Source organism: Calonectris borealis, chromosome 17 (genome assembly GCF_964195595.1).
Source record: "Calonectris borealis chromosome 17, bCalBor7.hap1.2, whole genome shotgun sequence".
In the NCBI taxonomy this organism is placed as follows: Eukaryota; Metazoa; Chordata; class Aves; order Procellariiformes; family Procellariidae; genus Calonectris; species Calonectris borealis.
Genome location: NC_134328.1, coordinates 17,435,732 through 18,310,092, shown reverse-complemented (window position 1 = coordinate 18,310,092; position 874,361 = coordinate 17,435,732). Strand labels below are relative to the sequence as shown.

General features: G+C 53.9%; 47 protein-coding genes and 4 long non-coding RNA genes across 143 annotated transcripts; 24 read left to right on the top strand and 27 right to left on the bottom strand.

The window, feature by feature from the left end:
- Positions 1–9,713: 9,713 nt before the first annotated feature.
- Positions 9,714–12,247, bottom strand: LOC142089541 (uncharacterized). Its single transcript, XR_012676227.1, has 4 exons — positions 12,177–12,247; positions 11,088–11,228; positions 10,790–10,865; positions 9,714–9,818 (listed from the first exon to the last, which is right to left on the bottom strand). It is a non-coding gene; the product is annotated as an uncharacterized LOC142089541 (long non-coding RNA).
- Positions 12,248–13,071: 824 nt separating this feature from the next.
- On the bottom strand, positions 13,072–14,963 carry LOC142089540 (uncharacterized). Its single transcript, XR_012676226.1, has 3 exons — positions 14,854–14,963; positions 13,288–13,455; positions 13,072–13,199 (listed from the first exon to the last, which is right to left on the bottom strand). It is a non-coding gene; the product is annotated as an uncharacterized LOC142089540 (long non-coding RNA).
- A 65,187-nt stretch (positions 14,964–80,150) lies between these two features.
- LOC142089904 (protein-glutamine gamma-glutamyltransferase E-like) lies at positions 80,151–94,632 on the top strand. The gene is made up of 13 exons (XM_075167046.1): positions 80,151–80,730; positions 82,615–82,782; positions 83,089–83,331; positions 83,901–84,019; positions 84,522–84,650; positions 86,102–86,279; positions 86,444–86,579; positions 87,486–87,589; positions 88,061–88,306; positions 89,778–90,083; positions 91,832–91,989; positions 92,202–92,335; positions 94,253–94,632. The coding sequence occupies exons 1-13, from the start codon at positions 80,721–80,723 to the stop codon at positions 94,398–94,400; spliced, it is 2,079 nt and encodes a 692-aa protein (XP_075023147.1). The 5' UTR covers positions 80,151–80,720; the 3' UTR covers positions 94,401–94,632.
- Positions 94,633–97,933: 3,301 nt separating this feature from the next.
- On the top strand, positions 97,934–115,774 carry LOC142089929 (protein-glutamine gamma-glutamyltransferase 6-like). Its single transcript, XM_075167074.1, has 13 exons — positions 97,934–97,940; positions 99,925–100,098; positions 100,301–100,540; positions 104,883–105,001; positions 105,783–105,911; positions 106,068–106,248; positions 106,487–106,622; positions 108,222–108,325; positions 108,416–108,658; positions 110,085–110,402; positions 111,376–111,539; positions 112,283–112,407; positions 113,495–115,774. The coding sequence occupies exons 1-13, from the start codon at positions 97,934–97,936 to the stop codon at positions 113,643–113,645; spliced, it is 2,091 nt and encodes a 696-aa protein (XP_075023175.1). The 3' UTR covers positions 113,646–115,774.
- Positions 115,775–119,076: 3,302 nt separating this feature from the next.
- Positions 119,077–133,592, top strand: LOC142089928 (protein-glutamine gamma-glutamyltransferase 6-like). Its single transcript, XM_075167073.1, has 12 exons — positions 119,077–119,305; positions 120,148–120,387; positions 120,907–121,025; positions 122,207–122,335; positions 123,658–123,835; positions 124,683–124,818; positions 125,865–125,968; positions 127,950–128,192; positions 128,857–129,201; positions 130,187–130,344; positions 132,052–132,185; positions 133,411–133,592. Exons 1-12 carry the CDS (start codon positions 119,077–119,079, stop codon positions 133,562–133,564), a joined length of 2,169 nt encoding a protein of 722 aa, XP_075023174.1. The 3' UTR covers positions 133,565–133,592.
- Positions 133,593–142,932: 9,340 nt separating this feature from the next.
- Positions 142,933–153,218, top strand: LOC142089903 (protein 4.2-like). Of its 2 annotated transcripts, XM_075167044.1 has the most exons (13): positions 142,933–143,152; positions 145,074–145,259; positions 145,947–146,177; positions 146,784–146,902; positions 147,629–147,751; positions 148,154–148,331; positions 148,706–148,844; positions 149,217–149,320; positions 149,644–149,886; positions 150,666–150,986; positions 151,303–151,463; positions 151,896–152,029; positions 152,954–153,218. In XM_075167044.1, the coding sequence occupies exons 1-13, from the start codon at positions 143,143–143,145 to the stop codon at positions 153,102–153,104; spliced, it is 2,100 nt and encodes a 699-aa protein (XP_075023145.1). In that variant the 5' UTR covers positions 142,933–143,142; the 3' UTR covers positions 153,105–153,218. The 2 variants fall into 2 exon arrangements, with proteins under 2 accessions (XP_075023145.1, XP_075023146.1); XM_075167045.1 differs by lacking the exon at positions 151,303–151,463.
- A 475-nt stretch (positions 153,219–153,693) lies between these two features.
- On the bottom strand, positions 153,694–160,623 carry CCNDBP1 (cyclin D1 binding protein 1). Of its 4 annotated transcripts, none has more exons than XR_012676356.1 (12): positions 160,489–160,623; positions 160,350–160,409; positions 159,648–159,727; positions 158,920–159,001; positions 158,363–158,459; positions 157,101–157,174; positions 156,722–156,798; positions 155,972–156,225; positions 155,503–155,563; positions 155,199–155,320; positions 154,472–154,518; positions 154,059–154,090 (listed from the first exon to the last, which is right to left on the bottom strand). XR_012676356.1 is itself a non-coding variant. In XM_075167047.1 (11 exons), the coding sequence occupies exons 1-11, from the start codon at positions 160,553–160,555 to the stop codon at positions 153,982–153,984; spliced, it is 1,008 nt and encodes a 335-aa protein (XP_075023148.1). In that variant the 5' UTR covers positions 160,556–160,622; the 3' UTR covers positions 153,694–153,981. The 4 variants fall into 4 exon arrangements, 2 of the variants coding, with proteins under 2 accessions (XP_075023148.1, XP_075023149.1); XR_012676357.1 differs by lacking the exon at positions 155,199–155,320 and adding an exon at positions 155,022–155,135 and having other exon boundaries at positions 154,075–154,090; XM_075167047.1 differs by lacking the exon at positions 155,199–155,320 and having other exon boundaries at positions 153,694–154,090; positions 160,489–160,622.
- Positions 160,624–160,707: 84 nt separating this feature from the next.
- ZNFX1 (zinc finger NFX1-type containing 1) lies at positions 160,708–174,889 on the bottom strand. 4 transcript variants are annotated; one of them, XM_075167039.1, is made up of 14 exons: positions 174,760–174,889; positions 173,725–173,861; positions 171,066–173,003; positions 170,165–170,296; positions 169,757–169,905; positions 169,395–169,538; positions 168,840–168,957; positions 168,312–168,559; positions 168,052–168,191; positions 167,582–167,736; positions 166,762–166,907; positions 166,281–166,391; positions 165,482–165,577; positions 160,708–163,256 (listed from the first exon to the last, which is right to left on the bottom strand). In XM_075167039.1, exons 2-14 carry the CDS (start codon positions 173,777–173,779, stop codon positions 160,824–160,826), a joined length of 5,865 nt encoding a protein of 1,954 aa, XP_075023140.1. In that variant the 5' UTR covers positions 173,780–173,861; positions 174,760–174,889; the 3' UTR covers positions 160,708–160,823. The 4 variants fall into 4 exon arrangements, with proteins under 4 accessions (XP_075023140.1, XP_075023141.1, XP_075023143.1 ...); XM_075167040.1 differs by having other exon boundaries at positions 174,770–174,886; XM_075167042.1 differs by having other exon boundaries at positions 173,725–173,862; positions 174,797–174,884.
- Positions 174,890–174,943: 54 nt separating this feature from the next.
- Positions 174,944–182,250, top strand: DDX27 (DEAD-box helicase 27). 3 transcript variants are annotated; one of them, XM_075167025.1, is made up of 21 exons: positions 174,944–175,092; positions 175,283–175,417; positions 175,521–175,580; positions 175,894–176,050; positions 176,425–176,471; positions 176,636–176,722; positions 177,503–177,608; positions 177,702–177,875; positions 178,197–178,347; positions 178,503–178,602; positions 178,714–178,855; positions 178,930–179,083; positions 179,198–179,279; positions 179,352–179,529; positions 179,670–179,776; positions 179,951–180,056; positions 180,163–180,257; positions 180,346–180,472; positions 180,736–180,820; positions 181,028–181,102; positions 181,457–182,250. In XM_075167025.1, the coding sequence occupies exons 1-21, from the start codon at positions 175,003–175,005 to the stop codon at positions 181,803–181,805; spliced, it is 2,607 nt and encodes an 868-aa protein (XP_075023126.1). In that variant the 5' UTR covers positions 174,944–175,002; the 3' UTR covers positions 181,806–182,250. The 3 variants fall into 3 exon arrangements, with proteins under 3 accessions (XP_075023126.1, XP_075023124.1, XP_075023125.1); XM_075167023.1 differs by having other exon boundaries at positions 181,375–181,625; XM_075167024.1 differs by lacking the exon at positions 175,521–175,580 and having other exon boundaries at positions 174,959–175,092; positions 181,375–181,625.
- Positions 182,251–182,532: 282 nt separating this feature from the next.
- On the bottom strand, positions 182,533–185,210 carry SNRPB (small nuclear ribonucleoprotein polypeptides B and B1). Its single transcript, XM_075167038.1, has 7 exons — positions 185,070–185,210; positions 184,811–184,962; positions 184,203–184,314; positions 183,794–183,946; positions 183,248–183,386; positions 182,944–183,069; positions 182,533–182,714 (listed from the first exon to the last, which is right to left on the bottom strand). Exons 1-7 carry the CDS (start codon positions 185,070–185,072, stop codon positions 182,677–182,679), a joined length of 723 nt encoding a protein of 240 aa, XP_075023139.1. The 5' UTR covers positions 185,073–185,210; the 3' UTR covers positions 182,533–182,676.
- A 56-nt stretch (positions 185,211–185,266) lies between these two features.
- On the top strand, positions 185,267–210,630 carry ELMO2 (engulfment and cell motility 2). 8 transcript variants are annotated; one of them, XM_075167026.1, is made up of 24 exons: positions 185,313–185,578; positions 187,426–187,566; positions 189,018–191,003; positions 191,801–191,902; positions 192,489–192,614; positions 192,750–192,790; positions 193,304–193,376; positions 193,713–193,763; positions 194,729–194,910; positions 198,536–198,635; positions 198,846–198,997; positions 201,202–201,280; positions 204,888–204,938; positions 205,270–205,392; positions 206,025–206,159; positions 206,601–206,705; positions 206,785–206,893; positions 207,543–207,679; positions 208,006–208,169; positions 208,252–208,364; positions 208,673–208,780; positions 209,114–209,196; positions 209,525–209,602; positions 210,177–210,630. In XM_075167026.1, the coding sequence occupies exons 5-24, from the start codon at positions 192,537–192,539 to the stop codon at positions 210,375–210,377; spliced, it is 2,163 nt and encodes a 720-aa protein (XP_075023127.1). In that variant the 5' UTR covers positions 185,313–185,578; positions 187,426–187,566; positions 189,018–191,003; positions 191,801–191,902; positions 192,489–192,536; the 3' UTR covers positions 210,378–210,630. The 8 variants fall into 8 exon arrangements, with proteins under 8 accessions (XP_075023129.1, XP_075023127.1, XP_075023131.1 ...); XM_075167029.1 differs by lacking the exon at positions 185,313–185,578 and adding an exon at positions 185,839–185,887; XM_075167030.1 differs by lacking the exon at positions 189,018–191,003.
- Positions 210,631–210,819: 189 nt separating this feature from the next.
- SLC35H1 (solute carrier family 35 member H1) lies at positions 210,820–249,754 on the top strand. Of its 11 annotated transcripts, XR_012676348.1 has the most exons (13): positions 210,820–211,076; positions 211,150–211,300; positions 212,679–212,742; positions 212,966–213,038; positions 213,218–213,386; positions 213,677–213,760; positions 214,104–214,279; positions 214,972–215,101; positions 215,248–215,612; positions 220,159–220,280; positions 224,153–224,284; positions 224,625–224,917; positions 225,473–228,440. XR_012676348.1 is itself a non-coding variant. In XM_075167035.1 (9 exons), exons 1-9 carry the CDS (start codon positions 210,960–210,962, stop codon positions 215,367–215,369), a joined length of 1,086 nt encoding a protein of 361 aa, XP_075023136.1. In that variant the 5' UTR covers positions 210,820–210,959; the 3' UTR covers positions 215,370–219,245. The 11 variants fall into 11 exon arrangements, 2 of the variants coding, with proteins under 2 accessions (XP_075023136.1, XP_075023138.1); XR_012676353.1 differs by lacking the exons at positions 224,153–224,284; positions 224,625–224,917; positions 225,473–228,440 and adding exons at positions 245,799–246,294; positions 248,918–249,754; XR_012676352.1 differs by lacking the exons at positions 224,153–224,284; positions 224,625–224,917; positions 225,473–228,440 and adding exons at positions 239,094–239,235; positions 245,802–247,097.
- Positions 249,755–249,857: 103 nt separating this feature from the next.
- Positions 249,858–341,677, top strand: CDH22 (cadherin 22). The gene is made up of 13 exons (XM_075167022.1): positions 249,858–251,276; positions 274,466–274,533; positions 283,831–284,799; positions 289,813–290,107; positions 299,286–299,405; positions 309,115–309,282; positions 310,352–310,539; positions 311,391–311,644; positions 318,971–319,107; positions 327,166–327,287; positions 327,603–327,720; positions 336,778–337,029; positions 338,497–341,677. The coding sequence occupies exons 3-13, from the start codon at positions 284,575–284,577 to the stop codon at positions 339,033–339,035; spliced, it is 2,418 nt and encodes an 805-aa protein (XP_075023123.1). The 5' UTR covers positions 249,858–251,276; positions 274,466–274,533; positions 283,831–284,574; the 3' UTR covers positions 339,036–341,677.
- A 38,770-nt stretch (positions 341,678–380,447) lies between these two features.
- On the bottom strand, positions 380,448–386,916 carry CD40 (CD40 molecule). Its single transcript, XM_075167021.1, has 9 exons — positions 386,848–386,916; positions 385,249–385,330; positions 384,527–384,652; positions 384,272–384,415; positions 383,935–384,034; positions 382,885–382,946; positions 382,529–382,627; positions 382,062–382,087; positions 380,448–381,750 (listed from the first exon to the last, which is right to left on the bottom strand). The coding sequence occupies exons 1-9, from the start codon at positions 386,893–386,895 to the stop codon at positions 381,601–381,603; spliced, it is 837 nt and encodes a 278-aa protein (XP_075023122.1). The 5' UTR covers positions 386,896–386,916; the 3' UTR covers positions 380,448–381,600.
- Positions 386,917–388,733: 1,817 nt separating this feature from the next.
- NCOA5 (nuclear receptor coactivator 5) lies at positions 388,734–412,179 on the top strand. Of its 18 annotated transcripts, XM_075167001.1 has the most exons (11): positions 388,734–388,900; positions 392,294–392,480; positions 393,016–393,123; positions 397,098–397,164; positions 400,735–401,103; positions 401,372–401,487; positions 401,639–401,765; positions 404,042–404,241; positions 406,180–406,503; positions 406,716–406,820; positions 406,930–412,179. In XM_075167001.1, the coding sequence occupies exons 1-11, from the start codon at positions 388,736–388,738 to the stop codon at positions 407,583–407,585; spliced, it is 2,424 nt and encodes an 807-aa protein (XP_075023102.1). In that variant the 5' UTR covers positions 388,734–388,735; the 3' UTR covers positions 407,586–412,179. The 18 variants fall into 18 exon arrangements, with proteins under 18 accessions (XP_075023102.1, XP_075023103.1, XP_075023116.1 ...); XM_075167002.1 differs by lacking the exon at positions 406,716–406,820 and having other exon boundaries at positions 388,738–388,900; XM_075167011.1 differs by lacking the exons at positions 388,734–388,900; positions 392,294–392,480 and adding an exon at positions 399,419–399,648 and having other exon boundaries at positions 397,098–397,984.
- SLC12A5 (solute carrier family 12 member 5) lies at positions 409,979–443,642 on the bottom strand. 2 transcript variants are annotated; one of them, XM_075167000.1, is made up of 27 exons: positions 443,534–443,642; positions 428,994–429,088; positions 428,735–428,866; positions 428,374–428,520; positions 427,701–427,755; positions 426,602–426,732; positions 426,159–426,400; positions 425,870–426,081; positions 423,400–423,567; positions 422,324–422,422; positions 422,088–422,145; positions 421,160–421,334; positions 420,143–420,261; positions 419,734–419,832; positions 419,478–419,597; positions 419,206–419,310; positions 418,946–419,114; positions 417,825–418,020; positions 417,571–417,740; positions 417,360–417,491; positions 417,011–417,118; positions 416,713–416,835; positions 416,445–416,632; positions 416,088–416,102; positions 415,374–415,507; positions 414,722–414,832; positions 409,979–414,582 (listed from the first exon to the last, which is right to left on the bottom strand). In XM_075167000.1, the coding sequence occupies exons 1-26, from the start codon at positions 443,640–443,642 to the stop codon at positions 414,741–414,743; spliced, it is 3,393 nt and encodes a 1,130-aa protein (XP_075023101.1). In that variant the 3' UTR covers positions 409,979–414,582; positions 414,722–414,740. The 2 variants fall into 2 exon arrangements, with proteins under 2 accessions (XP_075023101.1, XP_075023100.1); XM_075166999.1 differs by having other exon boundaries at positions 409,979–414,832.
- A 1,044-nt stretch (positions 443,643–444,686) lies between these two features.
- MMP9 (matrix metallopeptidase 9) lies at positions 444,687–449,363 on the bottom strand. Its single transcript, XM_075166998.1, has 13 exons — positions 449,158–449,363; positions 448,698–448,936; positions 448,172–448,320; positions 447,772–447,900; positions 447,516–447,689; positions 447,266–447,439; positions 446,967–447,140; positions 446,698–446,853; positions 446,377–446,608; positions 446,089–446,228; positions 445,821–445,971; positions 445,612–445,715; positions 444,687–445,298 (listed from the first exon to the last, which is right to left on the bottom strand). Exons 1-13 carry the CDS (start codon positions 449,299–449,301, stop codon positions 445,189–445,191), a joined length of 2,076 nt encoding a protein of 691 aa, XP_075023099.1. The 5' UTR covers positions 449,302–449,363; the 3' UTR covers positions 444,687–445,188.
- Positions 449,364–460,712: 11,349 nt separating this feature from the next.
- On the top strand, positions 460,713–471,146 carry ZNF335 (zinc finger protein 335). Of its 17 annotated transcripts, none has more exons than XR_012676345.1 (28): positions 460,713–460,785; positions 461,178–461,409; positions 461,780–462,053; positions 462,481–462,558; positions 462,799–463,128; positions 463,275–463,409; positions 463,491–463,649; positions 463,767–464,025; positions 464,132–464,309; positions 464,392–464,504; positions 464,711–464,729; positions 464,936–465,052; positions 465,140–465,216; positions 465,333–465,493; positions 465,632–465,861; positions 465,942–466,050; positions 466,136–466,230; positions 466,383–466,666; positions 466,776–466,917; positions 466,989–467,378; positions 467,468–467,610; positions 467,973–468,112; positions 468,632–468,735; positions 468,829–468,948; positions 469,132–469,215; positions 469,389–469,454; positions 469,626–469,707; positions 470,316–471,146. XR_012676345.1 is itself a non-coding variant. In XM_075166982.1 (28 exons), the coding sequence occupies exons 2-28, from the start codon at positions 461,209–461,211 to the stop codon at positions 470,432–470,434; spliced, it is 4,173 nt and encodes a 1,390-aa protein (XP_075023083.1). In that variant the 5' UTR covers positions 460,713–460,785; positions 461,178–461,208; the 3' UTR covers positions 470,435–471,146. The 17 variants fall into 17 exon arrangements, 16 of the variants coding, with proteins under 16 accessions (XP_075023083.1, XP_075023094.1, XP_075023082.1 ...); XM_075166982.1 differs by having other exon boundaries at positions 463,767–464,010; positions 466,779–466,917; positions 468,871–468,948; positions 469,365–469,454; XM_075166993.1 differs by having other exon boundaries at positions 463,767–464,010; positions 468,871–468,948.
- Positions 471,147–475,512: 4,366 nt separating this feature from the next.
- On the bottom strand, positions 475,513–477,370 carry LOC142089892 (E3 ubiquitin-protein ligase RNF182-like). The gene has a single exon (XM_075166996.1). The coding sequence runs from the start codon at positions 477,035–477,037 to the stop codon at positions 476,312–476,314; it is 726 nt and encodes a 241-aa protein (XP_075023097.1). The 5' UTR covers positions 477,038–477,370; the 3' UTR covers positions 475,513–476,311.
- Positions 477,371–480,875: 3,505 nt separating this feature from the next.
- PCIF1 (phosphorylated CTD interacting factor 1) lies at positions 480,876–493,739 on the bottom strand. Of its 2 annotated transcripts, XM_075166994.1 has the most exons (17): positions 493,627–493,739; positions 493,276–493,384; positions 490,263–490,401; positions 489,938–490,062; positions 489,334–489,471; positions 488,784–488,914; positions 488,406–488,560; positions 488,030–488,177; positions 487,757–487,840; positions 486,881–486,980; positions 486,503–486,665; positions 485,093–485,265; positions 484,506–484,592; positions 483,811–483,995; positions 483,212–483,305; positions 482,813–482,988; positions 480,876–481,974 (listed from the first exon to the last, which is right to left on the bottom strand). In XM_075166994.1, the coding sequence occupies exons 3-17, from the start codon at positions 490,384–490,386 to the stop codon at positions 481,731–481,733; spliced, it is 2,127 nt and encodes a 708-aa protein (XP_075023095.1). In that variant the 5' UTR covers positions 490,387–490,401; positions 493,276–493,384; positions 493,627–493,739; the 3' UTR covers positions 480,876–481,730. The 2 variants fall into 2 exon arrangements, with proteins under 2 accessions (XP_075023095.1, XP_075023096.1); XM_075166995.1 differs by lacking the exons at positions 493,276–493,384; positions 493,627–493,739 and adding an exon at positions 491,857–491,986.
- Positions 493,740–496,313: 2,574 nt separating this feature from the next.
- Positions 496,314–501,004, top strand: PLTP (phospholipid transfer protein). Of its 2 annotated transcripts, XM_075166974.1 has the most exons (16): positions 496,314–496,523; positions 497,296–497,414; positions 497,600–497,699; positions 497,780–497,908; positions 498,068–498,223; positions 498,409–498,472; positions 498,606–498,669; positions 498,788–498,879; positions 499,018–499,194; positions 499,377–499,436; positions 499,541–499,702; positions 499,920–499,987; positions 500,070–500,112; positions 500,313–500,376; positions 500,464–500,540; positions 500,654–501,004. In XM_075166974.1, exons 2-16 carry the CDS (start codon positions 497,303–497,305, stop codon positions 500,792–500,794), a joined length of 1,509 nt encoding a protein of 502 aa, XP_075023075.1. In that variant the 5' UTR covers positions 496,314–496,523; positions 497,296–497,302; the 3' UTR covers positions 500,795–501,004. The 2 variants fall into 2 exon arrangements, with proteins under 2 accessions (XP_075023075.1, XP_075023076.1); XM_075166975.1 differs by lacking the exon at positions 500,654–501,004 and having other exon boundaries at positions 496,448–496,523; positions 500,466–500,536.
- A 322-nt stretch (positions 501,005–501,326) lies between these two features.
- On the bottom strand, positions 501,327–514,788 carry CTSA (cathepsin A). 4 transcript variants are annotated; one of them, XM_075166968.1, is made up of 15 exons: positions 514,769–514,788; positions 505,527–505,684; positions 505,299–505,410; positions 505,126–505,176; positions 504,762–504,848; positions 504,502–504,657; positions 504,060–504,151; positions 503,656–503,740; positions 503,427–503,518; positions 503,127–503,205; positions 502,829–502,977; positions 502,680–502,755; positions 502,493–502,582; positions 502,237–502,338; positions 501,327–502,059 (listed from the first exon to the last, which is right to left on the bottom strand). In XM_075166968.1, the coding sequence occupies exons 2-15, from the start codon at positions 505,682–505,684 to the stop codon at positions 501,976–501,978; spliced, it is 1,413 nt and encodes a 470-aa protein (XP_075023069.1). In that variant the 5' UTR covers positions 514,769–514,788; the 3' UTR covers positions 501,327–501,975. The 4 variants fall into 4 exon arrangements, with proteins under 4 accessions (XP_075023069.1, XP_075023068.1, XP_075023067.1 ...); XM_075166967.1 differs by lacking the exon at positions 514,769–514,788 and adding an exon at positions 508,437–508,632; XM_075166966.1 differs by lacking the exon at positions 514,769–514,788 and adding an exon at positions 505,851–505,926.
- Positions 506,528–509,977, top strand: NEURL2 (neuralized E3 ubiquitin protein ligase 2). The gene is made up of 2 exons (XM_075166973.1): positions 506,528–507,269; positions 509,724–509,977. The coding sequence occupies exons 1-2, from the start codon at positions 506,588–506,590 to the stop codon at positions 509,837–509,839; spliced, it is 798 nt and encodes a 265-aa protein (XP_075023074.1). The 5' UTR covers positions 506,528–506,587; the 3' UTR covers positions 509,840–509,977.
- On the bottom strand, positions 512,026–514,367 carry ZSWIM1 (zinc finger SWIM-type containing 1). The gene is given in 3 exon segments (XM_075166964.1): positions 512,026–512,651; positions 512,653–513,962; positions 513,965–514,367. Coding segments are annotated over 3 exon segments (1,707 nt in total). The 5' UTR covers positions 514,164–514,367; the 3' UTR covers positions 512,026–512,453.
- ZSWIM3 (zinc finger SWIM-type containing 3) lies at positions 514,402–517,865 on the bottom strand. The gene is given in 3 exon segments (XM_075166963.1): positions 514,402–515,951; positions 515,954–516,381; positions 517,625–517,865. Coding segments are annotated over 3 exon segments (1,998 nt in total). The 5' UTR covers positions 517,780–517,865; the 3' UTR covers positions 514,402–514,536.
- On the top strand, positions 517,838–520,661 carry ACOT8 (acyl-CoA thioesterase 8). Its single transcript, XM_075166971.1, has 6 exons — positions 517,838–518,236; positions 518,317–518,462; positions 518,928–519,153; positions 519,413–519,570; positions 519,968–520,159; positions 520,259–520,661. Exons 1-6 carry the CDS (start codon positions 518,100–518,102, stop codon positions 520,375–520,377), a joined length of 978 nt encoding a protein of 325 aa, XP_075023072.1. The 5' UTR covers positions 517,838–518,099; the 3' UTR covers positions 520,378–520,661.
- Positions 520,662–521,052: 391 nt separating this feature from the next.
- Positions 521,053–523,413, bottom strand: SNX21 (sorting nexin family member 21). The gene is made up of 4 exons (XM_075166970.1): positions 523,321–523,413; positions 522,777–523,064; positions 522,463–522,617; positions 521,053–522,129 (listed from the first exon to the last, which is right to left on the bottom strand). Exons 2-4 carry the CDS (start codon positions 523,045–523,047, stop codon positions 521,458–521,460), a joined length of 1,098 nt encoding a protein of 365 aa, XP_075023071.1. The 5' UTR covers positions 523,048–523,064; positions 523,321–523,413; the 3' UTR covers positions 521,053–521,457.
- A 1,789-nt stretch (positions 523,414–525,202) lies between these two features.
- TNNC2 (troponin C2, fast skeletal type) lies at positions 525,203–527,154 on the top strand. Its single transcript, XM_075166972.1, has 6 exons — positions 525,203–525,266; positions 526,056–526,107; positions 526,219–526,362; positions 526,443–526,557; positions 526,663–526,799; positions 526,902–527,154. Exons 1-6 carry the CDS (start codon positions 525,255–525,257, stop codon positions 526,931–526,933), a joined length of 492 nt encoding a protein of 163 aa, XP_075023073.1. The 5' UTR covers positions 525,203–525,254; the 3' UTR covers positions 526,934–527,154.
- An 852-nt stretch (positions 527,155–528,006) lies between these two features.
- Positions 528,007–528,985, top strand: LOC142089878 (regulator of G-protein signaling 9-binding protein-like). Its single transcript, XM_075166961.1, has 2 exons — positions 528,007–528,199; positions 528,339–528,985. Exons 1-2 carry the CDS (start codon positions 528,007–528,009, stop codon positions 528,782–528,784), a joined length of 639 nt encoding a protein of 212 aa, XP_075023062.1. The 3' UTR covers positions 528,785–528,985.
- Positions 528,986–529,114: 129 nt separating this feature from the next.
- On the bottom strand, positions 529,115–530,770 carry UBE2C (ubiquitin conjugating enzyme E2 C). Its single transcript, XM_075166962.1, has 6 exons — positions 530,301–530,770; positions 530,188–530,215; positions 530,015–530,101; positions 529,634–529,838; positions 529,474–529,533; positions 529,115–529,315 (listed from the first exon to the last, which is right to left on the bottom strand). The coding sequence occupies exons 1-6, from the start codon at positions 530,399–530,401 to the stop codon at positions 529,257–529,259; spliced, it is 540 nt and encodes a 179-aa protein (XP_075023063.1). The 5' UTR covers positions 530,402–530,770; the 3' UTR covers positions 529,115–529,256.
- A 95-nt stretch (positions 530,771–530,865) lies between these two features.
- Positions 530,866–535,879, bottom strand: DNTTIP1 (deoxynucleotidyltransferase terminal interacting protein 1). 2 transcript variants are annotated; one of them, XM_075166959.1, is made up of 13 exons: positions 535,728–535,879; positions 535,587–535,657; positions 535,225–535,321; positions 535,023–535,121; positions 534,453–534,521; positions 534,035–534,091; positions 533,726–533,787; positions 533,213–533,258; positions 532,682–532,740; positions 532,440–532,500; positions 531,967–532,038; positions 531,527–531,582; positions 530,866–531,056 (listed from the first exon to the last, which is right to left on the bottom strand). In XM_075166959.1, the coding sequence occupies exons 1-13, from the start codon at positions 535,812–535,814 to the stop codon at positions 530,918–530,920; spliced, it is 975 nt and encodes a 324-aa protein (XP_075023060.1). In that variant the 5' UTR covers positions 535,815–535,879; the 3' UTR covers positions 530,866–530,917. The 2 variants fall into 2 exon arrangements, with proteins under 2 accessions (XP_075023060.1, XP_075023061.1); XM_075166960.1 differs by lacking the exon at positions 531,967–532,038.
- A 15,677-nt stretch (positions 535,880–551,556) lies between these two features.
- On the bottom strand, positions 551,557–557,639 carry LOC142089927 (uncharacterized). Its single transcript, XM_075167072.1, has 16 exons — positions 557,477–557,639; positions 556,844–556,993; positions 556,419–556,562; positions 555,960–556,109; positions 555,609–555,752; positions 555,376–555,468; positions 555,143–555,295; positions 554,766–554,867; positions 554,450–554,572; positions 554,004–554,147; positions 553,707–553,853; positions 553,353–553,502; positions 552,899–553,249; positions 552,657–552,794; positions 552,205–552,339; positions 551,557–552,101 (listed from the first exon to the last, which is right to left on the bottom strand). Exons 1-16 carry the CDS (start codon positions 557,637–557,639, stop codon positions 551,785–551,787), a joined length of 2,604 nt encoding a protein of 867 aa, XP_075023173.1. The 3' UTR covers positions 551,557–551,784.
- Positions 557,640–559,710: 2,071 nt separating this feature from the next.
- Positions 559,711–562,524, bottom strand: LOC142089926 (uncharacterized). The gene is made up of 6 exons (XM_075167071.1): positions 562,212–562,524; positions 561,926–562,066; positions 561,631–561,774; positions 560,690–560,848; positions 560,243–560,386; positions 559,711–560,086 (listed from the first exon to the last, which is right to left on the bottom strand). Exons 1-6 carry the CDS (start codon positions 562,522–562,524, stop codon positions 560,076–560,078), a joined length of 912 nt encoding a protein of 303 aa, XP_075023172.1. The 3' UTR covers positions 559,711–560,075.
- Positions 562,525–564,127: 1,603 nt separating this feature from the next.
- LOC142089539 (WAP four-disulfide core domain protein 2-like) lies at positions 564,128–565,916 on the bottom strand. Its single transcript, XM_075166134.1, has 3 exons — positions 565,829–565,916; positions 565,416–565,550; positions 564,128–564,279 (listed from the first exon to the last, which is right to left on the bottom strand). The coding sequence occupies exons 1-3, from the start codon at positions 565,914–565,916 to the stop codon at positions 564,128–564,130; spliced, it is 375 nt and encodes a 124-aa protein (XP_075022235.1).
- A 6,181-nt stretch (positions 565,917–572,097) lies between these two features.
- LOC142089538 (uncharacterized) lies at positions 572,098–574,812 on the top strand. 2 transcript variants are annotated; one of them, XM_075166133.1, is made up of 6 exons: positions 572,098–572,233; positions 572,655–572,792; positions 573,162–573,302; positions 573,389–573,532; positions 573,611–573,781; positions 574,662–574,812. In XM_075166133.1, exons 1-6 carry the CDS (start codon positions 572,143–572,145, stop codon positions 574,676–574,678), a joined length of 702 nt encoding a protein of 233 aa, XP_075022234.1. In that variant the 5' UTR covers positions 572,098–572,142; the 3' UTR covers positions 574,679–574,812. The 2 variants fall into 2 exon arrangements, with proteins under 2 accessions (XP_075022234.1, XP_075022233.1); XM_075166132.1 differs by having other exon boundaries at positions 573,389–573,781.
- A 13,010-nt stretch (positions 574,813–587,822) lies between these two features.
- On the top strand, positions 587,823–646,529 carry CTNNBL1 (catenin beta like 1). Of its 5 annotated transcripts, XM_075166958.1 has the most exons (16): positions 587,823–587,970; positions 596,086–596,274; positions 598,723–598,829; positions 600,211–600,352; positions 604,426–604,521; positions 606,839–606,932; positions 607,824–607,915; positions 611,190–611,262; positions 611,545–611,603; positions 612,331–612,479; positions 621,284–621,465; positions 631,750–631,847; positions 632,958–633,038; positions 639,461–639,598; positions 640,225–640,297; positions 646,276–646,529. In XM_075166958.1, the coding sequence occupies exons 1-16, from the start codon at positions 587,941–587,943 to the stop codon at positions 646,362–646,364; spliced, it is 1,692 nt and encodes a 563-aa protein (XP_075023059.1). In that variant the 5' UTR covers positions 587,823–587,940; the 3' UTR covers positions 646,365–646,529. The 5 variants fall into 5 exon arrangements, with proteins under 5 accessions (XP_075023059.1, XP_075023054.1, XP_075023055.1 ...); XM_075166953.1 differs by lacking the exon at positions 632,958–633,038 and having other exon boundaries at positions 587,847–587,970; XM_075166954.1 differs by lacking the exon at positions 596,086–596,274 and having other exon boundaries at positions 587,858–587,970.
- A 10,792-nt stretch (positions 646,530–657,321) lies between these two features.
- On the top strand, positions 657,322–674,575 carry VSTM2L (V-set and transmembrane domain containing 2 like). Its single transcript, XM_075166131.1, has 4 exons — positions 657,322–657,494; positions 668,396–668,565; positions 669,820–669,870; positions 673,188–674,575. The coding sequence occupies exons 1-4, from the start codon at positions 657,386–657,388 to the stop codon at positions 673,497–673,499; spliced, it is 642 nt and encodes a 213-aa protein (XP_075022232.1). The 5' UTR covers positions 657,322–657,385; the 3' UTR covers positions 673,500–674,575.
- A 4,009-nt stretch (positions 674,576–678,584) lies between these two features.
- On the bottom strand, positions 678,585–694,176 carry TTI1 (TELO2 interacting protein 1). 7 transcript variants are annotated; one of them, XR_012676340.1, is made up of 8 exons: positions 691,613–694,176; positions 690,937–691,125; positions 689,979–690,127; positions 688,986–689,126; positions 687,360–687,564; positions 686,529–686,616; positions 681,862–681,988; positions 680,334–680,417 (listed from the first exon to the last, which is right to left on the bottom strand). XR_012676340.1 is itself a non-coding variant. In XM_075166938.1 (7 exons), the coding sequence occupies exons 1-7, from the start codon at positions 693,909–693,911 to the stop codon at positions 681,216–681,218; spliced, it is 3,192 nt and encodes a 1,063-aa protein (XP_075023039.1). In that variant the 5' UTR covers positions 693,912–694,176; the 3' UTR covers positions 678,585–681,215. The 7 variants fall into 7 exon arrangements, 4 of the variants coding, with proteins under 4 accessions (XP_075023039.1, XP_075023038.1, XP_075023040.1 ...); XR_012676341.1 differs by lacking the exon at positions 680,334–680,417 and adding an exon at positions 681,273–681,336; XM_075166938.1 differs by lacking the exon at positions 681,862–681,988 and having other exon boundaries at positions 678,585–681,336.
- LOC142089875 (uncharacterized) lies at positions 687,759–688,792 on the top strand. Its single transcript, XR_012676344.1, has 3 exons — positions 687,759–687,825; positions 688,437–688,500; positions 688,779–688,792. It is a non-coding gene; the product is annotated as an uncharacterized LOC142089875 (long non-coding RNA).
- Positions 694,177–694,284: 108 nt separating the features above from the next.
- On the top strand, positions 694,285–768,788 carry RPRD1B (regulation of nuclear pre-mRNA domain containing 1B). 10 transcript variants are annotated; one of them, XM_075166946.1, is made up of 8 exons: positions 694,285–694,650; positions 696,253–696,382; positions 697,507–697,640; positions 704,702–704,814; positions 706,588–706,714; positions 707,747–707,922; positions 718,693–718,748; positions 720,147–720,235. In XM_075166946.1, the coding sequence occupies exons 1-7, from the start codon at positions 694,500–694,502 to the stop codon at positions 718,723–718,725; spliced, it is 864 nt and encodes a 287-aa protein (XP_075023047.1). In that variant the 5' UTR covers positions 694,285–694,499; the 3' UTR covers positions 718,726–718,748; positions 720,147–720,235. The 10 variants fall into 10 exon arrangements, with proteins under 10 accessions (XP_075023047.1, XP_075023048.1, XP_075023043.1 ...); XM_075166947.1 differs by lacking the exon at positions 720,147–720,235 and adding an exon at positions 719,236–719,252; XM_075166942.1 differs by lacking the exons at positions 718,693–718,748; positions 720,147–720,235 and adding an exon at positions 768,474–768,788.
- On the bottom strand, positions 729,173–744,333 carry TGM2 (transglutaminase 2). Its single transcript, XM_075166941.1, has 13 exons — positions 744,106–744,333; positions 741,533–741,712; positions 738,847–739,089; positions 737,558–737,676; positions 736,582–736,710; positions 735,785–735,965; positions 734,645–734,780; positions 734,414–734,517; positions 734,040–734,279; positions 733,601–733,873; positions 730,821–730,981; positions 730,409–730,545; positions 729,173–730,095 (listed from the first exon to the last, which is right to left on the bottom strand). Exons 1-13 carry the CDS (start codon positions 744,113–744,115, stop codon positions 729,939–729,941), a joined length of 2,070 nt encoding a protein of 689 aa, XP_075023042.1. The 5' UTR covers positions 744,116–744,333; the 3' UTR covers positions 729,173–729,938.
- Positions 751,203–761,907, top strand: LOC142089873 (uncharacterized). The gene is made up of 4 exons (XR_012676343.1): positions 751,203–752,186; positions 760,455–761,057; positions 761,671–761,784; positions 761,893–761,907. It is a non-coding gene; the product is annotated as an uncharacterized LOC142089873 (long non-coding RNA).
- On the bottom strand, positions 754,972–764,857 carry KIAA1755 (KIAA1755 ortholog). Its single transcript, XM_075166936.1, has 12 exons — positions 763,311–764,857; positions 763,037–763,201; positions 762,232–762,355; positions 761,718–761,811; positions 760,504–760,590; positions 759,745–759,861; positions 759,293–759,391; positions 758,900–759,048; positions 757,876–758,014; positions 757,471–757,593; positions 756,549–756,740; positions 754,972–756,466 (listed from the first exon to the last, which is right to left on the bottom strand). Exons 1-12 carry the CDS (start codon positions 764,797–764,799, stop codon positions 755,480–755,482), a joined length of 3,765 nt encoding a protein of 1,254 aa, XP_075023037.1. The 5' UTR covers positions 764,800–764,857; the 3' UTR covers positions 754,972–755,479.
- A 6,314-nt stretch (positions 768,789–775,102) lies between the features above and the next one.
- LOC142089868 (bactericidal permeability-increasing protein-like) lies at positions 775,103–784,491 on the top strand. The gene is made up of 15 exons (XM_075166934.1): positions 775,103–775,243; positions 776,180–776,294; positions 776,890–777,018; positions 777,776–777,931; positions 778,401–778,464; positions 780,427–780,490; positions 780,966–781,057; positions 781,221–781,397; positions 781,677–781,736; positions 781,867–782,034; positions 782,140–782,207; positions 782,435–782,477; positions 782,841–782,904; positions 783,445–783,521; positions 784,175–784,491. Exons 1-15 carry the CDS (start codon positions 775,129–775,131, stop codon positions 784,226–784,228), a joined length of 1,446 nt encoding a protein of 481 aa, XP_075023035.1. The 5' UTR covers positions 775,103–775,128; the 3' UTR covers positions 784,229–784,491.
- A 411-nt stretch (positions 784,492–784,902) lies between these two features.
- Positions 784,903–798,490, top strand: CDK5RAP1 (CDK5RAP1 mitochondrial tRNA methylthiotransferase). 7 transcript variants are annotated; one of them, XR_012676334.1, is made up of 15 exons: positions 784,903–785,164; positions 785,905–786,008; positions 786,483–786,517; positions 787,239–787,339; positions 787,523–787,733; positions 788,526–788,646; positions 788,952–789,182; positions 789,436–789,533; positions 789,644–789,699; positions 789,816–789,946; positions 790,862–791,011; positions 791,437–791,577; positions 791,724–792,823; positions 793,149–796,517; positions 797,066–798,490. XR_012676334.1 is itself a non-coding variant. In XM_075166933.1 (13 exons), exons 1-13 carry the CDS (start codon positions 784,939–784,941, stop codon positions 791,802–791,804), a joined length of 1,686 nt encoding a protein of 561 aa, XP_075023034.1. In that variant the 5' UTR covers positions 784,903–784,938; the 3' UTR covers positions 791,805–793,122. The 7 variants fall into 7 exon arrangements, 1 of the variants encoding a protein (XP_075023034.1); XR_012676337.1 differs by having other exon boundaries at positions 794,061–796,517; positions 797,066–798,487; XR_012676339.1 differs by having other exon boundaries at positions 791,724–791,859; positions 794,061–796,517; positions 797,066–798,486.
- A 4,950-nt stretch (positions 798,491–803,440) lies between these two features.
- Positions 803,441–809,475, bottom strand: LOC142089925 (BPI fold-containing family B member 4-like). The gene is made up of 9 exons (XM_075167070.1): positions 809,316–809,475; positions 808,745–808,877; positions 808,087–808,233; positions 807,273–807,336; positions 806,680–806,740; positions 805,914–806,002; positions 805,769–805,811; positions 804,969–805,023; positions 803,441–804,744 (listed from the first exon to the last, which is right to left on the bottom strand). The coding sequence occupies exons 1-8, from the start codon at positions 809,473–809,475 to the stop codon at positions 804,992–804,994; spliced, it is 729 nt and encodes a 242-aa protein (XP_075023171.1). The 3' UTR covers positions 803,441–804,744; positions 804,969–804,991.
- Positions 809,476–812,443: 2,968 nt separating this feature from the next.
- Positions 812,444–822,589, bottom strand: LOC142089924 (BPI fold-containing family B member 4-like). The gene is made up of 18 exons (XM_075167069.1): positions 822,580–822,589; positions 821,568–821,717; positions 820,743–820,862; positions 820,301–820,499; positions 819,619–819,723; positions 819,326–819,469; positions 818,601–818,661; positions 817,993–818,053; positions 817,337–817,428; positions 816,769–816,981; positions 816,473–816,526; positions 815,773–815,943; positions 815,524–815,591; positions 815,336–815,378; positions 814,640–814,703; positions 814,147–814,223; positions 814,000–814,019; positions 812,444–812,540 (listed from the first exon to the last, which is right to left on the bottom strand). Exons 1-18 carry the CDS (start codon positions 822,587–822,589, stop codon positions 812,444–812,446), a joined length of 1,749 nt encoding a protein of 582 aa, XP_075023170.1.
- A 1,178-nt stretch (positions 822,590–823,767) lies between these two features.
- On the bottom strand, positions 823,768–830,486 carry LOC142089923 (BPI fold-containing family B member 3-like). Its single transcript, XM_075167068.1, has 16 exons — positions 830,390–830,486; positions 829,976–830,068; positions 829,390–829,810; positions 828,922–829,026; positions 828,689–828,811; positions 828,224–828,287; positions 827,657–827,717; positions 827,161–827,282; positions 826,408–826,590; positions 826,183–826,236; positions 825,905–826,075; positions 825,446–825,513; positions 825,050–825,092; positions 824,536–824,599; positions 824,336–824,412; positions 823,768–824,120 (listed from the first exon to the last, which is right to left on the bottom strand). The coding sequence occupies exons 1-16, from the start codon at positions 830,484–830,486 to the stop codon at positions 824,055–824,057; spliced, it is 1,812 nt and encodes a 603-aa protein (XP_075023169.1). The 3' UTR covers positions 823,768–824,054.
- A 7,043-nt stretch (positions 830,487–837,529) lies between these two features.
- On the bottom strand, positions 837,530–841,834 carry BPIFB6 (BPI fold containing family B member 6). The gene is made up of 9 exons (XM_075166135.1): positions 841,741–841,834; positions 841,008–841,112; positions 840,760–840,906; positions 840,223–840,286; positions 839,598–839,658; positions 839,173–839,264; positions 838,696–838,872; positions 838,475–838,528; positions 837,530–838,174 (listed from the first exon to the last, which is right to left on the bottom strand). Exons 1-9 carry the CDS (start codon positions 841,797–841,799, stop codon positions 837,995–837,997), a joined length of 939 nt encoding a protein of 312 aa, XP_075022236.1. The 5' UTR covers positions 841,800–841,834; the 3' UTR covers positions 837,530–837,994.
- Positions 841,835–846,575: 4,741 nt separating this feature from the next.
- On the top strand, positions 846,576–852,174 carry LOC142089865 (protein TENP-like). The gene is made up of 15 exons (XM_075166932.1): positions 846,576–846,684; positions 846,950–847,049; positions 847,377–847,481; positions 847,636–847,773; positions 848,220–848,265; positions 848,522–848,582; positions 848,826–848,917; positions 849,039–849,215; positions 849,594–849,635; positions 849,765–849,929; positions 850,245–850,312; positions 850,940–850,985; positions 851,322–851,385; positions 851,484–851,560; positions 851,844–852,174. Exons 1-15 carry the CDS (start codon positions 846,576–846,578, stop codon positions 851,910–851,912), a joined length of 1,359 nt encoding a protein of 452 aa, XP_075023033.1. The 3' UTR covers positions 851,913–852,174.
- A 3,646-nt stretch (positions 852,175–855,820) lies between these two features.
- Positions 855,821–866,899, bottom strand: LOC142089864 (BPI fold-containing family B member 4-like). Its single transcript, XM_075166931.1, has 15 exons — positions 866,776–866,899; positions 865,947–866,061; positions 865,317–865,421; positions 864,897–865,052; positions 863,391–863,454; positions 862,923–862,986; positions 862,399–862,490; positions 861,173–861,346; positions 860,329–860,382; positions 859,527–859,694; positions 859,348–859,415; positions 857,932–857,974; positions 857,342–857,405; positions 856,892–856,968; positions 855,821–856,303 (listed from the first exon to the last, which is right to left on the bottom strand). Exons 1-15 carry the CDS (start codon positions 866,885–866,887, stop codon positions 856,280–856,282), a joined length of 1,380 nt encoding a protein of 459 aa, XP_075023032.1. The 5' UTR covers positions 866,888–866,899; the 3' UTR covers positions 855,821–856,279.
- Between the last annotated feature and the right edge of the window lie 7,462 nt (positions 866,900–874,361).

The window sequence follows — 874,361 nt, the reverse complement described above, 5'->3', positions numbered from 1 at the left end:
AAAGTTAAGAGACAAACCAGAGGAACTGAGGGGGGGGGGGGAAGAGACAAACATATCAGGACAAAGAGAGGGAGAATGAAAAACTGGCGCTGGGCTGCAGGATGACAAAAAAGGCCAGGGAGCAGAACAAAGGGGAATAATGGGACAGCGAGCTGGGCAAGGGGATATAGCAAGAAACGACGGGACGAGCAGTGGTATAGAGATATACAGACAAAAAGTTAGGGGGAGGATGGAGAACAGAGAGAATAAGAGAAAAAGGACAGGGAGCGGGACAGAGATGGAGAAAGAACCACTAGAGGCAGAGAGAGAAGGAGTGCAACAGGACCGAGACAGAGAGATGGAGAAAGAAAGAGAAAGCAGTGATGGGTAGTAGGCCAGAGGGACAAGGAAAGAAAGGAGGAAGGACAGAGGGATATAGAAAACAGATGAAGACAGGGAGCCACAAAGTGGGATACCGCGAAAGAGAAAGGGACGGGGAACACGAGTAAAAACAGGGATAGACAGGTGGGGCAATAAATAAGAGGGAAAGAGAGCAGCACAAGAGGTCACAAAGAGTAAGAGATGAACAGGAAGGAGGACAGGGACAATGAGAAACAGAATTAAAAAAAACAGCAACAGTGAGCAAAACAAAGGGATGGAAAGAAAAGGAAGGAAGGAGAGAGATAGGAGGCAGGGACACAGAGCAGCACGTACAGGCGCAGAAAGGAAAAGAAAGCCAGGAAACAGGCCAGAGAAATTGCATGGGAAAAAAGACACAGGTGCAGATCAAGACAAAGAGATGGAAAGGGAAAAAACGGCAGTATCGCTATTCGGACGCAGAGCGGTGCGCCACCGCGCATGCGCTCGCGACGGGCGGCTGCACCACTTGTTGGGGAGCGGCCGCAGCTGGAAGCCCGCAGAAAACCACAAGAAACCGGCAACAAAACTACACATCGTGCTGCGCCACGGGGGCCGCGGCGGTAGCAACGACAATGCCACGCCGCACGCGCTCGAGAGCAAGGCGGCTACCAGGCAGCCAAGTCCGCAAAAACTACACCTCCCGGCATGCACTGGCAAACACAGCATGGCCGCCCGGAAGCCAAGTGCCGGAAGACTACACCTTCCGGCATGCTCCGGGGAGCAAACATGTCCGACCAGAAGCCCCGCACCCCAGGACTACAACTCCCGGCATGCCGCGAGGCAGCCTTCCCTGCCTTCTGACCCTGCGGGGACACCGTTCCCTCCCCCGCCAACGCACCCGGAGACCCCAGCGCAACCCCGCGCTCCGAAGCGCGGCTCCGAGCAGCTCCCGCCGCCGACTCCGACACGGCGCGCCCCTCCGCCCGGCTCCCGACAGTCCTCGCCGCTGGCTCCGACACGGCGCGGCACCCTCGCACCCGTGCCGCCGCCGCCGCTCCGTGCCTCCGACACGGACCCCACCGGCCCGGCCGGCCCCCCACAAGCACCGCCGCCCTCCTCGGGTTTTTCCCGGGACCCGCCGAGTGATCGCCCGGCCCCCGCTCACCTTCGCCCCCGGTGTAGCCGCAGCTCGGCGACCGCGCTCCTCCTCCCGTGATTCACACTGGCCCCTCCCCGGCCAGCCGGGGCAGGGCAGCACCAGCACGAGCACCAGCCCCTCCCCCGGCAGCCACCCCTTTACAGGGAGGGGCCGTCGCCAGCAGCCTCACTGCCCGCACCTGGGGCTCCTCCAGCCCCGGCCCGCAGCTGGAGCCCAGCAGGAACAGAGGGCCATCGGCCGACCCCCACTCCGTGTCACTTCCTCCCCTGGGCTCTGTCACAGCCCCTCGCCCAGTGCAAAGGGAGTGCAAATGCCGCCGTGAGGGCAAAGGAAACGGCCGAGTGTTTATTTAGTCACGCACGTAACAAGTCCCGGGAGCAAGTCTGCTCTAGCGCTCGGGGCCCCCGACGCTCCCCCAGCCCATGGGACGCCTCGGCAGTCGTTCCTGGAGCCACGCTTGTCGGTTCGGCGGGGAACAGACAGTCGGTCGGCTGGCTCCTGGACCGATGGGCTGCTGGGCAGAGGTGGAGGCTACCAAAAACGTGGAGCAGGGCGCAGGACACGAGAAGAAAAAAGCGGCAGCAGGCTAGACGGGGGGGTGTAGCGAAAAAGCGTGAGGAAGGGAACGGGACAGCGAGAGAAGATGGGGACAGGGAGCCCGACAGAGGTGGAGGAAGAAGCAGCAGGAAGAGAGGAAGGGAAGCAGCAAAAAGAGGGAGACAGAGCAGGACAGAGACTGACAAAGAAGGACAGGGAGCAGGATGGAGATGCAGGAAAAACCTGGGATGGGCAGCACGACAGAAAGGGAGGAAGGAAGGGAAAGAATATGGGCAGGAAGCCAGACCGAGACACATGGAGAAAGATTAAAAAGCGATAAGAACAGGACAAAGAGGAAGGAATGAAACAGGGACAGGGAGCCGGCACAGCGAATGATGGAGGGAAGGGCCATATGGGGGGAACAACACAAAACAAACCACACAGCTACATGCTACATAGCAGGGAGGGAAGAATTAAGAATTAGTAACAGCGAGCTGGAAAAAAAAAACCAGCTGGAGAGCAAGAAGAATAGCAACACGTACAGAAAGAAGAGGGGGGAAATTCTAAAATAGGGTCATCGGGAAGCCAGAGATAGAGAGAAGGAGAGAGGACAAAAGCAACAGGCTACAAGGCAGAGAGGGCAGAATTAATGAATAACGACAGAGAACTGGCCAGAGAGAGATGGAGAAAGGCAAAAGATTGGACGGCTGACAGTGCACAGAGGGAAGAATTCAAAAACCATGAACAGGGAGCTGGACAGAGAGAGAGGCAGAAATAAAATGGGGACAAGTGACAGGCCACAGGGCAGAGAGAGACGAACTGATAAATAGGGACAGGGGACCAGACAGAACACAATGTAGAATAGAAAAAACCAGCAGCAGGCTACAGGGAAAAGGTAGGAATTAAAGAACAGGGACTGGGAGCTGGACAGAGAGACACGGAGAGAGAAAAAAAAAAACAGCCATGGCTACAATACAGATAGGGAAAAAATAAAAACTAGCAGTAGGGAGTTGGACAGAGAGAGATGGAGAAAGACAAATAGCATGGGGCTACGGGACAGAGAATGTGGCACTAAAACACGGAGAGAGGGAGCCGGACACAGAGAGGGACCGAGGAAAAAATCCAGACAGGCTACACGGGGCAGACAGAGGAATTAAAATCTGGGGACAGGGAGACAGACAGAGAGAGAGGGAGATCGCAGGGAATAGCGGTGGGTGCAGGAAGACGAGTGGGGTATTAAGAAATAGGGACAGGGAGCCAGACAGAGAGAGACAGAGTAATGCAAAAATAGCGACGGGGTACAGGGCAGAGAAGAAGAATTGAAAATGGGGCGCAGCGAGATAGACATAGAGAGATGGAGAAAAGAAAGAAGCGACAGGGTACGCAGCAGAGAGGGAGGAATTAAAAAACAGGGACGGGAAGCAAGAAAGAGTGAGATGGAGGAAGCGGGGGGGCATTAAAAGTGAGGGACGGGGAGCTGGGAAAGAAGAGGTGGAGAAAGAAATAGAAACACAATGTGCTACGGGGCCATGAAGGAAGAAACCGAACAACTGGGACAGGGAGCCAGAGAAAAAGAGCCAGGGAAAGAAAAAATACCAATGGACTATGTAACAGAGAGGGAGGAATGAAAAAATAGGGAGCCGGAGCCGGGCAGAGCAAGAAGGAGAAAAAAAAAAATAACCAGGGGCCAACAGGGCAGAGAGAGGTAGGAAGGAAAAAACAGGGATCCGGAGCCAAACAGAAAGAAAATGATAGCAACGGGCTACAGGGAGAAGAGGGAAAAATTAAAAGAGAGGGACGAGGACCCGGACGCGGCATGATGCACACAGGAAGTATAGCAACAGCTAGGGGGCAGAGAGGGAGGAATTATAACATAGGGACGGAGAGCCAGAGGTGGAGGGGGAGATAAAGAGAGGGGAAAAAAAACCAGACAGGCTACAGGGAAGAGAAGGAGGAATTAAAAAATTGGGATCCAGAGCCAGAGAGAGAGATGGAGAAAGAAGAAATTGAAAAATAGGGAGCAAGAGCCAACCAGAGAGAGACAGAGAAAGGAAATACCGTGATGGGCTCCAAGATGGAGAGGGATGGATTTCAAAAAAGAAGGGACCGGGAGTCGTACAGAGAGAGACGGAGAAAGAGAAGATAGCGACGGGCCACAGGGCAGCGAGGGAAGAACTAAAAAGTAGGGACAGGGAGCCAGACAGAGAGCGATGGAGAAAGAAAAAAAAAATGCGACAGGCTATAGGGCAGACAGGGAGCGGGACAGAGAACGGAAAAATAGTGACGGGCTGCAGGGCAAAGAGTGAGGAATTACAAAACGGGGACAGGGAGCCGGACAGAGAGAGACGAGGAAAGGCAAATAATAGCATTGTGCTACAGGGCCAAGAGGGAGAAACTGAAAATACAGAGAATTTAAAAAATACTTCTAGGGAGCAGGACAGAGGAATAGAGCAAGAGGAAAAAATCAACAGGGAGAAGGTCCGGTAACACACAGGAGGACTGCGTATTACCAGGACACTGGGGGAGTGAGAGGGAGGGAACACAGAGCAGGACAGAGGAATAGAGAGAGAAAAAAAATAGGGACAGGAAGAAAAGCAGAGTAACCAAGAGAGGGAAAAAAACAGAAAGGGAACTGGACAGAGATGGGCAGCAGAACAGAGCAGGACTAAAAGATAGAGAAAGAAGCATTAGAGGCAGACGAATAGAGAGAGGAAAAAATAGGTTGAAGGAAAGAGAGAGAGAGAGTGACAAAACCCAGGCAGAGAGTGGGAGAAAGAAAAACCAGTGACAAACAGCAGGACAGAGACGGGGGGGCAGGGGGAAGGAAGGACAGGACGAAGGAGAGAGAAAGAGACAGAAGGACAGAAAGAGATAGGGAGGCAGAAAAGCAGAGAGAGGAAGGAAGGCAGGGACATGGCGCTGCACGTACAGGCGCAGAGAGCAAAAGAAAGCCAGAGAATAGCCCAGAGAAATTGTGGGGAAAAAAGAAACAAATACAGATCAGGACAAAGAGATAGAAAAGGAAAAAACAGCGATGGGCTACAGAACAGAGACAGAGAATGAAAAAAAAGAGGGAGACGGAGCAGGACACAAGAATAGAGGAAGAGGTACAGGGGAACAAAACAAAGAAAAACACTGCAGCGTGGGAAACAGAGGGGACCAGGGGAGGGGCCGGGAGGGCCCAGGACGTATAAGAGGGAAGACAGTGCCCTGAGCGCCTGGGACTCACCGCAGCTCTCGCTCTCAGCGCTGCCGGGAGAATTTGACAGTTCAGACGCTTCTTTCTCCTTCTCTCCTCCCTTCCTCTTCTGTAACTCTGGTCGCTTTGCTGTCCTCCACCTAAAAGAATACATGGGTATCTTGCAGCTTTGACAAAACGAGTAGCCTCGCTCACTCGTGCACTACGCGGCCGTACCGCACCCGTTGATGACGCATACAGACCCTGCGGTCCGTGTTGGCGGCCTGGCCTGCTGCGGACTACGAAGAGGGATCCTTCCTCACCTGGAGAGGCAAGCTCTCTCTCGCCTGCAGCAGGAGGCAGCGGCCGGCCGGGTGGCCTTTGATGTCATCTTCTTTACCTTTCTCTGGCCTCTCCAGCTTCAGCCGCGGCAGCCCCTGTCCGCAGCCAGTAAGTGCTCCGCCTGTCCCTTTTCGCTGCGAGGAAAGCGAGGCCAGGCAGAGACAACCCATGCAAGCCTGAAGCGGGTGCCATCAACGGCATCCCCAAGGCAGGAACAGACAACCGCATCTTCAGTGCTGCCTCTGAAAGAGGGAAAGAAAAAGCAGAGACCGATATTACCGTAGCTTGCCCCTGGCCGCATCCTTTTCTTCTGCAGGGGCTTCTGGAGACGCATCAAAGGCCAGCTTGCCGACTAGGCTTGGGGGTGACCTGGGGCTACTGGACTCTAGCAGACCGGGAGCCTGCCACAGCGGGCAGTTTGAAGCTTCCCGTCCCGCCACCCCCCGAGCGGCCAGCGGGCAGGAGACACCCCTCCATCCGCCGAGGGGACTCGCTCGCCTCACCGATGACCTCAGCCCTGACCCGCCGCCGCCGGGAAGCGCGCCCGGCGCGCCGCCATGCTGCTCCCCCGCAAAGCGCATGCGCCGGCTGCCGACGGCGCGCCGGAGGGCCCAAAGCTGGTGAGCGAACGCCGGGCTGCAGTACCGCGATTCGGCCACGGGGCGGCAGCAGCAGGGAGCACCCGCCGGGCGGCGCGTGCTCGGGGACGGCACCGGCGCTGCAGCTCCGCGCTTTGCGCGCCCAGCGCCCGCCGGCAGCGCGCACGTGGGGCGGCAGCGGCGTTTCCTTACCGGGAGGCAGCGACGAGCGCGGCGGCAGCACCCCGCAGGCCCGCATTGCCGTTACCGGAGGACAGCAGCGTGGAGCAGGGGGGCGTCTCTCACAGTGTGAGAAATAAAATTGGTACCGAGTGATTCAATTTGAAGAATAAAGTCTATGTTTGCTTTGTCATGACATCTGTAATATTCAGTGGAAAAGGAATCCTATCTTTAGTTAAAAGACAGAAAACATTCACTTTACCGTTTGAAAGTGAAACCATTCTGAAGGCTGTTTTTTTTTTTTTTTGAGGTTTTTAGGAACACTTTTAATTGCCTTTTTCTACCTGATTTAAATATCCAATTTAAGCACTTGAAGTTCCCTCCCCCAGCTTTTGCTAAATGTGTACTGTATTGCAAATTGCCTTTGACAGACTTGCAGTGTTATTGATAACTATTTAATGATAAAAGCCCAACGATAAGTATTTTTCTAGATTATAATGAAAATGTGATGTAGTTCCTTGTCCAATAGAAACCAAGATGATTTGAAATTAAGGAAAAAGTTTAAACGTGAATTGGGATACAGATGTGTGTTCTGGCTATAGGAATTATCCAAATATATTTTAATTACGCTTTTAATTACTCTGTACTCGATAATGACCGTCAATACGCAGTTGCAATCCTTATTCACGTTATCGAAGGAACATTCACAAGTACCCAAATCATAGGAATAAAATAGGTCTTGAACTGGACTATTCTTTATTTTTCATTAAAACTTCTGAGAAGGGATAGAAATTTAATGACAAGTTAAGAGAGTGAACTCTGGAGATGTGAGTGGCACTTTCAGATGGAGATGTCTTAGGTCACGTGCAGCTGTTTCAGAAAGCAGAAGCTTCCGGCCCATCAACGCGGGTGCTGCTGCGGGCACCCTTCTTGCGGGCGCAGTTTGTGGCAATTCAGGTATCACGTATCCTCACGTTCCCTCTTCTTTAAAACGTAATCGTGCGTACGCTTCTAAATTAAAATTCCTGAAGTTTGCCGAGTTCGGCTGAGACCGTGAAATCCAGGCTGGCTTTTTGGTGATGGCCGCAGAGGAAGGGGATGACCTCGGGGTGCTCCTCCTTCAGGCGGGTACAGAGCTCCAGGAACTGCAAAGGGAGAGGGGTCAGGGGGGACGGAGACCCTGAGGTGGCACGGGGACATTTGGGGGGGACAGGGAGGTGATGGAGGGGGAATGGAGTCACTCAGGGGGGATTTGGAAATGATGGAGGGGGGACAGAGACAACCAAGGGGGGGACAGAGGTGATGGAGGGGGAAACAGGGACACTGAAAAGAACACCAAAGTGCTGGAGCGGGGAGAGAGACATCCAGGAGAGAGGGAGATGCCAAGGTGGCACAGGGAAATCCACGGGGGACAGAGAGAAGATGGAGGAGGAATAGAGGGACTGCCCCTCCCAGGGGGGGCAGAGAGGTGATGGAGGGGAGACAGGGACAACCAGGGGGGATATGGAGATGATGGAGGGGGGACGCAGACACCCAAGGGGGGACAGAGATATGATAGAGGGGGAACAGAGACACCAAGGCAGCGCAGGGACACCCAGAGCGACAGGGAGGTGAAGGAGGGGGAATGGAAACACTGAGGTGGCATGGGGACACCAAGGAGGACACACAGGTGATGGAGGGGGGACAGACACACCCAGGGGAGATGGAGACACCAAGGTGGCACAGGGACACCCAGGGGGAGCATGGAAGTGACAAAGGAGGGAACAGTGACACCCAGGGGTAACATGGAGATGATGCGGGGGGGACAGAGACACCCAGAAGACACCCAGAGGTCATGGAGAAGGGACGGAGACAACCAGTGGGGACACGGAGGTGATGGAGGGGGGACAGGGACACCCAGGGGATACAGGGAGGTGATGGAGCGGGAACAGAGTCAACCAGGTAGGATGGAGACGCTGAGCTGGCACGGGGACACCTCAGGGAAACACAGATGTGATGCAAGGGGGACACGGAGATGATGGCGAGGGACAGAGACACCAGGGGCAACAGGGAGGTGAGGGAGGGGGGAACAGAGAAAGGCTGAGGGGGGATGGAGACACCAAGGTGGCATGTGGACACCCAGCAGGGACATGTAGATGATGGAGCGAAAACAGAGACACAGAGAGAGATGGAGACGCTGAGGTGGCACGGGGACACCAAGGGGGGACATGGATATGCTGAGACGAGACATCAAGGAAGATGCCGAGGTGAGACATCAAGGGGGATGCCAGTGGGGATGTCAAGGGGGGACACAGAGATGCTGGAGGGGGGACAGAGATGCCAAGGTGGCATGGTGACACCGGGGGGGACGGAGACACCCAAGGGGGGTCATGGAGACGATTGAGGGGGACAGAGACATCGAGGGGAGACAGAGACACCAAGGTGGTGTGGGGACACCAAGGGAGACATGGAGATACTGCAGGAGAACAAGGAGATGCTGAGATCAGACAGCAATGTCAAGGTGACATGGAAAGACCAAGGGGGCACAGGAGACCCCGAGGTGGCACCCTCCGGAGGTGCCAGGTGGAGGCTCGCAGACCCCCTCGTCCTCATCGTCCAGCACGATAATGCCGCCAGGCAGGGAGGCCGCAGGGCCTCGAGGTGAAAGCGGGGAGTGTGTTTTGACTTCACCGGTGCCAGTTTCCAGGGGCATGAGGGCAAGTTATTAATCACAATTAATATTATATTGATCAAAACAAGGCAGCACAGGGTCTGGGGAGGTACTGGGCTCGCTGCGGCCCTTAACCCTCCCATAAAATCATTAAATAGGACTAAACGAAAACCCGTTTTCTTTAAGTCTTTCACAAGAAACAATAAATTAAAAAGGAATCAAGCCCGTTGGAGGAGATCGTTCTTCCAGGGCAGCAGGAAGAGCGTGGGTACAGCTTAATGCCAGCGGTTCCCCGATACCTGAGTTACACCAATTCCCTAAACTCCCCCCCAAATTCACAAGGGAAATATGGGGGGGAAAAAAGGATCAAAAGCTGCTCAAGTTGGGGCAAAAATAAAATAAAAAACAGGTAACGGGGTCAAAAAGGCACCAGATATAATAAATTTGGATACAATATGATGTTGCAAAACAACAAGAGTAACAGCATAATTGAATGTGCATATATGTATTTATTAGGGTATATTTATGTATATATTTATTCACATATTCCTCCTTTTTCCCTATAACCCAGATTTCGAGGCCGAAAGCAGAGAAATCCTGGCAGGCTTGGGGTCATTTGTGACGATTTAGTGAGGAAACAGTACTCATCGTACCTTAATTAAAAGTCGACGAGTCCTCGGTGTGATATATCATCAATATCGACAATAAAACACCCCAGGTGGGTATAAAACACACATGAATTGTGATCGTAAAAAAAAAATTCGCTTTTTTTTTTTTAGCAAAATTCAACATATCTTTATCGGGGCATTCAATTGCAGCTCCTGTGCCCCTACTCCGCTGTCCTCCTGCCTGAACCTAGAAATACAAGAATTAAATATTACCATTTTCCACCCAAAATGGGAAGGACCACGGCAAGGCGTGACCCAAAACAGCCAGAATTTAAATTAACTATTTATCTTATCCCTTTTAACTGTTTATTTTGCCTCTAATAAGTTTTTTTTTATTAATTATTACCCATACCAAAAACCAATTCTGAGGTTTATTATGAATCTTTAGGGTTTGAGCCCTAATATTTACTGAGAAAAACATCAAATCCTAAAAAAAAAAAAAATGGAATTTTAGCTCACTGATACGTGGGAGCATTTACGCTCCGCTATAGGTGCCGGCGGGGCTTATAGACAGTAGATGTACAAAGAGAAGAGGCTCGCCCTATGGATTTTGCTGCCAGGGGAGCAAGGGGCTACCTCCAGTTGGCATGACCCATGCCCACCACGCATTCGCTCAACTGTGGAGAGGGGAGTGGGAGGGAACTTTGGACCCCCAGAACTGCCCACAGACCCCCCAAAATCCACCCAACCACCACCCCAAACCCTACCCCATCCCCCCAAAACAGCCCCCCACCCCCAAAACAGACCCCCAGCACCCCAAACCATCACCCCCACCTGCCCTGACCCACCAATCTCCCCCTCCTCTGTGCGCCCCCAAATCATCCCCATCCCCCAAAACTGCCCCAGTCCTCCCAAATTTCTCATATCCCCCTTGCCAAATCACCCCCATCTGCCCCCAAATCTGGCCCCCATCCCTCTACACCCTCTATGCTCCCCCAAATGCTCCCTTGCCCCCCAAAACCATCTCACCCCCCAAACTTCCCATCTCCCCCTTCGCAAATCACCCCCACCCCCCAAAACCATCTTTATGTCCCCCAAACCCCCCCTCCAAAATTTTCTATCTCCCCCTTCCCAAATCATTCCCAAAGCCACCCAAAACCTGCCCCGCCCCAAAACCGGCCCACCCCCCACCCCCAAACCAGCCCCCGTCCCCCCCACCTTGCTTGCAAAGCGCAGGGAGGTGAAGGACTTGGTGAATTTCTCCTCCAGGGGAGCGAGATTCACTAACACCAATCTTGAGGATACATCGGGGTGTCAGTGGGGTCCCCCAAAACTCCCAGCCCCCCAAAATACCCACCCAAGCCCTTCAATCACATCTTGGCAAAGCCCCCCAGGCAGTTCTGCAGGAGGTAGGTCAGCCTGCTGTTGCAATAGGGGACATGGGGCTCCTGCGGCGACCCTGGCAGTTAAGGCGAGGGCCCTGAGGACCCCCACAAGCCCAGGGGCCTCCCCGTACCTTTTTGGCAAGGGCCATGATGACTTGCCCCAGGGTGGAGAAGCTGGCATTGATGGCCTGCGTTCTCATGCGGCTGCTCCCCACCCAACAGAAACTCATCCAGCTGTTCGCTGCCTGCCAGGTCCACCAGGCTCAGCACCGCTGTGCGGGGAGAGGAGGGTCACCCCAAAAACAGGGAGGCCCAAAAAGGGCTCACCCCAAACCTGTGGGTCCAAAAAAGGGGGCCCCAAAAAGGCTGACCCTAAACTGGTGACGCCAAACCTGTGACCCAGAAAGTGGGACCCCAAAAGGGCTCACCCCAAACTGGTGGCCCCAAAAGAGAAACCCCAAAAAGAGTCACCCCAAACCCATGGCCCTGAAAGGTGGGCCCCCCCCAAAGGCTCACCCCAACTAGTGGCCCCAAACCCATGGGCCCCAAAAAGTGCTCACCCCAAACCAGTGGCCCCAAACCTGTGGCCCGAGAAGGGGGACCCCAAAAGGGCTAACTCCAAATTTGGGGCCCCAAACACAGGGCCCCAAAACGGTTCACTCCAGAAGGGGGGTCTCAAAAAGGGCTCACCCCAAACGACTGGCTACAAACTCATGACCCTGAAAAGGCTTGCCCCAAACTGGTGGCCCAAAAGGGGGACCCTGAACCCATGGCCCCAAAAGGTTCACCCCAAACCCGTGGCCTTGAAAGCGGAGCCCCTAAAAGGCTCACCTCAAGAAGAACAACCCAAAAAGGGCTTGCCCCAAATCAGTGACCCCAAACCCATGGCCCTAAACGAGGGGCCCAAAAGGGCTCACCCCGAACTGGTGGCTCTGAACCCATGGCCCCAAACCAGTGGCCCCTAAAGGCTCGCCCCAAACCAGGTGGTCCCTACCCTAAAAGCTCACCCCAAACCAGTGGCCCCTAAAGGGTGGCCCCCGCAAAGGCTCACACCAAACCAGGTGGCCCCAAAGCAACGGCCCCTAAAGACTCACCCCAAACCAGGAGCTCCTAATGGGTGGCCCCTAAAAGCTCTTCCATAAAGGGCGCCCCTGAACCAGTGGCCCCTAAAGGCCCACCCCAAACTAGCGTCCCCAAAGCAGTGACCTCTAAAGGCTCACCCCAAACCACAGCCTCTAAAGGGTGGCCCCCCATAAAGGGTCCCATGCCCCCACTCGCAGGCGCAGCACAGGTCCCGGGCAGTGTTGGAGTCCTGGATGCAGAGCTAGAAGACGCCATGGCTGCAGGATGAGCCGTCGTTCAGGGCTGTCTGGGCCACCGAGTGGTTGGCGGCTGCCGTCTGCAGCAGCCCCAGCACCTTGCGGGGGGACACAGACACCCGGTTACCCCCCAAAACCACCCACACAGCCAATCTGAGCTTTAAAGGGGGGGAATCAGGGTCCCCCTACCCCTTCCTCGGAGGCGACGGGGATGCAGCACAGGTTCGGGACATGCACCTCCTCGCTGACCGAGCTGACCCGCCGGATCTCCAGCTTGGCCCTGTGCTTCGGCTGGCCGGCTAGCAGATCCCACAGAGATTTGTTGTAGATCTCCACAAAGCTGGCAGTGAAACCATAGTGCCCGCCAGCATCACATCAAGCCCCAAAAAACCCAGAAATGCCCCCAAAATGGAGTTAACATTTTAATTTTGGTTTGGTTTTTTTTTTTTTTAACTCACTTTCCAGCCTTTTTCTGCCAGCTCCCAGGCACCCTTGAAGACCTGCTGCTCTACGCACAGGGTCACACCCCTGGTTTCGGAATCCAAGACATTGACTCGCTGCTTGTGTCCCACATGAGACTTGGAGGGTGTAAAAGGAGGTTTTGGGGGGTCCCCAACTCTGTCCTCACGTCCCGGAGCGAGTGGGAGCAGCTAAAACCCCCCATTTGTCTTAAAAAATCTCATTGAGCCCATCAGAGGGGGACTAAGGACAGCTGAGGGGTTCGTTTGCAGCAGAGACACCCTCAGCCCCTCAAAACAGGGGTAAGCAACAGGGAGACACCCCCAAAGCAACTCACCTCCCCTGCCTTGGAGAGCACCAGCACCTTGTTGTCCTTGGGGGAAAGTAGAGATGCTCCAGGCCCTTCTGCTCCTCCTCCTCCTCAGGCAGCACCAGCCACACATGACAGAAGACACAGATGTTGCCCTGAGGAAGGAGAGACACTGTTATTTTAGTGGTACAAGGAGGGAATTCAGATGGTTCGTCCCCCACCCAAACCCCCCCTGGGCTTCACCTTGAGCTCCTGGACAAGGTTATGGAGATGTCACCGCTCCATCTCCAGGCCATGGAGCTGTTCCTCCTGCTGCCCCAGCCGCTGCTCCTGGGCAGCTGCCTGCGCCCACAGCTTGGCTGCCTGTGCTGCCTGCCACTGCACCGTCTCCTCCGCCAGCTTCAGCTGCGCCTGCCAGGAGGGAAACAGCAGCAGTTGCAGTGGGGGAGGTAAAAAACATCCCCAGTAGGGGCGGAAACCAGCCCCGGATGTAGCATGAGGCAAAAACTGAACCGGGGGGGGGGGGGGGGAAATGAGCCCCTGTCATGGCAGGGGGAGAAAAGCAACCCCAACAGGGTAGAAAAATCAGCCTTGATAGGGGAGAAAACCAGCCCTGGTTGAAGGGGCAGAGGCAAAAAACAGCCCTGGCAGGGTGGAAAACCCCAAACCCCTGGGAGGGCTCATGAGGGACCCCAAAAGTCAAGAGGGAATAGCAGCAGTGGGGGGTGAAATTAATGGGCAGAAGAACATAGAGTGTGCCCCAAAACTGGGAGGTCCCCAAAATCCCAGGGACCCCAAAAACCAAGGGGAAGCAGTTGGGGAAAAGGAGCAAAAATGGGAAGGGAGGAATAAAATCAACGTGCAGAAGAGATGGGGGGAATCCTTGAAACTAGGAGCAACATCAAAACCCCAGGGGGGTCCCCAAAACCCCAGCAGGGGTCGCTGCCCCCTGAGGGAAACCAGAAAGCCAAAGAGAAGCAGTGGGATGGAGGAGTGGAAATGGGGCAGCGTGGAGCATGAAATCAAGGGGGGAGGAAGTGGTCAGGGTCTCCCAAAACTGGGGGGGTAGGAGGGGGCGGCAAAACCCCAGGGGTGTCCCCCAAAAACCTGGAGGGCATCACTGACCCACGGCAGGACCCCCAAAATTCAAGGGAAAGCAGCAGGAGGCAGGAGCAGGAATGGGGTAGTAGGGGGTAAAATCAAGGAGGAGGGGAGATGGAGGAGGACCCAAAACCTTGGGGATCAGGAGGGGATGCCAAAATCCAAGCAGAAGCAGTGAGAAGGACAAGTGGAAGGGAGGCGGGGAGAATGAAATCCATGGGGAATACCCCAAAATCTGGGGGGGGGCTCAACATACCCCAGGAGCCCCCAAAATGCCCCCATCAGGACCCAAACAGTCTATGAGAGGGGGGGACGTTGAAACAGGTAATAGAGATTTAGGGGCCACTGGTGGGAAGGGGGGTATCCCTGGAAGTGAGGGGACCCCAAAATGGCCCCGGGGTGGCTCAAAATGGCGAGGGGAGAAGCTCCTGGGAAGGCCCTGAAATCGCTCCTGGGGGGCTGTGAAACCACCCGGGGGGTCCAAGCTTAGAGGGGAACCCCAAATCTGGCAGGGGGCAGGGCTTAGACACAGGAGGCGGGCTCTAGACCTGAAAGGGGTGTGGCTAGAGCTAGCCCCACTCCCAAAGCCAACTTGTGGGGAGGATCTCTGGGTCCTGTTTAGGGTTGAGGGGGTAAAAGTCTTAGGCGGGGGAGGGACTGGGGGAACGCAGGCATTCAGGGGGGATGAGTGGGTCGGGGGAGCAGTACCTCTTGTAGTAGATATCAGTGCGCCCACATGATGTCCCAGATTTCCATACAACCTTCTGCCACTTCCAGCCCGGTCCCAGAACAAGGCAGTCCTGCCAGCCCTCTGTCATGCTGCCCAGGGGAGCTACTGTGGAGGTGATGAGCAGCTCCCCAAACCCCCCCAAAATACCTACTCCCGCCCACCCAAAACTACTGTAAGGGATGCAGGCAGCACCCGAAGCCACACCACCTGCCCGCAGGCCCGCCCCGAGCACCCCAAGCCACGCCCCCACCTCATAACCCCACCCCAAACACCCAAAGTCACGCCCCCCCCACCCCAAGGACCCGTAGTCCCACTCCACGCAGGTGGCGCTGAAGCCCTGCCCCTTTCCCCACACCACGCCCCCAAACTCTGCCAGGCGTGCAGCCAGCGCAGCTCCTCCTCCCCACCAGTCACCCACAAAATACTGCCCCTCTGCCACACCAACACCCGCCAACTGCCCGCACCCACATGGATTCCCCCAGCCGCCCCTCCCCCTCCTAAACTGCCCCTCCCCCGCCCCGGTCACCCGTAAACTTCACCTCCCCCTCACTAACTACCCTCTCCCCCCACCACATCCACCCCCAAACTGCACCTTTCCCCTCACAAACACTCCCCCCCCCTCACTAACTGCCCCTTCCCTCACACACATGGACCCTTAAACAGCCCCCTCGCCCCTCGGACACCCCCAAACTCTCCCTCCCTCACACGAACACCCTCCACAAACTGTCCCTGACCCACAAAAACACCCCACCCAGGGGCCTGCATCCTGCCCCAGCCCCACTCCCCGGCCCCCTAATGCACACAACTGCCCCCAACCCCACTCCCAGCCCCTCTAGAGCACACAGCCCTCACGCCCCCCCCAGCCCCACTCCCCAGATGCTCACAGCCCCTCCCCTGCCTGGAGCCCCCCAGTACCGCTCCCCGGCGCCTGCAGGACCGCCCCCCGCCCCACTGAAATACCCTCCGCAGCCAATCACTTCATGGGTCAGGGAGTGAGTAAACGACTGTGCGGTGTTAAGCTACCTGCTGAGTTAAACCACAACAATCAGTTCCCCCTACACTGATTTTAGTGAATGCAGTTTCTGAGGCCTTAAACTGAAGTTGAAGTGAGGCCCAGCAGCGGCCCCCCAGCCAACCTCCCCCCTAGTTTTACTACATGACATCATACGGTCTGGAATATCCCTTGGGTCAGTTGGGGTCAGCTCTCCCAGCGGTGTACCCTCCCAAACCTCCGCGCACCCCCGGGCTGCTCGCTCGCAGGGCGGGGCGAGGAGCAGAACAGTCCCCGGCGCTGTGCAGGCGCTGCTCAGCAGGAACTAACACAGCCCTGCGTCATCAATGCCGTTTTCAGCACAAACCCAAAACGCAGGAGGAGAGTGGGGTGGGAGCGGGGTGCAGGGGAAAGCCTCGCGTGGGAAAGGGGGGCAGGCATGGGGAGCGGCATGCTCGGGGATGACCTACACCGCGGGCTCCACCCGGGACAATGCACACAGATAACTCACCTGGGACAAACCGCAACCGATGATCCGCTCCAGGTAACTGACCCTCACGGGATAATCCACACCAGATAACCCCAAGTGATGCCCCTCAAACTGCTGGTGTTTCACCCTAAATTGGGAGGTTTTTGCTTTTCTGTAGTATGAAAATTGGGGTTTTTTCTTTTCCAAAATATTCCATTTGGAGGTTTTTCAGCGCTTTTCCACAACATAAAAATTGGTGATTTTTGCTTTTGGTTTTGTGCATGAAAATGGGGGTTTTTCTGCTTTCCGGCTGCACAAATCCAGGTGGATTTGGCTTTCCCGGGAGCTCCAAGTTGGGTATTTTTCACCCAAAATTGTGATTTTTTTTTTTTTGTTCCTTCCCCCCCCCCCCCCCCCTTGCAGACCCTGATTCAGGGGTTTGGGGGTATTTTTATGCCACAGCGGCAGGTCCTGCTCTGTGTGTGCACGGCCCCGCAGGAGAAAGTCCCTGTTGGGGGAACTGGCCCCAAATCAGGACGGGAAAAGGCAGTAAAGGCGAAGGGGAAAGGGGCAGCTTTTGAAAGCGCTTTTATATCTTCAATAGAGAGGTATTTCTGGGGAGGGGGGAGGGGGCAGCAGGTGGTGTCAATTTTTTACATCCTTTCTATAAACAGGGTTTCTTTGCATGTTAAAAACCTTCTATCATGGACATTTACACTTATGTATCTCTTTACACATACATATACCTGTATTTAGGGAACATATTTATGTTTCACTTTTTCACCCCCCATTTCCCACTTTCCCCCCTATTTCCCACTTACTACATGTAATACCTGTTCAGACTATATATCTGTTTAGACTTATGTATTTTGACACTTAATGCCTTTATAGACGTCTCTATTTACACTTACCTATATTTACACCTGTGTCTTTATAGACTTGGATTTTAGACTTAGATATCTATTTACACTTATATATAACCTCTTAGATTACATATAATATCTATTTAGACTCTCTATGTAACATGTAGTAAGTGTAGACAGCGATATCTATTCAGACTTTTTTCTATTTTAAATTCCTTCATATACAAAATATATCATCCTTTTTGCATTTTGAAGTCCTTTATTTTTTAATTTATATATACGCGAACTATTTTTGTATTTCAAAACCCTATATACGTCTACTTAGAATTTTTTTATACGCTAAAATCCTTTATATAACATAGTAGATATAGGTCCTTATTTTGAAATCCTTTTATACATATAAATGAATATTATTTTTCAATATACATAAAAATCAGAGATTTTTCTCCATTTCAAGGCCTCACACAGATATATACCATTTTTACAAATTTTTTTAAACGCCCCCACCCCACCCCCACCCCCCCCGTGAATTTTCAGGCATTTTTGGGCTGTGACCCCCTTTTGGGGGGGGGGGGGGGACACCCCCTCGTGGCCCCCCCATTCCCCACTCACCTGCTCCTCCACGGCATCATCACCGCCCCCGGGTGCCCCAAATGACATCATCACCTCCCCAGGCCCCCCAACCCCCCCTTTTTATTCAGCCCCAAAAAAGGTACAAAATGAGGGAAACGGCCCCAACCGGCAGCTCGTTACTTTAATAATGCCATTTACGTATGTACACACGCACCCCCACCAAAAAGGGGGGCTCTGCTAGAAAAATAAAGGAGGGGCGGCCCCCCCAAACGGTTGCAGCCCCCCTCCAGCCCCTGTCCCACAGGCTGGCAGCTGGCCCCTTACCGTCAGCACGCCTAACGACCGGCAGGCAAACCTGGGCCGGGGGTATCTCTTGAGCACCACGGGACGCTTACAGCGAGACATCTGAAAAACAAAAATCCCAAATGACATTTCAGCATATTAAAAAAATAGCACCGAAGGAAGCAGAGGAATAGGGATAGGGTAGTAGTTGAGCTAAAGAAGGATGCTAGGCAAACAGGTCAGCTCAAAATACAACACGTCCTTTAAAAGCTAGAGCGATTCGAACGCTTAAAATCAGCATTAAGACTAATTGACACGATTTTGAACACGTTCTTCGCAGAGAAGTAAACACTCTTGCTGGTGTTGGAAAACGCCTCGTCCCTTCCTTACAGCACCGCTGCAGGGAGATAACCCCGTGAGGCTGCAGGACAAGGGTGTACCGTAATCAGAATCTACGCTCACGGATCCACCGCCGCAGCTCCAGCCCTTGCGCTGCTGCTGCGCATCTTGCTTGCTTGGTCAATAAAGCTGAAAGTGAAGTGTAAAACTTTGAAGAGTAAAATGAAAAAGAAAGAACAAATCTCAGCAATTCATTTTATGCTAAAAAGGTGTGCGTACGTTTATACACGTACAAGAAGAATACTTATATTATAAAAATATTTGATTTTCCTTTTGCATTAATTTAAATTGCATAGCTGTGAATTCATACCGTTAAATTATCTACCTCCAAAATACACAGCTATCGTTTGACCAGGGGTTTTGCGTGTGTTACATGACTAGGAGGGACGCCTGGCCAGCTGTGCCGAGACTGATGCCACCGAACTGGCGGGGAAACGCGCCGTTGAAAGCGAGACAGAAATAAAGTACTTCAGAGCACTCTGTCAAAAGATTGGGAAAAAAACCTATAACATTCAGTTGCCTCTCTTCTTAAACATTTAGAACAACTACCTAACTGCTTAAGTACACCTAATAAATTATACGCTACAGCTATTTGGCAGTGGCAGTTTAAACAATGCAAGTCAGTTTGGAAATTATACAATTTTAACTTTCTTTTTTAAATTTCATTTATGATAGAAAAATCAGTGAGATAAGAGATTTCCCATATGGTTTTACTTTTTTTGGGGGGGGGGGGGGGGGGGGGGCGGGGGCAGGCGGTGGGGAATATCAAATCCCCAGTGCTGCAATACATAAGGCTACCAAAAAGGATTGGCAGATTTGCTAATGCTTTTGGCTGTACCCAAGCGTGCGGAGGAACACGTTTTTATGGTATCTCAACTGTTACACCTGAGAACCAAAGATCAGCGATACATCGACTATTGGAAGACGTGCTGCGCTTAGGTCTTTGGAAGGAAATCGACTCCCTACTTTGTTTTTTTCCAGAGAGAGTGAAAAGTCTCATTGCGGATGACTTCTACTGCCAAGTACATCATTGTCATGGTTTAACCCCAGCCAGCAAAATAAACCCCCCGCAGCCGCTCGCTCGCTCACCACCACCACCCCCCCCCCCCCGTGGGATGGGGGAGAGAATCGGGAGGGCACAAGTAGGAAAGCTCCCGGGTTGAGATAAAAACAGTTTAATAATTGAAATAAAATGAAGCAGAACAGTAATAATAACAATGAGAACAACAACAATAACAGAATACACAAAGCAGGTGATGCACAACGCAACTGCTCACCGACCGTGTCATGAGCAGGGGGCGAGCCCCCCCCCCACCTGTTTTTTATACTGAGCATGATGTCACATGGTATAGAATACCCCATGGGACAGCTGGGTCCACCACCCCGGCTGTGCTTCCCACCCCGTCCCCCTCCGCCCGCCCGCCCCGCCCGCCGCCCCTCCCCCCCCCCCCCCCCCCCCCCCCCCCCCCCGGTCCCGGTGCAAGCATCACCCAGCAACAGTCAAAGCATCAATGGGCCATCAACACTCCTTTCACACCAAACCCAAAACACAGCACACCCCCCAAGCTACTGGGAAGAAAGTTAACTCTGTCCCAGCCGGAACCGGGACAATCATCTCTGAAGATGCATTCTGATGGGAAGTTCATAAAAGGCAACTCCTTTGAATGAGAAAGATTTCCATTCTGGAAAATCTCTTTCCAACTGAAGTCAATTACACACTGTAGGTTAAGGAAAAAGGACATTATAGAAGCAGTAACTCACCAAAAACACATCAGGACTCTCTGTCGCTAGTTACGAGGCTGCTAACGCTTCTCGGGAAAGCCTGGAAAACACGCCGAAGCGACGCCGATTTGTCCCGTTTTGTCCACGTCTCTTCTTTGACCTTGATTGCTTTTAGCACAGATGCTAGTATCTCAGTAAGGTTTTCGAGGACTACTGTAAGGTATTTTAAACACTTACTGACCGAAAAAGCATAAAGCTTTTATCGTGAAAACAAAGTCTGTTTCTCCTGAACATCCGAACTCTTACAAACAGTTCCTTTCCTCTTCTAGTCCAACATTACTTTCACAGTACCCTTTCATAGTAAGCACACAGAAACAGAAGACCCTGCTTTCAGGAAGAGAAAATAGACGGAGGGAAGCACGCTTTGCATAGGCGTACCATGCTCCAGAACAGACCTTATTTATTTTTAGTATTTGTGTTAAAATATTTCACATAAAAAAAAAATACAGAAGGAGAGTTGCCACATTCTTAATGTTAACTGTGAAGTCCATACTACAAGCACCTTAGGAAAAATGCAGACACATATCACAGACGTACCTAGTACTTGCAGACCACTATGGATCCTTTCCATCTGTCTCGTACTTTCACAGCAGTTGACACTCTGCTGAGAGGAAAGGAGAAAAAAAAAAAAAACACAAACAACGTTTAGCACAAAGCTTCCTTTTCTGTGAAGACTACAACTGAGTGGAGGAAAAAGTATTTTGCATCATCTTTGGTACAGTTGTTGAGACAGGCCACTAGAGCTTCTGCACGTTTTAGACAACCGTGCCTTTTTTTTGGCTCAGTGGCAGCTTTAGTTTCGCTAGAACTCACTTCCCTAGAGACACGCAGGTGACAGACACAGATACCTACATACGTTTTCTCAAGCCTAAGCATAGCCGCGATTTCCTCACCCTATACGTCCCAAGCTGAGTATTTTTGTCAAAGAGTACAGCAACCCATCTGTCCTTGTGAACTCGCTGCAAAAGAGGAATCCTTTTTTCCAGGCCGTTTCTCCAAACGGTCAAGATCTTTTAAAACTGCAGTTGTGCCACCAAACCTGCTCAGGGTCCCTCCCAACCTTCGACCGTCATTAGATTTAACAGGCACACGCTCTACTCCGTCTTCCAATAGCAAAAATACATAACGCTCTCAGACCCCGAGCGCAACCCTACGGTCGTCCACACACACCTCGCTGTTTTGATGAGGAGCCACTGAGCACCCCTGCGAGCACAGCGGGATCATGCGCAAGACCAGTGTCCTGGTTTCGGCTGGGATAGAGTTAATTTTCTTCCTGGTATCTGGTATAGCGCTGTGGTTTAGATTTAGTACGAGAAAAACGTGGATGACACTTTGATGTTTTAGTTGCGGCTAAGCAGCGCTTACGCTAGTCGAGGACTTTTCAGCTTCTCATGCCCTGCCAGCGAGAAGCTGGGAGGGACCTTAGCCAGGACAGCTGACCCAAACCAGCCAAAGGGATATTCCATACCATATGACATCGTGCTCAGTATATAAGCTGGGGGAGTTGGCCGGGGGGCGGCGACCGCCGCTCGGGGACCGGCTGGGCATCAGTCGGCGGGCGGTGAGCAATTGCATTGTGCATCGCTTATTTTGTATATTCTTTTATCATTATGATTGCTTCCCCTTCCTTTTCTGTCCCATTAAACTGTCTTTACCTCACCCCACGAACTTCACTTTTTTTTCCGATTCTCTCCCCCATCCCCCTTTGGGGGCAGGGGGAGCGAGCGAGCAGCTGTGTGGTGTCTAGCTGCCTGCCAGGTTAAACCACAACAATCAGTTTCACCTATGCTGATTTCAGCGAATGCAGCTTCTGAAGCTTTAAACTGAAAACCGTATCTTGACACTTTGCCACGGTAGAAACAATTCGTAACTAGAACTCTACAAAAGTGCAGTAACGCAAACTGCAAACCCACAGCAGTGACAGCTTCAGAAATATTTCGACCGGGAACAAGGGAGAAAAACAATACAGTTTCATCTCACGCACAGGAAAGCTGCAGGCAGAGAAAAGGGTCAGCATTCGTAGCCCTCACAGAACACAGGCATTCTCCTTCCATTCCTAAACCCGCCTCTTAGGTCGAAATATCACAACATTACTACGGCAATATCGAGAGCAGGGAACAACAGCCCTGCCACTGGATGTGCTACTGACTGATGCTATTTACGTAGCAGGACACCTAGACAGAGGGGCACGTTTTTCCACACACAACCCTGAACTTCCTGAAAATTTATGTTTACCAAAACTAGCCATTTGGAACACATTGCCAAACAATGTTTGGCAATAAGACTTTGATGTGTTTGACACACACAAATTTGGGGTAACTCGCTACTTGCTTCCTGCTGTCGTTGTTCTTCCTTCAGAAATTCTACTTGTAGCCAAGTTATTCGCTACCGGTTCAAGCATTTACCTTCCAGGTATTACCAGCACATTTACACAGGCCAGTAACTAAACTGCTCTTCTAAAACTACCCGAGTGAAAATTACAGCCATGAAAGAGGAGTGACAGAGAAGAAAAGGAGAGGTCAGGCAGCAAGAGAGCTCTGCAGGCTGCCACCAGCCAACATCGCACTCTTAAAAAAAAAACACCACCACCACAAAAAAACCCACAAAAACCAACAACAAAACCTTGACGTTGTACCTTTTTTTCCTTTTGGAGCTCGTCCCTGTCTCAGCCTATTGTCTTGTCAGAGCATGAAGTGCAGATGATCTGTATCCCGATGACATCTGCATGTGATGAACACGTGTTCAGAAATAGTCCAGATCTGTAAGACTGGTGTCATTTTTGTGGTTTTAGGAATCATAACTCAATTTTATTGACCGATGCATTTGTGAGGAAACTAATTAACTTTTAAACATAGCCTTTCCTTGGGGAGAAAAATGTGTTAGGGAGTGAAAAAAACTATGATTCAGAGCTCCCAACCATGACGGAGCAGCGGGGAAATTAATGAAAGTGAAGACCAACAGCAGCAACATTAAGCGACATTTGGCTTTAATTCTGATCACGTACTTAAGCGACTCTCCAAGTCTATACCTCGATCCTATGAATGCCTAGCCCTTTTTTGGAAGGACAAACTTTTTTCCTTAAAAGTCCTAGATTGAAGACTCCACTGAACAGAACGTGGATTGAGCCACAGGACAACATGCCATCAACACTCTAATGAAAAAAAAATCAAGTAAAAATCAAGTTTAAGTATCAATTTCCATCGTGTTTCATTCATTACCTTTCTAGTGGTACCTAGGTGCTCAAAAATTAACTATACTGACACCACATATTACTAAAAATTGAGTTACGCATATAAAAATAAAAGGCTATTTCCAACCTGCCCGTAAAATCAGTATGAACAAACAGAAGAGAAACACTTGACCCTAAAGAAGGTAACAGGCAGCTCTTAATTTATCGTAGATGAAAGTTCATTCTTTTACCTGAAAGGAAAACACTCGTAACTACCCGGGGACCGATTCAGGAACGAGGCACGCTCTGTTAACGGCAATTGTCCATCAGCTTTTCTGCACCGGCAGCAAATTTGCCTTTTCCCTGGGTTTGACGTGGAGTAGCTGCAGCGTCCTTGAACGCGCCAATGTTTCTCCCCGCTTCCCCGGCCCCACACGTGCCATTACCTGAGCAGCAAGCGGCGTCAACCACGCAGGATTTTCTTCACGTGACGCAGAAGGTGACGCTGGGAAAAGAGGAGGCACAAAATGAACCTGTTTGTCACGCCCAGCCAACGGTGAAAACCCAGGGAAGGATTCTCCCGTGCGGGGCCGGGCTGTGCACCCCGGGAGCTCCAGCCGGCCGGTTTCTCTCCCCTTTGCCAGGTACTGGGGAGACACCGCCACCTCGTGCCGCCGCCTGCCCCCCGGGGAGAGCCGGGGGACCCCCACCTCACTTTAGCCCTTGGGAACGGGACCGGGAGAGACCCTCCACGCAAAGAGAGCGGATCCACGCGTGGCGTGGATTTAATCCCCGAGGGAAGAGGCCGGGCTCCCCGCTGGCAGAAGGACAACTCGCCTCCCTGCCGCTCGGAGCTCCTTGCTGGGGACAGCCCTGCCGACGCCTGGCTGCTCTTCAGCCGTGCTAGGAGTGCAGTCCAGCCGACGGATGCTCCAGCAAATAGACACTGCAGCGAATCGCAGCTCCCGCTCATTACAGCTGCAGGTAATTTTGCCTCTGGCTAAGGCATGCCCCAGACAGCGGACACCCCGTCTCGTTCCAGCTCCTGCTTGCTATGGTTCTGGCTCATTGAAGCTCCAGCTATGTACTGAAGCTCCCGTTGATTTCAGCTCCTTCTCCTTACAAGCTCCAGCTCATTGCAACAATCTGGGCTTTTGACAAGGTCATAAATCAATCGCTGTCAAAACTTGACTATTAGGATTAAATATCATAGTTGTACGTTGTATAAATATTAATTAGTTTGTACGATTAATTAGTTAGTAACTATTCTAAGCAGTCGACAAGGAAGAGCTGGACTCGAAGAGGGCGTGCGGGGTCTGAAAAGCAGAGACCACCTCTTCCCCCCAGAGACCACCGTTGAGTTTGGCCTGGTGCGTGCCGGCCTCCCACACTTCGGGGTCCAGCAGGACCAGACCCCCACTCCCGGGGAGGGTCCACGCACCCTGCCCACCCCCTGCTTTCCCCTGCAGCCCCCAATGCCCTCCCACCCCCCCGCACAAACGGCCAAACCGGCTTCTGCTTTGGGCCCCCAAACCAGCTCACTTAGCGCCCATTTCTGAGCCCAAAAACCCAGCTGCTGCGCCTGTTCTCAAGTCCCAAAGATGCCCCCGGGGAGGGCAAGCGCTTGTGTGATGCTTCTGGCAGAAACGGGGCTGAAAGGTCTGATCCTGGTGCCAGGGGAGCAGAGGAGAGCTGGGTGGGACCAGCTTTTGCTCCTGGAACAACCCCAATTCCCTGCTCCAAGGTCTTCCCCTTGGGGCCCTGGGGTGTACCTGTCCCTCCCCTTAAAATGCTCCAGGAGTTTCGGGGGCAGAAGGCCGTTTCTAATCCCTCTCTCCAGCAGCTCCTCCCTCGACTCGGCCCGTAAAGCCCCCAGACTCAAGCACCTCGCTGGGGCGGGCGGCCTCCATTGCCTACAGGCTGCCCGTCTGCCTGCAGGGAGGGCTGGGGGGTGCCCGGCCCCACGGGGCGACAGTGGGGACTCGCAGGGAGGGTCTATTTGCACACAGCGCCCCCCCTCCCCTCCCCCGGCCCCACTGCGCGGCCCCCCTAGGGCACACAGCCCCCGCCCCCCCCCCCCAGCCCCACTCCCCAGATGCTCACAGCCCCTCCTCCGCCTGGAGCCCCCCCAGCACCCTTCCCCGGAGCCTGCAGGACCGCGCCCCCCCCCCTCGCCACAGCCCCGCTCCTCGGCTCCCCGGGCCCGCGGCCCCTCACACTCACGCTGCGCCGCTGCCTCGGTGCAAAGCCCGCCGCGCGCCCCGTTGAAATACCCTCCGCAGCCAATCAGCTCGCGGCTCCACGGGCCCGCCCGCGCGGGGCACGCTGGGAGTTGTAGTCCCCGCCGCGGGACTGCGCATGCGCGCGGCTGCGTGTCCATCAACACCCGTACAATGGAGGCGATCGTGCACGGACCCTGGTGCAACCCTTGTGCCCCCTATGCTCGCAGCCCCTCCCCAGCGTTTGCAAGCGCCTCCCAGCCCCAGGACCCCCGGTGCTCACAGCACCCGACCACGCCATTTTCCAGCCCCCTGGGAGGCCCAAGCCCCACTCTCAAGTCCCGCCAGGGCCCACAGCCCCACTCCCCAGCTTCTTGGGGCACCGCAGCCCCCCCCAGCCTCACTCCCCAGCCCCCCTAGGGCACACAGCCCCACTTCCCAGCGCATCTAGGGCACACAGCCCCCCAAGCCCCACTCCCCGACCCCCCCCGGATGCACAGCCCCCCACCAGCCTCTCTCCCCGGCTCCTCCGGGATGCACAGCCCCTCCGAGCCCCACTCCCAGGCCCCCCTCGGGATGCACAGCCCCTTTCAGCCCCACTCCCAGGCCCCCCCTCGGAATGCACAGCCCCCCCCAGCCCCACTCCCCGGCTCCCCCCGGGATGCACAGCCCCCCCCAGTCCCACTCCCCGCCCCCCCTCGGGATGGACAGCCCCACTCCCCGGCCCCCTCCGGGATGCACAGCCTCCCCCAGCCTCACTCCTCGGTCCCCCTAGGGCACTCAGCCCCCCCCAGCCCCACTCCCCGCCCCCCCCCGGGATGGACAGCCCCACTCCTCAGCCCTCCCGGGGGTCCGCAGCCTCCCCCCAGCCCCACTCCCCAGATGCTCACAGCCTCTCCGTGGTCTGGCGCTCCGCCAGTCCCAGTCCCCCTCCCCGGAGCCTACAGGTCTCCCCTCACGCCGCCTGCCGCTGCCGCCGCCTGCCGCCGCCGCGCGCCCCGTTGAAATACCCTCTGCAGCCAATCAGCGCGCGGCTCCCCCGGGCCGCCCGCGGGGGGGCACGCCGGGAGTTGTAGTCCCCGCCCCGGAAGTACGCATGCGCACGGCGCCTTGTGCCGCGGGGCTGGCTGTACAGGGACCCCCGTGCAACGGTGGTGGTTGTGCAGGGACCCTTGCGCAACGGGGGGGTCGGTGTGTGGAGACCCCCGTGCAATGGGGGGGGCAGTGCAGGAGGACCCTTATGCAATTGGTTGGTGTGCAGGGGACCCTCGTGCAATGGCAGGCAGGTGCACGGGGACCCTTGTGCGATGGTGGTGATTGTGCAGGACCCTCATGTGACAGTGGTAGTTGTGCAGGACCCTCGCGTGACAGTGATGGTTATTTTTCTCGGCAGTACGGGAGCAAAACAGCCGGTGTCTGAAACCACTGGGGTGTTTTGACTGCTGCTGAGCAGCCTCGAGGCCGCCTCCGGTTCCCACATGGCTCCCATGGTGTGCGTGGACCCTCCTGCAATGGGTGCAGGTGTGCAAGGAGGGTGATCCGGGGTAGGGGTCCCTCTCTGGAGGCACCCAGCTCGAGCTGGCACCTAAGAACTAATCAAGAAGTAATGAGGAACCTTCCCTCGCACCTGACGTTAACCAGCGAGATCCCAGGGTCAGACCCTGTTACAGTGATTGGACCCTGGGGAGGTGGCAGAGGGTGCCCTGGACAGGTTGGGGGGGGTTCCCTGGGGAGGAGGGGAGCCCCCACCCCCCTGACTGTGGGCACTTGCCCAAGGAGCAGAGCATGGTGCAAGACTTTAGGGGGGATGAGGGCCAGCGGGACCCCGAGGTGGCGGTGCCGGCTCTTCCCAGTGTCTCCCCAGGCACCTGCCATGCTGAGGGGGATGGGTGGGTGGGGTGGGTCTCAGGGCTGGGGGTGACCGTGGGGATCCGGAGGGGGGCTCAGGATGGGGCAAGGGGGGAATCCTGGGGTCCGGGAGGGACCCTGGGAGTCGGGTAGGGGGACATTTGGGTGCTCTGGACGCCGAGTCCCCACCACAGCCAGCCCTTCCCGGGGGTCCCCAGGCTGCCGGGCTCCTCTGGCCCCAGCCGGTGGGAGCTGTGTCCTCCCAGCCGCTGGCCACACAATGGCAGCACCGACCCACGGCCACGCGGAGACGGGGCTGGGGACAGGGCCGGGGGATGCCTGCGCTCCACCTGGGTCTGCAGGGCTCAGGCAGGGGGGACCCGGCATGCTGCAGCTCCGCTCCCACCCTGGGGACCCCAAACACCCCTGGGGCAGACGGTGTCCCCAGTGTGTCCACCTGACGGGGGGTGGCCGGTGCCCCTGGACACCCGCGTGCGTGGCGGTGGGGGGGGGGGGCATTGCTGTCCCTGTCGCTGGTGGCAACCGGCATGGGGGGAAGGTGACAGTGAGGATCCCCGCCAGTGGCCTGGAGCTCGTCACCGCTGGGGAGACAGGGGACAAGCAGGGCCATACCAAGGAGCGATGGCAGCCCAGCCCACTCTCTGGGTGTCCCCGCCCCCTGTCCCCAGGGCTCCCCTCCGTCCCCGTGTTTTATTGGGGGAACACAGAGCCCAACGACCAGCCGCAGGGACAGGGGTCGGGGAGCTGCCCCAGGGCTGGGGACAGCACCGGGACACGCCGACACTCTTGGGGGTGCTGGCATGCGGGGGGGGGCACTCTAACTGTTGCCGCCCGGGATGACGAATGCACCGGGATGGGGACGGCGCATGGAGGGGCCAGAGCCGGAGCGCGAACGCCGGGCTCCTGTACCACGCTTCGGCTTCGGGGCGGCAGCAGCGAAGGCGGCGGCGGCGGCGCTGCTGCGCACCTGTGCGGTGCCGGCGCTGCAGTACCGCGATTCGGCCACGGGGCGGCAGCAGCAGCGAGCAGCCGCGGGGCGGCGCGTGCCCGGGGGCGGCACCGGCGCTGCAGTTCCGCGCTTTGCGTGCCCAGCGCCCGCCGGCACCGCGCACGTGGGGCGGCAGCGGCGTTTCCTTACCGGGACGAAGGAACGAACGCGGCGGCATCAGCCCGCAGGCACCACGGCACGGCATTGCCGATACCGGCGGACTGCAGCACGGAGAAGGGGGGCACCACCGCGCATGCGCGGCTCAAGGGCTGCAGTACCGAATTTTAGTCGCGTGGTGGCAGCAGCGAGCCAAGAAAAGCGCGCCACCGCGCATGCGCGGCTCCCGAGCTGCAGTACCGAATTTTGGTCGCTCAGTGGCAGCAGCGAGCAAAGAAAAAGCGCGCCTCCGCACATGCGCGACTCAAGAGCTGCAGTACCCAATTTTAGTCGCTCGGTGACAGCCGCGAGCAAAGAAAAGCGTGCCACTGCGCATGCGCGGCTCCCAACACCTGCAGTACTCAATTTTAGTCGCTCGGTGGCAGCCGCGAGCAAAGAAAAGCGCGCCAGCGCGCATGCGCGGTTCAAGAGCTGCAGTACCGAATTCTGGTCGCTCGGTGGCAGCCGCGAGCAAAGAAAAGCGCGCCACGGCGCATGCGCGGTCCAAGAGCTGCAGTACCGAAATTTGGTCGCTCGGTGGCAGCCGCGAGCAAAGAAAAGCGCGCCAGCGCGCATGCGCGGTCCAATAGCTGCAGTACCCAACTCTGGTCGCTCGGTGGCAGCCGCGAGCAAAGAAGAAGAGCGCCTCCGCGCATGCGCAGTCCAAGAGCTGCAGTACCGAGTTCTGGTCGCCGGGTGGCAGCAGCGAGCGCGGCAACGAGCGTCACTGCGCATGCGCGGTCCAAGAGCTGCAGTACCGAATTCTCGTCGCTCGGTGGCAGCAGAGAGCTAATAAACGCGTGCCACTGCGCATGCGCGGTCAAAGAGCTGCAGTACCGAATTTTGGTCGCTCGGTGACAGCCGCGAGCAAAGAAAAGCGCGCCACTGCGCATGCGCGGCTCCCAACAGCTGCAGTACCGAATTCTGGTCGCTCGGTGGCAGCCGCGAGCAAATAAGAAGCGCGCCACGGCGCATGCGCGGTCAAAGAGCTGCAGTACCGAACTTTGGTCGCTCGGTGGCAGCCGCGAGCAAAGAAGAGGCGCTCCTCTGCGCATGCGCGGTCCAAGAGCTGCAGTACCGAATTTTGGTCGCTCGGTGGCAGCCGCGAGCAAAGAAAAGCGCGCCAACGCGCATGCGCGGTCCAAGAGCTGCAGTACCGAGTTCTGGTCGCTCGGTGGCAGCCGCGAGCAAAGAAAAATCGCGCCACCGCGCATGCGCGGCTCCCGACCTGCAGTACCGAATTTTGGTCGCTCGGTGGCAGCAGAGAGCTAAGAAACGCGCGCCAAGGCGCATGCGCGGTCCAAGAGCTGCAGTACCGAACTTTGGTCGCTCGGTGGCAGCCGCGAGCAAAGAAAAGCGCGCCACTGCGCATGCGCGGTCCAAGAGCTGCAGTACCGAGTTCTGGTCGCCGGGTGGCAGCCGCGAGCAAAGAAGAGGCGCTCCTCTGCGCATGCGCGGTCCAAGAGCTGCAGTACCGAACTTTGGTCGCTCGGTGGCAGCCGCGAGCACAGAAAAATCGCGCCACCGCGCATGCGCGGCTCTCGACCTGCAGTACCCAATTCTGGTCGCTCGGTGGCAGCAGCGAGCTAAGAAACGCGTGCCACTGCGCATGCGCGGTCAAAGAGCTGCAGTACCGAATTCTGGTCGCTCGGTGGCAGCAGCGAGCTAAGAAACGCGCGCCACGGCGCATGCGCGGTCCAAGAGCTGCAGTAGCCAATTCTGGTCGCTCGGTGGCAGCAGCGAGCTAAGAAACGCGGGCCACTGCGCATGCGCGGCTCCCAACAGCTGCAGTACCGAGTTCTGGTCGCCGGGTGGCAGCCGCGAGCAAAGAAGAGGCGCTCCTCTGCGCATGCGCGGTCCAAGAGCTGCAGTACCGAACTTTGGTCGCTCGGTGGCAGCCGCGAGCACAGAAAAATCGCGCCACCGCGCATGCGCGGCTCCCGACCTGCAGTACCCAATTCTGGTCGCTCGGTGGCAGCAGCGAGCTAAGAAACGCGTGCCACTGCGCATGCGCGGTCAAAGAGCTGCAGTACCGAATTCTGGTCGCTCGGTGGCAGCAGCGAGCTAAGAAACGCGCGCCACGGCGCATGCGCGGTCCAAGAGCTGCAGTAGCCAATTCTGGTCGCTCGGTGGCAGCAGCGAGCTAAGAAACGCGGGCCACTGCGCATGCGCGGCTCCCAACAGCTGCAGTACCGAGTTCTGGTCGCCGGGTGGCAGCCGCGAGCAAAGAAGAGGCGCTCCTCTGCGCATGCGCGGTCCAAGAGCTGCAGTACCGAACTTTGGTCGCTCGGTGGCAGCCGCGAGCACAGAAAAATCGCGCCACCGCGCATGCGCGGCTCTCGACCTGCAGTACCCAATTCTGGTCGCTCGGTGGCAGCAGCGAGCTAAGAAACGCGGGCCACTGCGCATGCGCGGCTCCCAACAGCTGCAGTACCGAATTCTGGTCGCTCGGTGGCAGCCGCGAGCAAATAAGAAGCGCGCCACGGCGCATGCGCGGTCAAAGAGTTGCAGTACCGAACTTTGGTCGCTCGGTGGCAGCCGCGAGCACAGAAAAATCGCGCCAGCGCGCATGTGCGGATCCAGACCTGCAGTACCCAATTCTGGTCGCTCGGTGGCAGCAGAGCGCTAAGAAACGCGTGCCACTGCACATGCGCGGTCAAAGAGCTGCAGTACCGAATTCTGGTCGCTCGGTGGCAGCAGCGAGCTAAGAAACGCGTGCCACTGCGCATGCGCGGCTCCCAACAGCTGCAGTACCGAATTCTGGTCGCTCGGTGGCAGCCGCGAGCAAATAAGAAGCGCGCCACGGCGCATGCGCGGTCCAAGAGCTGCAGTACCGAACTTTGGTCGCTCGGTGGCAGCCGCGAGCACAGAAAAATCGCGCCACCGCGCATGCGCGGCTCTCGACCTGCAGTACCCAATTCTGGTCGCTCGGTGGCAGCAGCGAGCTAAGAAACGCGGGCCACTGCGCATGCGCGGCTCCCAACAGCTGCAGTACCGAATTCTGGTCGCTCGGTGGCAGCCGCGAGCAAATAAGAAGCGCGCCACGGCGCATGCGCGGTCAAAGAGTTGCAGTACCGAACTTTGGTCGCTCGGTGGCAGCCGCGAGCACAGAAAAATCGCGCCAGCGCGCATGTGCGGATCCAGACCTGCAGTACCCAATTCTGGTCGCTCGGTGGCAGCAGAGCGCTAAGAAACGCGTGCCACTGCACATGCGCGGTCAAAGAGCTGCAGTACCGAATTCTGGTCGCTCGGTGGCAGCAGCGAGCTAAGAAACGCGTGCCACTGCGCATGCGCGGTCAAAGAGCTGCAGTACCCAATTCTGGTCGCCCGGTGGCAGCAGCGAGCTAAGAAAAGCGCGCCACGGCGCATGCGCGGCTCAAGAGCTGCAGTACCCCATCCCGGCCGCCGGGTGCCACCGTCGCCTCACCGGCCCTTTCCCCTTCTCTCCGCCCAGTTTGTACCATCGAAGGACGGTAACTGCTTACTGGGGGTACTGGGCTTAGATTTCTCTGCCCTTTTCCCACCCGCGGCCCAGGCACTAATCTTCATCGCCTCTGTACCAAAAAAAGCACCCGGTGGCTCCAGCATTTCAGTCCTTCCCCTTTGGCTGCTTTAAAAGTCCGGTGGTTTCTGTCCGTGCCCCCCAGCCCATCACCCGGGGAGGAGAAGCAGCACAGGGAACCTGTGGAACAGATTTCTTTCGAATCCGGAGGAAGCCCCAGGGATCGCTGTCTCGGTCTGCACGTGGCCATCTGGGTTGTGGGAGTGACAGCAGCGACTCAACAGATGCTGGGGAGAGATTTAAAAAAAATAAGGCCACACGGGTGACACCCTGAAAGCAGGGGAGGGGCAGCTATGTCGATCAGGAAACCGTGCTTCTGAGCAGACCCGGTGCCAGTGGCTGACCTGCAAACAACGAGCGATACGCTGGTGGTCCTGGGGCTGTGTTGTGGTGTTTGCACCTTTCCTCACCTCTGTGCTATCAGCACTCCGCTCTCCTCATCCTGCACACACACGAGGCTTGCCACGCAGGGCTTGTCACTTGGAGGAGAGACACTGCACGACGTCACTTACCACCCTGCCCTCCAGCGTGCAAAGGAATTAGAAATGAAGCAGGGAAAGCCAAGAGGCCTGCCCGTGTATTAGGCGTCCTCAGCAGATGACCGTAGAGCCCGGCAGGTTCCATCCTTGCTCTGTACAGGGCACGTAGCTCTGCACTCCTTGCCGCTCCTGCCAGCAAGCGTCACAGTTGCACTTTGCTGCCTGCAACACGCAGCACTTAGTGGGCTGGAGGGGCTGTTCTGCCAACGTGACAGGGGAGCAGCTCGGTTCCTTTAACTGCCTAATTTGTCTCCTTGAAACAATCACTTCAACACTTGGTTTCTTTACTTTAGACCCCTCTGCATATCTCCTGGCCCACGAGCCATTTTCAGCTAGCAACACAGCTAAGTACGGTGCTGGTAGAAACCCAGCTGCCATCTCGCTCTGATGTCAAAAGGCTTTTGTAACTTGAACCCCCGATTGTTTTGCCATCGAGACTGCAAGGCAAGGAATACGCCTCTACTTGAACAAGCAAGACACCTACCAAATAGCTGAGCTGTGCACAGTGATAGGTGGCTGCCTGTGACTGACACCTTTTTCTGCTAAAACCAGAGCACGCTTCCCTTGGGAAGAGCCATCGGCAGTACAGAACGTACCTGAGCTCTCCTTGCACCGGGTCCCCAGAGAACGGCATCTTAGTTCGACTGAAGCGTGCAGCAGCCTGTCGTCATCCCAGCCCCTCGCCCTCAAGCGAGTGGCTGCCTGTAGCAGCGGCAGAACCGCTGCTGCGCCGAGGGGAAAGGAATGGCTTGGCGTCAAGCTCTGCAGGCTGCCTGCGTCCCGTGCAGAGCCGACGACCTCGGCAGCCCACACAAAGGGCAAAGCTAACAACCCGAGAAGGAGTCACAGGGTGTAGCAGCTCCTGCCACAACCATACTTCCCAGCCTGCTTATGGAGCAAAAGGCACTTTAAAGCAGCAGTAAAGAACAAGGATGGCTTATTGAGACGGTAGGAATAACATGGAGAGCCTAAAGCATTTAGCTAGGCAGGGCTTGCAACTCACCTTGTGTCATGGTTTAATCCCAGCTGGCAACTAAGCACCACACAACTGCTCACTCGCTCCCCCCTCAGTGGGATGGGGTAGAGAATTGGAAGGGCAAAAGTGAAAAAACTCCACTTGTAAGGAAAAGGGGGGGGAGAGGGAACCAACAGAGAGAAAAACCCAAGACAGACAAGCAGTACAAATGAAAACAATTGCTCGCCACCAACCGACCAATGCCCAGCCAGCCGCAGCCCAGCAGCGGTCCCCCTGCCAACCTCCCCCCTAGTTTTATTACATGACGTCATACGGTCTGGAATATCCCTTGGGTCAGTTGGGGTCAGCTGTCCTACTGTGTCCCCTCCCAAACCCTCGCACACCCCCAGCCTGCTCGCTGGCAGGGCAGGGCGAGGAGCAGAACAGCCCCTGGCGCCGTGCAAGCGCTGCACAGCAGCAACTAACACAGCCCTGCGTCATCAACGCCGTTTTCAGCACAAACCCAAAACGCAGGAGGAGGGAGAGTGGGGTGGGAGTGGGGTGCGGGGGAGCGGGAGGGGGGTGCCAGAGTTTGGGCGGGGGGCAATGGGCATGTTGGCGGGGTAGGCAGCACCCCAGGGGTCCGGGGCAGAGGGGTTACGGGGAGGCAGTGCGGAACACGGGGGGGTGGGAGGAGGGAGAGGAGAGAGGAGGGCAGTGCGGGCACGAGGTAGGAGGGCAGGGGATACGGGGGGTGCGTCACAGGGAAAACCTCGCACGGGGGGAAAAACCTCGCACGGGAAAGGCGGGGCGGACACCGGGAGGGGCGTGTGTGGGTAGAGACATGCGTGGGGGGACATGCGTGGGGATGACCTATACCAGGGGGTCCGCCTGGGACCATCCACAGCAGATAACTCACCTGGGATAATCCGCAACAGATAATCCGTTCCCAATAACTGACCCTCACTGGATAACCCGCACTGGATAACCACGAGCGATGCCCCTCAAACGGCTGGTGTTTCACCCCAAATTTTCCCCAAATTGGGGGGTTTTTTGCTTTTCTATAATATAAGAATTGGGGTTTTTTCCTTTTCCAAAATATTCCATTTGGAGGTTTTTCAACGCTTTTTCACAACAAAAATTGGCGATTTTTGCTTTTGGTTTTGTGCATGAAAATGGGGCATTTTTGCTTTCCGGCTGCACAAATCCAGGTGATTTGGCTTTCCCGGGAGCTCCAAGTTGGGTATTTTTCCCCCAAAATTGTGGGTTTTTTTTTTTTCACCCCTTGCAGACCCTGAATCAGGGGTTTTGTGGTATTTTTATGCCATGGCGGCAGGTCCCGCTCTGTGTGCACGGCCCCGCAGGGGAAAGTCCCCGTTGGGGGAACCGGCCCCAAATCAGGATGGGAAAAGGCAGAAAAGGAGAACAGGGAAGAGGCAGCTTTTGAAAGCGCTTTTATATCTTCAATAGAGAGGTGTTTGGGGGGGGGGGGGGGGTCAAGTTTTTAAATCCTTTCTGTAAACAGGGTTTCTTTGCATATTAAAAACCTTGTATCATAGACATTTACACTTAATGTATTTACACATACCTCTACATATGTATTTAGTGAATATATTTATGTTTCACTTATACCCCCCTATTTCCCACTTATTATATATACCTGTTCAGACTATGTATCTCATATTTTGACACTAAATGCCTTTATAGACGTCTCTATTTACACTTACCTATATTTACACCTGTGTCTTTATAGACTTGGATTTTAGACTTAGATATCTATTTACACTTATATATAACCTCTTAGATTACATATATCTATTTAGACTCTCTATGTAACATGTAGTAAGTGTAGACAGTGATATCTATTCAGACTTTTTTCTATTTTAAATTCCTTCATATACAAAATATATCATCCTTTTTGCATTTTGAAGTCCTTTATTTTTTAATTTATATATACGCGAACTATTTTTGTATTTCAAAACCCTATATACGTCTACTTAGAATTTTTTTATACGCTAAAATCCTTTATATAACATAGTAGATATAGGTCCTTATTTTGAAATCCTTTTATACATATAAATGAATATTATTTTTCAATATACATAAAAATCAGAGATTTTTCTCCATTTCAAGGCCTCACACAGATATATACCATTTTTACAAATTTTTTTAAACGCCCCCACCCCACCCCCCCACCCCCCCCGTGAATTTTCAGGCATTTTTGGGCTGTGACCCCCTTTTTGGGGGGGGGGACCCCCTCGTGGCCCCCCCATTCCCCACTCACCTGCTCCTCCACGGCATCATCACCGCCCCCGGGTGCCCCAAATGACATCATCACCTCCCCAGGCCCCCCAACCCCCCCTTTTTATTCAGCCCTAAAAAAGGTACAAAATGAGGGAAACGGCCCCAACCGGCAGCTCGTTACTTTAATAATGCCATTTACGTATGTACACACGCACCCCCGCCAAAAAGGGGGGCTCTGCTAGAAAAATAAAGGAGGGGCGGCCCCCCCAAACGGTTGCAGCCCTCCTCCAGCCCCTGTCCCACAGGCTGGCAGCTGGCCCCTTACCGTCAGCACGCCTAACGACCGGCAGGCAAACCTGGGCCGGGGGTATCTCTTGAGCACCACGGGACGCTTACAGCGAGACATCTGAAAAACAAAAATCCCAAATGACATTTCAGCATATTAAAAAAATAGCACCGAAGGAAGCAGAGGAATAGGGATAGGGTAGTAGTTGAGCTAAAGAAGGATGCTAGGCAAACAGGTCAGCTCAAAATACAACACGTCCTTTAAAAGCTAGAGCGATTCGAACGCTTAAAATCAGCATTAAGACTAATTGACACGATTTTGAACACGTTCTTCGCAGAGAAGTAAACACTCTTGCTGGTGTTGGAAAACGCCTCGTCCCTTCCTTACAGCACCGCTGCAGGGAGATAACCCCGTGAGGCTGCAGGACAAGGGTGTACCGTAATCAGAATCTACGCTCACGGATCCACCGCCGCAGCTCCAGCCCTTGCGCTGCTGCTGCGCATCTTGCTTGCTTGGTCAATAAAGCTGAAAGTGAAGTGTAAAACTTTGAAGAGTAAAATGAAAAAGAAAGAACAAATCTCAGCAATTCATTTTATGCTAAAAAGGTGTGCGTACGTTTATACACGTACAAGAAGAATACTTATATTATAAAAATATTTGATTTTCCTTTTGCATTAATTTAAATTGCATAGCTGTGAATTCATACCGTTAAATTATCTACCTCCAAAATACACAGCTATCGTTTGACCAGGGGTTTTGCGTGTGTTACATGACTAGGAGGGACGCCTGGCCAGCTGTGCCGAGACTGATGCCACCGAACTGGCGGGGAAACGCGCCGTTGAAAGCAAGACAGAAATAAAGTACTTCAGAGCACTCTGTCAAAAGATTGGGAAAAAAACCTATAACATTCAGTTGCCTCTCTTCTTAAACATTTAGAACAACTACCTAACTGCTTAAGTACACCTAATAAATTATACGCTACAGCTATTTGGCAGTGGCAGTTTAAACAATGCAAGTCAGTTTGGAAATTATACAATTTTAACTTTCTTTTTTAAATTTCATTTATGATAGAAAAATCAGTGAGATAAGAGATTTCCCATATGGTTTTACTTTTTTTTTGGGGGGGGGGGGGGGCGGGGGCAGGCGGTGGGGAATATCAAATCCCCAGTGCTGCAATACATAAGGCTACCAAAAAGGATTGGCAGATTTGCTAATGCTTTTGGCTGTACCCAAGCGTGCGGAGGAACACGTTTTTATGGTATCTCAACTGTTACACCTGAGAACCAAAGATCAGCGATACATCGACTATTGGAAGACGTGCTGCGCTTAGGTCTTTGGAAGGAAATCGACTCCCTACTTTGTTTTTTTCCAGAGAGAGTGAAAAGTCTCATTGCGGATGACTTCTACTGCCAAGTACATCATTGTATGGTTTAACCCCAGCCAGCAAAATAAACCCCCCGCAGCCGCTCGCTCGCTCACCACCACCACCCCCCCCCCCCCCGTGGGATGGGGGAGAGAATCGGGAGGGCACAAGTAGGAAAGCTCCCGGGTTGAGATAAAAACAGTTTAATAATTGAAATAAAATGAAGCAGAACAGTAATAATAACAATGAGAACAACAACAATAACAGAATACACAAAGCAGGGGATGCACAACGCAACTGCTCACCGACCGTGTCATGAGCAGGGGGCGAGCCCCCCCCCCACCTGTTTTTTATACTGAGCATGATGTCACATGGTATAGAATACCCCATGGGACAGCTGGGTCCACCACCCCGGCTGTGCTTCCCACCCCGTCCCCCTCCGCCCGCCCGCCCGCCCCCCCCCCCCCCCCCCCCCCCCCCCCCCCCCCCGGTCCCGGTGCAAGCATCACCCAGCAACAGTCAAAGCATCAATGGGCCATCAACACTCCTTTCACACCAAACCCAAAACACAGCACACCCCCCAAGCTACTGGGAAGAAAGTTAACTCTGTCCCAGCCGGAACCGGGACAATCATCTCTGAAGATGCATTCTGATGGGAAGTTCATAAAAGGCAACTCCTTTGAATGAGAAAGATTTCCATTCTGGAAAATCTCTTTCCAACTGAAGTCAATTACACACTGTAGGTTAAGGAAAAAGGACATTATAGAAGCAGTAACTCACCAAAAACACATCAGGACTCTCTGTCGCTAGTTACGAGGCTGCTAACGCTTCTCGGGAAAGCCTGGAAAACACGCCGAAGCGACGCCGATTTGTCCCGTTTTGTCCACGTCTCTTCTTTGACCTTGATTGCTTTTAGCACAGATGCTAGTATCTCAGTAAGGTTTTCGAGGACTACTGTAAGGTATTTTAAACACTTACTGACCGAAAAAGCATAAAGCTTTTATCGTGAAAACAAAGTCTGTTTCTCCTGAACATCCGAACTCTTACAAACAGTTCCTTTCCTCTTCTAGTCCAACATTACTTTCACAGTACCCTTTCATAGTAAGCACACAGAAACAGAAGACCCTGCTTTCAGGAAGAGAAAATAGACGGAGGGAAGCACGCTTTGCATAGGCGTACCATGCTCCAGAACAGACCTTATTTATTTTTAGTATTTGTGTTAAAATATTTCACATAAAAAAAAAATACAGAAGGAGAGTTGCCACATTCTTAATGTTAACTGTGAAGTCCATACTACAAGCACCTTAGGAAAAATGCAGACACATATCACAGACGTACCTAGTACTTGCAGACCACTATGGATCCTTTCCATCTGTCTCGTACTTTCACAGCAGTTGACACTCTGCTGAGAGGAAAGGAGAAAAAAAAAAAAAAACACAAACAACGTTTAGCACAAAGCTTCCTTTTCTGTGAAGACTACAACTGAGTGGAGGAAAAAGTATTTTGCATCATCTTTGGTACAGTTGTTGAGACAGGCCACTAGAGCTTCTGCACGTTTTAGACAACCGTGCCTTTTTTTTGGCTCAGTGGCAGCTTTAGTTTCGCTAGAACTCACTTCCCTAGAGACACGCAGGTGACAGACACAGATACCTACATACGTTTTCTCAAGCCTAAGCATAGCCGCGATTTCCTCACCCTATACGTCCCAAGCTGAGTATTTTTGTCAAAGAGTACAGCAACCCATCTGTCCTTGTGAACTCGCTGCAAAAGAGGAATCCTTTTTTCCAGGCCGTTTCTCCAAACGGTCAAGATCTTTTAAAACTGCAGTTGTGCCACCAAACCTGCTCAGGGTCCCTCCCAACCTTCGACCGTCATTAGATTTAACAGGCACACGCTCTACTCCGTCTTCCAATAGCAAAAATACATAACGCTCTCAGACCCCGAGCGCAACCCTACGGTCGTCCACACACACCTCGCTGTTTTGATGAGGAGCCACTGAGCACCCCTGCGAGCACAGCGGGATCATGCGCAAGACCAGTGTCCTGGTTTCGGCTGGGATAGAGTTAATTTTCTTCCTGGTATCTGGTATAGCGCTGTGGTTTAGATTTAGTACGAGAAAAACGTGGATGACACTTTGATGTTTTAGTTGCGGCTAAGCAGCGCTTACGCTAGTCGAGGACTTTTCAGCTTCTCATGCCCTGCCAGCGAGAAGCTGGGAGGGACCTTAGCCAGGACAGCTGACCCAAACCAGCCAAAGGGATATTCCATACCATATGACATCGTGCTCAGTATATAAGCTGGGGGAGTTGGCCGGGGGGCGGCGACCGCCGCTCGGGGACCGGCTGGGCATCAGTCGGCGGGCGGTGAGCAATTGCATTGTGCATCGCTTATTTTGTATATTCTTTTATCATTATGATTGCTTCCCCTTCCTTTTCTGTCCCATTAAACTGTCTTTACCTCACCCCACGAACTTCACTTTTTTTTCCGATTCTCTCCCCCATCCCCCTTTGGGGGCAGGGGGAGCGAGCGAGCAGCTGTGTGGTGTCTAGCTGCCTGCCAGGTTAAACCACAACAATCAGTTTCACCTATGCTGATTTCAGCGAATGCAGCTTCTGAAGCTTTAAACTGAAAACCGTATCTTGACACTTTGCCACGGTAGAAACAATTCGTAACTAGAACTCTACAAAAGTGCAGTAACGCAAACTGCAAACCCACAGCAGTGACAGCTTCAGAAATATTTCGACCGGGAACAAGGGAGAAAAACAATACAGTTTCATCTCACGCACAGGAAAGCTGCAGGCAGAGAAAAGGGTCAGCATTCGTAGCCCTCACAGAACACAGGCATTCTCCTTCCATTCCTAAACCCGCCTCTTAGGTCGAAATATCACAACATTACTACGGCAATATCGAGAGCAGGGAACAACAGCCCTGCCACTGGATGTGCTACTGACTGATGCTATTTACGTAGCAGGACACCTAGACAGAGGGGCACGTTTTTCCACACACAACCCTGAACTTCCTGAAAATTTATGTTTACCAAAACTAGCCATTTGGAACACATTGCCAAACAATGTTTGGCAATAAGACTTTGATGTGTTTGACACACACAAATTTGGGGTAACTCGCTACTTGCTTCCTGCTGTCGTTGTTCTTCCTTCAGAAATTCTACTTGTAGCCAAGTTATTCGCTACCGGTTCAAGCATTTACCTTCCAGGTATTACCAGCACATTTACACAGGCCAGTAACTAAACTGCTCTTCTAAAACTACCCGAGTGAAAATTACAGCCATGAAAGAGGAGTGACAGAGAAGAAAAGGAGAGGTCAGGCAGCAAGAGAGCTCTGCAGGCTGCCACCAGCCAACATCGCACTCTTAAAAAAAAAACACCACCACCACAAAAAAACCCACAAAAACCAACAACAAAACCTTGACGTTGTACCTTTTTTTCCTTTTGGAGCTCGTCCCTGTCTCAGCCTATTGTCTTGTCAGAGCATGAAGTGCAGATGATCTGTATCCCGATGACATCTGCATGTGATGAACACGTGTTCAGAAATAGTCCAGATCTGTAAGACTGGTGTCATTTTTGTGGTTTTAGGAATCATAACTCAATTTTATTGACCGATGCATTTGTGAGGAAACTAATTAACTTTTAAACATAGCCTTTCCTTGGGGAGAAAAATGTGTTAGGGAGTGAAAAAAACTATGATTCAGAGCTCCCAACCATGACGGAGCAGCGGGGAAATTAATGAAAGTGAAGACCAACAGCAGCAACATTAAGCGACATTTGGCTTTAATTCTGATCACGTACTTAAGCGACTCTCCAAGTCTATACCTCGATCCTATGAATGCCTAGCCCTTTTTTGGAAGGACAAACTTTTTTCCTTAAAAGTCCTAGATTGAAGACTCCACTGAACAGAACGTGGATTGAGCCACAGGACAACATGCCATCAACACTCTAATGAAAAAAAAATCAAGTAAAAATCAAGTTTAAGTATCAATTTCCATCGTGTTTCATTCATTACCTTTCTAGTGGTACCTAGGTGCTCAAAAATTAACTATACTGACACCACATATTACTAAAAATTGAGTTACGCATATAAAAATAAAAGGCTATTTCCAACCTGCCCGTAAAATCAGTATGAACAAACAGAAGAGAAACACTTGACCCTAAAGAAGGTAACAGGCAGCTCTTAATTTATCGTAGATGAAAGTTCATTCTTTTACCTGAAAGGAAAACACTCGTAACTACCCGGGGACCGATTCAGGAACGAGGCACGCTCTGTTAACGGCAATTGTCCATCAGCTTTTCTGCACCGGCAGCAAATTTGCCTTTTCCCTGGGTTTGACGTGGAGTAGCTGCAGCGTCCTTGAACGCGCCAATGTTTCTCCCCGCTTCCCCGGCCCCACACGTGCCATTACCTGAGCAGCAAGCGGCGTCAACCACGCAGGATTTTCTTCACGTGACGCAGAAGGTGATGCTGGGAAAAGAGGAGGCACAAAATGAACCTGTTTGTCACGCCCAGCCAACGGTGAAAACCCAGGGAAGGATTCTCCCGTGCGGGGCCGGGCTGTGCACCCCGGGAGCTCCAGCCGGCCGGTTTCTCTCCCCTTTGCCAGGTACTGGGGAGACACCGCCACCTCGTGCCGCCGCCTGCCCCCCGGGGAGAGCCGGGGGACCCCCACCTCACTTTAGCCCTTGGGAACGGGACCGGGAGAGACCCTCCACGCAAAGAGAGCGGATCCACGCGTGGCGTGGATTTAATCCCCGAGGGAAGAGGCCGGGCTCCCCGCTGGCAGAAGGACAACTCGCCTCCCTGCCGCTCGGAGCTCCTTGCTGGGGACAGCCCTGCCGACGCCTGGCTGCTCTTCAGCCGTGCTAGGAGTGCAGTCCAGCCGACGGATGCTCCAGCAAATAGACACTGCAGCGAATCGCAGCTCCCGCTCATTACAGCTGCAGGTAATTTTGCCTCTGGCTAAGGCATGCCCCAGACAGCGGACACCCCGTCTCGTTCCAGCTCCTGCTTGCTATGGTTCTGGCTCATTGAAGCTCCAGCTATGTACTGAAGCTCCCGTTGATTTCAGCTCCTTCTCCTTACAAGCTCCAGCTCATTGCAACAATCTGGGCTTTTGACAAGGTCATAAATCAATCGCTGTCAAAACTTGACTATTAGGATTAAATATCATAGTTGTACGTTGTATAAATATTAATTAGTTTGTACGATTAATTAGTTAGTAACTATTCTAAGCAGTCGACAAGGAAGAGCTGGACTCGAAGAGGGCGTGCGGGGTCTGAAAAGCAGAGACCACCTCTTCCCCCCAGAGACCACCGTTGAGTTTGGCCTGGTGCGTGCCGGCCTCCCACACTTCGGGGTCCAGCAGGACCAGACCCCCACTCCCGGGGAGGGTCCACGCACCCTGCCCACCCCCTGCTTTCCCCTGCAGCCCCCAATGCCCTCCCACCCCCCCGCACAAACGGCCAAACCGGCTTCTGCTTTGGGCCCCCAAACCAGCTCACTTAGCGCCCATTTCTGAGCCCAAAAACCCAGCTGCTGCGCCTGTTCTCAAGTCCCAAAGATGCCCCCGGGGAGGGCAAGCGCTTGTGTGATGCTTCTGGCAGAAACGGGGCTGAAAGGTCTGATCCTGGTGCCAGGGGAGCAGAGGAGAGCTGGGTGGGACCAGCTTTTGCTCCTGGAACAACCCCAATTCCCTGCTCCAAGGTCTTCCCCTTGGGGCCCTGGGGTGTACCTGTCCCTCCCCTTAAAATGCTCCAGGAGTTTCGGGGGCAGAAGGCCGTTTCTAATCCCTCTCTCCAGCAGCTCCTCCCTCGACTCGGCCCGTAAAGCCCCCAGACTCAAGCACCTCGCTGGGGCGGGCGGCCTCCATTGCCTACAGGCTGCCCGTCTGCCTGCAGGGAGGGCTGGGGGGTGCCCGGCCCCACGGGGCGACAGTGGGGACTCGCAGGGAGGGTCTATTTGCACACAGCGCCCCCCCTCCCCTCCCCCGGCCCCACTGCGCGGCCCCCCTAGGGCACACAGCCCCCGCCCCCCCCCCCCAGCCCCACTCCCCAGATGCTCACAGCCCCTCCTCCGCCTGGAGCCCCCCCAGCACCCTTCCCCGGAGCCTGCAGGACCGCGCCCCCCCCCCCTCGCCACAGCCCCGCTCCTCGGCTCCCCGGGCCCGCGGCCCCTCACACTCACGCTGCGCCGCTGCCTCGGTGCAAAGCCCGCCGCGCGCCCCGTTGAAATACCCTCCGCAGCCAATCAGCTCGCGGCTCCACGGGCCCGCCCGCGCGGGGCACGCTGGGAGTTGTAGTCCCCGCCGCGGGACTGCGCATGCGCGCGGCTGCGTGTCCATCAACACCCGTACAATGGAGGCGATCGTGCACGGACCCTGGTGCAACCCTTGTGCCCCCTATGCTCGCAGCCCCTCCCCAGCGTTTGCAAGCGCCTCCCAGCCCCAGGACCCCCGGTGCTCACAGCACCCGACCACGCCATTTTCCAGCCCCCTGGGAGGCCCAAGCCCCACTCTCAAGTCCCGCCAGGGCCCACAGCCCCACTCCCCAGCTTCTTGGGGCACCGCAGCCCCCCCCAGCCTCACTCCCCAGCCCCCCTAGGGCACACAGCCCCACTTCCCAGCGCATCTAGGGCACACAGCCCCCCAAGCCCCACTCCCCGACCCCCCCCGGATGCACAGCCCCCCACCAGCCTCTCTCCCCGGCTCCTCCGGGATGCACAGCCCCTCCGAGCCCCACTCCCAGGCCCCCCTCGGGATGCACAGCCCCTTTCAGCCCCACTCCCAGGCCCCCCCTCGGAATGCACAGCCCCCCCCAGCCCCACTCCCCGGCTCCCCCCGGGATGCACAGCCCCCCCCAGTCCCACTCCCCGCCCCCCCTCGGGATGGACAGCCCCACTCCCCGGCCCCCTCCGGGATGCACAGCCTCCCCCAGCCTCACTCCTCGGTCCCCCTAGGGCACTCAGCCCCCCCCAGCCCCACTCCCCGCCCCCCCCCGGGATGGACAGCCCCACTCCTCAGCCCTCCCGGGGGTCCGCAGCCTCCCCCCAGCCCCACTCCCCAGATGCTCACAGCCTCTCCGTGGTCTGGCGCTCCGCCAGTCCCAGTCCCCCTCCCCGGAGCCTACAGGTCTCCCCTCACGCCGCCTGCCGCTGCCGCCGCCTGCCGCCGCCGCGCGCCCCGTTGAAATACCCTCTGCAGCCAATCAGCGCGCGGCTCCCCCGGGCCGCCCGCGGGGGGGCACGCCGGGAGTTGTAGTCCCCGCCCCGGAAGTACGCATGCGCACGGCGCCTTGTGCCGCGGGGCTGGCTGTACAGGGACCCCCGTGCAACGGTGGTGGTTGTGCAGGGACCCTTGCGCAACGGGGGGGTCGGTGTGTGGAGACCCCCGTGCAATGGGGGGGGCAGTGCAGGAGGACCCTTATGCAATTGGTTGGTGTGCAGGGGACCCTCGTGCAATGGCAGGCAGGTGCACGGGGACCCTTGTGCGATGGTGGTGATTGTGCAGGACCCTCATGTGACAGTGGTAGTTGTGCAGGACCCTCGCGTGACAGTGATGGTTATTTTTCTCGGCAGTACGGGAGCAAAACAGCCGGTGTCTGAAACCACTGGGGTGTTTTGACTGCTGCTGAGCAGCCTCGAGGCCGCCTCCGGTTCCCACATGGCTCCCATGGTGTGCGTGGACCCTCCTGCAATGGGTGCAGGTGTGCAAGGAGGGTGATCCGGGGTAGGGGTCCCTCTCTGGAGGCACCCAGCTCGAGCTGGCACCTAAGAACTAATCAAGAAGTAATGAGGAACCTTCCCTCGCACCTGACGTTAACCAGCGAGATCCCAGGGTCAGACCCTGTTACAGTGATTGGACCCTGGGGAGGTGGCAGAGGGTGCCCTGGACAGGTTGGGGGGGGTTCCCTGGGGAGGAGGGGAGCCCCCACCCCCCTGACTGTGGGCACTTGCCCAAGGAGCAGAGCATGGTGCAAGACTTTAGGGGGGATGAGGGCCAGCGGGACCCCGAGGTGGCGGTGCCGGCTCTTCCCAGTGTCTCCCCAGGCACCTGCCATGCTGAGGGGGATGGGTGGGTGGGGTGGGTCTCAGGGCTGGGGGTGACCGTGGGGATCCGGAGGGGGGCTCAGGATGGGGCAAGGGGGGAATCCTGGGGTCCGGGAGGGACCCTGGGAGTCGGGTAGGGGGACATTTGGGTGCTCTGGACGCCGAGTCCCCACCACAGCCAGCCCTTCCCGGGGGTCCCCAGGCTGCCGGGCTCCTCTGGCCCCAGCCGGTGGGAGCTGTGTCCTCCCAGCCGCTGGCCACACAATGGCAGCACCGACCCACGGCCACGCGGAGACGGGGCTGGGGACAGGGCCGGGGGATGCCTGCGCTCCACCTGGGTCTGCAGGGCTCAGGCAGGGGGGACCCGGCATGCTGCAGCTCCGCTCCCACCCTGGGGACCCCAAACACCCCTGGGGCAGACGGTGTCCCCAGTGTGTCCACCTGACGGGGGGTGGCCGGTGCCCCTGGACACCCGCGTGCGTGGCGGTGGGGGGGGGGGGCATTGCTGTCCCTGTCGCTGGTGGCAACCGGCATGGGGGGAAGGTGACAGTGAGGATCCCCGCCAGTGGCCTGGAGCTCGTCACCGCTGGGGAGACAGGGGACAAGCAGGGCCATACCAAGGAGCGATGGCAGCCCAGCCCACTCTCTGGGTGTCCCCGCCCCCTGTCCCCAGGGCTCCCCTCCGTCCCCGTGTTTTATTGGGGGAACACAGAGCCCAACGACCAGCCGCAGGGACAGGGGTCGGGGAGCTGCCCCAGGGCTGGGGACAGCACCGGGACACGCCGACACTCTTGGGGGTGCTGGCATGCGGGGGGGGGCACTCTAACTGTTGCCGCCCGGGATGACGAATGCACCGGGATGGGGACGGCGCATGGAGGGGCCAGAGCCGGAGCGCGAACGCCGGGCTCCTGTACCACGCTTCGGCTTCGGGGCGGCAGCAGCGAAGGCGGCGGCGGCGGCGCTGCTGCGCACCTGTGCGGTGCCGGCGCTGCAGTACCGCGATTCGGCCACGGGGCGGCAGCAGCAGCGAGCAGCCGCGGGGCGGCGCGTGCCCGGGGGCGGCACCGGCGCTGCAGTTCCGCGCTTTGCGTGCCCAGCGCCCGCCGGCACCGCGCACGTGGGGCGGCAGCGGCGTTTCCTTACCGGGACGAAGGAACGAACGCGGCGGCATCAGCCCGCAGGCACCACGGCACGGCATTGCCGATACCGGCGGACTGCAGCACGGAGAAGGGGGGCACCACCGCGCATGCGCGGCTCAAGGGCTGCAGTACCGAATTTTAGTCGCGTGGTGGCAGCAGCGAGCCAAGAAAAGCGCGCCACCGCGCATGCGCGGCTCCCGAGCTGCAGTACCGAATTTTGGTCGCTCAGTGGCAGCAGCGAGCAAAGAAAAAGCGCGCCTCCGCACATGCGCGACTCAAGAGCTGCAGTACCCAATTTTAGTCGCTCGGTGACAGCCGCGAGCAAAGAAAAGCGTGCCACTGCGCATGCGCGGCTCCCAACACCTGCAGTACTCAATTTTAGTCGCTCGGTGGCAGCCGCGAGCAAAGAAAAGCGCGCCAGCGCGCATGCGCGGTTCAAGAGCTGCAGTACCGAATTCTGGTCGCTCGGTGGCAGCCGCGAGCAAAGAAAAGCGCGCCACGGCGCATGCGCGGTCCAAGAGCTGCAGTACCGAAATTTGGTCGCTCGGTGGCAGCCGCGAGCAAAGAAAAGCGCGCCAGCGCGCATGCGCGGTCCAATAGCTGCAGTACCCAACTCTGGTCGCTCGGTGGCAGCCGCGAGCAAAGAAGAAGAGCGCCTCCGCGCATGCGCAGTCCAAGAGCTGCAGTACCGAGTTCTGGTCGCCGGGTGGCAGCAGCGAGCGCGGCAACGAGCGTCACTGCGCATGCGCGGTCCAAGAGCTGCAGTACCGAATTCTCGTCGCTCGGTGGCAGCAGAGAGCTAATAAACGCGTGCCACTGCGCATGCGCGGTCAAAGAGCTGCAGTACCGAATTTTGGTCGCTCGGTGACAGCCGCGAGCAAAGAAAAGCGCGCCACTGCGCATGCGCGGCTCCCAACAGCTGCAGTACCGAATTCTGGTCGCTCGGTGGCAGCCGCGAGCAAATAAGAAGCGCGCCACGGCGCATGCGCGGTCAAAGAGCTGCAGTACCGAACTTTGGTCGCTCGGTGGCAGCCGCGAGCAAAGAAGAGGCGCTCCTCTGCGCATGCGCGGTCCAAGAGCTGCAGTACCGAATTTTGGTCGCTCGGTGGCAGCCGCGAGCAAAGAAAAGCGCGCCAACGCGCATGCGCGGTCCAAGAGCTGCAGTACCGAGTTCTGGTCGCTCGGTGGCAGCCGCGAGCAAAGAAAAATCGCGCCACCGCGCATGCGCGGCTCCCGACCTGCAGTACCGAATTTTGGTCGCTCGGTGGCAGCAGAGAGCTAAGAAACGCGCGCCAAGGCGCATGCGCGGTCCAAGAGCTGCAGTACCGAACTTTGGTCGCTCGGTGGCAGCCGCGAGCAAAGAAAAGCGCGCCACTGCGCATGCGCGGTCCAAGAGCTGCAGTACCGAGTTCTGGTCGCCGGGTGGCAGCCGCGAGCAAAGAAGAGGCGCTCCTCTGCGCATGCGCGGTCCAAGAGCTGCAGTACCGAACTTTGGTCGCTCGGTGGCAGCCGCGAGCACAGAAAAATCGCGCCACCGCGCATGCGCGGCTCTCGACCTGCAGTACCCAATTCTGGTCGCTCGGTGGCAGCAGCGAGCTAAGAAACGCGTGCCACTGCGCATGCGCGGTCAAAGAGCTGCAGTACCGAATTCTGGTCGCTCGGTGGCAGCAGCGAGCTAAGAAACGCGCGCCACGGCGCATGCGCGGTCCAAGAGCTGCAGTAGCCAATTCTGGTCGCTCGGTGGCAGCAGCGAGCTAAGAAACGCGGGCCACTGCGCATGCGCGGCTCCCAACAGCTGCAGTACCGAGTTCTGGTCGCCGGGTGGCAGCCGCGAGCAAAGAAGAGGCGCTCCTCTGCGCATGCGCGGTCCAAGAGCTGCAGTACCGAACTTTGGTCGCTCGGTGGCAGCCGCGAGCACAGAAAAATCGCGCCACCGCGCATGCGCGGCTCCCGACCTGCAGTACCCAATTCTGGTCGCTCGGTGGCAGCAGCGAGCTAAGAAACGCGTGCCACTGCGCATGCGCGGTCAAAGAGCTGCAGTACCGAATTCTGGTCGCTCGGTGGCAGCAGCGAGCTAAGAAACGCGCGCCACGGCGCATGCGCGGTCCAAGAGCTGCAGTAGCCAATTCTGGTCGCTCGGTGGCAGCAGCGAGCTAAGAAACGCGGGCCACTGCGCATGCGCGGCTCCCAACAGCTGCAGTACCGAGTTCTGGTCGCCGGGTGGCAGCCGCGAGCAAAGAAGAGGCGCTCCTCTGCGCATGCGCGGTCCAAGAGCTGCAGTACCGAACTTTGGTCGCTCGGTGGCAGCCGCGAGCACAGAAAAATCGCGCCACCGCGCATGCGCGGCTCTCGACCTGCAGTACCCAATTCTGGTCGCTCGGTGGCAGCAGCGAGCTAAGAAACGCGGGCCACTGCGCATGCGCGGCTCCCAACAGCTGCAGTACCGAATTCTGGTCGCTCGGTGGCAGCCGCGAGCAAATAAGAAGCGCGCCACGGCGCATGCGCGGTCAAAGAGTTGCAGTACCGAACTTTGGTCGCTCGGTGGCAGCCGCGAGCACAGAAAAATCGCGCCAGCGCGCATGTGCGGATCCAGACCTGCAGTACCCAATTCTGGTCGCTCGGTGGCAGCAGAGCGCTAAGAAACGCGTGCCACTGCACATGCGCGGTCAAAGAGCTGCAGTACCGAATTCTGGTCGCTCGGTGGCAGCAGCGAGCTAAGAAACGCGTGCCACTGCGCATGCGCGGTCAAAGAGCTGCAGTACCCAATTCTGGTCGCCCGGTGGCAGCAGCGAGCTAAGAAAAGCGCGCCACGGCGCATGCGCGGCTCAAGAGCTGCAGTACCCCATCCCGGCCGCCGGGTGCCACCGTCGCCTCACCGGCCCTTTCCCCTTCTCTCCGCCCAGTTTGTACCATCGAAGGACGGTAACTGCTTACTGGGGGTACTGGGCTTAGATTTCTCTGCCCTTTTCCCACCCGCGGCCCAGGCACTAATCTTCATCGCCTCTGTACCAAAAAAAGCACCCGGTGGCTCCAGCATTTCAGTCCTTCCCCTTTGGCTGCTTTAAAAGTCCGGTGGTTTCTGTCCGTGCCCCCCAGCCCATCACCCGGGGAGGAGAAGCAGCACAGGGAACCTGTGGAACAGATTTCTTTCGAATCCGGAGGAAGCCCCAGGGATCGCTGTCTCGGTCTGCACGTGGCCATCTGGGTTGTGGGAGTGACAGCAGCGACTCAACAGATGCTGGGGAGAGATTTAAAAAAAATAAGGCCACACGGGTGACACCCTGAAAGCAGGGGAGGGGCAGCTATGTCGATCAGGAAACCGTGCTTCTGAGCAGACCCGGTGCCAGTGGCTGACCTGCAAACAACGAGCGATACGCTGGTGGTCCTGGGGCTGTGTTGTGGTGTTTGCACCTTTCCTCACCTCTGTGCTATCAGCACTCCGCTCTCCTCATCCTGCACACACACGAGGCTTGCCACGCAGGGCTTGTCACTTGGAGGAGAGACACTGCACGACGTCACTTACCACCCTGCCCTCCAGCGTGCAAAGGAATTAGAAATGAAGCAGGGAAAGCCAAGAGGCCTGCCCGTGTATTAGGCGTCCTCAGCAGATGACCGTAGAGCCCGGCAGGTTCCATCCTTGCTCTGTACAGGGCACGTAGCTCTGCACTCCTTGCCGCTCCTGCCAGCAAGCGTCACAGTTGCACTTTGCTGCCTGCAACACGCAGCACTTAGTGGGCTGGAGGGGCTGTTCTGCCAACGTGACAGGGGAGCAGCTCGGTTCCTTTAACTGCCTAATTTGTCTCCTTGAAACAATCACTTCAACACTTGGTTTCTTTACTTTAGACCCCTCTGCATATCTCCTGGCCCACGAGCCATTTTCAGCTAGCAACACAGCTAAGTACGGTGCTGGTAGAAACCCAGCTGCCATCTCGCTCTGATGTCAAAAGGCTTTTGTAACTTGAACCCCCGATTGTTTTGCCATCGAGACTGCAAGGCAAGGAATACGCCTCTACTTGAACAAGCAAGACACCTACCAAATAGCTGAGCTGTGCACAGTGATAGGTGGCTGCCTGTGACTGACACCTTTTTCTGCTAAAACCAGAGCACGCTTCCCTTGGGAAGAGCCATCGGCAGTACAGAACGTACCTGAGCTCTCCTTGCACCGGGTCCCCAGAGAACGGCATCTTAGTTCGACTGAAGCGTGCAGCAGCCTGTCGTCATCCCAGCCCCTCGCCCTCAAGCGAGTGGCTGCCTGTAGCAGCGGCAGAACCGCTGCTGCGCCGAGGGGAAAGGAATGGCTTGGCGTCAAGCTCTGCAGGCTGCCTGCGTCCCGTGCAGAGCCGACGACCTCGGCAGCCCACACAAAGGGCAAAGCTAACAACCCGAGAAGGAGTCACAGGGTGTAGCAGCTCCTGCCACAACCATACTTCCCAGCCTGCTTATGGAGCAAAAGGCACTTTAAAGCAGCAGTAAAGAACAAGGATGGCTTATTGAGACGGTAGGAATAACATGGAGAGCCTAAAGCATTTAGCTAGGCAGGGCTTGCAACTCACCTTGTGTCATGGTTTAATCCCAGCTGGCAACTAAGCACCACACAACTGCTCACTCGCTCCCCCCTCAGTGGGATGGGGTAGAGAATTGGAAGGGCAAAAGTGAAAAAACTCCACTTGTAAGGAAAAGGGGGGGGAGAGGGAACCAACAGAGAGAAAAACCCAAGACAGACAAGCAGTACAAATGAAAACAATTGCTCGCCACCAACCGACCAATGCCCAGCCAGCCGCAGCCCAGCAGCGGTCCCCCTGCCAACCTCCCCCCTAGTTTTATTACATGACGTCATACGGTCTGGAATATCCCTTGGGTCAGTTGGGGTCAGCTGTCCTACTGTGTCCCCTCCCAAACCCTCGCACACCCCCAGCCTGCTCGCTGGCAGGGCAGGGCGAGGAGCAGAACAGCCCCTGGCGCTGTGCAAGCGCTGCACAGCAGCAACTAACACAGCCCTGCGTCATCAACGCCGTTTTCAGCACAAACCCAAAACGCAGGAGGAGGGAGAGTGGGGTGGGAGTGGGGTGCGGGGGAGCGGGAGGGGGGTGCCAGAGTTTGGGCGGGGGGCAATGGGCATGTTGGCGGGGTAGGCAGCACCCCAGGGGTCCGGGGCAGAGGGGTTACGGGGAGGCAGTGCGGAACACGGGGGGGTGGGAGGAGGGAGAGGAGAGAGGAGGGCAGTGCGGGCACGAGGTAGGAGGGCAGGGGATACGGGGGGCGCGTCACAGGGAAAACCTCGCACGGGGGGAAAAACCTCGCACGGGAAAGGCGGGGCGGACACCGGGAGGGGCGTGTGTGGGTAGAGACATGCGTGGGGGGACATGCGTGGGGATGACCTATACCAGGGGGTCCGCCTGGGACCATCCACAGCAGATAACTCACCTGGGATAATCCGCAACAGATAATCCGTTCCCAATAACTGACCCTCACTGGATAACCCGCACTGGATAACCACGAGCGATGCCCCTCAAACGGCTGGTGTTTCACCCCAAATTTTCCCCAAATTGGGGGGTTTTTTGCTTTTCTATAATATAAGAATTGGGGTTTTTTCCTTTTCCAAAATATTCCATTTGGAGGTTTTTCAACGCTTTTTCACAACAAAAATTGGCGATTTTTGCTTTTGGTTTTGTGCATGAAAATGGGGCATTTTTGCTTTCCGGCTGCACAAATCCAGGTGATTTGGCTTTCCCGGGAGCTCCAAGTTGGGTATTTTTCCCCCAAAATTGTGGGTTTTTTTTTTTTCACCCCTTGCAGACCCTGAATCAGGGGTTTTGTGGTATTTTTATGCCATGGCGGCAGGTCCCGCTCTGTGTGCACGGCCCCGCAGGGGAAAGTCCCCGTTGGGGGAACCGGCCCCAAATCAGGATGGGAAAAGGCAGAAAAGGAGAACAGGGAAGAGGCAGCTTTTGAAAGCGCTTTTATATCTTCAATAGAGAGGTGTTTGGGGGGGGGGGGGGGGTCAAGTTTTTAAATCCTTTCTGTAAACAGGGTTTCTTTGCATATTAAAAACCTTGTATCATAGACATTTACACTTAATGTATTTACACATACCTCTACATATGTATTTAGTGAATATATTTATGTTTCACTTATACCCCCCTATTTCCCACTTATTATATATACCTGTTCAGACTATGTATCTCATATTTTGACACTAAATGCCTTTATAGACGTCTCTATTTACACTTACCTATATTTACACCTGTGTCTTTATAGACTTGGATTTTAGACTTAGATATCTATTTACACTTATATATAACCTCTTAGATTACATATATCTATTTAGACTCTCTATGTAACATGTAGTAAGTGTAGACAGCGATATCTATTCAGACTTTTTTCTATTTTAAATTCCTTCATATACAAAATATATCATCCTTTTTGCATTTTGAAGTCCTTTATTTTTTAATTTATATATACGCGAACTATTTTTGTATTTCAAAACCCTATATACGTCTACTTAGAATTTTTTTATACGCTAAAATCCTTTATATAACATAGTAGATATAGGTCCTTATTTTGAAATCCTTTTATACATATAAATGAATATTATTTTTCAATATACATAAAAATCAGAGATTTTTCTCCATTTCAAGGCCTCACACAGATATATACCATTTTTACAAATTTTTTTAAACGCCCCCACCCCACCCCCCCACCCCCCCCGTGAATTTTCAGGCATTTTTGGGCTGTGACCCCCTTTTTGGGGGGGGACACCCCCTCGTGGCCCCCCCATTCCCCACTCACCTGCTCCTCCACGGCATCATCACCGCCCCCGGGTGCCCCAAATGACATCATCACCTCCCCAGGCCCCCCAACCCCCCCTTTTTATTCAGCCCCAAAAAAGGTACAAAATGAGGGAAACGGCCCCAACCGGCAGCTCGTTACTTTAATAATGCCATTTACGTATGTACACACGCACCCCCGCCAAAAAGGGGGGCTCTGCTAGAAAAATAAAGGAGGGGCGGCCCCCCCAAACGGTTGCAGCCCTCCTCCAGCCCCTGTCCCACAGGCTGGCAGCTGGCCCCTTACCGTCAGCACGCCTAACGACCGGCAGGCAAACCTGGGCCGGGGGTATCTCTTGAGCACCACGGGACGCTTACAGCGAGACATCTGAAAAACAAAAATCCCAAATGACATTTCAGCATATTAAAAAAATAGCACCGAAGGAAGCAGAGGAATAGGGATAGGGTAGTAGTTGAGCTAAAGAAGGATGCTAGGCAAACAGGTCAGCTCAAAATACAACACGTCCTTTAAAAGCTAGAGCGATTCGAACGCTTAAAATCAGCATTAAGACTAATTGACACGATTTTGAACACGTTCTTCGCAGAGAAGTAAACACTCTTGCTGGTGTTGGAAAACGCCTCGTCCCTTCCTTACAGCACCGCTGCAGGGAGATAACCCCGTGAGGCTGCAGGACAAGGGTGTACCGTAATCAGAATCTACGCTCACGGATCCACCGCCGCAGCTCCAGCCCTTGCGCTGCTGCTGCGCATCTTGCTTGCTTGGTCAATAAAGCTGAAAGTGAAGTGTAAAACTTTGAAGAGTAAAATGAAAAAGAAAGAACAAATCTCAGCAATTCATTTTATGCTAAAAAGGTGTGCGTACGTTTATACACGTACAAGAAGAATACTTATATTATAAAAATATTTGATTTTCCTTTTGCATTAATTTAAATTGCATAGCTGTGAATTCATACCGTTAAATTATCTACCTCCAAAATACACAGCTATCGTTTGACCAGGGGTTTTGCGTGTGTTACATGACTAGGAGGGACGCCTGGCCAGCTGTGCCGAGACTGATGCCACCGAACTGGCGGGGAAACGCGCCGTTGAAAGCGAGACAGAAATAAAGTACTTCAGAGCACTCTGTCAAAAGATTGGGAAAAAAACCTATAACATTCAGTTGCCTCTCTTCTTAAACATTTAGAACAACTACCTAACTGCTTAAGTACACCTAATAAATTATACGCTACAGCTATTTGGCAGTGGCAGTTTAAACAATGCAAGTCAGTTTGGAAATTATACAATTTTAACTTTCTTTTTTAAATTTCATTTATGATAGAAAAATCAGTGAGATAAGAGATTTCCCATATGGTTTTACTTTTTTTTGGGGGGGGGGGGGGCGGGGGCAGGCGGTGGGGAATATCAAATCCCCAGTGCTGCAATACATAAGGCTACCAAAAAGGATTGGCAGATTTGCTAATGCTTTTGGCTGTACCCAAGCGTGCGGAGGAACACGTTTTTATGGTATCTCAACTGTTACACCTGAGAACCAAAGATCAGCGATACATCGACTATTGGAAGACGTGCTGCGCTTAGGTCTTTGGAAGGAAATCGACTCCCTACTTTGTTTTTTTCCAGAGAGAGTGAAAAGTCTCATTGCGGATGACTTCTACTGCCAAGTACATCATTGTCATGGTTTAACCCCAGCCAGCAAAATAAACCCCCCGCAGCCGCTCGCTCGCTCACCACCACCACCCCCCCCCCCCCGTGGGATGGGGGAGAGAATCGGGAGGGCACAAGTAGGAAAGCTCCCGGGTTGAGATAAAAACAGTTTAATAATTGAAATAAAATGAAGCAGAACAGTAATAATAACAATGAGAACAACAACAATAACAGAATACACAAAGCAGGTGATGCACAACGCAACTGCTCACCGACCGTGTCATGAGCAGGGGGCGAGCCCCCCCCCCACCTGTTTTTTATACTGAGCATGATGTCACATGGTATAGAATACCCCATGGGACAGCTGGGTCCACCACCCCGGCTGTGCTTCCCACCCCGTCCCCCTCCGCCCGCCCGCCCCGCCCGCCGCCCCTCCCCCCCCCCCCCCCCCCCCCCCCCCCCCCCCCCGGTCCCGGTGCAAGCATCACCCAGCAACAGTCAAAGCATCAATGGGCCATCAACACTCCTTTCACACCAAACCCAAAACACAGCACACCCCCCAAGCTACTGGGAAGAAAGTTAACTCTGTCCCAGCCGGAACCGGGACAATCATCTCTGAAGATGCATTCTGATGGGAAGTTCATAAAAGGCAACTCCTTTGAATGAGAAAGATTTCCATTCTGGAAAATCTCTTTCCAACTGAAGTCAATTACACACTGTAGGTTAAGGAAAAAGGACATTATAGAAGCAGTAACTCACCAAAAACACATCAGGACTCTCTGTCGCTAGTTACGAGGCTGCTAACGCTTCTCGGGAAAGCCTGGAAAACACGCCGAAGCGACGCCGATTTGTCCCGTTTTGTCCACGTCTCTTCTTTGACCTTGATTGCTTTTAGCACAGATGCTAGTATCTCAGTAAGGTTTTCGAGGACTACTGTAAGGTATTTTAAACACTTACTGACCGAAAAAGCATAAAGCTTTTATCGTGAAAACAAAGTCTGTTTCTCCTGAACATCCGAACTCTTACAAACAGTTCCTTTCCTCTTCTAGTCCAACATTACTTTCACAGTACCCTTTCATAGTAAGCACACAGAAACAGAAGACCCTGCTTTCAGGAAGAGAAAATAGACGGAGGGAAGCACGCTTTGCATAGGCGTACCATGCTCCAGAACAGACCTTATTTATTTTTAGTATTTGTGTTAAAATATTTCACATAAAAAAAAAATACAGAAGGAGAGTTGCCACATTCTTAATGTTAACTGTGAAGTCCATACTACAAGCACCTTAGGAAAAATGCAGACACATATCACAGACGTACCTAGTACTTGCAGACCACTATGGATCCTTTCCATCTGTCTCGTACTTTCACAGCAGTTGACACTCTGCTGAGAGGAAAGGAGAAAAAAAAAAAAAAACACAAACAACGTTTAGCACAAAGCTTCCTTTTCTGTGAAGACTACAACTGAGTGGAGGAAAAAGTATTTTGCATCATCTTTGGTACAGTTGTTGAGACAGGCCACTAGAGCTTCTGCACGTTTTAGACAACCGTGCCTTTTTTTTGGCTCAGTGGCAGCTTTAGTTTCGCTAGAACTCACTTCCCTAGAGACACGCAGGTGACAGACACAGATACCTACATACGTTTTCTCAAGCCTAAGCATAGCCGCGATTTCCTCACCCTATACGTCCCAAGCTGAGTATTTTTGTCAAAGAGTACAGCAACCCATCTGTCCTTGTGAACTCGCTGCAAAAGAGGAATCCTTTTTTCCAGGCCGTTTCTCCAAACGGTCAAGATCTTTTAAAACTGCAGTTGTGCCACCAAACCTGCTCAGGGTCCCTCCCAACCTTCGACCGTCATTAGATTTAACAGGCACACGCTCTACTCCGTCTTCCAATAGCAAAAATACATAACGCTCTCAGACCCCGAGCGCAACCCTACGGTCGTCCACACACACCTCGCTGTTTTGATGAGGAGCCACTGAGCACCCCTGCGAGCACAGCGGGATCATGCGCAAGACCAGTGTCCTGGTTTCGGCTGGGATAGAGTTAATTTTCTTCCTGGTATCTGGTATAGCGCTGTGGTTTAGATTTAGTACGAGAAAAACGTGGATGACACTTTGATGTTTTAGTTGCGGCTAAGCAGCGCTTACGCTAGTCGAGGACTTTTCAGCTTCTCATGCCCTGCCAGCGAGAAGCTGGGAGGGACCTTAGCCAGGACAGCTGACCCAAACCAGCCAAAGGGATATTCCATACCATATGACATCGTGCTCAGTATATAAGCTGGGGGAGTTGGCCGGGGGGCGGCGACCGCCGCTCGGGGACCGGCTGGGCATCAGTCGGCGGGCGGTGAGCAATTGCATTGTGCATCGCTTATTTTGTATATTCTTTTATCATTATGATTGCTTCCCCTTCCTTTTCTGTCCCATTAAACTGTCTTTACCTCACCCCACGAACTTCACTTTTTTTTCCGATTCTCTCCCCCATCCCCCTTTGGGGGCAGGGGGAGCGAGCGAGCAGCTGTGTGGTGTCTAGCTGCCTGCCAGGTTAAACCACAACAATCAGTTTCACCTATGCTGATTTCAGCGAATGCAGCTTCTGAAGCTTTAAACTGAAAACCGTATCTTGACACTTTGCCACGGTAGAAACAATTCGTAACTAGAACTCTACAAAAGTGCAGTAACGCAAACTGCAAACCCACAGCAGTGACAGCTTCAGAAATATTTCGACCGGGAACAAGGGAGAAAAACAATACAGTTTCATCTCACGCACAGGAAAGCTGCAGGCAGAGAAAAGGGTCAGCATTCGTAGCCCTCACAGAACACAGGCATTCTCCTTCCATTCCTAAACCCGCCTCTTAGGTCGAAATATCACAACATTACTACGGCAATATCGAGAGCAGGGAACAACAGCCCTGCCACTGGATGTGCTACTGACTGATGCTATTTACGTAGCAGGACACCTAGACAGAGGGGCACGTTTTTCCACACACAACCCTGAACTTCCTGAAAATTTATGTTTACCAAAACTAGCCATTTGGAACACATTGCCAAACAATGTTTGGCAATAAGACTTTGATGTGTTTGACACACACAAATTTGGGGTAACTCGCTACTTGCTTCCTGCTGTCGTTGTTCTTCCTTCAGAAATTCTACTTGTAGCCAAGTTATTCGCTACCGGTTCAAGCATTTACCTTCCAGGTATTACCAGCACATTTACACAGGCCAGTAACTAAACTGCTCTTCTAAAACTACCCGAGTGAAAATTACAGCCATGAAAGAGGAGTGACAGAGAAGAAAAGGAGAGGTCAGGCAGCAAGAGAGCTCTGCAGGCTGCCACCAGCCAACATCGCACTCTTAAAAAAAAAACACCACCACCACAAAAAAACCCACAAAAACCAACAACAAAACCTTGACGTTGTACCTTTTTTTCCTTTTGGAGCTCGTCCCTGTCTCAGCCTATTGTCTTGTCAGAGCATGAAGTGCAGATGATCTGTATCCCGATGACATCTGCATGTGATGAACACGTGTTCAGAAATAGTCCAGATCTGTAAGACTGGTGTCATTTTTGTGGTTTTAGGAATCATAACTCAATTTTATTGACCGATGCATTTGTGAGGAAACTAATTAACTTTTAAACATAGCCTTTCCTTGGGGAGAAAAATGTGTTAGGGAGTGAAAAAAACTATGATTCAGAGCTCCCAACCATGACGGAGCAGCGGGGAAATTAATGAAAGTGAAGACCAACAGCAGCAACATTAAGCGACATTTGGCTTTAATTCTGATCACGTACTTAAGCGACTCTCCAAGTCTATACCTCGATCCTATGAATGCCTAGCCCTTTTTTGGAAGGACAAACTTTTTTCCTTAAAAGTCCTAGATTGAAGACTCCACTGAACAGAACGTGGATTGAGCCACAGGACAACATGCCATCAACACTCTAATGAAAAAAAAATCAAGTAAAAATCAAGTTTAAGTATCAATTTCCATCGTGTTTCATTCATTACCTTTCTAGTGGTACCTAGGTGCTCAAAAATTAACTATACTGACACCACATATTACTAAAAATTGAGTTACGCATATAAAAATAAAAGGCTATTTCCAACCTGCCCGTAAAATCAGTATGAACAAACAGAAGAGAAACACTTGACCCTAAAGAAGGTAACAGGCAGCTCTTAATTTATCGTAGATGAAAGTTCATTCTTTTACCTGAAAGGAAAACACTCGTAACTACCCGGGGACCGATTCAGGAACGAGGCACGCTCTGTTAACGGCAATTGTCCATCAGCTTTTCTGCACCGGCAGCAAATTTGCCTTTTCCCTGGGTTTGACGTGGAGTAGCTGCAGCGTCCTTGAACGCGCCAATGTTTCTCCCCGCTCCCCTGGCCCCACACGTGCCATTACCTGAGCAGCAAGCGGCGTCAACCACGCAGGATTTTCTTCACGTGACGCAGAAGGTGACGCTGGGAAAAGAGGAGGCACAAAATGAACCTGTTTGTCACGCCCAGCCAACGGTGAAAACCCAGGGAAGGATTCTGCCGTGCGGGGCCGGGCTGTGCACCCCGGGAGCTCCAGCCGGCCGGTTTCTCTCCCCTTTGCCAGGTACTGGGGAGACACCGCCACCTCGTGCCGCCGCCTGCCCCCCCGGGGAGAGCCGGGGGACCCCCACCTCACTTTAGCCCTTGGGAACGGGACCGGGAGAGACCCTCCACGCAAAGAGAGTGGATCCACGCGTGGCGTGGATTTAATCCCCGAGGGAAGAGGCCGGGCTCCCCGCTGGTAGAAGGACAACTCGCCTCCCTGCCGCTCGGAGCTCCTTGCTGGGGACAGCCCTGCCGACGCCTGGCTGCTCTTCAGCCGTGCTAGGAGTGCAGTCCAGCCGACGGATGCTCCAGCAAATAGACACTGCAGCGAATCGCAGCTCCCGCTCATTACAGCTGCAGGTAATTTTGCCTCTGGCTAAGGCATGCCCCAGACAGCGGACACCCCGTCTCGTTCCAGCTCCTGCTTGCTATGGTTCTGGCTCATTGAAGCTCCAGCTATGTACTGAAGCTCCCGTTGATTTCAGCTCCTTCTCCTTACAAGCTCCAGCTCATTGCAACAATCTGGGCTTTTGACAAGGTCATAAATCAATCGCTGTCAAAACTTGAGTATTCCTATTAAACATCACAGCTGTACACTTTATAAATATTGATTAATTAGTTTGTATGATTAGTTAATAACTATTCTAAGCAGTGTTCAAAGAAGAGCTGGACTCCAAAGAAGAGCTGGACTCAAAGAGGGCATGCGGTGTCTGAAAAGCACCCTTCCCCCCAGAGACCACCTCAGGCGCTGAGTTTGGCCTGGTGCATGACGGCCTCCCGAACGTCTGGGTCCAACAGGACAAGACCCCCACCTCCAGGGAGGGTCCACGCACCCTGCTGATCCCCTGCTTTCCCCCACAGCCCCCAGTGCCCTCCCACCCCCCTGCACAAACTACCAAACCAGCTGCTGCTTTTGGCCCCCAAACCAGCTCACTCAGCACCCATTTCTGAACCCAAAAACCTAGCTCCTGAGCCTGTTCTCAAGTCCCAAAAATGCAGCACTTGACCTCTGTTCCTGACCCCAAAACTACATGACTTAGTCCCCTCTGGCAGGTCCTGAAAATGCGCTCACCCAGCTCACCCTATCTACTTTCTGACCCCCTTCACAGTCCCCATGTGTGATGCTGAGGCGTGGGGGATAGTGAAGCCTCGCCACAGCCCTGCACCCCCAGGACCCACATCCAGTTCTGGAGAGTGCTTGGGAACTGTGGAGGGCCTGGCCCCACGCCTCTGCAGCACAGCACCAGCACAGGCCAGGCACCGCTTTATTATTGCTGTTTCAGGCTTTACTTCTCCAGCATCACCAGGCCCACATCCTAAACCCCCCCAAGCTGAAGTACCCCCACAGGGAGCTGGGCCCAGCCGCCCCAGGAGCACAGCCAGCCCACTTCCAGCTCCCACTGGCCAACCCGCACCAGGAGCGGCAGAGTGCCCAGCCCCAGCGAGGATCAGCCAAGAGTCAGATAAGGCTGCCCCTGCTCCCCCTGGCCGGACACGGGCTCAGCCCCAAAACCCCCCGGCAAACCCCAGGACAGTGCTTGGCCTGTGGCTACTTCCACCTCCCCCAGCCTCAGGAGAACAGGGGCCAGACCCACTCACGGAGGCTCCAGCCAAGAGATCCCACATCCAAGACCCGTCAAGCCCACAGCCCCATAACACGCCTGGCTTCGCAGCTGCCGCTCTTCTGTGCCCGCACAGGCACCACACCCCACCCACTCAGGGACCCGGCCTCATCCACTCCCCAGTCCTGGCCTGGTGCTCTGTGGGCAATCAGGAAAGGCAATGAGTGGTTCCATAGTGCAAAACACTATGTCGTATGTTCCTGCAGCTTTCTTGAAAAGTGTTAAAACTCCATATACAGATGCATACAAGATACTCATCTTAACTCCTACTAGATAATCTCACCATCAGTGCTATTAAGAGACGATGTCAACAACTTGCACAGTATAACTAGCAAAAAAACCAAGGTTCCACCTTCAATAAAGTCAGGAATTCCAGGAAAATACAATGCACTTAGAGTTAAAAAAAAAACCCACACACAAAACGCAAACATACTGTTAAATTATCTGTGCCACCTCCGAACACCCAATACAAAATTACTGACCTGAAAAAAAAAAACCTGCACACAGATGTACTTTCTACTGTATATGCTGCTGAACCTTGACTGGTCCTGAAGCCCTTACCTCAGACACCTCTGCTTCTCTAAATATCAACACACACCAACCCTAGCTCAAAAGCTGCCATCAACTGAAGGAACAGCAGACCACCAACTCCAAAAAAGCCCAGCAGCAGAATGAGCTGCCTGAGGAGAGGCTGTGGCTCATATACCCCGGGCCCTGCCCACCACCCATCCCACAATCCCCTGGGAAGGGGCGGGGCGAACCACCAGAAGGCATAAAGGCGGCCAGAGGAGCAACAGGGAGTTGTTACCCATCATAAGTTTACAGCGTGCAAAGCACTGAACAGAGAAAGCGACCCTTACTGGAAATGACAAAACCCGCTCTTTTGCTACAACTGCATCTATTGCATCAGGAACGTGACCGGGTAAGGAATGAAACTTAATTTTTCTGGGACAAACACAAGCCTTTCTGAAAATAGATAGAAATAACTTAAGATTATATTAAGTTATATGGAATACTAGCTCATTAAATGTAATAACAACATTATTAGCAGAAGTGACCTGTGGGGTTTGATCTTGGACCAATTACCTTTGATCTCTGACCTTTGACTTTTGACCTTTAGCCTTTTTTCCTCTGAATTTTTGTGTTTTAACCCTGATCTTTGACATACAACGGCTTTTTTTATTTGACCGCTGACCTTTGACCCCTGACCCTTCACCATCAACCTCCCATCTAACCTCTTACCTTCAGCCTTTGCTCTTTGCCCTGACCCTGGATCTCTGATCCTTGATCTTTCACTTCTGTCCCCTGACCCTTGACCTTTCACTTTTGACCTCCGATCTCTGACCCTTGAGGAGGGTTCCAGATCTGAGGGGACCAGAGGGAAAAGGGAGGAGTCCCGAGGGGACCAGATAAGAAAAAGAGGGATCTTGTGCTCATTGAATGCAAAAGGGGTCCTACCTTGGCACCATACTGCTCCCAGGCACTGCGCATGTGCCAGCTGTGAATGCAGCAACGGTGTAGGAGAGCGAAGGGACAATGCAGTCCCCAAAAGTCATCTCCAGAACATACACCCCCACATGCTCACGCGCAGTACTGCCACGGCTGCCCACACAACTGCCCCCAGTAAGCAGCGGCAACCTCACGCATGCGCACTGGAGCATGCTGCTCACACCTGGGGTGAAGTACAGCAATGTCTGCACCATGGCAGCTTGGCCTGTCCCAGCGACATGAGCGGGTAGCAGCAGGAATGGGCAGATGCAGTGCTGTTGTGTGAGCACTGTGGAGCAGCAGCAACCAGGGATGGGCTGCGCTGATGGCCTGGGAGCCCCAGGAAAGGGCAGCAAGCACAGCCATCAGCCAGAACTCCGGTGAACAGCACCAAATCATGCCTGTGTGAGCCTGTGGGATGCCGTGTGCATGTGTGAGCCCGCTGGCTGCAGTACTGAAGAGTAATGGAAGGAGGGCACCAGGAAGCAGTGCACATGTGTCAGTCAGCTGGCTGTAGTACTGGAGTCTAATGACAGGAGGGCAGTGCTGTGCACGGCAGGATGTATTGCGCATGCATAAACCTGCTGGCTGCAATACTGCCTTGGACTCAGGGAAGGCCAGCACAAAGCATCCCCTTTCACACTGCGCTTGCGCGAGGTTGTTGTCTGTATTACTGGGTTGAGCTCAACAGGGGGCAGCAGGGAGCACCGCGGGCTGCAGCGCGCATGGGTCGCGCAACTGGCGGCAGTACTATAGGACGTTCAAGAGAGGGCAGCGGTAAGCATGGTAGGGTGCACGTGCCCATATGCGTGCACCGGGCACATGCAGTACTGGACTGTAGTCGAGAGGTGGCAGCAGTGTAGCACGGTCGGCCGCACTTCACCTGCACGAGACGCTCTGCATGTAACATGGCGTGAGCTTTCCATTGGCCTGCGCGGAACCGCTCACCGATTGGCCACTGAGGGACGGCGTGGAGGGGGGGGCGTTCAGGCCAGCTGAGGGGAACTGCGAGCTGTCCCCACTCCCCGGTCTGGCCTTCGGTGTAGCGAAGGCCTTTGGGAGTCCCCCATGTCCTGGGACTGGGGGGACTGGCTATCCTGTCTATTGCCCGCAGTTGCCGGCCCCAGGACAGGGTTCTGGGGTGATGGAGGGTCGGTGGGAGTTTTGGGGCAAGGCTTGGGGATTGTTGGGTGGCTGCTGGGAGCTTTGGGGACCCTGAGTCAGGCTTTGGTGTGTTTTAGGGTTGATAGGAGCTTTGGGGCAGGGTTTGGATAGCGTGTGGGGACAGGTGGAAGCTTTGGGGTAGGGCTGGATGAGCTTGGGGATTGGTGGAAGTTTTGAGTTACAGCTCAAACCTTCAAGGGCCTTTGGGCAGGTGTTTGCATTCTCCTGACTGCACTTGCCTTCTGATAGCTTGTAAAGGTCTGCAGATACTAGCCTGTAGTTCTTTATGGCAGTGTGCAGTCATTCCCTAACGCTCTAGGGTTAATGCAACTTATAAACACATATATACTATTACTGTAGGGTGTTACAGCCAGACTAAAAATTTCTGCAACTGCAATCATAGAATCATAAAGGTTGGAAAAGACCTCTAAGATCATCAAGTCCAACCGTCAACTCAACACCACCATACCCACTAAACCATCTACATGTCTTTTAAATACTTCCAAGGACGGTGACTCAACCACTTCCCTGGGCAGCCTGTTCCAAGGCCTGACCACTCTTTCAGTAAAGAAATTTCTCCTAATGTCCAGTCTAAACCTCCCTTGGCGCAACTTGAGGCCGTTTCCTCTCGTCCTAGTTTCTTGGGAGAAGAGACCAACACCCACCTCATTACAACCTCCCTTCAGGTAGTTGTAGAGCGCGATGAGGTCTCCCCTCAGCCTCCTCTTCTCCAGACTAAACAACCCCAGTTCCCTCAGCCGCTCCTCGTAAGACTTGTGCTCCAGGCCCTTCACCAGCTTCGTTGCCCTTCTCTGGACACGCTCCAACACCTCCATGTCCTTCTTGTAGTTAGGGGCCCAAAACTGAACACAGTATTCGAGGTGCGGCCTCACCAGTGCCGAGTACAGGGGCACGATCACCTCCCTGCTCCTGCTGGCCACACTATTTCTAATACAGGCCAGGATGCCATTGGCCTTCTTGGCCACATGGGCACACTGCCGGCTCATGTTCAGCCGGCTGTCAATCAGCACCCCCAGGTCCTTTTCCTCTGGGCATCTTTCCAGCCACTCTTCCCCAAGCCTGTAGCGTTGCCTGGGGTTGTTGTGGCCGAAGTGCAGGACCCGGCACTTGGCCTTGTTGAACCTCATACAGTTGGCCTCAGCCCATCGATCCAGCCTGTCCAGGTCCCTGCTCAAGTCATACAAAATCAGCTGTACTCACCAGTGCCTATTGGTGAAGCAAGGCTAGCAACTGCTCCTAAGCAATAGTCTTCCATGTATCTCAACTCCTGTCTCAACTCAGACACTCTGTTATGGCATTGTAAGTTTGTCAGCCAGCGCTTCTTGATGGAGGTGTAGCAAATCCACCACCCTACAGAAACATAAAGGAAGCAAAAATCAATGTTCTGCAGAAAAACATGAAAAAATAAAGTTAGTATATAAGCATATAGGCCAATCTCATACGCACAAGCAAAGTAAATGAAATATACAAGCCACTCCCACTCGCCTCCTTTTAGGGGCAGAATAGGAATTTGGGCTTCCTGTAGGAGAGAAAGAGGGCCAGTTAGGTTAGACTAAGAAGCCTTTAGAAGTTGATTTTTCTGGAACTTTGTGTCCATATTTTGGACATAACTGTGTTCTGCCCATCATTCAATTAATGCACAAGTGAGATGATCCACTTCTTATTACGCCTATACAGTAATCCCTATGTATTACTATTAGTGCCTGCTGTGCCACTTGGGCGGATGATACTCTGCTGCCTACTCATTTCCCTGAAATTAGGTACTTCAGGAAGGTCTAAGCAGACTGGATTGCAACCAGGCTATCGAGGGCAAAAGACTTCTATAGTCCAGACTGCTGCTAAACAGTCTCTCTCAGAGTGGGTGAAGTTTTGATCCAACCCCAAAGTAACGCAATTCCAATGCTATTGGTACTGGCTTTCACTCACTTCTGCTTTCTAACAGTGCCGCTCCCATAGTGTCAATGAATGTGAAAATCCTTATTGGAAAAGGCTTTCCTTGTCTCAGCAATTTTAAGGCGGGAGTTTATTTATTTAAATTAACTGCTTATTTAAATTCAGTGAAAGGGCAGCATATTCCTTGTTGCAGCTCCATTCCAATCCTTTCCATTAATTTTCATTGCAATCTGCTGATATCAGCAAAATTACCTTGCGCTGCTGTGAAAAATTAAATTCTCCTAAAGCTGGTTTAAATTACAGTTGAGAAGAAGCTTTTATTCCCCATAAAGCTTTAATCTTTCTTCTATCTATCTGTCTTCCTATTTCCCCAGTTACAATTCCTGGGGTAGCACTAATTGAGCCTTACTGAAATTGATCTCTCAACTTTATAATTTAGATAGTTCTCCCACTTCCTCTTCCGTAGCCTCGGTCACTTGACAACCATCTACCTAGCATAATAACTTGGTGCCTTGTAGCTTTTAAAAGATAATGCTTCATCACACACAAATGTATGTGTATGTATCATACTTCATGTTACATATACAGACTTTGCTGTTACATATACAGACTTTGCAGTACATGTTGGTGAGCTATTCTCCTAATGACCAGGAGAAACTTGGTTTCTCTTGTTTGGAGGTGGAGGTAGCTTTCAATTGGATCTATTTGATTTTATTACTATAGTTTGTTTATATTTGTCTAGTGTCTTCAACTTCAGCCATGACAATCTAAAAACTGAGCATGGTATTTTTCTTTTTTAATATATGATTGTAAGATTACAAACAGAACCATCTGAAGCAAAGCTAAGCAAGAAACAGTTAACAATAGTGACTGTTTGGGTGCAAGTGGGAGACAGAAATAACAAACAATTGTTATCAATAGCTATCTTTGTTAACCAGGCTGGAACACTTCCTTCTGTAGGAGCTTCTGCTGATATCAGGTGTCTGCTAAACCCATTCATGGATCTTCTGTTTGTTATCTTTTAACATTTGCTGTCATTGGCTCCATCTCTATAACAAACAAATAAACTTGACATTTCATTTTAACTGAGATGATGTTAAATTTATGCATATTCTTTTTTCTTTAGCATGGTGGTGGTTATTTTTCTGTTTTGTTTCCCTGAAAGGAAAGGTCCTAATACATCACTCGCCATCATGCACTACAGGGTTAAAATTTTGGAAACATTAAATACAGCAGTTAACCTTTGGTTATTAGACAGGTAGGAGCATCATCTTATACTCACCTGCAACATCCTCCATAAAACATTGTTTTTATTCTGATTCAATATTATTCCACTATTTGGTGTTCTTTCTCAAAGCCTCATATAAACATGCTTAACCTCTAGTTCTCTCAATCTTTAGTTACCTACAAGATGGATAACATCTAATGAGCTTCCAGCAACTGTAGGTCATTATTCAAGCAAAACCAGATCCATAGGTAAAAGAACAGTGTAGACTCTCTCAAACAAATCTACTGGTACCTAAATTCAAGAACTCCTCTTACAAAAGCCTGTATAGCACTGTTGTTATTATTGGGTAACACTCAATGGAGCAATAGTATATGAAAGAGCACTGATATATTTACAGTCATTCCAGAGGGTTCATATCACTGTCCTCCTTCCAAAAGTGTTCATAGCATTGCGTTTGGTGACTAAAAAGTCACCAAAAAAACCAGATACCCTTCATGCCTTAACAAGTGAGCGAGGTGGTTTACACTGATGGACTTTCATTGGTAATGAATGCTATTCTGTCAGAATGACCAGCGCAGAAGTCCCTCCAAATGTAATTTCAGTGTGACAGGTACAGTACTTAGCCCGGGATCCTCTTTATAGCTTGTCACCTGTTTGAGACACTGTACTTCCCTTGTCTAGCTCATTTGTATGGCCTGATGTACTTCCGTAATGCAGAGATTTGTAATAGAAACATTAAGGTTGAAATGAATAAATTACATGCAGAAACATATGTATGAATGCACCAGAAGAAATTACAAGAAAAGAAGGGACAAAAGAATGGCGTGACTTGACAGCACCAGCAGGTCATTGAGATCACAGAGTCTTGAAACACACAGACTGGGAAAACAAAGGACAGCCTAAAACTAAAGATAGACTACTTGCAGAACAGGAGACAAAAGGACAGTCAGTCAGTCAACAACATTGCTTAATGACTCACGGGCATGGGTCTCTGAAGGGTACAAAAGGCACTTCCAAAATGAGCACATGGTCACCCAGCAAAAAGAACCCAGGAAACATGATGATGACGACTCCAAATCTGGCATCCTTTGTCCTCTGTTTCACCACAAATAATCCTGGTTGGACTAGCCAAACATACACATCTTGGTCCTTGTTAAAGTGTGGGTATGGAAAACAAGTATGAAAGACTGTCTGAATGAAATCTATAGGAGAATGAGTGACTGAAATCAGTTTTGTTTAAAATAAAATCACCTTCCCCTTCTATACAGTCTCCCATTTAGCTTTTCTATATTCATTATACATCAGTAGCTGCTCCCAGTTGATTATTCAAAAATTTCAGTAAAACCTAATAGCGTGTGCTTACAGAAGAAGGTCAAAGAAGAGGGAGCTATTTAGGGAAGCGAGGACACAGCAAGCTTGAAATAGCTTGCCTTTTTGAGGCAATACTTTTTTCCCCCTTTTGCCCAAAGGAAGAGACTTGGCACACTTAAAATTTCTGCTATTACACCAATAACTTCTTATTTCACGGTTCACAAAGAAGAAATAACTGTTAAAACAAGTTGCTTTCTCAAAACTAGCCCTGAGTATGAAATCACAGGAAATGTCCTAAACATTTTTGTACAGTGAAACTGTGCTAATATGAGCAACCTTAACAGAGGGAGGGCCAAAAAAAAGAGTATTTCTGTTAACCTGAATATGTGAGGCTTAGAAACCAGATTTCAGATGCAAAACATAAATTGCAGGTTAAAAAGCCCTGCAGATTTCATGGCTTCTCAGAGTGCTACTGAGTATTTTAAATTGAATGGAAAGAAAAAAGCCAGAATCATTTGCAGAATCATTTGCAATAGTCAATGTTGTTATTGTTAATACCGACAGCAGTAGTTTAAAAATTATGGGATTTTTGGAACTAGTGACCTGTTCTTTCCCTTGTGTAGCCATGGAGTCATGCCAATGGTCATTCTGCTAAATGCAAAGCATAAGTTACTGCAGTATCATTTATTACGAGGTTATTTGCTCAAAGAATTTCCAAAGGGAAACATTATTCCAATATTTTTATCATAAAAGACATGATTAAATAGGACAAAAGGGCTGACAGTAATGTACTGGGATGGGACTTAGGATATCAGATTACTTATAGTGCCAAGTCATGGCACCTATCTTGCCGGTTTCCCCAGCTATAAAATAGGGATACTATTCACTACAGATACTAGCTTAAAAAAAAAACCAAAAAAAAACCCAAAAAACCCCAGAGTTCAAGGTAAGCTGATAGTGTTATGGATGTTCTTGCTATGAAATTATTATGCTTCCAGGGACACAAAATGGATAGTATCAAAGCCATAATATCTGCAAATAAGAACACTTTACTTACCCATGTCCCTTCACCTCTTTTGCAGTTAAAAGTGGCTTCAGACTTTCAAAAACAAATCCTGTCCAAAATAGTTTCTGCTGTTGAACTTATCTCATGGTTACAAATGACAGCAGCCACCATTGTCTTACAATGGAAAGTACTTGCTTTTTTGTACAGCTAGAGGGGTTTCATTTGCCTCATCCATAAAAAGAAACAAACAAGGCAGCTTCTTTAATGTTTTAATACTTCTTTAGATCTGCAGTGAGACTCACTTAACTCTTTAAAATGCAAATATAGGCTGATCTACTGCCTTGGAAATAATCCTCAGAAAGTCCCTTGGTTTGATTGTTATGTTTCTTGCTTGCTGATCTCTCCCCAAATCTTGTTTGCTCTCTTTACTCCAGTCAGACTCATAGATTCAGTCTAGTTTGGGAACTAAATAGATTATACTCTATTTTAGCCATAGTCATACATTCCAAACTGACTGGATGCTTTATTGCTGGAGGAACTCAAAACAAGCACAGGATGGCCTCAAAGCTAAGTAAGATGCCACACTGGTCGCCAGAAATGTCTTCAGTCTGATTTGAAACTGAGAAAGGTCGTGTGGCTGTGAGTAAAGATGAGCTACAAAGGCAGCACTTGTGTACAGTGCTAGATTCTGCAGAACAGGTTTGGTTAGTGTAGGTTAATGCTATGCCAGTGACTGGGGAGAAAACCTTCTCAAAACCATGGTACCGTGTTTGTAGCCCAGTATACTGTGGGCATGACCTGTTCCTTGGCACTCATAGATTCCAAAGAATTCTCTTTCAGAGACAGCGTCAGACACAATTATACACTATGGAATATACAATGAACTCCTAACTATCTAGTTACAGCCCTTCTAAACCCCTAAGCGCCTGCCTGCCTGCCTCTGCTGCAAGAAAATAGAATAAGGAAAGGGACAGAGGTGCACGGTAGAGCTGTGGGGAGCACTCAGGAGAAAAGGGACTGCGGCGTGACAGGAGGTGTGGATGGTAACCACTGATTCTGGGAGAAGCATCCCCTACTCCCACAGTAGTTGCCACCCCTGACAGCAGGGTGTATGTATCCTGCTCGGCAGCAGTAACAACTGTTGGGACTTTCCAGCACTGACGCAAAAAAAGAAGGCATCTTGCTGACTCCCCAGCAGCCTCTGTCCTTGGCAGTTTCCTACTTTGCTGACTTTAGAGCTGGACCTGAAGTCCAGCTCTCACCGGTCCACTGCCAAAGGAGCTGGCAAATTGTGGAACGTTACCTAAAACATCCTAGTTATGCACAGCCACAGTGTGTAGCGCTACATGATTTCCTGCTAAAAGGAGAAAATGTCTAGCTATAAGTCAAAGGATTTGTGGACAGAGATGCAAGCACTTAGTTCCAGGTGAAGTACTGCTTTAAATTCTTAGGACAAATTCAGCATTGCCAATATACCAATGCTATTCTAGTGGTACTGTTGCTGTAGCCATAATGGTACAAGGTTACACAACAAACAAGATTTGCAGGGTGAAACAGTTGCTTATTGGGCCAGCAGATGCAACTGGAAAACATGGAAAAGCTATGGGCACGGGAGATTTCTTACAGTATGTCTTGTTAATTCTATTTTAGAGAGCATGTTGGATTTCAGTACAGGAACTGAAAGACGGTATTTATATATATGCTGATGATGTACTTTTTTACTCACCATCTCGTCACTTTCCTTGCTTCATTTGGTCTTTGATTCTCTTAAAGCTTCTATTTCCTTTGTCCCAGATCTTTCCTCTCTCTTTCATATTCATATCCCTGCCAACCATCCCCAGGCTAGGGATTACCCCAGTACCTCCTCCTGATGATATTTCCTCAAACTTCATTCTCCTCTTCCTCAGTTCTACTCTTCTTGCGCTTTAATGAGTACCAAACCATCATTCTGGTTCAATTTTCTCCATTTTTGACTCACCCCTAGTTTCCTTCATTTCTGTGATCTTTTTTGCTCTTGTAGGGGAATATTTCTTCCATGAAAAAAATATCAGAATGTGTGGTTTTCCTCTTCCCCTTAGCTGTACTCTTTAATTTCTCTATTTCTCTTTTGTCTCAAATGTTTGAATTTTTCATCTTCCTCTCCACTTCCTGCTGTGCTCCATCCTAATTCCTGATCTTAATTCTGCTCATTAGTCTTTCACACTTGTTTGGCTTCGCTCTAATAACAATATTCTCTTCTGTCTCAAACAACTGATTCCTCTTGCCTTTCCATCTATTGCAGCATTTTCCTTGCAGTTATCAGCTCACTGAGAGTGCTATTTACCAGTCTCTTGCAAGTTCATTTCATACATTCCAATCCTATCCTTTCTTATTATGGATTCTACCCATCAGATTGTTATGCAGCCTCTCTTAGCAAGATTTCCAATATGCCCGTTTTTGTCCATCTACACAGCTAAACGTCTTGTCCAGGGTCTTGTTGTTTTATATCTCATTATGACACCATTGCTTTGTATAGGATGAACAAATACAGTCTTGTGGGCTGAGCTGAGCAAATGCTTAACTAAAAAACAAATAAACAACCAAAAATTGCATTAATAAAGACTAGATCAGGAAATACTAAAAATCATTGTCACCATTTTATTGATGGTGTATTCTCCCTGCTGCATCATGTTCAGTTCTTTTTCCTTTATATCAAAAAGTATACAGAAGTTGAATGAGTTTCAGAAATGCATGACATATTCAAGCTAAGATATCAGCACGAAAGGAGACTGAAAAGTCTGAAATTATGTAATTTGGAGGATTACAATATATCATAAGACATGATATTATAGAGGAATACAAAGCACTGAACGATAAAGTGAAGCAAAGCCATGGGTACCTTTTAACCCCAACAATGTAAGAACTAGTGAATCTTAAATTAAGAAAGAAAATGTTTAGAACATTATTTACACAACTCGTAATTAGCATGGGAAACTCATTGCTCTAAGGTACAAAAAAAGCAGTGAACTTTAATGGATTCTAAAAAGGAGGCAGCTTTTCTCTGCACAAGAAAAAGATGTGATTATTTTCAGGTCACTTATGTAAATTCCTTCTTTCAGGAAACAGGTACCCAAGTGATTGAAGGTAGGACAGATTTTCCCTTCACAAGATAATCAAGAAAGACTGCTGTGGGGCTTCCTGGTGATTCTTGTGAACTGGCTTATACTGGCAGAAACAGGAATCTCAGCTGATGCAATACTGGACAGATACAGTGCTAACATTCCTCTGTTTCTATGCAAAACATTCTATTTCTTCTTTGAAATGAGCAATTCTTAAGATGAACATGACATGCAAAAAGTCTGCAAGCTTGTGTGTCATATTAGTCAGGAACTTGGTAACCCTCTACCATAGGATAAAATGCGAAGTTTACTCACTGTGGGTAAATCAGTCACAGCAATAAAGCAATAGCAAGGCAAATGAGACTGAATCAACACTGGATGCAGAATACTTAGTTTCCCTAAGGGCCTCTCCCCATCATACAGTTCAGCATCAAGTACCAAGGGTACGCAGCAGGGGGAAGAAGTGTCACTGCCACAGCTTTGACATCAAAATAAATTCCCCAGGGACAGCTCAACTACACACATATATATTATCCTTGACAAATGTGCATTCATTCCATTCTTAATCTCCGTGGAAAAAATCGTTAGCATTTTTACAACCTACCTAAAGGGTCTAGCTGAGTACTTTTCTTCACTGCCACCATTTTTATTTTATGCTTCACTTCAGTGTCTTTAGTCAAAGACTAAAGTTTTTAAGACCATGATTCCTCAACTGGCCTCCTCTTTCTGTAACCACTTTTCACCTTTTTCAAAAATCATCATCATATTTTTGCAGTTACCTCTGTTTTAGACTGATCCAACTTGATCCTTCTAATTTTTTTAATCTCTCCATTCTCTGTATTCTTGACATTATCCAGCTGAGGTTAGCCCAGGGCTAATATAGTACTTCAGCTGAAGCCTTACTAACAACAGAAAGAGCGTATTTAACAAAAGTCAAAGCTCCAAGGCAGCTTTTAACGGCGCTTCAGTCACTATGACAGTTTGACAGTGGTCCATTGAAACAATGCAGCATTTGTTTTTTTACAACAGGTTATGCAGTTAACTAATAGAAATCTTGTGTAATCAGTGTTTCCAAAGTGTGCTTATGAAAATACTGTGTGGGATCTTGTAGCAAATCAAAGTCAGTATGATAGCTGCTGCTTCTTACTTCTCTGGTGTATTGATCTGTCAAGGAAAAAAAATTAGATGGGCTTGACTGACTTCTTGGCAACTCCATGCTAGCTGTTCATCATCTTCTAGATGCTAACAAGTTTATCTATTTCAGTATTTTCCAGGAATTGGCATCAAACTAGTTGATGTCAACTATAATTTCTCAGCTCTTTCTCATGGCTCTTGCCCCATTTTATACATAGATACCGTGCTTGCCCATTTCTGATCTTATGAAATTTCTGCCCTTCAAGTTCTTCAAGGTAAGCACTAACATTCCTGAGATTGCTTCAGTCTCTTCTCTTCATTGTAAATAAGTGAGATGAAGTAATAATAAAATGAGACAAAATACCTTATTCAAATCTGTGTAAGGAAATGGAAGGGGGGGGGGGGGGGGGAGGAAAGAGAGAGAGATCCATGATCAAATTGCTAGAGGGCTGATACGAAAAATGAAGAATTAGCCTGAAAAAAAGAAATATTATGAGGCCCTGCTAACAAATTCATTTTCTTTGTATCTATAAAATGTCCTGTATGTGCAGATCAAAGTATTTTAACATTTATTGTTGTGTCTTTATAGTCAGAAACTAGATGAGTAACCACCATAGAAGCACAAATTACAGTTGTAATTTGTACCTGCTACAAAATGAGCGTTTTATTTTATGAGGATGAAGTTTCTCTTTGTGCAGCGAGAGTTACCACTTGATATCCACTCCTCAGAGCTACTCAGCATTCAGTGGTTTGTCAAGTTAATAGTAGCTTACATTACATTTACAGCATTAATACCATTAGTATAATTCACAGAGACTCTAAGGAGGGGCTGACACAAGGGCATTACTGTGGTGATTCCCAAAAAAGGACTGATGAGGTAAATTAAAAGTTTGGGGTTTTTTTCCAGACTTAGGAGTACACTCACAGGGAGGGAACCCTATGAATTTTGTTATGAATATATACTTTTATTGCGTGAATACTCATCTGTGGATCATACTGGGAAAAGATATTAATTCATACTGACTCAAAAAATATCCCTTCCCGAGTGACGCATCATTGTATGTGAAATTCTGGATTCCAGGTATGCAATTAAATGCTCTACTTTTCTAAGCATCTCAGTCAACCCTCTGGATAAATAGCCTGAATTGCATAAGTGCAATGTGTTAAAACCCATGAGCTAATATATGGTCACTAGGAAGTTTACATGCCCACTGGTATGACTTACCTGCCTCACCCACCTAATGTGAATTATAATTGGTTTGAACATAAGGAGAGGCCTAAAGTTTTCTGTATAAATGCTGCCACACAACCAGAGCTTGAAGTCTTATCATATGGGCCTACAGTTGCTCACAGAAATACAAAGTCCAAGGCACAGAGGAGCAAGGAAGCATGGCTGGTAAGTAAAAAAAAAAAAAAAAAAAAAAAAAAAGAAAGGAAAAAAAACGTCTCTTTATGCATAAGGAATGGGCAACTGAATAATGTACCATATGTTAGCTTTCTCTGTGGGGTTATGTTTTGTAAAGGGCTCTGAATTGTTGGAGTACACTACATTTTCAGATTATGAATAGGTTGTTTCAGCATTTTTGTTTCCTGAATTTTCCAAAAGACACAAACAAGGAAAAGAAGATAATCCATCCATTACCATACTGGAGTTAAATATTATAAAACCACAAAAAGAGCAGAAGAAGTTACGGCAAACTGCAGACTATCTTTTAGCATGAAACTTAATGAATCAGAGAGTAGTTCAGGCATGAATGAATCTTGTGTTAATGGGAATATTTGTGCCAAGAATAGACTACAGGCTAGATTCCTTCCTGTAGATTCAGAGTCGGCAAACTGCAATGCCATTTCAACTATTTGTTAAGGTTAGTGTGAAAGGCAAGGGCACTTTAAAATACAGACAAAGCAAGCAGATGTCCAGCAGTGAGGTCTTAGGAGGAGAGATATTAAATCAATACACTTTAGCAAGGTTGACCATGTTCTCGCTTAGGCCTGACTTGCTGGGACCTCTGTAAAAATGTATAATGAGGCCTGAGTGCAGATGATGCCACTTTACCTGTTCTAAGCATACAGCTCATGCTGTGCTGGCTTTATGTGACATAGGCTTGAAAAGCTCAGGAAGTTAATAAAAAACAACCATCCACAGAGCAGAGGCTTGAGCGCAGAAATGACATGCGTTGTTTTCCCCTCAGGGATGTTAAAAGAGGCACGGTTACCCCATTCTCACAGTTTTAGGAGAACTGATTGCATGAACTCTTAGGACACAAGTGTTCGTCCATATACTATTATTTGAAATAGTTCATGTTATTGACCTGATCTACTTGTGCTAGCATCCCTCAACAGCGTCTGCTGTTTGCCTGGCCTGATGGTGCTTAGTTAATGACTGTCTCGATGCATCTGCTAAGTGTAATACCATCTAAATGTTTACCTGTTTAAGAGCAGAACATAGGCTAGGAGGGAATCAGGTTACGATGGGCATAAGGCTATTGATTACCTCATAAATCTCTCCACTGAGCAGAGCTTAAATAAATGGCAAAACACAATTTGATAGGTCAAGCTGAAAGATTGTACTGAATAGAAAAATCCTTCTTTTTAACAAAAGAACTGTACGGTAAAGTGTACAGTAAAAACCTTAATCTACAGCAATGGGGAAAAAAACACAAACCAATTGTTTCTGCATTGTAACACTTCCTCTTAAGCAACGATTTCCCAATAACTTAGCCAAGACATTTTAGCAAGGTGATCCCTAAAAGCTTCCTCTTTAAGTGTTGTACGCCGGTCTATCCTTTTTAACCACAATTTTCTCATCGCACAAAATGCAAGAAGCAATAGCAGCATTTAACGAACAAACTGGTATTTGCTGATTGTGGTCAGCACTTGCTTGTGAAATACCCAGGGCCCAAGAAATATCCAAGCCCAAGTTCAGTTGGAGATGTCGAAAGTGCCCAGGGATGCTCCTCACAGTGCCACACACAATTTTAATGTAAAAAACTGTGAGGGTCTGCATGCAGGTGTGTATGCACATAACTGTTTTCACTCCCTCTCTCTCTCCCCCTTCTCCTGCCCCCCCAACACACATATCCTGCAAATACACACACTTTTTTCCCTGAAAGTTTTTATGCATCCGTGGGCCAATCTCTAATGGATCTACTTTAACAGAATCCAGAAGGTGGTGCGTAAAGAAAAGGAAAAAACACCTAAAAAGATCCTATAACTTTGATAGCGTGATTTTTTTTTTAAGGATTTTGATAGTCTGCAGCACACTATTGCTACTAAGGATTCAGCAATTTGTTTCAGTCTCGCACTCAAAATAATTATTTCAGCAGCTGTCTGTCACTTTTAAGCTTCAGTGTCATTACAACTAAGGCGTGAGTCACACCTGCAAGCATCTTGTTTGTGTATTAGAATTAAGAGTGCTTGCCCGCAGAATGGGACAACATGTTGGATTCTTAGAAGAAATGAGCAGAGCGACACAGTAATGGGAGCCTGCAAAGAGGTATTCTTTGCTGATGAGTGTGCAGCAGTAGCTGGAAGTTAAAACTTCCAAATAATGTCTTTACTCCATTCCAATAGAAGAGATGTGTGCATAAGTGGGAGAGGTAGGGAAATACATTTAAATATAATAGGCTGTAAATAACAGGTTGTGTGTGACTATGTGGGAGCTGTCTGGGGAGTCCAGCATAGGTTCATCCCAGTCTGTGCGCTGTCAGTTTGGTTTATTCCTGTGTATTGGTCCCATGGTAGTTTTTGAAGTTCACAAATTGGTACATGTCACTACTATGTCACTATCAGTCTCCCTTCTGAAATGAGCCATCTCATCTGCAATGAGCCAAGATCCCAAGAGAAGATCTGAGCCCAGCTAACAGGGTAGCCTATTTTACACAGACAGTATGGGAGCTGACTGTGCCAAGTTTGGCTACCTTCGAAGTCTGGCTATTGGAGAACTTGAGGAACAATCAGGAACCTCAGGAAGGCTTCAGGCTGCAGCAGGCTGCAGGCTTCCATTCAGAATGCCCCTGCTATTTGGGGCATTGTGAATGGAAGAGGAAGACAGAAAATAACAAGTATGTCTTGGGCAACATATAGAGCCCAGAAGAGATCTCAGCCAAATGCTTTTCCATATGGACTTGACCAATCTACATCAGGGGGTTCTAGTCCTGAAGAGTGCTGATGCAAGTCTAGGGGCCCAGGTCTCTCCCTAGTGTGGTTCACAAATACAGTACAGCTGTAGAAAACCACTTGCCTTCCTGCATCTAGGATAGCAGGAGTGGGTTTTGCTGATGAAATTCCTTGCTTAATTATCCGACAAGGGAATACGAGGGGAGACAGAATAGCCCAAACTTCTCAGGGTACTGAGGCGGTGCCCAGTGAGTCATGGCCATATGGTTGTAGCATGGTGCTTTAGGGCTATGTAAGGAAGAGCTGTGCTCAGAAAGAATAAAGGAGCAGATAGGCTATTCTAGGGACTGATTTCCCGTCCTGAAACAAAGGCGCAATTAATAATAGGTGACATTTAATAGAATCCAAGTGTCACTGCAGATTCATACAGAGTTGGTGGGGAAGAGAACGACGATGCAAAGGAGAGAAAGTAATACTGAGGGGAATTAGTCTATTACAAAAGATGTCCTTCACTGTTCGGTGCTGAACTCCTCCTCCTACATATTCATTTCTTTAACACAGTTACTGGAGCAATGGAAGAAATCTGGGTATCACTGGAAAAGGATGTCATGAGTTATATGACTGAACCCGTTTGCAAAAGATGATTCTGATATAGCTTATTCTGGGTACATGAAACAAAATACTAAGATGGCTTAGAGCTTTCATTTTCTGAGGTCTAAAAGAATCTTCTCTTGCTATCTACCAGAGTTTCAAGTACCTACCTGTGCAATCGTTACATTTACAGCCACCATACAAGCTCTGCAAATACTGCTTGGCTTACAGGAAGCTACCTGGGTCAGATGCATTCTGCTTGACTAGTATTCTGACTAGCGTTAATATTTCTCATTAATTCAACCCTCATTCTCAACCTTGGCCCATAATCTTTAATCCAAAGGCCCGGTATGTATCATTCATCTGTTTTACAAACAAAGCACATGAGAGGCCTGCAAGGCAACTTAGCCAGAGGTGGGAATGAACACCAGAAGCTGATGCAACAGATGCAACTTGTTCTCCTTGCCGTACCATCTTCCAGAATAAATGGACTGTATCTGGTTTTTGGAACATGCTGTTTATAACGATACTATCATACCATCAAATATCAAAAACAATTATGCCATTGACCTATAGGACAATAATATCCAGCACACTGTTGCTGTCACACAAAAAAAGGTGAAACACGCAACCAAAGAAGCATCGGCAGCTATATGGTGAATAATCAGACTTTTTTTTTTTCTTTCAACAGTAACTAATCTTTCTATCAAAGAGAAACGGTTTGCGATGTTTCCAAGGATAGGCTGAAATCTTAAAGCAAATTTATTTTGAAAATTGTTAGTGTGACATTTAAGAGAATTTAAAAGTACGGGTAGGATAGCGTAGCTTAACACCTGAAACCTGTAAAGTTCGGACTTAACATTTTAAAATCAAATTATAAGAAATTTTAAATTTAAGAATTAAAGTCCTATCATTTTAAAATCACAATTGGGCTTTGCATGTGATAAAACTGAGATTAGAGTTTTATCTAAGATTAAATATTATTAATCTCTTAAAATTAAATATTATTAATGAACAGATATTCAAAGCAGCAGTCTGAATTATACCCAGTTAAAAACTCCTTCTTATAATAACACCTTTTTATAGGAAATATGAATAAAATATGTCTGTATATGAAATGGGTTGAGCAAGTTCCAATTCTAGAATTTCCAAACACGATCCAAACCTGAAAAGAGAACAATTTGGGCTGCTGAATACTGAGCCCGTTCAATTAAAACTCTGTGTTTGGGAAGGCGTTCAGCTGTGACCAGCATTCAGCTGTGACCAGTCCAGCATAATGGGTATCACTCAGAGGCGTCCTTAAGACTATGCATTGAATACATCAAATTTTACAGGTCCTTTCATACAAGTATCAGAATTAGTCTCTCTCTCTCTTAACAGAAAGTGGAGCCGCCTGCAAAGCATAAGCAAAAATCACTCTCCTTGAAATTAAGCGGAAGATATTTGTGCACAAATTGGCATTGCCAGTTGCATGATCAGAGATACTCTATCAAAAAAAGTAGTGTACCAGCTGAAAACCATGATAGCTGTTTTATCACAAGTCACAAATGTGCTTACCTATCATCTCTGTAGTGTGTCATGCAAATATGACATGGAGTGCTTGTCTACTTAATGTTGTTAAACAGTAATTATGTGATAAATGAAAAATTGGTGCTTTAATTTGGCCTGATAAAACTTGGGGCAGAGGCAATAGCTTGCTCATTGATTTGCAATTACTACCATGCAGCAGAAAAAAAAAAAAGCAGCTCCAGGAAAACAATGGATTCAGTGAATTAATTTAAAGAAAAAGTCACTACAAATATTGCTTATGAAGTATTCCAAATTAAAAACAATGTGGTGCAAGAAAAAGTTACGCTATTCCTGTAAATTTTGTCATTATAACAGAAAGCAAAGCAACTAAATGCTGAAATTCTTATAAATGTAAATACATTAAGAAACTCCTCACAAGTGGCCAGACTGTTAGGGATAAGTATTGTCCAAGCTTCAGATGTTAAGTTGCAAGGAAATGAAATGAAGATATGGGGACTGAGAGCACAAAATGAATGAAAAATGAATCCTCAAGCCCCCTTGGTCAGATAAAGGCTGGGGAGCAAAGGCAGCTATTCAAGCTCCACCCCCACAGGAAATATTGCAAACAGGCAACTTTACACCTAGACTTTTAAAGAAGTGAAAGGCACCAGCCATTCCTTGAGTCAACAGAAGTAGAGGAGGCCATTCAGAGGAAAGCTCCAGAAGCTGCTTATACAGGACGTATTGATCAGATATGGGCCAAGGTGAGCAAGGGGGAAGCTCCTTCTGTGGTGCTCTGTTTGTTATTTTCTTACATCCATACCTCATATTCAGTTCTGTAATGGACACTGAAAGATCACTACTTCTCTAAGGAGTTTTGATCCAAGAAAAAAAAAGAAGAGAAAATTCTTCCATCAAGAGTTAGGAGAAGGATTTTCACAGGAATTGCATTTTTTCACTTACTGTGTGCATGGGAAAAACAAGCTTATCAGAATGAGATTTGGGAGAACGTGTATATTATCTGATGTAAAAATGTTGTGTTTTGCAAATAGGAAGGAAGGGAAAGTCTACAGCTATTTGAAGTTGTCAGAGGAGTGCAAATGAGAAACTGACAAATCTGACGTAAGAGAAAGAAACAAAGCAGAACTTGCAGAAGGTATCATTGCAAAGGCTGAGGGAGGCTACAATGAGCAGAGAAGGTTCAAACCTGAAGTTAAGGCAGAGAGGATACAAAAATTTAGGGGATTTTTTCTTGGTGGTTTGTTTGTTGCATTTTTTTTTTTGCTTACATGCTAATATTTATACATATGCAAATTGACCAGTTTAATAATTATTATAAATGGTCCCATGTTGCTTTTCCAACCTTGCCAGATAACTCCTGCCTTTCTAAAGACAAATCTCCCCTACCCCTCAGCTTGTTCTACAATAGATGTGCTTCATTGCTAAGTTTCTGAAGATGTTTTTTTTAAAAGTAGGTACGTTCCTGAAAAATCAAAGTACATGCTGCTTGCCTCGATACTGTAAAAAAACGTGTCACCCCCATGTGAACTGTGACTACATTGTTAAGACTACTAATGTAGTTATTTCAAGGCTTGCCTAAACTTGATAAACTTAATATCATGCTGTAAAAAAATCTTTACACTAATAAATCTGGTTGAACATGGGATAATGATTTTTTTACTCAGTAATTGCACAGGGTAGCTGTGTTCCACTACTAAGGACCACACTCTTACTCCTTCCTATTCTCCCTCTTTGAGGGGGAGGGGGGATAGAGAATAATAAAAATATTTTTAAAAAGCACAAAGTGCCCCTAGGGGGAAAAAAAAAACCCAAACCTCTTTTTCTTCTGTACTTCTGCACTTCATTTAAACCATCAAGCTATCTTCTACTGGAGAACCCTCCATAGTCTCTGATGATGTCAAAGCCAAACCAATCTCAGATGCTTATTCTTTGGCCTCTGATCAAAGCCACAGTTCACATGCAAGAGCTTTCTGCAACATATTATTTCACATACATTATTTTAGTAGTGTTCTCTCTCCAATTCTGTGCTCTTTCCCACTGCCAAATGACAACCCAGTGTCCATCAACATATTCTTGTTAGGTGCTTCCAACAGATAGCAGCTGTCAGTTATTTCAGAGGTACATGACACGTAAATGGGGCTAGAGATCACATGTCATGGTTTAAAATGCAGAAGTGTTTCTCAGCTCAGTCAGGTTTCTTTATTTCTTATTCAGAGACAGCAAGGCTGTGCCTCTGTTAGTATAACACCATGTCTTGGAATGGATGACACCTTGAAAGAATTATCTGAGTTCAGCCAGATTCTTTATCCAAGTAACTCACAAGTATTCAATTCTGTCAGGGTTCGCTCCTTTTAGATGCCTTTCTGATTTTTCTTTAGTACCAGATATACTACTCCTTCTATATTTAATTATGCAGATAAACTAAAACAGTCTATGCAAGGTAGAGTCTCTCTCTCTCAAAAAAAAAGAAGAAAATGCTCCAAATAAATTATTTCTATTTTTGGTTGAAACCTCACATGGGTACTAGTTACCTGTAGAAAGTAACACACAATTCTTGAGAGTGTGTCTGTGCTCCTTCCTCCTTGGATGTATCCTCAAGTTTTCTTGCTCTTCTCACTTTTTCATAGCTGCAACGCAGCCAAGTACCAACTGGCACCTGAAAGAAAATGCAAGAGATCACCACACAAGTAAATTTTCTAGCAGAGAGTTGATTGTGAGGAGAGGACAGGCCTTCATCGTCACCTTCAATGGAACAGAACAGCCTGAGCAAAACTTAACATTCATCGCAGAAACAGGTATGGCTTCCAACTTCTTTCAAGAAAGAGTGATGCTGCCTTGTGACATTCTTTTGGCCCGATATGCACTGTAGGGCAGCAAGATAATACCTCGGAGCCAACATGCTGGTTCACATAGCCATGGAACTGTTTGAGGTATTTGTTGTATCACTCCCATCTCAGCTAGCAGTGATAGCTTCCTTCAATTTCCAATATATGGCACAGATTTATCTGAGGGGAGAGTTACATCCCTGCTGAGTTTATTGACGACTAAATCTCTATTTCAGCAAGCTGGGGAAAAAAAATGTTGTTTATTTTCCTTAAAAGGTCCAAAACCCTCAAAGCTGGCTAAGACCCAGGCCACATTTGGTATCTCCAGCACAGTGAGCAAGGAGAGCTGGAGTGCAGTTCTACAGTCTACCAGTTCCAACTCTGTGAGCATCTCCATTTCGAGCCCACCTAATGCTGTCATTGGACGTTACAAGCTGAGTGTTCAAAGTACTTCAAGTGGCAGCTCTTCTCCAGCAAGCCTTGGCACTTTTGTTTTGCTGTTTAACCCTTGGTCTTCAGGTATGGACATGTTGAATTTCCCGTGAAAGAATTAAGTTGCTTGTAGCTTCATTAGTATTTGCAGCTTCTCCATTTGATCTATACTTCTTTAATATGGGGGCTGAACATTCACCACATAATGTATCAGTGAGAAAAGAAAAGGGTTTAACAGTTTCTTAGGACCTTCTGGTACGTAAAATCAGCTCTGTATCATGCACTTACTGGAGAGCTCCTTGCCCTGAAAGATTAAGTTCTGCTTAAGCAGATTAAGTTCTGCTTTTGCCAGAGCTTCCCTACTTCTGCACAAGTATAGAAAAGTGTGTCTGGTCTCTGTAGAACCAAGAAAAGAGTCATATCTACCAGCTGCCATCTTTTCCCGGATTTGACAGTGTCATACCTCTGTCTTCACTCAGACACCCCCCACCCCTTTCTCTAATTATAGGAAATCCTGAGTTTCACGATCTGTTTATAACAGCAAGAACAGCAAAGGGTGGATATCTGCAAGCATTCTTATCGATGGAGACCAAGGCTCCTGAGGTTTTGTTTTATTTTGCCTGCTGTGGTTGTACATACCTGTTTTGGCTTTTCAGGTGATGATGTGTTCATGCCTAACAAGGCTGAGTGTGAGGAATATGTGCTAGAAGAGTTTGGCATCATTTTTGCGGGCAATAAAAATCATATCAACAGCTTTGGATGGAACTTTGGCCAGGTAAATGCAGCACTGAAACACCAGACAGTGTTTCGTGCTCTGGTTTTCACATGAACTGGGTGACGAGGGCTTGTTTGCTTTTTCCAGTTCACCGCGGTCCTACACCTCTGAAGAGCAGGAGTCTGGTACTGAAATCAGAATTCATGCCAAGCCCTGTTATGCTGATTAATATGAGGATTTGTAATTGACTAGTCAGTGATATGACCTAGGACTCAGAGGTGCAGCCAGCAGAAACCTTAGTGTCTGCTGGGTAGTAAAGTACTGTAGCAATACTGAGAGGCAAAGTCCTGGCCTTAAGACCACAGATTCCAAGTTTCGAAAAGCTCTTTGAGTTCTAATCTTCACAGTTTGTTGAGGCTGCATTTTTATATGGTAATTCCTGGCTGAGCTGCTGCACTTCATTCGGTGATTAAAAAAAAACATTAAACATTTATATGGCTCTACTTATCCTGATTTTTAGTAATCTGTGTTTCCAAAACACTAACTTATTTCTATAACATAGTTTCAAGGAGATATTCTCAGTATTTGCCTTTCCATGCTGGATCGAAGCTTAAACTATCGTCAGGATCCTGCCACAGATGTATCTCACCGAAATGACCCCAAATACGTGGGCCGCGTTCTCAGTGCAATGGTAAGCAACATGTTCAAAGAGTCCAAACTACTCTCGGTTCTTAAGTATGAAGACACTTCTCAGAAAATTTTAGGCCACTGTTTCTATGCACCAGAAATGTGGACCAGAGAAACACTTAGGTGGTCATCTGATCTGAGCCTGCTAGATTTATCTCATCTGTGGTATTTCTGATACTTATCACTTTGATATCCAGTAGTCAAACTGAAAGTATAAGACACAGGGTGGTATGTTGAGAGATTAGTGCCTTGGAGGTCTTTAGTCCAGCCTCCCATTTGAAGTGGAACTACAGTGGTACTAGATCAGCTCAGCCATGGATTTGTCAGGCTGCCTTGAAAATCTCCAAGGATGGAGGTTTCATGGCCTCTCTGGGTGACCGGTCCAGAGCTGCACTACCCTCTTAGTGAGGAATTTTCCTCTCATGTCAAATATGATTTTCCCAAGCTACAACTTTCTGCTGTTGCTCTTGTTATATAACCTGCCAGAACAGAGAAAAGTTGGACTCTGACAACTTAGTGTGTTCCATTCAAGTAGTTGTAGGCTACTATTACATTCCCCTTATCCCCTTCTTAACCAGACCGAACTAGCCCAGTGCTATCAACTTTTCCTTGAAGACTGTGTGCTCCAGGGCCCCTGACCATCTTCGTAGCCCTCCCTCCTGGGCCCTCTTCCGTGTCTCAAAATCCCCTTGAACTGAGGGACCTGAAACTGGAGGATTCCTGGCACGGTCTCGCTAGGGATAATTAAAGGGGGTTAACAGCTTCCTCAGTCTCCTGGTCACACTTTTCCCAATGTAGCCTAGCGTGGCTTTCCCTTTATGATGAGAGAGCACTGTTGGCTCAAATTCAATCTGGCATTTGCTGTAACTCCCAGGCCCCTTTCAGACAGGCTGCCACTCAGCCAGCTGCTTCCCAGCCTGTACCAACGCACGGGATTATTCTACCCCAAGTTCTGAAATCTACACCTTTTCTTCCTGAACTTCATGAGGTTTCTATTGACACAGTACCCAAGATTTTCAAGGTGACTGTGCCCCGTTTGTTGTGTCAGCCACTTCCCCTAATTTAATGTAAATTTGCTGAGGGCTCACTACATCATGATCCAGGCACATTCTGAAAGCTTAGCTGCATGATATCCTTTGATGATGCCATTCAATCATACAGTGGTAAAGTTGCCACCTCATGTGAGGAAGGTTCACTGAAGACTGGTGTTTGCCTTCTTGCCTGGTGCTACTGTACTTAGGTGAGAGAAAAAGTGATTAAATGCTCTCCATTTCTTGAGAGGACACATATTTCATTTCCCTGAAAAGATAAGGCTTCTTCCTGAAGGCCAGCTGCATGAAGCAGTGACTTTTGTCCACTAAAATGTCATTCAGGGCTTTTCTCCTGCCCGCTCCCCTACCGCTACTATATCTGTTGTAAACTCTTAATTTATCTCATCATAAATTATTTTTACAGGTCAACGCCAATGATGACCGAGGGGTGCTGCTAGGAAACTGGAGTGGAAATTATGAGGGTGGGAAAAGTCCAAGCAGCTGGACTGGAAGTGGTGAAATCCTGCAAAACTGGAAGAAATCAGGATTCAAACCTGTTAGATACGGACAATGTTGGGTTTTTGCAGCAGTATTGACTACAGGTATGTTTTATGTCATGCACATAACTGACACAGCACAGATTCTGTTAAAAGAAGCACTAATAATACTTCCTACATGAAAGTCTTTCAAGACATTACAATGTTATATGAAACTTCATGTTCCAGAAATACTGCTTTCTGACTATGGTTTTCTATTTGCTCTTTAGTGCTTAGATGTCTGGGGATTCCCACTCGTACAATTACAAACTTCAGCTCTGCCCACGATGCAGATGGAAATCTGCGTGTGGATGAGTTTTACGATGCTTCTGGAAATCATTTGGACAGGGCAGCTGACAGCATATGGTAAGGCTCTACAATATTTAGTAGTAGGACCTATCAATGCCTATAGAGTCTACAGGTGCAGAGTATAGATTCTAATGACAAATGATTTGTTAACTTCTTAAAAATTGCCTTAAAAACAGCTATACACACACATACGATCAATAAAAAATACTACAAAATAGTACTACAAAACTTGGTGTTTTCACTCTTTCTCAGTTAAACAGAGAACTGTGACATGAGTTACAAGAGCTAATTGAAGCCAGGGCAGGCAAAATTACAGTTATGATGCCACAGATGACTGAAAATTTGTGATATTACACTGGAAATATCAAACAGTGGGACTTGACTTAGTTTGGAACTATTCTTCAAAACCAGTTCATGTTAAACTGTAAAAGTTCAATAGAACCAGCTTCCCTGCCTTTTTTTTTTTTTGCAGTGACATCATTTGCAGTGAAAATCATTTAATTATTGCCACTATTAAGCATCAAATGCAACTCAAACAAGGTTGCATTCAGCAAAGAACAGGTGCAGTCCCTCACTTTTTGCCTTATTTACTCCCCTGCTTGTTCTGGACCCATTCTAAATATAAGTGATAAGTATAAATGTAGCATTGTGCTATAAGGAAAACAGCTAAAACTAAGGAAGTGCACATGCTCAGAACTTTTGGAGGAAAACAGGCTCAAGACTTTTTGTATAATTTTACAAATTTGCTTTCTGCCCTTGAACATTTATGTCTGTTCCACAATGCAATTTTCAGCTCCTATCTAGTTAATATAGTCAGGATCAGAGTGGAAGTAGTCAGACTCAGATAAGAACCTATGCAAATTAAGGCATTTAATACATTTAACTAAGATGGCTGATTAACGGATGTGAACAGGAATTTAGAAACACGTAGTAGTAGCTTACTTTGTTCATTCTTGCACGTAGGAATTTCCATGTCTGGAATGAAAGCTGGTTTTCCCGCAGTGACTTGGGCCCCTCATACAATGGATGGCAAGTTCTGGATGCAACTCCCCAAGAAGAAAGTGGAGGTACACAGATTTTATTTCAGGAATAATGCTGAAAAATTATAAAGTCAGTCACTTTCAGAGAGAAGGAAAAAAAATGTAAAACCATTGTAAAAATAATTTCTCATCCTGCTCAGAAATAGAGTGGCAGAAGAGAATACTTTATCGCATTAGAAAAGCCTCGCATCATCTGAGGATGCCAAAAAACAAACTAGACTTCTAGGAGCAGACTTTTGCAGCAATTCCTATATTTCCAATGTAGGTATCCAGAGCTACTGAAAATCAAGAGATAATATAAAATAAATCAAGTGTACCTTCAGAATAAACACAAGATACATTGATGACTGGCCTGGTAAAAGGGTCTATGTGGATGAAAGGGCTAGAATGGGACAACAGCACTGGGCAATTCAGGAGTAATTGATAAATATCTGTCTAGTAATCTGCTTACTGTCAAAGAGTCGATTAGGTCTAAATTATTTTTTCTTGATGCTGTAGGAATTTATCAGTGTGGTCCTGCCTCACGCAACGCCATCAAAGAAGGAGATGTAGACCTGGACTACGACTGCCCATTTGTATTTGCAGAAGTGAATGCAGACTGTATGTACTGGAATTATGACCCCGCAACTGGAAAGAAAACATTAATATTCTCTAAGTCTACCGTAATTGGCCAGTTCATCAGCACAAAGGCAGTTGGTAGAGATGATCGTGTAGATGTGACCAATGATTATAAATATGAAGAAGGTAAATAAAAACACTGGTGCTTCTGGTTACCTAGCTGCTTCATTCCCAAACATATATAAACTTTAGGCTAGGAGTCTCTTAGGGGGCAGTTTTTGGCATCTATAAGGTAGGAACAAATTTATACTTACTCTATTCGGTTCTAACAGGAGAGGGAAGAGAAGGTAAAGAGTAAAAAAAACCACTGCCTTGCCCTTTCTGATGTGGAACTGCTTTGTGGGACCTAAATAAGGCAAGTCCAGATATTTCTGAGTAAAGCATTCACTGTTCCACCTGCCTATTGCTAATGCGTACTGACTGCCTCTGCTTTGTGAGAATTAGTCTACAGCCCAGTAATTTGACAGTAGGATGAAAGGCCTATTCCAGAAACCTAAGCTAAATCAGCACTTAGGCCCAGGAAAAGCAACTCTTTCAAAGGGTCAAACAGCATGTAAACTTGGGTTTGATAGTGCAGAAAAAAAATTACAATCATGAACTGAATTTGCAAGTGCAAAGAATGAACACTGCTATTGGAAATATATGTCAGAAGGGTGAAAAGGATGATAAAGCAGAGCCCAAATAACTAGTTTCCATTGTGTACTGGCTCTGGCTGGGATGGAGTTAACTTTCTTCATAGCTGCCCCGCTAAAAGCGTTGGTAACACACCAATGTTTTGGCTATTGCTGAACAGTACTTGCAGAGTGTCATGGCTTTCCTTCTCCTTTCCCCTTCCCTCGGTGCCACAGTGAGTAGGCTGTGGGTGGGTGAGAGGCTGGGAGGGGACCCAGCCAGGACAGCTGACCCAAACTGCCCAAAGGTGTATTCCATGCCATATGACTTAGCGCTCAGCAATAAAAGCTCAGCGAAAGGCGGAGGAATTGGGGGTTCATGGTTACGGCATTTGTATTCCCAAGCAACTGTTACATGTGTTGAGGCTCTGCTTTCCAGGAAGTGGCTGCACATCTGCCTGCCAACGTGGAGTAGTGAATGTATTCCACTTTTTGCTATGCTCATGCGCAGTTTTTGTTTTCCCTGTTAAACTGTCATTATCTCCATCCACAAGTCTTCTTGCGTTCCTTCTGTTTTCTCCCCATCCTGCGGGAATGGGGAGCGAGTGAGAGACTGGGTGGAAATTTGGCTGCTAGCTAGAGTCAGCCCACCACGCGGTGCCGTCATCCTTCCCTTATATTACGGGCCTTTTCTGTATTAGCAAATAAGAATTTACATTTCTAAATATTACAACCATAAAAAGGGATAGAAATGGGAAGAGTGGGAAACTTTGGACTTAAGATTTTGTGTTACAAAAAAATGCTATTAGAGGGGCAGTGACATTACTGACTGCAGATCCAGAAAATTAGGTGTGGCTGTAGAACACAGAGGCTCTGTTCCTCTGTAAGTCCAGACACTACGTTCTGCTGGCTTGTCTCTAGCAGTCATGTAAAATAAAAGATGCATGTTAACTGTTGAGGATAATTTTCATGGTTCTCTCTGACAGGCTCTACAAAAGAAAGAGATATTTTTAAAAAAGCCCGAAAGAAGCTGGGACTTGAGGATAAATTTGATCCTACAGCACCGACACCACAGGAAATCGATCAAAAGCCTGACATATCAGGGAGGTTCAAGGTGGCTGGCCCTTTAGAAGTTGGCAAAGATCTCAGTCTAATTCTGGTTCTTGCAAACTTACAGTCTGATGCTAAGACTGTTCGTGTAAATATGACAGCTTGGAGCACTGTGTACACTAGAAGACCAGTTCATGAGATCTGGAAGGACTCCATATCTGTCACTCTGTCTCCTAAGGAAGGTAATTTTTCAAAGAACTTCTAATCATAATTGTGTAATTGTTTTATCAGTAAATGGGCATTAGAAGCTGGACAACTTGGGGGAAAAAAGCTCTAACAAACTGCAATCTTAAATTTCTATGCAGAAAAGGCTGAAAAAAAATTACATTGCACTTATTAAAAAGGCAAGTGTCACACGATCATTTCCTTAAGTACTATTCACATTTTGGAAAATGTATCTCAGGATTGAAAAGAAGATGGTGAGTAAACATGAAGTTTCATTTAACAAAATTTGCATAAAAAAAGGTAAGGACAACATAAAAGCATAGAAATCAACTCCAACTAAATTTGTACTCGTCAGTTATGAGGGGCCTTACTGAAAGCCAGGACATAGCTAACAGCAGAAACCAGAAACCTGATCCATTAGCACATTAGAATGGAATTAAAGTGTGAGGAATAGAAATAGCTGAAATAGCCCACTAAGCTCCACGGAAAAGTAAGTTTGAATCAAAGAACTGTTGAGGAGTAAAGGACCTCAGATTTTTTACATTTTTTTTTTTCAGATGGAGTTTGATAACGTTATGGAAGAAATTCTCTACCTAAATATGAGTATTGTTGGAAAGATGACATCAAGTTACCGTTAGGAGCTTGGGATAATAGATATATCAGCATCTCTAAAGTGAACTGAAAGATCATTGATTCACAACTGATACTATATTGTAATCTTAGGCTTCGAGTCACTTGTGAGAAGCAGAAATAATATTTCATTTCTTTAATATCTAATTTGACTTCTGGAGTTGGGACCTATCAGCTTCCTCTAAAGCATTAGGAATTGGACTCGTGGTGAAGACAGAGTTCATATGCCTAATGGCATTACAGTCACGCAGGCACCTTGTGGTGTCTTGTGCTCACACAGATTGTGTTAAACCAGTGGCTGAATTTACAGTCAGCAGGGAGGTTTTTCCCCAGATCTGATGGCAAGGACCATCTAAAGAGATTTTTGCCCTCTTCTGGAGGTATGCTGTGTTTGCTAGGATTTGTAGTTAACAAATCTGTTGCTACTGGAGGAATCTAGGAAATTCACATTGCCCCCATTTTCTTGCTTACTTTTGTGGGACTTTGCATTGGTGACTTGTCATCTTTTCTTGTGTTTTTCATCTGTGGTATACTGCTGGAAACGACTTTGTGGCTCACAATGTTTGCATGCAGCACAGCTACTCTACAGTTCTTCTGAACTTGATGTTTATTGTACGAATGGCCAAAAATGTGGAATTGTCTGGATTCAGAGACAGAGGAGATCCCTTCCCATCCCATATTCCTTCATTTGAATTACAGCATGGAAACTACTGTAAAAACACATCACAATAAAAAGCAGATAGGGGTAGGAAAGATAAAAGAAATGTAAAGACGTCATTCAGCTCGTCTCAGTATATCATGAGCAAATAGGATGATGAGGCTTATCAGAGCATGTCCCATAACAAATGGAGTGGCACTGGTAAACTCCTTGAACTCCAGCTGTCTTATCTTTCAGAGCTATTGGAAGGAAAACAAGCCAGGCAATATGATATTAGGGAATGGAGGAGAGATAACATTGAAGAAATCACTCTCTCTCTATAGCAAACTGATAGATTTGTATGAATTGAGTTTGGCAATGATGGCTGAAGGCCTTCCTAGATCCAGACACAGCATAAAAGGAAAATACTAATATTAGGTATGAAACTTTGTGGGCTTATAAAAGTGTGTATCAATTCTTTTTTTTTTTTTCTTCCAGAGAAACAATTTCCCATTAAGATACCATATACTGAATATCAACAGCAGTTAACTACAGACAACACGATCCAGGTAACAGCTTTATGTCATGTAGAAGGTGGGATTCAAGTGCTAGTGCAAAGAGACATCACTCTGGACAATCCTGCCATCGATATACAGGTAAATTGCTGTCCCTTTACTCTAACTGCAATGGCAAAGAAAGGGGAAAATGAGCTCTTATAAGCATTTTCTTCCCCGATAGACATGTTCTGCTCACATTCTGCCATGGTCCATCATAGCATCTCATAATATCTCCTCTTCTGATGTCCGAGAAGGCTCAGAGAGAAAAGAATACTGAGAACCTGGCCTTTCAAGTGTTTTTCTTTGCACAGGTACTTGGTGAAGCAAAAGTGAATAAAGAAGTGGATGTGGAAGTGGTATTTACCAATCCTATTGATATGGAAGTGATGGACTGTGTGCTGCAGGTAGAAGGCAATGACCTGCTCAGAGGAATCCTTGAGATAGAGTAAGTACGAGAAATGCCTCCTTCCTCCTATTAGATACATGAGCAAGAACGTAGGCATGGATGATTTGGAACCGAACAGTGGGATAAGACAGCATTTTCTTCTTGCTGTAACTTGGGAGGCCAGTCGAAGTAACACGTTGTAATGAAGCACACAACTTTGAACCAGCTCTTCATCTAAGCGAGGCTCTGGCTTCATAGTTTGGGAGGTCAAATAATTGCTGTCATAAGTGGACAGAACTTGTTTTCCTGCCTATCTAGCAGGACCCCACAGTTGCAGCAAAAAATACATGCTTACCCATGCAGTAAATTTTGCTGAGGCTGTCTATGCTGCTATAGGTCAGACAGGTTGAACCTTCTTGTTCTGATCATAGGGCCAACATTAGGATACATAACTTTTTCTGTCCATACTATACCCAAATTATAGCATATATTAACCAGGGGTTTTTTTTCACTTTATTAAATGGACTGCATGTGCCAATCTGGGTGTTCAGCCTTCTGACAATTTGCGTTTACATCAAACAGATAGACATTCATGTAAAAAGCAGATGCACCAGTGTCCCAGCTTTGGGAACAAAAATGAACACAGATTGTTTAGACACAGGTTGTGATCTCAAAGGGTGGTACCTCTGAAAAGTACAACTCCCAAGTATGCTCCATGCATAGCTATTCCAGACACAATAAATCACGACTAAGGAGGATAGCTTTTAAAGAACAGACTAAACCATGACCATCAGCTACTCCTTAGATGATTGAATTTACTTTACTAAGGCCTGGAACTTGAACACAGCTGAAATCCATGAGGCAGGCAGGAAGAGAATAGGAAAAATGGTGAATATTACAATAAAAGTTTGGGTTGGGTTGGGTTTATTAATTAAAAAAAAAAAAAAGTTTTTCCAAAACAAGAACTACAGGCACACTGATTTTCAAGCTTTGCTTTCAGCACACTGTTAGGAGATTAATAAACAGAGTCAAGAAACTATTAGATGGTATTGAGATGGTGAATGAGACGACCGGAATAAGATAGGTTCCTTTTACTATAGATCCCAGGTTTCTATTTTTATGCTTTGATGATTTTGTGTCTTGTCTTGCTCTTTTTCCTTCAGTATTTCACAACTGAAACAGAAAGGTTAAATTTTCAGACTGTCCCCCACTTTGTACATATACAAAATTGCACACAAATTTTGACATATGCTAGCAAATGCAGTTATTTCTAAAAAATACCTGGGATATGGGAGTGTGCTCTTTAACGGAATACACACACACACAGACAAACATACACAGCAACTTAACATTGCCATTTGCGCTTGAGCAACTAGGAGTGGTCTATCCCATAATTTATAAGCTCTCCTGAGGGAATTTAACAATCTCATGTTGTCTATCACATTCAACTTTATCCTTAGGCAAGACAAGACAATATGACAGGGTAAGGCTGTTTGGGAAAACAATAAACATGAGCTTCCAAGAATTACAAAATATACTGGTTTAAAACATTTTAACTTCTGTTCAGAATTTCCTGCTGTGTAAACACTGAGGTTTTCTTGGTGCTATAATCTATTCTAATTCAGGAGTTTGTATTAACATTCTTCATGGTCTCAGATTATTCTTTTTAAATAATTCAGTGATGTGTTTTACACCCTCTGTTCTGCATGAAGTTTATCTCATATGATACTAGTATGTCCCCGTTTGTGTGCTTATCTGGGTCCCTGCATAATGTGTTTGTGAGAGACCTTAATGCATGAGATTGAGTATTTAAATACATATCAGATAGCCTAGTCCTGTATGGTCTTTTCATGGGCATGACTACACTGAATTGATAGGAATTCTTACTTAAGATGGGAGAGGGTTAGTGAAGAAACTCAAGCATGACGTATAAGCCTGTTTTCAGCTTATATTTTCCCCTTTGTTTTCTATTTTTAGCGTACCACCACTGAAAGCCAGTGAGAAATCCAGTACAAAGTTTAAACTCATCCCTTTTGAGACGGGTCCCAAACATCTACTTGTTAATTTCTCCTGTGATAAATTTGCAGATATCAAGACCTTTAAGATGGTAAATGTGATTGACTAACATGAAGATATACAATGAATGGTCTGTGTGTGTATAAATTGAACAAAATGTCATAAGAAACCTTGTATAAGAAAACAATGAGAAAATTGGCAAAACAAAATCCTCACTTCCTGTGATATGGGGTTACCAACATCATATCATTACAATTTTACATTGTAATAAATAAACTGAGGAATAGTTGTTTCTTCATTTATTGTTGTGAGTGTCCATGTTATTAAAAAGAGCATCTTAACTTCTATTCAGAGACTGTTTGTTTGACTTTTGTCTGGTTTTCTTTGGAAATCATTCTTTCTGGCTCCAGATATCTCTGCACAAACATTCATAAACGCATTTTTACACATTCAAAGCCTTATGCAGTGGACTTTCAAAGCGGTGTTTCTCCTTACTGCAACCGTGATACTAGAAAGTAGCCAGGATGAGTTGCACGATTTATGTCATTTAGCTTTGCCTTTTTTGCTGCAAAGTCTGTCCTGACATTTTTCCCTTTTTGGTAAATCACAGTGACTAAATGAGGCATAGGAAATGTTCAAAAAGAATTTGGGTGGTGTCCAATTTAAGAGCCATTTGACAAACACATTGAGATAATTGCCCCGCTCAACATACATGATATTTTTGCACGCTGATATTTTGCATTTGCTGAAAGTCGTCTTTGGGAATCAAAGGGAAGGGTAATCTTAAGTCTAAGAGTATTTTAACTTGAGAAGAGTTAGGATTGTGTGTCAGGAAGTCATCTTTCAGAGTTCAAGTTTAGTAAAGCTTACTTAAACCCTTTATGGGAGGATAGGTACGGGCCAAAAGCTGGGTTCCAGGAACAAGTGAACTAGGTGTAGCCCAGTGAGTGACTTGGTTTATGGCCAATAATTGTAGAACAGTAAGTCAGTCTCTGACTGAAAATGATCTGTGTAGATGAAGTGAATGGAAAGTCAAGCTACTGCTCTATTGCACTTTGGACTGCTGGGCCAGGAAGCCAGTAAAATCTTCACGAGTGCCTGGAGCTACCTCTGTGCCCCCACTTCCACCACACAGCACAGGGCACCTGCGACTTGCCACAGGCACTCCTCACTGTTACACAAGCAGCCCAAGCTCAGATTGGCTATAAACTCCTTTTGTCCGTGTAGCCTGCAAAATGGCTTTAGGAGGGCACTTGCAGCCACCTAGTTTTCCACTGCCTGTCCTGTGATGTCAGCACGAGACCATACGGGACATATAATGAGATGAGCTACAGCGAGGTTGTACAAGTAGCCTGCAGTGGTACTCTCTCTTTTTCTCCTGATGTTCCTCAAGGCTTGCCAGAGCCAAGAGCTCTCATCACGTAGGCCAGTAGAAGTTCAAGCTCAAGCATAGCCTTGAATGTGGATATACACTCTTTTTACATCTCTTGTACACATGAAAACAACCAGATTATGCTGAAGTGAAGTGAATTGCACTAGCAGAATGAGAGAAGCTTGTAAATTGGACTTCTAGGGGAATTAAAAGGAAGGCAACACCCTTCCCCTGCAACACTTCACATGCATGTGAAGTTAATGTGTCTAATTAAATGTGTGCCTACTTGGATACAGACTCACAGAAGGGATTCTGCAACGTTTTTTGTGGAAGTTATACTGATCTCCTCTTTCTAATAAAGAGTAGCAACAATACAAGTGTAAGGTGCCATACGGTTACCCTGAGGATATGATAGTGCAATACTTGAACAACAGACAAAATTGTTAAGGAGATGAATGAAATAAAAAAGTATGCTTTTCTCTGAAAGTTAGCAAACTGCACTGCAATTTCAAGGCTCTGAAACAAGGGAAAAGGAGGACCAAAATATTCTGAACCATTTTGGATGATGGGTGGGTGGAATTGAGCTAGGAAAAACACCTGTGACAATGTTAAGTCATTAGTCACTTAGGAACCATGACCGCTGCATTCCAAAGGGATTACAAAAGCAGCTGCTGATGCTTTGCTGTGGTGAAGGTGCAGACTGGCAGGTGCCAGTTTGGGATGTAGGCCAGTCTGAGAGAGAGAAGTTCTGGTGGCTTGGTGAACACTGCTGTGGGCGTGCCATACAGAGGTAAAGAAGGTGGTTGCAGCCAAGACAGAAAAAGTGTTCTGAGATTTAATTACTTACGTGAGTAGCAAGGAAGAAGAAAGGAAATAGTCATACTCCAGTGGGAGCAATGTGTAACGTCTGAAGCAATCGCTGTAAGTACTGAACGCCTGAACTTAAGAACTGGTCGATGCGGTTTGTCACTAGGGCTGTGTGTGAAGATCAGGTAACATCAGAGGCTTGTGGCTCTTATGGTTTCTAAGGAATATGAATTAAGGAAAAGAGAAAAAGACCATCTAAAGTAGCTCTGAACAGCAATCAAATCCTTTGAGGTGATTCCCGGAACAAGTTTTGACAGCCTGAACATCCCAGAAACTTCCAAGAGGAGGAAGGACCTCTGAATTATAATGTAAGTGGAGATACACCATACCAGATATACTGCTGCCAAGTGTGAAAAGTTTTAGTGTTTTTCTTTCAGGATAGGGCTAGCATGAATGTCATATAAGTAAGTACTCTTTTAGTCTTCGTAGTATCAAAACAAAGTTTCTCGAAAAGGTGCAAGAAGCCAATTTTTTGATAAAATCAACCTTAGAAGCAGCTGCTGGAGCTTAATTCTGCTGCTTTTTCAGCTTTTTTTTCTTTGTAACTTAAAATTCAGACTAATTTATTTTTTAAGCCTTTACTGAGTGCTAAAACATGATCAGTGGAGCTGCAGAATCTTAAACAGCTAAATATTCCTTACCACAACAATGTCACTTTATTACCTGTAGACTTTTAAGTGAGGATACAAAAATAAAAAGAAACATATTCACAGTTGTGAAGATAGACAGGCTTACAGTTTGCACTGATAAAAACTACTCATGGTTAATAGTTTGGGGGTTCTTTTTGAAATAAAACTTTTGCTGAAATAGTAGTATGGAGCTGGCTAACACAACAGGTAAACAGACATTTGTTTCTGGTGGGAGTTTATCATGTCACATAAGTCAGGGGGCGTTGGAGATAATTTGAGACCCAAACCTTCTAAGACCAACTCACAGCTGTTGAACAAAACAGAATTAACATTAACCAATCTGGAAGTTATGTAATCAGGAAATGCTCCTTTTTCCTTCATATGGCTTTTATGTCCCACCACACTCCCCGTTTCCTCATCCTTAAAGGTAACTTTTTCATGGCACACCTATTATCCTTTGTAGGAAGTTGTTCTTGTCTTGGGATTCAAGAGAACGCATTTCCTCTGAGTAAATAATTCTGGTATCTCCTCCCATAATTACACCCACGTTGAGTAGGAACATTGGCATTAGACATACATATATTATAGGAACTAGTTAATTCGTTTGACAAGTCTACAGGTATTAATAACAACTGCTAAGTACCTCTTCCTTCTCTCAAATTTCAGCTGACAGCACGAAAAGATTGCTGGGTTTTTTCTTTTTATGATTAATGTGACTTGGACATCCTTGAAGAACAAAGTAGAAGTTGTATGCAATTCTCATAAGCTGAGGGAATGGCAGGTGAGTTCTGCGTGTCATTTGCTTCCCTTCAGCAGGTACTTTATTCAGGACTGTCTCCTTAAGATAGATGCCCTGTAGGTATCTGCTCAGATTTCTTATTTGAAGGAAATTTTATATTGTAATTTGTTCTTGCATTTTCATTCAAAGTTTTCATTTTCAAATATTTTCAAAGTTTTATTGTTGTTATCATTAAGACCTGTTTGAGAATAATTTTTGAGCTAAGCAAAGGATATTTTGGGGGAAAAAAAAGAAAAGAAATTCCCATTGCTTCAAAAGGCACCATGCAGAACTCCATCAAAATCCTTTATTTTTTAAAAGCTATTTCAGAGATGTGTTATGCCTTGTATTAACAAAATTAGTGTAATCCATCCTAATGGAGCTGTGAGCATGGAGACTATAGATGGGAATTTAAAGATGCATTAAAACCCTACCAAAGGAAAACAGTAATGACAATATCTCTGCTTTTTAAAGTTTAAAATGAAGATGATTATTGAACTGGACAATTGCAAAGCAGGGTTCTCTCTTGTTTAATGATGAAACAAACATTTTCAAATCACTTTTTTAAGTGTTGCTTTGCAGGGAAAACAACAGCCTACTGCAGTTCACTGTTGCCCCAGATAGTCATGCTAAAGATTCTCTTTTTCAGCCCATCAATGCTTATTCACATTACTTCTTTGTGGTCTTAGACTACAAACAAAAAAATTATTCTTCCTTCAATTTAATTATGGCACTTTTTTTGCCTAAGTTAGATTTTTACTTCTACCTCAAAGATTGTATGTAAATGTTTAAGTTTAAGTATGTAAATGTAAAAGTTTAATATGCAGCTATATTGTTTCATATCTTAGTATTTCATTGCTATGCTTTATGGTATGAGATAGACTTGGAAGCTTGTTTGAAGATCCCTACCATAATAGTGCATGGTGCCATAGGCCTTAATCCATCTTTTTCATCCCACTCTTTTTTTTGTTATTGTTTTCTTTTGAGTTACCTTTAAAATGGTGGTCATGTACCCCCATCCTGTCCTCCCTCCCACCTCAACCTCATTGCATTTATGATACTAGCATTAATAGAAGTGATTTGGAAGAATCTTCACCAAGGTACTTGCCCCGAGCATTTGCCAAAATTTGCAACACAATGCTCCAGGTGTACTCTGTGGAGTCTCATAGGGCAGATATAAACACAGAGGACAGTGCCTCTTGGAGCTTCCGAAGACAGTATAACTGCTCAAGTTTGAGCGTGGCAATAAAGCATGAACTATAGAAGGGAAAACAATCTTGCAAGGAAGATCATATACACACTCGCTTGCCAAAAGGGTAGTTTAGCATTTAAGGTGGCAAGAGCCACTTTATGGGTTTTAAACCACAGAGCATAATAACAGTATGTGTGCAGGAGGACACCTGGTATCAGAGAACTCCAAGCCATCAGACGTAAGTCATCAGAACTCCTCCAGGACATGAAGGTAGTGCCTACCAGAACAGGAATCCTGTGGTCCAGTTGTCACTTTGGACAGAACTAAATTCAGTCATATTGATTTCTTTGTCAAAAACTCCAACTTATGTCCTCAAATACCTCTTGTTCATTCATGTAAGACAGATGATCTCTCACTATGCATCTTTGCCTACTCTAGGCCAAATAGCATCAGGATGTAAGCAGGAAAAGTAAGATGTCCTAATAGCCTAAAGTCCAGTAATAAAACAGCATCCAGCACTGTATAGAAAGTATGTAAGTCTTCCGAGTATGACAGCCCTGTAACAAAACCCAAGCAAAAATTTCTATTCTATTTCTATAGAAATTTCTATTTCTAATTAGAATTTCTTTTTCTAATTTCTAAATTAATAGACTTCATCAATTTAATAGAGCGTCTGCTTTTTAGTTGTCCTTCCTCCACTAAAAGATAACTGCTCTTAGCAACCTCATCATGCCACTTACAGCAAATGACTTCTCATGCTGGCTGCTTCTTCATGTCTTTTCTTCTGTTTTACAGATCTGACACCAACACATATCAGCTGGCAGCCATCGGTAAATGCGGGCACACACCATACTGACAGATATGCCAACAGTGAGTTGACTGTGAGGCGAGGACAAGCTTTCACTATTACCCTGTACTTCAACAGACCAAGGCAGACTGGGGAGAGCCTAGCATTTGTCACTGAAATAGGTAACACTCCCTTAGCTTAATCCATGTTCTCATAGAACTGTAATCTTTATCCCTTGTAGTTCTCCCCTTATTCTATTTAGAGATGCAATTTTTCTTCATGTATTTTTAATGCTTTCCTCCAGCAATGTGCTCATTTCAAGTGTGAGGTTAATATTGAAATCACACTCTGGAATGGAAACCAATTACCCCTTCTTTCTGGCAGGACCATCCCCTTCAGAATCTCATCGTACAAAGGCTGTATTTAACCTCACTGAGGTCGGGGCAAGTGGCTGGAGTGCTGTCCAAGAACCCAGCGAGTCCGGCTATATCAACTTTACAATATCCAGCCCAGCCAATGCTGCCATTGGACGATACAATCTCATCCTCCAGGTAACCTCAGGGAACAAGATCTTTTCCAGATTCCTGGGGCAGTTTGTGTTACTCTTCAACCCTTGGTGCCCAGGTAGGTACCAATGCCTTTGCTCTTGAATGTAACTGACCTATTTGCTTTCATATCTGCAGAGTGAGCTTGCTCCCTCAAGCTGTCTCTCTTTGGATCGCCAGTGGCAGCAATCTCAGCTACCTGTTCAGAGATTTGGTTTCACTACATTAAAAAGCTGCTGCCGCCCCCCCCCCCCTTTTATCCTAATGAAATGTACTATATGGGGTGATAGCATAGACTCTTTCTTCAGGACTAAGCAGATCACTTTTTCAGTAGACGAGGGCTGACAGACTTTTGTAAGTGCATGTACTTCTCAGAACTTGAAGCAAGCATACAGTCACATCCTTGACTTGCACTTAAATCAAAGCAAGACTGCTCTTGTAGATGTTAACTGCAAAGACAATAGCTCAACTAACCTTATAAAAACTGAGAGAGGGCTAGTGTGAAGAAGATTGGCATTTTCCATGCCTTTCATCATGGGTTGAAGAGGGACATCTCTTGCTGCTCCATTTTTAATTTCTGCAGCCTCAGCATGTTGCAGAAGAAATGCAAATTCCTAAACTCAGATTTTGCAAATATGTGACAGTTTAGAAACCTAGATTAGCCTTAAAATGTACCACACTAGAGTTGAGGGAGCTCTTAGCCAGCCAAGTGACTAAACAGCTTATAAAAGAAGAGAAAAGTAACCACAATCATCCACTATCTTCTTCTGTGACCATATGTTAGTCAAGGGCCACTAACAAATATGTCAAGAGCCAAGATGAAAAAAGCTGCTAATCAGTTCAGCGTGTCTTGGAAGACAGAAATAATTATAGAAGTAGGTTCAGGAAACTCAGACTGTCTCTGCATAGACAGTCCTGAGGAAAAAACCTTCCCAGAACCCCCTGAAAGATCACTTGTGGTGTAACTTCTAGTTGATGGAAACCACACTGCAGGGACTGAAATATTTGACAGCTCCTGAACAGGAACACCAGAGTAGCAGTACCCCAGACAAATTGTTCTCAGATGAAAACTGAGAAAAATTAAGCTGCGCCATTCCAGTTTAAAACTAATAATTTTGCAGAAGAGCCCTCCAGATTTATCAGATGATGCAGTGACCACTGCCAAACAAAAGGGAGTATCCTTAAAGTAGGATGCTGCTGAATAAGATTCTGTAGAGTGGAATAGCTCCCTGATCCTGACAAACAGGAACAGATTCAGTTTGAGAGTATGTTACTGCTATTGGAAGTGTCATAGCAGAAGGGAAATAGAAAATTTATTTTCTCAGCAAAGGATAAATGCCAGTTCTGGTCTGTAGGTATGGTTCCACATGGGAAGTTATTCATTAACCTGGAAAAGACAGGAATTAATTCATAAACTGTAATATCAGTAAAGAAGTACTTAAAGGAAACAGTCAGGACTAGAAATGAAAGGAAAACCACTGAGTTGGAGAAAAGCTACTAGTGAATCCTTAAGTGTCATCTGAAAAAACACTCCGATCAAATGGTTCATTACCGACTTTGATGTGCTGACATTAAGCAGCATTGTCCATACACAGATGGGCTGGGATAGCATATAGAAATAACTGGCTGACCTTAGAGACTGCAGTAGTTGAGAAAGGATAAGCTATAATAATACAAAATAAAAGACCATACATTTAGGGAGAAATAACAATCATTTCACTGGCAGACTGGAAATCATGAAGAATGTGAAAGTACTTGTTAATCAGAGAATGAGAACCACAGTGAAATGGCCCTGAAAAAGGCAAATGCAATCTTAAATTGTATAAGAGGAACAGTTACTCAGATTTAAATATTAATGCCATTGTATGAGGTGATGAGATTCCATTTGGAATTTTATTTCAGTTAATCTTTCCTGAACAGGAATTATGAATTAGAACATGTTCAGTGAAGGGTTACTAGGATAACCAAACACATGAAAAGACTTTTGGACAAGATAAAACTTCTAGTTTAGCAAGCCGAAAGCAATTAGTTTCACAGGGCGTATACAGAATACAGAATTTGGACACAGAAAATACTGATCTTACCATAATGGTAACAAACCAGTAAGCTTATTAATTCACTAACATATTTGTTTCAAGCCTGTGGATAAAACAAAAGTGATGTTTTAACATTAATAAAATCTCTGAAGGACATTTAAAGAGAAATCCAAGATACTTGCAAGTCAGCCTCTGATAATGATGCATTATGTCCTAATGCTATTGAAGGAATGTACAATTAACTACTAGAATAAAGAGTGCTAATAATGAATTAAATGAATGGTCATACACCGCTTATCTATAGCTCACAAGTGAACACGCCAATTGTAAAGCTTTAGGGGATAAAAGGATATGTATGTTTGAGAATTTTGTAGAATGTATCTTTTTCCCTAGATGTCTGATACTTGCCACTTGATTCTGTGGCAAAGATTATATGAAGAAATTGCTAGAAGTATATGTTAGAAAGTGTACTTACATATTGATGAAAAACTATCAATAGAAATTTACATCCTGCTTGTTTCTCACTATGCCAGGATAAACTTTACCTTCAGAATGAGAGAACAGAATATATAATAATGTTGTATTTTTGTATTAAAAGGAATTAATTTAATAAGTGATTAGGTCTATAGTGGTCTGTCTTTCTATAACTGTCAAAAAAGAGGACTATCGTGGCTGATTGAGGTTTTTTTCCTCCTTGTGTGCTGAGAGTAACAGAAGAAGGGGTTGTTACTATTTAGTCATACCTGAAAAGTAGAGATTTGGTGTGGTGTGGCTTTTTTTTCCTCCTTTTAAACTAATGTTAATTTTGCTCTGAGTTATTCGTAGGAATAGTGTTATTATTAAAAAAAAAGTCTAAGTATACTTATTCAAAGAACTAGCTCTAGAATTACAATTGAGAGCATATAAACCTTAGAAAAAAGATGTTCTTCAAGTGATTATAGAAGGACATTTAGATTGCTCAGAATCAAAATCTCACAGGGCTAGAAGGATCTTAGGAAGTTATCTAGTCCCACACCATGCTCTAAGGCAGGTTCAGTTTAGCACTTAGGTCATTCCTGACAGATCTTGAATTCCTTCTTAACGATCAGCCATTAGGGAAGCTTCAGTACCTCCCCCGGCAATTCACTCCAATAAAACACTAGCCTTTCCCTTAGAATTTTTTCCTATTAACTAACCAAATCTTTTTTGCTTTGATTTCAGCATATAACTTCTCATCCTACATACGATAGACACCAAGAACAGATTTTCTCCCACCCTGCCCCATCCTCTTCACAAGAATTTCTGGAATTGATTACCATGCTTGCTCCATTCCTCACCCCCATTTTTCTTCTACATTAAATAATTCTGAGTTAATTAACAAGTTATATTTTCTTCATAAGTTTATATTTTCAGGACTGCTGAGCATTCTCAGTGGTCCTCTCACTCTTTCCAACTGGTCCACACCTTGAAGTGCTGCAGCACCTGGAGCTGCACACAGTTGTCTAGGCCCATACTGGCCCAAAAGCTTTAGAATCAACAATGATGATACTATTAAAAAAAAAAGTATGGACAGCTACCCCAAAAATAGACTTATATCACGCGATATAATTTTTAAAATAAATTACACAATCTTTTTATTTGCAGGAAGGGAAGGATGGGAAGTTCCTATAGGAAGGTAAAGAAGTTGATTCAATAAAATAGAAAAGCTGATGTTTACATGTATTTCCTGAAGCCTTCAGAAAATAATTTTAAACGTTATGAAATTAAACACAGAGCTGAGTAGATATTGCTACCTAAAGAGTGATCAAAACAACCTAAACGTGGGAAGCCAATGCTTTCATAGCAGCTACATACTGTGCCATAGGCTAGGGAAACCAATGAGTAACAATGAAATCAAAGTGAATGGTTGAGCAGGCTATCCTAATAACATTCCTGATAGCACTTTGGATCAAGCAAGTAGAGATCTTAATTTAGGAATCTTAAAACAAGACGAACACGACTGGAAAACAGAGAAAAATGTCATCTGTGTGATTCTTTTCGAGTGTCTATTCTAATTCTAATTACCCTGAGAAGGCAGAAAAGTCCAGTGAGCTAGTCTGGACTCTTCTCCATCTTCCTCACAAAAACACAATGTACAGATAGGAGACATTTAGATAATACATAAAGGCTATACTAAAATTAGGGAAAAAAGTTAAAGTAATAGAACATGGATTTCTGCTCCCCCTCTTCCCCCCAGGCCATATACAATATCAGGCATTTTCACTGAACTGTACATGTTCAGGGAGCTATAACAATGCGTTTTCCAAATAGTAGTTTTCCCCTTCCTAAATCAAGATACAAATGTTTTTGAAAGGTTGCGAGTATTCTCAGCTTTAAGTATAAAAGCATGTCCAACTTGATTTTCAGGTGATGCTGTCTACATGGCTAATGAAAATGAGAGACAAGAATATGTTCTAAATGAAAATGGAATAATCTTTGTAGGCAATGCAAAGTACATTGAAGCAAGAGGATGGTACTATGGACAGGTAAGCCATAAGGAATTAACTTGGGCCCTTATTCTGTCTCCAATAGCGTTTTCTCTTATAATTATTTGCCTGTCTGATAGGTATGCCTATTTATATGAAAACTGCACAAACCTGGCTAGTCTTACTTGTGGTTTGCTCACTGTGTGCCTAATAGGACTTTGGTGTGAGAGATGGCTTAGCACAACACTGCAGCTAGGACTGACTTCTACATGTGCTTGAAGCTCATGGTACAAGTGTGGACTTCATCTGTGACCAAAGCATCCACAGTACAAGTGACAATATACTGGTGTGGCTCCAACACACCCGCTATTTCTGTAATGCAGTTACAATGGGCCAGAACTGACATTGACATAGAATCATAGAATGGTTTGGGTTGGAAGGGACCTTCAAAGATCATTTAGTCCAACCTCCCTGCAATAAGCAGGGACATCTTGAACTAGAGCAGGTTGCTCAAAGCCCCATCCGACCTGACCTTGAATGTTTCCAGGGATATAACTCAAGAGAATCTAATAACTGCAGTCAGAATGAGCTTGGCAGTTTTAGTTTTACTGCAGTCATCTCTTCTGATGGCAGAAGGCATCCTGCCAGATTTTTGCTTTATTTGGTTAGCCCTGTCTTTAGCCAATATTGCAGCGTGAACTGCACACTACTGTCTTTGTGCCTCACTGTCCCTATCACCTTTGGGCTGGAATATCTTAGAAGGGAGGAACTGCAGTAGAATCTCCTCTAATTCTGTTTGTGAAACTATATTTTCTTAAAAATTTATCTTATCTGATCGCAGTTTCAAGATGACCTTCTGAACATCTGTCTCACCATGCTTGATCTAAGCCTGTACTATCGTCAGGACCCAGCCATTGACGTAGCCCGAAGAGGAGATCCTAAATATGTGGGCCGAGTAATCAGTTCTATGGTAAGAAACGGACAACTTAATCTGAATTCCGCATGCTTAAGCAGAAAGCTTAACCACTGACACTCAGCCACCTGCACCGTAAGCAATATAATTAACTGGATATGGTGCATTACACACAATTGATTTTGTGCATTCTGTCCATTGGCCTATTTTTAGATCAATGGAAATGATAATGATAATGGAGTTCTCCTGGGAAAGTGGCAAGGAAGTTTCCATTCACATGAGAATCCATCCAGATGGGATGGCAGTGTGGTAATCCTCCAGAAATGGCGTCAGGACAACTACAAGCCTGTTCAGTATGGCCAGTGCTGGGTTTTTGCAGGCGTGATGTGTACAGGTAAGCTTTAAGAATAGAAGACTGTGGTGAAACAGAGGCATTTGTGACCTCTGGTTTATCAAAACTACAAAGCAATTAATTCTACAAGAGGAACAGTGCTCTGAACAGCACTGCAAATTCTGAAGAATCACAAAATATTTAGACGCTTAACTTTGTTTCTCAGATATTTGGAATCATTGAACTAAAGCTGTGTGTTGTTTTTTGTTTGTGTTTGTTTTGTTTTTAAAATATATTTCAGTTCTGAGGTGCTTGGGGATTCCAACTCGTTTGGTCTCAAATTTTAACTCTGCCCATGATGTGGATAGAAACCTGAGTATTGATAAGTACTATGACAGCTCTGGAAAGAGTCTTAATATCGGCAAGGATTCCACGTGGTAAATATAATTTTTTGCATCTCACCAATAATTAGAGAGAGGATTTATGAGACTTAAACATGAACACTAGTAGTACAAAAGCAACTGAGTGGACAAAATTTAATACAAATATCTAAATTAATACACTAGACATCCATTTGGAAAGAAAACATACTTCATGGTTTTGAGATAACAGTTACCTCAACCAACCAACCAGCCCAATTTTTTTGCAGTCCCTGGCCTCAAACAAGTTGCAACTTTCTTTAAAAAGTATGTTTCCATTGACAATGTACCAGTTCCCAAGGCTCTTTTAATTATTGACACCTAACCAGTCTGTTCCTGATAATGCAGCTGTGTACCTTCCATGCTCTTAACTGGTTTACTGCTGCCATAATTTTCTCTCATCACATATCCAAAGCCTGTGTTTCTCAGCTTGGCCTGTCATCCTCCCCATGTAGATGGGAGCCTCCCCAAGAAGTTTTCCAGCACTTCCCTTTGTAGGAGCTGAAAAAGGGAGAACAATCCCAACACTCTCCAGATCTGGTTATTGGACATTGTAGTCCAGTGCTGTAAACTGCAAGTGATCCATGATCACCAATCAAACCCCAAAATTTCAGTAGCCAAAGAAACATGATATTCTTTAAATAACACCATTTTATACTTCAGTTGCCCTCCAGTTTTAAAATCTTTACTCTGCAGCCACTTCACTTTTCAGAAAGTGAACTAACTAGGCCCAAGGGTATATCATATAGCTCAATGTCTCTGTGCACACTAGGCTTCGCCAAAAGTATCATCTTTACTTAGTCTGCTTCCTTTCACTGAGTGTATGTGATTAAAGGATATGGGAAGTCTTTCACCTCTTAACTTCCTTCAAGTATTAGCCTCTGAACAAAATTCAGCCAACAAATCTTCTTTTCTGGGTCCTCCTGTGACCTACATTTTACTAACCTTTCATGCTATCCTTTCCTTTTGGAGTTTGTGGAACTCGTTACCACTGGATGCTGTTGAAAACAAAGTTATAAAGAGTTTTTAAACAGGACAAAAGAGATTCATAGAGAATCAGATGACTAACGACCATTAAATCCAGTGGTCTCAATGTAAAGACTAATTCAGAAAGTCCCTAATTCTCTGACTGCGAGAAATCGTAGACGTATCAGGGGAAGGGTCATTCTATTCACGTGCTGTTCTTATCTCTTTTCTAAACATCTGCTGCTGCACACGACTATAGATGGACTATTAGACTTTATGAGCATTTTACCTGACCCAGTATAGCTATTTTAAGTTTCTATTTAAACAAAGCATTTCCCACATTTGAAGGTTACTGAACCCAATCACCAAGTGTTGCCTATATCCAAGGCTTAAATCTTTCACTTACAGTTCAAATTGCTCCCAAAGCAAGCTGGTGACATCTATATTCTCTCCCTCCCCGCCCTGAGGTTTACACCTCAAAAGCAGGCAGTAAATCTATCCTTTGAAAGAGGTAGTGAGTTGCTGTAACTAGACAGCGTGTGTCACATCTTAAGAGAATCTTTAAAAAACAAAATTCCCTACTCCTTTCAAATTGGAAGTTTATATGACTCTTTATTACTATGCTTTCTAGACATTTTCCTTTGTCCCCAGGGATTATCATGTCTGGAACGAAAGCTGGTTCATTCGCCCAGACCTGGGAACATCATACAATGGATGGCAGGTTTTAGATGCGACTCCACAAGAACAAAGCAAAGGTAACAGTATAAGTTCTTAGCATGACTTAACATTCCTTCTCCACACTGAGCACGACTAATAAAGTTTGACATGTTTTCTTCATGTTTTAGGATTATTTCAGTGTGGTCCTGCATCTGTCATAGCCATCAAAGAAGGTGATGTAGACTTGGATTACGACACCTTATTTGTGTATACAGAGGTGAATGCTGATTGCAACAGATGGATTGTATACAATGATGGAACTAAGAAAAGAGTCTATTGTGATACTGAAATAATTGGCAGGTTTATCAGCACCAAAGCTGTGGGCAGCAATTCCCGTGTGGATGTCACCTATAATTACAAATATCCAGAAGGTAAAGGAATTATCAAATTATCTCCTTGTTATCACAATTAAATCCTACTGAATTCCTGGTGCTAGGAAGCTAGGATAGGTAACCTGTTTTGTTTGAGCATCTCTCCCATTCCTTCAGAAAATATTTCTGCCTGTGTTCTCAGACTACTTTCTTAAGACAATGGGTATTATCTTTCTGGTTTTGTGTTGTTAGTAGTTTCCTTATTAAGACACAATACAAAATATACTTTAGTCCCTTACACAGAAGTACAAAATGTAATATATACACAAAACAGGGCTATAAAATACGTTTTACTATCCAAGGCAGACAAACCCTCAAGCTGTCATACCAAAAAGTCTTAAAACCCATCATGTATCATGAACTGTGCACAGGTCTGTAGTATGGGAAGTTACAGATTAATAAGTACTAGTTTTCCGGTGTGTCTGGCAGAGGGAATGGCGCAACAATCAAACGACTAATCCATAACCTTAAACTCCAGTCCTCTAACACTAGACATCCATCTCCCATATGACCTCATGCTCAGTCTCTCTCAGCAAGTAAATTCTTTCTTGCTGTGTCCATTCCAACTCCTCATCTTTCTTTTTGAAGATCCCATTACATCCCGCAAGAGGAGTGACTCGCTCAGTCTCCCTCTCTGACTGTATAAATTCACCGAGTTAGGCTCTCTTGTGCTTCTGCTCTTACATCCAGCCATCAGCTACCCAGCCATTCAGCTGTTATGTGTTTGCACTCCCGGTGGACTCAGTCTCCACATTATTGGATTCTGGAAACAAAACTACTAGGAAACAGTAAAGGGATTAAGCGCCGTTCATCTGTACTTAATAAAAAAAAGCAGCAAAGGTTAAGAACTGTACAGCCATATGTTCGCAGGAATATTTTAATTTTCCCTCAAAAACTTGATACCTATGTCTTTCCATCTTTTTTAAATTTAGGGTTACAGATTTCATATAATAGTTTGCCTAATGTTTATGGCTCAAAGTCTTAAAAAAAAAAAAAAAAAAAGGAAGATGTATTTCACTTTTTTTAAAGTTTGCCATTCAGAATCAGTGGCCATATTTCAATATTTCACTTCTCAAGGTTCTAGTGCAACCATATTTAACACAGAGGCTCGTTATCATCAAATTAGCAAAGTAACACTTATCACACTACTGCATATTGTGACCAAAGAAAAAGAAATCTTGCATCCTAACAAATACAAATGCATCATATTTCCTTTTAGTGACTTATTCATCTTATTACAGTACGTTTATTACTTTCCTGTGAAAAACCTGAACAGAGGCCTAATAAAAATATGGGGAACTTTTAGGTATTGCATGTTTATGGGTGATGCAGAGCTGACACCCTATATCATTCTGAAAGCCTTTACACAGAGAAGATGCAATGGCAACAAAAATGTGAATTATACTTGGTTCTCTCCTTCGACCAGGTTCTTCTGAGGAAAGACGAGTTTATAAAAAGGCCTTGGCCAAGATATTTGGATCAAACATCACAGAAGGACACACAGAATCTCCAGATGAAAGACCTTCAGAGCCACTTAGAAACCCTGGGATCTCTGGGAAATTCAAGCTGGCTGAACCTCCAGTGTTTGGCAAAGACATTACCCTAATCTTAATTCTCAATAACCTATCTTTCGACCACAAGACTGTGAAGGTGGACATGAGTGCGTCAACCATCCTGTACACAAGAAGAGCAGTGGCAGAGATCCTGAAGGCAACCACTTCTGTGGATCTTCGTTCTAAACAAGGTAACTTTTAATGTCCCTAAGGAGCCAGCATAGCCCTCTTCTTAGCACATGAAGGCAACTGGAAGGAAGAAACATCAGTATCATATCTATATCAGCCTTGTAGTGCATCTACTTGTTCCATCTCTTAATAGCATTGTTTATAACTACATTTTACAAGATTTTTTTTCCTCTGAAAACTTTCACAAGTTCAATCAGGAATTGAAAGTCTCATGAAATGTTATATAGAAGGCTACATTTACATTATAGCTCCAGAAACAACACTATATATATGTGTGTGTGTATATATAGATATATATGTGTGTGTGTCTGTCTGTGGTGATTATTACATGTATAGGAACACATCTTACTCTTTTAACAAATAAAAAAGCCTGATGTATGCTTTCTGGCACTCAGCAGGCAACACTAACAGAAATTAACTAGGACAAAGGTTAAAAGTTACAGTGAAACTCTCTGTCTCTCTTTTGAAGAGTCAAAGCTATTAAAACTATTATAGAGATCTCTTTCATCCCCAGGGGCTACAAAGATAAACATTTTTTCCATACACAGCAGAAAAGTTGTAGGACTACAATAAGCAGCTGACCAGGTCACTTGAAAAGGATCTCTGTGAAACTTGACCCAAACCTTCTTCTTGACTGAGGTAAAACAAATAGGATATAAGGAGGGAACAGATTAAAATGTTAATTATAAGAAATACAAAGGGTCAGGAATCCAGTGAAATGCTGATGAGCAGATTCCCTCAGTTTCAGACCAAAATCCTCCATTCAAAACTGTAAGGGTCAAATGAGTTAAAGTAGAAAAGGATCACCAGAAGAGGGAAATACACAACCAGTCTCACAAGGAAGAAATATAAATAGACTCCAGCTGTCTTATCTTCTGTTCTCTTCAATAAATTCAAAAATTATTCACAATAACTCTCTTTTCTTTAGCATTCTTTGAGAATGTAATGGTTTCTAAATATATGTCTGAATTTCAGGGAAACATATCCGGATAAAGATCCCTTATTCTTATTATGGAAAATACCTGACTACTGACAAAAGGATCCAAGTTACTGCTTTGTGTGAAGTCATGCACATGCATGGGGTAAAGTTGCTGGTGGAGAAGACGATCATTTTAGAGGACACAAACATTATCATTAAGGTAAACAATTCTCTCCCTGATGTCCTGAACAGACAAAAAGAACTAGAGAGTCTTTCTGGAGCTCAGATCTTAAGATGAGAATTTGGGGATAAATACATTAATTTAGGCTGGAATTTCAGATGTTGCTTCAAAATTCTCCCTGCTTAAATTGAGAAAGTAAGCATGCGAGAGACCAATTTTGAATCTTTGCCTGAATCTACCCCCTGTTCTTCAGAACAGCTCTGTAACCTTCTTTCTTTCCCAGTCACATGCCACTGCTTTATGTTCACAGAGCTTGTTTTCATTTCATATGTATTCTAGTTATTGGCAAGTGCTTCTGTTGCCTTTAAACAACTTTGCCTACTCCCAAAATACAGACTTAAACCCTCAATTCTAATCTATGTTGGGGCCAGTTTATATTGTTTTAACACTTTAATCCTAATCAATGATGTGCCAAAAAAAAAAGCCACTCAGCAACCCAAAGATCAGACAGGTTTAATGAGATGTGTCTGTATAGTCAGGGCTCTATTTCATTGAAATTGTGCACAAAATACTGCATATGGCTTGACAGCACTATTTAGCTAATCCAAATCCAGCTTCAAGCATTAGGAAAGGCATACCAACTGCCAGTTAAATTTCACTGATCCTACCAATATCTCACTCATCCTCAAATATAAGAGATGTTCTGCTTACAGTTTGATTGAAGTCTGACTCCAGAGAAGTGTAAAACAGTGAATGATCAGAAATGTGTTGTTGTCATTTAGATTCCTCGGCGGGTTGTAGTGAACAAAGCTGTTACTCTAGAGATCTCATATGCCAATCCCCTCCCTGAACCTGTGAACCGCTGTGTACTACTAGTGACTTTGATGAATCAACAGGTCAAGATACAGTAAGTGAAAGCTGTAGCATTTACTCAGTGCTTCTAACATAACCAATAGCATGTCTAGTTTCTCAATAAGAAAAAATCATGGTTGAATTGTCTTTTTCATATTTTCTACTTATGAAAATAAAAATGCCACCAAATATATATTGAGATATTATTTCTCAGTCATGTTTTTTTTTTTCCATGTAGGAACTTCTTTAACAACTAAAAACTGCTAACATCCTTCCTTCCTGGGAAAGCAAATGGGCATGTCAAATTCTTTTGTCTCTCTGATATTTCTTCTACATCTTGGCTTTGTTTCTATTTTTATATACAGTACCCTAATATTACAAAAATAAGTCTGAGCTAAAGCAAACAACTAAGACACTTCCATAGCTCCCCTCGTTTCAGCCCAAACAAGAAGTTGATATGTTCTCCTTTAAAGTAGGAGAAAATCATGCCTTTTCAAAACATAAGAGCAAAATGTTCTATTACTTCTTTCTTTTCCTCTGGACTCTTCTGCTTTATGGATTGACTCAGTGTTGAGTAGTTCATATTTCCTAAAGCTTGTTTTATTATAAAACAGCCTGACTTGCTGTGGCTCTGGAAATATTTGGATATAATAATCCATAAAATCATGGAAAACATTATTCCAGTGAAAGACTAACGCAATTTAGGCCAAAAGGAGACACAAAACAAAGCACCCTGGCCATTAGAAAAATTGTATTATTGCCAAAATGGATATGAACCAGGCATCAGACAGAGCGCTGACCTTTGACATCAGACTTTTCAGACTTTTCCTATTCTGAGTTTGTGCTGACTATTGAAACTTGTACCCAGCCCTAACATGGAGGCATGATGTAGCACGTCTCATTTCTATCAGTCTATTCAAGAGTAAATGAAGATGGTACTATCTTTTCTCATTTCTTAGTCTACACAAAGCCTCAAACCCTAAGTAATTCTCAAAAACCAAGGCTAGGTCTCAAGTAACTGTTGGTGCCCTAGCTATCATGCAGGTCTGCTGCTTGGGAATCTCAAGGAAAGACAATGCAAGCCTGAATTAATTGATGTTTGTGTTTGTTTTGTTTTTGTTTTTTTTTTTTTTTTTCTCCAGTCTGGCACGACTGGCACCGAGGGAGAGATCAAAAATTCATTTTGAATTCACACCTCGCAGGACTGGGCCCTTACAGCTGCAAGTAGACTTCTCTTGTGACAAGTTTTCACACGTCAAGGGATTTGTAACCATTGCAGTAGCACCTGCATAATGTGATGGAATCAATCTCCTATTTCAGCATTAACATGGCAAGACACATTCTCCTCTTTATAGGGACAGAGATGACAGCAACAAACTTTCCACAAAAGTTGGTGACCTCTTACATTGCAATAGAATCAAGTCTCCTGCTTTCACAATGCTTAATTATTTAGTCTCTAATTGTGTTCCTTTTTTTTTGTCCTCTTGTCTAGAAAAATGAAGCCCCTTCCTTGTAGAAATAGTTTCACTGTTTTATCATTGTGTTAAGCTCCTGGTTTTGACTTTTCCATCAGATAATTAATGCAGTCTCTTTGTGACCACATTGTAATTGTCAGCAATAAATAAAAACTATTCATTTAACTGTATTATTTTGTAATGAATTGTACATTCCATGGAAATATTATGAGAAATCACAAGATTGAGGAAAGCCCTTTTTCCTTCATTTCACAAGCTTCTTACCTAAAAAAGTAGAACATTTCCTCCATTGTTCATTTAATTTCTGTATTTTGCGACACCTATAACTCTGAGAATGGGGAGGAAAAAAGCCTATGAAGGCTGGAAAAAGCAACATTTGGGGTCCATGACAACAATATTTCTGTATGTAGCCAGTGGGCATAGGCGTGTGACAGAGTGGACAACACATGTACATATTCAAACCAGTGACTTAATTCCTATATAATGTGACAGAGTCCCAAGCACCATGAAGCACAGGGAGACTCTTGCATTAATATGGAAGTCCAGCAACCCAAGGTAAGTCACACTTTTTGCCCACCAGCATAAGGTCACTGGAGAGAAGGAACAGATTTGTCTCCAAACCTTCCCAATGTGACTCGTTTACAGGCAGCTCCTACTTCACGCCTCTGTCGCAGTGTTTGCATACAGATGCCTCTTTTGCAGGTTCCCAATCCTAACATTGCCAGGTACCAGGTCTCACCTGAAACGCACTTCCAAGTAGCGTTAAGGATTCTCCATTACTGCAGGCGACGTGGCCTCTCCAGGGACTGCTATGAAAGCTAATGACTGACAGGGCGCAGTAACTACCTGGCCACACTTCAGAAGTAGGGCGTGGGGCAATAATGGTGTACAGACGACTCTGCCAAGCCTGAAGATTTAGATTTGTGGTCCAACTTATAAAATGTTTAAAGCAGAATTAATAAAGCCAAAATTCTGAACCACAGAGCTGTCAGGATATGGACATCTTTTGTCTGATAGGTGATGATATTTCAGAGAGTCTGACGCATCCAGACATCATCACAAATTCTTACTGCAAAAAATACACAAGAAACCATAATAAAACTTCAGATTCCTTTTTTAAAAATAAATTTAAGCTGCAGGTAATTAATTTGCCTTTTGGGTTGCTGGCAATCTTGATATGAATGCAGAAACAAAACAGCAACAGCCAAAAAAAGACACAATGTAGAAGTGTAGAGGTAAGGAAAGTAAGGGATGACCCCTTCTCCCCTTACACCCCTTGCTCCTCAGTCACAGTCCATTGGAAGTTCAGAACAGCGTGCAGCCTCCTCCCGGGACAAATTGGCAGGGCATGTTTCTAGATAAGTTGTGACACAGGATGAGGGAGGAGAGAGCAGGAGGGAGCTTCAAGAGTGGAGAAGAGTGTCTGTAATTAGAGTGGCCAGGGCTCACACCAGAAGAACAGCTCTGTAGCTTCCTCCAGGGCCCAAGTCAAGACGCCACGCCAAACAGCTACAGAGAAACTACGTACATGTATTATAAATGCCAAACTATAAAGAAAAATTATTAAAAGCAGAGGCAGCCATTAAACACTCCTCTGTACTTAACAGAAATCCCTGATGCACAGGTGACTGCGTAAAAATGCCAACTCAGTGGGATGTATTGCTTCTTATATAAGAAATGCATATTATAGGTAATCATGTCAAGAATAGATAATGAGAACGTCACAACTCTGTATGCTTTCAAGAAAGTATGAATTATATGCAGTTATGTGAAAGCTCTTCACGCAGACCTGCCTTAAAAAAAAAAAAGTCGTTTATGCTATGCAAAGTCATGACGCTAGTGAGTGACAGTAACACTAACATATTACAAATCTACTTAGATCACTCCATGTCCCATACATCCTATTGTACAACGTGTATATTTGTCTATACCTGCCCTCTGTACATAGTCTCCAAAAAACTAAACCGACACAAACCAAATCATCCAAAATTAAGTTTCTTCTGTCTACTTAAGACTGTATTTCCTTCATTAGATGCAATTTGGGGTGTTCTCCTCTCTTAGAAGTTAAGACGCCAGGATACTGTTTATCATCTTTCCTCAGACATTCACCAGTTTTAAATAAGCATAATTAGATTCAAGATTGTGCAATTAAAGCAGTCATAAGTAGATGCTCACGTAAGACATTACTACAAAAACAGTAACTAGCAACCACAGGTCACACCCAGTTTGTATAAACTCTACCTTATGTAGTGAAGTCAAGAGACCTAAGCCTTTCCTTACTCATGTGGGTGGAAGAGGATTCAGAATGTTCTTGCACACTTTCGTATCCGTAACCTGAAGTACGCACGAGTGTGGAAAAGAAGAAAGAAACCTTATGGCGGGTAAGTTAAAAACAGCCTGACTGCTCCAGACATCACTCTTCCAATACAGATGAGTGACATTTGCTGAGGAAACAGGATAAATTACATCTAGTTGTTCTTTTGGCAATTCAGCCCTTTTTAGGATAAATGGATTTATGGGTTATTCTACTGGAACTGATTTTCTTTTTTTTTTTTTTTTTTAATACCATGGGTCTTGAACATATTCTTTTTTCCTATAACACAGAAAAATAGAGTAAGAAAATATTTTTCTATCATATCCATTAACTACTCTATACAGTGCTTTTGCAGCCACCTAATCAAGACTGTTGGCTAGTGATTTGGGCATCAAACTGCCACATAGAAGTCCCAGGCTCTAATCCCTCTCTGATATTGAGTAGATGTCTGGCCTCAGACAGGTCACTTGATGGCCTCTGGACTCCCATGTTCACCTCCCTACAGAGTGGTTATGTTAGCCTGTGTGCTGCTTTGTTGAAGTGCAATCCCAGTATCTATGTATTATATTGCACTTGCTCTCACTCTCATGCTGACCGAAAAGATCTCTAGTTAGAAAGATGTGTCATGTAACACACACACACACACACAGAGTCTATCTGCAATTTAGCCTAAGGATTTTTTTCTGTTTTAGCTTCAGCTTTCTGTCAGAGGCAACAAGAACCCTGTGTGCATAATGATCAGCTTTTTCAGCAGGGATCCCCGATTCTGCAGACTTTTGCTTATGAGCATGCTCCCAACGTCTATCCGTTAGAGGATAAACACTTACCCAAACAAATTTTTAGAAATTTGTCCGATTGTACATTGACAGGATTATTGAAAATATGTTTTTCCAACGGAGAGATACTGAAAGCAGAAAAAGAAATGATAAGATTTAAATTGAAACTGTGAAGATCAAAACAAAGACAAATTTGAAGTACACATGGACAAAAGACTGGTATTAGGCTTTCTTGTGGTCTTGCCCCATATACAAACCATTTTTTGCTGATCTCCTGCACATATTCACTAGAAATGCTTGTGTAACCATGGACTTTGCCAGGCAAACCAAACTATTAATGCTGTAAACTCATAGAGCTAACCAATGCTAGCCACTGCCTTCTTTATCTTTCCTACTTCTCCAGGTGTCCCCTCTTACTCTGTTGTACGTCTTGTCTTTGCCTGTGACATTCCACTCTGAAAGTCTTAGCAGCACTGTTTAGGTCCTTAAACGTCAGAGTCCCACTAGTATCAAACCCATGGCTCAGTTGCTATTAAATCCTTTATGTGCTATATTTTTGTTTGCAAAGATAACATGCAAAATGTTTTTAGTTATCTGCATCACTGCACAACTAATGATGTGCACACTCCCCGCCCTGAAAAGCCTGGACATTTAACTTGCACAGTTCAGGATACACAGTGGTAGGATATACATGGGTAAAGTGTTGCAAAGCTAACTTCTTTTCAAACTATGAGCCCAAGTGCCCTTCAGAAACACATTCTAATTCACTCTTAAATTAGAGGACTTGATGTTGGGAATGCTGTTTTCTGTAGGTCCTTTTCAATTAAACATATTTAAGTCAGGAAAATAAAGTGATGATGCAAGCCAGAAACTTTCTAGACATTTTGCATTATATGACTCAAACATCACATGACTCAAACATCACAATCCTATCAATGGAATTTTTGTTCTCCATGTGACATATCTGAAACGAGACCCTTACTTAACTGAAAATACTCAAACATGTTCATGCTCACAGACTATAGGAAAGCAACTTGTTCCAGGCCCTTACTGCAGCCTCAGAACTGCACATGCACATTCATGTTTCTTCCAAAAAGCTGAAAAATGAGTATGACTACATCAAGACTTCACAGAATGTAATTCTGTGCTGCAAACACAGCAGAAAACTCAAATCCCACCCTTTCTATTTCTATAGTAGAACCCTATGGATACCCTCAGATATGAACCTCATTCCAAGTGATTCAAGGTCGTGCTAAACCAAGTCCTGTATCTTAGTTCAGTGAAATGATGGAAGTGTTGCTTTCAGCATCATTAGCCTGCAAAGGGTTAACATGCTCTAGTGGCAGGAAATATTCTTCAAGTGAAATTCCTCTGGTATATCATACTGGGGAAGGGCACTTCTCAAACACGTGTTCATAGAGGGATCTGTATTTTTTCTGCTTTGTTTTTGTTTGTTTGTTGTTTTGTTGTTGTTTTTTTTAATTGATCAAGGAACAAGAAAGGTTGAAAGCTTTTATAATCTGTGCTTCAGTGTCCCATTTTCAATAGTGGGCAACCTATCATGATACAATAGAGCAACCCATAGCACTGCCTCAATATATGACACTCCTAATCCTACCATCTGTCCTCTGCTGGTTATCTTTTTCCAAGAGTGTGTGAAGTAACACCCAGCTTCAAGCAACAAGACTGTAAATTAAATGAGATACAAGATACATGAGAAGATAATGTGCAAGTTCGACAATGAAGATACTAGCCTTCTATTCATCATCTGTCATACAGTGTTTCAGGATCAGGCATGCACTTGCTCATGAGAGTTTTAATACTTCTTTCTGTACATCTGTAAAGCATTCTGGGAACTAGAGATCCCCACAGAAAAAGAGCAGGAACAGGGTGGAATAGCACAGTCTCTTCAAAGTTTAACAAGATCTTATCTAAATACAATAGGTTTTTGATTATTGTTTTTAAATCAAAGATGAATTCTCTGAATGGGTGTTTTTTCTGTCTCTGAAAGATGCCTGCAGAAAAGATATTTCAGCTGTTCCTTTAAGTTTTTGTTTATTTTGCAATTTTTAATTACGACAGTGGATTTTTCTGTTTTCCTAGAGCATGTAACTCCAGCTATATATAAATGTAATTACTACATTAGACAAGCTGAAAAGATGTACAAGTTTGAAGGAACAATGTTTTTAATTAACTTGCCTTGTGTCTTTCTAGCCCTGAAAATAGCAAATGTCAATTGGCAATCCAAACTAAATAAAGCTGCACATCACACCTCTGATTACAGCAGCACAGAAGCAATCTTGAGGAGAGGACAGGCCTTCAACATCACTCTGAACCTCCAAACAACAGTGCAATCTGGGGACAACTTCACCTTTATTGCAAGCACAGGTAATTTCCCCATAGCACTCACCTCACATCCAAGTCACTCCAGCTCCAAAACACTAGTGCCTTACAGCTCTACATCGGTCCATTCCTCAATCATCAAGCTTTGTCCTGTACCATTCAGTATTCATTGTCCTTTTAGGCTTAGGAGCTCCCATTTTAAAGTTCAATCTGTACCTTAGGGCAATAGACAGTTAAGGTAATAATTAATAGAAAGGTAGGGGCCATCCTCATTCTAAAACCAAGCCTATATCTCTGCTCCTAAGGACCTACCTGCAATACTGCAAGTTGTCTTCATTCTGCGGTCCCTGAACATTTTGCAACTCTACCTCTCACAGACCATCATCCCCCACTTGTCTCCTTTCCTGACTCTCTACTTCACCTGTTTAAACTCCCCTTGATTAACTTAAGGTGTTCCCTATTACTAGAAGAGTCTACATAACCCCATTCATAAGACTCCTATCTGTATTTTCCAAGAAGGCTTCTCCAAAAAATTCTCCAGGCAGCTGCTAACTCTTAATGAAATGTGTATCAAAATGTGTGGCCCATCTTGCCCACATATTTTTGAACTGTCAGGTTTTCAGGACAACGGGCTTGCCTCCTCACTTGTCTAGAATGATTACGGGCATCCTCACCTTTACTGGGTCGTGCACATAACACAGAAGGCTGCATAGTACAATTCTATGGATTGGAGCGCAGCTAGTTTACATTGAATAAGCATTTGATCTGATAAGCCACAACCTTTCAATGTAATAATTAAAAAAAAAATGGAATTGAGATCATCACTGACCCCAAGTTTGTCACCCACAGCTGACATTCAGAACTGCTGTCCCTGTTCCCTCTGGCAGGACCATCTCCAGCAGAATCCCAGCAGACCAAGGCCATATTTAACCTTTCTGAGGAGGGTGCCAGTGGCTGGAGTGCAACCCAAGAGCCCAGTGAGCCTGACTGCATGAACTTCACGATATTCAGCCCAGCCAATGCTGTCATTGGACGATACAAACTCAAACTCCAGATTGTTTCTGGGAACAAGGTCTCTTCAACACTCCTGGGCCAGTTTGTGCTACTCTTCAATCCCTGGTGTCCAAGTATGTTTTGATATATCATGTCCTTCAAATAACTCATTGTCTCAGTCAGGAAATCTGGGTGTCACAGTAAAGCATGTACCTGACAGGCACAGCTACAGAAAGATTTTTTTTTTTGCTCAACATCAAGGATCAAGTTTTTGCCCCTTCTTCAGTGCTGCCGTGCATCAAAGATCCAGCCTCTTGCTTGTGGAATGAGAAATCAGAGGCAGGAAATATTCCAAATATTTATTCTATAATTTTTTTCCCTCTGATACTTGTGTTCAGTTGTAAACCAAGCAATATCTACCAGTAAGACACATACTGAGATTAGCGAAGGGACGGGAGCATAGCCAGTTCACCTCAAAGGAACTTCATGCTTATTTTGTTCACTCTCTAAATGATTACAGAGGTATAGCAGGGAGTCCTACGCCTGAATGCACAGGCAGCCTGACCTGTTCCCAACAACTCCCCTTGAAGTGAGATTTTCAGTTACAGCAAAACAACTTTCCTTTCACTCAGCATGTCTCATTCTGCTTCTAGATGATGATGTCTATATGGCTAACGAAAAGGAGCGACAGGAGTATGTCCTGAATGATAGCGGAATCATATTTCAGGGACTGGAAAAATATATTCAACAAGAAGCTTGGAACTATGGACAGGTAAACAGCATCACCTATTCCAGAACTTTGAAAATAAGAACAGTGGGTAAATAGGCTCTTGAGGAGAGAGAATCATTATCTCATAGTATAGGAGTTCAGTATTCCTCTCTCACTTACGATTTTCTTGCAGATATATGTCTCACTTATTAGATCGTTACAGCAGCATCAGAATCATTTTCCCTGTCTGGCATGTGCTAATACAGAAATAAAAGAAACAAAGCACAATTTTAGTTTTCTTTTGCCTATTACACAAACTGGCGAAATTCTGCTTGTTTCTTGACCCTTGAAAAAGGCAAAGGAAGCCATTCCGGTATTAAACTCTAGCTATTATGAGTCTAAATACATCTAAATATTTACACAGTTGGTTCAGTAATGGGGCAGAAGACACGAAAAGGATATCCCAAATCTACTCAACTGCAACAACTCAAGTTGGAATTTTTGAAAATCAGTTTGGCCTTCTAAGCATAACTGCTTAGAAGTACAGCACAACTGCAGCCCATCTGTAGTCACACAGCTATCCTGCAACATGTTGGGCCAGTCAAAACCATTCCTGACCACTTCATGCCTTACAACTGCACTAGCAGTTGCACAGACAGCATTTCCATTAATCCTCCGGATCACTGTGGCTACTTTTACATCTACAAATGAAACAAGGCCAGATCTGCTTTCTGCCTCAGAGGTCCTTGCCTGACCACAGCCATACAGCATAGCACCTTGGCACTCTGTAGGCCCAACAGTGTCTCTGTGACCCTAATCCACAATAATTATTTTTGTGGGTTTTTTTCAGTTCAGATTGTCTGATGTAAGGTGAGGGCAGCCCATCAGAGCGAAGCTTTCGTAACAGCAAGGTACCTGACGGGGCATGGCAGGATGTGGGAGAGTGCAAAGCCTGCTGAGCCAGACCTGGAGTGGTCTTGTCCATTCTACCAGGCCACGTAATGTCTTCGTGAACGCTAGCAGCTATGGCCCCAAACCATGCTCATAAACATGCTGTCTTAATATACTGTGGAGAGTCAGCAGCCTAGTGCTCATGCTTTCTTCTTACCCTATTTTCTTTAACAGAAAATTCCTGTATTACCAACATCATCCTATTGTGCTAGGAGAAGGAAAATAGGTGGGGAGTTTATCCTTGGGTTTATTTATGAAATTAGCCTTTAATATCTTGCTTGTTTTGATTTCAGTTTGAAGAGGATATCCTTGATATTTCTCTGGCTATACTGGATCGAAGCTTGAATCACCGCCAAGATCCAGCTGTTGATGTATCCAACCGAAACAATCCTATCTATGTGACCAGAGTTATCAGTGCTATGGTAAAATGATCAATTAGTTACAGCTGTACAATGCACCTACTAACAAAAAACCCAATACTTTATTGTGAATGTCTCAATTTTTTATAGAAGTACCTAAATTTTCTGAAAAAAATAGCTACAGAAGAGGTAAAATGGAGATTTATTCTCAAGGAAAAACACCCCAAAAGTTTAATTCACCTTCTTCCCTAATTTACCTTCTTCCTTGCTCGTAACTGAAGGAATGTTTCCAAGAACTTTTGGGGAACATTGAATCTCAGATGTATTTTCCTAACAGATTTTCAGTCCGTTAGATCTTTTCACTGATTTGGAAAGCCTGTGTCGATTTTGAAATAATTTGCTAAGTTTTTCAAACACCAAGAGAAGCACGAAATATTTTGGAAAACCAGTGTTGGTATGGCTGCATTTAATGTGTGTATTTAGTATTTTTCACTTAAGGGGGATTCGTTCAGTGAGGCCTGTATGTATTTCCTTCAACAAATACTTACAGCTTCTCAACACACCCCCATCCTCACAAACAAATAAACGCACAACTAGGCAACTGAAAAGTTTTCTATTTTATAAATAATACATGCCTTACCACATTCCTTATCTGAGATTCCTCCTTTATAGCTGTGATCCTTTTCACCCTTCTAGACAGCACTCACTTTAGGCAATTTCAACTTCAATATGAAGAAAATAACTCCACTTAGATGTATAAAATACTAAAAGTACAAATAATTAAGAAAAAAAATCATTAAAAAAGAATTTACTGTTTTCTGTACAACCATACATGACACTTAAACAGGCCTCTAAAATGGATGTGCACAAATATATGCAAGCACATCTAACAAGTTTGATCAAGCTATATGTACTATATGCACATTTGCAACAAATGCACATTCAGAGAAAATGTGTACTTCTTGAGGCTTCCATATAAGTCACTTGAGAATGTGAACCAATACTGAATACACAGTGTAACAGTATAATGACACACAAGGAGGTGAAATTAATCAGTGAAACAGAGAAAATTTAAATAGGCTGGCAGTCAGTACATTTGGGAACACTTGTACTGAAAAGCAAGGCAGTTTTGAATCATCAGACTCTACAATCTGATCTGGGTTTGATCCAATTGTTGCATTTGAGCAGACAAAATTCTAAGATTCAAATACTATGTCCCACCACTCAGCCAATGAGAATAGTTAAATAATATCTGTTGTGAGCACTCTCCAATTTTATTTTATTTTTAATACCAGTTTGGTTTAGAGCTGGTACAGAGTCATTTCTGCCCATTTCCCTCCCTCCCTTGTTCTGTAAATATTCTCTCATGAGAAGGACTCTTTCAGGTTAACAGCAATGATGAAAAAGGAGTAGTGGAAGGGAAGTGGAATGGAAAGTACTGCTCAGGAACCAACCCCTTGCAGTGGAGTGGAAGTGTGACCATCCTTCGAAAGTGGTACAGGGGGAGATACAAACCTGTCCGGTATGGCCAGTGCTGGGTCTTTGCAGGAGTAATGTGCACAGGTATACATGAAGGGATGAAGAATGCTATCAGAAAGGAAGCTTACTAGAATTTCTGTAGTTTTAACTTTGTGACGTTATTGTTGAAGCTGTTTCCACTGTGACAAAGAGAGTGAAGAATCTACGCTCTCCATACATGAAGGGTTATTTTCTTCTATTTTAAAAAGCCATAGGTTGTAATACTGCATCCCCATTTTGTGAGTCATCAAACAAAATGCAAAGCGGTTTTCCAGGCTGGGGTGGTGAAAAGAGCAAGATTTCCTGTTTCAAAGCTAGTATTCAAAGAAAACCAGTGCTCTTTTAATCTATCTCCTCACAATGCCAGTTTTCTACTGTTGTGTCTTACCTACTGGTGACACAAAACCAAATCACAATTCTGAGGACCTCTAAAGGGAGCTGCAAGTCGGGAAAAGCATTTCATTTTAGCAGTTTCCATTCAGAGCTGCTCTGAGAGACAAGAGTCACTTTGGGGAAAATACAAAAGAAAAATAATGCAATCGAGAGGTATGTCTCAGGGGGGGAAGAGGAAAAAGAAGCAGGTAACAGAGAAACACAGAGAGAAAAAGGGAGAGAGAATAGGATGAAGAATGAAAGATTAAAATAAATGGGTGAATCTAACTCTTCTTAAAAAGAACATGGCAGCTAAGAATGTCACGTGAGTAGAACTGTCGTTTAAGCAATTGTGCGCAATGACCATGACTTGCATTGTATCTGAGGGGGAAGTTTCTGAGAGTTTGTTTCCCCGTTGAAAACATATACACTAGACTGCTTTGCCAACAAAAACAGAAAAATACTTTCTAAATGTCTGTAAAATAGGTTTACAACACTTTTACGGTATTCTATATTGCAGTTCTGAGATCCTTGGGAATACCTACTCGTGTTATTACAAACTTCAACTCTGCCCATGACAGGAATATAAATCTGAGTATTGATAAGTACATTGACATTTCCGGAAAGACCCTGAACTTGACTGAAGACAGTGTGTGGTAAATATAATTTTTTTCTTAATATTTCTTCCATTATATTCTCCTCTAATTAAAAGATCTAGAATCATGCTCCTGAAAAACATCCCCAACCTCATGGTCCCAGTGATATAAAACCCCATATCAAACAATCAACAGAGCAGAGTGCTCAGAAAGGCAGTATGTAGTTTCATCATTCTGAAGAATTAACAGAGGAGATACTTTGTACCATTGGTATTCAACGTATAACTTGGGAGTATAACTGCTAATTTTGCCTCTATTGTATGAAAGTTTAGATATTTCCAAAAAAAGCTGAAGAATGATTAACCTCTTGCCCAAAAATGTATCAGCTTGTCCCTCAATTCCTAGAGCAGAGCACTCTCAGAAGCCCATAAGTTTTAGACCCAGCTCCTGTGCTACATGCTGTTGATTGTCTCAGTCTTTCATGGTTGCCATTATACATCCCTTGCACAATACTGAGAGGTTACTAAAATAAAGGTAGTATGTTTCACACAGCTGAGAAAAATTTCATCCCATTCCTTAGGAAGAACATGCTGTTTCTTTCACCTCAGAGAAGCTGTTAAAAGTTATGCTTTTGACAAACAAGCACACAGAAACTATCACACTGCACATGTGTGTTGTACTGCATGCATCAGTGTTTCAGTCACCAAGCTCCCTAGACCATGGGGACTGAATGGGACAAGGGTGACATGAAGTAGAAAGCAACTGTGAATTAAATACCATCAGACAGCAATGTGCACAGGAGACCTTTGGCTGTACAGTATGTTGTTCTGGAATGTCCAGAATTGAATGCTTAACTCTGCAACGAATTATTTTCCTTTTAAATTTTTTTTTCATAACATCCCAACATTGCTCAGTGATCTGAACACAAAAAGCTAAAGAAGGGGAAAGAGGTACTCAAGAAAGGAGTCAGCAGCTGGTCTCTCCACAGAGGAGTTTTCATTCACTCGACTAGGGTTATTTCTTGCATTGCACCAGAAACGTATCAAATCTTTCAATATAAAATTGATTGTATGAATCAGGGATTCCCTATTCTACCTCCCTTACAGGAACTTTCATGTCTGGAATGAAAGCTGGTTCATTAGAAGAGATCTTGGCTCTTTTTATGATGGATGGCAGGTTCTGGATGCAACACCCCAGGAAAGAAGCAAAGGTAACACTGTGGTAAATATAAAAAGCTGTAAATATTGTTACTCCTAGAGATTGCTACTGAAATTTCAGGACAACTCTCTTCTATCTACTCCCTGTACATGTAGCATTAATTTGGGTGCACAAGAAAAGCAATACCCACATCAATCTCCAGCAGGTTGCTTTTCTGTCAGCCTCTGGATTGCCTGCCAGCATGCAAATTCTTACTTTTTTTGATCCTCTGCCTCCACAAAAGCCAGTGCATCTTACGTTCACTTATCTTACCCTTGCTTGTCTTAGCTCCTAACATTACACATAAAATGACATAAATGACATTCATAAAATGACATAGAATAGCTAAGGTTGGAAGGGACCTTTAGAGTTTATTTACTCCAACCCCCTGCTCAGCACACGGTCAATTAGAACAGGTTTCTCAGGACCATGTTCAGTTGAGTTTTGAATATTTCACAGGATGGAGACTTGACAAGCTCTCTGGGCAAACTGTTGCAGAGTTTGACCACCCTCACAGAAAAAGTTTTTTTCTTATGTTTAAATGGAATTTTCTGTGTTTCAACTTGTGCCCACTGCCACTTGTCCGTTCACTGGATATCACTGAACAGAGTCTGATTCTGTCGTCTTTACACCCTCCCATCAGGTATTTATACACATTGATAAGATTCCCTCGAGCCTTCCCTTCTCCAGGTTGAACAGTCCCAGTTCTCATCCCTTAATCATTTTTGTGGCCCTTTGCAGGACTTGCTCCCATATGTCCATATCTTTCTTGTACAAGGAGCCCAGAACTGGACACAGCACTCTAGATGTGGTCTCACCAGTGCTGAGTAGAAGGAAAGGATCATGTCCCTTGACCTGCTGGCAATTGTCTTCCTGATGCAGCCCTGGATGTTGTTGGCCTTCCTTGCTGCAAGGGCACATTGCTGGCATTAGACACATTTGCTGGCTTGCATTGGACGGATTTAGCAGCAAAACAAATTAAAACCCCTTTTAGTTAGATGCTAAGTAAAGACTTTAGAGCTTATAGTGACAGGGTTGAACCAAAGAGTTTACAACAGAAAATAAAATATGCCCCATGGCTCTACCCTATATTTTACAGGACACACTGAAATGGGTAGGAAGATATTTCATATGATGTCCCCGTGGCACACAACAACATGGCATATATGTACAAAGCTACATGAAAGAAGCCCCAAACTGTTCTCTGGTTCCGAAACCAAGAGACATCGAATGGCTTTTGTTCACAGCACTGAAGTCCCCCTCCCAGACCAAAATAATAGCACAGTGAGCTGGGAACAAACCCTGGCCTGTCCCATTCCCTGAATTCTTCACAGCCGCTGCCTGAAAGATTGCTCATTGACAAAGAGGGGAAAAAAACACACTAAGCAGCTTGCTAGCAAGTAAACAGTGTGGATGACCAATGGCCAGCACCTGGGTTCACACTTTGGCTCTGGTTTTATTTACTAATACAGATACAACTTCATTGATCTAGTTTCATGACGTCCATCAAAAGATTCATTTATTTGGCCATTTAAAACCCATCCAACTTCAGATAAACTGCTTCTCATTCCCCACGACTAAGTTTACCAAATTTAGCTTCCTGGTTCTTCTCAATGCACATACAGCATTGATGACTCACATCTCGTAAGTCTGATTGTACTTCTGACTCCTCTCCTCTCTTTTCACTGGACAGCTTAGCATACAGCCTTGCAAGGTTTGGAGGGTTAGAACATTTCACATAGCACACATCATAAGAACTGTTAGCTCTCCCTATACCTTATTAGCCTTACAACCTCCTCTGTGCTCCTACCTTTTGACAGAAATTGCATGTGGAATCTGTGGACATGCTGTTACCATAATGCACAGGTGTGGAAACAATGCACTTTATCCAAATGTGTCTTTGGAGTGACTACCTCTCCCTCTTGCTGTCAGCATGAGGATTTGTGTTCTTTTGCAATAGGCAGTCATTTAACCTCTCCCTCTCTCTCATATAGGCATATATCAGTGTGGTCCTGCCTCCACCAGAGCTGTTAAGGAAGGGGATGTGAACCTGGATTATGATAGCTCATTTGTGTTTGCAGCAGTGAATGCTGACTACGTTACTTGGATTCACTATAGCAACAAAAGAAAAAAGAGAATTTATTCTGATACTAGGAAGATTGGAAAATTTATCAGCACCAAAGCAGTGGGCACCAACTCCCGTGTGGATGTCACTGCTAATTACAAATATCCAGAAGGTAAATTCTTTATTGCAGTTCTCTTGTCACTTATGGTCAGAAGTGAAAAGAATTCAGGCCTTTGTTGGATCGAGCACTGACTTAATTTCTTTACTTCTTCTGGAGCAAAGTAACTGTGAATTTTCAAAGTCTTAGGGCTCATTGTCAGCAGACAGTGATTCAATATGGCCTTTGTGGCCCTTGATGAAATACTAATGTATTCAATACAAAGTCAAAGCTACTTCTGTAAAACATTCTGTCCCAGCTGGTGAGAATATTTCTGTTATGACATGCAGCAATAGACATTCTGAAGAGTTGTTTGGGGAGAGTTTCTGCAAAAGGATTTTTTCACCCTTCTTAATTTCAGAGGAGATGGCAATTGCTCCAGCTTATGCAGAACTGAGCTTTCCCAGGAGTTATCTTTCTACTGCTCACAGCTTCTAAGAGGTGCCCATGAACAGCCAGCTAAAGCTGACAGGCAGGTTTTACTTTCCAGTCTTCATGGCCATGTATATTCATTCACTTCCGTGTCAAAATTAGCATTTAGGTTAGACTTCACTTTCTCCTCTTGTGTATCTTTGCCCTCCTCAGCTTTCCTAAACTGTATTTACTAAGAGCAATTATGGCTCCATTGCACTATATCCAGCATGCATGAGATCTCTGACCACGTTATCTTTCAAAGCAGGATCCTTGAAAGAAAGGCAGGTGTATAAAAAAGCACTGAAGCTGCTTGGTGTGAGAAGCACTGGAAAAAGAACCAAAATTACAAGACCTAGAAGACGATCTGCAGTAGCACGGAGACAAAATATGACACAGCCTGCACAAAAACCCAGTATCTCAGGAAAGCTGATCCTTGATGCATCTCCTGTAATTGGCCAGGACATCCTCCTTACCTTGGCACTCAGGAACTTGATCTCAGATTTCAAGACCATAAAGGTGAAACTGAGCGCTTCAGCCATTCTCTACACAAGAAAACCAAAGGCAGAGATTTTGCAGTTGTCTAGGTCTATTAAACTTGGATCTGAAGAAGGTAATTTTGATTTTATTACAGCTTAGGACAAGACATAGCTTTGGTTGGTAGCCAAATCACACAGAAATAATGAATGGCTCAAGAAGCGCATGACCTGCAAATGGTTGGAGGTTAAGGCTATTCAGGGGAACAGAAACATATATATTTGCCCTGTCTTAAGCATTTGCTTTTGGGCACTGTCAGAAAGGATACTGAGCTGGGTGACCTTTTGTCTGACCCAGCACAGCCACTATTAGTGCTGCATTTACTAAGAGAGAACAACTAAGAGACATACACCAGAGACTACTCAGCTACCAGCTCCCCATAAGCAAAGTATAAAGACAGAGTAAAGGGGGAAACATAAGCCTATTTCTTTTGCAGCAGTAGGTCAGTAACTACAGACTGCAGTAACAGCTACAGTACCTGCAGATAGTGGCCTTTGCCTTGCTTTTATAGGGACAGTGATGAAAAATGAGTCGTGCAGCACAGACCAACATAACCACCCTCTCAAGCTAACACACAACACATTATAACTCTTTCCACCGTTCCAGCAGTAGATGAACATTTTTTCTCAATCCATTGCCTTTCTCACTGGCACAGAGACTCTGACTGTGCACCCTCTTTAAGGCAGAGGCTGAACAGTTGCATCAGCAAGGGCATTTAAACCAATCCATCTTTTCACTTCTGCCTGCTTTGCAAGGAAGAAGCATTAAATGCCCAGCTTCAGATAAATGAAAAAAAAAAACACCAGCAGGGGTTTCCACATATATCCATCCTCAGAACTGCCCAGCTACTGAACTGTACCTGATCATTTAGTGTTTGATGTGAATGTAAGTAGAAGTCACCTATAAGCATCATTCCTATCTATTGGCTATCAACACCCACAAATGGACAGCCCCAGGGTGATAGCATCCTTGCTCCTTAAAATACAGATATATTACAGACAGCTGGTACTTAGACACAGAAAAAAGAAGAGGGGGAAATTGTGTTTCTATTTCCATTCCAGTGAAAGAGATTTCATTCAAGATCTCCTATTCCCAGTACAAAAACTCTCTGATGGGTGACAGGAAGATCCTAGTGACTGCTCTGTGTGAAACCAAACAGGGAGCCTCGCTTCTAGTGGAGAAGGATATTGTACTTCAGGATCCTTTTCTCAGTATCAAGGTAAAAGCTAGTCCCCTTTATGTCCCTAGAGAGACGTGTTAAGAAGAAGCAACTAGAATCCTTACTCCATTTACTCCTCATGGGACGGAGTGTGGGAAGTGAAATCATGCCCGATTTGACCTTGTTGCTCTAGTAATAGGCCATATGACACAAGTGAAAAGAAATACACTAAGGAAAAGCAAACCTTTCCAAGGCATAGCTGTGCTATGGTATTCTTGCCAGTACTTGTTGACATGGCACCGATAAAGTTCTCAGTGTTATGAGGGTTACAAGGTAAGATTATCTCCAAAGAGACAGACAGACAGAGAGAGACAGCAAGACACAGAGAGAGGCAGGAGAGGCAGAGAGATCTAGTCCAGTTTTGTCAGGGAAGTCAGATCATTCTCTTCCAGTTTATTTAGGAAACCTGATTTTTACCAAAGACATCTTCACTGACTAGCTGATAATGCTTGGGGCTGTGAGGCTCGTTATTACTAATACTCAAGGAAGTTCTTTCACCTTACCAGGAAAAGTGGCACTTTTCACCTTCTGTAACATCTTCCCAAATGATTAATAATTAGAACTGGAGGCTTTTTTTCCCACTTAAGACTGACTTCTGACAAATGTGGTACAATGGGTAAGAAGCAATTCTTAGTGTACAGGAAAGACCACGCAATATGTGTCCCTGGGGACAGTCCTGGGTTTGCATGGCCCATCACATTCGCATAAACTAGCTTAACTTGTTTTGGATAGTTCAGCACATTCACATGCTGTATCAGACATGGGATCAAATGCTATCTGCCCACTGTACTGCAAACAACATAGAGGGAATATGATAATTCGCAGAGTCCTTCAGAGCCTCCAGACTAGATTAGCTATCCCAAACTACTCTGTCAGTAGCACACAGGAAAAGCAAGGTTACACACAGGAATAAAAAGTCTGGATTTTTGTAGGTCTGGTGATTTCTGAATACCAAGTTCTAGTGAGACTTTGTAAAAAGCCTTCTGTGCTGTATCATGCAAAAACACAGTCAGCTTATATAGGGCAGGCACCTGAATTAAATTATTTCAATTCAGTGACTAAGTTTCAAGAAGGGTTTATGTCTCTGTTGATCGAAACTTCTGTGAAGCCAATAATAGAGAAATACAATTGGGGTGCTGGACTTCTCCATTATATTAATTAATATTACATTATCTACAAAGATAACCAGATACGCCAATTCTACTTTATCTCAAAATAAGGTAATGAATATGTTTATTTGCTACTTGGCATTCTATTTTTTTGGTTGCCTGAGATGCCACTATTTACCTCTGTCTCACACCTCCAATGTTTTCTAATCCTAAACCTTTGCATTTAGCCTAACTAAAGCTAATTTGACTTAAGGTGCCTACAGTTAGCCATATATGCCAAGTTAATACAGGTATTCTTATTCTGTTCTCACTCTGATAAGTATCCTATACTGTGTTATACATAACACCATACACTGACCTAGTTAAAAAGTTAGGACTAAATGGTAGATTCTACAGTAGTTCTTTCTCAGACACACTGGGTGGCTGATTCAAGCCTGAACTCTGATGCCCAAAAATATATACATGTATTAATTCCTGGCTCCCTCCTGTCCAGGAGATCCTAAGCGGGTAAGTGTTTTGCAATGGGAATGGAAAGAGAAAACAGTGAGAAAGAAGTGAGACTAATGCCGTGGCCGAGCTGAATGTTTTCTCTCTGTAGGTCCTTGGTCCAACAGTGGTACACAAGGCTGTTAATGTGCAGGTCACATTTACCAACCCACTGTCTGAAACGGTGACAGACTGTGTGCTGAGAGCAGAAGGTAGCGGCCTGCTCAAAGAGCAACTCAGAATCAAGTACGTAAATGCTATCTGGCTAATAACTCATTCACTTTGGTGGAAAATCTGGAATAAAAGTGGGTTTTTTAAAAAGATTCTGTCAACCTCATGACTTTTGTTTGCATCAGCCTTGGACAAAATACCATCATGTCAGTACTCTCCATATACTAGCTGGAGTTTTTTACACCTCCTTTGCCAAGCTTTGAATTACAGAATGCTCAGGGAGCAGAGAGATGGCCTGCTTTTAATGACAGCGTGTAACTCAAGAGTGCTGTAGTTAGTGACTGAATTATATAAAGGGCAAAAATTTAAAAACTTTCTTCTTTTTGTGGTTTGCAAAAGCAAAACCAAAAAATCCTTGAAGGATAAAAGAGAAAGTGATGATATCTTTTTTCCTTCAGATACTAAATTACTAAAGAGCCAGGACATAGACTGTAATGAAATGTCTTAAAAATGTGTCCACTGATATCATACCAATAAGGCATTGTTCTCCCATCGCCTCCGTGGTTATTATTTTAAAAACATTTTTACAAGTCTCCAAAATATTTCTGCTAGGGGAGTTAGCACCAAGAAACTGTGAGAGGAAAACAAAAAAAGGTAGCAAAAGATGGATAATGATGTGAATCACTCAGTCTTCATTTACATTGAATACAAAATTCAGGTCTAGATCCTGACCTTGAACCTTAACTTGCCTTACCAGCACCAGTATTGCTCAGCTTCAGTACCTCCTTAGAGCATAGAGACCCTTTTCCCCCACTCTCTCTGTTTCCTGGTGCTACTATCAGTCTCCTTGTGTTGGACAGCCAAGAGTCATTTCTAACTATGGACATAAAATCAACAGGTAATTATATTTACCACACCAAAATACAGCATGAGCATACCTAGAGTACTATAAATGTTGTGAGTGTTGAGGGTACTTGGATTTGAGCTCTTCTAAAGATAACCTTTCTGACCATTCCTCAGGCACTCAATACGTTTTGCCCTCATGATACAACCCTTAATTCTCTATCACAGGTTGAGAACTGCAATTATTCCACCACATCCATTACAGTTTGATTAGTTCTTCAAAGACAGTGTTGTGGGGTCTGTGAACATGGAAGGTCATGTCCACCTGTGCTAGGAGCATACAAACACAGCAGCCACTTACTCTGACTCTTCCTTTCTATACTGTCTTAGATTTGGGGACTCTGAAGAATATATAGCACGAATTTTTCAGCTGCTTGACCTGTATTCTCTCTTTTAGCGTGGCAAGAATGGCCCCCATGGAGAGCTCAACAGTCCAATTTGAAATCATTCCCTACAAGAGTGGCACCAGGCAGCTTCAGGTGGACTTGGTTTGCATCCATTTTTCAGACATTAAGGGATTTGTGATGCTTGATGTGGCTTCTGCTCTGTGATATAACCCGTACATCAGTTCAGTTTTGTTTCTGTTTATGAGACTGGTGCAGTGTTCATACATTATTATGACTGGGAGCACAGAAATGCAGACTACTCAGGCAAAGTAAAGTGATGTAATATGAACAGAAATTAATAAAAAGGTACTATACACTATACTGTAAAGACAGTGTAATCTTTTTCATTCCCTAACCTGTTTTTTGGACCTTCATGAACAGAATTACTAGTAGAAATCACCATATAATTTAACTTGAAGGAGGGGATCCAGTGTGACAGTTCTCAGCATTAGTCTGTAGCAATGATAGCAGCTAGATTTCCAAGGAACACCATTTAAAATCACTGGTTTTGTAAGCTTCATTGAATATAATTTAATTATATTCACTAAATATAAGTTTTATTCAGTAACAGCCAAAGTACTAGCCAAGTAGCTGACATAATTCAATTCTAGAATTAAATTTACCATTTCATCTAATTATTAGAAGGAAAATACAGCAGTAAGATATAGCAGTGTTACAATAGAACTCTCTTCTTATGACTGGAAAAATGAGAAGCTATTCAATAAACAATACTTTTTAATTCACAGTTCCCCTATTCAGATCATGATTTAATCATGTGATAAATTATAAATAATGAAATACTCGGCAAAGAAATGACTGGGAGTAACAGTACAAAAGCAGATAAACATGTCCTTGACTAAGGAGTGGCAAACACTTGAGCATCTGAAATACTTACAGGCTGGAATAGCTGTTCCTGAAAACAGGAATGAAACAGAACATCATTAAACAGTGAATAGGTGATCTGTCATCTGGACTAAGACACATATATTTCCACACATAGCTCCTCACACATGCACTGTCTCAAAATGCCCAGAGTTCTCGCTGAATGAATGAATGAATGAAACTTCTCCAAAGATAAAAGGATAAATCACTACCACAGCCAACCTGACTTGAGACCAAAACACATTACATTTCTATTACTGATACACTGTAGTTAAGCACTATGTAAATTTTCATGTATACACATCTCACAAATTCACCTCCTCATACAGCCTCAATTATCACTTACTTTAGTTGGCTCTACCAGGAAAAAAAGAAAAGCATTTGGCTGCTGAGAGGGGGGAAAATGGTATTTAACAAGGAAAATACACTGTAAGAGATGTCTTATAGCCCCTATACTATGGGTTCAACCCCAAATCTTGTTCAACTAGCTACATCTCTACAATCACCCTCTCCCAAAGAAGCTTCTGGATAATAAATTTGGCATTTTAATGTAAAATTGTACTTGAATCAATTGACATTTTAACAGCAGCTACCATGAAATTTCTTGTTGGATAACACTGCATTCAGGTATGACAAACCCAAAGAGGCAGGAATATACAGAAATCCTCATGCAAGTCACAACATATTTTGAGGAAATAGAGATGTCACAGCAAGTGTCCTCAGAAGGAGTGCAGGTGCACAAATAAAATCTCCTCTCTTGCAGGTGCATAAAGTTTTATCCAACTCTTAAACCTCCATTTGCTAAAGTCGTCGTCTTCTATCAATCACATATGCAAAAGTATAATTCCTAGTGTTATCTAAGACAATATAATCTTTAGAGATGTATTATTTATGTAGTTGCACAGGTATACACAAAGATGTGGTAAGAAAAAGTCTTTGCCCCAGTTTACTCTTTTTAATGAGCACTAGAAGGAAAATATAAAGAATTTTTACATGTGGTATTTCATTATTTATAATTTATCACATGATTAAATCATTATCTGAATAGGGAAACTGTGAATTAAAAAGTATTAAAAAGGACATGAGAAATGTTAAGAATTCATAGGAAAAGAGAACACTGAACTCGGGAAATCATTCTGGTTTCATCTAAACAAAAAGCATTTGGTTTCCGTGAGTCTAAGAGAACATGACTGCAACTGGTGGAGCCACAAATGCCAGAATATCTACCAACAACTCAGAAAAAAGAAAAACAGGAAAAAAAAGAAGAAAAAAAAAGTTAATTTTAAAAAGAGTTTACAGGAGAGGAAAAACTGGTTCCTGTTCCCATTAGGCAGAAAGAGAGAAAAAAAATGCAGCTGATGTAAAAAATAAGTAAATTTCTCAATACTCTGCCAACTTAGGTTCTCATTTTCTCAAAGTAGCTCCAGAAACAGTTTCAGACAAAGCCAAAACTGATACGTACACTGTTTTGTTTATAGAAATTACCTAAATACTTTCTATTATAATTTTTCTAACTTAAGCACAGCTAAAAGCTTTCAGGACTTATATGTAGAGGCTGCATGCTATGTTTCATTGCATTTTAAATGACGGACAAGACAAAGGTGCCAGTTTGGAAGATTTACTGCAGGAAAAACTGACTGAGCTATCATACTGGCCCACAGCAAAGGACCCCAAACTGTATCCTCTTCATAAGGAACTGCAGCAATTGCCTTGGAGTATTTACAAAGGCTTTGCTAAGCATAAACACGAGCAATTTCCCAAAGAGAAAATTAATGTGTGTGGGGACTCACTTCAGAATGCTCTCTGGCTTTGTAATCTCATCCCCTACTACTCCGAATCTATTCTAGGACTAATAGGCAGTAGCCATATCAGAAGCCATAACACAGGCAATCAGTCAATGCATTGGTCCTAATTATTTTGGCATTATGCAATTTGATAAAATTGGAGTGGGGGCTGGGGGAAAGGTTGGGTGTTTTTATTTTGCTCCAGGTCAGAAACTTCTCACTGTGCTACCAGGAGAATTGGCCAAACTTGTCTATGAGACCACTTGAGAAAAAGCAGCCTATGACATTTATTTTTGTTTTGTACTGGCACTACCTTCAGGGTTGTTACTTGCCCATGCCTGCTGCCACACACTTTACCCAGCCCTTTATCTGTATCTTACAAAACCATGGTATCTACCCTCTTAACTTATGTCAGAGGAAGTTCCACCTGTTTCCTTTCATGCAGGTATCATAAAGCAGACCGGAAAAAAAGACTGATTTTTCTGTTTGCAAAGGCAGATACTTTGCAATACTTCCAGAAGGGCTCAGAAAGCACAGAATGGGAAGAAAAGACTCAGGACAATATAATCAGAAGGATGTATGAAAATTCACAATTAACTGTCACACATCTGCATTCCACAAAGCTGCTTAAATTAGATCATCCTCCATGAGGAAGGCATTATGCCACCCATACCTAAATCCCAGCACTATGTCCATTTATTCCTTGCAGAGTTAACAAGCCAAAATAGCAAAGATGTGAACGTTCCTAAGAGACAATTTGACCTTTTCCTCCTGACGACACCTAATACTGTCCAGCAACACAGTCCCAACTTCCCCCAGAAAGAATGTTTCACGGACACAAACTGACTCTGTGACACAGATTAAACTGAGGTCTCATTTAAATTTCTTCGATTTAAAGCCAACAAAATCTTCAAAACATGTAAACTCCTATTTTATTACATCAATTATAATATTTTGCCATCCACACATATACTTAGAAGGGACACGGAAGCTTGTCAAAACTAGTCAGCCCAGAGAGACTGGAATGAAGACTGAAAAAGACACACACATGCACACACAGGAATTCAGATTTCTCCAGGCAAAGGAGAGGGGAATAGGTAGTTTTGCATCTATCAATTAAGTCTTGCGGGACCGTGGAAAGTCAGGGTATACAATCCTCCACTAGCCTCAGAAAAGGCCTTGAGGTAGTGACGTATTTCACAAAATCTCTTTAAATCTTGCAAGAATGTGGACTGTCATTACATTTAACACACAGTACAGCCAAGCCATTCAAATTGCTTCAGTGTATCTTACATACAATCCAGGAAATGATTTCAGATATTTGTCACACGAGCTTGGAATGACCTCATCCTAATTAACTACCTCTAAAGGAAGCCTGCTGTTCAAAGGAAAATGAGCCCTAAAGCTTGTGCCAAGTTCCAAGCTTTGCAACACTTGGGGTTGCTGGGTTTTCAGGGTGTCAGCATTATTAACTGCCCTCAGCAACCACACCCAGTTCAGTTTCAGTGTTAAAACGCAGATCTGGCAGTGCCATGTACAAGAAATACACATTCTTCCTGCGTTAGACATAAGACAACTGTTCAATTAAACTAATGATTATTGCAGAGAAAAATGTGCAAGTGCCCAAGGAAGGATTTAAATAGCTTTTGACGAACCTACAATCTTTACACAGCCCTTAGTCAGAAGTCAGTGGAAGTTGGTGGAATAAAATATGGCTAATTATCAGTATTTTTCTTCATAAATATGCAGTTCAAATCTGAGCATGCCCAAGAGGCTGACCCAGCCCTCATGCCATTCTGATCACTCAAAAAAAAAATCCAGTGAGCACTAGTTGATACAACATATTCATACTATGAATTGGTCTTGAAAGACATTAAAATCAGTCTCCAGGATGGCGAATGTTTCTCCCCACCATTCTGTTCTCCTGATCTAAGTTTCTAGAGCCTTGATTCAGGCAGTCAATTAAATTACTACCCTTTTACAAATAAAAGAAAAAAAAAACAACAACAAACCAAACAAATAGAAATAGCCAAAGTTGTTAGTTTCAAATCACTTGGTTCTGTCACCAAAGCTGCGCTGCTTTACCACTTAGTATCTATCACTCTTGTGTACCGAATGTGGAGGGTACTGCTCACTATAAAAGACAAAACAAAAGGCACAGTGTAAGCATTTCTTTTTGCTTTGCAGAACAAGAAATTCCACCAAAAAGGAAAATTCACATCTAATTCATGGATGTGCCATGTCAGAGCTGAAGTGTAGACACAATAAAAGGAAAATTTACATGTATGTATTTTTTGATCACTACATTCAGAAAGAGACCCAGTTATTAAAGATGCTCACGTAACATTTTAAACTTCTATTTTTATAGGTAATAAAGACGATAAAGATTTTTATGGATTTATGCCTGGACGTGTAAAACAATAAGAATCCCCAAGCACTAAAAAGATAGTAACACAGTAATATCCAGGCAGGATGGATACTTTCAAGGATCTGATCGATCACATTTCCTTTAGATTTCTATGAGCATGTCAGGGATGCAGTGGATACAGAACAGTGACAACACTTGCCTAGACCTGGATGAAGTTTTTCAGAAGCAGCAATGCAAGAAGTGAATGCAAAAAGGGTACAAAATCTGCTCATGACATAAAGCCATTTCAATTCCTGAGGACTAAAAAACTATGAGGAATTTCACAGGGTCCCAAACCAGGCAAAAAAGATGACAATATAACAATCAGTGAAATTCAGCTTGGTAAATGCATAGTAGGAAAGCAATTTTTAGTCAGCCATCATGCAGAGTGTTACGTCAGCCATATCAAGTGCAGAAAGAGACGTCAGCATAAACAGACAGCTCAACTGAGATTACAGCATCTTGTGTTTCTATGATTCCCACTAATGACATGTTAGACTGCAAAGTAGACAGGACGGGACTACTACAAAGAATATTTATCATTAACAAGAACTCTCAGAGTGATATTAAAATCTTGCATATCATGACATACACAGTCTTGAAAATCATCAGCTATGAGATGATGCCTCACTTGCTGGGGTGAAGCTCATGCACATTCTTCTGAGACATCTGGCATTGTGTACTGTCAGAGACCAGATTAGACTGGACGAACCTCCATTGTCATCTGGTCTAGCAAGTTGTACATGCCTATGCTTTTGTAGCACTTTAGAGACAAGTATAGGTTTGGACATGGTTAATTGTGAGTGAGTGAAAATTCTTACCAAGTCCTTACAATGAAGAAGGGAATTCACTTGGTTGATTTCATGGATCTTGTGCACATGAGGTTACGCATGCTAATACTGATGTTAACAATATTGCAGCCTCAAGTTCAGAGGTTGAAATCAGCATAAACAGAATGCTGGTCTATTAGAACTGTAGTTTTACAAACAATGGTACATATCAGAAGCATGATTAATGTGTGTTAAATGCATGAGCAAATTATGTTCACAGCTAGCAACTGTACAGGACAATGGACTGGAATACATATTATAATAAAGGACAGCTTGAGCTCACACGCTTTGACTTCTTGAATAAAAGGATTCCTGAAAATAAACCTGGTATCAAGCTGACTTTCTGACTAGAGAGATCAGTGAGAAGGACTTACAGGAGAGGTGGATTTTGCAGGGGAAAACCAAACCTGGTCTTTTCAAAAGAATCCCATAGTGAATGCTGTTCCTGGAGCTCCAGCAAAGATAAGTTGTTCCTGTTGAAAAGACTCTCTTTTTGGAGCCACAAACATGTAAGTAAGAGTTATGTGGAACGCATATGAAAGAACCACCCTTAAAACAAATGTGCAAGACAAAGTAAGTCAAAAGATTACTGAATTGGCCCTTTACAGTTCAGACTAAAAAAAATACTATTTTTCTGAAGTGTCTGATCTGCTTTGCTGGAGAATTTAGGGCAACACCTTACCTTTGCAGAACTCATATGGTAGAGCTACCTGTCATTGTATCTGAAGGACTGTCCATTTGACCACTTCCTGACACAGAACATACCACTATTAACAGACAGTGTTGAACTGAAGCTAGGCAACCAGTAAAAGAGGAGAACCTTTGTGCACAACTCCAAATCAGTTATGCCGAGTGCACCGAAGAAATACTACTCCAAAGTGTTAGTTAGTGTTACCCTGTAACCACCAAAATATAAGGAACACAAATTCTTGTATGTACACTTTAGAAATACCTGTCAACATGTCTAAAAGTTGAGTGCCTGCATAGAGACATCCAAATTGCTGGTTACATACAGCAAAATAGCTGAACCAATCCAAACTCAACTTTTTGACAGTGCAGTTACAATTGCAATATACAGAAACGGCTGCACCATTTTAGTACCGTCAGTAATGCAGAGAGTGTTTTGGGTTTGCCTTTACCAAACACAAGTGCTGGATCAGATGTGAATGGCATTTAAACTAACAGATGAAACAACTGATGACTGAAAGAAAACCAACATATGAGAAACCATATTCCAGACAGAAAGAAAGGTGATTCACAAGTAGGAAATCTCAGCACTTCTGCTGAATGTTTTGACCTCTGTAGTGGCCAATTCCTGTTTCTTTCTCTCAGATCTTGGATAGAAAGCCTCAGGTATCTAATTTAGGATCGCAAATTCTCACCAGATGGAATGCCAGTACAAGCACTTGAGAACTGCATGTGGAAGTCTCTTTTGTGTGTTAATGTTTTCAATGGGCCTTTTTAGCCCATTTCAGTATAATGAAAGGTTCAAAGGGACAATAATAGTTCTCTGTTCACAGTTTACAAAATGTATCCTATGTAGCAAATATTACTTGCAGTTGCCAATTTGACCAAGAGATGGTACTATGCGTATACACAGCCATTACAAGGCAGTGGTGATGGGATAAATACCTTCTTGTATCTAAACTGCTCTCTGATTCAGATGTTCATAAACACATGTATGCGAAGGTGCATTTAAAAACACTGATCATGCAAAGAAAGTCAGAGGTTTGAGCACAATCAATTGGCTTAAAATTTGCATACACTTAAAGAGCACAAAACAGTCATATACTGCATTTAGTTCTTTATATGAAAAACAAGTTCAAGACAGATCCTAAAATCACACATAATTGACATTGAAAAATGTATGTTGACAATAAACTCACAGAATTTTCTGGAAGATCTCCCCAATGTGCTTATACTTAGTGTTTCCCAATTTCTGCAGATCTGGTGACCTCCATGCTTCCTAATAAAAGTCAAAGCAGTCAAAGCTCACATAAAGCAGCAATGTGCCCTTCTGCAAAGGCGGCTAATGATATCCCGGGGTGCATTAGGTAAGCACCTAATGTGCCAGCAAATCGAGGGAGGTGATCCTTCCCCTTTATTCAGCACCCGTGAGGCCACACCTGGAGTACTGTGCCCAGCGCTGGGCTCATCACTACAAGAGACATGGACATACTGGAGAGAGTCCAGCAAAGGGCCACAAAGATTATGAAGGGACTGAAGCACCTCACACATGAGGAAGGGCTGACAGAGCGGGGACTGTTCAGCCTGGAGAAGAGAAGGCTCGGGGGCAACTTGTCAATGTATATAAATACCTGAAGGGAGGGTGAAAAGAGGATGAAGCCAGGCTCTTTTCAGTGGTGCCCAGTGACAGGACCAGAGGCAATGGGCACAAACTGAAACACAGGAGGTTCCCTGTGAACACCAGAGAACACTTGTTCGCTGTGAGGGCCACCACCGAGCACTGGCACAGGTTGCCCAGAGAGGCTGCGGAGTCTCCATCCTTGGAGATACTCAAAAGCTGTCTGGACGTGCTCTTGGGCAGCCAGCTCTAGGTGGCCCCGCTTGAGCAGGGGGGTTGGACAAGATGACCTGCAGAGTCCCTTCCAACCTCAACCATTCTGCGATTCTGTGAAAGTGAATCTTTACAATTAAGGCTATGCTGTAAATGACTAAAACTAAGAGAGTTTGTATTTAGCCTAAATGACACATATAAGCAAGCAATTGTAAAGTTTAATATGCAAATACTAAGAAAAACACCAAGCTCACTGGACTATACTGTGCAGCAGCTATCAAGTATAAATCCAAATCTCATTCTGGAATGGCTACAACTACCTCTGAATGCATCACTGCTTATGTAAGATATGGGTCCCTTTTTCCTATTGTATATGTGCCTACACTGATCTCTACTTGCTATTTTATGGCCTAGTCATTCAATATCTTCAGATTCCTCTACAACTTTTCCAAAGCTGCCTCCCTCATCTTTACTACTCAGAATAACTGAGCAAGCTTTGCCACCTCATGTCTTTTTATCGGCTTCTCAAATTATTCATGAATTTGTGGAAGATCAAAGATTTCTGCAAAACTACTGACAACTCACTCCACAGTGAAAACTGTTTATTTGTGCTCTTTTACTTCCTGTCTTTTGACCAATTATTTTTCAATGCAGTGACCTTCCTTTTATATTACGGCAACTTTAAGACTGTATTTAGTCCAAGTCTCCAGTCTGTTATTTTTAAATAGTCTGCATTATGCTACAGAAATTCTACTTTTTTTAGTTGTTGCTTTTAACAAGTTTCCTCATTTTGAAGTTGTTTCACTTTTTTGAATTAGGCACAAGGGCAATGGATGTATTGACCTTTTTTTTTTTACCCCTTGAACGGTTTAAGATCTAAGTAGCTTAGGGTCAATGTTGGAGAGCAGCTCTTCAACACTTACATTTGAAGTGCATTCTGTGCATTGTTTAGAGCCAAGTTAAGATTTGCATTTCCTACTCTGGGGTCCCCAATACACAGCTCTTTGAAGAAATTGTCACTGGCTGTCTTTAAAGGCTTCACATCCCGCTGTGGAATTTAACCTCATCTGTAGGTAGGAAAAGTCACCCCTTTCTGTGGGTCTCTTTAGTGTGGTCTCAGAGATAAAGGAGTCCTCAACTTCTGCACAGCAGGCCAGCAAGATAAGCTAAAGGAGAGGTGGTAACATCACGTCCCACCCTGTATAAAGAAATCAAGCAAACAACTTTGCAAGTGGATAATTTTTAAAGAAAGCTGAAGGAAGGAGACATTGCCCACCAGAGCAAGCAGGAGCTGAAGACTTTCACGGTACAGGGAACTAGACATGGGCCAAGGTAAGCAAAAATCACTTTGCTTAGTCCCAAGCATTTGCCAGTTGTCTGTCAGGAAAAACAGCTGTCCCTGCTCCAAGACAGTGTTCATGAGGCTCGTAGAAGAGGTGAGCTTCTTACAGGGCAGGAGCCAAGAAAGTGCTTTAAAGGCTAAGGGAGTTCAATTCGCATGGAAGACTGCTCAGAAAGGGACAGCAGACAAAAGCTGGTATCAGTGCCTAAGAGGAGTTTGAGAGAAGCAGTAAGAGGCAGCTAAGGCAGACATGTGAGTGTTTGGAAGTAAAGGCAAGAGAGTTATCCTTAAGATAGGGGTTGAGGGCAGGGTTGAGCCAGACTGCAAAACTGAAGCAGAGAGATGACTAAGTGTTTTAGCCACTTGAGCAAGGAGAGGGTCCAGGTTTCAAGCAACCTTGAAGAAAGTGACAATAAGATCCATGAAAAGTCATATGAAGGAGATGGAGCCAGACTGCATATGACTCACCAGTCTACAAGATAGCCAGAACAGACATCTTCATCACAGAGAAGAAAATATACGAGGTCAGAGTTGGCTCTGTAAAGCTTAAACTGGTGCAGGACTATGAACTAGGACAGCCGGAAAGGGATTTGAAAGCCAGACCAGAATCATTCACTGAAAAAAATGACAAAATTCATATGGGAAAAAAGAAACAAATCCACACAATCCAGTGGGACTGCCACAAAAAACACAGAAGGGACAACAACAATGGGAGAAGGTATCAATGTAGAGGACAAGGCAAGTTAGACATAAGGAGAGAGCACACCAATGAAAACTGCAAAGAGTAGTAGTTAGGGCTTTAGCACAGGAGCAATGACTTTAGATAGCACAGGAATGCTCTGTGGATTTTTTTTTTTTCAGCTGGAACAAAGGCAGGAGCCTGGGTCAGCAAGGGGAGGTAGATGACAGGATGTGTCATATAAGGGGCAGCAGTTACAACCCACAGGTTCAAGGATCTTAGTGATGAGTCAGGAGCTGAAGAGATAAGTGAGGTCAGGATGATCCCAAGGCTGAGAAAAAACAGGGTGTTATCTGCTTCGCAGCAAGAAGTCTGGAAAGATTAAGAACACCACCAAAACCAAAAGAAAAGTGCAAGTATATGATCACACTACAGCCATTGAACACCAAACTGGGTGCTTGAAATTGTGACAATTTTTTTCTCTCTTCTGGTGCTGGACAGAAGCATGTATGATGCGTATGATGCACGTGTAGGAGACAGGAGGAGGAGGAGCTCTTCTGTCTCCTGCAGCTCTGGGTGCAAGATGGCCAACTAATGTGGTGCAAAGAAGGAAAAACTGGTGTTTAATTTGCTGTGATCCAGCATAGTTCCAGGACTATACAGCCACATTGCATCCGAACCAGCAGTGAACTTAGCACCAGTTGCTGGTCTTCGGTGCATATCAGACATATATAGTGCAGTAACTGCTGGAAGAGCTTGCACCCATATTGCAAGTGGGGTGTAATAGCTTGTCTCCTGTGCACAATTTCAACCATGTATCCACATGGAGAGATACTGCTTTGAGTGCCATCGGTGCCCTTGAGTACACAGAGTAAGACTCCAAATGTAGTCACAGTACATGCTCAGAGCTAACCACATCTGTATTGTTTGAATGCTCAGGTCTATTCCATGTCCCTTCCTGGGCAGGAAGGAGTTTTTGCATAATCACTTGGTTCACTTAATGATGCTAAGGTATAAGCAAAGGCAGCTCATTAGCCACTTGATACAAGAACAACCAAGCTCAGAGTGAAGGGGCCCTTACAGTTACCGGGCAGAAAGTCTCAAAGGCAGGGGGGCACTGTCAGAGTGGAGAAACATATGATCAGCTGTTTGTGTGTCTCAGGATGCGGCCCAGGGCCAGACTGCAGGCAGCTCACAGCTCCAAACTCATTCTATATCTTCTCACACTACAGGTCTGAGCATCAAAAAATGTGATTTCAACATCACAATGAACAACAATAATCACCACACAGAAGAAATCAGCACTGAAAGGCTTATGGTGAGGCGGGGGCAGCCATTCACTATCACTGTGAGCTTCTCAGCTCCAATACACAGCTACCTGCAGCAGCTGAAGAGGACCTTCCTCATAGTACAGACAGGTAACGTCATTACCATACCTATCAGAGCTCTAGTCCTCCACTCACCTGAAGAACAGAGCTGGTGGCAAAAGCCATCTTCAGAGCTGGACAGAGGTGCCCACAGTAAGGCCAGTGAACTGTTTATCTAAGGCAGAATAGAGTCTCCTGCTGCTGGGGCTGCAGGGTCAAAACCAGATCTCTTTCCAGAAGAGGCACTGCAGCACAATAACCAATGCAGTGAATTCTATGGTTTGAAGGTACTCACAGGATCTCTCCTCTCTCCTGGCTTTTGGTTTAGGAATGTTCGAACTTAGCTAGCCTGTTACGATGTTTTCTGTTACAGAGTGTTTTCTAGCGAGACTCCTGAGAAGGGCACCAGCATTCAGCCCCAGCTTGTTTTACCATAATCTGAGCATTTGGCTGTGACCTTTGTTACAAGACACTGAATCCTAGGAGCAGCAGGTCTGCACCATTCTGGCTGTTCCTGGTTTCTAAAAATCTATGAAATACACATCCCACTTTCAAACATGGAGGCCTGAATGCAGTACTAACCTTAGGAAGATTCACTAGGTATTAAGCTGCTAAAGGGTTAAGACTCTCTCACAAGAAAGGAGAGCTATGGCTCCAGATATAGACAAAGTCCCTGCATTCTGCATGGGATGAGGATGCATGTCTGGAATAGACACAACCAGATCTCTTTGGTTGCAGGAACACACCCTTCCAAAGCAGATGGAACCCAGACTGAATTTCCCATCTGCAGCCTGGGAGACCAGAAGCAGTGGAGTGCAACACTGGAAGAACAGGATCCATGCTTCTGGACCATCTCTGTGAACACGCCTGCCAATGCTCCCATTGGCCAGTACGCTCTGCTTTTACATGCCTCCAAGTCTAACCATCTCCTGGGCAACTTCACCCTTCTCTTTAATCCCTGGTGCCAAGGTATGTGGTCAGAAACAGAAAGGCAGGCTGCAATCAGTCACTTCACAAAAACAGCTTCTGAGCTCTAGCATTCTGCCTCCATGGAGGTTGAGGGTGACTCACCTAGTGCTCTCCGCCAGTCCTGCCCTGCTCCTCACAGCACCTTAGGAAGGAGGTAGGGGCTAATAAAAACTCAAAGCTGCCTGCCTCAGCACTTCTGCCCTCTTCCCGAGTACTCCGCTGCTAGAGCCCTGTCCTCCTGCTAAGGGAAAAATGTTCGATAAAGTGTTTCCTATAATAAAGATTTTAAGATGAGTCAAGATTATAATTGGTCTGATTAACGCCACTGTATCTTCCTTAGGAATAGAGAAGTCAACAGCCAGGAGAGTAAAAGAGCTAGCTAGTGCAATAGCCTAGGTCTGGAGAAACTTTTTGAACAAGGAAACAGAGATGACAATGAAATTCTTCTTTCCTGTCTGATTCAGAATCTGTGGTATTTTTCCAGGGCAGAATGCCAGGGACTGCCGAAGTCCCTGGAGTGCAGTGGAGTCTGCTGATGTAAGAAAGATGCAAGTGCATCTGAGACCAGGAATTCTTTCTTCCTGATGTTTTTTTCCCCTAATCTAGATGATGTGGTGTTCTTGGCTAATGAGGCACAGCGGCAGGAGTATATTTTAAACCAAGAGGGTGTCATCTACTGGGGGACTGAAAATGCAGTCCTAGCACAACCCTGGGACTTCTGTCAGGTAAGCAAGAGGTCCAATATGTCTGTGCTCTCTTACAGCCACCAGCAGAGGAAGGGTGCATATCTCCTGTGTGTACAGCATGCTATCCCTTTCCATACTATGGCTTTGATGAAAGAACTTGCTCTCTGCACTCACTGTCTTTGTCTAAGACTGTGCAGGAGAACAGGGACCTGTGTATGAAGTCCCATAACCCAGTATATGTAATTTATCTACCTTCTCAGGCTGTCCTCTATGAAGAAATGCATTGATCCATATCCGGGCTTTGTGTGCCTTCCCTTCATCAACAGATGTAAAAGCATTTAACAGAGCTTAACAGTGTCTCTATTTTACAGGTAAAGTGAGGACAAGTAGATCTTCCAATTTGCCCAAGGCCATCTGACACCAGTGATTAGAATGGAATTTTATTCCACTTTAGTGCCACCAGATCACAGAAGTGCCTCTGTGCCAAACTAGAGTGTGCTCCAGAAAAGCATCAATTTTCCTCAACCAGGGGATGTAGTATCACGCCTATGCATTTCCCACCTTGCTTCAGTAAAGCTGTAGGTCTGCCTTTAGTATGTTGTGCTCCCCCTCCAAATCTCTGCCTGCAGCTCTCCTCCACAGCCCACTTATGTAAGACCATCAGCAGAAAGGGAGAAATAATCTGCACAGTTACAAACTCTTGCAGGGACTCCAGAGAACAAATGTTCAGGCCAAATTTCCTGAAATTATGCGTTCTTGTTTCAGTTTGAGGAAGATATTGTTGACATCTGCTTCACACTGCTGGATGTAGGTGAACGCCATCAACGAGACAAGGATCACACCCAGCGCAAGAACCCTATTTACATCTGCCGCACAGTTGCTGCCATGGTAAGGAGAGCAGACAGCAGCCCTGACCCTAGCAGAGAAGACCCAAATGCAGAGCGAAGACTAGCATCTTCTCAATCCCCGTTTATGGCAACCCACCAACCAAAGAGGAAGCCTGCCTAGGGCTGTTCCAGACAACACCTCCTGCCCATCTCCAGCCCTTCCTGGTATTCCTGCAGCAGACAAGTAGTGCTGCAGGAGTCTCTTAGCAGTGACAGTACACTTACCGAATAAATCTCAGGGGAGACTGTTGCACCCGTTCTGCTCAGCCATGACCTTCATGCTTTGCACAAAAAATCCTTTTGGTTTTATCTGCCTTGGGAGTAGCTTAATCAAACAGGATGAGGTGTACCTACCAAAGAGAGGCAATTCCTTAATCCATCTTTCTCTCCTCCTTTCCTGCAGCTGAACTGTGATGAATTTAGAGGAATCCTGACAGAATGTGGGACCGGGCAATACTATAATGGGACAGCCCCTTCCAAGTGGCTGGGAAGCAGCTCCATCCTCCGGCAGTGGGTGGCATCGCAATGCAAGCCTGTCCGCTACGGGCAGTGCTGGGTGTTAGCTGCAGTCATGTGTTCAGGTACAGTGGTGGTTCAAAGACTTTTGTGTTGAGCAAAGCCTTATTTGGTCTGCAGAACCTCTAGCATATGCCTAAATTCCTGGATTAACACAGATCCCAGTAACATAACCTTTAATCTTTAGGTGAGAGGCAGATCCTCAGAGTTTCCTCATCAACATTCAGCATTGCTAGCTTTGAGATAAGAGTACCAGTACACACCATTCACTGAACGCACCTATGATAGCTTATTTACTGAGGGGGTAATGCCTCTTGCAGCATCCAAACAGCAGGCCTGGTGCCATTCCCAATAGGCCTAGCACCAAAAAAGGCTCTATATCTATCTGCACCCTTAGGGCAGGACGCACAACTGATTCACAGCTCTTTCTTCTGCACAGTTCTGAGGTGCCTGGGAATTCCTACCAGGGTGGTCACAGGCTTTACGTGGGCTCACAATACTAACAGCAGCCTGAGTGTGGATGAGTATTATGATGAAGACGGGACACTGCTTACACAAGAGAAGAGTGCCCGTGTCTGGTAAGAAAACATGGCAGGACCCAAGCAAGAATTTAAGACAATACCTGGATCTAGGAAGTAATAGAGGGGGGAAAAAGAAAGAGGTAAACTGCTACAGGGAGGTGGAGAGGAGACAGCTCAGCTGAGATCCTGTCTACATGACCTGTTCTTGAGAAATAGCCGCAACCCAAACTGAAGAGGGCCCACAAAAGAAGAATGACAGCCCAGTCCAGCTGGAGAAACTCCACTTGTGTCAAAAACCATGGTCTCTGCTCTCCTCAACATGCATTGAGCTCTTTCAAAGGAGCATTAATTTGTTGTGGTTTGGCTAAAACTTTACTGTACCTCCAGGCTCAGTCCCTTGGTATAAGCACGTGATGTTGTCTCTTGCAGGACCTTCCACGTTTGGAACGAATGCTGGATGGCTCGAGCGGACTTGCTACCAGAGTACAGCGGGTGGCAGGCACTGGATGCCACCTGCCAGGAAAAAAGCAAAGGTAAGATATCAAAGACGGGCTTGGGGGCATGGACAGGGGAGTGGAGCGGGGAGCAAATAAAGCAGTTCAATACTCCTCCCTCCCCCAACTTCCAATGGGAGGATGCAAAAGGCCAGGGACTCACCCTGTTGACTTTAAGCACTAAATCATCATTCATCTGTTTGGTTTGTGCAGCTTGTGTAGCTCTAAGACTCTGTCACAGCACTGCTTCCGAATGTCCTCCTAAACTAGATACTTCACCACTCCCAGTATAGGTCTAAACTAGGCATGGGTCTAGTTGGTAAAGCATCGGAAATCTTAACTGGGCTACATTTTCTCTTCAGGTCCATCCTTCTGTGGGCCAGCCCCTGTTCAAGCCATCAAGGAAGGGGACACAGAAGTTGATTATGATGTCTGCTACTTCTTTGCTGCCATCAATGCCAAGTGCCAGGTCTGGATACAAAAAGCAGATGACACCCTCAAGCCAGCTCTCGGTGGCACAAAGTACACTGGCAACAACATGAGCACCAAGAGTGTGGGCAGTGAACGCTGTGAGGATATCACACACAACTACAAGTATCCTGAAGGTACAGGGTAGGCAAGTGCCTAAGCACACTCCCTGCCAGTGTTACAAGTGAAGAGTGAAGGACTAGAGAGCAGAGCCATACCAGAGCACTAGGGTCATCCACTTCTCACTAATTTTCCTTCCTGAATGGCACACCACCTTACTCTTGCTGTCTACAGAAAGTCATACCCCAAATTTCATCCTGCTTAATTACATTAACCAGCTCTCTAGAAGGCCAAGCTTTTCTTCACCAGGCACTTTCCTGTTTGGAGAACCTTCTTTCCTGATTTCTGTTACCTTTATACTCTGTACATTCACCTCCCACTACCCCGTAATATATACAGATATCTTTCAGACTCCAGCTTTCTGAAAAGGACTGTTGTGCTCTCAGATATTGTCTAAATCCCTCCCTCAAAAAGTAGCTCCCCCTTCAGAATCTATTACTGAGTGCTGTTTCCCTGACCCAGCCCTACCATCTCATCTTAGCTTATGGCATGTTGTCTCCTTGGCTGCAGTCCATCACAAGAGAACATAGTCCTGTGCCCTAGCTACAGCTATAGTTAAAGAGGCAACTGCCTCTTTTACTCTGACAGATGTTAGCACCAAGGTGCTTTAAAAACTGTGACATCCAATGAATGTCCTGCCAGCTGAAATTCTCGAACTGCTCCAACCAGAAGCACAACAGGATATCTCTCTATACTCTTAGAAACAGTTATCTACACTACTACCAGGATAATTCAACAACATCCTTCCGATGGTGTCCTTAGAATACTAAAACATGTGCTCCCTTTTTTGTGACAGGTTCTCTTCAGGAAAAAGAAGTACTTGACAAAGCCTACAAAAAGATAAAGAAACTTGAGACAACCAGCAGCAGCAGCGAAACACAGTTTAGCTCCATTCCTACTGCCCTTGAAGAGCCAGTTAACCTTTTCATCCACCTCCAGTCAAAGAGTTCTCTGCTACTGGGACAAGATGTTCCACTTTCCATTGACGTGTTTAACCACAGTGGTGGAGAAAAGGCTGCTCACCTGGTAGTTGGGGCTCAGTCTCTGCATTATAATGGTGTGCCCGTTACCCAACTTTGGAAGGAAGATTTTCATTTTATCCTCAAAAGCAATGAAGGTAAGGACTCTACTGGATGCATGGCTTGAAAAGTATATCTAGTCCTCTCACTTCAGGAAAAATGCACTTAGCCATAAGTTTACATAAGTTGGCTGAATAGGTTGGTTGATTGTAGGTGATTGAAACAAAACACTTTGGCAACATCACCTTAGAGGTTTTGAATCTGCAAATCCAGTTGGGATCACTTTAAGTTTTTAAATGATGCAGCTTTTAGTACAATGTTGGGCACTAAACACTCCTAGGTGCCAGGCAGGCTATGACCAGACTATACTTATAATCTGCATTGTCATCTATATTTCACCACTCTCTATTCCAGCTTACAACCTGCAGGTCTTTGTGCCTTACTCACGGTACAGAAAAGAGTTGGGAGAGAACCATCTGCTTAGGCTGACTGCTGTGCTAAGAGACGAGGACTCCTTCTACATACACTTTGCACAGGAAGAGATCAGCATTTGTGATCCCCCTCTCACTATTGAGGTTAGATCAGTCTATTACTCTGTTATTGCAGTAGTGAGGAAACAGCTTTCATAGTCATAAGCAGCAAAAAAATTCTGCTGGGTTGAATGGCTGTCCTCATGCTGTCTTATTTCAAAGCACTGAGACATCAGTTTGGGAAAGGTGAGTTGTGCCACACTTGTATACAGTACTCCCACTTCTATCTTGTCTATGTGTGAGCATAAAGAAATCCCGATGAATCCCAACTCACTCACCAGTCTGGAAATCAGAGGCTGCAGAAGGAAACTACAGCAGAAGACTATAATTGAGAAAAAAGTAAGCTGGACTTTGCCTCTTCTGGCAACTGGCAGCTCAGGCTGAGACCTCTGGCACCAAAAAATCATTTATCTCCCTTTAATCGTAGAAGAATCTCTTTCCTTCTCTCAGTTTCAGCTCATTTCCTTCTTTCAACAGTTGCCAGAAAATATGGTACAATATCAGCCAAGCACAGCAAAGATCAGCCTCCTGAACCCTCTCACCGAACCCTTGGAGAAGTGTGTGATAGTGGTCACAGGGCGAGGGCTCATTTACAGACAAAGGAAGTACAGGTAAGTGCAAACTGATTGATCTAAGAACGGTAAATAGAAAGAGATACAATACAAGCTAGAGAAACCCTTGCACAGGAAAGGCTGTCCCCAAAAATATGCAGGCAACAATATGGCAGGAAGAGACTGCAACAGCACGAAAGCCCCAGGCATCTCGCCCTTTATTTACAGATAATATAGAAGATTTTCACACTGAAAAGGAAAAAAGCCAGGTAACAGAACTTTCAACAGATGCATAATACAAAAGTTGAAGCTAGTATGACACTTGTGAAAGCTTCAACCCCAAAGGCCTAGACAGCAGAAGGAAAGCCCCCTGCCAACAAAGAGAAGTACCACAAGACTTAGGCAGACATACACATTAATTAAGACAACAGTTATAGGTCACTGAAATGAGCTATGAAATTTAGACATTATTTGCTGTTAAGAAACCAATTGCTTTTTAGCTAGCCACTTGAACATCCGTAAGTGGGGTAAAACTATACTGTTTGTGACATACCTTTCCACCCATTACCCACTGTCAGCCATAAAGAGAGTCCCTGGGTACAACTGGGTACAATTTTAACAGTGTCTTCCCCTTCTCTTCTGAAGAATCAGGCAAACTTGACTTAGCCAAGAGTCATCCAAAAAGGCATGCTCTTCTTCACGTGAAAAAAACCCCCACATTTCTCTCAAGAAGCTGCATTAGGACAAAGTAACCTTAGATGCCTCCATGGGGAGTTCCAACACTTCTGTCATATCTCCCTCCCAAACTACCGTCAGATCACAATTACATTGTTGTATTTTAGATAACTGCTAGCCGCCTTCTATTTTTTTTTTCTTTCCCTTTTTTGGCAACACCACTTCTGTCTAGCAAATGCATCTCCTGGGCCCTGAGAACTAGAAATACACAGAGGTGCGCTTCCTGTATAATCCCTTCTTGCCTTTCAGGTTGGGCTCTGTGCAACCTAAAAGCATTCAACAGCTGCAAATCCCATTCACCCCCATCCAAGCAGGGCCCAGAAGACTCACTGCACATCTTACCTGCCTTCAACTCCAGAACCTGAAGAGCTACAAAACTGTCGACATTGCAGCTGCCTGATGCCCAACTTAGGACACATCCTGCTGTCCTGTTTACAAGAGTGGTAATGATCTGTGCCCTGATCTTAGGCAAGCATAGATGTTAACAGTTTAATTAAAGTTATATTTAAAATCATGTCTGACTTTGATTATTTGTACAAACTCAACTCTCTCCCATCTGCCACTATGCCCACTCTCCAGTTTTGCAATTTGAACCTTACTGTGACAAAGACGGGGTAAATGCCCAACAAGATGCTGCATTTCTCACCATGCATATGTGCTGAACCCACCAGTGCTTAGTCATTCTCCCTATCCATGGCAAAAAAAGGATATCCTAGAACTTTAAAGTGATGACAGATGTAGCATTTCTCTGGAGATACACTCTTATCCCCCTACAGATCCTTGATGTTGGTAAAGTAGTAAATAATATTTTCTACTGCATTCTGAGGAAATAGAAAAGAGAAAGATAGTTCACTCTTCTCTAAGGTTAGACAGGAAATAGCAGCAGTGCTGCATATTTTTTAATGGTTCATTGGGCTGCTTGCAAAAGAAGCAAGACCCTTTCCTTCTGTATATATCCTCTGCCACCTGAAAACAGATAAAGCCACTCATGCAAATCTAGCAATATTTTATTGTTCTTTGAACCCCATAGTAGTTGTAATGTCTGAAGAATGGGGCACATTCACAGCATTAAGATGCACCATCCCAGGAATCCAAGCAAAATGACACCTTCTGCAATGGCAAAGAGCAACTTCCTGGGAAAGTTTTACCAAGTGGCAGTAAAGTTCTCTCCTAAAAACATTGTTCTCATCATTCTCCCAGTAGTTGGAGAATAGCGAGATTCACTGGAAAAGCATATGCCAGAGCCAGTGGCAGCAACACATGTAGACACGGAAGAGCTAAAGTTGACCCTGTGTGAAGTTCTTGATTTTGTTCATGTTGTGATCTACTGCACCAGTTAGAAACTGCACCCAGCCTTCCTCTGATGGTGGACATACATGGCTTGTCCTGCAAAAGTGGAGGAAATTCATTAGGAAAGCCTCCTGGGTGTCTTATGCATCCAGACAACACATGGGTATTGTGAAGTGCTGAATTACCATAGCGTTAAAACAGGACTTCTATAGCCCCAGAGTGCTTTGAGCAAGTAAGAACCCACATCCATGTCTCTAGTCCCAAACCTTAACACGTATGTGTGCATCTTCAGTGGGAACCACTTTCATCCCTACCATCCTTTTCTTACTCCGATCCCTTTATGACTGGATTACATCATAATTATTCCAAAATGCCAGCATTTACTGTATAGAAATGAGTCATCTTCGACAGGAGGCAGAAAGATAACAACCTTCATAGCAGGAAACACACAGTTATAAAACTGTAACTCATACTCACTTTGTAATCTCTAAGACTTTCTTTAATACCGAGGCCAACTTAGCAGCCTAGAAAGAAACAAAAGAGAAATAAAGTGAGCCAAATATGGAAAAAAAGGGGACTCAGCAGTACTAGAAAAGAAAGGGGGGTGGCAGGAATGCCCACACAGCCAAGAATGAGTAAAACTGCCACAGATCGTGATGCAGAAGGAAGCTATCTATCGCTGACATGCTGGGGGTGTATCCCAACCTACTGCTGGGCTGGGAGAGGTGAAAATAAAGACAATATACATTAAATATACGTTAAAATGCTTTTTTCTTTAAAAAGATAAGCCTATTAGAAATTGGTAACTGGTATTAAGGCATGAAGTTACAAGTGACTGACTATAATGCAATTTAATATTAAGCAATACTTTCTTTTTTACCCCCAAAAAATCAAGCCACTGGCCAAAGGCATGAAACCAGAATTAAGAATAAAAAATCTCAGATATGAGAAGATAAGTACTTAATTTATGATGCAAGGGACCCCTGGAAGTCATCTAGTACAACCTCCTGCTCAAAGCTAGGCCTACCTCAAAGTTCAGTCAGGTTGCTCAGAGCCTTGCCCAGTCAAGTTTTGAGTATTGCCAAAGATCAAGATTCCACTGCTTCTCCGAGCAGCTTGTTTCAGTGCTTAACCATGCTCACTGTGAGAATTTTTAATTTGTATTTTTAATTTAGATAACTTTATTTAAGCAAGTCTACATTACCAAAGAAGAAAGTAGACATGCAGTACATCAGCAGCCTTAGACCTCACTTTCCTGAGGTACTGTCATTGGACGTCTCTATGGATTATAGTTCAGAGCCAAAGCTCAAGTGGCCATGCTCTTCCCTGAAGAAGTGAAGATGAGGAATGCATTTCCACCTGAAGGAAGCTAAGTGTGCAAGAACCAAAGGGGACTCTTCATCCCTAAGAACTTGTTACTGAGACAGTCACATAATCCCTCCAATTCAATTTCTTCCCCTTCTCTATAGCCAAGTGAGTAGACCCGCATGCAGGCTGCAGATACTTACATTGAGTCGCACAGCCAACTGGTTCATAGGTGGATACATGCTCAGTGCCAGCTCATCAACACTAGAAGAGAGGGGAGCAATGGAAGAAAGGTCCTAATAGCACAACTCATGGATCCTGTTCAAAGCCTACACCCACCCTGAATGTAAGTCAGGAACGGCAGTGCATGACAAGGAGACAGTGTCAGTCATACCAATGGGATGCTTCTCACTGCCTTCTCAGACATCTGTGTGCCACTCTCACCTTAGAGTGAGACATGGCCACAGCTCCACCCCAAGCTGCAAAATACGTTCCTCTCCTAACTGCACAACTCCCACCAGCCTATGCCATAATAGTCTTCCTACCACACGTGCTTCCACCACCTGCTCACAGCTTCAGTATCATAAAGGTTTTCCTAATCCATTCTCTAGACCTCGAGAAAGACAGGGACTGCTCTGGAGCAAAAAGGGGCACAGGGAGAGACCTGCTTACCTTGGACTGATCTCATTAGCAATGTCTGCAAGATCATCGAGCTGAGCGATCTGCTCTGGAGAATCAGCCTTGCCATAAGCCTTCACTACAGCCAAGACCTTCTTCAGGCAAGCTTTAGAAGCCTTCATTAATCCCATGCAGGAGCTAAGCAGCTTCCGGTCAGCTTCTGACCAATACGTATCTCTGTTGCCCCGAAAGCCCAGCTCCTCATCTTCCACGATGTCACTGTAGGGGTCTTGCCCTTCCACCAGAGCCTGAGAACACAGATGCACTGAAAACCCAGAGCCTAACATCAATTCCAGCAACACGCAGGAGGAAAGGGAAAACATAATTTAGAAATCATACAAATAGTTTATGGAGGAATCTCTCTCCAACCAGCATCTCAGTTGCCAGATTCTGTTAATCCTAGCAGGACTGGATTAAGAAAAACTAATCCCTCACTCCAATTCAACAGAGCAAACAGCAAGAACCTGACAAATAGTGCCATTCTTACACCAACCTAAACCACCCTGACGCCCCACCCCATCCCCCCCCAGCAATTCAGGACATGGCTTTATGGAAACCTTATATAAAGTAAACCAGGCTTGAGTTTAAAAACTCATTAAGATCCAGGCACAATACTGTAATCTAGTTCGTATCAGAACAAATTTAAATCAAAGCCTGTATATAAAACAGTCTCTGTGTTCCATCACTGAACCATTACTGCAATCCATCTCTGCAGGTTCCTCAAAGGCTTAGGGGCTTTCTTACATGTTCCATCTCCTCCAGAGCATCCTTGACCACACCTAGACATGCAGCCAGAGCTGACGCAACTGCTGCCTGGTTATCTGCAAAAGCAAAAGGATGAAAACTGTGGCACTGCACTGATTCAAATCAGCTTGCAACAACGTTCATCTAGGTTTGCGATCATTAGATCTTGAGATTATAGGATCAAACTCTTTGCAGAGCTCAGAGCTGCATTGTTGCCATGCAAAGAATCTGGCCTGGCTTCCAAGCTTATACATTTCAAAACCAGTCGCATTTTGAAGAGTGAGCCTTCATTGTACTAGCTAGAACGTCCCTTGCAAGGGCTATTGATATTCCAAGACAACATCTCCTAGTTCTGTTGTTCTGCATATACAATACTCACCTCGTGGCAGGTTGGACACTTGCTCACATGCCTCCCACACACCACCAGTTGATATAAGCTGTTCCTGAGACAAGCTGAAACAAAGCATAGCCCCCCAAAGTTAGACTCAGTAACACCACTCTGCTAGACTGTGTTTTTGTTTTCTGCACCAAAGATGCTACACACTAGTGGAAGTTCTGCTGGAAAGATATCACCAACCAGATTGTCACTAGTATCTTGTATCTGTGTAAAGCAAAAAGTGCTGGCTCCTACTGAGTTTAATTATCTGTTGGAACAAGAAGCAGGAGCCTCTTACAAAGGCCTCACAAGGTGCTTAGGCATATTATTTATCTTTCAGAACCTATGCAAATCAGAAGTCTGTATTAGAGATTGCTGACCTCTGCCTAAGGGCAGTGGTGTGTAATCCGTAAAGAGAGGAAGCATTCCATAGTGGTCCAATAACTAGATTTATAAAGTTGTGCAATCATTGCGGATGACACTTCACTCCAAGGGCAAAAACTGCCAAACAGTGTAAAAGCTACCCAGCACCTTCATGGGAACCCTGCTCCCAGCATCTTTCCTTGCCACAGACAGGATGAAAATCTATTCTCCATGTAGCGAAATGCACCTGACTCAGTCACTGGAACAAAAGGGTACTGTCAGGGCCTTGAGTGTATTCCACCCTCCTAGGAGTTTAGCTGGCTCAGTTGAAGAGTTTAGTTGGCTAAGTACAAGGTCAGCTCCTTTGCTGATAGGTATTGTGAAGAAAGATAGAAGTGAGGGCCAGCCCTTCCTTAGGAGGGGTTTTAACCCGAGGTTCTTTCACTGGGCCGTTACGCCTGCACCCAGTCTCATACCCCCTTGATTCTGACCTGGATCCTGACCCACTGATTTGACCTTCCTGCCTTGACCTCAGACCCAACTCATTGTAATGGACATGCTGGGCAATCACTGGATGGTGTCTGATGCTGGTTACTCTCTCTGGACCTGACCCTGATCCTGACTTGCTGGCCTGACTTTCCAGCTTGACCTCATCGCTATGGGCTTGTCTGATGATCTGGACTCTCAACTGAACCTCAGTACCCTCACCAGCACTGCTCTGCTCACTCAGATACTGAAGGATAGGGCCTTTGCTGATGAGGCCACTGCCTCTTCCTGCCTCCGAACAATGCTCTGCTTCTGCATTCCCCCTTCCCTTAGGAAGCAGTCTGCACTTGCTGCTTCCTAACAGCTGCTTTCCTAAAAAAACCCTTTTTTTTCCTTTTTTTCTGGAAAACTACTACCTCTCCAATGGAGCACTGAGAATTGTTTCTGTGAGTTGGATCATTCCTTCCACTACTTCAGTGGTAGCATCTCGTACCATTTTCCGAAGAGTAGTACCTGGTTGAGATTGAGAAAGAGCAAGAAGTTGCCAAAAAGTCAGCACCGACAGAAAGCAACACCTGAAGATGAACACACAGACTGCTCCGTTTGTGTGGATACACCGTATAAGTGAAGTTACAGGTATTTGGAAGGAAGCAACGTGCTTACCAGTTCCAAAAGGACTTTGGACAAGGATCTCAATGCTTTATAAATATGAATGCTCAATCAACTATACAACTTCCTACATTACCACTCTTTCACAGATGGAAATCTGCAGGAGTAGACACACAAGCAGTTCACTCATAAACATGTTGCAAGTCTACAGAATAGCTTATAATGGGACTATCTGCTCATGATAACTTGCTTTCCTGCAGATGCCAGATCTCATATTAGGCTCTGAAATACTGGGTTTCTTTATATAGTGGTGAAAGAACCACCACCCTATATAGTGGTGACTGCCCTGCTGTCACTATCTCACCTTGGCCCTTGGGGAGCCAGTAGTACACTGTGGCAACTGCAAGAATTGCATTTTGGACATCTTCACTCAGCTTCCGGCAATCCTGAAAATGGATAGGCAAAAGGATTAACCGTGAGTAGTGCATGGCTGCACTGCATTTAGAAAGTCTCACAAGCAATCACTTACGTTCAGATTGCTTTGAAAAAAGGGAAGCATAGTAATAGCCATCTTGCTTGGGAAACAAATACAGCACAACAAGATACAGTAAGCAAGCTGCATACATCATAAGCCATCTCATGATTTGGTGACAAAACACGCGCTGGTGTGGTGGTCATGCATCAGAGAGGAAGAAGTAGCTTAGATCATTATTCTGAACTGATGGGTTTTTTTTTCCTTCTCCAAACATAGGCGTGATAAACTTCTCTGAATTAACAGCAAAAATATTGTGTATTCTTTGTTAGATCTAAGGTCTGTATTGTCCAATATCCTGTCTCTATCAGCAACCAGCTGTAGATGTTAAAGAAAAAAAATGTAAGAATAGTTCTATTTGGTATGTCTTCCCACCTTACAGAAGTTAGTTCTCTGGGCAATTCTTGAATTGGGTTAATACACTCTACAATGCATAGCCCATACCGACATCCCTTGTTTGTGCTGAACCAAATGACTTTGTTTTAGTCAAGTGAACCAAGAGATACCTGAAACTTGTCACACACACTGCAATTCCACACTCTGTGGGGGCTTTCACTCACCTCTGCAGAAGTCAGTGGAGGCCTTGAGAATGCCAGACTCAGCTTTGTAGCCTCCTGTGACGTTACTTTGAATGTTTGATCTAGAAATGATTTGATGGGAGCAAAACAATAGAAAGTATCTTGGGTAAAAGATGAAAGAACAGAGCAGCTAAATGAGCAACATCTCTGATGCTACTTTGCCCTACTGCTTGATTACCAGTTCTTCCTTCGAGCAATACAAAGACATAAACTAAATCCCACTACAGAAAAAGAAAAATTCCATGGTGTATTTGTGCCATGCATGTTGCATGTGTCCCATAACTGCTTTTTTAAGATTTTTTTTACTTAGCTGGCAGTGATATCCACAACCACGTTTTGTATCCTGGTCCATGACACCTTCACCAGGATGTGCTGCTAGACTTTAACAGAGACCAAAAGCTTTAAATATCTAGTTGTGACAACTGTTCTATACTGGCCGCTGCTCTGCCAACGCCAGCGGCCTGGAGCGGAAGGCAAGTGCAAAAGCCCTGGCTGGAGACATGCCGGGGATCTTGCTTGCAAGTCAGAGCCCTGCCACGCACTGGCACCGCGGACACCCACCCGCCTGCGCCACAGCCCAAAGCGTCCGCCCTGGCCCGCCCCGGTCTAGCGCCGGTCCTGACCCAGCCCGGCGCCGGTCGACCCCGCATGCGGCCCGCTGCCAGCCCGCTCCTCCACCCGTACCTAGCGCGTCCCAGAAGCGCGGCAGCTCGAACGGCTCGCGGCCCTCGCCCGGTTCGCCCTCTGTAAAGGCAGAGAGAGACCTCAGGCAGCGAAGAATCGGCTCGGCTCGACCCAGCCCCCGCCCGGCCCCGGCGCCCACCTCGGACCCGTGCCAGCACCGCACGCAGCGCGCCGCGCAGGTCCCGCAGCGGCTCCCGAGCCTCCATGGCTGCGGGAGCGGCCACCGGCGCGTACGGCTCCGTCACGGCCGCCCATCGACCGATTGTGCGTCACATCCGGTTCCGGCTAACGGCAAACAGGACGCTGCCCCGCCCCGCCCGGCCCGGCCCCCGCGCCCCGCCCGGCCCCCACAGACAAGGTCCCCCGAGGAAGCAGCGACAGTTTATTAGCTACAGGGGCGGCAGCGAGCACCCGAGGAGCCGATGCGGCGTCCCCGGGGCAGGGGGCGGGATAAGAATGGGGGCAGGCACCCCACTACAGCGGCCGGCGGAGTTCCTCGAAGTTGAGCAGGTTGTTGGCCGTCTCGGACCAGGCTGCGTGGGTCGCACCGTCCATCTCGGAGGCGAGGCTGTTGGTGCTGTCCAGAGTGTGGTTTGTGCCCCCGATCACTGCATGGCACTCAGGGCACCTACTCCTCTCCATTGCCCCCCCACACTCCCCAATCACATAGATATGCCCGTTTCTGCACTTGAACCAGTGGCCACGGGGACAGCCAATAGCACTGACAATCTGCACCCGCTCAGCTTCAGAGATCCCCAGCCCCGACACAGGCAAGGCAGTACAGAGCCTCTCCAGGTCAGCCTTCACTGCAGCCTCATCCTCCTCCGTGAATTTCTTTGTCCCTTCCAGGGTCTCACGTGCACTGGCGATCTCTGCTGCAAGCGCTGGGGTGATCATCCCACTCGCACCTTTGCATCTTGTCAAGAGGCTCAGAAAATATGTCAGTCTCTGGATCTCAGACTGTAGGTCAGAGAGCTCCTGTCCTGTAAAACTGAGGCGTGGCTTATCCAGCCACTCCTGGACTTCATCCAGCCGCTTTCTCAGCCCTTTCCTCTCACTCGCATCAATTTTGCTCATAGAACTGGTTAGGTCTGCTACACGTTTGTAGAAGTTAAGCTGGTTCTCAATTAGTCCAATACTCTCTGTGGAGAGATCAGAAGCTTTTAGTTTACCTTCTAGCATGAGGTACTTAAGGGGTAGATTCCTCTGCAGAACAGTACTCCTTGCCAGTGCAGCCTGCAGTCTTTGTCTGCTAGACTCAATTTCCTGTGCTGGGCCTTGGATTTTCTCTTTCACCTTTTCTATCTCGTCTAGCCGCCTTTTCACAATGGTGCCATATCTCAAATTCTTTCTGATAGGTATCTGACAGATAGGGCATACCTTCAGCTTGATGACATCATCGTCTTCATCCATATAATGGTCAAGGCCTTGGGACTCAAAGACATGGCCACAGTCTTCAAGCTGTACAAATCGAGCGTCTGGGTCTTCCTCAAAGCCAAAAAAGATCTGGGTGAGGTCCTCACGGTTACAAACAAGGCACTTCTTTGGGCAGGGCTCTCCACACAATCCAATACAAGGATGACCACAGCACAGTAGCTTAGGACATGGTACATTGCAGCGAGGTCTATTGCATGGTTCAGAGCAAAGATTGGTACACCGGTAGTGCTGGCACTGCCACTCGCATAGCTCAGCACATGGAAAACAGTTCTCTCCACATTTCTTTTTACACCTACTGTGGATACAGCGGTTCTGACATTCCAGCTGACAGGGAGGGCATTCTGTAGTACAAGGCTGCTGACACTTGTGGGAGCAGACCAAGGAGCGCTTGCACGGGCTGTTACACGGCTTATGAAATCTTCCTTCAAAGCAGGTATGACAGGAACCTGAGCATGCATGACCACACTCCAGTGTGACAGAACACTTAGTCGTACATTCCACAGGCTTCTCATGTTTCATCTCCTCAGTGATCCAGCATTTAACTTGCTGGTTGTGACCACATTTCAGCGTAACTGTGACCACTTCAGGACACCGCTTAGTGCATTCCTGTCCACAGAATTTGTTGCATGTGTGCCCACAGTTCAATTTTTTCTGGCAAGGTTCTTGGCAAAGAAATTCACTGTCTGGAGTGGAACATGGCATCATCTGCAGGTGACCACACTTAAAAATAGTTTTCTCTACTATCACCATGCATGGTCCACAGGGCTCACAACATGACTGTGGACAGCGGTGCCCATCTGCACAAAGCACCTTTTGACAAGGTTTTAGACACTGATACTCTTTGTGCTGTGTGTCATATGGGTGACATGCCCTTGTGCAAACATGTCCGCAACTCAACCTAAATTCACAGGGACGAGTACAGCCTCCTTCTGGGACTTTGTTGAAGTCTGCTGCTGTAGATACCAGTGTCTTGGTTTCAGGGTGGTTTTGACAGCAAAGCACCAATGAGCGGCCAATGTAACCTTTCTCCCGAAGGGTGTGAATGATCTTGCTCCAGAGATGAACCTTACCAAGCATTCTCATATTTCCAATACAATACAGCCCTTTCTTAGCTCTGGATAATGCTACGCATATCCGATTAGGGATCTGTAAGAAGCCAGTTCTCTCCTCTTTGTTGCTCCGCACGAGTGACAGCAGAATAATATCATTCTCCTCCCCCTGGTACTTATCTACTACGTGAACCTTCACACCTGCAAAGGTCTTGGCTGGCATGAGCTTACGCAGACAGAAAAGCTGTCCAGTGTAAGTAGTGAGAATGGTGATCTGAGAAGGTAGATAATCCTGACACAAGAAGTATTTGCACAGTTCCACTACAAACTGGGCCTCATGTGGGTTCTGGTGGCTTTTCCCTTCCTGGATCTCTTGCTCAGGAAAGTCATGTTCCACAAAGAAGAGGTTAGATAAGACCCCCTGAAACAAGAGAAAGGGATGTCAGAAACAGAATTCTAGCTTCTGTCACTGCAGCCTGTTTCCATGTCTCCAATTATCCACTGACGGGAGGACACTTAAGGAGAGGACTACAGTATGCAGTTACTGCACACTTAGGCAATTGCCTTTTAGATATCCATACTGTATTCATCAGATAGGAATTTAAGCTTATTAATCACATTTCAGCTTATTAATGACATTTCAGTATCCTAATATGAAATCAGTTTCTGTGGATGATTTTATTCCCCATATTTTCAGAGTTGTTACTACTGTACCTTTTCAGGTTATAGAAAAGAGAAGATTAAGTGCCAGTAACATTTCTCAAAGCATCATAATTCTGTTCACATTCGTGGTGTGAACAATGTCTTGTTTTGGCCATGTGGGAAAAGGATAGTAAGTTACCACTGCACAGGGCTTAGCACTTGCCTAAAACTGCCTAACAAAAAACATGCCTTCTCTGTTACAGCAGTAAAAACATAAAGAAGCAAGGAGGATTGCTTTTCCACCAGGAAAACTAGGAACACTAGGGACTCCAGTAGTCACTTACCAGTTCCAGGGGTGTAGAGTTGTCTGCTCACCTGTTCAAAAATTCCATTTGCCTTGAGTTAGCAGGGAGCTTTATTTTTTGCCCAGTAACTGGAATTCCTCTACCCTTAAGAAATTCTTGGGCCACATGCCAAAACCCAGAGACTGTTTTTATCAGGAAAGAACAGTTTTTGTAGATCAAACACAGATCTCTGGTTTTCCAAGGTGTCCATAGTGTCCACTGCTGTACAATTTAATTCAGTGATCACCTATGTTGGTTATTGTACTAGATAGGAAGATTCAATTTTGATGCCTTTTGGTACCTCAAGTTTGTTTTAAGGCCAGATGGAACCATAAGATTCTCCAGAATAGCTTCTCATAGGAGAAATGGGGTAAAATTCTGTGGTCTCCTAAGTTGTTGTGTATTTTGGGTGAGGTTTTTGTTGTTGGTTGGTTTTTTTTGTTTGGTTGGGTTTTGGGGGTTTTTTTGTTTGTGGTTTTTTTTTTTTTTTCCTTTGTTTAACTAAAGCATTTTCTACAAAGTACTTGATCTGGATTTCAAGATACCAAAAGAGGACCTGCCACTTTCCCAGATAGCTTAATTCTAGTAATTAAATCATCTTCAGTATTAGTCTTCTCTTGTCTGGCTTCAGCATTCTGCTATAGTTTTCAGTAGGCTTTCCTCTTCCAGTTAAAGAGCTTTTAGCTAATTAGTACTGTCTTTTCATGAAGAGAGATTTACATAGGCTAAGCTACTGTAATCCTCTTTCTGTAGCTACCTCCAATTATTTCTCCATGGGTATTCAGTACCTTGTGTTTCAGGGATCCAAGGCCTAGCTCTGATACAGCATAGCAGCGTAACCTTGGCTCAGACTTCTGGGGAAATAGTTAAGCTGTGACAGAGAGCTGCAAACAAGTCTGCAGAACAGGGCTATGCAAGATAAGGTAAAATTACAGACAGAGATATGATTGTTAATAGTTCAAAGATCCAAGAAAAGCACCAACATGGAGAGATACGAAATCCTAATTAGGATGGGGAAATACAAATCAGAAAACAGGGAGTTAGTGTTACTTAGTAACATTAAGGAAGAAGCAGAGGCTGACGCTTCTTCTGACTGATACCTGCCTGACTATATTAAAGACTCTTCAAGTGTCTTATGGTGTGGCAAGCGTACTAATGCTTACAACTTATTAAATTCTAGCTGTTTATTGTGCATGTTAGCCAATAAGTGATTGCTTTACACTTTTAAACTGAATAGACCTCGTTGGCAATGTTGTGTATTGGTAAAATGCCCAAATAGAGAACCCAAGGAAGGAGGGTTCCAGTAATCAAGTCACCTGTCTTACGTTGGGAGTTTCACATATTATGCTTTAATTCTCTCATTTAAGATTTATTCCTAGCTTTCAGTGTCCTACAATTCTTTTGGTCCATCTTCTATTTTTCACTGTTCTTTTAAAGTCATCAGTACTGGATCCATTTCCCGTGTCCACCATCACTAATGCCAGAAGAACTACAAATTACTTGCCTAATTCTGTATCACACATTTCCTTGATTCAGGTATAAATTTCAATAACTGAACTTGATCTAAGAACTTGAAATCCTTGAACACTATATTTTACAGAAACCCATTTTAGCCAGTAACAGGGGACAAAAGCAATTACTCGGATTGCTGAAAACTCACTTTTATGTTCTCATACTTCAGGACAGAGGGATGGTTCTCCAGCTCCTGGTATATATGAGGACTGAGAAGCTGGGCAATTTCAGGACGCATGCGGTGCTGAAAAACAAAGCAGCTTTATCAGTCTTGAGGAAGGAGCACCATATTTCCCTGCTAATATTCTGTTATCCACTGTACAGACTGTGGCTGAATACAAGACAAGGATGACTTTCCAGTAAGAGTCAGGAAGGGAGCACCTCCCAATCCCCACCCTCTCCATGGCTGCCACCACCAGCAATTACAGGGGGAGTAGTAGCAGAGTATCTTCAAGAAAATCATTTGGCAAGGTTGTTGTAATAAGAACGTTGGTTTCAGTGCAAGTCTAAGAACACTATTCTAGATAACAAAAGCAGCACCTCACCCTAACCACTACATGAGCTCTTCTAGGTAGTTTTAATACAGGACTGCAGGGGGTAGAATTAACTTCTCCAGGCACGAAGATAGATGATTATAGCAATTTAGCAGGAAGCAGCCTGAGAAGACTTGTGCTGCCAGTCTCCAGAGTTCTGGAAGTTTCAGATGCCACAATAAGCCATGTTCATTGCACTAAAACATGTGGGAACCACAGTGCTGCGGACGACATCACTGAATAATTGGAAATATATTGGAACACCATTTGTGGCAGTTTAACAACTCTTACCATTCTTCTTGGGAATTAAATAACATTCTTTTCTTTTAGGCTGCTCAGAGAGTAGAAATATAAACTTAAGTGTACTACAAACTTAAAACAAATGCCATGGAGTTTTTTATAGCTCTTTCTCACTTGATATTTCAGACAGACAAAGGGGAAATCGACTTTCACCAGCCGTTCAAAGAGAGAGACTTCCAGATTGAAGTTCTTGGCCAGGTCATATACATTTGCACTAGGCCGCAGCTGAAAGAGAAGGGATAGGAGGTCCACGTTTTAGCATTTTTCCCATGTATTAGTAAGATTTTTCACTCATCTCTTTTTCTGTCACTAGTTCCCCATAGAAAGCCCAGAGACTGGAATCTTGCAGAAGTGCTAAATATTAAAGTTAGGTATAGTCACAACTGAAGAGGATACAAGCACGTGTAAAATCATATCAGTTAAACTAAAAGACAAGTCCCACAGGAGCTCTACTGCAAAACTACAGGAGACAGGACCTGTGGTATCTGTGGAAGCTGGGGAGCAGTAAGTCTTGGCAACCTTTCACATACAGTGTTTGGTTAAAAGGTTCTAGTTCATTTGCACAACAGTTAGAGGCATTAGTCATGGATGTTACCTGCTGGTGATCTCCAATGAGGATGAGATGCTGGCAAGCTTTACTCAGAGTAGTAATGGTGTGAGCCTCAAGCACCTCTGCTGCCTCTTCTACAATGACAATTCGCGGCTCTACTTTTTGCAAGATCTGACGGTATTTGGCAGCACCTGAGCAAGGAGAGAAGATAAACCTTAGCAGAATATAATTACATGCAGGCAGTATGACAAGAGTTTTCAGGAAGGGGAGTAGGCTGTGTCCCAGAAAAGACTGGTGTTCTTCCCAAGATTCCCCATTTCAAGACTCAGTTTTTTGAACTCTAAAACAGCACCATACCAAGGATGCTTTCTGTATGAAGAGTTATTAAGGAAGGCAGGTGGAGATTAGAATCCTATGCCTGCCTTGGCCCTTTCCCGACACTCTCTTCAGATGCAAGACACCTCAATACGTTGATCAACCCACATAAACAAACCTCAAACTGTCTCTCCAAACGGTCATATTACAATGACCTTTACACTATCATCACCAGGAAGGTGATGTGGGGATAGCAGTGCAGATATTAACTGTGCTTTTCTCAGGCACAAGAAGTGGAACATTTCTATTAGAAGAATTCTGCTCGAGATGGAAGGAATCAAGAGTGCACAGAAACTGCTCATGCAGTTAACTGACAACTCGCACAACAGCCACATTTGCAAAGGGAGGCAGAGATTAAGAAGGCTGCAGACTAATGCAGAGTCTGACCCAGGCTGTCAAGCAGCACATGATACTAATCTTTTGGCAACAAGGTCCTTTAACCATTACTGGATGCAGTGCAATACTGGTTTGCTTCCCAACTGCCATGTACCTGTAGTTGTCATCCCCACCACCTGGGCCTCCTTGAGAATGCAGAGATCTTCCTGCAGCCTCAGTTCTGTCAGCCTTTCTGCTGCTGCCCGATACTGCTGTTCATGCTGCAGAATCCTCCGTCGAATAAACCCCTGATAGGTCTGCAGCCAAAGCCTGAGGAGAAAATGCCATTATCACACACAGCAAGGAGAGCAGGATAGTGATACAGAACTTCTGAGTGGATTCAGTTCAAAACTTCCTCTGTGTCTCTTGGGCAAGAGATTATTAGCATCTGTACTTAGTCCTGAACACACACAGTGGAGGAGACAGCACTGCCCGTGCAATACAGGGAAGGTAAGAACAAGCATGTTCACATAAGGAGCTGAACAGATATAGACAGAAACATGGTGGCTTGACAGAAAAAGTTTGCAAACTGGAACAGTCCTAGGAAACATTTGCCTGATAGACCCTGCAAAATAGCTTTGTCACCTGTAAAGCCTCCAGCGGGAGCTCAGGTCAAGTTGCCACAGATCCTGAATAGCCTTGGCCTCTAACTCTGTCATTGCACTCAGTTTACGGAGCTCAACCTTCATCTTCTGTTTCATTTTCTTCCTCTGGGCAGCAGTTATCTGCAGAAAAAAAAGCTCCCCAGTAAGCAGTTACAGCACAAAGATTCTTCTGTATTAGCACCCCCATGTTATTCTTTACACAGTCAAGCAGAGCCAGAACATGCTTGTGCATGCAGTTACCTCCCACTGCATAGTCCTCTGTTGTAGTTGGGCTGTTCCTTCTTCCTGGTCCTCCAGCTTCATAGCCAACAGCACGCTGGCTAGTTCATGAACAGCTCTGTGCTCTTCCTCCTTCCTTCTCTGAGGCTTTGCTGCCTCTTCATCCTCAATCACTCTGTCAGCTTGAATCAGGTCAGCCTCCTCTGGGATCTCCAAAAGCTCTTCTTCTGCTTCACCTTCCCACTCCTCCACTCTCTCCTGCTGACCACCTGTGAGAGTCAGCAGTCACATGCAGTAAGCCACAGCACTCTAGCAGAATCACAGTGCAGCAGTCAGATCACTATGTGGAAATTAAGATTAATCTTCTTTCCACTACCTTACAGTATCATGCATCTCTCAGTGTCTGTTAAGTAGCAGTGTCTTTTCTGACACACATGCACTGCTTAGGCAAACACACCTGTAGAGAATGAGAAGGGGTTTTTTGTCTGCTTGGTGGTTTTGGTTTTTTTTGGGTTGTTTTTCGGTTTTTTGTTTGTTTGTTTGTTTTACCTGGATTCTCAGCCCCTATGTTCTCTGCAGCATTCTGGGTGAAGACAGTTACACCAAGGCCCAGCCACTCCAGAATCATTGAGTGTTGTGAAGCACTGTAGTAAAACTCCTCATCATCCTAATATACGGAAAGTCAAATCAGCCAGGCCTATTGCACTTCAGAGTCTTAGGATGATGCCAAAACAGCACCTTGCAACAGCAGCAGGCAACTAGGACAAGTCCCCTGAGAGACCTCCAGAGCTAGAAAGTCTGAGCAGCCTCAGATCTTCAGAAAGAGCATCCCCCCTCCCCTCTAATTTAAGAGGCTTTCATTTGGGCACTTGTATTTTTATGCTGATAAAGATAACTTAGAATCTCCGTGGTTTAAAGGAGCAAAATTTAAAGCCCCTGCCTGCCCCGCCCAGTCTAGACTACTGTCACTTGGCATAGCTTGCTATTCACTTCCTCACTTTCCTAGTAGCCAAGTGATGCTAAAAAGAAGTGTGCTTGGGAAACCTCAGACTCATTAGCAGAAAGGGTAGTAAGCATACATTGGTACTGCTTGACCTCTCTTACCAGACCATTCATCAGACTATCCCAGTGCTGGGGCGCAATGCATGCTTTCAAGTGGCGCTCATGCAGAACTCCGTATGTTGTGCATTCTAAGTGCTTCACTCCTTCATGGAGCTCCTGCTCAGCCTGTTTCATCTCACTGGTTATCTACTCATAACAAAGAGAAGGGAGGCATCATCATACTCAGAGAAACAAAGTTCAGAAACAGCAGGACAAGAAACTGGTAAAGTGAACAAGGACAGAAGAATTAAGAGGCTGACTTCAGTGTAAGACAAAGTGAAAGAACTGGTGTGGAGAAAGTTTAGTTAGCTCCTCCAATGCACAGGCAACCCAGTCCCATCATCTCCAGTGAAGTCTGCACGTACATTCACATAGGCTCTGCGGAGATGCATTGGCAAGTTGTATCGGAATTCATACTTCTTCCTCAGCTCCCTCAAAGTGAATTGCTTCAGGACCTCACTGCTACTTCTGCCCCCAACACGCACCATCCCATGTTTTTGGAATGTGTATATTCCTGGGAATGAAAGATAAATATTAGTACTAAAGAGGCAAGCTCTGTTTTCTGCAGGAGGACAAGGGGTAGGGAGAACACCCTTTGTCTGCAAATGCTACACTGGATTGGTCCGAGTGAAGTTTTCTTACTGTGTATCAACGGGGCTAGAGTCACTAGAAAAAGCCAAAAGGGCAGGTCATCATGCCAGAAGATGGGCAGAGTAAAAGTTATACTATAATTTCTACCTGGACCCTTCATCATACTTGTCAGGTACTCTTACCTTCTAAGAACTGATCCAGTGCGTGGTTAGTGTAGCAGACTATAAGGATGGGAGACTTCTGGACAGTGCTTTGCCACACATGCTTATTGGTCAAGAGAGCCTGAACAATTTTCAAACCCACGTAAGTCTTCCCTGCAAAACAAGCTCAGAATCAGAAAAGGGTAATCCACCGTCTACGGAGTGCCTTGAAACACAGGAATCCTCAAAACCAGATACAAGACTTCCTTCTAGGCTGCAAATCTGGTCTGTGCCAAGAGAAATGACCCCAGAGGTAACTAGTTTACAAAATGTAAACAAAGTAGCATGACACTGTTTTTCTGGCCTGCAGTTGAGCAAGGCCATGCTCTGCAAGAATGTTGTCTTTTGGTTAATACACTGGACCTGGACCCAGGGTTTCCTCTGCCACTGCGTCCCCCAGCCCACTCTGATACTGGCTTCACACACGACATTTGGCTGCACATGAAACATCCACATACTAGTGATATACAAGCAGTGGTGCTTGTTGAGTTCAGGTACCATTTCAAACAATTGCAGCTAATCTTGTAATGCTTTATTCACACAGAGGATCATGGCTGAACACTCCCAATGTTCTAACATACTATGAAGACAACAACTATCGCACAGCAAGAGGTACCATGTTATCAAAGATGGTTGAAAATTTTCTCCCCCCAATACACAAGCAGAGCCAACAGTGCAGTTGCTGTCTACTTGCAACTAGGTCAGCAATGCGTAAGATCAGATATGGGTATTTGAGGATGTTTTAGCCTTCTCCACACCTCACGCTAAATTAGGCATGGGACTAAAGCTTTGGAGACAATACAGCTGGCTTTCTCTGAAGTTAATCTCCCTAAATGGGGAAGTCAAGAGCTCCTTAAATGACAGAGACTTAAATGTTTCTCACCAGTCCCAGGAGGTCCTTGGATAATAGCCAGCTCCTTGGTGAGTGCAAGACTCAATGCCTGCATCTGAGACTCATCTAATCTTAAGGCTTCCGTTGAAGGCCACTGCTTGGGATCTAGAACATGGACACTTTGCCAACTCAAACCATCAGGGTACATCCCTTCATCTGACAGGGGATCTTCCATCAAGGGTGCAAAGTTGTAGGCAGTATCCATTGTCAGGTATGTTGGCTTCTTCACCTGTGCATCACATTCCACAATGTACTTCTGGAATGGGATATCTTCTTCATGGATTTCCTGTAACCCTTCTAACACATGCCGATAAGCCTCAAAGTAGGCAGTTGTCTCTACCATGAGGAAGGAGTCTGAGGGCTGAACCTCTGCCAGCAGTGCCTGGCTCTGTGCATTAAAACATAGCTGCACAATCCCGTGGGCAAGATCTGCATGATCACGACTAGAAACAGTGGCAAAAAGGCATGTTTCAAAGTGATCTTTAGACATGCAGATCAGGGATCCGTATAGCAACCGTTTGGAATTCTGCCATCGTACAAACTTCAATGGTTTTATGTCAAATTGGACCTTGTAAACAATACCGGTTGAGGAACAGAGCGGGGTAATAATCCGTGTGTTAAAGTAGATCCTGATATCATCGAATTTTTTCTTTCTCAAACCTGTGTCCTCAAAGCTCTGCAAAAGCTCCAAGATACCTTCCCTTAAAGGCCTTACAAAGTCTTCTCTCAAAAGACGGAAATGGGTGTCAAGATAAATGCTGGTGCTCTCATATCTTCCAGAAACAATATTGGGACGTAGAAAGGGTCTCTCATCACGGTGTACCTCATTATATGTCAGATAAATGGTCATTGTACGGTAAGTTTCTTCTTGACCATCAGTCCGAGGCTGGATAAGAGTATAGTTATCAGCCCTCAGTGTGCCCTCACGTCTCTTCTCCTGCAGATGCTGCACAAGCATCTGGACTTTATTTAGATTCTTCTCTGTTTCTTCTGTGATAACCACACCAGAAGCTCTCAGGGCATTTATTGATGCTGGCAAGACTGTCAAGAGAACAGAGATTTTCTGCACAGAGCTGGCTGGGAAAACACTGATCATGTCCTGAAGAAGTGAAATGATGTTGCTAATATGCACAGGGTACTGATGACATACAGCAGGGACTGCTTCTGTTACCATGTCAGACACATACTGTGGCAGACAGATCTTGAGAAAGTTGGACTCCTTCACCATTCCAAGAAGCTGTTGGACACTCTGTCTATCCATTCGGGAACTGCATGCTTTTCGAAGCACCTGGCAAACAAGCTGAAGGAAATTGGGTTTCATAGCCGTTTGGGAAAGAAGTTCCTTCAAACCTGAACTGGAAGCAAGTGTGATGACAACTTCTGAAGGGTCTTTCTGGAGGAGATTTTCTAGGAATTTATAGCCAATCCTTTTGACTTGCTGAGGCTGCTCACTGAGCTGGGCACCATCTGGGGTAGGGTTCCGGTAGAAATGAGGATTCTCCCGAGGTTGCATCCTCCTTCCCCTACCTTCATTTTCCTGCCCATTCCTCAGCCCTCTAGCTCCTTCCTGAGCTTGTCCACCTTGATACCTCCTTCCCCTACCCTCATTTTCTTTCTCATTCCAGGGTCCTCTGGCCCTCTCATGTGCTTGTCCACCTTGATGCCTCATTCTCCTTCCCTCATTCTCCTGTTCATTCCAGTGTCCTGTGGCTCCACTGTTGGCCTGTCCACCTTGATTTCTTGGTTTGTTCTTGCTTGATTGAGGAAACCTCCAAATCCAACCACCAAATCTCTCCTCTCTTTGCTCAGGTAGAAGAGTATAATTACTGGCTTGGGGTCCTTCCCTTAACTGAGCTGCCTGGCCTGACACATTATTTGTTCTGGTTTTGCCTCTTCGTATAAAGCCAGTATCCCAATGATCTGCATGCCCTTAAAAAAAAAAGGCACTCCTTAATTATAAATCAACCACATTAACCTGCCTCCCAACACAAATGCATGAGCATTTTGGCTTGATAATCAGCATATTTTGGACATTTGGCATCAAGTTAGAAAACTATCATTATATTTGCACCCACACTTTCAAACTAGTCTGTCCTTTGTACCCCTTTTTCTAACTGCTAAAAAGAGCTCCATGTCTAGAGCTCACTTAAGCTGTTAAACCATGAAGACACTAAAAAAATTAACCCTTTTCCACAGAACAGAAAGCAGAATTAAGAAAGGCCAAAGATGAAGTTTCTTGCACAGGACAGGATTTCCTTGGGAGTTAGCCGTCATTAAAATAACGACAAAGGCAGCAGCAGCTGACTTTGACTGACTGTATATAGCATAGTTAAAACATAGACCTTCCGGACAAAGTCTGGCCTCTCAGAGTGGCAGGGGGCATACCTCATACAGCTTTTGTCACACTCTCAACAGAATACTTAGGGAAGCAGTGAATACTAGCAGAAACAGTTCACAAAGAGATTGCTGCAGTGCATCATCACCTCACGGACCCAACCAGACTCTGGGGGCAAATAAGGAAATGCTGGAATTTAGGTTTGAGAGAAAATTTCACTATACACAGAAAGGGAAGGAGCAGATCCCCCCTGTACCAGCACCATCCCCAAGCCTTCCACAGCGTTCTGCCCTGCATTCACCGGGCGACCCTCACCTCTCCCTCCTGCTCGGGGCTGCCGGGAGCAATGCTCCTGCCCAGCATCCTCCATCGCTCGGCCCACTGATTCCTCTGCGGGGCGTCGCAGCTCTCCGGGACGAGGACACCGTTCAGCGCTGGCGGCTGCACCGCTCCTGCACCCGAACACAGGCGCCGTCGTGCTCGGCACTGCTGCGCTCCCGGCCCGGCCCGGGAGCCGCCGAACAAAGTTTCGCTTTCCAGTTCCCCGCAAGGCCCGCCCCGCCGCCCCCACCCTGCCCGCTCCCAGCGGGCAGCGACCCCCGCCCTCCCCCGCGCCCGGGCCCGGGCCCGGGCCGCTCCCAGCGGGCAGCGACCCCCGCCCTCCCCCGCGCCGGGGCCCGGGCCGCTCCCAGCGGGCAGCGACCCCCGCCCTCCCCCGCGCCGGGGCCCGGGCCGCTCCCAGCGGGCAGCGACCCCCGCCCTCCCCCGCGCCGGGGCCCGGGCCGCTCCCAGCGGGCAGCGACCCCCGCCCTCCCCCGCGCCGGGGCCCGGGCCGCTCCCAGCGGGCAGCGACCCCCGCCCTCCCCCGCGCCGGGGCCCGGGCCGCTCCCAGCGGGCAGCGACCCCCGCCCTCCCCCGCGCCGGGGCCCGGGCCGCTCCCAGCGGGCAGCGACCCCCGCCCTCCCCCGCGCCCGGGCCCGGGCCGCTCCCAGCGGGCAGCGACCCCCGCCCTCCCCCGCGCCGGGGCCCGGGCCGCTCCCAGCGGGCAGCGACCCCCGCCCTCCCCCGCGCCCGGGCCCGGGCCGCTCCCAGCGGGCAGCGACCCCCGCCCTCCCCCGCGCCCGGGCCCGGGCCGCTCCCAGCGGGCAGCGACCCCCGCCCTCCCCCGCGCCCGGGCCCGGGCCGCTCCCAGCGGGCAGCGACCCCCGCCCTCCCCCGCGCCCGGGCCCGGGCCGCTCCCAGCGGGCAGCGACCCCCGCCCTCCCCCGCGCCCGGGCCCGGGCCGCTCCCAGCGGGCAGCGACCCCCGCCCTGCCCCAGCGGGCAGACGCCCCCCGCCCTGCCCCGGTACCGGTCGTCACCGGCGGGTAGCGTCACCGGCACAGAGCCCGTCCTCCTTTCTCCGGTACCAGCAGCCCCCGTGGGAGGAGCGCCCCCACCCAGTGCCGCTGCTTTCGGTTTCCTTTCCGCCCGGCGGGGCGGGGGCAGCCGTCGCCCCACCCACAAGCGCGGGCCCGGGCCGGCTTCGCGCACGCACGGCCGCCGGCTCACGTGGTGGCGCGCGGTTCCGGGGCGGAGCTGTGGGCGTGCGGCCATGCTGCAGAGCCTGGGCCTGGTGGGCACTATTGCAGAGGGAGACGTGGGGCCCGAGGACCCTGAGTCTGCGGGCTCCGAGGATGAGGAGGTGGGGCTGGACAGGATCTATTGCCTGGGTCGTGGGTGGACCGGGCTGGTGCGGGGGCCGCGCCGAGTTGGACCGGGCCGGGGCCGGCCCAGGTTGCATTGGGCCGGGTCGGATCGCGCTGGGCCGGGGCCGAGGTCGGCGCGGTCCGGTTCGACCGTCCCGCGGTCGGTACTCATTGGTGTTACCACAGGAGCTGCGCCGGGCGGCGGGCCCCAGACGGCGGGGCCCCACAGGCGGGGACTTCAGTGCCGCCTTCGTCTTCGGGGAGGCAGAGGCCGGCGGGGAAGGTACCTGGGCGGCGGCACTGCGCCAGCTCCGCGGCAAGGTGAGGTTTGGGGCCGGGACTGGGGCTGCAGTGCCTGAGGCCACAGTGCTCCACACTCTCCCAGGCTCCTCTTACAGCTCCTCTTTTGTGATTTCCTGCCTAGAGAGCAGCTACGACGCTGGATGAGAAGATTGAGAAAGTGAGACAGAAAAGGAAGTTCCAGGTCAGGGCCTTTCTCTCGTTGCTGAAAAGACTGGAATGGGTTTGGCCCTCTACTGCATCCCCTCCAGAGGCACAAATTCTGAAAGCATCCTGAGCTGCAACGCTCAAGCCGCAGCTCGTCACCTCGACTGGGTTTGCAGCCACAGCTGATGTGTTGCTGAACTGATGAGAATGCAGAATTGTTAATGCTTAAGGTTATGCGAAACCATGTATCTGTGACTGGGCTCATAATAACAACAAACAAAAGCTACAAAGGATTGAAGTTTCTTTTTTATCCTTTCTTTTTAAACTTCTTTTAAAAATCTTTTTTTTAGGAAAGAGAAGCTAAACAGGCAGAAGTGAGAGATGAAGATGTGGAGACTGAGGATAATCAAACTAAAAAGAGGGAGTATGAGGATTTCAGTAGGAACGAAGAAGAAGATGTGGAGTCTCAGTATTCATTGGATGATGAAACTATCTTCACAAAAGCAGGTATTAGCAGTACATAGAGAGATGGTCAGGAACAAGAATCTGACAGAGTGTTGGTTCAGTGGAGAAAAGTCTGTAGTGAAGCCTTGCTGGGAGTGGGCAAGAACCTCTTATTTTTTCTTGTCTTCCTTCTGCGACATTCCTTCTGATTTTGGTCATGCTTATTTTGAGTGGTAGCCATAGTGCTTTAATTGAACTCGTCCCTGAGGAACAGTATTTGCTTGGCATTTTACTCTATTGCATGCCTGTACTTGTTTTTGAGGCTTGTCCCTCAATAACTCATTCAGAGCAAAAATATGAGATAAAGGTAGTCACCCTATCCTGTTATGTGTTTAGATGTGCTTGTTAATTCCTGTCACATTTCTCTTTCTCTGCAGATACGGTCAAAGTGAAGGAACAGAGGAGATCGAAAAAGGGAGAAATGGTAAGTATTGGACAGAATGACACTAGGTCATTCTCCAGCATTTCTCCTGGAGGAATTTGACTTTAGTTAACAAACTGTAGCTCGAAAAACAGCCCAGAGCCCTTTGATAACATGTTGTGTTGCTGCCTGTGTTGTTCCAGTTTTGTTGTTGTTGCTGTTTCTAGGAAGCAGACAGATTTTTTGAAGATGCCTCTCAATATGATGATAACTTGTCATTCCAGGACATGAATCTTTCACGACCTTTGCTAAAGGTATTTACCTAGCTTAGTTATTACATCTGTTACTCTGAAGAATGTTGTACAGCCTCCCCTCCACCAACCAGAACTATCAAATTCCTCTTCACTTTGCAGCCTGTCTGAAAAGGAAACGATGTGGGAGCTAGTGTGATAGTCCTTTAGGAGCTGTTATTCCCAAATAATGGAAACCATTCTTTGATTTGCAATATGTCAACACTATCTTGAGTGAGACTTGTCACAGAATCGCAGAATGGTTGAGGTTGGAAGGGACTCTGCAGGTCATCTTGTCCAACCCCCCTGCTCAAGCAGGGCCACCTAGAGCTGGTTGCCCAGGAGCACGTCCAGACAGCTTTTGAGTATCTCCAAGGATGGAGACTCCGCAGCCTCTCTGGGCAACCTGTGCCAGTGCTCGGTGGTGGCCCTCACAGCGAACAAGTATTCCCTGGTGTTCACAGGGAACCTCCTGTGTTTCAGTTTGTGCCCATTGCCTCTGGTCCTGTCACTGGGCACCACTGAAAAGAGCCTGGCTTCATCCTCTTTTCACCCTCCCTTCAGGTATTTATATACATTGACAAGTTGCCCCCGAGCCTTCTCTTCTCCAGGCTGAACAGTCCCCGCTCTGTCAGCCCTTCCTCATGTGTGAGGTGCTTCAGTCCCTTCATAATCTTTGTGGCCCTTTGCTGGACTCTCTCCAGTATGTCCATGTCTCTTGTAGTGATGAGCCCAGCGCTGGGCACAGTACTCCAGGTGTGGCCATACCAGAGACCGAGTTTAATTGCTCTATCTCCTTTGTAGGCAATCACAGCTCTTGGCTTCAAGCAACCAACCCCAATTCAGAAGGCTTGTATCCCGGTGGGTCTTCTGGGGAAGGATATTTGTGCCTGTGCTGCCACTGGGACAGGTAGGGGGTTGAGCAGGGCACAGGAAACATGGAGAATTAGCTATTCACAATAATTGGTAATTCTTGGTAATTCTTCTTAATTTTCTTCTTTAGGTAAAACAGCTGCCTTCATCTTGCCTGTCCTTGAGCGCCTGATTTACAAACCTCGTCAGGCTCCAATAACACGGATATTGGTTCTAGTGCCAACACGAGAACTGGGTATTCAGGTGCACTCTGTCACAAAACAGCTGGCGCAGTTCAGCAGTGTCACAACTTGCCTTGCTGTAGGTGAGTATTAAGTTGCTTATGTGAACTGTACAGCTTGCTGTAAACTGCTATACAGAACTGGGAATTCTGTGTTATAAAACTGGAGGCTGTACAGCTATTGCAGGCATGCTTCTAGTAGGTGTGCTGTGGTTTAAAATCTCACTTCCCAATACCGTGCCGTACTCTTTGTTTGTTGGTTTCTGAGAAAGAAAAGGTGGGGTCGCTTCTAATTGTGAATGTGGTATTAATCTGAGTTGTTTCCCATTCCTCAGGCAATTTGGATCTGTGTACTCTGCTGCAACCTGCTCAGGGAGTCAGCAGTCCATGTTCGCTCTCTTTCAGGTGGCCTAGATGTGAAGACTCAGGAAGCAGCTCTGCGCTCTGGGCCAGACATTCTTATCGCCACTCCTGGGCGACTGATTGATCATCTCCACAACTGCCCTTCTTTCCACCTGAGCAGTGTTGAGGTGCTGATTTTGGACGAAGCGGACAGGTAGGCTGCGCAGGACAGCAGTGAAAAATGAGATGGTAGTTTTCTGCTTTCCTTTTCCCAGGCTATAGGGCAGTCTTTGTTGCCCTGCCTTAAGTAATGTTTCTTAGCTAGAACCAGATGAAGCTGCCTTACCTTGCTGTTTTTCTCCTGTGTAGGATGCTGGATGAATACTTTGAGGAACAGATGAAGGAAATAATCAGGTTGTGCTCCAACCACCATCAGACAATGCTTTTCTCTGCCACAATGACAGAGGAGGTAAGACAGGCTGCTGGGAAGCATACTGAGGCAGAAAGTTGAATAGAAGTTTATCTAGTCTTTTACCAGAGATTATGTGGACTTTTTTTTTTTCTTAACCTGTTTTGGTAGGTGAAAGATTTGGCTTCTGTTTCCCTGAAAAATCCCATCCGAATTTTTGTGAACAGCAACACAGATGTTGCCCCTTTCCTGCGGCAGGAATTTATCCGGATCAGACCCAACCGAGAGGGAGACCGTGAGGCCATTGTATCAGGTTAGTGGTGAGCAAAGAAAAGCTGGAATCGATAGGTGGCTATGAAGCAGGCTACTGAGAGGACTTTCTTTCAGCTCTACTGACACGAACCTTCCCGGATCATGTGATGCTTTTCACCCAGACCAAGAAGCAAGCTCACCGTATGCACATCCTCCTTGGGCTGATGGGTCTACGGGTTGGCGAGCTTCATGGGAACCTCTCTCAGGCACAGCGGCTGGAAGCACTCAGGTATTGGCAGGCTTAGTTGGTAATCATAGGCAAAAAAGAAGTTAGGAGTTGGAAATTTTAGGGCAGAAGTGGATTGCTGTATTCATTGCTAATGCATTTGCCATCTCTGCTCAGGCGCTTTAAGGATGAGCAGATTGATATTCTGGTAGCTACAGATGTGGCTGCACGCGGACTTGATATTGAAGGTGTTAAAACAGTGAGTATTTGCAGTGCTGAGGTTTTTGAGTCCTTTAATATTGTTTCCCTACTAACATTGTTTCTGTTATAGGTAATCAATTTTACCATGCCCAACACCACCAAACACTATGTTCATCGAGTGGGTCGGACAGCAAGAGCAGGCAGGGCTGGTCGTTCAGTTTCACTTGTGGGTGAGGAAGAGCGCAAGATGCTGAAGGATATTGTGAAGACTGCCAAAACACCAGTGAAAGCCAGAATTCTCCCCCAGGGTACGTACTTCACTGAGGTAAAAAGCAGGAGAGCGGTAGGCAGGGAGTATCATGGTACAGAGGGACACTAAAAGAGGTGCTGAAAAACAAGATGGACTTTATGTGAGCTGCTTCTGATGTTCACACTGTATCGTTTTCAGATGTCATACTAAAATTTCGAGAGAAGATTGAGAATCTAGAGAAAGATGTGTATGCAGTTCTGTGCTTGGAGCGTGAGGAGCGTGAGATGCAGCAGTCAGAGGCCCAGGTAAGGGGTTTTTTTAGGAATTTTTTTTTACCTTAGTTTTTTTAGCATCTGGAGTAGATACAGTGCATAAGGAGGTTACCCTAATGTACTTAACCTGCCTACGTTAGAAAGGAGAGAGGGGGAGAGATATTTTTTCATCCACCATGAGCTCACTTCTTGCCTGAATTATCTCAGATCAATAGGGCAAAGAAGCAGCTGGAAACAGGAAAACAAGAAACTGTGGGTGAGGGTTTGGAGCGGAGCTGGTTCCAGACCCGTGAGGAGAGGAAGAAAGAGAAATGTGAGTCATGACACTGCTGCTGCCATGTTAAATTCCATAGCTGCAACTGGACTCTGCTCTGTACTTTAAGAGGTTCTTTATTCTATGCTCTTCTTTGTCTCTCCAGTGGCTAAAGTCCTGCAGGAGTTTGACCTAGCATTACGAGGCAAAAAGAAAAGGAAGAAATTTATGCAGGACAGACAGAAAAAAGTCCAAATGACAGTGAGTACATTTATGGACAAGTGGGACTCTGAGTGGACTATCCTAGTTTTCCCTTTGCAAAACCTCACATCACTGTAAACTTTTTCAGCCAGAGGAGAGGTCACAGTTTGAAATCTTGAAATCTCAAATGTATGCTGAGCGGCTGGCAAAAAGGAATCGCCGAGCAAAGCGAGCCAGAGTCTTGCCAGAAGAGGAACCAGCAGCAGTACCAGCAGGTGGAGACTTTTTACAGCTGACTTACCTTATGTCAGTTACTTTGTTACAAATAGATAAAGGGAAGTAATTTGTAGAGGGAGGCACTGACCTTTCAAGGAATGGTCACCAGTGCTGGCCAGGGTGCATGTTTGCAGAGTGGAGTCATTGCTTTTCCTGATGGTTAGGCTAATTGTTGTGGTCAAGGCTACTGGGCTCTAGCAAACAAGACAATGCTGCCGCCTCCTCTTTACAGCCAATGTTCTGACTATTTTCTCTGTGTTAGGCCCCAAGCGGAAGAAAAAACTGTCTGTGTTTGATGAAGAGCTTACCAACACAAGCAGGAAGGCTCTGAAGCAGTACCGTGCTGGGTAATGTCTTAGCAGTAGTTCATTAATCCAGCCTTTAGTAGGTGGGATTTTTTTTGCATATCTGAACTTTCTCAGGGATACTTTGACTGATAGTGGGGGAAAAGGTGGGCAGAGCAGAGAAGGGATTCTTGCAAGAAGTACCTGTGCTATTGACGTACTTCGGTGGTTTTTGTCTTACCTCCTGCCCCTCCCTTCTCTCTTAAAAAGCCCATCATTTGAAGATCGAAAACGCTTGGGTATGGCGCAACATAGGAAAGGAGGAAACTTCAAATCCAAGTCCAGGTATAGCTCCCTTTACTTTCTTATTCAAGTTTTTTTTTCCTGCTTTCTCTTTCCTCCTCTTGTGATTGTTTAAAGGGCCTTGCTAAAAGGTTTGTTGGTTCTGCAGTAGCTTACCCTCCTACTGCAGGTCTGATGCTGGGGGCAATCAAGGATACTACCTTTAATAGCACATTCCTACTTGGGAGAGCATTGCCTAGAAAATGCTCAGGGCTGTTCCTCTCTTGTTGAGAGTTGGGCTGGTGGAATGTAATTTCAAATATCTTCTCTTTCAGGTACAAGAGAAAGTAAGAACTGTTGGTAATTACGAAATGGGTAATTTGGACAATGAAGACATTTCAGATACGCTCTCTCCAGGGCCTGGATTTCTTTGTACTGCGAGGAGACAAGTTCAGTAAAATTGAATAGTTTTTCTTCAAGTTCTAGAATAGCTTTGGGATGTTCATTAATACCTGGTATTAATTCATTGAAGACCCTGTGTGAAAACATCTTTAGCAGCCCATGCCATAAAGGATTGATTCTGGTTTGTGGTTTGTTTTTTTTTTTTCCTAAAAAGTTTGCTCTATTCTATAGGATAGCTATAGCAACTGAGAGCTGGGATATGTTACATCTTTCTATCAAACTTTTAGTTTATGTAAGTCGTCTTCAGGGCAAAAACTGGAGAATGCTTATTGCTTTGTTCATATACTTCTGTGACTGCGATTAATTAATATGGCTGAAAATGATTTCTATGGTTGAGAGCCTATTTCTAAAATAGGGAAAAAAAGGTTTTTCAGACTACCTGTCACAAAGATGGCTTCAGAGATAACAGTCAGGAATTAAAACAATCTCCAAGAGGCTACTATTTGAAGAAAGGATTATCTCCAAAAGGGGAAGGGGGGCAGATAGCTTCCTCCTTGACTGAAAAGAAAGCGGCTGTAAGCTGAGGCAAGAAAGGAAGACTGCAACCAGAATGCAGGCTGTTTTACATTGTTGTATGCAATTAATGATAGGTTTGCTCATCCTGGCTTTTTTTTTTTTTACTAGGAGCAATGCAGCTCCCACCTATAAAGATTAAGCAGGTTTACTGCAGTCGTATTAGAGCATCGGAGATCACACAGGCACCATTGTACTTGTTGAATAAAGCAAGGAGGATTGTGATCAGTAACCCATTAATTTTATCAAAATGTTAAACTCTTTCTTTGAATTTTTACCATCTCCACCATCCCAACAATTTTTTTTTCATCAGCCTTGCTAAATTGCATTGGTATGCTTTAATTCCTATAAGGAACACAAACCTAAGTGGCCCAGACCAACTGTTAAACTTCTGAACTGTCAATACAAATTGCGCTTTTTTGCTTCAAATCCGATTTTCTTCTGGGGTGACCAAGTGCACTAGTGAAAGGTAACGGCTGCATTCCTGAAATAGACCAGTACAACAGTGACTCAAAGTATTGGGTTTTCCAACTTTATTAAAAAGGGCAAACTTTACAAGCAGTAAATATAAAATATACATAGCAAAGTTTTGACAGCTGGCACTGCTCAGTGTATTCCCGTGATCAGTCTTCTCACAGTTCAAAAGTACATTATAGAGTATCTTACGGCCTTGGTGGACGCATGCCAGGTGGAGGGGGTCCTGGAATAAAGAAAAGACGTGAATACTGAAGAGGAAAGAGGAGGCAAGGCTAAACCAGAAAGATTTTTTTGCCATGCTCCAAGTGGCCTTAGGACCCCTTTTCTGGCACTGAGGCATTTACTGACAACTAGGATAGCTAGGGAGGCATTGAAACACACCACCCTTCAAACTATGTATTTATTTTATGGCTTCTTACAGCTTCTAGGCATTTAAGATAACCTCCACTCACCTCTCATTCCGGGGGGGGGTGGTCTCATGCCTGGTGGGGGCATTCCCATAGGAGCACCTCGGCCAGGTGGCATTCCCATTGGTGGGCCCATAGGTGGTCTCATGCCTGGAGGAGGTCCCATCATTCCTTAAGCCAGAGAAGGAACAAGCATACAAATCCAGCTGAATATTCAAGGCACTAGTTGGCTATCAGAATAATCCTCCATAATACCAGATCTTCATCAGATCGGAAAAATACCTCTTTATCACCAATTTTGCCACATAACATGAGCTCCGTGCTGTCCACTCTATAAAGTAATTCCTACCTGGAGGAGGTGCTCCTCTACTCATGGGTGGGGGAGGACCCCCACGCCCTGGTGTGTATTGAGTTGGGGCTCCTGCTATGCTAGCAGTGGCTGCTGCAGCAGCAGCTGCCACTGTTCCACGACCCTGAGGTGTCATCACCTGTAAACAAAATAAACAGGTTCACAGAGAAACAGCACATCATCTGCTTCACGTTAATAACTGAAAAAATAAGCAAGATTTAAATTATTATCCCTTAAGAAAATTATGTCAGTCTCCTCTTAACGTGTTAAATAACGCTACAAACCTGTAATACAATTCAATGGACACCACTCGAATTCTGTGTAAGAAGCTGCACTTTTCAAGCCTCTTCTTCCATCATGTAAGACAGAGTGCCTAGGGGGATCTAGTACCAAAACCGCCTCGCTAGGCTCAAACTCCCCGGTAACAGAAACTAAGATTACAGTTCTTCCACTCCACCAATTTCTTGCATCACATTGGTACCTAGAATTAAAAGCCACCCCAGAATATAACAGACAACTCTTTTTTAATGGGTCACAGCATCTCACCTGTTGGGATGGTCCCCCCACTCCTCTGACAGGGCCAGCTAATCCTGCTGGAGCCTGTGGCATGGGTGCACCAGCTGGTACTCCCCTCCCTGCTGCTCTCCCAACTCCAGGTCCTCCAGCAGCTCCAGCAAGAGGTACCCGGGCAATTCCAGTCTGAAAACACACCCCCCCCCCAAAAGAAAGATTTATCAAAAGTCCTCAGATCCTAGGGATGCCCACAGCCCTCCTTTGTCCAGTTAATGCCCAAGGCCACAAAGGGATTAGAACTTCCTGCAGTGAAATCTGTTGAACCTAGTCACAACAGCATCTGGAAGTCTAGGACAATACTGTAGTAGCATTCTCCTGCAAGGAAGCAAATTTATCAGACGTCCCTTCCCTTTTGCCTTAGTTCTGCGCTCATTCTCCTTACATCTTTTGGAGGTGGTCCTTCGACTGTCATGGACACCAGGTTTTCTCCTCGCAGCAACACAAGACCGAGGACTCGTTTCTCCTCCCGCTCTGGCTGTTTTGAATTTTTAGGTCTAGCGAGAAGAGAAAGAAAACATTGCAACACAGAGAAAAAAAATCAATGCTGCTCTTTGAATATGCAATAGCATATATGACTAGGCTGCTCCAGAGAGCAGAACCTATCGTAAAAACCACATTTTTATATGCCTCGAACTAAGTACATGGAAAAGTCTAAACACAAGATGTGTATTGCCTCCATTATTTTTTTTCCCCATGATGCTTAACTGTTACAGTGGCTATGTTGGCATAACCTAAAGGTGTATTTCGGTTATTTGGAAAGAACTGAAACAAAACGCCCCTTGAACCGTGGCGGTTTGGGGATTTGACAAACGAGACTAAACCCCTGACTATTCCTGCAGCAGCCGGCAGCAGACGTTGCCCAGCTGCTGCGCCGGCTCTCCGCTCTGAGCGGGCTGCCGGCCCCGGGGCCTCCCGCCGCAGCAGAGCGGGAGCAGGGGTGGCGGGGCACGGCCCGGCGCTCCCGCCGCCCAGTGGGGCCGCGCCGCTCACTTGATCTTGCGGAACTCGTCGCAGTCGCAGAGGATGAGGTTCATATGCTTGTCGAAGGCCTTAAAGGTGCCGATGAAGACGCGACCATCCTGCAGGATGCACCGCATGCGGTAGTCGATGTGCTGCAGCATCTTGCTGCTCTTCCCCACCGTCTGCAAGAGACCGCCGTTACACCGCGCGCCGGGGTGGCGCGGGGCTCGCTGCACCGCGGCCGCGCGGGCCCCTTCGCCGCGCGGGCCCGCCGGAGCGCCCGGCTCACCATGGCTGCTGCTCTCCGCGTTCCCTCCCGCCGCCGCTGCCGCCGACCCTCGCCCCGCGGAACGCCGCCCCCTCCGCCGGAAGCTCCTACGCGCGACAGCCGCCACTTCCGCCCGCCCGCACGCGGCTGACCCGCCGGCGCCGCGCACCGCCCCTTCCGGCGCGCAATGGACGCCTTTCCGGGGGCGGGGACAGGCCCGGCTGGGCGGGGGCGGTGCCTGCCGGCTGAGGCGGCGCTGCGCAGCGGGCTGCGGCCCTGCTCTCACTCTCGGCGGGGAGGGTGTCGTGCGCGGCCGCGGCGCCGCTCCAGTGTTCCCCGCCAGCCCCGTGGGCAGCTGTCGACAGAGCTGCAGGGAAGGCTGCTCTGCATGAGCCGGTGGAGACCCGGTCCCGGGCGGTCACAGCCGGTCCCGGAGGCGGGGCCCCGGTGGCACAGGGAACTGACGTGAGCCCTCCGGTGGCGGCCTCGAAGGAGCGGAGGGGCGCAGGGACAAGGGAGACCCGGTTAACGTAATTCACTCAGGCTGCCGAGGGGGGCCCGGTAGCGGGCTGCCGGCGCGGGCTGTCACGCACGAGGGGTGACGGGACCGGCGGACGGGGCGCGCGCCGCGGCCCCGGAGGGTTCGCGCCGCGCCGGGGCGGGGTCGGCCGCCCGCGGTCTCCATGGCAGCGCGCTGCGGGCGCGTGACGCGCGTGTCGTGGCCAATCGGCGGCGAGGCGGCTGAGTGACAGCTGGCGGCGCCAGTGGCCAGCAGCGCCTTGGCGGGGCCGGCGGTGCTGCCGGGCGGCCGGAGCGCGGAGCGGCCGCGGCGGCGCTGGGTGAGCGCAGGGCGGCGGGCGGGGGTGGGGAGCCGCGCGAGGTCCGCGGGGAGCCGGGCGGCACGCCGCTGGCCTCGGGTCTGGGAGTGCCCAGGCGGCGGTGCTGCCTTCCCGGGCCCACTGCGGCGCCGCGCCCGCGGCCCTTCCTTCCCCCCGGCGGCCCGCCCGGCCGCGAGGCTCTGGCCTTCCGTCCCGTGCCGCGGGGTCGCCGGGCCCGATCTATGCCCGTTCCCGCCTCCGGAGCTCCCGTTGTGCTGCGGCCGCTGGAGCTGCGGCTGTCGGTGCGCGCGGGGCCCGCCGCGCCGCCCCGGCTGCCGGGCCTGAGAGCGGGGAGGGGCCGCGATCGGGCCGAGAAGTGTCCGAGAAGGGCGCAGTTTGCCGCTCCCCCGGGAGCTGAGTGGACCTGAGGCACAAAATGGACAGCGCTTTGTCAGAAAAAATTGTTTAGCGCCTTAAGTTGAGTTTTGGCCCAGACTTCGGGGGTTGCTGACTGACTGCCTGCTTTCAGCTCACTTGACTGATTAAAAATAATAAAAAAGCGGTTCTCTCTTTTTGCCTGTTGCTATCACTTTCTGTCTTTGCTAAGAGATGGTCTCTGCCCAGCTGGTTGGAATGCACAAGATAAGAGTCCAGCGTCATAGGCTTAGTGTTTTACAGCCAAAATGCAGCCATGGAAGGCCTTTGGAGGAATGTAGGATTCCAGAGATGGAGAATCTGAGGAACCTGGTTCTTTGATTTCTCTAGTGAATTGTGTTTCTCTTTGCTTGTTATATGAGGTAATGTAGAAAACTGTACGTAGCCTTCAGGTTGGACTCTGCTGTCTGCTACCCGCTTATGCTGCTTGGTCAAGGAAGCTTTCTTCTCTGCACACCTGTCCAGTTAGTCACTCTGCTAACGTCCCTTCCACTTTTTGTTTGGCCTGTTGGTATCACCATCTGGGGACTTGCTGAGAACTAACTAGAACGTTTTGTTGCATCTGCAGGTTTCAGAAGCTGCAGCTATTCGCTTGTTGACTGCGGGATTCTACCAGGCAGCTTTTCTTTTTCATGTGATATTCTTTCATCCTCCTCATTTTCATTCTGTGTGCAGCACACTTTGTTCTCTATTTGTAATGAAAAGAAGATTGAGTTTGTGAATAGGGAAATTCTGTTTAAAACACTCTAGTTGTTTTAGCTTGCAGCTTCTCAAAAGTCTCTTGAATAGTGTGTTATTAGTGGCTCTGCTGATTTCTCCTTGCCTTGCAGCTACCCCTTCACCACTGCTTTGTATGAAGGAACTCGCTCTGCCGAAGGAGAGTGAATTCATCTTTGATGGATTTCAGCTTGGCTGCTGTCTCCCTGTGAGAATTGCTTACATGCTGTTGTTGAGAAGAATGTGCTGTGAGAGATCCGAAAGTGACTGATAATCACAATTATGCAAAATTGCAGTCTGTGCTTCTTCCCAAGAGCTTCTGAACAGTCATTTTATCAGATATATCACTGGTGCACTGCAAAATATCCATTGTAAAATTTAACATCTGTCACGTCTCTTGTCTGCAGATATACAGTGAAATCTTCTCAAAGAATGCTTTAGATAGACAACCTCGTGTTAAGAGGCTGACCTGAAGTACCCTTTGTATTTGTACTCCAGTCTTCATTGTCCTCTTCTGGAAAGCTGCTTCTGCTGAGCCACTGATCTGTGTAGGTCCTTCAAAGGCTTGTTTGACCCAGACTGTCTGAAGAGTTTCCTACCTTTTTTAATTTTTAATTCCTGCTTCTCTGGGTTCTGTTTAGCCAATTCATTTTGATGTTTGAATCTCTTACTTGGTAGGCTCATGTGGTATCTGTTCCAAGGTGCTGCTGTGCAGTGGAACAGTCCTTAAGCTCTATTTCTTTCACTGCGTATTTGCTGTGCCTTGAATACTGATTGGAATAGGGAACATGGTTTCCAGTCATGAACGGGTGCTCATTTATGGAAGAAGTTTGGGCCAGAAATAGTCTAATATATCATGGTGAGTTACTTCCTGAGTTTGTATGCAGCTGAAAGCTGCTTTTGAGATATGAAGGTGGTGTAATACAACTTGGTTGGTTACTGTTTTCAGTGGTGAGGGTATGAAGGGAGCTGCAGGTAGAGTGCATTGCCTCTAGGAGTTGTGGGCCAGCCTCTGCAGTATTTTTTTTGATGAAACAGGAAACTTTATTTGTATTTATATGGCGCTTAGGGACATAGTTTAGTGGTGGACTTGGCAGTGTTAGGTTTATGGTTGGACTCGATGAGCTTAAGGGTCTTTTCCAACCTAAACGATTCTATGATTCTGTGATTTCTGCAGAATTTCCTATAATATCAATGTTTTCGTTTTAATGTGCACTTCCTCTCCCTGAATGATGTATGTTCTTTGCAAGGGAGAAGACAAGTTAGAGATTTGTAAAGGCTTCTACCTATAGTAATCTGGGCATCTTTGTTATGGCACATAAAGTACTGTATTTCCCTATACGCTTCACTAGCAACTTGCAATGTTAAGTTGCAGTACAAATAAAAGACTATGACTGTACTGCAAGAGGCTGAAGGGAGAAGTGGTAATTAAATGCTAATTACTCATGGGTATATTAGTTAAGAGTTGCAAATTCAGTTCTTAATACTCAAGTAAGTGATCTTTGAGCCTTGCCTCTTCACTGTGTATTTGCTGTGCCTTGAACACTGAATGGATTTAGATGGTTTCTAATTGTGAGTTGGTTCACCCGTGGGAGAAGTAATTATCTGTTCAGTTATTGCAAGCCAGTCTGAGTATTGGAGACGACGTATGCTTATGCCATATGACTAAGATTTCTCAGGCTTTCAGGTCTAGGCCATCATAGGCTTTAGTTGCTGAATGGAGAACAGTGAGTGGAAATCACATTTGGGAACTGCCTGTCTGTTTCTAGACTTAATGGGGTGGAAACCTGTATATCCTGCAGATCTGGGGCTGTCGTGCAAATTGGGCACTTTGTCTGGAGAATATGTACGGAGCTGTGCTATTGCTTATATGCTAGTAATTGCCATAGTGTACTTAAAGATTTAGTTGATGAGTTATCCCTGTTTAAAGTTATTGTTGCAAAAGCCATTTGAAAGTCTAAATTATTATTGTGTTTGTGTGTGTGTGTGTGTAATTCAGGAAAAGGAAGCGAGGAAGACTGATTCATAGTTTTGTTAGGTTCATCTATTTGCAAGACAGGAGGATCAGGTAAGCTCCGAATTCTTACGGTTGATGCTACAGACTACGTTGGTTCAGCAGACTTTCTTGGTTCTGCCTTGTCTCTTTATTACACTCTACTTGGATGTTAGAGAAAGTCAGATTTTTGGGATCAGGAGGGACTCTTCTGACTTGCAGTGTGGCATGCTTGGCAAACTTTTCCTAACATCAGAAATATCAGGCATTGGGCATTGACTTGTGAACAGGCTGAGGATAACTGGTATAGGTAGGCTTGCTATGGATACTAACCCCAATAATAAGTGCTGTACAGGGGGCTACAGTCTTCTAAATATATCTGGGTTCAAAGCATTCCTTTCTTTATGCAGATTCCTAAGTGCTTTGCTCTGCTTATGCAATGAGGCAAGGTGCTATTCTGGTTCTGGGTGCCTTATGCTTTATTGCCTGAATTCCTAGTTTACTTTGGACAAAAAACGACCAGCTGCTTCAGGATGGGGGTAGAAGAAAGGAGTAGAGTCCAATTTACTGATTGTAATGGGTATGAAAATAGCACCAGCAGCTGTGTATGCATTTAGGGTTAGAGGCCTCTTGAGAATGTATTTGCTGCAAGTTAACATGTCTCTCTTAGCAAAGAGTAAATTGTATGTTTCTGTCTTGGAGTGAGAGAATAGAACACTGATAATCAAAATTTGTGAAGAAAGGGGAGTATGTTAACACATGCTCATGGGATTTGGAGACAGTGTTTCCATAGGACAGCATACGCTCAGTGCTTTCTGTTTGTGAATTAGTCTACCTCTATGGGCTGCAAAATCTTCTTTGAAATACTAATTTAATTGAGCTCTCAGATGAGCAGTCTTCCTTTGTGTGACCTCACCTTGTCCAAGCTGGAGTTTTTTACCTGATGCACCTTCTCTGAAGGACAGGCTTTCCTGTTTGTTGTCAAGATGAGAGTGGTAAAATTTTTATCCAGAGCAAATCTTGGAGCAGGAGATGGCTTGCTTGTCTTCCCTCCAGGATTAGGAAGTAAAATATCAGGTGTTGTTTGTGTAACTGCTTGACTCTAACTTGCAATTTTGTATGATAGGAATCATACAAATGCTTTTCTGTCATCATCTCCGAGAGCTGCTCAACCTGATTGGTGCACTGAGTCTATTGCTTTTCTGAGCCCAGCTCTTTCTTGATATGTTAGTCTGAGCTAATGCTGTGCTGCTTATCTGAAAGGTTGGAGATGTTATTTTAAGAAACTGGCAAAACTGAACCTAACTTGACTGTCACTTTTCCACATATGTTTAGTCTTACAGTCATTTTATGGGTTTTAAGAAAACATAAGCTGCTTTTGGGATTGATGCTAAAAAGGAAAGAGAAGGCAAGAAGGAGTACTGACTGTAATCATCTCTGTGAGTTGGAGTATGCTGCCCGTTTTCAGAATACCGTGAAATTCCGAATTTGGCTTGGCAGATACTTTCCAAGGGGTGGGATGGTGGAGTGGACAAAGTCTGGCTGTCGTAGGAGTGGAGGAGGATGGTGTTCCTGTGCACATGCAATACCAATCTCCCTTTTGGATTGGCTGAAGCCCTAGATAGCTTTGGAGTTCAGGCTTCCTGGATTCCTGCAGGAACTGCAAAGACCATCTACATGCTGAGAATAGAGCAAATTGAACAAGGCAGCTTCAGAAGGGCTTCTCATGATAACCAGTGCTTGTTTTAATAGGGGAATGGCTGATTTCTCTCTCCAGCAAGTGCCTCCATTGTAAAGCAAGTATCTCTGATCTGGTGGAGTCTTGAGAGCAAGGCTAGCTGCGATGATAACACTGAGCATTTCTAGGAGGTGCTATGAAAGAAATGCTAAACTTGCACCCCTCATCCTCAATTCCAGCAGACAGGAGTGATGATAGTGTTGTGACTATCTCAGAAGGCTGCACCAGGAGATCATAGCATTCTGTTTTCCTAGGTAAGGAAGCTGCCTTAACTGGACTGAGAACATAGTCGCAGGGGGCTGATAAAGGGGTTTGTGTGTGTACAAATGCAGAGAAACATTAGCGCACCAGAGTTTTCATATCTCTCCATGCAGTGATACCAGTCTCTGCGAGGGAAGGAAGAGGCATATGAGCTTCATTAATTGAGATCATCAGTGGATCTCTAGGTCACCATCTTATACAGGCCAGGCCTACACGCCTTTTGTGGTAGACTCAGCTAATTTCATAGTAGTTCCCTTTTCCAGGACAGTCATGTCCAATTTCCTGGGCCAGGTATCTCTGCAGCTACATGGCCTTTGCTGATCCGTGGAAAGTTCTCTCTTCTTTACTTGCTTTGCATCAGGAAAATTCCAAAGGCTGTTGGCTTCCCTTCAAGTCTTAGCATCTCTTTCCCAGTTGATCAAGGAAGTCGGGAAAGTATGTTAATCATGAAACAATGTCCCTGCTCAGCACTGTCTCATCTCTATTCTGGGAAAGGGGGATTGGGTTGCCCCAATAGGGGGAAATAGGAGCTTCCGTAGGAGCTGGGAAATTGTTCTTTGGATGCTTAACATCTCATTCAGGGTATGCTGGAAATTGAGTCTCAGGAGGAGTCCTTAAGGACAGGACTACTTCTGTGTCCGGTCAGATCTAATTTTTGGCAGCTTGAAGCGTTTGTTCCTGAGATCTGCTGATGGGGTTGTCTCTCTCCCATGTGACTTTCTCCCTGTGGCTCTGTGGGAGAGAGCAGGAGAGGATTAAAAAGGAACTGAACAAATACATTTCTTTACAGCCTCTTACTACCAGATGAAGCACAAACCAGCATGTCTGACAACTGTCTGGGACCAAACCCTGAACACAAGCTTATGCTCTAAGGCAGATAAAGGAGTGAAAGGTAGACCTCCAGAGCAAATGCTGAGTTAACTTCTCTTCTGTGATGGATATTCATGTTTTGGATTTATGATGTTATAGGAAGGGAATGGGATAAAGCTAGCTACTCTGCCTAGGAGCCTGTTCAGGTATCCTGTGTGGATCAAGGTATCCGAGAAATATGAATGGGGCATCAGTAAACACCAGCCCACCATAGGAGGGAGGCTACCTGGACAGTATGTTCCCTCTCTCACATACAGACAGTAGCTGACCCTAGGGAGCTATTGCGTTAGTAGCCCTGTAAACTGATCTGGCAGTACGGACAGTGGGTGGCAGATGGGGCTTTGCTGATCGGAATGACTCTCCTTCTTATGTGAATACTCCAACGAGCTCTCAGAAATATTCCTTAGGTGATAAGGTTGGGCATACAATTTCAGAATGTGCTGTTCTAGTATGAGGCCTTGATCTCTGGTACGCTGGCTGTTTTGTCCCTAGCAGGCCCAGCAAACCATAAGGCTGGTCTTATGTAGTGTTTTGAAGCTTGGTGTTAGATGCGATGTAACAATTGAAATAGTTTTCAGAGAGCTGCTCACTGTTCTTTCTCTTAACAGGTGTGGGGGTGTATGCTGTTGTAAAGGCACCTGAAGGAGTCTGGAGCAATGCCACCACCTTCGGACATTGTGAAAGTAGCTGTTGAGTGGCCAGGTGCCAATGCCCAGCTGCTGGAAATAGATCAGGTGAGACCTGGTAACCAGATGGGGGAGGAAATGCACCACAACCTTGATACTGGAATGTGGGAAGCATAGAAATGGGCAGTATTCCTTTCTGGTTGAGAGGAACATGGCACTGAGGACTCTCTCTTTCTGTTCTAGAAAAGGCCTCTTGCATCCATCATCAAGGAGGTCTGTGATGGGTGAGTAGTTCTCTGGGAACCCTTGTGGAGAAAGTCTGTCCCCTTGACAAATCTTGCTGGGGTACTGTGGAAAGTCTCTGCTGCTTGTCAGTGTGCTGCTAGCACGATCCGTGCTGCTTGCTGCCAGTTTTGGCCATGGAATGGGCCAGGGTTTAAACCAGGAAGAAAAGGATCTTCTGGAAAACAGGGGCTTTGCATCTTTATTCCAGTTCTGAGTGTGTGCATATGTATGCCCCTAGGGTCAGTGTCTGTGGGGGCTGGCCCATCTTGCTGTTCCTGAAGTGCAGGCTTCTTCAGACGTTCCACAAAGCTTGACTCAGAGTAGGCTGAAGTCCCGTCCCCCCCCTTCAAGAGGAAGGTATTTTCTCTCTTCTTTGGGAGACCTAATTTCCCATGCTAAAGCTTTGCTTGAAAGTACTTTTCCACCCTCCTGGGATCAAGCTCCTCTTCCTAACTGAGAGCCAGAAGAAAGAAGAGGAAGAAGCTTATGTATCCTTCTTCTTCCTCTGCCAGGTGGTCGTTGCCAAACCCTGAATACTACACCTTGCGGTATGCTGATGGTCCTCAGCTGTACATCACAGAGCAGGTCAGTGGGAGAGGTGGCAATTTGCCGATGTCCTGGGCAAGAGTGCAGAATGCCTTGGACTAGTGTCATGGAACAATACTGTCGCTAATCCTTAAGGGGCAGCATCTGTGCTATCAAAAATACTCAGACTTGAATGGTGTTATTCAACTGAGGAGCCTTGCACTTCTTCCTTTGCAGGCCCATAGGAGCCAGGACCCAGTTACTCAATTAAGTACCCTCGATAGGGTTGTGTGGTATAGGAACCCCTTTACTTATGCATACAAATGTGCACTGTAGATCCAGTTGCATTCTTTTCCCCCCACTTTTCTGCAGTTTTAAGTTTATGTTTTCTTTCAGACTCGCTGTGACATCAAGAATGGAACTATCCTACAGCTGGCAGTCTCCCCGGTAAATGCTTCCTCACATCCTTTTTTCTCAATAGCTATCCTCATATGACAGGCTGTTTCTTGCCTCTCAGCTTTTCTTCCTCCTTCTCCCTAAATTGTAGGGGGCTTACCTTTGTTGTGGGCCATTCTGCACAATGAGGCGCACACTCTTATTTTCCTTTCTGGTTGTGGTGTGTATCTTTCCTTTGGATGCTCTGCCCTTTTATAGGACTTTCTGTAAATAAATCCAGTCTACATTTTTATTGCATGTCCTAGATTAGCATGTTGTAAAGCACTTGACAGACACATTCTCAATATGAGTGCAGTTAGTATTATCAGTCGGTAAGCAACAGTACTGGTGACTTAATGCAGAAATTAAAATAAGAGACAAATTTGATGCAGAGGGGGTTGTTCGTAGTGAATTCTTGCTATTTCAACCTCAACAGTTGTCTTTTGCAGACTTGCTGCAGCTTCCTTTTTATTGAAATTCTTAAACCTTTTTTGTGCAAGTCTCATGGCATGTAGCTGAGAGTCAGTAGAACAGGAAAAAGTGGTTGGGAGGATATCGTTGATCCATGTCTGAGAACTCTTACGGAATGTCCTGTGGATACACAAAATGAGCTTGTGCTTGTCTTTGAACCCTATGAGAAATTTTTTTTAACATCATATTTCTTTAATAGTCTCACTCCATATTTTTATATCCACCTCCGCTCACCTCACCAAGAAGAAAAAGAAGCATTTACTCTAACATGTAAAATAGCATTTTACTCACCTCCTGCTTCACTGTATCTGTTGCTGAGTGCAGCCTTTTTTTAGTCTGTCTTAGACTTGCTGACTGCTGCTACTTATCCTGTCATTGCTGATATCTCTTTACCCTTGCTGTGCTCTCTCTGCCCATCCATGGACTTCTGACAGAATGCTGATGTTGGTTGAACTCAGTCTGCAGGTGACTAGTTTGTCACTGGCATCATCCCTCTTTCCTCCCAGTCTAGGGCAGCTCGCCAGCTGATGGAGAGGATCCAGTCGCACAGCATGGAAGCCCGACTGGATGCCATGAAGGAACTAGCTAAACTTTCAGCAGATGTGACCTTTGCCACAGAGTTCATCAACATGGAAGGGATTACAGTGTTGACACGGCTTGTGGAGAGCGGGACCAAGCTTCTGTCCCAGTAAGTTTCCTGTATTCCAGGACTCTGGAACAGGGCCTCAAATAAGGGGCTGATTGTGCTTGCTGAAGTGGCATTAAGCAACTAACCTCATAGCAAATGCCAGTCTATTAATTGAGACAAAGTCTTTCTAGTCATGTGTTAGACCTCATGAGGCAAAGGAAGAGACATTTATGATGTGTGAAACTTGCATTGAAAGGTCACTTTGATAATTTAAATGACTTTTAGTACCTTTCTTAATACTCCTCGAGCAGTTATTCATCTGCTGTCTGAGGGAGAAGGTATCCTATGAAAAACCCATATGCAGCTGCACACCAGAATGTTCCTGTGGAACTGGCAGCATGTACGTGCCAGTCAGCAGCAAGCATGTTGCTGGCTCTTGTATACATGGTCAGTACTTTTTGACCTGCATCATAAGAAGAGTTGCTATGAAGGCCAAAAGTCTTCTTATCTTAGGGAATGGAAAGGGCTGAAGAAGGTATAGCAGAGAAAGTATCAGTCTTCAGTCTCCAATAGTTTTCAACTTTTGGGTTTCCTGAGCAGAAATTGTATCTCTCTTTTTTAAGAACCTGTGGGTGTTTCTTCCATAGATTTTTCTTCTTCATTTTTTAATCAGTTTATCCTTTTGATATCTACAGCGCTGTGTGGAAATGAAGTTCCAGAGTTACTTGTCCTATAAAGAAAAAAATACTTCCTTTGTTTTAAACATGTCACCTAATATTCGTTTGGTTCCCTCTACATATTTTGTTATGAGAAATCTTAAATTCCTCTGTCTTCTCCATACCATTCATAACCATATAGATCTCTCTCTCATATCAATCCTTAGTCAGGCCTTTTCTAAGCTGCAGTTTTAGTCCATTAACACTGTAACTATGGCAGCCATTCCAGAGCGCTAATTGCTCTTTCCATGCTTCCCCTAGCTCTTAGCTCTTTCCAGTACTACTGTGCTGTTGTGGGGAAATTTGTTTGTAACTTTTCATCAGTTTGAAACCTGACCATTTAATTTCTACCCTTTTGTTTCTTGTCTTTCAGTCAGTTATTAATGCAAGACAAGGCTTTTGTTTTTACTCTTTAGCAGCTGAGTGTTTTGGGTTTTTTAAGACGCTTTAGTGGAGCACCTCATAAAAATCTTCTTCAAAGTCCAGGAGTTGTACTTAACTGTTCTCACCCTGACTTACTGATTTGTTCAGAGACCTTCAGTACTGTGGTGGGTTAACCTCAGCTGGCTGCCAGCTGCCCACTCTCTCACTCCCCCTCCTCAACAGGACAGAGAAAAACAAGATGAAAAAGTTCATGGGTTGGGCAAAATAGACTCGACTTGGGGAAAATTATTTTTTTTTTGCCAATTAAAAATAGAATAGGATGGTGAAGAACAAAGACAAAAGTAAAACCACGTTCCCTCCACCCCCTTCTTTCCAGGCTCAACTTTACTCCTTCACTCCTCACTCTTCAGCCTCCTCCCCGCATCGAGGGGAGCTGCGCGGGGGGATGGGGAATGAGAGTTGTGGTCAGTCCATAACACTTCGTCTCTGCTGCTCCTTCCTCATCACACTTTTCCTCTGCTCCAGTGTGGGGTCCCTCCCACGGGATACAGTCCTTCAAAAACTGCGTCAGTGTGGGTCCCTCAAAAGACACAATCCCTCAGGAACAGACGGCTCCAGCATGGGTCCCCTGTGGGCCACAGTTCCTGCCAGAAAACCTGCTCCTGCGTGGACTCCTCTCAACGGACTGCAGCTCCTGCCAGGAGCCTGCTCTAGCATGGGCCCCCCATGGGCTGCAGCTTCCTTCAGGGCATCTCCACCTGCTGCAGCATGGGGTCCTCTACGGGCTGCAGTGTGAATATCTGCTCCACCATGGTGGTCCACGGGCAGCAGGGGACAACCTGCTTCACTGCGGTCTCTCCACAAGCTGCAGGGGAATCTCTGCTCCAGTACCTGGAGCACCTCCTCCCCCTCCTCCTTCACTGGATGTCTGCAGGGTTGTTTCTTTCACATGTTTTTTCACTCCTCTTTCACAGCTGCTGTGCAGCATTTTTTACCCTTTCTTAAATATGCTTGCACAGAAGTGCCACCAGCTTGGCTGACAGGCTGAGCTTTGGCCATTGGTGGGTTCATCACAGAGCCATCTGAGACTGGCTGTGTCTGACATGGGGCAGCCGCAGCCTCTCCTTACAGAGGCCACCCTGCAGCCCCCTGCTACCAAAACCTTGCCACATAAACCCGATACACATGTAGATGTGAAACATAACTTTCCTCTACAAAAGCCATAGCAATTCTTCCCTGTTAAATATTTCTTTTTCTTTTAGTGGTATTATTCTTTTATTATAGATTCCGCCGATCTTTCTGGTTACAAATACCTATATGCCTGATATGTCCTTCAGATTCCTGCCTGAGTCCTCTCTAAAAATTTGCGTTCTATTTGCCACTTTCTGCAGAGCACAATAAGTAGTTTGGTAATGTTTTGTTTTACCATGGTTCCTTTGGAATTCTTCAGTGAATATCATCTGGTCCTGGAGATCTGTTTTTCATATTAATGGCTTGTTCCAGAATGTCTTCTAGTGATGTTCAAATGACAGATTCGAAGACTCTTCTTCTCTCTTAAAAACAAACAAAAAAAAAAAAGAAAAAAAAACAAACTCTGGTTTGGTTTCCTCGAAGCACATTCACGGTGAACTCTGATGCAAATAATTCACTTGGCTTTTCCACTGAAGTTGTTCTGTTTCATTGAAAGCATTTTTAAAGTCTTGATAACCTATTGTCGTAACATTTATAGGTCTTCTGTTTTCTTATATATTAGCAACTAATATGTTTTCAACATGTTTTGCAATCTTTCCCTCAGTCTTTTTTACTTTTCTGTCTTGTGGTTATGTATTACATTTTCCACAATTCATGCTGTGCTTTCGTTTTGTTTCAAGCCAGGTCCCAATATTGACAGAATGACAGCTAATTTTTCTTTGTTTTTCTCTGATGTTAAAACGTGTTTGTTCGGTTTTTGTGTGTGTGTGTGTGTGTGTGTGTGTAGGGGTTGTAATTTCCAAAGATTTTTGCATGTTTTGTGATACGAATTTACTCTGGAGCTCAAATCTGACAACAGTTGAAAAATCTAGCGTTTGCAGATGGTTTAAATTTTCAGTTGATCGGCTTAAAAAGCTTTCCCCTTTTCAAGTTGGTCTTTTTTTAACTGAGTCATTGTACTGAGTATTTTGGGTTTTGCTGGTTTTTGGTTGGGTTTGTTTTTTTTCCCCTCACATGAAAGTGTTGAATTTCCTTTGCACTGCTCAGGAATAAATACTGCATTGCTGCTTCTCGTGTTATTCCTTTGACTAGCCAGGTACTGATCCAGGTGGTTGTGAGTCTTTGGTGGCAGGATTAGGGACTTATTGTTGCTAGTTTTAATTTGTGCTTGTAATCGGGAAAAATAAAATATGATTCCACAAAAGAATAAAATTATCTTCATAAATGCAAATACTTTATTGCTCCCACAGCTGCCAAACTGTAGCCTGTTTTATTAGGAGAAAGTGGTGACATTTTTCTCTTATCCAGCTTATTCAGCTTGGAATAAGCTTGGAAAAAGCAAGGCTTTTTCCTTGCTACCAGATCTCTTGTAACTGCATTCTTCATTTTCTCAGTTACAGTGAGATGTTGGCTTTCACCCTGACTGCCTTCTTGGAGCTCATGGACCATGGTATTGTCTCTTGGGACATGGTCTCAATAACCTTCATCAAACAGGTGAGTTTGGGTAAAGGGGGTGAGTGGATGCTGTTTCTTCTTGTGCTTTAATGCAGCTTCCAGGAAGAGCAAGATGACTCTGAGAAGCTGAGTACTCATTGAGAGCACAGTGCACCCAGCTTTCTGAGCCCAGTCTCCCTTAGCTTGTCTCCCTCACCACAAGGTTTCCTAGATGGGCATCTGTTGATCTGCTGGTTCATCTGTTTTTAGATTGCAGGGTATGTGAGTCAGCCTATGGTAGATGTCTCCATCCTACAACGATCCCTAGCCATTCTAGAAAGCATGGTGCTAAACAGTCAGACTCTGTATCAGAAGATAGCAGAAGAGATCACCGTGGGGCAGCTCATTTCTCATCTGCAAGTGTGAGTGTCCACCCAACAGTGGTGTGATTTAAATCAATTTTATGAATATCTGTTAATTTGAAAATACATCCTTTTACATTTAAAACACTTAAAGATGCTATTTTTAAAGTATTACTGATACGACATCTTACTTGAACTTTAGGATTTCTAACAGATTTTTTAAAAAGTAAGATCCTGGAAAAAATGTTCTGTGTTCTGGAAGCACTTAAGCACATGAGTCTTGAGCATATATTGCTTTAACAACTGCACAAGCATGTTCAGTGTTGGGAACAAACCTGCGTCGTACTAAAACAACTTCCCAAAGCTTCTGCATCCAGTCATTTGTTACTTTCACCCTTCTTTAAACTGTCTCCACTAGAATCTAAGAGCTCATCATCTTCTGGTTTTTGTCCTGCATATTAAGGAAGAAAACAATGGCTTTTCTTGCTTTTTTCCCATCTCCCCTTCCTCTCTTTCTAAACGAACTGGCAAATTAATATTTGGCTTTTAAGGCTGTTTGGCTAGGTCAGTTCTACTCTTCCATGAAAAAAGAAGCATGCATTTGTTAGAGCTTTAAGTAGTGTTGTTTTTTTTTTTCTCAAACCTTTTAATTCTGAAAATGTGGAAAAGCACCATTTGTGAGTATCGTTAATATTCCTTAATCAATGAACAGTAGTTTAACAAAATTATAGTGCAAACAATGTATTGCATCAATGTCACTGTGTGCTTAGAGTGTTTATACATTTGAACTTGGTTAACAGAAAAGCTAAACTAATTCTCATGAACACTGCAGCAACTTTGTTCTGCAAAGAGTATATGTTCTTTCAGCTTTATAATTTCTATTTTAGTAAAACACAGGTTAGGTCCTAACACTGAACACACTTCTGCAGTTGTTTAAGCAAAATATCTTTGTTCAAGACATATACTCATATGCTTAAGTGCTTCCAGAACAGAGAAGGTTGCTGAAGAAAGTATTTATGCAGGGAATATTGTAGAAAGGGAGGCTGGAGAGTGAGTCAGAATTTGCTGGTGTTTGGTTGGCAAGACTATCAGGAGGGAGAAATCTTTAACAGAGGATAGGTTCTGGAAGAACAGATCCATGGAAACAAGTTTGAAAGAGACGAGTTAGAAGAGGAGAAATTAATTTAAAAATTGTTTTGCTGTGTCAAAAAGCAAGCAGCAAACCCTGAAAAGGAGGATAGAAGAGGTAAAGTGACAGACTTCAGAGACCTGCAAAGCTTGGAGGCCCAAGGAAAACCTAGGATGATGCATGAACGTTTGCCTGTTTGAAGTATGACAGATTGACCAAAATGAAGAAGATCTGGAAGGGAGCAATAGAAGAGGAAGGTTGTTATCCACAGATATGCCAAAGTGGGGAAAATAGCTATTTAATCTAAAAGACGTTTTAGCTTTAGATGTTTTATAAAAGGTTAATTGGTTTTTTTATATATATATAAAAAAATATTTTTTTAAAAAGTATACACACACACAAACACACAAATTCATTTAGGTGATGCACTGGAATTCTGTTAATCAGAAGAGCTTGAAGTTCTGCAGAAGTCTCCCAAGAGTAATAGTATAGCAAGAAACAAAACTGGATTTGATAGAGCATCAAGATGAGGGTGGAAAATAGTGTGATTGGCATTTGGAAGCTTATTCAAAACATCACAAGTGAAACGACACACTTTGCATGATCTAGGAGGGGACTAGGCACCCTTTACCCGAAGAAGCTCTTCAGTGAAAATAAGAAAAAGACATGTGGGTTGGGTCAAAATATTGAGGTTGGAAGGCAGTGCCATACAGGGAGGCATGCTTGCCCCTTAGTTCCTTTTGCATTTGGTGGCTTCCATTGACATAGGGGAGAAAAATTACTTGCTCTGTATAAGTTTCTAGCTGTACCTATATAACAGACTGCAGTATAACTAGGCTTTACAGAGATAGTTTCAGCCTTGGAAACAAACTGTGGTGGTGCTGAACTCTGAGCTCTGCTGGGCTGCAATTTGCACTATCTTCTGAATAATGGAGCTATCAGACAGCAGTTTCTGTCAGCTTTTTGCAGGCCTTATGAAGAGTTAGATGGCGTAAAAGTAGATTACCTGAATCCTGCTTGTCTGTTGAAATGCAAGATACCTGTAGTAAATGTTCTTACAGTGCAGGCAAAGCAGCAAGCTGTAATGTTCTATACTGTCTGTTCTCTTATGATCGTCCCATTTTTGTTTCTGCAGCTCAAACCAAGAGATTCAGACATATGCTATTGCACTGATCAATGCCCTCTTCCTGAAGGCACCTGAGGACAAGAGACAGGTTTGTTCTTGCTTTTTGACTTTAAACTTGAATAATGGTTACTGACTGGCTGTTTACTTTATGCCTCAGAAATCATATTGTCTGGGCAAGGCAGACCTCAGACCTTGCCAAGAACTTATGTAGCTGTTTGCTGTGTGGCAACATAGGCAAAAAAGTACCATTCCATTAATGTGTTCTGGAGCAGCACGTCTATGTTTAGGAGATGCTCAGAAAGGAATCCGAAAGGCCTTGAGAGATGGAAAGTAATCCTCTATACAGCATGGAAATTTTTTTTTAAGAGAGTTAATTCCATATGGGAGAGGTAGGCCGGGTAGAGTCCTTGGGATTGTATGTACTTCCTAAACAAACACCCCACCTCACCCTCCCCCAAAAAAGGGACCTTTCTTAAGTCATAGGGGGATATTCCTGCTGGCAGATGTGAGAAATGAAACACCTGTCCTGCCCTGAGGAAACCCCCAAGATCTCAGCTACATGCAAGATGTGCATATGTCTGTATTGTGTAGCTTCGCTGTGTTAAGCCTTTCTTCTCTAGTGCCCCATTTGTGCCTTATTTCTGGACTCCGAGCTAAATCCTGTCTGCTTCTCTTTGTGCCTTTTTTTGCTTTCTGCCAGCAGGACAAGCTGCTTAACCCACTAGACCTGCCCATCACTGTAAGTAACTCGAGCCTGGGGGCTGGTCATGCGGAACTGTAGGCATGTTAGCATTTCTCCAGTTATGCCTCCTTGTATCTCAGAAATGATGCATACAGGCTTCAGATAGTGGATGAGCCTAGGGAAAAGGGCGGGAGGGCTCCTGGGGATGAAGGGGAGAAGAATCAGTAGCAGGAGAAATCTTGAATGACGTATTGTGCACACAAGATAATAAAGATGATCGTAAAAGGAAACTGATACTACAAGACTGACCAGGTGAACCAATTTTAAAACTGGAACCAGTTCTTTAGCAGTCTGAGTCTCCTTAAACTTACTACAGTCTGAGTTTATACCCCAAATCTCAGTTGCGTTAATGACAGTTTCATATCCAGCTAGGTCCTTCTAAAAATAGAGCTGTTTGTGAAGGGCAGTCACAAAACTTAGTGCTGACTGGGGGCTAGAGCATACATTCTGCCTAATCTGTGACTTCTCCCTTTGGGAATTGTACTGTAAGAATGTTTTTTGCCCTGTGCTATCTCCAGGGGAATTGCCACTCTTGTTAATAGGTTGATTTGAAACCTTCCGTATCTGGAGATTCTGGTATATTTTTTAGATTTTTTTTCTGGGTGGCACAGAGAATGCTCCACTTTTGCCAAGGATGCTGTGCCTTCAGAGGGGAAACTATGGTCTCAATGAATGTTACATAATTTCTAAAATTAATGGATATGCTTAACACATGAAAATAAGGAAGAACATACTCCTCTGTTGGTAATTTAGCCAAGATACTAAACTTCATAGCAAACAAAATTCTAAGGGATCTTTCACTTATTTTCTTTTTTTTTTCTTTTTTTTTTTCACTTGAACACAATCTACATGACCACAGAGGGCCATGAAGATGATTAAGGGACTGGAATATTTTTCATATGAATAGAGACTGAGGGATTTGGAATTGCTCAACCTTGAGAAGAGAAGGCTCAGAGGGGTCTTATCAATGTGTATAACTATCTGATGGAAGGGAATAAAGAAGAGGGAGCCCGACTCTTCTCAATAGTACCTGCTGACAGGACAAGAGGCAATGGGCACAGCTTAAAACCCAGGAAATTCCACCTGAACACACACACACACACACAAACACAAAAGAAAAATTAATGTGAGAGTGGTCCAACACTGGAACAGGTTACCCAGAGAGGCTGTGAAGTCTCCATCAGTGGAGATATGAAAAACCTGACTGGACATGGTTCTGCGCAACCTGCTCTGTCTGAACCAGGGGAGTTGGACTAGACAATCTCAAGATGTCTCTTCCAACATAAATGATTCTGTGATTCTATGACCCCATCAAGCAGCAAAGTGGGCATTATTGGACTCTCAGCAGAACATAGGTTCCTTAGTAGTGGTTAGGCTGTGTACGTGCTCATGCTTCTTACTACGCTATTTAGAATTGTTTAATTGTCTTTGTCCTTCCCACTGTTTATCTGCTTCAGTCACCTGTTACTTCATCTCATGTACAAACTAATTCCTTCAGAGTAAGGATTCTTTGTGTTGCATGCACAAACAAATCCTAACAGCAGGCCTTGTTCTATTCTCAGTACTCCATCTCACAAATCATAGTAAAAAATAATGACTCAGAGGGCAGTGTGTGATCTCTGAAACCACTTCCTACTTCATCTAGATGCTTCTTCCACTCAAGCACTGACTCATTTTGATTGTAACATGAGCGCTGCTGAACTTGCAGCCATTATGGCTTGGCTGTCAGCCAGCATATCGCTTTCTTGTTTTAGGAGGTTTCTGTCTGGAGCAAAAGTGATAACAGGGACTTAGAATGAGGCTAATATACACATTTTACCAGACTCCTTATAAAGCCTGTCAGGAGCAGGGTTGATAAGAGCAGTTGGAACAGTCTTGTATTGCTCAGAATGTACAGCTGATTGACCGTACAGCTGATTGAGTGCAGAAGACTGCACATCTGCTTCCAGTTCTCAATCCACACTGCATAGGAATGTGAAGAGATCTCAGACTGGCAGTTCTTCTGGACTTTTTTCAGATGATATATTGTCCAACAGATTTTTCTTACCCAAAGATTTTGCTTATAGCAGCAAAATTCTGATAATATTCCATCTTGACTTTAGCACTTGTGCCACTCTCCTAGCAGGTGTGATGAGATCACTGGTATTTTAAAAAGTGCATCTTCACAATTTACAAGGAAAGCATAGGTTAGATTTTTGCAGGTGTCTGTGTAATTGGTCCCAGAACTGAAGGCTTGCAGCAGATACTTGCATCTGCTGTGACTGTCATCATAACTTGATGGTTGGAAACCCTTCTCATCTGGGGAAGGAAGCCATGCAGTAAAGAGGGAAACTGGAAGCTTTCCTTTAAGCATGAAAATTATTTACCCTTTATTTTTGTAAACTGAAGTGCTTCTGCAAATTGTCCTTAAACTGATTTCTGAACATCTCTTTAGGAACTGAGACAAAGGAAATGTAAATTTCAGAGGGAGAGTTTTTGAGAGGGAGGAGACCTGAAAACTACATCCTCTAGCCCTTGTTATCTCGGGTGTATACCTACGTATAGAAAGTTGTGAAATGCTAATTGAAGGACCCTCTTGTAGATGACAGATTTTTCTGGGCAATCCACAGTATGCTCCCTGCTGCCATATCTCCTGATACTGAAATATCATTAGATGTCCAATGTTAAGCTAAATTTTCTTCTGTTCTTTGAATACCCTAGTGCCTTTCTCCACATTAATGATGTTTTGTAGGGGAGTCATCCATGAGTTGTGCCATGGTAAAGATGACCCTTGCATCCCAACTTGATGCTTGCTTTGTGGTGAGATGCTAAATTGACAGTCTGTAGTAAAAGCACTGTTGTGTGCCAGTGCTATCTCCAATTCATAGGCTTCCTTCTTTCTCTCCTTTCTGCACAATGTTGGCTTTTTGTTTATATTTCATTCATGTTATTTTATCTCTAAATTCCACAACAGGAAATGGCTAATGCATTTGCCCAGAAGCACCTGAGGTCTATAATCCTGAATGTAAGTATGTCTGGAATGACAGAGTGCTTCCTAATGTTCTCTCAATAGAGGTTTCACTTGTGCAGAGTGTAAATTCTGCTGCCCTCAGGGCACTTCCAGAAAAGTGACTCTTTCAAAGGTGAAATTGGAGCCACTTGTTCAAAAGGGCATTATCAGGATGCTTCTTTCTGCTGTTACAGAGCATTATCATTATGCTTCTGATGCAGTATGGAGGTTAAACATCTGAATGTTCATATACAGAGATGTACATGCAGCCTGGCGTACGCCTACAGCTAATACCTCAGTTTTTATTTGTATTCTTTTCATTTCTACCCTATCCTTTATTTTGCAGCATGTGATCAGAGGAAACCGCCCAATTAAAACAGAAATGGCACATCAGCTGTACGTGCTACAGGTCCTGACCTTTAATCTCCTGGAAGAGAGAATGATGACCAAAATGGATCCCAATGATCAGGTCACTATTAGAGCTGAGTAAGATCTGATAGAATAGGACGTACAAGGGGCCTTATTCCTGAGCTCCTTAGCTCCATAGAATTTGCAGTAGGTGGTGCATAAAGTTTCAAAACCACCCCTCACACTGTAGTCCTTGAGGTTAGGGTATGCTCATGGCCATCCTGCTGTATGCTGTGGGACTTTTAGAGATGTAAGTGGTCACTGGAACCCATATATTCCTTTCTTGACCAGTGTGATGCCAGCTGTCGAACTGATTACTCCACCTCTGTGGAGCGCACATCCTTTTATCCATTTCTTTGCAGTATACAAGGAAGCTGGGCATTTTTAAGGTGTCTCTTACTCAGTTCTTAGATGCATTGTAGTCTTGAGTGAGAAATGCCTTAGCATTATCTGAATGCCTAGAAATTGCCTTTAATTAAACTTGAGGCAGTTAAGGAAAAATGCAAACGAATATTTTGTTTGACCAAATATACTGAAACTTGCCATTTTGAAATGGATTGCGTCTTTACATTGTAATGTTAATGACCTCTGGCATCTCTTTGTATTCACTGTGTGAGCTCTGGAGAGAGAGGTAGGACTGTGCATTATGTGAAAATACTGCCCTAATGATTGATCACGTTACCATTTCTTCAGGCACAGAGAGACATCATATTTGAGTTGAGAAGAATTGCATTTGATGCAGAGTCTGACAGCAACACCGTCCCTGGCAGTGGAACAGAAAAACGCAAAGCCATGTACACCAAGGACTACAAGATGCTGGGATTCACTGTATGCATCTAGAGAGAGTGCTGACTGTAAAGCATGTAAAGGCAATCTAAGCAATCTCCATCAGAGTTGTGGGGAAATAAGGAACAGAAATAGCTGTTTGCTTTACCATACTTCTGTATCTGAGTTTTAGAAATTTAGCTACACTCAGACTCCCAAGGAAGATCATTATGAACTTGCTGATTGGTTAAATGCCAGGGCTCATTAGGCACATTCTCTGGAGATATTTACTTACCGTACGCACCTATTCTATGAAGAACTTGGAATTGGCCTGTCTTCTAGAAAGTACAGATAGCGTTGTCAGCAGGTGTCCAAGGTTACCCCTTGGATAGATGTGAGGGAGTGCTTGATGGACAGGCGGTTGTAAAATTCCTTCAGAAAAGGTTCTCACACAATTTCTTTGAGCTAATTTGTTTGGGTTCTTTCTACACACTCCTTTCACAGAATCACATCAATCCAGCCATGGATTTTACTCAGACTCCTCCAGGGATGCTGGCATTGGACAACATGCTTTACTTGGCCAAATTTCATCAGGATACCTATATCAGGGTAAGTGAAGCTGCTGTTTTTTGCAGATACCAACACCTCAGCAGCTCTTCTTAGTGTGTGTTGCATCCTCTTTTCGTAGATTGTTCTGGAGAACAGCAGTCGAGAAGATAAGCATGAGTGTCCCTTTGGGCGCAGTGCAATTGAGCTTACCAGGATGCTTTGTGAGATCCTGCAAGTTGGGGAACTCCGTAAGTACCATTTATTACCCCAGCTTTCCAAGTTGCTGGGCTGATGCTTCTGGAAGTAGCTTACAGGCTGACCAATATTCACAAGCATTTGTACCTTGATCTCACTTCTGCCATGTAAGGACAGGGGGAGCTTGGAGTTGCACTATCAGTGTTCCAGTGATAATACCAGTATCGAAGAAAAGTAAGAAATTCTGTTGTGTGTGCTCTGGTTCTCCTGAAAAACTGACACAAGCAGAAGGCTTCAACTTCTGAAGCTTCAGCAGGGTGCTGTATAAAAAAAACACTCTAGAAACCATCATGAACTTGAGAAAAGTTTAGTAGCTCTGACAGTCTCAAAACAGCATTCTGAGACAATTAACCATTGTAAGAAATTCTATCGGAGAGTCGGAAACAACTGCAAGTAGTCATTTGGGGGGACTAGAATGAAAAGAGTACATGAGTCACAGAGGCTTGCATGCTGAAGCGTGGGGATAGTTGCCATTCCCAATATAGAACGTCTGTGGGGGTCAAAGCATTGAACTGTCTTAATCTCTTTGAGTTAGTACTATTACACACCATCAGGTTTCTGTCACTGTAGTGAATTTTAGTTACTCTTAGTAGCTCTTGTGCAATATGCTCACATGGTTGTGGTTTCTGTTTCTTCCTGAAGCCAATGAAGGCCGGAATGACTATCACCCCATGTTTTTCACCCATGACCGTGCATTTGAGGAGCTATTTGCCATCTGCATCCAGCTGTTGAACAAGACCTGGAAAGAAATGAGGGCGACAGCAGAAGACTTTAATAAGGTCAGAGTGAAGAAGAGGTATTTTTGTAGAATTTTTTGCAGAACAGCACGTGTTCACTCAGCCTGTACGCTTGGTTGAAGAGTAGGGCGCAGGAAGTATGACAGGGCATTGACGTGGGCTGTAAGGGAGGATGGTCCAACTTTTATTTGGTATGACCTGAGGTCATTCTTTGTTCTTCTGGATCTTCAAAGTCACTAGTACGTTCACACTCCTGGCCCTGGTTATTCTATGTCAGTTCTTCGCTTCCACTGAGCTGTGCCCTGGTTCTCTGCTGCCATTAAGCAGCAAGAATGTGACATGCTTTTCCCCCCGCCCAACCTCTTTAGGTTATGCAGGTTGTGAGGGAACAGATCACACGGGCTCTCCCCTCTAAACCAAACTCCTTGGACCAGTTCAAGAGCAAACTGCGCAGCCTGAGCTATTCTGAGATTCTGCGACTACGCCAATCTGAGAGAATGAGCCAAGATGACTTTCAGTCACCACCTATTGTGTAAGTGCCTAACAAAACCAATTGCCTTCTGTGCTTGCCATTATCTCCATTTTCTGCTTACTCTTCCATATTTGATTGCCAGGGAGCTGAGAGAGAAAATCCAACCAGAGATCTTGGAGCTGATAAAGCAACAGCGCCTGAACAGGCTTTGTGAGGGAAGTAGCTTTCGAAAAATTGGAAATCGCAGAAGACAAGGTAAGATGACAGCGTCTACTGCGTTTTTTCATGTGAAGAACTGTAGGCAAATAAGATCTAATGGATTAATCTGTCAGCAGGTGTCTTGCCAGAAACGAAAGCTGGTTACCTGGGCTGTCTATACCAGCCAGTAGTTTGGCATGAAACAGATCTGCATTTCTTAGAATTCTGCCATCCCTTCATGAACAGGAAGCAGTGCTGAGGAATTGGGGGATTAGAGGGATTGGGTGGGGTGACCATAATGTAGTGGCTGTAAGACCTTACGTGAATGATCTTGCTCAGCTTACTCTACTTGATGCGTGTTCCAGAAAGATTTTGGTATTGTCGCCTGGCTCTGAATCACAAGGTGCTACACTATGGAGATCTGGAAGATAATGCCCAGGGGGAAGTGACCTTTGAATCTCTACAGGAAAAAAGTAAGTCCCGATTACTGCTCTGAGCACACTGTGCAATGTTCTGTGCTCTGCCGTCTAGAGGCTGTTATGAGTACCATCCTAGAGATGAGAGAAAAAGAGCTGTGGCTGAAGCCCTGAGATGAGATCAACTTTTGGTCCTTGCCCAAATCCTTTGAGTCTTGGAATTGCTTAGTATTTCTTATAACAGCCAACTGTAGGGATTTGTTACTGGTAATGTGTTTTGGAAAACTGCAGTAATGAGCTACAGGAACAATGCTCAGTTGCAAAGACAAAACAAAGTTCTGTCTTTTCATGATTAGGATTTCTTGTTTGAGTTTTACTTTTCACTGTTAGTTCCAGTTGCAGACATCAAAGCCATTGTCACAGGGAAGGACTGTCCACACATGAAGGAGAAAAGTGCACTGAAACAGAACAAGGTAAGTGCTCCCTTTTTGCCTATAATATCCAATGCTGTAGAGTTGAAGACTGTGAAAGCAAGCAACAGGGGCAAATGGTCTTCCACACTGCAGGCGTATTGTTTACAAAACCCATCTCATATCTGGGCCTTTTCCTAGTACTCATTTGTGATTGCTAGGCGCTGTGAGCATAGTCTGGTTGCGCTATAGGCTATTTGGAGTTGCTCAGAATAATGATATGGGAAAGTGCACTGAGCTGCAGCAAGGCAGCTTCTCTTTTTGGGTTAGTAGGCAGAAGGTGCTGTGATGTTTTGTTCAGTCAATGAGTGAAAGATTCTTTTCCATTCAGGAAGTGTTAGAATTGGCCTTCTCGATATTATATGATCCTGATGAGACCTTGAACTTCATTGCACCTAATAAATACGAGGTAAGAAACATAGTGGTTATAGTAGAATGTAAAGCAATTAACTTCAGAGATTAAGAAGGATCAGTTGCTTCTCATGAGAGGCTTGAGCAGGATGTCTCCCACCAGGTTCATTCTTAGAAAGTGTTGCCGATGCTTAGTATTAATCTTCTGGGTTTTTTTTTCCCCAGTTATCTTTCTCTTCTAAAAAAAAAAAAAATTCCTACTCTGATTTCCCTTAGTCTGGACTGCTACTTTCTTTCCTCCTATGCAGTCACTTGTTCCCTTTTCCCCATTCTATAAGACACTGATGCCTAAAATAGCTTTGCTTTTTCTGTTATTATGCCACAATAGAAACTCTTGGCCCTCTCCTAGAGCGATGGGGTCATGCTTACCTCTAGGCTTCCAACTTCCGTTGGAAATCTCTATGGGTGCTGTTTTGGGGTTGTTTTTTTTTCCCCCCCCATAGGTTAACTCCCTCCCGTTTCCTATTTTGGAGCTGTATAGGAGTATCTCTAATTGTTGCATGGATGGAAAGATTCAACATAACCTATCGTTTATGTCCAGAGTTGTGAATGACCCTTTTTTTTCCCCACAGTACTGTATCTGGATTGATGGGCTTAATGCGCTCTTGGGGAAGGACATGTCCAGTGAGCTGACTAAAAGTGACCTGGACACATTGCTGAGCATGGAAATGAAGCTGAGACTCCTGGACTTGGAGAATATCCAGATCCCCGAAGCGCCGCCGCCCATCCCCAAGGAGCCGAGCAGCTACGACTTCGTGTACCACTACGGCTGAGGGGGGCTGAGCTGCACTGGCCGCTCCAGGCAGCCTCGGGCCTACGGCGGGCGGCCGGCGCTGTTGTTACTCGCACGAAGCCCGCGGTGGGCGCAACCGTCTGAGCGCGCTCTGCCGCCCGGCCGTTCGCGGCGGGGCCGCCGGTCCGCGCTGCGGCCGGGGCGGGGCGGGGCGGGGCGAGCGGGCCCGCGCAGCCGCCTGGGCCACCGCACGGCTTCCGTACGAGTTACAATAATAACCAGTAGCGCTCCTCTGGCTGCCGCCGCCTCTGCCTCTTTCCGCTTGGGCCCCGCCCTGCGCGGCTACGCCACCGGCGTAGGCCCCGCCCACCTCAGGCATCCTCTGTCTTCTTCCCTCCCCCCTCGCCCCCCGACGTCACCGGCGCCTCCGCTTCCCCTGCTGGCGCCCCTCCCCTCCCCGCCGCCGTTCCCGCCGCCGCGGCCCCTCACCAGCGCTCCACCCCGCTCCCGCCGCCGCAGCCCCTCAGCAGCACTCCCTCCTTCTCCCGCCCCCGGCGTTGGCCCCATCAGCGGCACGCCACCTCCCCGCGGCGCGGCGCCGGCGGCGGGCAGCCGGGGGCGCATGGCGGCGGCGGTGAGCGGTGCGGCGCTGGGGCGGACGGCGCTGGTGGCGCCACTGGTGCTGCTCTACTACGGCTTCTCCATCGGCATCACCTTCTACAACAAGTGGCTCATGAAGGTGCGGGGCGGCGGGGCGGCGCGGGGCGGCGGCGGGCGGGCGGCGGCAGTGACGGCGGCTGTCGGTCCCGCAGAGCTTCCCCTTCCCGCTGCTCGTGACCCTGCTGCACCTCCTCCTCATCTTCGGCCTCTCGGCGCTCGCCCGCGCCCTGGCGCGCTGCCGCTCCGGGCGGCCGCGGGCGGCGCTCTCCTGGGCCGACTGCCTCCGCCGGGCGGCTCCCGCAGGTACGGCCGGCGCGGAGGGCTGGGCGGCGGCGGGGCGGAGGCCATGCCTGCCGCGGGGGGGGGCCCGCTGGCGGGCCAGAGGAGCGAGAGCGGCCGCTGAGCGGGGGCGTGAGGCTGCCCACGGCGCTTGGGCCGTCGTGGCGCCCTCTCGGGCCTCTTCGGGGCCGCGTTTGAGGGCGGCTCTCGGGCCGGGGCCCTGGGGTGGTCTTCAGGGGCGGCGTGCCGCAGCGCCCGGAGGAAGCGGGGCGTCTGCCGCCTCCCTTCGGTAGGCGTGACGCGGGGGCAGCGGCGAGCGTCGCTCCCGCGGGTGCCCAGCACTGCGGGCGTCCCGTGCGTTTTCTTACCAGGTGCAGGGAAGGTGTAGGTGTTATTTAAAGCTTTAGCTTTAGACGTGCTGTCTTTATTGCTCATAACAAAAACTAGTTAGAATATGGAGAGGACACACTGAACGTATTTTTCTGAAGGAGCCACTGGCCCATGAGAACATACAATGAGAATCGTGTTCAGTACCTCCGTAAGTTGTCTCTGCAAGTTATTTTTTCCCTTTAAAGTTGGTATCAAGCCATGCGTTTATGTTATTTCAGGAGCTTTTTCTGATTGGGACTTGGTCTTCATGATACACAAGGTCATCATACATGACACACAAAACTGCTATAGCTGAGACCAAGGAGTGAAGCTCCTACTCAGAGCACAGGACTCTAGCTACTTCAGCAATTCTTTGGCTGTATATTATGTTGATTCAGTTGTTGTCATACTGTCTCCCAGAGAACAGCATCTGGACTAAGATCTCTGGCAAGGTTTGTAATACCTTACATAACACGCCCCGTGGTTTCTTGAAAAATGCTTTCACCGCATCTGTAGCAATACTACCTTTCAGCATAGCATGCCACTGGATCAATAAAAGTGTTTCCTGTGGTCGGAAGCTTGTATACAAGGGAGAATAGACTGTAACAAGAGCTGCAGCAGGATTAAGGGTGTGTGCTGAGGATTGTTGCCAGACTTGCTTCTTCAGGCTTCTTGCAGTGGCCGTCATACTTACCAGTTATCGTGCTCTGAAAAAGACTTTGTGCAAATCTGTGATGGCTTTCAGTCAGAGGGAGGGCAAGGGTTATTTCTGCACTTTTGCATAGTGTGTATTCAGTGAGTGCGTTGCTGAGCCCAACTTAAATAGGGAATAGGACAGAAACATGAAGAGCTGAGGATATCTGAGCTACGTTGGTACTGAAGAGTTAACCTGAGGAAAACGTTTGGTTTTTTTTTTTTTCTAGGTCTGCTCTGCTCTCTATGTTTATGGTCAAGTAGCAGGGTTGTGTTTGTTTTTTTTTTTTAATGTAGAGGAAGACAGTTAACTTCAGGATTTTTTTCTTTGATTCTTTAGCTCTGTCAACTTCCTTGGATATTGGGCTGAGTAACTGGAGCTTCCTATACGTCACTGTCTCCCTGTGAGTACAACCACCATCTTCCCTGGGAGCCCTCTGGTGAGGTTTAGAAAGGGCTTTGTCAGGGTCAGTTTCTTGAATGGGTGCATGGCTTGGTGGGGTTGGCATGCAGGGTCTATGATAGCTTGCTGGTAGCAACGTAGAAGTGGGTGATCTGGTTCCTAATAGTACTTTGCTGGGAAGGACTACATTGAAGGAGACTGACAGTGTATTTTGGTCCTTACAGCTACACGATGACCAAATCCTCTGCCATTCTCTTCATCCTGCTTTTTTCACTGCTCTTCAAGCTGGAGGAAGTGGTAAGGGTCCCACACAATGCTTTAGGGAGGGAGAAGGTCAGGCCTAGGGAAATAGGCAGTATGTGTACAAGAAACATAGAGGAAGAATGCAATTATGTGAATGAATCTGAAGGAGAGGAGGTGTCTGTCTCTGTTCAGCTCCAGGAGTCTGTAGTGACTTTGTGTTTGCTCTCATCCAGAGGATGGCATTGCTGCTGGTGGTTCTGCTCATCGCTGGGGGGCTCTTCATGTTCACCTACAAGTCCACACAGTTCAACGCACAGGGGTTTGTGCTGGTGCTGTGTGCGTCTTTCCTTGGGGGTATTCGCTGGACTCTCACGCAGATACTTATGCAGAAGGCTGAACTGGGTATGTAGGGTCTTAGGAAGTGGGTGGTGGTGCTGGTAATGGGGAGGGGAATCAGGAGGTGGTAGCCCTTGCTGCAGAAGCAAAACATCTTGTGTAAGGGACAGTGTTTGAAACCTGGGGCAGAGGTTATCTGTTGATGGCTAATGAAGGTGGCTTGGCCCTTGCAGCTGCACAGGCGTGGGCATTACAAATAAGGTGTATGTCTAGGAATGGTGCTAATAAAGGCTCTAGGAGCTGTGTTATTCCCTGGTTTGTTGCTACCTGGTCTGTTATTGGTTCTCCTCTTTCAGGGCTCCAGAACCCCATTGATACCATGTTTCACCTGCAGCCGCTCATGTTCCTGGGGCTCTTCCCACTCTTTGCAGTGTTTGAGGGTGCGTGAGTTAATTAGAGAAAGCAGGGATAGCTTTATAGAGTGGTTGGGGACATTGCTTAGCAGTTTGTTGTTTGAGATGATTCATTCAGACAAGTGAACAGCTATGAACTTTACAAAGTAGTTAAAAACCTGGAGTTATAAGGATCCAGATATACCTTACGCTGGCAGAACATTAAAAGAGGTCATAGGAATAGTAGCCTGCCAAACTTGTGGAATTAAGGGCTATAAAGAACTGGCTCCACATCCTCCTGATATTGGAATGTGAGCAGCCCACCCCATCTTGTTGTGAGGAGTCCTGGGAGTTGGGGAAGGTACTCTGCTACTCACTGTCTTGTTCCTAGGCCTGCCTTTGTCCGTATCAGAGAAGCTCTTCTGTTTCCATGAACCAGGAATGCTGTTCTCTCTGGTAGGGAAGCTGTTCTTGGGTGGAATTCTTGCCTTTGGTCTAGGCTTTTCTGAGTTCCTCTTGGTTTCCAGAACATCTAGCCTCACCCTTTCCATTGCTGGCATTTTTAAGGTAAGGCATGGTTCCTGTGCTAATACTAGAAGGCAAGTACTGAGTCATGGGCCTCATGGGGTGGGAACTTCCTTAGAGCCTTAGAAATCATCTCCTGTTATTTTCGTTCTCTTTGCACAGGAGCTTGGCGCTCCTGTGCAAAGTCTCTGCAGTGAAATCCCTTTGTCCCTGACAGCAAGGGGCAGAGACTGGCGGCTGTTCTATAAAAAATAGTATTAAGGTCCAGAGTTTGGTGGGATCTGGGATGGACTAAAACACATGGGCCTCATGAGCAATGGATGGTGCAGGAGGGAGGAGGGGTAAGAAGGGCATGCTCTTGCATCAGACCTGGATATGAACAAACCACTGGTTTGAACTATCTCTTTAACCTAGTGTGGCACATTCTCCCCGCCTTTGAGGAATCCAGCACACAAACTTTTGAGCTGAATGGTGACATGTGAAATTTGTCTGATCCGGAAGTCACAGGATTCCCATGTAGCCAAGCTATGCAGTCAGAGGACTTAAAATCCCACATCCCAGTTTAACAGGTCGTTCTGTTTCTAGAAACTGTTTTTAGAACTCTCTGCCCATGGAATAATGTGCTGATGGAAGTTAGCAGCCTGGCATCTTGATCTAGGCTTGAGCTGTAAAACGTCTCATGCATATCTCCTCAGGCCCTGCCCTGCCGCTTGTCATGTTTTTTGTTTCCACAGGAAATCTGCATTTTATTCCTCGCCACACGTTTGCTGGGAGACCGCCTCAGTCTCTTGAACTGGCTGGGCTTTGCTGTCTGTCTGTCAGGAATCTCCCTTCATGTCATTCTCAAAGCCATGAATTCCAAAGGTGATTCTGTTTTAAATCCCTTTCTGTTTCGCTGTAGGCATTCTCGTAGCATCACTAGGAGCTGTGTCTAGTTCCAGCTCCTTGCCAACGCCGGGTTTGATGGGTACTCTAGCGAGTTTGTCACTAAATGGGCTGTCTGCATGCAGGTGAAAAAGCACTGAAGTTACACAAAGAGGCCAGCTCCGACCCTGACCTGGAGCTGCTGCTGCGCCACACTGAACATGTTGAGGAGGAGGAAGAGGATATTGAAACCCCACAACAACACTGACTGAACATGAAGCATAAAGACCCCTGCTCTGTTCTTACCAAACCTGCCTGACAGCTATCTAGGAGGAAGGTCCAAGAGTCTCTGTCTGTGACCACCCGAAGGAGAGCCAGGGCCTGGTGAGAGAGTCCTGCTGTTCTACTACAGTGTGGATCTGTAGATGCTGCACAAGAAAAAGGCAATAGCCCTTTCACCGAGAGCGAACTTGGAAGACGAGCCCTGATTCAGTGGAAGTAGAACGGCATGGTGAGACTGGGAAATGCTATAGAAAGCTTGTTAGGGAATCCTGAAGACTGTGTATTGAGAGTGTAGACCATGAGCTCTAGAATGAGCATGGACATGCCTGGTCTGCAGACTGAGTGGTTCAGGGATGATTTTAGTGTTGTTTAGGCTTTGGCTTCAAAAGAGAAGGTAGATATACCTTCCTATACTTTCTTTATGGTTCTGCTAAGTAGGAACTCCCATCTTGGTGGGAGCAGATGACTATATATAAATCCGTAGAGTTGTCCCAGGAGCCTTTGTGCCTGGTGACTTCCATGTTCTGTGTGTATAGTAAGGAGAGAATTAAATGCTGGTATTTGGGACCAATTGAACATAGCCAAATGATTGGTTGGAGGAAGGACAGGGATGCATGAGTACTTCTGGCCCTACAGGCCAAGGGGAGAGAGAGTATCTCAGGAGTATCACAGGAGATCTAGCTTGAGCAATAAGCTTATCAGGAAGAATGTGGGTATTTGAGAGGGGGATTTTTTGTTTTTTAAATAAACTGTTTTTCTGATTCCCTTTTGTCTGCACATTATGCATCTATGCTTCATCAAGCAGAGGTCACTTGTCTTCTGAACTCCTTTCCATTTAGACCCACGCTGACCTTGCTACTGCATGCCAAATTATTTTTGAGGCTTGGCACATAAAATACTTGCCCATGAACAGGATCCTTGATCTCTAGGACTAGGGGGATCTTCCTGCAACCTGTCATGTTTGTGCCAGCCAAGAGAGCATGCTGACTTGTCTGCCTTCATGTGTGAATAAGACACTGTATCCTAAGATGACTTTTAGTATTGTGGCTTTTTGTAGGAATCCTATCTTTTTGCCCCATTGGATTGGCTTAGTTAGTACTGCAGCCTTATCCAGGAAAGGGGAGTGGTGCAGGATTTAAGATGTGTCTTTTTCCTTTCTGCTAAGCCACACGTGGTGTTGGGCAGGTGGCTGGTTTTTTGCATGACAGAATTTTCACCTCTTTGAAAGTTTTGTTCGATGCTAGCTTTTGGAGTGGAAGTAACTTGAGAGAGTTTCCCAAAGGGATAACAGTGTGATCCTTCTCCTGAGAGGATCTGGGTATTAAAGTGAACTTCTCATATTCTGTTTGAGAACCTGAACTATTTTGATTAGACTGTCCCTCTGTGGATGTTGCTTCATAGTTTTCAGATATGAAGTCTTTCTTGATGACTTTAATCAAGAGCATGTCCTGCAAAAAACTGAGTCATAGAATCATAGAATACCAGGTTGGAAGAGACCTTAACGATCATCTGGTCCAACCTTTCTTGGCAAAAGCACGATCTAGAGAAGATGGCCCAGCACCCTGTTCAGCTGAATCTTAAAAGTGTCCAATGTTGAGGAATCCATCACTTCCCTGGGGAGATTATTCCAACTGGTTCTGAAGAAGAAAATTTTTGTTAATGATCATCTTTAATGATGTTCTAATAGACACTGGTAACTTGCTTTGGAGCAGACAGCAGGTGGTGCAACTACCTCATGTAAAGCTACTGAACCAGCAGTTCCAGGCCAGGCTGGCAAACCAAGGGATCTTGTGCATCAAGTAGGATGCCTGGAGCTGAGAATGGCTTGGTCTGTCCCTAGCTGGATTTTCCAATAGGTGGGACTTGTGATGCTTCCAGCAGGATTCACCCTGTTTACCCTACCGATAGGTGTAAGCCCCAAGCACTAAATACTCTGTACTTGATGTGGGGCAGTGATGCTTTCTGCATATGATCTGTATTTAGCAATACCGCAGCTGCACTTTGCATTTCACTTTCCACTCTCCTAGAACTGAACCTCAGGCATCCTTCTACTGTGTAGCTCTCAGGTCAGGATATCAGGTCCCTGTAAATCCAAAGTAAAGGCGACTTTGTTCACAGGCCAGGATTTGCACCACGTACGGTGCTTGAAGATGAAATTTGATTGTGCCAATACAAGTGCTGGTGAACTGTAGAACCCTGTAGATTGTTGCTTCCAGTCTTGTTTCCCCTTTAAAATAGAGGGGATGCCCTAGAACCTAGTGCCCACACTTAGCATTTCTGATCTAGACACAGCTTTTTGGCAACAAATATTACACTGTCTTTCACTCCAGTGAAGTGTGCTCAAAACAGCTTTTGGGACAAGCAGTTAGTTCTGCACCCTTCCCTGGAGAGTTGCTAGCTGCTTGCTTCCAGTGAGGCTAGGTAGATGTCTGTTTCCTTGTTCAGTAAAATTTTGTCCTTTTCAGAGATAAAGGTAAGAGAAACCTGGAAATAAGAACATAAAAGTGTCTACTGCTTCGTGATTTTACCACAGCATGTGGTACAGGTAGTCAGTCCAGTTTGCTTGTGAGACTGACTGGGCACCATTCATCTGTCTTGGACAGAATCCTATTCTAGTTCCTTCTAGTATCCAGATAGGAATGGCAGAGGATCTTTGTCCTATTACCGCCCATTAATTTAAAAAGCCCTTATGCAGAGCTTGGTGATAATTAGTACTTAATTACTCCTTGAGATTCAGCGGAGGAAAAATTTTTCCCCCAGCCTCCTAAATTCAGATAGGGATCTTGCGGTAGGTTCATGGTAGGGCATGTTCCGCAGGTGCTTCTGTGACCAGCACACAGCAAGGAGGCCCTAATCCAGCTCATGCTGAAGTACTTCTGCTGCTTTTCTGGGTCTGCAGTGCTAGGATGGTTTTTTACTCAGTGGCAGGTTGGGACTTGCTGAAGGTGGTCCTGCAAGGATTCCTGCCTGGAACTCTAATCCACAAGGTCCTCTGTTTCTGGGAAAGCATTGCTGGTTTGCAGTATTTATATGACTTTTCCCTGTGCAGTTCTCTCTGCAGGAACCTCACTGGGGTAGAGTTGACTATGCTATGATTGCTTGTGTGCAGAACAGGCAGGATCCATATTTTTGCCACTCCTCTCTCCCTTCATCCCTCCAACACTTGACTTTCTATGTCCCAGCTTCTTTTAGGAGTAGTGCAGGAATGAAGTTGCTTCTTAGCTCCCAGTAAGCACCCAGTAGCTCTTGAGGGAACCTCTTCTTTAAAATGTCGTGGCTGGCAGGACTGCTGGCAGCATCAGTGCTGTCACCAATCTGAAGGCTTTACCTGGGACTCTGCCTTTATCCCCAAAATTCAATCAGAAGGTCAGGACTAGAGCAGACTCAGTGTCAAACACATCAAATGCTAATTAGTCTGTGTGTAAATGTGGTTCTTTCTGACCAAGCACCTACTGTGTCCTGGACCCAAAAAATGACATGGCTGAACAGCTAGCTGTGTCCCCAGTATCCCTCTTACTCCTGCTGCAATATGTGTAAAATGAAGGTGCTACACCATCCCAGCAGGTACTGATAGTCATGTTTAATACTTCTGCTCAGCATGGTAGATGTTTCTGCATAGGCTTAGGGAGTAGAGGTGACAGGACCTGTGAATCCGGGGAGAGAGAATGCTCTAAGGGTTTCCGAAAACTGCAGTGATGCTTCCCGTCCTCTCAATTCCACCTTTTACTTTATTTTTTCATTCTACCCTGTGGGTGGAGCTTAAGAGCTTGCAGGGGCAGGGACTTTGGGTCATTGCCTTTGTGCTTAGAGTTGGGATTTTAAATTGTGATGTGCTTTCAAATAATTAAAATGTAAAAACATTTTGTTTGGTTTTTTTTATTCCTGAGGATTGGTTTCTGCATTCTTTTCATAAAAAGAGAGAGAACATACACTGACAATCTGATCTCCCTATTCTAGATGGTTTAAGAAAAAAAATAGCAACTAGATCTCTGTATTTAAGGATGTTTTAGCTTTTGTGAGGTATGTTTGTAAACTAATGGTGTTGGGTACCAAGTTAGTTGCTAGATGCAGGTGATGAGTTCAATAGCAGATGTTCAGGAAGAAGAATGTAAAAAGGATGGATAGTAATCTGCATCAAACATTTCACGATAAACTTCTCAGGCAGTAAGGGATGGCATATGAGGAACTAGCAGTGAAGAGCTGTTCCTGTGAAACTGGCTGAGATACAGAACTTAGAATCAGCATATCCAACGGATGTTTAGATTCTAAATAACTGTTCTGTTTGGAAAATCTGGGGACATATAGCCTGATGGGGAACCTGAAGAAATTGCACTTTCCTGCATACCTGTGGGAGATTAACTTAATGTGTACATGGCTTCTTTACTGCTTTGAAAGTCCTTTTTTGTCTGTTTTATGCTAGAACTGCTCCTACCATTCAGTTGAAATAGCACATTGATTTAATAACATTATTTGGGATAGCATGTTCCCTGCTGGCCAAAGCTCCAGAATGTTAGAATCACAAAGTCTAGAATCAGTCAGGCTTGCTAGAATAAGGCGGGAAGGGGCAGGTGTTTCACAGCATCTTCAGGACTCGTTTGAGGCATGGAAAAATTTGCATGATAACTCATCAGAGAGAGAAGGCACAAGCCCCTGGGTGGGCATAATTGGAAAATGCAATTTCTTCTTGAGCCCTGATACCTTTGGGAGTCTTCTAGTGCTAGGAGTCTTCAAGTCACCTTGTATATGATTTAGCCACTGACTCTCTGTTCCTTTAGCTTCTACTTGAACAGCTAGATCAAGAATTATATGACAAGCAGAGGTCCATCTGTGTACCAGCCTTGAGTCAGGTCTCTGTGAGGTGAAGGCTGATGGGCCAGCCCCAGCATGCTACAAAGAGGTAAGAATAGACACTGCTCACCCTTCAGCACCTCATTCCACAAGTGACCAAAGCAGGAATGCTAACAAAACCATGTGCCCAGCCCAGAATATGTGCCCAACTATGCATTAAAGACATGGTCCTGCCCTTTCATTGAAGAGAGGATCTTCTTGGAGTCCTATTGGGAACCATGCAGCTTGACCAATTTTGAGGGTCTACTGAGGCCTCTCTGCTGCAGCTGGGGGTTCTTCTAGCATCTGTGCATCAGTGTGTTTGTCTGAGCAACAGTCCTGGATCTAAATTGCTTTCTCTAGTCTGGAGCATTTCTGCCGAGATCTATGTGCACCTGCCTTCATGGTGCTGTCATGCACTCCCAGCCACGTGTGCAGGGGTAGCTGTAGATCTGTAATTTAAGAATAGAAAGGCACCTCCTTCACTGGAGTTTCAGAGCTCCAGCATAGAAGTTTGCATTTAAAAACAGTGTTAGTGTTGGGTATAAATGTCATTGCTGCAGGTGCCTCACTGGGGTTACCAAACCATAAGCAGCCCTGCTTAAGTCTCTTCATCTTCCTGCCATTAACTGACCAAACAAAGGGGGCTTTTGCACTCTAAACTGTTGTTGAGTGCTTGGTGTTGCCTGGGAAATGTAAAAGGAAAATGAAAGGATCCTATTGTTTGTGGGTTTATCTTGCTTTTGTAACAGCTTCTGGTGAGAGCCTAAACTTTGCAAGGGAGGGAGCACAGTGTGTATGTTCCCCACTCCCCACACCCCCTGTGCCAGCGTTGCTGTTCTTGGTCCAAGATCTGCTTGCTCCGCTTTTGTTCACCCGCATCCACTGTGTCGGTCTGCTCTGCATCCCTCCTTCAGTAGTGGCAGGAGCACCACTGGGTGGGTGTGGCAAATCCTACGATTTGTGGTGGGTGGACCTCACCACTCTCAGTGACCTGAGACCAGGTCTCCATCACAAATTTCAAGGCTCTGATTAAAGGAGGTGCAGAGGTGAGGCACAGAGATGATAAAATGTGGAAGCGGTGTTGGTGCTTTGGGGAAACGGACAAAGATTGACTTCAAAGCAGTGAGGCGCAGCCATCCTGTTGGCCAGAGCCATCTTTCTCAGCTCTCTTCCCCTATCCATTGCATCTCTGAGCCTTCCAGAAGCACTTCTGTTCCCTACATTTGGAAAAACAAGAAGTTAGTGATAAAGTGTCTGTGATGAATGCTTTCCTATCGCTTTTTGACCTTCGCTGCTGCTTGTTCCACTCTGCTTTTACTTTCACTGACTGCTGTGTCTGCAAGGCTCCTCTGTACTCCAGAGCTTCACCAGGCCTCAGCTATGTTGGCTCTGAGGCTCACCTGGTGAGGACTCCTAGTGGAGAGTGTCATATCGTTCAGGGCAGAGCACTCAGTTCTTGGCTGCTTTAGTACTCACTCTCAGCAAGAAATGTTTTAGAAACAAAATGGAAGCTCTGGCTGTTTGGAGAGCTGCAGGAGAGCCCATTTGAATCCACCATGAAGCTGGTAGGGATGCTCTTCCGTTTGAAGGGCCTGATGCTCTCCTGAGTGCCCCCTTCCTGGGACTTTGACTCCCTGAGAAGTCTTAGTACTCCAGCTCTGCCTTGGAGCTCTCAGAGCAAATCTTGATTGCTTGCAGTTAGGCGTACCTGATTTTGCAGGCTCAGCTAGTGCAAGCAGCGAGTTTAGTGTAGGAGATCAGTGAGCAAAGTAAAAAGGCTTTGGCAGGGGTCCATGCAGGAACTGGCAAGAAGGAAGGGGTAAAAGCTTTGTGATTTTTTTGGAAAATGGCAGTGTTCCTCTCTAGGCAACTCCACTGGGAGTCCCTCACCTGGGACTCCTCTCTGTCCACGTATTCCCTGGCTCCCCTCCCCAGAAGCCTCAGGGGTTGAGGGGATGGGTCCTTGGTGAGAGGTCACTACCTACCTCCTAGGGTCAATTCCTGGAATAGGCCTATAAAGGAAGTTAGTGGGCCTCATCCTCACTTTTGCTGAAGTTGTTGTCCTGCATCTGGATGTGGTCTCGCTCAGGAGCAGGACTAGGGTGCTAGGTGGCTCCTAGGCAATATGGCAGATTTGTGGGCAAGCTCAGGAGGGGTGGTGTGGTACTGTATGCTGGCACAGAGTAGTGCAGCGGAGTGTTAAAGAAGCAGTACAGCTTGTCTGTTGAACACTGTCCGTCTCACTTGAATGGGTACTAACATTTAATGAAAGGAAGAAAGAACCCCTGCCCACCCTCTTTCATATAAGGAAAAAACTCTACTGTGCACTGAAAATGCCAGAAACAGAAAAAGAGGCAAGGATGAAGGACTTAAAGGAGGAGACAGGAGTGCTGTAGCAATGGCACAAAGAAAATGAGAAGGCACAATCTTGTAAGGCACATTCTAGGCATGAAGAGGTAGAGTTGGAGTCTGCTGAGGAGACAGAATGGAAGTACGCAGGGGATGGTAATGGGGAGCGGGAGCTGGGAGTACCAGTAGGATCCTATTTGTGTCTGCAAATAACCCTGGGTGGCTGCGCAGCTCTTTGGCCTTGTACAGAGGCTTCTCGTCGTTGCTGAAGCTGTTTCAGACTTGGATCGATGCAGTGGGCTTGGGATTGGAAACACTGGGTAAACCTAGCCCTGTGTACAGGCACAGGGCTGTGAAGTCTCCTGCCTTTGTCTGTGCCACACTGTGGTCTCTGCAGTCTTCTGAGAGGAGCGATGAAGCTCGTTGGTCATGCAGACTGTTTTCTGATGAGCCCCAAGTCGGGCCGCTTTAAGGGATGGGAGAAGTAGTTTTCTGTACAGTCAATCATTGTGTGGAACAGTTTGGTTCTACCTGCTTCCTCAAAGGAAGTGTGTGAAGGCTGAACATGCTGGAACCACTCTTGAGCACTGCAGTGTTGGGGAGACCCGCGCCTGCATGCAGCAGCACAGACACACGAGCCCTCTGCTGGGGAGAGCACACACACGTATGTTTGTACTGTGCAGGCCCTCCCCCATCTGTGCGGGCCCACGCGCACACACTGACGCACAGCCATACCCAGGAAATAGAGGGCTGTGATTGAATATTGATGGTGTTTGAACTAATTAACCAGCGGAAGCAAAGCTGAATGAATCTCAGAGGTGCTGCACTCCTCCCGCAAGCTCTGTTCTTGCCTGTAAGACCAGGTGTTTACAGTGCGCTGATTTTGCCCCCCTACCCATTCCCCTGGGAGACCTCTTTATTTAAGAACAGATTCTTGGCTTCCTGCTGAAATTTCAATACAGTAAACATCCTGAGGGCAAGGAGAAAGTGTCCCTGCAAACCCCTCTGCACTCCTCCGGTCCTCTGCCCAGCAAACAAGGTATCATCAGCAAGCTTGCTGTGGGAAAGCCAGCCTGGCTCCAAAACACACAGGAGTAGCAAGGCAGAGTGGCCACACAGGCGCCTGGTGCCCAGCAGTAGGGCTGCTTCAAGCTGTGCTTCATTTCTTGTTCCAGCTGAATATCTCTGTAGCTTTTATTACGCGGTTTGTGCCTGGTGCCTAGTGAGATGGGGAAAGAGGAGCTCGGGGTGCAGACAGCTGGAAGGCTGGTTACCACCCAGCCTGGGACTGTAAAGGGCTCACATTCATCTGTGATCTTTGCAGTGGCAAATAATTGCCCCTAACTCTATACCCCTGCTTCTGCACTGAGGCTCTTTTTTTTCATCGTTGGGGTATGCAGGTTTTGATGTTCGCAGCCCTGGGTCTCTGCAGTCCAAGGAAGTTGAAAGAACCTTTGCTTCTGGTCTGCACCCTATACTCGGAAATGGCTCAATTTTCTGGAGTCTTGCTAACCTGAGAGGTTCTGTGTCCTGCAGTTGCTTGGGGAGTCATATTTTGGGGGGTGAACTGTTTGTCTTGCTTTTCATTAGGAAAGGTAATGCAGCCAAAACTGAGCTGTGTCTGGGACTTAGGAGAGTGGTGATGGTATTTCCTGCTGAGGGACCAGCTTTGCTGAGTGCAGTTAAGCCTCCCATGAGGAGTGTGCTCTTCCAACAGCACAGGTAGGTGTGCCACTCCCCTCCCTTCTCCCAAACGGTGGTCTTGTTGCCAGGAGCCAGGATGTCTGAATGCCTGGCTGGGCCTCTCCCAGCCTGGCCTCCCAGGGGAGCGGTCTGTACCTGCCCTTCCTCTGGACCTTGCCAGGAGCAGAGGCTGCTGCCAGCTTCTGGCTGCTTGCCCAGTGAAAAGTAGCAGAATTGACCATGCAATTGTTAATGAAAATCAGAAGCAGGAGGATGCAGCCAGGCCCTGTAATTGCACTAATTTGAGCCATCGTTATGAACGTGCTAAGAGCCACTCTCCTGATCTCAGCCTAGTAATTCTTCTAACTTCATGTTTCAGTACCTCCTCCACCACTCTGCACAAGGCAGACCCACCTGCCATGTGGACATAATTCACTGTATAAGGGGACCTGGAAGGCCTTATGTCCTGTCCCTTGTCCTGTGGAGCTGCTGCTTTGTTTCTAGATGTTGAAGGTCTTCAGTGGAACTCCCCAGGGAGAATGAGGTGGAGCTGGTGCCAGATGTTGGAGACTGTGTGCTACACAGCACTTTGTTTGCAGCCTTGAATTCTCCCTCTGTCAGAAGACAAGATGGATCAGCCTTGGCCAAGCAGGAGCTTCCTGGACTCTGAAAGTATGGGAGTGGGAAAGCAAGTGTTCAGCTGTCTTGAATGGCAGGGTCTAGGGGGGCAGCAAAGTGTGTGTTGGGAGGGGACCATGTAGGTGATGCAGACAGCTTACATTTTGTCTCATCCTGCCCTGTGAATTTGGAGCTAAGAGACTCTTTCCCCTCCTATGTTGAGTTAGAGATCACAGGATAATTCAGGTGGGAAGGGACCTCAGCGGTTTTCTATGCAGGCAGGGTCAACTATGAGATCAGACCAGGTTGCTCAGGGCTTCATCCAGGCAGATTTTGAAAACCTCCAAGGTGGGAGACTGCATAGCCTGGACCCGTGCTTCAATGCTTGACAATCCTCATGAGGAACAGGTTTTACCTTATCTAGTTTGAGCATGTCTTGATAGTTATGCCCATTGTCTCTCATCCTCCCACTGAGCAGCACTGATAAGAGCCTGGCTCTGTCTTCTCAGATAACTTCCTTGTAGGTACTGACAGATTGCTATGAGGCCCCCCCAAAACCATCTCTTCTCCAAGCTGAACAAGCCTCCCTCCCTCTGCTTTTCCTTACAGGGCAAGTGCTTCAAGCCCTGAGTACCTTGGTGGTCCTTTACTGAACTCCCACTAATTTGTCCGTGTCTTTCCTGTATCGGGGGCGGAAACTGCATGCAGTATTACTTCATGGGGACTAACAAGTACTGGTATAAAGGGATAGTCACTTCACTTGATCCACTGGCTGTGTTCCTCTACTACAGTGTAGGATGCTGTTAGCTGCCTTTACTGCCAGTGCACACAATGTTCAATGTGCTGTCTACCCAGATACCCAGGTTCTTTTCAGATGAGGCGTGGGAGAGTCGAGGGTGATCCTGGAGGCACTTGGGCAGACCCCTAGGGTGCCCCAGTGCACGTTTCAGCCTAGTGCCTTGGCAGAGACACTGCAGGGGTGTTTGCCCCAGAGGGATGAACTGCAGCCTGCTCGTGAATCTTCAGTGGTACCATCCAAGCCCCAGGTGCTGGAGTTTGGTATCCACAGAGAATCTCAGCTTTGAGGTAGGTCGGGAGTGAAGATCCTGGGCTCTAGAAACCAGGTTGTGGGGAAAAACAGGGACTGGACATCCCAATGATCTTTCCCTAGAGAGGAAAGAAAATGGGCATGGTTTTAGAAACTTCATGCGGTTTTGGAGAATTTGACTTGCAATTCTTGGTAAGTTAGGGTTGGTGACATTGGAGCCAGGACTGAAACAGAAGAGCTTGGCTGCAAGACCATACAGCGCACTGCTCTGTCACTGTGCTAGCAGGGCTGATGGTTGCTTGTCCAGACTGCGAGACAGGCACAGGCTGGTCTTGCTAGTAAGCTCTGCAGGCAGGGACTACTGCCAAGTTTTGGGTTATGCACAGCAGGTCCTGAACCTCTTCTTGGCCTCTGTATCTACCTCCTCTGTGGAGATAGATACTGCTCCTGGCCAGCACTGTCTCTGCCAGAGTAATTTCCTGTGGGAGAATGAATCCTGCAAACCCAACATAGCTTCTGCCGTGGGAAGAAGGTCTTTGGCTTCCTTCTGACGCTGCTAAAGTTCTCTCCGCATGCCCTGTCTCTCCCTGGGCGCTTGTCCTTAACCTGCCAGTGCCTCCCTCCAGTGGTCACAGCATCTGACCTCACATCTGCAGGGTGCGGTTGGATTCCCCTTGTAGCTCTGATACTCCTGTACATCTGTTCTCTTTGATTCATTCAGCAGCCTCACTCTTCCAGTCATACTTGGATCAGATGCTGCAGCTGCACTCCCCAGCCAGTGGGGCGGCCACGGGGAGGCAATTATGCACTGGCAGTCCGATGGACTTTGTTGTGGGCAGTAGGGACAGTGCAATGAGAAAAGAGCACGTGTGGGGGGAGGGTTTGGGGGAATATTCTTGATATCTCTCCTTGCACCGCCCTCACAGGGAAGGGAGGCATTGCTACAGCCAGGGGTGTCCCTGGCCAAGCCAGCAGCCATCCCATGTAGTAGTGCTGCCTGTTGCGGGTTTGGGCAGAGGCAGGCCCAAACTGGGAAGCACTGGCGTTCCTGGGTCTGTCCCGAGGTGTCAAGTGAGACCAGTGGCTGCTTGTGGACCTGGGATGCCTGGGGTTGTTCCTGCTGCAGTCCAGTCACATGGGGACATCATGTAGAGAAGCTCCCTGTTTCTTGCAGGCATCAAGGATGCTTCCTTATACAGTACTGTCTGTAGCTTGTGTCCACAGTTTCATAGATTTTAAGGCCTGAAGTGACCATTCATTTATCTAGGGCCCCTGTGTAACTCCAAGTAAGAAATACCATTATTCTGTTTTGCCTGTAATGAACCCAGTGTCTCTCAGCTGATATATCTTCCATGACAGGGTGGAGGATGCGAGGAGGCAGAGCACGGCCCAGTGCCGTGTTTCCTATTTACACTTTGCTTGACTACAGGCTCCAGCCTCCTTTATTAACAAAGTTAAAGAGCTCTTTCACACCAAGTATTTTTTCTCTGTGAAGTGCTTATAATCAAATCACCTCTCAGGCTCCCTTTTTGGTGAGATAACAGACTGAACTCGTTCATTCTGTCCCTGGTAAGTGTTTTCTCCAGCCTCCAAATCACATTTGTAATTATTCTGCGCATCCTCCATTTTTTCAAAATCCTTTTAGAGATGTGGGCACCATATCTGACTCGCAGCATCATGCAGGGAGGAACCTTGCCAGCCTGCTCCCACTCATTGCTCCCCATCCATGTCTCTGAACTTGCTACAAGCACATCCCCTACTGAGGGTGTACAGGAGGCAAAATGTGCTCTGTGTAGAGCAAAAAGGACTCTGATGTGGTCCCGTGAAAGACTAATTTCCCCTCTACTTGATGCTGGCCCAGGTAGGTCAACCCTCTTGTCATCACCCACTGAGGTTCTCCCAAGGCACTGTCCCTCCAGGTCAGCAGTTACTAGAGGATAAAAGACCAAAGAGCAGCAGGTTTTTCCTGGGAATTACACCTACCGTTGTCCTTTCCCCATCATCATAACACTACCCCTGGGTCAGCTACCTTCCTCACTGCCACATCACCTCCAGAAAGGCAAACAAAGGGGGGGCTTGGAGCAGAGAAGATGGGGGGAAGGGCAGCTGGCCAAGAAGGGCAGAGAAACTGGGTACAGAAAACAAGAAATGTGGATGGTTAGAGATCACAGTCATGGAATGGTTGAGGTTGGAAGGGACTCTGCAGGTCATCTTGTCCAACCCCCCTGCTCAAGCAGGGCCACCTAGAGCTGGTTGCCCAGGAGCACATCCAGACAGCTTTTGAGTATCTCCAAGGATGGAGACTCCACAGCCTCTCTGGGCAACCTGTGCCAGTGCTCGGTGGTGGCCGTCACAGCGAACAAGTGTTCTCTGGTGTTCACAGGGAACCTCCTGTGTTTCAGTTTGTGCCCATTGCCTCTGGTCCTGTCACTGGGCACCACTGAAAAGAGCCTGGCTTCATCCTCTTTTCACCCTCCCTTCAGGTATTTATATACACTGACAAGTTGCCCCCGAGCCTTCTCTTCTCCAGGCTGAACAGTCCCCACTCTGTCAGCCCTTCCTCCACACATGGATGTTTCTTTCAGAAGTCACTGCTACAAATCCTACACTGAATGGTGGGGTAGCAAAGTGTGGGAGGGAACTGGTCTTTGTAGATGGTGGTGTTCCCCCAGCCCCATGCAACAACAATCCTGGGAGCTTTCCCAGACTCTCCCCTCAGCTATACGTATTTCTTTGGCTTCCACTGCATCAGCACTCCCCTGTGCGCTGGGCCCCGTCCCCTTCGGCTGCCATTCATAATTTCTGATCCAATAAATTACAGCACCGTTAAAATGCACAGGGAATTGTTTTCTGTGTTCTAGAGCCATTTGTTTAGTGGATGATGAATGGACAGTTGTGGTTGGTGTGGAGCCTTGCAGAGGGGTGGGAGAGCTCTGACTAGAGAGTGACTAGTGCTCCCTCCCCCAGGCTTTCCACCAGGGGCCTTAACAGTTTGTGAGGCAACAGCTGTCTGGGGCTCCCCTTTCCAACAAAACTCCCTGGTTCAGTTCATAACGGGTCAAAAGAGGGGTTTGGAGGGGCTAAGTCAGAATGTTTAGGCTTTATTCCTGCTCTGTGGGGAGAGTTTTATGTCTGATGTCTGGGAGGGGGAAGGGAGCTGCTGTGTGGGATACCGGGGCCAGGGCAATCGGTTGTGCTACCGAAGCAGGGCTGGGAGTCCCGGGCCCTTTAGCTGCCTGAAGGACTGATTCAGGTGCTGGGTAGGAGCCCTAACATCAGGAAAAGGGGATAAATGGAGATCCTCAGCACAGAGTGAGGGCAGTGGAACGAGGAAGAAGGCTGGGATGGGTGGCAGAAGTGCAGAGGGCTGGCTACAGGCATGTGGGGAAAGGCTGTGCTGGCATCCAAGGAATGCTGTAGCGTAGTGGCTTCCCAGTGGCAGGAGAAGTCCTGCTTGATGCTGGAAGTTAGGTGGCTCTTGTAAGATAGCCGTTGCTAATAGCAAGGTCCAGGACTGCTGGGAACAGGCACCAACCGTCCTTGGGGAGGCTGGCTCTGAGCAACCCCAGCATACAGCAATAGGGGAAAACACAACATGTTTAAAATGGCAGCTGTTGCCCAGTGCTGGGAATGGTCCTCCTGAAGATACTGAGGTTATTTACCACTAAGCTGTATATGTTTCTGTACCAGTCAGTCCCTCTTCATCCAGTGCACTCATTGCTGCATCTGTGCTGTTTTTGTCTTTCTTCTCCCCAGTAACCTGGAGGCAAAGGCTGCTTAAACTGTAGAGATACGGGGTACATGGTGGGCATGTGGGGGGCATGGCCTCACTGCATGGTTTGCTTCCTTCTTTCACTATGTGCCTGCGTTCTTGCAAATTTAGTTTTAAGTCAGTCTTGCAGCACTTTGGACCTGTCTAATGGTTTTAACACTGGATGTAAGCTTCGCTACGTGACTTTTGTCCCATAGTTGAGTCTGAGTCCTGCCTTGAGCAACAATAAATTCCTGATCTAAGCTGCTCTGCGTGTACTGCCTATGCATTTCAGTTTTCCCCCTCTTCCCTATCCCTGCAGGCCACTGGGAAAAGAGGCCCACAGGTCTGTTCTCCTGCTCCGGGGCACAGTACAGCAGCCATTCTGCTGCCCTGTACCTCCAGCGCTTGCATAAGTGGCAGGAGTAGGCACAGAAGGAGTTAATCAGTGCTGGAAAAATTGGTATTTAATCCATTGCTGTCCCTTCTAGCAAACCTAGATGGGAAGGTGCCTCCCTGTTGGAAATAGCGCCTCTCGGAAATGGAAATGCAGGATGGCTGGGGATTAGTGTGCCTATCGCTGGAAATGGGTTTCTTATCGTCTCTCTGAGCTGAATTGGTGGGACAGCCTCTGAAAATTGAATTGTCTTCCCTGTTTCTGTCTCTGCCATTGTATTCCTCCTGTGCTCTAGCTTTGCACCTGCCTTCCCAGCCTCTGGCCTCCCTTGTCCCCATCCTCAGCAGAGCAGGGGCTGCCTCCCAGGGGGTGCGTGTCTGTGGAGAGGGACTGTCCCAGCTGGAAGGAGGGCAGGACTGGCTACATCTGGGAAGATTCATCCTGTGGATTCTCAAGGCCAGGAGGATGTAGTCCCTCTTTCCAAGCTTCCCTCTGACCTTGCGAGGACAGAGGTGGCCTGGCAAAGCCCAGTTTAGGGCAGCATGAGTGAAGGTGTGAAATGATCAGAAGACATCAGGCACAACTGGAAATGCGAGCTGGTGATGAGCTGGGGGCAGGGCAGGGGGGAGGCAGAGGGGAAGATGAGAGTAGCTGGAACAGATCAAGGAGAGACCAGGTTGAACACATCAGAGCAGGAATGAGAATGACTCTCTGAGACTAGGAGCAGCCTGAACTCTGGGTCTTTGCTGTGCCGGGTGGAGGCATCTCTCTCCCATCAGTGCTCAGGCTCTGTCCTGGGATGGCCAAGGTGGCTCTTTCAGTTCCTCCTCACAGTCTCTGTGTGGTTTGAAACATCCCACACCTCAAGCACCAGCCAGCCTGTACCCAGCTCTGCGTTGGCCCCAGGTGTCCCCACAGAGCCTGGGCAGTTCACCGCTCCCCAGGCCCAGAGCAGGTTAGCCTGAACGCAGATTGAACACTTTCTCACTGTGCGGACTGCAGACCACAGTCAGGGGTGTGGGTGTGCTGGCTGTGGGTGTCCAGGCATAGTGCCAGGGATTTCTTTTAAGGTTTTTGTTTCCAGGTTTTGGTTTGGGGATAATTCTGTTTTACTGAGCTGTATTTTACCATAAGTTGCCAGTGCCTGATTTCATTCTTGTCTCTGTCACAGTATGGTTTTTTGGAGGAATTTCCCATCTCTGTTAGAGTTGTGTGTGAGCCATAAGCACAAGAGGTGACACCTGTCAATGGCTTTTCAATGCACCAACCTGCAGTCATGGTGCTGCTCCAGTGCATGGTAGCTACCCTTGATTCTTCATCTGCCAGAACATATTGAATTTGAAAATGAAAAATATTTAGGACTAATTAGGGAGTTTTTTGTTGCTCTTACAGAGCTACCATCCATGATTAATGGAATCTGAAGGAGAACTCTCTTTCAGAATAGCCCCTCTGCACTGAGCTGGAATGCATAAAGTAGTTGCTGGCCATCAAGCAAAGCCCTAGCCGAGGGCCTGGTTCCTCTTGCAAGAGCAGACTGTGCTTAGGTTGCAGAGGCTTGCTGTCTGCCCTGTGAAAGAGAAAAAGTCCTCCCTTCTTACTAGGGTGCTGTTCTTGCCCTCTGCTGAAGAACTGACTCAAATTGCTGACAAATAATGGGAAAAAGGTTACCTTTAATCATACAAGTGCTTCCTTACATGCTGAGGGGCAACTGCATCCAGGTCTAGCTGCATCAGAGGGGTGGGGAGCCTTTATCTCTGCAGCAAAGGAAATTATGCACAAAGGCATTATGTTATTTAAGGACTCTGTTAAAAGAGCTGATTCCTGGAGTGGGATGCAGATTTGCTCATTGATCCTTAGCAGCATCCACACTTGCATGGGAGGAGACACCAGTTTGTTATGCGTGACGCAGGCTCAACCTGAAGAGGTGGCCTGGAAAGCAGGGACAGGGATGGGGGCAGACCGGTGGCAGCCACAGAGCAATCCTTAATGCAATTTCAGAAGGTTTCCTTGTTTCCAGCCCTTGCATGCTTCTGCACAGCCTCAGACCTGCCCCATGGCCCTGTTCCTGGGGAATGGAGCCATGGAGTTATCCCAGGAGTATTTTGCAAGGGGGTTGTTTCCCCAGCTCTTGGTCCAGGGCCCAGTTCCTCAGTGTCCAGGTCCACCTGCACTCTGGCACAGGAGCAGTCTTGGTGGGGGCCAGCACAGAGCTGTCTCTGTGTCACCTGTGGATATGAAGGGTCACCCAGCTGGGCACAGCTGTGCCTAGCCTGGATGTGTATTTTGCCCTATGGGGCCATCACAGCCCCCTGGGTGTGGTTGTGGTTTTAACAGTTTATCCAAAGCAACTTCTGTTTCATTTTGGGCTAAAACTGATAAATCAAGGTGACTTTGGGCAGAGAAATAATTCCTTTCGCAGGATTTGCATAATCCTGGCTGGTGATACAATAATGGTGTTTGTTAAAGACAGAACACAATGAATTAATACTGTTAAGTTGCTGCTGCAAAATGCAAAGCATGTAATTTACTGTGGGTGCAATGAAGAGCATGAGTACAGCAGGCATGGCTGTGGTAGCATCAGGCACAGGAGACTTGTTGCTACAGGTGCAGCCAGGGTGTAGCAGAGAGTCAGCAACAGTTACCCCTTGTATTCTGCTTGGCCATGGCTAGAGGCTGTGCTAAGCTTGTCCAGGGGAGGATTACCTGTTTCAGTCCCTTTCCCTACTGTCTCTGTGGGGCTGGGACCTGCTTTGTCCCCCAGATCATTCCAGAGAGCCAGCCGCACAGGGCCAGTCCCTGCTGGAGGGGGGACAAGGGAGCTGAGGGTGACATGCATCATGCTGGTGCTGAAGGGACCTCTGGGAAGAGGTGCTCTGGGGGGTTGCAGTGGTGAGGAGATGGGTCCTGGCACTGCACTTCATGCCACCTTGGCTACCCCCAGCAGCCAAGAAACTTTGATGCCATTCAGCCCCTAAGAGGTTTTTCTCCCCCTGCAAAAAGTGAAGGCCCTGTGGTAGGTAAGCCATCCTGGAGACCTGCTGGCTCTATCTCCAGTCCTCAGCTTTCACCTTGTGCAGCCAGGCTCAGCTGAGGGAATGGTGCTGCAGGACGAGCAAGGAGGAAGAATTGTCAAGAGGCAGAAGTGGAGAGAGAGGCCTGGGAAAGGTGCACTGATGCTTCACTCATTCCCTGGGCTGGTGCTGCAATTCCAAAGCCATCCTTGCCTGCCGGACCCCACTGGAATCCTAATGCACCATTTATCTCTGCAGCTCCACAGCTCTATCAGAGGGAGATGCTGTGTGGGAGCCAGAGCAAGCTAATTGGATTCTGTGTCTCTGTGGTTTCCCGTGTAGGCAGGCGACAGGGATTAGTGCAGTGTTTCTGAGGAATGGAGGAGAGCAAGGATAACCTGCATAGGAGTTTCCTCCTGCATAGCCCCTGCCGCTAGCTTCCGCAAAGGACTTTTTTGGACAGGCTGTCGAGGTAGAAGGGCCCACTCAGTGTGTCCCCACTCTGTGGCAGCATCGCTGTCCAAATCGCTTGTGCTCTTCCGAAATCTTGGAGCCAGGTGCAGTCCCCTTCCTAGGGAAGGAAACAGCTCAAACACCTCCTGAGCTTGAGCAAGCCTGACAGTGGTCTGGTCTCTCCTGCTAACTCCATGTGGGGGAAACCAGACAGGGAAATCAAAGAACTGGTGGCTTCTGCATGCAACCAGCCAGCTGCCTGAGTTTGCTCCCCTTTCCCTCCCCACTTCCCTTCCCAGGCCTAGCTGCTGGCTGGGAGCTGCACACATTTGAACCTTCTCCCTTCCCCCAAGTTCCTAGCCTTGTTTTAGAGCCTGTCAGGGCAGAAGCAGGGTTCACCTCATTAACACAGATTTATTCCTGTATAAACATTTCATTCCTTTAATTGCAAAGCAGTCATACTGCAGGCAGCAGTGATAATGGCTCCATTTGCACTGGGTGTTGAGACAGTGCACCAGGTGTGTGAGCCTGCAGCACTACGCACGGCACGCGGCTGAGTGCACACACAGTTACGACACGCCAGGGTGTCTATGTGTAGAAATGCGTGCTGTGCAATGCAGGATCAGCCAGTCTGGGTAAGTGTGGTACCCTGAGCACCATGCTATGCCAGCAGGTCTGTGGTGTCCCTAGTTCTCTGATAGGACCAGAGTATTGCCCTCACTGTGCAGAGGAAGGGCAGAGGCCCGGAGGTGCCAAGACCCTGACTCTACAAGCAGTGGTAACAGAGCACTGAACGGGCCCACATGTCAGCAGTCCCTTTGCCCTGTGCCCACACTGTGATGAGCACACAGACATAATCACCTGCTGTGTACCCTGAAAGCTGCCAGGGTGCTGGGTGTCCAGTGTCTCTGCTGTGCTGAGGGACAGCCCTCGCGCACCTGGGTGGTGGGATGGATTCCTGGGGCAGCAAGAGAGAGGCAAGGTCTTCTCAGGGCCTCTTGGCCTCTCCGGGGCAATGGGGTGTGCCTGCGGTCACCTTTTCATGGCTCCTGGCACGACAGTACATATCTTGGGCTCCCTGATTTGTCATCTGTGGAAAAGCATGTTCCCTGGGTCCCATTGCCTTAGCAGATTCGTTGCTTGCTCAGACAGCACAGACAGTGCAGAAAGCAGAGGGTGGAGAGAGGGTCTGAGCCTTCCTGTCTGGTCTCAGCCAAACCGCGGGGAGATGCTTCCACCACTAGGGTCAGGGAGTGATCCCCCGAGGACATCTGGGATGTGGCCTGTTCCTGCCCTTGTCACTTACTCCCCACGGCACTACCAAAATGCCACCATCTCCCAAAAGCTCCTTGGCAGCCCCTTCCTGGCAATAGAGCAGCTCTGGGGCCCTGCTCAGCCAGGCATCAGTGCAGGAGGATGTACCCAGTCAACGGTGTCTGCTGGGCTCTAAATGCAGGGGCAGCAGGTACTTGCCAACCTGCTGCTGCAGTTCATGGTCTCTGTTCTCCCACATGCTCATCCAAATGTTAATTTTATGGACGCCTTTATAAATCTTGCGGCTTTCCCCTGTCCACAGGCTACATAGATTTCATTTTGTTGAGAGGTGACACTTCTGGCCTTTGGTACCAGGCTATCAATTTAATGCTCTGAGAGTAGTAAAAAACATGGGACCATATTAACTCACGGTTAATCTGCTGCTCCTTCCTGTAACTCTTTCTGTGCCATCTGAAATCCTAGGATGCTAAATAAGTGCCTCAGCTGAGGCCACAGGCTTGGGACAGCAACAGCCAGAGCCAGCCTCCCAGCTGGAACAACTACATGGTTTCCAAATTGTGAGCTGCTCTTCTGCTTGCCAAGCAGATGGAGGTTCGTGCCCACCTCTCTGTTAGAGTTGGCAATCTGGAGAAATGCTTATATCCCACCTCTGAGACCCTTCCATGTGTTCTGAGCAGGGGACACCTGCAAGTCTGCCAGCCACACAGCGTATTGATTTGCCAGGCTGAAAGGAAAGGCATTTCTCTGCTCGCTGTGAGACAGCCTTGCTGCCGACGAGCCTGGAAGAACATGTTTAGGTCATTTCATCAATGTAAAGGTTAAATGTTTAGCTGCAGCTATTGAAAACAAAGCAACAGCAGCAGCAGCAGCAACAGCAGCAGCAGAATTGAATGCCTTATCAATGTCTGGATCTAAGCACCTACCAGGTATAGTGCACTGAGGTCCTCACTGGACAGTGCCCTGTGTCGAGAGCGCTGCCTCAGCGCTTTTTCACCTGTGGGCAGCTAAGCAACAGCCCAGCCCCACTTCACCCCAGTTGACAGCTTTGCAGAATGGATTTTTGGACTCAAATTTTTGCCTGGCGATTTTGAAGAAGTGCCTTATGTTTTAGAGTGTGACCATACAATTTCTGCGCTCTGTGCTGATTAAGAGGGCATCTTTATATTGTAGCCTTACTTTCAGCCACTCAACCTCTGTGAGAGTGCCAGTGACCTACTCTAAGAGGTATTTGAATACAGGTCTTTTGTTGAGTAAATATGGACCTGGAAGAGTCATTTTTTTCTACCCTGCACATCCCCTGTTTCAGTAAATCAGTAGATTTCTCATACATTTAACTTGTATTGTTTTGCAAAAAACTAAGTTTATATTTTAGCATCATAAAGCAGGTTGTCTTTTGGACAGCATGGCTCACAGCTTTCATGACTTCATAACAACTTGCAATATGGGTATTATTAAAAGAAAAGACTAAAAACCTCATCATGGTGCAATATGTTTAACAGTCCCATGATGCCTGAATTCCCTCTTTCTGTCACATTTGTGGGCATGTCACAGCAACTATCCTGCTGCCAGGCCATTGTCTCTGGAGTCTGGGCTCACCCTTTGCAGTCCCGTGCCTAGAAGACCTAGAGTCCAAGGCAAACACCAGGAGACACTTCTTTCAAGACGTGGGCCGAGGTCCTGCTCCATGTGTATTCCTGCCTGCGCTCCGTCTCCCTGTGTGCCTTTTCTCATCACCCTGTCTCCCCAGGGTTGGAGCTCTTCCAGGCTGTTGCTGGCATGGTTTAACCCCAGTCGGCAACTAAGCACCACACAGCTGCTCACTCACCCTCCCCACCCCCAGTGGGATGGGGGAGAGAATCGGAAGAGCAAAAGTAAGAAAATTGGTGGGTTGAGATAAGAACAGTTTAATACTTGAAATAAAATATTATAATAATAACAACAACAACAACTTGTAATGAAAAGTAAAACAACGAGAGAGAGAGAGAGAGAGAGAGAGAGAACAAAATCCAGGGGAAAAAAACAAGTGATGCAACCGCTCACCACCCACCGACCGATACCCAGCCTGTCCCCAAGGAGCGATCGCTGCCCCTCCGGCCAACTCCCCCCAGGTTATATACTGAGCATGACATCATATGGTATGGAATACCCCTTTGGTCAGTTTGGGTCAGCTGTCCTCGCTGTGCCCCCTCCCAGCTTCTTGTGCACCTGGCAGAGCATGGGAAGCTGAAAAGTCCTGGACCTAGTGTAAACGCTACTTAGCAACAACTAAACCACCAGTGCGTTATCAACATTATTCTTATGCTAAATCCAAAATATAAACTATACCAGCTACTAGGAAGAAAATTAACTCTACCCCAGCTGAAACCAGGACACCTGATCTGCGTATAATGGGACCCTTTGTGCTTCAGTGTGCTCCAATCACACCCTGCCAGATGAGGGGGCTGCAGGGGCCTTTGCCTGCGCAGGAAGGGTTGTTCAGTTTATAGTCCCGTCTGCAGCATCCAGAGAAGCACCAGGTGCTCAGAGGCCCCTCCTCCATGCCCAAAACCAACTCTTTGCTCCATGCAGGAGGCAATGGCTCCTGGCAGCACCTGTGCGAGAGCTGGCAAGGGGCTATGCTGAACAGGTCTAGGTGCTATGGCTGTCCTGCAGTGGCAGCCCTGCAGTGGCAGCTGGCACCTCCTTGGGGATGGTGCCAGGTGCTGTCACTCTGGTGCGGGGTGTTGGCATTAGTTGCTGGTTTGTGCAAACTACTGTCTATACCCTGCCGCCCTTTTTCTGTTGGTCTCTGGCAGCTGCTGCCCCTGTTAGACAAGTGTATGATACACTACAGTCCACAGCCAGCTGGCCCCAGTGATGAGAGAAGCACAGCAGACTGATCTATTGGGGGGACTTCATCAAAAGGCTTGGTGGGGAGCAGCCATGTGACTCTACTGGCTCATAAACTGAGCTCCAGTGTGATGCGTTGGTCCCCCATGCTGTTGTGCATCAGCCCAGCCACAGGGTGCAGCTAAATGAGGTGGCTCTGGGGTGCAGGCACGCAGTGAGCACCCAGGTCCCAGCTGAGCTGTCACCTGAGTAGCAGCAGCAGATGGACGTGGAAAGCCTTTAAATTCAGCACATGATCAATACTAAACTGATCTTCTGGAGTTTCTTATAAGATTACCCCAGCCTCATGCATCCAATGGTAAAAAAATCACTCAGCACACTAAGGAGATGTGAGAAACGCTGTAGACCCCATTTAGGATGCACAGAGCGAGAGTAAATGACTTCACAATTGTTTCTTGCAGGAAATAATTCATCCACTTTACATTTGGTTTTATTGCTACCCCTGTGCCCGTGCCTCAGTTCCTTTCTACCAGTTTCTCTCTCTTGTCCTGAAATTCCCATACTGGGTAGTTTCTGTCATCGTGATTCCCTACCACACACACGTGTGTGCCTGTACATACACACAGACACAAATGTGTCCTGTCCAACTTTTACTGATTGCCGTACCAGGGAAAGCAGTGCTGGGGTAGAGACGATGCTGTTTCACTGCTCAGCGTCAGCAGAACTGGGCTCTGTCTGGGCCCTGGCCTGGCTTTGCCAACTTGGTCTCTGCCCCAGTGCTGCTTTCATGTGGTACCAACGTGCAGAACTGTTTGGAATGCATTAACGACGCTAATAGAATTTCTATACTAATTAGTAATGCCATTTGAACAAACTGTCTCTTTATGACACAAATTATCAGCCAGCCAGGTGCGGGGTGGGGGCTGCAGCTGACACAGAGAGTGGCAGTGAAGGGGTAGAAAGCTACGCTGGCATGGGACCAGGCTGTGGCAGGCACTCGCACGTGGCCCACCCGGAAGCCCTGGGCTTCCCCACACAGTTAGAGCCAGGAGGGACAAGGCAGCAGCTGGATGGGACCCGGTATGTGGGGCATGCCACATCTGGCCTAGGGTGTCTGGTGGGCTCTGCCCTGCTCACACAGAGCAGTGTGGACTCTGGTGTGTTTGCTGAACCAGATGGCTTGTGTGTCAATCCAGGCTGCTACAGCTGCTAAAAACAGGTTGATGGGAGTCCTTGCCATGGGATGAAGCTTGTCTGGCCCTGTCAGCTGAGGCAAGGGCTGTTACGTGCATCTCTGAAGCCCTTGGCAGCATGCTAGCTCCTGGGGCATCCTGCTTCTGGATGGTTTTGTGGAAAAGACTGAGTACAAATTGGCATGTATCTCTCTGAGCTGAAGATTGTTGGAGTCTGGGAAAGTGTCAGGAAAAGCATCACCACCTGCTTGCCTTGTCCCTGTTCTGCTCCAGACAGTTGCTCCTGGCCACTCTGGAGACACAACATGGGCTAGAAGGACTCTTGGGCCAGACCTTTGCTGCTCCCTGTGGAAACCATTTTGACTGTGTCTGGAGCCCTGCAGATACCTTCCTGGGAGTGCTCTTCTTTGCACAGGTGGGTGCTGTGAGGCTCTGATCCCACCTCTGGGTCTGTCCACCTCTGATCACTGTGAAAGGCAGGAGAGTTGAGATCATGGTGGCTGTGGTCTGACCTGAACTGCATCTTCAGGAATAGATCCTCCTTTTCAGGTGTTGCCCAGCCATCGCCACTGGCTCTTTGAACACTCCTTCCAGCAAGGCAGCAGGTGACCTTTTGGAGGGAGAAATGATCCCAGCATCAATATGGTATTTTGCATGCTGTCCCCTTGGGATCTATAAGTATAGGCCAAATCAGAGTTATTGTAATCCTCTGCTTTGAGAGTTGTGGGCAAGGTCCCACCATCTGGGAGGCAGTGGCTGCTCTGGGTGTTTTGGCTCCATGCCAGAATCCCTGAAATTCCTCAGGGGCATTTCTTGAAGTGCCCCCCAGGGCACCTACTGGGCCCTGGGCTGTTGAGAGCTAGAGTGCCTCAGGCACAAGCTGCTTTGACCACTGCTGCTCCTTCCACAGGAATCTGTCTGCGAATGGGTTGCCCCTCCGTGAGTTGTGAGTCCTAGGCCCCCAGTGCCTTGGGCATGCAGAGCATTACACCCCCCAGCAGCTCCAGGTAGGCACCTGCACATCATGGGCGGTGTCCCCAGGAGTGGCCTCTAAGCTGTGCAAAGGGAGTCTCCACTGACCTTGGCCTGAGGTTGCCTGTTATGTCACATCAGCAAAACTTGGTCCCTAACCTGGGATCCTAACCAGAGTAAGGAGGTGCATGCACAGCCCTGCTGGCCCCCCACTGCTCTGCTGGCTGCCAGCGAGTGAAGGGGGATGGAGGAACACCGGGCAGGCACCCAGCATCTCTGCTGTCTCTGGGGCCAGTCCCTGGAGCAGAGCACTCTGGATCCCCCTGCAGATGACAGCTGGTGGCGCTCAGCGCCTCTGGAGCCATCCTCAAGGCTCTGAGTTTGCTTTCCATACAAGGCATGTGCCTCGGCCCGACTGCACATGCTTCCCATGGGTTTAGACATGCAGTGCCCATGGGGCTGGCTGCTGACAGTCCCCCTGTGCCACCAGACAGCAGCCTGTGGGTCTGGGGCTGCACACAGCCGCGTCAGGCTGAGCTGACAGGCCTGGTGTGAAATAAGATGAATGGGCTGAAGTTGGTGAAAATGATTCTAATTTATAATCTGCTGCTTTGTGAAGCTCCCCAATTAATTCTCTCTAGATACATAAGTAGGCCACATGTTTGCTTTGCTTCAAATGTAATAAACATTACACTCTGTCCCCTGCTTTTAGTGCTGGTTCCTGTCAGAGCATTAGTCCCTATAGCTAATTCCTCACACCTGTCTCCCAGGCTCCTGGGACCTAGGCTGAGCATGGGGTGGAAACGCCGAACTCCAGGAAACTTGTGGCATGGAGAGATAAATTGCTGATCAAAGGGCTAGTGCACAGTGCCTCTGAATATTTAGTCGCAGGCAAGGCAGCCCAGCCCACTCGGGAAAGGGCTTTGTCCCTGACGAGCTGTTTGCCTGGCTCTGCTGTGCAGCAGCGAGCAGCTGGGGTGGGATGGGGTGTTGGGATCTGCGCACTCTCAGGCCACAAAGAACTGGTCAGTGGGGTGTGACACCAGTGGGGAGGCTGTTCTTTGCAGCTCTGCTGGGGTCTAGATGTCATCATAGGGCTGCTGCAGAACCGAGTCACTGGCCTTGCGCAGGAGGAAAAGTCTCCGACTGGTGCAGAAGTGGCACCTGCAGCCATCTTCAGGGTAAGGGTGCTGCCTGCCTCAGCATCATGCTCTCCTTGCTGCTGCTCCTGCCCTTCCCTGCCGCTGCGGGGCAGGAGTTGAGCACAGTCTCTGCCATGGAGCCAGGCTAGGAGCTGCAACCCTGTTGCCCAGATCTCCTGGAAAAGCCAGGAAGAGGTGGGGAGGGTCCCAGCAGGTAGGGGGGAGTCTGCCTGGGACATTCATGGCTCTAAAGTGTCAAGATGCCCAAAGAAAGGCCTGTACTGCCTCTACAGCCAAGGACAGTACCTCCCAAGAGTTTGGGCACTGCTGGCCCAGGAAGTGCTAGTTCCTTTATCAGGTGGAAATAGAGGTGATGGGCAGTCCCTTGTTCCTTCAAAGATCTCCTATGCATGTAAAAATAGAAGCAATTTTGCAATGCCTTGCTGATCCCTTTCATCTCCTTCCTTACCTGCAGGGGATGGAGGTTGATTCCAGATTTGCTGATAACAAGGATGCAGAGAGGTTTGCATGAGAAAAAGAGCTAGACGTTGGGCTTTAGTTTTTGTTTTGATTGTTTTGTGACTGATCACAATCCTCACTCTCTCTGCCTTGTTTTCCACCTCCTTCCCCAGTACAATCATTGTGGTCTCTTCACCTACCTAACAAGTCAAGCCCATCTCACAGGCACTGAGTGCGAAAATGGGTTGAAAAGCCCAGTTTTTTCTTTGCCATCACATATATCCTCCATCTAAATTGCAAGATCACCAGGACTGAGGCAGCAAGTTCTGCTGGAGAGGCATGCATAAACTTTTGCTGAACTAGTGACCGTCCTGTTTGTCCTGTTGCCTGTGGCTTCCATGGTCCTTGGGCATCAGGAGACATTTCCTAGGCCTTCCTCTCCTTTCCACACCCAGGAAACATCCTCCATCCTTGCTTACTTGCCCCAGCCTGCTCAGAACCCTGGCCTTGCTCTGGTGCTGTGTTAGTTGAGCAGGTGAAGAAGTGTAGAGCTGCTTTGCTTGTTGAGATGCCTTTGGCGGAGTGTGAATGAATTGGAATTGGTGTGTGCTGGGTGAAGGTGCCCACTTCCATCTGGTTTGATGCAATGATGGATTATTGATTGCTGTGCAGAAAAGTGGGGGCAGCTTACTTGGCGTTGTCTTTTCACCATCTCCAGAGGAAAGAGAACTTTAAAAATCAGTTTAGAGTGTAGTTTAATAGTGAATTTCAGCACTCCTACCACTAACAGACAGGCCTTGCTCTTCTCTCTCACCTGGCTTTACCCTGTGCATCCACGGCTTCTCTGCTGGCATCTCAGTGCAAATGAAGCACTTGCCTGGCCTTGGGCTCCCGTCCTGCCCTGGGTGGTCCAGAGCCAGCCACACTTGCTGGTAGTCCAGAGCCAGCCACACCATGCACTTCAGTCCGCCTTAGGGCAGGGGCAAATTCCTTGAGCCCTGGTAGGGAAGAGGTGCTGGCTTTTCACTCTGCACCACAGCACCCAGTTTTGTGCTTGCTGTAGGCATGAGGAGCCTGGCTCAGCATCTGCAAAGTGTCTCACCGCACTGAGGGTACGCGCTTCCCACCTGCCCCATGTACGCTGTGGGGGAGAGCATTCACTCTGCACTCCCTAGGGAGGTTCTAGCAGGAGGAGCTGTGCTGGGGGCTCTCAAGGACAGAGGTGCCAGCCTGACCTCGGATCACGTGGCCCCCCTTTTCCTGGAGCCCCAGACACTGGCACTTGTGCGCCCCAGGCAGGCCTGCCAGGGAGAGGAGCCAAGCAGCAGCTGCTATCAGGCTCACACAGACCTTCCCATCTGGCTGCTCTTCTGAGGAGTGGTCCATGCTCCCTGCAGGTGCTGGGCAGCCCTCACTGGGAGGTGCAGCCAAGGCAGGAGGTGCAGCTGCTCTGTCTGCAGAGTCTTGGTGAGTGACAGTCTCAGCCTGCCCCCTCCAAGCCAGGTTGGTGCAACCCCGGCAGTGCCTGCAGCCCCTTTTCTCATCTCAGATACACAGGTGGGCGCTGATATGGAGCCCTGGGATTTGAATTGGCTCAGGCAGCTTGAGCTATGTTGCAAGAGGCTGGAAACACAAAGCTCAGCCTAGGTCTGGGTCCAGAGCATTGGGGATGGAGAGCTGGTGGGCTCCAAAAAGAGGATGCACGAAGCCCTTGAGACTCTAAAGCCACCACTTCTCCCAACTGCTGTGAGGCAGTCCTCTCTGAGTCCTCCCTTCTGCCCTGCGGAGGTCTGCCAGGGCACTGAACACCTGGGATCAGGGATCTCCTGGCAGACATGGTTAGTGTCTGCATTGCTGCTCTCTGTCCTCCCCACAGCCGTTTGCAATGTGCCACTGGCAGCAGGTGAAGGTGAAGGGAGAGCTGCTTACCTGCCTGGATGGAGCTCAGACTGAAGACCTTCCCTGTGATTTGTCAAGCTCTGTGACTGCAGAGCCACTGAGACTGAGCCAGGATGTTGTCATCTCTCCTGTGTCTCCTGAAGCTATCCCCAGAGCTTCTGGGAAGGGCTAAGCTAGTGGGTGCCCAACACCCTGTTGTCAAACCCTCTTGCTTTTGCGTAGCTTGGCCTGAGGCAGAGGTGTTGGGCTTGGGCTCACTGTGCTGTGGAGATTGAGCCAGGCTGCAGCTGTGCCACTGGCTGCAGACGCTTCGGCATGGTACAGGGCAAAGCAGCAGTACCCTCAGGTGCCTGCTGCTTGCTCTGTCCCTGGCGGATGGGGAGGGGTGCTGGCTCCTGGGGAGCTGTGCCAGCACATGTTTCCAGGCCTGAGATGGGAGTGTTTCTCCCTGATCAATGCAGTTTGTTTCAGACGTGATGGAGCACTCACTGCAGGAGCAGACCGAAGATGGTGGCCACAGGGGCAGCCAGGCTGGTGAAGCAAGACGTTTTAAGTGCTTTTCATTCCAGCTCTCTGCAGCCCATGTCTTGCCAGGAGCTGCTCTCTGTTTTCAGTTAGCTTTGTAACTGCATTAGATCCTAGTAAACAAGAGCTTTCCAAGTATGTTGTAGGAGCCAAGGCAGCTCTGGGCATCTTGGTCGTGTCCCTGGGGATAGGGCTGCTGGGTGCTGCTGGCACCGTGACACAACTGCTCCACACCTTGGCTTTGGGGATCCCCAACACCTTCTCTGGGGAGACTGAGCCAGGGGCCTGGCTGTGGAGAGGAAGAGGGTAGTCCCCTGGCTGCCACCTTGGAGAGCAGGACTCTGCTCTCAGTCTGGGTTGGACACTTAGCACAGCTCTACTCCCTCTGCGTGTGTTTTCTGCTCTTTTCTCACTCCATCTACACCACAGAGAGAGGACAAAGGACCATGAAGAGTTAGAAGAGGTAATAGAGCTGAGCACCCAGGACGACCAAGCCCCAGCAGCCTTCTCAGCCTCATCTTTCGTGGTACCCCCTCATGCTCAGAGAGCTGCCAGTGTCAGACCTTGCTTGCACCCAGCTTCCCCATCCTGGCCTGGCTCCTGTCCCAAATACATTTTTACATTTTATAACTCTCAGAGGTTTTTAAATTTAATGGGTTCTTTTTTTTTCTTTCTTCCTTCTTATCACCTGAGCTGGATCCTCTCTGAGCTGCTGCCAGCTCCAGGGATTACAAGTGAATAATTTAGGTCTGATGGTGCGTTTGAAGTTTTAAGAGAAGGAAGTGGCATGTGTAGCCTGCTCTTCATCCCTGCCCCAGGGCCATGGTGCAGGCTGCTGCCGTTTCTCCAAAGGCAATTTCAAGGATTCCCTAAGGAGCCACACTCTGAACATTGCGTGGCCCTACTTGGGCATGGCCTTCCAGATCCAGGCAGCCTGGAGGCCAAGGCTCCCAGGGCACCATAGGGGCAATGGGCTCATTCTCGCCCAGCTGCCCTTACAGGCTGCTGCTCTGCAAGGAGGCAGCTCCCCAGCACCAGCACTGGAGGAGCACGGTGTGCACCAAGGACTGAATCACAGCACTGTGCCTGTGTGAGGGACTCAGGGCCTTGCTTGCCAGTCCAGGGCCAGGAGGGGTTAAATGCCAAACCAGTGTGTGTTTTGGCAGCTCTGAAGCGTAGTGAAGAAGGCAATGGGCAAACATGACCTGCTGGAGAGCTGACTTATGGGCTAGCTGCTGCTGGGCAAAAGGAGGTGTCTCTAGGGTCACCACCCTGTTGCCTCCAGATACTGGTGGAGGAAGGAAGGACTTGCAGTGTCCTGAGCAATGGCAATGCAGAGCTTTTGGCTGGCTTGCTTATCTTTGCTGAGTGCAGAGCACACTGCTGCTTGACTCTCCCAGGATGCATTGAACTCCACAGGGTCCGGAAGCAGATGAGACGTCCCTCCCCATGTCCCCATGTGTGCTGCCATCAGTGGTCTCTGTGGTCTGTGCTTGCACAATTGGTAGTTCTCAGGACAGGGGGCACAGAAAGATACTCTGGGAAATTATTTTTAACCCACTGTGATTCACTCTTCAGAAAGCTAAGTCACTTCTGTCAGGGCTGGTTCAGTAGCAGCCCCAATGGAGGCAATCTTTTCCTCATACATATACTTGAGCAAGTTGGCTCTGACAAAATTTAAGTATGAACTTTAGTGGTTTCCAGGAGCTCTTGGAAGAAGTAACAAGGATATCACAGGGTCCAGCGTTAAATCCTTCCCTGCTGGAATGCAGTAGAGAACAGAAACTGTCAGGCAGTTTGAGATCCACTTAACAGCAATTAGTGCTGATGAAAGAAGCACTAACGGGAAAGCCCCAGTCTCTGTGCCTCGGGTGGGAGGAGGAAAGGAATGTGTAAGAGAAAATGTAAACATGACAAAATGTGGCTGTGTATCCCACAAAACAATGAATCATTTTAACATTTCCAATCCTTTTTATGCAAGCAGAAACAGTCGATCAATATGTGACAGAATTAAAGACCTGCAGTAAAACCTTGGAGCTCGGGATCTGTGAGAATTGTGAACACAGACTAATATGCGGAATTCTGCATACAGCATAAAAGGAAAGGCAGATGTATGTACAAGAGCCGGAAGCTTCAACAGCAGAAGTCTGCTGGGCAAGAGGACTCCTCTGCCCACCCAGAGGAGCACCCGTTGGAGACGAGAAACCACCACCGGCAGTGGATATGGAGCACTTACAGAAAGTAGGAGTATTTCCCAGAAAACTCCACGTTACAACAAATGTGGCCCTAAACCATATCCTTGTAAAAGCCTGCAAAATGTCATTCAGAATGTGTGTTTGTAAAAGCTGCAGCCATAGCCATGGCTCTAGAGGACTTTCAGCCAGTAAGAGCGTCTCATAGACTTTACCCTGCGAATCAAGAGATGCCATTCTCTGATTCTATGCCAAAGCTAACTTCAAAACAAAGACAATTTCAAGGTAGGTTAGTAGGACGGTATCCCTGGAAAAAGGAAAGGCAGGCGTACAATAGCTAAACAAGTGAATACTCAGTTATGTGCACAAAGGGCGTGATGGGCTATGTTTGAATCCATTCTAAAAATACCTATACTGGTCCATTTGAAGAGTAGTAGGGAAGACACAATTGCACAGTTTGGAAATACTAACATTTTTAGAAAGATAGGGTCATTCTCTGGATCCTGGTAATTGAGTGAGCAGAGAAGCTCAACATGATGCACTTACAACATGTCTTTTGGGAGGTTCAGATTCCTGCAGTTGCACTTTGGAAAAGCTGTAGAAGCTTATCATATACGCAGAGAAGCCTCCTACTGGCAACAGCAGAACAATAAATGGCACAAGGAAAGCATAACTTTAAAGAGAACTCACTACAACAGGGGTTGCCGGGGAGATGAAGGAAGCTGGGGGATTGACTGGATATGCACATATATTGACTGTTAAAAGCAGTGGATCTAATAGTGGTGGTGGCTGAGCAGGATTTGAGTCAGAGGGGACTAGGCATGATGAAAGATAAGCAAAGCTCAGTCTGACGCTGCACCTTCCAGATGTAGGCACTGGATAGGGCTTCCTCTCCCTTCGGTGTAGGAGGGCTTTGCTGGTCCCTCCCAACCACATTATGGTGGTCTTCCCAATCCAGAGTACATATCTTTCAGAGTGCTGGGCTCAGCGCTAGTGTACTCCAGAAGTGGTCAGATCACTCTGCCTTTCTGGGATGTGAGTCCAAAGACAATCCTAGTACCAGAAATCAACAACTATTTTCCAGCTTACATCCTCTCTACAGCTTTTTGCAGCCAGGTTGTGGCTTTCACTGCACCACAGTTCTCCTACCATTGTTATAGGAAGATTATGATTGCTTTGAGCCCTGTTTCTCTGTGCTCTTGGCTGGTGTCAGGGCCACGGAAGAGTGTGTGTGAGTGTGTGTGTGTGAGAGCGCGAGTGTGTGTGCATGTGGGTTTACTAGGAAGAGAATGACAAAAGGAGGCTGTATCATGCTCCTCCTGCCAGTTAGCCTTGTCCTAAGCTTTCCATCTAGCTGGGACCCTTGGGTGCAGCCCAGACCCGATAGCCCAAACCTCTGCCTTTCCTCCATTTTCTTTGCGCTGGTTTGTTATATTGCATATCTAGGGCATAGCTTCAGTTATCCACTCTCTTGCAATGCCTAGGTGGTGAGCTGTGCATCTAGCTGTAGGTCTTGGGAACAAAAAACTTGGAAAGAGCGCCTGTGCCACTGACGGAATGGCATTGTGCGAACACGTGCCACAGCAGGGGGTCATTCTCCCCAGCTCACCTCTCAGTCACACTGTCTGCCTGCCCACTAGCAAAGCCAAACACTTGCCATTGGGCTTTCTTCAGGCCATAGTCTGGGACTGGACCAGCAAGGCAAATGCTGGATGACTGCTACAAATAACTGCCCCAACCATTAATTTGTATAGGCCAAGTGGCAGCATTTCGTGCTGGGCACAACCAGCAGTGGAGATGAAAGCTTGAAGCCAAATAGACATCACAGAGCCAGTACAAATGCTATTTATTAAAGAAATGCCTGGATTGCAGAGGAAGCAGAAGGGTGTGTCTTAAAAGGAACCTTTAACACCTGTGAGTGAAAAGCAACAAGGGCTGGGAAGCAAGGGCAGCTGCTAGAGGCAACAGCTAATGGACCTGGTCCTGGGGTGAGCTGGCAGCAGGGAGCACGTGGCTGGCAGCCAAAGTGTAAGTTGTGCTGCTTCATAAAAGCCATAAAAGCAAGAGCTGAGTGAAGGGGCTGCCCAAGCTGAGCTGAGAGGCAAGAAAGTACTGCTGAGGAAGGGGATATCCACAGGCTCCATGGGGAACTGGTGTTCTTTACTATGGTCTGTGTGGAGAAACTCATAGCCATGCACTCCTGTCAGCAGGGTATGTTGCATTTCTGCACCCTTCAGCACTGGAGCAGGGATTCCAGCTCCCACCTTGTGGTCCAGATCCAGTGCCTCAGCTGCTGAGCTCATCTGAGCAGACTCCCCATCCATCCCTTCCCAGTGTGTCAGCACAGCCACTCCAGGCTAGGCTCCAAGCCCTCCTTCCCACATCACTGCAAATAGGCCTGCCCCATGCAAGGACAAGTTTCCAGTTTCCAACAGCTAACCAGTCCCTTCCTTCCAGCTGTACATGCTCTGGCTAGGGTTAGGATACTTACAGGAGCGAGCACCACACAGGATGCTGTTACCTTCTTCCGCAATACCTCCCTGGCCTCAGGCCTTGCATTTTCCCTTGCTAGCCCCCCTGACTGCACAGCAGCCTGGTCTGTCATACCAGCCTCTCAGCTGGGGGTGCTGCATGCACATGCCTGTCCCCAGCCCCGACGTCACTCTGAGCAGCAGAATCTGCTGCATTAGGTCAGTTTCAAGAGCCCCTCGAGGTCAGTTAGCAATTACCTGCACCAGATACGTGCTTGGAAAGGTGCTTCTGATCTGTTCAATGCACTCGTCTTCCTCTTTCAATTTCAAATTCGCCTCACTGCAAATAGGCACTTCAGCCTCTTTTACAGACCATGGTAAATTAGGATTTTGTCCATTTCTGTTGGTTTTGCTGATATAGATGTTTTTCCCTACAGAGGCAATGCCATGGCCAATCTGAGGTGTGTCCAGACCCCCTCCATTCAAACTCTTCCAGCTGAGCCTGCAGGTGATGTCATGGTACACAGAGTATTTCTGCACAGACTGCTGGCCCTGGTGTGTGTTGAGGAGCCTCTCCCAGGATGGGCACCCTGGTGCCAAAGCTCCTGTTACCTATTCAGACTGGTGCCCCGTGTTGTTGAGACATGGCCAGTGAGCAAAGGCATTCCCTCCCTTAAAGAGTCAGCTGCAGTGCAAGTTTCCCATCTGCATACTCCAGTCTTGTCCTGGAAGGAAAAGAACTGGAAAGAAGGAAAGCCAGTGTCTTTGCATCTGTCTTTATCCTTGTGCTGAAACCTGACTGCCAACAACTTGTCACAAAGATGTTTTCTACAGTGACATATTTCATGCTGGGCTCTTCCAACGTAGCACTGGTCACACTGTGGGAATGCTCTAGCTGGTTCATTCTGTTGCTCAGCTGAGGAAGACATGTTGTCCTGCAAGTGCCTGAGGACACGCTCCCAAGGGAAGGGAACTGTACTGCAATCTTGCAGCTGGTGCATCTGCAGCAGTCTCTGGGGCCATCCCCAAGCAGAGCCATCCGCTGGCACTCCCCTCGGTAGGCTCAGCTGGAAGCGGCCAGGGCCAGCTGTCTGCATGCAGGCCACAGGCTGCTGGGGAAGGGGTCTGACAGTTTGCTGCTAGCCTCTTCATGGGGGTCCTGGGACCTGATGTGGTCACACGACGCCCTATATCGAACTAGTGGATCAGTGCTCAGAGGCAGAAGGAATTTTACATAAAGTTCAATTAAATATTTGCTTTATAATTGCGCAACAAATTATTCATAAAGACATTGGAATCTAATCACAAGGCTGATACCATGGAGTCTGCAAATGACACAGTACTTGGGGAGAATAAAGATGGGGGGACTGCCAGGCTCTGGTGACAGGCAGTGCTTAAATGTGTGGGACAGTGGGAACGCTCCCAGGGAAAGACTCAAAGCAGCACCAAAGAGCCTCAGCAAGGCAGGGCCGTTTGGCTGGCAGGAGTAAGTGGGGTGGCACGTGAGAAATGGCTCTGGGCAATAGATTGGGGGGTTTGGCTCATGTGTGCCCAGCAAATTTAGGGCAGCGCTGGGCTGTGCCCCTCCCAACTATGTTATGTCAGATCCAGCTTCGTGTGGGCAGCTCTGTGGTGTGTCAAGGAGTGGCCCCAACTCTGCAGGACCTGTGTGAGCACAGAATTGCTGCATTCAGCTCTTGTCCCTATCTCCAGCAGGAATCACAGTGCCTTTTAGGGGGTGCAGAGGCCTCTTCCCTAGCCGTGGGGTATGAAGAAAGTCATGTGGTGCAACCAGCCTGTGGGGTCCATCTTTCTGTGAACCAGAGCAGCATCCAGGAAAAGCAGGAGGCAATCTGGTCATGTAATGTGGCATCCCACATTGCAGCCCCCAGGAGACAGGCAGTGTGAGGCAAACACATGCTGCTTGCAAGAGGTGGCTGCTAAGCACAGCAGGAGCAAATGTGACCACCCAGGGACGCTCTGCAGGGAGTTTGGCAGAGATACTTCCTTCCATGTAGCCTTCATGGCATCCTGAGCTGCAGTTCTGGGAGCAAAGCCCTCTCTGCCACTCCTAACACCCAGTGTTCAGCTCCTTTCAGAGTGAACTTGGAGGGCAGCAGACTGAATCCCGCTCCCCATAAAGAGCGAGACTGGTGGGACTGAGCTATGTGAATCTCTGCTTGTTCTGCTGAGATGAGGCAGGGTGAGGTCAGAGAATGAAAACAGGTCTGCTGGGCAGACGCCCTGCAGGGCACCCAGCGTTAGGTAGGCTCTGACTGACAGGGAAGCTGGACAGAGCGCTGGACTGGAGATGGATTGCCTGCCAGCCAAATGTGAACATTAGACAGGGAGTTAGATTAATGGGAGCTGGCTCTGCCAACAGAGAGGTGAGTCACAGAGCTTGTCCTGTGCTGAATCTATTTCTCCAATAGGGAAGAAGTAGGAGGATTTAGCAAGATTAAGCTCTCGCAGAGTTGTGAGAATAGCCAGGATTCATGGGCTTCTCAACAACAAATTTCCAAGTAAGCAGACAGCACTTTGACTTGCTCCGTGTGACATAGTGCAGATCTGTACTGGTAACTCTGGAATTTCCTGCCACTGGTCACCTGTAAGATCGACCATACTTCCGTGCTCACACATGAACCCTGCCAAGCACAGGCTGCACAGAAGCACCAAGAAAGCAGTGGCTCGACTGCACACTGAAGAAGTGACTTCCCTGAATTTTTCTGAAGTTGTTGTCTGCAGCTGCTCCACCCCAAACAATGCTGGACCCTGCACAGAACACGTGAGAAAGTGGTAAGAAAGAACTCCTTTTGGCAGCTGAGAGGGGTTGGTGACACATCACCTGGGAGAGCTTGCCAGGTCTCTGCCATCTTTGCATGAGGGAGGAACAGGGAGCAGGACTGGACAAGAGCCAGAGCATCTTTCCTGGTGTGATCAATTCTTCCCTCTGGCTAGCGGTTTGTGATACAGCAGGAATGACAAACTGGCAGGAACTGCTAGTGAGAGGGGAGGGAGAGCAGGTCGGTTGTGGTGACTTTTTGGCAGGAGGTGATGGGGAGCTCTCGGGCACCCCTGTGTCTGCCCCTTCCAGCACCAAATGCACCAGAGAGGAGGATGAGGCCAGGAAGAGGAAATCTTGATAAACAGTCTTTATGTTGTGTTTACAGGAACTGTGGAGAGAGAACCGCAGTGCTAGTGAACCAGGGAGATTTTCCTGGAGAAGGCAAATTTCCATCCCATGTTGGGAGTCCTGTTTCTTTCTGATATTTCTTTAGTTGTTCATGTCATGGCTCTTCAGTCTGAGCAGTTTTACAAATGTGTTGTGGAGATGAAAGCACTAGGGAAAGCTGCTCAGGATCAAGTTGGAAAAGCTTTTAACTTTCAACTCCTTACAGACAAAGGCACACAGAGGAAGCGGGGGGGAGTGCAAAGACTGGGAAAAGGAAGAGGAACGAGCAGAAAGAGATAAGGAGAATAGATGAGTGAAAGGAACAGAGCAGAGAAGACAAATCACAACAAAAAAAGGAACAAGTGACTAGCAGACAGAAAGGGAGAGATAGGGAGAGAACAAAGCAAAGGGGCCTGGAGCTCAATGAGATGGGGAGAGTATATCAGAATAAGGGAAGAGTGCTGCAGGTAGAGGAGAGCTAAGAAATACAAAAGAGGTATTTGAATGCTGGGATAAACCAATGATGGGAATAAGAGGAAAGGAGAAGCCAGATGAGGACTAAATTCCCATGGAGATAAAGGGGATGGCAGCAAAGTCAAAGGATAACCCATCCATCCTTCTGTCACTGAGAATACAAGACACGACATGAAAGCGACCTGTCGAGAGGCTGCGGGACGGAGCTGTGGAGGCTGTGTTCAGTGTTCGTGTGTGTGGGGAGCCACGCTCCCAAAGGGAGTGATCGTGTCACGGGTGGTCCTTGTTCTCCTGCTTTGCATCCTCCATCATTCCTTCCCCACAGTGCATGGGGTGGCTCCTGGCCTGTGCTACTGTGTGACGTGGGCATACTCTGATGCATTACTGATTTCAGGTCTCACGGAAGAACTGTCATAACGTGCCCTGTTACAGGGCTCTCTGGGGCTCGTTTGAGAGCTGGGCTGGGCCTTATCAGCACCCTGCAGGGCAGCAAGAGGGCATAGAATCATAGAATCATACAATAGTTTGGGTTGGAAGGGACCTTTAAAGGTTATCTAATCCAACCCCCCCTGCAATGAGCAGGGACATCTTCAACTAGATCAAGCATGGAGCAGCTGTGACACAGGGGAGGGGGTGACGGCAGGAGAGACAAACCTTCCCTGGCTCCGGGGTAAGGGGGTCTTAGCAAAAACAGATTGGAAAAGGGCACCACAACTACAGACGAGTGCTGGAACCATCTCCACCCAGTATCACACCAGCTTATTGGATGCTTTCTGCCATGTGGGCTCAGCTCCATCTGCGCTGCCACTGCACTGTGAGAGGCAGCCTCTTGGCTGTCCCAGGGAAAGGATCTGGGTGTTCCCAGTGCCTGTGTCAATGTTGGCACAAGAGCCTAGCAGCTGTCCTAGGGCTAGACTGGCATTGAGCAAGGTCTCTGTTTGCAGACAGTGTTAGCAGTGGAGCAGCTGTGCTCCAGGCTTTGCTCCTTTCCCCTTGTGCATCAGGCACAAGTGGGATCTACTGTGGCAGCAGTGTCTGCAGCTGGGAAGTTTCTCACTCTCACACTGGGACTGAGGACATTTCTAGATGCTTCCATGTCTGAAGGGGCTGGTATGGAGCATTTCCTAGGTCTTCTTCAGGGCCCTATTGGCCTTTGAGGGTGGGAGTCATGCAGTAGTATGAGGATGGGAAGTCTTGTGCCAGCCAGTGCAAAGGTGGGGAGAACAGCTGCCTGAGCCTGCTGCTGGATCTGTGTCCTGCTCGTCTCTTGGTACTGGAAAGGAGGAGTCACTCCTCCTGGATCCATGCTGTGGGTATAAGCCACTCTCTTTTGCTTTCTGTCCACCTCTCCCTGACCTGCAGACCACCTGCCTGTGCAGGAAGCACCATACCCAGGTGGTCTGTGGATAACCTGCTGCTGGGTTACCACTGTTTCTTGGCCCGTATTGGCCAAGCAGAGGATTTGTTTGCCTTGTGCAGGGTGCTGCACACATGGAGCAACAGGGCATTCTTCAATAACACCTTCTCTGGTGTTCCCTCGTGTTCCTTCCCGGGCCAAACCCCAATGCCCAATACCAGAGATTGCTGTGGAAACAGGAGAGCATTTTCTCCAGGTAAGATGTGAGACCCTGGCCAGTGGAGACTGGAAAATGTCCCACTGGGGGCTGTTTGCCTGAGTTATGGCTAAACCCTGACTTGCATGATCAGATTTATCTGTCCCAAAATGATATTGCAGCCTCACCAGCCTTGAGCTTCTTCCCTGCTTCCACCTTCCACCTGTCCTGATCATGCCCAGGGAGGTCTGTAAACTTGGCACTCTGCTGTGGATCCTGCTGGCGTGCGACTCTCTAGTGCAGGCAGCAAGCTGTGCAGCTGTTCCTGCCCCTGTGACCCCAGAGGGCTGCTGAGCCTGGATGGTGCCCGCCACGGTTCAAGCAGAGCTCTGGAGGAGGCACCTGAGACCTGAGGTGGGTGCTGAGGATGCCAGCTGCCCTGGCCACCTAGGTGCACATCAGGAGGGGGTCTGCCAGCCCCAGCCCCTGCGGTGCCCGGAGGCTACCTGTCATGCCCAGAGCCCCTACCACAGCCCCTGCCAAGCTCCCACTGGGCCTTTGGGATCTGGCCCTGTTCAAGGGCTGGCGAAGGGTGGACTGGGGTCTCCCTGACCTGCTGGATGCCCCGGCACCCTAGCCCAGTGCTGCGCTCCCATGCACAGAGTTTGTGCGTTCTCAGCCCCGGGCACGACCTGGCATTGGTGCTCGGAGGGGCTGGCCTGGGCCAGGGGAGGCAAGGTCTGCCCCCTGCCCCCACCACGGCGGCTCGCTCCCCGCTTCCAGGGTGGCCCTGGCCGCTCCCGACGGTCCCGGGGCAGGCACGGTTCTGGGGTCAGCGGGTGCCCGGGGCGGCGGCACCGTAGGGCTGCTGGCACCGCAGGGCGGGGGAGAGGGTCCGCGTCGCGGGCAGCGCGTCCCCGCCCTCCCGGGGGCCGCGGCAGCCGGCGAGGGCAGCTGGCCCCAGGGCCGGGGCCGGGCGCGTCCCGAGGGCAGAGGTGGGGCAGGCCCTGGAGCCGGGCGCCGAGGCACGGAGCGGGCCGGTCTCCAGGCGAGGTCCCCGGGGCCGGCTGCCCGGGGCCGGTCCCGGGCGGGGACCCCGCGCTGCATTCTCAGAGTCTCCAGCAGAGGCTGGGCTGGGCTGGGCAGGGCTGGCGGGGAAGGAGGGAAGGAACGGAGCGAAGGAAGCGAGGGGGAGGAAGGCGGCTCTCGCCGCACATGCATCCCAGCCACGCACCCCGCGGCCCGCGCCCCGCCTCGCTCCGTGCCCGCCCGGTGCCAGCAGCCGGCTCCGCTCGCCGCCGCCGCCGGTCGGGGCGCCGCACCGCCCGCCGCGCTGAGGCTGCGACCCGCTGCGGGCCGGGGCGCCGAGGCTGCGATCCGCTGCGGGCCCGGCTGCCGGGGCGCGCCGCTCCGTGCCGGTGCGCCGCCTGCCCGGGTGCCGCGCAGGATGCCGCGGGAGGCCGAGCGCCCCGCGCCGGGGGGCCGCCGCGGCCGCCGCCCCAGGTAAGAGCCGACGCGGGCGGCGGGCGGGCACCGCGGGGAGCCCAACTTCTCCGTCTCTCGCCGCGCCGCAAACTTTGCTGCCGCTCGGCGGGGCTGCGGCTGGCGCTCCCCGCAGGTGAGTGCGGGCTCGGCCCTGCCCCCGGCCGCCCCGGGACCGCGGGCTGCGACCGTTGGGTCGCTTCAGTGTGGGAGGGCAGGTGAAGCCGGAGGTTTTCTGCCCCTTTGGGCATTGCTGCCGAGGCGCTTAGCGTGTGGTACCCAGGGCTCCAGCACCGGCTTCGTCAGCAGCAAGGTTTCAGCATACCCTTCAATTAAAGCGCTCGGGTGCTTAAAGAGCTGCAGCTCTGTTTTAAACCGGTGGTATCTTAAAACATCCTCTTTGGGCTCCTTCCTACCCGAGAGCTATCTCCCCATTTTTCTTACTGAGACCAGAGCCCTTCATGCTAGTTACCACAGGGGCTTTGCTCGGGGATGTGTGTGAACGAGCAGCCGAGATGCCTGAGGAATCCTGCCCAAGTCCTTTTAGCAGGCAGGGTAACATCTCTCTTTAGAGAGCCACATTTCTCTAAGAACGAACTAAAAACAACTATGCCAAAACTAGCACTTTCCTCATTTAAAATGTGGTTCCCAAATGGCTGTGCACAGGCCTTCTGGGTGCAAGTGCTGCAGCCACGTCTGCTCCTCCTGCATGCCCAGCTACAGCAGCTCATCCAGGCCCAGAGCTGCCAGCGCCTCTTGCTGAGCGTCCTGGGAGCACATCCTGTGGCAGCCAGGCTCCTGCTGTCGCTCGCAGTGCCGGCAGGGGAAGGAGGGATGCATTAGATGCCTCTGTTCTCTTTTTTGTTTGATTTCTGACAGTTGTAACATCCCTTACAATCTGGGGAGATCCGTGTTGTCTTGTCTTCTAACCTCATTTGATGCATGAACAAGACCAGTCACAGGGATGATGGTGTAGATAGCAGCAAGGAGAGGCAGGCTCAGAGTTCAGACATAACTTCATAAGACAGTGCAGTGCATCTCAGAGAAGCCTTTGGACCAGAGAGAGCTAAGAAGGGTGGCTCCACGAGAGCTCTGGTTCTCCAGAGCTTGCTTGCATGGCCTGAGAAAATAAACGGGGAGATGTGCCTCTCTGTTCCTGCTACTAGGCTGGTACTATGCTGTTAAAATACCATGCGTGGCAACGACAGCCGATACCATAGTCTTGCATGCCACCAAGGAAATCTCAGATGATGACCGTTTCTTTGGGACCTGTTTCTATCTCTTCAGAGTACCTAATGTTCAGAGAATGGCTGAAGCCTGCAGTCTCTGTACTTGTACATTTTGTGCCCAGCTCAGACAGAGCCCAGGCTTTGACAGGTTTTCCCTTATGAAACTGGTGGATGCTCTTCACCTCTTTCATGCGCACTGGGTAAGGAGTATTTGCAGCAAACAATTATCAGGGTTGGAGATCATGATCCTGGTACATCAGTTTTCAAATGCTGAAAATAAGTTGCTTCTCTGACTTTGGGTATCACATAGCAGGGGGAAATGGAAACAAGAGTCTGAAACGGTTTTCCTGTACTGATACTGTGTTTGTTTGTGTTTGAGACCAAAGGGTGGTTCTGCTGCTCATTGATGAAATCCCTAAAAATGTTGACAGTACCCTGAGTGCAGCACAGGGTAGAGCCCACTAAAATCTGAATAAGCTGGCCCAGATTCTGTGCTGACTTTTATATTGCATACACCTCTTTGCTCCGGTGAGGTGGGGGTCTGAGCAAGTGAGGCTTGTCTCTGTATGAAATACTGGTTGCTGAATAATACAATGTTGAAATTGGTGGGCTTGTGAAAGAAAAAGTATGTGGTGTTTCATAGGTAAAAAGAACCAGCTTTGTTCCTGCCTAAAAAAAAAAAAATGCCCTTTGCTTTTTGGTGCATTGACACTTTATAATATGATATGGGGATTTCATACCTAGGACAGAGAAGAAGTGGCTACTGAAACAAGGTCAATTTTAAAACTCTTTTTCAAAAGAAGGTAGCAGGTCTCCAGAAAAAAATGAAAAGGCTGTCGGTGGGTTAAAAATAACAGTTAAAATCTTATTTTTCCTAGCTCTGTATCAAATAATATTATATTTTCATGATTTAAAATGCAATATCATATTTGAAAAATCCATAGTTTTCCTTGCTTGTGTGTAAGGATTCTCAGAATAGGGTCATAATTTACTGTTTGTTGTGTGTATTGTCTGATCAGCTTTTTGGTTTTTTGCACTTTGAAAATGATGTTGAGCTAGCAGGCTTTTTTCCTAGCAAATTTTACTTTCGTGCTCCTAATCACTAGCCCATAGTAGTAAAATGTGGTTGCAAATATTGTGGGGGAATGTTTGTTTGGTTGAAACACGTTTTGCTACCCATGGACTTTATTTTGTTAGAAGGATTAGATTGTTCATGGAAGCTTTGAAACAAAACTGGACTTTAGGTGGGATTTGATCTGATTTTATTCCTTTAAAGTATAATTACATATTTTCAAATAATTATTTTTATATTTTGAAAGCCCATATTTGAAAAGTAAAGAAAAACAGATTGAAGAAGAAATAGTGTGGTGATACTTGTGTTCTTTCGACATCAGGTCACTAAACAGTATTTGTACATAAGTTTGTACGTAAGAATACAACCATGTATGAATTTGTGTTGTTATCTTTTAACCATGTGGTTATGCAACTGTGTTTCGGTTTACAAGCAATGACACTGCTCTGTAGATAAGTCCATACATATCCTGAGGCATGGGCCATTTTGAGTGATCTGCTTTTTTGAAAAATTACATGTAAAGATTAGGCAGGTGTGAGTCCCAACAAGATTCCTTGCCTGAGGTGGTAGGTGGACATGGTGTACAGCACCTTGCTGTTCGCTGGATCTCTTTTGTCTCTACCACCAGTTTATTCCATGGCATTTTGTTGCAGGGAAGGGTGGCCGCTGGGGAGGGATGTAACCAGCTTTGTCTTGGACCCTGTTTGTAGCCCTGAGAGCATCCTGCCCTGCACCCTTGGCACTTACTAGCTGTTGCTCTCCAGCTGGCAGGGCTCCCCCCATTTTACCTCGTCCTTGGGTGATGTTTGTGTGTGGCTGTGCCCTGGGCTGCAGGTGAGGGTACAGAGCTCTGCCCCTTGGATTTGGCTACTCTAGCATTGGCAGGGCTTACGCCTGCATGTCCCTGTGAGCCGTGTTGCTTGTGAAGCACAGTCCCTGCTCCACCCCAGCAGAAAAGCTGGGGCTTTGTGGCTGGGTTTGGGCAGCAAATTGCTGTCTATCAGCCTTCCTTGCTCCCGTGCAGACCTGGTATGTGGGGAGCTCATTTCAGGGGTTTGGACTGGGACTCACCCATTCACCTAGCAGGGGTTGGGTGCCCACTACCTCCTCAGCCCTGTGGGGCATCTGGATTTGCAGTTGCATCCAGTTTGTGGGTTGGTTTCTGCTTTCTCCACAGAGCTGTGGAGGGGGCAGTGGAGGGGCTCTCTGTTCCTGCCAATAGCCACTGCAGAGACCCATCCTCCCGGTTCACAATGTCTTTTTCATTTAATCATCACTTTTTATTATTTGCAAAGTCCGTAAAAGGAATTACAGTAATTTGCAGTCTTATCCTTTGCAACAACCCTGGTTACAGAGACTAGTCCAGACTTTACTTTAGTCTGGCTCTGTGTTTCCTTCATTTTTCTTTCTTTTCATTGTTTTTTGTGGTGTGGCTGAGAGAAGAGAGTTCTGTATTATCCTGTTGGGGAAGGGTTATTGGATGGCACTTTAGTGCTGGTTCTACAGTGCAATGTCTGGGTAGCAAAAGTGGACGTCTTCTTCAGTAATCTGGGCCTTCCCTAATCCCACAAGGCCAGTCGGGATGCCTGCAGAGGGTGTAGATTCTTTCTTTTCCTATGGAAGCTGTGGGTTTTCTTCTTGGTGATGCTGTTCCTTTGATCCTCTTGCAGGGTGGTTTGAGTTCTCCTTGCAAATCAATGTCTGGCTCTTTGACAGCATTATGGCACCTTCTCTTTTCTCCTTTGAGGGCCTGTGTGACGTTGTGGGCATTGGCACGTGGTAGGTGGCAGCCGGGTGTGGAGCCTGCTGCAGCTGCAGAGCTCTCTTTGCTGTGAATATTACCTAGCGCACATAAGGCAAACAGGGATACACAACACTACTAGGAGACGGGAGCATGAGGAGAGACTGTTGACAGTGCATGGGTTGGTCTGGGACTGCCTGTGCCTCAGTGGGCTGGGCATGGCTTTTATCTTCAAACTTTGGGTTTCAGAGTGCCTGCTCTGCTGCCTCTTCGCTGAGCTGACCCAGCCTCTCTGCTGGTGCCCTGCTGCACCCGCTCCAGCGTGGGGAAGCGCTGCGCTGGTGCGTGAGTGCGCGCACTGGTGCGCTGTGCTGGTGAGTGTGTGCACCAGTAGCAGCTGGGGATAGAGGCAGCTTCGGTGCTGTCAGGCATTTCTCCCCAGAGGTCCTATAAGGCCTCATTGAACAAGAGGTGGAGAACAGACCCTGCTAAGCTGAGGCCCCTGCATTGTTCTGCTTGAGAGTGGGGGTAGTTGTGCCCTTGGGCATAGGAAAGGCAGCCAGTCCAAGGGCTGGGTTTGGACTAGATCATTCACTGCTGCTAAACTTACAAGCAGTGCTGAAAATCAAAGTGCTTTGCAGAAAGTGTCTCCTTTCTGCTGGGTGCCCCATCTCAGCATAGCTCACTAAACACAAGTGAAGGTTATAATACTTGTTGCAACCTAATGGCATTTTTTCAGCAAATGGCAGCACTTCTCTGGATTCCTGGTCCTGTCCTGTCTGTGGGAAATCTGCACTTACCTCCTCTCTGTGTGCTGTACCCCATTCTGCTGCCCTGCTTTTACTTACTTCCTTGCCCCTCACTCTGGTTCTGGCAGTGCCATCAATGAGCCTGGAAAAATAAGCCCAAGAGAGCTCATTCAGTTTTGACTCTATTCAGCACTACACTTCCTAATTTCGAATCTCTTGTGAGAGAGCTATGCCCTTAGCTAACATACTGCAGGACTGAGTGTCGTGGTTTAACCCCAGCCAGCAAAAATAAACGCCACGCAGCCGCTCGATCACCCCCCCCCGGTGGGATGGGGGAGAGAATCGGGAGGGCACAAGTAGGAAAGCTCCCGGGTTGAGATAAAAACAGTCCAATAATTGAAATAAAACTAAGTAGAACAGTAATAATAACAATGAGAACAACAACAATAACAGAATACACAAAACAGGCAATGCACAACACAACCGCTCGCCGACCGCGTGTCACGAACGGGGGGCGAGCCCTCCCCCGGTTTTTATACTGAGCATGATGTCACATGGTATAGAATACCCCATTGGCCAGCTGGGTCCACCACCCCGGCTGTGCTCCCCCCTCCCGGTGCAAGCATCACCCAGCAACAGCCAAAGCATCAATGGGCCATCAACGCTCCTTTCACACCGAACCCAAAACACAGCACACCCCCCAGGCTACTGGGAAGAAAGTTAACCCTGTCCCAGCTGGAACCAGGACACTGAGACTCTGGGCAAAGTGCCTATTAACACTACTATCAAACTGTTGTGTGCAGGGTCTGCTCCACAAATGGAGAGCAACCTTGCCTGTCTCACACACTCTGTCACTGCTGTCGCCTGTGCTGAATTTGGCCCTGACTGGCTGATGATGGAAGCTGTGAGTGCGATGGAGGTGACGCTGGGCCTGGTGCTTGTCAGCAACAGCCATGGATCCGCAGCTGTGCTGTAGAATCATTCAGCCAGGTGCTTACCAAGCAGACCTGAGAGCATTCTGCCCCTGGTTTGGGAAGCGGTGTGTCAGGACCAGCCACTGCATAGGGTGAAGTGGTCCTGTGCTCTGGCTACAGCAGCTGTGTGAGCCTTGGTGATTGGGAGGTCCTTCCAGGGAATCACGAAAGCAGAACTGTTTGTCCAGCACCCTTTAGCAGATACTCCCTACCCCTCTTTGTGGCTCCTCCCTGCTACAGTACTCCAGAGAACACCGAGGGAAAGGAAACATAGGATCACGCCTCTTCACTTGCTGACATTGTCTCACTTACCCTTACTGCTTCAGGTGGGTTTTTGTTAATCTCCTCCTAATTAATTGTAGCTGGTGGCATTAACAACTGCAGGTGACTTGAAACTTGAGGCCCTCAACTCACCTGAAGCTGTTGATGGCCAGAAGCTTTCTGCAGCCAATGATGGGATGTGAAGGGAGTCGCCATAGAAACATCTTGGGCAATAAATGGAGCCTCAAAAGCTTTGAACTCCTTTTAGCAGAAGCCTATGCATGGATGTGGGCACAGACAAGTAGTGGTGTGCACGTGGATGGGGAAAGGTGTATACACCCAGCAGAGCAATGATGTGAGACATTTGGAAACAGCAGCTGGGAGCAAGCACAGGATTTAAACACTGCTTTGGTAAGCTAGCATTTCCCTGAGGTTTTGATTGCAAAACCGAGTCAGAGCAGGAGTGTGTGATATGGTCCTGCCTGGTCTGGCAGGAGAGAGCTCATTCTTGCAGATGAGCTGTATCCAATGCCTTACAGCAAGCAGCCCTTCCTGTGCGCTGCAGCCACAGGCTTGTGGGGGTAGCCAGGGAAGCCTTGTCCCCCAGTGCTGTGCACAGCAGCACCTGGGAGCTCAGCACAGCCTCGGTGGGTGGCACCTGTCTGTCTCTGATCCTCTTTCTTGACCCGTGCTGCCCTTCCCTACGGTTTGGCACTCAGGAGCTGTGTGCAGGCAGACCCCAGCTTATGGAGGGTCTGATGTCCCATTCCCACCTGAGAGGCACTGGAGTTGGGTACCGTGGGGCACGCATCCTCCACCCCCAGGATTCCCCTTGCTGGCTCTTCACTCGCAGGTCACTTGGAGGCTGCAAGCTGGCCGGGGAGCCTGGGCTTCCTGATTGCAGACTGTGGGGCAGATTGCTCCTCTGGGTCTGAGTCCCCACATGGGCCAGAGTCAGGAAGGACAGATAAAGGTTTGGCTGCTCCAGAGGCTTAGAAACCCTCATAGTCTGGACAGACACCCAGGACAGAAGGGTGCTGGGAGCCCTGGGCCAGGCCCTTGTTCTGGCAACCTCTTTCTGCTGTGGGACGGCTGTTTCCCTTACGCAGGATGCCCTGTGCAAGACAGTAGCTTCTGTGTGTGCCTAGGGATGCTGCCCTCCCTTTTCCAGTCCTGCTTCCTTGCATCTTTGTCTGTCACACTGGGATTATCTCCCTCTGCTTCTACTGCAGCTGCTTCCTGGAATCCCAAATCCCCAAAATGCTATTTCTCCAGTAATCCTTGTTATTAAAAGTAGCTCCTAAGCTCAGAGCATTTCCTCCTCTCCACGACTAGCACCCTGTCACCCTCTCTAGAGAGGAGCATTTTGAGAATGGGCACTCACTAAAAGTGAGGAGATGAGTTTGTTAACCTGGGATAGGACACTGTCCCCCCCAACCTGGTACCAAACTCCAGAGTTACCCTTGGCCTTGGATTCTTTTGGATTTTCACTTTTCCATTTTTTAACAGCGTGAAAACACGTTTTCTCCCCTGTTGTTTCAGCCCTGATAAGGCACGCGGCTGGTGACAGTGTTGTGCATGCGTGGGAGAGGGAATTGTTTCCCCTGTCACTGGAGTCTAGAAGGTTGAGGACGTACAGTGAATGGTTCCTTCAGGAGCTGGACTTTACCAGCTTTCTAAGCTTGGCTGCCTTCCCACTTATGAAATACAGCTGAATCTTTTGATAGCAGGCAGGTAGGAATAGCTGAGCATCAGTAGAGTCCTTAAGAAATTACATCTCTGCTTAAACTTTTAAAAGTCAGCTGAACACCCGTTCGCTACAGCCCTCCTGGGCTGTTCCCCAGTGGCATGATATTTTTTGCAATAAAACTCCTGCTCCAGTAATAGTGTCCAAAGGCAGGGCGCACCTTCGCTGGGCATCCTCACCTGCACTGCAACGCAGGAGACACGGAATCCTCCCATGCCAGATCTCAGACTTGCTGTGCTGATGCCCACCTCTGAGGTGCGAGGTCAGCTCTGCCTGCTGGCTGGTGCGTGGCTGGGCTGGCACCCAGGGCCTGGCCCCGAGCCCTCGCTGCCTGAAGCAGCTGCAGGCTGGCAACGAGCAGGCAGGGGTCTGGCTTTTGGAGAGGAGAGAGGGCGTGGGGCTCCTCATCGGACCACGTGCCGGCAGAGGGAGCCATGCATCCTTGTTTCATACACGCAGCCTGTCATGCCAATTAACGAATTAATTTGAAAGGTGCTGTGAGAGATGAGATTAGAACCAGGATCCTCCACTGGACAATGGCTCAGCTAGGCTCACTGAGGCTGAGAAGTGACCATGTCCTTCCCAAATCCCTCCTCTCTGCGTTGCCACCCGAGTTCATCTCTTAGGCGAACCCTTGGGTGGGTTTGATCTGGCCCAGTTTCTGGTGGCTGTGCAAGACATGAACAGCCTCCACGGCAGGTATGGCGGAGGTTGATGCCAGCACCTTGGCCAACTGGGCGTGTGGGCAGTGGGCAAGCCACAGGCACACAACAGACCAGGGCTGCAACTGTGAGCCTCCACGCACTGTGGCTGACCCTGCAGATGCAGACATGGCCTTGCTTTGCCTTGTCCAGGACTTGGCAATGGATTAGCTAAGGCAGACAAGAGCTTGTGAACTGGAGCTGGGGTTGTGGAGTGTGACATCATTAGTCCTGCCTCGAGGACTGACTGTTGTGCTGGCAGACGATGCTGCTCCCTTCCTTGGTACCACGAAGCGATCGAGGCATAAAGTGATACGTAAGCACTGAACCTTCCCTAGCTGGAATAGCAACCACTATGGACTTTGTCTGAAAAAGCTGTTTACATTTTTGTGCAATGGGAGACTCATGTCTGGCTGGGAAGGATGCTGGAACCATCAGTTCAAGCTTGAATTAGTTTTGCGTCTAGAGTGCTGACATGCTTTGGTGAATCAGAGATGGGTGGGGTTGCTTCACTGGGAGGTGATGGCAGCCGGATATGCTGATGGTGCTGGACTGCTCCAGGAGAGATGTGAGCTCACATCACAGGACTGAGAGGCTCAAAGCGTTGTGCAAGGAGGGTGGCAGCTTCTCACTGTGCTATGGCTGCTGCTTTCTGGTTAATGCATTTGGAACTGGGTCAGTCTGACTTCCCCTGCTCTGGCAGTGAACGTGGCCAGCAGTGGTGCTGCCAAGTGTTTTGGGACTGTTGTGGGTTAACCCAGGTAAGCAGCTAAGCACCACACAGCCGCTTGCTCACTCCCTTCCCCACTTCCAAGCGGGACAAGAGAAGAGGAAAGGAAGAGTAAAAGGAAGAAAACTTGTGGGTCAAGATAAAAAGGGTTTAATAAGTGAAGGAGAAGTGGAAGAAGAGAGAAAGAAAACAAAAAAAGGGATGCAAAGGCAAACAGTCACCACCTTCCATGGGTAGGTTGATGCCCAGCCAGTTCCTGAGCAAAAGGTGGCTAGCCCCCCTGAGCTCCCTCCTCTCCCTTTTTATTGCTGAGCATGACATTAGATGGCATGGGATATCTCTTTGGTTAGTTTGGGTCATCCACCTGGTTGTGTCCCCTCCCAACCTCTTGTGCACCCCCAGTCTATTTACTGGAGGGGGTGGGGGTAGAGTGAGAAACAGAGAAGGCCTTGGTACTGTGCAGACATTGTTCAGCAATAGCTAAAATGTTAACGCGTTATCAGCGTTGTTTTGGTCACAAAGCAAAACACAGCACCATATGAGCTGCTGTGAAGCAAATTAACTCCATCCCAGCCAGACCCAGTACAGGGACTGTTAAACACCTTTTATTACATGCCCCTTTGGGGTGCCTGCACTGTAGGAAGGTGCCTGGTGCCCTTTGCAAAAGAGCCCTGGTTAGACCTGGACAGCATGGGACATGTGGCCTCTACCCTGTGGATCTGATGGCAAAGGCACGCTCAAACTCTCCTGGTCAGAGGCATGCCACTGCCTGTGATGCTGCCAGGCATGCTTTCTATTGTGAGAAGCTAGAGAGACCACTGAGTGCTGGAAAGCAAGCCTCACAGAGCAGGGCTGCACGTGTGCAGTGAGCTGCTTAGCTCAGCTGGTGTAAATTAGCCTCAGTCCATCACAGTGGTGGAGCTGGCAGGACAGGATCTAACCTGTGACCACTCTCGGGGGGCTGTGGCTGCAGCTGAATGTCTCCCTTCAGTTCCTGGGCACAGGCTCCAGTCAGGTTTGGTGCTTCTAGGGAGGTCTTTTCCAAACCTTAGGCTATCCCAGAACCAGAAAATCCTGCAGCTGAGTCTGTGTTGCTTATACAATGCACTGTCCTGGTTGTGAAAAGCTATGTGCTGTGAAATAGAAATGAGAGGGAGGGACCATGAAGCACCAGGCTGAAAGGCCTTTCTTTAAACCACAGCCGAGCTGGGCTTAGGCAGAGGTAAGGACACAATGTCTGGTCCTGGTTTCCACAAGGCGGCACGTGTGTTTCCCTTGTGAGCGATCAAAGGCTGGTACTGAGACTCATTTCTATCTTTTTTATATATAGTCCATCATTGTAGTATCTGGTGCCTCCCAAGTATCTTTAGAAATAGCAATGACAGTTTTTCTTTCTCCTTTTCTAGCTGGTGCATGAAGTGTTTGATAAGTCTATATGTTTTATATGTTTCTGCGTGAGGTCTATCTGTGTCTTTGTGCACCAAGATGAGGAAAGCTGTCTCATGAGCTAATGCTTTTGGTGCACCCCACCGTGGGGGGCTGAGGGCTGGACGGACGTAGTGCTTGTGTCTGGCTCAGCCCTGAACCTCTCAAAAGTTTGGTATCAGCCCTGCTCAGGGCAGCTGTGTCTTGTTATTCTGTTTTTGAATCACAGTGACTGCATGTTCAGGTGTGAGTTTTGGTGTCAGTTCACTGTGAGGTCTGATGGGAGAGGTGGGTGGCAAGAGATATGTACAGCTCTGAGTCCAGCATGGGGGAGAATGGCTTTTTGGCTGGACACCACTTGGCTTTGGATGCCCAAACTCTGTCTGAGGCTGCTGCCAGCCCAGCAGCCTGAGAAGGGTGGTTATTTGGAGGGGAGGACACGAAGGAGCACATCTGTCTGCATTGCAGTGCTCCCAGTTGACTTCAGCCTAGTTGGCTTCAGCCAGTCCAATGTTTACCTCCTGTGGTATTAGGAGTGATGGGGGCCTGGAGGCTGGTGTGGCGGCATGCAGGGGAATAGCACAGCATGGCTGGAGTAAAGGTGTCTGTGCAATTCAGGATTTCGGCACTTTTGCATCTGGCTGCTTGGGTTGGGGGTGGTGGGCTCTGGATGGACCTGTTCCTGCTCGGGCACACACTAGGGACTTTGGGGCTATGTGCATAAGTTCTAACGCGACTGTCGTCAAACAAGCTAAAGAGGAGTGTGGAGAGGGGGGAGGAAGTGAAACCGCTCAGGGAATAAGGGGAGGGACAGCAAGGGTCTGCAATGTAGTGACAGAGAGAGCAGGATGCAAATGGATAAAGTGTGTGAGGATGGCAAAGCCAGAGAAAGCCATGTTTGCATGCGTGAAAGTGGGAGTGTGTCTGTGTACATGTGTGCTGCCAGTTCACTCCCTCTCAAGCATAGAACTGCTTTGGGGAAGGGGTGGGCACTCCTGGTGAGGGTGCTCAGAGCCAGCTTCTTTCCATATTTCTTTTTGGCTGGGAAGATCTTTCTCTGTCACCAGTACCGAGTGGCTGTTGGGCTGTGTGCTGGATGGAGTGAATTAGGTCACAGGAGTCCTGCATGTGCACTGGGGCATTTTAGGGGACGCCCCTTGCTGAAGCAGTGCAAGGCTGCAAATGTGCAGTGGGTCTGAAGGACTCAGAGCTGCAAATGACTGCACCTGCCCATGTGGGTTTCCGTGCCCCCTCTTGCATGCACACATACTCACATGTTCCAGCACGATCCTACCTTTGCTCACGTGTATGCATATCTCTCCTTAGCTCTATTCTTTCACATGCACTTTGTCCATTTACTTTTCTGTCCTCCCTGTTGCTACTGTAATCTCTCTCTCTCTCTTTCTCCCTTTGTTCCCTGGGCTGCTTTGCTGCCTCTTACTTTACCATGTCCCTCTTTATTCCTTTTGATAATAATACATTAGAACCTACATACAAGGCCCCAAGGTCCCTGCTTTGTGCAGATACATCAGCAAAAACCCTTCAAAGCTCGTGTGCTGGAGAGAGAAGATTCTCATAGTCTCACTATTGCCAGGACTGGCAGAGGCAAAGGGCCTGATTGTGAAATATGACCTGTACAAAACCCCACACTGTGTCCAGTGTCCATCCTGGAATGTCAGAATTGAAGGTGCCAGTCTTGTTTGATGGGGTTTTACACCACAGCCCTGAACTCTTATGCCTGATTGAGGAATTGGCCAATTAATCTCCCTTTATCACTTGTGCTGAGCAGAGTGGTTGTTCCCAGAGCTCCCACTCTGTCCCTTCCTCATTGTGCCATTGGTAGTGACATTAAAGTGAAGCTACTTGCGGATTCCGTTCTAGTCTGCTATGTTCACGTGCTTTGAGCTTTCAGAAATGTTCTCCTTTTCAACTGCAATTTGCACATCTGGCCTCTGCTGAGAGCTGATGCTTCAATAGGATGCTGAAGTCTGGAAAGCAGTGTTTCTGGTGACACACTGAGGCTGTCTTGTTTTGCATATGTGGTGCCCACTACTTTTCCTTCGCTTAAAGGAGCGTGACTGCTGGATGCTGGTCCACAGTCTGCAAATACAATGCTGGAGGGGGTGGAGGAGGAATCAATTTTTATTTTTTTTTTTCACCTGACAAAGTGGTCGGAGTTTCTTGCAGAGGAAAGGCTAGTACTGTATCTGGCTTGCAGAATCGTATCCAGAAACCTAGGGTGTTCTTGTTGATTTGTCAAAAGGACATAGCTCTGCTGTGCTAGTCCATCATGATATCAATGATTCAGACTCTAGCTAGGGAAGGACTCTGAAATCAGGAGACAGATTTAACACTTTAATTTTTTTCCTCTTAAAGTCCTCCAAGAAATGTGCATCCTGTCTGTAGTGGTCTCTTTCAGCTTTGTTCAGCCACATTCCACAGTTTTCTGATGCTTGCTTCCACTTTGGCTTTCTCATACGTGAACCTTTTGTTATGCCTGTGTCGGTGCTTGTGTCCTGAATCTCCTTGCTGAGAACTGGATTTGGGAAAGAGCAAGCAGCAGGCAGTACAACCAAAAGCCATCACCTGTTTCTGGAGTTTGCTGCTGTCTGCAGCCCTTTTGATTTATACACAGCAAAGGTCACTGAAGCAACAGGCCATTTTGGCATATTTGCTTACCCTGTGTATTCTCTGAGCAGCGTGACCTGTATGTGGTGTCATTACTCAAGAACAGTAAAATGAAACTGGGGGTGGGGTGTAGCAGCAGGACCCTCAGTTCTTGTCTCTCTGCAGTAAAGGGCAGAAAGAGCAAGGAGGCTGTAAAGCCCATGCCAGCCTCTTCTGGGGCACTGTTGGCCACTGTGGAGCCTTTTTGCTTGCACTTACGTTGGTGGCTGTATTGGGACTGGCCGCCAGCAGGACTGTCTCCTTCTCTTTTGGGCTTTGAAAGGTCTTTCCTGATGTATCTGCGCAAAGGAAAAACTTGGTCTCTCTTCTGAGCCACAGACCTGGGGGATGATGTCCTTTGCTGATACAGCAGCACCATTGGCAACTCTGCTTGGGTCCTAGTCATGAAGATTTTGGGAATCCAGACTGGGAGTGCCTGTATGTCAGTGCTGGCAGCAGACAGCAAAGCAGGGGGCTCTCAGAGCAAGTGGCCAAGGTGTCTAGTTCCATCCCAGGCTCATCACCTTTGGAGAGGGGAATGGGTGATTTGCCTTTCTCCGGTGTTAGCTGTTGCTGCCTTTAGATCTGCCCTTGGCATTCAGAGCTCTCATCTGCTCTGGGCTGCTGTGCACCTGCCTGCAGCTCTCAGGAGAGCCTCTAATAGCTGAAGGTGGAGGAGGAGAGTGATTCCTCACTGAACAAGGCATGCTAGTTAAAAAATAAACTGGATCTGGCCAGGTGTCCTGGTTTTGGCTGGGATAGAGTTAATTTTCTTCCTAGTAGCTGGTATAGTTTATATTTTGGATTTAGCATAAGAATAATGTTGATAACGCACTGGTGGTTTAGTTGTTGCTAAGTAGCGTTTACACTAGGTCCAGGACTTTTCAGCTTCCCATGCTCTGCCAGGTGCACAAGAAGCTGGGAGGGGGCACAGCGAGGACAGCTGACCCAAACTGACCAAAGGGGTATTCCATACCATATGATGTCATGCTCAGTATATAACCTGGGGGGAGTTGGCCGAGGGGGAGCAATTGCTGCCTGGGGACGGGCTGGGCATCAGTCGGAGGGTGGTGAGCGGTTGCGTCACTTGTTTTTTTCCCCTGGATTTTGTTTCTCTCTCTCTCTCTCTCTCTCTCTCTCTCTCTCGTTGTTTTACTTTTCATTACAAGTTGTTGTTGTTGTTGTTATATTTTCTTTCAAGTATTAAACTGTTCTTATCTCAACCCACCAGTTTTCTTACTTTTGCTCTTCCGATTCTCTCCCCCATCCCAGTGAGCAGCTATGTGGTGCTTAGTTGCCGACTGGGGTTAAACCACGACACCAGGTAAAGTCTTTGAACAGCACTTACAAGTACGGACGGGGCTGCTCTGTGGTGGTTGCCTCTCCAAGGGTCTGTGTCCCTTTGGACTCAGCCAGGAGTAGGTTGCAATGCGGAGAGTGGCAGGCATCATTCTGCTTGCGGGGGATATGTGAGAAGTGTGATGGAGCTGGCAGAGTAGGGAAGGCCTGGGTCTGTCTGGCCAGTACGGGGCATGTTCCCTGGGCAGACAGGACAGAAATGGAGCAGGGCCTTGTCACATCTTGCAGCCTTTACCAGTGTGTGTTGGAAGAGCCAGGATCTGCCCTTCCTTAAGGGGAGGCGAGAGGACCTCTGTGCACGGGGAAGGCAGTGGGGCTGGCGCGCCTCTCTTCAAACTGTCCCATCGCTCCTGGTCTGCGAACTCTCCTCCTCTTGCTGGTTAATATTAGTATTCAGTTTGTGGAATGGGCTATGCAATTAACACAAAGGTACAGTCATTCATTCTGACTGGAGGACTCGTGGGATCAGATGTACTGGGGATAGGGAGCGGAGGCTTTCTGCTGGGAAAGAATGTCACAGCACAGCGGACACAGAAATGAAAAGCTATTAATAATGATCCCGGAACTTCACTTCCATCAGCTGTTTATTTAACGGTGCTCCGTATTCAAAGCCTCCTGATTTATGTGGGCAATAACACTCGCAGTCCTGGGATCACTTTTTTAAGCAAGGCTAATGGGGTGAAACCATCATACTGCGACAGTAGAGATCAAGCTGGGAAAATGATACTGGAGAGAAAAATAAACTATCGCCTAGATTATCCAGGAGCTACGCTGGGCTGGGAGTTGGTGTGAGCTCCCTGCTCTTCCAGCATTTATTAAGGCTTTTACTTCCTTTTTTTCTTGTTCTTTGTGAACAGAATTTACCGGGCATGGAAGGATATAAAAATTTGATTCTACCAGACAGGATGCTAAAAGCTTCTGGGTTTGCATTCAAGTGAAGTTTTAGTAGCGCGGCCATGTGTGCTGTTCTCTGCGCGAGGCCCCAGGGGAGACAGCCCTTGTCTCCAGGGGTTCCCATCCTGACAGCCCTGTTCCTGAGGGGCTGGTCCCTCCAGGGAAAGGGGTTTCTGCCCTCTTCTGTCCGTTGCTTGGTTTTTGCTTGCACAGCTGTGGTGTTGGGGCACCTCTGCCCGCAGCTGTGTGCCTGGAGGGGTGGAGATGAACTGTTCCAGGCTGTGGCAAGGAGGGGGGGAATGGGGCCACTCCGCTCTGGGCAGGCCGGTGTCCATGCCAATTCTCTTCACTGGACTGTTTGCCCTGGCAGTGTCAGCGAGGTCTGCATGGTAGGGCCATGAGCGCTGGGCCAGCACTGACCTGGCTGATGGATTTGGCACAAGCTCATGATGTTTACCTCTTCTTGCAGCAGGGAGGTTGGGTTGCGGGTGCAAGAAGGGCTTGGGGCAGGAGGAATGTGAGCGAGCTGTGCCAGTTTCTTCTGAATCTGCCAAGCGAGCCCTTGGGGAACAATAGTTGGTTTCACCAGCTCCCTCTGGACATCTGGCGGTGTGCAGAAGGAGTGCCAAATGTTGGCCAGCCAGAGTATACGTGAATTGGTGGTATTTGCAAGGTAGTGAGCAGCTTTTGGCAAAACCTGCCTGTTTTTCCCGGGGAAGTGAAACAGCACTTACGCCGCCAAGCTGTGGTGCTGGCAGTTGTGGTTCGTGTTGCTCTGGACAGGCTCTGACTCCTGGGACACGACTCCAAGTACTGTGCATCATCAGAAGCTAGTAGTGGTGATGTAATTAATAGAATGAAACAAATTATTCCAAATAAATAATGCATCTATCATTAATGATAAAATGCAAAATTTAGCCTATTGCTGTTGTCTGCAAGTTGCCTACAAGGAGGTTGTAATCTTGTAGTCTGTTATAGGCTGGAGAAAGCCATTATCTACAGCTCATGGGTGAACAGTGTGCTGTGAGGATTGCTTGCTTAGAGACCTGGCCCATCTGCTCCAGCGTGTAGGTCCCTGGCTCAGCAAGTGGGTCAAATTCCTCCTGGTTGTGCTTTGTGAGGGGGAGGTGGGCTTTGCTTTGAATGAGTCTCTACCTGGGTGACCATCCAGAGGCCCTTTTGGATCTGTGAAGCTCTGGTGCCCTTTCTCAAGAACACCTGCTCGTTACTGGCCTGTTTCTGCTCAAAGTGCAGCTTTAGGGACCCAAGGAAGGACCTAGCAGGGCTCTGATCGCCTGGGGCAGCCCTGAGGGGTGTGCGGTGGCTCAGTTCTTGCTGTGCTCCTTTTGGAAACGTAGACTTTCAAATAGACTTGGCCAAAATGTGCTGCCTGGGTAGGAGACTCTGCTACCAGGGATTTCTGCCAACTCTGGTGGATTTTTCTGAGCAATGCTGTATCTTAGCAAAACATATTTGCTTCCTGTTTGGGGGATGAGGCTGTGCAGCATTCAGCTTCAGATTCCTGAATTTCTGTGGTACCAAGATTCCTTCCTTTCTCCCCAGTGTGTTTGCTCAGGAATTTCTGGAGAATGGGAAGGTTTGGGGCTGGAGCCTGCAAAAGCCTGTGTATAGGCAGGACAGTATAGTATTGCTCAGGTGGTGGTGGTTGATGGTGATGACAGTGCATTTGGGAGTGACGTGTGCTGGCGTGGTACTCTGTCTGCCGCATGGATGCTACAGGGGCAAGTCTGGTAGCCTGGGTGGCTAAGGAGTGCAGATGCAGAGCAGTGGATATTGTTGCAGAAATAGTTTTCTTACCCATTATACTATCTTGTTTCTAATTCTTATTTAACGAGCTCCTCTGAAATAAGAAAATCATTGTAACAGTTTCCTTAAGTGTGAAAGATCAGGCTGAAATTGGCATTAAAGAGACTAATTACTCTCATTCTTCCACCTTTCTGACAGCTGTTTATTGCTGCAGACGTTGTCCTGAGGTGCTGAGGAAGCCACTTGCCTTTTCAGGCTGCTTTTGGCCTAAGGTACCTGCAAGAGGAAGTTAGTGCCTGCTTCTAATCTGGGCTGTGCACAGCTTGATCATCCTCTTACGGCGGGTAAAAAGCTGCGGGTGTGAGACCTGTGGTGCAACTCCCCCGCATCCTGTTCTGCTTTTCACTGCTGTCTTGTCTCCCTAGTGACCTCCCCACTTCAGTGTGGGTGATCCTATGCTGACTTGGTCTTAGTCTCAAAATGACAGTGTGCTGCCACAGGAGGAGACTTCCTTGGTCTCATGCGTTCTGCAAAGAGGGGTCACATGTCTCCTATCATGAGGACTGAGAGACTTCCAGGTACAAAATTGCCAAGAGGGTTAAAATGTATAGGGAAGAAGAGTGAGCAGCAGCGAGGCCGTCCTGAAAGCGATGTGTGCCTGCCATTGGATTTATTTACCAGAGGATTGAGTCTGAGCCTGACCTTGAACCCTGGGCAGCAAGTTGAAGAAAGTTTCTTTGAACCCTTCTGGCTCAGTATAATATCCACTTGTTATTCTCTGTAGGAATTTGGGGAGACTTCCAGGAGGGGTGGAAAGCTGCAGACAAGAAAGCTGTGAACATCTTCAATTTTCCATTTAATCACACAATATTGAATGATAAATAATTCATGCATCTGCCAAACATTTGCTTAAAAGAACCCAATTCCCTCCACATTTGTCAAAGTGTAAAAATTCCATTTTGTGGTTTTTTTTTTTATTTTAATCTGTCCTTTAAATCCTATCCAGATGCCCATTTATCTGGGCTATCAGCCTTGATTCCACTCGCCCTGTTTTGGGCAGTCCGGTGCTCATGCCTTTCCTTTCTTGTCACTTCTGCTGGCCTCCAGGGCACAAAGAAGTGGCAGCAGGAGGCAAGGAGGGGAGTGATGGTGGTTCCTGTGTGTCCTTGGGCTGTGCCACAGGGATCAGCTCTGGTGGTGGTGGTGGAGGCTTGTGGGGGTTCTCTGCGCTGCTGTATGGCAGCATTTCTGGCTCCTCATGAGCTAGTGGGGCATAAAAGATGCAAGGCTGTTGGGAATGCAACTTCTGACTCTGTACAGGGCGTTTGTAAGGGGATGGCTTTCAGATTGCGGCTATCTATCCAGATCCTAAAATTAAAGACCTCCTCTGAGCTCTGGAGCTTTCTCTCCACAGCAGGAGGAACTCTGTCCCCCCCAGCAGATGTGACAGAGAGTTGTGTGGCTGCAGACATCTTCCCCATACCAGCACTGCTCACCCTTGGCCTGTGAGGGCAAAGGATCCCTAGTGTTCTCTGCCAGTGGTGCCAAGCCTAGGGCAAGGATGTGCAGGCAGCATGGTGGCTGGGTCAATGTCCATTGCTGCAGGCAGTGGGCAGGCAGGCATTGGAGGAGCAGCAATGTCACCTTGTCCTGCCCAGCTAGAGACAGGGTCTCCTTCATGTGCTCTCTTTCAGCTTCACCTGGGTGTTAATGCGAATTTGGCACTGACTTTCAGTTCCTGTTTGGCCAGTCCCCTGGCTCAGTCCAGTTCTTCTTATAGCCTTGACTAAGATAATCTCCTGTAAGTTATGGATTTTGCTTCCTACGTGGGGTCCCTTGTCATTTTCTGCCAGGTCGTGACTGAGCTCATTGCTTGTTTTTTCCCTTTCAGTTTTTATATCAGATTTGGGCTCACGGCAAATGGGGCTTCTCTTTTTTGTTTGGTTGTTTTCTTGTGTCTCCCCTCTTGTTTTTTTGTCTCCCCTCAGCTGTGGAGAACTCTGATCCTTCTGCTTCTGTAACGATTCTGTTCACAAGCCTTTGGGAAGCCGGACAGGTATGTTGGGTTTCCTTTCTCTGCTGAAGCAATTGGTGGGTCCTAGCATGCACAATGTTTAGCAGCGTACAGCTTTCCTATGCAAAGGAAAGACTAGCCATGCCCGGTCAGATCTGAGTGCTCAAGTGCTTTGTTTTGCTTTTTTGCTAGCACATCAGGCAGTTTGTCAGGTTCCCCGAAAGAGTGACTCGCCTGCGATCCCTTGAATCATCCCTTGGGATCAGCCTTCTCTCGCCCATTGAGTCAGAGATGCCAGCACTCCTGATGCGTGGGGCTTGGTGGGGTGGCAGCAGGAGTTTGCGCTGCAAGTGTTTTGCTCTGTGCCTGTGTCTGTGTGTCCAGCTGTGCCAGTGCTGATGGGTGTACCCTGAGCTCCTGGATACCCAGGCTTTAGCACTGCATCAAATCAGCAGAGAGGGATGAAGAGGCCAGTGCCTGCTGGCGCTGTGTTGTCGCTCAGGTGTCAGAGGCTTCTGCCTCTGGAGCTGACTGGGGATTTGTGAGGCTAGGGAGAGCTCCCCTCTGGGAAGCAGGAAGGAGACACCTTCTGCTACTGCTCCTTTGAAGCTGTGCGGAGTGTTGCATGCATAACTGCAGCAAGCAGGATCCTGAGGGGAGCAACAAGAATGTCCAGGGAGCAGGAGGGTCTGGCGTGGGGCTAGCAGAGCTGGTGTGTAATGGATGGGCAGTGCGAGCACTTGCAGTCCTGTGCTGAATGGCAGGAAGGGACCTGGTGTGCTCAAGGGCTGGGAGGATGAAATTCGGAAAGGGGAAACCACAAATGGCATAGCAGAGCAGTCTCTGGCGTCAAGCAGTTCCTAGGCTCTGGACATGGACAGCAATCCCGTCTGGGGCTGTGGTTTCCCTCATCTCTCTGACTTACCTCCTGGGCACTCGGAGGCAGAGCTTTTGTGTGCTCAGCTGGGACAGCAGTTTGTCCTGGAGGCTGATTGCTCTGCCTGGTTGGTCAGAGCCTCCTGAGAGCCGTGGTCAGCTGGCTCCTTGTCTGGGCGTTGGTGCAGATGTGCTGGCCTTGCTGGTGCAGCTTGCTCTGCCCGATGCAGCTAGCTGTGCTCCAGCCTGCAGATGTGTTAGCTGCAGAGTGGCTCCGTGCTTTCTGTTCCTTCTTGGCTTGGAGGTGATTTCTCCCAGGCCTGGGCAGAAGGAATCATGTATGTATCAGGGCCACAGGAAGATTCCTTTGCTTCCACCTCCTCTCAGAGATTGTTTTTAAAGGCGAATTAGAAGTGTTGTATTCACAAAGACAAGGCATGAAAATTCCATACTTGGGAAAGAATTACTGCAGAGCGAGACCGTTATGGCTGTAAAACCCTTTTCCCTAAGGCAGACTTTGAGATTTTCTTTGCAATTAAAATTTCTTTGAAACTTGGACCAAAGAAGATTTGGAGAAAAAATCTCCTGAACTTTGAAAATACTTTTTTCAAACAATGCATGTGTGAGAGCTTTAACAAATACTGTTCCTCCCAGTGTGTCTGATAGCAGAAAGTGACTGAACATGAGAAGTCAAAAGGTTGTGAATAGCTCCTGCTCTGACAGTTGCTGCACTCTTCTATTAGAATTTCTCAAGGCAGCATCAAAGGGGACAATAATTAAACTTAAAGCAACTTAAAAAGAAGGGAGAAAATGGGTGTTTAGTCATACGGTCCTGAGCATTGTATAGGTAGAAATTCCTCTAGAAAAACAACTTTACTTGGACTATGTGCAAGTTTATCTGAGAAGAAAAGCAGAGGAAGAAGTCCCCTGCTGGGAGAATAATTCCAAGGAAACAGAAGGAGGAAACCCAGAGATTTATTTCAAGAACAAGCATGACTAAACTTTTACTAAGTATAATGGGCTTTCTGCCCTGTTGTCAAAGCTGAGGCTAGGGTGACATTAGTGAGAAAACTTGATTTTATCATTATCTGCCTGTCTTCTGTGCTCTGTATCAGGGCTGAAGACTTGCTGAAAGGCAGATTGCTATCAAACATTGCTTTGCACAGTCTGGACCTGCATTTGGGATATGTTCATCCAGTATAAAAATAAAAGTAATTTAAATATCCTCTTTCAAAAGCCTCTACAGTTTTGAATCCCTTGGCCACTTATCTCCAGCATTTGTACACACTGTGATGCTATGTGCCATCCAGGTCAATATCTCTAGCCATCTCTCACTTGATTTGGCAAAATGCGTTGAGATTCTGGAAAGGACACTGAATTAGAGTATTTCAGCAGAGGGATGCTATGGGGGTTCCAGAGCTTGCAGTGGCAAAAACCTGTCTAGCTTGCAGTTGCTCTCCGTGGCACCACAGTATTATGATACATTGTGCAGCTTTGTTTTACCTGAACATTGGGCCTTAAATGCCACATCACTGATGGGATCTGCTATGGAATGGAACTTGCAGTGCAGTGGCTATGACCATAATCCATCTTGATGTGAGTGGGCATCCCACACCTTTGCTCTCACCAGTGCTGATGTCCCTTACAGAATTAGCAATGCATGTTTATGTATTCCAGCCAAAGACACTCGTTGATGGTGGCTGTGAGTACTGCAGTGGTGCAGAGGGAATTGGAGCAGCAGCCAGGTTGTGGTGTTGGTCCCTAGTGTTTTAAATCTGCAGAGCACTCCCTGTAGGGCTGAGGGCTGGATGCCCTGACTATTCCATTGTCCAGCCCAAAGGGGTAATCGTAAAATGCCTCTTGGATGCTAGGAAGGAGCTGTGAGAAGATACGGGGATATAGGTGGGCGCTTGGCCATGGTGCAGTGGTCCAGGGTCATTGTGGTACTGAGGTGCGTTGTCAGAGGCAGTGTGTGGGATGTTGGATGCTGGCATGTGATACCCTTGCCATGTGGCCTAGTTGGAGTTGATAGTATCTTATGTCTGGCAAGATTGGCTCCTCCCTCGCCTCTAGATTTCGAGGAGAATTTCATAAAAGAAAAAAAGTATCTTTGCCTCATCTTGTCTTACAATATCCAGTAGAGAGAGTGAGCTCCAGAGAGCCTGAGTTCATGTCTTAGCCCTAGGCCTGGAGATTATGAACCATCCTAAAGCTTTGCAGCAGCCTTGCCATGCTTGCATTACCTCCATACAACAGATACTGGAAGCATGCTCTAGCCAGCCTGTTCTTTTTCCCAGAAAGGGGAGCATTAAGTGGATTTGAATTCTGTTTAACAGGAGGAGATGTGGTTACACACCGTGTGCTGCACTGTAGGCAGTACTAGAGAAGAATTGCTTTGAAGTAATTGCAGGCTTTTTGCTGCCCTGTCTCCCAGCAAGGTCTGTCTGAGGCTGGGCTGTCATGCTGCCCACGCTCTTGGGTGTGAGGCGGGTGCGCTCCCTGCAGATGCAGGCTCTGAACTGGCACTAGTGTGGTCCCCAGAGCTGCTGTTGTGCTTGCACATGGCCTCAGCTGTTCCCTTATGGCTGGCACAGCTGGCACGTATGGATGGTTCTGGACCCTGTGCTGAGCTCCTTGGTCTGCTGTTATTGCTGCATGCTGGAGATCGCAGAGCTGCCCTTTGGGCTCACCCTCTGAGCTCTCAGGTAAAGGCACATTGGGGTCAGGACGTGTTGGGCAGAGAATGGAGGGGCCTGGTTGGTGCTGAAGGTCTGCCCCGCTATTTGGAGAGGGTCTCCAGATAGACTTGCATGTCTGGGGAAGGAGCTGGTGTGAAGCTGTGCTCTTCTTGCTGCTCCAACAGCGAGACATGTCTGCCTGCTCACTGGGGAGCCTAGCAGGAGCTTTTGTCCATCTGACTCCTGTCCTGGGTCATCTCTAAAGATGCTGTAGTCCTGCCTGTTGGAAGCTGCACTGCAAACCACTGACAAGGCTGTGTCTGTGCTCTACATCCACCTCCAACCTGCCTCTTGCATCTCCCTGTGCTCTTCTCTCCACCCTCCCTGTGTAGTAGCTATGCTCAGTGCCAAAGCTGACAGAACAGTGCTGGACCAACATGGCTTCCTTGTGACTGCAGTCAGAGATACCAGCTCCAGACCAACAAGGCAGACCGTGGGATGTATGCATGCCACAGCTCTTCCCCGGCCCCCCTTTGTCATTGCGTGGTCTGCCCTTGGGAAGCCAGTGGAGAGCGCAGTGTAAGGAGCAACTGTCCAGCAGCACGAGAGTCCACAAGCTCCCAGTTTTCAGCTGTGAGGTTGGGTTTCTGCATACATGTGCTGGAAGCAACTGATAGCCCCTCCCCGGAGACCGTCCCTGCTGTGTTGCTGTCTGCTCCTTCCCTCTCTTTGTTGGGTAACGGGGCTGGAGCCGGGTAACTGATACTCCCAGTTTGAACTCATTCTGCATATAGCTAACTAACTGAGCAATGAGGGCCATGCCCAGGACCATGGGGGTCAGGACTGACCTATTGTCTCTGATCAGTGACCTACCTGCTGCAGCCTCCATTTCCTTGTGTCCTTTGGGGTGTCAGTATGCCATGGAAAAGCAGGAGAAGGCCCAAGCTTTAGGGAGCTCCTTGGTATTCATTCTGTGGCTCCTCCTTCCCAAGGGTGGCACAAGCAGTGCCTTACTCTTGCTTTACTCTCCAGCAGCTTTTGTAGCATCCCTGTGGCCGTTCTGGACAGACAGAGCAGTCCTGATGCTCGTGCAGGCAGTTCATGCAACTCTGCTGGGAGGTGCCAAGGAGCCAAGGCAGTGCATGCAGGCCTGCATTAGCTCAGGCAGCAAGCGGGGGTCGAGGAGGGAGGGCTCTCCTGCTCTGTTGCAGCTTTTATAGCTGATGGGGAGCTCTGCACTTTCTGCTGATTATAAGGGCTTGTCTTAGAGGAACAGTGCTGGTGTGGCAGTCCTTCCAATAGAGCTGCAGGCACAGGGAGCACTGCATGAGCTCCCAGGGCACTCACCTGGCCTCTGGTTGGGATCACCCCTCCCTGGGCTCCTGGGGCACTACTGCCCTGGCTCTGGGACTGCAGCCGTGTTGGGCAATAGTACAGTTCGGAGGTGTAGGGCTGTGATGTATTGGGCAGTGCTATCTTTGTGTGCTGTTGCCTGCCTGTGTCTTCCCCCTCCCCCTGCCTGCTTTCCCCTGCATCAGCCTGCATTTGTAAAATGAAATAAATATTGACACGGACAGGATGCTATTCAATTTGTCCTGATCACTGGGCTGCGGTGAGTTCTGACAGAGCACAGTGTAAAACATAAGCTCAGGATGTAATTTCTACTGTCAATATGATGTACAGTACGGCTGTGCCAAATACACAGACAAACTGCACAAGCTCTTGTGGGGAGGGGAGAGGGGGAGTAGTGCTGATAATTGGGAAGCAGGAATGACAGAGCAGCAGGAGAGAGGGCATCACCCTGGGCCCAGGGTGGTGCGAGAGTCTGGTGCTTCATTGCATCCGTGAAAGTCTACCTGGCAGAGCAAGTGCCTGGGCACACTGCCGTGTTGGGTGCACGTGTGCTGTGCACCTGCAGCCGCATGCTGCTGCCTGCTTGGGATGCTGTGCTGCGGGCTGGTTCTGGCTGCAACAGCAGCAGCTCCCACTAGTTATTTATGGCTCCACTGCTCACGTGTGGCAGAGAGAAGTGGCACTTCCAGCTGCTGGTGAAAGGTCTTCAATAACACGGGGAAGTAAATGTTGTGCTAGTCTTGCTCCTGTGCACGGGACCTTCTCTGGTGCTTTGCAGCCCTGTGGTACTTTCAATCCTGCTGCCACATGTGCAGGCTGCTGCAAGGGCACAAGCAGGACTTGGGGCTCTTGGGTCTGCTGCCTCTGGAAGAGGTCTGTGATGTGACAGCCAGAAAGAAAGGTGTGCACACTGAGAAGAGACATGTCACTGAGCCTAGGTGTGGCCTGAAGCTGTGACAGCAGAGAAGCAGGCTGAGAGTTTGTGGGTGGAGAAGAAGAATCCAGTTTGTGGCCACGAGCCTTGCCACAGATGTGTCTCTGCGTCAGTGTTTCTAGGTGGCTCTGGGTACCAAGGGCTGGAGCTCACGCTAGATTGTATAAATGGGCTTTGCAGTCTGGGACCTGAGTGTCTTAGAGGTGCATCAAGGCAAACTGGGTTACGCCTCCTCCATTGCTACCCATAGGAAGAGCATGCGGACAGCTCAGCTCAGTGTAGCTGAACTTTGGACATGTGAGACAGCCACCAGCAAACCACATTAGTTCAGATGTAGCAGTAAGATGAGAAATCTGTTAAATGTAAAAAGCAGCATAATGGCTGAAACTCTAAACACAAGGTTGCGGTTCCCACAGCAACGGCAGCCCAGCCCATGCGTGCTCAGCGGGACTCTTCTCTCCCTGGCAGTAGCTGCTCTGTGGAGTGCTCAGATGCAACAGGGCTGAGCAAGTTGCCTTGGGAACTGCAGGCCAGCTTGTCCACCAGCCGGGGAGCAGCTCTGCTGGAGCAGTGCTCGCCCACTGGGCATCTTTTGCCCTCGCTTCCTCTTCTCTGCCTTACTTTAGTGTGTGCATTTAAATTGTTGCTTTTACTGGTTTATTGATATGGTTTAGGATTTAGCTACTTCCATTTATATGCTGTAACTCTGGCAAGGCTGAAGGAAAAGGCACAGTGCCTGTTTCTGAATGAGTAGCAGTGCCATCCCTGCGTGCATACAGGTCTGCTCCAGTACGTGGCTTGGGTCATCGGGTCATGGAGGAAATCAGCAGCTTGCAGCTGCCACTCAGGTGTGAAATAGTGTTATGAGGGGAACGAGGATGGCTCCTACTGCCCTCACGGAGCCAGTGTTGATGCTGTCTGCCAGCTGTGTGCCCTGAGCACTGTGTGCTGGAGGCAGCCGGGGCAGCGTGCTGCCTTCCTGCCAGCTCGGGGCCCTTGGATGCTGATGTTACTCATAGTGCCTGGATTTGCACCATTGGGCTGGCTTTCTTTCAGCCTCCTGCTGTGTTCAGGAGGTCTTCAGTGGTTGCAGAACTGTTCTCTGGCAGTGGCATTGCTGCCATGTCAGGCTTCTGGCAGGGCTTTATAAACCAGTGTGGAGTAGCCTGGATGGCAAGGAGAGGGTGTCAGGGTGGCAGAGTGGGAGACTTCAGCAGCTGGTGACTGCCTCTCTCCCAGGCTCTGCTTATGTAGTAGTCCTTGAGAACATGTGCAAATGGACTATTTGTTAGGCTCTCTTTCTGGCAGTTGCACTTACCAGGTGCAACCCATTTGTACTCAGACTTTGGACACATTTGGAGGCATTGCCTGCAAAAGTGCTGCAGAATGGCAAGGGCAGAGGTGCTGGATAGTGTGTGCTTCCCGCACTTACTGTTTGCCCTGGGTGCTGGCCTGAAGCTCTTGCTCTGGCACAGCTCGTGCTGTTCAGTTTATTGATATCTCTCGCTATCTGGGAAACTTACTCCAAAATAGCCACAAACTTCCCAGATGTGAGAAATTGGAGAGACACTGTTTGTGGCAGTGGTGCACTATATTTTTTTATACGTATCTTCTGTATATCCACATAAGAGTGATAAAACAGGTTTGTACGTGTCCTGTTATTGTCATTGTGAGTGTCTTGCTCTGAGGTCTGCTGCAGGTGGAGCAGCCTCAGCTCCATTGCTCCAGAGTGGGGATCTTTATATCTGTGTTTGATCGATGAAGGCTGCAGTTACTTTACCCTGTGAGACTTCCAACAGTGGGAAGGAACAACTCAGTCTGTTATCCATCTACAGGTGATCTCGCTCCCCTAGGTATAGTCTCTGATGTTAAATATTTTGATGTTTGATTATAGGGGCTCTCACCAGATTGGCAAGAGTCGCTGGCCCTTCAGGAGCAGTGGCAGGAATGGCTTCTGCATGGGGAGGCCTGACTGCAAGAGGGAGTCATGCCATTGCCAACAGCCTTACCTGGCTGGTACAGAGATGTCTTAATAACAAATGGTCTGGCAGGGAAGAGATGTGAGGAGGAATGTTAGTGCTTCTGTACCATGATTGCTAACATAAAAATACACTGGAGACCCTGTGCTCCTTGGAGCATGAAGTGCACAGGGCTTGCACATGTGACAGCTGACATGTGCATGTGTGCGTGGAATATAGCATGTGTACATGGAGGGGAAAACGCATGTGTACACCTAAATGATGCACAAGTATGGACAAAAGAGCGCCAGTGTGTATGAGTGCTCTTAGCTGTGCATGGGATGGAACATGAGTGTGAGCCCTAGTGTGTGAATAGATTTGTGCACATTGCATGACACACTACTTGTGAACCATGAATAGGCAGTGCAGAATGATGCCTCACACTAATGCTCCACGTTTCTCAGTAAGTGTTTGTCCAGACAGGCAAATGCAGAAATGACGGTGCAGCTCACTGCTGGATGCTTTGGGAAACTGCCCTGTTGGTGTGGTCACAGTAGGGGAATGGCAAGTGCAACGAACAGCTAGGGAAATATTTGCCAGCTGCAAAATGCTCTGAACTGCTAGGGTTGTTTAGAATCATGCAGGGGGCTGTGCGGACCACGGTACAGTTCCCCTTCTATGGGGAGTAGATGGCTAGTCCAGGATCATCCCCCTTTCCATTCATCCTCTTTCCCCCTGCTATTTAGAGCCATGGAAGACAGGAGATTAATTCTGCAAACCAGTGAAGATGTGCATGCTTCATGAGCAGTTCTGGCTGTGACTGGTGGTCGCAGAGCTCTGGTGGAAGCTCAGGGTGTTGGCGCAGGGAGAGATGGGTGCTGCACCTCTTCTCCCCAGGTGCTCACTGAATGCAATCTACCCTTGACCACAGGTCTCATGTCTTTATCCTTAGTGCCTTGTGGGTGGCTTGAATCTTAAACTCTTAGCTTTAAAGTCAGCCAGGTGGCGAATCCTTGAACAGATGCTTTTCTCCTAGCCCATGGCTGCAGAAGCGAGATGCCAGGAAAACTTCTGCTGGGAAGACTAGCAGCGGTGGCTGGACAGCCAGCACCTCCCACTGTCAGGCACTGGCATCCCCCAGCGTGAGCATTGTCTGTGCATGCAGGACTGGTGTGGTCTGGCCCTGTGCAGAGGCAGCAGCAGCTGTGCAGTGCGGGAGTGCTGCCTACACGTCTCCCACCAGCGCGAGCAGCGATGACCCCCCGCCAGCAGCAGACCTCACTCCCCTCGGCAACCAGGGCAGCGTGATGCGGAGGTGCCCTCGACAGTGGGCTCGGAGCTGTCCATAGTGGGGAGAGCTCTGCAGCTTGCTGCCCTCCCTTCCAGGGTCCCTGCTCTAGCAGGACCTGTGGGTCTGGGCGCTGCTGTGGGGCACCTGCAGCAGGGCAGGGTGGGAGATACTGACCAAGGCTGCAGGGGCAGTATGGGGGGACATGAAGCCCCGCTCTCACACCAGCACTGACACCTTGGCCTTTTCCAGGCTCCTGGGGATGCTGCCGGCTGCCCTGCACCTCCCTGCGTGAGCCAGCAGAGGATGGAAGTGACTGGCATCAGCTGGGCAAAGGACCCTTCGCCACGTGCTGGGATGTCACCCTCCTGAAGATGGGAATTACAAATGGGCTTTTGAACTACATGTAGCAGCACAGGCGCCTGCGCTGCCAGACCCCTCGTGCAGGAGTCCAGGGCCACCGCAGGACAGGCAGACGTTGGCCACAGCAGCTCATCCTGTTAAATCCTCTGTGAAACCGTACGTGGACGAGCTTCCCTTCGCTTCCTGTGAATGACGGTTGTGGGTGCCTGTGCCCTGCACACCACTGTGGAGCTCCCTGCCCGCTAGTGGAGTGGGCAGCAGGCTGTGTGTGACCCTGCTCCCCAGTGAGACCGGCGGCAGCCAAGCACGGAGCCGTGCAGCTCTGTCCCCGGGGACAAATGCCAGTTGCCAGACTCTTCGCTGGGGACCCAGGAGCAGCCTGTGAGGCACCAGCACTGACTGCTCCCGCGCTAGCAGTGGGCAGTCCAGGATGTCTGTTGTCACAGATGTGACTCCAGTCTGCTGGGACAGGAGTGCTCCAGCTCTGCGGGACACGGCATGCAGCAGGGATGGGGATGCTCTGCATTGACCAGTGAGCCCCACGCTGCTACTGTGGACTTTCCTCCTCCTCTTCCCTAAAGGATGCTAGTTGCCTGTCCAAAAGCTACTGCTTATGCAGCCCCCTAGAGTGCAATGGTGAAGGGTCTGCAGGGCTTCTCGTGGACCATGCTGCTGCTGCTCTGCGCCATCCAGGAGCTGGGGGCCTGGGCCATGCACACTGCAGTGGAGGGCCCTGGCCTAGGGCAACAGGGGGACCCTGCACTGCTGGCTGGCGGGCGAGTGAAGCGTGGCTGGGTCTGGAATCAATTCTTTGTGGTGGAGGAGTACACGGGCACGGAGCCGCTGTATGTGGGGAAGGTAAGGTAACCCTGTGTCTCCATGGGGCTGACCAAGCCAGTGGCAGAGCGGGGCATCCTGGCAGCACAGTCGAGCCTGGCGGGGGAGAGAGGGCCTGCATGAAGGTTGCTCGTGGGGGCCTGGTTAGAGAAGTGCTGTCTGGGGTGGCAGGAGCCCGGCCGGTCCCTGCTGGGGGGTGGTGAGGTTAATGTGCTCCCAGAGACTCTAGGGCAGGAGCACACCAAAATTCACATCTATGTTCTTCCAGTTGTGTGCTGGGTTCCCATGGTGTTTGGGGTGGGTGCAAGAAGGGGTGCAGCTCTGGGTCTTGTGGGGGCAGTGGGGAAGGCTCAGCCCGATCTCTGTGGGAGGACCTGCTGGGCTGGAGCAGATGTGCAGATTGGGCTGGGCTGGCAGAGCAGGCGTCTGCTCGTGCTGGTCCCTGTCATGCCCTGGGAGCCAAAGTGCTGCTGTAGCACCAAGGGCCTTCCTGCCCCAGCAGTTGCTGCCATAGGTGCAACCTATGACTTCCTGAAGGTGGTCCATCCCTGGTCCTGTAGCCCTTTCAGCATGGGGATAACGTGCTGGGTTTTGTTTTGTGGCCCCTTCCTGTGTCTCCCTCCTGGTTCTCTAAGGACTGTGCTCTGGTGGACCTGCAGGCTACAGCAGCTGTTTCCTAGCTAATTATCTCTGCAGACTGGGGCTGGCAGAGGAGATGTCCCACTCTAGTTGTGGCACAGAAATCCTGCTCTTGTTTGTGGCCAGAGCAAGGTTGTTGCAGGATTTATGTATCTCAGGCTGGCCTGCACAGCATGCTGTGGAAGGTGCTTGGTGTGGGTGTGCAGGGCTTGGAGGACCCTGAGGGCCAGCACTGGTGGTAGAGCTTTCCTGGGGCTTGCCAGGAACTATGCCCATCAGGCCTGTGTTGTGGGTGCTCCTCGGTGCAGGCTTGGGAGCTGCACTGTGTTACTGCGCTGCTCCCAGAGCCAGACCCTCGCTGGGCTTTGCACAGGCAATTCCAGGGGGAGGCACTGGGAGGTTTTGGGCTTGTTGTAACTAGCACATCCTGCTCTGCTGTGAGAAGGTATGGTAGTGGTCACTGGAGCACACTGGTCTCCCCATGCTGGAAAAAACCTGATCTCCCTCCAGCAGTCTGCCTTCTCCGCAAGCAGGTGGCTATTTGTGCTGTCCTGGCTCTTGCCGTTGCTTGCGTGCCCTGCAGAGAGGAGTGCCAGCAAACCTGGAGCTGCTGGCAGATAACAGTGCCTTGCGGGGCAGGACTGGGTCTGTCCTTGGGAACTTGCTGCTTCCCGGTGTGTGACCTCCTGGGGCATGGGGAGGCTGGACATGGACCTCTGCTCCCTCCACTCCTGGTGTCCTGAGGCTGAAGGAGCATTTTGCCTTGGGGTTTCTGGGCTTTGTCCTTTTCTGGGAGCTGTGGAGAAGCTGCCCTGTGGCTCCCATGTGTCAGGAGAATGTGTTATTTGTATACTGATGAAGGCAGTGCTAGCTGTTGGGACCAGTCAGAGGAGCATGCTGCAAGCCAGCTAGACCTGCCGCGGTGGGCTCTCCTCAAAGGAAAATGCCCAAGAGCTCATGGCAGCAGGGCTGTCTGATGGCCTCAGCTGTCTGGTCATGAGTCTGGAGGAGGCTTGAAAATGGGCTTCCTGGCTAGGGGCCAGCTGGGATTTCAGTCGTGATTTGTGTCCATTTCAGCAGACACTCGAAAGCTGCCCTCCTCCGCCACGATGCTCAATGCAGTTACAGCTAATTCACAGCTCCCCTGGGAAGCGACTAGAAGCATCAGGCCCTGTCAAACTCCAAAGGTAGCCTAGCAACTGCCTCATCTCCAAAATGAACCCAGGAACCTACAACTAACCCATTTTACAGCCCCTTTCCACATCATTCACTGCATCACCCACCCCATTCAGAATAAACAGCCAGCCTGCACTGAAAACCATTCCCGTTGAATATTGCTCCTGAGGGCTGAAAGCAACCCGGGGCCGGGCTCTTCCCTGAGACTGGGAGAAGCTGGGGTGCCCGCCGGGGGCGGCCAGGGCTGGGGCAGCCCCCGGCTCCCCAGGGCAGAGTGCCAGCCCTCCTGGCTCAGCCTGTGCGTCCAGGAGCCTTCGTGCACAGGGACCCGCGGCTCCCTGCGGTGTAGCTGGGGCTTGCCCTCCGTGGATGCCTCTTGCACACCTACGTGTGCTTTTTGAAGGGCTGATTTCCATAAAATCTGGGTCCTCTAGCTAATCCTTCTTCTGAACTATAATTTCCCCTGAGGCTGCTGTCAGTTTGATGTGGATTTCTTTGGGTTTTTTAAATAGAATTATGGGGTCAGCACTAGTTACAAACTTCTGCATGTGGACAGATCTATTTTAGATAGAGGAGAGGATTAAAGGGGAAAAAAGCAGATTTAATTAAGTTGCTAATATTTAAAGAAAATTGATGAACTCGGGCTTTATGAGTTGGAGCAAACAGAGTGCGCCTTTATTACAGGCTAGTTTTTATATGATTTTCTTCCTTTTCCAGCCCCAGAGTAATTTTTTATTTGTGTATCTGTGCTTTCTGTTTAATCGCTTTTAATAAGGAATGTGCCACTCTGTTCACATTTAATTTTGATTTAATTATTAGTAAGTAATTAATGGCTTCGTAAAATTCCTGGTTGTAGCCTTTTAGGACAAGGAAACTCTTTTCCTGTTTAACAGACTGAACAGATCAGCCTTTGTCCACCTTCTGGATGGCCCAGGCTGCTGTGGACACTCTTGTCCTTGGCCGGAGGAGCTGAGCTGCCGGCAGGGGATTCCCTCTGCTCCTGGGGCGCGGGGGGAGGCGAGGTGGAACCCCGGGGCCGGCACGAGTCTGCGCTGTGCCAGGGCGGCCCAACTTCTTTTGCCTGCCGTGCCCACTGGCGGCGGGGGTCCCCAAGCTTGCATGGGAGCGTGGTGCTCCCTGAGCCTGCCTGCTGTAACGGCGAGGCCGGGCGGGAGAGAGCATCCCTGGGATGTGGTCTGGGCCTGTGGCATCTCCCCTCAGATGTCTGTAGTCTGTTATCCGGCCCTCCCCCATTAGTTGTTGTTTAGTCAAGCAGCACAGATTTAGCTCTTTTAATCTTCCCTTGTAAATCAATCTCTACAGCCCCTTGAGCCCAGGCTCCATTTTTCTTCCTAGCGTTCCAGCTTGCAGAGGGATGCTGGTATCTGCTCTGAGCAGTCAGCGATGAGCAAATATGTAAAAAGGATGTGCTGAGAGCTCCATGTGGTTATGCGAAGAGGTGCTGGGTGGTTTATCTCTGGCCTAATTATTAATCATGAGCCTGGTGTTCAGCAGAAAAATGCAGGTTTCTGTTACCTGTGCTGTACAGACCAGGCGCGCCTTTTTCTTTCTGAAAAGCTTCATCTCTAGCAGAGTGGTAGAGAACATTAGGGAGAGGATTATAAAGTGGAGGGAGCAGCAAGCTCTCCAGCAGCCAGCGGGGAGGGCTGGAGCAGGATCGCCAGGGCAGGGTGCTCCTGCAGACCAGGGCAGACCATCCCTGCAGGCACTTTCGGAAAGGTGCTGCCACAGTGGTCCCAGAGCACTGCTGGGTTCACAGCCCCTTTTGCTAGCTGAGCGACGGTCTCCTTCCCAGGCAAGCCTTGGGAGATGTTTCAACATGGGCAGTTATATGTGAATGTTGTGTAGAATGCATTGAATTGTCTAGCGCGTGGGCCCCTCACTCATGAAATAAATATATAAACTGTATCTAACAAGACAAATATAATGAAGGCATCATAAAAAAGAGGCAGCTCTGGTATAAATTCTTGCTGGTAGAGCTGTATGTCTGAAAGGTGGATTATAGAACTGCAGTTTGGAAGATTGAATGGCCCATAAACATTTTCATATTTCATTAGCCGATTAATGGACGTCTTTTTTCTTTTTTTGGCGGGGACACACGCGCACACACACACACACGACTTTGCTGATTCTAAGCAGAAATTGTAAGACGCAAATGAAAGCAGCTGATGAAACCTTTCTGGGGGCCTGTCCCGTTATGGATTGTCCCAATTAATGCCCATGCTGCTTTCTGTCAAGATGCATTCTGCCTGTCCAGTTACTGTTAATAGATTTCTCATAAGTGGCTGGATTGTAAAAACCTCATAACTCAGTTTAATGCCACCAATAAAATTATCTCTGGACGTCTGGCCTGGATTCCAGCCAGCTCCTGGTCCGTGGGGAGCTACTGTTTACCCTTTCTTTTCCTAATTTCAAACATTGTCGCAATTAGAAGATGAAGCAGGGATTGGCTACAAAAGCATCTTCCCCAGGGTCTGTTTTTCATCCTGAACACAGCCCTAATTTACCACAATCTCCTGCAGGCTTTGCTCAGGTGGGGGCTCTGGGTGTGATGTTGTGAGGGTTGACCCCCGCTACCTTGCCACATAAACCCAATACAGATGTGCAGCGAGTGCGTGAGCTCTCAGGCAGGGAGACTTGTCAGCACCGACTGCCCGGAAAACGGAGGGTGGCTGTGGCTGGAGCAGGGCTGGCAGATGAGGACGGGCTTTGGGGAGCTGGCTGGGTAGATGGGGAGAGATGCTGGTGGTGAGCTGCCTTTACACTCCGGTCTACTGTGCAGCTTGGGAGAGGTGATCCTACACTGACAGGGTCTTGGGTCCATGCCCCCAGGAAAGCCTTTTTTTCTGGAGTGCTGTTAAGTTGTCCTTCCCTTTTCCAGCATCTCCTAACCTCGTGGTGGGGTTTGTCTCTTGATTTGTGGTGTGGGTGGGTACTGGCAGGATTTGTGATCTGCCGAGTGTGTGGTGGCATAGGCAGGACTGAAGTTCCAGTTTATTGGGCCTTCCTCCATGCACAGGCATTGTTTGGTGGTGCTCTGTGCTGCTCTCCAGTCCAGCAGTAGCAGAGGGAGCAGACAGACATCACGCAGGGACCATGGGCACCTTGCACCAGGGGCTCTGCACCCATGCGGTCCTGGCTGTGGGGGCACAAGCATGGCCCCAGCCTGCTCCCACCCTCTCCCTCTTTCCCTGGCAGATCCACTCGGACTCGGATGAGGGGGACGGCTCCATCAAGTACACTATCTCCGGGGAGGGCGCAGGGACTATCTTCCTCATCGATGAGATCACAGGTGACATCCATGCCACCGAGCGCCTGGACCGGGAGCAGAAAACCTTCTACACACTGCGGGCTCAGGCCCGCGACCGACAGACAGACCAGCTGCTGGAGCCTGAGTCAGAGTTCATCATCAAGGTGCAGGACATCAACGACAGTGAACCACGCTTCCTGGAGGGGCCCTACATTGGCAGTGTGGCTGAGCTGTCCCCCATCGGTAGGTCTCCTGGGTGGGAGGAGGTGGGCTGGGAAACCTGCGCGCCTCTCTTGTTGAACCTTGAACCCACTGTACCCTGCAAAACTGCCTGCAAATCCCAAGGATTCCAGCTGAGACCAGAGCTAGGGAGCCAAAAGGGAAAAATAAATAAGGTGGCTTAAGGAAAACAAGTGAATAAATCCTCTGAGCTGATTGCCAGCCTGTGGCTGAGCGCTCAGTCTCAGCCCTAAGCTGTGCCCTGGAGACAGGTCGTGGCGGTACCAGCTGCCTGCTGTGCATTTACCCTGCTTTTGCACAGCCCCCTCGTTCCTAAATGCTGCGGGGGTGGGGGGGACAGACTGAGCCCTTGCATGCCGAGGGGCTCATGGCTGCCTGTGGCTCAGATTAGCCTGAGTGGGGTTTCTCTCTCTGCCTGCCTGTGCCCCAGTCCCTCCTCAGGCCATCCTCTGTGTGCTGCTTTGCTGCCCTCCAGAGCCCCGCAGCTGCCCAGCCATCCCCTCGTGCATCCCCATGCAGCACTGCCGAGCCCCTCTCACCCGGCTTCTGGCCTTCCTCCGAGGGGCCAGGCGTTGTTGGCTGAGATGGGGAATTCATGTCCCCTGTGACAGAAGTGTGGCTTCCCCGTGTTACCGTTAGCCTGCCCATCCCCTTGCCACCAGGCATCTTTTAAGTCCATCGGTGATCAGCCTTGCTTGAAGTGCTGAGGGCCAGGCTGGGACGTGTGCCGTGAGGCTGCATGAGTCCATCCCCCCAGGGATGGCGGAGCGGGGCAGTGAGCGTTGTGCTCACCTGAGCATCAGGAGGGGTACAGGAAGGTGATGCATGAGCTGCAGCATTGCTGCCCTTGCTCCCTGTGCTGGCCCGGTGGTGGGTTCCCATGCTGCTGAGCACAGCCGGAGTCCAGGGAGAGTGGCTGGCTTGCGGCACTGCCCAGAATGTCACACCGTTCCCCATCCACATCAGGCTATCTGTTATCCCCCATTGACTAGCCACAGTGCGTAGCAGACTGCGCGTGCCAGCATGCGCTGTGGGCAGGGAACTATAAAGCACTGTTCTCCGAAGACTGCATCAAGGTAGAGGCAGTCTGCAAAAGCCTGACTGACATCAAAGATAAGGCAGGTCCCCAACGCTGTCAGCAAGAGGGAGAGTGACGGTGCCAGTGCCAGAGCTCTGGGAGGGAGAGCACCTGGGGGGGCCAGGGCTGGGGGAGCAGGGCTGAGCTGCATGAAGGGCTCAGCAGGTCAGGCGAACCGCAAGGTCCTGCTGCGCTTGTGCAGGAAGGTCTGGCTGAAGATGCATCCTGGAAGCGGAGTGCAGGGGATGGCGCTCAGGTCTGTGCTGCCTTGGGACAGAGCTCTGGCTCTCCATGGTTAATGTGCAGCGTACTGTGAGACTGGCGCATGGCCTCCAGCAGGTACAGATGTGCAGGAATTGCCCACACCAGAGGACCTGCTGCTGCCTGGATTTCTGTTGACGGATGGAGAACAAGCTCGCCTGAGGCATTCCAAGCTCTCCTTCCTCTTCCATTTACCTGCCCAAATCCTTTCCCAGGATTCAGAGAGTGACCGCTTGATCTACAGCCACGTGCTCCTGGAGAAATGAAAGACAGCATTTGGGCAGCAAAGCAGGAGGCATCCTGTTCCCAAAGGGAAGAAGGAGATTAAATTAATCTATTTTACTTGAACAACATTTAAAAAGGAAGGAATTCTCAACTCTGAGTATTAGACAAGGATCCCAGTTCTTTGAAAATCACTAACAATTATGGAGCTGCCTGATCAGTGTGATGTGAACAAGACATATCAAAGGAGACAGTTTCTATGCGAAATTGAAGATCAGAGGGAGAAAGAAACACGGTTTCACAACATGAAAGGAGGCGATTCCTGCAAATTAAAATACGCAGAAGTTAAAAGTAAAGAGAAGTGCTGTGAATGGCGTGGGCTGTGCTTCCAAGCTGCGTGCTCAGAGAGGGGAACTGGAGCCAAGAGCCTGTTCTGCTTACCAGGCTGATGTCTGTCTGCCTGTGACAATCTTGGAGCTTTCTGTAGCCTGGCCATCCCAGGGAGCGTAAGGGCTCCTCTGTAGCAGCCTAGCCCTGGAGATGGCCCAGCTAACAGGGCAGGGAGAGCTTCACACAGCGTCTTCAAGTGGCGCTGCTGCATGGTCCCCTGCAGTATGAACGCAGAGCTGGAGGGTACCCACGTGCTGCTGCTGCAAGTCCCCAGCTCCCTCGCGATTCTCCCTCGGCTTACCAGTGCTTTGCCCAGGAACAGGTAGCACAAAGGACAGGATGGATACATCCTGGGAAAGCACAAACAAGCAAACCTGAGAAGTAGCTTTCTCCTCAACCCTCTGAGCTGCCTTGCTCCTCCACTGTGGCCCTGGTGTGGACACAGAGGGAGCTGGGGCTTGTGATGGGCCTGGTGTGTGAAGCTCAGCTCTAGCTGCTTGGGAAGGGCTGAGGATGCAGGACGTGGGATGCTGCCTGGGCCAGGGAGGTAAAGTTCAGGACTTTCTTCTGGTAAATACCCTGCCAGGCCCTGTTTGTGTGGGAGTGCTCCTTTTGTGGCATCAAGGCCTGGTGCAGCTGTGATCATGGCTTTTTTTGTGGTTGTTATTGGTAGTGATGTTTGCAGTCTCTGAGCTGGACAGATAATCTCCCCTAGACCTCAGGGGTATTTTCATGAGACCGAATGGGGACCATGCCTTGCTCCCTTCCTGAATGTGGATGGAGGTGATTGTCTGTACTGGCCAAGCAGGAGTAGGAAGGCTGGGCAGCTTGGGGAGAGCTTGGATTGGCTATTAATACATCAAGATCAAGGTCAAAGCCTGGGGACCTGCTGGCGGACATGCCTGGTCCGGCTCCATTTGGGTGCAGATGTTTTCCCGGATCACATGCCTGGTCTCGGCTCCATTTGGGTGCAGATATTTTCCCAGATTACATGCCTGGTCTCCATTTGGGTGCAGATGTTCTCCTGGATCACCAGTGTTACTGGTTCAGCTGTGCTCTCCGCTGGGGAAGGGGCTGGGATGGGGCTACCCCAGAGGGCAGGGCTACTCTCCAGCTTGGAGCTTGTTTGTAGGGAGCGGTTCATTCCCTGTCTCTGCTGCTCCAATAGCCTTTGCTCTGTGGCCCAGCTTGAAAAGTGAAGGATGACTTCACTTCTCCTCCTCTCATGCTCCTGCCTTCCCAGACCTTGCTGGGGTTTATGCCTGGGGCTGCCCAAGTGGGCGGTTTTTCTTCTCATTTATGGCAGCTATCAGCCGCAGCTCCCCATTCCCTGCCAAAAGGATAGTCCAAGATCCCAGAGGTGGGTGCCTTCTTGGGGCATAAAGAGGAATAAAACAAATATGGTCAGGTCTGCTCTGTGAGAGCAGGAACAGATCAAAGGACATTATTTGGATAATGAAGGAGTACTAATTGGGAGGGAAAGTAATTTGATTTCCTAGTGTCTAAGAGGGAATAACAAATGAGAGAACTGCACAAACTCTCACAGAGTAGCTGGGAGTGCTTTGCAACACACCTGCCCCTCGCTCTGCGCTGGGGCCAGGGCAGTGCGTTTTGGTAGTGACAGCATACATGCTGCTTGAGACTGTAAGACTAAGTCAGGTTGGACTAAAGGCCTCTTTGTTCAAGGATCTTGTCTTGACAGTGGCGAAAGTGGATGTTTACAGAGGAGGAACAGCACACACCGTATGTGTGATGCTCCTCTTAATACTTTCCCAGCCAGCAAGCAGTTTCAGCTTCAGGATTTCTTCAGCTGTGGATAGTTCCGTGGGTTTAGTCAACTTCAGTGTCTGTCTTCCATGAACTCATCCAGACTCACTGTAAACCTCTGCAAAGAGAAAGGAAAAGGGGTTGCTGTTGCTATCTGATGGATCAAAAATGGCAGATGTGGGATGGTCAGGAAGGTAAGGCCGGAGTCTGAGATTTCTAAGGGGCAGAGGTGGTGCTTGGAGCTAACCCCAGCCCATGGAGCCAGGCTGAGCATGTGCTATGCCCCTGGAGAAGTCAGTGTTTTCTACGCACAGAGCACACACCTGAGGTGGCACTGAGCTCCTGCACTTGGAGGAAGCACATCCAAAATGGAAGCTGATCCAACAGTTTTATGTGGGCTCCCTTGGCATGGCAGGACCAGCTGCAAGAGCAGGCTTCAAATGATTTATTTCTAGAAACCTCATCTGGTCTGGGGCTGCTGGGGTATCAGAAGAAATAGCGCAGCTGCCGAGGACTGTTTTGCAGACAGCAGGGCACAGAGCCATCGAATGCTGCTGCCGGGGTGCAGAGGAAGCAGGTTTGACCTGGTGCTCTGTGAGGCTGGCAGGGAAGATAGCTGGAGCTGCAGTGGGGCAGAGGGCTCTCTCTGCTCAGCCCCCCAGAGGGAGCAGGGCCTTGTCCTGCCCCAGGGCTGGCAGCAGCTGCTGGAGGCAATGCACTGGGTCCACCTGGGCAGAGGAAGGCAGGGGCTGGTGGTGCTGCCTGGGAGCGTTTTTGCTAACTCCCCCTGTGCCCACTGCCAGCTCAGGACAGCCAGCTGTCACGTATGCATGTGGGCTAGCCAAGGAGCAGTCTTTCTGCAGGATGGGGCCTGAGCTGCAAACCCTGTTGCAGCCCCACTGCTGTCCTATCACGTCAAAAGAAACTGTGGACTAAGAGTTTGCAGGCTGCTCTGTGCTGGCACCTGAGGCTCAGCCTCTGCGTGCGTACCCCAGTGCAGATCACTCCAAAATGCCTGAGTTGAGCAGAGTCTAGTACCTGGAAGAGACCTGGAACTGCAAAAGAAGGTAGGATGGGACCCAGCCAACTGCCTGGGAACTGCAGGAGCTTCACCTTGTAACAGGAGATGCTAAAATTAGCTGTGTTTTGGGCTCCCTTCCTGAACTCCCTGGGGTCTGCTTAATACTCTCTGCTGCACACAGGCATGAGCTCAAATCCGGCACATGCTGCCTCGTGCAACACAACTCCCTTGGTTGCACAGAGTGGATGTTGCAGCCCAGAGCTCACTTCTGGGCTGTTTGGGGAGCACGCAGAGCCTGGAGTGAGGGACATGCTAGGAAATGTGCATCCTTTCATCAGAACATCACTCCTTCCTTGGTGCATTTTGCTCTCCTTATTTCTCTGTGTAGCACCAAGTCCAGATTAGAGATGATTTGGCTGTACAGACAGAAACTTGGGGTCAAGCCCTGACTCTAGCACAAAGCTGGCTGAATGTAGAAGTGATTATTGTGAAGAGAAATTGTTTAATCTCCATGCTGGAAGCAGAGAAAAATACTTTAACATGCAGCCAGAACACTTGATTCTGTCTGATCTTTTTTTTTTTTTTCCCCTTGATAGAAAGTGCTCAAAACACTTGTGTGCCTCTGGAAGCTGATGGGGCAGCAAGTAGGTGCAAGCTGGGGCTTGGCCTGCCTGTTGGTCCTTACTGAGAACACCCCTTCCCCTTCAGCACTGCGCTCTTGGTCACTGCAACCTCTGAGCCCTCTGCTCTGCACATCTAAGCACCTGCTACACCCTCTCTACATCCAGTCTGCATGTGCTAAGCCCCTCAGGGAACCTGTGCCCCCTTAAATTTAATGCTTTGGTTTACTCCCCAAGACACTACGTTTACCTGCTTGGTGCCAGGGGCTAGGGTGCCTTGTGCAATGGGTTTCTCTGGCCAGACACCTCAAAGGATGTTTCCATAGTTGTATGTTTGAGCGATTCCACCACAGCCAGGTTGGCTCCCTTGGGCTTGTCCTGCGGCGTGTGAGGGCTCTGCAGTGAATCTCTTCTGGGTTGGATTTGGCTTTCTACCAAGTCAGAATGTTCCTGAGATTGCAAAAAAACTCAATTCTGCTCCAGTAATTTTTAAGCTCCTCTGGTTTAGTTTCTTCCCTGATGTCCTGCCTGCTTGTTTCTGGGGTGCATTAGCCACTGCATGTGCTGGGCAAGACGAAAGCTGTAAATTGCATTGTTTATAAAATCTCAGCTGCCCCCACAGCAGCCAGTTCCCTGAGATGAGTGCTGCACTCTGGCATCAGTCCAGGGCATGTGGCTTTGCATGACAAAGCACTCCTCTCAGGGTCCTTATATCCTGCAGGGCTGAAATGACCATATGTTGTCCTGCAGCTAGCACAGCTGTGTTGCTCCAGCACTTGGGAGCGCCCAGGAGCTGGAGGCAGCCCTAGGACCAGGAAACTTCTGTGCTGGCATTGGAAAACTGAGAGCAGCAACCTGCCTGGCTTGTCCAGGACATGGCTTAAAATGGAGAAACAAAACCCACCTCTGGATGGTCGTGGATCCTGCCTTCCCATTGGACTCTGGCACTGATGCAGTTTTGCAATGTTCAGGTAAATACTGAACACAAGGAGTATAGCTGTTTATCTGATAGGGATGGATTAGTAGGTGAATTATGCAATGGCGTGAGCGCATCTGAGGAGAAGCAGAATGAGATACAGAGCCTGATGCAAACTTGTAGTGGCTAGCCCCCCTCTTTAATGATCGCTGGGCTGGCACCTGTGGGGTGACAGCACTGGGATGGCTGGGATAGAGGGTTGTGGCATAGTCCTTGGGGCACTTGCTCTGTCTGCATGCATGCAGTCCTGACACAGGTTATACTGTATACAGGGCAAGTGCAGGTAAATAACTCTGATGGGCTCGTGTACATGTGGGTGAGTTTTGGATCTCCTAACCCTTTGCCTCTGGGGTGCCTAGGCAAGAGCAAGTGGTTCTTGGAGTGTGGGATGTTTGTGCAAGGTCAGCCGTTTCTGCCTGTGGTGATGATGGGTGCTACAGGGTGCAGATGCAGGAGTGGCTGCTGCTGTGGACACTGGGCATGGACTCTCAGCTGGTTGCTGCCAGGCTGGGCATCGAAGGAGCCCAGTTGCCAGGGATAGGTGCTGCTTTTTGTATTCTCAGGCTTTGGCACCTCCAGCATCCCTAGCAGGGCTTCTCTACTGCAACTGGGAGAGGGGTGCTTGGAGACCCCAGTGCCATGTACTTTCCCTTCTCTGATCCCTTCCTTCTCAGCTTTCTGATCAGAAGCTTCCCAAGGGAACATGCATGAGGGTATGGGCAGTGCAGGTGCTGGTGTGGGGGCGATCTGCCTTGGCTCATACCTGGTGAAAGAGATGTGTGATGGCAGGCTGGGGAAGGAGGAGGAGGCAGGACAGACCCTTTCAAGGAAATGCAGCCATAGTATTTCTTAAGCAGTTGTTTGCAAGGCAGGGAGCTAGTGTTGCTGTGGTGTAATCTGGATGTGCCTGACAGGGATGCACCATAACTTCACGGGAGACAGTAAAACATAAATAAGTTGACTGGAACTAGCTTATTGCTGAAGACCGATGAGGGGGATTCTCATGTTATCAGCAGAGCTGCAGCTCTGAAAAGATGGCCAGGGAGAATGAAAAGCAACCATGGTAACTGCTCATTTTCTTCAGTGAACACCCTTTCCAGGAGATCAGAAGCGAACTGGACTGGGGGGAGTGTGTGCATCCCAGCTGCTCGCAGCAGCATTGCTATCTCTGCTGTCTCGTCTCCTGCCCGAGTCCAGGCTGGGCTGGTGCAGAAGTGCCCTGGCTGTCTGGCTTGCCTGCAAGCTGTGGGCTTGTGGTCTAAGAGGGGAAGAGGAAGGCACCAGGGACTGGAGTTCCTCATTCTCCATCTGGATGGTTCCAGCTCTGTTTCTGCCCACTGTGGTGTGGAACAGAGGCTGCTTCTGATTTTGTGTGTACCTCTCGTGTTTGGGAACGTAATGGGTCTAGACTCAGATGTTGACAACTAGTAGTAAGCCTGGCTCTGGGTTATTCATGACATGTGCCTAGCAAAGACCAGCCTGTGAGATTGTCTTTGCAGCATATGGATGGATGCACTGCAGAATAGAAGAGTTTCTGGACCAGAGTGTGGTACCTCTGGTTCTCAGCTGGTGGCACAGCAGCCCTAAGAGGTGCGTGAGACAGAGCAGAGCTGCTGGATGCAGCAGTGTGAGCTGTGAAATGCTTTCTCCTGGCCCCTTCAGTTTGGGCTGGTCATGTGCCCTGGAGTCATTTCTGAAGCAAAACCTACCTTTAACTGCAATCATTGCTGGGAGATCTTGTCTGTTATAAATTAACAGCTTCTCTGCCAGCCTTGTCAGCTCTTGGCCCTTGCAGTATCCTGCAGCAGGGGGTTTCCTGGTTGGTTTGATCTTTCCTATGAGCAGCTCAGGGCTCTTCTCTCAGTCTTGCACCTCATCCCACCAGAAAGGTGACTGGTGCCAGTGCTGACCTCCGGAGCAGGGATGCTCTGAGTCTGATGCTAGAGGTGGAACTGGGTAGCCTGTCCTCACAGGTCTTCTGTCACACCATCTCCTTTCTCAGAGGTGTCTGTAGGTAGGATTAGGCTTCCCCTCCTTCCTTCCTTCTGTTGTCTCTGTAGATCTCAGCCCCTTTGCTCCTGGCCCCATTCTCATGTCCTGGGTCCTGCTTTTGTCAAATTGAACATGATGTCAAATTAAAGCTATCACAGGGACAGTTGCAGTGAAGCACCCCGTTTAATGAAGCAACGTTGAAAATCAATAACTTAATTGCAGACATTTGATGGACTTCTATCCAATTTATAGTCCTCCTGCCCTACTACGTGTAGAGCATGAGGACGTGGTAGTGTGTCTGGCTCTGGGCAAGCAAAAGCCTTTCCTCTCCCAAGGCTGTCGTCCCTTTGCAGGTCTGCCTGCTGCAGAGATGTGGTGCCACAGTGTGGATCAGGCCTTGGCTGGGAGGTCCCTCTATGGGCTGGAGGTGACCATGTTGCTCGGGGCTGACATGAAAGGAGCAGCTGTGGTGACAACATCTTGTCCCCAGCTCCTTCCAAGATGGTCCAGAAAGAAGTCTGCTGGGAGAAAAGCTCCCAGCTGTTCAGACCGGTTATCTCCTGGAGAGCAGGTCCTGACTAGACAGCAGCCCCGAGGTGGACCAAGGTCCGGTCCCTCCTGCCACTCTGCAGGACAAAAGAGGCATTTGTAGCAGTGTCTGGAGTCCTGGCTCTCAGCCTTTTGAGGGGAGGCAATGCCACATTTGCACCCAACTGTTCTTGTTTCCATCAGCATGTGCAAGTGATCAGTGTTGGCCCCTGCTCTCCTTTTCTGCCAGCCCCTGGCCCTGAGGTTTGCATTGCTCTTCTCACCTCCTCCCTGACATTTTGTTTTCCTCCTTGTCCCTGCTGCAGGCACCTCTGTGATGCAGGTGATGGCATCTGATGCTGATGACCCCACATACGGGAGCAGTGCCCGGGTAGTCTACAGTGTGCTGGAGGGCGAGCAGCGCTTTACTGTGGACAGTAAAACAGGTGAGCAGCACTCAGCTGGGCTGGGACAGTCTGTGTGGGGCGTCAGAAGACCAGACCATGGCCATGCGTCCTGCATCTGTTCAGTGCATGGCTGTGTGCCAGCAGGCGTGCACCTCCATGCTGGGTGTTGGTGTGGGGATACCCGTGCCATGGCATTACTGGGTGTTGGAGAGGAAGCTCGGCAGCCCTGCAGGCTGCAGCCTGGCTCCGTGCAGTGCCTGCAGCAGGCAGCACCATGGAGCAAGACCTGCAGCTGTCAGCCCAGAGTGCCCTGCCTGCACTGGCCAGAGCTCCTCAGTGCGCTATGCCCAGAGCAGGAGTGCACCCACAGGCACATAAAATCTCAGTGTGAAAGGTTTAAGTACTACCACAGGGGCCTTACCAAAGGCTGCATTGTTATCACCGGGGCTTTGATTAAAGGTAACACTTTAAATTAAAGATCGGTTTATAAATGTTCTATTAATATTTAATGAAAGAACAGTAGAAGCTGCTCCATTCCTTAATAACTTATAATAGAGTCTGTTGTAAAGTGCCTCTGTAATAAATCCCTAGCAGATGATGCTCTGACATACTGGTTAGGGTAGACTGTAACCAGGAGATGTTGGGGTATATATTCTCCTTGCCTCCCAGGAGTGTGACTCTCATTACCCTTAATGGAGCCTTGCAAGCTTTCTAAGGAGGAAAGACACTCAAATGCTAATAAGAGGTATTTACGGCACAAAGCATGCAGCAAAGTACCCACAGTTTAATGAAAAATTGTCAAAGGACAAGCACGCTGGGTAGCTGCAGCTCTGGTTGGAAAGCTGGACAGCAAAGTCCCTCCCCACCCCATTGCTGAACCGCAGTGACACAGGCTGAGATCAACCCCTGAACTGAAGTGCCAAGTCTCTGTCAGGCTGACCTGGTCTGTGCTAATAGATATTTTCTAAGGCTGTTTTCATGTAAGTCAGAATGGAATCTGTTCAGAGGTTCTGATGTAGGGAGAGTGTAGGGAAGGCATGTGTGCCTGAGCCTCTGCATCTGTGTGAAACCATGCACCTGCTGAAAACTGGTCTGGTGCGCATGGGCAAGCCAGTCACAGCCCTGGCTGTGCCACCAGCCCTGGCTGCCATTGGAGGAAAGCTCAAATTTGGTAGCTCCTAAGCACACCTGACAGCAGCAGAGCTGGGGTATGCGGTGGAAAATGCCATTGTCTGGACAGAGGCTGGTGCGGTGGGGGGAGTGCACAAGAGCAAGCCTGGGGCTGCACCCACTCCTGGCCCAGAAGCTGCTGCACCTGGGCTTTCTCCTCTCCGAGATTTGCTTTGTTTTAGTGGGTGGGTGGGGGGGGGGGAGGGCGAGTGGGGAGAGGTGGATGAACAATGGGCTAAACACTGAAAATTCAGGTGTATGTGAGATCCTGTTAGTCTGAAACAGCTTTGTGTGAGTGGAAGCCTGGCTGCTAGAATGAAGAGGGAGCACTGGGAGCAAAATGCACAAGCCAGAACATGCAGAGGCTCAGCTTCCTGCAACAACATTAATGCTCTGTATTAAGCCATAAACTAAAATGTGCCCTGTGGGTCTGTGGTGAGAATTAATGTCACTCTGGGAATCCAAGCTTCTGGATTCCTTGACTTTCTGTGTCTTAATTCTCAAGCTGGTTGTTTCATACACTGAGGGGGTTGATTTACTGTTCTACTTGCTTGTGATTCATAAAAGCAAAACTGCTGACAACCTGCAGAAGAGTCATCGGCACCTCTTGAGCATGTCTGTTTCCAGAATATCTGACCGCTAAAGCAGGTACTGGGCTGACTCTTTGGTGATATCTGAGCTGCGAATAGCCTTTTGTAGCTGCCTCGCCGGGGCTCCAGGAATGCGGTGTGCAGCTCTGCCTGTCGGCCACTTAAGATGCGGCTGCAGTCTGTCCTGCACTGCCCTGTGGCCTCGTGCCTGGCATTAGCAGTGTGCCCTGCTGTCAGGTTAGCTGCATGGATGCACTGCTGGGGACAGCAGGTACAGGACTGGCGGTGCCAAAGGGGGAGATGTTGTTTTATCGAGTCTCTTTGGTGCCGGTCAGGAGCCAGCACATCCAGCCAAGTAAATCATATCCTGCTCCCACTCTACACTTGACTAGGTTTTTAGTGTTCCGTGGGAGAATCCTGACTGCCCTGGGTGGCCTGGCTTCTGCCCTGAGCATAAGATTTAATTATCCATAGCAGCAGCATAACTCTCAGAGCCACCATTGTTATTAATGGCCATAAAAAGAACCATAAAAACCTGGCATGTTACATTTCTTATAATATATGGTAATGAAGAACAATTTGTTTTCCCCTTTTGGTTTTGACCTCCTTCTGTGCCTTTTCTTGCAGGTCCATACATGCCCGTGCTCCCTTGCACACCGCCTAAGCCCTGGACTCCTTCCAGCGCGGGTCCTCTCTTCCTTCCTTGCCTTTACAACCAGCTCTTTTCACACTGTTCTTCATAGCGTAGGTGTTGCATGTATAAGTGTAGTTTGCACACTTGAGTACAGGATACGGACCGTGTGTAGGTTGCTTGGTTTGTCTCCTGTTCTTGGATGTTACTAGCCGTAGTATTCAGCTGGGATTTTGGATTCGATGGACCTTTCAAAGGCAGACCCAAACCATCTGGATGCCATGCTATGCCAAGTCCTGCCCCTCAATAAGCCCTGAATTCCCATAGTGTCTCAGATGTCTTGGAGGGGGACGAGCAACTAAGTGGCCCCACTGGAATAGTGGGCGCTGCAGCATGGCATTTGCTGGTGTCCACAAAGCTGTGGAGAATGATTCTAGTTTCTGCAGAGCTGAATGATGGTAAAGAAAAAGCACAGCTGATGCATATGAGCTTTTCTTTCCTTTCATATACACCGGCCACTACCTCTTGTGCTTTGAGAACAAAGTTTCAGACACTGAAACTGTCTGTGGGTTTGTGTTGTGTACCCCAAATCAGGTCCCAGAACGTACCCTGCACATGTTGAAGGTCTAGGCTGACTTTTTTGGTGTATGAGTGGGGAGCTTTGTATGCACAAACTTTGGAGGCATGATTTTCTGTGCCAGCTATGAGAATAGCTGGGAAGTGGTTGAGTCACCATCCCTGGAAGTATTGAAAAGACGTGTAGATGAGGCACTTAGGGACATGGTTTAGTGGACATGGTGGTGTTGGGTTGACGGTTGGACTCGATGATCTTAGAGGTCTTTTCCAACCTTAATGATTCTATGATTCTATAATATCCCCTAGACTCCTTGTAAGAGCCTGCAGGCATTAGTCATATTTAGGCTTTGTGCTGCCTTCCTCATTCATTCTCAGTTTGCAGATAAGGTGCAGCTGATCTTTGTCTGCTCTTTATAACAGGTGAGCTGCATTCCACTGTTTCGTGGCTGCCCTGTTGCTGCTGGAGGAGGCTGTGCTTTTACAGTAGTCAGTACGTATGTGTGCTTTGCTGATTCTGTTGGGAAACAGCCATTTCTGCCATCCGTGGTGGGTGTTGGCTCTCTGAGTGAGCGCACTTCAGTCTGACTGCAGAGGGCCCCTCTCTCACCCTGCAGCAGGCTGCTGACTGGCTGCGGGGCAGGCTTGCGACTGCAGGGGCCATGAGCCCCAGCTTTGCCCAGCAGGACACGGGTCGGGAGGTTTAGTGCTAGTTCCACTTCTAGCTCCAGGAAGGCTGTCCTCACCAAGATCCTTCTGACTTACACTTTTCAGATGCTGAAATGGGCACAGAGAGTATGTGACTCCCAGTGCATTTACGTGAGAGGAGAAATCAGAGTGCATTTGAATTTGCAGGCCAAATTTTCATGTTGCTTTATATCACCCTGCACTCACTGTACCTCTGCAGATTATTCACCTTTATAGGGGCAAAGCTCTTCTTCGTCAGGCAGCTGTGCCTGCCTGCTCATGTCTGTTCCCGTGTTCTTTGCAATGCCCTTTCTCATCTCTGGCCAGCATGGCTGGAGACTCGCTGCTGCCTGCAATCCCTGCCCACAGCCTCAGGAGGAAACCTGAAAATACTTGACACCCAGACGGGGGACACAACCTGGTGCTCTTGGCTCCAGCAGTCTTGTTCATCCCTTTGCAGGGATAATGACTGCTGCAGAACCATCACAGCAGGTAACATCGTAGGCCTCATGATATTTGGTGCTTTCCTAAAAGCCCAGCTTGTCAGTTCGGAAGAGTGCCTGGGAATCTTGCTTTTTACTGAAAGGAAGAGATTGTTCTTAAAATCTGTCATTCTGCTGTATGCAGGGAAAAGGCAGAAGGACTCAGAAGGCTAATTGAAATGCAGTCTGGTGTTTATGATTACTTAAAACAGCTCCTGAGTTCTAGAGCCTGTCTCCTGATTTGGAGACTTAGCCGGTGAGGGCTTAGAGGTATTTGTGCCAGGGAGAGCAGGACAAGAAATACTGGCCTGCTGGGATGAAGTTTATGGTTATTTGTGTGCAGTCATTAGTTGTTTCATCTTCACCTGTCAGCTTTGCCCTGTTTGGACCGACCACAGCCCTAATCCCAGGGTGGTAAAGGTAGACTGGGAGAGAAGTTGTTGCTGGGAACATGCTGCATGCTGATATGGGCTGATGAACTGTTGGATTTGTGTGATACGGTGGTGGGAGGCAGAACATGTTTCTCTGCTGCTCTTGCCAGTTTGTTAAAAATGCTCCTCGGTGCCTGGAAACACAGATATCAGTATGTGCATGTTTGTGTGTGCTCAGGGGTTTATGCAGGTCTGTGTCCCATCCCAGAAGCTTATTCACCAGAGCTGTTCACAGGGACAAGGGACTCTGAGCATGGGTGATGAGAGTCTGCACAGAAGCCACGCTTATTTAAGGTGCTCTTATTAGCAAGACTGAATGTTAACAGTCCTTTTCAGAGACTGGTGCAGGAACTTCAGTTGGTTTGGGACCAAATTGTATGTTTGGCCATCTTGAGGAAATTAGGGTATATCTACTAATGTGCAGTGGGAATTAATATTAAATGATGAGGGATTTAGCTGCTAAAAGAAGAGACAAAGGGAGGGCAAGTGTGCTGGCCCATCTGTCAGAGCTCACTGCGGGTGCCTCCCTCCAGGCCACTGCTGCCTGTGTGCTGGCATGGGCAAGGCTGATTCCAGCCAGGAACAAGCCCCTGCTAGGTGCTCCTCTCTGAGCAGTGGCAGTAGCTCTGTCTCTGTGGGTGCTGCCCTAGGAGCTATGGGGCACACTGGTTTGAAAAGGACTTGGCCACCCACTATGAAGGGTACCGCATTAGAAATCCTCAGCCACAATACTTGTGCGACTCTGCACCCTTCCAGTTAACTTTGCTGCTTAGCTTGGTTATGTGGATGCAACCATAATCTTTCCATTTCTGGATCTCAGCTCAGTACCTTATTTGCTGAAGAGCCATGAACCTCCTGAACCTTGTGCCTAGTACCTTGTTCAGACCGCCGGGTAGCTTCTGCCTCAGAGATTGTGCTGAGCTGAAGGACAGGAAGGGGGGCTGTGCATGTAGGGCAGATGAAGTGCTGGTTCTTGGGGCTAAGACCCCATTTGCAGAGGGCTGACCTCCTCCGGGATCTATGCCTCAAGCAGCACTTGTGTCTTGGCAGGTATATTGGTATTTCTATGTCCCTGCAGGCAAGTGTGGGCACAGGTGAGGAATCTGCAGTCTGTTTGGCAGGTGCCTTGCCACCCCTGGGCTGAGGCAGAGATCTGTTTGCTGTAACTGACCAAGCTGCTGGGAGGAGTGAATCTGTTTTATCCAGCTACGTAATAGGAGGGGATAGAGCAGACAGAGCCAGACTCTTCTCAGGGATGTGCAGTAAAAAGGCACAAATGGCAGGAAGACAAAACTTGTCACCATGAAGGTGGCATTTCCACCCTCGGAGATACTCAAAACCTGGCTGGATGTGGCCCTGAGTAATCTCATCTGCCTTTGAAGACTGCCTGCTTTGAGCTGTAGTTGGGCCAGGGACCTCCTCAGGATACTTCCACGTACATTACTCCACGACTTTCTGTCTTTGCACTTTGTGGCAGGGAGCGTGTTGCTCCTGACTGCCCTCAGCTGGAAGATGCCTTATCCAGAAGGTCTCCGAGGATGTGGACATCTGAGCTAGAAGTATCTGAGGGCAGAGCAAAGCCCATAACGATGGGATTCCCAGAAGGCAGTTACCTGCTGAGTGCGTTGTCCTGCTTTGTTTTTATCACCCAAAGAGTGTCTGATGTTTGAACAGAATGACAGTATTTATGTGATGATGTAAGTGTCCCCTTGCCCAGTAATTATACTGATTAATCTGGATCATGCTGGAAAGCCACATGTGCCTTGTACCAGAGGGTATGCCACCATGCGTCTGTATTATTCAACTATAACAGATGACAAGAACTAGGGAGATGACTCTGAGCTGGAGGTTGTTCTTGCTTTGTTAGCGGTGTCTGGGAAGGACAAAGTTTGGCAGTTTTTCTGGTTGGAAAGGAGGTGAATCTTGAAGATGATAGCAAGGACTTTTCCATGTTCTACACACAGCAGCGGCTTCTGTCTCTGTCCCCTGAGAACAGGTCTGCCACCATCACTTGCTGCTGCTTTTGCAGAGTCCCGGAGGGTCAGGTTGTGGGAGCAGAGGCTCTTCTGGCTCTAGGAGATGGAACCATGCAAGTTTGCTGCTGGTGGGTGTTTATGGCAGCACTCATAGTGCCATATTCAAGGAACTGGTGTGGAGTATGTTTGGACACCCTGATTTGTCAGGGCTGCTAGCAAATGGTAAGTGGTACCTTAGCCTAAAATACAAAACCAGCCTGACACTTGGGGTGGTAGCCTGGTGTGGCCCATGCAACTTTAGGGAGAACAGCTTTCTCAGTGACAAACCTGCTGGGGCTCTTGGAGGCATGGGGCAGTTCATCTGCATCAGACCCCCACTTTTCCAGGGTGGACTAGACAGACAGCATCTTGGCAGGAGGTGCTTTCTGCTCACAGTCTGCACCCCCATCAAGACAAGGATTTTGTCTGTCTTGTGCCATTAGAAGAACCGGAGCTGGCTGGGGCCGTTTGTCTGCCCTGCTCTGCATGTGCCAAATGGCCAGGACTTGTTCCCCGCTGGGATGGGTGACCTTGGAGGTGTTCCGGGAAGCACCTGAGCACTTTCCTCCCATCTTGCATGGTGTATTATGAGCTATATCATTACAAGCAGCTCAGTTAAGTCATTACAGCCTTGGTGAATGCATGAGCTTTTTCCCTCTCATCCCAATTCATCACTATTGTGCTGACATGAATCATTTTCATTATAAAATGCTTCAGACCCTGTTAATTAACAGAATTGCTTAAATTTCAATGAGATGGTGCTTGCCCAGAAATAACAGTTTTGTATTCATAGTGGAGTGGCAGGAGAGGCCGATAAGCATGACTAGCTGAGGCCAGTCCCGTGCAGCCCTGGGGAAATGGTGCATGTGAAAGGCCAGTCCTGCCTGCTCTCAGATGGGAGGTTACAGTTCTCGCTGGGATGCATGCCTGGAGGTGCATTCATCGCTCCCTTGTCGGTGCTCCCTCAGCCCCTTTGGATGAGATGGGGTGGGACTCCTGGTCAAATGGCTTCCTCTGAACAGACCCAGGATGAACGAGGGAGCCAGACCCTGGGCCCCATCACAGGGTAGACACCTGCTGTCTTCCTTTGGAGGGGTTGGGATGCTCCCTAGCAGAAATTCGGCAGTGCTCTGTGCTGCCTCTGACCTGCGTGCTGGCCAGGAGCGTGGACCTCAGTGATCGAGCAATGGAAGGGCCGAGAGTTACCTGAGTGTGTAACTGGAAGTGCTCGAGAGATGGCGGGTGAGACAGAGTCTCCTTTCAATTCATGGGGCTGAAGGCAGTGGGAGTCCAGGTAATTACAGAACCGAAATGACAGAGGGACAAGGGAAGCTGGGTGAAATTGTGCCTATCCATGAGAGCTGGGGAGCTGCAAGGATCTGAAATGGTGGTCATGTCTTTATAATAAATCCTAACAATGATAATCATTGGAATAATTGCTAGTTTCAGAAAGCAAGGAGAGATAAATGTCTCCAGAATAGTGTTGCCAGCTCCTGCTGCACCTGTAATATCATGCAAAGCGGGGGAGAGGGGGAATTTCATCCTCCCAGCTCAGTGGCATTTCTGACTGCCTTTGGGCCACAGCACCAGTGGCTCCTTGGTGTGACCTGTCCATGCACAGCCTTTGTCAGAAGGTGCACAAGGTCACACCAGACATGAATGGGGAAATTGTGGCAACCCACTGGCTGTGGAGGGCTGATGCCTGGAAGCCTCAGGGTATGTCCCTGAAGCCACATCTTGTCTCCTTGCAGCCTGCTGGCACCCAGCTCTCCCCTCCACTGAGCACAGGTTGTGCTGAAGGCTTCCCAGAGGAGTCTGCCTTGAGCTAGGTGGCTTGGATGGCTGTGATGCTCTGCCATTGCTTGCTTTTTTGCATGTCAGCAAATGTCTTGCAAGTTGCTGAGAGCAACTGGATGATTCCCTGCTCTTTGCTTGGCAAGGGAGGAGCTCCTTGTTCCCTCCAGGTCAGACCCCCTCGCTGGAGACCCACACTGCACAGCCCGGCAACACCCTTCCAGCATCTTCCCTAACACCAGGCAGGATTAGTGGTGAAACAAAGCAAAGATGGATTTTGCAGTCCACAGTAGTAGGAGTTTCTTTTAAACAGAAAAGCGTGGAAGAGAGAGCAATTACAAAAACAGAAAACTATGTCTAAATCTGTGGGAACGTTCAGAAACTGAGCTGGAGGGGATTTTAAGCTGATTCCTACCTATTCTGGGAATGTGCTGCTAATGACCTTGCATCCATGTATGCACTCATGCTCATGCGTGCCCCTGGTGCCACCTCAGGGCAGAGTCATTCCTTTCTTTCATTCTCAAAATATTTCTTCTCTGCTTTGTTTCCATGTAAATGAAACACTCCTGGGTGACATAGGAAGTCGTAACTTCTGCCATTCACAGTGTTTTCTGGGGTTTACTACTCTTTGTTTCTTGTTTTACATTCCTTTATATTTTAGTCCTGGTCATTTCCCCCAAGCCCAGATAACTACTGAAGACCTCTAAACACTTTAAGAGACTTCATTTCGTAAAAAGTACTAACATGCCATACATTTTGTTAAGCTTTATGGTCTCTAGCGCATTCTCAGCCCGTGACATAGAGCATGTATATCATCACTAGTCTCCTTACTTTAGAGGGACACTTGAAAATCAGGGGGTTTGTGCAGACAGACTTTTGGAAATACACCACCCCCCTCATTCTCCAGATCGAATGGGGGGCCCTCCGGGCATGTTTGGGCTACGAGGCACCTGTGAAATGGAGCTTGGGCTCTGAGCACCCATGTTCTGTTAGGAATGCTGCGGCAAGCCTGGCTCCTGCTTGAGCAGATAGGGATAAGCGGGCTGTTGCAGATTTGTTCTAAAGGGGTCTCGTGACTCAGCCTGGGCTTTTACACAGCCTTTCTGTGCAAACCTTGAGGCTGGCCCCTGTGCAGCCCCCGCATCTAGGCGAGTCCTCTTGCTCCTGTGCCTCTGGCCCCCACCGATCCTTCACTGGACTTCTGGCCTCCCTGCAGAGAAGTACAAACCATGTGCGGAGAGGCTGGGAGATCTACGTGATCCTGTTTAGAGCTGGACGAGGTGATCTCCAGCGGCCCCTTCCAGCCTCACCCCGTCTGTGATTCTGCAGATGCTCTGTTACCTGCCTGTGCTCACGCTGTCCTGCCGGTTTCCAGGTGTGATCCGGACAGCCGTGGCTGACCTGGACCGTGAGACGCAGGACCGGTATGAGGTGGTGATCCGTGCAACAGACATGGCAGGACAGCTGGGTGGCCTGTCTGGATCCACCACAGTCACCATCGTAGTCACCGATGTCAATGACAACCCACCACGCTTCCCTCAGAGTAAGTCCTGACAGCAGTGGGGGGTGATCACTGGCCCTTGTCCTGGTCCTGCCCCTTGTCAGTGGTGGGACAGAAGCTCAGCTCCCAGCACAGCCTGGCACATGTCTGCAGGGTGAGCCAGCCCAGCTGCTCATGCTGCTTGCAGGGTGGCAGCACCAAGGTACTGTAGCACGCACAGCTCCTTGCCTGGGTCTGAATGCGTCCCTGCCTGGCAGTGTGATGGAGGGGCAGCTGCCTTGGCTGAGCCTGTCCAGGGTCCCGGACAAGACCCTGGTTCCCGGTGCTAGTCCTGGGAGTGAGCCAGACTGTGTGGTGGGGAGAGCAGAGCTGGCCCTTTCCTGACCCCTCTCTGAGCAGTGCTGGGGGAGGAGGCAGCCTGGTCTGTCGTGCTGCTGTCTCCGGGGAGCTTGGGCAGGGACCCGGCTGTCAGCTGCTGGGCTGACCCCTCCTGGCTGCTGCGTCAGAGCTTGGCATGCTCTGCCCCAATGTGAGGCACGGTGACACTGCCCAGCTCACAGACAGCAGCCTTGTCACAGGACAGCTCTGTTTTCCAAGTCACTGCTAGTGGCCTGTGGCTCATGCTTGTGTCTTCTCTGGGACCCTCCCCAGACGAGGAGGGTGGGTGATCCTGCTGCAAAGAGTGGGCTGTGCAATCTCTGCAGTGCACACCAGCTGCAGAGACCGGCAGCGTATGGCTGGCAGACCAGAAAGGATGCTGCAGCTGGAGGAGGCTCAGCTCTTTAGCTGCATCTCCTAGAAATTAGAAATGGTAAAGTTTGCAAAGAATCAGAGATCACTGATTGCAGGGCAGTGTCCATACAGAGATATCAGCCCGTACTTCACCTGGCACCTTGAGATGTCAGTGCTCCCCAGTTATCTTCCCTCAGCCCTTGTTTTTGGCTGGGGTATGTGTTTCTCCTGGTAGGGCATTCTGGACTATAGACACTGGTAGAGTTTGGGCAGCCCTCGTAGTCCAAGGGTGCCCCCAGGGAGGTATGCAAAGGGCTATATCAGGCTGAAGGGGGTTCTAAGGCAGAAGCAGTGACCCTAGTACCTTTTTCTCCTCCAGAGATGTATCAGTTCAGCATTGTTGAAACTGCTCCTGTGGGCACTGCCATCGGGAGGGTGAAGGCAGAGGACTCTGACGTCGGGGAGAACACGGACATGATGTATCAGGTGAAGGATGAGGAAGGGGTGGAGATGTTCAAAGTCACCACAGACAGCAATACCCAAGAGGCTGTCATCACGGTACAGAAGGTGAGAGATGAGGAAAGCTGGTTGGGTAGGGAGGGCACAGATCTCTAGGACGGCCCTTTCCTTTCGGGATTCCTGCTGCTGCATTTGAGTTGAAATAAATGCTCCTCTGAGCGCCGCTCTAGCAGTAGCAGTTGCATTTTTGTGCCTGCAGGTGCAGGGAGACAACTGCCTCTGTTCTGGCTGGCTGGATGCAAAACACAGACCTGTGTTTGGGAGGAAAGGCTGAAAAGGAGCAGCAGCACAGTGCTTCTGGAGCCTGCACAGGGCGGCTCCCTGAGTGGCAGCGAAGTGAGCCGTGCATAGGCGAAGCCGTGCACAGGGCTACAGAGACAAGTGCTTACAGCTGTTATTGATAGCACCTGTTAGGGGAGAAATATGCCCATCTCATTCCTATACCTGACCAACAGCACTTGGACTGTATCTGCTTTTGGTGGCAAAAACAATCAAGCAAACACTTGATGCAGGCAAGAAAGAATGATTGTTCACCAAGGCCACTGCATTCAGATCGCCTCCCCTGTAGAAATAATAGCAGAGTGATTAATGATCAAAACCCGCTCACTTGCAGCACAGAGTGTGCTGTCTTCCCAGTGAATCCTGACTGCCCGACCCTGCGCAGCCTGGATGCCCTGTTGGGGATCCTGGGGGGAGTGGGCTGGAGGCTTCCTCTTCGTCCTGCCCCCCTTGTGTGGGCACTGCCAGCGGAAGGGCAGAGCACGAGCTCCCAGCCTCCCGCGGAGACACTGCCTGGGGAGCAGGTGGCTTTAGTGCTGCCCCCGATGTCTCCAGTGAAAGAAGGGGCAGCAGGGGGGCTCCTCGGGCTGGGTATGGCTAACCCTCTTCTGTTGTCCCAGCCTCTTGACTACGAGTCGAAAAAAGTGCACACGGTCGTGGTGGAGGCCCTCAACAAGTTTGTGGACCCGCGGTTCGTGGACCTGGGCACCTTCCGGGACCAGACCATTGTGCGGGTCTCAGTGCTGGATGTCGACGAGCCCCCCGAATTCCGGCCCCCCTCCAACCTGATGGAGGTCCAGGAGGATGCGCACGTTGGCTCTGTCGTAGGGGTGGTCACCGCCCTTGACCCAGACACAGCGAACCATCCTGTCCGGTAAAGCAGCCGCCTAAACCTTGCATCATCTTCCTTCCAACGGTAGGAAGGCGTGGGGTCACCTGCAAGGGACACACGTGGCCTGGGGGGGCTCGTGGCCATGGCTGGGGCAGAGGGGAAGTGATGGCAGAGGAGGCGGGGCGGTGCAGGTGAAGATGAGAACTGCTGCACGCGTGGCGAAGCGTGTGAGTGTGTCCTATGGGACAGGCAGCGGGTGAGTGGCAGCCTCTGCACAAGCAACAGGCAAGCAAGAGCAAGTGATGGGTTTGTGAGTGGCAAGGGAGTCTCGGGGAAGGTGGCTGGGTTATGCTTGCATGTCCTTGCTGCTGACAGTGAGGCATCTGCAGTGGTGCCTGACACAGGCGAGATGAGTGGCCAGAAATGACAGGAGGGCAGTGATGAAGGGGGACAAATGACTTGGGAGGTGCGGAGCCACAGCTTGGCTGTGTGTGCATGCATGTGTGCACAGGGATCAAAGGTCAGAGGAGTTGATATTTGGGCAGGGGACATAATCCAGGCAGCAGTTTATCTGCACAGGCCATTTCCTATTTCCATCTAATTTGTGGCTAAAGAGATTGTTACCGTGTTAAATTGTTATTACCTAAGGCACAAAGCAACCTTCTGGCTCTGCCAACTGGCCTGAGTCACAAGCAGTTGGGTTGGAAAGCTGGTGTTCAGAAAACATCCTCAATGTGTGGAAAATTTCCTTGAAATGTGTGTTCTCGTGCCAGGTGACGGCAGGGCTGCAGGCACCTTGTGCACAGCTGCTCACTTCAAATGAGTTGCAGTGACTTTGCATTTGAGAGCTCTGTAGGGAGCCTGTCCCAGGCAGCAATGAACTGGATGCAGCAGGGGCAGGGAGGTGGGATGGAGGAGGACGTGGCCAGGGAGGGCTCAGTTATAGTACTGACTCCATTTGATGATGTTGCCGCGCAGCTTCTTGGGGTGCTGAGGTCCAGTGCTGTGTAGCCATGGGGAATGCACTCGTTCAAGGTGGGGTAAGGGATATCTTCAGATCTTCATGGAAATGAAATTGAGATGTTTAGAAAGCTCAGAAAAGAATTTACACGTGGAAAGCTGTCATCTACAGATGCCTGGCAGCTAGCAGAGAGTATTGTCTCACAGAGCTGGATGCTGAAAGTTGTCTTTGGGGTGAATGTGAATTAAATCAACCTTGGCATGCCAGGAACTAGAACTATGTGAGTGTTGCATCACTTGCACTAGTCGGTGCTGTTGTTGGACATGTTCTCAAAGTACCTCTGCTCACCTTGCCATGTGGCTACCCTCTCCATTCAGGCTACACATCTGATTTCTTTCTTTGTGGCCCGCCCTGCGCACATGGCTGTTAGCTTGCACTCTTCGGATGTGTGCAGTCTTTCTACACATTTGTGTGTGTACGTGTGTGCATGTGCTTTTTCACTTGACTGTTTCTAGCAGTACTACATAAATTTTATTTTCTGATCTGCAATTGTAGGAAAGGGACCTTGGGGACAGAACTACTCTTATTCTTGTTTTTTCTTGTTCGTTGTGCTGCTTCCCCGTGGAGCTTGTTGCATTGTTTGCAGACAGAACAAAAGAAAGCAGAGGAGGAAGGCTTTCTACTGCTGTGCACAAGGTGATGGGGAGTTGGAGCTTAGAGAAGCAGATTCAAGTACTCAGCAGGAGGAAGAGGGTTAGAGCCCAAACTTTGCTGTGCAAGTGTCACTCTTATAGCAAGCATAGTGCCAGACAAGGCAATGCACGAGGGCCCAGCCAGCAGGACTCCCAGGCATCTGCTGCAGCTGGGAATTGCAATGTGTTTTCCCTTGTCAGGCTTGATGCATTCAAATATGTGTCCTCCCTCCAGCTATCCCCAGGCAGGTAGCTAATCGTGCGTCTCCCATGTTCCCCTGTGGCATTTGGTCTCTATCTGTCCACCTCTCCACTCCCCTCTGGTCTTGCAGTGCCTGGTGTCATGAACAGTGGCAGCTCCATCCCCTTGTGATGCTCCCTTGGTGCTTGCCTGGGGAGTGCAGGTGGGTGAGCCTTCCCTGCCATTTTAACATGTACCAAGTGGAGATGCAGGTTTATATAGGTCACGCCGATGTGGCACCAATGCAGGAGGAAGGTGCTGTTGGATCTTTCCTGCTTTCCTGTCCTCTGGCTAGCCAGGTAATTTAATAAAATACTTTGCCACGTAGGCAGCTGTTCACAGCTTCGAAGTAGTGCACAAACATTAATGCAAGCATCCTGCAGCACCCTGCCAGGATGTGACACTAACCCATCAGCAGGAGACGGCAGTAAGTCACCTCGCATTTCGAGCGTGCTACTCCAAAGTACAGTCACAAGAAGCCAGCATTTGTACTTCACCTCTGATACATTAGAGAGCAACTGGTCCTGACAGCATGACCAGTATTTGATCCTTGGCTCCTTGAAGTTGGTTTGAGCCCTTTCAAGTTGTTGCAGTTCAGTGGATCCCTTTTAACTTCCTGATCCTCGTCTGCTAGAGGTGGGAGCAAAGACATGGCTGTGTTTCTGTGGTGGCTGCTGTCTCCTGGACTCTGGTCTGTGTGTTGGCTCTGCCCTGTAAATAGGGGAGAGCCACAATCTTCTGTCATGACGAGATGCACTCTCCCCTTGAGGCAGGAAAGAGCAAGGATTGCCAGAGACAGCAGAGCAAAAATCAGCTCTGTCAGCATTTCCAGGTCCTGCTGACACCAGGCTGCCAATAACGAGGTTTGGGAAGTATTTTTAGCCAAATGGGAAAGGAGGTGCCCTTGGCTCTTTGTTTTCATCCCCAGGCCAGCAAAAACACGGCTGTGCAGCTCCTGCCTGGAGCAGCTGCTGGAGCCACATTTCAGCCTGGCGCTCCCCTGCCCTCCTGTCCCACAAGGATGTGCCCACTTGGTGTGAGAACAAACCCCTTCCAGATGAGCTGGGCTGGGTCGCAAAGTGACATGTTATGAAGACATGAGGGTTGAAGGGGCGTATGACTCCCCTCTTCTTGGGAGGTGTCCCTGAGGCACTGCTCGCTGCCCCTCTCCCAGCCACAAATGGATGTAGAGCCCCTGGCAGCTGCTTGCCCCGGTGGGAGGAGAGCTGAGGCCTAGGGTGCCCAAAGAGCACCCATCTCTCTGGGTGAGCAGCCCCAGCTTGTGGCTGCTCAGAAAGGGACACCCTCCCTCCAGTGCCGACGCTGCGAAGCAGGGAGTCATGCTGAAGTTCAGCACGGCAGAGGGGCTGCGCGCATCCTCGGGGGAAACACGAAAACCCACCGTGGTACAGGCAGGAAATGCCTTTCTAAAGGACCAGTGCTTTTTATTTTATTCCATCCTTGTTTGTTGCCTAACAAAAGCTGGAACCACTCTTTTTCAGAAAGAATTTAGTTTCCAGTTGGCTTTTTGACTTTAGCTGTACATTTCCTAGTCTTAGGGCAATTTTTCTCAGCTGAGCCATTGTATGAGGTAATACAGTGATAGACTGTCTGTGTACGTGAGGCTGTTTGTATGGGAACCTTTTGTTTTTCTCTCTGCAGTGGGAGCCTGTGCTCTGATTGTGTGCATTCCAGGCTTTATCAGCACTGGAAAGATGTTGCTTGGGATTTAAGGTTCTCAGAGATATTCTTGTTTGGCATTCACCAAATCCGGAGACACGTGTTGGACATGGGCATTTTATAGACTCCAACAGCACAGCAAGAACTACAACCTGCTTCAACACAAAAGGGAGAGGAGGAAAAAACAAAGACAACAAAAAGCTTTTCACAGTGTTTGAAAAGCTCCCTATTAACAAAACACATGGCATAAAATGTGCTCCTTGCTGCATTCAGGGGGAGAAGTGAAACAAACTGCTTGAGAAATGCATTCACGAGAAAGATGAGCACCAAGAAAGCTGTCTGAATTAAAGTCACTTGTAACATCCAAAGCAGCAGGCAGTGCCAGCAGGAAGAGAGGAAAATGGATTACAAGGTCCGCATCCCAATCAGAGCTGGGGACTGCAGTTCCAGATATGGAGCACCAGCCAGCTTTAGGAGGAATGAGCATATGTCCTATCTCCGAGAAACCCAGGGATTAATTGCTGCCCCTTCCCACTTGAGAAGCACTGTTTGACTTCAGTAGGATGGATGAATATGAAGCTGGACTACTAGAGGTGGAGAGGCTTGTGATGGTCAGCACAGACTTTCGTTGGTAAAGATCGTATTGCACAAAATGATATAAATGGAGCACAGTGATAGCTTCTCGTTCTAGCTGCTCTAGCACAGGGTTAGCCATAAGCTCTTGGAAGGGGAGGTCTGTCGTGGTGTAGAGCAGTGTGGAGAGGGTTGATCTGCAGCTCTGAGCGGGTTATGGCTATGGCTTTGGGAAGGCGGATGGACATCCCTGTGCCCCCTCAGTCCCCAACTCCAGTGCCAGCCTAGTGCTCCAGAGCCTCCACAGCACGTTGCGCAGGTGGAGAGCTAGAGACCCACCTGGACTGCCACCTCCAAAATCGGTGTGTAAAAGTAGGCTCAGCCCTGCTTTTGTGGCAAATGCAGGCAATGGTCAGAGCTCTCTCTCCTTCCACTGGTGCAGTGTTGAGAAGGTGGCAGCTCTCTGTGTAGTGGTGGTTACAAAGGGATCAGATTTCTGGTTTGGTTTGTGCCCTGCTATAGTGTATGGGCAGTCAGTCCTCAGCAGGCAATTTTGAAGTGACAGAAGACAACCTTAGCAGCAAAACAATTGGAAGCATAAGAAAAGGTTACCAGTGGCACGAGGCAGAGCGCTCCCCTACCAGCCTCCTGCCCTCTGGCCTTGCAGGCAGCTGGTGTCAGATGGTTCCAGGCTCAGTGATGTCTCCCATTACTAACTGGATTTTCCTGTGTAGCTATTTTTTGCAGATATCTTTGTTTATGCAGCAATGACATGAGTGCGAACAAAACAGGTATGTGCTTACCTGAGAAGCACGGAAGGCATACGGAGAGTGAAGTACCATCTTGAACTCTAACAGTATTCAAAAGTGGAATGGAAGAACAGGATGTATCTGAGGTCAGGTGATGTGGGAGAACAATGGGAGCAGTTATGCAAATGCATCGATTATGCTATTGGAAAGATACTAGGTGGTGTCATCCCAGTTTCTGTTCCTCCTTCCAGCAGTACCTTGGACTGATGTGTACACGTCAGAGTGGCCTGACCTCTCTTTTCCCTTTGTAGTGAGTGAGCGCAGAGTAGATGAGAGGCTGCAGTATGTGCCAAGACAGTGTCACTGTCCCTTCTGGAGCTGGCTACACTCCTGTAGAGGCTCTGTTTCCAGCTGGGAGTTGGGGCAGAAAATGCAAGATGGCTAGGAAGTCCCTGGCAGTTGGTTCAGAGATGCCTAGGCTCGTACCTGGCTTTGTGTGGCAGATCCCCATCACCTCTAGATGCAAGGAGGGGGGAGGAAGCCAGCCACATAGATGCAGAACATGCTGGGTTATGCATGTGGACAGTTGCAATTTAGATAGTGATTTTTGAACGTTTTTACTTAACTACAAGCAAGTGCTGTTGTATTTTCTCTCTCATCCCCCTGTCTGTCTGAAAGGGAGAAAGCTAGGGAACATAACCTGGTATGTATTATACTTTAAACAGCGTATAAATGCCTTTATATGTGCCTCCATCAGAGAGAGAGCTGCCCGGCTGCGTGGATAGGTGCCCCTCAGGGTGCACTCTCATCTGCAGCTGGTTCCTCCCCAGGGCATGGGACAGAAAGGCATGGAGGCCATTGATGCCTCTGTGCAAATTGGGCATCCTTGCATGCGGAAGGTGAGCTGCAAGCTGCAGCCATGTGGATCATGGACCCACAGACCACAGCTGCACCATGCCAGGCGAGATGCAAGCACTTGGAAAAGCCACCCGGCAGTGTGCAGAGCATCTCCACCATCTGGAATGTGCTTCTAGCCTAGAGTCTGTCCTGCTCTGCTCCTGTTGTCTGACGTGGCCTCTCAGTACTGTCCTGTCTCATTAGCTTTCCAGCTTGCTTTGTCCCTGCATTTATCTTCCTTCTGTTATTGGACATGTGACTGAAGGCTTTAATTTATTCACAGCCCTCCTTTTGGTAATTTATCCTTTGTACTCTTTGCTGTCTTGTATTATTTAATTCTGTAAAGCACTCTGGGATGCAGTGTGTATGAAAGGTGCTGTGCACAATAACATTATGCTTTATTGCTTGTGATTTGTAGGCCTTCTGGATTTCTAATTCTGGTTGCAGTGGTGATGTTTGTTATTTGTGTTACGGCTGTGCTCGAGGGCCTCAGCTGGATCAGGCTTCCCTTCCAGTCCCTGCCTCCAAGGAGCACACATCTAATTGTGCCCTGATTTAATGTTAGCTTGCTTTATTCTGTGTGTAATAGTTGGAAATGCAGGGCATGCCCCTGGGACAGATTGCGTGGGCTCGTGGTGTCATGGATAAAGCGCAGGGCTAAACCTGGGTGTCTGACTCTTCTTGTGAGCTGTAGTGTTGCCCTTTGGGAAGAGGTGGGAACTGTGCTCTCCAGAGGTGGCATGGGGAGCGGGCGGGCTGTTGATGGGATGCCCAGGCAGGGGGCTGTTTGGAGCAGCACTGGAGCAGCTGAAGAAGAGCGAGAGCTGCATATGAAGGGTCTCTGCTGAGCAGCTGGAGCCAGTTGGAGCTGAAGGAGCTCTTCAGTCTGTTCCTGTGAAAGTGGGAAGCCCAAACTAGGGCAAATCTCAGGGCTGCTGCGGATGATGTGCTGTGTTGATTGAGGGGATGCTAGCCATTGCCCACCTCTTTGCTGCCAGGGTTCTTGTCCAGTTGCACAGGTTCAGTCTGGATTCAGAGGCGACCTTGCCATTTGTAACTGCTGTAGCTGCAGTTCAGGTTATCTGCAGGTCCAGCTCTCAGCCTGCCCATGTGCTGCTCTGCTGTCCTCCAGGTCTCTCACTTGGGTGGGTGCTGTGGCAGGATTAGGAGAGAGGGTGGTAGGTGAGGTGGGCTCCTTGAGCAGGGGTGCCCTTCTTTGGTTTGGGTTGGTGTCTTTCCTGAACCTATAGGTCAGAAGCTTCCCAGAGTCATGAATGGAGTTACAGCCCATGTCTATCCTGAGCATAAGGTTCCTATCAGAGCAGGTTTTCCTCCTTGTCCGCAATCTGTGCTTAGTTCCACTTTGTGCACCGAAGGCCACCCTTTAATTTTACTTGAGGGCTCTGGGCTTGCAGCCTGGTAGAAACATGGTTTTTGTGTACCATGCTGCAGCAGAGGAAAAGTGAGAGCGGAGATATAGGGCCCATTGCATTAGATCCCTGTACTCCTGGGGCTGATGACGAGGTTGGGCTTGGCACATGCAGCTGTTGAGTTTCCCCTTTTGCCTGGTCTCAGGTACGCCATCGACCGCAGCACAGACGCAGAGAGGATCTTTGACATCGATGCCAACACAGGTGCCATTGTGACAGGAAAGGTCCTGGACCGGGAGGCGGCAGGGTGGCACAACATCACTGTCCTGGCGATGGAAGCAGGTGAGATGGAGGAGTGCTGTGTGGAGCAGACGGTCTCTGCTGGACCGGAGTGGGGCAGAAGGGGAAATATGGGTGCGTTCGCTGCGGAGGTGACCAAGATGCAAGTGTTAATTAACACTGAAGTAAAAAAAAAAAAAAAAAATGCAGCAGCACCAAGTCTGACGTATCCCTAGACAACCTAAAAATACTCTTCCTGACTCGAGCATTAATAAGGGAGCATGATCGAATAGTATATTTGATGAACACTAATCAAATTTGTGTTATCTATGCACCAGCTCTGCCAGTCATCCCTGTGCAGCTCACTCCCTGCATTCACACCTGCTGAGCAGTTCTGGGGGCTCCCAGGGAGTCTGTGTTCACATCACCTGTGTCCCCCTGGTTCAGCCATGTGCTGTGGGTGGATGCCCCATCAACTGGAGCCCTGTGGCGCAGATAGCTGCCAGCGCTCGCTTCTGCTGGGGGCTCATGGTGGTTGGGATTTGCAGGCTATACCTGCACACTGGGTATGTGGCTCTGGATGCCTCCCATGCCCTTCCTCCTTGGTCTCCCTGCCCTTGGTGCGGCTGCAGGCTTGGCAAGGCACAGCAAGGAGTGGATGGGAGGTCCCGGCACTGTAGCAGTGGGAAGGAGCTGCGGGGGCAGAGCATCCCTGAGCCCCCATGCTGGGGACGGGGAGCAGCAGTGCTGCCAGGGCTGGTAGCACCAGACTGTTTCGGCTCTGGCCGCAGCACTTGGCCTCACCCTGCAGCCCACCAGGAAGAGTCTCAGGCAGACCATGAGGTGAAGCTCTTTTGTCCTCTTCTGAAATTAGCTCCTTTCTGACCCTCCCATGAGAGCCCTGATGATGGTCTCTTTGTTCCCTTATGACTGTGCTATCCTTTAGCCTGTATTTACAGTAACTGCCAAATCTGCTCACACCCAGCTGGGAGAGCCGGGAGGGAACAGCTTAGTGGCTCTGCAGGTTTTGTTAGTTTATCTTCCCTCCGCGTGATGGGGGCAGTGGAGCCTGGCGTAGACACTTTCAGCAGAAGTTCTGTTTGTCTTTTCTTCTGCAGTTAGAAAGAAAAGAACAAACCTGGGTCCTGCTGCTCAAAGGAGCTCTGAATAAACTCCTCTTGAGGAATGAAAAGAAAATAATAGCAGCAAAGGGCAGGCTTTGCTTCCCTGCAGGTGTTCTGCGGTGGGTAGGATGCTGCCCTAGTTATCCTGCTGCCCTCCGTCGTGTTTGCACAGTGCCTTTGCTCATGGGCTCTGCAGGTCCCGTGCACAATGGTGGATCTGGCCCCGTGGGCCCCAGGGAGTGCTCTATAGAGGTTCCTCCTTTTTCCGAGCCTGAAGATGGAGAAGGGGCTTCAATCCCAGGCACCATGCTGGGAAGCAGAAAGGCATTGCCGTATTCTTCAAAGTTTTCCACATTTTGGATGCGCAAGTCGCCAGGGCCGCCTGGGACCTGCTGTGCTCTGCCACCCCACGGCAGCTGGTACCAGGGAGCTGCTTTGGCTGCAATGCACCTTCTGTCATCCGCCGACATGTGCCGAGACCTGCCTGTCTGTGGGCAGGAGCCTTCCCCGGGCTTCACTCCTAGAGACCCCTCAGGAGTTCTGGTTCTCGTTTCTTTGCTGCTCATTCGAGGAGCCATGTTGGGGTCTGACTTGGGGCCCAGAGATCAGTTCCTGCTGTGGGGCCACCTCGCCGCAGCAGCAGCCATCCACTCTGGCAAGGCCAGGGCGCAGGCCCTGCTGCCCCAGGAGAGGAGAGAGCAGCGGCACTGGCCAGACCCACACTGGCCCGGGGCGGGGACGTCTCTGGCTCCGCTGCATGTCCCAAGCCCCTCTCTGTGCTGATGCTTTGTGCCTGCCGGCCGGGGTGACATCTGTGCTGTCTGCGGTGCTGTCGTGAACCCTGCCCAGCATCAGGCAGTGATGGGCAGGCGTGCTGGTGCTGCCCAGCCACGTCAGAGGGAGAGTAGCCTGCTGCAGAGCCATGGCATGTCCGGCGGGCTCCGCGGGGAGGCTCTGCCACCAGTGGCTGGGGAGGGGATCATGGCGTTGCAGCACAACTCAGCATCCAGAGGAAATGTGAGGTGACAAGAATCAGAAGGACAATATTTACATGCAGCAGCTAGGATTTCAGAACAAGTCAGTAAATGCTGCAGCTCCCCTCCGGCACAGAAGCCTGTCAGGCTGGATCGCTTCAAAAGCTGGGGAGACTCTTCAGCGCTCTGACTTCTCCCGTGGTGAGCTCTGACTCATCCGTTTTAACTGCCCAGACATTCCTCCCAGTGACATTATCCTTAACGTTTTGTAATCATGAAATATTAATGACTGATACTGAATTCAAAGTACAATTTATGTCTGAATCCTCTGGTGGAAAGGGCAGTTGTAAAGGTACAGCCTTCCAAGTAATAGAGGGGTTTCAGAGTGGGGCCGTGCAGCAGCTGTCAGACCGTGCCCGGCGCAATGGGATCGGCCGTGGCAGCGTGAGCATGGAGCACAGAGCAGCTGGGAGCCTCCGTGCTGGTGTCGGCGCATCCGGTGCAGCAGTTCCTGGCACACAGCAGCTCCTGGCACGCAGTTGTCTGGGGCTGGGGAGAGTTGGCAGGGCCCTGCGGTGTCCACCATGGGCAGGCAGGTTGCAGCTGGCTGCCGCAGGGTCTGCTGCAAAGCCAGGCAGCACTTAATCAATTCTGGTGGAGGCAAGTGGTAAAATATTCTTCCTCTTTCCTCAGTGAGATGTAAACTTTGCAGAAGGAATGAGAGAGGGCCTACTGCCTGGGCTTATGCCTGGCGCCCCAGCTCATCGGGGCTGGTGGGAAGCCATGCCCGCTCGATTTCTGTGGTGCTGTGCCCACTCAATTCCTGCGGCTCATGGGCACGTGGCCTGGAGTGCGTTACACCAAGGTCTTGCCTCCCTGTGGCCTCCTGGAGCTGCCCTCCCTGCTGTCCTGAGAAGGGTTTAACGAATGGCAGCTGATGGAAAGCTTGCCTGCTGACAGCACTTGTTCCTGCAGGCAGCCTGTCTGTTAGGTTTGAGCAGCTCGAGACAAGAGTTGTCCCCCCACCTTTCAGAGTCCCATCTGGGACCTGGTGCTGCTGCAGCAGAGACGGTGTCCAGGGGTGCATCCCTCACCTACGGATAACCAAAGAGAGTGTATTTGCATCTGAGGAGCAGTAAGAAAAGCCGCAGAAGGCACCTGGCTGCAGCTGTGAGGCTGGCTGGGCTGTGTGCTGCTGGTGGGAGGAGAGGAGGGGCAAGTCTCCCCGTGCAGAACAGGCACTCCCCAGCGTGAGCTGCCTCTGCCAGCTGGTGACCAGCAGAATATTTGGCCTTGCAATGCGGCACCCAGCACATGGCTGTTCAGGCCAAGCGTTTCCAGAGATAAATCTTCATCTTACTCGCACGCTGTTTGCCTTCCTTGGGCTAATATTAGTGATTCTCTTCCTGTTTTCCGCTTTGCTCATGTAAAATGATGAGGCCTTGACTGCTGTGTCCACTGCTGGTAATTGAGATGATAAATCCCCTGCTGGAGACTGGCTTTAATCAGAGCATTGTGTTTGGATGCGATTTAATGATTCTCATGCTGCTGAGTTCGGGTGGGACTCGGGAGAGGTGAGAGCTGTTTGTATGTTACTTGGCTTAACTGCTGCTTCTGCTTTGCTTCCCCTCAGCTGGGAGCCACGTTTTCAGCTCCATCCTCTGATGTAGCTGCCTGTGTCCGTCGAGCCATACCCCTGGCATGCCCCTGCTTTGTCCTTGCCATGCCATCAGCACTCTGCTTTGCAGTCAGGCAGCTGCGCTGACATCTACAAAACCACCCTGTGCTTCACAGCCATGGCATGAGTGCTGGAAAGCAGAGTGGCTCATCCCAGTCTTCTAATCTGCATTTTGTTCTCCCAATTTGCTGAGATAGTGAGGAATAAATTCCACTCCTGCCTCTTCTGGCTTCCCTACTAATGTAAAAATTTTGAACTCGGTATTGTACCAATTTGGTGTTGAGGCAGAAGAGAGTGGGTTGTACACCGCGCCTGACAGCGTCTGCGAGCTGTGTTTCCCCAGGTGCTGCAGCCACAAACAGCAGCCTGCGGTCCTCTGGGCTTTCCTCAAACTGTGCTTCAGACCCCAGGAAAGCTGCAGAGCGCCTTTCTGCGTATGGTATCACTACATGGCTATGTGTGCAGGCAAGAGTGCAAATGGTATGTGTGCTTCAGCAACGGTTGGATTTGGAGCTTCACAGTAGAGGTTTGGGTGTAAAAATGCAAAGTGCTTTATTGTGAATTCGTGTGAGGGTCCGGAGGGGTAAGGACTGGATCTCAGCGCAGCAGTAACCATGGATCCCCTCCTTCCCTGCCGCGGCAGGGGTGGCTGAGCATCTCAGCAATCCCTTCCCATTATCGTGAGCTTCTGCTGCAAAGCTTCTAGCGTTTGAGAGCAGTTGCCCAGAGCTGCTCGGTGTCAGTCCAGGAGGCAGTTGGCTGTCCAGAACCTGGGGAGAGGGCAAGTTGTTGGCATTTTGCATCTGAATGTTTAAGACAAGAATATTGTACTGTTCAGATTACTTTCATGGTTAATTAAATTAAGAAAAAAATACTTTGGGATGTGGCTGAAGATTCAGCCGGAGCATCTGAGGCTTGGTCTCAGTGTTGCTGTGCAGCAGGACTGTGGCTTTCTCCTGCTCCAAAGCCAGGCGCTGCCCATCCCTGCGCTGCGCTGTTTGTAGCATTGAGGATAGTGCAGACGCTGCAGAGTGGAAGCGATGGGCAGAACTCTGTCCCCTACCCCTGGCAAGCTCCAGCGGCTCTGAAATAATTCAGCCCATGTTGGTAAAGGCAACTGCTAGTCATCAGCCTGGAGCTCCCGTACTGCACTGCTGTGTTTCCAGCATCTCCCCCTTGTTATGTGTATTTTCCATGTCTCTTTTCTCAGTCTTTTCAGATTAATAGCATTCCAACTCCTGGAGGAAATGCAGAAAAACGGCATGTTTAATTTTAATTTAGGAAAGCGTTTAGGTAGCAGCATAGTTTCCTCGCTGCTGTCAATCAGGTTTTCTCAAGGCTGACATCAATTAGTTTAAAAATATTGAATGTAATTTTGCCTGACACAACATATTGCAGCCACTGCAAAATATAATTTATTTTAGAAGAAGAAATAATTAAACTAATTTGCATGTCAGTCAGCTGAGCTGGAATATCAAGGAGAGATGCTGCAGTGGAAGATGACTTTTTTCCTCTCCAGTCGCACTCAGCTTGGCACGTGCAACCCTCCACCCTGTCCACTGGCCAGGTGCTGCTTGGCAGAGCCCTACAGGGGCACGTTTCTGTGCCTTCCTGCAGCTGTCATTCACCCATTCTGCTCTTCTTCCTGGCAGAGGTACATGTCTGCCAAGCATTTACTTCCATGTGCTGGAGGATGTGTAGGGGTACATTTCTGTGTATGTGGAGGAAGCACAGGTCAGAGCTTTTGGCCTTGCAGATGTGAAGTCTGCATTAGTTAGGCGCATCATGCCTTTCATCACAGATGTACTCCAACAGTCTTATTTGCACTGTTGACCATGATAAATTCAGTTTATGCCACACAAGTTACAGAAAACATATTTCAGAGATGTTTTGGAGTTTTTTTTTTTTCAAATACATCCAACTATTTTTCATATTTTCCAACTATAAATCCAAGTACTGGCTCAAAGGAAGAGGGTGGTTGATAAAGAAAGCATTTGAGGAACCTTCAAATAGATCATGGTACAGCCAAAATAAAAAGAAGCCGATGTGTGCCTCACTGAAGAGTAGAGAACGATGCAATGGCTGCATTTCTATCCTTGATGTTCCTGGAGACGTCAAACTTTAACCCTGTCACTGAACCAGGAGTAAGCATGAGCCTTGGGCTTCAGCAATTTCAGAAGGGGCAAAAGGAGAGCTTTTTTTATGACAGGGTGCATTTAGAAAGGACAACTGTGCTTTGAGCTGCGCTCAGGGGAGCGGGATGTTAGTTATGGCTCTGGCAGAGGGGTCGGTGCGGGTCCTCGGCACTGTGCCGTGGTGCATGGATGACCCCACTCCTGTGCACAGCATAAAACACTCCTGGCAGCTGCTTGCTGGTGAGGACAGACCTATGGTTATGCCCAGCTCTAAATACACTGATCACATCCCTCCTGATGAGGCTGTGAGACATGCTCTGGAAGGGAAGCTGCTGTGCTCGGGCTCACCCGGGTGTCCCAACCTGGCCCTGCAGAGCCTCTGTCACATGCTCCGTGCTGACAGGTCCTAGGGAGAGTTTGGCAGCACTGTGATCAGTTACCTGCTTGCAGCTGGCTTGGGCATTGGGGGAGGAACCGCTCCTCCAGGTCACAGTTAGGAAGAGGAAGAGCTGGGGTCCCAGGCTCTTCCTCCTCCTGGGCTTTTCTTCCTCTCTTCTCTTTCTACCTTTCCTCATCTTTCTCTCGGCAGTGCCTCCAGAGCAATGCTAGCTTGCTTCAGAGCTGAGCAGCAGGGACAGTTATCCATCTTCCTGCGGGCTGAGGAGGAGGTGATGAGATACTGTTGTCCTCCTTCTTGCAGGAATTGAACCCTTTTTCCTCCTGCTCGTTTGTGGCCCCAGTGGGCATCAGGCACACCCCTCTCTCTCCCCCGGGCTCCCCTCTCCCTTCCTGCCCGCTGCCTCCCCCTTCCTCTCTCCCTGAAAGCAATTGCAGTTTATTTCACTGCACCAACACGCCTTTTAAAATAACACATTGTTCCAGGCTTTTAGTCACGACTTCTGCCTCCCTCCCCCAAAACCAACCATCTAATCACCAGAGCAGCTGGTCTGGGTGAGAGGGAGTGATAACGCGAGAACAGGGTGAAGGCAGCTCTGGGGAGGGGGCTTAGGTTCCCAGCTAATTATGGAACAGTGCTAAATCTCCTCTCCCCTGGGTCCTCCCCCACCTGATCTGTGGGGGCCCGCATTAATTTTATAGACAAACAGGCAGCAGAGCTCCTGCCCGAGCAAGGAGAGAGAGGCATCGGGTCTGGGTTGCAACCTCTGGATGAAACAAAGGAGATGGAGCATGAGGGAGTTCTCATTTCTGGAAGCACATGAGGTGCTTCAGAAAACATTAAGCCCTCCAGAGTGATTTATAATCTTATAGTGAGGGCTCAGTGTGCCTTTGCGTTGCGTGCTGTGGGGTAGAGTGGCTCTGCAGTGAGTGGAGCTGTAGATGCAATCCGTGTCCCATGTGCGGAGTGAGCCCATAGCAGCACCAGTGGCTCTGTGCACCCCCGAGGGAGGGGAGCGGGCTGCGAGGCCCCCAGCACTGCTGTCTGCACGAGGCACGGGCTGGTGAGTGCGGAGGTCAAGGGGCTGCCCTAGATCTTACCACCAGATCTTGCCCCAGATCTGACCCCCCCTGTGCCAGTTGGCAGATGGTGCTTGGTTCAAGTTCAAGCTGCTGATGGCAATGCAAAAACTGGTGTCAGTGTGCAAGGCCTGGGTCCCAGGGCAGGAGCATCGTGCCTTGACAGGGAGCGTTCAGCCCCGGATCACCTGGGTGTGGTGGAGGTGCACATGGCAGATTTCATCACTGTCCTGTGCTCTTACTTGATACCAACTGTTTCACATCCTGGCTCTGCTTGCTTGCGCCTCAGCTGTTGCTGCTAGCCCCTGGGTTGTAAGGGTCAGGATCCAAGTCAGGGTGTGATGTTCTTGCATCTGAATTTGCTTGTCCCCTCTTGGTGCTGACTGCAGCACAGATGCTCATTGGTGGTGACTGGCCCTTATCGTGGGGGCTTGCTCGGGGCTGCTCAGCTTTTCAAGGAGTAGAACAGACTAACAGCAGCGTTTTGGGAGTCCTTGGGTTCCTTTACTGGAAAACGGGTGTGGTGAGGCTGAGCGATGCTCTGCGGACACCGCCGGCCTGCAGAGACAGTGTGTGCCACAGGCAGGCAGAGGTGCGGTGCTGTGCGACCCTCTGCACTGGCAGCAGCTGAGCGGCCGTGACAGCCTCTGGGTGGACAGACATGAGGAGGGTTTGCTCCCTGCTAGTAGCAGATGGCACTTCCTGCTGAAGCTCTGCTTCTTTTTTTGTTTCAGATAATCACTCGCAGGTATCAAGAGCCTCTCTCCGTATCCGTATCCTGGACGTGAATGACAATCCGCCCGAGCTCGCCACCCCCTATGAAGCTGCTGTGTGTGAGGATGCCAAGCCAGGCCAGGTAGCGGGTGTCCCCCAGCCCTTCTCCCGGGTTTCCATCAGTGCCTGCAGCAGTCTTGTGCTGCGAGCAGCACTCTGGACCAGTGCCAGCCTGCCCGTGCTTCCCCTTCTGCCTGAACGTCTTCCTGTGCAGCTGCTGTCACACTGGGAGCTACTTTGCTGGTGTCCTACAGCTAAGCCCGTCTACAGGGACAAAGGCTCATTCGTTGCTGTGGCAGAAGCCGGTGATGCTCTGCTGGGCCGGACCCTGCGAGCGGGGCCCATGGGAGGGTCTGCGGATGCAGCACTGATTCTCACCTCTGCTTTCTCCCCACAGCTGATCCAGACAATAAGCGTTGTGGACCGTGATGAGCCTCAGAGCGGCCATCATTTCTACTTCACACTGGTACCTGAAGCCACCAACAACCACCATTTTTCTCTGCTAGATATTAAGGGTAAGCTCTGCTACACCCTTCCCAGTACTGCAGTCTCCAGGCCGAGCGGCACAGCTGGCCGTGGGGAGGGAGACGGGGCTGTGGGCTTACGGTCCATCTGTGCTGGGTCGAGCTCAGGATGCTTTGGGCACCCTGCAAGGCTCCTTGCCAACCTGAAATGGTGGGACTGGTCAGCGAGCAGTTTCGATTTCCTTAAGGAGGCTCTGCCAGCTTTCTTCTCTGCTGCAGACAGCTCCAAAGCTCCTCTTGTGCTGTCTGGTTAGCCTTCGATGTTGTCAGGGCTCTTGGTCCCTTTCTTGATGTGAAATCTCCAATCTGCCTGCAGGCAAGGAGATGATGTGGATTTACAGATGAACACGCTCCTGTTTCAAGCGTTACTATTTATCCCTATCCAAGGTAAATCCTGGAGTGTGGGTCATCCCGGGGCTGCCATGCGGGTGAGCAGCCCCTGTGCCCCAGCAAACGGGAGCAGCTCAGGAGTCCTGGGAGGCAGTGGGGCCGCGCAGCAGCCAGCCCTCGGGTGGCCCCTGGGACGCGGCCAGCAGAGCCAGATTCCTTGTTAGGTGGTGGCTCAGGAGCGCAGTTCCTCTGCGTTTCCTGAGGCTCATCCTGTTCTTTGGGAAATGCAGCCGGGCAGGGCCCATTTGTTCCTCTGGGAAGCTTTGGGGTTCTTTGTGCCTCTGGGCTGAGCGGCTCCCAATGACTCAATCCCTGCCTGCTGCTGTAACCAACGGGGTGCGATGCAGGTTTTGCTGGCTGAGCCCTGGCTGCTATTTGGTTTTGCAGACTGCAAGGTCAGGCTGCATTTGTGTGGATGATAACAATCCAAAAAGGTAGTTATCAGGCTGCTTCCTATATGTGACTGGTGTTTTGGGTGAATTTAGGTGCTGATTGCAGCAGTAAGTACAGTAGGGATCTTTGCAGATACTGGGATCTTCTCTAGCCTGATGTGCACTTACTTGTTGAAGGGGCCAGCCCAGATGGAAGCCAGTAGACCACAGTGAAATGCTTCTTTGTTTTGGTTTGTTTGTTTTTTAAATCATTTTTTTCTCTGTTTTTGCAATTTCATCTGTCAAAAGTCTGATTTCGTTTGTTCTAAGCTTATCAGAGGAATCCTCTGCTGACGTAAGATCCTGCTTGCTCAGTTTCGTTCAGCTTTATTAGGGATAGTCGAAATGGAACTTGCAGCAAAAAGCTTCAGACTTAATCGTAGAAGGACTGATACTGCTTTGTGTCCTAAAAAAGCAACTGTCCCTGCCTCGAGTCCCTCCCCCCGCATTGTTGGGCAGCTGTTGACAAGACCTTTGCTTCTTACCATGTAAGCAAGCTTTAATCCTCTGCAAGGGTTTGCCCCAGGCCAAGCAATGAAGTTCCTTCGCTTTCTCTGAAGGACCTTATGAAAACGTGCTTGAGCATGCTGAGTTACACCCTGCTGTCCATCCCTACCCGGCCCCATTCAGAAGCTCTGAGGGGCCCGGGGCCGTGCTCCCTGCTCTGAGCCGGGATGTCTGCCGCAGCTGGGTTGCGATCGCAGAGCCATCACTGCTGCTCCCCCTGTCTGGCAGGAGGGGCCTGGCCAGGGGTGGCTGGAGCTCAGCGGCGGCTGCTTCGCTGCCCGGTGCTGTGTGGAGATCACCCCCGGTTCGTTCAGCTGGGGTTCACCAGCAGCGACCTGGGAGCTGGCGCTGCAAGAGGGTGCAGGATGCAGGCTCATGCGCTGCCATCTCCTCCAGAGCTGCTGCTCTGGAGTGGGACAAGGCTCTCATTGCACAGGGTAATCCTTTGTGCTAAACGATCCCACAAACTTTGCATGTGGTGCAACACCGCATAAAATGAGTAAAAGCTGGCATCACCTCCCACCTTCTGTTCTCAGGAAAACAAATGCTGTTGCTGCAGGGTTATTCCCAGGGTATTTGGAGACCCTCCCAATTGCCAAGCGATGCTGTCTTCCACAGCAAGAGGAGGCGGCTGCCTGTGCAGATGGAGGCACCCTTCATTTCTAATGTGTGTGCGTTTTAGCGTCATCTCCCTTCCTTTGATTTCTCCCCCCCCCGGCCTGTTCTCCAGTCCATTGAGTGCCCTGTGTGCACTCACCTTCGCCCCCTGCTCTCGTGGATTCCCTTGCTGCATCCTCCTTTGTCCCTCCCCTGCCTCCCTCTCGAGCGTTCACCCCTCTTGCACTTGTCTCTACTCCTCCATATAAATATCGGTAGTGACAAACTGCTACCACCAGCCCATCTGTTTCTTTGTACAAATTTGTAGCCAGTTTTGAAACGTGATTTATAAATATTGCTTTTGCAGCCAAGGAGTGACACTGATGAATGTCAGCACAGATGGATTCGCTAAGCTCTTGCTTAAATCCTTCTTCTTTCTTTTGCTTTGCACCTACTTCCCTTGGCTCCTGCAAGGCAGCAGAAGGCCACCTCAGGAGGGTGACTTGTCCTTGGCATGGTGGGGACCAGCATCCACTCAGGAATGCTCCCGTTACAGTTCGTCAGGCAGGACAAGAGCACCTGGCCGTGCGGGGCTGGTAGGTGGGGAGCCTGCGTGGCTACGGCCAGCAGCGAGTTAGCTGCGAGCTGCCGGAGAGGTGTCGGAGGCTCCAAGCTGGCCACGGTGCAGAGGGGCTCCCTCAGGGGGCTGCTGGGTGCGCCCAGCGGCAGGGGGAGCGAGGGAGGCGGCTGCTCGGGCAGGCACCTTGCTGGCAAAACTGACCCTGCAGGAGGCTGGAGAAGCAGAAGGAGTGAGCGTTGGTTAAATGTTAAAGTGCAGAGCCCTGTCGCGCAGGTGGGAGCAGAGCCAGGCTGGGGAGCGCAGGGGGGCAGGAGAGGATGCTGAACGCTGCCTAGGCTCTTCTAGGGCTCCTCGTGGGCAGCGTGGAGGAAGCCTGTGAGGGTTTTAGGGAAAGCCCAGGGTGATCGATGGGGCAGCTTGTCCATCAGATGAAGAGCTTCTGGAGTACCTGCTAGTAAGTGGGCATATGGCAACAGTCACAGGGTAGCCTGATACTGCCATGATACAGTTATGACACTGCCACTTGCCCAAACCCTGCTGGGTCAGGACGCACTGCAGCCAAAACTGCACGGAGTGGGGATGGCCCTTGCAAAGTGCCTGCAGTTAACACCCGCAGCCCCGCTCGTCAGCTCCCAGCGGTATGCATAGCTGCCTTGGCTGTCATGCTCCGGGTCAGAGCTACAAGAGCAAAAGGTGACCCTGCAGGAGACCTTGCATTAGCTGAATTACAGCAGGTTTGCAGGAGTCAGGCTTTTAGAAACAGTGCCGTTTCATACTGGCATCTCTCCTTGCTTTTGCTCTGTCCAAGGGAGTGCTCAAGCACTTCCTAATTCATCAGACAAGGAATAAATGTCATGTGTGGTAACAACGGCCCTGATCCAGAAGGAAGATGCCCAGCAAATGAAGTGCCTGAAGGAAGAGAGAGAATTGGAAAAGCTGACCTCACCCAGGTCCAATTGGTGCCATTCCAAAGGTATTCGCCATCCTCTCCCTCCTAACTCAGCTTTTGCTGGGTCTTTCTGGCCTGAGAAAGTTGATTACAGAAGGATCAATGGCAATTAAAGCCTGAAATCATATTCTCCAAGAAATGCTAATTGTGTTGGAAGAGATGGTAAAAAGCCTCCAAGTCCAGCAACTTGGAAGGGGTGCTAGATAATATGGAGCGACACATGGAGCTACTGACTCCAGAGCTCAAGAGCTAGGCAAGCAGATGCCTGAACTCTCTGCAGGTCTCATTAAGAGCATGTAATGGGTGATAGAAGATCTGAAAATCATAACAATCAAAAGCAAAATGTTAGGATTTGAGGACTGCCTCAGGATAGAGGAAGCCTCCTCCAGCCCCGCAGGGATGCCGTTCTCAGCACGAGCAGCGCAGATGCTGAGCTGATGGAGGGTGAAAAAGAGCATCAAATCTCCGTGGGGGTGAGCGAAAGGTAAATAAATGAGCAGCAGTGGTGCTGTGGCCTGGCACCCAGAGAACTTGGGAGAAGGAAGAGGCAAAAGGGAAAAATCGGATTCTTCTCCTACCAGCTGCACCCGCCTGGGGCTGGAGCGGTGGTCTGCTCCTTTTGGCAGCTCCAGTGGCAGCATAGCCGCGGGCCTGGCCGGATGCCATGTGCACCTCCCCGGAGCTGGCGTGCCCGGGCACCGGAGCTGCAGAACAACTGCCAGAGAAGGGGAAGGCAGACACTTTTGTGGCCCCGGGAGTGTGGGAGAGGGCAGGGATATCGAAATCCAAACTGGAGGTAGCTTGCTCCTTTCTGCTCTCCTAGTGCTGTTCAAGATTGAGTTATGAGAAAGATTTATTAGTTCTGTCTTTGAAGCTGCCAAGAGCCTCTTTGGAGAGGGAGTCTGAGAGACTTAATTATTTTATTATTCCTAGTGATGTTACGCTACCACCACAGTATATTGCGTTCCTAAAGTTTCCTGTTACAGCAGTATTGACTGGTCCCTGCGCACTCAACTCACCTTGGTTTCTGCCTTGTCTGGTGACTTGCAGGCAGAGGTGCTGTCTCCTGTCCGTCGCACAAGGTGATACCTCGCTGTGTGGTCAGGGAGAAGGTGGCATAGGAAACCTGCGGAGGAAATGTGAGTTTGTGTAGCAAGACGGCAATGATAGTAAATGGTTTGGCTTGCGGCTTCAGAGAACACATGGCACAACCTTTAGAGTGGTGTGACTATAGCACAAAGTGCAACCTCGCGAGGACTGGGCAGGAAAACGTAAGTGTGGAGATCCAAACTCGTCTGCGCAGGAAAGCTGTGGATTAATATCTGCTCAAATTTCAGTACCACCTTCTGGGAAACACTGCTCCTCAATCTCGTGACCCCAAAAATGGACTTGGCAGAAAGCTGCTACAGAGGAAGAGACACGAGAGGCTGCAGGGCCAGGCCTGCCTGGCTTTTCTTTGCAACGACTCAGGCTGTGCTGGTACAAACAAATCTACGCCAAGACACACATCCTGAAGCAACTGCCTTGGGTCAGCTGCATGTAAAGAAACAACTGTACCAAGAGAAATTACATTGTTTTGTAGGATGTTGCTTTGGATAATTTTACATCCAGGATACATTTTCCCAGATCTGGGTAAAATTTTCTTCACTTCTATGGTCAAATAGACTACATTGCATGGCAGCAGCACTGCTTTTTCTGGAGTATCTTTGAAGGGCACACAGAAGTTTGCAAGTAACAGGCATGTAAACCCCCGACATGGAAAACAATTGTCCAAGGTGCCTGGGGAGCCGTGGGCACAGTGGGTGGGCAGCAGGGCTGGAGCCGTCTTAGTGCCTGGAGGGGGCTGGTCTCTGCCAGACTGGGGTCTGGCTGTCCAGCCTTGGTGAGCAATGTCGTAGGTGTAGATGTGAAATTTCTGTGGATCTCCCTCCTGTAAGAAGTGCTCACGTCACCCTGTTCAAGAGAGAAAATGTAATTTCTTGATGTTTGAAGTAGTGCTTTGTAGTTGCGATTTTTGTCTGTCTCCCTAGCGCCGAGTTTTGGGTTACAGAGCAAGACCTCAGCCCCTTCCTGAGCTCAAGTTTCTCAAAGCAGAGCTGTCTGTTATGCTGCTGATATATTTAAGTACTGGCTGCTTTATTTTGACTTTGTGGGTTCAGCAGTGAAAATATTTCTCCTTCCCATACTTGGAGGTGAGGGGGCTCAGCAGTGCAATGCGCTGTCTGAGCAGTCTCAGCTGAGCAGAGGTTAGTGGCTGCTTCTCTGCAACTTGCACATGTATTTCCCCTTGATTTCTAGAGACTGTTTCTAAAAATACAGTGTGCTTTGTGGCAGGTTCCCCTCCCTAACAGGAGCTGGAGCTGGCTGTAAACAGAAGGGGAATCGCCAGCCTTCTGCTGCGTTTCCAGAGAGGTGAGGGGCTGGTGCTATGCCTGCATTTACGCAGCGCTAAAGGGGTGCTCACCCGGGCAGCTGGGAGAGCTCCTAAGCACAGCGTTTCATCAGACCTGGGCCAGAGACAGGCTGAGCAGCATGTGAAGGTACAGGTGCACGGGGATCCTCCGAGGCAGGATCTGACCGTGAGCTCAGGCTGGTTCTTTGACTGGTGTGATGGTGCCAGAGAAGGCAGCCTTCCTGGGCTGAGGGCCCTTGCTCGCTCACAGCAAGTGGGTCTGTCCCATTTGTCCCGTGGCTTCAATTCCACTGGATCCAGATGCCCGAGGCTTATGTTCAGCTGGGCTAGCTAGGAGTTAGTCCTGGCCTCTTGCTGAGATGGTGCCATTAACGTTATTTGTATCTCCCTGCTATGCTGCAGCAAGCTGAGGGAGCAGCACCAAATGAGATCTTGTTACCTTTGTGCAAATGATTAGCATAACAATAATTTTTTTTCCTAGCTCATCCTTGGTAGGCAATAGGCAGCTTGTCAGCAGACTCTGCTGCTGGCAAGCTGCCGCATTTGCTTCAGCCTCCCTGCCGCCTGCAGGGCTGGTGCTCCCCTGCTCCTCCTGACAGCTCTGCCGAGTTGCCTCTGCGCTGTGGCCACGTGCTGCTCCAGGAGTCTCAGCCACGGTGGCAGATGTCCTGCAGGACCAGGTGGCTACCCAGGCGGAGGGCCGGTGGTTCCTGCCTCGTGTACAGAGAAGCTAGGCAACGCGTGTGGTGCAGAAAGATCGTGCTCTCTGCTGTGGGCAATCCCCTCCATGGGCTGGTGATGCTGCAGCACTCAGATCACGTCTGACTCAGGAAGCATGGGTTGGTGCTCGGTGCTGCAGCCTTGCAGGCAGAGTGCTGACATTGCTGGCAGTATCTCCCTTCTGAGGCAAACTGTTCCCATATCGACTCGTACAAGCATTTGCTTTATTGCTGTCTTCTGCTCTGTGCTCTTGAGGACGTTGCCTGCCTGAAGTCTGCTGCTGCGAGCAGGTATGAGTGAGGTTACCTGGAAAATTCCCTTAATGGATAAAAGACGCTGCATCCAAAGGAAGAGTTTTTCTAGTTACCTGCAGCACAGTTCTGTGTGCATGAATAAGATCTGGTTTTGAATATCGCCCTTGTGGCAGTCAGTGCAGCCTCCAAACGTTGGCTGGTGTGGTCTTCTCCCCACTGTCCTTGCCTTTCCCACGTTGAGCTCTTCAAGGCAGACCTGTGCTCTCAGGTGAACTGGAAGAGATGACTTTTTCCCTGTCTCCTTTATGCTGGAATCCCAGCTCTCCCCAGCTAGGGTGCCAAAAACTCTGTTCCCCCCAGCAACACAGTTGTATTCTGGCAACACAAAAAACTGTGGTGGACTGAGTCCAGAAACCTGACGATAGGAAGCAGCAATCTGGTATTTAGCACCATGACAGCTGAGCGCTCTTCTGGGCACAAGCCCTGCACTGCTGCCTCCCCGCTGGGCACAGACAGCCCATCTTCCTCACTCTTGCTGCACCTAGCCATGCTCAGCTCCAGCACTCCACTCTGAGTGGGCTTCAAATCTGCACCTGCGTGTCAGCATAAGGGGTGTGGATTGTCCCAGCTCCTCCTATTCCACACTGCTGTGAAACAGAGACCACCCTTGCCCTCGCCTTTGCTGGGATTGGCTGCAGCAGTCCTGTGGGCAGGTCATCTGTGCCTCTGCCGTTTGTACTGGCAGAACTGGGCAAGGACTGAGCACTGGGATCCCGGCAGACTCTGCCCAAACTGCGTTGCGCCCAGCCCTGAGCACCCAGTGGGGAGATGGGCTCTGTGCTCTGCTCTGCCCCAGTGGCTGCGCAGTGCCTCTGGGATCTGCCCCGCTTGCCGTCTGGCCAGTGCATCTTCCCTGTCCCACAGCTCGGCGTGTGCCTGCCCCTCTGCTCTGCTCTTGACTTGCCTCCTGTCCCTGCTGTGCCCCGTGTGCTCCCATGCAGCACCTGATCCATACGGCAATTTCCGTGGTGGCAGGCAGCCCAAAAGCCAGAATTAGAATAGATGTCTTTTCCGATCGAAGAGCTGATTGATACAGAAAGGGGCCTGGCCAGCATAAATCAGGTGCAATGAGGAGAGAGTCTGTAGACAGCAGCACCTTGCTGTGAGCGGGCCAGTCTATGTTTTATTAGATAAAGACTGTAGACAGTTGGCAGTGACTTCTGACATCTGGCCACAATTGTTCAGACACTATTCAGTCCCTTCCTGCCCACTCGGCTGCTGGCTGGCAGCGAGTAGCACACATGAGCAGGGAGCTGAGCTGATTTTCAGTCCCTGTTCCTACCCTCCCTGCTCCAGGTCGCCTGTACACAGCTGCTGCTTGGGTTTGTCTCTGGTGCTGGGGCCCTGGAGGGGCCCATGAAGTGGCTGTGTTAATGGGATCATAATGGGTTATGCTGTGCCGGCTGAGCCTCTGAAACAGCAGGGTTTGAGCAGACAGAGAGGAGGACAGCTGGCTTGGCTGGGAGGCTTGGAAGGAGCTCTGCCGGCTCCTTCAGAAGTTACAAAGGATCCTAGGGGTATTTGGCCCTCTGGCTGAGGAAGGACCCTTCACCCACAGCTCTCAGGTTTGGGAGCAGTAACTGCTCATGCAGGTTCAGTGCCATCTGCAGACCCCCGTCCACTCTGGACTGAGGGGGCCAGGTCGGGTCAGGAAGGGGTCTCCATGTCAGCAACAGATTTTTATCCTGATTCCTGCTCTGTGCCACTCTCAGAGGGTCTTCTGGAAGGTTTTTTCCCCTCTCTCTGCTCCAACTGCATTGTTTGTCAGCATGGCTCAGACACTCGCATGCTGTTGCTCCTCTTTCGGGTTCGCTGTGCCCTGGGCATGCTGGCAGGTGAGACACCGGGCTGGCCCCGAGGTGCCCAGTGAAGGGGCGCGTGCTGGAGCGGAGCTGGCCACCTGCAGACGCTCCCCTTCAGTGCGGGGGAGCCATGAGCTCGCTCCCTGCTCCACTGTGATGGAGAGGAGGGAGGCCCCATCTCCTCTTTGGGTGGTTGCTGGAGTTGGCGCATGAACAATTTCTGTGTGAGCGGTAGCAGCCTGCCAGCACCCCGAATGTTCATCTCGAGTGTGGAGGAGCTCACAGGGAGTCCTGCTGGCTGTGCTATGGGAGTGACTTTGCTGTGGGTTTACTTGTTCCCTGCAGACAACACGGCTGCGGTGCACACGCAAAGAATGGGCTTCAATCGCCAGGAGCAGGATGTGTACTTGCTCCCCATTTTGGTGGTGGACAGTGGCCCCCCGGCCCTCAGCAGCACGGGGACTCTGACCATCCGCGTCTGCGGCTGTGACAGCAACGGGGCCATCCAGTCCTGCAACAGCACAGCCTACGTTGTGTCAGCTACGCTGAGTCCTGGTGCCCTCATCGCGTTGCTGGTGTGCGTCCTCATTCTGGTCGGTGAGTGTCCGCCTGTCCCCCAGCCTCCTCCTGTCCTGTCCCGTCTCCTTTCCATCCAGCATCACACAAACAAGCACAGGCAGTTGCTATGGGCACAGTGCAGGCTCCTCTGCCACCTGTCTCCTTGCTGGTAGCTGCAGTGTGGGGGACAGGAAACCTGGTCCCTGCCAGTGGGGGACCATCGGGGAAGCTCCCATGTTTGCCCCAGCTCCCGTGCGCTGGGCGCAGCAGGGCAGCCAGAGCAGGGCTCCCTGTGTGCAGGCAGGCGGGCTGCTGCCCGGCGGAGGCTGGAGAGCTGCTGGCTTGCTCCCCGCTTGCTCCCCTTGCTCTCGGTGGGAGCCGAGAGCTGCTCGAAGGCTGCTGTGCCGTGCTCACAGCAGGGTCTCACAGCAGACAGGGTGCATGTGCATCCCAGCATGGTGGCCAAGGGCAGCAGGTGTGGGGTGTGCAGTTCTGCTCTTACCTTGGAGCGCTGGGAGGGTCAGCGTTAGAGTGCGCGTGAGAGTGTGAGCAGGACGCAGAGCTGTGGTGCACGCAAACCAGAGCGTTGCCCAGGTCGGGACTGTGCCCTGAGAATGCTGCTGGCTGCCACTGACACGCTGGCAGAAGTTTGTGCTGGGCTGCTATGACACAGTGTGAAGGTGCAGGGGAGGCGTGGGATTGTGTGTGTGTGGGAAGGAGCTCTGAGAGAGGGGTGTTTCAGTGCCCTCAGGTTTAGCATAGGACAGTTGATGGGCTCTGCTGCTGAAAGCCCTCCGGCATCGGTGCTGGCTCACAGCTGGCTCCTGAGGGCTGTCCGGACATCTGCGGAAGCCAGCGCGTTGTTCAGTGAAGTCTCCTCTCCTTGGCACATCTCTGCTCCCTGTCTCCTGCTGTGTCTCCGTTTAGAAAACCCTTTCCCACAGGGTGCACTTTACACTGGTTTCATTTTCCAACGCAGCGCAAACAAATTTCTGCCTAATTGCCCAAATGAATAAAGTGCACATCGGTGCTTTAAAGGTGATGGGATGAATGGATGATGATCCAGGACACATCTGCGGCTCGTTGCTCAGGCTCTGTGCCATCTGCTCTACATTCACCCTCCCAACACTTGGCTGCTGCTGTGATTCATGCACCCCCTTTCCCTACTCATCTTCTGCAGAATCCATCCGTTTGTCTGTCCAGCTGTGCGTTCATCCATTTGTCCCTCCTGTCTCAGCGGTCGCGCTGCATGGGAAAGGAAGCTCCTGGTCTGAAGTGGAGCTGGGGCAAACCTCTCTCCCAGCCAGTGACACAGCACAGCTGCTACTTGATGAGCCTGGCTGATAGGAATCGGCTGGCATGCCAGCGGTCTTGGCTGCAGGGCTCCTTGTGCCGGGGGGTGCCGTGCCTCTGCACCCTGCCGCTAAGCATGGGTCGTCCTCGCCCCCACGGGAGCGCAGCTTGCACAAGCCCCTGCACCCATCTGACGGCCTCTTCCTTTCCCAGTGCTGGTCCTTCTAATCCTCACACTGAAGCGACACCAGAAAAGTCACCTGACATCCGAGGATGACGAGGACATGAGGGACAATGTCATCAAATACAATGATGAAGGGGGTGGCGAGCAGGACACAGAGGCCTATGACATGTCAGCCCTGCGCAGCCTCTACGACTTCAGTGAGATCAAAGGCGGTGATGGAGGCGGGGGGCCGGGAGAGGGGGGCCCGAGCAGAAACCTGGCCTCTGCGCTCCATGCCCTCCCGCAGTGGGTGCAGAGCCCGGACCTGGACTTTTCTGTGTTCAGAGACTATATCTGCAAGAAGGTGGAGCAGGCAGATGAGGACTTCTCCGTGCCGCCCTATGACTCGTTCCAGACCTACGCCTTCGAGGGATCGGACTCCCCCGTGCCCTCCCTGAGCTCCATCAACACCTGGTCCAGTGGCTCGGAACAGGACTTCTCCTACCTGGGGGGCTGGGGACCACGTTTTCGGCAGCTGGCAGCGCTCTATGCTGGGCGCAGGGGCGAGGAGGACAGCGAGGAGTCCTAGCTGTCCTGCCAACCCCCCCCGAGGCTCCCGGCACCTCCTGGACTGGGGCTCCGTGCCGCACGGGGACAGCGTGCACCTCCGGCTGGGCTCCATGGCTGCTGGAGAAGGGCTGCGCCATGGGGCCGGGGAGCGCTGGGCGACGTGCTCCTCGGCAGCTGCCTCCTGTTCGGGGCGTCTCTGCACCCACACAGCAAGGCTGGAGTGCCCAAAGGAGCCGCTGTGGCCGTTGTCATCTCCTTGATACCAGTCTTAATTAAAGCACTACACATTGATTTAAGAAAGAGAAAATCCAATTCAAGAGAGTTTGGAGGGGGTTTCTCCCCCACAAATTATAATTTAAATAGATTTGTTCAGACAGCCCAGTTCAGGAGAAGAAGAGCAAACCAGGAGCCTTTTGTTGTCTAAATTGTTTTTGTCACTTGAATCAGAGTATTTGAAGTGCTTTGATTTCTTTAAGAGCTTTCCTTGCAGAGGGAAACAAGCTTTTAACTTCTGTTCAGCTTTTTCCCCCCTTTAGGTTCGCTTGCTTTTCGGAGTCCTCCTTCTCTCTGCGCATGGGCTCCTCAGCACTGCCCGGCTGCTGGCGTTGGAGGGAGCGTGCCGCGCTAGAGATGCACATACTGGATGCGGGCTCCAAGGTCACGTCCTGCACGGAGCGACCGCTGCACTAGAGTTCACTTCAAAACACACTTCACCTCTAAGCTGCAATTGCTTCGCTTCTCAGTTTTTAGACCTTTCTTGTGGTTATCAAAGATGCTTGTTGTTTGAAGGGGCTCTCCCTCCCTGCACAGCAGACATTGTCTGCGAGGTCCTGATGTGCCCCATTGCCCTGGTGATGGATGGGGACGTCCTGCCTGCTGCCGAGGCACAGTGCTGTGACCTGAGCCACAGAGCAGCCGCGGTGCTGGGGAGTGCCGTCGGAGGGGCGCAGAGCGGCACTCCCCAGGTCGGCTCTGCTAGCCCCTTGGGGCAGGCTGGGCCTGGGTCTGCAGGGCTCTCAGCCAAGTGCTAGCTTTCTACCAAATGGCATGAGCTGTGCAGGGCAGAAGGCAGGACGTCGGCACACCCTGGCCTTCAGTGGCGGGCGAGAGCTGCATCCCGGCTAGAGGACCATACTGTAGGCATGAGAGAACCCCAGCCCCCTGGTTTGGAGGGATAATTCCTGCTTACACCCAGCTGACAGCAAAGCATCACCATCGGCGATAGAAAAGCCATCCCCAGGACACGTGCGTGAGGCCAGATCCTGCTGGCACTGCTGTGCAGCCCAGCTGGTTGCTGCAGGCTGGGCAGTGAGTCTGTGACACCTCAGGGTACCCGGGGTGTCCCCACCCCAGCACAGTGCTCTGCAAGAAACCTGCACGAGCTCCTGCAGCGGGGCTGCCTTTGCACGAAATCTCTGGTTTCGAGAGGCAGGTCAGGAGGAGGCCGGCGGGATGTGCCATTGCTCCTCGGGCTGCAGATGATGCTGGAGGAAAGCACGCAGTGCCCTGTGCCTTTCCAGCCTGCTGACTTCCCCCAGGGTAAATTGAGCAGCGTGTTGAGCAACGCCCATGGTGTTGGCACCAACCGTAGGCGCTGCTGGCTAGTGCAGCTCCTTATCTGTTCATGTTGGAAAAAAAAAATCAATTATATCATTGATAGGTAACTGATAAGGTCTCCCAAGGCCTGACACATCCTGGGCTTGTCATTGGGTTTGTCCTTTTAGTTTAGCCACAGTGTTTCCTATCCTTGGAGAAGGTTTAAATGTAAATGTACATGTGTGTTCATTTTTTATTGTGTTTTGCTTCCCGGCTGCTGGTGTTGGTCCTTTGGCAGCAGCACGAGACCTGACAGCGGAGAAGGGCAGGATGCATCTTTGCCACGGCTCCTGCCCTCAGCTGCTCCTGCCCCCTGCCGCCAAGTCTGCCCACGCGGGAGCCGCAACTTGGCTTTCTTGCTGGGACTGGGAGCTGCTCGCTTCTCAGGGTCTCTCCAATCCCTCCCCCGGGAGGCAGTAGGCGGCTGCTGCTGGCTCCTGCGTCCTGGCGTGCTGCTGGTTCACTGTGACGATGCTGGAGAGGCAGCAGGGCCAACGGGCTGCTTCGCACCGGCCCTCAAGTGCTGGCTCTGGCCATGCCACCTCAGGCAGGTGATGCCCCGAACCTCGAAGCAGGAGAATGGAGCAAGCCCTCTCTTTCCTCAGGAATGTGTTCGTGTTTTCCCTCCGGGCTGAAGAGCTGTGCCTGAGGCCCTCCGGAGCTGGCCCTTCCTTTAGCAAAAGTGGTGTGCAATAGCAGGGCTCTGTGTGGGGGAGATGGGGTCTGACAGGGTACGTGTTTAGCAACCCTCACCCTCCTGCTGGGTTATTCCCCATCCCAGTCCTCCCAACGCGCATGCACGCACGCTTGCGTTTTAATTTCTACCCCATATGTAAATACAGGAGGAGCACGGTGCTGAGTGAGCTGGCCGCTCCGCGTGGCACTGCCCCACGCTGCCTGTCCACCCGCACCCCCAGGAGGAGCTGGCAGCTGCCACAGTGTCTGATGGAGTCACTTTGGTTTTCGTTCTCTACCCAAATGGAATTAGGAGATTGATTTCCTCACCCTTGTTATTTTTTCAAGGTCTTTCTAGGACCTGGAAATAAATTATTTCCTTGTCATCTAGCATGAGTCTTACTTGCTTATTTTGTCTTGTTTTGTTTCCTCATATTGCACTCTCAATGTGGTCCCATCAGTGCCTCCCCAGAGGGACCGGGCTGGCTGCCCTGCTGGCAGGACAGACCGCGGCACAGCCCAGCATGGCGTGTTCCCTGCCGGGAGCCAGCAGCCAAACCGCCTGCCTCCACAGCAAGTCCCCACTGGCAGGACGCCGCTTCTCTGGCTTCTTCCTGTTTTTCATTGAAATGCTTATCAGAAAGAGGCTTCTTCAAGAGAAGGGTCAGTTTTTCTGTCTGAATTTGAAGGAAATGATGAAAAAAATGCCTTTGGCTTTCTCCATCTCTTAAAGAGGAGAAAGCCAGGTTGTGCTTTGAGTGGCACAAAGTGCTGGGTGCGTGCTCCAGGCTGGCTGTGGTGCTTGCCCTATCTGTTCCCAGCATGAGCCACCCCAGCACCGGGGTCCGGGGTCTGAGCCGCCGCAGCCAGGCGCAGGCTCCTCGGCACGGCCCCAGAAGCACTGCCCCCATGGGAGAGTGGCAGCAGCGCGTCCTGCGAAGGGGCTGTTGTTCCTCCTTGTCCTGCAGAACAACGTCAGAAAGAACAAGAGGCAAACTTCACACCAAGCAACAAAAGAAAGTCTGATGATGCGTCCTCATGATTTTCCTGTCTCAGCCAACAGAGTTCCTTAACGTTCTTTAGAAAGTGCATCTTTAGTGTTGTTCTCTTGAAGTCATGGACAGCCTTGTAGCTGACTAGCTGATCACTCAAAGCACAGATCCTGCTCATGTACTTCTTCCCAGCTTCAACACAACTGGGCACTGTCAACAGGTTTTGTTACCATGACCCATTCTCATGTTGCTAATGGCGTGTATTATGGCAGTGTTCAGTTATTGGCTGCAGCAAAAAATTCTCCTTCATACTCAGTTTTAATACTGAAATGATGCAAATAAATGACACTCTAGCCTGACCACAGATCAATCAATTGCTGGTGGTTTTCTTGATGGCAAGGGACTGGGGAACAAGCAACGTGTTAATGGCAAACAAGTGTTGTGTATGGAGTTAAATCCAGTTGGTGGCCGGTCATGAGCAGTGCTCCCCAGGGCTCAGTTTTGGGGCCAGTCTTATTCAATATCATCAATGATCTGGATGAGGGGATCGAATGCTCCCTCAGTCAGTTTGCAGACAACACCAAGTTGGGTGGGATGTTGATCTGCTTGAGGGCAGGGAGGCTCTGCAGAGGGATCTGGACAGGCTGGATCGATGGGCCAAGGCCAATTGCATGAGGTTTAACAAGGCCAAGTGCCGGGTCCTGCAGTTGGGCCACAACAACCCCATGCAACGCTACAGGCTTGGGGAAGAGTGGCTGGAAAGCTGCCCAGAGGAAAAGGACCTGGGGGTGCTGGTTGACAGCCGGCTGAACATGAGCCGGCAGTGTGCTCAGGTGGCCAAGAAGGCCAATGGTATCCTGGCTTGTATCAGAAATAGTGTGGCCAGCAGGACTAGGGGAGTGATTGTCCCTTTGTACTCGGCACTGGTGAGGCCGCACCTCGAATCCTGTGTTCAGTTTTGGGCCCCTCAGTACAAGAAGGACATGGAGGTGCTGGAGTGTGTCCAGAGGAGGGCAACGAAGCTGGTGAAGGGCCTGGAGCACAAGTCTGATGGGGAGCGGCTGAGGGAACTGGGGGTGTTCAGCCTGGAGAAGAGGAGGCTGAGGGGAGACCTCATCGCTCTGCAACTACCTGAAAGGAGGTTGTAGTGAGGTGGGTGTTGGTCTCTTTTCCCAAGTAACAAGCGATAGGACAAGAGGAAATGGCCTCAAGTTGCGCCAAGGGAGGTTTAGATTGGACATTAGGACAAATTTCTTTACTGAAAGAGTGGTTAAACATTGGAACAGGCTGCCCAGGGAAGTGGTTGAGTCACCATCCCTGGAAGTATTTAAAAGACATGTAGATGAGGCACTTAGGGACATGGTTTAGTGGGCATGGTGGTGTTGCATTGACGGTTGGACTCAGTGATCTTAGAGGTCTTTTCCAACCTTAATGATTCTATGATTCTATGATTCTAAGTGTGAAAGACCCTGGGCCGAGGAAGCCTCGTCAAGATGCGCAGCTGCAAATGCTCTGGCACCCGTCGGTGGTGGTGGCACGCTGCAGAGGGCTGGATGTGGCACACAGCAGCTGGCTGGCACAGAGAGAGGGGGACGTGCTAAACTCTGTGGTGGCATCAATGTAGGTCAGCAGATAGCACAGGTAGAATTTAAACCTCTCCATAAAGTGACAGTCATTTAAATAGCATCTTGCAGTCCTCGCTCCAAAACAGGCTTATTGATCCCTGAGGTCTTTAAGCGTTTCCGTATCCTTCACCATCCCTGTGCTTCCACTCCCATCCTGCTCCCTTGATCATTCGCTAAGTGTTATGGAAGAAGCATCTGGTGACCTTTGATGACAGCAGTTAGTGGGATGCTGTAACAGAAGGGAGGGGTCTTGAGGCCAGAGGGTTTTTCAGACGCATAAGGTGTGCTGCCAGACTTCAATGTATGCACTGTTTTTCTTTTCATGGTTGCAACGAGTGCCTCTATAGCTGCCTTTTTGCAGGCATCATTGTTAATTGCCCATACACAGTGCATGTGTCAGCAGTGCACTCACAGCTGTGCGCTCCAGCAGTTCTGAACACGTCAGCCAGTTGATGTTTGCAGAGAGGTACTAATGGTTGCTGTGTGTTTGCACCCCAGGTTTTCAGCCCAGGACCTTAGCAACAAGAGCGCTCATGTTCCAGCTGCAGCCAGCATAGAGATGTGCTCTCTTTGAATCCTGTCCAACTTCAGGCACCCAAACAAGCAGCCTAGCTACCTTAGAGCTCTGGGGATCAGGTGGGTTGGATTGTCCTGGGAACTCCCCATTGACAGAGGAAGCACCTGCAGTTAGTGTGCTCCTGACAAAGGAGGTGACAAGTGCCTAGCATTGAGTGTGATGGACCATGCGGAAGGATTTGCTTCTTGATATTGTGGAGGAATGTAGAGAGCTCAAAGCAACAAATTGCCAGCCAGAACCAGACCCTTAACTACAAAAGAGGAGGATTATGAGAGCTCTGATTGCAGAAGCATCTGTGAAGATGTTTTAAGAGCTCCATGCCCCCTCAACACAGCCCCTTTTGAGGAAATTTTTCTGTATCAACTTCTCTCACTTCAGCAGTTGCACAGCAGCCTCTGGTTCCTTGCAGGGCAGGGCAAGGGCAGGTTAATCTCCTCCTTGCTTCTGCAGGAGAGGAAGCCAGTCCTGCTGTGCAGACTGGTGTCCAGTCACAGGACTGTCTCAGATCCAGGGGCTGAGCTGGCCAGCTGGGCAAATTCAGAGGCTGCTCTGCTGGCAAGTGTGAAGATGCTTCTTCCAGGTCAGTTTTCTTGCATCAGAGGCAGCCCCGGGGGTGTGGAGCACGCAGCACCATGGGCCAAGGGCTCTCAGCTCATTAATGACGCCCACATTTGTCCGCATGGAGCAGGGCAGTGGGCACACAGAATAGGCAATCGCTGGGCAGAACAGGCTCCTGTAGGAGCAAAGCAGGTGCATGTGGAGGTGACTGCTGCATGCTCGGAAGGTGATGGCAGCAGTTGGAACATGGCCATGTTATGCCCTGTGTGCCAATGCCTGCAGCTTCAGGTGTTTCTTTGCCTGAAGGAAGTCTGCTGTGGCCAGCTGCTTTGCAGGAGCAGAGTGTGGCAGCTCCAGTGGTGCTGCTTTGTCCGGCGTTTTTGCCAAAGAGCGGCTGCTCTCCAGGTGCCCTGGCTCCTGCAGTGCTCCACATCCTTCCACAGGGCTCCTGGTACCTGCCCACGAGTCACCCCCTCACCATCCTGCTCTGAGGCTGAGACATGACCCTCACCACATGGGGTGCAGCCTGCGGCTGTCTGCTGGAGGAGGACAGTGGCATTTGCCACTATCACATTCTGAACAAGTCCTGCAAGGTTGGTGCCCCTCTGCTACGACAGCAGATGGATACTGCAGCTCCGCTCCCGGCCCCAGCACAGAGATGCTGCAGCGGTCACCTCTAACGCCTTTGCTCTGAGCCACAGTGAGCTCCAGAAGGCAAGGTGTCCAAGCCTCCTCCAGAGAGTTATTTATAAAAGATGGATGCGATCCGCTGGGATCGTTAAGGGGAAATGAAAAAAGGGCAGTGACATCTGCACCCCCCAGGAGAAAAATACATCTCTGGTAACTGAGTGCAAGCAAGGCCGTGTAAGCTTCCACCTCCCGCTTGTGTTGGTAATACACTGCTCAGGAAGGTGATCACTTTTTCCCCCATATCCTCCGAGGAAGGTGCTCTGTCACCAGGAAGCTGGCTCCTTTAACCACCTCTGCCAGAGCTAATATCACAGCTGCCTGCATCCTTTCATTTACCAAGCCCTTGAGCTTCCTTTAGGGTTGGTATCAGACTCTTGCTGCTCAGCATAATCTCAATTTTGCATCTCTGCAAAGACAGCAGCTGTGTTTTGGCAGGGGTTTCTTGCTGTCGCACGGTGCTCCGGTTTGTGCTCTCTCCTTGCTGTGGCTCTGCTGCCTCCCAGCCCATCCCGGGAGTGTTTCTAGCACCCCAGAGGTGACCTGGGCTTGTGGTCTGCAGCAGCAGGTATTCCTCCCTGCTCACTGGCAGGGATGGGAGCTGAGTTTCCAGGCAGCTGTCACAGCTATGTGTTGCCACAGCCAGAGAAGTTAGAGAGAAACAAAATAATTGAATTTTACTTGGCCTTGGAATCTTGCTCCTGGGCAGTCAGTCAGTGGGGCTGAAATCTCTCCCTCATCTTGCTGAGCACGCCAGGGCAGTGTGGTGGAGAATGGGCAGTACTGCTGCCTGCCAGGACTGCTTCCTGCCCAGGATGCCGGTGCCGTGTGGAGCAGACAGGCTGGCTATCAGCTACTCACACATCCCAGCCTGGGCTTTCTCCTGGCCTCATGATCCTTTTCCGGATGAGTGTGGATTTAATGACTGTTCTGCAGATTCTTGGGGAAAGACCTTGGGCTTTGCAAAGCTGGATCCAACACAGGTGGGCAGAGTCTGAAGCAATCAGGATCTGCAGCCATCGTACCAGCACAGCAAAGCAAAACCGGGGGCCCCTCTGCAGTAATTGCACAGCCCCAGCTTTACAAAGGGCCTCAGTCCAGCCCACCCTCGCCGTTGCCCTCGCCGTTGCCGGAACCCAGGTACGGAAGGTCAGCATTTCGCATTTAATGTCACGACATTGGGCAGCAAGAACAGGTAAAAATGGAAGTGGGAGCCAAGTGACTCAGCATTTGCCTCTCCTGGGTTGTGCAGTGTGCTATGCTGCCCATCGGCCTCTTCTGCTAGTGTATTTGCCAGTCGTTTGCGGTTAGGATGCCAAGCGGTTGTTCTTAGACATCCCTCATCTGTTGCCAGCGACAGCGAGTGTTTGTGGCTTGGGGATTGTTAACTGCCCTGTCCAGCTACACTGTGGTTTTATGGATGTATACTTTTCATCTGTCTCCATCGCTGCTGTAGAGGAGCTGCTCAGGTGAGCATGAATTAGTCCAGCTGTTTGCTAGGGGGAGCAGGCACCAGCAATTTCTAAGCAGAATGTGTCCCGCTAGCTAGTGTTTTAACCACGGTAATTGGAGAAGTTTTAATCCCTCTTCTGCTGGGGGAAGCATGCATCGCTAACAGAAACAATCCACCCCGACTTATCCCCAGCTGAGTCAGCCTGCAGTAGCTTCCTCCGCGGTCAGAAGTCACTCGCCTTTAGCCAGGAACCAGGCAGCTGTTGAAATCCCTTCACATTGCATGCAAATTAGGCATTGAAAATACTCATTACAGCCAACATGACACGCCTTCATTATTCCAGAGTAATTGTCTGAAAGGCTCAGCTCGCAGCACAAGCTTCGCTTGGTGCAGAAATGTGATAAAAAGAAAACAGGAAGTGCAATCAATGCTTGTAATCCTTTTAAATAAAAAGGTACCTGCTAGTAGCTGCCAACATCTTTAAAAAGCTGTGATTTCCCTGGAGAGAGCCCTTATCAGTACGACTGCATGTCATTCTGGCTGTCTGTCAATCCATCAGACTTCAGTGCCACTGACATTAAGAAGCCAGGCGTTAAGATTATCACATTTAGCCGTAATGTAGCACAGATTGTGTTGACATTTGGAAAGTATTCCACAACAGGAGCCATTTGACTTCTATACTATCTTCCTAAAGAAAAAAATGCTTTGAAATGTTTCAGGGAGGGAGCCTGCTCTGCCTGCAGGGTGCTGGATGGCCTTGCCACCCTGCTGTTGCCATGAGCTGGAGGAGGGCGAGGGTGCGTGGATGTGATAACTGCGAGCAGGAGGGACCCCGGCACGCGCCGGGGTCAGTGCAGAGGGCAGGCCCTGGCTCCCAGGCAGCTGTCAGGTGGCGGAAAGCTTCAGTCTGCTGCTTGCAGCTTTCTCCGGAGCCCTTCTGTGCAGCTCTCCTGCAGGGCCTGTCTGGGCATGGCTTGCTTTGGAGGTTCAGCTCCCAGAGCCGCTGCCCAGCCCTGGCCTGCGGCGGGGGCTGCTTCCCGAAACGCTGCTCTCCAATTCCTTTGCTGCACCTGGCGCGAAGCTCACTTGTACTTCCCTTAGCTGAGGAGGCGTCCCCTGCGCACGCCCTGGGCAGCCGTGGTGCAGCACCTGCTTTGCTGCAGGGACCAGGAGAGCAGCACCCTGTGCACACACCACGGGGACAAGGGCTCCTTCCCTCCTTCTGGCACACCTCCTCTCGGGAAGGCCTCAGCTCTTCCCGCAACAGAGAGGGGGATATTCCACGCCATGTGCTGGGGGGAGGCTAGGCCATAGAAACAATGGTAGATGACCTGAACTGAACTGATTAATCTCTTTAAATAACTGTGAAACCATTTTCCAGAAAAAGTTAATCTACTCTAAATGGCTCCGGTGCTTTTCCTGGGCTCCAATCAATATGTGGTCACTTGCTTTTCATGTGTAATTCACAGTAATTACAAAAGAGCATTTTCTGAAGAAAATGACATTCTGCAAGCAGAAATGCAAAGAGACGCTAGGACCAATTAGCTTTAAATCTCAGAACAAGGCATGCTGTCGGATGCATGGACGAGCTGGACATACTGCAGCATCACAGCTCAGTGTCCTGGGTTCCTCTCCAGGAAGCCGCTGGAGGTGCTGGAGCATGTTATGTCCAGCCGGCTTGCTCGGGAGCCTGTGCTGCTTCCAGGTCTGGCTGCCAGGACCCTGGCCTGTGGACCCCCAGCCCACCAGCTGCAGAGAGAAGGTGGCTGCAGGATTACAAGGTTAGGCAGACACATCCCTTTCCTGCCACCAGAGCAATAGACATTACTGGGACCCGGAGGGAGCTGTGCTCTCCTGCCAGGCTGTCCTGTCCAGGGCTGCACAGACCCAACACTCTCCCATCACCCCAGGGCCGCTGTGCTCTGGGATGGGCCCCTGTGTGCAGAGCCGATATAGCCCAGCCGCAGGTCAGATCCCCAGGTCTGTCCTATCCCCTTCATTTCCTGCTTAGGTTTGCATTTGCTGGGTTTGCCCAGCCTGCTAGCATATGCCCACACAACCGGCTCCTGGTCTACATCACCCCAGGGCTGAGGAGGGCTGGCATGGGGCAGACAGGGAGGCAGATGGGCAGGTGGGTGGACGGGCAGATGTCCCCAGCAGGGCAGAGCTTCCCCAAGGCTGCCCAACATGGGGTCCTGAGGTCCTGCCCAGCCACGAGCTGTGGCTGCAGGACGGGAGGACTGGCACCCCGTTCCAAGGAATCCATTGCTTTTCTGTCATCTGCTGTAAAACCAGAGCATAATTTTCCAGGATGTCATTCTAATTCTAGTGGGAAAGCTTATTACTTGTGATTTACCCATAAAAAAACCTGTGACTTACAACTGTATGTCTGTGGGTTTGCCCATCAATCCATCACGAGGGCTGCGGGCGGGCTCTCTGCAGGGCGGGGGGAGCACAATATAGGGACTGAGGTGAGCATGCCACTGTGATTGACATGCTGCTTTTACCATCCGTAAAGCCTCTGACTTATTCCTTTTGGCTCGGTGCAGATCCGCACTGCTGAGCTCCAGCTCAAATGTCATTAAAACATGTTCTACCCATGGTACCTATAAATAATTGAGGCAGCAGGTCTGCACTAGCTCCGTGCTGCAGCTTTCTGCTCCTCCAGTGAGGGGGCCGAGGAAGATGACCTTTCCTTCTCCCATTTACCATCTTTGAAATGAAGGGGTGCCTGGCGCTTTGTCCCCACACTCATTTCTCTGCTGTATCCCCAAGGCCGTGCAGGCTGCTCCCAGGGCTTGGGGGTCTGGTGTGCTTCCTGCAGTGAGGTGGGAGCAGACCTGTCAGGCTCCAGACCTTGCCCTTAAGGGCAGACAATGGAGGGTGATGTAGAAAGCCATAAAGTGATGCCTGGCTGCCCTGGGCACTGCCACGCATGGATGGGTGAAGAGTGCCTGGCACCCAGGCGGAAAGGTCTGGTGGTCTCAGCGACCCAGGCCTCCTGGGGTTGGCAGCCCCAGCCCCTGCACCGTCACAGCCTGCAGTTCCCGGCTGCTGACGCCCACCGCTCCCCCATCTGTGCAAGGTGCCCAGAGCTGCCTGGGGCAGCACCCGTGGGTCTCACTGCACCGACGTGTGACCTGCACAGGTGTTGGTGTGTAGTAAATACCAGATGAAATAGCTCAATGCACTCGGATGCATTTCCAATACTGTCACTAAATATGTGGGAAATTCACAAGCCTGGCAGGGAAATCCATAGCTGATAACATTTGTCGCTTCTGTGGCCTTGGCAGTGCCTGATATGAAGCAATCAGTCTGTGAGCACAGTTTTCCTTGCCTGGCCAAGGCTGGTGGGAGCATCCCATCTCTGTGCAAACCCACCAGGCTGCTGGCACTGTGGCACGGTGCAGTGCCTACCACCCATCCCGTTCACAGGACGGACTGCCGCAGCCCTTCTGCATGTCCTGGCACAAAGGGCAGGTGCTGTCCTTGATCTGGGCTCCTGCAGGCCAGCAGGCATGGACCGTGGACTGGCAGATGAGCTTGCAGGCAAGGCAGCAGCGTGGGACACCAGCAGGCTGCTCAGCCCCTGTGAGCAGGGCCCTGTTTCTAGAGAGAGAGGTGAGCTCACACCTTCAGCATCAGCCCCCCCACGCCTCCTGCCACACAGGTGCTGGGTCCCTCCATGCCCACGAGCAAGTTGCTTCTTTTCTCCTTTGTCATGACAGCCACCAGCTCCCCCATGTCAGTGGGAGTCATTAGCAAGCCTCAAGCTGGGAACATGCAGTATAAATACTGAGTGCTAGTATCACCGCTTCATCTTCCCCCAGCAGCCTGCACCCTGCCACCCCTCGGCTCCACCAGCCTGCAGCCAGGCTTCTTCCAGCTGGCTCACAACTCCCTGGGGTTCAGGTGAGTGCACGTGTGAGAGAGCTGCGTCACCACAGGCATGGCCATGCGCGGAGGCATGCACAGGCACACCCCCATTGCCCAGCACAAAGGCACGCCTTGCTATGGTGTTCTGGTGATGGAGGAACACCCTTCTTCCCCAGTAGCAGGCCTGTACCACCATGTCCTGGGCCAGGCTGGCAGCTCCGGGAAGCAGGGCTGAGCATGGTTGTCCTGCCCCCCTGCCCCCCTGCACACATGCCTGAACAGCGGTGGGCACGTGCAGAGGCAGGTGCTGTTTTCTGCATGTGGAGACGGGCAACCATGCAGAAACATGTGTGTGCTGAGACACAGACACTACGCTGTGCAGCGTGCATATGCCCTGACAGATCATGAAGGTATATTAAATAGCAGCTGTCGGGCTCTTCCTGAGCACAGCGGTAACACAGTTGGGACCATTGTGATGTCTTCTTAATTTAAACTCATGTTGTCTTTCAGCCACGTGCTAATGAGGGCTAATGGGGAGATCAGCTTGCTGTTTGCTAGCGTTGCTGTGTGCTTTGCCATGGCCCTGTCACTCCTGCAACCTGGCTGTCCTTGCTAGCTGGTGCCTTTCCCTGCCTTGCTGCTCCGGTGGGGAGGGGGATTCGGGGTCTGCTCCCCAGGGAGTGAGCTCCAGCTCGATGTGTCAAAAACTGCTCCACTGAGCCGTCTTCTCTGACCATGGAGCGGCAGGACTCATTCAGGGAGTTAAGCCGCCCTGTGCTATTCATGGGCAGCCCCTGAGGTCTCTAGCGCTCCCTTGTATCGCAGCATCAACAGCCCCAAGAGCCCTGATCAGCTGGGACACCTGCAGTGCTGGCATGTCCCCTCCCGCCCCTGGAGCCCCAGGACAGCCGCACCCTTGGGACCCGCCTCACAGAGAAGGGGCAGCCGAGTGCTCTTGCAGCCTCTGTCAGCCCCTCGTACTGCCCCACCGTGCCTCGGGGTCTGCATGGGGGGCAGTGGTCTCTGGTAACCAGAGGAGTGATAACCCCAGCTGCTTTGGCCACGGCTCAGTAACTTTTTGTCACTTGTGTGCCTGTCCCGGCTTGCGTGGCTGTGGTGCTGGTGCTCAGGGATGGAGCAGTTCTGCATGGGAAATCTCTGCTTCACAGGACTGCTGTGGGCTTCACAGGAAGGATGGAGCTCTGAGAGCAGCCGCAGGGGCCCATCATCCCTCTCCCTGCCTGTCCTGCACTCCAGGTCTGCCTGCTCTCCCCTCTCCGCAGCTGCAGGTGCCAGGTACGCAGCAAGACCTTGTCCCAGGAGCTGCAGCAGGGACCCAGCAGCGCTGTCGGGCATGGCTAGTGGACAGGCATCCTGAGGGGTGCCAGCGCTGGCCAGTGGGAGTGGGAGCAGGGCGCTGGAGGCTCAGTGGTGGCAGCATCCCTGACGCTTCTTTTCCCAGCCCAGTCTCCCCAGCCCTGTGTAGCACTAATCCACATATTTATCAGGATTAATGAAGCATGCAACAAATGTATAAGCCAGGCAAAGCAAGCAGCAGAAAGACAGAGACAGTGGATGACAGCAGGCGAAGAGGAAGATAAGGTAGTGTATTATGCAGACCTGGGGAGCAGTATGAAGCCACATGTGCACTCGCTGACCAGGGCTGCATGCGAGCAATGCGCACTCCCTCTGTACACACTCCCAAATACCTGCACGGACACGCGGAAATGCTCATGTTTGCTCACCATCATGACTCTGTGCACACAGGCACAAAGAAAAAGAGAGAAAGTCTTACCAGAGATCAGCCATCAATGTTTAAAAAAAGCTGTCGAATACTACTAACGCAGCCACTTACGCCATATTTGCATATTTGCTTAATAAAAAATTATGGCTGTTCAAAGCTCAATCATTAATTACCCAGCATATTTTCTTTTAACTCCCTTCCTTTTTTATTACAGACTAAGCTGTTTTCCTGCTTATTCAGCAAAAACTCCTCACTATTCCACCAGGACAAGACGTGCAATAAATATGTACTTATTAAGTGTGCATTACAACTACACAAGCTGGGAGAAGTAATAACAGGCCCAACATAAAGCTGAAGTATTTATGCATGTACCTAGGGCCACTTTAGCTATTTATTTTCACAAAGAAATTAAATTAGATAGTTTGATAGCTCTCAGTGTGATTATGGTGGGAATTTACATAGTGCCCAGCCTGTCAGGTGGAGATGTGTGTGAAGGAACAAGCCTACGCTGAGGACAGGCTGCGGACATCCTGCTGAGCCATGCGTGCAGGCAGGACCCTCTGCCAGGACAGCACACTCCTCGCAGCGGCGCTCGATGCCCCTCTGTGCGGGCAGCTGCCCCGCAGCGCCCGACCGCCCTGCCCTGCCTCCCGTGCCAGGCACCCAGTGGGGACACCGGGCAGCGAGGATGCGGCCCACGCACGCTCACCGCTGGAACCACGCAGCGACACTTTGTGGGAAATGCAGCACTTGGAGAAAAACTCTCGGGACGTGGAAGAGGAGGAAGTTTTCTCAGAAAAATTGCCTTTTAAAACCATTTTCGCTTGAAAGAATCACAGCGTCTTTGTGAGTTTTTAACTCTCATTCTCTATAAATGCTTCTAGACAAAAGACGTGACATTCTCCCTGGACGAGAAGCGGCGAGGATGCGCAGGAAGGGCTGCCGGCGCGGGGCAGCCGGGGCCGGGGCCGGGGCCGGGGCGGAGGCCGGGGCCGGGGCCACCCCACCCCACCGCCCGCCCGCCCGCCCGCCGCGGCAGCGCCGCCGGGCGCCCTCCAGCCATCACCGCCCTGCAGGAGGCCCAGCAATTAGTGAGCCACCTGATTAGTGCTGATTGCGCACCCCGCCGCCCCGCAGCGGCCTGCGGCACTGCCTGCGGTGCTGCCGGCTGTGCCCCGCCACGACCCCGCACCGGCCCCGGGACGCAGCGGGGGACACCGAGCCCGGGGGGCACCGAGCCTGGTGGCCTGCGCGCTTGGGGCCGGGGCCACCTGCAGCCCCCCCTGCTCTCCAGGGAACGGCTTCCCCTTGCACTTGTCCCCGTGGTGCCTGATGTCCCCCGTGCCTGTCCTGCAGGTTATTAAAGATGGGATTTTTGAATAGCACAGAGGATGTACAAGTTTTGTGGTGTCAGCACGGGGGAGTGACAGGGAGCTTCTGGGAACCAGCCCAGCCCCTGCAGTGACAGTGTCCTTTAATTACAATTGATAACCTGGCATCTCCTTCCCTTAGTGCTCAGTAGCTCATCACCTTGCAGTGGGACAGTGGGCACCCCAGGCCCTGTCCTGCCAGTCCCCTGGAGTCAGGCGCGGTCTGCTCTGCTCCTCCCTTTGCACAAATTTTATCTAAACAAAATGAAACATTGGCAAGATGCCTTCCAAGGAGGCAGAGGCATCTCTTGGAGAAGTGTCCTGCGCCTGCCCATCCATGCATCCCGTGGCATGGCGGTGCCTGGTCACCCTGTGCCCTCCAGCAACCGTTTCCAGTGGAGGCTCGTAGAGGTACCAGCAACTTCCAGGCACGGGAGATGGTGTTTGCTGGCAGAGGGAGTGAAAGGAAAATTGCCTCTGCCCCAGGGCACAGCTGGGGTGGGAGCAAGTGGGCTGAGCAATGGGGCCGACCACGGGATGCGCCAGCTTGCCAAGAGCAGTGTAAGAACCAGTGCTCTCTGGTGAAACAGGAGGGAGCACAGCTCAGCAATTACAGTACAATTAGCTCAAACAGCAGGTTGATTGTAAATTGTAGCTCTGTGCCAGCTACAAGTACGGAGCAAACGGCAGACGGGAGATCTCCCGCAGGCCTGCTGTCTCTGCTCAGGGCCCGAGCCAAGCTGGAGGTGTAGGGCCAGAGCCCACAGCATCCCCTGTGGGGTCTCCTGGCACCCAGCCACACTCCCTCACCCTGTCGGGCCGCTGTGGACACAGGAGAGGTGGTGAAAAGCCCCGTGGGCTTGCTGCGGCACGGTTCCTCTGCAGAAGGGCTGCCAGGAGCAGCCCTGGGGGATGGGAGCTTGGCCATGGCAGGACTGCTGCTGGCTCGGGGCCCAGCACGAGCAGTGCCACCGACTGCCTCTGTCACAGAGCCCCAAACCAGGTTTCCAGGGTGCAGCAGCCTTGCTGGGAAGCTGGTAGTTGTAACACTCTCCCGCACCCAGTGTGGGGAGCAGCTGGCGGGGAGAGCACCTCACAGCGAGGGGACCCCCTCTGCCTGGTGCCTGTGGTGGCAGGAAGGGACGGGGATGAGCATGGGCTTGCCTTACAGGAGCTGCTGCAGCTGAGCAGAAGAGTGTGAGTGTTTCGCTGCCAAGGGGATGAGTGGCAATTAACGCTTGCTCTTTTCCTGGGAATGACCCTGCCACAAAGCAGCCTGCTCCCTGGAGCTGTGGGTCTGCAGGGTGCCAATGCTGATCTGCCTGGAGTAAACAGGACAGCCAGGTGACAGGGAGGGGGCCCTGAGGTGGACAGTCCTTCATGCACAAGCAGGCGTCCACGCAAGCCTGTGCCGGGGAGGGACAGGAGGGGCCCCTGTACCCCGGCTGTTCCTTCTGCATGGGATGTGGAGGAGCCTGGGGCTGGTGGGGGGCAGCGCCTGTCAGCCTGCTGAGGCTGATGCCTTTCATCTCCGAGTTATGGCTCATGTCAGGGCAGAGCTGGAAATGTCAGGGACTGCTGCAGGGTGACCGTGCAGAGTGGCAGATGGTCAATGATGGATTTGTCACTTCAGATTCAGGTGGTTTTTAAATATTCAGCAGAATCGGAGGTGACAGCTCATGGCAGTAGGCAGAATTTTTATACGTCTTGGTAAGACCTCCTGGCCCCCTGGGAGGGGGAGCACAGCAGGACAAACCCTGGCAGCTCGAGGCAGTGGCTGGGGACAGTACAGCCTGGGACCACACCGTGCTTGGCCAGGTCTCTCTGTGCTCCCCATTGCTGGTGACCTGGTGGCTGGCCTCATGCCTGCACTGTGCCTGGTCTGCCCCTGGCTGCTCCCTGCTGGGAGGCTGGAGCATCCATGCAGCATCCCACACTGCCCGTGGCCACCACGCTTTGTGAGCACCAGCTGGGTCTGGGTGTGTCTTGAGGGCACTGGGGGCTCTTGCTGGCTCTTGCTGGCAGGGGCTTGGCACACCCCAGCCCTTTGGTGATGGCCGTGGCAGCCGCATCCCGATGAGAGGTCCAGTGAGCGGAGGCTCCGGGGCCCAGAGGAACAGGGGGCCTGGGGAGGCCAGCGGTGCTGGGGGCATGGGCAGAGCCAGCCACAGGCTCGGCTGGGCGTGCTGAGTAGCCTGGTCAGCAGGAAAGAGCGATGTGTCACGGTGCAGCCTGCAGAGCCGCCCTCCGGAGAGATGTGCCTCCCTGTGGACAGGGAAGCTGTCAGCCTGTTAGGGCACATGCAGGTGCCCTGCAAATTCACAGTGGCAGCAGCATTAAGGCAGAAGCCAGCACTACCGTGGTGCTGTGCAGCAGTTGGCAGGGCTGCTCGGGGCCAGCGAGGAGCAGGCTGTCAAGAGAGAGTCTCCTTCCAGAGCTGCTGGCAGCAGCCCTGACCCAGCTGATGGATATGGGGGAGCAGTCACCGGCTGCTCCTCCTGCAAGCTTAGGAGAGCCCAGCGGCATGCACTGTCGTGCAAATACTGCTTTGTGCCCGGCCGGGGTCCTTGTGGGGTCTGGGGAAGGACATAGCCCTGCAGAGGGACACACAAGCAAGCATGGGAAATGTCTCCTATTACAGGAGGAGAAGAGCCAGGACAGAGCGTGGGCTCTGGTTGATGCAAGGGACATGGGGCTTCCCCTCCTTGGGGAGATGCGTAGCTACAGCGGTGCTATAGATGCCGGCAGGGGAGGTCAGTGCAGCGAAGTCAATGCACTAACGAACACACTGGCGTTTGAGGGCAGGCCATGTATTATTCACTCTGCATCTTATGTGCCTGCTGCCTAGCAGAGAGCTCTTGCTCGTGCCAGCTTGATTGGCTCAGTTGTCCTTGTGCTGCAACTCATCAGGTGGAGTCCCTGCAGGAGACTGCAGGGCACTGCCGACCGTGCACATTTTCATCAAACTTTGCTAACGATGCGAGTCCTCCTCCGGTGCTCACGTCTGCCACGTGCGCAGAGGGGCCTGCGCGGCACAGCCTGGCTGGGGGAGATGAGCAGCTCGCTCTCCCTGGCCCTTCTGTGCTGCAGGCGGGTCCATGGTGCATGGGGCTCGTGCCGCCCTGGTGGGGACACACCGCCAGTGCGGTGGCTGAATTCTGATGCCACGAGTGACCCCAAGCAGGCAGAACCACACTCGCTGGCAGGGCAGGTGCAGGGCATGGGATAATCTGCACCCCCGTGGGCAGTGCTGGCCATGACACAGCCTAGCCAGCCCCGGCAGACCTTCCACTGGGTGCCAGCTCATTCCAGGCAGGACACAGCAGGCTGGGTTCAAGCTTCTGCTGCTGCTTCGTACTGAGCAGCCTTGCCATGAGGCTGGCTTCGTTCTCTGTGTAACTGTGGCAGCTGACCTCCACCAGCCCCTGCTCATGACGTGCTGCAAGGAGACCTCACCGAGCAGGCAGCCCCCGTGCTGGGGGCTGATGAAGGAGGGCAGTAACCTCCCTGCCTCCTCCCCAGTGCAGGTCAGCGCACGCTCTTGCCGTGCAGAGCTGCCGGCTGGGCTGCCCATGCAACCCCCTGGGTGGGCTGCGCTGTGCGGGGACTGCCCCATCCTGCAGGGCTGTCGCCCCGTGCGCAGTGCAGCACCCTGCCCCAGCAAGGCAATAGTGACAACCCAGCCAGCCTTCCCCCAGCCTGGCCCAGTGAGAGCCGGGCCCCGTGGGAGCACCTCAGGTTGGGAGGTGGGACGTGCAGCAGGCTGCCAAGCCTGCCAGACCCGGCTCTGCTGCCAGGGGCAGAACTGCAGCCCCTTCCCTGCCAGGACCATGATAGACAGCCAATGATTAACACTAAAGTAAAGCGAAAGCTAGTGGTACTAGCCCTTCCCACCAGCTCCAACCTTGAGAGTGCTCTGCAGCAGCGCTGCAGCCTAAACCAATGACTCCCCAGGAGCCAGCGTGCTCACAGACCACCCCAAATGCACCCTGGCTGTCTGCAGCATTGTGTAGCTTTGTGGAGCTGACTCCTCTTCATTACTGTTGTCTGTTGTCAACAGCTTGCGCCTGTCTTCTGCACGGTCTGCGCGATGGCAGCAGCCTCCAGCAGGGCCAGTTCTCTGCAGCCCAGCCCAGTGCCAAACTCTTCTTCCTCCGTTAGGTGCTTCTCTGATCAGCAAGCAGAAAGCAACTTGCTGGCCAAACTCTCCTGGAAGAGCTGAGCTTGGCTCTGGCTCTAGCCTGCGCTTAGAGCAATTTAATATCAGCAGCAGAAGGGGATGGGGAATTAATATTGGTTACTGCCACCCCTTTGGGCCACACCTGCGGGTGCGTGCATGGTGCCACGCACAGCGTTGCGCTGGCTCCCTCCTTTCTCTGCTCTCACAGCTGCTTGAATTTCCTTGCCCTGCCTTCATCACTCCTTGAATTAACTGTTTCTTGGCCATCAAACACTGAAAAGACTGCAGTCTGCTCTGCCCAACAAGCTTTTCCTTTCTGGTGATGGAAAAAGTATGAAGCTCTCAAGGAAACACAGGCTATAAATCAAGGGCAGCAGCAGCATCAGGCAGCACTTGGCTCTGAAGAGGCAGTGCAGGACTCGCTAGCACAGCTTAGGTGCTTAGTGATAACCATCCACTCTGGGGCACTCTCAGTCCTGAGGGACACAGGAGGAAATTGCTATGGGACTCTCCCTTGGGTGCAAGGTCAAGGCTTTACCGCAGAGCCAGAATGGCTGGCCAGCAGCGTGCCCTCCCACACAGCCCTGCCCACACACGTGCCAGCATCCCTCAGGAGAGGATGGAGCAGGCAGGGCTGCCTCAAGACCGTGCTTTGGGCAGGCTGAGCTTGCCAGCAGGGGCGGCTCCATGCAGCAGCAGAGTATCAGGCTGGCGTCCCACCACATGTTGTGTCCCCCTCCCCAAGTGGCAGCACAGGACATGCCCCAGCCCAGGGCTGGGGGCAGTGGAGCCAGGGGGGGAGTGCTGCTCGAGGCAGTGGGGCTGAGCACTCGCCCCATAGAGGGGCATGCAGCTCTGGCTGGCTCTGAAGAGGTTAAATCTTTCTAATCGCTCAGTAAGACCTTCTCTAAGAATTTATCTGCTTTCTGCCTTCCAAGAACATATGGATAAAATCCCCCTGAGCGGGACTTACATTTATAGCATCTATTACTGAGATCAAGGTTAATCCAGAGTAATCTAATGGGTTGAAAAGGACTTGATATAAATCTGTTTTAATCTACAGGACATGATAGCCTGACAAGGCCATCAGAAAACTCGTGCACCACGGGCTGGGGCAGGGAGAGGTGCCTGGGTTGCCTGGGGGATGTGTGAGGGCAAGTTGGCTCATCAAGTGCCCCTATCTCTGTAGCGCAGTGGGGCAGTGTTGGGTGGCCAGCAGGGCTGGGGCGTGGCTCGCTGAGCCGGAGCCATGCTGGCTGTCCTGGTGTGCAGCTGCTGATGGTGGCTTCAGAGAGATTTAGTGGCTCTGTCCCTGTCGGGATGTTGGGCCATGGGACAGGGAGGCTGTAAATGCTCTTCCCACTAAGTTATGAGCCGTCCCTGGTAGGTGTAATTTATCCGCACTTAGAGAGAGGGGATGTTCAGCAGGGAGAGGCACAAGGTGAACTTCACACAGCTCCCAGTGCTGTGGCTGCATCCTGCATGCGTGCCCCGTGCTGAGGACCAGTGCTCCGCTGGGGCCCGGTGCCTGCAGCACCATGCACGGGGCGCTGTGAGGCAGGCAGAGTGGAAGGACTTCCCCTGCCGGGATGTCACACTGTGGTCCTTGCTGCACCCCGCATCCCCCACGGCCGGGCCAGCGCGCCCTCTCTAAGCCATCTGGTGCTGAGCACTGCTCCTGCGGCTCCCGCTGCTTCTGTTGCCCTCTGTCCTGCCATCTCTGAGCTTGCTCCAGCTGCTCCCTGTGCGAGTCCCGCCGCACCGCACCCGGTGCATGGGGATGTGCTGAGCCCCGGCCAGGCCCAGTGCCGGCAGGCAGTCCTGCACAGCGCTGCCTGCCTGGGTCAGCGAGGCGCAGGAGCGAGTCCTGCAGACACGGGAGGCCAAATAAAACAGTTCTCCAGAGCATGGCATGTCGTTTTACATCTGCTCCGATGGAGACTGAGTTATCCAGGTCCCTGAGTCCCAGACCCGCCAGAAGACAGTATCTCAGCTAAACGATGCAAAAATGATTTAATGGAGGGAACTAATCAAGGAATCCAAGAGAGACTGCTCACCAAGGGCTGATGCAAGATTCAATTAAACTGCAGCCTTTGTGGGCTCACCATTTTAGTTTTCCACAAATTAGCTTAAAAAAGGTATGGAAATGAAGATATTAGATTTTTTTTTTAAGTCAAAAGGAAAAATCCTTTGAGGATTATATTAGCTATTTTGTTTTAACAAACATCATTTCTATACTCATTTTCTTGTTTTAATCTCAGCTGTTGAAATGCTGTTTCCATTTCAGCTCCAGTGTCAGTGTTTTGAGAACAAGATGGAGAAGGCTGTTAACTGTTCCAGGAGCAGGCCCTGCAGCCCGGCTGCCGCAGCTCCCCAGGCTCCCACGCCAGTGCTGCAGCAAGGGGGAGCGCTACAGCACAGGCAGCCCTGCCCATCCCCTCCTGGGGTGGCTGGGTGCTGATGCAGGAGCACTTGCTGCACCTCCAAAGGAAGCTTTCCCACCTGGCTCTGCCAACCGCCGCAGCACTAGTGGGTACAGCTCAGCTCTGCAGTGATGCAGCCGGCAGCGGCATGGCTGCGTGGGACCGGCACGGCTGCGTGGGACCGGCACAGCGGCCAGATGCCCAACGCTCTGCTTGGGACCTGCAAAGCAAGCCCATCCTCTCGCTGTCCCCCTGTGCAGCTGCATCCCTAGGGACTCCTGGGGGGCAGCTCCCTGCTTCGTTAGCGGCAGCTGGCCCTGCCCCACGGTAGCAACAGAGATGCCTGCCCGCCCAGTGCAAGGGCGCAGCTCTGCTCCATCCCTGCCTGCGCCCGGCTTGTTGGGCAGAGGCTGGTGACGAGTGGGCCCTGTGCTGGGGCAGGACAGAGCCATGGATCTGCTCGGGGCTGTGGCAGCTCTCGGCTCCAGCTGTCCTACGTCTCCTGTAACTTCACCTGCTCTTGCCTTCAGGCAGCTGGAGATAAACACGGAGCAACAGTGTTGTGTGTCAGCTGCGATTTGTCTTCTGCGCGAGTGTGTCTTGCGCTAAGGATCTCCCATGAATAATAACAGCTGCCATTACAGCCGTGCCTCCACTGGGATCCACTGGGCTGGCGTGGCCGTCCTCTCCCTGCCCCGTGCAGCACAGCCCTTTGCACCGGCTCCTGCTCTGCCAGGTGGCTGCAGCACCAGGCTCGGCCGGAGGCTGCTCTCCGAAAGCGGCAGGACTGGTGGCCAGTTCACCGGGCTTTGCCTGGGCGGACAGCATGGGCAGACAACTGTGTTCCTGTCCCTGGGTTCCCTGCTCATCAGTCAGAAACGAGTCCCCAGCAGCCTTGCTTACCAGCGCAGGGGCTCGGGCAGGACTGTAGCAGGTCTGGCAGGGTGACCCTGGGCAGGGCTGGCACTGCCAGGCCATGGCCCCAGGCACTTACCACAGTGCTCAGGAGCATCATCTACAGGCCCCCTGCTCCCTGCCTGTCCTCTCCCGGGGCGGGGATGGCTCCTGCTCCCCCTCTCCTCCCACTGCTGCCTGCACCTCTGGCACTGCCCATCTGGGTCCCGCACCCACTGTCCCACCCTGCTCACACTCTCTCATCCTGTACCATTCCCTCCCTGGCCCCCCTCACCTCGTGGCAGCATCATCCTGCTCCTGGGTGACCTTCAGCTCACAGCTCCTGGAAGCACCTCCCTGCCCCCTCCCTCTGTGCCTCGAGCTGGAAGGGAGCTTCATTTGTCACTGTCTCTTTTAAAAGGTCCAATCTCTTCCTCGGGGTCACCTGGCTGCTCTGCCAGCAGCAACTCGTGCTGGCATGGCTCTGCTGCAGCCACTGCAGCTGCCAGCCCGGGATGCGTCATCCCTGTCCCCTTGTCCTTGGGGTCCTGCCGCGGTCCCCCTCTCCCTGTGGGTAGAAGAGTGCTCGGAGCTGGGGCCCAGGGGGTGCCCAGGGGTGGCTGCAGCCCCCACCGGGCCCTGCAGCCCGTGGTCAGGGCCCAGGGCACCCCCTTCCCACTGCCAGCACAGGGGGCTCATGGAGCCGGCACAGCCCAGCCCATGGGACCAGGGCCAGGCTCCAGCTGCCACAGCGGGTGGCTCTGGTGCTCCGGGGCTGTCCCCGTTCGGGCGCTCGCCGCTCTGCAAGCCCCACTGCTGGTCGGGGGTTTCAGAGAGGGGCTGCAGAGCCAGGCTGCGGCTCCCGGCCGAGGGCGGCTGCTGGGGACACGGGGCCTCTCCAGCGCCGCTCTCCAGGAGATGCTCCCGGAGCAACAGGTTGTGAAGTCCCGGCTTCACCCCGCGGCACGGATCTGGCGGCGGAGGCTGTGGCCAGGACTCTGCCGCCCCACCGGCCCCTCCCTGCCCTGCACACGCTGAATGGAGCTCAATGCAGAATTAATTTGTCATATTGACACTGATCGTTTATTACGGAGCAGAGTGGAGCCCATTCATTTGAACAGAAAACATTTCATCTTATCTCCTGCCTTTTCATGCCTCAGCTCTCACTCTTTAACCTTGGACAACAAGACATTCATAATTTCCTCACTGGCTCTATGGCTCCTTTAGATAAGAAACTTATTTTTTAATCTTTCTTTCTATTGAATTTTAAACATGTTCCTTTACAAAACCTGATGCACATAACAACATATTTCGCCCAGCCACGTTGTGCTGCAGCCTCCGCTCTGAGGCTCCCAGCCCCGCTGTGCCCCACGAGGTCTGAGGGCCGGGGACCAGCACTGCTTTCCCAAACAGCTGCAGGGGCTGCCTGCAGCGGTGCACGGGTGCAGGCATGGCACAGGCAGCAGCTTGGCCCAGCCCACGCTCAGCCGTGCTGGGGCCTGGCAAGCACCCGGTCTGGGGGACAGTGTGCACACGGGGGTGCTGCCAGCAGCCGCGGGGAGGGTGTGCAGGGCTCTGCCCGCACCAGGGATTGCAGCCCAGCGGGGCTGCGTGAAAGCAGGCGGCCCTAATCGCCACGAGAAGAAGATGCTGTCACTGGCTAATCGTTTCCAGCAGTTCCCGTTTGCTCTAACATGGTCTGAGTTTGGGGGCGTATTTGTTGTTTGGGGATGGTCACTGGAGAGCCGCTGCATGACCAGGAGCCTTTGCAGCCCCACGCATGAGCCCCGCTGCTGCCTCGGGCACAGCAGTGCAGGGTCTGGCTTCGCTTGGGGCTGTGTGCGGCTGCGGAGGGACCAATCGCATCTCCTGTCCACATAGCCACTGCTTCAACAGCAAATAGCCCCATCAGGGCCCTTACAAGGAGAGGCTACGATTGCTTTCCATGTGCAGGAGAACCACATAGATAAGGCTTTCACCTCCAAGGCTCTGCTGAAAAATTAGGGATGGGAGGTAGGAGGGAGCAAATTGAGATAAATGAGTGTGCTGCATGGCATCCGGCCCACAGGATGCTGAAATAAAAAATCAGTAAATAAAAAATCACCAGTCTTTATCTGGTCAGAGCCTGAATGGGCTGTGTGATAACTATAACGGATGAGCCTGCCATAAGGGCCTCAGAGAGGGACCTGCCGTCCCTCACCACCATGCGGGAAGGCACCTGCCAGTACTGGTTTGCTGGGGAAATGGCTGCTGTGTGCATGAAGGGCCGGGGCAGGCGGCTCTGCCGTGGTGCGCCGGGTCCCGTCCCTCTGTGTGCGCCGCACGGGCTGCCATGCCGGTCCCAGGCAGCACTGGGAAGGGCTTGGCTCCTTCCTTACTGTGAAATGCACTTTTCCAAGTTGTCCTTCACAGCGAGGGAAAAGGCAGATCAGATGCCGAATTAGCCTGCGAGAGCCGTGTTCCCGTCTCTCTTATCTAACTCACTGTAACAAGCTCTTTGCATTTATTCTACCAAATGTGCTGCAGAATTGCGTTACAGCTCATGGCTGCGAGCCATCTGTGGAGAGAAATCCAGTTATACCTTGTATAATAAGTTCCTGACAATCTTACAGAGGACTCCAGGTCATAAAAGTCTCCCAGTTTTATCGCCAGTAACAGACACGGAGAGAAATTAAGTTGTCTTATCAAATTTAGATAATATATATCCCTCTGGAGTGGAAGGTTTCTGATGGATCTTTTACAGTATTAGAACATTTACAGGGGTGAATAGAAATGCACAGCGAGGGTGGGAGAGCACTGGGGAGCAGAACACCCCAGGGGCACTGGAGGAGCAGGAGTCTGGTAGCTGCCGGGCAGAGATGGGCCTTGGGGAGTCCTTGAAATGCAAGACGAGGCGAAGGCTGTTTGCAAGCAGGAGCCGTGCTGAGACATGGGCTCTCCTTCTGTCTTACTTACCTCGAGTGCTTGCATGCCATCTATTTATGAAAGCAATAACCTCCAGCAGTCCTGATATGCAAACTCCTTCCCCACTGCCTCCTGTGCTAGTCTTTGCAGGAAGAAGGAGCCGCAGGACGTATGCTGAGTTTCTAGGTCCTGGGGTCTGCTGAAATCAGCAGCCAAGCCCCGCAGGGAGGCTGCACACGACATGTCTCTACCACGTATCCTCCATCCCTGGGGCGCATCTGCTTTGGGCCAGTGCACCGAGTGCCCTGCAGCTTCCTGGCCGCAGGCAGGCATGGCAAAACAGCTGGCACAGGGGAAGAGGATCCCCAGCGCCGGGAAGGGTCTCGCTCCTGCAGCCTTTGCAGTGAGGTGGGGTCCTGGCTGGGCTCTCCCTGCCGCTGCTGGTGGGGAAAGGAGCTCTGCTCCGCTCAGGCAGTAATTTTAAGCTCCCTGGAGAAGGGTTTCCTGCTGAGCCCATTGCCCAGGGCTTGGCCTCGTCCCTGCTCCCCTGGCTCAGGTGTGAAGGCTCCCGTGGCCGGGCATGCGGGATGGGGACGGTCACCGTCTTGCCTGCCCCGCAGCCCCACGGCCGAGTGCTCCCTCCCGGGGATCGCGGCTGCCTGCAGAGATGGCACTGATGGCTTGGGAGGGCCGGGATCCTCCGCACACCTGCTCTCTGTTCAATATTTAGTTTTCTGTAAAAGCGGAGTGCAGTAGTCATGGTAATGAAGCGGGCAGGCCCAGCATTGCTGGCGTGCCATTTATTAAGAGCTGTGCAGTCTCAGGCACTAGGGATGCAGACGCATGCCTCCCTTGAGATCCCTGTGCTAATAAAAAAATGAATCCTCACTTACTGATCTCTGTATTTTTAAAGACTGGTTACTCTGTCTTTCCCTTTTTTATTCACTTTTTAAAAATCTATCTTGCCCTTCAGTGCAGAATTATCTGTTTAGCGCCATCGTTACTTTAATCACAATTAGCTTTCCCACTCCATTAATAAGACTCTAAATGGTGCTAGATCATGGGAATGGGCCTTCACAGCCATACCAGCATTTTGCCAGGTCCGATGCCCAGGGTGTGTCCTCCTGCCAGAGCCGGTGGTCGGTGCTTTGTGCCGTGCCGTGCCGTGTGCTCCTCCCCGGCCCCTCCGGTCTCAGAGAGGTGCCGAGCCCCGTGGCTGGCTGGACTCCGGGGACGGGCAGGCGCTGGCAATGCTTCCCTGGCAGGCTGCTCAGCTGGGCTGGAGCCATTCCTGCTCATCGCGGCGGGAGCAGAGAGGCTGGGAATTAGGATTCAACCAGAAGAGTGGGTCAAGAGCCTGCCTCGCCTCCCCACATCTTTTCTTTAGAGCATTTGGTGAACAATGCATGCAAAAGGCTTTTTATTTTTGTGTAGAAACGTGTGTCTAATGAATTAGCCACGGATTGGAACCTAACATGGGTAATTTACAGTGAACATTCGCTCGCTCAGAATCATCCATCAATTTCTCACCACATTAAAATCGACGTCCCGCCCTGGGAGCGCGCGGCTGGTGCTGCACCCCATGACTCCCTGCCAGCACACCCCTTGGCACAGCATGACCACACGGGTCCCCTCCACGGAGCAGGGGGCCAGCGTGCCACAGGCTGTGGTCGCTCCAGTCCGGCCCGGGTGCAGCTCCATGGGCCACAGGCTGTGCTGTGCCTGGGACCCATCGGCATAAGATGGGCAGGCGCAAGGAGAGGCACAGGCTCCCTGTCCTGCAGCCCCTGGTGCCAGCGGAGGTGCGGGGGGAAGGGGGATTTGCTGCTCCAGCGGGCTGGGAGTGGGGCTGGGGACTGCAGCAGAGTCCTGGACGGCTGGCATGGCCCTTGTCACCCACTGCCCACGCGTGGGAGAGGGCCACGGAGGGCTGGCCACAGGAAGCAAAGCCCCTGCTCTGAGGCTGGGCACCGACCGCTGGGGCTGGTGGGGAGCCCTGACGTGTGCTGAGCCTCCCCCGAAAGCACAGGCAGCTTTTTGGCTGGGAGCCACGTCCTCTCGGCGCACAGTGTGGCATGAGCTTAATTTGCTTGCCTGGGGACCAGCGCCAGACCCAGGGGAGGACGCCGCCACCAGAAGCCACAGCGTCCGGAGCGGGACATCTGCAGAGGGGCAGGTGATGCGTGGGGGGAGTGCACCGATGCAGTGCCTGGTGGGGGCATGGGTGGGGCTGGCGCGTGGCCGTGCCCAGGGCGCGGTGGGGCAGCTCACCCCTCTGCTCTGCAGCACCGGGCTCCCTCCTCCCGCTGTCCTGCCCACCGCTGCAGGGACACCCCCAGGGGAGGAATTACACGGGGGAATCATCGACGCAGACGTAATTGCTGAGATAACTGCTGATTGTGGAGTTTGCAGACAAAAAATAGAGTGGCCGGGGTCAGTCATAATTGGTAAATATTTGTCTATCTAATCAAAAGGCCTTTTAATTAACGATTTTGTTCTTGCAACTGGTTTAATTTTTTTTTAAGAACTTCTGTAGGAAGTCAATTAGACCCAACAGATGGTGAAGAACATCCCGGCATCAGCACATCCTGCCATCTGCCACTGCTGGAGAGTAGGGTGGCCCTGCCAGACCCACGTGCCCCATGGCAGGCCCCTCCCTGGGACAGGGCAGCCGTGGATCCTCACCTCCACCATGGGGCTGCGGACAGGCAGGCTCCCCTCAACAGGAGCCACATGCAGCCGGTGCTGTTGCAGGCGCAGAGGACGAGCAGAGGGGCCAGAGCTGCCTGAGCCATGCATGCTGGGGCTTTCGGGGTGGTTTCGCCTCTCCCTGGGCAGCTCTCGCGAGCCCCAGCCCCGAGAGAGCGGCAGGCGGAAAGGGCAGCTCTGCGCTCTGCCGTGCCTCAGGGCTGGCTCCCTGGCAGCACCAGCAGCTGGCACACCGTGGGGCAGGCATGGCTCACCGTGCCAAGAGGCACTGTTCCTTCAGCTGGAAACTGTGGCCTGGTGCCCCTGCCCTCTCCTCCCCGCAGGGCTGCCTCGCATGTGGTCCCCAGGCGGTCTGTCCCTGCAAGGCTGGAGCAGAGTTGCCTGGCCCTCAGGAGAGAAATGCCTGCAGGGACGCAGGGCACTGCTGTGCGGGGACACAGGGCACACGCTATGCAGGGACACAGGGCACTGCTGGGCTTGCTGCAGCCTTGGCGCGATGAGTTCTCCCATCTCCTGCAAGCAGGAGGTCCATCAGGCCTTTGCCCCGCACCCGCATCCCCCCTGGCCTCACGCTGCCTTTCCCTCTCCCCCTCTGCAGGCAGGGCTGCATCTCCGCAGGTGAGCTGGCAGCACCCACACCTGCTGCTCTCCACAATCAAGAGATTGCTTTGCACAAGAGGCATCTGACGCATCTCTTCCTCAATCAGCTGCTCTTCACGCCCAGCTCCGTGCCACTCGCCGCTGATTGCCCTTTGTCTCCTGCAAGGCCACGCTCTGCGGCGGCGCAGGCGGAAGGGCCATTGTGCTCCCACGGCAGGCGCAGCACTGCTCCCAGCATGGCTCTGCCCTCCTCTCCCTATGTTCCCCGTGTCCCCTGCAGCTCCCCGGCAGGGGAAGATGCTGGGGCTCTCCCAGCTCCAGGGGCTTATCCCAGAGTGGGCTGGATGAGAGCCCCTGGGACGTGTGAGTGCGCGGCCGGCCGGGTCTCCAGGTCTGTATGGAGACCAGGTGTGGGGTAAGTGGCTGGTCCTGAAGCTGGCAGGGCAGGAGGAGACGCAGGCGAGTGGAGGGCTAGGCTGGGCACAGAGCAGAGCGCCTGTGCCCCAGGGCTGAGCTGGCAGCAGGGCAGGACGGGGCATGGCCGCCCCAAGCATCACTCCTGAGCCACGCCGCTGGAATGTGTCCAACGCACCAGAGAGCAAAGCACCTAAATCTCTCCTGCTAGGCCCTCCAGAGATGTCCCCCTTTATTCACAACTGCTTTTTAATTGCCTTTTGTCAATTACAGCGAGATGGATCGGGTTCCTCGGGGAGGCAGTAATTAGCGAGGGGATGAATGCCAAGGCAGCCAAGCTCCCTCTTCACACAGCAATGGTGATTTGTAAACCTGTCACCGAGACACTGAGCTCGGCTGCCTCTCGCTGCTGCACAGCCTTGCAGGGGCAGCCGGAGCACCATGCACAGCACGGGGAGGCACCCATGTCCTCCCAGCCCCCCCTGGAGCAAGCAGGACCTGGCACCCACCCCAGCCTCTCACTGCAAAGAGCCTCACCATGCCGCCCTAGCACGCAGGGCCCAGAGCACGGCTCCGTGGAGGGGGGGCTCTCCGGCCAGTGTCCGGGCGGCACGCACCCTGCCGATGGGGAACGGCCGCACGTGCGGGGCAGGAGGGGTGAGGCCTGGGCCACAGGGCCAGGGCAGGCAGGGCCCCTGCAGGCAGCTGGGGAGAGGAGGGGCTCTGGACAGGGCACTGCTCCCACCAAAAAGAATTAACACCTACACTTTCCAGCTGGCTGTGGCCAGCCTCCTAATTAAATTTGGTGACAATGGCAATTAGTCATCCAGGTTCCCGGTGCGGTGCCTGGGACCTGCAGGGAGCTCTGACCAAGTTGCTGCTCTCCACGCAGCAACTCCAGGCATCCTGCGTGTGGCTCAGCCTGCACGGATGTTCTGCCTGCCGCGGCCTGGCCTCCACGGCCGACTGTCCTTGAGCTCGGGACAGTCTCACTCATGTTGCCAAAATTCATCCCTCCAGATAACCTGGTCAGTCATGGGACAACTTGGGCAGTGGTCGGCTTGGATGCACCCAGAGCCACAGCCTGCCAGGGGCTTGCTCTGGCTCAGCCCTGTTTCCTCCTGGCACTCGATGTCTCCCACGCGCATGGGCAGCACAATCCTGGTCCCAGCTCTGCAGGGCTTTGGGCACCGAGGGGATGTGGCTACCAGCCATGGGCCACAGCCAGGCTGCAAGGACAAGCCAGCATGCCAGCCTGGCCTAGCTCGGATGAGCCCAAAGGATACTGCAGATGGTGGCATCGCCTGGCCAGCACTGGGATGGGTCCAGCCTGTGGACATGCTCCCTGCAAGAGGGAGCTGCGCAACCCCCGCCAGGCTCGGCGGCACCGCAACACATGGCGCTTCAGCCCCAGCGAGTGCAAATCACATCCCCAACCCTGTCTTCTCGGAGTGAGGTTGGGGCAGTGCGGACAAGCGTCCTGCAGCTCTCGCAGGTGACAAGACAGGGGGAACAGCCATGAATGCTGTCTGCCCCGCTGACTGCGGAGCTGGGGAGAGCCCTGGCAGCTCATGGCACAGCAGAGGCTTCCCACAGAGGCAGCACAGGGCCAGGGCAGGAGGGAGGGGAGCAGCCAAGGAGCCCCCAGCACAGGTTGCACGGCGCTGGCTCTGGGAGGGCAGAGTCTGCTGGAAGGTCAGGCTGTGGGGCGGTGCAGCAGAGTCCTTCCCACCATGGGGATCTGCCCTGCCCCAGCTGCAGCAACAGATGTGCCTGCACTGGGGCTGCCGTTGGCAACCTCCTGCTCTCCCTGACTGCCCCCCACCCTCCTTCTCTGCTTCGTGGCTTTTGTCTAATTCCCTATGCCCCTTTCCTATTTTTCTTCTTGACAGAAGAAGCAGGCTCATGCATCTAGAATCTCCACAGCCCTTTCTTGTAGCTGTAGATTAAATTTCCAGGCACAGTGTCTGCTGGCCTCTGGCTGAGTCGGTGTGCACGGGGGTCCTCCCAGTCCCCGGGAGCAGAGCGCAGTCCTGGCAGTGCCAGGTCCTTGGGAGAGGGTCTGTGCAGAGGCACGGGGTGATCCCTGCCAGCCGAGCGGAACCGAGCCAAGTCAAGCCGAGCCAGGCCGAGCCCTGCCAGCCCTCTGGGCCACGGCTATGGGCAAAGAGAAGGGGTAAATCTTGCATGAGCCCAGCAGCCAAACTCTGCCATGCATCCCCCAGTGCCTGCTTCCCTTCCTCTGCTCTGTCCTTGACCCTGGGGAAAGTGCAACGTATGGAGGGAGCCCAACTGCTCTAATTAAACCATGTTTGCAAACTCCCATGGTAAGCATCACTAATTATAATTAGGGAGAGCAGATTTGCCTTCCCTGCCTCTTGGAGACGTGAACAAGCTCCCTGCATGCTGACCAGGTTTGGAGGGCACTGAGGGCTGGCATGCGGTGCTGCTCGGTGTCCCCTGGGCCAGGCACATGCCCCAGAACTGCCCCTGTGAGGTGATGACCCCACCGGAGGCCCTTGGACCAGGGGTGCCAGGCCGGGGGCAGGATGCCACGGTGCAGCTGGCATCGACCCCCTCCGTCTGTGCATGGCGTGACTGCTGCCCTGCTCCCTCAGCACACTGTCTTCATGCTTGAACCATTGGCCTAATGATTTCAGGTTTTTCCCCATTTTCCTGTATTATTATTTGTCGTTGTTCCTGTTGCAGTTCAGTGACCATGAATTATTGAACGTCTGCTCGCTCAGTAACTCTTTACTTCCACCTCGGCACACTGCTGTCTTGCAGCCTGCGCGGGATGGCCACCAGCTCCTGCCCCCAGCCTCGCCGCCTGCTGCTGTGGGACCCCTTGCTGTGCTGTGGCATGCACAGTCCAGCCCCACGCACTGTGGGTTGTGGGCAAGGCGCTGCACAGGCTTCTGGGTCCAGCAAAGTGCCTTTCCCCGGCTCCGCTTCGCTGGCCACAGGAAGGGCCTGGGGAAGGCCAGGAGCCGCTCAGCCATGGGAGCCCTGGGCGAGACATGGGATGCACTGGGACGCGCTGCAGGGCTATGCGAGCAGCAGGGGCAGCCAGCTGGAGCTCACTTGTGCCCTGAGTGGGTGGGCCCAGACCATTAGGTGCACATGGGACTGATTTAGGGCAGTGCTTAATACGTACCTGCCAGGTGATAAGAGGAGGAGAGGGGGGCACTGCCTCCCTGCCCAGTCTGGGGTGGTGTAGGTGGGAAGAAGCTCAGCCTGCTCCTCCAGGGAGGCTAACGGTGCTCTGCAGGCTGGGCAGAGTAAGCAGGCAGGCAAACAGGCAGGGAGGGTGCAGGCATGGTCTGGCCCTGGGATGTGATGGATCTGCACTGCTGCTGAGGACTGCCATGGGTGCCCAGACCACCAGCTCCCTGCAGCTGCCTGTGCGTTTGCCATGCCAATGCCGTGTGCTACAGCTGCTGTACCTGTGCAGGTGAGTCTGCTCTCACTGGGCTTCAGTTCTGCTTGCTCAGGGCCAGCAGGGCTGGATCCCCCAGGGCCTCTGCAGTGCTCGCCTTTGCCCCTCCACCCCATCTCTCCCAGGGCTGTACTGGGGAAGGGGCTGCTTGTTGTGGCTGCTGCAAACACAGCACCTCTTGCTGAGCCAGAGACCCCAGGTGCTAGGAGACGCCTTCCCAACAGCCTCGCCAGCTTGCCTCAGCAGGGGCTGGGGCTTTGCAGCGAGCGCTCACTGGGCAGCGTGGGCGAGCATGAGGGGGGCTTGCCCAGCATCCCATCCCTGCTCTCAGGAGCTCTGTGCCCATCAGTGGGCAGGGACCTGTTGGTGGTCACTGAGCTGCACCGGTGCTGGTGGCAGGACAGGGGCTGGAGCTGGGGCTGCGCCGTGGCATTTTGCAGGAGCGAGGAGGCTCTTGGTGAGTGACAGTGTCTGGCCAGACCATCAAAGCATGGGAAAGGCTCAGGCAGAGCCTGCTGGTGCCCTGGGGCAGCCCAGGGCTATGGCACAAGCAGCTGGGGATGAGTGAGGGAGGCTCTTGCCAGCGCCCAGCCCTGCCTGGGAGGACAGGGCTTTCTGGGAAATGTTTCCCTCCCCTGTGCCATGCTTGGGGTGCATTTGCTGGGGGCAGAGGGGAGCCCCTGGGTTTAACAGGCCCCGCAAGCGACCCTGGGCAGGAGCAAGGATGCGGGTATGCCCGGTGCCAGGTTGATCTGTGGGAGCTGGTCCCGCCAGTGCTGGGGCGGCTGGGATGCACTGTGGCTGGAAGCTGGCTGGCACCTTGGTCCTGCAAAGCCACTGCTTTCTCTATGCTGCGTTTGTGCTTAGGGTAGAGCTGAGAAATATCTACTGGTATTGTGGGATTTCACAGAAGTGAAGAATAAAGTCTCTGAACTCCCTACAGCTTCATTTTCTGAGCACTGCAACACTCCGATACCTCTGAAACACTATTAAGCACCTGGTGCTGGGTTGTCTTTGCAACTGTGTCCTAAATAAATCCCTTCCCCATGCTGAGCTGTGCTAATGGCCCATTGTTAAATGGCCAGCGAACACAATATAAGATGAACTCATTATTTTTTCCAATCATCCCAGAAAAAAAAAATCTCTCTCAAGCATCTTTCTTGTAGGATGAGACTGAAACTGGGAAGCTGCAAATCCCTGTGCAGTGCATGTGCTAAGCTGTGCCCCCTTATCCACTAAGCATCGGATGGGGGGTGCTGGTCGCTCGGGACCCTCCTCGCAGGGCTCATCACGGGAAGCATTTGCTGGCATCGAGCTGGGCCAGGCACCCTCCACTGTGGGGCAGGGTGGCCCCCGGCAGCGCCAGGGCACCAGGACTGGGGAGCAGCATCCGCCCCGCTGGCTGCTGCACGGTGTCAGCTCCTGTGTCAGGGTGGGCCAGTGGCACCCAGAGGGACTCCCAGCCTCCTCCGGCTGACCCGGATCCACAGGCCCCGCTGACCTCCCCCGTCGTGAGCCAGGGCAATCGTTGCCCGCTCTGCCAGGGCCATGCCCGGCTGGGCATCCCGCGGGGCCAGCAAGCCCCCATCCCTGCCCGCATCCGCAGCCCGCTCCTGCCTTGTGCCTGAGCTGGCGGTGAGGCTGGGCGGGGAGCCTCAGCGCCGGCAGGCCGGGGTCATGCTGGCTGGCAAGGGCTCAGCCCTGGCCCTTTGCACGCGTGTGTGCAAGGCACTGCCTCCAGCCTGCATCCCAGCCTGGCTGCTCTCCGCCACCCGTGCGCTTGCCTCTGTCTGCCGCCGTCTTGCACGTAAGTGGGCTCCCTGGGAGACTCACTCCATTTTTTTCCTTTAACCTTGAAATGCAATTTCCTCCCCAAAATACCCTTTTTCCTGTAAACAACATCTCTTTAGTGAGATTACAGCAAAAATCCCTGAGCTACCAGGTCTGGGTGCTTTATCACCGGGTGAGCCCCATCCGTCACGGCTGCGCGTGTGTTCCTGGTGCCCCGCCCTTGCCACCGGGTGATGGTCTTTTCATCATTTTTACAGATTTATTTTACAATAATTTAATTTCATCTTCAGCCCTGGGAAGACGAATTGGGCCCTGATGTGACTGGGGATTTGGAGCCAGCCTCATAAATTTGCTGCCTCTACACAAAGCTCTTTCTGGAGTCCCAACTGCAGCCGTGAGCGAGAGTCTTTAAACAACAGGGGACGGGCTGTAAATCTCGCGCAGCGGCGGAGGGGTGCTGCCGGCGCCACCGCTTCTCCCCGAGCCTTGGCCAGGCTCCATGGCTCTGGGTGGCCAGCAGGGCCTGGGCAGCAGCACGGGGCAGGCAGGGCTCTGCGGGCTGCCCCGGCAGCTCCCCCGCAGGACTGGGTGCTGCCAGCGGCTCCACAGAGAGCCGCCAGCGGCCACGGGCTGGGGCTCTCACCGCGCCGCTGGGACACAGCCTGCCTGCATGGGCACCTTCTGCTGGGAGCCCAGGAGCGGCCAGTGCCCGGGACCCACCTCCACAGGCATGCGCCTCACTTTCCTGGCTTGGCGGAGCCGGTGCTGTGCTGGTGCTGTGCCGAGCATGGGCTTCGGGGCGGTGCCGCCAGCCCTGCTGCGGAGCTGTGCCCGCTCCTGTGCATCTGTGCTCGCTGCATGTGGGACTCGCTGCGCTTTCGTTGCGAGAGGCTTGCCAATGTAATTAAACTCGAGTGACTCCCCTGCCCCCAGGCACAGCCCCTCGTTTCCCTTTGATTTATTATGTCTTCTTAATTTATTTAAATGAGTCTCGGTGTTTGCACAGGCTGGGAGGGAGCTGGCTGGAGCTCTAATTGCTGGAGCGAAGGGAAGGCAGCAGGAGGGGCTCCGCGGGGGCTCAGACTGGGCTAGGCAACCATGTCCACCCCCAGGGAACGGCTGGGGCTGCAGGGCCAGAGCTGCGGGAAGGAGCTTTCCTGCCTGCAGCCACCGTCCCCCGCAGATGTGCTGCTGAGTGGGGCATGGCTGCCTGCAAGGGTGCATGCTGTGGGGTGGGGGGCTGCAGCCGGACCCCCGGCTGAGCCCTGGGCATGGGAAGTGCCTTCAGAACAAACCTCCCCGTGCTGGCAGGTGCTGTTTGGCTCCCAGTGTTGGGCTGCACCAGTGCCTGGGGCTCTGCCTCAGTGGGGCTGCAACGGGAAAGGCTGAGCAGCTTTTGGGGCCGGTTTAGGGGCATCTCCCTGGGGCACTGTAGGGCAGCGGCTGCCCTGGCTCTGAGCTGGCAAAGGCACGGGGACGGCAGAGCCCAGGGGCGACCCCTGCTCAGTCCCACTCCCAGTGTGCGCAGCGGCTGGGGTCCAGCCGGACCTCACCATGGTTCCTGGCCAGCATGGGAAAGGTGTGCAGGACCCCGGGAGAGCCCGTGGCTCGGCTCCAAGGAGTCAGTCTGTGCTCGAGGCCAGAGGGGGTTCCTCTCTGCAGAGCCTCTCACTCCTGCCATCTGTTCCTCCTGCCTCCCCACTGGCCCTGCCCCTCTGGTTCCCAAAGGACCACCAGGCTGAGCAGGCAGCATGCCTCCTGCCTGCCCCGTTCCTGCCTGAGCGCCCGCACGGTCTCATGCCCGGCTGGGCTCCGTGCCGCCAGTCTTGCCATCCCCAGCCTGTGTTTGCACAGCTGATTGTTCCCGGCTCAGCGTACTGCCTTGCACTTGTCCCTGTTGAATTTCATCCTATTTTTTCTAGTCCATTTCTCCAATTTGTCAAGATCATTTTGAATTCTAATCCTGTCCTCCAAGATACTTGTAGTCCCTCTCAGCTTTGTGTCATCTGCAAATTTAATAAGCGCTTTCTTTATTCCATCATCCAGGTCCTTAATGAAAACATTGAGCAAACCAGAACCAGGGCGAACCCTTGGCCATCCAAGCTGCCTGACACTTGCGCCATGCTCGCCATGCTTGCTGCCCAAATGTGATGGGAGATGGTGCCAGAGCTTTGTCATGTCAGCTGTGCCTCGTTGCGTCCCCCAGTTCACATGGGATCTCTCTGCTTTGCTGCCCTGGAGCAGTGCTGGGACCATGGTGTGCTGCCGGCTCTGTGGTCCCTGGTCCCTGCTGGGGGATGAGGGTGCCGGAGCTGGGGCAAGGCTGGGAGGGGACAGAGGTTCATCTCAAGGAGGGCTCCAGCTCGAGCTGCCACCGGCCAGCACAGTGCCAATGCCTGGGGCCAGCCCACGGGTCTGCGTGATGTCCCGTGTAGCAGGGAGCCCAGTCGGGCCTCACTCAGTGGCTGTGTGGTAAATGCCATGGGGCCATGCCCTGCAAACGCCTGCTGTGGCAATGCCAGTGGTGCGAGGAGGGTGTCCTGAGTGGCAGTGAGACACGGCTCTGGCAGTGGCTGCTCCATCCCAGGCTGGGGCGTGCAGCAATGGCCAAGGCGACAAGTGTGGTGCAGAGAGGAGCAGGCGTCCAGCAGTGCGAGGGCAAGAGCCCCTCACCCAGGTAACTGGTGAGGGCATGGGGGCAGCAGAGCAGCCCGATGGGGCCATCCTCCCCCTTCGCGGCACAGTGGCAGAGGGCAGCAGCCCACTGCCGGGTGCAGGTTGTCCCCAGCCCTGCAGTCTCCCCGTGCCAAGGCTGCTCCCTTGGGGCCAGGACTGGGTTCCTTGGGGGCCAGGACTGGAGCCAGCCCAAAGAGGAGCCACCTCATGTGCCCCTCCAGGCCACCAGCCATCTCTTTTCTTTAATTGATTGTAGAAACCAATTTACAAAATACAAACTGCTGCCTATGCCAAGCTCTGCGTGTCCAGGCATAGCTTAATTTCACAGTAAAATTTCAAATGCAATGAATGGCTTTTCCCAGCACCAGTCCATGTCCAAGCCAAGAGCTTTGCTAGCTGCATGGGCTGCGCTGAGCAGCCCAGAAATGGCTTTTGCACTGCCCTGCAGAGCACGCAGCTCCCCAGGCCGGCTGTCACAACGGCTGTGGCAGCCCTGCCAGCGCTCATGTGGGCTGATGCTGCCCAGGTCAGCTCGGCTGCGTGGGACCCACCATGGCTGCAGCCTGATCTATGGGGAACTGCGGGCCCTGACCCTCTGTGCAGGAAGCTGGATGCAAACCTTGCTGCAGGCATCCCGTGTGATGCTGCCTCTCCGCGCCATTCTCAGGAAGGTGTTCCGGCAGGGCTGGCCGGTGCTGCGGTGGCGGGGGCTCAGCTGAGAGCTGGTGCTTCTGCTCTGGCTCCTTTCATGTCAGAGTTACAATTTTATGGTCAGGGTCTAGGAGGTTTGTACACACAGATGCATTAGTTCTGCATTTAGTGATACTTGAATAATTGGTGTCATATCAATTAGATTGGTTCTTGGATACTGCAGTGATAAGTGCTGTGCAAAAGCCTCTGGGCTGCAGGATATGAGGAATTCCAATGGCGAGCAAGGCTGCTGGGGCTGGTGACAGCGGGCAGAGCAGGGCTGGCGGGGATGTCGAATACTGAGAGAGCGGCAGGGGTACACGGCGTGTCTGTCCTTTGCAGGTAGTTGGTGCCTGGGGCTACTGTGCTGGGGGGATGCTGCCCTGGCTGCAGGTGTGCGCTCAGGGAGGTGCTGCCAAATTTGCCCTGAGCTCCTCAATGCCCCAGTTGTCCCATCATGGTGCTCCTCTATTTCAAGCCACTTGCTAGGTACCTAATTCAGCATCATCTGCCGCTTCCCTCATCTCTTTGGGCTGCTGTTGCAGCCTGTGGCGTGGATTTGCATGCATGGTGGATTTCCCGGCACAGTACTGCCCACTCTGCCAGCTAACGGGGAGGAGGCTCAGGTGGGTCTGGGGCAGTGTGGAGAACCCCAGGGCTCACGTGCCTGCAATACAGATCAGCGCTGTCAGTCCTATCCCCACTGCAGATTGTAGGCAGAGATAATTTGCAGATGACAAATATCCCCGACAGTAAATATTTTTCCCACCCTCATCTTTCTACAAGCAGATAAGGTGGCAGCACTGTGGCAATACGATTGCTGGAGGCAGACAAACTCTTTGGCAGTCTTAAAAGTCTATTGTGTCCCCGCAATTATTTATAGATAAACAGAAAAAAGCCAATAAGCACTGAATGAAGCTGCACAGCTGCATTTGTTATGATGATGATGTTATTTCTCCCTCACACCCACACATGCACATCTCCAGAGCATGGAAACTCACTCTGGCAACAATTAAATCCCCATCCTGTAGGAGGCAGGACAGGCTGGAGGTTTTGCCCTCTCCTCACTGACTTGCTGCCAGTCTGTTTTCCCCCACTGTGACCCAACCACACAACTCCACCAGCGGCTTCTCACCCCTAGCCAAGCCAGCGAGCCGCAGCACTCGGAGTGCCGCAGGGTCCTGGGGTGCCCACACAGCAGCGTGGTCCCTCCTTGAGGCACGCTGGAGCTGCTGCATCTCTGTTCCTGGGGGCAGCGAGATGTGGACACTGGGTGGCCTTCGTCCTGGTACGCCAGCCCCCAGGCTGCTGGGTGCCTTGCGGTGAGGGGGGTCCCGGTGTTGCTTGCAGGGAGTGTGGGACTGGCTGGGTCCTCGCCAGCTTGTGCAGCAGGACCACAGGGTGTGGGTGCTCCCCACCACCAGGAAGGGTGTGGGGGCGAGCCTGTTGGCTTTCTCTGCTCTGCGCAGCCAGGACCTCCTCTCCCATCCCACACTGCTGCCAAGGACAGAAACGGGTGTGTTTGGAGGAAACCATGTGAGGGATCTGGGATTAAACGATGTGGCAGGGAAGAGCGATGGAGATTGCTGCTAATGAGTGCATTTCTCCAGCTTGTGGAGCGGAGACGCTGGGGAGTGAGAAACGCTGACTCTGGCATGGGAAGGGGTCAGGAAGTGCTGCGCTCTCCCCATTTGGTGAGTGCTTGGAGAGGTCTCTGAGCTCTGTGGAAGCCCACAGAGAGGGTCTGGGGGCCTGGCAGGGCTGGACCCACCAAAGGGAAGGGCAGGAAGGTTGCAGGCACAAGGCCCAGGGTGACCGGGTGAGCTGTCATTCGTGCGGCATTGGGCCTTTGACCAGCCCAAGTCTCCCCATGTCCTGGGGTGCTGCATGGCATCGCCTGGCTCCTGCTGGGGCAGGAGCCCGCAGCTCCCCGGGGCACGTGCAGTCACTGCTTCTCCCCAGGGCCAGGGGTGACGGAGTGGTGAGCACCCCTGCCAAGCACTCAGCCTTGTGTCTGTAGGACCTCCGCCTGGGGAAAGCACCAGGACAAGCTCTCCAGCTGCGGACAGCATCTGAGGCAGCGACTGGGAGCCCTTAACCGGACCGGAGAGTGGGATGATTTTTCATTGCTTCCTCATAATAAGAAGACAGGAGTAAGTGACTAGTACAGTTTGTTCACTCGGTAAAGATTTATACAATCACTTCATCCGGTAATTGGTATTCTGGGGAGAGAGGGAGCTGCAGCTCCAACATCCGCCTCTATTTGTTTTCTCTCTGTCTTTTTATCTTTCTCTCCCCTTTTCAGAATAAGTAATTCTGCCCCTCACAATCCTATTTAAACAGAGCATTTGTGGAGTGAATAATTAGTTACATTCAATTAGGTCTCACGCGCTCTCCCTTCTCACTTTGGGGGGCAGACGTGCTAATGAGATGGCACGTCTGACATGCGGGAGCAGGCATTAAACACGCTGCATGCTGGCAGGGAGAGGTCAGCACTGGGGGAGGCAGGGAGCCAGAGGGGCCAGCCCACTGCTGTGGGGCAGCCTTGGGGAGACAGTCCTTTGAGGGCTGTTTGGGGCCAAAGGCTTTGTGTCTGTGGCCCACGTGATGCAGCACTGGCAGGGCCAGCAGGTATTGGGGTCACGTCTGTCCCCAGGGCAGGGTGTTCACTGGGCTGGTGCTGAGGGGATGTTGCTCAGCCCTGGGACCATCCCGCTGGGAGTGCCAAGCCCTGAGAGGGAGCTGCTGACATGCTTTTATCTCCCTTATTAAACCTAACATTAGGGTTGAAGAGGAGACTTAAATAATGTGCCACTGCCTTTACAGTAAAAGTTGCTCCGTGTTCCAGCTGCTCCTGGATCTGGGATTTATGGCCTTTCTTGTACCACGCTGCACGTGCTCAGGTGGTGGCGGGTCACGGGCTGCAGCTGCTCTCCGTACCTGAAGCCTGCACTGGGCTCGGTGCCGCTGCAGTCCAGCCCCATGCCAGCGAGTCAGGGCCCACGGCAGCTCCGCTGCCCTCCCACCCCCCAGCACCCCACAGCGCTGCCCTGCAGTGAGACGGGCCCCACATGGTGTATGTGCTGACAGACTGGCAAGGCAAGGTGCACTGAGCCTGCCTGCTGCAGGCCACCCTGCCTGTACATTGACCCTGGCGATGCAGGGTTGAGGTCAGGGCATGGGTGGTGGGGCTGTGTTGGACTGGAGCCCATGTGCTCTCTCCTCGCAGGCAGGGGTCAGCGGGTGGGAGCTGTCACATTGCCTGGCAGCCTAGGGGGACGCTGACTGCAGATGCAGGGGGAGCACGCCCAGGTTCAGGGTGTGCTGGAGGCTGGGGACAGCGTGGGAAGGGTTTGGGGCCACGGCAGGGATCAAGCGCAGCTGATGGTGTCCCTTCCCTTCCCTCCTCTGGTGGGAGCATCTGTCCTGGGAGCACCGGTCCCCAGAGCTCCCTGCCAGGCGCACTGGTCCCAGCAGTGCTGGTAGGCATCAGTGAAGCGGGGAGGCCTGACGAGGGGCTGGCAGGGGCTGCGGGCCGTGCTGCTCACGCACATTGGGACAATTATAGAGTTTAATTACAGATTTTTGTCAGCAGTGCTGTGGAGAATACTCGAGTCCGGTCGTCCCTCCCGCAGCACCGTGGCGGGGCCGGGCGTGGAGCGGCGCGGGCCGTGGCAGTGGCTGCGAGTGCGGCAGCTCCCCCCGCGGGCGGCTGCAGGCAGCGGGGAGGGGGCTGCGCGGGGAGGGGGCTGAGCACGTGCCGCTGGGCGGCCGCAGCAGCGGGGGGCCGCGCTGGCAGCCCCGGCGGAGCCGCCCCACGGGCCCGCGGACGGAGCGCGGCCGCGGAGAGCCCGGACCCCCACGCGGGGCGGAGCCGCGCTGCAGGCGGTCGCGGACGGTCCCGCCCCGCGCAGCCCCGCAGCACCATCTCCTGGCCGCCGCGCGTCGGTGTCTGGGGGCCTCACCCCGCCGGCTGCCCCACGGCGCCGGTCCCTGCCCCACCACCCCGGCCGAGAGAAGAGGGCTGCAGGCACTGCCGGGACCGCGGGTCCTGCTTTTATTTGCCCCCACAGGCCAACACGGGGTGCCCGGCCGCCGGGCTGCCACGGGGGCTGCTGCCCTGCCCCAGGCTGCCACAGCACCAGCAGCTGCCTGGCCTCCATCGCCAGCACCTGCTGAGCCCAGCTCCAGCACGGGGCCCAGCTGGGTGCTACCACAGCCTCCCTGGGAGGGTGGCTGAACTGTGCTCTGCCATGGTGGTCCCACACCAGCAGCCTGCACTCTCCGTCCTGGCATCCCCAATGGTCAGGCAGACCAGGCCCTGCCATGGGCTCTCCACATGAGCAGCCATGCTCTGCTCTGCCGTGGCAGCCCTGGCCCAGTGGCTGCACCAGGCTCTGCCAGGTGGTCAGCACATGAGCAGCCACGCTGTGCTCTGCCGCAACGGCTCAGGCAGGCAGTGGGACTAGGCTCTGCTCTTGCATCCCTGTGCAGGCAGCTGAGCTTTGCTCCACCATGGCAGCCCTGGACAGGCCGCCAGACGAGGTGCTGCTGTGGTATCCCCATGGGGGTGGTCGTGCCATGGTCCACTGCAGCATCACATCATTTGCAGCCAGGCCAGATGCTAGATTTCCTCCCTGGCTGGAGAAGGGACAGAGGAGATGGTGCTGGCCCTGGTCTGTGCTCCTGTCAGAGGCAGTGCCCTGCGCCCTCACAGCCTCTCCTGCTCCGAGATGCGGCTCTCCTTGCCATCCTCCTGGGCCACGGGCTGGCCCCCGAGCAGGGTCTGCTGCACAGGGACATACTCCCACTCCTCCGGCTGTTGACCCTCCGTGTTCTCTGTGGGCTTCCTGGCCTCTATCTGCACAGGGGCAGGGGTAAGGGGCAGGCAGCTACGTCCCCCACCTCTGTGGCCACACCTTTCCACAGGCTCCTGTAGGCTCCCAAGCAGGGTAGGGCCTCACCCTGTGCAGGTCCCTCCCATCTCAGCATTTGCCAGCAGCATCCCAGGGTTGCCCCAGCCCTTGTCCTGTCCCAGCCGGGCAGCCCCCACCCCTCCTGCCCTGAGGAGCCACAACCCCCGCTCTGTTGCTCTCTGCTGCTGGCACGTCCCCGGCTGTGCCCAGGAGGGGCCGCAACCCACTGCTGGAGGAGGGCTCTGGGCAGACTCACCTGCTTCTGCACCCGTCGCCTGGGATCTGGATGGAAAGAGGGACAGAGAAGGCAACAGTCGGCAGAGTGCTCCTGCCCTGCCCTGCCCTGCAGTGAGTTCTCAGGGGTCAGAGCCAGGGCCGGTGCTGCTGCACCACAGGTCCTGCAGCTCATGTTGTGCCTGCTGCTGCTGCCAGGCTGGAGAGGCTGAGGGCCACGGCGGGGGAGCCGGGCTGGACCCACAGGACACCGGCGCTTCCCTCCAAGAGCTGGCCCGCCTTGGGCTGCAGCAGTGCAAACATGCCTACTCCTGAGGACAGAGCCCACTGACCCAGCAGGGCAATGGGCTCGGGGAGCCATGCCCTCATGGTGTCCCCAGAAGGGCTGCCCCACACTTGGCAGAGCTGCCACCGTCCTCCCTGCTCAGTTCCTCGGCCCCGTATGGCCTTTCTGGCCAAGGCATCGCTTCCCGTGTCCCAGCCTCTTACCTCTGTGAACCAGGCAGTAGATGCAGATGCCCACAAGGCATGTGATGACCGCGGCTGTGATGGGGATCAGCACCGACAGCGAGGAGCGCCTGCCCGACTCTACCGAGGGAGATGGGGTCAGTGAGGCACCTGCATGACACTCCCACGGAGATGCCAAGTGCCCTGAGCTGCCTCTGCTCCAGGCCCAGTCCCGCAGGAATCCCTCACAGGGACAGAGAGGAGCAGGAAGGCATCATGCCAGCGGTGGGCTCAAAAAACACCCACAGGCCAGGCCAGCTCCTCCGAGTGCTGTGGGAGCTGGAGCACCAGGAGATCTCCGCTCTGCACAGGCCCAGCCCAGGGCACCGGCCACTTACCGCAGATCACATCCGAGGTGTTCGTCCCCTTTGCCTTCACCACTAGCCCCTTTTCCTCACAGCTGCAGGAAAGAACAAGACCATGTAACCACAGCAGCAGCCTGAGCACACAGAAGGCCCCTGAGGAGGCACAGCCGGGGCTGGGCAGCCACCAGAGCTGCGTGAGAAAGCGTCCTGCACTGAGCCTGCCGGGTTCTGGAGGGGCAAGTGGCCAGGGGCCCGCAGCCAACACCAGGGCCTGTGCTGCGTGATGGGGACACCAGGTACATAGCAGAGCCCCACCGCGGGGTCCTGGTCTGGAGTAGCTGAAACTGCTGAGATGGGGACAAGTTTGGGGACAAGGCACAGGAGGGAGTGGATATTTGAGACCTGCCTGGTCAGGGAGACACTGGGGCTCAGGCACTGCAGCTATTGCAGAACAGCTCAGAGATGACTCAATGACAGGCTACAAGTGGCTCTGTGGGGAGGTAATTTCTGGGCACAGATAAAAGCAAAGTGAAATCCAATGGCTGACAGCTGAAGCGAGACTAATTCAGCCTGGAAATAAGGCTCACGTTTCTACGAGGGAGTGCAATTAACCCTCAAGCAGCTTTCTAAAGACAGGGACGACTTGCCAGCCCATGGCATCCTCAAAGCCAGACTCCCCACGGCCCACGAAGAGGGCTGGTGCCTTGGCTGATGACTACTGCCAAGGAGCGTGCTGGGAGGGAGAGCCTGGAGAGGGCATGGGGGATCCCTGTAGCCCCTCATCCCTTGCTCCCCAGTGCAGACGACAGCATGGACGTCCCTGGAGGGGCCAGCGCTCTGTGCACAAGCTGAGGGACAGTCACAAAGGCCTGGATGTCTGCCTTGAGCTCAGCCATGCCACTGCCCTCATAGCTCTGCTCCTCTTGCTCCTGCCCTATGCTAGTCTGATGCTGTGTCCCTCAGAAACCATCTTAGCTGCCCGGTCCCCAAGGCCCCTAAGGAGGCTGGCAGCAGAGGACGTGCTCATGGGGACTGGGCACAGCTGGGCGTCGGTGAAGGATGTGGTCAGCACTCAGACAATACCTTGTCCAGGGGTGGCACGGCTCGGTTTTAGAAGAGACATTGGAGAAGGTGCCTTCTGCACAGGGCTCGCAGGGGGATGACATCCGGGCCACAGCCTTGGCTGGAGAGGAACAGAGGTTGCAGGAAGGTCAGTATGGGCTGTGGGAGGTGAGGGGCTGTGGAGGTCAGGCGAGCAGCCCTCCCCGTAGAAATGCTGCCAGGCACAGCGGCAGGCACAGCTCTCCCAAAGCGCTGCTAGGGGCACCTTGCTGGGGGAGTCCCCCTTTCCCTGGAGGACCTGAGGTCAATGCTGCCAGGGCATTGGTCCCACTGAGAGGGAAGAGCTGGTCAGACTCACCTGCCACAAAGCCGAAACCGCGCTGGCAGGGCTGGTTTTCCACACAGGTCTGGCAGCTGGTGTCAGAGCAGTGCATGCCAGCCCGGCACTGGCACACAGTGTTGTGCGTTGCATTTCCTTGTGTCTTCACGATGAGGCCAGCATCTGGGCAAAGGGAGCATGGGCGAGGTCAGGCACCCAGGCAGGTGAGCCTGGGGGGACACCAGCCACTGCAGCCTCCGCAGGCTGGGGCCAGTGGGCACAGGGAGTGCTTACTGTCTTCACAGATATCGTGGGGGGCACAGTGCCTCTCCTTGGTCCAGCTCTGCTGATAGTGTCCGCTCTCACAGCGGGCACAGACAGAGTCTTCTGTGCCATTGCATTCGGAGACCAGCTTTTCCCCTGCAATAGAGGCTGGTGAGGAGGGGGTGAGGGGGCTTTCCCTCTCTCCAGGCAGCAGCTCTGCCAGCAGGACAGGGGAGCGCTGGCAGCTGTGGATGCCAGGGCCACAGCAGCATGCTGCTTGGTAGCCTGATGCCGCTCTGGCAGCCAGGGCTGCAGGGCCCAGCTTGCCCAGCAGCTGCACGTGTGGCGTGGGGCCAGGTGGGGAGGGCTGCTGGTGCTGGGGCAGGAGAGCAGGGGGGGTGTTCGCTGCCTCCAGCACTCCAAGGACTGGGAAATGATCTGGCAGTGACAGTGGGAGCTGGCAAATACCATCACAATCTGGTAGTGCCAGTGGCAGCACTCTTCCCACAAGCTGCCTGTGCCATGTGCAGGAGCACAGGCAGTCCCAAGAGAGCTGTGACAGATTCAGTGAGGTCCAGGGGTCTCCCAGGGTACTGGTGAGGTCCCCAGTTGCTCTAGCACTGAGGTGACATAGAGAGGTGAAGCTGTCGGCACTGCTGGCAATGGGGTGGGGGGGCTCCGTCATACCAAGCTGGGCTTGCCCTGTTGTGACCGGGCCCTGGGGCCCCAGGAAGTGGAGGGGGTCTCCGTACCTGGCTGACACCGGTTGCAGCACCTGCCCTTGTGTTCATACTGCTTATCAAAGCATCCTACAGCATCACCAGGCTCCCAGCACTGGAAGAAACAAGACCTGCACATTCATGCCGCTCCCCAGCGTTCTGGCACCGCCTCGCTTCTGCAAGCATGCATGGGCTAACCTGTGCGCTAACCCATGTCCCAAGGCGAGGACTTCCTCGCACCGCTCTTCCCGTGCCTGCGCTAACCACAGACCGCAGCAGAGCCGCCTGTGCTGCCTGATGCCACCAGTGCTGTCTTTGAAGTGGGGTGGCAGTGATTCCGGTAGCGTAGCCCCACGTTTCCCCAGATTTCCTAACAGATGCTGATCTCACATCACCCCATGCCCCTATCCATGCCAACAGTGCTGCGGTCCTGGGCAGGGGGCGCAGTGTTAACTGAGCCTCCCGTGCCCAGAGCACTGTCAGCCCCTTCCGAAGGCTGATGCACCGGCCCTGAGGGGCAGGAATGCCCTAGGCAAGTATATCATCCATGCAAAGTCAGCCAGGCCCCTTCCTTGCTCCTCCTAGCAGGTGGCTCTGTGCACGGGGAAGGGTAGAGAGGAAGCAGGAAAGCAGATCTCGGGCCAGTCTGGGTGCAGGAGGGCATCCACAGCACCGTACCCTCGCACAGAGCAAGCCCCACGCTGCCCATCCCCAGCAGCCTGGCAGGTCCCAGCAGACTCGCCTGAGCCTCGCTGTCCCAGGGAGCAGGATGGAGGCTCCGGCAGAGCCCTGGAGCGAGATAACTGCGGGGCTGTGGGCCAGCAGGTGAAGGAGGGCCAGGCGTAAGGGGTGCCACGGCCAGGCACTGCAGACCCCGCGGGGCCCCCCGGGCAGCACTGGCTCAACGTGGCAGTGATGGGGCTGCGGGGCACCGCGAGGTCCGACCTGGGGACGCCTGACCCAGCAGAGGGGAATTGGCCCCCCTGTCACACACGTCTGACACTGGGCAGAAAGGGAAGTGAAAGGGGCGCAGGCAGGCCTGTCCTTGCGCCCCCGCAGCCTCCCGGCGCCCGACCTGTGCCCCGGGCTGGGGGACCTCGGCCGAGGGCCCAAGCCGTGCCCAGCGCTGCGGAGCCCCAGGGCTCGACGCTGCCCGTCCCTGCCCGTGGGGACCCGCGCCCCGTCCCCGGCGTGGCGCAGGGCAGGGCTGCAGACCCCGCCGGACCCCCCTGCCTCAGGCGGAAAGTGAAAGCGAAGTCGGGCCTGCCTTGCCCTGCCCGGCCTGCCCTGCCCGGCCCTCTCCTCCTCCCCACAGCCACACCCGCGCTCCCGGGCGCCGGCGGGGGGTGCCGGGGGAGGCCGAACCCGGCTGGCTCGGCACGGCTCAGGCTGTGCGGGGCGCCAGCGCTGCCGGGGCTTTCTCCGCTGCCGCCCCGGGCACGGCGCCGGCTGTGGGCCTCCCGCGGGAGCGGGCCGCGCCGAGGGGACGGGCCAGAGCGGCCGGACTGTGCCCCTTCCCGGAAAGCCCGGCGGCTGCGGCCGTGGCTCTGCCCCAAGGGAGGGACCGGGACCTGCCCCTGCCCCTGCCCCTGCCCCTGCCCCTGCCCCTGCCCCTGCCCCTGCCCCACTCACGCCCAGCAGTGCCGTGCCGAGGAGCCCCAGCAGCCCAAGCCGCTTCATGGCGCTGCGCCCCGCGCCGTGGTCGCCCGCCCTATAACGCCTCGGCCCGTTCCCGCCCAGGAAGGGGGCGTCGGGCCGTCCGCCACCGCCCCCGGGGATTCCCCGCGCGGCGCCGGGCCCGGGCAGCCCCGCCAGCGCCCGGCCGGGGGGCGAGAGCGGGGCGGGGGGGGCGAGGGTCCCTGCGCGGTGGCTCTATGTGAATGTCTTGCCGCCGCTGGAGGCAGGAAGCTGGCTTCTGCCAGCCCCATAGAGCCGCTGCCCTGCCTGCACCTTCCCAGGCTGAACGTGGTGCAGGCAGGGGCAGGAGTCAGCTGTGGACCGTGGTGAGGAAAGCGTTTGTTCTGGCCCCGCCAGCTCATTCCTGAGGTAGAAGTTCAAGGTTTCACTTCATTTCCCCAACAGTAACTCAGAGCTGTGGCCCTGGAGAGCCCCCTCATCACTGCCCGCAGGCCCTGGCCTCTGTATGGAGTCCCTACAAATACGTCAGCCCAGAAACGGGAAGGGGCAAAAGCGCTGGAGGCCTGGCTGTGCCCCTGGCCGGCCACCTGCTTCTGGCTCAGTTCCCTCCGAGGCATCCCCGAGCGGTCCCCAGGGAAGTTCCAGGCTCCCCTGCCCGCACTGGAGACTTTCCCTGGGCCCCCCTTTCCAGCGCGGTGTGTGGCTGGGCAGGGAGCTGTGGCTTCTCAGCATCCCTCTGCACGCCGGTCACACACCGCGCTGCCGCCCCATGCCCCCACAGCCATGCTGTGCCCATGCTGCCGCCCCTTCCCCCCACGGCCATGCTGCGCCCGCACCACAGTGATGCCTGCGTGGCCACACCGCAGCGACAGCCTTCCTGGCCCCGATCGCTGCCTCAGCCCCGGCTCGGAGGCTGCCAGCCGTGTGCTGCTGGCCGCCCGTGGCCTTTGCCAGTACACTCCTGCTCCCGCATGGTGGCCGGCGGGAGGGGTGGGCAGCGTGCTTCCCCGAGGGCGACGGCGGGGCGGGCAGCAGCGGGAACCGCGTGCTCTGGATTCCCCAGCCTGTCGTCACTTCCCAAAACTGACTCACTCGAGAGCGCGAAGGGTCCCAGGGGAGCCTCGAGGGCAGAGACCAGGAGGCAAAGGTGGGGAGGGGATTTCTGGGCCCGGCTCCCGCGGGTCCGGCCTGGGAACTCCCCGCAGTCCTGAGCACCGGCTGCGCGGAAGGACGCACTTGCGGCTCCAGGCTTTGAGCGCTCCCCGCTCCCGGCCCCGAAACAGCCCCAAGCAGCGCGGGGGCGGCGGGGCCCGGTGCTCCCCGCCCGGCTGGAGCCCCCGGCCCACGCAGCCTGCCCCGCTCTGAATGCCGGCACAGCGGGTCAGGCCGGTGCCGGCGCTGCTGCTCGGCGCGGCTCCCGCGGCTGGGGGCGGCAGCCCAGAGCCCCGCTCACCGCGGGCAGGCCCTAGCCCGCGGGCGCTAGGCCGGTGGCACCGCCGCCGCCGCGGAGCCCGGCCCTTGCACTGAGCGGGGGTGCGACGGCAACGGCGGGGGTCCGGCCCGGCCCGCCCGGTCCCGGCCCGCCCGGTCCCGGCCCGCCCGGTCCCGGTCCGCCCGGTCCCGGTCCGCCCGGTCCCGGTCCGCCCGGTCCCGGCCTCCTTCCCCGCGCCCCGCCCCGCCCCGCCCCGCCCCGCCTCCCCTCGCCCCACCTCCCCTCGCCTCGCCTCGCCTCGCGCGGGGTCTGGTGGCGCCACCTAGCGGCCTCGCCTGGCAGCCTCCCGTGGGACCACAAGTCCCAGCCTGCCTTGCGGCGGCGGCTCGCGGGGCATGCCGGGAGCCAGGTACGGCCAGCCCGGCGCGCTGCGCCCTTGCCTCGACAGGAATGGCGGCGGGCGGTACGTCAGCGCGCCACGCCGTAAAGCGTGAGGCGTCGCCGTCTCGGCGGTGCGCTCCCTCCGCTTTGCGACGGCGCTGTGCAGCAGCAGCGGCGGTTGGCGCCTTTGTCTTGGCAGGCGGCGGCCTGAGGCGGACCGGGCCCGGCGCGGCGGTGAGTCTGCGGGCGGGCGGGCGGCGGCGCGGCGGCTTTACGCGGAGCGCTCGAATAAAAGACGTGCCACAGCGAACCTCGCGGAGGGCTCAGTCCTTCCCGGCCGCCGCGCCGGGCTGGGGCTGGGCCGGGCGTGCCCCGCGGCCTGCGGGCGGGCCGCGCCTTCACCTCGCCGCCTGGCGCGTCCGGGAAGGGACAGTGGCGAGCGCGGGCTCATTGGGGCTCCTTCGCTCCCCCGGCAGCACCGTCCGCGGCTCTTCCCCAGTCGGGATGTGCTACGGGGGGTTCCGCTGCGGCTGCCGCGGCGTGTGCGGGGAGCGCAGCTCCCAGGAGCACCTGCGGCCTGCTGTGAGAGCTGCGGGCACCGGTGAAGGGTCAGGCGTGTGGTTTTCCTCACCGCTGCTCGAGAAAGCCACACAGGCGAGGGTGCTGGCCAGGGCGGGGAGGAGGGCCCTGGGCCGCCGTGGTTCGGGGAGCCTGGCTCGCGTTCTCGCAGCAGCGTGCTCGGGAAGGAAGGTGAAAGTGTTCTCCGTGTTAACGTTTTCCTTGTGGGAGCTCTGCGTCTGCTCGCTGACCTGGGCGCAGACGGCCGAGGCGGGTGGCCGCTAGCGCTGCCCGAGAGCGGCCCGCCTGGCCCCGGGCCTGGCGTCTGGGGGGGCGGCAGGGGGTGGCCGCCTGGCGGGGCTGGGCTCCGAGGCGCCGAGAGCCGCTAGCTGGTGCTGGGTGGGAAGCTCGCTGCTCCTCAGCACGGTTCCTTTCCGTGGTGGCTGGCTTTATTTTTTTTTTGCCTTGCCCGGGAACTTCTTGCAGACTTCTGGGCAATGTTTCGCTTGTGTCAAATTAGTTTCAACATCCCACTTCAGCTGTGTCTTGCTTTCTGAAGCTGTAGCACTATTAATAAATAATCTTGGTTTTAAATACAGGATTTTTTAGGGAAACGTGACTTTAATTAACTTCCAGAGGATTTATTGGCACATGAGCTGACATGGGCTGTCCTGTTGTAGAAACCTGCTCGACCTGGCGCTCGGTTTCTGTGCGGGGGATTGGCACCTTTAGGTTGCCCAGGCACGTAGTTGGCCCCTCTGGTTGCAGTCATAGAAAAAGACTTAATGTGGAAATTAGTCCTTCACCTGGTGTAGCATGGCTAAAGCTGGGGCAACATTCACTTATTCTGGTCTTATGATTACTAAATGGCCCTTAACTATGTAATCTACCAAGTGGAAAGTGGTAAAAGGCAGTAAATGCTCTTATTACTAGTTCTCTAGTAATTCAACCTGTCTGAGTTGTCCCAAATAAGTCCCAAAATTTTTGGGATTTATTGCTTTGTTTTGAAAGTGACCTACAAGTGGAAAAATAGCTCCCTGTTTTTCTTCATATGGAAGGCTCTTGCACCCTCTTCCTCAACCACCCCCTACTATCCCCACCCTTAAGAAAAAGAAAAGGGAATTTCTTACTGCTTTTTATACTGAAAGTGAAACGTCCCGCTAGCAGCAGTTACAGGTCTTGTTGACGCCTGTTTGCTGAGCATATACGTGACGTCCCGAGACCGTCCGTACAGGCCGTGCTGCCTGAGCAGATGCTCTCAGGGGCTCCGAGTCTCCATCCCTGGTAATGCTTGGAGCTTGGCTGGAGAAGGCCATGACAACTGGATCTGACTTGGACGTCACCCTACTCTGAATAGGAACTTGGACTAAATGGGTCTTTCTATGTTTTATAGACACTTAATCATTTTGGGAGAATTCTGAAAACTTCTTTCCCCTCAACTGATGAGAACTTGAGCTGCAACAGTAGAATAGAAAAGTCTAGTGCTTCCATATAGAAAAATGGGACAAGATTTGGTACTTCTGACAGGGAAGGTAAAAGTGTGCATGTGTGTGTGGACAAACTTACAGGAAGATTGAGGCAAATATGGTAGAAGAAATGACTTTTTTTGTTTGATTTTGGTTTCAGTTTGGGTTTTTTTTTCCTCCTCCCTGTTCTGGCAGCTCAGTTAATTTTAAAAAGTTTATCAGACTGGGAGGCGTTCTCTGCCTCCCGTCCCTGCAGGGTTTCCTAAAAGGAGGAGATAAGTGATACGAATGTAAAGTTGATTGTTCTTAAAAAAACCCAAAATTTTCTGTCTCAAACCTGGAGTAGATGTATTTCTCATGCCAGTTAAGTGTTGTGGAAGTGTTTATGTAAAACTGTGTTATATTTTTTGGATGTTTGGCTTGTTTTAGAGGCTACTTTTAAATTGTAACAAATATAGGTTACAGTTAGGGAGTGTGTTGGTCGTAGGCATCTCATGATTAACAGTAGAAGTTTCTGTTGATATACTCAATTTCATCAGCTTTCTTTTTCCAGGTTTCTTGCATGTTATAAACAGAAAATCCTGTCCTGCAATCCTGTAGATGAATGTTTAGGAAGTATGACAACTTTATTAAATAGTTTTCAAACTTTCAAGTTCATCTTGAAGGTTTCAAGTGTTTTTCATGTTTTCTTAAGCTTTATCTAATGGTGACTTTTAAACCAGAAAGTGTGAATCCTGGGTGAGGTTTGGTGGGGGGTTTTGTTGGCTTGGTAGAGTTTATGGTAGAGTTTTTTAGTTTTTTTTTTTTTTACTGTAATTCTTTAGGTAAGTTTGTGCAGTGAATGTTGCTGACTGCTCCAGCTTTGTCTGCAATAGTGTCGGTTAACAAAGTGTACTTTTGCGGTACTGGGGGAGATGAGGTAGCGGTACAGCATTTACCTGGGGGTGGTTAAATTCCCAGCTGTGGACCCGCCTTCTGTGGGAGCTGACATCTATATGGGGACAAGGATATGCTGTTTAGTAGAGGTATGAATGAGAAACTGTGTTTCTGGTATTGGAAAGCTAAGATTTCACATTTAGTAAAGTGGTCCAAGCATAGTCATTTAAGAGCATTTAAACAGTACTTCCTGATGTCTCATTCAAAGCCTGTATTGAAATATTTGGGTCCTGTTATGCAATGTTGCGATGAGTGTTTCCTTTCCACTTATTAAAATATTGCATAAATTTCAACACTACTTACCAATGTACTGAAGAAATAGATATGACAACAATGGGTGTATTGGAAGGCTTAAAGTTAAGATGTTTTAGTGGAAAATGAGTTCTATTTGTATCTTAGTTTGGAGTTAAACCATTCAAACTTATCTGCAAAATAATTAGGTTTACTACCTTTCAGTATTACAGAAAAGCTCAACCAAAATACTGCGGTATACGTTTTTGCCAGGCCTCTGTATCCCTTGTATTAAGATTTCTCTGGAGTGAAGTTTGCGTCAAGCAGACCCAGTTGGCTTCTAGTCTGCAAAGCTGTTAAGTTTAATCTTGTTCCAGTTTAATTTTAATGTCATGGATTGAAATTATATGCATGGCCGTTTTTCTTTTTTGCGAAGAGTTGGATTTGGAACGAAAGCAAAATGGCTCGAGGACGCAAGAGCAATAGCATCAAACAGAGCGACTTCACTAACAGCACCAACCCTCAGGATTTAGAGAGAAGACTTTTTGTCGGCAATTTGCCCACAGACCACATGACTCGTGAAGAAATGGAAGAGATATTTTCAAAATATGGCAAAATCAGGGGTTAGTATTTTATCTTATGCCTTTTTGTGGCTGGGAATTCAGTGAGAAATATAACTTTCATGCTTGTCAAATGCTATTTGATGATGATGAGAGGAGTGACTAATGTTGTTCCTACAAAGTGACCTTTTAATGATCATTTTCTCTGCCTGCATTTTCTCTGAAAAAGTGATTCCTTCAGTACAGCTGAAACGTAATGCCTATATATCAGCTATGTTTTAGCTTTTGGGGTTGCAGTGTGATGTTACAATACTTTTTCAAGTGACTTCATAGTCTCTTAATCAAATCTTGGTCACTTCATGGGCTGTATTTTGGTCACTGCCTTGTCAGAAGGAAGTTGATTTATGAAATATATTTCAGAGTCTTTCAGCTCTGCATTTTGATCCTGGTAGATTTTGTTTTCCCAGGAAACTTGCATAGTTGTTTCTGGGTAGAGCCCCTTTGCTTGTCCATCTGGTGGGGTTACGTGATGGCCTGGGTGCGGGTTAGTACTGTCCCTTAGTTGTAACCGGTCTTGCCCTGCTGTTAACTTTTGCAGCCCTCAGCATGTACCATGGCTATGGGTTCGTGCAGTATGACCGTCTAGAAGATGTCCAGGCCGCTCTGGACGGTGAGAAGGGTCGCCTTTATAAAGGGTATAGATTAGGTAAGGAAAACTGATCCGTGCTCTCCTACTGACCCTAGCATGCATTCTGGTAGAAAGAGTGCTTTTGTTTTAAAGCTCTCTGGAAAGATGACTATGTGAAACTTGCCTGGCGCTAGTCTAAAATCACTTTTACTAGGTATGTATTTGCCTTCTGAGTTACTTGCTGTAAGTGCTGTGTGGTTCATCTGCAGTGTTTTCTCTTGCTCCCTAGGTCTTACTCTGAACTTATTTTTATGTGTTAGTATTTGAAAAGTTCTATTACCCTGTGTAAGAAACTGTTCAACATGTAAGCCCTGGAAAGAAGTCATTGAAACCTCATACATATAGTTTTAAAAACATTTGTAAACCAATATTGGGCTTCATCTTGACAGGTTCGGAGGAATTGGTCACAGCACTTAGCGGCTTCTTAGATAAATAACCTTAACTTGGATTTTTTTGCACATGTGAAATCAAACTGTAAGTAGTGCTATAAATACTAGGTGCTTTAAAAAGGCCATTTTCATAAAGATGAAAATAATTCTGCTAAATATACTGGGAGCAAACAAACAGAAATGAATGGTTAGAAATCTAAGTAATCTATTAAATACAAGCAAAAATTTACTTTCAAAGTAAACCTATGCTAATTTAAAGAAAAACAGTTTGACTTAGGAAGGAATGAAAGGAGCAATAAATAATGACTTGTGGCAAGGTGTGTGTACAGTAGCAAATACGAGCCTGAAGATGGAAGTAGAGGCAAATAGACAAGGAGGGTAGAAGGACACAAGAAGAAATTATGGCCAGCGTTGTTGAAGTCTAGGAGCTTAAATAGGTACAACTGCGGCTGTCTTAGAAGCTGAGGTGTAACTGTCTGGAAATGATAAAATTTCTCACTGGAAAGGACCACCAAGTCGTCAGTTAATGTTTCTGCTGTCTATTTTTGAAGAGGCAGAAGGTGTTGGTTTTGGAATAGTTTTGGTTTCAGTAGCAAACTAAAAAAGGTAAAACAGCAGCTACCAAAACGAGACCTCTCCAAAAAATTAAATCTAACTAACATCTATGAGGGTCAGTGAAATGAAGACCTGCCTAGGCTGTTAGTGTTGTTTTTTCCACAAGCCTTGGAAAACTAGGGAGTTTCCAGGGACCTAGCAGAGTGCTGCGGATGTGCCAATAGGCAGCGTAAATGGGACGAGCCTGGCATCAGCCCCTGGTAACAAAGGGATTCTTTCACCTGACTCTCAGTGAGAAGTGAATTAATTAATGCCAATCAAAATAAATCCTGTCAAACTAACTTATTCTTATGATACTGCAGGTTTTATGGCTGAAAGTAGCAGTGTTGATGTAAAAGACTTCTGTAAGATGTTTGATTTGATTAAGAAACTAGAACAATTAAAAAAAACATAGGGTTAGATAGATTTCAGATGAATCCTAGCGTAACAGAGATGGAATTGCTTGGTGCTTTGAGTGGTGTTCTGGAAAAATTGATTCCTGGCCATACAGTGCTTTTATAAGTGACTTGGAAAGAAAACACACAATCATGTTTTAAAAAGAGAGAATGAAATCATGAAGATTGAATCACTGATGGTGAAATGACCTGGACTTCTTCCTAAGCTGGATGCAGGCAGAACTGAGCTTTCAGTAAAGCTGAAAGGGAAGATCTGCACCTAGCAGGAGTGCTTCTGTCATCCTTAGCTGTACAAAACACAGATTTGTAAGTAGGGAGGTTTTGGTACCTGTGGGTTTTTGCTGCTGGAATACTGTGTTCAGTTCTGGTAAGCCTGGTTCAAAAAGGATAATGCTAAATTGGAGAAGCCTCAGAAAAATCTGAAGAAGGCTTAAAGAGTTGAAGAGCAAGCCCTAGCAAAAGCCTCGAGATAAAGGAGTGATGTGATCTGTGTATTACAGACAGAGCTGGAGATAAGTGAGTAGGCAGAGGTATGACAAGTTCTTAAATGGAAATAGTTTTCTTTAACAGCAAAGTAATTTACTTCTGGAATAACTTCTTGAGGTTTGGTGGTTCCTGTACTCTTGGATATTTCGGAATTGAATATTTTGCTAAAAGTTAAGCTCTAGTTCAATGCCACTGCTGCACTTGAGATAGGAATGTGATTCAAGAAACTCTTGTCACCTGTGTTTATTCAGAAGGTTACACTGTATGATTACAGTGGCCCTGTCATCTCAAAATCCTACAAGACGGAAGACTTTTTTTTTCCTCGAAGTTTTGTCAATGTTCAAATATTTAACCTGTAAATGCTGCTGGCATTAAATAAAATGTTGTTAAATCTGTTCGTTTTGCATAAGAGAAGGATCCCTGTTAAAGGTGGTTTTTCTTCTAGTAAAATATTTTTGTTCAGATTTAAATACTTCTTTTTATTTGAAAGAAATGTATGGTATTGAGTGTAAAAAATAATAGGTTTCTGCAATGGCATCTTAAAACAGAAAATAAAAATAATCTTAAACCAAAGAAAGCAGATAGTGTCTTGCTTAAAGATTACACCTGACTTTAAGGGGAGAAAATTCTCAACTAAAAGATAAATGCAAGGAGAACAGTTGCTTCAGTTATGCAGTCCGAGTATTAAATATAGTTGCTAATAATACAACAAGATAAAAGGCTTTGGGAGAGTTTAACTCCAGTGTTGCATTATACTAATACTTCCACAAATGCATGGAAGTGTTTTCATATCTTTAATGAGTAGAATGTAGGGAATAAATATCCATCAAGTTTAGTTTGTGACAATAGACAATGCAGCTGTATTTGATCCTGGAGAGACTGCCATGTGGTCCTGTGAATGTTGTTATGCTGCATTTGTAGTTAATGTTCCGATTGCACTTGCCTCTCTCCCCCCACAAAAAGAGAACATGCTGCTGCTTGATTGACAACAAGACTAATCCCTTAATTCTGATTTTAATCTTGAAAGTAATGAAGGATAGTTTGGGAAGTTAGAGCAGATGTTAAGACCGAGTCTGCCTAAAGACATTGTGGCATGTTTGTTCTCTTGCAAGAGCTTTGAAAGTATTTAATGTAAATAATAAGGAATTTTAATTGTCGATAGATTCTCAGGGAGCAGATAGGACCTAGGTTTGTTTTGTTCTTTTCCTTAAAAGGCTCTCAGAGTAAAACGTCTGAAGTCATTTCTGTTTGTTCTTGCCCCCCCCCCCAGTACATTATTTCATCTTCAATCAACTGTTACGGAAGACGTTGTTTCTTCACAGTAGAACAATATGGGCCCCTGCCAGTTCTGGGCAACTTCACTTTTTCTGGTTGAGGACAAGACTCTATTTCTTCAGCTCTCTCCCTTCTTTCTATTTCACTTCATGGTGTTTTTCATGGAGATGCTCAGAAGCCAACCAATTTTCAAATTTCTGATCTGTTGCATCAGTTTGCATCATGTTAACAGTGGTGTTTTGAATGCACCATGTTGACTCCATAAGGAGCTTGTGCTTCAGGCTCCTTGGATCCCGTTTCCTCAGTGGTGGAGGCTGTACAACTTAACGCTGCAGCAGTCCCTTGGAAGGCAGTTGCATGTGCCACTTGAGAACCCTTGGATTATTTTCAACAAGGGTAGCGGCATGCTCCATTGAACAGGACTGGCTGTGAACTTAAGACTGTGCTGGCCATCAGCTTCCTTTCTCGGAGGTTTTCAGACTCTGCTTTTTCTCCTAGAGTCCATGAGTCGCTTTCTGCTCGCTCATAGACTGCAGAAGAAAGAGGTTCTCTTATGGAATGAAGAGTCTGGATGTAGGCCTGAACGTGAAGGGTTAAAACTTCACCCAAGCTGTCCACCCTATTTTGAAGTCAGAGAAATCCATGAAAATTTCATTATGTTGTACTATCTAAACTTAATAAAAATTGTCAAAGTGACAATGTCTCTCTGCTGAATGGATTTTCTTGCACCATCTGGATGTTGTTAAGCTTAAGTTACTTTCATTTGAATTGTGCTGATGATCTTTTTTTTTGTTCCATAGCATTGAACAGATGGGTTGATTATTCTTTACAGATATTAATAAAGCAGTGGAAAGAAGAAATATGAATAAGGCTTCATCAAGGTCCAGTCCAGCACGAAGGTAAAGTACCTGGAAGCAGTGAGTTATACTAGGAAGGTCAGGCTTTTAGGGCATGAGCCCAGTGGCCTGTGCTAAATGTCTGTGTCTCTTCCCTACCACCACCTCCCCGGTCAAACGGAGATGCTCAAGCGAGACAGTTGGGACATGGCCGCTCCACCTCTAAGAGCCCTTCTGGCGCTGACACCTCAGGAGGCACGAGGGAAACCTCATGTCTGCTGCTGTTACTACAGCTAAGCCGTTATGTTTTGCAGCACAGGTTGTAAGAGACTTGTGAGGAAGAATACACTTGACGTTTGCTCCTGCCTCAAGTATCAGAGAAGCCAAGGCGTATCTAGAGAATGCCAAGGGGCTGTAGCATTTGCAGTGCCATGCTGCAGAGGACTTCGGGATCTTGCCTTTTCTGATGTCGAAAGCTTCCAGTGATGAAATGAGACTGGAAAAGAGCATGTGAGCGAAGCACAAGACAGAGCAAACGTCTCTATTCCACTGTCCTGTCTGCATGTGTGCTTGCGTCAGTACCTGGAACCAGTACCCTTCTGTGCAGTTAGTGATGTGTACCTGCCAGCTTCTCCTGGTTTCCCACCCCTTGCTAGGCAGAGTGTGTGCAGCTCCTGCACATCCTCTGTGTGTGAAGTTACAGGCAAGTGGAGAAGACACGGACTGTCCTGTCGCAGGAGGACGACTTCAGTTTCCTTTCCATGGCATTACTAGGGAGCGCACAAAGATGTGCCATGGTTACAGTTTGGTATAAGGCATGAATCTTCTATGCCTATACTGTAAAGCCTTCCACACAAAGGAGTCTTACATGTTGGACTTGAAGGTAATCAAGCTCTCACGTGAATGGTGTGCTTTACTAACTTGACCTGTTAAATTACCAAAAATGGGGAAAAAGTGCAACTAGCAAGACATCTACCACCAAAAACCAGAGAATGAGTAGCTGCAGTTCTTGGCATCATCTAGGTCTTTTGTATGTTGTGCACTTACCCTGCACAGGGCCAAATGCGTTTGCAGACACCGGTGTGTGGGCATCGCCCTGGAAGTGCTTCGGGCGTGCAGCCGGGGGTCCTGTTACAGATGTGGCAAACCTTGGGCCAGTGTTAGGTGTGCCCAGTGCTGGCATGAGGCCCCCAAGAATACTGCAAGTACATGAGCAGCAGGCACTGATGGTACATCTTTGGCCTCAGTGGCTCTGCAGGTGCGTCATGCTGAAGGCGCTGGGCAGCACTGTGGGTGTGAGAGGCAGGCACCTATGCCATGAGCGTTCGTCCTCGGACCACATTGCAGAGGGACAAGCAGCAGGCACTGATGCCATGGGCATTGGGACCTGTGTCATCCTGCATGTATGCAAGAGCAGATATCCATGTCATCGGCCCGAAGGAGCACTGGAGGTGTGTGAGCCATGGGCACTGGGCTGTGGACTGGACTACCACCACGGCTGATGAAGGCTTTGGTGCCACCATGACAGGCACTGGATTCCAGCTGGCACTGCAGACACCGTGGCCATCCCATGTCGCTAGCACCAGGTCCCAAGCAGCACCATGGGCACGGGTGGCAATCAGATCACAGGCATCGAGCCCTGGGCATGGCTGCACGCGCACAGACAGCGGACAATGGGCTCTGGACCACGCTGCAGGCGTGTGGACGACAGCTGCTGACACCAGGGTGTGGAGTCCCATGCTGTGCTGCAGGCGGTGGTGCTGGGCCAGCGGTACTGAGTCCCGAGCAGATGTGGGCAGCGGTGCTGACACTGCAGGAGTCAGACCATGGTGACAGAGGTGCAGAAGCAGAAGGCTGCTGTGCCTTCGTGCTGCTGCCTCTCTGCAAGCAGGAGGGCAGCGATGCAGGTGCAAGAGCAGCGGAGACCCGCGCCATGTCTGTACTTCTATTGCAGTTGTGCGTTGTTTGTTCTGGATCTTTTTGTCTCTGCAGATAATGAATGTGGCCTGTTCTGGTCACCCTCACTCTAGCTGGAATAAATGTCATATGCCAAACAATTACGCTGCATCTGGCTGTTTTGCTATATAGTCTTACAGCTACAGAAAGATCAGTTACTCAGCATCCATTAGAGCAAATCAGAAGTTTCCCCTGAGCTTCTGACATCGTTCATTGTAGTTTGGGGGGAAGGGGGCGATGATGTGTATCTCTCATGGGATGTGGTTTCAATACAGATCACAAACAAAAAGCGGATTTCTGTGTCCAAGAGGCTGAAGGAGTTTACACTTGTTTGTGTGCAAATACAGTGTTTCTTTTACAGGAGAAGGCTATATATGCTCTCGGTGGCAACACTGTAGTTTATCCCAAGATCTGTTTTGTATCTGACATAAAAATAGAGAATGCCAGTGCTCCTGTGTATCCCCCAGCACAGCTGGGTGTCTAACTACCAAAGTTCGTGCACAGACTCTGCACATCCATCTCGTTACTGTCCGCTCTACCTGACACTGAACTTGGGCACATCTGACTCGCTGCTCCTGCTGTTCTCTCCAGGTGACTACTACGTGAATGCACTGTAGTGGAAGCAGACTTATGTTCTGCTTATCTTTCATAAACTAGATTAGGCTGGTAGAGGACTCTAAAAGTCTGTCAAGTTTTGGAAATAAAAAGATTCAAAAAGCTGGGTTTTTTTCCAATGGTTGTCAGTATCTTGGGGAAAGAACATTTCAAACATGTGAAGCTCAGTAGTTTCTCTGCAAGATTTTATGTTTGGCTTAGACGACAGTGAAAGTTATGGTTTTTTGTGGAAAACAAAATATGACCTGGAAAAAGAACCTACTGTTTTGGGAAAAGATGAAGACTGGAACGTTGTTCTTCCTTGCCTCTGAAGACAGTGCAGTACAAAGTCTGAATGAAATGGGGCATTCAGATGTGACAGAGAAGCCTGTTGCTGCTGAGGATGCCGTTCTGGTTGGGTTTAGTACCCCCTTAACATGGGGCATCGTAAACAAACATAAGACTGGCTTTCTGTGGAAACTATCCCTTCAAATCCAGGACACGGTGGTAGCTATCATTGCTTTCTGCTAGCAGCACAAACCCAACCACAACATGGAACCTGCAGTGTCTTTGGTCACAACAAGCTCCTTTTTTAATCATATGCCAATGACAAATTATTTCAGGTATTTTGCTGTCATTGACTAGTGAATTTAATGGATCCCTTGAATGCTTCTGACTATTGCATATTTGTGGGTATTAGGCTCCAGCACCTTGAATTCTCTCAAAGAGTTTGCAAAAACTTGTTTGGTAGATGATCTGTGGCTGATGTTGGAGGCCGGAGGCCTTGAAACAGTGGTTTCTGAGGTGCCTGTTCACTTCTTCCACAGGTGCTCTACACTTTTAGTGACACTCCATTAAGGAGCTTTCTGGCTCTTGTTTGGCTATGATAAATATTCGAATTAAGAAGCTTCTCCAGACTGCTTCAACAAATATGGTTTTTGGGCAATTCTTGCTGTTGTGGGATAGGAGGGAGGATTCAGCTGCTGAGAGAAGGGTCACTTTGGCACCTCAGGTAAGAGATCTAGGGGTAACAGTACTTGTGTCATTAGCAGTCTAATGGAATTTACCTGGTGTTTTCCTCAGAGAGCCATATGCCTACGGGGATGGCCGAGATGCCAGACGCGACCGCTCCCCTCTTCGGGGGAGCCCACGGAGAGACCCCAGAGATGGCAGGGATGGTAGAAACGGGCGAGATTCCAGAGACACTCGAGACATTCGAGCTAGAGACATGCGTGACCACAGGGACCCACGGGACCTGCGAGACCCACGGGATATCAGGGATCCAAGAGACTTGCGGGACCCTCGTGATGTTAGAGATCTTCGTGACCCACGGGAGCCGCTATATGATCGATACAGGGATCCACGGGATATGAGGAATCCACGAGATGCGAGGGATCCACGGGATATGAGGGATCCACGGGATATGAGAGACCCTCGGGACCCTTTGTACAGGTAATTTCTGCAGGATTGTATTTGCCAACACGTTTTTATGGCAATTCTACCTCAATGGCTGCACTGGTTTGAGTGGTGTCAGACGTTTAAGATAAGGAAATTACTCTGGCTGGGGACAGTTGGGTGCCTGCTTTGTGTCTTGTGGGGAGCAGGTGGATACTTCAGAAATTAAACTTGAGGAAGGTCTGTGTGTGATGCATTGGCAAAAGTTATTGCCTGAGATTGTGCTGGAGCCTGGAAACCCTTGCTTCTTCTGTACATGTTGCAGACGAGATGAAGCTTATGACCGTTACCTTCGCCTTGAAGACTACTATCGGCGGAAGGATGACTCTTACTATGACCGTTACAAAGAGCATTTTGATAGAGCACCAGCAAATTCAGAAGGTGAGTACCTGTAACATTATAATGGGCAGATTCACGTGCTTCCTTTGGGAGGATGCGGGACGTGCCTGCGGTACCGAGCGCATTGCGTTCTGTGATGCTCTAAGCAGGTCCAAAGGGCATTATTTGTTCTGTCCCTGTGGCTTGCTTTCAGACCGTCTGAAGCGTGAGGAGCGGCGCCGGGAGGAGTTGTACCGTCAGTACTATGAGGAAATCAAGAGACGTTTTGATGCAGAGAGACCTGTGGATTGTTCTGTGATAGTGGTGAACAAACAGACGAAGTAAGAAAATAGTTATGACCAATTTTTTTATTGCATGGTAGAAGAAAATGGAATTAAACTTGGTCCTGCCTTGAGGCTGTTGTCTCACAGGTTGCTCTTGAGGAGTGTGGCTTTAGAGCCTTCAGAAAGTTACAGCTCCTGAGATGGAGAAATGTTGTATCTTGTGCTTTACTTTTATTTCCTTCTTGTCACCTGTCACTATACCTCTCCTGATGCTTTTCTACCTACTCTTCATATCAGCCTACTGTCATGACAGGTTATAGTGGCCTGTACTTGTTATTCATGGGTTGAATGATACGGAACTTATTAATATGTGCCAACCAGCAGATAGTACAGAGCAGTTGTCAGGGCGGAGCCATGGGGCTGTTCATTTCAAAGCTCCTGTCAGATTGGTTACTAGGTCAGCCACTAGTCAATACCGTTAATCCAATGTGCAAGAAGTATAAAACCACTGCTGAAAGTAGTCATGAACGATATCAAAAGCATATGTAAGTAGTAACCAGGGCGATCTCATGTGGCAGTCTGAACACTTACTGAGGTGTCCCCACTCAAACACAGTGTCTCTTTTTATTGTGCTAAATGCAAGATTGTTTATCTAGAAACAAAAATGTCGACCATCCCTGTAGAACGGGGTACTTTCTCTTGGAATGTAAGGACTTAAAACAATTTTAGGAGTCAAAGGGGCTTGTGTCAAAAACGTTAGTATGTTCTTAGTTTGGAGAGCGGGCGCTATGTTGGGAACAGAGGGGTACACCTACGCCTGGTACAGTGGGAGAGGGGCTGTGATGGTGGCACCAATCTGATGTCTATATCTTTACAAATAAATATATTGAAGAATAGCAAAGATGTAAATAAATCCTAGATCTGTGTTGGGGTCTGAAGAAAAGGTTTGTCAAGGGGAAATTTTAAAGCTCTGTCTCCTTAGCCCTTCGGAAAAAAGATCAAGAGTTGCTTTTATTTAACTTTGCTATATCTGTGAGGCAGAAAGAGAGACCTGGCACTTGCCTGATCTGGTGGTAGAAGACAGAACAGGAAATTGGAACAAGGGAAGCAGTGAAGCTAGAAATACACTTCTGTGGTTTGCTTTTAATGGAGTTGATTACCTGTTGGAACAAGTCTTGAAAGGAAATTTTAGATTCTTTACCCCTTAGTGACTAAAAGTCTTCGGAAGATATTCTAATAGACCACAAGTTATTGTACTTGATACAGGGAGAATTTTTTTGTGCAAGAGGATCAGCTTAATATCTTAAGGATCGTTTTTGTCTGTAACAGCTACAAACCTTAAGAGCTGGAGCATGTTAATGGATCTTGGGTATTGAAGCAATGATGTCACCTGCTATAGACCTGTTGAAAGGTGACTCCCAAATAACTTAGATACACAATCAGTGTAACTTAGAAATCCTTAAAATGACAGTTGGCAGGGGGGAACAGTTTTAGTCATCATTACAATGTTCACATCCAAAGACGATAAATTGAACCTCTTTCAAAAGGTATGGTGCACACAGACTAAATTTCTCAGAATGCATAAGCAGTCAGTATCGCACTTTTGGCACTGAGTATAGTAAGCTTAAAAAAAGACTTGAAAACTTTAAGTTCAGCTGTGTGAGCTATGGTTTGTGTTTGGAATGGGAAGTCTGCAGGACAGTGGATTCAGGAACAGTGCATCCGTAGATGCTGTGTTGGTACTGGGTTAGATCAGAAAGCAGCTAATAGAACGAAAGAGCAAGAGAAAATGTATCCGGAACTCAAGTGAGTATTTATGGATGGGTAGTTATCCTCTGAAAATTAATCTTCAAGTCCAGAAGTTGGTCTGTGCTACAGTGAATTAGGATAAGGCGCATTTGAACAGTTAAGATACTGAACGTAGCACAAGTAACTGTCTTCTGTAGGTTAGCTGCTCTGCTGTGTACCCCTTAGATCTCTGTGGGCATAAATTACCTCACTTAATGAGTTCAGTTTAAACACATTTATATGTAAGCAAATTTATAATAGTGTAAATCCCTTTGTAAACACTCTGTTTCTCAGCTAAGCTGAGGCTTGATTTGTAATCTATTTCAGTTAAAGTGAAATGACTGATTCAGATCAAAATGAGGGTAGGATATGGGCTTTTATATTATTGTAATGAGATTGCTTTAATACTGTCCTGTTAAACATTATGAAGTTTGGCAAGCCATCAGAAAAGCGAATCTGAAATGACGGAGAGGATGAATGTGCCAGGGTTTCTGTTTCTGTTTGTGACTGACTTGTTAAACTCTGCTGGCTTTGCTTTGTGGTAGGGAATATGCGGAGTCAGTGGGGCGGAAGGTGCGGGATCTGGGCATGGTAGTGGACCTGATCTTCCTCAACACAGAGATGTCACTGACGCAAGCCCTGGACGATGTGAACAGAGGAGGGTCTCCTTTTGCCATTGTCATCACCCAGCAGCATCAAGTTCACCGCTCTTGCACTGTTAACATCATGTTTGGCACCCCACAAGGTACTGAGGTCTCAGTAGGCTGTGTAGCTCTGTGGTCACTCTGAACTGCTCAAAGTGCTGCTTCAGAACACTTTCTTTCAAGCAGATCAAACAGGGCAAAGTTCATCCTTGCTGTGACATAAGTAGTTATTAATGACTTGACACCACGTCATAAATGTGAATATCATTATTTACAAGTTTCCATAATACTTTATTTGTCCCTTGTCAAAAGGATTGTCTAATTTCTGCCAAGAGAGAATCTCAGCTGCGTTCTTAGCACCTGACATCACCAGCCTTTGCATCTTAGGGCAAGTCATGAACCCCAGCGCTAGAAATGACTGCATTGCCTTGGTGGATTTCTGAGTAATACCAGTCCAGCCTCAGTTAATCACTTGTTGCTCTCAGAGAGAGCATGTTTGGAATGTAACATCATATTAAAACCAGATATGATTTAAGGAAAACACAATAAGGACAGTGTATTCGGTCAAAAGTAAAGATCTGATTGTGAAACTGGGAAAAGTTATAAAAAGATACAACTATAAAGTGATTTGGTGTACGTGCTCCACCTTTTTAGCATCTTAGCGCCATTTACACTTGTCGCATCACTTTCCATCTCAGGGTGTGACTTGGTTGTGAACGTGAGGGTGGGTGTAGGTATTAAAAAAACATCTTGTCAGAATGTGATCTCGTAAAGCAGCCTTTTGCTCTGATCAGGTTATTTCTTTCTTACTGTGTTCTCAAGTAATGTTTTGCGAGGTTCATCTGGGAGACTAAACATCTGAAAGCACAGTCACTGGTTTTTGTGTGCTTACTGACTGAAGAAGCCTGGGTGCAGGTGTGATAGGAGGGTTCTCTCATTTCTGCACAAAAACAGCTCACGCACACTTTCACTGGGCTTTCCGCTGCTCTTGGTTTTAACTCTCACTCCTTTGGTTTAACACCCGTCCTCCCGCCAAAGCTTCTCTTCTTCTTTACTGGATCTAACGGTGTATAAAATCTGATAAGAACCCCAGTCATTAGCTCATCCACAGCTCTTTCTAGAGATTAAATAACGCTCACTTGAGCTGCATGTGGCCACTTTCCATTCACATTAGTTTCAGGGAACTCTTTCACAGCTTGTGCAAAGCGTAATGTTAAAATGAACCCCAGTTTCCTGTTATGAGGAAAAGGGTGGCAGGATTTGATGATCTGCAGGTGTGAAAAGTGCCCAGCACTTTTTGGAAGGTAAAGGCCTTCTCTTTTGATCTCCCTGCTTAAATCTATGTTCAGGTGAATATTTGTGTATGTGCTTTGTGAGGTGGAAATAATGACCTCAAAAACTTTAAAAGGCAAGTGGAAAAAAAAAAAAAAGTTGGAATTGACCATTATTCATTATATTACAGAAGAACTTGATTGCTGCTTATTGCCCCAGAGTAGTAAACATAAGCAGCAATGTGACATTGAGCCAGTGCTTCTTTCCTCCCCATCTCCTGCATGCACACACACTATATTAAGGCATTGGCAGTACAGAACCAAAAAGTATTCCCATCACTGTCCTGCTCTGGGAAGCTTTAGCAGCCTTCAGAGGGCAAGTTTTGGATCTGTCCAAGGCTTTAGCAGTTAGAATGCCTGGAACTGCCTCCTCTTGGAGCGTGGAGAATTTGTGTGAGAGGTAGAGGGAGCTGCTTTCCCTTTTAATTGGGTGAGAGGCAAGAAAGACATTTCTTGGGCTGATACAACATCTTCTCAGAGCCCTCAGCTATGGAAGAAAAGGATGGCTTTGCTGAGTGATGGCCTTGAGCTTTCTGTTGGCTTAGGAAATTGAACTGTTACTGTGTGCCTAGGAAGCTTCCCAAGTCTACGCTTGCAATCCCAAAGCGGTGCCTGCCTGCTGAATGAGATGTGCTGGTGTGCATGAGGCAAGGCACCTCCTGTTAACATCACTTTGGTTTCCTTAAAACGTTTCTTTTCCTTGTGCAGAACACCGCAACATGCCCCAAGCTGATGCCATGGTGCTGGTGGCAAGGAATTACGAGCGCTACAAAACAGAGTCACGGGAGAAGGAGCGCGAGGAAATCGCCCGGCAGGCTGCCAAGATGGCAGATGAAGCTGTTCTGCAGGAGCGGGAGCGCCCACCCCCCGTCGAGGAGGGTGTCAGAGGAGGTCACCCTCCAGGGATTCAGACTCTCTTGAACCTGCTGGCAGACAATCGCTATCTAACTGCTGAGGAGACTGATAAAGTAATTAATTACTTGAGAGACCGGAAGGATCGGTTACTGAGGGGAAGCACTGATTCTCTGCAGGGTAAGTTTCTCAGCCCCAGACAAGGCTATTAATCATATGGTTTGTGGGCCCTCTGGGCTGAGACCTGAAAACATTCCTGGGACCGTAGAGGAGTCCTAGTGTCATAACTTCCTCACACGGCGCCTCATTTTATCGAGATGGATGTGTCCCTAGGAATCCCGAGACGATTTAGGTCTTTCATGTGAAAGAACTTTTATATTGGATTCTCTCAGGGAAACCATGGGACTGCCATAACTGGTTTGGCTGCTATACAAAGGGCAACAGTTTTGCTGAATGGTTTGCGTTCCCCAGAGCTGTGCAGCTCTCCTGTTCAGAGGGTGGGTATTCATTGATGCTTGTGTCTTTGGTAGCTGTTTCACTAGTTTTCTTTAAGTGCCCCTTCAAGGGCAATTGCAGAGCTTTAACCCTCTTTCGTTTGTTTCCCAGCATCCATGTCAAGACAGTCTTTGGGGGCACCTTCAGGATCATCTCTGGGTAGTCAGTCCAGCCTTCCAAGCTCTCAGGCTCATCAGGGTTCACAGCCTCTGGTCTCTGCTCCTTCTGTTCCAGTCTCCTCTTCTAATCCTCAGCAGGAGCTTCAAGCAAAAATCCTCAGTCTCTTCAACAGCGGGGCGGCAGCGGCAGCAGCTGCTGTAGCAAACAGCAGTTCTGCAGCCTCTGCGGGCACTTCGGGCGGCACTCCGAACCAGAACTTTGCTAACATGGCCAGCAGTCAGGCCCGGTCAGCACAGATGAGTGCTGGAAATTTAAACCAGGCTCAGCAGAGATTGCAGACTCCAAGCACGCAGCTTCCTGCTCTCCAAGGCCCTTCAAGAAATGCAGGTCCAAGACCTGGAGCTCCTCCACAAGCTCAGTCGCTCTATGGTCAGCACCAAAATCGCCTCCCTGCACCTAGTAATGTACCTGCTCAAAGGCCAGTATCTTCTGGTATCAACTTTGACAACCCTAGCGTACAGAAGGCCTTGGACACCCTTATCCAGAGTGGTCCTGCACTCTCCCACCTAGTGAGCCAAACTGTGGCCCAGGGGCGAGCAGGGTCCTCAGCCCAGCAACCTATGGGTTCCTACCAGCGACACTATTAAAGCTGAGCTGTCAGGCCCTTTCCCCTTCCCTTTGCCATTCCATACTTATAGCTGTTTAAAGAGTCTCCTGTCCTTGACATGGGATAAATGCCCCTGGATATGCATGTCCTCTCCACTTTGGCGAGAGTATACCCCCAGTGGCATTGCTGCTGACTGTTGCTAGCGCTGCCCTTCCTCACCTTGGTCTGTTTAGCAGTGTTTGGAGAAGTATACTCTATTTTCTCAGCGGCACGATGTGCTAAGAGCCGCTTTGGATAATCGGTTGTTTTGTCCAGTCTCAGAAGCTGCTGCAATGACAGTCCTTCTGCATTTTCCTCACTCCCAGTAGCTGGTGCATCTTCACATTGTGGTGCAGTCTGGTCTTGCTGAATGATCTTAGAATAATTTTGGGTCAGTGGTTTCGAGGAAATAGGGGACTGAACAGGGCAGTACACTGACTGGGCCTTCTTGGAGACCCACTTTTTTGGAATGGGCACTATTTTTCTTTGGATTTCTTTTTTTATTTCTTTTTTTAATGGCATATAAGCCTGTTGGAAAGTACAGTGGTAGCGCTAGCAGCTGAACACACGAAGCACATGCCTGACCACTACTCAGTAACCCAGGACCATGCTGTTGGTCCTTCCGTAGCTGGACTGTCATGTCCTGGCACAGTGAGGCAGAGAAACGCTCCTCACCTCGCCCAGCTCACAGAAACTGGCAGCTTTGCTCTGAGTACTGTGGCAGATCTGAAACACAAGGGCTTCCAGCCAAGGCAGAGATTTCAAACGGTCTGGCAATTTTCCTACACCAAGTAGTCAGTGTTAAGATCAATCTATTGATTTGGTGTATTAATTTCCTTTTCTTTCTTGCTTTGGGACGGTTGGTTACTGTAGTCCAACAGCTCAGCCACAGCCATGCTGATGTGCTACTGGCCCTCCCTTGGGAATACCTGCAGCCAGTTACCAGGTGGTGAATGTCTGCTCTCTGAAACTTTATCTCCCTGTTGATGAAGGGAGATGTGTTTTGTCCATCTAAGATGCAGAGGCAGTGCCAAGATGCAATACCATAATTTTATACATTTTTTTTCAACACTTTGGTAGCTGCAGTGGACAGTTGAGCGGAAAATCAGGCAGTGATTCTTCACCGTGTTTTTAACCAGTAACATACTTTGATACCAGAACACAAAACCTCTCTTAACTATGTGGTCCTCCCCATCACGGCCTTCTTAGAATCTGTAGGCTTCCTGCAGAGAACCAAAAGAAACTAAGAAAGCAGTGTTCTTGGAGCAGAGGATTTTCTTTGTCCCAGGTGGTTTGTGTTGTAGCATTTTTTTTCTCTCTGTGCTGTTAACAAGAGGACATTACTTTTTAATAAAAAGGCAGGAAAAACGTTTTGTTGTATTTTTGACAGCTTGAGTACTACTGGAATACATTATTCCACTGCGTTTGCCATTACTCTCTTCTTCCAGATAAGCTGTGTCAGGCGCTGCCCAGCGCTGGATGCTAAGCGGAAAGCATACGAACCTTACTGTGACCTGCTGTGAGAATATTGTAGTCTGTCTCAGTTTATAACACTTTGGTTTTGATGTACCTCACAGATAGTTACTCTTGCACAGTGGACTCGGACGATCTCGGGCAGAGCAGCCGACGTGCCCGTTGAGGGCCCGCGCACTGGGGCAGTGTGTGGCAGGGGCCGTCATGAGAGGTGTGAAGCCTCTCCGGCTGCTGGTGGTGGAAGGGGAGGGTGTGCGCTCAGGCCGGCAGCGAGCTGGTCCAGTGTGCGTGCCGCAGTTGCTGTTAATTGTACGGCTGCTGTGTGAAGTTAGGGCTACAAGTCCCTGTGCATTTAGCACTGGCCTTCCTTGACTTTGTGCTGCGCTGCTGTTACTACACAACCTGAAATTGCATGGAAGTATGTCTGCCTTCATCTTTCCTCCTCCAGTCTCTTTTTGTTAGATACCTTTCTGAGTCTCTACAACCCCGCGGACAGGTAAAGCATCTTTGCTGGGGTGATCAGAAGTTTGCGTGAGCTTAAACACGGGAACTGTGGTACTTGGGAGAGACTGTTCCTCTCCTGATGTTTTGCTTCCTCTGCAATCTGCTGCTCCTGTCGGGGCTTGCTCCTTATTATGGAAATGGTAGCAGCCAAGTGCAAAATAGCTGTGGAGACCCTGGAAGCGAGTGAAAACTCCCCGTGCAAGTAGCGAAGGGTGTAGTAAAATCATTTATTGCATTTTGTGCAGACAGGGGTCTAGAAAAATGAATAGTTAAAGCAGTAAAGCATTAACAGGGAGCATTCAACAGCCGAGGAGCCACTCCTTCATTAATACCTGCAGAGAACACAGGGTCTGTACTGAGGCGGCCTAATGCACAATACTGAAACACTCACAGAAATTAAATGCAAGCCTAATACTCTTTTTTTTTTTTGGTTTGCAACCTGTTTTATTTACAAGGTTTTAAACTTAATTGCATTGCTCTGCACACAGATTCTCTAAAACACAAAGCATACTAGGTCACTACATGTCTATTGAAATATTGCACTCGAATAAAAGTCACTTGAATGGACGTAGAACACCTAGCTACAGTGATTAAAAGATTATTGAATGAACTGACTTTGTGATAACATTCATGACAAATATATTGCACATGTAGCACAGAAGGTGGTGTAACCAGCAAATCTCAGACCTGTTGGTCTTTCTGCTAGTTTTTAGTCCCGCTACACAGAGGAGGGTCTTGACTCTTCTAGTGCAACTCCTACCCTTGTGCAGTATCTAGTCCTTCCTCTTGTCCAGCCACGGACCAACACCGACCCAGGCTGGACACTGCCTGCGCCTCCTGTAAGTGTTGTCTTGTGGCTTGTTGCCTGTACCGCGTGGTGGCTGCAGCAACGTGAGCTGCCGCCTGCTGCTGCTGCATGCCGGGGTGTGTGCCTGCCCAGCTGACAGGGATAGGGCAGCTCCCCGCTCAATGCTCCCGCAGCAGGAACTGCAGCATACACCATCGCCGGCCCGGTGCTGTGTGCTGGCCGAACGTGGCTGTGGGTATGCGTGCTCCCTACCTGCTGCGGGCCACACTGCCATCCCACCATCCTGGTGGGCTGCTCCCAGCAGCAGCCTGCCTGTGCAACAAACTTGGGGGTCAAGACCTTCCTGTCTGGAACAAAAACTGAAACGTGTCTGCGCATGTGCCAAGGAGGAACTTGCATGTCTACCAGAGGAGGACACTGGCTTCACCAAGGTGGAACAGCAGAAGGGTGCTCCATGGGGAAACTGAACACTCATAGAGGCCAAACGTGCAGGGCTGGGTTTGTAAACTAACATGCAGTGCTGTCTGCTAAAACTGGCCCTCTCCAGCCAACGGTGAGTGAGAATTCACTGCGGAAACCAGCACCTTTCTTGCCACAGCCAAATTTTGCCTGGCAGGGGTGTTGAGGCAGCCCTGGCTCTGTCTAGAGCTGTGCCCCTGCTCTTGCTGGAGGATGAGGAAGGGAAATGCATTTTTTCAGCAGTAGCGATGGAAAGGGCTCGCCTTCCTGCTCTATGGGGGAGCTGGGACTACGGCTTTACTGTCGGGGGTTGAAGTGGTGCTGAGGGGGAATGGGATCCGCTGGTGATGCTGGGGAGGTGATGAAGCAAACCTCTCAGTGGGGAAGAGGCCTGCTGTCTCACCACTGCTCTGCAGACCGTGTCATTCCGTGCTACCCTGTACCTGTGGCCAAAGGAAGAGCTCTTTGCCCTGATGCTGCTGAGGGTGGATGCTGTCTGTGGCCTCAGGAGAGGCAGGCGCTGGCAGCTGTGGCTGCAGCTGCTGCTGCGCGTAACCTGCCTCTGCACTTGGGCCCTCGCTGCTGACCTGCTCCGTGCACTGGGATGGGAGGGGATCAGGCTCACTGCTGCAGGACAGCACCCACAGCTGCAGGCCCAGTGGTGTGGCAGGGCAATAGCCAAGCTGTAATTAGAGGGTGACTTCAGGGAGCGGGTGGCATCTTTTGAAGAGGTAGAGCAGCTGGCAAGCGTTCTAGGCCCAACAAGTGTGGTGCTACCACACAAGATGAGTGGGCAGGTTGCTGTGCATGCTTCCCCCATTGCTGCAGAAGTGCCTCAAATAATTTTGTGAGGCTGGAAACAGCACGTGAGCTTGTGTGTGGTGGTGTAGGGCCAGCTCCAAGGGGCAGAGCAGCTAGACACCGGCAAATCCTGGTTCCCGTGGGGCTGCCCTTCCCAAAGCTAAAGGAACTTTTCACTTGCAGATGCCTGCCTGCTCTTTCAACAGCTCCCGAGCGGCTGAGGCAGCAGCAGGACCAGAGTGTGCTGCCCTGTGTGCCTGCACCATTCATCAGCCTGGAGCTCCTGCGCTGAAACCAGGTCTCAGCTCACCCTGACAGTCACCTCCTGTAAACGCTGAGCTCCCCAAGCCCTTGGGACTAGCTTCCACACCAGTCTGCAACACAGACCGATGCAGCCATGCAGATAGCTGAGCTACCATGGCAGAAAGTCTGGCTGTGCCTGGGGCTGCTGCTGGAGAGAAGGGAGGCACTTTGGGAGTGATGGAAATGTAGGAGCAAGGTATGAGCAGGCACAGATGTGCAGCTGGGCCTTGGTTTTGGTCTGGGAGTGTGTCCAAGAAGTATCTTAAAGCAAAAAAAACCCCAGCATCAAAAAACCCACTGCTTTTTAGCCAAGCAGCCCCAAATAGCTTTGGCCTGGACCTGGAGGAGTAGAGGAGCTCTGCAGAGGGAGCTGGCACTGGAGTCATCCAGTGCAGAGGGAGTTTCCTGCCATCAGTGAGGCAGGAGCTGAGGCTGCAGCCACTCGCAGTGGGCAGGAGGAACAGGCAGGCAGGGGACTGGGTGCTGGGACCAGCGGTGCCGGGCAGGAGGCAGCCGCTGCCAGGCCACCCGTGGGGAGCCACCAGGCCACTGTGGCAGCAGCCGCTCCCTCTGCACTGGCTGGGAGGCTGCTGGGGCGCGGGGCGGCATTGGGGAGCGGTTTGGGGGGAACAAGGAGGTGAGCGTTCCAGCACAGGGGCTTAGCTCTGTCCGGGGGAGAAAGCGCTGCCGCTTCGGGCCAGGCTGGTGTAAAGCAGCCAGCGCTGCTGGGAGAGGGCAACTCTTAGCAGGCTGCACTTTGAGTGGAAGCTCAAATCTGCTGTGAAACAAGTTCAGAAAAGTCTGTGACTTCTTTTCCCTGAAAACTCTTTAAGAAGCTAAATTGAGAAGAGAATGAACCTGCGACCTGGCCCTTTCCCAGGGGCTGCCGGTGGCTGGGGAAGGCTGTAGCCCTCACCACCGCTCCAGAGCACTCAGTGCAACACATGGGCGCCTGTCTCGTGCAGGAGCAGCCCGTCTGGGCTCTCCGTCCCCACAGCCTGGTGCTAGCAGAGCCCTACAGCTCTCAGAATAGATATAGATCTCTATATATAGACTTCATCTGGTTCTATTAACATAAATATGATCACTTTAAAAATACACGTACTGTATTATGTACATTATGTACATGGGGCCGGGGTGGGCACCAGCGGGTGCCCTGGCTGGCCTCGGCACCGCTTCCTGCGTGGTTCCTGGAACGGTTCACATTTGTTAAAAGCTCCTCAGTTTCTCTGGCGTGAGAGATGCTGGGGGGGACGACAACGACGGGGGGCGATCCTGCAGCTGCTGCCAAAGGTAAGACATGTTTAAATTGCCCTGGTATGCACTGCTGCCTGCACGTGGGGGCTGCCTGCTGTGGCACGGGCCGATGGGAGGGGACAGGCTTCTGGCTGCAGTGGCCGCATGGCCGGTGCCTGGGCTGCCCTGGCCAGCCGGGTGAGGGAGTGCCATGATGCCGGGGGTGGTGGGACCCCTACAGCCACCCCTCGCTGCGGGGTCCGGCCCTGTCAGACCAGGCAAACAGACTTTGCATATGTTAAAACTACACACAGATCTGGACTTTCCTACAGCCCCACCGTAGCGTCTGCGACTGCCTGGGGCTGGGGCCAGGTTAGCAGCAAAGCCCTGGGGAGCGGCAGGGAGCACACCAGGGCACGGGATGACCCAGACGCATGTGCAGGTGCTGGGACCAGCTGGGCTGGCCAGTGCTGGGGGCCGGAGAGCCTCTGGTGCCCCCCAATGCAATGTGGCAGGGGAGCGGTGCGGGAGGAATGGGATGGAACAGAACTCCTCTGCACCCGGGCCAAGAGCAGGCGCCGGTGCCTCGGGGAGGTCAGCAGCACCCATGCAGCTCCAGCGGCCGGAGAGCAGCTCCGGCTCATGCTGCACATGGCAGGGCCTCTGCTCAGCTCCGGACACCACAGCTCCATGTCGTGACCGCTGCACAAGCACCAGGAGAGCACCAGGGCAGAGAGAGCCTCGAGTCAGTGGGGAGGGGGACAGGGAGCACCCCCCACCCACCCCAGGCCGTGGCTCATGCTGTCGCAGGATTGCTGCGCTCCAGCACCCGACCTCCCGCAGCTGCCCCACACCCTCTGCCCCCTCCAAACCATCATGCTGCATCTCCGCAAGCTCGGCCCATGGCCTCCAGAGACGGGCGGCGCCGAGGCAGCAGCGAGGTGGGGCTGTCCGGGCCCATCCTGGCGAGGGGCGGCCGGGGGGCAGCACCGTGGGGGGCAGCCCTGGGCACTGCCAGAGGTGGGGAGAGGAGCGTCCGGCGAGGAAAGCGTGCTGGTGGCCTCTCTCTTCTCCCAGTGCCTCCACGGAGAGACAGGGCACAAGCGGCGAGTGGCGGGCAGTCACACGGCACAGGTGCATCCAGCCAAGCTCCGCACAGGGGTAGTGGCACGGCAGGGCCGGGCGCCTGTCTCAGCACAGCCACCCTCCTGCCCGGCCAGGGGCTGCAAGCAGCAGTGCTGGGGCTGGCGGTGGGGCTGGCCCTGCCAGGGACGGGCGGTGGCAGCAGCGTGGGACTCTGGTGCTCAGTCCGCGGTACAGTGTATGTATTTATATATAAACAAGGACAGCAGTGCTGTGATGTTGCAATGAGGAACAGCTGCTCTGGTGCTGGATGCTCCCGGAAGATCTGGTGCTGCAGTTCGAATGGCGAGATCAGGGACACGGCCAAAGCCAGGTGAAGTTTCTGCACACCGGCTGCCATCAGGCCTTCCCTCCTCCCCTCCAGGAGCACAGTGCAAAGGGGTGGCAGGGCTTTCAGTGTGCAGACAAACCTCTCTTGCGCGCCGTGTTTCAGGAGTAGATGGTGATGACCTCCCGGCCCCCACCGCGCACCAGGAGCACTCGGTCCAAGTGCTCTGTCAGCACCTCCAGGAACTCCATGTCTGCACGGCCATCAAGGAATTACAATGCCATGATGGAGCATGGGGGCAGCCCCGTGCTGTCCCTGCCTGGCCCCGCGCCCGGGGAGCCGAGCCTGCAGCACAACACCTCCGCACCAGAGCCGGGAGGTGTGGGGTGAGGCCCAAGTCAAGGGGCTGGGGAAGCCTGCCCATGCTGGCACCACACGATGGGGACTGCGGCTGAGCCCACCCCAGCAGGCAGCCAAGCCCCACGGACCCCTGCCTGCACCCCCGCGATGTGCAGTCACGCTCATGCGTATGGGTGCAATGTCGTGTGGCCCCACCACCCGTCCCGCATGTCGCATCTCTGCCGTGCGTCTCTCAGGCAGGCTGGTGCCAACAATGGCTGTCAGACCCAGCTGGGGGCAGGAGGCATGGGGGGGTCTGGGCTCAGGCACTGGTCCTGTGCCCCGACACTCGCCTGCAATATCCACCAGCCTTGGGGCAGTCGTGGCCCCCGGCCCCCACTGCAGAGAGGGGTCTTGGCACCAGCCCCGAGGCAGAAGCCCTGTGGGAAGGATACAGTTCTCGTCCCCTTTCCGGTTGCGGGGAGGCCCTGGCATGTTCAGCAGAACCAGCTTGGCGTCCTGGGACTTCTTCACGATCACCTCATTGAGCTTCACGGCTGTGTGCATCCTCCGCACGTTGGACTGGTTCCTGGGGGTGACAGCACATGTGGGCTCAGGGATAGGCAGAGCTGGCCTCCAGCAGACCCAAGGGGCCACGGGGCGGGCTGGCCTCCTGCACCAGAGGGGTCCAGGGCTGGGCAGCAGCACGAGCTTGGGGAGCAGCAAGCTTTGCCCGGCACGGCCGCTGGTGACTCTGAGCCCACGCTGGCGGCCATGAGCTGCAGGGCCATGTATGGTGCCCGCAGGCCATGGCACACTGTGGCTGCTCGAGGCCGAGCTGTGTGGGAGCGAGCAGGAGCAGATGGTGTGAGCATCACCACGGGTGCCCGAGCCCAGGCTTCCAGGAAGCTGCCCGCAGCGTCACGGGGCAGATGGGGAGCATGCTGCGCGGGCACTGCGCAGCGTGCAGAGTCTGCGCAGGGGCTGGCAGCCACAGCTCCCACACGCTGCCCGGGTGAGCTGTCTAGCAGGCAGCAGCAGTTGTCACGGCACACCGAGCCGTCCTCGTGCACGGGGGCAACCCTGATGGCTCCGAGCGTGTTGACCCACGAGCGGCAGCCCAGCTCCCCCCACCCTGGGACCCAGCACCCAGCCAAACCCAGACTTACAAGTTCTCCCACTCCCTGCCAGGAGCACCACGGGGCCGGGGCGGGGAGAGAGAGAGAGAGAGAGAAGAGGTGAGCACCGGGTGTGCACCCCGAGTCCCTGCAGTGCACGCTGCCCATGAGCCCTCGTCGGCGCAGGTCTGCGCGGGGACCCCACCCCACCTCCCACCCAGCCCCTCTGTAGGGGCGAGCTCAGGGCACCTGGGCTGCCGGACCCCGCCTCAGAGCAAGGACTGAGCCAGTGCTGCCGGGGCCCTGCCTGCACCCCCCTGCCTCCACCCCCCCCCTGGCTGGGGCGGGCAGGGATGGCCGGGGCCACGGGGTGCAGGTGGGATGGGGTGGCAGTATGCGGGGCCATACGGCTTCATGTTGAAGAAGTCCTTGATGCCCTCAGGGCTGACGGGGCTCTTGCTCTTGTTCTTCTCGGCAACAGACTTCTCCTTGGTCCAGGTGAGATGCACCTTCTCAGGGGCCGTCTCCACCTCATCGCCAGGGGACTGGGAGCTGCTGGAGAAGGCGGTGGTGGTTTTGTCATGGATGAGCTGGACCTGCAGAGAGGAGAAGGGGACGGTGGGCAGGGGCTGGGGCCAGCCGCCTGCCCGGGCCTTGTCCTGGCACAGCACCTCACCTCCTCCTCCGGCTTCTCCTCGCCATCGCCCACCTGCTCCTCGGGGACGTTCAAGCGCAGGCGCGTGTTGGCGGGGTTCTTGCGCCGGATGGAGCCACGGGACTCGTCTGTGATGCTCTGGATCTGTGCAGGACAGGGTCAGTCAGGGGAGCGGGGCCGAAGAGGGCTTGGCTGGGCAGACCCCAGCCTGCTGCCCTGACTCCCTGGAAGGATGAATGCGCAGAGCTGCGGGGCTGCTCGGCTGGTGGCACAGCCACCACGGTGGCTGCATCCCATCCAGGCTGTCGTGCATCCTCACCTCCCGCTCCCGCTCATTCTTGGTGAGGTGCATTTGCTTGAGGATCTGGGAGCGCTGCTCCATCACTAGAGTCTTCTCGTAAGTGTAGGCAGAGATGTCACTCTCATGCTGCGGGGGGGAACAGGAGAAACCGTGGGGCAGGGTGAGCCGCACCCACTGCTCCCAGCCTGGCCCTGCCTGTCCTTGTGGACCTACATGTCCTCACGGCACTGCATGTCCCCATGGTGCTGCATGTCCCCGTGGTGGTGTGTGTCACCCCAAGGTGCTGTGTCTCCCTGTGGCAGGGTCTGTCTGGCTCTCCCATGTGCAGCATCCCTGACTGTAGCACGTGCCCCCATCCAGCACTCACCATCTCCACCACCTCCACCTCCGCAGTGATGCGCAGGTGGTACAGGAACGTGGTCAGGTCCTTCTTCATCTGGATGCTGTTGTCATCCATCTGCGCCACCGTGAAGATACGCATCTTGCACTTGCGCCAGACCTGCGAGGGAGGGAGGCATGGGCACGGCTTGGTGGGGATGGCCCCAGACCCCTGCCCGATGCCGTGGGGCCCAAGCTACCTTGTGGTGCCGGAGGAGGAAGGGCAGCAGCATGAGCATCCCCCCGTCATGGACGATCCACCAGACGTCGATGTGACCCTCCGAGAACCGCTCCTGGTTGCCCGGGAACATGGCGACATTCTTGGCCACCAGCAAGGCCAGATGCCCGGCCGTGGTCTCTCGCACCAGCTCTAGGAGGGGAAGGGCTACGTCAGCTGGGGTGGCTCTCAGATCCCCCACCCAGCTCGGCAGCACCCACCCTCCACGGTGCCTACCGATGAAGTTCCTCCAGGTCTGGTGGTCCTCCTTCTGGCGCCAGCTGCGGGGCCAGCCCACCAGCACCGTGTTGTGCTGCAGCCCCCCAAGCCCACTGGACTGGATGAGGTGGGACATGCCATCCCGCAGGTTGGAGGAGATCACCACCTGGCAAAATCCTTTCACCTTCTCCGCTTCCATCAGGCGGCGGATGGACTGGGGGTGGGAGCAGGGGGTCAGAGACCTCAGGGCCTGGGGACGGGTGCCTGCCGTAGGCACAGCAGCTGCCAGCCCTGGCAGTGGCACCCTGGCCAAGCAGGGTGCAGGGTGTGCGGTATTGGGCGTGGGGTACAGGGTGTGGGGTGAGGGGTGCAGGGTGTGGGATGCAGGTCCTCGTGGGGTGCCCAAGTCTCCATGCCCCACAGCAGGCTGGCAGCTCTGGGCCAGGAGGGGTGAGACCCGGCGGTGAGCGGAGCTGGCACACAGCTCTGCACCACGCGGAGCGGAGGGTGTCCCCGTGCCAGGGCTCTGATGGGCGGTGGAGCAGCAATTAGAGTTATTTACTCAGAGAAATTATAACATGTCTGCATGGGAGAGAAACTGTTTGCTTCCGAGGGCTTAATCTCATTAATGTGCCGCCCAGCTGGTGCAGAGGTGTGGGGGACGGGGAGGGCTCTCATTCCGGCAGGGAAAGTCTCCTGTCTCCCACCCTGCCTGGCATGGGGCCATGGGGGCTGTGGGGAGGGTCAGGGCTGCAGCAGCCACGGGGCAGCTGAGGTGCTGCTCAGCCCAGCAGCACAGCAGCCCCTGGCTGGGTGCCGTGCTGTGCCGTGCCGTGCTGTGCCGTGCCGTGCCAAGCCCTGCAGCAGCTGGCCAAGACTGGCCCAGCTGGTGCCGGTGTCTCTGGCATCTGGGGAAGGGGGCAGGGGTCTGGAGGTCCCTGCAGTGCCCTGAGCACCAGTGAAGCGTGGAGTCTCCGAGCTCTTCCTGGTGCCGCTCCGGTGCTCTCCCGGCCAGTCGGGGCCGCCAGCCCTGGCCACGGGGCAGAAATGCCGCCAGGGTCCCAGGGATGGCCATGGGCACCTGCTGCTGGCAGAACCCGGCCCGGTGCTGCAGTGGCCCCAGCGCCAGAAGCTCTCACCTCCTCTGCCCTCTGCGCCTGCGGGTGGTTGTCCAGGAAGGTCCCTTCCAGCACAGAGGCCACGATGGTGAGGCCTTTGCCAGCCTTGAGCTGTGACGTGAAGGACAGGAGCTGCGGGTGCACCACATTCTGCTCCTGATCCCCACGGACCAGGACCAGCAGCTGCGGCCTGGAAGGACGGTCCTGCAGTCAGCACCCACGCCCTGGCTGGCCCCCGCCCCAGCCCCCCCACAGCCCCCCACCCCCCGGCCCAGCCTCACCTCCAGTTCTTGGTGTGTGGGGGACCCTCCTCCAGCCGCAGCAGGGCGTAGCGGGCTGCGCTCAGGGACAGCCCCCGGATCCCATCGCCCCACTCCTTCTCCGCCCTGCGGGAACCGGCAGCACATAAGGGCTGCCCACAGCTCCAGCCATGGATCACTGCGCAGGCACCCCAGAGCATCCCGGGAGGAGCAACCTGGGGAAGCTGAGCAGCCCACACCGAGGGGCGACTGTCAGTGCTGGGCAGGGTCTGCGGCCCCGCGGCTACCCTTACCCGCGGTACTCGATGTATTTGTAGATGAGGCCGGCAATCAGCATGGCGACCAGTGCGTAGTACCAGGAGCAGATGAACATCAGCGCCAGGCAGAGGCTCATGCCCAGGAAGGACAGGGTCCTGTGGAGAGCACCGCGCTGTCAGTGCGCCCCGATCCCCACAGCGGTTCTGGAGTCCCCAGCCTGGCATGGCCCAGGGGGTGGCAGGACACCCCATCCCATCCGTTCCCGTTGCAGCCCATCCCGTCCCAGCTCACCAGTGGTAGTAGCGGAAGCGGGGCCGCCAGTTGGGCGTCCGCAGCAGCGTCTGCACCGCACATGCCAGGTTGACGAACATGTAGCACATGAGGAAAAACCTGCAGGAGAGAGTGCGAGGCTGAGCCGGGGACCGCCGCACCTCCCAGCCCCGGGGTGGCCAGTGTGGAAGTGGGTCCCACCAACGGACAGGGCAGCCGGGGCCGCGGAGCAACCAGGCCACAACACCGGCCAAGGAGGGTCCCTGGGTTCCCTGTGGGGCTCCCCTCTTCCCAGGTGGGGTCCAGGGTGGTGAGGGCATCCCCTCCCGAGGAGCAGAGACCTGCACGCACCACCCGCCCAGTTGGGGTGAGGGGGCGCAGGCCCGTCCGCCACTCGTGAAGGTGCAGGTGGACAGACCATGCTGCCTACATGGAGAGGATGGGAGCCACCTCGTCCAGGGAGGCGATCAGGATCCCAATCTCACAGATGCAGGCTGTGAGCAGCAGGGCCCACGTCGGCTCCCCGTTGGCTTTGCCGTGGCCGAAGACCTAGGAGCAGGGAAGGGAGAGGGCCGTGTCAGGGCTCTGTGATGCTGGCACTGTGCAGCATGAGGCGAGGGTCCTCAGCACAGCCCGACTGGGCTGGACACTCCCATGTGCCCAGCACTGGTCAGGAGCAGGGACCGGGTGCACTGGGGGCTGCACGAGCACCGCTGCGAACCGGCGCACATCCCGAGCCGGGTCCTGCTGGGGGAGCGGTCCCAGGGCCGGTAGGACTGGCTCCTGCTGCTGGTACAACCCCATTCCCGGCAGACCCCACGGCCATCCCTGCACCCAGAGCAGCCTCTGTCTCCCTGGAATCCCCACCCAGGGACGAGCTCCAGCTCAGTCTGGCCACAGCCAGTGTGCAGTCAGGCACCCCGTGCCCGGGACAGACACGCTGCCAGTGGAAAGCAGCTCCTCCTGTGGCTGCGGGGACACTGGGGGGGTCCGGGCACGAGGGCGGGGGCCGGGGGCGTGTGTCCAGACGCATTAGAGGGTGCGGGCGGTGTGAGCAAGCAAGAGCTTGGGCTGGGGCTGGCAGGGTGAAGGAGGGAGGATAAAATTAGCCTGCTCTTCCCTGGGGGGAAGCTGTCGGGTTGGATTTGGAGAGATGAGGTTGTGAGAACACGTCTTCAGAGAGCAGATAAAATATGAAGCGGCACGGCAGCAGGGGGAGGGGATCCTGACCTTTCCTGGCACTCTCCTCCCACCGACACCACGGCCAAATACAGCACCGGCGGTGCCGGCGAGACAAGGGCAGGGCAGCTGGACTGCCCTGCCAGGCAGTGGTGCCAGGAGGAGGCAGCACAGGCAGCGCGGGTGCCTGCTGGTCTCTCATGATGAGGGGAGCCACGGCCACAGTGGGTGCTCAGGGCCGGCAGTGCTGGGCTCGGGGGATGCCTACCCTGAGGAAGGGCACGATCCCGTCCCTGGAGATGGCTTGCAGGAGGCGGGGGGCTCCAGTGAGGCTCTGCAGCCCGGCCCCACATGTGGAAAAGAAGGAGCCGATGACAATGACCCACGGGGACGGCCATGCCAGGGTGCCAACCACCAGGTTTCCATTCACAGCTTCACCAAACCTGCAGGGCACCAGCATCACCCGCGGCTCCATCCCGTGGCCAAGCCCCGAGCGCGTCAGTGCCACGGCAACACAACCCAGCCCCCGGACAGGTCGGCCACCGAGGGGCACCGCTGGGGAGGGACGGGACTGGAAACGGACCCTGCCCCAGCTGCTCATGGCCCCCACCCCCCGCGGGGGGCGAGCAAGGGAGCGCGGTCCCAAGTAGCCGGGGTCTGTCCCCATCCCTCACCCGTGGCCCTGGGGGGGCAAGGGGAAGCTGTGGGATGGGGGTTCCCCATCCCCTCTGCCAGAAGGAGGTCGATTAAGGCTGCGTGCAGTTGAATCCCATTTGTGTTAGTGCTGGCGACCCAGAAGTGTCACCTGCCATGTGCAGCAAGCTGGGCTGCCCCAGATACGCAGGCAGCGCAGGCAGCCCTGCCTGTTGACAAACAAGCATGCTGCCTGCAGCCCTGGAGCGGGAGAAAGGGCTGCGGATGTGCAGCAAAACATGGGGGGGAGGGGTGAGGGCACACACGAGCCCCCAGCTCCTGTTACAAGCTCGGGCCGCCCCAAGAGTCCCCCCCTACCCAGCGCTATCACCCCGGGACCCCCACGGACCCTCCAGTGCTACTCCATCGGCCCACGGTGTCCCAGCTGCAGCCCCCCGCCAAGCCCCCACCTCCCCCGGGGGCTGACCCTGCTCCAGCCTGTTCCTGGGGGCTGCTCCCCAGGGGCTGCCAGGCTCCCCCCACACTGGCCCCAGGACACTCACTTGTCACGCAGGACGACCCCCTCGATGCACGCTCCGAAGAGGACAACGGAGCTGATATCTTCCGGGCAATCAAGGAGAGCCAGAAGGAAGCAGAGTCTCGCCTGCCTGCCCCCTGCCAGTGGGGCACCGGGACCCCCATCCCAGCCCAGCGGGGCACCCGAGAGGGTCCGCCCCACGCAGCAAGCCCACCCACCCTCAGCCCCACATCTCAGGCTCAGGTGAGCCCTGAAGGATACAGACCGCAGAGGTGGTGGCAATGGCTAGGATGGTGCCCGTGGGGATGGACTTCTGGGCGTCCCGCAGGTCTCCGGAGCGGTTGGAGCCAGCCATGATACCTGAGGAAAGAGGGGACAGTGCCATGGCAGGCAGAGCTGCAACCTTCGCCCATACCAGCCAGCAAGACAGCTCATGCCAAGTACCGCGTTAGCCTCAGGCGCGGCAGGGCACTGGCTCGGCGGCGTGCCAGGGCAGGGAGCGGGCACCCAGCACCCAGCCCGCTCCCCGGTCCCCTCAACACTTCCCCCCACAAGCCGCAGTCTGACGCCACTCAAGAATTAGGCTCAAAACGCTCTTAAGTGACTTGCCTCATTAGCCCTTAATTAGCTCAAGCAGGGACAGTGACTGCAGCAGTGACAGGGACAGAGTCCGTCCCCAGCGCTGCTCTGGGAAGGCAGGAGGCCAGGCTGGGACATGGCTGGCACCGGCAGGTCCGGCACAGCCCAAGGGATGACCTGCACTCCTGCTGCGGCAGCGGCCAGGGTGGCCGACCCATCGCGCCTGGCAGGGCAGGACCCTTCAGCCGGGACACAGCCACCTGTAGCTCAACCTGTGTTACTGAGGGGACACCACACAAAAACTGGGACCTGCCGGTAAGCGGGCGCCGGGTGGGAGGGTGCAGGGGACCGTGTGCCAAGCAGCGTCGCAGGGCCTGTCCGGTGCTGGACCCTGCCAGTGATCGCAGTGCCAGGAACAGCCCTGGGGGTCCTACTGACACCGGCAGAGCTGCAGACCGGACCCGGTGGCTGTGCCCCACGGCGGCTCTGCAGTGGGACTGGGGCGGGGGGGGGGCTCCTCCGCCCCCAGGCAGCTATAAATACTGGAGCCGCAGGACGTCAGCACGGCACCGAGCGGCACCGTCAGATCTGGAGCGCGGGCGGCTGCATGGGAGGCGCAGGCTGCAATCTACCCCCGCGCCGCCGCCGCACCCAGCACGGGGGGCAGGCGCACGTGGGGCTCTGCAGGAGCACGCCTGGCTGCACGTGCACTGGCAGATGCCCTGCAGCATGTGAGCTTGGCCGGCAGCGGCTCCCACCTGTGACCGAGGGGAAGTAGATGCCAACGAGCAGGGTGAAGTAGGAGGTCATGTCGCTGAAGACGTAGGGCTGGTCCATGTCCACCGGGGTGTCAGGGGGGCTCATGGAGGGCAGCCCCCGCTTCTCCACGATCACGCCCTTGGTCAGGTACGAGCTCCAGAGGTTCTCTGCGAGGAGGCAGGAGACCAGGCAGCACGGCCAGCGTGAGGAGGTGCTAAAGAGCCGCCCGCACCCGGCACAGCACCCTCCCGCCCTGCAGCCTAAAGGGACAGAGCATGGGGGTGTCCAGTGCTGCCTCCCCCCGCCCCAGCCTCACTAAGCAACCGGCATGGCCCGCAGCCAGGGCCACTGGCATCCGGTGGGCGAGGGATGGGGCATCGCTAGCCCGTCACAGATGTGCAGAAACACCCGGCGTGGGGACAGGCCCGGCAGCGCGGGTGAGTGATCAGAGCAGGTCTGTCCGGCCGCTGGCATCATCCCTGCAAGATACTGGAGCAGCTGACATGGGATTGCAGTAGCAAATAATTAAGAGGGTAATATAATTAATACTGATCAACACAGGTTTAAGGAAAGTGGATCGCGTCAAAGTAACTTGATAATGTTTTTGATGGGATTACAAGTGCGGGGCTGATGTAACAGGCTTAGCATCCCTCCACGTGCTGCCTTGGTCACTGATTGCGGTGAGAAACTGGAGCAGCAGAGAGCAGCCAGCGCCCGGGCATGGCGGGGAGATGCTGACAGCCCTTGGCACGGCATTGCAAAGGGGCTGCTGAGCGGCTCCAAAGAGGCCCCACAGGGACCAGTCCTCAGCACCCAGCGCTGAGCACCCCTCCCCAGCCGCATGACCTCCCCTTACCACTCTTGGGTGACAGACGGGGCTGGCAGCCCCCACCGACACAGCCCTGCCCAGCTTATCCTCCCAGAAAGGCACGTTTCTCCCCACAGGGAGACCCAGCGCCTGGGGCACTGCCAGCCTCAGCCACCTCTGCCGTGGCCACACGGTGACACCCCATCTCGAGATGCTGCCAGCCCCGTCACCCTCACCACCAGCTGCCCCAGGTCCTGGCTCTGCCCCGTACGCCCCAGATGCACTTGCCGTCTGCTGCCCTGACAAAGACTGGCTGGGCCGGGTGGGGGGTCCGCATCCCCCAGCAGGAGCAGGTGCCAGAGACTCCTTATCTGCCCCACGAGACCTCAGCGTGGGACACCATCAGGAGCCTCCCAAACACCCAGCAAACGTGCTCCACCACATTGCCGTGATGTGGCTTGGCAGCCGTAGCCCCAAGTGTCATGCACTTAGCGAAGTCCGAGTTCCCGTGCCTGAGTCCACACGGCCACCATGGCAGGGACGGGCTGGAGCAGCCCTGCAGCCGCCCAGCGCAGTCTCAGCCTCGGCACCTGGCAGAGCTGCCCTGCTGCAAGCACCAACCATGCCCGGGTGCCCCAGCCCCTGCCCTGCTCCGCAAGACCCGCCAGAGACGGGATCACTGCAAGCTCGCCGCATGCACCTGGCATGCTGCACGGCCAGCACAGCCACCACCCCGACACCCAGCCTGGCACCGCAGAAGCGCCTGGCCCAGCTGCTGAACCAGGGAAGGGTTGATCCTGCTCGCGGCTCCGTGGGCAGGGAAGCCTGACGGGGTGCTGCACTCCTGAGCCCCGACAACTGCCCCGGTGCGGAAGCGCCCAGAGCAGGTCCTGCCGGCACGGCCCTGCGGAGCAGGGGTCTGCAAACACCCTCTGAGTGTAGCACTGAGCATTGGCCTCCGCCGCCCCCTGTGGAGTGTGAGCACCTGGCAAATGTACCAGCAGCTCCGGAAAAACAGGTCAAAAGTGGCTCCTCCCAGCAAATTCACGAGTTTTTCTGCAGCCCTGGCCACTCTCCCAGCGTGGCTGCAGCCGCAGCAGCAAAGTGCCCCCGAGGGGCGATCGCTCCTCGTGAAACCTCAGATCGATACCAGCCTTTCTAAAGGCCAAGAGGAAGCAGAGGGAGGATTTACACCTCCCCAGTCTTTGGGCACCCTTCAGAGCCATCCTGCTGTGGTCTGGCTGGCACAGACCATGCACAGGCAGCTGCAGCACCCAGCTCGGTTGCGTGGTGCAGGAGTCCGTCCCCTGCCTGGCGTGGCATAAGCGTAGCTTGCTGCACCCGAGGGGCAGAGCAGTCCATGGCAGGGATTGCCCGTGCACCCCCTTACCTGGACCCGTCACTAGCTGCCCGCTCCCACAACACCTGCCTGGCATGCCTGAGGGGCCGGCCGCCCACGTGCACGACGGCCCCCCACGGCACTGGCCCCTCCACCAGCCCTGCCAGCAGAGCTGCCCAGCAGGCATGGCCGCTGCCCAACCATGGCTCCCTTAGGGCTTGTCCTGCGCCTCCATTCTCGTGCCCACATCCACATGCCTCCGTCCCTGCTCCTCCATCCCTGTGTCTCCATCCCCATGCCTCCATTCCCATCCCATGCACACCTTGGATGAGGCCGCTGGCGGCGCCGGGGATGCCCTCAATCTCAGTCACGTTGTTCATGGTGAAGTACTCGTCACAGGTGGCGTTGAGGAAGCGGGAGGTGCAGAAGAGCTCCCAGAGCTTGGAGCCCACTGTCTCATTCCCCTCCACCACCATCTTCGTGCAAAGGTCAAAGCCATGGCGGGAGAGGGTCCTGTTGCCCAGGAGGCAGATCCTGGTGGGGGGGCAGGCACTCAGCTGTGTGCCTGCGCACCCCAGCCCCACTGCAGCCCCACGGGACGCTGTACTCACGGGAAGCTTGGCGGGTCGAAGGCTGACTTGATGACACCGGCATAGATGGCGAGGATGGAGAGAATGACACAGCCCAGGAAGACCAAGGCAAACTTGTTGACGTACTTGACCCCCACGAACACCACAGTGGCCATGCAGGTCAGCACACAGGTGCCGTACACGCGCATGTTGTTGAGCATCGCAGCTGCCTCCCCACTGGCGTCCTCTGCCTTGAAGATGGCCATGGCTGGGAAGATGTAGGCCTGGGAGAGAGTCATGGCATCACCGCCTGGCTAACGGCTCCATGGAGGGGACACGGGGGAAGGGTCCCTCAGCCCCATTGCAAAGCCTCAGCTCCCTGATGGGCTACGAGGAGCGGGCAGCACGGGCAGGCGAAGGCAGAGCTGCCCTGCTAGGACCTGAGCCCTCAGCACCATGCTGGGGGGGAAGGACCAGGCACGTACCAGCAGGATTTCGATGGTGCCCAGGATGTACATGGCGCCGGCAAAGGTGGTGCCCAGGTAGAAGCAGAGCCCCACAGCCCCACCAAACTCGGGTCCCAGGGAGCGCGAGATCATGTAGTAGGAGCCACCCGCTGCCAGAGAGAGCAAAGGTGGGTCCCAGCCAGACCCCAGTAGCACCCCCTGCCCTGCCAGGCATCCCAGAGGGCAGGATGGAGACAGGGCAGCCCCGGACTCTGCTCCAGCACAGAGCAGGACACAGTCCCCAGGCCCTGGAGCAGCAGGAGTGACTGCGCCAGAAGAGCCATTCCCTGGGAGCCCAGCAGCCAGGTGTGATGACCGCAGGAACACGTGTACCCTGGGACGCCAGACAGGCGCTGGAGCCCCAGGGACATGGGCCATGCACTGCACTGTTCTCCCAGAGGAGCCCTTAGAGCGAGGCTGCCAGCATTGATGGTCCCACCGTGGCAGCAGGATGATAAATAGCTTTAGGCACAGCTCGCCCACTCCCAGCTCCCCAGGGAGCTCTAGGGGGCGGCAGCCCAGGGGCACCTGCATGGCCAGACCCTGCTGGTGCCTCTCCGGGGTAGAGACCACACACAGCAGTGTCCTTGCGTCTGGCACAGCTCGGGGCGGAGGGCAGGAGAGGCCGCCCCACTGCCCAGCCTGCGGTGCCCCGCACGCCCGGCTCCCCATCCTCCCGCCGGCATGTCTCCCTGGCTCCCCCACGGCCTCGCCAGTCTGGCAGAGGGAGGAGCCGCGGCTGGCGGCTCTCACTGCCATCTGCACCTCGCAGCTCTGGGGACGGGTGGCAGCTCCAGCTCCGCGCTCCCCCGGGCCATGGGGAACCCGCGCAGGCTGGTGGCAGAAGGCTAAGGAGCGGCTGTCGGCTACGTCCACCCTCCCAAGCGCAGCGCGGGGCAGGCCCAGAGCTCAGCTGGCATGGCCCAGGGAACGGGAAGGTTTCAGGGGATGTTCTCTGGGAAAAGCCCTTTGTCACACTCAGCCCAGCCCTTCTGGGGCACAGGAGCCCCTGCACGCGCCCAAAGCAGCAGGGAGCCAGCTCCCCCCGCCCCTGGCATGGACACGGGCTCGGCTCTACCTGGCACCACGCCGTTGGTGGCGATCGCACTCATGGATATGGCCGTCAGCATTGTCTGCGGGAAGAAACACAGTGTTGGCACCCGGCAGAGCTCCCTCCTCGCTGGGGCAGAGGGACAGGGGAGCGGGAAGGGGTAGCTGGGGCCATGCTAGGACATGGGGTTCCCCGGGGCCACACTGAGAAGTGACACAGGGCTGGGATGCCCGTGGAAGAGCCGGATGGATAGATGGATGGGCAGGCGGGGTTGCTGGCTGGCAGTGCAGCTGGCGGGCTGAGCCCCTTGGAGGGACTTGCAGCGCTGCGAGGGGTGGGGGGTACCCAGGCTGCCCAGGATGCTGCCCGTCTTCAGCCCCCCCAGCCTCTGCCCTGGGGCCACTGTCCTGGTGGGATGGCTCACTGCAGTGCAGCATGCAGGGCCAGCGCAGGGGACCCCCCGCCACATCCCCCTGGCATGGCAGCTATGATCTGGGTTGCCATTTGAGCACTGTTCTGCTGCTGATTCCTTTGGGAAGCTGGAAACTTCTCCTTGCTGTAAGTGGGGCAGGAGCAGGAGCAGGGGCATGGACAGGGTGGGTTGGCAGCTAGTGCACCTCTCTGCAGCCCAGTCAGCCCAGCTGGCGACCCCCAGACCCCAGGCGAGGCCAGCAGGGGCCCGGCCGGCTCCGTCACTCACGCAGGAGCAGCAGAGGAAGACCATGCAGAAGGACTCCATGATGCCGGCGATCCCCACCACCCAGGTGAGGCGCAGGAAGAGAATGACCCCAAAGATGTTCTGGAGGCAGGGCAGGTAGACGCCCATGAAGGTGCCCATCCGCGGGGCCTGCCAAGGGAGCAGGCAGCCATTAGGGCTCATGGGCCTGGCTGGCAGAGGAGCGAGGGGTCCCACTCCTCCTGCAACGCAGCCAGGGACCCCCGGTGAAACCGCCCCCCCCAGCAGGGGCCGAGGGACCCGGCCGTCCCCGGGGCAGCCCGTGGCCCAGCACTGCACAGGCAGGGGCCAGGAGAAGGGGCTGTGTCCCTCCTGCGTCCCTCACCTGCACTGGCTTCTTCTTGCCCCCGTCATTGTTCTCGGCCTCCTCATGCTCCCGGCTGCCCTGTGGCAGGTTGGTGTAGTTGGCCAGCCCGCTCAGCAGGGATGAGACCATGGGGCTGGTGTCCATCTCCTCCTGCGGAGAGCAGAGCCCCGAGCCATGAGGACAGTCCCTCGGCACGGCTGCGGCAGCTGGGAGACCCTGGCCTGGGGCTTTGGCATGTCCCAGTGCCCCTCTCTGCCCTGCCGCCCGCGTGCCATACCTCAAAGAGGGCCATGTTCTTGCCATCATACTCTTTGCCTTTCTCCAGGTCCGTGCTGTTGATGAAGGGGCTGCTCTCCTTGGGATTGCCATCACCTGCAGAGATGCCTCTGGGTCAGCCAGGCAGCCCCTGCTCCAGCCCGTGCTGGGAGAGCATCTGCCCCGCGGGGCTGCCGCTGCGAGGGCTCACGGCTGCAGCTCAGCTCCCACGGGTGGGCTGCCAGGGCCATGGGCACCATGCTCACGCCCAGGACAGGCAGCCCCTGCATCCCAGCTGCCAGCATCGCGTCTTGCGCCATGCACAGGCGGGGGCCGTCTGTCCCCAGGAGCCACGCTCTGCCCTGCCCGGCCAGGCCGACCCGCGGACCAGCCGGAGCGCATCCACGCAGTGAGGCGGATCCAGGGGGAACCCTCCCGGCAGGACGGCTGGCAGCAATAACTCACGGCACGGGGCACCTGCTGGTGAGCACGCCGGGGCTGCCTGTAGTGCTGTGTCTGCAGGGGCAGGATCCAGCCGGCTGCTCAGCGCACCACTGCAGAGGACGGTCCCGGCGCGGTGCCTGGGAGCGGGGCGAGCTGCCGGATGTCTGGTCCTGTTCCCTGACATGCACCACAGGAGCAGGGGCCATGGCCTGGACCGCTGTGCCGCAAGGCGGGGAGGTGTCCAGCAGTGCTGCCACCGAGGGCAGGTGCTGCTGCTCTGCCCGGGGCAGCGGAGCCGCCTGCAGCGGCGCAGAGCCCGCAGAGCTGCTGGGACAGGGCCCGTGGCTGCTCACTGCATTAACGACCTCGTGCAGAAGAAACCTGGAGTCGGCTTAATAGCAAGGAAAACAGCCGCGCTGCAGAGCAGCAGAAATAAATCAGGCTGGAAATGGAGCGGCAGCGAGGATGATGCCGCCGGAGCAGCACAGCCCTGAGTGGAGGCCCAGAGGGGAGGGGGGCAGGGGCCGTGTGGGGCCGGGGAAGCAAAGGACACAGTGCTGGGCAGAGCGGCTCAGTGGGCGAGGGCCCCTGCGGCACAGGGAAACCCAGGCAGTGGGCCTGGTCCCCAGCCCTGGGTGGGAGGAGAGGGGCTCCCCCCCATGCACCCATGGCCCCGCAGCCAGGGCAATTGCACTGCCAGCGGCAGCAGCACTGCCAGGCAGGCTGCCTCCACAGGCAGGGTTACAGACTTGCTCCGCACTCCGGGCCCAGGGCAAGAGCCATCCCCTCTGCCGGCCTTGGGACTGTGGAGGGAGCGCCTCGGGACACATGGATGGCACAGGGGCTGCCTGTGGACCAGGGTGGTGCAGCCACCCATGCACCGCAGCAGCCCCAGGACAGACCCCGTGAACGTTTAGAGCAGCCCGGTCCTTTGAAGACCACCTGCCTCCTGCCAGTTGACTCGTATTCGGGATCCTGGGAGCCAGTTTGCCTGTGTGCAGTGGTGATTCACCATCTGCAATTTTCCCGGCAGACACGGCGCTCCTGGCTGACCGGGAGGTGAAGCCCAGAGTGCCGCAGGTGATGCCAACCCCATTGGTTCCCAGGCTCCTCCAGCATGGGGCAGCGGGGCGACAGTGCCCCTGATGGCGCAGCCAAACTGCAGGGTAGAGCCTGCAGGCTCCTCCTGTGCAGGAATGGCCGTGGCGGCGGCACCGGGACACTCTGGCCCACAGGTCGGCTGGCCTCACTCTGGAGCCCCCTCGGACGCACACCCAGTGCCATGCGCTGCAGCGCCGGCACGTTCCCTGCCCTGTGTCCCCCACCAAAGGATGCGCGGGGGGTTCTCAGTGCGGACCCAACGTGCTCCTTGCTCCGGGTTTGGTCTAAAGTGCCACACCCAGCGCTTGTTAGGTAACAGCGGCAGTGCGAGCTGGCACCCACCCGCTCGCCACGGCTCCCACCCACCCGCACCAGCTCCAGGGATCACACGGATGTGAAACGTCCACCACGCCAACGGGGACAACCTCCAGGCCAATGGTGGGGCCCCTCCCCAGCGCAGGGGCGCGAGGGCGCAGGACCAGGGGTGTCCGGAGCCCACCTTTCCCCCTAGGACTGAGCGGGGCCAGGCAGCGCCTCGGGGGCACGGGGGCACAGGGGCAGGGGCAGCCTGGCAGGGGTGAACGCGCTCGCAGTCTGGCAAAGCCCTGGGACCCCACCAGGAGAGCGGAGCCCACGGGGGCCTCGCCTCGCCGCCTGGTACCCAGCCGACGACATCACCGTGCTGGTTTCCATGGCAACAGCGAGCCACGGCTGCCTTGGCTCCCACTCTTATGTAACAGCACAGGCGGCCGGACGCTGGCCCCGCACGGCACCTGTGCCCCGGCCCACCAGCACCCGCCAGACCGCGTGGCCGGGAACCCCGGCCCCAGCCCGTGCCGACCCCACAGGACTGGCACTGCCCGACTCCGCACGACAGACACAGGCAGCACCCGAGGGTGCCCACGCTCCAACCCACCAGCACCACAACAGCACCGAAGCCTCGCAGTCCCTCCACCCCCCAGCCCGGGGCACCACTACTCTCCAGCACCGCAGGAACCGTGGCCCCATGCTGGCATCGCCCGGGCTGCCAGGGCTGGCCCAGGGCACAGGAGCCCCTCACCTGGTGGTGCCGCCGGGAGGACCAGCACCGGGAGAGGCCCCAGGCTGGCAGGAAGTGGGGACACAGGGACATGCACGCGGCACAGTTCTGGCATCCCTGGGACACAGCTCGGGAGGATCCCCAGCCACCCGCCTCGCCCCTGGCCCCACAGGCTGGAAGGAGTTAAGTGCCAGGGCTGCAGGGTCCCAGGTGACGATCTGCTCCCCACTCCTGCCAGAGACCATTTTGCCGCAGAGGGGCTGGTGCAGCCTCTCCCTGGCAGCTGCCACAGGATTTGTGGTCTGTGCAGGCAGAGGCAGGCAGGGGCACCGCAGCCCGTCCTGGGCAGGGCCCACCCCGTCCCCCACCCACCACTGCCACGGCCAGTCCCTGCCCAGCGGCACCGAGGGGGTGACACCTCCCAGCCATGGGGACATGCAGGACCCCCAGAGCCTGCTGGGCCTGCCCGTGCCCCCCAGCACAGCCCGGGGATGAGTGGCACTGGGGCAGGAGCACAGGATGGGGCTGGGCAATGCCGAGGCCAGGCAGCCCAACACGGGAGAGGCGGCGTGAGCAGAGCAGAGCCGAGCCGTGCCAGGCTTCGATCCCGGCGCTCAGCCACCCCCCTCCCTAGGGATCACTCAACATGAATCGGCCTTTTAATTTGCTGCGGCGGCTGGAAGGGCTCACGGCGGGATTGCTGGCAGGAACCCGCAGCCCCGCTGTGGGCACTGCGCAGTCCCACTCGTGGCAGGGGTTACCGCCGACCCTGCCTCCCCAGGGCATCCCAAAACCGATCCCACCACCTGCCCCGGCAGCCTGGGGCCCCCAGAGCCGAGGGACCGTCCCTGCACCCCCGGGAGCTCACCCGCCCCACAAGACAGCGCTCGAGCTGCAGCGATAGCCACAATGTGATCTAATGGCTTTTTAGTCAGCCCTAAATTGGGTTGGGAAGCATCATGTCCCTTACCCCAAATCCTCCCTAATCGCTTTACATGGCGCAGGGCACCAAGCACTGGCTGGGGGAGCCCAGGAAGCCAAACCCTATGGACTAATTTAACCAGAGCTACTGCCGGGGCTGCTGCCTGTTCCTGCCCGGCCGCGGCCAGCCCGTCCCCTCCACGGCACACCGCGAGGGCTGGCTCCCTCGTGGCCACCACGCATGGTGAGCCCTGGCCAGGGACATTGGGCACTGGGGCTGTGGCGCCATCCAAGAGGAGCAGCGGGTGAGCGGGGACATGGCAGGGGCAGCCGCAGCCCCACACTCCCCCTGCGCCTCCGTCTGTGCTCCTGCAGTGCCCCAGGGCCTGCCGGGTGCTGGCACAGGGATGCTGACAGCTCAGGGACCCCCTGCATGGGCCTGGCCGCTGGCCCCTCCTGTACCGCTCCTCTGTACCAGTCCCGCCAGCCCTAGGGGCAGCAGCACTGCGGCGGCTGCTCACGGCACCCGGGGACGCCCCAGGGCTCCCCAGAGGTGCACAGGGCACCTTGACTTTTGCCAGAGCGTTTCACAGCACCAGCTGGCAAGCAGCCTCCTCCTGCTCCCCAGGGCTCTGCCCGCAGCCAGCGGTAAGGGGCACCCCAGGGTGACCCCAGCAGCCCAGCAAGCACATGGGTGAGCACGTGGCCCTGGCTGATATCCCCAGCTGCTGCCGTTTTGCAGGAGCTGCTGGCTGGAGAGGCCATGGTGCTGTTCTGTCACCCCTGGCCATCAAGGGGACTTGGCCGCACGTCCACTGGCCTGGCCCTGGGCTGCTGGCCTGGGGGTGCCTAAGGCAGATGGGGATGGCCAAGGGGCCCTTATGGCAGCTGGCATCTCTGCTCCTACCCAGGCTTCCTTCTCCCCTGAGCAAGGGTATCTGCCAGCTGCTCCGGGTAGGGTAACCCTTGGAGAGGCCATGGAGCCCGCACCGAGGCAGAGACCAGTGGCTGGAGCAGCACTGGCTTGTGCTGGCAGCATGCACAGCAGTGCCGGCTCCCGGCTGTAGTGCAGCAGTGGGATGGGGGGGTTGGAGGGTGGGATGATCCCCCTGCCCTTGGGCTGCGCTTTGCCCCTCCAGCCAGCAGGCACACCGAATGGCCGTTTGGGCTGGATTCTTTCACTGCCTGACCCAAATTGGACCAACTGCTACTTCAGTCCTATCCTCTTCCTTCCTAAACCCGGGATTATCCTCCCTTTGATCAGCCGGCCCTGCAGGCGCAGGATTTCCAGCACAGGCGCTTTGGCTGGCTGCGTTTAAACAGCTTCCCAGATTCTCCAACAGCCCAAGCCCTGCCTTGGAAATGGCCGTGGACAGAAGCTCCAGCAAAGCTCCTGGCCCCAGGTCTCCCCTCCTTGGGCAGCTCAGTGCCTCCAGGCTGGAGCGCTGGCACAGCAGCCTGCAGCGGGGCTGTGTCTGACATTTCCACACCCCAAACAGAGCGGTGCAAGCTGCCAGCCTGGACACTGCAGGCAGCAGCCCTGCCTGCTCCCCCACTCCCCACCTCCTCCCCAGAAGGTCTGCCACCGGCCCAGCCCTCGTGGGGCTGCCAGGTTTGGAGCCCTTCCAGCCCTTGTCATGAGGCTCTCACAGGCTGTCCAGAGCAGGGACCTGAGTAGGAATGCAGCTCGGCCTTTCCGACAGAAACGGCCTAAGTGGCACCCAGGGCTTCAGCAGCTCCACTGGGCTCGGCCAGCACTGGAGCAGCCGCGATGCGTGGGGGGCCCCACTGGCATGCAACAGCTCTGGCACACCCCCCCTGGGTCGTCCACAGTCCCTGCAGACAGACCCCACGCAGGGACCTCAGTGCGACCCCTCGGCTGGGGGGGCAACCCCACTCCCCTGCAGCAGCCGCCCTCGGCATGGGTGTGGAGGGCCCTGCTATGCCGTTCCCCGCAGACACTCCCCTGCTTTCCCAAGCCCCCCAGGGCCCCTGCTGCCTTCAGCCCCATGCCCGCCGGTCCACAGGGCACCATCTTGCCAGGCCCAGCTCCAGGGACAGTCTGCCTGGTCCCTCTGTAGCGGCACCGTGTCCAATCCTCCCACCAGACCCCAGCAAGGCAGAAACGCCTGCCGCCACACCGCCGGCACTGCTGCGATGGAAACGCAGAGAGTGGGATAGATCCTGCTGCTGTAGAGGGCAAGGGGAGGGCGAGAGCCCAGGGAAGGGCACGGCCGGGGGCCAGCGCGGCTCCCCCCAGCCCGGCAAGGTGCCCCCAAAAGACTCCTGCCAGCCCTGACCTTGAGTGGAGCCATGAATAAACAAGCAAATAAACAGGCTCAGGTCGGCAGAGCAGAGCGAACACCAAAAGCCACGTTGTGGCTGTGCCCAGAGCCTCACTGCAGGCAGCCAGGGACTTCTGCAGCAACTGCCAGAGCCGGCTGTTCCCTCCTGGCTGGGGCTTTCAGCAGACCCTGCAAGGGGACCTGGTGAGGGAAGCTGGTGGGGGGCTGCGGGGAGTCAGAGAGGCACTGCAGGTCCCCTTGGGCTCATCGCTGCATTTCCCTGGCTCCGACCCATCCCTGTAGCTGACAGAAACACCTGCAGGAGAGGGTGCTGCACTGGCCCAGCCACCTGGGGCTGGACATGGCCCCACAGGGGCCCGAGGACCCTCCACAGCAGCTTGACTGTTGGCGGGTGCCCCGGGGAGAGCTCAGGCCAAAGTGCCAGCAGTCGCGTGGCCGCTGCCAGGGCCTGGCGGCCCCACTGCCCGTAGGGCTGCAGCCCCATCCCCTCGCCCGCAGCGGCCCTGCCCGCCTGCACTGCGCTGGGGGTGCAGCATGCCCGGCATGGCACAGGTTGGCAGGGAATGGCACAGCTTGGGCCGGACTGGCAGGGCACGACACGGACTAGACCGAGCGGACCAGCTCGGCTTGGCTTGGGTCGGCACGGCACAGCTTGGCTTGGCTTGGCACGGTACAGCTCGGCACAGCTCGGCACTGCAGACCGCAGCGGCCCCGGGCCGAGCGGCTCCTGCCAGACCCGGCGCAGGGCCCGGCGACCGCTTCAGCACCACGGACAGCGGTGGCGGCGGCGCGGGGCGGGCAGAGCCCCCACGGCCCGGGGGGCGGCGGATGCGGGGGGGCGGCAGCGGGGAGGGAGGGGGGCGGCAGCGGGAATGAGGGAGGCGGAGGGGAGGGCTGGGGGGGCGGCAGCCGGAGATGGGGGGCGGAATTAGGGCGGGCTGGGGGGGCGGCAGCGGCGATGGGGGAGGCGGTAGGGAGGGAAGGGGAGGTAGCCAGGGATGGGTGGGCGGCAGTCGGAGGGGGGAGGCGGTAGGGAGGGATGGGCAAGAGGTAGCCGGGGTAGGGGGGACGGCAGCCGGGCGCGGGGACCCCTGCGGGGGTTCCGGGCGGGCGGGAGCGTGCCGGTGCAGCGGCCGCCGGGGGCTGCCCCGGAGAGGGCAGGGGCCGGCACCCGGCGGGATCGCCCGGAGCGCAGCCTGTAGCCCGCAGCCCCCGCCCGGGAGGAGGCTCCCCGGCAAGCCCCGGGCACTGCTCGGCTCCGCCGCGGCCGCTGCTCCAGCCGCGCCGCCGTTTCCCAGGGCTGCCGCAGCGGCAGGAGCGGGGCCGGGGCTGCGCGGAGGGGCCGGCAGTGGGAGCGGGAGCAGCCCCGCACCGCCCGCACCGCCGCCGCAGCCCCGCGGACCAAGAGCCGCCGTCGCGGCCGGTGCCGGTGTTGCCCGCCTGCCCCGCGGCGAGGTCCGGCGTCCGCGGCACCCGCAGCCTTCGCGGCCCCCTGCTCCGCGCCGCCTCCGCCACCCGCTTGGCGCCGAGCCCCGGCTCCCAGCCCGGCAGGGGCGGCCACTGCGGGCTCCCCCGACCCCCGGCCCCCCGGTGCCGGTCCCTCACCTTGGCTGGCGCCGCCGTCGCCGTCCTCGCAGTCGGCCAGGTTGTTCAGCATGGCGCCGGCTGCCCGCGGCCGCACGCTGCTGCCCGGGAGCTGCGAGCGCCGCGCTCCGCAGCCAGCCGCGTCCCCGCGCCGCCCCCCGCCGCCGCCGGTGGGAGGGGGCTGCAGTGCGGAGGCGCCCGGGCTCACGGCTCGCTGCTGCTGGCGGAGCCCAGCCCGGCCGCTCACTTCATCACGTATGCAGGAGGCATTGCCCCCGCCGCTGTGGGGAGGGGAGCAGCGGCAGGCAGGGGCGAGGCGGGGGAGGGCGCGGAGCGGAGGCGCACGCCGCCTCCCGGCTGAGCCGGGCGGGGGGAGGAACTAGGGCACGGCAGCGCTGCGGGCCCCGGCTGGCGCGGGCGGGACGGCCCCGCACCCCGCACCGGCCCCCGGCGCAGTCCCGGGACCGGGCACCCGGCTCGGGATGGGCAGTGGGGCAGACCCTGCGCCTGCGGGGCCGACGCATCCCCAAGGGACGCTGAAGCCTGGGGTCAGGGCAACCCCCTGTCCGCGCAGCCCCGTCCCCTGCCTGCAGCGAGGCCAGCGGCGGGCAGCCCCCGGGTGGGGCAGTGCCAGCCACGCTGAGGACCTCGCTGCAGGCCCCGGCCGGGGTCGAAGACCACCCCCCCCAGCAACAGGACCGGCCTGCAGCCACCATCATCCAAGGGCAGCCTGGGGAGGAGGGGGATGGCCAGACCAGCCAGAAACGGGGCCAAGGGTCCGGCAGAGGCTGCCGACCCCGCCCTGCCCAGCCGGGCTGCAGCAGCCCTGCAGAGCGGGGAACGCTGCCTGAAGGCGGGAGCGGGCTTGGCCTGACCCCCCCGGGTCTCCAGGGGGGCCGGGGTCACACTGTGCCCAGGAACACCCCGGCACAGCCCCGCCTCAGACCCGCAGCGGGGGTCCGGGGCGGACCCTGGAGAAGGGCTGCGAAGGGGCCGATCCCCCCGGGCCCTGCTGCCTCCTGCGGAGCCCCCGGCCCTCGCAGCCCGTCCCCCGGTGGGGCCGCGGGGCTCAGGACCGCCTTCGGGCTGGGGGCTGCTGGCAGGACCCCGCACTGTCCCCGCAGGACCGCTCGCAGCCCCCCTTTCTCTCACCCACTTAATCCGGGAGCATCCCAGAGCCGGAGCTGGCTGCAGCTCCCGGCATCTCCTCCGGAGCGGGCTGAGATCATGACAGCCCGCTGGCGTTAGTTACTTCTTGACGGCTGTAATTAATTGTTTACTTTCTCCTGGTACGGGGCCAGCTGCTCTGCAGCGCGGAGGCTCCCCGGCCCTCACCTTGCGGGGCGGGAGGGCTCGGACCCCTCGCACCGGCCCCGCCAGCAGTCCCAGCCCCTGCCCTGCGTGCTGCAGCCAGGACCCCGGGCCCGGCGTCCTCGGGAGCCACACCGGCACAGCCCCAGCTCCGCGGCAAACGGTGCAGGACAAGCCGCAGGGAGGGTGGGCAGCCCAGGGGCTGCCCCAGCGCGGGCAGAGCGCTGCCACGCCTCCTCGCGCGGCCTCCACCCCCGCTCCCTGCCCAGGACCCTGCGCGCCGGCCGCAGCGTGGGGCTACCCCTGCCCAGCGGCACCAGCGCCGCCCCCTCGCCCCCGCGTCCCTCGGCCTTGAGCGGGAGCCAGCGCTGGAGCGAGGGGCTGGCCCGCTCCCAAGGGACGGGACTGGCCCCCGCGCGCTGCCTGCACAGCCAGGGCTGCAGGCAGGACGCAGCGGGCAGAGCCGCTCTCCTGGGGGTTCTGGGGGGTTTGCAGAGCCCACCCATGCGCGGAGGCCGTGGCTGGGCAGAGGGGCAGCGGGCCGGGGGCTGCGTGGGGGCCAGCCAGCCACGGCGAGTGCCAAGAGGGTGGTTTTGCGCGGGAGGCCGCAGCGCGTGGGCTCGGCACAAGAGGGATTTTCCTGCTAAAACAGATGGGGGGAGGGAGCACGTGAAAGACCACTAATCCCCTAATCCCTGGATTATGGCTCCATTTCAGGGGCTGGGATTTGCCGGCCGCACAGGGGGGGCTACGCTATTGACTGCATTTGCTCAGCCCATGCACAAGGTCCCACCAGCATGGGGGGGCACATTGAGGGTGTCCCCGGGGCAGAGGCAAACCAGGGGGCTCAGCACTGACCTAACCCTGGCCCATGAGTATGATGCCCTGGGGCTGGGCTACATGGCCCCAGTGCACTGGGAGCAGAGAGGCTTGGTGTGGCCTGAGCAGCACCCATTTCCTTGCGCTGCCTGCAGTCCCAGTGCTGGACCCCTTTTCCAGCACCCTGCAGCACCCAGGGTGCCAGGAAAGGGGTCTAGCACCAGGGCTGCAGGCAGCGCGAGGGCATGGGCAGAGGAGCTGGGGATGGAGGGAGGCAGATGGCTTTCCCTGGGCATGGGGAGGGATCAGCTGCAAGTGGCCCCCAAGCCCCGGTGCAGGCAGGATCCTGGCATGGGGCCACGCATGGCATCAGTGCCCCACTTAACTGCAAGAGGCTGCTTAGGAACGAGGGAGAGCTGCATACCTCTTCTGCCAGGCCAAGGGGTTGGCACAGCACAGCTGGACTACCCCCCAGGACACCTCTGCACCCCCTCGCAGGATGGAGATTGCTGAGCTGTGCAAGATCCTCAAGAGCCAAAGCTGGTCCGGAACACAGAGCACCCCTGCAAACCGCCCTGTGCCACTGCAAGCCCCGCAGAGCTCCCCAAGCATGTCCCTGACCCCCCTGTGCCCAGTGTGTCACGCAGAGCCCAGGTGAGGGGAACTGTCCCCACAGCCCTTCCCAGGACAGGTGTCCCAGCAGTTGGCCGCACAGCCCTTGCCTGTCCTGTCACCGGCACTGGTCAAACCTCCCAGGAGCAAGACACGTGCTGGAGGCGCTGGGAAACCTCCTGAGGGCACCAAGTGGCCAGTCTGGCAGCAGCCCACCTGGGAAGCGAGGGCGGCCATGCTGCAGATATGCCAGTGGGCACACTGCACCGCCTGCAGCAATCCCTGGGCACCATCAGCAGCCTGCCCAACCCACACCCTGACTGAATGGGAGACCCCATGATTCTGGCTCGGCAGGGTGCTCCTTGCAGTGCCGGGGGCTAAAGGGCATGAGGCCAAGCAGCCCCCCAGAGAAAGAAGAGCTGGGGCAGGAGAGACCACAAGAGGATAGAGGGGTGTGGGGGGAGCCTGCAGGTGCAGTGGGGTGTGGAGGGCAGCGATGCACCCATGCACTCAGCCGTGCCTCCCCCGTGGAGGACTTGCATCACGGTATGCCCTGCACCGCTCTGTCCTGCCGGCCCCATGAGCCTGGGGACACGTCCTGCAGCACCTCAGCGGGATGAAGGGTTCTTGCTCGTCCCCGTCCAGAGAGGTCAGGGCCCTACCACCAGCACCAGGGCTAAAACAGAACCTGGAGGTGACACAGGTGCCAGCTGGGACCTGCCACCAGCTCCAGCGGCAGGACAGGACGTGGAGGGAGAGACGGTGTCCCGTGGGGCTGGGAGCGGAGCCACAGGGAACCAGGAGCCCATGCAGCTGCCCAAGGCCAAGAGCAGAAGTGTGGCAGTGGGGCAGGGCAGGAGGATGTGGGGCAGTGCAGGAGGACGTGAGCTCCTGCATCACAAGAACCATGCGCAGTTGGCGCGGCGTCCCTGGCTGCCCTGCCCAGATGTCTTGCTGGCAGCGGGGCCGTGGCAGCGGGCGGCCGGGCAGCCCGGCACAGGGATCAGCTGTGGAAGTGACCTCCTCCCGTCGGGTCCCACTCCCAGGCAGTGCAGCTGAGGAGCCCCCCCCAAGAGCCCTGCACTGGCTGCAGCGCCCCAGGGACGCCGGGCTGGTGCAGCTGAGCAAGGGCCAGAAGGCGCGGTGCTGGCCGAGGAGCAGCTGCAGAGCCATCACTGGCTACTCCCAAAAGGGTCGGGTGCAGGAGCATAGCTGACGGAGGCACTGTGGTGTCCTGTGTCCCACACGGTACCCCCTGCCCAGCCTCACAGCCTGTGCAAGCACCCCCAGCCCCTGGCACCCTGCTGGAGCACCCCATGGTGGGTTCGGTGGCACAGAGAGGCCTTGGGAAGGTGCTGCAGGCAGCAGCTGGGGCTTGGTCTACGCCAGCCCCCCAAGGAGCAGTCCCACATCCCCCATGCTATGTGGCCCCTCCATGGCATAGCCCCTTGGCGCTTTTGAGGACACCTCCCAAGAGCACCCAGTCTCCCACGAACATGCATTGCGTGGCTCTGGGCTGGGGGAGCCAAGGGGCTGGGGCAGCCGGAGGGCTTAGGCAGTGCGGGGTGGTGGGCAGAGGAGGTTGGGCCCCCCACCCACACAGCCCCTGCAGAGCCTGCCCCTTGCATGCACCCCTCTGCGCCCGGCACCTGGTGCCTCGAGCGGGGGCTGGGGGGGCCCTGCCCTGGCACCCCGCAGGGGGCCCTGCCCCACCCTTGCACCCCGGCCCCCCCAGGGCAGCAGCCCCGCAGTGGGATGTCCCTGCGGGCAGCAGCCGCGCAGCCAGGACGCAGCCAAGGCTAGTGGGGCCCCCACCGCCGCCCAAGCCCACCTCCCCCGGGTGCCCACCCCCGCCCGGGTCGGCCCCAGCACGGCTGCTGCCCCACACAGCACGGCCCACGGCCCCACGACCTGCGGCCCCACGGCCCCGCCCTCCCCCGGTGGGTCTGCGAGAGCGGCTGAACCCCCCCCTCCAGCATCAGAAGCCGCCGGCAGGGATGACACCGGGCCCGGTTTCCATGGCAACGAGAGAGGCTCCTTAACCAGTTGGTTGCCATGGCGACTGCCACCGAGCCCGGCTGCCTCGGGATACGGGGGAGCTCCGCTCCAGGGATGCTCCGGTGCCCCCCCGAGCCAGGGCAGCCGCCCCACGGCCAGCTCCCCGGGGGGCCCACCCGATACCCAGCCCCGCGGAAAGGCCAGCCCTCCGCGCCGCGGGTGACGGGTCCCGCGGACGGCGGCGGGGCGGGGCGGGGCGGGGCGGGGCCGGGCGGGGCCGGGCACACCCCCTCGTCGGCGGCCGCCCCGTCCCGTCCCGCAGCGCCCCCTGGCGGCGGCGAGGCCTCGCGCAGCCCCGGCCACCCCCGCCGGCACCCGCGGGCCCCGCACAGACCCCGCGCCGGCGGCAGCCGATCCGTCCCGATCCCTCGGGCCTAGCCCCGGCTCCGGCCGTGCTGCAGCAGTAACCTGCGCCAGGCCCCGGAGCCCGCGCCGCCCCTGCGCGGGGTCCGCACGGGGCTGAAACCCCTCCCCAGCGCCACCCGCAGCGCCGGCCGCGTGGGGCCGCGTGGGGCCGCCCACGGGCATAGCCGGCCGGGAGGGACGGCAGCAAGGTGGACCCGGCACGGCGCAGGGAGCGCGGCCCCGCGAGGCCCGGATGGTTCCGTAGCACCGGGGTCTGTGCCGGGCCAGAGGGTCCTCCTGCCACTCCGGCACAGGGCAGCACGGCCGGCTCCGTCCCCGAGACCCCGGGGAGTCTCAGGTCCCCGGGCCTCTGTCATCCCAGCGCTGCTGCCAGCCCCGCGCTTGACGCTGGGAAGGGCCAGGCAGCACCGAGCACCTGCCTGGGACCCGGTCCCTCCTGGGGCCGCGCAGGCAGCTCTGCTGTCCGCAGTCCCACGCCAGCCCCACAGGCGCCCAGCCCCGCAGCACCTCCTCCCATCCACAGCCACGGAGCCACGGAGCAATGCGGGGCGTGAATCGGGGCAGCCCAGGGGCTCTCTGGTACACTGCCCCAACCCCTCAGCACGCACCCTGCCATGGTCGCGGCCAACCCACGGTGCAGGGTCGGTCCTGGAGCGCCTGCCGGCAGGGCCGGGCCACTGGCTGTCCTCTGCAAGGGCGCAAGGTCACAGCTCAGCCGGGGAGCGACGCCATCCCTGCGCCTCCCCTGCCGCGGCCCCTGCAACATGCCCACCCCAGCTCTCCCATGGCCAGGCCTGCTCCTCGCCGGGCGTGCCCGGCCCCCTGCGAGTAGATCAGCTGCCAAGCCGCTAAGCCATTCCTGGAGGGCTGCGGGCTCCAGCCACAGCTCCGGCTCAGCACCGGCTGCTCTGCCCCCGGCACAACCTGTGGGCCAGGCCCAGCTGCCCCGGGATGCCGTGGGGTGACAAGTGGCCCTGCACCCACCCACCACTGGGTCCGGCCCTGCACTGCCCCGCCACGGCCGGGGTTCTGGGCAGGGGGCCCCAGAGGCCGGAGCCCACTCACAGGGGCACAGCCTTGCCTGGCATCGCAGCACCCTTCCGCCTGCTTGCCGCCTCCCACCAGCGCCCTTTGCCGAGGGCGCAAGGTCACAGCTCTGCGCAGCGCGGTGCTGCCGTCGGCCAGGTTTCTGGGATCGATATGGCTCCGGTGACGGTGCAGCCCCGCCGCTACGTCCCCCGGGCACTGCGAGGCGACAGCCTGCTGGCCCCAGTGCCCGCGCCCACTGCAGCCTGGTGGGCCACTGCCATCAAGGGCTAGTCGCAGACTGCCCTCCCCATGCCCTCGCACTGGCCCAGCCACAGCCCCGCAGCCCACCCTTCTCCACGGCTCCCTGAGAAGCAGCGTGCGGCCTCACCCCCCACAGCCGTCCCCCTACGTGCCAGCTGTGGTCCTGTCCCGCTGCCGGTCCTGCAGCAGCGGGGCTTTGCTCCGACAGATCCCCTGGACAGGGACGGGGCAGGGGAGCTCCCAGGGGAGCAGGTGCAGCCCCGGGGGAGAGCCCGGGCACCAGGGGTCCTGCTCGGGCGGCAGAGCCTCGCTCCCCACTCCGCACCCCCCATCCCCTGAGCCATGCAGCCCTGCACCAGCCCCGCTCCGTGAGTCCCCGCCGCCTCCGAGGGGCCCGGCTGACTGACTGCCGGCCTGGGGCGACTCTGCAACCCTCCACGGTGGCCCGACGGCCCTGCCTTGCCCTTCCCTGCCCTGCCCCACGGACCCTCCCCACGGACCCTGCCCTGGGAATCCTGCCCCACGGACCCTGCCCTGCCCACGGATCCTGCTCCACCGGTTCTGCCCTGCCGGCTCTGCCCCACAGACCCCTCCCCACGGGCCCTGCCCCGCGGGACCTTGTCCCGCGGAGCCTCCCACGACCCTGCCCCACGGACCCTGCCCCACGGAGCCCCCCGGCGCCCGCCCCGCCGGCCGTGCCCGGGCGCTCACCTCTGCCGTCGCGGCCGGGCAGGCAGCCGCCCCCCGCGCTGCGGTCGGGTCCGCGGTCGGCCGCGGGGCCGTGGCGGGGCAGCGCGGTGACGGTGAACCGCCGGCTCATGGCCCCGCCGCCTCCACAAGTGGCTCCGGGCCCCGGCGGCCGCCGAGCGCGGCCCCGCCGGGCGCTGACCGGGGTCCTAGTGCCCGCGGCACCGCCCGCCGCGCCACCCCCGCGGCTGCAGGGCTGGCACGGCTCGGATCGGCTCGGTTCGGCTGGCACGGCTCGGCCCGGCTCGGTTCGGCTTGGCAAAGCTCGGCTCGGCTCGACTCGGCTCGGCTCGGTTCGGCACGGCTTGGCTCGGTTCGGCACGGCTCGGTTCGGCTCGGCTCGGCACGGCTCGGCTCGGCTCCCCTAAACTCGGTTCGGCTCGGCTCGACGGGGCGGACCGCGGGGTCTTTCCGCTCCGCCCCGCCCCGTCCGGCCCCGCACCGCCCCGCAGCCGCCGCCGCACGGGGGGTGCTGGTACCGGACCCCGGCGGGACAGGTCGGGTCGGGGCCGCGCTCTGCCCTCCCCCCCCGCGCGGAGCCGCGGCCACTAATTACAGCTAACTATAGCGCCGGGGCTGCGGCCGCCCCACCCTGCCACGGCCCCGGGCAGCGCCCGGTCACGGCCCCGGCCCCGCCGCTGGGCTCCGCGGGCCGCGCTGGGACGGGCCGGGGCAGGGCGGCTCTGCGGGAGCCAGGCCGCAGCGGGGCTCCGGGCTGCACGGGGGGCCCGGCCTCACGCCGTGTTCCAGCCTGTGACAAATGCCTGTCCCTCACTGCCAGTGGAGAGCTGGAACATAGGGGAGGGCTGGGGGCTGGCGGGGTGCGGGGGAGCCAGGGCCTGCGGGGACCGGGGGGCAGGAGGGGGTCGGAGGGTGGAGGGGCCCGGAGTCTGCACGTGGCGTGGGGCTTGGTGGCAGGGGATGTTGGGACCAAGGGATGTCGTCACCAGTGGGACCCAGTGTCCCTTAGGGATCCCAGAGCCCTCAGCAGAAGGGGGGCTTGGCTGCAGCCCCCCCCTCCCAGTGCCCCTTTCCCCATCCACGCCGGCACCCCACACCTTGGGGGTTCACCGCGCCATGGCCCTGGCCAGCTGACGGAGCACTCGGAGGCTGTGTCTGAAGGATTGTCTTTATTAAAAATGGGCAGATGGAGGTTGACAGAGCGGGCAGCAGGCAGGAGCCAGGCAGAGTCCCGCGTCCCTGCCCCGGCTGAATTCCTGGGCGCCACCTCCCAGCGGAGCCTGGCCTGACCCGGCACGGCTGGCTCAGGAAAAAGACAAAGTCGTTACAAATCCGTGTGCGGTTTGCACCAGGCAAACGCCTCTGCACGGCAGAGCCGGCACTGGCAGGGGCGGCACGGTGCCAGCTGCGGCGAGAGTCCTGCTTCCCAGATGGGGCTTCCTGGGCTGGGCAGTTCCCGAGGGGTGACCCCAGGACTCCCTGCCCCTTCCTGCCAGAGAGACAGCAAAGCACCCACCTTGGTGGGGGCTGCCCCATGGCCTCGAGGCTGCGCAGCCCCCGGTGCCCTGGGGGGTCAGGCTGCGACATGGGAGCCGGGGGGTTGGGAGCGGCAGGCAGGGAGCAGTGTGCCAGCCGGAACCGGGCGGCCAGTCTGGTCCTCAGTGCTGGGGGCACTGCAGGATGTCGTACTTGATGTAGCCCACCCGGTCCACCTGGTAGCGCGGCGTCATTCTCCAGTAGAAGCTGCCCTGGCAGAAGTGGTACTTGTCTGGGAGAGGAGGGAGGCGGAGGGAATGGAGGGTCAGCGGGAGGGCGGCCATGCCAGGACCCATCCCAGTAGCCACCCAAGCGGTGCGGGCACGCGGGGACCTGGTCCCAGCAGATGGCCCTCGCCAGGGCCCAGCCAGCCCCACTGCAGGGACCCGCCAGGCCTGATGGCGTGCCCTGCCCCAGGGCCGTTCCCCACGCCTGTGAGCATCCCGAGCCCAGCACCGGGATGATGCAGCCCCTGCCCACAGGAAGCTCGGGGCAGCCTGGGGGTGATGGCACGGCACCTCACGACCCGCCAGGTCCCCGCTCACCTTGGTAGAGGAAGACATTGCGTGCGTCGAGGGGAACACCAGTGAAGACATTGTCGGTGGCACGGGGGTAGCCCTTGTCCACCCTCTGGACCTTCACATCCAGCCTGCAGGGAGAGCAGAGACATGCTGAGGCCTGCCGGGCGCCCTCCGTCCCAGCCCCTCGTGGGGGGGGACGGCAGGTGCCGCCGCAGCCGTCCGGACCCGCTCACCTCCAGTAGCTCTCCCCACTGAAGAGCAGCACTTTGCCGCGGCCCCGCTGCAGGGCCCCCGAGATGCGGCCGGCTTCCTTCCCGATGCCCAGCTTCTCGATCCCCCGGGGGCCCAGCACGTTCTTGCCAGAAAACACCCAGAACTGCCGACCTGCAGCCAGGAAAGAGCACAGGCGTCAGCCAGCCCTGAGGGTGCCAGGGCAGGAACGGCCTCCTCGTGACGGACGCCAGCGGCACCAGGGTCAAAGGCAGCAGGTGCAGAGCTCACCGGCGAAGAAGAAGACCCTCTTGGTGAGCACATCCTGGAAAGCAGCATCGATGATAGCCGGGAGGCCAGGCCAAGTGTCTGTGATGAAGAAGGCACCCTGGATGCCTGACTTCCAGAAGGACGAGCGGGTCCAGTATTTCCTGGTGGGGAAGGTCAGCCATCCTGGTAACCTTGGCCTGGCACAGCTCCATGTCCCCCCATGCTCCCGGCAGAGCCCCATGTCCCCCTCATGTCCCCTCGTCGTCCTGGTTCTTGCCAGGGCAGGAGGTGCTGGGCACTGCCGCTCACCCTTCCTTGAAGAAATGCAGCTCCCCATTAATCTCCGTGATGGCGTCGAAGTTGTTCTCCTTGCAGGCGTCCCAGCTGGGATCCACAGGAACGGGCTCAGCTGTGGGCTCCGGCGTCTCCTCCTCCTCCTCCTCCTCGGTGGTGGAGGTGCTGCCGGCCTCCGTGGGCATGGGCTGGGGCTCCTCAGTGGGCACAGGCGCAGGGGCGGTGGGCTTGGGGCCAGAACCACGACCTGAGTGAATACAGGGGAGGGTGTGAGGCTGGGGGCCAGCCCAGCGTCACGGAACCCCCGGCATGCCTGGCCGTGGTGCAGCTGCTCACCATAGAGGTACTGGATGCCCCGGACATCATCCAGGTGCAGCTGGAAGTCCTGGACGTAGCTGTACATGGGGTACATCAGGGCCTCACGCACGCTGGAGTGGTCCAGCCCCAGCGAGTGCCCAAACTCATGGGCAGCCACCAGGAAGATGCTGTAACCTGGGGGAAAGCACTGGCCTCAGCACCCGGCAGGACGGGACACGCCAGCCAGGGACTGCACCAGCGCAGCAGCACAGCGTGGGGCCAGAGGGTGCGGGCGGGGGGGCTGGTACCTCTGTCTGGGCAGAAGCCCCACTTCTTGTCGGTGTCATAGTTGTTGGTGGTGGCACACCAGAGCTTGCCGTCCTGCCGGCCCTGGCTGGTGCAGGCACTGTAGGACTGCCCCAGGAACGTGAAGGGGAAGACGCACGGGTCTCCCTGGGAGTTGCCACCGATCACCGCTGTGTCTGCAGCACAGCATCAGTGGGGCTGGCCCTGGCCCCCAGGACAGACCCGAGACCCTTCAGACGCCCACCCTGTGCACCAGCCACCCCATGTGTGCCCTCCCTGCACGCCCCCTCCCCGCTCGCACCTCGGTTGGGGCAGAAGCCGTATTTCTTGTCCTGGTCGAAGTTGTTGGTGGTGGCACACCAGCGGTAGCCATCACTGCGCCCGTCCGTGGTGCAGGTGTCATAGGAGGTGCCATCAAAGACAAAGGGGAAGACGCAGGGGGACCCGTCACTGTTGCCACCGTTGGTGTAGAGGACTGCAGGGTAAGGAGGGGTGAGGATGGCCGCGGGCACCCGCGGGGCTGGGCAGGGGCTGCAGCCGCAGCTACTCACGTTCGCTGGGGCAGAAGCCGTATTTCTTGTCCCGGTCGTAGCTGGCGGTGGTGGCACACCAGGGGAGCCCATCCGTGCGCCCCTCCGTGATGCACCAGGAGTAGGAGCGGCCCTCGAAGATGAAGGGGAAGTGGCAGTCGGCCCCGTTGGCATTCCCATGGCGCGTCTTCACCACTGCTCCAAAGGGGGGCGGCTCAGCAACGGGGCTGGGGCGGGCACTGTCAGCCCCTCCCGATCCGCCGGGCCCTGCTCTTACCTAAGCCAGTTCCCAGTGTCCAGAGCTCGTCGTCATCGAAGTGGGCATCGCCCTGGACCCCCCGGCCCGGGGGAAAGGCATGGGCCAAGAGCCCGTCCTTGCCGTCAAAAGGGTACCCGTCCCCGTGCTCTGCGGGGACAAGCACCCTCAGAGCTGGCCCCAGCAGAGGAGCCCCACGCCCCCGGCATACGCATGGACCCCCAGTATGAGTCCTGCACACCCCCTGTGTGCCTGCACATGCAGGTGCCTGTTGGCACGCGCGGGGGCAGAGGGATCCCGGGCACACAGGGACGCAGCCCGGGGAGACGCGGCGTGATGGTCCCATGGGCAGGGCACATTGCCAGCCCTCTCCCCGTGGCTGAGCTGGCTCCCGGCTCCCTGCCTGCCTGCGGGACATCACCTCGGCTGCCGAACATGATCATGATATCTGCCTCGCCGCTGTATATCTGGGTGAAGGTGAGGGGGGTCACATCGCTCCACACTTTGAACGCCCGCTTGAAGGCGTCATCGATCACGGCACGGTCCAGGTCCGGGGAGTAGTTCATCACCCTGCCGAGGGGGAATCAGGGGGGTCAGCACTGCCAGGTCCCAGCTCGTGCCACAGGAGTGACCCTGCTCCGTGCACATGGCAGGGACGTGCCCCTGCCCTGGGAGGGGACAGCAGCACTGGCACAGCCAGGCAGAGCAGCTGGCCACCAACCTCAGGCCAGGGCTCAGATGCTTTCCCGGGTGCCGGGAAGCAGATGCTGCCACTGTGCCGGATTGGCCCTGGCTGCACTGAGACCTAGCTGTGTCGGCAGTGCCGAGGCACGGCCAGTGGGCTGAGCTGAGGCTGCTGTCCTGCCTGGCTCTCGCACCCGTCTCCATCCCCCAGGCCACCGTCATCCCGTGGGCACGAGGCTCCATCTCCTGGGGCAGAGACTCACCGGTATGTCAGGTCCATGTGGTCCCACTTGAGATCCCCCTCGAAGGTGAGGAAGGTGCCCACGTCGGGGACACCGCAGCGAGGGGCTCGCATGGCCTCCAGCGTGCCAGCATCCAGCTCCCCCGTCTCCTCCAGGCCCAGCTGCTTCTGCATCTTGCGCAGCGCCTTGGCCAGGGACACGTGCTTGCTGCCCGTCCTCGGCTCCTCCTCCGTGGCATAGCCAAACCGCAGCAGGTAGCTCTGGGGGGGAACAGCAGCCGGAGGGGCTGAGTGAGGCGGGAGGGGGCTCAGGTAGTCCTGGGCACCGCACACCCATGGTGCCCAACCCCAGCCCAGGCACCTCCTGGGGCGCATGGAGGCAGGCAGCCCTTGAGCTTGGCCCACAGCCTCACACTGCCACCCCAGGAGCGCCTTGGGGTCCTGGGTGCCGGATGGGGGCCATAGGGCCGCACTCCCCTCACCTCTGCCAGCTCCAGGTCCGACAGGGTGCTGACCATCTCCCCCGGGAAGGTGACGACTGCCTGTGGCTTGCTCTGGAGAGGGGCCGCACAGCAGGAGAGGGCCAGCAGCCCCATGGCTAGCGGGACCAGGAGTATGAGTGCCATGGTGCGGCAGTGGCAGGAGGGCTGTGGCTGCGCCGGGTCCCCGCCGCTTGCTCTGGGTGCTGCCGGGCTACCCCTCCTATTTATGCAGCTATGCAGCGGGGAGGGCAGTGAGTCACCCTCAGACCCCCCAGCCGCCGACTCACGCTCCCTTCCCACGGTGACGAAATGCACACTCAGGCTGCGTTCCCTGCCTTAACTGTTTCATCACCTTGTTTACTAAACACACTCGGTCCCGCGGCCATGCAAGGCGCGAGGATGGGTGCGAGGGAGAGCGGCCAGGCAGCTGCACCGGGGCACGGCACAGCCCGGCTGCCCTGGGGCTGCCCTGCGGCGGGGTGGCCGGCAGTGAGGGGCATTGACCTGCCAGCCCCAAGGCCATGGTGGCAGTGGGGATAGCAGGGGGTCGCGGAGACCAGGGGGCCAGCTGGGCGCTCGGGACCTTGTGGTCCTGAGCTCAGCCAGCCGAGGGCCGATTCCACCAGAGCCAGACCAGCAGGGGCCTGGGTGGGCGCGGACAGAGCCAGCAGGAGAGCCCCTGCCCAGAGCCCCGGCGCCTGCAGCCCGCCTGCCTGGGAGCCAGACACCAGAGCTCAGACCCTGGCCAGGACGCAGTGTCCATCCCCACGTCCCCCACTGCGGCTGTGTCACCCCAGTGGGGCAGAGCGTTCCTGGCATAGGAGGTCCTTGTGTCTCATCACCCCATGGGTGCCACTAAGCCCATTTGCCGGCAGCCGCCCGGCAGAGCCCTGGCAGTGCCTGCCCAGGAGCGGCTCTGTGCCTGGGGACACTCCGGTGGGGCCCATGGGACATGGGGGTGCATCCTCACTGCCGGCTGCTCTGCAGGGCGCTGCTGACTCAGGTTCCCACCCGGCGCAGCAGAAACCTCGCCATGGATGGTATTTTCCTGCTTCTCCCAAAGTGCCGACGCTTGTGGGAACTGGAGTGGTGAAGGGGAAAGCAAACAGGGACAAGGAGCGAGAGGAAAAGAGGTGGCAGAGTGGAGAGAAAGGCGCAGCGTCAGCCAGGGGAGGCAGGAGGGCCAGTGCAGCCCAGTGACGCTGCCCGAGACACAGGTCCCAGAATGGGTCCCCCTTTCCCAGCTTTTCTAAGCCCGGGCTGCGCCCCGGCAGCCACCCCAGGCTCTGCATCACCCCGGGCTCTGGCTGAGTTACGCTGGAATCCAGCAAGGTTGGGGGATGGTGAGAGGAGAGGGGCTGCGCTCCCCTGTGCCCTTGCAGAGGAGCCCCGACGCCCGAGGGAGGGGCAGTTGGACTCACTGAGGGGCTCACCCCGGGCGTGGGCTCTGCCCCGGACCCCCTCCCCACCCAGCCGGGGTCCCGCAGCCCCCCTCTGAGCCCAGCCGCCTACAGGGGAGCTGCTGAGTGCCAGGCACCCGGTGCTGGTGCAACACAGTGCCGGGGCCATGGTTGGCTGGGCACGGGGAGCTCACAGGCAGCGTGAGCTCCTCCGGGAGGAAGCGGCACTGAGAAATTGTGGGGTTACCTCACTCCCTGCCACAGCCCTGCAAGAGCAGCCCTGGTTCCCAGGCAGAGGAAGTTGCTCCACAAGCAGCCACTGTCTTGCACCCTGGTGTGACAAGCACGTCCAGCCCACGGTGCCTGCACACAGCCCTCTCCCGGCGGGATGCAGGCCAAGGACCCCCACAACCAGGCTACCCCCACCATCTCTCCTCCCTGCGAGGTCCAGCCTGCCGCCCCTCAACCCTGTGCATGGCACAGCTCTTTGCAAGGCAGGAGGCAGTGGCTTCCCGCGCTCGCCACCTGGCCAGCTGCGGGGGTGAGGACCGGGCTCTGCCAAGGCGCCCCAAGGGCCCTGCTGCAGCTGACGGCTCCTGGGGGGCGCAGGGAGCAGGCACTGCTCCATGTCCTCCTTTCTCTAGGCTGCCAGGACCTTAGCCCACAGCACATGGAGCCAGTGCTAGAGCTGGATGCAAAAGCACCGCTGGGAGGATGCACCCCTGGGATGCCCGGGTAAGAGGATGTCTGACACTGCCTCCGGGTCGCAGCCAGGGAGGCCAGATCTGGCTCTGGCCTCCTCAGCGCTGTGGCAAATCCCTGGGCCTTTCCCATGCTATTCCCATCCCTTGTTTCCACCACATGCAGGAGTCACAGCTCCCACAGCCTGGGCACACTGCCACGGCACCGCCCGCACCGCACTGCCTGCAGCACCCCTGAGGGCAGAGCCATGGCCGAGCAGAGCAGAGCAATGCTGAATGGGGCAGGGCTCAGAGGAGAGCGATGGCAGGAGGAGCCGAGAGCCAGGGCCCTGCACGCTCTGCAGCCCGTCCTGGCAAGCCCACGCTTGCCTGGCCCTGGCCGGCTCCGGGGTGCACCGGCGGGTCTGTGGCCAACGGCCCTGAGCATCCTTGAGCTGGGTGGCCAGGGTCCTGGCGGGGGGCTGCCGGCTGCAGCTCTGCCCCCTGGCCCAGCCTCTCCCACTGACTCACGGCCCCACTCGCCAGCTTCCTCCTGGCACCGGCCCCGGGGGATTTTCTGGTGACTCTCTGGAGGCTCTGCAGGGAGCAGGGGCAGGGGTGGGGCAGCAGGGAAACCCCCACGTCTGGCAGCACCAGCAGCCTCAGAGCTTTGCTGGGGAACGCCATGGGGACAGGCTCAGTGTTGCCAGCACGAACCCCCCAGGCAGCCCCGGCTCCGTGCGGGACCAGGCCAGGGAGCTGGGGCAAGGCACAGGTCCCTCGGCACAGGCACATGCAGAGCGGTGCTTGGGGCAGCCACTGCCACTGGTGGGAGAGCAGGGCGGTGGTGAGCATGGGCAGCACAGCAGGCAGGAGAGGGCTTTTGGCTGCCAGGGACCCCAAGAGCAGCTGGGTGCTGTGCCCAGCCCACATTTGCCCAGGGGCACCGTTTACACCCAGAGCCCCCGTAAGGACGAATGCTATGGAAAAACCCACGCGGACATCCTCCATCCCAGCCGGCTGCCCGAGCCACGAGGCTGCCTGTCACCACCGCCGCCGCCAAAAGGGGAAGGAACAGCCACCGCAGCCCCTTCCCACACCCTTACTCATAGCCACCCTCACACAGGCAAGCACCTCAGGGAGACCCCTGTGGGAAACAGGTCCGGGACCCGGCTGGGGCTGGATGCCTGCCTGGATCCCTGCCGGCAGGGAGTCAGCAGCCCTGCCTGGGGCAGAGGCTGATGGGACACAGCAGCACCTCGGCTAGGCTGCACGTCTCTAGCCGGGAGGTGCTGGCTGGGCCTGCAGCAAGGTTTGGGGGGGCTGGATGGAGCCAGGGACCCAAGAGCTGGGTCTGGACCCTCCCCAGCTCTGTTCCCCCAGCACAGGCGAGTGGGGTGGGGGCCAGCTGGAGATGGAGCGAGGCGCGAACTGGCCAGGGGAGAGGTCCGACAGCAGTGGTCATGGGGTGCACCAGGGTGGCAAAGGTTGTGGGAGAGCTGAGGAGCGAGGGGGCAAGGGGACACCCAGCTGCCACAGTTGCTGCCTCCCACCTGGGGACCCCAAAGAGCTGGGCAGGGGACAGAGGGGATGCGGGAGTGAAGGGCAGGCCCAGGCGTGTGGACGGCATTGGATGCCCTCCCAGCACGAGGGGCCAGGCAGGAGCATGGCAGAGGGGAAGCAGGGCAGGAGGGAGTCAGCATCTTGTGCGGGTGAGACAGCGCCGGGTTGAGGAGAGCACAGTGCCAGCCACCATGGGGAAGCACAGCCCGTGCAGAGGGCAGGGAGCTGCTTGGACCTGTCAGCCTCCACACACAGTGGCAGCGCCACGGCCATTGCAGCAGAGCCAGATTCCCTGGCTGGCAGGCACGGCACCAGCGCATGTCCCCAGCCAAGCCGTGCAGCTGCAGCTGCCAGCCCCATCGCCCCAAGCCACAGCACCCCGAGCCCAGCCCTGCTCCCATGCCACGGGCTCTGCAGCATCCTGTGCCCAGGGAGCAGAGCTGCCGCCCACACGCTGGCTGCCCCAGCCAGCACCAGCCAGACATACGGCACAGTGTCCCGGGCACAGGGACGCTTGGCACGGGAGTGAGACCAAAGACACAGGGAGCAGCTCTGCGTCAGAGGCTTGGAAGCCCCATTACTCCCGTTCAAGGGCTCCAGACAGAAACAACATTCCTGCACATGCTTCCCGTATCTGCTGCCCCGACACCGTGCCATGAGTGGGCTGGGATCGCGTCCTCCAGCTGGGCCCAGGACCCTTCTTGGCAAACTACGCCGCATACCACGGCCCTGCAGCGCTCCCGGCACCGCCGTTGCCCAGCCCCACACGCCTTCCCCACCTGCCCGATGCTCCGCAGGTGCACCTGCTCGTCTCCCTGCCCATCCCTGCCAGACCCTGCCTGTCCCTTGCCTCACCTGGGGAACTCCCTACCCCCTCAACACCAGCTTCTTGCCTCTGTTTGCCTGGGCAGGAGGCAGCGTCTTGGCCCCCAGCCCCGCTGCCCCCCCAGCCCCAGTGCTGCTGCTCTTTGCAACTTCTTGTCTGGGTGAGGATGACGCAGCCAGTGTCAGCCAGGCGGATCACCTCCGCCCTGCAGGCACTGAAACCAGCCCTGCAGTTTCATCACTTGGCAGCACCGATCCCAGCTGCAAACCACACATGACAGATCCCCCTGACCGTCACAGCAGCTCCAGGCACACAGGTGGATGGCAGTCACCTCCCCGCATTGGGCTGGGTCATCCCCCCTCCACGCCTTTCCCAGACCCTTCGCACCCGGGGAATCCCCTGTCTGTTTGGGTCCCACAGGGATGCTGGAGCAGGAACCTCCCACCCAGTGCTCTGCTCCTCTGGGCGCTGGGGCCGCCGGCAGGCCTAGCGGCACGGCCTGTGCGGAGGCAGCTGGGCAGCCTCCCTGGCGGACACAGCCCTGCCGATGCCGGGAGGGGACCCAGTGCCTCACAGATCCCTGCGCAGACCCCTTACCGCGCGGCACAACCTCTGCGCTCACCTGCACCCTGCTCATCTCTATGGGATGGAGAGGAAACCACGCTCCTGCCTGCTGGGAAGCCCTTAAGATGGGAGATCCAGGAGGGGTTTGAAGAAACGAGTCAGCCTCTGGCAGAGACCTCCAAAATCTCCTTGGTATTCAGTCCAGAAGGAAAACAGCCCAGACCATCCCGTCTGCTGGAGAGCGGCGTGAAGAGCCCAGCAGCCCCAGGCAGCCCCAGGGCCATAGGAAAGAGGTGCGAGAGCTCCAAACACTGTGGGGCTCTTGTGTTTCATGACTTGCTTGGCTGTAAACTCATTCCCATCCCTTGAACCTCGTCCCGTCTCAGCTTTTGCCTCCGTCTTTGACCAACTTTTGTTTTACCAAACTTTCCCCACCTGCCAGGAGTGGGACCGCGGTGCGTTCAGGCATATGAGAGGGATGCAGGGCTCAGGGCTGCCCAGGCTCCCGCGGGCTGCACGGGGCAGCACCAAGACTTTGTTACCCGCAGTGGCTTTGGGAAGGGGTGTCCAGGGGCAGCCCCGCTGCCATCATCCCCTGAGCCACCCGGAGCCATCCCCTCTGGGGTGATCTGCCAAATCAGGCCTGCGGAGTCCATCTCCTGCGCCCCACAGGGGTAAGGCAGGGGCCATGAGGGGAGCGGGGCAGGACAGGGGTGGGCGGCCGCAGGCTCAAGGCACAGCTGCTGTGCTGGACAGTCAGCCAGCACGGCACAGCACAGCACGGGTGGGCAGCGCTTTGTCCCCGGCGGTGAGACAGGCACGGCAGCTGCCTGCTAAAACGGGAAGAGCAGCAATTGTGACAGTGACGGCGAACCTGCCTGCCTGTCCGGCATGCGAAGGGGACAACGCGGCGCCAGGAACCCGCCAGCTGTCAGTGATGAAATGGCTCAAGAATAAGAAGCAGGGTTTGTAGGAGGTGAAATATGGGCAAAACTGGTTTTATTTAATTGTAAACTACAAGAAGCAGAAGGAAGAGTGGTAGATGCAACATGCTTGGATTTCAGTAAAACATTTGACAACTGTTCTAACGCTTGCTGCCAAATTAATTCAGAGCGGCTCAGTTGTCAACACAGGCATAGGGACAAAACCCAGGCAGCCCAGGAAATGGCAAATGGCCTGGCCGTCAGCCGGGGAGTTGCTGGGGCTGCACGACCCTTGGGGCCTTTAAAAACCTCTTCTGCAGGTGCGGGTGCCACAGGAGGGGAGGAAGGCAGCCGCTGGGCTGTGGGAGCACTGGGGACAGAGAGGGCTGCCATGCTGCTGGGGAAGAAGGGCTGGAGAGCACCTGGGTGAGAGCTACCAGCCCTTCGGGAGCTGCCATGCCCCAAGCCCTGCGGGCGCCTCCAAACACCATGTGGCAGAGAGTAGCCCTGGAGCCCACCTGCTTGGCTCTGGGGTGCAGTAACCCCCTTCCATGGGGCAGAGGGCACCGACCAGACCAACACCGCACCTGGTCGCTGCCCTGTGGGGCTCAGGACCGTCGCCATGCGAGAGCCGCGGGGCCCCTCTGGCCTCCAAGGGGGTCCGGCCGTGGGCAGGGCTGCGGAGCCAGCGCAGGCTGGGAGCCCCCGCGGCAGTGCCAGGGTACCAAGCTCCCCGGCTCCACGGGTGCTTGTCAGGGTGAAGCCCCCCGGCTCCACGGGTGCTCAGCAGGGCGAAGCCCTGCGCAGGCGATGAGCGCAGGCGATGGGAACGGCCTGGCACAGCATGTGTTTAAGGCCTCTGGGGCCCTGCTACACACGCAGTTCTCCTGCCCACCTTGTTTATTTTACTTATATTTCAGTAATTTGCTGATTACCCTTTTTTAACTAACCAGCAGTGATGAATCAGCAGCGCAGGAGAGGGTGGAAGCTGGTGGCCTTGGACCGTGGTTCCGAGGTCTCAGGTTCTGGGAAGGAAGCCACAGGATCCCTCCAGAAGGAAAAAAAAAACAACCAGCAGCAGCAGCAGCACTTCTGGCAGGCGAGGAGGGGCCAGGCAGGGCCGCAGCTGTTTCTGTTTCAGCAACTCCAAACACATCCTGGAAAGGCCGTCGATGGTCCTGAAGCCCTGCGGGAACAGCAGCCATGGCTCCGATCTGGGCACAAGACACACGGGACAGGCAGCATATGGCACGGCTCAGCGCTGCTGTCGCTTCAGCCTGCATGCAGGATGGCGGGCACCAACAGCCCGAGAGGCAGCGGGGCACAAGGAGGGCACCATGGCCTGCTCCGGAAAGCAGGAGCACCCGGCAGAGGCGGTAGCAGGGGTGCCGGCAGGGAGCTGGGCTGCACGCTCCATCCGGAGCTGGCCCAGCCATACAGCACTGCCCTGCCCCGAGGAGAGCCCCGCTGTGCCCACGACGCAGCTGCCGGCAGCACCTCCTGGCTTGGCTGGGCAGAGCCAGGGCCAGCAAGCCACCTCCTGCCGAGGGCACTCTGCAAGGATATAAGTGGCCGCACCACTGGCTTTCATTGGCTCCTCCAAGCCCCTGGGGAGCAGCTGGGAGCGGCTCCTGCCTGTCTCGGGAGCGCCCTGCCCGAGCCCAAGGGTGGCATTACGGCTGAGGCCACGGGTTCAGCCACAGCCTCGGCGGTCACAGAAAACAGGGCATTATCCTATGACACTCCTACCCGCGCCAGCGCCCTGGGAAGCAGAGATCCCAGCAGGAACAGCTGGCACCGGAGGGAGGCTACTCCCCACAGAAGCACCGATGGTCCAGCAAGACCAGGGCACACGGCAGAGGAGACGGAGTGGTGCCCGGCGGGAAGCTGTCCCGGCTTGCTGCCACCCCAGCAAGGAGCAATCCCCTGGGAGAGCCCCAGGCGCCTTCTTCAGAAGCCACTGTTGCTGGGAAGGAGCTAAGTGGTGAAGCAATCTGGTGTGAAGAAAAACCCATTTCCTGCAGCAAGGGCTGTTTTGCTCAACGTTTTACAAAATGTGCTGATGCAACTGCCCTTCCCAGGTGGGATATAAATACGAGCCTGGTTGATGTGGATTAATGCCCTGCAGCTACACAAACATTGCCAGCAATGTTTTCTTTAAAAAGAAAAAAGGAAACAAGGAGGAACAAACAGCACGTACGACAATATCACTGACTCTGGGAGTCTGGGGGCTCGGGTTGCAGGGAGGCTGGAGGGGCGCAACCCTGGGCACCGTGCTCAGCACAAGCCACCACCTATTCTGGGACACTGACCGAAGCCATTAGCTCATGGAGAAGCTATTGTGGGAGCAGGGCAAGGCCACGAGGTGGGTCAGCACAGCAAACAAACTGCCGCTGGGGACAGGGCAGACCAGCACGGCCGAGGGGCACCAGTGAGAACAGGACCCCAACCAGAGTCGCTTGGTCGGTGCGCTCTCGCCCTGCTCCGAGCAGCAAGCTTGTCTGGCTGTAGCTGTTTCCAAGCACCGTATCCAGGCTGGAGAGCGTGGAGCTGGGAAACCTTCCACCTCCTGGGACAGCCTGTCAGTGCAGCTGAACAACCAGCCTGCTAAAAATCAGCTTCATATCCCACTCGAGTCTTACCGCTTTATTCTCCAGGCACAAGCGTTTGTGTTGTCTTCTCAGCCCGTTCCCAAAAGGCCTTTAACCTGGCACTCCCCCTGCTAAGGTATTTGGACACACATCCCATGCGTGCCACATCCATTTTTGGATTCTCTTAAGCCTCTTGCCGAGATTTCTTTGGCCCCGAAATGATTTCAGGCACGGGAGCCACAATGGCAGAACATTATCAGAGAGGAGCTGTGCCTCCAGAGCAGAGCACAGGAGCCGAGCTTCACCTGGCTTGGAAATTCTCCGCTCACCCCTGCTAAGGGGCATGCAGCATTTTTAAAAATAGCAGGTTACCCATCTCAGCAAAGCTCCTGCTGGTACAATCCTTTGAGACAGAGGATATGGGGTATCTCTGCAGGGTAACAGGGGAGCTTTAAGAAACTTTCCATCAGTCAAGCCAGCATCAGGAGGGTCTGCACTAGCCCCTGAGGCTACCAGAGGTCAGGCTGCTTTGCCCTGGAACAATCATCCATTGGGAAAATCTTTCACTTGTCGCAGACAGCAGCTGACTGAAGACAAAAAGAGAGGAAACCTGCTAGTTCAACACAAATTCATCCCATTTCCTTTACCTGGGAGGCAGCTTTTGCTAGGGGTTCCTCCGATCCACTCCCCTGACAGAAACATGGAGCTTCCCCCAACATGGAGCACAGGCACGCCCTGAGCCCACAGACGGAGCCAGCCTCATGGCCGGTCACAGACAGTGCTGGGTTCCTCCGGTGTGAGCTACGGAGAGGACATCGGAGAGGGGACATTGTCCACAGGAGCCCCCCATGTCCTCCCCAGCTCTCCACTTCCCCCCCAGAAACTGCAGAGCTATGCAGGGTTGCTTTAAAGAGGAACAATGGGAAAAAAAACCCAACACCTTGGTCCCTCTCAGCTTCTGGCACTCAGCTGGCTGCGTGCAGGGACTCAGCACCCGAGTCACTGGCAGGCAGCGCTGCTGCAGCAGGAGCGCTCGTGCAGCCAGCCCGGGGATGGGCTTCACTGATGCTGTCACCCTGTGATAGACGAGGGCATAAACCTTTCAAAGATGTATTTAATTAGCTTGAAAAAGAGCAGGAAGATGCACGTGCACCAGGCTGGAGGTTCAGCAGCAGCTCCTCTGCTGCCTCTACTGGGCACACGGACTCTCCGGGAAGTCTCGCCCAGGGCAGGAGGTGCCGGACCTGCAGAGCTGCACAGAGGAGCCCTGGGCTGAGGGGGAATGAATCCAGCCACCGCCCTCCTCGCCCTGGACCAGAACCACTCCCGCCAAACGACGCAGAGTGCTGATCCATCCCACCTGGCTCGTCCAACACCCATCCACTAGGATTTCTGGCAGGCTAACTCCGCACTCGCAGACTGTGCCAGATGAGACACTGTCTGTCCTTCTGCAGCTGGCACGTCAGCACCACCTCTGTACTGGCCGTTCTGGCCAGCAGACAATGCAACTGCTCTGGATGGTGCCGCACTGCGGGCTACTCAGTCCTAGCGGCCCCGGGAGCCGGGACGCGGCCAGGCTGCAGAGCCTTGGCCCCCTCACTCAGCGAGCGCGTCCCTTCCACAGGGACTGAGCAGCCAGGTTCTGCCCAAACATGTCCCAGCCTTGGAAGAGTGCAGGCACAACACGTCTGCCTTCCAGGAAAAACCCCGGACAGAGACATTCTCAGTAGAGCACTGCAACATGAGAAAACATTGGCGAGAGCAAGGAGCCACCGAAGTCAGGAGTTCATTAAACACATCAGCGCAGAGCAGGGGCCGGCTGGGCCAGGGCCCCAGCCAGCAGAGGCCGAGCCCAGGCTCTCCCGCCACAGCTGAACTCAGCTGGAGGAAACGGCACGCCACCACGCTCGGCGGCGCTGCCAGAGAGCTGGGGCAGCGGTAGGCTCCCGAGCACATCCCTGCGGGAACACTGCAGCAACAGGAGGTGCCGGCAAAGCCCCACCGCCCACGGCGTGCTGGAGCCCCCGGCCAGCCCAGAGCAGCCCCCCAGCTTATGCGTCTTGAGCACGGGCACTGGAGCTGCTGCCAGCAGCCAGCGCAGCCGACCCAGGCTTGCCAAACCGGGCGCCCATTGCCATCTGCAGTAGGGGGTAAACCAGCCTGGACAGCAGTTTGCACAGCGAGAGAACAGAGGCAGATGGCTATCATTCAGCGGCAGAACTGCCATCGAAGAGGCAAGTTTGGCTTCTGTAAGACAGAGCAAACCTACAGCACCCATCAGGAGCCATTTGCACACCGGAGAACGAGGGGAAAAGTGCTTAACAGTCTGAGGCCGTGCGGCCCGCGGGCCCCTGCAGGGAAGGGCACGGTAGAGGCTCCCGCAGCTCGGCCAGGGTCGCTCCGGGGAAGGGCGGCCCCAGCTGAGTCCGCAGAAGCGACCACGAGCCGCGCCGAGCCCCGTGCCCACCGCGGGCTACAAAAGAGGAGCCGGAGCGCCGGCGCTGCACGGCACCGCCTGAGACGCGGCCACCAGCTGGGGGTACTGGTCGGTACCGCAGAGCCCCCGCCGCGGGATGGGGCTCCGACTGGGGGCTGCGAGGAGGCCGCGGGGCACAGCCAGCGCGGCCGGACCGGGCCGAGAGCGGAGCGGCCGGGCCGACAGCCCAGACCCCAGCCCCCGCTGCCACTTCCGCTTCCGCCTTCTCGTCACGTGACGGGCGCAAACCGGCGCGACGCCGACGCTCAGGGCCCGGGCGCCGCTTCGTGACGCCATGACGCAGATTCGTGGCACCTTCTCCATGATCCCTCCGCGGAGAAAGTAGTCCCCGGCGGGGCGCCGAGGGCTCCCCCAGCCCGCGGGCGGCGGCCGGCGCCGCTCGGTGCCGGGAGGTGGCGGCGGCGGCCGGAGCAAGGAGCGCGTCCCCGCGGCGGCGAGCGCCCCGGGGTGGGCGGCGGCCGGGGTAAGTAGTCCCGGCGCGGGGCCCGCGCGGCCGTACCGCTGCGCGGCGCGAGGGCGGGGGGGCATGGCGGCCGCCGTGATGCCGGCTCCGGCGGAGGCGCGGCGGGGCCGCGGCGGGCTGGGTGAGGGCGCGGGCCGGCGGGCGGGCGGTGGCGGCGGGTCCCCTCGCCCCGCCGCGGCGGCGGCTCCCCTGCCCCGGCGCACCGGGGCCGCCCCGCCGTGTGCGCGCGCGCGGAGGCGGCGGGGGGGACCCCGCGGCAAGATGGCGGCCGGGGGCTGGGCAGGGCCGCGGGGCATGACGGGACCGGGGGCGCCGGGCGGCGCCGGAGCCCCCCGTGAGGGCGGCGGGGACCCCGGGGCATGGCGCCGCGGCGGCTCCGGCCCCTCCGCGGGGGCCCGGGCCGGGCGAGCCGGGTTGCGCGGAGCCGCGACCCCCGCAGCGGCCGGGGCCGCCCGGAGCGGCGGGGAGCGGGCGGCGGGCTGCGGCCCTGACGGCGGCGGCCTTCCCCCTCAGGTCGAACCTAGGCGGCCCCGGCAGGGCGGGCATGGAGGAGAATGCGGTGGAGAGCAGCAGCGACGCGGCCCCGCAGGCGGCGCGGGAGGAGCCCTCCGAGAGCGGCCTGGGCGTCGGGACCTCGGAGGCCGTGTCGGCGGACAGCAGTGACGCCGCCTCGGCCGCCGGCCCCCTCTCCCGAGCGGATGATTCCGGCGTGGGCCAGAGCTCCGACAGCAGCGGCGTCTCCTTGGTAGGAGCTAACGGGGAAGATGGGGCGGCAGTCAGCTTGGGGAAGGCAATTGTGGTTCTGGTTCCTGAGAATTTCTCTAGACGTTTCTGGCAAACGGAGCTTCAGGAGGCAGCTCTTTAGCTCAGCAGCCTCGGCAGGTGCTGTTACGCTACCAGTCGGGTGTCTGCTTGCCGTTCTGAGGAGGGCAACTCTGCAGGAGCAGCCCTGGAGATCCAGGGTCCTTGGCAATACCAGAGGAATTGTTCTGATGCCTTTCCTGGTAGTTCTGCAGTGATACACCGGTGTCGTTTGCATATGCTGGCTCCCCCAAGGGCCTGGCCTGGCAAAGGTCTCTCAGCTGAGCTCTTCTGGCCTCTTTTTTTTCCACCAGGAAGAGGTGTCGGAGAGCAGCTCCAGCACAGATGCCATTCCCCGGATTTACCTGCCAGATTCATCTTCCATCGCCCAGTCCACCTTGGTCTCCAGTGTCTCCACCGTAAGCCAGTCGGTCATGGTGTCAGAGTCCCCACAAGTCCTGGTCCACTCCAGCGTCATCACTGACGGAGCCACGATCGTGTCAGACTCCACTGCGTCCACTTCCTCGGACCTAGGTTCTGCCATTGACAAAATCATCGAGTCCACGATTGGGCCTGACATCATCCAGAGTGAGTGCGTGGTCCCAGCTGCTTGCGCGCGCAGCAGACCTGCCCACTCTCCCTCTGGAGAGCCCCTCATGCAAATGGCTTGGGGGTCTGGGACTGGGGAAGGGAGCTGCTGCTGTGCCAGACCTTGGGAGGTGAGGGGGAGATATGTATATGCATACATATGTACCTTGATCAGCGGGGGTTTCTCTTCTTGCCTTGCAGTAGCTGGAGGGTTTGATGAGGAGCTAGTGGTTGCTGGGGCTGCCGGACAGCCCTCCCTCTGTCCGGCTGCTCCTTCAGCCGCGGTGCCAGCAGCCCAGGGCAGGCTCTGTCCCTGGAGCCAGACCTTCCTCACCCCTTCCTGCCTGTGTCTGAACCTGGGAGAGCCCCAGTGATTCTACAGCCCCCGTGTCTGGCAGTTACCACTCAGCTCTCCTCTTCCTCCCAGGCTGCATCGCCGTGACCAGTGCAGAGGATGGTGGGGCAGAGACTACACAGTACCTCATTCTGCAGGGCCCCGATGATGGTAAGGGTGCACCCTGGGGCGTCCGGTGGTGGCTGTCTCTGCCTCTGAGCCTATTTTGCAAGAGTGGGGCCTGGAGCTGGTGTCCCAGCTACATTGGCCACAGTGTCTGTACCAGAGTCGCCATGGATGTGTTGACTGTTGGGAGCTTGTTACTGAGCTCAGCCCTGTGCCCCAGGTGTGGGTGCAGCCTGGATGCAGGTGAGGGTCTGCTCCTTGGCTGAGCTGGTTTTGGTGTTTCAGGTGCCCCCATGGTGTCCCAGGTGGCCACTTCTGCTCTGGCCAATAGGTTGGCAATAGAAGCTGTTGCTGATGGACCTACCTCCACATGCCTTGACCAGCCCGGCCCTTCAGACCCTTCTGAGCAGTTGGAAGTGCTGGAGCTGCCTGCACGGCCAGATCAGGCCCGAGAGGCGGATGGTGGGGAGGAGCTGGACCAGCCAGACATGGAGACCCTGGAAGAGATGATGGAGGTGGTGGTGGTGCAGCAGTTCAAGTGCAAGATGTGTCAATACAAGAGTGTCTCCAAGAAAACGCTAATTAACCACATGAAAGAGCGGCACTTCCAGCCAGGTGTGTGCTAAGGGCTGAGGAAAATTTATCTTACTGCAGACGGGCTCTGCTCTCTCCGGGGAAGAAACAAGGGGAGGAGTATGAGTGTAAGGACCTGTTCCACCATACAGTCTGGTGAAGAGTTTTCATTCTGTTCTCTGTGGCAGTGGGTTCAGCTCTGGCTTTGAAGAAAGGACGTCCACGAAAGGGAGCATCTGCTCCAAAGACTGCGGAGGAGGAGGTCCCAGAAGAAGAAGAAGATGATGACATCATGGATGCTGGTGCTATTGATGACCCTGAAGGTAGGACTCGTCCTCCCCACATCTTACATAGCTTAGTCTTTTCCCAGTCTCTGTCTGACGTTTTGGGCCACTTATCCCCAGAGGACAGTGACTATAACCCAGCTGAGGATGAGCCCCGTGGGCGACAGCCCAAGTACAGCCGCACTGTTCCCACATCCAGCGAGGAGAGGCCGCGTCGACGCCCAGGGAGACCCCGCAAGTTTCCTCGTCTGGAGGACATGTCCCAGGATGTGCCTGAAGGTGAGGGAAGCAGGAGGCAGCAGCCCTGTGACAGGCTGGGGCAGGGAGCAGTGTGCGAGCTCCTGGGAGCCCACGGGGAGGGTGTGTGACAGAGCTGTGCTGTGTCCTGCTGAGCAGGAGGGGAGGTGGAGCCCTTGGTGACGTCCCAAAGCACACCGAGCCATGAGCTGCAGAACTCGGAAGCAGCCAGTTCCTCTGGCCTGGAGAACGGGACCTGCGAGAGCCTGGCGGAGCCCAGCGTCAGCCAGTCTGACTCTGAGAACAAGGACCCTTCCTCCAACACCGGCCCTGAGGAGGCAGACATCATCCCCAGGAGGCGAGGGCGGCCCTCCCGCCGCTTCCTGGGCAAGAAATACCGCAAGTACATGGGGCGCAGGTGAGGGGTGCGTGCCAAGCTGGCGCTGGGCCCTCTGGCCTATGCCCAGGGCCGGTCCAGCCCCTGTTTGCCACCACAGCTCTGAGCTCTGGTCCTGTTTCCGCAGGTACTACTACAAGTCACCCAAGCCCCTGATGAGGCCCTACCTGTGTCGGATCTGCGGCTCACGTTTCCTCACGCACGATGATCTGCGTTTCCACGTCAACTCGCACGAGGCCAATGACCCGCAGCTCTTCAAGTGTCTTCAGTGCAGCTACCGCTCCCGGCGCTGGTCCTCCCTTAAGGTGAGCACTGTCTTCCTGCTGCCGTACCCATGAGGGTGGCTGGTAGCCCCAGGTCTCACGGCCCCCACTCTGCTTCTTGCAGGAACACATGTTCAACCATGTGGGCAGCAAGCCCTACAAGTGCGAGGAGTGCAGTTACACCAGCGTTTACAAGAAGGACGTCATCCGGCACTCCACAGTGCACAGCCGGGACAGGTAAGGGAAACGCAGTCCTAGAGACTGTCTTGCAGCTTGGCTGAAGAGCACTAACACTGTTCCTCCTGCCCTGGGAGGGCAGCCATGGCTGCCCCTTCCCCTGACCTCTGGCCCTTTCCAAAATGGGTAGTTTTGGTGTCTGGGTACAAGGGAGCTCGGACTTGGGATGTGGCTGACACAAGGGGGTTTTCTTCTTTCTTTTTCAGGAAAAAGAGAGCTGATCCGGTGAGTTTGAGTACCCTGTTGGCTTGTCTCTCAGCACTGTTATAAGGGAAGAGGCATGTCTGGGTCTTCCACAAATTCTTGGTGCCTCGTTGAAGGCAGTGTTTCTGGATCACCTGAGGAAAGGCAGCCCAGGTCCTACAGTGGGGAAAGGGTAAGGAGACTGGTGAGCCCTTCCAGGTGAGCTCATCTTCACGCTTTCCCTCCAGCCCCCAAAGCTGAACTCTTTCCCGTGCCCCGTATGCAACCGTATCTACCCCATGCAGAAGAGGCTTACGCAGCATATGAAGACACACAGCACAGAGAAACCACACATGTGTGACAAGGTGAGGGGGGGACACAGCCTGGGGAAGGGCTGGCAGTGAGTGAGGCTGGACGGGAGGTGAATGCTGCTTTGCTTTGTTCCACTGTAGTGCGGGAAGTCCTTTAAGAAGCGCTACACCTTCAAGATGCACCTGCTGACGCATATCCAGGCCATTGCCAACCGCAGGTAGGAGCCCGGCAACAGCCTGCAGTACGCCCTGGTAGAGCCAGTGTCCCGGCTCCTCCTCAGGGGAGGACAGAAGGTCCCTGCTGCCTCTGTGACAGGCGGCGTTGTCCTGGCAGGTTCAAGTGTGAGTTCTGTGACTACGTCTGCGAGGACAAAAAGGTCCTGCTGAACCACCAGCTGTCGCACATGAACGACAAGCCCTACAAGTGCAGCTTCTGCAAGTACTCCACCTTCCGGGAGGACTTCCTGGTCTCCCACATGGCTGTCAAGCACACGGGTGAGAGGAGCTGCCTGCCTGCCCCGTGCCCCAACATCCTACACCCCTGTTTCCCCAGGAGGCGGTCAGAGCCTGTCTGCTTTCCCTGCTGTCCCTCGGGGACCCCCCTGCTTGACTCCCACCTCCTGTGTCCTGCAGGAGGGAAGCCGTTTGCTTGCGAGTTCTGTCACTTCACCACCAAGCACAAGAAGAACCTGCGCCTCCATGTGCACTGCCGCCACGCCGACTCGTTTGAGGAGTGGGCACAGAGGCACCCCGAGGAGCCACCCTGCCGCCGCCGCCCCTTCTTCACCCTGCAGCAGATTGAGGAGCTGAAGCAGCAGCACAGCCAGGTGCAGGCCCCGGCTGAGCCAGAGGCCAGTCCACCGGTGAGTACTGTTGCCTGCGTCCCAGTTCCTCCTGGTGCTCACCATCCCCAGCCACGCTGTCAGCTCTCTCTCTTATGCAGGCACCTCTTGGCCCTGTCACCTACCACACGGTCCAGGCTGTCCCAGGAGCAGAGCCCCCTATCCTCTCACAGGATTCCCTGGGAAGGGCCACCATCATTTACGAACAAGGTGAGTGAGCTCCCCGGGAAGGGGGTGGGGGTGGGGAAGGAGGCAGGTGAGCGTGTGCCTGACCCTCTCATTCTGACCCTGACAGATGTGGCTGGATCAGCAGAACTGGCCACGCAGACCGCCCTGGATCTCCTGCTGAACATGAGCACTCAGCGAGAGCTGGCCATGGGCTCGCTGCAGGTGAGGAGGGCCAAGGGGAGGGGGTGTGCCTGCTGGGGGGTGGCAGGGGGAGGCTTCCACAGTCTTCCACAGTGCCCAGAGCCCTGTTCTGCTTCAGGCAGTGTCTTGCAGAGCCTTGCCTTCCTCTGGCTGAGCTGTTGTCACCCCTGCAGGTGGCAGTGGTGAAGCCGGGTGATTCAGGAGAGGCGCAGGCCCCCTGTGAGTCGCAGGCACAGGAGGAGGGGGCAGAGATGGACTCTGAGGAACAGCAGCAGCAGAAGTTGGTGACACTGCACATGGCAGAGCCTGGGGAGACGTTGGTGCAGGAGGCTTACGAGGAGGCAACCCTGGGTGGCTCAGAGCTGCAGCAGATCACTATCCCCTTTGGTGGGACGACAGAGTACAGCATCATCACGCCCATCAGTGAGGAGATTCAGGCTCCAGGCACGCTGTACAGGTCAGCTGTGTGGGAGGAGCAGGGAGACAGAGGCACTTCTGACTTCAAATGAGGAGGCTTTAGTGGTGAGGAGGATGAGGCAGATTCTCCCTGACCCTGTCCTCTCCAGCAGTGAGGAGGAGAGCCCTGCAGAGACCTCCCACGCGGTTGTAGTGAGCGAAGCTGTGATGACAGAGGAGGCCCTGAAGGACCATAACAATCGCTATATCATGTCATCCGGCGTTCCGGGGAGCCAGTTCCATCACATTGAGGTAAGGAGCTGAGCTTTCTCCCCGTCTCGGGCAGCAGTGTGAGCAGGCGTGACTGGGTGTTTCTCTCTCAGCCCCTCAGCGGGGATGCTGCGTTTCCCTCGCCTGTGGAGGGCCAGGAGGCACAGCCCACCGGCGTCAAGTGGCCCCTGGTGCAGTGTGTCACCAGGCAGCTCCAGAAGGACTCATCTTTATCCCCAGCCTCTGAGGGGCAGGAAATCTTATCCCCAAAGGTCAAGTGGCCTGCGCTCCAAGGCATGGCCAAGAAGCTCGCGTGCAAGGTTTCCACAGCCAAGAAGCTCTCGTGCAAGATTTCCACAGCCAAAAAGTTTTCATGCAAGATTTGCACAGCCATGTTCACAGGGAGAGCAGAAATGGAGAGTCACAAGAGAGCCCACATTGGGCCCAGCACCTTCAAGTGTCCCGACTGTCCGTTCACTGCAGCCCTCTGGCCGGAGGTTCGGGTAGGTTCCCTGGCACAGAGCAGCCCTGGGAACAAGAGGTTTGGAGAAATGGGGGCTTTCTGACCCTGTGCTTGTCCTTCTGCCCCCAGAACCACATGGTCCAGCATGCCAGCCTTCGGCCGCACAAGTGCACCCACTGCAGCTTCGCCTCCAAGAACAAGAAGGACCTACGCAGGCACATGCTGACGCACACCAACGAGAAGCCCTTTGCCTGCCAGATCTGTGGGCAGAGGTGAGTAAAGCCTGCTAGGTTTTTGCTGCTTTGAGAAATCCTGTAGAGCTCGCCAAGGCTCAAGAGGAGATAGGATATTGGCAGAGAGCTGGCTGCCCTCACCCTACCCTTGGGAGCAGTCCTCTGTTAGAGGGGACTCTGCCCTTGAGAACGGTTCCTGCTGCAGGTGGACACAACTTCGTCTCCAAGGAGCTTCTGCATGGGGAGGTTCAGTACTTGGGCCTGATGGAAGCGTTTTGGGAGCTGGGACAGGCCATGTCGTAGGACATGCTCGTGGTGCCCGTGGCCTGGGTCTCTGCAGAGAGCACAGAGGCCCTGTGCTACCCATGGCAAACTCCACCTTGCCCTTGTTCCTCCTGTAGGTTCAACCGTAATGGGCATCTCAAGTTCCACATGCAGCGTTTGCACAGCTCGGAGGGGAAGAGGCCAGGGGCACCTGCAGCTGCTGCCCAGCAGACCATCATACTGAACAGCGATGAGGACACGCTGGCCACCCTGCAGAGTAAGATGTGTCCCTGTGACGGGGGTGACCTGCAGGTTTCCTGTGGCCAGAGCACCGTGCAGGGATTCACCCAGTTTGTGGGCTGAGCAGGGCTGAGGTGGGTCAGGGCCAGGAGATTCCTGCTGAAGGTTACGATTGCCAGTGGCGGCAGGACTCGGTGGGTGCAGAGACGAGGGGGCTGGGTGCAGAGAGCTCCCCTGGGGAGGTGCTGACTGTTGCGGTTCTGTGCAGAACTAGGGGTCCAGTGTTTCCTCCAAGCAGGTCCCAATAGATCAGTGTGTTGCGGGAGCAGCTCACAGCTGAAATGGGAAGCAGAGTTCTGATGTGGAGGTTGTGTTTTGCTCACAGTGACCTCTAGTTTCCTTCATGTTGGGAGAGTTTGGTTTAGCTTCTGACCTTCTGTGAGCAGAGCTAAGGGACTATCCTGTGCTTCTTGTTGGGGCGGGCACCTGGCAGGGGCCGCTCAGGAGCGGGGCCGGCCGGCAGCCCTGCCAGTGTCCGGCTTTCTCTGCATTCCAGCAGCTCTGCAGTCCGGCCAGGCGGTGCTGGCTCCCGAGCGGCTGCAGCAGGCCCTGGGGCAGGAACACATCATCGTCGCACAGGAGCAGAGTGTCACGAGCCAGGTGAGTTGGGCCAGTCGGTCTCATGCTCCCACCCTGTACGGCTACTCCCTGCGAGCAGTGCGGGTTCCCTCCTCACAGAGGTCTTGCGGTCAGGCCCACCCCCACTGACAGCGCTGGGCTCTTGCTGACCCACAGGAGGAGGCTACGTACATCCAGGAGATCACAACTGCCGATGGACAGACAGTACAGCACTTAGTGACCTCTGACAACCAGGTGAGGGGGGGCCACATCCCAGGAACGAAAAGATTCTGTGCAGCTGCAGCAGGGAGAGCTGGGGGCAGTGGGGAGAGGTGGGGTGGAAACAGGCACAGAAGACAGACAAGAACCAGCCCTGTTGCGGTGTGGGGGGCGGGCAGTGGTGACCTCTTTTTTGGGTCTGAATCCCTGTGTTTGCAGGTTCAGTACATCATTGCCCAGGATGGTGTACAGCACTTGCTTCCCCATGAGTATGTTGTTGTCCCGGAGGGACATCACATCCAGGTAAGTTTCAGGCTGTCTGTTCCCTTTGCGTGGTGGATGGGGCTCATGAGGGTGCTGTGTGCGGGGCTCAGCCTCCTGCTCCCTGTAGCTTGCTCCGTTTGAGTCACAGCTTTGTTCAGGGGCAGGGATGCCCACTAGCCCTAATGCAGCCTCACTGTGGCTCTTGTCCCCAGGTGCAGGATGGTCAGATCACCCACATCCAGTATGAGCAGGGCAGCCAGTTTCTCCAGGAGCCGCAGGTAAGGGGTCAGGCATGGTGGCTGGAGCTGACAGGGCTGCTGTGAGATGGGCTCTGAGCATACAGCTGGGGAGGGAGGGATGTGACATAGAAAGTGCACATGGATTGGTGACTTGCTGCAGCAACTGTGGCCAGAGCAGCAGTGGACTCTCCTGTTCTCTTCTCCCTGCAGATCCAGTACATGCCTGTCTCGCCTGACCAGCAGCTTGTCACCCAGGCGCAGCTGGAAGCAGCTGCACACTCAGCAGTCTCAGGTAGGACCAGGGCCCCAGGGCCGAGCTCTGGTGTGGCTCTGGCAGTCCTGCCTCCCTCCGGGTCTCGGGGTGCCAGTCCTGCCGGGTAGTTTGCGATGCCTGTTGGCAGCCACTGAGACGCCCTGGTTTCAGCCCAGTTCTGCCTGCAGAGGCTGCTCGTTTGCTGTAGCTGGTAGGGGTGGCAGGGCAGCAGTGCAACAGCCCTTGGCAGAAGGGCTGGGGTAGGCGAGGCTAGATTGCCACCTTGCTGCCTGCATTCCTGTAAATCTGGGAAGCGGCCGGACTTGGTGTCTGAGGGAAGATCTTTGCTGGTCCCAGCCTGTCAGTTCTGGAAGAGTACCAGCTCCCTTCTTCTGGGGCTGAGTTGCCATGCTGGGAGATGCAGCAGCTTCCACAGGGTGGAGACACCCTGATGTGTTTTTGCAGAGTTAATGGGAGCCAGGCTCCCCACTGGAGCCTTGCATGTGTGTAGTGGCCCTTATACTCACGTCGCGTGCCTGCCCGTTGCCCCGGAGGCAGGTGGCGAACGTGGACAGGGCCCCTGGGCAGCTGCCTGCTCTCCCCTGCCCTTGCATGCGAGGAGGCACTGACCCCCCTCTCCTCTGCAGCAGTGGCTGATGCTGCGATGGCCCAGGCCCAGGGCGTGTTCACCGCTGAGGCAACAGCTGAGCAGATCCAGCAGCTGCAGCAGGGGATCCACTACGACGTCATCACGCTGGCGGACTAGCACCGGGGCCAGGCCGGGCTGGCACTGGGACACCTGTGCTGAGCAGGACAGCTGCACCAGGCAGGAGCCTTCTCAGCCAGCAGTTGCCTTATTGCTTCGGGGCCACGAGGGACGTGCCTGAGTGTGCCACGGCAGGGGCATGCTGCCACTTGGCCACACGCTGCGAGGGTCCTGCACATCCTCCCCGGCAGAGGCAGCTGTCTCCAGCAGAGACTGCTCCGCAGCCGAGGTGCCAAGGCAGGTTGAGCGGTGGCAGCGCTCTCGTGTGGCCGGTCTCTTTGCCTGTTGCACTTGGTGGTCTGAAATCCCTTTTCCTGAATCATGTCTGTGTGGGCCAAACTCGGATCGGCGTCTGCCTGGCACACGAGGATTCTGGGAGAGAGCTGTGGGGCCAAGCACAGCCACGCGGTATGGTGCGAGAGGTGTGTGTGCAGCCGCAGCCACGCGTTCCCTGCTCCCCAGCTTTGGGGCATGTGGTCCTGGCGTGAGGGCAGCCGTCGCTCCCTTGGCTTCTCCGGCCTGCAGGCAGGCAGCAGTAGGGCTTTGGACTGGAGGAACCCAGAGTAGGAAGAAGCATAGGTGGAAGATGTTCTATTTTTCTTCTGAAGAGGGATGGACTCTGGAGTTGGTTCGTAGGTGGTTGCGGGAGGGGTTCGATTCTGACATTCTCAAGCTTTGACTATGCTTATGAATAAAAAGGGATTGAAACCTGCGTGTGCCCCTGCCCTCCGGTCTGTGGTCCTGCACTAGTCCCTGCCCAGCACCCAGCCAGGAGGGACGGGCAGGGCCAGCCTTCCTGCTGCCTCCTCCGGCGTGTCCCTCTGGGGCTGGGGTGCAGAGGTCCTGGAGCCTGGCAGGTCGCTGCTGGCAGATGCAGCAGCTCTGTGCTATTGGCTTCCTCCTGCCCGAGTGACCTTGACTTCTGGGCAGTGAGCCGGGCATCTGGTACAACGGTGGGTTTGGGGCTGGAGTCATGAAATTAATCGAGTGGTAAACAGCCTAAATCCCGTGTAACTCTGTCCCAAACTACACACGCTGCCCCTCCCTGAGCGGATTGTCTGGAAGTATTTACATGTGATTATAACAGCTAATCTCAGAGTTTTAGTTCTATGCTTTTGCATTAAACTGATTATCTGCGGAGGGGAAAAAATCGTGGAACCACCCATCTTCAGCAAGAGCTGCAGTGAGGCCGGAGCCCTGTGGCTGTAGGACTGGTGTGATCACCAGGCTTGCAGCCGGACTCCCAGTCCAGCTCGTGCAGGGGATGGGGATGGCACCGGAGCTTGTGCTGTGAACACAGAGCCAAAATGACAGCAGCACCCTCCCTCCCTCCCTGCCTGCTGGGGATGCACCTGCTGTCCCCAGGGAGCCCACTGCTGGTCTCCTGCCTCAGGGCTGCAGGCAGCAGCCTGCCTGCGCACTGGGCAGCCGGGCCAGCACAGGCTGGACCCTCTAGCCTTCCTGCCAGCCGGGGCAGCAGTGTGTGGGTGGCCCCGCACCTCCCCTGGGCAAGCAGCCTCAGCCTCGGTCTGTTGTGGCTCTGTCCCGGCTGTGGCTCTGTCCCATTCCAGCTGCAGCTCTGTCCGTGCCCAGCCGTGCTGGCGTGTGGCTGTGCCTGTCCGGCCGTGGCTCAGCCGCTGTCCAGCTGTGTCCGTCTGCCATGTCGGTGGCTGGCTGTGGCCCTCCCTCTCCAGCTGTGCCGCGCAGGGTTAAGGCATGCCACAGCAATCCACAGGCGCTTTCCTAGATTACAGCCCCATTATCTAATAAAGCGGATCCGCAGCGCTGCTGGTGGCGCTGATTAGGGCTGGAGGAGTCCTGTGGGGACAAGGTTACAGGGCCACTGTGGGGCCATAGCCAGGGCTGGGCCCCGCCATCCCCTCCTGGTCAGCAGCACAGGCTTCTGGCTGCCCCGTGGCTTCCATGCCCAGGACTGCTGAGAGCACAGGACCAGCCTGAGGTGTGGATGGTGCTGGGACAGACGGGACCAGGGCTCCCAGCTGCTGCACATGGGGAGTTCCGGGTGCTGCTGGGGGTCTGGCCATGGGCCACAGCAGGGCCGCGAGGGCTCAGGTCCCCTCAGCGCTGGCACCTCGGCCCTGGGACCTTCGGCTGTCACCAGGGGCCTGCAGGGAGCCTGGGGATGCAGCAGGGCTCATTAGCACCAGTGACCTTCCCCTTCCTGTCCCTGCCCAACGCTAAGCGGGTTGTTACATATTTAATATCCTGAGAGCGTTATTAGTTGGTATTTAATGACGGATACAACCTGTGGGATAATCCCAGTCTGAGCAGGGAGGCGCAGCGACAAGAGCCAGGCGGCTCAGGGGGTCGTGGGCTCTCGCGGCCTCTCACACAGCTGCCCACTGCTGCCCTGCCTGCTGCCCCCGCTCTGCCAGCATGCAGGAACGTCCCAGTGCCTGCGGGGATGGGTCCCCACCCAGGCAAAGGGTCCGCACCCAGGCAAAGGGTCTCCAGCTGTCCCTGGGGCTGCGGGGCCCCTTCCCCTTCGCCCTTCTGCAGCTGGGAATCCAGCTATAGGCACAGCAGCACTGGGGCTTGGGCAAGGACCTGGCCCAAGCCGGATGAGGAGCGGGCTCCAGGGCACCACCTCGTGCTGCCTGCGTCCTGCCAGGTCATGCACAAGTTCTCCTGCCAGCCCCTGGCCCTGCGACCCAGCCCGCTGTGGCATGGGGGGCTCTGCCGACCCCTGCCCTGGGGCCAGGTCAGGGCTGGGGTCAAGGACGGGGACCAATGGCTCTTGCAGCAGAGCCCCCGTGTGTGCTATGTCCCATGTGTGTCCCCATGCATGCTGCATCCCCATGCCTGTGGGTGGCCGTGGAGCTCACATGAGCCCCATGCACCAGCCCCCGGTGCTGCTGCACCCCATCCCTGGGGGCTGCGCGGGCTGTGCTGTGGCCACACAGGGTTGGGGGGGCACGGGGAGCCAGGGTCCTGACGTGGGTCCTGGACATGTCCTGGCTGGTGGCAGGCAGACGGGGAGGATGCTCCCTGCCAGTCCCTGCCCGACAATAGCCAGGGAGGGGGCGGTATCGGCTGCCCCAGATCCCTGCTGCCACTCTCGTGGGTGCTAATACCCCCTAATCAGCTGTCAATCACTGCAGACCCTGGCAGCTATAAAACACCGGGGAGCCACTCCCTGGTTCCTCTTCCTGCAGCATGGCAGCTCCTCAGGGTGAGGGGAACCCAGGCCGAGAGCCTGGAGGGTATGGGGGCCCTTGGGGAGCCCTACGGGGCCCCCCCCAAGCCCTGCTGCCCTGTCCCTGCCCCTGTCCCATGCTGGCCAGCTACAGCCTGTTGCCGCCCCCCCTGAACCTCCTGGCGCCCTCGGTAAGTGCCACATGGCAGCTCCCGGGGGGCCGGGATGTGGGACCCCTCCTGGGACCGGGCTGAGGCTGTGTGGGGTGGTTGGGGTCGGGGCTGAGGAGCTTCTGTCCTGGGTTCCCTGCACCCGCCATATCCCCATGGCATCCCTCTGTCCCCCTGCACCCTCCTGCACTCTGGCACCTTGGGGCGCATAGTGGTGGACATGGGAGAAGACGAGGATGGGCAGGACCCAGCTCTGCCCCTTCCCATGCGTGAAGGGCCGAGTCCTCATGTTCCCCAACCCCTCTCCTCTGGCCGCGGGTGCCCCCTGCCCCATCCTGCCCTGACACCCCTGTACCCCTCCAGGTCTCACCAGCCTTCGAGGTGCCACCGGGGCTGCTGCCCAGTGCCGGGCTCTGCCCGCCCTGCTGCCGGCAGTCCCTGCCTGTGGAGCCAGGGCGGGTGAAGGCAGCGGCAGCACGGGAGAGCACCGGGGCACTGAAGGCCTGGCTGGCGCGACACCCCAGGAACCCCTACCCCAGCAAGGGGGAGAAGGTGATGCTGGCCGTGGTCAGCCGCATGAGCCTCACCCAGGTTTCCACGTGGTTCGCCAATGCCCGCCGGCGCCTCAAGAAGGAGAACAAGGCGGGCTGGGCACTGCGTGGTGCCTCGGACGGCGAGGACAGCGAGGGAGAAGGGGCCCTGCTGCGTGCCCCCCCTGGCCCTGACCCCAGCCCCAGCCCCGTGCAGGACGGGTGCGGGGGCAGCCCCGAGGCGGCACCAGACCCGGGGCAGGGCAAGCAGCAGCCCCAGAAGCCCAAGATCTGGAGCGTGGCGGTGATGCTGGCACCTCCCCCCGCCGAAAGCAGGTGCCCCCGGGGGGTGCCAGTGGTGCCAGAGCAGGGGTAGGGCTGGGCAGTCGTGCCCTGTCCCCGAGGGCCAGGTGGGGGCCGGGGTTGTGGCTGTGGGGAGGGGACAGCTCCATGGCTGGGCAGGACAGATGGCCACGGGACCTGGCAGCTGCCCGGAGAAGGAGAGCAGGAGGTATGGGCAGGGAGGGATGCAGGGCACTAATAAACGTGACTCTGTCTTGGACCTCCAGGTGTTGCCTGTCCGCAGCAGGGATGGGGGGGTGCAGGTGGGGGTGTGGGCATCTCCACTGCCAGCGCTGCCCCTTGCCCAGTCCCCTCTGTCCCCCGGCGACCTCCCTGTGCTGCCCAAAGCCGGACCCTCCCGTGCGCCCCCCCAGGCTGCTGGGGGTTCGCCAGCCCTGCCGCTGGCTGGGCTCCCCGAGGGGGCTCCCCCTGTTTGGCAGAGGAAGAGCCACAGCATTTCCAGGTGATTCGGTGCCTTCCTGACACCTCTTCCCCTTTCCCCTCCCTGGATGTTCAGGGTCACCCGTGGGGTGGGCTCACACATGGGGCATGGGGCTGGGGTGGCCGTCACAGCACTGTGCCATAGGGCAGCGCAGGGAGGGACACACAGGGACAGGGACATGCCTTGGTGGGGACACACGGGAGGCACTGCACACGAGGGGCGTGGGGGGGAGCGGCAGTGCCCATCTGCTCACTGAATGGGACGCTGGCTGAATGGGACCAGGTTCAGACCTGCTGGGTTCCCCCTGTTCCCCAGGGCCGGGCTCGCGTCAGGTGGCTCCGTGCAGCCCCAGGGTGACAAGTGGGGTGAGGGGAGCTGGCCGGGGAGGGGAGAGGGGACCAGGAGCCCCGGGAAGGCATGGACACGAGGCAGAGCTGTATGCTGGTTTTTAATGTTCCTAAGAACTAGGAAACAGAAATCAAAAATAGACTTTGCTCTTCTTGATAAAAGTAATAAAATGGTTAGCAGTGTTAAATTAATCCTTACAAAACAAAACCCAAGGAGGTTAAAGAAAGCCCGGAGGCTCCGCATAAAACCCACAATGACTACAAAACAGCTGCAAAGACGTCTTTACACACCAAAGAAAGTCCTCTTCTCCGCTCCTCCCCTATACGGTACACAGCGTTGGCGAACACGGGACTCACATGTGGGAAAGAAACACAGATGTGATGGGAGCAGCCCTGCGAGGAGCATGGGCACCACGGACAGAACTATTTACACTATGGACTCGGAGCTGTGCTGGTGCCAGTCCAGCCGCAGGAGCCCCCGGGCTCTGCCCGCCCTTCCCCTGCCAGCACCGGGCTGCGGCCAGCTGCCAGGGCCCCTCCAGCCGCGGCGCTAGGCGCCGAGCACTTGCGCTTCCTTAGTTGGGATTAGTCTCCCGGCTGCTGCATTGCTGTCGGCCCAGCTCCCACTCTTTGCTGTGGAGGAGGAGGAACTGAGGGTCCAGCCTGAATGCTTGCAGGCTGCAACGAGGTCCTGCAGTTGCTTCGGCATGAGCTCCCATTTGGCAAAGTCTGCACTGCTCTGCAAGTGATGGCAACAGGCTCTGAGCATCTCCCCATGGTCCAGACACACTGCCACGCTGTGGGTCAGGGAACATCCGTACCCCAAGGGACCACACTCCAACGTGCCCAAAATCTCCCTGGCATGGGCACAGGGCTCAGCTGTGCAGGATCAGGAGTGGGGGAACCCGAAGACCTCCCGGCACAGACACTGGCAGAGGCTGTAGACGATGCAGAGGAGGAGGGTGGAGGGCACAAGGCTGACTAGGACGATGCCCAGGCTGTGGTGCTCAATGAGCAGGAGGTAGATGCCAAAGGGCAGGGAGCTGAAGTAGAGGAGGCAGAGGACGCCCAGGATGAAGCGGGGGATGGCTCGCCACCCCCAGGAGTGGCACTTCTGCCCGGGCCCATGGCAGGGCAGTGCACCCAGGCTGGCGGGGCGGTACAGCCGCACCACCTCCAGCCTGCCCAGGCCCTCTGGTGGGGCCACATCCTCTGGCACCTCCAGGATGGTGACAACCAGGCAGTCGGGGCCGGGCACAGGCTCCAGCACGCTGGGGCAGAGGAGGACCTCAGGGGACCGGGGGAGACCCCGCTTCTTGGCCTGCTCACGGCCTGTCAGCAGTGCCAGCGCCTCGCCGTCGTCCTGCAGCCGCTGCACATCCCCACTGGGGACCGGGCTGTGCTGGCGGCAGAAGGGGCAGCGGAGCTCGTGGGGCGACGCATCCCCCAGCGCCACCATCTTGCACAGGCACTTGGCACAGAGGCGGTGGCCACAGCAGAGCAGCTTAGGTCTGCGGGCACGTGCGTCATAGTGGCTGTAGCAGATCTTGCACTCCAGCTTGGGGGCCGTGAGTGCCATCGTCTGAGGCCCCTGGTCGCCGTTCTGCTGGGCCATGCTCCCAGAGGGCTGGCTGGGAGCTGTCCAGGCTGGGGGGAGAGGGAAGCTGCTGAGAGCGAGGGTTTGGGGGACAGGTTCCCAGGCCCCGCTACACCCCACAGGCAGGGTCCTGGTCAGCCCCTGGGGCTCTGTGGCAGAGAGGGGCCAGGGGAGCAGGGCACCAGCAGCAGCCCCCTCCCAGGGCTGGCACAGCCCGGCTCTAAGCACTGGCTGGTGCCGCCCGCGCTGGGACTCACCCCCATCCTGGCCTTCGTGTCTGGGTGGGAGGGAGATATCTTTCCCAGGAGACAGGACTGGCTGCAGGGTGGGGGCCCAGGTCCCGGCGGCAGCTCATCCCTCCCTGTGCCTGCAGGTTCCCCAGGGCCCCGGGGCAGGGCCAGCTCTGGACACCAGGCTCTGCTGGCTGCAGGGACCCCCTGCCCTGCACCCTCCCCCACGCCCCCAGGCAGCAGGGCGAGCAGGATCCCAGCCCACAACCCCCATACCTGCGGTCCACGCCGGGGCTCCTGGGTGGGATGCAGCCGTGGGTTGGTTCCCGGGCCCTGCGGCCCCGGTGGGCCGGGCGGCGGCCCTATCCGTGGAGGCAGGCAGGGTGCCGGTGGCAGCATGTGCCCCATGGAGAGGCGTGGGGCGCGCTGCCCGCCACGCTGCGGAGGCAGCCCCGGCGCAGGGGCTGCTAGCATCCTCCGCGGCGTTGGCCTGGCAACGCAGAGCGGGAGGCGGATGCTCGGCCGGCTGGTGCTGGAGCCGGTGGCGTGCGGAGCCTGACTAGGGCAGGGTCAGGCCCACCCATGCACAGGGTACAGATGGGGCAGTGGGTCCCCTGAGCCCCCACTGGGCTGCAGCGGATCGGTGCAGGGGCTTGGTGCGGCTCCCTACAGCCCCATTGCCCCTTCGCTCCTGGGCAGCCCTGAGGATGCTCCTTCCCTGCCGGGGGGCTGCAAGCAGTGGCCCCTGGGGCCCTGCAGCCCCCAGCCCAGGGGAGAGAGTGGCTACAGAGAGGGATCCTGAGGGCTCCCACAGCATGGGCAGACCCTCTCCCCTTCTGTGGCCTGGGAACGGGCAGCTCCTGCTCTGCCCCAGGGAAAGGGGTGGCTTCAGGCATGAAGTGCCCAGCAGGGAGGGCTCTGCACCTGGGACCCAACACATCGCCTGCAGGATGGGGATTCCGGGGTGCAGAGAAACACTCTGTGCTGCCAGCACATGCCCGGCCACCTTGCCCCACTCCTGTGCCCCAGGGAGCCAGGGCCGGGGGCACTTTGGGGCCGCAGCGCTTGCCAGAGCCAGGCTGGGCACAGCCAAGCTCTTGGCACATCCCTCTCCGCAGCTGGGTCTCCCCAGCTTGTGCCAAATCCCACTCGCAGCTGCAGACCTTGTAGGGGTGTTTCCAGCAGCCCCAAGGGGCGGCAGCCATCAGAGACCCCCCCCTGCTGCCCAGGGATGAAGGCAGGTTGGCAGCGCCGATTCCTCCCCAGCACAGACAAGGCAAACCTCCCTCCCACTGCGCTGCTGGCCAGGAGAGCGGCAGCAACCACCCACCATGGGCAGCAGTGCTTGTGGGGGGTGACGGTGGGCACCCCACACAGCAATGGCTGGCCCGGGGACACACCTGAGCCCAGGTGCTGCCGGGGGTTTCCAGCCCCTCATCAGTGACAGGGTCACACCTTGCTGCTCTCAGCCCCCTCGGGGTGCAGGACAGGGTGTCTATGTCAGTTAACAAGAAAATTACATTGTTTTTTTTTTCTCCATGCAGGGCTCTACCCTGTTTGTTTGCTGAGCTCTGTGAACTGCCCAGGTAATCATTGTCCACACCCCGACGAGTGCAGTGCTGGGCTGCAGCTCCGGCCCACGCCAGAGCAGCCACTTGGGCTGGAGCTGCCTAGAGCAGCGTTAGTGAGGGGCCCTTTAGTTCAAATTGTCAAAGTTTGGCAGAGTCTGAAAGAATTTACTCCAGGGGACCAGGCAACGTCCAGCTCCCAGTGTGACCCCTGACCTCATCCCCCCAGTCCTGCTCATACCCACCACCGTTCCCAGCTGCCCCCAGCACTGCAGCTCCTCGCACAGCCCTTGCTGACCAGCCTCAGTCACCTGCCCTTGGCTCACCCTTGGTACAGGCTCGGCTGGGCAGCGAGCAGTCCTGTGCGCTGGGGGACAGCCCCCGCTGAGTGTCTCGGTGGGAAGTGTCACGTCTCGTCTTGGCATCGGGCTGATGGGTATGCCCCGTGCCGGCCTCGCTGCCTCGAGGATCGGGCAGTTCAGTCCTGCGAGCAGAACCTGCTTCTTGTCCCGGCCACACACTCCCAGGCCCCCCACCCTCACCGGACCCTCCACTAGCTGTCATTTCGTCCCTGCGGTCCTCTGGAGCCACAGCCCAGAGAGCTCTGCTGCCAGAGCTCAGCTCCCGGGGTGCTCTAGCAATTAAATGCGTAATAAGGTAATTGGCCATCACCCGAGGGAGTAAGACGAAGGACTTGGTGAGGACAGACAGACCATGGAGTAGGTTTGCTGAACTTCCCAGCACCAGTGTGTGTCTCTGGTCATCTGCACTTCAGGAGCAGCCTGCCCTCGCTCAAAATAATGAATAAAAGGAAGAAAAGACTTTATAAACTGCTGCTTTCAGCTGGAGTTCCCAGCTGTCCTGAGTGTAATTAAAGGAGGTCAATGATCTTGTCTCTGTCATTGAAAGCACCCCTTGAGAGCTGCGGAGATACTGGGAGCAGGCTGAGCAGGCAGCACGTGGGGCTGGGCTGTTCCTGCCCACCACAGAGCAGCACCAGCACTGCCACGGCACTGGTGCTGCTGGTCGCAGAGCGCCATGTGCACAACACAGACCCTGAATTCATGGCGCTTCCTCATCTCCCAGCTTTTAACTAATAAACCTCACGACCTGTTTGATCCGTGCCGAGAAACACAGCCCCACAAGGCTGCAGGATTACAGGCTTCCAGGCAACGCTAACACACCCCAGAGCCATTTTCCTTTGGGACAGCAAAACCCAGCCATGGCTTCCACAGTGCCTGCAGCCCATCCAGAGGCAGTGGGGGCTCTAGTGGCAAAGCCAGGAAATTCACAAACCCCCAAAAAGCCAGGTCAGCGAACTACCACGGCTTTTAACCCTCAGAGCTGCCCTCGCCTCGTTAGGCCAGAAGAGACTGGTGGTAGTAAATGATTCCTTAATCCAACAGCCAGGGACAGGGTGAGATCGATGGCTGGAAGCTGAAGCAAGACCCGTCCAGCCGGGGAAGGTCTCTGTTTCGAGAGCGTGGTGCATCGACCCCGAAGCTGCTCTACTCAGGAACTCCCCACTCACCACAGATGTCTCCCCCAGGCCAGCGTTAGGGACTGCCCACAGGAAAGCCCAGCCAAGCTCTCTCACCACTGCATCGGTCGCTGCTCCGCGCCGACGAGGCTGTGCCTGCCACATGGCTCAGCCTGGGCCTCCCTGATCGGGTGCAAAGGGCTACCAAAGTGCCGAGAGCCCCGGAACAGAGACCACGCATGGAGAAGCTGGGTGGTTCTGCCCTGAAGGGGCTGAGGGTGATTACAGCAACCTGCACTTCTTGGAGTCATTACAGGGAAGAGAAAGCCAAGCTCTTCACAGTAGCGATAGACTATGAACCAAGAGGTAGTGGTCAGGTTGCTTTAGGGGGTTCACACTGGTCGTTAGGAAAAAAAATTCACCAGGAGGGCACCGCAGCATAGAACGGATCAGATGCCAGATAGTTCTGCAGAAAATCCCAACATTTTTCTACCTTTCAGCCAGAGTGAGACAGAGATGAGGGCAGGGGTTGACCACAGGTGCCTGGCTGACAGAGAAGGAAAGGCACGGACATGGGGCAGAGCTGTATGCTGGTTTTTAATGTTCCTAAGAACTAGGAAACAGAAATCAAAAATAGACTTTGCTCTTCTTGATAAAAGTAATAAAATGGTTAGCGGTGTTAAATTAATCCTTACAAAACAAAACCCAAGGAGGTTAAATAAAGCCCGGAGGCTCCGCATAAAACCCACGACGACTACAAAACAGCTGCAAAGACGTCTTTACACACCAAAGAAACTCCTCTTCTCCGCTCCTCCCCTATACGGTACACAGCGTCGGCGAACACGGGACTCACACATGTGGGAAAGAAACACGGATGCGATGGGAGCAGCCCTGCGAGGAGCATGGGCACCACGGACAGAACTATTTACACTATGGACACGGAGCTGTGCTGGTGCCAGTCCAGCCGCAGGAGCCCCCGGGCTCTGCCCGCCCTTCCCCTGCCAGCACCGGGCTGCGGCCAGCTGCCAGGGCCCCTCCAGCCGCGGTGCTAGGCGCCGAGCACTCGCGCTTGCCATCCGTCCCTCCATCTGTCCCACCGTCCTTCTGCCCGTGCGTGCATCCCAGCTCTGGCTGCCCCTTCTCTCAGCGCTCTGGCGTCGAAGGGGCTGCCTGCTCCTCCTGCCGCGCCACGCTGGGTTCCCTTGCCCTCCGGCAAGGGCCGCAGCTGAGCCTCCTCTCCCCGCCGGTGGCCGGGTGCTCCCCAGCGCTCCTGCGCAGGGGCGGCGTGCAGTTCGCAGAGGAAAGCAGGTGCCGTGGAGCTGCTGCAGAAGAGTCCCCTGGGCTGGTGCTACGCAGCCAGCAGTCTCTCCACTGCCCCGTCAAGCCTCCTCGGGGCCGCCGGCACCTCCCCTGCTGCCTCGCACCTCTGCACCTTAGTTGGGATTAGTCTCCCGGCTGCTGCTTTGCTCTCGGCCCAGCTCCCGCTCTTTGTCTGCTGTGGAGGAGGAGGACGACGATGAGGAGGAGGATGAGGAGCTCAGGGTCCGGCCTGAATGCTTGTAGGCTGCAACAAGCTCCTGCAGCCGCTCCGGTGTGGGCTCCCACTTGGCGAAGCCCGCACTGTTCTGCAAGAAGAGGACGGCTGTGTTGTGCACAGCCTTGTAGTACATCTCCTCTCTGCAAGGGAAGACAACGGACACTCAGCATCTCCCCTTGCCCACCTGCCCAGAAGCCACACGACTGCCACCCAGATCCACTTCCTAGCACTTGCCCCTCTTTCTGCGTGTCATGTTTAGGGCAAGTATTCATCTCTGTCCCTTTCTCTCATTATTCTGAGGAAAACAGCAGGCAGAGTGCAGTGTCAGGCATTTCTGAGTAAAGGAAGAGGCTCGCGAAGTTTCAGAGGAGAAGCACTGATGCTGCATAGCCACGTAGCTCTCTACCAGCACGTACACCGGGACATCGCTGTCCCTGCAGAAGGAGACTCATCACGGTAAGGCATCAGTCGTAATCAGGTACAGAGAACTTAGTGTTTAAGCACTTGTTGCTTAAAAAAGTTGTTGCTTGAACTTGTTGCTTAAACAGCAGACCAATGGCCAGCTTGCTCTGCTGAGGACCAAGATCCTACCTGCCCCTTGCTCCTGCTTCCCCGCGAGTGACACCGAATTGCTGCAGCATTTGGCAGCCCAGGAAACACTGCTCAGCTGGCTCACCAGATCTGGCAGAGGAGCACAGATGCTCACCACTGCACCACATGTACGACCTGTTCAGACCGCACTTGTACTCAAGGAATACACCACTCACAAGCTTTTTGTTAGTGAAATACCTCAGTAGTCATTAAATGAACATGAAATTCACAACACTCTGTATGCCTGTCTTAAAAATCCAGGGTGCTTATGCACTGCGTTTTTCCTTGCCTGCTCCCTACTTTCCATTGATTTCAACCTGGGATAGGATATTTCCATCATACAGCTTCAGAAATGCATTCCCAGAAGGACCTGAGAAAAAGGCCTACTTTTTGCAGACATGCTGAGACCCGCTGCGGTATTCATGATCAAAGGCTGGCAGGATGAGCTGGTGCCGCTTGAACTTGCTCTGCTCCATGCGGGTCAGGGCTGGTGTAGGAGGGTCCCGCCACTCGGGGATGAAGACAATAAAGGAGAGAGGCTCACTGGAGTTCTCCAGCAGTTTCTAGTTCAAGAAGAAAATGAACAATCTCAGCGCTGGCTGAGCAATGACATGTCTAATGAGTTCTACTGAAAGGAAACATTCCTGCTTCTAGAGCAGTGCCGCAGCAGCCGCTGTCCTTTGCCTTCTGCATTACAGCCCTGCTGTGAGGGTGCGGGAGCAATGCGGAGAAGAGGACTGACTGCACAGCTCCATTCAGAACAACTCCACAGGTGAGCGAACGTACCTCAAAGTGAGAGACCATGGCATCCATCAGCTCCTCACAGAACGGAGGATTTGCCTCAAAAGAGCCACTTATAGGGAAGAAATCCAGGCACGGGCTGGAGGAAAAAGGCAAAGATCCCTATCAAAGAGGCTAGAATTCTAATTTTCACACCTTAAAAAGCATCCACTTCCTCCGAAAAGGCAGTCATACTCTCAGAAAGCCTGAATCCCCAGCAGTACAGGGCCTGCCACTTCTAACAGCAGGACCGGTCACTGGGGATACGCTCCGCCTGTAGTCACTGAAGGTGACTGCTGATTCAAGCTGACTGATTGAGGGCCCAGGTCTCCCATTCTTCAGAACAAGGGCAAGCGCTGGCAGACCTACAAACTGCATTACTCCAGGGACCACAGCCTTCTAACTAAACTAACAGCACACTCCTGACGGTTTCACAGCCAGGCTGTGTCCACTCATTGGCAGGCCTGAAATACACATCCTTCTGAGCAGACATCACACAACCAGCTAGCACCCTGAACACACAGACATGTCAGCCTGTCTTGAGTCATCACACGTGCACACACCCACACAGAAACATGGCAAGGACACTGGAACGTAAGACTCACCCCCTGGATCCAAAATACCCGTCTGTATCCAAGAAGGCCGAACAGTACTGTTTAAAATAGCAATTCAGGGGCGAGGCAAAGCATTCAAAACTCACTCCAAAGAGCTTGTGGAGGGCTTCGAAGACGTGCACGGGAAGTGCCCCCTGCAGACCAGTTCCTTCGTACAGACCCACACCAAACATCATCTGAGGAGAGCAAACCCCGGTGAGCCGTGCCTGCACTCGCTGTTCCTGCTGCTCCCTTCACTGACCACGGACCCAGGGCCACACGTCCATGCACCCACTCCTCTAGGTATGCAGGGCCCCCTCGTCCTTTCTCAAATTCGTGTAGGTCCCCTGCATGTACCCAAGAATGCTCTTTAGATATTTCATCCAACTCAGGCCCCACAAACCAACTGTCAATTTTCACACATACAGCCCATGAACCTTTAGTTGACCCTCAGAGTCAAGAACTACTGAAGGTTCCTTTCATAAAAATTTATCTTTACCCCCCCTGAGGTCTCCTGTCAAGATCACAATTGCTCCCCAGACCGCAGTCCTATCTCAAAACACCAGGAGCAGACAACGGACCCAGTTTAAGCCCTATTTTGCATCAGGCTCCCAGAGCTGTAGACCTCCCCCAGAACAAAGACAACAAGTTCAGTTCCCGCTATTACTAAGGCTTTCTGATGTACAACAACTCTGATGAGACAATACCTGATATCGACGGAGAAGGCACCAAACCCTGGGCAGAAACTTTTCAAAGCCAGAGTCATCAATGCAACTGTACCGATAGAGAAGCCACTGGAAGAGAAAGCCCAGCCATTAAACACAAACAGAATCAACAAAGATAAGACAGTACACAAACATACCATGACATGGAGAGGGACACTGATGAACAACAGGAGCAAGTGGGGCTCTGCATGGAGGCCTGTCAGCACATCTGCTTTTACCATGTGAGTGAACCACAAGCTGTTTACTAGCATGAAAGAATGTACCACATCAGCAAGTGTCTCTCAGCAAGGGCTGCTTTGCTGTGAGTACGACCATTCTTGCAGCACAGTACGTATCAAAAGCGTACATGCAACACCTTGTAAGTATTCCCAGCAGAAGCCTGACCCTGACTAAGGTCAAAGTAGCTGTCCCTCATTTCTGCTACTATTAGGGCAGTGTCTGACAGCCTCCGTCAGCTCAGCACTCCATCCCTCTGCACAGTCCCTCCTCCCGGAGGACAAGGAGAAATGAAACCTCTCACCAAAGAGCAATTTGTGACAAGTCACACAGGACTGGCAGTCAGCCCTTACCAGCTTGCTGAAGTAGTTGCGGCTCACTTTCACCATCTCCCCCTTGTACCGCACACATGCCACATTGTTTTCCATGTGCATTTCCACACTGGGGAGTGGTGGGGAGGGGATGGCCAGTCTCACTGGGTAACAATATACGAGCCTGTCCTGGACTTCAGGAGCTTCTATCTCAGCTACAGAGAATAAAGAGAAAGGCAGCCCATTAGAATCCAAGGACATCTGGGACAGATCTTCCTTCCACCTCAAAACATGCAGTGACAGGAATAGGGCTAAAGATCAGACTGGTCACCCCAAAAACACCGTGGCGGTCCTTCATAGACCTTGTAGGCAGCTACCTAGGTTCAGAGCTGATTCCCCAAATTAATTCTATCACCCACTGCCAGAGCATAAAGAGGACCCATTTTGCACTACTTCTCCATCTCTAACACAGCAGACCTGTAAACTGTACACAACCATTCCAGCACCATGAGGCACGTTCCACGCGTAAAACACTTTCCTTGTCATTACTCTTGTTATTTCAGTTTGCCCCAAACTCATCCAAAGCACAATAAATATTCCCAGGCTGTCCAGTGCAGGAGGCAAAGCAATCTGCCTGCCACCTTGTGGTTACCCACTGTGGACAGCAGCTTAGCCTTGGCTTCAGCAGGAAAAAAGAGCGCTCACAGGAAAGATCAGTCGGAAGGAATCACGAACTCAATCAGGTGGGAAGACAAGGAGCAAAAACAAACAGCAAAAGGCAGACACTGGGATCTGAAGGGAGTCTGCGGAGAGCTAAGACCCAAAAAGGAAAAGGTCTACAGAACGCTGGTGATGAAAGGAGCAGGGACCATAGACGAAGGAAAAGGTGACTAGAGGCAGAAGTACAGACATAAACTAGGAAGAAAGAACATAGAAAAGATCAAGGAACATGAATCCTCTGCTGGGAAAGGAAGAAGGGTGCACAGTGACACGCTGGGAGGCAGAGGAGTGCAGAAGGTGCTCAGAACCCAAGAAACACGGCAAAGGAGAATATAGGGAGGAGAGAGTGCTCGGCACTAGGAAGGGGAGTGTCAGGAGTCCCCAGGAATTCATGAAAAAGCAGAGCAAAAAAACATGGTCCAGGGAAATGAACTAACGCACTGTTCAGTGTGGTCAGCTCCTAACAAGCTACTTAATCCTGACAAATCATACATCTATGATATTTGATATTATAGCCAGTAACAGTACCCGATGGAAAACACCTTGCCACTGCATATGCACTGTGTGACTCTGTCAGCTGGACTGGCTATTTCTGACTCTATTAAATTTAACCCCATGGACACAGAGCAGCCCTGCCAACAGATAATGCTATTTGAATAGGGACAGGCCAGAGTGCACTGCCTTTATGTTACAGTGCTGTAGTCCTATAGCTTTTCAGAGCTGACTGCGTACCAGATATATTGTTCTCTTTGAGGATGGCAAGATGCTTCTCTCGGATCCGCTTGACGTATTCAAGGGATATGTAGTAAATCTTACTGCAGATGCCTTCAACAGAGTCCTTTGCTGCAGCAGACACATGGGGCCCACATTGTTTGCGTAAGTGCTCCAGGCGGTCCTGCAGAACCAGAGAACCAGAGAGTCCCTTACACAACCCACCACCGGACTCCCCAGAGGTATGCAGAGTCTCCACGCCACTGTCACTCCCATTTCTCAAAGTAAAGGAAAGCAATCGCAGCCTTCTCCAGGAGGACCTCTATCTGGCCCCAAACACCGCCCCCCATCCTTTCCCAGGTTCCCTGCGCTCAGCTGCACGAGCAGAGGGTTACTGACCATGTAGTCCTCCTTAGAGGCAGAATGGTCCCGTCGCAGCCAGCTGAAGGTGTCCTCCACGTTCCACTTCACCACCTTCCTGCTGTCTGGTGAAGCACTCCTGTGCAAAACAGAGAAGCAAAATTTAACCCACGGCTGCACGGCAATATATTCCATCCCACCAGAGTGGTCTGTCAGCAGGGGAGCACAGCTGCTGACACTTCCTCAAGGCCCTACCCTGTCACTCCCCTCCAGGCCTCCTCTGGAAAGTGCTTCCAGACATTTGTATGACTAGGGACTGCCATGCTCTCTCCAAAACAGAGTGTAGCTGTCTGCTCTCCTCTCTGCAACAGGAGAGGCAGATAAAGTATTTAGCTATCATGGAAATAGTCCATTTTGATCTTGCCTCTCGTTTTCAAATGCAGCCACTGCTAGGAGCTTGTGAGTCTGAGAAAACTACGCCATTAACAAGCTTTTTGTTTTTCCCACAAGGCTGTCTTCCTCAATTCTGTCCTGGGGCAGAACTTGTCACAAAACCCATACAAGGTATAATAAAACACCACTCTAAGCTTGCTGCTCTTTAATAGCAGTGAGTGCCCAAGCACTCTTGTTTTTTTTCTCAGGGACAAATGACAGAAGGCATTCCATGTCCACTATTTCACAGATTCTCACTTGTCTCTGCATACATTCAGCTTCCCAACATTAGATTTTACTGTAACATTACTATCAAAAGATGCCTCCAGCACTATTGTTTTTCTTCTGTATGTTCCTAACCTTGCTTTTCCTCAGCAAGATGATGACCAACGCCAAATAAGGTGGGATGCAGCACCCTTCTAAAAGTCCCTATAACCTTTTTCTCTTTTCTGAGCATGACAGCACTGTAAGAGGAACTCCCACCTGGATTCAATCAGCCGTTTCGCAGCCTCGGCATACTTGAAGAGCAGTCTCTTGGCTTCCTCCCGGAACTTGATTCTGGATAACCTGAGGTAAGTTTAAATTCACATGCATCAGTTCCACAGCTGCCACGAAGGCATGGAGGCCAGGTCCAGTTCCCAAGCTTTACATGACCAGCAAAAGTAAAACACAAAAGCACAGAACTGCGGCAGCTAAATCACTGGACCAGACCAATACAAAAACATCCCAGCAAGGTGCCCTGTCTTTGAACAGTACCTGATGGGAATGTCATTCATGATCTCTCTGAACATGGAAGGAGACACTACTGGCTCACAGTCACTCGGTAAAAGAGGATCTGTCCCTTTATCAACCACCTTCCTCTCCAACATCCAGCGATTAAAGGACTCCCTTGGGGGGTCAATCCCTGGAGAAGCACAGAAAAAGGGTCTAATCAATACGACAAAGACATGCCCAGAAGCTCTGATAAGGACCATCACATTGGAGTTCTGCCTAGTTCACAAATAACAATGTCGCAGAGCATATAATCACCACAAAAAGAGATCACAAGGGCAAGGCAGACAAACCAGAAGGAAGAACACCACAGTAATGCAGGATTGGTAAGACAAATAAGGGGAGACCAACAGAAACTTACCTTCTCGCTGCTGGCAGAGCTCACGATAATGTTGCCGCAGCTTGAGAATGAGCTGGGATCGAAGCAACTCCACCTCAGGGTGTGGAGAAAGCACTTCAGATGGTGCTCTCTGTTTAATCACTGCATTTGTCTGAATATCCAGGTCCCAATATACTCTACGGCAGAAGCAAATGTCATCAGGATGGCCAGATCATTGGCTAATTATCAAATATTACTTCTAAAGATGCTTCCTTAGGCTGTTTCACCAGCCAGGAAATTGAACTATCAAGATAGAGGGGGGTGTTACATCCCTCAGGTTCTTCTTCAAAGAGTCTGGAAAACCAGGTGTCTCTAATCTACCATCGAGAAAAGAACAGAAGACAAATGGAGACAACTCACTCAGTTGGTCGTAAAAGAGCTGCCTGCTGTTTATCTTCAGGTGAAACACACCATGCCTTCAAAACAGAGGTTCCTGGAATACTGGGAGAGCTGGGGACCGGCTGAGCAGCTGGGTTCCCTGGGACGTCCCCCTGGGCGTGTAAAGATGAATTACTGCCCCACAAAGACAGGTAAAGGGGAAGCAGCCCAGTATATCTAACAATCCCGCACCAGTACACCACTCAGGATACCCCTGTGAATTGCTAGAGCACCTTTTGCCTCTGTTGGCATAACTTAACATGGACATGCAAGATACCATGTTTCTCAGTCATAATCTGTTATCTCCCAACTCCCATACTCCACCTCAGGTTGTAAGAGAGAAACGGCAACTCAGAACCTGAGTCTGCTTCCACTTTTGTACTTTCTGAGTGTCAGCTGTCACAGCTTGAGTTCTACTAGGGTGGCCTGACCTTGCACAGTTCGAAAAAAAAACAGGTCCAAGCTCCAGACCCCTTACGTTTCAGTTTGAACAACATCCTTAAGCCTATTTGTTTCACAGCATCAGACCCACCTTGGGCTTTTTCACACTGTTGCCGCTTGGTGGAACCTCCTCAGAGAATCTCCTCTTCCTCTGCTTGCTCTCCACAGAGGTATCTATCATCCCACCTTCCAGTGGCATCGGAGCCGCATTCAATCCCAGAGGGTCTGACTATGAGTGTCCAAACAACAACAGCACACATTAGTTCATCAGCTGCCACTGCAGAGCCCCAAATGAAGGCAGTGAGACTTCTTAATTTCCCATTTCACTGCCCCAGGCTCCCACATAGATGGAAATAGGGACACCAATACTCACACCTCCAGAAAGCTAAAAAAATCTCTTCTAGACCTGTCCCCATATGCTTTTTTTTAAGACTTAGATAAGAAAAATGCAACGCAACCCCCCCAGGTTGAGTGTTCTTCCAGCAGTGCACTACACCAGGAACAGCACTACCTGAGCGTGCACCTGAAGGAGGAACATTTCATCAGAACCAAGCCAGACACTGGACTCAGCAAGGAGTTTTGAAGGTAGAGAAGACCCTCCCACATGTGCAATCTGAAGTCCACAAGACCACGGCATCTCCCCCTGCAGAATATCCCAGTACTGGCACAGCCCCTCGAGATGAGTGCTTACTTACAATGACATCGTGCTGCCCCAGAACAGGCATTTCCCACAAAGACTGGTTAGTGAAGCGATTGAAGTAGTAAGGGCGATTCTCCCGCTTGCTCCAGCACTTCTCCCAGCCAGCCTGCACCAGCTCATCTGAGAAGACAGTGAGAGAGTCAGGAGAGGAGCAGTCCTGAATAACAGCCCTGCCCTTCAGGTCCCCATTACTGTCACAGCACACTCTGAAATAAACATCACTCCTAGCCTCCCATAGCGGCCTCGCTTCACCTCCTCTCCCCTGCTAGCACGGCCCTGCAGAACTCTGTGCTGGGCCTTCTCAAAAGCAGAGTCAGTACCTGGCAGGTCCTGTACCAGTCGCATAGGTTTGGGGGAGCTGGGCTGGTTCTGGTTGGAGGTGCCAGGTGAGTGACTCATGAGAGACGCTTCCTCCGCAGGGCTTCCGTGATTCTCATTGGCCATTTCTCAGCAACCGCACTAGGAAAAAATACAGAGAAAATCCATGTTACAGCAGGAAAGATCCCAGATCCACTTGGGCCACGCAGCTGTAGCACTAAAAGTTCACTCTGACAATAAAACAGGGTTTGAAACAGTACACACAAAACAGCACATAAGTCCTGAAAAATACCTGTTATCCTAGATACAACTAGCTATGAGGAACTGAGCTGAGCTTTAAATGGTGTCAGTCAGGGAGTTCTTAAGGCCAGCATTCAAAATACTCACTTTTCAGCTAGATCTCTCCTTAGAGTGCAGCGCCTGGTCCCATACATCAGGACTGAGAGCATAAAAAATAAAATACACTCCTCTGTGAACACGTACCACCTTCTGCCACGCTAATACTACTAGCCAGATCTGACCTGTTTATCCTCAGAGACAGTTTAAATCAACATTTACACACACACACACCTGCACATAATTTAAACAAAAGGCTTTTATCAAAAAACTTCTGCTATATGAAATAGCCGTAGTACTTCACTAATAACAACTTCTGTGGTTCAGAGAACGACAGGCTAGGAGTCAGGAACTCCTGAATTATTTTCCTCAGTATGTCCCCAGCCCAGACTAGCTGTCAGGCCTCAGCCAGGCTGTTTTAGCCTTTGGTACTTTTTCATCTTCATGACAACAGTTATGCAAAAAAAGGTCTGTTGAAACAATAAAGCTCATCTTAATCATAATTTAGTGTTGCCAGCGGGAGAGACACAGCCAGGCTTTTCCTCTCTTAGACACCATTCTTCCCCCCGGGGAAGTTTCTGAAACAGCACTGCAGATTGCTCCTCTCTAGCAGCCCTAAATACAGTGGCAATTAACTGGGGGAAAATGAGGCTTTTTAAATAATTGCCATCTACCTCAGTTACTTAACTCCATTCAGGCCTTTGGAGACACCCTACACAACACCAAAGTTAGGGCCACAGTAGTACCATCTTGTATACAGAAGTGTGTTTTTTAACTGAACACCATAGTAGCCCCAGCAGTAGGCTCCCTCGCATATCATCTCTTAAATAAGAACTCTGGTTTAGTTTGCATGTTAAGTTACTTTTGATTTATTCACCCTTGCTCCCCTTCCTGTCCATAAAAACAGTGCTGGCTATTTCAGAACAGCCGAACGGTAGGAGCCAACAACGATCAAGAATTAGCAGGCAGTAACTAAGTTGTCTATAGTACCGGCTGTGGAATCAGTGTGAGGCAGGCCAGGGCTGAGGAACACTTGACCCTTCCAGCATCTCAGAAGATGTTTTTGTTCTTCCAGCAAGGGTAAGCAAGGAAAGGTGTGGGACACTGCAGAAACCTGGAGTTTCGGTCTCTGCTCAGAACTAGGCAGATAACAATAACCAAGCCCACAGGCAAAAAGCGTCTGCTACAGAGCATACCAATGCAATCATGGACATTTAATCACCTCAGCAGGTGAGTGTTGCGCAATATTTGTTTCCTCACACTTCCTCCTGAACTCCAACCCCGCTGTGCCCTCTAGAGTCACTTCACTTTAGCTAGCTGCCAGAACAGCCCAGCCACCTCGAAGAGACACGGCAGGAGCTCAGACTCGCGTCAGGGCCGTCAGTGCAAGGAAGCACACCGGAGCCCAAGGGGCGCTAGGGCTGCAAGGTACGAGCCTCAGTACTGCAGGTACATAACTTTTGAAGAATGTGTTTAGCCCCTCCTCCTTAAACCGAAACATATTTGCACATGCAGTTGCTGATGTGTCCTGTATATTACACAGACAACACGTTATAATGAACTGGTATGTACTAACAGGACCTGACCTCCCAAAGTGAGCCAAGGATGTATTTCAAGAAGTTAAGAGAGAGTGCTGGGTATCAAGATCTTCCTAGACTGGATAGCACACACACACCAGCTGCAGCAGCTTGCCAGTGATTTTCACCACTGATCGCTCAAAACAGCTATCAAATAGGGTTCACTGTTTTTGCCTTCTCCCGTTTATGGATAAACTAGAACGGTGGAAGTAGATAAGCAGCTTTATCACTTGATCAGTGTTGATGAGTATTAAATCCAAGTACCCTCAAGGTCTGGGAAAACGAAAAAAGCAAACTAACAGGAATCCTGACAGAAGCAACTCTACTTTTATATAACTAGTATTGGGACTTAGACAGTGAAAGGGATCCAGAGTAAGCATTTTATGGTGATTACGGTATCGTTTTTATACACCATGGCAATGCATACAATACTTCACAGACACAGTAGAACGCTGTCCCTGCCCAGAGAGCTTACAACCTAGGAGCAGCAGCACAACCGGACAGACCACAGCAAGGTGAAAGAAGACACACAGTAAAGAAGTACAGCAAACAGGATCATTTGTTTCCATTTCACCGAGGTAGGATTTTACACAAGATAACAGCAAATGCAAACAAAGAAGAGCAGCAACAGCCCCCTGGGACACAGCAAGGTTCTCCCTCATCCCAGAACCACGGCTGCTTCAGGAAGCTGGAAGCCAGGCCACCCTCTCTTTTCATCAGTAGTTCTCCCATTCCTGAGAGCCAGCGCTTGTGCCTGGCTAGGCGAGACAGGGACTGAGCAGAGCACAGAGCTCCTGAGGCGGCACGCACACGTGTGGCGAGCGTGCTGGGGACCAAGGGACCGCGTCTGCCGAGGGAAAGTATGCTGCAGGGCAGCGCGGAGGCAGCTCCCGGGGCTGCCCTCCCGGAGGCGGTGACGGGACGGAGCTCCTCGGCGTGGCGGGCCGGGACCAGCGGGCAGCCACGGGCACTGGTGCCCAGCGAGTGCGAAGCGGAGGCGGCGGCGGCGACAACTCTGCAGGCTGGACAGGAGGAGTCCGGGGGCACGCTCTAAGCGGGGCGGAGGCCGGGCGGCCCCGCGCCCGGGCAGGCGAGTACTTACAGTGGCGGGCTGCCTGGCGGGACGCGTGGCCGTCGCTCCGTGCTCGCCGCTGGCGCGCCGGGGCCGCATCCTCATAGCGGGTCGTCCCGCGCCTGGCCCGCGGGGGCCGCTGCGGAGACAGGAGGCCGTTACGGCGCGCCGCGGGGGAGGAGCCGCCGGAACGCGCGCAGGCGCGGCGGCAGCGGCGGGAGCGCGGCGCCCAGCGCAGCCGGGGCGAGCGCAGCGGCGGCGGCCGCGCTCTAAGATGGCGGCCGCGGGCCTGCGCCGCCTCCCCTCCGCCGCCCGCCCGTCGCCGCCCGCCCCCTCTTCCTCCTCCAGGGCAGGCCGCGGCCGCGCGGGAGCGCTGCTTACCTGAGCGTGAGGTCGGGGGCTGTAGGCACCGGACACCGCTGCGTCTCCCACCGACGCCCCACCTCCGCCTCGCCCGCCCCACCGCCGCCATCTTGCGCCGGGACCGCGGGCCGGCGGTGCGCAGGCGCGGGGCCGCCCCGCCCTCGGCACTGCGCAGGCGCTACCTCCCAGCTGCCGCCCGGCGCATGCGCATTCGACCCGCGCCCCGGCCCGGCGGCAGAGCGCCTGCGCGGAGCCTCGCCCGCGCCTGGGCGGGCGGGCGGGCGCGTGCGCGGAGGACGGGCGGCGGCCCCACCTGCCCCAGCGCCATCTTTGGTGTGGCGCGGCGGCGGCACGCCCGGTTGTGGGCACGGCCGCACCGCCGTTGCTATTTCGGGCCGCGCAGCCTGTTATTGCGGCCCGCGGTGGCCGGTGCGGGGCGGCCCTGCCCGCCCGCCGCGGGCGGTTCCTGTCACAGACAGGGCGAGGCCGCAAGCGGTCGCCACCAAAGGGCCTTTGAAGTCCGGCGGCGCCGGGGCGGAGTGGGCGGCCGGGCCCGAGGGCGGGGGCAGCGCATTGATGTGCCGGCGCGGGCGGCTGCTGGCGGCAGCGGCCCAGCTGGGTGCCCGCAGCGGGGCTTCCGCCGCCCGGCGGGGCCCAGCGGCCGCTCCCTGCCGACGCCTCAGCCCGCGGGCCGGCCCCTGGCAGCCGGCCGCCCCGAGCGCTGTTCGTGCCCGTCTGCCTGCTGACAGGAATCCCTCCCTTTAGGAGCATCCACTTACACATTCTGCCTGCACACCCACTCGTTCAGTTGTTGATTTGGCCCACAACGTCAGGTTTCAGAAAGGCTGCGGTGGCGTGCTCACCTCGGCTGCTGTGGCCAGTGGCGGGCACTGGCAGTGTGTGATGGGACGGGTGTGCAGGAGTGTGCCCAGCCATCTGCCTGCCCCACGCCCGGTGCGGTGCTTTGCAGGTGGAGTTGGGCGCTGGCGCTGAGACAGGCAGCCGCGCTCCTCCACCAGCCCTTGGGATCGCTTCCTTGCCCTGAGACCGGTTGCTGCTGCTGCAGGAGCCGCAGCGTGGCTGCCTTCCCGTGTGGCCTGTTGGGGTGCCTGCCTGGCCATGCTCCCCGGTGTGGCTGGAGCTCCCATGGTGCCCACCTTGCTGGTTCCTCTCTGCCCCCTGGATGCATCCTCCCGGAGCCCCGGTCTGCACATTTGTGGGGACAGATGTGCCTCTGCCACTTGTGGCACGGGAGCCAGACCCCACGAGAGTGTGGTGCTCGCAGCATGACAGGAGCAGTCTGCATTCAGCGCAACGCGTGCTGGAGGACGACGCAGGGTGGGGAAGGGGGTCACGGCAGTTACTAGGTCCTGCCGGGCTGGGCCAGTTTCTGTAGGGGGCTGCAGGAGCCGGTGGGGACAGGCTGCGGGTGGAGGCCCCAGGCGAACGGCTGTTCTGCACGCAGGGGCACAGCCGCCCGTCTCCTGCCACAGGCCCGTGGGCTTGGCTTGCTGGGCAGGCGACGGCCCCCGTGGAGATGAGCAGGGGCAGCCATGGGGCTGTCACCCCCAGCCGCAGGGCCCTTTCCTGCCCTTTGCCTCTGGAGCGTCCCTACTCCCCAGCTTTCCAAGGCTTTCCGTGTTCCTGGGCAGCGGCCCAACCTGCTGGCTCTCCCAGAAGTCCTGCCCTCTGCTCTGAGAGCACCAGGGTCAGTTTAATGAGTTAATGCTGGCAAAGCAGTTCTGGAGGGATAAGTGCTGTGTAAGCACTAAGTCTCCCAAGTCTCCCTGCGTTTGGCGCACGAGCCCCGCACAGCCTGGCTCTGCTGCCCTACAGCACAGATAATCCCCCGCAGCACAAAGTGCTGGCTCAGACCAACCCCTTGTTGCTCAGCCCTGGGGGGAGAGGGGACCCTGCGGAGGGACAGCGTGAAGCCTCGATCCTTGGAGCGAGGAGGCTCAAGCGGCCAAAGGGAGTGGTGAGGGCAGGGGCGGCCCCTCAGCTGTGCCGCTGCAGCTCGCTCAGGCAGGGCCTTCGGGGGCCTGGGGAGGAATCCCTGGCCTGAGGAGCTGCCCATCCTCTCCGTGACGGGTGCTTGCAGGGGCAGGATGGAGCAGGATGGCAGCATGGGCGCTGCTGGGGCCACGTCGGCAGCGCCCCTCACGGTGCTATGAGCCCCAGTGCCTGCCATGCTGCTGGCAACAAGCTGAGCAAGCCCAGGCAGAGGCATGACTTGCAGACCCCGAGCTGCCCGGTTCATGCCAGGGGCCTGGGCAGCAGCTGTCAGAGCAGCACTGAGGATCTGGCAGCCTCGGCATCTTCTCCGCCTGGGGCTCACGTCACCGATGGGCACAAACCAGCCTCCGTCGGCACCCCCGGCACGGGGCATGTGTTGGGCTCCAGCCCTGGTGCAGACCCCACCAGGCAGGGCTGGAGCTGGCAGAACTTGGCACCAGTGGAGGCTTCGTAAGGCAGACTGGGGGGGCTGCCCCCACATGACGAACCCCTCGACCCCATTTGCAAGCATACCCCTTGCAGGGCTGAGCACTGCCGGGGTACTGGGGAGGCCCAAGGACGTGGTGCGTGCCTGTGCATGCGGGACAAGGGGAGCTGTGTTTGTGGTGGGGGAGAAAGGCTGCGTGCTCGGCCCGGAGCCTGGGTGTCTGAGCAACCCGCTGTCTTTCTGCCTGTGCTGGCAGGCAGCCGGGGCTCAGCATGCCGGAGACCTGCATCCTCCCCGTCCCACTGTCTCCTCCCAGCTGTGGGCTTGCAAGGAGTGGCAGCTGGGGGGATATATAAAGGCAGGGGAACCTCAGCCAGCTCAAAAGAAACTCCTGGACCTACTGGTGTTCTCCCTCCCTCCCTTCACGTGATTCAGCTTCCCCACACCAGGGGAGCCAAGGACAAGCCTCGCTGTAAGTACCCGAACTGAGCCAGCATTGTGTAGGCGAACCCCTGGATCCGTGCACAGCTTCAGGGAAGGATGGCGGCTCTGGGCCCTGGGCAGGAGGGTCCCCCCTCCTCTCCCTTGCAGAGAACTGGGGGAAAATGCTGTGGGGGAGCCCTGGGCCATCCCCATAGTCTTGCAGGGAGCTCTGCCTGTTGCTGCAGGATGGACAGGCTCCAGCCCCCTTCTCAGCCCAGCGCGTGAGCAGGCAGCACATCTCCGGGGGGGGCAGCCGGGGCTGCTCTGTGGGACTGGGAGGGCTGTGGGGCAGCCCCACAGGAGACGGCTCTCTTCTCTGTGGGGTGCTGGGGTTCCCTGCTGCAGCAGCACATGCTGGGCTCATGCCTCGCCGTGCAGTTTTGGGAACAGGGTGTGTTCAGGGCAGGGTGGGACGCTGCTGGGGCCGGCAGGAGCTGACTGGAGCGAGCATTCCCAGGGGACGTGAGACCCTGCAGGTCTCGCAGGGTCTGTGCTGGGGGCTGTGCCACTTGTGGGCTGCTGGTCTATGGGGGTTCAGGTGATGGGGACCTGGGCAGAACTGGGGGGTTTCGAGGGGAGCAGCAGAGCCGTGGGGGGTTTCGAGGGGAGCAGCAGAGCCGTGGGGTGTTCCTCGGGGCCATCCCCTGCCCCGGGGCTGCAAGCAGGTTGGGCAGCAGCTGTCTCCCTCCAGGGTGGCCAGGTATCCTCCGTGTGCCCCACTGACTGAGCCAGCCTGTGCTGACCCTGCTATCTGCCTCCAGGTGCGAGATGGCTGCCAGCAGCTGCCGCCTCCTCCTCCTCCTCCTGCCCTGGCTCGTCACGGCCTTGCACAGCCCACCTGGCTGCAAGATCCGGATTACCTCCAAGGGGCTGGACCTGGGTAAGGGGCCGGATGGGACACTGCTCCCGGGGCCTGGGTAAGAGGCAGGTTGGGACACTGCTCCTGGGGTCTGCACCTGGGTAAGACTCTGCCTGCATTGCCTGCACGTGGGGCGGCTGGAGAGGAGCTGGGGGACTGGCTGGGGGGCGATGCTGTGGCCAGCCCAGGCTCGCTTTGCTTTGCAGTGAAGCAGGAGGGGCTGCACTTCGTGGAGCAGGAGCTGCAGAACATCACAGTGTCGGACCTGCACGGGAAGGAGGGGCAGTTCCACTACAACATCAGCCAGTGAGTGCTACCCGCTCCCTGTGCACGTGGCTCCCTGCGTCCATCTGTCCGTCTGACCATCTCTGTCCCCTCCCCTGCAGGGTCAAGGTGATGGATCTGCAGCTGGCATTTTCCGACCTGTACTTCCAGCCTCAGCAGCACCTCGTCTTCAACATCAACAATGCCTCCATCAGCCTGCGCTTCCGGAGACAGCTGCTCTACTGGTTCTTGTGAGCTACCTCCCCTTCCCGCTCCCGCAGGCACCAGCTTACCCCACGGCTGGGCCACAGCCGCTGCTTGGCCGTGCCTGCTGGGTGCCATGGGTGCCCTGCTGCCCTGCCCTGCAGCTGGTAGGAGGTTCTCCTCTCATCTGCTCTCCTCACTTCCAGCTATGACATCGGGTCCATCAATGCCTCTGCGGACGGTGTCCACATCCACACAGTGCTGCAGCTGGCCAAGGACGAGTCTGGGCGCCTGAAGATCTCTAACATCACCTGCAACGCCTCCATTGCCAGAATGCATGCAGGCTTCTCTGGCACACTCAGGTACACCCAACCCCACCGCAGCAGACCTGTCCCTCCGCTGGGCCAGCTCTGCCTGTGCATGGCTCCCCTTTCTGTACCCTCGGGACTTCCCCAGCCCAGGCTGTGTGCTTGCACGGGGATGGAGGGGCAGGGCTGGAGCCGCAGGGGAAGGTAAGCAGCCGTAGAGCTGCTGTTGTGTCCTGCAGGAAGGTCTACGAGTTCCTGAGCACCTTCATCGTCACAGGGATGCGCTTCCTCCTCAGCCAGCAGGTACAGCTGAGTGGAGATGGGCGATGGAACCTGGGGGAGCCTGGCCTTGCCCTGCCCCACAGCAGGAGGATGGTCCAGGTCCTCATCCACACCTGGAGTGACTCCCGTCTTAGCCCAGCCCCTTGCCTTTCAGATCTGTCCGTCTCTGGAGCACGCCAGCCTGGTGCTGCTGAATTCTGTGCTGGACACAGTGCCGGGTGAGCGTTGCCCTGGGGGAAGGGACCGGATCCCACTCACCGTGGGGAGGGCAGAACTGGGCATCAGGCTGCTGGGCAGCTCACAGGCTTGGTCACCACAGCACATCTTCCCTGGCAGTGAGGAACTATGTGGATGAGCACATTGGGATTGACTACTCCCTCCTGCGGGATCCGGCCGTCTCCACGGACACCCTCGACCTAGACTTCAAGGTGAACACTGGATCCTGCCCTGCTGACCTTCCCACAGTCCCCATGGGAGCGGCTGTGCCAGCCTGCACGCTGGGCACCATGGAGAGAGCAGGGTGGGCTGCACTACAGCTGCAGAAACGTCTCCTATTCTCATCCCAGGGCATGTTCTTCCCTCGTGCAAGAGAGAACCAGGACCTGGAGAACCACGCGGTGGAGCCGGTGATCAAGGAGAATGAGCGTATGGTCTACGTCGCCTTCTCCGAGTACTTCTTTGACTCAGCCATGCACGCGTACTTCCAGGCAGGTGTGCTGGCCATAGAGCTCCGGGGGGAGAAGGTAAGCAGTGCCGGGTCACCCGGCTATGCTCAGGCAGCTCTCTGTGGGCAGGGGCCTGCTGCCAGGCAGGAGGGAGGGCTGGGCCCTGCATGCAGAGCAGAGAAGGTGCCATCCAGGGAGCAGCTCTGCTGGGATCAAGAGCAACTGCTCGCTTACCCTCCGGTGGTTTGTCCTCCCTGCAGGTGCCCAAGGACCTGGAGGTTTTGCTGAGAGCCACCTTCTTCGGGACCATCTTCATGCTGGTGAGAGGAGCACCCAGCTGGGTGCCCCTGGGGCAGAGGGAAGCCCCTGGGGCAGAGCACAGCCCTGCCCAGCTCTGTGCCTCCAGCTCACCTACCCTCCCCAGAGCCCTGCTGTGGATGCTCCCCTGCGGCTGGTGCTGCAGGTGTCGGCTCCTCCCCGCTGCATCATCAAACCCTCAGGCACCTCCATCTCCGTCTCTGCCTTCCTCAACATCTCGCTGGTGCCTCCAGGCCGCCCCGCTGTCCAGCTCTCCAGCATGGCCATGGTGAGTGGGGGCTGGCCAGGAGGGGTGCGCATGGCCGGGGCTCCTGTGCAGCCACTCCAGCGCACAGGGGAAGAGCATTTCCCACCCCACATGGGAAGGCTCTGGTGCCCCAGAGCAGGACAGCTGGGCCTGTGGAGCAAGAGGAGCAGCCAGCCTGGCCAGCTGCCTCCCTGCAGTGGGCACAGCAGGGCTGCGATTCAGCCTTCTCTCTCCCTAGGAAACAAAGCTGAGCGCCAAGGTGTTTCTGCAAGGGAAGGCGCTGCGCGTGCAGCTGGACCTGCGACGGTACGGCCCATGCTGGGGTCCTGCGGAGGCTGCGGGGAAGGTCCCCTCTGTGCCCCACTCACAGCTGCTTTCTCCTCTGCAGGTTTCGCATCTACTCCAAGCAGTCTGCACTGGAGTCGCTAGCGGTGAGCAGATCCGTGCCAGCCCGGGGGGTCCGGCCTCCCTTGCCAGCCCCCAGCCACAGCATGGGGCAGGCTCAGGGAGGGGCTGCACATCGCAGGACACCCCTTCTAGCCCACCCAGTGCTAAGTGCAGGCATGCCCTGCCCAGGCTGGCAGGTCTGCTGCTGCTGCCGGTGCGCTCACCCACGCTTCTCTCTCCCCAGCTGTTCTCACTGCAGGCCCCACTGAAGACCCTGCTGCAGCTGACAATCATGCCCATCATTAACGGTAGGCACCGCCGCTGCCCACACACAGCCGGGCTTGGGGCAGGGGCACAGTGGGACTCAGCTTCACTGCATCTCTCCTTCCCCGCAGAGAGGACTAAAAAGGGGGTGCAGATCCCACTGCCAGAAGGCATGGACTTCACCAAGGAGGTGGTCACCAACCATGCGGTACGCGGCAGGATAGGGACAGCCCTGGCCCCCCAGTGGGCACAGGGACCATGTCCTACTGGGGCAGGGTGCAGTCACACCCAGCCTTGTGCTAATCCTCTCCCCCTTTGCAGGGATTTATCACAGTGGGAGCTGATCTCCACTTCTCCAAGGGGCTGCGGGAGGTGATTGAGAAATACCGCCCAGCACCTACCGCCCCCGCCTACCCCAGCTCAAGGCCTGCAGAGCCCAGCGTGGACCCTCGCCAGCTCTAGCCCTTCTCCCCACTCGCTCCTTCACCCCGGACCGAGGGCAGATCCCGGGCTGGACCCGTAGACTGTAGGTAGGAAGCAGCTTCCCCGGTACCACTGGCATGTCCTGCAGGGCGCCCAAGCCCTGATGGGTAGCAGCAAGGTGGAGATGGCTGCTCTGGGAACCCCTGCTGCACCCCTTTCTCATTACACTAATAAACCACTCGACTCCAATCTGCGCGGCCTCATTGCTTGGAGAATGTGCCCACACCGAACCACACGGGGGGAGAGATGGGGAAGGAGGCAGACAGTGCAGACAGTGGCAGAGGGGCTCAGAGCAACTGTGCTTCTCCTGCTCTTGCGGGTGGCTTGTTTCCAGGCTTCAGTGACCCCCTGCAGAGAGGGGGGCTCAGACCACAGACCCTGGCTCTCCAGCACGGCACGTCAGCACTCACCTCTGCTGGATCCTTGGTGTGTAGTGGTACTCCTCAGAGAGCAAAGCAAAGCAGGGGATAGCAAAGCGGTGCAAGGAGCTGGGCAATGAGGAGCAGACCCGCCTTGTTCAGAGAGTTTATTGCAGGTTCCCAGAAGCACTGCGTGCCCCAGGCAGTGAGTGGGCAGTGGGATTGTCTTCACGGTAAGCCTCCTTCACTGGGATCAGATGTGGGAGCGGTTTGGAGGGGACCAGGAAGTCCCTGCAGGAGCAGCGCCCAGCTGCCCGCAGCCACCACGTTAACTGTGCTTTCCTAGCAGGGGGCAGCTGCCTCAGAGCCTGCCCAGGGCTGTGTGTGTGCAGGGGCCACAGGCCAGAGGGGAAGTGGTGGGGACTGCTCCTTCCCAGGAGGGAAGCAGCTGCCTCCCCAGACAGGGAGGAGGCGAGACAGGAAGCCACAAGCCAGGAGGCAGCTGCAGCAGGGGCACAACTCCTCACCCAGCAAGGACAGAGCCCCTGGGACTCCTTGCCCCCCAGCTCGTGCCCCCCACCCACTGCAAGCAGCCCCATCCTCCACCCTGTCCAGCCGGGCGCCATCCTGCAGGGCTGGGCAGAGCCCCTGGGCTGGAGCAGGGAGCCCCACCGGCTGCAAGAGTGACTCATTTCATGGCACAGGGAGCCCGGGCGCAGCTGAGCAGCAGCGAGGACGGGCTGTGCGGGAGATGCCGGGTGGTGAGGGCAGCCGGGGCACCAGGCACTGCCTCCACAGCTCCTAGTAAGGCTCATTCTTAATGAAGCGGCTGAACATGGTGAAGGCAGCGAGCGGCCGGTCCATGGGCACCATGTGGCCAGCTCCCTGTGGGAAACAGGCGGCAGCAGGTCAGTGCCGGCCTTGGGGTTCCCACTGCCCTGCAAGCGTCTCGCAGCCCAGCCAGCACCGCCCCACTCTGACCGCAGCACTGGTGCCTGGCACGCCCACCTGCGCCACAACTAGCAGCCCTGCCCCTGTCTCCCAGAGCCCCCTCAGCCCTACCTTGATGGTGAGGAAGGCGATGTTGGTGAATTCCTTCACAAAACCCCCAATCTGGTTCTCGCCTCCTTCAGTGTAGAGCCAGGGCCGGCGAGCCACCTGCACCTGGGACCGGTGGCAGCACCCTCAGTGCCCCGGCTGCCCAAGGCAGGTGGCCAGCCCTGCCCACGCTCTCGCCGCAGCCAGCCCCGGCACGCAGCCAACTGCACAACCCAGAGCTGGTGACCGGCCTGGCCCAGGCCCTGCCCTGCCCATTTACCTTCTGGCACAGGGAGTCCACAAACCATTCGTCCCCAAGGAAGTTGCAGGCCATGTCGACGTCCCCGTTGTACACCAGGATCCGGTATTTCTGCAGAGCAGAAGGAGGGTGAGCATTTCTGGCAGCAGCCCCGGCCAGGCAGGAGGCCGGTTTGTCAGAGCTGGTCCCAGGGCCTGGTGGGACGCACCGTGGCTCCGAGCAGCTTCAGGTACTGGTCGTTCATCTGCATGTACAGACGCTTGTAGCTGCGGTTCACCTCGAAGCTGCGGAGGAAGCGTCGGCATGACACGGCTGCTCAGCCTTGCGGTGGTCCCTCCCCGCCCAGAGCTTGCTCACCTGCACACCTGCCACTCCGGCACGTCGGGGGAGATGTGGAGAGCCTTCCTCACCTCCGGGGAGTTCAGATACATACTGGGAGCCGTGGAGTTTGTGCAGGGAGGGTCCATCCGGACCTTCTTCCGGGCTACTGGCATCCGGAACAGGTTCTAGGAGAGAGTTGGGAGAGTCCCTGCCACAGCAGCACGTGGAGCTGCCCCACGGGAGCAGCCACTCTCTGCCCTCTCCTGCTCACAGGCAGCACCACTGGCCAGGCAGAGGATGCTTGCAGCCTGGTGGTACAGGCGCCCAGGCTCACCTGCCGCCAGGAGAACCTCATCGGCATCCGGATGAAGGAGTTGCCCAGGTCGTGTGTGATGAGATAGTCACCCTCGTACCTGCAACCGGAACAAGCATGGGGACAGTCTGAAAGCTCTGGAGGAACAAGGGCTCAGGGTCCTCCTTGGGGGAGTCCTTGACAACAGCCAGACACAGCCCACCTGTCCCAGAGAGACCCCCTGACCAGCCCACCATGTCCCTCTGCCAGCCAGGACCCCACACACTGCAGACCACAGCAAGCCAGTGCCCAGAGACCCGTCTCCTCTGGGGCCACTCTCACCTCATGCTCCCAGGGACACCACCATCGCATGGGGCATAGAGGTTGTAGATGTTGAGGCCGGACTCCTCTACGATCTGAATCATCTCCTCCATCTGCAATGAGCCGCAAGAAGGGTTTGGGACTCAGCAGGATGCTTGAGGGACTGTGGGCCCCTCCAGAGCCGGGCGGGTGGGTGCTGCTCACAGACACCGGTGCTGGGCTCGCGCTCGAGGGCTCCAGCTCCCCTCACCTTGAGTGTGCAGTTCAGGTTGGAGTTGTCGTGGAAGTTGCACTTCCCTTGGGAGCAGCAGAAGGCCTGCAAGTCCCTCCACAGCCTGCGGGCAGAGACCAGGGGACTGGACCACGCTGCCCAGATGGCAACACCGACACAAAGCCAGTGGCCATGGCCACAGCTGTGCTGCAGGCTCCCTGCCCAGTGGCCGCACAGTGTGTGGCTCGGCCCCGTGCCCTGCACACCCCACGAACAAATGTGCCCATGTGAGCTGCCCAGGACGAGGGGCCACCTCCACAGCCCGGCTGCTGGCCCAAGTTAGGCCAGCATCTTCCCTTGTCCTGAACACCACCAACCCAGCCAACCCCATCCTGCTCGCACAGGGACAGCGCATCTAGCTGCAGCACTCCCCCTCCTCTTACTCAGTCCCCAGCAGGCCGTGGTAATAGGCAAAGTAAACCAGGGAGTTGTCGTTGATCTCATAGGAGGAGAGGCCATTTCCCACAGCGATTCCCTGCGAGGCAAGAAGAAAACAACTCTGTTGTGTTCCAGCTCCCCACAGGGCAGCCGCAGCAGCAGCAGGCAGGAAGCAGATGCGGCACTGTTTACTCCATGGAGGGAACAGGAAGGGTCGGGGGTGCCTGAGAACACCCTGGTCCTACTCAGCAGGGACGGACACATCCGCCAGCAGCCGCTGCCAGCACCCCAGGAGAAGATGAAAAGCCGCGGGGCCAGACCCGCCCTACGCCCTGAAGGGGGCCCCACATGCCGGCTGCGCAGCCAGTCCCCACCCCGGTACCGCTCGAGTGCTCCAGCGAGGCCATGCCAAGCCCTCTGCTCCCCGGCTCAGCCCAGGCCGCTTACCTTCAGGTTGAGGCTGGGGTCCTGCATCACCCACTCCGCCAGCGTAGGGATGTAGACCCCCCCGTAGCTCTCCCCCGTGAGGAAGAGATCGTTCTTGGAGTACTCAGGGAAGAGCCGGAGGAACTCCTTCAGCGCCAGGTAGTTGTTGTGAGCGACCTGCAGGCAGGAGGAGACACGGGTCAGGCGGCAAGGCAGGACCCCCAGCGCCCAGGCTGGGGCAGGCAGGAGGCAGGTTCCTCCCAGCAGCCCAGGTCACTCGCCTCAGTGTCGTTCGTGGCGTACTTCTTGTCCTCGGAGTAGGAGAAGCCGACACCAGCGGGGGACTCCAGGTAGAGCACATTGGCAATCTGCAGGGACAGCAGAGGAGCTGGAGACGAGGGAAGATCCCCCTCCCAGCTCAGCGAAGCAGAGAGCTGCTGGCCTCGCTGGTGGCAGCACCCGCAGGTGCCCGGCCTGCCCCCAGGGCTGCACAGGCCACATTCCTGCCCTGCTCGACAGCAGACTTGAGAGGAGGGTGTGTTGGGCAGGAGGGCCCGCGGGAGGTTTGGCTGCATGGAGAGGGCAGGAGGAACTGGCTCGGGGCCACCCTCTCCCCACAGCCGTGGAGGGCTGCAGCACCCGTACCTTGTTCCAGGCGTAGTCGTTGTACTTCAGCGTGACGCCATCAGGCTGGATCTGGGGAAGCAGAAGGCAGTGACTGATGGGCACAACCCGGCTGGCCCCGGCAGGACGGCTCGTGCCACACAGCCTGCCAGCCCCCAGCAGCCCCGAGCCACGGGACGGCTGCAACTACTGACCAGGAAGGGGCCGTGCTCCTTCAGGAAGCCCTCCATGGAGCTGCAGCCGGGGCCCCCATTCAGCCACAGCACCAGGGGGCTGCTCTGGGGGTTGCTCTGGGCCTCCACAAACCTGCGGACACACGGCCGTTAGTGCCCGGGGCCCGGCCAGGCCCCCACCCTGGTGACTCGTGGCGCAGCCTGGCACCAGCCCGGTGCCAGCCCCGGTACCGGCGCGGCCCCACGTACCAGTAGTGCAGGTGCTTGCCCGGCCCGGCGCAGAGGTAGCCCGAGAAGTGCCGGAAGGAGGGCTGCTTGGCCAGCCCCGGCAGGAAGGTCACCTCGTGGTCCCGGGGGGCGGCCCGGCTCAGCCCCAGCAGCAGCGCGCACAGCAGCACCGGCCCCATCTGCGGGGGGCGGGAGGGGAGGTCGGGGCGCGGCTCGCCGGGAGCGGCCGCGGCTGCCCCACACCCGGCCCGGCCCGGCCCGGCCCGGCCGCCCGCAGCCCGTCCCGCTCCCCCACACCGGCCCCGCTCCCCGGTGCCCGCCCAGCCCCCGGCCCGTCCCGCTGACCCCGGCCGCTCCCGGCGCGGCTCCCGCAGGCAGCGATCCCGGCGGGCACATGACACCCGCCCATATGACCTCCGGTGCTCACGTGAGCGGGGCGGGGCCTCGCGGCGGCCAATCAGCGCCCCGGGGGCGGCCGGCCCCTGCCCCGGTCCCGCGCGCGCACGTGGGAGCGGCTCCGGCCCCGAGCTGCGGGACGGGACCGCGGGGCCGCAGCCGGAGCGTCCCCGCGCCTCGCTCCCCGCGGTGCCCGCCCCGCGCAGCCACGCAGGAGCCCTCACCGTGCCCGCGGCGCGGGGAGCCCTGGCACGGGGGGGAGCGGGGAGCCGGCCCCGGCGGGAGCCCTCGGCCTCGGCGGGAGCCCTCGGACCCCGCGGGCACGACGGCGGCGGCCGGCGGCGGGGGTGCGGCGCCCGGTGGGCACCCGTGGGCACTGCCGGGCACTGCCAGGTGCCGCCGGGTGCAGCGGGGACGGCCGGGCACCACCGGTTACCGCTGGGTGCCACCAGGCACTGCTGGGCACCGCTGGGCACAGCCAAGCACCCAGGCAGAGGTGGGCAGCGCCAGGCAGGCCCAGAGAGCCCGGTGGGGCCCGGCGGCACCCCAGCAGACGCGGGGTCCCCTCCCGACCTCCCCCGCGGCACTAGGACCCCTCCGAGCCAAGCCGGCTGTCCCTGCCCGGAGGGGCCGTCACCGCCCCGCAGCAGCTGTGACGGGGACAGTTAAAAATAGCAGTGGCGGCGATGGCTGCCCCGTGCCGCCCCAACGCGCGCTTCCACCACGTCCACGGCGCCAATGTCTGCTTGGACGCCTCGCGCACGCGGGCCACCCGGGTGGAGAGCTTCGCCAACGGGCTCTGCTTCAGCCAGGAGCCGCTGGCGCCTGGGCAGATTTTTCTGGTGGAGATCGAGGAGAAGGAGGTGGGCTGGTGCGGGCACCTGCGCGTGGGGCTGACGGCCCACGACCCCCAGAGCCTGGAGGTGGTACCCGAATACTCGCTCCCAGACTTGGTCAACATGGGGGACACCTGGGTGTTCGCCATTACGCGGAGCCACAACCGCGTCACGGCAGACGGGGAGGAGGCGCCGGCGCGGGTGCGGGGCCCCCCCTGGGAGCCCTTCCTGCTGATCGGGCGGGTGAGGATCCCCCGCGACACGCTGGTGGGGCGCAGCAGGCCCGGGCGCTACAGCCACATCCTGGACGACCTGTACAAGATGAACGTGCTGCCTGCGACTGCCCGGCGCAGCCGGATCGGTGTGCTGTACGCCCCGCAGCCCGACGGCACTGCCGACATGCACATCGTCATCAATGGAGAGGACATGGGGCCAAGCGCCAGGCGCCTGCCCACCGCCCGCCCACTCTATGCTGTGGTCGACGTCTTCGCCTCCACCAAGAGCGTCCGGGTCATTCCGGTGGAATACGGCTGTAGGTACCTGCCCCCTCCCTGGGGCACGTCCTGCACAGGCCAGAAACCGGGGGGGCTCCAGTGGGAGCGTCAGAGTGTGCCACGGGGCAGAGGGACACAGGGTAGAGGGCACAGGAGAGCACGGGCGAGACCCCACACTGCCACTGACGGGCAGTGTCTCCCGAAAGGTCTGCTGCGCGGGGCCGCACTGGGGCTGGGGAGAGCTCGCACCAGCTCCCAGCAGCAGCGGCCGGGGCAAAGCCCAGCCTGGTCGTCCTTCCCGAGCGGAGCGATGGGGGCGGGTATTCTGGGCTGCCCCAGACTGGGGGCTGCGGAATCGCGGAGCTGTGCCCCCGCAGTGCCATGCTCATCCCCAGCCAGGCAGATGCCCCTGACTGGAGACCAACGCCAGCACTCACAGAGCTGCTTCTCGGGGGCTGGCGAGCCCTCGCTGTGCCCAGCCTCACCCCACAGGCACACAGCAGCCCGGAGCCAAGCAACATCCTGCCTTGGCATCAAAACATCCGGCTGCACCCCGCTGCCCACCCTGGCATGCACACCGTGCCCCCGTGCCTGCCGTGTGCTCCAGCTGCAGGGTGTCCTGGGCAGACACCCTGTGATGCCATCGGAGGTTGGGCAATATCCGGCATCCCTTGGCTGGCGGGGAGGGGCCGGGAAGACTGGTGCTGGCCACTGGCTTTTGTGAGAAGTCAGGCTAATATGTGCTAATTAGCACCATACTGGAAAAATCACCAGATGCTGAGGGTTAGGTGAGAGGAGAGCCAGAACGAGAGCTAGCGCCTGGGTGATGGTGGCTGGCCATGAGCTGTCACACTGCCGTGCCATCTTTGCTTTACATCAGCGGGGCAATTCGCTGTCTGCACCCTGGGTGCAAGGCCGCAGACAGAAACAAGCCCAGACCTGACGGCCGAGGCGCCGGCTCCCCCGACCGCTGGGAGCCACTGCTTCTCTCTTTGGCACAAAGTTCAGCCGATTCTGTCTCAAGGCTGAAATCCAGGATTCTCCCTGCCAGCTGCTGTGAGCCAGATTATCCAAACAGGGAGGTTAAATGTGCCCAGCCGCCCTGGCCCCCCTGCCCTGGGACCGTGCTGAGAGCGACTGGCCGGAGCCACCTTGGAGGGCCCGTCCCCGGCTGCTCGTGAGGGACTTGCGCTGGCAGCACGTACCTTTGGGAGAGCTGCCCTCTCCCGCCGTGCCATGGACCGAGGGTCCCCGTGAGTGCCGCGGCTGGTGCAGGCACCGCTGCAGAGGCGCAATCTGTCTTCCTGTCCTCGACAAAGATTTCGGTAGCTCCTGTTTCTGCAACACTTCCGCAGGGTTTAAAAATCAGTCTTGGTGCGGTTCTGTTCCTGGCCCGGGGTCTGGCTGGTGAAGTGAAAACCAGAAGTGAGCAGCTGAGCCGCTGGCGACACACGATGCAGCACAGGGGGGGCAGGGACCAGGAGAGGCAGAGGGCATCTGCCACTCGTCACCCAGCACTCGGCATGACGCAGCCCCCTGCTGAGGGGGAGATAAGCACTCCAGCCATCCCAAAACAGCCCCAAGGTCGGGAGCTGGCTGGGCACAGCACGGTCGTGCTCGGCAGAGCTCTGCTCTGCCTGATGCCGGCGCGAGCCCCCAGAGGCACCAGCCCCGCAGCCAGAGAGGTGCTCAGCCACGTACGGGCAAAATGGCCAGGTCCCACCTGCGGCTCCGCTCCAGCCGAGCGTGATGCCCTGAAGCGCTCTCCTCTGCTTTGGCTCTTGGAGGCAGCGGATGAAGCAAGGCCCACCGGCTGCACCTGAGTCAGCTCTTGTTTAAAGTCTGAGGGGAGCGCTGGCCACAGCTAATTGCACCCACACCGCGGGCCACCAAGGGCTCTTGAAAGAGGAATCCCACAGGGGTGCGTGTCACAGGAGCAGGAACCGGGCAGAGCCCGCGCAGGTGGCCATGGGAACGGCTCAGAAGATGGTTGTCTCAAAGGCATTGCTGGAGCTGTCTCTGCAGGCAGTGCAGCCCCGGCCTGCAGGTGCCCACCTGGCAGCCTGGCACTGGCGCCGGTGGAAGCAGACCAAGGCAGTGGGATGAAAGGAAAGCACAGTGTGGGCATGTGAGACCCTGGGGAACCACTCGGCAGCCCCCAGAGAAAACAAATGCAAACCAGCCGCGGTAATGCACAGCTTGGGCACCTAACTGTCCTCCCAACCTTCCTGCCAGTAACAGGAAGATCTTCACAGCCCAGGGCCCTCAGGCTCCTGTCCCGGCCCGAGCACCTTGGCACTGGCTCTCCCGCACAGCCGGCTCAAGCCCAGGGCAGGACGATGCCTGCTCCTGCTGCAGAGCAAGCTCACCCACTGCCACCCTAAGACACGGTGCCTCCGTGGAGCCTCAGGGCCCATCTCCTCCGCACCCCTCTGCTCTCGGCCTCGCCGGTGACTTGGCCAGCTCAGCTGCTTCTTTCTGTTCTCTTCCAGTTCCCTCCCTGCAGACCCTCTGCCGGCTGGTCATCCAGAAGCACATCGTCCACCGACTGGCCATCGACGGCCTGGACCTGCCCCTGCCGCTGAAAAGCTTCTGCCAACATGAGTGAAGTGTCGAGGGTGCTGCCCTGGGCCATCCCCCGCACTGACAGCCCCACCAGCGACAGCCGGCGGGCTGCCCAGGCAGGATCTGTGCCCCCAGCTGCCCCCTCTACCTCCCAGGGCCCACCGGCATGTGGTCCCCCTCGCCCTCGGGGTGCCTGCGCGCATGGCACATGCTGCCAAAGAGCTGACGTGAGAGCACGGGCAGCGTGGCGGAGCGGTGGAGGGACTTCCCTCCACGCAGATGGGTGCGGCAGAGCCGGTGTGCGGGCAGGAGGGTAACACAGGGCAGAGCAAGCAATAAAGCGCTTCCAGCCAGAAAGCGAGCGTGCTGTGGGGAGTGCTGGTGCACGGAGCAACGCAGGGGGAGCGGGGATTGCTGCCTGACCCGCGCCGGGCCCGCTGCCATCAGGGCTGTGCTAACCACCGGCGCTGCCTGCAGCAGGAGGCCCCGCGCACCAGGATGCTGGTGGAGCTGGGCTGGCTGGGGCGGGCACCGCGGGACCCGCAGAGCCCCTGCAGCCAGGAGACCCAGCCCCGCCGGCGGGATCGGTACCCCCCGGGATGAGGCCTTGGCATGTGCCCGGCACCAGGCCAGTCCTCGATCGGGCAAGGCCAGTGCTGGGCAGCTCTGGGGGTGGGCATGCTGCCCGGCTCCCGTCTGGGGGAGGAAGCCGTGGCTTTGGGTTTTTTAGTCCCCATCCAAGGGGACTTTCTTCCCCTTCCATGTCAGGACATTTTGTGTGGCCTGAGAATGAAGCTGGGATCGCCCGGGTGGATCAGCATGAGGGCCGGGCCGGGTGGAGCGCGGGAGGGCACGGCCCAGTGCTCATGCAGAGGGTAAATTACAGCCAGGCACTTGTCCCAGCCGGGCAGTTTCGCTCTTGGGAAAGATGTTTACCCCGAGAGAGGGGATGAGTTATTTCCTGTGCTCCCAGCAGGGAGGTGGATGGGGCGGATGCTGGAGGGAAACCCGCAGCGCCCAGGGAGCCGCGCTGGCAGCAGCCGTTGCTCAGGCACGTGCCTGCAGCCACGAAGCTGGTCACAGTGACCCGGCACAGGGTCTAGCTGCCCCACCTCGCCGTCTGGGGAGGGGAACCCAGCGCTCCCCAGCTCCAGGAGCTGGCACTGGGCCCTCCTCCAGACCCCTCATCCTCTCGCTGGTGGGGATGGCAGCTGGCGTTCCCGCAGTGCCTGTGCCGCGCTGGGAGGGAAGGCAGGGTCGGAGCTGCGCAGAGCAAGAGGCAGGGGAAAGAGCCCTCTGAAAATCAGAGGGGTGCCCACACGCACCAGGAAGACAGATGGCGAGGGGGCCAGCAGGCAGGGCCTTCCAGGCCTCTTCCACAGCATGGCTCAGAGGTGAAACAAGCAGCTCCAAGTTTACAGAAAGGTGTTTAAGGTATTTTACGAAACACTACACTATATTTAGTCAGAGAGATTCGATAGTATCAGATAATGTTACAAAACCCTTGACCAAGAGGAAATCCCCAACCACGCAGCAGTCCTACTCCTGCGACGGGCCGTCTCTACCGAAACCAAAACGTTAATGAAGTTAGCGCTGATTGGGGAGAATGCCGATGGTGACCGAACCACAGCGATGAGCGAGGTCTCCCGATGCCCCCCCGCCACGTCCTGCAGGACGCAGCCTGCCACGTCCCAACGTGATGGGCTGCAGAGCTGCTGGTGTTGGAGTTGCTCTTGCTGGCGAGGGGGGAAAGGGAGCTCACCCAGCCTGAGAGCAACGCCCAAGGGACAGGGCTTGTTTGCTCTTCTCGGTATTTTTTCCTCCCCCACCCCATGCGTGTAAAGCCTTTGCTCTCTACCTCACCGCAGCTTTGTTTGCACTGCTGTGACCCCCAGCATCCCTCCCGCCTCCCCCAGCACACAAGCTGTTGACGAGGGAGGGCGGGTTCCCCTTTCTGAGGAATTGAGAGCAGCTGCCGTAACCAGGCAAACAACTCCTCTGCTCCAGACCACAGGCTGCGCTGCCAGCAGTGGAGATTGCCACCCTCCGGATCTGCTGCCTCCTAACAAGCGGGCTCGCTCCACTAACTGGAGGGCACCGCAACAAGGCAAGACCACCAAGAAGCGCTGTTCAAAGCCCTGACTGATCTCATGGGCCAAGCGAGCCCCACTGTCCCGTTCTGCCGGCAGGGAGGGGTGGCCGCAGCTGGCGCAGAGACAGACGCAGGTCCCCAGCGATACAAGGCTGATTTATTGGCTTTGTTGCACAACACCTCGCAGCAGGATGCTGGAAGGACCTGCAGGCGCTGGCCACGGATCAAATAATTTTGTCACATGTTATTATACCATCACCTCTCACGCCGCACCACCTGTGGTTGGCTCCCAGCCACATCTGTTAGTCAGGTCAGCGGCTCGTTTCCCATTCCAGCGCAATCTGGAGTTCCCAATCTGGTTCATCAGCTGCCCCATGCAAAAGGCAATGCTCGCTCGACAGATAAAGGACCCAAACTGCCCCTTCCATGCCAAGCCCCGAGGGAGTGACAGGCTGAGGGAAGTCAAGGGGGAAGCGGGGACAGTGGTGGAGCGATGAACACATCTGCTGCCCCACTACTCCCAAGGACCTGCACACGGAGCAGCCAGCTTAGCTCCCACTCAGTGCTAGAGCTTCACCTCGATGTAGGGCCCGATCCAGCCGTCAGCCAGCTCCCGGAGGGTTCTGTACCTGTGCTCAAACTCCTCCCCACTGCAGTGGGTGAGAAGCCGGCTGATCTCTGCCGTGAGAAAGGACACCACCAGGGATTTATCCAAAGACGCGTTCCAGGAGCTCTTCAGAATCTCCAAGAGGCCATCAGCACGGTGATGATCGCCCAGCCTGACAAGCATCGCATCCCTTCTGCCACTGTCTGCCAAGCATCTCCGGCTGCAAGGTCTTCCTGTCCGAATTCAGCACGGCCAGGATGTGCCGGCAGGGCAGCTGGAACATCTGGTTGAAGTGGCAAGTGCAGCTGCTCAGGCCTTTCAGGTCCACTCTGTGGGCATCCTCCAGGACCTGTATGCTGAGAGCGTCCTCTCTGGTGCCTATCAGCTGCACGGACTTCTGAACCACTGCAAACTCACTCAGGCACAGCCTGGCAGCGGGCTCCGTGCAAATATTGCTCAAAGACTGCTTGATGCGTTCTTCAGTCCTTCGGTTAATCTCCTTCTCGCTGTCACCCTCCAGGTTTTCTGTGGCCTCCAGTTTAGCCGCAGGAAATGAAGGATCTGATAAGGACTGAGGGCTCGCAGGCTCACTCTGGAGGAGGAGAGCCTGGGGGATTTCAGGCTGATGCTGAAGAGCCGTGAGGAGCCGAGGAGCTGCCAGTGGCCTCTGGAGAACAATCATGGGACTCTTAGCAGCTGTGAGAGAGGCGGCCACCGGCCCCTGCTGCTGAGCTGCTGCCGTTGTGGGGGAGGCCTGTTTGGAGCTCTGAGATGGCTTACCCTGGCACACCAGAGGGGCGAGAGGCGAACCCAAGGCAGGCAGGCTTTGGGGAGCTGCCCGAGCAGCATGGTGATCAGGATAGGGAGCAGAGCACGTTGTGGCATCAGGAGGGCTCTTAGAAACACACTTTTGGTAGTGCTGGGCTAAGGAGGTGATGCAGCTCTTCAGAGAAAGCCCAGCGCTGAAAACCTGGCTTAACCCCTGGGTGACCATCTCCAGGTCCCTAAAGTAGTTACTGCTCTCCCCCCAGCTCCTCTCCCTGTGCACGGCCCAGATCTCATCATCGAGCAGCCAGTGAATATGGAGCTGAGGCAGCAAGTCTGGTACCACCAGGTCCCTCAGGAGGGCGTGCATCTTCCTGCGGCTGCTCTCGGTGGCTGCGCACATGGCATCGCTCAGGGCGGCCAGGATCAGGCGCTCGGCGCGGCCCCCCAGGCCCAGCCGCTGGATCTGCTGCTGCAGGCGCTTGCAGAGGTGGAAGACGGAGAGCTGCAGCTCCGCTGCGGGAAAGGCCTGGGCGAGCGTTGGCGGCTGGGGCAGGCCGGGGCCCACCAGGAGGAGCCGGGTCTCGGCCCAGGCGGGGTTGAAAGCCCTGAACGCCCCGTACATGCGGGACAGGCTTCCCGCCGACTCGTCCCGCGGGACGGCGAGATGCACCACCCTGGCCATGCCGCCCCGCAGCGCCGGGCCGGGCCGGCCACCAGGAAGACGTAGAGCGCCCGGCCCGCCGGCCCGCCCGCCCGGTGCACCAGCAGCTCCCGGGGGAAGCGGGCGAAGACACCGCCCATGGTGGCGCTCTGGAAGCTGAGAGAGGCCATGCCGCCGCCCGCGCCCAGCTCGCAGGCCACCAGGGAGCCGTGGCCCGGTCCCGGCGGGGCCTGAGCCATCGCCAGCCCTGCCAGCGCCGGGATGGGCGCGTTCGGCCGCGGCACCTTCCCCTCCCGCGGCCGCCGCTACCGGGAGGACATATCCCGGCATGCCCCGCTCCCTTCCGGGGGAGTGCATCCCAGCAGGCCCGCTCCCTTCCGGGGACGCCACCAATCACCGCGGGGTGCGCCATGACGCCCGGCAGCGCTCGGGGCCCCCTGCCGGCTGGGCGCGTCCTCGGCCCCACCCGCCGGTAGCGGGCGGGCGCGACCCATCGCTGCCGGGCAGCGGGACGGGGGCTCGGGCGCTGCCCGGAGCAGCCGCGGTGCAGCGCACAGGGCCGGGGACGGCCGGAGCCCCCCTCTGCCATCACACGTCTCCTCGGTGCCCCCGTTACCCAGAGCCCTGCGGCTCCTCCCCAGCCGCCTGCCCCGGCCCCGAGGACCCAGCCCAGGCAGCCAGGATCGCTGCCAGCGCGGAGCTGCGCTGCTCCAGCTCCCGCCCCTCACACTGCATCAGCAAGTTGGCCAGCTCCAGGGTGAGGGACCGGACTCTCTCCCCCCTGCCCGCCAATCCCCCACCGCAGCCCGGGAGGCTAGCCCCGGGGGCCGGGAGCTGCTGGTACCTCCTCTGCCAGCGCCTGCACACCATGCCTTCCTCCACGTGCCCCCGCTGCACCTGCAGCACGGCCAGGACATGCCTGCAGGGGAGCCGGTAGCGGCAGTGGAAGCAGCAGCTGCAACTCCGGCAGTCCCGGCTCACCCAGTGCGTGTCTTCCAGCAGCCGGACAGCGAGGCTGCCCGGCGCGGGGCTGAGCAGCTGGGTGGATGTCTGCACCACCTCCCACTCCTTCAGGCACAGCCAGGAGCCCAGGTCCGTACAGCTCTCCCGGAGCGTGGCCAGCATGCAGCCCATCCCCGCCTCGGCAGCCTGCCCGGTGGGCTCGGCAAGAGCCAGAGGGCCAGAAACAGGGCCTGGTTCTGCCACAGCACTGGCACGCATGTCAGGCTTCTCCCGGAGGCTCTGACCATCCTCCTTGGTGCCTGAGAAACCCCGGCTCAGGTTTTCCAAGACTCTGGAATCAAGGCAGTCTGCACACTCCAGAAAACGAAGAACACTCGCCTCCAAGGATGGCTGCTGGCCAAAGAGGCTGGATATTCGGTACGTGATGAGGTCCAGGCTGTCCATGTGCGTGCTGCAGGAGTGCAGACCTTTCCCCACATGCAGGCACCACAGCAGCTCGCAGGAGAACCAGCTGGCTCGCAGGTAGTCGTACAGCCCCGGGCTGACTACGCACTTCACCAGCTGGGACAGGACATCCAGACTTGCAGCCGAAGGGGAAAACACGGCCTTCTGCAAGGCCAGCGTCAAGTTCTGCTTGAAGGAAGAGGAGATTTCTGCTTCCTTCACGTTCTTCTCGAGCAGCCGGACAGTATGATAGACAGAAAGGAGCACCTGGGCAGAGGGAAAGAGCTCGTGGAGGATGGCTTTGTGAAAAAAGGACACATCCACGAAAACAGCCTGGACTTTTTGCCACTCGGGGTTGAACTCCTTGAAGACAGTCAGCATTTTCCTGATGCCGTGTCCTGTCTCGTCCTTCAGCAGTGACAAGTGCACCACTTTCCCCACTCGCTCCTTACTCTCTACAAGGAAAGCGTAGAGAACGTGTCCCCCCTCGCCTGGCGCCCTGTGCAGCAGGAGGCTCTCAGGGAACTGCATGAATGAGCTCTTCATCTTGCTGGTCTGGAAGCTGAGTCTGTCCAGGCCATGGTCGCTGTCTGCACTAATTGAGGCCAGTGAGCCCCTGTGACCCTCAGAAAGGTTTTCATGACCTCAGCAACCCTGATGAGCGCTGAGGTCGAGGCATTTTCCTTCGCTGCCTCAGGGAGTGTGGGAGCCCTGTACGGAGCAGGCGCCCCGTCCACCGGTTGTCCCGTGACTGCGTGCAAGTCCTCATCTGCCACAGCACCGCTGTCAGTCCCACCCACCTGCTGCTGCTTACGCAGTTTTGTTGCAGGGCTGCCGTGTGCTGCGGTGTTTGCTGTTGCAGCAGTAGCTCTGGTCAGGGAAAACACTGGGTCCGCATGGACATGGTTGCTGTTCAGTTCACTGATCACAAGCTGGTCTATGTCCTCCTTATATTGCAACACAAAATAAGCCGGACACAAGCTGGGCTGCTGCTTTCTCTTCTTGCTGTATTTTTGGGTCCGGGCACAACCAAACTTCACCTGCATGAACCTGCAAACGTTGAAAAAGCGTTAATGGGGGAAGCAGTGGTGGTGTAGGCTGCAAGCATTTAGTTTTGACTTTTCTTGCATGCCAACTCTATATTTAATTAGCAAGCACAAAAAACCCCACATATGCCAGTCATACATGTGGGTTGGCTTTCTGCTCAGCGAAGCCTGGGGCAAGGAAGCTCAGACACAGGAGAAACAAAGGAACTGAGAGTTACAAAAGCCATGATCAGATATTACAAAGCAGTCCCAACAGTGTGGGGACTTGTTCCCAACAGTGCCTCTGTTTCTGCCCTCCAGAAACAGCAAAGCCATGAACGATAATTTAATACCTGCGTGTTTGTGTCTTACTCTCTTAAAGTACATATCATTTCTGCAACTCCTCTGCATCTGGAGGAGCAGGCTGGAACATAGCGAGAAAGGCTGCAAGGCATGATGTTAAATTATATTTTAAGAAGGCAAGGGGAGCAGTTGTGTAACTGGAGAATGACCTTGCAGCCTTTGCGCACACGAGCAGATCCACCAACTTGGACAGAAACGAGATGGCGTCATGGCATCACTAGACCCATTCGGATAAGCAAAGGCTGCAGAATCGAGTACTGCAAGAGGGAAACCTGACAACTCCTTTCCATTGCAGCAAGGTAAAGGCAGCTAGGGAATGCTAACAGACGCCAATATTTAGCGTCCTGCTACTTGAGCGGAAAAAGTCAGGAGTTATAGTTCGCCAGCAACTTCAAAGATCAAAGCTACAGGTTTTGCTAGAAGAGACAGAGAGAATTGTCGACCCGAAAGGCAGAGTAACACAGAGCTAAGCAGCAGACACAGGACAGCGGAGTGCTAGCTGGGGAACGAGGGACACAGCCAGGCAGCGAGGGGGGGACAAGAGCGACATGAGAACAATCGAGACTATGGAAAGGGCAAGTGTGCGACAGAACCCACAGCGTTCTTCCCTACAGGCGTATGCACTATCAGGATCCACCCTTCCGAAGTCACAAACAGCCTGGTTACAAAACCATTCGACCAGGTACAGACAAGAGCCCGCGCCCTGCGGCGGAGCGCTGGCTCGGCGTTGGGAGCTGGCTGACGGCCCTCCCCGCGGCGCTCCGCTGCGGGCCGGGCGCTCCTGCGCGGGGCCTCCTGCGGGGAGCACCGAACCCCGGGAACGGCGCCGGGCGCACGGTCCTGCCTCAGGGACGGCAGAGCGAGGGGTGAGGCCAGCCCGGCCCGGCGGGGCAGGGCCGCCTTACGTGACGTCCTGGCGGACGGCGGTGTCATGCTGCCGGTTGCGGCAGCGGACGGAGACGCAGCTCCGCAGGCCGTAGCGGCACCCCTGCGCCAGCTTGTAGGCGCGGAAGCGCTCCCTGAACTCCTCGTAGCTCCTGAAGCGGGCCCCCAGCTCCATGGCGGGCGCCGTGCCCGGGACCCCCGACACCACGGCCCGGCCCCGCGGCCTCCGCTCCCCAGGACCGACCCCGGAAAAAGGTCTATTGTGCCCGCCGCCTGTATTAAACCAACTGGGGCACCGCCCACTCCCTGAATATGGCCAATCGGAGGCGTTCCCTTCGGATTGGCAGGAGGCGAGTCAACCAGCCCAGAGATTTCTGCCATCACCCCGGTGACTGACTGCTCGACGGCCCAATCAGTGGGCGGCACTTCTCTCTCCGCCGCGCGGCGGCCGGATGTTGCCGCCGTCCGTGGCGCCGGTTCCGGGTCGCTGAGGAGATGGCGGCTCCGGGCGACGCCGGCGGGGCTGGACCGGGACCGGGGCCGGTGGTGGGGCGGCCGCCGCCCGGCGACCTGCGGAGCGTGCTGATCACGAGCGTGCTGAACCTGGAGCGGCTGGAGCTCGACCTCTTCAGGTGCGCAGGGGCGCCGGGCGGCGGGGACCGGGCCGCCCTCCCCACCGCCGCTCTCACCGCTGCCGCCTTCCCCCCCGCAGGGGCCGGCACCACTGGGTGCCCGCTACGCAGCGCCTCTTCGGCGGGCAGATCGTGGGCCAGGCCCTGGTGGCGGCCGCCCGCGCCGTTAGACGCGACGAACAGGTCCACTCGCTGCACTGCTACTTCGTGCGGGCAGGTGGGCCGGGTCGGGCCGGGGGAAGCCGGGCTGCGCGAGGTGGGGCCGAGCCGGTGAGCCTCGGCGGCTGGGGGGGGCCGGGGCGGGAGGAGCAGGTCAGGGACCGGGGGTCCGGGCTGCCGATCTCTGGGTCGGGGTGTGCCTGGGGCTGAGAGACGGCAGTGGGGCGGACGGGTGATCGTGGAGGGCGGGGACAGGGCGCAGGGGGTCGGGGAGGCTGGTGCTTATGGCGGGACTGGGGCCGGCCAGTGAATCCAGCGGCGGAGGGGCTGGGGAAGCCGGGACTGAGGCCCGCAGGAGTGAGCAGGTGCCACCATCACGGCTCCAGCACAACAGAGAGAGGGCGTGGGTGGCACTGCCAGTTCAGGGCACAGCAGGTTCAGCCTCCCTGGCCCCAGTGCTCGGCCTCTGTCAGTCAGGTCCCCTCTGTGGTGCATGGTGGCCCAACGGCAGAACGTCCCTTTTCTGTCCCAGGGGACCCCAAGGTGCCGGTGCTGTACGAGGTAGAGCGGACTTCTACAGGGAAGAGCTTCTCTGTTCGTTCCGTAAAGGCCATCCAGCACGGAAAGCCGATCTTCACCTGCCAGGCCTCCTTCCAGCTCTCTCAGGAGAGCCCAGTGCAGCACCAGTTCACCATGCCTGCCGTGCCGCCCCCTGAGGAGCTGCTGACGCAAGAGGAGCTCATCCAGAAGTTCCTGCAGTGAGTGAGGCGGAAGGGACACGCCAGGGATGCCCTTCTCTGCGGCTGGGGCTTAGGGAGGCGGAGGGATGGGAGTGACTGCCTGAGGAGTTCCCAAATACGCCTGGGAGGGGAGTATAGAAACAGGACAGGACAGGACAGGAGCCATGCCCCTCCTGCCTCTCTGTGTGGCCCTGGGTCCCTGGGCTAAAGCCGCTGCCAGCAGGACGTGCCCCTGGCCTGCCTGGCATTAACCTCACTTCTCTGTGTTGGTCTACAGAAATCCTAACTTGGCGGAGAGATACAGAAAGCATCTCAACAAGATTCAAGCCGAAGATGTGCCGATTGATATCAAACCCGTGAACCCGCCAGATGTATTCTGCTCGGAGCCACAGGAGCCAAAGCAGCTCTTCTGGGTGCGAGCACGAGGCTACATAGGTGGGTCCTGCCAGGAGGGTTGTCCAGCTGCCTCACAAGCCAAGGGCTCGGGCTCAAGCTGATGCTGTAGAGCGCGCTCGTGGTGGAGTGGGCTGAGAGGGTTGTGATTCAGAGGCTGTCTGCACCCCAAGCCTGCGGGGAAGCCTGGGGATTTCAAGGCTGAAATACAGGTATGAGTGCCGGAGCACGAAGTGATGCCCGTGTGCCGTGCTCAGCCTCAGCGGACTTTCCCCGGGGGGCATGGCAAGGGGAGTGGGTCTGAAAGAGCATCTCAGCTCTGCTTGACCAGCAGCTGATCCTTGGGGAAGCAGAGCTCTGGGGCTTTGCCTCGCGCTATGCGCCCAGGCTTGTCCCACGGCCACCCCACGGGGGACAGGCAGTGCCGGTTGCTTTGCAGGAGAGACTGACATGAAGGTGCACTGCTGCGTGGCCGCCTACATCTCCGACTATGCCTTCCTGGGCACGGCCCTGCTCCCGCACCGGCAGTACCGCATCAAGTTCATGGTGTCCCTCGACCACTCCATGTGGTTCCATGCGCCCTTCCGAGCGGACCACTGGATGCTGTATGAGTGCGAGAGCCCCTGGGCTGGTGAGTCCTCACCGCGTTCCCCGGGGACACGTGCGGCAAAGGCCAGCCCTGCCCCTCCCGGGGGGCGGCGGGCCGCGGTCTGACAAGTGCTGTCTGCAGGCGGGTGCCGGGGACTGGTGCAGGGACGGCTGTGGCGCAGGGACGGGGTCCTGGCTGTCACCTGTGCGCAGGAAGGAGTCATCAGGGTGGAGCAAACGCAAAACCAGAGCAAGCTCTAACTGAGGAACCCCCATGGGCTGGGGCTCAGGCATGCCGAGGGAGGGACCCCGGGACCAGAACAGACGCGGGCGAGGCGGGACCTGGGAGGCAGCAGGACGGAGCCTTGAAGGAGACCGGGCTGGATCCAGCACTGCGGAGAGTGCTGGTGCCAGAGGCCCTCTGCGATGGATGGGGACCCACAGAGGCATCTGCTGTGACCGACTGCCAGCTGCACAGCACGTAACCGCACACTATGATCGCCCACCCTTCACTTGCCTTAAATAAAGCCATCAGGTGAACAGCTGGGCTCTGTCCCCTGGAGTTTGTCCCCTTGGCCCCCGTGATTGTGCTCACCAGAGGGAGCTTCTCCTGGCAGGGGGAGGGTGGGCAGCGCCGGGGGTGCTGGGGGCCGGCTCTGCCTCCGCAGCAGGCTGGGTTGCAGGAGGGGAAAGTGCTACTGCGGCACATGTGGCTTCCCCTTCTCACTTCTGCCCTCCTCTGCCCCAGTACGTCAGTCGCTGCTTCTGCTCGCCCTTGGTCTCCTCCCCAGGGCCGGGCTCGGGAGAGGGCCCAGCCGCTGGGAGCTGGGGAAAGGGGATGAGTCAGCTCCCACCTCAGTGTGGGGGGCTTGAGGCTTCCCGCTGATGGTGCCCTGGGGGAAGTGAAGCTGAACGGACAAAGCAGGCGCCTTGCTCTTCTTCCTACCAAGACTTTATTAAATAAAGTCCTTTTTATTACGTAAGTTTTATGGGAAGTTCCTGGCAAGAGCCCCAGACCCTGCCAGAAGACTTCCCGTTCCCTTATGCAGTGCCAGTATGTCCCAGCTAAAGTCTCGTCCACTCTAGAAGCCCCCTGCAGAGGGGGAGCCGGCTCCTGGCAGCACCCGTGAGCACCTGGCCCCGCGGGACGGAGTAACCACAGAGAAAGTGCATTTTTGAGGCAGCTCCTGGGCGTGGGCCGTGCTGCCCGCGGGAGCGCAGCGCTGCCTCCCTGCCCCATCCCCACCTGTGGCATCACCCTCGCTGCTCCCAGCCGCCCCGGGCATGAGCCCCACGCAGCCCCCTGCCCTCCTGCCAGTGTGGGCGCTCATGGCGGGACACTCACTCCAGAGGCTCCTTGATCAGGCACTCTTTCAGGGTGGGCTGCTGCTGCAGGGGCGGCCCAGCCTCCCGCAGGTCCTGCAGCCGGGCCTCCGAGCGCCGCTTGTCCTTCCCCACCTTCCAGGCCAGGTGGATGTGGGCCTGCAGGAAGGGCCCCAGCAGCGGGTGGCTGCCTTGGGCCTCCAGCAGCTGCAGCGCCTGCTCGCAGCAGCCGTGGGCCTCGCCAAGCTCGTCCAGCTCCTGGTGGCAGACGGCCAGCCCGGCCAGTGTCAGGAGGAAGCGGCCGGAGCTGCAGACCCCCAGCCGGTCCTGCAGCCGGTAGGCGTTGGCCCAGGTGGCCAGGGCCTCGCGGTACATGCCGGTGCAGGTCAGGCGCTGCGCGGCCCGCAGGTCCTGCAGGAAGAAGAACTCAAGGAACTCGGGGGAGCGGCGGATCTCGGCGATGGAGTGCAGGTGGGACAGGAACTGCTCGAAGGCTCGGCTCCGCTTGGCGATGGTCTCGGCGGTGAAGTTCCGGCGCAGCCTCTTCCTGGGGAAGGCGACGCCGGCCATGTCGCAGCCGAAGCGGCAGCGCAGGCGGCGGTTCAGCCGCTCAAAGTCCGAGTAGCGCCGGGCAATGGCAGCGGGGGCCTTGTCAAACCGGCCGGAGCGGATCAGGTAGATGGTGTAGAGCTGCGGGGGGAGCCAGGCGTCAGGTGGTGCCGCAGGCACGCTGCTCCCGCAGGGCCGGGCAGAGCCGAGTGTGTGGCCGCAGAGGGGCCACATGGGGGTTTGCCCAGGCAAGAGGAAGCAGGCTGGGCTGCCACAACCGCAGCACCCGTCAGCGATAGTTACCTGAGGCTCATCTGAGCCGCCAGCACCGTCCGAGCAGCACGGGGAAAGACAGAGAGAAATAAGCGCCAGCCCCGTGGGACCCCTGCCCCGGGAGGGAGCAGGACCCGCGCCCACCCCTGTGCCCACCCCATGCCCACCCCGCGCCCGCCCAGCCCCGCCGGGCTCACTCACCACGTACTTGGAGGAGCGCTCGCTGACCACGCTGGCGCTGGTGACCTCGAAGAGCAGCCGCTGAGGTGCCAGGCTGCCCCGCGACTTCCTCCACAGCTCCTGCAGCTGCCGGGTCAGCAGGCTGCTGCCGGGACGCTCTGCTGTGGGGCCCCACTCTGTGCCGGGAGAGGGGTGTCAGCCCGCCTGCCGCGGGGATGGGGCTCTCACAGCGCCCCGACCCCGCCCAGTCCCTGGGCTGCCAGCCCCCACCATCGCTTGGGTCCCCCCCAGGGTGCTGCTACCCCGGGGAGCAGCACACCGGCCCCAGCACCTGCCTCCGTCCTCTGCACCTGCTGTTGCCCCCGTCGGCTGTGGCAGCTCCCCCAGCGCCTCTCCAGCACCGTCCTCCTCCTCCTCGTCCTCCTCCTCCTCGTGGCTGGTGAAGCTCAGGGTGCCGCTGAGGCGCGTCGACAGCCCCTCGGTGTCGTCCTCCAGCTCCGAGCTCTCTGGGAAGTCCTCGGCCTCGGAGCCACCATGCGCCTGCTCCTCCCGGCCGCCTTCGCTGGCCAGCGCATGCCGCAGGCGGTGCAGGATGCGGGCGGCCATCCCGACCGGCACAGCTACTGAAGGGGGGTCAGGCCTGGTTGCCCCAAAACGGTGGGACGGGCAGGGGGCCAGGGGCTGCCCACCACGGCCCGGTGCAGCACCGGCAGCCGAGGGCACTGCACGGGCCCTGGTTGGGACAGCCCGGCCCTGGGACAGCCCGGCCCTGGGACCCCCCCGGGAGCAGCCTCGGGCCGCCCCCGGCCCCTCTCCCGCCCCCGCCCCGGCCCGGTGCAGCCGCGTCCCCGCTGCAGGCGGTGCCGGCCCGGTCCGTACCGTGCTGGCCCGGGCCGGGCCGGGCCGTGCGGAGCCGGGCGGTGCCGAGCGATGGCTGCTCCGCCGCGGCTCGTCCCGGGATCCTCCCTGCGCGACTCCGCCTCCGCCGGGAACCCGGATCGCGGCGGCGGGGCCGGACGGCTGGGATTGGCACGGCCCGGCCCGGCGTGGGTCAGGGCACGTCTGCGCGGCGCTGCCCGCAGTCCTGCCCTCTGCTGCTAGCCCCTGCCCGACCCCACCCGGCCACCGCTCCCGTTGTCCTCTGCCTGGGCTGCTCTAGCAGGGCCCCGGGTCCCCCCGCCTGGGTCCACAGGAGCCCCGCACCCCAGCGCCTGGCACTGCGGGGTCCCGGGGTCCTGGTAGCCCAGTATCCCTATATCCCGGTACCCCAATACCGCGGTACCTCAACACCCTGCATCCCGGTACCCTGCACCCCAGCTCCTGATCCTGTTGTGCCACAGTCCCTGCGGGATGTCCCCTGGGCTGCCCTGGCACCCCGCCGCCCTCACCCTAGCTGCCCTCGCCACGTGCCTGGTGCGGCTGGGCTGCACCCACGGCGCTCGCCCTGCCTTACTTAGTGCCGCACCCGCCCCCTCCTCCTTGCTTTCTTGGGAATGTCTATTAATATCGAGGAACCAGCCCAGCTGCTGCCATCGCTCTGCCCCTGCTCACCCACTGCGCCCTGCTGCAGCACCCCGCCCAGGTTCGGTCGGGGATCCCTGCACTCCCCTGGGTGCGGGCGGGTCTGTGGGGGCTTCAGCACCCAGTGCCCAGGGAGCCCCAAATCCTCCCCAGCCCCCCCTGCCCGGCTGCTGGGCAGGATGGGACACATGGGGGGCTGGGTGGTGCTGTCCTCAGCTCCCATCTGGGGAATGGGGGTTCCGGCAAAACCAGGAGCCAGGGAACCTCCTGGATGTCCTTGGCGCTGGGACCTTGCAGGTCAGCCTGACCCTGCTGCAGCCCCAAGGCCCTCTGCAACCCCCCTGGAACACTGCAACGCATGGGCCACTTGGCCAGTGTGTCCGAAAGCCAGTAGCCCCGGCCAGGCCCTGGCAAAGGTGGCTGGCATGGGCTGTGGCGTGCGAGGGCAGAGCCTTTGAGGAGGCTCCCGGGCAGATTTCCCACTCTCCTGACAGCACGAAAAGACGGGACCTTTTCCGGACCCAGGTGCCAACGGCGCCAGGGACCCCATACCGCGGGGGGGGCACGCTCCACACCCCCTCAGGGGCTTTGTGCCCCAGGCCCCGCTGGGGTCTCCTTCCTTGTCTGGGAGGGATTGCTGCAGCACGTGTATGCCCTGGCCCACCAGAGCAGAAAATGAGGGTGAAGTAAGGGGGCTAGAGGTGGCGGGGCGAGGCTGGAGCCCCTGGGGTCTTGGGGGGGGTGAGGGAGGGGACACTGTGCTGGGGGAGCCCAGCCGTGGTGGGAGCCTGCCCCAGGCCGGGCGGTGGGTTCGGCAGGGGAGCTGGTGATGGTCCGCGTCTGTGGCGCTGGGGCAGACAGGTCAGCGCAGGGGGAAGCCCTGGCCCCCTTGTTTGGGTGATGCTGGCTGCTCCGGGGCTATTTTTAACCCCCTCCTTGCTGAGCCGCCCCGGGCAGGGGGGTGCTGCAGAGGGGGAGGCAGAGCCACCCTCCTGCCAAGGCTCTGGTGTCCCTCCCTGGAGGGCTTGAATTTCTATCCCGGCTTCAGACCCACATTTAATCCCCTTGGCCAATAACGTTTTGGCTAAATTAGGTAAAATGCACCCGTTGCCAATGAGCGGGGCCGGATTGCCACCAGGGAGCTGATAGGCTGCTGGGGCTGGGGGGGCCAGTGGTTGGGGGCACGCCGCATGACGGGGACGCTACAAATTGGGGTGCCAGAGGCACCAGGGAGCTTCTGGGGACTTCTGCTGCAGGAGGTGGTAGCTCCCTGGGGGAGGGAAGCTGCAGAAATGCCTTCAATGGTAAGAGCTCCCATGCTGCCACGAGCCGTGTGCCGTGTGCCGCGTGCTACATGCCATGTGCAGCATGCTGGGGTGAGACCTGGCAGGGCAGGAGGCACTGGGCTCCCCACGCGCCCCGGGGCATCCGGGCTGCTGAGATGCCTCAGCAGATGGTGGCGGGGAGACGGTCCCCGGGGCTGGGCTGACCGCAGCAGGCGAGGGCCGGGAGGCGTTGGGGCGGCACAGGGTCCCCGCGGTACGTGCCCCGGGGAGGGTCCGCGCGACTGCTTGAGGGGCGCGGGTGCCTGGGGACACTGTCTCAGCCCCGGCCAGGGCTTGGGGCTGCATGGAGGCGGCGGTGGAAGGGGGTGGCTGAAAGCCGAGCGCTGGGTCATGCGACACAGTGTCACCGCCGGCTCTGCAGCCGGCCCGTGCCTCCAGGAGAAACTCGATCAGGGCCAACAGGTGCCCATGGCCACAGCCCTGCTGCTCCCTACAAGGGGAGCTGCGGAGATCCCAAAATAGTGCTGCGTGCCTGGGATGCCAAGGCTGCACCCGGGGACCGCAGCCCCTGTGCCGTGGAGCCCCCCCCAGCTGGCGGGGGGCCCCAGGCAGGCAGGCAGCTCCCTGTAGCCCACCCCCCTCGCAGGTGCCTGGGCAGCACTGCAGCTACAGCGACTGCCGGGGGGCCGCGGCTTGCCCCAGCACAGCCCTGTACTCCAGCTGGACAGGGGCTCTCCCCACACCCATGCAAGGGGCTCCCAGGCGCGCTGCGGGCGGCCACGGTGACTGCTCTCCCTTGCCTTGCAGACGGACCAGCAGGCCGAAGCCCGCGCCTTCCTCAGCGAGGAGATGATTGCGGGTGAGCACGGAGGCGGCAGGGATAGGGGCAACCTAGACAGCCCAGGCTCTGTCCTGCTGCCATGGTCCCATCCCGTGCGCTGCCCAGCCCTGACGCCCCTCTTCCCCACAGAGTTCAAGGCCGCCTTCGACATGTTTGATGCGGACGGCGGCGGGGACATCAGCACCAAGGAGCTGGGGACGGTGATGAGGATGCTGGGCCAAAACCCCACCAAGGAGGAGCTGGACGCCATCATAGAGGAGGTGGACGAGGATGGTGAGCGGCCCTCGGTGGCAGGCAGCGGGCGGTGGGTGCCGGATGGGCAACCTGACCTGTGCTCAGCTTCCTCCCCACAGGCAGCGGCACCATCGACTTCGAGGAGTTCCTGGTGATGATGGTGCGCCAGATGAAGGAGGACGCCAAGGGCAAGTCTGAGGAGGAGTTGGCCAACTGCTTCCGCATCTTCGACCGGTGAGTGGGGGGCAATGCCTGCGCGCCCATGCCTGCGCGCCCCTGCCCGCGCGCCCCTGCCCATCGGGGCGAGTGGGGCTGCATCCAGCCCTCACCCTCCTGTAGGAATGCGGATGGGTTCATTGACATTGAGGAGCTGGGTGAGATCCTGAGGGCCACTGGGGAGCACGTCACTGAGGAGGACATAGAGGACCTGATGAAGGACTCAGACAAGAACAATGATGGCCGCATCGACTTTGACGGTGAGCGATGGCCCCGGCCCTCGCCCCCCGGCTGCCCCGGCCAAGCTCCCGTGCTGCCTGCCCTGGGCACGGCCGCGGGCTGAGGGTGCTGCTCTCTTCCAGAGTTCCTGAAGATGATGGAGGGTGTGCAGTAAGGGACCAGACATTCCTCGGGCCGGCCGCTGTGCCCAGCCCTGCTCCACCGCTGCCCGGGGAGCAGCAGCTCTGCAGTGCCTGGCCCCCAGCTGCCTGCGCTGGCTGGGACCCTGCCCCATGCCGGGGCACCAGTCTTGCCCCGTTGCCGGCAGCCGAGCTTTTCCTCCAGTCTGTCGCATGCAGTTTCAGTCTGAGCCTCATTAAAAGGGGAAAGGCTTGAGCTGCTGGTGTGGGATTTCACTGGGTTCGCGTGGGGAGGGAGCCACGGCACCGTGTCCCCTGTGCCGCTCCCCAGGGAGGGGGATGTATCCAGGTGGGTGCCCCGCACCCCGTGCTGGTCGGGCTCACCCTGCGGGGCCGTGCCAACAGGGTGTGGGGGCAGCACGGGGCCGCAGTTCCCACGAGCTGCTGGGCGGGCAGCCAGCGCTGAGCTCAGACTTTCCATGCGGAGCGGCCAGTTCACACGCCAGCGGGTGAGGGAGTGCGGCTCCGGCCCTGAGGGGTCCCAGCAGACAGCGAAGCTCCAGGAGCCGGAGGCCCTGGGGGGCTGCTCCTGCCTGCTCTGGGGCAGGGCTGTGAGACCAGGGGGATCTGGGGAGCCACCACTGCCTGCCCCGCACCAGGATCCCTGTGTCCACCCGGAAGAGCACAGGGGACCTGGCTATAAGGTGGGGGGGCAGCAGCTGGCCCCTCCCTGCGGGGTCAAGGCGATGCTGGAGCTGCCGTGCCTGGACAGCCTGTACCAGCCCGCCATGCATCACTGCTCCCCGGGGACCCGCTCCTCCTCGGGCACTCGCAGCGGCTCCGCGCAAGCCTCTCCAGCCAGGAAAGAGCGCAGCAGGGGGGATGAGGGGGGCATGCTCCCCACGCCAGGGTGGGTGGGGACCAGGGACTGCCTGGCACACGTGGGGACAGTGGGACTGGCACTGTGCAGCTGGCAGGATTCAGGGACATGGCTCCGGGCCTGTCACATCCCTGTGGCACAGCACTGCGGCACAGGGGAGCTGAGGCCCCTGGGGAGGTGGAGGCCGCTGCGGAGGGACCTGGCCCTGCCCCGTCCTCACGGGGCGCAATGGCACTGGGGAGAGGGGACGCGTGCCGTGCACGGGGGGCAGTGGGGACATGTGGAGCTGCCCAGGCTGCCCTCTGCAAGGCCACGGCTGGGCACCGGCAGCTGGTACTGCAGCTCGGGGGCAGCGCTGACGGCCCCCGGCTGCGGGAGGAGCGGCGCAGGAGGAGTACGGAGGCCCGCGAGCTCAGCGCTGGTAAGGAGGGGGCTGCTGCCCCAGGCAGTGCGTGAGGGGGAGGGCCCGGGAGCAGCGGCTGCGGTACCCCCCCTGCACCCACACTGGGGCTGGTGAGGGGTTCTGGGGCTGCCCTGGCTCAGCGTCCCCCATCCTGCAGGCCTGCAGCATGCGCTGCTGGCAGGGCTGCGGCAGGCACCAGCAAGGCCCGAGGAGCAGCGGGAGCTGGAGCGGTTGTGGGTGCTCTTCCTTTCCGCCCTGGAGCTCTTCCTGCAGGACCTGTGCCGAGCCCACCACCTCTGCCAGCTCTTCTCCACGGAGGGAGGCGGTGCAGCTCTGCTGCGCACCGGGCTCGGGGGCCGGGGGCCACCCAGCCGCAAGGGGAGCCGGCGTGGGGGGGGTCCCACACAGCCCCCGGCTGCCCTGCATCTAGAGGAGGAGATTGAGCAGGTGAGGGCCACGCTGGCGGAGATGGAGAGCAGAGCCAACATCCCACCGTGGACAGTGGAGGCCACACAGCCAGCGGGGACGGGCGGCACTGCAGCGCCCGCAGCCGAGGTGACTCGGGGGGCGCCTCACGTTGGGCACTGCTGCAGCGTGCTCTGACTGGGGGGCAGGAGAGGAGGCAGCAGGGTTGGCATCTGCCATGCACACGCGGGCGCCACGGAGCAGGAGATAGGGCTCTGCATACCCCCATAGCCCCTGTCCGCCTGCCCGGGCAGGCGATGCTGGGGGCTGCCCCCACCCCGCGGTGGGAACGGGACCAGCTCTGGGCAGCCTAAGTGTTAATAAAGCCCCTGTTGCCCCACGAGGGTTCGTGTCCCTCCCTTCCTGCCCAAGCTTGCAAAGGGGCCAGTGGGACCATGGGGCTGGGCTGACCGAGAAGGTGCCTCCGGGCACTCATGGGGTGCCAGACTGCAACAAAACCCCCAGAAGAAAAGTTATAAACGTGCATTTATTTATACATTAACTGTGGCTCGGACTGCAAAATTAATTTAAAAACAGCCTATGATACAGAAAGCTGGGGGGAGCAGCCGGACAGGGAGTGGGCAGAGACCCAGGGGAGAGGCGGCGCGGGTCAGGTTTCCTGGCTCTTGGCCTGCTTGGCGTATGTCTCCCGCACGTACTTCTTGTAGGCTGAGAAGAGAGGGGGCCACGAGTCTAAGGGTCCTGGGGCAGCTGCAGGGCTGGGCAGGCAGCGGGACGCAGCAGGGTTGGGGGGCTGCGCTGCTGCCCACCCTGGAGGGAGGGAGGGAGGGAGGTGGGAGGGGGGGGCGCCCCCCCCGGTCACTCACCAGCTTGGTTCTTCCAGAGCTCAGCGGCGTGCGTGTTCAGGGGGCTCTCGATGTTTGGCTCTGGGGACAGGGGCTGGGTCAGTGGGCGGGGTGGCCTGGACCCCCAACCCCGCCGCTGACCCCTGCCAGCACCTCACTACAGCGTGGCCACGGGACCCACCTGCCAGCAGGCTCTGGATGGAGAGCAGGATGGTGCGGACGTCGTAGAGGGCCGACCACTTGTCCTTGAGGATGTCAAGGCAGATGTTGCCCTGGGTGTCGACGTTGGGGTGGTAGCAGGGCGTCAGGAACCGCACGGTGGGTGCGGTGTAGGGGTACCCGCTGGGGAACTCCAGTGACAGCCGGTACCGCAGCTCCTCGTACGCCTGGGGGCAGGAGTCAGGGGCGGGGGCCACAGCCCCGGGTGGGGGGAGCCCCAGTTGGGGCGGGAGGGCACGGGGAGGCCTGAGACCACCCTCGGCCGAGGGGAACAGAATGGACCCGGGGCCAGGGGCCCCCCCAGCCCGGGGTCCCGCCGCCGTGCCGGGTCCCCGCCGCTCACCGTGCCGGCTGCGCCGTCGATGGTCCCGATCCACTTGAAGAGGTTGTCGGACTCGGGGAAGGCGGAGATGCCCTTGTCACCGGACATCTGCGGGGGCAGCACGTCAGGGCGGCCCGGGACTCCTCGGCCCGGCCCCGGGACCCCCCCCGGCCCGGCCCCGGGACCCCACTCACCATGAGCGCCATCAGCTCCTGCTGCAGCCTGCGGGGGAAGCACACGTTACCGGTCCGGTCCGGCGGGGCAGTCCCCGGCTCCGACCCCGGCCCCGGCCCCGGCCCCAACTCACCTCTTCCCCACCGAGCCGCGGGCCGCCGTGGCCCCCGCCTCACCCGCTTTGCGGGCGGCCGCGCTGGGCACGGCGGCGGGGTCGGCGTTCTGCGAGGCCATGGCGGCTCCCGGGGGCGCTGGGCGACGCACCCGCCTCCGGCCGCCGCTGCCCGGCGGTTCACGGGCGCTGGACGCGGCTCGCGCTCCCGGGCGGCGGCGCACCGGGCTCCGCGCCCGCCCGCGGCTGCGCTCCGCGCAGGACCCGGCCCCCGCTGCGGCTCTGCCCTGCGGCGGCTCTCCCCGGTCCGGTCCCGCTCCTCCCGCGCCGCTCCCGCGGCCCGTTTGAATGTTTCCAACGTGCGGCGGCTCAGCCAATCAGCGCGCAGCCCCGTTCGAGCCGGCCAATCGTCGCTCGCCGGGGATGCGGCTCCCACGGTAACTGCCGGCGGCCGCAGAATGGCCGCTGGGCGCCGCCGCGGAAACGTCGCGATTGGCCGCTGCCCCGGGAGGCGGAGCCGCGCGTCCCGGCGGGCCCTTAAAGGGCCAGACACCCCCCCCGGTCCCTTTCCCAGGAGACGGCGGAGGCGAGTGCGAAGCGGCTTTATTAGGGGCCGGGGGGCCCTCGGGGGCGGGGCCTCAGGGCTCGGAGGGGCCCTCGGGGGGCGGCGCGTCCCCCCCGCGGCGAAGCGTCTCCATGTGCTTCTGCATCTTCTCCGTCATCCACGCCGGCGGGACGAAGGGCTTCAGCTCCTCCAGCCGCAGGTCAACAGAGTCCCTGGGGAGAGGTGGGGTGAGACGGAGGGACCCCGGCACCCACTGTGGACCCCCGACCAGCTCCGAGCCCAGACACCCGGCACCCACCATGGATCCCGGCACCCATCACGGACCCCTGACCAGCACCGAGCCCAAATGGACCCTGGCACCCACCGTGGACCCCCAACCAGAACCAAGCCCAAACCCCCGGCACCCACCATGGACCCTGGCACCCACCGTGGACCCCCAACCAGCACCGAGCCCAAACCCCCGCCATGCAACACGGGCCCAGCACCCACAACAGACCCTGGCACCCACTCCAGCCAGCCCCAAGCCCTTAACCAGCACCGAGCCCCCAAACTCTCAGCTCTGAGCCCCCCAACCAGCATGGTGCCCTCTGCAGTGGAGCAGCAAGGGGGGGTGCGGCAGAGGTGCCCAAGGCAACAGCCCCAGGCACGGCAGCACGCACGGCACCCCTGCCTCGGTCCTCACCTGTAATCGTCACTGGCAGCCAAATCCCGAATGTCCTCTTCGATGAGGAGGTAGGCCTGCAGCACAAGGCGGGGGGACACCTCAGGGCTGCCGTGCATCCGCTTCGGCACCCAGGAGGGGCAGCGAGGGCAGCACCGCATCCCCCATCCCCGGACAGCGCAGAGCCGCTGCTCCCCGCGGGAGCCGGCTGCGCCTCCTGGCCTGCGCTGCTCACCCTCGCGTGCGCCCGAATCCCGAGGGGCAGCGGACGGACCTCCGCGGCGCCCTGGGAGCCTCTGCCTGCGTGCGCCTGCCTAGCCTCCTGCCAAAGCTGCCTCTCCCGCAGCACGCCGCTCGCTGCACGCGCCCTGGCTCGCTGCTCCTCCGCCCGTCCTAGCCCTGCGGTGGGTCTCTGCGCGGTTCCCGCCGGCTGCAGGAGCCATGAGCCCGGGCGTACTCACCATCTTGCCCCCAGTGGCCCTCATGTGCTGCTGCTCTGCCAGCCAGTGCTTATCTTGCGGGTCAGCTGCGTACTGCAATAAAGCAGCAAGGACCTAGCTGAACACAGGCAACAGACCTTCCACTCTGACCGCCCTCCTGCTGGGACGCTGCGCCCGCTCCAGCGCTCCCTCAAGCGCGTTGCCCCCCATGGTGCTGCCTGGCAGGGGCTGCCAGGGGAGGGCTCTGCTCTGCCTGCTGTTTCTCCGACCTCAAGCCCTGGCTCCAGGCAAACCCGCCGCCTCGGAGGCTGTGCTAAGCCGTTAACTTATATTCCAGTGTGCTAGCCAGACTGTGTGTGTAGTGCTCCAAGATAATAAAGAAGGGCGTGGGGGAGGAAGAAAACAAGCGAGCCAAAGCACACGCTCCCGATTCCCATGAGAAACCATTTCTGAGCAAACCCCGAAGGAGGAAGCGTCCTGCCGCGGCATCTGACCTTAAAGAGGTGGGGATGCTTGATGTAGAGTCGCCCTCTTGTTCCTCCCATCCCGAGAGCTCTGAAAGAGGAACACGAGGGGGTGTTACACCTGTGCGGAGGGCAGCTGTGGTGGTACGGGGACACCTCTCCTCCCCAAGCCCTTCCTACTGCTTTCAAGGCAGAGAAGCGAAGTGACGGGAGGAGTCTTACGGGCTCCTGCCTTGGAGACACCACCCTCCATCGACAGGGCCATTCCTTACTTGTTTGCTCGAGATCCCAGCACAAAGGTTGTGGTTTCGTTCAGTCGGGATGGATCCCACTACAGAGCAATTGGAAAAGGGGCAACATTAGAAATGAAGCTGGTGCCAGCCCATGCTCCACGAGCCTCAGCTCTCTGATGGGGAACCTCGGAACCGCCCCCGGCCTAGGAGGGAGGGAGCTGGCCACAGACCTCCGGACTTCCGCAGAGGAGGGAAGTTACATTCCCTCTGGGCTGATCTAAGCAGTTTCCCTCATGGGAAACACTTGTGGGATCCTCCTGGCTCCTGCTGCTCTCCCCAGGTCTCCTAAGAGCGGCACCACACCGCAAAGCTACAGGCTACAGTGCCTGGGGGAGACAAGCAAAGGCCTCCAGGCACTTCGCTCCTCTTCTTGCTTCTGTCCTGCACTGCAGGGGCCCGTCGGGGCAGAGCACAGCTCGGTGCTGTCCTCTGCTCCCACAGCAGTAGGGCTCTGCTGGCGGAAGCAAAGGGGAGGAGAAGGTGAGCCCAGCAGTGTCGGCCAGCCAATACCTTTGGTCCATCCCTTCTCACGGGCTCAGAGACTTTAAGCTTCCACCTGAGGGAAAGGAAAATGCAGTAAGAACGAGTACCTGCGGGACCACTGCAGTCACCACCACGGCACCAGGAGCAGGGATTGAGCCCCAGCCCTTCCAGATCCGCCCCTGTTCACACCCTCTGTTCCCCTGCGGTGCCCAGCTCCTCATCTTTGCTTCACATTCACTTCTCCCCGGTTGCCAGGATCCCACCACCACCCGTGTCTCACACTGCTCACTCTGCATGGTCCATCTGGACCTTTTCACCCCTTTGGGCCTGTTTTAAAACCACTTCCTTGAAGGTCCTTGCCTCTTGGGGGGAACAGCTCAACCTAAAACCCTCCTGCCCTCCCTCTGGCACTCCCCCTGCACCTCTCCTTTGTGCAGGAGAGGAAGGAGACCGCAGCGTTTCTGTACTCCCCCATTCAGGCAGCCTCATTTCCCTCCCGCTCTCCCGAAACAGGGGTTCTAGCTCAGGACCCATACTCACGCAGCCATGCCTGAGACCCCACGATCGTTCGACAGGCTCTGTCCCGGAGGCCGCCCCTTTCTCTGCAGGGAAGAAATCCTTCAGTGACTCAGCTGTGCAGGCTGAGAGAACCCTCTTGTCACCCACCTCCTCCCAGGGAAGCTGCTCTTTTTGTCACGAGCAGAAATGCTGGCTGGCACAAGAGCGAGCACCTCTGAGGCATCGCAGAAGCTGCCTGTGCACTTGGACGTGCTCATGCTGTGGGAATGGCCAGGAACAAGGAGCAGGCTTCCCGAAACGTAAAATCCCTTGTGTGGAAAACCCTCCTACCTTTTTGGGAATGGGGCTCCCTCGACGATTCAGCTCCTCATCCATTTGTCGGGCACGCTGGAAGAGGAACAGGCGTGGAATGAGCAGGCCCCTCTCCCCGCCTAGTCATGCAGGGCCCCACGCATCCAGCCGACCGCTCTCTCCTTTGCCACGCTCGAGGCAGAGAGCACAAGCGTGCAGGGAAATGCCACCCCCACCCCGCCTCGGTGAGAAGCACCGAACTGCAACAAGCAGCAACTGTGCCTGGGATTTTAGTTGCCCTGTGGGTACCGCTCCCTCCTAACCTAACATCCCCCACCTCTGCTGCCTCGCTAGCGTGCTGACAGACAAGAGGCAGAGAACAAAGCAATTCCAACCCTTCTCCTTCTCCCAGCTCTTACAAGTCATTTAAGCCTCTGGGAACAATAACAACTTTTACCTTTGGTACTGCCTGCTCATGGGGCAACCTGGGAACAACCTTTTTGCCGTCGGAGAACAGCAGTTTGGCCTGCAGGAAGAGAAAGAAAGGTTACTTGATTCTGGGTCCAGAGAAGGACCTGCCAGCAACCCCCACTTCCATGTATCTGCTCGAAAGCCCTGTAACAGCTCTGCTTTCAGAGTGCCGCCAGGCAGTGCTTTCACAGATGGCAAGATGCAAAAGCACAATCTGAGCGTGATGAAGTCTGGGCAACTGCAGCAAGACGTGAAAGAAAAAAATCCCGCCCCACCGCCCCGGACTCTCCGGCGGGTGGCAAGGGGCCGGTCTCTGTGGAAGCTCCAGCCGTGCACACGTGCCAACAGAGCAGCAGTGGAAAGAGCAGCACAAGCTGCCCAGTCCCGACTGCTCTCCTCTTCCCAGTGAGAATGAAGCAAAGCACAGCAACCACACAAGGGCTGCGGATGTCCCCCCGGGGCTAACGGCAGAGGCATTAAGAGGGATGTGTCCTAGCTGGGCTGCTCTGCTCGGCCAGGCTCTGCTGAAGGAGTGGAGCCCCTCGCTAGTGCCCACCTGCTCCAGGCAGCTCCGACAGGTCTCCTGGATGAGCTGCTCCGGGTCCACCTCCTCCCCGACATTATCACGCACGTTGATTGCTGCCTTCTGGAAAAACTGGAGAGAAGGCGGCAGGAGAGGGTTAGAGCCTGGAAGCGGAGTGCTCTCTACACAGCCCGTGATGGGACGGGGCAGCGGGGCCCGTCCCTGCAGCTCTCACCTTCATGTACTTGTTGAAGACACCCCGGATTTCCTCGTTGATGCTGGGCTGCAGAACAGCTCGCAGCAGGTCCATGGACACGGCCGGGTCCGTGAAGCTGAAGGTGGAGGAGTCAGGTGGGGGGCGCGGGACTCCCCTTGCTCCAGTCTGGTCTCACCCAGATCCTCCCTCCGGTCCGGTGCTCGCTCCAGCCAGTCTAGTCCAGCCCAGTGCCTCTGTTCAGCCCTCCCCCTCGGGCCCGCCCGCACTCAGCCCTCTCCCCGGACTCGCCCAGCGCCACCCCGCCAGCCCCCTCCCCTTCCCGCCCCGGCCCAGCTCCCCACCGGCCGGTCCCTCCGGCGGAGGCCGCGGCCCGCCCGTACCTGGTGGTCATCTGGGAGCGCCGGCCGCGCCGCTGCACCTGCCGGTGCTTGATCATGATGTTCCAGGGGCTCTGCGGGACACACGCGTCAGCCGCGGCCCGCCCGCTGCCCGCCCGGCCCCGGCCCCGGCCCTCGCCTCACCGTGCTGACCAGCTGCTCCTCGGCGCCGCCCGGGCCCTCCTCGCCCGGCGGCCCCGGCTGCTGCTCCGCATCGCGGGCGGCACCCATGGCGGCGGCGGCCCCGCACCCGCACCCGCACCCGCTCCCGCTCCCGCTCCCGCTCCCGGCCCGCGCGACCGGAAGCGCCGGGCCCAGCGCGCGTCATCGGGCCGCGACGCCCGGCCGCGCGCCAGAAGTGACGGCCTGCCATGGCGGGCGGGGGTCCCGGCCGGGGCGTCTCCGGCCGGGGCGGCGGCGGGCGCAGGAGCCCCGCGGAGGCACACACGGTGCGTCCTTGTGGACGGGGCCGCGGGCGGGGCGGCTTCCGGCTGTCCGAGGAGGCGGCCTCCGTCCTGCCGGCTCGGCTGCGGCCTGGCCTGGAGCACAGCCGGAGTGCGGCGGGCTGCTGGGCGCTGCAGCCTCCCCCGGGCCGCCCGCGGCGGCGGTCGGGGCGGTGGGGCAGAGCAGCGAGCTGAATGCAAAGAGCCCGAGGGGGCGAGGCAGGCTGGCCTCGCCGTTGTGAATTTAACACACCCACGTTTGCTTCTCTCCGTGCCTCCACCATTGTTTCCCCCTCATGGCTTGTTTTAAACCTCACCCTTGGTATGCGTAGTTCCTCTCATACATACACGGGTGCGAGGTCATGTAAGAACACACAGCAATAAAGAAATCCTTAGATCTTTACTAAAGAAGTGCGGCTTCATGGATGACTGCAGTGATGGATGGTCATCTCTAAAATAATCCTCAGACCGAAAGCCTTAAAAAGTCATGCTCTTCTGCCCTATCCACCTAGGAGCAGGACCTGTCTCAGACAAAGATGGTGGTGTGTTGACCCTGCCGATGAGATGGAAGTAATTGTGGCTGCAGAAAGGTGAATGTTTGTTCTTCCATGATCTGTGTGTTCTTTGTTGTATTATATTCTACACTTGAAACAGAAAAATAAACTCGTTGCAGTTCCAATTGACTTTTTTCTGCAAGTGTCTCATCTTTCTGGAATCTCATTGTTTATCTGAGGAAACACTCGAAACCAGCATTTCCTCATCTTGTCCAACGTGTGCAGAATAGTCCAAATGACTGGTCTGTCGTTTTCTAGACCTTCTTACTATGTGTCGTGGTCAACAAGAAACTTTCCTGTTGGGTCAGGTGGATAACAGCGTTTTCTTTGGTTAAAAAACATTTGCTGTTTTGCTGGTAATGTTTTTCCTTGTTACTTCCAAGATGATTGTGAGATAAACCAAACGGACGGGGTTTCCCAAAGCACGCGATGCTGAGGCCCTTCAGCGTCTCGTGTTCAGAGCGGCCGCTGTGAGGATGGTGCAGACAGACGCGTGCTCGAGCAGTTGTTTCCAGTTCGCTCTCCCCACGCGCTCTGTGTGTGAGTGGGGAAGCGCTTGGCTGTGCCGCGGAGAGGGAAAGCGGATTCTCCTCCTCTGCTGGGTTTGCCGGACGCTCCAGAGCAGCGCCTGCGGTGTGGGCACACGTGGTGGTGCCTCCAGCGGATGGTCTCTGGGTGTCTCTCAGCATTTGTTACTGCGGCCTGTGGCTGCGTCCCCCCAGCGTGACCAGTGTGATTCTTCTGCTCTAGCTGTCAGCCCCACAGTGACCACGCTCGGCACCTGCGGGAGACCAGACCGGCCGCAGGAGGAGAGGCTGAGTGACTCACGGGCTCACGCACTGGAAGAGGCTCCTGCCCTTCTTGTCTCCTTCCTGCCGCTTTGCCCGGGGCTGCATCCGCCCAGGGTGAGATCAGGCTGTTGGACAAACCTGACCTGCGGATGTGGGGCCAATCGAGTCATCATCAGTGTTGCCATAACTTCATTATCATCCGCACCGGGCTTTTTATGTGCTTATTTTGGTTGCTCGAAATTGTTAGCAGCAAAAGTTGGACATTGTCCAGAGGAGAGGAAAAATAACTATTGAAGTAGAAACTCATGGGGAAACGTGAAAAGGATGGTTTTGTTTAACCTGCGAAAGCTCGATGGAGAGAGGGCTCAGCTCTGTACGTTTGCTGCAGAGAGGACACCACAAGAGGACAAGAAGTCCTTGTCTTGGTTTGAATCAAGTGAGACGTGGATCAGATCTTTGGAAAAACTTTCCAATTACAAGATGACTTAAGTCCTGGAACAAATTCTCAGTAAAGGAGTCCCCGTCTTTGCAGGGATAGGGATGTTTTTTTAAGAGCACATCAGAACAATGTCTGTCTTACCTAAATGTAACTCATGAGATGACTTGTTTGGATCTCCTCCAGCCCCCAGTTTTTAATGGTAATTTTTCTGTGGTTCTGTGCAGTAGGTGCACATGACAAAACACGCCAGCCTCCAAATGTCTGCCAGACACAAACAGCCGTTTCACAGCTGAGGTTGCCTGATTCTGCTTGGATTCACAGAGAGACTTTGGACGAGTCCCATCTGTCCCCAGTGCCCTCAGTGCAGACAGGCCTGTGGGGCGGGCAGGCTTTTGGTGGCAGCAGAAAGCCTGTTGAGTCCAATCCCACATCCCGGTTTGGCAGCGAGATTCTTGCAGGCAAAGCTTCATTATGCTGCTGGATCCTCACGACGGTGTTGGGTCTGCCCTTGCAGGTCACCACAGGGCTGCAGCGTAAGAGGACAAGCAGCACAGGGGGTTAGGAAGGAGGAATGGGATCGCAGCCTGTAAACTTCAACTGCATACCATTACTTCTTAGCATCAAATGCTGTAAAATTATACCAGCCTTCACAGAAAGACAGCTGGCAGGACATCGCAGAGGAGTCTGAGAATGAAGTGGGCTGAGGCGGGTAGGAAGGGGAACAGAAGAGGGAGAGAAACAGAGCAGTTTGAATGCCAAGAGCCCCTTTCCCATCGATCTGTGTCAGCCTCAGGAGGCAGCGAGGATGTTCCTTGTCTGTGGAGCCAGGTGGGCATGTGGGGTGGTCTGAGGTGAGCTCCTGCTGCCCCATGGAAGCGTGATTTATGTGGATGCTGTGAGCTCTGCATCTGAGTAGTGACGACCTGCCCTGGCCACAGCCCAGCCTTCCCCGGGAGGGTCCGGGTGCAGGAGCAGTTCTGCTCATCACTGTGGCATTTGCTCTTTCTTCCAGGTCTTTACTTGCTCTGGCTTCTTTTGCAAATGACTACAGCACCAGTGCCTGTAAGATCCTGCTGAGGGCCGCACACGCCTGCCGCGTCCTGCCGCAGCAGCAGATGTGATTTTTTGGTTTACTTTTCTCTATTCACCCCCTGACCTCTCGTGAGACTGGTGCTGCACTGCAGGTAATCCATGAGAGTCATGAAATGGCTGATGAGGAGAGGGGAAACACGACCAAAAAGCATTCGGAGACCCAAATAATGTTCCTGGTGGGCACACAGCGATCACTAGTCGCTCCCAAGAGCGAGCCGGAGGGCTCCGGTGCACATCCCCACTCTCCACGGTCCTGCGCTGCTGTGTGCGATGGGTGCAGGTATGATCCTGCTCTGTGGGATCTGAGTTGTGTCACTGGAACAGGACCTGCAGGTTCATCTCTCCGAGGCGTTTATGTCGGTATAGAAATGTCCTTGTAAGGCATTCTCCTTCATTAGTTCCCTAAATGTTAACTAATATTATGATCTGCTAAAACGGAAACGTGCCAGAACGACGGCGTTGCTCCCAGGAGGAGGAGCCGCTGGGCTAGCGCGGGGGCAGAGGCAGAGGCAGAGCTCTCTGCTGCGGCAGTCCCGGGCTTAGAAGGAGCCCCGCAGTCCTGCAAGTTGTTCCGGATTGTTCGCCAGATGCATGGAACGGAGTTGACGCTGCCAACACCGGCAGGACGGCACAGACTGTTCTGCGGGGTGTCCTGCTCGACAGTGATTAATAGTGACAGCAATGTGCGATAAGCACCGGGCTATCGGGTTAAGCCGTGGAGCTGTGAGGTGTGAAACATTGGATCTTCAACAAACACGGGTGGTTCACGTAGAAATTGCACCCAAATTGAGTCACAGCTGCGAGGAGAAGACTCAACCTGTACTTAAAGCATATTTCTTGCAATGAGCCCTCTTCCCACACAGGTTTGGCAGCACAGAGCCATGCACCTTCCCACTCCTGAATCGTGTCTCTTGCACTGCTCCTGCATCACTTCGATGTGACTTTGATGGAAAGCAATTTGAGCAGGAACTTTGCCTTTTCAGTTTTCATGGCATGCACTTGCTTAGAATTGTAGAAATAATGTTGAGCTCAAACCAATTAATTTCACTCACCCCACAGTTGCAGATTTAAACTCTATTTGTCTTTTGATCGAGCAAGTCCAACCCATTCTTGCCTGGTGCTGGTGTGTCCTGGCCAGACCAGTCCTTAAGTTCTCCTATAATTTGATTGCACGTTAGTTTGTGTGCCGTTGAAGAAATAATTAAGTAGGGAAGGAAAAAATTGCAAAATCAGATTCTGACTAGCACTTCTGTGTGACTTGAGAATAACTTCATTTAAATGGGTTGACACTCACATAATTGAAGTTACTACTTAATCTGTTATTTCAAACATATTAAATAAGTCTTTACCCTGAAATCAGGTGCAGAGAAAAGGGAAGTAAATGTGGCAGTGCATTTAATTTTTCATTCACTCTTAATGTGGGTCTGCAGTGAGGGCCGCCAGTTTGGACCTGTGTTCTCCTCACCTCGTCCTTGAAATCCTGAGACTTTTCCCTCCAGAGAGCTCCATTTCATTGGAGCACTGTTTCACCGGAGCAGACCCTTCTGCTGGATTCACAGCGGAGTGAGCAGCCTGAGGTCTGGTTCCGTTGGCAGGACCAGCGCTGTCTGAAGGATCCGAGACCCTGGGGTCAGGACCTGCCCAAAGGGACCAGCAGGAAGGGAGCTGATCGGGAGCAGGCGCAGGCAGCCCTAGCTTTTCCCGCCCGGCATCACAGCGAGGCACCGGCAGCGTCCGGGCTCAGGGGGATGGTTTGTCCCTGGGTGCTGCTGGGCGGCAGTGGTGGAGTTGGTCACAGCCTTCAGCAAGGTGGTGGGGATTCCCGTCAAGAGCAGCGGGGAAGAATCTGCCTCCCTGCAGCCAGGGTTCCCCCTTCCCTCCTCCCCATCCCTGTACTGTCCTCCCCGCGGGGACGCTGGATCCTGCTCCTGTCTTGGTTGTGGGTGGAGAAAGGCAGCTGGAGTGGCTCTTTAGAAAACAGAATTACAGTAAAACGTGGGAGGTTCCTACAAGTCACCTGCAATCTGCTTCCTCCCATCCCGGACCCGGCCTGCCTGGGAGGAACTTTAAATTGCCGCCTGGCTCAGCCCCGGCCACTGGCTCTGGCAGCATGACGGCGAGAGGCATCTTCCTGCTGGGGCTCCTTGCCCTGTGGGCAGAGCTGCAGGCAGCACCTACCGCAGGCAAGTACAGGCACGCTGGGAACACCCAGCCTCTCTAGATTTTAAGAACATTTTCCATATTTTCATAGTATCATAGAACGGTTTGGTTTGGAAGGGACCTTTAAAGTTCATCTAGTCCAACCCCCCTGCAACGAGCAGGGACATCTTCAACTAGATCAGTGTTGATGATGATGTTCAGTGATGTGTGTTTAAATGTCTGTTTTCATCCTTGTGTTTATGAAAGCTTCTTGTGAAGAGTTGTAACCCTTGTGAGGTTTAGCCTTTGCTTAAATTTTATAATCTTTGAGTTCTGCAAAACTCCTGCTGAGGATGGAGACGGTGGTGGCACCAGCGCACAGGCGTAGGGATGCTCAGGAAGAGGTTCATCAGCCGAACCAGTGACCAGGGCAGGGACTGGGGGAAATGTCAGCCCGGCCAGAGCCCTGGGGTGCTGCGGACGGCACCGAGACGGGCTGGACTGGACCCAGACTGGGCTGCCTGGGGGGGCCGGGATGGTCCGTCCTGGCTGGACAGAGCAGCTTCCATTCGTGGAGCTGGGACCCCCCTGGGGCGAGTGGGGACCCCTACCCCTCACAGCCCTGCTCAGGGCATCTCCAACCAAAATGGGAACCCACAGGCTGTTAGAGCCGAGCTCCAGCGGGCTGAGCTCTGCTGCCCACCCGCCTGTGCCTGCCTCGGGCCAGAGCGCAGCACGCTCCTCGTCCGGGCTGGCAGCTGCCCCTGTGCTTTGCTTCGTGGCAGGTTCCGGGCGTCTCTCCCCTCCGAAAGCACCAGCCCTGCCAGGGGTTGCAGCTCTGGGAGAAAGGAAATTCTCAAAGAAGAATTATTTTTTCTTCTCTTTTTTTTTGGGGGGGGAATGGCCAATTTTCAAAGAAGTGAAAATTGCATTTCTTTTGAATGAGCAGTGAAATGATTTTGAGAGCAGTGTTTGAGATTTTACTGAACCCCTCCTTTCCAAATGCTCCTGCATGTGTTGCCGGGTGGGCTGTTTTATTCTAAGGCTTAAACTCTGAGGCAGCAACGGCTCCTGTGCAGCGGGAGCCAGGTTTGCTGTTGCTCTGTAACAAGATGCTGCGGCCATCGCACACTGATGAAAATGTGTTGAAGAAGCTTGAGCTTCTTTGGTCTCAGTTTACAGGCTGGTTTTAAGCCTTACGATACAACCTGCCTTTTGCCAGCCAGCCGGCGATGCTGGTGCCTCCATTGCTAATGTGCTGGTCCCATTCCCTGCCTCAGAGCGATGTCAAGGGGCCAGCACTGCCCGTGGGGAGCCTTGTGCCGCGCCACTCTGCTGCTGAGCGGAATTGCTTGCTGCTGCCCAACAGGAGAGCATGCAGATTGACTTCCTAAATACTCTTGGTGATATATTTATGCCCTGGTTAAATAGCACATGCTGTATTTGTATTTGTTTTGCTAAGAAGTTGCTGCAGTCAATAGTGCAATGTTCACCTGTTCCTGCACCCCCCGGGAGCACCCCAGGACACACAGACACACAGACACGCATTTTCTTGCTCTTCCTCTCCAAGTTCTGGCACTGCTCTCCAAGCTCTGCACCTGAAATCGCCCCGGCAGCTGTCCCCTCCCGGCGGGGAGGCCGGTGCTTTGGGGCTGCTGGCAGGTGCCGGTGCCGCTGCCTGCAAGGGTCGGGGAAGCCGCGAGGGAAGCGGGGCGCGGATAGGCGCGGGTGATGCGGGGCTCACCACAGGTGCCGGGGCAGGCTGCAGCGTGGCACAGTGCCGTCTCTCAGCCAGCTGCCCTGCGCAGCCAGAGCTGCGGGTGGGTGCTGGCCCCAGTGCAGAGACGCCCAGGAGTCCCAGGCGGGCAGGCGTGCTGCAGCTCCCGTGGCAGCTCCTCTGCAGCCCTGCTGCTGCTGGGCAGGCAGAGGCCTGAAATCCCACCGTGAAAAGCTGTAGGGGAAAAGGCAGCTGTGCAATGCCACGGCAAACCTGGCTGCTGCGAGCGCAGAGAGCGTCCTGCCCTCGATGCCCTGGCTCAGCATCAAAGTGCCAAGTCAGAGACCCTGAGCCATCAAGGGGCAGATTGGTGCGGGCTTTGCCCATCTGGGAGCCCTGTGCGGTGACACGGGGTGCTGGCGGGTGGGAGCCGTGGGTGGGAGCCATGGGTGGGAGCTGTGGGTGGAGGGCAGCGCAGAGCTGGTGCCCCAGGGCTGACGCTGCTGCTTTCTGCTCCCTTCCAGGGCTCCCCGGAGCAGCCCCTGCCAGGCGGGCGCAGCCAGGGCAGCCTGGAAGCACTCTGCCGGGGAAGTGCCCTTTGCCTGCAGAAGAGCCCCGCGTGGTGCCCGGTCCGCAGCCCGGCAGCATTGCCCCAGGCGGGAGGTGGGAGTCAGGTGTGGAGCAGGTGGGTGAGGACCAGCGCCCGCCCGGGGCTGAGCCAGTGGCTGCTGCGACACCCACGTCGGGGAAGAAGCCGGTGACGGGGGCCGAGCCTGCAGTGGGGAACAAGCCCACACTGGCTGGGAAGCCAGACACTGGGAAGAAACCCAGTTCAGGGAAGAAGCCAGCATGTGGGGGGAAGACTGAGACTAGGGAAAAGCCAGAGGTCGTAGCAAAGCCGGAAACCGGAGTGAAGCCGGAGACTGGAGGGAAGCCGGAGACTGGAGGGAAGCCGGAGACTGGAGGGAAGCCAGATACCGGGGGGAAGCCGGAGACTGCGGGGAAGCCGGAGACTGGAGGGAAGCCGGAGAGTGAGGGGAAGCCTGAGGCGGGAGAGAAGCCTGAGTCTGGCCGGGGTGACAGTGGGGAGGATGGTGACAGTGACAATGATGATGATGATGATGATGATGATGATGATGATAAAGATGAGCATGGTGATGACGATGACAATGGTGACGATGATGATGATGACGATAGTGACGATGATGGTGATGACAATAGTGATAACGATGACGACAGTGATGACGATGATGACTACGACGACGATGACGACTACAGAGATGATGAGGGTGATGGTGACGATGATGATGACAGTGATGATGATGGTGACGGCGATGATGCTTGGTGACCGATGCCGCAAGGTGTGCGAGGACCGTGTGGGACGAGGAGAGCCCGTGGTGGGTGGGCGCAGGGGCAGCCGCTCCCAGCCTCCTCCTCTGCCTCACTCTGCCGGGGCCGGCCCCGGGCACCAATGGCGTTTTGGGCAGGACCTTCTCTTTCCTAATAAACCCCACATTGGGCCACTGGCTTGGCATGACAGGCTGTCCGTGGTCAGTGCCTGGCATGGCCAGGCCATCGTGGCTGCCCCAGCCCTGCCCAGGGCACGGGGAGCTCCCGTGCCCACTCCTGCCCGGTGTGGGCTCAGCAGGGCTCTTTGCGCAGCGATGTGACTCTGTCCCCCACGGGAGAGCCACAGGGACGGTCCCGACCAGGCGCCCGCGCAGGACCAGCAGAGCATCTCTGGGCCAGGAGAAACCTCCCTGTGGGGTCTGTCCCCCCCAGCTCCCTGGGTCTCCCTGGGGCGAGCTGCTCCGTGGCCAGGGCCCCCCCGGCATCCTCCGAAAGCTGCTGCCGTGGCAGGGCTTGGCCAGGAGCCACGTGGGCACGGACACCCACAGGTCCAGGATCTGGTGGTTTTGCACAGGTGGTGTGCCGGGATGCTGGGAGCTCGTGCACCTCTTGGAGCCTCGCCTGTGCCCGCCGTGCTGCGCCGTGCTGTGCTGGCAGCAGGGTTGGGAGCTGGGGGACCGCTGCTTGTGCAGGATGCGAGGGGCACTCCCAGCTGACCCCCAAGGGCTCAGGGCATCCCCGACACACTCCTGCTGCAGAGCTGCACCAGGGCGAGGTCGGAGCTGGCTGTGCTGCTGCGGCCCTGGGGCAAGCCCGGGTCCTTTCTGGGGGCATGATGGGGTCCCGCCAGGCGCTGGGTCCCAGGAGGGTCTCTGGGAACAGGAATGAGCCTGGTGCCGGCAGGGATGGACGGACCCATGGAGTTTGGGCAGGATTCGTGTGTAGGTCCCCGGGGACCCTTCGGCTGTGGTGGCACAGCCCCTGCCCAGGACCCCAACCCTCCCGCAGGGGCCGAAGGTCCCACGGAGGCTGGCGGGTGCTCGCCAGGAGACTGACACAGCAGGAGCCAGCCAGTGTTCATCACAGACTGGGTTTATTGGGGAGCGGAGCGGCACAGAGACCCCCGTGCTCAGCACAGAGCTGAGGGTGAGGGGGTGGAGGTGGGATGGGGGGATGGGTGCTTATCCAGCAGCTAATGGATCCCTCCATGGATGGCTGTCCACCTGTCCACCTGTCCATCCGTCTGGTGCCGGGTGGCTGCACACGCTGGGTCCTCGGTCTGGGTCCAGGCGGGGGCTAGGTGAATCCTGGGAAGAGACGGAAGCATCCATGTCCCAAGCCCTTGCTTCGGAGCATGCTGGGGTGCAGCTGTCAGCCCTGCAGCGGGGCCCTGGGGGCCAGGGCTCTCAAGACCCTGGGCAACCCACCCAGAAGAGCTGTCGGGGGGTTTGCCGGTCACTTTTGCAGTGTGCAAGGATGTGCGGGGAGACGGCACTGCTGTGTGGGACGCTGCACCCCGGCCATGGCTGTGCTCGTCCCTGTGCATGCGGCTGCGCATCCTCGTGCAGTGCTGTCCCGCTGGCTCCCCACACCCGCCCCGTGCCCACCCTGCACCTACCTGCCCACTCACCTGTGGACACCAGCCGGGCCCAGAGGCAGCAGAGCCCCAGGAGCAGGAGCAGCGACAGCAGCCGCATGGCACGGGGAGGGCAGTGTGGGGGCTGCCTGTCTGGGCACAGGCAGGGGTTTAAATCCTCCCGGGGCTGGAGGTTGATCCCAGTGACCCGGTCCATGCCCCAGCGCCCAGCACGCTCTGTCCGAGCGTGAAAACCCCGTCCCCTCCCTCCCGCGGGCTGCTGCTGCTGGACAAGCCATGCGGGGAGGCACAAAAGTACTCCTGCTCGGCACTGGGCTCTGTGCAGCCCTGAAAGAGCCGTGCCACGCCGTGCCGTGCCACAAGACAAGAGCAGCTGGTGCAGCTTCCTGCTGTGGGGGACAGGTACAGGCCAGGCGGCAGCAAGGGGCTGGGGGACGCCGGTGTGGGGCCGGCCCTGCTGAGGCAGCGGAGGTGGATCCCCGGCTGGGCGCTGTGGAGTGGCACGTGGTGCTCTGGCAGCTCTCCGGCATTGTTCTACCTCCGGGAACAATGGCTGGCTCCCGAGGGATGTCCTGTGACTGGACACGGTCCACAGTCCTGCGCCGCCAGGGGCCCCTCAGCCCCGCACCGCCCAGCCAACCGGTGCCCACCCGGCCCCACACCTTGGGGTGGCAGCCAGGGACCAGGACTGGCCGGGGGGTGTGGGACCCTGGTGCTGAAGGCAGGAAGCCAGAGGCTGCGTGGGGGCTCTGCCCGGGCGCCGGGACTGTGGGGCCATAGCACTGGGTTCCATGTCCTCACTGGAACCAGGGTGGGTGCCCAGGTCCCTGTCACGCGGTGCTGGAGCTGCCTCTCACCTCCCGCTCCCTTCGACGGAGCTGGCAGGACCGGCCACCCCAGCCCCTGTGGCCATCTGCTGCTGAGGCTCTGGGCACGGGCACAGATCTGCACCAGCACTGTCGCTCGGAGGGACACAGACCTTCCTGGGGTCTGTCTGCGCTTCCCACTCACAGCTCTGCCCGTGCCCGGAGCCCCAAGGCAATTGCTCAGGCCCTGGCTCTCCTGGGGGGCCCCGAAGCGGCCCCCAACACCGTGCTGAGCAGGGGTGATCTGCAAGCGTGCCACAGGCTGCGCTGGCGGCAGGGGCTGTCCCGGAAGCTGCTGCTTGTCCCTGGGGCTGTGCTGTGCCAGCACCGCGTGGTGCTGCAGAGTCTGCTGGTGCGGCGTGTCGCAAGGATGGAGGCACCGGAGCCACTGGGGCTTTCCCTGCCGGCTCCCTTCCGGGAGCGCCTGTCCCTGGGAGAGGCAGGAGGGCTCCGGCACACTTGGCCAGGCAGGTTCCCTCCACGTGCGTGTGTGTGTGCACATGCAATCCAAGCTGGCCAGGTGTGGACACGTGTACGTGCGTGTACAGTCCACGCTACGTGTGCATGTGCCATCTAAACCATGCATGCCCATGCGCGCACATCCGCAGTCCAGACTGGCTGGGTGGCACCACGCGCTTGCCAGCAGCTGGCTACATGGGGACCCTCTCCCATCAGTGTGCGGGACGGAGGTGGCACGCAGGTGGGAGCACATGGAGCTGCGAGAAGAGGAGCAGTGGGGAGCGCTGGCTCCGCTGTGCCAGGGTGTCCCCATTCCCTGCAGGGGCTGTCCCTGTCCCTGTCCCTATCCCTGTCCCTGTCCTTGGGTGGGCAGCAGGGACAGTGCCTGGCTTATGTCAGCCTGGGGGAGCGTCGGTCCCGACAGTCCAGCACGATCCACGCGGGGCCAGCCGGGATGTGCCGTGGCTGAGGGAACCTGCTCTGCCCCCCAGCTCCCCCAGCCCCTCTCCTGCTGCGCACCCGGGCCAGGCAGGAGCATCATCCCAGTGGCACAGCCCCGTCCCTGTGGTGCCTGCCCTGGGAGGTGCCACATTCCTGGGTGCTCCCTGGGCTGGGCTGTCCCGGTCGCTATTTCCGCCACAGTGGAGGTCTGGCCAGCAGCTCTGCCCCGCACGGCTGCACCCATTACTCACTCCCCGGCCACATGAGCTGGACAAGGCGGCAGGGCAGGGCAGGGGTCACTGACACTGGTGGGGCGCGGTTTTCTGTTGCATGCAACCTCAATATCTGCCTGGAATCAGCCCCCCACCCCGCGGTGCCCCGAACCTCAGCACCCCCGGGACCGGCTCCCGCGTCCACCACAGTGTCCCACCAGCTTGGCCATGGTGTTACCGCCGGTGCAGGGACAGCAGGGGCTGCTCTGGAAGACGATGTCAGTCATTACAGTGATCACCCAGGTGGCTGAGATACCGTGGAGAGATAGCGGGGAAAAATGTAGCCCCGGTGGATTTTGGTGCCGTGGCCCTGTCCTTCTGCGGGTGCGGGGTTGGGAGTTTCAGTGCCACCGGCAATGTCCCAGACAGTTCAAGGTTGTGGGAGATGCGCCAAGGGCGGCCGCTGAGCTGCGGCCCCAGGACCACTGCAGTCCCCATGCAAGGGTCCCCTTCCCACCGCCCACCCTGACCTTGCGCCCCCTGATTGCCACCGGCATGTCCCTCAGGCTTTGCTCCCGCCCTGCTCAGGCTTTGCCATGTTGCCGTGTCCTGCGCCGGGGACGCTGCTGGGGTCTCCATCCTGGGGCTTCTGAGGAGAGGCAGGGGAAATCTGTGGTGGGGTGCGGGCAGGTTGCGGCGCCTCCCTCCAAACCCCACCCCGGGTCCGACTTTCCTGGCCTCTCCCCACAGAGCTTTCCTCGCCCTCCACTTCCCCTTGGGACAGTAATTACAGCAGTAATTGGGAAGACAATTATTCCTGCTGAATGGGAATAGCTTAATCTGTTTCTTCCTCCTTTTTGGCAGGTTTCACCCCACGCCCGCCCACGGGTGCCGGCGGGAAGCCAGGGACCCGCCTGCCCCCCAGCCCAGTGCCGGGAGCCCTATGCCTCTGTGGGTCCAACCCCTGGCCAGGAGCGGGGCAGGCTGCAAGCCATGTCCCATCCCCAGGGGATGCCCCTTGCACCGGCGCGATGCAGCCGCCAGACCCTGATCCGCTGCCGGGAGCAGCGGGCTGCCAGGGGGGACAGGGCACGGCTCTGCACAGGCAGCCCCCCGGGAGGGGAGCAGGTGAAGGGGATGGCCCGAAAATGGGAGAGGGTGATGAAGTGGGCGGCAAAGGGCTGATGGTGCCTGCAGGATGGGAAGGGGATAGGAGCATCACCGTCCCGCAGGACCTCCCTTCCGCAGCACCGATGGTCGGCAGGCGAGGTGGTACCCACAGGCTCAGCCCTGCATGTGGGACTGTCCCGCCCAGGATGTCCTCCGTCAAACCGGGGAGAAGGGGAGAAAGGGCATGTCCCCTGCACGACTCTTGTGCAGCGTTTCCCCGAGGACCTACACTGCAGGGAGAGCAGCGCAGCGGTGTGGTGCCCCAGACCCTTTCCTGGCTGATGGCTGCGCCAGAGCTGGCAGCTTTCCGTGCCAGGGCACAGCACCACCACACTCACTGGTAGCGGAGAGGCCGGCACCGACCTCCCCCTGCCCATCCCCATCACAGGCTCATCCCCAGGGGTCTGCGGGCAGGCGCTGGCAGTGCCCCCAGCCCAGCCCCGGCACGCTGCTGCTGCCCGGCCGGGCCCCCCGTGCGCGGCGCCGGAGCAGCCGTCCCGTCCTACCGGTCCCCCCAGCTCAAGGGCTGCGGCTGGGATGCCGCTGGGGAGGCCGGGCCCTGCCTGGGTGCGGCTCATTACCCGCATGGCAGGAATTAGCCGGGCTCGGGTGCCAGCCCCGCTCCCTCCGCCCTGCCGGCGCACCTTAAATCCCAGCCCACCGCACCCGGGGCCCAGACCCAGCTGCCCAGGGCACCATGGAGCTGCCGCCCGGCCGCCTCCTCCTCCTCCTCGCAGCCCTGCTCCCCCTCGCCGCATGGTCTGGCCCGGCCCTGCGCACGGCTGGAAGAGAGGAGCCAGGGACAGGTGAGTGCGCCCGGGGCACGTCCCGGGGACAGGGATGCTCCGGGTGCTGCTGCTGCCTGGTGCTCCCCGCTGCTTTGCGTGGTGCCAGTGTCCGTAGGGGCACGGGGCTGTGGGCAATCGGGGTCCCGCCCTGGGGTGCTGGAGGGGGCTGCTCAACCCCCTGCTCTGCGGCCCTCCCCAGCGTCCCGGCTGCTGTGTCCCGCAGCAAAGCCTGGGTACTGCTACCACATCCCAGAGGTGGAGGACCCGCTGGACGAGGACTGTGGCACCTGCCGCAGGGACGCCTCCTGCTCCCGCTGCACCGGCGACGCCAGCTGCCCCGGTGCCACCAAGTGCTGCCCCAGCAAGTGCGGCTACACGTGCCAGGAGCCAGTGCTGGGTGAGGGCTGGGTGCTGCGGCGGTGGGGCTCTGGAATGGTGGCAGGGTGAGCGCAGGGGTGGGTGACAGGAGAGGTGAGCCAAGCAAACTGGAAGGGGTCCCTTGGGGTGCCCCCAAGCTCTTGCTGGGTCCTGCAGACCCCGGGGGGGCACCACGCTGTGCAGTGGGGGAGCACCTGGGCTGCTGGTGCATGGGGCTGTGGGGCAGGCGGATGAAGAGCCGGCTGCCAGCGGGAAGGGTTCAGCAGCGAGAGGGTACCGGAGCTGTGCAGAATTTTCCCAAGGGCCCTGGGAGCGCCAAGCCCAGCGGCGTCCCTGTCCCGTCCCCGGCTCAGCCCATCCCCCTTGGACTGTGCAGATTTCTGCTACCTGCCCTCCGTCTGCGGGAGCTGCAAGGCACTCTTCCGCCGCTTCTTCTTCAATGCCTCCAGCCAGCAGTGCGAGGAGTTCATCTACGGTGGCTGTGGCGGCAACAGGAACAACTTTGAGACCGAGGGCGAGTGCTTCCAGGCCTGCTCCCACATCGGTAATTAGCTGCGTGCCGTGCGCCGTGCACTGTGTGCCATGTGCTGAGTGCTGTGCGCCGTGTGCCGTGGCCAGCGGCTGCTCCTGCCCCCAGCGATGCCCGGCCCTGCTCCTGACCCTCCGTCTCTCAGTTCCAGGTGCCCGATAGCGCTGGCCCGGGGAGCGCGGCAGCCTCTGCATGGCCCCTGCCCGGGAGAAGCTGCTGCCAGTGGCTACGTCCCCGTCCCTGTCCCCACAGGGAGCTGGTCCCCACGGGGCTGGCAGCGCTGAGCGCTGCTGTCTGGGGCAGCCGTGCCGGGAGCTGTGGCTTGCCCAGGGATGCTCGCCGGCCCGAGGGCAGGGACGTGCGCCCGCAGCGGCACGGCTGCCCCCTCCTGCACTGTGGTGCCCGGCTGGGGGAGCCCGGCCCTCCCCTGGGGCTGTGACAGTTCAATACAAGGACAGGTCCTTGGATGAGCACGTCTGGGTCTTGTCCTTCCTGCCCGCGCAGGCAGAAGCAGGCAGTGCCCATCCTCCTGGGCCGCCCTCCTTGCTGGCACCGGGCAGTGGGTGCCTTCAGCAGCACCACACAGCAGCCCCAGGGCTCGCCCCGGCCACCAGCCCACAGCTCCCGCTGCCTCTGGACGGGCTCCCAGCCCCGGCTCTGCCCTCAAGCTGCTGATGTGACCTGGCTGGGAGCTAAAGCGACATAACAGAGGAGAAACGGCCCCCGCCTCGATGGATGCCTGGGGTGGTGCCCATCCCGCAGCCAGCCCCAGACCAGGGGCTGTGCCTGCACCGCATCGCTGGCCCTGTGACCCAACCAGGCATGGGCTCAGCCCCATCGCCCCAGCCCTGGTGGGACCATCCCTTCCCTGGCGGGCCCCGGGCGATGCTGGGGCTGCTCCAGGAGGGGCCGTCCCAGGGCCTTGAGGGGCTAGCCTCAAGAGCTGCCGAGACTCGAGACTCAGGGGCTGCTGGAAGTGGCCACGCATGCGCTTTATTGCTGGAGGTGGTGGGAGGGGACAGGCCAGCTGGGGCTCGTGACCACTCCATGTCCCCTAACGAAGGTGTCTTCCTGACGCGGAGCTGCTGCTCTCCTGTCACGCAGCGTCTGAAAAGGAGGATGTGCTTTTAGGGAGCCCCAAGGCTGTGGGGGCGAGGGACCAGTGGCCACGGCTGCAGCTGAACACGGTCGGCTCTGGCGAGAGCTTCCTTCCGCTCCGCGTCCCTTCGGGTCCCCTCACCCCGAAGGCACGTCTCTGCTGGGAGCAGAACGATGGTACAGCAGCAGGAACCGGCCCTGCGGCGATGCCGAGCCAGGAGCTTGCTGAGGGCTGTGCCCTTCACGCAGGTCTGGCTGGCACCCTGCGTGCCCCGGTGCCAGCCCTGGTGCTGGCCCCAGCTTGGCGGACCTGAGCCCCCTTACCACCAGGCACCCGTGTGCAGACGTGGCCGCAGCCATTGCTGCAGCACTTGTGGCCCCAGGGACACTCCTTGTCGAGGCTGCACAGGTCCAGGCACGTCCCACGGCCCCTGGGGATGGGGCATGCTCCCTCGCTGCCTGCAAGGCAGAGCACCTCACCATGGGGCACCTGGCTGGGGGGCACCCCATGGCTCCCGGGGCAATGCCTGGGTCCTGGCTGGCTGAGCTGCATCTCACCTCCAGGGATGTCCATGCAGACATGGCCACAACCGATGCGGGTGCACCTCTGTCCCCAGGGACACTGCGAGTCGGCCTCGCACTCCTCTGTGCACTGCTCGGCACTGTGCTGTGGCACAACTGCAGCGTCTCGCTCTGCGGGCAGGAGAGGACAGTCACATGGTGGCTCTGAGCTGAGGCCACGCGTGCTTATCCCTTGCATGGAAAGAGCAGGAGGCATGGAAAGGACAGGAGCAGATCGTGTCCCTGGAGCCGGGAGGGTGCGGGATCCTGTGGGCACAGCCACCTTGGCAGCCCGGGCACAGGGCTCCAGCGCAGTGATGGCACAGGGTCCTCATTGGGGAGGGAGGGCCAGGATGCTCCTGCGGGGATGGTACCGGGGAGACCCCAGGCTCTGTCCCCACTGGGCCCAGCCGGGCTGGGGAACGCACACCCCGGTGCAAGGGGCTGACCTTGCAGAGAGGCTGGCGTGCAGACGTGGCCACAGCCGTTGCTGCAGCACTTGTAGCCCCAGGGACACTCCTCGTCGAAGCTGCACAGGTCTAGGCATGTCCCCCCCTCCCTGGGGATGGGGCACGCTCCCACTCTGCCTGCAAGGCAAACACCCGGCTGGGGGCACCTGGCTGGGGGCAGCCCACTGTGGGGCACCCCGGGGCAGCCCCACACAGCTCCCAGGGGACCTGGCTGCTCTGACCTCCAGGGATGTCCATGCAGACATGGCCGCAGCCGGTGCTGGTGCACCTCTGTCCCCAGGGACACTGTGAGTCGGCCTCGCACTCCTCTGCACACCGGCTGCTGGCCCTGTCCCAGCTCTCTGCAGGGGCACGGCGACCCGCTGTCACCCAGCCGCCCTGGGGGGCTGGCGGCCGGCTCCCCCCGGGCAGGCTGCTCCTGCTACCTCTGGGCACGGCCATGCACTCCCAGCCGCAGCCGGTGTCGCAGCACTTCTCCTCTCGCCGGCAGACGCTGTCATCCAGGCACCGGCTCCCGTGCCTGCGCCGGGGGTCCCAGCACGGCTCTGCCCGAGGGCACTCCCCAGGGTGCTCTGCAGGAGGAGGGGAGCCAGGCGAGGGCGCAGGGTCTCCGGGTGTCCAAGCCCCGCTTGCATGCCGCTGCCCCGTGCTGGTGGCCGGGCTAGCAGCGCTCACCTCTGGCAGGGCGGGTGCAGCGCATGGTGCAGCTGGAGAAGCAGCACTTCTCCTGCCGGGGACAGTCCCTGTCGTGGGCGCAGGAGTCCTCCTCCGTGCACAGCTCCGGCATCTGCTGTGGCCTCACCTTCGGGCACTCGCCGGGTTTGTCTGAGAGGGGCGGGAAGGGGCAGCAGGGGCAGGGGCAAGCACCCCCCTGTGCTGCCTTCCCAGAGCCTCAGGGCACGCTGATGGCTGCACCCCAGGGGGTCTGAGCGCCTGCCCTGTGGCAGCACCGCCCCACATCCTGCCCTGGAGGTTTGCCAGCATGCCCGGCGGCGTGCAGCCCCGCCGTCCCGGTGGCTGTCTCCTCACCTCGTTCAGGGGCCAAGCACACGTGGCCACATCTGCTGCTGCAGCACTTCTCAGCCCCCGGGCACTGCCAGTCCCCAGCGCAGGTGGTGCCGCATGGGGCCGTGGTGGTTGGCACCTCCTCGGCCAGGGGGCAGATGCCCGGTTTCTCTGGGGGGCAGGAGGCAGCGGGGCTGGGGGTGCGGGGGGCTATGGCAGGTCTCCCCCACCCAGACCTGCAGCCCCCGGAGCTGGGGAGAGACCCCTGCCCACTGCTTCCCTGCCCCTTTCCTGCCCAGTGTGGGGCCAAGCGGCTCACACCTGGGGATGGGGGCAGGCAGGTGTAGTCGCAGCCGCGCAGGCAACACTTCTCCTCGCTGGGGCACTCGGCGTCGTGCTGGCACCAGGCTCTGCAGTCGTAACTGGGGAACAGCCCGGCACGGGCTGGGCAGAAGCCAGCCTTCCCTGCAGGGCACGATGCGGGGTGGCTGTGGTGCCCCTGGGATGTCCGTACGGACCCGCACCGCAGCCCAGACGCCTCCGTGGGGGATGCAGCCCCCTTGGCACCGCAGCCCCCTTGCCATTGTGGCCCCCTTGGCACTGCAGCACTGGGCGCACAGCTCTGCCCTGCGGCAACGTTGCGGCATCTCCTCCCGCAGGAACTGTGGGGCTGGCACCAGACCCCTCTGCTGAGGGGCACGGGGGCTGCGGAGAGGAGCCGCCCTTGCGCCATGGCTCACCGGATTCAGCCACCCGCCATGTCCCACCTTGGTGTTCAGCGCTGCACAACCCCGCGCATCGGCCGCCGCAGCACGTCTCCCCGTCGCCGCAGTCCCCATTGCTCCGGCACCTTGTTCCCTCCTGCCAGGCTGGGGTGGCTGTGGGGGCCCCTGCGAGGCAGACGGCTCATGGCTGCATGTAGTGCTGGAGATGCCAGTGGGGACCAGGACACATCTGCCCCCCCGTCAGTCCTGGGTTCCCACCCAGCCCCGCTCCGCGCCCTCCCACCCCGGGCCTTACCAGGACAGCAGCCAAAGAGGCAGCATGGCACCACCCAGCTCCTGCCCCGGCCGCGGCACTCACCTGCTGCCTCGGCGCGGCACTCTGGGCTGCACCGGTGCTGGCAGCACGTCTCCAGGTGTGGGCAGTCCCCGTCCCCGCGGCAGCTCTTCCCCTGGTGCCACTCTGCAATGCAGGCAGCAGCAGGGCTGGGGCAGCGTCTGCCCTGCGCGTGCCGAGGGGTCCCAACCGCGGCATGGGGCAGCTTGGCACCGGGGACCCCGAGGCGGCCAGGGTGCAGGTCTCCGGGGGTCCCAGCCCAGGTGGGTCCCCGCAGCCCTTCCCTTCTGCTTTGCTGAGGTCCCTGTCCCCTTGGCTCCCGGCACTGCTTGGAGGCACAGCCACAGGGACCAGGGCGAGCAGAACTGTCAAAGCTTGGAGGCAGCTCCAGCCCCCCTCACCTCGGCCGTGTGCGTGGCATTCCCGGCTGCACCGTTTGTGACAGCACACCTCGGACAGGGGACAGTCCTGGTCCTGGCGGCACCTCCGCTGGTGGTGTGGCTGTGGGGTGGCTGGGGCAGGGCTGGTGTCCTCTGCGCCACGGAGCAGAGGTGCTGGCAGGGAGGAGGTGAGAGCGGGATGGTGGCCTTGCCGGAGGGTGGCCTTGCCATCACCTCCCCGCTCCAGCACCCACCTGGGAGCCGCGCAGTGGGTCCCCACCCCGGCCCCTCTCTGCCTGTCGTGGGTAACACCCCGGCGGCACCGCGGCCCTGAGTGCTGTGTCCCCCTGTGCAATGCCGGTGCACGGCTGAAGCTGCATCCCTGCCAGCAGCACTCGCCTCCCGCAGCACCACATCGGCAGGAGGCCCTGGCACAGGGAGGGTGCGGGGCAGGGGCAGTGCTAGCTCCTGGCACAGCCAGGCTCACCATGCAGTGGGGCCAGGCAGGTGAGCCCGCAGATGAGGGGGCAGCACTTGGCGCTGCCGGGGCAGTCGGCGTCCTGGGCGCAGGGGTCCCGGCATGGTGGGTCGGTGCCCGGCGGGGGGCTGGCAGGGCAGGTGCCAGGTTTCACTGGGGACAGCAGCAGGAGGTCAGGGACAGGCAGCAGCTCTCCTGCCAGCCCCGCCCGCTCCAGCAGAGCCCGCTCTGGCGAGCATGGGCTGAGGGGGCCCTTGTTGTGCCACAGCTCTGTGCCTCGGGGCAGCTGTAGCCCCGGGGCATCACCCCTGATCCCCAAGCCACGGCCCTGCCTGCGCTGCCCGTCCCATCCTGTCTCACCGGCTGGGGCTGCTGGCAGGCACTGGTGGCCACAGCTGCTGTTGCAGCATTTCTGCATGTCGGGGCAGTCGCTGTCGCCTCGGCACCGCTCCCGGCACGGCCACACCGGCCCTGGCTGCACTGCAGGGCACTCCCCGGGTTTGGGTTGGTCTGGTGGAGCAGAGCGGGCACGAGGCTTCGGCATCCCCAACCAGCTGCCCTGCCCGCCCTGGGGCTGCCCCGGCCCCTCACCGTGGTCCACACACACCCAGCGCCTGGCAGCCGCGTCCTGGTGTTGGCTTTCCCTAGCAGCTGCCAGGAGCTGCTGGTGCAGCGGAAGCAGCGTGCGGCTGCCTCACGGGCCCATGGTGGCGGGGAGGTGGCCGATGTCTACAGCACGGAGGGGCCCCGTGGCTGCCCCGTGGTGAGCTGGGACTCTCCCACTGCCACGCTCCCAGCCAGCCCCCGCGGAGGCCTTACCCTGCACCGGCTCCAGGCAGGCAGGGCCGCAGCCCAGCGGGCAGCACTTCTGCGCTCCCAGGCAGTCCTTGTCCTCCAGGCAGGGGAATGAGCAGGGGTAAAAGAGCCCCTCGGGGGCTGCCGCCGGGCAGGCGCCAGGTTTCTCTGCAACGCCGAGTGGCGTGGGGCCGAGAGGTGAGGCTGCACCAGCGGCATCCCAGGGCAGTGCCAGGAAACCTGCCCCTGCCAGACCCCTCTGCCTGACCCTGGCTGGACCCCACCACATGCCCCATCCCGGACCCCTCCACATGCTCCATGTCAGCCTTGGGAGCCGTGGGCAGGAGGCTGCCAGCAGCACATGGACAGCAGCTCTGTGCCAATGGGGACGGCACAAGGATGGGGACTGGGACAGAGGTGGTGCCGGTGGCTGTGCTGCGGTGCCATACCTTCCGCCGGCAGGGTGCAGCGGAGCCGGCACTCCCGGGGGCAGCACTTGTGCCAGCCGGGGCAGCTGGAGTCGTTGGCGCAGAGCGGGGGCTCCAGGCGCAGGCAGCGCGTGAAGTCCCGCGGGCACCTTCCCGGCTTCTGGGGCTCCCCTGTGGTGGGACAGTGGTGTCAGGGCAGCGCCAGGTGGCAGAGCTCCTTACCCTCCGTGCCCTGGGGAGCGGGGCGTGCATCCCCCCTGCGGGAGACAGGGGCTGAAGCGGGGAGCACAGCCTGGGGGGGCAGGGCCCGGGCAGGAGCTCGGCCTCTTGGGGCTCCGGGCCAGGGGCCTGGTTCACACTGACCCTCCCTCGGTGGCATGGCAGTGCCCGGCCGATGGCAGCGCCCGGGGCTGCCAGGCAGAGCCTGGGGTGCGGGCAGCCCTGCTGCCGTGGCAGGAGAGGGACTGGTTGGAGCGGGGCTGGAGACTCCCCTGCAGCACGCCCAGGGGCTGCCGTACCCCCACAGCGAGACCTGCGCAGCGCAGCATGGCATGGCGCAGCATGGCATGGCGCAGCATGGCACAGCATGGCACGGCACAGGGCTGTGTGCCCCTGCAAGGCAGTGAGTGCCACCAGAAGTGTCGCTGGCTTTGCCAGGGAGAAGCCAGAACCGAGTCAGCACCAGCTGGAGGTCAGGATCCAACCCTGAGCATCCTGCTGCCCCGTGCATCCTCACTGCAGGCGGCATGCTCCTTGCCGCTACCTCCTCCTCCTCTTCTTCCTCCTCCTCCTCCCCCTCTTGGCACCCTGTGCTCATCTGGGCCACACCAGGAAAATCAGGACAGCCCTGCCTTTGGCACAGGCGCGGGTGAGGTCCAGGTGGCACCTGTGCCCGGCTCCTGCCCGCCAGCCAGGAGATGCTGCGGGAGCAGCAGTTTCTGCAAACACCCTTGCCAGCTCCTGGCAGGGCCGCACTGTTTGGGCTGCAAACAGAGATGCTGCTGGGAGGTTTCACTCCAAATAGCAGCTGTTTGGTTAAAACAAAGAAGGAACCCAGCCGTTGTGTCGGGGCGGGCAGAGCAGTGCCGCAGCTGGGCACAACCGCCCCTGGCATTGCCTCCACGGCAGGGGGGCGCTGGCAGCGGGGGTCTGTGCCCAGGAAGCAGCACCCACAGCCCGGGCCCTTCCGCCAGGGTTTGGGTCCATCCTCGAGTTTGAGGTGGGGAAGGGATGTGTGTGCAGAGGTGCGAGGAGCAGAGCCCAGACACTGCAGGGCTGCAAGTGCGGGGGTCCGTGCAGCCCCGGCCCACTGCCCACCACCCGCCTGTCCCTGCCAGCACCCTCCTCGCTCCCACCTTCACCGCGCAGCCCCCGCTCTGCCCAGAGACCCCTCCTCGGTGCTGAGCCAGGTGCTGGGCTCTGCGGGCACAAACGTCCTAAATCCAGGTCTGCCAGTGTCAGTGCGGGGGTGCCCAGGGAGGCTGGGAGGGCCCCTGCCGCGAGTGGCACCCCTGGGTGCTGACAGCTGCTGTGCATGCAGGGTGCAGGGGGTGCATGTGGGGGTGCAGGATATGCACACATGCCCGTGCAGCCCAGGGTGGGAATGGGCTCCCTGAGGCAGCGGGGCTGCAGTGCAGGCGCTGCAGCCCGCCAGGACACGGTCCCCACCAGCATGTGCCGGGCAGGGACAGAGGGGACATGGCAGGGGCACGGGGGGGCCGGGGTGCAAGGACCTGGCCCCAGGATGCCTCTGCCTGGCAGCTGCCGAGTTTGCCTGCTGGTACTCACCGCCCTTCTCTGGTGCAGTGCCTGGCTCTGCCCTGAGGACAAGGAGCCCGAGGAGGAGGAAAATCCCCGGCCTCATGGTGCTGTCAGGGATGTCGTGCGTGTCCGGAGCTGAGCTGGGGCCAGGTTTAAAGTCTCTGGCAGGGGTGCCCAGGGTGATGGGGCAGCTGAAGCCGAGCTGCCGGCTGTGGCAGGCTGGCCGTGCCTGTGGGCAGGAGGAGCAGGAGGAGGGGCAGTTCCCAGAACCCGCCGGCGCCCCGCCAGCCGTCCTCCTTATCTCCGGCCGAGCTGCGCTTTTGGGTCAGAGCGACCCATGGGGCCGGGGAGGGCAGCTGGGGTCAAGCGGCTTCTGTCCCCCGTGGCACACAGCCCCGTTCCTGCTGCAGCCAGCTGCGACCCCCTGCCTGGGTTTCCCTCCAGCCCTGCTTGCCCCTCGCTTGCCCTGGCCCGAGGTGGGGGCCACAGACAGACCCCACGGCTTGGCCCTGGTGTGGCAGCGGGAGCAGCCAGAGGGGCTCTGCTGGCTCTGCCGCCATGGTGCTGCCCCGCAGCCGTGGCTTGGCTCAGCTGGGCATAGCCTTCACACACAGGACCGCTTGGCATCCAGCACCAAGAGCTGGGAAAGGTGTCCTGGGCCAGCTCAGTGTCCCAGCATGGGGTGGCCTGGGACCAGGGAGCCAGCGGGTTGTGCCGTGGCCCCTGACACGTGGGTGCTGCTCCCTGCCCCCTTCCCTGTCTGGGTGCTTCATCTACCCCGACCCATGACTGCTTTTCCAACCAGGTTTTCACACTTTGGGATGCAAATGGGCCCTTCCTTGAGCAAGGAATCCGAGGGAACTGGTTTCTGCACTCCAGTCCATGACTGCCAAGGGGACATCGGTGCGGCCCCCACCCCCAGCAGGACGGTCACCTTGGGGCGATGGTGGCTGGAGGGCGCTGCATGGAAACGGGAACCTCTCCCTGCCCCAGGGCAGCACCTGCCTGCAAGAACAGCTGCCAGCCGCCTGCCTGCACCTGCCTGCCTGTGCACAGCCCAGGACTGCCTGCACCTCCTGGGAACCTGCAGCAGAGCACAGGGATGGCGACCCAGAGCAGAAGGCGGCCATGTGCTGGTTTATTCTGTTTCAGTGCTGTGAAGCGGCCGGGGCTCACAGGGATGCAGGGGTTTGCCTCTGTGCCCGGGCTGCCAGGAGCCTTGCCCTAGCGTGGGGCGGTGTGGGCAGCGCACAGCCCTCAACGGCACGGCTGGGAGGGGCTGGGGGTGCCGGGGACCTCAGCCAGGACCCATCAGAGCAATGCCAGTGCCATCTTGCTGGCGGTGCAGAAGGTCCGGTGCAGGGACGGGTGCGGGGGGTGGCGGGCACTGCTTGCAGCAGCACCTCTTTGCTCGCCCACAGGGTTGCAATGGCAGCGGGGTGGGGAGCGGCCCCAAAACGGCAGCTCCTGGTGCAGCCCTTCCCGGCCAGGGCTAGGCTGTGCCTGGAAGAGATCGATGAGGCGGTCAGTGCGGGATGGGTGCTCCCACCCTCAGGGGCCCCCTCAGTCCCCTCCAGGCTGGACCCGCTGCAGGGGCGAGACCTGCACAGTGCCCCGGGCTGCTGCGACCCAGGAAGTGCCAGGTTGGGGGGGCCTTACCCCACAGCGGGGAGACACACGTCCGGCCGCAGCCCTGCAGGCAGCACTTCTGGCTGGGGGGGCAATCCTTGTCCTGCATGCACAGGAGGAGGCACTTGGCTGCCCGGTCACCATCAGCCGCGGGGGGACAGAGCCCGGGCCGCGCTGGCACATGCAGAGAGAGGGAGGGGTGAGGGGCTCACCTCCTGTGGGCAGGGCACCCCTCTGGGGTGGGGGAGCTGCCCTGCCCACAGGGGGTGAGCCCCTCACTCGGCTCCTGCCCCATGGGGACAGCAGCTGGGTCCCCGTGCTCCCATCGCCCCCCAGGAGGGTCACAGCGAGAGGCAGGCCCTGAGGAGGGCGGGTACAGCCAAAGGGGTGCTGGCCCTGGCTGGGGGGCTCAGCCTGGGATAGGACAAGGGAGGGGACGCGGGGGGTCTCAGCCCCACAGGGCGCCGGTGGCTTTACCCTCAGTGGGCGGTTTGCAGACGTGGCCGCAGCTGGTGGTACAGCACTTGGCGGCCCCGGGGCAGTCGCCGTCGGTGTCACACAGCTCCAGGCAGGGTCCCAGGGAGCCCCGCAGCACCACGGGGCACGTACCGGGCTTTGCTACGGCACGGCGGCTCCCTGGTGACAACAGGGACTGCGGCTGTGCCGGGATCCTGCTTCCCCCAGCCCCGCTGCTGGCACAGCCTCTGTCTCCATCCTGCCCCCATCCTGCTCCTATCCTGCCCCCATCCTGCCCCCCGTCCTCTCTCCCAGAGCCCCATGCTGCCCTCAGCTGCCAGCCTCACACCCACACCAGTCTGACCCAGTGAGACCAGTCACAGCTCAATATGGGATGCCAGCTGGCAGCTGGAGCGGTGAGGGACAACCCTGGCTGCGGTCCCCACCAGCACCCAGCCTGAGTGGGGTGCAGGATGGGAGTGCAGGATGGGGGTGCAGGATGGGGTGCAGCCCCAAGCCTGCTTGGGGCCATCGCCCACCCGTCACAGAGGAGCTGGGCATGGGGATCCCTTGCCGCAGCACCCCGAGGGCCTGCTCCTGCCCAGGGGCTCATGAGGGCCAGGGGTGGGTGTGAGGCACCGGGAGCCACAGCCGGCAGCACACGCGCCCCGGGGCCTGGACGGCTGCCACCGGCTGCACACTTGGCCGGGCATGGCCACTGGGGCTTGTCCGGCAGCATGGCCGGGCACACGCCAGGCTTTGCAGGGGAGAAGGAGCCGTGCTACCACCGGTGCAGCTGCGGGGTGGACGCAGAGTGTCCGCAGGGTGTCCGTGGGACCGCCATGGGCACTGCCAGGGGTGCACACACTTGGGTGGGGGGATGTAGGTCTGGCAAGCCCTGGCCCTGGGGGGAGTGGAGCCTGTGGGTGCCCAGCCCCGGGAGGAGGGATGGTGAGCTGTACCTGTGTCCGGGGGGGCGCAGGCCAGCCCGCAGCCGGAGAAGCAGCACTTGCGGTCCCCGGGGCAGTCCCGGTCATCGGCGCAGCGGTTGTGGCAGGCAGCAGCGCTCCTCTGGGCACGCTTCCACGGGCAGAGGCCGGGTTTGGCTGGAGGCGAGGGGAGGCTTGGGGCTCGGTGTGCCGCCGGCCTGGCCCCACAGCGCCTGCAGCTCCCCCACAGACCGATGGGGGGCTGCGGACCCGTGGGGCTGCCCCGTGGCACCCTCAGCCCGGCATGGGGATACCCAGGCCGCCTTACCTGGCTCGGCGCGCACACAGAGGGCGCAGCAACCGCGGGTGCAGCACTTCTCCCCGGGGCTGCAGGCGGTGTCGTTCCGGCAGCTCGTCCCGCAGCTTGCCCCACTGGTGCTGCTGGCGCGGGGGCAGTAGCCCGGGCTCTCTGCAGAGGGAGATGCTCCGTGCGGCCACGTGCCCAGGGAGCGGGGTTCGCACCAGGGTCACCCGACACGGGCACCAGCCCCCGCCCACATCCCACCCGTCGCCCGGTCCCCGTGCTGGCATCTCTCAGCGGGAGCCGGCGGTACCTGTGGTGGGGAGGAGGCAGGTCCTGACCTGCCCCCTCTGGCAGCACTTCTCGGCGCCGGGGCAGCCGTGGTCGGAGAGGCAGTACAGCCTGGAGGGGCGTGGGGCTCTGCTCCCCACCGCCGGGCACTCGCCCGCTTTGCCAGGGGCAGGCAGGGCGGTGGGGGGCCAGCGTCTTCGCGGGGCCCGGCGTGCTGCCGGGATGACCGCAGGGGCAGCGCCTTGGTCCCCAGCGTGGTGCTGGTGGGCTGGGGTGGGTGGCAGCTCCACAAACAGCGCCAGGAGCACCAGGAGGAGGGTGCATGCGCCCGGCATCGTGCTGCTGGTGGGGGGCTGTGCTGCTGGGCCCGCCGGCTGGGATTTAAACCCTGCTGGGGCGGGGGCCAGCCGAGCTGAGCTGCTCCTTCCCACGGCAGCACTGTATTGAGACCGTGGGAGAGCCGGGCACGAACAATCCGGCTCGGGGGAGACTCCTGGGGCAGCGCTGGGCTCGTGGCCCATGGCTGACGCATCCTCCGCAGCGTGCCCTTTCCAGGTCACTGGTGACCCGCGAGCAGCTGGGCTGGGGGGACAGGCAGCACTCTGGGAGCCTCAGTGCCTGCGCTCCCCGACGGTGAGCAGGGGTGGGACACAGGGGAGCAGTGTCCTGTCCCTGCTCCTGAGCGTCCACTCGGTCCTGCGCGGGGAGCACCACCAGTTGCCTCCTGGCACACACGGAGCGGGAAGAGCTGCTGCGGAGAGCTGTGGCACTGAGCCAGGGTGCACCAGCCTGCACCGCACTGCAGGGAGGGGGGGAACCAGCACCGGGCACTGGGCTGTGCCAGGCAGGGTACAGGGCTCACTCTGCCCCAGGGGACAGCTGCGCTCTGTCCTCTGCCAAAGGTGGGGGCCCCGGGGGTGCCAGCCTCTGAAGGCATGCGGGACTGCTTGCTCTGGTCCTGGGGGCTGGCAGTGGGAGTGGGGCGGGGGTGGGAGGGCCGGGGCACCAGGAGCCCTGCGGGGAGCAGGAGGTGCCAGGGAGAGCGGGGCAGGAGCAGGAGTGGGGCCCAGCTCCGAGCAGGCAGGGGAGGGATGGGGCAGGGGCAGGCATGGGGCAGGGGCATGTGGGCTTCACTGCCCATGGCTCCTTCGGGCTCCTGCCATAGTGACGTGCCCCTGCTGGGCTGGGAGTGCGTGGGGCAGGAGGGGGTTTGGATGATGCTTGTGCAACAGCACGCAGCCTCCCTGTCCCCCAGCCATTGCAGAGCAGAGAGCAGCTCTGCTCCGATGGGACATGGACGTGGCTGTGCTGCGGTGGCCCCACTCTGAGCATGTCTGGGCAAAGGTGGAGGAGCCAGTGTGCCAGGGCAGCCTGGGCTATGGGGCCATGGGGCTAGGGGGCAGCCCAGGCCATGGGGCTGTGGGACAGCCCCGGGCAGGGGCACAGGCTGGGAACACTTGGAGACACGGTGCAGCCAGTTGGCGCTGGCACTTGCTGTGTGCAGCCCTTCCAGGTGGCCCCAGCACCAGCACCAGCGCTCAGTGGCAGCTGTGGTGGGCAGGATGCGGTCAGGAGCGGGCAGAGTGGCTGCCTGTCCAGGAGTGCGGCGGGACGGAGAGGCGGCCACGAGCGCAGCAGGGAGAGGCTGCTTTATTGGTGAGAGTGCGGGGGACTGCGGCACACCCCAAGCAGGGGACCCCAGAGAGAAAGCTGAGGCTGAAGGCTCTGAGCTGGGAGCGCAGCCAGGCTGGGGGGGATGGTGCAGGGCTGGGGCCTGGGCGTGCAGGAGTCATGTCGGGCAGCAGCTTCCCTGTGGCCAGGCTGGCAGGAGGCGGCTGCACCTGCAAAGGGAGCAGAGGGCCATGAGCAGGACGGGCGCGTGGGTGCTGTGCCGCGGGTGCTGCAGGACCCTTGGGGTTGGCGGGCGCCCGACTGACCTCAGTGGAGGGGCGTCACACAGGAGACCTTGCCGCAGCCGTTCCTGCAGCACTTCTGGCTCCCAGAGCAGTTGGAGTCCGTCTTGCACTGGTTCGTGCAGACGCCCAGCATGGGGATCCCCGGACTGACAGGTGGGCAGGTGCCGGGCTTCTCTGCAAAGGTGAAGGGACATGGGCTGAGACCCATCAGCCCTGGCATGAGGGGCAGGGCCGGCCCTGCAGCTCCTGGAACCGTGGGCAGGGCCCTGGCCCCTGGCTGCCACGGAGAAGGAACCCCTGTGCCGCACCCCACAGCTCTGCCGCTCCCCCACCCCACAGCTCTGCCCATTGGCGCTCCCACCAGCCTGACCTGATGGGGACACGTTGGGGAGGCCACGTGTTGTGGTGGACCACCACGGTCCCTGTGCTCAGCCTCCCACTCAGGAGTGTGTGGCTGACACAGGACATGCAGCCATGGCCCTGCTTTCCCCCACAGCCGCCGTGGACAGCCCCAGCCGTGCGCTCGTGGCGTGTGGGCTCAGCTCAGGCCTCAGTGGGGGGCACGTGCCACCAGACAGCCTGTGCCCTGGCTGCGTGGGACCCCTGCCCTGCCATCCTGCTGCCTGCTGCTGCCTGCCACTGACACTGGGCTCCTGGCTCAGCACCATGCCGTCCTCTGCTGTGGCACAGCTGGGTCAGCTCTGTCCTTGCAGGTGGCGATGGCGGTACCGGAGCCTCCAGTTCACATCCACATGTTTGCGGCTGGAGATCCCAAATCCTACACCCGTCTACTGAGGCTGCTCTCTGGCAGGACCAGCGCAGTGAGTGTACTCAGCCAGGTGGCTGCGGGGCTGTGTCCGGCGCAGGGCTGGTGATGATGCTGTTGGGAGGCTCTTCCCAGGCGTGGGGTCGGGAGGCAGGACAGTGCTCATGCAAGGCTGAGTGGGCAGCGAGGGCTGCGAGGGGGAGCGGCGCAGGCCCCTGTCCTCTGCACTGGCCCCAGCATCGTTCGGAGGTGTCTGCTCAACCCCCATGTCTCTGGGAGGAGGAAGGGGTGAGCATGGCCCCAGCGAGCCTGGGCAGAGGGTGCATCATACCGGGAAGCCGCCCCGCAGGAGCACACCCTGACCCCGCCAGGCTCCCCGCGCAGCCCCCGATAACCGCGCTGCAGCCAGATGCGCCACAGACACCCAGGCCCACTGCCGCTACCGCGCCCCAGAGCACCAGTGCCGCTGGCTGAGATGGGCTGTTGGCTCGCAGCAGCGGGGCCGGCTCCAGGCAGCGGGGCCGGGAGCCAGAGGGAGCGTTACCGTCGGGCTTCTGGCAGGCCTTGCCGCAGGCCACCGGGCAGCACTTGAGGGTGCTCTCGCAGTCGCCATCGGACTGGCACCCCACCGTGCAGTTCACTGCTTCCGTCGCCGGGTCCGGGCACACACCAGCTTTCGCTGCAAGGCAAAGGCGGAGGGCGTGGGTGGGCGCCGGGGCTGCCGGCCCCGCAGCAGGGTGAGGGCTGCCATTCCAAGGTGGGAGATGCTGCCGCCAGCCCCAGGGCTGGGTCCAGGGATGCTGCTGAGCCCAACCGCACCGGGTGCTGGCTGGCTCTCGGCCCCGGCCCCCACCCCAGCAGGCCCCGGGGCTGGGAGTGATTCTGGCTGCTCGCCCGGGGTGTGCCGAGCCGTGCCGTGCCGTGCCGTGCCGTGCCGTGCCGTGCGCTCATACTCACTGGTGACATTCTGGGCGGATGCTGGAGGCAGCTCTGCCCAGAGAGCCAGGAGCCCCGCCAGGACGAGCACGCTGCGGGCCTTGGGCATGGTGCGGGAGCCGGCGCTGCGCCTGCGGGGCCGCCCGGCCGGCCTTTAAGCTCCTCTCCAGGTGGGGCCGGCGGGCGGGAGGGCTCGGCCTTCCGGGTGGCTCCCAAGGGCCGGGCAGGGCCAGGCTCCCCCTTCGTGCTTGCACAACCCGAGTATCAGGTATCTGCCGCTGCTGGCTGCCGACCAGGAAGGGGGAGCCTCGAGGAGACAGGGCGGCCATGCCGAAAACTTGCCCGGCAGGAACAGCAGCCAAGCGCTGCTGGCCGCGGCCCCCGTGTGCCACACGCCAGACCCCGGCTGGCCCCAGCCCCTGAGGCGGCCAGGGCGCAGGGCTGTCATGGCCCCGCACAGGGCTCGGCTGCTGGAGGCCCCGGGGATGTGGCTGGTACCGCCAGCGGGGAGCACGGCAGGCGTGGGTGCACCAGGGACGCGGTACGATCCATCCCTGCCACCGCCCCGGCCATGGTTGCAAGCTCGAGTGGGGCCGCCGGCCAGGGCTGCTGATGCCCAGAGGCCGGGGCGAGCCGGTGGCGCAGCCAGGGGCTGTGGCTCGGCTGCGGCTGCCGCTCGCCTGGCTCCTGCTCCAGCCATTTGTTCTCCTTCCAGCTTTCTCTCCTCGACTGAAGGGCCCTCCAGGCTGCCTGTGCCTCTGGGCAGGCGCCCGCCCCAGGGCTCCCCCGCGCCTCTCTGGCAGCCTCGGGAGCGCCTTCTGCCTGGCCGCAGCCTCATCCCGTGGCCCCTGCTGTCCTCACAGCCTCCAACAGCCCTGGGGATGTGTCCCGGACTGGCCGGCAGCACCGGTCGGGCGAGTGGCTGGTGGGGAGCGAGCTGCCAGCATGCTCTGGCTGCGTGCCTGGTGCTCTGGGGCATGGCAGTGCCGGGGGCCATATGACCCCAGACCCCTTTGGCCTGGCCGCTGTCCGGGATACCCCTCCCACGCGTGTGCCGCCCTCCGGCGGGCGGGGATGCCTTGCGGCACCTGGCAGTGCTGAGCTGGGGTTTGTTTGGATAGGCCCAGCTAGCCAAGCGGCCTGGATCACCCAGCGTGGCTGCCCTGCTCCCATCAGTGTTTGCTGCGCCGCCAGTTCCCATCTCCTCCGCAGGCACTGTCGGCAGTGGCTTCAATTCCTCTGGGACTGCACTGCGCCGGGGGCCCCAAGGACCCCGGCCCCTTTGCTCGCGGCTTCTGGTTTCGGCTCAACGCGTTGGGTCATTCGGCTGCTGTCGTGACGCGGGTCCCTGCGCACGGTGGCGGTGCTGCCCGGCCTGGGTGCACAGGCTGGACCCCTCTGCAGGGAGGCAATCCTAGAGCATCCCGGCTGCCTGGGCCCCATCGTAGGCATGGTTGCAGGCTAAGCCTCTCCTGCACGGGGAGGAGGGTGAGATCTGCCCTGTCTCCGGTGATGGTGTGCCCTCGTCGCTGGCAGAGGCTCCAGGGGCAGCCTCAGCCCCGGGCTGGAGCATCCCGCAGCCCCATGTGGGCCAGGGGTGCGTGGGATGGGGGACACGGTCCCTGCCCCAAGTCACCAGCTGGTGTCCACTCTGCCGGGGTCCGCCTCCAGGTAATTTAACCCCACAGTCAACAACGCGGCACGGAGCAGAGCAGCAGAAAATCAGTAACTGTTTGCCTTTGCCTGCGGTCCCCTCCCCGCTGCGGGTGTTTATGCAGTAACAGGAGCCAGCGTGGATGGCCCAGCCGCCTGCCCAGCCGCTGCTCCACGCTTCACCACCGTCAGCAGTGGTAGCCGACGTGTGGGGACGGGGCACAGGCCCAGGGCAGTGGGGAGAGTAGCAGGGCAGTGGCGGGGAGAGCGACAGGGCAGTCCTTGTCCCTGCACCCTCCGGGCTGGGATGCTCGGCAGCTGGGTGCCGGGGAGCTGCCAGGGAAGCTGCCAGGACCTGGCCACGCTTGGGGTGGCCGGGATGCTCCCACTCTGCCCGTGCGGCTGGGCCCACTGGGGACAGCGCTTCGGGGAACTGGGCTGGGCTGGTGTTTCTAGCCCTCAGCTGACATTGGGACTCCCTGAATAAAGGCAGCTGTGTTCCAGCCTGGTGATCCCTGTGCCAGGGCCGGGGCACGCTGTTCCAGCGGCCAGGGTGGGATGGGGGTGGTAACGTGGCTGCTGCAAGCGTGAGTGTTGCTTGGATGGTGTGAGCGCTGCCCTCCAGGATGGAGGCGAGGGACCCGCACCATCCCTACCTGTGCTGCACAGGGACAAAGCCCACCTGGACCCAGTGGCGGCTTTCCTGGAGCAGCAGCGCTGCTGTCGGTCCGACGCTGCCTATCCAGTGGTGCCGTCCCCAGTGCCAGGCCAGGGGCTGCCCTGGTGTCCCACCGTGTCCGAGCTGCTGCTCCTGTGTCAGTGCTGCCACTGACACAGCGGTGCTTGCCTTTGGGAGTTATGGCCCTGGTCTGACCCCGTAATTGCTCTGCCCCTGCGTGTGGGATGTCCTTGGTGCTGGCAGTGAGCAGCCGGAGCTGGGAGGCTGCGAGCGTGGACGCCAACAGCCGGGCTGCACCGGAGCAGCTGGACTGGAGCAGACGGGAACCCACAAACGGGCTTGTGGCAGGAGACGAGGGGGAAACTGCAGAGAAAGGCGAGAGCTGCAGGGAGCAGTGTGGGTGTTGGTGGGTTTGCCCAAGGTTGTGCCTTGGCCCTGGCGTGCCCGGCTGGCTGCCGAGCGGCCGATCCAGCTGGAGCTGCCCCCAGCCAGCCAGAGCAGCTGGAGAGGGACTGAACGTGCTGGCGGCAGGGCCAGCAGCCGTGCCGGCCTCCAGCCCGTGCAGTTGGCATCGCTTTCCGGGAGACAGAAATGCTTTGGCTCCTGTCCCTAATGCGTGGCATTTGGGGTGCTGCTGTCCCTGCCCCGGCTCTGCCAGGCATTTCCTCAACAGAGGCTGAGGACGGCCGTGGGGAGCGCGGGGGTCTGCCGGCACGGCAGCAGGCAGCCATCCCCCGTGCCAAGGCACGTCCCTGGGGGAGGATCCTGGCTGAGGACACGGGATCAGCAGCCCCAAGCCCGACCCCAAAGGCTCTTCCCTGCAGCATCCCGGGGTGGCAGTGCCTGCTGCCACTGAGCCCAGGTCACGCTGGCTGTGCCCGTCCCACGGGTGACCGCGGCTTCTTCATGGCAGCAGGGAAGGTGCTGGAGTAACATCTCCCTGCCCGCCGAGGGAGGGCAGTCAACGATTAAAAGGGGAATGTTGCTTGGCCAGGCAAGGTGCCCCTGGGGCGGATAGCCGGCCTCCCACTGCAGGCACGAGCGGGGAAAGCAGGGGGCAGCGATAGAGGGGGACACCCTTTCCTCTGGGAGACATTGGGCCCTGGCAGTCAGCAGCTCAGGGTCCCTGCGCTGATGCATGGGGAATTATCTGACCCCTTTGGGGTGCAGTCGTGCAACCGGCTGGCAGCCAAGGGCCAGTGCACCCCGTGGGCAGGAGGGCTCCCACTGCGCTGCTGTGTCCGGCTGCTGCCACCAAGCCCCCCCCTGCCTGCCCGCGCTGTCTGGCTGGAGTTGGAGCCTCGCAGCTTGGCGGTGGTGCGTGGGGTGCCCTGGAGCTGGGGAAGCGCCTGACTCTGTACCGGTGTGATCAGTCTTACCTGCTCGTCCCACGCGGGACCCCCGGCCCGAGCCAGCCCTGCAGTGCCCCGAGCACTCACCCATGCCCCCAGTAGCCACAGCGGCTGGCTGCAGCTGGGCACACAGGGCGAGGATGCCCATGAGCAAAATGCCAGCGGTCTTCATGGCGCTCCCCGTGGGTTCTGGATGGCCAGCACAGGTCGGCGGGGGTTTATATCCGCGTGGGGCTGGGGAGGGGCTGCCACGCACATAACCTTTGGGTGCCGAAACTCTAGCTGCGTTTCACAGTTGTGCCCGAGGCAGTGACAGCCCCACGACATGTTATTGCCTGAGAAATCATTTACCACAGCCCCGTCCCAGCCTCAGCAGCCAGGCTGCAGCCAGGGCAGGGACGTCAGCACCCAACAGCACCCTCCCCAGGGGAAAGGGAGATGTGGCCACGGGCTGGGGCCACCTCTGTGGCCACGGGGAGCCCAGAGGAAGGGGCTGGAGCTCTCTGGCTTGGAAAAGAGGAGAAAGAGGGGACAGGAGGGAGGCTGGTACATCCAGAGTTGCCCGGAGAGTGCGGACAGGACTTTCCTCCCACGGCTGCAGGAGCTGGGGGTGCCGGGGGAGACCTGCAGGCGAGGGGCAGAGGGCAGGCGGCCTCCTCTCCGAGCTGTGGTACTCATTGCTGCAGACGTTCAAGCGCTGCCCAGGTGTGACAAGCGATTAGACAAGTTTATGGGACAGGAACCCAGGGGGGACTGCGCAGGAGAACGCGCCCCTGAGGTTGTGGCCATCCTGGCAGCGTGGCACGGGGGTGTTCTGAGACGGAGACCTGGGGGTCTGCCCCGGCCATGCCCACCCCAGAGACCCGGTGCCTGCCTGCCCTGGCCCTGGCCCTGGCCTGGTTCCAGGTCCCACTGCATCTGCCCGCAGAGCTGTGGGTGACAGCCGGCTGGGTCCCCGCAGGCAAGCGTGGCCTTGGGGGGAGAAGAGCGTGGGAAGCCTGTGCGACGTGCCAGGCTGGGCGCACCCACTGCCCTGTGCCGCGCACCGAGCACCATTCCTCTGCCGGGACAGGTGGGTGGCTGGGTGCCGTCACGTCAGCTGGCTGCAGACGTGTCCCGGCAGACGGGTGCTCCGGCGGGGTCAGCATGGGGGCTGCCTTTCACCTCACTGCGCACTGGGACCGGCGTGAGGCGGCCCTAGATGGGTGGGGAAGCCTGAGGTTAATGGTGCGGGGAGGTCACAGAAAGCCCAGTGCAGCCAAGCGTGCGAAAGGTGACCATGCCGAGGGTGAGGTGTGCTCCGTGCCCGCGGGGACCCTGTGGTGTTGCTGCTACCGTGCCTGAGACTCCAATGAGCGGGATCTTTGCTCCCTGCTCACCATCCCACGCGGTGCGGGGGCACGGCTGGGCTGCGTGCATCCCTGCTGGGGGTCTGCACCATGGCACCTCTTGCTGCTGAACTGCGGCTGTGCCAGCACAGCTCACCGTGCCCCGTTGAATGGCAAAGGGCACAGGGAGGTGCTGCTGGCGGGTCAGGCAGAGGCAGCCTGGCTTACTGGGCACAGGTGGGGGCTGGCAGGGCTGCACCAAGGCACGGGGGGCAGCCCGTGGCCGCGGTGGGTGGAGAGGGGCAGGACCTGGGTTTTCGAGGGGCTGGTGGAAGGGGCTAGTCCTCTGCCGGAGCTGCAGATGGGGAGAAAGGCCTCAGCCGGGGTCCCGGTGTGGCGGGGAGGACGCTCCCCGCCTGGGGGTTTGTCACAAGGCCAGCCCGGCTAGAAGCAGGCGTCTTTGTGCTGAGGCCAACGTGACCTCTGCGGTCTCACATGGGGTTTTACTGCTCAACGATCGTATTTCCCCACTTGGAAATCCCTGTTTGCGTCATCCCAGCTCCAAGTGGCCAAATGCACTTGTTGCTACAGAAACTCTGGGTCCGAAACAGAGGGAACCATTAGCAAGAAAACCAGGGGCTGTGAAAGCAGTCCCGTCCCTGGTTCATGTGCATGGGGTCCCTCTGAGTGACCTCTGCCCAACATGGCACGTGCCACAGTGCCGTGGTGGCAGTGCAGGGAGTTGCCAGCCTCTCCCGAGCAGCGCCTGGTCCTTTGGCTGGGACTGCGGGCTTCGTGCTCTGCGGGGCTTCGGCCTTGTGCCATTCCTCCCCCAGCAGCTGCATGGCCGTCGCGTGGTACGGTGCGTAGCTGTGAGCCGTTAACGACGGCGTGTTCGAGTCCTGCCGGTACACGGCGGTGTGAAGCCTGGCGTGTCCTCCTGCTGCCGTGCCCCGGCTGTGGGGATCGGGCCCCCTGGCCTGTGCAGCCCCCTCCCTGCCTGCTGCCCCCTCCCTGCCTGCAGCCCCCTCCCTGCTGTGCCGTGCCGGTGCCGGTGCCGGTGCCGGGGCTGGGGCGGCGCAGTTCCGCCTGTGCCCCCGCCTGCGGCGTCTCGCAGCTCCGTGGGCTCCGTGGGCTCCGTGGGCTGCGGGCCCGATCCCGGCGCAGCATCCCGGGCGGCGGCCGGCAGAGGAGGCTGTTGCTCCGCCAGAGCGGGCCGGGCCCCCGGAGGCGGGGACGGGCGCGGGGCGCCGCGCCAGCCCGGGCCGGGCCCGGGGCTCCCGGCTGTACTTAAGCGGCCGCGGGCGGCGCGGGGGCAGCGCCATGAAGCCGGGGCTGTTCCTGCTGCTGCTGCTGCTGGCCCCCCCGGGCCCCCCCGGCCACTGCCGGCCGGCCGCGGGGCGCCGCCTGCGAGGTGAGCCCTGGCCCCGGGGGCGCGCCCTGAGCTCGGCCCCGCTCCCCGCCGCCGCCCCGGTGTCCCCGAGTCCCCGCGCCCCGCTGGAGGGGGTGCGCCGCGGGGGCCGCGGGCTCCCGGCTGGGACATCCCGCCGGGCCCCGCCTGCCCGGCCCCGCGGTCCCCGCTGCTGCAGAGCCCGCACCCGGGCGGCGGGGCTGGGCCGCCGGGGCAGCGCGGGGGCCCGGGGAGGTGGCCCCCCGGCCCGCCTCACCCGCCGGCAGCTTCCGAGGCGCCGGGCGGCCCCGCCGGTGCTCTGCACCGCGACGGGCCCCGCTGCCAGGGCAGAGCGGGTCCCGGCCGAGCCGGCCCCGCCAAGGGGGGGCCTGCCCGGGCTGGGGGGCCTCGCCCGCCCACCGTGACCCCCTGCCCGCCCTCGCAGGGCTGTACGACTGCCCCCCGCCCAGCAGGATCCCCCTGAAGGCCTGCGACAACTTCTGCTCCTCGGACGAGGACTGCCCGGGCAGCGAGCGTTGCTGCAGCACCGGCTGCGGACGGGAGTGCCGGCTCCCCGTGGGAGGTGAGGGGGTCCCTTCCCCCCAGCAGCCCTGAACGAGCCCGGGCTCTGCCCTCCAAGGGGGGTGACTGCAGCCACCTCGAGGAGCGGGTCCTGCAGCTCTGCCAGCCCCCGCGCCCCGTCCTGGCATGTGGATGGGATGTGCCGGGTCCGGGCTCTTCCAAGCACAGCCGCTGCCTGTGGGGTGCATCACCCGCAAAGGCCGGTGTGGGTGGTCCCTGCACCCACCCACCCCCAGCCCCTCTGGTGTAGGGGGATAGGGGTGCCCGTTACTCCCTGCCCACAGGACCTGGGGGTGGGCACCCAGCGGCGGGCTGGGCGGTGGGAGCAGGCAGGGGCTGATGGGGGTCTGATCCTGCTGGGCACCCACAGTCAAGAGGGGCTTCTGCCCGCGCCCGGACCCTGACGTGCTAACCCCCTGCGTGGTGATGTGCTGGAGCGACAGCAAGTGCCCAGGCAGTGAGAAGTGCTGCAGCTACGGTTGCCGCGTCGACTGCACGAGGCCGGTGCCACGTAAGGGCGGCCGGGGGGCTCGGTGGGAGGGGAGCCGCAGCCAGGACAGATCCCAAGTGTGAGCTGGTCTCCTCTCTCACCCACAGCCAAACCAGGCGTCTGCCCCAAGAGAAGAGTGCTGCAGACCTTCGCCCCCTGCAACAGCTCCTGCAGCGTCGACAACGACTGTCCCCGCCATGAGAAGTGTTGCTTCACAGGCTGCGGCCGCGGTTGCCTGCCTCCGGACAGAGGTGCTGTGGCCCCGCTCCTGCCCACTGGCTGGGGCCATGGGCTAGGTCCTGCTGCCTCTAGCAGCCTAGTGTCTGCAGGTGACATCTGTGACCTCCCGCCCGTGCCTGGACCGTGCAGGGGACACTTCCGTCACTATGCCTACAACCCTGCCATGGGGACCTGCCAGGCGTTCACCTACAGCGGCTGCGGGGGGAACCCCAACAACTTCAAAACGGTGAAGGAGTGCCAGCAGGTCTGCCAGAAACTGGGTGAGCGGAGGGGCCGCACTGGACCAGACTGGGCCGGACTGGGCAGAGGTGGGGGCCGGGCGGGGGGTGAGAGCGCAGAGCTGCGCTGCCTGCAGCCGGGCAGCCGGACCCGGAGGGTCTGCTGTACCTCCCAGCGGAGCGAGGGCGGCCTCCCCGCGGCAGGGAGAGCGGCAGCATCCCACATCGCTCTGGCACACGGCGCGGGGGCCTCTGGGTGTTTATGCTGGGTGATTTCAACCAGCTTGCAGCTCCGTCCTGGGAGCTGGTGTCATCTTTGGTCAGAACCAGGCAACGACACTAGTAATCATAATTTTGCAGCCTGATTACCAGAGTAGAAAACCTGACCACCGTGGCGCCCAGCCTGCACGGGCTGGAGGAAAAGCCTGCTCTTGCAATTTGCCTTCCCACATCTCTGCTGAATGCATTTTGCGCAGGGTGTGCATTTGGGAGAGCAGGCGGCTGGTGGAGCCACAGTGGCCCCCACGGGGGGGTTGGGGGGCCCCACCACCGTCTGGGCACTCGCCTGGTTGTGACACTCGTTTCCGAGCAGAGCTGTGGACGGTTGGGGCCGTTGGTGGTTGAGCGGTTGCTTGGCTTCTCTGGTATGGCAGTTGTATCTCCACGCAACAACAAAACCACGAGAGCCAACGGAACCACGAGCGCTGCTCCTGGCTGTGCCACGTCCTTGGGGGTGTGGGCCAGGGCGGGCAGCCCATGCCCAGGGCTGGGGGGCAGATGCTGGGGGACTGAATGCACTGGGGGTGAGTGCAGCAGCCGGTCCGGGGCCAGCTCCGCTCCCCAGCACCAGCACCATGCTGCCTCCCCCCGCTCCCCTGCCCTGCCGGCAACCCCCTCCTCACCATCCCCTTTTGTCCCCCAGGGAGAGCCCAGGAGTGACCCCAAGGAGGAGGCAGCAGCAGGGCTTGGGCCCCTCTGCGGGGCCAGCAACCCGGGGGCCAGGGTCTGCAGCGATGCTGGCCGCCGTGCTCTGCCCCACGCAATAAAGCTGCCGGGACGCCCGGCTTGCAGCAGTCCAGTCTCCACTGTCTTGCCTGACCCGTGCCTCTGCAGTGCCAGCGGCTCCACATGCTTTCCCGCTTCCCTTCCCGGCCGCATCCATGTGCGCTGGAGCTGCGAGCCCAGACACTGGCCGAACCATGGAGCGGCCGCAGGAGAGCCCTTGCTCCGGGTATCGCTGGGGAACTGGTGCCAAACTGGTGGGTGCCCTCCCACTCTGGCAATGGCTCGGTGCCGCTGGCCCCCCAGGGACAGGTCTGGGGAGCGGGGGGCTGGGGGCCAGGAGTGCCTCAGAGGTGGCCTTTGCTCAGGGGGGTGGGATTTTGTGTCAAACTTGCGGCAGCCGGATGGTGCCATGCACCATCCCCATCTCCCGCTGGCCGTGGCCACTGGCAAGCTTTGCAGGCAGAGACAGTGAGGAACTTGAAACAGAAAAGACGAAAACCTCCTGAAAGTGCCAACTTATTATTCAGCTCCCTTGCCACCCCATCCCAGCCGCGACGGCTGCTGGGATGAAAGTCCCCGCGTGGGGCAGGCACAGGGGGGCAGCACCCCGTCTCCAGCACCCCATCCCCAGCATCCCGTCCCCGGAGCCGGTGGGGGCTGTGGCTGCTGCACGGGGAGCTCGGGCCAGGCCGCAGCGCGTGGCCCTGGGGCTGTCCCCCGGCTTGGGGCAAGGAGGGTGCCCGGCCCAGGCAGGGTGCTGCCCGCTCCAGCCCTCTGCTCAGCCCCCCCTCAGGCCGGCCCCCATGATCCGGCTCTTGGGGGTTAACGGCACTGGCTGCCTGAACTCCGCCGCAGAGGCTGCTGCTCCATACCAGCTCTAACAGCTCCTATCCATAACCGTCCAGCCGCCGGCTGCGGTGAGACTGAGATGGAGGTGCGGGGGGGCCGGGGCTGGGGTGGCGATGGCTGCCTGTGGGCAGGCGGCAGCCCCGGCCCCATGCCACACGGCGCAGCCTGGCCGACGGCACGGCCACGCATGGCGCGCCGGCTGGCGGCACGGGGAAGGCAGCCTCCCAAAATGGGGTTTTTATTACAGCCATACATCACCGCGGCGGCCTGATGTGGGCAGACGGCAGTGATTTTTCTTCCTGGTTTACAGACAAATGAGGGGAAGGAAAATTGATGTGAACTTTGCTATAGAGAGAGGTCGGGCGCGGGGAGGGAGTTGGTTATGGATGAGCTGGGGGCTGCTGGGGCCACCTGCCCCCAGGCCCCTCCCGGCCCCCTTCTCCGGGCCGGATGGATGGGAGCAGCGGTGGCAGCAGGACCGGGATCATCCCGTCTGGCGTGGGGGGCTGGGGAGGAGGGGCCTCCGGCTTCCCCGGCCCCCCATCGCCCGCAGCATGGCCCCAAGCAGGCAGCTGCACCGTCCCTCATCAGAGGGATGCTCGGAGGGATGCTCGGCTGCTCAGGGTGGAGGACCATGTGGGCAGGGTTATTAATTCCAGCGGATATTCATTAGTGCTGCAAACGTGGTTTGGATGTGCAGCGTCGGGCGGGCTGCTGTCACCGGCTTCTGGCGAGATCTCGACTGCTTTCAACACAATTAAAGTTGCCTCCAAACACCACGGTCCTGCCCAGTATAAGATAACAGTTAATACCCTCAAATAGCAACTCAGCTTCTCCCTATAGCCCATAAATATTAATACAATTCTCATTAGTTCCTTTAAATACATTGCCTAAATTAAGCGTTTCCTCAGCAATAAATCAGTGGTGGTTTGGCACCCTGCTCACGCCCATTAAGCAGATCACGAGCTCTCCCCACCTTCCCCATGGCCAGGCCCTGCCTGCCAGGGGACAGGACCCGTGGCAGCCCGGACCCGTGCTGTGCCGTGCCGTGCCCACGCAAGAGCTGGCGGTGCCTGGCCAGCGATGCTCCTGCCTCGGGAGTTTCAAGCTTTGGGATGGGGAAGGGCGGGTGGGTTTTGGGGCTGGAGGAGCCGCGAGCTGTCCCATGCCAGGAGGGATGCCGGTGTCCGCCGTGGTGATTTCCCGTCATGGACGAGGACTGCCGCAGCTCGCGCCAGGAGCTGCCGTGCGACGTCGATGCTTGGCTCCAGCAGCCCCTTCCTCTCATGCCAGCGGAGCTGGAGGGTCGAGCTCTGTCCCCTCCTGAGGGGGCTGCCTGGTGGGTGGGCAGCCCACAGAGCCACCGGCAGCAGCAGGGTCGTCCCTGTGGCTCCTCCCGCAGCACGGCGCGGCCAAGCTGTTTTCAGGGTAAACCCTGGGGCTCGGCCAATGCCTGGCGGGGTCCAGCACCGTCTCTGATCCTGTGCCCCGAGGAGGGTGGCCGGCACTGCCAGCGGGATCTTGTCAAGAGACGGCAAGTATGTGGTCTGAAAGTGCCTGATAAAACTTTCATCTCCTAACAGACCCCCACGGTCACAGATATAAAAATAACCCAGCCATTAGATTCCAAAGAGGAAAGGGAGCCGAGGCTTCTCCAAACAAGCAGAAAGTGCCCTGCGACCTTAATCAGGAGTAATATTGTTAATACATTTTTCCCCAGGTGCACCCAGATTTGCATTCCCAGCAATTTGCACAATAATGAGGCGAGCTGACCGTGCCTCACCCCGGCAGCAATCGCCTCCAAATGGATGGCACTGTGCCGGCGAGCGGTCTGAAAGCTCGTTTGCTCCAGCTGCAGCAGCGCCCTGTGTCCCAGCACTGCTCTGCCCCGGCCCCCGGCACGGCTGCAGCCCCGAGGCCGCAGGGAGGGAAGGGCCAGGCGCCTGGGGGGCTGTGCGGCAGCGGGAACCTGCCAGGGGTGCTGGGGGTGGCCGGGGCCGGTGTGCCCAGGCGAGTCCACTGCCGCCTCCGTGGAGCCTGGCTGGGTGCTCCTGCCCCGTGCCAGCCTCCTCCAGCCTTCATCCCCAGCTCTGAGTCCTCCTCCTCCTCCTGGGAGGTGGCAGCGGTGGCCGTCGTGCTCAGCCCCCGCCCTGAGCTGAAGGACACGGGATCCCTTCAAAGGTGCTTGTGTGTGCTGTGCATGCGGGGGTGAGTGTGCACGGGGCTGAGCGTGTGCAAGGGGGAGTGTTTGCATGTGGGGGGCACGCATGGGGGTGGGCAAATGCAGGGGCACGCACGAGGGGAGCGAGCGCAGGGTGAGGGCACGGGCTGCAGGGCTGAGCAGGCGGTGGGCATCCGCATCTTCCCTGCGCTCTGGCAGTGGTGGTACTGGAAAAGAGCAAATACCAAACTCATTTGCTTGAGGAGAAATTAATATGGTGTGAAGCCTGTAGTGGGTGGTTTAAGAAGTGAATTTAAAATCTCAACACAAATAGTTTTTTTTATAAGTTCAGAAGAAAGGTTCAATGCTACAGACAAGCACAGCACTTGCCATTTCCAGCATCACTTTTACCAAAAATACTTTGGGCTGGTGCCATGTCCCTGCGCTGCCCACGTGGGTCAGAGCCCCGCTGGCCCGGCAGGGCAAGAGCGGTGCTGGGGGAGCAGGGACATACCCTGCTGACATCTTGCCGTCCCCGTCCTCACGCGGCAGCCCAGCTCTCCGCCAGCACGTGGGAGCGGCCAGCGATGTTCCTCGGGCGTGGAGGGAGGAGGGGAGAGGAGGTGCGTGGGGCCGCACTGCTGGTGGTGCTGCGGGGACCAGCTGCAGCCACCCCGGCCCAGGCAGGATCCAGCCCCAGACTGCGAAGGTCCCCATGGTGTGGGAGGGGGTCACGCAGCCCAAGCCGTGGTGCCCGCCCGGCAGGGCATGTGCCTGCTGCCGGCTTCCCCTCCCGCTGCCCAGCAGGGACCAGGATTGATGGGAAGAGATTTGAAAGGCTCCAAATGTGGAGGTTATATCGCTGAGCCACCCCCATCCATCACGAGACGTTCATTATTAAGTAACACCCTGCACGCCGGGCTGATTTCACACCTTATCTGAACCCAGCAGCTGTGCCCTAAATCCTGAGCGCCGTGACTGTCTGGAGGAATTCGGCTGCCTGTGCTTAAAATTAGTCTTAGCATCTATCATTTCCCCACACCAAATGGCTTTTGTGTCGGCACTTGGCAGCGCTCATCCGTCACCGGGGCTCTGGGCTGCCCAGCTCCGTACCCTCTCCGTCACTGTCACAGGACCCCTCGTTGGCAAAATGTCACGCAAAGGACAAGTGCAACAGCTTGGCCTCTCCCTTCCGCCCAGGCCAGTGGCACTGCTGGCACTGAGGGTGTCCTCCATCCCCTCAGGCACTGCGGGCACCAGCTCCACTCCTGGATGGGCTGTCCCCGTCCCTCCAGCCCCGCCGTATCCGGGCACGAGGCGCGGCCACAGCCTGCAACCCCCCCGGGCATGGCAACCTCTGCCCTGCTCTGGCACAGTGGCTCGCCACCTCCCGCGGTGCCAGCCACAGCTGCGTGGCTGGGCCCCTCCTGGCCACTGCTGCCGGCAGCCGTCCCTGGCGAGGAGCTCCTGCCAGGCAGGTGATGCTGGAGCTGTCGGCATGATGAAAAGCCTCCCGCAGCAATGCAGATAACATACAAGCACAGGTCAGGCGAGGCCCATGTAGCCCATCCATCAGGCGCAGCAGCTACAGGCGCTCCCCGTGCCACCATCTGATGCACGTTATCCGGCACAAATGTGTTTCTTCCCCCAAGGTTAAACGGATGAGTGAGGTTCAGGCACTGACAGCTCTGCCTGCCCCGTGGAAGCGATAAATGAGCTGGAAGAACTGCAGGGAAAAAAAAGATTTGTTTTCTGTCAAATGCTCCTTTTGATGGTGCTGGCATGAGGATGGCAGCAGCACGGAGTCAGGTGTGAGAATGGGGATCCGCTCCTGGCGTGGCCGCGGGGCAGCCGGCGATGGGCACCACCACAGCCGCGTTGGGTGCCGCCGTGCTGCCGGCGGTGACAGACGGGCGAGAGCGAGGGCTTGGTGAGGCGCTGGAGCACCAAGCGGCCGCGGCGGCAGGCGCTCAGTGCAGCCCTGGCGTGCCGCCGAGGCGTGCTGGGGCCCGCGAGGGTTGGGTGGGACGGCAGTGAGCAAGAACATCCCCCACCGCAGGTGGCCCAGCAGCGGTGCCGCGGGCTGGCAGAGCCGGCGCTGCAGCCGGACAGGGGCCGGTGCTGCCCTCTGTGTCTCCAGCTCTGTCCCAGCTTGTGATGCCCAGGCCTGATCCTGCCTGGGACTGCCCGCCCGCTTTGGGCGCTGCCCACAGCCGCAGCTGAGCCGCGGTGCCCCGCGGCGTGTGCCCGGCAGGGTCCGCCTCCCGCGCAGTGTCCCCGCCGGGCTGCCGCTGCCCTCGCTCAATGTCACACTTGGAGCCTGTCAACGTGAAAAAAGGTTTGCAGCCGATAAGCGATCGGGCTGTCAGCTGCGGAGTGCCGCTTGCTTGTGATTTACTGCAACGTCGCTAACGGAGCACAGATTTTTCTTAATCTAAATTGAAAACTACTCAAGTAGAAAAATAATTTCATTGCTTCATCTTGAAGGGGCGGGGGGAGAGGAAGGGGAAGAGCTGGGCCAGGGCAGGCAGGTCGGGGCTGCCCGCGCCCCCCGACCCCCCGCGGCTCTGCGCCCGGCCAGGCAGGGCCGGCCCCACGCCACCAGCCCCCGTCGCCTTGGGCAGCTCCTACGCCAGGGACAAGCGGCAGCTTCTCCGGCTCCGGCAGTAAAACCCTGTTGCCGTGCCCCACGCCCAAGCTTGGTGGGAGCTGCTGGCACGTGCCGGGGGGCAAGGTGGGCAGCAGGAGCTGCGTCCCCACCTGTGGCACACGGGAAAGGCCTGGGGGCATCCCTGTGGGGACACAGGACAGTGTCACCTCCCTGCAGCACCCTGGAGTAGCACAGAGGTGGTGTGGAGCTGCGGTGCTTGGCTGTGCCACAGTGCTTGCCATGCCCCAGCACTTTGGTGTGCCCCGGTGCTTTGCTGTGCCGCGGTGCTCACCGCGCTATGGTGCGACATGGCAGAGCAGGGCAAGGCGCGTGTCTCAGGCATGCAGGTGCCTCCAATCCTAACGAGGAGGCTTTGACGGCGATGGTCTCTGCTGGTGCTTTGGGTCCGGCATGTAACCCAGCTGGCAAAGCTGCGCACCCGCGGCCCTGTGGATGTGCCGACATGGTGGGTCTGCAGAGGCTCCTGGGGTGCCGGGGCAAGCCCCCGAGCCAGCCCCGCGTTCGGGAAGGGACCGCACTGGCTGCCCGGTGGTTGGGCGCATTGTGCGTGGCAGAGTCATGGGGATGCCGGAGCAGCCCCCGTCCTCACCACGCAGGGCAGAGCCGGCGCCTGGGCCGGGGCTGCAGGCAGGGTTTCACTTCTGGCAGCATTGAAGAGTTCATGCTCTGCTTGGAAAGAAAGTCTTCAAACATCGCGTCCTCCCGATCCCCCTGGCTCCTTGTTGGCGGGTATTTAGCAGGTGAGCCATGGGTGGGCAGACACACGTGTGCTCGGCGGTGCCGATACCCAGCCCTGGTCAATCTGGATTTGCAGCACTAAATACCAGGAGCGGCTGGGAGCAGGAATGGGAATCGGCTGCTCCAGTGTGGGGGTCCCGGAGCGTGGCTGTGCCAGCGTGGGGGTCCCGGAGCATGGCTGTGCCGACATGGGAGTCCTGGAGCATGGCTGTGCCGACATGGGAGTCCCGGAGCATGGCTGTGCTGGCTGGGGCTGGGCTCGTCCTGTGCAGAAGCAGAATCTGGCCATTTTCCACTTGCCAGGAGCTGGGACAGGGCTCTGGGGTGGCGGGGTGCCGCCTGGCCCCGGCCCCGCTCGCCACCCACGGGGCTGTGCCGCAGGCCCCTGGTGCCGGTGGACGCTGGCGCAGGCAGGGACGTGCTGCCTCACGGAGAGATCAGTAATTTGGAGCGTGAGCGAATTCTGGGAGCATTTGCTGAGCTGGATAATAACGTGCCCAGTGAGCTGCATCCCAAGCACGCCGCCAAATTAAAGAAATTTTTTTCCCCTTTAATTTAAAAGTCACCATTGGGAAATCTCTGTCGGCCTCAGCAGTGATTTCCCCCCAGGCTGCCTTTCTGGAGGAATCTTTAATTTTGATTGTCACACTTTGTGGAGTTTAACTCGGGGAAGCAGAGCCACAAATAAGGTGCCGCTCTGGCACCAAGGCTCCAGCTGTGCTGGGACAGCGAGCGGCACCAGCATGGGCGGGAAGGAGAGAGAAGCCCGGCCACGGCCACGGCCACGGCCACGGCCACGGCCACCCTGCTGGGGCTCGGCCGCCCTCTCCCCTTGCACTTCTTCCTCCGTTTTCCCCCCTGCCCACCCTCCCCTCCGCTGGCGCTGGCCTGGCGCCCGCCCCGGCCCCTCGCAGCCTGATTTCACAGGTCAGCTCCCTTTAATTAGCCAGGTCCCCCCCACCGCTACCCGCCTGCCAAACAAATTGGCAGGTTCGTGAAAATCTCATTAACCTTAATCCCACAGCTGGCTTCTCCTGCCGGCACCCGCACCTCCTGGCCCCCGCGGTGCTGGCTGGCTCGGCGAGCGCTCTGCCCCGGCACCCCGCACCCTGGGACCCCGGCACCCCAGGACCCAGCACCCTGGGACCCCGGCCAGGAGCTGCGGCAGGCGTCACACCGAGACCGAACCCCTTCGGGCTGGGAAGGCGGCAGCAGCGAGGGAAGGCGAAGCCTGCGTGTTTGCTCTGGCCTGTCACCGGCGTGCCGGGCCCCAGCAGCCCCGTCTCGGCCGGCTGCGGTGCCGTGGGGCTGGGGCAGATGTCGTGGCCAGCCCGGGCTGGGAGGCAGCTCCCGGGGCCCCCCGGCGCCTCCGGTGCCTCCAGCTTGGTGGAACCGGCGCGTGACCCCGGAGAGGGGCCTCTCCTCTCCCTAACGGGGCCGTGGGAGGGAATCGCCTAGCAGCTCCATTAGCAATTAAGAAGATGAGAAAGAAATGCAGGCGCCTCCCTTTCGGCGCAGTGCCGGCGCGGCAGTGCCGGGGTGAGCTCTGGAAAGGTTACAGCCCATTTGCATTTTACCCTTCAGTAATTTCAACACTTACAGGTGCAATTAAGAGGCAAGCCTGGCGTTATGAAGCTATCAGCGCAGAGAGACCTGAATACTAACAAACTCCTGCGCGCGGTCGCATCCCGAGCTGTCCGATCTATTCATGAGAACACCGCAGTAATGCCGGCGGATTTCCACCGCTGCAGTAATGGGCCTTGACTACATTAAATGCACATTTTTTAACTTGTCTGATAGCCCAGCCCTCCCCAAGCCATTCAGGTGATGGGTTCGGTGCTCGCTGCAGACAGGGCACAGACGGCCGCGGAGGGGAGCGGGCGTTGGCGCGGCAGGATGGCGGCCACGGCAGAACCAGGGCCGGGCAGGTGCCGCGCTCGTCGCCCAAACAAAGCGTTTCATCCCATGCTGCCCTCCGGAAGAAGAGCCCCAGGCCCGCTTTGTCTCTTTTACAAGCAAACCACCGATGCAGCCCCACTGGCCGGACCAAGACGCCCGGCACGGCCCCGGCGGGGCATCCCTCCCGCAGGGGGACGGGGGCTCTGCAGACGCCCCGGGGCCGCTCCCCTTCTCCCGCTTCGGTAGGACGCCGGGCTTGGAGAATGGCCGTCTTCGCCTTTAAACGTCATCCCTATTTAATTGGATAGTTTTGAGCCCCGGCTCATGATTTCTGCAGCAATTTGGTCTGAGATTTCTTTCTTTCCCTCCATTATCCACTCTGATTAACTCAGCTGCACCTGTCAGCTTTTATTCGGCGGCACGGGGAGCGCCTGCAAGAACGTGTTAAAATGCATGAGTTTTATCACAGCCGCTCTTTCCTGGCCAGCGATGCTGAACTGGGAGGGAAGGGGCTGCAGGGAAGGGGCTGGAGGGAGCTGCGGGCTGCAGCGTGGGTGCCGTGGGCTGCGGGGACCCCCGAGGCTGGGGTGCAGGTGCTGCGGGGGTGCCGGCGTCCCCCTCTCCGTGCAGGCAGTGCGAGGGAGCCCGGCTGGGAGCTGACCCCGGCTGGCGGCGGTGGGGAGCCCGCGGGGTGCAGGCAGCGGCAGGCAGGGCCCTGCCACCACCCTCCGCTGCCAGGGTGCTTAGTGGCTGCAGCTTTTCTGCTTTCCAAATGCTCATTTTACATTCCAGCTATGACTTGTTCCCTTTTTCTCATTTTAATAAAAACGAAAGCGTCCGGAAACACTGCTGCACCCAAGAAAGACCGAGATCTGACATAATTAAAAAGTGGCTTCAATCAGGCTGTTTTCCTAATGGTTTGTCATATCAGCCCACACCGCCCTGCACCCCCATGCTCCCAACCCCCTGAGGCATCATTTACATTTCTTAATAACCCCTCATTAATATTCATGACATGGGGAGGGTAATAACGGCTGAGTGCACACCACTAATTCAATTTCAGCAAGCCTCAGTGTGTTTAGTTAATCACCGGGGGACCTGGGTTACTCAGTACAATTATTTATTCGGAATTAGATCTCGAGGCATCTGGATTGAAACCTGAACTCGGAATAAAATTAAACCGGGACTCTCCTCCTCGCCTCCTCCTCCCGCCGCTGTTCCCAGCTGTGGTGCCAAGAACCCCCCCGTGGCCCTGCCGCGCCGAGCCAAGGAACCGAGTTTCCATACCGGCACTCGTGCTGCACTGCCGGGACCGTTGCGGTGGCTGGGGCTTTTCCCCATCGCCGGCGGCTGCTGGGTGGCGGCTTCTCTGCGCCCGTCCCCAGGGCCAGAGCCGCAACCGCGGAGGCCGTGGTGCCAGTTGGCAGCACCAGGATGCCAGCAGCCCGCTGCACATGTTTGTGCCGGTGCAGTTAGGGAAAAGGGGTCGGGAAAGGTCCAGTTTGGGCTGTCCCAGAGCCCTGGGGGTGTCCCCGAGGAAGTGGGGGAAGGTGCCGTGGGCCCCATCGCCTCCGGTCGTGCAGTCCTGGGGCTGCAGGGACGTGGTCAGCCCCGAGGGCACCGGCGATGCCCCGGCCCCAGCGGAGGGCGGGTACCCGGGGACGGGGAGCCAGGCTTCCGCTAGGATCCTCGCTCTCCTGACCAAGCTACGTCGCAGGGTTTGCTCCAGCCTGTCCAGAGCCTCCAGCCCCTTCCTGCAGCTTTGCCGCTTGCTCCGCCGCTCCCTGAGAGAGGCTGGTGCTGCCCCCAAGGCAGAGTCCACCGCCAACGCAGAGCCCACCACCAAGGGCGGCCAGCTCGTCCCCATCCTTTCATTTCCTTAAGGGCTTTTTTTATAACTTGATTTTGCTCCTGGTTTTGCTTTTTAATTCAATATTTTGTCCCTGTGGTCCAACTCCCCTTATTGGATAAAACCTGTCTGTTATTGAACCCTGCCCTGCAGCAGTTTGGTGAGAATTGGGTTTCCCGGGCAGCAATACGGCCGTTTCGGAGCGTGATGAGGCCGGCAGAGCACGGGAGGAGCCGGCGGAGCTGGTGGCTGTTTCAGTGACGACTGCACTGTGCTGTGCTCTGCGGTTCCCCAGGCTGCCGTCCTCTTACCCAGCGCCCCGAGGGCTCACAGCGCTGGGCAAAAACATCACAGCAAAGGGAAAGCCTTTGCGGGTTACTTCTAGATGCTGCTTGGCAATAGAGAGGGGCCTTAAAGACGGCCTGGGGACCAGCAGCGCGTGGGCTGGGACCCTTCCCACCGCAGCACGACGGCTCGGAGGATCCGTGGGGCTCCCACCCGCCCTCCACCACCATCGGTCCCCCGGTGCTGCTGCCTGCCGAGCCCTGCCGCAGCCGGCGCTCCAGCTACGTCCCCAGCCACGTCCCAGGGGCTTTGACTGTCCTCCCCGCGCGGCAGAAGGGACGGGAGGTGCTGGCGCCCAGCGTTTCGCATTCATTCCTTTCAGTGCCGGTGTTCTCACAATTAATATGATTTTGCAGGCATGGGGCAGTGGTCTGTGCCACTGCTGGATTTCCAGCCGTCAGTGTGAGAAATGGCACCTGAGCTTTTGTGCCTTTCCCATGAGGTTATAAATTCCTGGCTATCGAGTTTTATTTAAGTCAGTTAATGCAGCAGTCACTCTCAAATTCCTGACTTTGTTTTTCTGAACGTCCCCCCTAGCCTCACAGGCCAGTCCCAGGGAAGCGAATTGGCCATTTTCTGTCCCTTTGTCTAATGAGGAGAAGCTTCAGGCGGGAGGTGCCGGCCCCGCTAGCTGTGTTCAGGTTCCTTTTCTCCAATTTGAAGACTATTCCCTTTGCCCTTCCCCAACTCCCTGCCAGCGCTGGGTGCGTTTCCACGTCTGCATCTGCAGACTGATGCTGCCAGCAAACCCTTGGCATTCCTGGGCCGCGGCCAGCCGCCCCGCACAAATCAAAGGCCCGATAAAGAGGTGTTTGCAGCTCGTGAGCTGGCGGTGCGGTTGTGCCATGCCTCACCCCCCATGCCAGCGCTGCACGCCAGGTCCTGCCACTGTGTCTCCCGGCCCCGCACCGAGGGTCCCGTTTACTCCCGAAGCTGTTGGGGTTTGCGGCCGGGCAGCCCGTCCCCTGCCCTGCACCGGGGCCGCGAGGCTCGCCACATTCTGCGCACCAACCTCCTCGAGACGTGGGTAAAATACAGGTTCAAAATGCTGTTACGGAGTGAAAGGAAAAAACGTGGTTTTAGGGAGATAACGGCCTTCCGCAGGAACAACGGTGAGGGAGGGGAGCGGGGAGGAGAAACCTCGGAGCAGGCAAAGGTCGCCATGCCAGGGGTCTCGGCGGCGCGAGGCAGATCTGTCGGTAGATGCTCAGCTCCCACCTCCCGCTGCACTTCATGTATTTTACAACTGCTCGTTGCGTTTATTGCCATCGCTTCTCCGGCTGCCCAGGAGCTGTATCGTGTTCACAAGTACATGAATGTTCTGTTTTCACAGCTGTGAATTATCTGAACACTCGATAAAGGAAAGCCAGATGATCCAATAATTATCTTCTATTTATCTCATCTTTAACATGCAGATTTGTTAATTTTGTCATGACTGATATCTCCTGTATTTTATTGAAACAACAGGGGATGCTAGGGACTTCTTTGAAAACATTATATATATTTTTAATTTCATGAGTGTTCTCATACCAGACTCCTACTGAGATAACTGCATAATAGCTAGGATCATTATGTTATGAAAAATTATTTTAGCTCAAAGCTGTTTTTTAAAGCATAGTTGAGATAAATTCAATAGGATTTTGGCCAAGTTGACTGTCTTCTAATTATTCATATTTGTTAAATTGAAAAATGCCTCTATCTGTCTGTGGTTCTGCATCTTGTTGAATTACAGAACGATTTGTCACGACCTCAGCAAACAGAGGGATCGTCACGTCCCCTCCTGCTGCATTCAGTGCTCAGTTATTGGCCTCTTTTCAAGGTGACAGCGGTTAATGACGCTGTATATAAATAGAAGTGTGTTGTCAATAAACGCTGGCGACAGCCTTCCGCGTTCCCGAGCCTGCTCGGCCCCGGGAAGGATTTGCAGGTGGTTATGGAAACGTGTCAAAAGAAACCACCGACTTTCAGTGCAACGGCGGGGGTTGGCTCCTGGGGCTCTGCTGGGGCACCGCGCTCCCCCGGCCCCGCCGCAGACGGCGCCCACGTTCCCCGCCGGCCCGCGGCCCGGGCGCTCCCCCAGGGCAGGGCCGCGGGGCAGCGGCTCGGGCAGGAGGGGTGTCCGCGGGGCCCCGGCCACCCGAGGGCACTTGCCCTCTCCCCGCTCCGTGGCGGGCAGCGTCCTTTGTCCTCCCGTGCCCCCGGTATCGCAGTCGCGTTGCGCTCCGGGCCAGCGGCCCCTGACCGGGTGCAGCGGGCCGAGCCCGCGCGGGCCGGGCCGGAGATCTCGGGGCCGGCCCAGGGCCGCGCTGGCCGGGCCAGGGGGGGCAGAGCAGGGCCCAGCCCCGGGACCCCCGGGCCGCTGCCCCAGCCGCGGGGCCGTGGGGGCCCCGGGGTCGGCACGGCCCGTGGGACGCGGCGGCAGCCCACTCCCACCCGCGCCGCGCCGGGGCTGCCTGGCCCTCTGCCCCTTGCCCCTTGCCCTCTGCCGGCCGCAAGCATCCCGGGGCTGCTTTGCGGCAATGTGGCGCCGCCCCGCCTCTCGCTTTCCGGCAGCGGCCCTCCCGCCTCGCTTTCCGGCAGAGTGGCGCCCTCCCGGCTCGCCTGCGCTCCCTGCCTTACGGCACGGTGTCGCGCGACCCCGGTCGTTGGCGACAGTTTCCCGGTGGCGAGGCCCGGTGGGTGCCATGGACGTGGGGGAGCTGCTCAGCTACCAGGTGAGCGGCCCCGCGGCGGCTGCCGGCGCGCTGGGGGGCGCCGAACGGGGCCGGCGGTGGCGGGGCCTGGCGGGGCCCCGCTGCTCCCGTGGGGCCGGAGCCGGCGGCGGCCCTGCCCGGCCTCCCCCGGGCCAGCCCCGGCCCTTCCGGCCGCCCCGCCGAGGAGTGACGAGCGCGGAGGCCGCGGTGCCCCGGCCGGGAGCGCGGGGGTGCCCGCCCCGTGGCCCCGCCGGCGCGGTGGCTCCGGCCCGGCCCCGCGGCTCCGGCCCGGCCCCGCTCCAGCCCCGGGTGCGGCCGCGGGCCTGCGGCAGGCCGCTGCGCAGAGCTTGCCCAGCCGCGCTCGGTGCGCTCTCGCGGGACCCGGGTGCGGTGTCGCGAACTTTTGGGGGCCTCTCCCCCCCCGAGAAGCGGTGCCTCGGTGGGAGCCGGTTACCGGGGGCTCTTGGGGAACACGGCTCTGCTGATGCCGTTCCTTCCGCAGACAGGCGCAGTTTGATGTCGTTGCTGGCGTGCCCGTGTTCCCGTAAAGTACAGCCTGTGCCCGTTTCATGGCTTGCCTTCTCGTTCTTTTTTTTCCTACCTGTTTTATGACAAAACCCATTTAATTTGATTCTTACCAAAGTATTTTGAAAAAGTTTTCCTTCTTATAAAAGTTTCCTTTTATCTCGCGAGCGTTTCTCTTCTCTTGGCACGCGACTGTTGCTTGTTTGCTGTTTGGAGATCAGTTTATAAGCAGATGTGGTAAGTCACGTATTTATTGTCACAAGAGTGGATTTAGCGTGTTCCCCGTGGATCGGGGAACGAGAGCACTGATTTGCAGTAGTGGTTTGATACTTTGCTGCGATTTGTGCACGCGATGGCGTTGGCTTGTACTTTAATTCTTAGACAAACTGCAGCAGTGGCCTTTCCCTGCTGAATTAGTGGGTGAGAAAATCACTCTAAGACATTACCTGCCTTGTAAGTAACTGAGTAGGAGAGTTAGTGACTTCTTAATTATGGCATTTTAATTCAGAACACAGGATTCTTTATGGAACTCCTTCCTATGTGCCATCCTGGTACGCGTTGATCTGTTGGGGCACCGCATGTGTTCAGAGGCAAAAAGAGCATCCTGCTGTTCAGGACATGTTTGTACTTTCAGAATGTGTCATTTTGAGATGCACAGGGAAAGAGGGAAAGTCACCTTTGGTTGAGACATTTCTCATCACCTTTTCCCAGTGGTATCAAAATACTCCGGAGTGTGGCTGTAAGAATAGTTCGTCTTTGAGAACGGACGGCACTAGCCTCCTCCTGGATCCAGCTCCAGGACATTTTCCCCTGTGGATTGCTCTGTCTGCCTCTGACATCCTTCCTCCTCCATCTGCTTGTGTGGTGCTGACAGCGTAGTCCTGCCGTTCTGAGATCTGCTCTACTTTTGTATTTCTCTACCTACCATTTTTTCTAGAGATTTTTCAATATCAAATTAGAATGGTCATTTTCTCATGTTCCTCTAATTCTTTGGTCTTCTCTGTCTCAGCTATGGTTAATAATGCTGTCCTTTACTTGTTCCATGGCCCGCAATTTACACCTAAGGTGCAGAAAGGTAAACCTGTGTTGAACTTCTGTTTGTTGTAAGTTTTTAACCAGGCTCTAGTGTGGGTTTTTGTTTGTTGTTTTTTCTCTCGCTCTGAAAATGCAAAGTCCGCAGGATTCCCTTCTGCTCTGGAGGAAGGTGCGCATCTGCTTTGCTTTGATCACTTTGATTTCTGCACAGCTTTCCGTTGGATGAGCTTTCTATACTGTGATGAGGCTAGAGGTAAAGAAATGCTGCTTAGCTTCTGGGTATTACCATTTTAATTTCTTTCCTTGCTGCTGAAATTATTCTTAGCTGCAGGACAAAACATTCAGCAGCTTTCAACCAGCTACTGAAATTGCTCCTGAAGGTGTTGTCCTGGCTCTGCTCTTCTGGTCTCTCACCTGAATACAGATGTTCCTGCATCAGCAGATGAGATAACGCTTCAGAGTAGGTGTTGGATTTCAGTGTCAGTGAATTCAGACCTGCAGAATTAGGTAAAATGGTGAATACAGGTGAAAGGGGTGGAGGAGCAGAAGGCAGATAAATAGCTCTGATTCTGAGAAAATGAGATTCCCTTCTGTGAGGGCGCTTCTGGCTGAAATATAGAAGCAAAAGTTGGAAACAACAGGTTTCGCCGCCTCCCATCCTGCGCGGGTCAGGCGTCTGCCACAGCCCGTGAGACAGGCGAAGCAGATGCCCTCCTGTATCGTTTTTAGAAATGTACGTTCTTGTCCACTGAACGTGTAAAATTCAGAATGATCAGACTTCTGCTGTGCCCGTGCCTCAGAGAGGATGCTGACGTGGCAGGTAAATGAAGTGAGCATTGCTCCAGGCTGCCTGCTGTGCCCAGCTGATGGGCTGCTGCTACTGGGAGGAGGGTGGCTCGTATGACGGCTCCTGACCTGCTCCCGTTTTCTGTCTGGTGTTGCGAGGTGAACTGGAGAGCAGGTCTGGGCGCTTTCCTGCACGGGGCGGGCTCAAGGTCTTGGTGCAGAGGTAGCACTGGCTGTCAGACGGCTGGGCTGGACGACGGGTGGCGTGCACCTCCGCTGCCTGATTTTAATCTCTTGCTGCAGATGAGTTGGTCTTCCTCAGCTTCCCTCAGCACAACCCAAAATAATTGCTTTTCTCTTACATTGTTTTGAATTTGTCTCCTCTAAATGCCTAATCTGTGCCCTTGCTTAATCAAGAAGATGTTCTCCCTCAGTGCCAAACTTGGCATGGAAGATTTCAGGCACTGTGCCACCAATTCAGCACTAAGTGTCTGTCAGAGCGGGAAAAGGAACCTCTTGCAACAAAAAATACAATTAAACAGCACCTGGCAGTTTATACAAAGCTCAGGAATCCATAAACTTTATGTGTTGCTGCAAAACAGTTGCAGATGGTCTAAACCAATGATTAAATATTGCTGCTGTTCTGCCCAGAAAGACTGTGCCCAGATCCTCTGTGTCTGGTCTCCGATTACGGAGGGTAATTAAGGGGACAAAGCCAACTCCGGTTCTTTTCAGAGATCTCTTTCAATTGTCTTGGGAGGGAATAAGGGAGATTATTTTAATTCTCATTAAATGCAGGTTTCACAACTGTGAGTGATGATTACAAACTGCTAATTTTTTTAATGGAATATTAGTAAAATCAAATAACAAAAGAAGCAGTAAATAATGGGATAGGGTCTGGCTTCACCGAGCTAGGTGATCTCCTTGTTGTTTGAATGGGTTGAGTGCAGTTTGTAGTGGGATGGATCTCTGCATGTCAGTGGAGGTGCATAATAATTTCTGCTGCTGGTATAGATAATTTACTGTAAATTTGCGGTGTAATGGATGCATCTGAAGGCAGAGGCAGCTCAGCCGAGTGGGTGGTTGACTACTTACGGCCTTATTGCCCTGGTAGCTCTTGTCCTGCCTGCGGGTTAAAACGCGGAGCCGTCGCTGGCTCAGCCGCTGGCCCGCAGCACGCGGCTCGGCTCCGGGGGGCACAGGCCCCACGCTGCAGGACTTGTGTCGGTACACTAACGGGGTTGCAAGTGAATCTTTAGTTTACTTTCTGATGTGTTATCTTTAGCCACCAAACCAGAGGGTGTGTAAAAGTCTGTCGAGGCAGGTCCCTGCCCTGCGCGGCTCCCCGCAGGGCTCCCGGTGGCCGTGCTCCTTGGGACGGTTCGGAGCCTCGTGAGCGAATCTGGAGAGGGCATCTCTGAAAGTGAAGATCTGTATCCATGTAGATGCAGCATGCATCTGTCATTTCACTTGCCTCAGTTTGTGTGATTTTGGATTTCCTGAGATTTCTGGATTTTCCTGGGAGCAGTTCTTCCAGTTTTTAACGCTCAGATCCTGCACCATCTAGAAGTATCATGCTTCAGGAAGGAAACACAACAAAAAGTGAGACCGATAAAAGCCTGGTTTATCACAAATGTTGGAAAGAACATTAAGAATTAGTGATGATACCTCTGGAGATTTGGGGCTTGCTTTCAGGAGTCCTAAATTGACAGCTAATGGGTAGCAGTTCTTCTGAGCAGGCTGCAGCCAGCTGAGATGTGGTCACAAAAGAAGCTGCATCACTTACGAAGATTTATTTCAGATTTCATTAACAAATAATTTCTGAGCTTCACAGTAACAAGGTTACTTACAAAGCAGATGTCTTAGTAATATGAAACTGCATTACTGAGACTTCTCTAAACCTTCCTGATGTTTGGAGAAGGCTGGAAGCAATCAGGGCCCAAACAGTATGTTTTCAGATTCTATGGGATACTTAATCTTGATATTAATGTGCAATCACCGCTTCGAGGGAGACCAGGCAGGGCCCCGGGCAGGTCATTGTTCTTTGATTTAGGACGTAACGTCTCTCGCCTTCGCGGCAGACAAGGCGGGTGCTGCAGTTTCTGCTGCCCAGAGCAAAGGGCAGGCTCTGCGTTACGTGTCCCTGCACAGAGGAGGATCGTGTCCGGTCTGTGTTCTCCAGGAGGTCTGCCACCCGAAGCCTCGGACCCAGGCTCTAACAGCCTAGGATGTGTCAGGTAGCATCCAAAGCAAATACACCTGAACGCTAGAAGAGAAAGAGAAAGAGAATTCTTCCCTTACCAATCACCAGCTTTTGTTTACTTTATTGTATTTTACAAATGTCAGCTTTTTTTAAATCCTTTTGTATTCGTTGTTTTTTGTGTGGCGATATCAGTGTTAGATTTAAATGAAAACGTCTTCTGAATAAATTACCATGAATGCACTGCATTCAACAGGAACAAAATTAAGCTTAACTAACAAAACAATTTAAAAATGCTTTTCTTGTGCATTTTCTAATGAATTCCATCTTCTTGCCAGATGCACCTTAGCACAACTGAGTAAAAAACCCCACATTTTATTTATCAAATGATTAACTTTCCCTTTTCTACCAGAAAGCAAAACTTGTGTAGATGTGTGTGAAGCTATGAAATTATTTAAATAAATGTGTTTAGACACAATGTATGTGTTTGTTTAGCAAAATGCACCAGTCTCAGTGCTACAATGTACGTGCTTAATTCTTGTTGGTTGGTAACAGTCCTTTAGAAAATACAAATGCAAACCAAAGATGAAAATCAATGAACAGAAGCTAATGCTTGCCTTAAATCAGTTGTTCATGACTGTGCATCTCTTGTGAAATGAGCAGAAACCCAGGTGTTTCACTTATGCCTTGATTTCTTAGTTTTAATAGCGCTGGTCTGAAAACTGCAATATTCTTAGGAAGGTTTTGCATAACATCAATAACAAGAGGAAAAACCTTAATGCCTGCTTAATAGCATTTGCCCAGGAATTCAATTACTGTCTGTTGCCAATATGTTGGCAGCATTAATAATTGCACGCTGGGCACTTCCATAATTTATCATAATGATTTCTGTTATGTATTATAGAAGATTCCTCCCCCCCAACAATGCATAAATACAAAAAAGGATAAAATAATTGAGATTGAAACAGGGTGTAAATTCTGATGCTAAGGATTGTGTACTCAGAGGAAATGGGGTTGGTTTCATGATGGAGTTTTAATTTAGATTTTGTTCTGGTGATATAGTCCCTTCCCATGGTACATTACTTTGCTTCTGACAAACCACCAGCTCCCTCGGTCCCTCATTACAGCTGCAATCTCACTGAGGTTTTTGTTCCTTTTTTAATGTTTAGAAATGAGAATGAGGAATGAGATTCTGACTCCTTAAATTAGGAACATCCAAGGCAGATCTTGTAGGGCTTTTTGCTGTAAATTTCAGGACTTCTCATGTCACTAATTTCTATAGCTGTGTTTGTAACATTCATCTGTCAAAGGTGGTTTAGAATGAATTGGGTATTATCGAGGAGTGAGTGGAAGGACATAGGAAGGACAGAGACCTGTGTGCCATTACGGGTACTGAGTAAGGAATATGTATTTACTGAAGTTTTTTTCTTAAGTGATTTCATTTAGGAGAGCACCTTTTTTCTTTTTCTTTTCTTTATTGGGTTGCTGATTGCTTGGGGGGGGTTTGAATTGCTGATTGTTGACAGTAACACATTTGTTTCCAAATGGATCTATGTGAAATTATATTTAATGTACCTAGAAGATAAGTAATAGGAATCTACTTTAAAAAAGAAAAAAAAAACAAGACGCCCCCCCCCCCCCAAAAAAAAAAAAACAACTCACAAAACCCACCACAAAACCCTCCAAGCAAATAAATTTTTCATTTCAAAGAATCTCCGGGTATGCTTCTGCTTCACGACTATTGAATTATGGGCTGAGTAACTGCTTTAAAAGTGCATGGGAGCATTTTAGAAGAGTTTTAAGTCAGGAATGTACCATCCATAATGGAAACAGCAGAGAAGATGTAGGCAGAAAGGAGGTAGATAACCGAGTTTGAATAGGTCTAGCTGGAAGCAAGCATCTAGAGCTTTGATTTGCGCTAATATGTTGTCTGGGAAACTCGATTCTGCATCTTCCTCAAAGTGGTGACAACACGGTAACCCTGAAGAGGCAACGTGATCGTGGTCAGTCTGCTGTCCAGTTTGCCTCTCATTATAATTAACACTTCAAGTGCTTTTCGGGGGGGAGTGTGTGTGTGTCTTTTTTTGGTTTGGTTTGTTTTTTACATCTCTCCTGAAAGCAGTTTTCTTGAGAGCAGAGTTTGCATTTGATAGTTTTTCCTTTATGTTGAAATAAATACGTACATGCTCTCTGGGTTGTGCAGAGAAGCAGTTGTAGCTGGTCTGCAGCATGCACATCGTAATTGAATCACAGCAGGATTGCCTTATGAGCCTGAAAGATTTATTGCCCTCAAGGGACCAAAAGTTCCCAACCTGCTGGGGAGCTGGAAATTCCCACCTTGACACCCACGCTTGTGCTGGACCTGGCAGGAGAACGACACTGTCACCTATTCTCTCTGCATCTTTCTTTCTTTGAATCAAAATTGAGGAGAATCCAAATCTCAGTTAAAAGGCAGGTCTTATGTTCATGAAAGCATGATGTCACTTTTATGATTTTAGACAAAGGGTCCCACAAAACAAAAGAGTGGGGTCTTCCTGCCAGATAATGTTTTATGAAATAGGCTGGACAAATGCTGGACCTAATGGGGTTGCAAAATCATGAGCAGCTGATAGAAAGCAAAAATATTTTTCTTATTGTTTTCATTGTTCTAGCACACAGGCTCCTTTTAAATAGTGAAGAATTGAGCTTTGTTTTCCTGTAGTTATAAAGCATGGAGTACTCCTGTTCCGGATTCGTTCTCCTTCAAAAACATATGAGTCCAAATTTAATACACTTGTAGTTTTTGAAGGGAGAGAGTTTTTCCTTCTATTGCAAATGCTTTCATCCCTTTTTGCCTAAATTAAAACATGCGATTAGGTGAATGGACTTTTTCTTGTCCCTGGCAAATTACCTTTAATTTTGACAATTAAATAGAAATAGGAATAAAATAATAAGTTGTTCCAAGCAAACCGTAAAGGTACGGGCACTGCTTAATCTGGTGCCAAGCCCCTGCAGAATTGCAGCAAGCAACAATAATCCTGTCCTGCATACTCTAAATTAGGCTTTGATTCTGCATTCAAGTGTCAGCAAACTAGACAGAAGAATGGGGAAGTCAATATGAATTAAGATGCACACAAGAATTCCATATAATCTCATATACTAGGTGGGTAAAAATGATCTTTCACTGCTCTCTGCTTGAGCATATTGGTCTTCTGTCTGTAAAAGGCGAGGTTGTCTCAGCTGACTTAGCTGATTCCAGATCCTTAAGACGGTCAGCTGTACAGCCACTGAGCAGTTCACTTTGGCCACTTCTTGTCTTTGAAATACTAGTCTTCGCTGCCTATGAAGATATTTTTTCCACGAACCGTGTTCATAGATCAAACAAGGTAGGGTGTTGACACAGCTCTTGGCAGAGCCATTCATCTACTCATGTGATGTTCCACTTCACTAAATTAATTTCCTTTCCAGTTTTCAGAGTTGTTAAGCGTTGTGTAAGCAAATGTTTAAAACAACTTGTAAGAATTTCCTCAGTATGTGTTGTAATATTGGTGTTCTGATTTGCAAGGGTCACAAAAGACTTGTATTCATTCACCTTATTTCTCTGACTTTAGCCTAACAGAGGGACAAAAAGACCCCGTGACGAAGAGGAAGAAGAAATCAAAGCACGTCGGAAACAAGCTAGTGCACGAGAGCACAGTCGCCACAGGGAAGAGGAGTCTGTTGCGCTGGAAGAAACTGATGATGAGAAGAAGAAACTTCTTCAGATAATTGAGAGGGATGGAGAAGAGGAAGAGGAGGAAGTAAATCACTGGTGTCGTGCGGGAAAGGGGAGGCAGTGGGAAATAAGCGAACACTAAATCACTTCTCTGTGATTTCCATTTCTTACCATGTAGATGATGAGACTAACTGGTGATTTTCACATGCCTCATACAGCTTAAGGTTATGGTTTCACTTTCCTGCCCTGCAGGGTATTCATTAATTTCAAACGGGCTTCTTAAAGATATCCTCTGAAGGTTTAGAGCCCGGGGGCAAAAGGGAGAGGGAAGGAAAAGCGTCCAAGCCTAATCTCTGTTTTAGGCTGAGAATACCTAAATCACCTTCTAAAGTGCATTTTTAGAAAATAGTTTCTGTATTCTAACCAGTTTCCTAACTCTCTTATTCTCATCAGTACCCCCAGCCGTGCAGCTTCTCCCACTCTCCCCCTCTTCGTAGCTGTGCAGCAGCAGCAGCAAATAAGCAAACATCCTTCTACACCAGAAAGGCCTGGGGTCAGAGGAGGGGGGTAGCAGCTGTCAAGGGTAAATGATTTCAAGCTTTGGAGACAGAAATCCAATGCAGCATTGGCCTTTCTGCCAAGGGCCGGGGAAAAGATCACTTTATAAATGTGACACATGGATTGGTATAAATCTAGAAGATACTTGCTTCCTGCTGCCTGTGTCCTGTTTGATAAAAAAACAAGTGATACTCACAACTGCAGAATCATGTAGGTTTGTAAAGTATCATTGTCCTTTTTATACAGCATTGCTAGCATTCGTCTCTGAAAAGCTCCCTTGTTTTTTTGATGTTGAGCTATTGCCATTACAGCTGTTGCTGATAGCGGAGAAAGATAATGCAGGATTTCTGTAGCATTTGAGCTCCAATGAGGATGAATGGATGTAGCCAAAAGTCCTCTTGGCTGGCTGGAGGCTTGTGGATTCTTGCAGTGTACAAGTCCCTCGTCTTTGTCAAGTGGAGTTCTCCCATCCAGGCATTTTAAGGGCTGGAAGTCCAAGGCTTCTTTAGAACCAAAATCTCTTGTTTATTATCTTGGAATGCAGTTAATGTAAGTGCCATTAAAATGCGCTTTGTACCAGTAAATTTGATGGAAGGAAGCTAATCTGTAGGACACTGTAGTACTGAATGCAAATTAAATACAAGATATAAAGCCGATCCTAATGGAGATATTGTAGTGATGTATGTTAGAGAAAGCAAAGAATCAAACAAAATAGAGAGAAGCAGTGTCAGCATGTGTGACGGTAACTTTGTGGATTGAAATCCCATTGCAGGAAGAATATGGTTTGGGCACTGTAGTGTTCATTACCTGAATGGGATGGTGACGTGAGTGGGATGGTGCTAAGACAGGTTGAGCTTGAGAATGTAGGAAATCCAATAATAATGGAAGAATTGGACTGGTGTTATTATTGTAATGGAGTTTGCTGAAGAAATAGAAATTTTCTATCTTGTACAAGATTGCTGCTTAAAGCCGCTAACCAAAGAATCTTCAACACCAGAAGCAACTCTTGATTTAATCCTGAACAGGAGATGGAACACAAAACTTGGCTTAAGATGTGAGGGGGTCTGGTTTGTTTTTTGTTTTGAGAACTTCTCTTTAATAGTGATTGTAACATAGTCAAATAGAGGAGAGGGAAGAGGTTATGCAAGAAAATCTCTATCATCAATGTTTTATTAAAAGAAGTGCATTAAAATTGTGAAACAAGGAAAATAACACAGTTGTGTTTGTAGGTGTCAGGGAGGTAGCTAAGGTTATATTACTGCTGTACAGTAAATGTATAATGCCAACTGAGAAACACCTTAGAAGAATTTAAAAAATAAGAAGAAAGTACTAGAGTGAAATATTGATTTTTTTTTTCCCCTTTCTTTAGAAAAAGACTTTAAAGTAGAAGTGAAAGCTTATCCAAGTGAGGAAAATAAAAAAGAACATAACTCGGGACAGTTAAATGTAGACCTACAAAAAGAAATAGCACAATGGACTTCTGAAAAGAAACTATCCATGGGCATAAACTACTAATGCAGATTTACTTTATTATGTCAGAAGCAAAATGCCTCAGTACGCGCTGACGGTGCCACATAATAACAGGTGTAAAAGAACAGCTCGGGGAAGATGAGCCATTGCAAAACTGGGGTTTTTCATTGATACTCTGTTTCAGAAAGTATAGGGAAGCTCTTCTGGTCCTTTTCCAAAGCACCTTCCATTGGTAAACCCCTGGTTTATAAAAATCCGACTTACAAGGTTTTGCTCTGGGGAGCTTGCCCAGGTCAGAGCTGGAGTAAATCAAAAATGAATAGCAATGGTGTATGAGTTTTTTGGCAGCTTTCTGCAGTGAGACTTCCAGGGGTTGCCGTCTGTTCCTGAAGGGTCTGGGCCCGACTGCAGTCTCACCACATCGCGGTACTCGCTTTTTGCGTTTTGCCGGGTAATTGTTCCAACCGTCCAAAGCTCTGTTTTCTGCCCTTTCTGATTTGGTTAGGAGGAACCTTTGGATGAAAGTTCAGTGAAGAAGATGATTCTCACCTTTGAGAAGAGATCTTACAAAAACCAGGAGCTGCGGATCAAGTTTCCTGACAATCCAGAGAAGTAAGATTGTGCTCGGCCCCTCTCTATTACCCTTTTTTCCTTTGATTTTAGGTTTCAGCCCTAAATCAATTTCCTGAATGTACAGACGTTTTCAGTTACATAAGGCTTATGTTACAGCAGTTATTGCCATGTAGTTTTTCTAAATTGTATTTGAAACTAACTTTGTTAATTAAAAATGGCATTATCGAGACTCTGGTGGTGGCCGGTATATGACCGGCAGCATGAAGAGAATAATTAGCAACAAAGGGAAAAGTTCTAGTTTATTAAATTCCTGCTGTTGTTAATATTATAGATTGTGAAACTTCAGTACTAAAACTTGAGTTTATGTTGTTTTTATTTTGGGAGTGCACCAATTCAATAAGGTTTCATTAGTTAGTATCTAAGTGGCTAGGTTCTCAAAAGTGAGCACTAACGAGCTCTCCCAACATCAGTCCTCTCGGCAGTGGGCATCGGAGGGTCATCAGCCACGCTGCAGTTCTCAGTTTTCGGGGGCTCCTCCTCTGCACTGTTTCCGAGCAGTGGTCTCTTCCTCACTGATAGGCAGGTGGTAGGTGTTTGGGGGGTGGGCTGAAAGATTGAGATCCTGCATTGGTGAGCTTTGCTTTCCAAATGATTAAAGATTTCATGCCATCATTTTTTGTGATAGTATTATGCTTGCATATGCAGTCACCGGTCTGTGTGGGAAGAAAATAATTTCATATTATGGAGCTTTCAGATGCTGTGGTGAGCAAAACGGCCGGATGGGGTCTAAAAGCCAGACTTTGTGTGTGTTTCTTTCCACACCTGTGGTTCTAGTGAGCCTCTTCCTCCTTTCATGGAATTTTGTTATTCACATTAAATGAATTTCTTCCTACATTCGACTGCCGTTATTTTTTGTGCAGTTTGCTGTTCTTTCCTTTACCGAAATTCTTTTTATGGACTTCACTTCAGACTAATACAACCCACATACTAATATGTGGTAGCTAGGGAAGGTGCATTGCTCTGGAGAATTTATTTTATGTGCAGGGTTTTTTTCATGTGTAACTACAACCTCTTGATTTTTTTTTTTTAAACTTTTTTTTGAAGTTCTAGAACTGATTTACAGAATTGGAACAAATCTGCTTATTTACTCTATGTAAATTATATAGTGGGAAGGCTTATCAAACTACGTGATTAAACTTCAAGGGGCAGGCACAGGACAAGATGAGGCACAGACTGCCTCTAGGAGTTCTGCACTCAGTGACGTTGACGTGACCACAGAGGATCAGAAGTGCCGGGGCCACGTGCAGCTGGGGTGACAAGTCTTACCTGGTATCTCCTGGAAGGTGGTGGTCTCCGTTTTGAAAAGGGCTGTGCATTGAACACAACTGATGTGTTCTTTCTGCCTTTTTATTAACCTCAGGTTCATGGAGTCCGAACTGGATTTAAATGACATCATTCAGGAAATGCATGTGATCGCAACGATGCCAGATCTGTATCACCTGCTGGTGGAGCTGAACGCTGTGCAGTCTCTCCTCGGGCTGCTGGGACACGACAACACAGATATCCTTCAATTGTTAAAGCAGCTGTCATGTGAGAGGTTTTCTACAGACTTTTCTGTAGTCTCTATAACCTGCTTTCACAGGCTCATGTATATGTTTTTCTCTTCTTTCCCACCGCGCTGAATTAATGTCTTTTTTTTGTTTTGTTTTCAAGTGAAAGCCTTCTTTGTTCAAGTAATATTGATTCTGAATTTTTCAGTGCTGTTATTCTCCTTTCTTGTTTTATGACCCTTTCATCTAGGTTTGAGTGACTGCATTAGAGTGTGAGCAGGTGAACAATACAGGAAAAGCTAAGGTATGGGCTTAGCGTATAGGCTTGAACTGTGTGCAAACTTTGTCTGGAATAGCCCCCAGTAAAAATGAAACTGATTTACCCCTTTTTGTTGAGAGTTGAGCTGTCACGCTTTCAGCTATTTGCCATGGACTAGCACACCACAGTGCTACGCCTTAGTTTGTAAATGTGATATTCTTCATGTGTCCATACCGTTAATTTGGTGTGCTCAGAGCTTGAGGTTGTGGGTAGCCCCTCTGGTTACGTAAATATCCAGAGACATTTCCATGCTCAGTTAGTTCTTGTGTCGCTGAACCTGATCCCTATGTGCACCTGTCTCTTGTCCCTCTGAAGATCTGAGGACATCTCAGAGAGAGTTTTCTGTCTATACTGTCAAAGATTTTGGTAGTTCTGTACAGAAACAGTGTCATTTTTTGAATATCCTGGTGCCTTGATGCTTAGCCGTCAGCTGATAGATAGAACTATGCCTGGCTTACCATTGTGCAGTCTTGAAAAGTAAAGCTCAGCCTGCATTGCTTGTAAAATATCCTACAGTAGATTAAGCTGAAAAATTGTGACATGATTTGAGAGATAGTGTGTGTGTGTCCTGACAAACATTAGTGAATGCAGAGAGCACTGAAGCCCAGTGGAAAGGGCACTGGACTTAGACTTGGGACTACAGCAGGCTTTTCTTTTTTCCTTTTTATTGATTCATGACCTTAGGGAAGTAATTTATTCTTTACTTCTTTTCTTTATGTGTAAAGAAGTAGATAATACTTACCAGCTTTTCTGTTTTGAAATATGCAATGTTAAAAGGACAGTTACTGCTAAATGTTGTTGTCCAATGCACAGATCTTGGTTTTCTTTTTTAGCACTTTTCCTTATAGTCCTATTTATTAAGAATTCATAATTCATTCTTTCTAAGTGGATGCAGTGATCAGAAGATAAAAACAAAATGTAAATATTTTATTGCATACCAGTTTGTATTACCCAAACACATAAGCAGTGCTTTCTGTTTTGACTTGTATCTAGCTGAACCTTGATGTGGTGAATGCATGTCCCTGCAAAACAGCAAACACCACAGCTTTCCTTATCTGTAATCTGTGATGGAAATTACTCTCAAGTAAATGTTTGTTAACAATTTACTGTTGTACAGTGGGAAACACCTACCATGCATAACCAGTTTCATGGCTACCATAATTCCATTACTTATTTTTTTCACCAGACACTGCAGGCTTTTTGTGCACTATGTGCATGGCGTTAAAAGCTTATACTGAATTTCTCATTCACAGGGAAAATATAAACTATGGGGATTTTGACAGGGATGCTGGAGTGCACAGGAATACAGCTTGCTTTGTCCTTTCAGCCATGAAAAGCTGTGTCCTAGGGTCACTGCTGCTGTCAAAGACTTGTCAGTATTTCCACTGTGAACTCTTTTTAATTGGTTTGCAACTTGCCTGTCAGTTAGTTTACGGGTAGAAATTTGGCCTGTGAATTGCAATTTTGGGAAAAATATATTTCTTGTTATAAAACTGCTGAAGTGTTTTCAGATCCGTTGAAAACAGGGCACAGGCTGTAGTAATGCTTCTTCACTGTGCTGCTGCTGCTTATGTACAGGATAGAAACACTATTGAAGTGCAGCATCTAGACATAAAACTAAATTGATACAGCTCAAGTTTTCTAATGACTTTTTGTTAAAACAAATGGAAAAAGACTTTAAAAATGAGTTCTTTAAGGAGAGAACTAAACAAATGGCTCTTCAGATGTGATTTAAATGTAGTGTCTTGAGGGACTAACGCAAGGAGACAAAAGCAATGTCCAGGGGGAGCAGATAATCTGCTGAATGATTCATGCAGTTTTACACAAAACATGTGAATGAAAGATGATCACCGACAAGATTTTATTAGTGAAAGATAGGAAAGCTTCAAGTGAGGTTTTGCTTTTCTATCTCCTAAATTTTATGGGACAACTGATACTCTCACTGGAAGCCTCAACAGAAGCTCCCTAGACAGGAATGCCCTGCAAGATGAGCTCCTCTGACTACTAGAGTTCTTGCTGTGCACTCTCAGAAAAATCTGGCTCGGTTGTCTGTATAGCACCCAGTAGGTAGCAGTAGTCTTCAGTTAGTTCCTCTCTTAGCCTTCTCTTCTATGGGTTGATCAAATCCCATTCTCTCAGTCTTTCCTCATACATTCATGTGCTAGTGTATGAGTCCAGTATGTCAAGGTCTCTCTTTTATTGGGAGAGCCCACAACTGAACAAAATATTCTACATGTTGTCTCATGAATGCCAAGCAGCAGGTAAGAATTCCTTCTCTTGAGCTGCTGGTTTTGCTCTTGCTAATGCAGTGCAGTCTGTGATTAGCCTTCGTCACTGCAGTGGCACGCTGCTGACTCGCCTCCGACTTGTCCACCAGAACTTCCAGATTCTCTTCTGCAGAGCTTACCTCTCCAGTCAGCCCCAGCTTTTCCCTCCCAGGTACAGGACTTTGCGTTTGTTGAACTTCACGAGGTTCCTATTGGCCCATTCCTCCAGCTTTTGTTAATTTAATAGTTGATTCCTTGCAGAACAAATGTAAGGCAGGTTATTTTCTTTTAACTTGCTTATTGAGTCGCGCTCCAACTTGCTTTTAAAAATTGTACCCTGGTACCTTTGACCATGTTTTTGTATAAGTATGAGGGACTGTCTGCCCAGTGAGGAGTAATCACCCTTCTGTTTGGTTCCTGATGGCAGTTGCAATTGGGAGTGACATCTACCCACCAAGAAAATGTACAGATAGCTTTGGCTTGGTTAAGGAGTGCTGTAGAGTATAAAGAGAGTAGTAGTCTTACTGATACACATCTTCTGCAGTGCCTAGAGATAGGTTGACTTGGGACTGGGACAGGCAGCTCTCTTACAGTCTTTCCTGAGACTAGTAAGTCATGACCGAAACCTTGCTAAGAAAAGATACGTGAAAATACCTTTCCCGCTGCTTCTTGTGTGTCTGAGCAAACGCACAAATAGGAGAACTGAGAGGCTGGATTGTTAGCCTGTGCATTTTAAAGAGATTCATCACCAAGTTGTTATATAGGACATGCAGAAAACTGCATATCCTGTTCTACCCCAGTGGGACTCAGGCAAGATTAATCAGTGTGTCTGAGAGAATAGGAAAGTGGGTCTAATGAGGTGGAATACGTCTCATCGTACAAGAGAGCTGTGTAGCAGTCAGGGGAACCGTGTGTTATGCAGCCCAGAGTTAATGAGTGAAAATTGGGCTGGCAGAAACTATGCTGTTCCTGCGAGGTCTGTGGTTAGAGGAGCATGCCGTCCTAATTGGGCCAGGCAGAAGGGGGTGATCGCTCCTGCTTCCTGCAGTGGCCTTGTTAGGTGCGTGCCGTATCAGGTTAGCAGGGGTGTCACTGAGAGCAGAATACCCAAATCAGATTATTATAACTCATTTCTCTTTGCTTATATTCAATCTTGACAATGCAAGATGGTGCCTAGTTATACCAACTCTAGCAATTTTTATTTGAAAAAATTAAAAAAAAAATCATAAAGAAGCAGTAAAATTGCCTGATACAGTAAGCGTACAATCACATTTGTTTTTATCATTCCTAATTGTTAGGATTCCCTGATTTTGGTGCTTATGAGGACTGTCTGCTGAAGTAGTGTCTGTGCTCTTGGCTCTGGCGTTCCTGTGCCCCGTTGCCGTGATGTACTACCAGTTGTTTTGGATCGTGTCATGAGCACGCTGGCCTAAGAGAAATCTGCTTTTGATATTAAATGTGTCTGCCTCTGTGTTGGTTGTCCTTAACACCTAGCACATGTTTCCATAGCTGTGGTAGACTTGCTTCAAGAACTGACTGATATAGATACTCTCCATGAGAGTGAAGAAGGAGCTGAAGTCCTCATTGACGCTCTAGTAAGTAGTAAACTTCAGGTTATTTTAATGCCTGAACAACATCTGCCTTATACAGCACAGCAGCGAATGCTCTGAACTGCTATGCTTTCTGCAGCTGTGGTTATCCATATTGCCAACACCACGGTGAAGTTAGCCGGGTCAGGAGCCTGCTCTCTTGTAGCTGAAATGCTGTATTGAGGACCATGATGGGCGTTTTTAACGGAATGCCAGAGTTTGGGGAGTGGGTTCTTCTTGCACCTTGTCTACCACTTCTTTTTTGGAAGGAACATGCTCATATTGCAAAATTTGCCTAGGCTGGGATATTTTTTTGTGCAGGGGGGGAGAATGAAGTAATATTTGTGACTTGGACAGCATCCTACTGAAAATAGGAATTTGATTTGCATTTTTCTTCCTTCTTGTGGAAAAGGTTGACCGCTGTTCACTCATGAAAAATTGAAGTCTGTGGCAGGGTTCAGATTGTTATCTGAAGGACAGCGGAGCCATTGTGATCTTTCAGTCTAACCTCTTGCACGGGAGTCTTCTACCCAGTAACTCTTGTTTCAAACCCAAAAATCTGTGCTTGAACTGGGACATCTGTTGTTATAGTGAGGGTATGTGTTTTTCTTAACAAGAGGTAAAAGCGTGAAAGTTTTTGTGTAACAGAGCTAACGCATTTTAAGGGTGGAGAAGGGTTTAGAAGTAATGGTCCTTTTTGGTGTAGAGATTAGACAACCCCAGAAAATTATCTACATGCAGTAGAAGATGCATTGCTCGGTCTTAAGTGCTCCCTGCCTGGTTAAATCTCTTGAGTGCCTCTTGGCCTCCGTGGTGGTGGGCTTCTCCTGTTCCTGGCGTTTGCGCTGGATGCCTCCTGCTCCTTGGCTGTGGGAGGAGGATGCCGAACTGAGCACAAGCCCTCCAGAGAACTGATGCCCAGCAAAACTTGAGATATACAGGTTTGTCCTATCTTTGGGTAGCTTCTGCTAGTGAATTGCTGCGTTTGTGAATCGCTGTGGCTCTGCCTTGTTCTGTAACTATTATGTTGAAATTGAAAGATGGGGAATTACGGGTTTTCTTTTGTTTGCTTTGTTTGGCTGTTCTGTTTTCTCCTACAATCATTCTTGTCCAGTCACTATAATGTTACCTTCCAAAGGTTAATGACAGTGGCTCGGAGCTGAGTTCCTCCAGCTGGCCTCTGGGCTGTTCTTAATTACTCTGCCTTCATGGAAAGATTGCTGGATGAATGAACTGGTAGAGAGGAACTGCTAGAGAAGATGTTTTCTATCAAATGTGCAGAGAAGTAGTAAATCAAGCAAAGTTCTTTCTGTTTTCCTTGTCACCAGCCCACTGATAATAGCCAAGTTTTAGAGGTTTTATTGTCCTCTTTGAAAGAAACAGGTCAGGCATGTCTTCGGAGAAATGTTTAGATACCTGCTTTTTAGATTACTTTTTTTTTTTTTTTTTAAAAGAAGGTAGGTATAATGTAGGGTATCTGTGAAGATTGTTGCACTACCTTCCACAGCAGCTGATACTTGTATTTTTTTCCGCGTGTTCACTGGGCCCAAAGCTGGTTAACAGTGTTTGAATTGGAAATGTTATTTTGTTTAACTTTTCCAAGCTTATGTCTGCAATGGAAAGTTAGCCAAAGTCAAGCTGGACTCTGTCCAATTGCAGCTTTAAAAGCATACTTCTTGTGTTAGCTGTTTGAGTAGGAGGCTCCACCTGCAGATGTGGGTTCCTGCTCCTGCTGTTGATTTGTCTGGGTTTCGTTAGCTTGCTGAAGTCAACTTGGTACATTCATCTTGCTAGGATTTAAATGCAAGGCTTCAACTGGTGGATTTGAATCTGCATGTGTGAGCATTGTTCCTTCAGCTTTTGGTACCTATTAAGGTGGAAGATATAACAAAAATGTAGGCAGACCAGCAGTAAACAGTTGAAAGTAGAGCTGCTTGCAGAGCTGACAGCTAGCCCATCTGTGGTGGTTTGTGGTGCCTCGCACTTAAGAATTCTGAGGGATTATAAATCAATCAGGCTGGTTCAGAAAATAAGACTGTGACAAGGTGCATGTTTTCCTCCAGATGTTTTTTTGTTTAATCTGAAATACAAAAGTTGTTTAATTAATTAGGACAAACATAGCGGCAGATTTACTTCGTGAATCCTTCACTTCCTCTGAGATTTTAGAGCAAGATTTTAATGTCTTCTGATCATGTCTGGCAGGATGTTTCAGTAGGGCTTATTGATATTTATTATTTATTAACCCTCCCTGTTCTTTCTCCTTCGTCTTCCTTTTTTCAGTCTGTCTTACCTTTTTATCTTTCGCATGACCCCGGTGATGTAGGTGGAGGGCCAGGTCGTGGCCTTGTTGGTCCAGAATTTAGAGCGCCTGGATGAAAGTGTGAAGGAGGAAGCTGATGGTGTCCACAACACACTGGGTAAGTGGCTGTTGCACAGCCTCTTGCCTCTTCCTGTATTTCGTACAACGTGGGGGTGGGTTATCCCTCCCCTTCCTTTCCTCCCTGCCTCCTTTCCCCTTCATCTGCCAGCACTAGGGTAGAGGACTTAGTGCAGCTTTCGTTCAAGCCCAGCTTCAACTCGCAGTAAAGCCTAGTCCCTTGAGCCGGCGTTTGTCGCATGACTGCTGGTAAGGTGCCTCTTCCCAAAGCGGTTATGTAGGGAGGTGCTGGTACACGGATGAAACTCTGCACCAGGGGGTGTGCTCTACTGCCCGTGTATTTACTGTGTACTTATCTGTCAGCTCCACTTGCTCCGTTATGAGAGCTGTTCATGTCTTAGCAATATATTTAACTCTCAGGTAGTAAACCATTTGTATTTCATATAAGCACATCATTACCTCTCTGTTCCCCAGTCTTTGCACAGCACAGTAACTGCTTTGCAGTGTGTCGCCGTTATTAGCATTTAGACCATCATCCACTCCTTTCAGTCATTTGGGATTGTAATCTCCCGAGGACTGGGAGAATGAGAGAGACTGGAAATGAGAGTTCCGGAATTTTTGCTGCCGCTGTTGTTGTTAGTTTAGTTTTGTGCAGTGAGAATTGCTGCTGGAATAAAGGGAAGGTATCTCAGGCTTCTTCCAGCAGGAACTGGTGTCACACTGAGGGTGGACTGTGTGGGCAATGTGAAAACTGAGAGAGTATCACAGACCTGAGCTTAAGACTCACTCAAAAAAAAAAAAGGTAGTTTTATGAATAAGATGTAACTTTGAGAAGAGCAGTGCAGCCCTAGGAAGGACCTGGCAAAGCAGTACGGGCTTGAGATGAACTGCAGGTGGGGAAAAATGACTGATTTCTGTGCTTTCTTCTCAGCAATCGTTGAGAACATGGCAGAGTTCCGACCAGAGATGTGCACAGAAGCTGCGCAGCAGGGCCTCATGCAGTGGTTGCTCAAGAGGCTGAAGGTGAGCTTGTTTTCCTGTTGTCATTTGGGAGATATCACAGTAAGAACGGACAGGCCACTGGACTGGAAGCTGGTGTGCTTGAGATGGTGTTTGGCACAACATTAAAGGCCCAAGCCTATTTGTTGTTGGCTCTTTCCATTTGCATAGGTATCTTTGTCACAAGTTCTAACATTTGTGGATACAGTGAATTCAAAACTTGCCTCAAACTGGGAAGTATGTTCCTTTTAACTTATTATAAACTAGAAAAATTGAAGGCGTTGGCTTTATGTGCAAGAAGCTTTACACAATGTGATGCAAGTCTGTGAGTAGAAGTACTCTCATTTTCATAGTGTCTGGAAGAGTATGTGTAATGTTGAGTCTTCTTGAATGTCTTTGGGTTTTACTTGTTTCCGTGGAACATGTCCCTGATCCTGCCGTGAGAACTATGGTCTTTCCTGCAGAATTGGACCCTTCACAGCGCTACAAAACAGCGCTCGGGCTCCAACCGCTGATGTGGTCGTCCCCAGTAGCTGCCATACCACTGCGTTCCTAGCTCAAGCATCAGTAGAGCTAGAGCTCTGCCAGCGCCCGCCTTGCTTCTATAGACCAATTAGTATGAACTTAAAACATCGCTGAAAATAAGCCAGTTTTGCGCGCGTGTGTGTGTTGGAGAAGCCAAGTTAAGGACAAAAAATTAGAATTCAGGGTTTGTATCCTCTGCGGTTTTAGTTTAAATGAACATACTTCTGTCTTGTCTTTATATTGTAAACGTCTTACGGTAGAAGGTGTCTTTTTTCTGTTAGTATGATTCCTGTATGGTGGATTTCTGGTCCATGGTTAAGACCCGTAGGAATATAAAAACTGACCAGTGAGCGGGGAAACTAATAAAGACCATTTTATGCCTTTGCTTCCTACGTTTCTAACGCTTTTTTGCGTTTCAAGTGGTGTCTCTGATTAACTGCTGCTGGTGGTGGCTTTTTCTTTGAACTCATCTAATTGCCTTTTGAATTCAAAATTACTTCTTGATACTCTTAGCATCCTGTGGCAGTGAGTTACACAGTTTAACTCTGTCTTGTGTGAAAAGATGCCTAAACTTTTCCTGGAAAATACTGTAGGAAAGGAATGGATAGTTCAGCTCTCTTACAGAGCTAGTGAAGGAAATTTAGCAAACAGATTCTGGCTTTTTCCTACCCCTATTTAGGCATTAGCACTTCCATACTTAAATGTCTTTATGGTTAGAAGGCCTCTGAATCACAGAAATACTCTATCAGCTTTGTAAGTGTGAAGATACCCCTCTGTGCCCCTCATATACTTGTTAGCAGAAGTAACCTATAATTTCTCACTACAGGTAGAAACATAATTATATTTCTTTTGCTTAAAAACAAAAAGTGAAGTTAATTTTATTCCCGGCAGGTATGTACTGCTGCCTGCCTTGTAATTACTCTGGCAGCTGAAAGACTTAAAAACTTGGGAAAGCAAAATAATCACAACTTGGATTCCCCTGCTTGATGCCACAGAAAATGAATGTTCAAGGCGTTCAAAACTTGGTGCTGAATGTCTCTTTCCGTTGCCCTGGCATGTGCTAACTTTGTCTGGATTTGGGGATGTGTGATCAGGCAGTGCTTTGTCTTGGTTACACGCTGTTGTCGTGGGGAGCCGCACGCTAACGGAACCCTCGCTCAGGTGCCTTCGCTATTGGCAGCGCTTGGTCTTGAATCTCTCGCCCTGCCAGCTGTGGTTAGGATTAAACAAGGATCTCAGCATCCGGGTAGAGCGTTGTGCTGCTGAGGAATGTCTATAGGATGAGTTTTAGAATCGGGGTTCTCTCTAGGCGTCGGTAAGGACATCTGGCACACAGCACAGAGTGTGAATTTCTGTCTTCTGACTGCATTTCAGGTTGCGTAATTATATTCTGACTGTCAGAACTGCCTCGGAAAGCTCGGGTGGAAAGCTTAATAGCTCACTTCTCCAAACATAAGCAGGGTTTGATGATGTTGCGTGCAGCCTTGAGAGAACAGAGCGTTGTTTCCTAACGCTTGCTGTAGGACAGCAGTTGGTATGCACCGTGATAGGAGCCAGCAGAGCTGTACAGCACCGCGCGCCTGCCGCCTTCCCCCTCTTGTGCCTGATTGCTTGGAAGTGTTACGTGGTTGCTAAAATACCATCATCTACAGAGTGGTTGGGGATCGTTTGGAATGAAAAGCTTTATTTAAAGTCAATACTTCGTGGCATTTGGGATCTTCCTGCTTTTCACATTTTTGTGTTGCGTGGTACTTGTGTATTGTGACCTTTTCTTTGGTAGCAGGTCGGGATAATTGGCCCACGCGTAGCCTTGCGCAGGCAGGTGCGCTCAGTCAGGCTGCAGGTAGTCATGCATTTGGGGAAAAAAATTGTGGGTGACAAATGGTATGTTTTAAGCCTAGTACTTATTGCTTGCTTTTATTTTTTCTTCTCCTCGAACAGTGGAATACAAATAGCTGGTAACTGATGATTTTTAAAATTGTTTTGTTTATTTTATAAATTCCTTCAGCAAACCAGTTTGCATTATTATCTGATGGGTTAATGTTTAGTCTGTTTCTGTAGATGAAGCAGTTTTGGCAGCATGCAAAAACATTGGATCCAGTTCAGAATCCCACTTCAGGGATTTTTTTTTTTCTTCTGAGGGGAAAAAAAATTCAGCATTTTGGTTTCATTGTAATTTTTTTTTTTTTAACATGCTTGAATATGGAGGGAATGTATGAAATGAAAGTAACATGACTGTGCAGGCTAAACCAATCTCGCATCCTTCTGATTGTGACATTGTGATCCTCGTACAAAACTCTGGCAGTTACTCTTTAATGTTACTGTGATGTGTTTTCTGAAATTCTGTTTTTGGTGGCAGGTTCAGACTTTCAGAATAGGGATATGCTCATGCACTCATATAACATTATGGAAAATTTATGACAGGAAAGAGGTGCCGTGTTGCAAACAACTGGAGACTGTTCTTGGGTGTTTTGACCCAACTTGGTCAAACCTACTTATGTAGGACAGCGTGAAGGATCAGAGCTGAGTTTCTACACAGGCGTGCCTGAGCACACACACAGAGACATACATGCACCCTGCCCATACGCCGTCACCCCTGAATCAGAGAGAATTATTACTGTTTTGTCACTGAGGCGTACTGCAAAATTACCGCTGTTGTATTTTGGTTGAAGCGTTGCTCACACCTTCGGTGGTTTGATTAGTGTGTTCTTCAAATCAATGAAACACAGAGCGCCGTGCCCTGACGAGCCTCTTGTTCCTTCTTCACCAACAGGCTAAGATGCCTTTTGATGCCAACAAGCTGTACTGCAGTGAGGTGCTGGCTATTTTGCTCCAGAATAATGATGGTGAGACATGCCTCTGGTATCGATATTCTGTTAGAGTAGGATCCAGCCTTCTTTCCGATCACAACAGCACTCTTCTGCCTTCGGCTTCCCTTTGCTTGCGCTCTCTCTCCCGCGCGTGTGCTCTTTCGCATACGCATGCGCTCTCTCTTTCTCTGCAGCTTTTGTACTCTGTCAAGGCGTATTGATTTTGTTCGCTGATGTATCAGTGTTAGATGGCTGTAAAATCTGACAGTTAGCTTCATTTTTCTCTCTCTTTTCCCCCTTCCCCCCACCTCCGTCTAGACAACAGAGAATTGCTTGGGGAGCTGGATGGGATCGATGTGCTGCTTCAGCAGTTATCTGTGAGTAATTCACAAACGCCCTCTCTACCGTCAGGAGACTGGCAGGCTGCGTGTGAGGAGGTGGAACAGATTCTGGGTGTAGTGCTGTCCTAGCCGTCTGTAGATACTGAAGCAAAGCAGTGCTTTATATTTAATGGTGGCATAGTCCTGAATAACTTCCACGCAAGTGGTAAGTGAGGTTAATCCCCGTTTTAAAGATGTTAACATTGAGGTACACAGAAGGTAAATTACTTTGTTATAATTGCATGGCAAGTTGGAGATAGGCAGGGTTGGAATTTCCACTCCATTCTCCACTCCAAGCACTGGGCTGCATTGTGCCTACATTTGAGCTAGCTGAAGGTAATGTGTTCATAGTTCACTTACATTTCTTGAGGTAGTACTGTCTGCAGCACCCTCAGGTATGCGTTGTGCCTAGGAGTTCTCTGGTAACAAGCTTATCCACATACTTTTGTGAATTGTGCAAGTGGTGAATTTGCCTTTCCCTTTGGAGGCCCTGTATTGTCTTTAAGTTATGCATTAGACTGCTGCACTTTCGTTGGTATAGTCAGGGCAGTAAAAAGGGCAGCAGAGTTACAAGAGAGAATGCATCAGTGGCATGTATGATTGCTGGCTTATGCATATCAGATGCTGAAGGCTTGTGATATAAAATGTTCATGTATACTCTACAATGGTGTGGACCAAATTGGGCCTTCCATTTTGGGGTAATTTTGCTTTCTTTGTCATGCAGGTGTTTAAACGACACAACCCTAGTACAGCAGAAGAACAGGAAATGATGGAGAACCTGTTTGACTCCCTTTGCTCCTGCCTAATGCTCAGTTCCAATCGCGATCGCTTCCTGAAAGGCGAGGGTCTACAGCTGATGAATCTGATGCTTAGGTACCCAGATAACTTTGTGATTTTCTTGCCTGCTTTTGATGTACCAACACATGTTCTGGCTAGATGTTTGTGTTTTTCCGTTTATAAAATTTCTGTGTTAGCATATTTGTCTGTCTTCTCTTTCTTTTTTTCCAGCATGTAAGTTGGACCTTCTCAGACATATAAGCTCCACTCTTTGTCTTTAGCTTTGTTTCCTAAGAATTGGGGTTACTACGATAGCTGCTGGAAAGTAACAGTGCAGATCTGTGTGGCAGAGACCCAGATGAAAGAATGTTGTAGGTCAGGCCGCTAATCCTCTAAGGATTTAAAAGACCCCTATGAGGGTAAGAGAGAACCTTTGGATCTCTCTAGGGAAAATGTTTTTCCTTTTGTTCCCCAGTTCAAGCTTCACTGTGTTGTGTATCCTCTGAGCTGGTGAATTTTTGTGGATGTTGATACAAAAATTGCGCTTGTGAAATGGGCATAAGTATGCATTTCTTCTTGTGACATGTTTTGTCACACCGTGAATCTCCGGGGCTTCTCTGCTCTTTCTTCACTTTTACTTCCTAGCCTGGTACTGAATTGTGTCTTCTGCGCTGACTGGCTTCCTCCAGACCTCAGGACTGGGCGCAGCGGGGCTCTGTCTGGCTTTCCCTGGTGTGCTAGGCTGCGTCTGGTGCCTGGTTAGCAAACGCCAGCAAGAAATGATGTATTCCTGCAGCGCATGGCTGGGTAATGTGCAGCAGCAGGGAACTGAATAAATAACCAAATGTGGATTATTCAAATAGGAACACTGGGTTTTCTTGAGGCTAATTAAAGAAAAGCTCCAAAACTAAGAACAAGAGGGAAGCCTCCCTCTGCCTCGAGTACTAAGCTGCTAAGCTAGCCTTGCAGAACTAATTACTTGGAGTTCTTGTGCCATGTGGGTGGGACTCAGTGTTTGGATTTTTAATAGCTTTTTCCCCATTTTTGGACTCTACTGTTTACCACTCTCTGTACCAGGATCCCAGCTGGAAAACTACGACAAGAGGAAAATTTCTCCCTCAATGCATTTCCCCCCCCCCCTTACTTGTCCTACGCTGCAAATGTAATCTAGAGAGAGCAGCACCTAGTTGGGCAGAGAAAGTAAACTTCTTGCTTTGAGAGTTGAAAGTGTTAAGCTGGTACTTTTATTGCTGATTCATGTTTTTCCTCTTTTGAAGAGCTGCCAACCGCTTTTCGTAGTATTTCACACTATCCGTGTTGTTGACATGTCAGTTCATTCCTATACACAATTTTCTTTTTTTTGTCTTAATACTCCTAATGAATGAAGCGTCAGGATCCTGACACAGGTAATCATGCATGTAACCTAAAACATGTGAAATCAGTGATGCTCAGCACATGCTTAAAGCTACTTCCATACTTCAGACTGACTGGCTGGGTCAGAGGCGCAGTGCTGTCCTGAAGCTTTTACTTTTGGTAGGTGTGTATTTCCCTATCGCTGTTGTAAGCTTGCTTCTGGTAGGCATGACACAGACGTGACTGTATGTGTGTTATTTAGGTAGTTAACTCAGATCTTCAGAACCGCAGGAATGCGGTGCTAAGCTCTGCTATTTCTTGGCATCTCTTGAAAACCAACCTGGGTTTTAAGTTTTGGTGCTTTGTCGGTAGTAAGTAGTAAGAGAATGAATGATGTTAGAGTCAAGCGCTCTATGGAGAGCATAGGAGATGACTGAGGTAAAAGCACTGCTTTGTGGTGATGAAAATTAGGGAATGGATGCTGGGAGAAGGCGGCTACATTAGGAGGAGAAGCTTTGGGCATGCTCAGCTGCTGCCATGGGGGGTACTTGCTTTTGCAGGTTGTGGTGTGATTGAAGGTAGAAAGCTCCGCTGGACTTAGCACTTTGGTGAGGAAAATAGAGCACGTTTCTGTAGCTTTCAAACCACCAAGCAAAGCAAAGTGTCTGAGAACTGACGCCGCAAGGTTTTGGTGTTTGTTTGCCTGTGGGTTTTTCACATATTTTATTATCCAGAAGATATTAAATGGCTATTAATTCTGTTAACCTCTGTTATCATTGGGAGTTCTCTTGGTGTGTGCTTAAAAGCTCTTACAGGTGCTCAGTTTTTCTGGAACAGTACTGCTTTGTTAACTGCGGGCGAGCATTGTAAGTAGGGAGTGAACCTTGATAGTTGTGATCTAGAGAGCTGCAAGGGAGTATTACGCTTCTGTAGCTTCTTGATACCTTCATGATAAACAACAAAGAATAGAAATGCCATTCAGTTGTGATTGACCACCTCGCCCACAAACAAGGCAGAGTATTTTTCTCTCCTGCTGGTGTCCTCTGAAGACTGGGGGGAGAGATCTGTTATTTTTTGTTTTTACTTTGAAGGTGGTTAATCATTGTACCATAGTCTGTGCAGATGAAAGGACAAATAAGCAAAGTTGAAAGTTTATTGACATGATGTGAGATAGATAAGCTGTGTGAGAATAAAGATATCAGACTTGAATCTCCATTACTGTCTTAGAGAACATAGCATTCTGTATCTAGCGCTACCCAATACATCTAGCCAAGTTGTTCTGTTAATAACCGTCATGCTCACAGACCTGCAGAGAAGTATAGCATCTTTCAGCTGAGCATTTAACCTGCTCAAGAGATTCCTATAGACAGTAATGAAAACAGGACTACTTTCTGTTAAGCTGAGCCTTAAAATGTATGGCCAACAGTGAAAGATGATATTGTATTGTGTGAATTTCTAGTAGTTTATGGGGAGACAATGATAACACCTGAAAATGAGCACAATGTGGCTGATGTGCTTTACGTGCATGTCCATAGCAAGCCGTGTCCTGACTTGGTGTTGTGGTCTCGGACTTGCGGTGTTGAGGGGGACTTGCAGGTGGCCACTGGGAGTGGAGCTTCACCGAGCAGGTATGTGGGAGGTGAGCGGAGGGGTCTGGGAGAAGACCAGATTGAGAAGGACAGAACCTGTGACAGAAATGAAGTAGGAAGTTTTGAAGTAGGATGAGAGCACAGGTATATATAATTATTTGATTTGCATCTTTGCAACAATGGAGGCTCATTTATTTTATGGAGTGTCTATCAAAAATGAGATGGTTTGTCAAGGTGGTAGCCACCGGTGGAAAGTTTATAAATGTCACATAGAATTAAATTCAATTTTTTTTTAGGTCAGGAAACACTTTTTAGTACACAGTCCCTCAGCCTTGCCTTGGTAACCTAAATGCAGTTTACCTTACAAAGCTGAAAGAGAGAAAAACAGGCTTGTAATGTCAGTTCACTTGCGCGCACTGACAGGAAGCTTATTGCTTTTGCTGTAAAATTGTGTTAAGGTTTGGAGGAGATGCAGCCACTCGCTTCCCAAGGGATATGTCAAGAAGATTCTCTGTTGCATAGGAAAAATGACGTGTGGCTTTCCCAGTTATTAACCGAAGGCGCGTGTGTATGCATATAGGCAAAAGCAGCAAAGGGAGCTTACGGAAACACGCATCACTTGGGCAACACGATCTTCTATTCTGCAGCTATTCAGTGGCTTTTGTTGACCCTCAGAAAAGCATTTGCTCCTGTACAGCAAAAACAAGGTGAAAATGGACAACTCTGTCCGGCTTCCCAAAGCTTGACTATAGCTATTTCAGGGTATATTTTTTATGATTATTAAAATCCTTTTATGTTTTCTTGTCCTGCTGTTCCTAATGACCCCATGGAAACTTAGACTGTCGCTTTACTAAATCTTCTGGTTAATTAAACGGAACCATTTTATGCAGCACTTTTCCAGGAAATCTCGTATTCCGCTTTTGCTAGTATTTTGGAAAGTGAGAGATTGTGTTATGTTAATGTGGAAAGTCCAAATAATGTTAGCCCCCTGAAGAGGGCTTTAAACTAAAGTTGCTGGGGGAGGGGAACCTCAATCCTACCAGTTTGATGCCAGTGCCAGCAGTAGATGCCCAGAGCCTGGAGAAGGATCACAGGTCAGCAGGAGAGCACCTGAAGAGCAGCACAAAGGAATTCCAGCCACTCCGACCAGTAAGTCGGCTTCGTTGGGGGCCCAACTTAAGTGCCTCTATGCAGACGCACGTAGCATGGGGAATAAACTAGAGGAGTTAGAGACCTGCGCACGCCTGCAGGGCTATGATCTTATTGGCATCACGGAGACGTGGTGGGATGGCTTCTATGACTGGAGTGTTGGAATGGAGGGATACAGGCTCTTTAGGAAGCACAGGCAGGGGAGACGAGGAGGGGGTGTCGTCCTCTATGTCAATGACCAGCTGGAGTGCATGGAGCTCCGCCTAGGGATGGATGAGGAGCCGAATGAGAGCTTATGGGTCAGGATTAAAGGGAGGGCAGGGACAGGTGACATTATAGTGGGGGTCTGCTACAGACCACCCAACCAGGAAGACCGAACGGATGAGGCCCTCTGTAGACAGATAGGAGCAGCCTCATGTTCACAAGCCCTGGTCCTCATGGGGCACTTCAGCCACCCCGATACCTGTTGGAGGGACAACACAGCAGGGCATAAGCAATCCGGGACGTTCCTGGGATGCGCTGATGATAAATTCCTTCTCCAAGCGATAGAGGAGCCAATGAGGAGAGGTGCTATGCTGGACCTTGTTCTCACCAACAAGGAGGGGCTGGTGGGAAATGAGAAGCTCAAGGGCAGCCTTGGCTGCAGTAACCATGAAATGGTGGAGTTCATGATCCTTAGGGCACCGAGGAGGGTGCATAGCAAGCTCACTACCCTGGACTTCAGGAGAGCAGACTTCGGCCTCTTCAGGGATCTGCTTGGTAGAGTACCATGGGATAAAGCGCTGGAGGGAAGAGGGGCCCAAGAAAACTGGTTAATATTCAAGGATCACCTCCTCCAAGCTCAGGAGCGATGCATCCCAACAAAGAGGAAGTCAGAGAAAAATGCCAGGAGGCCTGCATGGATGAACAAGGAGCTCCTGGACACACTCAAACACAAAAAGGAAGCCTACAGAGGGTGGAAGCAAGGACAGGTAGCCTGAGAGGAATACAAGAGAAGTTGTGCAGGGATCAGGTTAGGAAAGCTGAAGCCCTGATAGAATTAAATCTGCCCAGGGATGTCAAGGGCAACAAGAAAAGCTTCTAGAGGTACGTCGGGGATGAAAGGAAGACTAGGGAAGATGTGTGCCCTCTCCGGAAGGAAACGGGAGACCTGGTTACAGGGATATATGGAGAAGGCTGAGGTACTCAACGACTGTTTTTGCCTCAGTCTTCACCAGCAAGTGCTCAAGCCTCACCGCCCAAGTCGCAGAAGGCAAAGGCAGGGACTGGGAGAATGAAGAAGTGCTCACTGTAGGAGAAGATCAGGTTCGAGACCATCTAAGGAACCTGAAGGTGCGCAAGTCCATGGGACCTGATGAGATGCATCCGCCACTATCCATCATATTTGAGAAGTCGTGACAGTCCGATGAAGTTCCCACTGACAGGAAAAGGGGAAACATAACCCCTGTTTTTAAAAAGGGAAAAAAGGAAGACCTGGACAACTACAGGCCAGTCAGTCTCACCTCTGGGCCCAGCAAGATCATGGAGCAGATCCTCCTAGAAACTGTGCTAAGGCACATGGAACATAAGAAGGTGAATTGGTGACAGCCAACATGGCTTCACTAAGGGCAAATCATACCTGACAAATTTGGTGGCCTTCTCCGATGGGGTTACAGCATGGGTGGATAAGGGAAGAGCAACTGACATCATCTGCCTGGACTTGTGCAAAGCATTTGACACTGTCCCGCACGACATCCTTGTCTCTAAATTGGAGAGACATGGATTTGACCAATGGACCACCTGGTGGATAAGGAATTGGCTGGATGGTCACACTCAAAGAGTTGTGGTCAATGGCTCGATGTCCAAATGGAGACCAATGACGAGTGGCGTTCCTCAGGGAACGGTATTGGGACCGGTACTGTTTATCATCTTTGTCGACGACATGGACAGTGGGATTGAGTGCACCCTCAGCAAGTTTGCCGATGACACCAAGCTGTGTGGTGCGGTTGACACGCTGGAGGGAAGGAAAGCCATCCAGAGGGACCTTGACAGGCTTGAGAGGTGGGCCCATGCGAACCTCAGGAAGTTTAACAAGGCCAAGTGCAAGGTCCTGCACGTGGGCTGGGGCAACCCCCAGCATCAATACAGGCTGGGGGATGAAGGGATTGAGACTAGCCCTGCTGAGAAGGATTAGGGCTACTGGTGGATGAAAAGCTGGACATGAGCCAGCAATGTGCACTCACAGCCCAGAAGGCCAACTGTAGCCTGGGCTGCATCAAAAGAAGCATGGCCAGCAGGTCGAGGGAGGTGATTCTCCCCCTCTACTCCGCTCTCGTGAGACCCCACCTGGAGTACTGCATCCAGTTCTGGGGCCCCCAACGTAAGAAGGACATGGACCTGTTGGATCGAGTCCAGAGGAGCGCTGCAAAGATGATCAGAGGGCTGGAGCACCTCTCCTATGAAGACAGGCTGAGAGAGTTGGGGTTGTTCAGCCTGGAGGAGAGCAGCCTTCCGGTATCTGAAGGGGACCTATAAGGAAGCTGGAGAGGGACTTTTTACAAGGGCATGTAGTGATAGGACAAGGGGTAATGGCTTTAAACTGAAAGAGGGTAGATTTAGATGTGATGTAAGGAAGAAATTCTTCACTGCGAGGGTGGTGAGGCACTGGAAGAGGTTGCCCAGAGAAGCTGTGGGTGCCCCACCCCTGGAAGTGTTCAAGGCCAGATTGGATGGGGCCTTGAGCAACCTGGTCTAGTGGAAAGTGTCCCTGCCCATGGCAGAGGGGTTGGAACTAGATGATCTTTAGGTTCCCTTCCAAGCCAAACCATTCTATGATACTCTTCTTCTTGACATAATACATGTACCAAAAGAGTTCTCTCAGATGTAGAGGTATTAAAAGGAGGAAAACAGTGGTTAGCAAATAAAGTTGTAATTCAGAGCTCCCTGGGAAGACTGAGGTCACTCCCTATTTGGTGACACTCACGTATGCTTGTCTTTGAATTAGTGTTCAGCTAAAAGTTACCTCAATAAGCACAGATGAGACTAAGATAAACTGCTTGCCCTCCGGCAGAATAAATATTTCAAATAAAATCAACTCTAGACAGTCCAGTCAAGCAGCTATTGATCTCTAAAAGCCTGAACTTAAACCCAATGAATATTCCAGAGATCAGCTCTGTGCAACCTTCCTAAATGCTGATCAATATGCAATTACTTCCCCTGAAAACATTTCTTACGTTGTCTGGCCTAAGAAGTATTTTATTTTTAGCTCCCTGTAGAGGGGGGGTGGGGGTGTGGAGCCACCCTCCTGCACTGCTCTTCACTCGTGGGTAGACCTCGCTGCGGCACCAGATCCCAGCTGCACGTGGTGCTTTCAACAACCGCGTCGTGCCCATTGGAAGCACCCGCAGCTGCACTGGGCAAAGTAACTTTCTTTTAGGCTAGGATGGTAATACATGGTTTTTTTAGTTTGCATGTTGTTAGGTGTTCGCAAAGGTAGGTCTTTAAAGGGAAGGTGTTTTCCACAGCCCTCTGGAGCTTGGGCTTCGGGAAGCCCTGGAGGAGGGGACCCTGCTGATGGACGTGAGGTCCGGGTGTCCAGCTGCTGGGCAGCTCAGCGTGCGCTGCTTGCAGGGGGGCAGGCTGCTCCCGCACTGCTGGGTTTGGCAGGTGGGTGCTGCTGCCTCCACGGGGGGAAAGAGGGGGGGCTGACCTGTGTGAGTGGTTTGCTCTTTACAGATCCTTATTCCAGGTCCACAATAATGTCTGAGCACCTTAGAGTATTGCAGAGCAACTAGCGTGTGTCCGAGGAGGACTGTTCTTTCATCGTCTCTCCGGGGGAAGAGCACAGCTTGTTTCTGGGGGGATTTATTTTCATGTGTGCATGTAGCTGTACATTTGTTAGAGAACAAATTCTCTTAGAGAAGAGAAAATGAGAGGAGATTGCCCTGCACTTCTGGTGGAAGGTGGTGGGGGTTGTGACTGACCTGCCCTGGGGGAAGTGTCTCCTGGCCTGGGCTGGCCTTTGGGGACGATGGGGGCTCTCGTTCTTCAGCTCACATTAGCTCCTGCTGAACTTTACCTGGTCTGTTGGTTTTATGGGCTGTATTTTTACTGCTTTTTCAGTTCATGTTTCACAAGATATTTTAAATTTTCCCCTGGATGAATTTTAAATTCCTCTGTTTCTGGTTTGAGAGGTACAGGACTTTTGGAGATCATTTTCAGACCATCTGTGTGCTATCGGTCTGAGTTATGGGCATCAGCATTCTGAACTGGCATTAAAACAGAATAGCCCAGAATCAATCTGCTTCCTTCCAAACTTGGTTTCTGGAGATGGGGTTTTCTTCATTACAGCTCACCACCAAACTAAGCTTACCAAACTTACTCCTTTATTAAATTGAATTATTGCTAGATCTAAATCCTGATCTTTTGGGGGTGACAGTATTTGCCTTGTGTCCCCAACCCAGTCTCACCTGCTGTTCTGTGCTGGTGTTTGTAAGGTGGTGAAGAAATAACTTCTTCAATAGCCAAGAAATAAAAAATAAGAAAATAAAACCATAACAATAAAATTTATAAAATGAAATAAAAAGAAAATAGAAAATAAAACGAAATAAAAGACATTAAAAAAGAAATGACCAAGAGAATATTCTCAACCACAGTTTTGAAAAGAATATTTGTCAATATAATATTTTGGCTTCTTGAAGAAAATCTTGCTTAGAGCTTGTGCTCAGACTCTACATACTTTCCTTGTCATATTCATTTCCCTTTCCACGTAGTGTAGTCCAAAGCTCCTCACGTCCCTGAAAAGTTTAACTTGCAGCTTGCTTTTCACAGAGAGAAGAAGATTTCCCGCAGCAGTGCCCTGAAGGTGCTGGACCACGCCATGATTGGACCGGAGGGCACAGACAACTGTCATAAGTTTGTTGATATCCTTGGTCTGAGGACCATCTTTCCACTCTTCATGAAATCACCCAAAAAGATAAAGAAAGTTGGAACAACTGAAAAAGAACACGAAGGTAGGTGTGCTTCCAGATCCTTCTTACTGTCATGGAGGAGGTGAATGGAAGTGTCTGAAAAGTACCTGCAACGAGGAGGGAATGGCACACCACCAGTCTGTTCAGGGCTCCTCCTGCAGCTTTCGGGTCCAGGCAGCCTGCCCGCTCCCTGTCGCAGGCTAGCTGTTGATGACACACTTGCCCTGCTTGTTTTGGTATCAGCAGTTCCTGGCGATTCCATTTCATGTGCTGTTAATAAGTTATTTTACTCCTGTAGGGTCTGTTGTTTGAAGCTCTGACTCTTTGATGCAAAACTCTTTTGAAAAGAGTAATGAGGCAACTACAAATGTCACCTCAAAAGCAGTGTTTTCATGGCTCTGAGCACTGAAGTGTGACTCCATGAACATCAGGCATTCCAGAAATAAACTGCATGCTTTTGAAGTTGCTTTTTTTTTTTTTTCTTTTTCTATTTTTTTCCTCTCTCCCCTGGAAAACTCTGCTTTAACAGAAATCTGCTATGGAGTATCACTGCAGGACCTTATGCTGAACTGAATCTAGGGTCAGTCCCTCCTGCTTCTGGTAACATTACCTTTTTCATTTTGTTGATAATTGACTATGTCTTGGAAGAAACTTTAAATACTGCCAGTGATGCTTGAGGTCTTGTGCCAGTTCATTACTCATCTCAGTTCTATAAAGGGTGAATATTGTCAAAAGCTGAAGAGGTGTGAGTGGGTCTCAGGCTTGCCTAGTATCCATCCTTAACTTTTGCAGCAAACCAAAAGAAAACAGCAACAAAACGGGAGCTCTAAACCCAAATACCCTGCTTTGGTAGTGTCCTTGCAGCTCAGGTGAAACCAGATGTCCTGATGTTCTCCAAATAAAGGCAGGGAGGTGCTGCCTCCTGCAGACCTCGCTGGGCGCTGGGCTGAGGCGCTGGCTGGGACTGAGCACCCCCTTTCTCTGGAAGAGCTGCAGAGCTGGGAGCTGTTCTCGTCCTTCCTGAGGACAGGGTGGTGAGGAAGAGGAGGGGCAAATTCAGCAAGCGGCTGTTTTCTTCTTGAAAACTGCCAGTGGTGAGCTGGTAACTACATTTGTTCTAGAGCACCAACATTAAAAGACGATAACACTCTGTTAACGAAGGCAGTGGCTTGGCGAGGCATGCTTAGGCTGCGGAGGTGGGCTGAGGCGGGGTGGTGGGTCGAAGGAGGAATTGGCCGTGCCGTGGGCTGTGTGTGCACGCGTGGCGGAGGCTGCTTTCCTAGCACGGGTGGAGAGAAGGGGCTTACCTGCGGCCCGGCGCCAGCCGTAGTAACGATTCACCCACAGGCTGCCAATTCTGGCTGCCTTATCTGTCTTGCATTGTGTTACTTGTCTTGGATAGATAATGGCGAGGAAGAAATGCTGTCATGTGTTCTGGGGTTTATGTAATAAATTGCAGAGAGTGCAGTTGCGCTTAGATGATGGATTTAGGGGATGTTTTGAAATCTTCATTTGCAGTATGAAAATAAGGTTGTTTAATTCTTCTTACTGAGAGAAAGGTCGAGCTAGAATACGAGCTTTTGAGGACAGAGATCTGGCTCTGTGGCTCATGTCACTGACTTAATTTTTCAGTTTGGGAAAGTGAGTTAATCTCTATCTCATCTGCTTCGTCTTGAGACTGCAGATGACATCTGTGTGTGATCATGGCTACTGTGAGGATTAGGTAGCAGTCTGGAAAGCCCTAAGAGGGTCAGCTCCTGCCCTCAGGAAAATGGAGTGACCCATGCAAACAGTCTTCGTAACATACCTCCGTCTCATTAATATTCAGAAGAAATGGAGGACATGAAGATAAGTCCAGAAATCAGTTTTATTAAAATAAACTCTCCCTAAAACGCTGTGGTAGTAAGTCCAATTTTCTTTGTTTTGCATCACTGGGCAGGTGAGTTACTGAATTTCTAACGATGGGAGTTAATTGAGATGTTTAACAGAGTTCCCCTGGAGCCTGTCACAGCTATTGTCCTGACACATGTATAAGCAGCATAGTATATGTTCTTACTTTGCCAAATGTTGCACCAGCAATACAGTAATTGCTCTGTGCTCGGGGGCACTGCTGGTTGATGGTTGGCTCCTGTGAGCCACTGGCTGAACAGGAACACTGCAAAGAGTCCTCGGTGCCTGCTGGCTTTAAAGGAAACAGTGCAGGTCTAGCGTGATTGAGAATCGATGCCCTCTGTGCTGTGTTGATCCTAGGAACATGCTTCTTTCTGCATATCTCTTTGTTTATTTATCAAAAAGAATGCTAGTATTCAGTCTTCTCTTGTCATCTTTTCTTGTAAAAACTTTATCCTGTGTTCAAACTGTTTTTAAAAAAAAAAAAAATTAAAATTAATTAGAATGATCCTCTTCTGCTAGGAGAGCGTTCATGTATATGTCAAATGGAAGAACACTCCTTTGAAGGATTAACTGGAATGGCTTTGTAGCAGAGGCATCAGTATTTATTAAAAAGCAGTTCTAAGGAACTGCGCCGTGAACGCATTCACTGTAATGCCATTGAGACTGCGTCGGGACAGACGCTCGTGGTTATGCTGCAAAATATGGCATTCTCAATGGGCTATTAACCCTGGAGCCTAATTACAACTGCCTAAAGGACAACCCTGTTAAAACGGTTCAGCACTGGGTGAGGTACCAAACAGCTCTGCCAGAGCGTTTCTCCACCGAGACTCTACCTCCTGCGCCTGTCCTGGGCGTCCCTTTGTCTGCAGTGCAGAAGTGCCGCCAGGCTGCAGGTACCAGCAGCAGCTGGGGCTCGAGGGTGCTTTAGCTCTAGTTAGCGACGCCCCTCTCATTGGGCATCCGACACTCCATCTTTATAACACAAAATCTTTTGTATGTGTCTGGTGGTCGTAGTAAAATACTCGTCTTGTTTTTATTTCATAGTAATGTTCTTTTTACATAGGAGATAGTCTATAAAATAATGTTTATTTTATTGTCTTGAAGGTAATGTTCTGAATGTGACAAAATAATAAATACCCTAGGGAAAAAAACTCAGTGTGACTTGGTGAGCTTTTATTTATTACAGAAATTTATAATCCAAATTAAATATGATAAAAATAACTTTTCTGTAATGTATTTCTCTCTTTTTTTAAAAGCTAGCATAAAGGTGCCAGTGCTGGTTAGCTACATTTTTGTTCTAGGGAGCCTGTGAACAATTTAAATCCAAACTGCACATATTTGTGCTTTATATACACTATGTACTTAGGAAAAAAGAAAGGGAAAATTTCTTAACAATCCTTATGGATGATCTGAGCCTGAAGATTTGGCTGGTGGTGTCTAACTGACTACACATTATCTATCTTCATTACCTTGAATTTTGCCTGACTTTGTACAGATCATGATATACTTCTGAGGGTATTAGATTTGGGAGAAAAATCTCATTTGAGCAATTTCCCTTTTTCTGAGGCAGTGAAGCAACTCAAAACAGAAATATTTTGTGGTTGAAGACAGGAACGGCTTAGTGTTTTCCAATGTCTGTGGGGTCAAAATACCTGTGAGTATCCAGCTGGCTTGGCCAGGCTTAAAGAGAAATAGTCCGTCTTAGAAAGTAGCGTGTCTTGGATAGGGTTTTGTTGTGAGGTTGTTGAATGGCGTTAGCAGGGTCCCCCTTAGACGCTGCTTGGCATTGCGTGGAGCGGATGGAAAGGCAGATGAGGCAGGCTATAGGAGGTGGAGAATTAATGACAAGTATTACTGCAGAAATGCATTTAATTCCACTAGGTGCTCAGTGTTGTTTTTGTGATTGGCTGCTCCCTGCAATCTTCCTGATTAAGGATTGTGATCCCTCTGGTAGCGCATCCAGACGGGGGTCGAGTCAGAGACGGAGCGCCGTGTACAAGGTACGATACAGCGTAGCTTGGCCGTAGCCTTTTGTTGTGGCTTATCTGTATGGTAAGCAAGTAACACGTGGTAGTATAATATAGCCTACCTATAGTGAGCATTGGTAGAAAGGTAAAGGCCAAATCGTGGAGTAAATGTGCTCTTGGTCAGTCTAGACTGGGGGCTACGTTACCCATATAAAATGGTGAAATCTGCCGTGTTCGTGTGTCCGGACGGGGCACCCTGAGGGGAGCCTGGCTGCCTCGTGGCTTCGGTGGGACTGAGCTGGAAGGGCAGAGAGGGCAGAGGCAAGCGTCTGGGGTGTGTGACTGCAGGGAATGAAGGGGAATTTGGCTCTGGGTGGTTCTTGGCATGAATATAGGGTAAGATTTAAAATAATGCTTCTGTATTGTGAATTTTGAAATGTGGGGGATGCTGTACGAGCGTCTGTTCCAAAATTTCTTCTGTTGCAGAGCTGAGGGTCAGCTTGTCTTCACTGTCCATAGGGGTGCAAGGGCTCTTCGTGCTGGAATTCCCGCAGCAACAGTTGAATCGAAGTGTTGGATGCTAACTTGAAATTCTTGAACAGTCTCAGTGAGCTAAAAATGGAGAAAACACAAATTCCTTCTGAATTAGAGAGTCTGTAGTGAAGCAGTCATAACTTGCTTGATAGGCTGTATATTCTCCTGCTCTTTCTCAGGACAGTTATTTGCAGTCTAGTTTTGCTCACTTGGAGGGTCTAGTGAACTATAAAAGGATGTTTGTCCAATTCATCTTCATTTAAATGCCTTCTCTTGACTTAGATGTCAGTTTTACTTAGGAATACTTAATTTGATAACCTGAGAATTAGTTCAGCCCATTTCCAAATGAGAATTCCTGTCACTGTTTTTTTGCCTGTTCGCCCTCTAACGATAAAGAAGCCTCTTTTGGAGATACTCAGCTATACACTTCCTTTAAAAAACAACAACAGCAAAACCCATTTCTTAGTAAATATGCTCTTACTCCTTTGTAACATACACCGAAAGGCAGCAAAGCCCTTGGAATGAATACCTGCTGCAGAACTAAGTTCCCTGGGCATGGAAAAGTGAAAAGGCAGCAACGGAAAAATGGCCTGATAAAGAGTTATCTTTATTAACTGAACACCCCCTGCCAGCCAGCAGAAAATATTTTTCATTTGGTGGTCTTCTGAAGTGAATACCTAGGGAAGGCATCAGTCGGTTTAAACAGAACTTTATTATGCCAATTTGTTATTTCACCATCAACCCTCCAGAATGCGACAGGAATCTGTTATTTGAATGAGCCATGGTGCTGAGTACAGAGTTAAATTTATCTCAAATAAGGTTAGCGTTCTCTCTTACAAGAACGTCACAAAAATAAACTTTCTCAGACGATCGATTTTGTTGGTTGGATTCCAGCTCACCAGGGGCATTGTGTGCAGAGCTTTTTTCAACCTTTCCAGGCCCCACTTTACCCATCAGTAAAATTGTTTCTTACTGTTGTCAGTATTTTAAGATAAGATTTTTCTTATCTTAATAATAAGATAAATACTGTGATACTTGAGTGGGTTACTCCTGTAAAATGCAGATTATTAATGCATGTGAAAACGGGTAGGCTTATTAGATGCTACACCATTGGAATAGCATGTCCCTGGTTCCACTTGTAATCCTGTAACGAACCAGAACACTCGTGGCATGCAGGAGCAGTCAGTCTTCCGTGACTTTACAAGCTGCATTGCAAAAGCATTCATATGCATCCGAAAGCTGCGCAGAGGAGAGGCTTCGGAAGTCGCCTCTCAGCACTCCTCTTCTGCTGCGGATTTAGGCTGGGTCGGTCGCACGCCTGCTCCCAGGGTGTTTTGGCAGCGTGGCCTCAGTGCGAGCGTCCTTGCTCCCGGAGCTGGGGAGCGGCTGGTCCTTAGGATGTGCCAGGGGCTTCGTCCAGGTTTCCCAGCAAGCAGACGTGAAGCCGCAGAGTTTTATGCCTAGGAAGGGTAGAAGTTTCTGAAAGAGCTGGCTTTTATTTTTCTGGTATTTTCCTGCTCCTAATTAGAAACCACAATTTATCTTAAGAGTTCTTTACAAGACAGAAGGCTCTTAAATGTATTCTGCGGGGTTCACCAGAATATCCTGCTTGTCCACCTAATGGCTGCTGTCCCCTTGCACCCAGAAGCGCACGCGTCCCCTTCGGGAGGATGCTTGCCTCATCTGCGTCAGTATTGCAGGGCAGCGTGCTTGAGCTTCCTCCCCTGCTAGGCAGATGTCCGTTATAATGAAATGTAAAAAAAAAAAGGGGGGGAATAATAAAGGGAGAGGAGTGTAATGTTACAGCTTGATTTGACAGGACCTCCTGCTGTTGCAGCTGCCAGTGCCAGCCATGGAATAGATTAATCTGTATTCCAACACGCCGCAGCTGAAGTCAAGATCGATCTAATTAGGGTGTTTTAAACACTGCTTGCATTCTGAAGTCTTCGTGCCTGTCTGGAGACGGAAGGGCTCCCGAGAGCTCGAGGTGATCCTGGTCTAAGCAGGACTCTGGTGAGCACATGCGATGTGACCTGCCTAGAACCAGGGATGTGGCCGGCACGGTGCGCTGCACTGCAGCGTCGGCGTTGTGGAGAGTAACAGGTACGTGCAGGTGAACCAGCCGATGGGGCAGTAAACAGGGTTCTCTGCTAATAAGAAAGAAGCCTCTGTCTTCCCATATCCATAAATTTGTGAGATTTGGGGATGTTTATGTGAAAAAAGTTGTTCTTGATGCATGCTAGCTGCCAGCTGATGACTGTTATTCCTTTAAAGGAATCTTCGGTGGTGTTGAGCACGGCTCGTTTGGTGTTTGCTTTTCAAAGGAAATACATTGAGTCGTTCTTAGAGATGGGGGCTAGGCAGCAACTTCTGCCTCTGGCCTTGCCTGTTGCCCTCCTTGAAAATAACTCTTTTTGTGCAGGTGATGTGGACTTTGGCTGAGCGTTGGCACAATTATTTAGAAGTTCCCAAAATATTCAGAGGCAGGCAGGTTACCCCAGGCGTCGCCCGAGGGCGATGTGTGGCTTGTGCCTCTGTCTGTCAGCTGAGATCAAAGCTGGGCAGCTGCAGGTTTTGCTTTCTGAGGACGGAGAATAGCACCAGCTACTAATTGGTTTCTGAAGAAGATCCAACTCAGAGCAAATATTGTGATTATGGACTTCTAAAATTTTGCATGTGTGAGATAGATATTGGTGCAGTCCGTGGGAAAACTGTGAGACCCCCACGTCGGCAGAAACCTTCACGCCCAGGCTAACACCTCTCTGATTGCTTGTGTAAATGCTTTAGTTCATTGAATAATGGATTCAGCCACTTATCCCATAGCACTTCTCTTACCCCAAGGTTTGTCCTGATTTTTGGCTGGTGTCCTTGCATATGGATGTTGGTGTTTATTGGGCCAGGATTTGCATTATGGCATAACTGTGATTTTTTGGGAGGAGTATGAAACACAGTAGTGCATTTTTTCAGGAAGCTGATCAAACAAAAGGTTTAGATAGTTGAGAAATATTTCTGTACAATATTTTTTTTTAACATTTTACCAGGCAACTAAATATTTCCTGGATTTTCTGGAGTGATATGTTGGAAGAATAACCTCATTCTTAAAAAAACCTGTGTCAGCTTCTTTAGACTTCTCAGTAGTTCTAAAGATACTATTGATAAAATGGATAAATATCTGCATATGAGCACCAAAGCAAAAATGATGGCTAAAATACATTTCCTAGTAACGGAGTATTGAAAAAAAGCAATGAAGATATATCATTAGTGAGAATATTACTACTAAAATACTGTGTCAACATTTCTAAACACTTCCAAAAAAAGAAGGTTTGGGAAAAAATAGCATGAAATACAGAATGCTGGCTTCTTTCTAAAACAACAGAGCATCTGTTGAGATGTATTTAAAAAAAAGAGTCTTCATTTTGTTGTCGTTTTTTTCACCGTAAGAAAATAGGATCTTGCAAGGACTTTGGAGGCTTTTACAATATTTTTAATGTAGACATTTAATTTGGTGTCGCTTTTTGTGGAATAACTGTTTCTCTGCAGCGAGAGCGTGCACTGACATACCCAGAGCCATCCTTCACCCCCACGTTATCCTGTCGAAATGACAGAGCAGCCGCACGGTGCTGGCCACCCGATAAACCTGTTATCTCCTCTGCTCCTCCTGCCAGCAGCTCTCCCAATCTCTTTGGTACATGAAAAATTGACACCACCTCAGGCAGAAATCTGTTTCTAAGGAAGCTACATTTATAAGTAGTTAATGAAATGGAGTGTGTGCATGCGTGTGTACGGCCTCTTCTGTTTGCTGCCCTTATGTAGTATGCAGATAATCTGTGCTACAGAGTGGGCAGACACAACTTGGACAAGCAGCCCGTGTGACTTCGCCTTTCCGCGGCAGCGTAAGCTGGCAGTTATCGCAGAAGCTCCCTGCAAACACGTCGGTGTCGCTTGTTCTTTGTACGCTGGTGCAATTGATCAAGGCTTCTCGTGGCTCCAGGCTAGGCAACACTGTGGAAACGCGTGTTAAAATGGTTTGATGGCAATAAGATGATGATCCCTTTCCCGTGCACATTGCATTTTCGTCTCTGAAAATAACAAACCTTGACACCCCTTCTCCTCTCCCCACCATTATGGCCATTATATTTCACCAGCCTTAATCAGCAAGATTAAAGTTAGGGCATCTTGGAGAAGTTACAGTTTTGAATACATTGAGATGTCTAAAACATAAGGTCTGTGCTTAAAGCAGACCTGTAGGCAGGAAGCAATACCAAATGATTTGGCAAGGGAGAGAAACGCGTGCCTCTCTCATTTGCTTTGCGCCTTTGTGCTTGGTTTTATTTCCCCATATTAAAACCATATACTCTTTGATATTGCCAACATCATTTCTCCTGTTGACATACATTTTGCAAATGATTTGCACCTCCTGTGATACCGAGGGCGCAGAAGTGCGGTGTGTGGCCGCTCTGCTTCCCTTTCACAAGAAAAGGAAAGTGGACAGCTTCCCTGGGCTCCTTCCCTCGCCTCGGACTGGCTCCCAGGGGTGAGTCGGTTCCTCCACGCCGGAAACTGTTCATGGGCAAAATGAGAAGGAGCCAGAGCGTGAGAGTTGTAACGAGAGCTTTACTCAAAATGTTTCAAACCCAGTATCATTTTATATGTATATTGTATATAAGTCACACATAAAACTGGTGAATCCTTCTGAAGAAACAAGGACACAGAGAAGCACTTGCTTTTGTACTTCACTGAAGTCTGGTACAGCCAAATATTAGTGGTTAAAGAAGCGTAAGACACTCTGTGTGAAAAAGTGTGCTTTTGGAGAAGATCGTGTTGCTTTCAGTTCCCCCAGGAGCGAAGAGCTCAGGGCCCCGTTCAGAAACGCTGTGTTTTTGGACGCCACTTGAACCTGGCGCGTTGCAGCAGCTGGCTGCAGTGAGGGAGTGCACCGCGTTGGTGCTCAGGAGGAGCTTCTGAAAGGCAATGCCGCGCGGCCCTTCGGTACCTCCTTTGGTGGTCCCCCACCAAGGGACGTCTGTGTTCCCGCGGAGGAACTCCTCAGGGCGCAGTCCTGCTCCTCGGGAGGAGACCAGCGTTGCTGGGGGTTTGAGGCGCTTGGCTCGGTCACCTCTCAGAGTGAAGCTGTGGTTGGACGTTACCAAGATGCTGTCTCTTGTGTGCTTGCCACGTTGACTTTTTACTTGGCTCCAAGGCTTGTGTTGTAAAATACGACCCCCAAGCGCGACTGAGAAGACCGTAGAACACGTTTATTTGGTCATTTCTGGTTTGTTGTGGCACATTCATATTCAACCCAGGGGATTTTCTGTAAATAAAAGTGGTTTGTTTGAGGATCTCTTCCTCTAGGTAACACCAGTTAAGCCTCTGCAGGAGCTGCACCTGGCACAGTTATTCCTTTCTCAAGCTCTCCGGTTTCAATAATCGTCCTCTCTTTGGTAACCTAAGGGTCATCTGAGTGACGGTGCTGGCTCAGGCTGCGTTGGGGCCAGGGTTGCTTTTAGCCCCAAGGGAGGGGGCAGCGTGCTGTGCCTGTAGCTGTGATGGAGGGGCCCAAAAAGAGTGCGTGCTGCCAGGCAGGCGTGCCAGCCTGGGGAGGTAAACCGGAGCAGAAGTTGCGCTTTACGTAAGGTGCTTTTTTCAGGTCACTGAGGAAAAGCAGGATCAGTGCTAGCAGTAGCGCAGCAGAGCCGGAGGAGACCTCGCTAGCCAGGCTGTGGTGGGCGAGGAGCCGTCTGTGCTCCCTGCAAACACGGCTTGCTGCTCTCGCCACCGCTCTGCCTCCGCTCACCGGTGATGGGAAGGAACCAGGGTTCTGCCTATCAACCGCTACACGCCCGAGTGCTAGTAATAAATTTAATGTCATGTTACAGAGAAAATAAGCTCCTGTTCCTGATCTCAGCATGCAGTTTTCATTTTGTATCTCCAGAACATGTCTGTTCCATCTTGGCCTCCCTTCTACGAAACCTGAGAGGGCAGCAGAGGACGCGGTTACTGAATAAATTCACGGAGAATGACAGTGAGAAGGTGAGTGCTGAATATGTGTCTGCAGTCTCTGGGCTACCAGGCTGGGAGGATAACGGCAGGGTGCCGGTGTGCGCTCGCTAAGTTACTGAATAGCCGTTCTTGCACCTGCCTATAGAGACTCGTGCTCTCACAGGCCGTCGTTCTCTCATTCCTGTTGTTATCTACAAACTGGAGAACTGGAAATGCCTTTAGTGCTTGGCCCCCCACATCACCTGTGCTCTTGTTTTCTGGTGCTCTTGCACATGGTATTAGCGATTCTCAGTCCTGGATTGTGTCTCTCTGCTGAAGCCTGATCATGTAACACGTGTTGTGCGGTATTACATTGTGCTGGCTCTGTGAGACCAGGGCAGTGTGGAAAGGTGCCAGTCTCTTCTAGTGAAGCTCTTTTGCAGAGAGTTTAGGAATTGCTATAGTAGACATCCAGCATTCCCCATTCCTCTCCTAGAATGTGTGACTTAAGTGGTGTTTACTCTGGGAAGTTCTTTCCAAAATATTTGCATGGCGGTGGATTTATTAAACAGCTGCGAAACAGAAACAGCAACTTTTGCAAATCAGTAATTCCCTAGGGATTTGTAAATTCCACCACTGGGGAAATACTGGTTCCTTAGTATTCCTCATTAGTGTGTTTTAAAGGTGTTTTTCGTAACCTGTTCTACCGATTGCAGAAGATTTCCCATTACTAGATAGGCTTTCTGTTGCCTATTACAGTTCAGAGGGGAGCAGGAGAGCCATAACGTCTGATACATTTAATGTAAGCTTGGCTACATACAGCCTAGACAGAAAGGTCTGCTGAAGAAACCAGGAGAACTGGAGAACCACGGCACAGGAGGGCGAGCGAGCTAGGGACACGTGTCTATTTGCTGCCTTTTAGCTGGAGCTGACGGGATCATATTGTGATATGGGATTACATTCAAATGCCTGCAGACTCAGTGTGCTCATCCGACCAACACTTGTACCGTCCTTCTGTAATGTATTCCTTCCTGTGAGTGACAGAATTGCCTGTTACTTTGTGAAGACTGCAGCTGGGAGGAAAACAACATAGCATGAAGAATTAAAGATGATTGCATTGTTCTTTTTTCTTGCTTAGGTCTCTCTCTTCTGCCCTTGCAGGTTGATAGGCTGATGGAACTGTATTTTAAGTACCTGGATGCAATGCAGGCAGCTGACAAGAAGATTGATGGAGAGAAACATGTATGTATTGCTTAAGTTTTGCCAGCTCATGTCTACAATACCTCTGCACAGGCGGGTCGTCTGCACAGAACTTCTGGCTCAGCCAGGTCGCCCTTCTGAGCTGTGCCCTCATACCTGTGCTGTTACCTCCTAACTCTTGTTGTCCCCGTCTCCAGTTTCCAGTGAACCTCAGATAAAATGCGCTGAGAACTTCTCTACAGCAAGTGCTTCTGGACTTTTCTTAGAGTGAATTTTACTAGGAGGGCCTAAGTCTGTGCTTCAATTTGCCTTCACTTTTACTTGGCTGAAATCTTGCTTGGTTTGGCAGATGGGGAGTAAGTGAAATGCAGAGAGACAATTGCATGATAATGTGCGAGGCCTCCTACCCTGGTCTTTAGAGTTCTGATCAGCTGCGAGAAAGCGTCTATTTTGATTAGTTAGATGAGGCTGCAGCCAAAGGCTGGTGTGCTCTCTGCACACCAGCAGTGAATCGTTTTGAATGACATGAGCCTTGGTACCACACAGTACTTTCTTGGAACTGAAGCTGGAACAGACTTTTTGAAAGAGAATGAGCTGTTGGAGTCAGGAAGCAGCTTGCAGAGCAGTTAGCGAGCTTGGCCGGCTTCCCACAAGATTATCTGTATCAGCACTGAAGAGGGTGTGAGATTGATTAGCACTGACGGGGAGTAATCACTGCAGCCGCTGTCCCCGCACGCGGGCGAGCTCAGCGTGCCACGGGCTGCAGCCCCCCGCCAGGCTCCGACAAACAGCTGTCTGCCCATGGCCAAGGCCACTTCTCTGGGCACTGGCAAGCATTCCGAGGGCATCGGAGCTCAGCAGCACTGCTGCTGCTCAGAAAGGCACGGGGGCGAGTGGTGAATGGAGTTGCTTTTGCTGCCAGCATTCAGGCTCCATATGGACCGCTGCAGCTTCACAAATGAACGGTGGCCTGAAGAAAAACAGCCTTTACCCTTTCCTGCTGTCCCTCTGCACTCCATTCATCCTCCTTGGAACAGAGCAAGAAATTATTTATTCTTTACATTTCAATGTTGGTGTGTGGGTTTTAGAACTCAAAAATCAGAATGGATTTTTCTGGCTGAAGTCTTGTGGTGTATGGGCACTGCTATACAGAGCTAGTGTATGTGCCCTTTATCCAAAAAGATCCTGAAGCAGTCTGCAGATGTTAACACCTGTAGCAAGCAGCCAGCACAAAGCAGGAGTGAAGGGGATTTGAGTGTGAAGAAGCTTGTGTAGAAGCTCTTTGATTAATAATATTAACTCATTCATGTTCACTGATGTACAACAGAAGAGAAACCAAAGAACCTCAGGTTTTCCTCCTGTATCCAGAAGGCCACTGTGCTTTTGCCCCACTGCAGGGCTCTGTAGGCTGGAATGGCTAGAATAAATGGATCTCAGTTCTTCCCTCCTATTAGAGCTAATAATAGGATTTGGCAGAAACATCTCATATGTGCAATATATTGGGCACAACGCGTATGAAATACGATGTTGAGGTTCGTTCGTAGCTTGGAACACTCTTGGAATTACTGTTTGCTTTGTTTTGTAGCATCCTCAAATGGTCAATGGGAAAAGGTCAGCTGAGATCGGAAGTGGCTCAAGCGGTTTCCCCATGCAAAAGTAGGGAAAAGCCATCATTCTGTCCATCAAATCACGGCATTGTCTGGCTCTGACAGGGTTTATGGAGCACTTTAATGTTTCTAGTTGTGGCACATGACTGTTTGAAGTGGATGGTATGAACACTTGGTCCTTTAGAAACTGTGCTATGTCACTTGAGGGCTTTTGACCTTTCTCTTGCAGTAGAGGACATAGCACCCCAAAGATCTGGAATACAGATCCTCACCTTTCTCCCTGCCCCAAAGAAAAAAGATACCTGATGAGATTTTACAGGTTCAGCCTCTATGGATGAGAGTGAGATTCGGGTCTGATGGACAGAGTATCCTGGTGTAACTCTTGCATTACAAGAAGTTAAAACCTGATTATATACAAGGAATGACTGAGTGTATCATACCTGATGTTTTATCTTTAGCAGTGCAGCTGGCGTAAGAAGCTCCTGCTCTTGCAGTTCTCTTCTTTTTAGTTTCTTTTAGCTTGGCTTGTTTTAGTGATCTGGTTTATAGCCCAGCTCTTCAGCCTGTGGTGGTGAAGGTGTGGGGCTAGTTGAGGGTAGAAGGGAAGGGAGGAATTTCTGAAGCCAGCTGTTTCTGAGGAAGATCAGAAACTGCTCCCTTAATCTGGACAATGAAACATGATGAGATCCAGAGGGAGAGCTTCCCTTCTTCTCAGTGTTACCCGCTTGTTTGCGTCTGTGGATCTATTCAGAAGCGACCAGAGGTGATAACTTAGTGATTGCCCTAATCGCCATGTGAAACCCAGGAGCAAAGTCCGTGTGAGCATTTGTCTCCAACACCTGATGCCTGTCTTAGCACTTTTCTCAGAGTTTTTAGTTAATGAAACCTAGAAAATATCTCGTCCCCCTCTCAAATTCTTTAATTCTTTCTGTAGCAAATGGTGCAAAACCCTACAGCTTTTAACTCCCTCTAAAATGAGGCATAATTATAGGTGGCAGCGATAGCCTCAGTGATCTCTAAAAATGGTAGGAAAAGACAGGAGATGGTTTAATATTTTTATAGTTCCGCAGAAAATTATGCTCAGCAGGTTTATTCGATAAAATATTCTCACCAGACACTTTGCACTATAATGACTTACAAATTACATGCTAATTGTGTTACAGTTAAGTCATTCCATCCCTGAAAGGCAGAGGTGGAACTCCTAGCATGGGAGTGATGTCCACAGATTGGGATAAGTGAAATAGGAATTTGTATTAGCCCGTTATTTCAGTTCGGTTTAGAAAAACCGAATTGCCTGGAACTGTACTGAGGGCAGGACGTTGCGTCCTGGCAGGGGCTGTGTTAGTGCAAGTGGAAAGCACACAACTGTGTTCACGGGAGGGCGTGCGTGTTCTGGAGTGTGGCTGAATTCACGCTGTCTGTTCTGCGACCTTTTCCAGCAAACGGCCAGCGAGCTGAGGTAAGCTTTGAACTTTCTTGCTGAGACTGGTGGGTCTTTTTAGATGACTGCCCTACATGGTTCCTGTTTCTTGCTGCTGAAGTTGAGCTCTCACCTCTGCAGGAGCTGCTGCTCTGTTTCTCCTGACTCGGAAGTGACGGCATGCTTTATAGCAACCGCAATGAGTTTTTCAGCTCTTGCAGATTGGTGGCTCAATTTACAGAAATTCAAGCGTGTTTCTGCTTGTAAGGCAGAAATGAAGAAAGTCCTTCCGATGGCAGAGGGCTCTGATGGTTTCTTGTGTGGTTCTGAGAGCTTCTTGGTCACCTTGGTGTGACCTGGATGCCTGCCTGCTCTCCTGGCTACAGTAGGGTCCATGACCTGACTAGGGCTCAATCCTAACGTTCTGTGTTTCAAGGAAAACGGTGGTCAGTCTGCTGAAGAGACCGTGCGGTCTGCAGCCTCTGCATGTGAAAGAGGCTCCTGGGGAAATCATCACAGCTGTGAGCTGAAAGCAGATGGTCCTGGGCAGTCCTTGTTATGGTGGTCTGATTTCACCCGAGGCTTCTGCTTGCTCCTCTCCTGTTGCAAGTGTCGGTCCCTGTCTCCTGCGTATCCTTTTTGACCAAGGGCTTAGCAATGACCTTGAGTTTAGCTATTAGCCTGTGGTCTGCACCTCCTGAGCATGTCTTGCATCACTTGCCCCTCCCCAGTAACACAGACAGAAGGTAGTAAGGAGAGAGAATCTGTACTTGGTGTAGGAGACAAGTGATGATAGTTGTTTTCGTGCATGGCCATTCGGAGCCTTCTTGTCTCTGGTGACCTGGAGCAGCCTCGCTATCCCACCCGGTGAGGAAGTAGACCCGGGATCCTGGAGGTGTTCTATGTTCTCGGTCGGCGCCCAACCCTTCTGCTCTGCCCAGCCTTGCTGTGTGTGCTGGGGAAGGTGCACGGTAGATAAGGAGGGAGGAGGCTGCGGAGAATCTTTTGGGCCCTACTCCAGTGACTATGTGGAGCAGATGTGATCTTTTGTATAGCATTGGCAGATCCGTCGTATCTTTAGGTTTCGAGTCTCTACTTGATACCTCGAGGCCTGTCAGTCCTGCCTCATTAGTGTGAGAGAAGCTCATTTTAGCTTCACAGAAGCCCATCTTATTGCTGTCTTCTCCCATCAGCGAGGGGCATCTCAGTACATATTGTCGGCAGATTAGAAATGGCGTCTGAGTGCTCATTTGGAGGTTAGCGACTTGACAGCTTTGAAAGAGAGACAAAGTGGAAAGGTGGCTATTTGGTACTGTACTGGGAGGCAGATTAGCATTTAAAGGGTGGTTGTGGTTTAAAAAAGAAAAAAAAAAGACTGTAAAAAGTCACCTTAAAACTGTACTTGTCTTCTAATTCATATCTGCTTAATTTACTGGCACAAAATAATCTTGCTTCTCTGCCGAGAGGGGCTGTTATAACTGCTGCCTTCTCTGTGTAATCAAGACAGCAGTTGCCTGGATTCGGCTCCTGTGATCGCCGTGCTTGGATCGGAATACAGAACAGACATAGTCTTTGTTGTCTGCTCTGGAGATTCAAAATCCTGGCCTGTTGATGTTTTTCTGTTCAGGAATTTAGCACTGTTGAGAAGAGTAGCCAGTAAGCCTGCGTGCAGTGAGGAGGGTGAGCAGTAGTTTGGGAATTGTCGTCTTTCTGGAATGGGGTTTTTTGATATTTCAGTCAATGGCTTCCAATCTCTTGCTAGCCAGACTCAACATTGTTTAGTTTTAGAGACCAGATTTGATCAGATTCAAGCGATTTGGCGTGCATGTAGGGTGAGGAAAGTCACTCCTTGCACAAAATTGGATTTTTCTTTTTATTGGCAAGAGCTTGCGTGCAAGTTTTGCCCAGTCATGCCTGTGCCCGTGATTTTGAGAACCTGGAGTAAATTACAGTTGTTCAAATGCGGGAGTCTACAGGATCTGATGCTAAAGCATCCTGTAGTGTAGCCAAAGCAGTTGACTTTATGGCATTGGTAACTAGGCATTGTTTTTTAAACTTAGCTTGTTCTTTCACTGGCAAGCTAGATTTCCAGGAGGAAAGGAAAAGTGTTTCATTACCTGTGCTTTCCTCTCTCACTTTCGGGAGGCAGTGGTAAACAGCTGTACTTAATCAGATTTCTGTATGGTGAGCATCCGTTGCACTCTCTCCAGTGAGAAGTGCACAGGGTTAATTTTCCTTCTTGTGCATAAAAGACTACCTACAATTAGTTGCAAGGGCTTGGCTTGACAAAACAGGAAAATTTGGTAGCCTAAATCAGCTTTGGTGCTGGTGACCTTGCGTGTGCTTGCCTGGAGCATGTGCACCCCGAGGAAGCACTTCTTGTTGAGCATTACAGGTACAGTGCTCTCGCTGGTGATGGCTCTAATGAGAAAATATTGCTCCGCTGGTGTGTGCCCACCTGCCAGCCGGCTGCATAATAAATCACACACGCTGCAGCGAGCTAGCAGGGTCTGACAAGCTGCTTCCTCTATTTAAGAACAAAACCAAAAAACAAACCCCGAAATGCAAAAGGTCACACGTGACATCAGTTATTTTGGCCTGTCGGTCTCCCTGAAAATGGATGCAGGTTCAGCTGGTGGACGTGGCCGGCCTTTCTCGCGGGGAAGCTGCTCTGAGCTTATTGCTGGGCTGCTTTCGCCAGTGTTTTGAAGAAGGTGCTCTGTCTGAACAAGACGAAGGGGATGGCCTCTGGCCTTCTGCCTTTGGCCTCCGTTGGGCAGGTCTCGCTAGTGAAACACCGTACGTGCAGAGGAAGAGTGAACCGTCGGCACGCCCGCGGAAGCCAGTGGTCTTCTGCTAACAGACCCCGGCTGGGGTTTGGCCCCGACAGTATTCCTAACGAATGAAGCTGGAAGAGCAAGGCTGGGCATGGTAAAGCTGTACTTGTGCAGCATTTTCGGACCTGTTTTCTCATTCATCAGTCGATAATGAAGTTGGAAGCCTGATAGGTCTTTGAGTCTGGTGGAGTCATGTTCTGCACTGCTTAACAGCACCCTCAAATGGCCAGTAAAAGAGCAGGTTTTTTGTTCCATTTTGACGAGGAACTTATAGATACACTGGTTCGTTCCATATTCACAGTCTCTAATTGTTTCATTTAGAAATGTAATTTGTATGTTTAAATTAAAATTTTAATTTGCAGATGGACACACTTCACAACCAGCAAAGGCTGAACCTTGTTCAAAATTGAATGAAATGTTTTGTGAATTTAAATGAATTATTAAAAGAAGTACTTCTTTGGTGAGAAATATATGGATATTAATGTTTTGGGGAACAAAGCGTTTCTTAAGAAACTGCAATTATCACCAACATTTTGCCACTACTAATAGGAAGTACTTTGAGAGACAGTCATCACACCTTTTCTTCGTGTTGCTTTACAGGACATGGTGCGTCGGGGAGAGATAATAGACGATGACATGGAAGACGAATTCTATCTCCGTCGCCTGGATGCCGGTCTCTTTGTTCTACAGCTCATTTGTTACATCATGGCAGAGATCTGTAATGCCAATGTTCCCCAGGTAAAGCTATATACAAGGTTGGCAGATCACCTGTGTTTCCATCCATGATACAAAGAAGACTCTAAATCCTTGCAAATACTGCCTCATTGAATAATCTCCTCTTTAATTCCTTTTTTTTGGGGGAGGAAGCCTCCTGCTTATTGCACTTGTGTCCATACATTTTCATCAAGTTATAGCAGTTAGGAGAGCATTAGTGGGTATAGAAGCTGATCATTGTCATTGAGTTCGTACAATCTGCCATGAGCGAGGTGAAAGTTTGAAACGGAAAGGCCCTATTTATGCCAGTGCTGAGAGAGTAGTGGAAAGGGACATTCTCTCAGAAGGCCTCACAAAGGCACAGACTACAGCAGGTGACTTTTCTTGATCTGTGCAAAATACTACAACTCTGCCAGCATGAATACATTGGGGTTTATGAATTTGTTATGTGGTTAATTGTACCTGTGCCGCATGCCTTCCTGAATGTTTCTGAGTATGTGCTCTGGGACTGTGGACTGGCAAGGCTGAGTTAGGTTTTGTGGTGCGCAGCGTTTCCTGCTCTTCCCTCAAAGAAAGTGGGGAAAAGGGGGTTGCACGTGGTTTTGTGTTGTATTGGATATTACTTTCTTCTCTTTCTTGTCCCTGATCAGATTCGTCAGAGAGTCCATCAGATTCTGAACATGAGAGGCAGCTCCATTAAAATTGTTCGACATATCCTAAAGGGTGAGTTGAGATATTCCTATGCATGCGTCTCATCTCTACCAGGGACAGCTTGGTCATCACTTGGTAGGATGAGCCTTCGTGTGTAATTCTCCTTGACTTCATGAGCATCTTCAGGCAGCAGCTGAGTAGTGTTCCGAGATCTGGGCAGGGCTGGAATCACCCTGATAAGAGGCATGCCTTATGTTGGAGTTAGGACACTTGCTGTTGCCTGGTGTCATGGAGGAACACATCACGTCATGCTGCCATCAGCTACAGACTGGCTGGAACTTGCTGCTGACATTAAAACTAGAATAAATATTTAAGGGAAGTCTATATGCACGCTAGAGGGAAGAAGAGTCTCGTCTTTCATTAACATGGCCCTGCACTTTACCATCTGCACCATATTAGTATCTGTGGTGTATTTGTCTTGTTCTTAGTGTCAGATTAATATGGATTATAGCATTAAAGTATCCTCTGTAGCTTTAAAATGTAGCTGTTGTGATTTGCAATCCCGGTTTTAAAGTACTGCTTGTTATTTTTAATGCTTATGTGGAATTAGAGCAATGCTTATTTGAGCTGTGGCTCTCATCTGTAGCCTGCTGTCCTTCAGCAGAAGCAGCCGGTTGAACAGGGGAAGAAGGGGACAGGACTCAGACTCTCCGACAGCCCCCTCTGAGCTGCGAGGGTCAGCTAGAGAGCTGGTAATCTGCTGCCCACAGGAGGGGCCTCCCGATTTAGCAGAGGGTTGTGCGGGACGTGTCTGCTCCTGAGGGGCTGTGTGGTTTTCGGTGGGGGGTGAGGAATCTTTCTCTTCTGGAGAGAAAGGAAGGTTGGCAGCATCTCCAGGGGTGCTGGGCTGTGGTTGTGTTGTTTAGTTGTCTCTGCTTTCTTTGGGAATAACAAGGATGTTCTCCTGGCCTTTTCTCTATGCCCCGCCCTTCCCCAACACCAGCACCTTTTTGCTCGCAGATCCTGTCATTTTTCTCCCTTCCCATATGCAGGAAAGAAGGGGATCAGAAGGATGGCTGGTATGACAAAATTAAGAGTGAATTTCTGACAGTGTGAGATTACCTGCAGCTATAGGCAATCTCTTTGACCCTTGTCCTTTGCCAGCAAGTGCCACTTAATGCCTGCTGCTGAACAGGGGGGACTGGATAGGATGTCTTTTCTGCTTTTAATTGTGATACTTGACAGTTCCTGCCTCCAGACCGTCCATTTCCAACGTAGGGCATGGCTCACGTCTGCTTTCAGATTCCCACACTTGACCTGGCCACGGGTGCCCGAGGGATTTGTCTGCACGTCTCACTCTATTTACACACCTCACGTTCATGTCTTTGGTTTGTTGATTTGCATACAAAGCTGAATTGGAGGGCAGCTGCATTAAAATTTCATCTGATTCTTTCTTTCACAAACAGTGACTTGCACTGTGAAACTTTTTCAGTGGATTCATCATGTCTTGCAAGCTGCGGATTGTACAGCAGGTTCGGTACTCTCAGCAGTAATGCATTCTCTGCCCGAAGAGGCCACACACGGCATGTTAATAATACGGGTGATGGATACAGAAACTGGGGCTCTGTCTTCAGCTCTCCCCAACTCTTATGCTTGCCAATTTTAGAGACTTTTGCCATCGCAATCGTCAGTGACCTTAGAAATAAATTTGTTGGTGGGCCCTTGTGAAATACTGCAGTGGGGCCCAGAGGATTCCTGCCAGGTAGGAGCAGCACTGAGCTTAGCTGCACTCTGTGCTGGTGAAATTTAAGTTTTTCAGTAGTTACACAGCTGTGTCCAAATACGTTGTCAGTGTAGATTCACCGTCTTCTAACAGAAGGGACACCTCGGACCTGCCTCCAGAGGAGCTGGTTTGTTGAACACAGCTTGCCTGCTGGAGGAGTGGGCTTGGCTGTGGACCCTGGAAGCGTGCCTGCGGCGGGGCTGGGGGGCCAGCGGGCGATTTCTGAAATTTAATTGGTGTCTGAACTTAGAACTCTCTGTCCCAAATGACTGAGAGGTTGGGAGCCTTGAGCCTTGGCTGAAATGTTTCCAGGCCACTTTCCAACTTGCTCTCAGGACAGAGGAGGGCTGGTTTATTTTTACTTCTCGTTCAGTGTTTTGCTCTTGTTCAGTTTTGATTTTCTATTTTTGCATACTAATTAGGTGCTTGGTTTTTAGTTTGATTTTTATGGCCTACATATTCTCCATGTTTCTCTGGCAACCTGACAGCTGATGGATCCCTTGGGGTTGCTCAGAATTACTTACGATGCAAGCGAGGAAGCAAGACTGTTTTCTTATGGTAGGGCTTTCAAGGGGGAGGAGTGGGCAGGGAATAATTGAAGGCTCATTAAATGCATTTCTGCAGGCTGACCAGTCCTCCCACAGTTCCTTTTTCTTGAAGATCAAGCATTACTTGCAACGGGACAGTTAGTTTATCCTTTGGAAGGGAACGACTGAACGGTGTGTGCCTTGGCAGGGAGGATGTTTTTGGGTGGAGACTGGTCTTCATGACAGCAAATAGTGTCTGCATCTTGGGGCAATTCTTGGTCTCCATCTCTCTCATCGGGAATGGAGTGAGGCACAGACCTCTCTAAATAGCGATACTCGGCCCTGGAACGGGAAAGCATGCTGCTGTTCCTTACCGATCCGGAGAGACCAGGCTTTGGTACCTGCTCCCTTTGCTGGGGAGCTGCTGCCAGAGGAGCCCTGCAGGAACTGAGGTGCAGAGCTCCCTCCCCAGAGGTGCTGACAGCTGATGCCAGGCGAGACATCTGGTTTCAGTGGAGGTAATGGGCACATCAGGGAGCCGGGAAGGTGGAATGCCTATTGAATGTTATAAACCAAACCTGTTAGCATGGGTAGTCAAAAAGAAAAGGTAGGTATGTCATGAGGCTGTGCTAAATTTGGCCTGTGGTCCCTCAGTATGTGCAGGCTTTATAGCTTCCAATATCCATTACAAGCTTCAATATTTCCCTATTGATTTTTACTGTTCTGTAACCATTGTATTTTGTCTAATGAAGCAGAAACCAATCTTAGGTCTTTTCCCTTTGTGTAGCTACAGCAATGTGTAAGCTCTGTTTAACTGTTGGCAGGGGGAGCTTACATTCAATTTTTTTGCTGTCTCACTGAAGTGGTGGAATTTTAAATAAAAAAGTAAATACATAAAACCTCGGTGGGAGATTTTTTTTTTTGAAGCCAGGTTCTGGGGATTTTATCTGGTCTCTTCAAATTAGCATTAGCAACTGTTGGTAACCCAGTAAACAGTCTGCCTTGGGAGTCACTGGGATTTTAGTCTTGCGAAGCCTAAATATTTAGAAGGAAAAATGCTGAGCTTTTGGACAAGATCAGAGGAATTTGTGGCTAGCTTTTGTCTGAGTGATCTCACTGGGACAATAGAAGGGCAGTATCATTAGTGGCACTCGGCAGTTTCCCGGCTTGAGTTGTATGTTCAAGTACCCTGGCAGTCCTTAAAGCGAAAACTGGAGCTGGGCCACGAGCCCGCTGCCTGCGGTGCGGATGCCTTGAGCGCAGAGCTCTGCCTGCAGCCGGGGCCGACCCGGGCTGCCCCAGCGCTGCGCCAGGCTCGGAGGCCACGTCTGTCCCTCGCCTGGGTGTCCTGAGCTGTCGAGAGGTAGCGGCAGGCGGGGAAGCGTTGCCCTTGGGCTGCAGTAAACACAGGCAATTGCGGTTGCTGCATCTGTTTCAGAGGCACGTACCCTGACAAAGCACAGAAAGGTCTCGTTGGGGACAGAGCCCGCTCCTCCGCAAGCTCCCCGCGGGGCACAGCTGCTGACAGAAAGCTCTGGTACTGCCCGAAGGGGACAGGAGAACCTGAGCCAAACGCTGGCCTTAGCTGGCGCTTTCTCCGGGGAGGGTAACCCCGTCTCTGCCGCAGTGGGGTTTATCTCCTGCCAGAAGCGGGTGGCAGGTTTTGATCCCCAGACGCTGTGGTGCAGACCTTGGCTAACGCGTGCAAACCGCCGCAGAGCTGACGCCGGGCTGCTGGGGCCTTTCCCTTGTGCAATTAGCCAACACATAGGTAGCTACAACAAATTACTAGCTTGCTGCTGTCTTCGTTAAGTGCGATGGAGAGTTTCTCCTCCATCTGAGGGAAGAGTTCCCTGTGCTGGTCCCCCTTCTCCAGGACAGCGAGGAGGTCAGGTTCACTTGCATCAAACCTCAGCGTTGCCCGCTGTCGTGGTTTAACCTGGCAGGCAGCCAAATACCACGCAGCCGCTCACTCACTCCCCCCACCCCCAGCGGGACGGGGAGAGAATCGGAAGGGTAAGAGTGAGAAAAACTCGTGGGTTGAGATAAAGACAGTTTAATAGAACAGGGAAAAAGAAGGGAAAATAATAATGATAATGATAAAATATACAAAATGAGTGATGCACAATGCAATTGCTCACCACCCGCGCTGACCGATAACCAAGTAGCGATCGGTACTTCCTGGATCACGCCTACCCTTCATATACTGAGCATGACGTCACATGGTATGGAATACCCCGTTGGCCAGCTGGGCTGGCTGTCCTGATTATGTTCCCTCCCACCTTGTGTACCTAGCTCAGTCAGTAGGCACGGGAACTGTCCTTGGACTAGGAGGGCACTTAGCAACAACTGAAAACATCAGTGTGTTATCAACATTCTCCTCGTACTAAATCCAAAACACAGCACTAGGAAGAAATTTAACCCTATCCCAGCCGAAACCAGGACACCCGCCTGCTCTTGTTACAGGTACTGTAGCAGTTTATAAATATTAAAAGGATTTCTCCCAGAGGCCCTGGCAAAGAACTCTGCTTCTTGTGCATGGAGGGAGCGAGAGTGCACGCAGGAGGGAAGACTCCCACATCGGCTAACTTCTCCCTGTCCTCACTCGTTTCGGTCTCTTATAATAAAGGCTTTGATGGAGCTCAGAAGCATGTAGGAGTGCTGAACGTATCAATATTAAAGCAAACTTTCTACAGCAACTTACCATTCAGGTGCTGAATACAAGCTGTTCTGTTTGTTTAGGAAGAAGGGAAAGAATGCGAGAAGGCGGAGGCTGGAAAACACCGTTTAACCAGGCAGACTGCTGATTTACGAAGATTTGTTCAGCTCCTTGCTTTCGCAGCTCAAAACCTGCTTTTCATTTTTTCTTTTTAAACCATCTTTGAATATGCAGGTTCTGGTGGCAGGAAGGAGGTAGCTGGTACGGGGATGAGAGCTGCCAGCTTTAAATGAATGTCAGGAAGGAGAGCTGCAGAGGAAGTTTTTGGTTCCGCGGTGTTTGGCTGAGTGCATGGATGGGCAAGACCTTGATCAGGGTCTGGTATCCTCTGCCTGAAGACAAGGGGTTTGTTTGTAGTTAAGTCTGAACTAGTGTGTTTTCTTCCGTATGGGTTAAAAGCACTTGTAGATTGGGGAATTGGTCTCCACTTGACAGAAATCCTCATTCAGGGTGCTTGGACAGCAGACAGGTTAAACCCAGGGCTAGGAGCGTTTAACAACTGTGTAACAGCCCCTGCCTGACCTTCCCTGATGGTACTTGATGGTAAAAGGGACCTGGAAAGCCAGTGTTGTCCAGGACTGTTTTGAATTTCTTGGGCTGCGAGAGGCCAGCGGTACAACTCTCCAGTTCAAACAGCTGCCGGTGGGCTGCTCCGCTGGGATAGCAGAGGAGTTGGGAGGAGCACCTGGACTGTCACCTTTCTAAACGGTTAGACGCCGGGGAATGGGTGCCAGTGTTTGCTTGGGCTTGTTGTGCTGCTTAGTGACGAGAGCAGGGTGTTCCTGCTACGGTCTCTGTTTCCTACAAAAGCTTTTAATGAGGGGTCAGTAGATGTTTATTATGCAAAGCTTTAACCCTGGGATGGGGAAAAAAACCATGAATGCTCCTTGCATAAATTCCCATTCAGTGGTTTGCAGTGGATGCAGATTTGGATTCTGCTGTGGTATCTGCGAGAGGAGTTGCCCACCGTTCACTAGTATCTCACTCAATGCCTGTTGTCTGTCTGCTTTCTCCCCCGCAGAGTACGCAGAGAACATCGGGGATGGGAAGAACCAGGAGTTTCGGGAGAGCGAGCAGAAGCGGATCCTGGATCTGCTGGAGAATTTCTGAGGACTCGGGCCAAATTCCGTGTCTGCTCATGAGGACATGGTGTCTGGTTCTCCCTCCTTCTATTGCCCTCCTCCAGCCTTGATTGCATGATAAAAGTGATGTTTCTATGAAACTGCTTCTAAATGGGATTTTGAAGATATTAAAGATAGTTTGCTTTTTTTTTAATTCCTTGTTTATTATTTAAGTAGTCCGCTGTGAGTGGGAATGCAGCCGCATACCTTGCAGTAGGGCAGCTCAAGACTTTTCCTTCCCCCCACCCCAAGTCAAACTGCAGGGATCGGTGTGAAACAATACAGGGATTAGAGGGAGGGTAAAGAGGAAGCCCAGGTAGCCCAAGAGATTGTTAGCAAGTTATTCCAGCCTGATACATTAATGAAAATGTACGACCCACTGTACTGACGTAAACTGGGGAGGCTGAGGCATTGGTATGTGTCCAGTTCAACTGTTCTTCAGTGGCAGAGGGAAACCAGGAATCAACCACATTAGCTGTTCTGCTAAATCCTCCCAAAGGTGAGTCAGAATCAAAGGCAAGTTTTGGCACAGGCCGGTCAGCTGTCACCTCTCCTGAAGGGTCTGTCCAGGCTATACTCAAAACTAAGAGGGAAGGTAAGTAATCAATAAAATGCCCAAATTCCATTTCGCAGTTGGCTTCAGGTCTTGGCTGTGCTTGTTCTGTAGAAAATAGTATTCCGATTCTTGAACTGGGAGTCTGGCTTTTTATAGCAGCAATAAGTTCACCAGTAGAAGAGGGAAAACCCCACTCCTGCAGCCTTTTGCAGGTGTGCTGTGGGAGCTGCAGAAAGACCAAGTGATTTGCCTCTGACCGACTTACTGATTGCAGTGGAACAGACCGCAGCTCATTTTTCTGTTACTCTGCTGCACTTGCAGTGTAATTTCAGATGTCAGCGTGCCAAACCCCACCACTTCCCCGAGCAGTGACTCCCAACTGGGACAAGAAGTAGCTGAGAATATTTTCCCGCATCCTCTTTTCTTCTGCTAAAGTTAATGACTGTCATCACAAAACATCGCAGCTCCAGCAAGCTGGGCCTTGCCTAATTTAGAGAGATTTGCATGCTGGCAGCATTCATTTTTTATCTCCAAGAAAAATGCATTGTCAGGGAAGCTTAAAGGCTTCCTTCAATCATGACTGCGTAGGCACTGCTGGCCTGGGTGCTATCAAACGCTGTTATTCAGGGGATCAACATGGAAGTCATGGTTTCAGCAGCCGCAAAAAGCTACAAAAATACGCTTTCGGTGCAGAACTTGTTTGAATTCCTCATTTCTTTCTTCTGTTTTCAACCCGCTTCCTTAAAGGTGTTTTTTCCTTAATCTTTCAGATATGTTTAGTTTTTCACTTTACTTGAGCCTGGGAATTGTTCCCTTTCCACACCGCAGATGGTGGATTTGTGGTCAAAGCCGGTCTCTGGTTTTCCTCCTGGAAGATGATCTGTTGTTCCCTGTCTCACAGTACCCTTGCGTTTGAAAAGCCGAGGAGAAAGTGAGGGTGTGAAGAAGGAGGTTTGAGGCAGAACAGAAGGGAACTTAATGACTGTGAAACAGCTTCGACTGAAAAGTAGGGGCCACGTGTCTGGGGGGGAAAAGGGCAGGGAGGATCTTGAAAATAGTACTATAAATGCCTGAGTACAAGATAAGTTTTTTTTTAAATCCAAATGTACTGTCTTTAATCTGATTTCACTCGATTTGCTGCACGTGTGTGCATATGCGTGATCATTCCAGTGCACGGTTAGTGAGCTGGTGCGGGCGTGCGGTGCACGATCGCTGCTCCGAGTCGGCTCCTCTCAGGTGGGTAAAACCTCCAGCAGCGTCTGGCGGGAGTGAAAACCCCTCTCCTGTGTCGCTGCTTCGGCTGGAGTTTCGTTTTCGGAAAGTAAATTTCTCCTCCTTTACCATTTCCATTCTCGATGCGTTAGCTGGGTTACTAAATATGGAGACTCTGGGCTGAAAATCATTCCCTGCTCTAATGGCTGGCCGGCTCCGCCTTTCCGGGAGCGGTGCTGCTGGAGGGAGCTCGGGCTGCTCGTAATGAATGTTCCTCTTGTATAAGACAGCTTTGCTTTGTTTTTTTTCCCTTTTGTAATTTGTTAGCTCTTCAAAGCGCTTCACCAAACCCTTTAAGTCTCTGGATAGTTCACGGAAAGAATTGGCATGGAAGCAGTGGTGGTTTATCACGGTGTGTACCCTGCGACTACGTGGGGTGTTGCTGCTTCTGCTGGGGTGAGAGTCGCTCTTAGAGCGGGTATTTGTGCTAGGAACGAGCCCGAGCTTTCACGACTCTCACCGGGTGGTTCAGGGTAGTTTTCTTCTGGGTTTTTTCATTTGCTCATATCAGTGGCTGCCACAGTGGCTTGTGCCAGTGAACGCTCGCTGTGAGTGTTCGTGTCAAGGGACAGTGGGTGAAGGAACCAAAGGCTTTGTGCCGTGGCGGTGCTGAGGCGTGTGGGTTCTCTGGGCTCCTGGGGCAGCAGCAGAGAAGGGCGGTGGCGTTGCTCCGGGTGCCAGCGGTCAGTGCTGTCCTGGCTCGGGAGAAGGGTCATGACTTTCCCACCTGGAATGGGGACAACTGGTGATGCGGACTGGGGCTCAGCATCGTCCTGCAAGCTGGTGTTCTCTGTGCCTGGCAATACGGGCTGCAAAGGGGCGGCTGGGGCGCAGGACAGCCGCTGCCGGAGCCGCTGCCAGAGCCGCTGCCTGCTCTCTAGCGCGGGTGGCCGCAGGAGGACCCGGTGCCCGTGCCGTGGCGTGAGTCGGAGGCAGCGCTGGGAGAGCGCAGCTTTTTTCCGGGGGCCGCAGGGCCGGGGACGTGGTGCCACCCCCTGCCCTGCCCCTCGCGGTTCCCGTGGCCGCTGGGGCCCTGCTGCGATGCTGCACCGCGCCGTGCCGCTGCACCGTGCCGTGCCGCAGCCTGCCCAGGGGACGGCACGGGAACCCGCTGCTGAGTGGCCTGATGGCAGTGGCAGCTCCCGTGCCGGAGGGACGGGCTGGCCTTGGGAGAAGGAACGCCTTGGAGGAGTGTGTTCGCTGACTTTTTTCTTTCTGAGCCGAAGGAGATATTTGCGGGGATTACAAAAAACCAAAATGCCCGTGCCTACCTGAGCACAGCCCAACCGTCGCGTCTCTCTGCGATGGATAAGGATGCTCCGGATGTTGTGAGGAATTAGCACAGAGCTTGTTACTGCAAGTCAGGCTTTTACAAGACAGTTGATGAATTATTCTCTCCTCCTAATTTCCAAACTCTTTCAGAGGGAGGAACCCTGCTGCACAAAAGTTAGGATCCTCTGCCTGGCAGTCCCGGTGTGCCGGAGGGACTGAAAGCAGCTCCCTGCCCTGTCTGGGATGTACAAAACCTGTTGTCTTGTACAAAACCCTGGTAAAGCATGAAAAAAACCTTTAGTGTCCCCAAGGCCTGACGGGTGTTGGTGAGCTGGGGTGCTGCATTGGGATCTGGCTCTCCAGCACCTCGGCACCGCGCCGGCACGGACAGATCGGAGCCCACCGCTCCCGCCTGCGCTCCCCCTGCTCCCAGGCTGTCCCTATCCATGGCTTGGCCTCTGGGCTTGCATTGCCGCTCCTAATGCTTGTGCCCAGAGAAATCCCCACTCCATAAATATTTTCGGCAGATAAATAATGAAATTTGGTGAGGGGAGGGAGGTGCGCTGAAAGAGGATGATGACCAATAAATCGTGATCTTGGTTGGGGCCTGTGGGAGCTAAGCTGCTCTCTCAAAAGCAGATTTTATCCGTGGGGCGCCTGGGGCAGGGAGGTTGCTTCGTGCCTCTCCTGCGGTCGGGAGAGCCTGCGGCATCCGGCACCGCCGTGCACCTGCGCCCCAACCGCGAGCCCTGCTGCTGGGAGACGCCGGATCCTCTGCCTTGGTCCTTGGGATGGGCTGGATGCCCACCTGGGCCCGCTGTTATTAATTAAGATAATTATTCAGCTTAATGTGCTGCTGCAGGCCAGCTCATTTTTGCTGTGGTGCTGAGCAGCACAGAAGAGCCTTGGAGGTATGAGATGGGTGCCATGAGCCTTAGCAGCTGTGGAGAATGTCGTTATTGTAATTGGGGGAGGATTAAAGCGTAGAGCTGATAACAACGCATTTTCTTAATGAAGCATTTGTAGGTTGTGGACAGTGGGGTTTGTTCCCTGGTTTAACCCCTTCTGATTTTTTTGACCTGGGTTAAAGTTCAGGGGCAGCAGCATCGCTGTGGGGCGAGGGCGCGGCGCAGACCCAGGCAGCACCCGTCGGGCTCCGAGCTGCTGGAGGCGGCGGCGGGGGCGTCTCACGAGGTGGCAGGAGCCGGGTGGCTTTGGCTCATCTGTGAGCCCTTGGCACGTCAAGCCACGCGTTCCTTCCCCTGCCTGCCCCGAGGTGGCCGTGTGCCAGCGGGGCTGCACGGGACACGAGGCGGCCCCGAGGGCTCGGGGTGGGGGGAGACCTCACGTACGGGGAGATGCTAAAACCTTCCCAAGGCAGGGGTGGCCGGGGCAGCGCCGCGACGGGGAGCAGGAGCGCGGCTGGGAAGAGCCCCGATGGGGGTTCTGGGCAGGACGCGGGGCTGATGCACCCACTGCTGCCCGTGCTCTGCCCTGCCCGTGCTGTGCCCGCTCTGCGGGGACAGGCAGAGCGCCGTGCTCTGGGTGCCGGGCTGGGCTGCGGCACGGAGGCAGCGGAGCCTGCAGGGAGAGAGACCAGTCTTCATCGCACCTCTCGTTGGGTCATGTTTTCTTGTCTCTGATTGTAAACAGATTTGACTAAAGAGGTAAATTAGAAGTTAATTAGAGGGAACATGATTGATGAGGCACTCTGGTGATGGGGAGGTAGGACACTTGCACTCCGAGAGAAAGGAGAGGGGAGGTGTTGTGCAGCAGGAGTGTCACCCTTCGCCCCCACGCTCCCCCACGCTCCCCCTTCCCTCTGCAGCGGGGCCCCGGGACACGGTGTCGGGGCTCTGCTCCCCCAGGGAAGCCCCAGGCTGCCCTGGACTGAGGCCGGCTGCTGCAGGAGGGGACGTGAGCCCATCACCCAGGCATCTGGGCTCTGCAAGGGCACTGATCCAGGTCGGGTACTGGGTGCACGAGGCTGCTGAGCGCTAGCAGAGGGTTTGGGAAGCAGGAGAGCAGCAAGGGATGGGGGAGATGCTGTCCCCAGTTTGCAGGGCCGTCGGCTTTCTCTGTGCTCCGTGCGGGCTCTTGCCCCAGCAGGGTTTGCCTGGGCCAGCTCTTCTCCAGGACAGCCTGGGCTCTGCTGGGGCTGGGGCGAGTCCTGGGGAAGCCGGTGCGGGGAGGAGGAGGCAGAGGGATGGTCCCACCAGCCCTGTGGTGGGTAACGGGGTGGGAGCCCCGATGCAGGCAGCCGACGGCACCAGGGAAGGCGTCAGGTCCCAGCTGCAGAAGCGCTGGTTTCCTCCCGCCGGGAGCGGCAGGGGCTGGCGGCACTTCCCCGCGGCCGCAGGAGACCGGCACCGTCCTCGCCGCGTGTCTGAATCCATCTTCAGCTCCGCTCCCGACTGAGCCTCTCTAAATGGGGAGAAATGAGTGCAAATCATGACTGAGGAATATCTCTTGGCATCCCGGTGGAGAGACCCAGGCTGCACTAAATACAGAGAGACAGTGTCAAAATTGGGAAACAAACCTTCAGCAGCACAAATAAGTCACTTAAACTATTGATTTTTTTTTTTTTTTTAAATAATTTTTTTCTTTTAAGACCTGGATTTCAGGGAAGGCTTTTCTCATACAGCAGTAAATAATCTGGAGGTGCAAAGGGTGGTTGGTTTGGGTTTTTGTTGGGTTTTTTTGTTTTGTGTTTTTTTTTTTTTACATCTGATTTTTTTGGTCCTCAAAACAGTGGTTTGGAAAGAGGGGACTGTTGCCAAAATGATTGACACTTGTGACATCGGGAACCTGATGGTGGGTTTTGCGGAGGAGGAAGGATTTAATGGCCTGGAAATGGGCATGAATTGTTCTCTGAAGAAATAATTATTTTCAAGTAATTTTCTTCTGAATTTTGTGCTTTAGACAACCTTGCCCTGCGCGGGGGCTGCTCTGGGCAAGGACCTGTGACTCCCGAAGCCCTTACGCGGTGGGTGGAGGTTCCCACCGCCTTCCTCTGCGCTGTGTCGGGACCCCCGGGGCTTCCCCAGGGTGGGGGGCCAGGGGCGCGGGGCTGCGGCCGTCCCCGAGCCGGGCAGGGGGACGGAGCCGCAGTGTTTCCGTGCCTCGGGGATGCTCTCCCCGTCCGCGGGGCCCCGGTGCTCTCCCAGCCCGCTCGTGCCGCCGGGAAGGACTGTGCCGGTAGTGGCACGAGGAGCCCGCGGCAGCGCTGGAGTCTGAACCGAGTGGCTGGTGTGTCTGGGGCAGGACTCCCTCCGTCCAAAACCCTCTCCCGGGCCTGCCTCCCTGCTTGATTTAGGTTTTTTTATTATTTTTTGTTGTTACGGTGTGGTTGGGTTGTGTTCACTCACCTGAGCTCCCACCCCACCACCTCCCCTGGCTGCTTCTCTGCGTCGGGGGGTTTCAAATGGGCGCTGTCTCTGTGGCTTATTGCGCCCGGGATGATTTGTGGAGGGGAGGTTGTAATATTGGATGTCGGTAGTGTTGTTTTCCTGCAGCGCACGCAGACCTTTGCAAATAATCTAATAATGCAGGAATGTCAAACTTCAGCTGTGGAAGGAAATCCTTTTATACAAGGATTGTCAAGTCTCTAAACAAGTATCAGAAATGAGCTCGTATCAATGTGGAGGGTGTTTATTCTGCCCGTCAGAGAGATGAACAACCCAATCCACTCTCCCAGGCAGCCGCGGATTCGAGCGTTGGCTCGTGGACCTTGGGAGAGCTCCGTGCCCGGCCCTGCAGCTCGTGGGGCTGTGGGGATGCAGGACCGGCCGCCCTTGGGGGAGCGTCGGGGGCGAGAGCGGCTGCGTGCAGGGCGGGCAGGCAGCGGGGACTGGAGAGCAAACATCCCGCCGTGCCGCAGAGCGGGGGGTGTGAGCCTCAGGGTGCCCCCGCACGAACCCTTAAAAAGGTGAATTTCCAAATAATGCATGAGGCAACGCTCAGCGCTTCAGTAGCTGTGGGGTTTTTTGTTTGTTGTTTTTTTTTTTCTTTCCTGGATGCCTTAAGCTGAAGATGCTGTTGCTGGGTAGCGCTGCTATCGAAAGAAAACACGGGGTTTGGATTGCATCAGAACGAAGATGAGCGGCACTTGGTCACCAGCGGGAAGGACTGACCCCGTCTCGGTTTGTTTCTGGGTGTCCTTGGGGAGTGCCGGGCTGGGGCCGTGTCACCGGGGGACAGTCCCTGTGCCCCGGCGAGTGGATCCTCCCGGGGGATCCTCCTGGCTGCCCTGCGGGGTCTGGGTCCTCCCGGGGCCCTGGTCGGGGTGATCCCCCGGGAGGTTCCCTCCCCCCCCCACTTCCAACCTCTCATCCAGCTCTTCAGAGTTCTCTGCAACCTCCAGCTCCGCAGGCTCGCCTTTGCTGCCCAACAAAGGGCGTTCCCAGGGAAAACATGCATGCAAACCTCACGGGCGCACGAGCTGTGATCACGGTGGACGTGGTGCTGCTGGGGTCTTTGTGGTGTCACTGCATGGAAACAGCCACTGGATTCCCCCATCTTGCAGATGCCCACCCTGAGCAGAACCAACAGCACATGCCAAATTAAGCAGTAGGCAGAAAACCTGGCGCTAACGGAGATAAGGAACGTTTCATCCTTGAGAGCGAGTCCCTGGGCTGGAACAGGAGCCCTGGGAGCGAGGCGCCAGCTATTTCAGAGCAATAGCGAGCGTGCAGATAAGGGACCTCGTTACGCAGCGAGCGCCGGCGTCTGTCTGGTCTGGGAGCCGCTGGCTCTGCTCTCGCTTCTGTGTGCGAGCGACCTTCCCTCCTATCCCTGTCAGACACACAGGGGTTCATCAGGGCTGCGTGGCTGCAACAGCAGACAGCATCTGCTCCGGGCCTTTTTTCCTGATAAATTAAAACCGAGGAGGAAAATGAAACCTTCCAAGTGCGCCCGAGATGCGCGGACGCTTGGCTCTTCCCCTTCCCTGTCTGCCCGGCCCCCACACAGCCCTGGTGTCTGTTTGTCATCCTGCTGTGGCGGCAGAAAATCAGCTGGAAATGGGACTTAATTCAGGCTCTGCAGCTGGAGGTGTTCCCAGCTCCGAGAGGAATTTATGCTCTCTTTGCTTCCTCATGGCATGGCTTAAGCATCTCTGATGATACACTGGAAGATCCTGGCAGGTTTCAGCCCTTGAGGTGCAGTCACGCAGCCTCAGCACCCGCCGTCCCGGCCGGCTGGTGGGGGCCGTGCCGCCCCTCGTGCCGGGGGTGTGGGAGCTGGGCTGATGTCCAGGCTCTGTCTGCACCCGCGGGTGGGTGCTTCACAAAATGAGGGTGTCAAGTCTGGGGGGGCACCATTTGTAGATGCCATTTCAGTGTGGGTTTGTTCAGGTCCCCTCACTGGCCCGTGGCAGAGGAGGGACCCCGGGCCACGCAGCAGCCACGAGACTGGACTACCTGAACGGCGGGGCTCGCTCGTGCTTGGACTTCGCTGCTTCTTCCTGTTGCACTTGACCCTGTACATGAACCTGGTACCTTGGTGCACGGGTGTTTTGCTTCCACACGTGGCTCTGGGCAATCTGATGCTTTTGCTTTGCTCAGGATCCAGCCCCCAGCCGCTCCCCAGAGGCAGCTGTAGTGGCTTGCTGGCTCCCGGCCGGGGGGGCCGTGCTCCACCATCCCGGGGCGGGTGGCTGGAGCCCGGTGTGGCCCAAGGAAAGGGTCTCTCTGCTCAGAGCAGAGTCTGTCCCTGGGACCCCACTGTGGTGGTTGGGCGCAGGGGCTGTTCCCCCCCAGGCGCAGCGGCTGGTGACTCCCGAGCTCCTCCAGCATCCTCCTCCCGCTCCTGCCCAGCGCTGCACGGCTGCCGCCGGCTCCCAGGAGCTTTCCTTCGGGAAGCCAGAGCCCTTCGCTGCTGCTGTGGTCCCGCTGTCCCAAAGCAGGACCTCTGAACCCAACCAGCCACGGCTGCCAGGCGCCCGGCTCATCCATTACTGCTGGTCCCTCCTTCCCCCAGCTCTTAACTCTAGAGGGGGTAATGAACTTGGGCAGAGATCCATGCGCTCTGCTCCGCTCGCATCTGGGCTTTATTCTGACATGCAGAAAACACTGCAGCAGGTAGAACTTTTTAAAAACTAATGATTTGTAACGCAGGCATGAGACAGTGCAGCTCCTGCAGCTGTGCGCGGGGCTCTTCCCGGCCGAGCCGGGGACCCTGCCTCGCAGGGTGGTAATGTGGAAAACACTCCTGCTCTTTTTGCTGGAAGAAGAACCCTGCTGAGGGAAGGGCAAAGAAATACAGTTTGTATTTTCAAGTCCCATTTAAAGAATCTCTTTGTAGCAAGCATCTGTCATCTCATGGCAGAAAATACCTGAAATAATCTGATTTTTACTGTTTATTTAGAGAGCAAATATCCTTCAGATTGCTATGTAGCATACAGATAATATCGTGTGAGTGAAGTCTGCATCTGTGCCTTCCCTTCAGCGATGAAGCTCAGTGTTTAGGGTGGAGATATACTGCCTTCGGGCTCCTTTTTACATTTTTATACTTTTCAAAATAGGTGTAATAATTGTGTAGGTCACGGTGCCATGGTTCTGATCTGCTCACGGCGCAGGTTTGGGGAAACACTGGTGGTGTTGCTGGATTTGGCCTCTAGATTTGTACAGCTGAAGGGAGATCAGGATCCTGCCCCTTGTATTAAACGCTTTTTGTGGCAGGGGCAGGTTTGCCGTTCCCAGCCTGGCAGGGCGGTTGCACGGAACAGCCTTTCTCCCGCTGGGAGGGCTGGTTTTGGGAGCTCCCTGCCTGGCTGTACTGCGACCCGAGAGTGGGTTTGACCCCACCTACCCGGGCCCCGGGTGTTTCATTTTGAGACAAATCTTGCACGGTCTGGGGCGGCAATCCCTGACACACACGGATTGCACCCTTCCTCTTCCCTTAACGCTTAAAAATAGGGAGCAAACCACCCCCAGAGAGGCCTTTTCGCTCCTCTGTACAGCGGGGGGCCCAGCTCCTGTCCCCCCTCCCAGGGCTGCAGCAGGAGCCCCGGGGGGAGCCGGGGAGCCGGCCAAGGGTGCAAGAGCCCGAGCACTGCTCCCCAATCACCCGGTCATCTTCTTGCCCTATAAATCGTTTATTTTCCCTGGCGGGAGGGGCGAGGTGCATCCACCGGCCTCGCTTCCCGCGCCCGGGGAGGGAAACGGGGCGAGGTGGGTGCTTGTTCTGCGCACCCCACCCCCGGGCACCCCACCCTCGGGCACGGCACCGCACCCCCCGGGCACCCCATCCCCGGGCACCGCACCCCGGCACCGCTCCCCGCGGGGCCCCGGGCCGAGCCGTACCGGGCCCATCCGGGCGGAGCCGCGCGCGGTGGCGGGCGCTGTCCCGGGTGCTGAAGCCGCCCCCCCCCGCCCCGCGGCGGGACCTGCGGCGTTCGGGGGTCGCGGGAGCCGGGGCGGGCCGGAATCCTGGTGGAGAGACCCTTCCTCGCGTGGGCCCCGTGGGGGCCCGGCAGGGCGGTGCGTGGGGCCCCGCGTGGGCGCGGCGGTGCGGGGGGGCCCGGCGGGGCGGTGCGTGGGGCCCCGCGTGGGCGCGGCGGTGCGGGGGGGTCCGGCGGGGCGGTGCGTGGGGCCCCGCGTGGGCGCGGCGGTGCGGGGGGGCCCGGCGGGGCGGTGCGTGGGGCCCCGCGTGGGTGCGGCGGGCCCGGCCCCGCCCCGCGCAGTTAAGAATGAACCGTGGGAAAAACTTTGGGGGTGTGCGCGGGGCCGGGATCCCTCCGCCGGGCGGGGGAGGCTCCGGGCGAGCCGCGGCACCGCCTCGGCGCGCGGCGCCCTCCGCGCGAGGGAAGAGCTCCGCAGCGCGGCGGCGCCGGGACCGCGGCGCAGCCCCGGGGACAGGGCTCGGCCCGGCGGCGCCGCCGCCCCCGGGACAGACGCGCCCGCGGCAAGATGGGCGCCCTGGCCCTGGCCCTGGGGGTCTTCCACTACCTGGGGCTCTACCTGCAGCTCGGCGCCGCCTCCCGGCACCCCCCGTGGGACGCCCCGGCGGCGGGCAGCGGTGAGCGCGGGCGGCGGGGCGGCGGCGCGGGATCCGGGGCTCCGGCGGCGGCTGCCCCGGGCCGGGGGGGCCGGCTGCGCTCGCGGCGCTCCCGGGGCTCGGTCCCCCGCGGTGCCGGTCGCCGGCCGTCTCGGCCGCGCAGGGCTGGCGGCGGGTCGGGGCGGCCGCTGCCCGGGCAGCGGGACGGGTGGCGGCGGGGTCTCGGTGCCTGGCGGCGGCGGCGGCGCTGGGCTCCGCGGGCGGCACTGCATCGCGGTCCGTCGCGCCGGCGGCTCCGGGGAGCCGGGGGCGGCCCGGCCGAGCCGGGGCTGGGCTCCGCCGCTGGGCTGCCGAGCCCAGGGGGCTTTGCACGGTGCGTCCCCGTGCACCCCCGTGCAAGCGTGCGTCCCCGTGCACCCCCGTGCACGGCGCCGCGCGTCGCTGTGCGCTGCCACACACCGCTGGCAGCGGGAGCGACTCTCCCGCCTCCCGTTCCTCGCCTGCCGTGGCTCCTCTGCCGGCTCCGGGCCGGCGGTGCTGCCAAGCCCGGCCGGCGTCCAGCCGAGGGCTGGGAAAGGGGAACCTCTTTCTGCAAACCCTCGCGAAAAAGTCTGTCCTAGCATGGGGGGCAGTTCCCGCCCGCGGGGTGCCGAGCAGGTGACGGGAGACAGAGCCCCTCGGAGCAGGGCGCCGAGACCCTCCTTGACACGGGCGGGTTTAAATCTGAGCCCGAGGAGTGACTGCCGGGTGCGTGCTGGGTGCCCGGTGCCCGGATCGCAGCCGTCCCCCTCACATGGTGGAGGGGAGCTGCTCTCTGCCCCGAGGAGCCTCCAGGCACGGGAAGCCTCGGGGCCGTGCCGGGGTCGGGCAGGCGCGCGGCGTCCCGCAGCGATGCGGCGCGTGGGTTGGCAGGTACCTGCCTGCACAGGGAAGGGATGATCTGCCTTTGCATTGGGGGGGTAAAGGCAGGAGGGTTTCTGGACCTGCCACTCTGGCGTGCCGGAAGGAGATGTGGGCGAAAAGCCTCCATTAGCCGCTGCTGCTCCCCTCAGAAATTCAGCAATAGGCAAATAAATAGTGAAATGGTCGCTGTGAGGGAGCAGGGAGCCAAGGAGAAGAAATATTCTGGGAGGGTGAATGCACTTCGGAGCCACATTACAGCTTGCCACTACGAGCAGTTCTGCAGCAACTCACTTAATCACAACAGAAACCTTTATTAACGGTACTGAAAAGCAGTGAATAAGTGGGTCATGTATAATAAGCCATTTGTGTTCAGTAGGTGAATACCAATTTGATAAAAGCTGTGTGCACTGAAAACCTGTATAAATTAGTGTTTAGCAGATCGGAGATTGATCATTTCATTACTTGCTGGTACAGCTTTCCCTCTGCACTGCGAGAGCCAGGCGGGTTGGGGGCGCGGAGCGGGAGAGGGGCCAGGGCCGACGGGATGGGTTTGGCCGCAGCCAGTGGGGTGGGCAGGTCCTGCCAGGCTCTGCCCGCATCAGGCAGCGTCCGGAGCTTGCCGCCATCTCTGCCCGCTGCAGGCGGCCTGGAGGAGCCTCTGCTGCGCCACGAGGGTCTGGCACAGCCCGGGAGAGCCTTTGCTGTTGTCTTTAACTTGTCCACAGCGGATGCAGTGAGGGAGTTGAAGGGCAGCAGGGCGTGCTCCGCAGGCGTCGGCGGGTGGCTGTGAACAGCTCTCGGGGTGAGGGCGGCTCCCCCACCCTGCCTCCCTGCCGGCGTGAGCAATGTGCCTCCACTCACATGGCAGCCAGGGCGTCTCGGGGAGGGAAAAAGTCTCAGTCAAAGAAAGTCCTTTCCCTGCCCCCCCAGCAAAGGCTCTGTCTGGAGCGAGGATGGAGCGAGGATTGGCTCCGTCTGTCCCGCTGCCCCCAGGAGAGCGCCCGAGCCGCAGGATCCCTCCTCACCATCCCTCCCCTACCCACAGCGCTGCCTCTCGCCTCTCCCCTCCTCTCCCCTCCTCAGGCTGGCGCCTTCAATTATTCATGCCCCCCGTTGCAGACAGCCTGTGCACGCTGGGCTGGTGCCATCGGCTTTCAAACCAGGGCTAGCTGGGAAGCTCCAGCCGCCTTCCCAACCTGCTGGCTCCCGGAGCAGAGCAGGGAGAGCCGTTCGGTGAGCAGCTTGCATTCCCGAGGAGAAGAAGCCCGGCTCCTTCCTTGCATCGTTTGCAAGCGCTAGTGTCTCACCGTCAATAAAGCGGCTGTTGAAGGGCTGAAGGCTGGAGGGAGCGGTGCCCCAGCTCCCCGGGGGGCTGCCCTTCTCCTTTCTCACACACCCCGATGATTATTCTATCAATTACTTTCATAAACACTTCGCATTCTGCCGGATTTTTTCATGCTTCCTGATGGGAATTCTCCACCCGATGTGTTTTTCCTGCTGCTGTTCGTGCAGTCATTCAACGCAATTACTTCTGACACCTCTCCTCATCAAATGTCTGTGCTTTCTTTTCCCTCGAAGAAGCTGACAGACGATGGGCCAGACACTGGGAATTATTACGTTAGGACAGTGACAGCTAATTTTAATCATAACGTTCCCTGTGAGTGAGGCAGCAAATCAAACGAACAGCCGGTGCGGCTGCGCGTGGTCTGGGAGCCATGGGCAGCGCGGCGGTGCCGGGGCAGGGACGCAGAGGGGGCCGGGGAGCTGGCGGGTCCGCTCTGCTCCCTGCTTCGGCAGGTGCCGGGGCCGGGCGGGCGCCCAGGCGGGGACATGGTCCAGTGCTCTCCCCGTCGCGGGTGCTCTGGGATTTTGGTTCACGGTGCGAGAAGGACTTGCGCACCTTGGGACGGACAGCTCTTCCCGGCCTCATCCGCCAACGGCTCTGCCTGTGTCCGGGCTCCTCTCCTCCATGGCCGTTTCCCCTGGCTGCAGGTTTATCTCCCACCTGGCTGCCCCCTCGGCGCACGGCCAGGCACCGGGGCCGTCGGCTGGGCCCAGCCGTGCCGGATGCATTGCTGCCTCACACCACGTGCTCCGCACGGAGCTGCTCCGGGACGAGCCCACCGGTCACAGGGCAGGCAGGGCTGGGCAGGAGGGTGCTGTGCCCGTGAGCACCGGCTCTGTGGGCCAGACGCTGGCACCATGCGCGGCGTGGACAGCTCTCTTTGCAGCGGCTGCCGGTGCCAATCGCTCGTGTTTTGGGTGCTGGGTGTGAGACTGGGGGGGCTGATCTCCAGCAGAGCGGAGCTCCTGTCTGCCTCATCCCGGTTCCTGGCGCTGCCAGGTGCCCTGCCTGCTGGGGACCATCCCCGGGCAGACACCAGCACCAAAGCGTGTGGCGGCTGAAGGACGGCTGCACAGCGCTGCCGAGGGACCCGCCGGGAGCTGTTGTAACAGGCTATTTTAGGTTTTTGCTACTTATACTATCTAATAATGGCTCCTCCTCGTTCCCCTCGGGAGGGAATTGTCTGGGAACCACGACTCCCCGGGAGCCAGCTGGGAGCAGCGAGTCCCCTTGCCTGTGGAAAGCTCCTCGTAGCCGGGGCCGGGCTGGGGGAGGATTCTCACTGCTGGCGTCTCTTCTGCCGTGGCGGTAAAACCTGGGCAGCGGGGAGGCTGCTGGGAGGGCAGGAGCTGGGGGGGCAGCCCAGCCGTAATGGTTCACTGTTAGAAATACTCACAGGTTTCAAGGTTAATTCCAGCTCCCTGGCAAGGTGAGCTCTGGCCTGATCACAATAACTGAATTAGCTGGATTTTTTTTTGTTTTTAATTTATGCTGCAAATTTGAGCTAATTCTGCTGCTAATATGACAGTAAATAGGGGCAGAGAAATGCCGCTCCCGTCCCCAGCGTGCCGGCGGGAGCCCTCCTGTCCCTGGCCGGCGTTCGCGGCGCTCCAGCCTGGGGCTTCCCTTGGAAAAGGCAATTGCAGGATTGCCGGCGGAGAGCAGCGCTCCTGCAGCACCAGGGCTGGGCTGCGAGCGGCCCGGCACTGGCCGGGTGCTCACCGGGCCGGCAGCCGCCAGCAGAGCTGGGAGCTGCCTGAGTGGGTCTGTGGCTGGATACGTCCCGGCCTCCAGTCCCGTCCCTGCCGGCCGCTCGCTGCCAAAGCCCTTTGCCCCGGCGTAGCTGCTGGAGTCGGAGCTGCCTGCCCTGCTCTCGCCGGTGACGCCGGCTGTCGCGCCGCTGTGTTTATGCATTGGTTTGTGGCCGTGATGTGTTTTTGGTGACCTGGGGTCAGCATCCCTGCTCGCAGGCTTGTCAGGAGGAGATTCATTCACAGGTGTTAAAGGGCAGATGGGAAGAGGAGGGAGGTTTTAGCCCAACCTGCATAGCAGATGCCAGCAACCCTTGTGTCCCCACTGCGGGGACAGCGTGGGCCCGGCACAGCCAGTGCACTGGAGCAGTACCCGGGCTTCTGCTCCCAGGTCTGTCCAGGGGGATGCCTCCTGTGCCTTCTGGTCTCCTGGGGTGACTCCTGCTCAGGCAGCCCGCGCCGAGGGGTGGAGGGGCCCGTGACACCGAGGAGGGCCTGTCCCTCCCCGGGTTATTGCCTGGTGCACGTGCCGGGATGCGCTGCAGGCGCCTTTGCTGATGGCTGGACATCGGTGCCTCTGCAGCCGAGACTGTCCCTCTCCATCAGCCGGGGGGGACTGGGTACCTGGGGAGGGGAGAGTGCCGTCGGCGGTGGTTGCTGTCAGACGCGTTTGCTTTTCCTGCAGCGGTGCAGGCGCGTGGGGCGGCAGAAACCCAGCAGGTCGGGGAGCCAGCCCCACGCCGGGGACGCAGGGCAGGGTTTGCGCGGACTCGCCAGTGGGCAGGGGCAGGGGCAGGGCAGGAACAGGCCCTCGGCAACCATCCCCGGGGAGGGCTGAGCACTGCCGACAGCCCTGGCGCCGAGCTGGAGAGTGTGGGGATGGGGGGGATGAGGGGGACGGCTCTCTTGGCAGCTCTGCAGGGTCCCCTCCATGGGATCTCCACACACACGCTCCGCAGCCGGCAGGGAGGGAGCGGCTCGGCTCTCCTGGCAGCACCGGCTGCTTTCCTCTGCCTCTCATTTGCCCCGGGGGGGGGCCCTGGCGGCGTCTGTGCTGGGAGTTGCCGGTGGTGGGGAGCCGGGGTGAGAGCGGTGCAGCCCCCAGGGCAGGTGCGTGGTGATGGCAGCACCGACCTGCTGGTGCCCTTGGCGGGTCTGGGTGCTGGTGGGGACCAGCTCACCTGGACGCGGCCTGGGGGGCCGAGCAGTTGGTGGGACGCGGCTGCTGACACCCCTTGGGGCCGGGCTCCATCAGAGCTGCCAGGGCCATGCCTTCGGCTGGGGTTGGGGTGCCCCTCACCCCAGCATGGACCCAGGGCTGCAGTGGCCACGTCCAGAGCTGGTTCCCTTCCCGCCATGTCTCCTGGCATGCTCCTGCTGCCGGGGCATGGGGAGGGGGCCGCCGAGGGAACAGATGATGGGAGCGTGAGGCTGAGCCGGCAATTAGTCCTCCAAGTGTCTTGACTCACCGAACCATAATAAACCATGAATTATGACTGGAAGCTTTGTGAAGGGAAGGATAAGCCACACTTGATCGCAGCCCACGGCATAACAGCGGCAGCCGGAGGGAGGGACGAGGGGCGGCAGAGGCTGCTCCGGCAGCACGGTCCTGCACCCGCCTGGCCCAGGGCCTCCTGCTCCCCTGGGGCCGGGGGCTTCCCAGCCTCCCCCAACCCCTGTCCCTGCAGGACGGAGCCAGCCCCCGTCACTGCTGTCTGCCCGGCACGTGCTGCCCCTCCAGCCCGGCTGTGGCTCTGGCGAGGGGCTCCTCTCGGTTAGGCAGAGGAAGAAGCGTCTGATGGACCAGTGCTGTAATGGTTCAGTGGGGTAAAGAGCAAGCGCGAGCACTAACTAGGTGATTAACATGCATTTGCAAATGTCCAATACATATTTAATCGCCCTCCAATACATGTTTACACAAACATCAACCTGTCTGCATGCCCACACCGCTGTTTAAGCTGAGGCTGACCCAGCAGCCAGTGGTCCGAGCCTTGTGTGGGCCAGGGAGGGGGGGCCGGGAAAGCCAGCACGGCTCCTTGCAGGGCTCACCAAGACTGCGGGCAGGGGCAGCGGGCAGGGGCAGCGGGCAGGGGCAGCGGACAGGGTCCTGGCCAGGCTCCCGGGGGCTGCATGGGCTCGTGTGGTCCACAGGGCAGGGACAGGGGGGGATGCTGGGGGACGGGGCAGGGGGACAGGACAGGGGTCCGGCGGGTCATTTCCAGGTGCCCAGGGCGATGCACAACCTGGCCTTGCCCCTGGCATGGCGGGGACCCCTTCCCTGCTGGCTGCCGGCAGCCCTCCTGCCCGTGCCACGCAGGGGCCGTGGTAATGAATCCTGCCCGCCGTGGGGAGGGAGCGCGGCAGCCTGTATATCTCCGGTTTATGAGAGCACCAAGCTGTCCCAGCAGGCGTTTTCAATTCCGTTTATCTGTGTTTCCCCATTGAGTTCATTTTATTTCCCCTGATTTTTGTTTCCTGGAAGATTTATTGATCCTGATTTTCTTAGTTTATGACAGGTAGCAGGCCATAAAGCACACGGAGCAGCCAGCCCGTCACCGGCCCCCTCCCTTCCGCTGGGAGGACGCGGCACCAATGTCAGCGGCAGGGAGAGGGATGGTGCTGGGCGATGGGGGGCCAGGGCTGGGCAGGGGCCAGAGCGCTGGTCGGCTCTGGCAGCTCGGCTGTCCCCTGTCCCTGCCAGCGGTGTCGCTGGGAGCGGGGTGCGGGCAGCTCGGCTGCCCTGGTGCAGGGTTCGTGCCCGGCTGTGGGGCTGCTCATGGCTGGGGGCTGCCCGGGGGGGCCCCGATCTCCTCTGCCAGGGTCCCTGCGAAGGGCAGGGCTGGGGCTGGGGGGTGCGGCGAGGTCCATCCCCACCGCGTCGCCTCTGCCCGGGCGGCCAGGGTCCACAGCGTCCATTGGGGAGGGTGCGTGGCACTGCTGGAGAGATGGGGACACCGGCCCTTCTGTCCCTCCCCAAAGGTGTCCCCTCCCGGCAGCCCCACGGTGGCAGTGGGCTGGGGGGGCCGGGGGGGCTCTGCGGACACACGCTGCCCTTCTGCCCCACTGCCACGGCCCCCTTCCAACTGGCCTCCAGAGGGTCCCCAAACTGCCCATCACTTCCAGAGGCCGTTCCGAAGTGCCGGCACCGGCTGCCAGCGCTCTGCCCGAGCAGAGGCAGGGCCGTAACAGCCCTCATCAAAGCAATTCTTTATTTTACCTTTGCCGGCAGCTGCGGGTCTGACGCTCCTGCCCTTTGCTTCGGCGTCTGCCGCCGCTCGGGGCGGGGGGGTCGGGCCGGCTGCCGCTCGGGCACCCGGTCATGGACCGGTGCGCAGGAGGGAGGGTGCCCGGCAGACGTGGCTGTGCCGGGGCTCCGGCTGCAGCCTGCGCGGGGCTGAGCTGGCCATGGAGCTGCGTGTCAGCTCAGCGCAAGGGTGATTTTTAGCACGTCCTGCAAAAGCACAGTTAAATGCTCCTGCTGGAGTTCAGCCGCTCTGCAGCCATCTGAGCTCGTGGTTCCCGGGGGGGGCCCGGCTCCACGGCCCACCCGATACCGACCACGTACCGTCCTGTGCGAAGGCTGCGCAGGTGAGCGTGGACTGGGTAGACCAGGAGACGCCTGCCCCCAGCGAAGGGGTGACTTGGTGACACTGGTCACTTGTTCCTGCAAACGCTGAGCCCTGAGATGCCTCTGCCTCCTCCTCACCCCACCAAGGCACTCCTTCCCCGAAGGCTCGGCCCCGGCTCTCCCGGGCAGCTCTCGCGGCAAAAGGGCTTCATTGCCCCCCGGGAGCCGCCGCTGCCCTCCGTCAGACCCCGCTCATTCTTCAGCGGGGGCAGGAGAGATGAACCATCCCCCAGATATCTTCTTTCTCTCACTGACCCGTCACATGGAGTTTCTCTGTCCCTCCGTCCATCTCTCATCTCACACCCGCTCTGCCGTGCCGCTTTCTCCGTCGCAGACGCATCCATCCCTGTCTCGCTGCCCCCCTCCCAGGCTCCGGGTGCTCTGCCCAGGATGTGGTGACCTGCAGTTATTAGGAGCCTTTATTGCTTTTCCCTCTAACACATCAAATGATCTTTCCCAGCTGAAAAGCAGCGAGAGGTGACGCGTGTGCTTCCAGCCCCGGGCTGCCCTGCTCGTTCGGTCTTGTTCACCCGAAACTCATCCGTAATCGGGAAGTGGAAATCCCCCAGGAGCCGGGGGACGAGCTGTCCTGGCCTGAGCCCGCTCTCCCGGCACCTCTCCCGGGCCGCGCACCACGTCCCGCTCTCGTGGTGCCATGCGGGACCGTCCTGCCGCGGTTCTGGGGCTGGGGACTGCACTGGTGGTGGCCCAGCTGCCCCTTGGCCGGGGTGTCCTGGGGTGGCTGCTGGGGCGGGGGGGGCCAGCACAGCCCAGCGCCCCGTGGACATGAGGTGCACGGGCGACCCCTGGCACTGGGGTCCTGGAGCCCCCTCCCCACACAGGGACCGGGGGCGGGAAGCTGGGATGGAGAGGGAGGGCAGTTAGGCAGAGGAGGGGACGAAGGGCTGGGATGTGCGGGCAGGGATGTGGGGGGATGCAGTGGGGTCTGCGGTCCCCACAGACGCCATGTGAGGGGGCTCCCAGGGCAGGGGCTGCCTCATGGTGGGGCCGGGCGCTGTGGGGCCGGCGGGTCCCCACTGGGACCTGCCCTCCCTTGGATGCACTTCGAGGTGGTCGAGCCCTGGGGTTAATTAATACATACGCTTCCCAATTAAAATGTGAAAGAAAGAAGGCGCTTGATTCAATCAAGCCTTTTCTCTGCTCATCTGCCAAATTCCCGTCTGTGGGAGCGGATTTTAATTGTGTTTGGAGTAATTTGGACATGGCTGGAGCCCTCAGGGTGTCGCCCCCACCTCTGCTCCGCACACCCGGCCAAGACCGCAGGGTCCCGGGGGGCTGCTGCAGGGTCTGCTGGGACCCTCTGGCTTTGGCGATCGCTCCTGCCATCAGGAATCCTGTGGAGCAAAAGCCCGATGCGGGGCCACAGTCAGGGAATGGGTGGGCAAGTGTTGGTTAATGGCTGGACATAATGGCCCTGGCACCGCCGCAGCAGGAGCACGGATGAGCCCTTTGCCATGTGCCGAGGAGCAGCCGGTGCTGGGCAGCGCCGGACCCTCCTGCTCTTCCCGCAACCTTCAACTGCCGGAGCTGTTCTCCAGCCCGGGATTCCCTCTGCTCTCTGGCGCGGAGCCCGGGGTCGGCTGCCGGCACCGGGGTCCCGGGCGAATGGGGGCGCAGGAGCCGTGCTGGGAACCGGGAGAGCAGGGCTTGTTAAAGCCCTTGGGCTGGGTATTTCCCTCAGTTCCCCTGCTAAGATGGATTAAAGGAAAGCGATAAGGATATGGGATTTCCATGTGTCCGGAGGGACAGGGAGATATTAAAGGTATTAACTTTTCCGTCTGGGCTGATAATAATTCGTTTTCAGAGGGGATCAGGGCTTGACAACAAGCCCTGGGGAGCTGCACGCTGCTCCCGATGGGGCGCGTGTCCTGGGGGGCTCTGGTGGCACCGCAGGGACCCGCACGGCGGCTTTAAGCCAGCAGCAGCAGTGGCATGAGGTGGCCGGTGAAGATGGGAGGGCACAGGGCACCCAGTCCGGATACAGCGGGACCCTGATCCAGCCTCTGTGACCCGCCCGGGCTGGGCACCAGGTGCCGCGGCTCCTGGTGGGTCAGGAACGGGCAGGGACGGGCAGGGACAGGCAGGGCTGGCCAGCCCCGCACTGGAGCGGACTCCAGCTGCACCAGGTTCATCCCAGTGCTGCCGCCAGCCCCGAAGCGATGCTCCTCAGGCGGTGGGGACAGGGCAGGTGGCCCCTGTGCCCTGCAGCGCCTGCCCCTGCCCACAGCCCCTGCCTGAGCCCCTGCCCGCAGCCCCTGCCCTGCCCACAGCCCCTACCCGCAGCCCCTGCCCGCAGCCCCTGCCCTGCCCACAGCCACTGCCTGAGCCCCTGCCCGCAGCCCCTGCCCTGCCCACAGCCCCTACCTGCAGCCCCTGCCCGCAGCCCCTGCCCGCAGCCCCTGCCCTGCCCGCAGCCCCTACCCGCAGCCCCTGCCTGCAGCCCCTGCCCTGCCCGCAGCCCCTACCCGCAGCCCCTGCCCGCAGCCCCTGCCCGCAGCCCCTGCCCTGCCTGCAGCCCCTGCCCACAGCCCCTGCCCGCCTCCGTGGCCAGAAGAGCAGCAGGGGGGTGTGGGGAGGCTGGCAGCCCTGGACCCGGCCGTGCCAGCATGGGGGGGCTCAGCCCCCCACCCCCGTGCTGTGCCATGCCGGGGAGAAGCCACCGCAGATTGTGACAATAACATTTGCTGGTGACCTGCACGCTGGGGCCGTCTTTACAGCGGAACAATAATCTCTCCAGAGGAGATGAAAAGAATTCTAATTACATCTCCGAACAATATTTGTTTTGAGTGAGGAAAGCAAACCATATGGCATGTGGGAGACTGTTTGGGGGCCGCATTAAACAAAGATTTGTTTTTCATTTATGCTCTGATCTAAGCGGAGATGCGATCATGCTTTATTTATTTATTACATCTTGGAGGCACGTGGGGGTCCCATGCCCACTCCGGGGTGCGGCGTGGGAGTGGGGGGGCCAAAGGCTCCTGCTCCCTGCCTTTCCTCCCACTGCTCTTTGCAAAGTGCTGGGGGGCCGGGGGGGCCGGGCAGCTCTGCCGGGCTGGGGAGGGGCCACTGGGGTGGGTGGGGGGGCAGCTGGGGGTGGGAGGGGACCACCTGCACGGCAGGACCTGTCCCCTCCGCCGAGGGTGCCAGGTCTGTTTGGCCGGGGAAGGGTCCTGGCACTCCTGGTGATCCGCTCGCGTGGCTGGTGGCATCGTCCCTCGCCGGGGTGGTGGCGCATCCCCGCAGGCGCCCGCAGCCCTCGCTCTGTCTCCTGCAGCCCTCTTCACCGAGACCCCCCACGATATGACGGCCCAGGCGGGCGAGGACGTGGAGATGGCGTGCTCCTTCCGAGGCAGCGGCTCCCCCTCCTACTCCCTTGAGATACAGTGGTGGTACGTCCGCAACCACAAGGACTGGACGGACAAACAGACGTGGGCTTCCAACCAGGTAACGCCCCTCGTCCGCCGCTCTGGCAGCGTGCTGCTGGGCACAGCCAGGCAGAGCCCTTCCCCGCGCCTGCCCGGGGGGTTCGCTCGCAGCAGCTGTTGGGGCTCAGGGGGGACCCCGTCCCGCAGCAGCGTCCCCAGCGCTGACCCAACCTGCAGACAGCAGGGTCTTGCCCCGCTCTGCTCCGTGCTCACCGGCGGAGAGGAGCCTGGGGGTCGCACGGTGCCGGACCACGCGCAGGGTGCCCAGTGTCCGGCTGCACCGAGGATGTGGCGGGGCGTGAGGCCGGGCTGTCCTGGCCGCCCTTCCCAATTAGCCGAGGGGCCACGTGGCCCATCCCCTGGGACTGATCCCAGGCAGAGGCTTTGTCTTTGTGCTTGTGCCTTCTCCCATCTCATTGCAAACTCGTCCCCTGGCATCCATCCCCACATCCTCTGCCCCCCGGCCCTCCCTTGTTTTCCCCATTTCCCTGTGTATCGGTCTCGGCAAACAGCTGTCTCTTTATTTCTCTTTCTGTTCACACAGAGATAAGGGCCAAATAATGGGAAGGCAGCTTTAGGTATTTTAATGAGCCTTTATTATTGTGTCTTTGGCAGAGCTGCTATTGGTGTTACCATAAATTGAGAGAAGCATCGGGGAAGCGCTGCCACTCGGGAGCACTGCTGGGGGCTGCGGGGGCTGCGGGGGTGAGGGGTGGCAGGGCAAGGGGTGGTGGGATGCCCAGTGCGGGGAGCGGGCATGGGAGCGGGCTGCGTGGCGCAGCGGGGACCTGGTGCTGCTGGTGGCTGCCGAAGGGGACCCAGGGTGCTGCCCAGCTCTCTGGCCGATTCGGGAATGTTTATGGTAATCGGGGCAGGTGCTGGCTGTGAAGAGGCCGGGGTTGTGGGCAGAGGGGTCACTGCCGCAGTGGCGATGCTGCGGTGAGCAGGTCTCCACCCCCAGCCCCGGGTCGCGGGGAGCACCCGCTGATGGAGCCGAGCTGTGGTGGGGACCTGCAGGCGACCACCCCGTCCTCCCCGGGGCTCTGGTGCTGCCGTTCGCCCCCCTTCCCTGCTGCCCTGGGCTCCCGTCTGCCCTGGGTGCCTGGGTTTGCTGGGGCTGAGCAGCCCCCTTCTCCCTTCTCCCTCCTCCTCCTCGCTCGGGGCAGCCATCCCGGGGTGGGCAGGGGTCCGGTGGGCTCCTGCCTCCTCCCAGCTGAGCTGACGGTTTCTCTTCCCTCTCTGGTCTCTCTCCCTACCCCGCTCTTCCCAACAGCTGAAAGCATCACCACAGGAGGAGCCTGGGAAGGACGCAACAAAAATAAGCGTGAGTTTGGCTAACGGTTCTTGCAGGGGTCGAGGGCTCGGCTGGAACTTTTCGCTGCGATGCCGGCGCTCAGCATTGCACAGAGCTGGGGGGGCGGGAGGATCTCCCGGGGTTTGTGCCTGTGCAAGGCCGGGTGCCCCGGACGAGGCGTCCCGGGAGGCAGGGGGGTGCGCTGGTCCCGCCGGTGCTGCCGTGCCGCGGGCTGGCGACGCTGGGGTGGGTGGGCGGGATCCGCCCCAGCCTCGGCGCTGGGCGCAGCCAGGGTGAGGGGTGGCTCCCCTGTTCCCCCCAGCGCTGAGGGTCGCAGCCTGGACCGTGGGCCCCGTCCTGCTCCTGTCGGCATCTGAGGAACACATTTATGCTAAAGAGAAATAATCTAATTTGCTCACCGGATTAGCATCCCAAAGCCATTTGGGCTCACATGAACAGAATGAGGAGACGCTAATCAGTTAAATAAAATAAACACTCTTGGCCTCCCGCTGTCACGGCCTGCTCCCCGCCACTGGCCCTCCCCACCTCGGGGGGCTCCGCGTTTGGGGGTGCCACAGAAACGGAGCAACACTGGAGAGCGCGTCCCACCATCGCCCCTGCCCTGGCAGCCTCTTCTGGCTCTTCTGGTTTTCCCTCGCTGAGTGAGCGAGGGGGGACGGGGCTCGCCAGGCGCCCACGGCTCCTCGGGGCCGAGGGTCCCCTGTGCCCAGGACCAGTCCCTCTGCCTGGCTCTCATCCCTGGGAAATGCCAGAGTGCCGCGGCAGGTGAAAGGCCAAAAAGCTTCACGAAGGAGGGCATCGCCCCTCATCGCCCATCTGTGGGGTCGGCGCGTGTAGATTCTCCTGCTAGTAGTGAATCCCCCACGGGGACCGTATCCCCTTTGACCTAGTCGCGTCGTGGCTCCCTGAGGTTTCAGCCCCGTTTGTCACCGTTCCCGTGATGGGCACCGCGATGCGCCCACAATCCACGTCCAAACCCAGCAGGTGCCTTCAGCGCCACGAGCAGCGAAGCGCTGGGACGGCTGCCGGAGCGGCCAGAGCCCGGGCGCTGCCAGCCCCTGGGGACGGTCCTGCCCACCGCGGGCAGCAGGAGCCGGCGGGCAGCTTCGCAAAGCACTGCTGGCACGGCTCGGGAGCGCTGCTGGACCCCCCGTGCCACCCCAGCCCTGCTCCCAGGGCGCAGCGCTTTGCTCCCCTGGGTGAGGATTTCGGGGTCCCGGTGCCTAATGCCGACCGGGGGCCGTGGGCAGTTTCGCAGCTGGGTGCTGGGGACCGAATCCTGCGCTGGGCAGGGACGTGTGGCCAGGAGCTGGTGCTGTTCAAGCCAAGGGAAGGCAGGTCCCGCGGTGCGGCCAGCGCAGCTTCATGGAGCCCGGCCGGGGCTGCGGAGCCGTCCTGGGGCCAGCGCTCCCGCTCAGCTTGGCCATTGCATTTTTCAGCATAATTAGGCAGTTAATTGCACGCCAGAATGTAATCAATGTGTGTGCATGTGTAACAAGGATTTATTTTGAAGTGCTAGGGGTTGCGACGCTTCTGCCATCTCCTCCAGATCAAGCCAGCAGGGAGAGGCTTGAGTTTTAAACCTTTTTTTTTGTTATTTTAAATGTCCTTGATTATTAAGTGTTTATGGAATGGAGGAGATAAATGAACACGGGCGAGGCACCACCACGAGCGGTTCTGATAAAATGTGCATTACAGCTGCGGCAGCAATTGAGTGAGAACAAACGGCAGCGTCAAACAATGCTAGATGATGTAAATCATACACAGAAACCACCGCCTCAGGCACCCCCTTGGCCATTTTTTATCCACCAAGACACCCTCGGTGCTGGAGGCACCGGCGCCAGCTCTGCCCGGAGCCACCGCACTTTGCGGAGAAGCGGAGGGGGAAACTGCTGCTGCCCTTTGCCATGCGGTAGCAAATACGATGGGTCTGCATTTATTTTCCCCGCCTTGAATTCTTTAAACCCACTGTTTTGCTGCTGAGCAGCGGCGCGTTGCAGTGCCGAGCTGGGGCTGGGCACTGCTGCGGCCGTCTGTCCGTCGCGGCCCGTGCGGGGGTCTCTCCCCCCATTCCCGCGGGACAGTGCGGGCCGTCACTGCCCTGCCCGAGCCGGCCAAGTCGTGAGCGTTACGACCGGTCATAAAATTATCCCTCCTGCTCATAACCGAGCCACGGGCTGAGGCTCGGTGACCTGCTGGGCAGCGGCTCCGCGGCTGCGGGCAGCACCAGCAAATTGGGGGTTTCTTTTATTAGTTCTCAATTTCCCAGCCATTAATTTCGGTAAGTGATTCCTTGCTCTTCTGACCCACAGGGGGTTTTTTGAAGCTCCTTTCCCACGACGGCCTCGGCGCCCTGGCACGCTGGCACCGGGGCCTGGCAGCTCGCCTCCCTCCCGCCCCACAGCCCCCGGACGCAGCCCCCACCACCCCCTGCCCCGTATCGGGCGCAGCTCGGAGCCTGCCTTGTCCCGTCCTTGGAGAAACAGCCCTGCCATGGGACCAGCCCCCCCAGACCCCCATCCCCGGCTCACGTGGGCTCGGAGCAGCCCTGGAGCCGCCTTTTGGGGTGGCCCCGGCCACGACGTGCGGCACCGGCCGCCTCTCAGCAGCCCACGGTGTGCAGGGCGGCCGGACGCAGCTGCTCGCGTGCGCTCACACGTGCTTGCGTGTGCTCACGTGTGCACGCGTGTGCAGGCAGTGGCTGTCCTGGCGGCTGCGGCGGCTCAGCCCGTCAGAGGGGCCGGTGACGGGGCCCCCATCCCCGCACTGCCGCCCGCGTTTCGGCGCTGCCTCCTTTGCCTTTTGGGCCGGGAGTTTGCGGCTCTTTGGTTGCGGCTCCCAGCCCCATTTCTAAACACCATAAAATCTTCAGCTAACAAATGCAGCGGCAAGTAGAAAAATGGCCTTTGCCATCCAGTGTGATTATAGGGAACAGAGCCAGGGGCCTCGGGGCGGGTTATAAATCTGATTTATTGACCCAGCCCAACAGCAGCTCTGGCTAGTGAGTAAGTCTTAAATTTCATTGGGTGATAAATACTGAGAGCGAATCAATTTGGTAGAAAAGCTAATTAGGCAGCGTGGTTCCGCATCGATCTCCAAGCCCCGCGTGACCGGGTGCGCGTTGGGGACTCCATCATCCCGCAATCCGGGGCTGGGGCCGGGGTCCCCCCGCGCCGACTGCCTGGCTTCACCCTCCTTCGCCTCGTCCTCCCCAGCACGTGGCTGGGGCGCGGTGTGGTGGCATGCGGTCGGGGGTGGCACTGACCCGGGTGTCTGGGGCTGTGGGGGTCCTGGGGGCCGCCTGACCCCCGTCTGCTCCACCGCAGGTGGTGAAGGTGGTCGGCAGCAACATCTCCCACAAGCTGCGGCTGTCCCGGGTGAAGCCAGCGGATGAGGGGACGTACGAGTGCCGGGTGATCGACTCCAGCGACGGCAAGGCGCGGCACCACAAGGTGAAGGCGTACCTGCGGGTGGAGGCGGCGGGGGGCGCGGGGCACCCCCAGGACACCCAGCTGCGGGGCGCCCCGCTGCCGGACCCCGCCGCGCCGGGCTCAGCCCACGCGCACCACCACCACCACCACCACAAAGCCGGGAAGGAGCTGAAGAAGCGCTCGGCAGACGCCTCCTGCGTGCTGTAGGTGGGCGGTGCTGGGGGGGCGCTGGAGCCCCCCGCCGCCCCGGACTCAGCGGAGCCAGCGAGGGTCCCACGTCCCCCGCCAGAGACTGGCCCCACCGCCCTGTCTCACCCACCACCCCCTCATCCCGCTGGCCACTGCCGGCTCGGTTTCCCCAGCCCTGTGGCGCAGAGGTGCCAGGGCTCGGTGTGGGAGCAGGACCGAGTCTGCACTGGGGGGGACATCGCTGGGACCATGCCCGGGGCGTATGCCCACACGTGGTGGTCCCCATCCCCACTGCCCCATGTGGGCGGGTACCCCGCTGCCTGCTGCTTTGTGTGCCCGGCGGAGGCCCCCCTTGCCCACAGGACCCTCCCTGCCCTCCCTTGTGCTTTGCAGAACCAACCGTCCGTCCCGTAGGAGGCCCAGTTTAGTTGCTCTGTTCCAGCCCCGCAGTGCGTATATAAGTTCCAGCATCCATCTTATAGACCATGTATATTGCCTCTCCCTGCCCCTGCCCGCCCCATAGCCACCCCAGCACGTCAAGGCCTGAGCTCAGCGGAGGAAGGACGGCATGGCACGGCACGCTCCCGGCACGCTCCCCAGCACAGCTGTGGCACTGCGGGCTGAGCCGCGGCATCGCCCAGCCAGGCAGCTGCCCGCGGTCTGCATGTGCCCGGGGAGCCGTGCCGTCAGAGCTGGCCCGCTTTCACCCACTGCTCCTCCTGGCCCTTTGCATTTCGTGGAGGAAGGGGGCTCGGCTGTCAGCCCCGGCTGTCCTCACTCCGTCCCCGCTGCCCCTGCCGGCGCGGCTCTCAGCCCCCCGCTCCCGGCCGAGCTCCCCTTCCTCCTGCACCATGGCACCGCGCCGCCCTGGGCAGGGTCCGGCTCACGGGCTCTCGCGTCACAGTGCAAATGGCAGAGCCCGTCCCCAGCGCTCCTGCGGGTAAACGCTGCCGCTTGGGACGGGGCTGCAGGGGGGAGGGGGGGTCCTGGATATCCCCGTCCAGGTGCCAGGCACTGCTCCCTTGCCGCCGCTCGCCCACGTCACCACGCCTGCCGCCACCAGACCTGCTGCAGCTAATAAAGCTCTTTAAACGAAGCCTCTGCGGGTCTGCAGTCTCTGTCCCTGGCACAGCGAGGGGACACGGCTTTGGCACTGTCTTGGCTAAAAAGGGGCACAGCTGGGGCTGCCTCCGGGGGCTGCTGGGTGCTGGGCTGGGGCAGGGTGGGGACGGGGACGGGGATGGGGATGGGGACGGGGATGGGGATGGGGATGGGGACAGGGATGGGGATGGGGATGGGGATGGGCATCGTCACCCACAGCTGAGGGCTCAGAGGATTTAAAAGCTGCAGCTGGGGAGCTGGGTGGGAGCTCCCTGCCCTGCCCAGGAGCTGGGCGATGCTGCCCTGTGGGTGCAGGATACAGCCGGGTCTCAGGTGAGCGGGGGCTGCTCTGCGCTGTGGCCATGGGGCACTGGGTGCAGCAGGGAGGCTGGGTGGGCTGCTGGGGCTCTGGCCCCTCTCCGTGCTCTTGAGTGCCAGCCCCGGCCCCTGCCCGGGCTCCTGGAGCAAAGGCCTCGTCTCCAGCCAGGCAGGGGGTTGGGGTGCCCAAAGCGGGGGTGCTGGCTGCCCCCAGGACCGGGCGCTGCCTCACCCGTAGGAGAGGAGCTCCCAGCATCGGCAGCGCCTGGCTCGGCCCCAGCTGCCAGGAGTCCCCTGGCTGCTTTGCAGCTTATTAATCCTCGGAGCTCCGTAGCACTCACCTCTCGCTTTGCTGATATGAAGTGATTTGTCATGTGTTAGAGTAACAAAAGCAAAAGCTGCTGGCCCCGTGTCAGCCAGCGCCGGTGGCAGAGGAAGGGCACGGTGCGGCTGGTGACTGCGGGATGCGGCAGGAGCCACGTTCTCCTCTGCCACCCGCTGTGGGTCTCAGCTGCAGAGCCACAGTCTCAGGGGAGCAAATGGCACAGGAGCCTGTAAACACGCAGGGTACTTTGTCAGGAGAAAAATATTAAGCAGCTGCAGGGCAAGGGGGCTGTTGTTGGAAATTCTGCTTTGCCGCAAGCAGTAACAGGGGCTGTGCCGTAGCTCTCCCCAGTGGAGCCACGGGGGGCTTGTGCTGCACTGGGATGCTCCTTGTCAGGGAACCCTAACGCTGTGGGGAGGAGAGGGAGCGGGAGGCATCGGCCACCGGTGCAGTAAAAACCAGTCTACAGAGGAGGAAAACGAAGAGCCCTTTGGGGAGGGTAAAAGCCTGCAAATCACCTCAAATGGAGAGTAAACAAATTGCTGTGTGGTGTAGTAATTTGCAAAACCTAGAGGCGAGCTTTAAAAATAACAGGTTTTATTAGAAGAGATTAATTTTGCTGAGTTTATATGAAATCTTGGGAGCAGGAGGCGGAGGAGAGGACCCTGCTGGATCTGTGTGCAGGACCCAGCAGCCCTGTGGCAGTATCCGACCCCAGGGGCTGCACGTGGGGCTGTGCCCCTGACCCGGGTGTGGGGGTCTCCCCACGTTCGTGGCTGGGTTTCTGCATGGAGAAGGTGGCGGCTGGACGTGGGTTTCTCAGCTCCCCGTCCCCAGGGACGGTGGTTGAAGCGGGCTTGGTGCAGGGTGAGCCGCCGGCAGCCCTGCTCACTGTGCCTGGGAAGGGCCGTGCCCCCCGCCCAGCCCCTCCGGCTCTGCGGAGCAGGGGGCAACTGCCTGCTGGGGCCGGGTCTCCTCCGTGATGGTGCTCGACGGGCTGGAGCTGGGCACCCCTCCTGCACCCTGGGGTGCTGCCCCCGGCTCGGTCCCGGACCCCGGCGGGTTTGGGGGCTGCTCCGGTGCCTGCCCGGGGAGGAGGGTGTGGGCAGGGCAGCAGAGAAGCCCCTGGGCTTGCTTGCAAACGGGCTGAGCTTAATATGCAAGTCACTGCTGGGGAGGAACCAGCCTCATGAAAATGCCATTTCCACTCAGTCACTCTTCTGGCCATTATCCTGCTTCAGACAAAAGCAATTTACTCTGCCTGTAATAAAGCAGGGGTGATAACGAAGCTGAGAAGAGCTGTGACACGCGGCCGTGTGACTGAGACAGGCCAGCCTCTCTCCGCCGCCTGCACTGAACCGCTGGCTGGGGACAGCAGGCACGGGGAAAATCTCCCGGAGAGCCGAGAAGCCTGAAGAGCACCGGGAGAAACCGGCACTGGGGCTCGGCCGGTGTCTCGGTGCGGTTGGTTGTGCCAGAGGCCCAGCTGGCAGGATGTGGCCAGTTCCTGGGTACCGGGGCATGCACTGGTGCAGTGACCAAGACACCGACCTGCTCCCTGGGCAAGGCAGGAGGGTGGCCTGGGGGAGTGGGCACCAGCCCTCCCTGCCTGCAGCGTTCCGCCCTGCCCGGTGAGTAACGCCCAGCAAGAGAGGGGCTGCATGGGAAGGTGCATTTGCCTCCCTGGACGCAGCATCTCCGTGCTGGGAAAGGGTGTCACAGGAAGGACAGAGCAGGCACGGCAGGAGTGTGCCCTTGCTGTCATGAGGATCTGAGCACCCTGGTCCCCGCTGTGCCGGGGCAGCAACCCGCTGTCTCGGTGCGATGTGCCCCGTCAGCCATGGGGTGAAGCGTGGCAGCAGCCCCTGAGCCCCATCTGTGTCTCTCCGGGAGCCCGGCTTCGCGCAGCCAGTGCCGCTGCCTGGCTCAGCGGCGAGGGCTCCATCAGCCCCGAAACCAGACGGCTGCGTTATGGGGTCACCAGGAAGCCCACACTGGTGTCGCAGCCTAAGGCCCCCTTCCTGATAGATGCAGCTGGTTCCAGTTGCTCCCCCCCCCAGCTCTATTACATGGGGAAGATGGTAATTAAGAGAACTTTTCTGATTCCTCTCCCGTTGTCACAGCCCTCCTGCTGTTTGTACAATCCTGCTCAGGAACAGCAGCCGCCTCCCTCGCCCACAGTTGGGAGGGAGGGGAGGCTGGTCTGGGCTCTGGTGTGGTGCCCCCAGACCTCTGACCATGGGACACATCCCGGCAGCTCGTGCCTGTGCGCACACTGGGGGTCTGCAGCCCCGAAATGCTGCACCCGCCGGAGACAGCTTCGCTTCCAGCCCCGTCTGCAGGAGCTGTGGCTGCGCAGTCCCCACCCGGGCTGTTAAGACCCTGGGAGTGGGAGCTAGCGTGGATGTGAGCAGAGGGGGATCGGCAGGGGTGGGAGTAAGGACTCTGATGTGACAGTGCCGCCCTTGAGCCTCACGCCTGCCCTCGGACGTGGTGGTGTGCCTTGACGTGGGCGCAGGCAGGCCGGTGTCCTCGGACACCCCACCGCTGCGATCCGCAGGGCCACTGCGGCTGGGCAGGACGGGCTGCTGAAACCCCGGCGGGTTTACAGGGCTGGTGCTGGGAACGCAGCCGGGGAGGTGTTTCACTGTAGTGGATACTGCAGATGCCGTTTGGTTTTATGCTTTTCCTTTCAGAAACATGTATAACTTTATTCTAAAAAAAGCTGGAATAAAGGTTATTGGTTTTTCTTTTAAGCCTGCCTTGTCTCAGCGGAGGTGAATCCAGCAAGGCTGAGCTACTTCTGCTTCCCAGAGGTGACCAATTCAAATGGAGCAGAGCATGTGCAGATAAATCACCTGTCCGTCCGCAGCCCGTGACCAGCCGGTGATGCCCAGCAACAGGAGGGGTGCTTCTCGCCCGGCTGGGTTGGGGGCTGATACCACGCTGCAGGAAGATGGCACAGGTTTCCCATGGCAATGCTTCACTTGTACCTCCCTGGCAAGAGGCGCAGCCCACGAGGCGCCCGTGAGAGCCCCGTGCTGCCGGCTGCAGGGAGAGGCAGTGGGTGGAGAGACCAGAACAGATGGTTTGGGCAGGAGCCCCGAACACCATCGCGGTGCTGCTGATCTGTCATGTGTGAGCTCCAGCCAGCGCTGAAGGCGAGGCAGAGACGTGTTGGATGCAGTGTGTGCACCTGATGGATGAGTTTTATCAAGTGCTACAACAATCCAGAAAATTCTGCACCAACCCCAAGGGTGCTTTGGAGACCAAAGGTAATATTTCGCCCTTCTGCCTCTCCTGTCTTCCCCTGTCAGATCAACTCTGAAGGGTTCCTTTGCACAAAATCCAACCCAATGTTTAGCACTGAATATATATTTTAAAAAAGCATAAAGGGTAAACATTGAACTGCAGCTCTGTCCTACCTGGTAAAAAGCCGCTGACTTGTGTTTTTCCTGGAGAAGCAACCAGGAGTAAAGTCTGAAGAAAACCAGGGAGACAAGAGGAGGTAATCTCAGCTGAGGGGGGTGTGGGCGTCAGCAGCAGTCCCCTTGGTCCCAACAGTCGAGACATGTTTTGGACACGCACCCGGGATCCCCAACAGCGATGCATAAAGCCTGTTCCATGTAACAATCAGTTTATTGCTTTGGTTTTTGCATTTCTGAGCTTGCTTCCCAATTTACAGTCAAGACCTGTCCCTTTGCTTTACTAGCACAGAACTTTCACAAGTGTCTGTGGGAAGGCAGCCTGCTGCCAGAAGTCGCTCTGGGTGAAGCTGACGAATCCAGGAGATGGCCTGGTCTGGGAGCAGCCGGGTAACGCAGCACCTGCAGACCGTCCCTGCGGACAGAGCCTGGAGGACTCGGGAGCTGGAGTACGCTGCAGCAGCTTCCAGGCGAGTGGTGAGCCCGTGCTGTGTTCTGGAGGGGAGGCCCTTTGGCAGGGGCAGCAAGCAGACCCCGAAAACTCGTCATCCTTTCTGCTCACCACATTGCGCTACACCTGCTCAAGCAAACCGCGGCACTGCCGTGGTGCCACCACGCTCACACCTAATGTCACCGCCTGCATCGTCTGACCACGTATGCACCCACCTGGGAGGCTGCACTGGGGCACAGGTAGCTACTTCACCTAGTTCTCCATGGGGTGGGTGTTAGAAATCCGAGAGGTCTAAGAAACAGCCTGCGAGAAAGGCAGGCAATCTGGGAAGGAGGAGGAGCCTTAAATCACTTGCAAGTTGTGAATCAGGGCTGGCCGTTTGCTAAAGGATCTCTCGCACTCCGTGGTGAGGATCGGGGAGCACAACGCATTCGGCCGGTCTCAGCAGCCAGTCCTAGCAAACTGCAAACTATAAGGAACAGCCTGGATGTTTTTAAGAGGACATGTTGTTCTTGCCAGTAATACTGGTGAGGAATTTATTGGAAATGCATTTTAACTTTTTCTGGTATTAGCTGGTTCTAAAAGGAAAAGGTTTTTAATGCACCCCAAAGCAGATTCTCTCCCTGGGAAGGGTTAAGGCCAGAAAAAGCTTTTGTTTTGAGTTGGCAATCATTGTCCAGCTGAGAACAGGAGGGAATGTCACAGTTGTGAGGAGGTCAGAGGGGTGGGGGGGGGTGCTGAAGGGCACCACCCAAGGGTCGAGGATTGGGAAGTCATTTCTGGAAAATGACTCTCTCTTCGTACTGAAGAACTTGAAATAGATGTGCTATGACCCTTGGATTTCTCTCCAGCACCATGTGCAGAGAAGTACAAGTCGGGAGGAATCGCGGCAATGTATGTGCCTCAGCCTCAAACACTGTTTAAAACTTCTGCCCATGGGCAGGGTGTCTTGGCCAGCGCCGCAGGCTGGGCAATCCTTCTTTTGCCCCCAGGATGATTCGGGGCCTAAATGACGGGATTTTCCCAGGTGAGCTCTATCCCGGTGGTTCCTCTTTCCCCTCCCAGACGCTGCGTATGTCTGTCAAGGAGGAGATGCCTCTGGGGTGCCAGCCCGTGGCGTCGCGCTCTCCCGCTGCTGCAGCCTTTCCAGCAGGAACAGCACGTTGTCGGTGAACTCGTTCCGCGGCCTCCCCATCCCACTTAGCTTCACGGGCCGCAGGCCGATGTGGGGGGGCTCGTACTGGTGAGGGCAGCAGACCTCGTTCAGGAGGAGCCATGTGCTGTCAGGGTCCACGTGCATTAAGTGGAGGAAAACGCTTTGGAAAACAGTGGGAAGAAAGGAAAGAAGAGTAAGGAGAAGGCCTTTTGATTGGCACCCAGCAGGGTCATTAGCAGAGAGCTATGGAAAGCTTTGATGTTGTCTGCAATCTCTGACAGTTGAACAGACTTGGAGGCTCATTAGAGAGAGCCATTAAAATGGCTCCTGTGCCCAAGAGAAGACAGTTTAGTGGTTTCAAATCTACCAGCAAGTGGGAGAAAAATAGTTATTATGCTACACAGTAAGTTATCGACATCAGACAAGCAGCTGGTGAATAACTGACCCGGGCTTTGGTCTCAGCATCATGGGCTGCTGCTGGCAAAAGCCTTTTTAAATCAGCCTGTCCCAAGCACTGGAGAGGTGACTGCAGAGTATCGCACACGCTACTTACATCTGGTGTGTTTTGGACAATTGCTCCTGCAGAGCTCTTAAAAGAAGTTGTGTATGTTGTTCGCCACCCTCTCTGGTTTTTGGGAGGTGAGGGGGTCAACCCATCCGGACTTCTCTCCCTTTTCAGAGGTGGTAAAAACAAGGATATTTCTGGACAGCTGCCCAGGCTGGGCCACAAGCAGTTGAATGCTGTATTGAGGACTTTTTGTTTATGTGAGGTCTCCCCTCATCCCAAATCCTTATTAGCTGCCTCCAAATTTTCTTCCATCTGCACAGCACCCTTCACAAAGCAAGATTTTCTTTTTTTTTAAAAAAATAAACCTCATTAACAATAGAATAGCGGAAGAGAGGAATGACAACTTCCTCTAATGCTTTACTGCTGTGCTGATGGTTTTCACTTTGAATTTCAATACCCTAGGTAAGATGAGGGATTTGACTTTTGAGTATGCACCTCACACTTTTGACTCCAGCTGCGAGCTGCTGTTACCAAGATGCTGCGGACAGTCTTGCTGGAGAGCAGGAAGCTCCTAGGAGCAAAAGAGCAAATGGCTGATTTGCACGACCTACACTTACTCATTTCTTCCTGCCAGTTCTCAGTGTCGGTAACCTTTGGGCTTGGCTAGGTCTGCGTCAGGGTTTAAGGCACAGAAGGCGTATTGGGCTTAACTGGTATTAAGTTCTCTGGCTATGCCATGTACAAAATTAAACAAGAATTTGCAGGCTGCCCTGGCAGCACAGCAAGACCTCCTCCTGCATGATGCGGAGTACTCTGTGCTCCCACGGAGACTATGAGCACCGAAGGTACGCAGCACTCGCCAAACTTACGGGTCAGCTTTCCAAGACCCTAGTAAATGCCTAGCCACACATCTTCAGGTCTCTAGTTTCTCCTGAAATCGTGGGGCCATGAGGAGAACAACAGCTGGGCGAGGTAATGTGAAGAGAAATCAGAGGGTAGGTCTGTCTCTGTTCCCCCAAGGACAGAAGCACAGGACAGAACTACCCCTCTCCAAAATCAAAGATCACCTACTACAAAAGCTACACAAAATCCAGACCTGATTGCTGTCAAAACTTCTCCCTGAAGAACTTTTATCCCTAAAGTAAGCTTGCTTCCTATGTAGAGCAGGCAGAAATCCCTTTTAGAATCTCTCCTCTGAAAGGGAGTGCAGTGCCATGGGTAACCTGAAAAAGCACAGAAATGAGATGGAGGCACTAGAAAGCTCCCTCACCTCTTCACAATAATCTGGTGGCTGTATGACTTGTTACTCCGTGAGCAGCCAAAGTTGTTCTTGCTTGTCTGCCATTAACCACTTGCCTGTCTCTCACTGCAGGTCTTTGAACAGCAATGAGGGAAGACGTTGCCACTGCAAGCTGTTGGCAGCGTCCCCTCCTGAAGGCGCTTGCAGTGCCTATCTGTCTGCTCCAGAGGAACTCAGCATGAACGTGCTCCAACGTGATAGCTGGGCTTGGCAACAACTGCATCAGCAACGTGCCCCCTTCTTCCTGGGGGACGGCTGGGCGCAGGTGAGCTCGTGGGCTCTTTGCTCCCCGGCTTTGTTACTGCAGCTGTGGTGACTGGAAAAGGGAGAACTGGCCGGACCCGAGTGCCAGCCTCCCGAGCGCCAGACTGAGTAAAGTGCAGGCAGGCTCGCGGGGGCAGGGCCTAGAGCTTGCGCCTGCGGACATCCCCGCACAGCCCTCCGAGCCCTGCCGGCCGCCAGTGCTCTCCCGGTGCTCGCTTGACCGTGACGGTGTGAGCACGCAGCTGTCTGCCTGCCAGCAAAGGGCAGGTCCCAGTGGTTTCCCCCAGCTTATGATGGGCTGCTGCTGGTGGGCAGCTGCAGAGAAATAATCCTCGCTCCTTATGGCTGGGGCGGATAGGACTGGGCAAGAAAGATGAATCACTGTGAAGTAAACATGGGAACAGGGAATACTATTCAGCTGGCTTCTGCCTCTCCAGCACATGCACAACTTTACCTCTTACATTCACAGCAAAGATACCCTGCTCTCCAACCTCTTCCCAATCAGCTGCTCTGGAGAGAGCAACCCTCAAGAGATTAGCTGGTCCCTGGAGAACTCCACTGCCTCTTGTGCCCATTATGGCCTGAGGCGTGTGATTATCTCCTGATAACCTGGAGTGCTGTGCAGCTTAAAGAACAACTTGACTTTTACATTTTCAAACTAACTCTGGGGTAGTTTCTAAGCAACCTGTTTCCATGGCAAAGAATCCTGGGGTTAATCCAGGTTTGTTTTCTGTTGTTGCTTTTTTTTTACTTAAATATAATTTTATTGAATTTTGCCTTGTGCAGGGGGCTGTTTTAGTGTACTTCAGCCCAGCTTGCGAATGACAGATGTTAATAAGTATCTGATAAACTACACAAACGAAAAGAGGTATGCTGCGTAATCAACTTCCATATCTAAAAAGGTCCAAAAATAGCTCATATTTGTTCCAGTTGTGCTATACAACTTATTCTACTAGCACAGAGCAGAGTTTGCCTATTCTGTTGCCTTGTCATTTCCCAAGCTCTAAGCAAAGCCACGGCACAGTGAACAGGCTGGCAAAAGGACAAGTCTTTCTGGCTTTTCCATCTCTGCTGAATGTTTAACTAGATACAGTTCATCACAGAATTCAGTAAGAACTGGGGAAATTATTTCTGCATCTTGGAAAAAAACCCATTCCTATCCAGACTGTTCACCGAAAGGTCAAATGGTAAACTTCACAGGCTGTAAACATTTATTAGGAATTAAGTGTAAATTTCAAAACAGTCACTTCAAACTGAAAAAATGCAGAACTATTTGTGAAGTGTTGACATAGGCCAATGACAATTTCTTAATTTCTTTTCCTTCAAAGTTTTTTCCCCTGAAGTGAAAAGCTCATCAGGGATGATGCAACATAATAAATTGAAGAGAAGCTCAGATTTACGTATTGTGCCTTCAGCTTACACCATCTTCCCCCCCGCCTTGTTCCCAATGCTTGGCCCCACCCCACCCCTTAGCTGCTCAAGTGTTTCTGGTCACTTTACCCACAGTTGCACTGGATTATTTTCAATGAAAGCAAAGATGTATCTAGTGTTCCCTAGTCTTCCCAAACTCCTCTTCAGTATTTTTTTTTTCCCCAAGCTTTGGATAATATTCCTCTCCTGGAATACTCCCAGCATATAATAAAGCCTATGGTCCCATTTTCTCTTCCTCAGACATGCTGGAGTTCTTTTTTTCCCAGCATCTATTTTTGCCTGTTGAGTATTGCATGAAGCTGCAGTTACAAAATTCACTTACTCCCACTGGTTCATCTAATAAAACTACAGGGTCCCATAAATGGGATTAAGCAGCCTCCCTGGGGCATGATAACATCCCTGGATGACAGCCAAAACTCCCTCCCCTTTGTGGCTCCAGCACCTTGGCCAAAAATTCCTGCTTAGCCCTTCGCATACCTAGAGAATCCTCACTTAGTCAGTGCAAGGAGTTATTGGAGCTACAACTGACTTTGTAAGACCTGACCTTGTTCTTGGCAGGTCACAACTCATGAGTTGAGTAAGAATCCAAAAAGCTGCGCAAAGGCCAGTTAGTATAAATCAATATGGCAAGCTGATTCCAAACATCTTTTTACCTTGTATGATTTCTGCAGTGATAAAGCTGAGTTATGTGACGTATGTTGGCACTCATACTGTGGCTAAGATTAGTTCTGGTTTGTCTGTTTTTAGAAGCATTTTAAATGCAGAATTTTTCATGTGGCAGGCCGATAACATTGCCCTTGCCTAGATGGAAAGGGCCTTGCATGTGACAACCTGTGTCAGTTTGCAGGACTACTTTCAGGCACATGCAGAGCAAAGAAAAGGACTGGAGCTTACAGGAATCTGGTGGTTAAGCAGCTGGAGAAAGGAAGCTGAAGGGTGGCTGAGAAGTGATTCTTATCCTGGTGCTGGAGCTGATTGTTATGGTGCAAACTAATTTTGACTCTTCCAAGCTGAAACCTCGTATCAGATGTACTATAGTTAAACGTGATTGTGATATGTTTGACTCTGATCTACCCAGGCTCCAGGACCAGCGATCAGACAGAACTAAACTAGAAAAAAAAAAAAAGAAAACTACAAGTACTGCCATATGCATGGTTAATATCAGGCCAGACATGATCCATGCCTCAGTGCATATATGTGTCTGGCCAACAGAGCTACTCATGAGATTGCTGTTCACGGAAGACCTTGCTTTGTTCAGTGAAATATGTGATGTATGATGCATCAAAGGCATGGGGGGAGCAGTGTAACGTGTGGCATTTTTCCCTTAAAATAGAATAAAAATAATATACAGGAGAAAAATTTTACTTGTCCTGAACTTTGCTGCCCTTTTTCTCCAATAGCAGTGAGCTTGCTTCACAATATAGCTTCCAATGACCCTATCGCATCATAGGGCTAATTCAGTATTTCCCCCCACCCCTGCTGTGGGGGGAAATTGCACAGCTTTTCAGACTGCTTTGTTAATGATTTAAAAGCTTAAGGTTCCAAATATCTAGATAAATCCTGGTGTTCTGCTTTCCGTTCCAGCATTGCTTACACAGATGAACGCTTTATTGTATTAAGGGTATGCAAGCCTACAGCAAAGAACCCCTTTGCAGAACAAATGCTGCTGAAGCCTGCTGCGATGCAATAAAAGCCACTAAGGTAAAAATAAACCTACTCTCACCAGCGCAGGAAGACAAACAAAGGTACGGCTACAGCTTCTGAGAGCGCTCTCTGCCTAAACTGCTGCCCAGCCACACAAAAGCCCTTCACACCCTGCACCCCCCGGGAGGCCTGTGCTCACGTGAACGGAACGGGCATCTTTTCCCTTTCCCTCTGAAATCCGCAGTGCCTGCTGAACCTGCTCACCGCTGGCTTCCTCTCCCCTCAGGGGAGGGGAGGGTTGGCCACACAGAAAGAGGGGGGCTTTTACCCCTGTCCTTCAGCAGAGACAGAGGTGCACGGCTTTCTTACTCGCTTTCCATGTTCTGTAACTGGACTCGTTTTGTCTGCTGAAATCTCTGGCCTTGTTTCCAAGTGACAACATATGACAACAGTGATTTCTTATCCTGACAGCAGGAACATGCTGAGCAGGATTTTGTACACCAAGCAGCAAAGTATGACTGTCAACAATTCATAGAGCTGATGTGTGTTCACCTAAACTGTTTGTGCTCTTTTAACCTCTCCCAGCCTTCTCGGAGCAAGACTGGTGCCAAGAGCGACAGCTTCCCAAACGAACTCCGGTCTACCTGGTAGAGCCTGGGTTGATGCGATCACAGGAGCCCAGGGAAAACGGAAGGATAACAGAAGTAAATCCCCCAGCCTGCAGAAGGTATTAACTGATAAAATACTTGGCACATCCTCTTGCATAGCTGTCTTCCCCTCTGCAGTTTCATGCCACCAGTGGGCCAAGAGCCCTAAGTATTCTAGCACAGGAGGCGGTTAGAAAAAAGCAAGTAGTACATCTTCCCCCTCTGTCCCCAAATGCACTGCAAGGTAATCTGAAAGTCAGCTGTAACTTGTGGGCAAGCTAACCTCTCTAGCTCATTTTGGGTAGTAAATGATACTTCACCAGAGAAAGGGGTTAACTTCCATGAGAGACCCTGTTGTGCAGGACTCAAACATGCCGGAGGGAGGAATGGGAAAGGTGCAAAAGGAAAGGGGTCACTGTGCTCCTTCTGGCCCACGTTATTTGTACACCTGATACACCTGCATTTAAAAGACATTACCTCTGGGCAGCTTCTTGCAATTTCATGGGTTGCTTGGCACTGAGGTAAATCAGGCAGGCATCTGCCACTTTATTCAGGTCACTCTCGCCTGCAGAAATGGAACAGAAAAGAAGGGTAGGAGGTAACCTACTCAGTGGCTGCTGCCTAACAGAATCAGCTCTAAATTGGCAACAAGAGGCTCCTGAGCCTTTGCACTGTCTGACCCAGGGCTCTTCTGACCTCGCCTCTTAAGCATATTGCTGCAAAGCTAGGAAAGCAATCAAGGGCATTGAGAGAGGAAAAGAGCAACTAGCCAGCAAACCTTCTCCCTCATCAAAGTCAGCTCCAGAAATTTAACCTAGGAGAATTTTAGAAGTTTCATTCAGTAGAAGAATGTGATCTGCTGCATTTAAAGGGTCACCCAGAGAGATGCCCCAAAATGGAACCCGTCAAGTTAGCCAGAAGTCTTACCTGGGCTCCAGTTCTTCGGTTAATTAAGAACAAAGCATGGCCCAACAGGCCTAGCTGCAGCAACCCAGGCACTCCACTTTATACCCACTTTTCATGCACAAGTGAGTTGAGCAGTCAGATTCTGCAAGGTGCTGGGAATCTTCTCTCCCATTTGTCTCTTGGGGAGTAAAGAGTGACCAGCCCCTCCATACAGGGCTCTCAAAGAGGACAGATTAAGGCCCAGCAGGACCTGAATGGGATGAGGCTGGAGAAGATCAGGAAATCAATCCCATGGGGCAGCAGAAGGACAAGAAGCAAGTGCAGGCAGGTCAGTTGAGATGAAAGGAGAAGAGGTAAGTCCGGCAGAGATCTCACACAACCTACACATTCCCTGGTACTCACCCATGTCCAACTTCTCGCACAGAGAACCCAGTCCCTGCAACACAGCCAGCTGCAACTTGAAGGCAAGCGTGTGGTTGTACACAGGCCCGGCTCTGGCACTTGCTGGGGCCTGGCTGAGGAGGGAACGGGTCAGCTTAGGCAGGACATCTTTGGAGAATCTCTGCCTCAGAAAGTCCCCGCACTTTTGAGCCAGGGTACACAGCACCTAGTGGAGAAACACCAGTTACTGGAGGATAAGTGCACATACAGGTCTGGGAGGAGCTCAGCAATCCTCACCAGCTGGGGGAATAAGGCATTTGTTCTCCCTTGGTAATTTTTTTGCAGGTGAGAGCAATATGACCACACCTGCCACAGTTTCCCATAATGAGCAGAAGGCGAACGATGGAGAGGCCGAGTGACTGCACCCTGCTCTTCACTTTCACATGGCTAACCTCCTGGGACTGCCCTTCTCATCAGCACAGCAAAGGTAAGAGTAGCTTGTGAAGTCTTATCCAGAATCGCTGGAGGAGCCTCTGATGGAAAATGCCATTAAAATACAAATCACCGTTGTGGTGGAAACAGTCCATCTTTACAAGCATGCCAGCGAACAGAAAGGCCGACTGGCTACAGCATAGGGCACCCAGCACTATGTGTGTGCCCAGGATAAAACCTAAACTGGCCTAGAGAATGGCCTTAAATACATGTAAAAATGAAGGGGGGATCCATGGGGCCAACCCACGTGGCCTGAACACGGTTCTCTCTTGGAGCTTCACTAAGCTGTGGTCTTAGTGTGCAGGACTGAGATGCTGGTTGAGTCTGGCTTACACTGATACTACACTTCCTGTCCTGAGATTTAGGAAGGAAGACGCTCACAGGGGATTTCTTACAACAAAACCCAAGCACAGTGCTAATTGTAATGATCCCATGAACTTTTCAAGAGTTAATTAGTTTTTGTGTAGTGATCTCTCCCTTCTTTTAGGACAGGCACATGTGAGGTATGGCTACTCTGAAATTCTAGTGTATGGCTTCTTGAATTTGGAGAATCAAAACTCTTTTATTCACACTGAAGGATTCTAAAATTAATCTCATTCTGCACAGCAGAGGAAGACCCGTGAAACACTGGGACTGGCACCCTCTGGAAACATGCTTTATTGTCCAACTGGTGAGTCAGGAAGAGAATGCAGTCAGTTGACATGGTCAGAAGCTCTAATAGTGTTGCTATGAGGCTATGTCTTTGCTTAACCTCTCCCCACCCCTGCCAATGCCTCAGTCGCAAAACAATCACTTCTCTTCAGTCTAAGACTTCCAAAGGGGGGTGCTGAGACTGTGGCTCCAGCACGGGCAAGTTGCACTATACAGTGCCTCTGACAGCTGCTTAGGCTGTAAAAGAATTGTTTTCCTCTTCCCTGCAATAACCAGTAATATTGCTGTTTCCCCCAGGAACAGTGTCAAGGCTTTATCTGTGGACAAGCTGCAGTGGGAGTGGTACAACCCCACCCACTGCAGGGTGGTGACCCTGTGTGCCAAACCACATTTGAAAAAATCACTCCACAAGCTCAGTGCTTCTCTCACAGCCACCGCGATGCCTGAGCTGCTTGCCTTCTAAGCACCAGCTTGAAGGCTGTTGGCAGAGATTCGCTGCTGTACCTTGAAGGCTCTGAGCACTGCCAGAGGGTCATCACTAACCAGCCGGGTGACAAGAGCTGGCCAGACACGATGAGCCATGGGAAGCAGATGGTTTCCGTGAGGATGCAGCACAGTTACACAGAGCTCCAGCACGTCCAGGACCTGGGCAGGAGGGTAGGTAACAGACTTTGAGTGCTGCAGCACCAGCAACACCAGGCATTCAGGTGGATCCCCAGTGTCACACCGGGGAGCCAGGAGAAAGAAGGGCTTTAATACAAAAGGGTACAGTTCTACCTCAGCATGAACTGGGATAACAGAACAGTGCACAGAACACAGGCCTGTTCAGAAAGGGACAAGCAGCACAGTAGCCTGTGCTGGGCTGCAGAGCCGGGCTGGAACCAGGGTGTGATTTCTGGCCTGATCCTGCAGGCTGAGCTGTGCACTAGGACCCCACTGCGCCTGTGGCAGGGCAGCAGCATCACCTGGTAGGGCTGGGGCCTCTGTGGTAAGAATCTGGGTTATGCCTCACTGCCGCATTTTCTGTCTCGCTTTGCAGCTTAAAAGCAGGCCACCTTCAAAGGGTTTTCATAATTAAAAAACCCCAGGCTTTCAGCCCTGCTTATCATCACCCCAGCAACTTCAGAAATGTTCGCCGGTCTGTGCACTACAGTCTGAGGAAGGGGGATGGGAGGCCTAGATTGGTGGAGGAGGCAGAAGCATCTTTCTCCCAAGGCTGAGGCACAAGACTTGACTATCGTGAGCATCAAGGGAAGGTGCCTGATATGAAGCCACCCTTACGATTCTGTTCAGCCTAGCTGCCATTCCGAAAACGGAGTACTCCCAGAAAACTGTCTCCCTTTCTCTTGCCAGACTTGGAGGGTCTGTCCTGAATAAGCATATGGCAGCACTAACCTCATCACGGCGGGAAGCCCAACATGCCTCGTGCACGTGTTGACGAAGTACCAGCCCCCTTCCTGGGCACCACCTGTCCCCTCAAAGCCGGCGTTCACTAACCTTCAGCCGCACTCGCAGGTTCCCATCAGACAGCAAGTGGATGCACCTCTCCATCACATCTTTGGCCAGCTGAGCATGGCTTGGCAGTAGAGTTTCTCCTTCTGTGTCAGAGTTGTTTGGCTCCGGCTTAGCAAGGGGGAGAACCTCATCTGGAAGACAAAACCATTACTGAAGCCACGAAAGTGACTTGGAAGTTCTGCGAGATCACAATACCCACCCACAACTACTCTGCAAATTCCCAAGTGAGGCCTTTGGCATTTTTAAACATATTTAGATGTAGTCAAATCTATGCTTGAGTTGTGTGAGTTAAGCATCAGATTCAGTTAAGAGTGTGGGACTAGGGAAGATTTGCTTTCTTTACTGGACAATGCAGTTGGTCTGACATTTGCAGTGTCTCCTCACCATGGACTTATTTCCCATTGATTTTTATTAAAACTGAAAAGCCTGGGTATTTAAAGATGAAGTATTTAAAGGTCAGGATTGCAGCATAGCCCAGTAAAGACTAAAAAGTTCCCTATGTGAATGTCTGCAGGCCCTGCCAAGGCCAACTGAGAAGGAAGTGGTGGCATCATTAGCCAGGAGAAAATAGTACAGGGATTCCCAAGGGAGGGTGAGGAAAATGCAGTAGAATCCTGGAAAGAGGAAACTTTGGGTCCTGAACCCAAATGGCTGGTTATGAGGTAAGGAAAAACAGTGTGTGCTTGTGTCTTAGAGCAAGACAAACCTTGATCTGCAAACGTTTCACTGCCTCCCTCCTGCCCCATGCACAGAACAAAGCAAGAACACCCAGCAGCACCTTACACGAGCTAAGGTCAGCTCCAAGCAGACCTGAGACCGTCAGGAGCGTGCGAGGCTTTCAGCCTGGTCCCAAGTCCCCCATCTGACAAAAGGAAACCTCAGAGGTCACTGTCTTTCTCCAAGCTGAACATACTCTTCCCCAGTCACGGACAGTACTGACCTGCCTCCTCATCCCCTGTGTCAGGAAGATTGCCCTCCGCGATCTGCTTCTGTCTAACATAGTCAAGGAAGAATCGCTCCACTTCTTGCCTCGTCACCGTCTGCTGCCCCTGGGACAACGTCCTGCTCTGCCACTCGGCAGTCTGCCTTTGCTGGTGTTCCTCGCCGCAGGACGATCCAAACCACTGGACTGCAAAAGAGGAACTGATACATCACTAAGCAATCATGATCCCCTCCTGCAAGTCAGCAAGGTACCACAGACCCTTGAGATGGACATGACTCTCGAGTCCTGCGGGACTGAACTACAGAATCGGGCACCCGCTGTCACATCACCGTGAGCTCCCTGATGGTATGAGGATGTTAAAACCCCTGATATAAAACGGAATATACTCCATGTGCTTCTACAGAACATTTATGGGAGTAGCAAATCCATCCTTTCCCAACCACTACAGGCCACATTCCTGCAAATCTACAGGCCAGACAAACAGGAACTGATTGTGGAGAGCGGAAGCTATCGGCGATCTTTGCTCAAGCACTGGCCCACCACGCAAAGCAAAGTTGCCGTCACACTGCAGTACCTCAGCTACTTGCAATCTCCCATGGCAAGTCAAAAGGTCAAAGACAAGTACAGTATTACAGTAAGACTGAATTAAACAAAATAAACATCATTTAGATACCTAAAGCTGCCATTACTGAGTGGAGGACCCTGAGGAAAGTGGAAGCCTGGTTATTGTAAGACTGATCTAGCGTAGACAGGACATCTTGGATAACGTCTTCTACCAGTGGCAGCAAGCTGGCATCTGAATGCCTCAGCATAGTGTCCAGGACCTGGGAAGCATGTGGCTGATGTGCCAGCTGGCGCAAATTCAGGGAAATCCCATTCACCAGATAGTCAGAATTCTCATTAATCAAAGACTGCACGGAGTCATAACTGCAGGCCTCGCATATGTCTACCAGCGTCCCCAGCGCTGTCTCACTGATGAGCAAAGTCTTGTCGCCTGCCTTCTCCAACACAGGGTAGAGAGCTGACAGCAGAAGCAACCGGAACTCCTTCCCGAGGACAGCAGCGAAGCAGCCGATGCCTTCCAGCTGGAGGCAGATCTGCCAGATGTTGCTGTTCATGGTGCGGGTCGTTACATGCGGCTCTGGGGATGGAAGGAGAATGCTGCTGCACGCACCTCCTGGATGGGCAGTAAGTCCTGAACATTGCACAGAGTGCTCATGGCTGATTTCTTCTGTATCAATGCTAGTGATCAAATACCAGTTCGCCTGGTCTGTGTACTCATCGAGAATGGACATTATGGACCCTTTGAGATCATCCATGTTCAGCAAAACTTCCCTTTCCTGAAGGACATCCACTCCCAGTCCAGCAGCTCCCGCAATCAGCTCATTGAGGACCATCGCTGCCTGCTTTCGGTACATGCCAGATTCACCGTACAGCCCCATGAAATGATCCACAAGCAAATAGAGGTTCCCGTGGTAGCCAAGAACGCGACAAACTTGCTGAAGGAGCTGGAAAACTTTCTCCTCCGTGAAGAAGCGGAAGTATTTCTTCTGACATCTGCCTTTCTGCACACCCTGCTGCAAGGAGCCCGAAGGTCCGCAGGTGCTCTCGCAGCCCCAGCGCCTGTCTTCCACTATCTTCACATCTGTCACGTCCAGCTCCAGAACTTGCATCAGCGCTTTGGACAGACGGTGGAGGTGGGATACGGAGTTGAGGACAATGTTAATCTTGGGGCCCAGCAGCTTCAAATAGCCAAGCAACAGGCTCAAAGTGGAAACCTTGCCCGTGTCATCCTGAGAGTTCATCAGGCGAGGAAGAGCTGTGGCAAGGGAATGGAGGTTCTCAGAGAGGACATCAGCAAGAGCCCTGTTCTGTGCTACGATCCTCTGCTCTGCAATGCCTTGCAGAACCTCGTTACACCTGCTTTGGACTTCGCTGTTTTCATCGTTCACCAGCCCAACCAAGGCTTTTAAAAGATGACTGAACGAGTCCACCAGCGACCGACTGCAGTTCCTCAGTAAGTGGTGGACCAGTTCCACCAGCTCCAGTCTCACTTTCCAGTGGGGGTGAACTGAAGAAAATTCAACCATTTTATGCAGGAGGAGAGAGAGTTTTTCGGCAGTACTTTTACTCCAGTCAGGTCCTCTATGGACCAGTAGTTCTGATATTCTGCTTTGTTCCACTGGCAGCTTTTCTTTATTCTTTGGGATTCTGGCTAGCTGTGCATCAGCCATTACCAAGCCAACAATCAGATAAAAGAGTCTGATGGCACAAACGGTGGTTTTGTGACCTTGTTTGATGTCTCCAGTAATAACCCGAGACAGCGTAATGGAAATCCCAGGCAGAAAAGAAGCAAACAAATCCCCACATTGCTGTGCCTCATCTTCATCTAGGTGTCGATGCTCCTGGCAGTCACACTGCAGAACTAGGACCTGTAAGCACTTCAAAGCAGAGATCTTAATTTGCTTTGCTTTTTCTTGCTCTGCTAGGCCCAGAAGCAAAGATACAGCAAATCCTAAGAGAGGAAGGGTGGAAGGTTGATACAAAGACAGGATAACATCCCCATAAGCTGAATGCATCAGGGTGTGGAGTGCCTGGATTACAGCCAACTTTAACTCCTCTGACAGCGAGGCTGGTTTGCTTGAGCCAGAAGGGGGAGAGAGGCACGTACAAAGCTCAGAAAAAAGCTCCTGCAGGAGCTCCTGCTTCTTCACGCACGTTGCTGCGAGGACGGAGGACATGCACTGCACCACGCTCTGCACCAGGCGCTCCTGCTTGGGCCCCGGCACCTTCAGGGCGAAGCGCAGGGGGAAGAGGACGTACTCCTGCAGCTCCTGCAGGGCCGAGGCGCTGACCGCTGCCAGCTGGGCCTGCAGGCGCGCCACGTTCTCCATGGTCTGTGCCCTCGTCAGCTGCACGCAGACGGGGCGCAGGGCCCCGAAGGCCTCCTGGGGGGTGTCGAAGACGGCCATGCTCGGGCGCCGGGAGGGCGGCGGCAGCTGCGGGGCCGCCGGGGGCTGTCACAGCGCTGGGCCGGGCGGCAGCGGCCCGCAGCCTGCGCCCCGGGGCGGCCTCACGGGCTCCCAGCGGGGCTGCGCCCGCCCTGCTCGGGGCCGGGCCCGGGGCGGCCCCTGAGGGCCGGCGCGCCTACCTGCTCCCGTAGCGGGGCGGCCACGTGCCGGAAGTGACGTAGAGATAACCGGGACTGTCAGCGCGACAAAGAGAGTCCACCGGAGCGCAGCTGGGGGGAGTGCTGTGAGAAAAGTCCCGGGCGCGCGCAATGCGCATGCGTCTCCTGGCGCGCCTTGGCGGGCTCCGGCGATACAGCCGCGCATGCGCTGTACTCCCTCCCGTCCGCCTGCGTGCGCGGTCTGTGCCGGGCGTAGCGGTTCTGCGTTTCTCCCTCCGGCGATCCGTACGATGGTGCCCTTCGACCCGCCGCGGCGGGGTGAGAGGTCGGGCGGCCATCTTGTGGCGGCGGCGGCGGCTTGTTGTCGGTGAGGCTGCGTCGCGCCCTCCCCCGCGGGCGGAGCAGGCCCGGCGCGGGCCGGCCCGCCGCCATGTCCTCCTTCTCGGAGTCGGCGCTGGAGAAGAAGCTGTCGGAGCTGAGCAACTCCCAGCAGAGCGTGCAGACGCTCTCGCTGTGGCTCATCCACCACCGCAAGCACGCAGGGCCCATCGTCTCCGTCTGGCACCGGGAGCTCCGCAAAGGTACGCGGGGCGCGGGCCCGGCGGACTTGTCCGTCGGCCGCCGCCTTTCCGCACCCCGGGCCGCCCGCTCCAGCTGCCCCTTCTCCAGCGGGAAGCGGGGGCCGCCCGCGGAGCCGCTCTTAACGAGGAGCCGGTTCTCCCTCATGGCGGGCTCTGGACCCTTCGGGTCGGCCTGGTGAAAACTTTGCAACGCGTGAGGGGCGGGGAGTCGCGGTTCAACGGGAGCGTCGGGGCCTGGACGCCGCTCTCCTGCTGTTGTGGTTACTTATTACACTTCGTAGGGCAAAAAGCGCACAAGTACGTGGGGTGTGTGCGTTCTGGTGCTGCTGTTAAAGGTGGTGTTTAGGAAGACGGAGGGTAGAAACGCTGGTGAAAATGGTGAAGCGTTAGTTGGGGGGGCCGCGCGGCCAGGCTGCTTCGCTGGGCCAGGCAGCTTGGCTGTGAAACGGGGGTGTGCCAGGCGTCCTCCCCTGCCCGCGCTCAAGCTGACTGTGATGTGCTTTGTTGGCTGTTCAGCTTTTAGATTTTGCTTTTAAATTCTGGGTTTGGATTCATACTACTTATCCGTTATAAAATTTCACTAAGGGATTAGGAGATAAACAGAGTAAAAGTGGTTGTAGAGATCTATAAAAACTGCGTGGTACTATCATCCAGAAATATTTTGTGCTTGTTTTCCTTGCAGATAACTTAAGTTAAGTTAATCTCTGGTAACTTCTTAAATGCTTCATAATGAAGTCAGGGAGACTGCCAGTGTCCGTGCTGATGCCCTGTCCCCAGGGGCAGCTCTGAAACCAGCCAATGTCACCTTTCTCATCCTGGGCAGCCGGCAGCCTTAGCCCCTTGGAGCGGATGGCGCTGATGAAGGCCTAGCTGGAGCCTTTCATGTGATTGCTAGTTGTTGCCATTTACAGTATACTAAGTATGAATTTTTTAAAGATCTGAGCTTGGCCTGCTGTGGAAATAAGCGCTTTTGTTTTCTGTCTCGTGCATGCGTATTCATGGCCGGTGCACTCTGGAGAACAGCGTCTCCCACCGATTCTGCCCGTAGTAAAATAGAAGCTCATGGAGTCAAGATGGGAGAAGTTATGGTGTATGGAAGAAACTTAGTGTTCCTTTGGCACAGTATTGGCTGGAAAAATATTTGAGTCTCCACAGTAGCTTTCTCCTGCAGTTTCACTCTGTTCTGAATTAAGTGGTTCTATACCAAGTTTTTTTCCTGAAGTTAATTAATGAAAAATAAGTCTGTTGTCACGTTAATTTGCTTGTAGGTTAGAACAGCTTGTTTTAATCATGCATTTAAAGTTTATTTCTTACGCAGCTTTCCTCAGAGTTGATGTGTCACTGTGCACAAAAAGTATTAACCTCATGTTTGTTTTATAAATTAGTTAGAAAAAAACTGAGCAGAAGTGAGGAGATTGAGAACTACTTGACTTGAAGGCCTCTGATTTGCCTTGGTAACATGGAAATATTTCAAACTTTGTTTTTAGGCTAAAAACCTATAAGCAACTTTGAAAACCAGTTGATGATTCCAGGTGAAAGAAGTGACAAATAAATGCAAACTCTCTCTTTTTTTTTTTTTTCTTCCTTTTTTCCCTTTCCCAGCAAAATCGAGTAGGAAACTTACTTTCCTATATTTAGCAAACGATGTCATCCAGAACAGTAAGAGGAAAGGTCCTGAATTTACTAGGGAATTTGAATCTGTTCTTGTGGATGCTTTTTCTCATGTTGCCAGGTATGTTGCTGTGTTATGTGTTTCTTCAACTTTCCTCTCTAGAGATTTGCATTCTTATTATACAAAATTGAATTCAATTGGATTTTGTTGGGTTTTGGTTTGGTTTTTTTTTTTAAGTCTCAGGCATGCTTGTACCCTCTCTCTAGTAGAGATTGGATTCTGACTACTTTGCCACTAGGAACTGTTTAGTGTTAATATTTCTCTTTGGGGAAACTTTTTTGTATGTGAATCAGCCCCTCACAGCTTTACACATTTGTTCTCTGCATGCAAGTCCTATGTACTTTATTTTAATTGTTACCAAAAGATCTTGCGGATCTGTTCATGGGTAGTGAAATTGAATAGTTGCATGTGTTTATTAAAGCTACATAATGAATGGCTTTTCTCCATTGTCAGAAGACTTTAAAAGAGCGGATATTTTGGGTCACTGGATTCTCGTCAGTCTTCTGGTTTGAGCACGGTTTCTTTTTGCATTGCTTGTTTTAACGGTTATCTGGTCATTAGACTCCTTGCTGGGGGAGGAAAGAATTTTATACATAAAAGGGAAGATGTGATGCAGCTACCATCCTGTCAAAAATGGACTATCATTTAGTTAAGATTTACTCTGAATAGCATAATAATTCCTATTATCTCAACTGAACAACTTTAATGTTTTGTGTGTTTAGTGGTATGCTCTTCTGGATGTCTGTCTAACTTTCAGTGCGCTATATGAGTACATTTAAGTGCCTAACGATCCAAACAACAGGCTTTTTAATTGGGATGTTATTGACTGAAACAACTGTTTAAAGTTAATACTCTGAATTGTAAACATGTCAACTTGGGGGTATTTTATAACTCTTCTTGCAAATTCTGAATGATAGCAAGTTTCTTCCTTCAAAAAGGAAGCTTTTCCCGCTTTTACTTTGGGGTGGGAATGTGGGGCGCTTTCAGGCCATCTTTGGTCCCAATAAAAGGGGAAAATTGGCCATAAATGTGTTTTGCACAGTTTGTCTCAGACAATATGAGAAAGATTCTCTCCAAATGTGCAAATATTACAATGGATGCAGCTGCTGGTTTGGAAGATGCTCTCTTAAAATACAAGGAATGTTTTTTAGCTGAACTATAATTATTTTCTAATCTTTGAACAGAGAAGCAGATGAGGGCTGCAAAAAGCCCTTGGAACGATTGCTTAACATCTGGCAAGAAAGGAGTGTGTATGGCAGTGAGTTCATACAGCAACTGAAACTTTCTATGGAAGACTCCAATAGCCCCCAAACTAAAGGTAAATGCGTATTGCTTTTGTTGTGTGCTTTACTTTGTTTTTTAAATTGGTACATGTTTCACTGAAAGTACGGTGAGGAGTTGAGCTCTGGGCTCCTGTAGTTGAGTTGTTGCCAGAGCTGGTCATGGAGATTCTTTGGGATTGTCTTGAGGGAAGTCTGATTTTTGTTAAACTCGTAGTTCCAGTTTGAAAGTGTGTTGCCTTGTGACTTGTGGCTGGCAGTAAGCTAAACTTCAGGTGATTTCTGCTTCTGCTCACGCAGACAGAGCACTCCAGGACTGCCTTTTGTTGTGAAGACAAGTAAGCAGGGTGCAGGGACCTGTTGCGTCCACCTTGAGAGTTAAAATTGTCCCACTTTACATCTCTGAGAGTGGGCAGCTGGGTTATTATAGTGGTTTATTCAATATTGTTAGTGCTTTCATTCTTTTTTTTTTTTTTATTTTGCATAGTTACTATATTTTATTATGATTTTTAATAATTGAAGGCTGGAATATATGCCCAGAAGCTTGTCTGGTCTCTTTTTTTCTTATACCAGCTGATGTCATTTGGGGAAAACAGTAACCTTGCATCACTTAACATCATTAGAACATCACGGTTATAACCTTATTATTGCATTAGACAGATGTGAGAAACTGAGTATAAGCTTCTTGCATTTACTGTGCTTTTATACTGCTTTGGCAGATACTGCCTCTTCTTCTATAGCATCTGAAAATATTTAACTGGTAGTACCGTAATGAAAAGAGGGGAGCAGTAGGATGCCTAACCTATGGAAGGTGCGGGTCATTAAAAATCCAGAGTGTTCTGGTCAGGGGAATATTTGTCCACTTCGCAGCTAAAGGAAGTGTCATGTCTTCAAATTAGCTAAAATCACATTGCTGCTTTGACCAAATTTTGCTCTGTTCCTCACAGAGGTGTGATACTTTGAGACAATTGGCTTAGTCATTAGTAAAATGCTCTTATGCCGTTCTTAGGTGGTGAAAACAAGCAAGATATGTCTACTGGAGTTGTTAATTAATACAGAATTAATATGAAGACATGAGCATTAATATGAAGGCATGAGCATTAATGAGAGACATACATGTGAAGACATACATCTATTGCTGTAGTTTTGTGTGTTTTAACATGCTTCTTCAGGCAAAATTACTGGATGGGTCCTTTAGCAGCTTACAACAGAGGCCTTCGGACTTACCATGATTTAATTCAGAAGGTATTGCCATTTTTTTCCCCAAATGCTGGGAGACCAACTGGCCTGACCAACGGGGTTGTCCCTTCTGTATCAGGACAGAGGGAGTCTCTGCTCTGAGTGGTGGGAGAGGGGAAGGGTGAAAGGTGTACAGTCTCTACATGAAATAGCTCAAATTGGGGTTTTTCTGTTGTCTGGGTGCAATGCATAAGACACCTGTTTGTCATGAAAGGTCAGAATGACAGAATTCCTGTTGAACTGATTAGCGGAGGGTTTGAAACTGTTAATTTAAGGTACCTAGGTAAGTGTTTCACAAGTGTTTAATTTTTAATCTAAACAAAAAGATACTGTGTGTCCAAGAAACACAGCTGTGATTTCCTGGTGAATTGGCAACCTACTGTTGCTCAGTGTTGTCTTCCCTTTGGCTGGTGGCATCAATCAGTCCTGCTACTGTTATCTTCTCAACTTAAAAATGTTTATACAAAATCAAACCCTTCCTAAGTGTAACAGACCTTTGTCTGTGGGAAACAGCATGAAGAAATACAAATGTTTTAAGAAAAACTGTGTGCACTGCTTCACTTGGCGAGAAACTTAGTTTTTATCTGGGTAATTGGAGATATTAATGTAGTATGTTTTATTTGAGAGAACAGTTCAGGCCTTTTCATGAGTATGAATATTGCTGCCTTCTTGTCAATTCATTGTAAAAAAGAAATTGATATTTTTAAACTAAGAGAAAAAAAATTTGAAAAACTCAGCAGAGTTCTCCTGAGTTTTTCTCTTTGTTTTGACTGGCTTGTTTTCAAATTAGCTTCTTAATGGTAAGAGCTAGTTTCACGTGGGATTCTTATGGATTACTAAGATAAATCGGTGTTTGTCCAGTGTCTGGTGGGCGACTGACTATGTTGCAGAAGGCTTTGTTGTAGTTACTCTATTCCATTTTCAAACAGGTGAACATAAGCGAGATGGACAATAATGTATCGTGTTTTACAGATAAACATTTATCATAAAAGTGGAAAACCATAGTACACTGGTCCTCCAAAACCATTCTACCGTCCTGGTTTTGTGTACATCCAAGGTAGACACAGCTCAGAAATAGGTAGTATTAGTATCTTTAGATTGGTACAAGGTTGTGCTGTTAAAACAAAATTTTGAAGCTCCTTATGGGTATCTGGTGCTGTGATAATGAGTATTTTTTTCTTCAGCCCAAGGTATGACAGCAAGACTATGAAGGTAGTTCTCTACAGCTTTTTCATATTGCAGTGTCTTAAATTCCTGGGCTGGTAGGTGCTGCTTTCTGAACAGGATGGCTCTGCTTGGGTTGCAGAGCACCAGTTACATGTAGAGTTATGAAACTTGCCAAAATAAAGCAGAGTCCTGTATCAGTGAGGAAAGACCTCTTTAAAGCTTATTGGTGTGTGTTTCAATGGTGCAGCTGATTTCTTGTTTCATTAGTAGCGAGTCCTTGGGTAAATGTATAGCAGTTTGGTTGGCGGCATGTGCTAAGTTCCTGCCATGGAACAGAACTGATTGCACAAATAATGAAGCTTTCCCTCCAGAGGGATGGAGGGGAAAGAATACCTGCCCTTTCTAAGCATTATATTCCCTGGTTTTGACTTCCTCAGTGGTGCAGCTTACTACCATATTTTAGTCTTTCAGGTTCCTTAAGGAGATTATGCATATACATGGAAATGAGCTTTTGAATATTGATATCTTATATTGTTTTAACTCTAAATGTATGCATTAAGCTTGCATTTGCTTTCTCATTAATCTCATTTTTATTAGAATGTTTCTTTTTACAAGCAGTAGGGAAGAGAAAAACCACCCATTTATCTTAAAGCCTGGGAAAACTAGGTCTGTAAAGGTTTGATGTAAAATCCTTTAGATAATATAGCCGACATAGCTGACATGTTTTCTTTTCATTGTCTTTGTAATAAGCAGTTGAAGGAAGTCTTTGAATGTGCTCTGATGTAGGAGTGTCATGCTGTAACACAGAACCGAACTGCTACCCATCTGCCCTGAGTGTGTTTATATTGCAAATTCTGGCACAGGAAGTCAGACCCATATTAAAATATGGAGAAAAACATCAGAGAGGAGAGCAGGCAGGGATCCTTCCAAGAATAACTGAAAAACGGCATCTGGGGACAGGACTAGGTATAATTTTGGAGCAGATCAATTCCAGTTATGCTTGACCTAGGAGAGGCTACCAACAGATGTATGTTGTAATGAGAACTTAAAGAATCATGAGTAGTCTACCCCCAAAGAAACAAAGGGTTAGAACAGTTGGAGGGACACTGGACCATTAGGTTTCTCTTATTTTGTTCTTCTGTGACTTCTGGTGTTCTGTGATGGTCTTCTATTTTCTTTAAGCTGTCTATTTTCTGTTGTTGTTGTTGTATTCAGTGTTTTGTCCTAAATCAGCCTACAGAACTTTAGTTTTAGTTATAGTTTTGGGAGACTTATTTTTTGTTATGCTGATCGAGGGTGACAGCCCTGCCGACACGTAAAAAACCCACTTAAATTCAGCTGGTCTACCTTTCAAGTAAACAGTTATCTGTAGAACTGCAGCAGTAGAAACCGCTGTTTTACAGGTTTGCCTGTTATTTTAGAACTACAGTAGCTGTTAAATGGGATTTCCTTGCATGTTTCCCTGTAGACAGAAGTTTCTGCTCATGCAACTTGTCGTATAACTCTATGCTTAACTGTCAGAAAAGGCACATGATGTAGCTGTGCTGAGACTGTTAAATCGTCATGTGAATTAAGGACTATTTGTTGTCCTTTTTTTTTTTGTTTTAATCTGAACCCTTTGCGTAGCTCCCTCCAGTGAAAGGCATTATTTACATGGAGAGTTCCTTACCATGCAGTGTGGCTGCTTCTTGAATGAGGAGATGAAGGCAACCAAGTCCTCATGAGAGAAGATAATAATTTTATTGAGATTAAAAAAAACCACACATAAAACCACTGTTTTTAACAGAGCAAAGTTTTAAACTCCTAGTTATCCTTTTGAATACAACCAAACAGTTGGTTTGTTGGTTTGAATCAACCAACCAAACAGTTGATTTCTCTTTACTATGCATATGAGCCTGGAGTCAAATCAAAGAAGCCTGTTTACCTCTAAAACCAGTCGTCAAGAGATAAGAAGAAGGTGAACACGTTAGATGGGAAGATCTACCGTGTTGCCAGCTTACAGGAAAAACTCATACTTTGTCACTAAGGTCTCTGGCACCATAAGCTTCCTGAAGCCACCGGAGATGGTTTGAAGACTGAAAAGTTGGTGGAGAAATACCTTTGCAAGTCTCTCTGGACACTGCAACAGCAAGATAACAATAACCTGGAGTTTCATTGCAAAGCTGTTATGACAGCAATTGTCTGTCATTTTGGAGAAATGAAGTGCTTTGCTCTTTGAAGGCTTTAGGGAGTAGTTCAATTTCTGAGCTGTGAAGAAGACCCCAAAGACGCAGGAAAGCTGACTTCATCTCTAGTGGTGGCTTCTCTATCTTCTTTATATCTGTGTCAAGAATGGGCTCTTGATTTTCCTGGAAGAAGCTGTCCATATTCTACAAGGATATCTTGTCTGTTTCAGAAGATGCATGTTACATACCATTGTTGAATTCTGATCAGTTTTAGATGCTCTTAATGCGTGCTTTCCTCTTCTCTTGTTGGATTTGACAGGCTTTTTCGGAAGTGTAGACTGCAATGGTTAAATTACTTCTGGCTAGCAGATTTTGAAAGTTACCCAGGCAGGGTGTGTTATAATTTATGCCTGGCTTCCTGTTCTCTTTCGGGAGTCCTTTTCCACCATATGCTCTTGCGTTTGAAAATAAGTGTGAGGGTTTTTTCCTGGTTTGATGAAATGGAGATGGTGTTTCTAGGATTCTTCAGTGAGGTCTTCTGCTGCCCCTGTTTACCAATGCCAAGGAAAAAAGTGCAACAGTCCACACTTATGTCATGCTACTCCTGCCCAAAATGCTACTTCAAAGCCGAGTGCTTTGTCTGTGCTCCTTTGTCTACTGGCTACTTTGTCCCATCAGCTGCCGTTCATATGCTCATGGAGTGGCCTCTTGAGGTACACCAGCTAGCGACTAGTGCTTAGGACTGCAGATGTTCATGCACCTATCTTCTTCGGACTGTTTCCAATCAAACTCACGTGGTCTTGTTCAGATGGAAAATTCAATGAATTTTGAATCCTCTGTGTTAGAGTAGTAAGCAAGCATAATACTGTGTCTTGTGGTAGACCAGTTGGCAACACAGCAGGAATAGCTCTTCAGCAATTTGAATCCCAGTTCTCATTTCCGTTTTCACTTCTGTGCGCACTACGGTCATGCATTCTTCTATTGATTATCTTCTGTTTATCCTTCGTTGGTTAATTACTTTATGATAAGTACACACAAGTGATAAATATTGATGGCACATTGTATTGGGCTATGTAACTGAATTGCTATCTTTGGCCATTTTGTCATCTGCACATCTCCTGTTGAACTCAGCTGGTCTCTTTTGCAGACCTCAGTGGACAGGAGCCGTTTTTCTTGTTGATCTGGTATCTTGCTTGTCAGTCAGATTATCAAGCACTCTATTACATCAGTTGTATGCATACATACTTAGGCTGTACCTTTTTCTACCCTAGATAGCTTTGCTCTAGCATGCGTCAAAAATTCATTTGGTTTAGGGTAACTGTTTCTGTGCTGCTTTGCCTTCCATTGAGTAAATCTGTTCTCTAACAGAGGTGCGTTTGTGTCTACCTCACGAGGGTCGTTCAGCTTTTTCCCACAGGAGTAGGATGTATAGCACTCCTGACTTTGTCTCCATTAAAATAAAGTTTTACAGACATATGTCCCACCTGAAAAGGCAGGCAAAATTCTGCATTTAAGGACAGACCTTTCTGTTTGCTTCTTCATTAGGGTTGGGCAGACTGATTTCATTTTAAATCGAGAGTGATCTTGGATTTTCCTGTGAATCAAAGTATATATAAAATGTTTCCCGTGAAGTCCATTATTATCTCAGCAAGACTTGATTCCATTGAAGAGATGTTCTCAAGATCTGTCCAAAGCTTTCTTACAAATTACCCTGCTCTTACGAATTTTGGTGGCAAGCCTGAAGAGTGATCTATTGTCTTCTGGATGCTCTGTAACTGGATCAAAGGCTACGTTAAGACTTCTGACTCATTAAATAAACTGTCTTTTCCCTTTCAAGCTAAGGTTCATTTAACCAACACTATCTTGCTTTATGAAATCCTCGTTTCTTAAGTGTTACCGGTTACCTGCTTGGAAGATGGGTTCATGCTCTGCCCATTGCTGTTGTTGCTGTCTCATCTTAAGAGTTTTAGTTTCACAGAGCTGTCCTGAAATCTTTATTTTGATGGAGGAGTGGAAGGTTGAATAACCAACAGACGTTTAGTTGATTGTGGGACCGCAGTGAGCATAAACTTGGTGCAAAAAGATAACTTGAAATTCTTCTGTCCATGTGTATCTTAGCATCAGTGCGTCATTTCTGCTGGTAGGAATCCTTAGCTGCATACATGGTATTAACTGGAGAATCTAAGCAGGGTTGAAGACCTGCCATTTATTGACAAATAGGACGTTTACTTGCCTTTCCTACTTTCAGTGTAGGAGGCACAAATATGTATACAGTGCACACTGCTGATATGAAGACTGTATCCTTGTACTTAGATGTACAGAGATACACGTGTGGGCAAAATCAACCTTTTATTGCTGTTTTGCATTTGAGTGTTTGGAATATGATGCCTACATTAGAGTCCAGCTGTGGTCATCCTTCTCTTTAGAGAGCTTAATCATCAGAGCATCTGGTACAGGTTTTTTTGAAGTAGAGATAGTTAAGGTGGGCAGATCTGGTATCCAAATGAGTTGCTTATATGTGTCTTTAGTTGCAGAGGAGAAGAAGTCTTTAAAGCGGACTTTTCAGCAAATACAAGAGGAGGAAGATGATGATTACCCTGGGAGCTACTCACCCCAAGACCCCAGTGCTGGGCCGCTGCTGGTATGTGGGACGGGTTGAGAGTGGGAGTTGTTCTGAAAGCCACCTCCTGTGTGGTACAGCCACACGGTGGAGCTGCCAACAAGTGAAATGCTTTTAATGGAGAAATTCAGTTGGGGGTTGAGAAGTCCATGTGAAATGGAACAGATTCGTTTTTCATATTGAAACACTGTGCCACTTCTGAGCGATTTCAGGTAGTCTAAACCAAGGTCTGAGTAGTACTACCAGTAAGAATCTCAAAGGACTGCTAGAAGAACAGAACATATTTTAAATTCTTTTCTAAGATCCGTGTGTATTCACTCAAACCTAAAGCTGTAACAGAGTTAAAACTTTTTTTTTTTTTGTAGGACATCTCTCTCCATGAGCTATTTAAAAGCTCAGCCTTTGATAGATTTGTATGGAGTTGGTTAGGAAAACCAGTTCTGAATACTGTATTTTGAGGCTGACAGTAGTGTGGAAATAGTAGGAGCGAAATGGACGGTCATTCTGACCATTTAAGGCTACAAAATGAACATATGTTAAACCATTGATTATCTGAAAAGGATAAAAAAAATACACCATCCATGTGGTAGAGTGTAAACATTGAAAAATAAAAATAAATAACAGTTGTCAAGGAAATAAGTGAGGTTTTTTGTTATTTTTACCTCCAGATGCCTTGCAGCTTAGGGTTTCTTTTGGTGATAAGCATTGTGTTTGTTACTGTTGGAAATCATTAGCAGTTTGCAAAGTAGTAGTAAATATTAGGTAATGGAATTCTTTATTTTTCAGGTTAAAAAATATTTATTTAATTTTTTTCAGTGTTTTTATTAGTTTTCAAACTATTGAAATGTAGTTTAAACACCAGTGGTGCTGTTTACAGGGCTAGTGTTCCAGTTTCAAAAACCTCCCATGAAAACGCCAGTATTTTTTAAAACAAAGAAGCAACATTTTTTTCTTCCTGTTCAGGGAGTCTGTCTTTCTCCTTTTTTTAATTTTTTTTTGAGTAGGGAGGAAATATAGTATGTCAGGGGAGGTCCTCTTAAGGCTGTCCTCATCCACATCCTTTTTAAGCTAGGGTACGTTTTGAGTGTATTCATTTAAACTGACACATTTTTCCTCACTGCACTAAAACCAGCTGAGAGATGAAGTCGAGGGGATACAGATTAATTGTAGATTGCAGTGTGCTTCCGAAGAGCCAGCTGAGCTAAGTGAGGATAGCAATGGCTTTGCAAAATCAGGACAATATAAAGTTTGCTTTAACAGGGATAGCTTTCATTGTCATCAGCCAGTTACAAAATTCTAAATCTTACATAGATGGAAATCTGAAACAGTTTTGTTTGGACTGATACAAGTTTGGTTGTTGTGTGTGTGTGGTTCCCCCTCCGCCACCCTGTGTCAGAATGTACCTTTGGGGTAGAACAAAGGTGCACGTACACTCCTGCTAGTCCCAATTTGATGAAACACAAAGGGCTGATGGCTGTTTCTCAAACTGGTGTGGTCATGTACTTTTCAGCTTTGTCTTAAATGATCGCTTCTCTTGATTGGAATGAGAAGTTTTCCACTGCAGAGTCTTGAAAAAGATGATCCTACTGTAATTATGCATAAGTTTCTAAGCAATAGGATATTGTAAGCTTAGTGAATATTCCCTGTGTTAGGAAGCAACAGTTTAAAATAACTTGAAGAAAATATTCCCAAAATGGTTGCTTTCAAAGGTAGGTGACCTCAGATGCAGTGGCCACATCCACAGGAAATGGCATGAAAGTTACCTGTTTTAATGTTAGCTAACTTGTCTTGTAGACCGAGGATTTGATCAAAGCCCTACAAGACCTGGAAAACGCAGCATCAGGAGATGCAACAGTGCGGCAAAAAATTGCCTCCTTGCCTCAGGAAGTTCAAGATGTTTCATTATTGGAGAAAATTACAGGTATGAAATTGGAAGATGAATGAACATGAGTCCAAAGAGTAACTTAAAGAAAAAAAAAATCTTTGATTTCTAAATAATCACAGTGTATGGTGGAGTGAATTTCTGCCTTTGTGTCCTTGTTTTTTGGCTCTTGGGTAGTTAATAGATAGCAATCTTAGGAAGTAAAATTGAAGGTGAAATGTACATAGCTTCTTCCATTTTTTTGGCTTGGACCAAGGCTTTTGTACTTGGAGAGCTTCAAAAGCATTTTGCAAGAATGTAAAGGAAATAGGGCCAGAGTTCTCAAATGGATGTGTTTTGATTTTGAAGACCTTGACTGTTAGATATTTTTGAGTTTTATCAGACTGCTGAGAACACACATACTCCTTGATTGCTATGGAAAAGGAGACTCGCTACTGCCATTAGTCTGTCAGTCTTTGTATAAACGGACTTTTGCAATTGTATTTGAAAAGTAATCTTAATAGAAGCATTTAATGGTTGAACTGATTTGACTCTTGTTCCTGGAAGTAGTTTTAATTTAGAATTTATGAACTGTCACTTATTCAGTCTTTTGTAATATACTCTTACAGTGTCCAACTGTGAAGTCTAGTGTGCAATTCATATGTTTGCTTGTATTGACACATTAGGAGTTATTCAGAGAAAAGGGGAATTAAAAAGTGCATACAATGTTTAAATGTGAAAACCACCTGATTTGTTTAACTGAATTCTGAAAGTACAGCCTAAAGTTTTAGTTTAACTAACCTGTTTATAGAGGCTAACGTCACAGATTTATCCCCCCCCAATCATTGACATCGCTGCAAGGATAAAATGCAGTCAGTCATGTCAATGTCTAAACCACACCATTGTTGGCTTGTTAGTCCTGCCTATTTCCTTTATATCCCCTGTGATAAGAACTCTTACTTTCCTGTCAAGCCAGAAGGGCATTTATGAGTGAGATGTTATTGTGCATGTGGTTGGTGAATTGTAGCGCTTCTGTCAAAGATTAAAGTTTTAAACTTCGTCCTCTAAATTACCCAACACTATTGCATGTAGACAAAGAGGCAGCCGAACGTCTTTCGAAGACCGTGGACGAAGCATGCCTGTTGCTAGCAGAGTACAATGGCCGGCTGGCAGCGGAGCTGGAGGACCGGCGCCAGCTGGCACGCATGCTGATCGAGTACACCCAGAATCAGAAGGATGTATTGACAGAGAAGGAGAAGAAGCTAGAAGTGAGTACTGATTACACCTTGCCAGCAAGACGATTGCCTCACCAAATGCTCCCGCGTGACTCCTAATCTATATGGTTCTCTCAAGGGAAATGATGCTTGGTGATATCTTTACATTTGGAGTAAAAAAGGAGTAGGAATGCAGTGTAAAAAGTCTGGAGAAAACAAATCTGTTCTGATGTTCAGTCTAGTATGTTTTAATACACGTGGACATGGAAGGCGCAGAACTCAATACTTTTTAAAGAAAAATAGGCTCACTTAACAAAGTTTCTTCAGATTTACTCTATTTTTTTCATGAAATCCCCATTTCCAAAAAGTTAACCTCCCTTTGCCATAAGTAGCTGGGAGGTTTTTTTGGTTTTTTTGGGTTTTGTTTTTTTTTTTTTTTTAAAATTCTTTTCGTTATGGATGAGTGCCCCTCATCTGCCTTCCCAGCCACTTCTTGGTAAGGGGATGCAGTTTAAACAAGATCTTCTGGTATCCATCCTTTAACAGCCACTCTTACCTACAGCTTCTGTGATGGAGCGTAAATTGGGCTGGTACCGAAAGACGATGACTTGCGTTCCTGCCGTAGCTCCCTTGAACAGGAGGGCAGGACGCTGTAAAATGAGACTACGCTGACTGGGCCCGAGCACCAGCTGCACGTCCTAGAGCGAGTGCCGGGGCTGCGGCAGCCAGCCGTTTATCTGAATCGTTCCTTCTCGGAGGAAGTGCTTTCAGCATCGCATCTTGGGACTAGCGTGGAGGTTTAATTAATGATTGTGGTTGTATGTCACTCTGCCATCTGTTAAACTGCCCCTTGGCGGCACATGAAGGGCTTCCTCTACACTGTCGGCTGCTGGCTGTTATGAACAGCTGTTGCTGGGTGGGACAGGAGTTGATGCAGAGGACAAAATCTTCTGGAGGGAGACTGTGCTGTAGCAATCGCGGGCTGTGTTTACTGTCATGACAAACCTAACCCTCTGACAGCTAGGCTACATTGCTCTGAGGTAAATTTCATTTTGAATGTTTTCTTTGCCATGTGTGTTTATACTACAGTTTCTCAACTCTTGTGACTGTGAACATGTTGTTTTTCCAGAGCAATGTTTTTTCCAAGTCAGCCAAACAAGTGCTGATGCTGCATTCAGAATTAGAGTGGATAGTTAATCATTCTGTTAGCTTGTTTAGCTTGAATTTCTTCAAGCGTAGCATCTGTCTTATGACTGAATCATTAAAAGGCTCTTTCAGACATAGATATGAAAGATGCCATCAAACCAAATCCTGTTTGGCACCTGATTTATTTGCTGAATATTAGTGGAAGTCTTGGGTCAGTTTTTTTTTTTTCCTTGCTGAAAGAAGGACACCCATCTAGTAGAAACATATATATATGTGTGTGTGTATATACATAAAGATATATAAATGATAGACATATTGCTGTTTCCCTTTTAAAAAAAGGGCAAGAAATAGCTAGCAAAATGCACAGCAATGTTTTAAAAAGCCCAGAACAATCCATAAATTTGAGTCAGTTTAAGACTGTGAAATTAAGAAATTCACAATGACAATGTTAAATTAAAATTTCTAATGCACCAGCTGAAATGTTGTGACAATTGTGGTGTTTGGCAAAATACCCTTTTGGTAAGGAATGTTACTTTAAAATTGTAACTCTGGCAGTGGCAGAAATGTAGTCCTGAAAATTAAGCGGTTCACTGGCTGAGCTACTTTGCTAATGGGAATAATCCTGTTGATGGCAACAGGACAGGTTGCTTGCCCACTGTTAAGTGTAAACACGTTCTTTAATACATTAGAAACTAAAGAATGATGTTATTAAATCTCTGTTTAGGTTAGCATCTTTGTCATTCTGCCAAAACAAGGTGGCCTTAGTACTGTAGAAGTCTAAAATGAGTTGCAGGAAATGCCACTCTTTAATGCTTAGTTAACATGAAGGCACAATTCATACTCATGTCAAATCTCAAATCTTAGCTGAGGGTTATTGCCTGATTAAAGCGTTCCATTGTTCTTGAGTTGTAGAGGGTTAATAAATAGTGGAAGATGTTGGTTACAGATACGGCAGGCCATATCTGCTCATCAGTTTTGTTTGAGTCTTTGATGTTCTCACAGTAACGTTATTGATAAGCCTGGATTTTTCTTTGTAGTGCTAATAAGCATTTTAATAGAAGGATCTGAAATTCTTGTAGCAATTAAGAATGTATTAAAACCCAAAACATTTACTCAAGCAAAGACTGAAATAAGAGAATAACTTAAAACAGTCTGATTTTACGTATCTACTCTTTGTATGCTTTGCTCTCTCAAGATACTCTTTCCAGAATCTTTGGTACTATTGACTGTAAGTTGTTTTTTTTTTTTCCCCTGTGAAGTAGGTTTCCTGACTCTCAGATGAGATGGCACTTTTGGATAGAAGATGGATTGTTTACTTCACCATCCTAATCTGGCCAAGGCTGCTAGTTGGGGAAATGGGTTTCTGGTAGTAATATGACTCAGGGCTTTATGTTAAGATATGAAAATGTCTGATTTGGAAATCACTCTGGGTATTTCCTGTATTTTATTTACTCAGGAAGTAAAGTCTTTTGCTATGTGAGTAATGAAAGTAGCTAATCTACATCTTCTGAAAAGCAGCTTTTGTGGTCTAAAGAGCTACAGTTGTTTACTAATCCTATTAATACTATCCCTCATGAAACACAACAAATTCTCAAAACATATACATAAACTCAGTGTATTTATGTCTAGTGGGCTAATGCTCAAAATATTTTGCAATGTCAAAACCCTGCGACACAGAGCTCTTGTCATTAATTGCAGAAAAGCTGTTTAATTAAGGGACAATATGCTGAGAGAGGTGGTCTTGGACCAGTGAATTACACTTCAGCATTGATAAAGACTGGCATGATTAGGAATTGGAACAATGTAGTGCTAAGAAGGACTGATAATGTGAAGGGAGAAAGCTGGCACAGAGCCTGAAAATTATAACATACAGACAAACTCTGCTTTTAGGGTAGCAGTTGAAAAAATTGAAAGTGTAATAATGAGAATTACTTTATCCGGGGGCGGGGGGAGGAGATTGTGATAATTTGATTGTAGTATAAAAGTGCTTAGAAGGAAAAGCTAGAATTCCTTTAATTCTGGCAATGGGCTGCAGAGCAAAATCAGCTGAACCAAAGCTGATGCTAAACAGCCTATAACAAGGCATATATTTTTAAGGGCAAATATTCCTTAGGTTAACTTACTGAAAGGTATGGTGGATTCTGTTGTTCAACATCTGAACACTGAATTTCTTTTTAAATGGTGTTTCATCTCAGTCAGGAGTTGTGGACTTGATACTGCAGCTGCTGTATGATCTTCCGTGGCCTGGACTAGATCAGAATCAGCCTAGACTTTCAGAACTGGTGTCCGGAAGTAAAATCCATTTTCAGACAGGCATAGAAACAAGAACTGGTGTTTCTATAAGAATGAGATAAGGTGTCTTCGTATCTCACATGAGTACTTCCAATGAAAGTTCTCTGATTTGTGTTATTTTTGGCCATCACTGCCCCTGTTACAATTACAGAGTACGATCAGCTGGGGAGGTTTTTTGTCCTTCAGCACCTGAGTCTATAGAACTTCAAGGGGAAGGATTGTCTTTTGAAGTCGGTGTATTCTTTGTGAATGCATGGCAGGCAAGTAGAAAAAAATCCAGGGAATCAGTTTGTGTAAAACTGAAACATAGGGGGGAGATACCTGGGAGAACGTTTCCGTGTTGGTGTACCAGGTGACTGTAAAATGAAGTCAACTAAATAGATGGGACTAGAAGAACCAAGTGAAAGTAGTGCTAGAAAATGGCAAATTATGTGGAAGCTTTATGGGTATCTAAAATAACTACTGACAATAGAAAATTTGGAGTTGGGGGGGGGTCAGATAAAAAAGTAGTGGAGAATGTGCATTCAGAATTTTTGTTTTGATTTGCAGTCAGTGACGCTGAGTTCTTCTCCACGTCCTCCAAATATCTTCTGTACCTGCGTTTGTAAAAGGTGACATGAGGAACATACTATAGTATATACAGTATATATATATAGTACAGTGTGTATGTGGAGGTATATGTGTATACATACAAATATGTGTGTGTATTTGCATGTGTGCATATATATATAAAAAAATATAAAGAACATACTGTATTGAAGATACAGTTTAGGGGAAATTTTCTGATTGTTGACTGCACCTGAAAAATTGTGCAGGACTTAGAATCCTGCTGAGAGCTGTGGGGGTTTTTAGATGTTGGTGGTTTTTAATATTCATGGCTTCAAAGCACCTTTAATAAAGTGTTAAAGCTGTGGCCACATGAATTTGCAAACCCTCTTTGATAATACATCTCTGAAGGATGAAGTACAATCTCACTTGAGGTTTTCTGGACTGCCCGGCACTACACATTTTCTTGAAATACGATTTAGTTCAGCGGGTTAATATGCAATTTATTGCTGTGTTGCTTCCACTGCTTAGGTTTTTGTTGCATGTCACTGTTGGCATGCCTTTGTGGCTGCTCCGTTCCTCGCAGACAAGAATTCTTGGGTTGTCGTACATTAATTTCAGTGGTTTAGGCAGGGAAGAAGAGATGATGTTTTAGTTTTTCAGCCAGGAAACAAAAATGTCAGTATTTACATGCGTGCAAGTAGCAGGAGATAGCTGTGGGAACTACGCAGCGCAGGGAGGTCTCCTGCTCTACACCCTGGGCAGGGCAAGAACATCCTGGACGGGAGCACCCAGGCAAAGAGTGTCATGCTCAGGTCTATAAAACTGAACTGCTGATTAACATGGCAAAAAGTGACTAACTGTACATCAGTATTTCCAGCTGTGAGCCAGTCGTGCCTTTGGGTGTGGGACAAGAGGGACGCTGTTCCATAGTGATACAATAAACATTGTGGTGAATCTGGTTCTGTTGTGCGGTATATGGCTCGAGGCAACAGCTGTGTTTCTTTGCACGATGCAAAGATGTAATTTCTTCTTCTTTGTAGGTACTTGTAGGCATTCATAATTATAGTAGTACTGCAAATGAAAACATACAAAAAAAAAAGGCAAATAAAAATAATCCAATTTTAATGTTTTTATGCATTTTACTGAAATAAACCAGTATATAACTACTCTTCTGCTTAGCAATCAAAAGCATGAAGATGCTTGAAGAGGGGTGAACATGTAGCTGTTTGCTTGTGCCCTAAAAGTTGACTTTTGTCATGAACATCATTTGCGCCCTCCCAATGTTTATTGTGGGAAGGATATGTTGCAAATGAAGCCAGGTTTCGTTGCCATTGTACAGTGGCAGCCTGGCCTAATTCTTAGAGAGCTTTTAAAGATTGCAAAGGCCAGTAGATGCGGAGGAGGCATCTCCAGCAGCTGGAGAAATGCTCTGTAGAGGCCTCTGTTGCTGACTCTTCTATGGACAACTTAAAGTTGTCCTCAGTGAAGAGGAGAGCAAGGAGACAAGTTGTGGTTTCAGAGCATGTAATTGTGCCAAGAGCAGAAATGCCACCTCTGGTGAAGCGTAATGAATGATGCCGCAAAAGAAAGAAGCCTTGTCAAATTTAAAAGAGCAAGACTGTGAACAAATTTAAGGTATGAAAATGAACTTAGCTCTGTAAGGACATGTATAATTCAAGCTCTGATTCCTGGACTGCATCTTTCAGATGCATTTTATATTAACCTCAGGTTTGTTGGTTTAGTGCTGCTGCAAAATAACAAAAACTGGCTTCACCACTAGCCTTTGTTTTCACTTTGCTTTTGAGGTGGGTTCTGCTGCACTGAACTTGTGAAATGGAAGGCTTTTTCCTCTCTGTTATCTGACTTCTTGCAGGGGCAAATTGAATGTGCAGCTGTTAAGAACCCCTCGAGGCATTTGCTGACTGCACGGTTGCTTTTGAGTTCTGCCAGGTACTGGAGAATATTCTGTCCCCTTGGCACTAAAAGACACGCTCCTGCAGTCAGGATGTCAGAACACAGATGATGTGCTGTGCAGCTGTAGGCATTTCTGCGCTCTTCTCCGCGGGTTTGTGGCTGCTTTGCCAAGAGGCCGTTTCAGCGCGGTGCTGGGCTTGCACTGGTTAGCCCTGCAAAGGAGGAGGAGCAGGGCAGCCTTGCTGCCTGTGCAGCTGCCTAACTGCACCAGAGCAGATGCAGGTCTTTTTCAAGGTGGCATGTGTGTCCTAGTCCAGCAAGTGTCCAGACAAACTATTTCAGAGGACTTTGGGCTCTGGATCAGGCCTTAAATGTGTCTAATCTCTAAATTGTGTTTGGTTGAATTTGCATGGAAGAAAGCAAGTTTATGGATAATTAATGTTTTGTTTCTGGTTCTTTTCTCTCTTGATTTTTGTGTGAATGTTTGTTAGCTGCCTTCTTTTTACCAAAACTGCTTTTATTTCTAGAACTGCAGGGTTTCTTTACAAGGCAAATTCATGTCTGTTTTGCAGACAGACTCTTCAAAATTTGCTTTCTGTGAGGTTTCGGTGGTTATAACTGCTGTGGAGAAAGCTGTTCCCCCCACCCGCCAATTGAACTGTTAGTAATTCTGCTTAGCCCACTGGCCAATGCCTTCCACCGCCATGTGGGGAAGACTGATTTACGCTTATACAGTATGAAATACAGGATTGAAGATGGTTTTAAAACTGGGCTTATTCAAACATGACACTTGAGAGAATGTGGAAGGAGGTGGGTTTGAAGGCGGGAGAAAAGTGCTGATGCACTTGGCACACTTTACATTGGAGAAGGGGAATTTTGAAGTGCTTTTGAAAAGGCCAAAAGGAATAGCCTGGCAGGAGGTGGAGTGAACATATATGTAGCATGTAAACTGGGCATCTTCTGTACAGAGTTGTTCTTGAGCATGGAACTGAAATCAAATGGTAGGCTTTTTTGAAAGTTACCTAAGAAATCGTCTATGCTACAAAAAAAAAAAAAAAGTTGGTTTGTCCGCTTAAGTGTATATATACTGGCAATACTGGTTAATAATAATCCATGCTTTCTTAGATAGTAAAGAGCAACCTTTTGAGGACAAAAAAAACCCCCAAACAAACAAAAAAACCCACCACAAACAAAAAAACCCCACCCAACAAAGCAAAACAAAAAAAGCCTTACTATTCTAATTTTGATGTGCTGTGTCTGAATATTCTGTCAGGATGTAAGACGAGAGCTTACTTGTGCTGTTCACATACTCACTGAGCAGGAGCTTGACTATCCTTGCTTCAGAAAGCTTTTCATTTTTGGTATTTTCTCCCAACACCCTTCATATTGGTAATTTCTTATAAATATGCTGTTATTGTGACATTTTTATTCTAACATGTTTTAATGAGTATGTTTTAAAAGTACTTTACATAGGTTAAGTGGCAAGCAGCAAAAGCTGAGGAATACCTAATCAACCTGCTATATTAGTGTTGTATATTTAAGGTTTTATACAGAGATTTTACATGACCATATAAACATATTACTGTCACACCTCTCGCTTCACTGTGTACTCTTTTCAGATTTTTGGTCGAGCCTCTGGTGCATTTTTTTCCCTGCCTTCTGTGGTCTTTTGCTTTCATACATCTGGTTCAGGCTACAGCATATCAAAACTGAGACTGACTTGCTGCTCTTCCTATGCACTTTCTAAATTCTGATTAATGCTTAACTAGATGTTTTTCAGTAGATGCAATTGCTGTGATGACTTACAGCATGTTACTGCTTGACCCAGCAGAGGAATGGAAGTGTCCAGTGCAAATTCTAAGCTAAAATAAAATGAAGTCTGTGCTGTGTAACTCAACAAGGTGAACCAAGCCATGCAGCAGTCCTCAGAATTAATTTCCTGTCGTGTCGATTACAGTCTGTTTTATAACGTTCAAGCAAGGCTTCTTTTGAATGAAACGCTTCCATCAGATTCGTTCAGTGGTGCTTGATTCTGATTTTGCATTTGTTTTAAGGGCTAAGTATCTAATTCACTTGGCCACTGTGGATGTAGAACCCTGCATACTGAAAGGGAATGTTGATTAGCAAAAGCATTCATGTGGCGCAGTGCCAGTTTTTTCTGTATTATCCTGAAACTCCTGCTTACAGCAAAGATCTCATTATTTTGTCTAAAAAAAGCAAATAGCATCCAAATACTATTAATCTTAATGAAAGCTTACTATGCAGCAAGGCAATTAGCTAGATACACAGAGTACAAGCTAAGACCTCAGAAAGCAGTGGGGTTTTTTAAGTGCACTTCATATTTTTTCAGTTTTATAGAATGGAGGGACCTTATGCAAAAATCTGCAAGATGCAGTTTCAAAGCATGTCGTGTAAAGGGGCTAAATGAAAAACATGGTTTTCCATAAAACCTGCTTCCAGAGTCCTACATTGAGAATATGGCCACAACTCGGTTTGTGGAAAAAGAAAAGCCCCTGAGCCTGGAAGGGAGTTTCGTGTCTCTGCTTACGCATATCCCTGAGTGGAGTTGGGGTATGTTCCTGAATAGTACAAATGGCAAATACAAATAAGCGTGCATATGAAGGATTGTGTCTCCCTGGTAGGTGCTTCTTCCATGTTGCAGTGGGACTTCAGAATTCTCCACTCCTAGGAGCAGCGGCCCAGAAGCGGTGGGCTGCCTCCAGGCTGTGTCTTCGATACCCCGTCTTTAGATCGTGGCCTTGTTCTTGGCTTGGTGTGCCGGCCAGGTGCTTCAGTGCAGTCAGCGCTCCCTGGCCCAGCCTCGGTGTCCCGTCTCAAGTCCTTTTCTGCTCTGCCACGAATCAGCACGACCTTTCGGTACCAGAGCAGATGGAAAGTGTTGAGCATGCAGGAGACAGTTCTCTGACGTAGTCTGTGTTGCGTATCAAATCTGTCCGGCAAGTGTTCATCTCTTCTAGGAAATCTTGGTTCCTGGATTATTCCCTTAGAACATTATTTCCATTCCTGAATTCAGTGATATTTTTCTGAGCCAGAGTTTTTAATGGTTTTGGGGCTGTTGCTGACTCTTGTGAGTCTTTTTTTCTTGTAACAGATAGGATTTAGGCCTCACTGCTTTACCAAAAACTTTTGTGTTAATGCCTGCATTAACCTACTGGTAGAGAAGAATTACTTAGAATTGAACAGATGTGCTTCTTAAGGTGACTTGTTTTTTTTTTTGTCGTCATATACGTACAAAAGTCTCTGTGCAAATTGAGAAGGTATTTCTGATAGCTCAGTACTCTGTGTAGCTCTCAATGTAGCATATCCCTGAAAATGAGGATAAGTTAAAAGCAGTATTTTCCTAAACATTTGAAGCTGTTAATTGTAAATCTGGGAACAGGTTGCTGCTGTTAATGTGTAGAGGAATTGCTTCTCAGTCTGTATGTTTGCCATAGCATAAAAACCAGAACAGAAGTACGGTTTGCATGCATCTTAGTGGTTCTTCATTTGTCGACATGTTTTCTCAGAGCTGGGCTATCAAGCAAGGCATTGCAAAAATTCTCACTCCCCTAAATAGTTCTATCAGGAAAGAAATATTGTTTGGATCTAATACAATTGTAGTAGTCACACAAACGGTCTTCAGCAAAAAAACCATGGTGTCCTAGTCCTAATTGCCTACTAGAAGTAGCGTATCCTGGTCCTTCTGTCAGTTTTGCCCTGAAAGTGGCAAGACGTCAGTCTTCCCATGGAGGTAGACATTGCATTGTATCTGTTTTTACAGAATTCTTCTGTGTGGATCTTGGCAATTCAAGCAGTATTTGAGATATTTTCTTGGCTTATGCTTGGAATTTTCACCTTCTACCCCATTTATCAGACTTGGAGGACTTGCCAGCTGCCTTGCCCTTCTTGATTTCTTTTCTATCTTTAGTAAGAATTACTCCAGCAAAAAAAAATTCTGCCGATATTCACTCTTGACAGAGTTTGGCATTCTTGAAAAAGCGCTGCCCTTTCTTGCCTGGCTTGGTATCCATCACTCCCTGACAACGTCCTGAATTACGACTTTTAAAAATTTTTTTTTAAGACAGTCTTTTTTGGGGAAAAGAAAGCCGTCTCTGAATCCAGCCTCTTCCACCTTCTATCTGTAGGCATTTGGAATACAATAAATGTTTTTGCTGTCTCTATCCCGTATGTGCGGGAGCTGGTGTTCTGCTGTCTCCCTGCCTCACATTAATGGTGAGGTGCCAGCCTTGAGCAGAGTACTCCATTTACCATCTCTCTCTTTCCCCAGTATTGGCTTCCACGTTCTCTCGGAGAAGTACGCTAAGTGTCGAAATCCAGTACTTCCATGGCTTTCCTCTTTATCTGCTTTTGTTCTGTATTCATGCTTAAAAATCTGGTTTTTTTTTCCTGTTTTTGTTCTCTGTCTTCATAATGTGACTTTCTTGACTTGTTTCCTTATTTAAGTATTTCCCAAAATGGTATAACTAGGGATGTGGGGTGCATTCTTATTTTGATCCTGATTCTTTGTCTTCCATTAAAACAAAACAAATCCTCGCAATCCTAAATTAATGGGCACACCTTCTCCTGAGTTCCTTTTGTTGTGAACAGTACACTTCAGTTTATGAAGCTGGTAGAGCTTTGTGTGAACTTGATTATTTCAGTATATATCCTATGTATGTTAACAAAAGTGTTTGGTTATGATGGTACGTTAACTTGCTGAGCCTCACAAAAGGATTTAAGTTTGAAATAGGCTGTTAAAGGACATTCTTATTTGGTGCTGGCAGGAAATTTATGGAATATATTTATATAGCCATTCCAGGCATAGGGGTATTCTGAGTTGTTGCAATCGACTGCTGCTCTCACTATTCTAATTCAAAGTAATGAAACACAGAGGGTGTAAACTCATTGCTTGTAACCCCACAGGAACTGCTCTGCTTTGATATTTGGAGAAGGTGAAGAGAATTTCCATCATTGAGAAGGTTAGAAGGACTGGATTAAAGTTCTAAACTCTTCAGAAAGATGTTTTGATTAAATGTGTGCCTAGTTTTATTTGATTTTTAAAGATAAACTTCTGTTCTCTGGTAAACTGTTCTCTTTGCCAAGTAATTAAGAAATGAAAAATAAGTTAATATTACAGCTGACTGTATGGAAGCCTACTCTGTGTACTATTTTTCTTAAGTTCATTGTTTCCTGCATTCTGGAGATGCCATGAAAAATATGCCATGCGCAGTTGGGTAAAGACTGGTGCATTCCAAAAGAAATTATGTGATACTGTTTTTTTATTACTTAAATAGCCATCTTCTGTGACTGTTACATAAATCTTTAGAATCACAAAACTCTGAAAATTATATAAACATCAATCTTAAATTGAGCTTCTGTGTTAGTTAACTTGGGTATGTGTTGGTCTGCTCTTAAATGGCCTCTAAACATAATTTAACAAGGTATGGGTCGGTCTTTCATTTTCAGGGTCCAAACTCTTCCTCTGTCTTCTCATTATGCAATACTAGTCACTGTTACCTGGTGTCTCTTAGATTGTGGAGATTTCTGAAGATTGATAGATGTTTCTTACTGGAGTTTTAATGCTCAATCCAGACCTCATTTGTGGAAAAACTACTTGCAAGTTTCCTCTTCATGGATTTTTCACTTACTGTTTTTCTCCCTTAGTAATAAAATTCTGAAAATTTTAGTGTCTATATTTTGCTTGGTTTCAATCCAGTGTGGATGTGTCTTTCTCTGGTTTACATTTAGTGATCGTACACATATTTCTGTGTTGTTTGCTGACATGCCAGTCTCATGGTACAGCTGTGTGGTTGCTATCATGACTTGTCTAACAACCCTATTTCGCAACCAAAACTTGGTTTTGATTTAATGACTTGAAAGGGAAAACCGGATTATCTAAATATTCCAAATTGATCAAGCTTGAAAAAACCCGAGCATTTTAGCAGCATAGTAATACTAATACCTCTGGCGTACCTCAGCCTGCTGCCTTTGTCAGCAGAGGAACGCGTGTTCCTCCTCCGGCCGCGGGTGGAGGTCGGTAGCCTGGGGAAGAATACAAGAGTAGAGCAGCTATGTAATGACACTTCTCTCAGATACTCTACCAGGCGCCAGTGGGTGCAGGTTTGGGGGCATTTTACATAGCTTCCAGGGCAGGATTAGTGGTTTTGGGATGCCAAAGCTTGTGGACTTTCTGTTGGTACCTGGCTGTGAATTTGGGTGCAGGTGACAGGGTCTGCAGTTGTGCCAGCAGTTGCTCAGAGAGCCAGTGCCTTGCCACCTCCCCCCAGAATCCTCACCTGGAAAATACTCCTAGCTTAACTAAAAGCACTGTTAATTGACCTGTGCTTAATCTTCGTTCTCTTGTCTCTTTCCCTCAGGAATATAAACAGAAGCTTGCTCGGGTAACCCAGGTCCGCAAGGAGCTGAAATCCCACATCCAGAGCCTTCCAGATCTGTCACTGCTGCCCAATGTCACAGGAGGTCTGGCACCTCTGCCGTCTGCTGGTGACCTGTTTTCAACAGACTAGAACAAATGGTGTCCCCCAGTTTCCATTATTACCAGCAGAAGTAAGAAGACTCTGGTGTTGACTGGAAATCCAGTCTTCCAAGATCTACAGTAGGAAGGAACTTGCAGACCCTGCTTTCAACCTCTTGGCTGCTCATGCTCACCCTCTCTCTGTGTACACTGGCTCACGTTGAGGGGAGGAAAAAGAGCGAGTTCTTGTGAGCTCTGAAGGGAGTGGGGATAGTCCGTATAGGCAAACTTTTCTCATATTTTTCCATACTCTTTAGTTGCTGTTTGCTCTTAGCACTTGTCACCCCCACAAAAGTCATGAGAATCATGTACATATATACCTGAAAAGTTTTCAAAAACAGGTTGACCATATAACATTTTTCTCTGTAAAAGTATCGTATTATTTCTGAATAAGTCTTGTCTGTTTTAGTTGGGTTTCTGAACCTCATCTCTGAGAGCAGTAGAGTGGCTAGCGGGCTTCGTAGGGATGTGTGTGTATGCAGAGACTGTACCATGGCAGCGTAAGAAGGCGGCATCTACTGAACAATGGTAGAGAGAAATATTTTTCTTGAATCTACAGTTCCTCATTCTGTGGTGGGACTGACATGAAGGTAGTTCCTATTTGGCATGTACGTAAATGGAAACCCACCACAGGCAATAAAAATACGCATCTTTTCTTTGTGAACTAGAGATAGCTTCATAATTTACACTCTGCTGAGCAATGCAGAACTGGATGTTACCTAAATGAGAATGGAAGCAAATTTTGCGCTAGCTTAGATTTATACCACATTTATCCTCTTCATTATACAAAATCAGATGGTCACAGAAGCTTTGGCTTAATGAACTGAGAGGTTGGAATGGTGTATTGCAACTGGTGATATCCCAGTGACAGGCCCTGCCTGATCCACTCTGAGGATGGTTACATTGAAAATACTATTCTATAAATTCTCTCCATAGCTTTAGTGAAGTTATTTGATGAACAGAAGTTAAATGTGGTATAAATACTTATTTATATAGAAAATAGACCCATATATATGCACATATCCTGTATGCACATGTACCATGTCCATGCATGTAGATATTAGAAGGATGTACTTAATTTTGTGTCACAGATTATTGTGAGTTGATTTTTATAATCGGGAAAAGTCAGGAAAGAGAAAAAAAAGACGGCAAATTTAAAATATTCTTAATTCCATTATGTTGCTAGCTAATGTTTTAGCTGCTGTGGGTGTAGTTGCATTTCATTTTGTGTGTTAGGTCTAACAAGCTGGACTCTGATCACTGAAAACCATTCCAATTTGGATAACAATTCTGTTTCAATTTAGCACTTCTCACTATAAAACATTTTAAGTTTCTGGAAACACTTGATCTGATAATACAGGTTTTGTAACACAGAGGCTGAAATTAGTTGAAGTGATGTGCTGTGTTTGTGCCTCCCTATAGTCTTAAGCTGCTGTTGTCAAGGACATGAGAGGAAACCTACAGAAATGCAACGCTTGTTCTGTGTCCTCATTAATTTATTTTACAGGGTATTCAGAAGTCCTATTCAGCATTCAGTTAAAACAAATAATACAGCATTTTTTGGCCATTAAGTTGTTAAGAAGCTCATATCCTTTTCTGACTGACACTTCATTTTGTCCTTTTTTTAAAATTCCTTGCACCCTTACTGCCCAGCCAAGAAATATGTTTTTCTCTTTAGTTTACAGGAAATTTTCCAGTGGCAGAACTAGTCTTTCCATGAATTGGCTTGATTGTACAGTGTTTTATGGTCCAACATTATTTAGATAAAACACTGTACATTCTCTCTGCTTTTGCCAAAAATGAAAAACAAAAAAACCCCCACCAAACCTCAAAAACCCAAACCAAAAGACTCATTTCTATCCTGTCTCAGCTCATGGAGTTACCCTGAGGCTGTTTTAACCAGTAATTATTTTGACCAACAATTGAATGTGTATCCATTATAGGACAAAAAAGCTGTCATAAAAAAAAATTATGTAGACAAATGTGTTGACATCTCACGCTGTTGTTTTGGGCAGATCTTCTGTGAGAGAGTTGTATGTCTTTTTTTTTTTTTTAATTGTTTTGATTTTTTTTCCAAATATATGTGTGTGTTTTATTTTGCTTAATTTAAATGAAGTCTTGTGGTTTTTAATTTTATTTGTTTTACTTTTTGGGCAAAGGGCATCTGGTGAACTGGGTGACATTCTCTCAAGGTTAAACAGATTTCCCCAAGGTGTGTCTTTTTTTAACAAAAGCTTAAATCCGTATATGAATTGCTTTAGGAATTAATTTAGACATATAGGCTGCCATTTGTGACAGCAGTATATTCTGAAATGTCTCATAGATATCTATTTTTGAATAAAGAGGGTGTCGTTGAATAGTAGTGGTTTTACTTTTTTTTTTCCACAATGCAGGTGTTGCTCTGGCACGCCATGGGCTTTGTTTTGTTTTTTTTTTTCCCCTCTAAAATCAGAGGCAGTGGCTGCTGAATGGTCCTTGCATTAGAGTTTGTAGATGTAGAGTATCATCTGAGTTTGTCAAATTACAGTCACGCTTTCTGACAGCTTATAAACCAAATCAATATGCAGCTTTCCCAGGTGATTATCGCAACGACCAAAATAAAATATGCTCCCCTGCACTAACCTCTGATTTGAGGGGCACAGGGTACAGAAGACTAACAACTTCTCTCAGGTTATATGGATGACATGTAAATAATTACTCTTAAAAAAATACAAAGAAACAAACAAAAGCCAAACCTGGAAGCCAGGTAACGAGCATCAAGAGCTGCTGTTACAGCAGGATCGAAGCCTTTCTGCTGTAGAGGAGGGGGGTCTTCACCTCTTGCTGGGTGTTAATTCTCTTAGAGGGCTGAGGGGGGCTTATGGGTTCTTCACTCTGATTAACTACTCTACAGTGGTCTCTTTGGGCAAACTTAGTGATTGTTTCATATGCCTTGGAGAATATCTGAAAAGCTGCTTACATTTTTATACCAATTTACAAATCTTCTATTAAAGAGACTATATTTAGTACTACTTTCATAAAGGGCTTGCAGAAGTTTGATACACAGCAGGAGGGAGTCTGATGTGATTCCTTCCAGTGAAAAGCCACCTTTGTATCGTGTTTTGTAGGAACTAGAGTGAGGTTTTCAAAGACGTAAAATGTGGCTAGGTACTGGATGTCCTTTCTTGCCTTTGAGAATTTTTTTTTTTAAGAGCTGAAACAAATGCCTCCAAAAATATTTGACTGTTATGCAACTTCCAATGGAGTTAACTACTTCAGTGGACTGGTGTGTGTTCCCTTCACGCTGCGTACTCCCCAGGTGTTGCTGTGTAACGAACTCATGTTGGCTTACGCGTCTGTAGAAGGGGGGAACTCGATCCTGGGTAAAGATCGAGGTTATAATGGCGATGAGAAGGCAAGGCTGGCGTAGCTTCAGAGCAGTGGAGGTGGTGAGCAGCCGTGCTGCCTGGCGCCCGACGTCTCGCCCCGGAGCAAGATTGCTGTGGGCTTAGTCCAGTTGCTTACTCGGGCCAAATGCCGATACGTTCCCTGGTCAGTTCTAAACTTCGTGTATGTTTCTCTTAAAGATTAGATAGAAAAAGTATAAACTGCACCTCATGCCATCTGAAGAAAAATGATCTTGTAAAACATTTGAATGGAACGTCGCCATAGACGCTATGAGGGTCCGTTAGCGGAGTGACTGGGACATGCGTTTGCCAGGGATTTCACTTGCTGCTAGGGAAGTGCCACAGGCATCGGCTGCCTTTTTCCTGTGTGAACCTTGCTATGGTTTGTGAGGTTGGAGTCCACCAAGTTTCCTAGGGCTAGTCGTATTTTGGAGATTTTTGGATAATCAAGCAAGGAAAATGGGCCAGAAAAACTGGGAAGCTTTGGAAGCCTTGGAGGTTCGGTATTGCTGCAAGACAAAGATAATTTTGCATTAGCACCGAAAGTATTATTTTTGTACCATCTCAGAAAGTAAATTCTTGTCTGCATAGCCGAGTAAAATGAAAGTGAAGTTTGAATCAGTGGTTTATAAAGCAGAAGGATAGAAGTGTTCCTGTTAAAATATGGCAAGTAAAGAGTCTCAGATGGAAAGCGGCGGGGGTGCTTTCACAGTGCAGGAGGCCGTGTGATGGACGATGGGGAGGGTTGGCTCGGTTGAGCAGCACCTGATCGGGAAAGGAAGAATCAAAGTTTGAGGTTTTACATACTTGCAGGCTTGTATTTCGCGGCTTTATGCTTGCTGCGAGAGGATCTAGGACATGCAGGAGAGGGCCTCCGTGCCAGCACGCTGAGCACGTGGAGAGGCTTGGTGAGGTGTCCAGCTCAGGGCTTCTCTAGAAAACCCAAGAAGCAAATAAGCTTCTTTAAGGGATTATATTGTGAAAAGCAAGGTCTTGTGGAAAGAGGATTGAAAGGAAATGAGTGTGAATTACAACGTAAATGCCTTCGTGTCTTCTAGAGAGTCGCCGCAGCCTTTCCCTTCTCCTTCCTTCCCCTCTTTTTCCACTTGCAGGAGTCGTGTGAAAAGTCTGCTGGAAGGCAACAGTACGTAGAAAATTGTTTCTTTATTTGTATTTTCAGTAGGGGTTTCACATGGCACCGTTTAGCAAGAAGTTCAATAAAGGCTAATACCCTACCAAGCCTCCACATATGCTGGAGCAGATGAAACTTCATGGTTATGCTGGTCCAGAATGCAGGAGGCTTTTAATGCAGGAGTGTCCGAGACCCTTACGGAGGGGATCAGTGCTCTTGGCTGTAAAATGCCCTGCGCCGGTGGGCAGTGCAGCGATGCGAAGGGTGGGAGACGAGGCGTGGAGGTGGGCTTCACCCGGGGAGGGAGCGGCAGCATGGGGAATATGCCCCGAATCCCGTGCTTGGCATCCCCTCGTTCTTGTTACTAAACTGCCCGGCTTCTGCCGCGTGAATCAATGAAGCAGCCGTTCCAGTGAGATGGTGGGACATCTGCCACTCTAATTGCCACAGCAGATGACAACCATCTACTCTGCTGCCGTTGTCAGATATGGTTTTTGAGATACTTTGTGTGCTGTCCAGGAAATAGAGGCTAAAGTGTGTATTAATATAGGACACCCAGTTGTGCATCTGCCTCATATATTTTTTTGGCACAGAGTTAACTATGAAACGTTTTTCTCCACCTAAAACTGTGTGTCTTTTTACAGTTTTTCTGATGCTCTGGGGCGAGGGAAGCTTAATTCTTGTCTTTGGAGATTAAGTAGCCTCAGATGGGTCTTCTGTTTTGTTTTGACCAGCCACACTGCCAGCGGCAGTGGGGAAAACCCAAAATCTCCTCTCGGCTTCCCTTTGGCTGTGTTGCTGTGGCTGTTCTGGGGCTTGCGGAGGAAGCTGGCGGTGAAGCGCTGCAGATGCCCCTGCCCCGTGGTGCCTGCGGCGGCAGCTGGGGCCGCTTCTCGTCCATCCCCGAGCAGGCAGGCAGCCGGCCGGGGGCGGGCAGGGCGGCTCCGTGGGACCAGCCAGCGCGGGTTCCAGCGGTGCAGCCCCGGGAGGGAGATGTTTAAGGTAAACGAGCGCTTTGCGCACAGAAATACCCACCGAGCACCCAGCAGCCTGAGGGGCAGGCATTCTGCAGCCCCAGCGAGCCTGGACCCTTGAAAGTGGTTGCAAATACATGTCTCGGAGTTTTCCTCCGCTCAGGGATTTGATGTGGCATGGCAGCCTGGCTGGGGACTGTGGTCAAGTGTCGTGCTGCTGCTGAAATGAATCAGTGTGAGAACTAATAATAAATCATAAGCAGATTTAGGGTCTTGTCTTTTCTTTCTGGGAAGAGAAAAGCGGCTGACCGAAAGCACGCTTGTCTGCTGCAAGTGCCTGGCTGGCTCTCGCCAGTGTCCTTACTGGTTTGTCTGTGTGAAGTCCAGCCCAGGCAGGAGCGGTGCTAGGGACAGGACGGGGACCTGCCCTGTGGAGCAGAGGAGAGCCGGGACCAAAACCGCGGGGCTGGGCTGGTGGGCTCTTCCCTCCTGGGGGCTGCGTGAAGGGTTCAGGCGGGCACAGAAAGGCTGTTTGAGTTGTCACTCGATGGCCACGCTGAAAGAAGCGTCTCTCCGTGGTGTCTCCTGCACCTCCCGTGGTCTTGGAAAAGGGGGATGGCTTCCCGCGGGAGCGCAGCGGGAGCTCTTGCCATCTGGGTTTTATTATGTGTTTTTCTCTTGCTGCTTGATGGTGCCTCAGGTGTCCTGTTGGTTCAGTGAGTGTAAAAACGCGTCTGTGTTCGCAGAGAAGGAGGGAGAACTTTGGAGGGGTGGTGGGATTTGAAAATCCCACAGAATTGTACTTGTGCACGCTCTGATTTATGGTAGTTTGTCCTAGTCTCGATCCATCAATGAAGGTAAGTTAAAGGTCCTCAAGTCTAAAATGAGTTTACAGTCACTTCTTGGCAAGTCAGCATCTCTGGCGGGCTGAGATGTATTAATAACCTCTCCTCTACACCTAAACAGTCTCACATTGCCTTGCCACTTGGGCTAATGCTGAATTACAAATTCTCCTGTGCAATGGATGCTGTAAATATTTAATTTATAGTTTATCGCTTGCATGGCAAGAGTGCCAAAGAGTCTCATGGATGTAGCACAGTACAGCGTTCGGTGATCCAGGGATGTGCGCAGGGAAGCCGTCCCAAGCTGTGGCAGCCGACGGTGCCTGTTCTCCCCGGGGAAAGGCCCCGGCGCCTGCGGCACCGGTCACGCTGTTCTCGCAGTCCTTAAAGGACGACTAAGGAGGTGTGTGGGGCAAACACCCGTAGGCTTGATGGAGGCGCCCCAAGTGATTCATTAGGCTCTGCAAAGTCTGGGAGGGGGGGTGGTTGCTGGGTAATGGGGGAGAAACCAGCCCTGAAGAGAGCCAAACCCCAGAGCCAAGCTGTAAACGCAGCATTTGGAGTCTTACGAGCTCGTTTCTCGTCAAAGCAGCCTTGCTCTGCCGAGCCTCAGATGGATGGGAGTGACCTTCAGAAATAGCTGTGCTAATGTTTATTTTATCAGGATCCAGCTTCGAACCAGAGGAGCTGCCGGTTATTTTTAAACCAGGCATTGAGCAGCTTGAAGCCTGGCTCAGCAGAGCTGTGTAACAAATGCTCTTTAAAGTAAGGCTGTGCATCATCGCTGGCTCTGAGGAATGTTCCTGACAAGGGAAGGCAGCGCTGGGTTCATGCTGTTAACTCCTTCGGGCACCGCAGCTCCTTTGCGGCTGTCTGTGCTCCTGGGGCTTGTGTCTCGGGGGCTGATGCTGCCAGAGCTGGGGGCCAGCGTGGTCCCCACCGCTTGCCCTCCCGGCTGCAGGAGGAGGAGAGAATCCCCATCCCCGTCTCTGCTGGAGCTCCTGCCCTGTTCGCACACCGTGGGGTGGGCACTCTCAGTTTCTGTTCCTCGGGTGAGCTGCTCATGGCAGCCCCTCAGCCCTCCCGTGGGCCGGACCCTTCCTCCGCTCCGGCGTCCCCACTGCAGCCTGCGGTGGTCCCAGCCGCATTCTCTGGTTGCATTCGAGAAGAGCAGGACGGAGCGAAGTGGTGGTTAAACCTCCACAAGGTAAGGGGAGAAGGATCGCGTGGCCATGTTGGATGATCATCTTGAAAGATTTTGTTGGCCAAATAACCTGCTGCCACGCACGAAGCCTGCGCCCGGCAGCGCCCGCCCCGGCCCCTCGCCTGGAGCAGGAGCCGAGGCTGCTGCCCGCCCCGCGCCGGGCTGGCGCAGGGCAGCGCCTGCCAGAGCTGCCTTGGGTGAGCAGAGCCGGGGCGCTGGCACGTCTGGCCGGGGACCCCCTGCCAGGCTCGGGCGAGGCGAGCAGCCGTGTCTGGAGCGCTGCACGTGGAGACTCCCTGACCTTCACAGAAAGAAGCTGGAGGACGGGTTCCCCTGGGTAGGAAGGGCTCCCAGCTCCCCATCCACCCTGGATGGCGGCTGGGCCGGGACACCCCAGCAGCCGCCGGCAGCGTCGGGGTGACTGGGACCAGCCTGGCGCGAGCTCACCGAGCGGGGTCCCCTTGTGCTACAGACCCTCCCCTGCTTCGGGCGGGCGCTGCCTGCGCCGGGTGCGTCCCCTCGGCCTGGGGCTGTGTGGCTGTGGGAGCCCGTGGCTGCAGCAGGAGACCACCAGGTCTGTAATGTTTTTTCTGGTGTTTAACAGGCGCAGGCAGGCTCCCATGATCTTTGTGGGGAGAAAGCAGAAGGGTTGTGTTCTGGTGTGGGAAGCACTTGTCTTCAGCGGCGCCTTGACCCCTGTTCCAGGCTGGAGAGAAATCCTCACCCTGCTTCCCCATCCCTGTGCTCAGCCACCCCTTTTCCCTCGCTCCCAGGCTGGGTTTCTCCAGCCGCGCTGGCAGCTTGCCCGTGGGTGGCCCCGATGAGAGCCTGGGCATGCAAAATCTGTTTGTTTAATTTCCTGTACGGGTTTTTTCTCGTGTTTTTTGTGCACAGTCGCAGCACTGTGCCATTCCTGCTATGGGAGAAATGCACCGGGAATGCGTGGTAACTGCGTTAGCCTCTGGGGCCGTGCTGCCTTGGAGGCTGATGCAGGTTCACCCCGTGCCATAGGTGCTGCCGAGTCGCGCTGTGGGACCGGGAGAGCTGCAGGGGTCACTGCGGGGCCCCGCACGGGCTCTTTCTGGGTACAACCCTCAGCTGCAGAGCACCCTGAGAATGCCGGGCTGTGCTGGCTCTGCAGCTCGGGGCGGAGGGAGGTGGCTGAAGCGGAGCCGACAGCGTGGCTTTAGCGCAGCAAACACCAGCCACAGCAACAAGCCCACAGCTTCAGTGCTGAGCTGGGGGTGAACTCGCCCCCCACCCACTCAGGTGCTCGGCGAGGAGCTGCTGGGTGCTTCTGTTTGGAAAAGATGCTCAAAAAGAGCCAGGATGGCTTTACAAGTGAAAAATAGAGTTTTTATTCAGTGCTTGAATAGTTAATTCATGTCAAGGTAACGTCCCATCCTTCACTGCACAGTGTTTGCAGTGACAGGAACAGTTATTAAAGCGAATACCCTGCTTTACCTATGGAGTAGGGTTATATGCAGTATGTATTTATATAGCTATAAATAGATTTATGGTATATATATGTATATAGCATATAAACAGCTTTGCGCTCACAGCATACAATCTTTTCTCTACCGAATTGCATTCAGAGAATTGTAATGGCATGCAGGAGCATGGCTGAGGTGCAGTCAGTGCTGGAGAAGGTTGTTCTGCCGTTTGGTTTACGAAATCTGCTCTGTGGCCTGGGGCTGTCGGCGCTGCAGCAAGGGGAGGGGGCTGGCTGCTGCCCGGCTGTGCTGGGCACGGGGGGCTCCTGCTGTGCCCAGGCTGGGGGACAGGCAGGACGGGGACATTTCCACCCCGCAGGGTGAGGGAAAGGTGGTAAAGAGAGCGGCTGCCGCAGGGAGCCCCCGAACGCCCCAGGCCCCTCTCCTGCCCCTGCTCCCATCGCCTCTCTCCCCACAGCACCAAGGGCTCCTGGGGAGGAGCGCGGCACTGCAGCCGCTGCGTCGGGGTCAGGCTGGGCTTCGGCAGTCGTCCTTCCACGCGCCGCTGGGACCATCTTGGGCTAAAGCGAGTGGGGGGCCGGCGAGCCCCCGAGCGGGAAGGGAGGCAGGGTCTCTGCGGCGGGGGGGGGCTGCGGCGGCCGCTCACTTGGGCTGGGGCGCGATGATGACGTTGCGGTAGCCCTTCACCCCCGTCAGCTTGTCGCTCTCGAAGTCCACCATCAGCTTGCGCAGCCCCGTCTGGCGCGGCACGAAATCCAGCCTGAACTTGGCCTCCGCCTGCGGCTCCACGGGCTCCTCGCTGGGGGAGGGTGGGGGGTCAGCGGGGCGGCCCCTCCCGCCCGGCGACCCGTCACCCTCCCTGTGCCCGCGGTGCCGCAGCATGGCGCGGGAACCTGGGAAGCAGGGACCCCCCGGGCATGGCAGAGCCCCCCTCCCCAGCGAGGCGTGGGGCAGAGATGCTCCGAGCCCCCGCAGGGACCAGCGGAGCCCCAGCTCCCGCTGTGCCCAGAGCGGAGCCGGGCACCGGGGCCGCCCTCCCCGGGGGGCTCCGGGCACAAAAATCCGCCCCTGCCCCAACGGCCCGGTCAGGTGAAGGGGGGAAAAGCTCTTACAGCTCCTTGATCTGCTGCCCGTCGGTGAGGCCGGTGCCCTCCACCACGAACACGCAGTTGTTCAGGGGGGCTGCGAGGGGGTTCACCAGGCTGATCTCTGCCACCAGCTTCCGCTTCTGCATCGGCTCCCCTAAAATCTGCAAGCAGGCGAGGTTGGACCCCCAGCACCGCCCCGCCTGGGGGCCGCGGTGCTCCCCCTGCCCCCAGCCTGGCGGGGCGGAGGCAGGTCCGTGGGGAGCAGGTCCTCGGGGATGCAGCCCCACTCTGCGATGCAGGACCTGCTGCCCCAGCCCCACCACGGCGGGGTCGCCGCAGCCCCAGGGCTCGGGTCGCTGGGACCGGTTAGTGATTGCAGCAACCCCCGTCAGTGTCCCCCCCCAGACCCGCCCGGGACAGGGCGCTGGGCCCTTACCCTGATCTTGATCTCTGGATTCTGGATGTAGACATCCCTGATGGCCACGACGACATCGCCAGTCTGGTACTCAGTCAGGAGAGCCACCACCTTGATGAGGTTGTCCTGGGTCAGGCTCTGCCCGTACTTCTCGTACAGCACACGCAGGGGCACGCTCTTCTCTGAAGGGGAAGCAGAGCAGGATCAGGGCTTGCCCCCTCCCCAACCCAGCGCTGCACCCGGCGGCTGCTGGGATGGTCTGGGCTCCCCAGGAGCTTCTCCAAGCGCCTTGCAAGGACGGGAAGGTCTTGGGGGCGCTGGGGTCCCCGCAGCACTGGGGATACTCCTGTGGGGAAGGGGCAGCGTGGGGTGGGCATGGCACCACGAGTCTACGAACAAGCCTGTGCTAATCACTTCCCAAAGAAAAGAGATTGTATTCAGCTGTCATCAACCCCCAGATTGCTGGTGTTTCCCAGACGAGCTGCAGACACCTGCAGCCAGTCACCCTGTGCCCAGCTGGGTCCTCGGGGTGCTGCGGGGGTGCCGGGTGCTGGTGCCGCTCCCACCCATGCAGGGAAGCAGGGCTGCGAGCGCCCGGCTCGGGCCCACGGGGAGGGAGCTCGCAGCCTGGCCAGGGCTCCAGAACCAGGCGCCAGAAGTGACGTTAGGGCGTGGGGAGGGGAAGGAGCCATGTGCCAGGGCAGGACCCCGGGGATGTGCCTGCACCGGGGCCCCGGAGGGGCTTCGCCAGCCCTTCGCAGCCGGTGCTGGCAGCGGGAGGCAGCCCGGCTCCCCGGCAGCTGCCCTCACTCAGCTCCGAGCATTGTTTATCCCAAAGCCCTTCGGGAAGGAGGCTGAAGGCAACCAGCTGCAGAGCCGTCCTGGGGAAGGACCCTGGAGACGCCGTGGCTGCTGGAAGCGAAGCCCGGCGTTCCCGGGGCAGGACCTGAAGCGCCGCAGCGTCGGCTGAGGCTGCGGGGAGAGGGACGGGCCCGGCACCGCTCCGGCTGGGCTCCCCGCGCCGGCACAGAGCGCAGGGGTTCCCTAAAGGCGGCAGTCTGGGGAGTCCTGGGGTCTGTATTCCCAGGCAGGAGCTGGGGGAGAAGCTTCAGGAGCTTGTAGGTAAAGCTTCAGAGAAAGTGATGTTGGATTAACTTGTGGATGGGAACGTTAAAGACCCTAAAGGCCAGCGGGGCTCCTCCAGCAGGCTGGGCAACGCACGGCCCCCGCTGTCCCTGTCTGGCCCCGCAGAAGGCTCCAGAGCAGCTCTGCAGGCGCTGGTACCGCCCGTGCCGACATCGTGGGGAGGGGGTGCCAGCATGAGCAAAGGCAGCGTCCTGCTTCCCTCTGCGGTGGCGAGAGCGGGCACATTCGTTATTCCCTTAATGCGGCTCAACAAATAGCAGAGAGCCGAGCGCTGCATTTGTTATGGGCCCTGTTAGGAAAGCAAATCTTGGCGTAGATTAAAAATTAGGCTGTTCCAGGACAGCAGATGTATTACGTTTCCAAGCCCTGAAGGGTCTGTGGAAAACTAACATAAATCAAAACTCTTCTTTAATTACCAGGTGGTAATGCTAATTTGAAACAAAGGCAAATGAAGGTTCAGCAGGCCCGCGCCAGGAGAGCTCTGTGGCGAAACGCTGTGAGATGTCGCGCCTGCCCCAGGAGGAGCCGCCGAGAGCTTCAGTGCTGCTGTGACCAGCCTGGGACCGAGCTATGGGAGCTGACCCGGGGTCAGGTCCCGCTCTCCCTGCCTGTGGGAAAATCCTGCCGGAGAGACCAGCCTAGCAAAGCAGAGGCGTATGGAAGAGCAAGAGAGGGATGCAGATGAGTGCGACAGAGCGCCCTGGGACAACAGCCTTGGGATGCGCACAGCTTGCTCCCTCGGCATGACGGATGCAATGGCAGTCACTTTTGTCCTGCTCTAAATGCCTTTCCAGCCCCCTGCCTGAGCAATGTTCCTTATCCTTTCATCAAAGATCAAAAATCCACAGTGGCAGAGAAATAAGGAGGAAGCCCCTGAAGGAGGCATCGCTCACCGAGCAGCCTTGTGAGGGAGCTGCAGCTCACACGAGCCCCCGCCAGCCTGGGGCTTTGCCCACCAAGGTGGTCGCTGGTGAACGGTGGTGACGTGGCATGGGGCTGCCGGATGGATAAACGCGCCAGCAGCGGCTCTGGGTGCTGGCTGTCCCTGCCTCCCAGCCCCAGACCATGCTTCAATGCTGCCGTTATTCCATGGGATTAAACAGAAACCTCCGATTGCTGCCCCACGCCAGCCCGGAGCGTGCTGACCTGAGGAACCGGCGGCGGTACAACCGGAGGGGGTACCACAACCCCTGCAGTGCTGGGCAGGGCCAAGCTGGAGAAGCAAGGACAGGGAAGGCCGAAAGTGAAACTGGCCCTTGGCTCGCACCGTGTTTTCAGGGAGGTCGGCGCTGACCCCCAGGTCCCAAGCGGGGCGGCGGGGCTCTGTGCGAGCCTGCAGCCCTTCCCGCTGGTCCCGGCCGACCCCCCGGCGGGACGTGCCCGGCTCTTATTGCGGCTCAGCTGTTGTGTGTGCAGAGCGGGCGGCTGCGACCGGGGTTTCCTCTCTGGAAAGCTGTCGGCACAGAGCCCTGACCCGGCGGCGGTGGCTGCGAGGGCTGCCCCGGCCAGCACAGTGGTGCTCTGCTGGGGGGACCCCTCCCTGGCACTGTGGCCTCGCCACAGACCCCGGAGAGGCAGCTGAATACGGGAAAATTGCTGACCTGACCCCAGCCCTCACCGAAGCATCCTCTCCTTGCTGCCAGCAGGTCTCTTACCTGCCCGGGGCGCGAGGGTGACATTCAGCAGGTCCTTCATGCCGCACTGGGGCCCGACGGTGCCATTGTAGCTGGCGGTTCGAGCGCACAGCATGAGCCTGCAGACTCGCTCTGTGTCTGTGTTGTTGTTGATGACGGCGAAGACGCTGAAGTCGCAGCCGTTGTTTGCGCCCTCCGACAGCTTGATCTTGAGGTGCAGCCCCTCGTCCTCCTCCCTGAGAGAGCTCTTCTCGCGCTCTGCCTTCGCAAACACCTCTCTCTCCTTTTCAGACCCTGCGGAGCATGAAAAAAAAGGTACCAGGAGGGCATGGTCCGGGCTGCTTTGCCCTGATCCCTGGAGTCCTCCTGGTGCAGTTGCTGCATTAATTAATCGTTTCCCCACTCTGTTTTCCAACAGCCACCCCCCCGGGGCATCTCTGTCCCTGCTGCCACCCCGTACCCTCCGGGTACTTGTAGGTGTGGGTGATGTCCTCCCTGCTGTCCCTGCCCACGCTCTTGGTGCTGATGTTCTTCCCCACGACCGAGGAGTGGGTGCTTTTCTTCTGCGACCCGTCACGCTGCACCACCCAGTACACCACGTCGGCGTTCACCTCCGCGAAGACGAAGGGGATGTCGTACTTCAGCTGCAGGTCGCCCTCCTTGATGGCTCTGACGGGGGCTGGCCCGCAGCAGAAGACCCCTGCAGGGAGCGGAGCCACTGTCACCGCCCCCGGTTCGGCCACCGCAGGGGCAAGATGTGGTCGTGGCGGGGGGAGACCCTGCCGTGCCGGGGACGTGGGGTGGGACGGAGCACCCGCGCTGCGCGTGCCGTACCTTCGCTCTTCTCCTGGGGCGTTGGGTCCAGTGCCTGCCACCCGTCGTAGCCGGGTGCCAAGTCTGGACGGGCCATCCAGGACTCCACCCAGCAGTGGAAGTTCCTGCAAGGGAAGCCAGGACGTAGGGGCCTCCGCCTCCCCCAGCGCCCGCTGGGCTCCGGGGCAGGGCTGGGAAGGGGCAAACGCTGCCCCGGGGGTGGGCAGGCGGGGCTGCCGCCGTGCCGCTCACCAGATCATGTCCCTGGAGCGCCGGTCCTCCTCCCCCGTCTCGCTGAGGTAGCGGTCGATGACCAGGTTGCCGTTGGTGTCATGGGCTGAGTTGTAGTTGGTGACCACCCGGCTGGGGATCCCCAGGCACCGCATGACTGCGGAGGCAGGGCAGGGTGAGATGGGGTCCCGGCACTGGGGGTCCCGGGTTTGCACGGCTCCTGTCCCAGGCAGCCCCAGGTTTGCACAGCCCCGGGTTTGCGCGGCTCCTGCCCTTCCCTTTCCCCCTCAAAGGGGTGCCCGGGGACTGATCCCCAGGACGAGCCGGTTCCTGCAGTTGCTGTGGGACTCGGTGTGCCGCAGGCGAGGCGGGTGGCACGCTGCACTGACAGTCTGCCTGGTTTTGATATTGCAGTAGAAAAAAGGCACAAAAGCGGCTGCGAGTGCTTTTGAGGGAGTGCATGGGCAGCAGCGTGCTGCAACCTCTTATTTAATCTCACAGCTGCCTTTTACCGCGAGCGGAGCTCCCTGGGGAACAGGGAGGTAGTTATAACGCTTCAAAGGAAGGCTATAAACTTCTGTGAGTCGCAGAAAATCCACTTTAGTTTTCTGCTATTTCTCTCCTCTAAAAAGGATCTCGTATATCTGTGATATATAAATGCACATGTGCACTCATACAAACCCGCAAGTGCAGCATTTTTCTCAGGGCGAAACTGCGCGAGCGTGCAAGTGCGTGTGTGCACTTCTCAACAGAAGCGAGCCTGGAATTTTTCTTCTCTTTTGCCCCAGCCCGACTGCCCCGGTGGCAGTGAAATTATTTTGATCTCAGTGGATTCATGACTTTATTGCAAACTTGACCTTAAAGCCACTTTCCTTCTCCTGGGCCATGCGTCCAGCCCTTCCCTCTCTGCCTGGCCAGGGAGGCAGCGCTAATTGAAACGCCAGCCCTCTTCTATCATCTTTTCCCCTCCATTTCCTGACAAATTAGAATAACAAAGAGCTTAATTGCTAAGCAATCATGGCAGGCTGATTGTAATCAGCCCCGGTTCCCTCCTGCTGCAGCACAGGGAGCAGGTGGAGGGCAGGGGGCCGGGGTGGGACATGGGGGACACGGGTGACCCCATCCTGCGGGGAAGGGGAGATGGGAGCCATCTGCTCTCACCGGTACACGCCACGGCAGCGAAGACCCAGCACTGGCCGTACTTGACTGGTTGGCACCCAAACTTCTTCCACCTCTTGAGAATATCCACGCTCCCGATCCAAGCCATCGGGCTCATCCCGTCTTCGTAATGGTTGTCCCACCGCCCCGCCAGCACCCCCCGGTCCTCGTCGTTACAATTTACCTGCGGCAGGACAAGAGGGGCTGCGATGGACGGCCGGCCGGGCGCGGAGGGGCAGGAGCAGGCTGGTGAGGGAGGGAAAGTGCCTTCCCCCAGCTCACACGTGCTGTCACCCCCATGAGCCATCCCGGAGCCGTGCAAGAGCTTGCCGGGATGCAGGCGGCCGCAGTGCAAGAGCGTGCATCCCGGCGCACTGGGGATGAACAGGTGGGATGGAGAGGCTGTAATTGGGATGTGCTAATTGGGGATGGATTTTAGAAACCCGTCCTCCTGCCTGGGAGGTTGGGTATGATTATCACCTGCAGCAGCCAGCGAGGAGCAAAGGCTGCTCCTGGGATGGCGCATCCCCACCTCTGCTCTTTCTCTCCTTTTATAAGGATCTTATATATGTGATGTAAGAGCAAGAGCAGGAAAGGTTGTACAGGGGATGTGAACCACCTTGGGGAAGGAAACTGGTGTAACTGGGGCAGGGAATGGCAAAGGCCACCTCTCTGTCACAGCTGTAGTTGCAAGCTGTAGCCGGGGAGACAGCAGGGGAGTGTTTGCACCCTGGGGGACGTGGGGAGCCTGGGGACACCCTGCCGGGCGCGCGGGCGGCCAGACCCCCCGCGGGACTCACCATGGCGCTCACCACCCTGCCGATGTACACGGGGTCGTTGCGGCGGGAGCAATCCTGATTTTGGTCCCTCAGGAATTTGGGGTTTGTGTCCAGCAGCTTGAGGCAGATGGACAAGATGTCGTCCTCGAACTGGTGCAGAGCGGGGAGAAAAGGTGTGTGAGGTCCCCACGGTGCGGGGGGGCTCTCCCGCCTCCATCCTCCCTCCCTGGCTCGCCCCGATGCCCCTGCAAGCAGAGCTGCTGGGCACCCGGGGGTCACGGGCCCCCTCCCCAAGCTAGCACCGCTGAGTGACGTCCCCCATTGGTGTCACCACGACCAGGCGCTGGCGCTGTGGCCGGCGGAGGCTCAGCCTGCGAAGCCCAAGGGTGAGCTCCCGCCCTTGCGCCGGGGCCGGATCCTGCTTCCTGCAGCCGCCGCTGCACAGGGGTCAGGCACGGACCTGACCTCTGGGGAAAACCACCTATTTCCCATCACTGGGTGAGTCACAGCCCTTCCCCGAAGCGAGGCGCCGATCCTGCGGGGGCCACAGGCACCCCCGCTCCCACCAGCCCCTCCGGGACAGCCCGGAGCTCGGGGAGGGCGGCCGGGCTCCCCCAGCATGGCCGCGGGGGGCTGCAGCCTGGGGCGCGGGCGCTGCCTTATCGGCATGGCCAGCAGGGCACTGGGGAGCGCGTTATCGGGCGCCGGCTCCTGGCACAGCATGGCCACCCCGATTAGCAGCCTGCGGCCCCGGGGCCCCAAGAGCCGTGCAGGAACGCTCCCCTCGCTCTGCCACGCTTCGAGCTCAGCGCGTTCCCCTCTCGGAAGCGAGATCTTAGTTTGTCCCACAGCTGCGTGGCGGGGCTGCGTTCTCACCCTGGCTGCGTTTGGGGTGCACGTTCGGGGGGACACACGTGGCACCAGCCCCCACAACCTGCACCGCCAGGGCTGCACGGGCTGGGCTCGCCGGGGGCCCCGGGGGCCGTGCCCCGCTCACCTGGCCGAAGTTCCAGGGGGTGGAGGTGATGTAGTCGCGGGCGCCCTGGTAGATGAGCCCCTGCTGGCACAGCACGTACTCGCGGCGCTCGTCCTCGTCTCGGAGGAAGACCGTGTCCTCTGCGGGGAGAGCAAAGAGATGGGGACGGGGACAGGGCTCTGCCCCGCACCCCCCGGCCCTGCTCAGGGCTCCCCCCTCCCCAGGGATGTGCCGGGCAGCGACCAGGGACGGGTCTGGTGGGAAATGAGGCAACAGGGGCTGGAACTGCTCCCGTCTGAAAAAGCTGCTGGAGAATTTCAACCCGGTTTGATTTGAGCTGATGGGAAAATTTCAGCAGGCTTGTGGTTTTCTTTTCCATTCTTCCTCATTTCTCTCTTTCTTTCCTCCCTTTTGTTTTACGGAGTCGGGTCTTTTCCCAGGAGGGGAAACCTCTCTGGTGGGAGAAGCGAGCAGTGGGGCTGAGGTCACAGCTGAAGCCATTTTGCTCGCACAGCAGTTACTGCTGGAAAAATCACTATTTACTGGAAACGTTTTCAGGAAAAAACCCAACACATACATCCCCAGCGCCAGGGCTTGGCACAGCCCTGGGCGAGTAGAGCTTCCTAAAGCCCCTTATCTCGGTGGAGCCAGCACCAAGCCTTTGGGATTCAGGAAATCGGCCGTTTCAGCCCAGGCCTGGCCGGTGGAGCGGGGCAGCTCCAGGCTGCTCCTCGGGGCAGAGGAAGGATGTGGAGAGATGAAAATCCTGGCTGTTGTTTGCCCGGTGTTGTTAAACCGGTGGTGTTAAACCCTGCAGTACTGGCTGCCCAAATTTCACAGTGGGGTGCCCGGCCCGGGGCAGGAGGGGGCGGGCAGGACTGGGCCAGGTGGGGGCAATTAATTAGAGCCAATTAGGGGTTTTTCCTCTGCCTGCAGCCTGGCCAGGAGCTGCTGCCGGGGGCTGCCCAGGGCTTCACACCAGCACCGCAGAGGTGAGCTCCTGCGGGGCGTTGCATGGTGGGGGCAGCCCGGACGGGGCGTTGGGTGTTTGGGGTGCTGGCAAAGGGGCTGCGCGTGTTCTGGGGTGGGGGAACGTGCTCATGGCCCCGACCTGCTGCAGGGACCATGCGGAGGTGGAAGCAAAGTGGGGATTTCTGCTTAGACCTGAGCTCAGCCCCAGGCAGGGCTTGGGGTGCCAGGGCCCGCAATGGGGTGAGACCCCCAGGGATGTGCTGGCCTGGCAGAGCTGGGAGGCAGCTCGTGCTCCTCTTACTTGGGAACCCCTGGTCTCAGGAAGGTGAAAGCCTCACCTGGGTGCCAGGCGTTAAAGAGCAGAACAAAGTCGCCGATGTGGCAGCTGGTGCCCTGGTAGCCGGTGGAGGTCTCCAGCGTCAGACTGTAGCGGCCGACGCGGGCGCTGGTGGGGGAGCAGAGTGAGACGGAGAGGGAGCCCCCGTGCTGCTGCTGGACCACGGCGCTCCAGCCCGACTCCTCCGGGAAGTCGGTCACGGCGAAGTGGGACCTGGTTCCCGACGTCTCGATGGGGCAGGGCCCTGCCAAGAAGGAGCACGTCAGCTCTCCCAGTGGCCCTGGGAGCCCTGCGCTGTGGGGGCTGCGCCAAGGGACCTGCCCCGCGGTGCTCCCGTGCCCTCTGCCCTGCGGCGGCTGCCCGGACCTCGGCTCTTGCAGCCCAGGGCCGTTTGCTGTTTGGTTGTCGGGTATCGGGGGCACAGGGCAGCCCAGCCGTGGGAAGCTCGGCCACGTCTCTTGCTCTTTGGGAAGCAGCAGGACGGAGGGACTCGCCCTGTGGGTGCCCCAGGGCCAGGAGAGCGGAGGGGGTGCTCACCCCAGTGCCCGCCCCAGGGCCACGGCTCGTGCCCAGCCTGGGAACGGCTCAGCTGCACCCGCTCAGAACCGCCAAGTCCCTGTGCCCGTGCAGCCTGGTCCTGCCACACAGCGCGGCATGGGGTCCCCGGCAGAGCCCGGCTGCCAATGCCGGAGCCCCCCTCGCCGGGGTGCTCTCAGTGGGAGCCCCGTCACATGTGTGCAGCTTCAGGCGTTGCTGCAAACATCGCACGATTAGCGATTACATCAGTGGCTGCAGCACTCGAGCCGAGGACAGCGTGATCCCTGCCGGCCCCTCCGAGCACCCGGCTGCGTCCAAGCCACCTGCGCCGAGCCAGCTCCAAACACCGCTCCTCGGGGGAGCGGTGACGCCCAGCCCCAACCGAGCGCAGCTCCATGGCGATGCCGGTGCCCGCGCAGGGCTGGCCAGCAGCCGGGGCAGCGGTGCCGCCGCGGTCCGCTCTCCCTGCCGGGAGCACAGCCTCGGCTGGTGCCCTGCCAGCCTTCGCCCGCAGCGTGGGCAGGACGCCAGGCGAGTCACCAAAAATACTCATGAACTCATGAGAGTGACACAGTTTCTCCTCTCTGTCCTTTCGGGGAGGCCAGGCTGAGCTAACCCTGTCCTTTTGGCAAAGGCCAGCCTGGCGCTGCTGTGGGGACGGGCAGCCACGGGACCTGCCGCCGCCTCCTCCTCCCTGCCTGCAAAACCCGTGGCATCCCCCCCGGGGCCCCAAGCGCCTGAGCAGGGCTCTTCAAACACGGCCGCTTTAAAAATACGGGCTCTATTTTTGCAGAGCTGTTTGAGCGGAAGGTGGCATGTGGCCTCGCTGTCCGGGGGGGGGGGCAGGTCTGGTGGCCCCTGCCCTGGCTGCACCTCGCCAGCCCCGCTGAGGGATGTGCGGGGCCACCTCCGGTGGGGCCGCGCGGCTGCGTCCTTTGCAAGAGCTGAAGCACTTTTGCCCTTTTTCTGCAAGCTCCGGGACTGCGCTCCAGCCCGACGGCAGCTGCTGCCAGCCTGTGCCTTGGCCTCGGGGGGCTGCACTCTGGGGCTTCTCCTCGCTTGCAAAACCAGCCTGGGGTCGCCTGGGGTGCAGCAAGACCTCGTAAAAACCTGGCAGGTTTGAGCGGTGGGCAGGTGGACCCCTGCCACAGCTGCCTTGGGACCAGGGGAGCTGCCAGTTTAGGGTGAAGCTGGTGGGTGCTGGGTTCGTGTTTGTCACCCCAGGGCGCAATCGGAGCTTTTCGGATAAAAGAAAAGGAGCGTTTTACACTGCGAGAAAACCCAGGTGCAGTTTCACTTTGAGTTCTGGCCTGGTTGACTCAGCAGGATGCTGCAGCCCCAAAATAACTCTTGCCCAAGAAAGAGTTTCCTCTCCCTTTGCTCAGAGCTGGCAGGGGCCGAGCCCCTGCATGGTGGCTGCACCCAGCTCCGGCCACGGGAGCAATGTCCCTGTCCCCACTGCTCCCAGCAGGCTCTCGCCAGGGCTACAGCAACAGCGGGAGAAGCCCCTGGCACGGAGCCACAGGGACCTGTCGGAGGCTGCGCCCGGTTCCCGTGTCCCGGCTCCGGCACCGCTCGGGGGGAGGCGCAGCGGGGCTGTGCGCTGGGGAGGCTCAATGGGAACGTTCCCTTTCTCCAGGGTTTGTGTTCCCTGAGCAAACCCTGCTCCAGGGATGTCTGAGCGACAGGGGCAGGGCTGGCTGGGTAGAAAGACCATCAGCAAAAGCCCTGTGAAACCTTCTGGCTGAAAGGATTCGCTTTTGCTGATGTTTCTCAGAAGGGCAAGAGGCTCGGGTGGGTTCCCTGGCCGCAGCCAAGGCACTGCCCGGTGAGCTAGCGGCTCCGGCGTGGCCCCGAGTCTGGCTCGGCCGCAGGGAGGAGGAGGAGGCGGCAGCAGCAGCTTTTTGTTTTATTTCTTTATCACTTCCCTTCAGCTCTTGTTATGGAGCCGAGTTTCTACCTTTTCTCTCCGTCTTGGTATAAGAGCTGTGCACAGCACCAGCCTCTGCCGGGAGGGGACGGGGGGGACTGCACGAGATGGGGCAGGTGCCTCAGCGCAGCACCCGCGTGAGCACGGGGCGAGCAGGGGCAGGGGGCAGCTCGGCCCGCGGCAGGCGCTCGCTCGCGGCGCAGGGCACGGTGGCACTCACCCGTCTCGACGTTGAAGGCGAGTTTGTCCACGCCCTCCTCATAGCCTCTGCCCGAGAAGTGCAGGGTGATGGTGAAGGGCTGCCCCCGCCGCACCACCAGCTGCTGGCAGCCCATCTCCGCCGTCCGGTGCTCCCGGCCGTTGCGCTCGCACTGCAGGTCCCATGTCTCCAGCACCAGATCTGCAAAGGCAGCAGCGCGTACAGCTCTCCCCTCTGCCGTGCGTTCCCAGGGCGCAGCCGTGCCCTGCACACGCAGCCCCCGCTTTTGGGCTGGCAGGGATTGCTACTACCCCCACCCTGAGCACTGAGTTTTTGGACCTTGGTGCTGGGGTTTGGCAGCCTCCTCCACCCAAGCAGCCCTGTCCTCCCCCAGTGTGCCCAGCACAGCCCAGGGCGCTGTGGCCGTGCTGGGCTCTGAGCATCCCTCCTGGAGGGCTCTGCAGGCTGGGCTCGCATCGCACGCTGTGAGCCCACCGGGGCAGGGGCAGAGGTCCTGCAGCCAGCTGGCAGCCGAGCTCACGGCAAAGTGCTGCCCTCCCAACCAAACTGTGCCATATTTCTTGTGCCGCGGTGCTGCCCTCCATGGTATCTCCACGGAGGAGGGGCACCGTGTGCTGCCAGAGCCGTGCCAGGTCCACGGCTCACGGCATCCAGCGCTAGAGCAAAGCCCAGCGCTCATCTCCGCTTTCTGGGAGGCGTGGGGCCTGTTGGCCGGGGTTTCTGTCTGTGTGCCCCCACCCCAAATGAGCGCCGCTGAGCCCGGAGAACGCCAGGGATGGTTCTGTGCCCCAGCCAGGCCGAGGGCAGCTCTCCGGCAGCTTTACTGCTCCGCGACTTGCTGACAAATTGGAGAGACGGACCGTAAATTCAGTGACAAAGAGGGTGTCTGATTCCCTGGCCTCAGGCGCTCTGCTCTGCCTCCCAGCCCAGGCAGGGCTGCGTGCCGGAGCAGCCGCCCCAGGCGCTGCGCTGGAGCGATGCGATATCGTTCATCATTGCTCAAGGCCAGTGACCCGTGAATGCTATACCGTCAGCCAGAATAAGCAAAAGCGTTTAGTGCAGGAGAGCACGCAGGGAGCTCGGTGCCAGCCAGGGTCTGGGGCAGCTCGGAGGGGCGATGCTTGGCTCGCCGCCCCTATGCCATGGCTCTCGTGGCTGTGCCCTTCCTGGTGCCAGCAGTGGCACTCACCGAGCCCTCCTTGGGCCGGTACCAGATGGAAATGGCTGACCCTGAGCTCGCCATTCCCAGAGCTAAATGGAAACCCCACTCCTGGCTCTCCGGGTATGACGACCCCGCAGGGCACATCCCGGGTAGGCAGTCGGGCTCATTGCTGGTCCCCGCTGCACTGCGGGAGCTGCTGCGGACAGCCGGGACTGTCCATAAATAAGGGCAGGGTCCCTCCAGCCGGTCCATCGGGACCCTGGGGCGGGGACAGAGCCCAGAAAGGACCTTTTCCTTGCTGCCTCTCCCTTTGTAAGCAGAAGCACAGCTCTGTGCTACAGCACGTGAACTGTGTGAGTGCACGCGTCGCTGGCACTGAGCCAAACTCATTGTAAATAAGTGTGTTAAGAGAACATGACTGGGGCTCCTCCTTGTCCCACTCACCCAGGGTTATTGTCCTCAGTGGATTTAGCAAAAAGCTGATTTTCAAAGCACAGGTGTCTCTTCCCAAACTGATCAGTGCCAAGAGATGGGCAGGGAGGGGGCTGCGGTGCCACCAGGGCGTGCAGACAGCAGCAGGGTCCCAGGCACGGCCGTGCAGGAGCAAGGGCTGCCCAAGGTGTAGTGGCTCAGCTTCATGCCAGGAGCTGGCGGTGCCTGTGTGAGCACTGCCCAACCCCAGGGACCCGTGTTGGCATCCCTGCTGCGGTGCTGGGAGCCCGGTGAGCCGGGAAAGTCCGCGGCGCTGCCGGGCACCAGGGCAGAGCGATGCCGTCTCACCCCGAGGGCTGTGCACCCATCAGTATCGCACAGTCCCGTTTCCTGGGTCTTTGGAAACAGCTCTGTGGGAGGCAGGGGGTGTCTTTGCTCCCTCACACAAGCTCTGAAAAGCCACCCACGTGGAGGAATTTCTGAAGGCCAGAGCGTTACTTCTGACCGAGCCTCCAGAAATCTTCCTTAAATCAGGGTGGGACGTAGGCACAGGTTCCTAGTCCAGCTATCAACACTGTTCTCCGAGAGCACTGCAAGCTTTAAATAGCACCAAACTTCATTCTGCAAATACTGGCGTTGCTCCGGCCGGCGGAGAGCGTGTACGTGCGGAGGGAGGGAAGGGAGCAGACCCTGCCCGAAACCACGCTGTTCTTGTCGCCGCCGTCCGCTGTTTTAGTCTTTCCCGTTCCCTGCCGCCCTTTGCTTCAGCTGAGAGTTCAGTGAGCCGGCGCTTGCGGCAGCTCGCAGGAAAGCAGGCGAGCAGTTAACGGTGAAGGTGCCGCCGAGCCCCGGCTGCGGGAGCGCTTCGCTCCCGGGCGCCCGGCGCAGGGGCCGGGCCGGCGGCGCTCCGGACCGGACAGCGCTCCCCGCGGGCCAGAAACCCCGGGCACCTGCGGGGGGGATCGTCCTGCGGTCTTACCTTCGGCCATGGTGCCTGGTCCTGGTCCTGGTCCTGGTCCTGGTCCTGGTCCTGGTCCTGGTCCTGGTCCTGGTCCTGGTCCTGGTCCTGGTCCTGGTGCCGGGGGAGCTGCCCCTCAGCGCCCGCCGCCCGGCCCCGCCGCTCGCTCCATTTATACCGCGCCCGCCGCCGCCGCGCACACCCCCGCGGCCGGGATGGCGGAGGGAAAGAAAGGGAAAACAAAGTTTCCAGGAAACGGAGTGGTTTCGGTCCCACCTATTTAAAACAACCACCAAAAAAAAAAAAAAAAAAAAAGTGGCCGGGGGCTCAGCTCCCGCCCAGAAGCCCCGGCCCCTGCCCGCGCCCCCTCGCCGCCGGCCCCCGGAGCCTCCCCCGGGCAGCGGCTGGAAACGCTGCCGGTTAAGAGGAGGGAAAAAAAGTGGGGGGAGGAGAGGGGCTGTGCAGTTCACATCGAGGTGCCAGAAACTTGAGGAATGTTTTCTCCTTATAAAGTTTTCTTCCCCCGTGCCTTATCTCCATACCCGGCCATTTCTGGCAAGGGATACAGCTGCTCGGGATTGCAGCAGCCAGGCCCCCTTCCCGTAAATGCATCCCTAAGAGACGTAGTGGCCAGAGGGAAAATGTGCTGGAAACTTTGCTCTTTGAGGGAAAATGTGCTGGAAACCTTGCTGTTTGCTCCAGGGCACGGCGCCCCGGGGAGGTGTGCATGGAGCAGGGACCAGTGCTTTCCCTGGCAGCCCTTGCCCCACACACCAGCTCTCCGTCTCCTGCCCAGGGGTTTTTGGCCCCATGGGACTGCCAGCAGTGCTGCCTGGCCTGGCTTGTCTCTCCCTGTGCACCCTAAGGGTGACCCAACGCTTGAGACCGCCTAACAGGGGCAGAGACCCCACACCTCCATGGGGTCTTGGGGTTTGGGAGTGCCCTTGGTGCCTGGGCAGCGGTATGGCTTGTGATGAATAAGGTCTTGAGAAGTTTCACCTCTGGAGCAGACTTTGTTTAGTTACTGGTTTTTCTTCATGTGATTTAAGCTGACCAGGGCCAGGACCAAGGATGGGTTTTGTTCCTAGTGGAGCCCCATGCCAACCTTCTTTCTCTGGCCCTTGGCTGGGTGCGATCCCACTGCAGCCCCTGTGCCGGAGACGGCTGCATGCTGGAAACCCTCCTCAGCCTGAAGGGTCCCCTGCCGCTCCCCTGGACCCCTCACCCCGTTCCTCTCCCAGAGCCCAGGAGTTTGGTGGTTGGTGTGTCGCTCCAGGGCTGCTGCGGGTACTGAGGACCCTCTTGTGGATGGCAATGTCCTGAAAGCAGTTGGGGTCCATCACTTGGCATACTCAGGGTCGCCCCACAGGGCTCACGCACGGGCTGTGCCATGCCCCGGTAAAGTCCTGCTGTCCTGGGCTGTCCCCGTGACCTGGTGTGCCCTGTCCTGGTGGCGCAGCTGGATCTGCTCCCCCGGCGCTCGGGGCGGTCCTGGCGAGGAGCCCCTGGCCACGGGCGATGCTTTCTGCTCAGGCATGCCACAGCACTGTGCTGGGAGGGTTTGCAGCAAGACGTGCAACCTCTTCCAGCTCCACAAAGGGCTTTTTGGTACAGACAGTGTCACAGTAAGGTCTGAGCACGCCAAGAGCAGACACCCAGGAAAAGCCTCGCAAGCTGGGCACTCCTGGTGTGGCTGGGCCCCAGCCCTGCTGAGGGGGCACATGGCTGATTTTGGAGCAGCGCTGCCCTGCGCTACCCTGCGTGGCAGCGGGCAGAGGGGCCCTGGAAAGGCAGCGTCCTCAGTGAAGGAGCGGAGCCGCAGTGGCTGGGGGAGCTCCCTCCTTCATCACCATCTGTGAGGGAGGCAGGGAGGGAGGTTAGAGCGAGTACAGCAAATCCTCGCTGAGGGAAAGCTCGGGGCAGCTGGTTTTAATGAAAGCCATCCAGGCACCGCTCCGCCGTGTGTGCACAGGCTGGGGGTGCGCAGGTGGTGGTGGGGGGAGCCTTGCCAGGCGCACCGTCGGTGTCGGCACTGCCCTTCTCACCCCCGCAGCCGCCGCTAACCCGGAGCAGTGCCCACCTCATCGCGGGACGTACCGCGCAGGTACTGCCTGTGAGCGCTGCCCCGTCAGCGCACCCCCGCCATTACTGCCACAGGGTCCTGCTCTCCTTGCTTGGACTCGTGAGGAGCCTCTGAAAACACCATCCTCGTCCTCTTCCCGGACCCCTCAGTGCTGGCAGCATGGAAAGAGCTGAGTCGAGCCATTCCCATGGATGCAGGGAGGGCTCACTGAGGGTGGGGGTCCAGGGGGCTGCCTGGCTCTCCAGGCATCCCTTTCCCTTGCCAAGCCGCTGAGGGGGGGCTGGTGGCGGCGGGAGCCCACAGCCCCACCGGCAGCTGGTTTTGCCTGCCGCGAGCTGGCCGCGCTCCCAGGGCTGCTTCCTGGGCACAGGAGCCTTTGCCATCGGCGGTGACCTGTGCGAGTGTGTTTGGGCTCACGCTGGAGGGTGCAGAGTCCGGCTCTGCCTGTACAAGCCCACTCTTCCTCCCTTACCCTACGTGAACTTTGGATGCACTCAGCAGCCTGAGGTCCTGCGCTCGGGATGTGTTTAATTTGCTTTGGGTGATGTGTGACAAACAGCCCGCAATGGCACTGCCTGCCGCAGAGCAATCCGAAACAGACTCTTCTCGCTTGGCGCAGAAGCAGGAGCAGTTCCCCGCCGTGAGGGGTGTTGGTGTGTTCGGGGCGCGCAGGGCCAGGCGAGCCCGGCGCTGGTCAGGCTGCAGGGACTGCCACAATTTCTGTCTGGTTTTCTGGCCAAGCACAGAGCAGGAACGACTGACAGTGTCTGTCCCTGCTCTGGCACCTCTGTCAGAAGTGGCAGGAGCTGAGTGCCCGGCCATCCCCCGGGGCTCTCCGGGGAGCTCCGGGCTTGGTCTCAGCATCTCAGCGAGAGGAAACCTCCCTTGTTTTTGGGAGTGCCCAGAGTTCCCTTAGTGCCCACTTCGCTCACCACCACATATCACAGAGGCATCTGCCTGCCCCTCAGGCACTGGAAAATGCTGCACATGGAAGGCCAACGGCACCGGTGGTGTTATTTTTACTCTTCTTAGTAAGACAAGGTTGCATTAAGAGGGTGTTTGCATTGCTGGATGCCCAAAATAACTCATTTGCTCAAGGTATTCAGCAGAGGACTGCGACTTCCCTCGCACCCACCCCGGTCCTGGAGCTGCTTCAAAGCCTGCTGGTTTCTTGCCTTCCCCAGTCCTGCGCAGGCAGAGCCTCTGTTTGCTTTCCTGGGTGTGTGCCGGGGAGGCTGGCAGCCCCCGGCTGCGCCCGCACATCCTGACTCAGTCCTTGTGCAGGCAGATAAACAAGCCGTGAAAAGGGACAGTGTCTTCCTGTGAGTCGCCCTGTTAAGTTGTCAACCGACTTTTAACAGATCTGCCCGTTTGCCTGCGTTGCCTCCCCGGGGTGTTCCCCAAAGCGTGGCCCTTGGCAGAGCCTCCAGCTGCTGCCGCCCGCAGCCCTCCAGAGCAACGTGACCCGTCTGCTGCCCACCTCGTGCAGTGACCCCGGCAGCCGGAGCCCCTCGGCGGGGAGCCCAGCGTGGTCCCGTCCCTGCCCCAGGCTCCGCGCTGGGGTGGCGGGGCTGGAAAGCGGGCGGCAGGGCTGGGATGTGGGTTTGGGAAAAGGTTAAAGGGTGAGAAAATGTTTTGTGCTCGTGATGACGGGGCTGGCAGGGACCGTAGGGATCCTGGGGCACGTAGGACGTGGCAGTTACCCCTCGCACGCCAGAGCTGGAGAGGAGCGCTGGTCTGCGAGCATGGGAAATACTTCAAAGGCGGCGGGAAAAAACCTGTAGCTGCTCCGTACCTGGTAGGGACTGAGCCGAGGGCTGGGCAGCAGTGGCAGACGTGGTCCATAAGGGCACCGCAGCCCGGGGCGAGGGAGGACGGACCGGCAGACGGGGGAAGCTGCGGTCAGTGTCTGTGGCATGGGCAGACGTCGCTGTTCAGGGCAGGGGCAGCAACTGGCTCCGTGCGGGCATCACTCCTGTTTTGGGGCTTCTGGTTGCCGCGGGCAGCTCTGGCGCTGGGCCAGTGGTTGAGCAAGACGGGCTCTGCGCTGCACTGGGGCTCCCGCGGTGGCGGGGCTTCGGGAGCCGGCACAAATGGGCTCTCGTTCCCGGCCGCGTGCAGCGGGCAGTGCCGGCGGGGCAGGAGGGGCAGGTGCCCGCCAGGCCAGGCAGTGCAGCCCAGGGAACGGGCAGCCGTTCCTTTGGGAGGAGAAGCAGCTTTTCCAAGGAAAAGCGGATTGTTTTTCCACCTGGCCCCGCAGCCAGGTCCAGGGAGCCTGGCGCGTCGCAGCCACGGGGCACCCGGTGGATGCGGTCCAGTGGGGCTGAAGCGTCCTCTGCTCAAAGGCAGGAGGAGGGGTGTGCTGGCGGCGTCAGACGCAGCCCTGGGCTCTGGCTCACCGCTCTCGGCACGCGCCGAGCCAGGGGCTGTTACTGAGAAGTGCCGGGCGCCGGACCAGCATCGCCTGCGGAGGGGCGAGCCAGCCAGCTGATAACCAGCTTCTCTGGAAAGCCCTGGACCCGCTTCTAACGGGGGGGGTGGTTTGAGGAGGAATTTGTTTTGTCACTGTCTTTGTTCTCAGGCCGAGTCTGTGATTTTATTTAAAAGAAAGGAGAAACACAAACCTCTCGCATGTCTCTTGACGTATTCGGTCTCTGAGCCTGGTGGGGGGCAGGAGGGCTGGGGCAGGGTTTCCCTGCCGCCTGCCGTGCCGCTCGGGAGGGGGCTTCCCTGGCAGGGCTCCCCGGGGATGGGGCAGCCCCTTCCCATTGCCCGGGGCGATGGGAGCTGCAGGTGGGCAGCAGCAACATGTGCAGGGGAGATGGATTCTCCAGCCACGTCAAGCCTTTCCGAGACGGTGGCCCCAGGATAGCCACGAGGCTGGTCCAAGCCGCCGGCAGTGTTCCGCGGCACAGGAGGGTGGGCTGCGGTGCTGCACGGGACGGACACGTATCTGCTGCCGGGGGAGCCATGAGCGGGGTGTTTTGCAAGCTGAACTGGTTGAACCAGGTGCGAGCTGAATTCCAGTCTCCCAGTGTCATTTCCCAGCAGTTTGCTGGAAACCCCCCAGCCCTCCTGCCCCAGGGTGACTGTGCCTCCGAGACACCTCTCCCCAGCAATCCCCCGCCGCCCTCATTGCAGACAGGCTCCGACAGGGTTTGTGGGATGAAAACAAGAGGAGTCTGCCCTCCCCGGCCACGGCTTCGGTGTGTGACGTGTTTGTGTTCCTCTGTGAGCGCACGTGGCCGGATTTAAATGCCTGAAGCTGCGTGATTCCCCCAGGACTCGCACGGGAGCAATGAGCTTCCCCCATGCCGGGGGTCGCCTGTGCCTGTCTGTCCCGGCAGTGGCTTCCCGGGGCGGGCGTCCGCTGGGCCCCTGGGCGAGCACCGGCACGCTCGTGTTTTCCAGCAGTCCCTTGGGATGGGGCACAGCTGGGATTTTGGAAAGCGGCCGGGCTGGCCTCGCCCTGGCCAGCTTAGACCAGATTCAAGTTACATTCGGCCCTCAGAGTTCAACCCTTTGGCGTTACCTTTCACCCTTCCTGTTTTCCTTTGGTATTGCTTGTTTCTTTGTTTTTTCTTTTTGTTATGGGCACCCTGCAGCTCCCCAGGAGCGCCAGCCACCTCGGCTTGATGACGGGCGAGACCCGAGTTTGCCCTGTCGGAGCAGGAGCTTGGAGATAACGAAGCTGCTTTGGGACATGTCTGCTTGTTGCCACTTCCAAAACCCCCGCGAAGCCGAGGATGGTGCTGCATGGCTTTGCGTCGCCGTTCAGCTTCCTCTGGCGTTAAGGGCTCCCTCTGAAGGTTTACCTGCTGAAACCAGACCCGTGTGTCTCGGTTGCCCCCCGGGAGGACAAATCCAGGCACGACTGCGTTTCTGCTGCGGCGCGGGCCAAGTCCCCATCCTGCGCTTCGAAGCGCCCGTGGCTGTTTGCAGCCGAGCCCTAACGCCGGGGGCTGCCGTATCGGGAATGAGCCTGCGGCAGCTCCGCTGGCACCAGCACTGCCGGGGGTCCCGCCTGGGGGTTCGTGTTGTCCCACTTGCGGTTGTCCCTGCGCCTTTGCCTTGCCACCCATCGTCCATGCCTTCCTCTTTGCCCGGGACGAGGCTACGGCCACGGCTCTGGCCAGGAGCGTTGCAGCCCCGGTGCCTCTTGCCCTGCCCGTTTCTTCCTTCCTCTTCCCTCCGTCTCGCTGTGGTTGATAACTCAGCGTCCCTCCTGCCCCCACGGACTGCAGGGCAGGGCTTGGTGGGAACCTGGCAGCGAGGAGGAGGAAGAGTCCAGCTGCTGACCGTGGCCGGAGCTCCCTGCTCAGTGCCGACCCGGGTACCGGCTGCTCCGCTGGAGCAGGGAGCGAGGAGCCGCGGGGGGACGGCTGCCCCCGAGAGCTGCTGTGGGCAAGAGGAGGGCAGTCCCCCCCGGGGCTTGACCCGCGGACTGTCTCTGTCTCCAGGTGGGTTTTGTCTTCTTCTGCATCTAACATTTATTACCTTTTTTCCTTTGGAAAAAAGTACGTCTCCGGGCCTTGCGGGAGCTCCCCTCCAGGGGCTGGGTGGTGCCCCGCGCCCTGGCACTGCTGAACCCCCGCCAGCCCGGCCCCGCCGGACCCCCCCGCCAGCCCGTGACAAATGATTTTGCCATTTCAAGGGTGGGAAAGAGACTTTGATTAACTCCTGCACTTGCCTTTCCAGAAAGGTTATAGCTTAATTGGTCAGACTTTGAGTCATAAATCACGCGCTGAAGGATCAGCAGAGATAAGAAAATTTTTGCAGAATGTTGCAAAAACACTTTTGGGTAGGAGGTATCAGCTGTGCCCACCCAGCTGTGGGGGCTGAGGGCAGCCGAGAGCACGGGGCTCCTCCGAGGAAACGATTCACCCTCCAGCAAGGGGCCGGAAATTCTCCCTTCTGTTATCAGCTAATCTCAGGATTTGCAAAATATCCTTTTTTTTTTCTTTTGGAAAAAGAAAAACAACAGGAAAGCCATTGTTTGCTTTATTCAGAAGAATCTGAATTCCATCTGTTTTGGAAGATGACTCTGTTTCTCCATGGGAAGTGCTATTCCTCCTAACTTAAAAACCAAAATTTAAAAAGTCCCAACTTTTTCCTAGCCAAGGAAGGCAGCGGAGGAGGGAGGAAAAGGCTCTTCCCAGCAGGGCAGTGGAAAGCGGACCGATGGCAGCACCTTCCCGCCCCGGGGCTGGTTCGGGCACCCCACCGCCTCGGGTGCTCCCACACCGCGCCGGCTTGAGAGAAGGCAAACACTGGCCAGCACTGCCCAGCTCGGAGGTCCCCCCGTCCCCCAGGGACCCGCCGGCGCTCCCGGCCAAGTGCTCAGAGCGGGCAGGGAACGGCGTCGCAGATGTGAAGCATTTATTATTCATGTCAGTAATTATTTCTTCCCTGATTCTCCCCAGCATTTTCCTGAGGAATTAGGATGTTAATATGAGGAATCTCAAAACCACACTGCAGACATCCCTATTACGGCCGCCGTACTGCTGCTGCTGCTGCTCAACGATGGCAAATTAGAAAATGCCCCCAACTCGCTGGGTTTGTCCCAGCTCAATGCCGTCAGACCCTCGGCTCGAGGTGCAGCAAAAGAGGGGCTTGGTGTGGCCCCAAGCGCCCATCCTGCTGCGGGACTGGTGCCTCTCGGTCTTGTCTTGACTTTTCTCTTTTCTTCCCAGGCTCCAGGCACTCGCTTGCCCCCATCCAGGTCTTCCTGGATTTACCTCCGGCTCCTCGCAGCCTTTGGGGCAGCCTGTCCCCTCCCACCCGGCCGTCGTGGCCAGGGCAAGGGCCAGATCCACAGAAGCCGGCAGCCCGCGGGGACGGGGGTGGAGGGGTGCTCCCCTGCACAGCCTGCGCCCAGGTGCCAAAACCTCTTCAGGCAAGGTTAGGGGATGCTGAGACGCAGAAACTGGCTTTGCTTCATGTGGGATGGTGATAAAGAACTGCAGCACGGATTTGAGTGCCTTGTCAAAGGGCTCCAGGAAACTGGCTATTTGCACAGGTAAAAGAAATGAAAACTGGTGAGCACCTCTTTCGTTTCAGTGTGGAAGCTAAATAGACGTTGCTTGCCCCAGTAAGTAAAGAGGCAACTTCCCAACATAGGGCCGTCAAGTCCAAGGCTCGGTCCCTGCCACTGCCACCCCTCCCGGATTTGGGTTGTTTCAGTCTCGGACCTTGTATCGCCGCTGGAGATGGCGCAGGAGAACAGCAAAGCATAAAACATCTGGGGCGCTGGAGTTGTCATTCCTATAAACAAGCAAAGCGCTCAGGAATCAATACGAAGTTTCATTCGTGGCTGCTAGAGAGATTTCATCTCCTGAATTATATGATGGGATACACGAGATCCCAATCCGGCTGCCACCCCATGTACCAGCAGCTATCTGTTCACAGCCGGGCTGAACGGCTCCCAGAATTAATTACAATAATCAATCCTAAAAATGACAAAAGTATTGATTAGCATTTTTGTGTCTTCACAGCCTGGCAGTGCTGTGACTCTGGGAGCATTGCAGAGCCATCAAAAGCAGCCTCAGCTGTGGATGGGAGATGCTTATCCAGTGACACTGCGTGACAGTGAGGGGTTTGTATGCAACAATGGCATCACCCAACTGCTTCCACACGGTATTATTTCAGTAGTAATATTCTCATCCCTCTGCCTTGCTCTTGTTTAATTCACACAGCGGTTCATTTTTAATACCTGCCTATTTACTACTTTCCTGGACACGGTAAGAAAGCAGGAGTGGCGGGAGGGGATCCGCCACGCCTGCCGATGCCGGCTGGGCTGGTGCAGGCAGCTGCCTGGGTTTTGGGCAGCTCGGCCCCAGCAGACCCCGGCTGGTCCAGCCGGCCCTGCCGGCCCTCGCCGGGCTGGGAGCTGCCTTGCCATAGCACGGGTCCCCGCAGAGGCGTCCCTGCCCGGGAGCCGGCATGCCTGTGCGGCGATGGGCTGCGCAGTGCTCATCACCAGCGCGCCGTCTGCCTTTCCCAAGGGAGATGAGTAACGTGGACGGCGTGTCCGGCCCGCCAAGGCACCGGCACAAGCCCGGGGTGGGACGTGTGTGCTGTGCTGGTCGCAGGAGGCTGAGCTCAGCCGCACGTGGCCACACGCTGATAACGAGGACTTCCGAAGCCACGGGCTTCTGTGAAATGACGGGCAAAAATCGGTATCCAACGAGGAATTTGGAAGGCGTACTCTTTGTCCAGTGCACTGCAGAGGCGAGAGTGTAACGGGATGACACAACAAATCATCCGTCAGCAGAGCAGAAAACTGAGCGAGGGAACTGTCAGGCCGGGCTTTAAATGCTTTTGGAGGTAGAAGAGATTTTTGGCTCTCGTGATGAGCTGGGCACCGTCCAGGTGGGCACGGCTTTCGCCAGCTGCGCGCGCGGGGCTGGCTGGTGCGGGGACAGCCAGCCCCGGGTGGCTCGCGGGGATGTCAGGATGGGGAAGGCGCGTCCGTCTGCTCCTTCTCCAGATTTATGCGCTACATCATCTCTGCAGCAAGGGGGTTTCTGAAGCCCTTTAAACTCGGTGCAGGGCCGGAGGGTTGGGCACGGGTAAATACCGTTACATGAAGAGGTAGGAAAAGTGACCTCGGTGGCGTTCAGGACATGCCGTTAGTTGGAGAACGTTAGTTGGCTCACCCAGCATGGATTGTGCAGACCTCTCCCGGTGTCTCTCTCTGAGAATTACTTTTAAGCCGAAAGGAACGGGATAGACCTCGGCTAGCGGGATTTCAGTGAAGCAGTGATAGAAGTGCTGCTAGGGAAGAAGACAGAGTTTAAAAGAACTGAAAGAGCGGACAACGGGTAGGACTGGGAGCAGAAGCGATGGGCAGGAGGTCCCAGGGCAGTGCCTGGGGAGCAGGCTCGGATCGGTCTTTGTTAACACTGCCGTTAATGACCTGGGCAGGAGAAGTGCGGTGCCATGGGGGGCAGCCAGGACTGCAGCCTCCAAAGAGGAGCTCAGCAGGGCTTGGCTTGGGGATTTGGCAAAAACAAGGCTGAGGGGGGTATGGGTGATGCTCACCAACACTGGGATGGGCAAGTGCCCTTTGCTGAGGCGCAGCATTGCGAGCCGTGACCGTGCCGTGGCTGGGAGGAGGAGAGTGTTTTTCTGGAACGGCCTCTACGTGAGACATTGCTGTTTCTACGATGTCTCTTGATTAGCTCATGATGTGGCTGCCTGGGGTGGCAGGCGGCGCAGCGCCCCGGCCCGGCCAGCCCGGCCCCCGCCTGGCTTCCCTGCTCCCGGGTGCCCAAACAGGCGGTGCGGCTCGGTGGGACGTGCTTGTGGGGACGGGATCCCTGGGGACCCCGGGCTGTTTTGGACGGCGATAGGCGAGGTCGCGCCCAGCTCAGCCGGATCCCCACGGCTTTGGGACAACCTGTTCCCAGCGAGTGGGGAGGCTGGCAGGATGACACCACCCTCGCCCATGTACCGGGGAGGGGGTAGGACAGGAGTGAGAACCGGAGACGGAGGCATTTAACCCTTAGAAAAGGGAGAGAGACTCATTCCGCAAATGCCTGCAGCCCGGCAGCGGGGGCCAGCAGGGCAGGGCACAACGGGGACGAGCCAGCAGCGGTTTGAGCAGGACCATCCTACCAGCAGCCAGATGCTGGCGGCGCGCAGGAGAGCCAGGCTGCGGCCACAGCCCACGGTGCCCTCGCGGTGGCACCGGCTGCCCGTTGGCGCTGGGCTGGGGCAGCAGCGGGGAGCTGGGTGAGCAGCCTGGCGCATGGCTCTCGGCAAGACACGGCTTTTCGTTCTGTTCCACGAGGACCATGCTGGACGCTTCTCTTCAGGTTTATTAACGTTAATAATGTTAGTCCCACGTTAACAAGTGTACACGAACAAAATGCCTGTTGCTGTCGCTCGGCCAGGGCTGCAGCAGCGCAGTAAAGTGGCCTGGCAGAGGGGGGAGCACAGCGGGGCTGGCGGGCAGAAACGCCTCGGCACAGGTTTGCGCTCCCTGGGACGCTCTGAGCACGACTGCTGACTGCGGGGAACCCTCACCGCTGTCCTGAGGCAAACCTGGCGCTTGTAGGGATAAATGCACTTTACGCGAGGATTGCTACACACCTAGTAGATTATTAACGAACCTCGTGAGGCTGGTGATGGGGTTACTGCCGTTCCACAGCGGGGTGAGTGCTAAGTATGGGGAACCGAAGGACTCTGGGACTGAGGGTTGGGCAATGGGTCCCAGCGTCCCACCTCTGAGCATGGGACGTCCCATCCAGTTGGTGATCGAGACTTCCACAACTGGACAGAAACAGCCCCAACTGGAAGGGACTGGTTTTACTTGGTATTTGCTTTAGCTGGACTCTCGGTGTGGTGGTTTTCCAGGTAAACAATCTGGGGGGGCTTTTCGGAGGGACAAGGTGGTCTGGGACTCTGGAGGTCTCGGGGCAAAGCCAGGCTCGCTGCTGGGGCTTCTTCAGTGGAGTTCTGCGAGTCTGAGTCTTCAGAGGAGAAACTGCTCTGGCTGGAAACCTGGAAGTACTGGGTGGCTTCTGCCCGCTTATCTGCAGGTGGACCATGCGTGCCGGGGGCTGAGACAGTCCCGTGGGGCACAGCGGTGTGCCACAACGGGTCAGCACCTGGAAAACGCGCCCGGGGAGGCAGGCTGAAGGGATGCCTCTGAAGGGGTTGGCTGCGCTCCTGGGCGAGGTGTCCTGCAGCTCCCAGGCAGGCTCCGCTTTCGGGTTTTGGGAGGGAGGCGTCAGCAGAGACGTGGCGGTGAAAGGCATGGTCGCCCTCTGGCCCCTGCCGGCAGCGGGGCTGCGGGGAGCTCGGCTCCGCACCCGGCGCGGGGCCAGGAACGCTGCTGGCCCCAGGCTGTCCTGGCCCCCGGGGCTGTCCTGGTCCCCCGGCGCTGGGCTCTGGTTGCTCCGCCGCGCCCCGGCCCCCCGACACAGCTGGCTCGGGGCTGGCGGTTGTTTTGCAGACTGGGGCTTCCTTGCAAGGGGCTGCAGACCCCGAGCTGGGGCAGCTGAAGGCGTCTCCCTGCCCATCGGCTTGTGCTCCCCAGGCCTCCTGCAGCTCTGCCAGCATCTCCTCCAGGATCTGCCGGCTCTCCTGGTACCTGTGCCGTGCCTCGGTCCAGGCTGCCAGCCCTTGGCTGCTCTGCATCCTGCACACCTGAGCCTTCATCTCCTGCAGCTTCTCCAGCGCAAACTCCGCTGACAGCCTCTGGAAGGAGTTCTGCAGGCACTGCAGCGCCTGGCCCTCCCCGCGCTTCACCCGGGCTGAGCACTGCCTGCAGTCCAGCTTCAGCCCCGTGATCTAGAAAAGAAGGCAAGAGTGGCTGTTTTCACGGCTGCCCAGCCGGCACCGGGTCCTGTGGGAGGAGAGCCCAGGCACCCACCTTGCTGGAGAACCGGCCGAGCTCCTGCAGCAGCTCCTGCTCAGCCTGCCGCCGCTCCACCTGCCTGTAGAAGCTCATCAACTTTGTCCGGAAAAGGGCTGCAGCCACCTGGAAGGGGTCTGCCTCGGGGAAAGCTGCATCTTGGACCTCAGCCGCCTCCTGACACAGGGCCAGGCCGTGCCGGTACTGAGCCTGCAGGGACGGCAGGAAGGAACAAGCTCCACGCTCGGGGAACGGCGCTGACCTGCTGCGCTGGGACGTGTGGGCAGGGTGAGGCGCTCTGCAGGTCAGCACTTGGCATCGCTATCAAAGCTATATGGGAAACGTTTCTGGGCAAGTGAGAAGAAACAAAGAGAATGGGGATTCTCAAAATCTGCTCTGTCCTGGCTCGGCTCAAAAGGCACAAAATGCATCGTCCTGTCCTGAGTGGAGTCACCCTGCTTCGTCCTCCCCGCGGCACGTGTAACTAAAGGGCCTCTGTATCTAGAGGTACGGGAGGAACAAATCCTTGTCACCACATTGTTTGTACAGTCTGATGGACGTCCAGGCTCTGCAGCCCAGCCCTGCGGGAGGAAGGGGTGGCGAAGGACGGAGCGCAGGAGGGATTGGGAACAGCAGCAAGGAGCAGTGCAACCGTCCCCCTCACCAGAGCAGGGCTGCCCAAAGACCCCAGCAAAACTGGGCTTGAAAACTGCAGCTTGACCCAGCCAGCCTGGGGACACTCAGTTTTGCCCAGGAGCCTTGTTCCAAATGCGGAGGATTTGGGCTAATTGTATCAAACTTTGTAACAACATTCGAACGTTTCTAATCTGGCATTTTCAGTTTCTGCCGAGCGCCAGGCAGGGGCTGGAGCCACCTACCAGCGCTGCTGGCAGTGACACCCTAGGGATGCATGTTATGGAAAGGCCCCCTCCAAACATACTGTTGCCTGGACGAGGAACTCATCAAACTGCTCGGCGGAGCCCTGGAAGCTGTTGGGGCTCCACTCCTCGGCGCCCATCTCCTGCAGCCGCGCCGCTGCCTCCCCGTCCAGCCAGCGCCCCAGCTGCAAGAGAGAGCGGGGCTGAGGGTCAGGCGGGACCGGCCGCCGGCAGCAGCGCTTCCGCGGCACCACCCCTTCCTTCCCGACCAGGGCATCCCGTCCCAGGCGTGGTTACACACAGTCGTCCCGTAATGAAAATCAAAGCTCAGGCAATCCTGTTATTCCCTGGGCTTCCTTCATCATCAAAAGCTGAGGAAATGTGCCCAAAATGCTCTGCCGTGGGAACACCGCAGACAACTTCAACTTGCTGCACCCAGAGCGGCACCCCAGGGACGCCCAACTCACCTTGCCGAACTCAGCCTCGAGCTCCCGGACCTTTCGGAGGAACTCCAGGCGCTCCAGGCAGCTGTTGGACTGGGACACCAGGTCGTGAAGCTCTTCCTCCAGCTGGCTGTACAGCCCCTCGGCCGACTCCATGCTGCTCCTGGGGGTTGGGGAGGAGAGGGGCCGTCAGTGCCGGGTGCTGCTGCGCAAGCTGCCAGCTCCTCCTGAAGACGCCGGCCGAGGCCGCTCTCCGGCGGGCAGGAGCCTCTGGATGGGGCAGCCCCTTGGAAGCGGGCACTGGCATGTGGCCATGCGGGCAGCCAGGAGCCAAGGGAGCGCACAGGCAACGACCCAGCACGTGCGGCTGGCGAGAGCCCGGCAGGTGCCCGGGTCAGGAGCCGACCAGGAGACCTCCCCCCCACCTCGTGCATCCTCAGAGCCCACGCGGGACACGAGGGCACTCCCTGGGGTGCTCCGTGCTGCAGCAGAGCACCCTGGCCCTGCAGGTGCCCTGACACCTCCCCGTCCCACGGAGCTAGATGGATGTCAGGGAACGCGGGGTGGGAAAGCGTTGGCTGTCGCTGTGGCCTGGCCCCGCTGAGAGAAGGGAGCAGAAGGGAGCAGTGGGATTAACGCTGCCTGCACGCACGGACCGCCGGCCGAGAGTGTCACCGCCGGCCGAGCGCGGCGTCGCCGGGGCTTGGCCCCATCTAGTGGCTTTGCCTGAGACCAGCCCGGGGGCTCGCTGCAGGCCTTGCTGAGCAGCCCCGGAGCCTGGTCCCGGGGCAGGAGACCCTCCCAGCGACCCTTCCCCAGCCGGGGTGACGGGAAATCCCGCAAAGGGCTGTCCAAGACGCGCGCTCCAGGCTCGGAGGGAGCTTGCAGGGCAGGAGGGAGCACGGCGCCAGCTCCGGGGCGAGCTGGAGAGAAGTTCGTGCTCACGGGGCCCGGGCTGTCCCTGGGGAGGTGGCTCTGTCGGCCAGCAGAGGAGGCCGGGGGTCCCCAGCGTTGGCACCCTTCTCCTGGCGAAGCCGCCCCCCCCTACCTGATGTCAGCCGAGGCGCTGAGCCGGGCGGCCTCCCTGCGCAGCCTGGCCAGCACGGCCCCCGCCTCGCGCTGCACGCGCACCAGCTGTGGGTCGCTCAGCACCCTCCGCATCAGCTCCTGGTGCCTCCCGATGCACGCGGCCACATCCTGCGGAGGGAGGGTCGGACACACGTCTCACCTGGGGCCTCGCCTGACGGCTCCCAGGCCAGCACAGGATGGGTACCCAGGGCTGCACCCCGAGGGACGAGCAAAGGGGACAGGGGACAGCCCCGCGGCCAGGAGCGGCCAGTCTGGGAGCGGATGCACCGGGTTTTGGGGAACCAGGGTGAAACGTCGCTGTGTGCTGGACTGCAGATGGGCTCTTTGGAAAGCCCCACAACCTGCCCGTTACCTGCGTCCCCGCCAGCGCGTTGGCGCTCCGCAGCTCCTGGATGCAGCTCTGCAGCAGCTCCGATGCCCACCTGAGGCTGGCCGTGAAGGGATGCAGTTTCTGCAGGTGGGACACACAGGGGGTCAGTGGGGCCGGGGCGGCTGGGCAAGCAGTGGGGTGGGAGGGCAGCCTGCCTGCAAGGAGGAGAAGGAGGAGGAGGAGGAGCAGTGCCAGGCCAGAGCAGGGAACACTGCAGGGCACCGGGTTAAAGCCGAGGAGGAAGGGCCTGTGGAGGTGGATGGGCAGTTCCAGGCAGGAGGGGGTTGCCCTCCTGCGCTCAGAGCTCTCCTTTTCCTTCCCCTCTCCTGGGCTTTCCTGTCACTTTTCCAAGGTCGCCTGTGAGATGCAGAAGCCGCGGTGGGGACGGAGGGGCGTTGCGGGGAGGTGACGGCTAACGGCGTGATAACAGACACCTGGAAGAATTGAACCCACTCGTCGTGGCAGTAGGGGAAGGTGCCGTCCAGCTCCTGTGTCAGCTGGGAGCTGTCGACGTAGCGGCCCAGAGCCTTCAGCGACGCCAGGGTCTCCACCTGTGGGGCACGGGGCTCGTGAGCGCCACGGGACTGTGCCAGGTCCCTCCCCAGAAACATCCCCAGGGACAGCCTGGAGCAGGGGGCATAACCCCCTCCTCCCCTAAGCACTCTGCCCTGTTAAACTGCGCTGCGCAGCGGCCCTGGGAGCGCTGCGTGCCGGCAGGGCTGACTGCGCCATGTGGCAGCTCCGCAGCGTTTGAATGCATGGGAGATCACTGGGGCTGCAATCATCTGCCATGACAGCCAAGCTAGGTGATCAAGCTCATTAATATTTCGCATTATATTAATTAAACTGTGCAGCACTAAAAGAATGATAAACCCTTTCAAGTTTAGATTTATTATCCCAGTGCCTGTGTCCGGCCACTGGAGGTAATTGGGAAAGCACTTGGCTGCCCTTGGGCAGCTTTCGCCCACCTGCGCAGCCCAGCGAGCCCGAGGGCCTCACCCTGCACCCGGTGCTGGGGACCTGCCCCAGCGAGGCACTGCTCTGCCCGGGGTCCCCGAGTGGAGGAACTGGGGTCTCCAAGCAAGGGGACGGAGGGTCCCTGAGGCAGGAGGCTCCTTTCACCCTGGCTCTGCTCTTCCTGCAGGAGACAACGTGGGGACACGAGGAGGGGACAGGGACAGGGACAGGCTCACCTGCACCCCGGGCAGCCTCTCACGGTGGGTGACCAGCTCCTTCTCGGCCAGCAGCAGCACGGTGTGGATGCAGCCCGGCGAGACGCTCTGCAGGAGGCAGGGAAAAGTCACCATGGCAAGCCCCAAGGCACAGCCCCCGGTTACCCACGGTGATGCCGGGATTTGGTTGCCCCAGTCAGCTGAGGCCGGTGAGCTCATTACAAAGGAAAAGGCTCCCGAGCTTGCTGGCCTGGGAAATGGAAACAGGTCACTCAGCCCATAACCCGTCTCCATCCACCAGCTCCCTGGCAGAATGGACCCACGGACAGCGCCTTGTGAGCAAACCCCTTCGCTCGCACCAGCGATGCTTCTCCGCGCAGGAAGCATTGGGGTCGGCACGGGATTAATCAGACGGGCTGCAACCAAGCCCTGAGCTGGCAGAGGCACGGGGCACTGCGGCGGGGAGGACACCACGGCCCCCAGGACAGCGCAGGGCACTCCTGCAGCAATGCCTCGGCACCGGCACGGAAACCCTGCCAGGATGAATCGACTGTCGCTGCGGAGCCAATTTCCAGGTGAGCTCAGCTAGTGGGATGCTGAAGGGGCTGGGGGCACGCCGCGGTGCCGGGCGATAGCGGGGCCAAGGACAGATCCTGTGGGGCTGGGCAGGGACCTTCGGTCCCAAACTGCTGGTGCCTCGCGGCTGGTGTTCGAGGAGCTGGAGAGATGCGAGCGCCAGGTGTGAGCTCGGTTCGGGGGGCTGGGGGAAACGGGGTCTCTGTGACTTGTTGGGGGACGGTCTGCGCCGCTGCAGATGTGCTCAGAAATTAGAGATTTATCAGCAGCTTGGGGAACAAAGTGGGAGGTTTCAGTGCTGCAAGACCTACAGGGAGTCAGGAGCCAGTACTGGCTGCTGGGGAGGAAGCAGCAAGAGAGACGTGGGTTTTCTAGATCAGTGCATTGCGATGCAGCCGAGAGCTGCCTCGGAAAATCCGCACCGTGATGCTTACGGGTAAAATCTGGGTAAAAAATACGGGTAAAAAAATGAGATAAAAACCGCAGCCTCAGGCACGGCAGCGCCGGGGACTGCCAGAGAAGTTGCTGCCAGCCGGGGCATCGCTCTGCACGGCGGGCGCAGGGGAGGCTCTGAGGGACCCTCGGAGGGCGGCAGCACTCGCTCCCTGGCAGGGACCCCCCAGCAAGTCCGTGGCACAGGCACGTGGAGCCCGGCGTACCTGGACAGAGCGGAGGGCCGAGAACAGGACAGGAGCGGGCGGCTGCTTCCTGGCATCCACCACGACGGTGAGCCCGCTGTCCTTCGCTTCTCGCCTAGCAAGGGGAAATAAAGCAGGAGGCAGATGGCACTGGTTAGAAGCGGCACGTGAAGTGGGGGTCCCTCTCCTCCGGCAGGACCCGTTTGAAGCCCCCTGCCACGGCTCCGCGCCCCCGGGCAGCAGGGTGAGGGCAGGCAGGAACCGGCAGCTGCAGGCAACGGCCTCGTCCCCATGGGACGCCCCAGCCGAGGGAACTGCTGGACCTTCAGTAACGCACGCCTTCAGCGGAGGCACGGCACAGGGTCCTCAGGGCTGGCTGCAGGGGGCCGGTGGACACGGTGGGGACCGTGCAGGATGTGCCCAGAACAGCACGTGCAGGATGCTGGGCATCCATCCTGGCTTGGCCTGGGGGCTGCCTGGGACCCCCGAGCTGGGAAGCAGCCAGGGGGTCCTGGCAGATCCTCCCGGCCCTTACCTGGGGAGGGAGCAGAGGTAGAGGACAAGCCTCGCCAGCTCGACGGCCGAGCACCACGCGGCCCCCCAGGCGCTGCCGCTGGTGGTCACCTGGAGGAGGGCCCTGCCCAGCCTGTCCGAGTTCCCTGCGAGAAAAGGGGCGGGTGACCTCTCCGGCAGCCACCCACCGGCTGCAAACCCCCCCAGCACTGAGCAACCCCCCGGAGGGGCTCCCATCGGCATTGATGCTGCTCGCCAAGCAGGAACGGCTGCCGAGGGGTGCAGGACTGGGCTCTGCCCCAGCTCGGCTCGGGGGGCTCAGCCCGGGTCAATACTGTGCAGCTGTGGCGGCGCAGCGGCCGCCCCGGTGCCACTCCGGTGCAGACCCCCCGGCCCCTCCAGAGGGGCAGCACCAGCCCGCGAGGGCTCTCGGCATGAATGCTGGCCCTGGAAATGCCAGGGCAGAGCTGCTGGGGACGTTTTTCCTGAAAAAAAGATGGTTTTGTCACTGTTTTTCAGCTCTTGGGAAAAGGAAGAAGCCAAATGTTTAGTGTTTGGCAGCTAAAAGCTGAACGGCTTCATTGGTGAGGAATGGTGTGGGAGGGCTCGGTGTAGCTGGGAACCGGGGCAGCTGCTCAGACCAGACTGCTTGTCTTTATGTTTTTAATTTTTTTGCCCAGCTAAAAGGAAATTTTCCACTTGGGGGCTTTCTGGCCTCCAGCAAAGCCCTGAAACCTTCCTCCAGAAAACCCTCTTGAGCAGCACAGCATTTTCCCTCAGGAGGCCTCTCCCGACATCCCCCCGAGGTCTCGCGGTGCCGGCGGTACCTGGCAGACACACGACGCCCGAGCGCAGCAGCCTGGCGTGCAGGTCCTGCCAGGCCGGCGGCTCCCGGCCAGGGGTGCCAGTGCCGGGCACGGAGGGACCGTTCTTGCAGCCGGTGCTTTTCAGGGACCGTTCCTCCGCGAGGGCAGCGGCTGCCGCACCAGTACCTGCCCATGGGGACAGAGGAGAGAGGAGCTGGCGATGTGCAACGAGGCAGAGCAATGCAAAAGCCCCCGCAGAGCCCGGGCAGGTGCCAGAGCCCCGCTCGGACGGTACCTTTCCCGGCTGGCTTGGCTCTGCCCATCCTGGGCGAGTAGATGGCAGACACCTTCTTCCAGGCCCCTTCGTGCTGGCCGGTGGCTCTTTCATCCCCGGGGGCCGCCCCAAGCCGCGGCCCTTTCAGGAAGGAGAACTTGTGGCCAGAGCCCGGGGGGAGCCGGGGGCTGCCCTGCCGCGCCTCCGCCTGCGCCCCGGGGCTCACTCGGTGCGGGCGGTGGGTGAGGAGCGTGGGGCTGCCAGCCCCCCTCCCGTGCTGCGCGGGGGTCTCACGGGGGGCGGCGGGGGGCAGCTCGGGGCCGGAGCCGTCCGGCTCCTCCAGGATGGCCGCCATCAGCCCGGGGCCGAAGCTCACCGGATTCTGCAGCGCGGCCAGGTAGGAGTCGCGGTGGCGGCACCGCGGGCCGTGTGGCCCCAGCTCCCGGCTCAGCCTCCTCCCCAGGCACGGGGTGCAGGGACCCTCCTCTGAGCTCGGCACCCCCCCGCAGGGCCAGACGTCTGCCCCTGGCCCCCCGTTCGCCCAGGAGAGCATTCCCTCGGCCCCGGCACCCATCGGCCCCCCTGGGCAGGCGGGCGTCAGGGACCTGGCCAGGAGGTCCAGCTGCTCCTGGGAGAGCTCCAGCAGGTCCACGTACTCCCCCTCCAGGTTCTGGCTGACGATCTCACAGAGGCTGGGCATGGCCAGTGTGGCCGGCTTCTTCCGCGGCCCAGCCTGGTCCACCTTGATCAGTCCCGGGTATCTTCCCTGGCTCGACCTCCGAGAGGTGACCTTGCAGCCCGGGACGGTGCCTGCGACGTTGCCGTAGGGCACCGGGGCGTCCGCCATGCCGTGGGGCGCGGGCACGCTGGCTGCTGCCGGCTCAGCCGCAGCTTCAGGAGCGGGGCCGTGCTGGGCCCCCGTGGGTGCGCCATCAGCTCCAGCCTTGGGCTTGTCGATGAACTCCGGCGTGGCGATCTTGCTCCACGGCAGCGGGGCGATGCCGTTCTCGGTGGCCACCAGGCAGGTGTGCAGGGGGGCTCTGGCCCGGTCGCCGTTGATCTCTTCCAGCCACTCGTTGGTGAAGAGCAGCGCGTAGGCGGCCTCGGGGACGGGCGTCTCCTCCACCGTGCGCAGGTCGCAGGAGAGGTGCTTGACGGTGATGCGCGCCGCGTGCTCCTCGCAGGGCTCCGCTTGCAGGTAGAAGTCCCCGGGGCGCAGCAGGAGGGGGTTGAGCGGCGCGAGGTGGACGACCACTTTCTCGTGAAGACACAAGGGCCAGCCTTCATGGAGAAAGATGCAGTTAAAGTAGGGAGCCTGGGAGGGAGGAAGAACACAGTGCGTGAGCGAGAGCCCCCGCCAGCTCCGTATCCTCCCGGCCGGCCTCGCGCCCTCTCGCTGCCCAGCTCTGCGCTTCCTACGATGGGGACTGAAGAGCCCGGTGACCCGGCAGGATGTCCCTGAACCAAGCCACAGCAGGGTCCTACAAGCCCACCCCGAGCCCGCGGCCATTCCTGGGGTGCTGAGTGCTCCCCACGTGCAAACAGCGGGGAAACCCCCACCGGAGCCTCCCCAGGGGTGAGACAAGGTGTCCCGGGAGTCCTCCTGCCCATAGCGTGGGGACCGCACATGCCAGGCGCTGTGCCGGAGCCGACCCGGGGAGCTGGGCACACCACAGTCCCCTCTGCGGGGAGAGGACAGGGACAGGGAGGGGGTCATGCAGAGAGGGAGCCTGCAGCCTGGCGCAGGGCACGGCCATGCAGGGTGTCACACCTGCAAACCCCCCGTGGCCGGGAGCGGGGCGCAGGGCACCGCGGCGCGGGGGGCGTGCGGGCTTACGCAGGCTGCCTGCCGCACGTGCTCGAAGAGGCGCTTGGCCGGGATGAGGAACTGGAGCAGGCAGCAGAGCCCATCTCCCCGGTAGCTGGTCTCCAGCAGCCGGAACACCTGGCCCAGGACCGTGGGGGCTGTGGCTTCGAAGGGGGGGTAGAGAGCCTGGAGGGCACTCTGCACCGCTGCGTCCAGCGAGCCGGCGTCCTGCGGGAAGAAAGCATCGCTGGTGGGGAGAGCGGTCCCACAACGCCATCACCCCCCGTGCAGCCTGTGCCCACCATCCTGCGCTGCGCCGCTGCACCGCGCCTCTGCCGGGTCCCTGGTACGCCCACGCTGGCAACGCCGCCGAGCCCGGGGGGGCTCCAAACCTTCCTGGGCTGGAAACTGGGGAGGAACTGGGTGTAGAGCAGACCAAGCACCGCGCAGCCAGGGGCAGGAGCACGGCCGGGTCCGGTTCCCAGCACTGGGCTGTGGTTTAAGGAGCCTGAGATGAGCCCTGAGCGGAGCCTGCCGCCCCGCTCCGCTCGGGAACGCTGGCCGTGCGGAGGCGGAGGAGCCACAGCAGCCAAGGGGTTAAGCCAAGCCAGACATGGAGCGTGGGGATGCCGGGCTCAGCAGCTCGCTGTAGGAATGCAGCAGATGGGAGGAAGGACAAACATCTGAAGGTGTTTTGGTTCAGACTCATCGCTGAATTCGCCGAACTCAAAATTAGTCCTCCGAGCGTTTTCTGGGAAGTGCTCTGCCGGGTTACAGCCCCCTCCCCTGCGCCCCTTCCAGACTGGGGCAACGTGCCACGTGTAAACTGGCGGTTCCGAGTTTGCTCTCCCAGCTTTGCAGGAGGTGTCGGCTGCGCAGGCCCGGCTGGCGCAGCAGGTACGTGGAGGGAAGCCATCAGACGGCTCCCGTTAAATCCCAGCTGCGTTACAGGCAGCACGGGGGTGACTACAGACATGGCTGCCAAAAGGAGCCCATCGGCGAGTGGGAAAGAGAGAGACTTCTCCAACTCCTTGGGGGTATTTCTGCAGGAGAGGCTCAGATAAACAACAGATCAGGCCGGGGCTGGCACCTGGGGGGCGGGTGGGCAAACGGCCCCTTTTCTGCTGGAAATGGTGCTGCTGCAGGAAAGATGCAGGTTTCTGCGTGGTGCAGGGTCAGGCCCAGCCTGGCTGGCCGGGGATCTGCTGCTCTGCAGCGGGACAGCTCTCCTCCGCCTCCTCCTCCTCCTCCTCCTCCTCCTGCAGAGCATGGTGTGTGCTACCTCTGCCAGTTGCTGGGTACCGAGGAGCCCCTAGCTCTGCCACCGGCTGCAGCCCACGGCAAAGCCGGGCCATCAGCCAGGGCTGGGCTCCAGATTTAACAGCGGAGGGACCCCAGCGCCGCAGGCAGCCGGCAGGAGCTGCCACAGGGATAAGCATCCTCCTGGCAGCCGGGGCAGCAGCCAGGTCCTGCACCTTGGGCAGCCGCAGCTCACCGTCATCCCCATGCTCCTGCACGGGCACTCGGGAAGCCAGGCGGGATTAGCTGAAGGTGGGCATTAGTTTCATGCAGCTGAAACTGGCCTGGGAGCCCATACAGAGAGAAAGTGGCCTCGCTTAGTTCAGCTTAATTAGCTTTAATGTGCTTTAGCTAAAGTACTTCGCAGTCATGCTTTGGTTAATTCTCCTTGACTTTTTCTCCGTGTCTCCACACAGAGATCTCCTGCCCTTGGCCCTGGCAGGAGAAGCCACAGGGCCAGGGCAGAGCAGGAGGAGACCAAGTCCCTTCTTGGTGCCCTGATCTGCAAGTGCGTTCCCTTGCCAGGCGCTCTGCACGCCTGCCGTTGGACTGCTGCTCTTCCCACACTTTGCACAATTCCTAGCAGGGACGGGAGGCCTTGCTCTGGAGAAGCCCCGCTGCAGGGTAAAATCCAGCTCCCTGCTCTGCCTTGCTGCTGCGGGGCCCCGGCGCAACCGCCCGCTCCCAGGCACCAAGTCCGGCCGGGCGCCCACCATCTCCTGGCCTGGCACTACCGAGCTCGGCTCCTTCCCCGTCCCAGCACGGAGGTGAGGAGCCGCCGTCTGTAACAGCAAAAGGGGATCCATCCGGCTCCTAATGGTGCCACGAGAGATGGGCCAGAGCTGCCTGCCCTGCCTGCCCTGCCTGCGCTTGCCTTCGCCAGAGCCCGCTGCCCAGTCACCCTTGCACAGCCCCGGCACATCCCAAACCAGCTCTTTTGAAACCGAACTAAACTCTTACTGGCTGAGCTCACGTGGCACTGATAAAAAAGCAAAAGAAAAGAGAAAGAGGAGCCAGGCCCCCTGAGACCGGGGCCGATGGGGCTCTGCTCCGGGCAGGCTGCATCGAGCAGCCCCAAACACGGCCATTCCCTGGCTTGGCCGCGCTGCCGGGGAGGGCTCTGTGGGGCGGGGGGGCGCAGACCGCAGGCCGACGGGGCCAAGGCGCATGCTGCCAGCAGCCCCATCCCACACCCGCCAACTCTCGTGACACTGTCCCCCCAAACCCCAGAGCAGCCTCCCCCGGCCGCGGCACACGCAGCCCAGCTCCCCAGCCTTGCCCAGTCCCGCACCTTGGCAGCTGGAGAGAAACACACGGAATTTGGGTAAACCGGCTGGGATAAACTTGGGGTGTCTGGGGGAGGGGACAGCCCTGCTGCAGGGGGAAAAAGGAAAATCTTCCAAATCAGCACCAAAACCCCACAGCAAAGGGACACGCCAGAGGACGGATCGACTGAATAAACAAAGCCGCTCCCCTGTCAATGGAATAAAACCGTGCAGGACTTCATCCAGCAGCGTGAGCCAACGTCGGGAGAGAACGACTGATGGAGGCACCAGGCGCAGCCCGCGTTGTGCTGGGGAATATTTTGGCCTGGAATGACTAACAATGTTTTCATTGAGTGTCACAAAGCACTTCATCATTGGGGGAGGATTTTGGGGTGCAGCGGCTCCGCATTCATGGGAGAAGCTGAGGCCAGGCCGGCCGGGGAGCCGTTAGAAATCCAAAAGCAACCAATTAGCCCACGTTCCTCCGCCAGCTGCGAGGGAGCACAGAACCGAAACAAAAGGCATTAGGGAACATAAGGAGATTTACATTTGCAAAGCTATTTCCATTCTAATAAGCCAAAGTGCTGTTAAATAGAGATTGATATTTCTCCCCAAATACCCGTATTTTTTAAAGTGGTTTACACCAACAAGACGAGCTGGGCTTTGGTGTTTTGGTGCTGTAAAGTTGTTTAACTCGTACCCAAAGCCGCAGGGTGACTCAGCTCCGTCTCCCTTCTCCCTCCTGCTCAGGAAGGAGCGAGGTTTGAGCGTCAGGACCAGCCCTGAATAACAATTCCTTTCTCTCTCCTGCAGCTCTTGCTGTTGGCAACTTTGGCAGGCACGATGCAAACGCTAACGAACAGCCCCAGCCTGGCGGAGCGGGAGGCCAGCGCTCAGCACAGCATCACCCGGGAGCCTGGGACAACAGCATGTGCCGGCTGCGGTGACAAACGAGATGGCCAGCCCGGGGACGGATCTGCCGAGTGTCTTGTACCTGCACGCCAGGCACGGTCCACGCAGCAGCACCCGCTTGCTGCACCCCATCCCCCTGCCAAACTTTGCAGGGAAGTTTAAGCATCGCGGGCTGCAGACCCGCACATGCCTGCCCGAGCAGCCGACGGCCACCTCCGCCCTCGCACCCGACCTCCGCCCTCGCACCCGACCTCGGCCATCGCTCCCGACGCCCACCCGGTGCTCGGGAGGGCCGGGGCCCGCAGGTGCCCGCGGGGGCCGGCAGCGAGCGGGGAAGGTCAGCAGAAAGGACGGGAAAGGAGAAGGAATTACCATGTCTACCGGGAAGTGGCGGAGGGGCCGGGGGGCCCCGCGGCACCGACTGTCCCGTCCCTCTTCCTTGCTGGGGGCCCGAGCGCTGCCCCTCCGCCCCGGCTCTCCCGCCCGCTCCTCGCCGGTCCGCGGGCGGCTCTTCCCCGGCCGCCGGCGCCTCCCCGAGCCGCGGGCGGGCGGGCGGGGGCGGGCAGCCCCGGCCCCATCGGCCCCATCGGCCCCGGCCCGGCTCCCCCCGCCCGCCGCGCCTCTTCGGGGGGAAAGGGAAAAAAACCACAAAACCAGAAGGATAAAGAAAGAAAAGGCGAAGAAAGAGCGAGCGCGGCGGGGCGGGCCGGGGGAGGGGGCTGGCGGGGGGCGGCTCGGGGAGCGCCTGCGGCGGCGAGCGGGGCCGGGGCCGGGGCCGGGGGGCCGGGCCGGGGCCCCGCCGGCTGCCCCCGAGGCGGCGGCTGCTCCCGGGGAGCTCCCCCCGTGCCCCCGCCGGGTGCCTCCGAGGCGGCGGCGGAGGCGGCGCCGGCTCCGTCCCCCCGGCGGGGAAAGGGGGGGGTGCACGACCCCCGGAGAAAAAAGCCCCGGGGGGGGTGGCAGCCCCCGGCGGGTCCGGCCCCGGCCCCCGCGGCACCGTGCCAGGCAGGGGCGCTCCGCCGCCCCCCGGGCCCCGGAGCAGCTCCGGGCAGCCGCCGCTCCCGGCTCGGGGATGCTTCACGGCACCGGGAACAGGCAAAGCTGCGTGTGCGTGTGTGTGCACACATGCAGTTTTTCTGGCGGCTTCCCTCTTTAAATAAACACAGGCCAGCGTTGATACGAACCGTCAGGACTGGTTTGTATTCAGAACAGAGCACTTAGCACAGCGCGGAGTTCTCATTTCTGAATTGGCCTAAAAGCATAGCAGAAAGAAAGTGTCTCTTACAGCTCTTTGGGATGTTTCAACGATGGAAAGTACCTACTTGAAGGCAGAATTGTGTGATTTAGCAACCAGAAGTCATACAAAAACAATCAGTGTAAGAGCCAAAGCCCCAGATTTAGTACATCCTAACACAAACCGCTGCTGCTCGGCACAGCTCTTCAATCCCCAGGCATGGCATCCAGCGCTCTCAGACCCTCTGCTCCCTGCTCAGGCTGAAGCTGTTTCCACTGTTGTGTTCATGGGCGCGGGCTCAGGGATGGGAGCAGGGACGGGTGGGATGGCCGCAGCGTGGGCTGCAAGCCACCAGGGCAGTCTCGATAACGAACATTTGTCCAGAGATTAGCGAGCGGCCAAAGGACACGCTGTGAAAACAAGCTGAGACAGGAGGAGGTACAGCTGGGATGCTGGCTTGTTTGGAGGGAGGACGGCGCCAGGGAGGGCTTTGCGCTTGCTTCCCATTTCCTTGGGAGCTAGCGAGAGCCCTTTCGTCGCCAGTAGAGATCACGAGTGCTGCAAGGGCTCAGGCACTGGCGGTCGTGCTGGGTGGGCAGAGGCTTGGCCGCGGGGAGCAGGGCTGGAGTGCCTGGCTGCAGCCCACCATGTGGCTCCAGACCCACAGGCACTGCCACAGCTCTGTGCAGGGCTGGCCCTTGGCTCAACCCTGGTCCAAGCCGTCTGCCTGGGATCCCTAACGCAAATTGGGGCCCACTGAGCCAGCTCCTCCCTTCTCCACCAGCAGCCAATTGCTTCTTTAATTGCATTAGTTCACATACTCTGCTTCAGCCTTTTTATAGTTTCTCTGAGTGTGAGGGGAGTATGAGCTCATGCTCTGACCTTCTTTAATTGCCTGGTTACCTCTGAAATGAGCCCAAGAACTTACTTTGGCTCGTACACCTTCTGAAAGGCACCAGGGCCGGGTGAGGAGGGAGTCAGCGTGGCTGAGTGGGTCCCACACCAGCAGGTAGGATCCCTCTGTGGCACTGGTGAGCAGGAGGGGAAGGATGCGAAGCCGAGCCCAGTGGGACCCAACCACCCCAGCACCATGGAGTGCCTGAGGGCAGCAGCTCCCAGCCTGGGCCCTGGGGCGCTCTTACCAGCTGTGCTGAACTAGTCCACCCTGAAAATGCACCCAGCATTGCTGGATTCAGCCCTGCATCCCTGTAGCACCCCAAGGCAGCTCCCTGTGCCCTCCTGCTGCCCCGAGACAGCAAGGCTTGGAGGTGGGAATGGGGGTGCTGGGCACCAAGCCTGCCCAGCAAAGGGCAGAGCTCCTGGGGGCCTCCCGGGTGCCCCTGCTGCCACGGGGCCCCTGACCCCATGAGCTCACCCTCCTCTTTCGCTCCCTTTCTCCATGCCCTGTTTGTCCCGAGCAGCTGCTGGGACAGGCTGCATGTGGCCTCCTGCCCTGCCCCTCTGCCGGCACAGAGCCACCATTCAGATTCCCCCAAGCTCTGCCCGAGGTCACCATTCTTGCATTTTTATTTTTACTTTTCTGCAAGATCATCCCCCTTGCTCTCTGCGTCCCCTTTTGTCTCCCACGAGGCTCCCAGACCTCGTGTCACGAGCTGGCGTGCTGTGCGAGGAGCCCGCCTGTCTGGGGGCGATGGCAGCCCTCAGCGGGTGGAGAAGACGCTCTGGCTGCAGCACTGGTCCTGGGGGACCCCCGGGACGTCACTGGGGTGTTGGGGTGGAGGGAGGGTGAGGGTGGTGAGCCCAGCATGGGGGACGGTCTCTGGGGTTGCGGTCCTGCTGGGAGCCTCGTTGCTTGCGGCCGTGTCCCTGCACCCAGGGTCCTGGTCTGCGGGGCGCAGCTGCTCGCCATGCCCTGCAGGGCTCCTGCTTTTTTAGCTCTCGTGTCCCCGGGTGTTCCCGGCTGCTGGTTTTTGATGCAGTGGTCAGGGCTGGCGTCAGCAGCGACCCCGTGCTGGCGGAGAGCCCGCCCGGCTCCAGGAACAGCCACGGCCAGGTCACGCTGATCCTGCAGCTGGGAAAACAACAGCGCAGGAGCCCCCGCGCGTCCCCCAGCTGTATTTTTAGATGCTGCTGGGTCAAAGGTTGTCTGGGACTTGCAGGTGATGGTGGGCAGTGTCAGGCTGGCAGCGATCCCACACACGTGGGAGTGGGCAGGAGCCGCAGCTCCCCCGCATCGCAATGCTGACAGCATTTCGCCGAGCTCTGGGTGAAGTCCCTGCAGGTCTAGGGACGGTGGCCACAGGTCCCGGTCAGAGCCCGGTTCTGTTGCTGGCAGTGAACTTGTCCTGGCTGGAAATGGATAGGGGGAGGTTTTATTTCTGGCTGTGGACTTCTCTTTTCCAAGTTCCCTCCAAAACCAGCCAGGTTGCTCTCGCTTTTCTTGCCGAGTCCCCCGGGTTTTCCCCTGCGTTTCCCCAGCAGGGTTTGCCAGCCCACAGCTCTGCCCTGCAGCTGCCAGGGAAAGCCTGATGAGCGGCAGCAGCAATGCCTCTGGCACCAGCACGCGCTGCCCGGGCCCCGGGGAATTCCCAGGACGGTTGTGGCACCGCAGGAAACGGATGTGGCCAGATTTCCTTGCAGAAAGCAAACGTGTCTGGGTGTCCTTGCTCGCAGCCTGAGGAGCAATAACTCCCTACGTCTGCCAAAGGCCGTCCCAGGGACAGCCGGGGTGCAGCCAGCCCTCGCCGGGTGCTCACCTGGGAAGGGGCGCAGGGTGGCAGCGAGCCCAGCAGACCCAAGCTGGCGGCTGCTGGGGACGGAGCAGAGCCACAGCCCAACCCCCGAGGTCCCCCTGGGGAGCCCCAGCACACGACTGCAGGGTGGTTTGGGCCGTTGCATCACGCAAGAGCTGGAGGCAGGATCGGGAGCTGCCCGCACGTGCTGAGGAGCGTGTGGGGCCAGAGGAAGCCCTGGGGAGCGGCGGGTGGCCTGGCCACAGCAGGGAGGGGGTCCTGACCCACAGCCCTGGGCGGGGGGCAGCCGGCAGCACGGAGATGGACCTCCTGCAGCTCCCTGCCCTCCCCGCCTCTGGACTCCCGTCTGACGGTGGTCCTTTCCTTTGCCCAGCAAACCCCAGCCCAGCTCCGCAGCCCTGGGGGGACCAGTCCTTCCCCAGCGGAGCCACCAGTCAGGAGGAGGCTTTTCCCCTCCGAAGGGTCAGGTCGGGCAGGGCAGGATTTACGCTCCATTCCCTGCTGTCATCCCTCGCACAAAGCACTACCAGGCCCAGCCCGCAGCGTCCGGTGTTAGATGAGGTTTCAGCTGTTCCTTGCCAAACACGGGAGCGTTTGGTCAGGGTTTGTGCTGTTTGAAGGGTTTTTTTCGGTTCAATTTTAAAATTTGCTCAAACCCAGAAGGAAAACTTTCTGGTTTTGCTTCCTCTCTGTGCTGCTCCCCATAGAATTTCATTTCTCCCCATGGAAGAGGTTCTGGTTCCTCAATGCTTGTCCTGAACATCTTAAATATTGTTTCGAAACAGCCCTGCTGAGATGCAGTGTCATGGATGGGAGGGTTTGGGGAGCTTCTCCTCTGCACCGAGCAAAGCGCTGCTGACGGGCAGCAGCAAGGCCATGGCTGCAAGTAGGGATTTGGCCTTTTAACTTTCTCCTCTGCTCCTGGCTGCTTCTCTCTGGGCAAAATGAGCTCTGCCCATGGGCTCCTGGCCCCCAGGGATGGATTGGGGCCAGCACTGATGGGACGATCGCAGCCTGTGGATGCTGTCTGGGTGCCAGTGGGACACGGCTCCTCCCTGGGCTGTTTGTCCATCTTTGGCAGGCACTGCCAGCACCAGACCTGCTGGGTTGCTGTGTCCTTGTTTTCCTGCCCTGGGTCTGAGAGCCAACGGCGATTGCAGTGCCACTCTCCAAAGCTGTAGCCACACGTGCAAGTCTGGCGGGCGTTTGCTGTGTGTCTGCCAGGCAGCCTGCAAGTGCCCCCGTCTGAAGCTCCAGGGAAGAAAGGCAGAGTGGATCTCTCCAGCCCCGATCCTCCATGTGCCAGGTTCCTCAGCACAGACACCCCGGGCTCCGCTTGCCCCATCCCTCGGGGCCTCCCGGGGCTGCAGCGCCGCGGGGCACGGCCACGCTGGCGGCTGTGCTTGAGCAATAGCTGCATTTCACAAGCGCATGGTTCAGGGATGTTGCCTCTGAGCAACCAGGACTTCCCTGGACCCAGCATGAGATCTGCCTGCATCAGCTGCCACGGGTTTCCTGTGCCCGGTCCTGCCGTTTCCCCAACGGGAAATGAAAGTAACTCAAATCATTCCTTCTTCCCTCACCTCTGCCCTGCAGCCTGTGGGCAGGGTCCGGTCAGCCCCGCTCTCCCCGCTGGGGGTCAGGGGGTGCTGCCCCCTTGCCCCTGCCTGGCTGCACCCAGCTCCCGCACCCATCTCCAGCCATGGTGAGCCCAAGCTGTGACATGTCGGGGCCCCAGAAGTTTTGCATCTGTGGCTTTTTCCTGGTGTGCTGGACGTCTCCTCCCATGCACGGCTGCTTTGTGATGGAGCCCCGTGCCTGGGGCTGGAGGCGCAGGGCACCCTGCTGATTTAGTTCCCCCCGGAACCCCGCTGCGGCCACCCAGTGCAGGCAGGTGCCCCTTCAGCAGCGCTGCTGGGTGTGGGGGGACTCTGGGGTCTGCTCACATGGGGTGAGAAACCGCAACTTGCTTCCTTTAGCCCTTGCTGTGCCCCAAGGCTGCTCTGTTGGTAACGTTACAACGGGTGCCTTTGGCAGGTCTGTGTCACGATAGTGGCAGCTAATGCCCAGGGGCGCAGAGCAGACTGGAGCCCCACGGGATGGGCGGGGGGCAGCAGGGCTGGCAGACGGCTCGGGGGCACCCCGGGCTGTTCCCAGCCTTTGCTCGGCAAAGGCAGAGCAGAGCAGGCAGAGCACGCAGTGAGAACATAGCCCCATCGAACACGGCTGGCAGAGCCGAACCCGTGCCCGCAGCAGGTCTGCTTCACCGAGCACCTGCCTCTGCTGCAGGCAGGGACCGTTTGCACCCGATGGAGAGATGGAAACTGAGCTGTCGCCTCCCAGTTTTCGCTATCCCTTCCCTGCCTGCAAGGAGAGGCACCGGGCGTGCTGCTGGGTGCAGGTGTGCCATGCTGTGCCGTAGGCGCGGCTGCCACCGGTGAGCGGGGCAGTGGCCCAGCAGGAAGCCCTGGGGCTCCGGGGGACGTCCCGCGCGGGCTGCGGCAGCGGCTCTGCACGCCTCCCTCGCCTGCGGTTCCCGTTTTGGCACGGATATAAAGGCGGTGTGGGCAGGGAGAGCCCGGCAGCAGTGCGGCACCGCGGGGCAGCCAGGATGGGAGCGCAGAGCCTGGCGGTGGCTTGCGAGGCGCTGGCTTTGTGCCTGGCACTTGCCGGGGCCACCAACCCCGGCTTCGTGGTGAGGATCACCCAGGCAGGCTTGGACTATGGTGGGTTCAGCTTCTGATTTCCCTCCTTGCAGGTGTGCTGGTGGCCGAGGTGTGGAGCTGGGCGCTCGCTTGGAGACTGTGGGGTCCTGGGGCAGTATGGGGGAGCCTCGGCCACAGGTGTCGAATGCACCATCACCCGGGGCTTCCTGCTGATGCACCCCTCTGCCCCCCCCACCTTCACGGAGCCCCTGCAGAGGGGCCCGGCCCTGCGGGGGTCTCGGGGGGCTGCACCCAGGCGGTGTCGGGGGAGGCGCAGGGCTGGCAGGGCCAGAGGGTCCTGCTCTCATGGCACGAGTCCGGGCAGCCGAGCCGTGAGCCCTGGAGGAGTGAGCTACGGAGGAGAGGAGGTGGGGAGCTGCGGGGGGGCAGTGACGGAGATGGATGGGCCCCGCGCTGGTTTTATTGAGGCAGGCAGAGCCCCGGCTCCAGCGGAGCGCTGATATGGATTGAAATACACTGTGTGAGAAACAGCTCATTTACTCGGCAGCTCTGCCAGCTGCATGGGAGAGGACGTGACTCCCCTTCCCAGATGGATGCAGGGATGCAGCACCCACCCACGCCGTGCTGCTCCCTGGGATGTGTGCTCCATCCAGCTTTGCCCGCCAGTGCTGGACATGGAGCGGCGTGGTGCCCAGGACCTCCTGCACACCTCGCCCAGCGCCCAGCCCAGAGAGCGAGGACTGGGACCTCTCCTCCCTTTCCGTGCCACCTGGCCACCACCTTCCCCTGGGGCAAGCAGGCAGATGTCAGGCAGCGTTGCCCATGCGCTTACAGGGCTCTGTGCACCGAGATTAGCTTTAAAGATAGCCTGGGAGGTGGAAAGCAGCCAGGCCACCGCCCGGATGTTTCCTTTAACCCTTCCACTGTGCGCCTGGTGCATGCTCCCAGCTCCCCTGGGAAGCGCATGGCGGTGACGCTCTCCCTCTGCCCCTGCAGCCCATCAGCATGGGATCACCGTCCTGGAGAAGGAGCTGGCCCAGCTGAAGCTGCCGGACATCTCGGGTGACTTCCGCCTCCGGCACGTGGCCAAGGTGCACTATGAGATCTCCAGGTGAGCCCTGCCAGCGCCCCGGAGCGGCTCGCTGCCCCCCGGCCCACGCGAGGGACAGGAGGGGTGGGGGAGGATGGGGAGCCCTGGAGCAGTGAGGACCATCCTGTCCCCTCCACAGCTCCCTGAGATGTTGGCCCTGTCCTCGGTGCAGGCAGAGATGCTCCTGGTTTGCCCTCCTGCCCAAAGGGGAAAAAGGGAACCGGGGTGACGGCACTCTGGGCGCGGGCGGATTTTGCGCAGCTGCAGCCCAGGCGGTGGAGGTGGCCTTGCCCACGGCAGCAGGACACCCGTCCCGCCCATGGAGCCGGAGCCCAGCCCCTGAGGAGATCCCAGCTCCGCGCTGCCCCTTTGCACCTCTCCGCTCCCACTGCGCAGGGTTTCGAGCTGCTGTTTGGGTGGCTGCAGGGACCACGTTTCCAAAGGCGCCGCTCTGCTCTGCGCGTCCCTGCCAGGCATCGCTTTGCTGCGGCAGGATGGGAGCTGGGGATGCTGCCGGCATGGTGACCCCGCTCCCTCCCTCCCCAGCCGTGTGCCCGGGGGCGAGGCACCCCCTTTCAAGGGCCTTTTCTCTTATTTGTTATTCATTTATTTTTAGATTGGACCTTCGCAGTTTCCACTTGCCGTACTCGCGGATTTCCCTGGTCCCCAACGTGGGCCTGCAGGTCGCCATCTCCAACGCCTTCGCCGAGATGGACGGGAACTGGCGGGTGAAGATGTACTTCATGTGCGTGCCCAGCTCCCCCTCTCCCTGCTCGGGCGCTTCACTCTGCGTCCCCCTCTCTGGGTCTGGACAGGTTTTTTCTCCTCTCCCTCTCCCTTGTGCCTGGGCAGCTGTTGCTTTGCTCTCTCCAGATGTGCGGACTTGCCTTTCCCGCAGCCGGGCTGCAGCCGCTGTATTCCCGATGCACGTCTGGGAGCCCCTCGCCCTGCGGGAGCCCTGCCAGGCCTCCCTCCGTGCCAAGAGTCCTCGGAGCTGGCCAGGCAGCATTTATCCTGCTTGCAGGTGGTTGGGGAGACAATGTGAAAGCCATCTCCCCTCTCGTGGCACCCAGGGGTGTGAGGGACGGTCCCTCCCACTTGCTGGCACGGGGGAGCACCCTCCTGAGCACCCGCAGGGACAGACCCGGGCCGGGACCGGGGGAGGGCAGGGATCGCTGCCACTCGTACAGCCACGGAGATGGATAAAACGGGGCGGGAGGCACGAACAAGGTGGACGATGGAGGAGCTGTGCTCCAAGTCTCCGGTCTCTCTCCCATCTCCCTCACTTGCTCTCGGCCCTCTCTGTTTAAAGGTTACCTCTCCTAGTTTATGTTCCAGTGAAATTTGTTTTCCCTGAGCTTAAAAACTTTCCCGGTCTCGTCTGGATGCTCAGTACAAGGGAGAGCCTGAGCTAGATAGATCCGTCCCAAAGCTGATCTGGGGTCCCTCCACCAGGACTCGGCATTGAGAAATGTCCCCTTCTGGTCCTCCTCTCCCTGCAGCCGGGACCACGGTTCGTTTGACCTGAAGGTGGAGAACGTCTATATCAAAATCAACCTGAAGCTGGGCAGCGACGCCTCCGGGAAACCCACCATTGACACCTCTGACTGCAGCACCCGCATCTCCAAAGTCCGGGTACACTTTTCGGGCAAGTTTGGGTACGTAACTTCATCGTGCGGGCCTCGAAACGCTGCTGTTAGCCCGCCTGCTGTGGGAACGTGGCTTCCAGGCCCTGGTGCAAGGAATAAGTGTTGGCATACCTGCAGTCCCTTGGAGGCTGCCCCTTCTGCCCCCAGGCTGCCTGCGCTGGCCCCCACTGTCGGCTCTCTCTGGACTCTTGCGATATACTTCTCACCCAGAGAGGCAACTGAATGAACTTAAATCTGGCCTGAATTTGTCCTGCTGTGGCTGCACATCTAAGGGAGATTTAAGGCAGACACCAGACTTGCGTGCACGTTGTTTACAAGCAGGTCTGTTTGCAAATGTAAACCCTGAGGCAAAGCTAGACACCAAAGTGGTATGGGAATGACGTTCCCCAGTGTTCCAGAATCTCTAGTGTCTCCCTTTCCTGGCAAATGCTTCTGCAGCAGCCTCTGAGCTAAAGCACTCCTCTGTTTTTCTCTGCAGATGGCTTTACAACCTCTTCCATAGTGCTATTGAGTCCAGATTCCGGAAGATCTTGGAGAGCAAGGTACGTGAGCGGAGGAGGGCAGAGCTCCGGGTTTTTCTGGTGGTCTTTAGCCTTCGCTTGTGGCTGATGTGCTAGGAGGATCAGAGCACACGCAGGGATTTGACTAGAGCCAGAGCACGGGCGTGTTGCCGATTTGGTGAAAACCGGAGGAATGGGCATTGCTAACTGCAGTCTCCGTAGCATCGTGTGGCTCAGGCTGAATTCGAAACCTGCAGCCTTTGCCAAAGCCCAGCATAATTGGTTCCTAATTAACAAAGACTTTTCTTTCCATGTGGTCAGTTAATTAGATCTTATGCCTTGGCCAAACTCACTGTAACAGAGGAAACCTGATCGCTTTGGGGAGCAATGGGGGAGAAATTCTCATTTCTGGATTTCAGACGCTTGCCGTCTTGTTTTAACGGGGTGCATCAGGGAGGCCCTGCTACCGTCTGCCCGGTACAAAAGCCGACATGCAGGAGACCTGCAACAAGACATGGAAACAAGCTGTTAGCAATAATTACTACAAGGCTAACTGGCAGGAGTTACAGCCTCCCTGGATGTGAACCTTGCTCAGGAAGGAAGCAGTTGGAGAACAGGCAAATCCCACTCCCGCAGCACATCCCACCCTGCCCGGGCGCTATTCCCGATGCCATGTAGTGGCTTTCCCAAGGCCCCCGGGAGCGGTGGCAGCAGACGGGCTGGCAGCAGGAGCGAAGCTGGGGCTCAAAGGCCTTTTCTGCTGTTTTGCCGCTGGAAGGAGGGCAGCTCTGGGACTCCGAGGGCACCTCTGCTGCTCTGCTCCTCCTGCCTGTCCGAGCCCGCTCTGCCCAATGCACATTTCTCAGTGCCTTTCTCCATCTGTGAGATGGCACCAGGAGCGATGGGCAGGAGAGGGCAGGGGCCGGGACCCCAAGGCACAGCCCGGTCCCAACCCAGCTCCGGCCCTGGCAGCCCGTGTCTGCCTCCTGCTCTTGCTGCACGAGCCTGGACAGTCCTTGTGCCCCCAGTGCCAGGGGGACCCGGTCACTGGGAGACCCCGGTCGCTGGGATCAGAGCTGCGTTTGTCCGTCTGCAGCTCTGTCCTCCCAGGCAGCTATGGGGTGTTTCCAGGACAGACAGACGAATATCGGCTGGGCACAGGGAGGAGCAGCAACCCTCTGTCGATAAGGCCATGCCCAAGGCCCCGTCCCTCCTCTTCCTCCCCGGCGCGGCCCAGCCAGCGGCTGCATTGCTGTTAGCATGGTCGCTGCTCCTCCGGAGCTCTGCATCTCGCTGCCAGCTGCTGCAGGCTGGATGCCCGGTCAGACAGATGATGGCCTGATCCTGCCTGGCGGTTTCTGTGCCATTATGGGGAAAGCGTTGGAAGAGAGCTTGTGCAGATTCTCTCGGCCGTCTGCGGGACTGTGCCCTGCAGTCAGTTTCCTGGGTCAGTGTTTAGCCTGCAGTTAAATCCCCCACTGATGCCGAGGCTTCACCCGTCGATGACAGTGGCAGAGGGATTTGCTCTTCTGTCCTGGCAGCACGGGGCTGTAGGAACTCAGGATAGCTCTGCTTTGTCAGTGCAATTAGTGCTCCTGCCCCTGCGGGGGTGGGTTAACGCTTTCGGTTGCTCTGCTGCGGCTAAGTCCTGGCTGCTCAGCACAAGTCATTCCAGCACGGGCCGTAGGAAAAGCCTGAGGGCACACGTGAGATTCCTTCCAAGGGCCTCCATGGAGCTGAGCAGTGGGTGGGGAGCTTGCTGCAAGCAGATGCTTGCAGGTATAAACCCTGCTTGTATCTTGGACACTTAATTAATGTGCTGCCTGAGGAGTAGAGACAAACATCATTGTGTGCTCCTTTATGTAAACAGGCTTTTGCAAGGAATAAAACCAGCACCGGGCAGCAGAGCAGAGAGTGCAGCTGAGGCTTTGACCCAGGGGATATGAACTGGACGCCCCCGGCAGAGCTGCCCTTGCTCAGCTTCGCTGCCTTTCTTTGCCGCAGGTCTGTGAGAACGTGGTCAGCTCTGTGCGCAACGAGCTCCAGCCTTACGTCCGGACCCTGCCAGGTACCAGGCGGGGGCTGCACGGGGTTTTAGGAGTGTTTCTTCCTAGCATTTCCCAGCCATGAGGACAGAGCTTTACCTTGTGCCCACCTCCCATTTCCTTGTATTTCTGCAGCCAAGTTGGGAGCTGGGGAACACTGTTATCAGCAGAGACTTGTCACTGTGCACCCTGTCCGGCCGCACACATAGCCTCCAGCGAGCCGTGCCCTGGAGCTGGTGGGAGCACGGGCTGCCTTAGCTGGGGGACCCAGACCATTCCTCATGTCCAGGAGTTAGTCTGCATGGCTGAGAAAGAGAGTCAGGAGGGAAATGTGATTTTTTGCTTCTAAGCAGAAGCAAGCACAACATGAAGCTGGTACTGAGCTGTTGCACCAGGAAGCCTGGGCACGGCACCGCCTGGATGTCTGCAGGGGCAACCTGCTCCCGGCTTTCCCGTGCCATCCCCCTCTTGCTCATCCGTTTGTTCCGTGTTTTACAGTCACAGCCAGGATAGATGCCATGGCTGGCATCGATTACTCCTTGGTGGCACCCCCAACTGCTACCGCCCAGTCCCTGGACGTGGACCTGAAGGTGAGAGGCTGCCCTGGGAAAGTTTGAGTTGGCTGATGCCATCGCCACGGGCGGGTGGGGAACCAGGTTTAGGTACCTCCTGCAAATGCTGTTTCCCAGCTCAGGTCAGCAGGTGATCCCACCGTCCTCTGCTCTCCTGCTTCACCTCTCTCCCTCCTCCCAGGGCGAATTCTTCTCCCTGGCCCACCGCTCCTCCGTCCCCTTCTCTCCGCTGGCGCTGGCCTTCCCCCCGGATCACGACCGCATGGTTTACTTCGGGGCCTCCAGCTACTTCTTCAACACGGCCGGCTTTGCCTACCACGCAGCCGGGGCGCTGGTCTTCGAAATCACGGACTCCACGGTGAGCAGCGCAGGTGGGATGGGGCTGTCCCCGCGCCTCCGGGCGGTGGGTTCAATTCGCAGAGGAGCTCTGGCAGCAGCCTGCGGTCTCAGAGGGCTCCCCTGGCTTCCCCGGTGGGCTGCCCGGTGGCTGGGGGCTGCGGGATGCGGGCTGAGAGCTGGGGGCTGCGGGCTGGGGCCGGGGCCGTGCGGCACGGCAGCGCGTGGGGGCGGGAGGGCTGATCTCGCCGTGGGCTCAGCTGCGCCGTATTTCCCCGGTGTGACGGTTCTTGCCCCGCAGATCCCAAAGGGCGTTGACTTCCACTTGAACACCACCACCTTCTCAGCCTTCATTCCCCAGGTGAGTGGTCCAGCCCTGCCTCCCCGGAGCTCCTGCCACGCACAGCCGGGGGTTTGCTCTGTGCAAGGTGGTGTCCCCCAGGAATGGGGGCTTGTGCCGCTGTCCCTACCCTCTCCCTGCTCCTCTGCAGCTAGAGAAGATGTACCCAGACACACCGATGAAGCTCAGGCTGTCCGCCTCCTCCGCCCCATTCCTGAACATCGGACCAGGGGGGCTCTCACTCAAGCCTATCGTGGATATCCAGGCTTACGCCATCCTTCCCAACTCCAGCCAGGCTCCTCTCTTCCTCCTCAGCCTGGTGAGTTCAGGCTGTGCCTTTCGGCTGGTCGGAGCTGTTCCCCTGGGTGTCTGGTTTGGGGTGAGGTGGGATGAGCACTGCCAGAGCTCTGCACTCTCTCCCCAGTCGAGCAATGTGTCTGCCATCATCGACGTGAAATCCGGCCACATAGTTGGAAGCCTGAAGGTGGGCAGGTACGGAGGGGGAGCAGTGCAGGGGTGTGGCTGGGGGGTGCTTCTGTTCTGGGCTCCCGGGGACAGAGGTGAGGTGGGGAAGTCCCGGGGATGGGAACCTGGCGCGGAGGGGATGAGGTGGGGCTGGAGGGAGCAGGAACTGCGTGGCCATCGACAGGCGGCACCGAGGTGGGAACTGCTCCCTCCATTGGGACAGCCTTCACAGCACCGCTTCTGTTTCTGCGCAGGATGAAGCTCTCTCTGAAGCATTCGGATGTTGGCACTTTCCAGGTATGCTATCCTTGACCATAACCAGAGCCCCCAGCATGGACCCTGCTGGGGGCCAAGGAGATGGCTCGTTCCCTCCTGCCGCCCAACATGGGACCTGGGGGTGCACCCATGCTGACCCCATGGATGCCTCCTGCCTCAGCCCACGAGACTGGGAGAGGATGCAGAGCCAGATGCCATTGCCTCTCTCACCTCTAAGCTTCCTACCTCACCAGTGTGGCCAGACAAAGCCGCTGGTATCTGGCAAAGCGTGTGCCCATCCCAGCTCCTCGTCTCTTTTTCTTCTCCTAATTATCCTCCAGTGCCTGGTCACCTGCTCTACCACAGGCTAAAGCTCTTTTCCTTCCCCCTCTCTCCCCTCCCCAGGTGCGAATGCTGCAGTCCATAATGAACGTATTTGCTTCCAGTATCCTGCTCCCGCGTCTTAATGGTGAGAACCTGCTGGGAATGGGGGTGCTGGGGTAGTTGCCAGCCAGGTCACTCTGTCCGAGCAGGCCCAGCTCAATAATTAAATCCCTGTTGCCAAGCCTGATCGGTGGATGAAGCCTCAGGTGAGTGCAGGAGACAGCAGTAAAAGCGCCCGGCGGAGGCAGGCTGCGGGCAGCGGCGTGCAGGAGCCTCTCTCGGTGCTGTGACATGGATCCAGCAGTGAACACAATGGAAAAAATGAGCACAACGCACATCCTAATGCTTTCCAGACCCTCTCCCCCCCTCACTGCTGCTCATGACTGCCCAGCAACTGGGGCCAGAGCGGGGCTGGTGGCGGCCGGGGGCCTGGGGGGGTGGCACGGCACAATGTGCAGCCCCCAGCCCTTCTGTGGAGCTTGGGGGGAATTTCCTCTGCCTACCCCGGGAGCAGCGGGGCGAAGAAGGGGCCGGGGGGAGGAGGCGGCTGCCTGCTTTGCACGGCCCGTGCTCCCTCCTGCTCCCATTCCCGTCCCGATGTGGCCATGTGTGTCGTTTCTTCCAGCCAGGTTAGATCAGGGCTTCCCTCTGCCGCTGCCGGACCGAATACAGCTCTCCAATATCCTCGTGCGGTTTCACCAGGTGAGCGAGGGGGAGCTCCCAGCCCTGCCACGGCCGGGCCCCCGCCTGCCGGCGTGCAAGGCCAGTTCCCCCGCCGGCGGGGCGGCAGCGGGCGGGAGGGTGCGCTCGGCCGGGATCCCGGCGGCACAGCTGCAAACTAGAGCCCCGCTTTCCCCGTCTGCACAGAGGGGTCCGGCTCTGCACCCCCAGGGCAGCACCACGTCATTCTCCAGTTCTTAAACCCAGGGCCTGAATTTCCCACAACGCGTTTTATAGGACGCGGAGCTCTGCGCAGCAGCAGCCCCGAGCCGGCCCTCCCCGGCCGGCAGCGCCCGGCGGGATGCTGCGGGCGCAGAGCCGCTGCCGCGGTGGGGCTGGCAGCGCCTGCCGGGGGCGGTGGAGGGACCCCGCCGGGTCCCGGGGAGCGGGGAAGGCCCCTGTCGTGGGAGGCCCGGAGGGGTGCCACTACGGGGTGCTGAACAGTTATCGCGGGTGGCTGTGAAGCGCCTTCGGAGCCCTTCCAGGGCTAGCATCAGGCACGGGCCGGCAGAACCACGCGTGCCCCTCCGCCCGCCCTCCCCGAGGCGTGGCGGGTGCGGGGGAGCGCAGCTGCCCGCAACACAGAGCGGCTGCCAGGGCCTGTCCCAGCCCCCCGCTTTCCCCGTTTCTCCCAGAACTTCCTGCTGCTGGGAGCAGACGTTCACTACCAGCCCCGGGGACCGAGATAAGGCGACGAGAGGGACCTCGAGCACCAAAAATGCCCCTTGCCCGGCCCCGCTGCCGGGGCTGAAGACCACCGCTCCTGCTGCAGCCTCCCTCGCCGCCTGCCTCGGCCCGGGCCGGGGGCTGACCGCCCCGTCCCGCAGCCGGGGCCCGACCCAGCGCTACCGAGGGCTGGGCGCCCCTGGCCCCCCCCGCCCCTCCCCTCCCCGCCCCTCCCGCTTCTGCTGTGCGGAGGCAGCTGGCGGCAATAAAGGCGCAGTGGCGGTGCGGTCGTGTCTGAGTCTGCGGTACCTTCCCCGGGCCCTTCGCACCGGGCCCGGGGCTGCTCGGGGGCGGCCGCGGGGAGCCAGGAGCCCCCCCGGGGGAGGGAGGGCGGGGGCCCGGGAACGCCCGTTTCGGCTATTCTTGTCCCTGCGGCCGTGGCAAAGCACCACGGACCGCCATGTTTTCACCGTTATTTCACTTCTCCGCGGCGGGGCTGTGCCCGGCCGCCCGCGGGGTCCCCGACTCCGCCCGGCAGCGGGGCGGGCCCGCCGGAACCGCGGCGGCGCGGAACGCAGCGCCGAGGGGCGGGGGCGCGGCGGGGACCGTTTTGGCGGCGCACGGCGGTGCCGCGCCCTCCCCTCCGCGCCGCTTCCCGCCCCGTCCTTCCCGCAAAGCGCTCCGCCGGCCGTCGCTGTGGCAACGCGGCCTGGCCCCGGGGCCTGGCGCGGCCATGCTGCCCTGGAGGCGAGCGCTGCGGGCGGCGGGGCTCCTCCGCTCGGCCGCCGCCTCCCGCCCCGGGGCCGCCCGCCGAGCGCGCTGCGGGCCGGGCGAGCGGCCGGTGGGGCGCGGGGCCGCGCTGCCCGAGGGGCCGGACCTGCGGCACTTCCTGAGAGGGGCCGCCGCGGGGGAGCCGCGGCCCGAGCCGCAGCCGGGCTCTGCCCCCGGCACCGGGAAAGGTCTGTGGTGCCGCCGCCGCCCCTCCGCCGGCGCTGCTGACCCCTGCGCGGCGGCCCAGGGGCCGTGGCGTGGCGGGGGCCGGGGCTGGGCCGGCCCCGAGGGCTGGTGGGGCTAGCCGTGCCCTGCGGCCGGGGCGTTGCTGGCAGGCCAAGGCCAGCCGTAAGGGCTGGCGGGGTCAGCGGTGCCCTGCAGCCGGAGCGGAGGGTCGCTGCAGCATGCGCGGGGGAAACGAGTTGTTTGGGTGCTTTTGGGGCCCAGAAGGTTATTCTGATGTTAGAAGAAGTCCAGCTTGTTGGCCGCATGCCCACTGGCGTGTCTCCCCCCTCCACGCACATGCGTTGGCGAGCAGATTGCTGTGGGACCTCTCCATGGTCCACGTCCTGGGCCGTCAGCCGGGGCTGTGGTAGAGCCTTCAGGCTGTGATGCCCCGGGGAGGGGCGTTTTCACTGCACTAAATGTTATATCTCGGTAATAACGCAGCTTCTGCTGCTCTGCCAGCCACAGTCCAGACCTGTCGTGTTGGAGTGACATGCTGTGAGGCACTCAGGTTTCCCAGTGCCACTAGCAGAGTCTGTATTTTCCGTTTCCCCTTCCTGTATGGGCTGCAAGCGAAGGTAGCGTTTGTGCTGCTTGCCTGAGTCTCTCCAGTGGTGGGACTGAAGGTTCCTTCCTATGGAAAAGGTCGTAGAAACAGGTGAGTGCCGAGGCAGGCTTCTGCGTCACACCGCCTTTGTTGCAGTGTACCTGGAGACGTATGGCTGCCAGATGAACGTAAATGACACGGAGATCGCCTGGGCCATCCTGCAGAAGAATGGCTACGCGAGGACAAAGGACCTGGATGAGGTAAGGCACCTTGGCAGCTCTCCTGGAGCACAGGTCTGCGAGGACGTCGCACCACTGCTGTGCCTGCGAGTCCCAGGTTTTGTCTGGAGCACAGTCCTGCAGGATGTTGTGATTTTTGGAGTCTAAGTTCTGTGGAGTGAAGGAAGCTACTTAACAATCATGCTAGAAAGCTGTGGGTTGTTTTTTTTTCTTTAAACTGCTGGGTTTCCTCTCAGTCGGAGAGCGATTGGACGCAGTAGGAAGCTCCTGACTCATCTTTGAGTTTACTTCTACCATTTAGTGGGAGACTCTGCTTGTCTTCTGTTAGTTTCTTGCACCTTTGTTTGTGGAAACCCACTGTGTACTTGGGCAGATCTTTTTCACTGAGTTAAGTGAGTTTTATAGTCTGCCTTGTCAGGTTATTTGTGCAGGGCATAAGTACTTATCGTTTGGCTTTTACAAATTCTTCTTCCTTTTTTGTTGTTTTCAATTTAGGCAGACGTGATTCTCCTTGTCACCTGTTCCGTGAGGTAAGGAAACTTTTGTCACTGCTAGTTTTGGACAGTTTTTAAGGAATTACCATTTGAAAACCAAGGCAATAAATGTCTTGTGTGCGGAAAAGAGCATGCAGATGTGAAACTACCCGTTTAGTTGAGGGTAGAGCTAGCTGATGCTACAATGTATAACATTAATTGTGCTATGAATTGCTTTTCTATATAGTGAGAAGGAGCTCTTTGGTAGTGTAAACTGTGTGTATGGGCCGTTAGAGACCTGCAAAGATTTGTGCTTTAAGGATTTTAAGGTTTTTTTTGTTCTGTCTTCTCTTGAACTGACTGTCTCTCTAGTACAATCTGTACTTTAAAAATTTGGGAAATGTGTTTAGGGGCAATTTGGGATATGAACATATAGGGACCTTTGCTTGTTTTTTCTGAATGCAGAAGGTATGAAATGCTCATTGTCACTTGCGAGGTAGCTCATATTGGCTGGCTAAGGCAGACTTTTTCTCCACAAGAGCTTAGTCCCCGAGTTGTTTCTGCACAGATGCTCCCAAGTGAGTGAAACGATAGTAGGTAAGATAGAGTCAAGACACAATCCACGCACCGCAAACGGCACTTTCATGTGCCATCAGATCCATCAGGTAGATGATTCCCTGTCTTTAGTTGAATTGTCTCAAAGCACTTGGGCTGCTTCATGTTGGGGGACTGTTAAAGTGCAACAGTTGGAATAACCACTGTTTTCCTGGCTTCCCAGGGAGAAGGCAGAGCAGGCTATCTGGAATCGCCTGCGGCACCTCAAGGCGCTGAAAGCCCGGCGGCAGCAGGCTCGCTTACCTCTCCGCATCGGGATTCTAGGTACCTGGCGGGATGCGCAGCAGTGGGTAGCACACACTGTTGTGCCACATCCCATCGTGCTGCGTTTCCTCTTCCCCTCTGGGAAAAGCCTCTTCTGCAGGGTGAAAGCAGCTAGTGAAGGGGTGCGGAGGTGCAGCGGAGGGTGGGCGCTTCCTCACAAGGACCCTTCTCCTTTGGTGGCAGGATGCATGGCTGAGAGGCTTAAGGAGGAGATCCTGCACAGGGAGAAGCTAGTCGATATTGTGGCAGGCCCTGATGCGTATCGTGATCTTCCCCGGCTGCTGGACGTGGCAGAGTCTGGCCAGCAAGCTGCTAATGTCCTGCTATCACTAGATGAGACTTACGCAGATATTCTGCCTGTCCAGACTAGTGCAGGTGGCACAACAGCGTTTGTGTAAGTACCTTTTTTCCTGTGCATGTTTCCGTGGCTCTGCTGTGGAAATATTGCTGTGCAGAACAGACCCGTCAGTGACAGCAGCTACCCAAGAGATGCAATGCCTGGTTGCACTCGCTCCCGGCAGCCCAGAGGCATGAGTCTACCAGACTGAGTGTTTGCTGCTGCTTCCCTGTCTGACTGAGCCCTGGAGAGACTGCCCCGTGCTCTGGCTGGCTGCGGGCTTCTCTTACTCTCCTTTGAGAACGTTGATTGTCTCAGCCTGATGCTGCACATCCCACTGACGTCTGTGCCTCTCTCATCCCCTGCCTTCTGCTATGTCCTGCCCCAGGTTCTCCTATGTAATTGTTCTAATCCTCCATGCATTGAACTTCTGTTGGGTTTGTTTCCATGTGCTAGTTTTGATAATAAGATTCCCAAACATGAAATCAGACTCTGCTCAGTGTGGCCATAGAGTACAGAAGGACAGTATCACCTCTGGAAGGAAGGTGATCCAGAAGGATCTTTCATCACAGCCAGATTGCAGTGCAAGTCTGTGCCTCATTAGTTGCTTTCCAAGTTTCTTGGAAATGTGCATGAAAAATTAGGAGGTGTTAGCTAGGGGCAAGCAGAAGCCAGCTCTGGCTGGAACGGTGTGTAAAGGGAAGCTGCAGAGCCGTGTTCAGAGCTGGTGCTGGCCAGGGGAGTTGGCCGAAAGCAGCAGTGCTGGGCCAGGTCAAAGCAGGGCAGGATGCAACATGGATGATTCTTCCAGAGCGATCGTAATATGACCTGTACTTTACCTCTCGGCAGATCTATCATGCGGGGCTGTGACAACATGTGTAGCTATTGCATCGTGCCCTTCACCCGTGGCCGTGAAAGGAGCCGCCCCATTGCGTCCATCCTGCAGGAAGTGAGGATGCTCTCGGATCAGGTGAGGCAGAGCCTCCTTCCCACCTGTCCCAAACCATGGGAGGAAGGATGGTTCTCAGTGAAAGTGTTTTCAGTGATACCTTTGACCAATGACACCGCCTTTATCTGTGGAGATGAGGTTACCATCTGGTAACCTCCACTGGGTTCCACCAGTGGCTTTTTGATTCCCCGTGTAATACTCTGAGTCAGAGAGGGAAGGGAGGGCTTCCCTCGGAGACTCCTCCTTGAAGTAAGAGTACAACCATGGCTGCCCTTGCAGCTTAGCCACTCTGACCAAGTTATATTTTTTCCTCTCTATTTTTGTAGGGAGTGAAAGAAGTGACCCTTCTGGGTCAGAACGTCAACAGCTTTCGAGACCTGTCTGAGGTGCAGTTTCAATCAGCTGCTGCCCCAGTCCTCAGTCGTGGCTTTAGCACAGTCTACAAAGCTAAACCAGGAGGCTTGCGCTTTGCACATCTTCTAGACCAGGTTTCTAGAATTGATCCAGAAATGAGGATCCGTTTTACGTCTCCACACCCCAAGGATTTTCCTGATGAGGCAAGTGTAAAATAAACACCTGGACCTCTGCCTGCAGGCAGGCAGCTCTGAGCTGCTAGATGTGGGCTGTGCTTCTTTCCCAAAGGGAACGCGGAATCACAGAATGGGAACAGCAGCTCCTGGGAGGGGGAATGTTTGTGCTAAAACTGGCAGGTTTGCAATTTGCTGGCTTTTACCTGGGGAAGGTTTTTCCCCTTGGTGTCCTGGTAGAGTTGAGCTGCCTATGACGTTGTCTCCTGATTGCCCATCGCAGGTCCTGCAGCTTATCCAGGAGCGACACAACATCTGCAAACAGCTTCACCTCCCAGCCCAGAGTGGAAGCACACGAGTCCTGAAGGCCATGCGACGTGGGTGAGTGATCACCACGGAGAGTCCTGTGCCCTACTCTCTGATTTAGGGTGCTGGTTTCTCCTCACCGATGTGGTTTTCTGATGAGCAAATGCATGTGTTGATCACTGCAGATACACAAGAGAAGCATATTTAGAGCTTGTACACCATGTGCGTGAGTGCATTCCAGGTAGGAGCTCCCTTTAGCTTCGTCTGAGCTCAGTACAGCTCTATCTTATTGTCCTTTCTTGAGTGAAGTGTTTGTCTCTTCCTTGAGGGAAGTGTAAAGCTGCGTCTCTGTTACAGGAGTGAGCTTAAGCAGCGATTTCATTGCCGGCTTCTGTGGAGAGACAGAAGAAGATCACCAGCAGACCGTGTCCTTGCTGCGGGAAGTCCGCTACAATGTAGGATTCCTGTTTGCCTACAGCATGAGACAGGTGAGTGCAGGACCTGATGGAGAAGACTCTTATCTCTGGGTATCTCACCTAATTCCTGAGTGTTGTTTCTCACAATAAGACACTAAAAAAAAAAGCTGTTGAAAATAATACCTAAAGACTTGGTATATCGGTAGATTTTTTTGCTTGCATGCAACCCTCCTAGGGTATGCGGTTCTGCAAGGGCCACCTTTGTGCCTGAAAGGCTTCCAGCTCCCTTGTGTGAGCGTCAGGGTTGATTACTGATGGGGTGACCTGGTTCTGCAGGTGCTCCAGAGTCATTGCAGTGAAGCAGCCACGTCTGCAGAGACCTGGCTGCAGGTACATTTTTCTTTGCTGGTGAGAAATTGTGTTGATGTAGCTGGTGAGAAATTGTGTTGATGAAATTGTGTTGATGTAGCTGGGCTACAGAGATTCTGTCAATCGAGTCTGGAGGGAAGTGGTGAATTTTCAGAAGGTATTTCCATGAGAAGAGTGGATAGTTGACAAACCTGCGTTAGAACGCTCTCCGAAGTGCAAGATGCTGATGGGGAAGAGGACAGGAGGGAAACATAAGGAAGCAAAGGAGTATGGATCACCTTTCAGCACATGGAACTAGAAGTAGTAGAATCCACTGCCTGTCCTTGTGGACAGACGGGCAACAGGCACATTTCATGTAGGAGCTGCAGAACTGCTTCACACAGCCACTGATACTCAGCGCCCTATATCAAACCGTCTACCAAAAAGGTGGTGCAGAAAGAATGTGAGGAACTTAAGGATGTTGCTGGTGCTGAAAACGTTCCTTGAGATTGTAAATACAAACTGTACTGCATGGAAAGTTGTTTCTTGAGGAGCAGCCAAGCTGGCCGGGGTCAGACAAGGTTCTGATCTCAGACTGTCTGGTTATTGAGGAGCCACACTTGCTTTGTCTGTTTGCAGAAAACCCGGGCATATCACCGGCTGCAAGATGATGTGCATGCAGACATAAAAAAGAGGCGGCTGGAGGAGCTCATTACCGTCTTTCGAGAGGAGGCTGCAAGGGCAAACGAGGCGATGGTGGGCCAGTCTCAGCTGGTGCTGGTGGAGGGGGTGAGTGTGCCTGGAACAGTTGTCCTTCTCCCCTCTTGCTGGCCAAGAGGCTCTTAGGCTGCACACAGCAATCATCACCTCTGCCTTCCCTTCTCACTTTCCCCACATGATCCTAGGACTCCAAGACCATGTCTACACACAGCCTGATTTTTCCAGCGCGCTGAGCTGAGCACAGGGGGATGAGATGGGTTAGAGATGTGTCTCTGGCCAAGTGTTGAATTAGTGCAGGCTTTGAAACTTGGCTTTGGTGTGTGGGTGTCAACACGGTGGCTCTGGCTATGGGACTTTGTTACACGGTGTGCTTAACAGTGTGGAATGTGGATTTTAATACTGGCAATAGTGCTCAATTAATTCCTGAGGCAGTAAAGCCCAGCAGTGAATCAGAGCTATTGCCATGCAGGTAATGTTCCTTGTCCTCCTTTCAGCCCAGCAAGCGCTCCATCTCGGAGTTGTGTGGGAGGAATGACGGCAACATCAAGGTGGTCTTCCCTGATGCTGAGGTAGAGGATGCTGCGGGCTGCAAGGCTCTGGTCAGAGCCCAGCCAGGGGACTACGTGTTGGTGAAGGTGACCTGTCTACAATAGTTGTTTCCTTGGCTCTTTTTCTTGCACAGTGCTGTTCTCTAGAGCAGCTGCTGCCAGGAGAGCCTAAAATTAGAATGGATCCTCCTCAGCCTTTCTGATCCTGAGGACTGTTGCGCTGTTTTCTTCAGGTAACCTCTGCCAGCTCTCAGACCTTGAAGGGAGTTCTGCTCTGTCGTACTACCCTCTCCCGCTCTGCAGCTTGTCATTGAGGTATCCCTGCTGCTAGTGGACAAAAGCAGCACATTTTCTCCAGGAAGAAACAAGGTCAGGTGGAGGTGGGGTAGAAACAGGGAGATATATGTATATTAAAATATATATAAAAAATACTAATACTAAAAAATTACATGTATACTTTTGTTTTGGCAACAGCCTAACCCCCATAGATGCATACAAGTCTGTGGGCAAAAGAGATGGAAGCTATGTATGGACTTGCCAAACCCAAGTACTGTGTGATCTTGTATTTTCACTTGCTTTCAGGCTTGGCCCAGCCTCGCAGTGCTGCAGGTCTGTCCTCTGACTTTGATCACATCCTCTAACGCAGCCCAGCCTGAGGAATTTATGTCTGCAGAGCAGGTCATTCCCACTAGCTCAGTTGAATTTAGGAGCTGCAAAAACTGGTAGTGCCTAGAAAATACACCTCCAGTAACTGCTGGAGAATGGCAGGAGTACTGCCAAAGGGGATGAAGAACTCAAAGGACAGGAGAAAATTGTGATGAATTCTTTCCAAATATTGGTAACTTCCCTATTTGCAAAATGCTTGGGAAGGGGAAGTAAGAACCTGCACCGTGCCTGTGTGATGGATGTGGCACCAAACTGTGGAATATAAAATGGTGTTTAACGTGCACGAGTGATGCTTAATTTGTTGTATCTGAGGCTGAGGGAGCGCAGCCTTACCCTTGTGCTGGGGATATTTAGTTCTAGGTTAGAGAAGAAGGATTTCCCTGTCTCCAGGCCTAAGGTGATGCATGGTAAAGACTGGCTGCCAGCTGAGGGTTCTCTCTAGCCTGTTAAAACTTTAGGTGCAGCTTTGGAATCCAAACATCTGTGGATGTCCTTCCCTTTGCTAACTAGAGGGGAGAAGTGGTTGTACCAATTTAAATGGCCAGTAACTTCTTTAAATGCATCTTACAGTTCCTTATTTTTATCAGCCTGCAGCTAACCCTGGCTGTGTTTTGAAATATTCCAGCCTGGTCTGCTAAATTCAAACAAGTACCTGTAACCTGCACTTGTAAGTAAACTCTCTCTTACGAGATGTGAGAAAGAATCACCCCTTTTAATCATGTTATTAAATCATTGTAAAAGGCTCTATGCAGTGACAAATTTTGAAGGAACAGCTGATCAACCCTTAATAGAGCAGTCACTACATGAATTTGCAGAATTTTTAATTAAACATGAAAGGGTTTTGCTAGAAAGTCTTCTCTCCTGCTCAGCTTTTTCTGGGATATAATGGTATCTCTTTGAAAACAGGATAGTTCACTGAATATTAATTAGACCTTAGGTTAAGAAATAAATACATTTTGCTTATTATCTCAGAGCTGATTCTCTTTTCATAGAAGTGAACCTGCACAATCGGCACTGGTCAGTGCGGGTTCCGAGGTGCTAACAAATACACAGTGCCGTTCTGTCTCCTGCCTCCAAATGGGGAAGTCTCTTATGTCCAAATTCACAAACCAGGTCTTAGACTTCTGCTGCCTAGTGTGTGTAAGCCTGTGGCCAGTGGGTTTTTAAGGGAGAGGCAGCGAGAAGCTGTTTGGTTTGGAATACCAGAGGAAGGAGCAGGATGTATGAGCATCATCCCTCAAAAGTGACAGGCGCTGAAGCCAACATGTGCTTGCTAATTAAAACAACGGGGTAAGTGGCCCATTTTAACTGCCCTGCAGCATCTCTTTCAGCTCATTTTTTCTCATGCATCTTGAAACCGTGGCCCAAGCCAGCACCTGAAAAGGGCTGACACCCACCTTTCACTGCTCATTTTGACCTTCTCCCCACAAGCACCTATTCCAAGTGAGAAATGCAGACCGCAGTTCTGCTCCATCCAGCTTTGAGCCAGCTGCGGTCGTTTTACAATCATTATTTTAAGAGCAAGCGACTAATGAGGAGGAGAGCTGGGTTTTACATTTTGATGAGAAGGTGATAATGCTCAACTGCACAGACTCCCCAAGGAGCCATAGTGCTTACCATTTGCCTCGCCTCCTTAGTTTTTATAGGCCTCAGGAATGAAGGCTGAGGTTTTAAGGCAGCGAAGCATCCATTAGGAAGAGCTTACAGTGACCTTGGAGGCTGAGTTAGTCATTTGGCACTGCCTGAAAGCAGGAATGTTTTTTTCTCAGGGGCTGGAGGGTGGGATGCAGTTTCTGTATCGCTTGTCAGAAGATTTGCTCCCTGAATTTGGCTGGCGGGAAGGCTGAACTTCTGTCTCATGTTCATTCTGCCTCGTGCTCATTCTTGTGCGTTTCTTTTCCCAGCCCGAGCAGGGATGAGAGTCCTGAACTCCACACGACTTTAAATCTCCCACGCTGATTTATACCTGTGCCTTCTGCAATTGGAAGCTGAAGTGTTGCAGTATTTCAGCATACCTCAGTGATGGAAGGGATTTGTTTTGCTGGGATCGCTGCTGTAAGACAGCTATGGGTCCGGACCAAAATACTGGTTAACGTAAACGTGCACTGTATCTCTGCTCTGTAGAGAAACACGGATCCAGGAATCAGTACCCAGACTTGGTAGGAACATGACTCTCTGGGATTTGTTACCAGCAAAGAGGCCTGCTAGGTTTTTACTATCCAGAGCACAGTGTTTAAAAGCCTTAATTTCAACCAATTTCATAAGTGTCCTCATAAGATACATTTTGTAATGAAGCTCAGTCCTCACCTCTAGTACCCCAAACTCTCAGGACAAGTTCTGGTGTGTTTCTGAGGGGCCTCAGGAGACAGCAGCCCTGTTCTAATTTGACAGCTGGATCCTACTCTTGTTCTTTTGGAAAAGAGCTGCAGTCGGCCCCTGTGTTGTGGTTTAAGCCGGCAGGCAGCTGAACACCACACAGCCATTCGCTCACTCCCCCCCGCAGTGGGATGGGGAAAAGAATTGAAAAAAAAAAAGGTAAAAGTCTTGGGTTGAGATAAAGACAATTTAATAGGACAGAAAAGAAAGGGAAAACAATAATAATGGTAAAAGAACATACAAAACAAGTGATGCACAATGCAATTGCTCACCACCCACTGACTGATGCCCAGCCGGTTCCTGAGCAGCGGACCCCCGGCCAGTTTTTCCCCTAGTTTATATGCTGAGCACAACGTTATATGGTATGGAATATCCCTTTGGTCAGTTGGGGTCAGCTGTCCTGGCTGTGTCCCCTCCCGACTTCTTGTGCACCCCCAGCCTGCTCGCGGGTGGGGTGGGGTGGGAGGCAGAAGAGGCCTTGACTGTGTGTAAGCACTGCTCAGCAGTGACGAAAACACCCCTGTGTTACCAACATTATTCCCATCCTAAATCCAGAACACAGTACTATACCAGCTACTAGGAAGAAAATTAACTCTTTGCCAGCTGAAACCAGGACACGCTGCCAGGCTCCGCTTGCTTCTGGGCATAGGAGGAGACGTTCCTCAGAGGCAAAACACTACTGTTTGGATGCTGGGTGGTATTTTGTTTTAGGGATGACTCAGGAGTCTTCCTCAGGTCAGACCCACAACTCTAAATCCCTCCTCACCCTGCAGCCCCAGTGTTGTTCTGTGCGCTCAGCCTTCCTGTATCCATTCACTTGGGATGGAAGCCACTAGCAATAACACCACCAGACCAGAAGTTACCAGCCTCAGGAAGCAGGGAAAAAAAAAAAAAGCAAAAAAAAAAAGCATGTTAGAGCAATGGAAGTATTTATTCACATGGCTTTGGGGTTATCTGCTTGCTCTTTCTGCTCTTTATGTTCCTACGGTTCCAAGTTTGTATTCCCAGTATTGGGCAGAGTGGATTTCCCAAGTCAAGGAGACCAACCACCTTTTAACCCTGCCTGACCCATTCCCACGAAGTGCTGTGTTCAGGACATGCCCTGGAAAAGGTACAGAAAACGTCACAGCAGCGATCTATGTCCAGCTCCTTTGCTGAGGCAGATTCTTTAGGTAAGAGCCTGGGAATTAACGGGATGTATGTGAAACGCACAGAGCATCAGCATAAAACGCCTTCAGTACCGAGCCCAAGAGCTGCACTTGCTACGTGCAAAACTAGACCAGGCTCATTCGGAGCCTGTGCCCAAGGTGGTGAACCCTCGCTTGCCACCTGCAGGGCCGGGCGGCCAGGGCGCTGCGGGGAAGGTGACAGTCCATCAGCAAGCCAACCAACCTGCTAGGAAAACAGATTAAACTCCACCCGCTCAGAAAAAAGGCAGGCAGCCTCCAGCCCGCGCGAGCCTCTGGGGACTTCAGTCGGATGCGTAAACGAGACATGAAACAGCCCTCGGGATGCTCCTGCCGACTTGTGCTGCGCCGGGCACGGGCTGCGGCACCGCCTGGGAGCCCTCCGGAGCCGGGTTGCTTTACCGAGGCTGTGTCGGTAAAGCCCCCTGTGCCTGGGGACCCGGCCCGTGAGCGCGGCTCCAGCCCGGTCCAGCATTACCAGTATGCAGTGATAAAGGTTGGGATGTAGCGCTGCTGAGAACAGGTCTGTGCTGTCCTCTCTGCCCAGGCCAGCTGGCTGCAGTGACAGCGAGCCTCGGGCGCAGGACGGCGCTGCCGGGCTCTGCAGCCCTGCCCTGTAACATCTGCCACTCGGTTTGTTCCCATCTAGGTTCTGATTAAAGCGGAGTCTCATTCTGAGCGCAACCTCTGCTGCCAGAACGAAGCAGCTCCGGGGACCCGTTCTCCTTCACACCTCTCTGACTCCCCGACTCCCTCGAGCCCCTCCGGATTTGCAGCAGGATGGGGCCGGGCTTGTAGGTACGTGTTAGATCGACCTTAGTGCCACACAGCAACTCGCAGCGCTAGTCGTGGCAGCGCCAGCGCCCTGCCCTGTCACGCAGCCTCTCGCACGAGCGAGGCGGCACGTTGGTCCCTCCGGCCTGTCCCACCGCTGCGAAGCATCAGGGTTTCCGCGGGTCCTGTCTCCCGTGCTGGTGGGCCGCGCCGTGCCGGAGGACGCGCTGGGCTGCGGTTACATCGGCATCCTGAGGGCTCGGCCGGTCCTTTTGGGGGTGAGCGGAGCTGGGCCCGCCTCGCCTCTCCGACCGCTCCCTCCTTCCCAGGCAATGGTCCCGGGGTCCCTCTGGAGAACAGACAAAGGTTTTTTTGCCACCGTCCAGCCAGTCGTGCCCCAGTTGCACCCGTGGGCAAACACTTAAGGAGACATTTGGCAGATGGCTTTTCCCAGCACAGACCTGAAGTGCTGGGATGACATTTACTTTCAAGCACTAGCCGTGCCCCGAGGCATCTCCTGACACCGGGGTTCCGTAACACGCAACCTGCGCACTTTCCTTTTCTGCTTGCAGTGTGCGTTGAGTGAGGCTGGACATCACCACGAACACACGAACAGCTTCACGTGGTAGAAAGGTCGCTGTCAGAGAGAACAAGAGCCGGTTTGTGCTCCAGACCCCCATCACACAGCCCTGAAGAACAAACCTCTTTGTCCTCAGGGCTTGGCTGTGCTTACGGAGAGGAGGGACAGACGGCAGCGGGCGCTGTGAGCCAGCGTTCATCTGCTCATCACTGCCGTTTACTGGCCTAAGGACAATCTCAAAATAGATGCCCGTCGTCGCCTGCACTGCCCCTACCCAGCCCTCCTCCCTTCTCCAAGACTCTCTGAGCAGCTAAGGCAGAGCAGCCGGATATTTCCCAGCACCGGAGCCGGCTGTGGTGTGTCACATTCTTCCCCAGAACCCCCAGTGGTCTGCAATCTGTTTTCCCTCCGAATATCAATGAAGTTGGAGGGAAAGATTGACATTTTCCCTGATGGCAGCTTGTAAGCACAGTCTGCTTTAGGTCAGCTGAAGACCTCCGCTCTGCCGAAGTGGTGGCAGGTGACGAGAGGCATTGCCTCCGAGCGACACGCCGAGCAGCCTGCTGGGCTGCACCGGGGGTGAAACGCTTTCCTTCCCTTTTCTCGTGGGTTTTCACTTCAGCAGTCAGGCTTCAGGCACTTGCCAGCCCCTTTCCCCTGGGCCTCCTCCTCCCTCCACCAGGACCGCTGTGGGTGGGGGTCCATGGAGGTTTCCTTCGGTGGCTTTTCGTCACCGTTGCTGAAGCTAGCTCTTTGCATAAAGCTTAGGGATTTAATGCAACATAAGAACTTCAAAAAATGTTTTCCATTTCTAAAATCAGTTATGTCTTTAGTTCACTCCTTTCTGGAACTGGCTGCGGTCGGGTTGCAGCAGGAAGGTTACGCCGGCTCCTAAAGGCTCCTTTGCAGCTGATGGCGAACGCTGTCGGGCTGGAAATGCAACGGGCTCTCCATAGCTGCCACGGGCAGCTGCCGGGCCCTGCCCGTCCCGCCGCTGATGTCCCCCCCCCCAGGCCAGCCCCGAGCTGCTCTGCAGCCCAGCCAGCACCCGCTCCCGCCGGCAGCGCCGGGGTTGGCGTTTCCGTCTGCCTCCAGACCCTTCCCAGAGCAATGCGCCTTCCCGGAGCGCTTCTGGGCTGTGAACTGAATGTCAATGACAGAGGTGCTGACGGTGAGTGGCAGCTCTGATTTTTCAGGGTTTTGTGAATTCAGCGTGTATCTTACAAGTCTGTCACAGTAACTGCTGTTCTCTGGGGCTTGGGAGTCCTGTGGCTTTCCCTCCTCCCTTGTGAGCCATTTATTTCCTTTACTGACAGCTAACTATTGACTTCTCATTCTCCTGAAGATGAGATGTCCTGTCTCATCAGCTTTAAATTAGTTTTATCTTTAGACTTTCCTATTAATAAGTTCTCATCGTGGTGCCATTACTTGATATCTATTTTCTGATGTTTTTCATTAATGGCTCTATATCTTCCAGATATTTTTTCAAGTATTTTTTTCCTCTGCTGGCTGAGTTATTTAATAGTCAGGCATGGATCAGGGACGTGAAGGTGGTCAGACGCCGGTCAGAGGTGCGTGTGGAGCAGCCCAGCGCCCGCCGGCCGGCTCGTGTGCAGGGAAGGGCGCTGGGCTGGCGCTGGGGCCGGCGGGGACGGCCACGCGCTCCCTCGCCCTGTCTCTCCGCACCCCACTAATCCCAGGCCGAGCTGTGCCAGCCGGGTGCTCTCAAGAGCGTGAGTCAATGAGATGCCTCCCGCGAGGCAAAGGTGGTGCCATTCCTTTGGCAGCTGCATTGGATCTCTCTGGGAAAAGGAGAGACAGACCCTCTGTGCCCCCTCCCACACTCTGCCCCCTCCCGCAGGCTCCCTCCGCCCCGGCTCCCCGTGTGCCCGCTCCTGCGCCGGGCAGCGGCTCCGGCCCTTGGGCAATAGCCGCAGGGCTAGAGGCACCTCTCAGCTCTTATTTCCCGTACAAGTCCTCCTTCCCACTCAGAAATCTCGTCTGGGTCGTGCCCCGGGGACGCGCTGCGTGCTCCGGACATCCTCGCTGCGGTTCCTCGGGCGCTCCGCGGCCGCGCAGGGACGGGGACAGGCAGCGCTGCCAGCCCGGCCGCCTGCCTTCGGCTTCAGGGATTTTCTCGTTGTATCGTCTTCAGCAGCGTCAGAAGCAAAGCCCATCGGTGTTGAAAACACCCAAATCTCCTCAGTCTCCTTAAGACCAGGAAAATGCATTCCCTGGGCTTCATTTCCAGGAGTCGCTTGCATGGGGCAAGGCAGGGGAGGGAAGGGAAGCGGGGCTGAGTCGGCCTCGTGGGCAGAGGATTAGTGCAAGAACGAACCTCGTTTCCCTACGTATAGTTCCCACATTAATGAGGAGGAGAGAGGTGCCTGATGATTGCTTGAAAGGAAACCCTGGTATGACAACAGCCTGATGCACGGTGGCATTTCTAATAGAGCTATCAGGGTGCTTCAGGGACACTCCTGTTCATGGTGTGTTTGCTATCTGCAAAGTCAGGTCACAGAGGAGAATTAGCTTGCCCAGCCCCTGCTGTTGGCTTGCAGGCAAAAATTACACAGCAAACTACGACCAACTGCGGAACGGGTAATTTGCAGCAGTGCCTACAGCACTGGGTTTAGGCTGATTAATATTCAGCGCACTGCTGTGAAAATGAAAAGCCAGACAGAATTGTCCTCCTCCCCTTTCTGCATCCATGAAGATGCCAAGGGTAATGGCTGAAGCACAGAAACAAAACCAAGATTCACTCTCGGTCAAGCTGATACAGGGTGTTTGAGCCTAAACAAGATGCTCCATTCTCTTTGGGTTATTTAGCCTCATCTTTTAACCTGTTCTTTTTTTTAATGTTGTCTTTCTGTTATTTAATTACAGGAAGTTTAAAAAAGAATAGTAGGAGGCTTTCTTTGAAGCTATCAGAACAAAACCGTAGGCATTTCAAAAAACAGTTTCTCTTTAAAAAAGGGAAACGTTCCGGCATTTTAAAAAAAGAGTCTTCCCATGATTTCTTATCAAAACTCCATTTTGAAAAGCCCTTTTACTGTTGCTGGGAAAACTTTCCCCATCCCACGCGCAGAAGAAAGCGCGGCACAGGCCTGCCGGGAGCAACAGTGCCCGCCGGCAGAGACCCGGGATCCTCTGGGCAGCAGGAGGATGCCCCGGGGCTCGGGGGGCAAACCAGGCTCCGGCCGCCGGCTGGCGCCCTCGGGGCTCGTCCTCCCCAGCTGCTTCCCCTCGCCGAGCGCCTTTCCCCGCCCCGGCCGCGGGTGACGGGTTTCTCTCCGTCCTCCCAGGGCTCCTTCCTCCCCTGGTTGGGTGGAGAAGCCTGGGAGACGCTCCGACCTGCCGGTCCTGCTGTCCCACCCGTGCTGGGCTGAGGCAGGGCTGGGTGCTCCTTGCAACAGAGCAGCTTACGAAAGAGGAAAGCAGAGCCACCCTGAAAGCCGGGGCTGCTGTTTGCCTTCAGGGCTTTGGTTTTGCATTTACGCCGGCCAAAGTAAACCCTCACCCGGCAGCCCCAGACCTCACGTTTTTCTGCTGGGCGAGGCGGGCGGGATGGCGTGCTGTCAGAGCAAACCCCGCGAAGGCAAACACGGCTCGAGGTGCTGCCGCGCAGGAGAGGGGGCTCCGCTCGGAGCCGAGCTCGGCCAGGCACCGCCGACCCGGGGCCAGGCTCCGGCCAAGGGGCGCTGCCGGGTGTCCGTGCAGCGTCCCTTCCTGCCAGCAGCCGCTGCGAAGGACGGGCCACGCGTCCCAGCCGCCACCGGGCGAGCCAGCGGGGTGAGAGGAGCCGCCCGGTGCCCCCGACCCCTCCATGACGCCCCTGGGCAGCGGCTGGGGAAATCCTGCACAGAAGCACGCCGGTGCCCTTGCAGCCGCAGCCGGGGCTCGCAGGGGTCTGAGCTGTCCCAGAGTCACCCGCCTTCGCACACCGGGGCCAGGCGGTGGCAGTGCCAGGGACGTCCCCTGTGGCACCATTTTACATCAATATTGGTGCGTCAAACCAGTGCGGGCTGGCGAGGCGGGTGCTGCCGCCGGCTCCGCAGGGCTCACGGTGGCCGATGGCCGCCTGCCCCCTGCTCTGCGGGAGCAGAGGTGCGAACCACCCTGATGGCACCACACCACCTGGAAGGATTTGGGTTTTGGCATTTTGGCTCCAGGATTACTGAGGAAATGTTTAATGTCTGTGCAATTATTCACAGCCCGTGAGCTGATTTGGGAACTGGCACTTTCTTCATCCTGTTCCTTCTGTTTCCTTAGGAATTGGAAACCCAACGTGCCCAACGAGGTGTTAGGTATTAGACAGCTTGGGAGGCAATGCCATCCCTCCCTGTCCTTCCCCTCGCAGCTCTGCCGCTGCCACCGAAGGGCACCCGGCCGCCTGCTCTTCACCTTCGTGCTGCGGAGCACGCGCAGCTCGTCGGCATAAAGTTCGATTTCCCGGAGCCCCAGGGCATCGGTGTTCATCGCAGCCGGCGCAAGAGGCAGGAGGGATGCGCCGGCTGCAGCCCGGCGGTGCCTAATGACCACGTCTCGATAGCGTTGTTACCTCTGCGTTTAATTGGCAGGGTGGGCGTGGCATCCTGCCCTGCCAAGGTCGGGCATCGCTTGCTCGCAGGCTGCTGCAGCCAGGTAAAAGGAGCGAGGAGCAGCAGGAGGGGGTGGCTGGAGTCCCTGGGCATCGGGGCACCTCGGTCACCCCATCGACTTGTGAAAGGGCAGCGGGAAACTCCGCGGTGTTTAGAGAAACATTTAGGCAGGAGCTCTAGGTTAGGCTAGAGGAAAATGATCTTTCCCCAATGAGAACTTTGTACTTTCATGAAAAAAAAAGAAAACTGAAAGCTTTTACTCACAAATCAAATAATTCTATGGGGAACTGGAGCTGAAATACTTGATTTTTGGATCAGCCGCACAGGAGCTCTTCACTCCTCCAGCTGAGCCGTTCCTCCCCAGAGCCGCTGCTGCGTGGCAGAGCCATGGTTTCTGCACGGAGCCAATTTAATACAAAAACCACTTTCTGTCAAAACCGGTTCAGGTGTGACGTTTCGGAACAGCCCTAGTGCCAGCTGCAGGGGCCAGGGACGTGCCGGCCGGCGGCTCTTCAGCAGCCCCGGATTGGATGGGATGGGATCGGTGCTTTGGGGACAAGGAGACAGCTCGGGGTCCGAGGGGGAGGGTGGTGGGGGACGAGCCACAGCTGAGGAACGGCGGCGTGGGCTGGGGTCTGCACCGGCAATCCTTACCCTGAGCTGGCACCACGGCTCCCGGCTGCACGTGCTGCTCTTTCTGGCTACCAGCCGCCGGCACCACCATTTCCCGCTTCCCACCATCTGCAGCCATTCTGCTTCTCCTCACCTTCTCTTCTTCGTTAGGAAGAGGTGACACCCGCAGCCGGGTGCACGCGCGCTGCAGAACGCTGCCGGCGGCAGACGTGTTACCGGCTGGAACGACAAACTGCAAACTCGAGCGTAAATCTCAGGCGAGAAGCAGGACCTGTCCGCTGGCCGAGGCACCGGGACGTGAGCCGGAGCCCCGGCCCGGGGAGCGCGGCACTGGGGTTTGCTGTCTGCCAACCCGCGGCTGGCGGGACCGGGTCTCCCTGCGCCCGCGGGACGGGGCTCTGGGCGGGAGCAGAGGGACCTGTGGTGGGCAGAGGCAGAGGCGGGTGTTGGTGCATCCCAGCAGCGATGCCCAGCAGAGCCAATGTGGGCGCTGGGAAGCGGCTGGCGGCACGCGGTGCCGTGCCGGCGGCTCTGGAAGCCGCAAGGCTCGGGGGATCTGCTCTCGCCATGCAGCCGTTCCGCGCAGGGGCTGGGGCACAGCCGACCCCAGGACGCATTTTGATGCGGGGAGCAGCCAGCAAGCCGCCGCGGCCGGGAGCGAGCTCCTCCTGCTCCCGAGAGCTCGCCGGCCATCGCTGCCCGCTCACCCCCGGGGTCCGGGGGCTCCCGGCCCCGGCAGGGCGCCAGGGACGTGTTTGTTCATGTCAAACAGCTCCCAGCTCGCTGGCAACAAATGGGGAGCAGGAACAGAGAATAAAAGAACCAGCAGCTCAGGGACAAGGGCAGAATAAATCTGCATAAATACAAATGAGGGGAATATTTATTTCTCACACTGACCACATTTCTGTAGCCACTTTTTTGCGAGAGAGGCATGGATCCGTCAGGGCTGGGCAGGGCTTAGACTCAGCGCTGGGGCTGCAGCTCATCGTGGTTCCTCACCTCTCCAGCAGACTTATCTATTAAATATTCTTTGCATGTGAGTTACTCCTGTAGCTGATAGGGGAGATAAATAACAAAACCCTTGCAAATGCAAAAATCCTTCGGCAGTTTGGAAAGAAACCAAATCGCATGCTGAATGCAGATGAAGAAAAATCCTTTTTATTGTAAGGAGTAACAGAAGGGATGTGAATCTGCCCCACCCACAATGCAACACATCCAAATCCACTTGGAGATTACAAGACAGGATAGCATTTACTCTGATCAGTTCAAAGCATAACTGTTAGGGAACAAATCAGCTAAGTACACATCTGGATTAGACCGTACGCCTTTTTTGTCTTCTTTTTAACAGTATGAAATCACCGGAAACAGCAAAATTTCCTTTTGAAATGGTAAACTAATCAAGAAGCAGAAGGAGGGCAGAGACAAAGCATTTACATTTTATCAGCGTTTGTCCCTTTTCTCTCTTCCCTTCATGGGAATTTGGTGCAGTTGGTGCAAACTCACAAAATTCCCGTGGGGCAGCTGCACGGGGACCAAATCGCCGCCGCCAGTCAGGCTGCCTTGGTCCAGCACCAGGAAAGTCTCCTCTGTGCCGAGCAATCACCCAGCCCAAACCACAGCCCCTGTCCAGGCGAAACTCGGGTGTGCGTGAGGGAGGACGGGGGTCAGGCAGTACCTTTGTCAGTGATTGCCGTAACGAGGGGCTAATGGCCGTGACAGCCGGGAGGACACACGGGCATGAGCCGGGGCTCTTGCCTCTGCCTCCGCTGCCTGAGTGCCATTGGCACGGCTAACCATCAGCACAGCTAGCCATCGGCACGGATAACCATCGGCACGGCTAGCCATCGGCACGGCTAGCCATCGGCACGGATAACCATCGGCACGGCTAGCCATCGGCACAGCTAACCATCAGCACGGCTAGCCATCGGCACGGATAACCATCGGCACGGCTAGCCATCGGCACGGCTAGCCATCGGCACGGATAACCATCGGCACGGATAACCGTCGGCACAGCTAACCATCGGCACGGCTAACCATCGGCACGGATAACCGTCGGCACGGATAACCGTCGGCACGGATAACCATTGGCACAGCTAACCATCGGCACAGCTAACCATCGGCACAGCTAACCATTGGCACAGCTAACCATTGGCACAGCTAACCATCGGCACAGCTAACCATCGGCACAGCTAACCATCGGCACAGCTAACCATTGGCACACATAACCATTGGCACACATAACCATCGGCATGGCTAACCCTGGGCTGGACAGAGACACCAAAGTCTGATAAGGCTGAAATGTAATGCAGAAGAAATAGTGTATGTTTTCTTGGTTGGGTTTCTCCATTTTCATGTCTATTCTCCGTGTATCAAGTCATCTTCCTCCCTTCCCTCCTCCTCCTCGGGGCGGAGCGGTGGGAATTGCCCGCAGGGGCACCTGGGGGGACGCCGGAGCTGAGGTTTCGGGCAGTGGGAGTTTGGAGTGGCAGCCCCGTGCTCCCCCATCACCTCCCGCTACCAGGTGGCAGGGTCAGCCCTTGGTGGGCTTGTCTCACCCAGCCCAGGCACCGGCACCGCCACCGGCATCGCCACCGGCACCGCCACCGGCACGTCCGGCAGCTGAGCTCCGAGCCAGGTCCCCAGCCAGCAAATCGTCCTTACCCCACGGCGTGCCGGCCCCGCGGCTACGGAATGCTCCCGGGATTGATGCCTGTGGCTGGGGAGAGGGACCCAGGTCAGTGTACCCCAGCCCCCGGCCTCCCTGACCCCCGGAGCCCCGGCAGCCCCCACCCACAGGGCCGGGCTCCGCGGTGCCGATGCGCCGGCGGCCTGAGAGCCCCCGGCTTTATGGGCAGAGGTGATTTAGTGCCCTGAGGAATACGCCTCTGGGGAACCTGGGACGGCTTCCAACTCTTCCTTCCCTCCTCTATATATTAACTTTGCATGCATATGAAGCTGAAAGCTCTTCCAATCACCTCTGCAAATATTAATTAATCCTCACAGCATCCTGAGGACCATTATTCACTCCTATTAAGTCAATATTATTAAATCCTTTTATGAGAGGTGAAGTGACTTTTCCAGGGCTGTGCAGGGCATAAGTAGGAGTGCACAGACTTTGTCTCGCGCCTGTACGCCTGCAGCCGACGAGCAGCCGCTGCTCAGGGGTAAACCTGCCCGTGCCTGAGCCAGGGGACGTCTCCGAGGACCAGGGACCCCGACCGCCCCACAGCACCGCTGCACTGTGTGGGCTGGAAGCGCTTTGTGGGACCACCCCGAGATGCATCAGCACCCCGTGTCTTCGGCTGCACCCCACGGCCGTGGCGACCCGCTCCCCGCTCTCGGCCATCACCCCGCGCCCGGGCTGCGTCCCCTCCGTGCATCCCCGCTGCCGCGGCTGCTGCCCCTTTCTGGCTCACAGGCACCAGTGGGGATCCCCATCGTGGCATCGGGGCCAGACTTACTTTGAAGGAGCCAGTCAATGAAGGCGCTTGGGAATGGGAAATTCTGCAAAAAACGTTAGAGATGTTAAAGCGCGTGACTGCGGAGGCTGCAGCGGGCGGGAGGGCAGGCAGCGCAGGGGGGACCGGGGACGGGACACGGCCGTACCTGCAAATCCAGCTCCAGGAACTGCCCGGACGTCACCGGCAAATTGGAGAGGGCAGAGTGGATTTTCCCCAGGAGCCCAAAGGAGATACCTGGGGAGAGGGAGAGGCCGTCAGGGCTGGGCTCCCCGGCCGGGAGGCAGCCGGAGAGCTCTGCCTGCCAGGCACCGCGCTGGCAAGTCGGGCATCTGGCAGAGGCGGGAGAGCCAGGTCCTGCCCCGCGGCGTCCCCCGCACCAGGGGAGGGAAAACCCCTCGTCCTTCCTGCGGGTCCCAAACCTCCCGGGGTTCAAAGGCTCCCATGAAAGCCGCTGTCCTGGGGCTACCTGGTGCATGTCTCATCACACGGGAAATCTTTCGGGTAAATGGGGACAACGTTGCATGCAATGAAGCAGCAATTGCGTCTGTGCGGGACTCGGAGTGAACAGAGCTGGGGGGAAACCCCCGCTCTGCGGGGCTGCAAACCGGGGGTCCCAGCAGAGCCGCTGCTCCTGGCAGCAGCTCGGGTCTGGCCCCAGTTAGAAAAACAACCGTGAGAACAGCAGGATCGTGATGCTTTCGTCCTGTCAGGCAGCGGGGGGTGAGCCAGGACTCTGCCACCCACAGCAGCTTTGCCGGCGGAGCGGAGCTGCTCCTGCTCCAAGCAGAGCCACTCCTTCTCCCGCAGCTCGGCTCTCCTGAGGACACCCGCTGCCTGTGGAGATGGCTAGACACGCAGAACTCAAGTGTTGCTCTAAAAATTAATATAGAAAAGAAAATTTAAGGACTTACTGTTGAGGAATTGTAGCTTAATATTGATGATGCTGACCCAAATATTCACTAATGGGCAAAGCTGCAATGGTAACAAGCGGCACAACGTTGGTGAGAATATCGTGGGTGTAGCAACGTGTTTCCCTAACACCATTTGAGTTTCACAGACTTTAAATCAAGATGAAACAATCAGCTCCTAGAACGTAGTTTCCTCCATGGAAAAAGAGCAATATAAATTGTTCAGCCCTCTTCTTAAAATGGCACAGATTCTATTTAACAGAATAAAAGATTTTCTAACACGCACCTTTTCCCTAAGTGAGGCTGTCGCTTCTGCTTACCGCACCGTCTCGGTACCAAAAGGCGTTTCAGAAAGCAATTGATTACAAATTATCCCGTAACATTGCATGATGGAATTTGAATTACGGCTAACAAATAAATTCTGACTGTAAGAAAGATCAAGGAAGTCTGCGGAATTCACTTACGGCATGTGGGCGTGTGTCTGTGCGTGCACATATACATGCGTATGTATGTGTAAATCTGCTGGACAATTATGGAAGAGCACTAACTTCAGTTGAAGTGCAGCGTCTTACAGCGAAGGACTTTCAGGCACTCACCAGTGCAGGTACGAGAGAGCGAAGAGAAGAGTTCAGCAAACCGCTCACCAGATTGGTGAGGAAGCTGGAAAGGGAAAAATACAGACAAAAAATACCAGGGAAATTGTCAAAACGCGGGGCTCAGCATCAAGGCAAATCTGAACTCCTCTGCCGGTCTGCAACGCTGTGAGCGCCGAAGGGGAGCACCCGCTGTCTTCTCTTATCTCTGATGTTCAAAGATGCTGCAAGCCCACAGCTCCCCCAGGCTTTAGCAGGAATTACAGATGCTCAGGACTTTGTTACCATGCTCTCAAAATCTGATTGTTAAGGTGTAAATCTGCGCCCAGACTTGAGGCTGAAATTTTGCCCCGCTGCAAACTTGCGAAGAGCTGACCCACGGCGAGTCCTGCCCAGTATTTTAACTATTTCCCCATGCACATACCAGTATCCCATCCCCGTGCAGGTTTCTCAAAAAAAATTGCCTTTTCTATGGGAAAATCCTGTGGTTTCCTCATGGCTGGATAATGGAGCTGCCATTTACTCCGCATGTTGCCTCTGAGATTTTCACCGAATTAACCTTCCCTGTGAAGGGCCGGTGGTCTCAGGCCTGGACGCTAGAGCCCGCCTGGGCAGCCCAGGGGTGAGGGGGAGAGACCTGCCTCCAGCGCGAAATGCAGCCCTGCGCCGGGGGCCGCGGTCGAGCCCCAGGTAAGCCCAGGGGGTCGGGCTCAGCTCCTGCGTGTGATGGGTCTGTCCTTGCGAATCACCTCGGGCTTCTCTGAGCGGCCGCTCGGTGCGTGACACGAGCCCCGCGGGGGGACGCTCCCGCACTCACCCCCTGCGCAGGTTGACATGGAAGCCACCGAGCAGGTTGCTGCAATCCTTAATCACTAACTTGAGGTCACCAGGGGTGTCTTGGGTCAGCGCGATGTGCGACGTGATGTTCGTTTCTACCGAGGATCCGCTCAGAAAATGAAAAATCCTGAAAAATAAGGAAGTGGCTTGGAGGATTATAGAGGAGACCGAAGCAGCCCAGAAGAGCGGTATCTGGGGCTGAATTGCACGCTTGGGCTCAGCTGGGACAATGTTTTAGCCTCAGGACTTCCATCAGGCTCCTGGTCCTGTTAGCAGATCATTGAAGTCCCTGTGCAAACAGGCACGGGGGGGTTTCCAGGGCAGCTCTGACTTCAGGCGGAGGAAGGACAAGTCGACGTGAAGGAGCATGGAGCCTTCTTGGCACTTTGCTTCCAACACCTCGTCCACAGGAGGATCTCTGCCTCTGCCACCACCACAGGCTCAGACCGTGCCTTTGGAGTGAGGACATCCGGAAAGGTCCCCAGGGCGAGGCAGCAGCACAGCACAGAGCTTTCCTCACCAGCCCCTTGCTCAGCATTTGGGGACGTTTCTCCAGCACCTGGGAACATCCCGTCCTCCCCAGCACCCTCAGACCCCCGTGGCCTTGCTCCGCTGTCTCGCCCACCAGCCCTGCTCACCCTGGCAAGCGCAGCACCAGCTTTGAGTACAGGTTCAGCACGAGCTTGCCCCCGGGAAGGACCTTCCACGACACTCGACCGTTCTCAAGGTTCAGCACCTTCAACCTGGTGGTCGACACCGAAGCAAACCCACCTTGAGATGGCAGAATCAGCAGGAGCAGACCCTACGGTCCCATCTCTTCCTGCTCATCATTTGCCCTGTTACCTATGTGGATATTCCCAGTTAAATGTGGAGGTGGGGAAGGGCCAGCCCCCGCTCCAAGAAGAGCCAACTTCAAAGCAGGGGCAGGTTGCTCAGGGCTGTGTCCCACTGAGTCTTGACCATGTCCAAGGGTGGAGGTTCCCCCACCTCTCAGGGTGCCCATCGCAGTGTCACATCACTCCCCTGGGGAGTCTCTGGTTGGAATTTCCCCTGTCACAGCTCCTCAGGTGAGCTGCGAGCCCAGGACTGGTGGTTTGTGTAAGAGGGAGGATCTGGTCCCCCCGAGCACCCCTGTGGGGCAACCTCTCCTCTGAACATTATTTGGTACCCTGCAGCGAGCACCACCGCTGGGCTTCTGCTCTGACTTACCAGCCAAAGCGTGTTGACTTGCGAGGGACTCCATTACCCAGTAGTCCTCCATCACCCAGCAATCCTCCTTCACCCAGCAGTCCTCCTTCACCCAGCAGTCCTCCTTCACCCAGCAGTCCTCCCTCACCCAGCAGACCGTCGAGACCAAGTAGACTTCCATTGCCTAAGAGACCTCCTTTTCCAAGCAGCCCTGTGCCAAGCAGACCTTTCTGTCCAAGAAGGCTTTTATTGCCAAGGAGGCCTTTGTCGAGAAGACCATTGCTGAGGAGACCATCGCCAAGGCCTTCCCCACCAAGGATGCCTGTGCCGAGCAGACCACTGCTGCCAGGTTGTCCTCCTGCAACAGTCAGACCTCCATTACTGTTCTGGTTTTCACTGCCAGGAAGCCTTCCTCTCCCAAGCGCACCCATACCAAGTAGACCTTCCTCACCTAGGAGGCCTGTGCCAAGGACCCCAGATCTGCTGGATTCATTTCCTGCATCAAGGGGACCTCTGCTTTTTTCTCCCCTCGAACTTCCTTTGCCAAGGAGGCCGGTACCAAGAAGGCCACCTTCACCAAGAAGGCCTGTGCCAAGCACTCCACCTTTTCCGCTGGTGAGACCTTCACCACCAAGAAGACCAGTACCAAGCAGACCTGCACCAAGGAAGTCCCAGTTACTAATCAGACTTCCACTGTTGGAAAGATTTCATTGACAAGAAAGGTTGGTTCAGCTACATAGGCTGACCTGCTCGTGAGGTCTCATGGGGACCCCTGAGCATCCTTGCACAAAGTTGGGTTCCCTGTGGAGCCAAGTCTGCCAGGAGGCAGGTCCCTGATGAGCAGAGGGATGCTCCACAAGCCCAAAGTGACACGGGACACACCGGGACCACGGCAGGCGCGGCCACCTGTGCCATGACGCTCCCCTGGGAAAACCTCTGAGCTCACCGGTTTTGGGTTGTGCTGGGCTCAGCCCAAGGACACTGCCCAGGTTGAGGAGGCCCTGGGAGTGGGGCAGGAGGCCCCCAAGGAGGACGAGACACCAGAAAAGCAACATCTCTGGTCCCAGCACCTGTGGAGAGACCCACATCAGCCCAAGCACCAACCCCACTCTGCAGGAATCGGCAGCCTGGGCACCAGTCTGGCTCTCCATCCTTCACGTGCGCCGCCCTGGGGCGGTGGGGCAGGACCCCCTGGACATGCAGCCCCCAGGCCCCGACGCCCAGCCCCAAGGGACCAGCCTGGACCCACAGCACCCTTTTCCCACTCAGAAAGGTCAAACTGCTTCTGGTCATCATGGAGCAACTGGAGCACCGTGACGTGCTCCTCCAGAGTCATAGATGTCTCCGTGCCCAGCGGGGCTACCCCGCTGCAGAGCTGGGTGCCTGACATCGCAGGGAAGCTTGGAGGGAGAAAATGCCATTTTAAAGAGAGCAAGAGGGATGGAGATGAGGCAGGAGGACCTTGTACTGAGTGAGATGGATGGCTTCCAACTGCTCCGAAATGGCCCTGAAAGAAGAACACTCAAAGGGGCACAGCCGGATAAAGAATGGTGCGTGTCAAAGAGGTGTCCTTCTCCCTGTTATGAAGAACGCCTTGCGTTATTAAAGCTCAAAGCACAGCCAAAATCAGACTCACTTTTCCGTGGGCAGGTTGTTTGTTTTTCTCATCTTGCTCCATTCAGGCTATGAAAAGAGTCCACTTTCCCTGTGTTTGATCTGCCACTAGTCAAAGGAAAGCACCTTCAAGGACCTCATGTTCCCGCAGGAGCTGGAATCCTTGGGCTTGCAACCAATGCTGTGGAGTGTTTGTTTATGCACAGAAAGGTGTTTGCAAAGAAATGAAAAAAGTCACCCGCTGAAGCACTGCCGTAGGTCCCAGTTTAAGGGAGCACCCGCCTGCACAGCCCACGTCCCGGGCTGGACACCCCGGCTTGTCTCCTCTGAGAAAAACAATGTACGGGCTGCAGATTTGAGATTCAGCACTGAGAAAAAACATTATTTAGGTCAGACTGAACAACTTCTTTATCTGTTCCAGGTACTTTAAAAAAAAATTCCTCTATGACAGTTCTTGGCACAATTAAATTAGACTTTAATTCACTAGACTGTCTTTTATATTTTCCCTTTGATCAGCATGTAATGATGCACAGCTCCTGTAGCTGTGATTATTGAACAGGAGAGAAAGATAGAGGCTTGAGCAGCTTCCATTGAAAATCGTGTCAAATAAAATCAGTGGGATTTGTTGGAGGGTCTCTGCAAGACGTGCGTAGCATTGTAAAAGGATGCCAAAATGGTTTTCAGGTCTTTTAGAAGAGCTCTTGGAGAGAATACATGACAAAGTAGACAACTGTCTCTGCAGTTATTATGATATCTATCGGGTTGGTACCTCCTTGGCCACACGCTTTTAGGCGAGCTGAACATCTCATACATGCAAAATGCATGTATGGCTTTGCAGAAAAATGCTTATTTTATATCAGCTGAGATGAGATCTGATAAGCTGAAAATCATTCTGAATTCTGGTCATCAAGATAATGAAAAAAATCCTAGTCATTTCTGCTAGCTTAGTCATTATAACAAACTTAACAACAACAAAAATAAATGTGGAATTTGACAAGCAAGAGCTCTACTAGCTTTAAAAATTAATTTTCATAAATGATTAAATGCTGCTACAGAAATCAAAGGAAAACATCATTAAAATTCTTGCTTTTAAAGCTGAGTTAACTTTGCTGTAGGTCGTCTGATGGGAACAGGAGCTCTGTGGCCACGGAACCTTAATGCCGCTTACCTGGAGCCTTCGATGTTGCGGTGCAGCTGCCCACGGCCTCTCGGGGCAGCTGGCAGGAGCAGCTCTTATATACCCGAACTGCAGGAAGAGGGAAAGGCCAGGGAAGGATGAAGCAGGGATAGTTCCTCTTCGCTGGCTGTGGAGGGTGAACCCCGCACCAGCTCAGGTAGCAGCGCCGGAGCGTGGCCGGCAGCACCCACCGCGCCCGGCGGCCCACGCCCTTCCCTCGGGTGGGTGCGGTGCCCGCGGCTCTCCTGCCTGGCCGGGGCACGCTGCCGCCCCGCTCCTGGGGCACCCGCAGCCCCGGCCGCAAATCCTCCCCGCACGCCCGGCCCCGCCGGAGGCCCCCGCCCCGCCACGAGGGCAGTCACCAGAACCGCGGGTGCCGCGGGTGCCCGCGGCTGCGGTGCAGAGGGTGCTGCGCCTCGCAGACAGCAGCGGGTACCAGCGCGGGGCGGCCCTCGCTGCCAAGGCAGAGAGGGGGAAACCCGTGATCCCTCGCTCTCCCCCCTCTCCTCTCTGCATCTCCTCCCTTCCGTGGGACACGCAGACCCCAGGCCATCCCCCGAGCATCACGGTTCCTATGAGACAACCTCCGAGCAGCCAGGGCGAAGGGGGTGCCCCGGGGGCTGGGAGCGCGCCCAGGTCTCTCGTGAGCAGAGGGTCCCAGGGACGGTTTGGGGCAGCTCCCGTCCAGGGGATGCTCCATCATATTCAGCAGGGCACAAGGGTCTGAGGACAGTGAGAGGTGAGCAGTTACCTCCCAACGAGGGCTGATTAAAAAAAAAAGTTATCACAAACTGAAGACTGTGTGGATTTATGGCATACCAGCTGCGCCATGAAAACTGCCTGTCACCCAGAGGTATGAAGGAGATGGCTTGTGCCTCCAAGAAAGATCTTGGCAGTTTAAAGGAAGCTTGAGAGACAACAAATAAAAGAAAATGGGGAAATAAATACAGAGGGGAAGGGAAAAGGAGCATGAAAGATGACAGAAAAACCTGAGTCTGAGGTTCCAAACGGTTTTCAGGGAGGATCTGGACTGGACAGGGGCAGGACAGTCTCAAAGGCAGCAGTATTATAGCTGTCCTAGCTATTCCCTTTCACCCCAGGAGCAACTGGTGGCTTTAAAAGCCTTAAATTAGCAAAAGCTTCATTGCTTCAGCAAGCACCTGAACAGCAGGAAAGAGCCCGTGCATAAATAAACTGTGCAGTTCATGCAGAGTTCACAGGCATCGATGGGTGAACTACCCCGGCCATGCACACGACCGCTCAGACCCCCGATCACGGGCCAGGGGAGCTCGCCGGGCTCCCCGAGCGCTCCTGGGACAAAGTCCCAGTAAATCCTGGAGCAGGTGATGGCATGAGGGGTCCTCAAGATAACCAAGAGACCCCACAGCTTTGGGTCCAGGCCCTGAGAAGAGGTTGACATCTCTGGGTTTGCCGGCAGACAGCTCTCTGCCCACCCTGAGCTGGGTGTTGGGTGGGCACAGCTGGGGCTGGGCAACTGGGCAGGGGGCTGCAGCCCTCCCACCCACCGCAGCCGGGGTCCCTAGCACAGCGGGGTCTGTCCTGAGCCCCTGGGGTTCACCAGAGACGGCCACCCCCATAGGCTCGAGCACCCGCTGCGGCTGCAGAGAGGGCTGGACTTTATTAAACCTAAGCACGAGAATGCAAAATACACCCGTGTCCTTCTGAGCATCCACAAAAGACTCCAAAACACAACATTCGGAGGCAAAAACCACCTGTGTTCCTTCTGTTCCAAGCAATGTAGGCGGGACGCAACATTTGCAAGGAAAAGACCAAGCTGCTGTTTTGCTGTGTTAGGTACAAAGAGAAATGTGGTGGAGCATCCTTTGGGCAGGCTGGGCTCCCATCCCTCCGGAGGCAGATGGGGAAAACCAGGGGGTCCCTTCCCCGGCTCACGCTGACAGCACGATGAGATCCTGGTGAAGCAAAGGGGTTACCTTCCCTCTCTGAACATCCTCCGCACAAGCGACGGGCGCTGCCTTTGCTCCGGAGCGGAGCTGAGGTGCCGTCGGGGGAACCTCGGGGCACGGCCTGGGCACTTACTTCGATGACGTCGATGTCCGCGTTGGTGAAGTCGATGTTCAGCAGCTTGGGGAGGGGAACCCCATTTCCCAGCACGCCTGCGGATCACAAGCCAACCCAACTCAGTGCCGCGGGAGGGCAGGTCGCTGCCGAACTTCTGCCCAGGGCTTTGTCCCCAACTCCATCCTGCCTGTGTGCAAACCCCTCCCTCCGTGAGTGCAGGGCTCTCCAGAAAGACTTTGTGTCGTGGGACTTAGCGCTTCGGCAAAACATACTGTCATTTGCTCCTGTCTGTGTGAGCAAAAGCGGCAGGCGGCGAGCACCCCGCGGAGGGGGCTGTGGGGCCCCTGTTTCGTGATGTGCAAAACACTGCCGCCTGAAACGACCCCCCGAGTGCAGGTCGGTCCTGCTGGCTCCTATTCTATACGGCGAGGTAAGTTACACCTGCATGAACTTGTATAACGTACAGTCTAGCACACATGAATACACGGACGAGGCATAAGAGCTTCCTTACTGTTCATTGCAGGCAGGAAGGCAACATCGAAAATCTGGCCAACGAGCATCTTCAGGAGCGAGACCTGCAACAGGGAGAGGGGACGCTTAGTGCCACCGCTGCTCCCGGCCCCGTGGTCAGCCCGGCCTCACCCGGCCTCGGGCACGTGGGGATGCTCCGCTCACACCAGCTAAACCCATCCTGAACCCTTGCTGCTCCAGCTCCACACCCATCTAATGCAAACTCCCAATTTCACAGAAATTGGACTTTAAGCCTTCTATGGTCAATTTTTAGTCCCAAAATAATGCCATTCCACAGGCCCCTTCCCACTGGCATTAAAGCTGTCTGCAATAACCACCTCTGGAAACCAAAGGTGCTCTCTCTGCAAGTATCCTGCGACAGGAGAGCCCAGGATTCCTCCCGACTTTTGCCGTCGCCCCCCATGAGCCACGGGGACGAGCCTGGGCTTGTGCGGGATGTCCTGCGGTTCACCGAGGACCCAAAACCTCTCCCTCTCAGTGAGGATTTTTTGTGAAAATTGCTCATGGATCATCCATGAAAAAAAATCTGTCTCCAGAGGTGAAAGGAAGGTGCTATTAAAAATACGACCCAACCGTTACACTGTAATTGGCCCTTATTTCTCCTAAGCCAATATCTATCAGCACTTTGCTTTCTGCAATGGATTTCACATGTTGCTGAGGCTGCTCGTGTTCTTACATCAAAATCACCGACAGATGAAGACCCCAAGGAGACATCAGTGCTGCAGGAGGAAGCAGAGGTGAGTAAAATCCAAGCAGTTCCTCTGATGACCCAGTCCTGTCGATGCCCTCATTGTTGCGCAGCCCAGGAGGTCCCACGTCCATGGCCACCCCTGCCCACCCCCCAGATGAAGACCAGAGTCCTACTTCTCCACGCTGACGCTGATCTTCAGTTTGTTGTCCTCGACTGAAAACTGGGCCAGCAAGGAGGTGTCCTGCGGTCAAACAGAGAGGTGAGGGCAGGGGTGGCTCCTCCAGCCCTTGCCTAAGCCCAAGCCTGCAGCCCAGTCATGTCACGTCGGGTGCAGGTCCCATCTACCAGCACCCTCGCACCCGCTGTGCGGGGAGGGGGAACTGCAGGAGGGATTTCTGCATGGGTGGTTCCTTCATACATACGATATTCAGAAGGCAGAGAGACTCCTCGACATCATCTGGGAGGATCGCCATCACCTCTGCGGTAGCCGTGAGCTGGATCGCACCTTTATTTTTCTTTAAGGTCACCACAGGTGCTTCAGGGACTGCAATTTTCAGCAGCAAGTCGTGTGACTCGGGGTACGCCTTGAAAACCTGTCAACATCCAAAGGTGGAAAGTTTCTGCTGGCAGGAGCACAAAGAGTGCTGACACTGGACCAGCAGAACCATGAGTAACCAGGAGCCCGAGAGCAGGCTGCCTGTCCGGCAGCCTCTGCCCAGTGCTGCTCTCAGGCGGCGGATCTGGTCTGAATTGCTCCAGCCCAACAAGTCTGTGTCTCAGCTGGCTGAAGTGAAGTCAAGCTCGCTGCGCGCCCAGCCCCGTGGACACCCTGCATCTCGCCGAGAGCACCTCATGCCAGTGGGAGGACCACAGACGGCCCCGCATCCAGGCAGACGGGGCAGCTGCAAGGCTCACTGTGACCCGGCACTGCAGAGGACGGGGTGACAAACCGGGCTCTGGCCTGCCATGTTTCCTGTTTTGGACCTGAGTCAGAGCTCGTTCGAGTCCATGGGACATCTGCGATGACGCCTCTGCGGAGGAAGAGACAGGGAGACTTCCCCTGCCCCAGACACCGCTTCTCTGACCGGGTTACTTGCGGTGCAAGGGGGAACCAGGACTCACCGCAGGAACCAGGGCTCCAAGGGTCGATGTTGTTAGCGGCGGGAGCTCGGAAAACTGCGACAGAGAAGAGAGAAATGCTGCGCGTGTGTGTGGCGGCTTTCAGCAGAGTCTGCTTTCACCAGCAACGCGCCTGAGGCTTTTACCACATGGTCTCTCACTCGCATTTTTCGCCTAAGCTAGCAGAGACCCTGATAAATGGTACAGAGGTGCTAAGGCATTGCACGGCGGGACCAGTTTGCATGGCTGACAACCCCGAGTCCTTCCAAACCCAGAGCTAGGCAGTGCTCCCCGCTCACCATGCCGGTGGAGATGTCCAGGTCCAGGGTACCCTCCTTCTGCAGGACAGACAGCACCGAGCTGAGGAAGTTCACAGAGAGGCCCAGCTGGGAGGAGCTGGTGTCCTCCATCGGTGGCAAGGGTGGCACGGGGACCCGTGGTGGCATGGGGACAGTTTCTGGCTTTCCCAGCGGATAGTCCACCAGGCCTCCTGCGGCTCGCCCGACGACAGTCTGGAGTTACAGGGAAGGAAGCACAGGCCAAAATGTTTGCAATATTTGCCTTTACGGTTAACTTCATGTTCCTTCAGTATGAAATCGCTGCACGCACGGCCACGCCAAGTCAGGCCCTGTGACACTTCCTTCTCCAGAAGTTCATGAAATGCAAACCCCGCTGCGCTCTCCCGTGACGGCGGCAGCAGCAAGAGCAGGGCACGGAGCCGGGACCTCCCCAAGCTTTTCACAGCGACCCCAGAGCCCGCTGCTCAGGTGTAGGTGGCCCCAGGGACAGCCCGAGGAGACCTTCCCAAACCCAAGTGAAATAGCACAACCCTTGTACGTAGATGGAAGGAGAAGATGCAGGACTTACGTTCAAGTCTACCTCGAGGAACTGGCAGGTTACCAGGGGAAGGCTGGACACGGTGTACTGGATGCTGCCCAGCAAACCCAGGGGCACCAGTGCTGGGGGGGAGGAAGGGACTCAGCGATTCCCCGCTGGGCTCAGGTGCAAATACCCCTTTCCCTGCCCGGCAGCTCGTTTTTTTCCAGAAGAGCCCTGGCTCGCAGGTGCTCAGACACTTGGCCCTGGCTCCGCGTGCTCTGTGCTGAGCAGCAATGCCGCAGGAGATGTCATTTCCCTAACGAGCAGCGTGTGCCACTGCTGCAAATGGAGGGGACAGCTCACAGCTCACCCCGTCGATGCCACCCTTATGCACCCAGGGGTCCTTCTGTCCGTGATTAGAGACAGAGAAAGGGGAGATGTGGGGAGGGGACAGCATCCCTCCGGGCACGCTGGGACACTGCTGCCTGGCTGCTGCCCGGGGGGGACAGGGTCTGGGCAGGGAGCTGCAGGGGTCCCCGCTCCCTGCGCAGGGCAGACCTGGGGTCTGTGGGGTGAAGCGGGGGGGTTTGCTCTTCCCACCTGGGGAGCAGCAGGGGGGATAGTGTCACAGTCCTCACGTGGCCAGAGCGGAGGTGACACGAGGGGGAAGGCAGGGAAAGGCGTGGGACCCAGCACGTACTTACAGTTCACAAGACCCAGCTGGTCGTTGACGAGTCCCAGGGTGGTGTCGACCACCGGGCAGAGCTGCAAGAGTTGGGGAGGGACGGTGAGTAACCCGCGTCCAGAGCCGGACAAGGACACGCAGCCCAGCTCGGCTCTGCCACGCTTTCCCTGGGAACGGGAGCACCGGGCACGTGGGATGGCAGTCCCCGCTGGTGACTCCACAGTGCTGCTGAGGCTGCACCAGCTCTGGATCTGGCCCTGGATCTTGCCCTTCGTCAGGGAAGCAGGGTTAGGACTGGGTCCCAGGAGCCCGCGTGGGATGGCTGGAGAGACCCTGAGATTCAATTAGCCCGTAACATGGTCCAGAGCATTGTTAGAAACTCCCAGGCCTTGGGCAGACCTGCGCTGGGCTTGCTGACCTTGCATTTGGAAGGAGGGAGCAGCTTGCCCGAGCAGATGGAGACATGGCACGTGGCCCCTGCTAATCCCTAGCCACCGGGCGGGCGGGTGGATGCAGCAGCCCTGGGGCAGTGGCCGTGCTCCTGCTCTGGGACAGGAGCAATGCCGCGGGGAGCTGCACTGCAGCTTTTCAGACTCCTTTCCGGAGTGGGGGTTTTTTCCAACTTACCAGATTAGGAAGAAGTCTGTTCAGGACACTTGCCAATAAATTATCCACAATTGGGAGCAGGCTGTGGAAAAATAAAGGAGCACCATGAAAAAAACCTGCTGCAAAGTAAATGGGTCTTGTTAAACAATTCCCTGTGAATAGCGCGGATCGCAGACCTCCTCGAGCAAGGCAATTGCAGCAGCAAAGTGCATCGTCTATGCTTGGATTTTGCATGAGATAAGTGTAATTTGCATCCCAAAATAGCCAGTGGTAAATTTATTGCTGCCTTTTATCTACTAGCATATAGTCTCCTTAAATGAGCAGAAACAACCTCAGCCCAAGGGGTTTCTATGTTTTACAGACCATGTGCTTACGTCTTAGAAGACCCTGTCCAATGTCGGTTAAAATGACCTGTGAATGCGGCACATGGGACAGAAATGTCCCCCCGGGGCCGCCGTGGGGTCGTGCAGCCCTCTGAGACAACATGTCCATTTGCTGCGGCTGCGCGAGGGGCACGCAGGGACCACCACCACCAGCAGCCCTGTGCTCAGCCCCGTGACACGGCCAGTGAGCGACTGTCACCTGCAGGGACGGCGGCTGCCCATGTCACAGTCGCCCGTGGCACTCAGACGCGCAATGGGAAATGTCCTCGTGCGTTCGCCGTTCTGCGGGCACGGGCTGGGGGCCGGCAAAGCCCGGTGGTGAGGTGGCTCATGCCGGCAGAGGAGGACGCCTCTGTCACTCACCCTCTCAGGAGTCTGACTTTAATGCCACCAAGGAGGGTATCGCATTTTTCTATCACCAGTTTGGGGTAGCCCATGCCGTCCATGGTTAGCCTGACCCTTGATGTGATGTTCACTTCCACTGCGATGTCGAGCAAACCCAGGAGGCTGTGCAAGGGGAAGGGAGCGACCTTCAGCGGAGCAGCCTCTGCCTGGCGAACAGGAGCTGTGTCCCCCCCGGAGACACCCCTCCTGGCGGTGCTTCCACCGGGTCCGGGGGCGCGGGTGGCACTGCCACCAGCACCAGCCCGACCTACCTCTTGGCATTGAGGGCCACCCGGGTGTCGAGGTTGAGGTGGATGCCGATGCCAGGCAGGAGCCGCAGGGACACCCTGGGGAGTGTCAGCTCCACGATCTGCAGCCTGCAGGGACAGCGAGGGGGACACCACGAGTGATGGCTCCGAGCCCAGCACCCCGCCACCCAGGCTCTGCCGCTCGCACAAAGCCACTGATCAAGGGCTGGGCGAGTCAGAGGCCATTTAGACCAGAAATGGCAAAAGACACCAAGTTTTCTTAGTTATTTTCCCGTTTTAGTTATTTTCCAGTTTTAGCAGAAGCTTTGTTCTAGTTGCCTTATTATGGCTCGTGCTTGTGCTCCTGCTTGGTGCTGGGCTTCAAATAAGAGTTAAAATGGGACGGTTGCAAACAAGTGAGCATTGGTCTGGCAGCGGTGGCACCGGCTCCGCAGGACCAACGTATAGTTCGGTGCACCCTCTACGGGCAAGCGCCTTTCAACTCCTGTTTCCTTTAACTTTTCATGTGTAGCTCAAGAGGCTTTTTTGCAGCCAGCAATGCAAACCTGGTGGGAGTTCCAGGCAGCGTTTGTCGCGAAGCATCAGCTCCAAACCAGATCTGAGCATCTACTGAAGCATCACCATTGCTCCCCCCAAACAGCTCTGAGGTGCCCCCTGCAAGGAGCCCGGACGGTGCTGTCCTTACCCGGTGAGCCCCTGGACCGTGCTGAGCAAGCCGCCTTCCCCGAGGACGCCGAGCAGGCCGCCGCCTCCCAGCAGCCCTCCGTTGCCCAGAAGCCCTCCTCTGCCAAGAAGGCCACCAGGGCCACCGAGGATCCCTGCCGTGCCGAGGAGGCCTCCGTCACCAAGCAGACCTCCTTGTCCCAGCGCTCCTCCAGCAACCCCTGCAGGGATGTCACCCCTGGGGACATCGCCACCAGCTGCCGGCCAGCCTCTGGGAGGGTTTCTGGGGTCCCCCCCATAAGCACCTCCACCACTCCCACCACCCAGCAAGCCACCGCCGGCATCGCCCCCTCCACCAAGCAGACCACCAGTCAGCCCCCCCAGCAGCCCTCCGCCACTGCCGCCCAGCAAACCACCAGTAATACCACCAAGCAGACCACCACCGCCGCCACCACCAAGGAGACCTCCTCCGAGGCCACCCAACAGGTCTCCACTTCCATCTGTGCCGGGACGTCCGCTCCCGAGCGGCACCTCTCCGAGGACGTCTTGGAGGGCGTTGCCTTGCATGAGTGAGCCTGTAAGAGCTGGAAACATCGCCCGCCGTCAGCCTGCGCGCAGAGCTGCCTCCCCGGCCGCGCTGCCGCCTCTGAGCAGGGACCGGCAGGCAGCTGCCAGCCCCCTGCCCACACCGTTACTCGTTGTGCTCCTCAAGCATGGGTTGTCGAGGGATTTGTGCTCTCCATGACCATCGCTGCCTATGCCGGTCCCTAACTACCCGCTGTCAGTTTTTCCCATGTATGATACAACAGAAAAAGGGCTTTGGGATCCCGGACAGGAGGCACCTTGTTAAGACCTGCGCAAAGAAGCTCGGGGGAATTTGTCTGCAGCCGCGCCAGCGAGACAGCAAATGGTGTGGCACAGTTGCAGGGGTTGGGCACTCATAAATCCTAAATGTCAGGTAATTGAGGCGCGTGTGGCTTGCACCTCCTGAGCGGTGGCTCACCCCTCCTGCGAGGTGCAGGCTCCCGGGAGGAGCAGTCCCCACAGGAGCAATGTCTCTCTCCTTGTCGGAGCCTGGCCAGTTGAAATTTTAATTACAAAACAATGACTCCAGGTTCAGTTTGGAGGGCGAGCTTTGCACGCGAGCCTCATGCTCTGCCCCTTCCACGTGCAATTCCCCTCCCTTCCCCGGCTGATCGGGCTGTGCCGGTACCACGGCGTCAACCCCCAAGGACCACCGTTGGTTCCGGTTTCCCGGGGTCCCGCCAAGAGGAGGCAGAGTGACTCACCATCGCTTAAAACACCTTTATTGAGCCTGAGGACGGCATCTTTGGGCTCGCTTAGTGACGGGGTCAGCAGGGCATACAAGAGGGCGATGCCCAGAGCCGGTGGCATGGTGTCTTCTGCTCGGCTGGGAGCGCTGTGGGTGCTGGCAGGACCTGGGAAGGACAACGGGAAAAGAGTGGGAGTAGGCTGGGCGACGCCCTGGAGACGAAGGGGAGCCGGGTATTTCGAGCTGGGTGAAAATTTTTCAGTGAATAGAGAACACGAGCTTTAGGAGTTCACGAGTTAGAGCCACATTCGGCAAATAGATCTGGACACGCACACCGGGGTGAAGAGGGAGGGCGTCCGTAGGCACATCTGCAGGGACTTTTTCAAGCCAGCCCCTGCACCACCCCCGCACCTGTGTGCTTATTCCTGTTTACGGGCACCCCGGGCAACCTGCTCCTTTCCACCCCTGGTCGCCGTGACATAATTTTAAACTTACAGTACGAAATCCTTTCTCATAACCTATAGACTACACTGAGCTCCCCTCACTAATAACCGCCCTGTGAGTGGGCATGCAAATTAAGGCTGCAATTATACAAGAATTCACATTTGGAATAAAGCCTTCCTTTTTTAAATGGCATGTTTTAGCCTTATAATAAATAATAACAACAACTTTAAGAGGATATTGCAACACAAAAAATCCCTAACTTTTGTATCAAATGAATGTTTTTTTCTTCAGAGAAGGGTTTTCATTTTACTATAGCAACCTTCTTTTCTGATTTTTTCAGGCTAGTCACTAAATATAAACTAGAATTGCTTACTTGCATTTCTACCATTATTGGTACTTTTCCCATGTTTTTTTCTTGCTCACCAGAGTATATTGTAAGGCCCGAAGGTGAAACGGTGGCTCTGTCCACCCAAGCTTACAACACCCGTACCACTATTTTGACTGTATTTACCTGGTCTTATCCCGAATTTCAAAGCCTGGCTTTGATCTTCAGTGCTCAGCTCTTGGTGAAGGGGAGACCTTACAGCTGTCCATAGGCACCTCTGCTTTAACGTGTAGGAACAGTGGGTCCTTATATAGCGAAGCTGATGCGGAAACAGTGGAAAGATGCCTAAATTGTAAAACCTGGGATAGTGGATTGAGTGCAGCATTTGTGGTTTTAATATATTCCAATATAAATAAAGATTTGTAAAACAGGGAAAAGCATTGAGCAACAGGTTATTGGATGCCCAGTTATCAGCCATCGCTGTTACCCAAGAGCCCGGAGCCAAGGTGAAGGAGAAGGAGCCCGAGACGCTGCGGGCTGCAGCACGTGAAGCTGCCGCTGACCCCAAAAGAGCCGTGCTGGAAAATCAGCTTATTCCAGACAAATCCCCACTAACACTTGCACGCAGGCTGTCTCACACAAAGTACCGTATAGGGGTAATTTTTCAAGTTTCCAGTGAGCGCATGGGGAGGCTCCAGAAAAGCACCGGGAGATTTTTATCTCCTTTAGTGCTCGACCCGAGAAGCAGTTCCTGAGGATCATCCCACCCGTCCCCGCAGCTGCCAGCCGCTTCCCAGCAGACGGCATTTCTGCAGCCTCGGAAAAGCCCCTGCGCGGCGGGACACGCCGACCCACGTCAGCTCCAGACCATAAGGCCCTTTTGTCCTGGTGTTCTCAACACTCAATACCTTTGTGAGATAAAGTGTGCTGCTAACAACCCAGTGCATCTTACACAATAAGGGGGTAATATGCTCCTAAACAAAGCAGTACGGAGGCGTAAGCTCGATTTATCTGTGCCTGGCTCCGTACAGAGCCTTGCACAACAAGCACTGCTGGGCGCCATGTGGGATGTGCTGCAAACGAGCCCCGGCACGGAGCTGCAGTGGCTGCGATGAGGGCTTCAAAGGAGTTGGAAATATCAGCAAGCACTTTGCTAAATCTGTGCCGCCGTTGCGTTGCGAGCACCTCCTCTGCCCCCCGTCAGTCTGGCACGAGCAGCACCCAGCGCTGCGCCAGCCGGGCAGGGCATGGGCTGCAGCAGGGCACCCATGCGCACCAAACCCCAGCTCCCGTGCGAGGCTGAGCTTCAAAGGTGCTTTCTGTAAGGTACCGGCTTGTTCCCTCTATAGGTACAGCCTCCTCTCCAAGCTGCGCTGCCTGTCCATGGGCCATATGGCATAGGGGCACTGCCAAAAACCCGTAACAAATAAACATTTAGAGAGAGAAATACTGAGGCAGTGAAAGATTTTATTGAAAGAGCAATACGAGAGCCTAAAGAAAAGCTCTGGTTCCCAACTATGGGTGTTAAAACTGGCCACAGAAAACCCTCCCTAACATCCACCAGCCGAGCAGCTTTCCCTACGCCAACGCCGGGCTACGCCGGGACCGGCCGACCAGAGACGGTCGCCTGTCGCCCTCGGGCCACGGCGATAACGCAGGGCAGCGCTCAAGAGAAGACGAAGATGGAGACAGCAGAGACGAGCAGGGCTCTGGGGCTCGCGGCGGCTGCCGGCCTCACATGGTGAGCAGGGTCGAGGCTCCTCCTGAGCAGGAACTTTTTAGGTCGGGGGAGTTGTCTGCCTGGAAGAAGCAGCACAAAAACGATTCAGTTTTCTCATTCAGACTTTCACCAGCTTTTACCTATATCCCCGGTGGGGTTTTCCTGTGGGTCCACGCAGGCAGAGGGACCTCCTGGAAACCGGGAGCAGCCCAGGGGAGACGGGCTGGCCGGGGAGGTGCGGGGCTCGTCCCCCGGCTCCCCGGGAAGGCAGCGCTGTGGGAACTGTGATCCTTACATCGGTGATGTCAACCCCGGCGTTCCTGAGGCTGATGTTGAGAACGTTGGGCAGAGGGACCGACATGCGCAAGGCATCTGCAAAAGCAAGTGGAAACATCTCGTCACGGGGGGAACCCCAAAGGCAGGGAGTGAGGGAAGGGAGAGAGCCCCAAATCTGGCTGAGTTTGAGAGAAGAGGGGGCGCAGACCCCGGCCGTACCGTTAATGGCAGGTACGTATGCATCCCCAAGGACTTGCCTGAGCCACTCTGCAAGCGGGGAGAGCTGCAGGGGAAGAAGACGCGTGTCAGTATCAGAAAAAGAGAGTAATGGTTATTGGGATGAGAACGGCCACGTCAGGCTTGTCAGTTAAGCTCTGTCACTGCAGGGTGCTCAGAGCTATGACACACAAAGGCTGGGAAGCTTCCTTCAGCAAAACCCTTCCAGGGCTGAGGGTGGGAGGATACACAGGGACATGTTCTTTGGGTAATTTCTTGGTTATTCCTCCCCCCTTCCCAGCACCCCCAGTGCCCTGCCAACAAGTGAACATATACATCCGAGTGTCGCTGCTACAAGGCACAGGGGATTGACAGGGCAGACAATTGGCCTCTGCCAAGAGAAGAAGGAACGTGAAGCCTGACGAAGAATTGGCATTTTGGTTCTCCTTCCCCACACAGAGGCTCTGGCCACCACATCGCTCGCTGCAGCGCTCGGTCCAAAGCAGCATGCACTTACACTGAGAGGGTCGAGTCTCGGGGGTGCCCGTGTCACAGTGATGCTACAAAAGACAAAAACAAGGCAGAGTTGGGGTGCACGGGGTGCAGCCCTCCTCCAGCTTTCCAAATGCTGCTCAGGGCCTTTCTTGGTCCGGAATTTGTGTCACCCACATAAAGATACAAGGATTTTGAAAACAGGACAACTTTTTTACAACTCTCTCATCACTTTAGACATGCGCTTGGTCTGAGGTTGGGGCTGGGAGGAGGCAGGAGAGCTCCGGCAGCCCTTTACATCTGCACCATGTCTACATCGCACTGCCCCAGCGCTGCCACCAGCCCCATCTTGTTGGGCTCCCGGGAGCGCCCGCAGGCAGAGCCCCCTCCCTGCCCGCAGCCCCGCAAAGCTCGGCTCTACCTGTTGAGAGCCAGGGAGGTTCGCAGTTTGCCATCGGAGACCGACAGCATGACGTTCAGAACGATGTCCTGAAATTGGAACAACAGAAGAAATGAGGTTATTTCCCTGAGTAGCTCCCAAGACTGAAAAGAAAACCCAGAGTATTTGTAAATAACCCATTCCAAGGAAACACCTGTCTATGCCTAGAAAGTGCATTTTTTTTGAGGGATGGCATCATGTATCTCTCTCCCCAGGGTTCACGCTTCCTGTCTTTAATTTGAATTATTCCTTAACCATTTCACTTGCACTTGGTTACGAGCATGTTCAAAGGACTGGGCACCACTGCTCTTAAGATGTGCTGAATTCAAAAGTACAAGTACTGCGCCGCTAAGGGCAGGACAACCCGAGGGGACGCCAGAGAACAGCCAGACTCACCCCTCGCCCTGTTTCGGAGGTCTCGTCCCCCGGGAGCCCACTCACCGTGTCGAGGGAGAAGAGGCGCTTCTGGGAGGACTGCAGGGACGGACTGAAGATGTCGATGGAGGCTTTGAGGGTGATGGTGGCTCTTCCGCCCATCACGGTCACCATCGGCTCGCTGAGCGCCCGCACGCGCAGCTCCAGCGGCAGAGAGCCGGGGAGGATCTTGGCGAGCTGTAGGGGCAGGGGGAGGTCAGGGCAAGGTGAGGGCAAGGGGGGCTTTGCGTGGCCGGGGTGGCCGGGGGGGTTGGAGGTCAATGCACACGAAGGAGGTGGCTGACCTGGGGGATGAGCGGGAGAAGGGCAGCCATCGACATCGAGACGTTATCGGAGACCTGCGGGAACAGCACCAGCGGCGTCGGCGGCCGGGAGGGTTTGTGCAAAGCCCACGCTGGGCTTGGCTGGACCCCACAAACAAATACAAGCACGCAGCGGTGAGCACCCTTGGGTCACCCAAGAGCGACCAGGACCCCGACCCGGCCCTGGAGAGGAGCGTCGCAACCCACCATCGAGCTGGTGATGTTGATGTTGAAGGCTCCCTGCCCCTGGACCGGCTCCAGCAGGTTGCTGAGGGCGCGCTGGGAGAGGCTGAGCCGCGGCGGGCGGCCGGTGGCCAGCAGCAGGGTGGCGGAGACCGGCGGTCTCTGCATGGAGGCCATCATGCCGCCCTCCATGTCCCCGGCCAGGAGCTGCAGGGGAGGGACATTGGCAGGACTCAGAGGACTGCGGTGACACCGGGCACCCTGCCCGCCCGCGGACCTCACGGAGAGGCTCATGCGGGATTAATCGATGCTTTAATAAATGTACGGCTGCTTCAGACTGTTCTAGCACAGACGACGGCTGCAGCTTTCCCTTTAAAACACCGTCACGTCTCCCGATCAGAAAGACACATTGCCAGTATCTTTGGCCTGATTATGGTCCCTATTAATTACATACCAAACCTTTACAAACCACTTATAAATGGAACCTGCTTGTGAACAGTGACCACTGATCATGTATGAAGTTAAGCTTTTTTGAGTAACAACTATGAGAGTGCTATAATTATGTTTAATTAAGCAGTGTCAAGCCAATCTGGTTCATGCTACCCTCAAGGATTAGCAAGGAAAAATATAAGGTAGAGACCCAGTGGTGGCATTAGCACGGACGTGGCCAGACCACGCTCATCAGTACCTTCCAGGGAACACTTTCCTGAAGACAGCTGGAATAAGAGGAGCCTTCGACAAATAGCCGCCACATCCAGAGGAATTACCCAAACTCACCAAGTCAAAGGTTTTTGGGCCAGGGGAAGCGGTGGCACTTACTTTTAGATCCAGCTGGATAGCGTCGCCACTGATGATGGAAAAGGGGGGCAGATCTCCGAGAGCCCCGAGCGGGAGCATGGCTGTGGACACAGGGAGGAAAGGTTTCAAGCTGCAATGAGAGGGAGATGCTCCCAAATCCTGTGGTCCCGAGAGATATTGGAACCGACGGTGGCTCCTGCTCACAGCATTCCCAGCTGGACGAGCTGCTAGAAAGCACTATTTTGCAGCAAAAATATTGTTTCTAAACGCAACAGTTCCTGAAGTGGCTTTCTGCAGGAAAACTTGTCTGCTGCTGCCCTGGGGCAAGGGAACTTGAGCATTGTGCTTGAGCTGAGAGTTGATGTTTTTAGGAAGTTGTTAAAATATTTGTATTTACCCAATGTAAAAAAACCAACCAACCCTAAGTGCAGGGGGTCACCGAGGAGCAGAGGAAAGGGAGGGTGCCAGCACTTACTGCTGCTGGAGCCGAGCAGAGCGCTCATCACGCTGAGCTTGGTGTTGACAATGTTGCACCCCTGGGGAGGGAGAGAACGTTAGAGTCCTGGGACCACAGCACCCGCGCGGGCGTTGCGCTAACACAGCCAGCAAAAACTGGCGCTGCTGGGGTTGCACAGCGCGGGCAGGGTTTGGTGGGACGCCCCGGCACCGCAGCGCTCAGCACCAGGCGGGGTGCGGCCCCTCTGAGCCAGGGCGGGTTTCACCTCCCGGGCAGGACTGGCTGACTGCGGCCACTAAACCAGGAACCCGTTTGCCGGCGGAGCCTGGCACAGGCCACGGTGCGGTGAGGTGCCGCTGCCCGCTGGCGGGGAGGACGGGCTGGCCAGCCTGGCTGAGCCCGCAGCTGTGCAAACAGCCCCTGGCCCCCTGCCTGCTCTGCCTGCACTGCCCGCCCACGCTGCCTGTGCTGCCTGCGCTGCCTGCGCTGCCTGCGCTGCCTGCGCTGCCTGCGCTGCCCACCCGCGCTGCCTGCCCGCCCAGCACCGTGCTGATGGCTTGCTTGAAGATGGCTTTGCAGACTTACCAAGTCACGCAGGACACCACTGAGGAGGCTTTTTAAAGGCTCATCCAGAAGTGGCACTTTGGGTCTGGGTAACAGGAAAATAGGCAATAAAAAATGTTGTAGATTAATGGATGGAAAATAAAAGTACTTTGCACGAGAGAAATATGAGGCCTCACTTGCACTGTCCAGGCCCATATTCAGTGCCAAAATATTACCAAAACCAAGCTCTCTGAATCCAGCCTGGTGCTAGGTTCCCAGCACAACCCAGAAATATTCTTTCTCGAGCCCAAATTTTAAAAGAAAGGTTGGCAGTTCCCCTCCCAGGCTGGCAGCCTGGGAGGTTCAGCCCCCAAGGCATGAGACACAAAAGCTTTGCCTTCGATGGCCAACAGCACCAAGGTTTCCCACTGCCACAGGGGCCATGTGCTGGCCGTGAGCACCCCGCTCTCTCATGAGTATGAGGATGCTATCTCACAGGGATGCTACCTCACACGGATGTTTATGTCAAAAGTCTTGCAGTCCTCATTGTTCTGGAGAGCCGCCCCGTTGTCCTGGACCAGTATGACCACATCTGCTTCCACCTGCACACAGAGCGGCATGCCCGGCACACTGCACGGGGGGAAACACAGCACGCGGCTCAGGACATTTGCTGGCCATCTACTTTCCAAAGAGATGGTGACCCCCCGCCCTGAGCCATGCCCCTGACGGAGACGCCGTACCTCATGCTCTCGACCAGCAGCTGGGTGTTGAAGCTCACCTCGTGCCCAAAGCCTGACAGGGAGCGCAGACTTATTTTGGGGAGAGTGTTGTTCACAATTTTCAGCCTGGATTGTTGAACCAAGGAAAAGACGGTAAGCAGCACATTTGTACAGCAGATGCCCTCTTCCCTCAGCCCCCAGCACTGTGCACGATTGCAGAGCCATGGTCTCGGGGTCCTCTCCACCCTGGGTCAGCAGGGATCCCTACCAGCCAGGAGCAGCTTGCAGCACATACAAGGCACACTTGCATGGCAGGCACAGACAGAAACTCCCAACAGCCGAACCCTCATTTATGAACCTGCCCCAGGAGGGGAAAGAGGGAGCCCCGTGTGTTCAGACAGCAGGCTCCAGACCAGAACCTCCTTTCCCCAGTGTGGCCCAAATGCACCGAGGGCTGCTTAGGGACACCCATCTCCCACTCTCACTCACCCTGTGAGATCTCCAACATTTCCACCAAGAAGATTGCCAACGAGACCATTTTTGCCAAGGACACCATCTTTGCCAATGAGAAGATCAAGAACAGTATCAAGGAGACTATCAACAAGTCCATCTTTGCCAAGGAGGTCACCAAGGACACCGTCTTTGTCAAGGAGACCACCAACGACACCATCTTTGTCAAGGAGACTACCAAGGACACCATCTCCACCAAGGAGACCACCAACAACACCATCTCTGCCAAGGAGACTGCCTACAGCACCATCTTTGCCAAGGAGACTGCCAAGGACACCATCTCCACCAAGAAGACCACCAACAACACCATCTCTGCCAAGGAGACTACCAACAGCACCATCTTTGCCAAGGAGACCGCCAACAGGACCATCTTTGCCAAGGAGACCGCCAACAGGACCATCTTTGCCAAGGAGACCGCCAAGAGCACCATTTCTGCCAAGGAGACCGCCAACAGGACCATCTTTGCCAAGGAGACCGCCAACAGGACCATCTTTGCCAAGGAGACTGCCAAGAGCACCATTTCTGCCAAGGAGACCACCAACAGGACCATCTTTCCCAAGGAGACCGCCAACAGCCCCCTCTCTGCCAAGAAGACCACCAAGCAGATTGCCGCCAAGGAGACCACCTTGATTCCCAAGGTCACGTTTGGCTCGTGAATCTGTAATATGTGAAAAAAAGGATGAGAGGTCACCGTGAGCTATGTGGACTCAGCACACAAGCATGCTGTGTCAGCCTGGCTGTCCCTTCCCCTCCACTGTCCCTCTATTTCCCTCTTTATACAATAGGGGTGGTGGCACCAGCCACTCTAAAGCATCTGAAGTGCCATCTCCAAAGTGCTTTATAAATGCAAATTATCAGCATTGCCACTACTGCTGAATGGATCTGGACCAGCTTCTGATTTTCTGAGCATGGTCAAGAGACAGAAAGAGCAGAACTGGTCTCAAAAAAAAGATAAATCCTGTCTCTTCCATACACTTACCACCTACATCCACTTTGGCAACCGAGGACATGATTCCACGTCCTTGTGAAGGGGTCAGCAGGCTGCAGAGGAGGAAAACAGCCCAGAACGCAGACATCTTCGGTTCCGATAACTGTGGAAAGTGATTGCCATCAGTGCAATGCTGGGACAGTGAGCACAAGCCCATGGAGGGAGGAAAGAGGAGGATGGAGGAAAGAAAAAGGAGGAACGCCTATCAGGGAAGACAAAATCAGAGAGGAAGCTGCTGGCACCTCGCCCGCCTCCTCACCACACTGGTGGGGACAGTAAAACTCCTGATGGCACTTTCCTGCAGGAGGAACCAGAACTTCCACAACTGTTGCTCCACAGACTGACCATCACAGCAGCCAAGTGAAAAGCAAGAGGTTGCTCCTGCCTTAACCCCTCAGCGCCGGTGAGCAATGTTGGTGACTGATCTGGACGATCTGGGGCGCATCTGTTCTGGGCGGGAGTTCCTCTGCGAAACAAGACCCTGTACCCCGCATGATGGGAAAGCAGGACGTTTCTGACAACATGCTCGTCTCTGGTCACGGGAAGAAAAGCAACGGCAAATGCACGGGACAAGTGCACCAACATATCTAGGAAGGAGAGCATCTCCTTGTTTGAATGTCATGATCTCTGCACAAATATCAAACATCTGAGGCTTTCGCTAGAATCAGAAGAAGGAGAAAATAACTTTTGAAGTTTCAGTGTCATTGAAATATTTCTGTGGGACCTACAACTTGAAGTAGCTTTTTTTTTTAAAGAACCATAATGCACTTCATTGCCCCAAGTCTATTTAAATGTAAATAGCACATCAAAAAGGGATCAAAACAAGTGTGAGAGATCTAATTCACCTTAGGTAAGAATCTATCTCAGATAACAAAGTTATACCAAAAATAATTTAAGTGATAATGGTTTATGAAAACCATGAAATACCCTTTCTTCTTCAGGGACTGCAAATACAATGAACATGCATGTCTGCTCCTGAGAAACTCGTAGTGAAAGCTGCCGCACATTTTACTTGTCAGAGCATGACTCAGGCAGGCAGCAGGCAAGAATAACAATTTTTGTTAAAAAGCCAATACTCCCAAACGAACATTAAGGATTCTCCTTTGGGAAGCGTTCAGGTTTGCAGAAGCAGAAGCTAAGAGCACACTTTTTGAGGAATAAGTTTGCTTTTACCTGACCAAACTCTTGAGTGCGAGGCTCTCTCCAGCCGATGTCCCTGTCTTCTGAAGATGACCTTCATCAAGCATCCTCATATATAGAGCTTTACAGCAGGAAAGAGGCAAGTGATGTCATCAAGGACATCCAGAATAATTGATGGAGAGCAAAACAAACAATGTATGGTTTCTGGTGACTTCCACTGCAAATATTTCCCTAGAGATGTTAGGACTTAGGTAAATCATTGAGCAACGATCTGTAGGTGCAGAGGCAGACTCGGCCAGCTCTGGGTGCCAGTCCGCACACCGCTGCCGGGTTTAGTACCTCAGCCTTTCGGGCTTGCTCTCCTGTCAAGATGCGGACATGGCTGAAAAGTCATGCCCTGATAAAATTTTTTTTTTTTAAAATAAAATTGAGGTTTTGACTGAAAAATGTGTCAAAATACCGGCCACCCCTCGCCATTAAGTACTTCTACGGTTCTCGGTATTGTAGTACCGAGCACTTTACCCTCGCAGTAATCCCATGCAGTGGGGGTGTGCCACACATTATGGGTGATAAATGAAGGACCAGGCAGCACCTTTCCCAATGTAAATACAGACCGTGGAGATAGTAACAGAGCCGGGTATTCATCATCCAGGCCAGCAGGACATGCCCAGCGTTCCCATCCCGATGTGCCTACAGACTGTGACCTTACCCTACATTTATCAAAACCAACGGCGCCTGCCCAGTGACCTGAATGGCTCATAATCCATTTGATAATGAGGAAAAGGAGGCATTGAATTGGGAAGGAATAGGGACACTATGACAAGGCTTTACTGATACCCTGAGCTGACAGACCCTTCGGAGAGACGCCATCTGATTCAGAAATGCTGCACTGGTCTAACTGGCATGGCATTATTTCTAGGTCCCTCACCTCTGCCTCAGAGCTCTCCAGGAGGACGGGAGGTGGGATGCACTGTCACGGGGAGATACCGTCGAGAGGGTGATGCCATTGACCACGAAGCCAGAGGGCTCCCAGGCTAGAGCTTGTGGTCTCTGGATCATTTTGAAGTCCTGGAGGGACTGTTGGTCCCAGTGTGGGCACACCAAGAGAGGTGGCCTCCCTGCCACACCACCCCATGCAACAAATGTGCTGCAACTGCCCGGGGTCTTCTGCCTCTGCATCACAGTTCTGTCCAGACCCCTGCCCTCTCAGATTTCTGGCCAGGTTTTTTCCTGCTGAGAAACTGTGTCCCACCTGGTCCATCAGGGCTCATTTACTGCCAGATAATTTACTGCTACAGGCGGGAAAAAGGAGAAAAATTTCTGCTGAGCCAACATGTCATGTGCACCCACAGCCACGCTGGCTTCTTCCCTTTCACCCTGACCTGGTCCCGATCACCGGCACCACACGGATACACAGAGCCGCTGCCTCGAGCTGCACCAGAGCCGCAGCTCTTTGGGGCAAGAAAAAGAAAACTCTCCTCTGTGGGCGACAGACCAAACGCGGCCCCTGTGTGAGGATCGTGTCCCGGTGTGCACAGCGAAGGCTGTCGGTGGTGGAGGGGAGGATGCGTCGGCCAAGGGGACAGCGGTGAACTATTCACTCCCCTGATGTGCTCATTAATGACGGGGGTGGATGGGCTGCTCCCCAGCGCTGAAGAATAATAGTCCAGGAAAATGCTTGCTCAGAGTTAATACTTTCTGCAAACTTGGAAATAAGTATTTCCAGCAGATTAGCCAGCTTTTGTCACACATTAATTCCGGCTTTAAAAAATATCCTAGCTAAGGGCAAAGGAAGGGATGGCAAAGGTGCCAAAGTATTTAGGGAGTTGTCACTCTCCTTGCAACCTGATCAGCCAGGCACCTCGGGAGCACAAAGCCTTGCTGTCACAGCTAGATCATGACATTTGATAAGGTGGAAGAGAGTGTTAACAAGATGGTATTGTGTTATCATCCCTCCTGAATCACTTTATACTTTGGGCAATCACTATACGAAACCTGAATTACCATAAAGACAGACCTGATAATGGTCAGCACACAGTAAAGGGGCACTTTGGCACCGCGGAGAATAGCTTCTGAGCAGTGACCTTTCAGGCATGACAGTAACTTGGCCTCCCACCAGCCGTTGCTGAATGCAGAGGTCTCTGACAATTAAATATTTTGGATAAACTGAAGCAGATTCCCATAAAGAGAATGACATCACGAGGTCCAGGTCTCGCCAAAGCAACTTTCAAAGCCCCAAGAACATGAAGCCAAATCACTGTGTGAGGACAGAAATGCAGAGTAAACCAGAACGGACTTGGTCCAAGGGAGAAGAATAGGACTGATGTGAACAGACGCTGCTCTGACGCTCGGATCGCCTGGAAACTAAGACCTGGGGGCAGGCAGTAAGAGGGACATACCCCCAGCAGCGTTAGAGGTCTTGACATTAGCGAGAGCCGTAGGCTCTGGCCAGGGCAGGCAAAGTGAAATGCATTAGCTCTGGTTGAAAAACCAGACGCTTCTGCTCTGCTCTGCCCTTGATGGCGTCGTCCAGACGTGGCCTTTCTGCCCGAGGAAAGCGTCTCTGCAGGACCCCTGAGCCCGAGCGGTCTTGGTTTGCTCTTTCGTTCCTCTGGGACCATTAACTGTGAGAGACTGGTACATCCCCCGCTGCTGGGGGCACCAGGGCTGCCGGGGTCCCTGTACAGCTCCAGGGGACAATGCTGGTGCCTGCACCTCCACCAAGTGCCCCAGGGCATCAGCTACCAGTTACGTGATAGTGCAGCTTGACAGCGTGGTTAAGTGTTTCATGAAAAATTAACTAGGTGCCCCTGCGATTTCCGCCTTGATTTCTCCTAGGAGGGCTGCATACAGGTACTTGGATTCATTTTTTTTCTTCCTTAGGGAACTCAGACTCAAACCATTTGATTGTTTATTAGCTAATGCAAGAACAATAAGGGAAATCTCTTAAAAAAATGTGCCTGGCATTGACAATGTTTGCATCGAAATGAAGAGAGAAGGCACCATAAACACCAGTCCTCATGGGGAGCTGGTTTTATGGCTGTTTCCCTCATTGCTTAGGACTCCTGACGAGGACAATTCCTTACACACGTTGCAGAACAAATGCCTGCTGGGTCTGGCAGCGCACACAAGAAAACAAATGGAGTTCTCAGAGCCTGCCTCACAGCGAGATTTTCTTGGGGACAATTTCTTAAAAATACAATGATCTTTTGAAAGATATCCTTAATTCTGCACCAGCTACCTGTCACCAGGAAAAAATGTTCAAATCGCATCGGCTCGATGAAATCAGGGTCGAAGCTGTTTATTGACTTACTAATGACAGGTAATTGTCCAGCAATCGGTGAACTATACGCTTGGGATCAATATCTGCAATGCAGCCGATAAACCACGATGCTAGGCACTTCTGAAATATTAAAAAACACATGGAGATATCTAAATGCCCATCTCTAACTTATTCCCAGCAGTTCTAATCCCCCACACACAACCGCAGACACACTCCCCTCCTCTCGCAGCACATGCACCCCGGGAGCAGCGGGTCCCCTTCTTGCACCCCCCTCCTGCAGGAAATGTGGGTGCTGCACCTCGACGGCAGCCCACGCTGCTGCCTGCAGCACGCGAATGCACGTGCTATTTCTGTTGCAAATGTGATTTATTTAGGGACCAGTCCTGTCAAGAAATACGACCTCTGCCCAGACATGCCCAGCTGGCTCCGCTAGACGCACGACAGGCCAGAGTCTCGTCATGGGGTGATGGGGTCTTTTTATTTCAGCTTGTGAAGTCAAACTATTGAAAAGTCAAGGAAAGAGGAAGAAACGCCCCAGGAACCCCAGCACCCTTGCTGCTCCCTCTCCCACCCGGTCCTGCTGGGTCCTCGCAGCAGCGGCGGGTTGCAGCCGTACCTCCCCGCGCCTCAGGTCTCCATGACGGGCATGTCCAGCACCAGAGCATTCTGCAGATTTAAAAACAAAAAGCCCACGGGTAGGATTTAGGAGTTGTTCCGTGCTCAGATGTGACGGACTAACGGCACTAACTCCAGGGATGACCCAGGGCACAGCAAAACCGCCACGCGAGCAAGCCTCTGGGTGCCTACCTCGAACCCGCTGATGTTCGCCCGCCGGTAGGTGATGTCCAGCAGGTCGGGCAGGGGGATGCCTCCGCGCAGCGCCCCTGGAACGAGGGGGAGCCGCTGTCAGGGGCGCTCCGGCCGCGGCAGGCGCTTCCCTGCCTCCCGCGCTGCCTGCCCACCCGCCGAAGGTCTGGCAAGGGGTTTGGGCAACACTCAGAAGGAAAATGGGCAGGGCTGGAATTCCTGGTTTTGTGCATGTTAGCACGCATAAAATTTCTGCTTTTGGCATACTTTCCGTACAAGTTAAGCAGATAAATTGATGTTCCAGGGTGGGGATTTTTACTGACACTTTGGCTGTTTTCCGGCATGGTAAAGAGGGACATGGCGATTTTTGGAGACTTCAAAAAGGCAAAGATCTTATGAAAACTGTTCCCAGTTGTTCATGGCAAGTGGTTTTGATTTTGAGGACAGGAACAAAGTTCAAAGAGGCTTCAGAGGAGAAGCCTGCATCCTCTGCAGTGGATCTGTTCTGTGCGGGCAGATCTCCCCTGCCTGTGAAGGAGTGGGCATGCCGGAGCCCCGACCGGGAGGCATTGCCCTCCTCCAGCTCCCACTGCAAACCCCAGGGGTGCAAAACGGCCGGCAAGCCATTTTCCTGGCAGAGTCACCCACAGCCTTCAGGGCAGGAAGAGCACGCAAGGTCAGCCAGGCAATAAGATAACAACAGTCTATAGGAAAAGAAATGAGAACTGTTTTCCCCGTGCAGATAGCAAATCCTCAGATGAAGCCGTAGCCATGCTTACTGTTGATCGATGGCACATAAGCCACATGAATAATATCTGCCAAAACTCCTTTCAGCGGAAGCTCCTGAAACACAGAGAAGTGGTGTAAACCGCCCATCGCTCTGCGTGCCAGCAGCCGCCTCTGCCAGGCTCACCCCGTCAGTTCAGCCAGCACCTTCTCCAATCATTGCAAATGAAAATTGCACAGGTCCCCCCGAGCAGAATGGGGCATTTGAGAAATTCTAAACTTCCATGAAAACTGCCCCAGATGAGGCTGTTCCCAGCCCCAGCAGCACTCTGCTCGCTGCGCTGCAGTCGGTGCCGGGCACCCAGGCACCCTCCTCGCAGCCCAAAGCCCTGCCGCAGCAACCCCAACGTTACCTGCACTCGCCCCCGGGCACTCGCCCTCCCACGCATCTCTACCCCAGCATCAGGATTAGAGGGAGATGAGGAGGTTGAACGCCCAGCACCCACGGCCTCAGGGCAGCCAGCCCACACTCCCACCCCGCCGGTGCCGCACCGGGGAGAGTTACTCGTGGCCAAAACTATCCCAGGAATGAGCAAGGTGCGTTACGAGCAGGGACCCCTTCCAGAGCAGTCGTGCCTGTGGGCAAATGGCTTTGGCAGTTGATTTGTCATTTGTTATTCCTTGAAATGTTATTCCTTGAAATAACATTTTGATTTTCAGCATTCACTTTGGTTTTCTTTTGGGTTTTTTCACAAATCTGTTACTGATAATGAAAGCAGCGGGATGGGGCTCTGGGGAGGGAATTCTGGTACAGCATTACACAAACCGCCAGCGCAAAGATTCACAGCGGCAACCCCAGCCCCACGCACGGCGCAGACAGCCCAACTCACGTCAAACGTCCCGAGGGAGGACGAAGCCAAGGCCACCCGAGACAGACTGCAGGGAGGAGAAAGGCACGGCATCAACCCGCAGCCCCCGGCAAGCTGCCCTGTCGCCCTCAGCAAACCCCTCACCCAGATCTTGGCCCCCAGCAAACCTCCCCCTTGCACCAGCGGGGCTGTGGCTCCGGCAGCCTCCCTCCAGGAAGGGGCTGCTTCCCACCGAGAGCATTTTCTCCGTCCTGAACCAAGTTCAGCTCTTCAAACTTAAAGAGCAAAAAACGCAAACAGGTTTTAGCTCAGCTGGATTATGTCATGTTGACCCTCGTCTATTTTTAAAAGGCTGTTAGTATAAACTATAAAAACGTCATGCAGAGACAGCAAAGGTTCCTTCTGAAAATGCAGGGGTGAGATGCAGCGTGTGGCCTTCCCAGCAGCCCAGGGACTGTCACTCTGCTGGTGGTGGCACTGGGGACCAGCAGCTGCGTTACCTTTGCAGAGCGAGGGAGAGCTGCAGCTTTTCTTCTGCGATGGCAAACTGCACCTCCAGGTTGCTGTGCTGCAAGGGGAGAGGGAAAGGGAGTCCCCACGGGGACCCTGGCCCCCCCCAACTGCTCCAGCCCCGCAAGACCCCCCAGCCAGGCATCCTCCCCGACAGACGTCCCTGCCCGCTGTCCCGCATCCCTCGCTCCGGTGTTGGTCTGGGTTTGCTGGCTCCGGGCAAGGGCGACCACGTTCAGCCCTTGCCAGCTGCAAAAGGCTTCAACTCACAACATCCAGGACGAAGAGGGATTTGGGAGCAGAGTCTGAAGGGGAAACGCGAAACTCGGCAGTGCTGAAGAGCTGCACAAAGCTTTTGTCCGGGGTTATGGTCACCACTGGTGCTTTTGCTTCTCGCATTTCAATCACCACCGGCTGTGATGGAGGCAGCACCGTGGAAATCTGTGGAGTCAAAGCAAAGGGGTGACATTCCCTTTCCTTCCCAGTTCACTGCTCTGGTGGGTGCTGAGCACCAATGACATTCACCAAAGTCAGTAGAGTTAGTCAAGCTGGTCCATACTGCTCAATAGTATGTCCCTTAAATAATCTCATTAATAAAAGTTTTACTAATAAAATAAAGAGAGCACCAGTTTGACCTTGGGGTACCCAGCATGTCTTTGTGAACGGAGAGCAGCTTTATCTGCTGCTGTAAGTAGCCTGAGACGACCCACAGACCAGTAGGATCAAGCAAAGTCCACCCACCTCAGGGATGAGGTTTCCAAGCATTGTGGTCACCAGTGGGGGAAGCCCAAGAACCTGTTGAGAAAGTATCACGGGGCAGGGACTTGATGAACTCACTTGGGTGGTGGGGAGTTTAACATGGGAAAGGGAAGAGGTACAGACAGCACATGGATCTGCCTTGAGCATGGGTGTAGATTTCTTTAGTGGTTTCTTGAGGAAAATCTCAAGCCCAAACCACCCACCATGTTATTGCTGATGTCCAGGTTGAAGGACGCCGCCAGAATAGAGAGCTCAGCACTCAAGAAGTTTGCAGACAGGATGAGCTGGGTAGCAGCATCCCTCTTTGGTGGCAGAGAAGCAAGAGATGGTTGGTCAATGGGAAGGTCAACCTCCTTTCCCTCCTTTTGGTGGAGAATGGTCTAAAAGGATCCGTAGGAAGAGCCGTGTCAGAGAGCACAGGTCCGTTTCCAGGATTTGCATTTGGACCAGGTACAAGGTACTGGATGCTTTGCTCTGTAGTCTCAGCAACGAAACAGAGCAACAAACTCCATAGAAAGTGATGAGCCGAGGAGGCGGTTGGGTGATATAATGCAACCAGCACCTGTCTGCACCCCTCCCAAAGCCTCTGCTGCCCACGGCTGAGAAGGACAACGCCTCCAAGCAAATGGATGTCAGAAACGTCACTGCCCCAAGGCCTGGCGCCAGGCAGCAGCACTCACCTTCAAATCCAGCTCTATGGAAGTTTCAGTCGTCACTGGGGGGTTCAGCAAAGCGTACTGGAGGGTCCCAGCAGTCCCAAGAGGAATCTCAGCTGCGTGGAAGCAAAGAGGGATGCTTAACCAGAAGGTGCATGCTCTGCGCCGCGGGGAGAGCGCTCACCAGCGCCAAACGGCTGGTTCACCAGTGCCACGGGCCATTTACGGCTTCGGTGGGCTCCTGCCCACCAAGCCTCTGTGGTGCCAGGCTCTCCCGAATCCGCACCGAGGAGGGGGTGGGTATTCGCGTGGCCCCCGTCGGGGTTTGTCCCGGCCTGGTCCTAGTCAGGACTCAGCAGGTTGTCTATCCTCGGTGATAGAGCTGCGCTTTCCCCTTGCCAGGGGAAGGGAAGGGGATGGGTGAGGTGGGTGGATGGATGCCAACTTACAAGTCATGGCGGTGAATTTTGCATTCACAAGGTTGAGCATTCCATCCACAGCTGGACACAGCTGTAGGGCGAGAACAAAGGTGTGAGAAAACCTTGCACAGAGGCTTCTGGTGGGAGCAGAGCTTTGCGGCTGCCAGACCAGCGCAGCTCCCACCCTGAAGCACCAGGACCCTCCACTATTAATTACCCAGACAAGGGCTTGCCTCAGTTTCCTCTGGCCCTGGTCGAATTAGGTTATTCTGGAGTAAACCTGCCTTAAGCTGAGCAAAGAACAGGACCAGACCCCCCACAGATATCTGACTAAACCAGACCGACTTTATGACACGTGTTAAGAGGCTGCAAGTCTGCCCTTTGACAAGCCTTTAGGAACAAGCGTGCTCAGCATCGAGATCAGCTCTGTCTGAGCATCGCATCCCTAACCGCGGGGCTGGGGCGAGGCGGCTTTAGGCAGTGACAGTGCCTTTGCTGCGGGCGTTGACTGCATAAAACCAATAATTGCTCGAAATGCTCCCTTTTACCAGCCTGCAAGCTCCTTTGTGTGGCAAAACTGTGAAACCTGGTACAGTGCAGTGAGGAGGAGGAGATGATCTCCGGGAAACAAGGGTGGGAGGAGGATCGGACTTACCAGACCTGGCAGCACTTTCTGAAGGGTGCTATTCAGAAACTTGCTCATGACTTTGGGCAGCATGCTGGGCAGAGAGAACACGTCAGCCGACACAGCCGTTATGCACATAGCAATAATTATTTACTAAAGCTCAAAAGGCAAGAAAGTCAAGGCTAAAGAAGCCTGTTTGGTATGGATTAAGCCGAAATATGCCTAATGTCTAATAAAAGACGTTTTCTCGCTTTACAAACCTTTTCTCAAGAATGCCATCTTCTGGCTTTAAACAAAGCTAAAGGTTTCCATGCCTAAAAGAAGCTCTGATATCCCAGGAGTACAGCACTCAAATGAAGACTGATGCCAAAGATGAACATTGCATGGAAAAACACAGAATTTGTCCATAAAAGATTTTGGTTTTCTTAGTGGAAAAAATGAACAGTGAAAAGTATTTTTGTTCTGTAGAAACCCACACCTGGAGACTGAAAGGTTTAACAATGCGGCTACCCTCACTTGGGAGTTATTAATATCAGCAAATCACGGATGTTGTCCTTTGGGGCTCACCTGTTGGGGAGGTTGGTTTTAACGCTAATGAGGGCGATGTGGCAGTTCTTGAGGCTGAACCTGGGGATGCCCGTGGGGTCCTGCCACAGCCGGCTTGTGCCTGTCAGGTTTGCGGCCAGAGTGATTTCCATGTTTCCTCCTATAAAGCTGCTCAGAGGAGAGCTCGGTCACTGCAGCGCAAACCCCGGCGCGAGCCAGCCCGCCCCAGCCCGCCAGCGGCTCTGCCCCGCGGTGCCAGCCCCGCTCACCTTTTCCCAGCGATGGTCATTTGGATTAAGACGGCCATGAAGAGCCCCGAGCCCGGCGAGAGCGCCAGCGATATCACTGGGGGACGGAGATCTTTCACTTTCAGCCTGCGGAAAAAAACAGAGGAAAAGAGCTGGGAAAGAGGAGCCCACAGAGCAGCCAGGTTGGGCTGCCTACATCGAGGTCACCTATCACTGATATTGCCATCACCATCTTCGTTCTTTCACTTCTTGTTTAAACTTCCCATTTAAAACCACTTTTAAATTTGGAAACGTGTTTCTTCCTAACAGAAACATTGCAGAGCTTAATTTTGAAAAAATTTGGAAAAAAAATGTTTTGGCGTTCAAAACGTCTCCATGCTTTCACCCAGAATGAATCTGTGGCATGGAGGGCCAGCACTGATCCCCCAGAAATTCTGGGGTTCCCTCAGGACATTGTTGACAAAAGCCGGGCACCCCCGGCTTTGAGAGCAAACCCCACCCGGCGCCGCAGAGCCACTGCAGCAGTCCCCAGCCAGCGCTGGAGCAGGAGCCGACGCGCTTTGTTGCCTTTAAGTTATAGTTTCTCCATGTATTTGTAGACACAACCATGCAGAAAATCACCGGCTTTAATATCACACTTGTTAGCGGGGAGAGATTGGCTTCTGCCTCCGGGCTGACACTTCCCAACCTTCTGCTTTTATTCTCTCATTCCCGGGTTCAGGCTCGTGGTGTAATGCTGCTGATCATCACTCACCCCGAGATGCCTTTGATGGGTTTGGCGTTTGGCTTTTTTTTTGTGGCTTCCTCTGCCATTTTCTGCAGAACATCACTCCCATTCAGAGCAGTGGAGACCACTGGAAGATTTGCACAAGACGAGGAGTTTAGCACAAAACCCCCAGGGAGGAGCCTGTGCCGGAGGGTGAGGGGACTCGCCCCCCCCCACCGTACCCTATAAAACATCCTTATTAACATATTCCTGTTCCAACACACAGAGGCAGCGTCCGGACACTTTGCGTGCTGTAAATGCGCGTTACCAGCAATCTTTGCCGTCCCTGGGTAACGCTGGGAGCTCGGCGGGCGCTTGCTGCCCACGCATTGCGACTTCAGACACGAGACACGGGGCGCATTTTCAGGTTCCCGCCTTAACGTACCGCACACCGGTGAGACCACCGCGTCAGGGCGTCACAGCCGCGGGGCCCTGCCTGCAGCGTCCCACACGGGACACGCAGACCGCAAGGAAGCGGCTCTGCTGCGGGTTAAGGGCAGCGCCTGGAGCCCGCCCGGCCGGCGGCCCTTGGCGGCTGGGGACGTGCTCGGGGGTGCAGGCTGCGCAGCAGCGAAAGGCAGCTCCCCCGCCGCGGTGCAGCCGGGGCACCGCCGCCTGCTTGTCTGCACAGACGGACAGACTCGTGTCCACGCACGGACGCTGAAGTGGCTGAGCGCTTACCGTGGTCAATCGTCCCAAGATCGATCCTGATGACAGCTCCTGGGCCATCAGCTCCTCCCGACCACGCCAGCCAGCCACCAAGGAATAAAATGCACCAAATCCTTGACATCTTCCGATGCGGTACAGCGGCTCACAGAGCTCCAGAGGCAGCAGAGCCTTACAGGAGCGTGTGGGCTTCAACGAGAGAGAGACAATGAGCTGGAGACGGTTCCCAAACCGCACATCAGGGGCTAAAGGCTGCACTCACGCTAGAGGAAAGCGAGCAGGGCTCCATGCAAGTCCGGCAGAGCTACGCTAGCCAACACACAGCCTGAATACAAGAATCACTTCCCAAAATTCCAATGTCTGGACACCCCAGAGCAGCCCCATCAGGACGTGCCTGCGTCATGCACCACCCGCCCCGCGGTCGGTACCCGAGCGGGGCACCAAGCCTTCCCCTTCCACAAGCAGCAGAGCTGCTCACGATGCCCAAAACCTGCCGTAGAGAACGGGCTGGAGCTGCCTGATGGAGCACGTGGCCCGCTGGGTCTCGGGGCCATCCTGAGCCCTGGCCCCAGGGCCGGCAGGACTGCTCACGGCTGTTGGCCATGGCAGTAGCACGAGGCGTGACGAGCCCCTCCACAGGCTACGGACAGGGCTCCACCAGTCTGCTCCAGCTTGGCCTCCCACCTCTCACTTGCACCGGAGGAAAATGACGTGAGCTGCTGCACCTCACCGCAACGGGGACTCCTGCAGGGAAGGGCCCTGCTGTCACCTCGCCCGGTTCTTCTCCAGTGGAGAGTCCCCAGAGTTTGTCCAAGCTTTGCACTGATCTCCTGGAGGGAGGCAAGAAACAGCCTGTATATAAATCCTGAGCAAGAAAGAGGAAAAACCGAAAGAATGAACGGGCTGGGTAATTACTGTGATGTAACCTAATCCCCGAGTGTTTCTGACATCTGCCAATACAAATAATTTCACCAATAAATTTGGAAGTCTGGGTAAGCCCTCGAGCCTCAGGCACCAGGCACGTGCTCCCAGCAGGCTGAAGCCAGCGCTCTTGCTCAATGCCCAGGAAGAGCCAATGGAGACCTGCACATCAAGCGCGAAAGAGAAAAACCTGATCCATTTAATTACATGGTACAGATTGAAGTGGGGGCCAGGAGAAACCTAAGATGCGTGATGGTAAATTCAGCTTTTGGAGATACCCGCATAACTGCAGCTCTTGGGATGAGTGGCTCTCGCTCCCCAAAGGCTCATGGAGCTTGTGCAAACGCTGGGGGAGGACATGCGATCAGCTAGTGGAGAACCCACTGGAAATTGTGATAATCTCAGTAACGTTCTTACTGGTTTCAGCAGGGTTGGAGTGAGGCTGAGAAGAACTGCCAGCTGCCCAGAGAACAGGCTTCTCAGCCCTGTCCCGCCGTGGGAGAGCCGTGCATCCCACCAGACTGCAGACAGGCTGCAGGAAGCTCTCCTCGGGGCTGGCCATGCTGCTGCTGTCGCTGTGGCTGCCCGTGCACCAGCCCTGACTGAGCTGGGGCTAGTGGCCACCACGGTGTCCTCACCCGTCCCCTCCCGGGTAGCCCACCCAGCAGGACCTGGCTCTGGGAATTCAGCCCGGTGGGATCCTGCAGCACCAAGTAATTTATTTCTTCTCTTCATTTCTGTATAAAACATGTCATGAGATTTAATCTGCCATCACCTCCCTCCCAGTGATGTACTCGGTGGCTCTCTGCTAAGCCAAGACAGGGAGATTTACATCTTATCTAACAGGAGCGTAAGATTTATAGATAACTCCCGATAAGGAATGCACCGTGCCAGAAAGACACTTTTGTGCTAGTAACTTGATCAGTCATTATGCTATAAGTTGACATCTAATTAAGCCTCCACAGGGATCATCAGGTCCAGAACAGCTCTTCAGGAGGAGAAAACCCACGTCTAAGCACCACGGTGCCATCTCGTCCCCGCAGCTTATCCCCAGACCCTTGCACCGCTGTAAATGATAATAACGCTCCACAGATAAATCTCCAGTACTGCTTTGGGGAGGGCTGCCAATATTACCTACGCTGGAACAAGGCCTAGCAGGGGCCAATCTCCAACCGCTGCTCTAAAAGACAGCAAAGACTTATTTCTCAGAGACTTTTCTAGGTTGTGTCCATGTCCCTACCGATGTCAGATGCCACAAAACGCCTCCCACAGCCCCAGGGGACTGGTCTGCAGGTTACAACCTTCCCAATGGATTTACTTTTCTGAACACATTTCTTGCCTCTAAATGGGCTGCATACATCAGCGCAGGTGCGTAAATCCTGGTTTCCCTTGGTAGGCTGCTAGAGGTATCTCTTCATATTTTCTCTTGACACTGTTATTTGGATGCCTCCAATGGAAATGCACAACGTGGCTGAAACTCTGCTTTTCTTGGCATTTCTCTGTCGTGCTGAGAAGGAAAGCAACGCAGCGCTGGTGAGAGCCAAAGGCTTTGCGCGTGTCAGGATGCACCTGGAACCAGCGCCCAATAACTCACTTCGCCAGTGCACAAAGGACAATGGTTGCCTCCCCAGGCAGCAGGTGTTTCAACAAGCGCTGAACACCTTACCCCGTTGCCAAGGGGTTCAGACCGAAATGGGCAATTCAACCCTCTCGGGAAGACTGGTCATGCCGCAAAGCTGAGATCACAAATGTCGGGGGGGGGAAGTCAGAACACGAGGGAGAGCTGGGTGAGACCATGGAGGATGCCATTTGCAGGTAAGTCCATGCTCTGTCCTCCAGGCCAAAAGGAAGCCAGGAGAACACGGTGGACCCCAAGCACGGGAAGGAGAGGGACTCTGACTCTCTTCCATGAACACTTTCACTGCTTGTAAAGACATTATCAAAGAGGGTGGATGTCACCTGCCATTTTTTCTACCAGTTATACTAAATATATACTAAATATTTTGATTGGGAACGGGTTAAAGAGAGGAAGGAATTATTGCACGTGGGCCATTCCAGAGGTTAGAGGAGATAGATACCTTAAAAAAAAATTTGATCTTCTCTCTGGTCTAAAACTCACTGAACCCAACAAACACTCCTGTTCCCTTCAACAGACTCACCCAGGCCTGATGGAAATGGAGGGCATCCTTGATGAATTGCCAAGACCTCCTTCAGCGCAACACGTGCAGGTCTCATCCCTTCTGGTCTGAGCTGCCCAGCTGGAGAGCGACACAAACCACAGCAGCTTCTTGCTGGTGTTTGAAAATCAAACATTGATTTCTTGGCACCCTCCACCCAGAGACCTTTCTTTGTGCTCCTCAGTAACACCACAATGAAGGCAAGCTGCCCCAGCACCTGCTGTTCAATATTTCACCTCGCTAGGTCAACGGCCAATGTAATCAAGTATATGGGAAACAATAAAAATGGTGTATAAAAAAAAGTGTCCACCCAATGTCCTGGTTTCCAGCACTCTCTGCCAATTTCTGCCCCATCAGCCTTGGTTGTGAGGATATATAAAGCCAGCACAATTCCTTGGTGCGGCCACAGCAAGACACGGACTGAGTCAGAAGAATGGGAAGACTGGCCGGGAAAGGTAAAGATGCATTTGCAAACTGAATAGCTCGATATAGGCATTGCTTGTACTTACTTTGGTGAGTGTCTGTAAGGGTCAGTTCTGATCAGAGGTCCGCTTTCTGCAAAGACTGATATAAACATGTATGTTTTCTGCAGGTTAAACTTTCTGAATTACTTGTTTCCTTAATATTGTAAGGGCATTACAAACATTATAAACAACTCCCGAATGTTTTTCAGAGGTAGATAACACTTTCACCTTTTTATTTGATTTTAGCCTCTTCCATAACTTCCATTCGCTCCTCAATTAATTTCAGCTCCTGCTTATTTGCTAGTTTTATACCCATTATATGCTCTTCAGCAGGCGTGACGTTGCTGCAAGCACCACTGTACCTTACAGACTTGCAGGGGCTTTTCAAGGCTGCGCCTTCTGTTAGCGTTTTTAAATCCCCAGGCACCACAGAAGAGCTAAGTTATTGCACAAACGCTGACAAGCCTGGGAGCGCAAACCCGACCCGGGAGCGGATCCGTGGCTCCCGAGCGTGGCTCCGTGCCTCGGGGGCTGGGCCAGGGCCATGCCGCTCTGACCCGGGCTGCTCGGGTGCCCTCCTCTTCCAGGCGCCGGCATGGCGAAGCTCTGCGCCCTGAGCATCCTCCTGAGCCTCCTGGTCCCCGCTCACACCGCCAGGTCTCCCGACAGCGGGGCCATCATCACCCCGTCGGGACTGAGCTACCGTAAGTCCGGACCCCGTACCGCCCACGCCGTCAGCGGGGAGGGGAGGCAGAGCACCCTCCAGTCCGGTGATGAAATACCAAACACTGTCACCAGAACCTTATGCCATTGATCAGCTCACTTTCATCATCCCCTTTCTATAGCTAGTATTGGGGGGGTTAGGAAAGGATGGAAGTGTCTCACCTGGACGGATTTCAGTCTGTCCACCTCTGTGCATCAGACCACAAGCTCCAGAGGGTCTCATAAAATATCTGCCCTTTTCCACAGTTGCTGAACTTGCAAAGCCATACGCAGAGATATTCCTCAGGCAGGAACTAATGGCCCCAGCTGGCCCAGACCCGTTTCTCAGCTCCTCAACGCCCAGCAGGTGAGTCCACAGCTCTGCCTTGCCCAGGCTTTGCCACCGTACCACTGGTTCATGCTGGTGTCTAGCTGGAGTGCTTTGAATATCATCACAAAAGGCATTTTGCCAGCGAGGGCAAAAATCCTCCTGGAGATCAACACGGCTCTTTGCCAGAGCGGTGTAGAGACGAGCTCCTGGCTCCTTAGATCTTTGGGCCACCCTCGGGGCACTGATTTATCCATGCACCGTGCAGATGTCATGGACTTTTGGGGTTTGCCCGCTGTGAGGGCAGCCAGGGGCTGCACATCAGGTTGAGCCGGTCTCCTGACACCTTCGTTTCTGCTCCAGCAGGAACCAAATTAACTCCATCGAAATCGCCGAGCTGTCTCTGTCGCTCATCCCCGACACCGGGCTGCGGCTGAGCCTCGCCGTGGACCTCGGCATCACCCCCACGCCGTGAGTGCCAGGGCTGCGGGGCTGGAAGCAGCCCGAGCTCCTGGCCGGAGCGACGGGGCCACGTCCAGCACCTGCCTGCGGGAGCACGGGGGCCAGGAGGGGGACCGGGGGCAGCGCCCGCGCTCCAGCCTCCGCCTCTCCTCCCCTGGCACAGCTCGACCACGGAGGTGACGAGGCTGTCCATCCTGGCGGAGCTCCACGTGGAAATGAACCCCGAAGGGAACCTGGAGCTGGTGTCCTCTGCCTGCAAACCCGCCGAGGAGGAGATGCAGGGCACCGAGGAGATGGGAAGGTCGACCCCGCGGTTTTCCTTGTTATGGCATTTGGGTAACGGGGGAAAAGAAGAAACTGAGGCACAAGCATTGCTAGGCGGGAAGGTGACGTGACTAAGATCTGCCCACTGCCCTAAAAGCTTAGGAAGGTTAACACAAAAACTTTATCTTCATGGGAGGAACTTTGTCCTGCTTGCAGGGTTGGTTTCCCCCATTTTAAGAGAGTTTCATTCTCTCTTGAGGGAGCGGATCTTTTAAAGTACTGTAGCAGGAACATTTTTAATGCAGGTCCAACGGCAATTCTTCAGCGTTTTAGGATTCTGAATTGTAATTGTAGCTTAATAGACAATCAAAAATAATGGTAATACTGTCTGTGGGGGCCTTTTGGGTCAGATAAAAGACGCTCACCAACCCTTGGCTGAGCTGGTTCTCGCCTAACATCTTCTATTCTATTGTTCTCATCCAGCACGTCCTCTAGTCCAGACGTGGAAAAGGAGATTACCATCACTAGGGTAAGATAAAGTTTGTAAAGGCGTGAGACAGGAGAAGACAAAGTTCTACAGTTCTGTAAGAATTAGAGCACTTTAAGACAAGCTGGTGCTTTGCCAGGTCTCCCCGCAGCCCCGTGGTCACTGAACGCTGCCACCGCCTGAGCCCTGGCTGCCGCGCGGCCGGCCGATGGGGACGCATCAGAGGCGTTCGGGGGACGCCTGATGCCGGCAGACTCCCGTCTTCATCTGCCACCTCTTTTTGGTTTTTATTCCATAGATTTGCCTGGAAGTCTCCAAATTTCTGTATTTGCCAAACGAACAACTGTCGTCTCTGACAGGTGAGCACTTGGCTTTCAGTCTCGTTACGGACTAAGGGCTTCGGGGCTCATTTTGGAGCAGGTCACGAGATGGGACGGGCTCCCAGCCTGCAGCAGAAACACAGCAGCAGCGGCTCCGCCGCCGTCATCTCCCTGGGGACCCGCTCCCTCCGCCCAGCTCTCTTTCCCTGCCTCTTTACTCCCATTCCCAACCTGCCATCACTGCTCCCCTCCTTTCTGAGCGTCCCTCTGCTCGGTTTGCAGCTCCGCTCCCCTTCACGCCGAGCTCCCAGGTCCAGTACCTGCCCCTGGCTGCACCCATGTTCTCCGAGCAGGGAGTCATCATATCCTTGCAAGTAAGTCCTCGCTTCCCAGCACTCACAGCCCAGCTCCAGGCTTTGGGAGAGCCGCTTCCTCCCAGTGCTACGTGCCCCGAGGCACCTCAAACTCCTTCTCTCCTTGCCCGTGTCCCTGCAGACGACTTTCAAGGTGGCGGGGATGGAAATCCCCCTGCCAGTCAGCCCCGTGCCGTTCAGCGTGCCCGAGCCGGCGAGCTCCAGCCATTACCACTTCACCCTGGCTTTCTCTGAGCACTTCTACACCAGCCTCTTCTTCGCCCTGGAAATGGCTGGAGCCTTCAACATGACCATCCTGGTGAGTAGAGCAAGTGAGCAAGGAAGGAGCGGAAAATGCGCATTTGGAGGGCCAGCCCTGCCCCACAAATGGCTTGGAGGAGCCGTGCGCCCTGCAAAGAAATGAAAGCATGTCTCTCTGAGTGCCCGTGGGAGTCGCAGCCCCTCGCACCCGGGCTCCCAAAAATATTGCTGGTCTAACGATGCATGGAGAATTTGCCATGAAGAGTAACCAGGATGCTGTTCCTGGCACGTGCTGGCGTGCAGGAAGGCTCCTGCGTGTATCTGCGCGTGGGAGAGCGCTCACGGCAGGGTCCGCACGGCCGTGCTGGACACGAGCCCCGGAGCAGCAGCCCCAAGCATCCGTCAGTCGGACCACAAGTCACGCTTTGTCTTTCAGAGCCCGCTGACCACCGCCACCATGGCACAGAACATTACTCAGGTTCGTTGCCGTTGCTGTCGCTCCGAGGGGCACAGCCCCAGCTCGGGCAGTGCCCCTCGGCCGCCTGCCCACCACCCCGGGGCACAGGGGACGGCTGCCGTGCCCAGAACTAACCCCCTCCCTCGGCAGATGGGCTCCCTCTTCCAGGACGACCTACCGGTGACGCTGCAAGTCGTGTTCAGGAGCACGCCTCGCGTGGTGCTGGAGGAAGACAAGGCGACCCTGAAGCTCTTCCTCACCGTCCACGTCGGGGCGGGCTCGCCGGCTTTCCAGAGCTTCCTGAGTGTGAATGTGGTGAGAGTGCCCGGCGAGCACACCCAGCGAGCTCTGCAAGCGTGGGCAGCGTGCCCGGAGCGTGCCCGAGCCGCACACGGCAATGCCCCTTGCTCCGAGACCCGGCCTGATGGCAGCCGTTGCAGGGGGCTGATTTAGCCCTTACCTGCCACAGCACTCACGGCCTGAGCAGCGCTTGCCTCCGTTGTGCAGAGCAGGGCGTGCGGATCGTGTCGCAGGTGGCAGCACACGGATGGGTTCATTGCATCCCACTGTTCAAAGCTGAAGCGGGACCGTTTGCTCGCTCTGATCCTGCCCTCTCTGTTCCCCTTGCAGGATGTGTCTGCAGGACTCCTCTTTAGCGTTGCCGGTACAAGGATGACGATCTCTACAGCAGCGATAGAGTAATGAACCCAGCTACGCTCCGAGTCCTCGAAGGGGACATGTCCCAGTTATAGCAGGGAAAGGAGAGGCAAAGCGGTCCGGGGAATTTCTTAGCCTTTGTGGTTTGGGCACTGCAGAGGTAGCTCCATCCCGAGGGAAACAGAGAGACTCCAGTAACGTGCTTAGAGAGAAAAGTGGAAATTGCACCCTTCCACCCCCGCATTCAGCACAGGCGTACGCAGGCGACCGGCGCACGCCAACGCCGTCCGCCTCTGCCTTTCCTGCCGTGCCACGGCGCCGCTGCCGGGGAAAGCACGCGCTCCGCTGCCCCACCCGCAAACACAGCCCACGCTGGGGGCTCCGGCGTGCCCGGCCAGACCCCGGCCCCGCGGCATCCCGCGCCGGCCTGCCCGCTTCCGCGGGGGCCCACGAAAGCTGGCCAGCCTGGGTCCCGGGGGGCAAAACGTCCTCAAGCCCCTGCTGCTTGCCGGGGGGAAAGCCAGGCCCCAGCCGCCCGCCCGGGCGTACCCAGCACCAAGTGCACCCCGGGCTGGCCCTGAACTCGGCCGCGGCGCTTGGGGAGCGTGAAAGTCACTGCCTGTTACAACCTCCTACAAGCAGCTCCTGTGCCGCTCTTTGTTTTCCAGGGACATTGAGCTCAGCCTGGCTGCCTCCGACGTGGGTCCCGTGCCGGTAGGTGCCCCCAGCCGCGTCCCCTCCTTACACCGTGCTGCTGTGGCTTGCTGAACGCAACAGCCCGCCCTTACCGTCCTCCGAGAGCCTGGCCACTCTCAGCGGCGCCAGCCAGCCTCGGCTGCCCTAGCCCATGGCGGGCAGCGGTTATCAGCAGGGAAGCACTTACTGCGGGTGCTCGCTGCACCCTGCAGAAGGGAGAGGCAGGGATTAGGATCCGTGCGGGATGCAGAGGCGCAGTGAGCATCGGGACCCCTCTCTGGCTGGTCCCTGCCCCTCTCCTCCTGCTTCAGAGTCACACCGCCAGTGAGCTGACCGTGGATTTCCCTTTGGCAGGCTGCCTTACTGGAGGAGTTACTTTTGCCCACAATCCGTGAGGAGGTCTCGGCTCAGATGAACGGTGAGGAGCCGGGAGTTTTGCCGCGGTGCCGCCACGCAGGATGCACGACGAGGACGGAGGCAGCACCCAGCTGGCAACTTTCCCTCTTTTTTTCCTAGCGGTCCTGAGCGAAGGCGTATTCCTGCCCCACGCCTCCGGCTTTACCTACACTGACGTCAACGTCATGATTCACAGGGTAAGAAATAAGACATTTAAATTGCTCCCTGCTACGTTTGATTTAAAGGGAACCCGGGAGCGATGCTTACCTCCGGGCTCCAGAATAGATCGGAGCCTGCTGCTCTAGCCCTGTTAACCTGCAGAACCAAGTTTCACCAGTTTAAATAGGCAGAGTTCCCCTCTGGCCCCCTGACACGAGCAATAGCTGTGTCGGAGGGGCCACTGGCCTGCGGAGAGCCCCGTGCGGGCTGACGTGAGCCGCACGGGCACGCTGCTCAGCCCTCCTTCCTCCCCTTGCTCAGGACTACGTCTTGGTCTCCTGCAACCTCCAGCTACAGGTGAGGACCGGAGAGCAGACCACCGCGGGCTGAAGTCTGGTGTCCGGAGTAAAAGAGTGGCAAAATTGTCCTGTTGACTCTGAAATCATGCTTTGCGTTTTCTCACTGCTTGAAGTGTTGAAAATCTTCTTTCTTGCCTTACTAAAACAACACTTTCTCAGATTTAGGATAATAATGGCATTGCACTAGCAGCTTTCTCTTCCAGTCCCGCTCTTCGTATTTTTGTTACACAAAGAGGATGCATTGTAACAATGATGTTCCATGCTTTAATTAAAATTTTCTCTTTAATACTGCATTTTCTGGTATAAATATTGACTTTTTTCCCCTCAACAATTTGTGCCTAAAGACAGTTGAATTTTGTCTTGCTAAGAAGTGGTACCAGTACAGATGTCCAGACCTTACATTTAATTAAGGAAGCATGAAAATTCCACTAATTTATAAGGATGCAAAGCAGCCCCGCGCCTCTCAGCTGCAGAACAACATGGCCCCTACCAACAAGAGATCTTTCATCTGCTTTTCCTCCATTTCTCCTGTTACTATGGGAACATTACGGCTGGTGGGTCAGAAAGAATGGAGGGAAAAAAAAGTCAGTCTGCACAATGGTTTCTGATTTTAGACTTGAAGGCAGTTATATTTTCAAAACTATACTTCTGACAAAGCTCATCACAGAGAAAATGCTGAATGAAACGTGACCGCACACGTACAGACGGTGCACGCGCCGGCTCGGCACGCACCCGCCCGTGGCTGCGTTTGTCAGTATCGGAACGCTCTTTCCTACGGAGCAAAGGTGCCTCCGCGCTCGAGAGGTGGTTCAGCAAAGTGAGGAGGGAAACCCACACCAGACTCCAGCGTGCGAAAGGGAAGGGTGGGCTGGTAACGGAGCTCCTAAAGCCGCCCGAGTTGCTCCATCGCTGGGTGCTGTTGGCAGCTGCCGGGGCGAGAGCACGGCTGTGCCGACGCGCAGGAGGAGCACCCCCACCGCTGGCTGCGCGGCGCCCACGTAAGCTCTGCAGTGGTGACGCCCGTGAAACCGTCTTAATTACATATACATCTGCTTGCACTCGCAACACCTCTACACATCGTTTCTAGCCTCTGGAGCTGCTGAAAAGCACTTCAAAATCTCATATTTCAGAGACTCAGAAATAGGAAAGCAAACAAAACAAGCCAAGTTGATTTATTACAAGGAGTAAAAAACCCTGAAGGTTTATATGCCCAGGTTGGGGACCTGACTAATGATTTTAATGCCCAAAGTTGGCAATAGCGGGAACTGCTCCTAATAAAAGTTTCCTGGTAGAGCTGCAACCATTATTCTTTGACTAATATATCTTAAACTAGTTTCCCAAAAGGAATAAGCTACACTAGTAAAAAGATGTATTTATTTGCCAGTGGATATTCTGCTTTGGGCTTTACTGCACGGCTCTGCATCTCCAGCGTAGGGCTGGGGTCACGGGGGCTGCACACCCCGACTCCCAGCCCCACGCGTCCTACCCGGGGCCAGCCGCAGGCTCGGGGGCAGAGCTGGCTTACGCTGCAGAACTGGGGTCTGCTGCTGCTCCCTCCTGTCACCCCACTTACAGAGCCCCCAGCACAGCTGCATCCGCAGGAGACGGCCGCTGTTGTCCCCAGCAGTCACTTTGGGTTCACCTGGAAAAAGGAACGCTGAGAAAAGCGTTTGTATTAGCACCTTTAGCATAAACAACATCCATAATTTCCCTGGGCAGTATCCCGCACGGCTTCCCTTGCCGGGGGCACTCGGAGCAGGACGCGACAGCCGGATGGTTCAAATGCTGCAGAAACAGAGGAGCCCCTTCGCCAGACCCCGCGGAACAGGGGAGGGATGAAGCTTTACCAGGACATTCCTGGAGCCAGAGCTGGAGAGCCCGAAGTCCCGCGCACAGCGCGGGCAGAGCAGCCAGCCCATCACACCCCGCTCCCGCTGCTCACCCACAAAGAGATTTTCCAGCATGTCAGGGTGCCGGCACGCTGGGAAATGAATCTTTAGTGGTTTTTCCACTGTGGACAGGATTGTCCCAGCTCTTATGAATTTCAACTTGCAGTTTCCTGCTCTGGATTTACTCCTGAACCCACCAGCAATTCAGAGCACTAGATTTATGAGTTGCAGAAGTAACGAGTTACACTGAGGAGATGCCGCCCATCCCTTTTGGAAAGGTTCCTCTGCTCCTTCCCGCTCAGCCCCGTGCGATAAACGACACGACGGAGGCCAGGCCCCGGGAGGAAAAGCCGTTTCCAGATGCACAAGATGACTTTTCCCACTTTTCTGCCATCCCAGGCTCGCGCAGCCCCTGCCCCGGCTCTGCGAGCCCCCAGTTACACCTCCCGCTGTCTTTTCTTCCTCAGGTCAAACAGACCCCTGGGACAGTGACAGATCAGGGATTACTCTGTAGTGTGCCAGCAGAATTAATCCCCCCCAGCAAAGCAGAATGCACACAGAAGTGCTGGCCAAAAGAGCGTGCAAAAAAGGCGCTAAACTTTACTTACCATACAGAAGGTGTTTGCTCAGGAACCAGAGCAAAACCTTGTACGAACAAAGCGCATTATGCCAACCTGTGGGCAAAAAGGGTGGATGGAGAAGCCAAGCCCCATCAGCCCAGTAACCCTGAGGTGGCACAAAGCGGCCACGAGCGCTCCGGCTGCGTGGCTGCCAGCGCAGGTCACCGGGTAATGGGGCCACACAGCCCCCCAACACCCCGCTCCGCCAGCTCCGCGGGCACACCGGCCTCAGGGAGCACGAGCAGCGGGGTCTGAAGCTCCCAGCTCCCGAGCACGGCCCGAGCGCCCACGGCCTTCCTCTTGCTCGCACCCGGTGTCGCAGAAACTCCTCACCCGCGTGGTTCAGCTGGGGCTGGGGCTGCCCGCAGCACGCTGCTTGGGCGGGGACCCCACATCATCTCTGCCCAGGGACAGGGCGAGGTCCGCGTCGCCAGCCGCTGAACGGCCTGTGGAGAGCACGGTCCCACCGGCACCATCAGCCTGCACGGAGCTGGGAACCGAAGGAGCCGCTCAGACTCACGGAAACACCGGTCTTCAGCATTACTGTGTACTTCAAGCCACCCAAACCCCTCCTGCGTGACACACGACATGCCAGCCCACGCGACGGTTGTGTGCGACACCAGGTTTGCCATTTGGGACAGCACAGGAGAGCTCTGGGCAGTCTGCGTGAACCGGGACCGCCGAGGGGTCCAGCGCGTCCTCTGCTGTGTTCAGCGATTCCCCTGCAACACCCCACCGTGATGCTGGAAATTAATGCCACGACCAAGGGCAGATACTGAGCTATTCTTACCTTCGGGCAGACATGCAGAGCGGGGTATTGCCCCGGCCGTTACCTGATCGGTGCTAGACTTCTTCCGTGCATCACCCATGCTTTAACAGTGACATACCACCATTAGCTTTGGGGACACCAGCTCATAATAATTAACACACTAGTAATAATGTCTAGTGTTTGGGAGTTTGAGAGGCCATTTAAGACCACAATGTTGTTTTTTTACCCAGAATAATTTATTTTTTCTGAAACAAAAAATGCCTGAATTCTTTTCCCTGGGACGTACAGAGACCAACTGACTGTTACATCGGTCCAAGCAGACGAGGACTATTGCAGGCAGATGGGTGTGCTCCAGTGTTATCATACTCCCCAGTTATCTGGTAATGAAGGTTTCCCTTCAGATTCTATTAGGAAATGCTCCATGACCTTTGGAAATTCGATTGCATTCCGATTTCTGCGTGTGAATTAGCATTTGGTCGGTAGGTTACCTGGCCAGGAGTAGCCACAGAAAATCCAAGTGTTTTTTCCTCAGGAAGTTTGAGTGGAAAAAGTTTTCAAACCAAAATATCAGTTGTCACAAAGGAACCAGATCCCATAGCAGGAGGCAGGGCAGATACTCTCCCTGAGAAGCATCAGAAACGAGAACCTCATTCCAAGCACTAAAACAGTAGGAATGTTTATTAAGAGAGTTGCATGACAAATGCATCCTGAGCTCCCGCTCAGCACTTCATACCCCTCTGAACGCAGATGGTGACATTTACCTAGAAAGCCATATGCAACAAGTTCACTTTTTCATTATAGCAAGAACGATTTTTCCTCAGAACAAATTTAACAAGTCCACTGCAGCGTCACACGCACCTGCTATAACTGCGACCCCAACATCAGGCTAATTTCTCTAAATACGGTTGTACGCAGAGCTGCCTATCAGGTTTTGGCTCATGCAAGTATCTTAGTACTCCAATAAGCCATTAAATTTAAAACACCTTAAATGTTATCAAGAATCTTGAATCAAGTTTAGAAAAGAAAAGTAGATAATGCCGGTCTCGATGTTCCATCCTCGCGGGTCTGTCTTCCTCTTTCTCTGCCCAGAAAGACCTCTCCGTGCCTTGTACTCCCCAGCTCACACAAGAATCACCAGCAGGCCCTGAAGAAGCGCAAGGAGCCACACATCCACCTTATTTCCCGACTTCGAGGGATGCTGGTTCGCAACAGCTTGTCAGCAACACACAGTGAACAGAAAACCCCTTTGCAAAAATCCCCGCGTCGCATTTGTAGTAAGGAGGGCACAGTGCCCTTTGGGAAGTGTCGGAGAATATCCCAGCTCCTCTGGGATATCTCCAGGATGCACAGGGCTGGAATCTGGTGCAATTCAAGACCCTTTGAACGGTGCCACTGGAAAGGGCTTGCCAGACCCTGGACCCACATCAGCGCTGCTCACACAGCGTTCTCCAGAAAGGAAAGGCAGCCTGGACGGGGGACCAGGACCTACCCCAGAGGGGCCGCAGTTGCGTACCTGGTTTGATAACACTCACGGGCATGAAGTACTCGGGCAGCATTTTCTGACCTGAAGGAGGTCAGAGCAACCCTTTCTGGCCTTTCACGGCTGAAAGTCTTCAGCTCTTGCACGCTAAACCCCCGCTGGCAGGGTCCTGAGAGCAGCCCGCTGCTAGAAACAGCCCCAGTGACCCGCACCGGTGCCTTGCAGGAAGAAATAGCCTTTCCGAAGACTTACCGCTAGTATCTGAATATCCACCTTTATTAAGGGAATGCCCAGCACGTTTGGCAGAGGGATCCCGATGCCCAGAGCACCTGCAGGGGACAGACAGGTCCTTACGCTCCGCCGGAGGGGTGAGCCCAGCTCCCGCCCCACGACAAGCTGCCGCCGGGGAGGGTGAAGGGGGCAGAGCTGCTCAAGAGGCACGGACTGCGGCACCACCACGCACGACGCGTGTTGGCTTTCCTGACATCCTCTGCCACTAGCGGTTGCCAGGGCCCTTAGGACTGAAGCTGGGGTGGATGGTGTAAGAATAGCGTTGGGACTTTTAACTACAGCCTCAAAATGGAGATTGCAGACCTTTAATCGCTCCAACTCTCCTGCTACAGCTTTCAACCATGCACACATATCCCTCGTCCCTCCTCAGTCAAAGCACTCCCAATGTTACAGCGATCCCGGTCACCTTACCGTTGATAAGGGGCAATAACGTTTCCGCCAGCAGATTGCTGCAGTGTGGCTTCAAGTTCAAGATCTGAACCAGAGAAGGAACAAGCACATGAGCAGTGCTGCCAGGCACACGACAGCAGCAAGCACAGCCCAGCACCGTGGCTGGAAGACAGCAGTCCTTGGGACTGGAAATCACTTCCCACTGACACAGCAAAAGAACAAATAGTCCCTCTTTTCTTTAAAGCAAATCTACTTTTCTTCCTCGATTTGTATTTGGTCCTTCCTTTGGGAATCTTTCTACCAGGTAAAACTCCTGCTGGAGCTCTGTGTAAGCCTTCCCCAAGCAGGGGTGAATAAAGAAACAGGCTTTACATTTGCGTTATTAGAAAAGGCAGAAGAAAAAAAAAAAAGCAGCAAAAGAAGAATTGCTATGACCTACAAAGTAGAGCAGCTAACAACTAAAACCCTCAGCAGACGTAATCCATCACAGCCAGGACATGTTTCAGCATCACACAGCGACCGCGTGTCTCCCTCCTTCCCCGGAGCTGCAGTGCACAGCGCTCGCCCGCTCTGCCCACCCAGTAAAGCCTAGACTGGTACGAGAGACTTACGTTACTGATGCCAACATCAGAAGACTCCAAGGAGAGGGAAGTGCTGCAGGGAAAGTAAAGCAAACAGCACGTCAGACACCAAGTCGTGAGACCCCTGCCATCTCCTAGTGCAGCGTCACTCAGCCCAGGGGCAAGGGACCCCTGTGAGGCATCATCGGGGCATCCATAAAGGGATCACAATATTGTAAGACAAAAATCAGGCACTGCCACGCTTGCAAGAGAGAAGAGAAAACAGGAAAATAAAAGCAATAGATCAACACTAAAAGCTTCACCTAATTTTTATTTGCTTGTAAATGAAAAGCACAGCAACAGGGCACACACTAGCTCCTGGCTTCCGCTTCCCTCTCCCGTGCCCAGGTAGTTATTCACTTTGGGAGAGGAGTCAGCTGCTGGTTAGCTGAGAGCAGAGCTTCTAGAAAAAGCCTCCAGTCTGGATTTAAAGATCATGAGCTCTGGAGAACTTGCTACAGCTCCTAATCTATCATTGCAATCACACAACTATCTCCATAGCTAAAACATATGCTTTATTTCAACTTTGAATTTCTCTTTTCTACTTCCATTGAATCTTGCCATATCTTTGTCTATTGAATTAAAAGCCCTTTGATGCATTTCTATTCTCTATATCGCTGCATACAAGCTATGCCAATGTTGCTTCTAAATCTAGCTCTTTGACAAGGTAAATGGCTTGAAATCCTCAAACCTCACGCTGTAAGAAATGCTTTCCAATCTTTAATCATACCTTGACTGGCATTAATGACAGTGCTTTCCTTTACTCCTTCATCACGCACGTCCAGTATCAGACATTTCGAACCATTGCCCAGGATGAAAGTCAAGCTGACAGTCTTGCAATTATGCAGGTTACCTCATTTCTCCTTGTTATAAAACTGACACAGACTTTTCTTCCAGTCTCCTAAAACTTTCCCACTGCTGTAATGTTTCCTGAAAGTCAGCAATACCTGTCCACCTCGTGCCACCAGCCAGGTATGAAATTCTCAGATTCAGGAAATGAAATGTCTGTTTTACAGACCTTGAGAGACATTTCAGGTTAGCGGCTCCAGAGCTAAGGTTGCAATGCAGAGGATGTCACCAGCCTGTAAGAGGGCAGCACTGCCCGGCGTGGTCACAGCCCTGTTTGTGCAACACTCCCGTCCCTTCTGCCATCGTTCAGGCAGCTCCAGCAGCGCTGCGTCACCGAGGGACACGCTGTCACAGCGCTCGGAGTGTCCCTGATGAACTGCAGCCCCTCCTCTCGTCCCGCGCTCTTCTGGCCACTGCTCCCCAGCAAACCGAACCCTGAGCTCCGGGGAAGCCGGAGCTTCCCAGCACGGCTGAACACCCAGGGCTGTCTCAGGGGAGCGAGCGGGCTGGGGCGTTGCAGCAGGCTTTGCCTCGAGCACCCGCGCGGGGACAGCCTACCTGCCCAGGGACAAGCCCAGCACCAGTCTGCCTCCGGCGATCGACACGTGGGCGTTTAGACCGAGGTCCTGCAGGCAGACGGGGAGAGGATCAGCCCGTGGAGCCGTCCCCATCCCAGCTGCCCGCCACGCGGCTGGCTGTGCGCGTCACCAGTTTGAGGTCTTTGCATCCACACTCACCGCCTTCAGGAGCAGGAGGTTGAGGATGGATCCATCTAAATGGTTAACGAACACCTGAATCATGACTGAAAGCTCGACGGTGGCTCTGTTTTCTTCCAAGAGGATGAGTGGGTTCCCAGACAACGTTAGCTTAATGCTCAGAGGACTGGTCCCGTGGCAGGTGGAGCACTGTGGGAATCGGGGACACGTGGAGGTGGCTACCCACGCCCCACGCGCTGGCCAGGCAGGGGACGGGCGGTCCTCTGGTGGACTCTCACAGCCCATGACTCTGTAGGGCCTCCCCCAAGGTCACACAGACCTCGGACAAGCCCAATTTATAGAGCAAATAGGGCCGGCAGCACGGGTCAGCACTCCCTGCTGCAGGCAGTAAGGGGCTGAGGAAGCAAAGGTGGATACGAAGGCGGCTGTGGCCCTAAGAGGGTGCCCGTGGTGCCCAGGAAACGGGAGATGCCAGGCATTTATCAGCTCTTTCTGTCAATGGCTGCGAGAGGAGACGTTCCCCTGCTCAGGGAGCGGCAGAAGGTTGGCTACAGCCGATGGCACAAGGAGAGCGGGCACCGTGCAGAGGCTGCCGAGGGCTGGGCACAAACCTCCGGTCCCTTCACCGCTCCCATCAGCTGGTCGGGCAGCAGGGCAGCCTCGAGCTATGCTGGTGCGGCTCGGCCGAGCCAAGGGGAGGGGAGCAGAAGACTGGAGACCTTTGGCAGCAGCACCCGGGCAGGTCCAGGAGCATCACTTGGATGGCCTCGGACCTGGCGAGGTTTACGCAAACCTTCAGCAAACCCCAGCAAAAGTCACTCACCTCAGCAGGAACGAGGATTGTGATGGCTTCTTGCAGACGGCTGGCACCGGAGAACTGTTGGAACAAAAGCGCAAGCAGCCCCAATGAGCACTCCAGCCGATTTCACCAACACCGTCCTGCCGGGGCCGCCCCTCTCCCACTTGTGTCCCTGTTCCCAGCCAGCTTGTTCGCACCCCTGGGGGCAGTCCCCGAGCCCTCGTCCGCTCACTGTCCCCAGCGAAGCCACAGGCTGCTCAGTCACACGCAGACCTACATTACGGCAGCACCCCGAGCCCTCAGCCTTCTCCGTTGCTCCCAGCTGCCGAGGCGGTTCCCGGCCAGGCATTAAGGTGAGAGCAACCAGCAGCAGAAGGAGGTGTAGCCCACGGGCTTTCAACATTTTTCAGTGTGTAGACTCCTAATATTTCCCAGTGGAAGCACAGATCGGAGGTACAGAAAATGCATATGCCTAGAGAATTGCATTGCATATACAAAGTTGCTTTTCTCAGTGAATTTTAAAGACTCCTTGAAACAGAGTACAGACCTCCAGGAGTCCATGGCATAACCAGTACACAACTGGTTTCAACAGGTATCCCTGGGGGTGCCCACACAGAAACAAGAATGGCTGATCGATGCATGTGCTATTTTTTCTGAAAAGAGCAGTAAGGAGGCAGCGCTGGGGCTTGAGCATCTGCAAGTGAGCACATGCACGGCGGGCCCAGACCGGCTGCGCGCTGAGCGCCAGCAGAGGCTGTGCATGCTGCGAACGCCACGCACAGCCCGCTCCTGAGCAGAGCTAAGGTCACGCTGACGCGCGTCCCTCGCCACCTCCCCTGGCATGACATACAGGTGCTGCTACACTCACGACTTCTGGCGTGCAGGTGAACGTCTGCGGCGGTATCTGGATGAGGAGGGACAGGGCTGCATTGAGAAAGCTCTGGCGCAGTCCCAAGACCAGGAGCTTGTCCAGCAGCGGGGGCAAAGCAGAGGGGGACGAGTCATGGGGGATGATGCTGCCTCCCACCTGCTTCACTGCGCCCTGCAAAGAGAGGTGACGCTGACGTTAAACCCTTCAAAGCCACGAGGAACGCCCAGATCCTCGAGACAGGGTGCAGCGTCTGGGCCAGCTGAAACAGCCCTCCTCTCGCCAGCAGCTTAGGGAAAGCACTGACTCGGAGCAATTCCCTCCACATTTAATAGATGAAAGGAGCTGATAAAGGCCCGAGTGCGTAACTGAGGCCTTCTTAGCTAATAACACACTTTGTCCAAATCACAACTCGCTGCTTCAGTTCATCCTTGAGATTTCACTCCAAGAGCAAGCGAGCGGTGAGGGTGCTGCCAGCCCGGCGGTCCCAGCCCTGCCTTCCCTCCCTCCAGCGCCCGGCCAGGCGCGAGCCGTCCTCGGACTCCAAAACAAACTTGCACCGATACCATCTACTTGCTAAGGAGACCAGCTCTGAGCATCTGGGGGTGGTGGGGGCAAAGACTGATCCCGATGAAGTACCTGCACTAAGGCCAGGGCAGCAGCGCTGATCGTACAAGACTGCGGTGTTTGTTATTAGCCCTTGCTACTCTTTATTGCTTATGGCCCAGTTGCTTCTCGCTAGCCCCTTTCTTTTATTGAAGTTCTCCTGTTTGAAAGTACTGTTTGCTTTTTGCTGGTTTTTTTTCCCCAGTGAGACAGGAGTGAAGAATACATCCATTAGCTTGGTTCACCATTCACCCGCCACAGAGATTGAACAGCGAAGGCAAAAAGCCGCAAGACCCAGCCTGCGGGCAGGGCGAGGGAGGAGATGAAAACTGCCTGTCCCCACAGTTACAGACAGCAGGCACGCGGTCTCAGGCAGTCTCAGGATAAGTTTGCAAACAGAGCAAAAGCGGGCTTGAAAAAAAGGACACCCAGTCACTCAGTGGCGATTTGGATAAGGATCTAAATATTCAGCTAGCATTTCCAGAACAAGTCATTAGCCCAGCTCCTCCATGCGGTTGCACTGGAAGAAGACAACTGCTCCCGTGGGATGAGGTGAACAGTCTGAAAGGCACCACGCCGCAGTCACGCCCGCAGGGTCCTGTTGCCCAGCGTTAACTTACGTCTAAATCCAACCCCAGGAACAAGCCAGAGGTAAACGGGAGGCTGGCCAGCTGGTAGTGAATCGTTCCTGCCGTACCGACTGGGATCACCGCTTCACGGAGAAAGAAGATCGTTACAACACCAGGAAATAAGCAGCAACACACACTCTCCCCTGACCCCGCAAGGCCACCAGCCAGACCTCACACCCACAAACCAGGTCCCGAGCATTCACTTCTGTGGGATGCTCGCTGCTACTCAAACCGGCCAAAACATCCCCAAATTCAGCTTCGTGGGATCTGCCTTTAGAATACAGCCCAAAAAGAGCAAAGATAATAAGCTAAATCCAAGGGTGATGTATGAAAATGGCGTAAGGAGGGCCGAGGTGGGAGCAGCTCACTCGGCGTGCTCGGGTGTGAACTCGAGGTTCAGTAACAGCCCCGCAGAAGTGCAGCTCCTCCCTGATGCGCCTCTGGGCTAGAGGTGGGAAAGGCGGGACTGCAGGGAACGCGGGGAAGCAGCACCTCATCCTCCGCCAGGAACGCACCATTGAGAGTGCCCAGGAGCTGGATGTTCACAAGGTTGACCACAATATCAACTACTGGGCACAGCTGCAACAGAAAGCAGAAATGCGACCGCTCAACCCCCCTCGCCACTGCCGTCACCCTACAGCCTCATCACACCCACTCTTTTTAATCTAAATCCCCAGGGAAAAAGTGCTGCGCGGCATTAGGCAGCAGCTGGGATGCTGCGAAGGACTTGGGGGCATCCCTGGAGCTCTGGTACCGCACCAAAGGGGACTGCTTTGACCTGGGGAATATTTCAGGCATCGCCCTGCGGGCAGAAACACGCTGGCAGCAGCCAGGCTGGCCACGGGCATCCCTGCCGAGCGGCACGTGCCAGTGACGTGGGAAAGCAACACAGAAAGACGGTGCAGCTTGCTGTGACCTTGTAACATGTTGTTCCTGATATTTTTGTGTTTCAGCTACAAAAGGAGGGCAATCTTCAGGCTTACCAGACCGGGCAGAGTTGCTGTCAGCTGGTTAAGCACGATCTCATTTACTGATAGGGACAGTAAGCTGGAAAGGAGAAAAAAAAAGTTTCCAATCACCACAAACTCCAGGATAGGAGACAAAAGGATCTCCAGCCTTCATTTTACACACGAGTGTGTCCTTAGCCAACCCTTCAGGGACACTGTTGCAGCTAATCCTGGCAAGAGCAGGGGCTGTGCAGAAGGCAGGGAGGGCAAGGAGCTGCTCGCCTCACCGAGGGGAGAACTGGGCTAATTTCTGAGAAGCGAGGGCTTCAGCACTGGGGGTGCGCAGACATCACTGCACGAAAGGACTGAGCCTCTCGCAGTGTAACCTGAGTTTGTTTGACCCCCTCTGGTATTTAAATCAGTGCTGTAGTTAAGGGAAGGTGGAGTTGTTATGAAATATCTCCATGTTAGTTACGAGAAACAAACAACTTACATGTGGAATAACAAGAGGAGAAATCTGCTGTGTAACATTTCAACTAAATAGATCACTCTGGGATGCGTGATGCCTGCAGGCAGCGCAGAGCCATTTACTTTTGATAATCAATATATTTCTGGACTATTGAGTTAGAACATGCAGCAGCACACTCGGCAAGCCACAGACAGCAGGAATTCATAATTCATCTTGCTATTTGTGCCCAAGTTCTGCCTATAGACGCATCTGAGGAACTGCCATGAAGTCAGTCATGTACTTCCACACTCCCCCTTACCCCACGGGGAGCTCACTTCCTGCACACCATCACTTTAATCCTGCTAAAACTTAAAATATGACCCCCAGAGTGGGTGAGTCGTGTTCCTCTGTTCACTTACACAGTCTCTTTCAAACCAGCTGCTGCACTGATTGAAATATAATGCATAATGCTAAAATTAATTAGGAGAAATTCAATGAACTTGAAAAGTGAGTAATTCAAAAGCAATAAAAGAAAATATTTCCCATGATCAATTTACTGTTGCATTCATCAATACATGAAGTCAGCAAGTTCTTTCTGCCAAGAATTTAATAAGACTGAGCAAGAGATGGGACATTTGCATGGAATTACACACCCCCACAGCGGTCAGACCGAAAGTCCAAATGCCCATATGCCCTGCATCTTTCTGTGACAGCAGCCAAAGGCAGAGTATAAAACCAGGGCAAGCAATGGTGCTGCTTTCCTAGAACACTCCCTGCCCTATTATTCCTACCCTTTGGATATCAATTCACTAGCTAAGTCTAAAGCAAGTGCACTGAAGAGGTACCAAACCTCACACTTCAGATCTTAAAACTTCCATCGGCAAACAGGGCAAATTAACCCTCATCTTCCAACAACCAAATTTTTTGCCAGTTCCACTGAAGCAACTGGCTTTGGCAATGGGAAAGAAATTACTTCCCTGAGGCCTGGCTTTGTATCAGCTTAGCACTGTCTGTGTCCTGGCAGACTGTCTAGATCATTGGATAAAGAGAAGAGGATTACAGGCAACGGAAAACATAAATCCACAGGCACTTACCTGGAAAGGAGCTTGATCTTTACGGCACCAAGAATGCAGAGGCAGTCTTCAATGACGACCTGGACTGTGCCTGATTCAAAATTCGTGCATTTAATGTTTGCAGTAATGTTCACATCCACTAAGATATCAATTAGTTCTGAAAGAAGGCCAACCAAGCTGAAAAAAGTAAATGGGTTGAACAGATTTCATCTCTCAGCCTCTAACCAGAGAAACTCAGCAAAGCAGAAGCAACAAACTGCACCTCCATCTCCTGCAATTCGTTACAAATGCCACAAGCCATCTTTTGGTGCCTGTTCTGCTCTGTGACTTTATTATAGGTAAGGAAAATCTAGAAATCCATAAAAGATGCAAAATGTTGCACAATAGGAAGCCTGTGGGTAGGGGTTTCCCTTAACAGCTACCGTGAAACACCACACTCACCAGTTGCCGCTGAGCTCCAGCTTTGCGGCGATGGTCAGCTGGACCCCGATTCCTGGCAGCAGCACCACTGACAGCTTGGGGAGCCGAACCTTGACAAGGTGTAGGCTGCAAGGAACAGCAAAAGCTGGCACACGTTAAAAGCATCTCCTAACCGCTGAGCAGCTGTACGCACTGAGGAACCTACAGCGCCCACATCACCACAGCCACCTCCAGCTGGAGGCACGAGTATTATAAGCAAGAGATACCAGCGCCAGGATGAGAGACAGAGTCTGCAGCTGAAACCCAAAAGAAGGCAACCTAGAACCAGATTGGGGTGGAGGCCAACTTTATAGAGCAGTCAACTTTTTCTCTCTATGGCACCTTCCTCTCTCTCTCAGTGCTGTCAAGCATCTCAGATATCAACAGCAGCATCAGAGCTGTCATTCTGCATCTGCATCCGTAATCTGCAGTGCACTGCACCATCCACCTTGCTAACTTGCTACAGAAAACTTTTGTCAGGTCAGAATTTCAGTATCAAAATAAAACAAGGACAACTACTTGGGCCAATGACGCCAACTGCAGCTCAGCTTTTGTTGCTTCAGAATTGCTGGTCAAGGTGCACTCACGGAAAAGCCCTCGCTCTCCACTCACCCAGTGATGCTGGTGGGAGAGCTCAGCAGACCCCCTTCACCCATGATGTTTGGGAGCACGAGGCCCTGGAGGTGCTGCTGGAGAAGTCCGTTCTGAAGTATGGCGTCCGAGAGAACTGGAAGACATCTCTGTGTGAGGACCGGTGCTTGCAGCAATGACCTCTCTCCACTCGGTCAGATCTGTCCTGGCAAAGGAGTCGCACAACAAAGCCCCACCGCCCCTCCTTATAAAGTCATTAGCTGTCTCAGTGCAGTCAAGTCACACAGGGGAAGACATTTTACAATGTGCACTAAGCCGAAGCTGCCCTTAGTGGCTTAACCAGGAGGGGTAGCGGTGGAGAGCATCCCAGGTCGTGCACTACCAGCAACGACAGCGACCCCACTCAGCGGGAGCCGTGCTTCAACTCTCAACTTGTTTCCCATTTGTAAAGGGGGTTGGTTTGTTTGTTTTAAATAGAAGCAACTTGAAACAAGCCTTTTTTTTTTTGCTGGAGCATTGCAAATATTAACACGGCCGCTAAACTTCACAGCAGTTGTTTGTCAAATATCAGCTGCTCCAATATGGAAATGAAAAACTAAGACAAAAAGAGGAAATAATCCAGATCTAGCCCTGAAATTCTGTATGGCTGATTGGTGCTGAAATGTGTCCCAGTTCTGGAGCAGAGAGATTTCCCTGACCCATGAACCCAGCGACGGCTGTCAGAAGCTCTGAGCAAAGTCTGCAGCCCTGAGGAACTATAAAATAAAGATTAAGACACTCAGGAGGTTTTACTCCACATCATGGTCCCACATAGCTTTCAAAACAAACATAATTCATGTTTTCTAGTTACCATTCTGCATTGCCCCTGGACTGATGGCGCAGGACAGACCGGACAAGACTTCTTGAGAGGGTGAGAGGAGGCCACAGAAAAAGATGATTCCAAAAAGCTTCAACATCGTCATCTCCAGAAGACTCCCCTGCTGGCAAGGGAGACATCAGAGTGAAAAGTGGGGGGAAAGCCTCTGAGAAGGGATCCCAATGTCTTTACGAGGAAAGAAGTCAAGCGAGAAATCCCTCCTCTACTCTTTATCGAGCTCTGCTCGAGCCGGGGGCAGCAGGACCTTGTTCATGTCCACACATGTGGACAGACTTCAAGTGTGGTCAATAAAAGCCCTTTCCTTGTCCTTTGTCACTTGCCCCAAATATTCTACGTGTTCACACAAAAGAAAGCCAAACTGCTTTTCCCCTGAACTGATGTCTAAGCAGTCACTATTTCTGTATCCCTTAGATGAAAAGTTACACGTGTTTTGGTAAGGGTCTTTGCCAAGGGTACTTTGCCAAAAGTAATCTGAGGATTACTTTTGTTCTTTCTAACTTTCAAAAGCAATAAACTAAAGCTCAAGTGACAAAAATAAGCTAACTATAAAGTTATAAATAATAATTATTAACATAAATTTAACTATGAAATGACAGACAAAGGCAGATGATCAGGAGCTCGGTGCACAGCAAAATCTCAAACTAAAGCAGCCGAGCACCAGGCACACTACGCGCGTCCTCCCAGAGCTGCGAGGCGATAGCACTGCCACCACCCGCCTTCGCCAGCCGAGGCTTTGAGGCACAGACGGTGCTGTTACCTGCATCAGCTGCAGCCAGCTGGGAAGGGCTCCCGGGTCCGCTCGGGCTCTTCTGGAAGTCGTCGAGACTCTGCGTCGTCCTCCCTTTTTTCCCTGTAGCTGAGTTGGGAGAAGTTGCGCTTATATAAAAACTGCAGCCAACCAGACACACCTTTTCCTCACCACCTCCGCGCCTCATGAGCGGGCATCCCTTATACTCTTGTTCTTCGCAAGCAACACCCAGCTGCCACCTCTCTTGATTTATACGAGGTAACGTCACCGCTGACTTGACCAGCTGCCGTTTCCCTTTGTGGCCTGGATCACTCGGATGCCGCTTTTTTCCCCCCCTGTCTGTCTTAAAAAGGATACCTGTGACGGTGGCCCCAGTGGGGATCCCCAGGCTTCGAGCAAACCAGCTTTTTAGGAAATCATGAGAATTACTGAAGCATCTAAATCTGACAGGAGGCTGATGGGGCTGCCTGTAGGGGAGGGCAGTGCGCGGAGCACATGGGCACGGATTCAGGGAGGCTTACCGTAGGGAACAATCTACTTTTCCCAATCCCCGAGGAGCTGTGGGACTCATAATGCTCATTCCTGTCTCAAATGCAACACGGGAAAAAGATTTTCTTGACAAAAAGCAACATGGAGGGGGTGCGGAAACCTGGTAAATGTTGGCTTTGTTAAGATCAAGCTTCAAATTGCTTTCAGTTGTATCTGTAAAGGGTGTCATGAATTGTCTGTAAAAAAATGAAGTTGTAATGAGATGTATAAAGCCAACAATAAATATCATTTTGAATAAGCAATGCTTATGCTAGCTGAATGAGCCGAGGGCAGCAGAGACCGTATTTCAAAGGAAAATCTCATCCCACAGGGGTGAAAATCTCATCCCTCAGCAGATGCCTTGGCCGGGCTTCACGGAAGTTTCCATTGTGCAGGGCCCCGGGAAGATCTTATCTGGGGACTTTGTTCGGGTCTGGTCACCCATTTCAGCAGGGACGGACTCAGATGGAAACCGGGCAGCAAAGGGCTGCCGAGACGACTGGGAAACCGAGAGGGGCTGGCGCGCTCGGCCTCGCGAAACAGAGACGGGCAGAGAGACGATCATTCTCCACGGGGGGAGAGGGGCAGAGGGGCAGAGGAACAAGCACAAGCCAATACGTTCAGGTTGAAGTTAGGAGAAAGCTGCTACCACCACTGCGAGTTTTGGGCTAGCTTTCCCATGGGAATACAGAAGGCAGCAAAAACAGTCTCAGGATGCTCTTCAATACCGCACAAGGCGTTTTCTGGCAGTAACAGCAAAGTGCTCTCACCGAGCAGGAGGGTCCTTCAGCACGTGCTTCCGAGGGCTCAGACCCAACGAAGCAACCCCACCGCAGAAACGCCGTACGAGCTCTTGTTTGATTTAACACACACTCAGTCTGGACTGCATTTGGTGTGCTGATGGCAGTCTAGTCCCAAAAACAGGAATGAAGCTAGCCCCCCCGAGAAGGCTGGAGCAGCAAAGCGAAGCCAAAAACCATCTCCCGCGGCAGATGCAGCCCAGCTGCCTGCTGAGATCGAGACAGCAGTGCTTGGTCAGCGAGGAAAAGGCACGGAGCAGCACTGCAGCCCACCCCCCGGCCCTTCACGGGCTGCGAAGTGCAGAGCCACGCCAGCGGGTCCTCCCCGCAGCTGACCCCCGGGCAGCCGGTCCCTCGCCAGCACATCGCGGTGCCCGCACCCCGCCACCGGCTCCAGCCTGCTTTCCCCATTTTCTCCCCCGGTGTCTCAGGGTAATTTACACTTACTGGTTTTATTGCTGACTCTGCTGCTTGCCCTAATGTGCTTTTACTGCCTGGGACAACCTATCCGTGTTTCTCCTTTTTTGTTCCCTTTCAAAGAGCCTCACCCAAACGCACAAGGCCGAGTGGTCATCGCAGATGTCCACACTGAAGTGTTCAGGAGACTCTGCTCCGGCCTCGTACACGCTACAGGAATATCGCTGCTGGCAAAAGTCAGCTACTGAGCATGCACAAAAGTAGATTTCCAAATGGCTTCGGACATGCCACTGGGTGTGCAACAAGCACCCGAGCCGTTGCATACGCACAACACGACTGCACGCTCAAATCAGATAATCTCGCAGCTAAATGGCAAGAGGCAGATATCTGTGCTCGTACCTGACACACACGTATTGTACCAACAGCAGCGAGCAGAAGCTGTAAGGAAAGCAGAACATTTTAAACATCGCTGTAGATATTTCTTCCTGCTGTGCGAGTTTTTCTTATTCAGTCATATCCTTTGCCTCCCTCTCATGCACCTATATTTCATTCTCTCCTTGCGGCAGTGATTTAGATATCCCTTACCAGGCAACTGAATTCAGTTCTGCAGTGACAAGGGAATATATATTAAAATGAAGCATTGCAAGAAATGCTAGAACAGATTATCACAACACAAATGCCAGAAAGTGGAAGGGCTTATGGAAAGACTAACACCTGCAGAGGAAAGACGCTCCGGAGCAGCCTCTGGCATTTGGAACTGCCCCGAGCTGGCGGCTCAGAAATTTCACCGATATTTTTTCTCTAATGTTCAGAACCATAGAAGCCTCGGGAAAACTTAGGAGAATTGCATACATCTCAAACCAAAATGTTGAGCAACATTAAAGGAAGGGGGGAAAAAAAAAAAAAATCAGAATTTTTTCACCACCGTTTGAAGAACACCACCACATTTTTATAACAAATGGTGTTCTTGAGACATTCCAAAGGTTTGCAGGCTACAGGAACAAAATTTCTTCATTGTTATGTGAATTAGAAAGAAAAAAAAAAGAGGAGTAACCTCAGCCTGTAAAACTTCTTCAATGGGCAAATAGTAACTCCTTATTAAGAATACACATAAACTGAATCCTGTCTCTCCAGGTGAAAAACCTAAATCTGGTAGTATGAATTACATCCTGTGGTGGAGCTGCCTTGTACAAATACTCAGTTCTCTTGCAGGGACAATTCCTAGAAGTGACTGCTTCCAAAGGGATGCTGTGAACATTAGTGAAACTGCTCAGTTTAAATGTCGACGGAAAGTAACTTCCCTGATGTCAACAAAAAGAAGCCAGCTGAAGAGAAAGGAGAAAGCACTCAGGTAGGACAGCAAACCTCAAACTAAAGTAGGCTGCTACGACAGAAACTGGAAAAGGAAGAGGGAAAATGAAATAAGTTTTAAACACTGGGGCTGTGAACTTCCAGCCTGGTTTCCAAATAGCTGAAGTTCAGCTTTATGAACCATTTTCCCCACCTGGCACTTTACTGGGGAATACGGCAACGACGGCAATACAGTCGGATTTGCACTGCAGCAGGTCTGACACTTCGGCCAGCGCGTTCGCCAGTGGCAATTCAGTCCAGAGATTGGGAAACAAATGCACGGAAAAGTGTCATTTGATGCTGTATTCACTCTGCCTCATTGCAAACAGCCTTGCTCAGGGGAGATTTTTTCCACTCCTGTTTGTGAAATTGCTCAGGGAAGCGGAAGGAGGGAACCTCTCACTGAACTCCCAGTCCAGTGTAACACGCTGAATTACGCTAACCAGAAACGCTGCGTTAGTGAAGCATCTGTCTTTGTAAAGTTACCCGTGTTCTTGCTTGCTCCCAGAGCCAGACTCAAAAACTAATTTCTAGCAACAGGATTTGTCAAAATATGAACTAAAGTCTCCTAGAAAGGAGCTGGAAGCTTTTAGTAAGAACTGAAGGAATCAAACCCTCCTCAAGTTCTGGGACTGGACTTCAGCCCAGGATTGTCAGAAACCCACAATCCCCACAGCCAGATTTACAGTTGGTTTAGCAGCTTCCATTGTCAGCAGCCCACAAGGGCAGAGCAGCTTAATTAATACCAATCACACTTTATAACAACAGCGAGCCTTGCCAAATCGATCCCAGGCTTGCACTGACCCAGGACTCCTGCTTAGCGCACGTACCAGGGACTTGTGGCATGTTGTGCGTGGGCAGACGTCAAAAGCATCCTTTCCAGATTTACTTGTGTCTGATCGCTCACCCGTGCAGTTTCCGACATAGGGAACTTGAGAAACAGAAACGTAATGTTGGGGAAAGGCCACGCAGGGAGCACAGGCAGGAAAAACAGGGATAACAACACGAGACTCACGGGCAGCAGCTCTAAGGAGCTGCCTGTCAAAAGGAGCGAGAACAGCAGCATTGATTTCTGGATGTATCCGCAGTGCTGAGCACAAACAGCAAGGCAGAGTAAAATCGCTGCCATGAGATAACAACAAATCAATGTCTCCAGGAATTTTATAGACAGGAAACTTTCTGCTTCCGAGATGTGAACTGAAGTAGAATGAGGGTAATGTTATCAGCCACAAAAAAGGGATAAACTTCATTAGCCAGATGCAACGTGATGTGTTGCAGTGCAACAACGGAGGCATTTTTGCAGACATGTCTTCAGGCCTTAAGACGTCAGAGCTCCACAATGCAATGCCGAAAGCAGCACTGGCCAAAGGACTCGCGGGGGGAACCACGCCAGACCAGGCAGGAAAGTCTAGGAAGCCCTGCAAACCCTTCCCCAGCTGCTTCGGGCAGGTGTTGGCTTCACTGAGTTTTGCAATATTTTGTCGGTGTCTGTCATCGGCCTGAGTTGAAGTCAAAGTGCAGCCCCGAGCATCTTTCCAGGTGGACATCTTGCATCTTGCCTTTTTCAGGTCTGGCACGTTCCAGGTTTCCCCAGGGCATCCTTTTTCACCTGGCCGCTTGCCACAAATCACCTGATGTTCAAAAGCCTGGTCAGGTCAGCAGAAGAGGCTGTAACCTTCCCGTGGGACTGCCAGGAGCCCCCGGCGAAAGGCCACGGGGCACGCAGAGGCTCACTGCCCCATGTTTGGGGTGCGTGGCCAGAAGAACCCCCGCGTGTCTGCAGGCAGCCGATCCCCACTGCCATCCCTGCACGTCTGCTGCCTGGCGCACGCCCCAGCAGAGACATGGCAGCGTGGATTTCTCAGTGATGCAACGTGCACCTTAAAGTCAAATCTAGTCCTATATTTTAAACAAATGAATCCCTTTCCTGCCTTCTTCCCATCACTTCCAATCACTTGCGCTGCGAGCGCTGTGAACGCCTCAATTCCTCCTCACTCTTCATTCTTCCAATTTATTTTTTGCCTTCCTTCCAGCCTGGAAAATAATTTCTGTCCATTTCATTGTCTCAGAAAGCGTCAGCACCGTGGTGCCAACCGAGACTTTTAAAATAAAGACAGCTATTTCCATTTGACTGAAGGAGAGCAACACAGACACAAAGCCATGTTTCTGTCTTGCCTCAGGTTTGGGGAAGCTTCGCTTTACAAAAAGAAAAAGCAATATTGAGTGAAATTGTCCTTGATCGTTTCTATTAATCCCTGGGAAGAATTAGCAGCAGCCTTATATTACACACATACATCTTCTGTAAGTAAAGATTTTAGGCTTTCTGTCTTATTCTCAGCTTTTAACAGAGACTTGACATGGTCTCTTTGGACACAACACCAGCACAGGTGGCAGAATTAGTGCCATGCTTTGTCCAGACATTCTTCAGGGGATAAATTACAGCCCCTACAAGCAGTCAGGGGTTTGGAGTTAGCATTATGTAATAAATGCTTATTTCTAGGAAGATACCACCTGCTCTAAAGAGACTGCAGCGGAAACGAGAGAGCGAGTTCACGTTAAACAAACCTTGCTAATGAGTTAATTATCCTGACAAGTAGGACTGAGGTCTAACTCACCTATATGCTATTTCCCTTCCATGGTCAGTCCAGTGTCAGTTGGTACGTGGATCCGTCTCAGGGCGGAAGCCTCAAAACACCAGTGCGACACTGAGAGGAAGAGACAAAGAGGCATTAGAGGAGATAAAACCCGGAGCAGGCTGGAGAGGGTGAAGAATATGGTCACGCCAGCAGGGCAGGCAGCTGTCCTGTCTCTGACCCTGCGTGGCTCAGCATCCCAATTCACGCCTACAGCTGGTGTGGATAATTTTGAGTACCCATCCCCTGTCCAGCTCCTATGCACTGGGAAGACATTACAGATCTCATACACATCTTCCCTTGGCTCCCCTGCTTCCAAACTGAAGAGCAATTTCAATGCAAAAAATGGGCGAGTACCTCAGCTCTCAGAGGGGGAAACTAGTGAACGGGAGCGAGAAACAGCCACGTTTCCTCACCCCATCATGATGCAGGCAGCGATGGGAGCCTGGAGCTAACCCAGGACCGGGGCCCACGCTGCCCTGACCTTGTACTGACACGGAAGCAAGCCGCCCTCGCCCCAGAGAAATCTCCCCAGAGGCTGGTAAAACACCTATGCACCGCAGCGAGCAAGAGCACAAGGGAGAAGCCCCCGGGGACGCGCTGGGAGCAGCGGGGCTGACGCGGCCGGAGCAGCCAGGGCCGGCGCCGCGGAGCCGGCGGGGGAGTCTCGAACCGGCGGCTCGGTGGGCAACGGGCGGCTCAGTGCGGCTCCGCTCCGGCCCGGGCCGCTGCGGGGTGCGGCGCAGCTTGGGTTGTACCGCCCCCTGCTGGCGGCGTGCGCGACGCACCGTGCAGCCGCGGCGGCTCCGTGGGGCAGGGACTGCGCGGGGCTGGGACCCCCGCCACCCCTACGCTTGTGAACAGCGCATCACCCAAAGATCGGAAAGGGCGTACGGGATCCGTGCAGAGCAGCGGCAGAAGAGTTTTGCTGAAGCCTGATGCCATTTAACGCATGGCTGAAGTGCTGGTGTTTGCTCTATTAGGGCTGGAAATGAATGTAAAACGGATGGGAATGTTACGCAGAAAACTATTTCAAAGACACGCACCGGATAACACTCTTCTAAAACAACTCACAGTAGGGTC

Bases quoted from the DNA above. Each gene is read 5' to 3' on its own strand.
- LOC142089904 (XM_075167046.1), top strand. The intron at 84,651-86,101 runs GTAAGCAACATG...TTATTTTTACAG, and splicing joins GCCGCGTTCTCAGTGCAATG to GTCAACGCCAATGATGACCG. The intron at 86,580-87,485 runs GTAAGGCTCTAC...TCTTGCACGTAG, and splicing joins AGGGCAGCTGACAGCATATG to GAATTTCCATGTCTGGAATG.
- LOC142089929 (XM_075167074.1), top strand. The intron at 106,249-106,486 runs GTAAGCTTTAAG...AATATATTTCAG, and splicing joins TGCAGGCGTGATGTGTACAG to TTCTGAGGTGCTTGGGGATT. The intron at 108,326-108,415 runs GTAACAGTATAA...TTCATGTTTTAG, and splicing joins TCCACAAGAACAAAGCAAAG to GATTATTTCAGTGTGGTCCT.
- LOC142089928 (XM_075167073.1), top strand. From the start codon at position 119,077: ATGTACAAGTTTGAAGGAACAATGTTTTTAATTAACTTGCCTTGTGTC. The intron at 119,306-120,147 runs GTAATTTCCCCA...TCCCTCTGGCAG, and splicing joins CACCTTTATTGCAAGCACAG to GACCATCTCCAGCAGAATCC. The intron at 130,345-132,051 runs GTAAAAGCTAGT...TTCTCTCTGTAG, and splicing joins ATCCTTTTCTCAGTATCAAG to GTCCTTGGTCCAACAGTGGT.
- LOC142089903 (XM_075167044.1), top strand. The intron at 145,260-145,946 runs GTAACGTCATTA...CTTTGGTTGCAG, and splicing joins CTTCCTCATAGTACAGACAG to GAACACACCCTTCCAAAGCA. The intron at 146,903-147,628 runs GTAAGCAAGAGG...TTCTTGTTTCAG, and splicing joins AACCCTGGGACTTCTGTCAG to TTTGAGGAAGATATTGTTGA.
- CCNDBP1 (XM_075167047.1), bottom strand. From the start codon at position 160,555: ATGGAGGCTCGGGAGCCGCTGCGGGACCTGCGCGGCGCGCTGCGTGCG. The intron at 157,175-158,362 runs GTAGTAGTTTTC...GCTTTGTTTCAG, and splicing joins CTCAGTGCTCCATTGGAGAG to CTTGTCTCAGGAACAGCTTA. The intron at 154,091-154,471 runs GTGAGTATGAGT...CCACTTTTGCAG, and splicing joins AAAGTCTTAGAGATTACAAA to GACAAGCCATGTATGTCCAC.
- ZNFX1 (XM_075167039.1), bottom strand. From the start codon at position 173,779: ATGGAGGATGCTGGGCAGGAGCATTGCTCCCGGCAGCCCCGAGCAGGA. The intron at 168,560-168,839 runs GTAAAACAAACA...TGACTCTCACAG, and splicing joins CATAGGGGCTGAGAATCCAG to GTGGTCAGCAGGAGAGAGTG. The intron at 167,737-168,051 runs GTGACAAAGCTA...TTTTCTCCTCAG, and splicing joins TCCCGCTGGAGGCTTTACAG to GCTTTGGCTGCAGACCTATC.
- DDX27 (XM_075167025.1), top strand. From the start codon at position 175,003: ATGCTGCAGAGCCTGGGCCTGGTGGGCACTATTGCAGAGGGAGACGTG. The intron at 178,348-178,502 runs GTAGGCTGCGCA...TCTCCTGTGTAG, and splicing joins ATTTTGGACGAAGCGGACAG to GATGCTGGATGAATACTTTG. The intron at 178,603-178,713 runs GTAAGACAGGCT...CTGTTTTGGTAG, and splicing joins CTGCCACAATGACAGAGGAG to GTGAAAGATTTGGCTTCTGT.
- SNRPB (XM_075167038.1), bottom strand. The intron at 183,387-183,793 runs GTGAGATGCTGT...TTTTGTTTACAG, and splicing joins TGGGGGGACCATCCCAACAG to GTGATGACACCTCAGGGTCG. The intron at 183,070-183,247 runs GTAGGAATTACT...CTCTGGCTTAAG, and splicing joins TAGAGGAGCACCTCCTCCAG to GAATGATGGGACCTCCTCCA.
- ELMO2 (XM_075167028.1), top strand. From the start codon at position 192,537: ATGCCACCACCTTCGGACATTGTGAAAGTAGCTGTTGAGTGGCCAGGT. The intron at 192,791-193,303 runs GTGAGTAGTTCT...TTCCTCTGCCAG, and splicing joins ATCAAGGAGGTCTGTGATGG to GTGGTCGTTGCCAAACCCTG. The intron at 204,939-205,269 runs GTAAGTATGTCT...TTTATTTTGCAG, and splicing joins TGAGGTCTATAATCCTGAAT to CATGTGATCAGAGGAAACCG.
- SLC35H1 (XM_075167035.1), top strand. From the start codon at position 210,960: ATGGCGGCGGCGGTGAGCGGTGCGGCGCTGGGGCGGACGGCGCTGGTG. The intron at 213,387-213,676 runs GTATGTAGGGTC...CTCCTCTTTCAG, and splicing joins TATGCAGAAGGCTGAACTGG to GGCTCCAGAACCCCATTGAT. The intron at 213,761-214,103 runs GTGCGTGAGTTA...TCTTGTTCCTAG, and splicing joins ACTCTTTGCAGTGTTTGAGG to GCCTGCCTTTGTCCGTATCA.
- CDH22 (XM_075167022.1), top strand. From the start codon at position 284,575: ATGGTGAAGGGTCTGCAGGGCTTCTCGTGGACCATGCTGCTGCTGCTC. The intron at 310,540-311,390 runs GTGAGAGATGAG...CTGTTGTCCCAG, and splicing joins CTGTCATCACGGTACAGAAG to CCTCTTGACTACGAGTCGAA. The intron at 327,288-327,602 runs GTAGCGGGTGTC...TTCTCCCCACAG, and splicing joins AGGATGCCAAGCCAGGCCAG to CTGATCCAGACAATAAGCGT.
- CD40 (XM_075167021.1), bottom strand. From the start codon at position 386,895: ATGAAGCGGCTTGGGCTGCTGGGGCTCCTCGGCACGGCACTGCTGGGC. The intron at 384,035-384,271 runs GTGAGTCTGACC...GTTCCTCTCCAG, and splicing joins CGGTTTCGGCTTTGTGGCAG to CCAAGGCTGTGGCCCGGATG. The intron at 382,628-382,884 runs GTAAGTGGCCGG...CTCCCTCGGTAG, and splicing joins CACCTCGGATGTGATCTGCG to AGTCGGGCAGGCGCTCCTCG.
- NCOA5 (XM_075167001.1), top strand. From the start codon at position 388,736: ATGGCGGCGGGCGGTACGTCAGCGCGCCACGCCGTAAAGCGTGAGGCG. The intron at 401,104-401,371 runs GTAATTTCTGCA...TACATGTTGCAG, and splicing joins CCTCGGGACCCTTTGTACAG to ACGAGATGAAGCTTATGACC. The intron at 404,242-406,179 runs GTACTGAGGTCT...TTCCTTGTGCAG, and splicing joins CATGTTTGGCACCCCACAAG to AACACCGCAACATGCCCCAA.
- SLC12A5 (XM_075166999.1), bottom strand. From the start codon at position 443,642: ATGAGCCGGCGGTTCACCGTCACCGCGCTGCCCCGCCACGGCCCCGCG. The intron at 428,521-428,734 runs GTGAGGGACGCA...CTCCCTTGGCAG, and splicing joins GCAAGAAGAAGCCAGTGCAG to GCCCCGCGGATGGGCACCTT. The intron at 419,833-420,142 runs GTAGGCAGCATG...TCTCTCCTGCAG, and splicing joins GTGGCTCCCATCCTCTCCAT to GTTTTTCCTCATGTGCTACA.
- MMP9 (XM_075166998.1), bottom strand. From the start codon at position 449,301: ATGGCACTCATACTCCTGGTCCCGCTAGCCATGGGGCTGCTGGCCCTC. The intron at 446,609-446,697 runs GTGAGCAGCTGC...GTATTCACTCAG, and splicing joins GGGCATCCAGTACCTCTATG to GTCGTGGTTCTGGCCCCAAG. The intron at 445,716-445,820 runs GTGAGCGGGTCC...CTCTCCCTGCAG, and splicing joins AGTGGGGAGAGCTACTGGAG to GCTGGATGTGAAGGTCCAGA.
- ZNF335 (XM_075166976.1), top strand. From the start codon at position 461,209: ATGGAGGAGAATGCGGTGGAGAGCAGCAGCGACGCGGCCCCGCAGGCG. The intron at 464,026-464,131 runs GTGAGGGGTGCG...CTGTTTCCGCAG, and splicing joins CGCAAGTACATGGGGCGCAG to GTACTACTACAAGTCACCCA. The intron at 465,494-465,631 runs GTGAGAGGAGCT...TGTGTCCTGCAG, and splicing joins CATGGCTGTCAAGCACACGG to GAGGGAAGCCGTTTGCTTGC.
- LOC142089892 (XM_075166996.1), bottom strand. From the start codon at position 477,037: ATGGCCCAGCAGAACGGCGACCAGGGGCCTCAGACGATGGCACTCACG.
- PCIF1 (XM_075166994.1), bottom strand. From the start codon at position 490,386: ATGGCCAATGAGAATCACGGAAGCCCTGCGGAGGAAGCGTCTCTCATG. The intron at 489,472-489,937 runs GTAAGTAAGCAC...GGACACTCATAG, and splicing joins TGGGGCAGCACGATGTCATT to TCAGACCCTCTGGGATTGAA. The intron at 485,266-486,502 runs GTACGCAGTCAG...TATTCTCTGTAG, and splicing joins CAAAGAGAACAATATATCTG to CTGAGATAGAAGCTCCTGAA.
- PLTP (XM_075166974.1), top strand. From the start codon at position 497,303: ATGGCTGCCAGCAGCTGCCGCCTCCTCCTCCTCCTCCTGCCCTGGCTC. The intron at 497,700-497,779 runs GTGAGTGCTACC...CCTCCCCTGCAG, and splicing joins TTCCACTACAACATCAGCCA to GGTCAAGGTGATGGATCTGC. The intron at 499,195-499,376 runs GTAAGCAGTGCC...TCCTCCCTGCAG, and splicing joins TAGAGCTCCGGGGGGAGAAG to GTGCCCAAGGACCTGGAGGT.
- CTSA (XM_075166966.1), bottom strand. From the start codon at position 505,901: ATGTGCCCGCCGGGATCGCTGCCTGCGGGAGCCGCGCCGGGAGCGGCC. The intron at 505,411-505,526 runs GTACGTGGGGCC...GTGTGTCCGCAG, and splicing joins GGCAAGCACCTGCACTACTG to GTTTGTGGAGGCCCAGAGCA. The intron at 504,152-504,501 runs GTAAGCGGCCTG...CTTGCCTCGCAG, and splicing joins ACCCCAGCCTCAACCTGAAG to GGAATCGCTGTGGGAAATGG.
- NEURL2 (XM_075166973.1), top strand. From the start codon at position 506,588: ATGGCTGCCCCGTGCCGCCCCAACGCGCGCTTCCACCACGTCCACGGC. The intron at 507,270-509,723 runs GTAGGTACCTGC...GTTCTCTTCCAG, and splicing joins CATTCCGGTGGAATACGGCT to TTCCCTCCCTGCAGACCCTC.
- ACOT8 (XM_075166971.1), top strand. From the start codon at position 518,100: ATGGCGGCTCCGGGCGACGCCGGCGGGGCTGGACCGGGACCGGGGCCG. The intron at 518,237-518,316 runs GTGCGCAGGGGC...TCCCCCCCGCAG, and splicing joins CTGGAGCTCGACCTCTTCAG to GGGCCGGCACCACTGGGTGC. The intron at 520,160-520,258 runs GTGAGTCCTCAC...TGCTGTCTGCAG, and splicing joins GTGCGAGAGCCCCTGGGCTG to GCGGGTGCCGGGGACTGGTG.
- SNX21 (XM_075166970.1), bottom strand. From the start codon at position 523,047: ATGGCCGCCCGCATCCTGCACCGCCTGCGGCATGCGCTGGCCAGCGAA. The intron at 522,618-522,776 runs GCAGGTGCTGGG...CTCCCGGCACAG, and splicing joins AGCAGGTGCAGAGGACGGAG to AGTGGGGCCCCACAGCAGAG. The intron at 522,130-522,462 runs GTGAGTGAGCCC...CTCCCCCCGCAG, and splicing joins AGCGCTCCTCCAAGTACGTG to CTCTACACCATCTACCTGAT.
- TNNC2 (XM_075166972.1), top strand. The intron at 526,108-526,218 runs GTGAGCACGGAG...TCTTCCCCACAG, and splicing joins CAGCGAGGAGATGATTGCGG to AGTTCAAGGCCGCCTTCGAC. The intron at 526,800-526,901 runs GTGAGCGATGGC...GCTCTCTTCCAG, and splicing joins TGGCCGCATCGACTTTGACG to AGTTCCTGAAGATGATGGAG.
- LOC142089878 (XM_075166961.1), top strand. From the start codon at position 528,007: ATGGCACTGGGGAGAGGGGACGCGTGCCGTGCACGGGGGGCAGTGGGG. The intron at 528,200-528,338 runs GTAAGGAGGGGG...CCCATCCTGCAG, and splicing joins GGCCCGCGAGCTCAGCGCTG to GCCTGCAGCATGCGCTGCTG.
- UBE2C (XM_075166962.1), bottom strand. From the start codon at position 530,401: ATGGCCTCGCAGAACGCCGACCCCGCCGCCGTGCCCAGCGCGGCCGCC. The intron at 529,534-529,633 runs GTGGGTCCCGTG...CCCTGTCCCCAG, and splicing joins CATCCAGAGCCTGCTGGCAG to AGCCAAACATCGAGAGCCCC. The intron at 529,316-529,473 runs GTGAGTGACCGG...CTCTCTTCTCAG, and splicing joins GCTCTGGAAGAACCAAGCTG to CCTACAAGAAGTACGTGCGG.
- DNTTIP1 (XM_075166959.1), bottom strand. From the start codon at position 535,814: ATGGGTGCCGCCCGCGATGCGGAGCAGCAGCCGGGGCCGCCGGGCGAG. The intron at 532,741-533,212 runs GTATTGGCTGGC...ATTGCTCTGTAG, and splicing joins TGAGAAGGGATGGACCAAAG to TGGGATCCATCCCGACTGAA. The intron at 532,501-532,681 runs GTAAGGAATGGC...TTCCTCTTTCAG, and splicing joins CTGGGATCTCGAGCAAACAA to AGCTCTCGGGATGGGAGGAA.
- LOC142089927 (XM_075167072.1), bottom strand. From the start codon at position 557,639: ATGAGCACAGGGTGCCAAGAGGGGGAGGAGGAGGAGGAAGAAGAGGAG. The intron at 553,250-553,352 runs GTGAGCGCTGCT...CTCCTCCTGCAG, and splicing joins CTGCACCCGCCCTGCCAGAG to AGCACCCTGGGGAGTGCCCT. The intron at 552,795-552,898 runs GTCAGAGCAGCC...TTTGCCTTGCAG, and splicing joins CTGCATGGACATCCCTGGAG to GCAGAGTGGGAGCGTGCCCC.
- LOC142089926 (XM_075167071.1), bottom strand. From the start codon at position 562,524: ATGCCGGGCGCATGCACCCTCCTCCTGGTGCTCCTGGCGCTGTTTGTG. The intron at 562,067-562,211 runs GTACCGCCGGCT...CTCCCTCTGCAG, and splicing joins CTGCCTCCTCCCCACCACAG to AGAGCCCGGGCTACTGCCCC. The intron at 560,849-561,630 runs GTACAGCTCACC...TGTTGTCACCAG, and splicing joins CTGCGCCCCCCCGGACACAG to GGAGCCGCCGTGCCGTAGCA.
- LOC142089539 (XM_075166134.1), bottom strand. From the start codon at position 565,916: ATGCCCAAGGCCCGCAGCGTGCTCGTCCTGGCGGGGCTCCTGGCTCTC. The intron at 565,551-565,828 runs GTGAGTATGAGC...TTTGCCTTGCAG, and splicing joins ATCCGCCCAGAATGTCACCA to CGAAAGCTGGTGTGTGCCCG. The intron at 564,280-565,415 runs GTAACGCTCCCT...TCACCTTTGCAG, and splicing joins GGCCTGCCAGAAGCCCGACG to AGAAGCCCGGCACCTGCCCA.
- LOC142089538 (XM_075166132.1), top strand. From the start codon at position 572,143: ATGAAGCCGGGGCTGTTCCTGCTGCTGCTGCTGCTGGCCCCCCCGGGC. The intron at 572,234-572,654 runs GTGAGCCCTGGC...CCGCCCTCGCAG, and splicing joins CGCGGGGCGCCGCCTGCGAG to GGCTGTACGACTGCCCCCCG. The intron at 573,303-573,388 runs GTAAGGGCGGCC...TCTCACCCACAG, and splicing joins CTGCACGAGGCCGGTGCCAC to CCAAACCAGGCGTCTGCCCC.
- CTNNBL1 (XM_075166958.1), top strand. From the start codon at position 587,941: ATGGACGTGGGGGAGCTGCTCAGCTACCAG. The intron at 596,275-598,722 runs GTAAATCACTGG...TGATTTGGTTAG, and splicing joins GAGAAGAGGAAGAGGAGGAA to GAGGAACCTTTGGATGAAAG. The intron at 621,466-631,749 runs GTAGGTGTGCTT...TTGTATCTCCAG, and splicing joins AACTGAAAAAGAACACGAAG to AACATGTCTGTTCCATCTTG.
- VSTM2L (XM_075166131.1), top strand. From the start codon at position 657,386: ATGGGCGCCCTGGCCCTGGCCCTGGGGGTCTTCCACTACCTGGGGCTC. The intron at 657,495-668,395 runs GTGAGCGCGGGC...TGTCTCCTGCAG, and splicing joins CGCCCCGGCGGCGGGCAGCG to CCCTCTTCACCGAGACCCCC. The intron at 669,871-673,187 runs GTGAGTTTGGCT...GCTCCACCGCAG, and splicing joins AGGACGCAACAAAAATAAGC to GTGGTGAAGGTGGTCGGCAG.
- TTI1 (XM_075166937.1), bottom strand. From the start codon at position 693,911: ATGGCCGTCTTCGACACCCCCCAGGAGGCCTTCGGGGCCCTGCGCCCC. The intron at 690,128-690,936 runs GTCAGTACTGTC...TTTGTCTTCCAG, and splicing joins CACAGGGGATGAGGAGGCAG to ATGAGGTTCTCCCCCTTGCT. The intron at 687,565-688,985 runs GTACAGCAGCGA...TTTCTCCACTAG, and splicing joins CAGTGCTCAGAGCCTTCAAG to GTGCTGTGTACCCTGGCTCA.
- RPRD1B (XM_075166942.1), top strand. From the start codon at position 694,500: ATGTCCTCCTTCTCGGAGTCGGCGCTGGAGAAGAAGCTGTCGGAGCTG. The intron at 697,641-704,701 runs GTAAATGCGTAT...ATGTGTCTTTAG, and splicing joins CAATAGCCCCCAAACTAAAG to TTGCAGAGGAGAAGAAGTCT. The intron at 707,923-768,473 runs GTGAGTACTGAT...TCTCTCCTGCAG, and splicing joins AGAAGGAGAAGAAGCTAGAA to CTCTTGCTGTTGGCAACTTT.
- TGM2 (XM_075166941.1), bottom strand. The intron at 735,966-736,581 runs GTGAGTCCCGCG...GTCCTGCCGCAG, and splicing joins GCAGGGTGGTGAGCGCCATG to GTAAATTGTAACGACGAGGA. The intron at 730,546-730,820 runs GTAAGGGCCCAG...GCCTGCTTGCAG, and splicing joins ATCCAGAGATCAAGATCAGG to ATTTTAGGGGAGCCGATGCA.
- KIAA1755 (XM_075166936.1), bottom strand. From the start codon at position 764,799: ATGGCCGCGGGCTCGGGGTGGGCTTGTAGGACCCTGCTGTGGCTTGGT. The intron at 757,594-757,875 runs GTGAGTTGGGCG...TCTCTCTTGCAG, and splicing joins TCGAGGCTGAGTTCGGCAAG to CTGGGGCGCTGGCTGGACGG. The intron at 756,467-756,548 runs GTGGGTGCCTGG...CTTCTTTTCTAG, and splicing joins TCGGCCGGTTCTCCAGCAAG to ATCACGGGGCTGAAGCTGGA.
- LOC142089868 (XM_075166934.1), top strand. From the start codon at position 775,129: ATGGGAGCGCAGAGCCTGGCGGTGGCTTGCGAGGCGCTGGCTTTGTGC. The intron at 775,244-776,179 runs GTGGGTTCAGCT...CTGCCCCTGCAG, and splicing joins CCAGGCAGGCTTGGACTATG to CCCATCAGCATGGGATCACC. The intron at 781,737-781,866 runs GTGAGTGGTCCA...GCTCCTCTGCAG, and splicing joins TCTCAGCCTTCATTCCCCAG to CTAGAGAAGATGTACCCAGA.
- CDK5RAP1 (XM_075166933.1), top strand. From the start codon at position 784,939: ATGCTGCCCTGGAGGCGAGCGCTGCGGGCGGCGGGGCTCCTCCGCTCG. The intron at 791,012-791,436 runs GTGAGTGTGCCT...TCCTCCTTTCAG, and splicing joins AGCTGGTGCTGGTGGAGGGG to CCCAGCAAGCGCTCCATCTC. The intron at 791,578-791,723 runs GTGACCTGTCTA...TGTTTTCTTCAG, and splicing joins GGGACTACGTGTTGGTGAAG to GTAACCTCTGCCAGCTCTCA.
- LOC142089925 (XM_075167070.1), bottom strand. From the start codon at position 809,475: ATGGAAGTCTACTTGGTCTCGACGGTCTGCTGGGTGAGGGAGGACTGC. The intron at 806,003-806,679 runs GTAAGTCCTTAA...CCCTCTCCCCAG, and splicing joins TAAGCTACAATTCCTCAACA to GTATCTCCTTTGGGCTCCTG. The intron at 805,024-805,768 runs GTAAGTCTGGCC...CCCTCTCCCCAG, and splicing joins CATTGACTGGCTCCTTCAAA to CCACAGGCATCAATCCCGGG.
- LOC142089924 (XM_075167069.1), bottom strand. The intron at 815,379-815,523 runs GTAGGACTCTGG...TTCCTCCTGCAG, and splicing joins ATCAGCGTCAGCGTGGAGAA to CACTGATGTCTCCTTGGGGT. The intron at 814,224-814,639 runs GTAAGGAAGCTC...TGTGATCCGCAG, and splicing joins CTTCCTGCCTGCAATGAACA to GCGTGCTGGGAAATGGGGTT.
- LOC142089923 (XM_075167068.1), bottom strand. From the start codon at position 830,486: ATGTCTGCGTTCTGGGCTGTTTTCCTCCTCTGCAGCCTGCTGACCCCT. The intron at 827,283-827,656 runs GTAAGTGCTGGC...CTGTGTCCACAG, and splicing joins TCTGCTCGGCTCCAGCAGCA to CCATGCTCCCGCTCGGGGCT. The intron at 824,600-825,049 runs GTAAGTGCATGC...CTTCCCCTGCAG, and splicing joins CGAGACTCGACCCTCTCAGT to CTCTCCCCGCTTGCAGAGTG.
- BPIFB6 (XM_075166135.1), bottom strand. From the start codon at position 841,799: ATGGCAGAGGAAGCCACAAAAAAAAAGCCAAACGCCAAACCCATCAAA. The intron at 839,659-840,222 runs GTAAGTCCGATC...CTCGCCCTACAG, and splicing joins AGAAAGTGCTGCCAGGTCTG to CTGTGTCCAGCTGTGGATGG. The intron at 838,175-838,474 runs GTGGGTGGACTT...TTGACTCCACAG, and splicing joins TTGGAAACCTCATCCCTGAG to ATTTCCACGGTGCTGCCTCC.
- LOC142089865 (XM_075166932.1), top strand. From the start codon at position 846,576: ATGGCGAAGCTCTGCGCCCTGAGCATCCTCCTGAGCCTCCTGGTCCCC. The intron at 847,050-847,376 runs GTGAGTCCACAG...CTGCTCCAGCAG, and splicing joins AGCTCCTCAACGCCCAGCAG to GAACCAAATTAACTCCATCG. The intron at 849,930-850,244 runs GTGAGAGTGCCC...TTCCCCTTGCAG, and splicing joins GCTTCCTGAGTGTGAATGTG to GATGTGTCTGCAGGACTCCT.
- LOC142089864 (XM_075166931.1), bottom strand. From the start codon at position 866,887: ATGACGATGTTGAAGCTTTTTGGAATCATCTTTTTCTGTGGCCTCCTC. The intron at 857,406-857,931 runs GTAAGTCTCTCG...TCTCTGGTTCAG, and splicing joins CTGATGTTGGCATCAGTAAC to ATCTTGAACTTGAAGCCACA. The intron at 856,969-857,341 runs GTAAGGTGACCG...TGTCCCCTGCAG, and splicing joins GTTATTGCCCCTTATCAACG to GTGCTCTGGGCATCGGGATC.